Raw genomic sequence first — 1,153,433 nt, forward strand, 5'->3', positions numbered from 1 at the left:
ACGTGGCTTTCTGGCTAAGAATCCATAACCTCAATCTGATTATGAGACAATCTCAGACAAACTGCAAATGAGGGATATTCTATTAAAAAAGTGGGGGAGGACTGTATTCTTCAAAAATGTCCACATCATAGGGGCTGGCCCCGTGGCCGAGTGGTTAAGTTCGCGCGCTCCGCTGCAGGCGGCCCAGTGTTTCGTTGGTTCGAATCCTGGGCGCGGACATGGCACTGCTCATCAAACCACGCTGAGGCAGCATCCCACATGCCACAACTAGAAGGACCCACAACAAAGAATATACAACTATGTACCGGGGGGCTTTGGGGAGAAAAAGGAAAAAAAAAATCTTAAAAAAAAAAAAAAGTCCACATCAGGAAAGATAAAGAAAAGCTGTGGAAACATTTCAGATTAAAGGAGACTAAAGAGACACGTATGCAATCTGACCCTCCACTGGAGGACAAACATGATAAAGGATATTGTTGGACACAAATGACAAAATGGGAATATGAACAGTATCATATCAGTGTTAAATTTACAGAAGTTGATAATTGTACTATGGTTAATGAGAGAATATACTTATTTTTAGGAAATACACACTGAAGGGGTAAGGGGCCATGATAACCAACTATTCAAAGATTCAGAAAAAATTGTGTATGTGTTAAAGAAAGTGCTCAAAAGATAAACCAATGGGTCAATCTGGGTAAAGAGTATATGGGTGTCCTTTGTATTCTTCTTGCAGCTTTTCTCTATGTTTAAAATTACTTCCAAATAAAGTTTTTAAAAACTGAAAAGCATTGCTCCTTATGACGGCCTCCAGCCTGGAGAAATGTGTGTGAAGGTGAAACTGGAGGGCCTGGCTGAGTTTAGCAAAGACGGAGCACTGGCAGAGGGCACTGGCCCGCCAGCCTACAGGAAGGGAGCCTGAAAACACGGTTTGGACCGGTGATGCCACTGATCCACCACCCCCCACCTCTGCTTCCTTGAGGACAGCCCTGGAGCTGGTGCCCACACCAACAAATAAGCCTGTGGCAGAGAAGTTCCATAAAAAGGGATTTATTGCCAAACTTCAACAAAGGCGCTTCATAAGCAGAAGACATGGAATGCCACCCTCCTCAAGGAGGCAGGCAAGGCAGCCCCTGCACTTTGCTGATCCTCCTCCCCCTTCCCTGGAAGCTGGCTTCCCCTGGGGGCCCAAGCTGCCAAGGCAGAGGAACCCCAGAAGAACCAATGGGATTAGGTGACTGAGCTCGCCCCAGAGCTACTTGCTCAGACTAGTCACTTATCAGAGGAGGAAACTGAGGCTCAGGTCCCTGGAAGCAGGTGACTTGGCTAAAGCCCCAGCCAGCCCAGGCTGCTGGTGGGGAAAAGCTATTCCCCAACAGAAGACAGCAGGGGGCCACGTGACTGTGGGCACCTGATGACATTCTTGCACTGCAGACAGATGGAGGGCCAGGCAGACTGTGGCATGGGAGCCTACTCTGTCCAAGGAGTGTGGTTGGGGATGCCAGCGGGGGTTCACGAGCCACGACATTGCTGCTCACCGCCACCTCTGCCCAGTACAGGCTGCAGAGTGCACATCAGCCCCTCCCGATCCCTGGCCGCTACCCTCAAGAACAAAGTGGTAGTACAGTAAGAAGGCATTGACCTACGCTGGCAGGCCTCAGTGGGCACGACTAGTGGCTGGGGGTGGGGCAGTGGGCAGAAAAACCAGAGCACGTAGCTGTGACACTCCCTCTCCTTCAGTAAACAAAAGTGCACATGCAGAACCGCCCGCCCCCCCAGCAGGGCTATCAGAAGCTGCTCCCACTCCCACAGGCCCCAGGGAGAGTGGCTGCGGCCCTCGGGGCCTCCGCACCTACAGGCTCTGCCTTCAGTCTGACAGCTGCAGCAGGATAGAGACTGGATGTGCTCCTGGAGCCAGGGACGATGGCAGTGGGGGTGCTAGGGAGAGGCTCAGGGTGCAGGCATGGACCAGGAAAGGGACAGGAGAAAATGCTCCTTCCACTAGGACGTTCAACAGCAGTCCATCGGGGGCCTGAGCTAGAGGGATGAGAGGAAGAGGGGAGATGGAAGTAGTTTCAGGTCCCAACATACCACCATTAGCACTTGAAGAAATGCTGGTGATATGGGACCTGTTTGAGTGAGAAGGAACCAGAGACCCAGATATAAATCCCATCTGGGGAGGCACAGAAGTTGGGACAGCTTCTCTTCTGAAGGTTGATTTGCAATGAATCACATACAGGATTTTCTGATGTCGACTTTGGAGCCATTCTGGGGTTCGCCTCTACAGGAATGTGCAAGGCTGGACACAAGCTGGTCCGGGGGCAGGGACTAGACTAGGAGACCCTTTGAGTTCCTCCTCCACCCTGGAGTCCTCCAACCACAGCTCCCCAGAGGGGAAGGCCTGTAAAATAGGAAACAGGCCCAGAGAGGGGCCACACAGCATATGGCTTTCTCACACAGATGCCACCCACCTGCCTTCAGAGGCCCTAGCTGGGTCCTAGGTCTCACTCAGCTGAGGGCTGGACCTATAGCGTGGACCCAAGGCCTCGGCAGCTGCTCGGAATAGGTGGGTGGGGAGGGTTGGTCATGGCTTGAAGGTGCCTCTGCCATGAGGCTCTCCGCCTGGGAATATCTGGACATGGAGGCTGCAGGGGGCTCAGCTGTGCTCTATTCAGGAGTCAGGAATGTAAACTACTGGGGTGAGAAGCAGAGATGATGCCACCTCCAGAAACCCCAAGTGCTGTGCCAAAACCCTGGGGCGGTTTGGAACAACCACACAAGCACAGAGGTCCCAAGTGTGTGCTCCCACCCCAAGCCCAGAGGCCAGGCCAGAGAGACAGACAGTGGCCCTGGGTGGCACCTAGCACCAGGGCAGGGCAGAAAGGATACCAGGAGTCTCTGCAGGTCCTGGCTAACCCCCGACATGCCCGATGGCCCTTCTACAGCCTGAGCAGAAGCACATTTCTTGGCAGGGCTGGGCTCTGATGGACTGGGCCGCCAGGAGGGACCATGCCCTGGCCCAGCAGGCCCTAGGGTGCACTTCTCCTGTAGAGGGTCACCAGCTCCTTCCGCTTCTCCTGTAGCCCAGGTGCCTCCTGGCTCAGCTCTCCCAGATCTCTGATTTCCTGCAGGACCTGGGTGGCCTGCCTCAGCTGCTCCACGGCCTGGCTGAGCAATGTCTCGGCGCTCACAGGGGCCGGCTCACTGCCCAGCACCTTGTTCAACAGTTTCTCCGTCTGTTCGGAGGCCACCTTCACCTCCAGCTGGGCCCGATACAGCCGTTCCACAGGCTTCCGTGGACGCCGGGGGCCTTCTCCAAGCAGGTCCCCCAGGGAGGAGCAGCGGGGATGGAACTGAGGTGGTGAGTCCCAGGGGGGCAGTGCTGTGGATGCTGCTGTGTCCTTTGGGGGAGTTCCTGGGATGCCTGAGGTCTGAGATGGCTTGACAGGCTCGGGACTGTCATCCACGCCATTCACCGAGACCTGTGCTGGGCCTGGAGCAGAGGTCTCAGAGGTCCCAGGACTCTGGGCTGGCCCAGAAGCCTCCACCCCACTCATGGAGGCTCTCAGTTTCTCCGATAAGATCTTGGGTGGGGGTGTAGGGGGCTTCCCACCCTCCTTGGGTGCAGCCTCAGAAGTCTCAGAACAGGGTACCTGGAGTGGTTCTGCACTCTCAGGGTCAGGCGGCTCCTCGGGGCTGGGGTTCTCCCAGCTCACCTTCAGTTTGTCAGGCAGGACCCTGTTGGGGGGCTGCTCAGAGCCACTGTCCTCCCCCACTTGAGTCTCTGAGTCCTCTTGGTTCTCAGGGTGGGCCTCAGAGCTTGCAGAGACGGGGGTGGGGGCTCTCTCCCCAGCAGGCACTTCCACTCTGTCACCAAGGCTGGTCGTTTCAGTTGCTGGGGACGGCTTGATAGGAGGCATGGGGGGCCGGGGTGTCTCCCGGGGCTGGGCTGCACTGACATCATTGTTGGGGGCAAGCACTGGCGGCCCGCTGTCAGGAACATCGAGGTCCAGGCGCGAAAGCCCGTCAGAAGCTGCGTTGGCTACCTGGTGGGGGCAGTACACGAGTGTCATCTTGGATGGCTGGTCTTTGGGTCAGATGTGCCCACCTACAGGGGTACTCGAGCCCTCCCATCCAGGCTGCCCAGGCCCCCAGATCCCCAGCCTCCACGCCCTCTGCCCTGGCTTCCAAGGCCACTTGATTAGAAGCTGAAGTGATTCTCTGATAAATCCTCTTCTCTCCCTCAATCCCACAGAATTCCCTGTTTTGGAATCAGAGGCCAGGAAGCCCGAGCCAGGGTGTCCTCTCAGCGCCCCCAGTCTGGCTTCTTCCAGCCAGTGAAAGAGACCACTCTTTTTAGCGGCAATTGTACTGGCCTGGGCGGCAGGGGACATGGTTCCAGCCCTGTTTCTGACCTTTTCCCGGCTATATGGCCTTGGGAGGGTCCTTTCTCTGTAACCACCTACTCAGGGTCCCCACAGCCCGTAGGTGACAGGGCCTACCTCAATGATAGGTCTCCTGAGTTGTCTTGACCTCACTTACTTCTGCTTCCACTCCCTTAAGACCTCTGTCTGTCTGCCAGCCCCACCCCCACCCCTGCGGCCCAGCTCTCCAGCCTCAGCCTGCCCAGCTGCTCAGCAGCCTGTGCCCACTCTCCTCACGCCGTCAGATGTGGCCCCAAACACGGGCAGCCCCAGACCACAGCTGACCGTCAGAGGAGAACAGCTGCACCAAGCAGGCAGCTGCCTCCCACCTGGCCCCAAGGACCCATAGGGACACCCAGCAGCCCCATAGTCATGAGGCTGCTCCCAGGGAGCCTCAGAGGCCCTGGAGCAGAGCTGGGCAGGAGGCCTCTCCCAAGGTCCCTCAGGTGGTGGGGGTCCTGGCTGGGACCTCCATTTGCCCAGTCTCTAGGCTTGGGGGCACCTCTGACAATCCGCCCTCTCTGTCCAGTCCATTTCCCCTAGCCCTGTATTCAGTCACACACTTGGGTGGCTCTTGCTTCCCAGTGTCCCTCCCACTGGCCCCCACCTTTTCATCCTCTCGGGAAGCCTGGAGACCCTGCCTCCCCCTCTATTTCCTGGCCCCCTGCCTTTCCCTCCCTCCACCCAATCTGCCTTATCCAGGGCCTAAAACTGACCTCTGGAACGCGCCCTCCCATCCATCCTGTCCCCAACTCCAGCATCCAAGGCCTCGACAATTTCCTCCCCATAACCTCGCCTTCCCAGACCGAACTCCCAGTCAAAGGGACTTGGCACCTTGAATTCTCCTGCCTCGTGCCTCAGTTCATGCCATTCCCTCCACCGGGAATCTCCCTCACACCAAGTCTGCCAATTGAAACCCTTTCTGACCTTCAAGTGTCAGTTCCAGTGCCAGTGGGTCCTCTGTGGTCCCCCCTGTCCTGGCCTCCCAGAGCCCTCCTCTATACAAAACAGACACAGCTCTGCTCGGAGCAGTCTTTTCTCCAGCTGGAAGCTGCAGTCTGAGAGGCAGGGGCTGGTCTCAGACACCAAGTCTGGCTAAGGCCAGTGTGTGCACTCAACAAGTGAGGAGGACATCTGCACACTGAGCACATACAACACACACGCCTCCACACACAAACGTCCGTCTACCACTCAGGAGTCCTCAGGAAGAAGGTGGCCTCAAGCCTGGCTGCCACCCTAAGGAGCTGGGGTCCTAGGCTCAACTGACCACCTACCTGTCCAAGCTGGGGGCAAAGACTTACCTCCTTCAGGTGGATTCTCGTGGGTGGCCGGCGCCGCTGGCCCCCACGCACCCGGTCCCGTGTCACGTGCTCCAGGGCACAGCTCTTGTCCACCTTTACCTGGGAAGGAGAAAGAACCAGGTCAGTCTTTACCAGGACTTGCGGAAAGGAGGAAATGTCCAGACATGAACCCGCCTCAGAGGCAGGGTCTGCAGCCACATCTTCGCTTGACAGGATAAGCGCCCCACTGCTGCCTCTCTCTCTGAGGCGTTCCCCACGTCAGACCTCTGCTCTTCTCCCTGTCTCTACATTGCCTCTCTCGGCTCTGCACCTGAGGCTCTCCCTGCCTCGGCAGCTGCCTCAGTGTTTGTCTTAGTCTTCCTGCCCGAATGTGCACCATCCGCCCTTGCCCCTCAGTCCACTGCAAAGATATAAGCTGCCCTGAGGCTGCTTTCGTGTTTAGCTGGGGGAGGGGAAGAGAGCCCACGATCCCCTGGATGATCCCCTGGTACCTGGCTTCCAGCATAGGCCTGCCCTGGCCCCAGTCACTCTCCCAGGACCCCTGGGGACAGCCCAGGAAAGAGCAGGGCCTCTGCCCCTTTGCGGTGAGGTATCTGGAGGGCTTATCTCCTCTCTGACAGTAAGGAAAAGGGGTCAAGAGTAGCTGGGAGACCACAGGGTAAGATTCACATGGGAAATCCAGACTCTGAACCCCAGAGCAGTCTGTCCCTGTGATGGGGAGTGGGGCTAAGACTCTCCAACTCCCAGGTCAGGCTTAGGCCCACGTGGAGGTCCAACCGTCTCTGTTCCTCAGTGGAGGAGCTGGCCCTGCTTCGCCAAGACTGTGGGCTGAGGCCCAGACCATGTTCCTGTGGCCTCTAACACCCACAGTATGGCCCATCAGCCCTGTCCCATGAAATGGGGACACTTTCCCTAGATGGTAAATGGTTGAGAGTGACACAGTCACATAAGATACAACATAGGAGCCATCGCTGCAAGTCAGGGACCCTGGGTTGTAAGAGGGGACTTGCTTGGGAAGATCACTTCCCTCAGGTCTCAGCTTCTGCAACCCAAGAGGTCACTCCAGGCAGCCCTCAGGTTCATTTTATCCCAAACAGCTATGAATCCATGATGTCGAGACAAATCCTCCCTAGGACTCTGGCCCCTTGGGACACCCGCCTGCCCTAAGCCTGATCATGGCCACTGTTGCCATTATCACCACTACAGCACAGGGGGTTGGGCAGCCACTGCAGATAGAAAAGTGAGCTTTCAGGGTCCTAGCTCACCCCGTACACCTCTCTGGCCTGGGCCCACCTGCTGTCTCCAGCTGAGGCTGGTTGGAAGGGATGCACGGCTGTAATCAGTTAAATTCTACCCCACCACTTACCCGTGTTTTTATTTAAAACGAGTTATTTTACTTCCTTACACCTCAGTTTCTTCATCTATAAAATGGGAACACTATCACCTACTTTGAGGGGTGTTATGAGGATTAAATGAAATAAGAACAGCAGATGCCCCAGTGTTTTTAGCAGTGACATAATCAAGGGGTTGTCTGGGTGAGGTGAGGCAGGGTCCTCTCTGAGATCACACACGGTGGGAAAGGGGACACTGAGCCACCCACAGGACTGCACGCACCTCATCGAAAGCCTTGTTTTTGCCTCGGTTGATCCCTTCATTGAGGGCTTTGATCCAGGATTCCTTCTCCTCCCCACTGGGTGCCTGGAATTTGATGTCGCTGACCTGCCGGGGGCATGGGTGGGATGGATGGCAGATGTTTAACAGGGCTCACATTTGGGGTCTTGAGAAATCTTCCCACCCCAGATCCCACAGTCTGCCGCGGCACCACTGGTCAGGAGCAAACCAAAATGACCTCACAACAGGTCAGATGCCAAGGCTTCAGGGCAAGGGGGGACAGATCCAGCAGGGAAGGGCTCTCTCCCTGCAGGCAGCTGCCAGAGATTTGGATTAGAGTCAGCCTTGCCCTGTGGAAAGAGCCCAGAGCTGGTCTCGCTCCATATGACTCCTCCGGGCCAGCTGGGCTTCAGTTTTCTCTGTAAAGTAGGAGTAGTCCGGTCGACATCACACCAGGCTGAGGACAATGACAGAGGTGACAGGCTTGAGGGGTGTCCATTGGTGAAGGCCCACTGGAACCAGGGCCACCTTCAGCTCCCCTCTGGGCCCCACAACCAGCCCTGGCCCCAAGTGGAAAAGCCCTAGGGTCTCCTTTCTGGCCTTGAATCATAGACTGTAAAAGAGAACGGGCATTGAGGGTCAATTCCAACCCTCAGCATGCAGATGAGGACACAGGGGCTCACCAGATAGGATGGGACTTGGCCAAGGTGGCCTGAAGCAATCCCATGACTCCTGACTTCACCCCCCATCTCACCCCACCAGTCCCTTCCCATCTCAGGCAGGAGCTCTGAGCTCCTATATTAGATTCAGAGGGTAGCTCAGAGAGCCCCCTCCCCGCCAGGCCCCAAGGTCAGACAGGAACTGGTGGAAGGAATGAGGCCATGCAAACTGAGGGGCCGCTTTGCATGATGGACACAGCAGTAGGGCCTCTGAGCTGCACAGACCCCCACTTATAGCTGGCTGACGGTGAGCCTATTTCCTCATCTGTAAAAGGAGACCACCACCATGACCTGCCTCAGGGAGCTGTGAAGATCACTATGTATCTAAAGTGTTGAACGGATCTAATGGATCTAAAGTGCTCAGTCTGTGCCCAGCTAGTAACCATCACCATTGCCTCCCTTCTGGAAAAAACAGTCTCAGTTTCCCCATCTGGAAACAGGGATAACACTGCCTATCACAAGGCCGAGGGAATTAAACTTGACTCAAGCCAGGGCCTGGCACATAGTAGGTGCTCAGTAAACAGCCACTGAATGAATGAACCAATAAATGAACGAACTGACCCAACGTTCCTTCCCTTGCCCCGTTTTTGGCCCACTGCCCACTCTCTGACCTCAAGATGTCCTGGTTCTTTGGCCAGCTGGTCGCCAGCCTGCCCATCCCCCACCTGGTGTTAGATAGCGCCTTCCCTCTCGCCACTCTCCCAGTTATGTAACACCACAGTCCGCCTGGCCCCCTCAGCATCCTCGTTATATAACTTCCTCCTGGCTGCCTCCTCTTTCTCCTCACACAAGGCCCTGGGTCCCACCCACCTCCCATGCCAGGCACAGCCAAACGCTCATTTGCATGACCGGGGTAAATTCGATCCTGGCAGCAGATCTGCGGTTAAGTCAGAAACCCCAGGGCACCTTGGCAACTGCCTCTTAGCCCAGCCATCAGGGCTGCTGGGGGCTCAGGGAGGGACAGCACTGCATCCAGGCTCTGCAATGGCCCACCCAACCCTGTGATGGGGGCTGTAAGAAAGGCGGCCCAGGGCCAGCCCCTCTGAGCCCAGCTGTTACTCCTGCTTGCAGGCCCTGAGTTGATGGGGTCCCTGCCTAATGCAGGACTTAGCATCCCAGAGAGCTTGAGAGGCATACACTTGAACTCAGCAACAGATGCAGCAAGAGTGGGGCGGGGAAAGAGCACTGGTCTGGGAGTCAAGCTCTAGTCCCACTACCCACAACGGCACCCTGCACAGGTCTCTTCACTACTCGGGGCCTCAATGGGATGAGAACAGAACCACTGGACCCAACCAAAATTGTGGCCCTTCCCCATTGGCCAGCCTACCTGAGGCAAGCTGAGGGGAGGGTGTCAGCCAAAGGGCTCCCCTAGGAGAGGGAATACGAGGTTAAATGGGACCCAGCCCCACCCTAAGGAACCCTATAATCCTGGCTGAATGAGCAGGTACCCCCCAAGGGAGATCAGAATAGGGACAAGGAGATCCCAAGAAGTTGCTCCTCTTGCCCCATCCCCATGTCCTGAAGAGCCACAGGCTGCACAGGTCCCTCCCCAAGCCCTTCAAGGAGTCCCAGGGGCACAGGCCCTACTAGGAGTTTAGGAGCCAACATGACTGGCCACAGGATAGGCCCACAGGGCCTGGGAAAGGTGGCGAGGACAAAATGGCAGAAAGGAAAAAAGTGGGAGGGGGAGACAGGAGGCAGGAAAGAGGAAAGGGCCAAGCTGGCTGAGACCAGCAGGGCAGCAAGGCCCAGCAGAGGCCACCCTGCTTCCTGGCAGCGACTGCCTGTGACCTCATGGCAGGGGTGTGGGGATGGGGAGGCAGGAGGGAGAGGGGCATGCAAGACACTGGAGTCTTTGTTTATTTGATTAGAGGGAAAAAAAAGGCGGCCTCAGGACCAGACAGCCAGGGTCATGTGACCTCTGGCCAGCCGCGGGGCCTCACTGAAGATGGGGAACACCCAGGGCGATAGGAAAGGAGAGTGAGAGGATGCTGGACATGGTGCTCTGGGCGGTCCTCCATCTGCCCTGCAGCCCCCACCAACTGTTCCACAGCCCCATCTCCCTGACTGATCGCCCTGTTCCTGGAGTCACCCAGAGCCAACCTGAACTCTGCAGGATTGGGGGATGGAAGGGAGGGTGTTGGCCGAAGCAGCTGAGATTGCAGCTGCACAAACAGGCCTCTCTGAAGGTGATGTCCCACCCTGAGCTGGGCCTGACCCACCCAGCCCCAGCTGATTCTCAGAGCTGGGGAAAGGAGGTGGCCCACAGAACAGCACTGGCAGGGGACAGAGAAGCAAGGCCCCTCCACCCCACATCCCCATGAGCTCCCTAAGAGATACACAAAGATCCAGACAGACCCCTGCCAGGCAAACACCTCTCTGCACCTAAAGAGATGCACACAGGCACGCCAGGCACAGGCAGCAGACCATCCCACACAACAGACTCTGCAGGTTTCTCAAACACACATACACAGATACAGCACCCACTCAGACAGAAAGCAGGTCTCCAGGACAGGGTAGGGGCTCCAGGGCCTGAAAGACCAAAACGTGGCTCTCCTCTTCTTCAACGAGCCCTAAGCAGCAGATATCAAGTGAAACCTGGGCCCAGCCCCATGAACCCTCACGACACTATAAACCTGTGCCTACCCTGGGGCACACCCCTATCCCCAGGATCAGAGCTCCACAGTTGCTTCTCTGCCCCTACCCACTGCAGGATAGGACAAAGGGTTAGTGAGTAAAGTATCATCGTCTCCTCCAGGGCCCAGAGCCCTGGGGACTACAGAGGACTGGACTGCAGGCCCTTAACGCTGGGGAAGAAACAGAATGGCCCCCGACAGGCCCAGACCAGACCTGCTCCCCAACCCGCAGCCTCTGTGACTCAGCCCTACTCTGCGAGGCTCCACATGACATGCAGAGGTTGGGGAGAGGCGTGGCACAGCTGCAGATGGGCGCAAGCTGGTGAGAGGTGCTGTACACACCAGCCCCAAATCTGAACTCCCTCCTGACATCTGTGAAACTACACCATGTGTCAACACCCACCCGATTCCCTGCCAGAGATGTGTGGTGCTAACAGCAAACTTCATCCGTACACACAGCACGTCCCAGGAAAAGAACCTCTCAGGCAAGAGACTTCCTCCAGCTTCAGCCAGAAAAGGAAAGTGTAAAGGGAGGAAAGCTGGGGGGCTGCAGGTCTCTGAGCACTGAGTCCAGGATAGAGGGCAGGAGGGGTAGCCCACCCAGGAAGGCCTGGGATGAAGGGGAGGCCACACCCTCCCCTCCATCCCAGACTATGTCAGGGTGTCAGAGGCCTGGTGGGGTCAGGCCTGGTCAGAGGCCTGATCCCCAGCTTTCCTGCCTCAGCCCTGGGCCTCCTGTGTCCAGGGTGTGGGAGAAGGCCAAGGGCCCCACCTCCCAAGGGCTACTTTCCAACTACAGCCTGGGAAGGAGGCCCTAGGGCCTGGAAGGGGAGAGAGGAGCCGAGCTCTCAGCAGAGTCCTAAATGCATTTCCTATCAACCAGAGGCGGGGGAGACTCCACGATAAAATGAGCAAAACGTCCAATCTGTGGCAACTCCTGGCTTTGAGACTTAGCCACAGTCAACAGAGAACCGGGCTGCATCCAGGGGACCAGAATGTCTTAGAAAGCCTTCCATGGGGGATCTTCCCAAGCACACCCAGGCCTGGGGGAGGTCAGGCAGCAGTGGGCATAACCCTACCTTGTTCCCTGGAGATCGCAGCAGGACAAAACGGTGTTTCCGCTTGAGGAGGGCACGAAGGTCCTGGCACTTTTCATAGCTGCCCAGCTCCACTGTTTCCACACACTTCTGCTCGTCCTGGGGAGGGAGACAGAGGGGACATGAACTGGTGAGAGCCAGATGCATCCAGACCCTCAAACACCCAGGCCCTGCCCCAGACCCTGATCCCACTCAGTGAGGGCATCACTCGGTCAGACGGGAACCTCGGGGTGCCAATCAGTCACCAAGATGTGGACCCTGGCAGTAGACAGTGCTCAGCCCGTGCTGGTTAGAGGGATGCCTCAAGGCTCACCATCCACATGAGAAATGAGGTGGGAAGCAAAACTGACTCAAATGTGCTTAAGTCCAAAGGAGGAAACAGGGAAAGCTGAAGAGGCTTAGAAAAGGGTGCCTGGGGGTCCATGCAGGCCCAGAGGCCAGGCAGAGATTGATGGAAGAGGTAGCCTGGAAGAGGGAGCAAGATGTCAAAAAAAGAGAAAAAAAAGAAAAGGCTTTCCAGGCAGAGCCCTAGAGGGAAGTGTGAACAGGCACGAACAAGCCCTGCCTTCACCACAGCGATCCTGAGTTGACTTCCCCACTTGGCACCTTCCTCCGCTGTCTCTTGGCTTGGGGTGAGAGGCCACTCTCCACAGCCTGCACAACGGAGAGGGCAAAGGTTCCTTCAAGAATACCCTCCCTGCAGCCTGCCATCTTGAGGCCTCATCGTTAGAAGGGCCAGTGGCCAGGACACTGGCAAGCCTCTTCTTGGCCACCCCTGGACACAGGCTGGGCTGCCTTCCTGCCAGCCAGCCCTGGCACTTGAGTATTTTCTCCACGTGGGCTCTACCCGCTGGGGGCCCCTCCAGCAAGCTGCCTGGGACAAGCTCCTCCCTCAATGGTGGTCAACTGCGTCCTCTTCCAAGAGAGACCCAGATGGAACAACTTCCTGGAGACGCCACAGAAGTAGAAGCAGGCCATGGGTGGGGGGCAGGGGACTGCCCTTGAGAGTAGCCAACAAGTTACGGAAACTTGCCATTGGACATCATGCAAACAGCCTCAAGAGCACCCATCCAGGGACCACCTCAGTGCTCTGCAGTTTTGGGTGGAATATCTGGGAGGCAGGGACTTGATTTATTTGCAGAGGAAATGCCCCAATTTCTCTCCATGATAATCTGCACATACTGAGAAACCTGACACTTAGTGAGCGCTTTTGCATCCCTGATTCTCCTGAACCTCTCAATCACCCTGAAAGCCTAGAGCCCCAGTGCGTTTGCCTCATATAACAGGAGGAAGAGAATCAGGCCTGGAGGCCAAGTGACTTGCCCTAGGGGCACAGACCCAAACACAAGGGGCAGGGTGAAACTCAAACCCACATCCTCTGACTCCCAGGCCAGAGCTCTTCCCAGCACACCACACTCCTCCCAGAGGCTCAGGCAGCACCTTAGCAACAGGCTGTTCTGCATTAATGGTCCTCCAAGTGTGGCAATGGGCCAGGGGCAGCTGATATCACCTGAGAACCTGTTAGAAATGCAAATTCTCAGGCCCCACCCCTACTGAATCATAATCTTAGGGGAATGAGCCTAGCAAGGAGTTTTAACAAGCCCTCCAGGTGATTCTGATGTTTGCGAAAGTTGGAACCTCTGCCCTACACCAGAGGTTCTCAACTTTGGTGGCACCCGGGAGCTTTAAAAACTCCAATGCCCAGGCCACATCCAATTACCTCAGGATCCCTGGAGGGCAGAGCCCAGACATCAGTATTTTTCAAAGCAGATGACTATGCAGCTAAGGTGGATAACCACTGATCTACTCTCTCTTCAGCCCCTCAGGGAAAGCAGAGCAGATAGCCAGGGTGGCCTGATCTTTCCCACCCAGATTCAATCAAGTGTCTTTTCCCATTTTTGCCTCCACACATCTCTTTCCAACCCCAGGTCTCCAATCCCTTCCAGGTTCCTCCATTCAACACAAGGGCTAATAAAATCCAACCGCTCCAGGAAGCTCCCCGCCCACCCCCAGGAGCCCGAGCCTGGGTGCTCCCCCATCCACAACGCACCTGCCAAGTACAGGCACCATACTAGGTGCTAGGGACGCCCTGAAGAACAGTCCTAACTCCCTACTGGGCCATCTCTTCTCTACCCTGTGCCGCCTGTGTCTGCTCTCCTTTCTGTTCCTCCTTCAATGCCCAACAAGGGGCAGCCCTACAAGAGGGACATACAGAGGACTAGTTTGCTGGACTGAATGCCTGACCCAGAGTGAGAGCTCAGGAAGTCCCCTCCTACCTGGGCATCCAGAGGAAGGAAGCTGCCTGGGGAAGGACCCCCCGAGAAAGGGCAGCTCACCTGCCCATGAGCACAGGCCTCCCCTAACTGGACAACTATTGGCCAAACATACTCTCCTCTGTCTTGAAACAAAAAGTCAGTCCATCTCCACCACCCAGCTCCCCAGGGCTGCCTGTCCTGGGTCTCTTCTCCACCCAAGACGCTGAATCACCCGGCCCTTCTGCAGCTCAGAAAAACGGATAAACCAGCAGGCACTGGGCGGGGGCAGCATTTTTGGAATGTCAGCCTCACTGACAGCTAAGAAAGAGCCAAAAGTCATTAGTACTCGCCTAGTTCCTTACATCAGAAAGAGGAATTGAACCAATAAGCATTTCTCAATTCCTACTCCTGGGCCAAGCTCCCCCCACCCCCGAGTGCTAAGTTCTTGAAACTGCATTGAGGTTTTTAATAGTGATTTTTTTTTTGAAGCTTGATTTAGATTTTTCATGTTTAGAGTATGTGAAATCCTTCCTGCTTCCCAGCCATGGCCAGATGTGGAGGGGCAGCCCAGGACAAGTCTGGCAGCATCTGATGGGCTGACAGCTGGGGGCCTGTCACTCAACTCTTATGGCAGCTGGGCCTGGAAGAGGCTGCGACAACCCTCTTTATTTATAAAAATATCCCCCTGCTGCCACCACAGCACATCCTAATTTGGTGACAGGGGCAGTATAGAACATCTGGGGGACTGCCTGCACAACTCATCCCCTTGCCCTCCTCCAGCAGCTTCTCTGACACCCCAACTCCAGGAGCCTGCAGACTCAGGCAGGGAAGGCAAGGTGCTCCTCAAAGGTAGCTCCTTTAAACACTGAGATCTGGTGGCCCAATCTTTCTTGGCCTGGGACAATTATGAATTTGCCAAGATACCCTGAGGCATGCTAAGAAAGGCTGATGGGGAATGAGCAGGATGCCCCTTCTGCTGCCCCTAGGCTGGTTCCTCCCCAGGTATCCCATGGGTCAAAGGCACACAGCGCTAGTCCCTTCTCAGTGGATGCGCCCTCTGATAGCCTCAAACCCCAGCACACAAAGAGGGCTATAAGTAAAAGCCCTCTTTCCTCCTCAGGTCTTCACCCAGAGCTTCATTGACTCTTACTCAACATACAATTTTAGCGTCTTTGGTTGTCCAAGTTTCAAGGCTGCTGAGACAAGAAGGGGCACAAGTCTGAAGCAGGAAGATGTGAGGACCGTGAGGGGCACAAGGACAGCAGAAATGGCAACTGGCAGCTTGATGTTAAAAAAGAAAGAAAAGCTGAAAAGTACAGTCTGGCAGTACGGAACAGTCTGATAACAAGTGACTCTGAGCCACCAAGGAAAGACAGTTTAGGCTGGCACCTTCTGTTCGAGAAGACACAGAATATTCAACAAATTTCATAGGATTTCCACCAAGAATAAGTTTTAGTGTTTATTTGCTGGTATCTCTGGGTGGAAAGAGCACTGGATTTGGTTCTAGACCAACTCCTTCAGTCACAGAGATGCTGAACAGTATTTAGCCACCCTGGGCCTCATATCCTCTTTTGTAGAAGGCGACATGATGACCAGTCTTGTGGGACTATTGCGTCCATTATATAAGAGGTAGGTAAGAGCGCCAGACAAGCATGAGCGATAAGTATTATTTCTACTATCATTGCTGAATGGAGCAAACTTCCGTTTTCTGGAACATTCACATAGGTAGAACCTAGCCCAGGGACAAGGAATTGCAGTGTCGGTGTACAGTTGAGGAGACACACACATCCCTGTGCACATATGCTTCAAAGAGCCCCTCATCCAGGAGCCCAAGACTTGCACCTAGAGGTATCATCCCCATTCCACAGACACCCAGAGAAGATCAGGCACTTGCCCAAGGTTGCACAGCATGTCAAAAGTGGAGCAGGTCTTCCGGTGCCAGTTCTGGGATCCTCTGCTGACCTGGGCTGCCGTCACTTTGCTCCCCGCCCAGCAACCCCAACCTCAGGGCCAGGCAAGTCCTTACCTCATTCTCATAGACCAGCAGCTGGGCCTGGCAGAGCAGCAGATAGCGGTCTTTCCAGAGCCCCAGTAAGCCTCCGCTGTTCTTCTTGATCCAGCCAGCCTTGTCCGCCACCCGTGCTCCCTGAGGCTTCTCTCCCTCCTCCTTCACACCCTGTAAGACAGCACCAGGACACGCCATGAGGGTTGCTGCCATGGATCACACAGTCCACACATGGAATGTGTTCCTTTGCTGGATACCTACTGATAGCCCATGTGAGCTTCCCCACAACCCCCAGGGCAGATATTCTTAATCTAATATCAGAAATAACAGTAATAACAGCAGCTACAATAATGATAATAGCAGCAGCCACCTTGTATTGAGCCGCTGTATTATATTTTACACACATCTTATTTAACCTGCACAACCAGCCCCCAAGGCAGTAGCATCGCTATCCACATGTCACAGTAGACTGAAGCTTGGAGAGGGGAGATGACTTGCCAGAGTCACACAGCTGGAGTGACAAAGCCAGAATTCAAACTGGGTCTCTGACCCCACATTCTTCCTGTTGCACGGTTCTGCCTCCCATGTGTTCATTCAACCAGTCAACAAACATTGTGCTGAGCACCTACAAGGTCATGGGTGCTGGAGTAGGCAGGGAAGAATAAAAATAACGCATCTCTGCCCTCATAGAGTTAGCAAGGCAGGGAGAAGGAGCTGAACAGATGAACACCAGACATGAACACATTGACAAGTGTGAAACGCTATGAAGGAAACAAGGAAGGGGGACTGAAGAGGAGGACAGGGATGGGGGACAGTGGGGGACCTGGTTCAGGCTGGGGTGACCCAGGAAAGCCTCCCAGAGGAGAGGGCATTTAAACAGGATCCGAGGATGGGAGGAGGCAGGCAGGCAGAGTGGTAATCTGCCTCTATCCCTGCCCTTCTAGAGAGCCATTCTGCAGCCCCTGCTTCCTGCCCCAAAGCAGAAGGCTCCTCTGCCCTCATCCCTACCTCGGGCCCAGACTTGGGGGCAACTATTCCCTCTGGTGGGGGCTCCAAGGACTCTGTCTTTGACCACAAGCTGGTACAGGAGGTGAACTCAAGCCCTTCTGTAGGACATGACAGCCACCCTGGAGCCTCTAGGCCAGCCACTGACATCTTGTGCCCCTCAATTACCTGCTTAGGTAGCTAGATGCCAGGTATATGCCCACCAGATGGGATCAGATTCGCCTCTGATCCCCAGCACCCAGCACTCTTCCTTTACACATAATGCATGCTCAAGAAATATCTGTGAAATGAAAATAAAAATACACCCAATTTGCTAACCACTTTGCTTCAGGGACTGGTACCCACAGTAATGAGTGTGAAGGGGAAGGTGGAGGAGAGGGGGTCAAGAGTGTGTCAGAACCTAGAGGATGCTAGAAGGAAATCAGCACTGCCTAATTTTGACCACTTTATAATTTACATAAAGCTCAAAATAGGGGCCCCACTTAAAAGGAGCACACCTCTCCCCAGGGATGCCCTGTGGCCACAGCTGCCTTTGGAAGGACAAGCCCAGGCAGATAGAAGTGTGGTGAGCTGTCACGGGCTGGGCAGGGCATGGCCTCCAGGCTCTCTGTCATGGAAGGGGAGCCCCAGCCTAGTTCTCACCAGGGTGGCCTCCTCCCCCTCTGAACTGCACACTCCAGTGGTAGAGAGTTGGAGCTTTGAAGCCCAAGTCACACAGACCAGAGGCAAGTCACTTGATCTCTCTAAGCCTCAGTGTCTTCATCTGTGAAATGGAGATATTAACAGGAGTTGCAAAAATTATAACTCCATGGGGGCAGGGATTTTTGTTTTGTTTACTGCTGTATGCCCAGTGCCTAGACAGTGTCTGGTACACAGTAGGTGCTCAATAAATGTTTGTTGCCGAATAAAGATACAGCATATAAAGCAGTGCCTAAACTCAGTAAATGGTAGCTGTCATTATTGTTACTGTTGTCACTACCATCCCCTCTGGCTCTCAGGGACCATCTATCTCTCTGGTCCTGGTCCAGAATTCAGAACAAGGCCTTTCTGGGCTTAGCCGCTGGGCCTCAATGCCCCAGGAGCTCCAGGAATGTGAAATGCCCTCTGAGGGTCTCTCCCTAACTTGTAGATGGCGAGAGAAATGGGGAAGTGGGGTGGTCCCAAATGGTCTTCCCGGATGGAGGAATGAGGAAGTGGGAGGCTTGCCTACAGGCCAGTTATGAGCCACCCTAACCAGGGGAAGAGGAAACTTCAGGGCCTTCGATGAGAAAGGGGAGGCTCTCGCATCCTCCCACACACCCACTCCGCGCCCCCTTCCCGGACACCACAAGAGACCCTGTGTTCAGCCCCATGGGCTGTGTCACCTGCAGGGGCCGCATCCTCTCAGTGATCCCTGTAGGCTGGCCCAGGCCCAGGGCTGGAAGGGAAGAAGTGGGAAATGGGAAACTCCGCCCCATATTTCACACATCACACCCCCCATCAGCAACTGCAGCACTGTTGACCACCTCCCAGGCCTGCAGTCTCTCTTAAACAAGGCAGGAGGGACTGTGGGATATAAAACTGCTACCCGGACCTCCCACCTCGGAGCTCCAAGCTCGCCTCCTGCTTTTCAGGGGCCCACTCACCACCTCATGGGCTCTCACACCCCTTTCTAAACTCTCTCCACTTGGGACCTCCCCTGCCCGCCTCACCCACTGCCTGACATGTGAAAACTTCCTGCTCACTAGAAGTTCCCAGGGGGTAAGGCTGGAACCTCGCGCCTTGACCACTGTCCTCTCTGGGTGTAGTAGAGCAGTGCCCAGTGACTGCCATGACTGGATTAGCTAGAGAAGTAAGTCCAGGGCCTTTGGGGATGGGTGGGACCAGGATGGGACTGAGGCAGAAGGCAATTTGGGATAGGGGAGTAACAACTGAAGGGCTGGAGGTGGCACAAACCAAAGCCCAGGGAAGAGTCTCCTTGTCAGAAATCAGCCACAGCAACCACCGCCCGAGGGAGGCCTGGCTGGAAGTCAGAGTCCTGCCTGCCTGCCACGCTTCACTCAGCCCCTCTCAGCCCCTCAGACACTCTCCCACCAGGGGCCTGGCTACGCCCCAGTAAGTTTTAATAAGCGGCCCTTCCCCTTGGCAGGGCTCACAGGGGAGGTTTTGTCCTGCTCAGCCCAGTTTCTCGGCCTCCTCGCCTCTTATTGACCAGCTGACCACTGTTCTTCCTGTTTCGCCCTCTCCTCTTCCATCCTTCCTCACTCAGGCCCTCCCCTGCCCACTGTGAGCAGCTCCTGAGGCACCCCTGGGCACCAGCCTGGCTCCCCTTTGCCTGAGGTGGGAGGGTCTCTGGGTCATTCATCAAAAAAAGAAGAAAAAAATGCCAGGTCACCCCTACCCTCTACACAGAGGGGAGCAGGTGGAAAGCCACAACACAGGCCATGACAGAGAGATAGAGACTAGCAGAAAAAACCTTGTTGGCACCTTAGAAGGGAGCTTATGACAATGACCTTTGCCCTTTGACTAAACCAAAGGATGCTCTGACCAAACTCTGCTAAGAATCCATGTCAGAGCCCTGCGATAGGGCAATCAGAGAAGAAGCACGGGCTCTGCCCTAGGGAACTTCCAGTGTGATGCGGGCAGCATAGACTCTGCACAAGGGAAGTCCCCGGTCTGGGGGTTGAGTGGGCTCCCCTGCTTGAGAGGGCCCCAGGCCATTGGGAGAGACATAGCACCTACCCGGGGGGGGGGGATACGGTCCCAGCTCTCTAGTAGGGTAAGCGCTTGGGGCGAGGTTGAGAAGCTCTTGTAGAAGGCAGGGTTTGGGTAAGACTGTGAGGAGGGAAAGAGACACACACCTTGGCCCAGAGGAGAAGGAAAGGCACAAAGGGTATCAAAGACCCTACACTCTCAACTCCTTCACTAAAGAAAGTGCGGCCCAGAAAGGGCCAGAGGTGAGCTCCAGGTCACAAAACCCGTGCTGGGACAAGACACTGCTTTGCCTCTCTCCAGAAGGGTAAGGGCAAATGGGAAGCCGGGAGCCACTGGAGGCCAAGCCAGGGAAAGCTATGACTGAGGGGACGGGGGCAGAACCCCACAGCTGAGACAGGAAGCCCTGGGTCCAGGGTTTTCAACCTTACTCTAGTGGCAAAAAGACCTCATGTTGATATTTGCAGTTTTCAAAGCTTTTGCACATATATCATCGCATTTCTGGATCACCTACCCTTCTCATTTTATAGATGGGAAAACTGGGGCCCTGAGAACATAAGTGGACAGATGCCCAGGGCCCAGACTCACACTTCATCACCAAGCCTCAGCCTGATGGGGACTACCAACCCATTGCACAGAGGAGGTCACTTGACTAACAGGGTTTGGCACCAGGGTGGTCGGGGCACGGGGAGAAAGCTCAAAGCTAGGGGGAGGGCTGAAAGCAGCCATGTGCAAGTGAGGTGACAAGGCCAGCCTGGGGTCATGGGGCAGAGCAGATGACTATGATCTAAGAGGTGTTTTAGACAAACAAATATGGGTACTGAGACCGAGAGAAACAAGGGGAAGTGATTGGGAAAAGAAACAGGAGGAAAAGAGTTAGGGATGCCAAGGGGGAGGTAGGGGAGAGGCAGCCCCTGGCCATGTGGGGAGGAGGTAGGTAGGACCTTAGATGGCCCAGATATGTGGGGAGCTTTTGGCACCTAGAAGTCAGTAAGTGGCAATGTTAGAGACCCAGGACAAGAAGGAGTTCAAGGCTACGCTGGGCTAGGCTGGCCCCGAGACAAAACCATCGGCTCAGGAGGCCCCAGGAGAACTTCCCTTAATTGGGGGCCAGAGCAGATCAGGAGATGGAGTAATCCTGTCCCACATCCTCTGGGAGAAGGGGAAGGGCCACAGCTAGACAGCACAGCCCTCACAACCGGGGCCTGGGGTGGGGGGAGGGCAGCCCCACCCCTGTCAGCAAGAAACCACAGCAAATCATAGTGGCCTGACTTTGCCCCTTACTTCCACCTACTCTGAGAGAAAAGGCCACAATCATACTGTCAGGACCCGGAGAGGAGGCCAGGACCTATATTTTATAGAAGAGGAAATGCAGGCTGAGAGGGGAAGTGACTTATCTACCATCCCACAGAAATGCAGGGCCTAGCCTGGAGGGAACGCAGACAGCCCAGCTGCCCCTGGGGAGTGGCCCCAGGAAATAGGGAGATGGGCAGTGACAGAGACACAAGCAGCCTGGTCCACTCAGGGCTCCTCAGCTGGCCAGGTTTGCCCCAGGAGTGAGGGCTTCATCTTTCCTCCCTGTCCATCCAGGCAAAGACACATCCCCTTCCCCTGGGCTGGGATGGGCAGAAGCTAAGACCCCCTCAGAGGACAAGAAGCAAAGTCCTCTAGACTCAGTAGACCACCCCTCTAACGTATTCATTCCACAGACACACATTAAGTGTTTGCTGTGTGCTTGGATGGCGGGGCTGCCGGGAGAACTGAATTTGCCAGTAAAGAGCAGGGGTCAGAGTGCCTGACCCCACCCCAGACCAAGAGGGTCCTGAGCAGTAAGAGGGAGGCTCCAGGGGCACTGCTGGTCCAGCTGTCCAGCTCTTCCAGGAAGTCAGCCCTCCCAGGGATGTAGGGAAGGTAGGGGCCAGCATCAGCCCCCACCTGGGCCTGACTCCAGGGCAGCAGAGACCGCAGGGGAAAGGGGACTCAAAGGGACTTACACAGGGGAGGAAAATGCACCTTCTTCAGTCCTCTGGCCATCAGGCACAGTCACAAGCTCAAGATTCCTTGAGACGGGGACTCTAAAATGCACCTCCCCAAATCCCACACACACAGTCGGCCCCTTCAGGATCCGACCTGGGCGGCATGGGAAGTCAGCGATAACCGGGTTCGAGCCCAGCAACCCAGGCCACTCTCAGCAAGTCATCAAACTGACCAGAGCCTCAGTCTCCCCGTCAGTCCAATGGGAACAATAACAACCACCATGCCCACAGCTGGTAAGAGAAACCAGAGAACATGAAGGAGGACGGGTCTCTGAAGTACCGGACGCAGATCGTAACCCGCCTCTGCCTCATCTGCCTAGGTTCTGCCTGGGGGAGGGGGAGGAAGGTGGTGTCCGGAGACTGGCGAGAGAGGGGCTGGCTGCTGGAACAAGGGCCTGAGCCCGGGACCCCAACCCCCGTGACGGGCTCGAAGACTCCAGCCCAGGCCCCCCGCCTGGCCCAGCCCTCACCTCCTCCTCCATGGCGAGTCGGTTGAAGTCTGGCCGGTCGGCCGCTCACCCCCGGCGCCGCGCGCGCTCCGCCACCTCCATCCACGCCCGGCGGGGCGGCGGCTCTCTACGTTCTGTCCCGCCGGCCGCCGGGGCCCAAGAAACTTCGGGGGGGGCGGGGCCGGGGGCGGGGAGAGGCTTCCGGGGGCAGGGGGGCGGGGCCTGGGGCGGGGAGTAGCGGCGCCTGGAGGCCGGGGGCCCGGGCGGGAAACGGAGGGGCGGGGCCGGAGCTGAGGGAGGAGCCTGGGCGGGGCAGGGCGTGGGTCTGGGGACTGGATGGAGGAGCCCAAGCCGGAGGAAGAGGGAGGGACAGGGCGGAGAGAGATTTCCCCGACCCGCAGAAGACGAGGGACTGGAGGGCATAAAGGGTGCTGGGGAATGGGCGGGGGGAGGGGGCTTCCGGCCGGAGGCGGAGGCGAGGGATGCGGGCGGGGCCGGAGTGCCGGGCCAGGGTGGGGCCCGAAGCGCTGGCTGCTTGTGCCTTTGAAGTCTCCTGACCCGGGTGGGCTCGGGTTGAGAGACTGAGCCAAGCCGCCCTGGACGGCCCAGAGATGGGGACACCAAGAGACTCCCGCGGCAGTGGCAACGACCTGGTCCTCTTCTCCCTGGAACCTCCTGGCCGGGCGGGGCCTCGAGCGCTACACCCTCCAGAGAGTAATACAACGGGAAGACCTGGGGCTGGGAGTCCGGACTCTGGGGTCTCTTTGGGGGAGGGAGTCTTCCCCTGGCTCTCAGGGGTCCCCAAATGCAGTGTTCTCCTGCCCTCGCTGGACAGTGCTCAGAGCTGTCTCCCTCTCTGGTCCCTGTATCTGAGGGCCACCTCCCATCCCCCATCCAGCGGTGATCTAGCAGCCTTGACAACCTTGCTGGGGAGTGAAGCGTAGGGACTAGCAGAAAATGGTGTTAGTTACACCTTGTGCCCTCCTTTTACACTTAGAGAAACAGAGGCCCAGAGAGAGAAAGTGACTGGCTACCTCGCAGCCCCAGCACCATCCCCCCTCCACCTCTTCCCCTTTAGCTCTCTGGGTCAACCCTGCCCCATACCTCAGCAGGAAGAATTAAGTGTGTGGGATCAATGGTGACCTCCTTTGACTCTGGCTGCCATAGCAGCAGCTGCATCAGTTGACCAAGCTCCCCTTTCACTGCCTTCTGCTGGCCCTCAGGCTCCCAAGCCACTTCAAGCCCTGCATAGAAAAGGGCAGCCTGGGATCCCAGGGCCAAGGGGGAGGAAGACCGGGGCACACTTTTTCCTCATGCCTGGGCCTGGATTCCTTTATCTAAAGGAAGGAAGAAGTTCAGCCTGGGGATCTGAGAAAGTCAGTGTATGTGGCAACCTCTTGCAGTCAACACGTGGTTTTAGTCCTTCAATCTGCAGAGCTGTGCAGCTGTTGCACCCTGTGCCTGAGGACTCAGAAGATTCTGTATCTGGAAACTCAGAATCCACCTGCAGGAGACCAGAGACCCTGGGGAATTCATGTTGTTGCACAGAAGCAGCTCTCGGTGGGGGTGTGGGTGAGGTTGTTTTGATATCTAGCCAGCTCTGTCACTTTGGGGAGTGAGCCATTGATAACCACCTTGGCTTCAGTTTCCCCATCCAGCCCACGCTGGCCCTCTGGTTGTTGTCTCCACACCACATGCATTCATTCAACACAAATATTTTATTTGCCTTGATTGTTTGTCAGGCCCTATACTGATGGCTGGAAGATAGTGGCAGGACCCCCTGTCCCTATCCTCTATCAGGGACCCTGTCCTCTATCAGGAGAGAAGGGCATGTAAACAGATGAGAAAACTATGTGTTAAATGTGAGGGTAAATGCACAGAGGAAGGGCACCAAAGCCAGGATAAAGGGGTAGGACAGGCATTCTTGGTAGAGGGGACAGTGTGAGCAGTGGGAGAGAGGCATGAAACAGTATAGTGTATGTGTATAGGGAGGCCAGGCTGGAGAAGCAGACAGAGCTCAGTGTAGAGAGGACCTTGAAGGCTGTGTTGAGGAGACTACATTTTAACCTCAGGGCAATGGGAAGTCATTGAAAGTTTTGGGCTGTGGAAGTGATGGACTCTGTTTTGCACGTGCACCTAACAGATGGAGTCTGATTGCATGAGGCATTCAATCTGCAAGGCTTATTGAGTGCCTCTTAAGTGGGGTGCTTTCCAATACTTCACCCTGGTATTTGTTCACTCAAAAGAATTTAGGGAGCCTCTGTTATCTGCTTACTGTCCTAAACTCTTCACATGTATCTCATGTGAAGTAGGTACCCACAAAAGTAGGTACCCACTTATGAAATAGATACACTTGTTATCCTCATTTTACAGATCAAGAATCTGATGCTTGGACCGGTTTAAGGTCACTTGACTGGTAAGTGGTGGCGCAAGGATTTAAACCTCGCCCAACTCCAGACTCCATGCTCTTTACTAAATGACCTGTTTTTGAACCATTGTGTGACCAGGCCAGACAGATCCAGGCCATGCTTGGAGAGCTGATGAACAGAGGGAGTACTGTTGTAAGTTCTCCAAGAGAAATAAACAGGGTAATAAAATTGTAACTGGGAAGCCCACTTTAGATCTGGTGTGTGTGGTGGGGAGAAACCTTTCTGCAGAGTGGATATTTCAGTGGAGACCTGAAAGATGAGAAAGAGACAGCCACAAAAAGAGGTAGGGTGGAAGGGGGAAAGTATTTCATGCAGAGGAAAGAGCAAGTGCAAAGACGTTGGCATAGGAAAGGGCTTTGGTGGTCAAGAAACACCAAGGAGGCCAGTGTGACAGAAACATAGTGAGTCAGGGAGAAAGTGGGAGACTTGAGGTCACAGTGGAAGGAAGGGAGGGAGTTGGCCTCAGGTTATGACAAGGACTGAGGATTTTATTCTAAGAGGAATAGCCTAGGGAGGCATTGAGGGCTTTTAACTGGAGCAGTAGCAAAGTCTGATTCATATCTTTGAAAAGACACCTGCTGCTGTTTGGAGGAAGGACCCTAGTGGGCCAGAGTGGAAGCCAGGAATCCAGTGAGATGAGGAGACCATGGCTGTAATCCAGGGGAGAGGTGATAGGCTGCTAGCTCTAAGGTGTGGAGTAGGGATGGAGGGAAGTAAATAGATTCAAAATATATTTTGGAAGCAGGAACAATAGGTTTCCATGGTGGATTGGATGTGGTAGGTGAAGAAGGAAACAAGGATATGGTGTAGGTTTTCTTTTTCTTTCTTTCTTTCTTTTTTTTTTTTTGAAGAAGATTGGCCCTGAGCTAATATCTGCCACCAATCCTCCTCTTTTTGCTGAGGAAGACTGGCCCTAAGCTCATATCCATGCCCATCTTCCTCTATATGTGGGACGCCTGCCACAGTATGGCTTGACAAGCGGTGTGTAGGTCCACACCCGGGATCCGAACCAGCAAATCCCAGCCTACCGAAGCAGAACGTGAGAACTTAACCACTGTGCCACCAGGCTGGCTCCTGGTGTAGGTTTTTAACTTGAGCCAAAAATGATGATGCCATTTACTGAGATGATGAAGACAGGAGAAAAACAGATTTATATGGTATTGGAGAAGGAGATTAAAAGTTCTGTTTTGGAGAAAGTGAGTTTGACATGCCTGTTAGGCATCTGTTTGGAGATATCAGGAGGAAAACTGGAGACACAGTCTGCAGCTTAGGGGAGAAGGACAGGCTGGAGATGTAATTTTGGGAATCAGCATGTAGCTGATAATTAAACCATGGGATCAGAAAAGAAAAAAAAATGATAAAGCCCTCAGATAAAGTCTGGTTGAGGAAAAAGGGTTGGCTCAGCAAAGGAGATCTAAGAGGAGCAGCCAACATGCAGGAAGAAAGGAGGGGAGTGTGTTGCGGAAGTTCAGAGAAGAGAGGATTTGAAGGAGAGAGGATCACCTGTCCCAGAGGTTCAATAAAATGAGCACAGCTGCCCAGTGGTGAAGCAATGCGAGGTGAAGTCGTGCTCTGGAAGCTAGAAGACCATGAAACACCCTTTCAGTTCCTCTACAAGATTGTCCTTGGAAGCTTAGGGTTGTAAAGGCAGCGGGCAAAAGCTTGGAGAGAGAGGACTCTACACGGGAGGGGCTCTTTTAAGTATCAAATGAGAGGATCCCGAAAATGCATTTTATAAACTGCCCAGCCTTGTGCTGTCGTTCTTGTTGTTACTATGAGCAGGGTACTGGACTGAGACCACCAGTGAGAGAGAGCAGATAAGACGTATGGAGGGGCCAGCCTGGTGGCATAGTGGTTAAGTTCCCTCGCTTTGGTGGCCAGGTTCCCAGGTTTGGCTCCCAAGCACCGACCTACACACACCGCTCATCAAGCCATGCTGTGGCAGCAACCCACATACAAAATAGAGGAAGACCGGCAAGAGATGTTGGCTCAGGGCCAACATTCCTCACCCAAAACAAAACAAAAACCAAAACGACGTATGGAAAGAGTTCTGGAGGAGGAAATTTCCTGGTGAAGAAAACTCGTTCCTCCAGGGAGCTTGCGTCAAAACCAGGCTTCGGTTTACGCGAGGAGATCGCAGAGCGGAGTTCCGCTTTATACCGAAGTGGCCCCGGCAGCAGCAGCAGCAGCGAGCAGAGCATCCGGCGGATGCGAAGACTTCCCAAAGCTGACTGCGAGGAAGTCCGGCCGGAGACGTGGGAAGTCCCTCTGGCTCCGCCTCTCTCTTCCACCATCCAATCAGGATCCAACTGGCGGCAGGCAGCGCTGGGGCGGGGAGGAGGGCGGAGCCTGAGGACCGTTAACTCACCCGAGCCCGTATCTAGTTATTCATCAGATTCGTTTCTCTGCAAGGACTCTGTGTCGTTCTTACAAAAACCTGGGTGGGCATACAACCACTTTAGAAAAAGCTCGGGCAGTTTCATATATAACTAAATATACACCTCCTCCAAGACCCAGCAATTTCTCACCTAGGTATTTATTCAAAAGAAGTTAAAGCATAAATCTACAGAAAGCCCAGATATCCATCAACAGGAAAATGGATAAACTGTAGTATATCCATACAAGGGACTACTACTCAGCAATAAAAAGGAACCAGCCTGACACACACAGCAACGTGGATGAATCTCAACATCATTATGCTGAGTGAAAGAAGCCAGTTCACACAAGAATATGGTATAATTCCATTTATAAGAAGTTCTAGAATAAGCTAAAATAATCCACGGTGAAAACAAAATCAGAAGAGGTGTTGCCTGAGGATTGAAGTTGGGGATTGACTGGAAAGGGGCATTAGAGAACTTTCTAGGTGATGTTAATGTTCCTAGAACTTTGTGCAATGAAGGAAATGTCCTATATCTGTGCTGTCCAATAGGGTAGCCACTAGCTACATGTGGCTATTGAACTCTTGAAGTGTAGCCAGTGCGACTGAAAAACTGAATTTTTATTTTCATTTAATTTTAATTACATTTAAATTAGCCACATGTGGCTAGTGACTACGCTATTGGACAGTATAGTTCTATATCCTCATAAGGGTTTGGGCTACATAGGCATATGCATTTGTCAAAACTCCTCTAATGATGTCTAAGATTTGTGCATTTCACTGCATGTAAAGTTTACGTTAAAAAGGTAAGCCTAAACTCTAGCTAATACTATGCATGTTGAAATGTTTAGAAGTGAAATGTACTGTTGTCTGCAACTTTGAAATGCATAACAAAAACATGGATTGATGAATAGAGGGATGGATAGATGGTTAGACATGATAAAACAAATACAGCAAAATATTAATTGTAGAATCTTGGTGGTAGGTATATGGGTGTTCATTGTAAAACTCTTTCAACCTTTCTGTATATGTTGGAATATTTTCAGAATAAAATGTTGAGGATACCAAGGACTCAGAGGAGAGAGGAATGGGGAGTTATTGTCTAATGGGGACAAAGTTTCTGTTTGGGGTGATGAAAATTTTCTGGAAATACATAGTGGTGATGGTTATACAACAGTTCAATGTACTTAAAAATCGTCAAAATGGTAAATTTTATGTTATGTATATTTCACAATTTTAAAAAGTTTGAAAGCCAAAAGAAAAAAAATGTTGAGGGAAAATCTATGTGGAAGTCTCTGTGCCTTCTCTAGAGGTGGTCTGGGGTACTGCACAGAGAGAAGGGGGCGGGTGGTGCAGGCTGTGTGAGTGTGCTGGGTCCACTTTGAGCAGAGGGTAGTGGGAAGAGAGAATACAGGCTTTGGAAACAGACAGACCTGGGTTCCTAATCCCAGCCTTTTCATTTTCTAATTGTATGACTGTATTTGTTTCTCATTGCTATTGCTGCTGTAACAAATTACTACAAATTTAGCGGCTTAAAACAATGCGAATTTATTATCTAGCAGCTCTGGAGGTCTGAAATGTCTCTTACCAGGTTAAAATCAAGAACTGCATTCCTTCTGGAGACTCTGGGGAGACAACACACTTCCTTGCCTTTTCCAGCTTCTAGAAGTCTCCTGTATTCTTTGGCTTCCATCTTCAAAGCCAGCAGCAACATCTTCAAATTTGCCTCTCTCTCTTACACACATGTGCACACACACACAGACACACCCCTCTCCGCCTCCTTCATCACATCTCCATCTCTGACTGCTGCCTCCCTCTTTCCCTTATAAGAACCCTCGTGATTCCATTGGGCCCACCGAGACAACCCAGGATAATCTTCCCATCTCAAGATCCTAATTTATCACTTTTGCAAAATTCTGGGGATTAGGTCGTAGACATCTTAGGGAGGTCATTTTTCTGCCTACCACAGTGACTTTGAAAGTTTTCCTTAATGTAATGACCTATGCCACTGGTACTCATATGTCCAGACAACAGAGAAGAGGAAAAATGTTTCTCATGATTTTTTCTAACAGTTTTATTGACATATAATTTACATACCATACAATTTACCCATTTAAACCAAACCATTCAATGGTTTTTAGTATACTCACAGAGGTGTGCTATCATCACATTTTTATCTATCATTTTTACATATGAGGAAACAAAGGCTTGAGATATTAAGGAAACTTGTTGAAGGTAACATCTGACTGACAGGCCTGGGGCATTGCAGTGGCCATCAGGAGCTGAGATTCCAGTCCGAGCTTGGACTCCCTTCATGAAGACCAGTCACCTGGGAACAATGTGGTGTAGGAGCGAAACACGCAGGCTCTTAGGCCGGGTTCGACTTGGGTTCAAGGCTTTGTTGTGCTATCTACAAGCTGTGTGACTTTTGGTAAAACCTCTTGGAGCCTTGGTTTCCTCATTGGCAAAAAGGGCAATTCAGTAAATGAAGGGGCTGGACTCACCTGTAGGATCCCTTTTAGCTAAGTAATTCCAAGCTTCAACGAGGGAAAAAAAGATAACTAAAAAATAAACTCCCCAAGCATCCAGTGCAAAACGAGAGAGAATTCCCTGAAGACAGGAGCTCCCACCCTTTGTTTGTACTCTCTAAGAACCTGGCACGGGTCTGAGTCCCTCACTGATGGGACTCAGCGCGGTCAGAAAGACAGAATCGTAAAATGACCCTTCCGAAGGCAGAGAAGGGTGGAAAGAGTTGGGGGGCGGGGGCCGCGGAAACCGCAGGCCTTAGGGTGGTCTGCTCAGCAGTGGGCGATGATCCTGAGTGGAAACAGGGGTGGGAGGGATTAGCGGCAGCTCTTCAAGGCCAAGTTGAGCAGCCCTGTGAAGGCGAGACGGGAGAGGGAGCGTGTTGGAGGAATGGCTATGAAAATAAATCTTCAGAGCTGCGTTAGGCGACCCGAATCCGCTCGCAGCCCAGCCTCGGCTCCCCCGGGTCCCCCGGCTCCCCGCAGCCCCCTGCACCACGCCCACTCCTCCTCGCGACTTGGTACGCTCGGCCTCTACGGGAAGCCTCCTTCCTCCGGCGTGCGATTGGTACAGCCCAAGCTCGGGGAGTTGGAACTCAACGAAAGACACGCCCATTGTCACGCCCCTATCTCTGATTGGCTGGAGAATTTAAAGATCCGGCCGGTGATAGGATGATTCTCTACTGCTAGGATTTGAAAGTTCCCAGTGCCCGAACCTCGCTAGCCAGGCGGCTCCATTCAGTTTGTTCGTCGGAGTGCCGGCGCAAGTGAGTTGCCGGAGAGCCTGCTTCTTCAAGGGGTCCCTGCCGGGAGGTTGCAGACGAGTAGGTCAGACGGAGGGAGCGCGGATTCCTGGGCCCCAGGGTCCCCCCGCGATTTCCCTAGCCAAATATTCTCTACCTTTTCCCCACCTTGGAGATGGGAAGCTCCAGGGCTTCGGAATCACACTAGCCCTGACTACTGCCAGCCGTTGTGGCCTCTCCCAGCCTGTTTCCACTTCTGTACATGGGGAATAATGAGACCTGCCTGGCTGCATATAAACCAGTGAACCTACCTGGAAGACAGAAGGCGCTTATTACATACGTCTCCCGCTCATCTCCCCACGTGAGATTCCTCTACTTCCTGGGGAGAGGACTCTGAGGATTCCCGTGCCCACACTGGATCTCTAGGAAGCAGGCTTCTTTTCCGTGCGGGGGCGCCCTTCTTCCGCAGCCCTTGCACTACAGCCGAGGGCCCCCAATCCGGGGTGCATTTAACGCTACTCTGGAAATTATCGTGTAGGACAGTAATTTCTAAGTGAATTTCCGGTTGGTCCCAGGGCCCTTTTACCGTCTCTTTGTGTTACCTCTTCGTGTTACCAATGACAGCCTCCGTGACCCTATAAGGCCTTGAGAGGGCTCCCCCTCACAGCCTCTATACCACCTATTATGTCCTCTGAGTCCCCGTGACCCCTGTGCTCCGGTCCTTTTGCAGACCTGCAGAGGCGGTGGCGATGCCGTTGGGGACGCAGGCAGAGGCAGCGGAGCGCGAGGACGCGGAGCTGCGGTGCCGCGTGGCTGTGGAGGAGCTGAGCCCAGGCGGGCAGCCGCGAAGGCGCCAGGCCCTACGCACCGCGGAGCTGAGCCTGGGTCGTAACGAGCGCCGCGAGCTGATGCTGCGGCTGCAGGCGCCAGGGCCCGCGGGGCGGCCGCGCTGCTTCCCCCTGCGCGCCGCGCGCCTCTTCACGCGCTTCGCAGCGGCCGGGCGCAGCACTCTGCGGCTCGCGGCCGAGGGTGCTCCCCGGGCGGGCGCGGTGCAGCTGCTGCTCTCCGACTGCCCCCCGGACCGCCTGCGCCGCTTCCTGCGCACGCTGCGCCTCAAGCTGGCAGCGGCCCCAGGTCCCCCTCCGGCCTCCGCACGCACGCAGCTGCTTGGCCCGCGGCCCCGCGACTTTGTCACTATCAGCCCGCTGCAGCCCGAGGAGCTTCGGCGCGCGGCGGCCACCCGGGTCTCGGACACAATGCCAGTGAAGCGGCCCGCGGAGCCCCGGCCGGAGGTTGAGCCCAGCACCGTGAGGACCGGAAAGGGGGGACGACTTGGGGAATGGATGTGCCACCTAGATGGAAGACTGAGGAAGGCCAAGTTTGGGGGGAAGATGGTGGCGGTATTTGAGGGGGCTGCTGGTTATCTCAGAGGAGAGGCCCGTCCAACTTCTGAGTACGACAGGGATGTGGGAATTGTGCATATGTTTTTCATAGTGCAATCCCTGAGGCTGGGTAAGCAAGAATAGGAAAAGGAGACCCAGGCCACATTAAAAGAGAAAGCAGAGGGGCCTGCCGGGTGGCTGAGCGGTTAAGATCGCACGCTCTGCTTCGGTGGTAGGGGTTCGCTGGTTTGGATCCGGGTCTGGACATATGCACCTCTTACCAAGCTGTGCTGTGGTAGGTGTCCCACATATAAAGTAGAGGAAGATGGGCACGGATGTTAGCTCAGGGCCAGTCTTGCTCAGCAAAAAGAGGATTGGTGGCAGATGTGAGCTCAGGGCTAATCTTCCTCAAAAAAAAAAGGAGAGAGAGAGAAAGCAGAGAAGGAGACTTCAGAAGGAAAAGCAGGAATGTACTCTCCCTGGAGGAGAGGAGCTTTTGGAGAGAAGGAAGTGGTCAGCAGTGTCGGGGCAGCCAACAGGTCCAATCAGATGGCGAGACAAAGTCAGGTGGGTTTGACAGTGTTTGGAACTGTGGCAGATGGATTGCAGACCACAGGGGTTTGAGACTAAGCTGGTGAGAAGATGGAGATGGAGCAAGAAGGGGCCCTGGCTAGGCGGGGTTTTGCTGGGTGTTTTGAGGTGAAAGAGACAGGTTTGTGAGAAGAAGAGGAGTGAGAAGGAAGGATGGGTGAGAAGAGAGTCAGGGAACCAGGGGAGAGAGCTGAGGGAGAATCCAGACCCACACACTGGGGTCTTCAGGGCACTAGAGGTCAGTGGAGCCCCAGATTTGGTCCCTCCCTCATGGAGAGTCCTGGACCCTGATAGTTATTGGCAAGATCTCCAAGTGAACCAAAGGTGACCAAGGGCTCCAAGGGGTGAAGCCCAGCAGAGACACACAGGGCTACCAGGCCTAGTGTTGCACCCAGGCCAAGAAGGGAGGGGCAATGCCTCGGGGGTGTGAGGAGGCCCTGAGACAGCCCTATCCCCCCAGGAAGTCCCAAGGTGGCCCCTGCCTGTGAAGAGGCTGAGTTTGCCCCCCGCCAAACCGCAGCTTTCTGAGGAACAGGCTGCTGTGTTGAGGGTTGTCCTGAAAGGACAGAGCATTTTCTTCACTGGGAGTGCAGGTAGTGGGGGACAGAGTGAGGGCAGGGAGAATGTGGTGGGGTGGGTGGAGGAGAGGTGACCCTAACTTTGCCTTCTGCCCAGGGACAGGGAAGTCTTATCTGCTGAAGCGTATCCTGGGCTCACTGCCTCCTATAGGCACTGTGGCCACTGCCAGCACTGGGGTTGCAGCCTGCCACATCGGGGGTACTACCCTCCATGCCTTTGCAGGTAAGTGAGAGCCCCTGGGGCTTGAGCTGGGAGCAAGCCAGGCCTGTGGGAAGGGGGAAGGGGAGGTCAATGTTGAGACAGGGCTGGGGCCTTAGCCCAAGGCTGAGTAGTGTCATTCACAGGCATTGGCTCTGGCCAGGCTCCCCTGGCCCAGTGTGTGGCCCTGGCCCAGCGGCCAGGTGTGCGGCAAGGTTGGCTGAACTGCCAGCGGCTGGTCATTGACGAGATCTCCATGGTGGAGGCAGATCTGTTTGACAAGCTTGAGGCCGTGGCCAGGTCAGTATGTGCAGGGTGGGCAGTGAGGGCTGGGTTCTGGTAGTCTTCCATGTGGACCCTGCCCATGCCAGCACCCCATACTCCTCTCCAGAGCTGTCCGACAGCAGAACAAGCCATTTGGAGGGATCCAGCTCATCATTTGTGGGGACTTCCTGCAGCTGCCACCTGTAACCAAGGGCTCCCAGCCCCCACAGTTCTGCTTCCAGGTACCACTCACTCTCTGGCCCCACCCCCCATAGGAGTCTGCTCTCCCCCCTGACACCCCCACCCCTCCCTCATCAGGCCAAGAGCTGGAGGAGGTGTGTCCCAGTGACCCTGGAGCTGACCGAGGTGTGGAGGCAGGCGGATCAGACCTTCGTCTCTCTGCTGCAGGCCGTGCGGCTGGGCAGGTAGGCCCTGGTGAACAGAGAAGGGCTCACAGGAGAGCATCCAAGCATGGGTTGGAGAGGAGCACAGGGACCCAGAGAAAGGGAAGAAATGCTTCAGGCCCCATAGGAGATGTTGACTCTGTGAGTGCTGGGACCGAGCCTCCCCCAGGGTTGTGTCCCTATCACCCAGCATAGGGCCTGGCACAGAGGAATTCTTAGGGAAGTATGGGCAGATGGACACACAAGAGGAATTCAGAGATGTTAACACTCCCATTTCACAGATGCAGAAACTGGGGTTCAAAGAGGTGAAGTCTCGGCGAGTAAGTGGCCAACCTGGGATTTGAACCCAGAGCTGAATCTAAAACCCAAGTTCCTTCCACGCTTAGAGCATGTAGGGCCACTTGGTAGGGGCAGGGAAGTTGCAGACATGATCCCACCCCAGCTAGGACAAAAGGTTGAAATGCTACAGCTACTCTAACTTAGGAGTGGACAGGAGGCCAGGAGGGCGGAAGATATGGCCCAGAGCTTGGCCTTGAAAACCGGTCAGACTGGGCTAGGACAGTGGAGGGGGTGGTGATGAGGGGCTTTGTATGCCTGGGGACAGGAGGCAGGGAAGAAGGTGCACAGCACTCAGCAGCATGCGTGGGTGACAAGAGGAAGCCTGAGTGGCAGAGCAGGGAGAGGTGGTTCAAGCTGTTCCCCCATCGCCCACTTGAGTTGCTGCTGCCCCCAGGCTTCCCCGTGTGGAGGAGGGCTTGAGATGGGGCAAAACAGAAACACAGGCTAGATTTTTTTCCCCCAAGGCAGTAGGCAAGGGGCTAGAAGATTGTACCTTGGAAGTTGATCTGATTATAGGCAACCAGTATTACAGGGTGTCAACATCAGTGCCTGTCTAGGTCCTTAAACCTCTGTGCTCACTCATTGCACCCAACTTCCTCAGGAGCAATGGTGGGGGGGAGCGGGGGGTACCTGGCTCCTGCCTGGGGGCAGACACAGGGAAGGGTGCTCCCCCATGATCATAGCCAAGCACCACCTGCAAGCTCATTCTCCATATCAGGGTCCAAGTGGAGAAGGGACAAGTTGACCAGCCTGGGGACCAGCAAACCTTGCCCCGGTGACCCCTTCCAGTCCCCAGGCCTGACTTATGGCCTGCTGCTTGGGCCATACTGCCCACGTGTCCTGCCTTCCCTGGTGTTCAGGTAGGCTCTGCCCTGACAGCCCAGCCTCCACAGGTGCTCAGATGAGGTGACCCGCCAGCTCCGGGCTACTGCCACCCACAGGGTGGGGCGAGATGGGATTGTGGCCATGAGGCTCTGCACCCACCAGGATGATGTGGCCCTTACCAATGAGAGGCGGCTGCAGGAGCTACCAGGTGAGCAGGGAGCTGGGACTGGCCAAGACCAGCTGGGAGGGGCCATCAGACAGGTGTGGCCCCCAAGGCAGCCTGGGCCCTTGGTGTCATTTGGATTTCTAGGCCGCCAACCTCTGTGGCCATGAAGGCCATTACATTTGCAGATGTAATTGTGACTTTGAGTGATGTGACCTTGAGTGGGTCAAGGTCACTCAGCCAGTAAATGCTGGAAGTGACACTTGAACCCAGGCCTCCGATTTCAAAGCCCCAACTAGGCCTGAGCTGTCCTCACTACCTCCCACCAGGCCCTGGTCTAATATGTGTTTTTGGAAACTGAGGGACAAGTCAGTGACGTGTAATCTGTTTATTCAACTCTTTTCCCAGGTGAAGTACACAGCTTTGAGGCCATGGACAGTGACCCTGAGCAAGCCCGGACCCTGGATGCCCAGTGTCCCGTTAGCCAGCTCCTTCAGCTAAAGCTGGGGGCCCAGGTGAGTGGGAAGCAGGGTCTAGACCCTGGGAGCTTGGGCCTCCCCCATCCTTGCCCCTCTGCCCAGGCTGCTCCACAGCCAGAGGGCCCAGCTGTGACCCAGCAACTCTCTCCCTCCTGTTCCACCACCTCCCTGTCTTCAGCTTTCCACTGCCCTCCACTTCCTGCAGCTGCAGCTCCAGGCAGCATTGCTCTGGACAAGTCCCTTCCCCTTGCTGAAGCTCCATTTCCTCATCTTGAAAACAGGGAGTGAAATACCTACCCGACGCGGTCGTCTTCTGTACTGTACCCCATACTGTCAGAGTCCTCCTTCCTGCCACAGTGTTGGGGGTGGGCCAAATGGGAGCCTTTCCTCAGGTCCCAAAGGGCATCCAAGGGGAAATTTAGACACAGTGTGGTTGGAAGAGGGGTGGCAGGATCTGGGTGCTCTCCCTCAAGATTGTGGCTCACGCATACCCCATAGCAGATGTGGTAAATTTCAAAACGCTGTGAGATCTGTTACCTTATTGCTCCTTACCCCATCCTTCTGAGGCAAACTGAGCAAATGTTATTCCCCTTTGACACAAGGGGAAACTGAGACCTCAGGAAATAAAGCAGCTTGCCAAAGGGGTCATAGTCAGCTGGAGGCCGAGCCAAGGATTAGGACTCAGTGCCCCTCCGTGACAGTCCCCAGGCCCTGGGAACCGCTGCATCAACCACTGGAGCTGAGGCCAGGCATTGGATGGAACCAGCTACTCTCTCTGCCTCCAGTTCTCTTTCTCTTACAGGTGATGCTGGTGAAGAACTTAGCAGTGTCCCGGGGCCTGGTGAATGGCGCCCGAGGGGTGGTAGTCGGGTTCGAAGCTGAGGGCAGAGGTAGGCGATGGGGAAGCAGTCCTGCTGCTTGGGTTTGCAGCAGGGCCCAGGGGTGAGTGTGAGGACGAGAAGGCTAGGATGCAAAGGGGAGGGATCCTCTCCTCTGAACCCTGAAGCAGGCTGAGGGGTCGGACTTCTCCATGCCTCCCTCAGGGCTGCCCCAGGTGCGGTTTCTGTGTGGAGTCACCGAGGTCATCCGGGCTGACCGCTGGACAGTGCAGGCCACAGGGGGCCGGCTTCTCAGCCGGCAGCAACTACCCCTCCAGCTGGCTTGGGCAATATCCATCCACAAGAGCCAGGTGAGCAGCCAGTGCAGGGGATGTGGGCAGGGCAGAGCAGAGCAAGGACAGGATAGGCCTGGGGCATGTTGAAGGGGGGTCTTAAAGGCTTTTTGGGGGTTCAGCTTGCCCCGGATGGAAAGTACCAGACCACTTGTAGAATAAACCTTTCTTTAGTGCATTTCCCATCCCACCTCCTCTCTCTTTCCTGGACATGTGTACTTCCCCCGTCATCTCCTGCCCTGCCATTTTCTGAGCCACTACTAGATATGTTAAATTTAATCCTTACTACAACTGTAAGAGGTATAGATGTAATAATCATTCTTGTTTTACAGAAGAGGATACCAAGGCTGAGAGGTTAAGTAACTTGTCCAAGGTCACACAGCTAGTGAGGGGCAGAGCCAGGATTCATTTCTATGCTTGTCTGACCCAGGCCTGAGCTCTTTCCTTTCACCTCTACCCCTCTATTCTTATCCTGGATGTGTCTCCTGGACCCCATCCTACTCAGACATCCATCTGCTGTCAGCCTGTCCTTCTGCCTCAAGAATCTCTGGACTAGGCGAGGAGATCCAGGGGCAGTAGCTGGGCTGGGGAAGGTGGGGTCAGGTTCTTGGGCACAAAGGATTTCAGGCTGAGCTGGCTCCAGCTCTGTTCCTCCACCCCCCAGGGCATGTCCCTGGACTGTGTGGAGATCTCTCTGGCCCATGTGTTTGCCAGTGGCCAGGCCTACGTAGCCCTTTCCCGGGCCCGCAGCCTGCAGGGCCTGCGTGTGCTGGACTTTGACCCCATGGCGGTTCGCTGTGATCCCCGTGTGCTGAGCTTCTATGCCAACCTGTGGCGAGGCAGGGGCCTCAGCCTGGTAAGAGGGAGTCACCCAATGGTGGGCCATGTGGCCATGGGCAGCCTGGGAGCTAGGATGGAGGGAAGGCCAAGGGACGCTTGAGTGGGGGTGACAGAGCCTTTTCCGGCTCTGTTGGGGGCAGGGGCAAGAGGAAGGAGATGCTGGCTCCCAGGCTGTAGCCCTGGAGGACAGCACAAGCCCACGATTGGGCTTCTCTGTCTCTGATCCAGGACTCCCCAAATGATGATGAGGCAGCCTCAGACCAGGAGAACGTGGACCCGAACCTTTGAGCTACAAAAAGAAGACAAAGGATGGTCTCACTATGCTCCTGCACCCTAAGGCCAGGGTCTCAGGGGATAACAGGGGGAGGGTGGTCAGTGTCCCTTCCTCCCTTCACTAGGGGCTCCAAGCCTCCTGGCAGGGTTCAAGGGAGAGTGCTTCCCACCCATTTGCCAGCTGTGTCTCAGTTTCTCCCCTTGCCCTGGCTGAGCTGCTTCTAGGGGCAGGAGTAACCCTTTCTGTGCCGGTTGGGAATGGTCCTGTAGGGATACCTGGTGTAAGAGGACAGAGCTCTCTGCGAGGGCTGGCCCCAGGGCCACATGGTCGCGAATGCTGCTCCTTTTGGGCTGCAGAGGGGAGGGGCAGCAAGGACAGGTGCTCCAGGAGCAGGAGCAGGCTGTAGGGGTCCTGGGGGGCCTCAGGCTGAGTACAGGCCCCAAACAGGGAAGGGAACCTGGGGGCATCTTCCCAGCCAGGCCCAGCCTAGCACCAGCCAGGACAAACTCCCTCCGGACCTACTGTGAGAACACATGCTGTGAACTGTGTGCCCGAACCTTAAGCTGCTTTTTGGGAGAAGAAATTATATTTGGGGGTATTGAAATGATATTCTCAGATCGTATTTATTTAAGACAAATAAACTTGAGATTTGCGTAAGGACTGTGAGTCTTCGGCTCTCTTTAAGAAGGCACCCCTGCCTGGGCCCAGGGAATCCATTCCAGGGAGGCTGTGCTTGCCTCCCCGCTGCACACAGAGGTGTTTACGTGTTGATGGCTGAGCCCCCAGCACCTTTATGTGAGACGTTGTTAGTATCATTGGTGATTTGGAAAGTTGAGGTTGGTGACTCATGATGAAATAACAAGGTGAACCACCGTCACCCAATAGTCAGACAAGGACACACGAGAGAATTCACGTGGTGGGGAACAGGCCTGTCACAACATCTGAAGAAGGCTAGGGTCTTCTGGAGGCCTCGGTTGAAACTGCCTCACTTTGGGCCTTGCTGGGGCTGCAGCTGATGGGAGGGGATCACCAACAAACTAGCTACAGTTGATCAGAAGTCCTGGTGGAAATTGCGCAGGGGTCCTCATAGGCTGGCGGAAACTGTTAGGGTTCCCTGCTTCTGAGTGAAAAGGCATCAATTCTGGCTGGTAAACTTGGGTTATGGTGGAAGCATGCATTGGGAGCTACAGAGAGTAATCTACTGAAGTGTGAAATCCCCGATGGTGGGAGCAGTCAAGAATAATAAAGCCATGCTGTTTGCCGGAGGACACAGAATTTGGGTGCTTGAAGGAGTTTATCCTTGTCTTCCCAAAGCCGACAGGGGCCCCAGTGTACAGATTGGGTGCTCAGCAGGTGTCTGGTTAAGTGGGGGAGACCACTGACACATGGGCGCAGCGCTGTGGTGGTTTGAGGGGCTACGAGGCCTCAGACCTTCCCTGTGGGCTTCATGGAGAAGGCAGGGCTACAGCCTGTGGAGAATTTGAGTGACGGTCAAAGTTCAGGAGATAGACCTGGTTTTCTGTCCTGATTTTGCCACTCGCCAGCTGTGTGACTTTAGGCATGTTACACCACCTCTCTGAGAGGATTTCCTCACCTATAAAGTGTAGGTGGTAACTTCCTTTCCCATGGGGTTATTGGGAGAAAGGCCAGCCACATGGCAGGAGCTCATTTATGACTACAATGATTATCACCGTGCTGTCTGTAGGGCAGTCCTGTCTGGTTCCTATGTTGGCTCCTTTGGCAGACAAGATGTAGAGGCTTAGAGGGGTGCCAGCCTGGCCCCTGGACACCGGAGGACCGCTGCCTGTTTGACACCACACTTCCTGACCTTGAGGAGTTGATTGTTTTCCTGTGGCATGAACTCTTTTCTCTGTCCCAAACAGAAGACTTTCTTAGGAGCAGAAACAGAGCCCACTAGGGTGACCCCCCCCCCCCCACCCAACAAGTGGGCAGCCATGGGGGCCTTTCAATGTGGAGCCATTCGAGGGTCTGGTTGTTCCCAATCTGCCATAGCACACAGCCCTCCTCCTGGGTCCAGCTGTGAGCACACAGGGGCCGGGCTCTCAGGGGAATTACAGTCTGGTTGCACCTTGCGTTCTTCACTCCTTCCACTTAACACAGTGTGGGGACCATCTAGTTCAGCGCAGATAGGCTTGTCTTGTGTTTTTTGGCAACTCTGCACCATCTGGGGGTTCTTGGGTGGAAACAGGAGAAACTGTCTCAGGATAACTAAACAGGAGAGGAAGGTAACAGAAGGCTAACTTGCAGAATTCATATGAAGCCCAGAAACCCAGGCTTGGAAGCGACTGGCACCAGGGAGCCTAGAGCTACTGGCAGGAGTGGAGCTGGGAGCAGCTGGCCAGGAGGACCTCTGTGGCCACCCCTGGACACCAAAGAGCACAGCCAGCAGGCCACTCTTCTGCCTCTTCACGTCACTCAGGCCAGATGTAAAGGCAGGTATGAGGCTGGATGGGCTTGGTCTCCCGCGCAGGCCCTGCAGCCACTGGCAAGAGGCTGGGTGTGCCATCAAGGTGCAAGAGGGACCAGGGCTTCTGCCAAGAGATGACTCTCCCATCATCTCCCAGAGCCAGGCTGTTAAGGACGTCTGAGAGTCCCTCCAGGGACTCTCCTCTCTGACACCACCCTCAACACACACTGCTGAGGCCTCCCACCACCCCAGACCTTTCCCCTCACCCAGGGACTGATTTCAACTCTCCATGGTCTCACAGGGACTTGCCCTGTGACATCTTTAAGATGTCTTCCTCACGAGACTGCCTGGACACTAGAACGTCCTGTCCGGTGTAATCCCTTCTCATTGAGAAGATGCTCTCCAGAAGGGCCCTGGCAGAAGGCAAACATGTTCGCTATGAGGGGGAGCTTCAGACATTCCTGCCTCTTAGGCCAGATCATGACAGTGGATTGTTTTGTGAGGGAGATGGGCAAGAAACCTCACAGTTCTTTATTTTCTCAACATCTAATTTAATCTAACTTAGAACTTGTACTCCTGAGGGTGTAGGGAAACCCCATCTCAGTCCGAATTGGGGGCACCCCTCCAGGGTGATAGAGGCAGGGAATGAGGCTTGCGGGAGCAGGCCTCTTATCTCCAGGGCCTCACAGCAGCTGCTGACACCCACAGGCCTTAACTCTGCCCAGGAGTGGAGGTGGGGGAGCAGCTTCCCCAGAACTGTAGCCTCTCCAGGGCCTCACACCACGCCCTCTGGAACCTGCCACCTCCCTGTGATGCTCCCAGGGGACCCTCTGATCACTTGTGCCTCCCCAGTCTTGGGGACCCTCTTCTCTCTGCCTCTCCTTCCCCCCAGCATAGTCCCTAGTCCCCTCAAGGAATTGGACTTCAGGAGCAAAAGCCAGAAGAGTGTGTCCTCAGGCAGCTTCTAGATTCAAGGCCAAGGGGCACAAAGGCCTGGCGACCCCATTTAGAACACGAGGGGTTGGGGCCAGCCCGGTGGCACAGCGGTTAAATGTGCACGTTCCGCTTTGGCAGCCTGGGGTTCTCAGGTTCAGATCTCCGGTGCGGACATGGCACTGCTTAGCAAGCCATGCTGTGGTAAGCACCCAACATATAAAGTAGAGGAAGATGGGCGTGGATGTTAGCTCAGGGCCAGTCTTCCTCAGCAAAAAGAGGAGGATTGGCAGCAGTTAGCTCAGGGCTAATCTTCCTTAAAAAAAAAAAAAAAAGCATGGGGTCAGGGGTGGATGGTTAATGGTTAAGCACCACAGGCAGAACAAAGGAGAAATTATCCCCAGTAAAGATCCTATCATACTGGGATACAGGAGACTTCCGGCCCATCCTGTGTGTTCATCCAGTTATTCATTCCACAAACATTTATCAAATGCCTCTGATAGGCCAGGCGCTGGGCTGCACACTGGAGACCCCACAGTAAAACAGAGCGATATGCCCCTGCCTCCTGCTCCAGACACTTATAGTGAAGGGAGGGAGACCGATTATAAACAAGCAAGCAACTAACAAGACCTCAAACTGTGACAAGAGCTAAATACTCAGTAAGAGAGTACCTGTGGGGGCGGGCTGGGGCCGAAGCTTGCTCAGAGGATGGTGGGAGAAAGGGGCTCTGAGGTGGATGCCTTGCCCCTCTCCTGACTTTGCTACATGTTTCTATCCTGAAATACCCAGACTCACCTCAGACATCATCTCCTGTTTCCTAGGATCTCGCCCTGCCCTGTTCTAGGCAGAACGGTCAGTTCCTGCCTCCAAGCGCATACATTGTACTGTCCTTGGCTGTGGGTCTCTCTCCTGCACAACAAAGCTTCTCAGAACAGGATTGAGTCTCCTGCCTCTTGCGGCCCCAGCGCCCAGCCCAGCACATGGAACAGGGCAGGCAGATAGCAAGGAAGGAATACAGGAATGAAAGAATGCAAAGCCTGCAGTTAGGGGACCATATGGGCCTGCCACCTGCCTAAGCTGCTGCTGGAGGGTGTGGGGGCCTTGACTTCTGCTTCCTCCCTAGTTGCCCAGTCGCAGGGATTTCCCCCTGTCCCCTCCACTCTCCAGAAGGAAGGCTGGAGATGAGTTTGTCAGGAGGACAGGCTGGAGAAGGCATTTAGGAAAAGGGAACTGTGTACCTAGAACAAAGGCACAGAGGTGAAAGATGGAGCTCGATGGTGCACTTTAAAGCAAGAGGAGATGGGAGTTGGGGGAGGCAGGCCTATCCTGGAGGGGGCTCAGCCTGGGGTGAGAGCCCCTCTGGGGGCAAGAGGCTCCTGTAAGTCCCACTTCCCACTGGCCCCCATTTGTCTCCCTCGCCTCAATGTTCCCTCCTCAGTGCTGGCTGTGATCTGCCTCAGAGGGTAATGAGCAATTTACAAACATGTCTCCCCAAGAAGGAGGTGGATCTCTTGGTATCAAGAGACCTGGCTTAGATGTCTTTGTGTCCCCATAGCACTCAGCATGATGACTTTAGAAAGGTGACACTTCATAAAATGTTTGAGAAATGAAAGAACACCAGGACTGTGCCCGGTCCCGAGAGTGGGATGTTTACTCGATGCTGCAGAGGAGCTAGCTGAGGCCTGGAGAGCTAGGTACTGGCTGAACTGGAACTAGAACCCCATGCCCTCCCCTTGGTCTCCCAGGAGCTGTTCAAAGGGAGTAAGATGTGGGCAGGGGACCTCAAGGAGCTGAGATGGCAGACGGGTGGAGTGCCCACCTTCACCCTGCTCTCGGTGGGGCGGCCAGGAGAGGGCATAGCTGGGCATCACCTCATCCTGCCTGAGGTTCTGGCATATTTTGCCCACCCACACAGGACCAATAGTCATGCTCAGACCCTCCAACCCTAGCCAGGCCCTCCTGCTTCCCAAGCACCACACACCATGGACCACTAGGTGGCGCCAAGTGGTCATTCAGTCCCTTCCCAGAGGTCTGGGAGGTCCTTTGTCTCCCAGTCTCTGTGCCTAGGTGAGGCACATGCACACCTCAGGAGCAGGGTGCCAAGTAAGCGTAGGGAGGGGGTTTCCTTTATTGAGAAGCTTGCACTGAGTGTCTGTTGAGTGCCTCATGGTTTGTGTTCATTAGCTCTCCTGTTTGTTTTTCACAATAACCCTGAGAGGACTGTGGGACATTATCCTCACCTATGGGGAAAGAATACTAATCTCTTGAGAGGTTAGGTGACTTGGTCAAGGCCACACTGCAAGCTGGGTCTGGAACCCAAGTCCCAGCTATAGTGTCCTGGGGTTTTTGCAAAGTAAGCAGAGGGCTGGTACTGGCTCCACCACTTCCCCTGTGACCTTGGACATGGCCTAAATCCTCAGGCCTAGTTTCATCATTAGCAAAAAGGGGCTAAGAGCCCATCAGCGGAGTTAGGTCAAGTGAAGAGCACGAGGTAAAGGTAAACCCTCTTTGCGAGGTCCTATAGGCCTTTATTACTCTTACCTGAAGGGGGCCCCCCTGCACCCCCACCCTTCCCTTTCCCCCTCCCCACCTCTTAAGTGGCCCAGGGAATAACAAAGAGGATTAACAAGAGCCAGAGTAAATGAATGCCCTTTCACAGTCCTCCTGCCTGGAGGACCCAGCTGTGCCCACCCACTAAGGGGAAGGGGAGAAGGAAGTCTTGTCCCCTCTCCTTCCCCCAGCGGACAGGAGTGCCCGTCCTGGTCACTGAGTGCGTTTGTCCTAGCTGCCCCTCTTCTTTCCTCCATCCACCTTCTTCTCAGTCTTCCACAACTCGATGAGGGGGATTTTTAGACCTAGTTTACAGAGGAGACCGGGGCTCACAGAAGGTGGGTGGCTCAAGGTTGCACTGTTGTAAAAGGCAGAGCCAGGATGGGCGCCCAGGCGTCTGAGGCCTCACCTCAGCGCTGAGGGCCTTCACAAAAAGGAGCAAGCATGGAGTGCCTCCTTGCCCCTAGCTTTGTCCCAGAAACCCCACACTCAAGTCTCTATTTCTTTATGATTCCAAGAGCTTCACCTGCTGAGACATAAATGGCTGGGAGGGGCCAAGATGGAAGGGGAGGTGCTTGGAAGGAGACCCTCAATAGGGAAGTGAACCCCAGGTGCCAGACAAGCCCTGCAGGGACGGGGTGACGGCTAGCCCACCTCCCGCCCCTCGCCCCTCGGACTCTTATCCCCTTGGCTCCAGCTCCCTCCTTCAGCTTCGCAGCTGCCTAGCAGATGCCGGCCCAAGGGGTGCCCCCTCACTTACCCCCCCCACCAGCCGGTGTTGGGTTCAGTAAGCAGAGCCCAGCTTACTTGGGAAGGTACAGAGTGAGGAGGGCATCCAGTTACAGGCTGGGGCTGGGAGGGCGGGCAGGGGCAACCCGGGGGCAGGAGCCAAAGGCCAGGGAACTGATGGTGGGGGCAGGTGTCGTGGGAGCCCCACCCCCACCGCAGGGGGCCCTATCTTCTGGGCTCCTTGCCTCCCTGAACTCCTCCACGCTCCTGGGGGATGTAGCAGAAAGACCATGGCATCCAGCCTCAGACGCCACGGGTAGCTAGCACGTGTCAGTTCCTGACCTGGGTCTCAGTTTCCTCATCCTCAGAATGGAGGTGGGGTGGGAATTTGCCCTATTTGACCCATCCACCAGCAGCCTGGGACTGTGCTTGGTAAACTGTGAAGGGCTGTGCATACCCCTGGGGAAGCTGTTCTCTCTTCCAGCTCCTCTCCTTTCTCTCCACCACCGGGGTGGCCTCCTCCCCCATCCCTCACCCTGGGCCCTGGCACAGCACTCCATGCCTATTTAAGGCAAATCTCCTGATCTCCTTTTAAATAACATTCGCTTCTTGTTGTGGAGAAGACAAGCAGGGCCTGAGCTTTGGGAAAGGGGAGGGGAGCCCCAAATAGCCCATCAGACAGTGGGGGAGGGGAGATGAGGGGGTGAAGCGGTATGGGAAGGTCCTTTTGCCCTCCCAGCCCCAGCCTCCCATTTGGTCCCCTCACTGCACAGGCTCTGGAGTTGCTCAAACCCCTTTAGAGGGCCCGGGGCACTCCCAGAATGCTTCATGCAACCCCTTGCAGGTGGCCGGGGTGGGAGAAGGAGGAATAATGCCAGTCCCCGGGCCTGGGAGTATACACCTGGGTGAAGAAGTGGCACAACCAGGTGACCAGAAAGGGGAGAGGGAGAGTCTGGGGTAAGATCGACATCTGATCTCACAGTCTGCCCACTGTGAAGCATGACACACAACTGCTATTTGGTTCTAAAATCTGAGGCTCAGAGAGGCCAAGAGACCTGCCCAGGGCCACACAGCTAGTGAGTGGAAGGGTCTGACATCTAAGGCTGGTCTGGCTCCAAATTTAATGTTTTCTCTCCCTCCATGCCAAGTCTCCTTGTGCCTGGGGCCGTATGTGACACCTGACAGTGACTCTTATCATGACCAGGCGTCATTCAAACCCCCCTGCACTCACCCTTCTTCTGCCTGCATAGCTCTCAGGCAGGGGGCCCTGACTCCTTCCCTTCTGCCTCCCTTCTCTTTTCTCCAGGCTCGCCACACCCCATCTTCCCCTTCTCCTGGGTTCTTGGCCCAGGCCCCTTCCCCTCTGGCCTGGCCCCCAGAACTACTCACCTTGACTCTGGGCTTATGCACTCAGAAACTTATAGCTGGCGGGAAGGTGGCATGCCCCACACCCCTCCAAAGGAGCCAGGCTGGGGCACCTTCCCACCGCAGGACCCCTGCGGGCCCTTCCCAGCAGCTCAGTTCTCTACCCTTGAGGCCAGAGGTCCTCCCTCTCCTGCTTCCCTCTCTCCCCTCTTCCCAGTCTTTCTCCCAGATGGCCGCCTCCCCAGCCTCCCATCTCAGCGTGGCTAATCCCACTGTGGTCCTCACATGACTGAGATGCCCTCTCTAGGGTTCACAAGGAGAGGGTCAGGGATCCTTTACAGATCATGTTGCCTCCTCGGGACCAGGCACTCACTCCTCAGGCATGTGAGACCCAGCAGGCCGGCCCCACCCCCGTGTCAGTGTCAGGCTGGACTGGGGGTTGGGGGGCCAGAGTAAGGAAGAGTAGCCTTGTCTTCCTCTGGGCACTTACAGCAGAAAGGGGCCATAGCGGTCAGTTTGTCCGATGGCCTCATGAGCAAACTGGGGCCCAGTGGATGGGAGGGGATGCCCCAGGGTCCCACAGTGAGAAAGAAGCGAAGCTGGATCTTACTGGGACCCCTGATAACCTCAGGTGGGGGCTTGATCCCTGGGGGAGGGGGATCTACAGTAGGAGGAAACTCTGCCCCATGTTTAGTGGGAATGTCCTTGAGCTCCTCAGCATCCTTCTAACTTGGCTCTACTATTAACCTTTCATGTGACCTTGGGCCAGCCCTTTTCCCTTTTTGGCCTCAGTTTCCTTATGTGAAACAGGTGAGTTGGGTGGATGATCTTTGAGATGCTTCTCGCTTAGACCTCCTGCGCCTCCCATCAGCCCAGCCGTGTCCCACCCAGGCCTCTGTCTCCAGGCTCTTTCCCTGGCCCAGGCCTGCCTCATAGCCCTTGGAGATGGCTCCAGCAGCCTCTGCACCATCTCTGGCCTCCACTCGCTTCCTTCTCCACCCCACACATTGCCCAGGTGACCTCTCGAGGCTTAGGAGCCCCCCACGGCCTCCCTTGGAATGATCCTCCTCATCATCAGCAGATCCCGCCTGCAGTCGTGGACCGTGGGCTCAGTTTCCTCACCTGCCAAGTGGCATTAATAACCCCTCACAGGGAGGGCTGTGGTGAGGACACACAGTGGGGCACAGGCGAGGAGACTGGGAAAGGCTGGACAGCCTGACTAGCACTCCCGGCTTCTCTGCGGAAGAGGCTGCCCATCCCACCCCGACTCTCCTTCATCCAAACGGGTGAGGTCCTCCAAGGCTGATTCAAGTCCCCTTCCCTCCTAGGGAGGCCAAGCCCCCTCCGCAGTCCCATCAGAGGTGACCTCGCCCACGTGGAGCTCCCACAGGGCCGACCCCACTCGCTGGCTTGCATCTGCAGCTCCCACCATCCTGTGGGGACCGTACAACCGGGCGTTCCTAGAGAACCAGCTGGCAGGACACTTGCTGAGGGAACAGCTGGGTCTGTGGGCTCCTGCCTACCCCCCTGCCTTCCCCCAGGGCTGTGTTTTTTTTTTTTTTTTTTAAGATTTTATTTTTTTCCTTTTTCTCCCCAAAGCCCCCCAGTACATAGTTGTATATTCTTCGTTGTGGGTCCTTCTAGTTGTGGCATGTGGGATGCCGCCTCAGCGTGGTTTGATGAGCAGTGCCATGTCCACGCCCAGGATTCGAACCAACGAAACACTGGGCCGCCTGCAGCGGAGCGCGCGAACTTAACCACTCGGCCACGGGGCCAGCCCCCCCAGGGCTGTGTTTTTGACACGGGATTATCTTTGACCCTCAGAGACATCCTCACTGCCAACTCCAGGAAAGCTCATAGTTGGGCCTCAGGGCAGACCCTCAGGTGGAGGTTTGGGACCCTGTCTTGCCCAGTTCCAATGACTGACCAAATGGACTCTCAGAAAGTCCCCGAAGGCCCAGGGAGGAGTAGCTGGCAGGCAATGCAAGTTATTAGAAGAAACAGTTAAGGGAAGAGAAGCCAGAGCCTAGACACTTGGAGATTTCCCACTCTGGCGTCTAAACACTCAGCCACTTTCTAGTTGTGGGACCTCGGGGAGGTTACCTAACGTCTCCATGCCGCAGTTTCCTCATCGGTAAAATGGGGACAATAATACCCATCTCATCCTATGACAAGACAATGAAATGATGCATGCAAAGTGCTTAGTGCATGGCCTGGCACCTCATAAGTGCTCAAAAAATGGTAGCTGTAGTCCTTATTGAAGACAGATGGATCAAGGCCCCCCGCTGATTGGGGGGAGGGCTGTCGGGAAGGAAGGAGGCACTGAGGTACAGGTTACTTAGCCAGAGGTAGGCAGGAGGTTAACAGCTAGAATAAAAACAAAAAGCCCAGTGGTGTAATGGTTAAGTTTGTGTGCTCTGCTTCGGTGGTCCAGGTTTGTGGGTGCAGATCCTGGCTGCAGACCTGCACACTGCTTGTCAAGCCATGCTCTGGTGGCATCCCACATATAAAATAGAGGAAGACTGGAACAGACGTTAGCTCAGGGACAATCTTCCTCAAGCTAAAAGAGGAAGATTGGCAACAAATGTTAGCTCAGGGCCAATCTTCCTCACCAAAGAAAAAACCAAAACAACAAAACCCCCACAAAGTCTCTAGCCTGGTGCTAAGTGGTCTACATACATTATTTCATTTAAACCTCAGTCTCTTTCTCTGTCAAAAGTAGAGGTGTGGAACAGAAGCTTCCTAAATTCTTTCCAGTGGAGTGATTACTTATTTTCAGTTTACAAAGTACCTTTTTTTTTTTTTGCTGAGGAAGATTCACCCTGAGCTAACATCTCTACCAATCTTCCTCTATTTTGTATGTGGGTCACTGCCACAGCATGGCTGATGAGTGGTATAGGTCCACGCCTGGGATCCGAACCCATGAACCCAGGCCACCAAAGCAGAGCATGCCAAACTTAACCACTATACCATGGGGCCATACCAAGTACTTTGCCCTTTATGGAGCCAAATTCTAATTCTTTGAGTGTTCTAATAGTTCCCAATGGTCACACAACTAGATCTGGGACTAGAACCAGGGAAGTTCTAGAACCTGGTGGCAGATGGCTCTGAGATGGGGGGGCGAGACCTGAAACCCCACCAAGGGCCTAGGGAGGAGCATGGCCCTTGAAGGAGATGACGTCATGGAAGCTCGGCTCTGGCCCCTAGCCAGCGTCCGGTTCTGTCGGGCTTGCCGCAGCCCGGAGGCTCTGGAACTCGTCAGCCCCACCTGTCAGCTCGCCCCTGGCCAGCATGCAGGGCCTTTGGTTATCACTGAGGAGAGTGCAGGCTCTGTCCAGGGGCCCAGTGTCCCTTCTTAGGGCAGGGAGCAGTGTTCCCATCAGCCCAGCAGCCCCAATTTGACTGAGTTCTGCTATACGACAAGCACCATGAAAGAGGCAAAGACCTCACTCATTTGATAAACAGTCATTGAGCAGCTACCACGTCCCTGGCCCTGGGCTGGTTCCTGAGAGCCCGACAAAAATTCCTGCCTACATTCTAGTAAAAGAAGCTGTAAAGGAAAGCAGAAATGTGATGGGAAATAAAAGAGAGCGATTTACTTTATACACGGCAATCAGGGAAGGGCTCTGAGCTGAGGGAGGGAAGTACGACTGGCAAGAGCACTCCAGACAAAGGAAAGGGGCACACAGTTTGGAGCGTTTGGAGAGCCGAAGACTAGCATGAGGTGAGCAAAGAGCGAGCTCTCCCCAGACAAATGCCAGCTGAACAAATTAGCAGATGATCGTAAGGATTTCTGCTTCCAGCTGGGATGGAGTAACAGGGACTGGATTTACAGCCCCATCTAAAACAACTGAAATTCTCACAAAAAAATGTATGAAGCAATAGTTCTCAAGACACTGGACACGAGATAATGAAAAATAGTGACTCCTGAGTCAGGAAAGAAATGAGGTGAGCCGTATGAATGCCCCATCTTACTGCCTGAGAAAGTTTCCAGACCAGAGCACAGTAAGAGGAAGGCAGGCAGCGTCTGGCCATCTCCATGCACAGAGAAGATGAAGCTGACAGTCTGGGGACACAGGCAGAGAACCGAAAAGGAGCTGCGCACAGAGAGAACTCTGCCGCTGGACAGAGGGTACCTCTTCAGTAATTCAGCTCGGTGCCTGTATGTGAGGAAGCTACCAGAAAGCAGGGTAAGAACCATGCAAAAGGATGAGATAAAGCAATCCTTGGAGCTCACACAGGCTGGGAATAGTGCTGGTTCCCACAAACCAGAGTGGAAACCTCACCATTAATGGGATGTGGAGTAGAACACTCAGAAGAGTTTTTGGCTCAGAAGTGGGTAAAAACTACACGCTGCTTTGGCTATATCTAACAAAAGCAAGATCTCAAAGGACCAAACTGTTACCAAGTACCTTTTGCACCTCAGAATAAAGCTCAAGAATACTTATGAGAATACAGAAACATCCAGCACCCAAGAAAATAAAGTTCACAATGTCTGACAGTAAAAGTTAGCATGTATACAAAGAAACAGGAAAATATAACCCACGATGAAAAGAAAAACCAATCAATTGAAACCTACCCAGAAATTACCCAGATGATAAAATTAGGAGACAAAGACAGTGAAAGTTATTTTAACTATATTCCATATGTGTAAGACAAAGGAAAGAGTGACCATGTTAAGTAGAGATATAGAAGATATTTTTTAAAAGACCTAGATGAAAATTAGAATGTCTGAGATAAAAAATACACTAGATTGGGCCAGCCCCATGGCCTAGGGGTTAAGTTCTCATGCTCCACTTTGGTAGCCTAGGTTTGGTTCCTGGGCACGGACCTACACCACTTGTTGGTGGCCATGCTGTGGCGGTGACCCACATACACAATAGAAGAAGACTGGCACAGATGTTAGCTCATGGAGAATCTTCCTGAAGCAAAAAGAGGAAGATTGCGGGGTTGGCCCAGTGGAGTAGTGGTTGGGTCTGTGTGCTCTGCTTCAGTGGCACATGGTTTGTGGTTTCAGATCCCAGGTGCAGATCTATACACCACTCATCAAACCATGCTGTGGCAGCATCCCATATACAAAATGGAGGAAGACTGGTATGAATGTTAGCTCCGGGACAATCTTCCTCAAGCAAAATGAGGAAGATTGGCAAGGGATGTTAGCTCAGGGCCAATCTTCTTCACCAAAAAAAATTAAAAAAAATAAAAGAGGAAGATTGGTAATAAATGTTAGCTCAGGGCGAATCTTCCTCAGGGAAAAAAAATACACTAGATGGATTAATGTAACATTAGACATGACAGAAGATTAGTGAATTTGAATACATAGTAATAGAAACTATCCAAAATAAAACAGAGAGAGTAAATTAAAAAAATTAATAACACCATGGCATCAGTGAACTGTGAGACAACTTCAGATGACCTAATATATATGTGTAATTGGAGTCCCCAAAGGAGCGACAAGGATAGAAAAAGATATTTGAAGGAAAAAAATAAGTGAAAAATTTCCGAATTTGATGAAAGATCTAAGATACTCAGTGAACCTGAAGCAAAATAAACGTAAAGAAACTATACAAGCTCTCTGCTCCTCTCCATTCGACAGACAGCTGCATCTTGTGCAGTGCCAGCTGCGTCCCTGAGACATGATGGTGAAGGCTGGAGTAAACAGTTTTGGCCATATTGGGTGCCTGGTCACCAGGGCTACTTTTAACTCTGGCAAAGTGGATATTGTTGTCATCAGTGACCTCTTCATTGAACTCAACTACATGGTCTACATGTTCCAGAATGGTTCCACCCATGGCCAGTTCAATGGTACTGTCAAGGCTGAGAATGTCACAGTCAAGGCAGTTTGTCATCAATGGAAGTCTCATCTCCATCTTCCAGGAGTGAGATCCCACAACATCAAATGGGGTGATGTTGGTGCTGAATATGTTCTAGAGTCCACTGGTCTTCACTACCTTGGAGAAGGCTGGGGCTGACTTGAAGGGTAGAGTCAAAGGATCATCATCATCTCTGTCTTTTCTGCAGATGCACCCACGTTTGTGATGGGCATGAACCATGAAAAGTATGACAACTCCCTCAAGATTGTCAGCAATGCCTCCTGCACTACCAACTGCTTGGCCCCCCTGGCCAAGGTCATCCATGACAACTTTGGCATTGTGGAGGGACTCATGACCAGAGTCCATGCCATCACTGCCACCCAGAAGATGGTGGATGGCCCCTCTGGGAAGCTGTGGCATGACCAGCTGTGGGGCTGCCCAGAACGTCATCCTTGGTTCTACTGCTGCCGCCTAGGCTGTGGGAAAGATAATCCCTGAGCCGAATGAGAAGCTCACTGGCATGGCCTTCCATGTCCTCACCCTCAATGTGTCAGTCATGAATCTGACTTGCTGTCTGGAGAAAACTGCCAAATATGATGACATTAAGAAGGTGGTAGAGCAGGCATCAAAGGATGCCTTAACAGGCATCTTGGGCTACACTGAGGACTAGTTTGTCTCTGTGATTTTAACAGTGATACCCACTCTTCCACCTTCAACACTGAGGCTTGCACTGCCCTCAAAGACAACTTTGTCAAGTTCATTTCCTGGTATGACAGTGAATTTCACTACAGCAACAGGGTGGTGGACATGATAGTCCACATGGCCTCTAAGGAGTAAGAGTCCCCTGGATCACCAGCCCCAGCAAGAGCATGAGAGAAAGAGAGAGGCCCTCAGCTGCTGGGGAGTCCTTCCCCCAACTCGATCTCTCAACATACTGAAATGTCTTGTCCTTGACTCAGTTTCCATCCCAGACTGCTTGGAGAAGGAGAGGGGCTTAAGGAAACCTGATTGATGTCATATACCATCAATGAAGTACACTGTATCAGCCAAAAAAAAAAAAAAAAAAGGAAACCACACCAAGGTTTATCATGAATTGCTTTTTAAAAGTGATAAAGAGAAAGATTAAAAATAACCAGAGAAAAAAAGAAACAATAAATACAAAAATAAGGATAGCAGATTTTTTTTGTCAGAAACAATGCAAGTCAGAAGACAGAGGAGCCATGTCTTTAAAATACAGAAAGAAAAAGTAAATAGTAACCTAAAATGTTTTACCCAGGCAAAACTTCTTTTGAAAACGAAAGTGAGACGATATGAGATGAAATTAGAAATCAATGACAGGGGCTGGCCCCATGGCTGAGTGGTTAAGTTCACACGCTCTGCCTCAGTGGCCCAGGGTTTTGCAGGTTTGGATCCTGGGCGTGGACCCAGCACCACTCATCAAACATGCTGAGGCATTGTCCCACGTAGCAGAGCCAGAAGGACCTACAACTAGAATACACAACTATGCACTCAGGGGCTTTGGGGAGAAGAAGAAGAAAAAAAGAAGATTAGCAACAGATGTTAGCTCAGGGCCAATCTTTAAAAGAAAAAATGGCAAAAGGAAAATTTGAAAATTCACAGATGTGTGGAAATTAAGCAATAACTCCAAAATGACCCATGGTCCGAAGAAAAGAAATCACAAGGGAAGTAGAAAATACTTTGAAATAAATATTGTAGCTGAAAGACTCAAATCGCTAGGATCAAAAATCAGAGAACATTACTACTGACCTTACAGAAATAAAAAAAGGAACAATATGAACAATTGTATGCTAGTAAATTAGATAACTTAGATGAAATGGACAAATTTCTAGAAAGAAACAAACTCTAGAAACTGACTCAAGAAGAAATAGATAATCTGTATAGATCTATAAGAAGTAAAGAGGTTGAAGTATTAATTAAAAAATTACTCACAGGCTCAGATGGCTTTACCGATTAATTTTTTCAAATATTTAAAGAAGAATTAATACCAGTTCTTCACAAACTCTTCAAGAAATTGAAGAGGAAGAAATACTTCTCAACTCATTCTATCAGGTCAGAATTACCCTGATACCTAAACCAGACAAAGACATTACAAGAAAACTGCAGACCAACACTCTTATGAATACAGACACAAAAATCCTCAACAAAATACTAGTCGACCAACTCCAGCAGCATGTAAAAAGAATTGCACATGACCAAGTGGGATTGATCCCAGGAATGCAAGGTTGGTTTAACATCCCAAAATTAATTAATGTAATATATCTTATCAATAGAATAAAAAACCAAAAAGCACATGATCATCTTCATAGATGCAAAAAACAAAAGCATTTGACAAAATCCAAAACTCATTCTTAATTTAAAAAAAAAAAACAAATTGGGAGTAGAAGGGAACTTTCTCAACCTGATAAACGGCATTTACAAAAAACCCACAGCTAACATCATACTTAATAATAAAAGACTTGACGCTTTTCTCCTAAGATCAGGAACGAGACAAAAATATCTGCTTTCATTACTTCTATTCAACATTGTATTAGAGGTTCTAGTCAGGGCAACTAGGCAAAAAATGGAACTGAAAGGCATCAAGATTGTAAAGGAAGAACTAAAACTCTATTTGTGAGTGACGTGATCTTGTATATAGAAAGTCCAGCGAGTCCATAAAAAAATACCTTTAGAACCAATAAACAAGTTCAGCAAGGTTGCAGGATAGAAGATCAATATACACGAATCAACAATCTGAAAATAAAATTAATAAAGCAATTCTAGGGGCCAGCCCAGTGGCAGAGCAGTTAAGTTCACACACTCTGCTTTGGTGGCTCAGGGTTCGACAGTTCACATCCTGGGTGCCGACCTACACACCGCTTATTAAGCCATGCTGTGGCAGGCCTCCCACATATAAAGTAGAGGAAGATGGGCATGGATGTTAGCTCAGGGCCAATCTTCCTCAGCAAAAAGAGGAGGATTGGTGGCAGATGTTAGCTCAGGACTATTCTTCCTCAAAAAAAAGAAAAAAAAACAATTCTATGTACAATAGCATCAAAAAGAATAAAATATTTAGGAATAGATTTAAGAAGAGAAGTGAAAAACATACTCGGAAAATGTTTTCGAATGAAATTAAAGAAGATCTAAATAAATGGAAAAATATCTCATTCATGGATCAGGAGACTTAAAATTGTTAGGCTAGCAATACTCCTCATTTAATCTACAGATTCATGCAATCCCTATCAGAATCTCAGCTAGCATCTTTGCAGAAAGTGACAAGCTGTTGCTAACATTTATATGAAATTTCAAGGGACTAGAGTAGCCAAAACAATCTTGAAAAGGAAGAAGTTGGGGGATCCACACTTCCTGACTTCAAAATTTACTCCAAAGCAACCAAGAGTAATTAAGACAGTGTGGCACTGGCATAAGGATAAACATATAGATTAGTGGAATAGAATTGAGAGTCCAGAAATAAACTCATGTGTCAACGGTCAATTGATTTTCAACAAGAGCACAAAGACCATTCAATTGTGAAAGAACAGTCTTTTCAACAAATAGTGTTGGGACAACTGGATGTTCACAAGAAAATAAAATGAAGTTGGAACCCTTACCTCACATCATATACAAAAAGTAACTCAAAATAGATCAAATACCGAATTATAAGAAGTAAAATTATAGAGCTCTCAGAAGAAAACATAGGAATACATCTTGGATTAGGAAATGGATTCTTAGATTTGACACCAAAAGCAAAATAAAAAATAGATAAAATGGACTTTATCAAAATTTAAAACTTTTGTACTTCAAAGGATACTCTCAAAAAAGGGAAAAGGCAGCCCACAGAATGAAAGAAAGAGTTTGCAAATTAAATATCTGAGAAGGGATTTGTATTAGAATATATAAAGAACTCTTACGATGCAATATTACAAAGGGGCCGGCCCTTTGGCCAAGTGGTTAAGTTTGCATGTTCTGCTTCAGTGGCCCACGGTTCGCCGGTTTGGATCTCAGGTGCAGACATATGCACCGTTCATCAAGCCACGCTGTGGCAGGTGTCCCACATATAAAGTAGAGGAAGATGGGCACGGATGTTAGCTCAGGGCCAGTCTTCCTCAGCAAAAAGAGGAGGATTGGCGGCAGATGTTAGCTCAAGGCTAATCTTCCTTAAAAAAAACCCAAAAAACAATGCAATAATAAAAAGACAAATAAAACAATTAAATATTAGACAAAGAATCTGAACAGACATTTCTTCAAAGAAGATGTACAAATGGCCAAGAAGCACATGAAAAGATGCTTGATGTCTTTCATAAAAACTTTATGTCAACAAATTTGACAACTTAGATGAAATAGACAAATTCCTTAATAAAAGACAGAAGTGTGAAAGCTAACTCAAGAAGAAACAAATAACCTCAACAGCCCTATATCTATTAAAGAAAGTGAATTCAGGGGCTGGCCCGATGGCGCAGTGGTTAAGTACGCGTGTTCCTCTTCTGTGGCCCGGGTTTGCTGGTCCCAGGTACGGACATGGCACTGCTTGGCAAGCCATGCTGTGGTAGGTGTCCCACATATAAAGTAGAGGAAATGGGCACGGATGTTAGCTCAGGGCCAGTCTTCCTCAGCAAAAAGAAGAGGATTGGTAGCAGATGTTAGCTCAGGGCTAATCTTGCTCAAAAAAAAAAAAAGTGAATTCATTGTAAGAAGGATAATCTTTTCAAGAAATGATGCGGGAATGACATATTCATGCATGTGCACAAAAGAAATTTGATTGATACCTCATATATATATCAAAATCAACTCAACACAGATGACAGACCTAAAGGTAAAACTTAAAACTATAGACATTTATTATGACAAATAAAAATGGCAAGTAATAGGATATATTGGAATATATGAGGAAGCCATTTGGTGTAAACCTAATTCGGCCTGATCTAGGCCATTGAGCATGCATTGTATATCTGCTTTAGAGATTCCCTATGGCAAGAGCAAAAGGCCCTTGAGATAAAGGTGCAACTTCCCTCCCCCTCCCAACGTTGGCGTCTCCTTAAGGATTAAGCATCTTTCCTTAGGCTAGAAGCTGATTGCTGCACGCACCTGTGACCACCCAGCTGGAGACAATAGACTTGCCTCCTGCTACGCCCACCAAGATAGCAGACCCACTACCTGCTGTGTCCATCAAGTGCTGTGCAGACAGGGCAATCTTGTGACTATTGTGGGAGGGACATTTCAATCATATGTGAAACACCCTCTTTGAGGGTATATAACCACCCTTATACCCCCACTTCTTTGGAGTGCTCTGTTCCTTTGTGGAAAGACTCTCCCGGGTTATAATCCTAAGATTTAAGCTCAGAATAAACTCACCCAAATTTTCATTTATAGATTGGTTATGGATTATTTTCGTCAACAATTAGAATTTCTAAAATTACTAAACCAAAGTTTGGTGAGGATATGAAGCAAGTAGAATTTTCACACACTGCTGATGGGAATGTAAGACAATATATCCACTTTGGAAGATAGTTTGGCAGTTTTTTAAAAAGTTAATCATAGTGTACACCTACATTATGACCCAGCCATTGCACTCCCAGGTATTTTCCCAAAAGAAATAACAGCATATATCCATATAAGACTCACCCCTGAATGTCCACAGTGGCTTTATTTGTAATAGCCAGGGCCTGGAAACAACCCAAATGTCCATCAGTGAGAAAATGGTAAACAAATTGTTTATATCCATGCAATTGGTTACTACTCAGCAACAAAAATGGATCTATGAAGATATACGACAATGCAGATGAATCTCAAAATAATTATGCTGACTGAAAGACAAGAAAGAGTACATATTATATGATTCCATTTATATAAAACTCTAGAAATGCAAACTAATCTATAGGGACTGAAAGCAATTGAGTGGTTGCCTGGGGTGAGTGAGGGATTAAGAAGGGGCAGGAAGAAACTTTTGTGGGTGATGGATATGTTGATTACCTTGAATGTGACGATGGTTTCACAAATGCATACCTACGTCAAAGCTTATCAAATTGCACACTTCACATATGTACAGTTTATTGTATGCCAATCACACCTCGATTAATCTGTTTAAAACATGATTATTTGGAGGTATATGTGATATATCTCTGCTGCTAACTTCCTGTGTGACTCCAGGCATGCTGGTAAGCATTTCTGAGACTTAGTTTGTTTTTCTGTAAAGGTCAGGAAGTAACAGAACCCACAAATGATAGTTTAAGCCAAAAAATGAATTTATTGGAAGGAAGCCTCCGAAAATGATGGAGCCCTGCAGGGTCCCAGGAAGCCTTCTCTGTCTATCCCTGTCTTTGCTTCTCTGATGACTGGCTTTCCCTATTTCCCTATCTACAAGGTAGAAGAGGAAAGTGACCAGCTTCCAGAGTTTTGCATTTTACAGGTTTAATTACTCAGAGAGATGCTCAATTGACTCCCTGTCAATCCCAGGCCCAAATGTGAATTCTCAGGGAAAAAGCTTATTGGCCACTTGGGTTAAGGACTCCACCGTGCATCAAGGTTCTGTGGTCAGGGAGCAGCCACAGAGGATAAGCGTGGCTGGTTCCTACAGAGAGAGGACAGGACAAATGCTAGGCAAGTGCTTGGTGGACAGACAACAGGGGTGTCAGGAGATACTGCCAAGATCCTGGCTGGAATTCAGGATACCCGTCCTGTTTTGTGCGCAGAATCATGTCTCTCAATGAGGACAGCAGGTGTGTATATAAGGTTCAGGTGAGCAGCAGTGGGAGATCAGTGGGGGAAGAAATCACTTCCAATTGTGCAATCTGGGAAGGCTTCAAGGAAGAGGGGTCATTGGTATCAGGCCTGTGAGAAAAGTTATGCCCTGAATTTGCGTAGCCTTTAAAGTTTCCTAAGTGCTTTCATAGCCTCTCTTTAGAGTCCAGACTCATCCTCTCAACCTCTCCTCCGGAGTGAGCATTATCATATACCCCTTGGCACAGATGGGGAAACTGCCAACTGGAGACATTGAGTGGCTTGCCCAAGTCCCCACAGCTTGGCAGGGCAAGATGTGACCTCCACTGTTTTGACTCCAGACCCCTGACTTGTTCCCCATGCAAGGGTGCCTCCAAATGGGGAGGGGCAGGTTGGTGGGTGAGTGTTGGGAAAGGATTGAAAAGGGAGAGAAGCTCAGGCAGCATCTTGCAGCTCCTCTGCAGTGTCTTCCAGAAGATGCACCACCCCCTGCCCTGGCTCTAGACATCCAGAGACCACGTTGGAGCCGTGCCGCAGACTCTCAGACCAGAGTTTCCACTCCAGAACTCTCGCCTGACCTCTGGTCCTGTACCTCCAGCAGCTTGTGGAATCTCAGACTCAAATACCAACTCATCACAGGGTGCAGAATGTCGAAGAAACTCAGGGCCCACCCCAACCACCTGAGGATGACACTCACAATCAAAACCACATACATGGCTTCTACCACACACGCGCGCAGCCCTTGAGCTGAGGGTGTTACACACAGTACTGCATTCCATCTTCACAGACACTGTGAGGTAGGTACTATTACCACCCCCATTTTACAATCTGGGGAAGCTGAGGCTCAGACAGTTTATTTATTGTCCCAGGTTACATAGCTGATACGTAGTGGATCCCAGTCTGTCTGATGACAAATGAACTACAATCATCCTGCAAAATAGTTTCCTCTTCTCAACCTGCCCGTTTCTACCAGAGGCACCACCAAGGCCCCGGGCCTGAGACCCTGCCATTTCTCCCGGCTTCTGTGTCTCAGGACAACGAGCAACTCCAAAAGAGCTGGCGGCTCGGGAAGGGTGGCAGGCAGGCAGTCGGCACTGAGGAGGTGGGAGGAAAAGGGGGACTTGACTGCTTCGTCTGCCAACCATGGATTTAATGCTGCTACTAACTTTTAATCCTGACTTAAATTTAAATTAATTTTAATTTAAGTTAAATTTAATTGCCAGGTCGCATGCCCTGGAGGTTAAGAGCAAGGAGTCCGAGGTCAGTGACGCTTGGGTTCCAGTCCAGCCCTGGCTTCCCTTCTTTCCTGCTCTGTGATCTTGGGACAGCTTCTAAATCTCTCTGAACCGCAGCTTCCTCATCTGTAAAAGAGATAACAACCCCAACCTCTTGCGTTAAAATACAAGGGGCAATGGGTTCCACTAGAGATGGACAAGGCTCAGGTTGCTTTATGCACTTACTCCATCCAGCCCTCTAACTGAAGCTGGTTTACTTCAAAACATTTAAAACATATACTCAGCTTTGTCAGATGGTTAAATCTCTTGGACGCCTGCTTAAGTTTATTTGTCTGGAATGTTCTTCCAGGAAGTCCACGTGTGAGCCTCCGTGAGCCCCCAGGCCCACAGCAGCCTGATGGCAGGCTGAACTGATCTAAACTGGTCTAGTCTCCCCCACCCCCTTCTTTCTGAGCCTTTCACATGCTGATGAGCATCCAGCGCCTCCCAGGGTGCTGTTGGGGGTGGAGGGGGAGCAATGGAGGCTCCCAAACTTGCTTCCTGCAGTTCCTACCAATATCTCCCCTCTGGGAAGGCGGCCACTGCCTGCCATTCACCTTGGGCAGTCTTCCCTAATCTCTCCCCAGCTCCAGGCTCCCATTTCCAACCACCTGACAGATTTCCTACCAAATCCTGCTTTCTTCTCTGTCCTGCCCCTGAAGCCCTTGCCCAGGCCCCAGGCATCACTGTCTCTCCCTACTCCCCTCCTACAAACCTTGCCCCTCTCTCCACCGCTAAGGCCCTGCAGTTGTCAGCTCCTGATGACCCTTGGCCTAGCTCCCATCAGGGCCTGTACCACCAATTCTCCCCTTGCCTTGCTCCTGAGAGCTCCTCTCCATTCACCTGACACTCCAGCCAAACCAGGCCCTGCACACCCTGAGTTTCCCCAAACCCGTATCTGTCCCTCTGCCTGGAATGCCCCCAACTACCCATCTTCAGGGTCTGGCTCCAGGGCTGTGGACTTCTAGGCCCATTCCCAGCTGTCCTGGCTGAAGGCTGCAAGTGGCCTCTCATTCCCCTTGCGCATAGTTCTTTGTGCCTGTCGCTGCTTCCTCACTGGCACAGTAGGTGCCCATGAACACCTGTAGTTGGAAAGAAGGATCCAACTCCTGCCTTTCACAGTGGAGGCACATAGTTGAAGAGATGTGCTTGACCTACCACTGCCATCAGGAGACAGGACTGAAGGGGGCTCCTGCAGGGTTCCCCCTCAAGCTAGGCTTTTTCTGCCATTCACTTTGGGAAGGAAGTCCTCCAGGGGCCAAGTAGGCCACGTGTCCCTGGAATGACAACTATCTAGAGCTCATTCTACAGACTCTGGCAGAGCGGTCAGATGGAGACCTCTTGTCAGCCCCTCAACCACTGTCCCAGACTGCACCATCCATTCGGAAATCCCTGGTTCCTACTCTATCTCTCTGAGCCTTCCCCCTGGCATTCCACGATTCGTAGAACCACCACCTGGTCACTGTCTGACATAGAAGGGGCCTTAGCAATTATCCATCCAGGGGGCCCACAAAGGCCTCAGAAGGTCCTTAACCCCTTCAGCTGTGTGCACAACTCTGTATATGTGTGTAAATTTCTGGAGTGAGCATCCAGAGACACCACCTGAGTCTCAATGGCGGTCCAAGACCCAAATGAGATACAGAACGATTTACCTGTCGAGCCCCTCATTATAAAGGTATTAATACATGTAAGGCTCTTAGAACTGGACCTGGAACTCTTTAAAGATTGGCACCTGAGCTAACATCTGTTGCCAATCTTTTTTTCCCCCTTCTTCTTTTCCCCAAAGCCCCCCAGTACATGGTTATATAAACTAGTTGTGGGTCCTTTTAGTTGTGCTGTGTGGGATGCCACCTCAGCGTGGCTTGATGAGCAGTGCCATGTCAGTGCCCAGGATCCCAACCAGCGAAATCCCGCGCCGCTGAAGCGGAGTGCGTGAACTTAACCACTCCGCCAGGGGAGGGCCCTTGGAACATTTTAAATGCTCTCTAACGCACAGTTGGCCCACAGCCTGGTTTTGTAAATAAAGTTTTATTGGAACACAGCCACGCAAATGTTCTTATATCATCTATGGCTGCTTTCCCGCTACAGCTACAAGGGCAGAGTTGAGTCGTTGCAACACAGATGTAAATGTATGGCTCACGAAGTCCTCTGAGGGTTGGCTGCCATTATGATGATTACACAGACGAACAACAGCGGGTCCCAGGCCATCCAGCCGGTAATGTGGGGCTTGAATCTGTGTCTCTGTTTAAGGATTCTGTAACACCTGTCTGCCTCTCTTCTTCACTCACCTTTAACACACAGTGATCCTTCATTCATTCATTCAGTAAGAGTTCAGGGAGCCCCTGCTGTGTCCTCTAGACTGAGCTATTGAGGGCAGAGGAGAAATTGACTTTATGGCTTTGCAGAATGACCTCACTCTGCCTCCAGGGCCCTAAGTGATCAGCCCTGTGCACTTCTGCCACTTCATTTGCTTCAGTCACATTGGCCTTCCTCTTGTCTGTCAAATACAAATTTCCTTCCTACCTCAGGACCTTTGCATTTGCTGGTTTAGCTGGCTCCTTCCTGTCATTCAGGTTCTAGCTCAGATATCACTGCCCAATTAAGACTCCTGGGCCCAAGTCACTCTTTATAAGGCTTGCATGGCACTGACCATCATGTGAAGTATTTTGTTTACTTGTTTTTGGTTGGTCTCACTGAACAAACTATAATGTTTCTGTTTCATTTACTGCTGGAGCCCAGAGCCTAGAACAGTGCCTGACACAGTGGGCATTCATAATACTCAATGACTGTTTATTGAATGAATGAAATGACTCCTGGACAGGGTGTCAGGTGATGTGGCTTCTCTTCCTGGCTCTGTAAACCTGTTCGCTGGGCCTCAGTTGCCTCCTATGTAAGGTGGGAGGTGAGGGTTTGATTAGAAGCCCCTAACCTTTTGGTGTGAACATTCTATGATTCGAAAGCATTTGCCAGGTGCCTGCCATTGGGAGGTTTGGTGCTAACAGGTTATATTTGATTGTGAGCCTCAGTCCCAGCCCAGGCCCTGGGCTCAGTTGAGAAAGTCTCTACTGAGGGATGAGGGAAGGAAGATGTGGGGGCTCGAGGAGGGAGGCAGGTGGGGGAGTGAGTAGGAGGAGGGGAGAATCAGAATCAGGCAGGCAGGGAAGGCTCTAAAAGCTGCCAGCAAGGGGCCAGGAAGGAAGTGCCCAGAAAAGGGAGGCAGAGGAAGAAAGAGGAGCAACCCCGCCTCGGAGGCTTGGGATTGGGGTTGGGGGGAAGGCTTCTTTCACTTTTTAGCTTCCGAGCTGTTTGAAATCTGGATAACAAGTATGCATTATTTTTGCAACTGGAAAAATTAAAATGCACGTGCCCTTTGACCCAGCAATTCCCCTTCTGGGAATTTCCCCACAGATAGAGGCATGTGTGAAATGACCCATGTACAAGGCTATTCACAGCAGCCTTGTTTGAAATAGCAAAAGCCTGGAAACAATCTAAATGTCCATCAAAAGGGGACAGGCTGGATAAACCAGGGCACATCCACAAAATGCAACAGTATAGAGAGGTTAGGAAGAACACAGCGAGGGTGTAAGTGCTGATGTGGTGTAATCTCCAAGATCTCTGCTAAGGAAAAGAAGCGAGCTACAGCACAACGTATACAGGATGCTACCGTTTATATGAAAAAGTATACACACGAATGTTTATAAATGCTCACAATCTCTCTGGAACTTGTACCAGTTGCTAGGGGATGGGGTTGGGGGAGAGACATGTTCAATATTCTTTTTATAAAACTGAGGTAAAATTCATAATGTGAACCATTTTAACCGTTGTAAAGTGTACAATTCAGTACATTCAGTGTTGTTCAACCATCACCTGGATCTACTTCCCCATTTTCCTTTTTTTTTGAGGAAGACTAGCCCTGAGCTAATTTCTGCCAGTCCTCCCCTTTTTGCTGAGGAAGCCTGGCCCTCAGCTAACATTGTGCCCATCTTCCTCTACTTTATATGTGGGACACCTACCACAGCATGGTGTGCCAAGCGGTGCCGTGTCCGCACCCACAATCCGAACTGGCGAACCCTGGGCCGCCGAGAAGTGGAACGTGTGGACTTAACCGCTATGCCACCAGGCCAGCCCTCCCATTTTCATCACACCGAAAGGAAACCCCTGCACCCATTAGCAGTCCCCCCCATCTCCCCACTCCAGCCCCTGGCAACCACTAATTGGCTTTCTATCTCTATGGATTTGCTGATTCTGGATATTTCATATAAATGGAATCATACAATATGTGACCTTTTGTACCTGGCTTTTTTCACTTAGAATGTTTTTGAGGTTCATCCATGTTGATGCTTTTCGTGGATTTAATGTCCCATTGTATGGATAGCCCACATTTTGTCCATCCATTCATCAGTTGACAGACATCCGTGTTGTCTCCACTTTTTGGCCATTGTGAATAGTGGTGCTCTGAACACTCATACACAGGTTTTTGTTTGAATACCTGTTTTCAATTCTTTTGAGTACACATCTAGGCGTGGAATTGTAATTCTATGTTTATATGGTAAAATTATGTTTTTAGATGGTAAAAACATGTGGTAATTCTATATTTAACTTTTTTAAGAACTGAAAACTGTTTTCAATATTCTTTTGTACCTTGTGCAATTTATACCATAAACACCATGAGCATATATTAGCTCTTCCAAAAAAAGAAAAAAATGAAAGTGTACATTCATGGGGAAAAAATACAGTGTTATAGTGTACTGTAAATGCAAGGGATTATGTTAGATAAGAAATTAGCAAATATTTATCAAGATGACTTCTGGAAGAAAACTGCATTTTGGACTTAGATCTCCATTCAAATTCAACTCCTTTGTTCCATTCTAGTTTCAGCAGTGGGGTGCATGGAGACCTGGGTTCAAATCCCAGTCTTGTCAGTTATAGCTGTGCATGATTGTACAGGTTACTTAACCTCTCTGCACCTCAAATGTAAAGTAAGGAAAAGTCATCTACCAGCCAGCTGTGAGAGTTCAATGAGCTGAGGGATGTGTTATGCCAGGCCCTGTGCCTGGCACACAGCAGGACGCCTAGGTTGGCGGGCTTACACTAGCAGAGTGCGGGAGCTACCCTCTTCTCTCCTGGGGTCACCGTTCTCTACAGCCTTTTTCACATAAGCCGCTCTGATTCCCCACAGGTCAAGAACTCCCGGATGCCTGTCCTGCTGAGCAGAGTCCCCTTCTCATAGAATCTCACCATCCTTAGTGTCCAAACAGTCCAGAAGAGGGGTCACCAGGGTGTGAGGGGTCAGGTGCTGGGAAAGGGGCCTGCCGGCTGCCAAGGACCACCCTGGACAGATAGGGAGTGTGGGTTTGCTCTATGGAGCTAGGAAGCCCACGGCCAAATAGAGAGCGGAGTTGGGTGGAGGCACAGGGAGACAGATTTGGGTTTAACTGGAGGAACAACTTAAATTTTTAACTGACAGGACATTATGCCAAGCACTGTTGTGTGATACCACACAAACTATCCCCATTTCACAGATGAGGAAATTGAGCCTCAGAGTCCTTAGTCACTTTGCCCAAGGTCACAAAAACAAATATAAAGTGCAGCAAGGCCTGTCTCAGTCTAGAATTGGAAGCTTCGCCTCTGAGCTAAGAGGTCAACAGCCAAGTGCTATTGACAAAAATTAATTATGGGGAATTGTTATCTGATAACAATGTTGCTGTAGGCAGAGTTGGAGGCATAGCAGCACAATGAGCAGTTCGGGGTAGGGGGTCTGAGTTGCTTCTCCCCAAGTTCAAAGAGGCTGCTGGAGATCAGGCGTCTGATGCAGATGGTTGGATTCAGGTCCTGGGGCTCTAGTTGCTAGGATATAAGCAGTTTCCCAAGGACGGCCCCCAGAGATTGAGATGGAGTTGTTTTTAGACAGGCCCCAGGAATCGGTCTTTTTCAGAGGGCAGTCCAGTGTGAGGCCCACTGGCTTGGACCTCTGGGCCCCTCTAACCCAGATTCCATGATCTGCAGGGACCTAACACCCACCACGAGGGAAGCACTGCCCTCTCTCCCTACTGCCTTCTTAAATCCCTAAGGCCTAAGAGAGAAGGAGTACACCTGCCCCCTGCTCCTTATGAACAACAGGTTTTTTGGAAGGCAAAAAGGACTGGAAAGATGGTGGGGACAGGAGTCTCACGGCCACCTTCAGTGGTGAGGGTGGGGCCAGCTCATCTTCCCTCCCCGCCCTGCCCCACCCCACTCCATGCAGAGCACCAGTCCCCAAAAGACTGTCACTTGCCCCACTGGACACTGGTCAAGTGCAACAATTCCTACTTTCAGCCCCTTGGTCTTTCTTAGAAACTCTGCCCAGTGGGGCCAGCTTCCCAGGCACGCCGGGCAGTTCTACAGAGCTTGTCCGGCCTGGGGGCCTCTCAGGCTCTGGGAGACCGGCGACTCAGGCAGGGAGGCGCTCTCAGTGACCTTTGGTTCCCTGGGAAGGACTCAAAACCAGTAAAAGTTTAGCAAGTGCCATTTAATTGTTGCCAGAACTTAAAACCCATTTTTTTGAACACACAGACTTTCTGGAGGATAAAAGGTCATTTGAGGGCTCCATACGAAAAGATCTTTGATTAATTTTGTTTTTTCTTAGAAAGAAAATTTCCAAGTCATCTGCCTTTGAAATTAAATAGAAAGTATGAAATGAACTCAGTACCTTGCTGTGTGACCTCAGGTGAGTTGATTTCAGCTGCTGAACTTCAGTTTCCCCAATTGCAAAAGCCACTGGCCCAGTGGTTGGATAGGAGCTGGTGGTGGGGCAGGGGCTCTGTCTGCTGAGCGGGAGGTGTCAGCTGGGAGCCCAGGGTCCAAGTCAGGAACCTTTGACCTGCCCAGACACCACTTTTAGGTTTCTGATTGTTGGGTTTTTTTAATCTTCTGATTCCTTTTCAGGTTCCTGATACCTCACCCACTCTCCCTATCTTGGGAGAGGGAAAAAGTAGTCACTGACATGTTAGTATAAAAATATTTCCCTCAGGGGCCAGCCCCGTGGCCGAGCGGTTAAGTTCGCACGCTCCGCTTCGGTGGCCCAGGGTTTCGCCGGTTCGGATCCTGGGCGCAGACATGGCACCGCTCGTCAGGCCATGCTGAAGCGGCGTCCCACATGCCACAACTAGAAGGACCCACAACTAAAAATATGCAACTATGTACTGGGGGGCTTTGGGGAGAAAAAGGAAAAATAAAATTTTTTAAAAAATATTTCTCTCAGGGATTTTTTCCCTGGTAGCTCAAGCCTTTCATTCATTCAGTATTCATTACCGAACCCCTCTACCAGCACCTGGGCTGGGCGTTGAGGATTCAAAGATGAAAAAAGTCACCATCCTTATCCTCAGGGTCCTCCCCTAATTTTCAGCCATGTGAGAACAGAAGAAATAGCATCTTTTTTTTGAGGGGGGCAGCGAGGGGGACACTGCTTCTTGGGAAGACTGGATGTGAAGTGAAGTTCTTGGTCCTAGTTCTTTGCTGATTTTATAATCACCCCTCCTGTTGCCCTAGAGCTTTGAGGCCATTAAAGAACTTTCAGAGCCAGTATCTCACTCAACACTCAAGAAGGCCTGGGGCCGGCCTGGTAGCGCAGTGGTTAAGTGCCCACGTTCTGCTTCGGCAGCCCAGTGGTAGCAGGCTCGGATCCCGGGTGTGCACATGGTACCGCTTGGCAAGCCATGCTGTGGCAGGCGTCCCACATATAAAGTAGAGGAAGATGGGCACAGATGTTAGCTCAGGGCCAATCTTCCTCAGCAAAAAGAAGAGGATTGGCAGCAGATGTTAGCTCAGGGCTGATCTTCCTCAAAAAAAGAGAAAGAAAGCCTGGATAACACTCACAAGAGCCTGAAAGGCATCTCTGGTTTGGCCATGAGAAAATAAAGCCTCAGAGAGATTAAATTACCTGCCCATGGTCACACAGATTGCCGTGGTCACTGTGGACTCAAACTCAGGTCTTCCCACACAGCCATTTTGAAAATACTGTTCGCCTTGGATTTGAACCTGGGATCTAGGTAACTGTGTGGCCCAGAGTAAAGGAGGCAAGAGGAAAAGGGGAGAGCCCAAGAACTTTGGGCTAAAATGACGCAGTCTCTAATCTTGACCTGCACCACTCTGACCTTGACCTTCAAACTAGCAGTAGGACCATGGCAATAATTACAACCACTGAGAGCTTACGATGAGCTCTTCCTTATCTTACATAACATCCTCCTGAAGGTGTGCACTCATATCCCCATTTTACAGATGAACTGATTGATACTGAGCTGGTAACTTGCCCAGGGTCACAGAATCAGAATCCCATCGCAGGGCTACTCCATGCTTTTCCCACCATCCATGCCATCCACTAGTAGCTAGGTGAGTTCCCCTAATACTTCTGAGCCTCAGTTTTCTAATCTACAACTAGGGAGAGCAGGAACAACGGGAGGATTATGGAGACGGCATATTAACTGTCGGGGGCAGGAAGGAGTAGGTACTTCATAAATGCCAGCATCCTGCCCCCTTCTCTTCCTGAGACCTCTTGTACCCAAGTGGAGCTTCAACCTGTCAGTGCCAAGAAAATACACCTCAGGTACATCCCAGCCTTTGGGCCTCAAAGTCACCCTCTCTACCTGCTTTCTTACTGCCCAGGCTTTTCTGATGGTGGGGAAGCTGGGGTTAGAATGGGGGGGGCCAGCCCTGAAGCAGCCAGGTGCACCATCAGGATTCTGGGTCCCAGAGCAACGGCTCTCAGAAGTGAGGCCAGCTGACTCTTCTCCCTACTCTAAGAATGAAACGTTGAAGGATAATGTATGTACAGTAAACCAAAGAGAAAGGGCCACAAGGCACCACATAACCCAGAGGCCCCAGGAATGGCCCATGTCATTTCAACAAAGGTCTATCGAACACCTGCTACTGCAAATGCCCACCACTCATCAAGCTCTCTGCTGCAGGCCAGGGGGCTGCAGAGATGGAGGGGGAGGCTCCATTCCCTTAGCAGGGTTTGTGGACACTTCTCAGAGTCAGAGATTTTCCCATCCGGTTGTTGAGACAGTAAGACAAGGTATTCCCAAGTTCAGGAAGACACAGAGAAAGCATTCTGAGAGCATCTGGGAAGGGGAGTGGGTGCCGGGAAGATCAGGACGTGGGGGTGGTTCCAGGCAAAGGGAACAGACATGTGATAGGCTCAGAGGTGACATGGAGCCTGGCACTAGGGGAGAAGGGGGCACGGAAGAAGTTGCTAGAGGCTGGGCTACTGGGTCACAGTTGGGAGAGACAGACATAAAAGTTCCCACCCTCCAGGTGGTCTGCCAGGGTGTATACCCTGAACTCCTCTCTCCAGCCCCACTTGCATCAATCCCTCAGTCAGCACCGGCATGGCATCGGGCTGAGTGGGAGCTCTGCATTTATATGATCTCCAAAGCTTTTGGACGCAGAGATCCTCCCATTTCAGGGGCTGTACAAAATACATGGAGGAACAAGACAGGTGCTGCCTCCCGAGTGCTTAAGGGCTGGTCACAGGGAAAGGACACTTTCTGAGTCATTAAGAACCCTCATATAAGGTGTTTCCTATGAAGGCAAAAAAGAATAAAACTGAAAATAATGCAAATGTCTAATAACAAGAGATAAATTATATAAATTATGGCACATCTAATGGGGACTAAGCCATCATTAAAAATTACGACTGAAGATTTAAAAAGAAATGTTCATGATAAATTTAGGGGAAAAAAGGAGTATTCAAACTGTACATTCAGCATAGATTGCAATTTTGTTTTTTAAAATATGCATGTACAAAAAGACTAGAAGGAAATATTAATAATCTTGCTCTCTAGACGGCAGATTGTTTTCTAAACTATTTTATAGCTTCCAACTATTCAACAATGAGCATGTATTGCTATTATCATCAGAAAAGTAGTAAATATTATTTAAGAAATAATCATCAGCTTCACAGCATGGAAAAACAGTGATGGGGGTCATTGTGAGCCCTGTGCATCATCTGTCACCTCTTTGGGCTTTAGCTTTCTCATCTATAAAACAGAGACCTGAACTACAAGCCGAGAATCCCTTCCTCTGAAAAATTCACACTAACTTCTAGATACCTGAGTTTAGAAAACTGGCCAAGCTTCTCCTGGAAAAAACGGGGCTGAAGCAGGACCTTGAGGGAAGGAAGGATTTGGATGGGGGGGGGGAGGTGGGTGGGGAGGGGACGGAGAATAAAGGGAGGGGGAGGAGAGGAGAAAAGAATATTGCTGGCCAAAGTTGATGGGAAGATCCATTCTAGACGAGGGGGTGATAATGCCAGATTGGACTGAGGCCTGTGAAGGATGGTCAGGATATCTGCCAGTTCACAAGGCTGGCTCCATCTGGAGGTGCCAGAGGCTGGAAGTTCCTAAAAACTCTGAGTAAAGGGAAGCCCGCATCATGGAATGGCAGTGCCTGATTCCCATAGCAGGCAGCATCCTCACACCAGAGCTTGAACCAAGTGTTGGCAACGGGGGTGGTGGGAAACCAGGGTGCTTCCGGCCTTGCCACCAGCACACAGTGGTTCCTAGGCTCACAGTAAGCGCTCAACAGTTATTTACTGAATGACTATATCATTGGGAAAGATGTCGCCTGGCTCTAGGCCTCAATTTACTCATCTGTGAAATGGCAGGTTAGGAAGGAGATTTCGTCACAGGAACATGTATACTTCCACACTCGATACTGCTGCACCGTAGTGCTGGCCCTATTTAGCACGTCGGCACGTTGAGGCTCGGAAGGGTTGCGTTACTCGTCCAAGGTCTGGGATCCTAACTGTTTTGTGACTCCCAACCCAGTTTTTCCCACTCCACCGACGCTGTGCGTCTCTTCCAACCTTAAAAGCCTGTGCGACGACCTGGTTTTGCGGGGAAAGTCAGAACAGAAGCTGGGTGCGGGGAGAAAGATCACACCCGGCGAGGTTTGATCCCGGCTGGGGCTGGGGTCCCGCAGGTCTCCCCTCACCTCTCGGCAGTGGTTTCCCGAGTCCCGACGAAGCCTCTGGCCGGGATCCCCCAGGGCGCAGCTCGAGTTCGGAGGCGGGGGCGCCGGGGAGGTGGCCGGTCTCCGCGCGGCTCCGCCGGGCTTGTGGCTGCTGCACTTTAAGCGCGACTCGAGGTGGGCGCGGGTTCTTCCGAGGTGGCGGCAGGGCCGGCCCCTAGCGGCGCGGGTTTTCAAACTCAGAGGAAAACCAACCCCGGAGCCGCGCCCTCAAGACCCGTGGAGGGGAGTCACGACGACCCCGCCCGAGCCGCGAGCCTGCTTTCCCCTCCCCGCGCCCTCGGGCTCTGAATAGGAGGCGGCGAAATGTGTGTGTGTGCATGCGTGTCTGTGTGTGCTGGGGAGGCATTTAAGCCGAGGGAGGAGAGGACCCAAAAGCTTGGTGGGAGAGGGGGAGGCGAATGGAAGCTTCTCGGTCACTCGAGGCACCCCTTCCTTGGGGCTAATAACCATTTGGGTCCCAAAGGCTCGTCTCCCAGCCTTGGTCCTATTCAGTGACTGGGAGCGGGAAGATTAGTTTGAGATGTAAGTCCCACCCTCTGGGCTGGAAGCCTGAGGCCAGAGAGGGGAAGTGATTTCCTCAAGGTCACGTAGCAAAACGGCGCCCAGCCAAGGCCAAAGCCCAGGTGTCTAGGCGCCCCCCCTCCAGCCATCATCTCCAGAACCCGGCTCCCAGCAGCCCTGAGCTCGGGGGAGGGAAGAGAGCGTGGACCGGGTCTGGGAGGCTGGATTTGAGGGTGAAATGAGTTTGCCGAACACCCTATAACCCGGATCAGAGTACAAGAGGAGCCTACTTCCCGAAGCCGACGACCCAGGACCCCCGCTTCGGGCGCCCCTAGCGTGGAGCCGCCGGGGCGGAGATGCCGGGGGACGAGGGGTCGCGGGGCGCCTGGCACCCAGCTCCACCTCCCGCGGGCTGGGACAGCGCGGGACGCGCGGCCCCTTTAAGAAAGTTCGCTGGGCGAGTTCATCAAAGTTTAAAAACTCGTCGTGGAGAAGGGAACGGGGAAAGCAGAGCGGGAGAGATGGCGAGGGAGAGAGGGGAAAAGCCCCGGCCCAAGGCTGGCGCGCCGCGGCCCGGGCCGGGGCGAGCCCGCAGTGGGCGGCGGGGATTGGCTGCGCGTTCCCCCGGAGACCTGGAGGAGGGCGGGGGAGGGGGACGGCCGGGCCCCAGCTGAGGCCGGTTCCGGCCCCCGCCCCCCGCCGCCGCCCGGCGCCCGCCCCCCGCCGCCGCCGCCGCCGCCGCCGCCGCCGCCGCGGGCGCACTCGCCGGTCGCAGTGAAAAGGCGGAGGCGGCGGCCGCTCCGGCTCGGCTCCGGGTCCCAGTGCCTCCCCCACCGCACCCCCTCCCCACCTCCCGCACCCGCCAAACTTGATGTGACCCCAGCCCGACGCGGCGGCTGCCCCTCTCACCGCCCCGCGCGCCCCCCACCGCCACCCCGCCCCGCACTCCCGGAGCGCACCGCTCACCGCGCCCCTTCCCACCTCCTCGCCGGGGCCGGGCGCCGCGCTCGCCCTCCGCGTTCCCTCGCCCTCGCCACCCCCACCCCACCCCCCGCACCATGAGCAACCTGAAGCCGGACGGCGAGCACAGCACCAGCACCGGCACGGGCACCGGCACCGGCTCGGGCTCCGGCGGCCCCCTGGAGGAGGAGGTGGGTCTGCGGCCGCGGGACTCGTCCGGTGAAGTGCACGCGGAGGTGGGCGGGGGAGGGCGCGCGGGGCCTCCCGCGCCGCGCGGGGCCGCTCTGGCAGTAGCTCCCGGCGCCTTCCCGCCGCTGCCCTTCGGCCGGGGAGGAGCAGCCCGTGTCCGGCGGGCGGGGGCGTGCGGCCTGGACTGCCCCGCCGGGCGGGCATTGTCTCCCCGCCCTCCGGGCTCGGGGCGGGCCGCGCGCCGGCTGCCGTCCGTGCGTCCCGCGGTGGGCGAGCGGCGCGCCCCGCGTCCTCCACCCCCGGCTCGCTGCTCCCTTCCCAGGCGCTCCTCCCGCGTGGCCGCGACTCCCTCCTCGGCTGAAGGAACGGAGCGGGCTTAGCACGGCGGCGGGCGGCACCCTCACTCCCTTGCACTTTCCACCCTGACCCCTCCCCGTGACCTTGGAGGCCCGGGCCGGCCGCGCGGCACCTTGGTTCCCTAGAGTCGTAGTCGTGGCGGTGGACGGGTTTTCCACAGCCGCAGAACCCTGGCTTTGGCAAAGAGGTCAGCCGGCGCTTAGTTAGAGTTGGATGTAGATGCCTAAAGACACTCAGGTCCCGGTTCTCCTCTCTCCGATTTTGCCCTGGCAGCCACGCCAGGACCCCAAAGCTGGCCTGGGTGAGATTCTGCAAGGACAGGCGACATTATCTTGTCCACCGGCCATGTGCTAAGAGGAGGGAGTATGAGACGGCTTCGTAAAATCATTAGCAGCTGGGTGGTTAGTGGGATGGCAAAATTGGGGAGGGTGTGTGTGTGGGGTGGGGTGGTGGATACAAGTCTTAAGGCTATCAGCGAACGGAGACCAGGAGCTGGGCCTGCAGAGACAAAAACTGGTGTGGAAAGGGGACAGCCTTCACCGCTCCCTCGAAGGGCCTCTGGCCTCTGCTGTATCACTCCAGGGCTAAAAGACCCTTCCTGCCGCACCCTGGTGTGCTCTTGCCCAGGAAACCAAGGGCCACTTATCCACTCTGAGCTCCCTTCCCCTTGGTTTGGGGGAGAAACCGCAGAGCCCCTGGTGGGGGCTGGTGTTGCTACCTCCCTCCAATCGAGTGGCAGTGCCGGCTGGCCGTGCTATAGGTTTGGTGCAGAATGGCGGCAAAGGCCCACTGCTGGGCTGGGTTCCGCACTGTGGGAGGGAAGGTGGGAGGGTCACACTGCCAGCTCTCATAGAGGCAGTGCTGCCAGCCTCAGTCCACCAATGGCATGACATCTTAAGAATCTAGGTCTAGATCCCGCTTTTTTGCGGGCAGGAAGGGGGGAATAGACAACACTTCACTCTGAAGAGTGGCCAGGGAGGGCCTGACATCTGTCCTCTAGTGTGGCGTGGGCTGCAGTGTGGTGGGGTGGTTTTGGTTCCTGAAGGCATTATCCTCCTTGGACCGTGATGCCGACAGGCCCTTGGCTTTGAGGACCTTAACCTACTCCTGCCTGGTTGTTCAGAATCTGCCCGGAGAGTTGGAGGAGGGTAACAGGGTCTCTGGTGTGTGGGGTCTCTGCTAGGCCCCCTGTGGGCTAAAATTGGGGGAGAGAAGCCATCTCCTGTGAAGCTGGGTAAGAACCCAGAATGCCACTTCTGCTAGAGGGTTGACTTCAGCAGGGACTTCACACCACCCAAGAGGCTGAGCTGACCCTCAGACCCACCCCTTTGAAGTGGAGAGGGTGAACCATGTGGTCAGGCTAAAATCTTTGAAAAAGCGTTTAAGGTATTGGTCACTTTTTTCTAAGTGCGTTTTCTGAGACAGAGGGTGGAATCTTCAAGAGCTGGAATCCCTGCTATCCCTCCTTGGGAGCAGAGGGGGCTACAGCACTCAGTAGTTCAGAGAGTTGATGCAGCTGGTGCTGGCAGAGGGGCCTGGGCTCCCACTTAACAGAGGGCTAAAATGAGGGGCTCTGGGGATCTCCTGGGGCTCGGTGTCCGCTCTGGTCAGGTAAGCACAAGGCCCTTGCCCCTCATTAGCCTTTTGAACAGTGGGCCAAGAGCTCCTCTGCTGGAGTTCCGTCTTGGATTGGTGGTTTGAGCTGGAACTGGACTCCTTCCTTTTAGCTTAGATGCTCCCCTAGGCAGTCAGTTCTGCACCCCCAAGAGCCACCATCCAGAGAATGTACATTACCAGTGGTGGTTTACCCTCATGGCTTACCCAGGCTGCCTCCTCCCAGTTGACTACTGGAGATTAGCTAAAGCAAGCCTAGAAAACCAAGGACCTCACTTGCCCACCATAAGACCTCAATTCCTAAAGGTGTTAGGTTACTGGAGAAGGGGGTGTATTTTCTTGGTTCCAGGACAGGGTATCAGTGGGGACATTTGTCTTAAACTACTTTGTACAGCCTTGACTCTCCCTGCTTGCCCACCCTACCCATGAGGCTTCATCCATATCATAAGCATTAGGTTCCTTTTCTGGACCAGGGGTCAGGGATACAGGTGAATGATCACAGACTGCGAGGTGGGAAGGACTTACCAGGAAGTGATGGTATGTTAAGTGCAATAGTAGATAAAATAAAGAGATATCTGCGTGTGATAAAATGGTGCTACTGGAAAGTTAGAGGTCAGCCCTCCCTGAGATGTGGCTGAGGAGGAGGTTGTTAGACCTGTGGGGGAGAAAAAAGCATTCCCAGAAGAGGGAAGACCGTGTGTAAGAGTCGGGGGTGGATGGACGGAGGAACCACTTGGCTTGTTTGGGTGACTCCCAGGGATTTGCTATTTTGCAGCAATATTGGAGCCACATTATGAAGAGCCTGAGATGGTGCAAACTTTGGGGAAAATTGGTATTTTTTTGCCACTTGAGAGGGAGATGTGTTAGAAGCTTTGATACCCTTTGAAAGCTAAGGAGGGTAGCAAGGAATTAAGGGGAGGGTCTGAAGGGGAGGAGCTAAGCGTCCCTTTCAATCTAGAGGCTGTAGCCTCCCCCATACGGGTCATGGCTGGTGCTGGAGCCCCAGGTGAGATAATACAGCACATGAGGCAGGGCAGGCTTGCCTCTGCTGCGGAACCCCAGACTGAAGCGTGTCCTGTCTCTGATTCTTAGGGATGGCTAGATAGTTACAGTGTTTCTGGGGAGGGGTATGTGTGGTTTGAAAGCATATTCTATTTTGAAAATGGAGACTTTACTTTCATAATACAAGGTAATACTAAGTTACAGTAATTATTCATTGGGGGGCCCCCTGAGGGGAGGGTGGTATTTGGAATCTTGGGTTGGGGGGGCTTCAAGTTTCTAAGAGTTAAAGAAGTTTTAGCCAGCCTAATGGTAAGCTATACAAAGTCAGGGATTAAAGGCAGCTAAGGTGGTGACAGCTTGACCTGAGGGCCGGCCCCACCCCACCACCTCGCATCCAGTGTAGCCGGGCTAAGGCAGCTCCTCGCAGGCCTGATACCCTAGGGTCCATCCCCTGTCCTCTGGAGGTCTCTGAGGGATGGGCCAGGTTAGCACTCTAGATGAGGATGCAGGAATTCTGGGGTCCAGCGTGTGACTTGGGCACCTCCCCTTCTCTTTGTTGTCAGAAGCATTTGACAGAATCTGGGATGTCTTGGTGCTCTGTCTGCAGGCTTTTTTTGGTATGGGGAAAGGGAAATGTCTATGCTTTAAGGCTTTTACCTGGAAACGGGGCGCAGGCCCGTGGATCGAGGCAGATTCTGGTAGGTGAGGCTCCCTTCCTCCCTGGGGGTTGTCGTGGATGTGTCCCCTCTGCTCACATAACCTAATGGAGAGGCCGTACCAATAATAGTAAACCCATGTATGGTATGTGTGCAGGCATAGTTCTAAGCACTTTACCATTTTAACTCATTTAACTTTCACAACGGCACTATGAAAGTGCGTACGTTATTATCACCGTTTTATAAATGGGGAAACTGAGACACAGAGGTTAAATAACTTTCATGTAGCTAGTAAGCGGGTAAGTTGGGATTTGAACCCACAGTTTGCTCTTAACCGCACACTATACCTGCTCTTCTGTTTTATATAGGGTTTTTGCTGAGACTTGGGGGCAGAGGGAGGAAGGTCCTGCAACTAAAGTTTTGGAGGCCCAAGCTTTGGATGATGCCAGGGTCCCCTGTAGAAACCCAGAGACTGGCTCCAGGCTAGTTCCCTTTGGGCTGATCGCATCCCGAGACTGGGTGATGGGAGCTGTGAGCCCCTGCAGGAGGAGCATTTTATCATAGATATTGTTTAGAATTGCCATCGCGTGCTGATCATAAAAAACAGACTAAGTCAGTGGTATTGTTTTTGAGTTCTGTGCAGACAGTACTGCCGCTTGTTGCCTGGACGAGGCTGACTGCCTTCACACCCCCATGGGTACCCTGCTGCTTTGGGCATCTTAACTAAAGAAATGCTACTTGCTCTAAAGTGACTGCCTGTCATTTTGGGGGGGCAGCCTCTTGGGTCTGCATGTCTCCTTCTTCCCTGCACACAGCCAGCTTGGCTAGTTTGCCCCTGTCAGAACCAGCTTCTAAATCTCATTCAACGTTTGGACGTCTGACTTCTTCTCATCCCCATCTCCACAGCAGGGCTGGCGAGTGCTGTACATAGAGGCAAGATGTGAACTGCGAGTGCTGAGCTTTGCTCTCATGCTCTCCACCCGTTTATCCCGTTGGGCCTTCAGACAGTCCTGAGAGGTAGAGGAGAGGAGTCCGTCCCACCTACCCTGAGGGCTGAGCTCCTGGTCCAAGGCCACCCACCTTTGGTGACACAGAGCTGAGCTAGAGTGCTGGGTGCTGGCCTGCCCGGTGGCCCGCAGCTGCTGCTCAGCCATTGGTTTTGGGCAGCAGCAACATCTGGTGCCTCGTCAGTTCCTCTGCCATCCTCTGACCATGGCTGCCTCAGAGGGGTCCTCACACCCCTGGCAAAGCTGTGAGGCAGTGGTGCAGAGCCCAACACTATTCTTCAGAAACCATGCTGCTGTGAGGTGGAAATTGCAGACAACCTACAAAGCTTCATATACCAGAACCCCATGTTAGATGGGGACCAGCACAGCCTCCTTGCATGCTGTTTCTTCCCCGATTCCATCCTTGGATGGAAGGAATAAGATTACCTCTGAGATGCACCAAGATTAGACTAGATCATTGGATCCTCCCTTCCTGAAGAGTCCACTTGTGGATCCATCAGTGCCAGGGGCCTCCAGAGTATAGCAGAGGCTGGGTGTAGTGGGGTGGTCTGCCTACGCCCATTTGTCATGGCCTTTAGTTGTTTATGGCTGACTAAGCAGAGGCTGTTGGCTGTCATAAGCCGTCAAGGCTGCCTGTATAGTTCTGAACTTGGGGGATTTGGGGCAGGGCCTGACCTGGACCAGGCCATGGGATAAGTGTCTGGAGTACCTAGCTCTTCTTCGAGGTTAGCTAACCTTCCACTCCCCAGATGAGTCTTAGGCTCTTACTGGGGAGGGGATCAGGAGAGGTTGCTGGAATAGAACCTGAGACCATTTTTGAGAACCTTTGGGGGCTATAAAGAACTCTGCCCAGGGCTGGCCTGGTGGCTCAGCGGTTAAGTTCGCACGTTCTGCTTCGGCAGCCCAGGGTTCACCGGTTCGGATCTTGGGTGCAGACATGGCACCGCTCATCAAGCCATTGCTGTGGAAGGCGTCCCACATATAAAGTAGAGGAAGATGGGCACGGATGTTAGCTCAGGACCAGTCTTCCTCAGCAAAAAGAGGAGGATTGGCAGCAGATGTTAGCTCAGGACTGATCTTCCTCAAAAAAAAAAAGAACTTCTGCCCAGACTGGTCCCTGTTCTTTGATGTGTAGTTGTGGCCATATCCAGGCATAGCTTGGGATGGAGGGATCCTGATGTGTTTGTGACAGGGGAGCTCCAAACCAGAATGTAGGTCCTGGAAGTGGCTTCCATCCCTGAACAGGGGCCCCTCCCAACAGAAGCCTTAGTTTGGAAAACATCTCTTGTCAGGCTTCGTCTGCCTCAGTCAAGTGGTGGGCAGGTGTGGTGGGCTCAGCGCTGTGTGTACACCATGCTGTGTGTTCACGCTGGAATAACGTCCCGTGGTTTAAGGGTTTGAGGTATTGATTTTGGAGTTAGGGGAGGGCTATAAGAGTCCCCTAGGCCAGTGCCCTGAATCTGTGGGGTGGTGTGTGTGACAACGACAACCCTTGCCAGGCACAGGGGACAGGCAATGGATCTGCATTGGCTGACCACACAAGCACCAGGAGGGACATGGGAGGAAGACGGTCCTGAAGGGAAGAGAGCCTCACTGGGGGCTCTGTGAGCCTGTCACTCTGAGCTGCCTCTGAAAGCCTTGGCCATTGGCTCTGTCTGGAACCAAATGGAAAGCAGGCCCTGCCTCCACCTCCAGCCAGCCCAGAGCATGGAGTCTGCACAGTGCAGTTTGTGCTGTTTGGTCTAGTTCCCTAAATGAAGTATAGAGCGGTGTTCACAACAGGTTTTGACCAAGTGTGTCCCCCGGATGTTAGCCTTCTGTTCCTGGGGCTAGAAGTAGCTTGGAGTATAAGGTCTGAAGCCTTCTTAAATGCTTGGGGCCAGCCTGGTGGCACAGCTGTTAAATTCGTACCTTCTGCTTCAGTGACTTGGAGTTCGCCGGTTTGGATCCCGGGTGCAGACCTATGCACCACTTGGCAGGCCATGCTGTGGTAGGCATCCCACATATAAAGTGGAAGAAGATGGGCATGGATGTTAGCTCAGGGCCAGTCTTCCTCAGCAAAAAAGAGGAGAATTGGCAGCAGATGTTAGCTCAGGGCTAATTTTCCTCAAAACAAAAAGTTTTATACATGCCCTGTCCCTCTTTTTGGAGAACTTATCACCCCAGCTTGGTTCCCCTCATCCCCATACACATAGTCGGAACTCTAGGACACATTGCAGGCTGTAGGGGAAGAGCCCCAACTTTCCAGGCAACTTGGACTTGACTCCCACCGCTGCCACTGGCTGGCCAGGCACTTCATCCCTGAGCTGCTTTTCTGATCTATAAAGTGGGCCAGTACCGCTCTGCCTGCTACATCAGAGGACTGTCAGGCCCACAGCCTGGTGATAGGTGTGGAAGAACTGGAAACTACAAAGTGCTGCCCAGAATGGGGCCTTAGAGTCAAGCCCTGAAAATGTGATTTGGGGCTGGAATGAGCAGGGGCAGACAAAATACTGTGCGACAGACCCTGAGGCTGGGACTTCTCCATACCATGTCAGTCTGTCATGATGCTGGAGGTGGGGGCTGGCTTGAGGGAAGCTGGGCTGTATCCTAGCCTGGGAGCTGAGCAGGCCAGAGCTCCTTGGAGGAAGCATGGAAGGCACCAAAGTTCTGGGAGTGTGTATGTCTCGCTTCACAGCCTCTGTCTGGCTCTATCTGCTTGCTCTTTTTGCCTGTGTCCTTGTTCAGCCCTTATAAGTCCTGGGTCTGCGGGCCATGTCGCCACATTCCATCCACCTCTCGTCAAGTGGCCCCACTCAGAGCGACTTCTTTCCCTTGGGAGGGGTAAGAGTGACCTGCTAGTGCCAAGCCTAAACATGGGACCTAGGCAGGACCCAACCCCCACCCCACCCCCTACAAACATACACAAAAGCAAACCCCTGGCCACTACGATCTCTGAGGGGGAGCGTGGGACTGCTCTGAGGTTTCTGTTTGCCAACCCCAATATTGCCCCATTAGAGACCCCTTGCAAAACCGCAGGCCCAGCCCCACCCCGGGCCTGGCTCTGGACTTCCTGCTTTCTCACCCTCTCATTCTCTGTCCCCTTCCTCACCACTTGCTTGGCTTTCCTGTGGGCAGACGGAGAGCATTTAAGCTCTGAGCAGATGGAGGACAGTGCCCAAGTCACCTTCTGCCACTTCCCTGGTATCTTAGAAGGCGGAGTGTGAGGGACCCTGAGACCAGGCCACCTCTCTTCTTTGTAGCTCAGGCAGCAGAGGAAGGCCACAAAGCTACCTGCCTGGCTGCTGGCCAGGCTGCAGCTTCAGCCCAGGCTCCCCGACAATTGATTTGAGACCCTTTTTCTTTTGTTTCCAAGTCTGGTCAGCAGGTGTTTGCTGAGCAGGAGGCTGAGCCTGAGTCCGGTGTTTTGGTTCTCAATGGGGTCTCTTCCCCTTGGAGAAGCCAGAGCAGAGCTGGGTGTGATGATGGCTGCTACAAGTTTAAAAAGGGCATTCAGTATGTTTATATCAGGAGAACTGTAAGTTCTCAATAATGTAGGCTGCAGCTCATAAACTCCCATGATCTGGCTGGTGGGGGGGTTAGTGAGACAGTGAGATGGGGTGGCTTGGGCTTCTGTTTGGACTCAGGGCTTCCTGGGGTTACAGGTGCCCAGCTGTCCTGTCCAAGGTGTGCAAGGGGCCCTGCTATAGCCGCCCCCCAGTCAGCAGGGGCACAGGGCTGCTCCCACTCAGCTGCTGGGAATTGGCAGTCTGGCTGTCAATCTTCCCTTTGACCTCCCTGTAACTAACTCTATATAGGACTAGTCACGGGATCATCCACTGGGACCCCTACCCCCCATTCGACCTTCCAAGAGGCTATTTTTGCCCTCTTGGATCAAAAGCTGAAGGCCACTTGTTCTGGGCGCCTAAGGCTGACCCCACCAGAGTCTGAGTGGGTTGGTGGTGTGAGATCAAGGTCTGCAGAAGAGCTGTTACTCCTGAGCTGGGCACGTGGGGACACTGGGACTCTTTCTGACGTGCTCTGTGACCGCAAGCCACTCACTGGACCCCTGGCCTTGGTTTCCTCATCTAAAAATAAGTTTTCTTCCAGTTCAAATAGTCTACGTTTGGGTTGCTGCAGAGGACTGGGAGCTGGGGAAGGATGTGGGAGGGGCTTATGAGAGGCTTGTTTTTCCCTTTTTGGATTTCCCTCCTCCCCCCACCCCCTTCCCTAAGTGATGTTTCCCATGCAGATGACACCAGGAGAGCTCCCATTAGGCAGCAAGTAGGTGGGGACATGAAGAAGGCGTATTACTTGAACATTCTGATGGAGTGGACCGTTGAAACAGTTTTTCCTTTCCAGATGCAATTCTAACTCGTAGAGTTGTTAAATGATTGCTGCAAAGAATCAGTTTTCAAATAGCATTTTTATGTCTTAGGTAGGATGTTTCTATCGCGCAGAGCCGTTTCCCAAGGATGTCTTTCCCCGAGCCCCGGGCTTGTGAGGCAGGCTTCACCTAGGAGGCAGGCATCTGTCTTCTTGGGGAGTCTTCTTGGTGGACTAGTGGGATTTATTTGTGGGGTGGGAGGAGGTGGGGAGTGGCCCTGATGTTTCCCTGCCTCAGCTTCCTTGGTGGAGGAAGGTCTGTCCTCCGGGTGGGTGGTCCCTGAAGTCCAGGGTGCTGTCCTGGAGATTACCAGGCTGGGATTTGAAGAAGGCTGTGGTTGTCCTTCACAGTAAAAGGACATGAGGGTTTAATGTCCATGGGCATCCCACTGTTTTTGAAAGCAGTGTTTACCCTTTCCTTCTCTAATGAAAGTTGCCTTATGGAGTCTGTCCTCTCAGCCACAATACACTACTGCCACCCTTAACCAAGAAGTTGAGTATTTAATCCTCAGTATGAAGGTCTTTTGTGTCAAAAAAGTTGGGGCGAGTTGGAGCTACAGAGCCCTCAGCATCGGGCCTTTCCTTCCCCTTGCAAAGGGGGGCACACACCTGGTGAGGGCAGAGGGGCCAGGGCCCAGCCTGAGTGTGGGGTCTTCTTCAGTGGGGAGGGAGGGCCCCCATGGCCGTGGCCCCTGCTGCCCCAGTCTGTCCCACATGGAGGCTTTGCCCCGCTGCTTTCCTCCTTGTGGAACACCCATCCCCTCTGCCTCCCCCAGCAGCCCTCTGCCCTTAGCTCCTCCTGGGCCGCGGTGTGAGCTGGGCCCCGTGTGTACCCTAGGGAGGAGGGAGAACCCTGAGCAGCTACTGTCGAGGGAGGTGGCCTGGCCTAGGTGCACCTGAATGGCAGGTCTTCCGGTGGAGAGAACGCAGGGCTGAGAGAGATGTCCCCCTGGGCCGACAGGAAGAGGGTGAGCCCTGCCTGGAAGCCTTTTCCACAGAATCCTGAACCTGTGCTGTCAGGCTGATGCCCTGGGTGTCACCATCACCTTGCTCCTCAAGGCTTTTGTTTGAGTTTATTTCTTCTGAAGATCTTTACACAAATGTCGGTTTGTCTGAGGGAAGAGCATCACTGATACCTAGATATGAGTGGGTCTGTCAGAGCCCCTTCCTTCTACTTCTTTTCTCTCTGAGAAGTGAGCTCTTACCTCTGGGCTGGGGAGGGCTGCGGAGGGAGGCGGAAGGCCTGGATGTTGGCCTGTGGTTGACACCTTTCCCGAAGGAAAGGGCTGGGCGACCTGGCGAGCCTGGGTCCTCTGCCGTGCTGGGATTAGGAAGTGTGGTTGAGAGGCTTCTTCTAAACCTTTCTTACGGGACGGAGCATTCCCACCCCAGAGGCCTCAAGAATAAGGCTGAGAGTGGGGGGCTGCTTCCTGTGCCTCTCAGGTGCTGCCCTTCCCTGTGGTCCCCCGGGGACCCCGTGCTGAGTTAGGACTTAGCACCGGGAGTGAGGTTCAGAGGCCTCCATGGAGGAGGTGAGGAGCAGTCAAATGGTCCTTGGGAGCCCCAGGCGCACTCGGTCCCACACTTGCTGGAGGGAAAGAGCCCAGGAACACACAGCAAAGACCTAGACAACCCCCAGGAAGTCTGCCGACCCCTGATAGCCTGTGGTGTGAACTTAGCAGAAGAGGCTGAACCAACCCCTCGCTTTCAGCAACTCCGGAGAGAGGGGCAGCAGGACTTGCCTAAGGGAAGAGCGGCCTCAGGAGCCCCAAAGCCTTGCTGGACCGGAACACGTATTTCCCAAAGGTCACTTGGTTCCCGTAGGCAGGCCTGGTGCTGGCCGAGGCCTCCAGCAAGGCTAGGTCTGCTCCTGACCATCATGAAAGCCACACAGCCATGTCTGCGATGTCCTGTATGGGGACACCTCTCTGGCCACGTTCTTTGTCCGTGTTGAATTTGGTGCTTCCAGTGGGTTCCACCAAAAGAGCTGTTCCTTGACATGTTTCTTCATTCACTGACTTCTAAGGATTCTCTGTCCATTCTCCGCTTCTCCCCAGTACCCTCTCTACCCCATTCCAGACTTACCTTCCCACTGTGCTAAGGACATGGCTGTGTTCTAGCACCGTCTGCTTGTACTTGCCATGAAGATGACCATTTTTAGAGAGGGCTGTGGTTGCTTTCCACGTTTCAGGACAGGAAGGAGACCACCCTTGGGTGGTCTGGATACTTCTGGAGGAAGAGGGAGCATATGGAAAGAGAAGGGCCAGGTAAATGGGTTTGGTGCCTCCTGGCAGCCTGGGGATTGTGTGAGCCACCGCTTTTGCTTTCTTCAAATACTGAAAACATTTTTGTGTTAAATTCTTGTAATAAACTTGTGGAATAGTCAGGACATGGGTTCTTTGGTTGATCTTTCCCTCTTGGTATCAACCAGCTCTTGGTGCCTGAATCCTTGTCTGCACCCAGCCTCTTTGCTGAACGTCATACCCTGTTGCTGTGAGGCTGGCACCAGTAAGTGGCTTGGGAGGAGGGGTCTTCAACACTGGCCTGGGACACAGGACTAGTTGGCCAGGCCTTGGAGAAGTAACTGCTTGTCCCTGCCATCCCTGAAGGATCCTGACTATGCCAGCAGCTTGTTTCATCACCTTCCTACTCTAAGCCTCAGTTTCTTCATCTGTAAAATGAGGATGTTGAACTAGCTGATCTCCATGGTACCTTCCACCTCGGACATTACCTCCCCGGAAAGAGAAAAACTAAAGAATCGAGTGGCTGCCTAAGGTCGTCTCACCTGTGTTGCCAGCTCTGTCTGACCTGGACTCGATCCAACCTAACTAGGCAACCTTATAAAGAAATGGCTTGTGGTGCCTGATAGGTGAGGTTTGTGTGCAGGTAAATGTTGTGATTACGGGAGCCCTGCGTGAACGAGCATTTTGTTGCACCTCTCCTGTGTGCCACGTGTAGAGTAAGGTGAGCTCTTCATCCTGGAGGTAGATGGTATCTGCATGTACAGATGGAGAGACTGAGATTTGGAGGGATGAAGCCGCTTCCCCAGGCCAAGCATAAAGCTGCGATGTGAAGTCCAGTCTAACTAACTAAAGCCTGTTCTCTTTCCCATTTATGGTGTCACTCTGCCGTGCTGGGCCACATTTCTCTCTGGCTGTGAGTTTCTTTGGAGGGACTGTAGTGTGTAGAGATGGGAAGAGGGCTGGTGCTGAAATTTGGAGGCCTGATTCTAGGTACCTCGGAGGATAGGAAAGTTTTGAGACTTGGCTCCTGTCTCTGGGGTTTTATAGAGCCCAGGTGAGGGGCTAAGCTCAGACTGGTGGGAACAATATAAGGCAGGGTGTCCTAAGGGCTCTGAAAGACTTCATGGGAAGGAAAGAGGGGTGGGGAAGTAGAGGGACCTGAAGGATGGGTGCCCTTCAGTTAAGGAATGAGGAAGCGGCGGCCTGGGGGCTGGGCAGGCTCTTGTCAGGAACATGGAGTCCATGGGGTGGGGGCAGGACCTGAGGGTTTGGAAGCAGGGGCTGGGTAGGTGGGCTCTGGATCCTCTTGTCCTCTCAACATGTAGCTGACCAGGCTGCTAAGCTCATGCTTCCCTCCATCTCTGGTTTGTCAGTTTCTTCTTGTTCTGCCTCGTCCCTCCAGCTTTGCTGTCATCCTATACAAGCGTCTAGGGAAGGGACTGGCTACTGAAAGGATGTGTGGCAACGCTTTACCCACCCATGGGGCTGACAAGGCCACCCAGGTGCCACTCCCTCTGTCCCCGCAGCCAGATGGATTGCTGATGGCACAGATGGCTGAGTCAGGCTACCTGGGTCTTACCCAGCTTTCCTCCTTGGTGAACCAAGCTGCATGAGCCCTTTCTGGGCCTCAGTTTCCCAGTCTGCACAAGAGGATAGGCAGAGGGCACATCATCTACCAGGGTGGCTAGGATCGAGTAAGAACCAAGGACGGCATTCAGGTCAGGCTTCCTGTGACCTGGCAGATGAGAACTTGCCACCTAATCCATAACTGCCTTGACCTCAGCTTGTTTCCTGAGAGGTGGCCAGGTGCAGGATGGACACCTTAGGACCTAAAAGATGGAAAGCAGAGGAAAAGGGTCATCTGCCCAGAGGGAAAGCTAGAAACAAGGATCTGAGCTGGGAATGAGAGAAAGATCCCCTATACTCACCCCAACTCCGGCCCCGAGCAGGAAACTTTCTGCTGAGAACTTGCTATTTAAGTGGGCCCCTGGGGAGTTCTGGCCAGAAAGGAGCCATTTGAGGAAGGGTTTAAAATTAGCCCGGGTGAAATGGGTGGCCCCTGGGGAGAACTGAGGCAGAGGTTTCTGTGGGGCGCCTCTGGCCCTACGTCTTTGACCTAGACCGCGTCCTACCAGCCAAGGAAGAGGGAACAGTGCTGATCCAGGTCCATCTTCTGGGGGTGGGCTGGGTGCCTAAGTCCCCACACCCGAGTCAAGCATCGTCCCTACCCACCTGGATGAGTAGTCGGGAGACCTGGGTTTTGGGTCCCAGGTCTGCTGCCTTTAAAGAACAAGGTATATGACCTGAGTGAGTCACTTCTGTTGGGGATTTACACGTAAATTAAAGGCCCTTCCATCAAAGGGCAGCTGGGTGTAGAGGCTGGTTGCCCTCTAGGGTCCAGGAGCTCAGTTTAGCCGACCCTGGAGCCTGAGCTGTCCATTTTCTCTCAAGTGCTTCTGGAAACAGAGCAGCACTTGAGAGCTGTGTATACAGGGACACAGAGCTGCCCAAGGCTGTGAAATGCGCAGAACCTTCACCCCGGGCCTGGGAACAGAGACACATCTGGCAAGGGACAGGCATGACCAAAGGGGGAAGATGTGCCTAAATGGCCAAGGATTCTGCTGGATATGCTTCTTGGAGAAAACTCACGTGAGGGAAGAAGCTCATCCTTTCCCAGTCTTTATGGGCCACGGACTGGGAGTCATTCTTGTGTGGGTGGGAGTGGTGACACTGGTTACCAGCAGCTATCAGGTCTGGTTTCCTTTGCCTCTTCTGGCTCTGTTGGTGAGATCTGTGTGTTCGTTGGTGTGTATGTGTGTCTGTCTGTCTATGTGTGTTGAGTGTAACTTTGCCTGGCTGCCCATGTTCCTGATTCAAGCCATTGTCTCTAAAAAGGCTGTTGCCTGGATTCAGCAGGTCATCACTAGAGCATGGAGGAAGTTGTCTGGTGTCTCTGGAGAAGGGGGTATGGCCCACTTAGGGCATCTAAATGTTTTCAAGAATGGCCACGTGATGGGGTGGGCTGAGGCACGTGAACTTTTTTTCCCGTAAATCGGCAGTGATGAGTTGGGAAGACCTGTGCTTGGGTTTAGATGGTATGAAATGCTACTTGATACAGGAGTCAAGTGTGTAGGGAAGCTATTCATTCGGATTCTTTTTTCTCTTTTATCACTCAGAAGCCACAGTTTCAAGATGTATTTTAATGGATCTACACTGTGGAAGACCCTCCCTTCCCCTTTATAATTATTGGCTGATCTGGACTTGCTAGTTTAGCACTGGGTGCCAGCAGTGGTGAATTAGGAAAGTGGTTCTGCCAGCCCTCTCGTGGGCCTCTTCCACAGTTCAGGAGGTCAGGTTTGGCTAGAGTCACAGCACGGACACCTGGTGTCTAGACCTGGCTTCACCACCAACTCACAACCATGTTGAGGGCAAGGCTCATAACTTACAGCTATCTTCTGAAAAATATCTGCATTTTTACTTGTGCATTTTTGGGGGTAAGGCACCATAGCTTTCTTCAGGTCTCAGAGGGGTCCTTGGTCTGAAAAAGGATCCTCGATCTGTGCGCTTTTTAAACAGGGCTCTCTCTTTGGCTGTTCGGCAGCAGAGAGTCTGCACAGAGATGCTCAGCAGGTGCTCGTGGCACCTGCAGGATGAACCTAGAGGAAGGAAAGGGTACGGAAAGGGCTTTGAAAAGTTAAATGCTGTGAAACTGAGTGTTCACGTGCCTCGGCCTCCAAAGGAGGCCCAGGAAACACTGAATCCCTCCTTACACTCTGGAAGGCTTCCAGTCCTTTCTGAGGAGGGCCGTCATTCCTGTCTGTGAGCCTGGCCCTGACCACCGTGCTTTCTGTCCCCAGGTCCGGACGCTGTTCGTCAGTGGCCTCCCTGTGGACATTAAGCCCAGAGAACTCTATCTGCTCTTCAGGCCATTCAAGGTGAGTGTGGACCCAGCCACCCACGGGCTGAGCCTAAAACAGAGGAGAAGCGTCAGGAAGGAATCTCTGACCTGGATTGGGCAGCAGGACCGCATAGGACAGCGTATCAGAACCTGGTCACAGACCTGGCTCTCTGTCCTGGTCCTGCTGATTCACATGTTGTTTTCCGTCAGTTGCTCGGCCCTTCCAAGCCTCTGTTTCCTCATCTGTAAAGTGGAGACAGTAGAGAATCTCAGTAGACTTTGCCAAATAAGGAATCTTTGAGAGTCAATGTAGCCTTTTCAGTTTGCAGATAAAAAAACCTAAAAAGGTAAGGTCTGTGCTTCAGGATTACAAACTAGTGGAGCAAAAGGGAATTTACGCATGAAATGATGACGGCTCCCGCATGATGCCCACCCATGTGCTAGACCATGTGATGCAGAGCCCAGGGGCGGAGGGCGCTCAACAGTGGTGGAGGTCAGAGTGGGTCGACTTGGGGGTGGGGAGAAGAGCGTGAGAATGGTTTGGCGAGCACTGGGGAAAGGGGTGCTGCTCTCGGGGCTGGCTGGGAGAGCGCAGCACGGGGTTTTGACCTTCCCCGTTAATGACCACCTCTCTCTGCAGGGGTATGAAGGGTCCCTGATCAAGCTTACGTCGAGACAGGTAATTTCTCTCCAAGATTTTTCATCCTCCCAGCCCAGACCAACTGCTGAGCTTGGAACTGAGCCTGCTCCTTCTCAATCTCGAGGCATTTGGCAGCTGAGACCTGCGCCCTGTCATCCGTTTCTGTCCTGGGCTGATGAAAGAGTGGCCTCCACAGGTCCTCTCTCCTTACCAGTCAGCTCCTGGTCCTCCCTCTCTGGCTCTTGAGAAGCCACAGCCTGGCCCCAAGGCTGAGGACCATAGAGGTGGTGGCCGTGCTCTGGCTCCTGATGCCAGGAGACTGGGGCCCAGAGCCTTTGGAAGCCTTTTGGGGTCTAGACTGAACCTTGGCAAAGTGAAGTTGGAGCAGTTTTCAGCCTGCTGCCCCTTCATTGAACTAAAACCTTCCCATGCCCTTGCTACATTGTGTCCTGTTTCTTGCTGAGGAAAACACTGGAACTTACTCTTAATTACCTGCATGCATTTAAAAAAAAGATTTACTGAAAGGGTGATATTTATTGCAGTGGGATAAAGTTCTATTGGCATCATTTCTCACATGTGGAGACATTTGGTATATAAGAACCTCTACTGTTCGAGCTGAACATAGGGAGGATGATGGGCAAGAGGTTTTGTTTGTTTGTTTTGGAGGGGGAGATGGAATGTTGGGAGAGATGCAAGGGTGTTCTCTCTCTTTCCTACTAGCCTGTTGGTTTTGTGATCTTTGACAGCCGGGCAGGAGCAGAAGCGGCCAAGAATGCATTGAACGTGAGTAGCTGGGGAACAGGTCTTTCTCTGACCCACAGACCTCCTGGCCATGGGTATCTCTGTTCCGTCTTCTGCAGACCTTCCCCCACTCCATGCCCAAGGAAAGTGCCCACAAATCTACTTTCCCAGCCGTCCTGGGGCAGAGTCCTTGGCTGCACTGTCTGTGCCAAATGCCACTACTCACAAGGCCCGAGCAGCATGTCCTCTGTCTTGACCCCTGTGTGGGTGAGTCTTTCAGGCAAGATCATTTCCAGGGCCCTTCTGTACCCGCTGCAGTGGTCAGTCTGGGTCCTACAGAGTAAAGTCTTTCCTTTCCTTTCCTTCCGGTGTAGGGTATTCGCTTTGATCCCGAGAACCCGCAGACCCTGAGGCTAGAATTTGCCAAAGCCAACACCAAGATGGCCAAGAACAAGCTAATGGCTACACCAAATCCCACCAACGCTCACCCCGCCCTAGGAGCACACTTCATCGCACGGGACCCCTGTGAGTGGCCCTCATAGCTGCCGACTGCTGCTCTCTGCTTGGCCCGAGCTGGGCACCCCCAGTGGAGTTGCGTACAGAGGGCAGACATTGAGATGCTCATTGAGGGGGTTGGTCCTGCTGTCCCCTCTTCCGAGAGGCTTCTTGCATCCACAGCCATCTATCTCTGTAGGTTCCACGCTTCCTTCCTCCCCTGCAGCCTTCGCTGGACCTCAGACATACTCAGCTCCTGAGCTGTTGCATTGCCCAACTTCCCTAAAGCCTTCTCTGATCTCTCTCGGTTGAGGTGGGTGGAGGCCCGTCTGAGAAGTGGAAAGGATGCTTACCATGCCAGGCCAAGTTAACATGACTCCTTTCCCTGGTCTTGGGGTCCTTGAGGGGAGTCTGGCCTGAGGAGAACTTATGCTTCAGTTTGGGGTGGGGTGGTGGAAGGGGACACCAGTGTTCTGATGATGGGGGCTGTTGTCTCCCTTTGTAGATGACTTGATGGGGGCTGCTCTGATCCCCGCGTCCCCAGAGGCCTGGACCCCCTACCCTCTGTACACCACGGAGCTGACCCCAGCCATCTCACATGCTGCATTCACCTACCCAGCTGCCACTGCTGCTGCTGCCGCCGCCCTACATGCTCAGGTAAGCTCTCCCTTGGGGGGAGAAGCCGGAAAGGGAAGAATGAAGGCTCTGAGCTGGCCAGCCATCGTACCTCCCTGGCCACTGGGCCACTCATGGTCCCCAGAGCTGCAACAGAGCTGTTGGCTTCCATGTCAGTACCCTTAGGGTTTGGGATCTGACAGAGGGGAGGGAGGACAAGCCATGAGGCCGGCCACATTGAGGATACTGGCAGGATGCGGAGAGAGCCCCAGCCTTGGTTCCACCACCCCCCAAACACCGCTGGCAGGCACTGCACTGCATTCTGCTTCTGGCGACAGAACCATGGTGCGAATCCCAGCCTGAGTGTGGTCTCCGGAGCCAGGCCACCTGCATCTGCCTCCTCCTGCCTTTACAAACTTCAGAAAGCTCTTAAAGATTTCTGTGCCTTGATTTTTTACTCACCGGGAAAATGAGAATGTGATTACCTGCCTCAGGGTTGTTTTGAGAGTTAAATGTGAAGACATGAAGTCCTGGAACTGTACCTGGAACCTCCTGAGTGCTCAGCGAGCGTCTGCTCTTGTTTTCATGATGCCTGGACACTCTCCATCGTGAACCTGGGCTGGGCTGGGAAATAGGGAATGAGCACTTCTTGGGGAGAGTTGGCGAGGGCGCAGCTGGGCCAGGAGTACTCTGGGCACCACAGGGCTCTGTGCTCACCGGGTGCTGTGCTAGGTGCCCGAGAGGCAGGTGGTCAGATACCTGCCCATGCCACTGAGAGGCAATGACAGGACTCTGCCAGGTGTATGGACAGGGCACCACCAGGCAGCCATGGTAGGGCCGAGGAGCAGTGGCGAGCCCACCGTTGCCTCTGATCAGTGAAGTGACTGAGAGCTGAGCCTCGGGAAGAGCGACCAGGCCAGGGCGTACTGTGCTGTCGAGAGCGAAAGGACAGAAGTCGCCTGGCTGGGGTGATGGAAGTGGCCAAGGAGGAAAAGGATATGAGAAGCCAGGAAGGGAGAGTTCACAGGAACTAGAAGCTGAGGTGGGAGGAGTTGGGAGCTCTGCCCAAGGGCTCAGTGCATGTCCATCTCAGGTCCTCTGAAGGGCTTAGTGACATCTGGGTTCATGCACTTCCAAGGTGGAAGGTTCAGATTCCCAGGCTACTACTCTAGAAGCTGGTCCTCCCGCAGGGAACGCTCCCAGGCCGTGGCAGCCTGCACTGAGGGCAGAGCATGGTTAAGCTTGGCACTGTTCCCCGGCCGTGCACCGCAGACAGCTGGGAAATTGATCAGGGGAGGAAGGCAGTAAAGAGCCTCCCCTAGAGGGAAATGTTTGGGTATTTACCGCAGACCAGGTTCTGTGATGGACACAGGTGGTCAGCAGGAAAGACGGTCGCCATCCTCCAACCTGGCTGAGTGTGGACGGTGGGCAGTTCGACAGTGCTCCCGGCCAAGCAGAGGCTTTAACTGCAGGCGCCCTGCAAGGCCTTGGCCTTCCTGGTGCTGGTTTCTTTGCCTCTGATCCCAGCTTTGCCACCGATTAGCTCCCTGATCTTTGGCAGGTGACTTCACCTCTGGGCCTCCGTGTCCACGTCTGTAAAATGAGAGGCTAGACCGGATCGTGTGGGGAGGTCCTATCCCACCTGCTCTGAGATGCTAGGCTGTGCCAATAGTAAGGCAGAGGGTGGGAGCCAGTGACAGTATGTCAAATTACTAAGGAGAGGTGTCTCTGCCCTTTTCCGGGTGGCCCCCCCAGCTAGCTGGGAGTTGCACACTGCTACCCGCCCCTGAGCTCCATACTGTAGGGGTGGTGTGCTCCTGTTGTCTTCCTTTCCAGCTTCCTTCCACCCTACCCACTGCCTGTGGCTGTCCACCTCCAATCTGGCTGCCTTGGTCCAAATCCTAGCGCTCTCTCTCCACCTGTGTGTCCTTGGGCAAATTACTTAAGCATTCTGTGTCTTGGTTTCTTTGTGGAATGGTGATAATCTTACCTACTTTGTAGGGTTGTTGTTAGCATATTAGCATAAAGGGAGTGCTGTAGAAGTGCTGATTATCGTGATTATTATTTAATATCAGTATTATCTAGTTCCCCCAGGTCCTCTCTGAGGCTGGAGACCTCATTGTGCCTGAGCTCCTGTCTTCTGACTTCCTTGGGAAAGGGATGAAGGCCACCTCCAAGGACAGTGGCATTTTTTGGGAGGCAGACTAAAGACAAGAGTGGGCCAGTGGTAACTGGGTCTGTCCCTGCTGCTCGAGCTCTCTAGGAAGCACTTCCTCCTCCACAGTGAAACGTTAGGACCAAATGCTGTACTAGGCATGGAAGTGCTTTCCAAGTAGCAGCATCGTCTCTTTTCCTTCCAAGAGCCCCTCCCTGCCCCCTGACAGCGCTGCCCCAGAGGTGGCTGAAAATGCCTTCAGTAAAGGAAGTGGACACCGTTGATCCTGAGGGGATTATTCTGAACCCAGAGGACCAACAGAAAAACTGAGTTTTTCTGTGCCTGAGAGCAAGGAGGTGATGTGGAGAGAAGGTGGAAGCTAATGGACAAAAGGAGATGAAAACCAGTCCTTCCTTCTCTACCCAAATATGTACACCCCACCTGCATGCCCTTTGCCAGTAGCTCAGCTGGAGCCAAGGCATCCACATGGCCACAGGGACCAGAGCTGCAGGAAAGGGCTTGGCGATGGTTCGGTCTTGCTCTGTCTTGGCATGAGGCCATCTTGCTCGACCTTCTGATCCTCTTGATAGAGTCTTCTCCTTTAAGAAGGGGAGGCATGCAAGAGGTGTGGATGGCAGGGGCACACTGAGGTCTGGCACATCCAGATGGCCTAAAAGCAGGGATTCTCTGTGTCCCCTTGCATCCTGGGTTCCTCCCAGACTGGACTTCCATTTCCCATTTCAACCTCAGGCTATGGAGGTCTTTCACGTTGGCTTTTTTTTTTTCTTTTTCTTGAGGAAGATTAGCCCTGAGCTAGCATCTGCCACCAATCCTCCTCTTTTTGCTAAGGAAGATTGGCCTTGAGCTAACATCTGTGACCATCTTCCTCTATTTTATATGTGGGATGCCTGCCACAGTGTGGCTTGATAAGCAGTGTATAGCTCCGCACCCAGGATCTGAACCAGTGAGCCCCGGGCTGCCAGAGAGGAGCACACGAGCCTAACCACTATACCATGGGGCCAGCCCCTCACTGTGGCTCTTTTCCTCCCTACACTGGCTCCACCACTTACCAATGACTTTAAAGTTACATGAACTCCTTTGCCTCTATTTTCTTATTTGTATAATGGGAAGGGTCATAGCATCAACTTCATGGAGTTTTTGTGCGGATTAAATGAACAGCATTTGGCACGTGGTAAGTGCTTCATAAGCGTTAGTTGTTAGAGGTTGGCATCTATGGGAAAAGACAGACAGGCGGGTTTTTCTCTCTTCCCTTTGGCTTATCTTCCTGCTCTCCAGATAATCACTCCTTTTAGTCCTCAAACTTGGTAAGTAGCTGGGGATGGGCGTATAAGTAAATCCAGAGATAAGAATCTTTTACAAAAATTACTGTACACATTTAATCTTTTTGAAACTTACATGTTAGGACATTTTTCCATGTCAGTAACTATAGATCTGCATTCTGGATACCTGGCTAGCCCACCATTGTATAAGTGTGTCTAGCTCCCTGTGGATGGGAAGTTAGGGTGTTTACACAATTTTTTGCTACTGATAGGCTGTGCCGCATGGACGTCCTTGTTCCCACCTCTCTGGACACCTGTTCTGCTTGTTTTCCTTATCCTAAATTCCTAGAACTATTACAAGGTCGAGTAGACTTGCCAGTCTGTTAAGTAAGACTTATTGTTTCAATTGATTTTCCTATGAGTGAGGTGCCCATGTTTATTGGCTTTTCCCATTTCTCCTCGTGTGGACTCATTCCTCTGCCCCTTCTTGGCACATCTTCTCCATTAGTCAGTCCCAGGATTGGAGAAGGGACTGAGTTGGTGCCCTCTTTGTTTTGATGCTGGAGGGCCTGTCCTTGTTGGGTGGCCTCTCAGGACCTTCAACCCCCTGTGAACAGCTGGAGACCCTGAGAGGGAACCGACCGCTGGCTCCCTGAAGCACTCGCCCTGACCCCTGGATCTGGGGGTCTCTTGTTCTGATCCGGGGCATGGGGGGACCGGGCTGCTTTAGAGGCCCCAGCCCGCCGGCCTACACCAGGCGTCTGAGGGAGTGGAAACGCAGCCCCTTGAGTATGTTCCGTCGGCTTCAGTGGCACGGCCGTCCTGAGCTCAGAAATGGGACCTTTCCTCTGCTTCCTCCCCGAGGAGTCAGTGGCTCGTCTCAGGCTGGAGGGAAGGCTGCCGCTTTGGAGGCCAAATCCTGGCACCTCGTGGAGAGAGTGTGGGACCGGATGAGGCAGGCTCGCCGAGGGAGCCCTTAAGCAGCCGCTGGAGGCCTCCGGAGTCCCTCCCACTCTCATCTGCTGTTCTCTCCTCCCCTTGTCCAGCCCTGCAGGGCACCCAGGCCCCCCCCCCCCCACACACACACACACTTCCTGTTACAGGGCTGCTCCAGCTGGAGGCTGGGTGGAGGGTGGTGTCGCGGCCCACTGGGGGGTTCCCCCGAGCTGGACTGGGCCGCAGGCTTGTGCTGGTTTCCTCGTTACCCCTCTCTGTGGAATGGGCTCTAGTGTCCAGTCGGGCTTCCAGCCGAGAGGGCATCCCACAGCTCAGCAAAGGGGATGCGAGGCTTCCTCCCACTCAGCTGTCAGCCAGGAGAGGAAGGAACAGCTTCCAGATGTTTAGGAGGCATGAGAGAAGATACAGCGGCCTCTGAGGCTGGACAGCTCAAAGGCAGAAAGAGGCTCTTGACCTTTATGTGTGCTTTGGGCTTAATCAAGGTGTTTCTAGCAGCCTGGGGCCAGCTGTGTCCTGGTGACAGCAGTGCCACATCCTTGGAGCCCAGGGAAGATCCTGGCATTGGTCAGGTGGCCTAGGACCTGGTCCTACTATATGCCAAGTGTCCTGGCCTCTTAGAGTAACCAACCCCTGACTTCAGCTGAGCATGTGGTCAGAGTCTTGTGCTATACAAAATGGCACCTAGAATTTGGAGGGGCACAGGAGCAAGTTCTCAGGAAGCTTCCATCAGCCCCCAGATGGCCTGGCGCTGCCCACTGTCTTTCCTGCTTACAGAGGCAGGGATTCCAGGCAGCCACGTAGGTAACTGGGCCCGACTGCTGCAGCTTCGAGGCAGTTGTCTGTATGCCCAGCCGTCCTCATTTTCTACGTCGGCTCTCGTATGCCTTCTCTTCCTTTCCTAAGGGGGCCCCGGGCTCCCCTCTCTGGGAAGCCCTGGGGGAATCTTCCCCTCTCTTACTTGGAGTCTTGTGATGCCCTGTCCCCACCCTGCTAGGCTGCCATGGGTCAGGTTGGGGCAGACCTGCTGTCTGTAACTGGGGCAGGCGGCCTCCCTACAGTCTTAGCTTGGCACCCAGCACAGCTCGCCGTCCAGACAACTGCCCATGGGGAAGGAGGTGCATGTCTTTTCCTGACCCATCTCTGGGAATCCTGCTTTGAGGCTGCTGCTTGCTCTGTGGGGCCTTCTGGCAAGTGCCAGGGTTTAGGTAGCTGCCAGGCCCCCACCAGAGGGCTCAGCTGGTAGGTTACACATCTCTAGACTTAGGAGGCTTGTAATGGAGGGAACAAGAGGGACGGAAGGGTTGAAACAGGAGGAGGCGACAGCTGGGTCTCGTCCGTGGCTTCCCTGGAGAATCATACAAGGACAGGAGCAGTGTCTGGGAGTCCTACCCCGTGGAGACCACACCGACTTTGGTTTCTAATGTCTTTTTACGTCCCATCTTAACTGATCCTCACGACCACCCTGTGACTTAATCATCTCTATCCTATAGCTGGATGAGGACACTGAGACTCAAAGAAGCCAAGCAAAAACTCATGAGGCTCATTCTCCTAATGTTAGGAATTCTGCACTCTCCCAGTAAAGGGGGAGGGGCAGGTTGTTGGCACCAGTGTCCCCTGCAGCCAAGACTCCACTGGCACAATTTGGCCCATTCGAATCGGGCTGAGGAGAATAAAACACCTTTGTAACCATTGTCTCCTTTGAACCTCGACCCTGCAGAGGAGGCAGGTCAGGTGGCGCTCTCCCATTTTCAGGATGAAGAAACTTGCCTAGAGGTGAGTAACTGGCCCGACATCCGCCAGTCAGTGACACAACCAGGATTCCAACAAGGACACTGCAGGCCGTGTTTACTGGGCTCCCTCCTCAGCGAAGGGACTGCACAGCCTCCTCCTGACGCTGGCTTCTCTTGCAGGTGCGCTGGTACCCTTCCTCTGATACCACCCAGCAAGGATGGAAATATCGTCAGTTCTGTTAGTTCTTCAGTAAGTGCTGGCCCAGAGGTCCAGGATGAGAAGTGTCTCAGACCCTGGCTTCCTGCAGGGCCGCGGCTCCTCCCTCTGCCTCAGTCCGCAGGCTCGCTGGTGCTAGGCCTCCACCTGAGCTTGTGCACTGGGCCGCTCTGGCTGTTTCTCCCCTTCTCCTCCCACCCTGTCACCCCTGCCATCCGTCTGCAGCCTCCTCAGAAGAGGAAGGCCTGGGTTCAGCTCCAGTGCCACACCTCTGCTCATGTCCCCGTCTCTCCCCTCCCTCCAGGTCTTGTCACCGCAGCTTGAAGCCCCTGCCCTGCCGGGGAGGAAGCCGCCCTGAGCTTCCACTGCCCCGAGACAGCCCGTGGAGAGCCACTGCTTCCCTCCAAAGACTGTGAATTTTAAGCCTGACTCAGTGGACTGCTTCCCGTTTTCCTTTCTCTCCCCTTCCTCATCCCTGTCCTGCCCCAAAGCCGCTCTCCAAGGCCTCACAGGAGGATTCCGGGGCCTTCTTGCTGGGACACCCAGACCTGGCTCGGAGGCCTCACTGGAACTGAGCAAGGCCTGACCTCTAGTCCAAACTTGGTTCTGTAGCTCCACCTCAGAGAAACGAGGCATTTCATTTTGCATGTTTTCTGGCATGAATTAAGACACTTAAACTGTGTATATGTGAGTGTACAGTTTGTTCTCACATCATGTCACCATAGCAACAGGTCCTGGCCACTAATGGTTCATCATTCCTGGTCCCTGTCTCCACGCCCCTCCCCTGCACCCGCCCTGCAGCCAGTCCATCCGGCACCCCCCACCACCCCCACCCACTTCCAGGCTGAATAGCAATGACCACGAACCAAGATAGAGTGTTTGCTTTTTCGTTTCCAATCAGGGTCCTCCGCTTCCTCCTCCTCAGATGGGCCAACAACTATTAAGAAAATCCTTTCCCATTCTGCTCACCTCTCCACAGCACACCCCACCCCTGCCATTGCTCCTCATTCTTTCCAAACTTCGAAACCAACCAAAAAGTGAAAGTATTTTTGTACCCTGTGTAACAAAATATTTATGCATCATAAAGGATTTTTCGTGTGTGTGCAATTAATTATTAAAGAGACCTTGTTCGCCCTGTCAGATAAGTTTAATGTTTAGTTTGAGGCATGAAGAAGAAAAGGATTTCCATTCTCCAGCAGTGAGCCTTTGTGTCAGGCGTTAGTATAAGAAAAATGAAGGAAAAATTGTGCAATTTTTTGTTTCGTGAGCACGTCAGTGCATTGCCTTCCGCCACAGCTGCGGCTCTCCTGCCGCGTTCAGACTTGGGAGACGAGGTGGCTGTTGTAATTGCTGATCCTGTGAGAATGTGAAACTGGATAATATATGAAATGCAAAATAAAAAATGATCCAAAGTCACTGCTCTCTGACCTCTGCTTCCACCGGATGTAGACTGCCGTCGGGAGGGCACGACCAAGGACAGATGTGGGGAGTTAGGAGGGGAAGGAAGTGAGGTGGGCCCGGGCCTGAGAGCTCAGGCAGCCTCTCCCCCTTCCCTCTTTTGTGTCACTAAAGTCTGGAGGGGAAGTGACTTGCCAAGGGCCATCCAGTAGAGGCTGTATCTGTCAGCCTACCCTGCTTAATTCATTCACCTCTTCATTTTCCAAGTTCTGAGAATAGGGACGGAGAGCCCCTACGCCCAGAGTAAGCACGCTAATGGGACCTTCATTTTCTCCGGGTGCTGTTAAGTAGTTGGCCTGACCCTTAAGGCCTGTGGCCTTTCAGGCCCTCTGGTAGAGAAGGACTGTGGCGTGGGAGGTTGGGCTCCTCTGTGTGGTGTCCTTGGTGTATGTCTTGTGAGGCTGTGCTGGAGGGAGGGAGAGGACCCAGGAGTCTGAGGGTTAAGCTCACCCACCCTGGAGGTTCCAGCTGCAGCTCAGATTCCTGAGAGGTGGTTTGGCTGGGAGCCGGAGCAAAGGGGTACAGAGGTCGGGAGCAGTGTGGTGCCAGACCCTGGCCTCCCTAGACCCAGTCGGGACGCAGCAGTCGGCCTTAATTCTTCCCTTTTGTGATTTGGGGCCTCAGTTTCCTCGTCTGTGAAGTGGTGGTTTGAAATCCTTTGCAGCTCCTGGAGAGTGGGAGCACTGACCCAATGGCATTGCTGTTTGTCCTTCCATCTGTGCCCCACCCCCACCTCACCGTGCCCTTCACAGCTTGACTGCTGTGCCCAGAAAGGGAGGGCAGGAGAGGCCCCAGAGACTCCCTCCCACTGGGGCTGGCCCTGGTCACTTCCTCACCTGCACTTTGGTGACCCTGGTGTTCTCCGCTCCCTGCCTCACCCCTTCTGAATCCCAGTCCTACACTGGGCCACTTAGGTCTATGGTGTTGTGCTGATGAATGTGTAGCTGTTAAAGGCTCAGGGATGACAGGTGCAGCCCCAGCTGGTACCTTCCTGTGAAGTGAGGACACAGCACCTCCAGGTGCTGTGAGGGAGGAGGAGTCTGGCCAGGTACAGGCCCTGTAGGTAACTCTGGGTGGCAGGCGGGTGGGTTACCTGAACCCCAGAAGGAGGCTCTAGGAGGAGGGGAGTTGATGGCTGTGGCCAGCAAGAGGAGGGGGGTTGATGCTTCCCTGCCTCGTACCCCTCACCTCACTGAAGTATTTCGACCGGCGAGGCACTTGCCAAGCAAACAAGGCCTTCCCAGCCTGTAGGCCCTCCTAGTGCGGGTGGGAAGCTGCTCTGAGCCCCCCAGCCCCCACCCAGGGCCAAGCCGATGCCTGACCTACTTCAGCTGTGTCAGGAACCACTGGGTCTTCCTGAGGTGGTGAATTATTTAGTTGGGGCGCCTGGGCCTGTCTGAGAGGGGCTAAGAAAGCTGCTCCATAATTTAAAGGCCCCTGCTCCTCTGGGTTCCCTGGGGGGCCTCCTTCACGCTTTACCGAGCAGGGCCCAGGCCTGGGTCTGAGAGGAGGAGAGGAGACCGGAAGGGGAAGGAGGCCCTGAGGCCATCCCAGAGGGGGTGTTCCAGCGGGACTGGGGCCTTTTCTCAGGGCAAGGCCTCCACAGAAAGGCCTTAGTGGACAGTTGTGTTTGGACTGAACTTGTGGAATTGACAAGCCTCAAATAGTTAAAGGGCTTCCTGGCTAGAACGCAGGAAGGCTGGGGTCAGAAGCAACCAGGTCCTGACTCCTCATCCTGTGCTCTTTCCAGCAAGGTCTTTAATCCTGATCTGATTACAGGTGAAAGGCTTCTTTCCTTTCTGAAGGGAGTTTAGGCATCTGGGAATAACCAGGGTTCTTTTGTTCAGGGGTCCCTTCCCAGCAGCACTGAAATCTCCCCATGGCAGAGGAGGCCATCTTCACAAGTGCTCACACCCCACCCGCCTTCACACACAGATGAGGCTGGTGCTACGTGGATGCTTGTGGAGGCATCAGGCAGCCCGGGCTGCCCCCTGTGCCCTGGCCTGAAGCCGGCTCTGTGTTTCCTGCGACAAAGATGATGCTCGTCCCCCCGACTGGGCCAATCTTGGCACTGCTGCCCGGCCAGGATTTTTAGGGATGTGACTTTTTATCTTGGAGCCTTCACAGGAGAGCAGGTTCCACACCTTTGGAACTTCCAGGCTGTGTGGCCTGATGAGCTTCCTGGGAACCAGTGAGGGTAAAGGCTCAGGCTCCATGGGGACCCGGAGGTCTCCAGAGGGACCAGGCTCACTTGTCCCTTGCCCCTTCCACCTGAACTGGCCTGGCCTGTCATGCATGTGCCCCGGCAGAGCTCCATTTCCCGGGGTCTTGAGTAAAGCCTTTTGATCTTGAGGCGCTTTCTGTCAGAATGCAAATATCCCTGAGAAACAGAGCAAAGCCCCTCACAGTAGGATTAGAGAAAGTACCAGAAGGGGACCCTGGAAGGGAAAGGTGAAAGTGGGGGAAGAAAGACTTTCCTGCAGAGTTTCAGGAGAGGGAGCAAAAGCCCCTCCATGTTGCTCAGCCTACCCGGCCTCCGTCCGTCCATGCAAGGCCTCCACCCGGGTGGGCCAGCTCAGGAGAGCAGGCCCTGTCCCTGACGGCTTCCCTCAGGAACAGAGGAGGGGCTTTGGGAGCTGAGGGCCCAGCCCTGTGAGGGGGAGAGGCTCGGCGGATCACTGCCCTGGCGGTATTCCAGGACGCTGGGAAAGGGGCACAACTCCTGAGGCCTGGGCCTCCTTGACCACCACACAGCCCACGCACACCCTCTGGTCACTGTGGATGACATCCACGGGCTCCCTTGCTCTCTGGCTTCTGGTTGGGTTGGGTGAGTGGGAGCGCCTGGAGAACTTTGGAGGGAGGTCAGTGGGTGAGGTCCTGGCCATTATCTTCATGACCTTTGAGCAAAGTCCTTCACCTGGTTTTCTGAAGGGCCCTTGACCATCAGAATCACACTGTGAGCATCGAGAGGATTTAGTCCAGTCCCCTCTCCCATTTTACAGATGAGGAAGTTTAAGCCCAAAAGTGAAGTGGTTTGCTCTAAGGTCATGAAGACTGGCCAAGGTATGCTCCACGCGTGTCTCCTGACTCCCAGTCCAGTGCTCCTTCCACCACCCGTGTGCCATTCTAGAACCACACGCACTAGCACACGGGTGGAGAGGCAGCAGATGCAGGATGGACCTCAGGCTTGGAAGCTTCTCCCTGCAGTTCCAGAAGCCAAGTTGCCTGTCACACCATACTCCAGCCTGATCCCTTCCTGGGCTACAGGGTGCTGCTCCCTGATGAAGGGACCTATCGAGCTTCAGCCCAGCCCTGTGCAGTCTCTCTGGCCTGTTAACCTAGGGGGTAGAGTCGTTGGACCTGCAGGACCCATCCGGCCTTCAGCTAATGCAAGAACCAAGGCAGTGCATCTCCGTTTCTGCCTGTGGTAGAGAAAATGCAACGCAATTTAGTAGGAGGTGCTAAGAGATAAGCAGTGGCTACATTGTTCCATGAAAGCCCATCTCTTCCCCTCTAAATATGTATGTATTTCTTTACGAATCTGTGCCCTTCTCTCACAGGGTCATCATAAGGGTTAATGATAACACAGCAACATGCGTAACACCAGGAGGTACTCAGTGAACGTTTGCTGTAGTTACCTTAGAACACGTCTTCATGCTTCTCTCATCCTTAACAAGAAATGAAACTGGCTGATTCTAATTTATGTACTTCTTAGTTATTTTCACAATAGGACCTATAGTCCCCTCATTCTACCTGGGGGAGAGGTGGAGGAAGGAGAGGGCAGGGCCCAGGAATCACAGAGAACGGAGGACATCCGGAACCAGCCTTTGGCAACTTGGCACCTTGGATCTAACTCTAGCCTGTAGATCAAACCATTTAGGATTTCGGAATTCTGACAATAGTAGCAGTAATAATAGAAATACATATACTGCTTTACAGTTTGCAAGACACGTTCTCATACGCCCTTGCTGGTGAGCCTCATAAAGCCCTAAGAGAGAAGCAAGAAAGGCATTATTGTCCACTTTGTACAGCTATGGGAACTAAAGTTTAAAAAGTCCCACAGAAAGCAGAAGGCTCAAGACCCTGGTTTTCTGGTATCCTGTCCACAGACGGTTCTCTGGAACTCTGGGCCTCAAGGTCCCACAAAGGCCGGGGCTCCTGGGAGACTGGCAGAGCCTCACGGGGACTGGAGAAGCCCCCTGCAGGCAGGAAGAAGAGCCAGCGGCTACCCAAACCTCTCTAGTAACCTGCTTAAGAAATAGACTGAAGAAAAAACAAAGGCTACACGGGAGGGAAAACGTTACCTGGACAAGGGTGAGCAGAGCTCAGGAAACTCTTTTGTTTCCTCATTTGGCCAGAGCAGGATTACACATGTGCCAGTGTCAATTGCCCCATCTCAGTTTGGTTATCTTTTGTTAAGAGTTTGTGAGCAACTGCAGCTTCACAATGCCGTGCTGCCTGAATGAGTAATTTTATGAACCCAGATGAATTACTTGAGTTTGCTGTTTTCAATAACGTAACGTCATGGGGCCAAGAGAGAAGGAGAGAGTTAAGTCCACAGGCTGTAGCCACGAAGAGCCCCTGTCTCTGATCTTCACAGTTGCCCTGGGAATGGCCACCTCCATTTCGTGGACAGGAAGTTCAAGTTTGGAGAGGTGCCAGAGTCCTGTTTGGCCGTGAGGAGCCGAGGCACTGAGTCTGGACTCTTGTCACCCTGGGGGAAGGACCATACCCGCCTGCCCATTCATTCTCTCTTCAGTCATTCTTCCTTTCAGCAAACGTTTGTTGAGTATCTGCTCCCTACTGGAGCCTGTGTTTGGTGCCGAGGTGGAGGATAAGGCAGAGTTGCTATTCTCGGGGCACAGCCTGCGTGTCTGGGGGTTTGGGCTGTGAGCTACTTAAGCGGGTAATAACCAGGAAGAGGACGATTTGGAGCTGGTGGTTCCAAGTGGCTCAGTTTCCCCATTTCCCCTGGGTGCCGTCCAGCTGCCCTCCTCCCGAGTCCAGATCTTCCCCGGGGCCGTGTTATTGTGGTTCTGTGCTCTGCTCCTCAGAACAGCTACACGGGTGGCTTAGAGGTGGGCACGGAGCGAGACGCCCCATTTCCCACCCCAAGGCAACTCTTTGGCTTTCAGAACAGAATGACCAGATTCTGGCCCCTGGCGAAGGTGGTCTGTCATTAACAGGTGGTCCCTGCATCCTCCGTTGACCCGTTGTCCTATGTCCACAGCTTCTCAGCTGTGCCTGTTTCTCCAGACCCAGTTCTCACTCCTGGAACCAACAGACTGTGGGAACCAGCTCAGGGCTCAGGGAAGAGCTGGAGGGAGAAGCCCCATAAAAGGGGAACGAGGAGGGAGCAACAGCCCCCGGAGCAATGATCTCCACTAGGATTTTCCCCAAAGATCATACTCCCAAATATTTATTTGGATATACTTTGCATGGACATGTATATTTAAACCTCTCCTGTCTACAGTTGCCAGATACATCATACCAAATACCACTTTCACAGTTTCCAAGAACTTTCTTTCATGGTTCTTTAGAGCCTATGGGCTGATGGCCAGAGTCAGGCATTCAGGACCTACCCGTTTCCTTCTGGCTCCTTCTTCCCTGTGCGTTCAAGTCAAGACATTTGCTGACCACTGTACAGGCTCTGAGATACTCACAGAGATACTCACTGAGAAGAGGTTTTTCTCTATGAAATTGAGCATTGCCTTCATTCTCAAGGTCACAGGGGGACCTTGGCGTGGCCTCAGCCCAGGTCTCATTTCTGGATGAGTCTCTAGGCGTGCTCTGTGACTCCAGCAAGTCCCTTTCTCTCTCTTTGCCCCCTTCCCTGTCCTGCCTCCCTTGCATCCTCCATTGCCCCCTTGTCCTATGTCCACCTGTGTTTACATCTCAGGTGTCTTGTCTTGGCCGGGTGATGTCCAAGGTAAGGTTTCTGCTCACCTAAGACAGCGCTATGCACATGGGCTCTGATGGGACCTCCCTCTCCCCACCCCCCCCCACCCCCGCCCGGGCCGGGTATGTGGAGTGAGGCTGGGGCGCCCTCTCATGGTCAAAAATGCTCACAAGCCTCGCACATTTTTCCTTTTTGATCTTCCAAGAGGAACTCTGCCTGGGGCTACTCCAGGATCCGTTTGTTCCGGACGGTCTGGCACCTCTGGTCTGGCTAATGCTCTCAGAGGCAGTCGGCAGTCTACCACAAACATGATGTATTTATAGCTGGCACTGGGAATATGAAAGTGAATATTAGGCCCCGAGAAATTCGATTCAACCATCTCAGTTCACAGATGGAGAAGCCTTGGCCCTAAGAGGCAAAGAAATGTGCCTGAGTTCATTTGGTTATACAGAATTGACATAAAATTCAGGTATCCTGACTCGTAGTTCATAGAAGATGGAATCAGTTACCTGTATGCCCTTCCATCTCATTGATTAAACGTCTATATGTCCATAGTAATGTGCCAGGAATGGCGCAGAGTTTAATAACCACAGTTGATATTTTCAGAGCTTACATGTCTAATTCCTCACATCTGGGAGACTTTCTACCCACTGGAGTGGCAGGGGTAGACCTCCCCGGGAGCTCAAACTTGGACAGCCCCCTTTCAGTGCACTATTCCCAGATGTCACTGTATCAGCACTGCCAGGCGTTGATCTCATCTCTGCAAACCTTTCGGTCCCGGCCAAGACTGGAAGTTTCTTTAGGGCATAGGTCATCATCACCCACCAGCAGAGTCTAGGGCACCTGGTGGTACCTAACACACACCTGGTAACTGGCTACTTCACTTTTGAGACACACTGTAGGCAAATCTCTCCTCCTCTCTGGACATGCATCCTCATGGGAATGCAATCCCGACAGAGCTTCCCACCCTGTGAAAGCGGTCAGCGCCATCCGAAGGAGCAATGGGCTGCCTTCATGGGCAATGACTTTCTTGTCCCTGAAGGTCTTTAGGCGTATTCTGGGCAATGCTTAGTGGGAATGTTCTGGAGGCAGTCAAGCACTGGATGACTGGTTGGCCCTGTCCTGATATTTTTTGACCTTGCTCTCCATCACGAAATGCCCGTCTTAGCAGTTGCCAACTCCCAGCAGGAGGTGATGGGACTGAGGAGGCAGCCTGGGTGATTGGGCGGCAAGAGAGCTCACCCCACTTCTCCTCAGCCCCAGCCAGCTGCTGCTCAGCAGGATGGGGGCCCCACGTGGCTCGATGTTTTGATTTTTCAAGAGAAACTGGACATTAAGATTTTAATGTGAAAATTCATGATTTGGGATATTGACAAATAACCAATAAAATTTTAAACCGTTGCATGGACTGAACCATGGCCATGTGCTGTCAGTTTGCAACTTAAAAGGCTCCTTCTAGGGGCTGGCCCCGTGGCCGAGTGGTTAAGTTCGCGCGCTCCGCTGCAGGCGGCCCAGTGTTTTGTTGGTTCGAATCCTGGGCGCGGACACGGCACTGCTCACCAAACCACACTGAGGCAGCATCCCACATACCACAACTAGAAGGACCCACAACGAAGAATATACAACTATGTACCAGGGGGCTTTGGGGAGAAAAAGGAAAAAAATAAAATCTTTAAAATAAATAAATAAATAAATAAATAAATAAATAAATAAAAAAGGCTCCTTCTAGTTTTCACTTTGCGCGGTGAGTCTGGGGACAAAAAATGCCCCCTGTGCTCTGTTACCAAAACCATGTGTATGGCCCCCTCCTCTTCCTCCTTTGTTCCCCTCTTTTTCTACAGAAGCAACTTTGGCTGTCTTCCCCTCAACCACATCATTCTGGAATCTCCCCAAGAGGAACCAGAATTTGGCTTCGTTGTGACACTGTATTAGCAATGCCTCCAGAGGCCACCAGGGGGCAGGGTCGGGGCGCAGAAAAAGATTGGTTTTGGCCTGCGGAGGAGTGCGAATTGCGATCACCCTCTGCCAAGGTTGGGTATCCGTCTTGAATACGGGTTGAGGGGTTCGGGAAGGCATCTGAGGTCGTTCCCAAGCGTGCAGTGTGGCTCACCATTCCCTGCCTCGCCTCCCACAGCGGGTGTTATCGCCTCACGTCTGGATCACAGGAGCAACTTTCTGCCTGGACTTCCTGCCCTTAGCTTCCCCCCAACCCCCAGCCGCCACACACACGCTGTGTCCCATGCCCACCAGCCCCCCAGCAGTCACTGAGGCGGGATTGCTCTACCTAAAACTCACAGACCTTTTCAAGAGCCTTCAATGGCTTATGATTATCCAGTTTTTGAAGAGTGCAGTGTCAGGACGCTCGTCCCCTGTGAAGTGTAGGAGAGTGGGATGGGTGGAACTTTTCTATCATCTCAACTGTAATCATAAGGCCAGGCTTCTTATTCCAACTGCAGAGATGAGGAGAATGAAGCGCACAGAGAGAAGTGACCAATTCAGCCATCAAGCAGAACTCTTAAATTGTCTGACTGTTTTTGCTAGATAGTAAGGGAGATATACAAACTCAAAGATATGGTGCCCATCCTCAAAGAGACTACAGCTTGTTAGGAAAACGTGATGCATTGGGCAAGCTGGTGGCGCAGTGGTTAAGGGCGCACATTCCACTCGGACAGCCCGGGGTTTGCTAGTTTGGATCATGGGTGTGGACATGGCACGCTTGGCAAGCCATGCTGTGGCAGGCATCCCACATATAAAGTAGAGGAGGATGGGCACAGATGTTAGCTCAGGGCCAGTCTTCCTCAGCAAAAAGAGGAGGATTGGCAGCAGATGTTAGCTCAGGGCTAATCTTCCCCCCCCCCAAAAAAAAAAGAGAAAAGAAAACATGATGCACATATCTAAAAAAGTAACTAACTCCCCATAGCTTCCAAGTGGATAGTGCCGTCAGTAATGACAGCAGGAACTCAGGGAGAGGTTCCTGGATCTCAAGGGTCAGGGAAGGCTTCACAAAGGCAGCACTGGTCTTCACAGGGTCTGTGTACCCCTAGAGATACAAAAAGGCTTTTCTGAGGGTAGGTGGCAGGGTCATGTTGAAGGGAATCCATTTCCAGAACATCATCTTCCATAAGGACTATTCTATGCCTGATAATGCCTCTTCTCCCCTCATTTTGACAATTTCTTGTCTCTCACTTCACAAAAGACAGGTGTGGGAACCATTGGTGCCACTCACTCATGTTCCCTGTTCTCCTTCCGGGTACTTTCCCACGTTTTAGAAATTAGGTGTGGCCATGTGACTTACTTTGGCCAATGAAATATAAGCAAAAACATGTCTCTTCTGGGTGGTAGCATTTAAGAGCCAGTGTATGAGTCTCCTTCTTACCTTCTCTCTGCAATGGTGACCGATGACATTTCAGATGGGGGAGTCTGGATCCCTGAGTGATGATGGCATGCATGGATCAGAACCCCCAACTGAACTTCGATGGGCCTGTGTTGTGAGTTAGGGGGGCTGGAGGAGAAAAGAACTTTAGTTGGTTTAAGCAACTGAGATTTTGAGGTTGCTTGTTATGAAAGCGTAACTTAGCCTGTACTGCACGAAGGAGCTCGCTGTTGCCCATCCTAAATCTTACTTTGGCATGTTGCCTTGGCGTGCCAAAATCTCTGGGGGTCCAAACAAAGAAACAATTTAACAGAGTGATTTCAATATTAAGAAAGCGAATGACTCAAAGTGAGTGGACAATAAATCCTTTTGTAAAGCAAAGATTGCACAATATTTCGCTTTCAACAATTGAAGGAGGTGAAACAAATTCAGTTGTCACCTGCTCGATGATTTGGTGATACGGAGAGAGTCTGCCAGAACGTCTTCCATTCCCGTGTACTTATTTATATGAACAAGATTTCTCAGCATTAACGTCTGTAAAAAGGAAATGTAGAAATAGAATTGATGCTAACTACTGTCTCATTCTAGCACGTATTCATCCACCTCAATATGAGTTGTATTTCCTATAAAATTTTACTTATGTTTAATAATTATCTATCAACATTTGCAATATATGTATGTTATTTGGACAAACAGTGAACTAACAATAATTGTAATATGTCAATCCAGAAGAAAACTAAACTCTAGAGCCTGGTGGTCACAAAAAATAAGAAAAAAATACAATTTTAATTTATATATATATTTTTTCCTTTTTTTCTCATTAATTTTTATTGTGGTCATAATAGCTTATAACATGTGAGATTTCAGTTGTACACTATTGTTTGTCATACACCATATAAGTGTGCCCCTTCACCCCTTGTGCCCACCCTCCGCCCCTCCTCCCCCAGTAACCGCTAATTTATTCTCTTTGTCTGTAAGTTTGTCTATATTCCACATATAAGTGAAATCATACAGTGTTTGTTTTTCTGTCTGGCTTATTTCACTTAACATGATGCCCTGAAGTTTCATCCATGTTGTTGCGAATGGGACAATTTTGTCTTTTTTATGACTGAATAGTATTCCATTCTATATATATACCACTCTTCTGTATCCAATCATGAGTCGATGTGCACTTGGGTTGCTTCCACGTCTTGGCTGTTGTGAACAGTGCTGCAGTGAACCTAGGGGTGCATAAGTCTCTTTGAATTGTTGATTTCCAGTTCTTTGTGTAAATTCCCAGTAGTGAAATAGCTGGGTCATATCCTATTTCTATTTTTGATTTTTGAGAAATCTCCATACTGTTTTCCATAGTGGCTGCACCAGTTTGCATTCCCACCAGCAGTGGATGAGGGTTCTCTTTTCTCCACATCCTCTCCAACATTTGTTACTTTTTGTCTTGGTAATTATAGCCATTCTAATGGGTGTAAGGTGATATCTTAATGTAGTTTTGATTTGCATTTCCCTGATGATTAATGATGTTGAGCATCTTTTCATGTGCCTATTGGCCATCTGTACATCTTCTTTGGAAAAATGTCTGTTCATATCTTCTGCCCACTTTTTGATTGAGTTGTTTGTTTTTTTGTAGTTCATTTTAAATATTATGGAGATTAACCCCTTATCAGATATATGATTTGCAAATATTTTCTCCCACATATATATATATATTTTAATGGCAGAGAAGTACGGTTTGTTGATCAATAAAAGATTTTCAAGCACAAACTATATACTACATTAGGATAGCATTATTTGGGGGAAGCGGAATGAAAATACGAGTTCAAGGAGAAGAAACAATGATATCAATTGTCCTCTGTTAAAAAAGAGCTTGCTTACGTATTTTGCAAATGGTTGACAATGGGTGTCAAATTGCTGTGATTCCACTGGATACATTTAATATGTTTTATTTTAAAATGTCAATATTTCCAGTATACCAGATATGGCGTCCTATACAACTATTTAATCCTGGTTGGAAAAAATTTTTTTAATTTAAAAATTTCAAGAGAATACATAGTTTTTTAAAAACCAGTTTGGTTGAGGAATACATAATTTAAAATTTTGTTTAGAGTGTGCATGAGCTACTTTACTGAAAGACCACTGCTTTAGGGATGGACTGGATGTGGCTTGGTAGAGAAGGAGGAGAAAGGCATTCTGGGTAGGAAGAAGAGAGAAAAGGTATGGAAGCAGAAACAGGGCACATTCATGGAACTGAGTGGACCAGTTCATGGAGGAGAGTAATCAGAGATGAACTGGAAAGGTCCACTGGGGTCAGACTTACAGTTACTAGGCTAAAGCATTTTTGCTTCTTGTTCATTTTAATTATGCAAGTTATGCATGATCATAATCTCCTTGTTAGAAATTAAAACTTGATGAATAAGCTTGGGACCATCTCCTCCATTTGTGGTCCCTCCCCCGCCTCGCAGAGGTGATCTTGGTTTTCAGTTTGGTGTTAGCGCTGTCTGGGTTTCCATGTAGTTGCGTGCCCCTGCTGCAGGTCTCCTCAGGAGAGGACACCAAGGCTCAGGAGTTTCGGCTTTCTCACGGGGTCATTAACAACTGCTATCTTGGGAGAATATGGTATCAATGTTAGCCATATCTTCTGATTTTTCAGAAGACTAGAAATTGAGATTTTTTTTTAAGATTGGCACCTGGGCTAATAGCTGTTGCCAATCTTTTTTTTTTTTCCCTGCTTTATTTCCCAACCCCCCTGGTACATAGTTGTATATCTTAGTTTCAGGTCCTTCTAGTTGTGGGATGTGGGACGCTGCCTCAACGTGGCATGACAAGTGGTGCCATGTCCGCGCCCAGGATCCGAACCCTGGGCCGCCGCAGTGGAGCACACGAACTTAACCACTCGGCCACGGAGCCGGCCCCGAAACTGAGATTTTTAAGCCTCTCAATATTGGCTCAAAAATTTCCTAAGCACCTGCTAATCAAACAAGGCATGGGTAGGCAGGATGCAATTGGCCTGTGGGCTGCCAGTTTGTGATCTCTGTTCTAAGGCTGCTTGCCTTAAGGCAGAGCACTGGACTGTCATATAATCTCTTGGCATGCTACCTGGCGCTAAGATCTATGTGGTTAGGAAGGCTTCTGGGCTTCTTAGGGAGACGCTTTGGGAATGGTTGTCTTCCTTCCCCATGTCCAGTTCCCACCCACTTTCCAACATCCAGCTAGTAACAGAGCTCTGACAGGAAGCTGGGAGCTGAGCAGAAGGTTCCAGAAGCATCCTCATAAATCCAGGAAGTCAGCCAATCTAGATTCACTAGAAGCCAAGACTCCTCCAGGGAGTTGGACCTAATGCCTCCAGAGTCTTTCTCTCAGGCATTGGGGCGGGTTCTTGTGCCTTTCCCAGGACACAGCCCAGTGGGAACACAGACTGGTGACTGTTTTTCAAAGGTCTTTATCCTGTGACTAAAGCCAAGCAAGGCAGTCAGACACAAATGAAAACACACACACACACACACACACTGTCCCTAGCACTTCCAAGACCTTTTCCCACGCAGTCCTAGGGTGGCCGGAAGGGCAGCTGGTCATGGGAATGGACCTGAGGCCCCCTCCCCCAATGGAAGCTCCACCCTGCTCCCTTTACCCCTGGCCATGCAACCTGGCCCCCTCCACCCCGCTTACTACTTCCAGGGGAGGAAATAGCTGAACAATGCGGCAGATCAGAGAGTGGGCACTGAGCCCAGGGCCCCGGACTGGCCCTTGACAGGCCGTGGGCTCCAACCCCTGACTGCCCTCCCACCACCGCACACCCCTCCCTCTCTGTTGGTTTCCCCAAGGGTTGGCCTTCCTCAGACCCTTTTCCCTAACTTCTTACCATCCCTATGAAACTTCAGATGGCTGACAACTCTTTTGACGTTTGTCCCTTCCCCACTGTGTGGCAGCCAGCAGGGTCCACACGTCCCCTTGAGTAAAATTCCCAGTACAAGGGGCTGAAGCCAAGCTTTGACAGAGATTTTGGCCAGTGGGGGTGAGTGGGAAGAAAGGATCATTTTTTTCTAGTTTTTCTCCAGAGGTGAAAGCAAGTCCTGAGAATGGAGACAGTGTTGGAACAACAGCACCAGAGCCCTGAAGTCTCATTCTCCCTCCTAGACAGAGTTGTCTCGGCCTGGGCAGGAGGGGATGCAAGTGCTCTCAGGCCTGTGGGGACATTCCCAGAGGAACAGAAAGGAATTGCTGGTCATTTCCAATTTCTTGGGATTGAGAAGTTGGTAGGAATCACTACTTTCATTTTTCCTGTTGGTCTAAAATAATGTTCTGCCTGGGCCTGGGACCCCACGCCCCAGGCGGTACTGCCCCTTGCTTGCTCTCCGTTCTAGTGCTTTCAACCGCCTCGCCTTGTGCCAGGCATTTCCTGCCCTGGGAGCCAAGGGGCAGAGTTCCTCATAAATCTTTGCCACCTCTGAAAGCCAGTCTCCTCTCTCCTCCCTGGATCCTGACTCAGGGAGTAGGTGGTGGAATGGAAGTTAGGCCTTGAGAACAAGCTCACTGGATAGGTGACAACAGGCCGCTCCTCATACCCTTCTGCCACACTCAACGTGTTTCCAGGACGTGGGTGAGATGAGTCCTGAATCCCAATCTCTTTCCCCTGATGTTTAGTTTCACCCCTTAAGTGATTTCTGCCCCTGTGTAGCTCGACCATGGTCACCTGGAAACCTAAAAAGTCTTGAGAGTGGGAAAGAGCCCTCAAGAGCCCATTCCCAACCTCAAATTTTACAGGAGAAACTGAGGCACAAAGAGCATACATGCCTTGCCCAAGATCAACAATCAGTAAAAGGGAGAGAATTGGGCCTCTCAGGTTTTCTTTTTTTTTTCCCCAAAGCCCCCCAGTACATAGTTGTATATTCTAGTTGTGGCATGTGGGACTCCACCTCAGCATGGCCTGATGAGCAGTGCTAGGTCCACGCCCAGGATCCAAGCCGGCGAAACCCTGGGCCACCGAAGTGGAGCGCACGAACTCAACCACTCAGCCATGGGACCGGCCCCCCTCAGGTTGTCTGACTCTTATGCTCTCTTTCTTTCTGTAACTTAGAATTTTCAAAGGCACCTTTGGCATAATAGTAGGAGGGAACAGAAGAAAAAATGCCAGTCTCTCGGTATCCTGATCTTCTTGCTTGGGCCTTTCAGAACCTTTATTTTTATCTCCTTTCAGTGCCTTGGGCTCTATTTCTACCTTGAAAAAGTGGTATTTGAATTGTCTTTGTTTTTAGCAAAGAAGCTGATGCTAATTCTTCTCCTCTCCTGCACTCACAGGTTGAGCACCCCACTTTGGCACTAATGATGGCATCTGCCTTCGCTTTCCAGTTGTTTCATACATGGAAGTCATGTCTCTCCAACTATACTGGAAGCTGTTGTGCCTCACAAGATGTTCACTGAATTTTACCACCCTAAAAACATATTCATTGAGCACCTCCTATGGTCCAGGCTCTTTGCTTCTCACCCTCATGGAGCTTTCAGACTAAAGGGCACAAAACACCATGAACAAGGAAACAACTGAATAAATGGTTACAGATATGCTTGTTGCTGTGAAGGAAATGCCAAGGGTATAGTGATGCTCCCAAGGGCCGAGGAGGTGGTGTTGCAGGTGAGAGCTAAGGATGCAGAGCCAGCCTCGTGAAGATCTCAGGGGAGCAGGGTCCTGGCCAAGGGAATAGTAGGAATCAATGCCCTGAGGCACAAAGCAGCTCATCTGTTTGAGACCCTGAAAAGGAGCCAGAGTTGCTCTAGGAGAAGGGCCCAGGATGCACTGGAGGGTAGAAGGGCTCAGCTCCTGCAGGGTCTCATGTGCAGGAGAGGCGAGGAATTTGGATTTTATTACAAGTGAGATAGGAAGCTGCTGGAGAGTTTAAAGTACAGTAATGGCATGATCTATATTTTCACTCATTCATTCATTTATATAAATCGATTTATGCTCGTTTATTTTTTCCCAGGCAGGAACAGGCTGCTTTCTGGCACATGGTACCCTGTGTTTGGGCTCAATGTGATTTTTTTTCTAGTTTTATTGAGATATAATTGACGTATAGCCCTGTATGGGTTTAGGTGCATGGTATAATGATTTGACTTACATATATCATGAAATGATTACCATAGTAAGTTTAGTTAACATCCATCATCTTGTATAGATACTAAAAAACCTGCACACAACAACAACAAAACAACAATATATATATTTTTTTTCCTTGTGATGAGAACTCTTAGGATTTACTCTCAACAACTTTCATATATATTAGATAGTAGTGTTATCATGTTGTACTTTACATCCCTAGTACTTATTTCTTATAACTTGAAATTTGTGCCTTTTGACCAGTTTCATTTAATTCGCCTTCCCTCATCCCCCTATATTTTAAAATACTTAAAATATTAATTACCCTGGCTGTTTTGACGGAAACGGATTGGAAGATGTCAAGAAAAGAGACAATTAGGGGTTGGCCCTGTGGCCTAGTGGTTAAGGTCTGTGTGCTCTGCTTCAGCAGCTCAGGATTGGTTCCCAGGCACAGGCCTACACCACCCATCAGCGGCCATGCTATTGCGGTGACCCACATACAAAATAGAGGAAGACTGTCACAGATGTTAGCTCAGGGTGGATCTTCCTCAAGCAAAAAGGGGAAGATTGGCAACAGATGTTAGCTCAGGGCCAATCTTCCTCACCAAAAAAAAAAAGAGAGAGAGAGAGAGATAATTAGGAGGATGATTTGAAAGCTGCAGTAATCTGAGCAAAAGATGGTGGTGGATTGGATCAGGGTGGAAGAGATGGAGAATAAATATACCCCTTTTGGAGACAGAAATGACAGGACTTGTTATAATGAATTGGATGTCGAGGGGGATGGAGAGAGGGAAAGAGGAATTGTAACAACCCCTGGGTGCCTGCATGAGCAACCAGATGGTGGTGGGGCCATTTGTGGAGATGGGGAAGATAGGGAAGCCATGGGAAGGCCCAGGTGTGAGGGGGCAGATGGAATCGAGGGCTTGGGCATGTGAGGTTAGAGCCATTTAATAGAGATGTCAGGCTGGCCTTGTCATAGGTTATGTCAAATGGCCTATATGTCTATATCTTAAAGGAGGAGTCTGGGCTGGAGACGTGGATTTGGAAACCATCAGACTACAATCCAGATGATATTTAAATTCATGGGAATGAATGAGATCATCTAGGGATATGGGGAAGAGGCTCCAGACTGGATCCTAGGGAAATTCGACATTTGGAGGGCAGGTAGAGTTAGTGAAACTGGAAAAGGACGTTGAGAAGAAGCAGCCAGAGAGCCACTCAGGAGAGGACAGTGTCATGGAAAAGAAGAAAAGAGAGTGTCCCAAGAGGGAAGGAATCGTCAACTCTTAAGCGTTCCTGAAGTCAAGTACTAGGACAGAAAGCTGACTCTGGATTTGGCCACTTAGAGACCAGTGGTGGCCTAGACAAGAGCGGCCCCGGTGGGGTGGTGGGGTGGACGTCAGATTGGTGTGGAGTGAGATTTGTTGTTGCTGCTATTATTATTATTCATTTTGTCTTTAAATTTTTCTTATGGGAAATGTCAAACATTCAAGTTAAAAGCATGATTCAACAGTCATCAGCTCACGGCTCCTGGTTTCCTCCATACCTGCTCCCCACTCTGATTCTTTTGAAGCTAATCTCAGGCATATCATTTCATCCATAAATATTTCGGTGTGTATCACTAAATGATAGGGATTCCTTTTTAAACAGTACCATTAGGATACCTAAAAAAACGAATAATTATTTATTTTTTTAAATTAGATATAACTGACATATGATATTGTGTTAGTTTTAGTATACAACATAATGATTTATGTATATACTGGGAAACGATTATCAGAATAAGTTTGGTGAACATCCATCACCACACATAGTTACAATTTTTTTCTTGTGATGAGAACTTTTAAAATCTACTGTCTTAGCAACTCTCAAATCTACAATACAGCATTGTTAACTATAGTCGCCATGTTGTGCATTACATCCCCAGGACTCATTTGTCTTATACCTGGAAGTTGGTATCTTTTGGCCTCCTTCACCCATTTTGCACCCCCCCATAGAAATTACTTCTTAATATCATCAAATAGGTGTTCAAATTTCCCTAATTTTCAAATTTCCTATCTCAAGAAAAAAAGCATTGTATATATTTGTTTTACATATATTTATATACTTTACAGTTGGTAAAGATATATATATATTACAGTTGATTTCTTTGAATCACTATCCAAAAAATGCTACTGGTTACATTTGGTGGATATGTCTCTTAAATCTATTTTAATCTACAGATTTCCCCTCCCTTCTTTTTTGGTGAAGAAACAAAGATTTTTGTCCTTTAGAAATTTTGCTACATTCGGGTTTTGCTGATTGCATTCTTGTGGTGCCATCTAACAAGTTCCTCTGTCTCCTTTTACTTTCTGTAAACTGTAGGTAGATATAAAGGCTGCTCTGACTCAGGTTCAAGTTTTTGTCAAGAATACTTCACAGGTGATGGTGTGTCCTTTCATCCGGGGGCGCACGACCTTCATGGGTCTCTCTCCTTTGTAACATTAACGGCTACTAGTGATCGTGATCTCCTTAAGGGTTTGCAAAATGGTGATGTTGAATGAAATCCTACAGACACTGAGTCCCTAAACAGGGTCCCCTGGCATCCCTCCAGCCTCCATCTCACCTCTTGTCCTATATTCTCCTCCTACTTAGCTGTTTTGGTTCCCTTGAATTTGTCGCTCTCCTACTTGCAAGAGGAGTTCCTAAGGACTAGAATACTCTTCTGCCCTGTAACCTAACCATAACTTTTTTGTTGTTGTTAAATACATTTTCATTATATTTACATATGTGGTTTTACCTAAGTGAAAACATCACATTATATATATTATTTTTAATTGAAAAATTTTTGAGATAATTGTAGAGTCAGTTGCAGTCATAAGAAATAATACAAGAGAGATCCCTTATAAGCTTTGTCCAGTTCCTCCTGAACGTTCTGCAAAACTAACTATAGTATAATATCACAACCAGGACATTGATATTGATGCCATCCACCTATCTTATTCAGGGTATCCCAGTTTTTCTTGTACTCATTGTGTGTGGGCCTGTGTTTAGTTCTATACAATTTTAGCACGTGTAGGTTCTTGTTTCCACCACCACTGTCAGGATGCTGAACAGTTCCATCATCACAGGGGTCCCCCAGTGTTGCCTTTTACAACCACACCCACCTCCTTCCCACCTTCCCACACCCCATCCCAAACCGCCAGCAACCACTACTCTGTCCTCTGTTTTTAAAATGTTGTTATTTCAAAAATGTTATATCAATAGAATCATATAGTATGTAAACTTTTTTTCACTCAGCATATTTCCCAGGAGATTCATCCAAGTTGTTGCATGTATCAATCAATAGTTTAGTCCTTTTTATTGCTGAGTTGTATTCCATGGTATGGATGTACTACAGTTTGTTTAACTATCCACCTGCCTAAGGACATCTGGGCTGATTCCTATTTCTGGCTATTATCAATAAAGCTGTTATGGATATACATGTACAAGGTTTGTTTTTAAGATTTTATTTTTCCTTTTTCTCCCCAAAGCCCCCTGGTACATAGTTGTGTATTTTTAGTTGTGGGTCCTTCTAGTTGTGGCGTGTGGGACGCTGCCTCAGCGTGGCTCAATGAACAGTGCCATGTCCGCGCCCAGGATCTGAACGGGCAAAACCCTGGGCCACCGAAGCAGAGTGTGCGAACCTAACCACTCGGCACGGGGCTGGCCCCATATGTGCAAGTTTTTATGTGAACATAAGTTTTCATTTCTCTGGGATAAATGCCCAAGAGTGCAATTCCTGGGTCATCTGCTAGTGGCGTGGTTAGTTTTCTAAGAAATTGCCCAGCTCTTTTCCAGAATGGCTGTGTTATTATTTTTTAAGGATTGGCGAGGAGGATTGTGTGCCGCAGGGAAAGATTAGATTGTGGGAGCCAGGTTCTGAAAAGGTGAGGGGATGGGCCCCATAGCTCCTGTGGAGGGGTTAGCTGGTCTTTCCTAAGGGAGGTGGGCACTTCTTGGAGCACCAGGAGTGGGGAGGTACAGGTGGGTGGAGAGGCAGATAGGTTTGCAGGTTGTGTTAGTTCCCCCTTGTTTCCATTTCCTCAGTAACATAAGAGGCCAGAGCAATATGTACATACATCAAATCATCATGTTGTACACCTAAAGCTAATACAATGTTATATGTCAATTATATTTCAATAAAACTGGAAAAAAAGAACTTCAGAGGCTAGGTCATCAGCTAAGTTGGGAGGAGTAGAGGTTTTGTAGAGAGAATAGGGATAGAAGTCATCTTAGAAAGTGGGAAAGCAATCTTATCAGAGACATGTAATAAGAATTCCCATGGGGGTGGCCCTGTGGCCGAGTGGTTAAGTTCGCGTGCTCTGCTTCGGCGGCTCAGGGTTTCGCCAGTTCGAATCCTGGGCATCGACATGGCACAGCTCATCAAGCCACGCTGAGGCAGCGTCCCACATGCCACAACTAGAAGGACCCACAACTAAAAATATACAACTATGTCCCGGGGTGTGTTGGGGAGAAAAAGGAAAAATAAAGTCTTAAAAAAAATAACAAACAAGAATTCCCAGGCAGTGTGGAGAGACTGCCTGAGGTGAGGTTCATGAACACAAGTGCGAATAACCTGCCTGGCAGTGTGAGTTTGCTCTAGCAAAAGCACTCAGACGGCATGTGGTGGATTTGTCCAGAGGAGGGGTTTTGCCAGGCAAGCACCAAGTGAGAAGATGGGCCAAGAGAGTGGTTATAGTGATGGATGATGGAAATGATGCTAAAAAAGAAGGAACATGGAAACTGGAGCTAATGCATAGTGAAAAATTAGTGAGGTCAAGGGATCGGAGCTCATGATGAAGGTCAAAGAATTGTTGAGGGAGGCTCAATGAAGGAAAGATTGTGGTCGGAGAGTCTACATATTGGAAGTGGTATGGTTTTTGGTGAAAACCAAGTTGAAGGTGTGACTACAGATCAGGCAGCTGCTGTGGAGTGTGGCAAGTATCACTGGAGATAAGGAGGTCAAGGAAGTGAAAGGAAGATGTTGGAGAGGCCATCACTTGGATGTTGAACACAACAAATATAACAAAATTTTGGGTGGGGAGAAAGGCAGTGAGCCAAGAGCTAAATGATGTGCAGCAACCAGGAGGGTGATTGATGACATCAACCAAGATGGTTTGTCTAGATGACGAAGCTTCAAAGGAACAAGGAGGGAGGGGAAGCACTGGTTTAGAAATGGAATTGAGGGTGGGAGAGAAATCTTGTTACTCGCTTCCTGACCCCGAGGTACACAAGAGTAAGAGGAAAATAGAATTCATCTAAGAGGGCTGCTAAAGAAGTAGTGTCCTTAGGGGATGGCCAGGTTTCAGGTAAGGCAAAGAGGTGAAGACAGCATCCTGAGAAGAGGCTGAGGAAACGCAGGAATTTGCTGGTCACAGGTTGCAGAAGGCACAGGAGTAGGGCACAGCTGAGGGGAGTGAGCTGGGAGCCATTTGGGCGTATTGCCAGTGTGAGGACAAGGATGGAGGTGATACTGGATGAGAGGGAGCACAAACCTGTGGTGATGACTGAGGTAAATAGGGATAGGGGAATGATGGGATGCAGCATTGTCCAGAACTTTGTGTTGATGGAAAATCTGTACTACGCAATTTTGTAACCACTAGTCACGTGTGGCTATTAAGCTCATGAAATGTGGCTAATGGGACTGAGGAACTGAATTTTTAACTTTATTTCATTCTAATTAATTTAAATCTAAAGCCACATTTGGCTGGTGGCTATTATATTGGACAGCACAGGCTAGAGGAAGGCAGCTCCCCATTTTTGTGACTTTTACACTTGCTGGCCAGGAGGCCATCAGGGTGGTCACTCCTTGAAATAGCAAGCAGTGGGAGAGCCCTTCTCACTCTTCCATCATGTGAATCCAGACAACTCTGGGTCCAAATTCCAACTCTACCACTGACTAGCTTTGAATTAGAGCAAATGAATTAACTTGCCTGGTGTATATAGGCCCTCAGTAAATATTAGTTGGCAAAAACCTCCCTGAGGTTTAATTCTTTTCATCTGTAAAATGCGAGAGGGGGGCTGTTGTAAAAATTAGTGCTTTAGCATGATGCTCATTAAATGGTCGCCATTATTGACATAGTGAGTTCTCAATATTTGTTGATTGATTGGTCAAAAACCGTCCTTCAGGCCAAAAGGTTACTTGTCCAGGGATGCACTGGCAGAAATGAGCCATCCCAGCTCCCTTTGAGAGCCAGGAGAATTGCCCAAGTCTCTGGACTATGAGATGGGGTGGATCAGGACTGGGTTTGATTGTTCAATTCTGCTATGTACTAATGTAAGAATATACCTGGTGTGAACTTGGAAGAGCAGGTACATATAGCCTAGGGGACTGGTGGGAAATTTAAGGTGAGCCAAAGTATAGGACCAGCCTTGCTTAAATATCTAGTGATAATCTGGGCAGTTCTGGTATCATTTACCACTTCAATTTTTGCTGAAAAAGCCTTAGTTTGGCCACTCCAAGCTTTTTTCCATCCCTGCATCCCCGTCATCTAAAAACCAAAAGCATGTTGTTTTTGAAATAGAGTAATGGTGTCCCAAGATGGTTCTATTGAGGGACATTTGTGATTTGGGGCTATTATGAATTGGGGGTTATAGGGACCTCTGATCTGTGAAGCTGTCCCGAATTCCCTAGTTACTTTCTCTGTGGTTTCCTTCAGATCGAGCACTTACCTACCTCATATTGTGATGGCCTCTCTGTGTCTCTCCCTCTGACCAGATTGTGACACCCAAGGCAGGAACTTTGCATAGTTGATTACTGAGTATTCCTGGACTCTAGCACATGCCTGGAGCACATGGTAAGAAGCTGCTCAATAATTGTTTGTTGAATAAATGAATGAATGAGATTTGAGGTGACAGCACTCCCCTGTGATCTGAGATAATGTGACCTCTCTGGTTTGCAGTCTGGATTGACTATGAACAGAGAGTTGGGAGCTTTGATGATTGTGTGGAAGTGCCTGTGATGGTGGCCTGCAATGACTGTGATCTGAGGGGTCTGTGCACCAGTGATTATGACTTGTTGTCATTGATCTGTGATAATGACCAGCAGGGTTAGTGAACAGAAGTGACTTCATGATTGTGATCTAAAGTGACTGTGAACAAGTTGGTGATGGTACTTTCCATCACTGCTGTCAGGTGACTGTGATCCTGACCCACAGAGATTTGGCTTCAGATGACTACCAGCCAGGGTCAGACGGTGACCATTGACCTGAGCTATGTTTTCAGGGAGCAGAGTGTTGATCTCAGCTGACAGCTGAGGTTATTGATCTGCATTATGAGCTGAGGCAGCTGAGCTCTGTAGGCGTGGGCTCAGTCTGGGAATGGAGCTAATATGTATGTAGTCAGTCCTCCTAGATTTCTGATTTTGTTTTGTTTAATAAAATATCCTCCCAGGGCCTACAAACGACACTTCCCTGCTCGGCCCCTCGCAAACGAGGAGTAGAGACGAGGACTAGGTTGGGTCAATGCTCAGAAAACACTAAAAAGCATCTTCCGGGCCTTGAAGCTACGACCACGACCACATTCACCCTTCACAACTCCACAACGGTACCCCCAACCTACTCTCCCGACCTTGGCTACCGGCCCCAAGTGCGCCTGCGCGGAGGCGGGGAGGCGGGGAGGTGCTTTGCCCTTTGTTGTGGGCCCCAGTTTCCCAGGACACCGCGCGGCGCTGGGGTGGGGCTATGCAGATGAGGCACTCGGGGGGCGGGGCGGTTGCGGCGGCGTCGGCGGCGGCCGGGGAGGGTCAGTTGGAGGCAGGCGCTCGCTGAGGCAGGAGGAGGGCTCTGGGCCCGCGGCCTGACAGGGACTTAGCCCGCAGAGATCGGCCCCGCGCGCGCGCGACCCCACACCCACCCACTCATCCACCTACCCACTCCCTGCGCCGCCTCCTCCCACCCTGAGCAGAGCCGCCGAGGATGATAAACACCCAGGACAGGTAACGGCCCGGCCCAGGCTCCCCGCCCCCACCCGCCCCTCATCTGCTCCAGAGGGCCTCCTCCCCCACAATCCAACGGGTCCCCGCCCCCCCAACGGGGCCCCATCTGCCCCCCCACTGGGTCCCTTCTCCACTTCTGCCACCTCAGTCGGATCCCCAGCCCCGCAATGAGGCCTCCTTCCGTCCTTTAGCCCCCTCCCTCTAGCCCGGCCCATCCCCCTCATCCGGGCCTCCTTCTCCGGTAAAGCCCGCACAAACCCGGACCCAACCTTACAATCAAGTCCCCATTTCCATTCGGCCCCGCCGAACGGTGCCCCATTCCCCAAACTGGGCTTTCTTCCTCATCCAGACTCTCCAGATTGTTTCCCATCTTCCCCAAATCTTTCTTCCTCTCCCTTTGAGTCACTTAACCCAATCTTTTGAATTCCTTCCCTAATTCAAACTGCACCCTCTGACCGGACCCCTCTCTTCTCACTGCTCCCGCCCCCCAGTCGGACTCCATCCTTCAGTTCTCAACTGAACCCTTTACCCCCACCCATTACCCTCTGCCGCTCTCCTCAGCCCTAATAGTCTTTACAGCGATGCCCAGCCGTCCCCGTGGTCTCTCACTCCAGCTTCATCTTTTCCCATCCCTCCTCCCTTGACACCGCTTTCCCAGTTCGGCCCCATTTTCCCTGTCTCCCACCCTCATTCCTTTTATTTCTCGAACACGTTGAACTTGACTTCCGTCCTCCATCCTATTCCCATAATGGGGTTACCCCCAATACTCTTCTAAACACTCCTACCCTTTAAACACTTTCTCTCAACTGGAACTCATCTTTACTCTTACTCCTCCCATCTTAACTGAACCCCATCTTTAGATCATTAGATCACAGAACTCAGCCCACCCTGCTTCTACCGAAGGCCTACCCTCTTTCCCTGAACCTCCGGTGCCTTCAAATCAGACCCCATACTCTAAACGCTGGGCCTTTGCAAGTTTCCTCCCTCAAAACCAGACCCCAGCCTTCCCCTGTTAATTGGAGAGAAAGGGTGCACATCTTTCTGAAACTGAGCACCAGTGGTTTTCTAAACTGGCATCACTATACTTCCCCCTGGCCAAACTAGGCAGAATTCAGCATTTCAGTTTTCCTCTCTTCACCTCTCCTTTTTTTTTTTCCAAGGCAGCCCTTGTCATCTGTCTCTCCCTCAAACATATCCCATATTTCTGCCCCAAAATCTTCTTTGAAACTGTTTCATAATTTCCTGATTCCCCGCAATTTTTCACCGCAGTTGTTTCTTATACATCAGAATGGCTTCCATTTGCAATTTGGGTCTAATTCTCTTCCTCATTTTTTCCGTAGACTTGTTGCTGCCCCCGCCAAAATGAGTCTGAAGCTCGTTAGTTCCCCACACCAGACACTTTGTCCCCAGATTTGGCCTTATGGTCTCTTCCCCTCACTGGGGCCTCATTGTTTTGCAAGTAGATTGATTCCCTGCAAATCCTCCTTAAATTGTGCCGTGGCCTATCCAAAACTAGACTTTAGTTCCTCTTACCAACATAGCCTTCCTTATTGCTTTTCTTCACATAGGACTCTACCATTTAAGGTTCCTCTCAAACTTGGGCTCCCTCCTCACCAAAATGGTCTCTAACTTGCCATTTCCCAGTCCTTTAGCAGCACCATCCTTAAATAATCCAGCTAGGTTTTCAGCTTTTCTTGTATCTCAGTGTTTCTCAACCCTGGCTGCACATTTGAAAAATCACTCCCTGTACCCTACCTTCAAAGATCTGCTGTAATTGGCCGAGGGTGAGGCCTGATTATTGGTATATGTTTTTAAAGTTCTCTGGGTAATTCTTTCTAATGTTCAGACAGGGTTGAGAAGCACTGCCTCCTCTTACACCCCAGCCCCCAGAAAGCCCCTCCCATCATATTCCTTTAGTGGGTGTCAGCCTTTTCTCTACTGAAAAAGGCTTTTTCTTAGGGATTTCTTAGTCTTTTTCTCCTAGGTACTATCCAGAAACATCCAAAATACCCACCACAGCCTCTTAAATTCTCCTACCTCGAGTCACACAGTTCTCAGCTATTAGCCATTTTCTTCCCTTAATTCTCAGATTCTTATGTCTCCCACACTCCCATTTCTTCCCTACATGCAGAGAGAAAATTCACTTCTCATTTCCTGTTGTGTTATGGTTCTGTTTGATCCATTGTCCCCACCTCCCAAGCCCTCTTTACCTACAGTCCCATTCTGTTGTTACAGTTTCCTTTTCCGAGACTCTCCATATCCATTTCCCTTTGCAGTCCCCTCTTTTATTCCATCTTCTCTAACCCACCCCCTCTGGAGCTGAGAAGGTGGAGGTGGATGTATACTTAGATGGTGCTGGATGCAAAAGGTGTTACTTGTGAAGAAGGCTGTGTGCTGAGGGTAGACAACAGGTATGAGAGAGGGCAGGATGAAGTACAGGGGTGGAGGGAAGCAGAGGAACCTACTGAACAACCCATGAAAGGGGTATGTGAGATGGATTTTCTTTCCTCTTCTTATATTTTTGTCTCCTCAGTGGGGTTTGGAAGGTGATGTGGTCTCAGCAGGCATTTTCTGAAGTCCTCCAGACTGAACTGGTCTGGGTGCCAATTCCTTTGCCTGCTGAGCCCTGAGAGTTGAGCACTTGGGACGAACACATAAGGGTCTTCGCTGACTGAGGTTGAGAGACCTGAGTTCTAGTTCTGGCTAGCCAATGTGCTTACATGTAAAAAGAGGAGGTTGGGTTCGCCTAACTTGAAGATTCCTTCCAGCTTCCTAAGTGGCAAAACAGGCTTGCTTGTCTCCAGGGCCCTTGCTTAGGGTGTTGGTAATTTGAGGGGTTTGGCTGTATGAAAGGCAGGTGGAGGGAGGAGCCAGCTGGCTTGCCAGGGCCTGGGCAGGAGCAAGGACTTGGATCAGGCTCCTCCACTTTGGCCTGGGGGTGGGGTGGTGTGTGCAAGGTGTCTGGTTTCTTTGAGTTATGGCAATCCTTTTTCCATAGCATGTTTCCCAGCCTCCTCTGGCCTGCCCCTAACTTTCTAAAAGGAATCCTGGTAAAGCCTTAACTAGGGATCTGGATAACAGCCGGATATTCTTCCCAGTCAGTGTTCTCGGTGTTTTGTATCCGCCGAGGGGGTAAGCTGGCTGGGAGTTTAGCTCCCATTGGGTGGGGGATGGGCTTTCCAGCTTCCCTGGCTCCAGTGAAATACTCAAGAGGTGGAGGCTTGGTTTCCTGGAAGAAATAGCTGCAGAGGAGCCGGCAGTATGTTTTGAAAACTAGGCTCTTCCTTGCCAATTTTGTTCTGATTAGTACCTCCAAAATGTCAAAATTCCTGATGGTAGGTGAGGGAAGGAGACACAAGTTCAAGCACTTTTATTATGGGTTTTGAACATGAGGTTTAAATCCCAGGAAATGAAGCTTCACAATCTTTCTCTCCCTGGATTTGTTGGGGGAGGAAGACAGTCTCTGTCTAGGGCTTCCTCCGTACCTTGTGACAGTACAGCATATGGAGAAGAGCTCACCCTGGCTTGATAGCCACATGATAATCAGTTTGTGTCTTATGGGCTTTGAGGAGAAGCATTTGGTTCTACAGGTGGTTTTTCTGGGGCGTGGGCAGGACACAAGAGCACATAAGAGCTACCCTGAGCATCTTCACTGACTCGTTCCCTGAATAATGGAATTTCTGTCTCCCAAAGAATTTGGTTTTGGTTATTCCTTATTTAATGGCACTATGGCTTGTTGGGGGTGGGGTGGTAGGGAGAGCAAGTTTTCCTGTCATGTGCCTTCAAGGCCATCCCACAGAGAGAAAGAGACTCCTACTGTAGTCAGGAATCCCCCCAAACTGGAGGTATGCTTCAGAAGAAAGCAGTGTGGACTAATAATAGTAATTCTTCACTCTGCTAAGAAATCTAAATTTAGCCTCAGAACTGCTCAGAAATATAAAAAAGGGGACTGAGGAGTGGGGTAGAGGGATGTTACATATGTGCATTTCTAGAAAAAAAAAGTAATTTATCCCTTGTTGAAACAGTACGTGGTGTTGATTCAAGTTGGTGCCATGATTTGGAAGGCTATGAAGCCTCATTGAAAGCTGTAGACCAGAAATGGCCAAGTAGGTGAGAAAGAATTTTGTTACTTGGAGTGAACAAAACAGGTAGTTTCCTATTAGCAACAGAAGAATTAAAACGCTTTGTACAAGATAAAACCTTATGAAAATTTCCTAGGCCTTTGATACTGTATAAACAATGAGGTAATTCTACCCTGGGAAGAGAGGCTGGACCTGGGTGATGAGCTTACTAACTAGCTTGCGGTACTTAAAATGTATCTAACGTGTAAAATTAAGGTCTTATTGTAAAGCATGATTACCTAGCTATCCACCCACCTCTGGTAGCACCGGTGGTTTTGCCTACCTTTGGTGGAAGATGTACCAATATCAGCTGTGTAATAAGATGAGCAAACCTCAGAGGCACAGATATTCTAGCTGCCAAGCTAAGTGTGTTTCTTGTGGAGAATCAACCAAAACCCAGTTTTGCTTTCAGTCTGTGATTCAAAGTGGTGATGTCATTTTCTTTATAATGTTGCTTAGCAAGTAGACTCCCTTTGGCACACAGAACAGCCCTAGTGAAATGTCTTATGCCTGGTATCTGACCAGGGCCCCTTTCCTGGGGAAATTGGCAGCTGGAAATCAGCTATGGTCACAACTAGACTGGAGGTGGCCATCACCTCCCACCTTTCTTCCTGTTTCTTTTTAGTTAAGTGTGATGGCAGCCCTGGATTGGTCCCTCTTGGCATAGGGATTAGTCATCAGAGACCATCCTAGTCTCAGTAAAAGCAGTTTATGTGAGGGAAGTTTATGAGAGAGTTGTTTGAGGCAGGGCCTGAGACAGGAATGGGTCAGAAGTTGAAAAAGGGGAGTGAGATAGAATGTTTGGGAATGTGGTTTTTATCTTTTCACTTGATACCACGAGGTAGGTTATACTAAGGGCCTCTGACCAGGTAATGGAAATCAGAAAGGGTGCAGACTTGAACAAGCTCAGGCCGCTGATTCAAATGAAACATGATCAAAAGTATATCAAGGGGAATATGAATTCAGGTATTTGTTAGATGTAGCTGAATGCAAGTTAGTCACACAGTTACTTTTTTAAAATTTAAAAAAATTTTTCCTTTCTCCCCAAGGCCCCCAGTGCATAGTTGTATATTTTTAGTTGTAAGTCCTTCTAGTTGTGACATGTGGGATGCCGCCTCAGCCCGGCCTGATGAGCGATGCCATGTCCGCGCCCAGCCTCCCCACGAGCGAAACCCTGGGCCACTGGAGCAGAGCGTGCGAACTTAACCACTTGGCCACGGGGCCGGCCCCCACAGAATTACTTTTATATTAAATCTCTACCCTGTGTAGTAGGCTATACCCTGCTTTGAGCAAACTAAATATAAAAATCAGAACTGACAAAGTCAACTGGAAGTGATTGTTTAACAGGAGATCCTTTATCAAGAGATTTGATATTACTTCCTTTAAATAGTAAGGTCCCTAGAGATTTAAAAATAAGATTTGAATTATAAAAATTTGATTGACCAGGAACATTCCCCAGCAATATATCTGCTGCATACACTGCCTCTCTGTAGCCAGTGTATGAAATTATAACCTGCTAAGGGCATTTCAGACAAGTTTTTCAGAATGCTTTAAGTTAGAGGCCGCAGGATGTGATATGTCAGTGGCACTCATACGTATCCTTAGGAGTGCTTCCAAGGGAATGTCTGATAACAACTGAGAAAATAAAAGGCACTAACAGATCAGCTCTAATCTCCCATCTCTCTTCCGAATTAACTTGGATACCCGACACCCTCATTTCCAGCATGCTGTATTTTTTTCTTCTCCTCTAACAGCAGGACCAGCCTAGCTGGATGTTTGGGTTTAGTCTGATAGATTTGATTCTCCTTAATCAGCCTGATCTTTTCAGCTTCTAGACTCAGCTTCTTAAATCATCCTTTTGGTGGTAGAGATTAAACCATGCCTGCCCCCCAGTGGAGAGTGAGCAGGAAAGGAAAAAGCTGGGCATTGGAGCCAGTAGAAACACGACTGAACTGAATATGAAACCTAACCTGGTTTGGATCTTGTGATAGGAAGACTTGTGTTTAGAAGCCACTTTCTCTGTGTTTAAGTTTCCTCTAGTATTCACTGTTGATGTTGGTGGCATATTTTGACATAATACCATTTTGTACACTAAAGCCAACACAAGAAGAGAAAGCCATTGCTGGACATTTTCATGTCCCTTGATTTCTTTAACCACCACATGGATGTACCCATCTGCCTTCCCTTCTCACTTCAGAAATAACAATTAGCAATTTCTTTTTTTGAAAGAGAAGCAATTTTCCATTCAGAGCATGTAACTAAAAACAGATCCATTTTATGATAGACGATGAAGATAATTATGGATTGTGATCTACTATCTACTAAGCTTATGCCAAACCCCAGCTGTTTCTCTTAGAGAGCTGGAACTGGATCCCATGGTGGGGGCCTGAAACACTCTTCCACCCCCACTCACACACACACTTGCTTTTTCGTGCAGACTTTGGTGGACGGGGAGGAAGAAAGTAGTCTCCAAGATCCCTGTATGCGAGAGTGGGGAAGTGAATGATTTGTTACCGTGAAATAGCCTTCTTGCATTTATTTGAAGAGGAACGAGATCAGGACACGAGCAATATCAGGAGCTCATAGATTAGTGCTGGACACAGGGCAGGCTCTAGGGATTATTTCTGGGAAGACAAAGGGGATTCTGAATCTAAAAAAAGGAAACCTACCTCATTCTGATCTTTTCGATGGGTTGGCCCCATTGTTTCTGCCATTTCCAAGTAAAAATTAGCTCGGAATCAAGATAATGGTTGAAATGCAGGTCAGGGGTTGAATGTAGTTCTCCCATCTAAAGACTGTTGAGGAATCATTTCTCTGTAAGTAGGAGTCTGAAGTTTAAGTGAGTTAGCACCATAATTCTAGAACTGCAAGGGCCTTGGTGATTTGGTTGTTTTGTGAACCCATGCACTTCTCCTGGTATACAAAGCTACATCTCATCTCTTTAGCCTAGAGGAGGTTTGCTCAGTTTTCTCCAGTGCCGCAGCCTTCCTGGTGCTCCAGCAGGAACCTCAACAGAGACCTGAAGTGGTCTCTAGGAAACAGGAAGGGAATCAGGTCATGTGGGGCATATGTGTGCCTTTGCTTGGGGAAGCCTCCACCCTTGTCATTTTTTTCTGGCCTGGACACTCTTTTCTATTCCTTAACACATTGGAAGGGATCATTCCCCGCCGCCCCGGGAAATCAGTCTCATCCTTGAAAACAGTAGCGTAGTCCTCTGTCATGCCCCTTCTGCTAGTAGCTGTTGGTAAGGCCAAAAGTAGGCAGGCTGAGGATGCCCTGAGGCTTTCCAGAGGAGGCAGGAGGCAGGAGGCAGGAGGCAGGAGGCAGGAGGCGGCCTATGTGGTTATCACTCTCAGGCGCTGATGCTGCTCCAGGCCCACTGACACTGCCCTGGGAACTCCCATCTCCCAGTGAAATTTCCGTGTGTAATTTCAGGCCCCTAGTTGAAATCCTTGAGAGAAAGAGGAGCCGAGCTAGAACAGTGATGGGTTTGGACTTCCTGTCTCAGCTGGAATGCTCATACAGGTTTCAGTACTCAGAGTTTTAGTGGGCTGCCCATTTGGTTATTGTACCATTGCCATGTTAGGTGTGAGTTCTGTTCTGTCACTCTGAACCTAAGTGAAGAACTCAAATCTGGCATGCCATGTCATATAAAGCAAAGGACAGTGTGAAGAATGGTGCCTCACGTTATTTTACAACTAGTTTTCAAGAAAAAAAGCCTTGATTTCTAGCATTTACTGATTTCTGTGGTGTAAATACTACCCCCTGGCTGATTCAAGCTACCAACATGACATCACTAAACACACAGTGGGGAAGAATGCACAGTCGTAGGAGCTGGCTCCAGCACATCAGTCCAACAGCCTCCCAAGTTATCCATTGCATTCCAGCTGCCCTGAGGCTGGCGTGTTGGGGCTGCAGGACAGGCCTATTGCTGAGTCATTGTGTACATGCACAGACAATTTACCTCTTTCCTCGTTTCACTTGCCCTCAGCCGGTGGAGTGAACTACATCTCAGCCTAGGGAGCCACTAAATTGGATTCAGAGAAGGCAGTGGAACAGGTTTGTTGGGTCCACCTAAAAATCATGGTGGCACTAAGGGCACACACCTGGAGGTGACAGGGAGCTGCTTTAGGAGCCTTTCATCCTCTGTAATCCATCTGATTATTGGCTTCCTTACTCAGGTCCCAGCATGTATAGCTCCTTCCAGCAAAGCCCCAACCTCCCTCCACCCCCCGCCAGTGCACATGCACCTGAGTGTCCATTCTGACCACAGCAGTATTACCTAAACTCCCATGCCTAGATCATATTCTAGCAAAGGGCAAGGAGGCCCAGCATTTGGTGGCACACCATGGACAAACTCTGACACCATAATACTCTACTATAGTGCACCTCCTTTCTGGCAGCTAAATCCCTGGATTTAATTCAGTTCTTGACTCTAGAGGGATCTGGGTGATTTCTTGTCCAGTTCCTTTGTTGATCAGGGAGAAGGCCATCATTGGAAAAGTTGTCTTGGGAGTTTCTTAGGGACTCAGTATCCAGCCCACATGACTTCCTGAGGCCCATATGCCTGTCCAGCATGAAATGATTGTGTAGGCTTTGCAATTCTGCCACATTGGTATTGAGGCACTGTTGGGGTAAAGGTGTTGGTGGGGGTACAGGGCTCCAGGCCGAGCAGGCAGGCCAGGATCTGGTTCCTCCCATGGTCTGCCAGCACTACAGAGATATGTTTGATGTTTGACAGGTGCTCCTTTGGTCAGACATGTCCACCTGGAATCCCTTGGCCCTTCTGGGACTCCCTATGCGTCTGTAGGATGGTGGGTTCCTGCCCTTTAAGAGAACAGTAGTTCTGAAAGCTGAAGCTGAAAGGACTGGGGCAGTGTTGTATCCTTAGAGCATTTGTTAGGGAGAGCCAGGGCAGGGGTTGGGGTGGATGTGGAGTTCAGTCTTCAAGTCTTGGTGTTTACTGTCTCACCTTCTCTGTTTCTTGCAGTAGTATTTTGCCTTTGAGTAACTGTCCCCAGCTCCAGTGCTGCAGGCACATTGTTCCAGGGCCTCTGTGGTGCTCCTGATGCCCCTCACCCACTGTCGAAGATCCCCGGTGGGCGAGGGGGCGGCAGGGATCCTTCTCTCTCAGCTCTAATATATAAGGTAAGGAGGACTCTGGGGTGGAAGGCTTGGAGCAGTGTGTTCTCACACTGCACTGAACTGCTGTTGAAGGGCAGTAATCACTTTCTTTAGTTTTCTCTTAGGCCAGGCCAGTAGGGGGATTGGGAAGGACTCTTTCAACTCGGGCTGCTCTGTGGCTTTTGGAGAGAACTAGAAGGAAGTTATCAGCACCAAGCAAACACTCTGCCATCTTTGCACTTTAGGGTCCTGAGTGGGAGGGAGAATGGTGAATGGGAGGGGTGCGACAGCTCTTTCTGGTGCTGCTCCTCAGTTTCTCTTGAGAAATACCAAGGGCCAGGAGGAGCAGTTTTCCCATTGTCCTTGACCCTTGGGCATTCTGATTTTTCTCCCTTACCAGCTTGATGGAGGTGGGGCAGGGTCATGTGGAGGTGAGTGGTAAGGAGACAGGGGCCTTGCATCTCAGTCACCTGTCACACTGGCAGCATAAGGCACAATCCAGGAACTGTAGAGAACCCTGGGAATCTACGCGGAGAGTGATCTGGGCCAGGGTGGGCAACCAGCCCTTTGCTGCCTTTTAATCTCTGTGATTGAGGCCCAAAAGATGGTTTAGCTTCTCCCTAAGACTGGCCTTGATGGGTAGCAGGGTGGCTGAGTTCTGGTCTCTTGAGATTGTGCCCAAGGGAGACAACATGGACCCTGCAGTCTCCCTGGAAGCCAGCTTTGGTTGATCTGGGCACACACATCCTCATTTGTTTCTCAAGTTTCCTTTTCAGAGAGGGAAGGGAAGGAGTGTGGTGTTGGGGGGAAAAGGATGGGCTTGTGAGTCAGGGAGATCTTGTTTGAATCTCAACTCTGCTGTTTACTAGCTGTGGAACCTTGGGTCAGTTGCTTAATTGTTCTGGGCCCCTAGTATGTCAGATTTAAAATTGGAGATATTAATGCCTACCGCAAGTGCTTGTTTTGATGATTGAAAAATGGGAAAGCATCTTGCACAGTATGTGGCACTTAGTGGACACTTGGTAAATATTTCCCTTCCCATCATGCTGGATTTTAGCCGACATCAACTGGTCTTAGTGCCCGAGGAGTGATGGCTCCATTTAGCCTGCATGCAGTTCTACATTTTTAGCATGCCCTCTATCCTGTGCTACCCTGAGATTGGCCCAAGGGGACTCCCAGCACCACCTAGGTTAGGGAGCCTATGACATGGCCAGAAGCAGAAGTGACCTGGTCCTCTGATGTGATCTCCTCCCAGGACGAGAAGCTCACTGTGACCCAGGACCTCCCTGTGAACGATGGAAAACCTCACATCGTCCACTTCCAGTATGAGGTCACCGAGGTGAAGGTCTCTTCCTGGGATGCAGTCCTGTCCAGCCAGAGCCTGTTTATAGAAATCCCAGATGGATTATTAGCTGATGGGAGCAAAGAAGGGTAAGGAGCAAGTGCTGGGGAAGGGGAAGGAGCAAACGGGGAAGGAGGTCCCATTCCACAGAAGGGCATACGCTTACTGGGGCTAACACATGAGTACGGCGTCTGCCTTTTCCCCTAGCTCTAGACTTCCCAAGTAGATACCATTTTGTAACCTGTTATTTTTAGCCAGTAAAACAGGCCTGCTCCAGGTTATAATTAAAGCAGATCATTATCACATTAACCAAATCCCTGTCATTTAATGGCCCCATGGTTCACTCTTCTCAGCAGACGTTAAATCCCGCTTGAGCCGCCATACAGTGGTGCTGTTCAGAAGGCCAGGAAGCTCAGAGATACAGTGGGATTTCACTGGATTGGGCAAGGCCCTCCAAGCAGCCAGGTGTGGAGGAAACAGTCCTGAGGACGGAGTTCTCTTGAGTGGCCCCAGCCTCGTGAGGAAATCCTTTTAGGCAGAGTTAGGGCCCAGAGTCCCTCTCAGTGGCAGGTTGTCATTATCAAACTTGACAACTTTGGAAGATCCCTGAAAAACTAGTTCTCTTCCTAGGCCCCATACTGTCGTGTGAACTGCATTAAGTTGGTTAGTGTTAACTTCAGATGAAGAACCCCTATTCCAGGAAGAGATAATTCAATAACATTTTTCTTTGGAATTGTGGCTTTTTTCCTCCTAAACTCAGGGCTCCTGGTGTCTTGAAGAACTGTCTCCCTGGAGCTTCCCTATTTATAATGCTGGCTGTAAGCCTCAGAAAAGCCCTTTTTTGGGGTGGGTGGGAAGTCTAGAGAAATGGTGGTGGGCCTGAGTGCTTTTCTTTGTTTCTTGCAGATTGTTAGCACTGCTAGAGTTTGCTGAAGAGAAGATGAAAGTGAACTATGTCTTCATCTGCTTCAGGAAGGGGCGGGAAGACAGAGGTGAGGAGTCAAAGCAGCCTGAAGCCTACTGCCCAGACGATGGGAGACTGGGGAGGGGAGAAGGGGGCTCCTAGGCAATGGGGGTGGGGCTCTTGAGCTTGCCATACAAACCCTGGGAATTCATGGGGGTGGGAGTGCCCAAAGGTCCTTTAGTAAAGGCCTAGTGCTTAGTTATTCCATCTTTGTTTCGGGTTTTCCCTCCATTTGAGCCTACCCTTGTGTTTCTTATCAGAATCCTTTTTATACTCTTATCTTCCGCAGCTCCACTCCTGAAGACCTTCAGCTTCTTGGGCTTTGAGATTGTGCGTCCAGGCCATCCCTGTGTCCCCTCTCGGCCAGATGTGATGTTCATGGTTTACTCCCTGGACCAGAACTTGTCCGATGAGGACTAACGGTCATAAAGGATGCTTTGCCCAAGAGCCACAGTGGGGGAAGAGGGGAAGTTAGGCAGCCCTGGGACAGAGGAGGGGGCTCCTTGCTGTCTAGAAAAGGACGCTGAGGGGCTCGGGGTGAAGGTTGCCTATTGTGTTCTTGGAGTTGACTCGTTGAAATTGTTTTCCATAAAGAACAGTATAAACATATTATTCACATGTAATCACCAATAGTAAATGAAGATGTTTATGAACTGGCATTAGAAGCTTTTTAAACTGCGCTGTGTGATGTGCTCTATCTAGCCTAGGGGAGGACATTGCCTAGATGGGGAGGGACTGTCTGGGTCCAGGGGCGAGGCCTGGAGGGCTGTTGGGCAGCACTGTCAGGCTCAGGTTCCCCTGCTGTTGGGCTTTTTTTTTCGGTTTTTAAGACTTGTGTATTTTCTTTCCTTGCTTCCTGTCACCCCCAAGGGTTTCTGAGTATAGGCTTTTCAGCCCCTGGGCAGTGTCCTTGAGTTGTTTTTTTGACACTCCACGGGGGCTTCACGGGGGCTTCTCTGTGTGCATTTGTGTCTGGCCTGGTGAAAGCAGGTCTGACCCCTCCTTCTTTAGAGCTTAATGTTATTCTGGCATTTGGTTAAGCTGGCTTAATCTGTTTAATGTTATCAGTGCATTATAAATAGGGGCACTAAAGTTCACTCCCACCACCAGGGCTTCTTTTGGGGTGCCTGGGCCTTAAAAATAAGTAGCCAACTCCAATTCTCAAATCAAAGCCAGAAGTTCTTGCTCCTGGTTGCAGGCCCAGGCCACAAGGTGTCTCCTTCCTAGGGTCGCAAAGAACAGAGCAAGAAAAATAGCAACTCAGGGCCTGGGAGTTGTGGGGGAATCTGTTGCCTGGCTGAGTATAGTGCTAACTGCCCCCCTCCCTCTCTAACAGGTTCTGAGTAGGGCCTGAGACCCTGTTCCACAGGGCTTAGGGGTGGGACCGGGGGTGTAGAAGTGGCCTGCCCTTTTCTGTTTTCACTGAACAGCTTGTTCTAAGGGGGGGAGGAAGAGGGAGAGATCTAGATTGGGTGAGGGGGGTGGGAGTGTCAGGGAGGCAAATGTGTTGTGTTATTGTGTCAATAAACTGATTTAAAGTTGTGGTGGTTCTGCTCTTTATTCCTGTACCAGGATCAGCTTCCTACCACCACAAGTCTATAGCTTAACCTAGTAGGGGTGTGATACATGGTTCTTAGGAAAAAAGCTACAGTGCATCAGGACAGATCAACTGGCTGAGGTCTCTGGGGCCACATTACATTGCAACATGTGGGGTTGCTAGCTGTCTGGGAGACACTGCCAGAGCCCCATAAAGAGACAGGTCTGTACACATCAGCTTCATCCAGAATAAAGGCTATATTCAGGATTCAAGCCGTTCTTAGTTCTTCCTTTCATATAGAAGGCTGGGTCCTGAAACCGGGTTTTGGCTTTCACATGGAGCTGCCTGACATTCCCGTTCCTGGAGGCGTCTGAAGGAAGTAGCACACACCTTCCCTAGGAAGACAGTCTTCTCCTTTTGGAGCCCAGTGCCCTCAGGTATGGCTGCTGTTCCCCTGTGCCACCAGTCTGATGAATAAGCTCTCAGTGGCACTAGAGGGGGCTAGAATCTTCTTATGTTCTTTTTTAATTTCTCACACGCTTACTAGCATTTTTTTCCCTTTTGCTTCTGTTTTCCCAAGTAAAGTGCTGGGCATGTTCTTCCACCTCCCACAGCCTTGGAACTATCTACTGTTAAGCTGTGGCAGTCCTTTGTTTCTCTGGGTCTTTGGCGCATTTTTACATTGTCCTGTATGGAGCTTAGTTGTGTTTTCATGCTGAGCCAACTTGTTACCCTTGGACTTTACCTGGTATTCATTAGAAGATGTAAACTCCGCTCTTCCACCCCTCACAGTACTAGGAGAAGGTCTGAGCCTAGAGATACTCAATTGAAATAACCGCTTGAAGATGTCCTCCACTGAGCAGATAACCCATAGAGGCAGCATAAAGGCAGTGACTGAAAAATGGTCACTATAGTGAGATATTTGCCACCGAGATCCATGTGGATGCTGACAATGGCCAAGTTAATGTAGGCAGTTTAGGATTCAGATGTTAAACTCAAACCCAAAGAATATACAAGACAAGGGTAAAGAACCAAGATAAAACTCAGTCCTTTAATTGTCCTCAAAGCTGGCGGAGTGGACAGGAAACACACCTGAGATTCTGCTGCCATCTGCTGGTGGGTCCTCTTTAATACAGTCGGAGTTAGAAGGACTAAATTGGAAACCCAGGTACAGTTAAGATTTCCCTTGCAAAAAGAAAAACTTTTGCTAGATAAGACCACTGACAGAAAAGAAACATGGTACCCAAAAGTTGCATTCCAATTAAAAAAGCAACTTAGAAGGTGGACTATTTTGAGGGGTGGTGGATGGGACAGGGGAGATATGTGAAAGGCAAACTAAGTCTAAATTTAAGAACAGGGACGTTAAAAACTTTATTCAATAAATACAACAAATAATTTAAAAATATACTTCAATTCCAAAGCCAATTAAGAAAAAGAAGTAGCAAGGAAGGTGGGGGGAAAAGGGAGAGGAGGAAATCAGAGGAAAAGGAGAACGTTCAAGAGGCCAAACAATGGTTTGGTTGGGCTGTGTTTCAGAATGTACCACCCTTTGAAATTCTGATCAAATGCTCTTGACCCATAAACCCTTAGCCCTTGTTCTGAGGGGGCAAGCCATAGGAGTCCACTAGCCAGGAATGATTCTCTGGGCTCTGGAATATGGGGGGGAGTGTTAGGGGGTAGTTTCCCAGTCATTGCTAAAAATCATCTGTTCTAACTCCCTAGGCAGGTTTAAGTAGTGCAAATTCTTAGGCAGAGAGCTCCCATCTGCATAGTTTCATAGGTGTGTCCAAAGCCAGGGCCTCCAGGAGACAGGCCCCAGAGTACCCAGGGGTCCAAAGCCACTTTGGTGAACAGGATCTAAGGGGGAAGATAGGAGAGGCCAGGGCACAGGATAAAGCTCCTGGATAAGCCGCTTAGTGGCCAAGCTGGAAAACACTGCTGGGCAGGAAAGGGCTGCAGGGCAGTTAGTCTGGACATTGGATTCAACAGCTTGCCATCAGCCAGGGAAAGTGGAGCTGAGGATGCATATGGAGCAGGCCCAGGAAGATCAGGAAGCTGAGGGAGAACGGAAAAGTGGAGAGGAAGGAGGAGGCAGCTCAGCAGCAAACTCCAGGAGAAATAACCAGCAGCCCTCACAGATTTGTGATTGTCTCTTAAAAAGATTTATTTTCTCTTCTTGCCTGAATGTACAAAGGCAAAAAGAGTACAGTTTGTATATATATATATTTATATATATATATAAAAAAACAAGGAACTTGGTAATGTACATTTTACAGAAGGGAAGAATTAGGAAGACTGAAATTAAATCCAAATCCAACAGAGCAACGCCAATGGAACAAAAGCTATGAACAGCAACACTGCCCCTCCAGCCCGGGCCTCCAGCTCGCCCCAACCTGCTCCCAATGGGGGGCTGAGCACCAAGGCAAGCGGGTGGGCTGGGGCAGGAGGGGCTGGGGATGGGGCCTGGGAGGGGCTCAATCCCAGGAGGGGCCCATGGCAGAGGATCAGCAGAAAGCTTCCTGGGATGCCCTAGTAATAAAACAAATGACAAAGGCCCAGAATCATGGGGCCAACTAGCTGCCCAGTTGAATCTTGGGGGCATCAGAGTAGACACTGAGATGGTGATAGGGTATAAGGGATAATAAGTGATATGGGTGACCTCAAAGCCTGTATAACAATAACTCTCTAGCCCTTCTGCAGTCTCACCCTCCCACCTCATCTTGGAGCCGGGAGAGAAGAGATTCAAGAATCACCATTTCATTTCATGGAGTGCCCTCTTAACCCTTCTGCATGTGGTCCTTTGACCTTGAGATGTGTGGAGAGGGTGAGGTAAGAGAAAGAAATTTCATACACGTACACATACATGTACAGGCAGGGAAAGGGGATGAAGGGAACTGGCACACCTTAAATAAGGAAGAAGCAGATGTAAATCCTAAAGATCAGCTCTCCAAGGCTTGGCTATCCTACCTGGGGATGAGGCTCCTTCCCTCTAGCTTGTCTCTGGGGAGCCCCAATGAGCAATGTCTATGTAGAGGCTTGGGGTGGCTCAGAGAGAGTCTTGGTCTGGTGGTCTGAGCCCCTAGCAGCAGACTTTTCCAGCCTTTGCTTCGGGGTGGGGCGGGGCTGTGGGAATCCTTGCTGAATGTCTCATCCTTTGGACCAGGTCATGCGTGCCACAGGTACCCCCAACTGTGTTTCCTCCCCACATAGAGAGGCTGGAAGTGGACAGCAAATCTTTCGCTCAGCACTCATCAAGGATTTCTATTTCTTCAGTTGCTGCTGCCGCTGCTTCGTGTTATTTCAGGGAGGGAAGATTGGACCCAGCAAGGATCGGGGACCAGGAGGATCAGGGATCAGGAAAAGGCAGGCCATCCTGCCACTGTTGCTTTCACCTGCTCCTTTGGGCAGCTCAGCTCCTACTCTTCAAGGGAGACTGGATATAAGGATCAAAGAGCCAAATGCTTTTTAAGGAAAAGAAACAAAGAAAGAGCTGTTCCCATCTGCAGAACCCAAGGCTGCCCTGCTAATGCAGAAATTCCTCTTCTCTGTGTTACAGAACAAAGCAGAAAGGGCAGGAATGCCAGGCCATGCCTACCCAATGGGAAAGAAAATTACTCCAAACAGTTTCTTTACAATATGTACAGAGCACGCTGTAAGCCAGTGCCACAGATACAAAACACACAACAATATTTAAAAACAAACAGGAACAGAGATGGGCCCTTGGCTCTACCTGACAGGAGCCTGGGAGGGCATAATCAGACTGAAATTCAGAGTCATCCTCTTGGTGGGGTGATTCAGGTTAGGTGGGGTGAAGGTGTCCACACCATCTACTTCCATAGATGAAAGGGAAGTCACTGCTCAGAACACTGCCCACTAGGGCAGGAGGGGGCAGAGGGCATGATGGGGGAAAGGGATGCTCCTTGGGTGCCTGCTAAGAGGTCTAAAACAGTGGGGGTGTTTTTGGGAGGCCTCAGAACCCAACTTGAACCAAAACAAGGACATGAAAACCTAGAGGAAAGGTCTATAGGTCAGAGGGCCTGCTCTTGGGCAAATGATCCTAAGCCTATCTGGAGGAAGGCTCCAGGGATCTTGGGAAGCAGTCTAGCTGGGCATTGTGCTTACTGTCCTCCACCTCCAGGCCCCAAACTGAGTCAGAGCCAAGCCCATGCTCTCTACTGGTCACTTTTGGCACTCTGGTCACAAATACCCCTCTCTAGCCTAGGGTGGTGTCTGTCAGTCTTTATCTCTCTCTCAATCCAGAAGGTCAAGGAAAGATAGGAGAGGAGGAGAACAAAGAGATGACACCTCAAAATCAAAGTAAGAGCTAAAGCTCCCCACACCTTGGGGAAGAAGTGACTCCAATGAAGTTACCAAATCATCATTACTCTCCCAGTACAAAGAGCATAAAGCCCGGACTGGGAGACAGCATTTCTAATGAGAGCAGAGAAATGTCTGCTGTCTCAAAGCACAGCTCCACTGAGTACACTCTGTGGCTCTGAGGACTAATGGCTTGGATGTGTTATCCCAGGGTCTAAGGAACACAACCTCCCATGGTCAATGGCCCCTAAAACAAAAACGTGTATTACAAACAAACACGCTTATATTGGCACACACGGGGTTATAGATTGAGCTATATAAAATCATGTACTCGTATACAGAGGAATTGGGCTGTGTATATTTGTGGCCCTATATGAGGAGGATATTCAGATGGCTGAATGGATAGGACATCTCTAAGAACTGCTGGGTGCTCCCAGGGTCTGCCTTCTGGGCCTTGCCCTAAGGTGACCTGGCAGACTCCAAAACTCCCCATGCTAGGGGGAATACTGTTTTACCTGCCTGAGTCTTAAGAGCCAAGCAGTGGAAAAGATGAAGAGAGATCAGCATGGGGATCCCCCTGGGAAAGGCACCAAGGGGTTAGGATGGAAGAGAGAAAAGGTCAAGGGGTTGGGGGCTAAGAAGCAGCAGGACTGAGTGGGGAAGCAGGTTCTCTTTCACAGACTCCATTCATGCTCCAGCTCCAGCTTACTCCCAGTATCCCTGGGGAGCCCTGTGCTGGTGTTGGGACCCCTGGCCCTCTGCCTGACAGGTAGCCCAAGGCCATGTTAGGGCAAATGCCTTGGTCTTCCTTTCCAGGATAGGCTCTGAGCATTTATATGTGCTCACGTGAGAGGGGAGAAGTCTTCATATTTGAAGACCTTGTTTTCACAATTACAGAGAAAACAGCCCCCACTTTCTTTCCTGAGATTCCGATTCCTCCACTTGCTGCCAGTTCCCAGGGCCCAAACCGCTGGGGAGATGCAGAATCTGGTGATGGCGGTTATGATGGTGAGAGGGGTATGGCTGCTGTGCTATCTTCAGACCTTACCCGGTGCTTGGGGAGGTCCCTCCCCGGGAGGGGCGGGGGTGTGTGGTACTGCTCCAGCAGCTGACCAGGGGCTTGGAGAACAGGGCAGGGACTTCTCTGGGCTGAGGCCATGTTCTCCTGGTTGCTCCCCGTGCCTTCATCTCCACAGAGGCCACAATAGTCACTGTGGCCGAGAGAATAAATATTTTTGCTAAGTACCAGCTCTCCAGCTCCTGAGGAAGAGGGAAGGTTGGGGAGTCCGGGGATCTGGTGGAGGTGAGACAGCCAAGCGTCTGCCTTCAGTCGTGATGGGAACGGCAAACAGGATGATCAACACCATTTAACTGATGTCTAAATGGCGCCTCCAGCACCTCCTTGGGTGAGCCAGTCCGGGCCCATGAAGCTGACTTTATCCGGGCACTTGGTGTTCTGCAAGGGAAACATGGACAAATGACCAGGCACTCAGCTGGATGGCAAAACAACCACAAGGTGGCGCTCCCAGAAAACAAACTGCAGGGCTGGTTGGTACTGTTCCCTAGGGGACATATGTGTTCCACAGCTCCTCTCAGACGCACATGGCTTCATGGGAGACTTGCATAAGAGGCTTGGCCAGGGTTCCACTGTTTCCAGACTGCTGACCCCACCTAGGCTCCACAGAGATTCTGTGATCCAGGTATCAACTATCCCTGCTCTAAGTGTTACCCCAAATTACAAAGTTACTTACCAATCTCACCTCCGGGGGGGTGGGTAGAGTGAGGGAGTTGAGCCTTGCTGGCTGGCAACAATGGCTGTGGAAGAAAGCCCTGAGTGAGAAAGAGGACATGTTAGCAGAGCACTCCCAGAACCGTCCAATAAGCACTTTCTCTTTACCAGCTAGGTGGGTGCTGGGAGGAGTTTCTCCTTAAATTCCTAGCTCCACTGAATTTTGGGGTGCTGACAGAAAAAAATCTGATAGGTGGCCAGATATAGTGGCTGGGGTTAGATAGTAAGCCTCTTTATTTATTTATTTATTTATTTATTTTTATTGAGTTATTGATAGGTTACAATCTTGTGAAATTTCAATTGTACATTAATGTTTGTCAGTCATGTTGTAGGTGTACCACCTCACCCTTTGTGCCCACCCCCCACCCCACCTTTCCCCTGGTATCCACTAAACTGTTCTTGGTCCATAGTTTTAAAATTCCTCATATGAGTGGAGTCATACACAGATTGTCTTTCTCTCGCTGAGTAAGCCTCTTTTTTTCCCAAGTAAAGCTCTCTTTTTTCAGCTGCTTGTTTCTCTTTAGCTGTGGGAGCTCCTGTTCCTTATTCTTCTGAGTATCAAAGCCAATTTTCTGGAGGAGTTTGAGAGTCCTCAAGCTCCAAGGAGAAATAAATGTCATTTGCTTTAATGACTGTCAGTAGGAGGCTAGATTCTGGACGGATTAGAATCTCCACCCACCCAAAAAAAGGATTCTTGCCAGGGGCCCCTTTCTGTGGGCAGGGTACTGGGATGGAGTCAAAAAGACAGGAGGTGAGGAAAAGAGGCTTACCTGCTGCATAGGGTAAGTTGTACTGTGCTGGGAGCAACGAGTACCCCAAGTGGTGGTGGTGGTGGTGTGTGGACATCAGGCGCTGGGAAGGGGAGGTGCGGGGCCGGTCTACACTCCTTTCACCCCCGCCTGCTCCCCCGACGCTGCTACAGCTGCCACCACCCCCAACTACCCCACAGCCTCCCCGATCTCTCTCCTGAGAAGTTTTATCACTTATCTGGAAAGGAAAACAGAGACAAAAGCACTGTTGTGAGACACACATGAGAACCAGATGCCTGGAGTCCACATTATGACTCCTTAGAGGGGAACCTAAGAATCAAGGAGGTGCCTGGTGGAGCCGTGTCAAGTCAGCCAAGCTGCACTGTGGTTAGGACCTGAACTTGCCCATCTTCTCCCAGACCCTAGATCTGGCCTCATTGGTCTTTATGACAGCCAGTGTCACTGCACTTCCTTACCGTGGGAGACTTGCTCTTGTAGTGACTGGCATGCTGCTGCAAGATGTCCAGGGCTTTGGACTCTGAGCTGGATTTACAACTGACACTGGGGCTGGCTCGTGCCTTGTCGGCATCTTCACCCCCTGAGACCTTGCTGCCATATGGGGAGAAAGAGTAGCTGGAAGGCAGGTAGGAACCTGGGGAAGGAGAAATAAAGCAGTCAGAGAGATGGGAGATGTAGAAGAACTGCTTTTGTGAGCTTGGTTAGGTAGCACCAGTTTTCCTAGGCACAGGCTGAGATATTTTCTACCACAGTATCTTCGGGCTGAGACTATTAGTTTGCCCTTTCTTTACTAGAGGCAGAACTAGCTAAGGGATATTAGGGACATGGCCCTCAGTTGCTGAGAAGTCAACTTCCTTAGAGCCCCAGTCTCAGAGATCCACCTTGGAGAAGTGACATGGTAAAGTGCAAAGATCATAGGGTTTGGAGTCAGAGGGCCTTGGGCTCAAATCCTACCTCCGAGACTTACCAGCTGGGTAGCCTTGAGCAAATTAACAACTTTTGAGATTCAGTTTCCTCATCAAACTGAAGATAACAATACTTATTTCATAGGGTTACAAGGAGGAGTAAATAAGATAATGTACATAAATCACCTAGCACAGTGCCTGGCCCAGAGCAGACATTCATCAAATGGAACTACAGTCATGTGTCGCTTAATGATGGGGATGTGTTCTGAGAAATGCATGGTTATGCAATTTCATCGTTGTGTGAACATCACAGAGTAGACTTACACAAACCGAGATGGTATAGCCTACTACACACCTAAGGCTAAACGGTACTAATCTGATGGGACCACCGGTATATATGTGGTCCATCATTGACTGAAACGTCATTATGCGGTGCATGACTGTTATTATTTTTATATGGATGGATGGGGGTAAAAGGAAGAGAGGAACACCAAAGGGTAAGAATCTCCTATCTGTTTGAAAAGATTACTTGTCCTATTTAGAGTTTGCCTTATAATGTTACACCAGAATATTGAGACTATCTAGACTGCTCTCCTATAGAGAGCTGGGAGCTCTAAAGAGTGAAAGAAATGCTCACCCACCCCAGAAGCATCCCACGTGGCCCTTCAGGCAACAGAAATCAGTGAGTGGAGTTGAATAAGAGCATTTCCTTCTAACAACTTAAAAAACACGTGTAAACCCCTACTTTGTGCCTCACTCCCCAAGAAGTCACGGATGGCAGTGTAAAGAGCTTATCTTCCCAAGCTGAACCCTTCTAGCTGGACTTCCCCCCAAGCTGACTTCAAACTGCTCTTCCCTTCTCTGCTGTCTGACCTTTACAGCAGAACATGATCTTGCAAATGAATACATGCATTGTCTTGGTTTGAATTTTATTTGTTTCATGTGTCTCTCCTGCTACAATTAATTCATAAGCTCCTTGAGGGGTGGGAACTAGTCTTCTTTCTTTTGTGTTCCCCACAATGCCTTGCACATTGCAAAATGTAGAACATGTGTTTAAAAAAATCCCAGCTGAGGGAAGATGGCAGTGGTAGGGAGTTGTACCTTTAATTATTCATGAAAAGTGACTGTAGAGGCAACTCTCTAGCTGGAGCAAGGGAGGGAGAGGTGGTCCTGCAGACTGTAATTAGGAGCCATTCAAGGAGCTTGGGGTTAAAGTGTCTACTTCACAGAATGTCACATTCAAAAAGGGGCTGTCATCTACCTGAGCCTCAATAAGCATTGGGACCTAGCAAGAAAACTCTGGATTTGAAATCTGTGCTTCATTTCCCTTCCCGGTTAATGGAACACCAGCTGGAACGAGGGTGCTGTACCTGGGTAGTTCTGCATCATCACAGCAGGCATGCCCCGGTAGCTGGGGTGGTTGGGGTCATAGGACTGGCTGTAGGAGTAGCCGTGCATGTAGGGGATGTAGGACTGGTGCTGGGTGAGGGGGGAGGACACAGGCACATGGACACTTGGTCGGGGCTCCTTGCTCCCAAGGCGGGATTCCTCAGACGTGGGCAGCTTGCAGTCACTACTTGTGCTTTCCTTCCCATCCTCCTTGGGGACAGAGTCCTTACTCCGATTCCTTTCCTCCTTCAATTTGCGGTCTCGCTCCTCTTTCCACCGCTCATCCTCTGACTTAATGTCTGAGTACTTGGCAGGATAAACATATGTCCACATCCGGGGCTCTGCTTCCTACGACAACCACAGAATGAGCACTGAGTGTTGAACAGATAAGGGAGAGATTTCAAGGCCAAGTCCCAGTAGAAACACCAGAGCAGATAATACTAGACACCTGGGGCAGAGTATGATCTTAGCCTCTATTGATCTTCATTTACAATCAATTCTAGTTGCTCTTGCTTAAAGAGCCTGCCCCCTCCCTGCCCCAAAGGAAACAAAATGTGGGGAAAGAAAAGAAAGATCCCGAACAGCATTTTGGGGAAATGACTCCAAGAATAGAAGAGGCTACTCCCTAAGAAGGATTTTTAGGTTGTTTCACTTCTTCAGGGCAAGCTCAGGGCAAGAAAGCTGTAAGTGGTGCCCAGCTCAGAGGAGGGAGCTTTAATTGGGGCACCAAGAGAGAAAGGAAGACTTTCTAAGTCTCATGAGCAGAGCAAGATGCGAGACCAAGTTCTTAGCTCTAACTCTACCTATAGTCTTTTTGAAAGTGACTCAGTCTGAGTAATGGGACTTTCAGCCTACTCTAAAAAATGGAGAGATCACCATTAACTCATTCCATAGGAACCAAACAGTGGGAGCAACAGTGGACTAGGAATCAAGATACCTGGGTTCTAGTTCTGGCTCTGTTAGTGAAACTTCAAGTAATCTTAGACAAATCAAACTAACTTACCTGGGCTTTCGTCTCAAGTAGGAAAAACACCTTTTACTAATGTAAAAGCATTTTTTAAAAAAACACTAAAATGATTTACAAAGGTAAAGTAGCCCTAAAATCATAGATTTCTCCTGCTAACCTGCATTCCGTTGACCCCCTACATAAGGACAGCCCTGATTAATGAGGAAGAGGGAAAGACTATCAAACAGTATTTCTATTTCCTCCCGGAACAGTTACCTGTCGGTACCAGAGTATTGGATCCACCTCTGCCTGTCGGCCACACTCAGCACCTGTCTTAGCCTCAGAAGCCTCCTTGCCTAGGTGGCTGGCCTCATTCAGCTTCACTTTAAGTCCTTCTGGGGCCTGGCTGGGGAGTTTGGACGAGTCATCTAACTTGGGAATAATGACTGATTTGGCAGCGTCAGCCCCTGGCTCTTTGGCTTTGCCAGGTCCTGACTTCACCAGGTCTGTCAGGCTGGGGGCCTTGGTGAGAGTTGGTGGAATTGACGGCTTTTGCTTCCATTCTTCCTTGAGTGCTGCCTCCCGTTCTTTCAGGCCCATCTCTGTCTTCTTTTCCAGTCCCCGCTGTTGCTGCTCCAAGCTCTGCCGTTTCTGCTGTTCTTCATACTGCTGCCGGTATGCTGTGTTAGTGCTCAGGAGGTGGGTGTGGTAACTCTGGTCACTGTAGCCATAGGGGGGCACATAGGCATATTGGTTATAGTATAGCGACTGCATATACATGTTGGGACGTTGCTGGATGACGGAGGGTTGCTGACTGGAACTGCTCAGCTCTGGTTTCTTTTCCTCACAGACATCATTCTTCACTTTTCCCTCTATGCTCTCAGACTCTTCATCCTTTTTTGTCTTCAGGGCCTGGTTCTCTACTCCTGACTGGCTGCTGGGGTTCAGAGCCCCAGGGCTGGACTGTGTGTAACTTGGAGAGTAGTAACTCTCAAAGCCTTGGTAATATGGTGACTCTTTGCTCTGTGGCTGAGGAGGGAAAAGAGTTTTCTTAGCTCCTTCCTTAACCAACTGTTCAGGGTCCTTTGACTTGACACTGTCCACTTTGCCCTCCCCATCCTCCCCAGCATCAGAGATGTCAGAGTAAGCAGGACTGTTGGTTTTGACTGAACTGGCTTCAGCTCCATTCTGGGTCACTACATGTAAGGGAGTCATGGGCTGGGTAGGGGTGGTGCTATCTAGGCGGCTACTGCCTCCAATTGAAGGACTGGGGGCATTGTCTGTGAAGCTGTAGATCTTGTCAGCTTCAGCCTTGATGCTAGCTAGTCGGCTTTGGTGGGGGTCTGATGAGCCGTTTAGGAGCCCTTCCATTTTCATCCCCTCTCCTGATGATTCCCTGAATGGGCTTTTGCCTTCTTCTGCTCGACACACCTTCCCAGGGGTCAGAGGACTTTCAAGTTCCTTTGAAGACTCCTTCTTTTTTTTGTCTTTCTTTTTCTTGTCCTTGGCTGGAGTCAAGGCAGGGTTGACTGTGAAAGGTTCTCCCATCACAGTGGGCTTGGGCTGAATGGGTTTGAGTTGGGGGCTGTTGGGCATGGCTTGGACCACTGTGGTGGTCAAGCCTGAGGAGGAGCCTGGGCTTGTTGCTGTGAAGGTGGCTGTCTGGAAAGTGTAGATTTGCTGCGGGGGGATGGCAGGGGCAATGGGCCTGGCTGACTTTAAGCTCTTGGAAGGAATCTTTTCAGGCTTCAAACTAGAGGGTTTTTTACATTTTTCTTTTTCCATACACTTCCTTTCCAAAGAATCAAAGGCATCATTGCTTGTTTCATCCATTACTGAGGGTCCATCATCAGAGCCATCATTGGATAAGGCCCCTAGGTCTGTGTCCCCTTCCCCACTCAACTTTTTCTTACAGAGTCCTTTTGTGCTGAATTTGCTTGAAGGAGAAGGGCTATGGGGCTCTACGAGCCGAACTTTGGGGGTAGCTGAGCGGGCAGGGGACAAGGAACCTTTTTGTGAGACAGATGCACCATTGCAGCTCCCAAGGTCTGCATGTAGGGTGGGCTCCTCTCCATACTCACTGTCTCCATCTGCTTCTGGCTTGCTGTCATCATCTGTATGAGCATGAGCTTGGTGGTACTTAAGTCCGTTGATGTGCTTGTACTTTTTGTTGCAGTTTGGGTGGGGACAGTCAATCAGGACTGGGGAGGGACAATTTCTGTCTAAAACAGTGGGTTCCCCCTTGGTCCCAGGAAGGGGGCCAGTGGCTGAGCCCATGGAATTCGTACGGACACGTTTGCTCCCTTTGGAGTCCTCTGAGCTAGAATTCAGCTCCATGTCTGAAAGCGGTTTGTTCTTCCGCTTATTAGCTGAGGAAGGGCTGGCTTTGACATCCTCAGAGGTGCTACTGGCAGGTGGGCGATGCTCTGAAGAATTTTGGCTGCCCCGACGGCCTTTGCTATTGGCTCCTGCTCGAGTTTTGCTGCTGCTGCTGGTCCCTTTGCTGTCAGACGCTGTGGCTGTCTCATTGACAGGTGTGTTACTGTTGGGACGCATACGTTTGCCTCTACCCCGACCATTGCGCATCTCCAAGTCACTGGTAGGGGAGTCACAAAACCTGGGCAAAGGACAAGCACAACAGGATATTATTAAGAAGAGAAAACATCTTAAAATCACTTTAGCTGCAGGCTCCAGAAGAACTGTCCAGATGGTAACTATCATTTTCAATGAATATGATTTGTTAAAGAAACTTTTGAAAGCGTGGGAAATGCATTAAGTGGTGAGCTCTTAGGATGTTATCTGCATGCATGCATGTAATGTTGTAAATTATTCCCCAACATTTGGGTTCCCCAAACCCTGGCAGACTGGAAACTAATATTAGGAACAAGCTGTAGGGTGCCATTCACTGAAATGTCAACCTTAAGGTCAAATTGCAACTTGATAAGGTCCTTGTGAAACCTACATTGTCTAGTGGAGTTTATAAAACTGAAAATGTTCTTGAGTTTAAACTTCTAAGAGATAGTACCATTGAAAAACATCATCAGTGAATGTTTATTTACCCATAGTCAGACTCTATGGCCTTGGTCTCAACAAGACTACAGGTAGAAGCCAGAATTCAATAATTCCAGACAATGGCTTAAATACGATCTCCCAATTCCTACCCAACCCATCAACAGCTAATTCATTTCTTCTTCTTCTTTTTTTTTTTTTAAGATTTTATTTTATTCTTTTTTCTCCCCAAAGCCCCCCAGTACATAGTTGTACATTCTTCATTGTGGGTCCTTCTAGTTCTGGCATGTGGGATGCTGCCTCAGCGTGCTTTGATGAGCAGTGCCACGTCCGCGCCCAGGATTTGAACCAATGAAACACTGGGCCACTTGCAGCAGAGTGCGCAAACTTAAACACTAGGCCACGGGGCCAGCCCCTCATTTATTCTTCTCCAATGCCAGATGAATATAGTGCCTTCCCTTGTCTCTACATCATAATGTCCTTTAAAAGCTAGGTGTCTTTTTTTTTTTTTAAGATTTTATTTTTCCTTTTTCTCCTCAAAGCCCCCTGGTACATAGTTGTGTATTTTTTTTTTTAGTTGTGCGTCCTTCTAGTTGTGGCATGCAGGATGCCGCCTCAGCATGGCCTGATGAGTGGTGCCATGTCCACGGCCAGGATCCGAATGGGTGAAATGCTGGCCCACCGAAGCAGAGGGCGTAAACTCAACCACTCGGCCACAGGGCCGGTCCCCAAAAGCTGGGTGTCTTTTAAAAGCTATCCAACTCTAGCAGGATAAAGGTAAAAGGTCACTCACTGATCAGGGTGGTTCAGACTAATACAAACTAAAAAGCTGTAGGGTGCTTACCTGGGGGGTGCCCAATCATGCCGTGTACAGTCAAGAAGTGTACCTACATATGTCTTGTTCCTCCATGTTACATTCACCACCAACATTCCTGGAAGACAAGATGACTCAGATATAGACAAGAGAAACCCTGTTGGCCACCAATAAGAGTATCTTCCATTTGAGTAGCATTTTGACTCCTGTAGGAGGGTTTAGGGGGTGATCTGGGTCCCAATGGGACAAACAGTTCTATAGGAACTGCCTGTAACACTACTGCAGTCCCTTAAGATGGGCAATAATTGCAAAGATTTCATGGTTCAGGTAAGGCACATTTTCTTAACTGAAAAAAATTATGCAGGGGCTGGCCCAGTGGCACAGTGGTTAAGTTCGCACATTCTGCTTTGGTGGCCCATGGTTTGCCAGTTTGGATCCCTGGTGCGGACATGGCACTACTCAGTAAGCCATGCTGTGGCAGGCATCCCACATATAAAAGTAGAGGAAGATGGGCATGGATGTTAGCTCAGGGCCAGTCTTTCGCAGCAAAAAGAGGAGGATTGGCAGCAGATGTTAGCTCATGGCTAATCTTCCTCCCCGCCCCCACCAAAAAAAGCAGTATTTCAAACATACTAAAAAAAATAAAGGAGAACCTAAGAAAAACTCATGTACCTATCACCTAGTTGAATGGATTTATAAGATTTTGTGCCATACTTGCATCAGATTTCTGTTGGGTTTTTTTGCTGAGGAAAATTAGCCCTGAGCTAACATCTGTGCCATTCTTCCTCCACTTCAAATGTGGGTTGCCACCACAGCATGCCCAACAGGTGGTGTAGGTCTATGTCCGGGATCCAAACCCACAACCCCAAGCCATTGAAGTGAAGTGTGCCAAACAATCACTATGCCACGGGGCGGGCCCCCAGATTTTTTTTTTAAAGAAGAAAACATTATAGTTGGAAAGCATTATTTACTACATTTTCAAACTTCCCATTGATGGGATCATGCTGGGGGTGTAACTTACCTTTTTCACTTAACATTACAAATTTGAGATTTATCTATGTTGACATGAAAAGCTTAATACATTTATTTTAACTGTGCTCAAATATATCATTGTAGATTTGACTACAATTTATACATTCTGTTGATGGACATTTAGGTTTTTGGCACACTTTTCACTCTTAAATGACATCATAATAAACATTCCTGACATGTTCATTTTACTTAAAAATGCTTTTGAATAGATGCCATATTCCAAAATTCAAAGGATAAAAAAAATGCAAAGAAGATATAATATACATAATATATAATATATATAAAATATATGTTATAATATATAACATATAATACATATAATATATATTATATACAATATAAATATTATATATAAGATATAATGTACATAATATAAAATGAAATGTCCCTCCTATCACTATTCTTCAGCCTTCCAGTTTCCCTATTCAGAAACAGCCATGGATATTCATGTATTCCTTCAGACATATTTTATACATTTATAAGCAAATAAGTTTATATATTCTTCCTCAAATGGTAGCAGTATACACAGAATGTTCTGTACATTTTTCGTGTAACCATATATTTTGGAGCATTTCATGTAAGTACACATAGAACTACTTGATTCTTTTCAATGGATGTATTTGAATGATTTCAAATCATACCATAATTTATTTAATCAGTCCCCTGTTGATGGACATTTCGGTTGCCTCACTCCTCTGCTGTTACAAATAATGCTGAATGAATAACCTTGCACAAATGTTTTATCTTACTTACACAAATATGTCTGTCAGATAAATTTCTGTAAGTAATATTGCTAATCACAGAGCACTTGTATTTGGATTTTTGATAAATACCGCCAAACTGCCCTCAAAGAGGATGTACTCATTTATACACCTATCAGTAGAATGTGAGAACAACTATTGTTCTTTCTCTTTGGCAACAGAGTACCCTCAACTTTTTGATCTCTGCCAATCTGACAGGAGAAAAATCATGTTTTATGCAGTTTTAATCTAATGTTTCTTATTGAGTTTATACATCATTTCATTACAAGCTATCATTATGAGATATCTGTATTTCCTTTCTAGTGAACTGTCTGTTCTTATCCTTTGCTCATCTTTCTACTGAATTATTTGTGACTCTTAATATACTACAGTAAGCCCTTTGACTGTAATATGAATCAGATATTTCTCCCTGGTTTGTCATTTGCTAATGGTGCTTAATGCTTCAGAAATTATTTACTTTCATGTTGTTACATTTATCAGTCTTTTATGGATTCAGAGTTTTTTGTCATATTTCAAAAGGTTTTCACCATTCCATCACTTTATTAACAGTATTTTCTTACGGTTTCTTTTAGTACTTTTATGGTTTAATTTTTTATATTTAAATCTTTGATCCATCTGGAATTCAACCTGGTATAGAAATGTCTGACATAGACTTACCCTTTTCATTTTGTTTTTGTGGCTTATCTTCTAAAATATTTTTGGTTAGTTTTACATTTTAAGAAAGTCAAATATATTAAGCTCTTCCCTTATGGTTTGTGCTCTTTATGTCTTATCACAAGGTCATAAATATGAGATATTTTAAAGGTATCTTTACCAAGCTAAGAATGGTTTTTACATTTTTAATGGTAGAAAAAAATGTAAAGGACAATAATACTTTATGTGATGCGAAATTATATGAAATTCAAATATCATTGCCCATGAGTAAAGTTTTATCAGAACATAGACACTTAATTATTTATGCATTGTCTACGTCTGATTTCACACCACAAGGCAATCTTAAGTATGCAGCAGAGGCTGAATGGCCTGCAAAGCCCTTTACAGAAAAAGTTCACCAAGCCCCACTGTAGATCTGTTTTCTTTTCTAATATAAACATTTAAAACCATAAATTTCCCTCATAGCCTACTTCATTCCACAAGTTTTGATGTTCTCCTTATCATTTAGGTCAAAACATTTTCTAGTTTCCTTGGTGATTTGTTTTTTTTGAGGAAGATTAGCCCTGAGCTAACATCTGCTGCCAATCCTCCTCTTTTTGCTGAGGAAGACTGGCCCTGAGCTAACATCCATGCCCATCTTATATGTCTTATATCACATATGACCATTTTATATGTGGGACGCCTACCACAGCATGGCTTGCCAAGCAGTGCCATGTCCGCACCTGGGATCTAGGCTGGTGAACCCCGGGCCGCCAAAGTGGAACATACGAACTTAACCGCTGTGCCACCAGGCCGGCCCCTGAGTTTTTTTTTTTGATCCTGGGGTTACTTAGAACTGTGTGCTGTCAAATTTTCAAATACTTGGGAACTTTCCAGACATCTCTTTGTTATTGATTTCTTTTTTTTTTTTAAAGATCTTATTTTTTTCCTTTTTTTTCCCCAAAGCCCCCCAGTACATAGTTGTATATTCTTCTTGTGGGTCCTTTTAGTTGTGGCATGTGGGATGCTGCCTCAGCATGGTTTGATGAGCAGTGCCATGTCCACGCCCAGGATTTGAACCAACGAAACACTGGGCCGCCTACAGTGGAGCACATGAACTTAACCACTCGGCCATGGGGCCAGCCCCTGTTATTGATTTCTAATATAATTCTACTGTGCTTAAAGAACATACTCTATATGATTTCAATTCATTTACATTTATTGAGAAGTGATTTATGGTCTAAAATGTGTTCTATCCTGAAAACATTCCATGTGCACCTGAAAAGATATTTTAAAATATGTATTTTGCAGTTGTTGGGTGTTCTATAAATGAAAGGTCAAATTAATTGACAGTGTTACTCAAATCTTCCTAATCTCTACTAATTTTGTCTTCTTTTTATTAATTACTTGCCCCATTCTTGCTTACTGGAACTCCTATTTATATAGAAGTTGGACGTTCTAGACTAATCTTTCTTATCATTCCATCCCTGTTTTCCACTTCTTGGTCTTTTAGTTCTATACTCTAAGGGATCTCCTTCATCTTCTAAGTTATATACTGAATTTTTCATTTTTACTATTGTATTTTTAACTTAAAAAAAAGCATCCTGTTCTTATTTCATGGCTGCAATACAGATGTTTAGTTATAATATCTTTTGAAATCTGTTTCTGCTTTCTCAATAGTTGTTTTCCTCTGAGCTCTTTTTTTCTGTTTGTTTTGGTCTATATACTCTTGTTTTTCAAGTTTTCCTCAAAAGCTTGGTGATCTTTGGATCCGTTCATATTTAAGTGAAAGGTATAAAAATTGGACTAGAAGTACTATGTGTGGGTCATTCCATTAAGTCATCATTATAAATATTGGTAGGGGTTTTTTCCTTCCTTCCAGGGCTTGTCAAATCCCCCGGAGAGGACCTCTTCAATCCTTAGCTCGCTGCCCGCTTTTCTATGTGTTATATGAACCTTCAGTTAGTCCTCAGTACAGCATCCTGCCTTCCTCTATGTCCAGTGTCCCTGAGTCCAGAGCTGCTCTGGTTGAAACTCTCCAGAGTGTAAACATCAGTTTTCCGCTGTAGTGGCAGAGGGGCAGGTGCACGGCTGTGTAGGACGAGGATAAAAATGTAGAGCTTTTGCTTCTTGTACAGACTTTCAGCCAATCTTCCTGTTTCCCAAATTCCCTGTGTTCAGAGGTACTCTATTTCCAATTCCTTAATTTTTCTAGAAATCTGTGGTGCAAACTCCTTATTTCTTGGCTCTCCATCCTCCCAACTTCAGGTGAAAAGCAAACAAACAACTAAAAAACTGAGTTTTCGTTTTTTCAGGTTTCTTATATCAGCACTAGTTTCCAAAGTTCTACTGATTATGCCTGTCTGCAGTAGACAGTCTGTTTTTTTTTAACTTGTGAGTTTATACCTTAAAAACAAAATACTTTTACTAACATTTGACTGGATTATAAAGGGGGAAAGTGGGAGGTAAACATGTACGTTCAATCTACCATGTTTAAGCAGAAGACTGGATTTACTTTTATTTACCTGTTTGGTATACTTGGAGTGGACAACCTACCTAAATAGTTGTTTCTTTTTTTATTTTTATTTTATTTTTTTTATTGAGTTAATGATAGGTCACAAACTTGTAAAATTTCAGTTGTACATTATTGATTGTCAGTTGTGTTGCAGGTGCACCACTCTACCCCCTGTGCCCACCCCCCACCCCTCTTCTCCCCTGGTAGCCACCAATCTGTTCTCTCTGTCCATATTTTTAAATTCCTCATATGAGTGGAGTGATACAGAGATTGTCCTTCTCTCGCTGGCTTATTTCACTTAACATAATTCCCTCAAGGTCCATCCATGTTGTTGCAAATGGAATGCTTTTGTTCTGTTTTGCAGCTGAGTAGTATTCCATTGTATATATATACCACATCTTCATTATCCATTCATCTGTTGATGGGCACTTAGGTTGCTTCCATGTCTTGGCTATTGTAAATAATGCTGCAATGAACATTGGGGTGCATAGAACTTTAGGAATTGCTGACTTCAAGCTCTTTGGATAGATACCCAGTAGTGGAATGGCTGGGTCATATGGTAGTTCTATTTTTAATTTTTTGAGGAATCTCCATACTGTTTTCCATAGTGGCTGCACCAGTTTACATTCCCACCAGCAGTGTATAAGAGTTCCTTTTTCTCCACAACCTCTCCAACATTTGTTACTACTAGTTTTAGATATTTTTGTCATTCTAATGGGTGTAAGGTGATATCTTAGTGTAGTTTTGATTTGCATTTCCCTGATGATCAGCAATGATGAGCATCTTTTCACGTGCCTATTGGCCATCCGTATATCTTCTTTGGAGAAATGTCTGTTTATGTCTCCAGCCCATTTTTTGATTGGGTTGTTTGATTTTTTGTTGTTGAGTTGTGAGAGTTCTTTATATATTATGGATATTAAGCCTTTGTCAGATATATGACTTGCAAATATTTTTTCCCAGTTAGTGGGTTGTTTTTTTGTTTCAATCGTGTTTTCATTTGCCTTGAAGAAGCTCTTTAGTCTGATGAAGTCCCATTTGTTTATTCTTTCTATTGTTTCCCTTCTCTGAGAAGGCATGGTGTCCGAAAAGATCCTTTTAATACTGATGTCAAAGAGTGTATTGCCTACAGTTTCTTCTAGAAGGCTTATGGTTTCAGGTCTCACCCTTAGGTCTTTGATCCATTTTGAGTTTATTTTGGTGAATGGTGAGAAAGAATGGTCAATTTTCATTACTTTACATGTGGCTTTCCAGTTTTCCCAGCACCATTTGTTGAAAAGACTTTCTTTTCTCCATTGTATGCCCTCAGCTCCTTTGTCAAAGATAAGCTGTCCATAGATGTGTGGTTTTATTTCTGGGCTTTCAATTCTGTTCCATTCATCTGTGCACCTGCTTTTGTACCAGTACCATGCTGTTTTGATTACTGTAGCTTTCTAGTATGTTTTGAAGTCAGGGATTGTGATGCCTCACGTTTTGTTCTTTTTACTCAGAATTGCTTTAGCAATTCGGGGTCTTTTGTTGCCCCATATGAATTTTAGGATTCTTTGTTCTAATTCTGTAAAGAATGTCATTGGGATTCTGATTGGGATGGCGTTGAATCTGTAGATTGCTTTAGGTAGAATGGGCATTTTAACTATGTTTATTCTTCCAATCCATGTACATGGAATGTTTTTCCATCTCCTTATGTCGTCATCCAATTCTCTCTGAAAGGCCTTGTAATTTTCATTGTATAGGTCCTTCACTTCCTTAGTTAAATTTATCCCAAGGTATTTTATTCCTTTTATTGTGATTGTGAATGGTATTGTGTTCTTGAGTTCTTTTTCTGTTAGCTCGTTATTAGAATATAGAAATGCTACTGATTTATGCAAATTGATTTTATACCCTGCAACTTTGCTGTAGTTGTTGATTACTTCTAACAGTTTTCCAATGGATTCTTTGGGGTTTTCTATATATAAGATCATATCGTATGCAAACAGCAAGAGTTTCACTTCTTCCCTCCCTATTTGGATTCCTTTTATTCCTTTTTCTTGCCTGATTGCTCTGGCCAGGACCTCCAGTACTATGTTAAATAAGAGTGGTGATAGAGGGCATCCTTGTCTCGTTCCTGTTTTCAGGGGGATGGCACTCAGTTTTTGCCCATTGAGTATGATGTTGGCTGTGGGTTTGTCATACGTGGCCTTTATTATGTTGAGGTAGTTCCCTTCTATGCCCGTTTTCTTCAGAGTTTTTATCATAAATGGCTGTTGGATCTTGTCAAATGCTTTCTCTGCATCTATTGAGATGATCATGTGGTTTTTATTCCTCAGTTTGTTGATGTGGTGTATCATGTTGATTGATTTGCAGATGTCGAACCATCCCTGTGTCCCCTGTATGAATCCCACTTGATCATGATGTATGAACCTTTTGATGAGTTGCTGAATTCTGGTTGCCAGAATTTTGTTTAGAATTTTTGCATCTATGTTCATCAGCGATATTGGCCTGTAGTTCTTTTTATCGTGGTGTCCTTGTCAGGCTTTGGTATCAGCATGATGTTGGCCTCGTAAAATGGAAGTGTTCCATCCTTCCTAATTTTTTGGAATAGCTTGAAAAGGATGGGTATTAAATCCTCTCTCAAAGTTTGGTAGAATTCCCCAGGAAAGCCATCTGGTCCTGGGGTGTTATTCTTTGGGATGTTTTTGATTGCTGTTTCAATCTCTTTCCTTGTGATTGGTCTGTTCAAATTGTCTGCTTCTTCTTGAGTGAGCTTTGGGAAATTGTAGGAGTCCAAGAATTTATCCAGTTCCTCTAGGTTATCCATTTTGTTGGCATGTAATTTTTCAGAGTATTCTCTTATAATCCGTTGTATTTCTGCAGAGTCTGTTGTTATTTCTCCTCTTTCATTTCTGATTTTGTTTATTTGAGCTTTCTCCCTTTTTTTCCTTGTAAGTCTGGCTAGTGGGTATGACAGTCTTCTTGGGTTTGTCAATTAACCAGCTCTTTGTTTCATTGATCCTTTCTACCGCCTTTTTCCTTTCAATAGCATTTATTTCTGCTCTGATTTTTATTATTTCTCTCCTTCTGCTGACTTTGGACTTTGTTGGTTCTTCTTTCTGTAATTCAGTTAGGTGTAGTTTAAGATTGCTTATTTGGGATTTTTCTTGTTTGTTAAGATATGTCTGTATTGTGATGAATTTTCCTCTTAATACAGCTTTTGCTGTATCCCATATGAGTTGGTACTGCATGTTATCAGTTTCATTTGTCTCCAGGTATTTTTTGATTTCTTCTTTAATTTCTTCAATGATCCATTGCTTGCTCAGTAGCGTATTGTTTAGTCTCCACATCCTTGTGCCTTTCTCAGCTTTTTTCTTGTAATTAATTTCTAGCCTTATAACATTATGATTGGAGAAGACGCTTGTTATTATTTCAATTTTTTTAAATTTGTAGAGGTTTGCCTTGTTTCCCAACATACGGTCTATCGATGAGAATGTTCCATGTGCACTTGAGAAGAATGTGTATTCTGCTGTTTTAGGATGAAGCATTCTATAAATGTCTATTAAGTCCAATTGTTTTAGTTTTTCATTTAGCTCCACTATTTCCTTGTTGATTTTCTGTCTGGATGATCTGTCCATTGATGTAAGCGGGGTGTTGAGGTCCCCTACTATTATTGTGTTGTTTTTAACATCTTCCTTTAGGTCTGTTAATAGTTGCTTTATGAACTTTGGTGCTCCTGTGTTGGGTGCATAGATATTTATAAGCATTATTTCTTCTTGATGAAGTGTCCCTTTGATCATTATATATTGTCCTTCTGTGTCTCTCTTTACCTGCCTTATTTTGAAATCCGTTTTGTCTGATATAAGTATTGCAACACCTGCTTTCTTTTGCTTGCTATTAGCTTGAAGTATTGTCTTCCACCCCTTCACTCTGAGCCTGTTTGTCCTTGGGGCTGAGATGTGTTTCCTGGAGGCCACAAATTGTTGGATCTTGTTATTTAATCCATTTTGCTACTCTGTGTCTTTTTATTGGAGAGTTCAATCCATTTACATTGAGGGTGATTATTGATCCATGTGGACTTAATGCTGTCAGTCTGTCGCTCGTTATTTGGTTTTCCTGCATTACCTTTGTTTCTTGTCCTGTGTGTTTTAGCCTACCCATTGACTACTGCAATTTCTTATGCTGGGTTTCTTAGATTTTTCCTTATTTATGTTTTGTGGCTCTGTTCTGTTTTTTAGTTTAGTGGCTACCCTGAAGTTTGTATTTAGAATCTAGTGTATAATATAGTCTATTCTCTGGTGGTCTCTTACTTACTTGGCCTAGACTAATTTAGTCCCTTTCCTCTTCCCCTCCTAAATTATTATTTTCATTTCTTATTCCAACTCATGTTAGGAATTTGTAATTAGGGTGATAAGATCGTCTTTGCTTTGCTGGTTTCCTCACCTTTACCCTAATGCTATAGTTGAATATTTGCTATCCTATTCTGGTTCTATCTATCTGTCTCCCTACTCTGCGGTTTGTGACCCCTTTCTCCCTTTTTTTCTTTTTTCAGGTATGACAGTCTTCTTGAGGATTTCTTGTAGTGGAGGACTTTTGGTTACAAATTCCCTTAACTTTTGTTTGTCTGGAAAAGATTTAATTTCTCCCTCATATCTGAAGGATATTTTTGCTGGATAGAGTATTCTTGGCTGAAGATTTTTATCTTTTAAAGTTTTGAATATGTCACTCCATTCTCTCCTAGCTTGTAAGGTTTCTGTAGAGAAATCTGCTGAAAGTCTGATAGGAGTTCCTTTGTAGGTTATTTTCTTCTGTCTTGCTGCCATGAGTATTCTTTCTTTGTCTTTCATTTTTGCCAGTTTTACTACTATATGCCTTGCAGTAGGTCTTTTTACATTGACAAATCTAGGAAATCTGAAAGCTTTCTCCACACACATTTCTCCCTCAATCCCTAGATTTGGGAAGTTCTCTTCTATTATTTCATTAAGCACAGTTTCTGTTCCACTGTACTTTTCCACGTTCTCAGGAATTCCGATGATCCTTAAAGTCCTTCTCCTCATTGAATTTGCTATTTCTCTGATATTTTCCTCATTTTTTTAAATCCTTAGTTCTCTTTTTTCCTCTGTCTGGAGACATTCAGCCTGTCTATCTTCGATTATGCTAATTTTCTCCTCTATGGTGTCTACCTGGGCATTCAGGGAATCTGTATTCTGTTTTATCTAGTCCACAGTATTTTTCATCTCTAGTAGTTCTGTTTGATTCTTCTTTACAGTTTCAATCTCTTTTGTGAAGTAACTCCGGAACTCGTTGACTTGTTTCTCTATCTTTCCCTCTACCTCATTGAGTTTTTTGATGATAGCTACTCTGAATTCATTTTCACTTAGTTTACCTATTTCCAAGTCCTCAGGACTTAATTCTGTGTTTTTATTGTTTTCCTTCTGTTCTGGAGCTTTTATAAATTGCTGGATGGTGAAGGAGTGGTTTTTGTGCATGATGGTAGTATGTGGTTGCAGTTGCAGCCCATTGCCACTAGATGGGGGTCAAGAGCTGCACGTTCTGAGCTCTCTGCCTTCAGGCAAGATGGCGGAGCCCAGCGAGGGTTGAGGGAGGAGGGGCGGTTTCTCTTGTGCGCGGATCTGGATTCCTATCAGCTCTCGGTCTCTGGTCTCCCGGGGCCCTGGCTTGATGGGGTCCCCGCACACGGAAGCTTTCCCCTGTCAATGGGTTTCCACTACACCGGCGGCGGGAGTCCTGGGCAATCCCCCAGTCGCACGGCCCTTCCCCTGCTCCTTCCCTCACCCGTGGCAGCAATCCCAGTCTCTACGGGAGGGAGCGAAGTTGTCTCCTACCCTGTTTCAGCTCCTCCGAGGCCGGCAGCAGCCTCTCTGTCTTCTGTCGTCTTGGTGCTGTAGGTCTCTGACAGTCTGGCATTAGGTTTATTGGCTGAAATTCAGTTTTTCCAATCCTTTGTTGTAGTTTGGAGGCGAGAGAGTCCCAGGTCAGCTCACCCTGCCATTTTGCTCCACCCCTTCTCCTCTAAATAGCTGAGTTTCTAATTAGAAGTTCTCTAATTCAGGAAAACTATCACCTATTATATACTCATTTATTGTCTCTCTGCCATTCTTTCATTCTTTGTGTTTTCTAGGACTCATATTCAATGTGTCAGAGCCTCTCAAGCTATTATCTGTATCTTTAAGTTGATCTCTCATATATCTTTTTCTCTTTGTGCTTGATTCTTCCAATCTATAATTTTTTCTTTGACTATATGCAGTTTAGTCTTTATCTAAGGTATTGAGTTTTTTAAAAAAATTCCAATGACTATAATGTATAGTTATATTTCAATGACTATTTCTCATTTCCAAGATTTTAAACTGTTTTTTTGTTGTTGTTTTCAAGTTTTGTTTTTGTGAGGAAGATTCACCCTGAGCTAACATCCATTGCCAATTGTCCTTTTATTTTGCTTGAGGAAGATTAGATTAGCCCTGAACTAACATCTGTGCCAATCTTCCTCTATTTTGTATGTGGGATGCTTCCACAGCATGGCTGATGAGTGGAGTAGGTCCACACGCAGGGTCCAAACCCAAGAACCTCAGTCTGCCTAAAGTGGAGTGTGCGGCACTTTAATCACTCAGCCATGGGGCTGGCCCCTAAACTGGTTAATTTTTCCTATCTACATGACATTATTTAATTTCTGGCTGTTTGGGTCATAGTTTTATTTTATTTATTCATTTTTTTTGCCTAGGATGATCTGCCCTGAGCTAACATCTACTGCCAATCTTCCTCTTTTTTTTGTTTGAGGTAGAGTTGCCCTGAGCTAACATCCATGCCAATCTTTCTCTATTTTGTACATGACTTGCTGCCACAGAATGGCAGCTGACAAGTGGTGTAGGTCCACACCTGGGATCTGAAACCATGAACCCCGGGCCGCCAAAGTGGAACACACCAAACTTAACCACTAGGCCACAGGGCTGGCCCCCATAGTCTTATTTTTAATACATTATTATTATTCTGTTTCTCTTTAAGAATTCTAAATGTACTTATTACAGTTTGACTGCACCATACATGTGCATTCAATTCCTGATGGTTACATTTTTTTTTCTTTAAAGATTTTATTTTTCCTTTTTCTCCCCAAAGCCCCCCAGTACATAGTTGTATATATTTTAGTTGTGGGTCCTTCTAGTTGTGGTACATGGGATGCCACCTCAGCATGGCCTGATAAGCGGTGCCATGTCTGTGCTCAGGATTTGAACTGGCAAAACCCTGGGCTGCTGAAGCAGAGCATGCAAACTTAACCACTTGGCCACAGGGCCAGCCCCCGGATGGTTACATTTTTGAAATTAATTTTCAAATTTTGAGGGGCTGGCCCAGTGGCGGAGTGGTTAAGTTTGCGTGCTCTGCTTTGGTGGTCTGGGATTCGTGGGTTCAGATCCTGGGCGTGGACATACACACTGCTCATCAAACCACGTTGTAGTGGCATCCCACATAGAAAACAGAGGGAGACTGGTAGAGCCACTATGGAAAACAGTATGGTGATTTCTCAAAAACTAAAAATAGAAATACCATATGACCCAGCTATCCCACTACTGGGTATCTATCCAAACAACTTGAAATCAACAATCCAAAGTGACCTATGTACCCCTATGTTCACTGTAGCACTATTCACAATAGCCAAGACATGGAAACAATCCAAGTGCTCTTCGACCAATGACTGGACAAAGAAGATGTGGTATATATATACACAACGGAATACTACTCAGCCAATAAAAAAGAGACAAAATCATCCCATTTGCAATGACATGGATGGACCTGCAAGGTATTATGTTAAGCGAAATAAGCCAGACTGAGAAAGACAAATGCTGTATGATTTCACTCACATGTGGAAGATAAACTAACACATGGACAAAGAGAACAGTTCAGTGGTTACCAGGGGAAGGGGGTTGGAGGGTGGGCACAGGGGGTGAATGGGAGCACTTACATGGTGATGGACAAGAAATAATGTACAACTGAAATTTCACAATGATGTAAACTATTAGGAACTCAATAAAAAAAATAATAAAAATAGAGGAAGATTGGCACAGATGTTAGCTCAGGGCCAATCTAACTCACAAAAGAAAAAAAAAACACGTTTTTTGAGATAACTGTGGATTCACGCAGAGTTGTAAGAAATAAGAGAGAGATCTTATCTACCTGTTAGTCAGTTTCTCCCAATAGTAACATGTTGCAAAACTATAGTATAAAATCCCAACAAGGAATCTGACATTGATACAATGAAGACACAAAATATTTCCATCAACACAAGTATACCTCATGTTGCCCTTTTATAGCTATACTCACTTCCCTCCCACTCCCACCCCTCCTTAACTCCTGGCAACCTCTAATCTGTTCTACATTGCTATAATTTTATCACTTCAAGAATCTTACATAAATGGAATCATATAGTATATAAGCTTTTAGGGCTGTTTTGTTTCCTACTAGTATATAATTCTCTGGAGATTGATCCAGGTTGTTGCATGTATCAAGAGTTTAGTCCTTTTTATTGGTAAGTGGTATTCCATGGTACGGATGCACCAGTTTGTTTTACCATTCACCTGCTGAAAGACATCTGGGTTATTTTCAGTTTTGGGCTATTATGAATAAAGCTGCTACAAATGTTTGTGTAGAGGTTTTTGTGTGAACATAAGTTTTCTTCTCTCACTGATAATTACCCAGGAGTGCAATTACTGGGTCATATTGTAGTTGCATATTTAGTTTTATAAGAAACTGCCAAACTGTCTTTCAGAGTGGCTGCACCCTTTTATATTCTTACTGGCAACGCATGAGAAAGCCAGTTTCACTGCATTCTTGCCAGTAGTTGGTGTTAACTCTATTTTTTAAATCTTAGCCATTCTAATAGTTGTGTAGTAATGCCTCATATTGTAGCTTTAATTTGCATTTCCCTAAGTGGCTAATGATGTTAAATATCTTTTCACGTGCTTATTTGCCATCCATATTCCTCTTAGGTGAAATGTCTTTAGACGATTTTCTGATTGGATTGTTTTCTACTGTTAAGATTTGAGAGTTCTTTATATATTCTAGACACTAGTCCTTTGTTGCATATTTTCTCCTACTCTGTAGCTTGTCTTTGCATTGTCTTAACCGAGTCTTTCACAGAACACACATTTTTAATTTTGATGAAATACAATTTATCAATTTTCCCTTTTATAGATCATGTTTTTGGTGTCAAGTCTAAAAACTCTGCCTAGCCCTACTCTTGGCCTACTGAAGATTTTCTGCTAGGTATTTTTCTAAAAGTTTTATGTTCAAGTCCTTGATCCATTTTGAGTCAACTTTTGTATGAGATTCCTTTTTTTCTTTTTGGCGTATGGTGTCCACTTGTTCCAATATCACTTGTTGAAAAGGCTATTTTTCATCCTAAGAATTGCCTTTGCATCTTTGTCAAAATCAGTTGGGTGTATTTGTGTGTCTATTTCTGGATTCTCTGTTCTGCTCCATTGGTCTAAGTGTCCATGCTTCTGCCAGTATCACACAGTCTTGATTACTGCTGACTATATAATGAGTCTCAAAATCAGGTAGTCTGATTCTTCCCACTTTATTCCTCTTTTTCAAAACTGTTTTACTTCTTTGGCCTTTCCATATAAACTTTAGAATAATCTTGTCTATATCTACAAAATATCTTGCTGGAATTTTGATATGAATTGTATTAAGCTTGCATATCAATTTGGGAAAAACTGACATGTTTACTATGTACTTCCCATTTATTTAGATCTTCTTTGATTTACTTCATCAGCATTGTGTAGTTTCAGCATACAAATCTTGCAGACGTTACACCTAAGTGTTTCATTTTTTTGAGCTATTACAAATGGTATTATATTCTTAATTTCAGTGTCCATGTGTTCATAGCTGGTATATAGTAGATATACAATTAATTTCTATATGTTTATCTTATATTCTATGACTCAGCTAAACTCACTTATTAGTCCTGGGAGTTTTTTGTATATTCATTGGGGTTTACTATTGTAGACAATCACATAATGTGCAAATAAGTACAGCTGTATTTCTTCTTTTCTGATCTGAATGTCTTTCATTTCCTCTTCTTCTCTTACTAGCTACAACTCACAGCACCATGCTGAGTAAAGACTGGTGACAGCAGAGCAGAAATCCTTGCCTTGCTCTTGATCTTAGGAGGGAAGCATTAGTCTTTTGTCATTAAGCATAGTTCAGCTCCATTCCTAGGATATATGAGGCAGAAAGAAAACCCAGTAAACTCACCACCATGTTGTTCCTCAAGTCTTGAGGTCCCTGGCCAGTCTCTCTTTTTGTCTCCAGTTTTCACAGTCTTCTTCTATTTGTCTTATATATAATGTACAGAGTTTTTAGTTGTATTTAGTGGGAGAAATAGGGAAAAGTATGTCTACTACATCTTCCCTAAGGTGGAAGTCCTCATTAATTTTTATTGGTTAACTTTCTTAGCATTAGATTTCTATTACATAAAATTTTGGTTTGCAAGCTCTTTTTGAGTGGGATGTTTTTGCTACTAATTTTCCTCCTTCTTGGTTTAATAGTTTTGCAATTTCTTCCATCTAGTCCCCTAAGAACCTAGGCTGAACAGGTCCTTTACTGGCTCATACCATTAGAAGAAACTTAGGATATCACAGTCCTAATCACTGAACCAGCAGGCAGCTTGACATACTTCTTCACCACTCCTTAGGCCTCCCTCCTCCCCACTCAATTAACTTTTTAAAGCCTCCTTTCACGAGGCTACTTGGGGGTTGGCATCTCACTCCCCTGGCTTCCAGTTCTATCTCTTTATGGGGCATTTTCAGTATCTAGTTACCACTCAGGAACTCATCTCTCAGGCACCATTCTCTGTCCCCAGATCTGGAGATCAGCAGGCCCACAGCTTCAGCCTCACTCAGTGACTTACATTGCTTCTATTTTTGGTCAATGAAGATGGTTATTTTGTTTCTGAGCCCAAATATATTCTTTGACTTTCACTTTATATATTTTACTCCTTGCTACATGTTTGGAACAGAGAGGATATGTCAAAAGTTTGAACACAGTAAGTCATCTTACTGATTCGAAGTCCCAAGGTACATTTTCTATGTAATGTATCCAGAAAATCAGTCTGAGGACTCTAGAATGAGCCTTTTGTTTGTCTTTTGTCATACACTAATAAAATACTATTTTATTCAGCACTCCCAGGGCCTGTCTGTAGCAACTCACCTATATTGATTTTCTTCTTTGATGTAGACTGCTGTCTAAAGATCATTGGACTTGGAGTCAGAAAACCTTAGTCCAAATCCTCGGTCTGTTACAGTGTAACCTTGGACAAGTCACTTAACCTCTATCAATCTCAGATTTTTAATCAATACTACAGGATTAAAACAAATAAATAAGATTATTAAATTAGATAACTAGCCCATAGTATGTTTTCAATAAATCAATACAAAGAGAGGGCTTAGACAAAACCATGGAGCATCAGGACCTGAGCCCTGAAACTCTTGGGCGTGGCTTTAAATAAGACCTTATTTAGCTCCTGTTCTGTTTGGAATTAGATTTAGGATGCTCTATCATAAAACCAGATCAGACAAGGGAGCTAAAAAAAAAAATTATCCTACCAGAAAGACTCAACTTAATAAAATTAGGGCAGGAAAGAACTTTGGTTTAGACAATTAGAGTCTAATTAAACATTTATTGAACATCTAGTATTTGCTAGGTGTTTTCATACTCATTATCTTATCGAATATTCACAGTCTTAAATCACTTTTTGAACAAGGCAGGCCATAAAGAGAAAACAAAATCCTATCAACAATCCTGTCATGTAGGGATTGTTAAAAGTACTTTGCAAATAAGGAAATGAAAGCCCAGATAGGTTAAGTAATTTATCAAAGGTCTCATTATTTATTAGTGGTCAGATCTTTAAGGCATTACACAGCTAGCTATCTCTAATGGATTCTGATTCTCTTTACACAATTTCCTTAAAATGTCCCTTTATCTTCACCTTAGATAAAAGACATAGACAAGGTTGCAAGAGGGCATCCAGAGGGGAAAAGGGCAGGATTCCTATCTCTTTCTAGTGCCCTGGCATCTTAAGGGAAATGGCAAACCTAAGAAAGTAATAAGGCTAAATTCTCTCTGGCTCTTAGAAAGGGAATTGAAATGGATGTCTCCTCCCAGTGATGGGCTGCTCTGATTACTGCACAGCCAATTTGAACAGGAACAGAATCCATTTATTTCTACACAAGGTAAGACTCAGAGGTAGGCACCTCATTAATAAGAGCAGATGAGCACAGCTGTATGTAGAGAGCAGGCATACAATCAGAAGACGAATGTTATTCCTACTCCTGAAACAGCTAGGCAGGAACACACGTTTATATATCTGTCTTCTTCCTGTAGTATAATCTGCAAACCTTAGCAATAATGAATGAGCCGAAAAAAAGACAGGTCAGATAGAGTGCTGGAAATAGGGAAGGAGAAGACAAAAAATTCTAACACAGAAAAACAAAATGAAGGCTTGTTTAAATGTCAAAGCAAACACATTTTTTTGAAGTGTAACTCTCTTCCTACAAGGTTCTGAGTTGAGACAGCTGAGAGAGTAAGAGGACAGGAAGGAGAAAGCTGAAAATAACACGTAACAACAGACCTAGTTTCTCTATTAGGGACTAGCTCTAGGGCAGTAAGTAGGCTGAAGAGAAAGAGAAAATTTGGTTTTCATTTTAGAAAGCTTCCTATTTTGAATAAGTGTTCACAAAATAAGGAAAGGCTTGACATGTTTGAAAATGATAATATTGCTAAAAATAGTAGTAATAAATAGTGCTCTGTGTTTCTCTAGGAGGTTATTTTAACATTTACCAAGGGTCTTAGAGACATAATCTCATTAAATTTTATTGAGTTTTAGAGTGCTGAGTATTCTCCCTTCTTGATGACAATCAACATCGGAGCAGAGTAAAGGGGGAATGATTTAGGTATGAAGCAGCAGTCAGCTTCCCACAGGTCTCAAGAGCGGTGCGCAACGCTGACACAAAAACAACCCCAAAGCAGCACTGCTTTACTTTAGAGGACAATTCAGAACCTCAAAACAGTTGTGTAGTCAAGACTGATCTAAAGCACAAGAGTGGAAAGAGTAAATTTTACCTCCAGGGTCCTCAATTTTACTATTTCCACTAGTAAATACCTTCATGCTCAGGTGACCACTCTCCTTGAAACACTTCCTTCACTTGGTTTCCAGGACAAGGACACCAAACTCTCCTGGTTTTCCTCTTAATCTTTCTGGTCACTCCTCAGTGTCTTCTGCTGTTTCTTCTTTTGTTTTTTTTGAGGAAGATCAGCCCTGAGCTAACATCTGCTGTCAATCCTCCTCTTTTTGCTGAGGAAGACTGGCCCTGAGCTAATGTCCATGCCCATCTTCCTCTAGTTTATATGTGGGATGCCTGCCACAGCATGGCTTGATAAGCGGTGCCATGTCTGCACACCTGGGATCCAAACCGGCGGACCCCGGGCTGCTGACGCTGAACGTGCGAACTTGACCGCTGCGCCACTGGGCTGGCCCCTGCTGTTTCTTCTTCATGTCTAACTGATGACTCTAAACTTCTATCTCCTGTTCCAACCTTTCCCCTGAACTCCAGATTCATATATCTAATTGCAAATTTGACATTTCCATCTGATGTCTAAATAGAGATCTCAGACTTAACATGACCCAAACTGAGCTCCTAACAACTACTCTCCCCCTGATACTCTCCCACCTTCCCAAGCAAAAACTTGCTCTGAGTTTTCCCTATTCAAGCTAACAGCATCTCCATCCTTTCAGGTGCTCAGGTCAAAAACCTTGGGAGTTTTAGTTGACTCTTCTCTTACTCTCATGTCCCACATATGACAGTCAGCAAATCTTGTAGGCTCAATATTCAAGATATATTCAGATTTTTACCATACCTTATTACTTCCACTTCTCCAACTCCAAGCACTCCTTGAATTATTACAACAGCCTTCTAACTTACTTCCATCCTTATCCCTCTCTGACCTATTCTCAACACAGGTGCCAAAGTGATCCTGTTAAAACCCAAGCCATACCCTATCATTCCTCTGCTCAAAACCTTCCAAAGGCTTCTTTCCACCTCACCCAGATTGAAGGCCTAAATTCTTACTGTGACCTTAAAGGCCTCAGATGATCTTGGCCTGCATTACCTCTCTGATCGACGTCATCTTCTACTACTCTGCCCCTCACTCTGATCGAGCACAGTGACCTACTAGTTCCTTGAATACAAAAGGCATGTTCCCGTCTCAGGGCCGTTGAACTTGCCATTCCATCTACCTGTAACATCCCCCTGCCACTCCCCATATTCTCAAAGCTTACTCTCCTTTCATGTCCTTCAAATATTTTCTCAAAAGTCATCTCAGTGAGGCCATCCCTAATTCCAACCCCCTGACTTACATACTCCCTAGTTCCCTTTCCTACCTTTTTTCCCTCTTCCAAGGTATATATCAGCACATAACACAGAAAAATTTTATTTATTGATCTTGTTTATTGTCTGTTCAGTCCTAGTAGAATGTAAGCTCTATGAAGGCAAAGATTTTTGTCAGTTTTTTTCACTGGTATATCCATAACTACTAGAAACATATTTGGCATATAGCAGGTGCTCAATAAATACATGTTGAATGAATGAATGCTCCTATTTCTCTCCAGAAACTTTCTGGTCAAGGAAATAAACACTTGCAAGTAGTTCCATCCTTATACATAATGGGGCTCAGGAGTCTTACTAGTGTTTTAATAGAATAATGGTTTATTTTGTGGGTTGAGTAAGTACCTACTTAACCCAACTGAGTCAGTAACTAGCTGTATAACTATGGACAAGCTACTTTATCCTCCTGGGTTTCAATTTCCTCAACTGTAAGGACTAGATAACCTCCAACTCTAAAGTTCTGTGTTTCTATGAAAGGCTGTGAAACTCAAGCACTTAAAAGTATAAATGATAAAATGCAATTCCCATAGAGTTTTAATAATGATCAAAGACTTAAGCCAAAGAAAATACAAGGCATGAAGTATAAGGCATGTCATTTCAGACATTATTTCCCAGGCAGAAAAAATTTTACCTGAGTGGGAGTATAAATTGGTAAAAGCACTCTGGAAAACTATTTCATTTCTACCAAAGCTTATGTATTTTTCTAAGCAGATCTGCTAAAGCTAAACATACATCTACCCTATGAGGCAGCAATTCTTAGAAATAGGAGCTAACATCCAACAAAAGACATGTAAAAGAATGTTTACAGCAGCTTCACTTATAATAGCCCCAAAATGGAAACAACTCAAATGTCCCTAAAAAGTTAATGGATAAATAAATTGTGGTATATTCATAATGTAATACTATACAGTATTGAAGAACGAACTACTATTAGACACCACAGCATGGATGAATCTCACAGACATAATGTTAAATGAAAGAAGTCAGAGAAAAGAGGACACACCATGTGATCACATTTCAAGATAGGAAAACTCATCTACGATGATAAAAATCAGAATGGTTTTTTTGGGTGGTATTGACTGGAGAGGGCATGAGAGAACCTTGTAGGGCTACTGGTAATGTTCTAATTCTGGATCTAGACCAGGGGTTGACAGACTTTTAACATAAGGGACACAAACAGGCAGCGGACTGGATTTGGCATCTGGGCTGCAATTAGCAGACATCTGATATAGACCATCTCACTCCTTCCAGGGCAAATGATGGAGGCCAGTGGGGAATGGTATATTTGCCCCAGGCTTCAGCCTCTGAATGCATTCTCTCACTGAAACAAAGCTATAAATGAGAGCTTAATGAAATACTTCTACTGATATTAGGCACTCAAAAGTTGTTTGTTGAACAGGTAAAATGAAACAGCAGCTTATCTGGGACCCAAATTAACAATTATTTAACTGTTTCTACAGAAAAATGTTTTGAAAATTAACTTTGGAACACAAGCCATTCATAAGTTGAGGACTCTCCATATACAGAGGATATTTTAATCTTTTTCTTGATGACTCAAGGACATTACTCTAGAGGTAAGTATCTCACGATGTGGTAAAGGGATGTCCCCTTAAAGGTTACTGAGGTGTTATGAGTTAATGACCCTCTATTTATTGTGACCAAACTACTCTGTTGAGTTTTTGTGTCTTGCTTTTCCATCTCTTCTCTGGTTATCAACAGTAGCTTTTTCTTGTCATTAATATGTCTACCTGGGCCGGCTGAGTGACGCAGCGGTTAAGTGCCCACATTCCGCTTAGGTGGCCCGGGCTTCACTGGTTCAGATCCCAGATGTGGATATGGCACTGCTTGGCAAGCCATGCTGTGCAGGTGTCCCACATATAAAGAGGAAGATGGGCATGGATGTTAGGTCAGGGCTAATCTTCCTCCAAAAAAAAAAAGTCTACCTTTTGCAGCAGTAGCCCTTCCTTTATTGCCAACCTTTGTATCACACCCAACTTCCTTCTTGTAACCTACTCCAGATGAGGGAGTCAGGGAGTCAACCCTAATGTAGCTCTATTATCAGGCCATATAGGTCCTCTTATTTGATTTCATGACTATATACATTCCACATCCATTAATTCCATAATTTTTTTAAGAGTCTATTATATTTGGAACTCAAAGTCCATGGGGAAAAATTCTACAGCTAGTAGCCAAAGGAATCAGTTAGTCAGACAAAACCGTTTTTGGTAACTCCCTGCAACTAATTTGTTAGTGAGCTTTGAATACAGTGTGTGGGTATGTGTGATCAATGCCCAATAAATTTTTTAAAATGGAATACTTGTTTTTAGCTCTCTTTTTAAGTATATTATTTTTACCAGTGAGGGTCACAGTACAGGTATAAAGAATGCCTAGATATGGCTACAAAATGAAATAGACATCTTTAAGGCTTTCCCAGACAGAGAAACTAAAAAGTACTGCTCCAGCAATGGTTTTCAAAGTGTGGTTTGGGGACCCTTGGAAGTCCCAAAGCCAGTTTCAAGGGGTCTGCAAAGTCAAAACTATTTTCATAATACTAAGACAAATTTTCCTTTCTATTTTCATTCCCTCATGAGTGTACTAAGAGTTTTCCAGAGGATGCATGACATGATATTTCACCATATTGAATAGACAAGTATATATTGGAATCCAGCTTGTCCTCTATTAAGCCAGACATTAAAAAGATTTTTAAAAATGTAAAACAATGCTATTCTTCTCATTAAATATTTTTAGAAACTATATTTTTTATAAATATATGTTGTTAATATGTAATAGGTTTATTATTATTTTAAAATAGATTTATAAACATATTTTAATAGTTTCTCTGTTTTAATAACTATTATGGCAAATATCAATAAATATAAACAAAAGCTCTTAGAGGTCTTTAATAACTTTTAAGCGTGAAAAAGAGTTCTGAGTCCAAAACATCTTACAACTGCTGACTTGAGGCATTGTTCTACTTCTGCCTTTTAATCGGGATGCTAAGCAAGCTGATGCTACCTTTACGCTGGGGACAGGAAGTTGAGGACCAGCCAGTTCTACCTCTGCTGTCAGTTTTGCCTTCTGGGGATCCGCTCGCTCAGCTGGAATTCTCCTAAGTTAGAGAATTCTGGACCCTGAAGAGAGGCAACTGATGATCTGTAAAGGAAGCAGGGAACTTTGGAGGAATCATGGGCTGAAAAAGAAGAAATCAGAGCTGGCTTTCTGTGGCATCTGGATAAGAGCCAGTCACCATGGCCTTTCCATTCTGCCTTTGAACTCTCTCTGAATAATGTCTTCCTCTCCATCCCCACTACAACCACCGGAGTCCAAGACCTCATTAACTCACCTCTAAGACTATTCTAACAGCCTTTGAATTGAGCTCTCTAACTCCAGTTTGTTGTGGTTTTTTTTTTGTGTGTGTGTGGGGGGAGAAGTCAGTTTACTGATGTGTTGCAACCCACCACCCAGACATACTTAAGCACAGAGGATTTAACTCTGAATCCTTTCCAGAAATGAAGCAGGAATAAAAACCACTATGACAATACAAAACCATTGTAAATTTTAGGTATTTTCCCTTCAGTATTTCAATAAACATGATTCCTTCTGGCATGTATTTCATTTTAAGTGAACATGATTTACTAATAACACCAGTTTTTAATTCTGTCAATCTGGCTGGTAAACCACTGTCAGATTAACCTATGTCAAACACTGCTTTCATGCAATTAGCTAGCAAATATACATTACTTATTCTACCCCATCATTGTGCTGAGTGCTATTGGAGATTTAAAACTTTAACTGAACTGAAAGTTTTACTCTACTTGGGGAAAGGTAAATGAATATACATAAAATCATTAGTAGGAAAAAAAAAAGAAAAACATATGCTGTGTCCTATGGTATAACCACAGAGTGTGATAGATCAGAGAAGGAAGACTAGGTGGGATTTTGTAAATCTTAAGGGGATCTGGGATGAGCAAGGCACACATAAGGAAGAGTTAAACTATGTGATGACGAACTGTGGCTACATGTCAGACAGCAGGAAGAAGACCTGGAAGAAGCTAGTCTGATACTCGATGCTAAATAAATACTTGTTAATTGTTTCTGATTGGTGCACTAATACATTAAAAGAACTTAGAGATAGAAAACAAGATAAAAACTTCTGATTGGTGTGCTGGGTTGCTTGAGTCACCCTCCTCTAACAGTTGTTGCTCATCTACAGTTTTCTAAATATGGTAAAATGAAGGTTATGGTTTTTAGCTTCTTTTTATTATTTAATTACTTAATTCATTTTACACCATTCCCATGCCCCCTCTCCCTTTAGCCATTCTGTTTAAAGTACACATTTTTGTTTGCATATATTCATATAAAATGTATATTGTTTTGATTTCATGTATTTTAGTTTACATATAGTATTATGTCATAGATCTCATTGGTTTTTTCCCCAACTTGGCACTACGTTGTTAAGAATCATCCATATTGCTCTATTATATTTAACCTGTGAGGTTATTTGTAATGTCTATACCTATCATTTACTAATCAATATTTAATGAGTTCCTATCAGTAGTTAGGGGCTATGGAGATACACAGAATTACAAGCCATGGTGCCTATCTTTGTCTCATTTATCTTACAAGCCAGCTGGAACAGACAGACATGCAAAAGATAACATGCTATCAGGGACAGCTGATAAAGACAGAGTAAAGCTTGGTTGAATAGCTGAGTGAACTACACCTTGCCATATCATGACATATTTAGTAAAAAAGGAGAGATAGGAAAGATGTGGCATCTAGATTTAAATGAACTGATACGGTGATGTTGTAAAATAACATTTTAAACATTTCTAGACTTTCCTCTAGATGGTGCTAGAGTAACTATATTGTCATAATTCAAGTTTCCTTCAACATTATAAAGAGTAAGAGGTAATTTCTTCATTAGCAACTTGATGGCCCTCTACCAATTTTATTGCCCTTTCGCTCTCAGTCTTGGACAATGGGAAATCCTGGACACTGCTAAGAAATTAAAATCACAGACAACTCAAATCCCAATGGTTTCTCATTCAATCGACAAAGAGCTATTCATTCAAAGCAATGTGCTATTTGTGTGTGTGTGCGGGTGGAAGAGTGGAGTTGAATAATTTTCAGTCTCTGCTTCCAGGAAGCTTATAATCTAGAATGAAACAAAGGGAACAAAACCCAATATAAAGCACAAGACATTATCACCAGCAATGCTTGCCACTACAAATCTAAAAGATCACAGGGATGCATAAGGTAGGTAATGAATACTCTAACCTGCCTAAGGAAATAAGGGGTACTTTAAAGACTAGTGATAAGTTTTTAAAGACTGGCTTAAAATAAAATTATTGTTGGACATACCTATAGTAGCTACCCAAGACTCTGTTATATCAGGCATCTGGACCAGATGGAAGTCCTGTCTAGGAACATAGTGTACATTCTGCACAGACTTTCAGTATCTTAGGTAATACGGTATAATGATAGAGAGATGTGAACTGAGCTCTAAGATTTCATGTTATAAGGTTTTTTGTTTGTTTTTTAAAGAAATTTTGAATAACCGAACTCCTAGTACACAGAGAGCTGGGGATGCTGGTGACAGCAGTGGTTAATGAGAGAGTAAGGTGAGAGAACTAACACCTAACATGTGAATACAAACAAAACAGCTTCTACTTCCTCCCCAAGAGGGGAGTATCTGAGGAAAACTACATCACTGGCGTCTGGAAAACACTTATGAGAAAGTTCTAACGAGGCCTTCTCCATCAGCTATCATTTCCAGAGCAGCTTACAAACTTCTAGGTCATCTTATGTCCTTGCTATGTCAAAGATGCTTTCTCCTTGTAAAATCTTCTTGACGGCTCCTGTCACAATCTTTCTCCTCCAATGCTAGTGATGAACTGGCTGGGGAACCCCAACATTGAACAGAAGCTGAGTGATGGCTCACTGCTCCTAACTAACCCCTCATAACAGCAGGTACCTGTTAAAAGTTACATGGTCTCCTAGTTAAAAGTAACTAGGCTGAAAAAGAGCTTCTGTGGTCTGCTCAGCTGCCTTACCCAGAGTTGCTCTTTCAGGAAAAGCTGAAAATGAACCAAGCTCTATAACTGAGGCAAAAGTGATCACTTTTAGTTCTCAATTACATGGCATCTGCTGATTTTATCATTAACAGGGCTCTTACACACTATTTGGTGGTGTAGTTATTTGCATATACTATCTGAAGATACTTCAGTTATAAGATTTCCTGAAAATGAGCTCTCATATACAAAGCAAATGTGAAAAAAAAACCTCCACAAATCTTAGGAAACAAAGGTGCCTATTAGGCATTACATGGCAAAAATGTGACAGAAAATAAATTTCTTTCATTCCAGCCCATTTGCGAGTAAACATGACTACCCTTAGGCAAAGTTAAGGTGTTCTTTGATTTAGCAAAGGTTTACATTTCTAATATAACCGAATCTATCAATCTTTTTCTTTGTGATTTTTTCTATTATTTTTATGCTTATTAGCCTTTTAATCTAGAAATTTGAATATTTACTTATATAGTATTTTAATTGAGTGGCTTCACAAAAATCAAACAAACATGTACCTCTTTAATAAATCTTGAATTTAAACAGTGTAAACATTTCCACTGTTCAACAAGAGTGCTTAAAATACTGTTTAAAACAGTGTTTTATATATATAATATATATTATATATATTTATATATACACATAGATACACATAAAGTTATTTTTTCTATTTTGTAAATTTTTTCTTTAAAAATTTTTTATTAAAGTATAATTGACACGAAAAATTGTAATTAAAGCGTACAACATGATGATTTGAGATATGTACACATTTATATAAACTTACATTAGATAGATGGATAGCTTGAGATAGGTCTCTAAATCAACTTTTTTTCCTTCCTAGAGGGTTTCCCCAATACCTACTACTAGAAAATCCTTCCATTTCCATTGGTTTGCTTATAAATTAGGGCCTGTTTCTGGATTGCCAAATTGGTTCTACTGGGCCATTACCAAACAGTATTTTTATACTTTTTTTTAAATTAGTTTTAAATAAATGGTAAAGGATTTCCTCCTTACCTCCAACACATACATTGTACACTAAACGAATATTCTATTTCACAATCATGTTAACTATTCTCAGTCTTAGGTGAAGATGTACACTTTGCAAGATTTTTCCTCAAAATTCTACATCTCCTTTTCCAATATGCTTTGTAATGGTCTCTCCCTCTACCTATGCCCAGCTTCCTACTTTTAGGAGGTTGATATGCTAAAGACATGTTACTGAAATTGAGCAGAGGACCTCGATCCCTTTAACACATTACCTTTTTTTTCCTGAGGAAGACCAGCCCTGAGCTAACATCTGCTGCCAATACTCCTCTTTTTGCTGAGGAAAATTGGCCCTGAGCTAACATCTGTGCCCATCTTCCTCTTCTTTATATGTGGGATGCCTGCCATAGCATGGCCTGGTAAGTGGTGCACAGGTCAGCGCTGGGACCTGAACCAGCAAGCCCCAGGCTGCTGAAGTGGCATACACAAACCTAACCGCTACACCACCAGGCGGGCCCCATAACATATTTCTGATTCACCGGTTGTCCTGCCCTAGTACAGGTATCTTTTGCCTACAGATTTTCTATACCTCCTCTAAACTTTATCTGTCTTCAATCCTTTACGCCCCAAGACTTCCAGATACAAATTTTATGTTGTCTATTGTGACTGAACTTACTCAATTTAGAAATTAATGATATACTTTACCTAATTCCTTATCTGATATCCCAAAATGTATCCCTATGCCTGCTACATATATATATATATATATATATTTTTTTTTTTTTAATTGTCACCTGAGCTAACATCTGTTGCCCATCTTTTTCTTTTCTTCTTCTTCTCCCCAAAGCCTCCCAGTACATAGTTGTATATTCTGGTTGCGAGCGCCTGTGGCTGTGCTATGTAGGTCAGTGCCTCAGCATGGCTTGATGAGCAGTGCCATGTCAGTGCCCAGGATCCAAACTGGTGAAACCCTGGGCTGCCGAAGCATAGTATGAACTTAACCACTCAGCCACAGGGTCAGCCCCTATGCCTGGTATATTATTTCTCTTTCTAGATAAATGTTCTGATTTAAAAAATAATATTAATAATATACTTTGAAATTGTAACTTGTTGCCTCAAGGTAGGTGGGCTAGTGGACAAGGGAAGAAGAATTATTTTCTACTGTCTACCCTTCTTGTCCCTTTTGCACGTTGCACGACTTCACGTATGCATGCAAAAAATAAGTAACCCCTGCGGCTACCCCCCAAAAAATCCCAATGAAGCTGTATTAGAAGAGATAACACCTACATTTTTTTCTTTTCCCTACATATTTACTTACCTGGTACTCAGTGACTACTGAACAGAATAAATAACTCTAACGCTGGTTTAACCCATGGGGCAGGGTTTGGATAGGCACCAGATCTCATCTCTGGCTGATGAGCTGACAGTAGACTAGGAACTCAACTACTTACTCTTCCTTCTTTCAAAGATAAGAATCTCAGTTACTTTCTGATTCTCAATCCAGTGTGGTTCATCAAATTTCCAGCAGCACGGAGGTGTGTGTGTATGTGTGTGTGTTGGCTTCAGGGAAGGAGTGTTAGCCCAAATGACAATATCCTATACAGCAATAATGAGTTTATGATATTAAAATGTAGTGTAAAGATTTAGAATATTTTTAAAAACCACAAATACAATTAAACTGAGTCCTATATGTCTGATGCTTCATTTAAAGTTACAACAATTCTACTGAAGGTAGACAATTATCTTTTGCTATACACAAAAATTAACTCAAAATCGATCAAAGACTTGAAGGTAAGACCTGAAACCACAAAACTCCTAGAAGAAAATACAGGCAATTCATTCTTTGACATGAGTCTTAGAAGGATCTTTTCAAATGCCATGTCTACTCAGACAAGGGAAACAAAAGAAAAAATAAACAAGTGGGACTTCATCAGACTAAAGAGCTTCTGCAAGGCAAAGGAAACCAGGAACAAAACGAAAAGACAACCCACCAACTGGGAGAAAATATTCGCAAATCATATATCTTACAAGTGGTTAATCTCCATAATATATAAAGAACTCATACAACTCAACAACAAAAAAGCAAACAACCCGATCAACAAATGGGCAGAGGATATGAACAGACAGTTTTCCAAAGAAGATATACAGATTGCCAATAGGCACATGAAAAGATGTTCAACATCACTAATCATCAGGGAAATGCAAATCAAAACCACACTAAGATATCACCTTACACCCATCAGAATGGCTACAATCACCAAGACAAAAAGTAACAAATGTTGGAGAAGATGTGGAGAAAAGGGAACCCTCATACACTGCTGGTGGGAATGCAAACTGGTGCAGTAACTATGGAAAACAGTATGGAGATTTCTCAAAAAATTAAAAACAGAACTACCATATGACCCAGCCATCCCACTACTGGGTATTTATTCAAAAAACTTGAAATCAACAAGTCAAAGAGACTTACGCACCCCTATGTTCGCTGCATTATTCACTATAGCCAAAAAGTGGAAGCAACCCAAGTGCCCGTTGACTGATGATTAGATAAAGATGTAGGATATATATACAATGGAATACTACTGAGCCATAAAAAAAGACAAAATCATTCTGTTCACAACAACATGGATGGACCTTGAGAGTATTATGTTAAGCGAAATAAGCCAGACAAAGACAAACACTATATGATTTCACTCATATGTGGAAGATAAACTAACACACAGATAAAAAGAACAGTTTAGTGGTTACTAGAGGGGAAAGGGCACATTTATATCGTGACTGACAAATAATAATGTACAACTGAAATTTCACAATGTTATAAACTATTATGACCTCAATCAAAAAAAATAAAGTTACAACAATTCTAATTTTTCAAAATTCACCTAAGGGTTAATTAACATTGATCTGTAAAAACCAAACCCATCATACATATTTTACTTCATTGGGCTCACATTTAAAAGTAAATGTCTGAATTTGTCCAAACAAAGCTAGAGTCAGTTCAAATTCTTGCTTTTTATTTATGTTTTGCTGCCAGATGAAATTTGTGGTAGATTTTGCAGTAAGCATCCATCTTTCTCTGCCACTTATGAGATGAACCATCAGTAGCATCCTAGGCCTTAGTTGTTATCACACACTGAATCTGCCCACTAAATTAAGATTTAGACTTGAATATAATCCCATTAAAATTGTGGAAGAGGTTTCCCAAGTCCTAATGATACAAAAAGTAAAGATGCTTAGTCCCAGACACAATGGGTTAAATCCTTTCTTGCTTCCTCTGATTTTTTTGGGGGGGAGTGGGGGGAGGTATACAGTATTTCTGTTAAGTCTTGATGGCTTTCAAATAATAGTTACCATTTATTGTGTTTAAGAGTCTTCCATATTTTACCTCATATTTAATCCTCTCAACAACCCCCACAGTATTATCATTCCCATTTTACAGATAAACAAACGGAAGTTTAGAGCAGTCTGTCCCAATGCTACCAAAGCTAAATAAGATGCAAAGCCAGGATCCAAATCAGTTTGACTCCAAACTAAAGCCTGTATTTTTGACTATGCTGTCTCACAAGATGAGGATACACTTTTTTTGGCTCTCAGCAGCTCACATTTGCAGGTGTAAAACACTAAATGGTCCATGTACTGCGCTTGAGAATAAAATTGCGGACTAGAGTGAAAGACATCAACATTTGTAGGTTTATTTTTGGCTGAGAAGCAGGTTATTGATTTTCTATTTGACCTCTCTCTTCCAGAAAAGAAATAGAAGCAGCAGTAAAGCTGTATTTATACATACACAGAACAGACGAAAGATACATAGAGCAGAAGAGGCAAGAAGCAAAAAGAGAATGTCAAAGTAAGTAAAAGGCAGCAAGAGGAGAGAAACAGGAGGAGTAGAGGACAGAAATTCAAAAGTCCAAAGCTGCAAGATTATTATGAAACACATAGTCTGTGATTATTTTATTGATAATAGGAGAAACAAAGCTTAGTTCTTGAAGAGCTGGAATATTTCAGAAGTATCTTTTTTTAAGTCACACAAAAAGCAGGATATAACTTAACTAAATCAATCATCATACATTCTTAACATGTAAAAACGTGTGGTTAAATAAAATGTTATAGGAAACCATTTAATGTTATAGGAGAATGTTCATGATATATTCCTTGACAGACAAAGAAGATTACAAATATACAGAGAAGGGTCCCAATTTGTTTAAAACAAAACCACCAAAACGTATGTATAATACAAAACAATCGTAACAGTATTTATCTCTGGGTGATTTAGGATTTTCTCTTTTGTGATTTATGATTTCTTTTTGCTTCTCAAATTTTCAACAATAAAAAGCTGTTACTTACTTCTTTTTTGGAACCATGACAACTATTTATTTGCAAAACTTTCTCATCACCTGAAACAGAAACTCTGTAACCATTAAGCAATAATTCACTACTCCCTCTGCCCTCTAGCTCCTAGTAACTCTATTCTACTTTCTGTCTATAAATTTTGCCTATCCTAGATATTGCATATAAGTGGAATCATACAATATTTGTTCTTTTGTGTCTGGCTTATTCCACTTAGCATAATGTTTTCAAGGTTTATCCACATCGTAGCATGGATCAAAATTTCATTCTTTTTATTGCTGAATAATATTCCATTGTAAGTATAAACTACATTTTGTTTATCCATTCATTGTTTCCATCTTTTGGCTATTGTGAATAATGTTGCTATGAATATTCGTGCACAAGTTTTGTTTGAACACCTGTTTTCAATTCTTTGGGATATATACCTAGGAGTGGAATTGCTAGATCGTACGTTAATCTTATGTTTAACTTTTTGAGTAACCGACAAACTGTTTTCCACAATGGCTGCAATATTTTACATTCTCATCTGTGATCTACAAGGCTTTTAATTTCCCTACATCCTCTCCAATATTTGTTATTTTCCATTTTCTTTATTATAGCTATCCTAGTAGGTGTGAAGTGGTATCTCATTGTGGTTTTGGTTTGACTTTTCCCTTATGATTAATGATACTGAGCATCTTTTCATGCGCTTATTGGTCATTTGTACATCTTCTTTGCAAAATGTCTACCGAAGTCCTTTGCTCAGTTTTGAATTGGGTTGTTTGGTTTCTTTGTTGTTGACTTGTAGGAGTTCTTTCCATATTTTACATATTAATCCCTAATCAGATATATGATGTGCAAATATTTTCTCCCATTCTGTGAGTTGTCTTTTTCATTCTCTTGATAGCATCTTTTGATGAACAAAGGTTTTAAATTTTGATGAAGTCCAATTTATCTATTTTTTCTTTTGTTTCCTGTGCTTTTGGTGTCGTATCCAAGAAACCAGGTATTACTTTTTATTTTTATTTTTTTAAAAGATTTTATTTTTTCCTTTTTCTCCCCAAAGCCCCCTGGTACATAGTTGTATATTCTTCGTTGTGGGTCCTTCTAGTTGTGGCATGTGGGACGCTGCCTCAGCGTGGTTTGATGAGCAGTGCCATGTCCGCACCCAGGATTCAAACCAACGAAACACTGGGCTGCCTGCAGTGGAGCGCGCGAACTTAACCACTCGGCCACGGGGCCAGCCCCCCCAGGTATTACTTTTTAAATCAATAAAAAAAGGTGATGTTTAAAAACCTTCAGAGAAAAAAATAGTTGCTGGTAGTAGGGTAGAAAGTGGAGGAGGTGATATAGTTTATTGTCTCTTATTCTGAATTCAAAACACAGTATAACACAGCTTAAAACAAAGACTGTTTTAAGCACCCACATTCCTCCTTTTACTAGAACAGGACCTAGTAAAGAATCTCCTGGTCCAAAGACACACATGAAAGCTTCTCTACTTCCAACTTTCAATTTATCAACTCTTATAACGAAAACAAAGCTACCCACTGGATCAAGAGCTTACCAATTTTGCCCACCAACTACAGATGGCATATCAGATCATTTGCAGAGTGTCCACTTTGGACTTGAAAATTAGTAGACTTAGCAACAGCCCTTTGGTATCAAACCATTTTATACATTCTATGCAATTTACAACTGACCCCTAAGACTCCTGTCTCAAGGCAGAAGCTCTGGTAAAGGGATTTATTCCTGGCTATGTAAATACCAGGTCTATCATCTGTTATTTTTAAAAGACCCCTGTTTCTTTTTCTTTGTTCTTCTTTTTTAAAAAGCTTGTCATCTTAAAAAAAGATTCCCTTGGAAGCTGTATTTCCCTAGCTTGGTTAGAGAAATAAAAAGTGCTAAGCCTAGTGTCCAGTGCTAAGGGGAGTGGTTATTAATAAACACTAATAGTTGTCACTGACACTATTTACCCTGGTGCCAAATTGTTGTTCAATTTAGTCCTGTTCTTTAGAAGTTGAATACGCCTTCAGCTGTGCTCTTTGCTTTCCTGGTAAAGTCCTCTTTACTTTTCCTAAACCTCTTATATGAGCCAAAGGTCCTTTTAGCCACCACTAAATGATCAAGAGCATGTTAAAGGGCTTTGTGTAGTTCCAATTTCTTTCTAAAGGAGAATGACAGACATGTCTGTCTACTGATGTTAGGAGCAAGGGCAAGAAGGAAGAGTGTGCATCTGTAACAAATATCTCAACTCCTGGTCAATACTAAGTTTCAGGTGTTCTAGTCCTCTTTAGAGAAAAGGGTGGAGGAAGAGATCATACAAAAGTAAGTAAGTCACAGTTTCCGGAAACCTGTAAGCATAGCTATATCTTGGCCTGGAGCAGTATAGTGCAGGAAATTGGCTAGAACTGAGAGAGGAGGAAGGCTGGTTTGGAACTCTGGGTACCACTATCTCTTTGGAGGCCCCAGCTGGGCGAATGTAGGAATTGTTTACTTCCCAAAGCTGATCTCTGGTATATTATTGTCTAATATTTAATCTTGCCATGCAATTAGAGATTATGCAAATTTCTGAGCACTGTTTCTTCCAGGACAAAAGTTCAAACCAGAGATATAGGGAAAAGGTGAATATAATCAGAAATTCACAAGGGTGAGTAGCCCTCAGAAATGAAAAGACCAGGGAAAATTAGGACCATCTGTGGTTCACCTACTAGCTAAGGTTTTTTTCCTAAATCAGTTGTTATCTGAAAACCATTATTTTTTTATAGGTTTGCCATGTAGTAATATCAGGAACTTTGGTAAAGAGTGCCATATTTCAGGGAGAACTCTAGTTGCAAATCTGTCTACTGCAGTGAAAATTATTAGAGAGAATGCTTTGCTATGCCGTAAATTCTTATGTCCTACCAAACTTCATGCAGGCAGAACCTCAAATCAGCTTAACAGCAACATCTTCTGGTTTTTTATCTCACTTACCCTGGCAATCCATTCATCCACAAGTTATGAATTTGACTGTAAAGAAGGATCGAGTCATGTCTTCCAAAACCAGAAACCCAAAGGCAGAAATGTGGTTATTATTCCCTTTAGAGAGGATACTTTCAAAGAGAATCTATACTTCCCAGGAGCCCTTTATTAACATTCTAAGTATAAATCTCTGAGATTATCCAATAAAGCAATTTAGGATAAAGTCTTCTGCAGAAATGTTTGATGCATATGGAGCAGTGATTCCCAAAGTTTGCTGCACTTTGGATGCATGAGGAGATCGTTAAAAATACTGACACCTGGCTCCCACCTACAGATATTCTGATTTAATTTAACTGCATGAGACCTGGGCATCAGGATTTTTTATATCCCTGCCTCCACATTCTAATATGCAGCAAAATCTGGGAACCATTGCTATAGAAAGTGGTGTCATAAAATTTTCCTGCCTTCTGTTCTGGGATTGACAGGAAACAAAAATCCTAAGCCCCTATTTCTGGGATCTTTTGGGGCTGAATGAGCCAAAGAAAGCACAAAGATAACACCTATCATCTTGGAACCATTTTCACATGACCATGGTATTTTCTCTCCACAGAATTTCAGGCAAATGTATAATAGAGAGCCGGCTGAAACCAATATCAAGCAAGGACCAGTTTGGGGAGTGGTTTAGGTAGATCTCTTAATGCTAAAACTATAAGCAGGAAAAGACCTGGTATAGGGTAGAGATGTAAGGCTAAACTGGAATAGCAAATGTAAACCACTCTACCTCCAGACTGTGGGGACCAGGAAGCTGGGGAGGGACGCCAAACATCTGATACAGTTCCTTTTCCCACCTACAGGTTCCTGCACCAAGGCAACTTTGCTTAAGTGCAACAAAGTCTGGTTCACCCCACTCTTAAATTGCACATCCTCCCTTTCCTCTTGCTGAGGTAACCACACACTGTACCCATAGTGGGTGTTGGCTCAGTAGAGGTCATCATGCCTTTGGCTGTCCAGCTGGAGTCTCTGTCTGAAAACCACTGGAAATAAGAAGGATGTATCATCTCAACGGGACAGCTTTGAGGAAATAATTTCCTGGGGTTGAGAAGGAATCACGCTTGTCCAGTTTTACAGCTTTATGACCTGGCAGGAAAAACCAGGATAAGAACATGGCTAACGACTGGGCTGTATGAAGCACCTTTCCTTGCAGCCGTTTTCAGCTGGAGGCTGAGAGAGACAGCTAACTGCTAAAGCCTCTTTTTCTTTCTGGTAACCTCCACTTGGCATTTCCAGGGTTTGTTAACAGAGCAGAACTGCACCACAGTTGCTCTCAGTGCCAAGGAAAGGGGAACTGTAATGTAGAAAGAGGAACAGTTGGGATCAGATAGTGGATGCTCTTTTGCCCAGACTGGCTTTGGGAAGGAATGCTTCTCATTATTGTGTACAGTTCTAGATTTCCCTCCTCTAACTTGTGACAATAATTATTCTGAAGTTTTCGATGGCCTCTGTTACAGGTTGAATTGTGTCTCTTTGAAAAGATATACTGAAGTCCTAAGCCCCAGTACCTCAGAATGCGATCTTATTTGGAAACAGGGTCTCATAGAGGCAATCAAGTTAAAACGAGGTCATTTAAGTGGGCTCTAATCCAATATGACTGGTGTCCTAATAGAAAGGGGAAATTGGACACCGTCACAGACACACAGAGGGAAGAAGATGTGAAGGCACACAGGGAAAAGACAGCCAAGTGACTGGAGTGGTCTGCAAAGCAAGGGATGCCAAGGTTTGCTGGCAAACATCAGAAGCCAGAAGAGGCAAAGAATTCTCTCCTCAAACCATCAGAGAAAGCACAGTCTTGCCAAACCCTTGATTTCTGACTTCTAGCCTCCAGAACTGTGACACAATATTTCATGTTTTAAGCCACCCAGTTTTTGGTACTTTGTTACATCAGCTTTAGGAAACTAACACAGACCCAAAAGCAGACTGGCATTGATTAAATCAGTCAGATTTTACCTTAACAAACCTCAGCGAATTACTGCTGCTAGCCAAGGAGATCACAGTCTAGGTCAGTGGTTCTCAAGTAGGCATTTTTCACAATAGTCCTAAACTGCAAACAACCCAAATGCCCATCAATAACTGAATATGTAGCATTATATTCACATAATGAAATACTTTAAAATAATGAGAATAAACAAAGTATAGCTACTTGCAACATGAATGAATTTCACTGGCACAAAGTTGAACAGCTAGACATAAAAAAGTACATACTGAAATGATTTTATTTATATAACGTTCAAAATGGTTAACACTAATCTATGATGTTAGCAGTCAGAATTGATTTTCTGTAGGCGGGGTTAGTTATTGGAAGAGAGGTATGAAGGGGCTTCTGGTTTTCTAGTAATACTGTATTCTTTCATCTAGTTGCTGTTACCACAAAATGTGTTCATTTCGAAAATTCAATTACCTGCATGCTTATGATTTCTGCACATATTCATATTATTGTTCAATAAGACCTATTAATATAAAAATAAAAACAAAACCTTTGGGTTTATGACTTCTATAGATCTGTACCAAGATCAGCTGAGATGCAGGCTAGTTCTATACTTGAGGCAGTCTGCCCAACCTAAACCCTGCAGCAGACCAGTCTAGTATCTAACGCAAACAGCACACAGGGTGGGGGTTGGGGGAGTGGTTCCACTTTCTTCATCCGTTCTTTCTCCATACTGATACTTGATTGCAGGAGATTTTTTTATAGTATAATAATTCTAAGGAGCAAGCTAAAGGCTGAAAAGCAGAGGAGAGCTGGTAAATGGAAAGAGGCACAGTATTTCAAGTGCCGGAAAATTTTCAAAAGATGGGGATAATCAGAGTCAAAGAAGAAGAAGGCAGGTTATTCACTGAATTAGTTCAGAGTTAAAAGTTTCATTTGATTATGAGTTCAATGAGGGTAGAAAAGTAATTGATAGCAGTCTTTTAGTCTTTTTTTTAGACATCCTAAAGAGAAAATAGAGTACTACTCATGGGAGGGGGAACTACTCAATGTCTCACTGTAGTCTTTTTGTCATAGAGCTTGTTGCTATGGAGAAGGCCATGAAGGCAGCAACTAAGAGAAATAAAGGATCTGGCAGAAGTAAGCACAGGGATAGTGGATTAAACAAAAATTCCTTGAGCAATTACCAAGTAGCAGGGCCTATAAATGATATGCTTTCCATTTTTTCCTAACCCCTACCTCTCTAAAAGTACATGGGCCTGGTCTGTCACTATAATTTAACTAAAATACAGAGAAGCCTGAATGGGCCTAACAAAGCCCAAGCCTGGCAGAGAAAACACAAGGCCATTTAGCAACGCTTCTTCATGCCAGGGGGAATCAGCTACCTACCCACTCTATCCTGGGGAAATTGTCTCCAGCTGCCTAAATTACAAAGTTGATGCCCTATGATTTCTTTGTTCTGTAAAGCCTGAGGGATATGGGATAATGAAGTATCAGAAGAGGTGGAGAACAGCTCCTTGTTTCATAGAGTAGTCAGAGACAGAGAGACAGAGAAGAGAGAGAGAGAGAGAGAGAGTTAGTTCTCACTGGTATCATTAAGAGGCAACAGCAGCGACCTGGGAGCAAAGCTCTGCCTGAACTGGTTGAAACTACTGCTGTGGGAGAAAAGGCTAGTTGCCAAGTCTGTTAATAGCTTCTGCCCATCGTTGTTAAAGCAGCTTTATCAACCAGTGCAGGGCCAGGACCTGCTTTTAGCAGTGTAAGCACTGAGACCAGAGGGTTCAACAACATCTTCCAGCAGATCTTGCCACAACCAATGATTAACAATTCCCTTTTCTGTTCCACACAGGTGATCACAGAATTGTGTCAGAGCTGGAAGGACCACAGAGATACGCAGTCCAATGTCCTCATTTTACAAATGAGGAAACTAAGGCCCAGACCAGTTAAATGCCCTTATCAATAAGGCAAGAAAACACCAAGGCTCTCAAAGGGGGCTTCCCTCCTTGGAATCATATGCCAAAGCTGGGGCTAGTGATTAGCCTCAGTTTATACAGAACTAGATTTATTGCCTAGGTATCACTTACCTGGGTTCATACATAAGTACCAGGAAATAAATTATTTGTTAAAAGATGGCATCAGTAACAAAATAGGTCTGTCTCTGAGCCTATCTGAGAGTGTTCTGTTACTGAAATATCAAAAGAACCTCATTTGAAACAAGCTTACTGTATACTGGGAAGCCTGCAGCCTGGCCAACTGTACTGCCTGACTGTGCTCTCCCGGTGGGGAGGAACAAGCTGGGTGAGAGGGCACAAAAGGACATCTCTCTCCCCTGGAGATTAGTTTATTTTGCAATTTGCAAAATGAAACTCAAAAACGTCTGTAACTGAAATTTTTCCTTAGGGCTTCAGGATTTAAATATATGACAGTAGACAGATAACATAATCCACAAGGGGATATAAACATGTAACTGCCCTAAGCATCCCCTGGGAGTAAGCTGCTAGGTGGGAAAAATGGGTTGGCTGTTGTTTTGGGTGGGGGAGGGATGGGAGAAAGTAAGTACATATTGATTTCCCTAATGTTTCCTTTGTGTGGCTGCTGTTGCCATGTGGTGGTCTGTTGCTATGAAGATTTGTGGTGCCAGATAACGGCTGCTAGGCTCTTTATGACTGTGCTATTGGTAGAGCTGTTTCTGCAGGAGTCAGGCTAGTAAGCAACTGGCTAGGCAGTGGAGAAAGCTTGGTCACTGTGAACCATCTCTTTCCAGGTAAGTGCTGCCTGAGGCAAGCCTGAAGGTGAAGGAGTGTTAATAATGGCCAAGAAAAGAGACAAACCAGTAGCTGAGAACCATCTTAACTTTCCAGTCTAAATATCTAAAATGAGATATTTCATGGTTCACACACATACTTGCCTACATCAGAAATCACAAAGAATAAACCAAAGGTAACTATCAAGGTCACTATTTCCAAGAAAGAAGATTAACGGACAGCCCTTTCCTTTTAGTGAGAAGGATAAAGACTCACAGCCAGGATCTGCAATCAGATGAGGAGGAAGAACCACTGAGGCAGGTTCTCAGCGGAGCTACCACAGGCAAACTAACTTCCTGCTAAGCAAAACCACTGCCTATTACTCTGATAATGAGAAAACTGCAACCCACAGACCAAAGCACAGGGCTCAACCACAGAGTTTGAAGCACAGCCAAATGTTCTCCCAGGTAACAGGAGCCAGAGTACACAGAAGTCAGCTTGGATCTGTAGATGTCAGCTATTTATTCACCCTCTTCATCCTCCCACACAATTACTCTTCTTTCCATTTCAGATTGTATGCACACTTTTATTAGAGTATACATAATTTAAAGATAACATAGCCCCAATGCTGTCCATTATGGTAAACTACTAGCTACCTGTGACAATTTCAACTTAAATAAAATTTAAAATTTAGTTCCTCAATGCCATATGCCACATTTCAGGTCCTCAACATGACATGTGACTAGATAATCATTTTGGACAGCATATTTCCATCATAAAAAGTTCCACTGGACAGTGCAGATCTAGCCCAAGTCCCAGGAATTAGAAGTTGAAGGCCAGGAGAAGTTAAGAGACCCAAGATCATATAGCTAGCTAAAGGTACAATCTGTTCTAGAATCCAACTCTCCTGACTCTAGTTCAGATATTTGTTCTGTACTACGATGCCTTTAAGTCACTCATATTCCTTGAAACAGTTCTTCTCAAACAGCTGCAGACACTCCTAGTTGTTGGAATAAAAATATATACCCTGATGTGGAGATGGGCATGATAGCTTTTCTATGTTTGCTTGTCCGTGTATATGACAAAACTTTTAACAAAAACAAAAACCGAAAACTTCCTCCTCCCCACCAAATCAAAAAGCTAGAATTTAGCTTCAGAAGATAGGCCAAGCTTATCATATAGCTTTTCATATCCTCTGGCATACAAGGGAGGTGCACTCACTTCAGCTTCAAAAACATGGTCTTATTATAGTACTACAACTTCTGTCTTTCTGATATTCTCGTAAGAGAAGACCAGACTAATTTCAGAGATGTTATAAGAGGGATTTTCACATGGAGTGGGAGGGTGAACCTAGATAAATGACTATCACAACTTTTTTTAGCTGCAGAATCCTCTTCAAATATAGTTTTACAAAGGAGCCTAACATATAAATCACCCAAAAGTAGAACTGCTCTGAGATGCATCTGGTGGGGTAGCAGAGGCAGGGGCTGGGGCCTGCCCACTCAACACCTTTCACTCTTATGACTGCTTCTGAGGTTCCTCCAAAGCTAAAATTCCTCAGAGTATAACTTCAAATCATTTCCTTTGAAAATATCTGAACGTTCTATCTCTGACTTTTATTATTTCAAAAGACTGGTGGTGGAAGCCACTGTTAAAAAAGAAAGCAAAGGGGCTGGCCCTGTGACCGAGTGGTTAAGTTCGCGCACTCTGCTTCAGCGGCCCAGGGTTTTGCTGGTTTGGATCCTGGGTGTGGACATGGCACCGCTCATCAAGCCATGCTGAGGTGGCCTCCCACTGGCCACAACTAGAAGGACCCACAACCATATACATATACATATATGTATATACATACTTATACATATACAACTATGTACCGGGGGGACTTGGGGAAAAACAGAAGAAAAAAAGAAGAAGGAAAAAAAAGGAGATTGGCAACAGTTGTTAGCTTCAGGTGCCAATCTTTAAAAAAAAAAAAGTAAGTACATTACAAAACCCCTCATTATTTTTAGTCAATACATAGCAAATGAACCCAAGACAGATTACTAAAAATTACAATTTTTACCTACCTGCCTGAAACACATGGGTACAAGGCACAGTCAATTTTATTAGTCAAACATTTACTGACTATTTTACTTTTTGTGTAAAGACTAAACTAGTCCTTGGGGAAATAAAATGATATATGAAATGCAATTCCTGGCCTTAGCCATCTTATAGTCTAACAAAGGAGAAAAGACACATAGGAATTCTAAGTGAAAACAAATAAGAACGAGCTTATATTTATGTCATTGTAGTCCTAGAAGGAGAGGAGAAAAGATGATGGCACAGAAAAAATGTTTAAAAAGTCATTGCCAAAGACTCCCAAAATTTGAAAAAAAGACAAATTTATAGATTCAAAAAGCTAAGTGCACCCCCAAAGAGGAGAAACCAAAAAAAAATCCATGTCAGACACATCATACATTGTAATCAAAAACTTTGAAGGCAAGCAGAGGAAAATGACATATAACTTATAGAGGAATAAGAATTTAAGTGGCTGTGTATTTTTCAGAAACCATAGAGACTAAAAGGAAATGGAATATTTTTAAAGTTCTGAAAGAAAAGAAATGTAAACCTAGATTTCTGCATTCAGAAAAAAGATCTTTTAGGAATAAAGGTAAAATAAATACATTCTCAGAGAATTAATAGTCAAATGAACCTGCTCTAAAAGAATTACTAAAGGAGATTCTTCAGACAAAAGGGAAACAGAGGGCCTCCAGGAATATCAAGAATGAAGGAAGAACAATAGAAATGTAAAGTATCTGGGCAAATATAATAAACTATTCTCTTGAGTTCTTGAAAGTATATATGATGACTGAAAGGGAAAATTTTTTAAAAGTTGTCTGATGGGATTTTCAATGTATTAGATCTAATGCATGAGACCAGGGGTTTGTAAACTTTTTCAGTAAAAGACCAGATAGAATATTTTTCACTTTGCAGGCCATATGGTCTCTGCTGCAATACTCTGCCACTTTAGCACAAAAGTGGCTGAAAATATGTGAAATGAGTATGGCTATGTTCCAATAAAACTTTACATATGGACAATGAAATTTGGATTTCATATAATTTTCACATCTCACAATATTCTAGTTTTGATCATTTTTTTCAACGATTAGAAAACATGACCTGTTTTTGTATGGCCCATAGGCTCATATTAAAAAGCTATACAAAGGGATGAAGAATGAAGAGTAAGAGATACCTAGGGAGGTTGGAGCCTAGAAAACTGGTAGGATGGTAAAGTACGTGACGAAGGTAGGTCTAATGAAGAGAAATAGAGAAGAAGAAAAGAGAAGCAAAATTTTAGGAGAAACAAGTTTATTATTTTTCAGATGTTTTGAACTTAAGAAATCAGTTTCTGGTAATGTTCAAGTCAGCAGTATGAAACGGAATTAGGCAAAAGGTCAAGTCTAGAGATAAAAGTTTTGGGATTGTCCATACAAGAGAAACAGCTGAATCCATGAATATGTAAGACTGTATTTACTAAAGAAGGCTGCTGAAGTAATTTTTGGGAGTTATGATGTAGGAGGGCTATGCAGGGAAGAGGGGCAGAGTCTTCTAATTGCTTCCCTTTCTTTCTTAGCAGGAGCCTCTATTTTGTGTGGGGAAGCAATGTATCCAGCTAAAAAGCTACATTTCCTTGCCTTTCTGGCAAAAGGGGTAGCCAAGGAGATGTAGGCATAAGTCTTAGGGTATGGCTTCTGGGAAAGCTTGTCAAAGGGAAATGGACTGGGTGGGAGGCACCTTCCTTTTCAAGCCTGGAAAGCAAATATGATGGCTAGAGTTACATTAGCAATTTTGCAATAAAGAAGTAACTTTAAGGAGCCTGGAACATTGGTTACTTTGTGAAGCCATCACACCAGCTCTAGGCTGCCTACCTTCATAATACTCAGAATAAATCATTATTACTTCATCTTAGGTTGCTTGCAGCCAAATCTCATTCTTAACTCAATGTTTCCTCAATTTTACCCATTATGGCACATATAGTAAATGAAAAATTTACTGTGGATAAGGCTGCTTGTCTGGGAGAAAGGGAGTGGGGCACCAACTGCCACAGCTCCCAGCTAGAAGACAACAGGACAGAACTGACCAGTATTTCAGCATCCTAAAACCCATCAGGAATTTCTGACCTAATGAATACAAGGAGGAAGAGGGAGTGACACAAAATAAAGTAAATAACCAGTGAGAAAGAGAAATGAGGAGATTTAGGGAAGTGCAGTATGACAAAGACAGGAGAGGACAGTTTCAAGAATAAAGAAATAGTAGAACTTCTCAACGTGTGATATGAGAAGTGTTTCAGTCAAATTGTGGCAGAAGAAATCTGATGGCAAGATGTTATATGATACTGGGAAGGTAAAAAGAGCAATAGGAAACAGCAATAGCAAGTAGTGAAGAAAAGGGGAGAGGTCAGTTCAAAGGGGTAGCAAGGATGAGGAAACTTTCTTACTTTCACTGTAAGAAAGTGTTGCAGAGAGAAAGACTTTAAATAGAAGAGGAAAAAATGAAGATAAAGAAAAAAGATAAAATTCATGGTATAAAGTCTCAAAGAATCTTCAGAATAAGGAAGGAAAAAAGAAATAGGATAATAAAAATATGTTTTAAGAAAGAGAGGAGGGAAGCTTGGGGGATTTAGGTGGGTAGCTTTGATCTTAGCTTAGTTTAAGAGCATGAAGAAAGAATGAATTGGGTTAATGAATCTTGAGAATGAAGTAAGCATTGGGGACTGTGAATGTAACAAGGAGATCAAGGGATCGCTTAGTAGTATTGCAAGCTCAGTTTACGTCAGCTAGCATATACTTGCATCAAAAACAGCTGGGTTTTGTGAATTCTTCCACTTGTCGGTCTAGGATCAGGAGTTGAAAAATGGGAGGTGGAGATTTGCTGAATTTGAGACCAGCAAGGTAAGTAAGTTTCATTTTTCTAATGAAACAAATCTATATATAACAAGTGTATAATGAAATTTCATCATTGGTGTTAATATTTTTCAGTTTTCATTTCCATGATTGGTATATGAAACCATTCCTTTTCAAGATGCCATATTCAGCTAATTCCAATGTTTAAGTCATAGATTCTTTTTTTTTTTTTTTTTGAGGAAGATTAGCCCTGAGCTAACATCCGTGCCCATCTTCCTCTACTTTCTATGTGGGATGCCTACCACAGCATGGCTTGCCAAGTGGTGCCATGTCCTCACCCAGGATCCGAACCGGCAAACCCTGGGCCGCTGAAGCAGAACATGTGCACTTAACCACTGTGGCACTGGGCTGGCCCCAGTCATAGATTCTTATAACTTAAAAGCTAGTCCTTACTGGTCACTTAGTTCAACTCTACTTAAGAGATGAGGTAACTAAAGCCCAAAGAAGTTAAGGAACTTGCTCAGGGTCACAATGATAAGTGGCAGACATACAAAGGAAAGTCTCCTGATTTCCACCCCAGTGTTCTTTCCACTATACCACAAATTCTTCCAGAAAGCATATCTGCCAAAGTAAAATACATCACTGCTGATGGCCTTCCACTTAGTGCTGTGGTCTAAAAAGAAAAACTGATAGCACCTCCTGGAATTCTTATCTAAAGTCAGCCTTGCCTTTCTGTAAAACACCATAGAAGCCTGTAAGCAATTTTGCCTCAGCCAAAGAATATGGTCTACCTTAAGACTTCTTATTCATTGTTTCCAGGACCCTGGGTTAAGATAAATCTTGTGAACCAGGAATAGACTTGGGACCTGTTATTTGATTTGAAGTGAAGAAGCACAAAGTGGTATCAGGTAGAATCAGACCTCTGCATAAGTGCTAAGAAAAAGTCTCAAAAAAGCCAAGGAAAACATTCCAGGTTACAATTGGGTCCTCTTAATAGTTCTAAGGTTGAGCTTAGTCGAGGAGGATTTTTGCAGTGCTGGCTGAATTATGAACAGCCTAAAAAGAGATGGGATCTGCAGGGACTTAAAAATGCCTCCAAGGCAAGGTGTACAGTGAGAGATAGGGAAGAAAGGAGCAACACTGCAGGACAGGTAAGCAAAGAAATCAGGAAGAATTGAGGTCATGACCCCTACACTTGTTCTCGGCAAGGTGGCTCAGTTCTAAATGGACCTCAGGGTCCCTCATTCCCCTCAGAGGCCAAGCATTCACAGCTTCTCTCTAAACTGTAAGGGTTTTTCTGTTTGAAGATAGTAGTTTGCTGGGCAAAGAGACAGACAGAAGTACAGAGAGTCAGGTAGGAGACAAAAAGCTTAGAAGGATTTTTTTAAAGTATCTGTATATAGTTCTTATTATTAACTTGAGGAAGGACTCAGTACACTAGATCTTATAGATCTGCAGAGAATGATCTTTGTAGGAAATCTCTGCTACCTGAAGATGAAAAGAAATGTGAACCAACTCTTATCCCAATTCAGACCTTTGCCAACCAACAGCTCAGGTGAATGCCCTCTGGGATGGCCAGAGACCAAAGAAAAGTAGAGAATATAATTGCAGAACAGTTCCCTTTCCCTTGGGTTGAAAGAAAGAGAAAGGAGTTACTAAGCCCTGAAACACAATACTGTAAGTGGGAGGAAATATGGCATTAAAAGTAGGAGAACTGAAAATCTTACAGATTTAAATAAATGAGAGTGATCTCAAACCTGGTGAAAGTAGTATTTATTTTGAGTTTCAGAGAAGGTATAGAATTTTGGAAAGTATTTGACACGATTTCTAAGTTCAAACAATATTATGGTATCTATTAGATATATATTAACTTAGATCCAGAAATGACAATGACATAGATGCATTCATTCATTCAAATAAATATATATTTTTTCATTCTCCCTAAAGCCCCAGTACCATAGTCCTATATCCTAGCTGTAAGTCATTCTAGTTCTTCTATGTGGGATGCCACCACAGCACAGCTTGATGAGTCACGTGTAGGTCTGCACCCAGGATCCAAACTGGCAAACCCCAGGCCACCATAGTGGAGCCCATGAACTTAACTGTTCAGCCACGGGGCTGGCCCCTCAAATAACTATTTCTGAGGGCCCATCATAGGTGCCAGGTATTAAGAGATGGGGATACAAGGATGAGCAAAACGGAGTCCCTGAGCACAGAGAACTTCTAAAACAGTGGAAGAGAGACATTAATAGAAAATACAATTATATACAAAATTGCAAATTGTAATGAGTGCTATGAAATAAAGTACAGGGTGCAATAAAAGTGTATAACAGGGGAACTTGGTAATAGGCTGCTAGTGATAACCAGAGAGCCTTTCAGAGCAAATAATTTACAAAAAAATTTTGCTAGCATCCCCTTGGCAGGGAGGGAGAATAGGGATCCTCAGATAAAAAGGTATCCATTGTTCTCAGGAGAGTGCAAGGGTTAGCCTCTCTCTCTTAGAAAGTTTTCATCAGGTTCACATGCACGAAATGCATCTTGCCTTTGGAGAAAAGTCACCGTCATAAAGATAGGTAGAAAAAATAAGCAGGAAATTGATGTCTTCTATCTTCAATATATTGAGGCAGTAGGGCCTGAAGGTTGCCTGGTGGCAGAGAGCTGTGGTCTGGATATGTCTGTCATTCCAAGAGACTCTGGCTGTTCAAATGTTTGGCTATAGGCAGATGACATTTTAAAAATCAGAGATAGCCACTTGTGATTTCAAGATTGTATACTGTATACACATATCCAGAGTCAAACTCCAGGGCCAACCTCTCTTTCCACTGTCTCTGCTTCAGTTTCTAGCACAATACGATTCTTTTTTTCATTATTGTCTCAGGCACACAATAAAACCTCACAACAACGTTATTCTGAAAGCTGAAGCTTTACTACATTGCTATTGACAACAAAGCCAAGAACACAAAATTCTTAACCTGTGTCACATCATTGCTTAGTGCATGGCAGACTTTAAATAAATACTGAATCACAACAAAATATTCAGAGGAACAGACTTTTATGAGAATGACAAGAATGAAATGCCTGAATTTCCAGAGGCAGATTGACAAGACAGCTTATGATAATCAGAGATAATGAGCTGTGCTCCTTTGGGCCTCTTAACTCCTCAGGGTGGGGATGCTTTTAAAGTCTGGTTGTTGATGCAGAGACCTGACGGGCGCAGCCTCTCTAACCACCCATACTTTGACAAGGACTTGGATTCTTGATAAAAAGAATGTATGTGCTGAAATCATATTGCCACAGACGATATGAAGGAATTTGAAATATCTGGTTAAATCCCGTTGCATGACTATTCTATTTTTTCAGGTTTATGAACTTCTAAAACAGAAGAGATTCTGTTCTCAGGGGCAAATGGAATATACAAGAAGTCTGGATGGTAGCCTTGGGCAGTAGCACCCTATAGTGGAGCCAACTGCTTAGTGGGTGCCTGAAAACAACACCATGTAAACATTTCCCTGTTGTGTAGGCCTATAAAATCTGTACTAAGTGACAGATATATGAAGTGGTGTGTGTGGCTGGGCAATGCGGCAACCAGTGGGAAGGCACTGGCTTCACCTCCAGGTGTTAAAAAAGGCAAGAGCTGCATATGCAACGAGCCAACACTAAATCAATTTAAGAGTGACTGTTTTCCATTTCCTTGACTCCCATAGTTGCCTTTCTATTACTTTTTCTCTTCAAGACTGACACCGAAGTTCATTTATATTCAAATTCTCTATAACTGAGAGAGGGTTACAGAGAGTATAGACACAGTCTGAATTACCTGGTCAGCACCTATCAATTGACTGCTTAAGTACCAGGACCAACACTGTTGAATATCTATGAAGGGGAGTTAATTAATTTAAAAAATTGACAATCTCTAGAAGCTGGATGATTTTATTAGTAAGTTTGCTGTAATCCTCTGGGTAGGTAACACCATCAGACTATGGTCATTTGAGACTCCTAATAAATATCTGGTATTATTTACAACAATAAGCCCGTGTTGGCAAAAGCAGTTTGAGAAGGGATGGGAAAGCAAACATAGCACTTACCATCTTCTGTTTCCTGCCACACGATGCCCTCGAGGTTGACACTTGTCCCAGGTTCACAGGGCCCCAGGCACTCGGGCTCTGTGGCAAGAGCCACATCACATGTGTTGACCCCAACTGATCGGGTACGAACCATGATCTGCTCACAGGGGGACGAGATGTCATTACTGACCACTGGCACCAAAAGGTGCAGTGGCAGCACTGCTGGCGTGGAGACAGGGGACTCCATCTGTGGGGGAAGAGAAAGTAGTGGCTGAGTTGCAGGGAGAACACTTAGAGGAAATATCTTCCCTGTATTTAATCTAGTCCTACACCCTTTCCTGCCAGAGTGTGGAGGGCTCCAAATATAAGACTTTGGTCCTTCCTTTCAAGTTATAGCTCATGATACCACTACAAATCTAGTGGTGTAGATGAGTGCACCCTGTGCTAGGAGGAGTTCTATTTCTTATTAACGATCTTCCTCATAAACAGTGCTTGGCTAAAAGTGTATAAAACAATCTTGTGTCATTTAAAAATCTCTATTGAAAGAGAATCAGGGCCAGACTTCAACAGCAACAAAACACATAGATTGATGAGAAAGAAAAGGCCTAGCTTCTGAGACATGTTCTACTGCTGCCACTATACCTCCCACCAATCTATCATTCAATAAATAATACATTAATCAGGTATAAAACCCAAGAATACAGGTGAGGATAAAGAGACGGAAAAATATCCAGATCCTAGGAATGCCACTTCAAGAAAACTGGAGCTTTAATTCATCTTCAGTTAGAAGGAAATCTACTTAAAAGTTATAAGAGGGCTGAGAGCAACCTGATGGGGGTTTCCAATGCTCAGGGATAATAAAAGCAATTGGATAATAAGAATGGCATTTTGGAGTACGAATCTAACATCAAATTTATCTATGAGACAGGAGGTGCTGTTACTATCCAGAAGCGAATCCAAGCAGTCTGCAGATGAAGCTGATTACCCACACACAGATAAAAACAGTCGAACACAAGGATCAGCAATCTACCACCAAAACTAGAATTTCTCACAAGAATGCAATTACCTAGATTCCAAGAAGAATGCAATACATTTAGAGTTAGAAGAAAAGTTGTAATAAAGAGAGTAATAATCCCTTAACTCTTTAAATCCTAGTGTTTTTATCAGGTCGATAATGTACCAACTCTGAGTCTACAATGCCCTAATCCTAATTGAACGTAGTGTTTTGCATAAGCAAAGGCACTCAATAAACACACTGGCTGATCTTCCCTGAAGATTAAATATGATACCAATCAGCAGACCTAGAAAATGAGAGTCAAGGATTGGGACCCTCTTCACCGTGTAAAAGACCAGGTTGAACGTACTCCTTTAATAGACCTACATTCAGAGAGAGCCACACACTGTACCCATAATCCAAGCTGCTGGACAGCTCTGCAACAGAACTCTAGTTCTGGATAGTTTACTACATGACCACTGCTCTACCTATAATCCGCCTCCCTCCTCTTAACACATACATGTACACACACACACACACACACACACACACACATACCTTTCTGGCCTCAATTACTGCTCTAGAAGCTGAGACGTGGGTATTGCATCCATTCTCTGCTGTTTGGCTTAGAAGTCACTGCTATTTGCGGCTCATCACTGCCAGAGTCTACAGATGCTAAAACACTGATTCTGATTAATTCCAGTCCTTGAAAAGCTGCCAAAACATTATCCTTATCTGCTTTTTGTCATACCCACTCACTCTGTACCTTCCCTAACTCCACCTTTTTCATACAATGAAATTAAAGTGGAAGCCTATAAAATGAATCTTCTGCATTATGGTAAATGCCAAAAGGCATTTTTGCTCTCTTGAAAATCAGGCATTTATATGTAATTTGGCAACTTCTTAGGATGCAGTACATCCTTGGAAGACCCTTTAAAATTTCCATGGACAGATCTGAAGGTAAAAACAACACAGAAAAAGTAAACTGGATCTCCTATACTCCTGTGCAGTGCTGGAATCTGGCTCTAACCATTAAGCCCTTTCAGGAATGCTGTAAGAAGGTGGCTCTTAACTCTTTGGAAAGAAAGTTTCCTGGAGATTTTACCCTTGAGAGTTACTAGAAAGGGGAAATTAGAGACAGAGTATATGGATCATCTTTACTCTTGGCCTTACTTCTATTCCTCTGTTCTTTCTCTTGGGGGAAGAACTGAGAAGCAATTTTGCAGTAGATGCATTTCCTTTGCTTAGAGTCTATTCCCTTTTCTATACCTCTCTTCTACTAGCAAGAGAAATTCCTGTAAGGTCCTCTTGCCTGGAATGGCAGAGATTGGCCTAAACCTTCTAGGTCACTCCTGTGAACTTTCTGATTGCCTTGCTTGAGCATGTCCTGTTGCGAACCTGTTCCATCGCTGAGGCAGCAATCTCAAGCATAGAGGAAAGTAAGTCCCCAGAGAGTCACCTAGATACTCTCTCTCAGCCGTCGACAGCTCTTTGCTGGAAGTGGTTTCATTTCCCACTAGGTTATTCAGTGCTGCTGGGAGGCCAGGGAGACAATAAGCTACTAACATACTCGATAAAGGCAAGCCTCCAATTCTGTACTGACAGATCCAGAAAACAACATCTAAGATATAAGTAGGAAAGCATCACTGTTGCATTCAAGCAGTCTGCCAAATTAAACTCTGCTACAGAACATCTGAAGAGAAGAAATTTAGCTGAACTTATTACCAAGAGTATCAGAACTAATATATAAGAGGAGCTGATTAACGTGTATATACATCGAACTACCCTTACTGATCAGAGTTATTAAGAGTTTAGGATCTCTGTGTGAGGATGATTTTATTTAATTATTTAGTTAATTAAGAGATTTTTGGGAGTAGTGATAAGTGAAGAAATCCACCTAAGGGTTTGGAACTATTCAATTTCCTTCTACTTTGCAACAGAAATCTAAGGAGAAATCACAAAGCAGCACAATAGTGTTTAATTATAGTTCCAGCTCTGCTAATTACCGTTTGGTCACACCTATAATCTACATTAAGCCATAGTGTGTAATAAGCAGCTCTGTGATATTAACCTAGGTGGCTTTACGGGATTTCATATTCTACTATTCACCGGGACAAACATAGCATCATTTATCACTTTCCAGGAGAGGATAAAAATCACGGGGGCCGGCCTGGTGGCGCAGCAGTTAAGTGTGCACGTTCCACTTCGGTGGCCTGGCGTTCGCCAGTTTGGATCCTGGGTGCAGACCTATACACCACTTGTCAAGCCATGCTGTGGTAGGCATCCCATATAAAAAGTAGAGGAAGATGGGTACGGATGCTAGCTCAGGGCCAGTCTTCCTCAGCAGAAAAGAGGAGGATTGGCAGTGGATGTTAGCTCAGGGCTAATCTTCCTCAAAAAAAAAAAAAAAAAAAAATCAAAAAAGGACTCATTTTGCCATCTTTCGCATATACCTAGGATATAACAGCAGTGATTGTCAGGAGACTGGGTGCCAGGAGGGAAAATAAGGAACAGGAATATAAAAAGATCTACCTCAGCACCTATGACAACAATAAAAGCTGGGCCAATTCTCAGTCTCTGAATGGGTAAAAAGTGCCACCATGGTTCCTGGGGCTCACCAAATGGGGAGGTAAACAACAAAACAAAACAAAAACCTGAAAAGAGACTTACAAAGAATTTAAAGATGGAAATCTCTGAAGTTTTCCAACAGTTCATGTCCTTTATCTTTTAATGATACTTCTTCTCAATTCACCTTTAGATGTTAGTCTTAATAGCACCTATTAGGGATCTGAGTGCTGATAGGCAGGTGACACAGAAATGAGGACTGGAGAGAATAAAGAAAGGCCAGATCCATTAATCTCCCAGCAAGAAGTAATTATACACTGACTTCAGCTGCCTCCCACACATGAAAGGCACTGATCGAGGAACAATTTCAAGGCTGCAACATAATTATTGGGGTAGAAAATGCAGTGAAGAAATATTTGGGACAGACCCTCCCCTCTCCTCTTCACAAATGTTAAGTCTGATACCTTCACCTTCACAGTCAAAAGGCAGAAAGGAAACTAGTCTCTTCTAGCTGACAACTGCAGTAGCTCTAAAAACTCTTTTATCCAAAAATGAAAGATAATTGAAGATAATGGTTAGATGAGGGTTCAGCTTTATTCAAAATTATTGGATACAATTATGTAGAAAGTAGAATGTCACACAAATAAATTAAATACTATAATAACAAGATGTTCTCTTTCTTCTATAATTCCAAAGGTCCTTCAAGATTTTACAGTGACTCAGCATCAGCAATACTAACAGTAATATAAGTTTCTGATTCATGGACAAACACAGAAGTACACCCCCTGCCAATGTATTATATAAAACTTGATTTGCTCACAAAGTTTTATTGTGGGTTATTAAAAAGAAGAGTAGGTTTTTTTTTTTTTTTTTGAGGAAGATTAGCCCTAAGCTAACATCTGCTGCCAATCCTCCTCTTTTTGCTGAGGAAGACTGACCCTGAGCTAACATCTGTGCTCATCTTCCTCTGCTTGATATGTGGGATGCCTAGCTCAGCATGGCTTGCCAAGCGGTGCCATGTCCGCACCCTGGATCTGAACCCCCGAACCCTGGGCCACCGAAGTGAATGAGCGTACTTAACCACTGCGCCACCTGGCCGTCCCAAGAGCGGGTATTTTTTTTAAATCCCATTTATCAATTTATTATGTTATTTATTTGACTCAAATTAAAATACAAAGGGAAAAAAATTCTCAGTTACTTGAACTGCCTCGTGTTGACTGGGATTTTGAGACGAAATAAGTCTACTTTAATTTTTTAATAATTAAGGATTATTTTTGCTTATTCTGAAATATAGTGATTCCTTGTTGCAAGAGGCTGGCAGGTAAAAATCATGGAATAACAGAGGATGGAGAGAGAAATCTGAATTCCTGCTTTCCACAAAGCTCTTATCAGAATGCAATAGAATTTTACGAGTAAATCTCAAAACAACACATTTAATTACTAGTGAAGGAGGAAATCGGCCCCTTTTCAAACACTAAGTACTCTTTGACTCTACCTCAACACTAAGTACTCTTTGACTCTACCTCTCCCTTTAAAAAAAAAAGAAGAAAGAGGCTGCTGGTCTGCTGAACTTCCAGATTTCATTTAGGCTGCTTTGAAAAAGAATTTGATTGTAACTCTGATTAATTTCCAACACATCTTGTAGCAGAAGGCAAGAAGGAAAAAGAAAGACACAGTAGCTGGCACCATAACCAGACATCAACCAGTTAGTTCTTGGAAGGTACATAGTCTATTATTCACAGGTGACTTACTTTAGCACTCAATTTTAACCAATCAGCAGTTACGGCTGTTCCAGCGTGTAGCAGGAAATACAAGTGCAGCGAACATATAATTTGAAGACTACATACTAGCCATAGGGAGTTCTGCTGCAATGATCCTTATACAGTCTCAGGCTCAGACACCAAAGAGCTCTTTTAGTTAAGAAGCGATAACAGATCAAACAATCCTAATATTCAAGCCTGTCTAAATTCTCAGTGTGTGAGAACGGATAAATTATGCTGAAAACTTAATAAAGGAGAAAAATCTCATAAATGAAAGTAAAAGGCACAACACAAACCACATGCAAGTGGCAAAGGTTTTGCTGAATGAAGTATCTATCCTGCTCTTCTAGGTCTTCTCATTCTACAGTCTCTTGCCTGCTTGAAATTCACCACATTTTCCCTCAGCAAAGCTGTTAGCTTTGCAGCTGATGAGTGATGATAGGCGACCTTATGTACTACCTCTGAAAATTGACTATTTTTTGTCCACAGAAGGTTTATGATCCCTCCCCTTCCTGTATTGTTTCAAGGAAAGCACTAGAATTAGCTTCTCAAGAATAAAGAATTTGAGAAAAATTCATTCTTTGGCTGTAACTACTTCCTTTTCCAGACACACTTCTTATCTCCTTTCACATACTCATTTCCTAAAAAGTCAGGGCTGGAGCTTGTCATCTCTATTCCGTTGCCTTACCCCTTAGGATACAAAAACGAACAAACAATAACCCACAAACCAAATAAGGTGAACACAACAGAAGGCTAAAGCCTTCTTTTGAATCATTCAGAATCACAGATGTCAGAAGAAAAGTCTCTAAGTTATAATATGGATGGATCAAACTGTACTAAAGAATCTAATCACGACTGATGGTCCTGTGAGAAAATATGAGAATTTTAAATCGAGACATCACAAACCACAACCTGCTATTCAGTAGCTTGGGAAAGAGAAATGGGAATGGTTCTCCTCGCTTTTCTCAAACTTTCTGGTCTCAGGGAAACTTTACAGTCTTAAGAATTGAGAACCTTACAGAGCTTTTATTTACGTAGGCTATAGCTGTTGCTATTTACCGTATTTGAAAATACAACAGAAAGATTTTAACATGTACTTAAATTAACTTATTTAAAACAACTCACAATTTTGAAATGACAAAATTAGAGACACAGAGAACAGATTAGTAGTGGCCAGGGGTAAGGGTTGGTGAGAGGTGGAAGGGTGTGGTTAGGAAAGGGCAATACAAGGGGTCCTTGTAGTGATGGAACTGTGCTGTATTGTGACTGTGTGGTAAATACCCAAAACTATACATGATAAAACTGCCTAAAACTAAATACACACACAAATGAATACAAGTAAAATGGGTGAAATCTGAACAAGATAGGTGGATTGCGTCAATGTCAATATTCCTATTGTGATATTGTACCATAGCTTTGAAAGGTGGACCACTGGGGGAAACTAGGTAAAGGGTACATGAGATCTCTCTGAATTATTTATTACAACTATAGTTATCTCAAAATACAAGATTAACAAAACATTGAGAATCCCAAAGAGTTTTTATGTGGAATATATCTAGTGATATTCACCATACTACAATTTAAAGAGAAAAAATTCAGTATGTATTAACTTGTCTAAAATAACATTTAAAAACATACGTCATTTTAAGTAAAAATAGCTATAATTATTCAAAAGAAAGGAAAAAAGAGAAGAGTGGCATTGATTTACATTTTGCAAATCTCTTCAATGTCTGGTTTAATGGAAGACAGCTAGATTCTCATGTCTGCTTTTGCATTCAGTCTATTGGTGAAATGTTTTGGGTGAAGTATTTAAGAAAACTGGCCTCACACAGATTATATATAGCCTTTTCAGATAATTGTGGACATTCTTCTTTGATATTAAGGAAATGTGTCAGTATTTGAAAAAGCTGTATAATTCAGTGAACCAGTATTTTCCAAATGACTAATGTATGATGTTAAGAAATCATGGATGGGTAAAAGAAACACTCTAAGTGCAGGATAGACCAATGGACTGTAATGAAGTAGAAAACTTGATATCAATCAAGTTTCATGATCTGGGATTGGGGAAATGATCAGCTTTCCCAGAAGCACATGCCCATCTGAATACTAAACAAAACTGGGATTCTGGTAGCAAGGAAGTGGAGGAAGATTGCAGGGCAGTCTGGAAGGAAGGATGAAGGAAGAGACATGAAGGTAGGGAAAATTATTAGCAAGGGTGGAGGAGTAGGAGAGAATGCCTAAGATCCACAGACTAAGGATTTTATAAGTAAGGGATGTTTACAAGTTAGGTATTAATAAATTTTAGCAATTAAGTAATAAGTGGGTATTTTAAAAATATGGGAGAATGAAGGGCTTAGTTAATTGTTTAGAAAATGGACAAATAAATGATTATCAGTAACTACTGACAAAATTGACCCTTATCCTTGCGAGGGGAGGGGGAATCAGTCTCTCTAGTGCCTATTTGTTTTCAAATTGCCAAGGATAAGACTTCTCTGAAATTATAACTTAGTGGATCAAAAATTAAACATGCCGAAAGAAATTTTAAAATGGGTCTTTAATTAACCAGGAGCCATTATTTCGTACAGAAGTCTTCCTTGTCTTTGCTATTAAGCTAAAGGTATAGAGTTAAAACTTCAAAGTCGGGGGCCGCCCCCTGGCAAAGCGCTTAAGTTCATGTGCTCCGATTCGGCAACCCAGGTTTCGCTGGTTCAGATCCTGGGCGTGAGATGGCACTGCTCATCAAGCCATGCTGAGGTGGCATCCCACATACCGCAACTAGAAGAACCCACACTAAAAATATGCAACTATGTACCCAGGGGCTTTGGGGAGAAAGGGGAAAAAAAATAAAACCTTAAAAAAACAAAAAACTTGAAAGTGGTATGAAGGGTGTTGTACAGTATGGATTAACTCCTGATTTATGGACACCTTAGCACTGTTGAACCAAGCAGGAAATCACCATCTGTTCAGATAGGCTTCATTGCCCAAGTGTCTCCTAGGTGATTTTGTGTTCTAGAAGGTCACAGAATGCCCACTGATTTTGTATACCTTCCTCATAAGACTCACGGATTTGACAGGAAACAATGGATAATTCTGACTAGAGGTACTTCTACCTAAAGAAAGCATCTTAAGTAGCAAAGCTGATTTGGGTTCTTAAAGAGGATGTTTATACTACAGCATCACATTTTACATCATGTATATGTTCCTAAAAGAATACACACAGAGAAAATCATAGCATGATAGTGTAAAAGAAACTTAAAGATCATCTAACTCCTCAAGGGTAAAATCTTTTCTCTAACAGGTAGTCATAAACCCCGCATTTGAACTCCACTCCATCCCCAACTACCTATGTGGGTAGAGAAAATAACCCTTACTTTACTAGGGTGGTTTAAAAGATTAAATTCTTTAACATATGTCAAGTGCCTAGCAGTGTGCCTACAGTATTCTGGCAACCTCAAATGATAGCCAGTATTAGCTATTCTAAGAGCCAACTCACTCTTGAAAGCTCATACTGAATTTCACATCCATTAAAACTCCCTAGATCTTTTCTACTCAAACTTTGAAAAGACTCTCTTCTACCCTTGATCCCCAGTTTCCTTTCCCAGAAGCAATCAACGTAATGCATACATACGTATTTGCTTGTTTATATGGACCTTCCCTTTATTCTTTTTACACAATTGATAGTGTATACACTGTTCTGCACCTTATTTATTCATGTAACAAAAATGTAGGTAATTGTTTTAAACTTTAAACACTCATCTTCCTAAAGACAGACTGGCTGAAATCTCAGCTCTTACTTAATAGCTGGGTGACCCACAGACATATTATGCAATCTTTCTGAGTCTCAGTTTCCTCTTTTGTGAAATAAAAACATCGAGGGTATCTATATTTCATACAGTCACTGTAGCAGTTAACTGAATGTAAAGTGCTTAGCATACAGTGCCCAAGACATAAATATTAGCCAATAATAATGATGATGATGATGATGATAGTAAAAACAGTATCTTATTAATTTAATTCCATCTTTCAGTCTCTTATGACGTTGTCAATCTCTATTTAGACATTCAGTGCTTGAGTTATCAATCTGTAGTGGTCCATGATAGTCAGTTTTGACTTTTCATCATGCTTTCCCTTCCTTCTTCTGGTAGAGGAATTTGTCTTTCCTGTGGGAAATCCATTCCCCTAACTTCATTCCACTACAGAAGTGGGCTCAGCTCTACCCAAACTACATGGAATATATTCTCCACAGGCTATAGAGATTCTTTCTTCCTCTGGTCCCTTAAGCTGGAAAGACTAATTAAATCTGGAGATGCCAGTGGTCACTTCTTCTAACACATGAAGAAGGCTTGTCTAAGAATAAAGCCAATTCAGGGGAAAGTAGAATGGAGAGGAGCAAAGACAGAATCCAGATGACACTGAATCCCAGCCTAAAACTAGTACACTCCATTTGTGGAAACCTACAAATTCCTTGTTTGCTTAAACGAGCTTGAATCAGGTTTCCATCACAACTGAAAAAGTCCTGACTACTATATATCACACACAAATTTATATACATACTTTCTATTTAGTTACAGAAGTTATAATAAAAATGTTGAACAAGAATGGGCCAAAGGCAGAGTCTTATGGTACACCACCTCTATCCTAGCTGACAAATATCTAGTAATCAATACTCTTTACATATAGCTCTTTAGCCAGCTATAACTGTATCATCATCCAGTTCATATTTCATCAACATGTCATCAAGAATATCATAAAAGGCTTTTTCAAATACCTTGAAGAAATCAAGGCTCTCTAATCTACCCACTCAACAACTTATTGGGGAGAGAGAGAGAGAGAAAGTTTAGAGTGCCTTGCTCTAGAACTTAATTTGGTTTCTAATAAGCATTCTTTTTTCTGGATTCCTCTCTTCATTCAGAAACATTAAACACTTACTGTGGTCTAAGCACTGTACTATGGCAAGTGATGAATCTTAATATGATCCCTGTCCCTAGGTCTGGTGGGGTAAACACATGTGAACAAGTAATTAAAGCAATTTCATAAAGGATGCAAAAGAGCTAAGTACGAAGGATGCAAAATCACTTGTGTCCACCTGGGAGAGAGGGAGGTGACATTTCAGCCAAGTCTTAAGGAATAAGTTCAACAGAAAGATAAGGAAAATTAAGTTATTTTAGTCAGACGCAATACCAAATATATGGCCTGAGAGGGAATCACAATAGTTTGGCATGGAGGGGTTGGGAGGAGTGGTGGGAGATTACATGTCATGGTAAAGAAAGTCACTGTGTTGTTTTAAGCACGAAAGTGATACGATCCAACATGCTTTTAAAATTTTTACTTTGGCTTTGAGGGAGATTGATCAGAAGAGGCAAGGGATACCAGTTGGAAGCCCACCACAATAGTCCAAGGAAGATATGGCTTGAACCAGGGTGGTAGTAGTTGTAATGGAAAGAAAGGAATGGGTTAGAGGTAGAATCAATAGGACTTTGTGACTGACTCAAAATCAAAGAGGTAAGAAAAATCTGGGCTGACTGCAAGGTTTCTGGCGCCATTATCTCAGACAGGAGATACAAGAAAACAGCAACAATAACAAATTGTTGGTGAGACAAAATCAGAAAACAAGTTAAACTTTGGACATGAGTTAGTAGGCAGCTGGATATACAAGACCGGAACTCAGGAGAAAGGTCAGAGCAGTAGGTAACAGAAGCCATGAACTTGCTTGGGTGAGATAGCCCAAGGATAGAGAGAAAAAAAGAAGAGAGCTGGGAGAGAAAATAAGGAATATTAACATTTAAAGGATTAAATCCAGGAAGAAAAGACTACAAGGAAGCTGAAAATGATGATAATTATAATGATACCAGCAAATTTTAATTTATTGCTTACTGTGTGTGTGCCTAGAACTTTTTGAAGCATTTTATATGTATTCCTCAAAACAACCCTCTGAAGTAATTAACATAGTATCTCCTTTTAAAGATGAATATACTAAGGCTAAATGGGTTAGGTAACTTGGCCAAGGTCACACCGCCACTAAGTGATAAAACTGGGATTCAAACTCGGGCAATTTGGCTCCAGAACCCAGGCAGTAATAAAAAAGTGATAACCAAAACCTAATGGAGTCACAAGAAGTCAAGGGAAAACAGAGTTTCAAGAAGAAAATTGGGGGCTGGCCCTGTGGCCGAGTGGTTAAGTTCGCACACTCTGCTTTGGCAGCCCAGGGGTTTCGTCGGTTCGGATCCTGGGCATGGCACCGTTCATCAAACCATGCTGAGGTGACATCCCACATGCCACAACTAGAAGGACCCACAACTAAAATATACAACTATGTACTGCGGGATTTGGGGAGAAAAAGCAGAAAGAAAAATATAAAAAAGAAGATTGACAACAGCTATTAGCTCAGGCGTCAATCTTTAAGGAAAAAAAAGAGTTTGTACCTATTTTTAGATTTGCAAGTTAGTTTTGGTAAATCCTTAGTTTTATATATTGATTTTTGCTTAAAGTGCATTGTAACATGATTCTGATTTTTTAGTACAAATATCTTCTCAAGTGGAACTGAAAACACCTGTCATAATGCAGTGAAGCCTTGCAAAACTATATTTTACTTTTCAACAACTACTCCCTAGCTCAGCTCTTATAAAATAGACCAACAAACCCCAAAATACCAAATAACAACACCTTATGAAATTTAGAATTTTATAGAACATACTTAACATACAGGGCTCAGAAAATTCTATAGAAATTGAGAGTGGCAATTTGTCTTTCAAGGGGACAGAAAAGTTAAGTTTCTTAAACACTGTAACTTAGAAAGACACTAGAGTATTCCGATATTGGAAAGAACTCTGTTCTTAAAAATCTCTAACCAAGGTAGAACATTAGGCAAACCCAACAATGTGAGTAAGAGTCATTATATTCTAGTTAATAGATTTTTACTGCCTTCATTGCTAAACATAGTCCTTATTCTAATACTCACAAATCCATTCAACAGAGCAATAAAATGGAGAACCACACATCTCTGAAAGGCTCAGAAAAAGATATCCTGTATTTGTAGAGTTAACACAAAGTTTATATCCTTGCTTGCAAAACTTCATTTTAGGTTAGGAAACAAAGTGTCTACACAAATAATTACGTAGAGAGGAGCAAAGTGCTGCAAGTACACTACCCATGGACTGACTGCCAGAGGCAACACAGAAGACTTCATACGGGAGTAGACCTAAAGGATAAGTAAGTGGGAGTTTCCCAAGAAAAGAAGAAAGTGTCCTCCAAGTAGAATGAACAGCCTGTTGAAAGGTGCACAGGCATGAACAAACACAGTATATTCATAGAACTGCAAGTTAGTTGGTTTGAAGAGTACAGGGAGAGTAAAATTTGGACTTAACTTTGCAGATATTAAGAAACTACCGAGTAATTAAAGCAAGGGAGTGATGCTATCAGATTTGTATATTTAAAGATAAAATTAATGGAAGGAAGGGAGTAGACTAAAAAGTATTTAAAAGGAAGGCTCCTATCCAGACGCCTGTTGCAATAAAACCAGTAAGTCTGACGTAGGGGGACAATAGGAAGGACTCAAGCCACATTCAAGATGTATAATAATTTGACTTTATGAGGTATCAGACATGTAGGTAATCAGTAAAGGAGTCAGATATGATTAGAATTTCTGATTCAGACAGTTGGGAGATGATTAATTCCACAGATATTTACTAGGCCCCTAATACATGCCAGGCACTATTCTACGTGCTGAGGATATGCTATGAACAAAACACACCAAAATCCCAGTTTCTGGAGTTTAAAATTCAAGTGGATGATATTCCAATACTGAAAGAATGAGAAAAAAGAGGAGGAACAGGTTTTAGTTTTGATTTGGAGAGAGGCTGGAGAAAGATGACTGAAATTAGTTTTTGTGTTGTTTTTTTTTAAAGATTTTATTTTTCCTTTTTCTCCCCAAAGCCCCCCGGTACATAGTTGTATATTTTTAGTTGTGGGTCCTTCTAGGTGTCGCATGTGGGATGCTGCCTCAGCATGGCCTGATGAGCAGTGCCATGTCCTTGCCCGGGATCTGAATGGGCGAAACCCCGGGCCGCCGAAGCGGAGCGGGCGAACCTAACCACTCGGCCACGGGGCTGGCCCCAGTTTTGGGGTTTTTTTTACTTTGCTTAGTTGTCAGTACTCTAGGAAAAGAAGATAGGAAGTATATTAGAAGAAGTAGGTAGGTCTTCAGTGCACAATCTGAAGGGATCTTCTGAGTATTTTTAAGGACTTGAGAATAACATATAAATACAAATGAAAACACAATGTAACTTTCCACCTATCTGACTGGCAAAAATAAAAGAGTTGAACAATATCCAAGTTGGCAAGAGTATAGGAAAAAACAGGCACTCTTATGCAGTATTAGTTGTTAGGAATATGAATTGGTAGAAACTCTGGAGAGGGCACTGTGGCAATATGTATCGAAATGTAAAATGTACATACTCTTTTGTCCCAAAATTCCATTTCTAGAATTTATATCAAGAAGATAATAGGACAGGTGCACAAAGATGTATGATGTGACAGTTTGCTTCAGCGTTGTTTTTAACAGCCAAACAAAAAAATCCAGAAACAATCTAAATGTCCATCATAGCATAGATTTCCGTCTACCATCAAAGACAAATATCCACAGCATATCTTTGAATGGTTAAAACGTTACGATATAGCATATATTAGATTAGCCCATTAATTTTAAATTGATTTCTATATAAGCATATATGATTCTTATACAATATGTAGATCAGAAGTTAGAAATATAAATTGAGATTTGAAAGGATGTTCTTGCAGTCATCTTTGGGTAGTGAGAATCTGGATGATTTTTAGTTTCTCTTTTATATTTTTCAGTATTTAACTTTTCATTATATTGAGAATTTATTATTCTAGTTTTCAAAAAAGCTATTTTTTATTTTAAAGGAAAAGGGAGAGATGTTTACATATGTTAAGCTTTAGGTTTATTCTAACAAAAGGGACCTAGGTTGATGAGGAAATGGGGAGGTAGGTGAAGAGTGTAAGAACAGTGGGGCATATAAATAGAAGCAGGAGGCAGAGGGATAAGGACATTAAATCAATACATACATTGCACAGAGCAATTGGACAGACCCAAAACAGGTGGGCAGTTCCTAAGAGCTAGGGATAGGGGCAGTACCACATGAACATTTCTTTTTTTTTTTTTTAAGATTTTATTTTTCCTTTTTCTCCCAATCACCCCTCCACCCCCCCAGTACTTAGTTATGTATTTTTGGTTGTGGGTCTTTCTAGTTGTGGCATGTGGGATGCCGCTTTAGCATAGCTTGATGAGTGGTGCCACCTCCGTGCCAAGGATCCAAACCGGCGAAACCCCTGGCCCCAGGGCAGAGCGCACGAACTTAACCACTCGGCCCCAGAACTGGCCCCACACACGAACATTTCTATGACCTTCGTAAGGCAGATATTCATAACCTAGGGACTACCTGTATACACTTGATTCTAGTTGTTGAGAACCAAATGGCATCTTCCACGCATGTGCAAATACACAAAATCTTTGAGAAAAAAACAACAATCCCACACCCCTCTCTGTGGCAACCAGAGTCCTACTTGGAGCAGGGCCAGAAAAAGTCATGTCTCTAGCACCTCTGAGAAAATTGTGGCTACTGCTTATCAAATTAAAATGCAAAGCAGCACACTCCAGTGTCACTGGGAACTGTCAGAAAGGGATTATGGTTTCCACCCCAAAGATGCAGGTCAGCTAAACAATACCCATCTTCTTGTGCTGAGAAGGAGGAGAAAGATTAGGCCTGTTTCCAAATAGCAGTGCCGCCTGCTTGTTACCGTGGTAACCTCCCTTCCCAGAGCTGCTCTCATTTGTCTGTCTCTTCCTGACCTTCATGTTGCTCTGACAGTAACAGAGGAGGAGAAGGTGCCTGCCTGCCAGCTAGGCACTCAAGTTGAGGGCACTGAGCAAGAAAAAGAGGCACTCAAAGTCCCTCTCATTCTAGACTCTAAGCAGCGACCTTAGAGCGATTAGAGTCCTGAAAGAGATTTCTGGTGGCCCTTGTTATCCCATCCTTCCTCTCCTGCTCTCAGGGCCACCTCGTGTCTCTGATACACCCTTTTAGTGTGAGGAATCTGAGTCAGAGTCAAGTGGGTAGGTGAGAAGTTGCAAAGAAGACAAAAAACAAGGCATGACAAGCTGAAGAATAGAGGCAATAAAATATTAACTCAAAAATGCCTGAGACAATTCTCAGTATAGTGGTTAAGTACAGCTTTTAGTTTCCTCTCTCTTTAGGATTCGTGCCATATGTTCAGTCAGTGGAAGTGTGAGGGCAATTAAGGTACTTGGGACAGGGCTGAGGGAAGAGCCCAAATACTTAGTGCTTTTTATTGTTTTTCTTTAAGCCCTGGATACATAAAATTCAATCATTTAACAAGTAGTTATTGAGTACTTCCCTATGTATAGGCCCTGTGCTAGCCACTGGGTATGGAGTGATAAAATAAAAAGACTGGTAAATAAATATAAAATAGAAATCTATTAAGGAAGAAAACAGGGTAAGTGATAAGAGAACAATGTGAGCTTCACAGAGTAGTCAGGGATGGTATCTCTGAAGAGGTTGCTGTAAGCTGAGACTTGAAAGATGAGAAGGCATGAAGAACCTAGGGATAAGCGATGCAGGCAGAGGGAACAACATATGCAAACCTTTAAGGCAGCAAAGAGCTTGGCATATATTTGAGGTCTACATTTCACTTCATATTACTAGATACACCTACAGAAAAATGTTTGAGCCTGCTGATTCTAGAAGCTTAGGAGGCCCAGGGAATGGGCAATATTAGAATAGCTAGCCAAATATTATCCACCTGAGTTCACAGATGACTGAGTTATTAAGATATCAATCATGAAATGCTACGGTCTAGGGAGAGAACTCTTATCCAATAGTTTAGAAAAATAAGAACTACAATACTGGGGTCAGTTCTCTGACAGTGGTAGTCACTCTCATTCCAAAAGACAGACTGTATAAGAGTAGGGCTGATTTCCATTAGATTATCTTAAATGGCAGCCTCAAACCTGTCACAGACCTACTTAAACTGATTTATGTTGGAGCAATGAGCATATAAAGGAGGTAGCAGGGCCAGGTTTTAGTCCCAGTTTTCCACTATTTAGCTGTGCAACCTTAGGCAAGTCACTTCACTTCTCCAAACTTAAACCTTATGAAATGTAGTAGTTGGACTTTATGCTCTCTAAGATTGTATTAGGACTCTTTCAGTTACAAGTGACAGAAAACCACAGCCAAACTGGCTGGAACAAAGAGGGAATTTAGTGTCTCTCATATAACTAAAAAAGTCCAAATCAGGCATGGCCTGATGTGGGGCTCAAATGATGGCATGGAGACCTAGTTTCCATCCCTTCCCTCTCTTGGTACTATTTTCTCTGGTCCAGCTTCATTTTCAGACAGGCTCTCCTCCTGGGTGGCAAGGTAGCTACAGCACTTCAAGTTTTATGAGCTCTTAACTCCAAACCCAGTTGAAAGACAGGTTGTTTTCTAACCACTCTAACAAAAATCCTGAAATTCATTCTGATTGGACCAGTTTCTGGAGTTTAAGAGCCAATGTCCCTTAAAATATTTATAATCTTTATATTTTGTAAATATTTGAGCATATTCCCTCCAAATCTTTGCCTTTTCAGATTTCAATTTTAAAAACCGTAGTGTATGTAGTTTTTGTCTCCCTAGCATCTCTCTTTCCTATAGGAAGACTGCCCCTCTCCCAGTCCTTATGTTCCTAGTAAGATAAGCAGTCACAGTGCAGTTGCCTGGCTCTGGAGTGGGTTCAGCATCCATCTATTTATTTCTTTTAAAACAAGTTGTTGATGGAGGGGGCCAGCCCCATGGCCTAGTGGTTAAGTTTTGCATGCTCTGCTTCGGTGGCCTGGGTTCAGTTTCTAGGCTTGGACCTACACCACTTGTTGGTGGCCATGCCGTGGTGGGGACTCACATACAAAACAGCGTAAGACTGGCGCAGGGCGAATCTTTCTCAAGTGAAAAGAGGAAGACTGGCAAGAGATGTTAGCTCAGGGCAAATCTTCCTCAGCAACACAAAAACAAAAACAAGCCGTTGATGGAATATTTATTTTGCTTTTTTAGTGGGTGGAGCCATGCTTCATCCTTAATATGCCTGATCTTGATATAAAACCCTTTGAACCTCCTCTCCTGCTCTTATAAGTATGACATTTTTGCATCTTCCTCAGACAAAGTATTTGAATAATAGCTAAGGAGTTCCACCACAAAAGTATTAAGATGGCCAGACAGCAAACAACAATCCTTCTAATCCACTCAATTCTACTACAGGAATGAGTTATGGTTGGATCATCAGAACACTCTGGATTATTCTTGAATAGAAGAACTTTCTTGGAGACCAACTGGAATTTTCAGATTGCAAAAAGTCAGATTATCAGAATTTCACTGTATCACAAACATTTTTGTTGTCAATTAGTTATTAATTTAAAACAAAATTTTAAACACTCGAATAGAATTCTTTAGAACAAATAAACCATAATTTATTTGACCAATCCCCTAGAGGTGGATATTTAGGTTGTCCCAATTTTCACTCGTATAAACAAGGCTGAGAGGAACAGCTTAACAGCTAAATCTCTTGCACCTGTTTTACTATTTTCACAAGCTCAAGTCCTACCTACGGGATTAGTGAGTAAAAGGTATGCATATTTTAAGACTTTTTGATACACACGACTCCACCAACTTTCAGGCTTTCTAGTTAAAAAAAAAAAGTCTATAGTACTGCCTACATTTCCAGGGTAATTTATCTACCCTTTCTCGGGACCTTTTTTAGGTATTACCAAGAAGGTTCAAAGTATTCTACTTTTGAACTTTATTCCCAAAGGATGATAACATTTTCTGTTTGTTTTTAATGTCTTCCTGACTATAACCCTGTAAACTGATATTTATAGCCTCTGTTCTTGTCTTTACTCATAGAGGTCTACATTAATTTCTGAATTCCTTTTCTGGGTTACAAATGACTACTCAAAACCCAGATATATATAGATATATATATATATATCTATATATATGTATATATATAATGTTTAACATACAACATACAATTTGCACTATATATATCTAGTTCAGTTTATCTCATGACTCCCCCCCTCCTCCCCGCCCGTGCATGACCTTGTATTTATCCACAGGTATTATTCAAACAGTTCAGGCCCAAGAGCATGAATACTGGGCAGAGTCTGAGTTCCTCTTAAGCCAGGACAATAAAAGACTAGATTTCTTAGAGTACAGCTTGGGAGTTGAAATTTCTAATCAGCAGGTATTTGGCAGATAGGAAAGATTTAAGTTAATAAATTAAATGGGGGCCATGCATAGTATGTGTTTTTCCTCCTCTCTTCAATTTCTCTTGGCAGCTCTTTGACTTTCTAGTAAACTAGAATAATGTTTTAGCTTTTACCATAACCGTAGGATCAATCACACCATCTAATTCTTTACCAGAATCTATCAGTCTCAGTTTTCAGCCATGTATCTGTGAATACCATCAAGAGCTTTTTAAAAGGATTGAGTTTTTCCCACCGAATCTCTATAATGAACGCACCTCTCAAGTTTCTGGGTCTGTTTCCAATATGTAAAATTTCTTAACCATTTTTATTTATAACTTTAACCTTGTAGAAAAGAAATCTCACATAAAAGAATATCCATATTCCATAGATTTGGATTATTCCAAAGAAAATTCCATAGATGTGGACTATTTTAGGAAGTAGTAGAGGAGGGTTTTGGTTTAAGAATGCATGAGATAAGGGAAGAAAGACTTCTTTAAATAGAAGTAAAGGGTCAAGATAAGTAGGAGGAGATAAGGATTAAGAAATGGATGTTAAAGATAGCCAACTTGGGTTCAAATAGACCCGACCCTCCAGGGGCTGCCTGGTGGCGAGTGGTTGAGTTTGCAGGCTCTGCTTTGGCCGCCCAGGGTTTCCTCGGGTCGAATCCTGGGCGCGGACATGGCACCGCTTGTCAGGCCATGCTGAGGCGGTGTCCCACATGCCACAACTAGAAGGACCTGCAACTAAAAATACACAACTATGTACCCGGGGGCTTTGAGAGGAAAAAAAAGGAAAACATTAAAAAAAATCTTAAACAAACAAACAAAATAGACCTTCCAGTATTGGCTGTGCAACTTTAGGCAAGTCACTGAATTTCTTTAAGCCACACTTTTCCCATTAGTAAAATGGAAATCAGCCTAGTACATATCTCACAGAACTACTGTGAGGACTAAATGAAACATTTAAAAAGCATTTAGCATTGTTGCCTGGCAGCTACCCTGATAAATGTTAAATGTTGCTGATGCAGTTTCTGTTACTATTAAACGTGCCCTACCGATCCTCCAAAGGGGGCTTCATCCATGGACCTTTAGCTCAGAACAAAGATCAGAGGTTCATAAACCAGGCATCAGCAGCTGTCTTCAGGCTAAGAGCAGGTGAGGGGCTGGCTATTTTGTCATCAATTTAATAAATGAGTTTTTCTCCTTTTTAGCTTTTCAAGCCCATCCTTATTTTAGGTTGGATCATGTGCACATGATGAGAATGCATCTTCCATAATTCCTTTTTTTTTTTTTTTTTGTAGAGGAAGATTGGCCTTGAGCTAACATCTGTTGCCAAACTTCCTTTTTTTGCTTGAGGAAGACTGTCACTGAGCTAACATCTGTGCCAATCTTCCTCTATTTTGTATGTGGGATACTGCCTCAGCATGGTTTGATGAACGATGTGTAGGTCTGCACCCAGGATCTGAACCCGTGAATCCCAGGCTGCTGAAGCAAGTGTGCAAACTTAACCACTACATCACTGGTCCGGCCCCCCATAATTCTTGTACTACTCTACACTGGGCTCCATCAGGAGAGTTAAAATGGAACTTACGAGTGTTCATCTGAGCAAGCCAGGAACAAACCCAGGAGAGAAGTCTCAAAATGACATTCTGACATGTAGTTAAACCACTTGCCCCTATATCAGTAGCTGAAACATTGATTGTTCTTGTTGCACTACTAAGAGTGAGAAAGAGGTTGCCATAATCTCCAGTAGTCTGTACATCCTTCCCCTTCTTGTAGAACAAACTGGGTAACCCACCAGCACACAGTCTTCCTAAGCAGTTAAAACTGGTCAGCAGGTGACAAGTTGGTAATAATCCTATAATTCTCTAAGGAGTTAGAGAAAGCACTTAATCTCCACTTTAATGAGGCATCTGGCTAATCACTGCCTGAGAAGGAACCTTTGGAAAAGCAAATGGGTGGGGCAAGCTTCTAATAAGGGAAAATGCCTACAGCACAAACACTTTATGTCTTGAAAAAGATCAGGGAGGTTTCCCTCAATCTGCTCCTCCCCTGCCCTCTGTCAACAAGCAGACCTTAACTCTGCAAAGGAAGCTTTCTTGGCACCTAATACTATTTTCTAGCACCCTCAAGACTTTAGCTTTGGCCACTTAAGCTCTCCTGGCCTCAGTTTCTTTATGAGATTAATAAAATGCTAGGATTTTAGTTTCTCTTGTCAATTCTAATCCTGTCTAAATCCTAACTAGTATGACTGCGAGTGCGGCAGCTATCCTTATCAGCACTGCTATTAACTTGAGCTTTATTAAAGGGTATCTATTAAAATGAAAACCTCCACATTCAGACAAGCATTTTCAGTACAAAAAAAACACTAGTGCCAATGAGGAATGTCTTTACGGTACAACTGAGAAAAACGCAGCACCTAAACCACAGTGGCTTTGGACTGACATCAGGCTTAGGGTCCAAGTATGACAGGTATTAGAAGAACCACAATTTTTGAGCTCCACAGAGATATGTGTATTTCAAACATAATAAGTGGTGAAATAGTTCAGACGCATTTCTCCTTTGGGCAATGAGACATCTTCTTTCAATCTATGAAATATTAAAATGACCTATTTTGGGATGGTTTTCACATCTGCAGTGTTCCAGAGCCTATTTCTAAAGACAGTCTTTTTTTTTCTTTATAGATTTTGCTCAGGTTGTTACAAGAGATTCTGTGGATTTCCAGCCTCAAAGCTGGATTGATCTGATTGAGTAAAAGATTAGAGTGAGAGAGAGGTACACACATGGAAGAACTAGCAAGAAACTGAATAAACTAAGTCACGACTGCCAGAAGGGAGGAAGAGACCAGTACAGAAGAGAAATATTACTTTCGTATTTCTAAAAAATACCTGTGGCAGAAATATATGCTTTACAACTTCATTGTTTACCTCATGTCCTCAATCAACATCCAATTAGTTCTACTAGTCTAAAGAGAAACTCCTAGTAAAATTTTATTGTGTGCACCATTCTATGTCATATTATGATGACACCAACAGACTCAAAGCCGATCTTTCTGTTCTCCCTCAAACTAAGGTTTTGCCTAACAGTAAATTAGAATTTCTTTTCTAATCTACTGCAGAAAGAGAAAAAAACTGAAGTCACATTCCAAGAAGTTCTCTTTTTGTATACAGTATTTCAAGCCATGTGGCAAAGTACCAAATTATTTCATTACCATCCTAATAAGGCTAGACTTTCCATTCAGAAAGAAAGTCTACATTCACATATATTTAGAAGGATGTTATCTTAGTACATTGTCCTTGTTTCACAGCGCTCAGATACTTTATACCTTATAAACTGTGGGGTAAACCCTGAGACTTTTTAAACTCCCATCCCTGTATTCTTTTTTGGGCTTATTTCTTTTAAAAAATGAGAGTAAGAGAAAGAAAAGACAGATTTTGGTACACAATATACTGATAAGACATTCACATTGTCCTTAATCATTTCCTGGCCACATTTAAGACAGTAATAGGCACCTACCATACTGGCAAAATTTTTAAAGTTGACAATGCCAAGTACTAATTAAGCAAAGCCAGTAGAAGCATAAACTATTGGTACAACCACTTTCTTAAACTGGCCTTACCTAGTAGATAGAACATATACACACCCTACCACCCAGCAACTCTGCTCCTAGGTTTGTACCCTAGAGACCCTTGTACAATATAACAATATTCATAGCAGCAATGTTTGTAATGGCAAAAATGCTGGAAAGAACCCAATTGTTCATCAACAGACTGACGATACATATTTTCATATATTCATACAGAACACTAAAAATATTGAAAATAAATTTACACTGCACATACCAACACGGACAAGGAAAAAAAGCAAATCACAAAAAAAGGCACAACACTGTGATTCCATTTAAATCAAGAAAAAAGTCAGGCAAAACCAAGAAAGACTGCTTACTGATACAGACAAATGGAAAAAATATAAAGATAAGTAGGTGAATGATTAATATAACATGCCAGACAGTGGGAGGTAAAGAGGAAGGAGAGGGTACAATGAGGAAAGGGTCACACAGGAGGCTCTTAAACCTAAAGTGTTGTTAATGTTTTATTTCTTAAGGTGGGTGATGGGTTCAGGTGTTGTTCTTATTGTTATTCTTTAAACTGTACAGGATGTATTTCACAGTTTAAACTTAAGAGACACAAATTATACCCAGAGGCAAAATATTCTTTATTGCTAGTGCCTACACATTGCTACAATGAGGAAACACATCAAGCTTTCCTGATGACCTCTTTAGGTAATAGAGATTCTACTAATCACATTAATTTTCAGAAAAATTAAGCTGGAGAGTCCACTTCCATAGTATCTCAGAGGTATCCTCTGTAGCGCTTATCTTATGAAAAAAGACTTTTTGTAATGTCTCCCTCCCACGATAAACTGGAAACTTCATGAAGGAGAATATTCAATACTGGGAAGTATTCAATAAATATTTTTTGAATGAATGAATAAATGAATGACTTTGAGAATCTAATTAAGTTGGGATAACTTTTACTAGTCTTCCCACAAATGCAAGAAAAGACACTATTTCTCAGAAACTCAATGTTTCATCCCTGTCATTAGGCTTTCTGAACCACTGTTCTAGAACTTAGTAGTTATTTCAGCATTTATGCAACAAAGTTTACTAAGGTCTTAATACAAGTAGGCACTGTGCTAGGCACTGAAAATACGGCACTGACATGATTGACATAGTCTCATTTTTCTATATAATAGCCACTCCACGTATCAAGGAAAATGGTAAGAGAGGATTTCCCCCTTATCTCTTAGGACACTGAAATGTGTACAAAGACAACGCTGAGATTTTAACAACTGGTGGGTAGCAAGATCCACTTTGGAGAACAATGGGTTGCTATTTCCTTCACCTGCTCTAAACGATGAACTAATTCCTTTTAGTCTTTGCCATCCTTGTGAATAAAAATATGATTCTTTGTTCTGCAGAGTAGCCTCTCCTAAAATACTGAATAAATAGCAAAGCACTGTCCTTCTGGAACCTCTTCTAGAAAGCAAGCGTCAATCACTCACAGGACGAAAAGCTATAAAGGAAATAAATTATTATCTTGAAAACAAACATCTCTATTCTGGAGATAGAAGAGTCATGCTTGCCACATTATAGCTGCTTCTCTGCCTATAGTTCATGGGAAAGGTTAAAATTAGAGACAACAAATGAAAAAGCATTAAATGGTGGTTCTAACAAATTTGAGAACTATTTTGTTTCACTAAACTGAAGACTTTTGCTGCCTTTTGTTCTCTTTCAATACAGTCATCATTCTACCCAGCATTCTTTTACAGGCCACAGTAGAAAATGCTGCTGACAACCTATTGTCAGCTCAAGTTATTCCTGACTCCCTTGTCACTCCTCCTTCCTTAAGCAAATGAGAAAGTTAAGAAATCAAAGATGTGAGTAGTAGTGTAATTAGGTAGGACGTGAAGGGGACAGCCAGCTCCCCTCAAAATGAACTTTGTTTCTATTGTCTTCTTATGGAATTAACCTCTTCCTAAAAATTTGAGATCATCAGTAATCTGACTTCACAGACATATTTCCTTTTGTACATTATCTCAATTAAAAAATGCATTTCAAAATTTCTTAGATTCAGTCTCCTTCTTGGTGAGTCACTGTTTATGGGACAAGAATTTAGCACTCAGAACTCTGAATTCAGTCATGCCTGAATCTGCTGAGTATGGTTGGCACAGGAGTCAATGGGGCCAAAGGCAAATGACCATTAACTACGGAAACTGAATACCCAATTAGGTGCTTAGTAGTTATACTGGAAACTAGAGAAGAAGATTTAGAAATAAAACTTATTTACTACTATATTCAAAGGTAATTTCTTTTACAAAAAAACTGGGGAGCTTAACCCAGTAAAAAGCATTCACAATTTGCTATAGAATTGAAAAAATAAAGCAGAACTATACATCAGATACAAGTTATTACCTAAAGACAACAGCAACAAATATGTACCTACGGCTACCACCAGCATAAGGCCTTTGTGAATTAGAGAGAAGCTGCCTTCCTCTGGGCTAAGGAGACTCAAGGTAGGGTGAGCCAAGTTCAGGCTGGATTTCAACCCTTCATTAAAGTCCCCTTAGGAGAAGACTCTACAACTGAAGGTGACTGCCCTACATATGTGATTCTCTCTTCTCAAACTTCATTAAAATGAAAAAAAAAAAACAAAAAAAACAGAAAAATAGGCATAAATCCTTGAGGACAAAGAGAGCAAGAGAAAAGAGAATAGCAGATATGAGATGTCAAAAACATTTGGAAACTAGAAAGCAGATAGGCAAATGTTAACCTAGCAGACCAAAGGAAGCTGACACTTAAGCCTACAAGGTGGAAGTGAATGAACAATGCTAGCAAACATTCAAAACCCAGGAAGAACATAGTGGCATCAAGTACTTCTGAAAGGAGGGAAGGGCTCAAAACAGAAAGATCAGCTCAAAGTCTTTAAAAGATACAACCAGACCTCTAGACCATCTCTATCATCCAATGAAGCCTCCCCACCTCCCCACTCTCTACCCCTCGTGATTCTAGCAGAAGTCTGAATGAGTACTCTCTGGATATGTTGAACAGACAGGCTTTGTACTGATCCACACCAAGCACAACTGAGAACAGGGGTAAAGTACAACACTGAGAGCAACAGTGAAATACAAAACTCTTTTCCCTCCACTGGGCTCTGTGCAAGCAGGCAAAAGATTGGTTTATTCCTCTAAGGGAAAAATGACTTGCCTAAGACAGAAGACCTACAGATGCTGGCAGTTAGGTGATCCCCACCTAAATGGTCAATCACCCCTATAGTAAAGCCCACCCCACCAACTGACAAGCCCCACCAATGAAAACAGAGCTTCTAAAAAAGGACTATAATGTCTCACTTTTAAATACAAGTGGATAATCAAGAATGATAAGACATTTATAAAAATCTCTAATATGAGTCTAAAGTAAACAAGGAATGAACTGTAGCAAATAGAGACAATGCAGGGAGCAGGAAAAAAATTAAACTATCATATCAGACATAAAATATTGCATCCATGGAACAAGAACAAGAGATTATTTAAAAGCATTTGGAGTATAAGAAGGAGACTATAGAGATAAAAAAATATATACATAACAGAAAGTTGGAGAATAAAACTGAAGAAATCTCCTAGAAAAAAGACAAAGAGATGCAAAATGGGAGAAAAATAAGAAATTGAGAAGAGCAGTACAGTAGGGCTGAAATGCAATTAACAGAGTTGTAGAAAGAAAAACTAAAGAAAAAGGAAAAGGAAGTTTATTTAAGAAAATAAACAAAAAAATGTCGATATAAATTTCTAGATTGAAAGAGCTATCTAGAACTTAGCTTCTAGAAGTACAGATGAAATGAAACCCACACCAAAGCACATCACAATAAAATTTTACCATAACTAGAACAAAAAGAAGATAATATAATACCTTCAAAATTTTGAGATAAAACTATTAGGTCAAACACATGAAACTACCACTTTCATAGGCCAAAAATTGTTAACTAACAGCACTTTCTTATAGGTCAATCTAATATTTCCAGTCTTGAATTTACTATCTAGATAAACTTTCTGGACTTGTAAGGTCTCAAAAAATTTACCTCCCATACTCCCTTCCTCAGAAAGCTACTACTGGAGAATATGCTCCAGCATTACAAGAAAATAAACTGTGAAAGACGAAGACATGGCATCCAGAAAGGAGAGGATCCAACAGAAGAAAATTCCAAGGATAAATCCTAGGACAAAAGCTATGTAGCTGGTCTATAAAGTCACCACTCCACATTTAGGGAAAGAGTGCTCAAGGAGTAATGTCTCTAAGAGGAAAAAAACAGAAAAAAACAAATCAAATATGTTTGTAACACATCAAGAAGAGATTTTCAGTTCTGTTGAAGAGTTTAGAGATGAATTACTGACGGTACATAAAACTCTAAGCAAACAAACAAAAAAACAAATCCAGGGAAAACAAAAGTCTGTGCAAGGAAGGCAGCATAAGGGAGGTAGAGTGTATGTGATGGGGCAGGAAGGGGTAAGAGAACTAAATCTCATCTTTCATTATAGTAAGTTAATAGATAATTTAATAAATTGAATATTAAAACAAACAGCAGAATAAAAATTTGAACTATGGAAGTAAATACAAAAGAAACAACTAAAAGTTTTGAAAGTGTTGCCTCGGCCCCATGGCTGAGTGGTTGAGTTCGGATGCTCTGCTTCAGTGGCCCAGGGTTTTGATGGTTCGGATCCTTGGCGTGGACATGGCACTGCTCATCAAGCCACGCTGAGGCGGCGTCTCACATGCCACAACTAGAAGGACCCACAACTAAAAAAATACACAACTACGTACCAGGGGGCTTTGGGGAGAAAAAGGAAAAAATAAAATCTTAAAAAAAAAAAAAAAAAAAAGAAAGTGTTCCTCTAAGGAGCAAGAATCTAGAGTGTGAAGGAACAGGTCATGGGACTGTTCTGTTATAAGCCAAGTTGTACTTTTAACTTTTTAAAACTATATACAGATACTACTTCAATAAACAGATAGCTCAAGGCAGTATGCCAAATTAAATATAATCTCATTAAATAACCAACACATAAAGCCCTTAGTTACAATAAACTAACCCTTTTGGAAAGCTGTCTAAATTAATCACTTCAAAATTACACATCAAGACATCCCATATAAAACACCAATCAAATTAATTTGAGTGACCTACATAAATAAGAGTCTGGATATTTAAAACTTGACTAATGGGATTTTTCCTTAGATAAATTTGATATGACTAGCTGATGAGTCCATGATAAAATGCTCACTGCTGAGCTGATTTCTGAAACTATGCTATTTTATTCCCAACTCTGTTTTTTTGGGGGGGGAAGAAGGGGAAGAGAAGACAAAAACTAAATATCATTAGAGAATACAAACTAAATACCTTAGCTGCATCTTTTCTTGGAAAATATTTCCATCTAAGAATCAACTATAAAATTGATCAACATTCAAATTAGAAAGAATTTTAAATTCTAAAAACAAGTCAGTGTTTTTATAGGTATGCAAGGTCTTTGTTAGATACTCTTCCCAAAAATTAACTACTCCTTCTGGCACAGGGCAGTTTCATGAATCTGTAGATTTTCTTTCTGACCAAGGATCAAAAAGATCTCCCTTCCCACAATGAGCCTTATAGGTTCTTTCAAACCATATTAGTAAATATTTATTTTTAAAATTTTATTTAAGGTTACATTTGCACAATAAATACTGTTTGTGGCAAAAAAAAAGATTTTAAAATACAGGAAATTATAAAGAAAGTAAAAAGCACCAGTGAGCTCATTCCCAAAGAAAATCATTGTAAATATTTTTGTATTTATCTTTTTTTTTTGCTAGGAAAGATTTGCCCTAAGCTGATGTCTGTTACCAATCTTCCTCTCTCTCTCTTTCTCTCTTTTTTTTCCATCCCCAAAGCCTGAGTATATAGTTGTATCTTCTAGCTCTAAGTCCTTCTAGTTCTTCTATGTGAGCTGCTGCTACAGCATGGCTGCTGATAGGCGAGTGCTGTGGTTCTGCACCTGGACACTGAACCTGGGGCAGCCAGAGCAGAGCATACCCAACTTGACTGACTAAGTCATCAGGGTTGGCTCTATATTTATCTTTAAAAGAAAAAGAGGGGCCAGCCCTGTGGCATAGCAGTTAAGCTTGCATGTTCCACTTTGGTGGTCTGGGGTTTGCTGGTTCAGATCCTGGGTATGGACATGGCACTGCTTGGCAAGCCATGCTGTGGTAGGTGTCCCACATATAAAATAGAGGAAGATGGGCATGGATGTTAGCTCAGGGGCAGTCTTCCTCAGCAAAAAGAGGAGGTTGGCGGCAGATGTTAGCTCAGGGCTAATCTTCCTCAAAAAAAAGAAAAAGAAGAAGAGCTGGACATACCAAATATACTTCTTTTCAATCAGCTCTTTCACCTTTACATGAACATTTTCCTCTGCCATTGAGAATACAGTTGTTTTTTTTATTTCGAGGAAGATTAGCCCTGAGCTAACATCTGCCACCAATCCTCCCCACCTTGCTGAGGAAGACTGGCCCTGAGCCAACATCCAAGCCCATCTTCCTCTACTTTATATGTGGGACACCTACCACAGCATGGCTTGCCAAGCGGTGCCATGTCCACACCCAGGATCTCAACTGGCGAACCCCAGGCCACTGAAGCGGTACGTGCACACTCAACCACTGCACCACTGGCCAGCCCCACGAGAATATAGTTTTTGATGGCTGCATAATATTCCTTATACAGATATACATACTGGAATTTACCTAACTTGCTTCCTATAGTTAGCATTTTGGGTTGCTTGCATTTTTTTTAGCATCCTTGTCCATAAGTTATTGCAAAATGTTTCTAATTACTTCCTTGTAATAAACTCCTATAAGTGGAATTGTAGAGTGTAAACATTTTCAATATATATTCTTAAACTGTATTTCCACAGGAAGAAAATAAAAAACACCAGTAAAGCTAAGTCCATAGTTGTATTAGTTTCCTATTCTTGCTGCAACATATTACCACAAATTTAGAGGCTTAAAACATCACATATTTATTATAGTTCTGGAGGTCAGAAATCTGAAATAGTTCTCACTGGGCTAAAGTTAAGATGTTGGCAAGGCTGCATTTCTTTGTAAAGGTTCTAGAGGAAAACCCATTTTCTTGCTTTTTCCAGCTTTTAGAGGCTGACTGTATTCCTTGGCTCATGATCTCTTCCTCCATCTTCAAAGTCAGCTGTATAGCATCTTTAAATCTCTCTTGACTCTTACTTTCCTGCCTACTTTCCCTAATAAAGACCCTTGTGATTACTGTGGGCTCACTTGGATTGTTCAGGCTAATCTCTCCATTTCAAAATTCTTAATCACCTCTATAAAATCCCTTTTCCCACATAAGGTAACATATTCGCAGGCTCCAGGGATTAAGACATGGATTTGTTTAGGGGGTTATTAATTGGCCTACCACAGTAGGTAAATACAAAACACAGTATAGCAGCTGGCCCGGTGGCAGAGTGGTTAAGTTTGCACACTCCACTTCAACGGCCCAGGGTTTTGCTGGTTCAGATCCAGGTTGCAGACTCGGCACTGCTCGTCAGGCCATGCTGAGGCGGCTTCCCACATAGCACAACCAGAGGCACTCACAACTGGAATATACAACTATGCACTGGGGGGCTTTGGGGAGAAGAAGAAGAAGAAGAAAATAAGAAGATTGGCAACAGATGTTAGCTCAGGTGCCAATCTTTAAAAGACAAAAACATGGGGCCAGCCCCGTGGCCGAGTGGTTAAGTTCACATGCTCCGCTTCTGCGGCCCAGGGTTTCACCAGTTTGGATCCTGGGCGCAGACATGGCACCACTTATCAAGCCATGCTGAAGCGGCATCCCACATGCCACAACTAGCAGGACCCACAACTAAAAATATACAACTATGTACCAGGAGGCTTTGGGGAGAAAAAGGAAAAATAAAATCTTTAATAAACAAAATAAAGAAGCAGTGGTATGCAAGGCAGTTGACTTCATATTGATAGACCGAAATTGGCCAGGGTAAGATTATTTACACGATGGAAATTTGTAAACTCTATAAATAAGCCCTGCTCTCTCTTCCAAGTTGGTCAAACATTAACTAGAACACCACTGGACAAAAGTATATTTATTCTAGTAGGACAGCACTTGACTAGCTGATGAGTAAACAGTAGTTCAAGTCTTCTTTCTTCTTCAAGAAGCTTCCTGGTCTAGTCTAAACTTCATGTATTTTTCCCTAATTTAGATCTCCTAAAGCACTTATATCTATGTCAAAAAGTTTTTACTTACATTTACACAATTACTCAATAAATATTTACTGAGTATTTGTGGCATTGTCCATATTGATGATCAATTGTTTTATCCATTCATTTTCTTTTTGCCTTTAGCTAAAAAGTAAAGCTTCCTGAAAGAGGAGTGGGTTCTCAGTAAGATAATGATTGAAGTAGCAGACATTGCAGTTGATGCCCAACATCCATTTCACCTGACAGTAAGTCTAAGATAATCATGGAAATCCCATTTCCCTTTGCCAGTGACAAGCCTAAAAGAGGACTTATAACCCAGTTATGGTCAAAGAGATGTGAGAATAAAAGTCTGCTTGGAGCTTCTGGGAAATGCTTCCTTGATCCTAAGAAATAGCAGCAGATTTCCCTTCCTAACCTCATGTTGTGGTGTGTGGATGTAATCCTTACAAAACTGCAGACATCATATTCTCCAAATCAAACAACCAACCAAAAAACCCCCAAACATGACTAACCTCTGAAATTCTGTTATGAATGATAATAAATTTCCTCATTAGGCCACGTAAAAAACAGGGTTGCTGTTACTTGCAGCCCAAAGCATATTAACTGATAGATCAGAAATGTAGACAAAGATCTATGAACTGAACCAGGATTCTCAACACAGTAAAATTTGTTGTTTGGAGAGTAACTGGCACTAAGTTTGTTTTTCTTTAACATTTTCCTCCTAGGCACAGACTATTTTTTAAAGATCAAAGTTAAACATGCACATAAAGAGTCAGAGTTCTACAAAGTTTCTTTAGAAAAAACAGTAGTCCTTGCCTCTGTTGCTGCCCCATTTCTCCCTAGAGGCAAACCACTTGCACATCTTCTAAGTAATTATTTTGTAATCGAATTCCATGTTTCTAAATGACATGCTTGTGTTGCTACCTCTTGATTTTTTCAGTTTTTAGAATTATCTATTCACTTCCCACTTTGAAAGATGCCTTAGATCTCTTTTCTCCTTCTGCTCCTATCACACACATGCATCCTTTCTATTTCCTCAACTACCCTTTATAGTGATACTATAATTTTGATTAGTTCAATGTTCAGTGTACATTATAATGACTGTGTAAGCCTATTCACATCTGAGCCATACAATAAACCATGATTCCTTTTCCTTTCCTGCACAACTTTTTGCTCTTCCTGTAAATATCTTTTTTATTCATTTACTTAGATTTCTATGTATTTATCAATATTTCACCCCAGAAAATCTTTGTCAGTGGTCTAAATTTCCTCTCAAGACATTGAGACCCATCAAGCATTCTATTTCATCTTCCTAAAGAAGTCTCTTCTGGATACTTCAAACCTTCTCCAATGTGGACTGGCTGGCCCTCTCAGTGTTGGTAAACTGTTGTTTACCTGAAATCTCCACTCACTATTCTGAGGAATCCCCTAGCCTTTGTTGTTACTGAATTTCCTATTTTCTCTACCACATCTTCCTCTTTCCTCGTTTATATCCTTATTTTGTGGAGAATGTCTTCCAGCAGCTTCCTAGAATGGTGTATGGGAAGTAAATTTTTTGAGACATTGCATGTTTATTCTAGCTTTCAGACAAGATTGATAGTTTGGTAGAATAAAACAAAAAGATTCCAGGTACCATTCTTGAATACAGTTTCTGACAATGATGTGTACTGACTTTCTTTTTAATTTTTAGAGTAAAAATTGATGAATTCTGAATTGACATAGGATCTGAGAAGTACGTGACTATAGAAGTCTACATCAGAATTTATAATACATTTAAAATGCTAACCTAGAGACAGTGTTAATGTTTAGAGAAAGCCTCATGAAATTGGTGGCAAGTAGGCACTGAATAAACGGTAATTATTATTAATAACAAAAACCATATTTACGTCTGAAAGTTCTGATACAAATGAAGTAGATAAATTCAACCTAATAGAAGCCAAAGGGGTTTTGGTTTCTCAAGGTGCCTAATCCTTATTAGTCTCCAATTTTATTAATTTCTCAAATATATCAAGTAATTCTATTTGTTTGTATGTTTTCTCAGTTGGGTAAAATCAGCTTGATTGGTTAGAATATAGATTAAACTCCAAATACTGGCAAAGTTCAAGTAGCTATATCATTAAGTTCACCTTGCTAAAATTTCAAAACCTCTTTTTTGTAAACACACAGTCCTACACACAGCTATACTGCCCAGGATTTCAGTAATTTATGTAATTAATAGCATACCAGAACCCTGAATAAGGAAAGGGAATTCAATATCAAGAGATAACAAAGATGTCAACCTCTCTGAAAACAAAAGCGCTTCCTCCACGGTTGCTATTCCCATTCTGTCTCCAAAAGATTCACATGGGCAGAAATTTCATAAGCGCAGAATGCTATATATTGAGTCAAATCTTTTCTTTGATTATAGGCAATTTCTGCTTCTCCTATCTTCATCCTTCCCCTCCCCACACCCAACCTCTAGATGTCAATGTTCAAAACACTGGTGTTTAAAGAAAAATCTCTTCTTTTCTCCCTTAATGAAAACTGTGTAAGTAGGGGACATTCTAGTCTTTCCTTGGTTCCCTGATGTTTTGTTGCTCATCCAGCCTTCTCAAACACAATAGTCAAGGTTTAGTACTAGGAAAATCTCTCAGACTAAAGGAGAGATTTAAACTAAGGGCCCAGAGAAATTTGATTAACTTCATACAACTACATAAGGGCAACTAAAATATTAATAAGGATTTGAAGGATCAATATAGATTATGTACAATGTAGTCTAAACCTCTGTAAGAACTATACTTATTTAAGTTTAATAGCAACAGCATATTCATTTATTTACTAACACTATTCAAAATATAAGATAATGGAAATAATGTGTTTGTTTTAAAAAATGATGGCTCCACTCCAGTCGCAAGGAGCATTCCTAGTGCCTAGGTCGATAAAAAGAATCAGGGCTCCTTGGAGAAATGGCTGATTCTAGGACTTAGGCAGGAAAATAAACAAGATGAGCCTACAGCATCTTATAGTGCCAGAGAGCTAGGAAGTGCTCAAACAATGATGTACACAAGCACATATGCACAGTGGCAGGCACGTGCATGTACACACACACATAGAGTAATGACAAAGGAATGCAGAAACCAACTGAAAGGGCTTCCAATGGCCAAAGCTGCGACAATTTTAGCAACAAAATAAAGTAGTATTGGATTATAACAAAATATAAAATATAATCAATAAATACAAATATGTAAAAACATAAAATATTTCTATAAACATATAAATATTCAAAGTATTTAAATAAATATTTAAAATAGAAAATAAAAAATATATAAAACAAATATCCAAGAGTCCATACTGATATAAATAACTGGTTGGATAAATGAATAAATGGGGGAGAAGAGACAAACCTGTCACGCAGAAGAATTTCAAATAATTTATATATTCTGCCCTCAAGGTGGGGGAGCATAACACCCCACTCCCTGGTCTGTGGACTGCACATAGTCACTTCCCTCCAGAGAGTACAATATGAAAAGGGGAGGAAAAAAAGAGAGTACTTTTACAGTAACGAACCTGACAAACACTACCTCAGCCAGGTGATCAAGGCCAACATTAGCAGTCATAAATCAGGTTGATGGTATGTATGTTTGAAATGATGTGATGAAAATGGCACTTTACCTCTGTAGTTATCTTCCTAATAACCCATAACCCCAGTCTTATTATGAGAAAAATGTAAGACAAATTCCCAAAGTGGGGCATCCTACAAAATACCTGACCAGTACTCCTCAAAACTGTCAAGGTCATCCAAAACAAGGAAAATCTGAGAAACTGCCACAGCCAAGAGAAGCTTAAAGAGACATGACAACTAAATGTAATGTGGTATCCTAGATGGGATTCTGGAACAGAAAAAGAAAAGTTAACCTAAATAAGATATAGACTCTAGTTTAATAATAATAATAATAATACGCCAATGCTGGTTCATTAATTGTAACAAGTGTATCATACTAATAATATGTGATATTAATAATAGGGAAAACTGGGTGCAGGGTATATGGGAATTCTCTATACTATCTTTTCAACTTTTCTGTAAATTTAAAACTGTTTTAAAAAATGAAGTCTATTAAAAAAAGAAACAATAATTATCCCCCACTGCCAGGTCAGAATGTGATCTGACCAAATCAGGGTGGGTGAAGGAATAAATTAAGAGTTCACAAAGAAACAAACATTGCACACTTCCCCTACCTTAGGAAAAAATTTAGAACCCGTTATCTAGGCACATAGTATCAGATCAGTTGTCTAATCATAAGACATTTAAGTTTCAAATAACTATATCTTTGCATATCAGAATCTAGCACTCTAACAGATACACAGCTAGCAACAAACAAGGGTTGATCTGACGAGATCTATGGGAGAGGGTGGCTGAAAGTCAAAAATTCAGATAATTATTTCAATAGATTAGCGTTACTTGAAAGTAAAAGTGAATAAAAATCTTGGAATCTATCATATCCTAAGAGAGAATTAACTACTGGAACAATCAAATCAAATCTACTAATGTCGAGTCTTAGCTACAAGTACGGCATTAGCCAGAGGCCAGTACTACTCTAAGTGTGGTTTCTAGATTGAGAGCCTCAGCACTTCCTGGGAACTTGTTAAAAATGCAAATGGGCCTCACCAGACATTTACTGAATCAGAATCTCTGGGAGTTCAACCTAGAAATTATGTGTTTTAACATGCTCTCTAGGTGCTTCTCATGCATGCTAAAGTTTGAGTATCATTGTGATAAGCAGTGTGATAGCAGTGTGATCCCTCTGTGAATGTGGCAAACGCATACAGTGCACAGGTAAGCAGATGGAGAATTCAATTCCCACAGCAACTCACCTGCCATGTGATTACCAAGCAGCACAGGTAAAGCAAGCAGTCAACCCTCCTCTACCAGAAACTGAGGAGAACATAATGGTTAGATCCTCTGAACTCTTTGTGGTGATTTCAAAGACAAGCAAAAGGAAACAGAAGTCAGAGGCAGGCTGAAAATGCCGGCCAGGAGAGAGACATACATAATAGCAGGTGTAGTGTATATTCTATTCAGTGACCTGAAACAGACTAAGTTTTGCAGTCCAGTTCTCTTAACATCTCCAGGTTCTTGTTTTCCATGGAAACCTGTGGATTTCGTTTTGACTCTTCTGCACTTTCAGACTGCCATTTCTGTCTTCTTCTCGCCTACTTAAAAATAAAAAGCACTTTCTATATCACCAACAAAAGCAATTCAGCAGGATTCATTTCTATATACTGTGCTGTCAAATATAAGCCCCATTAATGAACAGCACAAGGGACTAAGGCTTGGCTTGGTAAAATGATTAGAGTGTCAGCAGAAATATAGCTCTGCAAGCTGTTTCTTTTAGAAAAATGCATTTAACTGCAGCCACAGGTCCCTCCCTCCTCTTGCTTCAAAATCAGATGTTCACCCATCCCTAGCAGCAAGATGAAGACCTTAGAGAGAGGGCCCTGACGGCAAACCACAGAGGCTGCAGACACATCTCATTTTAATTGCATCAGCAACTGCTAATAATTAATGAAAGAGAGAAAGAGGGAGGGAGCATCAGAGCAAAGAGAAAAAGAGACTTGAGCAACCATGTGGAAATACTTCATCTTCACCCCAATGAGAGCAGGTTATTTACGGCAGCTGCACAGAGCATCAAATCCTTGCATCTGAACTCCTAGGCCACCTCCCAGGCAGCAATAAAGCTACATAGTCTAGATTTCCTCTTACTTACAGTTTTATATCTCCCATATTCCTCCTTGTAGCCACCAACAAAGATGAGGGAGGGAGAAATCCAGCAGATCAAGTGGGTGATTTAGCTGTTATGTCACTTGGGCAGATCCTATGCTTTGCACAATACTGGGATATGAGGATCAGTAAACACTAAATACTAACAGCAGTGATTCACCAGAAGCATGTACACTCTTAGGCCTAAGGCCTGGTGGGACAGGAACTCCATCAACAAACCTCTGCAGTTTCCTTCTTTTTCAAGGTGTATCCTTATCCTATCATAGAAGAGAAAGGCAGTAAGATAAAAACTGCCAACAAAAACGTCTCAGAGAGAAAGTGAATTCTCAAACATGGCCTTGGGTGCCAAAAATATATCAGCATGAAAGAAAAGAAAAGCTCGAACAGTTATTTAATGCCAAGATTCCGGCTGTCTCTCCTCAGTAAACAGGGAACCCCTTAATCACATCAGTGAAGGTTGGTGTTTTTTGGGGGGTGAGGGTGGAAGCTGATGAAAAATTAGATGGTCTTGACTAATTCATACAGGAAGTTCCTAAAAAGAATAATGTTTGGGTGCCCTCATTTCCCTCCTCACTCACTATTCAACCACAAGGACCAAAGGTCCTGGGTTTTCTGCAACAGCCCTGACTGAAAAATTCTATCCTACTGTGTCAGAATTCGAGGTTGCAAGAAAAAAATATATAGCTTATCCCAAAGCCCCTGACACAGATCTTGATAGAACATGGTAAAACAACATACACAGGCAAAATGTAATGCCAAGAAGACAAGGGTAAAACAGGCAGGAAACAGATCCCTGAGGCTAAAGTCCAAAACTATTGAAAATTAGACTTCAACTAACTTAGCCTATGCCTTTCTCTACTACAGAATTACTTGCACTGCTTATTAAAAATACAGAAGCTTATGGGCCGGCCCCGTGGCTGAGTGGTTAAGTTCACGCGCTCCGCTTTGGTGGCCCAGGGTTTCGCCAATTCAGATCCTGGGTGTGGACATGGAACTGCTCATCAGGCCATGCTGAGGCGGCATCCCACATGCCACAACTGGAAGGACCCACAACTAAAAATACACAACTATGTAACTGGGGGGCTTGGGGGAGAAAAAGGAAAAACAAAATCTTTAAAAAAAAATACAGATGATTATCAATTGCAACTAAAAGAATAAAATACCTAGCAATAAATTTAACCAAGGAGGTGAAGGACTTAGACAATGAAAACTATAGGACATTCCTGAAAGAAATTGGTAATGACATAAAGAGATAGAAAGAGATTCCATGCACATGGATTGGAAGAATAAACATAGTTAAAATGTCTAAACTACCCAAAGCAATCTACAGATTCAATGCAATCCCCAATCAGAATCCCAATGACATTCTTCATGGAAATAGAACAAGGAATACTAAAATTCATATGGGGCAACCAAAGACCCCAAATTGCTAAAGCAATCCTGAGAAAAAAAGAACAAAGCTGGAGGCATCACAATCCCTGACTTCAAAATGTACTACAAAGCCATGTGATCAAAACGGCATGGTACTAGTACAAAAACAGGCACACAGATCAATGGAACAGAACTGAAAGCCCAGAAATAAAACCACACGTCTTCGACAAAAGTGCCAAGAACATACAATGGAGAAAAGATAGTCTCTTCAATAAATGGTGCTGGGAAAATTGGACAGCCACACGCGAAAGACTGAATGTAGACCATTATCTCAAGCCATACACAAAAATAAACTCAAAATGGATCAAAGACTTGAAGATAAATCCTGAAACCATAAAACTCCTGGAAGATAATATAGGTAATACACACTTTGACATCGAACTTAAAAACATCTTTTTGAATACCCTGTCTTCTCAGACAAGGGAAACAAAAGAAAACATAAACAAGTGGGAGTTCATCAGACTAAAGAGCTTCTGCAAGGCAAAAGAAACTAGGATTAAAACAAAGAGACAACCCACCAATTGGGAGAAAAAATTTGCAAATCATATATCTGACAAGGGGTTAATCTCCATAATATATAAGGAACTCACACAACTGAACAATAAAAAACCAAACACCCCGATCAAAAAATGGGCAGATATGAACAATTTTCCAAAGAAAATATATGGATGGCCAATAAACACATGAAAAGATGTTCAACATCACTAATCATCTGGGAAATGCAAATCAAAACTACACTAAGAGACCACCTTATACCTGTTAAAATGGCTATAATCACTAAGACTAAAAACAACAAATGTTGGCGAGGGTGTGGAGAAAAGAGAACCCTCATACACTGCTGGTAGAAATGCAAACTGGTGCAGACACTATGGAAAACAGTATGGCGATTCCTTAAAAAACTAAAGCAGAGGCTGGCCCTGTGGCCGAGTGGTTAAGTTTGCGTACTCTGTTTCGGTAGCCCAGGGTTTCACTGGTTCCAATCCTGGGTGCGGACCTAACATGGCTCACCAAGCCATGCTGAGGCAGTGTCCCACATGCCACAATTAGAAGGACTCACAACTAAAAATACAACTATGTACTGGGGGGCTTTGGGGAGAAGAAGGATAAATAAGTAAATAAATAAAACCTTAAAAAAAAAAACTTTAAAAGCCTTGTGAATTAAAAAAAAAAAAAACACCACTAAAAGCAGAACTACCATACGACCCAGCTATCCCAGTACTGGGTATCTACCCAAACAACTTGAAATCAACAATCCAAAGTAACATATGCACCCCTATATTCATTGCAACACTATTCACAACAGCCAAGACATGCAAACAATCCAAGTGTTCATTGACTGATGATTGGATAAAGAAGATGTGGTATATATACACAATGGAATACCACTCAGGCATAAAAAAAAAAAGACAAAATCATCCCATTTGCAACAACATGGAAGGACCTGGAGGGAATTATGCTAAGCGAAATAAGCCAGACTGAGAAAGACAAACACCAGGTGATTTCACTCATATGTGGAATATGAACAAACACATGGACAAGGAAAACAGTTCAGTGGTTATCAGGGGAAGGGCACCCCTGGGGGTGGGCACAGGGGGTGAAAGGGAGCACTTATGTGGTGATAGTCAAGAAACAATGTACAACTGAAATCTCACATTGATGTAAACTATTATGAACTCAATAAAAAAAAAATACAGAAGATTATGAGTCAGCGAAAAGTATTCCAAGGAACTTCCCAGTTGACCACTATTAGGGGAAAAAAAATCAGTCCTTATAAGTCCTATCAGCTCTGATTTCTACCTACCTTCTTGTCTCATAACCACTCTTTCCCTTCATTCTAAACTCTTTCATCATTCTACAAATATTTACTCAGTGCCTGCTACGTGCTAGCTCTGTTGTAGGTACTATGGATCACACAAGACTGTCATGTAATGATTGTTCAATTACATCTTGTAGAAGAGCTTTTGGCTAAGGAGGCAGAAGAAAGCTGAAATCCAGATCATGCTTTCCTAGCTAAGCTGCATATTCTGGTGTGGGGCTGCAAGCTCCTCAAAAAAAGATTTTCCCTAATTTGCTGAAAGAAGACCCATGGCCTATGAGAGGCCCTAGGTACCGTGACAAACACATCAGACAAGAACTTTGTCCTCATGAACCTTATATCCCATTGTTGGGGAGACAGTTGAAGCCAAAATAAATTATACAGTATGTGAGACACTGGAAGTGTTAAGGAGAAAATAAAACAGGGAAGAGGGGATAGAAAATTTCTGTAGGCATGTAATTTTAGAGTAATCAGGGAAGGACTCACTGAGAAGGTGACATTTCTATGTTTAGAACTTTATCAAACCCATTCTCCCCTTCAGGCCTTTGCACTTGCCTTACTCTCTGCCTAAACTCCTGGGACACTCCTCCCCCCTTATCCTCTCCCCCCTCCCCGCCCCATTTTTGTATGGCTAGCTTTTTATCTTTCAATTTCAGCCTGTCACCTCCTCAAAGGGGCCTTCCTTGGCTACTCTAAGTAAAATAGCTACCCAATATCCCTAGGCATTCCTAACTAAATGAAGACTCAACTACATAGACTAGAGATTTGAATTCTCTTCTATTTCCTGGCTTAAGCTCTGGCATTTAGCTTCCTCATCTGCAAACCAGATAAAAACAGTACCTACGTTATAAGGTTGCTATGAAGATTAATTACAACAATCACCACAATAATATAACAATAAAAATGATAATAGCAGCTATTACTTAAATAAGCTCTTACCATGCACGTACCAGTACCAGGCCTTATTCTACGTGTTCTATATTTATTAACCCATTTAATCCATTCAACTAATATATTTAAAGTGCTTAGCACTGTATTTAACATACAGTCAATAAATGTTTGCTGTCATTCTCATTATCACCATCATCAGCGGCAGCATTACAAGCCATTCTACTGAAGTATCTAAGCACTCTGTCTGACTTTCTGCTCCACTGAAGGATCTATGCCCAAAAGTTTCTTATTTTGTCTTCTAGGAATTTTATAGAAGGAATTTATGTATCAACCTCAGCACTCCACTCTGTGCAAAGTTATCTCATTCCTGGCAATAGCATGGACTTCAAAAGAGAAAAAGACATGACTGTCCTTATGGATCATATGCTTTCAAAGTCTTCAGACAGCAAGTAGTAAGGTAGTGTGGAACTGGAAGTCAAAATCCCTGGATTTGCTGATTCACATAAATCTCTCATTTTACACATGAATAAAATGAGGTTCAGAAAAAGGAAGTTATTTGCCGACTTGCCTAGTTCCTTATGGTTAATTTATTATAGACCTGGAACCAGAATCTAAATCTCATCTCCCAGTCCAGCACTTTTCCTGTTATTCCATAGAACTACCAGTTCAAAGTGGCCACCTGCAAAATAAGGGAACTAAACTTGTTCATCATAGAGGTCTCTCCCTAATCTGTTCTAATTCTGTAATTCTAATAGGGATGAAACCAAGAAAGAGATAAATACATTCCAAACCATACTTTCAATTTTGGAAAATCTCAGGCTTTTAACACTAGGATAAGTATTTGACTATATGGGTGTGATATTCAAAAGCTGTACTGAAATAATCTCTCCATTTTGGAGGAAACATCCATCAGTGCAAAATTCCAAGAGTTAAATATAAATTTGAAGGCCGTGTTAAAGTAAACTTGATTCTGCCCATAGTGGAAAGAAGGCTAAATTGGGATAGAATTCTAGTTCTGCCATTATTTTTATGACTTCAGGCAAAGCACTTTTCCTCATTAGAACTCAGTTCCTGTACATGGAAAATGGGAGGGTTAGGCTAATTATTTCTAAGGTGCTTTTCAGGCTAATTATTTTTAAGGTGCTTTTCAACAGTAACAATCTAGGATTGGAGGCCAAATACAGAATAGAATAATACATCATTTTAGGATTAGCAACATGATTTTCCTTCTAAACAAGCTCTAGCTAAATCAACTTGCAATCAGTTTGAAAAATGAAGGAAAAATGAGAGAAAGGAATAGCTTGAATTACTAATTACTAAGGCTTAATTACGATTTACAACTAACTTATGAGTGGATGTCTTTTTCAGGAGCTATTTAGTCATGAAAATGATAACCTGGCACAGTGCGTGGCACATAGCAAATTCTCAAAAATTTGTTGAATGACTATGTAAATAAACAAATGAATCAACCAATTAGATATAAGTTTATTTTTTCAGACAGGTCAATCTGATCAAAGAGAACTTTTGTCAGTAAAAATTCAACCTGTTAGAGTTTGGCTATATAAAGAATAAATACGTCAGATATACTGTACACAAAAGTGCTAAATAATCTACAAGGTGATTGTAGTAGTTTCCTGTGGCTGCTGTAACAAATTACTACAAACTCGGTGGCTTAAAACAACATAAATTTATTCTCACAGTTATGGAGGCCAGAGTCCAAAATCAGTTTCACTGGGCTGAAATCAAGTGTCAGCAGGGCCAAGCTCCCTCTGAAAGCTCTAAGAGAGACTCTGTTCCTTGACTCTTCCAGCTTCTGGTGGGAGCCAGCATTCTTTGGCTTGTGGCTGCATCACTCCAGTCTTCAAGGTCAGCAACTTCAAATCTCCCTCTGCTCCATCTTCACCTCACCTTCTCTTCTGTGTATTCAAATCTCCCTTTGCGTCTCTTGTAAGGACACATGTGATTGCATTTAGAGTCCACCTAGATAATCAAGAATAATCTCCCTGTCTCCAGATCCTTAATCACATCTGCAAAGGCATTTTTTCCACTAAGGTAACATTCACAGGTTCCAGGATTAAGATGCAGATACGTCCTGGGGGAACCATTTTTCAGCCTACTGTGGTAGAATATGAAGAATGGAAACAGAGTGGTAACTAGAGTCTAAAGAGAGAAGTCTTTTTGTTTTTGTTTAGAGGAAGATTAGCCCTGAGCTAGTATCTGCTGCCAATCCTCCCCTTTTTGCTGAGGAAGACAGGCCCTGAGCTAACATCCATGCCCATCTTCCTCTATTTTATATGTGGGACGCCTACCATAGCACAGCTTGCCAAGCGGTGCCATGTCTGCACCAGGGATCCAAAGTGGCAAACCCCGGGCCGCCGAAGCAGAATGTGGGCACTTAACCGCTGCGCCACCTGGCCGGCCCAAGAGAGAAGTCTTAAAGTGGAGTTTAGGAGGGAAGAAATATGGTTTGGAAGAAAAGAAGGGGAAAGGTGATTCAGGAAGAAAGGTGAATGTGAGGTTAGAAAGAATGGCATATACCAGAGGTAGAAATGGGTGAGTTGTACATAAAGAAAGGAAAGATTTATTTACCTTGGGGGACCAGAGTAGAAAGTTTCAGCAGGGGAGTAGTACAAAATAAAATTAGTTATATAGGGGCTATTTTCTTGCATAGGGCTGTGGTTAGCGGTTGTGCGTGAGGTGCCCTAGGGCAGGCACAATCAACTCAGAAAGGCACTGCTGAATATTTTAAATTTTTGAGGGAAACACAGTAATGCTCAACATCTGTAGGATACCACACAAATACACCAAACTCACCACACAAACTACAATGTAGTTCTTAGTTTCAACATTAGATCACTCTTTATTCCTTTTGATGACTCATATCTTTGCAAAACTGGGCTTTCAACAGTTGTGATAAAAAGCAAGTACATGAAAACCAATGTGGGATGGGAAACGAGGGCGGTGGTGTCCAATCTGATTCCAAAGGCTGAGAAGTTGTGCAGTTCCCAAAAGGTGCACGCATCTCACTAGTAAGAAACTGCGATTATTTAAGAATAAAATAAAATGATTTTTCTTTTAATTTATGGGTATTATTTTTACAAATGACTACAATATTGTTAGAATGTAAATACTTATTACATTGTTTACACCTAATACTTAATAAATAGAACCATTAGATATGTCTTTTGATCTCGGTGTGCCATGAAAAAATTACTGAGACACTAAGAACGTTGACAACCAAAAAGTTTAGGAACCTCTGACATATGACCCTATGATTAAATTTGAGCTTCTGAAATAGAGTGAGACACACAGTACCTAGGACAGCGATAGATGCTAATAAATGTTTGTGGAAATGAAGTTACAAATGACCTTAACATCCAGGATCAGGAAATTTAATTTGATATTGAAGGGGAACTAGCTGTTGTTAGCACAAAGATCATTTCTTCTTAAATTTCACTTTCTCCAATAAGTAGGCATCTGTTAGTTGTACTGTCCTACTCAAAACCATAAATATCTATCACATTAAAAAAAATGAACTGAATATCAATGCCGACAACACCAAAGTTGAAGGATGATATATGGAAAGAAACTATCTCCAGAGTGTGTCACACAAGACTGCTTTCCTCATGTTAAACTTAACAACAAAATGTGATGATTTTATACAAAGATGGGGTGATTTTACTTGTCCTACAAAATGTAACATGAAAATAACAGGAGTTACCTCATTTTAGTAACATTAGTATCTCAAAAGATTTTAGAATTAAACACAAATGCTCCTTTTTGGGTCCCTCACTAAAGATAGCCTAGAATCCATGCATTTAACATCATAGATTAAAAAAAAACAACAACAGAAGGCTTAAAGAAAAGTGGAAATCCAGAACTTTGGTTCCACTTTCCAGACTCATTCACTAACACACATTAACAACTGCTGATGCTTTAAGAATCTTGATTGAATAGAACATGACTTCTGAGCAAGGCCACTGGGAACTGTTTTCCTCATAACCTTTGCTTTGAGACATCAATTTACCCTGAACCATCTCAAATGCCTTTTGTAGAAATAGTTAAATGATAAAGACGAGGAGAGAAAAGGATATAATGGGAGGTAGTGTGGTTAAAACTGTGGAATATAAAGTAAGATTGCCTGCATTTTAATCCTAACTTCCTAAGACTTACTACGCTCATATATAAAATGGGAATAAGAAATAGTTCCACCTCATAGAGATGTTCTGAGATGTGTTCTAATTATTCAGTCCCAGGCACACAGTACAAGATCAACAAATTAAAGATTAAAAAAATACACCAGAAAGAAAAAGAAAAGTCAAGAACATTCTGTGTCCATTTACTGCATTTGTTTTTTAGCTTGGAAAGGAAAACATAGAAAGTTAACTAGCTGACTGATGCTGCCTCCTTCTTGACTCTCAGTGATATACAAAGAAAGAATGGCTTATCAATACATTCTATTTCTCTAGCATTACCCAAAGGTTAAACAACAAACAAAACAAGAAAATATCAAGAAGGGATAACTGCGAAAATGAAAATCAAACACAATGATATGATATGGACTGTCTGGGAGTTTACTCTAGATTAGGTGGTCAGGGGAAGCCTCACTGAGGAGATGACATTTACACTGAAACCCAAACAACTAGCAAGGGCCAATCTGTGTTCCAGCTGGGGTGCAGGGTATGGGTGGGGGAAGAAAGCTGGTAAAAAGGTCCTACAGTAGGAATGAGCTTCATGTTTGAGAAACAGAAAGAAGCCAGTGTGGCCAGAGCACAGAGAGGTGTTAAGAGTGGTAGAGATAACATTTGAAAGAAAAGCTAGGTTTTTTCAGAGAGGTTAGGACTTAGCTGAAGTCACACAACTTGCTCCTGGCAAAGCTAGAATTTAACTCCATAGAAGTGTGCCTCCCCAAGTCCATGATCTTTCCAGGATACCACGGTTAACATCTTCATCATTATGAATGGAACCTAGCTCAGCACTCTAAACACTGTAGATGTTTAGTAAATGTTGATTGAAAGAAAAGGAAATAGCCTAAACACCTTTGCATACCACTCTTCATCTCTGTTCTGGTCAGAAAAATATCAATTGTCTATCCAAACACTTCTGAACAGTCTCTCTGAAGATTACTAGGATCTAGAGCTGTGATTCTTAATCTTGGCCATACAATGGAATCACCTGGGAAACTGAAAAATATTGATGCCTGAGTCTCCTATCCCCCCAAATTATGATTTATGTGATCTTGGATGAAGGGGGATTAGGATTTTTTAAAAGCACCCCAAATTATTCTAATGTGAAGCCCAAATTGAGAACCAAGGCTCTAAAGGTTACCAAATTTAAAGCCACATGTACATTCAAACAATGTCATCAAGTGCTGCTTGGCATCAGGCTTATGGCAAAGTGATAAGGAAAAATAAGGCCTCGGGGGAGTAGGGTTACTGGAGCAAGGAGAAACAAACTTAAATAAGTGGTTAAATAAAATATCTTGCTACACATGGATAATATGATACTGAGGAATTATTGTGTAGTATAATAATGGCATTTTGGTTATATAACCAAATGTCTTCATTTTTTGGAGATGTATGTCAAAGTATTTAGGAGAGAAACATCATAACTTCTCAAACTTCCAATGTGTTCAGCAAAACAAATAAAATACACATATATAGAGAAAGCAAATACAGCAAAACTTTAACAACTGTTGAATCTAGGTGGGGAGTGATCATTTTACTTCTCTTAACTTTTCTATATATTTAAAATTGTTCATAAAAAAAGGTTGGGGTAGGGAAAATATCTTGCCACAATATAGTTAGCCCATTATTATTATCATTATTTTTTTGAGGGAGATTAGCCCTGAGCTAACATCTATTGCCAATCCTCCTCTTTTTGCTGAGGAAGCCTGGCCCTGAGCTAACATCCGTGCCCACCTTCCTCCACTTTATATGTGGGACGCCTACCACAGCATGGCCTGCCAAGCGGTGCCATGTCCGCACCCCGGATCTGAACCAGCGAACCCTGGGCCACCAAAGTGAACGTGCGCACTTAACCGCTGTGCCACTAGGCTGGCCCAGTCCATTATGTTTGAAAAGCTGTCTTGATAATTTTTTTAGATGGAAAGCCAGGCTCTTTAAAGTAGGTGTCAGTTCATGCTACCACAATTGAAAGTATAAAAGCCTGCTATTAAAATATTTTTAAAAAATTTAAAGTCTGCTTATAAATATTTTCTCTTAATTCTACTTAGCCAGATCCTTTTTAGCCCTTTATTTCCTTATAACATAATAGGTGAAACTAACACGTTCTACAGAATCTATGATGTTTCACTCTTTCAGGGAATCAGATTTCCCAAAGCTTTCTACTAAAGGCCTCTGTGCTATCAGCAGCTTCAGGCTGCCTGCCATGAAACAGTCTTCATCTCTGAATGACACTAGGTGAGACCACCCATGACCTGGAAGAGGATGGTGGCCTCCAGCAGAACTGAGTTACATACTGCTAGGCTGTAAAACAATCTCTCTCCACTAGCTCTCAAAAGCAGCTCAGAATTAATGAACTGCAATTAGGGTCACCCAAGGAAAAATCGGAGTAGGCAACACTGTCTCTACCAGTCCCTCCACTGGCAGTTTAGGGGACCCTCCAATTCTAAACCTTTTCCTATCAGTTACTTTTCACACATTTAATCTTAAACTGTGAGTAAACTAAATAAATTAATCCTAATTAAATATATTTAGCTAACTGGACTTTTAAGAAATGGCTAGAATTTCTGGCTCTTAGCAGTCTCTTCAAATCACATCATGGCCACCTATTCTGATATACATTATATACATACATATTCGGAAGTACCCACCTATATAGAGTCTCATTTGAAGTTCCTATAAAACCAAGTTCACTTTTCAGATAGTTCAAATATCAGCAATGGTCAAGCTTACTTCTTTCTCCATGACAACTCTGGAGACTCATTTAAAATATGTCAATAGAAAAATGCCTGAATAAATGTATACATCAGTGTCAAGTGGGTACTTACTGCCCTCTTTACTTTAACCAAAACTCATGGTGAATTTTAAGGGACACAAAAAAGAAACTCAACTCAATACTAAGGATACTTAGTGTAGTATCCTTCCTATCTTGATTCTCCTAAGAGATGATCAGAATCACCACAGCAATGACTTCAAATAACTTTGCCAAACCTAACTTTGCCAGTTTTCTATTCTGCATTCAGTGCTTCTAAAATTAAAGACATTAAATTCACTTACTAAATTGCTTGTGTAACTTAGTGGCCTTTGTTAGTAGCCTAAGCAGACATTAAGGGTAAATATGGAGGAGTTTTCTAAATTATCAATAAGGAACTTACTCTATTCTAGTAGATAGACAAGCACTTGCAAAATTAAGGAACTATTAGTGAGTAAAAGGATATGTTTAGTGAGCAATATGCACAGCAATAGATCAGTGACAATACTATAATTCACTTTAATTTACGTGGATTGAAAGGAAGTGGTAGAGTTTGACATGCTCTTATTTAAACTCAGATTGAAGCCACACTGAAATGGGTATAGTTCTTTTCACTTGCTCTACAACAAAACATACAGATCCTGGTTTTCCTTGTGAATATGACAAAATACCACGGAGAATCAACTCTAACTAAGGAGTGGATATCGTTATGCCAGAAAACAAAACAAAATGCCTTTTATTTCAAGTTTTGTAAAAAGTAAAAATAAAGTCAAAATAATCCTTCACTGTTTGCTGTCAACCTCTAAATGCTAACCTCTCTCTTACACCACCCTCCAGCTTAAGACCAGAGAAGCAGTGTTACAACACTTGGTATACTTACAGCTCCTCTTATGTGTGATTATCTTGTGCTATAGTGGATTTCATAATAAGCAGCTTCCCTGACCACAATAGCTTTCCGTTCTCTCAGCCATGGGGACAATTATTGTGACTATCACTCATCTGGCTCCTATATTGTTTGGTATAGTTATCTTCTTAATGCTTTTTATTAGTATAGTACCCCCCACCCCTACCCCAATTAGACAATCAGACTTCAGAAGTGACCTCACCTCTTACTTTGCATAGTAACTCCTCTCTCTCTCCCCTTCTAGGAGGCAAATACACACACACACATGCAAATAAAGTTGCTACTAAGATTAAGATTAAATTTTTGCTGGCTTCTGCTTCTCAACTATAAACTCAGGTTATTGGTTAATTATGACAATCATGAGATTATTGCAAATAAACAAAGACTGTAAAACCCCCTTCCTATTTTTCTAGAATCATTAGTTAAATTTGATAAATGCAATAGAGTTATGTAGAGTTATCTCAGCCAGGAACTCTGAGAATGTGTGTGGCTGTGATATAGACGGATTATTAGTAACATGAGCCCAGTGTGAGTGTCATATTAGTGCCTCCATCAAATTAAATGATATAGGCAGCTAAGCATTGTGGTAAGATGACCAGCTTTGAAGTCACACACAGATCTAGGTGATAAATCAACTTCTGGTCCTTTCTAGTTGTGTGATCTTGCGGAAGGAAACATTTCTAAGCCAAAGTTTCTTCAAATGTAAAATAATAGTTACCACCTACTTGTCAAGGTTGTTGTGAGATTATCAAGATAAATTGTTGCCTAGCACAGTTTCTTTGAAGACACTCAAAATAAATGATAGCTATTATTACTAATTACAATGACTTTCAGTGAACAGAATTTTTATATTTATCTGGCAACCAACAATCATCAATATTCTTGGTACTATGCCAAACTGAGAAACAGGCTTGTACTTAAGAGAATGAAAAGTGGACCTTGGAGAATGAAAAGACTGAACTGAAATTACTAGTTTTTTTTTTTTAAAGATTGGCATCTGAGCTAACATCTGTTGTCAATCTTTTTTCTTTTCTTCTTCTTCTCCTCAAAGCCCCCCCAAGTACAGAGTTATATATTCTAGTTGTCGGTCCTCCTAGTTCTGCTATGTGGGGCTCTACCTCAACGTGGCCTGATGAGTGGTGCTAGGTCTGTGCCCAGGATTCGAACCGGTGAAACCCTGGGCTGCCAAAGCGGTGCAAGCAAACTTAACCACTTGGCCACGGGGTCGGCCTCAAAATTATTAGGTTTTATACTAGCATCTGGGACTTATTTTCAGGAGTTTGCAAGAAGTTTGAGGATTTGTAAAACTTAAAAGGATAATTAAGATGTCAGATGGTACATTTTTTAACCTAATACCAAAATTCTCATAGACAGCAGGAGGTACACCCTTATCTTACTGAAACCTGAACACAAACTCTAGTTCTTAAGGTAGTTTAACAAAACGGCATGCACTAAGCCTGTCTCTGAAAAATAACTGAATGACTTTTATCCTCACAATACCAAAACACAACAATGTTTAGTTCCTGATCCTCAGGAGGGGAAACATAATGTTAACACTCGATCTGTTGCCTAGGATAGGCTTTTGGCCATAAGGCCTTGGTAGGTGCAAGCTTCTCTCACAGAGAATGGTTCTGAAAGAGTCAGGAATGAAAACTATTATCAGATAATCCATTTTGCATTATAAAGAGCAAGTTAGAATACAAAAACCTTAGGTCTTAAGCAACCAAATCTTAGAAAGTACCATTATTATTTTTTTGAAGCTAAGATATATCCTACCTTGATTTGCTATGTTAAGACTGACAGAATAGGAATGCTGGGCAATGGGACTCTAGCAATCAGTGAAGAACAGACAAGAATCAACCCTCATAAAAATTTCTCTAGAAGAGAAAGACTGACAAACAAGAAAATAAATAATACAGTTTTAGAAAGTGGTAATTGCTATTACAAAAATAAAACAATGTAATGGGTTAGATTACGACTAACTGGGTGAAGCTATCATAAGATAAGTGGGTCTGGAAGAACTGATAGTTGAATGATGAGTAAGCCAGGTAGTAGGGAGGAACAACCATGATGAGAACCATCAAGTGCACAAACTCTGAGGCAAGATCAGATATAAGGTTTGCGTGGCCGGTATATGAATGGGGAACAGTGGTAAAATCAGTTAAATACGTAGTTTTGGTCCTATATGTAGGACTTTTTGTCCTTGGTAAAAGAAATTGGATTTTATCCTAATTTGGTGAGTCATTCGAGGACTTCTAACAGAGAAATTAGTGACGTTGAGACTATGATCAAAATCAAAAGATGCTACTTTCCCATTAAAGCTCACAGGTTCATATAAAGCCTTTCAAAGTTCATGAAAAATGTATGGAGGAAGGTTAGCACCTAAATTAAAGCAAACATTCTATAGATTTCAGTCATCTTTGACATGTTTGTATTCCTTGCTCCCCTAATCCAGTCAGTTAAGATGCCCTGCCCATTTCTCCTTTATAATTGTTATTTATTTATCCCTTTTGCCAAACATCCCACTTTAAAATCTTTTCCATTTCTTGTTCTTTTCCTTCCCTTCTCCCAAATATGTGCTCATGTGTATGAATGCATAGAGACGGGCAGAAAATTTAAGAGATAACCCTGTCAGAACGAGAGGTCTCTGAGTTTTCCATGTTAGAATCTAAATAACGAGTATGAAATTCACTTCCAGGAATAGAAATAAGGGATTCCCTGAGTAAGAGAGGAATATGAACAAGGAATAAATAAACTATCTAGAAAGAATAGCATCTGATGGGCTGTGAAAGCCAAATGATCCTTTGTTGAAAAAAACCCCAAAAAACTAGGGAGACAAGAAGAAGAGTAAATGAAAGTATGTGGTTACTCTAGATCCAGTACAGAGGCATAACAACTCATCTGGTATAAGACATAGCTACATAAGCTCCTATTTTCCTCTACTGTTTATCAAAACCTTATTCACCTTAAAAGGCCTGGTTAAAGGACCATGTCCTTAGAGAGGCTTTCTGTGACCCTACCAAGCCAGGATTAATTTTTTTCTCCCCTTACAGTCTCATATTTGAACTTTTATTTAACTTAATTTATTCTGTTTTGTTATACTATTATTCTTATGGATACTATTATCTGTCTTGCTAACATCACAAAGGGGGTGAACAAGAGAAAGATAGACTGCCAGATGAGATATCCCTGAAGTACTTAGTAAACTGGGAAAGGTTAAACAAATTCATTTATTTGGTTAATATTTATTGAGCATCTACTATGTGCCAGACACAAAACAGACATGGTTTTATGTTCTCTTGGTGGTATCTGTGGAGGTAGTGGAGAATGTTAGAAGTTATTAATATAATTATTCATTACATGTCCATCTTTCCTACCAGATATGGGAATTCTCTAGGAGGTCACGTCATTTTTTTATTCACCCTAACAATGACCACTGCACCTGGCACACAACAGATGAAAAATAAACATCAATATTGGGAATATTTCACACAAAGGCTTTTCTAATATTCAGCCACAAGACCCCTTCTAAAGGTCCTGACTTGGCCACCAGTGATCTCTTTCTTGCTACAGACCTCAGGGCCTCAGCCAATCGTCCTTTACCTTTGGTTGTTGCCACTCAGCCACTTCTAATCTTTGAGATTTCCTCTACCCCATCCCCGGCTGGAGTAACAAAGATCAGCTTTTGGCTCTCCACTTTTTATCTCCAGGACTTGAGTCTCACTATCACCTTTTGGTTCTATCTTTAAGCCAAGGCCAATTTTCTTTCCAAACAGATGTTGCAACTAAGGCAGAATAACAAGCATCTCCTTGGTCTAAAATGAAAAATTTGGGGCTAGTCCTGTGGCCGAGTGGTTAAGTTTGTGCACTCTGCCCAGGGTTTCACAGGTTCAGATCCTGGGCGTGGACATGGCACCCCTTGCCAGGCCACGTTGAGGCGTCGTCCCCCATGTCACAACTAGAGGGCCCTGCAACTAAGATAGACAACTATGTATCGGGGGGATTTGGGCAGACAAACCAGGAAAAAAAATTTAAAAGATTGGCAACAGTTGTTAGCTCAGGTGCCAATCTTTAAAAACATATATATAAATAAAAATAAATAAATAAAACGAAAAATTTACATCTTTGAGGCTCCACATTAAAACAGTTCACAAGGTTAGGGCCTAGCCTGGGAATTACCCTCTCTGGGCATTTCTTCTTATTTCAGCCAAAGTTAAAGAGGTGAATTTAACTGCAAATGCATGAATTCCCTCAGACACTAAAAAGATCACCTAGTACAATAGCTTGATTTCAGACTGGGGGATGGAAATAGGATGAAATTGAAAAACCTTAACTTCTTGGGTCAAGGTTCAGACGAAAGACTTGCTGACTAAAATGGAATGGCAACAGCAAAACAAACAGAAATGCTTTATAGTTTCAAAGCTATACAAAGAAATCTGTAAAATAGAACTCTTTGAAATAAACCTCAAAAGTTTAGTACAACTACGAAAACTTCCCCACTTGTAGTCAATTTTAGTTTCCTATTTGAACTCTGTGTGTGTGCTAGACAACAAATATTTATTGAGCAGTTACTATGTGCCAGTCAAGAAGGATATGATGATATGATGGTAGTAGAAAAAGAAATTGTGGCAGTCAAACATCTAGGCAATGATAATACAACATGGTGAGGGAAGTAAAGGAATCTATGGGAACACAAAGAAGGAGTATTTAACCTGGCTTGGGGTCAGGAAAGACTTCCCAGAAGTAAAATCTAAGTTGAGATCAGAAAAATGAATATGAGCCAGACAACAACAATAATAAAATATTTAAGTAGTGCTTAAGAGCCAAGCACTGTTTTAAGAGTGTTCGGTATATTTACTTACTAATTCTCCCAATCAGCTTATGAAGTAGAAACTATCATTATTATCCACCTTGTACAGATGAAGAAATTGAGGCTTTGAGATATTAAGCAAATTGCCAAGGTCACACAGCTAAGGGCCAGAACCAGAATTAGAACCCAGGCACTCTAGAGGCTCCATCTCTACCTCTATCTCCATATCAAGATAGGAGGTGAGGGGAAGGGGTGGAAAGAAATGGTATGGGAAGGCAAAATGAAAGGGTGACAGGCAGAGGAATGTATGCATTAAAACTTGGAGAAGAGAAAAGATACAGCAAGAACTGAAGAAAGTTCAGTATAGTGGGCTCTTGGGAGAGGTTAAGAATGGAAATTTAAGGGAAACCAGATTAAGCTGGGGCTCTTTGCACCTTAGATTAAGGTTGTCAGCATCCAAGAATTAATGGTGCGTGTATTAAAGCGGTGGGCTGTTAAGCAATTTCTTTGTGCTCTTCCTATGAGACAATCTCTCCATATACCACTACCAGGATTCAACTTCCTATAACACTATTTTCATGATATCACTACCCTGCTCAAAAAAGGTCTTCAGTAGTACTCCACTGACTTCAGGATTCATTCCAAATTGCTGAGTTTCATAAAGTGGTCTCCATCTCTCTTCTCAACCTTCTTTTCCACCAGTCCCATCCACAAATTTCAGCCCCAGATAAAATTATTTTCTGTGCTTGGAGCAAACACTCATTGCTGAATAAAAATTTCACTTTCACACTTTGTATCATACTTCAACCTATACACAACACATTTATCACATTTGCATAGTTTCACAATTTTAAGTGGGTACACAGAGGAAAGAGAAGAGTGAATCTGTACAAACAGAACAATTACCTTAATACTTCTCAATGCTCCTTAAAACTGCTTCATGTATAAAAAGATTTTGACCACCAACTAATGGAAAGTACGTAAAGAACTGCATTTCAGGTTTGCTCAGTGATAGATATTTTAGCATTCAGAATAATATCTGACCTACCAAATGCCATAATTTCAAATGAATGAATCTGGGCTATCCTCAATAGCCAGAATTTCATTCTAACCAAAAATGTCAGGAAGAAGAACTAAATTTAATACTAAATTGTGGTTACTAAATGAGCCTAGACTTTAGGTATAATTATCCTCTTTCCTCTTTAAGGTTTTTAATCTTTAATGTTTAAAAGTCCTATTGTATGTCTCATTTATTCTATGTTGCATTAAATCCTTTTTCAAAGCAGATCGGATATAAATAATAATTTAAAAATTCTCTCAAGTGGTGAATAATTTTAAATACATACTAAAGCTAGTCACTATGAAAAAATCTCAATAGACCTAGGTAATGCTGCAACTGTTAAACACACTGCGTATAACAACTGAGTACTTGTCAACATGATCTCATGAGGTTATAAACAGATTAAATATACAGGTATTATGCCAAAGACTAGTACTGTTAAGTATTAGTAGCTCAAAGGGAAGGACAAGGATTTCTACATTAAAGTTTTAGTTAGGTTTGGGAAACTGATCACTTATTTAGCCTTTCTGTAAGAAACAATATCTGATTGTCATGAAGGTTAAACAAGTTAATGTACAGGAAGCATTTAGAATAATACCTGGCCATTTAATAAGTGCTATTGTTATTATTGACAGATTAGTAGTCATAATAAAGGGCTCATACAAATAATTAAAACAGAGATCCACAAAGTTTCAAAGATAAAATGAAAAAAGAGTAAAACAACAAAAAATCAAAACAGAAAAAATATAAATAGGTACGAAACATTTGAAAAATTATTCAATGCTGCTATTCTACTTCTAAGAATCTACCCAAGAAAGAAAATAAATGCAAGAAGATGTCCACTGTAACATTACTAATGTCTAAGAATCTATTCACAAAAAAAGTGTAGATTAAATTGTCTGTTAAAAAAATCTGAAGAAAATTATTTATAAATAAAAAGCTGAAAATAGCCCTAAAAGTTTAACATTAGAGAACTGAGGAAATGGTTGGGTAATTTATGATACATACTGACTCTGGAATATTTAGCAATAACTAGAAATGTTTACAGAGAGTTTTTAATGAAATAAAGAAAAAATAAGTTAAAAAGGCAGTAGGAACTCAATGATATAAAGCAAAATGCATATAAGGGAAAGGTATCCAGTGTTAAAAGTGATTATTGCTACATGTTGGATTATGGATGGTTTTTGTTTTCTATACTTCTCTATATCTTGCAAGTCATCTACATGAGCACAAGTCAGTTTAACAATAAAAATTTAAACATTTTTAAGAGGAAAAACAGAATCTTAGGGTTCCATTATTCAGAGAATTAGAGACATAATTAGAATTCCTACTAAATAATTCCTGTAGTAATTCCTACTAAAGCTATTATTACAAAGTTGCATGTATCACAGCTTTAAATTAAAAAAAAAAAGTTGTCCTTACAGCAAAGTCAATTAGAAGCTACAACCGCTGGCAGTAAGCTGAAGTGACAGTTTTTACTTGTTTTCCAAACTACATGCTTTTTAAAGAAGAACAAGCAGAGAGCAAGAATGAGATGACAGTGGAGAGAAAACAAATACTTCATCCTGAGTTTAGATTTGCATTGAAAATCAGCGGGAGGGAAAGAGAGCTTTTTTTGTTTTTCCTGTTTCAGACAGGTACTAAACATACTTGGTTTAGTCCAGCAGGCCATAGCCCTGGCCAAATAAAGAAAAAATGACCACGGTATAAAATGAATTTCACACAATGCCTTTTATCTCCATAAACACTGATACACTATGGATTTCATCATCATTCTGATCTGCCCAGCCTCCAGGATATTAAATGACAAAATCCCTCTGACCATAACCCCCATCCCTTCTCTCTAGGCCCTTGGTCCTATGATCCTTGCTTTGAGCAGTTGGAGAATTCTAGTACTTAGATCTCTTGGTCATATTCCAGATTCACCCTGATCCTCATCACTTGCCACTCAAGATTTCCTTGCCTTACTTCAAGATCAACCATTTAAATTAGAATCTCACTATGGTGGATTTCATCGACCACAACTAATTCTGGGGGAAAAAAATAGGAGACTAATAAATGATTGACAACTTTTTAGTCAAAAAAGAATAGCAAAAAAAAAAAAAAATCAGATACCATCATCTGTCATCATAATTTCATAAAAGGGTATTTAAATGCCAAAAGTAGAAAAGCCAATCTCAAAATAAAGGACAGTGCCTTCCAGGAAGAAAGGGAAAAAGAATAAAAATAGACAAAAAATTAAATTTTTTCAAATGCAAAATATTTTTAATTTTCAAATGTAAAAAGTTTCCTTTATAATATTTTCTTCTGTGTTGTTATTTTCTTTACAAAAAGAAGTCAGATTGGAAAGGTATAGTAGTGTCACCAGTGAAAAGAAGACGGTTATGGGACATTACTCTCTGCCCTTCAGGAGTTCTAGGACTTTTTCCTGAAGGGCTGGGAGGGTAGACTAGGTCTGGAAAAGGCTGCAGGGCCACCTTCCATTACTCAACATAAAGATGACAAAACACATCATAAAGAGAATCTGAAGACCACTAAAAAATAGACGTGGATACCTTGTTTTAGAATACATCTTTGGGAACCTCTTCTTAGAAGATATTTTCTCCACTTTAGTACTGGTTCTTCTTTTCCCTTCTCCTTTAAGAAATCTGCCCCTATTCACACCAATCTCTTCCAGGGCCACCTACAATCACTGACTGGACTATGTGGAAGTAGGAGGATGGGAAGTATTGAAGACCCAATCCAGAGTAGGACCACTAAGTGATCTGAGTCAAACAGATTTTTGAAAATTTGAGAAGAGATGGAGAGTGAGTTAGATGCATGGCTTTCAACTTCTTTGACTGTAACATATAGTGAAAATTACATCTTATTTCATCATCTCTCACTTGGATTATTATATTCATCTCCCAAATAGTCTCCTTGCTTCCACCCTTGATAACCTTCAGTTTATTCTCTAACAGCAGCTAGGGAGATCCTATTAAAAACTAAATGGCGGGACTTTCACTTCCACCCAAGACTGAGTAGCAGAGATCAGATTTATGCTCCTACCTCAAAAAAGGGAATAACAATAAAAATATATGTAATGCTTTTCAAGACACTGGACATCAGGAAATGAAAAAGTGATCCCTTAGAGATGAGAAACAAATGAAGTAAGCTCTGTAATTGCCTAATTGCCCCAGCCTACTGCCTGAGAGAATTTCTAGGTAGCTGTGTGGGGAGGGGAAACCCAAACAGAACGTAGCAATCTCCTAGAGTTGAGAAGATAGAGCTGGAAGTTTGGAGAGGCCAAAACACCTAGACTTTGCAGGGCAGAGTACAAGAAGGAAAATGCTGTACAAATTCTGGAGATCTGCAGAGGGTCCCCTTCAAGTTATCAGCTGAGTACTAGTCAGAACATGTGTGTGAGGAAACTACCCAGCTTGGAAGAGAACCACCCAAAAGAATTAAGAGGGAAAAATACCTGTTGCTCACACAGAGCAGGGAACAGTGCCTGTTCCCACCACTACTGCCTGTCCTCTATGATCCACAGAGTATCAGACAGGGTACACATGAAAGTTTGGCTTTAGTAGTGGAGAAAATCAGTCCTACTATAATGCTGCTTTGGTCCTACCTTAAGGAAGCTAAAAGGGATAAGCTATTTCTGAGAAATCTAACCAGAACTCAGAACAAAGCTCAAGAATATTTAAAGTAATAAAAAAAAATCCAGCACAATGTCTAGCATCCAAAAAAAAATTCCCAGGCATGCAAAGAAGCAGGAAAATATCACCTATAATGAAGAGAAAAATTAATCTATTGAAATCAACCCAGAAATCACACTGATAGAATAAACAAGAACATTAAAATAATCATTATAATATTCCATATATTAAAGAGGCTTGAGGAAAGATTAAACATGTTAAGTAGAGCTTTGGAAATATAAAAGAATATCTAAATAAAACTTCTAGACATGAAAATTATAATGTCTGAGGTAAAACAGAGACTGTTAGAGATTAATGGCAGATTAGACAGTGCAGAAGAAAAGTTGGTGAACTTGAAAACACAGCAACAGAAACGATCCAAAATGAAAGAGAGAGAAAGAAGGTTGGAAAAAAAAAAAAAGACAACTTCAGGTGGAATAATAAGTATGTAATTCAGGTCTGCAAAGACAACAAGAAAAAAATTTGAATAATAGTTTAAAAATCTCCAAAACTGATGAAAACCATAAATTCACAGAAACAAGAATCATAACAAACCCCAAGCATAAGAAGAATGAAGAAAATTATGTCAAAACACATCACAACCAACCTGATTAAAACAAAAATTTTAAAGCAGCCAAGCTTAAACATTTTAAATCACTAAATTTACTTAAATTTTAATTAAAATTTAAAAGCAGACTCATATACAGAGGAACAAATATAAGGGCGACCACAGATTTGTTAGAAACAATGCAAGTCTTGAAAGACACAAACTGCCAAAGCTCACTCAAGAAGAAAGAGATAACCTGAATAGTCCTCTATCTATCAAAGAAATTCAATTTTTAGTTAAAACCATTCCTACTCCAATTTCCCCAACCCTCCACCCTCTAAAAAGTTCTAGCCCAGATGGCTTCTCTGGCAAATTCTACTAAATATTCAAGGAAGAAATAATACCAATTCTGCACAAACTCTTCCTGACACATTCTGTGAGGCCAGAATTACTCTAAATTACTCAAAGACATTATATGAAAATTTTAGATCAATATCCTTTATGATTATAGATGCAAAAATTCTTTAAAAATTAGCAAATCAAATCCAAGAATATATAAAAGATTACTACACTATGATCAAGTGAGTTTTATCCTAGGAATGCAAGGTTGTCTGAACATCTGAAATTCAATCAATGTAATTCACTACTAACAGACTAAAACAGTAACAAACTAAAAAAAAAAACTTTTAAAGTATATAATCATCTCAGTAAATGCAGAAAGAGTACTTGGCAAAATCTAACATCCATTCCTGATAAAATGCTCAGCAAACAAGGAATTGAAGGGAACCTTTGAAAAAGGGCATCTATGAAAAACCTACAGATAACATCATCTTTAATAGCGAAAACTGAAGGCTTTCCTAAGGTCAGGAACAAGGTAAGGATGTCTACTCTCATCACTTCTATTGAGCATTGTACTAAAGGTTATAGTTAGTGCAGTAAAGGCAAGACCAAGAAATAAACGACATCCAAAATGAAAAGGAAGAAGTAAAATTCTCTTAATTTGAGGAGGACATGTTTGTCTAGCTAGAAAATTCTATAGAATCTACAAAAAAGCTACTAAGAACCAATATATGAGTTTATAGCAAGGTTGAAGGATATAAGATCAATTTCCAAAAATAAGTTTCATTCTATTATATATCAATGAACACTCAGAGACTGAATTTCAAAAATATAATTTACAATAGCATCAAAATGAAATAACAAAAATATGAAATATTTAAGAATGAAACTGACAAAACACATGCAAAATCTATTCACTGAAAACAAGACTGCTAAGAGAAATTAAAGAAGAGCTAAAACAAATTAGAGACATACTGTTTTCATGGATTAGAAGACAATATTAAGATGTCAATTCCCCCAAATCTATTAACAAATTCAATGCAATCCCAATTAAAATCCTAGAAGGCTTTTTTTTTTAAAGAAATGGACCAGTTGATTCTAAATTTATAGGAAAGTCAAGGGAACCAGAACAGCTTCAAAAAAGAAGAGCAAAGTTGTAGGATTTATACCATCTGACTTCAAGATTTATTATAGTCACACAAATTAAGAGACAATGGAATGTTGGCATCAAGATATACAAGTTGAATTAAAAGAGAATCAAGAGAGCGCTAGCCCAGTGGTGTAGTGGTTAAGTATGTGTGCTCCATTTTGGCAGCCGGGGTTCCCGGGTTTGGATCCCAGGCATGGATCTACACACCGCTCAGCAAGCCATGTTGTGGAGGCGCCCCACATAGAAGATAGAAGAAGACGGCACAGATGTTAACTCAGGGACAATCTTCCTCAAGCAAAAAAGGGAAGATTGGCAACAGATGTTAGCTCATGGCCAATCTTCCTCATGAAAAAAAAAGAAAGAAAAAAAGGGGCCAGCCCTGTGGCCAAGTGGTTAAGTTCACTTGCTCCACTTCGGCAACCTAGGATTTTGCTGGTTCGGATCCTGGGCGCGGACATAGCACCACTCGTCAGGCCATGTCGAGGTGGCATCCCACATGCCACAACTAGAAGGACCCACAACTAAAAATACACAACTATGTACTGGGAGGCTTTGGGGAGAAAAAGGAAAAATAAAATCTTAAAAAAAAAAAAGAATCTAGAACTAGAAACACACATGATAAATAGTCAATTAATTTTTGACAAAGTGAAAATACAGTTCAGTGGAGAAAAAGAATACACTTTTTAACAAATGGTGCTGGAGCACTGGATACTCATAAACAAATACAAAGCATATTTCAATCCATACCTCACACCATACACAAAAGTTAACTTACGAAAAATAGAAGAATATTTTTGTAGCCTTGGTTTAGACAAAGATTTTAGATAGGACACCAAAAGCATGACACATTAAAGAAAGCATTGAATTGAACTTCATCAAAATTAAGAACTTCTGCTCTCTTATCACTGATAAGGGAATGAACAGATAAACCAGACTGGGAGAAAATATTTGTAAATCACACATCTAATAAAGGACTTGTACCCAGAATGTATCAATAACTCTCAATACTCAGTAATAATAAATAACCCAATTTAAAAATAAGTGAAAGATTTTGAGACATTTCATCAAAGAAGATATACAGATAATAAATAAATTCATGAAAAGAGACCATCACTAGTTAAAAGGGAAAAACAAATTAAAACCACAAGAAATACAACTATACATCATTAGAATGTCTTAAAAAAAAAAACCCAAACAGACCATACCAAGTGTTTGGCAAAGATAAGGAGCAACTGGAACTCTCATATACTGCTGGTAGGAATGCAATATGGTAACACTTTGCAAACCAATTTGGTAGTTACTTAGAAAGTTAAACGTGTAGGTACCACATAAACCAGCCATTCCAAAGCTAGAAATTGACCCAAGAGAAATGGAAGCATATGTCCATACAAAGACTTGTACATGAATATTCAGGATCGCTTTATTTGCAATAGCCAAAGCTGCAAACTATTCAAATGTCCATTAACAAATTGGATAAACAAACTGGAATATACAATTTTTACAACGAAATACTATTCAGGAATAAAAAGGAATAAACTATAGATACATGCAATCTCAAATTATGCTGATAGAAGCTAGCAAAAAAAGAATACATTCTATTTATGTAAAATTCTAGAAAATGCAAACTAATGTACAGTAACAGCAGATCTGTGGTTGTCTGGAAATTGAGATAAAGAGCAGAGAGACATAGGGGAAAAAAATACAAAAGGGCGAAGGGAAGTTTTTTTGGGTGACAGATATTTTCATAATCTTGATTGTGGTGAGTTTCACCGGTGTGTGTGTACATATATATATATATATATATATATATATATATATATGTGTCAAAACACATCACTGTACACATTAAACACATTCAACTTATTGTATGTTAATTAGATTGCAATAAAGCCACTAAAATAGTTGTTTAAAAATTTTTTAAATTTAATAAAAGTGGCTTCCAATCTCAGAGCAAAAGCCTACATCCTTATAACGTACTCTACCCCAATCATTTAATTCCTGGACTTTATCTCCTACTGCTCCCTCCTCAACTCTCTTAGCACTAAGTCACACTGAATCCTTTGTTGTTCCCTGAATATGCAGGCAACCTCTCACCTCAGTACCTTTGCACTTGCTGTTTTTAATCCCCCTAGGAAACTTTCCCTCCAGATATCCTCTTAGCTTGCTTCTTTATCTCCTTTAGGTCACTTATCAAATGTCATCTTCTCTGCTACACATCCTAACAAATCCCCCACACCTCCTTCTCTGCTTTATTTTTCTCCAAAGCACTCATCACCATCTCTAACACACTATGTATTTATTTTGCTTATTGTCTGTCTCTGTTCACCAAATTATAAATTCCGTAAGGGCAGAGATTTTTTCCTCTAGATTCTTTAATCAGTTACTTAAAATCCTCATTTCATAGTTTCAATATCTGGACAATCTCTAGGTCTGGTTGTGTTTGCATTGTTTTTTCTTGTTCATTTTGTGTGTGTGTGTATATCTCTTATTTTTTATTGAACTAGATACTGTGTCTAAAAAAACAGTGGGGCTAATATTGTGCCTGGAAATGAGCACATTTCTTTTCTGCCAGGCCATTAGGGTGTGGGTTTGAATCAGTCTAGTGAGTAGGTGAGCTGGGTTTGGGTCCTACTGTTGCTTCAGTGTATCACAGGCTTCAAATTCTTCTAGTAAACTAACAATACTTTGTCTTTTAGTCTGAGGAGTGGAGTGCTGGAGAATTTTTCTTAGAATTCTTGCTCCATCCTCAATTTTCAGCAGGTCTTGTACACCTGTGCCATAAAGCAGGTATCTCTCCATGGTCTTCCCCCTTCCCCAGTGGTAGACTGCTGCTGCTTATTACTTGGTGCATGGCTAGCGGTGGGAACCAGATTCTCTTGCTCCAGTTTCAGACTTAGGCAGGATCTGTGCACCTGAATCTCAGGGGTAGAGCTTACCCCAGTGGCAGACAACCTCTGTTTCTGACTCAGTGCAAGATCTACATAACTCAGGCAGGTTTCCTGCAACTCTTCTATCCCGACCCCTCACACTGGCCTTCCTCCCTGTGGGGCAACTAAACTCTGCCAACTCTGCCTTATATTCTAAGAGGTTCTTGGGTAGGAGGGAGCAAAGGGCAGGAATTTTGGTTTGTTTCCTAACATATCTCTGTGTGACACATAGTAGGCACTCAATAAATGTGACAAATTAATTTTATGTTGCAATAAGTATGCATTCAAAAACACATAACTTAAAATAATCTTACTAAATGTACTGAATTCCTTTTTTAGAAAGTGCTGGTTGCAACCAATTTAATTGATTTCATAACCCACTAATAAGTCAAATCTGCAGTTCATGAGGAGGGTGGGGACATATGCAAAGTAAGTGCCATGTCAGTCATGTACAGCCATGTGCACAGTAACCCAGTCAAGAAAGAGAAGGAGAGAAGAGACACAAAGATGAAATGCACTCAAGAGGTGTCTAGCTGTACTTTTGTCTTTGGTTGTCTTTATGATTGCTTCCTGAAGCCTTACAATAACTCCCCCACTGACTTTGGTTAGAGTGGATTTCTCTTCTTTGTAACCCAGTTATTCCTTACACAACCTTAATCTAACCCCTATCATTCAATTTTTTGGTTTTGTTTTGTTTTTATTCTTTTATTTTTTTTCCTGGGCTACAGAGCAGTGCTAGTACATCCACATAACTGTTCTATCTTGCACAACAACAAATTCCTGATAACCACCCTTCAGGAGTCCTGTAATGCTGTTCAGCAATCAACTTATTTGTTTCCACATGACTCCCTATCCTGAATCTGTCAAACTTTTCCAATCAACCTGGAACTCCCGAAACTGTTTCCAGTACTCCCACTCAGCCTCAGCAAATGACTATGCCACTAAAATGAGTCTAAGATCTATCTGTCCTGGGCTCCCTTAAATTTCTATTCTTTTCAATTCAAAATTCCTTTCAAAAAAAAATTTCACCTATTTTCTCTACCTCCTCCTATCTTAGAGGAAAATCTAATTCTCCTCCACCCCGATGTGGCTAAACTTTCTAAGCTTTATTCTTTTATGTTGTTTGCTTTAAATTTTAATTTATTTTTATTATAAAATATTTCAAACAGATAAGAATAAAGAATATAATACTCTTGTGCCCATCAATCAGCTTTGTTGAATCTTCACATTATGTCATATTATTTCAGACATCTCTTTTCTTAAAAAATTAAAAAAAAGGATCATACATCATGATCAAGTGGGATTCATACCAGGGACACAGGGATGGTTGAACATCTGCAAATCAATCAACATGATACACCACATCAACAAACTGAGGAATAAAAACCACATGATCATCTCAATAGATGCAGAGAAAGCATTTGATAAGATCCAACAGCCATTTATGATAAAAACTCTGAACAAAATGGGCGTAGAAGGGAACTACCTCAAGATAATAAAGGCCATGTATGACAAACCCACAGCCAACATCATACTCAATGGGCAAAAACTGAGTGCCATCCCCCTGAAAACAGGAACGAGACAAGGATGCCCTCTATCACCACTCTTATTTAACATAGTACTGGAGGTCCTGGCCAGAGCAATCAGGCAAGAAAAAGGAATAAAAGGAATCTAAATAGGGAAGGAAGAAGTGAAACTCTCACTGTTTGCATACAACATGATCTTATGTATAGAAAACCCCAAAGAATCCATTGGAAAACTGTTAGAAGTAATCAACAACTACAGCAAAGTTGCAGGGTATAAAATCAATTTGCATAAATCAGTAGCATTTCTAGCTCCAGTAATGAACCAACAGAAAAAGAACTCAAGAATACAATACCATTCACAATCGCAACAAAAAGAATAAAATACCTTGGGGTAAATTTAACTAAGGAAGTGAAGGACCTATATAATGAAAATTACAAGGCCTTTCTGAGAGAAGTGGATGACGACATAAGGAGATGGAAAAACATTCCATGTACATGGATTGGAAGAATAAACATAGTTAAAATGCCCATTCTACCTAAAGCAATCTACAGATTCAACGCCATCCCAATCAGAATCCCAATGACATTCTTTACAGAATTAGAACAAAGAATCCTAAAATTCATATGGGGCAACAAAAGACCCCGAATTTCTAAAGCAATCCTGAGAAAAAAGAACAAAACGGGAGGCATCACAATCCCTGACTTCAAAACATACTACAAAGCTACAGTAATCAAAACAGCATGGTACTGGTACAAAAGCAGGTGCACAGATGAATGGAACAGAATTGAAAGCCCAGAAATAAAACCACACATCTATGGACAGCTTATCTTTGACAAAGGAGCTGAGGGCATACAATGGAGAAAAGAAAGTCTTTTCAACACATGGTGCTGGGAAAACTGGAAAGCCACATGTAAAAGAATGAAAATTGACCATTCTTTTTCACCATTCACCAAAATAAACTCAAAATGGATTAAAGACCTAAAGGTGAGACCTGAAACCATAAGCCTTCTAGAAGAAACTGTAGGCAGTACACTCTGACATCAGTATTAAAAGGATCTTTTCGGACACCATGCCTTCTCAGAGAAGGGAAACAATAGAAAGAATAAACAAATGGGACTTCATCAGATTAAAGAGCTTCTTCAAGGCAAACGAAAACAGGATTGAAACAAAAAAACAACCCACTAACTGGGAAAAAATATTTGCAAGTCATATATCTGACAAAGGCTTAATATCCTTAATATATAAAGAACTCTCGCAACTCAACCACAAAACATCAAACAACCCAATCAAAAAATGGGCTGGAGACATGAACAGACATTTCTCCAAAGAAGATATACTGATGGCCAATAGGCACATGAAAAGATACTCATCATCGCTGATCATCAGGGAAATGCAAATCAAAACTACACTAAGATATCACCTTACATCCGTTAGAATGACAAAAATATCTAAAACTAATAGCAACAAATGTTGGAGAGGTTGCGGAGAAAAAGGAACCCTCATACACTGCTGGTGGGAATGCAAACTCGTGCAGCCACTATGGAAAACAGTATGGAGATTCCTCAAAAAATTAAAAACAGAACTACCATACGATCCAGCCATCCCACTACTGGGTATTTATCCAAAGAGCCTGAAGTCAGCAATCCCAAAAGTCCTGTGCACCCCAATGTTTATTGCAGCACTGTTTACAATAGCCAAGACGTGGAAACAACCTAAGTGCCCATCAACAGACGAATGGATAAAGAAGATGTGGTACATATATACAATGGAATACTACTCAGCTGCAAAACAGAACAAAATCATTCCATTTGCAATAACATGGATGGACCTTTACAGAATTATGTTAAGTGAAATAAGCCAGCGAGAGAAAGATAATCTGTGTATGACTCCACTCATATGAGGAATTTAAAACTATGGACCAAGAACAGTTTAGTGGACACCAGGGGAAAAGGTGGGGTGGGGGGTGGGCACAAAGGGTGAAGTGGTGCACCTACAACATGACTGACAGACATTAATGTACAATTGAAATTTCACAAGATTGTAACCTATCAATAACTCAATAAAAAAAATTAAAAAAAAAAAGAAAAGGATAATCTCTGTATGACTCCACTCACATGAGGAATTTAAAAATGTGGACAAAGAGAACAGATTAGTGGCTACTAGGGGAAAGGTGGGGTGGGGGGTGGGCACAATGGGTGAAATGGTGAACCTACAACACGAATGACAAAGATTAATGTACAACTGAAATCACACAAGATTGTAACCTATCATTAACTCAATAAAAAAAAAATTAAAACATTATAGATTGAGGCCTCCTTTGTACCCTTCCCTCATCCTGTTCCCCTCCTTCTGCCCTCACCCCAAGGGAAACCACAACCATGAATTCAGGGTTTATTCTTGCCAAGCATAGATTTTTAAGCATTTACTATACATTTATGTATCCATAAATATTATATATTACTGTTTTCCAAGTTACCTTCTTTCTTAATACTTTCTTGACCTCTCCAAATTTTCTTCAATGAACACGTTATTTTGAAAAATATTCCCTACTTAAAAAATAGCAATCTTTTTCTTTTCCTCCCCCTTCCAACTACTGAGATTTCTAATGAGTAATCTATACTTGCTACTGCAACTGTCTTACCACCCACTTTTCCTAAATCCTTTATGCCACCTCTTTAAATTGAGGGTTAAGTAACCTCGGAGGTAAAAACAGTGGGCCAGAAATTACATCATAGGATAGAAGTTGGATCTTTACCATACACCATACACAAAAATTAACTCAAAATGGATCAAAAACCTAAACATAAAAGCTGAAACTATAAAACTTTTTGAAGAAAACAAAGGGGACAGTAGATTTGGCAATGATTTCTTGGCTATAACACTAAAAGCACAGGCAACAAAAGATAAAATGGATAAAGTGGACTTCATCAAAATTAAAAACTTTTATGTATCAAGAGGTGAAAAGACAACCTATAGAATGGGACAAAATATTTGCAGATCATAGATCTAATAAGACACTAATATCCAGAATACATAAAGAACTCCTACAACTCAACAACAAAAAACCCAACCCAATTCAAAAACGGGCAAAAGATTTGAATAGATATTTTTCCATAGAAAAGATGCGCAACATCACTAGCCATTAGGGAAATGCAAGTCCAAACCATAATGACATATCATTTCACACCCATTAGGATAGCTATTATAAGAAAACATAATAAAAGCCTCAAAACAGACAATAAGAAATATTGATGAGGATGTGGAAAAATTGGAACCCTTGTGCACTGCTTGTAGGAATATAAAAAATGGTACAGCCACGACAGAAAACAGTATGGCAATTCCTCAAAAAATTAAACATAGAATTACAGTAATTCCACTTGTAGGTCTATACCCCAAAGAATTTAAAGCAGGGACTCCAGCAAATATTTGCACACATATGTTCATAGCAGCATTATTCACAGCAGCCAAAAGGTGGAAGGAACCTAGGTGTCCATGAAAAGAGAAATGGATAAACAAAACGTGGTATATACACACAATGAAATATTATTCAGCCTTAAAAAAGGAAGTAAATTCTGACACATGCTACAACACGGATGAACCTTAAAGACATTATGGTAAGTAAAATAAGCCAGTTACAACATAATAAATATTGTATGATTCCACTTACATGAGGTACCTAGAGTAGTCAAATTCAGATACAGAAAGTAGAATGGTGGTTGCCAGGGGCAGGAGAAGAGGGGTCTGGGGAGTTGTTTAATGGTACAATTTCAGTTTTTCAAGATGAAAAGAGTTCTGGAGACTGACTGCACAACAATTTGAACATACTTAACACTACTGATCTGTACACTTAAAAATGATAAGATGGGGCCAGCCCAGTGGCACAGCCGTTAAGTTCGCACATTCTACTTCGATGGCCTGGGGCTTGCCAGTTTGGATCCTGGGTGCAGACATGGCACCGCTTGGCAAGCCATGCTGTGCCAGGTGTCCCACATATAAAGTAGAGGAAGATGGGCACGGATGTTAGCTCAGGGCCAGTCTTCTTCAGGGGAAAAAAAAAAGAGAGGAGGATTGGCAGCAGATGTTAGCTCAGGACTAATCTTCCTCATAAAACAAACAAAAAAATCACCAGTAATGGGAGAAAATGTCATCATGTGTTGCTCGATATGACACAGTGAGAAGGAAACATCGCTTTAACTGTATTCCTACCAAAAATTCATAACCTGAATCTGATCATGAGGAAACATCAGATAAGCCCAAAATGATGACGCTCTACAAATAAGTAGCTCATATTCTTCAAAGAGAGAGATAGAAGAGAGAAAGAGGAAACACCAAGATCAAGAATGACAAAGAAAGACTGAAGAACTGTTTCAGATTTGAGGAGACCAAACAGACCATCATATGCAACATGTAATGCAGAACCAAATGCTGGATGAGGACTTGGTTTTCTTCCTGCCATAAACCACTCTAAGAGGAGCACTGGTGATACTTGAGTAAGGTCTGTAGATTGTATAGTAGTATTGAATCAATGTTATTTTCCTGATCTTGATAACTATACTGTGGTTACGTGAAAAAAGAAAGTAAAAAGAGAGTGGTACCAAATTAAAAAAAAAACGGTTAAGGGGCTGGCCCCGTTGCCGAGTGGTTAAGTTCGCGCGCTCCGCTGCAGGCGGCCCAGTGTTTCGTTAGTTCGAATCCTGGGCGCGGACATGGCACTGCTCATCAGACCACGCTGAGGCAGCGTCCCACATGCCACAACTAGAAGAACCCACAACGAAGAATATACAACTATGTACCGGGGGGCTTTGGGGAGAAAAAGGAAAAAATAAAATCTTAAAAAAGAAAAAAAACAAAAAAAACCGTTAAAATGATAACAACTTTTATGTTATGTATGTTTTACCACAATTTTTTTTAAAGTAACAACAACAACAAAAAGACTATAGACTCTGGAATCAGATTACCTGGCTTTGAATCCTGGCTCTGCCACTTGCTAACTATGTGACCTTGGGCAAACTGCCTAACTGCTTTGTGCCTCATTTCCTCAGCTATACATGGGATGACATTAATAGTACCTACATTATTAATTTGTTGTGATGATTAAATTAGTAAATATATATAAACTATTCACAACAGTCCGAGCACACAGTGAGTACTATTTTTAAGTGTTTGTATCATTACCAGATTCATCATTTTGAAAACATTATTTAATGTGGAATTCAGGCCTACAGGCAAAATTGTTTCTCCTACGCAAAACTGAATAAAACAATTCATGTGTTTGTATTCAAGGTTTCCAGGTGAACTCTTGATATAAAGCAGCACTACCACTTACACAAACTGACAAAAGATTTCCATAATATTTTATTTTTTCAAAGATTTCGTTTATAATTTTAAATATTTAATCTCAAGTAGTTTGTTTCAATAGATGTGCAGATCAAATAATGTTCTAAAAATTTCTCTTCAGAGATTCTAACCAGTACTATCAACTGGGCACATTTACTAATGTCTATTGACTCATGAATCTGTAATGAAAAGCAGCCATTTAATAGCCATCTGGTGTAGCATTGTTTCTATGGCATCTGATGCTTTACAATTTCCACAAGTAGAATTATTCAAAAGTAGCACCTTTTCTTCACTGATCTCAAACACAATATTGACCATTCCTAAGCAAGATGGTAAAATGAACAATTCTGCAATTGTTTAAGGCTACAACCTTTGTTTCCTATTTTGTGTTTGTAGATGCCAAAAATACTCAAATCTTTTTCTGTGAAAATGGGATGTTTTGTGGTGAGGGATCAGTGTAGTTTGCTTGAAACCATTTTTTCTGAATCCTCTTCCTTGCAAATAAGACAATTAGGTTGGGGAAGAAAATCATTAGGGAATACATATCTAAATTTGAGATAATCCTCATCAGAGGATCACCACTGACTGAATAATTAATTACAAATTAACCTTTTTTCCTGCTACTTGGTTTGTGGGGTGAATCTGATGACTTTTCAGCTTTAATCAGGTAGTCTATAAGGGCCTTAAAAACAGCATACTTCCTATATGTCTCTTCCCCCTTCTCTACCTCATTTTTCTCCAAAGCTCGCTCACTCTTAATAGATAGATAGGAAGACAAACAGATAGATAGATTTTCATGCTTAATATTTACTGTGTACCTCTCCCACTAGAACGTAATCAAAACAGAAATTTGGGGGCCGGCCCGGTAGCACAGCAGTTAAGTTTGCACATTCTGCTTCTCGGCGGCCCAGGGTTCACTGGTTCAGATCCTGGTGCAGACATAGCACCGCTTGACACACCATGCTGTGGTAGGCGTCCCACAAATAAAGTAGAGGAAGATGGGCACGGATGTTAGCTCAGGGCCAGTCTTCCTCAGCAAAAAGAGGAGGACTGGCAGTAGTTAGCTCAGGGCTAATCTTCCTCAAAAAAAAAAAAAGAAAAAGAAAAACAAAAAAAGAAAAACAGAAATTTCGACAGTTCTGTTCACTGGTATATCCCAAATACCAAAACAGTGCCTGGCACCTGGTGGGTAGTCACTCACTAAATATTTGTCCAATGAATGAATTGGTAAATGGCTTCATAAATGGCCAGGGATAATGCTATTATTCTCTGATGTAACTGGTTTTAGAAAGTGCTTCTTTTGGGCCAAAGCCAAATTTTATTATTCTTTAGAGCACCAGGCCTTCTTTCTAAATTTTCAAAAGCCCAGAGCGCAAAACAGCCTTATTTACCATCTGCCATGCCAATTGTACATATAATTATTACTGAAACTGTATTCACCCACTTCATATTCATGGTTCACACTTTAATGATGTCATTCTAACATGCATGCAGAGGTATATAAAGATAAGGCTTTCAAACATCCAGAAAACTAAACAAGCCAAAAATCCAGATTATGTGGATCTTAATCTTACTGCCTAAAGTTGAATAAGGTAAGTGCAGTATCAACACCATGATTGTCTATGTAGAAAATCCTAGGAAATCCAAAACAAAACAAAAACACACAAAACAAAAAACTGCTAGAAATAAGAACTAAATGACTTTGATATAAGGTAATATTCAAAAATCAATTCCACTTCTATATACTAGCAACAAAAAGAAATGGAAAATGAAAATTTTTAAAAATACCATTTATAGCAGCATCAAAAACCATGAAAGATTAAAATCACTATGAGATACTACTTCACACCCACTAGGATGCTACAATGAAAAAGACAAACAATATGAAGTTTTGGTAAGGATCTGCAGCAACTACAACTCTCATACATTGTTGCTGAGAGTGTAAAATGGTGCAACCACTTAGGGAAATAGTTCGCCAGTTTCTTATAAAGTTAAGTATAAATTTAACATATGACTCAGTAATTCTCCTCTTAGGTATTTATCCAAGAAAAATGAAATCTTATGTCCATAAAAAGCAATGTATACACAGATATTCACAGCTTTCTTTATAAAAGCCCAACACTAGAAATAACCCAAATTTCTTCCAATTGGTGAAATAAATAAATTGTGGTATATCCAAACAACAAACTAGTACTCAATAATAAAAAGAAACTGCTAACACATGCAACAACACGAACAATTTTCAAAGACGTTATTATACTGAGAGAAAGAAGGTAGACACAAAAAAGTATATCCTGTTTGATTCCTTTTACACAAAATCCTAGAACAGGCAAAACTAAGCTATAGTGCTAATATTAGCGGTTGGTTGCAATGGGGTTGGTGGAGGAGGCTGATTCCAAAGGGACACAAATTAAAATGTTCTACATCTTGGTTTGAGTAGTGGTTAGACAGGTGCATTCATTTGTCAAAAATCATCAATCTGTACACTTAAGAAATGTGTTATTTTTATTGTATGGATATTATGCTACAATAAACTGATTCTAAAAAATCCTGATCATCTGGATCCTCTTCTCACCATACCAACTCCCTATCCCCACTCCCTTTTATCAAGTAGATCTGGTTGCAAAAGAAAGGGCTAAAAATACCTCCAGGAGAGACACAAACGCTTCAAGAAAGAAGTGGGTTTCTAGTCTTATTTAATCCTGAAAAGTAGCCAATCTTAATCTCTTTTACCTGCTCATCAGAATGGCAGAAACCACAGGTACATAGTTCTCTCATAATAGGGAAAATACAGCTTTCTGAAATTGTTCAACATTTGGGGGGGGTCACCTTGAAGTATGCAACACAACACCTACAACTTGATGGGCCAACAGCGGAGAAGAAAGCACTGACTGGCAATCTGGAGACTGAAAACCAAATGCCCTTTAACAACCAATGTGCCTGCCCTGTACTCCAAGCTCACGGCTTTCATGCTAGACTAGTAAGAAGGGGTTAGTTTGCTGACAGCTTAGAGGATTTACCAGAAGGGATTAATCCTGGCACTGCTGTTGAGAAAACCCTGGGCAAAGTCTGACCCACGGCCTTGGAAAGGGGTTTCAGATGAGGCTGTAGAAGGAACCAAGTCTTCATCATATCCAAAAAAGAATGCTGCCTACTGCTTCAACACAAAAGAAGGAAAATTGGTCTGGAAAGAGAACTTCCAACCTCAGCATCATTTGTCTGTTGACAAAAGTTACCTTAACCACATTTTGCATGAATCTGGATACCAAAAACCAGTGATCGTATAAAGCACATCAAATTATATTCCAAAAGGTCCCAAAGTCCTTTCAAATTCTTTGATTCTGTTGGAATTTGAGTTTAATGAGTATTACTTGAAATAAATAGGTCCAGAGCTCAAGTTGAAAACCTTTTTGCCTCAGCACAATTTTTTTCTTTTTAACATGAAAGAGTCATTCAGTCAATGAGCATTTATGGAGCAAGTGCTGTGTTAAGTAATACAGAGCCTAAGATAAAGATGACACACTTGTCCTCAGTAAGATCTTACAGTCTAGGTGGAAAAGAGAGAATTAGATCATACAGTTTGGTGTGATGAATGCTATGACACAAATATGTATGAGGTCTTGGAAAACAAGGACTTCCCAGAGTAAAACTTCTACTTGAAGTAGATTCTTTAAGTAGAACTAGAAGTTATTTGATCAAAAATGTCAGAGAAAGGTGTTTTAGGCAGAGAAAAAAGTATATACAAAGGCACAATGATATGAAACAATAGGAGGTATAAAACCCCATGCCATGTCTTAGGGAAGTGCAAGTACGTTGGTATGGCTGAAATAAAGGAGGTGTAGTATAAGACGAAGCTAGGACAAAGCAGCCTGGGATGGGATTTTGAAGGTCTGTGTGTCTTGAAATTAAGGAACCAAAATTTAATCCAGAATGTTATGGAAATAATTAAAAGATTTTAAGTAGGAGTCTAATAACATGCTGTCATTTTAGAAAGATAACCTGGCAGCAAAGTAGAGAAGGGTCTGGAGAGATGCTAAACCAGAAGTAGGAAGATCAACTGGGAAGTAACTGGGATGATGATGGGATAATAGTGATAAGATCCGACAAAGGCAGAGAAGTGGGGATGGAGAGGAGGAGAGAGGATATTTTTAAGAGGAATCAGGGGCCGGCCCGGTGGTGCAGCGGTTAAGTGTGCACGTTCCGCTTCTCGGCGGCCCGGGGTTCGCTGGATCGGATCCCGGGTGTGGACATGGCACCGCTTGGCCAGCTATGCTGTGGTGGGCATCCCATGTATAAAGCAGAGGAAGATGGGCATGGATGTTAGCTCAGGGCCAGTCTTCCTCAGCAAAAAGAGGAGGACTGGCAGTAGTTAGCTCAGGGCTAATCTTCTTCTTCTTCAAAAAAAGAGTTATCATTCACAGGTCTTGTAACTTCTGGATAAGTGAAAAGGATAGAGTCTAGGACAATTCTCTGTTTCAGCTTCAGCAGTTGAGCGGATGGTGCATTAAACATCACCACAATATGGAATATCAATAGACAATCAGGTTTAGGTAGAAAGATAAGAACTATTTTAGACATGCTGATTAAAATATAATGAGTATTGGACTGTGGTACACAGAACCTTGAAAGGTGACAACATTTAAATCCTATTTCAGTATTACAGGGCTGAAGCTCCACTTGATGATGAGAGAAAATAACATAGAGAAATTTTAAGTCAGGAAGGAAATTCCAGAAAAAAATGTATGAAATCTCATAGTTGAGGGACCGGCCCTGTGGCTGAGTGGGTAAGTTTGTGCGCTCGGCTTCAGCAACATGGGGTTTCGCTGGTTCGGATCCTGGGCGCGGACTCGGCACTGCTTTTCAGGCTATGTTGAGGCAGTGTCCCACATAGCACAACCAGAGGCACTCACAGCTAGAATATACAACTATGTACCAGGCGGCTTTGGGGAGAGGAAGAAAAAAAAGAATTGGCAACAGATGTTAGCTCAGGTGCCAATCTAAAAAATAAAAATCTCATAGTTGAACCTGGAAGAGGTTATCATTTCTGCCTCCCTCTCTCATAGTAACTACCTGCAAAAGAACTCTAATAAATTTAGGCAAAATTCTATTTTTAATTTTGCCCAAGGGTTCTACAGATACTGTAAGGCAAGTTCAAAGTTTGAGAAAGATTGGTTTTATACCATTTTCTAAGCTTCCCTACTCTCATACAGCATAGAAAATACACACTGAGGAGTAACTTCTGTGTTCACCTTTCGCAGGAGAACCCACTTAAACTGAAGAGAAGAAAAGTCTCAGTTCAGTAAACAGTAGGACTCAAAAAGAAAGGGCAAAGAGAAGAGATTCACCTGGATAACAATGCTCTTTCCATAAAATCAGTTATTGACCTAGTGCAATTCATTTGCGATGTTTTACTCTGCCCATTATTCTCCTTCCAGGGAAACGCAACTCTTTTCCATTTTTCCACTTATTCTATTTGGTGGAGAAAAGGAACGTGACTAAAATGGATTTTATTTTGCTGCTAGACTCAAGTTTTTTTTAATCTACATTTAAAAACCCTACCTGTTTTCATAAAGATTAATGGCCTATTTTGGATTACTAAACACAAAGCATCAACAACTGACTAAAGGAAAAGTGGTAGTTAATATTAGTGTTCCATTATTTTCCAAAAAGAGCCTTCTTTTTTTGACCAGCCCTTCCTCGCTCCAGCCTTCAAATCCTCACAAAGTCCTGTCTATTCCTACGTCTCCAAGAACACATGGTCTAGGGAAGAAAAGAGAGGACTAGGGGAGACGAAAGAAAAGAATCTTTTTTCAGGGGCCGGCCCCGTGGCCAAGAGGTTAAGTTCACGCACTCTGCTCCAGTGACCCAGGGTTTCACCAGTTCAGATCCTGGGCAAAGACATGGCACCGCTCAGCAGGCCATGCTGAGGCAGCGTACCACATAGAACAACCAGAGGCACTCACAACCAGAATGTACAACTATGTACTGGGGCACTTTGGGGAGAAGAAGAAGAAGGGAAGACAAAAAAATCTTTTTTCTAATGTATTATTAAGGCATAGGAGAGACGCAGAACTAGCATCATAAACCAGCTGGTAATAAAAACCCTCACTTTACAGACAAAATTTTAGAAAATTAACCTCTCTAAGCATCTGTCTATAGCCAAATCTACTAATAATCTCTAAGATAAACCAGTCTATGAACTAAAGTAGAAGCCTCAAATATCTTGGTGAAGAAGAGTACCAAAATTTCCCCAAATTTTAAAATGCCAAGATGGTGATATCTTGTGTCATATGCTGACAGTCAAAACTCTTAGCTTAGAAATCCAACAGCAGATCCCAACATACTGTTTGAACACCTCAACACCAGAAATATTTCTGAGGGAAATCTAACCCATCTGAAAATGTTTTTCACCTCCTAATGTACCAAGAAAAGGAGATTAACCTAACCAGAACACTACTCTATACGCATTCTCAATGAGGGCGATCACACACCTGAGGATGCAAAAAAAAAAAAAAGATAAGATATTGTGATGGTTTGTATTTCACCAAAGGACAACAGCACATAAACAGATATACAGTGCACCTCTAGTATTAAAATTTCATAGAGGGAAGGCACCTAGGGAAAAAATGTCTAAAAAGCCTCCTTAGGAACCAATAATGAAGAAAAAGGTTGAGAAACACTGTTCAAGATCAGGGGTCAACAAACCTTTTCTGCAAAGGGCAAATAGTAAATATGTTAGACTCTGAAGGCTATACAGGCTGTCACTATTCAACTTTGCCATTGTAACATGAAAACAGCCACAGATGATACATAAAGGAACGAGCATGGTTGTGTTTCAATAAAACTTTATTTACGGACAATACAATTTGAATTTCACATAATTTTTGCATCATAAAATACTGTTCTTCCTTTGATGTTTTTTAATCATTTAAAAATGTAAAAATAACCCAAGTGTCTATCAAATGAGAAATGGACAAATAAAATATGGTATATCTATACAATGGAATATTACCTGGCAATAAAAAGGAATGCAGTACTGAATCATGCTATACATGAATGACTCTTGAAAATATTACGCTAAGTGGAAGAAGCTAATGACAAAGACCACATATTTATCGTAGAACTCCATTTACATGAAATCTCCAGAATATGTAAATTTACAGAGAGAGAAAGTAGATTAGTGGTTACCTTGGATAGGGTGGGGGAGAGGGAATGGTTTGGAAGAAGGGTGGGCTGATTGATAAAGGGTACAAATTTTCTTTTTGGGGTGATAAAAATGTTCTAAAATTAGATAATGGTGAACTATCCAACTCTGTGAATATACTAAAAATACCACTGAACTGCATGCTTTAAATAGGTGAAATTTATAGTACATGAATTATACCTCAATAAAACTATTTCAAAAAAAAGTTAAAATCATTCTTAGCTCACAGACTGTACAAAAACAGGAGGTGGTCCTGATATGGCCTGCAGTCTGTGGTTTGCCAACTGCTGTTCTAGATATATCGGCTGAGCAAATACGATCTTAAGGGAAGAGAATATGAACTAACATCTTAGGAGTCAGACACTTTGATTAAAAGATGAAAGATTTTTCACAGTCCTGTAGGAAAAGCAAATGCTACTCATAGACAACAAGCCGTAAGTACTGCTACCCAGGTTACCAAGTACACTCAATAAACCAAACCAGACACTCAAACCTTAGAGTGTATCAGAATCATCATGGTGGGGAGTTGTTAAGACAGATGGATTGCTAGGCCTCACCCCTAGACTTTCTGAGAGGGTAGGTCTGGGATGGAGATGAAAACCTGCATTTCTAACAGGTTTCCTTATGATGCTGATGCTGCTGATGTGTAGAACACACTGAGAACCACTGATCTAAACTAACAGACTGTAACTAGTGAAATACTTACTATAGTCCTATATCAGATATCAATATTTAATGAAAAGTGAAGATAGACCTTCTCTTATTCACTCCAGTGGGTCTTGGTCTTCGGCTCCTAAAGCAGTTTTCTATCAATGTGCAGGGTGGCTGTATGCAGTCATAAAACCTCGTCCTCCTTCCTTAAAACTGAAGCCAACTATGCAGAAACCATAAGAGCCCTACATACATTTTTTTGGACACAGGTACATAGACAAAGCTGTCAGTGTTTCCCAGAGGCTCACTAATATTTTCAAAGAAAGTCTAGGCAGTGAAAAGAGGTGAAACAAAAACCATCTAGACCAATGAACCACAAACAGATAGCATTTACTTAGAGCACCTTAGAGACTTTATTTACGGAAACAGGAAACTGGGGACAAGACCCTTGGAGCTGGGAAGTTCTGTCGTATTTTCCACCTTCTTCCACCCCCATAAATTGGGTGATAAAAGCATAACAGGGGCCTGCCCCATGGCTGAGTGGTTAAGTTCGTGTGCTATGCTTTAGCAGCCCAGAGTTTTACTGATTCAGATCCTGGGCATGGGCCTAGCACTGCTCATCAAGCCATGCTGAGGCGGTGTCCCACATAGCAGAACTAGAAGGACATACAACTAGGATACACAACTACTGGAGAGGTTTGGGGAGAAGAAGAAGAAGAAAAAAAAGGACTGGCAACGGATGTTAGCTCAGGGCCAATCTTTAAAAACAAATAAATTAAAAAAAAAAAAAAGAAAAAGCATAACAGGATCACCCATGCAGAAAAATTCCAAATAATTTATGTAGATAGTGTGCCTTCAAGGAGGGAGAACACTTGACTCCCCACTCCTTAAGTGTGGGTTACGCATGGTGACTTCTCTCCAAAATATACATTATAGACAGCGGAGAAAAGACTAATTTTACAATGGAAAAACCTGACAAACACCATACAGCCAGGTGAACTAAGTCAACATCAACAGTGATAAATCATGTAAACAGTATGTACTTTTGACGTAATGGGATGAAAATGTTACCTTTCCTCTGTGGTCCTTTTTCCAAAACCCTAACACTCCAGTCTAATTATGAGGAAAACATCAGATAAATACCAACTGAGGGGCATTCTACAAAATAACTGACCACTACCCTTCAAAACTGTCAAGGTCATCAAAAACAGGGAAAATCTGAGACCCTGTCAAGGCCAAGAGGAGTCTGAGGAAACATGATAACTAAATGTAATGTGGTCTCCTGGATGTGATCTTGGAACAGAAAAAGGACATTTGGCAAAAACTAACTTAATCTGAATCAACTATGAAAGTCAGTTAACAATAACATCTTAATGTCGGTTCAGTGACAGGTTGAGTAATAGTAACAAATGTAGCACACTAATTAGCAAGATGTCTAATAGGGGAAAATCTAGGTGTGGGATATGTGGGAATTCTGTACTATTATCTCAATTTTTCTGTAAATCTAATCTGTTCTAAAAGATAAACTCTATAGAAAAAAAAGTATAACAGCACAATTCCAGACTAGAGCTAGTGAACTGTTAGAAATCACTAGATCCCAGGGGCCAGCCCCGTGGCCAAGTGGTTAAGTTTGCGGGCTCCACTTTGGTGGCCCAGGGTTCATGGGTGTGGATCCTGGGTGTGGACCTACACGCTGCTTGTCAGGGCACACTGTGGCCACATCCCACATAGAAGAACTAGAATGACTTACAACTAAGACATACATCTATGTACTGGGGCTTTGGGGAGGGGAAAAAAAAAAGAGTAAGAGTGCCAACAGAGCCAATCTTCCTCACCAAAAAAAAAAAAAGAAAGAAAGAAAGGCAAGAAATCACTAGATCCCAAAACAAATCACATCTGACCAAGGTATCTTAAATTATTTTCAAACAAACAAACATTCCAGGCCAGCTACACAATACTTAATGTCCATGATAACTGTGAGCTAAAGAAAATCTTAATTCTTCCCTCAACTCCTTCCAAAGAAAACTTAAAGGATATAATTTATTAAATCTTTTAAAAAAATGTATAGAGCCCAATCACATGCCAGACACTGGAGATGGAGAGGTGAATAAGAGTCCCTGTCCTTATCAAACAGCTCATAGATAGGGATGGGTAAGGTGGGAGAGGGTAGGGAATCAGACGTAAAAACAAAACTACAAAAGAATAAGACAAATCAGTGCTACAATAAAGTCTGCAAAATAATCATGGGAGCAAAGAAAAAGAATTCTCATTTGCAATATATTTGCTGGAGAAGAACAGTCCTTAATTATGCTTTATTTTATCTGGAGAAAGTCAATCATGAAAAAATATTTACAAAATGAAGTAAGAGAAAGCTCCAATAGGCTCTGTGAAGCTTAGGATACCTGATAGACAAATGGATAACTGATTATTGAGAAATTTTAAGGAGTATGAGTTTCAAAAGTATAATCACAAATCAGTTTTGTTTTGTTTTTAAGATTGGCCCTTAGCTAACATCTGTTGCCAATCTTTTTTTTTTCTTCTTCTTCTCCCCAAAGCCCCCCAGTACATATTTGTATATTCTAGTCATAGGTCCTTCTAGTTGTGCTATGTGGGACACCACCTCTGCATGGCCTGATGAGTGATGCTAGGTCCGTGCCCAGGATCCAAACCTGCAAAACCCTGGGCCCCCGAAGCGGAGTGCACCAACTTAACTGCTCTGCCATGGAGCTGGCCCCTTAAATAGTTTTTTTTAAGTTACAAAAAAAAAAGAGAGAGAGAACAGCTAAATCTCCCTGACCCTTAAAAAAAATTATTGACAGCCTTCAGGGAATTTGAAAACAAGAAATTCTGCAAAAATAAATCTCTACATATTCTTCACAGGCAGACTTGTAACATTTCCAGTTACACACAGTCATGAGAATTACTAATGATGAAAGCACACATTTACTGACCTACTTAAATATATAATCCTAACATCTCACCTTTCCTTTTCCTAACATCCCCTCTTCCTTTTTCCCTTCCTGTTTTGAAGCAGGGGTATCTAAATATTATCAAAAGTTCTCAGTGACAATAATTAATAATTACATTTTCATGACTGACTTGTATCTTTCTCAACATTTCTTCTTTCTATCCAAATTCCACCCTTTACTTGAGTCCCACTATCCCTATACATGTTTCCAAATACTCTTCCACTGATTTTTCCTGTCTTTATATCACTTATAATCTGTGCTATATAAGCTATCACATTTCTGTGTAATATAGGTCTAGTATTTCATGATTTTTGTCTCTGAATAAGATGTGCACCTCTTTAATATGTACTGTGGTTTCTACTGTCAAAATTCAACTACTTACTATATCACTCATGGTTCATGGTTGCTTACAGAAACTAACTCTGACTGATTCAAGCAAAAGATGAAAGGTTAGTGGGTGACTCACAGAACTCCCAAGAAGTCTGGAGAATTAGGCTCAGAAAACAAGCAGATACAGGAAGAGGCTATACAACCAGAACGACTTATGAAATCATGCCACGTAATCAGTCTGGTAAGGACACTGCTGCCTCCACCACTGAACCATTGATGTCACTGGAGATTGGATGGTGCTCTCACCACCACCACCATAAACAATTATCCACTGTCCCTCGGCATGAGGGACTGATTGAAACTATCAGGGATGATACATCTGGTTGGTAATGCTTGGTTCAAGATCTCAAATCCTCATTGCTAACACAGCTGGTAAAGCAAGCATCTGGTATTTTGTGATGTTATAGTACACATTAGACTTACAAGGTGAGGAATTCCTCCAAAGGGGAGGGGCTGAGATAATTGGCAGCAAAACCAAAGATAAATGTTTATTATACATATTGAATTATTCCATCTTCTTCCAAAGTATTAAAGGCATATCTATGTAAAATACTATATTCTAAATAAAACACAGTATTTTATAAGTAAACAAAAATTACATTTAATCAAAATAACATGAGTAGTACAAAAAGAATAGCAATTATTTTTATATAGAGATGGTGATATTTGACCTTTCTCAGTAATTAAAGTCTAAATATTGTCATCTAGTCAAAGGAGCAGCAGTTACTACATCCAAATAGAAGCAGAGGGATAAACAATTCTGTACTAAAGTGGAGAAAATACGATTTGGTAAAGAAAAAACTCTAGTAGCTGTCTCACAATTTCATCCATTATTTAAAAAGATTTACATGTTAGGGCTGGCCCTGTGGGTGAGCGGTAAGTTCGCAGGCTCTGCTTTGGCAGCCCAGGGTTCATTGGTTCATATCCCAGGCCTAGACCCATGCACCACTCATCAAGCCATGCTGTGGCAGCATCCCATACTAGAACTAGAATGACCTACAACTAGGTAGGATATACAACTATGTACTGGGGCTCTGGGGAGGGGAAAAAAAAAAAAAAAAAAAAAAGAGGAAGATTGGCAACAGATGTTAGCTCAGGACCAAAAAGCATTAAAAAAAAAAAAAAGAAAAAGGATCTACATGTCAGACAGTACGGATACACACAGAAGTTTAGAGTCTAATAACAGAAAACAGACATGAAAACAACTGAATGTAATAAAACATTATGGATGCTAAATACAGCCATGAGGGGTTCAAAGGAAAGAAGCCAGGGTAGGGGTGGGGTGGAATAACAGAAAGTCAGAAGAGGCTTTGTTGAAGAGGTGTTCTTAAGCATCTTTACTGATAAGAACAGCACAGAAAAAAAGGGAGAGGGAGGAAGAACAAATAAAATTAAAATACCCCTAATACAAGATTGTCCTATTCCATTTATGACTCCAAACAGTCTTAGAACAGGGATGAAAATACAAGTTTATACGAATATATATCAAAAACAAAAAAGGAGATGTCAGTCAAGATGGATCACTGGGATTTATTTTCCTAAAAACAAATGCAAAATATGGTTATGGTAGATTGCAAAAAAAAGTCACACATTCTTCCCCTCCCTGGACCCACCCACTTGCAATTCTCTCACCAAGAGATGGAAGTCTAGTTCTTTACACTTGAATCTGCGCTGCCTGGCCTCCTGACTCGCTTTGACCAATAGAAAGTGGAGGAAGCAAAGTAGTACCAGTTCTCCGCTTGAGCTTCAAGAGGCCTGGGACACAACCCATACTTCCTCTTGGGGAGAGAGACCACTGTGTGAATAATCCTTAAATAGCCTGGTAGAGAATGAAAAACTACATAGAGAAGGTGGCTCAGTTGTGCCAACCAAGGTAAGCCACGTCTGGCCCAGATCACCAGAACCATGTGGTAGAGCCCGGCCTAAACTGCTAACCCTCAGAACAAAAAAAAGCTAAGTAAATAGTGGTTGTTATAAGGGTTAGTTGGAGTGCCTATTTATAGCAAAAGCTAACTGAACTAATGGGTAACCGAGGTAATGGGTTTAGAAAATATGCAGACAGATAAGTTGCTAAATTAAAAGGTGTATATTCACTATTATGGAATTTCTAAAATAGAGAACTGATGAATAAGAATTTTCAGATTTCCTCACCAGTCTATTTCAGAAAATCTCCACAGCCCCTGCAATATTAAAAAAAATCGGTGAGAGGTGCTCTGAAAAGTACAAATGCTCAAATATTCATCAATAGTAGAATGGTTAAATAAATTGTGGTATATTCTCACAATGGACTACTACAGAGCAATGAGAGTGAACAAACTACAACAATATGCAATTATGTGTATGACTCAGAGGGTCAAAAGTGTATGACTCCCCATTTATATACAACTTAAAAACAGGCAAAACTAATGGATGTTGCTAGAAGTCAGCATAGTGGTTAGCCTTAGGGGGCTTGTGACTAGAAGGTAGCACAAGGGAAGTTTCCAAGGGCTACTGATGGTCTGTTTCTTGATCTGGGTGCTGGTTACATGGGTATGTTCAAATTGTGAAAATTCATCAAGTTGTAAGCTTATAACAAAGAGGACTTTTTGAATGTAAAATAAAATGTTTTTTAAAAGTACATATTATCCTATGTAATTGATAACTATTACCTTATTTATTTACTGCTTAATTGTTGTACTCCCAAAATGTTATTAAAAATTTCAAACTTACAGAAAAATAGAAAGAATAGTATATGTTGCTGTATTTTGATTGACATCTCTACTGATCTTCCAGCTCAACACTTCTGAGTTAAAATATACAGCTATTTTGTTCTTTACGTAAAATCCACCCCTTCCTAAGTGTAAACATAACCACCTATCAAACGTAAACAATTCTGGGAGTAAAATCAGGAAAAAAGAAACAAGCATCATTTAAGTGCTTGGGTACATAACATCTCCTGTAGCCTGCACTGGAATTAGAGTCTTTCGCCCTACGTCTTGAAGCAGTCAACTGATATATGCAGACGGGGGATTGGGTTTCAGGCAGCTCGTTTACACACAATCAAAAGTAGTTTCTCCTTTAAAAATGAACAATCCAAAATACAAAGAATCTAGCGATAAAGAAAGACTGAGGAGAGGAAGGAGGATAGTGTTTGAAAAAAACTGAGTATATAGGCATTCTGTCTTAGAGCAGGGATCTGGGGGGCTCTCCCTTAGGATAATCCCAATGGCCAAATTCAAAAGCATCAATTGTATTTGCATATTTAATTTAGATATACTTGCTCAATATTCATGTATATATTCACATATATTCTGAGTTTTGTTATTACTGCTCCTTAACTTTTTCTTCTCCATTCACTCAAACACTCATGTACTTTAGGGTGAAGAAATGTGAGACAGCACTAAGAAGACCTGCTTAAACCACCAACATAGGTGCAGACACTTATACAGCACCTAATAACGTAATCTATGGCATCATGTTTTTCTATTGCTATTATTCTAGGGAAAAAGTGAGCCAATAATGTCACACTTGTGAAGTTTACATAGGTCCCAATATTTCTCTTTTTGTACTTTGGACTGGATTAGAACAGAAAACAATCTCTCCACATATTAATCCTAGAACTGACACAAGATCCTAGACTTTAGTAAATGAAGAGATACATCATGTTCTTAGGTGGTAAGCCAATATTGTATAATGAAAATGCAACAGTTTATTACAGTATTATAAAGAACATTTTCCCCTCAAATTAAATCTATAAAGTCAATGCAATTCCAATCAATAGCTGAACTGGATCTGGGGAAGAATATAACAAAACATCGTTAAAATTAGTCTAGAAAGAAGGATATGAGGACAACTTGGCCTTTGTTAAAATAGTCTAACTCTTACATGGCACTTACTATGTTACATAGCATTAAAAGAGCTTTACATATATTAATGCATTTAATCCTCACAATAACCCTATAATGTATGTAATATTATAATCCTCATTTTACAGATACTGAAGTCTAGAGAATTTGAATAACTCCCATTAAGTCATTTAGCCGGTAAATGGTGGAGTTAGCATTCAACTAAGCAGTCTAACTCCTATTAACTATCATGCTGTGCCTCCTCCAAGACATTACAATGTCTCATGGGCCCACAACAGATCATTAAAAGTGTGATATGATGATGTAATAAATAAGAGGACTGACGAGAAAGCCTAGAAAGAGACCCAAATATATATAGCAATATAGATTATGGTAAAAAATGGCATCTCAAATCAATGAAAAACAATAAATAATATTCAGTAAATGACGAGAGGACAAAAGACTCTCCAATTCAGTTAAAAAAAAGAGACTATTACAGTCCTATAGCATACCACAATAAATATGAGATGTTTTAAAAAACTAAATTTAAAGCCAAAATATTTAAAGAGAAAAATACAAGTTAATATTTTTATAATCCCGGGGTGAGGAAGTTCTTTTTAAATTAGACATGAAATTCAAGAGTCATAAACAAGAAGAACAATAGATTTCATTAAATACAAACTTCTATAGAACCACAAATACCTAAGTAAACTTAAAAGAAAGATGTCATCAAACAACCCAATCAAAAAATGGGCTGGAGACATGAACAGACACTTCTCCAAAGAAGATATACTGATGGCCAATAGGCACATGAAAAGATGCTCATCATCGCTGATCATTAGGGAAATGCAAATCAAAACTACACTAAGATATCACCTTACACCCATTAGAATGACAAAAATATCTAAAACTAATAGCAACAAATGTTGGAGAGGTTGTGGAGAAAAAGGAACCCTCATACACTGCTGGTGGGAATGCAAACTGGTGCAGCCACTATGGAAAACAGTATGGAGATTCCTCAAAAAATTAAAAACAGAACTACCATACGATCCAGCCATCCCACTACTGGGTATTTATCCAAAGAGCTTAAAGTCAGCAATTCCAAAAGTCCTATGCACCCCAATGTTTATTGCAGCATTAGTTACAATAGCCAAGACATGGAAGCAACCTAAGTGCCCAGCAACAGACGAATGGATAAAGAAGATGTGGTACATATATACAATGGAATACTACTCAGCTGTAAAACAGAACAAAATCATTCCATTTGCAACAACACGGATGGACCTTGAGGGAATTATGTTAAGTGAAATAAGCCAGCGAGAGAAGGATAATCTGTGTATGACTCCACTCATATGAGGAATTTAAAATTATGGACTAAGAACAGTTTAGTGGATACCAGGGGAAAGGTGGGGTGGGGGGTGGGCACAAAGGGTGAAGTGGTGCACCTACAACATGACTGACAAACATTATTGTACAACTGAAATTTCACAAGATTGTAACCTATCATTAACTCAATAAAAAAAAAAAAAAAAGAAAGAAAGATGTCAACTCCCCCCATAGTACAATTCTTATCAAAATCCTAGTAAGGTTTTTTGTAGATATACATAAGCTAATTCTAAAATTTATATGGAAAGGCATTGGCCTAACAATAACTAAAACAATCTTGACAAAGAAAAATAAAGTGGGAGGAAGAACTCTACTCTATTTTAAGGCTTACTAAATAGCTATAGTAATCAAGACAATGTGGTTCCAGCAGAGGGACAGACATATAGATCAATGAAACAGAGCAGAGAATCCAGAAATAGACATATACAAGTATGCTCAAATGATTTTTGACAAAGGTACAAGGGCCATTCAGTGGAGGAAGGATAGCTTTTTCAACAAATGGTGCTGGAGCAACTGGCCATCCAAAGGCACACATGCACAAAATGAAGCTCAGCTTAAACCTCACACCTTCTATTTATTTATTTATTTAATTTTTAAAAAAGATTTTATTTTTCCTTTTTTAACCGCAAAGCCCCCGGTACATAGTTGTGTATTTTTAGTCGGGGGTCCTTCTAGATGTGTACCTCACACCTTTTATAAAAATTAGCACAAAATGGATCATGGACTTAAGTGTAAAACACAAAACTGTAAAACTTTGAGAAGAAACACAGGAGAAATCTTCAGGATCCAGAGCCAGGCAAAGAGTTCTTAGGACATGACACCAAAAACATGATCTATAAAAGTAAAAATTAATAATTGAACCTCATCAAAACTAAAAACATTTGCTCTGTGAAAGCATGTAAAGAGGATGAAAAGGTAAGCTACAGATTGGGAGAAACATTTGCCACCATGTATCTCACAAAGGATTGGATCGAGACTACGCAAAGAACTTCAAAACCAACAGTAAACAAACAATTAGAAAATGGACAAAAGACATTCAGAGACAATTCACTGAAGAGGATGTACGATGGCAAACAAGTACATGAAAAGATCTTCAACACTGTTACTCATTAGGTAAATGCAAATTAAAGCCACAATGAGGTATCACTACTATCAGAAGGACTAAAATAAAAAGTAGTAATAAACACTAAACACTGGTAAGGATGCAAAGAAAATGGGTCTCTCATACATTGCTGGTAGGAATGTAGAATGGTACAAATAACTTGGCAGTTTTTTTTGTTTTTTAGTTTCCTGGTTGTTCTTTTACTTATTTGTTTTATCGAGGTCATATTGGTGTATAACATGTAACTTTCAGGTGTACATTATTATATATCAGTTTCTGTATAGACTACATTGTGCTTAACACCAACAGTCTAGTTTTTATCCATCACCATTCTCCTTTATCCTTTCCGCCCAACCTCCCTTCCCCTCTGGTAACCATTAATCTGTTCTCTTTATCCATTTATTTGTTTATCTTACACATATAATTGAAATCATATGGTGTTTGTTGTTCTCCATCTGGCTTATTTGGCTCAACGTGATACGCTCAGGTCCATCCATGTTGTTGCAAGTGGGACGATTTTCTCTTTTTTTACGGCAGAGTAGAATTCCATTGTATGTACATACCACTTTTTTTTTTTTCTGCGAGGAAGACTGGCCCTGAGCTAACATCTGTGCCAATCTTCCTCTATTTTATGTAAGATGCTGCAACAGTGTGGCCTGACCAGCAGTGCTAAGTACGCACTCAGGATCCAAACCTGCAAACCCCGGGCTGCCAAAGTAGAGCATGTGAATTTAACCACTACAGCACTGGGCCAGCTGCACTACTTCTTCTTTATCCATTCATCAGTTGATGGGCACTTGGGTTGCTTCCATGTCTTGGCTATTGTGAACAATGCTGCAATGAACATACGAGTGCATAAATCTCTTTGTATTGTTGATTTCATGTTCGCTGGATAAATATCCAGTAGTGGGATAGCGGGATCGTAGGGTATTTCGATGTTTAAGTTTTTGAGAAATTTCCATACTGTTTTCCAAAGTGGCTGCACCAGCTTGCATTCCCACTAGCAGTGTATGAGGGTTCCCTTTTCTCTACATTCTCTGCAACATTTGTTATTTTTTGTCTTGTTAATTATAGTCATTCTGACAGTGTAAGATGATATGTCATTGTAGTTCTGATTTGCATTTCCCTACTAATTAGTGACACTGAACAACTTTTCATGTGCCTGTTGGCCATCTGTATATCTTCTTTGGAAAAATATCTGTTCAGATCCTCTGCCCACTTTTTGATAGGGTTGTTTGTCTTTTTGTTGCTGAGTTGTATGAATTCTTTATATATTTTGGAAATTAATCCCTTGTCAGATAAATAATTTGCAAACATTTTCTCCCAGTTGGTGCATTCTCTTTTAATTTTCTTCATGGTTTCCTTTGCCTTCCAGAAGCCTTTTAGTCTGATGTAGTCCCATTTGATTATTTTTTCTTTTGTTTCTCTTGCCTGCGTAGACACGGTATTTGAAAAGATGCTGCTAAGACCAATGTTAAAGAGTGTACTGCGTATATTTTGTTCTAGCAGTTTTATGGTTTCATGTCTTACATTCAAGTCTTTAATCCACTTTGAGTTAATTTTTGTGTATGGTGTAAGATAATGGTCTACTTTCATTCTTTTTGCATGTGACTCTCCAGTTTTCCCAATACCACTTATTGAAGAGAGATTCTTTTCTCCATTGTATGTTCTTGGCCCCTTTATTGAAGGTAAGCTGTCCATAGATGAGTGATTTTATTTATGAGATCTCAGTTCTGTTCCATTGATCTGTATGTCTGTTTTTATGCCAGTACCATGCTGTTTTGATTACGATAGCTGTAGTAGTATATTTAGAAGTCAGGGATTGTGATGCCTCCATCTTTGTTCTTTTTTCTCAGGAGTCCTTTGGCTATTTGGGGCCTTTTGTTGTTCCATATAAATTTTGGGATTCTTTGTTCTATTTTTGTGAAGAATGTCCTTAGGATCCTGATTGGGATTGTACTGAATCAGTAGATTGCTTTACATAATGTGGACATTTTAACTATGTTTACTCTTCCAATCCATGAGGATGAAATATCTTTCCATTTTTTTATGTCTTCTTGGATTTCTTTCAATAATGTCTTATAGTTTTCAGTGTATAGGTCTTTCACCTCCTTGGTTAAATTTGTTCCCAGATATTTGATTCTTTTTGTTGTGATTGTAAATGGGATTGTATTCTTGAGTTCTCATTCTGCTAGTTCATTATTAGTGTATAGAAATGTAACTGATTTTTGTAAGGTGATTTTGTATGCTGCAACTTTGCTGTAGTTTTTTATTATTTCTAATGTTTTCTAGTGTATTCTTTAGGGTTTTATATGTATAGAATCATGTGGTCTGCAAAAAGTGAGAGTTTTACTTCTTCCTTTCCAATTTGCACACCTTTCATTTATTTTTCTTGCCTAATTGCTCTGGCCAAAATCTCCAGTACAATGTTGAATAGGAGTGGTAAGAGTGGGCACCCTTGTCTTGTTCCTGTTCTCAGCAGGATGGCTTTCAGTTTTTCATGATTATGTATGATGTTGGCTGTGGGTCTGTCATATATAGCCTTTATTCTGTTGAGGTACTTTCCATCTATACCAATTTTATTGAGAGTTTTTATCATAAATGGATATTGGATCTTCTCAAATCCTTTCTCCTCACCTATTGAGATAATTTTTATTCATCTTTTTGTTAATGTGGTGTATCACATTGATTGATTCACAGATTCATCTGTGTGTCCCTTGTAGAAATCCCACTTCATCATGGCGTACAATCCTTTTAACGTATTGCTGTATTCAATTTGCCAATATTTTGTTGAGGGTTTTTGTATCTATGTTCATTAATGATACTAGCCTGCAATTTTCATTCTTTGTGTTTTCCTTCTCTGGTTTTGGTATCAGGGTGATGTTGGCCTTATAGAATGAGTGTGGAAGCATTCTACCACCCTTAATTCTTTGGAATAGTCTGAGAAGGACAGGTATTAAATCTTCTTTGAATGTTTGATAGAATTCTCCAGAGAAGCCATCTGGTCCTGGACTTTTGTTTTTGGGGAGGTTTTTTCATTACTGTTTCAATCTCTTTACTTGTGATTAGTCTACGCAGATTCTCTATTTCTTATTGATTCAGTTTTGGCAGGTTGTATGAATCTAAGAATTTATCCATTTCTTCTAGGTTGTCCAGTTTGTTGGCATAGTATTCTCAAGACCTTTGTATTCCTGTGGTATCCATTGTAATTTCTCCTCTTTCATCTCTACTTTTATTTATTTAAGCCTTCTCTCTTTTTTCTTAGTGAGTCTGGCTAAGGGCTTGTTGATTTTGTTAATCTCCTCAAAGAATCAGCTCTTAGTTTCACTGACCTTTCTATTGTTTTTTTTAGTCTCTATTTCATTTATTTCTGCTGTTATTTTTATTATTTCCCTCCTTTTGCTGACTTTGGGCTTTGTTTATTCTTCTTTTTCTGTTTCTGTTAGGTGTAGTTTAAGATTACTTGAGATTTTTCTTCTTTGTTGAGGTAGTCCTGTATTGCCAGAAATTTCCCTCTTCATACCACTTTGGGTACATCCCATGAGAGTTGGTATGTTTGTTTCATTTTCATTTGTCTCCAGGTATTTTTTGATTTCCCCTTTGATTTATTCATCGATCCAATGGTTGTTCAGTAGCATATTACTTAGTCTCCACATACTTGTGACTTTCCCAGCTTTTTTCTTGTAGTTGATTTCTAGTTTCATAGCATTGTGGTTGGAAAAGCTGCTTGATATTATTTCAATCTTCTTAAATTTATTGAGGCTTGCCTTATTTCCCAACATATGGTCTATCTTTGAGAATGTTCCATGTGCACTTGAGAAGAATGTGTATTCTGCTCTTTGTGGATGGAATGTTCTTTATATATCTATGAAGGCCATCTGATCTAGTATTTCATTTAAGGCCATGGTTTCCCTGTGGACTTTCTGTCTGGATGATCTATATATTGATGTAAGTGGGTGTTGAGGTCCCCTACTATTATTGTGCTGCTGTCAATTCCTCTCTTTAGGTCTGTTAATAGTTGCTTTATATACTTTGGTGATCCTGTGTTAGGTGCATATATATTCATCAGTGTTATGTCTCCTTGGTGTAATGTCCCTTTTGTCATTATATAGTGCCCCTCTTTGTCTCTTACTGTCTTTTTTATCTTGAAGTCTGCTTTGTCTGATATACATATGGCAACAGCTGCTTTCTTTTGCTTGCCATTTGCTTGGAGTATCATCTTCCATCCCTTCACTCTGAGCCTACGTTTGTCTTCAGAGCTGAGATGTATTTTCTGGAGGCAGTGTATTGTTGAGTCTTGTTTTTTAATCTAACCAACAGCTCAGTGTTTTTTGATTGGAGAATTCAATCCATTTACATCTAGAGTGATTACTTATGTATGAGCACTTAATACTGCCATATTCTCTCTTGTTTTCCAGTTGTTCTATATTTCCATTGTTTCTTTTCCCTTGTATATCTGACTGCTATTTCAGTTTAGTGTTTTCTGTGACGGTTTTCTAAGTTTTCGCTTTATGATTTGTGGCTGACATTTTGTTTAGTGGTTACCACGAGGTTTGTATAAAAGATCTCATAGATGAGATTGTCCATTTTCTGACAGCCTCTTATCTCCAGTAGCCTAAGCAGGTTCCCTTTCCTCTCCCCCTTGTGAGTTAGTGTTGTCACAAACTGTTCTTTTCTGTGTTGTGAGTTTGTGACTAAACTGAAGTGTTTATAATTATTTTTGATGCTTTTCTTCCCTTTGTCTTTTATGTTATAATTGTTTACTGACCTATTCTGATATAGACCTGCAAGTTTCTGATTCTTTGTCTATTTATCTCCTTGCTCATGGCTTTGTAAACCTTTGCCTTTTAGTTATAGGTAGGAAGCCTTCTTTCTTCATTTCTTGTAAGGCAGGTCTAGTGGTGATGAACTTCCTCAGCTTTCTGTTTATCTGGGAAAGCTTTTATTTCTCTACCGTATCTGAAGGATAGTTTTGCTGGAAAGAGTATTCTTGGCTAAAGTCTTTGTCTTTCAGTATTTGAATATATCATTCCATTTTCTCCTAGCCTGTAAGGTTTCTGCTGAAAGTCTGGTTATTTTCGTCTGCCTTGCTGCCCTTAATATTTTTTCTTTGTCATTGACTTTTGCCAGTTTTAATAGTAATATGCCTTGGAGGTCTTTTTGGATTGATATAATTAGGAGTTTTATTGGCTTCATGTACTTGTAAGACCAGTCCCTTCCCCAGGTTTTGGAAGTTCTCAGCTATATTTCTTTGAACAAGCTCTCTGCTCCTTTCACCTTCTCTTCTCTCTCTGGAATACCTATAATCCTTATGTTGCTTTTCCTAATTGAGTCACATATTTCTTGAAGAATTTTCATTTTTAAAAAATCTTAATTCTCTCTCCTCCTCCACCTGAAGCTTTTCTGTATCTCTTTCGTCTAAATCACTAATTCTGTCCTCCAGAACATTAGCTCTATTTTTTATGGATTTTATTTTTTTTATCTCATCAATTGTGTTCTTCATATGCAGAATTTTTTTTTTTTTTTTTTGGTCTTTTTTTAGAGTTTCAATCTCTTTGGTGAAGTATTCCTTCTCATTAATTTTATTCTTGAGGTTATTGAACTGTCTTTCTGAGATTTCTTGTAACTCACTGTGTTTCTTTATGACAACTATTTTGAATTCTCTGTCATTTAGATTGTAAATTTCTATGAGTTCAGGATTGGTTTCTGGAGATTTGTCATTTTCCTCCTGCTCTGAAGTGTTAATGTACTTCTTCATGGTGTTTGATGTAGTGATCCTCTGCTGACTCATCTGTGGTAGCATCAGGTTGCAGATTCCACCTGCCACTGCTGGGAGGGGATTGGAGCTGTGTTTTCTGATATGACCCTGTCTTGGAAGTTGTGATGGTTGGGCTTCTCTGTGTTTGCATGCTGACCACAGCTGCTTGGCAGGTCACACACACAGGTGTAGGTGGGTCCTCTGTGCTCTGCCAATGGGCCGTTTTGGTGTGGGACCACTGTGCTCAGCTGGGGACCAGCCAACTTGGTGCATTAGGCAGGAGGGGAGGGGCACTTTCTTTTGTGCATGCTGGCTCTGTGCTCATGGGTAGTTCAGCTGAGCTGCTGCACTTGGTGGGGGCACCTTCATGGGAGCTGAGTTGTGCCACTTAGTGGGGAGCTTTTCCATGGGCAGGGCCACTGTGTGCTCCTGTGGGCTGGGGTATAACTCCGAAAGTGTTCGTGTGGGCCAGGCTGTCCCCACCTCCTCTTACAGTCACACCGGCCACTGTGTTAGTACCTGTGACCTAGATCACTGCTGTTGGTGAGCAGGAGGGGTGAGCTCACCTAGTTCCACTGCTTCCTGGGGATCCACCCACCTTTAGATGCATGGCTGGTGGATCTCTCACATGTGCTGCTGTGCTGTGCAGGGAATCCTCTTCTGGTTAATGAATGTCCATTTAGTTGTAACTTACAGGGGAAAGATAGAGGGAACAACTCACTCGACCATGATGCTGACGTCACTCTGGTAGCTTCTTAAAACACTAAACACACAATTACTATAGGACCTAGCAATTGAACTCTTGGGCATTTATCCCAGAGAAATGAAAACTTATGTTTGCACAAAAACCTGTAAATGAATGTTCATAGCAGTTTTTTCCACAATAGCCAAAAACTGGAAACAGCCCAAATGTCCTTCAACAGGCAATTGATTAAACAAACTCTGGCATATACACACTCACACCACAGAAACTCAGCAATAAAAAGAAATGAACTGCAGCTGGCCCTGTGGCCGAGCAGTTAAGTTCACGTGCTCTGTGTCTGTGGCCCAGGGTTTCGCCAGTTCAGATCCTGGGCATGGACATGGCACTGCTCATCAGGCCATGCTGAGGTGGCATCCCACATGCCACAACTAGAAGGACCCAGAACTAAAAATATACAACTATGTACTGGGGGGCTTTGGGGAGAAAGAGGAAAAGTAAAATCTTAAAAAAAAAAAAAAAAAGCAATGAACTATTGATACATACAACAATTTGGATCAATCTCCAGAGAATTATGCTGACTGAAAAAAGCCAACTCCAAAAAGTTATGTACTGTATGATTACATTTATGTAACATTTTTGATATGACAATTTTAGAAATGGAGAACAGATCAGTGGGTGCCTGGTATTCACCAGGTGTGTGTGTGGGGAGGGCTGTTGCATAGAGAGAGGTGGCTATGGTATAAAAGGATAACACCAGGGATCCCTGTGGTGATGGAACTCTTCAGAATCTTGACAGTGGTGGTGGATAGACAAACTTACACATGTGATAAGTTTGTACAGAGCTACATATACACACACAAACACACATGAAAACAAAACTGGGCAAATCTAAATAAGATTGGTGAACTGTATCAATGTCAATATCCTGGTTGTGATATTATACTATAGTTTTGCAAAATGTTACTCTTGGGGGAAACCAGCAAAGTATACAAGGGATCTTTGTATTATTTCTTACAACTGCATGTGACTACAATTATCTCAATAAAAATGTCAATTAAAAATAAAGACAAATGACAGAGAAGAAAATAGCTGCAATAAATATGGTAGACAAAACCATAGTAGAACTAAAATAAAGGATTTTCTAAAAGACTTAAACCCACAAGGAAAGGAAGAAGAGGAGACAACAGTAACATTTTGGAATCTAGAAAACAAATGAAAGAATGGTAACTGACTAAGAAGACATAAAAATGCTGAACACTAAATTAGCAATAGGGAAAACTTCCAACTATACCAATCAACAACACAGGATCTTCCCCCCACAAGCTCAGGAACTGGTAGCGCCAAAAAACTCAAGCTGGGTGAATGGGTGAGGTTTGGGGGGGCTGGTGACTTAGTATGAATAAGACTAATTGAAAACTGTTTAAGAAGCAGTTATATCCTTAGTCATTTTGTTACTCAGATATGCTCCCCAACTCAGGAGACTAGAGGTTTACTCTCTGGAGAGGGTCAAATAGAGGATCTCTGGACTAGGGTAGCCTAGGCACAGTGGACGACATGAGGGCCATACCCAAAATAAGGGGATTAAATGTGGACGTAAGCATACTGAATTCCAAAGGCCGAGGCTCCAATCCTCTTTTTTTCACTTGGTGAAAAGAAAGCTGGTAGTCAGTCCTTACCATCTAGGAGGATTAGAAGAGGCATTTTTAAGGAATCTAGTAAACTTATGAGGAAAGACCTAAAGATACTGACACCTAGGGTTTGCTAACTTAACAGCCATCTCATTGTGAAGTTCACCATAAATATGCTCTGCTGATGCACTCAGAGCTTCCAACCAATCTTTCACTGCCCCATCTTAAAGATGTTTAAAACATAAGCAGACAATCAAGGAGTACCATATATATGACGAAAGCCTCTAACATAAAAGAGAGAGATCAAAACCAGCATTTCATAAATGAGTCAACTGAGGCTCATATAAGCTAAAAATGCGATTAGTATTCACCACACTGCATAGCCCATCCACATGTTTAACAAATATTTAATGGGCCAGGTACTATGAAAGGTGCTTGGGGGCTGGCCCCATGGCTGAGTGGATAAGTACGTGTGCTTCACTTTGGTGGCCCGGGGTTTTGTCAGTTTGGATCCTGGGCAGAGACATGGCACCGCTCATCAAGCCATGCTGAGGTGGCATCCCACATGCCACAACTAGAAGGACCCACAACTAAAAATATACAACTGTGTACCAGGGGGCTTTGGGGAGAAAAAGGAAAAATAAAATCTTTAAAAAAAAAAAAGATGCTTGGGAAATAAGGGTGAACAAACCAAACAAAAAATTTTCTTTCCTAATAGAGTTTACATACTAGCAAATAAAGTCAGGCAAACAATAAATATAATAATTAAGTACACACAGTAAATTAGAAGGAGATCAGTGCTTTGAGAAAAAATAATGGGGCAGGGTAAAGGAGTTGGGGGGGGCAGTGAAGAGGCAGTTACAAATTCAAAACAGGGTGACATCTGAGTAAAAACTTGAAGATGAGGAAGTTGAGATTGCTGTTGTCTGTGAAAAGAGACTAGTAGAAGCTAGAATTTTCAGTGTAAGAGCTCTTAGGCCAGAGGAGCATGCTTGAGGTGATGAAGGAACAGTGGAGTCCAGTATGGCCAGAGAGGAGTGAGAAAGAGAGAAAACAGGAAATGAAGCCACAGAGGTATGGAAGGGAGAAGCACACAACATGCAGGGACTTGTAGGAATGAAATGAAGAGCCAATGGAGGGTTCTGAGGAAAGGAGTGATACTGATTGGATAAGCTTTAAAAGAATAACTATGGCTGGTGTGTTGAGACTACATGGAAGCAAGGGAAACGAGTTAGGAGAGACAGAATGGAGTCTCTCAGAACTTTAGAACTCACAGGGGCCTTGGAAATAACTTTTTTCAAGTCTTTCATTTTAGAGATAAGGAAACTGAGGCCCAGGAAGTTAAGTGAGTTCTCCAAAGTCAAGTATTAAGTCTGGAATTATCTACTTTGCATTTGTACAGCCTTTTCAGTGCTTTCAGGTTTATCATTCCATTTGGTGCTCAACAAGGCTCTGGACAGTTCACAGGGTAGCTGATAGCGGACATTCATTTACAAAACTGCTGGCCAAAATTAGGAACCAGGTTTAGAATATTCTTTCAATACTCAATATAAAATCATTAACTGCCTACACAGGGAGTGAGTCCGCAATCGTGCCCATAATATCACTAAGTGCTAAATAACCTCATTAATTCACACCTCCAAGTAACAGAAATGACTCACTTTTACATGATCTAATCCTATGGTTCTATAACAAAGCCAAGGCTACCAAATGTCAGCCATGTGTATTAGGTGGCATGACATCCACTACAAATTAGGGAAAAGAATCGATAATTCTGAGGTAAATGAGAAACAGTGATTTTGTTCCCCATGATACTATGTTCTCAGGACTCTTCCTCTCCCCTTTCTTTCCCACCCAGTCTCATCCTGCTAGGTCTTTCTCAGATTAGAAACTAGGTGATAAACAACTAATTCCCATAGGATAGTTGTTGATAATAGCACAAGCTATTATCACTCTCCAGCAGTATGTGTACTTTAAAAGGAAACGAAAAACCTTCAAATCTCAAAGGAACTGCAGTCAAGTTAGCAGGGAATATTATTTTGAAGAAGACATCCTAGCATTCTGTCAAATCACAATAAATAAACTGAAACTCAACAACTGTTTACTGATGATCTACCATACTGTCATTCACAAAGATAAGACATGGTTATTGCCCTTAAGATGCTCAGCCTAGTGGAAGAAGACAACACAGAAAATACTAGCTTTTGTTTACTGAATGTCTGCTATACAATTAGGCACTGAGCTAACTGCTTTTCATGAGCAATACATATCAAGCACCATATTTACTTCAGTGCCTAGCAAAACATAAGTGTTCAATATATTGTGGCCATAATCATTATAATTATTACTTTCATAATTGTGTTTAATCTTTACCTCTGCTCTATGAAATAGTTATTAGCTTTACTTTAAGACAAAGACACTGAGGCTCAGAGAGGCTGAATAATATGCTCAAGGTCATATAGCTATTAAATGCCAGGATGCAAACTCAAATCTGTATGATTCTATAACTTATGCTATTAATAACTATACAATATTCTAAATTTCCATAACATTAATAGAAAGATGTTTGATTTCACCTGGAAGTCTGATGAGTCGGCTAACAAGAATATGCTATAAAGAGGAAGTGACATTTAAGCTGGATCCTGAATGACCATTAATTTACCAAGTGGGAAAGAAACGAGGTGAGAGTTGAGTTTGGTCCAGGTAAAAGATGATAAGGGGCTGACCAAAGAAGTGGCAAAAAATATAGAGAAGAAGAAAGGTAACAGGCTGTATGTAGGAGACAGTCTCTCAAAAATCTGTGAGCAGTAAGGAAAAGGTATCAAGGATGACTCAAAACTTTCTAGTTTGGGTGAATGGAAAAAAATATTTCTACTGCTGAAATTGAGAAAGCACAGAGAGAGGTGGGCTTTAGGGACAAATCACGATTTTGTTGTCGACACAGTGAGTTTGAAGTATATTTGGGACAACCAAGCAAGGAAATCTGTTAGGTGGCTGGAAACCATGGTCAAATTTAGGAAAGAGGTCAAGGGAGAAGACAAAGATTTGGGAGTCACTAATGTGACTATAGTAGTTTGAAAAAATGAGAGTATAAGAGACTGACACAGAGGAGCACTAGTGCTATCTACATAAAGGCCAGTCTTGACACTGAGACCATACTGAACTCTGAAAATTAACAGGGCCTTATTATATTATGCCCCCAAATCACAATATGTCCAACACCGATGAACAGAAAGCATGCATGAAGGAGGCACAGAGAATGCACACAGTTATACAGTTTAAGTGGTGGAATGGACACGAGAAACCAGGTGCTCTCAATCTTGTATTATTTACATTCCACAGGTTTCTCTAAACTCCTCTCCCCAACACACACACACACACACCCCAAGGACTATCTTGTTGTGAAAAAAATAAAAAACACTCAAATCTCAAACAAGCATATAAATGTTCCCTTTAAAACTCCCTATTAATAAAGGGTATTTCTGAAAAAACCCACAGTTAACATCATACTTAACAGTATAAGACTGAACAAGGCAAGGATGTCAGCTCTTGCCACTTCTAGTCAACATTGTACTTGAGGCTATAGTCAGGGCAATTAGACAAGAAAAAAGAAAAAAAGACATCCATATTGGAAAGGAAGTAAAAATATCTCTATCTGCAGATGACATGATCTTGTATATAGAAAAACACTAAAGAATTCACAAAAAAACTATTAGAGCTAATAAGTTCAACAAGGATGCAAGATACAAGATCAATAAATACATATTAATTGTATTTCTATACAAAGCAATAAATAACCCAAACATAAAATTGAGAAAATAATTCCACTTATAACAGAATCTAAAAGAACAAAATACTTAGAGGGCCAGCCCTGGCGGCCTAGTGGTTAAGTTCAGCTTGCTCTGCTTTGGCAGCCTGGGTTCAGTTTCTGGGCATGGACCTACACCACTCGTCAGTGGCCATACTGTGGCAGTAGCCCACATGCAAAATAGAGGAAGTCTAGCAACATATGCTAGCTCAGGGTGAATCTTCCTCAGCAAAAAGAGGAAGGTTGGTAACAGATGTTAGCTCAGGACAAATCTTCCTCAGCAAAAATAAATAAATAAATAGACAGATAGATAAAAAAAATTACTTATGAATAAATTTAATGAAAGAAGTTCAAGACTTGTACTCTGAAGACCACAAAACATGTCTGAGAAATTAAAGACCTAAATAAATGGAAAGAGATACCACGTTCATGGATTGGAAAATTTAAAACTGTCAAGGTTGCAATATGGTCATGTAGTGCATAATACATTTCAGTCAATGACCAACCACATATACAGCAGCGGTCCCATAAGATTAGTACCATACAGCCTAGGTGTGTAGTAGCCTATACAATCTAGGTTTGTGTAAGTACACTCTAAGATGTTTACACAACAATAAAATCACCTAGCGACACATTTTTCAGAATGTCTCCCCATCATTAAGTGACACATAACTATACTCTCCAAATTGTGTGAGAGATTCAACACAATTTCTATCAAAATCTCAGTTCACTTTGTTGCAGAAACTGACAAGCTGATCCTAAAATTCATATGGAAATGCAAGCAACTGAGAATAGCCAAAACAATCTTGTAAAGAAGAACAAAGTTAGAACACTCACAATTCCTGATTTCAAAACTTACCACAAAACTATAATAATCAAGAAGGTAATACTGACATAAGGATAGACATGTAGATCAGTGGAACAGAACTGAGAACCCAGATAAACACTGATACATTTATGGCCAGTTGATTTTCTACAGGGTGTCAAGACAATCCAACGGAGAAAGAAGAGTCTTCAACAAGTGATGCTAGGGAAATTGGATATCCACATGTAAAAGAATAAAGTTGAACCCTTACCTCATACTATGTACAAAACTTAACTCAAAATGGATCAAAGATCTAAACGTAGGAGCTAAAATGATAAAGCTTGTAGAAAAAAGCAGAGGGGGCTGGCCCTGTGGTGGAATGGTTAAGTTTGCGCACTCTGCTTCCGGCCCAGGGTTTCGTCGGTTCGAATCCTGGGTGCCGACATGGCACTGCTCATCAGGCCACACTGTGGCAGCACCCCACATGCCACAACTGGAAGGATCCACAACTAAAAATACACAACTATGTACTGGGGGGTTTTGGGGAGGAAAAGGAAAAATAAAATCTGTAAAAACAAAAAACAGGGGCTGGCCCAGTGGCGCAGTGGTTAAGTTTGCATGTTCCGCTTGGGCAGCCTGGGGTTCACCGGTTTGGATCCTGGGTGCGGACATGGCACCGCTTGGCAAGCCATGCTGTGGCAGGCGTCCCATGTATAAAGTAGAGGAAGATGGGCATGGATGTTAGCTCAGGGCCAGTCTTCCTCAGATAAAAGAGGAGGATTGGCAGCAGTTAGCTCAGGGCTAATCTTCCTCCAAAAAAAAAAAAGCAGAGATGTAAATCTTCATGACCTTGGATTAGACAATGGTTTTTCAGATATGAGCAGAAGCACAAGCAACTAAAGGAAAAATAGGTAAATTAGACTTCATCAAAATTTACAGCTTTTGTGCCTCAAAGGACATTATCAAGAAAGTGAAAAGACAACCTATAGAAATTTACATAGAATATAAAATGGTGCAGCCACTCTTGGAAAAAGTTTTGCAGTTCCTCTAAAAGTTAAACAGAGCTATCATATGACCCAGCAATTCCATTCATAGGTATATTCCCAAGAGAACTGAATATATGTCCACACAAAAACTTGTACATGAATGTTCATAGCAACACAATTCGTAATAGCCAAAAAGTGGAAACAACCCAAAATTGTCTATGTTCATAGCAACATTAGTCATAACAGCCAAAGTGGAAACAACCCCCATGTACATCAATGGTGAATGGATAAACAAATGTGGTATATCCACACAATGGACTATTATTCAGCTATAAAAAGGAATGGAGCACTGATACATGCTACAACATGGACAAACCTTGAAAACAGGCTAAGTGAAAGAAGTCAGACACAATAAGGTCACATGCTGTATGATTTCATTTATATGAAATGTCCAGAACAGGCAAATCCATAAAGACAGAAAGTAGATTAGCAGTTGACAGGGGCTGGGGGAAAGGGAGAATGGTGGTATGTGTGTGCGACTGCTAATGGTTCCAAAGACTTTTTCCTGGGGTCATGAAATATTCTTGAATTAAACAATGGTGAGGGTTGCACAACTTTATAAATATACTATAAAACCACTGAATTGTACACTTAAAAAAAAGAAAATGTGAGTATCTTAATTTTCAAAAACTTGTACAAGGAAAAAGAAATCCCCACATATAACCTGTTAGCTCACCTCTTCTCCCCAAATTCTCCAACTATCTAACAGTTATTAATGGGTTCTGGAAACAGATTATTTTCTACTTTTTTGACAATAAATAAGGAAAGGCAGGAACATGAAAGCCATCTGACAAACATGCAAAAAGCTGAAATTCTGCCCACACTTTAGGCCACCAGACAGCATTTCTCAACCTTCCATTCACATGAAATTTAAGTTAATCACATGGAAGATTTTCAAAGATTTCCTTAAATTCTTAAGTCAGGCTCCTGGTCAAAGCCTACTATTAGGTGGTCAATCCTGATTTGACTTCTTCAATCAAAGTGCTGACAATAGTTTCAAAGACTAGTCTCAGAGCCACTACAGTAATTATTTTGACTGGAAGCTCCCTCTCCCCAATTACACGGAGAGATTCCATGTTAAATGAAAAGGAAATCTACAATAATGACCTATCAGTACAGAATGCATACTTCCAGAGAATCTAAAATAAAGTATACCCAGCTAGAATCCCAATTCTGTTCTGTCAAAAGATCATAAATATATTAATGAAAGTCTCTTTTGGGAAAGGCTACATTTGATATTGCAAATGTCAGAGAGTACTTTTAGCCACCAGTCTCTTGTAGTCCTTGCTTCATTTTAACATTAAAGAGGAACAACAAATAAGTCCAAAGTACATTTCCCTAGTAGGCCACGATTTTAATTTTCTTTACCACAAACATCGAAGAGTTAAATGAAAATCTAAACATCTATGTAAACATCTAATAAGCAGAAGTCCAGACTAGTCAATATAAATTAAGATAGAAAATTATACAGAAAAAGAAGGAGATTGATTTCTGTGCAGTTGCCTTAACTAAAATGTTACTCTAAGGGAAAAGAAAAAGTCCCTGTGGCTCAGTTTGTCTCAAGATTCTATGAAAGACAACACTTTTCTTTTTATACAACAAGAAATCTCAGACGACTTTCTTGACCAAGCTTATCAATGAAAGCAAATCATTACATTACAGATACCTCTGTCCAAAAAGGGGAAACAGATTAACACTTAGCCTTCAAAACTAACAAAACTGGCACCAGCCCCGTAGTGTAGTGGTTAAGTTCGGTGTGCTCCACTTCAGTGGCCTGGGGTTCGTGGATTCAGATCCTGGGCATGGATCCACACACCACTTGTGAGCCACACTGTGGTGGCAACCCACATACAAAATAGAGGAAGACTGGCACAGATGGTAGCTCAGGGTGAACCTTCCTCATCAAAAAAAAAAAAATTAAAATAAATAAATAAAATAAATAACAAAACCATTCCCCACTACACACTCATTCATCACTACTAATTTAAAAAACAAAGTAAACACCCAGACTTCTAAAAAGAATCACAGATGAAGATAAAAACCTGGCTTGAGACAAGTTATAAAAACTTAAATATAGAAGACAGAGTTTCATACTCCAGGGTGAAATTTCATCAAATGTAATAAAATCTAGCCAAGCAGGGCCAGACCAGGTCAGTTCTCAAATGGGAAAATTAAAGATGCTTAAGGGAACGGGGTTGAGATTCATGAGATGTAGATGATGGCCATGCCAGTCCTGAACCAATAATCTCAACTAGTTCCACAACATTAAAAAAAATTCTTCTGTTAAAACGAATATAGAATTAAATATGATTTTTCTGTTCTTCCTTTTACCTTTCTGCATTTTCCAAATTCTTTATAATAAAGCATTTATCACTTTTATGATATTTACAACTTTTTTAAAAAAGGCACTAATAGTAGGTTTCAATGCCTGAATGCTGAAACTTCACCAGAAGAAAATTATCTCAAAGAAACATCAGACCAAGTAGACAGGTTGCTATAATTCACAAGGTCAGGACATTCTCACTTGCCAAGTAGACAGTTTGCCCTGAGGGCATCAGAGATAACCATGCTTGTACTTTACCCCAATCTTCTCTCTGACAAAATAGGCTTTTGTCTAGAGTCACCAGATGCCTCAGCAAATGCCTTAGCCAAGTGCCAGAGGCTCAGAGCCTAGATAACACAGCTGAAGCTTGGTACTCCTATACAGGAATTAAGAAACAATCCCCAGCCCACAACTCCATTGAGCAAGCTTTGGCAGCTGCCAGGGCCAGTAAAGAATAATGAGGGGACAAGAGTCCTGAGGCATAGTTACACCTTTTTCCCATACCAATGCTCTCCTTTTGTCCTCAGATGGCTCACTCTGCTGTCAATTTCAGGTCTTACTGGTCTCCTTGGTTTAGCCACCATGGCTGTCTATTCTCTTTAAAAAACCACGCTGGCAATGATGGGATTTTAGCAAAACTTAAAACACTTCCAAATAAACTGACAGTACCTTGCTTAGGGCACCTTCATAAAAGTTATGAGCCTTGATTCTACCTAGTTAAATCCCTTCTGGCTTTCGCCTTGGCAGATCAGAATATTAATAGGCTGTTCTAGGAGAATTGTAAAACACTCCATATCCAACCATTTCCTGTGCCTTTAAATGTTAACACTAGGCGGGGGGGGGGGGGGGGGAAGGAAAAAATTAAAACAAAACAAGAAAAGGAAAGGAAAAAACCCTTCCCTCAGGGCAATGCCCAGACCCCAGAGACCAAACTCCCTCCCTGCTCTATTTCCAGCCACACTACAGCCAAAGCCAAGAACAATTCTTCCACTTACAGAGCCTTCCACACATTTCTCTCCTCAGCCAACTGTGGAGCCAAGATGAGAGACTCTGCTGGCACATGCCAGTTCTTGTTTATGAGCTGGTTACCACCTCAAAGGCTGCTTGGCCCAAGGCCTGCCCTCTCTTTACAGGATCTTTCTAACTTCAAAATGGGGTATTTTCTTGGACTCCTTTCAAGAAACTGAGGTGGGTTACTTAACCTATTGCTTCCAGCTTGGGTCCTATCCAAAGACTTTTCTGGGGACTATATTCTCAGGGAGCAGTCAACATCATCCAATATGGAAGGTCATTCTATCCACCTATACAAAGTAGAGAAAAACGGAAAGATTTTATACTAAAGGTAAGAGCAAACACTTTCAGAAGTGCCTTTAGTTGCCATCAAGAAAGGGGTCCTAAGAGTTGAAATGACCAAGATCAGGTGATCCTCTCCTTTGCTATCACAGTACAGAAAGTGTGGAAAGAAAGATCCCTGTTTTGCTGATAATTCAACTCTGTCCTGTACCCAGAACTTATTTCTGAAATTTTGTAAAAGAAACTTTCCTAGGTTGAATTCCATACACTATTGGCTAGGAGTTGATAAGAGACACTTGGAAGCCAGATTTTCAGACTATTTTATGCTACCTTTCCATTCTTCCATGGCCCACTTTCTCCCTTTAATTCCCCCTCACCTTTTAGGGATTGAGGAAGAAGAGTGAAAACCGAGACATACTTAGATGAAGTTACAGGTTAGAGTCTGGTTCTCTACTGTCTTTGGTGAAAAAAGGATTTAAAAAAAACTTTTCGTGGAAACATAATATTCACAACAGAAAACTGCATATATCATATATGTACAGCTCACTGCATTTTCATAAACATACACAGTTGTGTAACACACATCAAGAAATAGTAGCAAACAGTTCTAAAATGGAGATCTTGCCCTCTAGGATACATGTGGCAATGTCCGGAAACATTTTTGGTCACCTCAACTTGGGCAGAATGCTACTGGCATCTTATGGGTAAAGGCAAGGATGGTGTTAAACATCCTACAATACACAGGATCGCCCCTACAATAAAGAATTACCTAGCCCCAAATGCTAACCGTGGTGGTGCTGAAAGACCCCGGATTACAACAATCCAGAAACCCTCCTTCTACTTCCTCTCTAGAAGGGACTTCTACCACTAAAATACAAAACACCTTTGCTCTAGCAGAAAAGCTGCTGTTGCATGATGCCATGAAGAGGTGGGGTAGAGCCTCAATGATCACAGATGAAAAAACTCACCTGCCTGGAAAAACAGGAGAGGCTGCAAGGAAGAGAAAATAGACCAGACATTTGTAGTTGCTGGTCTACCACTACTAGATCAACCCATACTATGCACTTACAGGGCACTTTTAATCCACACAAAATTTAAGGAAAATGAGATTCAGAGAGGTTAATCTGCAAGATCCCACATCTACAATTTGGCAGTATTGGAATTCAAACACAGATCTAATTACAAACTCTATGATTTTATTTTAATTCCATAATGGAAGTTGAGAATGATTTGGAAGATGCAATGAAAAGCAGGAAAAATACAGAAAATGGTTGTAGTAAAAAGCAAGGATTACTCTTTCACTGTTCACAAGTAGCATGGGAAAGGGACTTTTCCTTAAAGTATAATTCAATCCAGTAAATCAAATCTAACTACAGAACCAAGCAAGTTCTATAATCCCTTTCAGAGAATTTCTTAATGTTTTTGTAGGCATGTATTCCTGGCTGTAGTTTTGTATGCTCTCCATTACACAAGGAAGCACTTCCTAATATACCATCCAAGTTAGCCACCTTTTTGGAGTTCCTCAGGGATCTATCCTGTGCCCCCTTCTTTTCGTCCCATTCAACAGACACACTCTACTCAGGTAAATTCAACCACTTGTATGGTGTCAATTACCATTTATTTGTTCACTTTAGTAACTCCTACATCTTTGGATTTCCAGTTCTCTCCCATGACCTCCAGACCTTAACGGACACTTCCACTTGGTTTTATTCATTCATTTAACTCTCTCCTCCAAATTAACTACTATTCATCCTTCAGATATTTACTCAGACCTCTTCATGAATATTTTCTCTGACCTCCACCCTGATACACACGTGATTTGATTCCATTCTGTCTCTCCTACTAGACTGTATGCCCACTGGACTTATTATTCAGTAGCCTGCAAGACAAAGTTTGGAAATGGTTCTCAAAGATATAGAAACATACAAGCAGGACAAATGCAGTGAGTGATAAGGAACCATCCATCTCTAAGATAAGATCAATACGAGAAAATTTAAGAAAAGATAATTTTTACTAAGTGAGCACCACACCAAAATCTAAGTTTCCTTTAAAAGTCCTATTCATTTGTTTGTTGAGAGATATTATCTAGACCAAAAGACATCATCTCTTGCTATCAACTCCTACAATTTCTAGCCATAACCACCCCCAAAGGGTGATAAACCAACAACCAGTAAATAGGTGGTAGGGAAAGTACTAAGATTTGTTTCTTGTTGTTAAAATTAAAAACAAACTATCAAAGTTTATATTCAAGCACTCATTCACCACCATGACAAAGCCCAACCCTATTACCTCTTCACTGCCACTGCCTTACAAACAGACCTCTCAAGCTGCTCCCAGCTCATTTCAACAAGCTTTCACCAGTATCAAAGCTTTATGGAGGCAAGGGAATGGGAACGATTAAAGTAGGATTTGCCTGGCCCTTTTCTGCTGTTTTTGGTTATCAGACATGAAACGGAGGATACAATGTGACTAGCGAATAAAAACAAATGAAAATCTGAAAATTTTCGTCAGATATGAAAACATCATTGAGGTATTATTTTCCAACTATCTTCCCCAACTTTGCTCTGAATGCCACTTCAGGTCACTAGTCCAGCAGAAGCTAGGGACAGCCCCACCTAACTTAGCTTCTACACAATAGTCAGTCTTTTCCTCTGTGTGTGATATTTGAGAAGACCTACCTGCTTAGTTCTAAGGGGGTGATTAGAGGGTCAGGAAGTGAAATTATTTTAAGCCTTTTCCCATCCCCTTTGAAAAGAAGTTCTATTTTACAAAGGCTGAGGGGCAAAAACCCAGAGCTTCCCAAATCAGTAAGCTCAGAATTTCCGTTTCTAAGAGCTATGCCCTGAGCAAACTGCTTCCCAAGGAGAAGCAAACTGTACTTTTCCACCTCCTCTGTGATGATGTATTTATCTACACCCAGAATCATTTTTACTTAGCTCTTCAACGTGAAAACTTCTGTCTCTCCATCCTACAGGGCAATTGTAATGTTCTGTCCAAGAGCTGCCACTAGCACACAGCTAAAAGCATAGCACTGGCACCAAGCCTTCAAATAAGGTATACTTATTCACGGCAGTGTCACCTTTAAGCAGTAGCTAACAGCAATTTCAAACTATGGGTAAAACCTCATCATCAACAGTACAATGGTTTTCTTGATACAACCAATGCTGTGCCCCGACTATAATGAATGCCCATGGTAGAACATAAAAAAACGACTACTTTTTCCTGGGTAATTATTTTCAATTGGGGAAGAGGAGAAAAGCCCTCTCTAAATCTGCATAACTAAATATATCCCATCTGGTTAAGAAGGACCAATAACAAATGTAAAGGTGAGTCTCAGAAATAACAAAAAATAATTAAAGTAACAACAGGATTTTTTAAAAGCATGGTTTAGATTCTGGCTGAAAGCCAGAAAAGGACAGAAAGTGAAGAGTAGCTCAAAGAAGTTACTAAAGGCAATGGGCCTAAGAAAGAGAGACTAGACTAGACTAGACTAGACTAAATATCAGAGATATTTATGTTAGTGAGAAGAGAATAGCTGTTGTTCAGTTCGCTTATAGGATGGTTCCTGTCTAACTCAAGGGTTAAGACTTGAGTTTACCATATAGAAACAGCCTCATTTATTCAGTGACCAAGGGGATCCAAAGAGAAGGAATCTGTGGGTATGGTAAGGAACATGAAAGTTGGAATTGAAAAGTAAATGCTACAAAAGAATAATGATTATATTTAGATGGGTTCAATCCTTGGGCCTGTAAATTTCTACTATAGAGAGAATCTGGACCCAAAGGTTTCCTCTACTGTCATAAAATATCTTTGTACACTAAACAAATAACTGAACAAACATAATCAAATCAACTATATGTGGCTGGCAAAAAAAAAACAAAAAACAAAGAAAAAAGAACAATTTGAATGGTTTGGGCCTCACAGTTATTCTACTCATTGAGTATATACTCTGGAGGGAGCCAGAAATGGAAGACTTGAACTGGCTGTTCACTTATCTGGTTTCTACTATCATGTGCCTCTCATAGTGTAAGCATTTCACCAGGGTTAGGGTAATTACAAATACATATTTTTCATTAATACAGTCCTTAAACAGAAGCCAGCTTTTACATGAGACTGCAACTGAAGAAATAATGGTTTGTTTCAATGCTGGAGAAAAAACTGTTTGTGTTGAATTTATGAAGCCAGCATGTCAATGTCCAACATGGCGTCATCTTAAGTAATTTTTAAGGGTACTTTCTGATTCAGTGCTTCACACCCTGACTTTAGAACCTGATCCTTGTAAGAGATGGGAAAGGACAGGAGAGATACGAGAGGCAAACAAAAATGAAAGAACTTCTCTGTCTCTTTCTGAAATTGTAAGAAGCAATCAACTTGTTTGATTTCAAATCCCCACATTCTCAATCCAAGCACATATGTAAAAGCAAAATGAAAAATGCTTTATGGCATATTTTATCTAAAAGACACTACAACAAGTTTAGGAATCTGTATACTGATAGAATTAAGATCTAGTCTAATATGGTGTATATAAATCTCTGGTTACTTTGTATGATGACTTCTTCCCCACTTTTGCCAATTTTTTCTCCTATGTAATGGTATATGCATCTGAGATACTCCAAAACCTAAAAAGACCCATCTAAAGTACAGATTAATGTAAATTCTGCGAGCACAGGTAATAAATGTACAGTACTAAAAACCATATGCTAAATTTTATTATATGAGAATTTAAGGTTATATAATTATAATTTTGTCCAAAATAATGACATTCCATAATATTTTTAACTATGAGTATGCAGCATATTAAATATGTGTTCATCTCAAATAACAATTAGCATTCTAATTACTATTCTTCCTTAGGTATGAGAATTAAAATCCGAGCAGGGAATTACTTTATACTCAAAAACATTTACTTCTTCTCTTGACTTCAAAGAAATAGTATATGTTTATTTAAAAAAACACAAAGAACTTAGAGATGGAACTTCTACTATTTCTGTGAGGTGACACTCTCTCTTCTGAAAATAGCAAGTTTAATTTGAATGTGTCCAGAAGCAGGCTCAGGAATAAAGTCTTTATTGGATAGCTGCATTATTTTATTTCGGGGTGCCATGGATTTTGAGAAAATTAAGTACACCATTGTCCAATAATAAACACAGAAATACATTCACAAATCAATGAGAAAAGAAACTTCTTTTGGATTAGCAATAAATTTAGATTATGTAAGCCTGTTTTCTGTTCCCTTCTAATTTACATGGAAAAAATATCACAAATTGCCTATATATGGCAAACGTATCTAGTCATAAGAATTTTGCTCAAATTTGTCTAAAACATTCTGGAATGATAATTTAAAACTGAATCAGTAACACTGAAATGGATGCTCTGCCTTAAAGGCTATAACTATCAGAAATTCAACAATTAATTCTAATTAAGGGGATAATGAGAAGTCAGAGTCATTATAGCTGTATTCCTAGATGACTGACCCCAACACAATGACTGAGCTATGAAAAAGGAGAGTTGCAGGAGAATCTTGAGCATGCTGTAAAACACTCGAGGTTCACACGATATCTAAAGTGCAGTGCATACTCCACCTGGAAATGGAAAAAAGCAAGGACAACTTTAAGAGTTCCACGGCTAAGGGAGTAACATGGATTCCCAGAGGCTGTGTAGTGAAGCTACAGTCCTTTCCACAACAGTAGTGGTTTTTAACCAGGAGGTATATTAAAAGTACCTGTTGAAGTTTTAAAAGAACCTGTACATGCTTGGGATCCCCAACCCTAAAGATTTTACTTCACTAGGGCACTTTTACTTTGTAAAAGCTCCAGAAGTGATTCTGATATGCACCTCCAGTTGAGAAGCCTCAGCACCAAGAGACTCTTCAGTCTGAATGTTAATTTCTCTAACCTCATGCTACTTTGATTGGTGTGATATGATGAATATGTTTACCTCCTTCCTACAATACTGTCTATTACCTTTCACTAAGGTTTGATTCAGTGCAGAACGAAGTACTTGACTTCTGAAGTAATATATCACCTAGGAAATATCAACTCTAAGCTGAGTGGGCTGGGTACCAGATTATAAAAAACTCTTCACAGGGGCCAGCCCAGTGGTATAGCGGTTAAGTTCACGTGCTCTGCTTTGGCAGCCCAGGGTTCATGGGTTCGGATCCTGGGCTCACATACCATTCATCAAGCTATGCTGTGGCAGCATCCTACAAACCAAATAGAAAAGACTGGCATAGATGTTAGCTCAGGGCTAATCTTCTTCAAGCAAAAACAGAGGAAGACTGGCAACAGGTGTTAGCTCAGGGCCAATCTTCCTCACCGAAAAAAACAATAACAACAAAAACTTTTTACATGAGTGATAATAAATGAAGAGAATCCATTACCAAACAAAAACAGAGGCCAAGGGAAGACATACAGATGGCCAACAGGCACACGAAAAGATGTTCTACATCACTGATCATCAGGGAAATGCAAATCAAAACCACAACGAGATATCACCTTACACCTGTTAGAATGGATATTATCAAAAAGACAAGAGATAACAAGTCTTGGCAGGGATGTAGAGAAAAGGAAACCCTTGTGCACTGTTGGTGAGAATGTAAATTGGTGCAATCACTATGGAAAATAGTTCGAAGGATCCTCAAAAAATTAAAAACAGAACTACCATATGATCCAGCAATTCCATTTCTGGGTATTTATCCAAAGAAAATGAAAAAACTAATTCAAAAAAAATCTGCACCCCCATGTTCACTGCAGCATTATTTACAATAACCAAGACATGAAGACGATCTAAACGTCCATGGTTGGAGGAATGAATAAAGAAAATGTGGTGTGTATATATATATATATGAATACACACACACACACACAATGGAATATTATTCAGCTGTAAAAAAAAAAAGAAAGAATGGAATTTTGTCATTTGCAAAACATGGATGGACCTTGAGGGCATTATGCTAAGCGAAATAAGTCAGACAGAAAAAGATAAATACCATATAATCTCACTTATATGTGGAATCTAAAAACAAAACAAACAAAAAAAACAAGCTCATGGATATAGAGAACAGATTGGTGGTTGCCTGAGGTGAGGGGTAGGCAAAAGCGGGGAAGAGGATCAAAAGTTACAAATTTCCACTTATAAAATGAGTATGTCATGGGGATATAAGTATAGCATGGTGACTATAGTTAATAATACTGTATTACATATTTGAAACCTAGGAGAGTGAATCCTGAAAGTTTTCACGACAAGAAAAAATTTGTAATTATGTATGGTGATGGATGTTAATTGAACTTATTGAAGTGATCATCTTGCAATATCTACAAATATCAAATCATTATGTTGTACACTTGAAACTAACATAACATGCCAATTATATCTCCAAAACAACAACAACAACAAAAAGCCAAGAAAGGGTTTAACGGCCAGGTCTGGCTCATCTAAACACAATCTAGTATTTGCCACTAAGGCCAGAGCTCAGTGGGTCTCAAATTTAAAAAGCCATTAGAGTATTTTTCAGGTGCACAGTCAAATTGTGCTCTCCCAACAGATAACATTTCAAGTTGAAAACAGACCACTTCCAAAAATCTAAGAACTACCTTTTTATTTCCTACAGTTAGCGACAAAATTCACAAAAAGCATCTCAATCCTCATTCTTCTCCTGGCTGTTCAGACTACCTGTAGGAAGGAGTTCTAATCCCTTCAAAAGGCTAAAGTCTGCACTCTTTGACGATTAACAGAGGGGAAAAAAAAACGTTCTAAACTAAAACGATCATGTTATATTCATTTTAATACTTAGAAAAATACTTCAGAAAGCTGTGTATATACCAAACAAACCAACTTTAATGGGAAATAGCTAAGCAAGAGCCATGGTTCTTCAGCCTGAGATCAGCCCTGCACCAAACGGAGTCCAATAAACCCTTCCAAACTAACCAACCAATCAAACAATAAAGCCCCAAACCTCAATGGCTCCAAATGCTCTGAATCAGTCTCTTGTCAAGCCTTCCTGGAAATCAGCAGGAATCAGAATATTAGCTATCACAAACTCATTATTTTCCAAAATCTCCTGGGGCTTAACTCTTCAAAGTCTCTCAGGATATCCTTTCACTTTAATTTCACTATGACCTTGCACTTCATAGCTAATAACATTATATCAGCAATAGCTAACATTTATTGAGTACTTAGGATATGCTAGGCTCTGGGCTGAGTGCTTAACCCTCTTTATCTCATCTAATCCTCACAATAACCCTATGAGGTCAGTACTATTATTCACTTCTACATAAGTGATGAGAAAAGTGAGGCTTAGAAAAGTTAAATAATTTGAATCTCTCTTCTGTTCTCAAAGTCCCAAATCTTTCCAATTTTAGATTCTTGTCAGTTTGGACAAGAACTCAGGGAAAAAAAATCATACCTACTGTCCCGAGTTACTTTTTATCCCTTAAAGTTTTTGGTGAATGTGATCTCACTATTAAAAGGGAAGGGTGTTCTACAACAGAGGATCTCAAACTTTAGTGTATATCACGATCAATGGGAGAGCTCACGTTAAAACACAAATTGCTGGGCCTCAACCCTAGAGTTTCTGATCTGGGGACCTGGGATGGAGCCTGATATTCAAATTTTTAACAAGTTCCCAGATGCTGCTGCTGGTACAGGGACACTGCTTTATAAGAAGGTAAAAGGAAGTAATCCTCGCTCACCTTAGCTATCACCTTCTCATGTGAAAACACTTCTCTAGAGTACTTCCAACAAGACAGACACTTAGGATTTAAAAACACCAGCAGGGGCTGAAAGCTAAAAGACTACTTCCTCACTTAACAAAGGTGACCAATGACATTAAGGAAGTGGAAATCCAAAAAAAGGAAAATTAAGGACAGAATGATTGTAAACTCTGCTCAAGAACCTCTTACCATCCACACTTTACTTCTTCAGCCTGAAAAGTGTTACCTTTAGATCTCCCAGGGCAAGAGAAATGCCAAAAGAAAAAGGAAGTAGATTATTTTGTAATACTGAAAAAAGGACAGACTCTGAAAATACAATAGAATTCTGCCCTACAGCCAGAAAATTTCAAAATGCTATAAATTCTTCCTGTCTCTCCTTTGTCACACTATCCTCCATCTCAAAAGCTATTCCTCTTACCTAAAACTGACCCAAAGTCTATACTTTCTTAGGTAGCTTAAACATTGATTATGCCAATGTTATCTAGGATGAATGACTTCAGGGAATAGGATTTGTTAAAAATGTCTCTTCAGCCAGCCAGGGAAGCTTCATACTTGGGTGGGTGCTCCCAACCATGACTAAACTGTATCAGGAGAAACATATTTTAAAATATTAATATGGCCTGGCACCTTCCTGATGCTAATCCTGCCAGGCCCATTCCAATGGCACAATTGGGAAATTAACTGAAGAGAAAAGCAATCTTCCCTCTGTTCTCTACTTTCAGATACTCCTCCTCTACAGCTTTGCCATGCTCAGACTCATTCTATACACATACACAGAGATAGAACATGCGTGCACACACAAATAACTCTCAGCAGGAACCAAAAATCAAAGCCTAACCCCACGGTTTTTAAGTGAGCAAGTCCAATTTCCTTCTTTGTAGCCCTTGACACATGCTGGCTGGGAGCCGTCTGGATTTTTTTCTGCCTTGTTCCTGCACCAGAAGGCTCTGCACTGCAGGTCAGGGGATGATAAGGAAATGAACAGCGTAATTTCCAAGGCCTCTGAACACGGCCCTGTCAGCAGCTCTGGAGGCGGGTTACTCAAGCATGGCTTGAAGAGTGAAAACCACAGAGAGGAGGGCTCAGACAGCCAGCAGTGGCAGGATCTTAGCTGTGTATATTACTGCCACCTCCAGCCTGAAAGCCCAAGCCCTGCTGCCTCCCTGGATGAGCTCTGCTGGTAAAAGCTCTTATACCCAAATGGCAAAAATACAAGTTCACTCTGGGGGAGGAAGATTAAGGACTAGGACTTAGATTTTCCATGCACGCTTGTGTAGAAACAAAAACATTTAGTGCCCTTCCAGCATACATGAGATTGCACATGCTGGGAAACCCACAGTAACATCTATCCTACATACCCAACACCCCACACCAGAGATATGGCCAGAAAGGAAACTCAATTCATATGAAATCTGAAATTCAACAGGCTACTTCAGTATCCTTTGGAGCCAATTTTTGGTCTCCCAACTCCCAAACTCCATTACAAATACCAGGGGCTTTAGAACACATCACCAGCATGCAAAATTCCCAAGCCAGGTTTGGAACTACTTCTGAGCACAGTGCTGAAAATCTTAGCCAACATGTTTATCTATTTATACTGGGCTTCCTGTATAGGTAGAATGTTGTTACATTTCGGTCCATTATTGTCTAGGGCAGACTGACACATTTTACATCAAAACATGTTTTTCTTTTTTCCTAATATTTACTGAATGCTTCCCATGTGCCAAGCACTGTTCTAAGTGTTTTATATGAAGTAACTAATTTAATCTCACAACAACCCTATGTAGGGACTATTGTTTCCCTCATTTTGCTGATAAGAAAACTAAGGTAGAACAGTTAAGTAACTTGCTCAAGATCACTCAGTTAATAAGTGTCAAAGCTGGGATACAAACCCAGGTAGTCTGGCTACAGAGTTTATACTCTTTACCACTAAGTTATACATATGAGTTTATGTGAAATTTAAGTGTAGAAGGCTTGTGTTTTAAGTCAGAAGTGGCTCCTAACGCCTACCTTATAAAGAAAATTCACAATGGTTCTCAAACGTTGAATTATATAGAAATTATCCAGAGAGTCTTCTGTAAGTACAGATTTCTGGGCTTCTATGTCTAAAACTTATATAGCAGTTCTGAGGTAGGGTTCAAGAATCTGCATTTTTGGCACTCAGGTGATACGATACACATGGTTTTATGGACCACAATTTCAGGAATTCTGCTCTAGATGGCAAATTTTAAGCTCCTCAAAAAGCAGGAACCATCTCTGTTTCATTCACCAGTGTATACTCAGCACCAAGCACAATACCTGGATTCTAAAATGCACTCAATGTTCTGAACGAATGAAGGGCGATAGTGGTATCTTATTGTATGTCATCTCTTTACAAAACAATATCCACAATACATTTAAGGTCTGCCTATTAGTGATAGGTCCAAGAAGCACCAAGGCAGGGTTTTTTTTACCTACCTGCAATTGCCAAATAAAGAGTGAACTGGCAACTACCTGCAACTGGCAATGCTTCAATGATTACAATGAAAATTTGACAGGATGCAATATTCCAGAACACAGGCCCCCTCAAGAAGTCAAGCTCAAAAGAGCAGTTTAAGGGCCTGCCCCATGGCGGAGTGGTTAAGTTCATGTGCTCTGTTTTGGCCGCCCAGGGTTTCGCTGGTTTGAATCCTGGGCGTGGACATGGCACTGCTCATCAGGCCATGCTGAGGCGGCATCCCACGTGCCACAACTAGAAGGACCCACAACTAAAAATACACAAATATGTACCGGGGGGGCTTTGGGGAGAAAAAGGAAAAAAAAAATAAAATCTTTAAAAAAACCCAAAAAGTAGCAGTTTAAACTTTCCCTGGGGCTGGCCCGGTGGTGTAGTGGTTAAGTTCCACACGCGCTCCGCTTCCGGCGGCATCCCGCATAGCAGAACTAGAAGGACCTACAACTAGAATATACAACTAGGTAGTGGGGGGCTTTGAGGAGAAAAAGGGGGAAAAAAAAGAAGCCTGGCAACAGATGTTAGCTCAGGGCCAATATTTTAAAAAAAACGTAATTTTCGCTCTTTATATACAGTAGGATAGGTTTAGCACCAGCTGTAAATGATTGTTCTTTGCAAACATCATCGCCTTACCAAAAAACCCTAAACTCAAAGATCCTTTCTTCATTGTCTACAATGTTAAAATCAGTATGAAAAACAAACGAAAGCATCTTAAGAGTATCTGGACATTTATATCCAATGTTTCTGAGTTAGTCTTTAAAGTGGAAAAATAGAGAATTCCTCATAACAGTTAAAGATTTGTTAAAAATCCGGGAGTAACAATATACCACTAGAACTTGGTAACCAAAAACCTGGTTTCTATGCGTGGCTTTGCCATTGACTACCTGTGAGAGCCTAGGCAAGTCACATAACCTCTCTGGTCTTAGGTTCCTCTTTTACAAAATGAGGAGACTGGACAAGATAATTTTTCTCTGGGCCCTCCTTGAATTACAACACTCAGATGGAAAAGGGCTGCTGAAGAATAAATAAATTAAGCTCAGGCTCTGTTGCAGTTAGAGAACACATCTCTTTCCCACATAAATATCAACTTCTATTTAAATTTTTTCCATGAGGGGGCAGGCCCAGTGGCACAGCAGTTAAGTTCGCCCGTTCCGCTTCGGCGGCCTGGGGTTCGTCAGTTCGGATCCTGGGTGTGGACACAGCACCGCTTGGCAAGCCATGCTGTGGTAGGTGTCCCACATAGCAAGTAGAGGAAGGTGGGCACGGATATTAGTTCAGGGCCAGTCTTCCTCAGCAAAAAGAGGAGGACTGGCAGCAGATGTTAGCTCAGGGCTAATCTTCCTCAAAAAATAAATAAATAAATAAATTTTTTCCATGAAGGAAAATGCTTGAGGGCATTTGGCTTCAGGAAGCAAGCCTGACTGGTATGCTATCAACAGCTGAGAAAGAACAGCTAGTGAAGGAGGAAAGTGTTAAGAGAGAAAGCCTTGGATCCGAAGGAATAAGAGACCTGACCTTGGTTGGGCAATGAGGGATTGCAACACAAGAGAACTGAGCTGGAAGGCATAAACTAGGGCAGGAAAACAAAACCAAGGGCAAAGGAAGATGCTCTCAGAGCACAGGATATGATAGCAAGCATGATCAGAAGGCGAAAGAGCAAAGAGCACACTTTATCATTTTCTTTGTATCCTTAACTAATGGGGGAAGTGGTAAATATACGCAGCATTCTGAGAGCAGAAGCTGAGACACAAACATGGGGAAAGCAGAGTGCAGTGTTCTTACCTCGTAAGATCAAAAACAGTAGCTAAAGAGGCAAGGGGAGCTTCTGGTTGCAAACTTCTAAATCCTTTAGCCACTAGAGCCTACTGGTTACATTATATGATTTGAATAAAAAGGAGTCTCACCTTAAACTCCGACTTTCAAGCCCTGACTCTGACAGAGTCGGCATAGATAGATCTTTGCCTTCCATGGTTTGTAAATTCTTTTTTTCTTGCTTGTCAGTGTGGCAACACCATCACTAAGCTCGGGACATTCAGACAGACACACTCGCTCCTCCCTACCTCCCCTTCCATCTCTAACTTAACAACCTATTAATCAAACCAAAGGCAAGGGAACAGGCAGGAGTGGGAAGGCTCTGTCTTGTTTATTCCTCAACTCTCCCTCCCCCATCTCTTCAGCTGGCAGGAAGTATGAGACAGGAGTGTTCAAGTATGAGACAGGAGTGTTCAATAACAATTCAGGGCAGCAGCAGTTGCTAAGAGCCATCACTGGTCTCTCCTAGAACTCTGTGAAACAACACAATGAGCCCTGCCAGAGAGAGAGGTATGGTGGAGCAAAAGTGGGATTCCATGACAGGAAATCCACATCTTTGGCTCACAGAAAATTCCCTCTGCCATAGTCTGAGATACCTACCTTGATGAGAGAGAAGGTCATGAGGTAGATAATTTGAATATTCAAATCTCCCTCATAAGCTGGTAGCAGACATGTGACAATTCTATCCTACGCCACAAACTCCATTTGTCTTCTCTCCTTTTTCCAAGGGGGGTGGGGGTGGGGAAGACTCCAGTCAAGATACTTTCCAAATTTTATGAGTGTTTCCTCTTCATGATAGTTCCCAGCTCAGAGTATGTAATTCTTAGATTATATCAAAACATCTGTTTTGGTTCTGTTGGTTGTCCCCACATGGAAGGAACATTCCAAACCAGTTAAGCCACAGGCTAGTCCATATCTCAGAAAAATCTTAAAGAAGTGTTCAAAGACTTAGCTTATAACTATAGTACTAATCATCAAACACTGACTGAGCATCTATTATGCCCCAAAACCCTGGGGTCCTTGTTTCTCTAAAGCAGCTCCTCTGCAACATTTCTAGCCTTTTTTCCTTTAACTTGTGTCTTCCCCTCCTCCCATTCCAGAAATGCTCTCTCCCTGCACAGAGTGTTTTCATATCCTAGCAACTTCCAAACATCTATTTAAATAATTATTTATTTCAATGGTCAAAGGCTTTATGGAAAGGCACCCCTAGAACTAGACTGTTCAAAAGGCTTGAGGGAACAGGGAAAGGAATTAAGAAAGCAGGTTCTTGCTTACAGTAACACCAAACTGCACAGCAAATTTTCTGCTTCTAAAAGTACTTCCCAGCAATTTTATCTTTCTTCCAAAAACTGAAGCACAGTCTCTCTCCCTTTTCTCTCTCATTCCACTGCCCTACTCTCAGTCTCCTTCGGAGACAAAGCTTATAGCATAGCTACATTATTAATGGGCAAACCGCCCTGGCACAAAGATGTATTCTTATCTTGAATGTACCGCATCTTTCAGCCCAATTATAATCTGAAGGGCAGCCACCCAAGCAGTCCCAGCACCTATAAGAGAAAACAGGTTCCATTTGCTTCTCTGTTGGAGACTATCGTGGACATTTAGACTTAAATCCAACATGAAGCTAAGCACCATTAATCCTTTCATACACAGACTACTACTAGGTTTACACGATTGCAACATGAGTCCAGAGGTCTGAACAGAAAGGGAAATGAAGGCCACTCTCAGAAGTCACCACTTTTCAGCACAGGAAGAACAATGATTATGAACGTGAATATATGGCAAGAATTTACTGAAGCCAGATGTAGGGAACAGTCTAATGGGCCTGGAACAGAAGCAAGAACTCCTGGTACTCCTAGGCCTCTTTAAAACAGTATTATCCATCTGTACCCCAGAGAAAATGGTGAATCACAGCCAAGCACAGGATGAACCATGCCAGCAACCAGCTGGAACTTGACTCTGCTGAGGTGGACTACAGCATCTGCCACCTAAACACAGGCAGCCTCTCTGGCAGCTGCCACTGGTAAAAGGGAATGAACCTTTGTGGTGTTAGCGGAAGAAAATCCACAGCCCTGTTACCAGTGAAGCCCAGATGTTGCTAAGAGCTATAGATGTGCCAAAGGCAAGACCAAAATACCTACAGCAAAGAAAGTGCAAGCTACTACTGGAATCTAGGCACTGAGAGGGCACCACCATCCAAACACACACATCTAGCCTCTATTTCTTAACACTTGGATATGGAAATAGGTATTCCCTATTGCAGCCAATGTAATTACAAAGAAATCAATTTATGTTGCATCTGTTGGGATCAGCTGAAAGGACAGAGTGAACAGAACACGGAGTGCAAAATCAAGAGCCAATGAACAGCTCATCACCAGGCCAGATGCTTTGCAGGAAATTGTAAGCTGCTGAAGTTTAAGGCAGCCTGAGCTGACCCTAGACTCACATCTACTCTGCTCCAACCCCGCAAGCTCCATTTCCTGGGACATGAACCAAGATCATCTTCCCAGAGGAGGAGAGTCCCTCCTAGGGCTGCAGGCACCTGTCCTTCCAAGTCAAGCAGAAGGCAAGGTATCATTACACTGTTAGGCAGCCATTAAACACCAGGAGACTTTGATTCCCAATAGTTGAGGGAGATACCTGGCCAAGAACTATAGCTTTAGTGGCCAAAGAATCTCTTTCAAGGCCAAACTTTCATGGCCACAACACTATCTCATAAGGCCTGATTAAGTACCTCTTAATACAGTCAGTACCTCCTGCCCCTTTGTTTACCTGTCCCAAACTATGCCCCTTTGCTCTTTGGTAGCCATCAATAGAACACTTAGTAGATATCATGCCATGAAAATTATTCAACCCTTTTCTCTTCCAGAGACCCAGCAGAATCATTTATCCCATTAAGAACAGCACTCAGGGGGCCGGCCATGTGGCCGAGTGGTTAAGTTCACGTGCTCCACTCCGGCGGCCCAAGGTTTCACTGGTTTGGATCCTGGGTGCGGACATGGCACTGCTCGTCAGGTCATGCTGAGGTGGGGTCCCACATGCCACAACTAGAAGGACCCAGAACTAAGATATACAACTATGTACCAGGGAGGATTTGGGGAGATAAAGCAGGGGGAAAAAAAAAAAAAAGATTGGCAACAGTTGTTAGCTCAGGTGCCAATCTTAAAAAAAAAAAAGAAAAAAAGAACAGCACTCAGCCAAAAGCATGTTCAGTTTATCAAGTTATTATTAATTTTATCAGTAACTCTGAGGATGAAAAGCCAGACAAGCTGGGGACCACATAAAGACTGATGCCAGCCTCTAGCAACAAGTGTCTTAGGTGGGACAAGGTGGGAGGTTTTCAACTTGATTTATAGAAAAATCAGTCTACCAAGTAGCTGCCCCCAACAAGAGATATTCTTTTCCAAAATGTCCAGGCCTGCTGTTCATGCATCTGTAGGGAATCCCCTAATTTGGAACAAAACCACATTATCATTACCAGCTGCTCTGACCTTATAATTGGTCATTACCCACAACCTAATAGCCTCCCACAGAGTGAACATAGCATTTGGTGGTTAGTCCAGGGCAGTTCTGACTGGCAGTGGGCAGCCAGATCTGGCCACCTCTTACCTTTTCAGACTTGACTTTCTTTAGCGGGCGACACTCATTCTCCCCTTCCTCTGGCTCCGGTTTAGCTCCCAAAGGATTGAGCGCTGCCCCAGGCTCAATAGCTATACTCCCAAGTGGCTCCACAGCGCCTGTATCCACCCCTGCACTTCCATCGTACTGACCACCCCGTCCTCCCAAGGGAACTGGCTGGAGGACCCCAGGATCCTTTTCTGAACAAGTCCCCACTCCTTCGCTTCTCTCCTTCTTGCTCTTAGATGAGCTGTTCTCCTTTTCCTTTTTGGAGCCGGCTACACTGCGGGATGCCTTAGCCGCCTTCTCTGAGCCCTTGGGAGCAATAGCAGCAACCAGGCTTCCTGCATTGGTACCATCTCCTGAGCGTCCCTGTACCTCTTTCTTGCTAGCTGCCCCCTCACTTGGAGTGAACAGGGAAGTCCCTGGAGTGGGTTTGCTAGTGTCTTTGCCACTCTTATTCCTTTTGGATTTTGATTTGCCTTCCTTCCCTTGAGGACCTGGCACTGGGGTCACAAACTTGATGTTGTCTGGTAGTGTGGCCACAGCATTGGGAGCCGGTATCCCCACCTCCTTTGAGCCTGACATTTCCAGTTTCTGCTGGTCCTTTTCCAGATCGGCGTCCAGGTCAATGATGAGATTCCCTACTCCAATGTCCCATTCATCCCCACTGTCGTATGTCTCAACCGGGTTTGCATCCACTCCTTTCCCTCCGGAGGCTCCACTGCTCAAGGACATCTTAGAGTCAACGTCCCACCTCAAGATTCAAGGCTCTTCCTTGCCCCCAGCTTTCCTATTTTCAGCTTCAGCTATGTTCTCAGACCTGTCACATTGGTCAGTACATGCCCAGTGGACAACATCATTGCTGGAAAAAGAAAATTTAAAGAGCTGTTAAAGGAAACAATACAGGCAAGAAGACAGCCTGAAATAAACTCCCACATAAAACAGACCCTTCCTAGGTGGCTATCACATCACAATGGACAAGACAAACAGGTTCAGTTGTATTTCTAACCAAGTCACATTGGACCAAGGGAAAAGTTAATTGCCACTCCATCTCCCCAGGGAAGAGTACAATATTTCCAATTGCCCAGAGATTCTGTGGTAAGTCTTAACTAGAAATCCTCTAGAGTTTGTTTCCCATGCCCAAGAGACTTACTTCTACTACCACAGTCTCAATCAATACAGGCCCTGGCACATCAGATTCAAGCCCTAGCACAACTTTACTCATACCCTCTTTCTCCTTGCTTCTTCTTAAATTATCAGAGACTCAGAACATGGTCCAGCAAATGTTTTAAAAGCCCTCTACTAACAGGGCCTGTCTGTACTAATAATATAGATTGTTTGCTATTCTACTCTTGGGGGGAAAAAGTCTAATTACGGTTAAGTAAGAATAAAAGAGAAAAGCAAGCAGAACTGGGAAAAATACAAATCAGGATAGAGGACAAAAACCAAAACTAGAGGAAACAAAACTCAGAGAGGACTCAACCAACCAGCTTAAGTTCAGTTAAATCAGCTGTCTTAAACTCCAGGTTTCAAATTACGTCTAAATAACAAAATTCAATGTGGCCTTTCCCACTTACCATGAAAATGCCTATGAAGACAACAAAAAAAAGAGACAGAAAATTTTGCCCTATCGATAACTGAACATACTAAAGAAACCTAACACAAGAATGTGGAATAACTCTCCAAATTCTTATATAAGATTGATGGCACTGTACTGATAAATACCAGGACCTCACCACATGAAATAGAGATTGGCTAAAAAAAGGGAGGTGGTAAAGAAGGCAATTTATGTCTTTCCAGTCTCCTGACTAAAGAGACCTGGGGAGTATACCATCTAGAAAACCTTGCAGCCAACATATACCATCCTGGTATTACTTTACGACAAAGCCAAAGAGTTCCGTTCCTGCTCACTCCCCTGACCACCATCTTTCTACAACCAGTTAGAAAATAACTCTCATAAGATAACAGAGCAGAAAGAGCCAGGAAGGGCACAATGAATGCTACAAAGTGGATTTCTAACAGGTAAATGCTATAGATAGGACAGAGACAAGACAAACTGTAGTTATTCACCTACATTCTTCAAGACAGGGTCAAAGAACCAGGGTGCAGTTCCAAGAGAAGATGGCATCCTAGGAGAGCAAAGCTGTACCAAGTAAATGCCTGCTAGCAACTGGAATTTGAGAAAGGTGTGTACATTGATCTGCCATTTTAGCTGGTGATCTAAGAAGAAAATATACCCTTTACCCAAGTAAAGAGTTTAGCGCCAACAGCAACCAACCACTGCTGGCATCAAGTCTACACAGATCTTACTTCATAAAAGGATGAGCAAAAAGTGTGTATACGGGGAAACATGAAGAAGGAAGTATGAAAAAATGCCACCCATGAGGTAAAGGAAAAACAATCCCTGTCTGAAGAGTATGAGAAATGACTACCCCTGAATATGATCCAGTTTTCTGAAGAAATTTTTAGCAAAATGTTTGGAATTCTCAACACTATGCTATGAGACTTGGCCTCCATGAAATAGTAGTGTAGTACATATCTGCTCATTCATTCAAAAAAATTTGTATTAATTACCTATGTGCCAGGCACTAAACTAGGTGCTGGGAATACAGCAGCAAATAAGAAGTGAATAAGGCAGTGGAACACGGTATTGAAAACAATTCTATTATGAGGGGCAGAGAGGATTTCTAGAAAAGGGAATGCTAACTCAATCTGCACTATGGAGAATTATTAAAGCATTGTTCTTCCCAACATAATTTATCACCTCTGCAAACTTTGCAATTGTGGCTAGGCTTAGAGCATAATCCACATTCATCTAAAGCTTACCTACTTTCCTCCAGAGCTGCACTATCATCAGTATGTAATTTAACCATTAAAACAACCCCATGTTTGTTTTTCCTTGGAAAAGTAATAAAACTTTCAAAAGACCTTCCTCTAAAAACAAAAACAAAAACCTTCCAGAGGAAGGTTGAATAAAACTGAATGGAAAACTGAAGAAGAGATTAGAATAAATGGGAGGAAAGCAACCCATCAAGACATAATAAATGAATAACATCTTGAACTATAAAGATCTTCCATGCAGACTGAAAAGGTTCACTACTTTTTCAGCAAAATCAATTTAAAAAGCCAAACTTGCACACATTCTAGCAAAATTTTTAAATTACAAAGAACAAAAGTTGGGCCAACCTCAGACTGCTCTGCAATATTAAATGTTAAAAGAGAATGAAAAATCTACAGAATTTTGAAGAGAAAAGGTTGTTGGTCGAGAGTCTTACACTGAGTCAAATTGTTTGTCACATGTAAAAGCGATAGATTTTCAGTTACGTAAGAAGACATAATATATCTGTCTTATTAAAAACTGAAGCATTCGGGCCGGCTCGGTGGTGCAGCGGTTAAGTTTGCACAGTCTGCTTCTCAGCAGCCCAAGGTTCGCCAGTTTGGATCCTGGGTGCAGACATGGCACCACTTGGCAAAAGCCATGCTGTGGTAGGTGCCCCACATATAAAGTAGAGGAAGATGGGCATGGATGTTAGCTCAGGGCCAGTCTTCCTCAGCAAAAAGAGAAGGATTGGCAGTAGTTAGCTGAGGGCTAATCTTCCTCAAAACAAACAAACAAACAAACAAACACTGAGGCACTAAAATCAGTTCAGTGTAGCATAAATTTGAATAATTCTTGTAAACACAAATACCAACTGAATTTTGTAATCTGAAGAGTAAACTCAACGCAGATATTAAAAATTATTCCTGAAAAAGATGAGGCAAAATCAATGCTTATAATAGAACCTCAAAAAGTTCAGCCTTAAACACCAGTAGGGAAAGACACTTCCTCAAATTCCTCTTGTCCCAATTCCACATGTCACAGCAAATTGCTTTTTTTCTAGTAAGCAAGAAATACTACCATTATATTTTTTAAAAATTGTGCTGCTTCTCAAAAGGGAGCTGGAAATGAAAAGAACATCTGATGGTCTGTGCTCTTTTCCAGGTTCCATATCTTAAGTGAGATATTCATTAAATAAGGGATGTCCAGAAGAGTACAGTAAAACAACAAGAAGCCATTTCATTAGAGGAAAGGTCTTTGAAACCGGTATTCTTTAGTCTGGAAAGGAGAATACTAAAGGGAGATAGGCTAGTTAGCTTCAAATATACAATAGTCGCAATGCGGAAGACAGAAACTTATGCTGAGGGTAGAAACAGGACCAGTGAGTAGAAGTTATAGAAAGACAGATGTTTAACTCAGGAAAAAATTTACTATCTTGAGATTTCCAACAATGGTCCACAATGCTTAATGAAGCCATATCTTTATCACCGAAAGTACTGTACACAAAAAGCATAATCACCTGTCAAGCAAATTACATAATGAATTCCTCTATATGTGGTAAGGGGTAGTCTGGATATGCCTTAGGCCTTTTTCAAATCTATAATTCTACTAATGTACCTACAAAAAAGTGCCTTCCCTACTAGAAAACTATCTAGAATTTCTGAATGAGCAGGATACAAAGAAAACATATCCTGAGGATTGATCTTTAGTCGTCCTGATGTTTTTTAGAGCGCCACTGTCCTCCTATTTTTGAGAGTTTCATAAGTACAACTTTTCAACCAGGTGACTTTTCAAGAAATCCAGGCTTCCAAACCCAGCAGGCTTCACGGTAACTTTGGTGGTACATTTCCAAAGATACACTGTAAAACTGCCAAGGATTCTTTAATCAGCTTGGCTGCAGCTGCCAAACCACTTCCCATCTGCTCCCTACAGCATCGCTGGCTTTATACAGTTAATAATCAACTCTGTGACAGGTCACTGCAGAGATGTTTAACCCCAGGAGGTATGGTAACTAACACGCTAGCTGGCAATGAAAAGCACTGACCTCTTGCTTGCATGGCAGAGAAAGTGAAGAATCAGGAGAACCAATACCTTACAAAGACCACAGACATTTTCAACTTGCAAAAGTTTCTCTAAAGATTTTCCTCTCTCCTCTCCTTCTGCCTAAGTGTACTCCACTTCTTTATTTAGGACCACGATTTACGAGACTCTGGAATTACTTGTCAGTACCATTTGTGCTTTGTTCCTGCACCTAATCACCAAAGAACTCCTCTCTGTATGGATATAGCTAAGGGACCAAGATAGGTCATGACAATCATTTCCCATACCCTGTACCTATAACAACACAAGTTCAAATCCCAGTTTCCTCTCTGGAACCCAACTCCATCTCCCAGCCCACAGACTAGTTTCTAGTCACACATTTCAGGTCATTAACTGCTTTTTTCTTGGAGCACATGTCGTAGATCACACCACTCCCCTACCTCAGGAATGAACAAGCCCTCTTTTCAAGAAGGCTAAGAATGAGAAAAAGAGTCTTCATGTGAGGTCTCTGCCCCTGCCCAGAGGACATAAGCAGTAACTGACTCTACTTATGTCCAAACATAGTAACAGTACTCCTCTTTCCACCCAGATAGAGCTCTGGATCCATCCTAGAGGGCTTCAAAGAGAGAGAATCTTTTTAATTGCCAGCTACTCACAGATAATCTGCTCTAAGTAGCAAATTGTCCAATGCTGTTTCACTGTAAATCTATCTGTTTTCCCCTCTTCTTATGGGTTTTGGATCAATCTTCTCATAGGCTTCGGCCTGAGCAAGTGACAGTTGTGTATGAGTGTACATAATCTGCTTGGGACCACACAGGTCACACACATTTGGATGTGACGGTGATCTCTCTGGCTAGGTAGTTCCCTCCAAAAGCTGTATGGACAAAGGAAAAAAAACGCTATACTCAATTCTAGGAGGGTAGCATGCTGTAGGAAAAAGAGCACTGAACTTAGAATCAAGTGATGTGATTTCTGGACTCGGATTTCCACTGACCTTAGCCAGGTTGCTAGCCAAGTTGCTTCATTAAATATTAATTCTCTCATTATAAAATGGAGGAAGATCCATCATGGTTCTAAGCATATTATGAGAACACAAATCTGAAAAATAGAAGACAACTCAAAAATATAAAATGACTTAAATATTCTCATAATGTCCTGGTGTCTGAACTTAAAGAGGACTGTTTTACAGTTATACTTTATATAGAGTATCTAAAGTATTAAGGAAAAAAAAGGAAAAATGTTTTAAAAAAATTTTTACAAATTAAATTACAAGTAGTACTGATATCCATTTGAGTTCTATGAAAGAAAATGGCAACTCTTTCTTCTTCCATGAACTCCGTGGTCCGAGTTTTCCCTTTAGGCTACTCCTACCTGAGATGTGGCTCATAAAACCCTATACTGTAGTTACTGACAGGAAGTCTCCATCTTGCTTCAAAAATCCCTCAGGACCAAGGTACCAATCTCAAGGCTGATAGTTTTAACATTTGGACTATTTTACCAACTGTTCCAATCCACTAGATGGTTGACATCACCCTAACAGGACAGGCCTTGAAATCTAAATTGTCTGAGATTGACAGGGTTTGATGCCCTAAGGAACTGTCAATAAACCAGTGCGCTACAACAAAGTTGCTAGAAGAAAATCATATTATACCATTCCAGATGCTACCCTGAAATCACATTGTACTTAGCTAGCATCAGGTGAGGCGAGCACAACATGTAAACCATCCTCTTCCCCAGGTGGAAGAACAGGCATCTCCCTCTCCACCTGCCACACTTCTTAGAAGCTCACTAATCAACTGAATTTCCAACTATGGCTCAAACGAGAAACAATCAACTTTCCTTTGGGCCTCTCCTTTAATTTATCACATTAATTACTGTAACAAAGGAACTGTGTCATCTCCTTAAGTACCATAGCTCTCGGCTCATATCCCCAATGGGGATCAGATAAAACCAGGCTAACAGTGCCAATTTGAGAAGATGGATCCAATTCAACAGGGTTCATCTGACCATGTGTCACCTAAGGACAGAACAGTAAAAGTGTAGCATCTCTCAGTCCCTGAGTGTTTATATGCTGCACCTCATGAATAGTTTTATGGTCCTCACAGGCTGCTATTCTCAAAGATTACGAGGCTTGACCTGTTTCATTTCACATAGCAACTGACACTTCCACCAGGACCAGAGGTATTCAATAGGGCTTGGGTTTAGAGCCTTGGTGTTTGTTAATACTGCTCTGTGCCAGTATACATCTCACAATAGGCAAAATAGCATACTGAATATGTAAATAATTCAGTCCCAACCCTATAGGGATTCATTTGGTGGAAGTGGTCCACAGAGAAAATTCTTACGAAGGCCTATGTGTCAGTAGGCCAAGAAGCAGAAGGCAAAATTCATCTAAACAAAGTTCCACCATCCCCCATCTCCTAATAATTGGTGAGCTATGTAGCCCTTTATAATTTAGCTCCTATCCCCAGTGCTAAACTTTCAGTGCTAAAGAGAAAGAAGTGATGTCAAATTCTCAAGAGAAAGTGAATAGTGGAGACAGCTTAGGAATTAGGAGATTTAAGATATTGGCCCTCCACACAGCACTCTTCTGTCAAAGGTTTTCTGTATCTCAATCTCCTCTCTAAAAGAGGGAATAATATGGGTCAAGGTCACAGGCATGAGGCAAAGGAAAAAAACCTAAGCATTTTCAGGAAATACGAGGAATTACCTTCACTTTTTATATTGGAGACCTCACCTCCCTTCCTAAAATAAGAACTACTATCTTACAGTATCTCTCAAGAGTAGAGACAAAGAAAACTTCTCTATCAAAAGGTAATATCTATACTACTAGACTAACCGTAAAAAATGGTGGAATCCACCTGCACATCCTTAAGGATATCTAAGCCATGTCTGTTTCTCCAGGCTTGTCTCATGGCCACACTGTCCTCTGCATTCCACTCCCACCTTACTGCCTCATGGCATTTACTTGAAAGACATTCCCTGCACACATCCTACCTCCCAATGTGTGTGATGACTTAACATTTGTTTCCTCCACTAGACTGCAAGCACCCTGGGGCAGGGGCTGTGTCTCTTTTGCTCACCACTGTATCCTATGAACAGTGTTTGGTTTGTAGTCCTCCCTCAATAAATATTTTAGTCAATAAATGAGTGAATGAACACTGCTTTCCTTAATGGGCATTATCATAACAGTGCCCAGGCTGCCAATTTTCCTCCCCATTCATACTTCATGTTGATTTGTCACTAGTTATAAACTGTCTCAATTACCTGGCAGTCTTCAAATTTACTAGAACAGAGTGTGGATTCCTCTCTCTAGGATAAAGGATGCAGATTCATTAAGAGTCTAGGGGGAAGGTTAGAAATCAAAGCAGTGCCCACATTTCTTAAATGCCTAACTGCTCCAGTGAATTCTCAGCCTTCAAACAGTTTCATCCAAGCACAGCTGCTACCCAAAATAGAGCTAGTCCACAAATCAGGTGTTGTGGACATAATCAGGTCGTAGGAGCCCTCATGTATATACTTAAATGTATGGTAAGTTTTATCAGACTTAAACAACCCAGTTATCACATTTTAAACACTGTCAAAGGTGACAGAAGTCAGAAAAGTGGTCATGTCTGGGAGGGGGTTATTGAATAGAAAGAAGCATGAGGGAACCTTGTGGGGTGCTGGAAATGTTTTATATCTTGAACTGGATGGAGCTTATATGGCTGTACATATATGTAAAAATTAAGTTGTACACTTTAGTGTACCTAACATACTTTATTATATGCACATTATTCTTCAAAAAAAAAAAGCATAAGAGCAAATACCTATGAACAAGAGAACTGCACTAGTGGATCAGGGTCCTTGTCCTAAAGTAGAATTTTATGTGATCGTGGTAAAAGGGAATCATGCCATCAATCTTCACAGGTTAAGGATATTTAGGGGGATGGAAGAAAAGGAAGGAAGGAAAGAAAAGAATAAGAAAGAAATGGCAGGAACGGGGTGGGGGGGAGGGGAGAGAGAGAAGGAAGGAGAGAAGGAAAGGAAGGAGGAAGGGAAAGGAAGGCAGGCAGACAGAAAGAAATTACTTAAGGATTACCCTGTGTTTGACTATATTGTGAGGAGATTTACAGATCTGTTGGAGAGTCTGAAAGAATTAATCAGTCATAGGGACACAACAACAAAACCAAAAAAATGAGATAAGTAATGATATTAAATCCTAGAAAAAAGCAAAAGTCATCCAAGAAAACGTAATAGTAGTATACTAGTAATGACTCCATAATAGACAATATTTACTTATCACAATAAATAAAGCATATTGATCTAACCAAAATTTGTGACATAACTACATTAGGAGGATTTGATAAGGTGAGAGCAAGAGGGGAACATATTATTTATTATTTAGAAATACAGGAGTAAATACAAGACTAAAAACTTTAAAGCAGTTGCCTATTGGGAGTGAGAGTTGGTGATCGGAAAGGGTAAATAGTGGATTACTGATTTTCATTAAAAGCTGTAGTACTATTTGACTTTTAATATAAAGTTCATGGGAAGACAAAAACAAAAAAGTATATGTATTAATTTGATAAAATACATTTTAAAATATTTTCACAAAAAGTTAAGGATATACTTCCCAAAATATTCCTGGATTCCCTTAACAGGTATTATAAAATGTTATCAACCCAATAATTTATTGAAAATCTTATAGGAGATGGGAGGAGGGGCAGCAGAAGTGAGGTAGTGTGACTTTAATTATAAGGGCAACTTGAGGGATCTTCGTGGTGATGGAACTATTCTGTATCTTAACTGTGGTGGTAATAAAATTACATACACACTAAATACACACAGTCATAAATGGGTACGAGTAAAACTGGGGAACTCTGAACAAGATGGGTGGATTGTATCAATGTCAATAATTGATTGTGATATTGTACTATAGTTTTGCAAGATGTTACACTGGTGGAAACTGGGTAGAGGGTACAAGCGATCCCTCTGTATTATTCTTACAACTCCATGAGACTCTACAACTAAAATTAAAAGTTTAATTAAAAAAATCAAAAACTTTCTTGACCTTATTTTTATACTCTACCTCTAGGGTAAACACATTTTATTATTTACTATTGAAAGGAGTAACCCAATAATTAAGCTCAATTCATTTCTAACTTGAAAGGGTGCTCTCTATTCAATACAGGATCTTAAGAACTCGTGAACAAATCTCTACGTTCTTCTCATCACTTGTAGGGTTTGATAATATTTCCTCTGTCTTTAAAACCTGAAGATTTTTTTTTACACGTCTTTATTAAAGTCTTTACCTCCTCCGGTCACCAGCTCTGATAAGTATTTCTTGGGGATCAAGAGAATACACAGTATCACAAACATAGACAAACCTTGGTTTTGCATAGAGGGAAGTTTATTTTTATCTTTATTTAGTTCTGATTCTCTTCCTAATGATGCCCAGCATTTCCCTGGCAGCACACTGAGCAAATTTTTCTAGAAACAGCCTACCAAGATTCCCAGTTTCCTTTGGGGGCTACAATTGTTAGCTAGAAGTTACTCATGCTAAGAAAGTGGTTTGGACTTGATGCCTCTTTTTAAATGTAATACTTGTCTACACCGAACCTCATCTTCTATTTTTCATCCCATATACACAGCCAAGATATTCTTGAAGTATAATCTTAAATAATTTGGGAACCTAAAAACCTGAAAGAGCGTAATGTCATGGGAAAACCTGAATATGTCACTTATATATAATATTTATTAAAATGTGAAATGAGATGAGTGTCATTGCTTAACTCTTCCACCTAAAAGAAACTTATCGTCAAGATGGTTTCTGGAGGTAATGTCATGAGGAACCAGCGCAGTGCAAAAAAAAAAAAAAAAAAAGGAAACAAAACATAGTTAGCTCACCTGTAAAAAGCTGAGATAATATACCATACACATTGTAATATTCTCATCAGAAACTGGAGTAGCACCCTGACATCAAACTTATTAATATTCCTACAGCAAAATGAAAATATTACTTGAAATAGAACCCCAAAAAAGGCTATAAGTAGCCTTTTATTAGCTGAAGTCAGGTTTGTGCCTGCCTTACAAAAAGACTTTCAGTTGTCAGAGTCTTGGGGTTTTAGAACTGCAGAGAAGGAACTGTCAACCTCTAGAAGTGTTTACTGTCAGAAAGCCATTTTACTAATGTACAAGAAAACATTTTCTCCCCCTCCACAAGTAAAGTTTTTAAACAGCCTTTAGCCTGACTTTAGTAAGTCTTTTCAAACTAAACAACATCCACTAGTAACAACTCTGTCCACACACAATTGTTAATGATTTCTCATATGTGAATTCTTATGTCAACTAACGCATTGCCTTGGCCCCAATAAGTTACATGAATGGTACCAAGTCATCTCAATCTTTAATTTACATTTTATCAGTTTTCCAATACAGTTTTTAGTTTCTCTACCTCTAAATGCTTCTTATGGACAGAACCACATTTGAAATCAACATTGGCCCCTTAGTGTAACGACCACTGCATTACAAGTTGAAGAGTTATCCTTTCACTAAGAGTTCCACAGTTTATTACTGAATTCTTTCTAAATTCTTGGTTAGATAAATTTGATCTCATCAAGCTTATCAATTTGATCAAGAAAAGCCTAGGCAGCTAGAAAAAACAGGTATTGGAAATATTAAATATATGTTAACATTTCTGGGATAATTCCTGAGACTTCTTTACATTTTTCTGTACTTTCTGTGTTTTAAAAAAGATTAATTCATGTTCTAGTCAGAAAAAACAAATAGTTAAGCATCTATCACCATTTGACCTAGAAGCTTTAATCTGCTTGGGAAGAGGGAAAAACGGAAGTGGAAATTCTCTAATGTTTTCATCCCTGAATGGATCTTTCACACCACGATCAAGTAGTCTTACCAATTTTCTAGCTGCCTTTCCATTTTTAACGTCTTCTTAAAAAGACAAAAACAAATATAAAACTCTTACCATCAGTTGTACAAAGAGGCTTATCGAATTCATCTTTTTTTCTTTCACCTAATTTACAGGTGGCACTCAACTATCATCACTTTGTGGGCTTCTCTGGCCTTGACCTTCTGAAAACGTTACTAATTTTTTTTAAAGATGCTTTTCTTCTCTCCACAGCCTCTAAGACTATGCCAAATAACCATCTGTTTTGTATGGTCCTTTTGATCCCTTGCTTTTAACGTGGACTTTTAATAAAATAATTTTTAAGTCTTTAAACTTCCAGTGGGTTATTTGCTTTTTAAAATCTTTCTTTCCACTTTTCCTAATGTACATACTTGATCACAGCTCAATTTCTTACAAATGAATTTACACATGACAGATTTTATTCTTCCTCTCCCTGAAGAATGCTGAGCTTAATCAAGATATGGTTACTACTAAATACAGTTGTCCTACAGAAACCTTTGTCAATTCTTGTTTGTTCCTCAAAGTAAAATCCAGGTTATGTCTTTGCTTTGTGGATTCTAAAACTGCCAACAGTTAAGAAGTAGTTTGTCTGTCTTAATCAAAACCAGATCTCCACATTTGCTCTCAAAGAAGTATTTAACCAATCTATGTATAAATAAATAAACCCCACATTTCTATTATCTGGCCTAATTTTGAAGCTTCTCCAATCTCCTTTAACATTTTCAACTCAATCACATTATTTTGATTAAGATTGTGACACTTTTATTTAAGCAAGGATTTCAATCCTTAGAAAAATGTAATCCCTGGGGCCGGCCCAGTGGCACAGCAGTTAAGTTCGCACGTTTTGCTTCAGCAGCCCAGGGTTGGCCAGTTCAGATCCCGGGTGCAGACATGGCACTGCTTGGCAAGCCACGCTGTGGCGCGTGTCCCACATATAAAGTAGAGGAAGATGGGCACGGATGTTAGCTCAGGGCTAACCTTCCTCAAAAAAAAAAGTAATCCCTTGCTGCCTCTATCATTCCTATTAAGTGTATACAGTAGAAGCACCACATTTCAATGATTAAGTCTCCTTCCATCAAGTATCTAAGATGTGAGGGGCTGGCCCTGTGGCCAAGTGGTTAAGTTCACGCGCTCTGCTGCGGGTGGCCCAGTGTTTAGTTGGTTCGAATCCTGGGCATGGACATGGCACTGCTCATCGAGCCACGTTGAGGCAGCGTCCCACATGCCACAACTAGAAGGACCCACAACTAAGAATATACAACTATGTACCAGGGGGCTTTGGGGAGAAAGAGGAAAAAAATAAAATCTTTAAAAAAAAAGTATCTAAGATGTGAATTAAGTCATTACACCATTATTTTGCCTACCAGTAAAAAGGAAACAAAAATTATATAAGGATGACAGAAATGGCACTAATCATGTTTATGTAACATTTTAAAATAAATCTAATACTTTAGATCACATATTCAGGTAAAATACATTATAGATTTGTTGTTGGAAAAAAATGCCACTTCACTGTTATGTCACCTACCCCAAGGTGACTTGCTAAAACTGAATTCCTTGGGGCTGGCCCTGTGGCCAAGTGGTTAAGTTTGCGCGCTCCGCTGCAGGCGGCCCAGTGTTTCGTTGGTTCGAATCCTGGGAGCGGACATGGCACGGCTCATCAAATCATGCTGAGGCAGCGTCCCACCTGCCACAACTAGAAGGACCCACAACGAAGAATATACAACAATGTACTGGGAGGCTTTGGAGAGAAAAAGGAAAAAAATAAAATCTTTAAAAAAAAAAAAACAAAACTGAATTCCTTTCTTATAGAAAGGCTCCATAAGAAAAAGAATATTGCCAGACACTGCTCTGTATTTCCCTCTCTGTGCGACAGTGTTTTGGACTCATCTGAAATCCACATTGCCAGAATTTCTAGCTCTGCTAGGACTGGAAGGACCTACTAATACAAACCAGAGAAACATAAATACTGAAAAAACAGTTTCCATTAGCAAACTAAGCTATGTTAAAGGACTTTTACTAATAAAGCAATACAATTTGGTCAGTTAAACTGAGATCCTTTCAATCAATAAAGAAGAAAACAACATACACCTGAATTCAACAGCTGCTGGCTTTAAAGTTCACAGTGTCAGTAACATGTTATTGTACACTCAAGCATATGTAGTGAGAATGTATGACTTCAAGTTTGATAGAGAGCAAATCCCTACAGAGAAAAGCAACGTGAAATGTGCCTAGAAGTTCACCTAACATTAGAACTACATTTGCCCAAAAGTAACAGATTTTTCTCAGCATGGACTCAAGTTCATTAAGAACTTTTATTCTAAAATTACGTATCAAAAAGAGCATATTTTTGCAGAATGGCAAATACGTCTCCTATTCCTACTGCACAAGCTGACACTATAACTAACTAAAAATAGTGTGTACAGGTTCTGTACCTCGGCTATCTCAAATAGCAGACAGTGTAACAGGCTGCAAGCTTGATGTCCACAAGTTTCATTCTACATAATCCAAGGACAGAAATAAGACAGTCCATCTCTTATATATTAGGTAGGAAATTTCAGTCAATAACCAAAACAGTCTGGCCTAAGGGATTTCTGTTTCCTTTGAGCCTCATGTAAAGAAAAAAAGGAAGAGGTAACAGGAAAAATAATGAAGGTGTAGAAGGGTTAGGAAAGAGCAAGCAAGGAAATTATAAGAAAATTTATAACATACAACTCAAACGAGAGAGCATCTAGACATCATAAGACATGTTCATCCTTCGGCTAATCAATTTGGTACTGAGACTTCCAGAACATAGCTAGCTATGTGTTGAGAGAAAGTCAAAATACCACAAACCTGAAAATTCAATTTTTAAGCTGGAAACAGAGTACACACTCCTTGAAAGCTTATTTTTAAAAAGCCATCCCAAACAAAGTTGCTGAGGCCTCACTAGAAAGAGGGAAGGTCATGATATTGGGCTTTATCTCTTTGAGGAAGGTGATAACTCAGAGGCCTAACTTACCTATCACTCTAGGCACCCAGGGCCTAGTCAGCAGAAGGGTAAATCCCACCCTCTACAAGGCCTCCAGTTCTACCCCTGGTGTCCTCCAGACATGACTGACTGCAATTTTCACCACGATTAACTTCCAGGAATGGCAGCCAGAGGAGCAGCCAGGAGAAAAGAACATAACGAGTAGCTATTTCCCCTTCAATGTCAGCTAGATTCTTTGGAACAACTGCAGACACTGCCTCTCTCTCTTGCTGGGGAGAGGAGCATTCAGCAACCTCAGGGAAGTGCCTAACAGCCCAGTAACACACTGGCACCACATTTCTCAAAGATGCCTGACTATCTTATTTAAAGCTGCAACTCTCCCACCTCCCCCACTTATCCCTCCTCCACACTTCTAATCTCCCTTACTCTGCTCTGTTTCCCCCCCACATCATTCATCACTCTCTTAATATTATTATTTAGTATGCTTATTTCTATTTCCTTCTGTTAAAAGATAAGATAGAGGAGGTTGGGATTTTTGGTTTATTTTGTTCACTGATAGATCTTAAGCAGCTAGAGCAGAACCTCACATATGGTAGGAATCCAATAAATATTTATGAGATAAAAGAAGAAAATCAGAAAAACTAAAAAGACCTCCAAGAGGTCAACAACACCCAGAGGGCCCAACAATGCCTATATCCCTCTAAGAGAACCAGTGGTTCCCGTGACTGCCCTACACTGCCCCCACCCACAATGTACTACCTGTTCCCCCTCCCCCAAGTCTTCCATCAGCTAGGAACCACAGTACTGCTGCAGGCAGTAAAGGCAACAAACGCTTGTCCTTGAGTCTGAGGGATTTCTGAAGGCTTTCATAATCTGCGCCTTGTTCCTAGGTTATTCACTTGGGGATAAAATGTGTTGAATGAAAGTTACCTTAGCATAAAAAGAGGCCTGAAAAAAAAAATCACAAGAAGTTTTTGTTTTCAAAAATCGAATTCCAACTCAATTCAGCAAGCATTAATTAAGCATAAAGTTATATTCAAAGCATTGGGCTAGAAGCCATGGGGAAGAGAAGACACAGGTCTCTTAACAGAGGTTAGAATGAGGGAGGAAAAAAATATATTCACAAATAATTATAATTAAAGACAATGTGTGATAAAGTGTTATAATAGAGATCCTAGCAAGGAGTTAAAGAGATACAGAGGAAGATGAAATCAATTCTGGAACTAGGTGGGTGGGGAAAAATAGGGTTAAAAAAGGCTTCAGGAAGGAGATGAAATTTTTTGCTAGGTTGAAGGAAGGGTCAGATTTGGAGTTGAATGCCTTGGAGCAGGGAAGGGAATTCCAACCAAAAAGAAAAAAAGGAAAAAAAAAAACTAAGGTGCTAAGACTGAAAAATGCAGAGTAAGCTGAAGGAATGGCTATAAAGAGCGTGAGAAATAAATGAAATAAGGTTGAGGAAGGCCAGGGTTGGCCAAGTTATGGACGATTTTGAGTGCTGGCCTATGCAGGCAATAAGGAGCCACTGAAGGTTTTTCAGCAACAAGTGAAATGATGAGAACTCTATTTTTAAAAGTCTACACTAGGGATCCTTGTTACACACTCTTCTAAAACCAAATTCTCCATTTTCAAAGCACTTTAGTTCATAATTGTACATTCATTAGTTGATTGTAGGTCTCTCCCACTAGACTTGTAAGTCCTGAAAGGACAGGGGCCCTGTCTGGCCTGACATGGAAGTGCTCAATAAACATTAGATAAATGCATAAATAAAAATTACAATAACATTGCAGTAGTACGCAGTATGGAACAGAAAGAGGCTTTAACCATGAGGTTATTGCAATAATAGACAGAGGAAGACCTGAACTAGGTCAGGTGAAAAAGTGAAGAGAAATGCCAAGATATCTAGAATAATCCAAATTTAGTGAATGATTAGAAGAGGTGGTGAATAAGAAAAAAGAACCAAATATGAGTCTAAAGTTTTGTGCCACGGCAACTGGAAGAATTGTAATGCTTAGGGAAGAAAAGGTTAGGCAGTTTTCAGAAATGATGGACTGAAGGTACATTTGAAAGCAGATGCCAAGTAGGAAAAAATTTCCCCCTTCCCTCTATATCTTTCAGATTTATATACCTCATAAATGTCACAATTCCAATTTCTCTTCCTAAATTTCCATTTCTGATACCATTCTTTAAGAATCTGCTCTAGAAGCATCTGTTCCAGAACAAAGATAAATGCTCAGCTTTATACCAAACCTCAGAATTCGTAACTGAAGTTTACAAGGTACATTCTTGAACACCCACTTCTGCTCACATGAATGAAAGTTCATCCAAACCAAACCCAAAGTGAACCACCTAGGAATGGTACTAGGAACATTGCTGGTAACATACCAAAAGCCCACTGGCTGTACTTTGTACACAGAATAGAGCAGACACTGCTGCTTTCCTCTACAAATACTGAACTATAGCCTAAGAAACCACAGGTACCAGTACGCAATGTGGTACCAGCAGGCAACGTGGTCTAACTGCAAGGATCTGGATTTCACTCAGGGTGTGGTTCATTTTAAGATTTTATTTTTCCTTTTTCTCCCCAAGCCCCCCAGTACATAGTTGCATATTTTTAATTACGGGTCCTTCTAGCTGTGGCATGTGGGATGCCGCACGGCTTGATGAGTGGTATCATGTCCACGCCCAGGATCTCAACCAGTGAAACCCTGGGCTGCCCAAGCGGAGCGCGCAAACCCAACCACTCCACCACTGGGCCGGCCCCCTGTGGTTAGATTTTAAAGGGTTACATGGCACTTACTCTGGCCACTTTTCAATTCAACACCCTATGCTTCACCTGACACTTTTTTAAAAACCTATCTACAAAATTTACTTATATTTCTTTTTTTTTTTTTGAGGAAGATTAGCCCTGAGCTAACATCTGCTGCCAATCCTCCTCTTTTTGCTGAGGAAGACCGGCCCTGAGCTAACATCATGCCCATCTTCCTCTACTTTATATGTAGGATGCCTACCACAGCACGGCCTGCCAAGCTGTGCCATGTCCGCACCGGGGATCTGAACTGGCCAGCAAAGAGGAACGTGTGAACTTAACCGCTGCGCCACCAGGCCGGCCCCCTACTTATATTTCTAATAAAAATCTTTCTAGGGGACCAGCCTGTGGCCAAGTGGTTAGGTTTGCGCGCTCCACTTCGGCGGCCCAGGGTTTCACTGGTTCGGATCCTGGGCGTGGACATGGCATCGCTTACTGGGTCATGCTGAGGTGGTGTCCCACATGCCACAACTAGAAGGAGCCACAACTAAGAATATACAACTATGTACTGGGGGGACTTGGGGAGGCAAAAAAGCAGAACAACAACAACAAAAGATTGGCAGCAGTTGTTAGCTCAGGTGCCAATCTAAAAAAAAAAATCTTTCTACAATCTCACATTCAGGTGGATCTCTTCCCAAAATAACTTTAGATTACCTGAAAATTAGTAATGTGCTACAGATGGCTGGGAACAAAGCAAAGCACTCCCATGACTTTTTGTGAGTCCAAAATAAACAATAGCTCTGCCCACCAAATTTTTCTCTTACAGACTAATGGATGTCTTAAGCACAAATTTAAAAACAGTGAATGCTTCTTCCAATGTTCAAAGGTAGATTGAACATATTAACCAAGGAAAAAAAAAGATTAAAAGACCATCATCCTCTTAACATTCAATAAATAGCTGCTATTGGAAGTCCCAAATCCAAGAATTACCTGGAAAATGCTGAGAAAAATCCTAACTTGGAGAATTAGCAACTAGGTTATGCAATTTTATTCCTTTAAACTGCTTGAAAGCAAAGATTTCCTAACATTACTGTCAATTTCACAGTTTCTACAGTCAGCCACCAGCCTTCAATCCCTCAGTCCCTTTTAGGGGGTATTTTAGAGATCCTCCTTGTTAGTCATACTTTACCAAATGTTACCAATTTAGCATTTTCAGCATTAAAAGCAATTCTATTTTCCAAACAAAACACAGTGGGCAACTCATATTCAATCACAAGAAGTTAATACAAGGAGGTTTTCCACTGACTGGTCAAAAATACAAAGACGTCCAACCTAGCTCCACAATCAGTCCCACTGGCTCAAAGATTTCCGATATAAGAGATTTCTGATATAAGAGATCTCTGACTGATGTATAAAATTACTTTTTATTGATACCAGGCATCTCCTTCCAGGTATGATTTCCTTCTCACAAGCTGAGGTTCCTTTTCTGCTGCTTTCTGATTAACATTCCTATTGCTTGAACAGACTAGAAAAAGATATATTTGACAAGCTGGTGAACCTGCAATATGAGGGTACAACCCCCCACCCCCCAAAGAAGATGGTCTAGTAAAAAAAAAGCACAGCATAAGCTTTACAAACATGTCAAAGAGGAATGAGACTCAAGCCCTAGAGAACTAAGGCTATACTCATTAGCCCTTCTGAATACTGACTGTATTTTTTTTAATACTCACTACATATATATATAAATATATATAGTTTTTATTTTTATTTTTTTGGTGTGGAAGATTGGCCCTGAGCTAACATCTTGCCAATCCTCCTCTATTTTGAATGTGGGATGTTACCACGGCATGGCCTGATGAGCAGTGCATAGGTCCACAACCTGAACCCATGAACCCTGGGCCACAGAACTAGAGTGCATGAACTTGACCACTATGCCACTGGGCCAGCCCCCTGACTATATTTTTGACACTGTAATAAAAAACTGCTCACTTATGTCAACCATTTTTGTCCTGTTCTTCCATCACAATCTTGACATCATAAAAGTCTACCGCTAAATGGAACCTTAGAGATGATTTTGTCTGATGTGCTCATTTCACAGATAAGGAAAGTGAAAACAGAGCAGTGACTAGCACAAGGTCACACAACTAGTTAGAGGCATAATAACAATCAGAACCTGGGTTTTATCACTCCCAATTCTATGCTTTGAAAAGCTATATTAGCAAACATATAACTATTAAATCAGATAACAACCATAACTCTAACTAAGCTACACAAAAATAAAATTCATCCACATATAGAGAACAAAGGATTAGAACAGGAAGTACCCCAAATCCAACAGAAAGAAGGAGCATTTGTTTATACAGTACAGGAGTTTCTTAAGGGCACAACCTCACACATATTTTCTAAGCCATTTTATTAATTACCACCTGCTGGGATGTATCCTGTACTTCCATCAAATGCACATCCTTAAGAGGATGCCACAATGACCCCTGTGGCAAAGCTACGACAAGTGATAACTTCTGGCATAGAAAACGGATAGTACAAAAGGAACTCACAAATGTGGTGCCAACAATCAAGAAGGACTTAAGTTGAAGGGGTGGAGATATTGCTGGGAGCAAGTAATCCTGAAAATGGGATAAGAATAAAAATCCAAGAGAGCAAAGTTGGCCAGACACTAATGACCAGAGAGCAAAATAAAAAGAAGGCAGTTTCAGAGCTTGCCTGGCATCAGACAGCTTTCACCTGCAACAGAAAGAAGGAAAAAATTCTCACAGAGACAAGAGAAAGATCGTAGGTTTGCTCCTGAGTGATGGACTAGGTATGACCTAATAGGTATTTGCCATCTCTTATTTCTGGGACTCTGATCCAAGAACAAACAGCAAGAGAACCATGAAAAATCAGCCCTGTTGGATCTGGAGTTCTGCCTTGACAAGATATAAAGCTCATTCATAGATCTGACTGTGCTCATGAGACTGCAGTTCAACTCCTGCTGCTAGAGCAAGGGGAGGGGGAAGGAAGATAGAAAGGGGTGAGTGGGAAGGAGGTGGAAGATCTGGGTTGTGACTATAATAGCTACAGTAATTAGAGTGTTTCCAAGCTGCTAGAGAAGTCTTCAGAGCAGAGAACTAGGATGGGAGGTGGGGGAGGAGGAAAAGCACGAGGAAGCAAACTTCTGAGAATACTAGGAAAGTATATGGTGGTTTGTGAACAATTTAAAACAAACAAACAACTGTGATGGCTTCATATGGGGAAATAAAGAAGTTTATATTCTTTCCCAGAAGTGAATACTATACAAATAACTGCTAGGCTCCCACTTAAAGCTAGGTTACAAACTATGTTTAAGCAGATTCTTGTAAATGTCCCTGTCTTTGCAGTGGTCCACCAGCCCTGGCCTCAGAGTCACACCATTTGCCTCCCTTTCCCATGTATCTATAACTATATCTCTATCTATATCTCTCTCTGACAAACAGGTCAGAGCCTTCACTCCATTTCAAAAAGGGATTTCTGAATTCTAAAATGGTTAATATCACTTATCTCCCTTCAATCAACTGTTAATTAGTACTCCATGAATTCAATTAGATTGTGTGCATGTGTGCACACACACATATGTGTTTCAATAGAAGGAGCACACGGCCTGTTGGCCTAATACAGACAATGACTGAAGGGCACTAAAAAAGTCAGAAAATAAACACCAGGTTACTTGCTTATACATTTTAGGCTCTACGACACTGCCTACTATAGTGGCATGAACATGTGAAAGAAAAATAAAATCGCATTAAAATAAGATAATGATGATGATGATAACCTATAAGAAAAATCTGGGAATTTACAGAAAACCTCAAAATAGAAAGTCTTCCTCCAAGCTATAGAAAATGCTATACTTGTTTTTAAGATAAATATTTAGTTGAGATATTTCCTTAACATGATTTGGCCCTCGGGTGATGATTTGATTCTAACAAGTGATATTAATCTCAATGCCAAGAAAAAAGTTACAGAGGTGCTGGGAGAAACTAAAAATGGAATAAAACAAACAACTGAAGACATGCAAACTTTATGTGGAGAATTAGATCCATAAAATAAAAACACATGCAAATTTCTTGAGTAAGGCATGTCAGGTAGACCTAATACAAAAAGTCAATTACATCCTTTGCATAGAAACTACTGGGTATCCTCCCAGTGGCCTAAACCTTTTTCACTAGACTGAAAGCAAAGAATTTTCTGCTTCCCATTTCCCCCTAATAAACAAGTACTAGAAACAGTGAATTACCACTATTTCCTTCCCATTCATAGGGCATAAAGCCAGAACTCACAGAAATACAATAGGGCCATCTAGGACCATGTCTAAGGCAAGCTACTCAGTAATCTAAAAGAAACACAGAGAAAGAAGAATCTCTTTTCTCTATTCCATTATCATCTCAGTAAGAAATCAGTATCAAGCATTAAGAAATATGAAACAAAGAGCAATTTCACACATATGAACTGAACCTAAGCCACGGAAGACCAAGAATTTTCTTGTCACTGTGGCATGTGATTCTTTAACCACCTGCTCAATAATCCCTCTTCAGCTGCACAGCTGCTGCCAATTCCACATGCCCAGCTAGGCAGGTGCTTTGATGAATTACCTGTTCCCTAGTGAAAAGAGTCCTTCACTGACACTTAGTGGGCCCAGAACCTGCCAATCAGCATCACCTATCTTCATTTTGTCTGTCACAGCCAACTTTTATGAGTGGTATCATGAAGGCATATTTAGTATACTATGCGATTTTTTTGTATTTTGTGGGTTTTTTGTTGTTGTTCTTTGTTTTTAAAGGAAACTGGTTTTTAAAAATCAAGTAGAAGTGTGAATTCAGCTGCTGAAAAGAAAACTTGCCACACAACATAAGGCTGCCTTATCTCAGAGTGGCCCCATCTGTCTGGCAGTATTCCCATTCAGTTTTCCACAAGGGAAATAACAATTGCTTAGCTACCTTTGGAGCAGGAGAAAGTGGCAGTAGAAGGTGCTACAGTACTTGGCAGTAATGAGAGCTAGCAGAGTGAGAACTTCTGGAGACCACACATCATTCCTGTACTTCTTAAGTCTCCACGCCTGAGTCCAGGCAGTAGTATTCAGTCAAATAAATAAGGAGTGGCACTTCCACTTGACAGAGCAATCAGTAAACCCCTCAACAAATTATCCTGTTCCAGTCATTTAGTTGCTATATGCTAATTGCAACATAATTACTACCAGGAGCCAAAAGTATGCTTCCATATCCTCACACAAAATAAAGAACTAATCTGTCTAGCTATCTAGACCTCTCCCAAGGAAATATTTTCTACCAAGGAGCTGGGGTGGGGGGGAAACCCAAAGTATTCTCTGAAAGATGGTCACAATCAGAAGACTCATAAGACTCTGTGGCAAGGGCCCAACTCTGAAACCACTAAATCTAATCAGGGCAAATTTAATCTGAGGCTTCTGCCTTGACTGTCACCTGACAGGATTCAGAAATGAATGCCAATAGCCCAAGAGCAGAAAGCTTTGTACTCAGTTTAGCTGAGGCTTTACTCAGAGACCTAGGACATATAGTTGGAAATAGTCTAAAGACAGTCAACATCTCTGTAAGGCCTTAAGACAGTTCTCTCATCAAGAAACATAAAGGTCAGAACAACCTGTTCCCCCCTAACAAAGCCCAACATCTAAGTGGCAAGCTATCATTTTAAGAAACTCATTGAAATAAAGGGATGAGGCAGGCAACATGCTCAGACTCAGCGCCTCAGAAAGACCTTTACCAAAACCAAAAGCTAACGTTCCTATTCAACAATAACCCATAGGAAATGGTTGGCTATGGTGTACACAGTGTATCGTGTACAACTGCCCTTTCACAATGAATTTGATTTCTAATCACTTTCTAAAGAAAAATTTTCTTTAATGTCCTAACTAGAATCCTAATTTCTAGCTCTAAATAATTCTTTACCCAACTAATAGTACCTAAGTATTATTTGGGCACTTCTATGAAACACATATAAGGATAGGGTTCCTTCTAGCTTGTTCTCATCCTTCTCTCATTAATAACCCCTAAGACCTCAAACGATTTTTTTAATGTTCCTCTCTTTAGCAAATTTCTTCCTAATACAGACGCAGATACACTTTCCACACAATAAGCAAGTCATCTCCTTTCATCAGAATTAAAATAAAGACTAAAAGGAGAGTTGTTTTGTTTCCAGAGCCCTTGCCCAAATAGGCAAATACTGTGGCTTTTTATTGTGCAATTATTACTGACCAGGAAGTCACCATTCAAAAGGTACTTGGTCCTTGACTCCCTATCTTAATCCTGCACCGGTTTTTAATGGTATTCCTAAAAAAATAAACAAAAATCACTGTATGATGTCCCATCTCTATAAAAAGAATTAAACGTGATGGTTCAAACAAGAGTAGAAACCTCCCCCTGGAATCTTCTTCCCTAAAGGTCTGACACAAACATCAGGGTTAAGTCTCCCAGACACTATTCCTCTACAACTTAGTACAGGCTAGCCAAAGAGGCAGGCACAACATGGCTGGCATCCCCTATTCTTCTGAAAAATGTGTGCCAATGAGCTCTGCATTGTTCCTCACTCAAAAAGAAGAGCCTTTCTGTCTGGCCTCCTCCAATGGCAAGCCCCAGTCTGGAAAAGGAAGAAAATGGCACTGAGGAGCCTGGGAGATGGAGCATATCCAAAGCTCTCAGACAAGACTTGAACCTATGACCTTCACTGTGTACACAATAGGCGGGTGAGAGGGACCGGTTTATCTCTGCAGCAGCAGTTCTCAGCCCTAGGGTAGCACTCCCGATAAAATGACATGACTATTGTGTGTGGCAGCAGAACAGTCATCTCCTCACAACAGCCTAAACCAGCACTCCCTCCCCCCAAGACAAAGCAGCAGGGGTGAAATTAACTCAAGGCTGCAGAGCAAAGCCTAATACAGAAAAGAGAGGCCTGTGGGGGATTGGGGACTCTCCTCAACCCCTGGGGCTCTGGACACATGGCTGGAAACAGACAGGCTTTCTCTCCCATCTTTCCCACTCTCATTTAGGTAGGAAGCTGTTTTTTACAGAATTTAATCATCTGTGATTTGTTCAGAAATATTCCCCCTGAAGGGCTCTGATCTCTCCACCCTGTGTGAGCCTAATTCCTAGAAGCTGAAATGACTGTTTGCTGCTGCCTGTTTCACAAACACACATTAATTGGTCAGATGTGTCTCCTCCTCCTCAACCCCAGAGGGAGGAAGGAGAATCTGAGCAAAGCAGAGAGATGATCCAACCGTAATTACACATAAAGGGAAAAGAGGGCAGCATGGGTTTTCCAAACAGGACAGGGTCACAAACCCTCCTGGGGGCACAAGGATAGCAGTTAAGGGCCAGGCCCAGGGATCCCTCCATCTTGAAGAAAAGGGTAGGAGTAAATGTGACCTGAAGACTGGAAGGAGCACACACCCACAACCTACTTACTGTACACTCCCAGCCACCTTGCTCCCCCCTCCTGGGCCGTGCACACGTCCTGCTCCCAAACCTTCGCTGTGAACCCCCCTAACTCCCTGGCTGGCCCCAGTCGCCCTGGGCCCCCTCAAGATACCAGACTCGCCTCTGAAACTCTCTGGCCTGTCCCCACAACCTGGCCAGACCCTAAATCTCCTCCCGAGCACCCCTACCCTCAGCCTGAACCAGCCCCGGCCACACTTTGAACTTCACCCCGCGCCCCTCGACGCCCCTTCCCCCACCCACGCAACGACCCCCCCCAACACACACCTTCCCCTCGCTCCGCCCCGGCCCCCCAACCCCCACTTCCTCCGTCAGGCGCCGCTGCCCCCGGCCCCCCTCAGCCCCGGCCCCCCTCAGCGCCGCCGCCTCTCTTCTCCCCGAGCCCCGGCTCCACACAAAGCTCCGGACTCACCGCGCGGCCGGTCCCGGGAGCCGCCACCTCCGCCCGCCCGGGGCCCCGGGCCGTAGAGCCGCCGCTGCTACGGGGCCCAGGCCGCCATCCGTTCCTGCGGCCCCTCCCCCCCACCCCACCCCGCCTCGGCTCCGGCTCTCCGCCCCCTCCCCGCGCCGCTCCGCCCCGCCCGGCCGGTGCCGCTGTGTCCGGGGCCGCGGGTCCCTCAGCCGCCGCCACCGCCGCCGCCGCCGCCGCCGCCGCCGCGATCCGGGACAACCAGGGCCTCCCAGAAGACCCGGACACTGGACTACCAGGCCCTCGGATCTGGATTCCGGGCTGGCGTGCAGTCTGGAGCGGGAGAGCGCAGAGGAAACGCGGAACCTGGATGCAGCAGCCAAATCCTGGGTCTCGGAATGCGCGGTCACACGGAGCCCGGATTAGAGAGTCGTAGCTCTGGGAATGCTGGAAAACCCGGCGAGCCGGTTAAAACAGAGATAAACTCGAAGAAACCTGGATTAGAGAGCTCGAACCTAACGCTCTCTCCTCGTGGAAAGAACTCTCGCTAGACCAGGTTTCCTCGCAGAGACGTCTTTGGGGAAGTATCGTACCTTAAATATTGAAGACACCAATTCTGTTAGGTGTCCTTCAGCTGTGGGGAGAGGAAAAGGCCATGTCTGAACGTGTGAACATCCACAAAGAACAGAAGAGCAAGCACAGCTCATGGTGGTTTCATCCGTTTTATCCCTTGGTTAAGCAAAGTTCAACCCCCTGATTTTTTATCCTTTATTCTCCGTTTCTTTTTTTAGGATTACCACTTGTTTTCCTTTTCAAAGTAACCATTTTTAATCCTTCTATATCCCTTTTCACCTCACATCCTTATATCACCAAATCTTCTTGCTTTTTATTATCTAAAAGTCCTATTCTGTCCTCCAACCCACCATTCTATTTCTAACAATTGTAACTTTTATCTTTCCTTATCTGCCATTCATCTCTGACTGCCCAGCACATTATCCAGCACATAGTAGGCATTCAGTAAGTGAACCCTCTACCCACCTCTCACTTGTGAAACATATACTCTTAATGACCTCCTCCCTAAAACTTCCACCTCTTTTCCATTGCAAACAGAAATTTATCTTAATTCTCAAGGCTCCCCATGTCTCAGCCCCTATTATGTCCTTCCTGTATCCTTGACCATCTTAGCTCTGCAGTTATCTTTCCTTTCTTCCCTTATCCTGAGGCATCCTTCAACAGTGCCACTCAAGATAGTATGACTTGGGGATAGAGCGACTTCATAAAATCCCTTTACTCTCCATCTCCATACACACACACAAAAGGTGGTGGCGTGGTGGGGGTTTGATGCCTAAGCGTGAACACTAAACCCGTCTAGCCTAGGAAGAATAATCTCCCTTGGTCCACCAATATTCAACTTGTTCTAGGGCAGTACAAGGACAGAACTGATCCCAGGTGACAGCAAACTTCCAGTCTGTACTGGGCAATGATACAAGTGAGGATTTAGCTACTTAACAGGTAGAGAAAGAGTAGGATTTAGTGTTTTAGACTTAGGTGTGCCTTAATTAAGGGTTAACACGACTATCTCTTATTGAAGAGCTCTCTCTTATTGAAGAGCATGACTCTACCATTGGAGAGGACTGGGCTGTAAAAAGGGGGAACAAAGGAAAGTAAACATTCCTACAGTGAACCCAAATTTTGTCAAAGTTCTCAAGTCTGGAAGAAACACTAAAAGTTTTCAAGTTACTGATGTCCTGTACTGTAAAAGAATTTTAAGTTTTGACTCCCTGTTTCTCTAGACCAAGGGTTGGCAAATTATAGCCCACAGGTCAAATCAGGCTCACCGCCTGTTTTGGTATGTCCCATGAGCTAAGAATGATTTTTACATTTTTAGATGGCTGAAAAGTAATCAAAATAGAATATTTTGTGATGTGAAAATTATATGAAATTTGAATTTGTGTCCATAAAGTTTTATTGACTCATAGCCATACTCATTCATTTATGCATTATCTATGGATTCATTTGCACTATAACAGCAGAACTGAATAGTTGTAATAGAGACTGTATGACCTGTATGCCTAAATATTTGTTACCTGGCCCTTTATAGAAAAAGTGTGCTGACCCCTGCTCTGAAAAAGCACTGTCCAATAGAACTTTTTGCAATGATGGAAATGTTCTATATTTTCACTATCTAATTCGGAAGTCACTAGTCACATGTGGCTATCTGAGCACTTGAAATATGGTTAATGTGACTGAAGAACTGAATTCTTAATTTCATTTAATTTAAATAGCCACATGTGGCTAGTGGCTACCATTTTAGACAGTACAGATCTAGACTCTTCTCAAATCTTCCGTACTGACATTCTTTGCCCCTCATCCCAACATCTTACACTCTCTTCGTGTGACACACTCCTTCGTGGATTCTCGATCCCACCCCTCGCCCCTCCCCAGCCCTATTTACCTGACTCCAAGCTAGGGTATAGCATTATTAGGTTTTCTTTCTGGACTCTCCATTGTCACAACTGAAATCTGAAATCTAGTCCATTTATCAAGTTTCACACCATGAATGAATCCACATTATGTGGAAACCCATAAATGGACAGACATTTACACAAGTTGCTTTGTGTCAGAGGATGGCATTGTGGCTATGTTCTTTCTTGTCTGCATGAGAGAAGTAGAAAAGCCCTCCACATGCTGGATCCCTTGTTACTGCTGGGGCCTGTGATATGGATCACCTCCTTCCAAACACATTCACAGAAGCTGAGAACAGCAGATGTGTACTTGCTATTTGAATCTTAAGGAAAAAAAATCCTTCATCACAGGATTTTCATTCCTCCCCTCAGGCCTAATAAACTGAAGTTAGCTGATTTCTTTAGCTTAATAGATGCTTGCTTTTTTACTGGCCTTTTCTAGCTGGGCAAAAGAACAACCCCCATACTGTCTTGATCTTGGCTAAGAGCTCTAGCAAAGGCATTAAAAAAATTTTTACCAAACTAAATGAAATCCACATAAATAGGCTTTAGTAGAGACAGTAGTTAAAATGGAAAGAGATTAAGGGTTATAACTCATACAAGCCATAACTTTGTAATTATTTGTAAAAGTAATCTTTAAAGTCTAAATTTCTCACACCTACTCCCTAAGAAAAAAATGAGTGTCTATAAACTTCCAGCTTAAAAAGAAAGGAAGGGACACCTAGTTCTCTTTCTCCAGATTAGCTATACAGCAAACCAAAAAACCCCTTACTCCAATCCAAACATCTGACTACAAGGCCAAAGCCTCTTAAATCCTGACAGAGAAAGTCTCTGGTTTCATATATATCCTACTCGGAGCTTATATAATTCAGTCTAGGTGCTGCTTAGAAAAACAAAAACAAAAACGCTGAATCCTTTAGCTACTATACATATTGAGAGCCACTGAATCCAACCATCCAAAAGGGGGCGCAGATATTTATGCTGCAAAAGAAAACCAGCTCAGTAATGTGAAACTTCCCTCAGGCCAAGCTGTCCCAGAGTTACAGGGTCAGTGCAAAGTGTTGTAAAGTACTGAAAGGCTATTCCTCAGCGAGTTTGTACTCAGGCTGCTAAGATTTTCCACTAGGCCTTAAATTACGCTATTCATCACGAGCAACTGAGGGCCATCTACCCCCAGGTCTCTCCCACACTTCCTCCCCGGTGTCTCTGCAAATAAAAGAGAGACCTTATACCACTACCACGTGAACTAAAGTCAGGCTTTCACAGTCTAACCATGAAAAGGAGAAGTTTCCAAGTTACTCTGCCATTTACTCATGTGGCTCCAGCTGCATATTTTGGATGCTGAAGTGGGTTCTTGTGAACTTGCAAAGTTCTTGTAAACTTTCTTATCACAGCACACAAAATGGTTGCATAACCTGAACTCTTGCAGCTCCTGATGTTTTTCTCTGGGCATGCACACACAACCTGTCCAGGTGGAAAAATCAATCCAGACTCCTCTGTGCTCAGGCACAGGAAAAGGCAGATAAACTTTTTTGTGCTCCCTAGATTCTTCACCTCCTACCTTTCAGTTTTATTTTGGTATTAAGAAAACCAAACAATTCTAGCACAGAATTCAAGGTGCTACTGCTTGGTAAACTATTAACTGCACAGTGAACCCAGTGTGGCTTCATTAATCGTGGTAAGGTCTGCAGGAGGCCAGAGAGAGACGTTTTTTTTCCCCTAAAGAAGTGCCATTAGCTGTTCTTTCCACTTTCTCTACAGAAGTTGAACAGGAAAAGAAAGAGAATACTGCATGTTTGCATCACCAGAACAAGAATCGGGTGGATTTTCCTGGGGAATCCAGAGTGATCAGGCCGCACAAAACCAGTGCCTAGAGCTATGCAACAAGCAGGGTTCACAGTTGAGTGAACATCAATGCATAATGAGTGGAGGCATTTCGATGCAAATAAATGCTGAATATGAAGGATTAAAGAAAGGGGAAATTAATCTTTTTCATAACACAGGGCACTTTTTTCCTCTCACTCGAGCTCTCTTTTTTAAGTCATGCACACAACTGCTGGAGGGAATCCAACTTCCCCAGTGTGGTGGTGGTGCTTTATAAAAAGCAGAACATACACATTTAAGACCATGAATTTCCTGAGGATGCCAGCCACTGAGATTCTGACAGCTCTTCTGAGCAGCCCCAGAAAAAATGTGATTCACTAAGTTGGGCCAAACTGACTAGTAAAAATCTCATTTCAAACTAACCTCCTACTTTTTCCAAAGCTCATCGCTTCCTAGGGTATGGATGGCTTAAAGGGTTTGGTTTCAGCATTTGGGGGTATTTGGATGCATTTACTGAAGGGATTTTATTTTTCAGTTTGTTTCTAATTGCCCCATCCAAGTGATGCTTTTGCAATACCAACAAAATAAATAGGGCAGTTTCATGCTGCTTTAGCAGGTGGCTCCATCTCCTCCTAGTCTGATCCTCTTATGTCCTAATGTCTTAAACCAGAGAACAAAGTGGCAGCATCTCTTTAGGTTATCCCTTCCAAAAAAAAATCTGCCAATGGAGGTTATTCAGCTTTTGAACACTGTTCACTTCAAGAGATATTGGACTGGAGCAGAAAACTTGTTAAAAACCTTTGTGTGCCATCACAGGTTTGTATTAAACACAGGATTCCTCAAACATCCTGATATGAAGCTTTAAAATTCAAGTGGTCCCTCAAAAAATCGTTAACCAAGGTTAAGAATTTTCCTAACCACAAATCCAAGCCTCAGAGAGGCAAGTAATTTCCAACTTGTTCCTTTCTCTTCTGAAACCATTCTGAGAAAAATGTCAAAGACCTAGAATTTTTAAAATAGGTTTTTATAAATAATGTATTCAAAGATTTTGACCCACCACAAGAAAAATATACAGATTTTGGAAAGAGTTTAAATTCTGAGAGGTTCAAGCCTGATCCAAGTCTTTAGATTTCTACTGCTTCAATTCCAAAGGACCAGTGGATAGCAATTTTAGTACACAAAACTCCACTATGCTGTGTAGTTCCTTTTCTCCTGGGTCAGACAGCTTTATTCTGCTTCATTAACCCCTTCTTTGCTCCTTGATGGATCTTGGAATCCAGTTTCCCTGTAAGGGAGAAAAAGAAGCTTCATTATTTATTTTTTATATTTGCAATGCAAATCTTTCGTGGCCTCCCCGGTCTTCTGGTTACTGTGTTCCTGTCACATTCAATTATCTTGCTTCAGGACTCAGACACTTTCAAACTTCAGAGTTTCATTCTGTAAGAATGAGGAAGCAGTGGGAACACTGTATAGGGACACACAAATGCGCGCACACAAACACAATGAGTATTTGCCTAAAGAATCTAAGAAGTTAATATTTCTGATTTTGTAGCTACTAGAAAAGAAATACCATGTTTTCCAGGGTGTCTGATGCTAAGGCAAGTTTTTTAAAGAATACAGACAAATAATAAAGGAAGGCATTTCACACAGTGGGAAACCCATTCCTCTGACCTGTTAGTGGCTTGAGCATAATGCATGAACCTCCCTCACAGTGAGAAAAGCAGTTCAACTCACTCCTCTGCTGCCTCAGACTTAACAGGGGGAGTGACCTGAAACAGTGGAGTAGAATTCACATGAATACTTTCCTGACAAAGGGCCCCTATCACCAGCTAAGAAGGGCAAAGGTCATAGGCTATATGACTCTTCTAAGTGTTAAAGTTAGAAAACAAGCAACCTTCCTGTCTCAGGTGACCCTAATGAGAGGTACTTCACCCTAATGATGTGGTCTGTGACCTCTGACTCCTCAGATCTACCAGGGTATAGTTTGCTTCAGTGGTACCAGCCTTAGGAGCCATCCATATCATGAGGAGAATCTTAGAGTTCCTGTCTGTCCGGCCTGAGAATGAGCTTGCAGGTTGCTTTCTTCCACAAAAAGTCTCATTTAAGCCAATAGCCATACTGATGCTAGAAACAGTTCAGTTCAGCCTCACCACTAAAAAAAAGAAAAATAAATAAAACAAAACAAGGAACCTCCCTTCAAGGGCAGCCAGGTGTACTACAGGCCCACAACTACTGCAGCTCATATCTTGTCATTTTCATTTGTTGCAGCAATCAGGTGTAAGAGAAAGAGCACTGGACCAGAAGTCAGGAAACCCAGGTTCTAGTCCACCCTTGTCTGGTATTAACTGGCTGTACAACCAGGGGCAAGTCATTCAGTCTCTCTGCACTTCAATATCCTCATTTGTCCAATTAAGACAAGAATACATGTCCTAACTACTGCACAAGGAGATTGTGAAAAAAATAACCTCAACCTGGGGCTGGCCTGGGGGTGCAGCGGTTAAGTGCACACGTTCTGCTTCAGCGGCCTGGGGTTCACTGGTTTGGATCCCAGGTGCAGACATGGCACAGCCTGGCAAGCCATGCTGTGGTAGGCGTCCCACATATAAAATAGAGGAAGATGGGCACAGATGTTAGCTCAGGGCCAGTCTTCCTCAGCAAAAAGAGGAGAATTGTCAGCAGATGTTACCTCAGGGCTGATCTTCCTCAAAAAAAACAAAAACAAAAACCTCAACCTAACAAGTTTCCCTGTTTTCTTAAATTTTTCTCTTCCTAATCTCTCTAGGGCTACACGTACCTCTGGAATAATATTACTTCCTTTTCTCAGGTTCCTCAGAAACCATCACTAAGTGATACCCTGAATGCTGTCCACAATAGTCACAATGGTGTTGATTTTAATTTTGGCTTTAGACCACAGAATATTCCCAGGGATTTACAAGTTCTTTCATCCTCCAGGCAGCCTGGCTGGAAACCCAAACATGTGCCAGCAATCTGGCAGAGTCCTATTCCAAGGCAAGTTTGCCTTTGTATCCCTAACGCTACCATAGTGACTGCCAAATGGTAGGTGCTCAATAAATGTTTTCATCAAATCACTACAAATTTCAAAACCTTTACAATATAGGGACTACTAAGTAATCAAAAAGACCAGATATAAACTTAAGAGTACCCACTGTAAAGGTGCTGGTACCCAGAGGTACCAGCATCTTATTCAGCTTTTTAGGATGAGCTAGGACAGAATTTAGAATTCCATTTAGGGCTCCATACTTCTAGTTCTCTAGATTGAATAAGTTAGAAGACGCAGGTCCCAGTTTTAGTCCTGACACTACCTAGTTGTATAACTCAAGGAAGTCACCTAATCACTCTTGCCCTCAACTTTTTTAAAGTTAAGAGAAAATTGGACTACATAGTACTGAAGGCCCCTTTCAGCTCTACGATACTGTACCCTAAAAATGAAATGTAAATTAGAATAATTTGTTTCTGAGGCAACCTGATAAAGTGAAAAGAGCAGGAAACTTAGAGGCAGAAAGAATTGAGCAAAATATAACTTCTGTAAACTGGTTCACTCAACTATAAAATGAAAGGAGGAAAAAAATTAACAAAGTTGTTGAGAGGATTTAGCTAACATTAAGTGCTTCCTATACACAAAGCACTGTACTAAGTATTGTATATTCATTAAGTCATTTTAATCAAATAACCAATTAAAATAATACACATATATTAAATAAACTCAAAAAATATACATACATGCTTCATAAACTCAGGGTTCTCTGAAAAAGTCAGAATAGTCGTATTATTTATGCTGAGGCTTGGGAGTTGTCTCTCTTAGTTATGGTCTCAGTTTTATGTTTAACTTACCATATAACTCTAGGCAAGTCTTTTAACTATATTTATTTCAGATTCATCATATTAACTTTAAAAAGACACACCTTCATCACACTCTTCCAAGAATAATTTTCAGAAAACTCCAGTCTGATTATGAAAGCCCTCAAGTGAGAGCAGCTCAGGTAAGATCAACCCATCTGAGCGAGGCACTCAATGGTAGGCAACCTCATCGCCGGTTTCAGTGATGATGTCATAAAATGGAAAACTAATAAGAGGAAGGAGATAAAGAGGAAGAAGGATTTCCAAGGCATTCCCAGGTATTGGAAATTCTTTCATCCCCTGGGCTGCCTAAGAAAACCATATATGTGTACCAGCAATCTGTGAGCTCCTTACAAGTAAGGGCTTCTTTGCCTCCCTAACATCTACTACAGTGACTGCCAATAATGGCAATTCTTGGGCCAGCCGTGGGCAAGCAATGAAGGCAACGGACTGAGCTTCTTGCATGAAGAAGCAGTCATCATAGCTGTCCTCAGATTGCAGGAACTCTGAACTCTGAGTTCAAATTCAGCCTGGTCTTTCAAGACTTGAGATCTGGAGAGTTAACTATGGTAACATACAGTGCACTCTCTTAAAAGCAGTGATAACGCTTAGTTTCTGTATTTCCCCAATATTTTTACATTTAGTACCTACAGCATTTTAGTGTTAAACCACATCCTCAATCATGGTGCCTAAAAGAAAATCTAATGCCTGTGCAGCAGACGGGTGAGAAGTTAAAAGGGGAAAAAGTATTTGTCATCAATTGATATAACTCTTGTAGGGATTTTCACATGCTTTGCATAAGATATAACGTAGTATTTGCATGAGTTTATAGAGGATGTAGCTCACTTAGAGTAAAAAGATTTCCTTTATCTCTCTGAACATTCAACCTACATATTCTACTATACTTAACGCTTTTGTATTTCCTAATTTGAGCAGACACACAGCCAAGTGATATATAGCACATTGCTCTTTTCTAAATTATTTCAATTTCAAGAAACACAATTATTCCCAGATCAAGAAAGCTCAAGTTTATGTGTCCAGAAACATAAATCAAAAATACATACCCTCAATTTAAGGCATATATATATACACATATACATGTGATACAACATGTAAATGGGTTGTATTCTAAAACTTTATTTGCAAGTCACAAGTTTGGCACTTGGACTATATCTCTTATAGAACTAATCTATAAAAGGTGGCTAGGTTCCTAGGCCATCTGATGAAAAAAAATTATTTAAGCCATAAGGCTGTAATTGGAGTACTAATATTATTAATACTATGCAACTTAACCACTTCATGTAACAATGTCTAGAAGAAAATGTGAAGCATTCCAAATTAAGAGCAAAGTGTAAACTATTGAAGGTGGCCCCTACGGCCTAAGGAAAGGAAGATCTGGCAGAGGGTAAGGTGTTTCAAGATGGTAAGGAGGAGTGAAGGATAAAGGAATGAGCAGTTATAGGTAATAGAAACTACATAACTTCCTACCAGACTGAGTCCTCAGGTAGGTTGGCTCCCTATCAACAGAAATTTTTTTCTAAGACACAGGGATTGGTGAACCTATTCATTCCTTTTTTTTTTTTTAATTTTCACTACCTCCTGTTTCTGACCAATGTTTTACTTGTCTAGTCTACCATGGAAGAAGTTGCAGTCTCACAATTTCTTTCTAGTCCTGGTGTCCCTGACATGAGCATACAGACCATTTTGTCTTTTCAAAACTTTTTCTTTTTTTTTTTTTCTGCTTTTTCTCCCCAAATCCCTCCAGTACATAGCTGTCTATTTTTTAGTTGTGGGTCCTTCTAGTTGTGGAACTTTTTAAAGCTTTTAACCAACAGAAACAATGGGGAAAAGGCAGGTTATTAAAGCTTTCTCCTAAGAGTATCACTTCCCCCACCCCTATTAAACCTTATGGAGATAAGGTGGGTCTCTGGGTAGAGAAAGTACTGAAGTAAAACACATCAGAGAAATATCTAAACTCTGTTTACACAGAACATTTTCTCACAGGAGCTTAAGCAGCTGATGAAAACCAAGACAGAGGAGGAAACTAAGAAAAGGCAACTGAGACTGAAAATCAAGTAGCAATGGGTCTCGGAGAGAAAATTTACGTTTTCCTCCTATGACCAGTGTTGCTATCAGTGCCTAAAGTAAGGGAAGAATAGAACAGAGTAGGAAGGAGTAGATTCCACAACCAAAAAACAGGGAAAGGAAAAGGGAGGTTTAAATCCTCAACAGTGGAGAAGAAGGAAAAGAATTTCTAGGGACACTTGGCTACTAGCTGGGGTACAGTCTGAAGTAAATGATTTGTAAGTCAAGGGCAACTTATGTTCAGATTTTCTGATTTGTCGGAATCTCAGGAATATGTGTCTCATAAATCACAAAGGTTGCCTGAAGTTTGTAGTGAATATACGTTATCTAAATTCATACTCCAAGCATTTCATTTTGTGATCAAAAGCAGTTACTCAAAGTATAGTCAGCTGACCAACAGCATCAGTATCACTTGGGAGAGGGCCCAGGAACCTGTGTTTTAACAGCACTCTAGTGATTTTTATCTACATTAGTTTGAGAAGTACTTCTCTATGAACAGATTTTAAAAAGGCTAGTTGGTCCCCAAGGTACAGGGTGAGGTAGAGTTGTACACAGCTGAAGACAATGCATGCCCCAGAATCATCCATTCACATAGTAGGAAAGCAGTGTCACAGAGGCACACAACAGTAACTGACATGAACAAATGGGAGAACTGTTAATGCTGTGTTTAAAAGGAAGTTAGGCAGCGAGAACACCACTATATGTTTCTTGAGATTGCTTTGAAAGAGAAGAGGCTGCTGTAGGACTAGACAGAGGAAGAGAAGTTGGGAGTTGAAGGAGAGTTGAAAGTTGAAAGACTAAAGTCAACAAGCACCTCCTCAGAAGTGAATATGCAGAGGGTACTATAAGCACAAATACATAACAGCAAAAGTCACAGAAAAAGAAATCATCAAGAAGTTTCAAAAAGAGGATGGAAAGCAAGAGGGCTAGGGTAGAGCTCTGGGAACCAGGGGAATGAAGGGAATAGTGGGAAGTGGTGCCTCTAAAATAGACACTCAAAAATAGACACTTAAAAAGTTAAGACTTATTCTTGGATTGAATACTGAGGAACAATGGATAAATGACAAAGTTGCCACTGGCACTGGCTTACTACCTCCTTTAAAGAGCAGTACAGCAGAGCAAAGCATACTCTCTTGGCTGACAAATAGGATTTTGAATGTAATGGGGTCCCAAATGAAGTTTAGAGCAAGTCACTAACATGCCAATAATTGTGGATCAAGGTACATTTTGGAAAGGCTATGCTGTAGTTAACCCAACATTAAAGTTATCAATAAATATATTACTCCTCCAACACTTGAGATGCCATAGAACAGAGTAAATAGAGAAGATTTTTAAAAAGTTAAACAAATGAGACGCAAGGAAAAAGGAAAAAAGAAAATTAGGCCATCAAAGCCTGCGACTTACAGATTTTTGGATTTCCTTTAATAGGAAACTTCACAATCATTTCCTGTGGATTTGTGCAGATGAAAACAAATGGAGAATCAGATTCTTGACTCATGTCTGGATACTGTGAAATGTAAAAATAAAAAGTTCAGGCTAGTTGGGACAAATTTTGAATTTCAAGGAGATCAAAGGCTGTCCCAGATTTCACCTTAACATTCTGTTGATAGTACTCTCATTTCACAATCAGGTAAAGAGGATTATGCTCAACAAGCAAGAACAAACATTCACCTTCCCCCAGGCCTTAGCACAGTATTCTTATACAGTCTATTGCCTGCCATTTCTGACTTCCTATAATGGGAACAACTTCTTAAAAAACGGATAACTGACATCTTCCCAGAAGAATCAGAACTGACTGTTCTTTCAACACAAGTGACTGTGAGTTGGGAGATTCGGAAGTCTCCATTAGGAGCATCGGGCATCCCCTAAGTTCAACTCAAGGAAACACTGGAAGACTTAAGAAAAATAGAACACTTGTGGAAATTCTGCCAGAAACAGTCAACAGAGCCCTTCTATCACTAAAGGGAAGGAAGATGATTCATTCTGAAAGGTATGAACATGCAAAAGCTGTTTTGCTGGATGTAGTCCAGACCTACTGAGGGTGAAAAGGTAACTGGTAGAGCAATTCTGAAAATTATTTAGAAGCCTTCTTTGGATCTCTTATCACAAACAAATCTGTGTGAATACTTAGGACTTTTATTCCTTCTGCAAAGACAGACACAGAACCTAGAGTAAGACTATGCTGGCCACACAATTACAACTTCAGGAATAACTGGGGGTTGGCAGAAAGTGCTCTCTAGCAATGTCCAACTGATTTAGCGTTTCCTTGTTTCCTGTCTTGGGTTGTCTTGTGTTTAGCATCTTTGACAAATATGACTCACAGGCTGACTATGACTACAGGTTAGACTTCATTACCAGAGGAACCTTTCTCCTAGTAATTAGGATCAAAAGTGTGAAATTATTTTCCACTCTTATTCATCTGCTAAGATGTGTCCTCTAAAGCTCTAAGGCTCTAAAGTAAAAACAGAGGTTTCAGTAAAATAAATAAGAAAATGCAAATTTATAACTAGTATAAGTATAAACAATTAAACTTCTTTACTGACCACTCTGTGCTACGTGGCAAGTAATGCTGTGAAGAAAACAGAAGAAATTTTTAGCAGCTTTTGGTCCTGCCCACATACCATGGCTTTCAGTGTGGGACAGGTGTGGCGTGTACTTTGATAAAACATAGCTTAATATCAAGTATCAGCCACAATTATATTCACAGGCAGGGTCAAAATATTCATGGTAGAAAAGAAAAACTAAAGATGATCCTTATCCCCTGGATCTTTAGAACAAAGAGAAGCAGGGTCCAGCTGTTACCGTGAGGCGCTTTGGCACAAATAAAACCAGAGGCTGCTATCAAAATCTTTAAACCTAATTCTACAGAGGCAAAAACAGCAGCAATCACAATCAAGATCTTAAATTTTTCTGCTCTCTCTTCTCTGTGTCAGAGTGTCAAGGCAGAGGACAATGCTGCCAGGACTTCATAGCTCTGCTTTTCCAAAACTACGAGCCATTTCAACCACTCTCTTCTTCCTTCCACATCAATAAACGTTTTCTCTCTACTGGATCAATCCCACTAACAAATGTACTTTCTGTAATGTCTTCTAGAAAACAAAAACTCTCCAGATCCCACATTCTCCTCCAGTTACTGTCCCATTTCTCGCAAAATTCATTAAAAGATTATCTGTACTCTCTGCCTCAAATTCTTCTCCTTCTATTTTTTCTTAAATTCACTATAAACAGGCTTTCGGTCCAATCACTCCACCAAAACAATTCTTGTAAAGGTCATCGTTCACTTCCATGTTACTAAATCAAATGGTTGATTCTCAGTTCTCATCTTAATTTATCTATTTGTGGAACTTGACAGAATTTTTCTCTCCCTCCTTCTTGAACACATTCCTCACTTGACTTCCAGGATACCATTCTCTTCGTAATTTTGCTCCTTTACTGACTACTCCTCATTTCCCCATCCTTTAAATGTTGGAGTGTTTTAGGGCTCAGGTCTCAGATCTCTTCTCTCTACACCCACAGTCTGGGTGATCTCCTTCAGTCTCAGAGTTAAAAAATAAGGTCCTGGATTTGAAACTATATGAGATGATGGATGTTACCCAAACTTATTGCGGTAATCATTACGTATCAAATCATTATGTGGTATACCTTAAACTAATACAGTGTTATATGTCAATTATATCTCAACAAACCTAGAAAAAAATAAGGTCCTGGAAATGCACATTAAAACCACAATAAGATACCACTTCACGCTCACTAGGATAGCAATTATAAAACAAAAACAAAAAACACGGAAAATAAGAAGTGTTGGTAAGGATGTGAAGAAATTGGAACCCTCATGCATTGCTGGTGTGAATGTAAAATGCAGCTGCTGTGGAAAACAGTTTGCTGGTTCTTCAAAAAGTTAAACATAGAATTACCATATGATCCAGCAATTCCACTTTTAGGCACATACCCAAAATAATTGAAAGCAAAGATTCAAACAGATACTTGTACACCCAGGTTCACAGCAGCCAATAGTTCCCACAATCCAAACGTCCATCAATAAATGATGGATAAACAAAATGTGGTATACACATACAAGGGAATATGATTCAGCCCTGAAAAGGAGTGAAATTTGGATACATGCTACAACATGATGAATCTTGAAAAATTATGCTAAGTGAACTAAACCAGACACAGAAAGACAAATATTGTATGATTCTAGTTATATGAGGTACTTAGAATAGGCAAATTCAGACAGAAAGTAGAACAGAGGTAATGAAGGGCTGGGGGGAGAAGAAAGAAGGAGTTATTATTTAATGGGTACAGAGTTTCTGTTTGGAATGATGAAAAAGTTCTGGAGCTGAATAGTGGTGATGGATGCAGAACATTGTGAATTTACTTAATGCCACTGAATTGTACACTTAAAAATGGCTAAAATGCTAAGTTTTATGTTATGTATATTTTACCACAATAAAAATAAAACAAAATAAAAATCAAGGTCCTGAATTTTCTTTCCAAAGCTGCTCCTCTCTTATTAATACCATTTAAAAATAAATAGCTATTCCATCCTTCTAGTTCAGGCCAAAAACCCTACAATCAACCCATTGGGAAATCCTGTCAACTCTACCTTCAAAAGATATCCAACATCTCACCACTTCTTAGGACCTCCACAGCTACTTCCCTGGTCCAAGGCATCATGTTTCCCTGGATTAGCACAATAACCTCTTAATTGGTCTCTCTGTTTCTGCCCTTAACCCCCTTCTTGTCTATTCTCAACACAGCAGCCAGAGCTATTTTTAAAAAAAAATATCAGATCATGTCACTCTTCTGTTTAAAACTCTCCATTGGCTCTTCATCACAGTCAGAATAAAAGCCTAACTCCTCACCATGATCTACAGGCCCTGGAAAATTTGGCCCCCCATTTCTTTTCTGATGCCTTTTCCTACTAGTCCCCCCCACCCTCTTTTCACTCCACTGCAGCCACACTGGCTTCCTCGTGGTTCTGCCTCTGGGTCTTTGCACTTACCTATTCCTTCTTCCTGGAATGCTTTCTCCCCCAGATACCCACATGCTTCCCCTCTCTCTTTCTTCAGGACTTTAAATGTCAACTTCATAGTGAGTCTTCCCTGATCATTCTATTTAACATCAGAGCACCAATCTCCTCACAAACCTGGCCCTCTTAATCCCCCCTCCTACTTAATTTTTTTTCTACAGCACTTACTACCATCTGATACTATATAATTTACCTAATTCAGTTTTTTAATTTGGCCTCCTTTTACTAGGATGAAAACCCCAAGAAGGCAGGGATTTTTGTCTGTTTTTGTTCTCGGCACCTGGAATCATGCCTAGCACATAGTAGGCAGCCAATAAATATTTGTTGAATGAAAGAACAATGAATTTACCAATTTGTGCAAAGACGCTATCGGGCTTTTTTCTTTTTTTCCTCTTCTTCTTCTTCTCCCCAAAGTCCCCCAGTCATAGTTGTATATTCTAGTTGTGAGTGCCTGTGGTTGTGCTAGGTGCAACGCCACCTCAGCACGGCCTGATGAGCGGTGCCATGTCCGCGCCTGGGATCCAAACCAGCGAAACCCTGGACTGCCAAAGCAGAGCATGTGAACTTAACCACTCGGCCATGAGGCCAGCTCCTGTGAGGTTATCTTAACCATGCTGAATATGCACATACTGGGAACTGGACACTTTCAGCTCTATAATGCTGGGTATAAGCAGGTGCTACTCTGTAATCTGTTATCCCTCAAGCTAAATTAGAATTTTTGTGTCGTGGCAAGCGGCCAATAGGCCCTATGTTTAATAAAAACTACCCTGACGTATATTAACAGAGTAAGCAAATGTTAAATAATGGCAAAAGTGATGGATAAATGAAATTATAGAACAAGAGCTTCCTTAAACCCATTCATGCTTCACAATAAAGATAAACACAATATTAACTTTCCCAACTGAATCTAAATCCAAGTTTCATGTGAATATCCATTTTCCCAAGCTCTATCACTGAACTTCAGGAGGCTTACAAGAAACAGAGCTAAAGAGCAAAGCAGCCTACAAGGAATAAAGAAAAGTAAGGCCTAGGCATTGGGGTAAGAGATTACTTTTCATGGTAAAATGCATTAAAGCAAAGTCAGCTTGGCAGAGCCTCAATACTTCCAAAACAGCATAACCTCTGCAACCGGGGCCTTGACACTATGGACCACAGTAAACACTAACAAGTGAGAGACTCACAAGAAAGGGACTTTTGGCCTGAGAGTCAAAAAACTAGAATGCAGTTGACCCTGAGAAAGTAAATTAAGAGAAGGGAGGCTTGTATTTATGAAGAATGTGGATAAACTCTAGATGTCATATCCACTTTAGACAATAGACAGGTTAGGGAATGTGGGTTATAAGATCAAGCAATTCAAAGCAACCATTCACATTCAGTAACAGACTCCTCAGGAAGTTGCTGCGGTTCTCGCCTTACCACAACATGACTCCTATCACCTGGTTTCCAGCCTGACGAGCAGGGGAAGTGGGCCTACTCTTCTTTCATGCCTCATAAGTTTCATAGCTGTCTAACATAACAGGTAATTAACTACTAAACAGCCATTTTCTTCTCCTCTCCAGAGGGAAATTGTTCATCAGTCATCTAGAAAACATTTCTTTCGCCATTTTCATAAGAGAAAAAAAGGTTTAGTAGTTTTTGGCCACCACTACTGATTCAGAGCCAAGTGGGCATTTTCACCAACTCTGCAAGCTTCTATTTAGTCCTTGTACTGAAATGATCAGTAATTCCTAAACGATGATACTCTTCACAACAAATTCCCAGATGACCTATAAATCTCTTACCTGTCTCCAGAGGACTAACAGCTAAAGCAAACAGCTAAGAAGGAACTCATTGACAAAGAACATATATTTGCTGCAGGTGTTCTTGGTTTGAACTTTGGGGAACTAGATGGGACATGAAATCAGGCTCTGAAATCTAGTTAGCTGAAAACCAACTCCAAGAAGATTGAGGTGATAACACTCAGAAACAGAGAAGGAAATGAGTCTGCTAAAAAGGGCACAGGCACAACAGATCCAAAGAAGCATATCCTGAAAGCAAGTGTGATCTCTGAATAATAGTTCTCGTTTACATTTTCCTTCAAAGCAATTCAAGGTGTTCACAGGAAAACTAGCACCTCAGGCCCCAGTATACTGAAGGATAAAAGTTTTCTCACATCAGAGTAACATATTGATCACGATACTTTGACCAGATGACTATCGCATATTTGACAGGAGTTGGAGGAATATCATGCCAGCTGGACTAAAGTGGGATAGTTGAACTCCCATGTACCAGTACCCAATTCAAATCATGTGCCCAGTATCAAGGACAGCGGATTACAGCTCAATGCTATAGACGCCATTCAAATTTGCTCCAGGTGAGAATAATAAGGGGATGGGTGATATGCAGTCTATGGGTCTTACAGCCATTTGTGGAAGATGATTTGGTTGAAGCCACATAGCACTGGTTTCCTGGTTCCATCCGACTAACATTAAAATTTCCACTGTGGCTTTCTGTGCCCTTTGGAATCCTATGCTGGAACCTCTACACACAAAAGAACCCAAGCAAGTATATCTTCTCTAAGATTAACCTCATAGCTTTCTGCCCTGACTCTTCAAGACCTAAATGTGAATCACCCATTCATGACAATTATTTTTGGTCTTAATTTTCATATAGCAGACTTTTATTCCAACTTAAATTAGTGAGAACCAAAAGAAAATTGCTCTTAAAGATACCACATTGTAAGATCCTTAACCATTGACGTCTACTCTGGGACTAATACCAAAGAATGCCAGGACTCCTCTTACATTAAGGACTCTGTCAATTTTAGATTTTATCTCCCAATGGCTGACTCAACTGAAAATAAATATTCTGAAGCAGAGCTCAGAGAATCCTTTGACATCAGTTGACATATCAAGGTAAGATCATTATCAAGCAATATGGAGTTAGTAATATCAACAATACCCCTTTATCAAATAACATTTGTCTTTTAGAACAAAATAGGTTAAAATATTTTAAGCGGTCCAAATGAAAAATCATAGAAAAACTGACTTTTGTATGGTGATGACACACTACAGAACATCTCTCCTCTACTGCTACAATATAGGTTTCCTTTGCCACAGCTCATTTATTTTAAAAAGTCATTTACCTTAAAAGAAAATTCTTTTCTTTTGTATACCCCATCTGGATTAATGGGACTACCATTCACCCCCTCACCACAACCAGAAACCCAAGTTTACCCTAGATTTCTCTCACCCTTCAAATCCAATCAAATCACCAAGACCTAGAGACTTTACCTCCTAAATATTTTGATCAGCTGTTCCTTTCTGTCCAACTCAACTGCCGGAGCATTGTTGCAGTCCTTCATCTTGCCTCACCTGGGCAATCATGGTAATTTCCTAAATCATCTCTTTGTTTTTAGGCCTGCCCCATCCATCCTTCCTACTGTTGCCAGGACAATCTTTCTAAAATGCACATCTCATTATATCACTTACATGGTTGCCTTCAGAATACAATTCAAATTCCTTCACATGGCATTTAAAGCTTTTCATATCCATTGCTTGCCTCTCCATTTATTGTCACCATCATTTATTGAGTACGTACTATGGAGCATATAAGCAGGCTATATGCTAGAACACTGGAGATAAAAAGGTGAATAACACATAGATGATGACCTAAAGGAACTACATGTGAACATATAATTACAAAAAAAAAAAAAAGTAAAAAAATGCAATAATAGGGGCCAGCTCAGTGGCACAGTGGTTAAATTCGCACGTTCCACTTCAGTGGCCCAGGGTTTGCTGGTTCGGATCCCGAGTGCGAACATGGCACTGCTTGGCAAGCCATGCTGTGGCAGGCATCCCACATATAAAGTGGAGGGAGATGGGCACAGATGTTAAGTCAGGGCCAGTCTTCCTCAGCAAAAAAAAAAAAAAAAAAAGAGGAGGCTTGGCAGCAGATGTTAGCTCAGGGCTAATCTTCCTCAAAGAAAAGAAAGGAAAAAAAAAAATGTAGGGGCAGGCCGGCGGTGCAGCAGTTACGTGCGCATGTTCTGCTTCAGCAGCCCAGGGTTTGCAGGTTTGGATCCTGGGTGTGGACATGGCACTAGTTGGCAAGCCATGCTGTGGTAGGTATCCCACATAGAAAGTAGAGGAAGATGGGCATGGATGTTAGCTCAGGGCCAGTTTTCCTCAGCAAAAAGAGGAGAATTGGCAGCAGTTAGCTCAGGGCTAATCTTCCTCAAAAAACAAACAAACAAACAAAATGCAATGATATAAATATAAACACAGAACCCCAGAGAAGGAAGTGATTAATCCCGTCAGGGAGGAAACGGGCTGAGGTCAGGGAAGACTTCACAGAAAGAGTGACATCTGAGCTGTTTTAAAGGATGAACTCTCCTGGTAGCCAAGAGCATGGAGACATCATATAGGTTTGTCTATTGAGGAAGATATAAATTCTGCTTTCTGTAGGACTCACCTTTTTTAGAAGCTTCCTTAACCCTCCCCACCCTGCCTCCAGCCAAGCTGAGTTAGGAGTTAGGTCCCCTCCTTTGCGCATTCCTTTGTTCATATGATAATTACCATGGTTGGGTTTTCTTGTCTCAGTCTCTTCTAGCAGACTTAAAGATCTAGAGGGAATGGAGTATCTTATTAAAACTCTGGATTCTTAGTCTTTAGCACAGTGCCTGGCACATGACAGATGGTCAATAAGTACTTGCTGAATGTATGATTATATAATATTCTGAGCAGTAAAATCTTAAATTAGAAGATAATTTACCACCTGGTTCACACAGTAGACTGGATGACAAACCAAGAAGCCTTGAACAGATTGCAAGAAGATAGCAAGGCTACAACAGATTCCTCCTACACCAGGCAGATACTTTCTCTCTCTCAGCCTGCGTTATTTACAGGTAAAATAAAGATGTCATGTTAAGTGATTGATTCCACCTACATAAAACCTCTTGCATCTGTCCCCCTCTTGTCTAATTCCACTGGCATTATCATAGAACAGGTTTTTAAAAACATCTCAGGGCCAGCCCAGTGGTGCAGCGGTTAAGTTTGCACGTTCCGTGTCAGTGGCCCGGGGTCCACCAGTTCAGATCCCGAGTATGGACATGGCACCACTTGGCAAGCCATGCTGTGGTAGGCGTACCGTATATAAAACAGAGGAAGATGAGCATGGATGTTAGTTCAGGGCCAGTCTTCCTCAGCAAAAAGAGGAGGATTGGCAGCAGTTAGCTCAGGGCTAACCTTCCTCAAAAATAAATAAATAAATAAAAACATCTCTACCCTGGATGACAACTGCCTTCTCACTAGTCTTCCCGCCTTCAGTCTCTTCATTGCAATCCATCTGCCACATAGCTGCCAGATTGGTTTTCCTCAAGCAATACACTGATCACCTCCAAAACAACCCTCCCCCATCCCATAACTGACTACAGAAAAAGCCTTACCTCTGTAGCCTATCATTCAAAGCTATCTACTGTCTGACCACAACATGCCTTTCCATTTTGTCTGCTGCTTGTTCCTCTTTACCCATACTCTTCTCTCAACAAACTGGTTTGCTATTTCTCTCCATATAGGCCCATAACTTCCCACCTCACATTACTCCCTGTCTTTGGAATATGCTTTTCTACCACCTAAGTAGAAAGACTTGAATAGCAATCCCAATTCTACCGTTTACTAACTGACAGCATGCAAGTTATTTTAACTCTCTGAGTCTTAAGTTCTCTCACCTTTAAAAAAGGGGTAATGATTCCTTGCTTGGAGTTGTTGTAAGGATTAGAAAAAAACATACATAATAGGCCTGGCACAAATAAATAAGCAAAAAGTGATAGATTTTATTATTACTATCCTTCAAGGCTAATTCAAAAGCCATCTTGTTAATAAAGTCTTTTGGAATCCTTCCCGGCTGGAAGCAACACTTTCCTCCTTTAAATTCCTCAGAGGCCATCTTTACTTCTCTTAAGACAGCTTGGCTTTTTATTAGTGGTCTTTCAAATATTCTGAGGACAGAACCCATGGTTGATTCCTCTTTTTGTTTCTTTTAGTGTCTAAAACAGTGTCTGATTTATAGTAGGCATTTATTGATGAATAAACATTTAGGAAAACCCTAAGAATTATATGTCCATTTTCAGATGAAAAGCTAAACATTAACGAATTTCCATAAATGCATAGAAATGTGTTAATAATCCCCTCCACTACTTCAGAAGTACAACAGAAAGCATAATGCTTCCTTTATTATTAAAAAATGTACAAGGATTCTACAGATAGAAAACTCTGAAGAATCCACCAGAAAATATTAGAAATAATCAACAACTACAGCAAAGTTGCAGGATACAAAATGAACTTACAAAAATCAGTTGCATTTCTATACACTAGTAACGAACTAGCAGAAAGAGAACTCAAGAACACAATCCCATCTACAATCACAACAAAAAGAATAAAATATCTACGAATAAATTTAACCAAGGAAGTGTAAGACCTATACAGTGAAAACTTTAAGACAGTGAAATGAATTGATGATGACATAAAGAAATGGAAAGATATTCCATGCTCATGGATTGGAAGAATAAACATAGTTAAAATGTCCATACTATCTAAAGCAATCTACAGATTCAATGCAATCCCAATCCGAATCCCAATAACATTCTTCACAGAAATAGAAAGAACAAAGGATCCCAAAATTTATATGGAACAACAAAAGACCCCAAATAGCCAAAGCAATCCGGAGAAAAAAGAACAAAGCTGGAGGCATCACAATCCCTGACTTCGAAATATACTACAAAGCTAGAGTAATCTAAACAGCATGGTACTGGCACAAAAACAGATATACAGATCAATGGAACAGATACACAGATCAATGGAACAGAAATAAAACCACACATCCATGGACAGCTAATCTTCCACAAAGGAGCCAAGAACATATAACAGAGAAAGGAAAGTCTATTCAATAAACGCTGTTGGGGAAACTGGACAGTCACATGCAAAAGAATGAAAGTAGGCCATCATCTTACATCATACACAAAAATTAACTCAAAATGGACTAAAGACTTGAATGTAAGACCTGAAAACATAAAACTCCTAGAAGAAATATAGACAATATACTCTTTGACATCAGTCTTAGCAGTTTCTTTTTGCATACTATATTTACTCAGGCAAGGGAAACAAAAGAAAAAAAAAAACAAATGTGACTACATCAGACTAAAGAGCTTCTGCAAGGCAAAGGAAACCAGGAACAAAATGAAAAGACAACCCACCAACTGGGAGAAAATATTTGCAAATCATGTATCAAATGAGGGGTTATTTTCCAAAAAATATAAAGAACTCAACAACAAAAAAACAAACAACCTGATCAAAAAATGAGCAGAGGATATGAACAGACATTCAGACATTTTCCCAAAGATACAGATGGCCAACAGGTATATGAAAAGATGTTCAATGTCACTAATTATTAGGGAAGTGCAAATCAGAACTACAATGTGATATCACCTTATACCCATTAGAATGGCTATAATTAACAAGACAAAAAAATAACAAATGGACAGGATGTGGAGAAAAGGGAACCCTCATACACTGCTGGCAAGAATGCAAACTGGTGCATCCACTTTGCAAAACAGTATGGAGATTTCTCAAAAAATTAAAAATAGAAATACCGTATGATCCAGCTATCCCAATACAGGGTATTTATCCAACAAAGATGAAATCAACAATACAAAGAGATTTATGCACCTGTATGTTCATTGCAGCACTATTCACAACAGCCAAGACGTGGAAGCAACCCAAATGCCCATCAACTGATGAACAGATAAAGATGATGTGGCATATATATACAATGGAATACTATTCAGCCATAAAAAAGACAAAACCATCCATTTGCAACAACATGGACAGACATTAAGCGAAATAATCCAGACAGAGGAAGACAAACACCATATGACTTGACTAATAAGCGGAAGGTAAACTAACACAGGGATAAGGAGAACAGATTAGTGGTTACCAGAGGGGAACGGGGTGTGGGAGGGAGGGCGAAAGGTTTGTAAAGGGGCACATATGCATGGTGATGGATAAAAACTAGACTGCAAGATGCAGTCTATACAGAAACTGATATATATTGGGGCCGGCCTGGTGGCACAGCAATTAAGTTCGCACGTTCCGCTTTTCAGCAGCCCGGGGTTCGCCAGTTTGAATCCCGGGTGTGGACATGGCACCACTTGGCACGCCATGCTGTGGTAGGCGTTCCACATATAAAGTAGAGGAAGATGGGCAGGGATGTTAGCTCAGGGCCAGGCTTCCTCAGCAAAAAAAGAGGAGGACTGGCAGTAGTTAAGCTCAGGGCTAACCTTCCTCAAAAAAAAAAAAAGAAAGAAACTGATATATAATAATGTACACTTGAAATTACACAATGTTATAAACCAATAAGACCTCAATAAAATAATTTTTAAAAATGTACATAGCTATCCTCCATTTATCAAGTGGGCACTTGATACCCAGGTTGCAAACAACTCTAAACATAGTCTGTTCCAACCTAGACACTCCAGTAAATGTTCTGGTTTTCATGAGAACTCTGAAAATACATTCCCTGTCTCCCCCAAGTGAGCTGTGATTTTAAGGAACTACCTGGGCTTAGGCTAGTTGTTGCAGATATCCAGTTCCCCTTTTTGATGGGTCTCAGATACCCATATACAACAAACATTTTAGGTTTATGAATTAGCAGGTTTTCTCAGTACGACAGGCTGTTTTTCACATATTTTAAAAGAGAATTTGGAGTCTCTGCATTTTTCAAGGCCAATGCCTACTTTGAAACTTAACTATTATCTCCTTTACTCTCTAATTTTTTACCTCTGACTTACAGACAGACAATCCATTGGTGATAGAAGTTGATGATTTCCACACAGGAAGTGATATACACAGTCTTCCTGAAGATCTATATCACTTAGATATTCTTATGGAAGAAGGAACAAGTAATATTCTCTTCTCCATTGGAAGACGGCAATTCTATTGCTGATGTCAATTATACAGGCACCCAGCAGTAGAAGTGCTTCAGCATAATTCCTTGAAGATAGGGTCTTGGCTATTACAAAAGGCATAAGGTCAAATGAACTAAAGGGTCAGTAAAGCTGGCAGGAGAGGAGTGGATTCAGTACAGAAGATACAGAATAATCAATGATCTCGGAGATTTCAGACAAATCAGATTTTCTATTGAAGGCAGAGATATAAATAGTACAAACACAACACAGACGTAGAAACAAAAGCCACCAACTCAACTTCTTGTTTGAAAACTTGTTAGGTCTAGAGAACTGTTCAAACCACAGCTGCTAATGGTTATGGATTTGGCAATCAAAATGTCTTTGTTAAAAAAAAGTTTTAACTGCCTTACTATTGAGGTTACAAACCACAGCCTTGATGCATCGTTGCAGTCAACATTCCCCCCGCTGTTTTGGAGAGCTTACATCTGCTGCTGGCAGATAAAATGCTGGCAAACGGCATGGGCTTCTTCCAGAGGAATACAGGGGAAGTTTTAACTAGATGGCTCTCATCTTCTTTTCTCTCCTGAGTTACGCCCACAGCCTTTTCTGTACCACTCCTATCTTGTCCAGGTTGATCCCTTGCCATCACTCAGGAGGGTTGAGGGTCTAGTGGGATTTTTTCTGGCAAAATTAGCCATGCCACCCATACTACTCTTAGAAGATAAAAGGAAGATGAGTTCTTAGCTCAGGGGAAAGCATTTTAAGGACATATTTTTAAAGCCACTTACAGTGTAGTGCACTTGATTTTAAACAACCACTAATAAAACCTTTCCAGTTATTTTTTTAAAGGAACTAAATGATCACACTATGCCAAAAATAATGAGGACTTAGTATATTTTAACTCATCAAAGAAAGGCCAAGAATGTGAGGTCAGGAAATAAATTACTGAGTTTCTTCAGGGAAGGAAAAAGTTAGGGACAAGATGGAGAAGTAAAATGTGGTCCAAGTCACATGGGAGATTAGTTTCAGTTGAAATAAAAATTGCTAGATTCACACTGGTTTTCAAAGAATATGCAGTTCAGCTGAGTGATGAGAAATGAGTATGGAAATGCATAAAGAAGACGTATGTCAGGAAACTGAACCCTGGATGGTTCTCCCTCAGTGATCTGGCCTATGAGGATAAAAGAAAACCAAGCATACCAAGATTAGCACTCCCTAAACTGTATATACCACAAAATACCAGTTCTATAGTATATAAGTAGGAAGTGGAAGGGGGGGTGCATTTTATAGTCAAAAAGTTTTGTGAACACTGCATGTTGTACCCACCAGATATATGAGGGAGTTATATCAGAGAGTCATAATCCACACTAACATATTAGAGGTCCTGAGAAGATCTGTAGTAAACAAACAAGTTTGTTTAATCCAAATACAGTTTCCAAATGTATGTGTCCATAGAACTCCCCCCGCCCTTTTTTTCCCCAGAGAACTCCTATGCTATGGAACAGTTTGGGAAATGCTAGTCCTAAATTCCTAAATTTTCAACTCATTCTTGCAGAAACAAAAATAAGGTTGGTAAAACAGTCTAGGCAATCACATTTCTTACATCACAGAATCCTAGTTCAAACAGAGACAGGTAGATTACCAAGGATGCTTGAGACATTTTCTAAAAGGCAGCCAAATAACAAAGCTACATCTTTTAAAAGTGACAAGATCCTTACCCAATAAATAATCCCCAAATAGGGCTAATGTCAATTCTAATACATTCACGTGCTACCCTCAAACACAGAAAAGACAATGGAGAAAAGCTGACAATAGGGAAAATGGGGATGGGATGGCTGAGTTTGGTGAAGCCTAGTGGCTTCTGGCATTTGGAGATATTCTAATGTCATACATCAGGGAAATTCATAAGGAGAGTTGCCAGGACTTCCAGCTGGGAGCATATGGGAGGACTCCTACACTTTTGTGCGGTGCCCTCAGCTCCTTAGGATAAAAGACAGAATATAAGCTCAAGGAGGAGTATCATGCTGACCCCAAAGAGAGGTATCCCTGAGAAACCAGAAAGATTTGTTTTGTTAGTTAGATTTCTAATTCCCTTAACTCTTGTGGTATTCCACAGACTAGGATTACAGTTTTCTACACTTCTCTATACAAATTTGTGGCAGAAAAAGATTGGCTAACTGTCTAGGGACTGAAATTATTTGACCTTGTATCAGGTGGTGGTTTGCTTGATTTACCAATGAGAAAGTAAAGAAGGCCCCTTGCCAAAAACCACCACCCACACTGCCAGATGCTCCTGGGTTCTCTTTCCGAATGCAAATATCCTAAGAAGAAAATATAACACATTAAATTATACTAACGTGTTAATGACTGTGAGAGTCTCTAAAACTGTAAAGTCCGCACCAGTGCAAGGAATTTTTTTTTTTTCAAAGACTGGCACCTGAACTAACGACTGTTGCGAATCTTTTTTTTTTTTTTTCTGCTTTTTCTCCCTCAATCCCCCCAGTACATAGTTGTATATTTTAGTTGTGGGTCCTTCTAGTTGTGGCATATGGGGATGCCGCCTCAACATGGCCTGATGAGCGGAGCCATGTCTGCGCCCAGGATCCGAACCAGCGAAACCCTGGGCCGCCGAAGCAGAGCATGTGAACTTTAACCACTGGGCCACGGGGCCAGGCCCTGTAAGGAATATTTATAATTATTACTTCTAGACTTAAAGAAATGGAGAAGAGGAGAGGAAAGACACTGGAAAAATAAGCAAAAAGCCCATACAAGGATTAAACAAGGGGTGGAAAACAAAGGGCCTCCACGTATCTATGGTTTTGCCTATGTATGGATCAGGTACTAAGGGCAGAACAAAAGGCTAGGAGTCAAAATTCATGCCAAAATGCATGCAGTGTAAGCATATACATAAAGTAATCAGAGAAGGCAATCCACAAGGTAATGAAAGATAGAAAACTAGAGGGATAATAACTATTGGCTAAAATCTGTGAGAAAAGGAGAAGGTGAGATAGATACGATTAGTTTTTTTAAAAAGCAGACTAACAACAGTAATGAAAGGCAAATAAGTCTGGAAAACAAAAAATTTACTGAGAAAAATAAGCTGAAGAACATTTTCTTAAGCACAGCAGTAAAAGCCCTATTACCTAAAGTAACTGTTCAAAGAAGAGGAAAATCATACTGTCAGGTAAGATTCTTCATGCTTCAAAGATGGACTTTCCCATTTTGGATTTCTGCTAGTGTGAGTCTAAACACAGGGCTCTAAATTTCAAGGGTTTTCCAATCACGCTAAAATGCTTTGGCTCCCTCTGCTGTTCAAAAATGTACTTTAGTTATGTCAGTTGAATCTTTAGTGATGAAAATAAATAAAAACACATACATATGTACATACAAACATTCACACACCCCTCCCAAACCTGGCATAGTCCAGGCAATCAGAGTTCAAACACATTTGCCTGTCATAAATTCCCCAGCCTGGACCAAATGTTCCCAAATAAGTGATAACAAACCCTACCAGCCCCACGACCTCATTGAAATAATTCAAGGAATCGTGGAGGGTTTCTTCACCAAAAGCAGCAAAGTTGGTTGGTTTTTTGTTGTTGTTGTCGTTGTTGTTGTTGTTTTGGTGAGGAAGATTGGCCCTGAGCTAATATCTGTTGCCAATTTTCCTTTTTTTTTCCCTCCCCAAAGCCCCAGTACATAGTTGTACATCCTAGCTGTATGCCTTTCTAGTTCTTCTAGGTGGGATGCTACCTCAGCATGGCTTGACAAGCAGTGCTAGGTCCGCACCCAGGATCTGCACCAGTGAACCCAGGGCCACTGAAGCAGAGTGTGCGAACTTGACCACTATGCCACGGGGCCAGCCCTGCAAAGTTTTATTAAGGGATGAGGACCCTACACTTGTTAGCTGGATTGTGGCAATAGCTTTTTATGTAGAAATGTGTATGTACCAGTCCTCCATATACCAGAAACCAAAGCATCACTAAGTTTTTACTGCTTCTGCCCTGGTCTTTTCTCTCCCCAGTATTTCCTTATCAAAAGACTCTTCTCACATGTCTAAATTCAGTTGCTAACACCTTACTATCTCCAGGATGTTCTGTATTGAAGGATCTACAGGTCAGGGATGGTGGCAAATCGAGCATCTGTCCAAGATAAGTGTTCTTTACTCACCTGATCCTTAAATTGCTTCTGGGACAAGCAATCAGTTAGGTCCACACAGCCCAGAAGACAACCTGACGGATAGTCGTTGGGAAATTCCACATCTGAATCAAAAATAACAGAAGGATTAGATAAATTTCCTTCTCTGTGACCCTGGAACTCATGAATTCGTTTTCAATTCTCAACAAATCACTTTATCTTCTATTTGTAGATATAAGGAATACAATGAGGTTTTTATTTGGCACAACTGTTTGTATTTTGGCAAAAAAGTTAGTGAGTGACTGGCTTAGTCCACTATCCACCCCCTAAGCGATAGGAAAACTACCCTCTCACTATTGAAGTTCAAGGACCCCACAACTTCACGCCAAACAAATGTATTCCACTATACTCAACTGGATCAGACTGGAGTTTGGTGGTGACGGCTTCTAGAAACAAGCTACAGGTGTAAAGAGAAAAACCATAAAAATGTAGCAAAAGCCATAAGAATGTCAGAACACAAATTTAAAACAAGCCAGTCATATCAGTCAAAACAGAAATGCGTTTTTAAGGAAACATGCACTTTTGATTCCTAAAATTTGGCTTCTTAAAGACTTTTAAAGGGGCTGGCCTGGTGGCATAGCGGTTAAGTTTGCACATTCCGCTTTGGCAGCTCGGGGTCCACCGGTTCAGATCCCAGGTGTGGACTTAGACACGACTTGTGAAGCCATGCTGTGGCAGGCGTCCCACATAAAATAGAGGAAGATGGGCACGGATGTCAGCTCAGGGCCAGTCTTCCCCAGCAAAAAGAGGAGGATTGGTGGCAGATGTAAGCTCAGGGCTAATCTTCCTCAAAAAAAAAAATATATTAAAAAAAATAGAAAAAAAACCCTTTAAAAGGTGGCTCTGTAATTGTCCTCTCATTCTACCTTCAAAACAACTGTATGAGCTGGATAAAAGGAAAGGAAAACAAGACACCCAAGTGTCAGAAGTGGTTTTTAGTATACAAATTTATTGTGTTTTGGGTTATTCCCAACATACACTGCTTCAGTGAATCACCCCTGATCTGTCCAAATCCAACAGCAGATGTCTATTTGGGTCACTCCTGATAAAAAAGTTTTATTTGTAATTGTTCTTCCCAATCTAAAGATCTCAGACTTTATAGCAGTCATTTTATTCTCATAGTAAAAAAAAAAAAAACTGGAGAAAATTTTCTGAGATAAAATTAAGACTAGTTGGTTGATTTCTGGTGTTGGGAACTGGTATTTTTAATTGCACTGTTTGGTGAATTAATGTTTTGAACAGCTGTCTATGATTTGCCACTAAACAAACAAACAAAAAGTTTAAAGTCCATTTCAGCCAAAAATAGCCATAAGAAGGAGGAAGTGAAAGACGCTCAAGGTCAACGACTTCTCTCCACAAAATAAGACTAAAAGGAGAATACATGTTTGTTACCTTTCCCACGAAGAAGACGATATGTAGTCTGGAGTTCTGAGACTTCTTGAGGGGAAGGTCTTTTGGCTGTGGCTGCTATCCAAAGTCGTCCTCTGTGAGGGGTGTACCAGCTTCTCCCCTCCACCCTTAAGTGAACACAAATTTAGGATCTAAATTCTAGTGTCCTGGAGGATCTCCTAACACAGCAAACTATCCAGCTGAAACAAGAGATCTATAGATAATACCTCACCAAGAGGGGTATTTTTTGTGAAAAACATCTCTTTCACAATACCCTTGAATATGGATCCTGTTCTCTAGTTTTTATCATCATCAGAACAAAGACAATTCATCTCCCTCAGCTCCCATATTTCACCTGATCTCTATAACTCAGTCTTGGAGTTTTCACTATCCTTAGGACTTCTACAATCCAAATCTTATATTTTCAAGGCCTCCAAGTTGTCCTACAAAAATGGAAATCCTTGCTTTTCTTTGAATCAAAGGTTAACCTTTTCCTCAAAGATTTGTTAGTTAATTGTTCTCGAACCTGACAGAAAAATCCTCACCCACACATAACTTCCCAAGAATAGCAATTTTTAAATTTTTATTTAATATAATTTAAGTAAATAAAAATGCTTATCATCTTTACTGTTTAAATTGCAACCACGTTCATTTATAATTTCTAAGTAGTTTATAAAGGGTTATGTTCTTTGCAGATAAGTAAACAACTTATTGGCTAGTTTAAAAGAATCCTTAAGAGGAACAACAAAATGCATCTAAGAGAATTTAATTACTCGCTACTCTCTAAGGATTACAAAAAGATGTTTCTCTTTTAGTTCCCACCAAATGAAATAAAGTACCTTGATAATACACCCCTATTATACTATTCTTATAATGGGAAATAGGGAATTTCTCACATCCTCAGTCCCAATATAGATGAATCGGAAGGATGCCAGGCAGATAGTAGGTGCTCGATAAATGAGGAACGCATCAATATATTTCTTCCCTCTACACCAAATAACCTGAAGGGCTACTGGGAAAATGGTCTCACAAATGTCGCAGAACCACCCACTTTATTTCTGTGGGATTAATGATTGTGGGCTTGATGCTGCTCATCCTGTTCTTTTCAGTGAGAAAATCTGAATAGCACAGATCCAAAATAGGATGAAAGAAATGTAAACATTCTGATTCCCTCAGCAAAAGCAAGCTGTTCAGTTTTCTACTTTGGAAAAGGAAAACAGCTAAATTGCAGAGAGTTGAATGAGAAGAATAAACATCTCAGAGGCTACTTGTCCTGGAGCAGCAGCAAATTCACATGCACTTGTTCTAATGGCACTACGCACACAGACTATGAAACAATGAGGAGCCAAAGCAAAAAACCTGACCTTCAAAAGGGGAGAAAAACAGTAATGCACGTTTAATGAAGAAGGGAAATCACAGCCAATCACAAAAACACCAAAGTAGAAATAATTTTTCCTGGGGCTGGTCCATTGGTGTAGTGGTTAAGTTTACACACTTCACTTCAGAGGCCCGGGGTTTGTGCGTTCAGATCCAGGGCACGGACCCACACATCACTTATCAGGCCATGCTGTGGTGGCAACTCACATACAAAATAGAGGAAGACTGGCACAGATGTTAGCTCAGGGACCATCTTCCTCAAGCAAAAAGGGGAAGACTGGCAACAGATGTTAGCTCAGGGACAATCTTCCTCACAAAAAGAAAAAAGAAAAAAGAAAAAAAGAAATGATTGTTCCTAAATGCTGATAATAAATTTTCCTTCAGGAAACCAGAGACCAGTGAAGTTTATACTTTATACAGTAAAAGTGGAAAGAGTCAGATAGAGAAAGACAAATTCTGTATGATCTCACTTATATGTGGAATCTGAAAAAACCAAACTCACAGATAGAGAGAACAAAATGGGGGTGCCAGAGGGAAATAGGTAAAGGCAGTTAAAAGGTACAAACTTCTGGTTATAAGATAAATAAGTCCTGGTGATGTAATGTACAGCATGGTGACTACAGTTAACAATACTGCATTGTTTATTTGAAAGTTGCTAAGAGAGATCTTAAAAGTTCTCAGCACAAGAAACAAAAAATTCGTTACTAGGTGGGGTGATGGATGTTAACTAATTTTATTGTGGAAACCATTTTGCAATATAGACATATAAATAAAATCATTATGTTGTACAACTTAAACTAATGCAACATTATGTCAATTAAATCTCAAAAAGATGGAAAAAAGGAAAAATGAATGTTATAATGATAAGTTGAAGAAAAACACAAACATAAACATATACTATGATCTCACTATATAAGAATTTGCACAAGAAAAAGAATATAAATAAACACTCCAAAATGCCAACAGTAGCTATTTCTAGGTGGTGGGATTTTTCTAGCTACTTTTCCATATTTTCCAATTTTATATTTACATTTATGTAAGCAAAGAAAAGATATTTTTAAAAATTGAATTGAGAAGAAACATAAGAAACCATGGAATAGTAACCTATTACCATCACTAATAGGTACAAGGACTCAACTCTACGATACTTCTACTTATCTCTTACTACTTCCCCCGACTTCCTGTAGAAAAGGAATTTATGGTAAAATAGTTTCTCAATATGGTTACTCAGATTAACAGACAGACATATAGATAGAAAAACAAAACCAAAGTTAGGCTTGTGTCTTAAAAAATTAATAAATAGGCATAAAAATTTGAATTCCAAATAGGATCAAACTATTAAGGTTGCTTTGTGCTACATGATAAAGGCAAAGGCAAGAGAAGTTTTGTCAATAGACTTCCTTCCAAAGATGAAAAAATTGGTATTCTATTCTTTGTTATGACAAGGATCCGTAGCCTTTCTTTTTTTTTTTTATGATTTTATTTTTTTCCTTTTTCTCCCCAAAGTCCCCAGGTACACAGTTGTGTATTTTTAGTTGTAGGCCCTTCCAGTTGTGGCATGTGCGACGCCACCTCAGCATGGCCTGATGAGCGGGCCCATGTCCGCACCAAGGATTCAAACCGGCAAAATCCCAGGCCACCAAAGCAGAGTGTGCAAACTTAACCGCTTGGCCACAGGGCTGGCCCAGGATACTTACTCTTTCTAACGTCAGATTTTTTTTAAGCTATGCAGTAAAAACTCAATTACCAAGTCAGTAACATGAATATATTACTTAAAGTTCTATGTACTGAAGTATTATAAATCATCACTAGATTGGGAAAAACGAATTCCAATCCATAATTCTAAATCACGTTTATGTTACTGTAAAATCTTCCATTGCCAGGATTCATTTCTACCCTTACCTTTTAATCCCTCTGACAAGCAGAGAAGCCCAGGGCTGATGCATAGAGAGGCACCAGCCACCATCAAAGCCTTCCTGAAATTCTTGGTCCTGGATTCGCAACTGGTGGCGATATGAGTTGAATGCTAGCTCCGATCCTGCTGAATGGAAAGCCTTCTTCTGTGAGGCTGCACCTGTCTGGTCTATCCACTATATGGGAAAGAAATCAAACATACAGTTCTATCTGACAAGGTAAGAAGCTGGGGTAGATACACAAAATGAGATGAATGCTAATAATGAATAAATCATACTGGGAACATTTTCTTAGAAATATTTAATCCCATCTTTGTCTGAAACAAGGCCAAAAGAGGTGGAGAAGGTGTAAATTCAGTAGGAGTCTCAGGTATGATAACAAGATCCCATCTTAAAGGGTAATTAGAGTGTTGAAATCTCTATACACAGCTTCCCAATTCCAGCAACAGCACAACTACCAGACCAAATAATTGGTCTGTAATTATTTCCACTTTATACTTCTTAATGATTCATACTGGATTCTGGACAATTTCCCAACATAATCCTACTAGCCAAATGAGGGTTCAACATTTTGGTCCACACATTCTTCATGTGCTTAGGGTAAGAGTCACATGCTGGTACCCATGACAAAGTGAAACAGATGCTGTCAGGGACAGGAGTTCTGACTATTGGATGCATAAAGCGTTCTCTTACCCTGAAATGAACAACTTGTCTCCTAAAAGAGAGGATGGAGCACCACTGAAAGAAGACTCCCATCATATAAAGAGAATAGAAAATTACAAGGTACAGGTAATTACAGAAGACTGTAGAGTCCTGGCAGTAGTTCAGTCAGAGGATGACAAGGTTAATGTTCCTTCCAGAGCAAGAAGACTCAGTGCTCCAAAATTAAATTTTAAAAAAAGAGTCTTTATTAGAATGGTGAGGTTTGGGGTTAGTTGTCTTAATTTCTTGACTTTTTATTTAATAATTTATAGAGAAAAAAACCTACTAGAGTGGTAGTCTGGAGACTTTAAGCTATCATTTAACCCCTAAAGGTTTCAGTTTTCTCAACTGTAAAATGATGAGAGTGGCCTAAATGAATCTCTAAGAATCTTTCTATAACAAAATTTTATGATTCTGATCAATTATGTCATATCTTAAAAAAAAAACACAGAGCCAGCCCTGATGGCCTAGTGGTTAAAGTTTGGCCTATTCCAATTCAGTGGCCCAGGTTCGGTTCCTGGACAAAGAACCACACCACTTGTCTGTCAGTAGCCATGCTATGGCTCACAAAGAAGAACTAGAAGGACTTAGAACAAGAATATTCAACTATGTACTGGGGCTTTGGGGAGGGGGAAAAAAAAGAGAGAGGAAGATTGGCAAGAGATGTTAGCTGAGGGCAAATCTTTCCCAGCAAAAAGAAAAAACAAAAGAAATACCCACAAACATTTATTGAGTATTAACCATGTGAAAAGCAGGGAGACTTACATAAAACATAAAAAAGATATTGTTCTTACTTTCAAGGTACTTACAATCCTAGTACAAGACAGACACATAAGTAACTATCCAAAACATAAGGTAGAATTGAGGAAATACTACCCAGGGATATAAGTCCTTATGTGGGAACACAGAGAGAGAACTGATCCATTAGAGGGGGAAATAGGTGATTTCATTAAAATGTTGGTATTTGAGGGGCCGGCCTGGTGGTGCAGCAGTTAAGTGCACATGTTCTGCTTCAGCGGCCTGGGGTTCGCTGGTTTGACTCCTGGGTGAGGACATGGCACCACTTGGGAAGCCATGCTGTGGTAGGCGTCCCACATATAAAATAGAGAAAGATGGGCATGGATGTTGGCTGAGAGCCAGTCTTCCTCAGCAATAAAAAGAGAAGGATTGGCAGATGTTAGCTCAGGGCTAGTCTTTTTCAAAAAAAAAAGGTTGGTATTTGAACAATCCTGAGGCCCAAAGTCTCTGTTCTTTCTTTACTACAGTTCTTGTTTATCTTACCTATTTCTCTATTCCCACATCTACTTTCCTAAATTAATCTCTTATTATCTTTCAATAATACTATTATAGAGTGTGCTAACTGGTTTCCTCATCTACATTTTTAGCCTTTAAATAACTCCTTACTGCCCTACTAAAGCTACAATACTATTTTGGCCCCTCATCATCTCCCCATTGTGCTACTGCAATAAGCTTCTTAGCAATTTCCCTGCTTCTAGTCTTACCCCTCCCTCCAATCCATTGTCTACATAGGCATGGAAGTTATGCCAATCTTCTGCTAAAATTCTTCAAGGACTCTTCTTTATCTACTTTAGGATAAAACCAAACTCCTTGGCATGAGACATACGGGCTTTCATGATAAGATACTGCCTCCTGTACTGGGTTGAGTAATATCCCCCCCAAATTTATGTCCACTCAGAGCCTGTTAAAGTGACCTTATTTGGAAACAAGTTTTTGCAGATGTAATCAAGTTAAGTTGATACTGGATTAGGGTGGACCCCAAATCCAATGACTAATGTCCTTATAAAAGGAGAGAACACATAGAGACAAAGACACACAGAGAAGGCGGCCATGTGAAGATGGAGGCAGAGATTAGAGTGAGGAAGCTACAAACCAAGGGATACCTGGGGCCACCAGAAGCTGAAAGAGGAAAGGAAGCATTCTCCCGTAGAGTCTTCGGAGGGAGTATGGCCCTGATAACACCTTGATTTCTGTGTTAAGAACTGTGAGAGAGTAAATTTCTGTTGTCTTAAGTCACCCAGTTGTGCTACTTTGTTATGGCTGCCCTAGGAAACAAATACGCCTACTACTCCATTTTAATAATACTTAATTTTAATAATACTTAACTACTTGTAGTTCTCCCAAACCTACAAAGCTCTCAAGCTCCTGAGCCTTCGTACATGTTGTATCTTCCACCTGGAACTCCCTTCCCAGATCTGACTGCTTGGAAATTCCTCACCATCCCTTAATTCTCCTCCCAAACACTATTTCTTTTGTGACTCCTCTAGTGAGTTTATGAACACTCTCCTCAAGTCCTACCGTACTCATGACACGTGTCTATCATAGAAATTATCTCAGGGAATTGAAATTATTTGTATTCAAACACATCTTCCCACTAAATTCAAAGTCCTTAAGGACAGGACCTGGGCTTTACTTTTTAATTTCCCAGCATCTAGCAAAGAACCTGGAATGTATACAGGGCTGAATGAATATCTCCAGTTAAGCTGTCTAAAGCACTGCTCTGATTGCATCTCTGCTTAAGAACCTTCTATAGCTCACATTTATTTACAAAATAAAAATGTGAAAACTTCCTAGCTAAACATTTAAGCTCTTTAGTGATCTAGTTCTATCCAGCTAACCCTGATCTATTTCTCATGATAAACCCTTTTATGAGCACTATCTGGGTAGCCTAAATTTCACTATTTCATAAATATACATATGTATTTCATGAAATACATACATATATATATCCCATGCTTTCGTGTACTCATGCCTTATTCCTACAGTTCATTCTGCCTGGAATGTTTTTCCCCCACCATCTCCAAGCATCCATTTTCTTGGATATTTACTTTTAATGAATACCAGCTTCCCTATAAAAGCTTCTTTTATTCCCCTCAACTGGAAGTAGTCTCTCTCTCCTCTAGGTTTCCACCATACTTTATTCATATCTCTATTAGTATTAGAGCTGCTAATGTAATTTTTTCCCCTAGTAGTCTGAGTTCTTTGAGAAGCACTGTCTGGTGTCTGGCTTTCTACTGTGCTTGTACATAGTAGATGCTCAATGTACTTGATGGAAAAACGAATGATAATAATGAATAAGTGAATTACTGTATTAACTTAAAACACCCCCCGCCGTAGGACTACCCACATTGTATAAAAGATAAATAGGGAACATTAACAAAGGACCATGAGATTATAGTCTAAATCTCTACAGTACTTAACAAAATCCTCTCTTGGGAAATATTCAGAAGACAATACAGGTCAACTTGTCAGAAGTGCTGCGAAAAAACTGGGCCAGAGAATAAGGCTGGTGGATGTGCTGAGAGAGCAGATTGGTATCTAAAGCCTATGAAACAGGCACATCTGAAAGGAGAAATATCTGGGCCCAAACTTCTCTCATGATCAGTTACTGCAAAGGTCCACTAACCTGGGGAGGGGACTGGTAGAGGTTAGGATTCACCAGGACTCCCAAAGGCTCTTCAGAAGATCTATCCAGTTTGGTCAGTGGTTGGTTCAAGGTTCCGTTGGCAATGGCCTGTATTGTTTCATCTAGTCTGTGATAACAAACCAAAGGACGCAATAATTGGTAATGTTCTATGCTCAGAATATCCTTACTTACCAACAACATAAAGCCCTTCAACAGTAATAAAATGTGAAATTCAAAGAGGAATTCATGGATGACCTTCCCTGATCCCCCTACCAACTTCCTTTTCTTCACTCCAAGAACCCTGAGGAATATGAGAAAAAGTTCCAGAACACTAAGAAAATAGGTAGGGCACACTACAATCATTCATCTGTTCAACAAGATTATTAAAAATACCAAGATTAGAAAAGTTGCCTAGAAATAGTGTGACCCACAGAAGACTATTCTATTTACTTACCACATTCAACTATCCCTCTGCCCACTCAGGAGTCCCTTTCCACTCCTCCATGCTGATCTGAATTCTATCCTTGCTTCAAGGCCCAGAAGTTCTAAGGAGACCCTCTACTGGCCCACCACAAGAGTGCTTACTCCTTTCTCTGAAGTCCTGTAGAATCTACTATTTAAACAGTCATCAAATACATCCCATATTATCCTGTGCCTATGGTGTCTACTTTGAATACTTGTCTCTAAACTTATAAAAGAATGTGATGATTTTCAGTTAAAGTTTATGGAACTAGGGGCTGGCCCAGTGGCGCAGTGGTTAAGTTCGCACATTCTGCTTCTTGGCAGCCTGGGGTTCGCCGGTTCGGATCCCGGGTGCGGACATGGCACCGCTGGGCAAAAGCCATGTTTATTTTGGAAAAATAAAAGATTGGTAATATTTTGGAAAAACTGAAAAATACAAATTAATAGACAGAAAATAGAAAATTTCTAAAGCCATCACCCAGAAATAACTTTATTTTTTCCTTCATATCTGTGTATCATATATATAATAGGTGAGAACAAACAGCTATTTTCAAGCTAGTGGTAGCATTTCTTTTAGGGAGAGAATAAGCTTTGTTTAGGAAAATTCTATGATGGATTTGCCAGGTATGAAAGAGAATGGCCAAGGACCGGGCCTTGTGGAAAGCATTAGCGTTCACCAACATCCAGTTCTGTGTGTGTGTGTGAGAGAGACTGAGGTGTGTCATCTCCAAAGCAGAAAACAGGGAGTGAGATCTCCATGTGGTTTCTTTTCAGTGGTGTGCTAAAGCCAATATGCATATTTCTTCTTAAGTCTATGTTCAGTGACTTCATGTTGGTAGCTTGAAATCGGCCATGATTGGAACTCTTTTTCAATAGACTTTATTTTTTAGAGCAGGTTTAGGTTCATAGCAAAATTGAATAGAAGGTACAGAGATTTCCCATAAACCTCCTGCCCCGACACATGCATAACCTCCCACATTATCAACCAATCCTCACTAGAGTGATCCATTTGTTAGAATTAATCAAACTACATTGACAAATCATTATCCCCCCAAATCCATACATTAGGGTTCACTCTCTGTGTTGAGGCTGTACCATTTTAATACTCCCATCCACAGTAAGAGAGTATATTCATTTTCCTACACTCACAGATTATGCAATATTTTATATGTATATTTTTAATTTCAGCCAATTTAATGATACATTGTCTTAAAATTTGCATTCTCTGATAACTACTTGAACATAATCTCAAATGTTTATTGGCTTTTTACGTTTCCTCACTTGTAAATTGTCTGTTCTTAACCTTCGCCCATTTTTCTCCTGGATTTTTTTGTCTTTTTCTTTTATTTACAGGAGGTCTTTATTTAGTGTGGATATTGCTCTTTTGATTGTTAAAAACGTTTAAAATATTTTCTCTCAGTCTGGTACTATCTTTTTTACTTTAAAATACCTTATCTTTTTTGTAAGATTGGCACCCGAGTTAACATCTGTTACCAATCTTTTTTTTCTTCTTCTTTTTCTTCTTCTTTTTTCTTCTTCTTCTCCCCAAAGCCCCCCAGTACATAGCTGTATATTCTAGCTGTAGATCCTTCTGGTTATGCTATGTGGGATGCCACCTGAGCATGCCCTGATGAGCGGTGCCATGTCTGCGCCCAAGATCTGAACCAGCAAACCCTGGGCTGCCGAAGCAGAGTGTGCAAACTTAACCACTCAGCCACAGGGCTGGCCCCTCTTATGTCTTTTTAACTTCTGGGTTTTGTTTCCTGCTTAGAAAGAGCTTTATCACACCAAGACTATAACTATATTCTCCTATATTTCTATATTTCTTTCTGATCCTTTTCTTTCTTTCACATTTAATTCTTTAGTCAAACATTATTACAGTATGGTTTGAAGTAGAGATCTAATGCAGATTTTTTCCAAGCTGGTGGCTAATCATCCCATCATATATTTAATCCTTTCCTCACCGTATAGAAATGTTGCCTTTATCAATTACTAAATTCCCACACATATAAACACAAACCCATGCACACATACTCACACGATACAGACGTCTACACAGGTCTCTTTTTGGATTCTATTACATTTCCTTGATCTATTCCTGTGCCCAAACTGTTCTTCATTGTTTTAAAAAGTTTTTTTATAAAAGTAAAGTAATTATCTAGCAGCACAAGTTCCTCTCAAAATTTTCTTAGCTACTCTTACATGTTTCTATTCCAAATGAATATATTATTTTTAAAATCAACAAAAATAACAGCTCTATCAAAGGTGGCAAATCCTTTACAGTCAAACTGCCCCCTTCTTTCAGACCCTTTCCGGTGCTGCCCACTTACTTGCTGTGATACTCGGCTAGTGGATTTTCATCTTCCATGATCTTCCTGCCCGCAAAATCAATGATGATCTTCTTAGAGAGCCGAGAGGCATGTCGAAATTCCCTTAGCTCCTCCTCTCGCTTCTGCAGGGTCTCTCGCTCAATTTTGGACAACCACTGGTTAGAATCACTGGCAAAGTAGTCTGATTCATCATCAATGACTTGAGTCCTTCGAATGCTAAGAAAAAAAGAACATGTGGCAATTAGGTCACCTGTTGACAAACAGGGACTTGATTACTGGGAAACCGTTTCAAGGTAGCTCACTATTCTGCTGTCCTGAAGGCTATTATCTTAAACATGGATGTCCAAAAATGTTCCAAAATCAAGTCAAGCTCTGCCTGGTTCCCAGCTTCTGCATATATCTTATCCCCACTGCAGGCTCAGCTCAGCTCCTAGAACCAATCTCACCCTCAGGCAGGAAAAGGTACAGGACCATAACCCCAACTCCTTTTACCTTTCTTACTACACCAGCCCTCAGCTTCTGATAACTGGTAGCTTCTGATAACCAGCTTCTACCTGGTTTTGCTGCATCTGAGTTCATGTCTTGGCACATTATTCAATATCCTAGTCCCTCTACAATTGGGATCTAGTCTATTCTTGCTAGGCCCAATTTCTGCCCTTTCCCTCAGAAACTGGAGTTCCATTCTGGACTCTCAGACCTGTGGCTTACTCTTAGGACATCCTATTACTCTACTACTACATGTGAGTTTCACCCCCACCCCCAACCCCATCTCCAGCCCCTCACTAATACACTAGGACCAAGTTCCAAGATATGACAATGAGGCCTATTTCTAAGATCATGCCAACAAAGAAACTGAGAACTAGAATGAATCTTGACCCAACTCTCATTCTACAGATAATGAACCTGGGGCTCACAGAAGTTAAGTGACTACTCCAAAGTCACAAACCCAGTTGAGACACGATTTGTGCATAATTACAAATTAGTGATATACATAGGCATAGGCAAATACTGAAATCAGATTCATATATTGATTTCAATTTTTCAGGACTTAGCTAGAATTATAAAAGTTTTTAAAGTAGACTGAGAGTGAGAAGTTCAAGAGGGCTGAGGAGAAAATTGGTCCTAGACATGAACCTAAATAATGAAACTGGTGCCCTTGAACATACCAGCAAAGGGGCAACATCAATAGGGATAAACCCTTTTCCAGTTTCTATTTATCAAAAAACGTACTCTAGGGGCCAGGCTGGTGGCGTAGTGGTTAAGTTTGCACGCTCTGCCTCAGCAGCCCAGGGTTTGCGGGTCCAGATCCTGGGCGCAGACCTATGGACCACTCATCAAGCCATGCTGAGAAGGCATCCTACATACAAAATAGAGGAAGACTGGCAACTGATGCTAGCTCAGGGCCAGTCTTCCTTACCAAAAAGAAAGAAAGAAAGAAAGAAATGTACTCTATTTCTAATGATAAGTTTTTCTGAGTAGGGCTAAAAGTGATAAAGGATTAACCTTGAATCTGAGTTACAAACCTTGTAATAGGCTTACTTAAGGAAAAGCTTTCAAAGTTATATCTCATGTATTCATAGCAAATGGTCTGAAGCAGTAGGGCTGTCTAATCAAAGGATTATACTACCAGGAATAGATTCCCAGGTCAGTTACAATAAGTAAGAGATTCAGGGTCTCTTGAAGGATCCTTACAGATTCTCACATGGCTATTTGAGAATGAGCATAGAAGTCCTATTTAAACATTTTTTACCACTAACTGGTTGTCAATACAGATTTTATCCAAAAGAAGGAAAAATAAAAGAGAAAGAAATAAAAGATAGAGCTAACAAATCCATTAATCTGTCTCCTAAAGAGAAGTCAGCGGGCTAAATGACAAAAGTGTAGGAATATAAAAGCCAATTTAGGGACATTTTAATATACTGATTATTGAATCAGAAAACTAATTTAGTGTCAAAGGGAAGGGAAAGAGTAACTCATGTCTTCCCATGATATGGGGTTACCTACACTCTCCCAGAGGCAATTTCTTATAGATTCTCCAGAGCTCAGCACAGCAGTTTGCACATGGTAGGCACTCTAATATATGTTGACTAAATGAATGAATGGCTGCAAGTGAAACAAGTGGGAAATTCTATCAACCAAGTCAACTTTCTGGGAGGTATACTAGCATTTGCCAAGAATCAAAAGATGTTGCAGGGTAGAATCCTCTTGGTGGGAGCCTATCATATTCAAACATGGATTCAAAAACAAGATGTAAGCCTCCTATGTAGAGCACCCATCTCCTCTTTTGCTGTAAATTCTTTCATCCTCCATCCTGAGAAGGTATCAAGTGTGAAAATAATGTTTTAAAGGCCAGAATCCGTGGACTAGTCTATTTCCTAGCAATACTTAGTCTAACCACATCATACCTAGTTCTGTCAAACTCTAACAGTTTGTCTTTATGCTTGACGGCCTTCTCCAGACCAGACTTCATTCTCAATTCTTGATGAGGAAGAAGGTCCTTGGGAGAGATGTCCACCTTTCCAGAATTCTCCGTTCCTGAAATCCAATAAGGAAATCACATGGTGTCAGCTTATGATACAAATTAGTTGTATCACACTATGCAGCAAAGAACAAAGTATCACAAGATCTGGCTCTGTCGCTGATGGCTGACAGCCTTCATCTCAATGGAAAACAAACAAGCACACAGGCAGGGCTTTACTTGTCAAGCATCAAACAGTGCTTGACACATAACAGGTTCTCAATAAATGTTAGGATCCATTTCTTCCCGTATGGAAATCTGGATCACTAAGGGTGTCAAATTGTTTAACAACACAATATAAAAATGCCTTATAAATGAAAAACTTTACTGAGTAGGGCTGAATATCATCTTTAAACATACTTTTATATTCCAAAACTGAAAACTAAATAGTGAAAGAAAAAGAGAAGAAATTGCAGGAAAGGGATAGAAATGAATAATGAGAACTTATTAGATGCTAAGGTACTTTAAACACATATTATATTATTTAATTCTCACAATAACCCTGTAAGACAGTTTATATTATCTTCATTTCACAGATAAAGAAACTGAAGTTCAGAAATTTAAACTTAGGTCTAACTCTAAAGCCCACATTCATTCCTTGGCCCACGTATTACCTCCTTTGTTACAGCATACCATAAATCTCTATGTCCCAGAAAAGAGAGCCATAAATTGTGATAAAACCAAGAACTAAAATGTGTTAGGGGGCCGGCCCCGTGGCTGAGTGGTTAAGCTCATGCCCTCTGCTTCGGCGACCCGGGGTTTTGCCAGTCTAGTCCTGGGTGTGGACATGGCACCACTCATCAGGCCATGCTGAGGCGGCATCCCACATGCCACAACTAGAAGGACCCTCAACTAAAAATACACAGCTATGTACCGGGGGGCTTTGGGAGAAAAAGGAAAAATAAAATCTTAAAAAATAATAATAAAATGTGTTAGAAAAAGAACTAGGTTACAATGAAGGCTGACCTTTATCTTTACCTAAAACTCCAGGCCTGTTTAAAGTCCTGTCACATCTTTCTTTCAAAATTTAAAAAAAGGGAGAGAAAGAGAGATTCTTGTGTTCTCAATATAAGAAAAGAACTTAGAACTGTTTTCTCATAATGACTTTAAAGAAATCCTAATTGAAAAAATATAGAGAGATGTTCAAACTCATTAATGATAAAAAAATTACAACTATAAAAATAAAATTTGAAATGTCAAAACTCAATAGCGACAGGTTTTTAGGGTACAATATTAATATTGTAGATTGGTACAATATTTTGCTAAAGTAAAATGCCAAATACATCTTGAGTATTTGACATCTTAAGTGTCAAAAATGATCATATTCTTTGACTCAGTAAATCCATTCTTAGGAATTTATCCCAAGGAAATAAATCAAAAGATATATTAACAAAGGTGACCACTTGCAGTATTGTGAAGAGTCAAAATATCCAGTAACTGGGAAATAGGTAATCAAATTATAATAAAGTTAATAAACTATTTTTAGCCACTAAAAATAAACATGAAAAATATACAGTAACATAGAAACTAATTACAAAATATTAAAAAAGGAAAAACAAAATTCTATACATGTAAACTTCTATACACATTCTATAAAACATAAAACTCTAACTATGATCATTACTTTATAATACCAACCAATCTAGCTATATAAATACAAAACTATGAACTAAAGTAGAAATAAAATATTTGCCGGCCGGCCCTGTAGCTGAGTGGTTGAGTTCGCATGCTCTGCTTTGGGGACCCAGGGTTTCGCCCAGCGTTGGGATCCTAGGCGCATACATGGCACCGCTCATCAGGCCATGCTCAGGTAGCGTCCCACATAGCATAACCAGAAGGACCTACAACTAGAATATACAACTAAGTACTGGGGGGCTTTGGGGAGAAGAAGAAAAAAAAAAAGATTGGCAACAGACGTTAGCTCAGATGCCAATCTTTAAAAAAAGAAAAATTGCATAAGTGGAAAGTAATGAGTACACTGTTTATCCTTTTAGTTTGTTTGTTTCGAAACCTTACATCCCACAACCAGTGTATTATAAAGGTGAACGCTGATCCTCCTGATGGGCTTATGGGTAGGCTTTCTGATAGTGGGCACTGGCACCAGGACCTGTAAACTCTTTGCATTTGCAGTTACGGGGATCAGCTACCAACAGGGCCGGATCATACTGGATGAGGATGTCTTTGATGTCCTTCTTGGAAGCCTCATCCACGTATTTCTGGTAACGGGGACTAGGGCTCTGGAGATGGACTGGAGGACTGCATAAATCTGGGCCATGTGACAAACATCTTTCACACGGACTACGATGTCCACACTGCTAAATCACTCCTTGCCCAGAACAGGTTCCAGGAGCTTGTACTGCAGGGTGCGTAGCTCCATCATCTCCAGGGGCCACCCATTCACCTTGATGAGGCTGTTGCCCTGTTTGCAATGCACTAGGGCTGTGGCCGTCTTCTGTTCAAAGACATGCATGGACTGCAGAGGGCCCTTGGACAGCACGGATGCTGGCGTAGACAAGAGCTCCTTACTGTGTGGCACTGCAACCAGAAAAGGAAGCTGTTCTTCCTTTTAATAATGTCCTGAACTATTTTTATCATGTGTTTTTCAACTATAAAAGACTTATAAAAGAGTTTCAAAAAAAGTAGAGTTCCTGTATAACTTTAATTTCACTTCCCTTAATGTTAATATCTTATCTTACATATCCATAGTACAATTATCATAAGTAAGAAATTAACATTAGTACAATACTATTAACTAAATTACAGACTTTCTTTAGATTTCAACATTTTTTCCATTAATGTTGTTTCTATGTTCTGGGATCCAATTCAGGATCCTACATCACAGTTTGTCATGTCTCCTTAGTCTCCTTCAATCTGTGACAATTCTTCACTATTTCTTCGTCTTTCATGACCTTGCAAATCTATTCTTAAACTTTCACCCAACAATTTAGCATCCATTGGTGGATCTTGCCTGTAGCAGTTACTACTACTATGATGTTCTAATGGTGATTTTCTATTACCCTCATTCCTTCACTTTATTAATTGGAATTCTTCTATAAGAAGCTTCTATAAAGAGCTGTCCATTCTCCCCTATTTATTAACTTATTCAGTTAATTCAGGATATTAATTTTATTCTTCCTTGGGTTATAATCCAATATGATTATAACTAGTTTTTTTGTTCAATATTATGTGGTTTTAATAACTTAAAAAAAAAATACATGTGGGCCAGCCCCAGTGGCCTAGTGGTTAAGCTCTACGTGCTCCGCTTTGGTGGCCTGGGTTCAGTTCCCAGGTGGATATATATATCACTTTGTCAGTGGTTGCTGTGTCGGCAGCTCACATACAAAAACAGGAAGATTGGCAACAGATGTGAGCTCAGGCCGAATTTTCCTCAGCAAAAAAAATATATAAAAAAAATAAAAAATAAATGCTTACAGAATAAATGAGTGAATAAACTGCACCTTGCATACTGGGACACAAGAAAGAGAAACAATCACAGATACAACACAGTGTATCCACCACTACAATGATCTTAATCAGAAGATTGCTGCCTACCTGACATCAGCTTCTTCAGCAGCTTCTGGCTCTTGTTTGAGTCACGCTGTAAAATATCCCGTTCTTCATGAGTACATACCTATAAAGTAATAAGAGTAAGACACATGATCCAATAGTTAAGTTACATTGTTGGCTTGATATACCTAAAAAGTGACCTCAAATAACACGTTAGATATGGCAAAAAAAATAATGAGACTGTAGGTGCCTTTTTATCCAAACACTTGCACTAGTTTCTTTCCATTTCTCCCCTCTTTTTATGAACCATACAGAAAACTGATCTCACTGCAAGTGTCCCTGAATGACTTGATACTTTAAAAAGTCTAACCTGCTTTGAAAGGACAAAGATCCACCATCATTGAGAATACTGGAAAAAATATACAAGACTTTTTTAAAAAAGCCTTCCAGTTCTAACGATGAAATCTAAGTTTTACAAGAGAAATTATAAGCAGATGTCTTATTAGAAGGAGAGAGAAAAAGAAGCAAACTACAGTGCCACCAGTGAAAACCAGTCTAGCTTTTATTCTATACATATTTTCTTTGCCTTTGAACATTATCTACTTATAAAATAATAAATATATTAAGCAAAGTTCTGTTTATTATAAAAGCACTGCAATTGTAAGAAGGAAGTCTAAGGGCTTACCCAAAAACAATTTCATACTGAGCTTATAACACTGCAAGACTTCAAGGTCAATTCACTTTACATTACTCTGTGTCTTGAACTGAAGGATCCAAGGGACCTAAGAGAAAACACTGTACTTCCTAGCAGTTGCCTCAGTGGCACACAAAGCACCTGCCAGCAGCTGTAGGGTGCTTCTCTAGAGAAAGTCTCACATGGGAAGACATTTACTGCTGTTTTATAAACATTTTTCATGGTAGATACCACATTTTTCAGGTCATGTATTGTCTATCAGCTTATTCTCTGAGTACACTGAAAAATTAAAGCTCCCATCAGAGAAGGGAAAACAAAGCAATATAAAATAGATGCCTTCACCAACATCAAATGCCATTGCTTCTGCCAGCCAGCTCAACTGGCAGAGTAAGCTTCCTAGACAACTCATAAGGGTGTTTGTAAGAGAGTCATTACTGCTACACTCTTCAGGCCATTCTCTCACATAATGCAGAGCTATAAAAGGAGGTGTCCCAGAAACAGAAGCCATAATGACCTGAGGATTATGTCACAATGGTTCTGTTTCCCTAGAGATATAAGCCACATGTGAAGACTCTGACAAAAAGTTTTTGACATTTCAGGCGCTAAAGTCTCTTGAATTGAAGCTAATCTGATACAAGACTTGGATCCCTCAACAATGTATGTTCTCAAAACTCTTCTCACTAACAAACCTCAGTACCAGGATATAACAGTGTTTGACTAATCGAATTCCTGCTACTAGAATTTACGGGACACTTTAGGGAAGAAATTTACTAAGAAAAAGAGAAATTATTAGGAATGTGAATGTACCTGTGTATTAAACCAAAACATAGTAGAATAAAATAGAAAAGAAACAATTTACCAGAGTACCACAGAATAAGCAGGGGCCTGAACCCTCTTGCTCACAGACAATACGCCCACAGATCAGACAGTTATTGATCAGCTTGTGCTTCTGGCCCAGGCAATCACAAGGGTGGCGACCGGGGATCAGAACTGCAAGCCTGTCCTGTCCCTCTTTTGTGTATAAACTGACAAATTTCGTCTTCTTCTTTAAGGAGTTGCTGTTCTCTTGTGCCTAATAGTACAAAGATATCAGAAATAACATCAAATAATTAATGGCAACAAAAATAATCAAGGAGGGAAAGCCTCAGTTCTGTTCAATAACAACTTATATACTACCCAGGGACCATGAAAGAAGGGAGTGGGAGAGATACAAATTAGTTGTAATCAAGGGTCTGAGGAAAGGTTATGCTCTAGAAAAACCAGCTAATATACCTTCCCTCTTCTGCTAGTCACTTTCAACCCTCTACTACAGCTGGTGAAAGGTAAATGTAGCAGTAAAAGATGTTTATGTGACATATTTAAATATATCTAAATTGGAGACCATAAGAAACAAAAATGCCTCTAAAAGTAGATGATATTCACAGATTTGGAAATATAAACAATGAATAAAATAAGAAAAATCAATAAAAAATTGACTGAATGTGAAAAAGATAGATACAATAGAAAATGGGCAAAAGACCTAAACAATTTCATAAAAGAAGATATCCAAATGGCCACCAAACATGAAAAGGTGCTTAACTTCACTAATGAAGATAATGCAAAATAAAACCACAATGCAGTATCATGCCACACCAAATAGAATGGCTAAATTGAAAAAGAAAATATGAAGCATTGGCAAGAATACAGAGCAGAGGGCTGGCCCCGTGGCTGAGTGAGTACATTCACACACTCCGCTTCGGCGGCCCAGGGTTTTGCCAGTTTGGATCCTAGGCATTGACCTAGCACCACTCATCAAGCCATGCTGAGGTGGCGTCCCACATAACACAACCAGAAGGACCTACAACTAGAATATACAACTATGTACTGGGGGGAGTGCTTTGGGGAGAAGGACAAAAAAAGAAAGACTGACAACACATGTTAGCTCAGGTGCCAGTCTTTAAAAAAAACAAAACAAAACAGGGGCCTGCCCAGTGGCACAACGGAGGCCTGGGGTTCTCCGGTTCGGATCCCGGGTGCGGACATGGCACTGCTTGGCAAGCCATGCTGTGGTAGGCGTCTCACATATAAAGTAAAGGAAGATGCGCATGGATGTGAGCTCAGGGCCAGTCTTCCTCAGCAAAAAGAGGAGGATTAGCAGCAGATGTTAGCTCAGGGCTAATCTTCCTCAAAAGAAAGAAAGAAAGAATACAGAGCAGTTAGAGGTCTTGTACACTATTGGTGGGAGTGTAAACTGGTATCTACTAAAGCTGAACATATGCACATCCTGTGACCCAGCAATTCAACTCCTGGATATATACTCAACAGAAATGCGTAAATACGTTCACCAGACGACATGTACAAGAATGTTCATTGCAGCATTGGAATTGGAAACTACCCATATGTTCAACAGTAGATTGATGTTTCATTAAATAGAATCCTATGTAGTAATGAGAATGAAAAGGTATAGCTATACAAAACAATATGGATAAATCTCACAAAAGTTAACTGAAAGAAGCCAGACACAAAAGAGTACATATTATTTAGCTCCATTTTTACAAAGTTTCTAAGCAGACAAAACTAATCTATGGTGTTGAAAGTCAAGAAGGTGTTTTCCCTTGGGAGAGTTGCCATTTTGGGGCACATTGGGGGTCTTCTAGATGAATGGTGATGCAGTGTTTCTGACTATATAGGTATGGTCAGTTTGTGAAATTTCATCAGTTCACGTCCATATGTATGGTATAAAATAAAAAGTTTAAAAAAAGAACTATATTTATCAGTCTCTGTCTTAGTCCACTCAGGCTGCTATAACAAAACACCACAGACTGGGTAGCTTATAAACAACAGAAATTTATTTCTCACAGTTCTGGAGACTGGAAGTCCAAGATCAGGATGCCAGCATGGTTGAGTGAGGGCCCTTTTCTAGGTCACAGACATGACTTCTAGGTCACTGTATCCTTACATGGTCAAAAGGACTGGGGAGCTCTGTGGAGTCTCTTTTATAAGAACACTAATCCCATCATTAGGGCTCCACCTTCATGATGTAAGAAACTCCCAAAGGTCCCACTTTCTAATATAATCACATTGGCCAAGCATTAGCATTTCAACACATGAATTTTGAGGGGGACACAAACATTTAGACCACAGCAGCCTCTGACACTTAAAAGTGTATAGATGCCTCTCCCACACTGAGTTCTTACTCTCCCGTTAAATTGAGAGTTTCTCAATCATTTCCAGAGACTGAAGTTTCAGAGAAGAAAAATCTCAAGAGTTCTAGTGGATGGGAAAGTTACTACAAGGAAGACAAAAAGTCTTTGGTAAGTATAAAGAGAGGTGACATGCCCTAATGTCCAAAGCCAAAAGTTGAGATATAGAGACAATATCAATATTTTATCCAGCAGGTCACCATTTTTCAAACTATTCAATTATATCTTGGGCTCTCAGGGATGGTAGAGAGGCGAAGATTAAACTCTAAGCAAAAATTTGTATTTGACTCCCATTTACTGCCCCTTTTATTTCTTTCAAGGCAGTTTTCACAATCTACAATTACTTTAAAAAAAACTTCTTTGTCTTTCTACCTTTCCTCTGGACCACTAAAATGTAAACTCTAGACGAGCAAGAAAACCTAATGTGTTTTGCTTATTGCTCTTTCATGATCATTCATAGACATGCACAGAGTGGCAAAAACTTTGAGTCACCAAATGCACATATTTCCAGCTAAGGTTGAGCAAGGCAATGATCTGCCTTCTTGTTTCAGCTTTCATACTATGAACAAATGTCTTTCTTTAGTCTATTTAGTGCCAGTTTTTTGCATTTTTGCGCTTTTTGTTGATGATCTCGCCATTTAAAATGGCCTTCATACATACTGCTGAAGTGCTGTCTAGTGTTCCTAAGCACAAGAAGGCTGCATCTTACATAGAAAATAGATGTATTTGATAAGCTTTCTTCAGACATGAGTTATAGTGCTGTTGGCCGTGAGTTCCATGTTAATGAATCAACAACATATATATATATACATACACACATACACACACACACATATATATTGTTTTTTGGTGTGGGAGATTAGCCCTGAGCTAACATCTGTGCCAATCTTTCTCTATTTTGTATGTGGTACACCATCACAGCATGGCTTGATGAGCAGTGTAGGTCCATGCCCAGAATCCAAACCTGCAAACCCTGGGCCACTGAAGCAGAACACACGAAATTAACCACTACACCACTGGGCCAGCCCAACAACACATATATTAAATAAAGTGTCTTTAAACAGAAATACACATAAAATAAGGTTATGTACTGATTGGTTGATAGAAATGTTGTGACCAGAGGCTTGCAGAAACCTAAACCTGTATTTCCACTAGGAGCAACACTTTGGTATTCACTAATTCAGTATACACTGCGGCTTTAACAAGAAATTACCACATAGGGGATAAACCATTTTTTCAAACTTATTTTCCAAGTTTGCTTAATGAATACAAAACACTTAAAGACAAAATATAGACTCAGAAACAGGTTGCTGAGGGATAAATTGCTCTTAAAGCATTCACAGATACAAAATAAAAGTTAAATCATTATTAATTTGAAGATCTTTCCCTACTCATGCCTGAACCATAGCTTTTTTTACCCTATGAAACTTACTTAATAGCAAGCACCAAAACACCTTTCTTCATTAACAGCCATTAATATAAATAGTGAAATACTTTGTCAAGATAAGACTGGCATCTATTGTACTAAGAAGTTAGGTTAGCAGTAGGAATTTCACATAGCCAACGCAGGCTTCTTTAATGTGGACTGGTAAATGAGCAAGTTGACCAAACCGATTAGAGCAAAACAGGATTGAATGAATTAAAAGACTGAAGAATTACAAAAAAGAACTACTTAAATGGATGGCATATATAGACTAAAAAATATTTATCAATAACTTCAAAACATTTAAAAACAGAACTAGAATTTTCAAAATAGCATCTTGAGGAAATCAACTCAAAGGAGAAAACATAGATAATAGTTCCCATGTTGTTTTCAACTTTCTCTAACAACTTTAACATCCACAGATATTAAAAATTAATTTATTAAAAGTTTACTCTTATATTCTATGCTATTTCATAATTATTTTAAAAATTATGAAATAAGGCTTTAAAAATTTCATCTATTATTTCATCATTCTGATCAGAATATTGTCATATGCTTCCATTCTACTTTCACCTTATTAAGTTTCTATATACTTTCAATCACCACTTATAAAACGTGCATTCACACACATACGTAAAGTACATCTTCTACTTAAAAACAAGTATCTTTACTGATTAAGAGTAATAGAAAAAATGACTCAAAATAACGTTCAGATGGATTACAAATCTAAATGTGAAAATCAAAACTTTTAAACTATTAAGAAAATTTAAGAGAGTATCTTTTTCACTTTGGGGTGGGAAAAATGCATTAAAGCTTAAGCTATAAAACACATAAAACAAAGAAAAAGATCAATATATTTTACTACATCACAATTTAAAATTCCTGTGAATCAAAAGATACCACAAAGGACAAAACAGGGGCCAGTAGATATCTACAACATATTTAACAAAGGTGTAATATACAGAATACTTAAAGAACTCCTATAAATCAATCTGAAAAAAAAATCAATTCAGTAGAAAAACAAGTCAAGGATATGAATAAGTAGTTCAGAATAACCCAAAAGGCAAAAAAAATCTCAAAACCAAAAACAAACCAACAAATTCTCCAAAATGATACTCAGTGTCTTTTACAGTATTCCTGGGTATGAAAAGTCAAATGCGATACCATCACTTATACTTAAGATGAGCAAAACTTTAAAAGACTGACAGTACTATGTACTGGCAAAGAAGGAAAAAACAGAGATCTTTTCTCCAGGAGAATAAAATTGGTACAACCACCTTAAGAAATTAATTTGGGGGGCCAGCCCCATGGCCAAGTGGTTAAGATCGCGTGCTCCACTTCAGTGGCCCAGGGTTTCCCTGTTTTGGATCCTGGACTCGGACATGGCACCGCTCACTGGGCCATGCTGAAGTGGCATCCACCTACCAGAACTGTAAAATATACAACTATGTACTGGCGGGATTTGGGGAGAAAAAACAGGAGGAAAAAAAAAAGGGAAGATTGGCAACAGTTGTTAGCTTAGGTGCCAATCTTTAGGGGAAAAAAAAATCAATTTGGTAGTTTCAATAAAAGAAAAACTAACAAAGCCTATAACCCTGCAATTCTAATAACAGGTATATATACCCTAGAGAAACTCTCAAGTTACATAAAGGAAATATGTATAAGAATGTTCACTGCAGTACTATTCATAATAGCAAACTATTACAAACAACATAAATGTGCATTTATGGATTAATAAATGGAGAAATTAAATCAGGGGAATAGGGGCCAGTCTGGTGGTGTAGTGGTCAAGTTCGAGCGCTCTGCTTTGGCAGCCCAGGGTTCACAGGCTCGGATCCCGGGTACAGACCTAGCAGCGCTTGTCAAGCAACACTGTGGCAGTGTCCCACATAAAATAGAGGAAGATTGGCACAGATGTTAGCTCAGCGACAATCTTCCTCACCAAAAATAAATAAATAAATAAATAAAATGGCTAAACCTTAATTAAAAAGAAATCAGTGATTATATAGGGATTAAGAGAAACAAACCAAATTAGTATAGACAGCTCTCAAAAATAGTTCTAAAAAAAGGTTTGCAAAGTGACAGTTATACTATTTATTTGCATTTTTAAAAATTACACAAAACTATACATTATTAATAGACTCCTATACATACGTGAAAAAATAGGCTATTAAGGTTCACACCACAATCACGATAATAATCATCTGTAGGGTCAGAGGAAATGGGACAGTGTATTGCAACTTCTCAACTATTGACTGATTGTTGTGAAAGTTGACCTACAGCCAGTAAAATGTTTAGCAGCATCCTTGGTCTCTACCTACTAGATGCCAGTAGCATCCCTTGCCCCCATGTTGTGACAGCCAAAAACGTCACCAGACATATTCCCTGGGGGGGGCAAAATTGAGAACCACTGGTATGGGAGGAAGGAGGAATCAACTTTCTATGTGAGGTTTCATCTATTTTATTTAAAAAAAAAAAAAGACTTGAAGCAAATATAAAAAATCCTATCAACTGTCAATTCTGGGTGGTGAGCACAAAGGTCTTTGTTACATTATTTATTATTCTGTTGGTTTTTTCCATCTAAAAAAACCTATTTGTGAATTACCATGTGATCCAGCAATCTCACTTCTGGGTATACACCCAAAAGAATTGACAATAGGATCTTGAAGAGATATTTTCATATGAGATATGAATAAGAATATGAATATTTTCATAAGAGATATGTTCATGGCAGTACTGTTCACAATAGCTAACAGGGGGAAGCAACCAAAATGTGCATTGCGGGATGAATGGATGAACAAAAAGTAGTATACATAAAATGGAACACTATTTAGCCTTAAAAAGGAAGGAAATTCTGATACATGGTACAACATAAACGAAGCTTGAAGACATTATGTTAAGTAAAATAAGCTAGTTACAAAAAGACAAATATTGTATAATTCCACTTATATGAGGTATTTAAAGCAATCAAATTCATAGAAAGTAGAATGGTGGTTGATAGGGGCTGCAGGGAGGGGAAAATGCAGAGCTGTTTAACGGTTATAGAGTTTCAGTGTTGCAAAATGAAAAAGTTCTGGAGATCGTTGCACAATAATATGAATACACTTTTAACACTCCTGAACTACACATTTAAAAATGGTTAAGATGGTAAAAAAAACCCATCAAATTGTATATCTTAATTATGTGCAGTTTATTGTATGTCGATTATACTCCAATAAAGCTATTTTTTAAAAAGGCTATTCATGTTCATTGTCAAAATAAAAATAGAAAATACAAGACTATAAAGAAGAAAAATTAAAACACTTATTGTCATATCATCTGAAGAAATACCATTTTTAACATTTCCCTTCTAGCCTTCCTACGTATGTGTATGAAAGTATGTGTATAGAATATATAAATATTTTTAAACACACAAAATCAGACATATATATCTTTGATTCATGCTTTTTTCAGTCAATATTCTATGATAAACATTTTCCCAAATTAGATTTTTTGGAAAACAATTTTATTAGCTGCATGGTATTCCATCAAATAAGAAAACTATAATTTATTTAATCTTTCCCTTACTTCTAAACAATCAGGTCATTCAAATTTTCAGTATTATAAATAACATTGTACAGAACATAAGTGTTTTGTGTGGATTTCTGATTACTTTCTTAATTAGATTTTTAAGTCATATTACTAAGTCAAAAGTCTATGAACAGTCCCATGGTTCTTGATGTATGCTGCCAAACTGTCCCCTAGAAAGCTTAAACCCATTTATGTTGCCACCAGTAGTATACAGAAGGTTCCTGGTTTAATACAACTTCATCATCACCAAGTATTCTCTTTTTAAAATCTTTGACAATTTGATGGGCAATATCTCAGAGATTTAATATGTATATATTTGATTACTAGTAGAGTAACCAATCATCTAGTTTTGCCCAGGACTTAGGGGAATCCCAGTATATGGGCCTTTCAGTACTAAAACCAGGAAAGTCCTGGGCAATTAGGGTGACAAATTGGTTACCTTAATTACTAATAAGGTCAAACATCTTTTTATGTTTATTGGTCATTCGTGTTTTTTCTTTTGCTTGTGATGGTCTTTGCTCATTTTATTCCACTTGATAAAAGATTTTAGTCTCTATTTTGTTTCTTTAACTTAACATTATTTTGCAAACACTTTTCCATGTTTTTTTGCATGGTTATCACATTCAGAATCTTTTGATCACTACTCTTCCATCTTAGCATAATTAACTACTCCCTTCTGATGGGAAATTTAGCTTGTCAAATTGCCCTGATTATAAACACTGCTGCTTACCCCACAGGGCTATTTTGAGAGCCAATAGAGAATATGAAAAGGCTCTAAAAGCTAAATGATGATGATGATGGTGGTAGTGGTGGTGGTGGTGGATGGCCCAAAATAGGAACACTGTCAATAACAACTAGAATTCTGAATTCTTGTAGTATAAACCCAAAAACACGTTGAAATTGAAGCCCTGGAGCACTTCAGTAAACATTCTCTACCTTGTATATATACACACACACATATATACATATGTACGTATGTAGATCTCAATCTCATTTATAAGCAAAAATGTCTTTATAATACTTGTTTAAGCAGGCTGCCAAAAAAACAGTTTACCATATAGGAAGTAATATGTTATCATTACCACTTTCTCTTCATAAAATTCATACATTTGTTGAAAAATAGCCATTCTAGACCAATTTGTACACTTGGCTCTCTGAAATGTATCAATCATCTCCTCTTCTCCATATAGCCAGAAGAAGCTCATCCTATAAGCACTCACCTTCGCCAGATCAAAAGGTGTTTTGACCTCTACTGTTGTATCAGGTTCAGCAAACGCAGGAACTTCCTGTCTGTTTCTCCCTTTGCGCCTACTCCTCTTCAGCTGGTCCCCTGATCTCTGCCCATCTAAAATTTCTTTAAAGAAGAAAAAATACATATATATATATGGACATAGATAGACCGATAATAGCAGGATTCATTGGTAAACTAACAGCTAATAAGAAGAAGGTGATGTTTAACATTTAAAGTCAAGATATGAAGGCAGGTTTTTAAATTATCTTTTCCTCTCAAACCAGAATTAAATTTAAACCATCACTTTCTAGATTGGTTCAATGATAGACTACTGGCTAGGATTAAGAAGTTAAATTAAAATCTGATATTTTAGATGGTATAATAATAGTGACTTAGATTATTTAGTTTGGTGCTCATCTTTTGTAATGTTTAATTAAATAGTTACTTCTAAATGCTATTCATACTAAAATTGGTCAACCTTTACTTTCATCCAGGTATACACATAACTGAAAAGTGTTTCTTTAATCCATGAACAAATTTTTGAAATTATTCTGAAGCCACATTTCTATCTGCAAACAGGTATTTTTGTGCTATCTTCCAAGTTGAAAAAGTCTGAACTAGAACAAACTTCATTACAGATTGAGCAGAATGCAATGAAAAATATGTATACATGACTCTGCTTAAGTCAGTTGTGAGGAAACACAGGGTGACAGAAAATACCAGGTCCTATAAACCAGTCCATTTACCAATATTTCAACCTTTACTTAATTACATTAACTTAACTTACCATCTTTTTTGAGGGACTGCTGCAGAACATCAGAAACCAACTCCTGGTCATTCTTCTGCCATTTGGTTATAAGCTCTTCTATAAATTGACCTTTTTTGCCCTCATTTCCCTGAAGGAGGTCAGTAACATATTCTCGTATCTCTTCAGCACTCTCAATTGACAAAACATACCTCAGGAAGCAAAGATGTAAGTAAGTTGTTGAAACAAGGCTAGCTTACACTATGTTTTTCAATAATCATAACAGAGATCAAGGTAGTAAAAACCATTCCATTAGAGGGTTTACTCTGAGCCAAATTCTATGCTAGATGCTAGGGATATAAATTTGATTAGGATAAAGAGCTTGACCTCAAGTAGTTCATAATCTAAATTTCATATAACCTTATTATATTTCTAGAATCAAATCAGTGTTTGAAGACAGGTTTATAGGGCTGTCCATTTTTCTATTTTTTTGAGGAAGATCAGCCCTGAGCTAACTGCTGCCAATCTTCCTCTACTTTATATGTGGGACACCTACCACAGCATGGCGTGCCAAGCAGTGCCATGTCTGCACCTGGGATCCGAGCTGGCAAAGCCTACGCCGCCGAGAAGCAGAACGTGCACACTTAACCGCTGCACCACCCAGCCGGGCCCTAGGGCTGTCCTTAATGTAGGAATACTTCCTATAACTACACATCTGCAGTCATTATGTTTTCCTAGGAACAATACAAATTATTTAAATCTCTATACTGCAAAACCTAAAATTTCTCTACTTTTTGCTAAAAATATGAATATATACTAAAATCTAACCAGTTATTAACATTCTTAAAAATTATAAATCAAGATTAGCATCACATCAGAGTAAGCAGATCTATTTTAAGGAAATGGTTCCTAAAAGTGAAAGGGGTGAGAGTACAAGTCAGTACAATTTTTCTAGGAATCAATCAGACAACACATTCGAAGTGCTGTAAAAATAATCCAATAATTTCATTGGTTTATATTAATCCAGTAATTCCATTGAACTCTACATGAAATGAGACAAAGAAAAATTTACGCAAAAAAGTTAACTGCATCATTATTTGAATTAGTGAGAAACTGGAAGCTATTTAAAACATCCATTGATGGAGAAGGGGTAATTGAACTCAAGTTTTTGGACTCTACAAAATGTAATATGCCACCACGAAAAGTGAAATTTTTGAATAATTATTATTGACCTGAGAAAATGCACTCACATAACGGTAAGCGAAATAGTAAGACAGACTATATAGCATATGATCCCAACTGCTATAAAAGGAATATGTATATCCATACACTTATGTGTAGAAAAAAGGCTAGAAGGTTATACACCAAAATGATTACCACCGAGTGGTAGGATTAGAGAGAGCTTTTGGGTTATTTTTATTTTCTCTTTTCCCCTACAATAAATATGTTTTGAAAATGTATCACAATATGCATGGGGAAAAAACACTAAGAGAGAAATGATGGTTATCTCTGGGTTGTAGTATTATGGTAATTTTGGTTTCCTCCTTTATCCTTTTGATATTTTTAGTTTTCTACAGTGAATATGTCACATCATTAGAGAAAAAGAAGCGAGAAACATTACTTATAAATGAAGATATCAGAGCATGAAAGTATTATAAAATCTGAAGAAATTGTAATTCAGACACACCAATATGGGATACAAGAAAAATTATTATAATAACGCTATATCCTTTAAATTAAAAAAATCATGTGATTGTTTCATTGTTTGCAGCATATGTACTGGGTTCTTTTCCTAATGTGGTTGTGGATTTACAGAGTTATGATCTATAGGTGAACAAAATCTGAGCTTTTGGGCATCATTAACAACATCTTCTAATCCATGATAGATTAAAAAACAGACACAATCATTCTTCAGGACTTTTACAGTTTAATCAGTTTAATCCTCAAGTTTACCAACCCCCATTGAAAGATTAATTGCTATCAAGGACTCAGTGGGATGCAAGGAACCTCAAGGGATTATTTAATTCGGAAGTATTCAAACCACTAGGGAAGTATTTAAAGAGTCACAGAAACATTTAAATAAATGTCATTTTAACGATTTAGCAAAGTATAGTAAAGAACAACATAATCCAAATATGTTATATACGAAATCTTACTGAAATAGAATCAACCAAAACATGAACTAAGGCAGACTGTGGAACAAAGTTTATTTTGCTAACTCTGTGTATAGATCTTAATGTTTCATAAACATGTCATTGATTAGGAAGGTGACAGCTCTCTGCTGTCTTTCTAAAAAGTTCGGGCCACTCATGCCAAATTGTTCAAGTTGGCACACTACTATAGTACACCTGAGTAATTCTCAAATGTTAGGCAAGGCACAGCAAATTTACACAGCAAATGCTTTCACCATGACATCATAGCCTGTTGTGCAATAACTAGTGAAAACCTAATAAGTGGTTCAAATAGCAATATATTATAGGTGGCTTTAGTGTTTATTTCAAGTTTTGAACAAGTCTTGTCTAACTTATGATTTAAAAAATGCAAGCCGGGGCCAGACTGGTGGTGTAGTGGTTAAGTTCAAACGCTCTGCTTTGGTGGTCCAGGGTTCACAGGTTTGGATCCTGGGCACAGACCTACACACAGCTCATCAAGCCATGCTGTGGTGGCGTTCCACATACAAAATAGAAGAGGACTGGCACAGATGTTAGATGAGGGCTGCTCTTCCTCAAGCAAAAAGAGGAAGACTGGGGCTGGCCCCGTGGCCAAGTGGTTAAGTTCACATGCTCTGCTTCGGTGGCCCAGGGTTTTGCCAGCTCAAAACCTGGGCACAGACATGGTACTGTTCATCAGGCCACACTGAGGTGGCACCCAACATGCCACAACTAGAAAGACCCACAACTAAAAATACACAACTATGTACCAGGGTGCTTTGGGGAGAAAAAAGGAAAAATAAAATCTTTAAAAAAAAAAAAGAGGAAGATTGGCTACAGATGTTAGCTCAGGGACAATCTTCCTCAGCAAAAAAAAAAAAAAAAAAAGCAAGCAAGCAGGTGTTCAGCCATACTTAGCTCTTTGACATTAAAAGAAATTTCTAATCACTGTTCTTTCAAAGGTGTAGATAAGTTTAACAGAATAAAATCTAAGGCTGCAAAATGAGCTGTTAAACCACAATCTATGAGAATTAGAATTTTCCTGATAGTGTGTAAGCAGATAAAATTGGATTCTGAGATTGAAAACAGTGCATTTATCCATACTCCACTGTTGATTCATCAAAAAAAGCCACAATCTTTTTTTTAAAGATTGGCACCTGAGCTAAAAACTGTTGCCAATCTTCCTTTTTTTTCTTCCCAAAGCCCCCCAGTACACAGTTGCATATTCCAGTTGTGAGCGCCTCTGGTCGTGCTATGTGGGACGCCGCTTCAGCATGGCTTGGTGAGCGGTCCCATGTCCGCCCCCAGGATCCCAACCGGCGAAAGCCTGGGCCGGTGATGCCAAGCATGCGAACTTAACTACTCGGCCACCGGCCGGCCCGTTTTTTGTTTTTTTTAACTGAACGACTTTTTTCGGTTTGGTATATTGCAAAGTCTCATTATTTTATTTGACAGCATTCCACAGCTTTATAAGATGTTTGAACACTAATTAAAACCTGATCTTGCCTTCAAACAAGGGTAAAGCCAAGTCATAAGATTTGGCTGGGTTTTTTGATAGTCTATCCCAGGGTTCAAAAAAAAAAAATCATTCAAAATACGCTCTCTTAACTGTCTCCTTCCTAACAAGTCTATTTTCTCCCAAACTCACATTGCTTCCTACAAAAGCCCTAGAACTGCCATTTAGGTTTCAGCATCAATGAACAAAGAATCAAATCAAGAAACACTTTCAGGTTCCTTGATCAAGTCCAGTTTTTGCAGACGTTTTTCCCTTCGGCCGAACACTGCACCCCCACCTTATCCATCCTTTAGTTCTCAGGTAAAAGTCATCCCTTGCAGTAAACCTTCTGAGTTTCTCAAATCTCAATGAGTCTTTTACTTCGTGCTCCCAAAACACCTGGCACTCAGCAATCAAGCAGAACCCAATTGTCTCAATGGTCTTTGTTGCCCGAGCACCTTGCATGCAGTAGCGCAACAAACGTTTGTTAAATAAATAATTGAAAACAGATATTAAATCATGTCACTATCTCCATTTTGTAAAAATCATAAGGATTAAAGATAAACTCTGCTAATTATTCATTCTATAAATGAGGAAAGTAAGGCACAGAGAGGGAAATTAAGTTGCCCAAGCTTCCAAAATTAGTAAATGACAACAAAAATAGAACCTGGGACTCCTGAGTCAGGAGTTATTTGCACTGTACCACGCCGCCCCCATTTACATTCCAGGTCCTATTTGACACAACCCACATCGGGCAAACTAAAATGTTCAGTGTAAAGAATTTATGGAAAGACAATTTGGCTTGCCCCTTCTCTCCAGGATCTATGAGGAAACTGGCTCCCGGACAGTCTTACAGGTCCAATTATCACGGATTTGGCGTTTTCCTAGGAAAAAGGGCCCCATCGGCCGACTGTGGAGCATGACACCTTATTCCAGAAGCTAAATTATAAAGCCGCAGGTCAAAACCCCGCGCCTGGATACCAACAATAGCCCTTTTATCACATTACTTCACTCATCAACTTTTTAGTCCTCCCCGCTTCCCCGTTCACTCAGCCAGAGCACATCCCAGAGCTCCTTCCCGCCTCGGACCCAAACTGGTCTTACTGCAGGATCTCCTCGCTGACATCCAGGCCGAAAGTTTTCTGCAACTGCTGGGTGCACCAGCCCACCAGCTGCTCCCGGGACGCCGCCCCAGCCACCGCCATCTTCCCCGGCCGGAACCAGCTGGGCTGCAAAAGCCCCGCGTCCCGCGCCGGACTAGTCCCCTTCGCAACACTGACTTCGCTCGCGCGGGTTCCGCCAGCCTGCACCGCCCCGCGCGGTCGCACCGCCCTCAACACAGATCCCTCCCACCTCCGTCTTCCCACTTCCGGAATTCTTTTCGATTGCCCACAGCTCAATCTGCGTGTGATTCTTCCGCGTCGTACGATTTAGGATTCGAGATCTGGGAATTCTGCTAAGACGCTACAAATGCCTATAGAAACTACAGTTTAGGAACAAAACAAAACAATAGCCCGTAACCTGAGGGGCCAGCTTTTAAAATGTTCTGGTTTAATGTAAAACATTTAAAAGAGCGCCTGGAAGCTAGAGTAAGCGCTGTAAGCATTTGCTCTGGTAGTAGTGGTTTTATTAATGTTCCCTGTGTTCTAATACTAGATTCATTCTACTAAAACCTGTTTCCTTTTAATTTTTTGAGCCAGGTCTGTTCCAGGAGGGCCAAGACAACTCAGTAAGCTCGAGGAGGGGAAAAAACCTTAATAAAACATGTGCTGGGATTTGGCTTTGAAGACCTTCCACATGAATTCTCTGTAGTGATTTTTAAGTTAAAGGTCTTTCAACCCAAGATGACCAGATTTAAGGGACTTTTGCTACTTCCTACTCCACTGGTACAACGGACTAGGGAAAATTTAGCAAGACTTTTCTGGAGAGCATAATGTTTTTGACATTTTTCATCAATAAATTTAATTAGCTGGCTTTGTGTTTACATTTACAGGTTCTTTATTCCCATTAGGCTATTTAGACTACGTAATTATGCTAATGGAATGCTGTTTCACCTTTTTATGTTGATATTTTCATTGACATAAATAATCAAAATCATCTAAGTGTATTGAGTTTAGATTGTCTTTGTTATTAGTTTGGAAAATATGATTTTCTAGCTTTAAAAAAATACTCTGGATGTTCATTGGTTGGGTACATTCATTTATTGAGTACACATTTTGTTTCTTCATAAAAATCCACTACCTTTAATACTAATTTTAAGTATCTAAATCGTTTACCTGTTTCTGTATCTGTTCAGTTCTCATAACTAAAATGTTAATTTTTTTTACTTATTATTTATTTTTTGAGGAAGATTAGCCCTGAGCTAAATGCTGCCAGTCCTCCTCTTTTTGCTGAGGAAGACTGGCCTTGAGCTAACATTCGTGCCCATCTTCCTCTACTTTATATGTGGGACGCCTGCCACAGCATGGCTTGCCAAGCAGTGCCGTGTCCGCACCTGGGATCCCAACCAAGAACACCAGGCCACCAAAGCGGAATGTGCACACTTAACTGCTGTGCCACCAGGCCAGCCCCTAAAATGTTAATTTCTTGAAGACAGACTACGACATTTTTTGTGCAATAGGACTCAGTATATCATACATATTATGATGAAATTACTAGAGCCTCCAGAATAAAAATATTCTTTTTCATAAAGCATACGTTAATGATTGCAATCTCCAGTTTGTAATGTAATATAATGACATTTGCAATCATTATCATTTATTAAATGCATTTCTGCCTAAGCAAAGCAAGCATACCTATTTAACATGACTTAAAGATATTCTTTTCTATAAATTTAGGCAGAAACTTCATTCATACATACTACAACTTTTCTTAATTCCCTAGCCCTTTGAAATTTTCAAGTTCACACCACACAACTCTATTTTATTTAACTGTAAGGGGAGGCACTTTTGCAAAGCAAACGTTTAAATTAAGACTTTTTACTAGGCATTACTGCCTTTTTCCTAATTTTTTACTCTAACATGCATCCTTTTCTATCATAATTGGTATTAAAAAGACAAACATACAAACACAGTTATAGTAATATGTAGACTGCCTCTGTGTGCAAAGGTATACATTCTTGCAATTCTTTCTAGCAATTTACTTGGCACGTGGACTAGGAGGAAGGACTGGCGGATCCTCCACTTAGGTGTAATCTCTGCAGTCATCTGGCATATGAGTTCTAATTCTTAATTCAGGCTTTATAGAAGCCACTTTAACTGAAAAGGAAATAATGTGCATTGAAGGAACGATTGAGAGGGACATGATGACAAAGAACAAAGGAACACCCTGAGGCTTATTGATTTTTCTAGTAGGAATTTGGCTGTAATCTTAGACTCCAAGGTTTAGACAAAGCTACAGATAATTTCCAATACACTTCCTGCTATTATAATGTTAATTTAACCTATCGTTTAGATTCTTTAATTCTAAAACGCAGAGTAGTTGTTGATTCTGTTGAAGAACTGAGTAGCCTATTTTCCCGAAAGTTCAAGCATAATTTATTGGAGAGAATCAATGCTGTGCTTACGCTTTCACGGTTGTCTTTAAGGTGAGCATTTAACAAAATACATCGCAAGTCAAGCTCATCTGATCATGTTTTATGCACGGTATTCAGAGAGTGAAAATCACTCCCCAGTGGTATTGTTAATAATTAGAAGGTAGGCATAGGGATAGAAAATAGTTAAGAGCTCCTATTCTAGAGTTATGCTCACTGTGTGCCAGGCATGTACCCTTAGCACATTTAGCATAATTTTTTTAAGAAACTCTGAGACCATAGCGGTCTCAGGAAGACGTTTTATTAATTTGTTTCTTTTTATGTGTGTATCTATATACCATTCACTCAGTTTTTTCTTTAGTTTCACATCCTAAAAACGCAGAAAAGTCCTGTAAATAAATTGTGTTTGCTTCCTTTTCTCCCATTTCATAGAATTGTTATGAACACTGCAGAGAGAGTTCATGCCTGTAGTATTAAAATTCACTTTATTTTGATTTGCAACAGAAAGTCCGCTTCATTTCAGGTTTCACTTCCAGGATTCAATCATTATGGATTTAACCTTGTGGTAGGTAACTTTTGAAGAAATGTTGGCATTCGCTGTCTCTCCTGGGTTTTCCTTTCTAAGCAGGCCGATTTCCCTAGTTCAGAATCTTGGCACCCACACATGGGGCCCCAGGAAAGCGCCCTGGCACCGCCCACCTGGGGCGGGTGCGAATCACAAGCTTCTGTAAGTTGATGGACGGGTCAGCGCTTCACCAAGCCTCCCCGCTGTCATCACTGGACACTGGCGATTGGTTGCGGGGGAACGGCGCGGAACCAATGGGAGCGGCGGTCCGGGAGAGTCCCTGGAGCGCGCGGGAAAGAGACCAATTTAAACTGTGGCGGGAGATTGGTTTTCGGCTCCTTGTCCCGCTAAACACCCGCGGCTGAAGAGTCAATTGGTTGCTCTCATCTCCTCGCGTTTGAACATGGTGCGGACTAAAGCAGACAGTGTCCCAGGCACCTACAGAAAAGGTGAGGCAGTCGTGCACGGTAGTGGAGGATACGGGGTTCTCTGGGTAGCCCGGCTGAGGGCGGGAGAGGCCGGGTCTCTCTACCGCCTTGTTTGCCTCACTGCTTCAGCTGGCCAGCAAGCAGCGGGGACGGGGGAAGGTTACCCTGCTGTTCTGGATTGCGGGGCTCTCCTCTCCAAGCAGCTGGCATAGGGACTGTGGTGAGAACGTAGCTACTGGGACTCGGTGTCGGAACCTTACTGCCCTCTTCTAAACGCCCTCCTTTGCCTCTCTCCTCAGTGGTGGCTTCTCGAGCCCCCAGGAAGGTGCTTGGTTCCTCCACCTCTGCCACTAATTCCACGTCGCCTTCGTCGAGGAAAGGTAAAAAGCGCCTCTGCAAGCTCCTGGAGGAACCCTCTCAAAAGGGGATGAGGCTTGGCACTACAGTTCTCCCGATCTGCGAACCCCCTGACCCACCGTGGAATTTGTTTTCCTAAGATCCTCACGCTCCAATTTCTTCCTTGCCCTTAATATAATGAGGGGGCCTTGGCCTCTTGGCGAGCTCGGGTAGAAGTGTGGGTCACATGGAAAGGAATCTCGAGCCTAGAGGTTAGGGACGGATACAGTTTATCTTCAAAACTATTTTTCTTTTCTGGTTTAGCGTTTTCATTTTTCTTACTATTGACAGATGGCTTTTTCTTGTAAGAGGCCATTTAAGCGCCCCTTTACTAGATTAAGAACTAGGACGGTAGTTAACAGTGCTAATCACGTTATCTTTTTAGTGTAAACGTTTTTGTTTTCACTTCTGTATGTTTTTCTTTCCTTCATTACTTTTCTTCCTTCTTTCTTTTTCTTTTTTTCCTTCCTTTTTTTTTTTTAGAGTGTGCTGTCTGTGTGTTTTCCAACTTTGCAGCTCCTGATTCTGCCTTTAGGACATTAGGAGGGGAAAATCAGGTCAGGGAAATAGCTTCACACAGCTCCTTCTGTGCAAGGAGAGGTTGAGAAAATACCGTGCCATCTGGTGCCTCATTCCTTTCAGTAGGAAATTGAGCAGTTGGGAAGATTAATTCCACTAGGTCTAATTAAGAACATACAGTGGAGCACCGTTAAGGACTTCATGGGTTTTTAAGTTAACGCAAACTTCCCCCTATTTAAAACATTTCATTAGAAATATTTACTATTTCAATCTCTTTAGATGAAAAGGAATAGTAGTTTAAAATGTTGAAAGTAGATGAATTTATTGGGAATATCATACCCTGTACTGCTAGACTAAATTCCAAGTAGGGCCACATCCCATTGTCTGGTCTACTATTGAATCACCAGAGTCAACTGAATAGATCCTTAATGAACACATAATGAAATGTGTTGGACAAATGCATCCATTAAGGCATTTTACAGATCTCTATTTTTAATCAATAACCAACTGTATGAAATTGGAAATGTCCTCATTTTAAAGATGAAAAACTTTACGCTTGTAACTTGGTAAAGGTCACGCAACTAAATCAGCAGAGCTGGGTTTGAATCCTGTGCTGAAGTCTGTTGCTGCTATATACTTTGTAGTGGAGAAATCATTCTCATAAGGTTCCTTCGGGAAAATTATGAATCAAAGGATCATTATTTTTTAAAGGCTATTTGTACTTTTTAAAAATTACAAGCAATATAATTTCAGACAGTATATATGGAAGCAACTTTTATGTTTTCTTTAACTGCTAGAGTTTGTGACAAATGTGTTTAAAGTAAAAGATACATGTAGTAACAATAATTTGCTCCTCTTGGTATTCCAATCATTACTTTATAAAGGGGCAGGAATTTTCCCTCAATTTTTCCTTTATATTACTATTTTAAAATAATCAGGAATTGGATTTACCTTGTGAACTGAAACGGAGCCAAGTACTTTGAAAAGTGGAACCTATTTTTGCGGAAACTTGCACATTACTGTATGTATACTTGTTTTGCCTTCTATATGTCCTTTAAATGACCTTATTAAGTAAAAATTTGGCAGTTTATACTACATGATGCTACTTTATATTAGGAAAAAGTGTGTCAAATTTTAGTATGATAGTACATAAGACTATGTGGCGATGTGAATAGCTCTGCTTGTGGACAAAATATGAAAAATATTTTCCAGTTGTAAAAACTTTGTTAAAACTGTTTCTCTAGGCTAAAGGATAACTATAATAAAGTATTATTATACATTATGTATAATAATGTATAATGTACTATTGACTGAATACAGCTTTATCATGTCACATTTTCTAATTCTTTAAGATGGATGTAATACCATTTAATATCCTTTAGATTTGATGTTAAAGAATTATGTTTCCCTTTAAGGAATGGTGACTATATTCTTAGTTCTTATTTAGTTCCATCTTTTTATATTTTATAGCTGAAAATAAGTATGCAGGAGGAAATCCAGTTTGTGTGCGCCCAACTCCCAAGTGGCAAAAAGGAATCGGAGAATTCTTCAGGCTGTCCCCTAAAGATTCTGAAAAAGAGAATCGGATTCCTGAAGAGGCAGGAAGCAGTGGCTTAGGAAAAGCAAAGAGAAAGTAAGTTTTTATATTCTGGAATATAAAGAAAATACTTATATTCTTGAAAATACAAGACAGTAGAATATTGAGTAATTTTAAGGTTTCTCCTTGAGAAGATAAGAAAATACAAACCAGAGGTTTTTTGAACTTGTGCTAATCTTATTATAAGTCACTCTCAAATTTCAAACATCAATGAAAGGTATTATTTTTACTCATTCAAGTCACTCAGAGAGGATCAGTTCCCATTTAGATAAGTGCTACATTATTAACCGTGAACTTCTTGTCTTTATTCTTTAATTTTTATTGTCTATTTTCTATACCCTTTTTATTTTCCCAAAAGCAATTTCCATGTTGGTTTATCTAGCTTGAATTCCATTAAGCCTGTGCCCCCAAAAAACTACTAGTTCAACCCCCATAAGAAATATATAACCAATGTAGAGGCCCGCCCGGTGGTGCAGCAGTTAAGTTCACACATTCTGCTTCTCAGCGGCCAGGGGTTTGCCAGTTCGGATCCCAGGTGCCGACATGGCACTGCTTGGCAAAAGACATGCTGTGGTAGGCGTCCCACATATAAAGTAGAGGAAGATGGGCATGGATGTTAGCTCAGGGCTAATCTTCCTAAAAAAAAAAAAAAGAAATATATAGCTAAGGTAGAAAAGTTGTAAAGTACAGAAATCTCCACCACTTAAAAACAATCAAAACTAACACCATGGTGTATTTTCTTTACAACTTCTCTATAAATATGTAAGAATACTTCAAAACAAAACAAGGTGAGGATAAAACTGCACACATACTGAGTTCAGGTGCAAGCTTTTTACGATAAATCAAGCTTTAAGCTTTTAATGTCAGTAAAATGCTTACGGTAAATTTTTTTTTTTCCTGAGGAAGATTAGCCCTGAGCTAACTACTGCCAATCCTCTTCTTTTTGCTGAGGAAGACTGGCCCTGAGCTAACATCCATGCCCATCCTCCTCTGCTTTATAAGTGGGACACCTACCACAGCATGGCTTTTTGCCAAGTGGTACCATGTCCACACCCGGGATCTGAACCAGCAAACCCTGGGCTGCCAAGAAGCCAAACGTGGGAACTTAACTGCTGCACCACCGGGCCAGCCCCATGCTTACGGTAAATGTTAAGCAGAAATTTTGGATATGAAAGTACAATCTTTATTGTATAAAAGATATGGATATAAATATACCAAATGTCTGTATAAAATATACCAAATATCAATAGTGATTATCTCTGGGAAGAAATCTCTCAGGGCCGGCCTGGTGGCATAGTGGTTAAGTTTCTGCACTCCTCTTTGGTGGCCCGGGGTTCATGGGTTTGGATCCCGGGTGCTGACCTACACACAACTCATCAAGCCATGCTGTGGTGGCATCCCACATACAAAATAGAGGAAGACTGGCACACATATTCTCTCAGTGACAATCTTCCTCAAGCAAAAAGAGGGCCAAGTTAGCTCAGGCCCAATCTACTTCACAAAAAAACACAACAAAACAAAACAAAACTCTCCTCATACTCAGTGTTACCAACTTTCAACAACAAACATACTTGTTTTTTGAAGAATGAGGAAAAAAATAATGCCACTTATAATAATGCCAAAGGCAATGGAAACTTGCTTGTTTTTTCCTCCCCTTTTTTAATACGTTTATAAGTAATATGGTCCAGGGTCTCTAAACAACTTTGAAATATTTTGTTTTAAAAGCAAATTATTTGACTAGGGGCCAGGAGTGGTGAGCACAGGTGGGTGGGTAATGCCACGTCACTGCCATTATGATGCCCCCTATTTAAGACCCTGCCAGCTACCTTCCCCACATCAGCTAGAAGCCTGTGATCATCCAGCGCACCAAGTGGCAGGCCTGACCCAAGGTACAGTGACCAACATTGCCAAGGAGATGGTGGCCAGCCTCAGTATGCGGCTGCTACTTCTGGTGCTACTTCTACCCACACAGATTTATACATTCGTTCCTCTAGTCAGCACGCCAGAGCCACCATGGGAAACCACAACAAGAACAACAGCAGCCAGCTGTGCTGTGCAATTAACAGCCAGTCTCCTTGTGATCTTGCTTGCCCTTCTACATCTCTACTGTTAAGAGACTTAGGCCAAGAAACATCTACAGTTCACCAACCCATATTCTAAAGCCCACTCCGTATGGCATCTAGGAGGAAAGTGTGGCAAGGGAAAAACAGGTCTTCATAAAATCTACTAATTACTGATCTGTTAACACAGAAAATGTTTAGAGTCTCAAATTGGACTGGTTTAAAGAGCATCTGAAGGATTTGAATGCCGATATTAAATCTGGAGTTTCATGCACAAGATTGAAGAGACAACATCAAAAATTAATGACATGATTAAATGTAGCTTAAGAAATATAGACATTTAAAACTCTGCCTTGAAAACAAGAATAATTTCACCTTGATCTAGAGAAAAAGGATGAGCTGTGGAATGGAGACTCGGTTTTCACTTTGGTTCATTAAATCTAGAAGGCTGTAAAATGATTAGGTAATATATAAAGTTTCTGTGATTCTATTTATGTGTACATTGAAAGGAACCACTAGGTGTTACTGTCAATCCTCTATGTATTATTTCAGCAGTCCTAATTCAGTGCTGATATACTCTATTATGTAAAGTTTTACATTGTTTTCACTGTTCTCTTGGGAACTTAATTCTTTCCTCTGGGGCTTTGGATATGACATTGCATTTGACTTTATGTAGTAAGTGACAGGTGCCAGGGCAATGATGGATTGGAATCTACTACAAATCCAAGTATGAGCAATTCTTGTATTTACACTTAAAAGTCAAATGACAGGTACTTCCTATCACACTTTCCCATCCAACGAGTGTAAGATTCATTTAGCTAACTTGGATCACTTGATTCAGAGATTAGACGTGTATTGATTTCAACCAATCTTTAAATACTGCTTTTTATTTCTGCATATGGTGAATAATTTTTAAAACTTAAAAATTGATCTGTTTTGAAGGCATATTTGACAAATCTTAAAATTAAGAGGCAAATATATGAAGAAGGCATATATAATGTATAGTAACTATTTGGGAAGTGAAGACTGGAAACTTGCCTGCATTACATTCACAATACTTTTGTGCTCATTCTGTGAATATTAAAAAAAACCTTTATGAATCAGAATAGCTACATTTGGAACACTTTCTATGTCAGTCAATATTTTTAGATAGTTAGAACCTGTCCTAAACCTAAGTGGACTTGATTTTAGGAAGTAAAACTTCTTCAACTGCCTTGAAGTATAGAAACCTTTTCAGAAATAGATAATCCATGAAATCTTTGCTTTACAAATCTTCATGTTCACACACTGATGCTTAGATGTTACAGTATCCAATATGGCCACAGTACTCTTAATCCAACATTTACCACCTTTAGAAACCCACACAGGAACAACCAGATCCAATAGATCTCAAGCTATATGAGATCCATGTATGTAAATGAACACTCCTTTTTGCTTCATATCTGAACACTGGACATCTGTTTTGGATTGTGCATTGTGTTTGGAATTGATTTGCATTGAACACAAGCTAAATAAAAATAAATGGTTGAAAGAGCAATTAATACAAAACGTTTGACATGTAAAGTGATGTTTATGCGTATAAAATTTTAAGAATTATTCAATACTGTTCATAAAGTCATTTAGTAAATGGTTATTGAGTGCCTACTATCCATCTTAGGAGATATTTAAGAGGAATGGCAAACTCTGGGGCAATAAGTAAATTTTAGACTTTGTTGCTATATCACTATTATGATTTCTGGTTTCAATAAAAAACAACCAAGGGGATGCATTTTGGATAGAGCCTTTTAATAGACTTGTCTTCATGATCTTATGTCTCTTTTAGTTCCCTCTCATTGTCTGGCATCAATCTTCCTTGTTCTTTCTCTTTCTACTATGAATAAGCTAGTAGTCAATATTAGCTCTAGAATATATTACAGTCCTCTTGAATTATTTGTGACTTCCATTAAGGAAACAAAATATTTGGCAATATAGCCAAATATAGCTATACCATTGATCATCATAGCAATAAAACGTATATTACAGGCTTTCCACCATATGGAGAAAGATTACGCATATATTCTCATAAAGAACTTTGATCCATGGTATAATAAAATCTGTGACATAAAACTAGCTAATAGAGGGGCCGGCCCCGTGGCTGAGTGGTTGGGTTCGCGTGCTCCGCTTCAGCGGCCTGGGGTTTCGCTGATTCGGATTCTGGGCATGCACATGGCAGCACTCGTCAGCCCACACTGGGGCGGCGTCCCACATGCCACAACTAGAAGGACCCACAACTGAAATATACAACTATATACTGGGGGGATTTGGGGAGAAAAAGCAGAAAAAAAAAAGAAGATTGGCAAGAGTTGTTAGCTCAGGTGCCAATCTTTAAAAAACAAAACAAAACTAGGTAATAGAGGTTTATATTATTCCTTTAGGTCCCTTTCTTAGATTTGCCTTTGTTTAAGAGAGGCGTAATTACTCCTTTATAGATAGTAAATCAATAGATTTTAGATATTGATAGTAAATAGTAAACTCTCAGTTTATAAGAAGGACTTCTGCTAAAATTCTATAACTCATAATCTGAAATATGGCTACTCCTATGGCTTTATTTTTCTCACAAAGGCAAACTCCCATCAGTTGCATGGGGGAGAGTCAGAATCAAGAAAGACTATCTACTTAAAACCTTGAAAAGAACTATGGTACCTAAAGTAAACCAGGTCCTCGCAAAAAGGAAGTTTGGGTCGTGATAGTTTAGTGTTCATTTGTTAACTTGATTTAATGTCCAGGAAAATACAATGAAGACCTCTTGGTAATCTAATACTAGGTGAGTCAATGATACTCTGATATCAAGTCAGAATACCTTCGTTTTAGCTTCCTTATTTCACTACCTAGTTCTATGACCATCCTGGGTTATGGATGTAATTTGAAAACTGATTATTTTAGAACAGATCTCACAAATCCTCATTAGCTCTAAAAAAAAATTCTGATATATGAGTAAGTTTTTAATTGACTATAAAAAAAGGTAATAAGTACAAAATCGCTTTGGGATAATATAAATTATTTTTCAAAATTTATGACTACCATATGCCAACTTAAACAATTTTGGGGTTTTCCTAATCAGGTAATACATTCATATGGTTCAAAAGGGTATACAGACAAATATGACAACCTGCAATGTTTTTTTCTGCTCAGGTGGGTTGGTTAATTTTTTTGCTTTTTATTATCACAAAGTTCTTGCTGAAGGATTATACTCTGTTTATCCATCCACTTATGTGGAAAGAAAATGCTATAGAAATACAGGTTCCCTTTTTAATGAAAATGGCAACATATTTTAAAGGAGAAACACTTTATTCAGCAAATTAACAGGTAAAATAAAATGTTAAAAATTTTGTTGGGGCTGGTCCTGTGGCCTAGTGGTTCAGTTCTCGCGCTCCGCTTCGGTGGCCCAGGGTTTCGCTGGTTTGGATCCTGGGCGCGGACATGGCACCGCTCATCAAGCCATGCTGAGGCAGCATCCCACATGCCACAGCTAGAAGGACCCACAACTAAAAATATACAACTATGTACTGGGGGGCTTTGGGGAGAAAAAGGAAAAAAATAAAATCTTTAAAAAAAAATATTTTGTTGTTCTAGTACTTGTAATTTGTAGGTGTTTGACAATTAATGGGGTTTAATTTTTTCTTATTTCTAGGCACTTGACCAGACCACTGCACTGTTAGTTAATGTTCCTGATTTATACAAGTTTGTAACTATTTTTGTTTTGTTTTTTTAAACAGTTGATACTAGGGTGACTACTGAAGTTCTCTATTCTTTCCACAGAGCACGTCCTTTGCCACCTGATGACACAGATGACGAAAAAGAATAGAACTTTTTTATTCATCCTTGACTCACGTCTCCTGTTTACTCTGGTATTCTGGGATGTAAATTTGCATAAATGTATTTGTTCCAATTAGCTTTGTTCAATAGGCATTTAATTTAAAAAATGAGGCTTACATTTAGTTATTCAAAAGCAAGTAGTTACGATATTGGTGAGTTTGTAAGATTAATTATGGTTACTTAGCTTAGTACTGAATATAATGCAGTATTTGGTTTCTTTTACCTGTTACTAAGCTCCTTGTACTTGCTAAAAACAAATCATTGCATGGTGTTCTAATTATGAATCTGCTGTATTTGAGATTTGTTTAGATCTTTGTACTGCTGCCATGTTTATTGGCATTTGATTATTGGAATGGTGCCATATTTTTGTTCCTTTTCTTTGCTTTAAAAAGCAGAGTTAGATTTTTTGCACATTAAAAAAATTCAGTATTAATTAAACTGAACCTACACCTTTTTTAAGAAAGGGGACCAATGATGCAATGTTGAAAAAATTTGGATGACTATCTTCTCCTTAGAAAAATTAAGGGCAGTTTGCTCCTGACGGTTTAAACGGTTGATAGAGCTTCTCACAACAACAACAAGATAAAATACTAGCATAGAATCAGGCAGGAAGGTTCCATAAACTACATTAAAAAAGAGGAATTTTCCTAGAATATGCATTTGATTCAGTATCATAAAATATTACCCTTTGGGCCTATACTTTTAAAGTTGGAAATCAATAAAACATGAAAAGCAAATCATGGCATAAACCCAGAGCTATGTCCAAAGTCCTTAGAACTACCATTATATTTTTCAAGATAACCAAGGGTATAATTGAAGAGGTGGGTATAATGTTGCTTAATAATTGATATTCTTGCTTCCTCATCACACTTTTTGCTCACTGACGTTCTGTTGTTAAAATTAACCATGTTTTAACAGGTATGTTTTTCTGAAGTTTCTTTGTAATAAATGAATACTCACTTATTTTCAAAATAGATTATTCATTTGTGTGCTTCCTAAGATTATGGCCCACTAGATATTTCTATTTTATTTCTTATCAATACAAATCAGTGCATTGTCCTGATTTTATCATCTTCCAAACTGAGTCCTAATGATTGTAGATTATATTTTTTGCTTTGTCTTTTAAAGGTGGATATCAAACAGAATGTTACTGAATTTCAAGCAGTTTTTATCCTAAGTACTTCCTTGATAATTAGGCTTCTTATTAAAGAGTAGCTCAGGGGCTGGCCCTGTGGCTGAGTGGTTAAGTTTGCACCCTCCACTGCAGCGGCCCAGGGTTTTGCTGGTTTGGATCCTGGGCGCGGACATGGCACTGCTTGTCAGGCCACGTTGAGGTAGTGTCCCACATGCCACAGCTAGAAGGACCCACAACTAAAATATACAACTATGTACCAGGGGGCTTTGGGGAGAAAAAGGAAAAATAAAATCTTTAGAAAAAAGAGTAGCTCAAACCAACTCTATTAACGTCAAGTTCTGATGAGTCTGAAAGCTATTTTGCTATTTTTCATTGACAGAGAGAGAAATTTTGGTGGTGTGTCCAATGAAGTCTAATTTTGATATGTAATTGTTTCTAAAAAATTTGACCTAAAGAACCTACACTCTTTTCAAATATACAACATTTGATGCTGTCTCACTTTTATTAGGCAAAGGTCTCATGTAATCTGCTTCCTTGTCAAAGCCTTTTTAAAATGTAGATTGGCAATTTAGCCTCTTCTAAAGATGAGGGAAGCATAGGCTCCCTGTTTCCATTAAAACTGAATCAAAAAATAAAATTTGTACATTGAAAAGATAATTAAACTAAGTCTGTAATTTTATACCCTTCTTCACAAAGTTAATCTAGTTTTCCTCTTTGAATAGATTATTCAAATTATTAATGCTAGTGTCAAATTACTGACCAAACAACGATTGAAACTACTTTTCTGGAATTTTTGAATGCTAAAACTCTGTGAGGATCATACATATTTTGTGTTTAAATAGTTTCACGAAGGAAGAGCAATACTATAGCGAAAATTGTAAAGTATGCTCAAAGAGTTATTTATTTATTTTGTGAGGAAGATTGGCCCTGTGCTAACATCTGTTGCCAATCTTCCTCTTTTTGCTTAAGGAGGGTTGTCGTTGAGCTAACATCTGTGCCAATCTTCCTCTATTTAATGTGGGATGTTGTCACAGCGTGGCTTGATAAGTGGCTCTAGGTCCGTGCCCAGGATCCAAAACCTGTGAATCCTGGGCCACCCAAATGGTATGTACAACTTAACCACTACGCCACTGGGCCAGCCCCCAAAGAGTTATTTATAAGATGCCAAATGCTTATCATTTTTTTAAAAAGCATAAAACTGCTTTTCTGAATCCTTCCCATACATAAACACCACTTACAAATCTCACTGTACTTAGAATCCTTCAGGCTAACTCACTTTTGGAAAAATTGAAGGTTCACTTGGGCTTTGGTCCAATTATCATTGTTATAATGGTTGAGGATATAATCTTTTGAGGATAGCAAATGGAGGTAGGAGAGATCCTCACTGAATCAAAATTAGGAGGCATGTTAGAAGTCATCTTGTTCAACTCAAGCCGGTTACAGCTGTTCACTAGGTGAACTGTTTTATTAGTTGGCTACTCTAAGTGTGAAAAATGTTGAGTTAAATATTGGAATTTTTCTAACTTTCCTCCTTCCATTCTTGGTTCTGTCTTGAAATAACACAGAAGAAAGTATTCCTTCCACATGACAATCTTCAAATATTTAAAGATAGCTGTTATGTCTTTAGCCTTCTGTTCCTAAGGCTAAACACTGTACTTTTTATGTCACGTGTCTTAAGGGAGTTTCTTTAAGCCCCTTGTATAAGGGGTTATGTCTTTTGTGTTGTATATCGCTTAGGCACATAAATGGTGAATGTGGCTACATTTATTCTAACTGATCTCAAGTATTTATTAATTGTTAGACTCTAGTTTTGGTATCTTTAATATTTGGAGACACCAATGGAACTTTAAGAGTGTTTGAATATTAATTACTCAGGAATACTTAAATATTAACCAATGAGTAACAGAGTGTTGGGTTTCCTCAAAGTAAACATTAGACACCCCAGAAACATTAGATGCCATTCTTTCTTAAATGATTACAAGAGGCAATAAAAAATCGAAAACAGCTTTCAAGAGACTGGGAAAAAAGGCTGGAGGTTCTATATTGATCTATAGGATGAAGATACTGTACTTACTTTGCAGGCTATTTGAGATCTAGCCTAGATCTGAGAGCACTGTTCTAGTTATGGTTCATATTAAGAATATGGATTCCTCTAGTATGGCTCACAAAATCCTAAAAGTGTAGTTAAACCTGCATAGCTAGTTTTAGGCATGGATTGTGCTGTACATATTTAGAGGTCTCCAAGCAATGAATATGTTGAAAATGAAAGAATTATAGAGGTCATGTGATCATCTAGGAGTCAAACCATTTACACACCTACACAAAAGTGACTGAATAATAATTTTTTAAAACCTGTGGGAAGGGAAGAGAGGATCTAAATGAATGCTGTTATAGGTCATATTTCTTTAGGTGACGAGAAAAATAAATCATGCGTAAGATTTGCATTTCTATGTTGGCTTAGACTATCACATTTAATCTTAACTATTAATCTTACCCAATAAACATGTACAGAATACATTTAGCATAATCATGTTTTAAATTTTTTAGAGACTCTAAGTCTATGATAGTTTTAGATAAGTTGTTGCTAATTGGGCTCATAGTTTTATTTACTTTTCTAACTTAAAATTTTTTATATTTAAGCCTGTTGGCAATTGAAATACCAAGCTCGATTTTGTCACGGTAACAGGTTTATCACTTGTCACTTATAGCCAGGTTTTTTAAAGAAGAATTGATTACTGGATGTGCTCAGATTACATTTGACTTGTCTGTATGTATATATTTGCACATGTATGCACGTGGATGGCATGGGTCAAAATGTTTCAGACTTCTTAACCTATACTGACACGTGAATCTGAAGTGATTTCCTAAAGGTTTTGCTGAATTTCCTGTCCAGGGTGAATCATTTTAATGCTGTCTCATGGGTACAGGGAACCAACAGACCTACTGTTTCTTTTAAGTTACCAAAACTCATTTCCTCTGCCTCAGATAAGGTGGACCACAGTTCAATACTGGTGACTAAGGGTTATCATGACCAATAAAATTGGAGCCAGCAGTTGCAAGTACATTTGCTGCCATGGAATAAAGAACAAATTCAGGAGCTACTCTTAAGCTTTACTGCTTTTAAGCAGACCTATGCACGGTAGGAAAAGTAAAGGCAAGATTTTTACTCATTTTTCTCTGAATGCCCAACTACATTTCTCGGAATATTTAACTGCCATAATAATATGGGTCATTTTTCTACAGAGAGGATTAATTATGTTGCTGGGTTTTACCCTAACAAGTAGTTTTCCCAATATTTTCAAAGCCCAGATCACCCGACATTAGAATAAGTGAGGTCTCTTATTAACACTTTTCTTGTCCACGGTGTAGGTATGAAAGTTTATTCTGAGTGGAGGATTAAATGTGTTCCTCCTTCTTAAGCTTGATTACGGGCTTCCTTTGGCCTTTTCTCATTGCTTTTTCTTTTAAAGATTAAAATCACTCCACTCGATTTACAGCGAATCTTTGTTTTGCCCTTCCATTTAGCTAGGTTACTTCCAGATCATACACAAACTTGTGCAATCCTTACAAAAGAGAAGATAGGTGAAGACAAAACTTTCCTCACCGTTTGGTTTCAGGGGTTGTCACAGGAGAACGGAGTACGTGAAAAAGCTTTCATAACATTGGAAGAAACTTTTAAAACGCAGTTGAAACATAACTGAAAATCCGCAAGAGGGAGATGCTTGCTAAATCGCCAGAAAATAATTCCCACGAGAGACCGGAGAGATCCTAGGAGGAGCCACTGGGTCGGCCCGCGACTCAGGGAGGGAGGGAGCAGGTGTATGTAGTGGCTGGGGGCTGGTGGGGGAAGTACAGTTGAAGGGAAAAATCGGATGCGCTTCGTGACTGTGGCAGCGAAGCGTGTGCTCCGTCTAAGACCAAAAGTAGAAGGTAAGAGGGTGTCACCAAAGGGGAGCACACACTCCCACCTACCTCCCGGTAGTCCCCAAAGAAATGGGGGTGGTTCTCTTTGAGGGCACTTCCGCTTAGCAACCCCACGCGGTTGCTAAGGAGGGGCAGTAGCGGGGATGACCCGGAAGTGGTGGTGTCCATCCCTCGCTGCCTGCTTTAAGTTTGCCCTATCGGGAGTGCCGGAGTGCTCTGCGCCGGGCCGAGGGTGGGGCCAGTGCTTGTGGTTCCGGTTTGATTCCTGCCGCTCCTCGGCTCCTCGTCCTCCCCCTCCCCTCCCGCACTTCTCCTCCCTCCCATTCCAGGGAAAGAGAAGCCACCACTGCGGGTGGGTAGAGAAGCGCTTGGCGTCTCCGGGAGGGAACTGACCCCGCCCCGTTTGAGCCCCGGATCACGGCCGGACGAGGTACTCGCTGCGGCTTCAACGGGGTCCGAGAGGCTAGAGCCTGAGGGTGTGTGTGTGTGTCTGTGGGGGGTAGTGGGGGGGCCCTTCTCCGGGTCTGGGAGGGGGACGCCGAGGTCCTGGGTGGGGCTCAGGCCGGCGTATGTGTCTGTGGAGGGTTGCGGGGGTGGAATGGAGGGGCTGGGGGACACGGCTGGTGGAGAGTTTCGAGTGGCCGGATTGAGGTTGCAGCGGAGGCGCCCCCTTGGATGCAGAAGACTTCGGCCCGTTTGGACGGGGAGTTTGCCACCTGGAGGGCTTGCTCTGAAAGGGGGAGCATCCCTCCGGGACCAGAAGGAGAGCATGGACTTCGGCGGGGTGGCTGGGGAATCCCATGCTTCCGTTGTCTGCTTCCCCTGCCCACTCCGCTGGGACAGAGCTGGGCTTCGAGGGTTGTGGGGGTTGTGAGTCGGCTGGGCACCGCGGGGAGCCGCCCTTGGCAGAGCTAGGACAGAAGAGTGGGTAAGGAGACCTCCCTCCACCCAACTTCCCTGCGCTTCCTCCACTTCTTCCTTTCTTGCTCTTTTGCCCCAGCGTCATACAGGAGCGGTACCCGCTAAGTGGGCAGGCATCACAGCGTAAAAGAAAGAGGATGGAACCGGGTTTGTTGCTCCTAAATGATACTTCACGTTTGGAAAGTACCAGAGTGGCATATTCAACCAAGTCTCCCAGCTCCATATTAAATCTGGTATAAATTATCTTAGAAAAGTGCAATTCTGAAGAGCAATAAACTGTAAGCTAGTCCAGCATAGCTTTGTGTGTTAGATATGCGGGTTTATGAAAAGTAGACTGGGGGAACCGTATAGGTATAGAGGTTTGGTCGAGACATGTTGAGGCAAGCCTTTTTGAGCCTCTTTGTTACCTGTCAGTAAGCCTGACCTAGTTTAAATGAAGCAGAAAGATCCTCTTCATTTATATTTCAATCAGTCACTGAATTGTAGGTATTGTGTGGTGCTAGATGTCTCAGAATAGATATGTGAACGTTCAGAGACAAGATTCTCTTCTTTTGAGCCTATCTTTTAATCCTTTAAGGAGATAATTGTGGTCAAGTGGAAGTATTGGCTTTGAGGTAGGTAAATCTGGGATTGAACCCAGACTGCTACTGGCTAGTTGTTGACCTTGGGCAAGTCGTGGAACTTACCAGAGATTCAGATTCTTCATAAATAAAATGAGTTAAAATTCTTACCAATATTGTAAGGGGGAGTCATGTATTTAAATAACAGCCCACTTTAAATGGAAGCATCTTTTGATTGAAAGATGAATTATTATCATTAATCTTACACAGTAAAGGTAGCCCACTTTTGTGGAATGAAGTTTGAGATAGGAAGGGAACTGGATAATATTTCAAGACATATGTATACAACAGAACTTTCAGTGGCTTCTGGAAATTGATCTTAAGTAGGATGAAATTCAGTTATCAGTAGTTTTTAAAACTCTTAAAAATAAAGCAGAATACGTGCATTTATTGAAATGACCAATAGTGTTTCAAAGGTTTTTCTCAGAGTATAGTATGAATTGATAAGAAGAACATTTAAAAAGTAGTGTATGTTAATCTTAATTAATATCACATGACTCTGTAAAGGAGTAAAGTTTGGGCATAAAATAGAAAGTAGTTGTACTTTTAAGATTAAAATCAGTGTCAGTATTGTGCTCATGTTTAGATTTAAACGATAGCAAAACTTATAGAATTCTTATATGTATAATCTGTAAAATAAATGAAAATGGAATGGATTTCTGCCTTTAAATCATTCATGATGAGAATACAGAAATATCAGAAACACGAAGTTTTTATATTCATTTTGTAGATTTAAAATGATAGTTATAGGTAGCCTATTATATGTCAGATTTTCAGCTAATATAGTTTGCTTTTTGATGTAACTTGTAGTGAGTAATTTTTAATTTTTAAATGTACTTTATACTCAAAGTAAAAAAATCAGATAACTTGCTTTTATGATAGTTTTTGTATATGTACAAAGTTTGTAGTTCAATATCACTTTTTAGAGAGGCTTATAGATTTTGCATACTTTTGAGAGAAATTTTCAAATATATTTCTTGGCCATGTCTCTGTCTTTTAAACAGAGTTCAACTTTTTTTTTGTTGATAAAACTCTTCAAACTATATTTGCATGCTCTTTGAGGTAGAGATACTATTTTAAATTTTATTTGCCACTCTAGCTACATAATAGGCACCAAATAAATATTGGTCAAATTGATAAATGGATGGATAGATTTAAAATTATTAATAAAGTCTCTATACTAATTTTTTTTCTTTTGAGGACGATTAGCCCTGAGCTAACTGCTGTCAATCCTCCTCTTTTCGCTGAGGAAGACTGGCCCTGAGGTAACATCCATGCCCATCTCCCTCTACTTTATATGTGGGACGCCTACCACAGCATGGTGTGCCAAGTGGTGCCATGTCCACACCCGGGATCCGAACCAGCGAACCCTGGGCCGCCAAAGTGGAACGTGCGAACTTAACTGCTGTGCCACCAGGCTGGCCCCAATATACTATTTTTTTTAATAATTTATTTTTCCTTTTTCTCCCCAAAGCCCCCCGGTACATAGTTGTATATTTTTAGTTGTGAGTCCTTCTCCTTGTGGCATGTGGGACCCTGCCTCAGCATGGCTTGATGTCTGGTGCCATTTTGGCGCCCAGGATCTGAACCGGCGAAACCCTGGGCTGCCGAAGCAGAGTGCACGAACTTGGCCATGGGGCCAGCCTCTATACTATTTTTTAAAAAGAGTTTAAATTATGTTTTTGCTACAGTTGTAGATTTTTTGTAAGGTTATTCAACTTTCTAAATGGCCTTTATGGGAATGTAAAGTCTTTAGTGTGTTTATATATAAGCTTTTAGCTGTGCTTTCCTGGATCATTATTTCCATCCTCTTTTGAATCTCAAAGTTGAGGCCATATTATCTTTGGTAAAACCTTCAGAAGCTCCCATTTTTTTCCCTCTATCTTCTCATAAAACTTTAATAAACCTTTATTTTGGCCTAAGAGGGAGGATACTAGCTGTTAGAGTAAAAAGGTCTATCTAAATTGTAGGCAGCAGTGGAGACTGTTAGAGAAGATACTTTTCTCAATGACCTTTTCCACTCAAGCAAAGTATGTGGCCATTCCAAGGATCTTTGCAGTTGTCACTTGTGGAATTTGCTTGTCAGGAACTCTAAAAATGACTAAACCTTCCTTTAATATCCATCTCTTGGAGGATCTCAGAAAGTTTTAGGAAAGATTGGGAAGGTTTTTATACCATAGACTAGAATCCTATGATAAACAAAGTACGGTTAATTTTATTGGTGTTGCCAAATCAGGAGTGAAAGTTACTGTGGAAATGTTTAAAAAATGCCAGACATACTCAAACCAAATGAGTATTCTTCCAGAGTTTATTTTAAAGCATATTTCTTTTTGGAGATATGATTTGGTGTCTAATAAGGATAAGTAATCATTGTATTCAGAAAAAAAGGCTAATATCATAGACAGATTTTAGTATCATCAGTCTTGATAGAAACTGCTTCAATGGCTTCAGATAAGTGGAAGTAGATTTTCATGAAAGAACGTTAGAATTTGTGGAATGGTAGTTTTTCTCCTTTAACAGCTAACTTGTCGCTACTCATTTCTGCCTAATATAGAAACTTTGAGAATCTGGGAGGAAAAAAAAAGAGTGAATTTACTTTAAAACTACCATTTTAAGTTTTGTAGATTACTTATTTGGAGAGCTAAATTGGATTTTGACATTATATTGGGATTGTGTTCAAGATGGACTCAGGAAAAAAAATTAGATGCCATCTGTTTCAGATTCCTTATTCCCTCACCCCTTCATGAATTCATCAGATTACTTTTCAAAAATAAAAATCCTCAGTAGATTTAGGTTATATAATTTCAGCTATATCAGTGAACACATAACTAAGAGAACTTGCAGTTTTATATTGAGTTACACAGGAAGATCACAGGCATTGGTTAAAAGTAATTGTTATTTCAAACTATCTGAACATTAGGTAGCTTCATGCATCTTTGTCATCATTTACTTATTAAACCATTCTTGTGAGTAGTGCTTACCATAGTCTATTTGTTGGTGGAAGTTGCTAAAAAAATGGATTATGAAGATACAAGGTAAATCTTTTTTTCCTTTGATGTCACAATCAGAAGAGAAGCTTTTGCTGAGGATTTTTAATTTAGTGGTAAGTCCACTTAAACTTACTCTTTCAGTAGTGAGTTTTGCCTCTCCTTATGCCAGTTGCTATAGTTTTCATCTGAATGGTACTACACAGTTCATAGGGCACATAATTGTCACTTTTCATTTTGGATCTTAATAAATCCTGAGGACAGGCTTTTGGGTTTACTGAGCTGGAAAAGACCAGAACTTGTTCAGGTTACAGTAGTTGGCACCTGCTATGGATCAGGAAGACCCAAGCATTTTTGAGAAACTATAAAGTAGAACTAGTGTGGTAACCCAGGAATGGCCTGAAGAGAGAGCCATCTGGATAGAAGAGAGCCATGCTTTGTCGCAGCAGGAATCTTCTGGTGATGTATAAAGACAGATGGAGTACCTCTATACTGCTGTAGTCTCTTCCTTACCCAGAAGCTCCAAGTGGGCAGTGTAGCTATGGCAGGGGCTGGGGTGTCATGGATGGGAATTGTTCTTCAATAATCACTCACCCATCACAATGGAGGCATAGACATACTGAGGAAAGGGATAGTTTCTTGGATTCTGCCTGGGCCAGAGAAGCTGAGTGAACAGGTAGCCATTGCCCTTGCCATCAAAGAGGACTTGGTACAACACCTCTGGATGCTGGGTAAGCCTTTCAGAATGCTACAGTTTGATGTCTGCATCAAAATGCCACAGAAATTTCCCAAGGAACAGTGGCATTGGACCCACATTGATTTCTGTAGCTTACATATTCTAACTTTTTAACCTAGAAAAAGGGGTGTTGAGGACTTTTGGGCCTCTGAATGAAAGTACCATACTGTTATGTCCGTCTTTATAAATTTATAAATATACTTTAATTTGTCTGGTGGCATTAATGAATAATGTGAAAAAGTTTTGTGTTTTTTTTTTTGAGGAAGATTAGCCCTGAGCTAACTGCTGCCAATCCTCCTCTTTTTGCTGAGAAAGACTGGCCCTGAGCTAACATCCGTGCCCATCTTCCTCTATTTTATATGTGGGACGCCTGCCACAGCATGGCTTTTGCCAAGCGGCACCATGTCCGTACCTGGGCCCACGAACCCTGGGCCGCCGAAGCGGAACGTGGGCTCTTAACTGCTGCGGCACCGGGCTGGCCCCCTGAAGAAGTTTTAAGTTGTTTTTTGTGTGTGTTCTTGAGTGTCCATGATAATCACCAAATCTCATTTTAGTTCCTCAGGCTAAATTGCTAACCATAGCTGAGGTTAGGTAACTTCCCAGCTGAATTTCTTATTTCCTAGAGATCCCTCTCTGATGTAGATGCTAGTGAGCATGGATATGTCCAATGCCAGGAAAAAGGCAAGGGGATTAAAGTGAATGTTTTTAATTTAAATTTATTTAAAGTGAATTTTTTTTCTTTACTAGAATTTCTGTAGTCTAAAGTACCAGTATCTACTCTTTGAGATTGTGGGTACCCAGTTTTTTAAAAAATTGACTTTATTTTTTTGAACAGTTTTAGATTTATAGAATAATTGAGCAGATAGAGATTTCCATGTCTCTCCATTACTACATAATTCCTCTTCCCATTTCCCCTATAATTAACATCTTGAGTTAGTGTGGTACATTAGTTACAATTAATGAACCAATATTGGTACATTAACTATAGTCCATAGTTTTCATTAAGGTTCATTCTTTGGGTGTTGCAGTTCTGTGGGTTTTAACAAATACATATTAACATGTATCTACCATTATAGTTTCATACAGAATAGTTTTACCACCCTAAAAGTTCCCTGTGTTTTACCTATTCATCCCACCACTCCTTCCCCCAGAGTCCCTGGCAACCACTGACCTTTTTACTCTCTGGTTTTGCCTTTTCCAAAACTTTGTATTGGAATCATATAGTATGTAGCCTTTTTAGACTAAGGTTTATTTCACTCAGTAATATGCATTTAAGTTTCCTCCATGTCTTTTTGTGGCCTGATAGCTCATTTCCTTTTATTGCTGAGTAATTTTTCACTACGTGGATATATTACAGTTTGTTTATCCCTTCACCTATTGAAGGGCGTCTTGGTTGCATCCATTTTTTTGGTGATTATGAATAAAGCTGCTGTACACTTGCATGTGTAGTTTTGTGTGGACATAAGCTTTCAACTCCTTTGGGTAAATATCTAGGAGTGTGATTGCTGGATCGCATGGTCGGACTGTGTTTAATTATGTAAGAAACTGCCAAACTGGTTTCCACAGTGGTTGTACCGTTTTGCATTCCCATCAGCAATGAATGAGTGTTCCTGTTGCTCCACATCCTTGCTAGAATTTGGTGTTGTCAGTTTTTTGTAGTGTAGCCATTGTAATAGGTGTTTTAATTTGCAGTTCCCTAATGACATACAATGTTGAGCACCTTTTTATGTGTTTATTTGCCATCTATAGTCATGTGTTGCTTAATGTTAGGAATTCGTTCTGAGAAATGTGTCATTAGGCAATTTTGTCATTTTGTGAACACCGTAAAGTGTACTGAAGCAGAATCAAATTTGCCACCCCAAAATGTATCTGTTTAACATGAGGATTATTTTAGGCTGCTTATTTTTAATAAACAATAGACTCAGAAAGTTTTTCTTGTTACCTCCCCTTTAACTGCCTAAAAGAATTCAGATAAAAAAACCTGTTTCAGGAAACGCGCTATCACCTTAGCATAACATGAATTAGGTGGTAGACAGGGAGGAACCTAGGAAACCCTGTTTGTTGGGCTCCCCTCTGTGTTCTTCTGTTTCTGTGTAGCCAAACAAATGCTTGTTTTCCAAATGTTTGTTCCTTTTCACCTGCTTGTGAATTGCTTTCCTTCCTTAGAAGTCCCTGACTCTCTCCACCTCCAACATCTTTTTTTTTTTTTTGAGGAAGATTAGCCCTGAGCTAACTACTGCCCATCCTCCTCTTTTTGCTGAGGAAGACTGGCCCTGAGCTAACATCCATGCCCATCTTGCTCTATTTTATACATGGGACGCCTACCACAACATGGCTTTTTGCCAAACAGTGCCATGTCTGCACCCGGTATCCAAACCAGCGAACCCCGAGCCACCGAGAAGCGGAATGTGTGCACTTACCTGCTGCGCCACTGGGCCGGCCCCTCCAACGTCTTTTTTTTTGTCTTTAGCTGAGGATGGTATTTAAGGTGAGGGCTTCAGCCATTTTGGCTAGTTATTTGGTTTTCCTGGGTTTCTTCCGTGTATACATGTTATTAAACTTTTGTTTTTCTTCTGTTAGCCTGTCTCATGTCAAGTTAATTCTTAGACCGGCCAGAAGAACCTAGAAGGATAGAGGAAAATTTCTTCCTCCCCTACAGTACTTACACAAACCTAGATGGTATATCTTACTACAAACCTAGGCAGTGTGGTACTAATCTTATGAGACCACCGTCGTATATGTGGTTTGTCAATGACTGAAACGTTATGCAGCACCTGTCTGTATATATCTTCTTTGGTGAGGTTTCTCCTTAGATCTTTTGCCCATTATTAAATTGGGTTCTTTGTTTTCTTATTGTGGAGTTTTAAGTGTTCTTTGTGTATTTCAGATAGGAATCTTTTATCAGGTATGTTTTTTGCCAATATTTTCTTGCAATCTGTGGCTTATCTCTTTATTCTCGTAACAGTGTCTTTCATAGAACAAAAGTTTTTAATTTTAATAAAGCCCAACTTATCAAGTTTTTCTTTCGTAAGGCATACTTTTGGTGTTTTATCTAAAAACTCATTGTCAGACTCAGGGTCACATAGATTTTCTCCTATGTTATCTTCAAGAATTTTTATAGTTTTGCATTTTACATTCACATTATATTCACATGAGTCCTAAGATCCATTTTGAGTTAATTTTTGTGAAAGTTTTGAGGACTGTGTCTGTATTCATATTTTTGCACAAGGATGTCCAATTGTTCTAAAAAATGTTTCCTATTCTAGAAATGTTAATGTACTTTTTAAAAAGACTTTACTACTTTAGAGCAGTTTTAGGTTCACAGCAAAATTAAGAGGAAGGTAAGGGGCCGGCCCTGTGGTGCAGCAGTTAACTTCGCACATTCCGCTTCTTGGCGGCCTGGGGTTCGCCAGTTCGGATCCTGGGTGCGGACTTGGCACTGCTTGGCACGCCATGCTGTGGTAGGCATCCCATGTATAAAGTGGAGGAAGATGGGCACAGATGTTAGCTCAAGGCCAGGATTCCTCAGCAAAAAAGAGGAGGACTGGCAGTAGTTAGCTCAGGGCTAATCTTCCTCAAAAAAAAAAAAAAAAGAGGAAGGTAAGAGATTTCCCATATACCCTCTGCCCTCACACATGAATAACCTTCCCTATTATCAACATGCTCAATCATAGTGGTACATTTATTACAATTCATGGACCTACATTGACACATCATAATCACGAAAGTCCATAGTTTAAGTTAGGATTCATTCTTTCTGTTGTATATTCTGTGGGTTTGGAAAATGTATAATAACATCTATCCATCATTATAATATCATACAGAGTATTTTCACTGCCCAAAATCCTCTGCTCTACCAGTTCATCCCTCCCCCCAACCCCAAGCCCAGGGCATTATGTTTTTTTTAGAAACTAAAATGATAAAATAATTTATGGGGGTGGTTTTGAAAAGAGATTTTCCTAGCATTCTCAGATGTGATTAGAAGTATTGTTGAGAGTCTGAGTTTCCCTTTCAAAAAGATTGATATTAGGTCATTAGGTGTTAATTGACAGGTACTTAATTCTTTGTTTGAGATATGTAATTAGGCATTAGGAAGTGTGAGCTAAATGTGATACTGGCCATGTCACAGTTGCAGGTAGTAAAGGGGCTTGATAGGAGACCTAAATTCAGAGTTTTTGAACTATCACAAACTTAAGGTCCTTTGCCACTTGTCGCTTGTGTTTTGTTGTTGTGCAGATTTCTTGGCCACCTTCTCCAGTGTTTGCTTCTTCCTATTACATTTGTTGAAGACTATCCAGAAGCTTGAGCTGGCAAAGACTGAGTAGGAAGAGATGTCATGCGTACTGCTGTTGTTGCCTGATTATTTCCAATTGTGACTCAGGGGGGGAATATCTATTCTAAAAGTAATAAAATGCTGTCCTGAGACACTATTTCTCACATAGCTTAAGTAGTAATTGTTAGCTAGAATCCTCTTTTCAGTTGCTTTTATGACTGTCCTGGACTTCTAGGACACCTTCTACTTTCCAAAATTATTTTCTTAATTAGTATTGTGACACTCAGATATTTTGGTCATCTAATGTGTGATGTAAAAATTGTTTAATAGTTTCACTTTTGGATTTTGTTTGCTTTTTTACCTAGTTAAATAACAACAGACAAAGAATAATCTGTTTCTATGGAAGCACTCAGGTTTTCTAGAGATAGATGCTCTCCAAATCAATCAATACATAAGCTTACTTTATCTTTAATAGGATCCATCTGGCTAATGCCTGCGTTTCATGAGTTTCAGAGATTATGGAATCATAAAGCTAGAAAAACATGGAGATGGTTTAGACTCTCTCATTTTACAGCTGAGACTACTTAAGTGCAGAGATGCTAAGTGACTTGCTCAAGATTGTATAGCTAATGAGTCAGACTGGAACCTAGGTCTCCTGACTCCCAGTCCAGTCCTATTTCTGATATAATGCACTAATTAATTCATTTCAGTTAATGAAGAAATTATGATTTTATAAGAAGTAAATTTTTCAGGAAGTTTAAGTGGACTATTAAACTACTACAGTATTAGAATTCAAATAGTTGGTTGGATTCCCAGTTAATTTGTGAAGTCTTGAGTGAGTGTGTATTTCTTGAAGTACCAGGTATCATTGGATCTTTAGAGTAAATTTGTTATTTTTCACATTCTATATAGAAATTGGCTAATTCAAAAATAATGAAGATATTATAGTCTATATTAAGCAAGCACACATTTGGCTGCATTAAAATGGATTTTTTTGCACAATGGAAATAATCTGTTAATATTTAATGTCATAAAGCAGCAGTGGAATTCTGCTTAATGTGGTAGTGTATTTATAAAACTAGAGTGTTATGTAAAATCTAAAAGTGTGGATTAATATGCATCTGGTGAATTCAGGGCTTGAAGGATACACATCTGTTGAGAAAACAAATCATAGAACTATTCAGAGCTTCAGCATCTTTAAATATGTGTGCTTTAATTCTCTTTAACTGTTTTGAAACAGTGTTTAATGGGTTTGGAAAAGGCCATTTGCTCTAAGGAAGCAACTCTGAAGCTATTTATGATGCTATTAATCATTTTATTATTCTCCATAGCATTTTGATACATTAGTATTTTTCTTTCCAATTTATTTATTGGAAAAGGAAGGAGTTAAATGATTCACCATAACAAAATGAGTTTGTTGTAGAATTGTATTAAAAAAAAGAGAGTATAGTTTCTTTTGTTGTGGCAGTGATTTTTGAGTTCATAATAGTTTACATCATTGTGCAATTTCAGTTGTACATTATTTCTTGTCTGTCACCACATAAGTGCTCCCCTTCACCTCCTGTGCCCACCCCCGTCTCCCCTTCCCCTGGTAATCACTGAACTGTTTTCTTTGTTCATGTGTTTATTTTCCACATATGAGTGAAATCATCTGGTGTTTGTCTTTCTCAGTCTGACTTATTTCACTTAGCCTAATTCCCTCCAGGTCCATCCATATTGTTGCAAATGGGGTGATTTCTTTATGGCTGAGTAGTAGTCCATTGTATATACATATACTACAACTTCTTTATCCAGTCATCAGTCGATTGGCACTTGGATTGTTTCCATGTCTTGGCTATTGTGAATAGTGCTGCAGTGAACGTAGGGGTGCATGTATTGCTTGGATTGTTGATTTCAAGTTGTTTGGGTAGATCCAGTAGTGCAATAGCTGGGTCGTATGGTAGTTCTGTTAGTTTTTTGAGGAATCTCTGTACTGTTTTCCATAGTGGCTGCATCACTTTGCCTTCCCACTAGCAGTGTATGAGGGTTCCCTTTTCTCTACATTCTCTCCAACATTTGTTATTTTTTGTCTTGGTGATTATAGCCATTCTAAAGGGTATAAGACGATATCTGAGTGTAGTTTTGATTTGCATTTCCCTGATGATTAGTGATGTTGAACATCTTTTCATGTGTTTATTAGCCATCTGTGTATCTTCTTTGGAAAAATGTCTGTTCATATCCTCTGCCCATTTTTTTGATCAGGCTGTTTGTTTTTTTGTTGTTTAGTTGTGTGAGTTCCTTACATATTATGGAGATTAACCCCTTATTGGATATATGATTTGCAAATGTTTTCTCCCAATTGATGGATTGTCTCTTTGTTTTGATCCTAGTTTCTTTTGCCTTGCAGAAGCTCTTTAGTCTAATGAACTCCCACTTATTTATTTTTTCTTTTGTTTCCATTGTCTGAGAAGACATGGTATTCAAAAAGATCCTTTTAAGTTCGATGTCAAAGTTACCTATATTGTCTTCCAGGAGTTTTATGGTTTAAGGACTTACCTCCAAGTCTTTGAACCATTTTAAGTTTATTTTTGTGTATGACGTGAGATAGTGGTCTACTTTCATTCTTTTGCATGTGGCTGTCCAGTTTTCCCAACATCATTTATTGAAAGATTGTCTTTTCTCCATTGTATGTTCTTGGCACCTATGTCGAAGATGTGTGGTTATATTTCTGGGCTTTCCATTCTGTTCCATTGATCTGTGTGCCTGTTTTTGTACCAGTAGCATGCCATTTTGATCACTATGGCTTTGTAGTATATTTTGAAGTCAGGGATTGTGATGTCTCCTGCTTTGTTCTTTTTTCTCAGTATTGCTTTAGCAATTCAGGGTCTTTGGTTGCCCTGTTTGAATATTAGGATTTTTTTGTTCTCTTTCCGTGAAGAATGTTATTGGGATTCTGATTGGGATTGCACTGAATCTGTAGATTGCTTTGGGTAATATGGACATTTTAACTATGTTTATGCTTCCAATCCATGTGCATGGAATCTCTTTCCATCTTTTTATGTCATTATCTATTTCTTTCAATAATGTCTTATAGTTTTCATTGTATAAGTCCTTCACTTCCTTAAATTTATTCCTAAGTACTTTATTCTTTTTGTTGCAATTGTAAATGGGAATTGTATTCTTGAGTTCTCTTTCTGTAAGTTGTAGTACAGGAATGCAACTGTTTTTTGTAAGTTGATATTGTACTCTGCAACTTTACTGTAGTTGTTAATTATTTCTATTAGTTTTCTGATGGATTCTTTAGGGTTTTCTATATTTAAGATCATGTCGTCTGCAAACAGCGAGAGTTTCACTTCTTCACTCCCTATTTGGATTCCTTTTATTCCTTTCTCTTGCCTAACTCCTCTGGCCAAATCCTCCAGTGCTATGTTGAGTAAGAGTGGTGACAGTGGGCATCCTTGCCTCATTCCTGTTCTCAGAGGGATGGTGTACAGTTTTTCCTCATTGAGTATGATGTTGCCTGTGGGTTTGTCATATATGGCCTTTATTATGTTGAGGTCATTTCCTTCTATCTCCATTTTGCTAAGAGTTTTTATCATAAATTGCTGTTGGATCTTGTCAAATGCTTTCTTTGCGTCTATCGAGATGATAATGTGGTTTTTATTCCTCATTTTGTTAATGTGGTGTATCACATTTGTTGATTTGTGGGTGTTGCACCATCCCTGTGTCCCTGGAATAAATCCCACTTGATCGTGATGTATGATCTTTTTGATGTATTGCTGTATTTGGGTTGCCAGTATTTTGTTGAGGATTTTTGCATCTATGTTCATCAGCGATATTGGCCTGTAGTTTTCCTTTTTTGTGTTGTCCTTGTCAGGCTTTGGTATCACAGTCCTGTTGGCCTCATAGAATGTGTTAGGAAGCATTCCATCTTCCCTAATTTTTTGGAATAGCTTGAGAAGGATAGGTATTAAATCCTCTCTGAAAGTTTAGTAGAATTCCCCAGGGAAGCTGTCTGGTCCTGGACTTTTATTTTTGGGATGCTTTTGATTACTGTTTCAATCACTTTACTTGTGATTGGTCTGTTCAGATTCTCTATTTCTTCTTGATTCAGCTTTGGGAGGTTGTAAGAGTCTAAGAATTTATCCATTTCCTCTAGATTGTCCATTTGGTTGGCATAGTTTTTTGTAATATTCTCTTATAATCCCTTGTATTTCTGTTGTATCCATTGTTATTTCTCCTTTTCATTTGTAATTTTATTTATCTGCGCTTCCTCTCTTTTTTCTTTGTAAGTCTGGCTAGAGATTTTTCAATTTTATTTATCTCCTCAAAGAACCATCTCTTTGTTTCATTGATCCTTTCTACTGCCTTTTTTGTTTCAATAGCATTTATTTCTGCTCTGATTTTTATTATTTCTCTCCTGCTGACTTTGGCCTTTGTTTGGTTATTCTTTTTCCAATTCAATTAGGTGTAGTTTGAGATTGCTTATTTGGGACTTTTGTTGTTTATTAAGGTGAGCCTGTATTGTGATGAATTCCCCTTTTAATACAGCTTTTGCTGCATCTCACATGAATTGGTATGGTATGTTTTCATTTTCATTAGTTTCCAGATTTCTTTTTTTTTGAGGAAGAGTAGCCCTGAGCTAACATCTGCCACCAGTCCTCCTCTTTTTGCTGAGGAAGACTGGCCCTGAGCTAACATCCATGCTCATCTTCCTCTACTTTATATATGGGATGCCTACCACAGCATGGCTTGACAAGTGGTGCAGAGGTGCGCACCCAGGATCCAAACCAGCAAACCCCGGGCCTCCAAAGTGAAATGTGTGCATTTGTCTCCTGAGCCATCAGGCCAGCCCCTGTCTCTAGAGAATTTTTTGATTTCTTGTTTAATTTCTTCAATGATCCATTGCTTGTTCCATATCATATTGTTTAGTCTCCACATCTTTGTCCCTTTCTCGGCTTTTTTCTTATAATTAATTTCTAGCTTTATAGCATTGTGATTGGAAAAGATGCTTGTTATTATTTCAGTCTTCTTAAATTTATTGAGGCTTGCCTTGTTTCCCAACATATGGTCTATCCTTGAGAATGTTCTTTGTGCACTTGAGAAGAATGTGTATTCTGCTCTTTTTGGATGGAGTGTTATATATATGTCTGTTAAGTCTAAGTGATCTAGCTTTTCATTTAATTCCACTATTTCCTTGTTGATTTTCTGTCTGGATGATCGATCCATTGATGTGAGTGGAGTGTTGGGGTCCCCTATTATTATTGTGTTATTTTTAATATCTCCTTTTAGGTTTGTTAATAGTTGCTTTATGTACTTTTGTGCTGCTCTGTTGGGTGCATAGATATATATATTTTTAAAGATTTTATTTTTCCTTTTTCTCCCCAAAGCCCCCTGGTACATAGTTGTATATATTTTTTCAGTTGTGGGTCCCTCTAGCTGTGGCATGTGGGATGCTGCCTCAGCATGGCCTGATGAGCAGAGCCATGTCCGCACCCAGGATCTGAACTGGTGAAACCCTGGGCCGCTGAAGCAGAGCATGTGAATTTAACCACTCAGCCATGGGGCTGGCCCCTCTCCCTTCTTTTTTTTTTTTTTAAGGTTAGGGTCTCCTTGAGGATTTCTTGTAGGGGGGCATCTCATGGCTACAAACTCCGTTAGCTTATGTTTGGCTGGGAAAGTTTTTATTTCTCCATCATATGTGAAGGATATTTTCACTGGGTAGAATATTCTTGGCTGAAAGTTTTTGTCCTTTAACGATTTGAATGTGTCATTCCAGTTTCTCCTAGCCTGTAAGTTTTCTGCAGAGAAATCCACTGAAAGCCTGATAAGGTTTCTTTTGTAGGTTATTTTCTCCTGCCTTGCTGCCCTTAGTAGTCTTTCTTTGTCATTCACTTTTGCCAGTTTCGCTACTATATGCCTTGCGGTAGGTCTTTTTATATTGGCATATTTAGGAGGTCTGGTAGCTTCTTCCATGTGGATTTCCATCTCCTGCCCTAGGTTTGGGATGTTCTCTGCTATTATTTCTTTGAACAAACTTTCTCCTCCATTCTCTTTTTCTTTTTCTGGAATATCTATAATTCTTATGTTGCATTTCCTAATTGAGCCAGATGTAGCTCAGAGACTTTCTTCATTTCTTTTTAGTTTTAATTTTCTTTCCTCCTCTATCTCGAGCATTTCAACATGTCTATCTTCGATTATGTTGAGAGACTCATCTATGATGTCCACTCGTCAGAGAATCCATATTTTGTTTTATTTCTTCCATTGTGTCTTTCCTCTCTATATTTCTGATTGGTTCTTCTTTATAGTTTCGATCTCTTTTGTGAAGTAGCTCCTGAACACGTTGAATTGTTTTTCTACATTTTCTTTTAACTCATTGAGTTTTTTGATGATAGCTATTTTGAATTCTTTGTCGTTTAGATTACGTATTTCTGTGTCCTCAGGATGGATTTCAGAGTACTTCTCATTTTCTCTCTGGTCTGGATATCTAATATAATGTTTGATATTGCTAGAGGGAGTGGCTCTGTGTTTTCACAGCCTGGTGTTATTTGATCACAGTTACTTCCTGTCGCCACTGGATGAGTCTCAAGAGGTGCATATTCTGAGCCCTCTACCTTCAGCCGAAATCCCAGGTGCTGGAGCTGGGCTGCGCGTTTTGGGGGACGGGTGCTTTCTCCTGCTTGCTCTTGGGGGTTTTCTTTTTCTGCTCTTGCTATCTGCTCTCCTGAGGTGTTGGCTTGATAAGGTCACCCCCTGTGAAAGTTTTCCTCCCAGTAGAGGGCTTCCCTCTAGGCTGCAAGAGCCCACCAGGCATCCTTGATGTTCCTGTGAATGAACGTCCCCTCCCCCATTCCTTCCCTCTTGTGGGCCTTCCATGGTCCCGGATCACGGTCTTTACGGGAGGGAGTGAAGTTTTCTCTTACCCTGTTCTGTCTCCTCTGAGGAGGGCTCCAGCCTCTCTGCCCTCCATCGTATGGCTGTGTGGGTCTCTCCGACGTTTTGTGTGTTGTGTTTGGATGTCTTCTTTTAGAGTGTGAATGTCCTTTTTGTTGTATGTTGGAGGGGAGAGATTATTGGGGAAGCTCATTATGCCATGATGCTGACACCATTCCTATAGTTTCTTGAATTGGACAGATTAGGAATATTTTAAAGCTCTGAGTTCTAATTTGAATTCACAGTCAAGGAAGAATTAACCACAGAGTTCCTACTGTGTATTTATCCATACCAGTACTGTAGGAATATAGAAATTGAAGATATGATCATCAACCAGTTGGAGAAACAAGACTTAAAATGAAAGATAGAGAGTAATACAACCTGATGTGTAACTAAGTGCAAACTTGATGATATAATCTGGGAATACTATAGGAATTTAGAGGGGAGAAAATTCAGTGAATGTTCATATTTCTGATGGGAAGGCAATTGAAGGTAAAGTAGTGGATCTTAACTCTGGCTCCTCTTTACAATCACCTGGGCAAACTTTTCCCAGGACCAGTTGAATCAAAATCTTAGGGGTGATGCATCCATAGTTTTTTGAGGCTTCCCGAGGTGATTGTAATGGGTAGGCAGTCTTGAGAACCACAGGTTTAAAGGCTGGGTATGATTTGGGTAGACAAAAAAGTGTTTTGTGGCAGCAAAGTTAAACAGGGAGGGAGAATGGGGCATTGTGAAAAGACTAATCCAATCCAAGCAATATGTACTGGGTAGGGAGTAGAGAGAAATAAGTTTAAGGAGGCAGAATGGGCTCATATTTTAGAGCAGTACTTCTCAAAGTGTGGTTCCTCAATCAGCACCATTACCATCACCTGGAAATTTATTTCAAATGCAAATTCTGATGCTCTGCTCCAGACTTATTGAATTGGAAACCCTAGGGATGAGGTCCAGCAATGTGTTTTAACATGCACTCCATATGATTCTGACGTACAATAAAGTTTGAGAACAGCTTTTTTTTTTTTTGACAAAGATTAGCCCTGAGCTAACTGCTACTGCCAATCCTCCTCTTTTTGCTGAGGAAGACTGGCCCTGAGCTAATATCCATGCCCATCTCCCTATACTTTGTATGTTGGATGCCTAGCACAACATGGCTTGCCAAGCGGTGCCATGTCCGCACCTGGGATCCGAACCAGTGAACCCCAGGCTGCCGAGAAGTGGAACATGCGAACTTAACTGCCAAACCACCAGGCCAGCCCTGAGAACAGCTTTTATTAGAGGATAGTGAAAGTCAGGCAAAGGCAGTTAAATTTGATATCATAATAAGTAGGGACCCATTGAAGATTTTTTAAGCTGGGGAGTAACAGGATGTATTTTCGTGTAGCAAGGTGAATCTGATGGTGATGTGCAGAATCCTTTGGACTACCAAAAGACAGGAATGAAGGAAGCCAGTTGAGGAGATATACACATTATCTAGCAGCAGTGAGGGCCTGTTTTATTGAAGTATTACTGGACATACAGAATAGTAGTAACAATGATGGCAGTTTATTGAGTTTATGTATAGGCCCTATGCTAAATGCTTTGGACACATTATCTGGTTTCATTCTCACAGCAAGCCACTGAAATGTGGCTATTTCTGTTTTACAGATCAGGCAATGAGGCAAAGAAAGGAAGATTACCTCCAAAGTTCACACTGCTGGTGACAGTGCCTGATGGCATGTCAGGCTCACGTATCTCTACCTCTGAAAGCCTCTTTTGGAGAAATAGCTAATAATATCTGGAGACCAAAAGATAAAGGAGAAGACCAACTCAGAAAAGTTTAATCCTAGGTGACAGATTACAAGGAGAAGTCACTGTCAGAATGGAAATAGTGCTTACAGTGGGTAACAGGGCAAGTCGTTTAGCCCGTTTGAAACTATTTTGTGAAAGTGGTTGTGAGAAATAATCAGTGGAAATTTTTGTAGTGTGCTTTTAAGGTATACAGTTTGAAGTAACTTGTGATAGCTGAGTTTCCGGGTTTTGTTTGGCCTTTTTGCTCATGGTGACTAAATTAGAAGAGCCACCTCATCCAGCTTTTAAAAATTGTCTTTTAGACTTTTAGAGTAATTAAGTCTGTGAGTAAATTATGCCTGAGAAGCTTTCTATAATACCACTCTTCCCTCTCTAGAAAAATACTGTGGTTTAGAAAAAGCTCAGAAGCATCTTAATCTTACAGCCGTTTTTAAGAAATAGTTCAGTGTTATTTTGTTGTAGTTTAGAGAAGCAGTAAGTAGTGAAATAAGTTGACATGTTTGGAGGTAATTGTTTTCGTAAGATAGTATCAGATCTGTTCTTGCACCCTCTTATTTATTAGGCTAAAATTCACATAACAAAATTAACCCTTTTAAAGTGCACAATTTGGTGGCATTTGGTGCATTCACAGTATTGTGCAACTGTAGTGTTTATCTAGTTCCAGAAGATTTTCATCATCTCAAAAGAAAAAACCCCAAACCTATTAAGCAGTTATCCTGTTCCTCCCTCTCCACAGCCCCTGGAAAACACTAGTCTGCTTTCTGTCTGTATGGATTTACTTTTTCTGGATATTTTGTATAAACAGAATCATATAATATGTGACCTTTTGTGTCTGCATCTTTGACTTAGCATAATGTTTTTTAGGTCCATCCATGTTGTAGCATGTATCAATACTTCATTTCTTTTTATGGCTGAATAATATTTCATTGTATGGATATACCACATTTGTTTATCCTTTCATCAGTTGATGGACATTTTTGGTTGTTTCTACCTCTTGGTTATTGTGAATAGTGCTCCTAAGAACTTTGATGACAAGTTTTTGTTTGATACCTGTTTTCAGTTCTTTTTTTTTAAAGATTTTATTTTTCCTTTTTCTCCCCAAAGCCCCCTGGTACATAGTTGTGTACTATTTTTACTTGTGAGTCCTTCCAGTTGTGGCAGGTGTGACCCTGCCTCAGCATGGTTTGATGAGCGATGCCATGTCTGCGCCCAGGATTTGAACCGGTGAAACCCTGAGCCGCCGAAGCGGAGCTGAGAACTTAAGCACTCAGCCACAGGGCCGGTCCCCCAGTTTTCAGTTCTTTTGGTTATGTACCTAGGAGTGGAATAGCTGGGTTGTACAGTAATTCTTTTTGGGGAGCTGCCAACCGTTTTCTACAGTGGCTGCACGATTTTACATGCTCACTGGCAGTCTTCAAGGGTTCTAATTTTCACTGACATTTGTTATTTTGTGCCGTTTTTAAAAAAAATTACAGCTATCCTAGTTGGTATAAGTGGTATCTCATTGTGGTTTTGATTTAACATTTCCTCAATGACTAATGATGTTGAGCATCTTTTCTTGTGCTTATTGGCCATTTGTATATCTTTTTTGATGAAATATCTATTCAAGTCCTTTGCCCTTTTTTTTTGTAGAGCGTTTTTACTTTAATTGGTCAGATTTCACATTTTAAGTATTCATTAAATGTAGCTGTCTATCTTAAGCTGCCATATATCCTAAGTGCTTACTGCACACATTCACACAGTGGTTCCTTCTCTTCCCATGCTTTTTTAAAAAGATTGCGGTAAAATATATGTAACATAAAATTTACCACGTTAACCATTTTTAAGTGTACACTTCTGTGGCGTTAGGTACATTCACATTGCTGTGCAGCCATCACCACTCCCTCCAGATGTCTTCATCTTCCCCAGCTGAAAAGCTGTTGAACATGGATGCACAAATCCTTGTTCCAGTCCCTGCTTTCACTTTTTTTGCTTGTATACCCAGAAGCGGGATTGCTGGGTCATGTGGTAATTCTGTGTTTAACTCTTTTGAAGAATCAACCAAACTGTTTTCTATGGCTGCCATATCATTTTACATTCCCATCAGCAATGCACAAGGATTATAATTTTCTCCACATCCTCACCTATGCTTATTTTCTATTTTTTGATTATAGCCATGCTAATAGGTGTGGAGTGGTATTTTGTGGTTTTGATTTGTGTTTTTCTAGTGACTAGTGATGTTGAGCATCTTTTTGTGTGCTTATTGGCCATTTGTATATCTTCTAAGAATTTTATAGTTTTACCTTTTATATTTAAATCTTTGATCCATTTTGAGTTATACAGTGTGAGGTTAGTGTTCAACTTTATTCTTCTGCATATGGGTATCCAGTTGTCCCAGTACCATTTGTTGAAGAGACTATTCTTTCCCCGCTGAATGGTCTTGGCATTCTTCTTGAAAATCACTTGGTCATAGATGTATGAATTTTCTGGTCTCTCAGTTCTATTCCATTGATCTGTTTGTCTTTATGCCGGTACCACACTGTTTTGATTACTGTAGCTTTCTGTTAATTTTGAATCAGGATGTGTGGCCTGCCAATTCTGTTTTTCAAGATTTTCTGAGATTGTATTTTTGGCTACTTTCTTGTCCCTTGCAATTGCATATGAATTTTTAAGTTTTTTTAGTGGTTACCCTATGGTTTGCGTTATACATTTATAACTAATCTAAGTCCACTTCCAAATAACATTATACTGCTTCATGGTTTGTGCTGATACCTTATAACAGGATTTCCAATTCCTCCTCTTGTCCCTTATGACATTTCTGTGATTCATTTCACTTATACATAAGCTGTAATCACCTAATTGTTGCTATTCCTATTTTGGACCCATAGTTATCAGATCAATTAAGAAAAAGAAGAAAAGATTTCATTTAACCTTCATTTATTCCCTCTCTAATATTCTTTATGTGGATCCAAGTTTTTCATGTATATCATCTGTCTTCTCTCTGAAGAACTTTTGACATTTCATTCAAGGTAGATCTACTGGCAAGAAATTCCCTCTGTTTGTCTGAGAAAGTCTTTATTTCTCTTTTTGCTATTGAAGGATAATTTCATTGACTATGGAATTCTGTGTTGGTGTTTTTTTTTTTCTGTCATCAATTTAAATATTTCATCCTACTCTCTCCGTGTTTGTAGGGTTTATGAAAAGAAATAATATCTCCAGCAATGGGCTTATGCTCTTGGGCTTTTGCTTCCAGTAAGCCATGATTCTCCCTATCTTTCTCTCTCCAGTTTTCAGGGCTGTGATTTACCCTGTGACCTCAATTCTCTGAGGGATGAAAGAAGAGTTCTTGTTTTTTAGTTTTCTTGTTGTGAGGACATGACCCGACTTCCATGATTTATACACCTCAGAGCAGAGATTGATAATATCTGTGTGAATTTTAGGAGCAGCTTTTCCATTTCTGCAAAAAAGGCCATTGAGATTTTGCCAGGGAGTTCATTTCATCTGTAGGTCGCTTTGAATTGTATTGCCATTTTAACAATATTAAGTCTTCTAATGGAATGTCTTTCCATTTATTTTGGTCTTCTTTCATTTGTTTCAGCAATGTTTTCTAGTTTTCAGTGTACAATTTTACACCTCTTTATATAAATTTATTGCTAAGTATATTATACTTTTTGATGCTATTATAAATGGAATTGTTTTCTTAATTTTGCTTTCAGATTGATCATTGACAGTGTACAGAAATACAACTGATTTTTTGTGCTGATTTATTAATAATAACTTTTACTAATAATGTTTGAGTGTGTAGTCGTTAGATTTTCCATATGTGAGATCATATTATCTGTGAATAGAGAGAATTTGATTCTGTTTTCCAGTGTACATGGCTTTTTTTTTTTTTTTTTGCCTAATTGCTCTGGCTAGAATTTCCAGTGTGGTGTTGGATAGAAGAGGCAAACCAGAGCATCCTGGTCTTATTCCTGATTTCAGAGGGAAAGCTTTCAGTCTTTCACCATAGAGTATGCTGCGAACTTTTCATAAAATCCCTTTATCATGTTGAAGAAGTTCTTTTATGTTTATAGTTTGTTTTTGTTTGTTTGTTTGTTTTTTTGAGGAAGATTAGCCTTGAGCTAACTACTGCCAGTCCTCCTCTTTTTGCTGAGGAAGCCTGGTGCTGAGCTAACATCCGTACCCATCTTCCTCTACTTTATACGTGGGACGCCTACCACAGCATGGCGTGCCAAGCGGTGCTATGTCCGCACCCACTATCCGAACCAGCGAAACCCGGGCCACTGAGAAGCAGAATGTGCGAACTTAACCGCTGCGCCACTGGGCCAGCCCCCTATAATTTGAGTGTTTTTATCATGATAGAGTGTTGGGTTTTGTCAAATTTTTTTTTTTGAATTGGTAAAGATGATCGTATGGTTTTTCTTCATTCTGCTAATGTGCCATATTATGTTTTTATTTTCCTAGTTTACCTACCTAGTGTAAATCTCAATTTGTCATAATGTGTGATCCTCTTAATATGCTTTTGGATTGGGTTTGCTGGTATTTTGTTGAGGACTTTTATATCTGTATTTGTAAAGGATATTAATCCATAATTTTCTTTTCTTGTGATATTTTACCTGGTTTTGGCATCAAGGTAATCCTGGCTTCATAGAATGAATGTTCTATCCTTTTCTGGATTTGGGGAGAGTTTGAAAAGGATTAATTATTCTTTAAATGTTTGGTAGAATCTACCAGTGAAGCCAAGCAGTCCTGGGCTTTTCTTTTTTTTTTTTTTTTTTTTTTTTTAAAGATTTTATTTTTCCTTTTTCTCCCCAAAGCCCCCCAGTACATAGTTGTATATTCTTCGTTGTGGGTCCTAGTTGTAGCATGTGGGACGCTGCCTCAGCGCGGTTTGATGAGCAGTGCCATGTCCGCGCCCAGGATTCGAACCAACGAAACACTGGGCCGCCTGCAGCGGAGCGCGCGAACTTAACCACTCGGCCACGGGGCCAGCCCCCCTGGGCTTTTCTTTTGGGGGAACTTTTGAATATTGAGTCAGTCTCTTGTTGAAGGTCTGTTGAGATTTTCTATTTCTTCTGCAATCGTTTTGGTAACTGTATGTGTTTATAGGACCATGTACATTTCATCTGGGTTCTCTGATTTGTTGGTATACAATTGTTCATAGTAGTCTCTTTTTATTTTTAAGGTCTGTAGAATTGTCCCCACTTTCATCTCTGAATTTAGTAATTTGAGTCGTCTGTCTTTTTTTTCTTGGTCAGTCTAGCTAAAAGTTTGTTAATTTTCATTGATCTTTTCGAAGAACCATCTTTTGTTTTTTTTCCTTCTTCTTCTCCCCGAAGCCCCCCAGTACATAGTCGTATATTCTAGTTGTAGGTCCTTCTGGTTGTGCTGTGTGGGACGCTGCCTCAGCATGGCTTGATGAGCGGTGCTAGGTCTGTGCCCAGGGTCAGAACCAGGGAAACTCTGGGCCTCCTAAGCGGAGTGCGTGAACTTAACTACTGGGTCACAGGGCCAGTCCCGTGATTTCTTCTTTGAACGGCTGGTTGTCTAAGAGTATGTTTTTCAGTTTTTACCTATTTGTGAGTTTTCCAGTTTTTCTTCTGTTAATTGATATCTAGTTTCATTCCATTATAAAAGATACTTTGTGTGATTTCAGTCTTTTAAAATTATTGAGATTTGTTTTGTGGCCTAACATATTATCTCTGCTGGAGAATGTTCCATGTACACTTGAGAAAAATATGTATTCTGTTTGTTGTGTGGAGTGTTCTATATATGTCTGTTAGGTCTAGTTGGTTTATAGTGTTGTGCAAGTACTCTATTTCCTTATTGATCTTCTGTCTGCTTTGTTTTCTTATTGAAAGTGGAGTGTTGAAGCCTCCAACTATTAATGTAGAACTGTCAATTTCTCTTTTCAATTCGCTGTATTTCCAGAAATTGAAGTATAACCCACCCACTGCACACACCCCCTACCCCGCAAGCTCTTTTCATATAGTAATTCCAAAATCTTGCTGTTAAACACTTTCATCATTTTTCTTATCATTAACTTCAGTGTCATAAGTTTTAAAAACTGGAAACATAATTTCATCTTAGTTTTAACTTAACAAATGAAGAATGTCAGCAGTATTGCTTTTTCAGATAAGAAAAGATAAAAATGCTAAAATCTAAAAAACAAGCACATAACCAAGATGATTGTTGAATGAAGTAAGGAAGGACTAGGACTAACATGGTTAAAGTAGGAGTTATGTATTTACTATACAAATATTTGAGAATGATTAAATGTAAATTGTTTCATGTAGTACGTCCACATTTTTTACTGTATTTCTGTATTTAATATACCTAAATGTATTTTGAGTTAATATATTTTAATCAATAAATGATTAATAGTAAATAACATATTCTATTTTTATTGTATATATGGTTAACCGTTATCCTTGTTTTTGAACTGCACACTTTTAATCATTTCATGGGCAAGGCTGTATTGTATGTACCCTTCTTGTTAGGACAGTACTAACAGCATAACTCTCTTTTTGTACTCAGCTATGATTAAACTAAGGTTTACATCTTTGATATTAAAATAACCTCCTCTGGTTACTAAACATACTTTAAATCTTTCTGAGTTGCCCCACTTAACGGTACTAATTTCAAGGCCATTGGGATTTGGGATTTGTCTTTATGTACACCCTGGTTTCGACAATGAATTCTTTTTCTTTGGTTAAAAAATTTGTTTTAATTCTTTTTTTCAAAGCTTTAATGACTTATTTTTTAATAAGTCTAACTTTATGGCTGAGAAATTTGAAATAATAACTGTTACCTTGGGTGACTGGCTTATTTATGATCAGAATCCACAATTTCTAGCCCTTACTTCAGTTCTTACACTCAGTTCCTCCATTTGAGGCATTCGTCCCTGTACACAAGAGCGTGTGCCTTTGGTTTTCTTTTGGTACTAAAATGTATTAAGGTGTGTTGAGTTGGTTATTCAGAATCATCAAGTGTTCTTTATTTGGGGGGAGCTAAACATTGAGTCCACTTAATCTTTAATAATGAAATGGAATTGATTCTCCACATTGTTATGCAGGATGACCAATTATAGGATTGGGAGAATTTATTTTCTTTCTTTAAAAATTTTGTTGAGGTCATATTGATTTATAACGTGTAATTTCTGCTGTAAGTTATTATATATCAGCTTCTGTAGACTGTATTGTGCTCATGACCAATCCTCTAGTTTCTCTGAATCACTATACAAATGTTGGAATTCACATACCATGTGAAGTCATATGGTGTTTGTCTTTCTCTGTCTGACTTTATTCATTTAAAATAATACCCTCCAGGTCCATCCATGTTGTTGCGAATGAGATGATTTTGTCTTTTTTTATGGCTGTGTAGTAGTCCATTGTGTACATATATATTACATATATATATATATACACACATACACTATATCTTTATCCATTCATCAGTTGACAGACGCTTGGGTTGATTCCACATCTTGGCTATTGTGAATAATGCTGCAGTGAGGATAAGGGTGTATGGATCTCTTTGTATTTTTGATTTCATGTCCTTTGAATAAATACCCAGTAGTGAGATAGCTGGATCATATGGTATTTGTATTTTTAATTTTTTGAAAAATCTCCATACTGTTTTCCATAGTGGCTGCAACGTTTGCATTCCCACCAGCCAGTGTATGAGGGTTCCCTTTTCTCCACGTTCTCTCCAACACTTGTTATTTTTTGTCTTGTTAATTATAGCCGTTCTGACAGTGTAAGGTGATATCTTATTGTAGTTTTGATTTGCATTTCCCTAATAATTAGTGATGTTGAACATGTTTCATGTGTCTGTTGGCCATTGTATATATTCTTTGGAAAAAATGTCTCTTTATATCCTCTGCCCACTTTTTGATAAGGTTGCTTTTGTTGTGGAGTTGTATGAGTTCTTTATATATTTTGTAAATGAACCCCTTGTTGGATATATGATTTACAAATATTTTCCCCCAGTTGGTGGGTTGTCTTTCTATCTTTTCATAGTTTCCTCTGCCTTGCAGATGCTTTTTTTGTCTGATGTAATAGCTTTTGTCTTTCTTTTTTTCCCTTGCCTGAGAAAACATGGTATTCGAAAAGTTGCTACTAAGACTGGTGTCAGAGTTTATGGCCTATGTTTTCTTTTAGCAGTTTTATGGTTTCAGGTCTCCATTCAAGTCTTTAGTCCATTTCGAGTTAATTTTTGTATATGGTGTAAGACGAGGGTCTACTTTCATTCTTTTGCATGTGGCTGTCCAGTTTTCCCAGCACCATTTACAGAAGAGACTTTCTTTTCTCCATTTTATGCTCTTGGTGCCTTTCTTGAAGATTAGCTGTCCATACACATGTGGTTTTATTTCTGGACTCTCACTTCTGTTCCATTGATCCGTGTGTCTGTTTTGGTGCGAGTACCATGCTGTTTTGATTGCTATAGCTTTGTAGTATATTTTGAAGTCAGAGATTGTGATGCCTCCAGCTTTGTTCCTTTTTCTCAGGATTGCTTTGACTATTCAGGGTCTTTTGCTGTTCCATATAAATTTTAGAATTCTTTGTTTTATTTCTTTGAAGAATGTCATTGGGATTCTGATTGGGATTGCATTGAATCTGCAGATTGCTTTAGGTAATGTAGAAATTTTAAATATGTTAATTCTTCCAATCCATGAGCAAGGCATAGTTTCCCATTTCTTTATGTCATCATTGACTGCTTTCAGTAATGTCTTATAGTTTTCTTTGATTAGGTCTTTCACCTCCTTGGTTAAACTTATTTCTAGATATTTTGTTCTTTTTATTGCGATTGTAAATGGACTTGTATTCTCTTTCTGCTAGTTCATTCTTAGTGTATAGAAATGTAACTGGTTTTTGTAAGTTGATTTTGTTCCCTGCAATTTTGCTATACTTGATTATTTTTAATAGCATTCTGGTGGATTCTTTAGGGTTTTCTATATATAGAATCGTGTCTGTGAACAGTGAGAATTTTACCTCTTCCTTTCCAACTTGGATACCTTCTGTTTCTTTTTTCCTGCCTAATTGCTCTGACCAAATCCACCACTACTATGTTGAATAGGAGTGGTGAGAGTTTGCACCCTTGCCTTGTTGCTGTTCTCAGAGTGATGGCTTTCAGTTTTTCACCATTGAGTCTGATGTTGGCTGTGGGTTTGTCACATATGGCCTTTCTTATGTTGAGGTACTTTCCTTCTATGCCCATTTTATTGAGAGTTGTTATTATAAATGCATGCTGAATCTTGTCAAATTCTTTCTCTGCATCTATTGCAATGATCATGTGATTTCTATTCCTCATTTTGTTAATGTGGTGTATCATACTGATTGATTTGTGGGTGTTGAACCATCCCTGTGTGCCTGCTATAAATCCCACTTGATCAAGATGTATGATCCTTTTAATGTTTTCCTGAATTCAGTTTGCCAGTATTTTGCTGAGTACTTTTGCATCTGTGTTCATCAGCAATAGTGACCTGTAATTTTTCTTCTTTATGTTGTCCTTGTCTCATTTTGCTACCAGCATGACGTTTGCCTCATATAATGAGTTAGGAAGTGTTCCGTCATCTTCAGTTTTTTGGAATACTTTGAGAAGGATAGTTATTAAACCTTCTTTGAATGTTTGATAGAATTCTCCAGAGAAGCCATGTGATCCTGGACTTTTGTTTTGGGTGAGGTTTTTGATTACTGTTTCACTCTCTTTACTTGTGATTGGTGTATTCAGATTCTCTATTTCTTCCTGATTCAGTTTTGGGAAGCTGTATGAGTCTAAGAATTTATCCGTTTCTTCTGGGTTGTCCAATTGGTTGGCAAATGGTGTTTCATAGTATTCTCTTATAATTCTTTGCATTTCTGTGGTATCCATTTTAGTTTCTCCTCTTTTGTTTTTAATTTTGTTTATTTGACCCTTCTTTTCTTCTTACTGAGTCTGGCTAAGGGTTTTTCAATTTTGTTTATGTTCTCAAAGAACCAGCTCATAGTTTCATCGGTCTTTTCTATTGTTTTTTTAGTCTCTATTTCATGTATTTCTTCTGTAATTTTTATTATTTACCTCCTTCTGCTGACTTTGGGCTTTCTTCTTTTTCTAGTTCTGTTAGGTGTAGTTTAAGGTTACTTATTTGAGATTTTTCTTCCTGTTGAGGTAAGCCTGTATTGCTATACATTTTCCTCTTCCCATTGCTTTTGCTGCATCCCATAAGAGTTGGTATGTTCTGTTTTCATTTTCATTTGTCTTCAGGTGTTTTTTAATTTTTCCTTTGATTTCTTCATTGATCCAGTCGTTCAGTAGCATGTTACTTAGTGTTCACATACTTGTGACTTTCCCAGCTTTTTTCTTGTAGTTGATTTCTAGTTTCATAGCATTGTGTTCAGAAAAGCTGCTTGATGTGATTTCAGTCTTCTTAAATTTATTGAGGCCTGCCTTGTTTCCCATCATATGGCCTATCTTTGAGAATGTTCCATGTGCACTTGAGAAGAATGTGTATTGTGCTGTTTCTGGATGGAATGTTCTATATACATATATCTATGAAGTCCATCTGGTCTAGTATTTCATTTAAGGATGTTGTTTCCTTGTGGACTTTCTGTCTGGATGATCTATACGTTGATGTAAGTGGGGTGTTGAGGTCTCCTACTGTTATTGTATTGCTGTCGATTTCTCTCTTTAGATCTGTTAATAGTTGTTGATATACTTTGGTGATCCTGTGTTAGGTGCACATATATTCATTAATGTGATGTGCACTCACCTAGTTCTATTGCCTCCTAGGGATCCAGTCCACCTACCTTCAGGTGCATGGCTCTCTGGGTCTCTCAGACGTTTTGTGCTGTGCGAGCAATCCTCTTCTGGTTAATGAATGTCCATTTAGTTGTAACTTACAGGGGCGAGACAAAGGGAACAACTCACTCTGCCATGATTCTGAGTTCACTCTTCCTCTTTTGGAGGATGCCTCACATCCTCAGCACCAACTCCCAGTGTTCAGAGAATTTAATTTTGTCTTTGACTAGAGTGACCAGAGACCTCAGACCTTGGTTTGAGTTGAAAATAGTCGGTGATGTGCCCAGAAAGAAGTAATATGTGCTGTTCACATGTGTTTTGGTGTGTAAATAATGAAATATCTTTGTTGAAAGCAGGTCATTATAGAACTTAAAGTACTTTTTCAAGGACTATAGTATATGTAACTTTAGCATACATATGATTGCTAGTTCTAAAACATTGTGAATCTAATGTAATTTAATTGCAATATCATAAGGTGTAATAAATAAAGTCTTAACTTTGACATGATGTGTACTTCTAACCAGTAACTACTTGTTTTTATGGTGGCAGTTTCATTAAACTCTTACGTTAATGTTTCCTTGCAAATGTCATTTTTTATTTCAATGGCATTTGTAAGACTCTTTATTAAGGTCAGCTGTTTAGAAAGGTAAAACAGTCATTATAGAAATTTCCAATATTTTGCAAATTTTTAACAAGGTATAAGTGCTTGTAATTTTATCTCCATTGAAAAATTTAGCAGTTTGGTGTGCATTTCTTTAAATTCTATTTCTTTATATACGTTTTTTCAATTCTCTTGTCATAAAATATAATGTGTACTATTTATTATTTTCCTATTTAAAAATACTTTTTTTCTTAGTATCTCAGTTTTTATCACTATTTTAGAGATGGGAACAAGATCTTTGGTTTGATTTTTGTTTTTTCCCAAATAATTTATGATGATGTATTTGTTTATTTGTTTGATGAGGAAGATTTACCCTGAGCTAACATCTGTGCCGATCTTCCCCTATTTTGTACGTGGATGCCTCCACAGCATGGCTTGATGAGCGATGTGTAGGTCCATGCCGGCAATCCAAACCTGTGAACCCCAGGCCGCCAAAGCAGAGTACTTGAATTTAACCACTATGACACCAGGCTGGCCCTATGTGATTATTTTATGTGTGAGTATTGTAAAAGAAATTTGAACAATATGCGACAGTTATAAAGAACAAAATAAAAACATGTACTACCTCCTAGAGAGTAATCATTATTAGCAATTAAACTTTCTTTCTTTTTTTTCTTTTTGAGGAAGATTAGCCCTGAGCTAACTACTGCCAGTCCTCCTCATTTTGCTGAGGAAGCCTGGCCCTGAGCTAACATCTGTGCCCATCTTCCTCTACTTTCTATGTGGGACGCCTGCCACAGCATGGCATGCCAAGTGGTGCCATGTCCGCACCCAGGATCCGAAATGGCGAACCCCGGGCCGCTGAGAAGCGGAACGTGTGAACTTAACCGCTGTGCCACTGGGCCAGCCCCCCAATTAAACTTTCTTTTCCATTTTTTCTATGATTATTTGTGATATATAAAAAGTATATTTTTTAAATAAAATTTGAATTATATGATTTAGTATCCTCTTTTCAGTTAACATTGAGAAAATTATTTCATGTTATCAGATAGTTACTTAACAGCTATATAACACACAAATTATTTAACTACATCTCTGTTGTTGGTTTTTAGGTTATTTCAGATATTTTCTGCTATAACTTCTTAAATATTTTGATTATTTCCTTAGGAAACTTCTTTCCTTACGGTTTAATATATGTACATTATTATTTCTTCCTTTGGTCTTGATAAATGAACATTTTCTGTAGAGGTGGTACAGCCCCCTCAGCAAGTCATGGAAGTGTTTCTCTGGAGTTGGCCAATGTTGGGCGTCATGATTTTCTTTCATCTTTGACAATTTTATAGATGAAAAGTGTTATTTTTGTATGACATCTTTAATGTGTATAATACAACATAGTCCTGTGCAGCCTTTGGATATCATTTTTGTTTGGTAACTAAATGTAAAGTAACAAGTAGAATTAAATGGAATTTATGTAAAAATTAATTAGTACAGTTTGAGACACATCACTGTTGTATTAATTTCTGAAATGTTAGATGGTGATGAAAATTGCAAAGGACCTGCTTTTTCTTTTTCTTTTTTTCTTTTTTGAGGAAGATTAGCCCTGAGCTAACATCTGCCACTAATCCTCCTCTTGTTGCTGAGGAAGACGGGCCCTGAGCTAACATCCATGCCCATCTTCCTCTACTTTATATGTGGGACACCTGCCCCAGCACGGCTTGATAAGTGGTGCATAGGTCCACACCCGGGATCTGAACTGCCGAATCCCAGGCCATTGAAGTGGAACTTGCGAACTTAAGTGCTGTGCCAGCGGGCTGGCCCTAGGACCTGGTTTTTCTAGTTTACATTGTCATGTGTATAAGACTTGGTAGAGTGCTGACAAGTCTACTTTGACTTTTGATGTGGTGCAAGTATTATGTGGCCCTGAAGGTTTGTTGGGTTATAGCTACTAAAAATCATCTCCACCCGTGCCTGAAAAACATCTATAGAAAAGATAGTTTGCTAAGAAAATTATTGGTGGAATCGGAATCATGGAGGCACTGACTACCCTAACAATGAGCAAGTTGCTTTAAAGGCCTTTCTATTTCACTTTTTTTCTTTTTTTTTTTTTTTTTTTGAGGAAGATTAGCCCTCAGCTAAATGCTTCCAATCCTCCTCTTTTCGCTGAGGAAGATGCCCTGAGCTGACATCCATGCCCATTTTCCTCTACTTTATATGTCAGATGCCTACCACAGCATGGCATGCCAAGCAGTGCCATGTCCACACCCGAGATCCAAAGCTGTTGAACCCTGGGCCGCTAAAGTGGAATGTATGCACTTAACCGCTGCACCACCGGGCCAGTCCCTACATTTCACATTTTAATTGTAGACTCTTCCTATTTATTTGTATTAGGAATGTACCCAAAGGACTCTTAATTAGAAATTAGTCTTTTATTGACGTGGTTTATTGTTTCTATTTTAACACATAGCCTTTCTTTTTCCTTTTTTAAATGTTTTTAAAGATTTTATTTTTTTTTTCCTTTTTCTCCCCAAAGCCCCCTGGTACATAGTTGTATATTCTTAGTTGTGGGTCCTTCTGGTTGTGGCATGTGGGATGCCGCCTCAGCATGGCTTGATGAGTGGTGCCATGTTTGCACCCAGGATTCGAACTGGTGAAACCTTGGGCCTCTGAAGTGGAGCGTGTGAACTTAACCACTCGGCCATGGTGCTGGTCCCATTAAATGTTTTTAAATTATTACAGTTCATACGGTAAGAAAGACATTATTTGGGCTGATCTTCCAACTAGTCTGCCCTTTCTAAAACATAAGGCTACGTCTTATTAATTAAGGAGCAGTGATCATTTTCAGTACACAAATCATGTCTACCTACTGCTCCTAGATCTGCTGTATTTGACATAATTATGAAATGAAGTCGCCCTTTTTTTTAAGATTTTATTTTTCCTTTTTTCTCCCCTAATCCCCCTGGTACATAGTTGTGTATATTTTTAGTTGTGGGTCCTTCCAGCCATGGCGTGCGGGACACCTCCTCAGCATGGCCCGATGAGCAGTGCAGTGTCTGCACCCAGGATCCAAACCAGCGAAACCCTGGGCCGCTAAGTGGAGTGCGTGAACTTAACCACTGGGCCACAGGGCCAGCCCCAAAGTGGCTCTTTTTATCCAACCATAGTTTTACACCCATGTGAACTCTTGTAGTTTATGTCCCTTTGAGACTTCATATGTACACAACTGAGAATTGAGTGTAGGCTTGGAAGTGTGTATTCTAAAAGTCTGAGTCCTAAAACTCATGTACTTTTCTTAAGAGTATACTCCTGAAGCTTCCAGGAGCATAATCTGACTTCACTAAGACACCTAACTTTCCTAACAGATTTGCTTGTAGCTCATAGCAAGTTAAAGGAGGCCCATTATAAACCAGGAAAGGAAAGTACTGCTGGAGCTGAACACACCAACTGTCAGGAAGTGACTTTTGATACAATATAAAGAAAAAATTATAGTCTTAAAGTTTAGTAGCCTCGGGCTGTTTAGTATAGTAGCATTTGGTCTTACATTCTTCATTATGGCTTGATAATGTAATTTTTCTTAGAAAAACATAGTGGTGGTTTTCAGTCATCAAAGAGGAGCATTATGTATTTGCATAGTATCATGTGTTTGGCTGCCTAGCATCCATGTGTAAGAATATGCTGTAAAACATTCTCTCTTCCCTGTTTCTCTTCCTTTCCAGCATTTATGTCTCATTTCTTTTTCTCATTGAATTAAGAACAATTGGTTAATTTATTTTATATTTATTTTTATAGTGGATTCTATTTAGTTATAAAGTATGTATGTCTTACACTTAGTTTTAGGGTTTAAAAGGATAAACTTTAATTTTCTAGCAAATTCATCAATTTAAGACATATCCTAATGATTAGACTAATATGGGATTATTATACTTCAAGATATTTAAATCTGTGCACAGATACAGTTTGGTGCATATACCTGCAGTATATTCTTTAGAAGTATTTGGTTAGAATTGTAATTGGTAGAAGCATGTATAGATTCGAAGGTGGAACAGGGTAAAGGCTAATTAAGAAAAGGGTTAGAAACGTTAGCTAGGTATGAGTGATAATTTGGGAAGAGAAAACGATTAATCTGAAGATCTTACGCTGATAATTTTATTCTTAGAATATTCATTAAAAGAAAATTTTTTACTTCCTATTTTAATGTCACGTTTCCCGTAGGCATTTTGTAATTATCAGATATTGTCCTTTAGTCTTTAAGAGTGAAGATTTTATGTAATTATTGAAGTGATTTATGGTTATTAACAAGAAGTATAAAAGGAAAAGGGGGAAGTGAAACCCAGTTATCTTTTGAGTAACCGCATTTTTCCTGTTCTAGAATTATAAAGCATTGTTTTAGGCTCAGACTTTTTATGCAGCCAATGTGCAAAATTTTGTGTTTCACCACACTGCCTTGGTAATTGAATTTGGTCCAGGCTCGTGGGAATCCTGTGGGCAGGTGTATGTTTGACTTCTGAGCAAGCTACTAGAGGAGGGTTGGTTTTAATTAATGCTTCACAAAGCAGTGCTAAAATATGGAATTTGGGGTGTTGTTTTGTTTGTTTCTTTTTTAGTGGGCCTACCAGATGTTTCTTTTCCTGTTGTGCTTTTTCTTGGTTTTAAAGAAGAAACACCCTTTTTAGTCATTGCTTTTAATATTTCAAAGTGAAACTGATATGCATGTCTCTTATTTTAGTGTGATGGTATTGAACACAGTTAGCAGCACTTTTTCTCCTTTGAGGCGAGAGGAGGCTGTTTCCTCCTCTACTTCTCTGAAACATTATCTTTTTAGTGTTTTCAGTTGAGAGGCTGTTTCCCAGTCAGAGACTACTACTGCAGATTGACCCAGAAGACTCAATGGATTTTTGTTAATTCAGTATGAAGTCATAGGAGGGAAAGACGTTTCTGGGTCTGTCTGCAAGTGTAATAAATATAAACAAGCCAGAATAAATTCAAGTGCTTTTCAGAATTCTTTTTGGTATGGAGGTGCAAAAACAGGAGAAACTCCTTGGCCCTCTGTGTGGACCTGAGGAGAGTTCCGTCTACAGGTAATGGTTGTCTTTTTTCGACTCATTTTCCCTACATACTTCCCTTCTCCTGATTTGAAGCTGTTTACAGGAAGAACAGGGATGGAGAGTAAGAGCACTCTGTGGGTTGCCCCACATCTCTGATTAGTTTTCTTGTGTTTCTGTGGTAGTCATTCTTATTTTACCTGTAAAGAAATTGAGACATAATTAGAGGTCACTATTTCCCTAGATTTTCTGTTCATTGCTTTAGCATTGAACCCTGTTGTGAGTTGATGTGTTTTCTTCACCTTTGAGCTGTGAAACCATGCTAACTTCCTTCTTTACAGAGGCATTGAAATAGTAGTCATTCATCGGTTGATGATTTCAGCTTGAGTCCCTTCATTGGCAGATTGCAGTATTGGGACTGCATTGGTTTTGATCATAAAAAATACTTCTGGCTCATTTCTGAAAGTCGCAAAGATTGGGATGTCTTTCTGTAGCTTTGAAATAAAAACTGCAGCATGACAGACTTTATAGTAACTGTTTCTTAAGTTTGGCTGCCCGTGGAAATTTACCAACATCCTGAAACAGTTACGTCAGAGAATGGCTGGTAAGATTAAGTAGCACATTTATAGGAATAGCTTTTCAACCAAGGGTGGAAAAAGGAAGCTAGCCAGTTTAAAATGGTGTTCATTTTATTGCGTAAGTAATATAATGAAAATAATTAAAAATGAAAAGAAAATCAGAATGTCACCATCCTAACACATAAATCATTTTTATTTTCCATTCTTACCTGCACTTGAGTTTATAAGTATACTTAATTTTTTTTTAATTGTGATTTTTTTTAAGATTTTATTTTTTTCCTTTTTCTCCCCAAAGCCCCCCGGTACATAGTTGTATATTCTTCGTTGTGGGTCCTTCTAGTTGTGGCATGTGGGACACTGCCCCAGCGTGGTCTGATGAGCAGTACCATGTCCGTGCCCAGGACCCGAACCGATGAAACACTGGGCCGCCTGCAGCAGAGCGCGCAAACTTAACCACTTGGCCACGGGGCCAGCCCCAGTATACTTAATTTTTATTATTTGGTAATAATATCATAAATACATGTTTACAGTCTATAAAGTCATATCTTAAAAATTGGGGATACTGGGAAAGTTTTAGGGGTCTTGGAAATGGGTGGCAAAGACTAGGAAGTAATAATTCCTTATATGTAGTTATTTGTTAAAGGACAGACCTTAGAAAGGAACTTTGAAGGGTGGAAGGAGGAGAAGGGGGAGGAAATGAAATGTATAAGGAAGGTTTAATTTCAGGTCCACCAGTGTAACATCATCTTATGTTTATTATCAGTTAAGAATAGGTGTGTGGGGGCTGGCCTCGTGGCGAGGTAGTTAAGTTCATGTGCTCTGCTTTGGCAGCCCGGGATTCACAGGTTCAGATCCTGGCCGTGGACCTAGCACCATTCATCAAGCCGTGGTATGGTAGCATCCCACATAAAATAGAGGAAGATTGGCACAGATGTTAGCTCAGAGACAGTCTTTCTCAAGCAAAGAGAGGAAGATTGGCAACAGATGTTTGCTCAGGGCCAGTCTTCCTCATAAAAAAAAAAAAAGGTGTGTACATTTACTTATTTCCAGTAATATGAGAAATTGTCCTTAAAACAAACGTCTTCCCATTATTAAACACCTAAAAATGATGGATTCATAAAAACAAAGCAAAATAAAACTTGGACGAATCATGGCTGAGCTGGCAAAAAAAGTAAGATAAAGAGAGAGCCCAAATTCAGAGAGGTTTTCCAGCATCTAATGACTACTGCCCTAAGGGCATCTACTGGTTCTAGATGACTTGTATTTTCAGTTTTTAAAAGGTACACATGGGACTCAGGAGACAAAGACTAGAAGCCATGCATTATATGGAGTCAGGCCAGAGATCCACCTTCCTAAAGTCAGAACCTACAAAAGACTGTATACCCACTGGGAAAAGAGGAAGCAGAAAGCATCACCCTAGCAAGGAGACAGAAAATTTATTCTTCTCAACCTGGCTATGAATAGAAGGAGAAAGAAGTTTTCCTTGAATATTTATAATTAGAAACATGCCCTCATAGAGGTTTGGCACCCCACTATCTGTGTAATGTCAAAAAAAATCTCTAAGCTGAGACTCATTTTAAGTGATTATAGCTTGATATTATGCCCAAAGACACAAGTGAATCCAAAGTTTTTGGGGAGGAATATCCTCTCAAAGCCCTCAAAGAATTACCAAAGATAGTATTCCAGAGAGCATGAGCTCCCAGTAAAAAGCCACAAAGCACCTGAGGAAATAGGTCACCATGAGCAAAAAAAAAAAAAACCAAAATCAGACCCACAAAGACATCAGGTATGTTATTACTGGATATTGAATATAAAAATAAATGTGCTTACTATATCTAAAGATACAAATGGGAGAATTGAGAGTATGACTCAGGAACAGGAGATTGTCCAAAATAATTAGACAGGATCTAGAAGCAAAAAAATAGAATAATTAGGGCCGGCCCCATGGCTGTGTGGTTGAGTTCACGTGCTCAGCTTCGGCAGCCCAGGGTTTTGCCGATTCGGATCCTGGGCGTGGATGTGGCACTGCTCGTCAGGCCATGCTGAGGCAGCATCCCACATGCCACAACTGGAAGGACCCTCAAGTAAAAATATACAACTATGTACCAGGAGGCTTTGGGGAGAAAAAGGAAAAATAAAAATCTTTAAAAAGAAATGGAATAATTAAAATAATTCAAGGGCAGATTTAACAACATATTAGATTGAAAAGAGAATTAGTAAAGTGGAAGATAGATCTCAAGAAATAATTAGGAATGCTGTACAGGCAAGCAAAAGAGAGAAAATATCAATATAAGGTTAAGACATGGAAGAAAGTCTGAAAAGTTCTGCTGTACATCTGTGGTAAACAGATTAATGGCTCTCCAGGGATGTCCACATCCTAATCCCCAGAACCCATGAATACATTCCTTAAATGGCAAAAGGGACTTCATATATGTGATTAAATTAAGGATCTTGAGATGGGGAGATTATCCTAGATTATCAGGAAGTCCAATGTAATCACAAGGATCCTTATCAGTAGGCGGGAAAACAGTAGGCAGGAGAGCCAGAGAGAGATTTGAAGCTGGTTACATTCTTGGCTTTGAAAATGGAAAGAGGAACCAGGAGCTGAGGAATACAGGTGGTTTCTAGAGGCTGAAAAGGACTGTGAATTCTCCGTTAGTGTCCACAAGGAATGCAGCCCTTTCAACACCTCAGGTTTAGCCCAGTGAAACCGAATTTGGACATCTGACCTCCAGAACTGTAAGATAACAGATTCGTGTGGTTTTTAGGCCACCAAGTTTGTCGTAATTTATTGCAGCAGCAATAGAAAACTAGTACAACATCTAATCAAAAAATCACATGTAGACAGATGAGAGAAGGGTAAGACATAGTTAACTTTAAACGTGCATTTAAAAATTTCTAGAGTAGCTCTTGAAAGAATAAAAGTTGAACTAGAAGGTCATGGAATGGGACTGGGGAACCTCAAATAATGTGGAATAAAAGGAGAAAGAAACAAGTGTAGGACAAAGATATGGTAGAAATAAGGTCAAATAAATCAGTAGTCATAATGAATTTAAATTAAATGCTCTAGTTAAAAGACAAAGATTGTCAGACTGTATGTAAAAACAGAAGACAACTATGTGATTTTTAAGAGATTAAAATATTAGAAGCAAGTCAAAGGTAAAAGGGTAGAAAGTGTTATATGTGGGAAAATATTAACCAAAAGAAATTGATGTAATTAAAATAATAAAATAGATTTCAGGGGCCAGCCCGTTGGCACAGTGGTTAAGTTTGCACGTCCTGCATCAGTGGCCTGGGGTTTGCTGGGTCAGATCTCAGGTGCGGACCTACGCACCACTTGTGAAGCCATGCTGTGGCAGGCATCCCACATATAAACTAGAGGAACATGGGCATGGATGTTAGCTCAGGGCCAGTCTTCCTCAGCAGAAAGAGAGGACGGACGATTGGTGGCAGATGTTGGCTCAGGGCCGATCTTCCTCAAAAAAAAAAAAAAATAATAGGTAAAATAAAATAGACTTCAGGGCAAGGAGCACTACTAGAAATACTATCAATGTTTCAGATGAGAATTGCTTTTCTGCTGCTAGGTAGAGATGGAAATAACAGTGGTTTACAGAAGACAGACATTTGTTTTTCTCCCACATAGAGATTAGCATTCTAAGGCTCATTGTGGAGGTTTCATTTTATGATCAGGGTCTCAGGATGCTTTTCTGAGTGGTTTCTGTACCACCGTCTTTTAGCTTGTTGCCCACCTTATGGTCCAAGATGGTGGCTGCTTAGAGCACCAACTCGCACAGATTGCATGTAGGAGGGAGGGATAGGGGATGGGTCTGGAATTCATGCAAGCTATTAGGCCATCTCTCAAAGTGATTCGTGGAAGTTCCACCTAGCAGCTTCATTGGTCTTTCACTGCTGGCTGTGATGAAATTTGTTTTAGGGGAGCACGTTGCTGCCCAGAATAAAATTGGATTTTTCTTACTGAGGAAAGAGGAAAAACTCAACATTGGGGGAGGCCACCAGTAGTCTCTGCTACATCATATAATAATAAAAGGTTCTTCTTAGCAGGAAGATACTGGAATTGTAATGTTATTTGTACCAAGTAACACAAGTTCAACATGCATAGACCAAAAATAACAACTACAAGGAGAAATACAAATTCACCATATTAACAGTTGTAACACAAAAACAAAAAATTTAGTAAGGAGACAGAAGACTTAACACAATGAACAAGCTTGAGTAACTGGATAAATAAAGAACTTTGTATTCAAATTTTAAAGAATCAGTACCATAGAGTTGCTACTTTATGCATATATTAGTACTTTGTGGAATCCACAATTTCTGGTAATGAAACAAATAATTACTCAACCTTAAAAAGTGCCCCTGAATTAACAACAAAAAAACAAACAACCCGATCAAAAAATGGGCAGAGGACATGAACAGACATTTCTCAAAAGAAGATATAAATATGGCCAATAGACACATGAAAAGATGTTCATCATGGCTAATCATCAGGGAAATGCAAATCAAAACTACACTAAGATATCACCTTACACCCGTTAGATTGGCAAAAACATCCAAAACCAAGAGCGACAAATGTTGGAGAGGTTGTGGAGAAAAAGGAACCCTCATACACTGTTGGTGGGAATGCAAACTGGAACAGCCACTATGGAAAACAGTATGGAGATTCCTCAAAAAGTTAAAAATAGAAATACCCTATGACCCACCCATCCCATTACTGGGTATCTATCCTAAGAACCTGAAATCAGAAATCCCAAGAGTCCGTTGCACCCCTATGTTCATGGCAGCATTATTTACAATAGCCAAGACGTGGAACCAACCTACATGCCCAGAAACTGATGATTGGATAAAGAAGATATGTTATATATACACAATGGAATACTACTCAGCCATAAAAAAAGACAAAATTGGCCCATTCGCAGCAACGTGGATGGACCTCGAGGGTATTATGTTAAGCGAAATAAGCCAGTCAGAGAAAGACGAACTCTATATGACTCCAGTCATAGGTGGAAGTTAACATATTGACAAGGAGATCTGATCGGTGGTTACCAGGGAAAAGGGGGGATGGGGGGAGGGCACAAAGGAGGAAGAGGTGTACCCACAACATGACTAACAATAATGTACAACTGAAATCTCACAAGGTTGTAATCTATCATAACATTAATAAAAAAAAAAGTGCCCCTGAAAATCTCCGTATATTTCAAGAACGTGTGTCATACAGACTACCTTCTCTGATAACACTGCAAGCTGAAGTGGGACTCTGTTTTTAAAAAGGTAACTTAAAATGTTTGAAAATTTAAAAAAAACACTTCTAAATAACTCTGAGGTTGCAGAAGAAATTATGGTGGAGGTTTAATAATAACTTAAAGCTCTCGGGCTGGCCCCGTGGCTAAGTCTTTAAGTTCGCACACTCCACTTTGGTGGCCCAGGTTTCACCGGTTTGGCTCCTGGGTGCAGACATGGCATTGCTCATCAGGCCATGCTGAGGCGGTGTACCACATGGCACAGCCAGAAGGATCTACAACTAGAATCCACAACTATGTACTTGAGGGCTTTGGGGAGAAGAAGGAAAAATAAAAAAATAAAATAAAAATAAAGATTATAAAAAGAAATAAATAATTTTAAAACCCCAATAGCTTAAAGCTCAGTGATAATGAAAATATAACATCAAAATTTGTGGATGAAGCTTGGTGGTTCTTGGGCATAGCACATAGTCAAGTTTCATAAATATTCTGTGAGACCTTGAAAAGAATGTGTATTTTCTAGTTGTTGAGGGCCGTGATAATTGAGAGGAAAAGAGCCTCAGAAGTTGGGAACTGTCAGTGTCTTTCAGGACCTAATGTTAGCATACAAAACCTTGTGTAGTTTGACCTCTGACAGTTGTCAGTAGGCACTACTGCCTCCTCATGCTTCCTTTACTTTAACCTTAATAACATAATTACAGTTCCTTAATCAGAATAGATCAGTAGTTCTAAAACTTTAGCATGTGTCAGATTCATCTGGAGGGTTTGTTAAAACACAGACTGCTGGGCCCTACCTCCAGAGTTTCTGATTCAGTGGATCTGGGGCAGGGCCCCCAAATTTCCATTTTAGCAAATTCCCACCTGGTGATGCTGCTGCTGACCTGGGGACCATACTTTGAGAACCACTGTATCAGAGAGTACATTGCCTTGACTCTATCCCTTTGCACCTGCTATATAGTCTTTTCCCTGCAACTCCTTTTCTCTCCGTTATGCTTTTTTCAGAACTCCCAAGTTTAAATCTCCCTCTTCTTGGAAGTATTTTTAACCACCAAATTGTTAGATGTCTCTTGTCTTTGCTTCTGTATACTCCCAAATGCCTCTTGCACATCTATAAGAGCCTTAATCATATTCTTTTAAACCATTAAAAACTATGTTTTGTTTTTGTATCCCTAGAGTCTATTTTAATACTTGGTGCATAGCAGTCAATAAATACTTGTTAATGAATAAATGGGCTCTTGCCATCTGTATTTCTTTGATTGGGTTGTGTAGGAAGAAACGATTATGGAAATCTATCCAAAGACTTTGTGTAGCACAGTGTTGGGGGAAAAAAAATCTACATTGTAGGGGCCGGCCCAGCAGCCTAATGGTTAAGTTTGGTGCACTCTGCTTCATCAACCTGGATTCTGTTCCCAGTCAGGGACCTGCACCACTCGTCAGCACCCATGTTGTGGCTCGACCCACATACAAAATAGAGGAACACTGGCAATGGATGTTAGCTCAGGGCCAGTCTTCCTCAAAGAAAAAAAAAAAGGAAGATTGGCAACAGATGTTAGCTCAGGGAAAATCTTCCACAGCAAAAAATAGAAAATTCTACATTATATATTCAGAAATATATGGTTAAAATACATTTTGGGAAGGTTACCTGAGTTTGGAAAGGTTCTTTTTGTCTTCCTGCCGTTTTGTGTCAGTGGCTGGAACATAGGAGTACAAGAATCAAGGTGAAATGAGAAGTGGACTACTGCAATGGATTTAATAACAATAAAATAAGAGTTAGGCCAGTGGTTTTTCCTTAGTTCATTGTATGAAGAGTTGAATCTGAAAGCAGTATCACTAGGATATATGTATGTATTAGTGAGGTATTTGACTATGCATTTGTGGGAGCTGGTTAAGCAGTCTGTAAGTCTGAGTCTGTTGCTAGAGCTTGAAGTTCACAGGAAGGTAGTTGGTAAAAAAACATGGGAAATTGGAAGCCATGAGCACAAGCTAGAACTGACAAAGACAGACTAAAATGCTTATCAGTTGCCATTCCCTTTAAGCTTGTTGGTGTAGGTATCCTGCAGGAGAAGCTGGGCATTCTTACTCAAGGAGCTAAACATGCACTTGGCCCAAGAGAAGGAGACGCTAAAGCTGGGTACAAGGGAAGATGGAATCATTACAGGCCTGGGCTACTTCCACACACCAACAAAGTGAGCTAGCAGATGAGTGACAGCGTGTGAGCTATAAAAGCACCTGTCCTGACCTTCTGACCATGAAAACCAAAATGTCTGCTGCTTCACTTCCACCTTCCAGGTGTTGCATGAAAATGTCTTTTGTGTCCCACCCTAACCAGAAACAAACAGGGAAAGGAATTCTGGGAAATCTTGTTTATCCTAGCTAAGTTGACGCATTACAAAAACTTTTACATACATTTATGGGTAAAATTTTCAGTACTTTCCTATAGCAGTGATTTTTCAGCTCCAGTGCAAAAGAACCATTTGGAGAGCTTGTTAAACTGCGGATGTTTGGGTCTTGCACCAAGATTCCAATTAAGTGGGTCAGGAGTTGGAGGCCAGAAATACTTGTTTTTATAAAGAATAGCAAATGCATGGAGGTTTTTTTTGCCACATTTAGAGAAATATTGATAACAAATATTGTATTAGAGTAATGGTTCTCAATCCTAGCTGCATATTTAAAAAATAACAGTGTCCTGCTCATCCTCATCTTATTAAGTCAGGATATTAAGGGAGGTATAGATCCTGGTTTTGTGTAGTTTATGTTTTACTAATGATTCTGCTGAACAGCAGGAGTTCAAAGAAAATACTCAAAAAGTATAGGGACCTAGTAACTAGCTTTGAGATTGGTCCATATTTATTTCGCATAGTGATGTTTGATGAATTAGTGAAGATTGAATTTGATCAAAGTATCCTCTCAAAACAGGTGAGTAGAGCCAAAAGTCTCACTGAGTGAAATTTTGTCCTATTCTATCCTGTTCTTCAAAACTAGGAAACTGTCAGAATTTTTCTGACACAAATTGATCATCTGCTATTGATATTTCAGTCTTTTAGCTTTTATTCAACTGCAAGTTATAGACATGGGAGGCTTCATCTTAATTAACAGGTCTGATTTTAATAGCATTGCAAGTGTGAAGTGAAGATGAAGGTTACTTAGCCTGTTAAGCAATTTACAGATTCACACTTCAAATTTAATTCCAGGTTCTGGTTTTCAGTAAACTATGGAATTGTATTCCATGTTATAGGGAATTTCTTAGAAATATCTGTATATACTGTATAACTGTTTAAAAAAATGAACCATACTGACAGGAACAAGTCCAAGATGTAGTAAGTTACAGAAAAAAAGCAAACACCAGAACTTTAAATTTGTGTAGTATTATCCCATTTCTTTTTTCCACTTTAAAAGCTGTACATTGTAAACAATGTTATGTGGTTAGTTCATTTTCAACAAAGGTGCTGAGACCATTCAGTGGAGGAAAGGACCATCTTTTCAACAAATGATGGTGGGAAAACTGGATATCCACATACAAAAGAATGATGTTGGACTCTTAGTTTACACCATATACAAAAGTTAACTCAAAATGGATCAAAGACCTAAGCTTGACAGCTAAAACTATAAAACTCTTAGAAGAAAACATTAGGAAAAATATTCATGCATTGGATTTGGCAATATATATAGCAAATATATATATATATATATATATATATATATTTGGCAATATGTATAGTTTTATAGCTATGACACTAATACCACAGGCAACCAAAGAGAAAATAGATAAATTGGGCTTCATCAAAATTAAGAACTTTGTACATCAATGGACACTATCAAGAAAGTGAAAAGACAATCTACAAATGGGGTAAAATTTTGCGAGTCATATCTAAGGGATTAATATGTAGAATATATATATAACTCAACAACAAAAAAAAAATTCAAAAATGGGCAAAGAACTTGAAAGACATTTCTCCAAAGAAGATATACAAATAAACGCATGAAAAGATGCTCAATGTTATTAGCCATTAGGGAAACACAAATCAAAACCACAATAAAATACCACTTCATACCCATTAGTGTGGTTATTATGAAAAAAACAAGTGTTGGTAAAGATGTGGAGAAATTGGAAACCTTCTTCTGCACTGCTGGTGAAAATATAAAATAGTATAGCCACTGTGGAAAACAGTTTGATGGTTTCTCAAAAGGTTAAATATGGAACTACCATATAACCCAGCAATTCCATTCCTAGGTATATATCCAAAAGAATTGAAATCACAGTCTTGAAGAGATATTTGTACATTAATGTTCATAGCAGCATTGTTCATAGTACAGCCAAAAGGTGGAAGCAAGCCAAGCATCTGTTGACAGATGAATGGATAAACAGAATGTATATACATGTAGCATATATATTTTCTAGTTTGTTATCTCTATAACAATTATACCCAGTGGTTAAGTTCGCACATTCCGCTTCAGCGGCCTGGGGTTTGCTGGTTCGGATCCCAGGTGTGGACTTGGCACCACTTGGCAAGCCATGCTGTGGTGGGCATCCCACATATAAAGTAGAGGAAGATGGGCACAAATGTTAGCTCAGGGCCAGTCTTCCTCAGCAAACAGGAGGATTGGCAGCAGATGTTAGCTCAGGGCTAATCTTCCTCAAAAAGAAAAACAAAGCCACAATCAATTAGTATAGTGATGGATGGATGGTATAAACTAGGTTAATGTTATTCATTCAGGCGTCATCAATTTCTTGAGCAACTACTATGTGTTAGGCCCAATGTTGGCACTGGGAGTACAGTGATAAACAAGATTTGCTTCTACATTGAACTTACAGGCAGGTTTTAAGTAGGTTTTCTTTTGTCCATATCCTTAAATTTTTTGAAATGAAGTAAATAAGACAGGAAATACCAAGAGTAAGTTGACTCTCTATACTCGAGGAACTGAAATCAGAATGTAGTTTGTGTGACAATCTAATATGCCCTTGATCAACAGAAAAGGTTGAAATTCTAATTTTGCCCGTCAATATTGGAGAGACTTTTTACTATTAAGCTTGTGATAAGGCGTTATTTTTAAAGTAATAATTAGGTGAAAAGTTACTTTAAAGCTTAAAAATTCAAATCTTCAATCACGAAGTAAATCTCTTGGGAGGAAACCTGCTAGTTCTTTGAAAGGTGGCTAGCAATGAGGCAGTCAATGGAGAGAGCTCAACCGGATAATGATTTGGGACTGTCAGTCACCAAGGCGGCCTGTGGGTGTTCTGTAGCCTGTTATGCTGACTATTCCTGTATTACCAACCTGCAGTTATCAAAGCTTCTATTTATAAATTTTAAAAAATAATAATTCTAGGAAAAATGAGGATTCAGGATCCTTGTGACTTTATGCCAATGAGAGGTGTTTGTGGCTCTTCAATACTGGCTTCATTGTGACAGTTTTATTATTTATTTTCCTTGAGGGGAGGAGAAAAGCCATCTGGTCAGTGAAAGCTATTATGTTTTTGATTTTTAGCATAAGTTGGCTTGAAGAATGTTTTAGTGCAGTAGAAAAAGCAAACCCTTTTACCAGGTACTGAAACATGTTTTTCCTATTAGCCTGTGTTTGTTTACCCTTCTCACACAGGATGTATTCTGAAATAATAGGTAGAAGTATTTGAAACAAATGTTGCTTTCTTTTGTAGATTGTCTTAACAGAGCAATTCTTGTAAAATAGCCGGTATTCTCAATCCTTGTATTAACTCTTTTGGAAATATCATTAGGGAAACCAAAGATAGAAATAATATTGTGATCTCTAGGGTTACCTTAAGTTAGAGAGAAAACCAGATAATTCTATGAGTGAGCTTTTTGGTGAAGATAAGTGTAATACTGTCATCTATTAAAGTAGATAAAAGATTTAAGTAGTTCAAGCTTTTTTGGTACATTGCCTTAGTTTTAAATTAAAGGCTCCTCTTTCCAGTCCTTGAATGAGTTGCTCTTTAGAAAATGGTACTCTTCTGTTTTACTCCTGAGATGTATGTACTAGGATTTCTTTATTCCCTTCTTCCCAAGTAATTTTAGCTAATGTTTAAAGCTAAGTATATAATCTGAAAATAAAGATGAATTTCCTAGTCCTATAATAGTTCTAATACTAAAATTTAGAAGTTTGGTAAATTAGTATAAGTTGTGTTTATCAGAAGAACTGGCTTTAATATGTATACGTCAGTATATTTATAAGTTGATAATGTTTACGTAACTTTTAAAAATGAAAGAATCTTTCTTTGACAGTAAAAATATTTTCTTTTTCAATCTATACCTTAAAACACAGTAAAACTAACTGAAAACCCAGTTGCAGATGTTTTCATTCATGTTGAATGAGGTGAGGTCTGATGTGATATGATGAGACAGGACATGACGTGGCTAAGAGCTTTGGAATCAGGCATATCTGAGTTTGAGTTTTCTGTCTGCCTCTTCTTAGCTGTGGTAGTGTTAGGCAAATTACTTAACATCTCTAAGCTTTATTTCTCTCCTAGGTAAAGTGAGAATAATACCTATCTCATAGGATAGTTGTTAAATAAGATATCCCAGGTGAAGCATCTTATATAGTACCTGTGTGTGGTAGGCACTCACAAGATGCTCTTGGGGCTGGCCCCGTGGCCGAGTAGTTAAGTTTTCATGCTCCACTTCGGCGGTCCAGGGTTTCACGGGTTGGGATCCTAGGCATGGACATGGCACCGCTCATCAGGCCATGCTGAGGAGGTGTCCCAAATAGCACAACTGGAAGGACCTACAACTGGAATATACAACTGTGTACTGGGATGCAGCTGTATACTGGGGGGCTTTGGGGAGTAGAAGAAGAAAAAAGATTGGCAACAGATGTTAGCTCAGGTGCCAATCTTTAAAAAAAAAAAAAAAAGAAGATGCTCTTACTACTGTAAAAACCCAATTCAGGGGCTGGCCCCGTGGCCGAGTGGTTAAGTTCGCGCGCTCCGCTGTAGGCAGCCCAGTGTTTCGTTGGTTCAAATCCTGGGCGCGGACATGGCACTGCTCATCAAACCACGCTGAGGCAGCGTCCCACATGCCACAACTAGAAGGACCCACAACGAAGAATATACAACTATGTACCGGGGGGCTTTGGGGAGAAAAAGGAAATAATAAAATCTTTAAAAAAAAAAAACAAAACCCAATTTAGAGCTGTGAATTAAGCCCTAAAGTTCTGGTAGTTAAAAAGTTATACTTAGGGAGCTTTAAATATTACCAGAATGATGAAGTACTAACAGCTTTCAGGATATATGAATTGTCTTTTAGGCTTGAACTCCCCACTTTGACCTCCTCCAGTTGATGGAATTCAGTTATCTTTACTGAAAATAATGAAGGATGAAGCTTAAAGCTGATCGTATACACTTGTAGAATTCAAATAAAAGCCTGCTGTGCTGCTTCTGAGTGTATAGTTATAGCCGTATCCTAGTAAATGTAAAATACCGTCGAAGACCTTTTGAATTCGTGTTGCTCCATTCTCCTTAAAATAAATAACTTTTGTTTTGTTTTATTACAACTTAGCTGTGGAGAATGATTACAGGAAAAACAGTGCCCACTGAGATATCACAAAAATTGAAAGGAGCAAAAGAGTTCTGTATTAAATTTTGTATTAATCAAGTTCTCATGGTTCAGATACTTCTTTGTGTTCAAAAGTTACCCTGCCTGACACATTAGAGAGTGTTGGACTGCATAATAATAAATTTTACCTCACATGGTAATTCAGCAGTATCTTCTTGACAAAACTTGAATGTATATATATACATGAAAATATATTCCTACTTCCTAAAAGGATAAATTCTCTTGTGATAATCTTTGTATTTGTTGCACAGTCAGCGATGAGTCTTAAGAAGCTTTGAGGCAACTGGATAGGGTTCATTTGTAATCTCAGGTTACAAGAGTATGCTGTCGGGGCCGGCCCAGTGGCACAGCAGTTAGATGCACACATTCTGCTTCTCGGCGGCCCGGGGTTCGCTGGTTCAGATCCTGGGTGCAGACATGGCACCGCCTGGCCAGCCATGCTGTGGCAGGCGTCCCACATATAAAGTAGAGGAAGATGGGCACGGATGTTAGCTCAGGGCCAGTCTTCCTCAGCAAAAAGAGGAGAATTGGCAGCAGATGTTAGCTCAGGGCTAATTTTCCTCAAAAAAAAACCAAAAAGACGAGTATGCTGTCTTAGGGCAACAATATACTTCTCTTCCTTTATAATCATTGTAATGTTTATAAAAGCACAGCGGTGTAAGTCACAGGCTCCTGAGTCAGGCTGCCAAGTATCCTGGCTCCACTTCTTCCTAGTTTTGTGATCTTAGGCACCTTCCCTGGTCTCATCTGTGAAATGAGGATAATAGTAAAAATATTACTATCTTGGGCCGGCCCCGTGGCCAAGTGGTTAAGTTCACACGCTCTGCTTCAGTGGCCCAGAGTTTCGCCAGTTCGAGTCCTGGGCACAGACATGGGACTGTTCATCGAGCCATGCTGAGGCAGCATCCCACATGCCACAACTGGAAGGACCCACAACTAAAAATACACAACTATGTACCAGGGGGCTTTGGGAGAAAAAGGAAAAATAAAATCTTAAAAAAAAAATTACCATCTCATAAGGTTTTGGAAGGATTTAATGAATTAATGTATTTAAAGCACTTAAAAAGTGCCTGGCACATAAGGGCTCAGTAAATTTTAGATGTTATAGCTGTTGCTATTCTACAGTGTGACAGATGTGAACTATTTCCAGTTTTTCATTATGTCCTATGAAGTGAATGCAGAGAATAGTAAAATCTATTGGGAAAGAGTGACTTTGTATTAGGAATACTAGAAGGAATCTATTCCTTTTGCACTACTATGTAAGCTATAAAATGAGACAATAAGCAGATAATAACCCTTTGAAAGAAAGAAGAGACTAAATATAACTTTAAACATTCTAATCAGAAGGGTGGAATTGTTTATATGTTTAGCCAATGATTAACAAATAATTCTTTGAGATTGGGCAAAAGTTAATAAAAAGGGTGGTACTTTATTTAATGTTGTAGCAGATTTTCAACAGCAGCTCTTCAAGTTACTAATAAATATAGTGGAACAGTAAAGACTCATTCATGACAAAAGCAAGAGGAAGGTAAGAGTGTAATGCATTTTATATTGCTACAATTAAAGCAGAGCAGTATCTTAAACTTTAGAGTAACTGAGTTTAAACTTAGTTTGCATATACCAAGTGAGAGAGTAGTATGTGCCTGAGATGAAAAAGGCTTAACTGTTGGCACCTTGGGGAAAAAGAACCAGCTGTCTTTTTGGCTAGTTCATGCATAAAAGTAAGAAAGAGAAACCTGTGTGTGGGAATATTCATGTTGTAAGCTTTTTTTTAAAAGATTTTATTTTTCCTTTTTCTCCCCAAAGCCCCCTGCTACATAGCTGTGTATTTTTAGTTGTGACAGCTTCTAGTTGTGGCATGTGGGACACCACCTCAGCATGGCCTGATGAGTGGCACTATGTCCACACCCAGGATCCGAACTGGTGAAACCCTGGGCCGCCGAAGCGGAGCGCCCAGACCCAACCACTCGGCCACGGGGCCAGCCCCCATGTTATAAGCTTTTGTGCTCCACGAGAGGAGAAAATTATGTTATAGAATGGGGATTTAAGAAGGTGAAAGATATTTACTACTTAGGTAATTGAGTTGAGAAAAAGGAATAAAAATACAATGAAATATTACAGTGCTTAGCAGGCACTCTCATGAGATTTGTTAGTGCCTTGTGTGGCTTAACAATAAGTTAGTGGGAAATACAGGAATAGAATTCAGGCTTTATGTACAGAATCATTATAACCCCAACTGCCCTTCCTCTTTCCCCACTGTATTGGCTGGCTTGCTTGCTCAAGGAAAGTTTAATGATATGATCATTTCATAATGGGAAAGCTTTACCAGTATTAATGTTAAGTCTTTGACTAGATGCTTTTAATTGAAATTTGCAGTGTCTGTGGTGGCCTTAACCTAGCGCAATATCAAAAGCAGCTGCATTCATCATCAGGCCATGGACTTGTAATTGTCTTTGGTATATCATAGCCTTTTTCCTTTATAAACGCATCTGTTCATCATATAAATGCTTGCATTATCTAATGTGGAATAACCTTTTGTTTTGAATGCTTAGAATAATACATTAATTTGTTCTCATTTGGATTTGAAATTGAAAAATGGGAATTTTCAATTGCGTAAGAAACAGAAATGAATTAAATTTATCTAGTTAACATTTCTAACCATGATATTCTGAACTTCTCTGTAGAAAGCATTATCATTACTTCAGACTCTCACCTTTCATATTGACTTGTTTTTAATGCTGGAGTGAACCAAGATGCTTTTTAGTTTAAACAGGGTACTTTTCTCGTGTTTCATGGGTTCCCATCCTTGTTTTTGGCAACATAGATTATTTATGCTAAAAAATTTAAAAGCTTTATTTTGAGCTTAACGACTTTAGACCAGAGGTTGCAAACTGGTGTCTTGGACATTGTTTAAAATTCTAAAAAATTAATTGCCAGCATATAGAAAATGGCAAAATTTATTGAAATTTCAGTACTTAGCAACTCTTAAAAAATCAGAGCTGGCAACATTGGGCCTGTATTCTTATATGGCAGAACTCAACAGGAGCTGAGAGCTGGGACGTCCACTATTCACTTTATCACTATGCACTTTTGAAGTAGTCGTCACTCATTACATTCGATATCTGGTCCTTCTCAGCATTGCAACTTATGCATCAATGAGTTTGTTTCTTGATGTGTGCCTGTTTCAGTAGAGTTATTTGGAGAATCATAAAAAGCCCTGGTCTGCTTGGGTCATCACTTAGTTTTGTTTTGTTTGTTTAAGCCTTTAGACAAGTAGTATTTTCCTTCTATGATTTTAATTTATTCAAGAGAAAGGTATTACATTTTATGTCTGTAACTTAAATACAAGGAGATAAGCATGATAAATTAAGCTAACTTTGAAACAAACTTACAATAATTTAAAATCCAAATAAGTATGCTTTCTTAAAGTAATCATGTCAAGAGGCCAGTTATTCTAAAAGTGCTACTCAAAACATTTTTGAAAAAACAATGATGGCATATTTCTTTTGAGTATTCCCAGGAATGTCAGATTTTTATCCTTTCAGAGTAGATACGTTTTAGTAATACTTGAAAGGTATGTATAATTTGTCAAGAAAATAAAATGTGACAAATTTTATGAAGTAGCAAGAAGTCAGATTTTATCCAGCTTCACAGTAAATTTGAACATTTGTTCAAAGTAAATAATTCTCCAGGAAAGAAGATATTATAAATACAGGTTTATACTCATTAGCCTTCAACCTTTACCCCCTCCCCCCCAAAAGTAAGGAAGAAAACTTCATCAGGTGATGAAAATTGATAACAACCCTAATTTAATGCCACAAATTTCAAGGAATATCTTCCAGGAACAGTATACTTTGAACCAGATTGAAAGAAATTCGTTTGCAATTATCCTTCCCAAGAGGACCACACAGTATTGTCAGAACCACATAAAGTTTGAAAACTCTTGCTAAAATGTCACAAAAAGAAGAACGTTAGGTACATGACTCAGTTGTGTCTTGAGGCCACAACAGCAGAGTCATAAAGGAAGTATATAGGATTTATTCATATTATTTGTAGAAGTATCTGTATAAATACATATTTTCCCTCCTTTCTGATAAAAGCTTTTAATATCACAATCGGGTTACTTCTACATTAAGAAGTCTCCACCTTGGGGGCCAGCCCCGTGGCCTAGTAGTTATGTTTGCAGGCTCAGCTTCTGGGACCCAGGGTTTCCCTGGTTCGGATCCTGGGCGCGGACATGACACTGCTCATCAGGCCACGCTGGGGCAGCGTCCCACATGCCACAACTAGAGCAACTCACAACTAAAATATACAACTATGTACTGTGGGGCTGGGGAGTAGGTGAGAAAAAGCAGAAAGAAAAGAAAAAAGATTGGCAACAGTTGTTAGCTCAGGTGGCAATCTTTAAAAATGAAGTCTCCACCAAATTTACATAAACAAGATTTAGAGGTGAGGGCCAAAGCCAGGAGAAACAGTCTCATATGAGTTTTTCTCAGCTAGATAGCAGTTGCTTTAGGCCCTAGCTCCCTGCCCATCCCTGTCAGGCAGTAAAATGAATGAAACAACTAGAGAAACTGAAAGTGTTTACCAGGTAAATAAACTCAGGAAAAACCGATTGTACTAATTGTGGGCTAAAGATAGACCCAGTTTGCTACCTCCGAGTTCAAAAATTATTTTTAAAACAGAGATATGCTTTAAATTGATTAATCATATGATTTGGGAATTATATCTTAATAAAGCTGCTTTGAAAAAACACAAATGAGATCCCATGGAAAAATTTTGCCATAAAAAGGGGCATAAATCTATTATTCAAGTAATGATGAACATTAGTGTGGGAAACAGAAGAAATTTTAAGTCACTCGAGGGAGAGAGAATTAGGCTGGCTCCTAGCAAAAATTTGTGGACTTATTTAAGAATCACCACACACTTTTGTTTTTTATTGTTTCAGGAGGAAGTTGTGAGGCCAGTGCACTTTTGACTCAATGGGGTTGAATGGGTGAGTAAGTGAGTGTAGAGTCCTTTGGTAAGTGTGGCAGATTGGGAGAGAGCTCAGGCTTTGGATTCCTGACTGAGTTTGCCTGTGTGATTTAGTCAGTGAGTATAAGCTCTCTGAGCTTCAATTTTCTTGTCTATGACAAGGAATAATTTTCTTTTATCAAGGCAGGTAAGTCCAGGTTAACTTCACTGAATAGGTCACACAGCCCCCCAAGTCACTTATTTTTAAAATGTAAACTCTGTTTTATAAACCTAAATCTCTTAAGTGTAAATGTTACTCCCCTGCTTTAAATACTTAAATGGCTTCTCATTGCCTATCAGCAACCTATAAAATCCTCAGTGATGGACTCCTGCTGTCTCTTTACCTTGCACACTGTAATCTCCAGCCTTGCTGATCTTTTACCAAGAGCCTTTCTTTACAGGCTGTTCTTCTCTCTGGAGGCTCTATTCCTAGTTCTTGATAAGGTCAGCTCCTACTCATCCTTGAGGGCACTGTTTAAATGTGGCTTTTCTTTTTTTGCTGAGGAAGATTAGCCCTGAGCTAACATCTGTTGCGAATCCTTTTTTTTTTTTTTTTGGCTTGAGGAAGATTAGCCCTGAGCTAACATCTGTGCCAGTCTTCCTCTACTTTATATGTGAGCTGCCTCCACAGCATGGTTGATGAGTGGTGTAGGTCCGCACCTTGGATCCGAACCTGCAAACCTGGGCTGCCAAAGCAGAGCAAACTTAACCACTATGCCACAGGGTGGGCCCCTAAATGTGGCTTTTAATAAAGGCCTTAATCACTCTCTAAGGCTCTCCCTTTTGATTTCCCCATAATCTTTATTTTAGTAGACCTTTGTTTTCTTTGTAGCATGGTCCAGATTTGTAGTTCTTTTATTCATGTGATTGTTCGTGGTGCCCTTTTCTAGCCTATTAACGCTGTGAGCGAGCACAGGAACGATATATACATTGAGTTTACTGTTATATCCCTGATGACTATTCTAGTTTTAGACACGTAGGAGGCACTCACTAAGAGTTGATTGAATTGAGAACTCCTCTTTGGATAAATACAGGTGCTTATATTTTTCCTTTTTGATACCTGGACATTAAGTAAACTCCTCCAGTAATTGTTATACATCTTTAAGGTTCTTTTATATAGAGATAATATTTAAAAATGTGTGCGTTTTGTTTTTAAGACTTTAGTGTTTAGAGCAGTTTTAGGTTCACATGAAAATTAAGAGGAAAGTACAGAGATTTCCCATATTCCTCCTGCCTCCACATTCCTCCTGCCTCCACACATGCATAGCCTCCCCCATTATCAACATCCTTCACCAGAGTGGTACATTTGTTAGAACTGATGAACCTACATTGACACATCATAATCACCCAAAGCCTATAGTTGACATTAGGGTTCACTCTCTATGGGTTTGAATGTATGTATAATGACATGTCCACCATTATAGTATCATAACATAGCAGTTTCTCTGCCCTAAAAATCCTCTGTGATCCATCTGTTTATCCCTCCACCACCTCCCCCTGGCAACCACTAATCTTTTACTGTCTCTGTCGTTTTGCCTTTTCCAGAATGTCATATAGTTGGAATCATACAGTATGTAGCATTTTCAGATTGGCTTCTTTCACTTAGTAAATGCATCTAAGTTTCCTCTGTGTCTTTTTGTGGCTTGATAGCTCATTTCTTTTTAGTGTTGAATAATATTTCATTGTTTGGGTGTACCACAGCTTATTTATCCATTCACCTACTTAAGGATATTAGAGCCCTTAGCATATTAATAATACATATTTTAAATTCCTGATCTGATAATTTTATCATTCTTTCCATGTCTGGTTCTGATATTTGCTCTGTCTCTTCAAATTGTGTTTTTTGCCTTTTATTATGCCTTCTAATTTTTTCTTGATAGCCAGACATGATGTACCCGGTAAAAGGAACTGCTATAAATAGGCCTTTAGTAATAACATGGTGAGGTATGAGGGGAGGGGAAGCATTCCGTAGTCCTATGATCAGATGTAAGTCTTTTAGTGAGCATATTTCTCTGGACTGTGAGCTTCACAAGTGTTTCTCAGGGTTTTTTTCTCTCCCCTTATGTGGAACTGGGTGGCTGGAGTAGTTTGGAGTTGGGTGTTTCCCTTCTACCATGTAGAAGGCTAGAGGGGGCTAGAGTTGAGTAGTTTCCTTCTCCCAGGTCAGTTAGGCTCTGCTAAATACCCCAGCAACTTAAGCTCTCGGTAACTAGTTTCTCCAGAGGACATGCCTTCTTGAGAACAGAGTCCTCTGGCATATTTCAAAATGATTCATTTTCTCCTTCCCCTGCTGGAAGCACAAAAGGATTTTTTTCTTCGGTGTTTACTGTCAGAACCTGGTCGAGGTACTGGAGGTAAATCTCACAAAATTGTGGGGCCCTTCCTATGATTGGGTCCCCCTGGAAGCTTTAACTCTTACAGTTGTCCACACTGAGTCTCCAGATATTCATCAATTACAGTTCAGGTTTTCCTGCCCCAGCACTGGTTCCACTGAGTATTCCGATTTTCTGCTCCAGTAAGTTGTGACTCCTGTATTCACTTGTCTCTCTCCAATATTGGGGGTAGTGGTTTGCTCCATGTTCTCCCCTCTCTGATGGAGGCAAGAAGAGTTGTTGACTTTTCAGTCTCTTAAGCTTTTTACTTGTTAGAGTGGTGACTTCCAAGCTCCTTATATGTAGAACTGGAAACCAAAAGTCCCTGGTATATCTTTTTCTTTTTATTTATTTATTTACTTTTTGGTAAGGAAGATTCTCCCTGAGCTAGCATTTGTTGCCAGTCTTCCTCTTTTTTTTTTGCTTGAGCAAGATTCACCCTGAGTGAAATCTGTGCCAGTCTTCCTCTATTCTGTATGTGGGATGCCTCCACAGCATGGCTGATGGATGGCGTAGGTCCACGCCCAGGATCTGAACCCATGAACCCAGGCCGCCTAAGCGGAGCATGGAACTTCAACCACTCAGCCACGGGGCTGGTCCTTTTTTTTCCCCAATCATTCTTTAAATCTTTTTTCCCTCTGGTAAAAGATAGTAAGTTTCAGATATGTCCCTTTTCTTGTAGGAGAAGGTAAATCAAATGGAGGGAAGTAAATTTCTGTCAAGGCTGAGAATAAAAATGTGGATTTCTACCCTTAGTCTTCTGCCTCACCAACTGTGTGCCTATGTTAAATAGGCTGTTTCTGCATGGCCTGGAGAAAAACATAAGAGCTAAATATTGATTATGGCAGAGAAACTCCCAGATAAAAAAACTTAGAATTGGATTTTAAACAAAACCAGTGTCTTGGTTGTTAGTCTTTATCTTCTGATGCTCTATTATGCCATCTAGGATGGGTAAAAATTTGGGTCATAATTTTCTAATGACCAGTGCCTTTTCTACAATAATAACATGTTCAGTGTAATTAAGGCAAGGTATAATTGTCATGGTACTTGGGATTATTATGTTTTTCTTTCTCTTCAGAATGATGGCAGGGATTATGATCTCTTGGATTTGCTCTTTTCAACTTTGTTAAATGTCTCCTTTGTTTGAAAACCAAGATTGAGAACTCATGCATTCATTTATGTATTTCTTTGTTCATTAAATATTTGAGAAACTCCTATGCCAGGCCCTATGAAAAAAATGGTAAATGAGACAGTTTCTACTTTTACAGATGTAATACACAAGTGAATAAGCAATTACAGTGTACCGTAATTAGTGCTATGGTGGGGTGCTAAAAGTACAGAAGAGGGGCATGTAACACAGAGTTGAGGAGTCAGGAAAAGTTTTCCAGAGAAAGAGACATTTTAAGGTAAAAGCTAAAAAGGAGCATAAATCAACCTAAAGAACAGAGATACAAGAGGGATCCAGGCTAAGGGCCCGTTGGAGGAAATGAAGTTTGGTGTTCATTAACCTAAACTGTAACATAAGGGGAGGATTTAATTGAAATGAAGCTGGAGAGGTAAAGCAAGTGCCAGATCAGGAAGGACTTTGAGCTTCTTAAAGGATTTTACCTTTCTTCTAAGAGCACTGGAAAACCACTGAAGGCCTTTGAGTTGGAAGATGACGTGATCAGACTTGCATTTTGGAAAGTTCCCTATGGGTATGATGTTGCACAAATTGGAATGGAAAGGTAAGAGAGTTGAGAGGAGAAACCTGGAAGCAAGGAGATCAGTTAAGAGATTCTGTTCCATCTTGGTGGGAGAATGGTTTCTTTGCCAAGGTGCCAAGAATGAAGATGGAGAGAAGCTTATAGATTTGAGAGTTAAAAGAGCTAAAATTGACAGTTCCTTTGTGTCCTGTTTAGGTTACTGGGTAGGTGGTTAATGGTATTGGTTATTGAGATAAGAACCCAAGAGAGGAAAGTAGGTTTGAGGTTTTCTTGGGGAGAAGAGGGGTGTGGTGGGAGTAGTAGGAACCAAGAGAAGATGAGTTTAATTGAGACTGTTGAATTTGAGGTGTCTGAATTTTCCATATTTAAGTAGAAAAATTGAGTATGCCCCTGAATATATAGATCTCAACCTCTGAAGAAAGATGATAGCTGGAAATGTAAATTAGAATTTATCAGCATATAAATGAATATATGATATGAATGCTTAGAACAATGCAGCAGTGTCTGGGAACAGTGTGCTTTACGTAACGTATGCTTAATAAATATTTGTTGAATGAATGCATGACCAGAAGGGATGGGAGTTGTTTTGAGTGAGAAGAGAGGCAGGCTTGGGCCAGTACACGGAGGAAATGAAACAATTCAAGGACCGGCTGAGTAAGAAAGAGCAGCCAGAGAGAGAGGAGAAAAATCAGGAGAGAGTGACAGCGTGAACTCAGAGGAGAAAGAGTATTCTAAGAAAGAACAAAAGGTCACCAGTGTCAGGAGATCAGGAAGATATGGACTGAAAAGTGTTCCTTGGATTTAGCCTCCAGGATGTAAAGGTTTACTTGAGGAGGAGAATGATAGTAATGGTTTGGGAGGATGGGATTACAAAGCCTATTGTGGAGCGTTCAGGTATGAGGAAATGGAAATAGTGAGTGAGGACAACTCTTCAGCTTGGTTGTGAAGGGCCTGTGGGAGAGAGAGGATGATAGCTGGACAGGAAATAATGATCAAGAGATGAGTGTTGTATCTTGTGTTTTTGTGGGGTTTTTTTGAGTTCATAATAGTTTACATCATTGTGAATTTCAGTTGTATGTCTTGGATTTTTAATGGGAAGACTTTGAGCATGTTTAAGTGTTCATTGTAGGAAGTTGGCAGAGAGGAAGAGGATAAAAATATAGGTGAGAGAAATAATACAGTGAAGTTTAAAAGTGATTTGCCTTGGGCGGGAGGGCCACCTCTCTTATATGACACAGGAAGAAGCTGAAGTAAAGATAGGTAGCTTTGCAGGCAGGTTTTGCTAGTTTGGTGTTAGAAAATTGAGGGAATTTGCATCTTTCATCAACAGATTTTTTGTTTCCTTTAGCTGACAAAATAAAAATTTTAATAACTAAAGTATTACATGCTTATTTAAAATTATTTATAATGCGCAAGTGTAAAATGAAATTTAAAGTTTCATTCTTTGCTCTTTAATCCTGCTCTTCAGAGATTAGTGTTCAGTTTCTCATCTGTCCTTTTGAATTTCTTTTTAAGTACATGCAAACTATATTCACACAAGGGAGGTTGAAAAAGGATTTTAAATATTAATTATTTTGTTTTTTTTAATTGGCCTCATAATATACATATTATTGTACAACAGGCATTTTTTTACTTAATACATTTGGCTCTCTTTCCAGAGCTAGCATATTATGGATTTACCTTTTTTCTTTTCAGTACCTATACACTGTTCCATACTATGGATATACCGTAATTTAACCATTTTGCTAGCCCTGGACATTTCAGTTGACTGTAGTTTCTTGCTATTGAAAATAATACTCAGTGGATGTCCTTATTACTTTTGTAGAGTCAAATCATAGTCAGGGTTTGGTTCTAAAGTTATCACATGAGATTAATATCATGTGTAGTTCAGATATACCGCCTTCAAATAAATCCCGTGTGGTCAATTTTTCCTCCAACATTGGATCAAATTGTTATTTCTTCAGCTGAGCACCAGATAAAGTTTTAGTGCATTCTGGGGATATATTGTACAAAAATATGTGTCTCTTCAAACAATAAAACTACATTCCTTGTTGTGAGATTCACATACAGTCAGAGCCGATATGAATGTAGTATAAGGGAACAAGATTCCTTTCTCTGGTTTATTGCACTATGAACCAATCCTTTATTGAATGTAATGGTAGGTGAGATTGGGCTTCACTATTTTCCTTTTTTTTTTTTTTTTGCCAAGGGCATAAAGTTTGTGTATATATGATATAACTCCCTTATTTTTAGCACACTTGTCATGAATTTCTGTACTTATGTATGGATTGTTCAAAATGAGATTTAAAAGTCAAAGGGATTGCAGCTAAGTTTTTAAATTGTGTAATTATTCTCCAATAATGTTATGCCAGCCTATACTTCTTCCAGTAGTAGATGTGGCTTCTATTTCCTGTGTAAAGTAGATCATCTGCTAAGGATAAGGAGGCAGGTAGCAGAAGGACTGTTTAGCATGATTCAGGGTTCCAATGAATTAAGAATCCACATATTTATAGTGATATTAGTTGTGACGTTTTTCTCTACCAGTGCTTAGCAGAGCCCGGGTGTGGATACAGAGAAGGTGAGTAGTTAGATTCACACAGGATAGGGGCTTTGGCATAATACTGCTCGAAGTGATAATTGCAGAATCTTATCAGATTGGAGAAGAAAGTTAGGTCTAGAAGGGGCTGGTAGAGAGTTGAGGACCCTCAGAGGTTGATGAAATCACAGAATAAGTATAATGGAAGTAATTGAGTGAGAAACCTGGAAGGCAAATAAAATCAAAGTGACACTGTGTTTTACATCAACCTGTTATTTTTACTTGAAGAATGGGCAGCCCTTCTAAAAATGTATAGCAACAAACTGTTTTGCTACAGTCTGCAAACATATTAAAAATGTATGGAACAAACTAATTTATGAGAATGACGTTAGTTCTTTTCACTGAAAGTGGAAGATGTAAACCCAAAGATAATTCATTTCATTTTAATTTACTTTTTTAGTTGTAGGATGCAGTAATTGCTACAGATATACAATAAACAGCATTTAAAAAACCCAAGTATTACAGATTAAGTAGACATTGTTTTCTGTGCCTTTTTGGGAAGAATAGTACAAAGAACATTTTTTTCCTCAATCATTTGAGAGTAAATTGCTGACAAGATTTCCCATAAGCTCCAGTGTTTTAGTGTGTATTTCATATGTTTGAGTATATCTAATCTTCAGACTCAAATCGTTTAAGTTTTCCAGTTGTTTTAATAACATCCTTTATAGTAAAACATGCTAAGTATTTTAAGACTAAGTAAATATCCTATTCCTAATCAGACTTTTTTTTGTAAGTTAATTTTTATTGAGTTTATGATAGTTTACTATCTTGTGAAATTTCAGTTGTACATTATTGTCAGTTGTATTGTAGGTGCACCCCTTCACCCTTCGTGCCCACCCTTGACCCCCGCTTTCCGCTGGTAGCCACTAATCTGTTCTCTTTGTCTACACGTTTAACTCCCTCATATGAGTGGAGTCATACAGAGATTGTCTTTCTCTATCTGACTTATTTCACTTAACATAATTCCCTCAAGGTCCATCCATGTTGTTGTGAATGGGACAATTTTATTCTTTTTTATGGCTGAATAGTATTCCATTATATATATATATATACCATATCTTCTTTATCCAGTCATCAGTTGATGGGCACTTAAGTTGCTTCCATGTCTTGGCTATTGTAAATAATGCTGCAATGAACATAGGGGTCCATGGGACTTTTGGAGTTGCTCACTTCAAGTTCTTTGGATAGATACCCAGTAGTGGGATGGCTGGGTCATATGGTATTTCTATTTTTAATTTTTTGAGAAATCTCCATACTGTTTTCCATAGTAGCTGCACCAGTTTACATTCCCACCAGTAGTGTCTGAGGGTTCCTTTTTCTCCACAACCTCTCCAACATTTGTTACTTTTTGTTTTGGTTATTTTTGCCATTCTAATGGGTGTAAGGTGATATCTTAGTGTAATTTTGATTTGCATTTCCCTGATGATCAGCGATGATGAGCATCTTTTCATGTGCCTATTGGCCATCCGTATATCTTCTTTGGAGAAATGTCTGTTCATGTCTCCAGCCCATTTTTTGATCAGGTTGTTTGATTTTTTGTTGTTGAGTTGTGAGAGTTCTTTATATATTATGGAGATTAAGCCTTTGTCAGATATATGACTTGCAAATATTTTTTCCCAATTTGTGGGTTATTTTTTTGTTTCAATCCTGTTTTCCCTTGCCTTGAAGAAGTTCTTTAGTCTGATGAAGTCCAATTTGTTTATTCTTTCTATTGTTTCCCTTGTCTGAGAAGACATGGTGTCCGAAAAGATCCTTTTAATACTGATGTCAAAGAGTGTACTGCCTATATATTCTTCTAGAAGCCTTATGGTTTCAGGTCTTACCCTTAGGTCTTTGACCCATTTTGAGTTTATTTTTGTGAATGGTGAAAAAGACTGGTCAATTTTCATTCTTTTACATGCGGCTTTCCAGTTTTCCCAGCACCATTTGTTGAAAAGACTTTCTTTTCTCCATTGTAGGCCCTAAGCTCCTTTGTCAAAGATTAGCTGTCCATAGATGTGTGGTTATATTTCTGGGCTTTCAATTCTGTTCCATTGATGTGTGCACCTGTTTTTGTACCAGTACCATGCTGTTTTTGTTTTGTTTTGTTTTGTTTTCCCATTTTTTTTTATTGAGTTATTGATAGGTTACAATCTTGTGAAATTTCAGTTGTACATTAATGTTTGTCAGTCATGTTGTAGGTGCACCACTTCACCCTTTGTGCCCACCCCCCCACCCCACCTTTCCCCTGGTATCCACTAAACTGTTCTTGGTCCGTAGTTTTAAATTCCTCATATGAGTGGAGTCATACACAGATTATCTTTCTCTTGCTGGCTTATTTCACTTAACATAATTCTCTCAAGGTCCATCCATGTTATTGCAAATGGAATGATTTTGTTCTGTTTTGCAGCTGAGTAGTATTCCATTGTATATATGTACCACATCTTCTTTATCCATTCGTCTGTTGATGGGCACTTAGGTTGCTTCCACGTCTTGGCTATTGTAAACAGTGCTGCAATAAACATTGGGGTGCACAGGACTTTTGGGATTGCTGACTTCAGGCTCTTTGGATAAATACCCAGTAGTGGGATGGCTGGATCGTATGGTAGTTCTATTTTTAGTTTTTTGAGGAATCTCCATACTGTTTTCCATAGTGGCTGCACGAGTTTGCATTCCCACCAGCAGTGTATGAGGGTTCCTTTTTCTCCACAACCTCTCCAACATTTGTTGCTATTAGTTTTAGATATTTTTGTCATTCTAATGGGTGTAAGGTGATATCTTAGTGTAGTTTGGATTTGCATTTCCCTAATGATCAGCGATGATGAGCATCTTTTCATGTGCCTATTGGCCATCCGTATATCTTCTTTGGAGAAATGTCTGTTCATGTCTCCAGCCCATTTTTTGATTGGGTTGTTTGATGTTTTGTGATTGAGTTGTGAGAGTTCTTTATATATTAAGGATATTAAGCCTTTGTCAGATATATGACTTGCAAATATTTTTTCCCAGTTAGTGGGTTGTTTTTTTGTTTCAATCCTGTTTTCATTTGCCTTGAAGAAGCTCTTTAATCTGATGAAGTCCCATTTGTTTATTCTTTCTATTGCTTCCCTTCTCTGAGAAGGCATGGTGTCCGAAAAGATCCTTTTAATACTGATGTCAAAGAGTCTACTGCCTATGTTTTCTTCCAGAAGCCTTATGGTTTCAGGTCTCACCTTTAGGTCTTTGATCCATTTTGAGTTTATTTTTGTGAATGGTGAAAAAGAATGGTCAATTTTCATTCTTTTACATGCGGCTTTCCAGTTTTCCCAGCACCATTTGTTGAAAAGACTTTCTTTTCTCCATTGTATGCCCTCAGCTCCTTTGTCAAAGATAAGCTGTCCATAGATGTGTGGTTTTATTTCTGGGCTTTCAATTTTGTTCCATTGATCTGTGCAACTGTTTTTGTACCAGTACCATGCTGTTTTGATTACTGTAGCCTTGTAGTATGTTTTGAAGTCAGGGATTGTGACGCCTCCAGCTTTGTTCTTTTTTCTTAGGATTGCTAGACTTTTTTTTTTTTTTTTAACTTTATTTTTTTCCTTTTTCTCTCCAAAGCCCCCTGGCACATAGTTTTGTATTTTTAATTGTGGGTCCTTCCAGTTGTGGCATGTGGGATGCCGCATCCGCGTGGCCTGATGAGGGGTGCCATGTCCGCACCCAGGATTCGAACTGGCGAAACCCTGGGCCGCTGAAGCGGAGCGTGCGAACTTAACCACTCGGCCACGGGGCTGGCCCCACCTAATCATATTTTTCAAACGAAAGAACAAGATAAGACTCCAGAAACAGACCTTAATGAAATAGAGATAAGTGGTTTACCTGATAAAGAATTCAAAATAATGGTCATGAAGATGTTCACTGAGGTCAGGAGTCCTTTAGAATTGAAGGAGAGAGAAACAGTTTTCCATACAAGCAAAAACTGAAGGAGTTCTTCACCACTAGACCAGCCTTACAAGTATTAAAGGGTCTCTTCAAGCTGAAACTAAAGGATGCTAATTAGTAGTAGGAAAATATATGAAAGTATGAATCTCACTGGTAATGGTAAATACATAGTTAAATTCAGAATACTCTTAATGTTATAATGGTGTTGGGTAAATCACTTATATATCTAGTATGAAGGTTAAAAAAGAAACAGTAAAAATAACTATAACTACAATAATTTGTTAGTGGATACACAAAGTAAAAAGATGTAAATCGTGGCATCAAAAACATAAAATGTGGAGCGGCAAGAGTAAAATTATAGAGCTTTAGTTTACACGTTTTTTTCTTTCCTTCTTCTCCCCAAAGCCTCCCAGTACATAGTTGTATATTTTAGTTGTGTGTCCTCCTAGTTGTGGCATGTGGGACGCCACCTCAACATGGCTTGATGAGCGGTGCTAGGTCTCTGCCCAGGATCTAAACCAGTGAAACCCTGGGTTGCGGAAGCAGAGTACACAAAGTTAACCACTCAGCCGTGGGGACGGCCCCTTTAGTTTGCATTTTAACTTAAGTTGTTATCAGCTTAAAATAGACTTATAAATATAAGATGTTTTTACATAAGCTTCCTTTCAACCACAAAGCTAAAACCTATAATAGATACACAAAAGATAAAGGAATCTAAGCATACACTAAAGAAAATCATGAAATCATAAAAGAAGAGACAAAGAGAACAAGAAAGGAACAAAGGAATTACAGAACACCCAGAAAACAAAAAAACAGTAATAGTCCATACCTATCAATAATTAGTTTAAATATAAATGAACTAAATTCTCCAATCAAAAGACAGAGTGCCTTAATACATAAAAAGACAAGACACAATTATATGCTTCCTACAAAAGACGCTTCTGCCTACAAGAGACACACACACAGTGAAAGAGAAGAGATAGAAAACGATATTCTATGCAAATGGAAACCAAAAGAAAGCACTGGTAGCTATATTTATATCAGACAAAGCAGACTTAAGACAAAGATTATAATAAGAGGCAACATTGTTATATAATGTGAATCTAACAAGAGGATATAGCTTTTGTAAACACAAAACAACATAGGAGCACCTAAATAGATAAAGTAAATATTAGCAGACCTGAAAGGAGAAATAAATAGCAGCACAATAAGAGTAGGGGACTTCAGTACCTCACTTTGAATACTGGATAGATCACCCAAACAGAATATCATTAAGGAAGCATTGGACTTAAACTACACATTACACCAGATGGACTTAACGGACATTTAAACAACATTCCACACAACAGCAGCAGAATACACATTCTTTTAACTGCACGTGGAACATTCTTCAGGATAGATCATATGTTAGGCCTCAAAACAAGTCTTGATAAATTTAAGAAGATTGAGATTGTATCAAGCATTTTTTCCAACCACAATGATATGAAACTAGAAGTCAATTACAAGAAGAAAACTGGAAAATTCATAAATATGTGGAGATTAAACAAACATGCTACTAAACAACCAAGGGGTCAAAGAAGACACCAAAAGAGAAATCAACGTAGTATTGGAAGTCCTAGCCAGAGCAGTTAGGCAAGAAAAAGAAATAAAAAGCATCCAAATTGGAAAGGAAGAAGTAAAAGTGTCACTATTTGCAGATGATATGATATTATATTTGGAAAACCATAAAGACTCCCCAAAAACTGTTAGAACTAATCAACAAATTCGGTAAAGTTTTAGGATCCAAAATCAATATACAAATGTGTTGCATTTCTTTACACTCATAACAAACCATCAGAAAGAGAAATTTTTAGAAATTCCCATTTACAATTGCATCAAAAGGAATAAAATAGCTAGAAATAAATTTTATCAAGGAGATGAAAGATCTGTATGCTGGAAACTATAAGACATTTATGAGAGAAATTGAGTAAGACACAAATAAATGGAAAGATATCCTGTGCTCATGGATTAGAATATTGTTAAAATGTCCGTACCACCCAAAGTGATCTATAGATTCAGTGTCATCCCTATCAAAATTTCAATGGCATTTTTTCACAGAAATGGGAAAAACAATCCTAAACTTTATATGAAACCACAAAAGACCCCGAATAGCCAAAGCAATCTTGAGAAAGAACAAAGCCCAAGACTTCACACTTCCTGGCTTCAAACTATAATACAAAGTTATGGTAATCAAAACAGTATGGTATTGGCATAAGAACGGGCACATAGATGAATGGACTAGAATAGAGATCCCAGAAATGAACCCATGCATTTATGGCCAATTAATTTACAACAGAGGAGTCAAGAATATACTGTTGAAAAACAAAATTCAGCTGAGTAAATTTGAAAATCTAATTGGCTTTATTAAACAATTCATGAATTGGGGAGCATCTCATCTGGCAAGTACAGAGATACTCTGAGATGTTACACAACATGGAAGATTTTTATAGTAAGGAGGATGGGACAAGGAAAGGAAGTCTGAGGGGAAAAATGAAAGTTCATTGGAGGAAAGTAAAAGTTCAGGTAACAATGGCTTCTGATTGGCTGAGCTGTGGCATCTTCCATTGGCTGGGCTTGTTGCTGGACAAGAAGGAAGTCTTCGTTTCTCCTGCTGTAGTAGTAAAGTAGTTGTAGTTCCTGTTTGGGAGTGCAAGGTAGTTCTCTTCCTGTTGGGGCTTGTAACTGACGGCTTCCCATTTGGGAATCCCAATTTTGTAATTGATGAAGAGTGGTAGGGTGTGATAGCTCCCCTACAGGCCCTCCTGACTCCAATTTTAGTTGAAGTTTCCTTGATTAATTTTAATAATACAATGGAGAAAGGATAGTGTCTTCAATAAATGGTGATGGGAAATCTAGACTCCTGTCTCACACCATACACAAAAACCAACTCAAAATGGCTGCAGACTTCAATGTAAGTACCTGAAACCATAAAACTCCCAGAAGAAAACATATAAGGTAAGCACCTTGACATTGGTCTTAGCAATGACTTTTTGAATGTGACATCCAAAGCAAAGGCAACGAAAGCAAAAATAAACAAGTGAACTACGTCAAACTAAAAAGCTTCTGCATAGCAAATAAGAACTATCAATAAATGAGAAGGCAGCCTACAGAATGAGAGAAAATACTTGCATATTATATATCTCATCAGGAGTTAATGTCTCAAATATATAAATAAGTCATACGATTCAATAGGAAAAAAACAATCCGATTAAAAAATGGACAGAGGAACTGAATAGACGTTTACAAAGAAGACGTACAAATGGCCACAAGTACATGAAAAGATGTTCAACTTCACTAATCATCAGGAAAATGTAAGTCAAAACCACAATGTGGTATTACTTCACACCTGTTAGAATGGCTGTCATCAAAAGGACAAGAGATAAGAGTTGGTAAGGATGTGGAGAAAAGGGAACTCTTATGCACTGTTGGTGGGAATGTAAATTGGTGCAGCCACTATGGAAAACAGTATGGAGGTGCCTCAAAAAATTAAAAATAGAACTGTGATATGATCCAACAATCCCACTTCTGAGTATATATCAAAAGGAAAGGAAATCACTGTCTCAAAGAGATATCTGCACCCCCATGTTCTTTGCAGCATTATTTACGAAGCCAAGACATGGAAACAACCTAGGTGCCCATCAAGGGATAAATGAATAAACAAGGTGTGTTCTGTATGTGTATATGTACACACAATCATACACGTTCGAATATTATGCATCCATAAAAATGAAGAAAATCCTGCCATTTGTGACAATATGGATGGAACTTGAGGGCCTTATGCTAAGTGAAATAAGTTGGACTGAGACAGACAAATAGTGTATGAGCAATCTCACCTATATGTGGAATCTAAAAAATGAACTCACAGAAACAGAGCACAGATTGGTGTTGCCCAAGGCAGGAGTGGGGAAGGGGAGTGAGAAATGGGTGAAGGTGGTTAAAAGGTACAAACGTGTAGTTAGAAGATAAACAAGTCCTGGGGATATAATGTACAGTATGGTGACTATAGTTAACAATACTGTATCATATATTTGAAAGTTGCTAACAGAGTAGACCTTAAAAATTCTTATTACAAGAAAAAAATTGTAACTATGTATGGTGATGGATGTTAACTAAATTTATTCTGGTAATCTTTCCGCAGTATATACCAATGTCTAATCATTATATGGTACACCTTAATACAATATTATGTCAATTATATATCAATAAAACTGGAAAAAATAATTGTCAGATGGGAATAGACTGAGCAGTGAGGAATGGAGTAGTAAGAATGGAGACATTAATAATTGGAATTTTTGGAAAAGAAACAGTAATAGTACCAGAATCTGTAAACATTGTTTTTCCTTTTAATAATACTCCCATAATGTATTTTGGCTAAAATAAATCAATTTTGATCATTTGTTAGGTTAATTAAAGTGAGGTTCTTATTTTGTCCCCCTTTTTTTTAAAGCTAAAATGAATTTATGGGCCTTTTATTTGTACTTAAATTGTCCCATAATTTTTTTATTGTCCTATAATTTTTGTTAGTTTTTTAGCACACACAAACACAAGCATGTGCAGATATTTTTACTGAATGTTTACTGAATACCGTCTTTGGCTGTGATGCTGCTTTTGAAATTTATCCTATCTTCTAAACATTGAGTTAGGCTTTTTTTTTTCCCCCTAAGATTGGCACCTGGGCTAACAACTGTTGCCAATCTTTTTTTTTTTTTTTTTTTCCTGCTTTATTTCCCCAACCCCGACCCCTGTACACAGTTGTATATCTTAGCTGCAGGTCCTTCTAGTTGTGGGATATGGGACGCCGCCTCAACGTGGCGTGATGAGTGGTACCATGTCCGCACCCAGGATCCGAACCCTGGGCCACCGCAGCCAAGCGCGCGAACTTAACCACTCGGCCACGGAGCCGGCCCCGAGTTAGGCTTTGATCTCATTCTTCAGGGAGCCTACAGTGGGAATTTCAGATATTGTTGCAGTCACTGTTGGGAACTCAATGTAAGGGGAATTGTGCTGTAAGCTCTGGGAGGAATTTTCATCCTCACCAAAAAAGATGAATGACGAGAAATTCTTTTGCTATTGCCCTCTTATTTCTATTCTGGACGCTGCTGTGGGAAGTGATACCCAAAGCTGAAACTTGTGACCAAGAGACTGGAAGCATTAGGATCAAAGCCAACATGTGGCAGATGAAGGAATAGTAGAAGAAAGAGTCTGGTGACTTTGGAGATTCTTTAAAGTTATATACTTACCACGTGATCCAGCAGTCCTACACCTACAAACAGTTTCATCATAAGTTATATCAGAAGAGAGAGATTTGGAAGCCTGACAGTCTCTTGTCTTGACTATCAACAAAGGCTGAACATGTTTTGATTTTAAAATTTAATTATTTATATGCCTCATTTTTGACAGTTCAAATATCTGAGAATCTGAACTAACAAACCATAAATCAGTGATTTATTTTCACTTGACAGATTCACAGCTGTAATTCTATAAGTGTTTGTTTTGATGGTTTCATAATATGACAATTTTTTTTAGACTTTATGCAGCTTCTCAAAGTACTGTTACATAAAGCAGTAAATTCACTTTAGTCATTTCATTCATGATAAAAGACCCTAACTGTCTTTCCCACAAAGCATTCGTTGCTGCCTTACAGAGAGTGACTTTGGGCCAGGGAAGCTCTTAATTTTGACCTATTTCTTTTATATGTTGGCTCAGGGTGGTAGTTACTAGAAACATAAATTTCTCCCATTTCAGTGTGATGAAATGCTGTAAGATGTCTTCTAGAGTGGTCTATGAAGGAAAACTTGCTACTGACCACTGCAGAAGATAGCCACAGTCTTCAACTCTGACGTAAACCAGGCAGATTTGGCATCAGTTTTCCACCCACAGTTGGATGAGTTGGATTTGTTGATTTTACCATTTGCAGTAATTCTTTAATATGCTAGAGAGCTCTTATAATTTCACAGTCAAGAAATCTGTGTATATAAATCTCTTTTGATTCAGTAACTTAGGTGGGGCTTTGTTGATAAAAGTGATGCCTTCTGGGCAAGGTAAAACTGGTTCCTGCAATAAATTATAACTTTTGATTACCAAGGATATGTGGAATACCATACTTTTAAAATTATCTTATCTCTCCTCTAATTCAGGTATGCTTAAATTGATAGAAACTACTAGAATTAGGCTTTTTGAGGAACTTGCTAATATGACTCTAAAAATCCAAATGCTTATGCATCATCATATTAACATGCTTAATAACTAAGTTGCAAGCACCTGCCAAATAGTTTACTCGCCAGAAAAATAAACATCTACTTACTGCATTTATATAATGTCTCTCCTTTTTTTTTTTTTTTTTTGGTGAGGAAGATTGGCCCTGAGCTAATATCTGTGCCAGTCTTCCTCTATTTTATATGTGGGACACTGCCTCAGCATGGCGTGATGAGCAGTGTGTAAGTCTGCACCTGGGATCTGAACCTTGGAATCCTGGGCTGCCAAAGCAGAGCATGTGAACTTAACCTCTACGCCACTAGGCAGGCCCCCTTTCTCCTTTTTTTTTTTTTAACTGTTAAAAGAAGAGGGTAAATAATATAAGCATATAGTTTGTCTTTTACTGCTGTCCTTGGAGCCACTTTTTAAAAATAAGGTTGAAGTATAGCTTAATTGTTACCTTGGATATTCTCTTTGACCTGGTTCTTGAGCTAAATTTTTCATATGTTATCTGCTAGGAACTGTAAATAAACCATTTAATATCCTTGTGAAATGGTAATCCTAACTAGCTTATGTCTTAACACTAATGAATTTAAGTGAAATTTAATCAGTACATGGTAGATGGCACATGGATGGTATAGACAGTGGTGCTCCAAGTGTTAATGATGAATTGGTTATAAAAAGTTTCCCAAAGGACATGGGATATGAGGCAGACCTTAAATAAGACAGAAGGGTTAAGAGGCCATTCTAGGTATAAGGGCTAAGAATGGATGCTCCTTGTGTTTATGTAGTAGCTTTTTAATATGTGAGTTTAAATAGGGAGTTGACATTGCAGGGACTCAGATGACAAGCTAAATAGTTTGTAATTGGGAAGTAGAAAATAGTTGTGAGCAGTGTGTGGTGATAAAGAAATAGGATTTTAAAAAATTTAATTGTTCAGTTGGTTTGATTTCTTAAATGAGAGGTGCTGCATAAGGTAGTATTGAATATTATTCATCTTTCATAATTATAGATTCGGCCTTGCTAATATCCCGTGGATAGATTAGAAAATTGATATTTTAAATGTGAGTTTTTGCCATGTTTGTGGGAGGTGAAGTGATTGTTTTGATCTACAGGCAGGTGTTAAAATCATTTCCCAGCTGAATATGAATTTTGGCTTTCTGCAGGTTTCTAACCTGGCAAGTACTATGTGTTTTTCTGATATGTACATGCAAGTATACATGGATGATGAGGGCTGTGTGTGATTACTCCAACTAATGTTACGTGGGTCTAAGTGCAGTGGAGAAAGTTAATGACAAACATTATAAAATAACCTCCATCTGTTAGAAAACAGAGTGAACACAAATGAAAAATATGAAGAGGACTAGACAAGGTAGTACAGTTTTCCACATCTTTTAAATGAGACTGTTAGACTAGTGATAATTTATGAAAATTTGGGAGTTAGTTGAAGGCTCAAAATTGTCCAGATAAGCTAAGATACATTCTTTTCCTGTCCTCAAAAAAATTTATAATATAGGGAAGAAAGTAGAGTCTGACAGTTTCTCATATATAAACACACACACACCAGTTAATGGGGGACTTTCTAAATAAAAAATCTTAAATTTTATTTCCATTTTCTTACTAATATTCTTTGAAGGACTTTGGGTAAACAACAAAGATAGATGGAGGCTATTAGGTTGGAAATAAGAGAAAGAATAAGAAGAAATACAAATTCATAATGTTGTTCATGTAGGAAATACAGTAATTGCTGACCTCTTCTCATCACTCTGATTTTTTTCCTTAACAGAATATACGTTATGAATGTAGGTGTATTGTTTGCTGAATTCAGAGAAATGTGTCTTGTTGATGATTAGCTTTGTGGAAGCCTAAAGTCATTGGACAGTTTTAATAATGCAGTGAAAACAGAAAAGATGAAAATAAATATTTCATGTTAACTACTGTAATGAAGTAAACAGATTATATTCTTGGGTCATGTGCCTATTTGTGGAGTTAGCGCACATGTTTGTGCCTGTCGCTGTACCAGAGAATTAAAGGTATCCATGAGAAGCTTACAGTCTAGACATTTTTCCTTTATTACATACATGCAATAAGCAGTTATAAGTAATAGCTAAGCAGTTCTAATTCTCTTCTTCCTTAAAATTTTAAGGAGAATACTTAATGAAAGTGAAACGTAAGTATATATTTAGTATGTGATTCATGATAACAGAATTTTTTTTGTTAAGCATACACACCTGGGTTTTTAAAAATAGGATCAAAATTATCTCATTGTAAACTTTTGTCTTTGGCTTAGTCCTTAATTGGGACCTGGAGAATTCCACTGGCGATGAGTTTAAGATTTTTTGTTTCTCAGCTTGGTTTTTACTTTGGGATTGTGCAGAGGATCTGCTTTGAGCACTCTGTTCTTGTATACTCAGTCCACAGTGAAAACCAGACCAAAGGTTGAGCTTTCCAAAGCTTTAGTCTAGGACTACTTAGTACCATTAGGATTTTGGAAAGTCCTTCATAGAAGTAGTCTGTGTCGGTCAGTAACTTCTCTTGGATTCTGTGATTGCTGTCAGTGCTTGGTAAATGGTGGGGATGGAAGAGGGGGGACAGTGAGTAGCCTCATTTCTGATAGGTTCTGTCCAAATTGAGAGGAAGAGCTTTTAATTAGCCTCAGTTTATTTAACTTGGCTTAACCCCACTGTATCTTTCTGTTAGCCAGTGATGAAAAAGCCAACAAATGGCCTTCTTTTGGGTCATATGTCCGGTAGGAGAAGAAAGCATTTTATATTAAAGGCTTGTGTTCCCTTAGCTGCCATGATATGCCGCCTCCTGAACTTATGTTACCAGATGAATAACTAGTCCAGATGGCTAAACTGATGGAGGGTATAAAACCAAAACCCATTTAAGGAAGATATCCACTTTGCTCGTTTTTGGATGGGATCCATTCTAATTAGTGGTAACTTTTTCAGTTTGTTTTAAAATTCAATTTTTAACTGTATGTTTTCTTGATTTTTACCTAGGTTACAAAATATCCTCCTATGCTTGAGACCTACAGACTACATGTCCTACAAGAACTAATCAATGGTTTTTCATCTTCTGGAGATACATTAGAAACATAAATATGGTGCCAAACGAACACCTTACCCTTCTCTGACTACGGTTTATTTGAACATACTTTTGTATTGAAGAGAGGTATACAGACTGAGGCTACTCGTGCAGAGACTGTCGTGTAGGATCATGGACCATCCTAGTAGGGAGAAGGATGAAAGACAACGAACAACTAAACCCATGGCACAAAGGAGTGCACATTGTTCCCGACCATCTGGCTCCTCAACAGCCTCTGGGGTTCTTATGGTGGGACCCAACTTCAGGGTTGGCAAGAAGATAGGGTGTGGGAACTTCGGAGAGCTCAGATTAGGTAAGAACTTGGTTGCATCAGTGGCTTCCACTAACAACAACAACAGCTACAATAAGCTTTGGTGTATTTCAAGACAGTAGTTTATCGTTTTATGAGATTCTCTTAAGGGGGCCTGTTAGAAGAACTAAAGAATTTGTGAAGGGGACTATAGTCATTGTCTGTTTTAATTGTTATCCAAGGTTCATCTCTTTATGTGTGATAGGCATTTAAATTTTCCACCAATTCTGAGATTTTATGATGAAGGGAGATCTGCATCCAGATAATCAATAAATTGAAGATCTGATTTGATTGGTCTAAGAGGGAGAACCCTAAATTCTCTCTTTTTAACAAACTCCCGGGTGATCTAGATGCTGTTACAGGTCCTTGAATCACACTTTGAGAAGAGAGTAAGGCCTTTTTTAGTTCAGACTCTACCCCTGTTAAGGGAAGAGTAAATCCTTACTCAGTAATACCCATACCTAGTCTGCAAGGATGTATATCCTGTTTGGAGAGGATTTCCAACTGATAACTAATGTTTGCGTTTCTTTCTGGAAGTCCCAAAATCAAGATTGAGCTAGAACTACAGGGAGAAATTATGCAATTTTATTTCTCAACCAAGGGAATGGATTTTTTATTTCAAATATGAATTTGAGTGAGGTAATGAATAATGACAAAATCAACCAGATTGAAGATGTGAAATTGGGAGGAAGATACATTGGGTATTTTTCAACTTTTTTATGGCCCTCCCTAGGAGAATGGGGAAGAGAAAATGAAAGATTTTAATAAATGTATGAAGTTGAACATCAGCTTGGACAATGTGAAGAGGTCCCGTTTTAGGCTAAAGTGTTTTCTTTTCCTTAATACCGGTTGAGGCTATGGATTATTATGAAGATCCATTGTAAGAGACTGGCCATTGGGAGATTAGGAGTGTGGGAGTATAAGATGATTATTCTTTGTTACCTCTGCTGCTTCTGATGATTCTGCAAAAGAAGATGGAAAAAATCCTCTCCCTAATCCCCCATAGAGAGATTAAGGGAAACATCACTACACTAGCCAGAGATCACTGGGTGCAGAATTGAATTTAGGGATGCTGAGAATGTATTTTTACCAGTAGAAGGCTGGCAGCCTGGAATTTTAAGAACTGACTGGGATAATGAAAGGCTCTTTATGTTTAGTGATATGTTCATGTTCAGGTTATCAAAGCCAGCAAATACTACTGAGAATAGGAGTAAGATGTGTAATTTCACACTGCTTGAGTTCCTGGCAACTGCTGAGTTGCTTTAGCAACTAGTTTCGTGAACATTCAGTTATGTAATGGATTGACTCTACTGTAACATCAGTACCTGACTTAAATAGATTGTGACATAAACATCAATAAAATTACTGCTGAGAGGCAGTTTATAATGCATATAAACTCAGGCATTCCCAAAACATCATAAAATTATTTAATTTCTATAAAAGTAAAGAAAAATATTGGTCAGTGAAAACTGGAAATCTATTTTATTTAATTACTTAAGTCTAGATTATATGATCTTTAAGTTTGCATGAGAATGGAAAAATCCATTCAGTTAAAAGGATAAATTTGTAGCCCACGTATATTTTCAGAGTAGTAGAGTGTTGTACTTTATTTCCTCTGTGAATCTAGGATAATTTTGATACTTCTCCTTTTGACTTGTCTTGTAGTCAGTAGAAAGAACTTGTCTTTCTTTTCAAGTGGTTTTGTTCTTGTGTGTTTATCAGGTTTTCATTAGCCCTGGGGCCATATTTTTATGGCATCGTATTCAGGAATAGTTTTATGGACGAAAACCAGAAAAGGTACTTTCAGAATCATTTGACATCTTCCTAACAATAGAATGTGCTGTAAACCCCATTCCTTTGTTCTTTTGCTCTGATATTATTAAGTAGAAGATTGTGGAGACAACAGAAAATATAAATTAGGAAATTCCAAACTCAAGGCAGGTGCAGATTGGCCTCCACCAAGGCTACAAGGCCATAGTTTCTTCTCCAAACTCGTTTCTTTCTCTAGCCACACCATCTCTTGTGTCTCTCATACAGCCAAGTGCATTTCTGCTTCAGAGCTTTTACACTTATAGTTCCTTTTGCCTGCAGAATTTTTACCCCAAATTTTCCTTAGCTGGAGCTTCTCATCCTTCACATCTCAGTTTATATGTTACCATCTCAGGGAAACCTGTGACTTCTCCTCCACCTCCATTTAAAATAGCACATTTTGGGCCAACCCGGTGGCACAGCAGTTAAATTCGCACGTTCTGCTTTGGCGGCCCAGGGGTTCATCGGTTTGGATCCTGGGTGCAGACATGGCACCGCTTGTCAAGCCATGCTGTGGCAGGCATCCCACATATGAAGCAGAGGAAGACGGGCACGGATGTTAACTCAGGGCCAGTCTTCCTCAGCAAAAAGAGGAGGATTGGCGGCAGATGTTAGCTCAGGGGTAGTCTTCCTCAAAAAAAAAAACCAACACATTTCTTCCCAGCCACATTCTATCCCATGAAACTGCTGTATTTTGTTCATTGTGTTGATTTCTATGTGAAATTATTTTGTATATTTGTTTACCTGTTAATCGTCTCTCCTTACTTGAATATAAGCCCCTTGGAAGGCAGGGTTTCTCTCTGTATTATTTACTGTTGTTACTTGTGGGATGGATGGATGGATGGATAGCCAAATGAATAGGAAGGGTGGGGGGAAACTGGGCTCCTTCGGGCTCCTGGTATGTGGCAGGGGTGGTAGGTAGTGGCCTTAGTGTGTAGATAGACCCCTGGATTCCAGACAGAGAACCAAAGAAATAACGTAATGATTAGTACATTTTGGTTCTCTGAAGATCTGTTTGTACCCCATCATGCATTTAACAAACATTTCTTGAATATTTACTCTCTTGCTAGACTTTGGGAAAGATACAAAGAATAATAAGATGTAGTTTCTGTCCTTTGTATTATTTGATTAAGAGTAGGACAGAACTTCCACTGGTGGGCCCGAGAAAAAGGGCTCTCCAGCAGCAGGGTGCACAATCACTGGATCTTGTGAAAGTGCCTAGCATATTATCAGAGCAGCAACTAGTTTTATATGACTGAGTTATGGAAGTGTTTTCATGGTATCAAAGCATTTTGACTTTATCTTGTAGGCAATGGAGTAGAATCATCAAGGGTTTTGCAACAGAAGACTGACATGATCTGGTTTGTATTCTAGAAAGATAATTTAGGTAGTTGTAAGATTAGATCAGACGGGAAAGAGATTGACATTTTGTGGATTTTGCTCTAATTGTTGTACTTGTCACTTTGTATCATCTTATTCCATCTCTCTGCCTCAAGATATGCTTGATCATAGTACTTTGCTTTATTAACCTTCATATTCTCAACTTCTTTTACTGTGTATGGCATATAATGAGTACTTAAGAAATGTTTGGCTTTATAGTCCAGGTCAGAAATGGCTGGGCCTTCCTTGGCTCTTAATTCTGAAAATGACAATGAGATGGAGAGGAAAGAATGAATTAGGGAGAAATTTAGAAAGTAGACTATAGGCCAGATTTGGTTACCAATTATTTGAGGGGAGGATCAAAGATAATGAGTTTTACAGCTCAGGAAGACCAAGTGAATGAGGAAGCCTTTAATGGAGACAGGAAAGGTAGAACTAGAGTAGGCAATGGGGAAGGCAGGCAGATAGAGTTTGTGAATATATTGACTTTGAGAAGTGTGCAGCACATATGCAGAAATGTGAATCTGAGATTTAAGTTTAGGCTTAAGATAGGGATTAAGAAATCATCACCATATAGGTGATGACATCATGCCTGTGGAGCTTGTTATGAGTGGGAAGAAGAGGGTGCATTTAAGGGATGCTCAAAGAGCAGAGCAGAGGTTGAAAGCCAAAAGAGAGGAGTTTCTAGAGGGATGGGGTGTTAAGCAAGCATTGCACCCTAAAGTTAAGCAGAAGAGAGCTAATTAATTATTGCCTTTGATCTTTCACTGTTGTTTATGTATTTTCGAGAAGTTTCCTTTTTTCCCTTTTCATTTTTAAATGAGTACATGTATTTTGTAATCAGAAAAGAAAAGCAAAAAATATCCTTTAAAGGAAAATTCTAAAAAGGAAAATAACATGCTTATTCCCAAAAATTTATTTAAAATTCTACTTTAGAAGTGTCTCCAAAAATAACCATTAATTTTTTTTTTTTTTTATTAATGTTATGATGGATTACAAGCTTGTGAAATTTCAGTTGTACATTTTTGTTAGTCATGTTGTGGGTACACCACTTCCCCCTCCGTACCCTCCCCCCACCCCCCCTTTTCCCTGGTAACCACCGATCAGATCTCCTTCTCAATATACTAATTTCCACCTATGAGTGGAGTCATATAGAGTTCGTCTTTCTCTGACTGACTTATTTCGCTTAACATAATGCCCTCGAGGTCCATCCACATTGTTGTGAATGGGCCAATTTCGTCTTTTTTTTATGGCTGAGTAGTATTCCATTGTGTATATATACCACATCTTCTTTATCCAATCATCAGTTTCTGGGCATGTAGGCTGGTTCCGCGTCTTGGCTATTGTAAATAATGCTGCGATGAACATAGGGGTGCAACGGACTCTTGAGATATCTGATATCAGGTTCTTAGGATAGATACCCAGTAATGGGATGGCTGGGTCATAGGGTATTTCTATTTTTAACTTTTTGAGAAATCTCCATACTGTTTTCCATAGTGGCTGTACCAGTTTGCATTCCCACCAACAGTGTATGAGGGTTCCTCTTTCTCCACAACCTCTCCAACATTTGTCGTTCTTGGTTTTGGATATTTTTGCCAATCTAACGGGGGTAAGGTGATATCTTAGTGTAGTTTTGATTTGCATTTCCCTGATGATTAGCGATGATGAACATCTTTTCATGTGTCTATTGGCCATATTCATATCTTCTTTTGAGAAATGTCTGTTCATGTCCTCTGCCCATTTTTTGATCAGGTTGTTTGTTTTTTTGTTGTTAAGCAGTGTGAGTTCTTTGTATATTATGGAGATTAACCCTTTGTCGGATAAGTGGCTTGTAAATATTTTTTCCCAATTAGTGAGCTGTTTTTTTGTTTCAATTCTTTTTTCCCTTGCCTTGAAGAAGCTCTTTAGTCTGATGAAGTCCCATTTTTTTTATTCTTTCTATTGTTTCCCTCAACTGAGGAGTTACAGTGTCCGAAAAGATTCTTTTGAAACTGATGTCAAAGAGTGTACTGCCTATATTCTCTTCCAAAAGACTTATTGTCTCAGGCTTAATCTTTAGGTCTTTGATCCATTTTGAGTTTATTTTGGTGTGTGGTGAAAAAGAATGGTCGATTTTCAATCTTTTGCATGTGGCTGTCCAGTTTTCCCAGCACCATTTGTTGAAGAGACTTTCTTTTCTCCATTGTAGGCCCTCTGCTCCTTTGTCGAAGATTAGCTGTCCATAGATGTGTGGTTTTATCTCTGGGCTTTCAATTCTGTTCCATTGATCTGTGGACCTGTTTTTGTACCAGTACCATGCTGTTTTGATCACTGTAGCTTTGTAGTATGTTTTGAAATCGGGGATTGTGATTCCGCCGGCTTTGTTTTTCTTGCTCAGGATTGCTTTAGCAATTCACGGTCTTTTGTTCCCCCATATGAATTTTAGGATTGTTTGTTCAATTTCTGTGAAGAATGTTCTTGGGATTCTGATTGGGATAGCATTGAATCTGTATATTGCTTTAGGCAGTATGGACATTTTAACTATGTTTATTCTTCCAATCCATGTGCAAGGAATGTTTTTCCATCTCTTTATGTCATCGCCTGTTTCTTTCAAGAAAGTCTTGTAGTTTTCATTGTATAGATCCTTCACTTCCTTGGTTAAGTTTATCCCAAGGTATTTTATTCTTTTCGTTGCGATTGTGAATGGGATAGAGTTCTTGAGTTCTTTTTCTGTTAGTTTATTGTTAGTGTATAGAAATGCTACTGATTTATGCACGTTAATTTTATACCCTGCTACTTTGCTGTAGTTGTTGATTATTTCTAATAGTTTTTCTGTGGATTCTTTGGGGTTTTCTATGTATAAGATCATGTCGTCTGCAAACAACGCGAGTTTTACTTCTTCGTTACCTATTTGGATTCCTTTTATTTTTTTTTCCTGCCGAATTGCTCTGGCCAGCACCTCCAGTACTATGTTGAATAGGAGTGGTGAAAGTGGGCACCCTTGTCTTGTTCCTGTCCTCAGAGGGATGGCTTTCAGCTTTTGTCCATTGAGTATGATGTTGGCTGTGGGTCTATCATATATGGCCTTTATTATGTTGAGGTACTTTCCTTCTATACCCATTTTACTGAGGGTTTTTATCATAAATGGGTGTTGGATCTTGTCGAATGCTTTCTCTGCGTCTATTGAGATGATCATGTGGTTTTTGTTTTTCATTTTGTTGATGTAGTGTATCACGTTGATTGACTTGCGGATGTTGAACCATCCCTGTGTCCCTGGTATAAATCCCACTTGATCATGGTGTATAATCTTTTTGGTGTATTGCTGTAATCGGTTTGCCAAAATTTTGTTGAGGATTTTTGCATCTATGTTCATCAGTGATATCGGCCTGTAGTTCTCCTTCTTTGTGTTGTCCTTGTCAGGTTTGGGGATCAGAGTGATGTTGGCTTCATAGAATGTGTTAGGGAGTTCTCCATCTTTCTCAATTTTCTGGAACAGTTTGAGGAGAATAGGTATTAAGTCTTCTTTGAATGTTTGGTAGAATTCTCCAGAGAAGCCGTCTGGTCCTGGACTCTTGTTTTTGGGGAGGTTTTTGATTACCGTTTCTATTTCCTTACTTGTGATTGGTCTATTCAGATTCTCCATTTCTTCCTGATTCAGTTTGGGGAGATTGTAGGAGTCTAGGAATTTGTCCATTTTTTCCAAGTTGTTCAATTTGTTGGCATATAGTTTTTCATAGTATTCTCTTATGATCTCTTGTATTTCATTGGTATCTGTTGTGATTTCTCCTCTGTCATTCCTGATTTTATTAATTTGCGCTTTCTCTCTTCTTTTCTTGGTGAGTCTGGCTAGGGGTTTGTCAATTTTGTTAATTCTTTCGAAGAACCAACTCTTTGTTTCATTGATCCTTTCTATTGTCTTTTTTGTTTCAATATCGTTTATTTCTGCTCTTATTTTTATTATTTCCCTCCTTCTACTGACTCTGGGCTTTGTTTGTTCTTCTTTTTCTAGTTCCGTTAGGTGTCGTTTGAGGTTGCTTACGTGAGCTTTTTCTTGTTTAGTGAGGTGAGCCTGTATTGCGATGAATTTCCCTCTTAGGACTGCTTTTGCTGCATCCCAAATGATTTGGTATGTCGTGTTCTCATTTTCATTTGTCTCCAGATAATATTTGATTTCTTCTTTAATTTCTTCAATGATCCATTGTTTGTTGAGAAGCGTGTTGTTTAGTCTCCACATTTTTGCACCTTTCTCTGCTTTTTTCTTGTAGTTGATTTCTAGTTTAATAGCGTTATGATCAGAAAAGATGCTTGATATTATTTCAACTCTCTTGTATTTATTGATGTTTGCTTTGGTTCCCAAAATATGGTCAATCCTTGAGAATGTTCCATGAAATAACCATTAATTTTAATTAACTTAATTTTCCAGAATTTTAAAATATGTATCAGGACATATTTTAGAAATGCAATCAAATTGTGCTATAAACCATATACAGCATGAACTTTTCGTTATTTCAACTTAAATATAGATGATTCATTTTTAATATCTGTAGTTATTCAGTAATTCATTTAGCCGGTCTTAATATACATATAAACTCTTTCTGTTTTTTAATATTATAAATAATACTATACTGAACATCCTTGTAGCCCAAACTTAGCTGATTATTTCCTTAGGATAAATCCTGGAAGTGTACTTTCTGAGTCAAAGGCTATACATGTAGTCCTGCATCACTCAACAACAGGGATATGTCCTGTGAAATGAATTGTTAGGCAGTTTCATCTTTATGCGATCATAGAGGGTACTTACACAAGTATAGATAGTGTAGCCTACTACACACCTAACCTATATGATACTAATCTTATAGGATCACTGTCATATATGTGGTCTGTTGTTGACTGAAATGTCATTCTGCTGTGCATGGCTGTATTTGTGATTTTGTTACACATTGTCGATTTGTCCTCCAGAAATATAGTTTCCATTTACTTTGTGTGGGGGTGAGGGGAGGAGTAGTTCCCTGCCCCTTCAAAAACCTTGAACATTATCAAGAATGTTTTCATCTATGCTAGTCTGATAGGGTAAGATGGTGTCTTGTTAAATGTGTATGTGTTCATGATTGAAGTTAAACATCTTTACACATTTATCTTTTTTCTTTTAAGAGTTGCTTCTTTGTGGCCTTTGCCTATTTTGCAATGGAAAGGCTATTTCTATGGAGTCTTACCTGTGTATATTGCCTCAATAGAAAGGGGAATTTTGAAGATTTGGGAAAGATTGATTGATGAATGGTGATCATGGATAAAAGGGAGGAGGACATGATGGAGTGGAAACAGATCTGCAAGGGTTTTTTTTATTAATTGAAAATCATGGGGAATATTTTAAGGCCTTTTTTTTTTTTTTTTTTTTAAGTTTTGAGTCTTCTGCTGAATCAGACCTGGAGAAAATCATGTAAACATTAAGATACAAATGATTCTATTCCTTCAGAATTAAGAAAATATATATTTCTAGTCTACAAATAATAGCTTGTTTTCCTTCTTAGTTGCAAAAGTAAGTAGATGGATATTTCCTTCACATCCTAATAGGTATGTACCTATGTTTATGGGAGACCCTTTAGACTAGAGTGTCTTGCATATAATTTTAATAATCTTCTTATTATCCTTGTGAAATGAGATATTGTTAGGGAATGTTTTTACTTGCAAAAAAGAAAATGGAAACATGAAGAATTGGCCTTTTTGCTCTTTGCCGTCTTTGGTATCTGATGACATGCAAAAGTACATTAGCACAGAAGGATGTTTCTGACAAAGGTAAATTGGCTTGTCCTGTGACATACTCCTTCCTGGCTTCTAAAATAAGACACTTATTTCTGTGACTAAAGTAGGGTATACATGACAACTTCTCTGCACATTGTTCTTTCCTTGTATGAATTACTTAAGTATTGCTAATGAACTTAAATTGGAATTTGTAACTTCAACTCCTACCAGCCAGTTCTGTTTTTGGTGTTTGACAGCATTAACAGTTTATAGATGTTTATGATCTAAAGTAATTGGTTTCATTTTGTGTCCCACAAAGTCTTGGAGTCCGTGTTTCCCACTACTAAGGAATGGCAAAGGAAAAACGAGCAGGCAGGACTCTCTCTGTTACCTATATATTGAGTTTTCAATAATATTTTGTTTAAAAGATAAGGTTCTGATGCTTTAAAAAATTTTGAAAATCATTCATCTGAAAGAATGTGGGCTTAAGATAAAACGTAAGATTCGAAAGTGTTTCTTCTTTAGGTGAAAGTGAAAGCATTGTAAAATCAGATGTTAGTTTTTTTTTTTTTTTTTTCGGTTGTTTAGGCTGCCCAGTTTGTGGTATTTTGTTACAGCAGTCACAGTACATGAGAAGTGTGTGTGCCTTTTTTTTTTTCTTAAGATTTTATTTTTCCTTTTTTTCCCTAAAGGCCCCCGGTACATAATTGTGTATTTTTAGTTGTGGATCCTTCCAGTTGTGGCATGTGGGACGCCACCTCAGCATGGCTTGACAAGCAGTGCCGTGTCCGTGCCCAGGATTCCAACCAGCGAAACCCTGGGCCGCCAAAGCAGAGTGTGCGAACTTGACCACTCGGCCACCCGGCCGGACCCCAAATGTTACTTTTTTATTCATAGTTTCTTAGGAAATCTTAACATTTTAAATAAATGGAAGTAAGTCTGTATCAGCCAAAAACCAAGCCAGTCAATGAAATAGAAAAACTGATATATTGTGTTTTTTGTTTTTTTTGTTTCTTTTTTTTTAAGATTTTATTTTTTTTCCTTTTTCTCCCCAAAACCCCCCGGTACATACTTGTATATTCTTCGTTGTGGGTCTTTCTAGTTGTGGCATGTGGGACGCTGCCTTAGCGTGGTCTGATGAGCAGTGCCATGTCCGCGCCCAGGATTCGAACCAACGAAACACTGGGCCACCTGCAGCGGAGCGCGCGAACTTAACCACTCGGCCACGGGGCCAGCCCCTGATATATTGTGTTTTTATAACATTGTTAAGGTTTTCCTGTAAGTTTGCAGATTTTTAGGGTCCGTGGATGGAACAAACTAAAACAAGGTTTAGAAGTCATGTCATTACTTTCTTCCCCAGGTGGTTAAAAGTAAGAGTTGTGCAGTCAGATTGCCTTTCCAAGTTTCATTTTTTTCCTCTGTAATATAAGGGTAATAATAATATCTACTTTATAGGTTTGTTGTGGAAATATAATTCAGATAATGTATATAATCACCTAAGACAGTGATTGATACATAGTGAGCACTTGGTTTGTATACATAATACAAAACATTGTTTGAAATTTTGTTTTAATTTTTCTTAACTGTGTGAAGAAAATTTTCAAAATTTTACAAGAAAGTAAAAAGAATAGGATGGTGAATATCCATAATATATTATCACCAAGATTTACCAGTTATTAATATTTATCCCGTGTGCTTTATCTCTTTGGAGGTATGCCTACATATGTGTGTATTTGTGTGTATGTGTTTTTGAGCTATTTAAAAGTAAGTTGTAGACCTGACAAAATATTTTTTTTCCCCTCAGTAAGAGATGTTTTTGTTCCCACTTCACAAGTATGTAACAGATTATATTATTTGTTTTCGTTCCCCTGTTTGTTGTGGAATGATTCAATTTAAAATTATAACCCCAGAAATAATACGTTTTAACTTTCTTGGAAAAAACCATAAAGGTATATGAAATTCTTGTTTCTAGTAGTATCATAGTTTAAATTTCTTTTGGAATTGCACCCTATTTGTTCTAACTCAAGCATAATTTGTTACAATTAAGCAGCTTTAACAGATCTTGAGGAAGAATTCTTTCTGTCAATAGCATCTTCCATCAAAAAATAGTAGGAGTAAACAGTTTTAACCACATTCAGTGAATCACCGTCTGCGTCACATTAGTATGGTAATTATAGAAGTGTCACAGATATACTACTTGCAGGATTATGCATTGACATCTTGCCTACTAAATCAGGAGAATTTAGTGGTAAAATTTCCAGGATTGCTAAACCAATTTGGAGTTGTTGAGCAGGACTACAAAACTAGGATGATTATGGATGTGATTATGAGGAGAGTTCAGAATCAGTATTTACATGATGTCATCATGCATTCTACAGAGAAAACTGTCTGAACTTATGGCCTATTTTTCCAGAAAAAGGCAAAGCTCTTATCAAAGGAAGTGGATCTCCCTGCCAGCTTTAGTGGGCTTTCAAAGAACTGATCATGCGAGATTAATCCAGTGTTTTCCTGAGTTTGGAGTTGGGGTTACTAGGACAAGAGAATGCTATAGATATATATTTTTTGTAGTTTAATTTTAATGAGAATAATCATGTGACATAGACTTTAAAGTCCTGTTCCCTACAGGCAAGCATTTCAACTCTTGTAACCATGTCCTCTAGATACCTCCTTTTTTCTAAATATTATTATTTCTTAATTTTTTAACCTGAGATATTATTTAGTGATTTTTCTCATACCCAGCATCCCCAATCACATGCTGTACTCCCCACATTTTCCCAATATATTTATGTCATACTTTTTGGTTAAGCCATTTTTCTACATTTTCAGTGTTATGGTTGTAGAAATATTGTTCACAGCTGAGCTATGAGAACACTATTACTCTATTTCCTTCCTAATACATCCCCTTCCTACCTTCTCTCAGAATTAAAAATTACTGATAACCTGATTTTTAAAAAAATTTTTCTTAGTTATCTACATACTTGTCATCAATTCTTCCTCTCAAGTATCCAACAAAATTGTAAAATTTCTGCCAATATCACTAGGTAATCTTCGCGTTTTGATTCCTCTTCTGTGGTATAGGTCAGCGTTCTCAGGTCTGCTAAGTCGGGTACCGTTTGACTCTTCACTTCTCATTTTCCAAAAAGTTTACATCTCTAGTCTGCTGTTTCTTTACTATTTTATTTGTCCTTTTTTGTTTCTGTTGTCATTTCAGTGTGGTTTTGGAAAGGAATAGAGCTAAATGCCGACATTTTATCTGTCATGTTAAACCAGATGTCTCTATATATTGTACATTTTTATTCAGCCAGGTTTTATTTGACAGACTTTTGTGATATTGTGGTAACACATATAGAAATCTGAGCTGGCTGGTAAGATAATTAAGTAGATTTGTAGTTGTTTTAACCACCCATTGTCATCACTGATGTTAAACAATAGAGCTCACTATTTTGGTTCCATCTGGTTCACCTGTGAATTGAAATCCTCACATAACACAGTGCTTGATGTGGGGCAGCTAATACACTGACTGGTTAATATAATCAGGATTCAACAGTATCTTAAATAAGCAATGAGTTGAACAGAAGATCTGACCATGATTCAGGAACCCTACTATCCAATTTCAGATCTGACAACTAGATTAGTAACAGTTAGAGGAAAAAGATGGCTGTGAGTTTAGTATGAACAAGAGTGGGACCTTGCTCCCAAAAAGCTCTTGGTAACTTAGACTGATTTAATCGACATATGAAGTCCACATCAACAAAAACAATAGTTACTTAAGTTTTAGACCTGTAAGGAACTTTGGCGTTATCTAGTCAAAACTTCATCATTTTTAAGATGAGAGAAATTAGAAATTAAATTAATTGGTCAAGGTAAAATAAACTAGTTTGCCACAGAGTTTGAAATAGAGCTCAGATCTGGCACATCTAAACAGATATTTCCATTATATACCATATAATCTCACCATTTATTGGTTAAGTGTGCAGTTGAAATACCACATGCCAGAAAAAAAGGTTAAAAAGGACATTGGAATAAATATCTAATTCCAAAGGTGATTGTTATTGACATTTAATATAATTACCAGGAAAAGAAATATAAATAAAGTATAGAATGATGGCTAATGATCTTTTCTTTAAGTAACACGATGTAGTTTCTATGGTAGACCATGTCCAACTTTAACCTTCAGAGATTTTTAGGAGATGAAGAGGGAAAGCATTGGCTAATTAATAATCAAATTTTGATTTATCTTTAATTTGCAAAATGTCTATTTTGAAATTGAATAAAATCGAAGTGGAAGATAAACATTGTACCTTATTCTACCCTTAGGTTTTTGTTTGAATAGGATAGAGTGGGAAGAGAGGCTAGAGATGTGAGCAGAGCCTGTTCTTGAATAGCCGTGGGCCATGATATAGAGTTTGGACTTTATTCTGTAGGCAATAAAAAAAAAAACCTTGGAAAGGGGGCTGGCCTAGTGCCATAGTGGTTAAGTTCACATGCCCCACTTCAGTGGTCCGATGGATTAATCTAAATAATAGATTGTTTGGATTTGAACATCCAGACTAGAGAGGTTAAGGATAATTCCAGTTCATGAAGTTTGATTTGTTTTGTTTTTGTTTGGTTTTGGTAGGCAGAATTGCAACATCACAGAAAATTAAAGTTTTTATTCAATTGTGTGTATATGTATATATATATACACATATACATAGATATATACTTTCATATAAAGTTGGACATGCTTTGGGATTTTTCTTTTGTATTTACTAGATTGCTATGTGATCTTCATGGTTATAAGTTATTTAATGGCTACGTTCTATTTCTTCAAGTTCATTACTGCAACTCTTACCATATAATTGGACTTCCAGTTACTTCTAGTTTTTATTGTTATTGTAGGTAAATAACACAATAAACATTTTCATTAATTTAGATTGTTATTAGAAATACAACATATCTTCCTCTATAGCTTACTGGATACGTTAGTTTTATTTTATGTATATTGAGCAAGAAATGTACACATCAGTGATACAAGTGTAATTACTTTTCCGCAGTTTTATTCTACTCTAATATATTCATATTTCAGAATAATCAAGGCTAAATGTAGTATTTTTCACAAAAATTTATATAGAATATGTTAACATTAATATAAATTAGAATTATAAATTACATTTGCTGAAATTTTTAGCCACGTTATGGTAAAACTGCATATAGTGTCTTTTAACAAGCTCCAGCTCTCTGCAACAAAGCTGAGGGCTAGCAAGCAAACCAGAACAACAATAAAAATAAAAAATTTTGTAGGAGCCAAAATAGATACCCAAAAGTTCCTGTACTTTAGACCTTCAATCTTTGCCTTTAAAGTCTCTGTGTTCTTATTTTATACGCATTTCTAACAAGCTTATTTAGTTTTCTTAGTCTTCCGTAGAGTAGAAACATAGGAGAAGGTAGTACATATATCAAGAAGTGATCACTGACAGAGTGATAGCAATGGATAGGACAAATTACACAAAGCAGAGCAGTCTGGACAGAATAGCCTTATATATTTGATTAACCAGTAAGGGTGTTGCTCAAGTGGAGTAATTATTATTCATCTTGACCAGATTCATCAGGGAAAAAAATCAAGTATTCTTTCTTTTAAAAAAAATTTTTAAATTGAGGTATAATTGACATATAAGATTATATTCGATTCAGGGGCCGGCCCCGTGGCCCAGTGGTTAAGTTCGTGCACTCCACTTCGGCGGCCCAGGGTTTCGCCAGTTCGGATCCTGGGCACGACATGGCACCACTCATTAGGCCACAGTGAGGCGGCATCCCACATGCCACAACTAGATGGACCCACAACTAAAAATGCACAACTATATACTGGGGGGAATCTGGGGAGTAGAAAAGCAGGAAAAAAAAAGGATTAAAAAAAAGATGATATTAGATTCAGATGTACAATGTAATGATTTGATATTTGTATTTATTGCAAAATGATTGCCACAATAAGTCTAGTTAACATCCCTCACCATAAATAGTTAGAAAATTTTTTTCTTGTGATGAGGACTTTTAAGATTTACTCTCTTAGCCAATTTCAAATATGCAATACAGCCTTACTAACTGTAGTCATCTTGCTGTACATTACATCCCCATGACTTATTTATTTTATAACTGGAAGTTTATAAAAACATGGACTGCTTCACAAATTTGTCTGTTATTCTTGCACAAGGGCCATGCTATTCTTCTCTGTATTGTTCCAGTTTTAGTATATATGCTGGCCAAAGCAAGCACCAGATAGTCTCTTTATGAAACCTGAAACTTGAGGAACATTTCCATTGTAAATGATTTTTCTTTTTAAATTTTATTGGATTGTCACTTATCTGGAAAATTCATATGTGTAAAAGAGTTCCCTAGTTGAGGTTTAAAAGATAATAATACATGGATGGACCTTGAGGGTATTAAGTCAGAGGGAGAAAGTCAAATACCGTATGAGCTCACTCATAAGTAGAAGATAGAAACAATGACAAACACATAGCATTGGAGATTGGATTGGTGATTACCATAGGGAAAGGGGGGAGGGCAAAAGGGGTGATTAGGCTCACATGTGAGGGGATGGACTATAATTAGTTTTTGGATGGTGAACATGATGTAATCTACACAAAATTCAAAATATATTATAATGTACATCCAAAAGCTATATAATGTTACAATCCGATGTTACTGCAATTAAAAAAATAAATAAAATAAAATAAAGATAATAATACTTTTCTATTTAAAAGACATGATATGCTTCTGGGAATGGATCATGCTAGAAGAAATCCAAATGATTATTATACAAAAGTATCTAGGTTTAATCCAAAAGTAAAATCAAGAAAACAATTCTATTTATGATAGTATCCAAAGAGAAAAAATTTAACAAAATGAGTGTAAAATTTATATTTTGAAAACTACAAAACATTGATCAAAGAAATTAAAGAAGACATAATACATGGAAGACGTTAACATTCATGGATCACACTTAATATCATTAAGATGGTAGTACTCCTCAAATTGATCTACAGATTGAACACAACCCCGTCAGAATCCCAGGCTTCTTTGTAGAAATTGACAAGCTGATCCCAGAATTCGTATAGTTGCAAGGGACCCAGAAGAGCCAAAACAATATTGTAAAAGAAGGACAGAGTTGGCTGATGCACACTTTTTGATTTCTAAACTTACTACAAAGCAAAAGTGATAAAGACAATGTGGTATTGAAATTAGAAGACATATAGATCAATGGAATAGAATTGAGAATCCAGGTATAAGTCTGTGGTCCATTGCTTTTTGACTAGTGTGCCAACATCATTCAATGGGGAAAGAGTAATTTTTTCAGCAAATGGTGCTGGACAACTAGATAGTCACATAATAAAAGACTGAAGTTGAACCATTGCTTCATACCATATACAAAAATTAACCCAAAATGGATCAAAGAGCTAAATGTAAAAGCCCAAACTATAAAACTCTTAGAAGAAAACATAAGGGTAAGTCTTTATGCCCTCAGATCTGGCAGTGGATTCTTAGATATGACACCAAAAGCACAAACAGCAAAAGAAAAAATAGATAAATTGGACTTCATCAAAATACAAATTTTTGTGCTGCCAAGGACACCATAAAGAAAGTAAAAAAAAAGGAAACCTACATAATAAGGGAAAATATTTGCAAATTATATATAATGAAGAACTAGTATTCAGGGTATATAAAGAACTCATACAACTCAACAATAAAAAGACAAGTAATCCGGGGCTGACCCAGTGCTGTAGTGGTTAAGTATGTGTGCTCTGCTTCAGAGGCCTGAAGTCCATGGGTTCAGATCTGGGCATGGACCTACACACCACTCATCAAGCTATGCTGTGGCAGCATCCCACATAAAAAACAGAGGAAGATTGGCAACAGATGTTAGCTCAGGACCAATCTTCCTCACAAAAAAAAGAAAGACAAGTAATCCAATTTAAAAATGGGCAAAAGATTTGCATAGACATTTCTCCAGAGATGGAATAGGGATGGCCATTAAGCACATGAAATGATACTCAACATCATTGGTCCTTGGGGAAATGCAAATCAAAACCACAGTGAGATACTACATCATACCTACTAGAGTGGCTAGGATCAAACAGATAATAACAAGTGTTGGTTGGTGAGGATATGAAGAAATCAGAGACCTCATGTACTGTCGTTGGGAATGTAGAATGATACAGCTACTTTGGACAACAGTCTAACAGTTCATCAGAAAGTTAAGTACAAGAGTTACCATTTGTTATAGCAATTCTCCTAGCTGTATACTCAAGATATATGTTTGGTTTGTAAACATACTAAAACCCAGTGAATTGTACACTTTAAATGGGTAAGTTGTATGGTATGTGAGTTATATCTCAAAAGCTGTTACCAGAAAAGTATATAGGCTTGGTAAAAATGGACGTGCAAACTTCCTAATATAATTATGTGACTTCATAGAATATTATGGTGGACTTGTTTAAGAGGTAGTTTAATCACTTGGTATAGGTTAAAATAATGTCTCCTTCCTGTGAAACTACATTTAGAATTAGACTTGGGAAAATTTCAAGTGTGGTTGCATTTGAGAAATTTTTTATTTTTCAATAAATTATTGATTAGAGATAAAAGTATTTCATTTATGTTCAGTCCTAAGTTACACATTGTGAATCATGATTTTGTATTCTTATATCTATCAGTTGCACTGTTTTCATAATCACTTTAATAACCAAGAGAGAGATTATCTTACAATTTGTGTTTTCCTGTTAGATTTTTAAGGTAATCTCCTAAAGAAAGGCAATTCTCAATCAAGTTGGTGCTGCTTTGATGTTTATGCTTATTCCCCACAAGGAAAGATTTTTGACTTTGAATGGGAATCTGATGATCATAGGTTAAGCATTTGTCAGTTCTAGCCACTAAAGCAGCAAAAGTTTTACTAAAAAATACTGCATCGCCTAAAATTCTACAAATCAGAGTTTAGGAAGTCCAATGATTTGTTAAGTTTTCGTTTATTTATATTTTATTTGGAATTAAGTTGGTTTCTTCCTTTTTTTTTTTTTTTGAAGTACAATATCTTGATGTGGTCCCTCCAAAGACCGTGTTCTTCCATTACAAATTTGGAAGTGACCATGCTCAAAATGACAGTAGTTTCTGTTACACTAACAGGTCTGAGAATTCCTTATTTTCCTAAAATGGCATTTGTGCATTTAAAACAGATTGCCCAAATTCACTTTTTTTGACATTGTGGTAAAAATACAACATAAAATTTACCATCTTAGCCAGTTTTAAGTGTACAGTTGAGTAGGATTAATTAAATGCTTATTGTTGTGAAGCAGATCTCTAGAACTTTTTCGTCTTCCCCAACTGAAACTACCCTTTACACAACATTCCCTTTTCCCTGTCCCCCAGTCCCTGGTAACCATCATTCTACTTTCTGTTCTGTAAATTTGACTACTTTAGATACCTCATAAAAGTGGAATTATTTACCTTTTTGTGACTGGCTTATTTCACTTAACATAATGTCCCTAAGGTGCAGCCACGTTGTAGCATGTAACAGGATTTCCTTCCTTTTTAAGGCTGGGTAATAGTCCATCATATGGATATACCTCATTTTGTTTATTAGTTTGTCCTCCATTCATCCATCGATGGGCATTTTGGTTGCTTCCACCTCTTGGTTATTGTGAATGGAATTAAATTGGTAGCTTCTTAATGCTAAGTTGAAGGTACCAAGAGGTTAGTTTTTTGATGTGGAGGAAGCAGCAGCAATTCTGAAGTAGGATGAAATATGAAGAAAGGTAGACCTGAATAGAGTGACTGCCTTTTTGCCCTGGTTGTCGTTGCTGGCCAATGAGAATAATAGCTCACCTCATGCTTCCCAAAGACTTTTTTCTGAGAAGGACTGTCTTTTATGCCTTAACATGCTACTAGATGGAATGCAAAGTGGATTTGATAAGTGTATTGACTTTACTCAAAAAGATAAGACTTGAACACACTGAAACCTGTATTTTAATTATTATTATTAACAGTATGGGCCTCTGATGTAGGAGGACTTATACTTTCTTATTTGTGGATCACTTCAGTGGAGACTGTTCACTTCCTCATCCGTTATATGGATATATCACATTTTGTTTATCCATTCATCAGGTGATGAGCATTCTGGTTGTTTCTATATCTGAATACTCTATGACCCAGAAATTCCACTCTCGGTATGTGCCCAAGAAAATGCATATAAATGTGCACCAAAGAATGTGTTCAAGAATTTTTGTAGCAGAACATCTAAGTCATTATGCAGACTAATAAACATGAACTAGAGAGAACTGGGAACTACCCCCCCCCCCGATTAAAAGAAAAAAAAGGCATGAACTACTAATATATGCAACAAAATGGATGAATCTCAGACATAACAAAAGAAGCCAGACATGAAAGAGTGGTTATTGTATAATTCCATCCATTTATGTTCAAAATAGGCAAAACTAATTTCTTGCAATTGGAGTCAAAACAGATTACTTTGGATGGTGGTAGATGAGGATTGTTGATTGGGAAGAGGCACAAAAAGCCTACCGGAGTGCTGAAAGTGTTCTCTCCCAGATGATTCCATGGGAATATGTATGGATATGTAAAAATTCACTGAGCTGTACATTTAACATTTGTGCACTTCCCTTCATGTGTTATACCTCAATAAAAAAGAAAAATAAATGTAAAAAGAATTTGTAAGGCATATCATCTGTACAAGAGAATTAAAATTTGCTTTTAGATGTTATCAGTCAATGACCTTCACACAGCTTTCCACTGTTCCTCAGGAACAGCAGCTTCACCATAATTGGCTCTAAACAAACCTGAAAATTTATGTGCCACACTCTTTAGGAAATTGTGCAATTAATAAACAATAAAGCAAGACTAAAAAAAAGAAGAAACTAAGTTAACATTGCTCCTGTTAACATTACTACTTTCATTAAGACGAGAAATACAGGGATACAGGTCGTAGGTGTATCACTGGGATCTGTGAAGTTTCCAGATACTGTGGCTTCTCCAATTTGTACATTAGTTGAGTGCCTAATTTTACATATAAATATTCATCTACTTCTGCTACAACTTCATTAATAACATCTGTATTTCCTCTTAAAACTTGCATTATTATCTAGAATGGAGGTCTACATTCTTCTTGGTAGGAAAATATTAGACTGTTTATGCCTGATCAAGTTTATGTCATTGACAATCCATGGTTTTAATTTTTCTAGAATCAGTTACTTTACCTTGATCTCTGTTCATTATTATGTTTTTTCACTTTCAACCCTTTTACCAAAAGCCTATTTGGACTTTTCTTCCTGAATGGCTGGAATGTCTCATTGGTACTATAACCTTCTCCATGTCCGTGGGTCTCCATTTGGTCTTTTAATTTTCCACATTTATATTGCAGAGGTCTTCAAATAGCAAGTAATCCATCTGTTCTGAGAGAATACTTCAAATCTAGTAAGAGATCCATAATGAAATATTTACTGAGGAAATAATATAACATCTCGGGTTTGCTTCAAAATTTTCGTTATTGAAATTGGGTGAGGTTACATGGAGAAATCAGTATATAACTTTGAAATTGTGCATAATATTGAAAAAAATAAAAATACTTCAGTATTTTTCTTCTGCAGAGTATCATGCTTTTGGGAGTGATTCATTCTAGTTTTTTTTCTCACCACTATAATGTAGAAAGTTTTACACATTTGCTTAACAAAGCATAGGCCTCTGTAAGAACTTCAGAGTCTCACCCTCTTGAAATGGGGTATAGATCTGTTTTTGACTCTATTTATAAATGACGTTCCCTACCCCCTTTTACCTCACTCTACTCATCCTCACTCCAGACTTTCAGCTGCTAAAAAAGTTCTCATTTTTCTTGCCAACAGATTGATCAGAATATCATGTTTAATAGTTTGGGAAAGTCGTAGAAACTAGTCCAATCACTGACCTAAGCTTTTCATCTCAAAGTGAAATAATTGAAACTGTTGTTCCAGAAGGTTTTTATTGATGGCTTTTATTTTTTTTCTACTATAACTCAAACTAAAAAGTAAATATTATATTGTGATCCAGTACATACACAATTTAACATGTGTGTGTCTGAAGCAAAAGTTCCGTGAAATAATAATCCTTACTAAATGTGATGTACTCTCTTTTTTATTTTATACTGTTTTTCTTTGAATAATGTGTTGGTCAGGGCCCACTGAATTTATTTAATTTCACACTCCACGAATGGATCATGTCCTGTAGTTTAGAAAACAGTTTAGCATTGTCTAAAGCAGACATGTTTTAGCATGTTAATAGTATACATACTCTATACCATTTCCAGTGGTGTTAAACAAGGCTTAAAAAGATCTTTTTATAATAAACTACTTTCTGATTTTTTTTTTTTAAGATTTTATTTTTCCTTTTTCTTCCCAAAGCCCCCTGGTACATAGTTGTATATTTTTAGTTGTGGGTCCTTCTAGTTGTGGCATGTGGAATGCCACCTCAGCATGGCCTGACAAGCGGTGCCATGTCCGCCCCCAGGATCCGAACCGCGAAACCCTGAGCCGCTGCAGCAGGGCGCACAAACTTAACCACTCAGCCATGGGACCGGCCCCTACTTTCTGATTTTGATAAGTAATCCCTTCAGAAAACTTGGCACGAGAAGAAATCATCCTTGCTATTAACTGCTAACTGTTTTGGAAATGTTTCTGCATAGTATACTAATATACTAGTAGAATTAAGTTAGTGAAAATGAAAAAGACCTCTGGCTTTTTTCTTTAAAGTTGTAGTGCCATTTATTATCTTTACCCCTAATCATACTGCCCACTTAAAGAGATGCTCTCTGGATGGTGGAGGCAATAGGCCAACCTGTCCTCTTTGCCCTAAATAAACATGGTAAGCAATCTGAGTTACATAAAAGTGGTTTCTTGTTTTAACTATTAATTGCCTTAAGTTCATTTGGCTGGATTTTTTGGTTTTTTACAAATTCTAGGTAGTAATTGATAAATGTACTACTTTCACTTTAGGGCAAGAAGATGTGATAACTGGAGATCTATCTAAACTGGGAACCCGAGGCTGTATCTTCCTTAATCAGTGTGACTCTGAGAACCGAGACCTGCTGGTTCTTTGAAATAGTGCTGTGTCTGGTGAAGCTTACAGTAAATGATGTCTGTAGGTGACTTACTGAAACAGGAAGTCTTATGCAGTAGGTTTTATGGGCAGCATCACATCCAGGACTGCTGCTTTAAAAGGGCTGAGTTTAGATGTAAAGCTCCGAAAATGACTATGTAATGCAGTTTCTTTTCCATTAACAATAAAAGAACCCATCGACGGGAAGTGAGCTTGGGATGCATTGTGGATTTTGTGCAACAGATACTAATAAAAGCTTTGAGTGCTTGGGATTGTGCCATCTCATCGATGGTATTTTTTTGTCTGTTAAACTGCCTGCCTTTCTCACAGTTATTGATCTTTTTTTTTGAAGCTGAAGCAGTTAATTCATTTTAAATGGGCAGGATTTTAACCCTCTATCTTTGTAGTTAAATTCTTCCAGAGCAAAATTTTTGAGTACTGTATATCACTGAGGATAGTGGTTGAGTGATTATCTAGCCTTCCACATGGCTGCGTTTTGTGTTGGCCTCTTCAGTCTTAATGATGCCCCCTGGCAAAGGAACTCATTTGAGTGATGCTTAGCTCAAGAGAATTATCCCGTCATCTCCAGTGCCTCTTAGGAATAAGGATAATTGCTCTGTAAGAGAGTGACATGTGTTCAGTTCTTTGGTGCCCCCAGAGAAAGTAAGCAAACGTAAGCAAACATAAGCAAGCTAGCATTTTGTGATGAATCAACCATCATGTTTGGTGTTACATAGGCTGTCTGATTTATTATACTTCTGCAGTTATATTCTTTTATACAGATATGAAAATTGAAGGCGGGAGGCATTTCATAGTTTGTTACTTTTAGGTTTAGTGAGAAGTTGGAGGAAGGCATCATAGTAAAGTGGAATGATCATTGCCTACTCTCCTGATTTTCTTTATGTTCTCCACTAATTAAGAGCATCATTTTTATCCTTCTCTTTTCCTTATCCCTCCTGTTCACATGTAATCTAAAGGTTGTTAATTTTTTCCTTGAAATGCCTTAATTATAAATTCTATTTTTTAAGTCGTTTTCTTCCAGGAATTGTTGCCTCATACCTGCAGTAATAATAGAAATAATAAAAATTAATTTGTTTAGCACCTTGCAGTTTAACCAAGTACTTTCACATATTCATACTCATGTAATCCTCATAACCACACTGTATGTGGTAGATGTTATTCTTTAAATATTATGCTATAGAAACTTCCTATTCGTCTTCTTTCTAGGTATTCTCTCTTTTATTTTATACATTGGGGCCAGGTTAATATTTTTAAAATACAGCTTTCATCATTATGCACAAGACCTTTGGTTGTTTCACAGCAATATGAATAATGAAGTCAAAACTCCTGTATTTGCATTTAGGATTCTACCCTTCTTTTTTAATTGCCCTAGAACTTTTTCAGAAGAACTTTATATATCTAGTCAGTTTGGTTCACTTCAGCAAGTACTGGTATCTGTTCTATATTGAATACTATGTTTGTTGCTAGAGATAAAAAGATGAGGTAAACATTCTTCTTGTTCTCAGCAAATTCACTGTCCACTGGAGGTAAATAAGATTTAGGCATAGCTAATTATAACGTATGTGGAAGATCATGGAACTGGATGCTTCCTCAGTTTTATAAAGTCTATTTAGAAAAGGAGATTTTTTTAAATACATAAAACCACAAATAAGCCCAAAAAATGGGAGATAAGATGAAAACAGATGAGGAATACTAACACAATTTTGGATTCTGGAAGGCAGACACTTAAGTGGTAACTGACTTAAGAGTCCAGAGAAAGCTGAGTGACTGAAAGGATAGGCCAGTTTGTTACAAAAAAGGCACTAGATAGGCTTGAGAATTGGAGACATGAGGACCTTCAGAAAGTTGGGATGCAGAAGGAAGTAAACACAGGAAGCTTAGTCACAAGTCTATATAGGAAGCAGTTAAGTTGGTAAGTCCTCTCCCTCCCTAGCGTCACCTGGCACCTGCACTTTCCCAGCATCACAGGAGATGGAAGCTTCACACTTGTGAAAGTGAACTGCACTGTGAAAACTGGGCTACCTGGCTGAGCACAGGGAAAATGAGAAAAAGGTTACCCATTGATTGGTGAGATCCCCCAGAGTCTAGAAGCAGCACATCCCTAAGTGCCTGGGATTTCTTTAGCTCTTAATTTTTTCTTCAAAAGAAATCTGTGCACAATTTCTATAATATAGCAAGTTTGTTTTACTATAAAGAAGATTTTCCCCCAAATCTTGAAAGGAAAGTGAGGATCAAGGAAAGGTGTGTCTTATTTGTCCTGTAGCTTATGCCCTAGTACACCTCAGTGTACCCTTAGTTGTGCATATCTCAGAGTAAGAGGCTGGCATTCAGCGTTGTTCACACCCTGTCCCTGTTGGATCTTTCTGGCTTGGCTACTCACCATTTCTTCCCATGTACTTTGTGTTCTGTTCATATTGGTCCACTCACAGTATATCAAGTTCTGGACATTTTCTATCATGTCTCCACCTCACTATTCAACTTAGTATTTTTAATAAGAAATGCCCTTTATTCTGTCCTCTCTTTGTCCTTCAAGGCTCATCTCAAGTGCCACTTGTGCCCAAATGCTTTACCCTCCCTCATCCAAACTCCTCTACTGAATTGTTCATATTACTTTGTTAACACTCATCACACGTGACTTATTTAACACACTTCTGAGCTACCATGTGCAGGGCCCTGTGCGAGGAGCTAGCATACAGTCTCTGAAGGATGAGACCTGAATGTTACTCATCTTAGATATCTGATATCTGAGTATGATGGATATTGAATATTAAAATGCTTCCCCCACCTCTGGTCTCTTATTTTTCTAGTTAATCTTTTATACTTCCTCACAAATGATTATTCAGAATCACAGATCTGATCATGTCAGTACCCTACGCAAAAACCTTTCATTTTAAACTTTAAGATGCCCTTGAGGACTCTCCTAATGTGGACTGAGCCTTACTCTTCTAGTTTCTTTTGCTGCCCTCACTACTCCTTGCACATCCCTACCCCTTCCTTCCTGATCCTCATGATGCGTGGTCCACCTACTCCCAGACTATCCACCATCTCAGCCTATACTATCTACTTTCTTATTTTCTGTTTGTTTGCTCATACAGTTTCTTCTCTCTGAAATGACTTCCCCTCCTCTTCAGCTATTAAAATCCTACTCGTTTTTTAAGGCTCTGGGGGGAAAAGCAGAATGGAAGAAAGAAAGACAAGAATTTCCTTCTTGAAACTACTGTAATTGCCTTCTCTCTTTTCTTGCTCACAGATCAGAATTCAGGTTTATTACTCTGCTTATACGTACACCAGCATCTCACTTCACTTTAAATGTTACATCTATTAAATTGAAGATCTGTTACTTTAAGCATATACTTCAAATATTAAGTCTTGTAACAGTGAAGGCATGCTGTACTGTGAATGAATAAGGGGTGAATTTTGGTCTCTACCCCCCTGTAATTCTTATTGATAAAATGGAGTACAGAGCGGGGAAGAATGTCCAGTTCAGGAAGACCCCCTAAACACACTTAAAGTTTTAGCAGAGGGGGTCAGCCCTCTGCTAAAATTGGTTTTAGGTCACAGTATCAGTACTTATACAGTGCCAGGAAGGGCTCCCCTGAAAAATCTTCATGCAACATCATTTCTGGTGTGGAAGTCTGTGGCCAAATTGGAATTTTAATCTGCCTGGGAATTGGTTGTTACCACCTATCTATTTCTCTCCCAGTTATTAATATCCTTTTCACAATTTCATCAAATATACTTAAAAAAATTTTTTTTGGTGGGAACATTAATCAGAAACACAAACTAACTTTTAGAAGCAGAATGCAATTTATCTATGTAGAAAAATGCCTATTTTCTGCCTTTTTTTCTTTTAAAAAAAGTTCATCTTATACTGGTTTCTTACGTGTTTATCTGGTAACCTGTGAGTCCTCTTTATTATGTAATTTGCAGACAAAAGTTATGCCTAAATTAGTATAGTGATTAACACATAGAGGTTCTTGTTAACCTGATAGTAGTAGTAAAAGTGTAATGGTGTAGTTCCCAAAAGGCCATCTGTTGTCTACAGCTTGGTAAAATAAAAGCTTATATTGCAGGCAACTTTTTATTTCCACAATGAAGGGGTTTTTAAAATTATTATTATAAAAACAATGTATATTATATAAAAATCAGAAAATACTAAGAAACAATCATTTTAATACCTTAATATACATCTTCCTATATCCTTTTCCATGCGTATATATTCAGCTATGTACATATGTGTGTGTATATATTTATGTATATAAATAAATATAACATTTACCTCTATCTAGTATTTAAAAAGGAGTCACACTGTATATACCAGTACCTTTTAATCAGTCAAGGTTTTAGGTGTCCAAGATGTGTGGAACATGGTCTTAAGCACCATAGAGCATTGAGAGAACTATTAAATAAAATCTCTACCCTCAAGATATTTATAGTCAAGCTGATTAAGATAGGACAAATATGTAAGAAGCAATGTGAAGTCCAGTGCAGTGGCTAAACTATATGATATGTACTAAACACTCAGGAGGAATTAAAATGAGCCTTTAAGACTCAATGGGGGAGGGGTGGTGAAGGTAGCTAAGTACCTGGCATATAGTAGGAGCTCACTAAGTGATAGTTGTTGCTCTCACCCTCAAACTCCAAGCTTTTACTCTGATGTCTAGGAGAATATTGATTCCATTTGTACAAGTGGAGAAGTTGAGAGGAAAAACTATCACTATTTCAGGAAGAACTTTGAGATGTTTAAGTGTTGTCCAGGTGGAAAGCTGTTCCTGCATAGTGAAAGATACAGAGCTAGAGTTCTGGTGAAGAATGAAAACAGCTTTGAGTCATATTTACAGACAGTAGATGAGTTTTCCAAGAGGAGAGTAGAGCAGTAATTGGTTTTATCTCACACTGTCCTCTATGCCAGCTAAAGTTGAAACTGAATACCGTGACAAAAAATATAAAATCCCCATTTGTTAGTGAATTCGAAAAATGAGGGTTTGTGTTTATTGTGCCAAGAGTTAAAATCTCTGTATCTTTGAAATTCTGGCATTTCTTCTTGGTTTGCCTCATGGCTTAAGAGTTTGAAATATTAAATAACAAAACCGTGTGTGTGAGAGAAAGAGATTTTTCTTTTTTTAACAAAAATGCTCACATCTAATTTAAATTTCCAAATTCTCAAGCTGTTTTTGTTCTTGTCTTGCTGGGTCTCATTATCTGTGTTCAGCTTCTCACTTATAAATCATGTTTCATATATGTGAACAGCATTGGGAATGTGACCTTTCTCATGACCCTGTAAGCTAAGATTTTGTTTTGCATTTCCCAGAATAAATGTCACTAAAACATATACATTCTGCTTTTCCCCTAGGTAAAAATCTCTACACCAATGAATATGTAGCTATCAAACTGGTGAGTAGAATCTGTATTTGTGGTAATTATGTTTTGGTGCTCTCAACCCTCACATATCTTTTTATAGGACATAGTTGTAAGCATTCACAAAAATACTTATGTTGTTCTTTTCCCTTGCATATGATCCCACATAGTCATTTTCCTTCAACTATAGTATTACAGTGGTGAATCACTGTAATACTATATAATACAATATAGTCAGACGATGCTAACTATAGTATTAACAAGGATGAATCAAAGAATAATTTAAAAATAGCTAGACAAAAAAAAATCACTGTAAGACTAGTAATTTGTGTGAAACTTGTACCTTTCACAGTGCTGTACTAAAAGATAAAATCATTTGAAAGTTTTATTATTTTTTTCTTGAACGTGACTGATCCATTTTTAAAATGTAAGGTATTTATTAATATACTTAGGAGTAGAGAACCAAATCTGATCATCTAATCATTGCCTTAAAAAGCTGTCAAACATGAAAAACACACCATGTGGTCAAATTTGAAGCAGAGTTCAATTGGTTATGTCAGTACTAGTCTTATGAATAACTAAACTAGTCATTGAAAATAGCATCCTGGGGCCGGCCCCCTGTCTCAGTGGTTAAATTCTCACGTTCTGCTTTGGCAGCCCTGGGTTTCGCCGGTTCGGATCCTGGGTGTGGGCATGGCGCCACTAATCAGGCCATGTTGAGGCAGTGTCCCACGTGCCACAACTAGAAGGACCCACAACTAAAAAAAAAAAAATATATATATATATATGTACAACTGTGTACTAGGGGGCTTTGGGGAGAAGAAGGAAAAATAAAATCTTAGAAAAAGAATTTTTTTAAAAATATTTTTTAAAATATTTATATATTTTTTAAATATTTTTGAGGATTAATAATTTTAGAAGAAACGGTTCTTTATCTTATATTTAAAAGTGATACAAAACTATTTCTGGTCATATGAAATGTTTCATAAGGCTAGTTTTTATGAAACTGTAAATGTTTGTCCTCCTAGTAAATCCTAGTAAGTTTCCCAGAATTTCCAGGTAGTTTGGGGGCCTTATAATTGGAAGGCAGAGGAGTTAATGTTTGAAGGAAGGATCTTGTTATAATTGAATGCTGTTCTTTTGTAATAAATTGTACTTACCACATCCACACCTGCTCTGTGGTTGGTCGCTTCCTCTCATTCAGCTTGTCAGTTTATAAAGGGGTTAGGGTTGTCTGGTGAAGAACTGACAGTTATCAGATTCGTTTTTCTACAAAGAAGTTGACAGGGAGCAAGACTTACAGAAGGTAGTTGCTAGGGAACAAGTATTTTCTTCTGTCTGTTGACTTGGAACTCTTGATGGAGAAATGGGAGCAGGAAGAGAGGTAATGCATGTTAACAATGCAGGCCAAATGTTTTCTCTGAATATCAAAGGATTAACCTTATCTTTTTACTTAGAGGAATTTATTCTGTAAAAGTGTTCTTTAGTTCATCTCCTTTTTAACTTTTTCTCTTTTACTACTTTGGTGAGTTGAAATCATTTTGATTCTTCAGGACTAGTAACAGTAAGAAGAAGCCCCTAAAATACTTTATTTGTTATTGTCGCTGTATTAATCAAGACTTCTTTTGAGGGTTTCTGTTAGGGGCAATTCTGTCTGTCTAGATTTCTGCTTCCAAGTTTATACTAGTCAACGTATTTACATAACCTTGCATAACATATTGTTGTATTGAATGACCATTGCATTTCACTTACATTTTATTAAACTTTTATTCTACTTTATATAGCTGAGTTAAAGCTAAAAATAGACTTCATATCATCTAGTATGGTGTGTCTCAGTACCTCATTTCTCTTTCAAATAAATCTTAGATAAAGGCTTTTTGTAGGGTGACAGTCTTATCTGTGAGCCTCCTCTCTTGCTGTTGGGCTGTATTCTTTGTGGCAGTAACTGAGCTCTTTTCATTATAACGGTAAAATTTGCCTTTAGCATTACAGTCCTACAAGTTAGCAGTAATGCTGTCTGTTCAGGATTTCAGGCAGGCCTATGTATTCCAGAATAACTGTGACTCTGGCAAATAACCAGCTCTCTATGGAAATGTAATCAGCATCTGTCACAGAAATATAGGGAAGCCCTGCTCGTACTGTTTCAGTTTTACTTTGTTTGGATCTTCATTGTGGGCTCTTGTTTTTTGGATTTCTAGGAACCTTTTTTAAAAATCATAGATAATGTGAACAGAATGTCATGAGCCCTTCCTTTACCTCTATCACCAAGATTTCTAGAGTTCTTTTTAGCAGAGGTTTTCTAACAATTGTAAAAAAAATAAAATAAATTCTGTGCATGCTGCTAATCTTGCTGCCTTCCACAAGCTGTAGACTGAGTGTTTGCAATGTCCTTTATCCTCAGTGCTTCCAGAAGAGCACCTTGAAGTTCCACTTGGCTGAACAGGCTACAACAATGTGCTGAAGGGGGTTGGCTGAGGGGTGTAAGTCCTTCCGTCTGCAGTGAAAAGCCCCTCCTATCTGAATATGTGTGATGTGTACATGCACTTTCAGCCCTGTAACTCTACAGAGTTTTGCTCTTTTTATTTGCTTAGTTACCTAAGATCAGATTGAATATTTCCTATTAAGATTTCTGGTATGAAGTTTGAGAGTATTATGTTTGAAGAAAGGTCTGTGGTTTTTTAATTCATTGCCCCTTGTGGTTTGTCAGAATCCAAAGGCTGTTACTCCAGAAAGAACACTCCTCTTTCTAGTGTTTAGATCAACCTCTGGTTCCATGTTGATTTGTCAACAATGTTTATGTTTGGTTCCTTGTGAATTATTAGTGATTTTGCTAAAGGACAAAGCCTATAATTGACTGCTTTGACGGTGATATAATAGTACATCTAAAACCAAATGAAGAGTCTCAAGAGCCCTCTCTATCTGAAGAGATTAATGAATAAGGAAGTGACTCTACAGTATAATTAGTATGTACTTTTATTTTGGACTGCAAAAATCTTGAGAAACTTGAAGTTCAGCTCTGATGATTACTGATTTTATAGTCAAAGAAGGACATGAGTTCTTTCATAGAACTCCTTACAGATATGAAATATTCCAGTCTGCCTGAGTTGATTTAGATATAACCTTCCTAGAAGCAGAGGGATAGACTAGATAACTTCAAGGAAACTTCTCAATTCTGTGACTTATGTATTCTATATCTTAAGAAAAACACAGAAAACTTCAACTGGGTTCAGGAAGAGCCTTCAAAGATGATCAAACAGTTAAAAAACAGGACCAATGAGGAAAGGGTAAAGGAATTGAAATTACTTCTGAATAAAGAATGTTTAAGAAATGATTGAATAGTTTTGTTTTTTGAAGATAGCTTTTATGGTATTCACAAGTTATTGGGGAGCAATTTTATCTTGTTATTGAGGATATAAGAGAAATAGGCTCAAGTTTCAGTAGTGGAGATTTAAATTACATATAAAGACCTTCAAAACCATGAAATTTGTTAAACACCAGCATGAATTATCAAAAAGCTGTAGAATCTCCTTCCTTTGAGCCTATCTTAAAAATAGAACAAGTGGACTGGCCTGGTGGCGCAGTAGTTAAGTGCGCACGTTCTGCTTCTCGGCAGCTCAGGGTTCGCCGGTTTGGATCCCGGGTGTGGATACGGCACTGCTTGGCATGCCATGTTGTGGTAGGCATCCCACATATAGAGTAGAGGAAGATGGGCACGGATGTTAGCTCAGGGCCAGTCTTCCTCAACAAAAAGAGGAGAACTGGCTGAGCTCAGGGCTAATCTTCCTCCAAAAGAAAAAAAAAAAGAACAAGTAACCATTCAGTGGGGGAAGGACTATCTTTTCAACAAATGGTGTTGGGAAAACTGGATATCCACCTGCGATGAAGTTGGACCTTACCTTACATCATATACAAAAATTAACTCAAAATGGGTCAAAGACCTAAACATAAGAGCTAAAACTATAAATCTCTTAGAAGAAAATTTAGGGGAAAAGCTTCATGACATTGAATTTGGCAGTGATTTTTTGGATATGACATGAAAAGCACAGGAAAGAAAACAAAGATAGGTAAGTTGAATTTTATCAACATTAAAAACTTTTGTGCACCACAGGACTCTGAACAGAATGAAAAGGCAACCCATGGAATGGGAGAAAATATTTGAAAATTATATATCTGATAAGGAATTGATACTTAGAATTTACCATTTTAACAGTTAAGTGTATAGTTCAGTGGCATTAAGTACATTGACGTTGTTGTGCAACCATGTCTACCTGCCATCTCCAGAACTTTTTCATATTCCTCAACTGAAATTCTGTACCCATTTCCTCCTCCCCCTAGCCCTTGGCAGCCACCGTTCAACTTTCTGTCTCTGAATTTGACTACCCTAGGTACCTCATATAAGTGGAGTCATGCAGTATTTGTCCTTTTGTGTCTGGCTTATTTTGCTTAGCATAGTGGTCTCAACATTCATCTATGTTGCAGCATGTGTCAGAATGTCTTTCCTCTTTACAACTGAATAATACTCCATGTATGTGAGAAACAAAATGTAACTACATTTTTTTCTTTTTTAAGATTGGCACCTGAGCTAACAACTCTTGCCAATCTTCTTTTTTATTGTTTCCTGCTTTTTCTCCCCAAATCCCCCCAGTACATAGTTGTATATTTTAGTTGTGGGTCCTTCTGGTTATGCCATGTGAGATGCCGCCTCAGCATGGCCCGATGAGCAGTGCCATGTCCACGCCCAGGATCCAAATTGGTCAAACATGGGGCAGCTAAAGTGGAGCGTGCGAACTTAACCACTTGGCCATGGGGCCGGCCCCTGTAACTCTACATTTTGTTTATCCATTCGTTTGTTGATAGATACTTAGGTTGCTTCCAGCTTTTGACCATTGTGAATAATGATACTATGAACATGGGATACAAATATCGATTTGAGTCACTGCTTTCAGTTCTTCTGGGTACATATACAGAAGTGGAATTGCTTTATCATATGGTAATTCTATGTTTAATTTTTTTAGAAATTGCCATACTGTTTTCCACAGTAGCTGCACCATTTTACACTCCCACAAGTAATGCACAGGGGTTCCAGTTTCTCCACATCCTCATCAACACTTATTGTCTGTGCTTTTGATAATAGCCATCCTGCTGAGCATGCAGATGTACCTTTTAGGGTAATGTTTGATTTTCTTGTTAACTAGTTGCTTAGTATAGCTGTTAGTTCAGAATAAATAACCAGCTAATACTTGATGTTTGATGTTTGGTGTAGAGCAAAGTGTGGTCGTTTGGCTGCTGTATCTCTGGGGTCTTTAGAAAACTCTATTTTTGAAAAATTGAACACCATATTGATTAAAGTTACATATTTTAATTGCACTTACAATCTTTAATTCTTTTAAGTATAAAAATGAATATGCATAAGAATGTTCCTACAGCATTACTCATAATATTGAAAACTGAAAACAGTCCAAATGTCCAAAAATTGTGGTGTGTATGTGTACAGACATACAGGGGAATGCTACAGCCATTAAAAACAATATACAGCTATACTCATTGCCATGGAAAGGTGTTATCATCACGCTGTTGAATTTAAAGGCAAATTACAAAACAGCAAAGTATGATCTATTTATTTAAAATATATTTTTGAGTCTATATTATATAGAAATATATGTATAAATAAATATTTGGAAGGACATTCACCAAAATATTAATATTGATTCTCTTTTAAATGATAGAATCTCAGATTATTTTTACTTTCTTCCTAGTTTTTATACATTTTAAATTTTATTTCTGAGCATGTATTATCTTTCTAAAAATAATAAAACTGTTTACCACCCAAAATTCCGAATAAAACAAGCAGGAAATACATGCTGGTATATAATTAAAAGGTTTGGCATCTGATTGCCTAGTAGGAGAATACATTTCAGGAGAATACTTCATGGTGAGGACACTATTCTTGAATGATAGCTCATACAGAGTATTTTTATTTAAATATCCATGGAAGGGATTGTATGTAATTCAGCTTCATCCTCCCCAGGCTGTGCTTTCAAAGAGAAATTGTGGCAAGAAAATGTTATCATATATGGATATCATCTCTAAAATATTAAGTGGTCTTAGCCCTGGTTTACTCTGAAAACCTAGGAATGGAAGAATCCTATTTATCTACATCTGATCATAATTTCTCTTCTTGGGTTTCAGGAAGCAATAAAATCACGTGCTCCACAGCTTCATTTAGAGTACCGGTTTTATAAACAGCTTGGCAGTACAGGTAAGTCAATCTCTTCTCTCCATTTACTTAGAATATAGCTTAGCTGAAAGCCCAAAAATATGCAAATTGTCTTGTCTACTTTACCATTTTTACCACACCATGTATTTCCCCTGCTTGCTGGATAGGTAAGTAAACATAGCCAACCAAAAAGCTCCTTGCTCTCTGGCTCCTGGAGGGACAGTTGAGTTGATTAGGGATCTGTGAGGCCATGACTGTGCCCACTGACCAACCTTTGAATGCTTTCACCCCCCTGAAATACACATGGTATGGAGTTTTGTTTTTTGGTAGTTTATTCATTCTCTTTCAATTTCTTTGTGTATACTAAAAGAAAAGAGATGGGGTTGGTAATTTGCAAGCTTTATTTTAACCACATTGAGACTGTATATCTGTTTTAAAGACATACTAAAATATACATGCTGAAATATGTAACACTGTCATTTTATCTGTTGTTCTCTTTAATTTGGAAGCTCTGTCTGTGTAATTGTAATAACCTTGACCTTTGAGAGTTTTTAAAAGTTGTTTATAATTTTTAAAAACTTGCCTATTTTTTACTTTTCTAAAAGCTCTCATTTCTGAAATATCTTACTGGCTTCCAGAAAAATATCTTGATTAAGCAAATGTTACCAGCCCTAAGGAGGTTGCACCTATTACCTCTTGCAGAAGATGGAATCCTTCAATGCTAGTTTCATCATTTAACATTAGTAGACATTGTTCTGCTTTATGCCTTCTTCACTGTGACAGTTTTATGTGACTGACTGAAACATGGTTTCTATTTCAAGTACCACTATTGAAGGCACTATTGAAGGAATTTGACTTTCGTGTCCTAGCATATATAGAATTATGTAAGAGCCACTGGGTGTTACTCAAGTTGTTTTATACCCTGACTATGGCAATAATCAGCCATAGTCATAACCTAGGGAGGTCACGATGGGCATTTGTCCTTCACTGAATCTAGCATGACTTCTTGCTTGGAGTAGCCTCTTAGTGTATGTCTGTTCATTGATTGTGTCCTTAAATGTGGAGTGTTCCTGGTGTAGGATTTAAGATTGGCAACAGAGTTCACAGGATGTATTTATAACTTGAGGCTTGTCTTCCGGTAACTAAACTTTAAAGTTGGCTGTTATGTTGTTCCTGGTTTCACAAATTTCGGGGTAATAATTATCACAGATCACTTATGATAAACAGGTTTGTGCATGTCTCACAACTCTAAGGTACACATAAAAACATGCTAGATCCAGCCAAACTTAGATGTTTGAATGGGCCTGAGGAAAGTGACCAGGCCATTTTGCAGGATTTCCTCTGTAAGCCCTTCCAAATGCAGTCATGTGCTGCATAATGAGGTTTCTGTATAATAACGGGACACATATACGACAGTGGTCCCATAAGACCTTCGCATAGCACAAGATGTGCAGGTAGAAGGCAGTGATATTGATGATTCTGACCCTGCGTAGGCCTAGGCCAATGTGTGTTTGTGTCTTAGTTTTTAACAAAAAAAGTTTAAAAAGTAAAAAAAATTTAAAGTTTAAAAAATAGAAGAAAGCTTTATAGAATAAGGATATAAAGAAAGAAAATATTTTCATACAGTTGTACAATACATTTGTGTTTTAAGTTGTGTTATTACAAGAGTCAAAGTTTAAAAAATTTTAAAGTTTATAAAGCGAAAAAGTCATGGTAAGCTAGGGTTAATTTGTTACTGAAGGAAGAAAAATATTTTTTTAATAAATTGAGTATAGCCTAAGTGTACAGTGTTTATGAGATCTGTGCCCTGGATCAGAACCTGTGAACCCCAAACCGCCAAAGCAGAGTGCACAAACTTAACCACTACGCCACCAGGCCAGCCTCAAATATTGACTGTTTTTTAGCTGTAATTGCATATCTCCTCCCACTCCCCACAGTCTTATTGTGATAAGACTATAAGCTCCTGCACCTTGAGAGCAAGGCTTCTGCCACCTTCACCTTTGTGTCTCAGTTGTGTTCTCAATGCCCAACATAGTTTTTTCACATAGTAGGCACTTGGGAAGAAATTTGGTGATAGAAGTTAGGAAGAATTTATAACATGATTTTTTTAGATTTTTGCCAAGCTATTAATAGAAATATTTCCTAGGGATGGCCAAAAAAGCAAATTTATTTTGAAAGTAGGTCAGTTGACAAAAAAGTAGGCAAGATTTCACTACGTCTCATTATAAAGGTGAGCGTGAACACTAGAGCTTGTTTCTAACTACAACATGAGCATTCTCTCCCTATTTTTCTAGAGTTCCCAGCTGCAAAAGTGACTTATCGCTAGTTAATATTTGAGCAGCCAGAGCACATATGCCACTCTCTGCAGAACCAAGGTGATGTGCCATTGTAAATAAATAACCTTTCATGCCAAGGCACACAATGACCAAAATAATGCAATCATTGTTTTTGCTCACTAGTGCTGTATCTGTCATTATTCAGCACAGGCCAGTTATTTGCAAAATATTTGGTTATCATGACAAGGAATACTTACAAAAATAAAAGCCCATTGTTACTTAGGTTTGTTCAAGGAATTAGTGCTTATAAAGTATAAATGGATGAAATTTTGATGGAGAAATGAGTGATTGTGAATTTAAAGAATAGTGCTATTGCTATTGTGACCAAAGCTTGAGACTTTAAATTCCTAAAAAAGGGACTTTTGTGGTAGCTCGGAACTATGACCATTTCTTCCATAAGTACCCAGGTCTTAATCATTACCTTGGGTTTTTGATGCCCATATTGCCCTGACCATATGATCTGGAAATTCATTCCATTTCTCTACTCATGTGGAGATAGAACAAAAATGGTAGCGCTGGATCATTGTGAACATGGTTTAAGTTGTAGCTCTTCCTGATTGTGCCTTCTTTTCCTTGTTTAATCTCTAACTCCTTCCCTTCCATCCCACTCTGTTCTCTGGTGGGCAGTCACACTTCAAGCTTTGTTTGCTGATTATAGCTTTGCCATCAAGAATTTCAAAACCTGATTACTTACTATGAGAGTTGAAATCTCCAGATAATCAAGGGGGACTTGAAGGCCTTAAAACTTGAGAATGAGGATCTTGATCTTCCTAATAACTATGATTTTTTTTTCGTTTATTGTAGAAACCAAATTATAAAATATGAAAGGATTTTCTTTTTCCTGAGGAAGATTCACCCTGAGCTAACGTCTGCTGCCAATCTTCTTGCTTTTTTTTTTGTCCTTCAAGTAATTTTATTGGGCTTATAATAATGATTTATAACATTGTGTAATTTCGAGTGTACATTATTGTTTATCAATTCCTGAATACACTTTATCGTGTTTATCCCAGTAATCTAATTTTTATCCATCACTGTACATATGTGCCCTTTTGTCCCTTTTGCCCACCCCTCAACCCCTTTCCCCTCTGGTAACCACTAATGTGTTCTCTTTATCCATGTATTTTTTATCTTCCACATATGAGTAAAATCATGTAGTATTTATATTTCTCTCTTTGGCTTATTTCACTTAATGTCATACCCTCAAGATCCATCCATGTTGTTGCAAATCGGACAATTTTGTCTTTTTTTATGGCTGAGTAGTATTCCATTGTGTATATATATATACCACATCTTCTTTCTCCATTCATCAGTTGATGGGCACTTGGGTTGCTTCAACTTCTTGGCTATTGTGAATAATGCTGCAGTGAACATAGGGGTGCATAAATCTCTGGATCATTGATTTCAAGTTCTTTGGATAAATACCCAGTAGTGGAATAGCTGGATAATATGGTATTTCTATTTTTAATTTTTTGAGAAATCTCCATACTGTTTTCCATAGTAGTTGCACCAGTTTGCATTCCCACCAGAAGTGTATGAGCATTTCCCTTTTCTCTACATCCTCTCCATTTGTTGTTTTTTGTCTTGGTAATTATAGCCATTCTGACTGGTGTAAGGTGATATCACATTGTAGTTTTGAATTGCATTTCCCTAATAGTGATGTTGAACATCATTTCATGTGTCTGTTGGCCATCTGTATATCTTCCTTGGAAAAATGTCTGTTCATATCCTCTGCCCATTATTTGATCAGGTTTTGTTGTTGTTGTTGAGTTGCATGAGTTCTTTATATATTTTGGAGATCAACCCCTTGTCTGATAAATGATCTGCAAATATTTTTTCCCAACTGGTGGGTTGTCTTTCCATTTTGTTCCTGGTTTCCTTTGCTTACAGAAGGTTTTTAGTCTGATGTAGTCCCATTTGTTAACTTCTTCATCTGTTTCCCTTGCCCAAGTAGACATGGTATTTGGAAAGATGTTGCTAAGACCAATGTCAAAGCGTGTACTGCCTATGTTTTCTTCTAGGAGTTTTATGCTTTCAGGTCTTACCTTCAAGTCTTTAATCCATTTAGAGTTAATTTTTGTGTATGGTGCAAGATAATGGTCTACGTTCATTCTTTTGCATGTGGCTGTCCAGTTTTCCCAATGCCGTTTATTGAAGACTTTCCTTTCCTCATTGTATGTTCTTGGCTCCTTTGTCAAAGATTAGCTGTCCATAGATGGGTGTTTTTATTTCTGGCCTTTCAGTTCTCATCCATTGATCTGTTTGTCTGTTTTTGTGCCAGGACCATGCTGTTTTGATTACTGTAGCTTTGTAGTATGTTTTGAGTCAGGGATTTTGATGCCTCCAGCTTTGTTCTTTTTTTTCAGGATTGCTTTGGCTATCTGGAGTCTTTTGTTGTTCCATATAAATTTTAGGATTCTTTGTTCTATTTCTGTGAATGTCATTGGGATTCTGCTTGGGATTGCATTGAATCTGTAGATTGCTTTAGGTAGTGTGGACATTTTAACTATGTTTATTCTTCCAACCCATAATGTGGAATATCTTTCCATTTCTTTATGTCTTCTTCAATTTTTTTCAGTAATGTCTTATAGTATTCAGTGTATAGATCTTTCACCTGTTTGGTTAAGTTTATTCCTAGGTATTTTATTTTTGTTGTGGTTATAAATGAGATTATATTCTTGATTTCTCTTTCTGCTAGTTCATTGTTAGTGTACAGGAATGCAACTGATTTTTTAAAATTGGTTTTGTACCCTGAAACTTTGCTGTAGTTGTTGATTATTTCCAATAGTTTTCTGGTGGATTCTTCAGGGTTTTCTATATATAGTATCATGTCATATGCAAATAGCGAAAGTTTCACTTCTTCCTTTCCAATTTGGATTCCTTTTATTTCTTTTTCTTGCCTGATTGCTCTGGCCAACACCTTCGGTATTATGTTGAATAGGAGTGGCGAGAGTGGGCACCCTTGTCTTGTTCCTGTTCTCAGAGGGATGGCTTTCAGTTTTTCACCATTAACTATGATGTTGGCTGTGGGTTTGTCATATATGGCCTTTATTATGTTGAGGTACTTTCCTTCTATACCCATTTTATTGAGAGTCTTTATCATAAATGAGTGTTGGATCTTGTCAAATACTTTCTCTGTATCTATTGAGATGGTCATGGGATTCTTACTCCTCATTTTGTTAATGTGATGTATCAAATTGATTGATTTGCACATGTTGAATCATCCCTGCATCCCTGGAATAAGTCCCTCTTGATCGTGGTGTGCGATCCTTTTAATGTACTGCTGTATTTGGTTTTCCTACATTTTGTGGAGGATTTTTGCATCTAAGTTCATCAGTGATACTGGGCTGTAGTTTTCCTTCGTTGTGTTATTCTTGTCTGGTTTTGGTATCAGGGTAATGTTGACATCATGGAATGTGTTAGGAAGCATTCCATCATCTTCAATTTTTTGAAATAGTTTGAGAAGGATAGGTACTAAATCTTCTTTGAATGTTTGGTAGAATTCTCCAGACAAGCCATCTAGTCCTGGACTTTTGTCTTTTGGGAGGTTTTCAATTGCTGTTTCAATCTCTGTACTTGTGATTGGTCTGTTCAGATTGTCTGTTTATTCTTGATTTAGTTTTGGGAGGTTGTGTGAGTCTAGGAATTCATCCATTTCTTCTAGGTTATTGAATTTGTGGGCATATAGTTTTTTGTAGTATTCTCTTACAGTCCTTTGTGTTTCTGCAGTATCTGTTGTAATTTCTCCTCTTTCATTTCTGACTTTATTTCTTTGAGTTTTCTCTCTTTTTTTCTTGGTGAGTCTGGCTCAGGGCTTGTCAGTTTTGGTTGTCTTCCCAAAGAACCATCTCTTAGTTTCATTAATCCTTTCTTCTGTTTTTTTAGTCTCTATTTCATTTATTTCTGCTCAGATTTTTATTATTTCCTTCCTTCTGCTCACTTTGGGTTCTGTTCTTCTTTTTCTAGCTCTGTTAGGTGCATTTTAAGATTACTTATTTGATATTTTTCTTGCTTATGGAGGTGGGCCTTTATTGCTATGAATTTCCCTCTTATGACCACTTTTGCTGCATCACATAAGAATTGGTATGTTTTCATTTTCACTTGTCTCCGGGTATTTTTTAATTTCTACATTTTTATCCTCTAGAAGACTCATTCTTTCCTCCATAAGATCCATTCTATTTCCTAATGATTGTAGATTATTTTTTATTTCATTAATTGTATTTTTCATATCCAGAATTTCTGCTTGATTTTCTTTTTATAGTTTCAGGCTCTTTGGTGAAGAGATTAATTTTATTGCTGAGCTCCTTGAATTATCTTTCTGTGTTTTCTTGTAAGTCGTTGAGCTTCCTTATGACAGCTATTTTGAATTCTCTATCACTTAGGTTGTAAATTTCTTTGTCTTCAGGGTTGGTTTCTGGAGAATTGTCACTTTCCTTCTGGTCTGAATTGTTGCTGTCGTTTCTTATGGTATTTGACGAACTAATCTTTTGTCGGGGCATTTGTGGTAGTCTTAGGATGCAGATTCCACATGTTACTGCTAGGTGGAAGCAGGGGTGTAGTTTCTGGCCCCACCCCATCTGCTGGAGGCTGTGGGAGTACTATAGCGGCTTGTCCCAGCCTGGGGTGCCTTCAGGCACTTGTGTGAACTATGCTTGGCAGTGGGGCTTCCTCTCTGGGACCCAGGCTAGGGCCACTCCTTGGAGGCACAGGGGTATTGTGGGCTCTCCCTCCTCGCCAGTAGAGTGATCACGAGCACAAGCTAAGGGTTACCACTGCCTCCTCCGATGGTCACCTTGGTGTGTGTTCCCACTTTCGAGGTGCTTGCACCAGGCTGGAAAGCATTCATGTGCATTCACAGTGCTACTGGGGGAGACCAGGGCATGCTCACCTATCTCTGCCACTTCCCAGGGGACCAGTCCATCCACCCTCAAGTGTATAGCTGCGTGTGTCTCTCAAGCATCCTGTTGTGCTGTGAGCTTCCTCCATTGGTCAGTGAATGTCCATTCAGTTGTAGTTCAAAAGGAGGAGAGACAAAGGGAATAGCTCATTTTGCCACGTTGCTGACGTCACCTCAGTCTTCCTCATTGTTTGCTTGAGGAAGATAGCCCTTAGCTAACATCTGTGCCAGTCTTCCTCTATTTTGTATGTGGTTTGCCATCACAGCATGGCTGATGAGTGGTGTGGGTCTCCACTCGTGATCCAAACACAGGCCACTGAAGTGGAGCATACTAAACTTAACCACGACACCATGAGGCCAGCCCCATTACAGGATATTTTGAAAGGAAATGATGATCCATGCTCTTACCACCCTAACTCACCTACATTTCATTTGAATATTTTTCTCCTTTTTATATGCAGACATATTTAATAGTTAATCTCAGTTCACATGCAACTGCATGTCTTCTTTCACTTAACATTTAACATTTGTCATGAGGCTGCAGAGTCTTCATGTTTCTAATCATTGTATAGTATCCTATCAGCTTCACAGACTATAATTTAGGCACACATTTTGTGTTGTTAGACATATAGATTTTTTTTATTTGAAGAAATCATTTCCCCTATTGATATTCTGGTACCTAGGTATTATAACCCAAAACTTTTCTTTCATATGTTCTCCCATTTACTCCCCATATGAATGATTGTGATTTTCATATGTTTAAAGAGCTAGTAAGTGGTAGATTAGGTTCATTCCAAATGATTCTAGAACAAAAATTATTGAAAGAAATTACAGGAAGATAAATTTTGGCTTTGTATAATAATTAGAACAGTATGAAAGTAATCTAAATGTCATCAGTATGGATCTAGCTAAATAAATGATGATAGATTTATACTATGGCATTAACTATCAAAAAGAAGGTGGAGGGGGCAACCCAGTGGCATATAGTGGTTAAGTTTGTGTGCTCTTCTTTGGTGGCCCAGAGTTCGGGAGATCAGATCCCAGGCTCAGACCTACACAATGCTCATTAAGCCATGCTGTGGTGGCGTCCCACAGACAAAAAAATGGAGGAGGAGCCAGCCTGGTGGTGTAGCGGTTAAGTTCACGTGTTCCACTTCAGCAGCCCAGGGTTCACCTGTTCAGATCCTGGATGTGGACCTATGCACCACTTATCAAGCCATGCTGTGGCAGATGTCCCACATATAAAGTAGAGGAAGATGGGTAGGATGTTAGCTCAGGGCCAGTCTTCCTCAGCAAGGAGAGGAGGATTGGTGGTGTATGGCAGCTCAAGGCTAATATTCCTCAACAAAAAAAACGAAAGAAAGAAGTGGAGGAAGATTGTCACAGAATGTTAGGTCAGGGCCAATCTTTCTCATACCCAAAAAAGAAAGTAGAGCCCTATGCACTAATATGGAAAGATGCCCCAATGTATTTTTAAGTGAAAAAGTTTGTAAAACAGTATAGCATGATTGTATTTGTGTAGTACAAAAAGTACTTAAATAAAGATATGTCCTCATAAGCATAAAAAAAATCTGCGTGGATATACAAAATATTTAATAATGCTTATCTTTGAAGCATAAGATTAGAAATGGGAAGCAGTGACACTCTAAAAGTTTTCACTTTATTTCTTTAATACTGTTTGCATTTTTTGCCCTGACCATGTATTATTATTACTATAACTAATTTTTTAAAAGACTGCAGCAGTGGACGTATGGTCTCTCTCCTACCTCTTCCATTACCAAGGCAACCTGTTTCTGTCCCCATATATCCTCAGCCATGCTTTAACAGTTTCAGGCATAAGTTCAACAAATGATGATAAACCTTATTTCATTTCTATCCCAACACCTTCTTGTAGGAAGAAACAAAGGAAATCGTTGACTAGAATAAGCTGTCTTATGCAATAGGATTTCCTGTCTCTTAAGGGGAGGGCAGTTTTCAGGCAGAAGTTGTACAGTTTTGCATTCTGGATGTTGTGAGGGAGATGTGTGCGCTGGGTAGAAAGTTAGAATATGTGACCTTTTAAGACCTACTTGAATCTAAGATTATATAAAAAACTCTTAAAGACCACATGTTACTGTACAAGAAACATCCTGGTGCAGATATTTATACTTGGTATCTTCTACAGTTTCAGAAGACGTAAACTTATTTTTTAGAAGTTGGGTTATAAATATAACCCTGGTTAAGATGGACATCCAATGGTCAGTAAAGCAAAATGGAAACATTATCTAGTGTTCTCACATAATTGAATGGCGGGCATAGGGGAGATTTTTATTTGCAAATTATGGTTCAAATTATTGAGCCTGAAATTGCTGGAGAATTTCCCAACTTATTCCAAAGAAAAGCAATATTTTTTAGATGTGAAACTTTGCAACTTATGTAATGACTCTAAAAAATTATTGTTATTCTTTCCTCACTGTTGGAAAGTCAAAGTTTTAGATTTTCTCCTGTGACTAAACCAAATACATTCCAGTTTTGTCTTATTTTTGCTTCATTCCTTCTTATATCACTGTGTTTTGATTTCTCACAGCACAAAGGGCTTTGCCATTGAACACAATTATGCTTTTCTTTTCAGATGTAGTTTCTATAGATTGTTCTGAGTACACAAGATTAGGAGTCAGGGACTTAAAGATTGACTCTGGATTCCTTGGAACTTGCTTGCCCTCCTGGTAGCTTTAGTATTGTTTGGTACAGTGGGCCAGCTTCATAAGATAGAACAGCGGTATTTAATTATGGTAAGTAAGGCTGTAAGCCTTGCAATCAGCAGATGAAAGCACCCTGTGAGTTGTAACCATCTTTCTTATCATTTTCATGAGTCATCTCTGTTGTGTTAATTGTCTTATAGTCACCATGGGTTAAGTTCCAATCTTATTTTCCTTATATGGGAATGTTTTCAGATTTTCCTATGCTCTCAGGGTCCTTTTACTTAGGAGAGTATATACATTGTCAATTGAAAATTTTTCCAGCCCACAAATCTTTTTTCTAGTACACGTCTCACTTTTGCTTGTATTGTAATATACAGGAACAGGACTTGGTGGATGACAGGTTTGGGGCGGAGATAAGCAAAACTAGTTGCCTAAACATATAGGAGGCCTAAACATAGGAGAGGGATAGTATGAGCATGAAGGTTTGTAGCTAGATTTGGGGCTGGCCACATGATAAGGGTTTGGTATATGTCTGGTAATTAAATAAAAGATGAGTAAACCAAAACCAAGCACGCAGCTGAAGTGGCAAGAGAGAGGGAGGGATGGAGAGGGAATGAATCAGCAAGGGCAGGAACAAATGAAAGAGGCTGGTGGGGCAGGGAGGAATAGGCACATGGCAAGGAAAAAGGACCCTAGATAGAGAAATGAGAATGCAAACAGGTAAAATATGGTGGAGGCCTCTGACTTAGCCAGAAGGAGCTGTAAAGTTGCCTTCTATTACTGTTCTGAGTTAACTGTTTCTTAGGAACAGTGGTTTTGAACAAGAGCTTTGCCTTTTTTGAAGTGAGGTAATAATAGTTTATAACATTTTGAAATTTCAGTTGTACATTATTATTTGTCACTCACCATATAAATGTGCTCCTTCACCCCTTGTGCCCAGCCCCAACCCCCTTCCTCTCTGATAACCACTGAACTGTTCTCTTCATCCATGTGTTACTTTATCTTCCACGAGTGAAATCACACGGTGTTTGTCTTTCTTTCTCTAGCTTTTCTCACTTAACATAATACTCTCGAGGTCCATCCATGTTGTTGTGAATGGCATGATTTTGTCTTTTTTTATGGCTGCGTTGGTCGATTCTATATATGTATATATATATATGCCATATCTTCTGTATCCAGTCATCAGTCAGTGGGCACTTGGGTTGCTTCCACATCTTGGCTATTGTGAATAATGCTGCAGTAAACATAGGGATGCCTAAGTCTCTTTGAATTGTTGATTTCATGTTCTTTTGATAAATACCCAGTAGTGGGATAGCTGCATCATATGTATTTGTGTTTTTAGTTTTTTGAGAAGTCTCCATACTGTTTTCCATAGTGGCTGCACCAGTTTGCATTCCCACCAGCAGTGTAAGGTTCCCTTTTCTCCACATCCTCTCCAATATTTGTTATTTTTTGTCTTGGTGATTATAGCCATTCTAATGGGTATAAGGTCATACCTTAGTGTAGTTTAGATTTGCATTTCCCTGTTGATAATGATGTTAAACATCTTTTCCTATGCCTGTTGGCCATCTGTATATCTTCTTTAGAAAAATGTCTGTTCACATCCTCTGCCCATTTTTTGATTGGGTTTTTTTGTTGTCATTGAGTTGTGTGAGTTCTTTATATATTTTGGAGATTAACCCTTTGTCAGATGTATGATTTGCAAATATTTTCGCCCAGCTGGTGGGTTGTCTTTTCATTTTGTTCCTGGTTTCGTTTGCCTTGCAGAAACTCTTTAGTCTGATTCCACTTCTTTATGTTTTCTTTCGTTTCCCTTGTCCAAGTAGACATGGGATTCAAAAAGATCCTTCTAAGATCGATGTCAAAGAGTATTGCCTGTATTTTCTTCTGGGAGTCTTATGGTTTCAGGTCTCACCTTCAACTCTTTGATCCATTTAGACTTTATTTTTGTGGATGGTGTGAGATAATGGTCTACTTTCATTCTTTTGCATGTGGCTGTCCTGTTTTTCCAACACCGTTTATTGAAGAGACTTTCCTTTCTCCATTGTATGTTCTTAGCTCATTTGTCGAAGATTAGCTGTCCATCGATGTGTTTTTTTATTTCTGGATTTTCCATTCTGTTCCATTGATCTGTGTATGTTTTTTTGTGCTCATACCATGCTGTTTTGAGTAATATACCTTTGTACTATATTTCGCAGCTAGGGATTGTGATGCCTCCAGCTTTGTTCTTTTTTTCAGGGTTGCTTCAGCTATTTGGGGTCTTTTGTTGCCCCATATGAATTTTAGGATTCTTTGTTCTACTTTCATGAGGAATGTCATTGGGATTCTGATCGGAATTGCATTGAATCTGTAGATTACTTTAAGTAGTAGGGATATTTTAACTATGTTTATTCTTCCAATCCGTGAGCATGGAATATCTTTCCCTTTCTTTATGTCATCATTGATTTCTTTCAGTAATGTCTTATAGTTTTGTTTGTTTAGGTCTTTCACCTCCTTGGTTAAATTTATTCCTAGATATTGTATTATTTTTGTTGCGATTGTAAATGGGATTCTAGAGTTCTCTTTCTGTTATTTTGTTATTAGAATATAGAAATGCAACTGATTTTTTTAAGTTGATTTTGTACCCTGCAACTTTGCCATATTTGTTAATTATTTCTAATAGTTTTCCAAGGGATTCTTTAGGATTTTCTATATATAAAATCATGTCATCTGCAAACAGCAAGAGTTTCACTTGTTCTTTGCCTATTTGGACTCCTTTTATTTCTTTTTCTTGCCTAATTGCTCTGGCCAAAACCTCCAGTACTGTGTAGAATAAGAGTGGCAAGAATGGACACACTTGTCTTGTTCCTGTTCTCTGAGGGATGGCTTTCAGTGTTTCACTGTTGACTGTGAAGCTGGCTGTGGGTTTGTCATATATGGCCTTTATTATGTTGAGGTACTTTCCTTCTATATCCATTGTACTGAGAGTTTTTATCATAAATGGATGTTGGATGTTGTCAAATGCTTTCTCTGAGTCTATTGAGATGACCATGTGGTTTTTATTCCTCATTTGTTAAGGTGTATCACGTTGATTGATTTCTGGATATTGAACCATCTCTGTGTCCCTCATATAAATCCCACGTGATCACGGTGTATGATCTCTTTAATGTATTGCTGTATTCGGGTTGCCAATATTTTGTTGGGGATTTTTGCATCCATGCCTATCAGTGATATCAGCCTGTAATTTTCCTTCTTTGGGTTGCCCTTGTCTATCTTTGGGATCAGGGTGATGTTGGCCTTGTAGAATGTTTTAGGAAGTGTGTTCCATCTTCCTCAACTTTTTGGAATAGTTTGAGGATAGATATTAAATCTTCTTTGAATATTTGGTAGAATTCTCCTGAGAAGTCATCTGGCCCTGGACTTCTGTTTTTTGGGAGGTTTTGGATTACTGTTTCAATCTCTTTACTTGTGATTGGTCTATTCAGATTCTCTGTTTCTTCTTCAGTTTTGGGAGGTTGTATGAGTATAAAAAGAAATGTATCCATTTCTTTTCAATTGTCCAATTTGTTGGCATATACTTTTTCATAGTATTCTCTTATATCTTTTGTATCTCTGTGGCATCCGTTGTTCTCCTGTTTCATTTCTAATTTTATTTATTTGAGCCTTCTGTCTTTTTTTCTTAGTGGGTCTGACTAAGGGTTTGTCAGTTTTCTTTGTCTTCTCAAAGAACCCTCTGTTTGTTTCATTGATACTTTCTACTGTTTTTGTTTGTTTCAATTTCATTTATTTCTGCCCTAATTTTTATGATTTCCCTTCTTCTTCTGACTTTGGGCTTTTTTTGTTCTTCTTTTTCTAATTGTATTAGATGCAGTTTAAGATTGCTTATTTGAGGGCCAGCCCTGTAATGCAGCAGTTAGGTTTGCACTTTCCGCTTCAGTGGCCCGAGGTTCACCAGTTTTGATCCAAGGTGCAGACATGGCACCGCTTGGCAAGCCATGCTGTGATAGGTGTCCCACATATAAAAAGTAGAGGAAGAGGGCATGGATGTTAGCTGAGGGCCAGTCTTCCTTAGCAAAAAGAGGAGGATTGGCAGCAGGTGTTAGCTCAGGGCTAATCTTCCTCAAAAAAATAAAAATAAAATAGAAATAAAGATTGCTTATTTGATATTTTTCTTGTTTGTTAAGATGGGCATGTAGGGCTATGAATTTCCTTCTTATGACCACTTTTGCTGCATCCCATATGAGTTGATATTGTGTATTTTCATTCTCATTTGTCTCCAATTTTTTTTATTTCTCCTTTAATTTCTTCAGTGATCCATTAGTTGTTCAGTAGCATGTTGTTTAGATTCCACGTTTGTCGCTTTCCCAGCTTTTTTCTTGTAGTTGATTTCTAGTTTCATATCATAATGGCCAGAAAAGTTACTTGATATGATTTCAGTCTTCTTACATTTATTGAGGTATGCCTTGTTCCCCAACATATGATCTATCTTTGAGAATGTTCGTTGTGCACTTGAGAAGAATGTGTGTCTGTGGATTTTGGACGGAGCATTCTCTATATATCTATTTAGTGCATTTGGTCTAGCTTTTCATTTAAATCCACTATTTCCTTGTTGATTCTCTGTCTGGATGATCTATCCATTGATGTAAGTGGGATAAGTTCCCCTACTATTATTGTGGTGTTGTTAATATCTCCTTTTAGGTTTGTTAGTAGTTGCTGTATGTACTTTGGTGCTCCTGTGTTAGGTACATATATATTCACACTTGTTAGGTCTTCTTCGTGGAGTGTCCCTTTTATCGTCATACTGCCCCTTTTTGTCTCTCATTACCTGTTTTGTCTTGAACTCTACTTTTTCTGATATAAGTATGGAAACACCTGCTTTCTCTTGTTTGTCATTAGCTTGGAGTATGTCTTCGATCCCTTCACACTGAGCCTGTGTTTGTCTTTAGAACTGAGATGTGTTTCCTGGTGGGAGCATATTGTTAGGTCTTGTTTGTTAATCCATCCTGCCACTCTGTGTCTTTTGATTGGAGAATTCAATCCATTTACATTTAGAGTGATTATTTACATATGAGGGATTATTTCTGCCATTTTATTGCTTGTTTTCCAGTTCTTCTACTTGCCCTTGTTTCTCGCCCTGTGTATTTCAGGCTACCAGTTCAGTTTGGTAGTTCTCTTGTGATGGTTTTCTTAGTTTTCTCTGTGTTTATCATTTGTGTCTCTGTTCTGATTCTTTGCTTAGGGGTTACCATGAGGTTTGTATAAAAAGTCTGGTAGATGAGGGGCTGGCCCCGTGGCCAAGTGGTTAAGTTCGCGCGCTCCGCTGCAGGCGGCCCAGTGTTTCGTTGGTTCGAATCCTGGACGCGGACATGGCACTGCTCATCAGACCACGCTGAGGCAGCGTCCCACATGCCACAACTAGAAGGACCCACAACGAAGAATGCACAACTATGTACCGGGGGGGCTTTGGGGAGAAAAAGGAAAAAATAAAATCTTAGAAAAAAAGAAAAAGTCTCGTAGATGAGATAGTCCATTTTCTGATTGCTTCTTATTTCCGTGGACTATGCTGTTTCAATCCCTTTCCTCTTCCCCTTTTAAGTTATTATTGTCACAACTTATTCCACCTTGTATTGTGAGTTTGTGGTTAAAGTGACAAGATTATATTTATTTTTTGTGTTTTCCTTCATTTATCTTTAATGTTATAATTGTCTGCTAACCTGTTCTGATAGACAGCTGCAATTTTCTGATTTTGTCTATATATTTATCTCCTTGCTCAAGGCTTTTTTTTTTTTATTGAGTTATTGATAGGGTACAATCTTGTGAACTTTCAATTGTACATTAACGTTTGTCAGTCATGTTGTAGGTGCACCACCTCACCCTTTGTGCCCACCCCCCACCCCACCTTTCCCCTGGTATCCACTAAACTGTTGTTAGTCCATAATTTTAAATTCCTCATATGAGTGGAGTCATACCAGATTATCTTTCTCTTGCTGGCTTATTTCACTTAACATAATTCTCTCAAGGTCCATCCGTGTTGTTGCAAATGGAATGATTTTGTTCTGTTTTGCAGCTGAGTAGTATTCCATTGTATATATGTACCACATCTTCTTTATCCATTCGTCTGTTGCTGGACACTTAGGTTGCTTCCACGTCTTGGCTATTGTAAACAGTGCTGCAATAAACATAGGGGTGCATAGGACTTTTGGGATTGCTGACTTCAAGCTCTTTGGATAAATACCCAGTAGTGGGATGACTGGATCATATGGTAGTTGTATTTTTAATTTTTTGAGGAATCTCGATACTGTTTTCCATAGTGGCTGCACGAGTTTGCATTCCCACCAGCAGTGTATGAGGGTTCCTTTTTCTCCACAACCTCTCCAACATTTGTTGCTATTAGTTTTAGATATTTTTGTCATTCTAACGGGTGTAAGGTGATATCTTAGTGTAGTTTTGATTTGCATTTCCCTGATGATCAGCGATGATGAGCATCTTTTCATGTGCCTATTGGCCATCTGTATATCTTCTTTGGAGAAATGTCTGTTCATGTCTCCAGCCCATTTTTTGATTGGGTTGTTTGATGTTTTGTTGTTGAGTTGCGAGAGTTCTTTATATATTAAGGATATTAAGCCTTTGTCAGATATATGACTTGCAAATATTTTTTCCCAGTTAGTGGGTTGTTTTTTTGTTTCAATCTTGTTTTCATTTGCCTTGAAGAAGCTCTTTAATCTGATGAAGTCCCATTTGTTTATTCTTTCTATTGTTTCCCTTCTCTGAGAAGGCATGGTGTCCGAAAAGATCCTTTTAATACTGATGTCAAAGAGTGTACTGCCTAGGTTTTCTTCCAGAAGCCTTATGGTTTCAGGTCTCACCTTTAGGTCTTTAATCCATTTTGAGTTTATTTTGGTGAATGGTGAAAAAGAATGGTCAATTTTCATTCTTTTACATGTGGCTTTCCAGCTTCCCAGCACCATGTGTTGAAAAGACTTTCTTTTCTCCATTGTATGCCCTCAGCTCCTTTGTCAAAGATAAGCTGTCCATAGATGTGTGGTTTTATTTCTGGGCTTTCAATTCTGTTCCATTGATCTATGCACGTGTTTTTGTACCAGTACCATGCTGTTTTGATTACTGTAGCTTTGTAGTATGTTTTGAAGTCAGGGATTGTGATGCCTCCCGTTTTGTTCTCTTTTCTCAGGTTTGCTTTAGAAATTCGGGGTCTTTTGTTGTGCCATATGAATTTTAGGATTCTTTGTTCTAGTTCTGTAAAGAATGTCATTGGGATTCTGATGGGGATGGCGTTGAATCTGTAGATTGCTTTAGGTAGAACGAACATTTTAACTATGTTTATTCTTCCAATCCATGTACATGGAATGTCTTTCCATCTCCTTATGTCGTCATCCACTTCTCTCAGAAAGGCCTTGTAATTTTCATTATATAGGTCGTTCACTTCCTTAGTTAAATTTACCCCAAGGTATTTTATTCTTTTTGTTGCGATTGTGAATGGTATTGTATTCTTGAGTTCTTTTTCTGTTGGTTCATTACTGGAGTATAGAAATGCTACTGATTTATGCAAATTGATTTTATACCCTGCAACTTTGCTGTAGTTGTTGATTACTTCTGAGAGTTTTCCAATGGATTCTTTGGGGTTTTCTATATATAAGATCATGTCGTCTGCAAACAGCAAGAGTTTCACTTCTTCCCTCCCTATTTGGATTCCTTTTATTCCTTTTTCTTGCCTGATTGCTCTGGCCAGGACCTCCAGTACTATGTTAAATAAGAGTGGTGATAGAGGGCATCCTTGTCTCGTTCCTGTTTTCAGGGGGATGGCGTTCAGTTTTTGCCCATTGAGTATGATGTTGGCTATGGGTTCGTCATACATGGCCTTTATTATGTTGAGGTAGTTTCCTTCTATGCCCATTTTGTTCAGAGTTTTTATCATAAATGGCTGTTGGATCTTGTCAAATGCCTTCTCTGCATCTATTGAGATGATCATGTGGTTTTTATTCCTCAGTTTGTTGATGTGGTGTTTCACGTTGATTGATTTGCGGATGTTCAACCATCCCTGTGTCCCTGGTATGAATCCCACCTGATCCTAATGTATGATTCTTTTGATGAATTGCTGAATTCTGGTTGCCAGAATTTTGTTTAGAATTTTTGCATCTATGTTCATCAGTGATATTGGCCTGTAGTTCTCTTTTTTCATGGTATCCTTGTCAGGTTTTGGTATCAGCGTGATGTTGGCCTCATAGAATGTGTTAGGAAGTGTTCCATCTTCCCTAATCTTTTGGAATAGCTTGAAAAGTATAGGTATTAAATCCTCTTTGAAGGTTGGTAGAATTCCCCAGGAAAGCCATCTAGTCCTGGGGTTTTATTCTTTGGGATGTTTTTGACTGCTGTTTCAATCTCTTTCCTTGTGATTGGTCTGTTCAAATTGTCTGCCTCTTCTTGAGTGAGCTTTGGCAGATTGTAGGAGTCCAAGAATTTATCCATGTCCTCTAGGTTATCCATTCTGTTGGCATATAGTTTTTTGTAGTATTCTCTTAAAATCTGTTGTATTTCTGCAGTCTGTTGTTATTTCTCCTCGTTCATTTCTGATTTTGTTTATTTGAGCTTTCTCCCTTTTTTTCTTTGTAAGTCTGGCTAGTGGTTTGTCAATTTTATTTATCTTCTCAAAAAACCAGCTCTTTGTCTCATTGATCCTTTCTACTGCCTTTTTCGTTTCAATAGTATTTATTTCTGCTCTGATTTTTATTATTTCTCTCCTTCTGCTGACTTTGGGCTTCATTTGTTCTTTTTTCTCTAGTTCAGTTAGGTGTGCTTTAAGGTTGCTTATTTGGGATTTTTCTTGTTTGTTAAGATGTGCCTGTATTGCGATGAATTTTCCTCTTAATACAGCTTTTGCTGTATCCCATATGAGTTTGTATGGCATGCTATCATTTTCATTTGTTTCCAGGTATTTTTTGATTTCTTCTTTAATTTCTTCAGTGATCCATTGCTTGTTCAGTAGTGTGTTGTTTAGTCTCCACATCTTTGTGCCTTTCTCAGCTTTTTTCTTGTAATTAATTTCTAGCCTTATAGCACTATGATCGGAGAAGATGCTTGTTATTATTTCAATTTTTTTAAATTTTTAGAGGCTTGCCTTGTTTCCCAACATATGGTCTATCCTTGAGAATGTTCCATGTGCACTTGAGAAGAATGTGTATTCTGCTGTTTTAGGATGAAGCATTCTATAAATGTCTATTAAGTCCAATTGTTTTAGTTTTTCATTTAGCTCCACTATTTCCTTGTTGATTTTCTGTCTGGATGATCTGTCCATTGATGTGAGCGGGGTGTTGAGGTCCCCTACTATTATTGTGTTGTTTTTAACATCTTCCTTTAGATCTGTTAATAGTTGCTTTATGAATCTTGGTGCTCCTGTGTTGGGTTCATAGATATTTATAAGCGTTATTTCTTCTTGATGAAGTGTCCCTTTGATCATTATATATTGTCCCTCTGTGTCTCTCTTTACCTGCCTTATTTTGAAGTCCACTTGGTCTGATATGAGAATTGCAACACCCGCCTTTTTTTCCATGCTATTTGCTTGAAGTATTGTCCTCCACCCCTTCACCCTGAGTCTGTGTTTGTCCTTGGGGCTGAGGTGTGTTTCCTGGAGGCAACAAATTGTTGGATCGTGTTCTTTAATCCATTTTGCCACTCTGTGTCTTTTTATTGGAGAGTTCAATCCATTTACCTTGAGAGTGATTATTGATGCATGTGGACTTAATGCTGTCCATCTTTCGCTCGTTATCTTGTTTTCCTGCGTTTCTTTTCCTGTGTGCTTTAGACTACCCATTTAATACTGCAATTTCTTGTGCTGGGTTTCTTAGATTTTTCCTTATTTATGATTTGTGGCTCTGTTCTGTAATTTATTTTAGTGTCTACCTTGAAGTTTGTGTTTAGAATCTCGTGTATAATATAGTCTATTCTCTGGTGGTCTCTTACCTACTTGACCAATACTGATTTAGACCCTTTGCTCTTCCCCTCCTAAATAATTATTTTCATTTTTTATCTCAACTTGTCTTATTCATTTGTAGTTAGAGTGCTAAGATTGTCCTTGTTTTGGTAGTTTCCTTACCTTTACCCTAATGCTATAATTGAATATTTGCTATCCTGTTCTGGATCTATCCATCAGTCTCCCTAGTCTGTGGATTGTGTCCCCTTTCTCCCTTTTTTCCTTTTTCAAGTATGAGAGCCTTCTTGAGGATTTCTTGTAATGGAGGGCTTTTAGTTACAAATTCCCTTAAGTTTTGTTTGTCTGGAAAAGATTTAATTTCTCCCTCATATCTGAAGGAAATTGTTGCCGGATAGAGTATTCTTGGCTGAAGGCTTTTATCCTTTAAAGCTTTGAATATATCACTCCATTCTCTCCTAGCTTGTAGGGTTTCTGTAGAGAAATCCGCTGACAGTCTGATAGGGGCTCCTTTATAGGTTATTCTCTTTTTTTTCCTTACTTCCTTGAGTATTCTCTCCTTATCATTCCTATTTGCCAACTTTACTACTATGTGCCTTGGGTAGCTCTGTTTACATTGACAAATATAGGAGATCTTAAACCCTCCTCTACACACATTTCTCCGTTGATCCCTAGATTTGGGAAGTTCTCTTCAATAATTTTGTTAAGCACACTTTCTACTCCATTTTCCTTTTCCATATTCTCGGAAATTCCTATGATCCTTATGTTCTTACTCCTCATTGAATCCATTATCTCTCGGAGATTTTCCTCATTTTTTTTAATTCTTAGTTCTCTTCCTCTGTCTGGCGCCATTCAGCCTGTCTGTCCTCGATTATGCTAATTTTCTCCTCTATGTTGTCTACACGGGCATTCAGGGAATCTGTATTCTGTTTTATCTGGTCCATTGTGTTTTTCATCTCAAGTAATTCTGTTTGATTCTTCTTTATGATTTCAATCTCTTTTGTGAAGTAACTCCAGAACTTGGCTGGTTTCTCTATCTTTCTCTCTACCTCAGTCAGTTTTTTGATTATAGCGGCTCTGAATTCATTATCACTTGGTTTACCTAATTCCAAGTCCTCAGGACTTAATTCTGTGTTTTTATTGTTTTCCTTCTGGTCTGGAGTTTTTATAAATTGCTGGATGGTAGAGGAGCGGTTTTTTCTCATGGTGGTAGAATTTAGTTGCAGTTATAGCTTGTTGCCACTAGATGGGGGTTGAGAGCGGCGTGTTATGAGCTCTCCGCCTTGGGGCAAGATGGCTGCGCCCACTGGCTTTGCTTTGGGGGAGGGGCTGTTACTCACACGTGCTGGTCTGGGTTCACATCAGTTCTGTTCTCTGGTCTCCCAAGGCCCTTGATTTATGGGGTCCTCACAGACGGAAGCCCCCCCCCGCCCCCCCACGTCAGCGGGTCTCCATTGAATCAGCGGCAGGAGTCCTGGATGATCCCCGGTGGCGCGGCCCCTCCCCCGCTCCTTCCCGACCCACGCCGCAGGGTTCGCAGACTCTAGGGGAGCGAGCGATGTTCTCTCCTACCATTCCAGCCCTCCGAAGGTGTAAGCAAAGTTTATGATCTCCGCCTTCTTGGTATTGTAGGTGTCTAACGAGCTGGCATTATTTTTGTTCTCTGAAATTCAGCTCTTCCAATCTTTTGTTGTATTTTGGAGGGGAGAGAATCCCAGGTCAGCTCACCCCCGCCATTTTGCTCCTGCTCAAGGCTTTTTAAACTTTCTTCCCCCCCCCCACCCCCCAATGAGGGCCTTCTTGAGTATTTCTTGTGGGGAGGCGTGTCTTGTGGCAATGAACTCCCTCAGCATTGTGTTTATTTGGCAAAGTTTTTATTTCTCCATCATGTCTGAGGGATATTTTCTCTGAATAGTGTATTCTTGGCTTGAAGTTTTTGTCTTTCAAAATTTTAAATATATCATCCCACTCTCGTAGCCTCTAAGGTTTCTGCTGAGAAATCCACTGAAAGCCTGATAAGGGTTCCTTGTAAGTTGTTTTCTTCTGCCTTGCTATCCTTACTCTTTTTCCTTTATCATTGACTTTTGCCAGCTTTACTAGTGTATGCCTTGGAGAAGGTCTTTTTATATTTATATAATTAGGAGCTCTATTAGCTCCTTTCACTTTTACTTTCAGCTCCTTCTCCATGTTTGGGAAGTTCTCAGCTGTTATTTCTTTGAGTAAGCTTTTTGCTCTCTTCTTCGTCTGGAATACCTGTAATCCTTATGTTGCATTTCCTAATTGAGTGAGATATTTCTCTGAGAATTTCTTCATTTCTTTTTAGTCTTAGTTTTCTCCTCTTCTCCATGTGAAGCATTTCTATATTTCTGTCCTCTAGACTGCTGATTCTGTCCTCCATAATATCAGCTCTGGTGGTCAGGGATTCCAGGTGTTTCTTTATCTCACCCATTGTGTTCTTCATCTCCAACATTTATGATTGGTTTTTCTTTATAGTTTCAATTTGTTTGTGAAGAAGTTCATGATTTCATTGAACTATCTGTATTTTCTTGTAACTTGAGTTTTTTATGATAGCCAATTTGAATTTTCTGTGATCTAGATTATAAACTTCTGTGCCTTCAGGATTGATTTCTGTGTGCTTATAATTTTCCCTCTGGTGTGGAGTATTAATATATTTTTTCATACTGTTGGCATCGATTTGTGCTTCCTTATAGTGATAGTGTTTGGTCACAGCTTCCACCTGCTGCCCCTGCTTTGGGGGTCAAGGACTGTGTATTCTCAGCGTGCCATGACCCCAGCTCCCTTGCTTACATCTGCTGCTTTTCTCTCATATGCGTGGGCGCTGTGGCCAACCGGCAGACCTGGAGTGTCCGGCAGGGAGAGGACTGCTTTCTTTCGCCTCTGTGATCCAGGGGACATTCTCACTCTGCCCGCACTTTCTGCTTTCCTAGGATGCCGGTTTGATGAAGACACACCTGCAATAGCTTGGCCATACCCTTGTGGGACTTTCCCTTGGGCTGTGAGGGAACTTGAAGAGCAAAGGTGTTCCCTCAGAGGGCCACCCCTCCCCCATCTCCTCTCAGAGCTGCACACATTCCCACTCCCTGGGTTGCAGCCACTGGAGGAGGAAGAGGAGATCCCCTTACCTCCTTCTATTTCCTCCAGGGGCATCAGGCACCCCTACCTTCAGATGTATGGCTGCATCAGTCTCTCAGACGTCTTTTGTGTTGTGTGAATATCCTCTCTTGGTATATGAATGTTGTTTTCATTGTATCTTACGGAGAAGAGTCTAAGGGAAAAGCTCACTCCACCATGATGCTGACTTCACTCCTTAGCCTTGACATTGTTAGTATAAGTACTAGCTCAGTTTATGGTAAATTCCCATCACTTCACTTGGCATTTGGAAAGGCCTAACTGTAACACAAACGGACACTACAATGATCTCTTTTTTTCTGGAGTCTTCTTAATTGTATTGAGAAATCCTAAAGGTAGTAGAGGAACTCATCTGTCTGAGGTTAAACATAATTCTACTTTTACCCAGCAACCTGCCTGGGAAAAATTCTTGAAGGCCCTAGGAATAATTTATCCTAGCTGATCTAAGCCTAAATTGCCATGTCCTGGCTTTCTAGTAGCTGTTCTAATCTGCTAATGACCATTCTGCTTTGGCTGTCTTGCAAAGGAGATACTAATCCTCAAATATAAAAAGACAGCAAGATACTTAGTGAAATTTCACAAAAAGCCCAGGCAGCAGCTCGCTGGGTGGAGACAGCAAGTGAATTTAGGCACACAGTAGGCACTTTACATGGTTATTTCATTTTCCCATTTTTGAGTCCAGGAATGTTTAGTAACTTACCCAGGGTCGCACAGTAGGGAAACCTGGGCTAGAAATGTGTTTGTCTCATATTTTTGTACAGATTTTTGTCTTGTGTGTATATATACACATATACCCAGTGTATGCCTGGGGCCTTCTACCCATTATCCTTTACCTAATTATAATAGAGTGGTGGAGGACAGTCGTAAAAGTGTTTAATTGAAGCAAAGACCCTGAACTTCCCCCCAATGAAAGAGTAGGATTTCATATTTCACATGGTGCCCCCAAATTTCATGCCTTGGAAGGCTACCTTTATTACCTCCAAACCCTTTCATGGCCTTGGGTGATCTAGGTTTTTAAACATTTCTTTCCAAAGTAAATTACTCATTTATGCTGAATGTGTGTGCCGTGTAGACAGCTGAGAAGTTCAGAGCTACCTATGCAAGCCGTTTTCACCCACTGAAACCTTTATGCTGTGAATAAAGAATCAGTTTGTAGAACTGATTTGGCTTTGCAATTTTGAATTTTATGGGAGGCAGTGGTTTTATATGTCATCAAAAAAGATAGGACGTGCTGGTTGGTACATCTTTGCAGCTGTTAAATTATCAGAAACACGTATTTCTGCTTCAGCACAGGAGTAAGGCATGGATCTGAAAAAAATTATAAAAAAGTGTGAGATTGACAAAACTCTCCTATAATGTTGTGAACCTTCTTAGGAGTACATTATAAACAAGCTGGGTAACACAGGAAGCAGTACACAGGAAAATTAAAAATAAAAACATCCGAAGAGATACTGGAAAGATAGGAATCCTACTTAAAATGGAAGTGACTCATATAACATGAGTAGTGCAAACAAGTAACATGCTTTGACTTAGATGTCTAATAGTTAGGAGTGCTGAGGGAATTTGGAAGAAACTTTTTGGTCTTCAGTTGGTAGAAAGTTTTCATAACAAGAGAAGAGATGATGAAGTAGTGAACTTGGTAAAAAGAAAGTGAAATCTGAATCTTTGCTTGCCATGAAAAAGTTTTTTAGAAGTCTCTCCGCCAGAGGTATTATAGAGGGAGGATACACATACCACTAAATTCAAGGAAAACTGATCCTGTTTACTACTATAAATCGACAGTGGTGAAATTACATTTTGAGGACTGTGGAGATTGACACTTGGCATCTCTAATTATAGGCAGTGTGAATAAGTGGAGGCAGCCAGGAATTGGAGCGAGGAGAAAAGTTTAGCCCAAATTTTCCAACTCTTTCTCTAGGACTCAGCGTTAACCCTGTGCTCCTGCTGTGCCTCAGTTTCCTTATTTGTACAACAGGAAAACTGTGTTTTTTACTGAGTTTGAAGATCTGTTAGGGTTGAATGAGGTAATGTTTATAAAGGCCTCAAATTTTTAAGGGAAAGGTGCTATATAAACACAAGGCAGGATTGTTTTACATGAAACTGAAGATCTGACTTTCCTGTAGAAAGGGAAATCTCCTGTTTACGTTTCTCATACACTTAGAAAATAGAATGAAGAGATAGCGGTTTCGTTTTTGAAGAATCTTTTGATGTATCCTCAAGCAATTGTGACTTAATATTTCCCAGTCTTTCCTCTGACTCAGTAGCGCACAATTCCAGCTGGGGTGAACCCATCACATCTAAGACCCTGAGGGTGGTGTTCTCTTTCTTTCAGGGACAGCAGAATGTGGTCAGATTGAAATACAGTTAAGCTCACTTGAGCCTCGTGGGTGAGAGTGAACGCTTCTACTTCCACAATTTCATAGACTTTCATGCCAGTTTGGAGGGGATACTTGGCCGCAGCCGTCTTGTAACACCTGCAAAAAGAACCCCAGAAAAAAAGGTCAAATTGCCATACCCATTTTTGTTTTGTAAAATACAGTTGAAACCATTATGCAAGGACCAGGCCAACTGGTTCAGTTAATGTTTGGTTCTTACCATAGCTGGATTCATGTATGAATTCTCAAAGGAAGTGGCATCGCTGGTGCTGAACCACTGAAACATCGCAAGTGAGGTTTATTACAAGGGTCTGTGGGAGTGTTAGTGACTGTCAATGTCCCCAACAAAGGAAGGATGTATGTAATTGGGCTGCCTCCTGCCTCTAGCGTGGAAGATGAGATTTCTTATGAAGCCAGATAGTGTAAAGAAACAGATAATAAATATTTTAGTCTTTGTGGGCTTTTGGTCTCTAGCAATTATTCAACTCTGTCCGTGTAGCACAAAAACAACCATAAACAATATGTAAACGAGCTGTATTCTGAGAAAGCTTTATTCATGGACACTGAAATTTGAATTTTATGTAATTTTCACATATTATGAAGTAGTCTCCTTAAAATTTTTTCCAAATATTTGGAAACATAGAAACCGTTCTTAGTTCTCTAATTATACATAAGTAGGCAGGCCAGGTTTGACTTATGGCTATACTTTGCTGTCCCCTGCTCTAGCATGCCCTAATGCTCTCACTCTGTGGACTTTTCACAGTGTAATATGCTGCTGGATTGTGAGCTTTTTAAGATTAAGAAGTATCTTTTATTCATTATAATATTATTTGCAAATCACTTTATCCGAAGAACAGACTCAACAAATGTCTGTTAAATTGATGAAATCTGGGGTCGGCCCCATCACCAAGTGGTTAAGTTCGTGCGTTCCGCTTCAGCAGTTCAGGGTTTCATCGGTTCGAGTCCTGGACATGGACATGGCACCGCCCATCAAGCCACGCTGAGGTGGCATCCCACGTGCCACAACAAGAAGGACCCACAACTAAAAATACACAACTATGTACCAGGGGCTTTGGGGAGAAAAAGGAAAAATAAAACCTTTAATAAATAAATAAATTGATGAAATCTCAGTATATAAATTCTTCAAGCAGTATTTCACTGGCAGTAAGATCACCAGCTTAAGTTGCTGCTTCTTTATTTGCTTGTGCAGCAGTTCTTAACTGTGTTAAGGAAACAGAATAGAGATATGAATGAATAATTCAAGAGATTAGAATAAAGCCCCCAAATTATTTCTACAAGGATTTAGTATACAGTCAGAGACATGTATATTCACTATTACCTACAGACTCGGAGCATCCAAGAATTCCATGGTGAAAGTTCTGGAATTTAAGCCCTTTGAAGGTGTGAATTATGTTTGGTTCTCATCAGTATAGTGACTGTAGCATTGCAGATCTTCAGACATAAATGGCCCATCAGCAGCTAAAGAATTATTTGGACACGATCACATTGAGCCAGTAGTCCTATCTTGTCAACTTTTTGTTTGACTCCACTCTCAACAGTTAGAGTTCAGAAAAGATAGCACCTTAGATCACTTACTCTGCTACTAAAGAGAGTAACTTTAGAGGAGGAATTTGCAATTGCCTATGTACAGCTTGCCCAAAGGAAACAAGCTTTTTCACTTAAATTATTTTCTAAGTTCTGGAAAAAAACACTATCACTGAAGGTTTAGAAAAACACATAAAAGAAAGATTTACTCTCTCCACATACAGCTACTATGACCATGTGTATTTCCTTAGTCTTTTTTATGTATATATTTTTCATTAAAATTTTTCTGATTTAAAGATAAGATGAGAATCTGTTTATCAAATGGGAAAGTGTAAATTTCAAACAGTGCTAAGGTTCTTTTACCTTCATTATCCAATACGGATTTGAGAGATGAGATACTAAAGGGGTAACATGAGTTAAATGTCCAGTTGAATATTATGATTGAAAAACCATTAAAATACTGAATATAGTTTTAGGAAGATAAAAACCAGTAGAGAATAAGCTGCTGGGGCCCATCTGTGTGCTAGTTTGTCATATTTACTGTATTGAGGCACTGTCACTTTGGGGACTTGGTAGACTAATTTGAATCTAGAGGCTTTGTTCAAAATCCTGAGATACCTCTGAGAACACTATATTTCAGTACATTTGGCTACTGGGATAACCTAATAATTAGTCAAATAACTAGACCACCACCAGCTGTCACAGATCACACGTATCTACTAGTTTATAGGTATCTTATTTAAAATGCTAGAATTTCAAGGGTGACAGTTTTTCTAAGGAAACCAACTGTAAAATACAGTGGAGTCGCATGTGAGGTTAGGAGCTAAAGTTAGCACACAGGTGAAAAATCACACATCATCAAAGTTACCCTTGAAAAAACCCTTATATTATCCATAGAGTACAAAGTATAGTCTAACTGGATTTGTGTATATGATCATTTTTGGTAAATATATGCTGCTTAGTGTGAGTGTATAGCATATACAGTGGTCATAGCTTAGGTAATAAGGTATACATCTGCAGAACATCTTGTGGTAGTTTTTATTTTCTTAAAACCTTTTTTGGCCAAGGATATATTGTTAGATGTGAGTAAGTAAATTTAATTCTCATTGCCATTCTCGTGTCATTCCACATCACATTCTTATGCCATTCCACATCACTTTCTTCCTTCATTTTACTAATTTTTACGAAAGGCTTGACCTAGTACTCTGTTAGCTGTTTACCTCTGTTTTCTGCCTGTAAGCTCCCTAAGGGCAGAGTCTATGACTTACCTGTTTTTTCTTCTCTCCTTAAAGCATCTAGTGTAGTATCTTGCACATAGTGAGTATTTAGGAAATGACGGTTAAAGAGGAGGAAGATGAGCAGTTATATATGTGTCTTGGTCAACACTGTTTTGCTTATAAATAACAGAATCTATTCCAATTAGCTTAGACCCAAGAGGAAGATTTACTGGAAGATCACAGGGACATATCATGGAATCAAGGAAGGAAATATACAGATCTCACTAGGGATTAGAACAGAGCACTTGGAAAGCCTCTGGGAACCAAGATTAGTACTCTTTGTCCCTGGCTTTCTGTCCAGCTCTTCTGGACGCTGACATTTTATTTGACTCTCCTGCTTAGGGTCCCCTGCCTCAGCTTCTGTTAGCCTTCTTTGGTTTCTCTACATCACCAGACTTCTCTGCTTCTCCTTGCATTTGGTGGAAAGAGGCCTTTCATGCTGCCCTTTTCCCCAATTTAAGCACCAGCAGAGATTGACTAGAGCCCTGTGTCCCACTTGCGAGTTCCTGGGAAAGGTACTGCTTGGCTAAACCTGGAGCAGCTTTCCAGTCCCGGTCCAGGTACCGTACTCAGTGGGTACAGAATCCTGTGGACTCTGCCGTTCAGCAGAGAGCAGGTTCCCTCAGAATGTGGCTTAAGAACTGAAAGAAAGCAGTTGCTAGTGTGACAAGAGAATGGAGCTTACAGACCATATTTTTCTTTCTCTTCATATAATACTTGCTAAAAATCAAAACATTTTGCCTTAAGACATTTCAACATCTTGAGATTCTGAAAGTGGGGAGTAGAACTTGAAGACAAGAGCTGTGTGGTGTCCTAGCATAGGGCAATGAGTACTCCCAGAAGAAGGACTGCCTTCTTCATAACTAATTGTGCCTGTGTTTACTGTACTTACCATATTCTTGTTGGAAAAGAATAATCTTAGGAGAAAAACCTGCTTTGAGCCTGTATTAAGAGAGGCAGACTTCATACTTTGAGGGGATCTGGAATGATGAATTGAGATTTAAAGCCACTTTTGCCAAACTTTCACCCTCTGAAGGGTCTGCTCCTTTCAGCATGAGTGGACTATTTGAAATAGTAAACATTAGGACAACAGTAGAAGCCTCATATTAAAAACAAACCAAAAAGTTAAACTTCTGTCCTCTGGGTAAATGTTGAGGAGGATGTTTGAAAATATCTGAGCCTTTGAATATACTTTGCAGAAGGAGCGGCACCAGTGTCTCTGTTGTTCCTCTTAGGGAGCAGAACGTAAATATAAAAGTGTGCTTGAGTTGGCAAGTCAGTAGCAAGAACCTGAAGTTGGTATATGTAAGGCTTCTCTGTCTTACAGTATATAAAATGAACTTCAGACAAGGAAAAGTGTGGTGTGGTCATCATCTTTTCCTTTTAAAGAGTGTGTATGCATGTGTGTATGTTTCCAAGTCTGCCTACAGTGTCTAGAAAACATTTTAAAAGGACATATAAATGCTTCCATTGATGTTACAGTGTAAGTTCAGTCTGCTTAATTTTATGAAGAAAAATAGAAAAGATTGTGTCATTTACTGGGCTTGGAAAGATGTAACTCACATACTCAGTACTAACAATTGCTAGTCTTTAATGGAGCTAATTTAGTGGTGCTAGCACTGTGAATTTCTGTCCATCCTTCCAAGAATGAACCATCATGACCTTAACCTTTACTAACTAGCTACACTAGTTAGCCCAAAAAAGGAACTGATATTTCTGAAGCCCAACACTCAGTATGCTTCTAGACTAGCATAAATTCTGTGGTTGTCTGTCCTCTGTTTGTATTTTCCATAGTTTGGAGCATTGGGACATTTCTTATAGTTAGCAGTGCACTCTACAGTATAGTGAAATATAAGCAAAAAAAGTTCATATGTAATGCTGTAAGAGACTTGCTTATCTGTTAGAGCCAAACCCCATGTGGCCCTTCTCTGCCCCTTAAAACTCTCAAATAGCTGTAAGTCACATGAGGCATATATAGTAATTACCTTTAATTACATACATAAAATTTGTTCCTTTCCCTCCTGCAAAACAAAAACAAAAACGAAAAACCACTTCTATTTTAAACAATTTGCTGGTGAAGACTTGTTAGGCCAATAATTTGTTTAATTACAAATAGAGTGTTGTGAGTTTATTATAGAAATTATTTGGCCTGCATATACCTCACAGTAACACAAAGCACCAACACCTTTCAGTGCATTGTTTTGCAAAGTGCAGAACTGCCAGAGATATTTGCTCAGTGTGAAGGCAGAATTTGTTACTTGGATTTTGTCTTTGTTTAAAGAACTTCGTGAAAAATAGAAGACAAGGTTCTAAAAATAGACCCAGATAACTTATACGTAAGTGGACTGGGCTAGAGAGATATGATTAGTTCCAGAAAACTCGTATAGTGCTTATACAGGCAAAGGTTTGGAAAACGTCGATCCCCGAAGCTTGTCAGTGGGGGCTGGCTTATTAAAATTGACACAGACTAAAGTTTCTGATGCCATTTTCTCCCATTAATTCTAGGTCATACTTTACGTTTGTATCTTTACTCACGCCTCTCTTACTGTGTACATGCTGTTTCTCTTCCTTCCTTATCTTTGTAGCCATTCTTCAGACATTAAGAATAGCTTAGTGACTGCCCTTAAAGAATGCTTGTTTAGGAGGGCAAAGGCAGGAGAAGTTTTAGCACAAACTTAGGGCTCAAGTAAGCTCCGTGACCATCATAGGACTGACCACAGCCCTCAGTCACTCCCCCACCTAACTCGTAGTTTGTCAAGGTTAATCATTAAGAAGAAAGGTAACATTTAGCACCCACAAAGCTATGTAGCACTATGGAATCAAAGTCATTGAAGTGAATTATGCCTATGGGTGTGAGAAGTACATGTATGTACTGTCTTGTATTAAAGCTTAATGAATTCATTTCCAGTGTCCGTCAGTGTTGTTGGTGAGAGAGAATATTTTTCTTAAGTTCCAGTAACAGACTATGTAAGATAGGTAACTCTTCATACCTACTATCTAAATAGTAATCCAGTTGCTGGCTGAGTCCTTCCATATTTATAGAATATAACTTATCTATAAGTATTCTTAAGACTGAGACAAAAACCAACAAAAAGATTAGTTTTTAACGTTTGTGACCAATTATATTGTCATCTTCTTTCAGCAACTCCTAAGCAAGTAATTCATATTCCGCCCACTTGAAAGAAGTTTGTCAGTTCTGTACACTTCTACACTCTTTTGTGCTTTCAACAGTGTGACACACTTTTAACTTTTCCCTACATTTCCCTCTCTCTTTATACTTCATATTGCTTTAATTCATCATTCTTTACTAGCCTGTAGCAGTCCCTCACTAATAATTACTTTAGTCATAACGCAAGCAGATGAAGTTTTCACTAACAAAACATACTGAGCATCAGCTGTGTCCATAGCACTATGCTGAGTAATTTGAGGACCACAGAGTTAGAAGTAATACAATCTCTGCCCTTCTGGAGACTAGAGCCTCACTGGAAGGAAAATTTAATGTTTCCTGAGCTTCCAGTATGTTTTTTGTAAGGCATTGTTGTACTACTCTCTAGAAGCTCACTAATGTGTATAAGTAACTATAATGCAAACTAAAACAGTAGAATGGTTTTTTTTAAAGGCACATATAAAATCATATGGAAGTTCTGAAGGGAAAAATGGTTTCTAATTATGGGATACAGGGAGGACTTTATAGAGAGGGTGGTAGCTATGGTGCTGAACTTTCAAAAAGGAGTGTGATTTACTTAGACACGTTCAAACAGAAGAGTAAGGAAAGCTTTCCAAGTGGAAAATAAGCTAAGGCCCATAGGCAGGTATGTGTCTGTTTATGCATTTGTTAAAGAAGTATTCATTGAGCATCCCACTTGGGTTATATACTGTTCTAAGCTTAGCCCTGGGATACAGTGGTGAACAAGAGTAGGTACTGGCCCTTATATTCTAAAAGGAAGACAACCTGTGATTGGCTCTAGATGAGCAGAATGAGCAGTTCTGGAGAGTTTAGAGGAAGTTAGAGTTGTGGCTGGAGAAAGCTTCTTGGTCAAGGTCATGCAGATTGCCTCTTCCCTGCCCCATTTTTGTACATAAGCCAGGCTCACTTATATCTTTCATAACTCCTTATAGAGCTGAGCCACTAGCCATGCGTGCCTATTGAGCACCTGAAATGTGGCTAATCTCAATGTGCTATAAGTATAAAATATACACTGAATTTCAAAGATCTAGTATGCCCAAAAAGGATGTAAAATATCTCAGTAATTTTTAAATTGATTACATGTTGAGGTGATGATATTTTGGATATGAGTTAATTAAAATATGTTGTTAAATTTAATTTCACCTGTTTCTTTTTTTTTTTTTTTAAGATTTTATTTTTTCCTTTTTCTCCCCAAATCCTCCCCGTACATAGTTGTATATTCTTCATTGTGGGTCCTTCTAGTTGTGGCATGTGGGACGCTGCCTCAGCGTGGTTTGATGAGCAGTGCCATGTCCACACCCAGGATTCGAAACAACAAAACACTGGGCTGCCTGCAGCGGAGCACGCAAACTTAACCACTCAGCCACGGGGCCAGCCCCTTCACCTGTTTCCTTTTACTTTTAAAATGTAGCTTCTAGAAAATTTAAAATTCATGATTCTCACTTGTGGCTCACATTTTATTTCTGTTAGGCAGTCCTTCTATAATGCAATAGTGTATTCCTAGTGTATACTTAGAAGAAAATACTTCCTGTGAAAATATTATTAAAGATGTACTAAGGCAGATATCAAATAAAATCCTTATTTTTCCTCTTCTTTATTCTTTTGATCTTCTTTTTACTTACTCAGATGTCTCTGCCCTTTTTAACTTTATTAATCACCCCTGCCATAATTTTTAGAGACACTGGCTTAACCAGTCGGTGGTTCAGAATTAGAAGAAACTCCAGCTGAGAGCAAAACAGTCTTAGTTATTCTCATTTCAGAGAGCTGTTACCCTGCCTTTGCCTCTGTACTTTTAGCTACCTATATGCTTGCTGCTCCCTCAGCCTACAACTTCCGCTCTCCCCACTCCAGCCTAATCAGCTCTTAACCATTCTTCAAGGCTCAGCCTGTGAACCCTGCTCTGTGAAGCCTTCCCCAGCTCCTTCAGTCAAAGTTAGATGCCCCTCTTGACTGTTCCCATAGCACTCTATTCTCACTTGTGATGTTTGATGAATGGACAAACTGAACCCCAGACACTTTGAACGTAATTGAATTTGAAACTGGAAGCAGGGACATTGCAGCAGTTATTCCTCAGAGTAACTGAAAATCAGCAAGATAACTGAGTTCACTTTGCTTCTTTGCAAGTCTTCATGCCTCCTTAGTGATCAGAATTATAAGGTCATCTTCAGTGTTCCATAAGGTCACATCTGTTCTGACTGGAGACATATTTGGGTGAAGGCTCAAATGAGAAAAGAATGGTAGGATGTGACATCTGTTCATTGACCAGTTCTGTGGCAAGCGGCTTAACTTCTACTTTCCCATTCAGAAAATGAGGGTGACACTTGGAACTTTACTCTCCCGTGGGTTATTTTGGTGCGTAAGAAAGGGTATTATAATTTTAAGAGAGTTAAGTACTAGGGGACACTCTGCTTCTGTGCTGTGATTAGACTGTGTGCCTTAGTGAGTTTTGTTTTGTTTTTTCAGTCAGGAGACTTCTGGAAACAATTTGTTAAATGGGCCAAAAGTTAATGAAAACATATGCTTATCTGCTTTTTATACTTTGTTTATTAATCTAAGCATATGCCAAGTTACCTTCTGAATTCCTAAATGATGCGTTTGATTTATTAGGCTTTATTTAAGATTGACTCCTTGGTCATATTAGAAAAATATCACTACTGCACTCCTGATGTAATCTTACCTGTGCTTTTGTAAGGGAAATTTTACTCTTTCTTTACTACTTGAGTTCGTAATCTATCAATATCATTAGTATTTTTGATTGTCTTTTAGGTTCCTATACAGACCATGTTTTGCATGAATCTGTACAGAATCGGTTAATCTCCTATCAAAGTAATGTGACCCAGTAGTACTTGCTGCCACTCTCAATGTTTGTGAACTTAGGGCACAGATATAGGTACACGTAAAAGAGCCTGCCTGGAGGCACAAGTTGGAGTTTTAGGTCTTGGCTGTACCACTCATTGTATAACCTGAGCAAGTCACTTCAGCTCAGTTACCTTACCTGTAAAATGAGAATAGTAATACCTATACATATTTGTTAGGATTAAATGTGAGAATCTATATAAAGACGCTTCATAAACTATAAAGCAGTTTATGGCCAAAGACTTTTATGATAGGAGTATGCTTTGAGTGAAATTTTCTAATTGTAGCATTGAACAAATAATGAGGGGGGAAGGATTCTCCTGGCCTTGAAATGTCAGTGATAATTTTGATAAAAAGCCAGGAGACTCCTCCAAACATGCTGTGGCCAAGTATAAGAGAAGATAACTTAGTGCTGGGGCTTTGGGAATAATGGGTCAAGGCACGTTCTGAAAGCATTTTTAAATACTCTGTGGGCCTGGATACCTAAGTGATAAGACTATAGTAGTAAGTGTTGAAAGTAGGCCCGGGACTAGAGACAAACCAGGGACCAAAGAGGCTTGAGAACTGGCAATTTGGCAGTGTATACTAAAATGTTAAATGTACATGCCCCTTGACTCAGCATTTCCTCTTAAGAAATTTACCCTCAAGATATATTTGCATTTATGCCCAAATCATAGGCACAAGGATTTTTTTGCAGTATTGTGTACATATTTGTCTAGACACTTTTCTTTTCTTTCTTTCTTTTTTTTTTTTTTTGAGGAAGATTAGCCTTGAGTTAACATCTGCTGTCAATCCTCCTCATTTTGATGAGGAAGACTGGCCCTGAGCTAACATCCGTGCCCATCTTCCTCCACTTTATATGTGGGACGCCTACCACAGCATGGCGTGCCAAGCGGTGCCGTGTCTGTACCCGGGATCCGAACTGGCGAAACCCAGGCCGCTGAAGCAGAACGTGCGAATTTAACTGCTGTGCCACCAGGCCGGCCCCCATAGACACTTTTATTTTCAGTGATAGAGTTCAAGCTCACTTAGAGAGAGAGGCTTAAGGGGCAGGTTTCTTGGCTCATAGGACTGAGAATTCCAGCAATATTCTCACCTCATGCTAGACAGATCTAGACCAACACTGTCCCTGGTCCTCAGGTTATATGGTATGTTTATCTGTCTCTTTCTCTCAGCTCAGCTTTCTCTGTGTCAGCTTCATTCTCAGATAGGTCATCTACCTCTTCTCATGTGGTAGTCTCTGGCAGCTCTAGGCTAAGTTCCTTCCAGTTTAGCAATTGAAGGGCAAAAATTGTTCCTCTTTCTCTATAGTTCCACAAAAGTCCTAGAGTTGACTCTCATTATACTGACGTGAGTCAAGCACCTATCCTTGACCCAGTTCCCCAGGGCGGAGAGATAGAATACTGTGATCAACCTGTCTTGAGTCATATCCTTGGGATGGCAGTGGGAAATGGGTTGACCCTGCTTTAAATACGTGAAGTAACATTGAGGAAATGGTACTTTCCCACTGGAGGAGTAAGGTGTTGTTATCAGAAGAAAGACGAAAAGGATGCAGGCCAGGCAAAAGCAATAGCTGTTCACTATAATATCTATTTCTAATAACAAATATATGGGTACAGCCTAAACGTCCATCAGTACAAGAAAACTTAAATAAATATGATTCATCATAGGATGGGATGCTGTGTAGCTATTAAAATGAATGAGGTATATCCATGTGTTGACAAGAAAAAATGTCCACTATATAATATTAAAAATGAAGTTGCAGAAACTGGTACAGCCACTATGGAAAACAGTATGGAGATTTCTCAAAAAGTTAAAAATAGAAATACCCTATGACCCAGCCATCCCATTACTGGGTATCTATCCTAAGAACCTGATATCAGATATCTCAAGAGTCCGTTGCACCCCTATGTTCATCGCAGCATTATTTACAATAGCCAAGACGTGGAACCAGCCTACATGCCCAGAAACTGATGATTGGATAAAGAAGATGTGGTATATATACACAATGGAATACTACTCAGCCATAAAAAAAGACAAAATTGGCCCATTCACAACAACGTGGATGGACCTCGAGGGTATTATGTTAAGCAAAATAAGCCAGTCAGAGAAAGACGAACTCTATATGACTCCACTCATAGGTGGAAGTTAGTATATTGAGAAGGAGATCTGATCGGTGGTTACCAGGGAAAAGGGGGAGTGGGGGGAGGGCACAGAGGGGGAGGTGGTGTACCCACAACATGACTAACAAAAATGTACAACTGAAATCTCACAAGGTTGTAATCTATCATAACATTAATAAAAAAAAAAATGAAGTTGCAGAGAAGTATTGTTAATTATGTGTATGTGTATTATCTGTCGTGGATTTGACTAATTTTTCTTCATATATTTCTGTATTGCTTTTGGTTTGCTGTTATGTTTGATTGTTTAAAATGGGTGTATATCACTTTTATAATTTAAAAAAGTAATGCCCCAGATGGCCCCTATTCCAGACCAGAGAGTGGAATGGACAAAGCTCAAGAACTGTAGAGAGACGGATATATGATAGGAAAGCTGAAAAGATAGTGTTCATGGAGCTGATATAAAAATAATGGGAACCAAGGGAGTGGGTAAAACAGATTAAGCAGCCTGTGCAGCAGGGCAGGGGATTTATATCCTAGAAGAGTGACAGAGAATTGCTGGAAAAAATATAAATGTTGACCGAAAGGCACGTAGTTTGGGAAAGGTGGGATAGGGAGCACACAGAGTAACTTTGGCAACCACACGCCTGAAAGGGAAGAACAGAGACAGAGAATGGAGGCAGCTCAGTGTAAGGAAGAGAGCAGTGAATCTGGAGTTGAGAGATCTGGTTGTGTTATTTGGGCACCCCGTTACCTAGGAAAGGTCACATAACACCTCTCAGGGTTTCTATCTCACAGGTAAAATGGAATTATTAGTATTTCACCTTTTTTCTTCACAGGATGACTGTGAGATTCAAGTGAGATGGAAAAGGGCTACTTATGTAAAGAAAAGGCTGTGTAATTCCAAGTTAGCCAGGACCAAAATATAGAATTTGTCTGTAAATGTAGTGGGAGAAGAAAAGGGTAGGAAGATATCATCAGACTTAACATGACTAAAATTTTATTGGTCATTTAACCTATTTGGATGGGCAGGTGCTTTTTTGAGAGAAGTGAAGACATTTACATTTGTTTGTGTGTAGCTTTCAGTACTGTTAACTAAAATGGATATTCTGCATAGTTCACCTGCGTGTAGTAACAGCAAAATAAAACTGCAGATACCATGTATGCAACCGTCATGGAAGAAAATACACAGAAGAAAAATGTAGAAATAATACAACTTTGAGTTACTTGGAATACTCACACTGGTGGCTTGCCCAGCAAAACATTTTTTTTTAAATATCGTTCCTATGAAATTTAAATGAGAACTACTCAGAAATATCAATTGTGTTAGCATTTCCTGCACATTTAAAATCTGGTTAGTTTGGTTTGCTCCATATATGTTTGCATTTTAGCATGTTGAGGTAAGCATTGTGCCTTCTAAATAGAAAGCTTGAGGGGCATTTCATTGAGTTGTATTTATTTATTTATTTACTTAGTACTTATTCTACCCTTATCTATACCATATGCTTGGACTAGGGCTAGGCGCTGATGTACAAACATAATTAACATATAGTAGTCACTGCCTTCAAACAGCCTCCCCTTAGGAGGGAAGACAGACACATGGACAAAGAAATTGTAATAGGAGCAGGGTAGGATTGTCAGTAATGGGTTCACTGTACTTTGAGTAATCTCATTTTTTTTTCTTATTCCTTCTAAATACTTGCTAGAACTTTCTTGACTTTTTAGTGGTTGTTCAGGTGTGTGTTAAGAACAATTTAGTGTCTCTTCTTAGCTTTGAAACTCAATAGATATTCTGTCTTTATAACTTAATCACAGGAATTGTAATACTAAGGAAAGCAGAAATTTTTCAGAGACTGGGTTTTTTATCCCATAAATTTACCAGTTCTGAGCTGAGTTTGAGTCTTTTTGAAAAAAGAAAGGATCCCCCATCCCCACCTCACCCCAATACACAACACTTTTTTTTCTGCTTTTTCTCCCCAAATCCCCCCCAGTACGTAGTTGTATATTTTAGTTATGAGTCCCTCTAGTTGTGGCATGTGGGACGCCGCCTCAACGTGGCCTGATGAGCGGTGCCATGTCCGTGCCCAGGATCCGAACTGGCAACACCCTGGGCCGCCAAAGCAGAGTGCGTGAACTTAACCACTCGGCCACTGGGCCGGCTCCCAGAACACATTTTTTAAACAGTTTTTTATCTTAGATGGTATCTACTGCAGAAGAAATCTGTCCTCCCATCTTGGGCTTTCTTTCCTGACTCCTTTGGATAAATAAAACCTTGAACCTGCTTTGAGGCTCAAGGCCTTGGTAATTGTATGCACGTTAATAGAGAAACTACAAAAGCTCAGTCTCTGTGCCTCAGAAATGTGAGGTTATTCCTCTGCTGTTGCCTTTCCTCACCTTCTCTTCCCCCACCATACAAAATTTGAGCCTGTGTTAGCAGCATATGTCTAGCAGTATTCCAGTTCCCAAGAGGCCTGTGAACAAGATGATTGTAAAGCATTTTTCATTATAGGACAAAGTAATCCTGATTCCTAATTCTGGGTCTAGCTGTTTTTGTTATCAAACCAGCATTTTGAGTAGATTCATATGTTGAACTGGTTCATATTTTAGAGAGGCATTTTTCGGTCAGAGAAATGAGAGGGATTTCGTTCTTTTTTTAAAGAGAAACATATTTTCTCATATCTTGGTAATAATGCATTGTTTTTAATTTTTTTTCCTGAATTTTAGAGGCTATGCTTTTCATTTTCCTCTTTCACTTCTTCCTATGTAATATCATCATGTTTATCTGCTTATTCTTTCTGCTTTCTTGTTAAGTGGACTTGTTTAATGCTATTATTACTCCTGATAATAATTCCCCATGTATTGGTAATTCCCTAATCTCTCATAAACACTAAAGAACATTCGGTAGTTGTGCTAGAAGCCACTACCATTGATGGACAAGGACAGTTTAATTTTGGAGAAAAACTATCCTATTTTCTTTAAAAATTAAAAAACCAGGGCCGGCCCGTTGGCATAGTGGTTAAGTTCACATGCTCCACTTTGGCGGCACAGGTTTCACAGGTTCGGATCCTGGGCACAGACCTATACACCACTCATCAAACCATGCTGTGGCAGTTTCCCACGGACGAAATAGAGGAAGATTGGAAACAGATGTTAGCTCAGGACCTATCTACCACACCCAAAAACAAAAATTAAACTGTGTAAACAAAACAAAAGAAGGGAATTGCCAAGGTCGTTTTGGCCTTACAGATTTTCTTCAGCCCTGACTTTAAAAGATAGTCATCACCAACATGTGCTTAGTTTCTCATGGAAATAATAATATAGATGTTATTTTTTACATTTAGATATTAATGCAGGAATGGGACTTACTGGAATTTGCTTCACAGCCAGGTAATTTAGTTTTTCAAAAAGGATGAAAGGCTAATTATTAGGCAATAATGTGATCACATTACCGAAAGCTTCAAGGTGGTTCTATTTCAGTTCTCAGCCTGATGTGCATTTAAAAATATCTCTACTTAGAGTACTTACTGTGCATAAAGCATTATGGAATCTTTTTAGGTAACAGCTTGGATAATAAAGAAGCCATTATCCTTGATTTGGTGTATTTAACCCAAGTTACATTTATGACAGACTGAAAATTAGCTGTAATGTTGTACACCTCGCTTCCTGTTTTGTGCAGCATGATGTATGTGTGAGCCACATGTTCAGCAGGATTTATAGGACTATGTTACTGATGGATGGAAAAGCTATTTTCATAGTACCCTGTGAAAATATACAAGACAACATGTGTAGTATATATATAACCTTGTGGCTAAAGGAAATATGATGAAATCTATTGGAAATCCTTCAGAAGAGGAAAATTCAGGATTCACGTCTTTAATTTCCAGGCTTTTATACAATTGACCAATTTAGGGTGGAGACCATTTTAGTGCTTTAATTCCAGAGCAGATGTGAGATTATAGAACTACCTCAGTTGCTGAAATACCATCAGTCAAAGAATTTGGTGCATATCTACCTTGCCCACCTCTCGCACTTCATTCCCATTACCTCATAATTTCTTGCAGGAAGTACCTTGTTTACCACATTTATAGCTTATGTTGTATTTAAATTTCTTAAGCGATGGATTAGAGGTGGCTCTGCAAAAGAAGAGTGAAATATAATATACAGGATTTCTCATTTAAATGCAGCCCAGGTGATAAATCATTACTGTGCAGTAATCGTTGACCAAAGAGAGAGACTTTCTTAGTGGGCCTGTGTCTCTGTCTTTCACCACCAGCACTGGCCACTTTATGGGCACTCATGTGAGAAACTAGGCACAGCATAGAGCCTGTGTGGGCATTTTTCTATACAGATAGTTCTAATAAATTACGACTACTACAGCTACGTCTTCCAAAAAGACTTTTATACTCAGCAGCACATTTTCAGTAAAACTAAGAAAGTCGAAACAGAGAAGTGTTTTAAATAGCCTGAAAATGATTCCCTTCAAAAAGTATTAAGTCCAAATATTTTGATGTGAAAAAGCTTCTGAAAGGGACTGGTCTGTCAGTGTTTTCTGAGTCCTCATAGTAATTAGTCATTAAACAAAGCAATGCCCTTTATTTCTACCCTCTATATCCAGTTTTCCAGCTGAGGTTGCACTTCAGAATCACCTATGGAGCTATGCTTACATCCACTCCTCGAAATTCTGGTTTAGTAGGTTTGAAATGAAGTCACTGCATCTGTTTTTTAAAGTCTTAGAGGTGTTTCTAATAGACACACTTCCAGTTGAGTAGCGCTACCAGCTTACATTTGAGTTTGTACCACACATATTCTATATAACTTGGAGGCAAGTTTCATTCATACTGCTTCTATGGCTTTCCAAAGAGAAACCTAGAGGGTAACTAGAAGGAAATCCCAGCTATAGTAAGAATTTTAGATTTAAAAGGGAACCATTCTAAATTTGTTCTCTTTACAGATGACAAAGCAGAGACGTGAAGGAATGTTCAGAGTCGGTAGCAGAACCAAATAATAGATCTAAGAGTCTGCTGACTTAAGCTTTTCCTGCACTAGCATTTTGGACCTAGACCATCTTTGAGGAGAGCATCAAAGCCACTCAGTAATCTAGAAGTTGTCTTGAGCATCCCAAATCCTGCCAGGATATTGTGAGGTCTCAGGGTATTTCATAAAAGGAGCAATAATGCAGCCAGCAGGAACTCCTCACATCTTTCAAGTTACTGGGCAGAAGTTAGAAGTGATATAACTCATAGTTAGAAATACATCACCCAGAATGGTTTTGTAACTTCTTTGTAAACATGGGAATTTCAGATGAGAGATGCCTAGATTTGGTACTGAAGATTGTTAAGAACAAGATGATCATTTGTCTCATTTAAACTGATCCTTAAGTATTGGCAGCAAGTCTAGAATATTATGCCAATATTATATTTCTAAGCAGACCTGACATCTAGTTTGTATTTCAGAAGGACGATATTGTGCCCAGATTTTCACTTTAACTAACTAAAGGAATAATATGTTTATTAATTAGGATTAGTTTGGCTGTGAAAAAAATCGAAATAAAAGTAGTTCCATCAAGGTAGAGATTGATTTTTCTTTTGGATTAAAGAAGTACAGAGGGGAGGGAAGTCCAACATTGGTGTGGTTACTTCACAGCCATTGGGGACTCAGGTCCTTCTCTTTTTTGTTCCATCCACTCTTGGTACTATCTTACATCCTCAAGGTGTCTGGTCGTTCTAGATGGCTCTGGAGCTTCAGCCAGTCATCAAAGGGGCATACGTCCAACTTGAGTCAGCTCTCTTCTAGAACCACCCCATCCAGTAATTTCTGCTTCCATCTCACTGGTCTTTCCTATTATCAAGGGAGGCTGGAAAGTTATAACTGGGCAGGTTGCTATTCGCAATAATTAGAAGTTCTGTTATTAAGAAAGGAGGAGAGAATGAATACTGGGCAGGTAATCAACAGATCTACTACAATCTATCTTGAAGAATATATTTACATTAGGGAAATCAAATTTTAGTGACTTCAAAAGCTGTTATATAGGATATAAATTTAAAAGATCCCCAAACTACAATCTACCATGTGTCTGATTAATAAAAGCAATAAATCTGTACAATGATAGTATTCTGCTTTGGATTTCTCAGCAGGACTCATTGGGAACAGCTGTTAGGTTTTGTGTATTTTAAATAAACTGAAGAATGAGTTCTTCAAAACAACAAACGGAAAAAGACACTTCAAATTAAATCCTATTTCCTTTTGTAGATAGGGAGACTCAAAGCAACCACAAGGACAATTTGATGGATATTTATGAAGCTAGCAGGAGAAGAATATACTATATTAGATGATGCGAGCTGGGGATGAACATATTAAAACAGTCAACTTGTTCAGGATTTAGATGGAACAAGATGGACTGATGCAGCATGTGAAATAGTTAAACACATAGCAATGAATTGTACCAACTCAAGATATAAAAGACCTGTCCTGGAGGGAAGGATGGGCACATTGGATTAAAGTTTTAAGTGTTAGATATGGTTTTAGTCCATTTGTGCTGCTATAACAAAACACCACAGACTGGATGGCTTATAAACACAGAAATTTATTTCTCACAGTTCCAGAGGCTGAAAGTCCAAGATGAGGGTACCAGCATGGTCAGATCCTGGTGAGAGTCCACTTCCAGGTTGCAGACTGCTGACTTCCTGCTGTGTCCTCACATGATGGAAGGGGCTAGGGAGCTCTATGGGGTCTCTAAGCACCTCCCAAAGACCCCACCTCTTAAAACCATCACGTTGGACATTGGGTTTTCAGCATATGAATTTTGCAGGCACACAAACATTCAGATCATAACAGATATAATCATGGCTACCTGTATCCTACCTTGTACAAATAAAAAGAGAATGGGAAGATTGAGAGAATTTTGTTTTCTAAAAAACTTTTAGGCAGGGCCGGGCCAGTGGCATAGTGGTTGTTTGCATGCTTTGTGTCAGTGGCCCGGGGTTCACTGGTTTGGATCCCGGGCGCAGACCTACACACCACTCATCAAGCTATGCTGTGGCAGCGTCCCACATACCAAATAGAAGAAGATTAGCACAGATGTTAGCTCAGGGCCAATCTTCCTCACAAAAAAAAAAAAAAAAAAAGCTGATAGGCAGAAGGAAGCAGTTATCTGCAGCATATACAGCTGTAGACCATGGTATACATAAATGTGTGTAAGATAGAAATGTTTCTACTCTAAGAGACCAGATTTTTTTGATGTTCTGTAGTCTCATTCGTATCCACTGTTCACATGGTGCCATTTAACACATATGTACTGAGTACCTCATGTTTACAATACACTTTAAGGAGGAAATTCATTCACAAGTTGCCACTTAGGTAAGAAAGTCTAGACTTTGGCTTCTTAGAGATATGAATTTCAAATCTGGGGAAAACCCAGCCTTGCTTTTTGTTTTTTTCCTTTTCCTTTCATAATTACTTATCAGTAACCAAGCCCTGTCTGTTGACTTTGCTCTAGCTGATAGAAAACAGGAAACTATAGAGCCTCTCTGTGAGAAGAGGGCCAGGCTGCACCCTCTGTGACCTCGCCCCTTCAGTCTGAGTTCTCCTTGGGGCAACAGTTGCAAACAGCTCCACGCAGCTCTGGCAGTAAGCATAGGGAGTGCAAATGAAACCAGCTAATGCAGGAAGGTCTGTTAGCCTGGCCTTTGAGCTGAGTGAGCCATCTTTTGAACCTTTTATGATAGTGTACTTTTGGGCATCCTTGGGGGAGAATAGTTTGCACTCTGGTTCAGTAATGGATTGGGGACCATTCTCTGTTTTATACAGTGGTGGAAATGCCTTTGGCACTCTCGTATTAAATAACAGCTTATTTGGACAATATTGTGCAATGACTTAGCCATTTCCACCCATTATTAGTTCCCTTTGAAGCTATTGTGCTCAGTTTAAGCTCTCTTGTGGGGACTATGAAGGAAAATAGAAATCTCACAAATTCTGCTTGCTTTATGTCTACTCAATGCTGATGCGGCTATCTCATATTTTGGTCTTATGTCCCTCACTCTGCACCCGATTTCCCCTCTGCTTTCAGGTGAAGGTCTCCCGCAGGTGTATTACTTTGGACCATGTGGGAAATACAATGCCATGGTGCTGGAGCTCCTCGGCCCTAGCTTGGAGGACTTGTTTGACCTCTGTGACCGAACTTTTACTTTGAAGACTGTGTTAATGATAGCCATCCAGTTGGTAAGTTGGCATTCCTATTCTGCAAGAGGATAGGTGAGTCCCCCAGCCACATCCTCGTGTCCCTTTAGGTGATTTACCAGCTCTAGTGACACCTACTGAATGTATACTCACAGGCTTGATGGCATTCTAAGAAGCTGGCTGGGGCAGAAAGGGTTAACCCAGAGAAGTCACTGCATCTGCTGTTTGCTCTATTTTAAGAATTTGCACCTTGGAGCAATACCCTTGCCCTTAACTGAAGTGGAAGTATATAACTTAGATTAGGGAGAAAGAGGGTGATTAGGTGAAGTTGTACAAATGCAGGTAATTTCTTCAACGTTTTATTCATAAGTTTTAAACACATGACTGTAAGGTTTTGTCATGTTCTCCCCCTCGCCTCACAGTCACATCCAAGAAAAGATTGGAGATGTAACTCACTGCCCTAACAATCAATTCTAAAGTTGTGTGACCAAGAACCTGCCTTAGTTCTCTGGCCTCCAGTTGTCACAGAGACTGACACAGCTGAAGAGGCAGCTCTTTCAACTCCTACCAAATTATACACTAGTGCCAGTTTAAGGAGCAGTCAAGACAGTTCCTTTGAGTAGTTTGTCAGCCCCTCAGGAGAAGAATGCAAATGCATTTTTATTGGTCTGGAATGACGGTCTTACCCACTTACAGTAAAAACTTGGGAATGTTAGAAAATTGACCTTGACTTTTGAGTCCAAAATTCAAATGTCTGAGCTTCCCTTTCTATACTAAGTAGAAAAGCTTTGTAGATGGAAATGAACGTAATGAAATTTGAACTAATTTTATGGTTGTGTGGGGCTGTATTCATTTTGACGTAAAAGCTGCACTCCTACCCCTGCTGCTAATTAGCTCTGTGATTTCAGTCCAGTGTTAACTCCTCTGAGCCTAACTTCCCTTATTTCTACAGCAAAGAATGCTGGGTTAGGGACTTCTGTCTGACTGAGGAGAGGAAGATGTGGGCAGGAGGTGAATGTGGCAGAGCCAACTGTCTTCAAAAGCCACCGACGTATTCTGATATCCTGTCTGGGAATACTTCTTGCCTCTCAAATCCTTACTTTCTGACGTAACATAAAAACACCTAATTCTGGGGCTGGTCCCGTGGCCGAATGGTTAAGTTTGCGTGCTCCGCTTCGGCAGCCCAAGGTTTCACCGTTTGGATCCTGGGTGCAGACATGGCATCGCTCATCAAGCCATGCTGAGGTGGCATCCCACATGCCACAACTAGAAGGACCCACAACTAAAAATATACAACTGTGTACCAGGGGACTTTGGAGAGAAAAATGAAAAATAAAATCTTTAAAACAAAACAAAAAAACCCCCACCTAATTCTATTCATCACTTGCAAATTATAACATTATGTGTATATTATCATTTTGGCTGAATTATACTTATCCCACTTTTTTTTTTTTAAGAATTTTTTTATTTTTCTTTTTTCTCCCAAAGCCCCCCAGTAGATAGTTGTGTATTTTTAGTTGTGGGTCCTTCTAACTGTGGCATATGGAACAACGCCTCAGCATGGCTTGATGAGTGGTGCCACGTCCGTACTCAGGATTCGAACTGGTGAAACCCTGGGCCGTCGAAGCAAAGCGCACGAACTTAACCACTCGGCCACAGGGCTGGCCCCCTCACTTTCTTTTACCTTGGTATTTGTTATGTATATATTTATATCAGAAAATATTTTCTGGCTTATAAAACTAAAGTGACTTTTATAAGAGTAAAGTGACTCTGGGTGGTGAAGAAGAAATGAGTTTTATTTTCATTTCAGTAATTAAAACCTTGGGCTGATTAAAGAAAATGTTTTGACGTATTTTTCCAATAAACTTCTTTAAAGAGTATTTCCATCGTTGGTTTTTCTCTTTTAGCTTTCTCGAATGGAATATGTGCACTCAAAGAATCTCATTTACCGAGATGTCAAGCCAGAGAACTTCCTGATTGGCCGACAAGGCAATAAGAAAGAACATGTTATACACATTATAGACTTTGGACTGGCCAAGGAATACATTGACCCTGAAACCAAAAAACATATACCTTATAGGGAGCATAAAAGTTTAACTGGAACTGCAAGATATATGTCTATCAACACGCATCTTGGCAAAGGTTTGTTTATTTTCTGCTCCATGAAAGGGGCTGGTCATTAAAACAACTCTTTATTCCAATAACATTTTTGTCCCCATTGTGCATTACAACTTGTGATTCTTATTACTTCACAAGGTGAGTGATTTTTGCACTTGAGAAATTAAGATGATAAGTTAGTGACTTTCCCAAGAATCCTATTGACAACTTAAGGGTTTTTAATTCTTGTACTGTGTTTCTAAATGGTTAGTTTCTCAGCAGTGTGGGTACTTGAATTATTGTATTAAAGTGATAGCATTTTAGTAAGTTTAGTTATGAATTTGGTATTTACATACATTACATTATGAATGATCCCATATATGACAGTCCTAAAAAGGACATCAGGCTGTTATCTTGGGGAAGAGTGCTTCACTAAAACATGGACTAGGCTTCCGTTCACTGTGCTTAATTCCATGACTATTTCAAGGAACAGCCTATGTCTTATTCAGTGAAAATGTATTTGCTTTTCCATGAGCCTTGCATTTTATTCAGGATAAACATTTTGCACAAATTTTGCTAAAAGTTCTAATCAAGGCAAAAGGCCTTCCTTGTTAGAGGAGCTATTCCAGGGGAGAGTATTTTCGAGAAACACCTAAGCAATAGTGGAAAGGCCAAGTAGTCAGGGCCCTGGGCCCCTTGCCAGCTTCTCCAGAAAAGCTTCCCTTTTTATCTGTTTTATATATTGGGCTTTCATGGAAGATTCTATTTGAAGAAAAGGTTTCAAGATGATTGAAAAAATATATTTGAAAATCACCACCCTAGAGAGTAGACTCTAAACAGAATATTATCAGGTTTCATATTCCTGAACATAGCTAGTTATATGAGGTGTTTAAATATTAATGAACTGTTGTACACTAATAAGTATTTTAGAGACTAATCTAAATAGCTACAAAGTTGAGGAAACTGCACAGTTATTCAGGTGAGGATTCTAGTATTAGTGAAGAGTAAAAATGACATTACAAAGTAGTGTGATACAACTTGAGCTGAAATCATCAATGGTATCAGAATTTTTTCAGTAGCCACGTGGAAATCAGCACTTACCTAAATGTAATACTTTAAAATTAGACTAGAAGGTAGTCTGCCGTTTATTATTGGTGTCACTTTGGACAAGTTAATCTCCTGGAAACTTATCTGTATTATGAGAGTAATATTTCGCACGGATGTTTTGAGGGTTGAAAGGGTAATATATGTAACGTAGGTCTCTTACATAGTACTCACTATTCCCTTCTTCCTTCCTTTTTACAAAGAGACAGACTGTATCGTTAATAGTAAAGTCATGATTATTTGGTTTAACTGACCGGCTCTAGAAGCACTAGCAGGCTCTAATGCCTCCTTCCTGGGCTCAGCAGTTCGTGTTCTGATTTTATTATTCTTGTCAGGAAAGGCAAGAATAGACCAGATTGGTATCCGTGTTATGTTTGCATAAAGTATAGTGTAATGGTTAAGAAAAAGGCATGCTAATCCTAGTTCTTTCGCTTCAAGCTATGTGATTTTGATTCAATGACCATCCTCCCTAGCCTCAGTTATCTCATCTATGACATGCGTGTGATAATAGTACCTTATGTCATAGGGTTCTGTGAGAAAATGCATGAAAGGTATTTAGCATAGTGCCTGGTAATAGTATAGACTCTGTAATGGTAGTTACCATTCATTTATTCTACAAAATACATTTTAAGCATCTGCTGTCACAAGACTGGGTTCTCTCGTCTCCTGGTTTAGCCTTTCCTGCTGGAACTTTGAGTTTATCTCCAAAGTTGGACTTCCTGGGTTCCTAAGTTTTTTAAGTCAGATCCAACCGTATTTTGTCCTCTCCACATTACAGAGAATAAATATAGATGGGTGTCACATGCCCTTTAAACTCCAGCCAGGGTCTCAAAACAGAGGTTTTTATAGAAATTCTAATCCCATTGGTTTTTGAATGTATATAGCATCCTTTATGTTGTAATGAAGAAAAAGGGAAGTGTATCTTCAAATGACTGGGAGAGAATTACCTATTAATTTAGTGAGGACGAGAACAAGGGAAGAAGCTTCCTAAACCTGACAGTACCACATCAGATTGGCCACCTTCCCCCTGATGAAGCCCTGATTAATACAGCCCATTTTATATTCTTTACTGGTTGAGTTAGGGTGAATATACTAGGCACCTGGCCCCTTTCCTTCAACAAAATATATTTGACCTAAAATCAGGGATTGGACGCATATAAATCAGGCACATCTTTCCGATTGGTTGAAAGCAAGCTTTTATGGTGTGGAAGAATTTTGTGTCCTTCTGGTCTCACTGGTATCAAAACCTTTCTTCTTTGGAAATGGAAATATGCTGCATGAAAAAAAGGGCGTGTAGAAATACTGAATTGAGCAAATGTGGAGTGTTCAAAGAAATATGGAAATAAAACATGGCTCTGGTTTGCACTCTGATTTTTTTCTTGAAAGGCCCTAATGGCTTAAATTACCATGGATTGTTTAAGAATTTTAGAGCTGGAAAATGACTTTTCAGATTATTTAAATCAACCACTTTATTTTCAGATGAGGAAACTGAGGCCTAAAGTATAGGTGATTTGTTTACGCTTAATTTCATGGATTAAATTAATGGAAAAGATGGCCCAAGAAACTATTGTTTTTCCTATTATCCCATGTACCACAGCTATTTTTTATGGTTTTCAGTATTTGGAAAGTTACTTTATTACTTATTCCAGTTGGTTTAAATGTGTGATTTGTTTATTGTTTTTTGATTTTTTAAAAAATCTCATTTTATAATGGCCTTTGCTATAAAGCGAAGTTGGGCTTTTCACTGTAGTTCTGATCAATATTGAAAATGTGGAGAGTTTGCCCTCTAGTGCTCAACTAACTAAAGTGCAACTGTTTGTCCAGTGAATTTTTTATTACCAAGGGGCCTCTTGTTACAGGAAGTGGATTTAAAAATGGAAAGATGATGAGTAGGTGTGATAGTAGTGTGAGAAATGCAAGGTGTGCTTTCTTTATCTGCCCTGCTTTATAGGAAGCCTCAAATCACCCTGTGTGTTTTTTCTTTTTTCATTTGTGTATCTTTAGTTTGTTAACAAACTCTGTTTTTATCAAATGGCTTTTGTTTTCAATAATATATAAAATTTATTGTAAACTTCGGGCAAGCCATATAGACAAAAGCTTCTGATGGTCTTGCTGTTTATTTCATTCTTTTTAAGATTATTCAGTTGTTGTGCATCAACTCAATTTTATGTTATTTACCTCTCTTGTCAGAGTGCCTCCCCTTTCTGTTAGTGACCACCTGTCCAGAAACCTCCTTCAAACTGCAAATTTAGAAAGCTGCCTTTTGTGTCTTCATTTACTCTGCAGAGTACTATTCACTCTTCTTCATGCAAATTTCCCATAATTGGATGCAGCAGTTAAACATGTTGTGCTTTTCTATTTTGAATTAGCTGAGTAGCTTTCCCTGCCTCCCTGACTCTCTTAGCTTTTATTTTCTGCACAAGGAAAATACAATCAAGTTTAAGGTGACCCCTTGGTATTGCTTCCATAATTTCTTTTGATAAAGCCCCAGACTTGATTCTGAAAAATAAACACTTAAAATGTCTGAGATGAACCATAATTGGCAAATTAGAAATGGAGGAGTGTACTACTTACTGTTAGCCTGACAACCGAAGAATGTAGAGGCTGTTTTCTGAGATGAGGTTATGCTTTTTTTATTAAGTATTCTTCAGTTCTTTAGCATCTTAATCTTCCCAATTAAAAGGAAACAAAGGGAAACCCAGCAACTTGTTTTACATGGTAAGCTCCCAGAATGCAAGGATACTGTTTTATGTGCCAGTAAGGGCACCTTAGTAATAAATTTTAAATTTTTCTTGAGGTGGCTATGGGACGTGGACAAGTGGAATTGAGCTGAGAGATTATGCATTGATATTCACTTATATCAAACTAGACTTTGTGCTAATTTTTATGATGAATAAAAAGCAATAGGCATTCTGCAGCTTGCATCTTCTCAGGCCTAGCCAGAATGGACTGTTTTAACAGCTTCAGCTGGGTAATCTGCTGCTCACTTTCTGTGATGGTAACCAAAGGGTAATTGTAGCCCATATACTGGACATAACATTTCACTTAAATTATCTTACTTTCAAGAAGCTAACGGCGTTGAGTGAGAGGTGGTTATTCACTTTTTAGTAATTTGGACTTGCTTTTAGTTTAGGATTGTCTCTTTTCACTTGGTATTTCCTTGCTAATGACCCATCTAGTCAAAAGAGTACACATTGGTTTTTGGTTTTATCTAAAATACTCTCCTGGTTTAGATATACAGAGAATTTGTAAGCAGAGCCTTTCCAGAGCAGAAGAGTTTCTGAAGGGATTACTTGGTTTGAAGCCCTTTCTGCTTTAATAACTGCAAACATAATGTGTGATCTGTCTTCCCTTTTAGAGCAAAGCCGACGGGATGATTTGGAAGCCCTAGGCCATATGTTCATGTATTTCCTTCGAGGCAGCCTACCCTGGCAAGGACTCAAGGTATCCTTGAAAGTGCTCAGCGGAGGGCTTTGTTTCAATACTCAGTTGTTAATGAAGAGGTTGCTGACTTGATGTCTGTAAGAAGCACAAAGGGGAATATTGGCTACAGAGATGAGAAACAGGAACTCTTTACGTCAGCCTATATTGTAAATGCTCACCTGGGCTTTGGAAGCTCTGCTTTTGCTCTTCTCCCCCTTCTGAATCCTTCCTTGTTTTGGGGTTTTCCATAATCTCTTCCCTCATTCCCTCCCAGCCTTGGCAGTGCTGCTCTTCTCTCTATGTCAATGTTCTTCCTCCACTACCATCAGGTAGCAGGCAGAGTGTTCCCAGTGTGTTGGGGAATTTCTGGAACAAACTGATGACAGCAGCTGCTACACATTTTACCAGAAGACCAGCAGGGCTAGGTGTGCCCCTAAGGGGAACTGAAAAATATTTGTTCATCCTATATAGGCCAAGGGCCCACCAGAACTAAAATGAAAATTCAGGTTTAACATCCCTGTTTAAGTGTTTTATTGAATAAATGCCTGTGCAGACAACAGCCATTCACCGTGAAACTTATAAATAGCCTTCCTTAGGTAGGTGCATTTGTGTCAAAGTTAACTATTAATTATAATTATAACCATTGTAATTACTCTCTTCCTTTGGCTATTAGACTAGAAAATGGTGAGCTTCTAATCCATTCTAAGTCCTATCAGATAGTTAAGTTGAGACATATTTTTGAGGTGTAATTTATTTCAACGTGTTAGTATGAAAAGAAAATCAGTAGCTTTGGGTACTCCTATACCCCCTCCCTCCCTCCAGAAGGGCATAAGGATTCATTTTGCTGTACTTTCTAGGACATTGTCCTGAAAATTAAGAGATCTTCCCCTTCCCTTTGGGTAGATTTTATTTCTTTCCCCTTAAATCCTTCTCCTAACATCTACTCCATGGTCTTCTCCTAGTCATGTGTATCTTCTCGTTGATATTGACAGCTGTCGAAGAGTTTCACACCCTATTTGCTCACCATATAGCCAAAGAATGCATTTATTTATTATTTAATTGCTTGAAACTTGCTCGCTGTCCATGAATCTTTTTAGTGGTAGCTGTAGATCTAAAATTTCTCCAACTTACTTTAGAACATTTGGGCTTAAATTTGAGTGTAGCAGGCTAGGTAGAGCCTTACAAGAATCGCTTGAGACGACATTGTTGGTTCAGGCTCCAGGGAGCCCTCTGTCTACAGTCCTCAGCAAACCAGACTTGGCTGCTTTGAGGCACTGTCATATATCAAACCTGTCTGTTTGCCATCCCTGTATCACAGATAACGTTTTTCCCTTTGGAAACATGTTGTGGAAAGACCTTTTTTTCTGCCTTTGGTTCTTTTTTCTATTCAACTTCACAATAAATATGCTATGGAGTCATCTATCTATCTGCCCCCACTTTGATTAGCAATATTATTCTTTTTTTTAAAGATTGGCACCTGAGCTAACAACTGTTGCCAATCTTCTTATTTTTTTTTCTGTTTTTTCTCCCCAAATCCCCCCAGTACATAATTGCATATTTTAGTTGTGGGTCCTTCTAGTTGTGGCATGTGGGATGCCACCTCAGCATGGCCTGATGAGCGGTGCCATGTCTGCACCCAGGATCTGAACCGGTCAAACCCTGGGCCGCCGAAGTGGAGCACGCACATTTAACCGCTTGGCCACGGGGCCAGCCCCCGCAGTGTTTTTAATCTTATCATAAAGCTGATCTAAGAAGAAGGCTGAATCACTTTTGAACCCCTGTGGCCATGGGTGATTAATAATCTGCAATTTTGAAAATATTGCCACATGATATTTTTATTTTCTTATCCTTACCACTCATTTCATTACATTTGATGGTGTTTATCTGATTACAAAATATATTTGCAAGTAAACTTTCTAGAACAGATGTTTTGTACATATCTAAATACATCATCTCTACTACATTTCTTATTTATTAGTGTTAGAGAGAAAAAAATTAAGACTGTATAATAAATCCTGCCAGTTTGAAACAACCATTGTGTCCCAAATGTATTGGACCTCCCATACTTAACACCTCTTTCCAAAGAACTTTCTCTCTTTACTCTCTACAGGCTGATACATTAAAAGAGAGATATCAAAAAATTGGTGACACCAAAAGGAATACTCCTGTTGAAGCTCTCTGTGAAAACTTTCCAGGTAGGATGGTAAAAGGACGCTGCAACCAATGTAACTGAGCTTTGAAGTAGTTAGAGACTATGACTTGGTATCTCTAGATAAGGGTGTTCTCCAGAAAATTTACATTTCCTTTTATTGTTGTTTAGACCAAGATCGATTTTATCACTTTCATTTGGTCCATAAAGAAAACACCAGTGTCAAATAGTCTGTATGAATATTCCTTGCTTGGCCCAGACCTTCTCCCCATGGGAAGCATTCAGCTAATGAGCATGACCTTTCATCTCTTTCCTAACAGAGGAGATGGCAACCTACCTGCGTTATGTCAGGCGATTAGACTTCTTTGAAAAACCTGACTATGAGTATTTACGGGCCCTCTTCACAGACCTCTTTGAAAGGAAAGGCTACACCTTTGACTATGCCTATGATTGGGTTGGGAGGCCTATTGTAAGTATCCTCTTTTTACTTCCTCACTTCAGACCAGCACTGCCTCACCCCTTTAACTTGCCAGACTTTCTGCTTAAATCTGTGGAAAAAAACACTCCTTTGACTGTAGACTTTACATTTACAGCCTTTTTGGGGTGATGCCATAGGTTGTTCTTACTAGAGTTAGGAAGCAGGAGTAACTTCTTCGTATGTTTTTAAGATTATGACCAATATGTCCTAAGATAATCGGAATTTAAGTCAGTTTTTAAGAAGAATTTTCATTTGAATGATCTATAAGCTGGGGCTGCTGCATAAGCTGCTATGGTGCCAAATAGACTTCTGTAGGAGTGGAACCCAGCACCACAGGAAACTTTTGAATTTGCTCTTCTGGCCGGGGGTCCACAGGGCCTGAGAGCGTGCTAACAGACATGACTGCAGGAATTTTTCTAATTTTCAAAGGTAAGCTACTCTTCAGTGAACTATTGCCTCCCTTTTGCAGATCAGCAAACTGAGAAAACAAGAAGACTTGAAACTGCCCTTGGTGGCTGAAAATAATAATTACTATTATTCTGTTAGAATTAGAATTAGAATGATGCTGTCCTTTGCAGAGGCATTAAGTTGGACCTGTTTTCCCCATGTGACTTTTTGTTACATTTTTCCAGCCTACTCCAGTAGGGTCAGTTCATGTAGATTCTGGTGCATCTGCAATAACTCGAGAAAGCCACACACACAGGGATCGGCCATCACAGCAACAGCCTCTACGAAACCAGGTATGTGTTGGACCTTCATTGTGTCAGACATTCTCCTTCTTTGTGGCTAATATTAAAACCTAAATTCTTCAGCTTCTCTGCTTAAGTGTATATATAAAAATTAAAGACAAAGGGCTTGCCATTTCTCACTGGTATGGTGTGGCATTCTAGCATCCTTCAGGGCTTGTGTAATGGCACTGAGATGTGGCCAGGTGCCTTCCATGAAGCAGCCACTTTAGAGAATCTGGGTCTGTCAGAGTCTGTTGGCTGAAAGGGGCAGTCTACCACAGGCCCAGAGGACCTGCGGGACAATAGGATGTGCAGCGTAGCCCACTTTGGGTCTCATCTGCAGTCCAGTTTGGAGCTCTCACCAAACTGGTTTTTCCTTGCTGATTAAGAGGGTTGGTTAATTTGGACTTCCAGCTGATGTGGGTGTGAACTGGCACCTACACCCTACCTCTGTCCCCGTACCCAGGTTAATTCTAGGGCACAAGATCTAAGATGGACCTTGTGAAGACTGACCTTTGCTTTAGGCCACTTCAGAGAAGGCCATGTCATTCATCCTTCATTGTTCATGGTTTGGGAAACTAGTGGTCTGGATGAGAGGCTTCTCTCAGCCTTAAGACAGAGGAGGCAAACATAAAAAAAAAAAATCAAAACATTTGACAACATTTAAAGAAAGGGGTAACTGGAAAGTAAATATGCCGATTTTTATCTTTATATCATATATTGTTAAGAGTAAATTGAGGACCCCAGTAGATAAATAAGCAAAGAATGATACATAGATAGACACACACACAATCATTATCATCTGTCAAACTAGTTTGCTTCCCCTCATCCCTGACCTCACTTTTCTATATTCACAGACATTTTTACAATAAAATGCAAAAACACTTATCATCTCACAGATGCACATGTGACAATACATAGGTTAAAAATAGTATTTTAAAAGTATATTACACAAATATAGATAGAATCACCAATAAGTACATACTCTTGGCAAAATATGTGGCTTGATGGGTAAGGAAAAAATGTTTAAAGGAAGGAAATCTATGCAATAGAGAATAGATAAAAGAGAGAGTAGGTAGGCAAAAAGATGGGGTTTAGCAAACGGTGTAAGTTAATTGGGTCCATAGTTACATACTTTAATCAAAGAAGTTGGCTAAGAATTATAGTTTGACTGACTTTTGACTTGACAACAGAATATTGTTGACTTCTGCAATTGTGCTCTCCTACCCCCTTTTTAAAAAGTATAGTTGAGTGCGCAGTTAAATTGACACTCTCATACATTGCTCTTGACTTTGAAAATTATTACAAATTCTCTAGAAGGTAATTTGGTAAAGTTACTGTCCTCTCTGATAGAATAATCTTACTTCTTATTCTTACTGATTAGTCATAATGAAACAACCCAAGAATAGATTCAGTCATATGCGTGGAACTGTTACAGTGTCATTTGTAGCAAAGTTTTAGAAATGATCCACCTATCCAGTTATAAGGGAATGGTTATGGATCCAACCCAAATTCTTTATTGAATAAACTGGGTTATAAAAAGGTGAATTGTAATGTATTTATTCGGGGGAATATTATATAGCCACTTAAAATAATATTTAGGAAAAGTTGTTGCAACCTGAAAATGTTTATGGTTTGTGTGAAGAAATCAGAATACAAAGTTAGAAATACCTCCTTATTTCCTCTCACGGGAAGGGAAAATGAGAAAATCAATGGGAGGAAATAATGCCAAAGTATGAACAGTAGTAGTGTTGAAAGTGGTAGTATTGTGGGTAATATTTTTCCAAACAATTATATAATGAAGTTAGGTTACCTTATAATGAAAAGTGTATATAAATAGAAAAGGTATGGAAAGAAAAAATTATTTAAGTAGTTAGTCAAGTCATAATCAACATATCTGCCTGCTTTATGTTTTTAGAATATTTTAAAGCTAAAATATGTTTCCTTTAGTTTCCCTTGCCTTTTCTGTGTCAGTGAATTCATAATCAGTCCTGCTATTTATTTAATGAATTTTAAAAGTGTGGAAAAAGAGAAGATTGAAAACCTAGATTGCCAGGGTGAAAACTGAGGTCATATTTAGTATCTAAGTAAAAGTACAGTGAATTTCAGTGTACTTTTAAGTGAAAGGTCATTACACCAGCATATGTAATTAGGAAACCTCATCTGCAAGGTAGTAAGCTTCTTTTTGAAGAGTTGAATCTTGAACGTCTCTGATTTTTCTTTCCTTTTAGGGCTTTTAGTATCCCATGGCCGCTAAGGAATTGAAATTCCCCCACATTAATGCAAGTTTTAGTCCTCCTTCCCAGCAGGATTCTGAATCCTTGCTGGGTAGAATTCTTTCTCCATTGTGCACTGTAGGTAAATGGGTTTCTAGTGTCTGTTCAGCCTTTATACTGTATCTTAATTTGTGGTCTCATTGCTTTTGTTCCATCTTTTGCATTATTTTCTTACGCTTTTATTTATTTAAAAAAAATTGCAGCCAAATACATCCCTTTTATGACTAGGTATTGCAAGCAGTATGACTTTTTAGACTAATTCTTGTCAAGTCTTGAGTCAGCAAAGGAAGAAAGTAAAATCTCTGCTTGAGAGAGATTGAAAGGTATTTACTTTAGGGATGGCTAACCTTTTTTCAGCAACTTTGACTCAGTAAATCTAACTAAGGACCTGCTGCATGAAAGTGTGTCCTGGAGATGCCAAGAAAAGTATGTAAGGAGTTCTGATCCTCAAAGAACTGACAAGCAGATAAGCCAAGTAGCCAGATAACTATAACACAAGGCAGAACAGATAAGCATCCCAAGTCGCAAATTGTTATCGTCAGGGATTGGAAAAAGGAAGCATTTCATCTAGTCCAAGCATGACGAAGAGTTTCATGAAAGGAGATGCATTTGAAATCCTCTTGGAAGACTTAAGTGGAAATGAAAGAGACATTCCGGGCAAAAAGAAAATATGAGCAACAACAAATTACAGTCATGCGTCACTTAGCAACAGAGATACGTTCTGAGAAATGCGTCGTTAGGTGATTTCGTCATTGTGCGAACACCATTGAGTCTGCTTACACAAATTTAGGTGGTATAGCCTGCTACACACCTAGGCTATATGGTACTAATCTTAAGGGACCACCATCATATATGTGGTTTGTCATTGACTGAAATGTTATGTGTCACATGACTGTATCTCGTTTCACTTTGCTAGAATATATGGTGTGAATAAAGGAGACAAGGCTAGGAAAATAGGTTGGAACCATTTCATGAAACTCCTGGAATGCTAGGCTGGAGAGTTGGTACTTAATTTCAGTTAGGAATAGGTACTAAAGGGTTTTGAACAGAGGGGTGATATGATCAAAACTTTCCTTTAGAAATCTTTTGGCACAGAAGGTGGTAACAGCCTGGTAGCCAGCATAGAGACCAATAAGAGGACAGTGAGTTCCCTTAAGAGGTCAAGAGGGGCTAGATGGGTTATAGTAGTAAAATGAAATGGAATTGAAAAGTGTTACAGAGATATAATGTACCAGAATTGGCAGCCCCCATAATATGCCAGGGTTGAGGGAGAAGGATAAGTTAAAGCTGTTGCTGAGATTTTAAGCCTGGATAATTTGGAAGCAGGTGTTAACTATTACTACAGATGAGAAAGTTGAGGTAGAAACTTATTTGGAATTTGAATTTAAGCATCTTGAGTTTTAAATACTGGCAGTACATTCCAGCTGAAGGTAGCTAGCACACAGAAGATAGCTCTCAAAAGAAAACGAGAGAGATATTTGAAAGTCAAGGCATGGAGATGATGTTGATGATAGTGCCTAAAGAGTCTCCTTATTCTGGGTAAATCTACCTATCAGTTGTGTGAGACTGATGATTAATAAGCTGTGTTCAGTGCCATACATAGAGCAGGAAGACAAAGAAGAAGGGCTCAGAACTTGGTTTTAGCTTATCTTGAGACTTTGGCCATAGGACATTTAACCTTTTGGGGGGCCTCAGCTTTCTCAAATGTAAGCCTTGTAAGGGCTGAAATTTTTATTTTCTTCATTGCTGTACCCTTAGCACCTAAACAATATGTGGAATAGGAGGCACTGGATAAATGAATGAATGAATGAATGAATGAATGAATCTGTCAAATGAGGAGCTGAGATGAAATCAGATGTCTGTTTAAAAATATAGATTTTTGTTTATCTTTCCATGAAAAATAATTTTTAAGCTTTTCTTCCCATTTGTTTTCTCTTTCCACAAAGAACCATTCTGCCTTGTTTGGCAGCCAGAGTAGGGGCTGCATTGTCTGCTGAAGGGGAAGGGTGCAAAGAAACACAGCAGGCTTCTTGCTGCAAAGTCAGTCCAGGCAGTTGTATTAGTTCTTCTCCATCACAATGAGAATTTTCAGGGGAAATTTGCTTTGCGGTCTAGATTGGCAGTGTATTGAATTGAGTACTGTTTGGTTCCTAGATGTAATAGATCCCAAATATGGTTCCCAAAGAACTGCATTTAAACTCACTATATTGGATCTGTCTTTTAAAACTGTTTTAGTATCAGATGCTCAAGAACAACTTTTTGAATGTTAATTTTACCCAGCTAGAAAATGATAATTAAATCATGGGTTTGGATAGAATAAATATCCCTAAAAGCTAGGTCCATTCAGGAAGATCCCAATGGATTAGTCTTTTCTACCATTTTACCCTTGGTTTTTGTCTTTTCCCAGTTCCAAAGATAGTAAATCTTGCCATGGCTCTGGTTCCCCTCTAAAGAACTCTGCATTACTATTCATCAGGAAGGGGATGAAAAATTTAATAGTTCTGTTTATTTCTACCTGGCAAAGCTTCCCTTGCAGTCTCCGATCAAATTCGATCAGGACGTGGGTCCTGCCAATATCCAGAGATCTAATATTGGAGGACAGTAGGTTGTACTGTCAAAGGTTTTATTCTGTGTTTGTTCAACACACTAAATATAGAATATTGCGTTGACTAGGATGTGCATGCAGCAACATGCTTCCTGCTCTTTCAGAACTTTAAGCTTGTGACCGTCCTAACTCAAGTAAATGCTACACAGACATTTACTACATGGTTCGGCAATTTTGATAGTTTCCTTTTTCTCCCATTGACCCCTTTTATTTGGTAGGTTTTCTGTGGGCATATGAAGAAGGGATTTTTGGCCTAGAAAGTTAAGGAGAACAGATCTGTTTTGAGGTTGAAAAGAGTCAGATTGGCCATCAAGAACTATTAAACTCTACTGGACGTGGTATCCTACCCCTGATAATATTGACTCCCAAAATGTTACTTTTTTTTTTTTTGAGGAAGATTAGCCCTGAGCTAACATCTGCTGCCAATCCTCCTCTTTTTGCTGAGAAGACTGGCCCTGAGCTCCCATCCTTGCCCATCTTCCTCTACTTTATATGTGGGATGCCCACCACAGCATGGCTTGCCAAGTGGTGCCATGTCCGTACCCGGGATCCGAACCAGCTGGGCTGCCGAAGCAGAACGTTCGAACTTAACCTCTGCGTCACCGGGCCGGCCCCACTTACTCATTTTTATATGCACAGTATATGTTTAAGGGAAAGAGTTTTTTCTTTGTAATTTTTTTACTAGATGAAGTGTTTGCTTGCATATTCTCCAGTTTGACTAGGCAGGAAAATATGAATCAGAGATCAGTAAAACTGATCCCTCATCCTTCCAGAAGAACGATATTTAAATTCAGTACTTTATAAACACACGAGAAATAAACAACAAATCTTAAAAGGGTCAAATCATATTTAGTTCTGAAGAAGATGTGCCCCGCATAAGAGAGTAGTTCAGATTTGTTTGTTTGTTTGTATCCAGGCTCCAACTCCAAGGGATTAGATTTAAAGAATATGTAGCCTTAGAAAAATATGTTGTGGCTTAGAGCTGTGGTGCTTACGAATGAAGCTTGTTATAAGCTTAGCTTTTCCAAAGGAGAAATTAGGCCAGATTGCTAAGTAGCCAAGATGGTCAGAGATCTTCATAAAATAAAATCTTTATTATTTTTTTTAGAAGTCCAGTAGCCTTAAAAAAAAAAAAAAGGGCTGATTAATTCTCTGTTCCCTTCCTTTCAGAGAGTACTGCTTTATTTTCAGCAAGGTTCAGACTTTGCTGGTTGAAGGGGCAGAGGAGTTGCTTGGAGATAATTTGCCTCCTTCTGATCTGTGTGTAATTTCCTAACTTGCTGCCTGCTGTCTAGCTGGAGCTCAGGTGTGAAGATTGCACACTGGCCCTGCCACTCTCCCGCATAGAGCTTAATGCAGAATGGGGCTTTCCCTCCTTATTTCTAGGACCTTAACTCCAAGGGGGACATTGAAACAAACAAGTGCAAAACTGAAATACAGTCCTTTTCTTAGCGTCTCCCATCTTGTCACCTAATTGCTGCTCTCACCTCTGCTTTTAATTCCAAATTAAAAGTTTTCTTCTGTCTGTGTGCATTCTTCAATATTTTTTATTTCATCAGATACCCTGTGTCATGAAGCACCTCCTCGTAGGAAGGTGATTCTAGAGTAACCCTATCTTAGATAAGTCATCCTTCCCTAGGGGAGGTGTCTTATACCATTTTGAATAAGAATAGGGCAGGGTTTGAGGAGAGAGTTCCAAACCTCTTGGATAGGTCCTGTGATTTTTCTCAGAGCTTCACAGAATTGATACTCCTGGCTCTCTGGGCCTACATAATATTGAACTTGGGAATAATCTTTTCCAAGTTGTTACCAGCGATTTTCAAACATCCCTGATATTTGATCAAGTTTGTGGAATACAGGAAGTCACTGTTTGCACATGTGACAAGGTTGCAAGAATAATCCCTGTGTGGCATAGGAAAATAGGTTCTATTTCATGAGTTTAATGGAAGTTTTTAATTTTGTTAAAGTATACATTTCAATAACTCTGCCAGCTTTTTTTCATTTCACATCTAAGGTCTAATATACTCCCTCAATTTTTTTAACATGCTCCCTTTATCGTTCTTCCTGCCCCATTCTTTCTTCCTCCATCTTAGCCCTACTACATTAAAAAAAAATTCTTTTTGTCTTGGTAATCTAGTGTATCCATTGCTAACCTTTTGGTACTATTCAGTCTCTAGTCTTGTTAATTATAGTTGAAGACAATAATTATATAATGAGGCCTAGAAGACTAACATGGGAGGCCGAAAAGATCTGTATAGATGGCAACTTTTAAAGTCTTTGGGGAGCTGTAAAGTGAAATGGATAAAGTTCTTTGTAAATGTCATCAAAATTAATTTTTCAAAATACCTTAAAGAATAGGATTGGTGACTTGTTTGCTACAGCAAGAGAAAGATGTTTTCCTGCCTTTTGCTTCGGAACAGTAGCTTTATCTCCTATAAGAATTTGAAGTAATTTTTAAGCCAATAGATGGGTGGCATCTGAGGTGTTTTCAGACTGTTTTCCTGCCCTCTTGTCGTTCTCCTTACTGTCTGTCCATTCATCCCTGCCAAATGACTGATGGGAGAGATTTGTTTCCCCTGCCATAGGCACAGGTGGTAGTTTTGACTTTGTACACCACGCTTCTGTGTTTTCCCTTAAGTATTTTTTGTTAGTTTTGCCTTTGATTTATGCTGTGCTGGATTGCTGCTTTCTTGTTTCCACATTCTCCTACTGGATAGTAAACCAAGCATTTCCACGCAGGTAGTGCAATCACAACTGAAGATTTTAAAGCGATCCCCCAAGGAATTTCCACTACTTGAGATTCCTGCTCCTGCCTTTGGGGATTTACACACTCCATGTGGACCTTTGCCTTTCAAGTAATGCATAGAGATTGATTTTGCTGAATGACTCTTCTGCCCATGGACGTTCCTGATTGCCTTTTAGATAGATATGTGTGCATGAGTGATCTTTAAAGAGTGAAGGGCTTACCTGCCTCTCTCTTTTACTGGTTTGCTCAGTGTAACTAGCTCCTGTGCTGATTATGCCTAATCATAACCCCTGTGTACACAGTATTGTCTAGAATACTTTTCAGGGGAAGGTACACTAGCAGAATACTGTAGTTGTTGACATTCCTTGGTTTCATCTAGCTCCTAGGCACTCAGTCGCTTTCTGAAACTGGCAAATGACCTTTTCTACTACAGCAACTTCTAGATACCAGTCCAAGCCCTTAAATTCCAGAAAAGAATAGCCATAGAGTTTAACATTACAGTGAAAAGTATTTCCCAACGTAATAAACCAACAACCCCAGGTTCACGTCTGTCACTTGGTTTTGTTGGTTTCGGTGAATATAGAAGGCATTAGAGGGCAATAGTATGGCGCAGTGTGTTCTTCATTTGTCACAGTAGAAGCATTTATGAACTAATCTGGAATGTTAACATTATTTTTCTCTCTTTAAAAGGTAAAAAGTACATTGATTTTAGGATGGAGATGGAGTGTAACTTTTAGGCCTTTGAAAAATGGCTTGCTATTTTCATTTAGACAAAAATTTTAATTCTTTCAACAAATTACTTATTTGGCTAGAATGGATATAAACAAGTACACAGCCCTGTGAATCAGATAGTAGCATCAAACCAGACTTCCGATATGTATTTTAGTAAAAATGGAAATAATCATTGATCAGCTCTCCAGGATTTTGTTAAGCTTAAAACCATATAAGTGGAGCCAGCCCCATGGCCAAGTGGTTAAGTTCACTTACTCTGCTTCGGCGGCCTAGTGTTTCACTGGTTTGGCACCTGGGCGCGGACGTGGCACCGCTCATCAGGCCACATTGAGGCGGCAGGCATCCCACATGCCACAACTAGAAGGACCCACAACTGAAAAAATATACAACTGTGTACTAGGGGGAGAAAAAACAGGAAAAAAAAAAAGCGTATGTTATATGTACATTTCTTGCCATTTTCAAATTTATCTGCCTTAAAAACAAATGCAAAACAGAGAGCATGCATAAGAGAAGTAATTGCATTGCACATATATCATAGAACTCAAAACACCACCAAATGGCTTATAAATGTCTGGATATTTTTTAAGCATTTAAATTTTTTGAGAACTGACAGTTTTGTATAGTAGTTTAGGAGCTTAAATATTCTACTTAAATGTTATAAAAAATCAAAAAGTCCTAGAGAGAACTGAAGAAGCTATCACTAGTAGATATTAGTTACAGATATTACTTATAATATTAGAACAGATTTATTCTCAATTCTCTAGTAGCGAGAGTAAATGAGATTAAGTGCTCTGAGGATATGATAATGTCAATAAGTTTATAAAATAGTTATGATTATGTTATAAACCACAGTCTTATTTTGGAAAATGAAACATCTGAGCTTCTGTTGACAGATATAATTGGAGGGGAGGATATTTTGGGTAGCTTTGATTCTCTCAAATGTGACTAGCAATAAAAAACCAAAGCCCTCTTTTGTAAGAGTATGTAGCAAGCAAGTTAATACAGCTGCCTTGTTACAGAATATGCTCATTCCCTGAGGACTGTCAGAAAACATGATCCTTCATAGTGCTGTTATCCATGTGACTTCATATTCCATTAATAAAGAAGATGAGTAAGTTGTAGCTCCTGTATGAGGCCTTTTTGTTCTTTAATGGGGAAAGTCTTTTTGGTGACTTATAGATGAGCTTTAAACAACTCTTGTCAGTGAGATACAGAATGGGGAGAGTGAGTATGGAGCCTCAAACCACTACTTGTTCACTCTCTTTCTTTTTTCTAGAATACAACGTTTGTAGCGATGAACATTTCTAAGATTTATAGCATCTTTACTGGTTTTCATGTAGAGCAGCAGTATCACATCCCGACCCCTGCTGCTGTTTATATCAGCAGCAATTAAAATTTGATTTACTAATCCCTCGTTGCTGCCTCTCCAACTCCTCATTTTTCATTTTTGTAGAGCCTTAGGACTGTTACAGCTGAGCATCATGATGTTAACACCTCCTCAGCCATCTGGCACAGGGGAAGAGGCATCTAAACAGATTCTTCAGAACAAAAATCACATATGAGCAAGATCAGAATAGTGTGAGATCTAAAAAACAGGTAAAGAAGGAATGAAGAGAGCCTGAATGATAGCAAAGATGAAAGCGGAACTCAAAAAGATTTTGAATTGAAAGCCTTCCTTTTGCTGGGAAAAGATCTGCCTTTTGCTTTCCAGAAGAAAATAATTCATAGTAGTCATATCTAAATTTTTTCTGATTCAAGTCTAGAGGCTGTTAGCTAGAAGAATCAGGGAAACATTGTAGCCTTATTTTTCCCCCTATCTTTTCATAATCTTGACTGGTGAACCTGCCTTTGAAGAGATACTTTGTTTATTCTTTTAGATAAGAAAGCATATTCCAGCCACTGCTGCTGCTCATTTTGTCTTAGTTGAAAGTCTCCTGTAGGTTTATGTTGAGAGTAGTGGGCTCCCTATTAAAGGAAAAGGCATATTATCTTGATTCCTAATGCTAGGAGTTTTCTGTATTGACTGCTGTTTATTTAGATGGATCTTTAATCAGTAAAATGATTTGTAAGTATGATTGTTCCTTTGTCCAACAATCTTAACATTCTGCTTAGTGGCTACTGAAATTTTACTAATATGGAAGCTAAAAGGTGATTTCCAGCTTTTGATTTTTTTTTTTCCTCTTTAATGATTATTGTTTGTGTCTGGGTGAGGATGGTATGCTATAGATTGTCGTGTATTGGCTCATCAGGCTGAAATGAATATAGCCAAGCTAACTTTTTCCTTAGTGCTTTGCAGCAGTTGTTAGTTTAAAATCCAAAACAAAAACAAAACCTTCAGGGACACTAATGTACTTGATTTTGTTATTGCTTGCTGTTGCTTCACCTTTCCTTCCATATCTTGCTCTCATGCTTCCTAATGCCTGAGCAGACTGCATCGTCAGAGCGCCGAGGAGAATGGGAAATCCAGCCCAGCCGGCAGACCAATACCTCGTACCTGACGTCTCACTTGGCTGCAGACCGCCATGGGGGATCAGTGCAGGTACTTACTGCCTTTATTGCCTTTTCCTGGCCTTCCCATCTTGGCTAGTAGAATGTTGGCTTGCTTCTGAAACTCAAGTTCCTTTAGAATGGAAACTTTTAGCAAGGTTGAGCTGCTTCTATAGTTAACTGAATATCTATGTGCTGATTTTCTGCCTACATGGACTTGTAAGAGTCACTTGTTGAGATGATTGCTGGTTGTTGTCATTGCTTAAGAAATGTCTGTATGATTTCTGATAATGATTTCTGGTTAAACTACTACTACAACCTTGATCCACTCATGATAAACCATAAAAATAATGTCAAGGTAGAAGTCTGTTAGTATCAAGTCTGAATTTGTAACGACCTGAAACGTCTAGAATAAGTATTTTTTGGATCGAGGACTGCATATGTAGCTCATTCCATTATGATATATGCCTTAGCGCATAAGATGAGAATGTTAATTGGTCCAAGTCAGCTGTTTCTGAGTGGGTACTCAAGAAGCTGGGCTGTTTCTTTTGTCTCCCTGGAATAAGTGTGGTCTTGGAGAATTATTTCTGATTTCATTTGGACTATTTTGAATCTCTGTTCTCTCTAGTACATAAGAACATCTTGTGTAACTTTTCTTATATTACTGTTTTACTAATCTTAACCTAAATATTCTTCTCATACTGGTTAGTTACACCATCAGTTTGGGCCCTCAAGTGAAACCCAGAGCTACCAAATAGAAATTCTTGTGATGGAGTAGGCAAGCCTTTTTGCACGTAGAAATACATCTTAATAGGCTTGGTTGTCTAGGATATGCTTTTACATGGAATGATTCACTGAAGATGGTGTTATTCACTGAAAGTTAGAAGACAGCTTTGGCCCTGTAAAAACCTCTTAAGAACATCTAGGTAAAAATGATGGCTTGAACATACAGATGAATTCTCACCCTATCTTGAAACACCTGTAAAGGAATGATAAAGGGGTTTTTTTTAAAGGTGTAAATCCATATAAGGATGGAGAAAACAGAAGAGGTAACAACAACAAAATGTTAGAAGCTGCAAAGCAGATGGGCAATTATTAAGTGACTTAGGAGTCCTAAGAAAACTGAATCCTGAGCCAAGAGAGGGGAAAGCTGAGAGCCTATTTACACTGGGGAATTCCCAAAAGGCTCAGAAATTGGCCCTTGGGTGCTTGTGAGTGTGGAAGGGCATGTGCTAAAATAAAGAAGATTCGTTGAAAGTCTGTTTAAGAAGCCAGAGATCCCTAAAAGTGCTTTCGCTCTCCCCAGCAAAGACCAAAGATTTATTCTTTGGAGAGGGCAATATAGAGGGTCTCTGGGTTAGGGGATATGAGGCATGTTTGGGGACAGAGTGCTATACTGAAAAAAGGGAGATTAAATGAAAGTGAACATACTGAGTGCCTGCTTTCCGCATTTAGTGCTTCAGAATGCTGATAGCCAGGTATGTCCCTTCCAGGCAGGAGATTGAGTCGGCTCTGGGGAATCTGACCAGCCCAAAGACAACATCTGAGCATACTGACAACAGGGTGTTTCTAATGAATTGGCCCAGCCACATCATTCTGCAGTAGATCCACACGTAAAAGTCCCACTCCTGTACTCACAGTGCCAGTTAACTTTGCAGTCTCCCATTCTTAAATCTGAGCAATCAAGGGTTATCAGACTTCTGAGGAAAGCCTTTAGTAAGATAGAGACCAACAAGGCAAACAATAACAGCAACCAAAAAACCCTTATTATTAATATCCTCAGAGGCAGAAGATAGTGCAACTGTGAAACAAGGACAGGATGCTATTTTTAAAAGGAACATTATAAGAGCAAATCAAAAAAGAGCTCTTGGAAATTAAAAACATAATATTGTAGACAAAAATTTTAAACTCAGTAGTTTGGAAGATGAATTTGTGAGGAAGTCTCTCAGAAAATAGAGCAAAGAGAGGGAGCGATGAAAATAGGGGCTGGCCTGGTGGTGCAGTTGTTAAGTTCGCACGTTCCACTTCGGCAGCCCGGGGTTCACCAGTTCGGATCCCAGATGCTTGGCAAGCCATGCTGTGGTAGGTGTCCCACATACAAAGTGGTGGAAGATGGGCATGGATATTAGCTCAGGGCCAGACTTCCTCAGCAAAAAGAGGAGGATTGGCAGCAGATGTTAGCTCAGGGCTAATCTTCCTCAAAAAAAAAAAAAAAAAGAAAATAGTAGCAAACAATTAGAAGATTTAAGGAGAGTCCAAGAGGTCCAATTTCTAAATAATGGGACTTCCAGAGAGAGGACAGAGAAACTAGAGGAGAGGAAATCATTGACAAAATTTTCCAGAACTCATGAAGACTTGTTTCCTGATCAGAAGGGCTCACTGAGTACCCAGCATAATGGATGACAGAACCACACAAGGGTACATCATTATGAAATTTCAGAACACTGAGGACAAAGAGAAGATCTTTCAAGCTCTCAGAAGGAAAAAACAGTCATATGCAAAGAAAAAGTCAGGCATTAGTATATGTAGCTTCTATTTTTGAATGGCAATACTGGAATCAGAAGGTAATGTACAATGCCTTTAAAATTCTAAGGGAAAATTTTTTCCAACCTGGAATTCTATACTCAGCCAAACTGTCAGTCTGGTTGGAATATAGAATAAAGATATTTTCAAAAATCAATAGTCTCAAAAATTTTACTTCTCATGCACCCTTTCTTATGAAGCTGCAGGAGGATATCCACTATGAAAATGAGTAAACCAAGAAAGAGGAAGATATGGAATCAAGGAAATAAGAGATTCAACACAGGAGAGAAGCAAAGGGACTCTCCAAAATAATGGTAAAGTTAGGAGATCCTAGGACGCCAGTAGAAGAGGATAGCCTGTCCCAAACAGAGCTGGTCCAGAGGCTTAGAGAGCAATTTTAGTAAAATGATGAAATGACCAGGATACTGATATGTCAATATCTTGAAAGTAGCTGTTTAGAAAAATGAGAGAGTTTGGTTAGAATTAGTGATCAGCAACTAATGTATAAAAAGCTAAGTAAAGATACATTTTAAAAGATAATTAATTTCAAGGAAAACAAGAAATTCTACAGGGAAGGAAAGATAACCATGGTATACTTCGTGGCACAGCTGTAAGTAGCTTTTAATTGTCATACTATAAATACTAAGAATTGTTTTAGTCAAAATTACAGTGTAAACTATAATGGAAGAACAGAAGAATGGAAAAGGTGAATATAATCCCCAAAAATGATGACTCAAGATGCATGTTATTCGAGATGGGGAGGTAGAAAACAAAGGAATCAGCTATAAAGGAAGGGGAAAGGGTGGAGCAAAGGAGAGAGACTGCTGTTTTCCTTAACAATCCATGTAAAAATATTTTGATTCTTTACACAGTGTGCTTATATAACTCTGATAAAAATAAAACCTAAATATGTACACGTCAGTTTTTGTCTATCACATTTGCTAAACTTTGTAAGTTTAGTAATAGCCTATCCATCTACTATTGTTGACATGTGAATTACAGCTATTTTGGAGGGTAATTTGGGAATATCTGTTAAAATCCTAAATATCTATACGTTTTGATCCAGTGAATCCAGTTTCAGATAATGCACAGATACTAAAGATATATGTTCTAGAACAATGCTGTTAAAAGATATATGTCACATTTGCAATTTTAAATTTTCTAGTAATCACGTTAAAGAAGTAAAAAAACAGGTAAAACTAACTTTGATAATATATTTAACTCAGTATATCTAAAATAGTTCAACACAAAATCAATATTAAAAATATTGAGTATTTTACCTTATTTATTTATTTATTTTTTACTAAGTCTGAAATCTAGTGTGTGTGTCACACTTACAGAACATTTCAATTTGGACTAGCCACATTGTAAGGCTCAGTAGCCACATGTGGCTAGCAGCTACTGTATTAGACACTGCAGTTCTAGAATGTTTATTGCTGGCTGGTTTCTAATCCCCAAAAATGAGAGGCAACTAAATGTTCATCTGTTCAGCATTAACTAAACAAATACAATACTTCCATATGGTGGGGAAAGAGAAATCTCTGGGCAGTATGGAAAATGTCCAAGATGTATTGTGGAAAAAGTGAGTGGTAAAACAATGAGTAAAATTGGCCCTGATTTATTTATTTTCACATATGTATGAAAAAATATATATAAAGGAGAATACACACACACACGTTAGTGTATGCAGGGGAAAAAAAGAAACAGTGTAGAGTAGGGTTGGGCAAATACAACCAATGGGCCAAATCCCACTTTCTGCCTGTTTTTGTAAATAAAGTTTTATTGAAATACAACCACACTCATTTGTTTACATATTACATGAATAGTTTCAGCACAGACTCTCTAGCTCACAAAACCTAAAATAGTTACTATTTGTCCTTTTACGTAAATACTTTGCGTATACTTATTGTCAAGGAATATACACCAAATTTCCCACTAGCTACTTACTTCCCTGTGATGATGTCACTGGAAGCTTGCACTTTTTATGTTATCTTTTTTAATGTTCTAATTTTATTTCTTACAATAAACATGCTTACTTTGTAATTAGAGAAAAAAACAAAGACAGTTTTAAAAAGGAAACACCACATAGTCAAGTGTTTCTGAACAGTTTAGGTTACTAGATTTGTGTTCCTGGAACATGGGTGCTCATTTGGACAGTGTTTCCTATTGTCCACTGTGAGAGGTTGTCTTTAGATTAGAATTGGAGTCACTTAGAGTTTCTGGCAGCACTTTTGAAAAATGCAGCCTCCCAGGGGCCAGCTCTGTGGCCGAGTGGTTAAGTTTGAGCACTCTGCTTGTGCGGCCCAGGGTTTCACCGGTTCAGATCCTGGGCGCAGACCCAGCACAACTCATCAAGCCATGCTGAGGTGGCATCCCACATAGTTAAACTAGAAGGACCAACAACTAGAGTATACAACTATGTACTTGGGGGCTTTGGGGAGAAGAACAAAAAAAGAGGAAGATTGGTGGAAGATGTTAGCTCAGGGCCAATATTTAAAAAAGAAAGAAAAATGCAGCCTCCCTTTATTCTCTCTAAACTAAGTTCTGCCAGCTTCCTTGACACTTGGATAGAGAACAGGCAATTGTGCCGTTTCCCTAATACCATATTAAGCTCTGCTGCTTCTCACTACATCTTCCTCGTTGATTTTAGCACCAATTTTTGTAAACTCATAAAGGCTATGCTTTTTGCAAACCAAATTAGCAGTTCCTTTGTAGCACAACAGATGCCCACATATTCCTGAGTTGTCTCACTTCCCAAAGAGAATGCGGTCAAAGTATGCTTGGCCTAGCCTGGAAGAGTGGCGTGCAGAATGCTGAAATGACCTGATAGAGTTTGCTCTGATAAGCCGCATGGACACTCCCATTCCAGCCTTTTTAATGGGCAAGACCCCCTTTGGTTCCCATCCTTCCAGTATTTCCACAGATCTTCCATACGTGAAAGGCCTAAATTCAAGAAGACAGTATGTTTTTCTCTTTCAAAAAGATGACTCTAAAGTTGTTCAAATTAAAACGTATAGGAAATATCTAGAAATCTCCAGGCAAGAGCATAAGACTTAAGAACGACTTTTAACTTTTAGCTAATATTTGCTTTCGTCAAATCTTTATAATTTTTAATTATTTACAACTCTTGTTGAGGTCAGTATTATACCCCTTTTATAGATAGGGAAGCTAAAGTAGAGAATTACCAAATATATTAGTTGTGAAAAGTAGGATTGAAATGTTGATTATCAGCTCAAGTACTGCTTCCTTTGGTACACAGCTCTGATTTTTCTTCACAGTAACATTTTGAAAATAGGACTAATGAACTCAAATTTTTGAGATTCCTAAAAGGGATGTTACCAGTATTAAGGAGTAAGTTCAGAATAATGCTTCACCTTAGTCTCTTTCATGGCTATTCATATAAAATATTAATTACTGGGGCTGGCCCGGTAGTGCACTGGTTAAGTGTGCACGTTCTGCTTCTCGGTGGCCCAGGGTTCGCTGGTTTGGATCCCTGGTGCGGACATGGCACCGCTTGGCAAGCCATGCTGTGGCAGGTGTCCCACATATAAAGTAGAGGAAGATGGGCATGGATGTTAGCTCAGGGCCAGGCTTCCTCAGCAAAAAGAGGAGGACTGGCAGTAGTTAGCTCAGGGCTTAATCTTCCTCAAAAAAATAAATAAATAAGTAAATAAAATAAAATATTAATTACTTTGGTTCTGTGTAATATAGTCAGAGGAATGTAGGATTAGTTTTAATAGTGATTACAGCAAAATAAATGTCAGTATTTCAGGTACACAAATAGCTTATTTGTTAGTGATGTTTTACTTAAAAATTTCATAGAAAAAGTACAAAAATGATATTGTTTAAAATACTAATAATTCATTACATTCATAGAGTTTCTTTACAGTTTTTCACATTTCTTTCCTAGACATCATCGTATGTAACTATGAGGTAGATAGCACCAAGGTCATTGGTCTAGTCTTGTGTAGCCTAGTCTTACAGAGTTAGAAATGGGAGCTCACAGAGGATGTTGATGGTAGAGGCAGATCTGGAATCCAGCTCGTCAGTCCCCTACACTAGTGTTTGTTCCACTGCACATCGAAGCTGCAGTTCAGTGGTTTGACAAACTGTGCCTCCAACCTGAAATAATTAAGTGGATGCTCTGAAGGGCCAGGTTAGTAGCCATTGATTCCCAAATATATTACATGCAGTTGAGTTTAAGGTTTCCATTTGTGCCTGATTCGTTTGAAACTAGATACTCATTGATACAGACGAGATGTCTGGTCTGTAAAATGGGGATAACCTCTTCTTCCTTAGATTGTCTATGGGCATTGCTTGCAGGCCATGCGGCAATTCATAGCAGGGAGAAATTAGAGTGTGACCCGAAGTCACCAGGTAACTCGCAGCAGCGATGCTTACTCCTGCTTTGTTTGTGTCAGTAGAGGCCAAGGCATTTTGTTTACCATCTTGTCTAGTTCCTACATTGTTCATGTTAAGAAACTTACTATGATTTTTCTTTTAACCCTTGAGCCCACAGAATGAACTTACTGGCATTATCACTAGTGTGAAGCCAGAATACGCCCACAAGAAGCAAATGTAGGCTGAGGAAAGCAACAAGACAGCATTAGTGTGAGGAGCTGTGGTTCTCCAATCTGTAAACCTTCTCTCCTCCACTTTTTACTTTTGCTGTTTTTTTCTCAACTTTTTTTTTTTTTAAAAGCTTGGCACCTGAGCTAACGACTGTTGCCAATCTTTTTTCTTTTTTCCTTCTTTTTCTCCCCAAATCCCCCAGTACATAGTTATATATTTTAGTTGTAGGTCCTTCTAGTTGTGGCATGTGGGACGCCACCTCAGCGTGGCCTGATGAGCGGTGCTGTGTTCATGCCCAGGATCTGAACTGGCAAAACCCTGGGCCACCGAAGTGGAGCATGCGAACTTAACCACTCGGTCACGGGGCCAGCCCTTCTCCTCTACTTTTTATTTTTGCTGGTTTTTTCCTCAACTTTTTATTTTGAAATTTTCGAATCTACAGAAAAGTCGGGGAGGGAGGTTTGCAATGAACCTGTATATATCCTTAACCTAGATTAAGGAATTATTAAGATTTTGTTGTATTTGCTTTAACTCTGTGTTTGAGTTTGGTTGGGGGGGAGGAGGGTTGCTAAACTATTTGAAAGTAAGTTGCAGTCATCATTACACTTTATCCCAAAATATTTCAGCCTGCATCTCCTAAGAACAAAGACATTCTCTCATGTAACGAACAACACTATTGTCATATCTAAGAAAATTAATAATAATTCTTTAATATCTAATGTACTGTCCATATCACATTTCCCCCATTGTCCCCAAAATTAATTTTATAGTGTTCAGGATCTAATCAAGGTTCACACATTGCATTTAATTGTTATGCCTCTTCAGTCTCTTTCAATCTCTTAAACTTTTAATCTATAACAGTCACCCCTGTTTTAAAAGAAAAAAAAATTTTTTTAAATATGCCTTTTTTGAAGAGTCCAGGCTTATTGTCCTATAGAATGTCCCAGAATTTGGATTTGTCTATTTTTTTCTGTAATTACTTAGATTCAGATAAAACTTTTTTGGGGGATGGGGGCAAGAATACTACATAGATAATGTTATATAGTAGTTATTATATTATGTCTGGAGATAAATAAGGTCAGGTGGTTCCATTAATCAAGAGACGCTAAATTTGATCACTAGCAGAAATTTGGGTCTCTCTTGGGTAAGTCCAAATTTAACGTAGTTTTCTTTGACTAACTGTACATCATTGTTTAAATTTTTGTTGAAGAATGTATTATTAATAAGAACAATAAATATTTCTGGTTTAGAAATAATGGTTGGCATACACTACTAGTAAGCAGTATTCACCTTGTCTGCCCTTTTCTCTTTGAATAAATATCCCCAAAGACTCCTTATATTAATATTTCCTCCCACCTTCCTCTTTATGACTATGCAGGATATTTTTGTGAATTAACTGCTGATGAGGACCCCAGATCTAGAGGGAGATAAGAATAAAGATTTTTGGTGAGAGAATAACAGTAATCTGAACATTTATTCAGCCATTGCCACGTACCATAGCATTAGGCTAAAGTACTTTTTGTGGATTTTCTGCACAGTAACCCACTTAGGTAAGCAGCATTGTTTCCCCATTTTACAGGTTAGGAAGTTCAGGCATAGAAAGGTTGAGGTCTTGCCCAAGGACCCACAGCAAGTAAGTGATGGAGCTAGGGTTCAAACATGGGTGACTAAGCCTAGATCCCACTTCTTATTTACTGTTCTCTGCTGCCTCCATTATTATGTTCCGTGTATTATACTAGACACTGTCTCATACATTTTTTTGTGTAATTCTCACATCATCCTGTAAGAAACAGTCTCAAATAAATGAAGTTACTTACCCAAGAGCATATGATATCTGAACCATTTATCCTATTTTGTGGTTCTCTCCCGTGTTTCAGCCAAGGTCTTTAACAGCAGAGTGGTTTGTCCAGCGGGGTCCCTTTTCCCACTCCCCAGCACCCACATAAACAGGAATCGTGTGCTGGAAATGAAACCAGGTGGCAGAAGCAGCTGCACAAGCAAGAGAAGCCTGATCGGGTCCACATTAACCAGATGACAGGAGTGAGAGCCTTCAGTTACAGTTCGGGGACCATCAGTGAGAAATGGGATGACACTGAACCTGAAATAAAGATTGTTGAAATAAGACTGGTCTTCCAAGGGAAAGTGTTTCCTTACCGTCTGCACTCTTACCAGAGAGGATGTGGCAGTCTTGTTATTTGAGTAACTTCAAATCAATGGTCAAAGCCATGAAGAAATTTCTGAAGGAAAGTGATTGCTTATAGTTTCTGATACCCAGTATTTATTTCCTTTTTAGGATTTTTTTAACATCATCACTGAGTCTATATATAATTATGGCATAACAAACTGAGAGGAGTAGAATTATAGAGAGTAATATGTCCTATTTCATAAGATTTTTGTGAGGATTAAATTTACACACACACACACACAACGTAGCAGAGTGCCTGACACAGAGCAGGCGTTCAGTGTGGAAGTTTTTATCATCAGTCTATGATTACATCACTGAATTTTGTGTTTTCCCATGATATGAGTCTGGGAACCTTCCCTAAATTAGGACAATTGGCCCTTCAACCCAGGAAAACAAACATTCTAGACACTGCCTATCTAGAACCTAAGCTAGAGACCGGATCTCCCTTAGAGACCCTGTCTGGCGCTGGCAGGAGGCTCCTACTGCCATGGTGTCTGTCACACTCTGTCTTTCTGTTTCAGGTGGTTAGCTCAACCAATGGAGAGCTGAATGTCGATGACCCCACAGGAGCGCACTCCAATGCACCAATCACAGCTCATGCCGAGGTGGAGGTAGTGGAGGAAGCTAAGTACGTTCATCTTTCAAGGGGGCTCTTGAGTCATAGGTTGAAAAATATTTTCTCTGTCTCTTCTCTCTGTGTGCTGGATCATCTCAGACTGGATTCCTCATGCTTGTGTCCACAGCTTTCTTACTTTGACCATTTTCTTTTTTGCATGGTGCCTTAAGGCTGCTGCTGCCTTTCTTTAGCTGTGATTTCTGAGAGGACAATCACATTTTTCTAGTCCACATGGAGCAAAAGGTATAGTGAACTAAAAGAGTTGTGATATAAGAGCTGCAGCACATGGTAATCAGGAGCTTCTTGGGGCCCTGGAGCTTCTTGCTCCCTATGGGACACAGAGAAAAATCTACTTATCTAGATAAACCGTAGGCCATGCCAAATAGCGTTAGATTTCTAGTTCTTGGCCAGCCACTCTGCGTGTATATTCCTGGAGCAAGGATTTTAGGGCCATTTTTTGTTCACTTGAATGATTCTGGATTCAGAGAAATTTAGATGAGTCAGGCAAGAAAAATAGTCTCTGTACCTGTGAGTGAAAGAGTCTTGGGTAGGAAAGGAATTCACACGAATCCCAAGAGAGTGAGGAGGTTCCTTACTCCCTTTCTGCTTCTCTTGCATGTGAATGTCTTGCCCTGCCCATACCACCAGTCCCTTGGTGCTCTCTGCATGGTCTGTGTTTAAACTCTTAGAATATGGGGTGGAAGGTGAAATTACTGTCAAGTCTGCTGCAAAAGCAGCATTTCTGTTACTTCTTTCCCTTTTTGCCCCATCCCAAATTCAGATCCAGATTTAAACTCCAAGAAGACATGAGGTAGGGAGAGAGAAGTCCTTTGCAAGTCACTAACTGCTGCCAAGCCTAACATGGATGACCCTTCTTATAAACCCTTTGAGAACATGCAGGCTATGGCAGTATCTTATTCTCACAATCAGGCAACATATTTCTAGGGATATTGTGCCCTAAGAGGTCTCTTGAGTCCCCAAATAGCCTAAATACAAGCCAGAACATGCTTACACCTCTGGGTATAAGGTGGTGAGAGGCCAATCTAGACCTGCATTCTCCTTCCTTCCAAATACACTTTGTATGATTGTCCCCCATGCTCACTCTCCTGCTCTGCTGCCCATCTATGTGATGAGCTCACTTTGCTTTTAAAAGGTCCTTTCCTTGGAAAGCCCAGACTTAAGGATTCATACTCAGTAGATAAAAAACAAAAGATAGAAGGGATGACTTGGACTCTCTCCTGTCGAGTCTGCTAACTCTGCTAAGCAGCTTCAGATGCTCCTCTCATGGTTTATATAAGGCCCTGGTACATAACGAGGGCAGAGGGAGTTTTTAATGCCAGGAAGAGACCATTTTTAGTAAGGAAGCGTGCTCCCTATTCTCAGGGACTTTGGAGATTTTAATGGTACTCACAGTTTTTCAGTTTCCCTGACAAAACTGCATTCTCTCAAATAAACAATGTAGTACTCCTACCCTCTGGGTTCTCAACCTTGGCTGCACTCTGGAGTCACTCGGGGCATGTTAGAAAATACAAATGCCTGAATCCTGGCCTTAGAGATACTGGTTTAATTCATCTGGGATATGGCTTGAGCATCAAGAATTTTTGAAGCTCAGGTGATTCGAATGTGTAGCCAAGGTTGGGAACCACTGCACTTGCTGTGGTCTGATCCAAATCTTGTCTGGGCTTGAAAGATGGCTATACCCATTCCCACCCCTGCTGCATTCCCAAGTCACTGTTGTAGCTATTACTTTGAAGGCTAGAAGTTTAGTTCTGGATTTCATAGTGTATTTTGAATACCAAGATTAAATGGGCTTTAGTTTTACAATATGCCCTATACAGATTTATCTTTTGAACCCATTCGTTTCATTTCATTTGGTAAATGTGTATGTGGTAAATGCTAATCATGTTTGTGATTGTGGTGTTTGTGTCCTGTGTATGAGAAAGGGGGCCATTCACGCGAAGAGATTTCAATCTGGTATATTCTGTCCTGGTATAATCTAAACTCTAGGATGTAAAGAGAGTTTAAAGTCTCCCCATTTAGCAAAAAGGATCACTGTGCCTCTTTGCCACCAGTTCCAGGTTGGGGCCTTCTGAACTATGTAGAAACCAGAAGGGAACAATTATATTTGACCAAATTTCATCCAAAAGCTTATAGTTTAGGGCATTTTGTGTTCTGATTTCCCTAGTGATTTAATGAGCTACCAGTCCACCTTGCCCAGGGAACTGTCAGGGCGCAGCCATGTGTTTTTCTTCTTGGCTTTCTATGTGTATGGGGGGGAGGGGGGAGAAGCCATGTGTCCACCTGCTTGATCATTTTCATGGGAAGAAGTCACAGCTAGAGAAGCACAAGGCATCCCAAACAACCCCTCGTTGCACGCAGCTGTGATGCTATTTGTCCATGCAGCCTGCTTGTGGGAAAAAGGGGCTGTTGCCTATGTTAAGATTCACCTCAGGACTGGGGAGACTGTATGACACCTTCACTTACAAGCTTTTGATTTGGGGTTCCCACTCAGCTTGTTTTGTGTAAAAGAGGAGAGAAATAACAAGGTCTTGGTTTTCATTCTAGATACAAAATGAACATTTAACTTCCCTTTTTCTCTAGCTACAGGACACAGTCCTTATTTAAGTATGATTGGAAGGGTAGTGTGGCAAGGCAGCTTTTTAGTTGATTTTTGTTATGGTAAGAACACAGGAATTTTTGGTTATCCACTGACTTTAGCTATAACTTAGCAAATGTGGACCTCATTTCCCCTGAAAACTAACAAGAATATGGGATTCAGGCCCTTCTCTGGCAATTATACCTTAATCCAGAGCAGTGACCCTCTTTCTCTGAGTCATCTCCTAATAAGGTACAGTGTCTCTTAAGCCTTTTTTTCCCCCTCTAGAGGAAGAGCTAACTGCTGGCTGCTTTAGTCAGGCACGTTGGACTTACAGACACGCTAGGGACTTCTCTTTCCCTCAGGATAGCTGGGAGCTTAGCTTAACAAATTGCACAGTAAGATTTCATGTGGGAACCAAAATGGCTTGGCCTTGATGCTTAAGAGAATTCTTATAGGCAGGATCATTGCTCTTTCTCCTGCTTCCTTCCTGGAAGTTGCCCAGGAAAGCCCACCCTGGGGCTCCCACCAACTCTTTCTGTTTTACCTTACCCCTCACTGAGATCCAGCTCCCACCTTGATGTCTATCAGGCACCTGCCCCCAACCTTCACTTTAGTGTGGGGACCAAGTGGCCTGGGCCTACTCACCCTACCTTGACAGAGGAAGAAACTAAACACAGACACATTCTGCATGTTTGCATGGCTCACAGGGAGTCGCTTCCATCTCACCTCTGTGAACTAATCTCTCTCTCTTTCTCTCTTCCTTTCTGTGTTTTCTCTTTACACACTCTGTAGCTGCCTGAAAATGCTCAACCTGTGGTGAGTCCCTCTCTCCAGTCCACGTGCTAGGGGAGCGGACCAGACTAGGCCGGGATTGGCAAAACCAAACAAAATGCCTTAGAAACACTGAATGGCTTCCATATGCCACCTTGTGACATAACCACCCAGACTGGGGAACTAGATCCACAAGGTGGGGATGGGGCAGACGTGTACCCAAGAATTAATCTGTTCCTTCTTTCCTTTCAAACCCACCTCATCGCTGACTCCTCCTGTCAAAACAATATCCCACAGCATCCAAAATTATCCCTTTATTTTTGGCTGAGTGAATTTTTTCCCAAATTAATACGATCAGATATTATCAGACAGAGAGGGACAGAGATAGGAGGACAAGGTTACTATATCAGTTGTTTAGATTACTCCACAACCCCAAGAACACTTGTTGCCAGATAATCTCACATTCTGCAGCTTGTTCTCTAACCTGCTTTGGAAAAATCTGTGACTTTTCTTTTTGATTCAGCTGGTTCTTCATCTGTAGGATATGAGTCTCTCAAAAAAAGAGAGCTCCTCCTTGAGGGAGAGATGGACATTTTGTTGGTGTCATTTGGGGGTTTTTTTTGTGTGTGTTTTTTTATTGTCTCCTCCCCCCCCCCCCATAAGAGAATATAGTGGGGAAGGGCTGACTTGACCAATGAGATGTTGGAGCCTCTCTTTTCCACTCCTGGAAAGGTTCCTTAAATGCATTCTTGGGAACAACATGAGGTATATAGAAGGGGAAACCATTAAGAATCCATGTTTGACGAGGCACATTCTTGCTGTAAGACAGAGCCCCCTCCCCAGCTGTCTTCCCAGACATTGCCTCTGACCTTCCAGGTGCTCCTAAGCTAGTTGGTCTATCGCAGTATGGAATTTTAACTCTCCCACATTGTCTGCATGTATGGGGTCACATGGTGATAACAGCCTGCTAGATTCTGTGACTACCTTGTTTCTATTTGTCTTCAGTGACTGACTTGGGCATCTGTTTCTGAACCCTGTCTGAGCCAAGTTGCCTGCAGGGCTTCCCCAGGGATAGGAATGTATTGAATATAACAATTGGGTTTTATGGAAATAGAATTTGTAGTCTTACAATATCAAGGAGTACATTTGGCTTATTTATTTAGCAAACATGTGTCTGTGTAGTCTGACATTGTTGTGGTCTGATTTTTCCTGTGAGACATCGGTCACATGATCCTGACTGCAAATACAGGGCCTACTGTGTGTTCATCCAGCTCTGTGCTTGAAACTTTAGAGGGTCCCAGGGCCTGCCCCAAAGAGCTTAGATACCATCTAGTTGGAGAGAAAAGACATACATACTTGAATGAACAAGTAGTACTCCAGGACACTTATGTTATTGTCCCTCGAGAGGTCACTGTGGACAGGGGTGGTCACGGAAGACTTCATGGATATTGTGGGTCCTGAGCCAGGTTTAGCACCAGGGAAGAATGTACAAGTACAGCAAAGAAGAGAAGCATAGCAAAGGAATATCTGAAGGGAGAGAGCCAGGACATAGTAAGAACACAGTCTGAAAGAGGTAATGGCTCAGAGGCCTGAGGGAAGAGCACTTGGCTTGTGAGTAGGGCGACTGGATCAATTCTGACTCCAGCATGTTAAAAACTTTTGGTCATCAATTAAAGAATCAACTGGAAGGAAACCCATGATACAAGAAGGGTTCATCACTTGTCTTTATTCTCTTCTGAGAATAATTTATATGGAGTCACTTAGTGGGTTTGGTCTGGGGTCTGACCAAGTTTAGCAGGTCCTCTTGCTGGTAGTCACCAAGAAACCAAAGAGTTGAAGAGCAGATTATGGGGCCTATTTTCTTGTGGGTAGAATTATTTAAAATTTCTGCTACTGCTGAAGTTTAAGCTACAGTAATTAGCAAAACTTAATCAAGAGCTCTGAACCACAGCTCGCACAATGTCCAGTTAGGTGAATTCAGCATTGCACATCAGGTTATGACATGCTTGTAAGCAGACATTAACTCTTAGGACTTGCCTTGGAGGAGGTAAAAGAGAAGTTGTATCATTTGAAATGGACCAAAACGGTGTTTCAAACTTTTTTATGATTGCCCCTACTTAAAAATAAAAATCATCATCTTAGCATCCTCCGGAAAGAATAAGAATAGAAATTGGCTTAAATGTTAGTGATCCCTCTGAAAATCATGGTTAACAGGGATCCGGTAACTCTATTGAAATATCGTTGCTCCCGCGAAATTTAGTTTGCCTTGTTTAATATTAATTTCAGGATATTCAACTTGGAAAATGCCTGTTTTCTAAAGCATCTGTACAGAAAAAGATCTTTTTTTTCCTTGACTCCTTCCCCAGTGATTCCATTGAGAACTGTTTTAAACAATAAAAGCTTTGGTCATTTTTATTTAAAAGAATTCATTCAGTCTCTCCAGATGCACATGACACTTTGTTTAGTGACTGTATTCCTACCCATTAATAGGATTTCACAAATGTCTATGATACTCTTAGGAAATCTTTTTTAAGACCCTCTTAAGAAGCTTTTGTTTCCAAAATCCCCATGTTTGATTCATTCACATATGATTAACGCCCATCATTGTCTGTGTAAATGTCTATTTCTGTATTCTAAGAAATTTTCTCCTAATTTTTAATAATTAGTCCATTGGGTGTAGGAATACCAAGGGGTCTGACTTTTAGGAGGGAATTCTAGCTACAGTGGAGAACTTAGGGGTATGAGAAGTATGCAGCAGTCCTTTATTTCCATATGAATATTCCTGGCATTAAACCCAGAAGGATTAGGCAAGAGAACCAAAGATAGTTTTCTCAGATAAGCTTTTCTTTCAAGGGCCCAGCAAGTCTGAGTATAATTCCAACTTTACTCCCCTCCATCATCTGGCATCTTGGACTCATCCACCACCTTCTGCCCCTTTCCTTCTCATTTCCTATGTGTCAGCTTCTGGAGAGGAGATACCTTTTGCACCAGCCATGCCACAGCCCTCATCACCCCTGCTGGACTAGTCACTACCTGAGCAAGAGGTGTTTCCTATTCCAAAGACAGGAGTAATGAGGGGATACTCAGACCTAAGCATGTGCCAAAACTGTGGCTGTTGCCCAGGAGGCAGCCGTTGGAGAGCTTATGAAGGAAGCAGGCCCCAACCACCACCCAAAACAGAGTCAGTCCTTTAACCCAGTCTGGCACAGCAGCACCAGTCTCAGGAAGCTGAGTTGAGGAAGACCCTGCAACCAGATGCTTCCTGGTGATCAGCTCCTTGGCTGGGGCAGTGATTCTCTCTGAATGAAGAGTGGGCCGTGCTGATTTGAGTCAGGGATCTGGGCTCACAGTTCTTATTACAGTCAGGGCTTCTCCTGCCTATTCCAGGGGGCTGGGTGGAGGCAGAGATGGGGGATAGAATCCTTAATCCTTCATTAGTAGCATCTTGAGATCCTCCTAGAGTTCCAAATATACTTTTCATGGGGTTTGTTTTCCTTACTGTAGCCTCCCTACCCACTGATGACTGAAGTTGCATTAAATAATTTTACCCTCTGTATCAAGGGGCAGACAATTCAGGTTATTCTTATGCAGCCCTGAGGACCCCTAGCCTTGTTTCTAGATAAAGGTGAAGCATTTGGGTTGGCTGTTAGATTAGGAAGTACACCTTCTTCATAGTCCTTCCAAAAATGCATATTTTTGCCCTGCCTAGCCTGCAACATTTTGATAATTAGGTTTGATAGCTGTGGATTGAAATGAAGTAGCTGTTTCCTTTGGCTTCATAGCGGACACAGCCACTACCTCCAGTATGTGCACTGTAGATGGTGGGTGGCCCTGTGGGAGGGTGCCAGGGGGAAAATTCTACCCCCTGGAGTAAGCAGAAGCAGGCAGAAGTCTGTTGGAAGCTACAGGCCTCCCGCACTGACTTGCAATGTTCCTTGTGCTCCAGGTGCTGCTGTTTCTTTAAGAGGAAAAGGAAGAAGACTGCTCAGCGCCACAAGTGACCAGTGCCTCCCAGCAGTCCTCATGCCCTGGGGACTCTGACTTGATTGCACCTGCAGCTCCTGCCATTTCTCGTTGGAAGGGACTCCTCTGTGGGGGAGGGTGGAGATCCAAACCAAAAAGAAAACAGATGCCCCCAGAAGGAGCCAGTGCGGGGTAGCCAAGGCCCAGTGGGTCAGTGGCTGTCCCCACCTGCCTAAGGCTCTGAGCAGGTCCCAGAGCTGCTGCTCCCGCACTGCTTGCCCTCGGGGCTGCCTGGTTGACTCTCCTTCCTATTGTTTACAGTGAAGGTGTCATTCACAAAAACTCAAGGACTCCTATTCTCTTCCCTCCCCTTAGTTTACTCCTGCTTCTTGCCCTGCCCTCAACCCCTTCCAGCATAAAAGCTAGTGAGTTGAAGGCTTTGTCTGCTGAAGGAGCTCAAGAGGCTGGGGGTGGGTCAAGAAGGTAGGAGGAAGATGGTGGACCTGGACTGGAGAAGAACCTTCTCCACCTGCCGGGTGTGTGCAGTGTGCTTCCTTCGTCCTCTGTGCCTGTGCAGCCTCCATCCCCCACTGGCCACAGGGTGCAGGTTCTCCCTCCCTTCCTCCCTCCCTCCCTCCCTCCCGTGAAGTTACACTGTAGGACACAAGCTGTGAGAAATCTGCAGTCTACTGTCCCCATGTGTTGGCATTCTTAGCTTTCTTGACAAGCGAACTCTGTTCTCCAGATGGTAGTAGGACAATGTAAATTGTTCTGAGCAAAGGAAAAAAAACTGACTTTATTGCACTTTTAGTTTTTTTTTTTTTTTAAACAAAAAACATGGCAGATGCATATTGTGTCTGGTTATATTGGGAGTTTTCCCTTTTTTCTGTTTCGAGGGAGATGGGGCCAGCCAAGCCATTCAGTGAGAATATGGGTCCAGAGGACATTCTCAGTTGGAAAGAATTGGGTCTGCAGCACCCAGAAGAGAAGAAGCCAAACTCTGTGTCATTCTGAGTGAACACTCAGGTTGGCAACAAAACATACTTGAATTTTCATTCATCTTCTCAGCTGCTGAAGAATGTCCCTACCAGAGCCTCTTGACCTCATCAGCTTGCAGTTTGGACAACCTAGCTCTCCAGCACATGGGATGAGCCAGCCAAGCCAGACTGTGAACAGGAGAGAGTTCATCCAGAGAAGGAGATACTTAAAAAGAAAAATCTGAAATCCTTGTTTCCTCCACTGCCAGGGACTTCCAAATAGGTAGTCATGTGACTTCCTTAGTGACTTGGGGACAAAATTAGTGATGAAATAGCCACCACCATATTGCCACTAGTGGACAAAAAGAGGAGGAAAGTGAACCTGCCTTCCAACTGCCAGAGGAACCTCAGGATTTGGCATTACAGGGCCAGGAAATGTGGTGTACCATCTGCCCCAGTTGCTGAGTTAAAGCATTTGGGCTGGCCTGCCTTATCAGAAACCAAGCACCTGCAGATCTTCTCCCAGCAGGTCCATAGCAGCAGACTTGGGAGTCTCAGTACATGGGGCTGTAGTGACTCAGGAGGGTAAGATTGGTTGGTGCTGGAAAATTCCAGGAGAAAGGAGACTGAAATGAAAGTCTAAAATTATGTTCTCAATTGGATATTGACTTCTTCCAGACTCGATGGCCATGCATCTAGAGCATGTTCTTCCCAGTACGCTCTCCGCCTCCCCCCATGGTGTAGTCACATGACATACTACTGTGAAGGGTCTTGGTTCCTCATTCACGCTTGAAAAGTCATAAGTGTATGGAGTTAATCTTCTCATGTTCAATATTCATGTGAGTTCAGCGGCTTATCCAGTCACCTCTCATTCCAGATATGATAGAGGAGAAAGGTCTTGTATCTGGGAGTAGAGAGAGCTAACTATGGAGGTCAATGGCTGGTGGCTTAGTCTGGTGGGTTTTGGAACACAAAAATCATTTCCTCTTGCTTGAGATGTAGGGCTGTCTTTTGGACTGGAGGATGTGGGGATACTTTCTGGTAGTTGGCATTTCCTAATAAGTCCCTTCATGTATCTTACATGGAGCAGAAATAACATCAGTAGCATGGATCAGAGTTACTGGGCTTCACCTGTTCCATTGGGCCTTGGGTAGGAAATACTACTTCCCTGGTTTCAAACCTGCTTAGCTGATGTGAAGATTGTAGTTTTTCATTTCTTTAAAGGAAACTTTCCTGTATACAAAACAGAATGGCTGGGAGATGGTGTCACACCCCTTGCCCACAAGGATTTTGAATATTGGGATTTGCTTCCTTGACATTACCTAGTGGTTAAGGCATCATCACTGAACCTTACATAGTTTCTCAGTTGGCATTTGGGCAACTCTACTTTCCCATATAGAAAATTTAACTTCCTAATCCCTATATAGAAAAAGCCTTGCCTCTCAAGAGGAGGGCAAAGGGAAATGCTGGCAAAGGCTGGAGCATCCTGGCACTCCATACCCCACTAAGTGCCTCCCCACTCCTGCTTCCACAAAAAAGGAAAGGCAGTGACCAGTTTGGCCACAGGGCAAGCCCACTTTGCAGCTGGGTTTGTGACTTTTTTTTTTCAGGTCTTAAATTTTTTTGCTTTTTGTTGGTTTTTCTGTTTTTGGTTTTTTGGTCAGGAAGATTGGCCCTGAGCTAACATCTGTTGCCAGTCTCCTTCTATTTTGTATGTGGGACGCTGCCACAGCATGGTTGATGAGTGGTCTGTAGATCCATGCCCAGGATCCCCAGGCCCACGAACCCTGGGCTGCTGAAGTAGAGTGCACAAACTTAACCACTAATGCACTGGGCCAGCCCCTCAGTCTTAAATTGTTTTTAAAGGCTAGCTCTTGAGGGGTTGAACCTGAGCAGTTATGGGGGATCCTTCCTAATGCACTGTTATCCTTCTCTGCCCCCCACAAATCTCTTATGAGAGATAGGATTTTCATAACAAAGGTTATGAGCCCCAGGTCCCTCTGGCATGCAGGGTAATGGTGATCTTTGCAGGGCCATTGGCACTCCAAGGTGGTCCAGACCCCTGCGAGATTCTTTTGTAATCATCCTTAAAATTAAAAAAGAAGAAAGAAAAGGAGTACCTCAGGAGTAGTTTGGCCATCAGTTCCCTCCCCACCAGCACATCAGGGCTTCCTCCTCAGCCCTGTTGCTGGAGTCGCTTAGTTCTGTGCCTCAGCCAGTTGCTTGGGGTTGGGCGCTCCATTCACCACCACCCACCCACAACCACTTACTCTGTAGTTTTTGAGCTTTCTCCATTTTACAACCATGATGCCTAGGGATCTTTTTCTTTGGGATTGATGCAATTGTTTCTGAGTTACCATTAAATGCTAACAGCATCTGTTCATTAAAAAAACCTTAAGGGGCCGGCTCGGTGGTGCAGCAGTTAAGTGTGCACGTGCTGCTTCGGCAGCCCGGGGTTTGCCGGTTCGGATCCCAGGTGCAGACGTGGCACCGCTTGGCAAGCCATGCTGTGGTAGGCATTCCACATATAAAGTAGAGGAAGATGGGCACAGATGTTAGCTCAGGGCCAGTCTTCCTCAGCAAAAAGAGGAGGATTGGCCGCAGATGTTAGCTCAGGGCTAATCTTCCTCAAAAAAAAAAAAACCTTAATGTTATACCATTAGGAGTTCTCCAAAGCTCTGCAGTCCTTCAGGCATTGTATCCTGAGCAATTGCATCCTGTGGCAGGCAGGCCAGGTATGCACCAAAGCTTAAAGGTCCTTCCCTTGTGACCAGAACATGACTTGTGTCTGTGCAGTCTAAGCATGTAAGGGTTGATCACTTGCTGTGCATACCTTGGCCTTTCCCAGTGATCTCACTCCAGACTGCTCTACAAGGGAGGGCGGAGCATGCCAGTGCCAGTGTGCTTTCATGACTGCCTTAATTAACGTTCCCCTGCTATTTTGGGTCTGTCTAGGAATGTACACATCAGGTGACTAGGTTGGCCTCTAGTTAAAGCTCCATTTTACTTTGGAATGCAGGAACAATAGGAGACAGCAGGATCCTGAGGTTTCCAGTAGAAGTGCTGATGGCCTGTTTATTCTCAGTGAACTCCCAAGTACCTAGCAGCCCCTGCCATTAGCCAGAAGAAGTGTCCATCACCTCTAAAGTAACTTCCAACTTAGTTCACTGAAAATGTACGTGGGTAGTACATATTCAGTGTTGATTCTCAGTAGTAGTAACCACTTTCAATTTCAGAAGTATGCAGTGATGGTAGTGTTATGTCATAGTGGTTACTAGAGATCAGAGCCTTAACTTTTTTTATGCAAAGGATATAACCTGTTCCCCTTCCTAGTGAGCAAGCATGGCCTGCATTTTTCAAAAATAAGTACTTCCATGGCAGCCAAGAAAGCATCTCCTCAAAGGAATTTGATCTTTCTTCTAACGCATCTCTCCCAAGTCCACAGGCCTTCTGTGTCCCAGTCACTTCCATTTTCATATTTTAACCAGCTTTCCATTCGCAATGAGTTGCCCTGACAACATCATCTCCAGTGTCAGAGCCACATTATGGCTAGAGTTTCTCAGATTGGGAGCTTGCAGCGCCATACAGCCAACATTGCCTTTGCCAGTCCACTGCCACCATCCCCACCATTGCCCCAAGGTGAGCAGATGAATTCCAAAAACTCGTAGGGAGCCAGGATAACTAGGCACCCCATCTGGATTGGCCATGTGAGCAACAGGCACTTGTCTCTGGGGTTCTTCCTTTTACCGACTCCAGGGATCCGGGAAAGTCCCATGGCCAGTGACTCCTAGTCTTCCCCGTGATGGGTTGGTAGGAAATAAAATGGGATTCCTGTGGTTTTGTTTTCTTGGTTTTTGGGGTGGGGGGTTGATTTTGTTTCTGAGTAAGAAAAAGAAGAAACTATGGCCATTCTGAGCTTTTGCAGAGTTTTGAGCAGTGTTTTAGTCACAAATAAGGAATCTTGGAAGAATTTTAACAGCTAAGCCATCTTAAAAACATTTTTCGTAACTCTTTTTGCAAGTGACTGAGTGCAAAAGGATAGGTTTCTTCATTGTATTCAAAATAGTAAGTAGGTTCCCTGGATATAGACAGTAGTAGTTGACATATTTGCTCAGGCAGCCAGAAAGTCCACCCCAGTATGTGTGTGTAGATCAGCTTACAAAGAAGCAAGTGAATGCGCACTGCATAGATTTCCAGTTTGATTACCAAACTTGATGTTATAAAGAAACCTCAGTTCTGTGGACAGAATTTCTTTTGTTTTTCTTTTACTCACAATCATTTTTCCAGTGCCATCAACACCTTCCAAGTCTCAGAGCGGAGGATTATCCATGATAAATGGGGGTGCAGTGCAGCCATCCCAATAGCAAACACAAGAGGACAGCTGTCCTGACTGCCCCTTCCCCACAAATCCCGTTCAGGGCAGGTGAGACGCTTTCAGTGTTCCTCTTCCTGAGCTCCAGACCAAATCCCAGGCCAGCCCTCGCACCAAAAGCTTTCTTAAGAGGCTTGTCAATCTGTTAGGAATGTCTCAGGAAAGATGAGCCATTTCTTTAGGGGGAAATATATTTACAGATGGGTGTGTGTGGTTGCATTTATATGCTTCTGTGTGTGTGTGTGTGTGTGCGCTCATCTGTGTGCATTTCACTTCCATAAAGACTCAAGGCCCAGGCTGCTGGGACCATGTGTTCCTGAATATTCTTGGAAGTAAACACGTAACAAGTGAGCTTCTTTAATTAGTGTCACAGGAAGCTGGCTCTGGGAATGAGCCTCATTCATCAAGCAGAAGAGTAAACAGAAAAGATAGAGATAAAACCAAAAATATTATAGCTCCCCGAATGGAAAATAATGTTGATTCATCAATTCCCATTGGATGTATTACATGCTCTAATTTATTATATTATTATTTTGTCTGTTTCTTTAATCTTTGCCCATTGTACTTTTTAAAAGATGTTGGGATGTTGATTGCAATTTTTAAAGACTAGATAATGTATAAATCAGCTGTGGAATTATTTTTAATGTGTGGATGTGTCTGATTATTGTTAAATGCCTTTTTTCTTTTCCTTTTTTTTACCTTTTGTTTTAGATATATAATGTTTCATAAACCCTGGCACTGGTCATAAAGCTCAGCTGTGAAAATGAAACTTGTAGTATTTTTAAACATGAATGTCAATTTCAAGTGTATTTGAAATGATTCCTCCAGGAGACAGATTTGTACACCATTAAGAAAAACTCTTCTGCAGAGGAAGTAGCCTTCTTTGGAGAAAACGGGAAATGGGTCTTGATATGTTATCTCAGAGTAGCCCGTTTCCTAGGGCACCATGGAAAACACAAATGTGACTTTAAGTATACCTCTTCCCCAGTTTGGGGAGGAAAGGACTCAGTTTGCACCCTTTTTGTATGTAAAATAAAATGTCTTACCTTTCTTGGCTAATTTTGGTTGTTTGTCTGGTTTTAATCTCTCCTGGCTCATTTTTAGCTAAGAATTCAGCTAAAACTCACTTTGTTAGGATTCAAGGCTCCAGTGGTTGAAAACAATACCTGATACTTTGGCATTCTTGCTGCTTTCCTTTGGATGGAACATTGCCCTCTTCTGTGGCTTGCTGTAAAGATTTTATTTTTCCTTTTTCTCCCTAAAGCCCCCTGGTACATAGTTGCATACTTTTAGTTATGGGTCCTTCTGGTTGTGGCATGTAGGATGCCGTCTCAGCATGGCTTGATGAGCAGTGCTGTGTCCGCGCCCAGGATCCGAACCGGCAAAACCCTGGGCCGCCGAACTGTAACCACTCGGCCACGGGGCTGACCCCTGTGGATCACTTTAAAAATAAATATTCCTGGGGCCGGCCCGGTGGCCCAGCGGTTAAGTTCACACATTCCGCTTTGGCGGTCTGGGATTCGCCGGTTCGGATCCTGGGTGCGGACGTGGCACTGCTTGGCAAGCCATGCCGTGGCAGGCATCCCACATATAAAGTAGAGGAAGATGGGCGTGGATGTTAGCTCAGGGCCAGTCTTCCTCAGCAAAAAGAGGAGGATTGGCAGCAGTTAGCTCAGGACTAATCTTCCTCAAAATAATAATAATAATAATAATAATGAAGGAGGAAGTGTTTGGAAGATCGTCTTTGTCAGTGCAGCAGTTTTACCTAGAAGAACCTCCACCTGACTGAGGTGGTCCAGATTGAGATGTGAGGATTAGAAAGGGCAAATGTAGAGCAATGTCCTTTGTGTTGATATGTCGAAGCTCTGCAGCTTGCCTTCAGTGGCCTCAACGTAAGGAAGGACAAGTTAATGCCAGTGGCCATGCATAACCTCAGACTCAGGTCAGCACCTCACGTAGAGATCAAATTGCAGAGTTTGGCTATGCAGAGGGAGCCATGCTTACCTACAATCTAGTTTGTGAAGACCAGGAATTTCAATCACGTTAACCTTTGAAAATAAGTTTTAAAGACCTTTAATAACATCATAGGTCCAAGTTTGAGTAAGAAAACGTGTGAGTGTAATTTTAATTTTTCTGGTTATGTAAGACTCCCAGTATTGAAATACATATTTTGTAAACTGTTTGGAATAACACCAAATGTGTGTGAAAACCTGAAATTGTGCTGTGAGGGCATCCCTGGCCAACCCGAAGGTTTCTGGAAAAGGGAGACTAAACCTCAGGCAGTGGTATATATTATTTCCCACTTCAGTGCTAACGTGACGTTATCCAACCAGCTTTTGTTGAGCACTTAGCTCTGCAGCAGTGTTGGGGAGCTGTATACAAATAAGAGCAACACAGTCGTTGCTCACAAAAAATGTATTACTGGGAAAATAAGTAAAGAAAGGAAGTTAACCAGGATGTACAACAAAGAGTGCATTGACTCACAGCAGTAAGCACAGTAAGATTAGAGAAGGGAGAGGAAAATGGGTAGTAAAGTGACTGAGACTAAGTCCAAAAGGAAGTGGGTTTTGAAGCAAGTTTTGCACGACAAGTAGAAGCTGTATAAGGTCATACTCGGGGTAGGCATAAATGTGCCCTGAGTTTTTGGAAGCTACCACATTTAAGTCCAATTTGGTGGTGAGTAATGGTTGACTGGCCCAGTGCAGACAACGACAAGCATCTTCTGCCCATATCCACAGACTTCCGCACATAAAGTATCAGCCACCACCTGCCAAGACTCCCACTCCCACAAAGGCAGGGTGGCCACGCTCAGCACGCTGAGGTCTGCAGCCCCTGCCGAAGCACAACCCCCTTCCTCTGTGAGGGGCGCCGCCTTCCGCGGATCCCCTTCCTGTGGGTGGGCCTCGGCGAGCTGGGGAGCCAATCGCGCCGCAGTAACGTGGCAGCCATCCACGAGCCCGCGTCTCCGCCCGCCCAGTCGGCGAGCCGGGCCCCGCCCCCGCGGGGGACCTACTATTCGGCGCCGACGCAGAGGGGGGAAATGGAGCCCGCCTCCTGCCAGGAGGCCGGCAGGCGCCCCGGTCCCCCCCGGCCGCACTCGGTGGCGGCGCCGGTGCCCACGCCGCTGCGCCCCCACCCTCTTCCGGGCCTGGGCTGCCGGGCCGCGCTCTCTTCTCCCGGTGGATGCTGCGTTTCTCAGAGCGGAACATGAAGGTGCTCTTCGCCGCCGCCCTCATCGTGGGCTCTGTCTTCTTCCTGCTGTTGCCAGGACCCTCCACGGCCGATGAGAAGAAGAAGGGGCCTAAAGTCACTGTCAAGGTCTGGCCTCCCCTCTCCAGACCTGCCTGGCGAGGCCCGCCCTGGGGTCCGGCCTCGGTGCCGCTGGTCACTGGTGTCCGAGGCTTTACGGTCCTAGGCTGGCTTGGGCTCAGCCCCTCCCTAGTCTCCCTGCTGTGGCTTCGTGGCGCCTGGGCAGCCTTTCCCCATTCTGACCAGAGAATGACCCGGACACCTCAGCCCTGACCCAGGCGCTGGAGTCCGGGATGCTCAGCTGGGGCTGGCGCTGTCAGCCTCAGTGCTGTCTGTTGCAAATACCCTGCAGTGCTGGGGAAATGGGAGAGATCATGTCTGCCGACTTGCGAATGCTATCTCTACTTAGGTCAAATTTTAGCCACTTCCAACTGCGAGGCACAGCAATAAGTTTAAACTTGCGTGGTGAGCTTAGGCTTTCCTCCTTATGGTTTTTTGATGTTAATTTCTAGAATCTGGGCCCATTATTTGTTTAGGGCAAAGGTTGTTACCCCGTAGTCTGAAGGAGAGTGGCAAACAAACATATGGGAAAGGGGTCTGGAGCTTTCATTAGATTCTCATCGTTAGGATTTTTGTCGCCACCAAAATCAGATTCAGAAACATTGCTTTTAAAATATGGCTCTTTTCTCTCCCATCCTCAGGGTAGCTTCTTGGGCCCTGCTTTGCCTAGCAAGGCCCCTTTAAAGAGGCTAAGTTTGAAATGGCCTTTTTCCTCAGGTGTACTTTGACCTGCGAATTGGAGATGAAGATATAGGCCGGGTGGTCATCGGTCTCTTTGGAAAGACTGTTCCAAAAACAGTGGATAATTTTGTGGCCTTAGCTACAGGAGAGGTAAGTGGCTGCAGTAGAGGTAGGCAAACTCAGATGAAGCGAAGAACCAGTCGGGCTGGCAGCAAACCGAAGAGCAGAGCGCAGTCCATCTATAGCAGTAGCCCTCACTGGGTACCAGCTAACTGTTGCCCTGTGGCACTGGGAACCAAGTATTATCTTATCTTCTAAGTTTTTTAAACTGAATCCAGAAATCTGGATTTTTTTTTTTTTTGAGAAAACTTTTCATCTTTTAAGACATTGTGATAACCAAGGAAAATATATCTGTGGAAATTAGTTTTTGGCTTCTGTGCCAAAGCTTTCTCTTAAGAGTAAGGGCCCAGAGCTTCCCAGGTTTTAAGAAAACAAGGGTGCCCCATTTTAAAAAGTTTGTATTCCAACTTTTTATTAGGTCAGCAGGTAACTATTTTTTGGTCAGTTTTCTTGAATCTTTTCTTATGATTATGAAAAAAGAAGGTGGAGGCATTCTGTGAAGTAAAATCGTACAAAGTCTGGCACTTGTGTAAAGGCAGAGGAACGTGCAGTCTTAGCCCGTCTTGGGGCTGTGCACTCCATGCCTGGCCTACAGCGGCGGCTTGCCCGGAGCACGTTGAACGATAATTCTGGCCAGCAGCAGTGTCTCTTCTGTGAGCACGACTGGTTGTGGGCTGGGTTCCTGCAGGGCCTGTTTAATGTCTGCCTGGTGCTTCATGCCACCTCCTCACCTTCTCATCCCTTTTCTAGAAAGGATTTGGCTACAAAGACAGCAAATTCCATCGTGTGATCAAGGACTTCATGATCCAGGGTGGAGACTTCACCCGGGGAGATGGCACTGGAGGTAACCTCAGGTCCTCTGGGCAGAGGGGTCTGTCAGTGCAGCCTCCAAGGTGGGAGGGCCTGGCTGTGTTGGGTAGATGAGGCCTCTTCCTTCCTCAGCTCCAGGGGCAGGCCTGTTATCTTCATTGAGACCAGCTGCACCCTTCTTTGTATGGGGAACCCAGGACAAAGGAGAGGGAGTAATGGGGGGTCAGGTGGACATAAGAGGATCTCGCTTAGCTGGCAGAGCTGCTGATCCAGGCCTATAGCCTTGGTGACTTTTCTTGCAATAATACCTCCTGGAGGGAGGGGAGCAAGTGAAACACAGGGGTGGGTCAGGCATGCAAAGCCTGTGTGGGGCGACCTTTGAAGCCCCAGCAAAGGTGGGAGAAGTTGCTTTCCTTGGCAGTTTCCCACCAGCGACCACTTAGCGAGAGCTGACTGTCTTGCCTCTGCATTACTTGTACACATAGGACAGACAGACAGATACCCTGGACTAACTAACCCACAGGTCTCGCCATACTTTGGTGCACAGCCTACTGTCCCCTCAGACCACAGATTCAGTTCACCCCATCAATGAATATTCATTGGCCAGACTCTGGTGGGTGCTGAGGACACAAAAATCAGTGGAACAGCAACTCCCTTTCACTTCCAATACCTGAAAACTCACACATGGGCGGTAATACAGCTTTTAGGACTCAGGCTCTGTCCTCAAGTTGTTTATCATTTAGGTGGGAAAAACTAGGAGAAAACACTCTGAAAATTACATAACAATACAAGATTTAAGTGGTAGCTAGTGGCAACAGTGGATGGGGAAGGATGCATGTATTCATGGAGTCAGATACAGTTGGGTGTAACCTAGTGTCTGCCACCTTCTTGCTTTGTGACCTCAGGACCTCTGAGCTTTGGTTTCCTCTTCTGTAAAGTGAGAGTGGCAAGAGTTGTGGGTGCTGTGAGGGGTAGGTGAGATCCTGAGTGTTAAGAGCCCACATATGGTGAGGGAAGTCAGCCGTTGTTGAAGTGCCGACAAGCAGAGGATCTGTTTCAGGCCACGGTGGTCAGGAAACGGCCTTGTGAACGTGACGGAAGATGTGCGTCGGGTCCTGGCTGGAAGAATTTGGGCAAAGAGGAGGCAAGGTTAAGGTGTGAGCCCAGCTCTGTTCTGTGGCAGGAGCTTGGCCAAAGGTGGGGCTGAAGGAATGGAAGTGGAGCACACCCCAGGAGCCAGGAGTGGTGGGCTGCAGCCTGACCTGGGGACCAGGGCTTTGTCCTACATGGAGTGAGGATCCACTGAAGACTTGAGTGGAGGAAGACCCAATCACACAGGAGTTTGAGGGAAAATAATGTGGCAACAGGATTCAGGATGTGGAGGCAGGAGCAAGTGGATGGGTGAGGTACCAGTGTGGCTGTCCCTGTTAGGACCACGTGGGCCTGAGCCCCAGGAGACGATAGCCTAGTGGGTAAAGGCAGAGACTTGAGAGGCAGACCACCTTGGTTTGAATTCCAGCTCTGCTCCTTCCTAGCTGGGGGACCGTGAAGCTCTCTGTACCTCAGTTTCTTCGTCTTTGAAATAGGGTCATTAGCTCCTGCCTCCCAGGGTGGGTTCTTCTGTGTGTAAAATGCTTGCAGCAGTTCTCTGGCACCCGCCGTTACCACTCTAAGCATCAGCCCTTGTTGCAGTGGGGTAGCAGGAATGGAAAGAAAGGATGGGGCTGCGGACGACAACAATGTGCAGAGGAAAAGCTGTCAGAAGAATAACTGAAGTCTGGAGGGAAAGATGACTTACTCCGCTGAGTTTAAAATGAACTGTCTGTTCAAGTTTGGAACTCCTTTGTCTTGGGAAAGTGATTGGAGCTAAGGATGTAGATTTGGGGATTTTTCTGGTTAGCGGCAATAACTGAAACCCTCCAGTTGGTTGAGATTCACAACGAGGATTCTCACACAGGGGAGGCGTTTAGCCAGCACCCCAGCCAGGAGTCACTGCACGATGCTGGGAGAGTCCAGTTTTTCCCTGGGGTAGGAGTGAGACGGGGAGCACAGGCTGACACACCCCAGCCCCCACCAGCCGGAGTCCAGTAATTCTTGGTTTTCCGTCTCCGCACTTGCTACACAACCAGAAATTTCTCCCTGATTTGCATCAGTCTAGGACAGTATCCCAACCTGGTTCCATTCTGTGGAACCACAGGATGAAAACAGTTCTATCAAGGAGGAAAAAAGGGTTTCATGTGCAAGTAAGTTTGAAAGGTGCTGGGTAAAACAAAATGAAAATTACTTCTTTCTTGCTGGGTTTCTCGGGGCCCCTAGTTCACTAGCACACAGTGTGAATCTCCGAGGGGGCAGGGAAAAAGAAGGGTGTGCTGTTTCTCCTGGAACAGCGCTGGGAACTTAGGTTAGGCTCTCTGAAGTGGCGTCGAGGTCTGCTTTCGGCCCCCTTTGTCACGCGCCCCAGCGCTCAGGGACAGACACATCACAGACGGTCACAGCCACCTTTTATTTTCTGTTCATTTGTTCATAAGAGGCTCCTGACTTGCCAGAACCCAAATGGCAGCCCCTCTCTTGCTTCTCCCTGCCCCGCCCACTCATCTCTCGGCTTTCTGTGTTGCAGACACCTCAGCGTCTTTTGTGCTCGTAAGAAAAGCTGGTCAGCCACAGCAGTTCTCCTTTTCTGGAGCGTTCTTAGCGCCCCTGCCCCCTGCATCCTGCACAGCACCTCTCCACCAGAGTTCCCCCATGGCAGGCCTCTCAGGCCATAATAGCCAAGGGTAGCTGTTAATATGTGCCTTATTTAAAAGCCGTAAAACTATATTCTGAAAGAAATCCATTGTGAGCTTCTCATTAGATCAGCTTGGCCTCATGCTGCCACACTTGGTCAGCATGGTTTGGCTCCAAGGCCAGAGGGTCAGAAGGGGACAGCTTTTATGTTCTTGTACTCCACTTGAGCCTGGCCTGGCACAGAGGACGGACAGGTTGAGCCCCTGGAATCCTCACCCCAAAGATCTGCTCGGTTTGTGCCAGCCCAGCTCCCCTGACCCACTCTTTCTTCCCAGGTAAGAGCATCTACGGTGAACGCTTCCCGGACGAGAACTTCAAGCTGAAACACTATGGGCCCGGCTGGGTGAGCATGGCCAACGCAGGCAAAGACACCAACGGCTCCCAGTTCTTTATCACGACCGTGAAGACAGCCTGGCTAGATGGCAAGCACGTAGTGTTCGGCAAAGTTCTAGAGGGCATGGTGAGTTCGGAGGAAGGGGCTAAACCTGGGTGCCCCTCACCAAGGATCTGACACAGACCCTGGGGCAGGAGCTCCATATATTTTATCCCCTTCCAAAAGGAAAAGCCACAGATTCAGACCATTGTTCATCTTTACAGACCTGGGGGAATGGAGAATAAATAGCCTACCTCTCTATGCCCACAAGTTCTAAATCCTTTCAGGCCCAGGCAGAAGCTGGCCAGGGCTTATTGTGGCTCCGTCCATCACTGACTCAGTGACATGCGGCACCACCCTAAGTTGTACAGGGCACAGCTGAACACGATGTCCCTGAGAAGCCATTTGGTACCCCTTCCCCAGCCACCCCCTTCCTCCCTCTCACCCATAGCCCAACCTGGGTCATACTTCAAAGGGTCAAGACTGCTCCATCCTCTTGTCAGAGCTGGGTTCTTCCTTCCCTGGGCTGGCCCCTGGCCATGATTCCGTTAGGATTTTGGTGCCTCAAGGCTTGTATGCTGCTTGTCACATGGGGGTCTCAGCCCTCCCCAGCCATACACTGGGGCCTGCCTCTCTTGAGTGGCTGCCTCCTGACCCACTCTGCCTTCCTGCTTCTGCCTTTCCTTCCCAGGAGGTAGTGCGGAAGGTGGAGACCACCAAGACAGATGGGCGCGACAAGCCCCTGAAGGATGTGACAATTGCAGACTGTGGCAAGATCGAGGTGGAGAAGCCCTTTGCCATCGCCAAGGAGTAGGGCCTGGGGACTTCCTCCCTTTGAGCAACCATCTGTGCAGCCGTGTTGCCCCCCAGGGGGTGAAGACAGCCTGCCACAGGGCTCTGCGCTCCCACTGGCCCCAGTGGTGGCATCTGACGGAGTGGACTCCTCCCCTCACATTCCACAGGGCCCAGTTTTGTAACAAACTCCTACCAACACTGACCAATAAAAAGAAAAGGTGGGTTTTTTATAACCTGTGTGTGGGCTCGGTTCTTGGGCCTGCAGCACCTCCCCCTCAGTCTGTGTCCCGGTGTGCCTGGGACCTGTGGCAGCGGGTGCTGTCCCCTCTGTGGACTCTGGCCTGAACCCATTCCCCAGATGCTACATACAAAACATCAAGCAGGGGCTTTTGCTCCTAAACTCTGCCAGCTACTGTGCCTCCACCCTTGCTCTCCCCCCACCCCCTCCTTCTGGTGTAGGTGGAGAAATACACCTATACCTTTTCATAGCCTACTGCCAAAGTGACTTCTCCCTTTATTCCTTACCCTCTGTTGTCCCTGCCCTGGCCGGGGGCTCTAAGTGCACCAGTGCAGCCGAGTTCTGAGCCTGGGGTGAGTAAGTCTTGGGTCCAGGCCAAGGGGGCCCTGGCCCATGTCCCTTATATGGGGCACATAGGACTGAGGCACGTGACTGTCCTGGCAGTGGCCCAAAGGCCTCTGGGCTGGTCAGGGCATTGGCGGAGGAGCAGGGTGACACGGAACCTCTGGCTGGGCTCTAGCTGGGCTAGTGCTAAAGCCGTAGAGGCCCTGGAGCACACCATTCACCACCACATCGGGCAGGGGCTCTGTGGACAGAAGGAAAACAGGAGGAAGGGGTGCAGGCTGCAGGGCTTGAAGAGGAGGCGTGGAATGGCCCTGGCCTGCAGCATCCTGAGCTCCTGCCCATAGGTTCAGCACCCGTCCTGAGAGTAGGAGCCCCTTCCAAGGCAGCAGTAACAGCTGGCCACCCCAAGTGAGGCCTTGGCACTCCCAGCTCACATTCTGTTCACCTTAGCTTGGAAAGCCTGGCTGGTAAGGAATGGAGACCAGGGGAGCCAAGCTTCTTTCACCAGTGTCTGCTCCCTGGAGGAGAATGCCAGCAGGCTACAGGGGCACAGGAGCAGCGGGGCAGGTGTGGCCCCAAATGAGGGCAGTAGGAGGGAGATACCACCTGGGGACCCTGGGAGCTGAGAAATGGCAACGTGACCCCCCCACTCCTACCCTGATACCCAGGCCCTAAATATGGATTATAGGTCAGAGGCACCCCCTCACCTGGGGATGGGATGGAAATGTAGGGATCCACGCAGAAGCTGATGACAGGCCGGTGGTGCAGCTGTGAGCTAGGAGGGAAAAGGGTCATGAAGAATGGAGGGGGAGGTGGGGGATTGAGATCACCCAGGACCCACAGAGGAAAAGGAGTGGGAAGTGGGCTCAGGAGGACAGCCGGGAGGCAGCAGGCCCGCCTCCTGGCCTACGGCCACAAGGGGGCAGCAGGAGCCAGGTGCAGGCAGAGCCTTTGACTTGCCTGCTGTCCCCAGGCGGCAACTCCCCCAGGGTGCTGAAAAGAGGCTGTGAGCAGCCTGGGGATGCCTGAGGGCAGCGTGAGGAAGAGGTGGAGACAGAGAACCCAGAACCTCACCTCCCAGGGGACCACTGCTGCTATTTGTAACAAGCTCAGTTCCGGTGGCGGCTGGGGTAACCAAGGCTGTCCAGAAAACAGCCCCTCCACCGAGGTCAAGAAAGCCCGCCAGGGAGGTCATGTCTCAAAGAGGAAGAATGGGCTAGGGCCTGAGAGGTGTGAGAAGGAAAAGAGAGCCCCTGTCCCCGACCCCTAGGGCCCCTCCCAACATGCCAAGCCCTGGTCCCTAGAGGTGCTCACCTCCAGCTGCTGGCCTTGGGGTCTGTGGGGAAGTGCCGAAGACTCAGGAATTCCAGTAGCTCCTTGGGCACATCCTGGTTCAGGTACAGAACGCCCTGGAGAGGAGGACAGAGGAAACCTGTAGTCAGACCCAGCCATGTAATATGCACAGCCCCGCGCAAAATGGAAATGCCGGGGCCCTTCCAAAATGATTAAGAATTTCAAGACAGCCAGAGCAGAGCATGAAACCAAGCTCTGAGCCCTCCTGAGCACTGGGACCTGGGTGACTACACAGGTTGTATGCCCATGTGACTCAGCAAAACCGTGTTCGCAGCAGGGGAAGGGGTCTCCACCCTGATCCTCATCATGAGGGCAGCACAGGATCCCACCCTGGAGAAGGGAACTAGCTTTCACTGACCTGGGACCACCTGCCTGCTGGTTGCCTTAGTCAATCCTATCAATCCAGAGAGGGATGTTTGGACACTTACTGTTTGGACATTTACTGTTCAGAAAATTGAGACTTGGGGTAATAACATGCCCAAGATGTGGGTCCCCATCACCCCGTGCCCCCACACCTCTCTGGGTCACACCTCTGGTCCTAGCAGGCTGGGGGGCAACAGAGTGAGACCCATGCACACCTGGATATAGGCCTCCAAGGCCTGCCGCCGCTGCTCCAATCCTCTGGTCCTCCAGTTGGGCAGGCGTTTTGAGGGGAAGTCCGGCACTTTGTACAGTTTCTTGATCTGCCAGGAGGTTACCGCGTGCGATCACAGCATCCCGACCGAGCCCTCAAGCTCACTTCACCCTGGCCAAGAGCCTTCTCCAGCCCCCCCCCCACCCCCCCGTCTCCCCGGCCCTGGTGAGCGGTGGTTGGGACAGGGACGAGAGAGGCCCCAACCCCCAGACACCCGAGGGCGGCCCGGCCGGGCAGGGCCGTGGACAGTACAGGCTGGGACCTGCCCCTCTGCGCCCTCCCCACTGCCCCAGGACCTGAGCCCTCCAGGGACGGGGCGGTAACGAGGGTGGCAGAGGCTGGGGCCGCAGCTCGTCTGCCCGCCTCCCAGGGGCTGGGCAGGAGCGGCCGGGGCCGGGGGATGGTCGGCACCGCCTCACCCGCTTGTGCAGCGCGTGGAACTCGCTGTAGCGCCTCAGCACGGTGTGCCTGCGCCCCCGGCACAGCACCTCCACCCGGAACGCCTGGCGGGCGGGCGGGGCATGCATGAGGCCCGCGGGCGGGCGCAGAGGGACCCGCGCCGGCGCCGCGCCCACCCTTCCGCGCTCCGAGGCACAAAGCGGCCTTGGAGCGGCGCGGCTCCCTGAGGACCCTCCCACGCTCCCGGCACACTCGGGAGAAGGGCGGGCGGACCAGCCCCTCGGCTCCGTGCGGTCCCTCAGGAGCCCGGACCGCCGGCCGAGACGCTGGCAAACCCAAGTGGCCCCGAGAGCCTCGGCAGGCTGTCCCCCGACGGCCTGGCCCGCCGCGCTCGGACGCCCCAGCCCGGGACGCGCGGTCCCCACTGCGTTCGGCGTGGGGAAATCCGGCGGGTCCCTGCGCCCCTTGCCCCCCGCTCACCATGTGGCTTTTCTCTGGGCTCTGCCTGGGCCCCTCGGCCTCGGGCCCCACCGACGGGATGTGAACTTCCAGCATCTGCGCCCCGGCCCCCTCCCCTCCGTGCGCTGCGCTCGGAGCCTGAGCTCTCCCTGCGGCGACCGGAGACCCCGGCCGCCCGGCCCCGCCCCCTCGGGCCGCAGGCCCCGCCCCAAGTTGGCCCCGCCTGGGGCGTTCCCTCCGCCGCCGGGTCGTGCGAGGGGCAGATTAGGCAGAGCACCGGGTGGCGGGAGCCGCGCGCCGGCCCTGAGCCCGGTGGGGCCGCGGGGTGGGTGGGGAGCCTTCGGTGGAGAGTCACCCGTTTGTTAACATTTACTGAGCGCCTACTGACTGCCAGGGAGGCGGGCGAGCCAAAATGTCACCTACTCTTTGTTGAGCGCCTACGAAGGACTAGGGCCTGTGGGCGCTAGGATGGATGGAGGGGAGCCCAGGTCTCGGCGCCCACCTTGGGGGCCAAACAGGGGCGTTCCTTGCGTTCCTCACACACTTCCGCCGACCAGGCTGCTCTCCATACTCTTCTCTGCACCTTCAACCTGGACCCTGGGAGCGCGGCTACGCCTCAATGAGGCTCGGACCCAATCCGGCTTTGACGTCCTCCTCCCCCAGCATCCACAGGCCCCCTCATTCATTCCTTTTTTTCATCCATTCATTCACCTTTCATCCCCAACCTGCTTCAAGCCCAGTTTGCTGGAAAGAGACGGTTTAGGGACTTCGGCTCTGCTTTGAGGGTCAGACGGCTTGGATATCCTGAACTCTGTAGCCCTGTGCTGATCTGCAAAATTGGGATAATATGACTCCCTCAGGAGAGCGTATGGAATTGAGTGAGGTGATCCCTGTTAGGCCCTCAGCAGAGGAGGTGTTGGGAAAATGGCAGCTGTGGGCTTGTCCTGGAGGCATGGGTGGGTTGTTTTCTTGACCAGGCAGTGGATGGGAAGAGGGACTGTGGGGGGTGGCACTAGGCTGATCTGGCCACCCCTCTGTCGAGGGTCTTCTTGGGTATGTGGCAGGATTTAATCCAGAACTCTCACCCGCTGTGCTAGAAAGGACCTCTGCTCCCACCTCTCAGCCCCCCCCCCCCCCCCCCCCCCCACCCCTCAGCGGTAGGGAGCTGTCCCATTCAGCAGAGTCCTCCACTCCACTGACTTACCCCCAGAAAGGCCTGGGTGGGGGTGGAGGGACGAGAGGCCCTGCCTCCAAGAGCTCACACTTAGGCGGAGGCCTTCATCCTTGAGGAGGCAGTAGGGTACCTGTCTTAGGGTTGGGCTTGGGGGACCTCTGACCCCCTCCCTCCCCTGCTAGTGCCTGGTCCTGCTGAGCTGGAGGAGAATTCTCCTTTCCCAGCTCTGCCCCTAGAGAGAGGCTGAGAGGAAAACCCCAAAAGGGAGCAAGTGGGTCTCACCAATACTATGACCTACACTTTCTTCCCCCAAATTCCATCTCACAGGGGCCTCAGAATCAGAAAGCTGAAACTTCCTGGAAAGGAAACGACCCACCATGAGGAGAAGTGCTGGGGTTTCTTTTCCTCCCTTGCACTTTAGGGCCCCATCATTCAGGGACCCTGCTCTCGTTGTCTTGCTGTCTACAGAGTCCTCTTCTGGGACCCTCAGACCTCTAAACTCCTGGGTCACCCATCCTAATGACTGTCTGCCCCTCTGTCTCTTTTTCTACCACCGAGAAAACTGCTACATCTCCTGATGGATCTCCTTGTTTTTCCCTGCCCCCCTCCCTCATACAAGGTCCATTCTCTACCTGACAGCACAAACTGTCATCAAGGCATCTGCTTAAAGACGTCCCACTGCGCTTAGAACAAAACCCACTCTCCCTACTACAATCTACAGATTCTGAATGACCCAGCCCAGCCACCATCTCTTATCTCATTTCCTCTCCGCCCCCCTTCGTGCACCAGATTCCAGCCATAGTGACCTTCTTCCAGTTTTCCAAACCTAAGGAGCTCTTTCCTGCCTTAGGGCCTTTGTACTTGCCACTTCCTCTCCCTGGAACACTACTCTGTGACTCTTCACCTGGTGGGCTTAGCTTAAAACTTCCAATTCTTAGCTTAAAATTCACCTCCTCAAAGAGGACTTCCCTCCTGGCCACCCCATCATATCACCTATCTATGCACTTATTCCAATATGTAGTTGCCATTTGTTTACTGTGTGTCTCCCTGGATTCTCCAACTCTGCCCCAGGCTCTGAGTGCCATCAAGCCAAAGACCTGGTCTATGTTGCAGCTAAGGTTGCAAGCATGTAGAAGACACTCAAAAAACATTTGTTGACTGAAAGACTGGAGGAGGCCGGTATTTAGAAAAGCCTGGGGGTAGGAGGAGGGCCTGGGAGAGAGGCAGGAAGGGAGCGGGGGTGCCAGATCCCCTTGCACCTTCAGATAGACATCCCTCTCTCTCTCTGCAGACTACTGTCCACCTTATTCATTTGCTTGATTTTCAGGTGCTCCCGAGAAGCTCAAATCAATGGGTTTTCAGCTCTAGTTACAGAGGGAGATTTGATGCAACCAACTCATAAAACATCTGGTAGTAAACCTGCAGCTCCTAATTCCACAGCATTCCATGGTACGCGAGTGAAGATCCAAATGAGGGAAAACCAGATCCTGGACCTGGAGGCATTTAAGATGTCTTTGGGGAGATAAAACAAGTTATGAAGAATATTTTCCTGTAAAGAGGAACACATGACACGGTGAAAACGCCAAAGCAGTTATTGCAGTCAAAGGGAAAGCTCATCTTCTGATGCTTAAAGTATCAGCCAGCTCAGCACGTGAACACCAAGCCAAGTTCCAGACTCTGTATGATGATGGGTGTGCAGGCCTTCGATGTGACTTCTCTTTTTAGAGTAAGTTGATTTACTGAGAAAATCTTTGTCCCTTCTCCATCACTGTCTAACATATGAATTTAATTTCCAAGTTTCTGGGTGAAAGTTGCTTAAAAGTACTGGTTGGTCACATTTTCTTGGCCAGAGTATTTCCAGATCAGATTATAGAGCAGTGGTTCTCCAACTTCAGCAGACACCATCACCTACAACGCCTGTTAAATCTCAGATTATAGGGCCCTGATCCCAGTTTTCTGAATGCGTAGACCTGGCGTGGAGTGTGATAATGGGTGTTTTTCATAAGCTCCCTGGTGATGCTGGTGTTCCTGGTTGGGGACCACATTGTAGACACCTGTCTCGACTGCCACACCGGCCCTGCCAAGGAGCGGGGCCCCTGTGCAGACGTGGAGCCTGGAGATGAGGATCAAGGCCCGAGCAGCAGGCAGGAAGGGCTGGGGGTGGAGGTGTTCCTCCGACACACCTCTACTCTGGCAGGCAGCCTGGCTGCCAGCGGGAGCACAGGTGGGCTGGACCTCGCTCCCGCCCAGGCTCAGGCCTCTGCCCTCCTCCATCATACAAAGCCCCTTTCACTGCAGGCTTTTGCTGGGCCACCAGTGCAGCTCAGGTTTGGTTAACCTCGTTAAGAAAACAAACAGCTCCTGGGCTGCCGGCCTGTGGGCGCTCCTGGGCACAGAGGCTGGATGTTTCTTGCCCAGCAGGCGGCCGGCAGCCACGGGCAGAGGTGGACTGGCCTGGAGGGGACCCAGCAGCCCTGGGCGGCCTGAGCAAGGCTGGGTCTGGACCGCTCCACCTGCTGGCTCTGGTCCCCTGGGTGACCTTGGACAACTCCCTGTGCCTCAGGGTGCTTATCTGTACCAGGGGTGTTGTGTGGATGAAATGACGTCATGCTTCCAAAGTGTTTAGCATGGGGCCTGGCACACAGTCAATACATGTTAGCTATTATTATTCGACTGAACAATACAAATTGCTGTGTTTTTTTTTTTAAAAATCCATCTTTTTTTTTTTAAAGATTTTTTTCCTTTTTCTCCCCAAAGCCTCCTGGTACATAGTTGCATATTTTAGCTGTAGGTCCTTCTAGTTGTGGCGTGTGGGACACTGCCTCAGCATGGCCTGATGAGCGGTGCCATGTTCATGCCCAGGATCCAAACAGGCAAAACCCTGGGCTGCCGAACCAGAGTGTGCGAACTTAACCACTTGGCCATGGGGCCGGCCCTGGAATTGCTGTTTTTGTAGGCCAAAACTGTGGGATATTGGCAATTACATAAGGGTCATCCTATATATTGTTAATGATTCCTCTTTGAAACAACAAACTCTATGTTTCCTCTTCCAATATCCTGAGATTGCAAGGTTAGCTTAAAAAAAAACAAAACTATTAACTATCTCAACTACTAACTCTGTGATCAGGATTTTTCTGATTTTCTTGATATTGTGCAACCAAAACAAGGTGAAAGAATTGGAAGCAGAGGTTGGTGTAAATCAGCAACTATCCTATTCATCCTAACAGCCTCAGAGTACTTATCGCCTAGTAAGTACATCTTATAAACTTGTAATATAATAATAAAAACCAGTATTTTATGTTCTGAATATTGGACTTTGGCATAGATGTCTAAAAAAAATAGTTCTGCTGCTAAAACATCTTAACTTATTGAACTAGTTGAAACTCTTCGATTTACAGATGAGGAAATGAGGTGTGCGAAAGGAGAAGTGGCCCTGGAAAGGGCTGTTAGGAACACCCCACAGACAAGCATGTCCTGCTGGAGCCCTCAGAACAAAGTTTGGTGACTTGCCTCTCAGGGGACAGGGAGGCTCCAGCGCAGGGTTCCAGCCAGCAGTGTCACTCCTAGGAGCCCCCTGCCCCCTGCCCAGACAACACAGGCAGGTCAGCTGCTTCAGCCAACATGACCCAGGGCTGGAGCAGGGCGAGCTGGCAGCGGCCACCCCAGCCACCTTGCATCCAAGGCAGCACAGCTTCCCAAGGAGATTTTTCTGGTGCTACAACAATTCCCAAACCCCTAGAGGGCTCTGTCAGAGGACCAACCAATTGGCCCCTCTGATGTGCCCAGCACTGGGGTTCAAGGAACAAAGACACACTCAGGCACCCTCAAGTCACAGAGGTTTACCATGTAGAAAGCTGTTGGACCAGGAACTAAGGACAACAGGAGAGTCAGGCCAAAGACCAGGAGGGACCCTGGTCCCATGCCTCAAGGTCTGGAATGGAGGTGCCCCACCCCCCACCCTGGGTGCTGTGGTTTCTCAGCAAGTGGAATTTTTGTCTCTCTGTTAATGGTCCCCAGCTACTCACTCGAGCTGCTTCTGTCTTCCAGCTTCGGCTCCTGCTACCCAACTGGGCTTCACACCGTGCGTGCCTGGGGACAGATTATCTCACAGGGTCAGAGCAGCTCACGTTCCTAAAAGGTCGGAGCATAACTTGTCCTTATGTGGCCTACTGTGTGGATTTATTCAGGTCTTTAAGAAAACAGCTTAGTGGGTTAATGTCTAGGTTCCCCTCGTCCATCCCTGTCTGGATTGTGTGGGATATGGTGTGGCAAACAGAGTCAAGCAGATTGGAGTCAAGTCTTAGCTCTGGGGTGTACCCTTGGGCAAGCTGCTTAAGGTGTCTAAGCCTCATTTTTTAGTGTAATGATGCCCACCTGGCAGGGCTGTGGTGATGGATTAGAGACGTTTCAAAGCCCTGAGCACAGGGGAGGTGTTTAACACACAGCAGCTCTTATTAGGGCCCAGGGTGGGACTATCAGGGGCAGCGGACTCTGCGCTGCACATGTTCCCGGCTCCAGGTGCTTCATCATTTTTTCTGGTAAGGCTGCTGTTCCTGAGAGGAGATCTGCTGTTGGGCCCCTGTGGTCATCACTGCCGTCACTCATAATGGAAGAGGAAGCTGAGAGCTCTGAAGCTAGGAGGGGCAGTCATTTGGAAACAATCGTCATATCCTTTTAGGGAAAGTCTTATTTTAGATTGGACAGGGTTTTTCTTTGGGGTTTTTCTAGACCCAGACAAAGTGCATCCTATGGAGGCTGAGCAGCCTTGGTAGGGGGTGGGGGCCTTCTGCCCCAGAGGTCTGGTCACCCACCGCCAGAGAGGCATTTCCACAAGAGACAAAGGCAAGGGGGAGGAGGCCTGCCTGGGACAAACCTGTGGGGCAAGTGGCTATGGCCCCCAGCCTGTAGACCCCACATGGGGCATGAGCACCGATCCTGCCAATCACAGCAAGGCCTATTGAACCCCAAATCAGGCCTGATTTCTGCATCTCTTGAAAAACCCAAGATGTGTGCCATAGGCTCATAAAACAACAGTCACCAGAGCTGAAGGGCAGCCACTGCCCCCTTAGGCTGCCTTTGTGGGTGGAACAACGCAGTCCATCATCTCAAGGAGTTCAGAGCCAGGGGGCTAATGAGATCACCTTGGAGATAACACTACACTTGAGGGTGAGAGAGACCAGAGGCTTAAGAGGGTGACAGAGCGCCACGCCAAGAACTGTGAAGGAGGCAGCTCCGTTCCTGTCTGGCGGTGGGATGGACAGTAGACAAAAGAAAGCTTCCCGGAGAATGTACATAGAAAGCAGGCCTCAAAGATGCACTGGATTGTTTTCTCATAAGGAAAATAGCTTTATTTAATTTTTATGATTATAAAAATAATACATAGAAATTCCAAGCAACATAAAATGGTATAAAAATTTTAAATAATGCAAAATTCCATCCCTAGAGGCAAGCAGTTAACAATTCCATTGACATCCTTCCCATATATATAATTTTATATAAATGTGGACTATACCATACATATAATTCTATAACCTACTTTTTTCACTCAAAAATGTTTTCCTTGTCAATGAATATGGCTATACATCATCTCCAATGACTGTATAATATCCAATTATATTATGTACCATAATTCATTTAATCCCTTCCTGCTGTACATTTACATTGATTTCAATTTTTACACCTGTAAACAATGCTATGATGGGCATCTTTGCATAATCACCTTCATAGACTTGGTTTCTAGAAGTGTCTGTGGGAATCCCAGTGAATGTTCTGACACAATGGCCAATGCCCTCCATCTCTATCTACTTACACTGCCATCCACAATGCTGAAGAGTGCCTGTTTCAGACAGAACTCTCAGTGTCAGGACTCTCAGAAGAGGTTGAAGAGAGGGGTGGGAGCTGAGAAGGGTGCTTCAGGTACAAAGCCCACCATTTACAAAGGCTCCTTAGGCCACACAGAAGAAAGAAGGAAAGGAGTGTATTTGGAGTCAGTTTCCATGAGGTGTCAGCATTGTTATGAGGGACTAGGAGATAAATCGGGAAGGTGAGCAAGGTCCTCTCACAGGCCATGACTGCCAGGTGGCAGAGTCCACAATTGGAGATCTTTCAACAGTTACTTATTTGGCACCTATTTTGAGCCCAAATCTGCAGGGGGGCCAGGGAATTATAAAGATGCACCACTTCAGAGAGTTTATTGCTTGGTGGAGAGAGCCAACATAAAACCACACAACCGGACCACAGGACATTGGCAGAAGAGGTACTCACCATCCCTGGGGCCAGAAGACAGGGATGACTTGTTCTTATCCATTTCTAACTCTCGGCTCAGGCCTGACTCTACCCACATGTGGAGCAGAGCATCTTAGCCAGTGTCTCCGAAGACAAACTGTTGGGTACAGGCATCTACCAATTACAGCAAAGGTGTGTCGTTTGCTCTGGGAGGGATCACCATTACCTTCCCCTTCCCTCTCGTTCCCCTAGGCTGCTGAGAACCAGCGGGGAAAATCCCTCCACCTTGGGGACTGATGTCCCTCAAAACCCATGGTCTTCAATCCCATCTGGGCCCTAAGCATGCTCAGCCACACTCTCTCCTCCACCAGCACCTGGCCCCAACCCTAGCAGATTTCCATCATCTCTCCCTTTTTGAAATGTGAGTTTCTGTAAAGGCATTCTTTATTTTCCTTAGGGTTCTCAGCTACAGATGCATTCAGAGCGAAAATCTTCTGGAAAAAATTCAAAGTTATAAATATCTACGTGTAAGTGACACTTCCTATCATTTCTACATCTCTCATTTATTCTGTCACTGAATACTGGGGTCCCTCCAGCTCTAGGTCCTCAGCTTCAGGACTCTGGAGCCCAGAGGTTTTTGGAGAAATAGCCCAGGGGGAAGCAGAGGAAGTGGAGACTTATCTCCATACCTGTTCTCTAAACCACTCGACTCAGAATAGGTAAACAAGCTATCCCTGCCTGAGACCTTTACTCTCTGCCCCCGCGCCCCCGTCTTCTTTCTCTCTGGTACCTCAGCAGTGAGGCTCCCTGCTCAGCGCACCTGCTCTCAGACAGGGCTCCAATGGCCATTCCCTTTCTCTCTTCAGAGTTTTATTAACGTGCTATGTCCAAGCCACCTCTACACAAATAAAGCCTCTTTTCACTCTGTGTCTCCTCGACGTCTCAGCAGGGCTTCCCCACCCATCCAGAGGAGCCTCTTATAAGACGCCGTCAGCACTTGCTGTCCCGACTGGTTCCCTTCCCACCTGCCCTAAACCTATTTGGCCTCCTGTGTTACCTGTGTCATGAAGGCTTCACTGTCTACCCTGAAATCCAAGCTGGAAACCTGCAGGTCATGGTAGCTACCGCCCTCTCCCTCAGGCCTCTCATCAAATCCATGACCAGATCCCCGTGGTTCCAGCGCCACCTCTGAACCTCACCCTCAGCTAACTCCATTACTACTGCCCTTCTCAGGGCTCCAACTGGCTGGACGAGCCTGAGTGCTCTCCTTACCTCCAGTCTCACACCTTCTGACATATCTAAAGCACAGACATGACCATGTTATTTCCTGCTTAAGTCCCTTCAGTAGCTCCCCACACTTCCAGGATAATGTTCAAAGTGCCTCACAAATCCTATCAGGCACTGTGTGATCCAGTTCCTGCTCATCACTTTCCATGGGCCACCCACTGACTCGACTCTGGCCACACTGAGCCATGTGCGTTACCTTAGATGTGCCCACTTCCCCTGCCAGGAGACAGAGAGGCAGAATAGTCCCAGCAGAAGGAGCAAACACCTCTTCACCGTTACAACACGGTTCAAGCATTCCCTTCTCCACAGATTTCTCCCTCCTAAGTCCCCAGGTAGAATGACTCCTTCTTTTGTGCCACTATTCCCTGGACAGGCCTCTGGCTCAGTACTCCTAACCTGCTTTGGCCTTCTTGATTTCCATGTCTGCAAGCTCTGTGCAGGCATGCACAGGCCCTGTCAGCCTCGGGATGCAGAAGGCTGAGGAGGAAGTTCAGAAACCAGAGGAGAGTTCATCCCAAGGAAATAATAAAGACAGACTTATGTCAAGATGATCACAGGATGAAACATAACAAAGCAAGGAGAAAGTTTTAAAATTAAGTCTCTTTGGAGAAGAGAGTTCCAAATACGGAAAAGGGAGAAGACTAGAATAAACCCTATGGGGCCAGACTGGAAGTACCAGGATGAATTCATGATTTTAATGTGTAATTCTTTATTTACGTCCTCTCTCTAGAAATTTCTCTCTCTAGTTATGTCTAGTTCCTTGCTCTCTCTGCCAAGAGCCTAGGAGCAATGGTACTCCAGTAGCAGTGAGCACACTTAGCACTCAGATCCTGGTTTCTAAATTCTGACTCTCCATTAATGGGAATCAAGACTCCCTGGAGAAATGGCTGATTCCAGGTCCGGGGCAAGGAAGATACAAGATAAGCCTGGAACATCTTGTTATGCCAGAAGGTATTTAGAAAATGAAGGCAACATGTTAAAAAGACACAGGAGCCTGTTAGAAATCTGCAACAGTTTGAGAATCAAAATAAATCAAAGCAATGGTTTGCAACTTTGAGTAAAATAAGAATCCATTCATCTATATTGATAAACAAGTAGATTAATAAATAAGGAGAAAAGCAGCTTTTCTTTAGAAGTAGAATGCCAACCAATAAATGTAGAAATTATGCTTTGTTTTGGGTCTAACTGCTGTGGTCCAGCAACAAGTGTAGGACAGCCACTTTGCCTCAGGAACAAACACACGAACATGAACACACACACACACACAGAAGCCCACGCTTGTTCACAACTGCCAAGTCACTGGCACTGGCGTCTGTCTCCCTACTCAATAGCCCTGGACAAGGCCAACCACACCGCTAAAGCCAGCACTGCACACCCATGAGAAGCAGGGTCTTCCATCTCACCTCAAACCGTATCACCTCTTTTCGAACCACAGAAAATCACATTGGGTGAGAACAAAATATTGACATGATCTCAAAGTATCTCTTCACAATTTACTTGTTAATTACAAAGGGGAAAACTGTAAATTTAAAATGGAGAAACCTTGAAGACATCAACTTAACCAAGTGATCAGAGTTAACTTCAGCTTCAGTGGGACCAACTGACATCACATGCCAACTTCCGATGCACTGAGGACACATCACTTCTGGGATGTTCCTGTTCCATATGCAAAAACCCTAATCCAGTCATGTGAAACCATGAGACCAATCCAAATTGAGGAACATTCTACAAAATACCTGGCCTATATTCTTCAAAAATGCCAAGCTAATGAAAAGCAAAGAAAGGCTGAGGAACTTAAAAAAGACACATGTGATCATGTTACCTTCAGCTGTTAACAGGAAAAAGACAATCACTACAAAGAACATTACTGGGACAACTGACAAAACTTATATATGGACTATGGGTTAGATAACAGTGTTATATCAGGGTTAAACTTCCTGATTTTGATAACTGTACTCATGGTTATAAGTTATGAGAGAATATCCTTGTTCTTAAAAAAAACGCACACTGAAGTTTTGGGGATAAACGGGTACAATGTCTGCAACTTACTCTCAAATGATTCAGAAAAAACAACATTATAAATATAGATAAAGCAAATGCTAAGTCATAAAGCAAAGGGGGTAAAATAGCAACACTTGGTAAAGGATATATGGGAGTTCTTTGTGATATTCCTGTAACTTTTCCCTAAGTTTGAAATTACATTAAAATTTAAAAAGTTACCAAACAAACCAAGAATCCAACAACAAGGGATGAGTCAGAATTATGGTACAGTCACTCTATGGAAGGCTTAAAATCACACAGCCTTACAAATAATGTTTGTGAAGATATATAACGATAGAGAAAAAATACTTATAACATATACGTCTTGAATGATAAAAGCAGGATACAAAATATTTTATGTGCATATTATTACAACCATGCAAAAGCAAGCATATCATAAAGACTGGAAGGATAAAATCAAAGGAGGTAATAAGGATATTGAGGAGTAGGGAGAGATTGAGTGACTTTTTCCAAAAAAATCAACCCGCTGAAAAAGATACTTGTGAGCACTGGTACTCCCACCGCCAGCAGCTTGGTGAACTGGAAATCAGTGCTGTTTACTGTGTTCTCTTGCCTCAGGCTGTCCCTCCCCAAAGGTGGGGAGGTGGCCCTTAACTACCCACAAGACAACTGACAGAGCAGGTCCCGAGGCCCTCAGGCAGGGGCGTCTTTGGGGGTGGTGGGCTGGGAGTGTGAGGTTCCCATGGTAGCCATCTGCCAGCCATGCCCCAAAGAGAAGCTTCTCAGTGCGCTCTGACCAGCAAGGTTAAGCTGCTGTGGACATAGTGAGGGGAAGCCCAGCAACGGCGCATCTCAGACTCTCTCCCTGGCCAGGTCAGCGCAGAGACACCTTTGAACGCCCTCAGCTTGACAACACTCGGGGGCCTCTTGCTGGCATAGTCCCACCTGGACCTAGACAGTAAAGCTTCTTGGAACCTCAAAAGGTTTAGGAACTCCTGGATGACCTTATCTAGAGGCGGAGTGTCTGGCTCTGCTGTCTATGGGGATAAAGTGTTAAGTCCTTATCAGTCCTTTACACTTTTAACATGAATCATGGGTTTTGATGGGTGGCAAAATGAAGTTCCCAACATAAGACTCTGCCACCAGAAGGCAGGCTCTGAGAGGGCTGAGCAGCTGAGGAAACAGGGTAGGAATAAAGAGAAAGTCCGCCTCCTTGGCAGGAGAATCGGTTTTGCCCCTCTTATTGTAAGAGACATCTTTACAATTCCTTCCCTAACGAAGTAGGAATAAGAATTAAACAGATTAAGAGACCCTCAGAGCAGGCAGCTGAGGTAGCTAGAGAAAAAAACTCCAGTTCCACAGGGAAGCAGCAGCAAAAGCTTGCAAGCTCCGGTGGAGAGAAACTTATTATACCTGGGCAACTTCCTGGTTAGGAGCATCCCAGACCTGCTTCCCAACTATTCCCCGGCCTAAAGCAAAAAGCACCACCATTCCGAGTCACATGACCTGATTTTAAAATATTTTATTACATAGTCTTTTCATGGCACGATCAGGAGTAACAGAAAACGTTATTCCCAGTTCCTAACCACATCCTGAAAAATATACATTTGTATTTATATATTTATACCAATACTCCACCCCATCCCATAATTCCACCACCTATTGTAGGTCTTTTGCTTAAAGCAAGAAACTATTCTCTCAGGTAAGAAAATATATATGGAAGCTAAATGAAGTAATGGTTAAAGTGATGGGGACAGCTTGGTTGTGGGGGCAGGGAGGGAGGGGTGAAGTCCAGGCTAGGCAGGGTGCATCACTGGGGTCCAGCAGAAGTGGAGGAGGACAGTGTATAAAAAGGCAGCGTCAGGCAGGTGGGCTCTGGTGTCCTTGGTCCATTAGGAGATGGCCTTTGCCTCAGGAAGGAAGGCTTCCCAGTACTTTGCCAGCTGCAAAGAAGTGGGGACAGTAAGCAAGTGCCCCCATCTAGTGGCAGAGCCTGAGCCTCAGGAGGAGCAAGCACAGTGCCAAGGACTCCCCTAAATGTCCTAGCCACCCAAAGGGAGGCCAAGCTGAGAATATGGCTAGGCTGAGAGCAGATCTTGGGATAGACTGGCCAGCCAGCCACACTGCCCTTAGCTCTCTAGACTTGGGGGGGGGGGGGGGCATCAAGTACAAGGGCAGTCTCTGAAGATAGTCCTGGTTCTGCCCCGGAGGAAATACCCCTGTGGGGGCCATAGCTTTGTCCAGCTCAGTTAGCTCCTCACAATGGAGGCCACTGTTTCACATACTGACTGAGGCATCAGCATCAAGAGGGTTAGGTGGTATCATGGGGTTACAGGAGAGGAGAGTTGGGGTTTGTCCTTAAAAACTAACTCACTGTAGGACTAAGGCAATCCCGCTATTAGCAAAAGACCCTACTGGACGCTCCATGTTGAAGCAATAGGACCTACTTTCAATTACTGATTATAGCAGGGCCCAGCAAGTCCTAAGCAGGGCCAGCCCTTCCTGTCACCAAAGCTCCAAGTGAGCAGCTGGCCTCTGGAGCAGAAGTAGAGGACGGAAGTCATGCATAACTTACATACCTGCTGCTGTGAATACAGGAGTGTCTCAAGGTACTTGATCACGTGGTTTTTGAAGTCCTTGGATTTCTCTCTCTGTAGGAGACAGGATTCTACATTGACCATCTGGACACTTGCTCCTTCTCCTCTTGATAGGATGGTAGTGTTTATTGCTGACCAAGGCGGAACACAGCCCCAGAAAGCAGAGCCAGCAGCTGGAATAGCTATAATTTCCAGCCAGCCAAACAGCCTCTGCCAAGGCCTTGCAGGACTTTCTTGTGTGGTGGGTGGTGTTCAGGAAGGGGAGGAGAAAGGACGGGGGACCAGAGGGTATATGACAACAGCAAGCTTTGTTTTGGGTCTAACTGCTGTGGTCCAGCAACAAGTGTAGGACAGCCACTTTGCCTCAGGAACAAACACACGAACATGAACACACACACACACAGAAGCCCACGCTTGTTCACAACTGCCAAGTCACTGACACTGGCGTCTGTCTCCCTACTCAATAGCCCTGGACAAGGCCAACCACACCGCTAAAGCCAGCACTGCACACCCATGAGAAGCAGGGTCTTTCATCTCACCTCAAACCGTATCACCTCTTTTCGAACCACAGTTGAAATCCTCTCAAAGTCCCTTTCATACTGAGTCACCCGAGACTCCCACTGGGAAAAAAGGAAAGAGAGGATCACTTAATATTATAGTACCATTATTAAATTTTTACCTTTGGACAGCAATTCTACATATGAGACCTCAATTGGTCCTTATGTCTGTCTGTCCCTCTGGGTAAGATGAAATACCATACGAAGATTCAGCATGTAAGTCAGAGTCCAGCAGAAGACCACCTTCGGGGCAGCTAGAAAAGAGAAGCTGTGTGCCCCAGGCCAAGCCCGGTCTCTGAGAAAGCTCTGGTACTCCAGAGCCTCCAGTAGGTAGTCACCAGCAGCACTGGGAGCCCCAGGGAACTGAATTGAGTTCTCACCAGGGGGGTATATCTGAATCACCATGGCGCTTTTCAAAGACCCAGCCAGAACCCTTCTGCAGAGATTCTGATGTGGCAAGTCGGGGTGAAATGGGAAGAGAGGAGGAGGGCGAGGCCTCAAGGCAAGCCTGTACTCATTCTCAGAGGCTTCCCCGACAGCTAGTGTCCTTTAGGTTCAATCAGCTCTCTTGCATGCTGTGGGGTTCCAAGCATCTGGGCAGGACAGGACCCAGGCTCAATCAGGAGCCAGCGGAAAGCCCCTTGCTGGGCTGCCTCGGGGGCCTCACCTCTGCTATCTCATCCTTGGCCTGCTGCAGCTTGTCAGGTTTGTTGGCCCACAGCAGCCGAGCCTCAGCCTCCCGCTTCTTCTGCAGTGTGGCTTGAGCATCCTGCCAGCGCTGCCACATCTTCATGCGCTGGTCAAAGGCAGCCTGCGGGGGATGGGAAGAGCACACCAGCCCTTCAGGAGCTGTGCTGGCTCTGCCTCAGGGGGGTCTCCCAGCAGCTGTGCTGGGGAAGGAGCGAGCAAGGGCAGGTTCTGCAGCCATGTGTTAGTGCCCAGCTGGAAGTTTAACACTGAAAGCACAGGCTCGGTAAGACTCCTCTCCAAGCCTCCAGTGGGCCAGCGCCATGCTGCTTCATGCTACTCTCAAGGCTGGATGGCTGGGAGCACAGCAGGCGGCCTGACGCCAGCGCCCAGTACTACGGCTTCCTAATCGCCTCCCTCAGATCAGTCAGTCCATGAATCCACACACTTCCTGAGTGCCTGCCATGTGCCAGGAACTAATACAGTGGGAATGAAACACATGGTCCTGCTTTCATGGATCTTATAATCTAACAGAAAAAGCCGACATTATATTAATAATTATGATTAAATAATTACACTATGTAGAATTCAGAGAAAACAAGCAGGGTAGTATAAAAAAACTGGGAACCTAGCTTAGCCTGGGAAATACATCAAGGAAGGTCAACCTAGGGAAGCAACCTTTAAACTAACACCCAAATAGTAGACAGGGTTAACTCAACAGATCTGTAAATAAACACCTAAAGCCACCACAGGGCCATACTGCTTTCATCTCATCCATACACTCAACTGCTCTAGGCTACCAAGGCCCCCAAGAAGCTCCCCAAAGTCCACTTACTGGTCTTCCCTGTTTCCAGTCCCTTGACCACAATCAACATTTCCAGAAGACAGCTGTTGGCCCAACCAAACCATCTCCTACCCCCTCAACGGCTTTGTAGGCCTCAAGAGGCGGCCTGGATGAAAGATCTGTGCCTGGGGCCAACTTCCCAGCCATGATCCATTTGCTCTCCTTGCCCGCAAAAGTTCCCTGGATGTTTTCTGGGCCTCCTTAGTGCGGGCCTTTGCCAAAACTTGAACATTAGGGAATGAAATGCCACCAAATTCACCTTGCCCAGCAGTGTCACTGCTGCTCACCTGTAATTTCTTAACAGCTCAAAGTCAAAGGATTAGGTAAAGGGTGACCTCACATCCAAGGAAGACTCAAGCCTAACCCTCTGGGCTAACAGTGGTGCAGCTCAAGGGTCAGGGAAGGGCAGAGAAGAGACATGAGCTCATCTCTCCGATCCTATCCCCAGCTCAGGACCATGAGGAGGGCAGGTGAAAGAGCTCTGAGAAAAGAGCAGTTCTCACCCCTGTGCTGTAGGGCACGCTGCCCAGCCCTGGCAAATGGAGCTTTAGGCAAGGCTTCCCTTACCCGGGTCCACAGGGCCCACTCCACCTGGGAGTCCTATTCAAGAGCTGTGTCCTCCAGAGTCCCCAAACAATGCTCCTCTCTGAAAGCTTCCCCAGAGAGCCCCTCCCTGGGATGGCACTCTAGGCTAAGCTGTCTGACCAGTTTGAAGAATTCCAAAGCAGGTTATTTTTCCAGCCTCTTATCACTCTGGAGTTAGCAGCAAACTAAATAGCAAAGGGAGAGGACAATGAGCAATCTCTCAGGCTATATTAAGCAACTTTATCACGGAGGAAATGAGAGCCCTGGGAGTAGTCAGCCCTTGACAACACAGGAGCTCACTGGTTGGGGAGCTTCAGGGGATAGGGAGTCGGGGTGGCTCTGTTCCAACCCAGAGGCTCACACATCCAGGTCTCAAGTTGGATCAGGGGCAGACTCAGGCTCCCTCTTGGCTCTTTCCTCCATCTCAGGGAGGCCATGCGAGAGCTGATACCACTGCCCAGTGAAGCTTCCTTGCCCATTCTGAAAGGTCAAGGGAAACCAGTCGACCCTGGTCACCAGGAGAAAAGGTGAGGTGCTCGACCTGAGGGGCAGGCTGCAGTATTGTTACCAGTGTGGTCAGCACAGCATACCAAGGGCTCTGGTGACAAGCTCTCTCAGGTCCCTAGCCACACTCCTCCATGCAAGGCCAAGCCGGTTTCGTGTAGTTACCTGACTGCCCACATTGCAGGGATAAGTGGAAGCCAGCAAGAGCTCTTACCAGGGCGAAGCCGCAGCTTACTGTTAAGGAGGCAAAGACCAAAGGACTGAGGAAGTCACTGCTCCAGGGGGCCAAGACAGCAGGTCTGTGATAAGCCTTGCTTGAAGAAAGGAGCACAGAGGATGCTGTCCAACTTCAACAATAAGGAGGGGCCTACTTGGAAATTCAAGGGTGGTTTTTTCTCCAAATGCACTTAAAAAACTGGCTTTGGGCCTCAAAATGACTCAGTGCTGACTAACTAACAGTTAAACGGATTTTATGGTTCCCTTCTGTCTTGAGAGTAGAAAAAGTTACACCTATTTGAGCTATAACAGATGAAACTTTCTTGGGAAGAGGAAGAGTAAATTAAAGCAAAAGGAGGAGAAAGAGGAAAGGAAATAGAAGCTTACGCGGACTATGGCCAGGAGGCGAATGTAGTCACTCAGGAGCTCGGCAAGGAGGAAGAAGTCATTGTTGGCCTGTTCCTGGTGGAGCTGCTCAATTTTTTCTTCCACCTCAGCCAGCTGGGAGAGTGCCCGTGACAATGCTGTGTTGTCCTCGGAGCTCCCAAGCATGGCTAGACTCTTTGCAAACTGGGCTGTGTTCAGCGCTAGCTCTGGAGGGAGGAAGATAGCAGAGGGCTGATCTCACAAGGAAAAGGGACAAGTCAGGGGCTGGCCTGGTGGCACAGTGGTTAAGTTTGTGCACTCCGCTTCGGCAGCCCAGGGTTTGCCGGTTCACATCCCAGGCGCGGACCTATGCACCGCTCATCAAGCCATGCTGTGGTGGCGTCCCACATATAGAGCAGAGGAAGATTGGCACAGATGTTAGCTCAGAGCCAATCTTCCTCACCAAAAAAATAGAAAGAAAGAAAAAAGAAAAGGGACAAGTCAGCTGGCATTGCATGATATGTCTCAGCAACGCTGCCCCCTACGTATCTAGCAACTGTGGGCTCTGCAACCCAGTCACTTACACCACAGCCAACTGTATTCAGAACATGAAGGGAATGCAGCCTGGTCACACGAGCAGGGAGAGGCACCAGCTGTCATAGTTTCACCAGGTTAGGCCTACCTGGAAGCAGCAGCTCAAATATTCCTGGAGAACCAGGGGCCAGTTCATACAAACAAGTCAAAGGAATGATCCTGATTTTTATGTTAAAGCTCACAATAAGTAGCCTGTCTGCATGAGAAAGAGTGAATGTATGTGTACACTGCATAGTCCTGCACGTTCTAGAGCAGGACCAACTTCTTTTGTGAAGGGCCAGATAGTTTAGGTCTCGCAGGCCACATATGGTTACACTCTCTCTCTCTTTTTTTCACTCATCCCTTTAAAAAATGTAAAAACCATTCCCAGCTCACAGCAATAGGCTCAGGGCCAGATTTGGTCCATGGCTGGGCCATATTTTGCGATACTTTGGCTTCATTCTACTGGTTTTCTGAATGTTTACATTTCTGATTATCAACATGTTTAAGGCAGAGAAGGAAAGCATTCAAAGTTGGCAAATTTCACTAGCTCTTAAGAAAATCTCACCAACGAAAGGTGAAGAACAGTTAGGAAACATAAATGGTTTCCCTGCATTTACACGTTGCTCGTGTGACCAGGGAGCTGAAGTGTGTGACATCATTTTGGATATAAGCCAGTAACTCAAATCATACCAACAAAAGCCCAAGGTCCAGGTCAAGCTGCACCTGGGATGGCTTCCCTGCCCCTCCCAGGTAGAAAGGACATTGCCCACAGTGTCTGAGTCATGTTTCCTGCCAGGAGATGCAGGGCCTATCTTTTTGATCAGAACACCAAGGACCAGGTGGGCTAAGAACTTCAGCTTGAATGGCTGAGAGGCTTGAGAACAGCATGCCCCCCCATCTCCAGCTCACTGGGGACATCAATTTCCCACCTCCAAGTGCATTTCAGAGGTTGTTACCTTTCCTATGGTTGACTAGAGTTTCTACAACAGCATGCAGTTTCCGTAAGCGCTGCTCCTCACACTCTACCTCCTGGAGCTTCTCCTCAAACCACTGAAACACACAAGCCCAGAGCTTTAATGGAGGTCACTCTCACAGGTGTAGAACACAGTCTTTCCTTAGCAGTGTTTTCAAAAAGGAACTGAACTATCTTAATAATAAAGTCTCAAATCTCAGAAATTTCAGGACCCCTCAGGGTTTCTGACCCATAAGCGTGACCGGACAGGGTAAGTTGAGAGGCACAGGGCTACTCACAATGTCTGATTCATTCATCTTGATGGTCATCTTGCTGACTGCATCTGTGGCTTTGTTGAACATCTTGAGGAGACCAGCGCCACTCAATGTCTGGGTACCCACAGCACGTGGCAGCTAGAAGACCAAGAAGGCGGGGATGGCAAGTTATCTGCTGCCCCTATTTTAGGTTCAGAAGAATTAGTATTCATCAGATGGCATGCCCAAAACTTGCTAAACAAATTATTTGAACTATAATTGTTGTTTTCAAAGGGAGTTAGACAAATCCATAACTAGCACATAAAGAAAAATCAAAGGCCCACTTAAACAGAATCAGCAAAATTTTCAGCTTTTGATATTGTGTGCAGAAAGGAAGTAGAGTGTGAGTATCATGTGGCCAGGTGACCTCACACTGAGATCGTCTGCCCACCCAGGCATGAACTGCTTAAATACCAAGCATGCTTTTATGAAAAGTCAAAAGTTCCTCTGGATTAGCTTACTCTGCACACAGCTGGACTTAAGGTCTTGAAAGACTTTGAAGTTGTGCTGTGATTCCATTTGGATTTTCTTCAGTGAACAAAGGTCCAAAGACAGGAGCATTATTTATTCAGACTGACGCTATTTTTAGGGATGATCTAGTTAAGCCAAGCATGTCAAATATTTAGAAATAATTTGATTGGCTCAGTCTTACCACTACTTAGTCATGGAAGGGATGCTGAAGAATCTACAGTATATATAGTACACTAGGCTGAAAAATTCGATTTTAGTGCTCAGGACTCAGGGCAGTAGTAACCTGGGGCCATTTTGCCCTCTAGGGGCCATTTGGCCATGTCTGGAGATAATTTTGGCTGTTAAAACTGGGTGGGAGGGGCTACTGGCGGCATGTCGTGGATAGAGGCCTAGGATGCTGCTAAACCTACAATGCACAGGACAGTCCCCCACACCAAAGAATGATTCAGCACAAAGTGTCAATAGTGTCGCCTCAAACGCTATTCTAGGGACATGAAGTGAGGATCAGGGGGTGAAAAGGAAGAATGTATTTAGGAATCCCAGAGGGGGAATGAAAAGATTTTTTAACTAAAAAATTTCATTTTGGAGGGAAAAAACCCATATACCTAGTGTCATTTTTTTCATTAGAGTAGTACATAATATACACAAATTAAAATTTAAAAATTAAATTAAAAAATAAATACAAAATAATAATCCCACCCTGTCACTTATTTCCTTCTAGTTTTCTTTCCTACGAGATACATTGTTTTATTTGTTTTTGTTTTTTGAGGAAGATTAGCCCTGAGCTAACTACTGCCAGTGCTCCTCTTTTTTGCTGAGGAAGACTAGCCCTGAGCTAACATCTGTGCCCATCTTCCTCTACTTTATACGTGGGACGCCTACCACAGCATAGCGTGCCAAGCGGTGCCATGTCCCCACCTGGGATCCAAACCGGTGAACTCCAGGCCGCCGAGAAGCAGAACGTGCGAACTTAACCACTGCACCACTGGGCCGGTCCCACAACATTGTTTTATTCTGTTGTTTCTTTCGATCCTTAATGACTAGCAGCTGTTTCAAGTTTCACTTTTCATAATTCTTTTAATATACGCTTCCAACAAATATATATGAACATTTCTGTATACTTTGTTTATGATGAGAATAAAGTATTTGTTATAGTGATATATTTTACTTAATTAATTCTTCAATTGTTAGCAAGTGGGCTGTCTCCAATTTTTCACAATCATGAATAGCCTACACATAGCCTGTAAAAAAAAGACTGTCCACTTGAATCAACACTTTTGCTACATGGCAGTTCTGTGGTCTATGGTAACTGGTTTTGAACGAGTGCCCCTCAGCTCCTGGAACAAAATAAGCATTCAATTTGAGCCAAGTAGTAAACTAGGAAAGACACGCCAAGGACTTGCCAAATAGATCATTGCGTTGATCCAGTAAGACAACACTAGGCTGCAGTTTGACCTCTACAACCAGTTGCTTTTGACTACAGGCAGAACTTCTTTAATTTCAAAGGCTGAAAAATACTTGACACTCTTGGGGGCTTACAAACTAGGATATAGTCTGGTAAAAGGCTCTCTGCATGTTAAGTGCTCAAACAGTTGTTGAATGAACTAGTTTCAATTTACTGGGGGTAGAAATCAATCATGAAGTTCAGTTCGCACAACACTAACCTCTTCTTTTTCCAAGAACTCCCTGACATCGGGGTCCTGTAACATGGTGGGATGATTCACAATCCTCTGAAGGTACCTACAGGGTAAGCAGTTATCTGGTTAGTCGACCTGGCCTGACAGGTTTTGGGTGTCACACAGTGCCGGCAGTCTTTCCTTACTTTAAAATGTCCTCAGATAAGGCACTTAAGTATGACCGCTTATAACCACCTTCAAGTTCATGTCTTCATATTTCCAAAAAGGGAAGAAAAACAACTATTCAGAAAGAGACCTAAGAGTCATTCATATTTGATTGTCCAAGGAGAATGTGATTGTCTGCTAACTCAGGATGGGGAAAGAAAAGAAGATGGTTTATTCCTAAGGAGGGAAGGCAAGAGACTTAAGGAAGGTTAGAGATAATACAGTGTGTGAATATATAATTCACTCAAGTTTCATCTCTATTAACTCCAGTGAATGTCTCATAATGAAGTCTCAGTTTCAGCTTTTCACTTATTCTCATGTTATTCAGGAAAATGGTTGCACGGCACCTACCTTTCTAGAGCAGCCCTCCGTTTTTCAAGAAATTCTGCAGAAGAAGAATCTTCCTTCCCAACTTTTACTTTTGTCATTCCTGAAATGGAATTTAAAAAGCAAAAATAACCACAAAATCATGAAAAGATAAACCTGTAAAAAAAAAAAAAAAAAAAAACAACCCTAGGAGGAAAGGCAATGAAGACAGCACTACAAAACACTACAAAAGCCAAAGGTTGCTTCTGTGTCACCAACAGGTATGAACAAAAGTTCTTTACATGAGAGTCATTTTTTAAACTAGTCTTGAAATGCTGAAAGTTTGAAACTCTGGGACTTGCAGAGCATGTTTTCTAAAAGGAGGCCATGGGACTCTAAGCGTAGATTAACAAACATCAATTGATGGTAACGTGTAGGTTCCTTGCGGCCCCCTCACCCTTATCCAATCGAGTACATTTCAATCTGGAGGGAACAGCAGTCATTTAAGACTCTTTGATACCAACACCAACACAAACACACACAACTGTGGAAGCTAAAACCAGAGCCTCCTACTGCATCCAAGGAAAGAGGACATATCAAAACATGCTATTTCCCTAGACCCCATGTGATTTATAGGAAAATGCTGGAAATATTTCTTTTCTAACCACAAGATTCTACACTCATTAACAGAAAGTATATTGCAGAAAGAATGCAAGGGAAAAAATCCAAGCTGAATAAAAGACACAGGCTCTTACCTATTAGGCTCTTCTCGGGTGGAGGAGGGACAATGAAGCCATTCTGAGAGTGTTTCTCTGAAAGCTTCTCATAAAGACCCAGAAAGTCACTAAATCTTCTTTTCACTGCAAACTGTTTACTTCTGAACATTGGTAAGCTTGTCTTAAGGATAGAAAAAACACAAGGCAATTTCATTCCAAATAGGGGATGAATGAGTATCTTCAAAGTCATCCGGAGCCACCTGGTAAATAACTATCAAAGGAATCTATTTCCCAGATCCTTTAGCCACCTGGTAAATAACTTTCTCCAAGGCTGAGATTCCTAAACTTTTTTGATCTACAGTTCCCCTCTGGCTGTCTGGGAGTCTATGAAGCCCTTCCCAGAATAATGATTTTAAATGCATACAATAAAATATATAAAATTACAAAGGCAACTAATTAAATTCAAATACAGTTTCATTCCCAGGTTAAGGACTCTTGCTCTAAGGAAAAAGATGTTGAAGTCTAGTTTAAAGCTAGAATTCTATGGTCACCTGTAACCCATTCATCCTGCACTGACTTATTAAGGATATTAGCTGCTGGAATTAAAGCAGCCAAACTAAACAGAAGACAGACTAAACAGTGCTCCTAAGGGGGAGGATCACATGAAATGTCTACACTGTAGATATTTTAACCTCTGAAGTGTCACAGAATCTAGAACTCACAGGAGGCAGGCCAACAGGTAGTGGAGAGACAATACACGGGAGACTTCAAGTAAAAAAGGCCTAGTAAAAAAGACTAGGCCTACATCATAACAAGAAATCATTTAATACTCACCAGCTGGCAAAATTTAAGGAAGTTGGCTTTGCCAATTGTTGGCAAGGAAGTGTATCAATGGGAACTTTTTTTTTTTTGAGGAATATTAGCCCTGAGCTAACTACTGCCAATCCTCCTCTTTTTTCTGAGGAAGACTGGCCCTGAGCCAACATCCATGCCCATCTTCCTCCACATTATACGTGGGACACCCACCACAGCATGGCATTAGCCAAGCGGTGCCATGTCCGCACCCAGGATCCGAACCGGCGAAGCCCGGACCGCCGAGAAGCAGAACGCGCGAACTTAACCGCTGCACCACCAGGCCGGCCCCTCAATGGGAACTTTTACACACTGCCAATGGGAGTATAAACTGGTACAGACTTTAAAAAATAGTTTGTATTCCTTTTCTTCAACATTTGCACTACCTATGACCCAGGGTGATTACTCCTGATTACATATCCTAGAGAAATTCTTCTATGTGTACATTAGGAGACATGTGTAAAAATGCTCATAATTACAAAAACTGGAAACATGCCAAATATTCACAACAGGAAAATGGATAAATATGTTATGTTATAATCACACATGGACTAATTACAGCTACACACAACATGGATGGTCTGAGAAACAATGCTAGTAAAGAAAGCACTATTTTCAGCATGATACCATTTTTATGAAATTCAAGAACAAAGCAAAACAGTCTATTTTTTAGAGATACATATGTGAAAACTGTTTATAAAGGAAATGAGAGACAACTCAGGAGAGTGGGTGCCTCTAAGGTGTGAGGCAGGGGATATGACAGGGAAAAACACGCAGGTGAATTCAATGGTACTCATCTTAAGACTGGTGGTAGGTTCGGGGCTTCACTTTTTATGCTTCACAACCTGCATACAACATTGTGTAAGTTTGTATGCATTAATATTATATAAAAAAGGAAGACCAGACCTGAGGGGCAAAGGTTAGGGAAAGTATTAAAAGAAGCTCCATATAGGAAACCTCAGAAGAACTGATGATTTTTAAACAGGTGATATAGTTTGGGGCAATCTGCCAAACTAGCTCTAAGCAACATAGTTCCTGAGAGGAATGGGACTATATCAGATACACTGCATGTCTTAATAAAACTTACAAAGTTTCACACTGAAGTGTTAGCTCTCTGGAAGAAAGTGGAAAGGCTCAGATGATATTACCAAGGGGATGCAGGCTTGCTCCATCTTGAGTAAACTTGAAGGAAGATGTTGGCAAAGAAACTAAAGAAATACCCAGAAATAATCTGAATGATGACCTTCTTGGTATAAACACCCAGGTCTATTAAGGTGGCCATCAGCAGGGTCCCCTGGACTCACCTGTGTTGTAACTTTGTAGGCTACATAGGCGTTCATACCATCCCCTGTGGGAGAACAAGAAAGCAGGAGAGGATTATTTTGTAAACCCAAGCAGTGCTAATCTTGCTAACATTTAACCAGAGTCATAAGCCACAGGAGCCCTGTATAAGAAGGATACTTGTTTCATCTCCAAGCTTTATATACTATCCTGCAATCCAGCTCCTACTTTTCCTCAGAGCCTCTGTGGCACATATCAGGCCCCCATGGATGCTGGCTAGGCCCCAATTTGAGTCAGACAAGAGAGTCAGCCTCCTGTTCCAAAGCCAGGCTCCATTTATACCCTCCACAAAGAAGCAGTGGATACTGACAATCCATCAGTTGTTACCATGCCAATATTTGGGCTGGTTATACACATCTGTCTAAAACCAAACAATTCTCTTGCTGTATAAAGTAGAAGGAGGAGAAGGAAGCAACTGATGTAAAAGGAAACAAGTAGTTCTACCCTAAGCTAGCTCTGGGCTGTTTGCTCTTTCAGAAATACTGTCACGGCCTCCTCCATTGGTGCTGGGGGACACTGACCTCTCTCATCTAGTATGTTCACCCAGAGCAAAGGGCCTGGCAGGAAGATACTTTGGCTGCCTAATATCACACAAATCTCTCTTTCCTGCAGGAATTTTTTTCTGAAAAAGCCTTTGACTGTTAAATAATTTGGGATTCAAGCAATTGTTTTTCTCTGTGGCAGTGTCCTGACCTAGACCGCTTGGGAACATAAAGGCACCATTGACTCCCTGAGCACTGAAAAGACATACATTGGAATCTAGTCAGACAAAGCTCCAGTGCCGGACTCTGGCATTTTGAGTTGGTTTGTTCCCTTCCTCTCCACCCCTCAATTCTTCCCCACACCAAACAGGAAAACCTAGGTCAACAATTACTAGCTGCTTAAGCTTCTGAACTGGTCCTGGAGTGAGGGCCGGGGGAAACAAGGTGCAGTACTGGATTAGCAGGATCACCTATTGCAACTTGGTTTCCATAAGATGGCGGGGAATGTCTACTTTTATAAAGTACACAGAGAAGTTGGAGATTATACAAGAGTAGAGGACTTGCTTTCTCTACCTCTCCAGCCCCTATCAAAAGAGTGTGTATAAAACAGAAATGATAAGCAAATAAGCATTAGAACTTACTTTATACTGATTACCACCATTAGTTCTCCTCTAAAACACTTATACTACACTGCCTAGTACTGTTAAGGATGCTTACCACTGATAAAAGGAAATAAAAATCTAAATTTACTTTAAGGATAAAGTATTCAAAATTTTATTCACAGTTGAATAGTCATGGTCAAACATCCAGAAGGTCCATCCCATAATTTAGTACCTGCAATTAAAGAAAGTCTACATGCAAATACACACAAAATACAGTAGCAAAGCAGGATCTTCAGACACTTTGCATGTCAGCTGCTTTTACTGAGGCAATGTGTGAGAAAAGAGACATACTTGCATGTACATACAGAGTTCATAAGACTTAGAAATGGGTCAGTAATATAGCAGTTTTACATTTACCTTCATTTCCTAAATAATTTCAGAAAGTTCAAGATGGCACATGCAAATTACTAAAGCTCTAAAAAGCTTATCCTGGTAGAAGTAGGATTCTGATTTATTTAGATGTGTGCATGAATAAGAAGCACATGTTGAATAAACAGCCCACACAAACAGAAGGTGTTGTTATGAAGATCAGGCCCTGAATATGAAAATGCTTCTAAGTAGCTAGCTTGTTGGCATCAACATGTCTAAGAATCTAGACTATGGTACAAGTGGATGAAGGCTTCTCATCAAAGGTGATTAGTGTTTAAATCAATCTGACCCACGGGATGTTTAAATTACTGCTATGGGTTGAATTTTTGTCCCCCGCAAAATAAAAAAGCCAGCCCTAGTTGTCTAATGGTTAAGATGAGGTGCTTTCACCACCAGGGCTCAGGTTCATTTCCTGGTCATGGAACCACACTACCGTCCCGTTGGTGTCATACTGTGGTGGCTGCACATTGCTGTGATGCTGAAAGCTATGCCACTGGTATTTCAAATACCAGCAGGGTCACCCACAGTGGAGAGGCTTCAGTGGAGCTTCCAGAATAAGACAGACTAGGGAGAAGGAAGAGGTCATCCACTCCTGAAAAAATGGGCCATGAAAACCCTGTGCATAGCAGTGGAGCATTGTCTGATATAGCGCTGGAAGGTGAAAGGATGGCGCAAAAAGACCAAGCAGCGTTCAGCTCTGCTGTACACAGGATCGCTAGGAGTCAGAATTGACTCCACAGCACTAACAACGACAACAACAAAAGATACGTTGAAAGCCCTAACCCCGAGTATCTCAGAATGTGACCTTATTTGGAAATAGGGTCTTTATAGAAGTACTCAAGTGAAAATGAGGTCAGCAGGGTGGGCCCTAATTCAGTATGACCGGTGTCCTTAAAAAACGGGAAATTTGAACAGAGACAGACACGCACAGAGGGAAGATGAGGTGAAGACACTCAGGCAGAATGCCATGTGACAATGAAGGCAGAGACTGAAATGATGCATCTACAAGCCAAGGAATGCCTGAGGCTACCAGGATCTAGGGGAGAGGCATGGAAGAGCCCTTCCCTCGTGCCTCCAGGGGAGCATGGCCTCACTGACACCATGATTTCAGACTTCCGGCCTCCAGAACTCTGAGCGAATTTATTTCTGTTTTAAGCCACCCCATTTGTGGTACTTTGTTACAGAAGCCCTAGGAAACTAATATACTCCCTCTCTCTCCTGGTTCAAACGTCATGACTTTTAAATATTAAAACAATTAGTATTATTTACTTACAGTTTATCTTATTCTACCAAGAATTTAAAGCAGCTAATAACTAGCTTAAAATCAATGTGCCTATAGAATATTCACAGATATTACAGAGGCAAGAGAGAATCCTAAACATGTTATCCAAAGTTCTGGTCCAGGCTCTACCACGGACCACCAGACAGGAAAACTACTTATTACCTATTGGTTCTCAGTTTCCTCTATTATTGGATGAGGGAATTGTCTAAGACGCTCATAAACATCCTACCAGTGCAACAGTCCAGGAAAAGTAAAACTCAACAGTTTAACGACAAACCATTTTGGCATAAAGTCTTTATAAATTCTTGTTCTTCAGAATAGACAAAGGGTGTTGGAAATTACATTTTTCCTCTTAATCATATAAACACCACCCCTGTTTAGGAGGATAAGGCTCTGTATAGCCTCTTCTGTCAGGGGAACCTGGAACAAGGAAAGTCAAGGCCTGTTGCTCTCTGCTCACTAATAGCTTTCACAAGCTTGGGACACAGAAAGGCTACTTCCAAAATCCAAGTTTTGGCCAAAGTTAAGTGCTCTTTTTGAAAATCTAATTTCAATTTGACCAAAATTCAACCTGGGTCCTTTACTCTTTACCTTTAAAAGAGAGATGCAGACTTCCTCATTTCTTTAGGATATCAAAAGTACACGATAAACGACATGTAACAAGAATTCCAAACTTCTTGAGGGAAAAACAAATTCAGTAGTCCCAAATTTTAGAACATGTGTTTTTAGGGTGTTTAAACAGAATTTATGATCTTTTTTCTTTTTTTGAGGAAGATCAGCCCTGAGCTAACATGTGCCACCAATCCTCCTCTTTTTGCTGAGGAAGATTGGCCCTGAGCTAACATTCGTGTCCATCTTCCTCTACTTTATATGTGGGACGCCTACCACAGCACGGCTTTATAAGCAGTGTGTAGGTCCACACCCGGGATCTGAACTGGCAAACCCTGGGCTGCCGAAGCAAAATATGCAAATTTAACCACTACGCCACCAGACTGGCCCTGGAATTTATGATCTTAAAAGGGAGTAAAATGGTTTCATCAATTCTGTGGGAGAAGGCAATGGCTGGGTTTTTAGAAAAGGATTCTAATAGTATTTGACGCCTCTGATTTTTTTTCCTAAAGCCAAGAAAAGCCTAAATAAAGTGCTGGGTGACTGCTGTTTCAGGCCTTAGAAGCATAGCAAGGGGTGTAATTTCACAGGAAAGATAATAATGCAGTACTTCACACTGGCTAGTTCGGCTCTGGAGGTAACCATCTAGAAATTAGCTAACTATGCTTTCCACAGCCACATCTTAACATCACAAGGAGTCCCAAGTACCTATCTTACTATCTTACTTACCTATCTTCTCAGGATCAGTTATACCAACTGTCAAATCAAAATGGTCTTCCTGTTCTTCTTCTTCTAGCTTTTAAAGAGAAGACAAATCATGAGCGTTGATACAAAAAAAGGCTATTAATTTCACCCTGTATTAATCTTACATCAATAAAATAACATCAAGATAAATCCTTCAATGAATCAGTGTTCAGTTCCGTCCATTCCCAACAATCCCAATGAACCAACTCCCACAGTTTTAAGCTGGAGCCTGCTCAAAGGTCTTTGTTACATCTATTCTCTTAAAACCTTATTTTGATCATAATGAATAATTCCTCGGTTTTGGAAGATTTACCTCTCTCAGGCTAAGGAGGGAATGAGGAGAGACTATACTCTTTAATACGGGAGCTTCACACACTAAAAATCATTAGTGACCATTGAAAGCCTTTGTGCTGTCCTCTGGGCAAGGCAATAGACACTTTGCCCAAGAAAGAGTCCTGTATTGGATTCTGGCTGTCCATTAACCATAAAGGTCTTCTTCAAGAGTCATAAATATTTTCTCAAGGTTCATGCTCAACTGAATTTCAGACTGGCAGCACAGTCCTAAAAATCCAAAAGAAACAAGACCAACAGCATAGATTCTCACCTCCTCAGAGCTTGGTTGTGGCTTAGAAGAATTTATGGCTTCCTGTGGAGGAAGAGAAATGAGCGTTTTGGCTGGTACCTTCTTCTGATTATTTTGTGTGCTGTCCAGGGATAGCTCCACTGTGGCATCTAAAAATAGTTGATATTTTATAATGAAGGTCAATAATGGGTCTTTGATGGCTAAACTGCAGTTCTATAGGTTAAGAGACAAGAACAACGGCAACTACTCTCAATACTTAGAGGTTCTCAGATTAAGAGTGAAGAAATTTTTACATGGCTAAAATGGGAGGATAGTAAAAGAGGTGTTTGTCTAGCATAAGTTTAGGAGAGCAACCTCTTTCATTCCCAAATACAACCACTTGGCTACCCTCTACCTAAAATTTAGGCAAGAACCAGGTATCACGCAAAAAGACTACACAGTCAAAGTAAGTGTGCCAATTTACTTTATTCTCAGGAGTATTCCTTTGAAACGTTATATAAACCCTATTTATTCTTTTTATAACTATGTGTAAAAGAATAAGTGCGTCTATCTGCTTTACAAGCCACTATGATAGAAAAGGCAGGTACACCGACAGCAAAAATGACATCAAAGGAAGAGTCAGGAAAACTGTAAGCTAGAAAAAATGGACCCAAGATACAAACACAGTAATGCTTGGGAAAAGGCACTGTTTGCCACACATGAGGATGGCACTGCTGTTTTAGCAGTTTAAGAATTATTCACAATTTTAATTTTAGATCATCTTGCAAGGATTAAGATATGTTTAATATATGCTGTCCAAGAGGGATAAAAAGACATGTAATATCTGAAAAATCTTTCTAATGCAAATAGTTTTTAAAAAGTAGCGCTTAAGAGTCACCTTTGTATATCTGGGAAAATCCAGTTGAGAATAACTCATTCCCTAGGTGTTCTAGAGAGGGGACTTTTAAAAGAGCGCTTTGCACCATTTTTAGGCATTAAAATTTATTTTTTATTTTATTTTTTATTTTTTAAAGATTGGCACCTAACAACTGTCGCCAATCTTTTTTTTTTTTTCTGCTTTTTCGCCCCAAATCCCCCTAGTACATAGCTGCACGTTTGAGTTGTGGGTCCTTCTAGTTGTGGCATGTGGGACACCACCTCAGCATGGCCTGACAAGCGGTGCCACGTCCACGCCCAGGATCCGAACCAGCGAAACCCTGGGCAGCCGAAATGGAGTGTGCAAACCCAATCACTCGGCCATGGGGCTGGCCCCCATCCTGCAGGAATCTTGATGGCAGGGACTGCATTTTACAGGTTTGGGACTCCTCCACAATCATATCTTACATAGAGTTACATTTCAAATATGTAAATATACTATTTTACTTTTTTTTTTTTGAGGAAGATCAGCCCTGAGCTAACATCTGCTGCCAATCCTCCTCTTTTTGCTGAGGAAGACTGACCCTGAGCTGACACCTGTGCCCATCTTACTCTACTTTATATGTAGGACACCTGCCACAGCATGGCTGGATAAGAAGTGCGTAGGTCCACACCCAGGATCCGAACTGGTGAGCCCTGGGCCGCTGAAACGGAATGTGCGAATTTAACTGCTGCACCACCAGGCGGGACCCCTTTTTTGGTTTTTCACTTTAACTCAGCAATGTGAAGATTCCTATTATAAGTTGAGTCCATACTCACCTGCAAAGAGATCCTGTGGCTCTTGGTCTTGTTCCTCATGGATCCCATTTTCTCTGGAGCCATTGTTGATGGGAAGAGAAGCAATTCTCTTTGGGGACTGGGGCTTACTCTAAAAACAAAGAGATATTCTGAATAAAACAGTGCCATTAAGAACAAACCTAGAGGGGCCGGCCCCCTGGCCAAGTGGTTAAGTTCGTGCACTCTGCTTCGGTGGCCCAGGGTTTTGCCAGTTCGAATCCTGGGCGCGGACATGGCACCGCTCATCGAGCCATGCTGAGGTGGCATCCCACATGTCACAACTAGAAGGACCTACAACTAAAAATACACAACTATGTACGGGGGGGCTTTGGGAAAAAAAGGAAAAATAAAATCTTAAAAAAAAAAGAACGAACCTAGAAAGTGACTTTTAATTCATCCCTCAGTGGCTCCCACAGGTGTTTAGGGGAAGACAGGATCACTAGTCAGCCAGTTTAATAAGCAGCCAATCATTATCAGTGCTGTAAGTGCTGCCCAGGTGATCACAGAGCTAAAATAAACTCATACATTTTAAAGTTAATTTTCAACACCATAGCCTTACTGAAATGCCCTATCCCAAAGCACGTGATACCGATAAGGGTATGTATACACACAGACAATTTTCAAAAGAAATGTGTCCAACTGCATTTCCCCTTCTCAGTTGGTGACTTTCATTCTTTCAAATGCTGATGGGGCACATTCTAGTGACCAGGACACGACATTGGAGTCCAGAATTCAAGCTCTGGATCCTGGTTTACTTTGTGGTCTTGGCTAAACTGCTCACTGAAGTCCAGATGTGTGGATATTACTGAACCCTTGACAGGCAAAGGAAGGTATAACACTTTACATCTAAAGCTGTTTCTAAACATAACTTTTCTTTTCATCCTTCACTTACACAGACACAATTTTCCACCACACCCGTGTCAGGCTAGCAGAACAAAAACCAGTCATGCTTAGCCTAGTGGGCACATGGTGAAAATACAGTCAGGCCAGGGCCTTTATCAAAAGCTCAGTGATCAGCCGCAAACAAGGGTGGGGTGGGACCCAAACCAGTACCAGAAAGAACAAAGCTGGATTGTGCAGAACATGAACAGAAAGCTGGGAATCCAGCTTCAAAAGCCATGGTGTGGTACTACAGGGTTTTGAAGTCAGACCCCAAGGCCAAATCAGTTAAAAGACCTGATTTAAGGAATCTTTTATGAAACATTTCCTTAACAAATCTGAGGGAGTTTGTTTCCTGCAAACAGGCTTTTTCTGACCCAACGGAACAAAAGGAAATGACAGATCCGACGGGTCCTCTGAATTTGCCATGCAAACAGCGCCATCCCAACAGTGGGGCCACCCTCAGAGAAAGAAACTGTATTAGATTTGTATTAGCAAACAATGCTTCTACTGGAACTTTTCTATGCTAACAAAGTTTACTGAGCACTTAGTGGTATATGCTTAAATGTTATACAAATTCTATTAGACAGTGATTCTGTCTTCCAGCTTCTATAATCTTAAAAAACAACAACAAAAATCACTGCAGAGACACAGACAACAAACAGGGCACAAACAAAACTCACATGACAAAACTTTTGTCTCATACATTGCCAACCACCTTCCTACATATACAACTACATATTCCTTCCTATACATACTCTTGTGCTCTTGTACAGTATAGGGATCTCATAAAAAGCCATCTGATTTCTTTTAATTCAGTTCCCACTGATACTAGTCATCTTTAGATGGAGACTAGGAAAGACTAAAACTCAGGATATGTTAAGGATAAATGTATACAAATGTAATTTACTAGTAGCTCACCAGGGAGACCAAAGCACCAGAAAAGGCACAGGTTAGAATTTAGCCATTTCTAAAGACGGCTAGAAGAATTCATTCCTGTGACACGAAGATGAATAAAGCCAGCTTTCCATTTCTGATTTACCAGCTAAATAGAAAGTTTAAAGACAAAGAACATTTTCCGGAACAATGATAGAACAGCAGCCTGTCTTTCCCTGCACTAATGAGAAGAGAGAGACCCAGGTGGACAGGACACTGCAGTGACAACTAGAGCACGACTACCTGTCTCTCTTCCTCCACCAGACCCAAACGGTAAGCTGCTTGACTAGAACCATGATGAAACTGACTTGTGCTCCCTTAGTAAGCCAGGTAACAACTACCTGTGAGCACAGAAAAAACTGCTCCTCAGATATCCTCTGGGACTCCATCCCCAAAACCACTCATGGCTGAGTTCTAAGAAAGCTGAAGATAGTTAAGATGGATTATGATATTCCCTACCCTGATCTTTCCTCTGTAGTTGTTCTTTTACAAAATTATTCTTCTATGTACGTAAAACTTTTTACTCTGTCCCTCCACCCTCCACCATCTGAGCTTTTTCTTTTTTTTGAGGAAGATTAGCCCTGAGCTAACTGCTGCCAATCCTCCTCTTTTCACTGAGGAAGACTGGCCCTGAGCTAACATCCATGCCCATCTTCTTCTACTTTATACATGGGACGCCTACCACAGCATGTGTGCCAAGCAGTGCCATGTCTGCACCCGGGATCCGAACCGGTGAACCCCGGGCCGCTGAAGCAGAATGTGCGCACTTAACCGCTGCGCCACCGGGCCGGCCCCATCTAGGCATTCTTAACGTCATTAAGAGTTGTACAAAAATCCCAATTTCAGGGACTTAACATTCTATCGTATGGGTATACCACAACACAGTCATTTCCCTAAGGATGGCTATTTAGACAGTTTTCAGGTTTTTATCCCCACAAATAATGCTGTGATGTCTATCCATATATATAAGCCCACATCTGATTATTTCCCTGGGATAGATTCTTAAGTAGAATTATTGGACATAAAATTTTCAAAGGTTCTGCTAAGCTGCCTTCCAGAAAGATCACCAGCTTGCATCCCACCTCCCACCCCTCAGCAATGTGTGAGTCCTGCACCCACAGCAGCAGTAAGCATTCTCTCTCTTTTAAAAAATCTTTGCCAGGTTGAGTGGTGGAAAGTTGTCTTTACTGGCCATTGGAATCCCTGTGACTTTTCTCAATGTCCTCTGCCCATTTTTCTACACTAAGTTAGTATTACTTAGTTAGATGTACACTTTTCTTACATAAGTATGTCACCCCTCTCTCTGCCATATTGTACAGTACCCCTCCCCAACTTTACTTCTTTTCACATTTGCTTTATTTTTGGCCTTACCAAATTCACTTTCAGTTGATTGATCTGGATCAGCATTGGACAAACTAAGCTTATTTCTTTAAGCTGAAGAGTACCCAGCACACAGTAGGCCTTCGAGGCATATTAAGTTTTACTTAAAATCAGATCCAAAAAAAGCTGAGCATAACTATTTTTAAGGAAAAGAAGAAATGAATCCCTGTTTGTGGTAGCCTACATTCTTACAAGACTGTTAGAGAAAACAAGTCTTCTAAGAGACTAGAGTCACTAATAATAGCTTGTTATAAAAATATACCACCTAGGCATTATAACACATTTTATATGCTATGCCTTAGGTTAAAAGGCTAAATTTATCAAGATATAATTTATATTAAAAAGCTAATTCTGAATCAACAGTTAAAATTTTAGGAAGGACTCATGATGGGGGAAGGAAGGAGGCACACTGATTATACTGAGTGGCAAAATCATTACTAAAAATAAGCCTTGCTTTATAATCCATATTTTGAAAACCTCTCAAGAGTCAATAAGTCAGAAAACTATCCATCTGTTTGGAAGGAACTAAATTTCTAGGCAACAGACAAAACTACATATATTCCGTAATAAAAATAGTACCTTTGTGATGTAGTTAATAAAGCCAAAGAGCAGCCCTGCATACTTCCCCCTGCCCTTTTTAAAAAAAAAATAAAGGAAGCATTCTTTCTGTCAGTGATAGAATCCTAGGCTAGGATATACAACACCTGCTAACTCCCTTTGGCTGTTAATTCTAGCAGGTTCAAGTGCCTGTTTATAAAAGCTCACAAACGGCCTAATCCTAACCCTCAGGCACTAGAAAGATCTGCCAGCAAGAGAGCACTTGTGTTAAGAGTAAACAGATATTCCTCTCCAATTACCAGCCTCAAACCATGAGGCCCAGGCTACTAAAGCAGTTCTCTTAGCTCAGAGAAGGACAGATGTGGGCTTGCTGTCCCCCAGAGCTGACACAGCCATTCAGTACTGGAAAGCACTACTGCGATTCTGGGGAACTTCCCTTCAGGTTAAGCAGTTGTGATTCTTCCTTCTGTTGCTCAACTGCTTTTTTTGCTCCATGCAGAACACTTGCATTACGTTCAAGAGACCTCAAAAGGGTGGTAACCACTAAAGCTCTCAACTACATTTAGAGGTCGAATCCAAATTAAATGCTAAGGTAACACTGCTTCTGCAGAACAAGAGCAGTGATTTTCTGATGGAAAATTATTATAATTTAGTAAGGCAAGATGGAGCTACGGCAATGTGTGATCATACTAATGTACCAAGGCAAGGACAATTAGGAACAAGTCAACCCAGAAGCTATACTCAGATCATAACAGAGCAGTCATGAAGTCTTTAAAAATTACCCTGGAAGACTTTGGCATAAATACTCCTCCTTTTGCCACCTTTACTTCTAGGGAGAAATGAGCAAGGTGGGGCAGTGCATTAGTTTTCTATCACTGCTGCAACAAATTATCACAAATTTAACAGCTTACACAATGCAAATTTACTATAATTCTCTAGAAGTCAATACAGGTCTCGCTGGGCTGAAATCAAGGTGTCACCAGAGCTGTGTTCCTTTCTGGAGGTTCTAGGGGAAAATTTGTTTCCTTGCTCTTTCTAGCTTCTAAAAGCCAGCCACATTCCTTGGCTCATGGGTCACTTCCTCCACCTTCAAAGCTAACGATGTTGCATCTCTCTGTGCCTTTCTTCTAAAGGTAATCTACCTTCCCTAGTCACTCTCTCTCTCTTCCACTTTTAAAGAATCCTTGTGATTACACTGGGCTAAGATATTCCAGGATAACTTGCCTATCTTAAGGTCAGCTGACTAGCAACCTTAAATCCGTTTTCAACCTTAATGCCCCTTTGCTTTGTAACCTAACATATTCACAGGTTCCAGGCCATGGACATCTTCGGAGGCCGCAACTATTCTACCTACCTCAGGCAGTGACTCTTCTCCCATACCATGTTTCAAAAATGGCACAGAGGGGCTGGCCCCGTGGCTAAGTGGTTAAGTTCACACGCTCTGCTCTGGCGGCCCAGGGTTTCACCGGTTTGTATCCTGGGTGCAGACATGGCACCGCTCGTCAGGCCATGCTGAGGTGGCGTCCTGCATACCAGAACTAGAAGGATCCACAACTATGTACTGGGGGGGCTTTGGGGAGAAAAAGGAAAAATAAAATCTTAAAAAAAAAAATGGCACAGATGTGCTAAAAGCTTCTGTGCTTGGGAGAATGGACATTCAGTGACAACTGGATTTGGGAACAGGGTGCATCTAACTTCACAAACTGGGTGAATATCTGATTAACTCTAATGATTTCACGATGTTACTCCCTCTCATAGCTTAAGGAGTTAAAGTAGGGGTTCTTGGGGTATACTAGGGTCCATGAGCCACAGAATGCAGGGGGAGAGGTCTATGAATTTAGATGGGAATAAAATTACAATTTCATTTTCACCCTCTAACTACAATTCTGCATTTTCTTCAATTATAAAGATATGCAACAAACCATAATAGTCATAGCAGTACCTGAGACTCTAAAAGAAATTAGATATTTTTTATTTGATATTATAGTTGTTACAGATCTCAAAATATCATTTATGCTCATCTTTATTTAAAAATTATAGTAGTGTTTAGATCTATCCCTAGGTATTATTTAAAGCATTAAAAAGCACGTTACTAATATAAATATATATAAAATTGTTTTAATTTTTATTTGACTAGCCAATTGCTATCCAAAATAAAATAAATTTTATTTATTAAATTAAATAAATTTAATATTTATTTTAATTGATAACTGCATTTCAGTATAACTGGTTTCCTTTGTAATCCATTTTATACATTTAAAAACATTATTCCGAGAATAGGTCCATAGGCTTCACTGGATTGCTAAGGGGTCTACAACACAAAAAAAGTAAACAAGCTCTGAGCTAGAAGGTAGAGGAAGTAATGAAAATGGAAAAGGGGGAGCTGGAAGGCTGGGGAAAATGAGCCTGAAGTTGATCATAGAGCTGGTTAAGGAAAATGGTAAGCAAGCCCATTAGAGACCTCAAATGAAAGGGCATGCCATGATTTAGGACATTCTACTGAATTCACTTTTATAATTTCCCTACTAAACATTTTGGGTCTCAAATTAATAGAAGGGCTCAGAAAACTGCAGAAGGATCAGAGCACTAATGGGTATGTTAACTTCTAAGCAGAAAAAGCAAACCCTGTTCAAATCTGCTCTGAAAGCAGAATGAAGCCCCAGCTGTCCATTTGACGAAGCAAAAGAATAAGCCAGAAAAAGTTGAGCAACAGGCTTTTCCTGGAGATGAAATACTTATGGCTACTTGCTCTAGTAACTATCCACTACTCATGATTTATTTGTGCCAACAGTTACTCAACAGTGCTGAGAAGTTCTGAGGACCAACGGAGAGAAATTAGAGTCTTCTTTTTCCTCTCTCCCCTCCCAACCAAGCAAATCACAAATGGCCAAGTCATCGGAGCTCCCTTAACACCTGCGTAAGCAAAGGGGGCAGCAACTCTATAGAAACCAGAGTACAACTGCAACCTTTGCTGCTTCTCTCACAAGCCCCAAACTCTAATTTTAAATAATTTTTAAGTTGGGTTCTTACTAGTCATCTTTAAAAGTCATCTTTTCTCATTCCCCTTCCCTTAAAACTGCTTTGTAATTACTTTTGTTAGTCTTTCCTTCATAACCTTGAAAGGTAGGTTAACTGCTAGTACAATTCTATAATCAAGAAATTAGGGGCCAGCCCCATGGCTGAGTGGTTAAGTTCGCGGGCTCCACTTCAGTGGTTTCGCCGGTTCCGATCCTGGGCGCGGACACGGCATCGCTCGTAAGGCCATGTTGAGGCGGCGTCCCACATTCCACAACTAGAGGGAGCCACAACTAAAATATACAACTATGTACTGGAGGTATTTGGGGAGAAAAAGCAAAAAAGAAGAAAAAGAAGAAGATTGCCAACAGTTGTTAGCTCAGGTGCCAATCTTTAAAAAAAAAAATCAATGAATCTATGTACTTCAGGAAAATCTAAACTCATTAAAAGTAAAACTTGTTTACAATTTGAGCTGAGCATTAAAATGAAATCTTTGGACATAACACCAGTTGCTAACGTTTTCAAGAACATTTGTATCAGACCTTTGTGAAAAACGTGGAATTTCAACTTCTGAACTTTTGACCAGATCTGACCACCTGATGTCATGTTAGTTCCAAAAACATGTGTCTGAGAAAATATGCCTACAGAAAATACTACACACTAGAGGACACTTACCCATGACTATTTACTAATATTAGTTGTAAATGAATATACCGTTAACTAAAGAAACTAAGCAATAAAGCTTTGTTTAAAAACACTTATGTAGATTAACTTTCAGCTGGTTAAGAACACAGAAGGGATAGTATGAAGAAACTAACTGAGGACGCGTTACACCTTTGGGAACAGCCATCAGGCATTTTGCAGAAGAGAGACTTAAAATATTAGCCAACTAAATGATCAATCTCCTTAGGGCTTTTAATAAAATTACAAAATTCTGTCCAGATCTAAAGAGGTTATCCTATAAGCACTCAAAAGGAAATAAACTGGTCTTAAAAAAGAGCTGAGATAGGACTGTAAAATCGTGCAACTGCTATGGAAAACAGTATGGAGGTTCCTCAAAAAATTAAAAATAGAACTACCATGTGACCCAGCTATCCCACTTCTGGATATATGGTCAAAAGAATTGAAAGCAGGGTCTGGAAGACACATCTGCACACTCATGTTCATAGCAGCACTATTCACAAGAGCCAATAGGGAGAAGCAACCCAAGTGTCCATCGAGGGATGAACGGATAAACAAAATGTGGTATATCATTCAGCCTTAAAAGGAAGGACATTCTAACAGATGCTACAACATGGATGAACCTTGAGGACATTATGCTAAGTGAAAAAAGCCAGTCACAAAAAGACAAATACTGGCATGATTCCTCTTATAGGAGGTTATCTAAAGAAGTCAAATTCACAGAAACAGAAAGTAGAATGGTGGTTACCAAGGGCTGGGGGGAGGAGGTAAAAGGGGAATTTGTTTAATGGGTATAGAGTTTCAGAAATGCAAGATGAAAAAGTTCTGGAGATCCCTTTCACAAAAACATGAATATACTTAACACTCTTGAACTGTACAATTAAAAATGGTTACAGCGGTAAAGTTTGTTGTGTGTTTTTTACAATAAAAAAAGCTGATTTGTTCCCCCTCAGGATACACGTTATATTGAGCACAGATGTAGGCCTGGATTCTAAAAATACCATGTCCTTTCCTGTCTAAATGTTAAATACATACCTTAGATTTCTATAATTCTCTGCAGTCTATAAAACACTGTCAATCAGAAGCCAATTGTTATCCAAGACTTCTGAATACCAATACAATTAAGTTATATTGTTCTTTAGCCTTACATATAAAGAATTAATTATTCAATACATGACTTTTCAAGCCCCCTGCTACTCCTTCTTTATCCTATTTCTTTTTTCTGGCCATTTCTCTAAATACTAAGGCTTCAATTCAAGAATAAGAGAAGTGGAAAAAAAATTCTAATTGGTCTGATATATCATCAAAAGAAGTTGTTACCAGATTTGGCCAAAATCTGAACTGAGGATTATCATTTATCTATGTTTTTCTCCTTTCTCTCAGCATGAGACAGACTTCAACAGTTCTTCCCTTTTATTTAGAGGGCAAATCTAATTGTGGTGCTGGCATACTGCTAAAAAGAGATGGGCATATAAGAACTCATGGGAAGGCAAATAAAGAACTTGCTTCAATTGTATCATTCTGGTTTAAAAGTAGGCAAGTAAGACCAGAGAGGTCAAACGAGCTGTAAAAATACGTATGCCATTTATAGTCTTTTTAACATAATAATTTTATGAATCTGGAGAGCCAAAAGAATGGCTACAATCTAGTCTCTAGTTTTATTAAGGGAAAAATTAATACTGTTCCAGAACTAAGAAAGTTTTAACTAAAAAGATACATAGATGGATTCAGGTCCACATCAAAGATTCAGGTAATATATTTAGAATTTTAGACCTTTTTATTTATAGGCCCACAAAGTAGGAGGCAGAAAGAAGGTAAGGTCTTATGTATTCTTAAGAATCAGACCTTCCACAAGCTGGTTTTCACTTTTAAAGCCATGATTTCAGATTTATTTCAATAATTTTTTTAACTCCAGTCTCTCCTTGTAGATTCTGAGATGCATCATCACGGGCTGCTCTTTCACTTATAAATCAAGTAACACTTTTATTACTGTATTAACAAAGCCTCTTGGACTATAAAAGAGAGCAGATGGGATGATTAACAGCAGCAGCTGCTACATCAATATCCAGGAAATTACATGCATACCATAAATGAGTTTTACATTTTAGATGCCTTAGCTTCCCAATTTTTTTTTTAAAGACTGGCACCTGAGTTAACAACTGTTGCCAATCTTTTTTTTTTACCTCCTGCTTTTTCTCCCCAAATCCCCACAGTACATAGTTGCATATTATTAGTTGTGGGTCCTTCTAGTTGTGGCAAGTGGGACGTCGCCTTAGCGTGGCCTGACGAGCTGCGCCTTGTCCGTGCCCAGGATCGGAACCAGCGAAACCCTGGGCCGCCAAAGCCCAGCGCGCGAACATACCCACTTGGCCACGGGGCGGGGCCCTTCCCAATTCTTTAATGCTCCTCCCTTTGCCTCCAACATGCAACATGACGATGTGAAGATAAAAAAAAAATATGAAGATAAACTTAAATCAAGATGCTAGTGAAGTCATTAAGTGCCTACTTTGATGGCTTCTAGCTAATCAAAACAATCTTACTAGTTTAGTTTTGATAAACTATATTAACCATTTTTAGAATTAATTTACGCTTTTATTAGACATTGTGGGTTTTTGTGATTCTCAGAGTAGTTTCAGTTTACAAAATGCTCAACTGTTCTAAGTGTTCTACAGGTATTCTAATTTAATCCTCACAATAATGGTGGAGGTAAATATTAGTATTCACATTTTACAGGTGAGGAAACTATACAGAATAATTAAGTACCTTGCCCAAGGTTAAGCTAACAAGTAATAGAGCCTGGATTTAAACCAGCCTTCAAAGTTCACGCTCCTTATTACTTTATACTTCAACGTTGTTTCTTAACATACAGAAGCACTGCAATCTCCTATCTTCTCACACTGGCTCACAACTAAAGCATTTATTAGAATACAACTTGTATTTAACTGCTCTTTAACAAGAAATTCACAGCTTAACTAGCGAAGAATCTTGGGGTCTTGGCTTTCTGAAGATTAACATCAGGGCAGGCAGTTCAAAAATTGGCTTACAGGTGGCATTTTAGTTTCCTCAGCAACTCAATTTTCCTGGATCAAAATCCAAATTAAAATAACTATGCTTTCCATGGTAGAACAAGGTCATTCTGACCCCCTCCTCATCCTCTTAGCTGGAAATTAGGCAAAGTATTTTTACAATTTTACAAGAGAGAAGTATTGACGTCTGTAAAGAAATCTGGTGAGATCAATTCATTGAACTTGAACTTCTTTAGAGAACTCTAAAAAATAACTCCTCACCTTTCTAGGGTCCTTTTGGGAAAATAAATCATTATTTGCCTATGTAACCAATAACTTTCAGTGCAAGAATTTCTATTTTCAGATATTTAGTCTGAATATCTACCATCCTAGCAGTTATCAACAGTAGCTGTTCTCCATGGCTTACGGGGGAATTACTAAAAGAACAGACTAAAGATTTGTTTTAAATGGGATAAAGACTTAAATTAGCAGCAAGAGTTATTATTTCTCACAATAACAGAGACTTCATTAGACCGTTTGAGCTGTTATATTAGCATCAGCAAATATTTTTTGAGCTGGGATTATAGACCCAATTCCTAGCACAGTACAGAGAAAATTCTAATTATCACAGAAGATATTTCCAAGGAACTTCATCTTTTTCTGACATAAATGAGATAAGCCTCAGACTTCTTCAGGCATGCTATATAAAGAATTTAAAGCTGTTTTATTTAGTCACTCACATACTGAGTAGCTACTATGAAGAGAAGCATCATCCAAGATAGATAAATTCACAGGCCTAGCACTGAATAAGTTTTCAACCTGGAACAAACTGTACCAACTGGTGGGAAGCAATATTCTTATAAAACAGCCCAAAACATCCCCACGGGTCCAGAATTGCTTACTGATTTCCACATTCCACATATGAGGATTAGTTTTTCCAAATATCTAGCTCTTAGTAGACTGAATTCCACCTGCCATACCTAAAGATTAGTTTTTCTCAACACCTTTTTTTCCTGCTCTTTTCTCCCCAAATCCCCCAAGTACATAGTTGTATATTTTAGTTGTGGGTCCTTCTAGTTGTGGCTTGTGGGACGCTGCCTCAACATGGCCTAATGAGTGGTGCCATGTACGCGCCCAGGATCGAACCCTGGGCCGCCTAAGTGGAGCACGCGAACTTAACCACTCGCTGCGGGGCTGGCCCCCAACACCTAACTCTTATTAGAAACCTGGATATTACTCTGGGAAACACCATTTCCTCCTCACATTTACAGATTCGCTCCCACTGAGGTAACTGCGCACTTTAACACACCCCTTTAAAAGGGACAAAGCTTTTGGTCTACGTAGTGATTTATCTAGCAGGGCCTTTTTTTCAACCGACCTCTGGCAGGATTCTCCTAGACAGCAGAGGAGTCAACCTAACTCTTATAAACTAAGATCCAGAAAGGGCCTTTGGTAATCGCCGGTAAGCGCGGAGCTAATGAAAGGATTTGTGGGCGGGTCACTATCCTGGGCCACTCCAGATAACGTTATTCATCCTAGGGGCAGTTAGGCGAGGAAAAGGAAAGTCTGCACCCCATCCTCTTATCTGGACCCATTAAATCAGCCCGGCAGGAAACAACCAGCAAAACAGCCCCCTGGGACGGTGGGGTCAAATGCCGACCTCGGCGGAGAAGCCACCACACCCCTCACTCCTCACCGTCCGCCTAGCGGCCGGGAAGCCAGGCCCTACGTCTCGGCGCTCATCCAGAGCCCCCAAGCCACGACTACTGTCACCAACCCAAGGTCTCGCCGGACCCACTCTGCCCAGCCTCCCGACCCTCGCTTTGCCTCTCTTCCCTTCTGGGTGGCACGGCCGCCCCGAGGGGTGGCGAACTTACGGCCGCCGCGGCGCCGGTGAAAATATCCTCCCCCTCGGTGTCGCTGTCCCCAGCTTCGGGTTCTGACCCCCCGGCCGCCCCCTCGGACTCCGGTTCCAGGCCGGGGAAGGGCGGAGGGAATCTTTCTGAAGCGCTACAGCCGCCACCGCCCGACGCCATCTTCCTCCACCCGCGGCGGAAGCCGCAACAACAACTTTATAGAGAGAGAACGCCGCGAGCAAAGCGTTCCAGCTGAGCGAGGAGGGGGATGGCCGCCGCCAACCCCGCGGGACGCGCTGGGCGGGGCCTCGGGGGCGGGGCCTGGGCGCTGGGGGCGGAGCCTTCCCGGGGGTCCTGCCCCGCAAAGCCGAACCCAGATCGCGACGCTGAGATCTTAACCCAGGGGGCAAGGGGGCAGAAAAGCTGGAGCTGGGGGCTGCTCAGCTTCCTCCGGCCCTTTGTGCTCTGGATAGCTCTAACAGGCTTCTAAGGAGTCTGAAAACCTCTACATGCCACCTACCCATGCCAAGAACAGTGCCCCCGTAGAGATTCAATACATACATATGTATATATATATATATATATATATATATATATTTTTTTTTTTTTTGCTGAGGAAGATTATCCCTGAGCTAACATCTGTGCCAATCCTCCTCCACTTCATATGTGGGTCGCCTGTGACAGCATAGCTGATGAGTGGTGTAGATCCATGCCAGGGATTCGAACCTGGCCACCAAAGTGGAGCAACCCGAACTACTATGCCATGGAACCGGCCCCATCAATATATATTTCTGATTGAGGTCTCTGAACAGACTGCAGTAAAGTTAGCCATTTAGTCTTTGAACAACACTTAGTTAATTCACTCAAGAAATATATGTTGAGCATCTACTGTGTACCTGTCACCCTACATGTTTGAGATATAGAAATAAAGAAGCTCCTGGCCTCCTAGGCACTTGAGGGAGACGAGCATGTAAGCTAACAATTCAACATGTTCAGTGTTTTAGTGTGCTGTGAGGCACATTGAAAGAGATCATCACTTCTGATTGGAGAAGTTGGGAGGCCTCACAGAGGAGGTGAGACTTCAGTGTCCTAAACTTGGTTGTAAGGAAGTTAGGATTAACCTCTCAATTGCTGTGGAGTAAATGGAGTGGAACAGATGGCAGGGAAATTATTAAACTCTGAACAAAATTTTCCTGGGACCTAAACTATTCGCTGGTTGTCTGGTGAGCCTAAAGTCTAAATCAGCTAGACAAGACTTTATCCTTAAACAACAGTTTAAAGATAAATGGGATACCGGCCACCAGTGGCACAGTGGTTAAGTGGTGTGTACGTTCTGCTTCCACCGCCAGGGGTCTGCTGGCCAGGATCCTTGGTGCAGACATGGCACCGCATGGCAAGCCATGCTATGGTAGGCGTCCCACATATAAAGTAGAGGAAGATGGGTACGGATGTTAGCTCAGGGACAATCTTCCTCAGCAAAAAGAGGAGGATTGGCGGTGGATGTTAGCTCAGGGCTAATCTTCCTCAAAAAAAAAAAAGATAAATGGGATATATTACCATGTGATTATTCTGCAAGATAATCCTGACTTCTCAATAGAGATGAAATGAAACTTGGCATGAACTTTGACAAAAGGTTTAGTTTGTTTCTAACTGCAAATTCCTCAACATCAGGGGTTGGCTCCCTCCCAGGTCTGTGAGCTGCTTGAGGGCAGAGGCCTGTTCTATCTTTGTATCCTTGGCACCTAAGACCAAACCTGAGATTTGACTGAAGGGATGGATGGATAAAACTAACATTATCAACCTTGTTACTGGCCTCCATCTCAGCCACGAACACCAGAGGGCTTAAGACATTCTTTTTAGGATGGCGATCTCTGATAGGTCACTATTGGACACACTGGACACAGGGAAAGCTCTCTAGTTCTAAGTTGTCTTTGAAGGAGACTGGCAGAAATATTCAGCCAGTAGTGGGGAGTTGTACAGGCTTGAGTCCCTATGAGAGGAGAAAACGAAAAAGCCCCTCCTCCGCCCCCGCCAAATCTAACCATCCTTACTGGGCTCCCAAGACATCCGGTTTCCCAGCAACGGAAACTCGCTTCCGGCCCGACTAGGAAGTAAGAAAACTTTGGCTGGTAGCGGTTCCCTCGGTGTACACGCTCCTGCAGCACTAGAAATCAAGAGCTCCTTTCCCCTACCTCTTCAGAATTCATCTTTAGCTTATCCAGGGCTCTGACTGAGACAGTCAGTGGCGGGTAACAGACCGTTACATGCCAGCCCTCCACCGAACCCCCCCCCCGGCGGAGACTACACGTCCCAGAATACAGCTCTTCGTCTTCCAAAGAAAACGACCCATGCGTCCCATCACGCAATGCGCCTCACGTGCCGCGAGAAATTTTTTTCTCTTGTCCCACCGAAAACGAGCATAGCATGCTGGGGCTTGTAGTCCTTGCGGTTCCCTTCCCTAGGTCCTCCGCGCTGCTCCGTCCAGTCCCGCCTATTCTCTGCTCCCCGGGACCTTTGGGCTTGTCTTGGGCGGTTTGAAGATCAGGAAGTTGACAAATTGCGAGGCCGGCTGCTGAGAGACGGTGGCTCGGGTGGGACAGTCGCCAGGGATGGCGGAGCGTGAGGATGGAGCAGGTGTCCGGGCTGCTCTCCTGGACGTTGAGCAGAGTCCTGTGGCTCTCGGGCCTCTCTGAGCGGGGAGCTGCCCGGCAGCCCCGGACCATGGAAGAGAAAGCGCTAGAGGTTTATGGTAATTAATTTTACCCAAGGCAGCATTTGGCGTTACATGTGGAGGCGGGGGTAACGAAGGCCTCACGTGAGGGCTTGGGAGTAGAGACTCGGGGTTTTGCCGGATCTCGTCCGGAGCGTGGGAAGCGTTTTCCTGGGGGCCTAAGTCACGCGGGAATGTGGGTCTTCTTACGACCCAGGCTTTTCCTAAACCTGGACAAGCCGAACCTGGAGGACTTAAACGCTCCATTTCCCTTGTCTGCTCCAGGTCCTAGGGCCACCTCAAGACTTATGGGCCGAGCAGGCGTCTAGGGTGCTTGGTTAGGAAGTAAAAGCTGGCCTGATGGCACTACTTGACCCTCCTTCCTTCCTATTCCTAGACCCTGGACACGCAGTCCTCGTGCTGCCACTGCCGAGGGCACTGCTGGGTGACTGCCGAATTGGGGACTAGCCCAAGGTCACAGTCACTCTTTTCTGCTGCGAAGGCAATAGGCAGAGGTCCCCGAGAGAAGAGGACGAGATAGGCTTCTCATAGCCGGCCCTCGAACTTATGGTTCTTTAACGCAGCCAAGCTTGGAGTGCAAAAAACAAACACACACACAAACACACACGTAGTCTTCTCTCTCTATATATTAAATAGTCTCTATTTATCCTTTGGGACCATCTTCATCGTACAGATGAGGAAACAGGTTTAGAATGATTAAACAACTACCTGGAGGTCTCACTATCAGTGAGGAAACAGCAAAAAACAAAGCCAGTGTCTGATTCCAAACTTAGTGCACTTCCTAACACTTCACAATGGCCTTAAGACTCTCCTTTTTTGGACTTATGTAGTATTGTTTTTGGAACCTGGAAAAACTGGATCCATCTAACATTCTGAGATTCCTTCTGACCGAGGGTGAAACATCTAACCATAAGAATACAAATATAATGCACGTGAGAATTGGAGGCCAGTAGAAGGAAGCAGGGATGGAAAAGACCTTTGGAACTAATCTGGTTTACCTCTCTCTTGCTAGAGGCAGAACTTAGTCAACCTCAGCTGGATGATAATTATGAGTGGAATGATCTCCACAAAGCAGATGGGCACATTCCTGTCCTGTTAGACCCCTGTCTCCAGCCTCTAGGGACAGCAGGGCACTGGGGATACAACTTCGGAAGGGAGATGATTCTTGTCCTCGAACTTCTATTAAGGGGGACCTTTATATGCAAGAATAGGATTTTTTTTTAATTATATGCAGTAGAAGGCCTTAGACCTGAGTGAGAGAGACAGAAAGTCAGAGGAAGGAGGGATCCCAATCTCTGGTTGTGGGATCTGGAAACACTTGAGATGAAGAATTTGTAGGATCTAGACATATAGAGACTAGAGGGCATACTAAGCAGAGGAAACTACAGCAAAAGTGTGGAGGTGAGAAAATAATATGTTTTAGGGAATGGCAGATAGGTGGGGGTACAGGATAGGGCTTGTGGTTAAAGGTGGAGTTGGTCAAAAATTGTTTTAGATAGCAGATTGGAATTGGATACTGAAGTTTGAAATATAAATGAAGAATTTAATGTTAGTGCACAGCCATAGAAGAATTTTAGGAGAGTAGTGTGAGGAGAACAACATTGCTTTCTCTCTAAAGAAATCCAAATCTCTCAAATCACTAGGAAACTAGAGAAGTTTAGTAAGTGGTGAGATTTAGTTTCAGGGTTAAGTAGCATATGAGGAATATAATGCAACTTGTAGAAATGAGCCTTACAGAGAAAAGGCCTAAGCTGAGGGGCAGCAAATTCCTTTTCAAAAACCTCTGTTTCCCTGAGCCCCATGGTAACACAGCCTTCTGAAGGGGAAGAAGCTTTGTCCTCTTGCCTGCCTCCGTTTTCATTCTTTCTCTAATCAAGCGATAAGCCCAGGAGTTGCTGGGGAGAAGGTAGAATTTGATTGATTGTTTTTCCCAGCTGCACTTCTGATTACAGGGCTGCTATAAATAACAGAACAGAACCTCCTGCTTGGGAACATCAAACCCATCCTACGTGAACTCCCTCTGCTTCTCTCCTTTCTACTCACCATTTCTCTTTATCATTCTCCTTTTCCATCTTTTTCTACAACCTCAAAGAAGGAAATCTTGTCCTCTCCAAGGCCAGCTCAAGCTGCCACATCCTTGGTCTCATTCCCTTCTGTTAATTTACCAGTCTGCTTCCTCCCCTTCTTAAATTGTCACACTCTCTTCCACTATTTGATCTTTCCCCTTGGGCTGTGAAACATCTTCAAGTTTCCCCTATCCTTGTCATTGTTCTAGCTTTTTCTAAACTCATTGTCCTTTCTCTGCCCTTCCCCGCCAAAGCCCTAGGACTACATTTTCAGTTCCCACTCACTTCCCCTTTTGCAAGCTGGCTTCTGCCTTCACCTCTCTACTGACACTGCTTTCTTACAGGTGACCTCCTGGGTGACAAATCAAAGACCTGTTTTAGCTCTCGTCAACCTGAATTTTTCTGCAGCATTTGATGTTGTTCACCACCCCCTCCTCCCTTCTCTGCTGCGTCTTGCTTTTCTTTTTCCTGATCCCTAAGTTAGGTGCTTCCCACACGTCTGTCCTTGAGTCTCTTTTCCTCTACGTTAATGATTCTCAAACGGGGCTGCACGTAAGAAGAACCTGAGGAATTTTTAAAGTGTCAATGCCCAGGCCATACTACAAATCAATTAAATCAGAATCTCTGAGGGTAGGGCTCAGACATCAGTTTTTCTTTTTGTTTTTAAGCATTCTAGGTGATTTATTTCTTCAACCAAGGTTGAAAACTACCATTCTACTCATTCTTCTTTGTGAATCCCCTGGTTTCAAAAACCACTCTAGCCTTGATGCTCTCTTAAACTTTATGCCATAGTTCAGTGTTTGCTGGAATGTTCCATTGGTTTTCCCCTTAAGCACCTCAAAATCATGACATTTAAAATCAAACCCATTTGTCCAGGCGCCCACCCAAATTTCTTCTTGTTCTGTTCCACGTTTTTTTTCATTCTGTCAGTGTTCTCCCAGACACTTAGACTTAAAATCTGGGTCATCTTCCTCTTCTCCCTCTCCTTGTCTTCTACATCCAGTTGTCCAATTCTTTTCATTCTGCCTCTGAAATTACTTCTTTGTCTGTATCCACTGTGTTACTGTTATCATGTGCCTAGTATTAGGTCTGGCTCTTTTCAGCTGGTATCACTGGCTCTGCTCTTTATTCTGGGTCTACCAGCTGGTGGGTGATTTACCAGCTGACAGTGTAATGCTGTCCATGTCACTCCCTTGTTCAAAACCTCTTGAGGACGTCCTGTTGCCTGTAGCTGACTATAAAAGACCCTTGGTGGTCTGGTCCAAACTCTTATGTCCTCTTCACTTATGGCAGGTTCCAGGCAAACTAGCTCTGTTCTTTACTTCATCTTCAATGTCAAATATTGAAATGTTAGGCATTTTTAAAGGCTTGATTCTGATTCCACTTCCATAAATCCTGATACCACATTCTCCCAAGCTAAAAGTTATTTCTTCCTCATGAGCTTCTATGACACTTTCCCCATTCTTTTATTCTCTCTGCGATGTTGGATCCAAGAAACTGGATACGATCTAGTAATAATCCAAGAAAAGGGTTTACTCAAAAGGGAACCACTAGTGGAAATTTCTTGCAGAAATCTGAGGAGCTGTTGTAGTATTTGCTTAGATAAAAAGAAGTCAGTCTTTGGATCAGGACTGGCAAAATCATCCATGTTTAGAATATTCATGTTTTAACATAATACCTTGTCTCTCATGATCCTTTAGATTTGATTCGAACTATCCGGGACCCAGAGAAGCCCAATACTTTAGAAGAACTGGAAGTGGTGACGGAAAGCTGTGTGGAGGTTCAGGAGATAAATGAAGATGACTATTTGGTTATTATCAGGTTCACGCCAACAGTACCTCATTGCTCTTTGGCGACTCTTATTGGTAAAGTTTTATATTTATGTATTTTTTTAAATTCTAAATTATTCCAGCTGATATTGACCCCAAATAACAATTAGCATCATATATCACACTTTATGGTTTACAGAGCATTTTTATGTATTCATCTTCTGTAGTCCTCACAATTAGCCTATGAGAGAGTTAATATTAATATATTCTTTTTACAGATGAGGAACCTCAGGCTCAGAGAGTTTAAGTGACTTGCTCAGAATCGTATAGCCAGGAAGTGGTGAAGCTGAGGCTCAAACCCAGGTCTCCTGACTCCAGACATGTTTCTCCTTTAGTTACACCATGCTGCTGCCCGTAGGTGTACATGCCTGCAATTAATGGAGAGTGGATGTAGGCCAGCTCCTCTCTTCCGTCCTGGAGGTTGGAGTGGGTGCTGTCAGACTACCTTTTAGCTGCTCTATTGGCCTCTATGTAGTATGGGCAGAAGTCCTGATGGAGGGTATTTTTTTGAGGTAGTTTTCTATTTGAGAGGCTGCATTCCCAATATTTTAGATTAGTTAAGAGTAAGATACAATAGGTGTCTTTGAATATATACCTTGTTGAAAGAAGATAAAGGAAGTTTATTTCAAATCCAATGTTCATCATTAGGGGATTGATTAAATAATCAGTGATGATGTCTATTAACAATGGAGTACTATGCAGCTATAAAGAAGAATGAAGAAGGTCTCCATGTACTGATATGGAAAGATCTCTATGACATACTGTTAGGAAATAAAATCAAGTATAATATTGCTACCTTTGTGTAAAAAGAAGGGGAAAAATTTACATTTGTATTTGATTGCATATGCATAAGGAATACATAAGAAATGAATACCTGTGATGGGGGGTGGGTAGTAGTGGTGGTGGGAACTGCTCAGATGGGGGACAGAGTGGGAGGGAGACTTTACTGTATACTTTTTTATATTTTTAAGTTTTCAAACCATGGGAACATGTTACCTGTTTTAAAATAGACAAGTTTATTAAAAGGATTGAAAAGGTAAATATTTTATTATTGCTCCTACTATTATGATTTATGTCTTTCTCTTCTTGTTGACTGGGATCCCTCTATCAGTAGTTTCTAGCATATGGGCCACATCTTGAGGGTCTAGAGAGTCTGTGAATCCATAGATACTGAATGAATACTTATTTTTTATCATTGGACAATTTGTGAATCAACAGATATCGAAAGTATTGCTACTATCCTGGTGTGAAGGGAGTGTCTTAAAATAGTTTAATATATGAGTCCTTAAATAGAGGGTCTATTACCCTACCCTAGGAGCCTATAGTAGATTGATTTTTCAAAAAGCAACATTTATTTTTTTGTTTTTAAAAATTGTATAAGTAACATGTTTGTTGGCAGTAATTTTGAAACTCCACAAAAGCATAAAGAAGAAAATAAAAATCAGTTGTCATAAAAGAATATGTACTCTAGGCTAAAATTCCAGTTGTGTCAGCTCTGCCAGTTTGTGGCCTTGGGCAAATTACTTAACCTTTCTGAGCCTCAGTTTCCTTATCTGTAAATTAGGGATAATAAAGATACTACGGAATTGTAAGGGTTAAGTAGTAGAAAGCATGCAATAGATCAGGATGTTTTTTATTCCTCACTAAATATTATTTAATTATATAGTTGCATAGGTTACATGCTAATCACATTGATGTATTATAATTTTCATAATCATTTAGACTACTTCTAGCCTTTCACAATTATAACTAATACTGTGATGAACAATTTTATACGTAAATATCTTTATTTATCTCTCGTTATTGTCTCAGGATAAATTCCTGTAAGTGGAATTATTGGGTCATGTGGCATAAATATTTTTAAGCCTCTGGGTATATATTAGCAAGTGTTTGTTAAAAAGTTTATACTACATGACCCAGAAATTAAGGAAATCATCTCACAGAAGAAAATAATAGCATGTATAAAACATTTATGGTTAAATTGATAATAATGAAACTTGGAAGACTCTATAGTATCTGTTAATAAGGAAATGGCACCAATATAATAGGATTTCATATTCTGTTGAAAATGATCACAACACCTTGATGGTATTATGCTAAGCGAAATAAGTCAGAGGGAGAAAGTCAAACACTGTATGATCTCACTCATAAATAGAAAATAACAACAACAACAAACAAACACATAGAGAAAGAGATTGCATTGGTGGTTACCAGAGGGGAAGGTGGAAGGTAGGGGGGTGAGAGGGGTGATTGGGCACATGTGTGTGGTGATGGATGGTAATTAGTCTTTGAGTGGTGAACATGATGTAATCTACACAAAAATCGAAATAGAATGATGTACACCTGAAATTTACATGTTATAAACCAAAGTTACCTCAATAAAAAAAAAGAAAATGATGAATATACTCAAAGTATCTGTGTGAGAAATGTATGAAAAAGCTTGAATGATAAGTTGAATTTGCATTATGATTGCAGCTATTGAAAAACTGTGTTTATGTGGACACATACACCGAGCACATGAAATAAAAATAACTATGTAAAGGTGTCAAGATTAGATTATGGTTGATATTTCAGATCTGTACACTTCTTGAACAAATTTTTGTCACTTTTTTTTTGAGGAAGATTAGCTCTGAGCTAACATCCACTGCCAATTCTCCTCTTTTTTGCTTGGCCCTTTTCAGATTGGCCCTGAGCTGACATCTGTGCCCATCTTCCTGTACTTTATATATGGGATGCCTGCCACAGCATGGCTTGCCAAGCGGTGCGTAGGTCCGTGCCCAGGATCCAAACTGGTGAACCCTGGGCCACTGAAGCAGAGCACACGAACTTAACTGGGGCAGCCCCAAGTTTTGTCACTTTTTTGGGCCTTTTTGATATGGGTTTCAGTTAAGACCCTTGGCTCTTTAGGGGGTAGTATGTAGTGTGTCATAGTAGTTGTGTTTAATCAACATGATTGGAAAACTTGATGAAGAGAGCTGTCTTTCTGGCTGATGTTTTGGGAGGTGTTTCCTACAAGCAAGTAGTACCAAGCAAGGAAAGGCACCTGAGTAAGAGTTTCAACCTGATTGCTTAGGTTGTCACCTACTCAGAGTTACCCTGGTGAGTATTCCAAAGATAAGGAAGACTCAAAGGGGTGGATTGGGTAAGACAGCCAAAGTCTTAAGTGAGACTTAAGTTGAAAGTGGCTAAGATAGTTGATTAGCATTTGTGTTGACTTAGTCCAGACAAGAGTGGCTGAAGGTAGTCCACTGTGAAGGGCATAGGATTTGGAGAAAGAGGTCTAGATGCAGCTTCCAGCTCTGCTGCTTGTTAGCCATGTGATGTTGAACAAATCACTCATCTTGGTTCCCGGCTGTAAAATGAAAATGGTAAAATAGTAATAGCTGACGTTTGTTGGATACTTATTATGTGTCAAGTACTGTTTAAAGCATATGGCATAACAATTTACTCCTCATAGCAACCTTATATAAGGTGGTACTATTATAATACTTGTTTTGCAGATAAGGAAACTGAAGCTCACAGAGGTTAAGTAACTTGCCCGGGGTCACACAGCTACTATGTAGTGGAGCTAGTTTTGAATCTAAAGCATCTCTCTCAGTTAGGCTATCCTGCCTTTCTTGAGGATAATGATGCTCAAGAAAGTGCTTTGTGAATGGTAAAACAGTTATTATTTACTTTATGGGTAAAATACCTACCAACAGTAACTAGAGCACATGAGGATGTTCAGATGGTAAACAAGTAACAAATTAAGGGACAATGTGGGGGCAGAGGGAAGAGAAGAATTCTCCAGATAGGGTTTAAGGCAGATCCTTTGAAGGAAATTATATATTTTCTTTAGAGTTCCCTAATATTTACCATGGAATTACTGCATTATAGACTCTATGCTAGGCCCAGTCTCATGGGAGCTCATCTACAATGAGCTTTTTCCTATCCTGGGATTTTTCAAATGATTCTGTTAGAAAACCTAATGGTACTTAGAAGACCAAAAGCAAATTATTTCATACCTCCTGAAAAGATAGGTAGTTTAACAATTATTTTTTGTTGTGTTGGGATGGTTTGGGATTTTGTTATTGTTGTTTACTTTTAATCAAACCAAACTACTAAGGAAATGTTCCTTATAGCATAACGAGCTCTTATGTATTAGTTGGGAGAGGAAATAAATTGCTCCAAATAAAAGCCTACAAAGCCAGGGGACTAGAGTTCATTCTGATTCTATTTTTCCCTAACTTATTACTGAAACCCTTTCTCTTCATAAGAGCAGTAGATTTAGCTTCCACGTCTAGAGGTGTAGATTTAGTTAAAAATTCAGTCCTTATTTTGAGGTGAGGCAGAAGTGGAACATTGGCACTGAGAGTCTCTTCCAAGCCCAGTTTTAATTTCTCTTAAAAGTCTCAACTGGAAAAAAAAAAAGTTGAACTTTGACTTAGCATTAGGGTGATAAACTGATAAACTGAACTTCAGAGGAGCTTGTGTTAGGAAAACAACTCTATTTGTACCTTGCAGGCAGAGAGGATTCCAAATTTGAGAGTCCTCTTTGTGGTCGTTTTTAAGTGGCTCTTGATTTCAAATTTTTGCAAGGCCTTGCCTGTTGTGGGCATTAGGTAAAGTTTAACGAGTGAATTGACCTTTGCTTGAAGGCAAATTGATGTATTAGAAAGGCCCTGGGCTTTGCAGTGGTCTTAAGTTCCAATCCAAGCTCTGCTACCTCCACTTTACTAGCTCAGTGACCGTGGGCAAGTTACATTGTGACCTTGGTTTCGTAATTTGTAGAATGGGATTGGTAAAACCTAGCTCACTGGCTTGTCATGAGGAATATGTAAGATTCTATCTGTATATTCAAGTTGCTAGCGTGGTACTAGGCTCAAAGGAGACCTACGCTGGATTGAGCCAAAGCTATTTTCAGCTGTTTGTATGGAGACATCTAAACACAGCTGTATGCTTTTTCAAGAACCATTAAGAAGGGATAAAAGGGCCCTTTGTTTTTTCCTCCTCAGGGCTGTGCTTAAGAGTAAAACTTCAACGGTGTTTACCGTTTAAACATAAGGTAAGGAAGATGTTTTTTGTTGTTTTATAGCAGCTTTATTGAGATTTAATTCACATATCACACAATTCACCTATTTAAAGTGTGCAATTTAATGGTTTTTGGAATATTCACAGAATTGTGCAACCATCACTACTATCAGTTTGGAACATCTCACCAATAAGAAACGCCATACGAATTAGCAGTCACTCCCCATATCTCCCCATCCCTAGGCAAACACTAATCTACTTTTTGTCTCTATAAATTTGTCTATTCTGGACATTTCATTTAAATGAATTAGTGGTCTTTTAAGACTGATGTCTTTCACTTAGAATAATATTTTCAGAATTCATCCATGTTGTAACATGTACCAGTATTTCATTCCTTTTTTGTTGCCTTACCTTGTTCCATTGTGTGGATATACCACATTTTATGTATGCATTTATCAGTTGATGGACATTTGGGTCATTTCCACTTTTTGTCTATTGTGAATAATAGACTGCTATGAACATTTGTGTACAAGTTTTTGTGTGGGCGTATGTTTTCATTTCTCTTCGACCTAGGAGTGGAGTTGCTGGATCCTATGGTAACTCTATATTTAACCTTTTGAGGAACTGCCGCACTGTTTTCCCTAGCCGCTCCACCATTTTACCTTCCCACCAGCAGTGTATGAGGGTTCTCATTTCTCCACATCCTCACCAACACTTACTATTATTTTGTCTGTCTTTTTCATTATAGCCATCGTAGTGGGTTTGAGGTGATAACTCATTGTGGTTTTGATTTGCGTTTCCCCTGATGGCTAATAATGTTGAGCATTTAACCACTTGGCCTATATGGCATTTTGTCTTTTAAAAAATACTGGAGTATTTTTAAATACTAAAAATATTTTAAATACTTTTAAATTTTAAATATTAAAAATACTAAGTATTTTTCTAAGGTCTCTTTTTGTCATAATAGGCTATGGTTTTTTTTCAGAGATAGGATTATTTTCAGATAAAAATGTTTATCTCATTTCAAATAAGTATATAAGAAATAGTTCATATGTTCCAATGTTCTCTGGAGAGTAGACATGTCTTTATTACATAGCATGATTTACTTACTGCAGGATTTGCAATACTTTTGTGCGTTTGTCTCAAAAGCTCTGGTTCTTGGAGGTTAGCTAATTTGAGGGAGTGAGTGCAGCAGGGCCAGGAGGGATGGCTTAACCAATACTGAACTTGAGAATGAATTCATCAGGATCATGGTGGAGGAGAAAAGGAGGATACTGAAAACTGTATAATGCGATCTGTTTTTGTAAAATAAGCAATAAGAAGAAACTTCCAGCCTTGAGGGGTCTGTATGTGTTGATGAAATCTGTTAGAGTATGTGGGCATAGAGAAAAATATGGAAGAAACTACACTAGATTATTAATGTGGCTTTCTTGGAAGGGGCAGGAAGGAAGTTTAGATACGGATTTGGAAGGAAGAGGTAGAGTGCAGAGGAAAGATATCCGTGAATAAAACATGTATGAGATCTCATTTGTGTACTATTATATTTGTTTGTAGCCACACAAAAAAATAAAATGGGAATACCTCCTGCAGGCCTTCCCCAGGTGACCAAAATCCTGCAGTAAGTAAATCATGCTATGTAAGAAAGACATGTCTACTCTCCAGAGAACATTGGAGCATATGAACTAATTCTTATATACTTATTTGAAATAAGTATATTTCTTATGAAAAAATCCTGCTAATTTCAGCCCTTGTTTCAGGAAAAAGATGTGAGGGATTTGTCCCTAAGTCTTTGATGTTGGAAACAGGATCTGGGCTTTCATTCCCAGACTCCTGAGTCTATTGTACCTTCTACCTCACTCATCATCTGAGAAGACTCTAAATGTTTTACCTTTAATATTTTTTCTTCCTAGTTGGAAATCTACATTTCTGAAGGAACCCACTCAACAGAGGAAGACAGTAAGTGAATCTTGAACTGTTATTAGAAAACAATTTCAGATAGTACTTTATCTTGGATACCAGGTTCTTCTGCCAACCACGTAACTGCTTGCAAAAAAGTGCAAAATCAGTTATTATCTCTTCCTTGAGGTGGGGAAACCTAGGCATTTCAAGGAAGTAATTTTTTTAGTGGGGCTCTGGGTGAACTAGAGTTAGGCCCTGTGGATATTGACTGGTTTAGGTCAGTGTCTACACATCTATACAGAATAGCCAGCTCTAGGAACGTCAACTTATAAGTTCTAAAGAGGACTTGATTCTTTTCTTTGGTGGCAGGATTGAGAGCTATGTACTTGAAATTGAAACTGAAGGTCTAGCAAGTAAAGCTTTAGGGAAACTTGGGGTAGGTGTTATCTTTCTACGTTACTGTATTAAGTGGGAGTGGGGAACTTTTGTATATAGAGGACCTCTGGCCTACAGACAGAAATGAATCAGTAGCCACTTAAAAATAGCAGAGGTGGGGTTTGGGAAAAGCAAAGGACAAAATGTTCTGCATAATCTATGTTACATTAAAAACAGAGAACAAAATTTTATCTACAAATGATAGAATGCAACTAATGAGAAATGCATTTGAAATGCATCTTATGTTTAGCTTTCATCGCTAGGTAAATTGAGAAGTTGGAAAAAGACAGCAAAGGAGGCGAAGAAAGGGACAGTAATATAGTAAGAGCAACAATAAGATAGACATACAGAGGAAGACAGTGACTCAGGAAAGCACACACAGGAAGAAATGCACAAAAACACAAACTCAGAAGAGAAGAGAAGAGAGGGAAGCCCACTGCTTTCAGAGGAACAGCCCATCCAGGAAACTTTTTTAGGTACTGTCATGAAAACTACTAAAACCATGTCCTATTTTCACAATTCCAGACATGTAGATTATTCTTTTCTCCTCAAGGGTTAAATTTATTCAGATTCCATAAGCTGAGGGCTTCTACCTCTTAATTTAAAGAATAAAAGAGTTTAGGTACCCTAAATCCACTGAGGTTATGCTTTTGAAACTCCTGTTAATCAGAGGATTTTATAACAGCAATAGTCTTAAACCTTAAGATTTGAGGTTTTCCCTTTGGTAAGTATTTCTTGAGTGTCTTCTATGTATAGGCACAATTCAACCTTTGAAATACATCCTTGCCTTTGTGGAGCCTACATTGTAGTAGGAAGAAACAGAATGAGTTGAAATTGTTTATGGAATATATATATGTTTTCTGCATGAGACATTTTAGCAGAATCCCAGAAAAGTTAGCCCACATTAAGAATAAGGACAACTCTTGGGGCTGGCTCAGTGGTATAGTGGTTAAGTTTGGCATGCTCCACTTTGGTGGCCTGGGTTCATGGGTTTGGATCCCAGGCACAGACCTACACCACTTGTCAGCCATGCTGTGGTGGCGACCCACATGTAAAGTGGAGGAAGATTGGCACAGATGTTAGCTCAGAGCTAATCTTCCTCAAGCAAAGAAAGAGGAGGATTTGCAACAGATGTTGGCTCAGGGCTGATCTTCCTCAGTGGAAAAAAAAAAAGAAAAAAGAATATGAACATCTCTTTTAAACTCTTCCATCAAGAGTACTTGTAGCAGGGCCAGCCCCGTGGCCGAGTGGTTAAGTTCGTGCACTCTGCTTCAGCGGTCCAGGGCATTGCTGGTTTGGTTCCTGGGTGCGGACATGGCACCACTCATCAAGCCATGCTGAGGCGGCATCCCACGTACCACAACTAGAAGGACCCACAACTAAAAATACACAACTATGTACCAGGGGGCTTTGGGGAGAAAAAGGGAAAATAAAATCTTTCTTAAAAAAAGAATCTTTGTAAAAAGAAGGCTATATGTTTAAAGGTGCTCATTGTAGCATAGTCTTCATAATTAATTTAGAGCACATAATTTTTGCTGTTAACCCTAATTTAAAAAATAGGCTTAAGAGGAAAAATAGCAATTTTCAAAATTATATTTACTCTGAATTTAACTCTGTGGAAATATGTGTATGGATAAAGACTGGAAAGAAGGAAATGAAAATAGCTGTGGTAGAGTAGTGGGATTATAGGGGATATTTTTCTCTTTAAGTCTCCTTTCCAGAAATTATGAATTATTAACCAAAGCCAGCTTTAAGTTCTCAGGCAGTTAAATTCTATGTTTCTACAGGCTAATAAAAATACTGTCTGTTACTATATATTGACACAGTTCTGCTAACTTTTGTCTGTGTGTTTTGCAGTCAACAAGCAAATAAATGACAAAGAGCGAGTGGCAGCTGCAATGGAGAACCCCAACTTACGGGAAATTGTGGAACAGTGTGTCCTTGAACCTGACTAATAGTTTTTTTAAGAGCCACTGAACTGTAATTATTTGATATATTTGTTTAAACTCTTTGTAAAACGTAAAAGACTCATGTTTAATACATAGGTGATTTGTATCTCGAAGCATTTTTTAAAAATTTCCAAGAAATAATTATAAAGTAGTATCTAGTTTGTTCAATGTGTAATATTCTCAGGATTTGTAACACTTAAATGATCAGACAGAATAATATTTTATGTTATTATATGTAAGATGAGTTGCTATTTTTCTGACCTCCATTCTGATACAACTACTTTTCATGTCAAATATTTACTGTGTCCAAATGTATTCAATTTAAATCATTATTATGTAAAATAAATAAAACAGAGATGATTCTTGTAATGAGGCACCTTAGAATGTTTTTATTGAGTTGTAAATTTCAGTGTAAATGTCGACTCTAAGAGATATTTCCAAAGCTTTATTTTCTGATTAGAATCAGAGATCTGAAAACCAAAAAGAACCCTTAACATCAGGCCTAGGCCCTGCCTTCGTTCAGGAGAGTCCTGGACCCATTTATAGATGAGGAACAAATGTGGAGAGGGCCAGATGAGGTATATAATTTTGAAGATCAAGAAGTGCCTGAAGAAGTCTTGATTAAACCAATCTAAATTTATGATCTCTTCTTAGCTTGTACTTTTTTCAGTTTTTTTTTAGGGGATGATGATTTTTTGAAGTGTACAGGGTGTGGTGGGCAACCTCCAAGATGATCCTCAGTGATGGCCCCCAGCGATCCTTGATTCCTGGTATTCATGCCCTTGTATAGTTTGCTTCCATATTGGATCAGAGCTAGTTGGTGTGACTAATCAAACGTGACAGTGTGTGACTTCTGAGGCTAGATTATAAAACGTGTTGCTGCTTTCACCTTGGTCTCTTGGATTGCTCCTTCTGCGGGAATCCAGCTGCCACGTCTTGAGAACATTCAAGCAGCCCTGTTGAGAATTCCACGTGGAGAGGAATTGAGGCCTTCCACCAACAACCAGCACCAACTTGCAAACCATGTGAGTGAACCATGTTGGAAGTGATCCTCCAGCCTCAGTCAGGCTGATAGCTTGATTGGAACATCATGCGACCCTGAGCCAGAGCTGCCTAGCTAAGCCACTTCTGAATTCCTGACCCAGAAAAGATGTGGGCAATAATAAATATTTATTGTTTATGCCACTAAGTTTTGGAGTAATTTGTTATGCAGCAATAAGTAAGTAATATACAAGTTATTAGAATGGAACTCTTCTGCCTCAAATTTAATTGAGGATACTAAGGAGAAAACTGTTCCGTGGCTCTTGAACCCCTTTATCCATTTCAAGAATACAAGTTTTCAGAGAACAGAGGTTTGGTAAGGAGCTTGATGAAGAGATTTCTTTGGATAAAGCCATTGCTGTGCTGAGTTCAAACCCCGATTTTGGTGGAAAGGTAGGGAAGTAACACCTTCTACCACGATCTGCTAAGGGGAATTTCAAGGAGACAGCTGGAGAGTTTGGAAATGTGTTCTTTGCAGTTAGGAGACCCAGAAAACTGGTGCCTGACTCAAACCTGAGAAAGCAAGCAGAAGTGGGCTGAAGGCTGGTGTCTGACTCCTGCCTAGAAAATCTAGAGGGCAAGAGAAAGGCAAGGCTGACTACTTTGATAGAGTCCTTGTGGCAAGGGATACATGAACGTTTCTCATGGACCATGCTGTGGGGTCATATTTGGCATTGTCCAACAAGCCATCAGCAGAGCCGGAGAGGCCTCAGCAGAAAGGTCTGGACTGTACTGCCTGGTGTCAAGGGACTGAGGAGAGAGGACAGCAAGTGAGCAGCCAGGGTGGAGATGCATCTGCCAGAGTCAAGGGGCGCAGCAGGAACCTCTGGTAAGCTCATGAAAGTGCCAACCCAAGAGAGCCTGCTCTAATCACCAGGCAGGCCCAGCGAGCACAAAGCCAACCAGGTGAGTAAGAACCGTCTGATCTCATACTTCAAGCTAATAGCAAGGAAAAAAAGGCAGGTGTTGCAATTCTTATATCAGACCAAGTGGATTTCAAAATAAGACAGGTGAAGAGAGACACAGAGGGACAATATATAATGATCAAAGGGACACTTCATCAAGAAGAAATAACACTTATAAATATCTATGCACCCAAAACAGGAGCACCAAGATTCATAAAGCAACTATTAACAGACCTAAAGGAAGATGTTAAAAACAACACAATAATAGTAGGGGACCTCAACACCCCACTCACATCAATGGACAGATCATCCAGACAGAAAATCAACAAGGAAATAGTGGAGCTAAATGAAAAACTAAAACAATTGGACTTAATAGACATATATAGATCACTCCACCCTGAAAGAGCTGAATACACATTCTTCTCAAGTGCACATGGAACATTCTCAAGGATAGACCATATGTTGGGAAACAAGGCAAGCCTCTACAAATTTAAAAAAATTGAAATAATAACAAGCATCTTCTCCAATCATAGTGCTATAAGGCTAGAAATTAATTACAAGAAAAAAGCTGAGAAAGGCACAAAGATGTGGAGACTAAACAACACACTACTGAACAAGCAATGGATCACTGAAGAAATTAAAGAAGAAATCAAAAAATACCTGGAAACAAATGAAAATGATAGCATGCCATACAAACTCATATGGGATACAGCAAAAGCTGTAGTAAGAGGAAAATTCATCGCAATACAGGCACATCTTAACAAACAAGAAAAATCCCAAATAAGCAACCTTAAAGTACACCTAACTGAACTAGAGAAAAAAGAACAAATAAAGCCCAAAGTCAGCAGAAGGAGAGAAATAATAAAAATCAGAGCAGAAATAAATACTATTGAAACAAAAAAGGCAGTAGAAAGGATCAATGAAACAAAGAGCTGGTTTTTTGAGAAGATAAATAAAATTGACAAACCACTAGCCAGACTTACAAAGAAAAAAAGGGAGAAAGCTCAAATAAACAAAATCAGAAATGAGCGAGGAGAAATAACAACAGACTCCGCAGAAATACAACAGATTATAAGAGAATACTACAAAAAACTATATGCCAACAGAATGGATAACCTAGAGGAAATGGATAAATTCTTGGACTCCTACAATCTCCCAAAGCTCACTCAAGAAGAGGCAGACAATTTGAACAGACCAATCACAAGGAAAGAGATTGAAACAGCCATCAAAAACATCCCAAAGAATAAAACCCCAGGACCAGATGGCTTTCCTGGGGAATTCTACCAAACTTTCAGACAGGATTTAATACCTATCCTTTTCAAGCTATTCCAAAAAATTAGGGAAGACGAAACACTTCCTAACACATTCTATGAGGCCAACATCACGCTGATACCAAAACCAGACAAGGACACCACGAAAAAAGAGAACTACAGGCCAATATCACTGATGAACATAGATGCAAAAATTCTAAACAAAATTTTGGCAACCAGAATTCAGCAATTCATCAAAAGGATCATACATCATGATCAGGTGGGATTCATACCAGGGACACAGGGATGGTTCAACATCCACAAATCAATCAACGTGATACACCACATCAACAAACTGAGGAATAAAAACCACATGATCATCTCAATAGATGCAGAGAAGGCATTCGACAAGATCCAACAGCCATTTATGATAAAAACTCTGAACAAAATGGGCATAGAAGGAAACTACTTCAACATAATAAAGACCATATATGACAAACCCATAGCCAACATCATACTCAATGGGCAAAAACTGAATGCCATCCCCCTGAAAACAGGAACAAGACAAGGATGCCATCTATCACCACTCTTATTTAACATAGTACTGGAGGTCCTGGCCAGAGCAATCAGGCAAGAAAAAGGAATAAAAGGAATCCAAATAGGGAGGGAAGAAGTGAAACTCTCGCTGTTTGCAGATGACATGATCTTATATATAGAAAACCCCAAAGAATCCATTGGAAAACTCTTAGAAGTAATCAACAACTACAGCAAAGTTGCAGGGTATAAAATCAATTTGCATAAATCAGTAGCATTTCTATACTCCAATAATGAACTAACAGAAAAAGAACTCAAGAACACAATACCATTCACAATCGCAACAAAAAGAATAAAATACCTTGGGGTAAATTTAGCTAAGGAAGTGAAGGACCTATGTAATGAAAATTACAAGGCCTTTCTGAGAGAATTGGATGACGACATAAGGAGATGGAAAGACATTCCATGTACATGGATTGGAAGAATAAACATAGTTAAAATGTCCATTCTACCTAAAGCAATCTACAGATTCAACGCCATCCCAATCAGAATCCCAATGACATTCTTTACAGAATTAGAACAAAGAATCCTAAAATTCATATGGGGCAACAAAAGACCCCGAATTTCTAAAGCAATCCTGAGAAAAAAGAACAAAACAGGAGGCATCACAATCCCTGACTTCAAAACATACTACAAAGCTACAGTAATCAAAACAGCATGGTACTGGTACAAAAACAGTTGCACAGATCAATGGAACAGAATTGAAAGCCCAGAAATAAAACCACACATCTATGGACAGCTTATCTTTGACAAAGGAGCTGAGGGCATACAATGGAGAAAAGAAAGTCTTTTCAACAAATGGTGCTGCGAAAACTGGAAAGCCACATGTAAAAGAATGAAAATTGACCATTCTTTTTCACCATTCACCAAAATAAACTCAAAATGGATCAAAGGCCTAAAGGTGAGACCTGAAACCATAAGGCTTCTGGAAGAAAACGTAGGCAGTACACTCTTTGACATCAGTATTAAAAGGATCTTTTCGGACACCATGCCTTCTCAGAGAAGGGAAACAATAGAAAGAATAAACAAATGGGACTTCATCAGACTAAAGAGCTTCTTCAAGGCAAATGAAAACAGGATTGAAACAAAAAAACAACCCACTAACTGGGAAAAAATATTTGCAAGTCATATATCTGACAAAGGCTTAATATCCATAATATATAAAGAACTCTCACAACTCAACAACAAAAAATCAAACAACCCAATCAAAAAAGGGGCTCAAGACATGAACAGACATTTCTCCAAAGAAGATATACAGATGGCCAATAGGCACATGAAAAGATGCTCATCATTGCTGATCATCAGGGAAATGCAAATCAAAACTACACTAAGATATCACCTTACACCCGTTAGAATGACAAAAGTATCTAAAACTAATAGTAACAAATGTTGGAGTGGTTGTGGAGAAAAAGGAACCCTCATACACTGCTGGTGGGAATGCAAACTCGTGCAGCCACTATGGAAAACAGTATCGAGATTCCTCAAAAAATTAAAAATAGAACTACCATACGATCCAGCCATCCCACTACTGGGTATTTATCCAAAGAGCTTGAAGTCAGCAATCCCAAAAGTCCTATGCACCCCAATGTTCATTGCAGCGTTATTTACAATAGCCAAGACATGGAAGCAACCTAAGTGCCCATCAACAGACGAATGGATAAAGAAGATGTGGTACATATATACAATGGAATACTACTCAGCTGTAAAACAGAACAAAATAATTCCATTTGCAATAACATGGATGGACCTTGAGGGAATTGTGTTAAGTGAAATAAGCCAGCGAGAGAAGGATAATCTGTGTATGACTCCACTCATATGAGGAATTTAAAATTGTGGACTAAGAACAGTTTAGTGGATACCAGGGGAAAGGTGGGGTGGGGGGGTGGGCACAAAGGGTGAAGTGGTGAACCTACAACACGGCTGACAAACATTAATGTACAACTGAAATTTCACAAGATTGTAACCTATCATTAACAATAAAAAATAAATAAAAAAAAAAGAACCGTCTGATCGCTAGCGCTCTTCTCTCCCTCAGCTGCTGAGACAGTGGTAGAATAACGAGCAAGTGGGAGAGATGAAGAGGAGGAAAGAGAGAGCCAAGGACTCCATCTCATTGCTCTGCCATAGGCTTCAAGCCTGAAGCAAGGTCAAATTAGCCAGAGTTAATGCCAAGTTTATAGTTCTGACTATCAAATGTGAGTAGATACCTGCATGCAGTGAGATTGTACGATTAAAGCAGCAGGAAGACTTAATCTGACAGGAATCCTGTCTACCCAAACCTTCGCCCATGGGCACAGGAAGATCAAGCCTTCTCAGCAGAGTATCAAAGGATGGTAGAGGACAAAAGTAAAACTAATCTCAGACAACATACTGGTTAGAGAAGTCCTGTTAAACCATCTTGGCCTCTGCTGAGGCTCTGCACTGTGGGACTGTCTCAGCAGACATTTATCAGCAGATAAAATGTCTTTATCCCCATGTTCTCCCTCTCTCTTGAGATTATTAAAAATGCTAGTGTCAGAGACGCCACAGACATTGTGGCATTGGAGCACTAGCTTTGTGGAAATGTCACTATCAATTCCTGATCTTTTGCTATGAAAGTTCTCATTGGCCCCTCTCTTTCTTCTAGATCTTTAAATATCTGTCACCTGGCATATATAAATAGATCCAGAAGTAATATAATGTTGCTGATTTTTAGTCATCACTGTAATCCTTTCTAAATTACAAATCCACCAGAAAAGGTCGTTAGCACAACACTAAGTTTCTTGCTTGATGGCAGTCTGCGATCCAGGGCCAAGACAAGAGCTAAGTGTACCTGGGGTAGGCCTTGTTCCAGACTCTCTCACCCAGTGCACACATACATGCTTTTTGTCCAGCTGTCTGCTTCTAGAGAGATGACAGGCATCACCTGAGGGGGTTCTGGGTCACAGCCCAGGGTCGAATTCACACTCATCCCCAAGTTCTGACCGTTTTTCATCACTGGAGCCTTGATGGTGTGGGAAACCCAGGAAGTCATATATAAGGCTTTTAGAACGGGGCTGACTTTACAGCCCTGTCTCATAAGACCTTGATACACGAAATTCATTGTCAGTTTCAGGTGGCTGGAGTCTATCAAAGTCAGAGATCCCTAGTGTATGCTCTCCCCAACTCCTGCACTTGCTCACTGGTGCCCTCATCAACAGACATTTAGTGAGCACTTTTTAAGTATCAGGCACTACCTTAGGTGCTGAAGATACAAACATGGATCAGCCACTGTTTGTCCTTCACCCCTCTCTGCTGCAGGCAGTGGATGGTGCAGACTCAGTTTCAACTAGTGCCTGAGCTTGTCCCAGGTAGATACGGAGGCTAGACAGCCAGGACAAAGACAAGGTCATACCTTAGGGACTGTCTGGTGAAGAGACCACTGATGTGCAACCAGAAATGAGTCATTGCTGCAGGTGCCCCATCCTGCAGGCCCTGCTGCTCTTGGAAGTTAGATGTAACTGCTGTCATCTCTCCTGCCAGAATGATCTCTCCTCTATCCCTGCTGCTTTGTGTGACTCGCTCCAGCTTCGGAGTCCTAGATGGGATCTCAAATGGAGTCCCATCTCCAGGCCCTGGCTACGAGGGAGGTGGGAGAAGAGAATCTCACCTTCTCTATGGGGAGGCTGACTCTTTCTCCCAGCAAGACTCACGTGGAGGAAGCCAAATAAAAGCGTTCCAATGACTGAATTTGTGTCTTATCAATTATAACAGCATCTACATATAAGTGAAAAATAGAGGTACAAACACAAGACGTATTATCTAGTCCGATCTCTGGCAGGGTCAGCAAACTTTTTCCAAAAAGGGCAAAATAGTAGCTATTTTAAGCTTTGCATCTCTGTTGCAACTATTGAACTCTGCTCCTGTGCAAAAGCAGCCAGGACAATATGTAAATGAATGAGTGTGGCTATGTTTCAATAAAATTCTGGGGCCGGCCCTGTGACGCAGTGGTTAAGTTCTCACATTCCACTTAGGCGGCCCCGGGGTTCGCCAGTTCAGATCCCAGGTGCGGACATGGCACCAGTTGGCACACCGTGCTGTGGTGGGCGTCCCACATATAAAGTAGAGGAAGATGGGCATGGATGTTAGCTCAGGGCCAGTCTTCCTCAGCGAAAAGAGGATTGGCAGCAGTTAGCTCAGGGCTAATCTTCCTAAAAAAAAGCAAAACTCTATTTATGGACACAAATTTGAATTTCATATCTCATGAAATATTCTTCTTTTTTTCCCCCAACCATTTAAAAATAAAAAAAACCATTCTTAGCTTGTGGGTTGTACAAAAGCCAGCATTGGGCTGGATTCGGCTTATGGGCCATTTGCCAACCCCTGATCTATAAGAGTGATTGTTAACCTTTTTGGAAGGTCTCAGACCTCTAAGAATCTGATAAAAGATATAGAATGGAGCCTCTCCCTAGAGGAAAAACACGCTCACATAAAACCGCACGTGACTCTAAGACTTTCATGGACTTGCTAAGGAGTCAGTAGACCCCAGGTTAATGACTCCGGTCTATAAATACTGGTAGCTGGGCACTGGGGCTTCCCATTCCTTCAATAACTCCTCAGAGCCAGGGGCTGAGTGCAGACTCACAGCTTTCATTGGGAGCCACTACCTTCTTAGAACATAACAAATAATGGAGAAGCTTTCTCAGCTCCGCTCTAAAGCAACTGCTTTGTTACCCAAACTGCAGATGTCTCTAGCAGGATACAATTGACTGTCATTAGGAGAGGACTGTTTATTAGGAAGGGGAAGGATTGCTATAAAAGTCGCATTACACTCATAGCCCAGTTGGTGTCCCTCGTGTGTTAATACAATGGCAGAAAACAAGCCCCGGAACTGGGAGGGTTGAAACACGTTATTGGTATACCACTACTGGAAACATTCTATTTTTCAAGCTGCTGGTGGGTACTGAGTTTTTGTTATGTTATTCCTTATATCTTTTTGTATATGTGAAATATTTTACAAATAAAAGTTTTTTAAAAGCCCGCTTCGTCTACCCTGGGCCAGTGGTTGTTCCTGACTCAGGTTAGACGGCCTATAGGGCAGAGATGAACTCAGTCCCTGAGTGAACTTATTTGGAGCAGATGTGCTAGGAGAAGGCAGGACAGCAGGTGCTGTGCAGGCTGTGAGGTTCTCTCCGAGTGCTATTCGTACTACACAGACCGCTGGCCAGCACAAAGGAGGCGGTTCAGAGCATAGACCCTGGTGCCAATCTCCTACCTTGTTCTAATCCTGGACTTAGCCACTTAGTAGCTATGTGACCTTGGGCAAGTTACCTAACCTCTCTTTACCTTAATTCTCTCATCTGTAAAATGCAGATGATAAAAATGTCTATTTCGTAGGCCTGGTATGAGGATTAAGAAGGAATGCTTGTAATTGCTGACATAATGCCTAGAACATCGTAAATGCTTTATTAATAAGTATTTGTTAAATGAAAATAGAGAGGGCCACGTGGTGCTAAGTTACTCAGCGGAGGTGACAGTTTTCCTCCCGGGCTGTATGTAATTACCCGGGGAGCACTAGATGGCAGCAAAGTATAATTCCTTCGTGCCAGCTTCCTGGTTTCCAGTGAGTCCTCCCCGAACAGGACAGAGCACTGACTGCTTAGCGTCAGCTGCTCTGGGTTTTCCCAGCACCTGCCGAGAGACCCTCAGGACACACTCATTGCTACTCCAACCAGGCTGCGCTAAATGGTGCCAGACCACACCGTGCGCATGGCAGTTTGCGCTTTTGTTCTGACTGGGGTGATTATCATGCAAGACCTAGAGGTGGACTGACTTTGCCAAAAGTTACGAGTAATTTTGAGGCTGTTCATAGACGTTGCTGAATTGCCCTCTGAAGAAATCGTACCGATTGATATCCCACCAAGAATGGCGGTTTGTGTCCTTGCCCCACACTAATATCGAGTATTATTATTTTAAAAAATCCTTGCCCAAGGTGGAGATTAAAAAAACGTTATCTTTTCTTATTTGCATTTGTTTGCTAAGATTAAACATTGAAAAACATTTCTATTGGGATTTTTTAAACATCATCTGTTTATATCCTTTGCTCATTTTTCTACCGAGATGTTCACTTTTTAAAAAGCTACTAATACAATGTGGATATTAGCATTTTCTGTCACATATACTGCAAGTATGTCTCCCAGTTTTTTGGTTGCATAGACATGTTTAACAATTATTCAGTTTTAGAATGAGTAATACCTTCAAGTGGTTCAAATATCACAAAGCATAGAAAGGTATACAGTGTCAGGATTGCTTCCTAACCTCATCTCCCCGGTTCTCAGCCTTCCCCAGCAGGCTTCATGGTTAATCATTTCTTACTTATTGCTCCAGAGAGTTTTATTCCTGTAAAAACCAATACAAATATACATACCCCTTTTGCACAAGTTTTAGCATATATTGTGCCAATCCTGCTGTGTTATGTCTTGATTCATTTTTTTAACTTAACAACGTATTTGTGAGATATTCCCACATCAGTCTACAAAGCGCTTCCGTGTTATTTTTTACAGTGTTAAGAGTGTTCCAGGGGCTGGCCCAGTGGTGCAGTGGTTAAGTGCGCACGTTTGCTTTGGTGGCCCCGTGTTCGCCAGTTCGGATCTAGGGTGCAGACATGGCACCGCTCATGAAGCCATGCTGTGGTAGGCGTCCCACATATAAAGTAGAGGAAAATGGGCATGGATGTTAGCTCGGGGCCAGTCTTCCTCAGCGAAAAGAGGATTGGCAGCAGTTAGCTCAGGGCTAATCTTCCTCAAAAAAAAAAAGCCCCCTTCTTGGGGCGGGCCCCGTGGCCGAGTGGTTAAGTTCGCATGCTCCACTGCAGGTGGCCCGGTGTTTCATTGGTTTGGATCCTGGACGCGGACATGGCACTGCTCATCAAACCACGCTGAGGCGGCGTCCCACATGCCACAACTAGAAGGACCCACAATGAAGAATATACAGCTATGTACTGGGGGGCTTTGGGGAGAAAAAGGAAAAAAATAAAATCTTAAAAAAAAAAGGGTGTTCCATTGTACGTATCATATTTTATTTACTGAGCCTCTCATTCATGGGCATTTAACCTTTTCTATTATTTTTCTATTACAAACTATGCTACAATGAGCGACCTTATATACACCTCATATTACACAGGTACGACTGGATCTCTAGGACAAATTCCTGAAAATGGGATTGTTGGGTAAAGAATAAATGCATTTGTACTTAGATAGATACCCACCAATTGCCCTCCATAGAGATTTACATTCCTACCATCCACGTGTAAAAGTGCCCATTGCACCACAGCCAAGTAGGGCATTATCAAACTTAGATTTTTGTCAATCCAGTGGGTGAAAAATTATACCTCAGCGAAGTTTTAGTTAGTATTTCTCTCATCATGAATGAAGTCGAGCATCTTTTTTGAGTTAGAAACACTTGTATTTCCCTTTCTGTGAACTATCTGATCATACTATTTGTCCATTTCTCTTGTAAGTTTTTTTCTTAATGATTTGTAGGAGGTCTTTACATATTAGAGGGAGAATAGCCTTTTGTGATGTGTGTTACAAGTTTTTTTTTCAGTTTGTCACTTGTTTTTGATTTTTCTTTCTCTCTTTTTTTTTTGTGAGGAAGATTGGCCTTGAGCTAACATCTATTGCGAATCTTTCTCTTTCTGCTTGAGGAAGACTGGCCCTGAGCTAACATCTGTGCCAATCTTCCTCTGTTTTATTTGGGATGCTGCCACAGCATGGTTTGATGAGCAGCACTAGGTCCACGCCTGGGATCCAAACCTGCAAACCCCAGGCCACCGAAGCAGAGCATGAGAACTTAACCACTACACCACTTGGCCGGCCTCTTTTCTCTCTTTCTTATTCAAGATTTTCTTTATTTTATGTGATTTTATGTGATTGAATTTATCAATCCTTAGTTTTATGTATCCTGGATGTTCTTTTGTTTGGTGGTTTTTTTTTAATTGAGGTGATAATAGTTTATAACATTGTGGAATTTCAGTTGTACATTATTGTTTGTCAGTCTCCATATAAATGTGCCCCTTCACCCTTTGTGCCCATTCCCCAACTCCCTTCCCCTCTGGTAACCATTAAACTGTTCTCTTTGTCCGTGTGTTTGTTTATCTTCCACATATGAGTGAAATCATATGGTGTTTGTCTTTCTCTGTCTGGCTTATTTCACTTAACATAATGCCCTCAAGGTCCATCCATTTTGTTGTGAATGGGATAATTTTGTCTTTTTTTATGGCTGAGTAGTAGTCCATTGTGTACATATACCACATCTTCTTTATCAATCATCAGTCTTTGGGTACTTGGGTTGCTTCCACTTCTTGGCTGTTGTGAATAATGCTGCAATGAACAAAGGGGTGCATAAGTCTCTTTGAATTGTTGATTTCAAGCTCTTTGGATAAATCCCCAGTAGTGGGATAGCTGAGTCATATGGTAGTTCTATTTTTAATTTTTTTTTTTAAGATTTTATTTTTTTCCTTTTTCTCCCCAAAGCCCCCTGGTACATAGTTGTATATTCTTTGTTGTGGGTCCCCCTAGTTGTGGCATGTGGGACGCCGCCCCAGCGTGGCTCGATGAGCAGTGCCATGTCTACACGCAGGACTCAAACCAATGAAACACTGGGCCACCTGCAGCAGAGCGAGCGAAACTAACTGCTCGGCCACGGGGCCAGCCCCTCTATTTTTAATTTTTTGAGAAATCTCCGTACTGTTTTCCATAGTGGCCGCACCAGTTTGCATTCCCCCAGCAGTGTATAAGGGTTCCCTTTTCTGTACCTCCTCTCCAATATTTGTTATTGTTTATCTTGGTGATTATGGCCGTTCTAATGGATATAAGGTGATATCTTAGTGTAGTTTTGATTTACATTTCCCTGATGATTAGTGATGTTGAATATCTTTTCATGTGCCTATTGGCCATCTGTATATCTTCTTTGGAAAAATGTCTGTTCATATCCTCTGCCCATTTTTTAATCTGGTTGTTTGGTTTTTTGTTGTTGAGTTGTGTGAGTTCTTTATGTATTTTGGAGATTAACCCTTTGTTGGATATATGATTTGTAAATATTGTCTCTCAGTTGATGGGTTGTCTTTTCATTTTGTTCTTGGTTTATTTTGTCTTGTGGAAGCTATTTAGTCTAATGAAGTCCCACTTGTTTAGTTTTTCTTTTGTTTCCCTTGTCCAAGTAGACATGGGATTCAAAAAGATCCTTCTAAGAATGATGTCAAAGAGTGTGTTGCCTATATTTTCTTCTAGGAGATTTATGGTTTCAGGTCTTACCTTCAAGTCTTTGATCCATTTTGAGTTAATTTTTGTGTATGGTGCAAGATAATGGTCTACTTTCATTCTTTTGCATGTGGCTGTCCAGTTTTCCCAACACTATTTATTGAAGAGACTTTCCTTTCTCCATTGTATGTTCTTAGCTCCTTTGTCGAAGACTAACTGTCCATAAATGTGTGGTCTTATTTCTGGGCTTTCAGTTCTGTTCCATTGATCTGTGTGTCTGTTTTTGTACCCGTACCAGTGCTACTTTGATTACTATAGCTTTGTAGTATATTTTGAGGTCAGAGATTGTGATGCTTCCAGCTTTGTTCTTTTTTCTCAGGATTGCCTTAGCTATTCGGGGTCTCTCATTGCCCCATATGAATTTTAGGGTTCTTTGTTCTATTTCTGTGAAGAATGTTATTGGGATTCTGATTGGGATTGCATTGAATCTATAGATTGCTTTAGGCAGTATGGACAGTTTAACTATATTTATTCTTCCAATCCATGTGCATGGAATATCTTTCCATTTATTTATGTCACAATCGATTTTTTTCTATAGTGTCTTATAGTTTTCATTGTATAGGTCTTATACACCCTCAGTGAAATTTACTCCTAGGTATTTTATTGTTTTTGATGCACTTGTAAATGGGATTGTATTCTTGACTTTTCTTTCTGTTAGTTCATTATTAGAGTATAGAAATGCAACTGATTTTTGTAAGTTGAGTTTGTACCCTGAAACTTTGCTGTAGTTGTTGTTTCTAATAGTTTTCTGATGGATTCTTCAGGGTTTTCTCTATATAAAATCACGTCACCTGCAAACAGTGAGAATTTCACTTTTTCCTTGCCAATTTGGATACCTTTTACTTTTTTTCTTGCCTAATTGCTCTGGCCAAAACCTCCAGTACTATGTTGAGTAAGAGTGGTAAGAGTGGGCACACTTGTCTTGTTCCTGTTCTCTGAGGAATGGCTTTCAGTTTTTCACTGTTGAGTATGATGTTGGCTGTGGGTTTGTCATATATGGCCTTTATTATGTTGAAGTATTTTCTTTCTATACCCATCTTATTGAGAATTTTAATCATAAATGGATGTTGGATCCTGTCAAATGCTTTCTCTGCATCTACTGAGATGATCGTGTGGTTTTTATTCCTCATTTTGTTAATGTGGTGTATCACATTGATTGATTTTTGGATGTTGAACCATCTCTGTGTTCCTGGTATAAATCCCACTTGATCATGGTGCATGATCATTTTAACGTATTGCTGTATTCAGGTTGCCAATATTTTGTTGAGGATTGTTGCATCCATGTTCATCAGCAATATTGGCCTGTAATTTTCCTCTTTGTGTTGTCTTTGTTTGGCTTTGGGATCAGGGTAATGTTGGCCTTGTAGAATGTGTTAGGAAGGTTCTGCCTTCCTCAATTTTGTGAAATAGTTTGAGAAGGATGGGTATTAAATCTTCTTTGAATGTTTGGTAGAATTCCCCTGAGAAGTCATCTGGTCCTGGACCTTTATTTTTTGGGAGGTTTTGGATTACTGTTTCAATCTCTTTACTTGTGATTGGTCTATTCAGATTCTCTATTTTCTTCTTGGTTCAGTTTTGGGAGGTTGTAGGAGTCTAAAAAGAAATTTATCCATTTCTTCTAGATTGTCCAATTTGTTGGCATACAGTTTTTCATATTTTTCTCTTAAAATCCTTTGTATCTCTGTGGTATCCACTGTTATTTCTCCTGTTTCAGTTCTAATTTTATTTATTCGAGACTTCTGTTTTTTTTTCTTAGTGAGCCTGACCGAGGGTTTGTCAATTTTGTTTATCTTCTCAAAGAACCAGCTGTTTGTTTCATTGATCCTTTCTACTATTTTCTCTCTCTCTCTCTTTTTTATTTTTGTTTCAATTTCATTTATTTCTGCTCTAATTTTTATTATTTCCTTCCTTCTGCTGACTTTGGGCTTTGTTTGTTCTTCTTTTTCGAATTCTGTTAGATGTAGTTTAAGATTGCTTATTTGAGATTTTTCTTGTTTGTTAAGGTGGGCCTGTAGGGCTATGAATTTCCCTCTTATGACCACTTTTGCTGCATCCCATATAAGCTGGTATAGTGTATTTTCAGTCTCATTTGTCTCCAGATATTTTTTGATTTCTCCTTTAATCTCTTCAATGATCCATTAGTTGTTCAGTAGCATGTTGTTTAGTCTCCACATGTTTGTCACTTTCCCAGCTTTTTTCTTGTAGTTGATTTCTAGTTTCATATCATTATGGCCAGAAAAGATACTTGACATGATTTCAGTCTTCTTAAATTTATTGAGGTGTGCCTTGTTTCCCAACATATGGTCTATCTTTGAGAATGTTCCTTGTGCACTTGAGAAGAATATGTGTCTGTGCATTTTGGACGGAGCATTCTCTATATATCTATTTAGTGCATTTGGTCTAGCTTTTCATTTAAATCCACTATTTCCTTGTTGATTCTCTGTCTGGATGATCTATCCATTGATGTAAGTGGGATAAGTTCCCCTACTATTATTGTGTTGTTGTTAATATCTCCTTTTAGGTTTGTTAGTAGTTGCTGTATGTACTTTGGTGCTCCTGTGTTAGGTACATATATATTCACAAGTGTTATGTCTTCTTAGTAGAGTGTCCCTTTTATTGTTATACTGCCCCTTTTTGTCTCTCATTACCTGTTTTGTCTTGAAGCCTACTTTTTCTGATATAAGTATGGCAACATCTGCTTTCTTTTGTTTGTCATTACCTTGGAGTATCATCTTCCATCCCTTCACTGTGGGCCTGTGTTTGTCTTTAGAACTGAGATGTGTTTCCTGGAGGTAACACATTGTTAGGTCTTGTTTTTTAATCCATCCTGCCACTCTGTGTCTTTTGATTGGAGAATTCAATCCATTTACATTTAGAATAATTATTGATACATGAGGGATTAATGCTGCCTTTTTATCGCTCACTTTCCACTTCTGCATTTCCCTTGTTTCTCACCCCATGTATTTCAGACTACTAATTCAGTTTGGTAGTTCTCTGTGATAGTTTTCTTAGTTTTCTCTGTGTTTATCATTTTTCTGTTCTGATATCTTTTTTAGTGGTTACCATGAGGTTTGTATTAAAAAAAACTCATGGATGAGATAGTCTATTTTATGATAGCTTCTTATTTCCTTAGCCTAAGCCAATTCCATCCCTTCCCTCTTCCCATTCTAAGTTATTATTGTTACAGCTTTTTCCATCTTGTATCATGGGTTTGTGATTAAAATGTTGAGATAGTATTTATTTTTGATGCTTTCCTTCCCCTTATCTTTATTTTTTAATCTTTTTTGGTGAGGAAGATTGGCCCTGAGCTAACATCTGTGCCAATAGTCCTCTATTTTGTATGTGGGACGCTACCACAGCATGGCTTGGTGAGCAGTATGTAGGTCCACACCCAGGATCTGAACCTGTGAACCTTGGGCTGCTGAAGTGGAGCACACAAACTTAAACACTTTGCCACTGGGCTGGCCCCTCCCTTTATCTTTAATGTTATTATTAAGTGTTTGCTAACCAGTTCTTACAGAGAGCTGTAATTTTCTGATTTTATCTAGCTGTTTATCTCCTTGCTCAAGGCTTCATAAACTCTTCCTCTTTCTTTTTCAGGTATGAGGCCTTCTTAAGCATTTCTTGTAGGGTGGTCTGATGGCAATGAACTCCCTTAGCTTTTGTTTATCTGGGAAAGTTTTTATTTCTCCATCATATCTGAAGAATATTTTCACTGGATAGAGTATTCTTGGCTGAAAGTTCTTGTTTCTCAGAATTTTGAATATATCATTCCACTCTTTCCTATCCTGTGAGGTTTCTGCTGAGAAATTCACTGAAAGCCTGATGAGGGTTCCTTTGTAAGTTATTTCCTTCTGCCTTGCTGCCCTTAATATTTTTCCTTTGTCATTCACTTTTGCCAGCTTTACAGTAGTATACATGTAGTATATGCCTTGGAGAAGGTCTTTTTGCATTGATGTAACTAGGAAATCTACTAGCTTATTTTACTTGCATTTCCAGCTCCTTCCCCAGTTTTTGGAAGTTCTCAGCTATTGTTTCTTTGAACAAGCTTTCTGCTCCATTCTCCTTCTCTTTTCCCTCTGGAATACTTATAATCCTTATGTTGCATTTCCTAGTTGAGTCAGATATTTCTTGGAGAATTTCTTCATTTCTTTTTAGTCTTAGTTCTCTCTCCTCTTCCATCTGAAGCATTTCTATATGTCTGTCCTCTAGACTGCTGATTCTCTCCTTCATAATCTGCTCTGTTGTTCAGGGAGTCCAGATTTTTCTTTATCTCACAGATTGTGTTTTTCACCTCCAACTTTTCTGATTGGTTTTTCTTTACAGTTTCAATCTCTTTTGCAAAGAAGTTCCTGATTTCATGGAACTCTGTATCTGTATTTTCTTGTAGCTTGCTGAGGTTTTCCATGATAGTTATTTTGAATTCTCTGTCATTTAGATTATAAGTTTCTGTGCCTTCAGGATTGATTTCTGGGTGCTTGTCATTTTCCTTCTTGTCTGGAGTATTAAAATATTTTTTCATATTGTTTAATGTCATGGATTTGTATCTCCACAGTGATAGAATTTGGTCACAGATAGAATTTGGTCACAACTTCCACCTGCTGCCACTAGGTGAAGGTCAAGAGCTGTGTATTCTGAGCCCACCATGATCTGTGGCTCGCTTGCTCACAGCTGCTGCTTTTCTATCATATGTGTGGGAGCTCTGGCCTACCACTGAGCTGGAGCACCAGGTAGGAGGAACAGCACTTTCTTTTGCCTGTGCAATCTTGGGGGCATTCTCACTCTGTCCTCACTATCTGCTCTCCTGGGGTGCTTGTTTGATGAAGACACCCCAGCAATAGCTTAGCCACCTCTGTACGGGGCTTTCCCATGGGATGTGAGGAAACTTGGAGAACAAAGGTCTTCCTGCAGAGGGCCACCCCCTCCCTTCTCAGAGCCACACATCATCCCATGCCCTGGGTCACTGCCATTAGGGGAGGAAGAAGATATCCCTTACCCCCTTCCACTACCTCCAGGGTGTCTGGCACCTCCACCTTCAGACATATGGGTGCATGGATCTCTCAGAAGTCTTTTGTGTCATGTGAATGTCCTTTGTTGGTATATGAATGTCCTTTTCATTGCATCTTGGAGGGGAGAGTCTGAGGGAAGAGCTCACTCTACCATGATGCTGATGTCACTCCACCAGGTTTGGTGTTTTTTAAATTATTGGCCTCCCCAGTAAATTGTAAGTTCCATAAGGGCTCAGATATTTTTCTATTTTGTTCAATGCTGTATCTGTGAAGTTGGTCAAAGGAAAATTTCACTTTCAAGTCAACAAAGTTCAACCCTGGATTTGATTGCTTGCAATAAGTCCTGCTCAGCAACAATTAAACACCTTGCAAGCCAAACACATACACTATCTGGATCTTGTATCCTGGATTTTTCATCATCATTAGAAAGTTCTTTTCTCCAAGGTTATAAAACATTTTTCCCATGTTTCCCTTTAATATCTTTTTTTAAAAAAAAAGATTTTACTTTTCATTTTTCTCCTCAAAGCCCCTGGTACATAGTTGTATATTTTTAGTTGTGGGTCCTTCTAGTTGTGGCATGTGGGATGCCGCCTCAGCATGGCTTGACGAGTGGAGCCATGTCCACACCCAAGATTCGAACCAGCAAAACCCTGGGCCACCTGCAGCAGAGCACACGAACTTAAGCACTCAGCCACAGGGCTGGCCCCCCTTTAATATCTTATAATTTAATTTTTTAACACTCAATCTTTGTCACTTGGAGTTTATACTGGCATTCAATAAGGAATGGAGCCAACTCAGTTGTGGGGTTTTTTGGTTTGGGTTTTTTTTTTGCTGAGTAAGATTCATCCTGAGCTGACAGCTATTGCCAATCTTCCTCTTTTTTTTTTTTTTTTAATGTGAACCACCACCACAGTATGGCCACTAACAGACGAGTGGTGGGGTGTGCACCCAGGAACCAAACCCAGGCTGCTGAAGCAGAGTTTGCCAAACTTTCACCACTAGGCCATTGGGGCTGGCCCCATTCAGTTTTTATCTAGATGGCTAATTATTGTCTTGACACTACTTGTTGAATAGTCTATCTTATCCATGACCATTATTTTCAAATCCTACTTTGTGAACCATATGATCACAGCATTATCTTTCATAACGAAAAATGTACAACTTAATGTCTAACAATTGGTAAAGTGTTTAAAAAATTATACTACATTCATTTAATGGAATCTTTTTTTTTTAAAGATTTTATTTTTCCTTTTTCTCCCCAAAGCTTCCCAGTACATAGTTGTGTATTTTCAGTTGTGGGTCCTTCTAATTGTGGCATATGGGACGCCGTCTCAGTATGGCTCAATGAGCGGTGCCATGTCTGCACCCAGGATCTGAAACGGCGAAACCCTGGGCTGCTGAAGTGGAGCAAGGGAACGTAACCATTCAGCCACAGGGCTGGCCCCATTTAATGGAATCTCGATGTTTACAAAGACTCTAATTACATGGGAGAATTCTCAAGATAAAATTAATAGAGAAAAGCAAAATACAAAACAACATATGCCCAGTGATCCCAATTAAAAATAAAAGTGCAGGGGCTGGCCCTATGGTGTAGTGCTTAATTTGGAGTGTTCTGCTTTGGGAGCCCAGGTTCATGGGCTCAGATCCTGGGACCTACACCATTTGTCAGCCATGCAGCGGTGACCACCCACATACAAAACAGAGGAAGATAGGCACAGAGGTTAGCTCAGAGCTAATCTTCCTCAAGCAAAAAAAGAGGAAGATTGGTAAAAGATGTTAGCTCAGAGCAAATCGTCCTTAGCAAAAAAAAAAAATAATAATAAAAAATAAAAGTGCATTTATGTATAAAATGAATAGAAGAAAATGTATAAAAATTTAAGAACAGTTGTCTCTGCCTTTAAAAAGAGTTTATTTGCAACAAACATGTTTCCTTTTAATAACTTGATAACCCCTATTAAGTGTTATGTAAAACACCAAAAAGAATCTTATGGTACATATATCTTTTGTAAAACCATTTTTTAAAATATATGTTTAAGATGAGAGATAAAATAAAATGTCTTTTCCTCCTTGGGGAAGTTTCCTTTGATTTTACTGAAACTCCTGTGGCCTAGTACTTTAGCACACTATACATATTCTTACTTATCTTGGATGTATTTTCTATCTGCTGTCTTCTTAGATGCCTCCTATGTCTTCCATGGCTGATGGTACAGTGTTTTCTTGTTGAATCATTTCAGGTTCACCTTGGTCATAATGAAGAGTTTGGCTTTACCCAGGGCTTCAGCCTTTGGCATTTCACCTGAGACATGTCCACTGGGGTCAGGAGGCCTGAACTTTAACCCTGGCTCTGCCCCAGACAACTGTGAACTTGGATAAGTCACTTCCTTTCTTTGGACCTCCTTCCTTCTATAAAACGAAGATGTTAGATAATCTCTAAAGTTCCTCCCAGTTTTAAATTTCTTCCTACTAGAAAGCACAGTGGATTCTGGCTTTCTGGGGCTTCCAAGGATTTATTAGCATCATTAATAACCACAGGAGTGATTAATATTGAACTTGGTCCACAGTTGCCAATCTGTTGATTTACGCAAAATTAAAAATGATTATGATCCTTTAGCAAAGCTTATTAGTTATTTTTTTTTTAAGGAATGTTATGGGTCTTAGGTTTCTGTTGTTGTTGTTCTGATTAAGCTAATTAAGCTAAACTGGGTCACATCAGCTGAGTTTCCTTGTTGCTGGATTCCTGAGGCTGCCATATCAGTACAGTAAGGTGAGGTCTATTCAGATGAGTCAGAATATAAAAGGAATATGTGTGCAAAGTTCAAGGTTGCCTTCCAGGGTGAATCTTACCAAGTTGCAGAGCCTTGCTGGACCTTCATTTCTCCAAGTGAAACACATGACTACCATAGGGACTATGAGAGCTGATTTTGTGTTAACCTAATCCCACTACCTCATTTATAGGTAAGAAAACAGAGGCCAGGAGATGTTGAGTGACCCGTCCACACTCACACAGCATGGAAGAATCAGGACCAAGACTACAGGGTTAGATATATGGAAAGAGGCCTGGTTTCCAACTGACCATTTGCCAATAATAAGTAGCACTATTTGGGCAAGGCATTTTTCCCCACTGATCAAAGTGAATTAAAAGAGAATAAAATGTGAAACTTTCTAGGTTCCTTAATTATTTTGTAGACTAAAATAGGGGCTAGCTAGATTGACAGAGATCTTCCAGGTGAAAAAAATAGGACACAATAGAACATAAAACTCAAGATATGATTCTGCTCATTTTGTCATTTTCGTCAATTTCTGAAGGATGTTTACATCTTCGTATGTCTTCACAATAGTGATGTTTAGTGTTCTTAGCAATGTTTTATTTTAGCAAGATATAGCAAAAGAGTGCAATGCCCTTTAGTAAGTGCTGTTATTGAAAAGAAACAAGGCTGAGGAAGCCAGACTGAGCTCTAGGAACCTCAGCGCTCATGAATAGGTCTAAATGCTTAATGAGCATTAATGGGCACTACACATGACATTTATTAATTCTTTTCTGGAATGAAGAGGCCTCCATGGATACAAGCTTACTATCTTCAGAGCAACCTCTGTTGTACATCTTTTTTATTAATTAACCTAGCTTTCTTTAATCATAGAAGTAATATAGAAACACAGCAAAACCAGAAAAAGTTAAAAAAATATAAAATAAAAACTAGAAGTCTCCCTTTCTGTCCACTCCAGTGTTACTCCCCAAAGACGACCACTTTCAACAATTTTTATTTTTAGTTTTTCTGTGCAGTACCATAATAAATATTATGTTTTACTTTTCCCAACTTTTGATTTAGAAAAATTTCAAACTTGCAGAGAAGTAGCAAGAGGAATTCATCTAGATTTATCAACTGTTAACAGCTTGCTATATTTAGCTTTCTCTCACCCTACATATATACATATTCTCCTTTTTGATGAACTATTTGAGGAACAGTTGTAGACATAATGCCATTTCTCCCAAATACACCTCAACATGCATGCCTCAAGAATAAGGACATTCAGGGCCTGGCCCCGTGGCCGAGTGGTTAAGTTCGCACGCTCTGCTGCAGGTGGCCCAGTATTTCATTGGTTTGAATCCTGGGCATGGACATGGCACTGCTCATCAAGCCATGATGAGGCAGCGTCCCACATGCCACAACTAGAAGGACCCACAACGAAGAATATACAACTATGTACTGGGGGGCTTTGGGGAGAAAAAGGAAAAAAATAAAATCTTTAAAAAAAAAAGAATAAGGACATTCTCCTCCATAACCACAATATAATTCTCCCACTGAGAAAATGTAGCATTGATATGATTATGTAATAAAACATTCATATTCAAATTTCTGCAATTGTCCAACAATGTCCCTTTTAACTTGTTTTTCATTCCAGGATCTCATCACTCATCACACATGGCACCGAGTTGTTTTATCTCTTCAGTCTCCCTTAATTTAAAACAGTCATGTTTTTCTTTCAAGACATTGACATTTTTAAAGAGTACAGGTCAGTTGTATTGCAGAATGTCTCTCAATCTGGATTTGTCTGGTTGTTTTCTCATGGTTAAAGGGTGTTTCCTCATGCTTCGGCCTCTACATTTTGGGCAGGAATCCTGTATAGATAATGTTATGTCTCAGTGCAACATATCAGCAGGCACATGACATCAGTTTGTCCCATTTATTATTGATGCTAAATTTGGACAATTTATTAAGGTGGTATCTGCCAGATTCCTCCATTGTAAAAGTACCCTTTTCTCTTTGTCATTAATGAGCAGTCTGTGGAGTGATACTTAGAGACCACGTGAGTATCCTGTTCTCCAACAATCTTTCACTCAATGGTTTTAATATTCAATGACGAGTCTTGCCTGGATCACTCATTACTATGTGGTGGCAAAGTGGTGATTTTTCTAATTCCGTCATTTCCTCTATACTTATGAGTTGGCATTTTTCATTTAAAAATTGCTATCCTTTCTTTTCCTCTCCTTGTTTTAATGTTTATTTTTAAATATCAGATTAGAATGCATGGATTTTTAAAAAATTATTCAATATGTTATAATCTATTCCTGTCATTATTTATTTCAGTACTCAAATTTTTCCAAATCCAGCCAGTGGGAGCTCCTTCAGCCTGGCTCCCTGTCCTCAACACGTTAGTTGCTGTCACTTTTGAGCACTTCCATACCTTCTGGAACAAGATCTTCTAGGTTCACCTTGTGCTCTCCCTGCTCCCATCCTGGTATCAGCCATTTTCCTTAGGAGCCTTCCATTATAATTTAAAATCATATAAACTAGGACAAATTCCCTTCTTTCCACCTCCTCTCCCCTTTCCACTTCCCGAATTCAAGAGCTATGTATTTTTTGTGTTCTCAAGATTTATAACATTACATTTTGATCTGTACTTACAGTTAAACTAGTTCATTCTTTGCTTATAGGTTGTTTCTAAAAATTAGAAACCAATAAATGAGATATATTTTATGATTATATATAATTCCCTTTGGAAACAAATATGCATCAGGTCTCACATTTTAGCGTAGATATGAATCTCCTAAGGGGCTTGTTAAAGATGCACATTCCTTAGCCCCACCCCTAGAAGTTCTGAATCAATAAATTTAAGGGATCTGGTGATTCTAAAACATTCTGAAGTAGTGTCAGATGCATAAAGAAGGAAATAAAATCCCATGCCATTAAAATATGGCAGCTTGACTGAGAATCCTTCAAGTGTCAGTCCCTTAAAAATTCTTTTATTTTCTTTCCAGCTGTATTCCATTTTTCTGTGCCATATCAGCCCAAGCTATTTCTTACATCCCATATTGTCCTCTTTCCTGGATTCTTTAAACATTTTTATACCGTCTAGAGTAATTTTTTTTCATATCAGATGTGTGTGGTAAAATTTCTAAGCCATTTTGCAAAAATGGCCTCATTCTGCTCTCATACTTGGTGTACGGTTTGGTCTGATAAGTGAGAAGTCTGTTGTTGGTCTGATTTGTATTCTTCTTGAGGCAAGATGCTTTTCCCCTCTCTGAATTCTTTTAGGATTTTTTCTTTATCGTTAGGTTCTGAAATTGCACTATGATGTGCCTTGGTACATCATAACCCTGCTTGGCACTTGGTGGGTTCCTTTAATCTGAAGATTTTTGTCTTTTTTTTTAGACAAAGATAATTTTCTTTTAGTATATCTTTTACTATTTGTTCCTTTTAATTTGCTCTCTTCTCTCCCAATACTCATGTTAGACAAATATTAGACTTCCTAGATCTCTTCTCCGTGCCTCTGAACATTTCTCCATATTTCCCATCTTTTTGTTTTTTTGTTCTGTTTTGAGAGACATCTTTATTTTCTAGTTACAAACTGTCTAAGTGGGTTGGGTGTGGTGTTAGTCTAGCTTTCCTATTGGGGACTGGATGGGAACAAACTGTCAGAAAATAGTTTCACTCCCAGCATGGCGCACCACGATGTATTTCACTTCTAGTTGGAGCTGTCTTTCCTCTTCTGCCCACTGTCCCTCATGGAGGGCCAGAGTTACTTCTGCTCTGCTTCTTGGGAAGGCCCCCACCGTCCTCACTAGGAGACTTCCCTAAGCAGATTGTTCTCTTCTTCACAGAGGTATTCTCACTTGGGCTTTATCCCAAATCCAAAGCTGTATCCTCTGGCAAGTGTTTGGTGAAGAGAAAGGGGAGGAGCCTACAGGCCCTGCTGTGCCTGATGCAGCTCTTGTTGAATTAGTATCCTAGTCACACCGCACTCCCCACCTCTCCCACTTCTGCTCTTCCTAACAGTCAATGCAGACCTTGGAGCTTTAGGGGCTGGCATAATTGGGGCTCTGGAGTCAGACTGCCTGGGTTTAAATCTTGCCTCTGCCGCTTGTTAATTATGTGAGTCTCACTAAGTCTCATCTGAAAAATGAGGATTATAGTAATAGTGTACAGTAAGTACTCAGTTATCCTTAGAGACTATGGAGATTATGAATTCTGATATGTTGAGCTGTGATTTTGTTTGCCTTTTTTCTATCAATCTGATCCAACTTATTGTCTTTTATTTTAATTTTTATCAAAATAACATATGTATATTATTTTAAAGAGCAAATATTTTATAAGTCTTATAACTAGAAATCATCATCCCCTGCCCAATCCTGCCCCATGCTTGAGCTCCACTCCTTAGAAACCGCCACTTGCAATCCTTGAATTTCTCTCTTCAGCTTTCCTGGTGGGAGATGGTGCATCACTTTCACTTATACCCTAATACTGCTACCACAGTTGTTTCTTCTCAAATGGGAAGGAGGCAGTGGAAATTGGATAGTCAAAACAAATGTAAATGTTCACTACACTTTTTGAGTCTCAGTTTCCCCATCTATATAAGAAAAAATAATACTGGTCTATAAAAGATATCCCACTTGGGGATTAAATGAGGTAGTAGGAAAACACTTAGTACAGTACCTGGCTCATGATAAATTCTCTATAAATGTTGATCTGGTTAGAAGGATGGAAATATTCTATGTGGATAGAGTGATGGAAGCCAAAACTGAGAAGCCAGAAAATCTCCTGAGAGGAAAGAACAGAGGGAGCCTGAGGCCCCTTAGCCTGGAGAGCAGGTCTGGAGAGGAACAGGGCCTAGTCCTGTTTGGGGCAGAGGCTGTTGTAGATGGCTGGACTTGGCCTCCTGTGCCTTTGTTTTCCTGAATGCGGTTGCTCAGAACTGGGTCAGGACCTGCACTTAGCTGAGAAGGAGTCAGCATGCAGACCAGGGAGGGTAGAGCAGGGCCCTGAGTGGGAAGGCCAGCTACACAGAGGTCAGCATCAGCCAGGGTCTGGAAGGAGCCTCCTACAGAGTAACCAGATCCAGCCCTGAAGTTTCTCTTCAGAGGAAGATGGGGAGGAAATGCTGTACTACCCATCTTTCCCCCATGAAGCCACCAAAGGCCTCTCAGGGGTCCAACCACATTACCAGCGAAGTGTGGAGAAGGAAGACGGGAGTCACTCAAAGGGCCCATTAACAAACATGGGAAAGTGAAATCATAGCTTCAGCTCAGCAGGTGTGATTGTGACATCTAAGAAGAGTTCTCTCCTCAGAGGGGCCTCCCTGCCCTGCCCCCAGGCACTCAGGGACCGTCCTTCTCACCTCTGGGCTCCCTTGGGGGCTCTGCCCAGCCTCTGGCCTGGCCCCAGAACATGGGATTCTGGGCAATTGTTACCAGGATATCACTTCTGCTTGGCTTTGGGCTCCTGACGGGCAGGAGCCTCATTTCGCTCAGGGCCTGGCCCAGGATGAACATCAGGAAGTGTTTGAAGAATGAGTGAGGCTGGAATTGAGCCGAGACTGGGATAAATGAAGGGGAAGGGACGAAAGTATTTCAGAGACAGTGGCAGGAACAACTTGGCTGGAGAGACACGGCACAAGTAACAAGACTGTCTTGAGAGACGGAAACATCTGTTTTGTGAAGAAAGCTGATTTTTGTGTCGATGCCTTCTCACATATTTTGTCTGGTCCTCACGTCAGCCCTGAGAGAAAGGTGTAATTATTCCCATTTTACAGATGAAGCAACTGAGGCTCAGAGAGGGGAAGCCACTTGCCCAGAAAGTAGCTTAACAGGAATATAAATAGGCCTGTCTGATTCCTGAGCCTAGAGAAGTAGGTGGGTGGAATTTGTAGCCCTAAAGGTAGGGACAGCTGGGGGCTCTGGCCAAGCACCCAGTGCCTGTGTCACCAACCTCTGCCCCAAACAGGAGGTGAAGGCATATGCCTGGGTCATGATCCCAGTGTGACCCCTGTGCTGGCTCAGGAGGGAGTCGAGGCAGCAAATGACAGGTAGTTTCATACCCCCAGCCCTTTGTACACACAGATACTCCCACCTTATGAGCCCTGCCTCCCTCACCCACCTCCTGCTCTCCTGGTCCTCTACTTTGAAGTTTGAACCTTCTCCTCAAGCCCCTCATGATGCCTGCTGGAGCAGACCTGACACTTCTGGGTGTTGAGCCTGTACTTCCAACTACCAGCACTCAGCCCCAGGAGGTGTCCTGGAATGTTTGCAGAGTGAATGAGTGTGCACATGTGCCCAGGAAATCCCCATCCTTCAGGGCTTCCAGGGAAAGGCAAGGCCTCCTATGTCCCAGCCCTTTTCCGTCTTCTCTACTGCCCTTCCCCGCCCCATCCCTGTCGGGGGGTCAAGGCCTTGCTGAGTTCAGCAAGACTAGAGGTTGAAGCAGCCACCTCCGGCTGCAGGAGCCAGGTGGCCTTCTGAGGGAGGAAGCAGGAAGGGCTGCCAGGCATGCCCCACACCCCTGACCCTGCCTGGCTGGGCGTGGGAGAGCAGAGGGCACAGGGCAGGGTGGGCAGGGCTGGGAATGGCTGAGAAGCCAGGCCACCAGGCCACCTTTGGGAGGAGGAGGCTTCCTGCCTGCCTTCCACCCAGGGGGCGAGCCCACTAGGCAGGAACCACCTGCACTCTCCCCTGGCCTGCCCTGATAGCCTAAGAAAGGATTCCGCACTGGACCCATGGTCAAGAAGCCTGCCTTCTAGACTTCATTTGACACTTCGGAGGAATCTGCTCTGGGCCAGACTAGGGGTGGTGGGGTGCAAAGATGAGCAAGATCCATTTCCTCCTCTAGGGGAGATCACACCAGACATTTAAGGAACAATAAACATGGCTAATATTCACTGAGCACTTTGTCATGTGCCAGACACTGATCTAAGTCCTTCACACATATCGGTAAGTAATTGAATGTTCACAACAACCCACGAGATAAATGTTATTCTTAGCTCCATTTGACTGACGGGGATAATGAGGCACAGAGAGATCAAAAGCTTGCCCTAGATCACACAGTAAGTTGTGTGCTGGGATCCACACTCAGGCATCTGGCATCAGAGTCCCTGCATTTAGCCCTGACACTATGCATCGTGTATGCCAACTGCAGTGCCAGCTGCCCCGGCCGTCACATGCAACGTCTTAGTCCCTGCCCTGCCTCCTTGTCAGCAGGTTGTTAGGCTCTGTAAGCTTGCCAGTCACCAAAATGTGCTTTAGGATAGCATCACTTTCATTGCCCTCTGCCTCCAGCCAGTAATGTCTTTCCCCATGGGCTTGTCTTCTCATCCTGTGGAAGCTTCAAGCTCCTGTAACTCACCCATCTCACAGTCCCTTGGAGCATCTTGCACAAAGCAAGTGCTCAGTGTTTGCAGTTTGGTGGGTTGGTGAAGGATGCTTTTATTGCCCCAGATCTCGGCGACATGAACAAGGTGGTTCTCAACCTGTACACCTGGGGAGTTTTAACCACTACTGATGCCCAGACCCCACTCCCGGGGGTTTGGATGTAAGTGGTGAGGGTGCAGTCTGAGAATGGCAATTCTCAGGGCGATTCTGATGTGCACTCTGTGTTAACACCATTTTAGAATCCTTGGAAGTTTTTCAATTGAGGCCAGGCAGTGGGAGGGGGAAGTAAGAGTGTGGGCTTTGGAGATGGGTAGGCAAGATTCACGTCACAGCTTACCCACTTACAGGTTGAGTGAGCCTGCGCAAGTCAAGTTCCCCAAGCCTCAGTTACCTCATCTGTAAAAGGCGATGATAACATCCACAGTGAGGTAAAGCCTCTGGCCCTGGGATGGCATATGCTGGAAGAAATGTAATACATGGCAGCTATTAAAATTAATTATACATGTCTCCATCCAACAAGTGATTACTAAGTGCCAGGCACTTGGGCACCCTTGGGGGACAATAGAAAACAAGACAGTTAGGGCTCCTTATCTTGTGGCGTTTATATTCTAGTAATTCAATTTACCCGGCTTTATTTGGTTTGGGCTATCAGGCACTGTATGGGTACAAAGATGGACAAGACATTGTCCTTGTCCTTGAGGAACACAGAAGTGGACACTAGTCATAACTAAAATAGAGGAAGAGGAATGTCAGTTAGGTACAAACCAAGAGTGGTAGGGTTCAGGGGAGAAAGCCATCTACAGGGCAGATCAGGGAAATTGCCATGGAAGATAAGATAGCTCAGAAGGACCTTGAAGGATAGATAGGATTTTGAAGGATGATGCGGGGGCTGGTGGTGGAATAGCTTAAACAAAAGCGTGGAGGCAGGAACAGCCAACAATCCAGTCTGGCGAAAGAGCGGGACGTGTGTGCAGAAGAGGGAAGAGGACGTGCGTGCATAGCCGGGAGATGCAGATTGGAGCCTTAACTGCCAGGGTGAGACATTTGGACTCTATTTTGTCAGGCGTGGGAACCACGCAGGAACTGGAGCTGAGCTGCATAATTCTTAGCTCTTAATACCTGGACCTCCTCCTGGCTTCATTCTGGAGGAGGCGTCCTTGTTGCCTCCAGCCTCAGGGTCTCCCCTTCTGTGCCCACTGCCACCTTGGTCTCGTTCAGTGCTCAGAATCCTGTCGCTGCTCTCAGGTGAGGGTCTGATGAACTCACTCTACCTCAAGCATAAAATGCGTTTCCAGATGGTACCTCCCTAGGCAATTGCATTTGGCATGTACAGTGGAAAGAGCACCAAACTGAACATCCGGAAGAGGCCTGGTACTAATCCTAGATCTGCCTCTCACCAGCTGTGTGACCTTGGGTAAGTCACTTCTCTTCTCTGAGCCTCAGTTTTCTCATCTGAAAAATGACCAGCCTGGATGGGATGATTGACACAGACTCTTCCAGCTGCAATGTTGTCTGACTAATGTGCCATGTGTCAAATCCAAGAATGTCTGTTTTGCCTTGTGCAAGGGGACGCTGCTGCTGTAAATTAAGTATTAAGCAGGAGGCTCAGGGGCGAAGGGATGGAAAGGCTACATGTAGGTGCTCTGGCGGTCTTGGCTGAGCCCAGTCTTGGATTCATCATAGCTCAGGCACGAGCCATGTGAACGAAGAAGCTTCTAGATGATTCCAGCCCCCAGCTCTTCGGATCACTCCCAATCACTCAAGTCTTCCCAGTTGAAGCCCCAGACATTGTGGAGCAGAGATAAGCCATACATGCTGTGCACTGTCTGAATTCGACACTCAGAATGTGTGGGCCTAACAAAGTGGTTGTTTCATGCCACCAACGCTGGGCTGGTTTGTTACACAGCAATAAATAACTGGAAATGGGGGAGGAGGTGTTCTGAGGGTGGTCTGAGGATGAGGGGCCTTCCTATGCTGGTGAAACCTCACTAGTGGGTTTCCTTCTCTGCCTGCTGACTTGGAAAGCCACCTCTGGTCTTGGATATTATTCTCGGTAGCGTGGCGCTCTTGGGAGACGCGGCTGAGAGCCTGCCCTGTCCTGGGATGTTGTAAAGTTTATAAACAAGGAAGCTCTGGGATCTTTGTGGAGGCTGTCACAGACCCTGAGGTACCGGTGGCAGAGAGGAAGTGGAGAGGGTAGTGAGGTGAGGTGGAGGTGGCATTCATCTTACCTGTCAGAACCTCAGTGTCCAAAAAGGCTAAAGGCAGGAGGAGGGGTTTCTTACACTGGTAGAGGTCGTCTGGGTGCATCTTACACACTCTAGCTCATTTCAGCCCCACAATAGCTCCATTAGACGCTACAGGGGGGAGTGTTTGCTTCGCTTTCCCGACGGAGAACAAGCCGGGGTGCCACGCCCCAGACCCCACACCGGGAATACAGAGCAGAGCTGTGAACCAAACGCAGAACTCCGAATCTGACGCTCTTTCCCAGGAGCCCCGTGGGTGACTTTCAGATGGAAGCTCTGCAAAGAGGCTTTCATTTCCTTTCTCTAAACAGCCCCTTGTCTTGAAATAAGACCATTGCGCTTGGCTTAAATTCTGTTTCCACTTTCTTCCTCCCATCAACCCCTCCATTTTTGTTCCTTTTTTCCTCCCGGGGTTTTTGGCAGAAGGAAGAGAGGAATCCACTCCCAAGGGATTGGATGGTGATGTGAGGCTTGATGGTGATGTGAGGCTTCACTCGCCAACCGTGCCACAGGGCTGGGGGCACAGAGGGCAAACGAGGCCAGGCGGCTCCCAGGCCGGGGTGGGAATCACAGCCCCTACCCCGCTGTGAAAACTGTGTGGTGAGGCTCCCAGAAGTATCTGTGCCTTGTCAGGGAGCATGCTGGCTGGGAGGGAGGAAGCGGTCTATTCCCTAGTGGGACTTCCTCTCTCACGGTGTGTGTGTGTGTGTTGGGGGGGACGACACACAAGGAAATACCATTTTCTAAGCGATTGTGCCAGGCGCTATCACACGTATCAGCTCATTTAAATCAATTTCCACTTAAGGCTTGGAGAGGTTAGCTGACTAAGGCCATACAGCAAGTGAGCAGCAGAGCCAGGAAGGACGCCCGAAGCGTCTTGCCCTTGGCGCTCGCCCCCTGTCCCGGAACCTCGGAGCCCTGGAGGTGCCTGTCCCCACCTGGCGGGGAGACTCCCGGCCCTCGCCCGGGGGCTCTCCAGAGGGGGGTCCCAGCAGGGGGCGCCCCGACTCCTGACCCAAGCGGCCGGGAGCGCCTCCAGCCGGCGCCTGGGACGGGCCTGGCCGCTCCGCCCCTCGGCTCCTCCGCGGCCTCGCGGGCGGGCGGACGGGCGCCAGGGCGCCGGGAGGAGAGCGGAGCCGAGCGCCGCGCAGCCCGCCGTGCCCGCCGTGCCCATAGCGCCCGCCGCGCCCGCCGCGCCCGCCGCAGCGCAGCCTCCCGCCGTGAGTAGCGCCCGGGTGCGGGCTCGACGGGCGGGACGGGGCGTGCTGCCGGAGTGTAGCGGCGCCCCGGGGTCGGGGCTGGCGGCGGCACACTGCTCCCAGGGGCTCCCTCGTGTTACCCGAGACCACCGCCCTGGTCCCTAACGCCGCCCCCGGGTGTGGCCGGCCAAGGCCTTGGGCGAAGTGGCCGGCCCTGGCACGCGGAGACCTGCCCGCTGTGCCCGCAGGGCGCGCTCCGAAGCCTGGCTCATTTGACCGAGGGACGGGGTGGGGGGCGTCAGGCAGAGGGCTGGCACCCAGGGAGGAGATGGGAGACAGACTTCCAACAAGTTAGGGCCGCTTGACGGGGGAGAGCACCCCAGATTTCCAGGAGGAGGGGGGCCAGGTCTTATCAGCATCGGGCGCATCTCACACCTCCTGCCGATACCTCCTCTTCGCCTCCCCGCCACGTGGTCGTGGGAGCGGCCAGTAGGTCTGCAGCAGGCTGGAGTAGAGGGGCATAGAAGGGTGTTGTCGACAGTTGACTGACTCTGGGCCAGGCGTTGTGGATGTCTCGTGGCATGTGTGGGTCTAGCTCGTCCTCACCGGTGCAACTCTGCAAGGGAAATTAGTATTCTCACTTTACAAAGGAGAAAATGGGGCCCAGAGAGGTGAGCTTTGAGGCCAGGCAGGTAGTGGTAGGTTAGGAGGGCACACTGGAGGAGAGGATGCCGGCAACTGGTTGCCTCAGAGGCAGGTGGGAAGGTCCCTGGCAACAAGTGGAGGGAGCACAGTCCTTGATTCCTCAGTACTTGTAGAATCCAGTGGAGAGCAGCTAGGGGGCTGCTGCTGTGGTTTCTGATGCTGCTTCTCAACCGTCCTGTGTAATGTCTTCCTAGGAGAGTCCTCGTGACTGAGGGCTGCAGGCACTTGGGCGTCTTCACAGATTCCTTCAGAGTCTTGTTCTTCCCCAAACCACCCATCTCTCAAGATGTGTTTTTTAGCACCTAGAGTGGCCCTACTAATAATTCAGCAGCTGCAGGAGAGGCTTGGGCAGGGGAACAGGGGTGTGTGGAGGTGGGTGCGTGTGTGCTGGTCTGGGGTGAGTTTCTGGCTGGCAGGAAGGAGACCTGAACTGTCCCTGACCACCTCCCTACGGCTCCCCTTGTTGTTAGATGTGGGAGTGAACAAGCAGGCTGCCCAGCGGAACTGGACCTTCACCACAAAGATGGAGTTTTCTCCTGTCAACTCAGGCAGGTGGCTGATCTCGGAGCCCCAGCTTCCCCAGCAGAGATTGGGGTGGGTCAGAGCCCCCAGTGTGTGGAGGGGCTCTGTAATGTTGGAGCTCCTCCCTTCTGTTGGCAGCCTCCTCAGAGCCTGAGTGTGACAATCCCTACTGTGGGGGGAGGTGTAAGGGGACTATCGTGCCTGCCCCCTTGCACCGTCCCGTTTCGCTGACTTACACTGGGTGAGGTGGGGTGAGGGTCTCTGAGAGTTCAGCAGAGGGAGCTGGGGCCAGTGGGGGAGAGGGCTTAGGAGGGTTGAGAGTTCCCTGTGGGGGCTTCCTCTAGCCCTAGAGGCCTCCTCCTGGGTTGTCCTTCAGGAGTCCACTGACTTCTCCCACTCTTGTGCCACCATTGGAGGCTTGAAGATGCTGTCAACAGAAGCCCTGGGAAGAGCAGCTGGAGTGGGCTAGCTGGGTGACTTTCAGCAAGTCCCTTCCCCTGTCTGGACCTCAATTTCCTCCTTTTGTAAAACAAGTGGGTTAGAGCAGACAACAGTGGTTTTCGACACCCTTCCACACACCCCGTGAATTTTTACACAGAACCCCAAAATATAGTATGGGTAAAGAAGAGGTGCTCTGACTCGCCTTCCTCATGCTTCTAAAGCAGAGTTTAAAAATCCCCTAGATGATCCTAGAGGTCTCTTTCTGTGAGATTCTGGGAAATCTGTGTTAACCCCGGAAGTATTGCTTAGTATTAGGGTTGGGGGCAGGAATGTGAATTCCAGAGATTCCGTTAGAGAAATGTTGGCGTTAAGATGGGTTTCATCCTTGGAATGTCTGGAGCTAATGGCCTGTGGAGTTGTAGCTGTATCCCTCCCCTCCGCCATGTGCTTTCATCTTTTCGCGGCTAGAAAGGTGCCTGTGCCTTTGGGTCCTTGTCTGGGTCCTAACTGATGACTATAATTCCACCCAGAGTTTCTTCCCTTTAGTTTCATGTTTTTAAACTGGTAAAATGCAAATTCATCTTGGGGACAGATTAAGAAAGGGCTTTAAGTTGTTATCGGTTGTTTTTATCCAATGAGATATCTGAGCAGCAGCTTTGAGAAGGGAGGCTGGGGCCCTAAATTTAAATCAACCAACATTTATGGAGCGTTTGCTATTTCTAGGTGAGAATGTCATAACTCCTGCCCTCATGGGCCTCCAAGACAATAGGCAGGAGGGAAGGGACTCACATTTGTTGGGACCAGCCAAGGACTATTTCAAACATTTTACATCTGTTACCTCTTTTGTCCCATTGCTATGACTCATTTTTTTATTATGTAAAATTTTGATTGCATACAAAGTAAGTGTACATACCATGTATCCATGTAACCACCACCCAGATTAAGAAACAGCATTGCCAGCACCCAGAAACCCCCTTGTATCTCCTTCCAGGCACAATTCCCACCCAGGGGTAACTACTATCTGACTTCTAGAACCACAGATTAATTTTTCTTAAGTGGAATCACATGCTATGTCATCACAAAAGTGTCTGGCTTCTTTTATTCAACATTATGTTTGTGAGTTTCATCCACGTTGTTGCAGGTAGTAGTAGCTTATTTATTCTCATTGTTGTATAATCATTTCATTGTATGAGTAGACCTCAATTTATTTATCCATTCTGTTGATGGCCATTTGGATGTTTCCCAATTTTTAGTTCTTACTAGTGGTGCTGCTGTGAGCCCTCTAACATGGAGCATTCTGGAAAACACCTGCATGCATTTCTCTTAGGTATGTCCATGGAAACTGGCCAACAGTTTTCCAAAGTGGTTGTCCCAGTGTATACTCCCCCTGGCAGTGTTTGAGAATTCTGGTTGCTCCACGTGCTCACCAACACTAGGCATCGTCTAGACTCATTTTCCATGTAAGTAATTTGAAGCTCAAAAACGTTGTCCTGTGCTCAGCGTGTGCTAGTAAGTGGCAGAGCTGGGATTTGAACCCAGGCCTGTGTGACTGTGGAATCTGTGCTCTCTCCCTCTGGGTTAGACGTAGACATAGATTATGACGAACCAGAAAGTGATAAGCTCTAATCCTAAAAATGTAGGAAGAACCTTCTCTGGGAGTTTAATGAGGGAGAGAATTTTGATCTGTTTTGGCAAGAAAAAGGGTCATGGAGGGGCTGGCCCCGTGGCCGAGTGGTTAAGTTCGCACGCTCCGCTGCAGGCGGCCCAGTGTTTCGTCGGTTCGAATCCTGGGCGCGGACATGGCACTGCTCGTCAGACCACGCTGAGGCAGCGTCCCACATGCCACAACTAGAGGTACCCACAACGAAGAATACACAACTATGTACCGGGGGGCTTTGGGGAGAAAAAGGAAAAAAATAAAATCTTTAAAAAAAAAAAAAAAAAAGGGTCATGGAGCCTCACGGAGATAAGCTGGGCCTTGCAGGAAGGGAGTAGTTTTGCTAGGAGGGCTCTCCAGGTGGGCCTCCCATTGAAAGGGCCCAGCTGGAGCTGAGCATGGCCGGGGTGAAAGTTCTGGGCAAGTGGAAAATGTCTGCTTTGGCTGTCATATAGGATATGTGAGGGGAGGGGGCTAAGGCCAGAAAGGTGAGTTGGGGCCAAACTAGTGGGTCTAGTTTTTCCTTAGGGGGCTCCCCTGCTCCCACCCCAGCCACTCAAGATGTGGAACCCAAGGATGGGGCTCATCATTTTGCCGGGGAGCTGGGGCTGCTTCGAATCTGGCGCAGCTCCTGATGGCGAGTGGGGCTGGCCTCTTGCCTCTGGAGGATCTTAGCTGTTCCTGGGACCGCTCCCAGGGTATCTGTCAACAAAATATTTTGGAGTTTTCTGCTTCCATCTAGCTGTGTGAAATTAATAACCCCACCCCCCAGGATCTGACCCAAATGGTTTATTTGGAAGAATTGTTTTCAGCAAAGCGAAGATGGTGGTTAGCAGTCCTGCCACCCTCTGGGGTAGTCTCAGGAGATTTGCTAGGATGGGGCTGGGGGTGAGGGTGGGTTGTGCTTCTGATTCTTGTCAAGCCAGACTTGTCAGGAGGATCCCACAACCTTTTCCTCAGAAAGGAACTGAATTGGTTGTCTCAATGGCTGTAGGAAGCAGAAACACAAACAATGGCCTAGGATGAGTCAGGTAATAATAATAATGATCATCCTTCTTATTTGCTCAGAGGTTTATGCCTTTATCACAATGGACCCTCACACGGATATGTGAAGTTGGTGCTATAGATGTTATCACCCCTGTTTACAGGTGAGGGGACTGAGGCCCAGAGAGGGTGCCAACCTGTTATGGGTCACACAGCTAATATACACCCAGACTAGCCTGGAACGGGGGCTCCTGGAGCCTGCTCTTTTCAGTATTCCGTGCTTGCCAGGCCCTGGCTGAGCACAGAGTGAAGACCTAGCAGGGAGGAGGATGTGTGATGGACCATGAGAGCCAAGAGGCAGGAGGTTGGCAGGCGACCCTGAGAGTAAGGCCTGGGAGCCAGGCCGGGTCTGCCTGGGGGGCTTCAGATATGGGTGTACCTTGGGGGAAGGGAGGGAGGCAGGTGGCATCTTGGCAATAGGGCTTTGGTTTGCAGGGGGTGAAAGGGGAGGAAAAACATATATGTCACCTGAGAGTTGGATCATTTTGTACCACTTGGCATTGATGAGATGCGCCCTTATTGTAATGGTGCCTCCACCCAGCCTGGTGAAAACAGTCTTTTGGGGTTCATGGGGCCTGGGTATGGTTGGTGTCTGATTGGCAGGCAGAGGAAAAGCTGCCAACACTAGCCGAAATGAACTCTGAGAGGGCTTTGCTAATGACTCTTGAAAGATACATCCACAGGCAGCTGGGTTTATCTTTGTGATTTGCAGACTGTGTCCTGAGCCCTGGCCTCAGGGTGCTGTCCAGGGTGACATATGGCTGTCCCAGGAGTGAGTGAGCTCCTTGGGGCAGAGGGATCCGGGGGAAGGATGCAAACAGTCTCTTCTGGCAGATTAGTGAGTGCTCCCCATGGCTCAGAGCTGTCATCTGGCTCTCACTGAGGTGCCCCGGGCAGGCAGAGTTAGCTTCATTTTACAGATGAGGAAACTGGGTCTCCTCCGACGAGAGATGAGGTCACAGAGCTAGCTGTGGGCAAAACTGGGACTAGAACCTCAGGCTCCTGACTCCTGGTGTGTGTTGTACTTTGTCCCACCACTCCCGCCTGTCTTTCCTTTGGGGTGAGGAGTGAGAAGTTTTCAAATCAGTTCAGACTCGTGGTTGGGTGGCACAGCCCCTGGGGGAGCTGAGGTCATGATAATCCCTTACCTTTCTACAACATTTTGTGGTTTATAGGATAATTTCATGATTTGCAGTTGGTTTTTACAGCATTAACCCCTTTTACGGATGGGGAAGCTAAGTCTTTGGCAGTTTAAATGAGACTTGAACCTAGGACTTCTAACTCAAAAATGAGTGCTCTTTTTCCTGCCTCACAGCTGCCTCTTTTCTCAGTAGACCTGAATTTCATGAGCACAAATTGCCAAAGTTGGCCGTTTCTCTGTTCCTCTGAGCTTGTTCAGAGCAGATCTGAAGAAGTGAGGAGGGCTCTTTTTTTCTGTCTCCTGAACAAATTTGAATGAATATAAATCGAATAAGAGCCATACATTGTTGGTCACAGGTGAGGACAGGCTTGAGCAGGGCGGATCTTGAGGAACCAGGGCTGTGGATTATCCTTGAATTATTAGGTCCCTTGCAGCCAATTGCTTTTGGGCCCAGACTCTTAGGCTTGTGCCCATTTGCACGTCTGTCCCAACCTCAGGTTTCTTCCCGTTTCAGGGCTGTACGTTCCAGGCCTCAATGAGGAGCCCAAACATGGAGACATTCAAGCAGCAGAAGGTGGAGGACTTCTACGACATCGGAGAGGAGCTGGGGAGGTAAGCGGCTGTGAGCGGTGGAGGGGCTGCGATATGGCGTCCAGGTCAGGCTTCTGTTGGTGCGCTTGTCAGTCACTTGATCTTGTAGGGCGCGGGCTTGTCCCAGGACTAGGGAGATGCTTTAAAAACAATCCTGCGGTTTATTCACCTTCGTGGGCGGCTCTGCAAATAGTTGTCTCTCTGGAAATAAAGGCTTGCCAGCAGAAGGGACTAGAATGGTTGAGTTCTATGTTTTCAGTATAACTTGCCTGACAGTTCTGGTGAATCTCAGTGAGTCTTTGTATTATCTGTTTCTTTTCTCACCAAGTCCTCCCCAGGCTCTGGAGTGAGACCTGACCTGTTGCTTTTCTCCTGGGTCCTGCTTGGGATCCTCCATGGCTCCTAGGATTTTGTTTCAGAAGCTCAGAGCCTGAATGGGAGGTGAAGTAATCCTTCTGAAAATGGATTTGCATTGAGTAACAAGCCACATGAGCCTGGTCATGAGGGTTTCTAGGATCTGAGTTATCGGGTGCATTTTCAGGTTTGCTAAAACCCAGAACACAGCCAGGGCTAAGCTCTGAGATCTGAAGTAGTTACTATTTGGAGGGAAATGAAGATTTTCTGAAGCTCTCTTCTTGCCTTCCATTTCTAACAACTGCTAGTATTTAGATGGTGTTTTAGTGATCACAGAATACCGGTCCTGACGTTTGATTCTCACAACAATGCGGGAAATGGGAATCATTTTTACTCCCATTTTTTAGATGAGGAGACTGTGGTCCAAAGACTTTAAACAAGTTGCCCAAAGTTGCTCAGCCAACAAGTGATGTAGCCAAGGTCTGGCCAGTCCAGTTTAGAACCGCACACCTGTTGTGCTCCCTCCATGAGCACGGCGCTTGCACCCTTGCACCCTCACATGTGCTCACCAGTATACCCAGCCTCACCCCTTCACACACCCAGCAGAGGAAAAACCTGCGAGTTTAGGGCCTCCACTCTATCCAAGGGGCAAATCAGGAGGCCTTTCTCCTTTATAGAGGTCTTGGCTCAGGATGAATTCTCTTGCTTTCTTTTACTTTTAAGGACAAAACAGAAAGAACTTCAAAGCTAAGCCTTACTCTGCGGAGAATGGGAGCGAAGTTGCCTCAGGTTCAGGGAGTGCATGTCCTGGGTGACTGGCTGGCTGGCTGGGTGGGAGAGCAATGACTGCAGAGACCCCAGAGGGGGATGACTCCTCGGCCTTCTGCCGGAGCCCACTGCCCCTGGCAATCTGGGGCCTGGTGAAGGGAGGAGGCCAGAGGGCCAGAGGCTGGGGGTGGTCAGGTGGAGTCTGCCTCTGAATGGGAAGCCAGGCCTTTGGTGCTTCTCCTGACCTTGGTGACACCAGGGGAAAAGTGACATCCTCAGCAGCAGATGCTAACAATGGCATTTGATTCGGTGGCCTCACCTCGGCCATGTTTTCTGTGTAGGGGTCTGTGCTAAGTGCTGTAGGTACAAAGATGAGGAGGACATGGACAGTCTCTGCCTTTCTGGAGCTCCAGCTGGCAGTGGGGGCAGCCACGCACGTAACAAGGGCAGAGTTGGAAGGGACTAGTGTCAGGGTGGGCTGAGAACTGAGGAGTTGGGGTGGGGGACTCTGAAGAAGGATGTAAAAGCAGTTTCCTGGGGGATTCATCTGTTATTCCTTCTTAGTCCTGTCTCTCCCCACTCTGTACATCAGAGCTGTCAGAACTGGAAGATACCATGTTTTCTGGTTCTCCACCTGCTACCGGGTGTGAAGACCCCATGTGCCTCACAGCCTGGGGAGCCTTGGAGGACTCTGCCTACTTTTCTGAAGTGCTAACTGGACATGGGGTGGGTAAGAGGCAGCAGCGGGCTGAGGCCTTTGGAATGGCTTGACATCCTAGGATTTTTGGTCTAAGGATCAGATGAACCGGGAGGCCATTAGAAGTCCTTCCTTCTAGGCCTCTCATCTAACAGTTGAGGACAGTGAGGCTCAGAGAGGGGAAGGTCTTGCCTGTGGCCATAAACAGGCTAGAACTAGAGCTGCCTCCAGATGACTGCTCAGCTTCTGAAGAGATGGTCCTGTCTTTTCTCCTCCCCTCCTTTCCTTCACCTAACATATTCTTGAGGACCTAGTGTGTGCCAGGCACTGTCCAGGCAGTGGTAAACAAGCAGACACATTCCTGTCCTCTTGCAGCCCGTGATCCATTGGTGGAAAAAGGCACTGAACAAGGGAACACAGAAGGAGAAGTCGTTTTAACATGTGTCAAGGGCTGTGAAAGGAGAGAGCAGGATGCTCTGAGAGAGACTAGGGGACGTGGTTTGGACTGGGTGGTCAGAGAAGGCTGCTCTGAGGCAGTGACTGATAATTTGAGAGCTGAGGGTACATGTTCAGGCAAAGACAACAGCAGGGACACAGACCCTGAGGTGGGGAAGAGCCTAGGGCCTGAGCTGCTAGCAGGAGGCCAGTGTGACCTCGGAAAGTGAGCTGGGGACATGCCGTGCTAGATGAGGTTGGAGACAGAGATAGGGACCAGATCCAGATGGCAAGCTCCCTGCCAACACAGAGTGGTGGAGATGTTTGGCCTTAGGGGTCACGCAGATTGGGGTTTGGGTCCCCTTCTTAGATGTGCAACCTTAGGACAACTTACTCAACCTCTCTGGGCCTGAGTTTTCTTACCTGTAAGATAGGAATAGTAACAGTACCTACTTCATGGTTGTGGGGAGTAAATGAGATGCTGATTCTATAGTGTCTCTCACAGAGCTGGGCAGAGGGTAGTATTCCGTGAACGAGAGCTTCTGGCCTTTGAAGTAAGTTTGGGGCCTCAAGGCCTCCCTCCCACCTCTGGTGTGTTATACTTTAGCTAAAACTGTGTATTAACAAGCAAGGAACCTTTAGCTCCACTCCCTGCCCTGGTCTGGTCCCTGAAGCACATGGTTCAGATCCCTTTGGAGGTCTTATCTGTTCTTATCCTACCAGTAAGAGACCATCTGTGAGGAAAGCTGCAGGATCCAGCTTTGGCTCGGGAGGGCGTGCCCTGGCTGGGGAGTCCTGCGCTTGGCTGGGGCCCCGCCTGGCCCTGCTCATCTCACTTGATTTCTGGCTCCCAGCACTGAGTGCAGACACTTGTCTGTGTTCACATTTTGGCGCCAGCCTGCTGGAGAGGCTGGAGGTTGTCTGCTGGTTTCCTGGAGCATTTGGAGAAATGCTGGCTTGCAGATTTGTGCTTTTCCCAACCTTGGTAGCCACAGTAGGACAGAGAAGGGGAATATTAGAGCAGGGCTCATAAGGAGAAACCCATCCAACTCCTCATTTTATAGACGAGGCTGAGACCAGAGAGAGGAAGTAACTTGTCCAAGGTCACACAGTGAAGCAGTGCTAGACCAGGGTGGGGACTTGTGGTCTGACTCCTAGTATAGGGCTCTGGCCACCATACCTTAGGCACCCACAAAACACAAAGTCATTTCTTCCTTTACTTTGAATGCTTCTGGGGAGTGGGGAGAATATATAGTAGGATAGTCTCTTCTGTTTTGACCTTGAGGGTAGGGTAGCCGGGTCAGAGTCAGGGAGTGAGCATTTGGGAAAGAGTGATGTTGCCCAAGGGAGGGCCCTGGTAGGTAGGCCCAGTGATGAATATGGTATGTCCAAGGAGACAAGGTATTAATGTAAGCAACATGTAATGATCGGTGGTTTCTTCTCTCCTGTATTTACATTCCTTTCCTTTATTTGTTAGATTATTATATTAACATAACATTGTAAAATGTTACTGTTGAACTGGATCTCGATAAGAATTTAGCCCAAATCTCCATTTTATAGACAAGGAAAGTGAGGCCCAGAGAGGGGAGGTGATTTGTCCAAGGTCACAGAGCAAGTAATATAGGAGGTGGGACTTAAAGAATCTTTTCAATTACACTGTGCTGGTTTAAACACACAAACAAAAACTTATCTATATCTACGCTCAACTTTTATCCACAGCCCCCTCCTCTCTCAAGGAGCCTACCTTACCATGACCCCTTACACGTCCCATCATCGCCTTCCCCTCTCCCCTGGTGAACGCAGCGGCCTTAAGCCCTGCTACTTACAGGAGGCTCCTGTGTCCAGGGCCCCCTCCTAGGGCGGTCTCCTAACCTGCAGAGAATCCTTCTATGGGGACAGAAGCCTCGGGCCAGGGAAGGAGCCACTGCTCTCAAGGCTCACCCTTCCTGAACAGAGCTGAGGAATTCCCTGGGACAACCATACTGATAGGGTCACCTGCCACACGTCACTACCACACAGGCTCCTCTGTGGTTAAGATGGCCCACCACACTCAGCTTAGCCAGGGCAACCTCTTTCTGGAGAGAAACAAAAACCTACAGGAAATGTGTGGCCACACAGCCCTACGGAAAACAACAATAATAGACATTGGGATTTACCTGTCTCAGTCCTTGGGAAAGGGGTTTCCAAGATGAGCTCTGCAGCAAAGGGGCTTTTATGATTTCTTTATAAATTAAAAAAAATTTATTATGGAAGTAATGCATGGTAAATGTCATAAAGTTATGAAGAGTTAAAATAAAAAGTAGGACTCCCTCTGCCCTCCCTCTAAGTCTCACACCCACAGGGAGACTCTGAGGAACCTTTTCTTCTGGTGCCTCTGAGAACTTTTCTAAGAAAAGCCGGTGTGTGTGGACCCAGATGGGATCACATGGCCGTAACAGTCTACAACTTGCTTTTTCCACTGAATGAAATACGTTGAATATCTTTCTACAGCAGTGTACATAGATCTGTGAGTCATATTGGATGAAAGCTTTTTTAAATAAAATATTTAAGAAGACAATCTAAGCCAATAAAAGACTAGCAGGCTTAACCCAGCCACTATTTTTATTTCTGAGTCTTATCTTCTAATCTTTGCACAGCTATTTCTCACACCCACACGTCCCCTCCTCTTTTGTGTCTGCTTGAGGCCACATGTGCTCGGGGTTAGCATTGCCCCAAGTGCTAAGCTCCTGGGGCAGGTTGGGGAGGCCCAGGGGAGCAGGCAGCGCTCACAGCCCCGGGGGAGCCCGGTGATGAGATGAGGCCTATCTCACACTTGTTTGTCCTGGGCTGTCAACTCTTTGAAGGCACGTCCATATCTGTTCTCCTATTTTGAGCATCACGACAGTACTGGGACAGAGGCCAGAGGTCTCCAAACTTCTGTGACTTCTCTTTGCTTTTGCTCTTCCCTCACTCTCAGAAAAATTACACTTTTCCTCAAGGTCCGGGTCAGATGCTGTCTCCATGACAAAGCCTGTCATGACCCACCCTGTCCTACCCCACCCCCTTCTGTGGGATTTACTTACCTCTTATTCTGGACCCCCATCTCTATTAAGTTCTAATGTCATCATACCTCATGAGACACAAAAGGATTGACCTGGTCATCTTCCCCGCTGGACTGAAGTTTCCTCCAGGCCTGGCTTCTGTGGATTTGTCTTTTATCGGCCCACCCCCTGGCCCCAACCATGGCGTCTGGTCCACGCCTTCTACACCTGATAAGTGTTCCACCCATCAGTTAACAGCAGAGCTGTCTGGAACCTGCCTTGAGTTAAATCTGAGGCAGAAAACCTCAGCCAAGCCCCCAGCTCCCACAGGCCTTGGAATCTACAAACGTCCAGGATTCCCCAAACACAAAATGGGAAACAAAACACAAAAATGACCTCCATTTACTGGACACACGTTGTATTTAATCCTTATAACGTCCTGTGAAGTAGTTATTATTCCCATTTTGTGGATGAAGAAACTCAGTCTCCAAAATGTGAGGGACCTGGCTCAACAAATACAGACCTACCTTATCAAGGAGAAGCCAACTGGGAAATTCCACTCCGTGCGACACAGCACATCTCAGAGAAAGTCAGAAGTAAAAGTCAGAAACTTCTCTGGGCAGAGCCCTGTCTGCCGCCCTGGCCTGGGATTTTTGTGCTTCACTGATCATGCACATGCTTACATTTTCTGCTGCTGGGAAAGTGAAAGTGACTGACAGATGTTAAGAATCTTCTGCTGTCATGTCAGTCTGTGCCGAGTGCTCCCCGTCCTTCCAGAACAAGACGAACTAGATCACATCCCCACTTCACAGATGAGGAAACCGAGGCTCAGAGAAGTTTAATAACATATTCGCAGTCACACGGTCTGAGAGGGGCGGTCAGGATTCCATCCTAGGTCTGTCAGACTGTGTAGCTCATGCTCTGTCTACCATACTATGCTAATTCCATAATTTAATCAAAGTTGATCTGGGAGATTCTAATAGAAGTGCAGGGCCCAGGGTGAGTGAGGGTGGTGATGGGTAAGAAACTTGCTGTGGGTCAAAAGATTTTGAGTTAAGGGGCCAGGCAAGGGAGGAAAGGGGACAGGGTGGATCTATCCATCCTCTGCAGAGGGCAGCAGTGAGGACCACACAGGCTACCAAATTCCTTTGGTGAGATTCCATCCTGCAGCTTTGATGGGCTTCTACCTGTGAGCCTTACAGCCACAGGACTATGGCCCTACTCAGGGCAGGAGAGTGGCCAGAAACAGATGAGGTGGTGAGGGGAGCCACTGGCAGCCCCCTCAACAGCAAAGTGCAAGGATATGGCATTTTCATCAACAGCCGCCCCATCAACAGCACAGCAGGCTACAGAGTGGGGCCATCGGCTGGCCCCAGAACCCTTCTGAGCCTCTGACCTGTGGAACAAATCAAAGAGGGGGCCTCCTAAAGGGTCTAAGGAACTGTGATCCAGCTGCAAAAAAAAAAGATGCGGTTTTGTACTGCAAAACTGCAGTACAGTGTGGAGGCCTCTTGCCACCCAGCCATAGGCTTAAGAGCTTCTGGGGCTGGACACAGACAAGCTTGGTCTCAGTGTCAAGAAGCCTTCTGGGCCGCAGCTGTGGCCTAGACAAGCCAGTGGTTTCCAAAAGGTGAGTGAGTGTATGTGAATGTGTGAGTACGTGCATGTCAGTACTCTAGGTCATGTCACAGTCCAGTGACTCTTCCCGGGCACCTGCTGTATGACGGATATGGATATAGGAGGCTTAGGGCTCAGGCTTTGCCCCAAAAGAGCCTCAGGCTCAGCTGGGGCACAGGGGTACTCTCCTCGAAAGCTAATGAAATGAGAAGATGGAACAGACCACAAGCTAAAGGAGGGACCCCCCAAAACATGTGCCAGTTGTTCAGAGGAGGAAGCCTCACAGTCTAATCTGGGAGATGGCGGGTAACCAGCTCAACAAAGGGCTCTGCCAAGAACTGAGGAGCAGCAGGCCTGGGCTTGGGCAAGAGGACGCGTGGAGAGGGTCGAAGGGCTGGGGCTGCAGGAGGGCAGGCAACTGCAGAGGGCCCCTGATGACAGAAGCCATGGATGAGAGGGGGAGGCGCTTTATCACCCATTGTTAGGAAAACAAAGCACAAAGCCACTCAGACAAAGTGGCTGCATTGCACACGCTTCAGTCAGAAGCTGGCATACAGAGCGGGTCGCTCGCTCTGAGGGGCAGGTCTCCTTGAGCTCCGTTTGCATAAGGAAAACCGTGAGAGCTGGAGGGAGACACTTATGTGGGGTAACTGAAAGCATTATATACCTCTGTCTGTGGTGTACACTTTCTTTTCTATTGATTTATCCCCAGGATGTACATTTTTTTTGTTTTTTGACTCAACATTGTTTTATTTCTACCTCTCCATGTATCCAGAGTCCATATAACTTAAAAATTTTTTTGTTTCAAAATAATTTCCAATTTAATAGAAAAGGTTTCAAAATAACAGAACTCCCATATACCCTTTATTCAGATACACCAATTTTTAATATTTTGTCACCTCTTCCCTCTCTCTTTCTCCCTCCCACCCATCTCATCTCCTCCCCCTTCTCTCCCCTCTTTCTTCTTCCCTCCCTGCCTCCTTTCCTTCTTTCTTTCTGTCCGTCTCTCTGACTACCTATCTCTCTATTATTGTTTCTGAGCCATTTGAGAGTGGGTTGCAGACATTACGCCTCTTTATCCCTTCATACTGCATCATGCGTCTCCTAAGGACATGAACATTCTCTTTCATAACCACACTACAGTTTTCAAATTCAGGACATTTAACTCTGATACAGTATTTTTATCTAAGCGGTCATCCTTGTTACAGTTTTGTCAGTTTTCCCATTGGTGTTCTTGGGTGGTTTACTGGTTCTTCCTGTGGAAGAAGATCCAGTGCAGATCATATATTGCATTTCATTGGCATATCTTTTTATTCTCCTTTAATCTGAAACAGCTCCTCAGCCTTTCTTTGACGTTCATGACCCTGATGTTTTTGAAGAATACGAGCCTTCTTTTTTTTTTTTTTAATTAATGTTATGATAGATTACAACCTTGTGAGATTTCAGTTGTACATTTTTGTTAGTCATGTTGGTGGGTGCACCACTTCCCCCTCTGTGCCCTCCCCCCACCCCCCCTTTTCCCTGGTAACCACCGATCAGATCTCCTTCTCAATATACTAACTTCCACCTATGAGTGGAGTCATATAGAGTTCGTCTTTCTCTGACTGGCTTATTTCGCTTAACATAATACCCTCGAGGTCCATCCACATTGTTGTGAATGGGCCAATTTTGTCTTTTTTTATGGCTGAGTAGTATTCCATTGTGTATATATACCACATCTTCTTTATCCAATCATCAGTTTCTGGGCATGTAGGCTGGTTCCGCGTCTTGGCTATTGTAAATAATGCTGCGATGAACATAGGGGTGCAACGGACTCTTGAGATTTATGATATCAGGTTCTTAGGATAGATACCCAGTAATGGGATGGCTGGGTCATAGGGTATTTCTATTTTTAACTTTTTGAGAAATCTCCATACTGTTTTCCATAGTGGCTGTACCAGTTTGCATTCCCACCAACAGTGTATGAGGGTTCCTTTTTCTCCACAACCTCTCCAACATTTGTCACTCTTGGTTTTGGATGTTTTTGCCAATCTAACGGGTGTAAGGTGATATCTTAGTGTAGTTTTGATTTGCATTTCCCTGATGATTAGCGATGATGAACATCTTTTCATGTGTCTATTCGCCATATTCATATCTTCTTTTGAGAAATGTCTGTTCATGTCCTCTGCCCATTTTTTGATCGGGTTGTTTGTTTTTTTGTTGTTAAGCAGTGTGAGTTCTTTGTATATTATGGAGATTAACCCTTTGTCGGATAAGTGGCTTGTGAATATTTTTTCCCAATTAGTGAGCTGTTTTTTTGTTTCAATCCTGTTTTCCCTTGCCTTGAAGAAGCTCTTTAGTCTGATGAAGTCCCATTTTTTTATTCTTTCTATTGTTTCCCTCAACTGAGGAGTTACAGTGTCCGGAAAGATTCTTTTGAAACTGATGTCAAAGAGTGTACTGCCTATATTCTCTTCCAAAAGACTTATTGTCTCAGGCCTAATCTTTAGGTCTTTGATCCATTTTGAGTTTATTTTGGTGTGTGGTGAAAAAGACTGGTCAATTTTCAATCTTTTGCATGTGGCTGTCCAGTTTTCCCAGCACCATTTGTTGAAGAGACTTTCTTTTCTCCATTGTAGGCCCTCTGCTCCTTTGTCGAAGATTAGCCGTCCATAGATGTGTGGTTTTATCTCTGGGCTTTCAATTCTGTTCCATTGATCTGTGGACCTGTTTTTGTACCAGTACCATGCTGTTTTGATCACTGTAGCTTTGTAGTATGTTTTGAAATCGGGGATTGTGATTCCGCCGGCTTTGTTTTTCTTGCTCAGGATTGCTTTAGCAATTCGCGGTCTTTTGTTCCCCCATATGAATTTTAGGATTGTTTGTTCAATATCTGTGAAGAATGTTCTTGGGATTCTGATTGGGATAGCATTGAATCTGTATATTGCTTTAGGTAGTATGGACATTTTAACTATGTTTATTCTTCCAATCCATGTGCAAGGAATGTCTTTCCATCTCTTTATGTCATCGTCAATTTCTTTCAAGAAAGTCTTGTAGTTTTCATTGTATAGATCCTTCACTTCCTTGGTTAAGTTTATCCCAAGGTATTTTATTCTTTTCGTTGTGATTGTGAATGGGATTGAGTTCTTGAGTTCTTTTTCTGTTAGTTCATTGTTAGTGTATAGAAATGCTTCTGATTTATGCACGTTAATTTTATACCCTGCTACTTTGCTGTAGTTGTTGATTATTTCGAATAGTTTTTCTGTGGATTCTTTGGGGTTTTCTATATATAAGATCATGTTGTCTGCAAACAATGAGAGTTTTACTTCTTCGTTACCTATTTGGATTCCTTTTATGTCGACGAGCCTTCTTTTTTTAATAGATACAGTCCATATACTTCAGTTAACTTCATAATACTCTGCTATATAGACATTCCCAATTTACTTAACTTCCCCCTGTTGTTTCTCACTACTAAAAATGAGTGTTTCTGTGAACATATTTGATTTCCTCTCTGCGTGATTTGTGCTGAGTGTATTCCCAGAGGAATGCCAGGTCAGAGGTTATGACTGATTTATGTAGTGGTTCAAACTAGAAATAGTGAACTGGTTTACCGGGTCACCAGCAAGTGCTTATTTCCTTATGACTTTGCCAATACGCTTTCATTGTTTATGTGTATTTTTGGTAGTTAAAGAGTTTTGTAAAGATGCATTCATGTTTCACTGTGGGGAAAAGTGGTTGAAGAATTCTGTGCTTTTCTCTTAATTCCAAACCTTATTCTCTCTGCTACTTTACCTTTTCTCATGATGTTTACATTTCATTTAATTACATTTTCGGGGATAATTTGAAGTTCTGATAGCAACACAAGGCAGGTAAAGCTAATATAATAATTCCTATTTTATAAGCGATGCAAATGAGGCCCAGAGAGTTTACCTGACCCAGGCCCATCAGGACCAGAGGCAGAGCTCTGCCCTATAGGCTGATGGTGTTGCCTCCTTCCCACCAGAGGGGGTTCAAGGTCTTCGGGGGACCCCAGAACTCCAGCAAGAGAGTCGAATTCTTTGTCTCTACTTTTAGAAGCTGGCTGGAAGGGTTCTGTAAGAAAACTTTCTGAGAGAGTGCTACTGGGAGAGGGGCTCCTTGAGGACGGGTCATGCTTTTGAGGGCAAAGGAGAGTGCTGTTGCCGTATTCTCCTGCTTGCTGGGGAAACCAAAGTGAAGGGTAAGAGCTGAGGCCAGTGGTAGGAGTTAGGGCCTGGGAACCCGTCACCTCAGCTGTAGTAAAGCACCCCAGGGCTCTAGCAGTGCAGATGGGAGGTCATGTGAGACCCTGCAGCTTCCAGGGCCTCCCAAGGGGCGATGGCTGCAGCCTTCAGAGTCTCTCTTCTGGAGATTGCCCCAGACCCCAGAGCAGCCTTCAACAGGCTTTAGAGCCTGAGAACCTTAACCTGCAAGGGCTCCTACATTGTCTAGTCCAGGGAATGGAAAACTGTAGCCCTATGGCCGAATCTGGTCTGCCACCTGTTTGTGAATGGCCCTGGAACTAAGAATGGGTTTTACAGATGAATAGTTCCAATAGGTTTGATGATGAGGAACACTAGCTTTGGACTCCAATTAAGCAAATGTTATCCCCCCCCTACAAAAAAATTCCATTCTTCTCATTGGAAGACCTGTGATACGAAAAACAAACAAAACAAAACAAAATTCAATTCTTATTATATTTTAAATTTCATCAGTTAAAAATTTGTTTTTCTCCTTTTTTATGTAAGTACCTATGTAATATGTATCCTTGATTTTATTTCTTGGCCTGCGGTGCCTAAAATATTTACCATCTGGGCCTTTGTGGAAAAAGGGTGCGTGCTCCTGATCTACTTCAGTGGAGTTTACTATTTAAGCAAAGCTTTAAAAAAGTGGATTATGATGGGGTGAAGGACAGGGTAGAAACAGATCAAAGTGAAGGTGCAATTGTGGAAAAAGAGGAGGAAGGCGTGAGCAGAGGTCCACCTGGCCCCCTTTCCTGCCTGCCTCTCACAGCCCGTGAGGAACCTCCGAGAAGCCCCATTTCAGAACCGCTGTCCACCTAGGTCAATCCTGTCCTTTTCGGGAGTGCTGGGGTGGGAAGAAGGGATGGGAGTTCTGGGTCTTAGGGATTGAGTATCTTCTCTAAACCTGCTCCTACTAGGCACGGAGGACATTACCTGGTTTTATCCTCTTACAGCCCTATGGGGTGGTAGGTATTTCTCCCATTTGCAGATGAGGAAGCTGAAGCTTAGAGAACGTACCTAACTCGCCCAGGGAAGTGTCAGAGGTGGGATTTAAACCCGTGACTTCTGCCTCCTTGTCCAGTGCTCTCTTTGAGGTACCAAGATGCCTAGGATTTTCTTTCTGCCTGTGACCCTCGGGTCCCCTCCAGAGAATGGGGAACGAGGTTTATACTATTGTTTAGTGCTTTTGGTGGTTTACTGGACCATCTGCTGAGAGCCCAGTTGTCCTGTGTCTGATCGACTTCCAGGCTGGCACTGCCTCCCTGCCCACCCCACCCCCTTGCTGCCAGCATCTAACCCTGAGGCCCCCCTCAGGACCCTAACCTTGAATCCTGAGCTGCTGGCCTCTGATAGCTTGGCCATAGGCCTAAAGGGTAGATGGAATGTCCTTGCCTCCTTGGGTGAGGTTTATTTGGCAACCCCAGGGCAGGGCCCACCACCTAGAGAATTAGAGGACCCCCCGCTGGCTGAGAGAGGAGATAAAGCAGAGGGGAGAAGGGCATCTGGGGGACCCTGACAGGAGGAGGGACACAGGGCAGAAGGCTGACAAGCCCTAGCCTGGCGGTGACTACTTGGGGCCCTGGAGCCACCAGGCCCAGGTTTATTTGTGGGTTTTTTTGAGGAAGATTAGCCCTGAGCTAACATCTGCTGCCAATCCTCTTTTTGCTGAGGAAGACCGCCCCTGAGCTAACATCCATGCCCATCTTCCTCTATTTTATATGTGGGACGCCTACCACAGCATGGCTTGCCAAGTGGTTCCATGTCCACACCCGGGATCCAAACCGGTGAACTGCTGGCCACCGAAGCAGAAGGTGCACACTTAACTGCTGCGCCACTAGGCTGGCTCCCAGGCCCGGGTTTGATCCTGGCCCCGTAACTGGGAGCTGTTGGACTGTAGGCAGCTTCGCTCTTGTCAGCTCCATTTCTTTGTCGTAAGATGGTCCCTGTCTCGCAGGGATGTTGAAATACCATTTGTGGAATCTGAATCTCTTCGTGTTTTCCAGCCTTCTGGGGTCCCATCCTTTAATGTCCAAATAAGAATGATGAGCATTCCATTCCAGGGCAACAGGAAGTCCTTTTCCCAACCCAGCCTTTCTGAATAATCTCCCCAGGGAGTGCTCACATCCTCTTCAACGCCTCAGGTCCTTGGACTCAAGGACCCCTTCCTCCTTCAACACAAGGCTGCACTTCGCCTGTGACCTGTCTCAGGCATGGACTCAGGCCTATTTCCAAGTGCCTTCCTCGCCACTGAGACTGGTTGCAGGGTAAACTGAGTTTCGTCTAAGGCATGAGGGCAATGAGAGGAATTTCTGCACAGAGAAGGCTTAAAGGGGAGTAACGGACACCTCTGCTCCTCTGACTCCTGACCTCTGCCGTGATGCTGGGGCCTTCCAAGACCCGCACCAGGACCCAAATCTGCTACCATCCTTTATACTTACCGGCCAAGGGAGACCCCCTTTTCTTCACAGATAGGCAGTTTAGCTTCTTGTTATTACAACCTCCCCCTGAGTGGACCCTGGGCCTCTTTTTCCAGAACCAAAGGCCCTTTAAAGTGTTTTCCGAACAAAAAGCCATCTCTGGGGCCAGCGCTGTGGCTGAATGGTTAAGTTCGTGCTCTCTGCTTCGGTGGCCCAGGGTTTCACTGGTTCGAATCCTGGGTGTGGTCCTGGGCGCGGACATGGCACCGCTCATCAGGCCACACTGAGGTGGCATCCCACATGCCACAACTAGAAGGACCCACAACTAAGAATATACAACTATGTACAGGGGGGCTTTGGGGAGAAAAAGGAAATAAATAAAATCTTAAAAAAGAAAAGAAGCCATCTCTGACAGCGTCCCTCCCCGCCCGCACGATGGAGTCTTCTGCCTCCCTTATTAAGTGGTAATAGCTCTAAGCAGCTTTCAAAGTAACACTTCTCCTGTTCCCGCTGTAGATGGAAGGGGCGTAGCCTGGCGTGCAGGAAATGCCCAGGGAATGGTCACAGGCAGGGCCATCACTATGCTAAAAGCCCAGCGGGCAGTGGTTTGGAAGAGCTCCTAGGGAGAAGCTGGGCTGGGCAGCTTCTCCTCTGTTACCTCATTTGACTGTGAGACTCCCCACCGGGGTAGGCAGCTGGGAGGCCACTGTCCCCATTTGACAGGTAAGAAAACAGAGGCACAAAGATCCAGTCCCTACCAGGGAGAGCAGGGAGGCCAGATGGAGTGGAGATAAGGCCATGAGTCCACAGGGGTTTGTAAACACAGGTCCAAGTGGCAATCTTGAAAAGATTTCTCCGAGAAAGAGATTTTATAAAGCACCTTCAGAACCAGCTAAATCTGCCATGTTTCCAGAGTTTGAGGTCATGAAATTCTTTCTGCTGGCTCATCTGAATCCTGATATAGGATCCTTCCTGGGGTCCACACATATGTCTGAGAAGACATCAGCTCCCTCCTCGTCAGGAAGCACTGCCAAGTCACGGCTGAGCCAACCTGGTTCTCCCCACCCCAGCCAAGCCCCCATTTCCCAGTGCTCCTACCCTCCAGGAAGGTCTGCGGCTGGGCCATCTCTAATGGGGCAGCTGAACCACCCTTCCCCATACACAGCCAAGAATTTGTCCCTCAGACTTGGGGGTCAAACCTGTAACAATCCCAACTCTACTTCTGACTGCCTGTGTGACCTTGGGCAAATTCCTTCACCTCTCTGAGTCTTGGTTTTCTCATCTGTGAAATGGGGGACATACCACCTACCTTATCAGATTAGAATTTGAACGTAGGTCTCTCCTGACTCTGGAGGACTGAATGAGATTATGACTGAAACATGCAGCACAGTGGTTGTCATCCCAGGCAGTACTTCTGAATCACAGAGGAGGTTTAAAACATACAAACAAACATGCATGCATTCATGCCAGGGCATTCAGATTTAGAAGGTCTGGGGTGGGGCTCTGGCATCTGTGTTTTTTAAAGTGCCCCAGTTTGTGTGGAATGTACAACTGGATCCAAGATCACTTCTTTAAGATGGGACTTGAGACACAGAGGAGGCTCTCAGAGATGTTGGTTTATTCCTTCCTTCCCTTGATTGAGCAAGTCTCTTTATTATCCTCTGTCCCAGCAATGTTAATTTTACCTCTTTGCCTTTGCCCACACTAGACCCCTGCTGGGATGCCACCCCGCCCCCCTCCCTACTTGTGCATTGTGTCTGCCACACTCAACATTCCTTTCTTGATAAATTCACCCTCTCCCCCCACGCCCCCTGGGCCTCTCACAGCCCTCTGCCCCATAGAGTGGAGCTGGGCTGTCCTTGTGCGGTGTGGCCCCTGATTGAAGCAGGGATGGCCACTTGACCGAAGCGTGACCGATTCATTGGCTATTTGGTATGAGATGGTCAGGCTGAAAAAGCTCTGTCCCTAGGAGCAGTGATAATTAGCTAAAAGCCAATTACATGCCCTCTCTCTGAGACTTGCTGCCGAGTGTGAGGAGGGAATGGAGTAGCCATTGAAGATGCAGTAATTCCACAAACTAATTCCTTTATGGCCTCTAGGTTCACTTCCCATCCCCGTGTATCCTTCCAATGACCAGCTTTCCCTCGAAGAGCTGGGGCAGCACACTTTCCCTGTGTTATCTAGTCTCACCCAAGCATGGAGCCCTGCTCAAGGACACCTGTGCTCAAGTTCTGCTTCCTCCCGGAAGCCTGCCCTAACTACCGCAGGCATCTTCACTGCAGGCGCGGTTGGGGATATCTGTTCTATGTTCCCATAGCACCTGTGGATACCCTTGTCATTATTTGCCTGCAACTCTGCTCCCACCATCTTTGGCACCGCCCCTTGAAAAAAAGCCGCCCTAGAGCAGCCTGCAGTCCCGTGAGTTTTCTGATCACGGAATCTGGAGATCATCCCGTTTTATTTCCCAGTGCCAGGCACATAGTAGGTGCTCAATAGATGTTCGAATGAGTTCTGGTTTCACTTGGCCCCCAGGGTCCCTATTCTGGCTTTGCACTGTGACCTTAGTCAAATTTCTCCTCCTCTCTGGTCCTCATCCCTTTTTCCCCCTCAGCTCTAAAATGTCATGATTCTATGAAATATCCACCAAATACATATTGGGTAGGAGATGCTTTAATGGGTGCTAGGGAGGGGTGGGCAGGGAAGTGAATGAAAAGATATAGTTTGTACCTTCTAGGAGCTCACCGAGAGGTTGCACAGGCAACCAACCAAACAAAACAACTCATAAGAGTATCAGGCTCAGCAGCAAATCAAGAGCTGTCAGACCATCGTGCGACCAAAAGCACATCTAGACGGTATGTGTGATAGCGGTTCAGAACATGGCTACCTCCACAGCCTGGCACAGCCACAGAAGGTTTTGGGAGGTAGGAGTAAGTGGGACACTGAAGGATGGGTGGGATTTGGATGGACTGAGCAGGGAAGGTGGGCATCCAGGTAGAGATGGACTTGAGCCTCCCAAACGGACAGGAAAATGCAAGGCCTGTTTGGTGAGGGGGTGGCCCCCTGGAAACCGGATGAGAGGTTCTGGCAGGGAAGCAGTGGGCAAGCCCAGTGCAGCAAGCAGAGGAGTGACAAGAGTCTAAGCTAGTCATTAGAGTTTTAATAGTGTTGGTCACTGGGGTCGGGGGGAGTGCAAGGAGTAGGACAATGGATGATTTGTTTTTTACTTGTACTTTTCCATATCTTCTAAATTTAAAACGCTTAACATGTATTTCTGACATCATACAGAACAAATTGCTTTTTAAATATTTCATGCTCAGGAGTTTGGACTTCATACTGGTTTTGAGTGGGAGTGTCAGGAAGAAAGGTTAATGAAGCTGGGTGGAGAAACGGCCACGGGAGGCGGGCCCAGGAGGAGTGGCTCGTAGAGAATGTGAGGTGATGAGGACCTGGAAGCTCCTCGGGAGAGATGGAGGCTTCCTTGTCTTGTATGCTTCACACGTAAGGACAAGACTCAGGAACCCCTTGATGGAGGATTTGTAAGTTAGAATGGCAGCAGCTAGAAGGGAAGGTGGAGAGATGGTGAGGATGCCACACTGGTACCTACAGTGAGTCTCCCAACTCTTTTGCCAGAAAAATTCTGGCCTAAATCCCTCAAGGGGTTTGGAAAGACATTGTTGTCACAACATCTTAGCATTTAGACTGGAAGGCTCCATGATACTGTCTGTCTAGCCCCTTCAATGCACTGTGAGCTCTTTAGAATAACTTTTAAATTTTAAGTAGTCTACTCTTCACAAAAGTATTCACCATGCACAAAGACCTTCTTTCTTGGGCATTAAAAAAAGTGACTTGATTTCGATAGGGGACTGTTGGGTGAAGTGAAGTATACTGTATATATTATGGCTCAAGCCCTAATTCCAGCTAATGCTGGCTTTAGGAAGCTCTTTCTAAATAAGAACTTCCAAAAGTTCGTCTGGAGAAACTTTGCCTAATGCTTTGAAGAAAATGACCATTAACTGAGAACAGAGCTTAAACTATTTAAATGTTAATAATTGCAGGTGCTCATTTAGTAATACCAGGGTTGTACGTTTTCTTTTCTCTGTGTGAGAGTGCCCAGTGGCCAGGAGCTGTAGCATTGGCGAGATTAGCTGACGCTTCCTGATATTAACCGGCGTGTGCGTGGTTACTCTTGTAAAAGTGTACTCTTGTACAGGTATATGTCGCTAATGTGTTTATCTTCCCTTTTTGTTGCCAGGTTAGTTTTCTCTTTTCAGGTAAGTGCTTCTAGGCCAACGTCTAAGCCATGTCTTCCCTATATTCTGTCTGATACAGAGTCAGGGATAAGTGGCTGGCAGATTAAACTACTGAAGGATGGGGCTAACTTAGTTCCATTTTGCCCACTCTATCTGTCCAAACTTACCTCTCAATACTTCCTAACCTCTCTCCACTCTAGCTGCTCTGCCAAGCCTTTTACTGAGATGCTCTTTTCCTCCTTCTAAGCACCTTCTGTCATCTCCCTTCCTCTCTTCCACTAGTTCTACTCAGCCCTCACGTCCAGTGAAAATGCCTCCTATCCCTCTGAAGCCTTCCCATGGGTACTTCCCCCAATCTCATCCATTTCTCCAGCTTCAAGCATCCAGAACCCTTAGAGTTTGTGCCTCATACATAATTGTTCTGAAGTAGAAGGTTTTCTAGAGGTTTCTTCTGTATTCCAAGCCAGATGGTGAGCACTCTTGAGGACAGGGGCCAAGGTTTATCTTTCTTAGTGTTCCCACCACCTCTAGCATAGGGCAGGATCCATAGTAGGCACTCAACAAACACAGGGGCCGGTGCAGCCATAGATTGTGCTCAGCCAGCGCTGAGCCCCCAAGGACGTGAATTTGTGTCAAAACCCAGGAGAAGGTAGAAACGCAGCAGCATCGTTTTCATCCCAGCCCTGCTCACATGACCTTCTTTGTTTTCTTGCCTAGAGAGGGCGGAGCAGGGGGACAGGCCACGTGTGCAGAGCTGTTTGACATCCCAGCAGCTGTACAGAAGGGTCACTTGTTCTCCATCTCATGTGCCAGAAGTTGCCCCACATCACAGCTTCTGCCTACCCTGAGGTAGCCTAGTGGGCTCTGCCTTGTTCCTGCTTCTCCAGGGAGTGACTGAGCCTGGTTCTCTGAACCCTAGAAGAATATCTAATACCAGGGAGAGAAGGTGCCAGGCTTTCCCTTGTGGGCAGGGCCTGATCTCAATAGGCCAGAGAATTCCTGTTGCCATGGAGGTTCCATATCAGGGTCGTGGCTTTCTTGGCATTCTCTGAGGATAAGAGGAGTAGAAAGGCTCATCTGTGACATCTGAGCCATCGGCCAGGGACTCGGAGTGAAGAACTTGAGTCAAGTCCTAGTCTGGCCACCAATATGTTGTCTGGCCTTGGGCACAGCACTTCCCCTCTCTGGGCCATGCGGCATTTTGGTGGTGGAAGTGGGGCCTGAATGCGGGTCTCCTCACTGCAGGCCCTTTGTACTTTCTATTGCTCCACAGAAACACTGTGGCATTTGGTATCACACCAGGTCACCATCCTTTCCCTTTGACTTGTCCCGTTTTAGTACTGAAGTGCTCTTAGGAATAGGAACTTTCTTCCAGAGGCCTGCTGTCAGAGATCTACCCTTAAACCGTAATTATCCTACATTTCTTTCCTATAGATATTTTCCTTTAAGCCTATCCATCGTAGGCTACCCATCAGATCTGAGTCTTTTGACAGCTGCGAAGAGATCCTAGAAGAGCTGGGCAAAGTGGCACTGCTTTGGTGAAGCACGTAAAGCCTTCCCATAGCTGGGCTCAATAAAAAGTCATCATATGAATAGATGAATGAATGAATGAATGAATTCCAGCAAGAGGCAAGAGAATCGATGATGCCATGGTATCCTCTTAATCATTACTGTAAGAGACCAGGCTACTCTTAGGAATAAGTCTCCATGAAACTGACCATCTCAGGGCAGCACTTGCCCAATTTCCAGGCCTGATGAAATGGGTTCTGTCCCCAGCTGCTGTCTTAGCTGTTTCTCCACGGTGATGCATTCAGCAAGACAATGCAATGAGAGAGCGCTGGTGCGGGAGCGAAGGGGTCCAGGCTTTGGTTCTGGAGCTGCACATGCTTAGGAAAGCCCTTCCCCACACAGGACCTCAGTTTCTCCATCTCTAACATTAAGTGCCTTCCAGCACCAGCCTCCAGGACTTTATGATTACTTGAAACACCCTTGCTGGGTCAGAGGCCACCTGTTCTGTTAGGGCAGGAGTCACTCACCTGGTGCTGTGGCCCGTGGCACAGTAAAACGTCTGGTGCCACTGAGACTGCTGCTGTTGAGATTTGACAGGGATGCTTGGCACCGAGTCTGTGCCCAGTGCCTGTTTTAGCAACACGGCTAGTAAATATTGACACTGGCACGAAAATGGAAAGCAGAGATGACTACGTTAACTCCCTCAAAGGGTAGAAGTTCACCAAGCCCTGATAAGACAGGATGTCATGATATAATGTGTAGGTGTGTCACTGACACATAAGTTGTTTAGGGGTAGGGAGAATGGAAAACAGGACAAGGGTGATCCATGGCTGCTCTCCTGTCAGCACTGGCTGGCCTGTTTATTCTTCTGTTTTAAATGAGTGGATACTTGCATCCTTGAGGCGTAAAGAAAAAAGACTGCAAGAAATTTCAGCAAAACATTTACTTTGACATTCTCTAGAGATGGTGAAATTGCCACTGATTTGGTTTTTTCATATACTTTTTTGATTTTCTGCACTGTCTACCATGATCACGTGTTACTTTTATAATCAGAAAAAGACAATGTATTAGGAATAAAATATTTTTCTTTGACGAGACTGCAGCAACTTTCCAAATCTTCCACATGCCTCAGACCTTTGTGTTTTGCCTACTGGATGTTGTGTAGTAACATAGCTATCAAAAGAGGAGAAAAGTCCACATGAGAGAAGTTACTCTTCTGAGTAAACCCTGATCTAAGCCTGTTTACTTATTGATTTGTACCCATGAAAGTAGAGTGTGGTGGGAGAAAATTCCAATCACTTAAGAGTCTAGGATTTTTTTCTAAGTAAACAAACACTTACTGCTTTGAGTGCTCTCTGTTGCCCAGCCCTGGGCCCCACAGTGGCCAGGCCCCTTTGGCCTAGAACTGGGCAGGTCTGAGGACAGGGCACTCTGAGAAGTGGTTACATGTGAGCAGAAGGTAGGAAGAACCAGGTATGCAAGAGGGACTAGGTCTTAGAATTTGGAGCGTGGGGGTGAGAGTGCCATTATAATAATTACCACTGATTAAGCACCAACCATATGCCAGGAGCCTTCCCTATCTTATTACTAATCCTTAAAAAACTTTGTGTGATGGGCATTAGCTGTTTTTCAGGGATGAGGAAACCAGGACCAGGACAGTCACCTCTCCAAAGCTCCAGAGCCAGTCAGCAGCAGGCCCTGGATTCAAACCCACATCTGCCTGACTGCAAAGCATTCGCTCTTCCTACCATGCCAGGCTGCCTCTCAAGTGGTTTAGGGTTTTGCACTATAGAAAAGCCCTCCAAAGGGAGCCTGTGCTAACAAAAAGGTGCATGTAGCCTCCACCCAGGACTGAGGGTCTTTGGAGGAAGAGGCAGCACCAAGTGTGAAACATGGGTGAGTAGCTGCAGGCAGGATCTTGGTGTGTCAGCCCTGAACCCAAGACTGGGTGTGTCTGCTCTCCTCAGCCCTGGGGCTTCCAGCGAGGCCAGTGGGACCATAAGAACCATAGGACAGATGGGCCTCTTTTGAGGTTCCTTCTGACCAGCCTGGAAGGCCCTTTGTCTTTGGACTGCTTGTGCGAGGGGGGAGGCCATTTGTCAGGGATGAGGGAGTTAGAACCCAGAGTTGCAGCATCAAGGCCTGTGGGTGAGGAGGAATTGGTCTATGGGTCTTCTTTCTACCTGGTTAATTAAAACAACCAGTAGTCGTAAAGATTTTTAGCTGGATTATAGAGCTAATTTCTGAGTGGAAGGCAGCTGTTTCCTCTTTGGGCTCACAGGTCCAGTCCTCAGTCCCTTGGAATTGACCGGGAGCCTCACTTCCTCGCTCACCTCCATTGGCAATCTCTCTCCCAGCAAACTGTAACTGGAGGACGCTTTGTCTCCCATTGCTGGGGAAGGCCTGCCTTGCGAGAATGATTGCCTCAGCATTGGATTTCATCACTTAAAGTTGGGTTCCACTTATTCTATTTTCTTAGGAGAAAGGATGTGTGTTTTAAGGGAGGGACTGAATTGTGGTGTGTGGTGTTTTTAAAAAACTATATTTTTGGCCCAAGCCGCTGAGTTGATTGAAGCCCAGCAGCACCCATTATGGAAATGGCTTATTTTGTGGTTCTCGAGAGTTGTGGCTAGAATATTTTTGGTTTCCTGGCAAAGCCATATAGGATTTTGAGATCTGATGGAGAAGCTTTCCAAGTTACCAAAATTGAAAGGAGCAGTGGCGTTCGTACTCTCCTCCTTCTGGTCCAGGAGTCTGTGTTCCTCTGAGGCTCACACCAATGTGTCTGTTTTTAATGGTAATAATCACTTATGTTTGTGTAGAACTTTACAGTTTACAAGCACATTCACATATGTCATCTCATTCTCTTCTCATGGCTGCATTATTAGATAGGCAGGGGCTATTAACCCTCTTTTACAGAAGAGAAAAATGAGGCTCAGAGAGGTTAAGTGACCTGGTCACACAGCTAGGAAGAGGCAGTGTCAGAAGATGAGCCAAGGTTTTCTGACTCCAGACCTGGAAAGGCAAGGAGGTTTGCACCCAGTTTAAGATGTGGACTTGCCCGTGTCCTGGAATGCAGGCTCCCTCGGCCGGTGGAGATATGAATCGCGAGACCTCACTGTGACTGTCCTGGGCTTAGCAGAGCCAACCTCTGTGAGGGACAGGACACCTTCGAGATGCAGTTTAGGGCTCTATGTGGGGCTTTGCCTCATGGCCTTCTGTGGCTGCTGTTTCTCTTGGTCTTTACAATTGCCCCGTGAGGCAGCAGGATAGGTAGATGCTATTAGCCCCATTTTACAGATGAGAGATCTGACGTTTCAAGTGGTTGGGTGATTCACTCAACATCATTTGTTCCTTATTCACAAAACAAATATGTATTGGGTGCCTCTTGGAGGTACGTAGGGGACTGAGGTCACAGCTAGTGACTGGGAAGGAGAGACTGGAAGGTGAGTAAGAAGAGGGAAGACAGTGGGTGCTCAACAACTCTGCTGAGTGAGAGCCCCTGAGGGCAACCCCCGGACTGTGGATGTTTGTAGCCACCACAGTAACCGAACGGGGTCGGCTCAGGCCAATGTTCTGGAAAGACTTTGTTACTCATGTAAATACTGGTGATGGTAATTGCTACCATTTACTGTGCTCCGGTTGTATACAGACCGTAGGCTGGGCATTGTACATGTGCTGTTTCTAATTGTCATAGTAACCCTATGAAGCAGCAATTATTTACCCCACTTTACAGATGAGAAAACTGAGGTTCAAAGAGGTCAAATCACTCATATCCCAAGTCACCCTGGGATTAAAATCCAGGTCTGTTTCACTCCAAAGCCAGAACACTCTTCACTGAACTACACTGCCCTCTATGATAAGGGGCTCTGAGCAACTTGCTGGAGAAGGATCGTCCAGTCAGTTTTGGGAGAGCTCATGGATAAAGAGGGTCAGGTGTGGAGGGGCCTGAGGTGGGTGGACACGACTGCAGCTCTGGACAGAGAATCTTTGAGGCTGTGAGCCCTGCTTGTGGCAGCCATGCCTGACAAGAGAGCAGGGCAGGGCAGGGTGGGGTGGGATGGGGTGGGATGGGGCCAGGAGGGCTCCCATTCATGGCCCCTGCATCCAGCTGGCCTGAAGTCCTCTGGAGCCAGAGGCTGCTTTGTCCTCGTGGACTCCCTTCTTGGAGTGTCCCCCTACCACAGGCCTCATGACCTCTGTTACAGAAAGATGAGTGACATCTTCTCCCAGAACTCCGGAAACCCCAATCCTGCTTCCCCATCCCCCTTCCCTGCTGTGTTAGTTTCCTGGGGCTGCCATAACAAATTACCACAAACTAGGTGGTTTGAAACAGCAGACATTTATTCTCTCACATTTTGGAGACCAGAAGTCTGAAATCAAGGGGTTGGGAGGGTTGGGTCCTTCTGGAGGCTCTGGGGGAGCTTCTTTCCTAGCTTCTGGTGGCTGCTGGTAATCCGTGGCATCCTTGGCTTGTAGAAGCATCACTCCAATCTCTGCTGTTGTCTTCACATCACCTTCTCCCCTGTGTGCCGTCCTCTCTGTCTGATCTCCCTCTGCCTCACTCTTATGACACCTGTTGTTGGATTTAGGGCCCACCCAGGTAATCCAAGATGAGCTCATCTCAAGATCCTTAAATTAGTTACATCCCCCAAAACCCCTTTTCCAAATGAGGTCACATTCACGCATTCTAGGGGTTAGGACATGGGCATATCTCTTTGGGCACCACTATTCAATCCACTGTATCTGCCACCGCTTTTTCCTCCTGGAGTTGCCTGAGACCTTTGGGGTCAGTGCCCTCACTGCAGCCTGGGCCCTGTGTGGACGCAGCTGCCTCTCCTCCCCAAGCAGCCCCCTGAGCCTTACGATAAAGTGGGTCTTGGCCCCCTGTAGACTGGCAATGGGAGGACCTTGTATAAAGAGCTCATAGAGCCCTGGGGTTAGCTGCTTTTGAACTTCAGAGTGGTATTTCCTGCCTGGAACATGCTGTCCTTATCGTGCATGGCATAGGCAGGAGAGAGGGTGCCCTTGGTGTGGCAGGGCCTTGTGGGTCAGCCAGGCTGTTTGTCTCCTGCCAGACTGCAGCTGGCACAGGTCCCTGACCACGCAGTACCCTCTCCTGCCGCCTTCCCCTGACGTACACCCTGCAAAGATCTGCTCTCCTCCTCTGGCCAGATCTCCTCGTCCTTCCCTGAAAGGATGACCCAGGAAGTGGGTGACTTGTTCCTAAATTATCAGGTGGCTTTGAACAAGCTACCCACTTCCTGGGTTCTCATTTCTTCCTCTGGAAAACCAGTGTTGGACATTAGATACCCTCAGAGCTCGCTGTCAGGTTGAACATGGTGAGACTGTCCCAACAGCCCTTGGGTCTCTGAAGGATCATGTCTGATAACGGCAGGGCCTGGACCGACATGCAGGTTTTCCCTATGCCTGAGGTGGGTCAGAGAGACCCACTCCTCCACTCTGCCTCAGCACGGCTGCCTCCTCTGCCTTTAGGAAGTTTTCCTGAAAAATCAAACTGCAGGATGCATCACACTTTTCTCTGTAAGCAGTCTTCGAGATAACCCCACCTCCCAGGGGTCAGGTCCCCCTAATTGATGGGGGAGGCCATCTTGGAGCCTGGTTAGAGGAAAAGGAAGTAAATAAACACTTGACCTGTGTCTCTACAACCTCAGCCAGGACTCAGGCAGACCCTACCTGGAAGATGTTTCTTTCTGGCGAAGCTGCCATCCACACCCAAATAAGGTCGGGATTTCCTAAGTGAAATGACTAGTCCTGAAGTGGGAGATTTCTGTCTCCTCACCGTGGCATCAGGATTTATTCACATAAGGCTGGAACACTTACAGGGACTGGGCCCTTGTTTCCTGTGGCGTCCGTGTGATGTGCCGCCAACCGTATTTTTCCAGAACGGATAGTTTCTCAAATCTAGCTTGCTTTCCCAGTCACCCCAGGAAAACTGTAACTCTGGTCAATTAATAGCACTGCCTTCCCGGGTCTGCAGCCATTTCAGAAGGAATGCATTCTTGTCTGGGCCTCAGTTCCTTCTCTGGCAGTGTGGGGTTGGGCTAGATGGTATCTCAGGGCCTTCCAGCCCTTATGTTCTTTACTTTAAATTCTTGCTCCTTCCCCCAGCGAATCCTTCTGTTTTCTTAGGGTATTTGCTTCTGTAGGGCTGCTGCAGGGTAATCAGAGACATCTCAGCTGCTTGCAAGCCTTGCGCCTGGTTTCACTTTTCTGCCCTATTGCTAAGTCTTAAAGGCACCCAGTGTAGTTTAGCTACTAGTTTCTGGCCTTTTAAGATCATACAGATTCACTTAACGTCTTCCAACTTGCGGCTCCTTGCCTAAAATCTCAATAAGGAAGAACAAGGTCTCAGCTGTTAGGTAGAGTTAAGGCAGGCCTTCTCCGACTCCGTCCTCCCCCAGAATGAGGGAGCTGGACCCGTCTCACTTTACAGGACATCTGCAGCCTTCCTCTGACTGCTTCCTGCACTCTGGCTGTGGAAGAAGTCAGCTCCTTAATCATTTGGTTGCCACCTTGTGGCTCACCTCAGGGCTGGGGGGTTGCAGGGGCCTCAGGCCTCACAGGGACTAGACTGCTAAGAGTTGTGTCATTGTTTGCTTCTGTGTGTTCTTTTTGATCTCTTTGACATCATGATAACACCGAAGGTACAATTTGTATCCCGTTTTCCCCAATTACATTGCACTGTAAACATTTATCTCTGTCATTCCTTCGGTAAATATATTTATTGGCCATGTGACATTCTAGATAGAATCTCTAACATGATTGTGTTTAACTTTTATAGATGAAAAAGAAAACTAGTTAATAAAAAAAATCAAGTAGTAAATTGAAAAGTTCCCTTCCCCATCCTCCTGAACTTCTCCAGCCCCAATCCTGAGAAGCGACCGTTGTTAAGTTTCTGTGTATCCTTCCAGAAATTGTCTGTGCATCTACAATCATACATATGCATATTCTGTTTTTTTAAAAATGTAGATGGGATCAGAATGCTGTTCTGCAATTTGATTTTTTGATCTTGTGTATTTTCCCAGATCAGTGTGTGTGTGTGTGTGTGTGTGTGTGTGTGTGTGTGTGATGTTCTTTTTAACAGCTGCATAGACCACCTATTATGGATGGACCATAAGGAATTTAACCAGTGCCCTTGTTGATAGACATTTAGGTTCTTACCACAATGAGCAACCTTGTACATGCATCTGCATACCTCATTTACTCACCTTCTATCTGCCAAATATGATTGTAGGTAGTGAGGATTCTGCAGTAAACAAGACAAACTCTTATGCCACACTTGTACCAGTATAATTGTTAAGTAAATTCTGGAAAGTGGAATTGTCGGCAGATTGATTGATCACACTTATTAAATGAATGTAAGCCACATAGACTATTTTGTTGAATTTTGATAAATCAGTGGCTGCCTGAAGCTTTCTCCTCTCCTCTTGCTCCTGACTACTCTATCGTCATCCTCTCCCCAGCCTCCCAGTGGTTAAAGGGCCATTTACTGAGGCTTCAGGAAGGTCACAGCAGCAGAATTGGGTGGTGACTGGTGATGGTAATATGTGTTTGCTCGCACTGTTAAGGTTCCTTAGGGTGCAGCTTTGCCGTGTGTCCTCACAACTGTGTGGAAGTCAGAGTGGCTGGTTGCACTTTGTAGAGGAGCTGGGGCACAGAGAGGTAAGACTGAGTGATGGTTGGTGAAGGACTCCTACCTCCCCATGAAGCTGCATGTGGCAGGGTTGGGATGAGGACCCAGGAAGAGGGGTTCTGCTTCCTGGGACTTCTTCGAGGGATGCTCAGAGTTTCTGCCATTTAAATTAAAGTATTTTAAAACCAGAGGATTAAGTTAATTTTTTTCTTTTTGGTTGTTATATAGAGACAAGGTTCTAAAGGACTTGCAATTCATGAATTCACTTAAAGGTATGTTGTGCAGTGCAGTAGCCATCAGCCGTGAGTGGCGATTTAAATTTAAATGTAAAGTAATTAAAATTAAGTAAAATTACAAATGAGTTCCTCAGTCATAGTAGCCACATTTCAAGTGCTCAGGAGCCACATGTGGCTAGCGGCTGCTGTATTGGAAAGCACACTTATAGAACATTTCCATCATCCCCAGTGCTGGCTTGGAGTGTCCGAAGGCTGTAGCATTATTTTTCTCCTAAATACTTGAATGTTTGTGGGAGGAATTTTTGAGACCATCTTTATTTTCTAACTTTACAAGTAGGGAAAAGAAGGCTCACAGGTGGGAGGTGACTAGCTGCCCACAGTCACACAGCTGGGGGTACAAAGTTACAGTTAGAGCCAGCCCTCCTCCTGTTTCTCCTCCACTCCAACAGGCCTCATATGCCCTGAGGACCCCTTTGCATATGGCTTTGTCTGTTCCCTTGTCCTGACCACTTGCTGATCCGAAGGGCCCAGATCAGGTGCCCTCTGCCAAGTAGCCACGGGTCTGAGTTCTTACTGTGTCCCCCAACCTGAGAGACCACAGAGTGGGTCAGCCACTTCTGCATGGTAATGCTGTGCTCTGCAGAGTCTCCCCCAGGACTGCAGGGCTCTCCTGAATTCTCTTCTGATGGGATCAGGACATGTATCCACAGTTTATAAACAAGGTTATAGGAATCTAGCCTGATGCTCTGCATGCAAACCTACCCCACCCAGTGATCTGCAGACTGGGACAGATGCTGAAGAATGAGGGGATGTGAACCTTGTCCTCATGGATGGGATAAAACTGGAGATGCCAGCAGACTGACCCAGTGTTTTCAGAGGTGGGGGCAGGTACTCAAATTAGAGACCAAACCTCCTGTAGGAGCTCAGAACTATTAAAGTACGAACTGAAGATCAAGAGGATTGAGAAGGCAGGTCTAGAGCCTTTGGCTGAAGTTGTCCTCTGGGCTTAGGGAGTGATGAGAAATCACTGGTTTAAGACAGAGACAAATGGGGAACATCATCATATTGAAAGGGTCTAGGATGCCCATACCCATGCCTCATAGATTTATCCTCCACTCAACCTCTTGCTCCTGAAAACTGTGGTTAGGGAAATTGGCAGACAGTACTAAGCAACTGATAACTACTTAGTTATCAACTAAGTAGTAGTAGGTAACTACTGCTACTACTACTTCTAATACCCATAGTAACAGCACTACTATTACTACTACGACTACTTACTACTAGTACTAACAACAGTAATCATCTGCTTGTACTGTCTGCCAGTTTTCCTAACTACAATTTCAATTTTACTAGTAGTAGTAATGGTAAACAAGAAGGCATGAGTTAAAAATTATATCCTAGGCAATCTTTAGAGGTGGAAGGAACTGCTCTTTCTGATATACCAGGATATTCCTCTTGCGTGTTTGTGCCAGTGCTTCTCAAATGTTAGCGGATGTTGGAATCACCTGGAGGGCTTGTTGAACCACAGATGCTGGGCCCACCCTGGAGTTTCTGATTCAGGAGGTCTGGGATGGAGCCTGAGAATCTTCATTTCTAGCAAGTTCCTGGGTGATGCTGATGCTGCTGGTCTGGGGGGCACACTTTGAGAAGCACTGGTTTTTACCATCAGGCACTAGAGAGAACTCAGCTTACGTTTCAATGGCATAGATTTGAATTTTTAAGCCCCTGTTACAAACCTTCTTGCGCATGCCCCAACTGTGTTGGCTGCCTAGAACCCGCCTCTGTACCACCTGGAAAATGCTTTGTTATTTCTAACCATGGTCGTGTTTCAGATTTTCAGAGCTAACCACCAGTAAGTCTTGAGCTTCTACAACGTGTCTTTCTTACAGTGGGCGCGGTGGGTCACAGTGATGAAGTGTGAGACATTGCCCTGCCCTTAAGAAGATTAATCTAGTTTATGGGTGGGAGAAAGACAAATGCAGGGAAGAAAAGGGCACAGAAAGATAATTCAGTGGACTCAACATTGGAAGCTGACACATTCAGAGGCGAGGATCCCTGGAGGTTGACATGGTCAGGGAAGACTTCCGGGAGGAGGTGGAACTTGGACTGCAGCAGAGGTAGCATGCAAGTAGGCAGAAGGTATCTCAGGATAGGCAAACAGGGCTCACAGGAGCCCGGAGGTGGGAATGAGTGTGTTGGGCTGTGCCTGCTTAGAAGCCAGAAGTAGAAGAGGGCCAGGTGATGAAAGGACCCTAGGGCCTGGCCAAGGTACTCAGGCTTGATGGGAAGGGGAAAACAGGTCTTGAGAGAGGAGAATGTGATGACATCAGTGTTTCAGGAAGATGGACTTGGGGATGTGAGGCGAGGAACGGGAGTGTGGGTGGAGGCCCGTGGGCAGGAATGCCGATCAGGAGGTCGTGCTAAGTGTATTTGTCTGTAAAAGTCTAGCTCAAGAGGGTGGCAGGTATGAAGAGGGTCTAGCCAATTCCATTCAGAAAACATGTACTGGGGGTACAAGGATGGGTGATTACGGACCCTGCCCAAGGACTCCCAATCTAGTGAGGAAGAGGAATACATAAAGAGAGAATTTCAGTAAAATGTGCTGAGTGTCATGATGGAGGTGTGCAGCCGAGGTGAAAACAGAGGAGGGCCTCATGTGCAGGACACAAAGAACATTTTGAAGGAAAGATCGGTAGCGACTGAATAATTCTGGCCAACTTTCCTGTGCCCCTTTTGACAAAGAGGAGGTCTTATGTTGGCAGACTGAAAAAGGGGCCCTGCCCTTTCATCTCTGTTGACTGTAAGGCCCTTGGTGACCCTGCAGCCCAGTGGTCTGTGTTGCAGAGACTGCCGACCCCCCTGAGTTCACCCCTGATTGGATAATTACAGTGCTCTGCTGTGCTGACTGGGGTGTCCAGTGAAGTGTTTATTTTTTCTCTCTCTCTCTCTCTTTTTTTACTGTAAAAACAACACACGAAATTTTAACAGGAATGGTTTCACTCAACTATTCATCATCGCAGCACATTTTTGCATCTGTGTTCTCTACTATATTTTGGTCACACGAATGTATTTAAAACAAAACCAAACAGAACATACCATGTGTGTATGTTCACTTAACATTATTTTATAACACATGATACTCCTATTTATCATTTTAATGTTTGTTCAATCTTCCATTGCATCCAGAACAGCTCATTGCCACTGCAGTTCCTTAATGGAGGGTGTTTAGCGTGGTTCCAGCTTTTCGTTGTCTATGGAGCTGTGCTCTTTCTTTGGAAGTCTCTCCATGGGCTACTTTCCCAAAGAACACCACAATCAGACTCAGATCATCTGATTTCAAGTTCCAGATCAGTGGCTAGTTAGCTATGTGACCTTAACTCTCTGAGCCTCAACTTCCTGGTCTGTAAAATGGTGATAATATTGACTGTGCAGGGTGCTGAGGTAAGACTCAGGGCAAATATACGTAGAAGTGTTTCATGAAGGACCTGCTCATGTAGGCAGTTGACATCACCAAGTAAAATCATACGAGTGAGTATTTTTATGGTTCTTCTTGTTTTATTTCTTTAAGTGGAGATATAATTCACATACCGTACAATTCACCCATTTACTGTGTATAATTCGATGGCTTTTAGTATATTTACAGAGTTGTGCATCATCACCACAATCAATTTTAGAACATTTTAACGCCCCCTAAAAAAAGCTCCATACCCGTTAAGGGTCACTTCTCATTTCCCCAAATCCCTCAAGCACTAGGCAGCCACTAACCTACATTTGTCTCTCTGGATTTGCTTATTTTGGTCATTTTGTATAAATGGAATTGTACAATACGTGGTGTTTTATGACTGGCTTCTTTCACTTAGTGTGGTGTTTTTGAAGCTCATCCACATTGTAGTAGTATCAGCACTTCATTCGCTTCAATTGCCTAATAATCTGTTGAATGGTTGTAGCACATTTTATTTGTGCGTGCACGAGCTGATGGGCATTTGGGTTGTATGGTTCTTGATATGTAGCACTAAATGGCATCTGTCAAACACTGTGGCATGCTCCAAGCTGTTTGATGTGCCAAAAGGTAGGACTCTTGGTCCCTTTTTCGGTGTAACAGTCAAACTGCAGAAGTTAGGTAACCATTAGGAGACCCATCAGAGAGCCGTCCCAGTGAGTTAGGAGGAATCCCCGTGTTGAGTAAGTCTGCTCCAGGAGGGGACCTCTGCCTTCCTTCCCGGCACTGACTTTCTCTGAGGCTGGGAGGTGAGGAGGCAGGGAAGGCTTCCTAGAGGAGGAGGACTTCCAACTGGCCCTACGAGAATGGAGAGCTCTGGCTGGTGCTAGGAGGAGGTGGATATCTTGGGCAGTGTGAGCTGGGGACAGTTTGCCATGATAGGAGAATGGAGGGAAGATTTGGGAGCACTGAAACTGAGGGGGCCAGATTACAGGCTGAGGGGATCTTATACCTTGCCATTATTTTGGGGGTACTTAAGAAAGGATTGTGTGGTGATGAAGTAAGGATGAGCCCACTGCTGTCTTTAGCTTTCCCCCTTCCCTGTAGCTAACAGGTTTTTCTGGGTGAGGTGTGAGCCTCCTGCATTTTCAGTGGCTTCCTGGAGCTGGGCTACCTGTGGGTGGGAGAGAATAGTCTCCACTTCCTTCTTGGCTACCTGCGAGATTGATATAATCTGCGCTTGGCTTTCTCCTCTCCCAGCTGCCTGGCCTTGCCCATGTAGGCGCCACGTCTGAGCTGTCTGAAATATGAGGCGGGTGGAGAGGAGAGAAGACTGGGCTGCCTGTCAGGAGACCTCTCTGCTCCTGGATCTGCCACTGCCTGGGAGAGGAGGGGACTTGGGCAAGTCCATTCCCTTTGCTGGGCCTCAGTTTCCCTATCTGTAAAGTGAGGGTGTTGGTGAGAAGTTCCCTTTATTTCTAGGTTCCATGAGGTTTGCCAAGGTTTTTTGTGCACTGGGGGATCTCGGACAACTTGCCTTTGTTGGTTCTGCCCTGCTTGGGGGACTTTGTGGCTTCTCCTGAGGGTCCTGATATAGGTGCTGGGACTGTACATCCTTAGCTGGGGGCGGCAGGGGCTAAAATATATTGTATAGACCAGGATGTAATGTGAGGAGAGAAGTTGTTTTGGTGTCCTCTGCTCCCTGACCAGTCAGCCTGGAGGCCTGTGGCCTCTAATGGCAAGGGCTAATATCTGACTCTGGCCTGTTTTTGATAAACTGGCCAGAATCAGGTGGGTACAGACCTCAGTGGCAGGTGCTGCTGTGGTAGCAGAGGGGTCAGGGCTGGCCTAGAAAAACTAGGTGGAGCAGTGTGTTGGGCTAGGACCACTCAGTGTGGGTTGGTCCTGAAGCCTTTTTGGGAGTAATGGGGGGCCAGGAGATGTCAGGGACAGAGTGATGCTGGGCGGGCTGGTTTTGCCCATGTTGCAGAGATTTATGTGGGTTGGTCTGGTTCTACTCCTGGATCCAGTCCTTGTGTTCACTTCCCCTCCTTTGTGGGCAAGATTGTTTTTCTTCCCCTCCCGCCCCCACTTTGGCCATCTGTCTCCCAGTGTTTGCTGTTGGCCCCAAGCATGAGGAACTCTGGGCAGATTGGTTCAAGCCCATTTCCGTCTTGGCAGGGCTCATGACTGTTGTCCCACCTTCTGGATTGTTTCAAGCATCCCTTTCTACATCTTCTCCAGCACTTGGACATCTTTCCTGAACTGCATGTGGTATTCCTGGACCAGCAACTGGGATTTAGGTCAAGGGAGGATGTTTCTGCTCTTGTTTCCAATACCTATGGTGACTGTATTTACTAAACCCCTGATCAAAACACATGGCCTCACACACAGAGCCTGAGAGTGGAACAAAGTGTTTGAAACTGCTGCTATTTGGGAAAATCTAGGCAGGATGATTTGCTGTGAGCTGATAGGCCACCCCTCCTGCTGAGAGCCTGGGCTTCCCCAACACCACAAGTAGGAAGATCCCCCAGGGGTGGATATTGGACTTACTCAGAAGACATGTCTTTGTCTGTTAAAGGCAAAATCTTGCAAACATAATGCAGACCTCAGGCTAGAGCAGAAGAGCAGGCAGTCCAGTCATGCTCTTTGGGCTCATTTTCTCTGCCTGAGGAGTGGGATCTCTGCTAGTCAGTCACCTTCCTTACTCACTTAAGTGCCGGAGGATTAGGTAAGAGAGTGTTTTGAAAGCTCATGAAAACTCTCATCTAAAAGAAGCTATGGGAGTAGGAGGAATTACTGTTTCAAAGGAAAGAAAGAGAAGTCACTGATTTTGGCCCTGAAGCCAAGAATGTGAGGTCAAAGAACAACCTGTGGCTGCTGAAAGGGAGGGTGTGGCTCTCCGAGGATCCTGGGCTGTGTCCGTGGCTGACTCAGGAGGCAGTTCTGCACATGCTCCGTGCACTTGTGTGTGTGACCTGGAGCCTGTGAGAAAGCCCACTGCAAACCTTCCAGCCCACCACGTGATCGTTGTGATGAAAGCTGACGGGGAGATCCCACCAAACCAGCCAGCAGATTCTATTAAGGCCTAGCAGAGACCCCCACTCCACCCCATACAAGTGGGATAGTGACAGCTTTGAAAGTCTGTATTGCACTAAGCAGTTCAAAATCCTCAACACGCTGCTGGTCTAAACAAAGCTGTCCCATCCAGGCAGAGGTATCAGCATGAGGCAAGTAATGGATGATGATGATGATGATTTTTTAAAAAAATGAACCCCCCTATTGAATTAGTGGATCTAGGCATTGATCATCAATAGCTGCTAATATCACGAGAGAGACAGCCAGACTGTGTGTACCTCCTCATGGAAGCACACCACCACACTTATGGAGTTTTGCCAGAAACTCAAACCTGAATCTGATCAAACCTCTACATGCAACTACCCATCTACAGGAAATACAGGGGACAAACAAACATGTCAAATGACACTATAGGGGCTCAATCAGCAAAATCCAGACTGTGGGAAACTACAGATGAAAAGATCTAGTGTTTTCAGCACATGAACTGTAAGAAAAAGAGAGAAAGGGAAAGGGTGTGTTAGGGGGGCAGGTAGGGAGAACAGATAGAGATAGAGATAGAGGTAGAGATAGGGAGGGAGGTAGAGAGAGAGGCCTATAGATTAGAGGAGACTTAAGAGATGTTATAAATCCATTGCAGTGTATGGACCTTATTTGGATTTTGATTTGGTTAAACAAACTGTAAAAACCCTTTCTGATGCAATAGGGGAAATATTAGTACCAACTGAATACTGATAATATTAAAGAATTATTGTTATTTTTCAAAGCATGATAGGTACAGTATCTACAGTTTTTTAAAAAGAGTCCTTATCTTTTACACATACACACTGAAATATTTACAGATGGAATACTATGATATCTGGGATTTTCTTCAAAATAAGCCAGTGGAGGGGTGAGTAGTTAGGAGTATAGATGAAATAAGACAGCTATGAATTGATAATTGTTGAATGAAGTTAAAAAAAATTGTTTTTAATGAGATTTGACAGGAATTTTTATGGGACTGCTTGATACCAAGTTCATTCAGAAACTTTATTGTGTGGAGATAGTTTCAGGGTCACAGACATTACTGAAATATTTGTAAACCAAATGAAGTCCAATACAATAAAGCATAGAGTAGAACTCTTTTCTGGGTGGGCACAAAGTAGGAGTAATAATGATAGTGATTAATATCTATAGAGAATATTTGTGCATTGGATGCTTTTCTAAGTTCATTTAATCCTCACAACAACTCTGTAGATACTATTATCAACCTCAGTTTCATAATGCACTCTTATTTTGGAATAATTTTAGATTTACAGAAAAGCCACAAAGATGGTACAGAGAGTTCCTACATACTGCTCCCTCAGTTTTCCCAAATGTTAATAACAGCTTACATACTGATGGTACATTTTTCAAAACTAAGAAACCAAGATTAGTACGTTACTATTAACTAAACTCTGGACTCTATGTGGATTTCACCAGTTTTCCATTAACGTCCTTTTTTCCATTTCAGGATCCCATCTAGGATACCACACTGCATTTAGTTGTCCCGTCTCCTTAGTCTCCTCTGGTCTGTGACTGTTTCCCAGTCTTTGTTGTTCATGATCTTGAGGAGTACTGGTTGAATATTTTATAGACTGTCCCTTAATTTGGGTTTGTCCAATGTTTTTCTCATGACATTATGGATTTAGGGGAAGAATACCACAGAGGTGAAGTGCCCTTCTCATCCCCTCATGATAAGGGGTGGCTGATAACAATGTGACTTATCCTTAGTGATGTTAACCTTGATCACTTGGTTAGGTGGTGCCAGCTAGGTTTCTCTACCTGAAAGTCACTGTTTTTCTCTTTCCATACTCCATTTGTTAGAAGTAGGTCACTAAGTCTAGCCCATACTCAGTGGGAGGGGAATTAAGCTCTACCTCTTGGATGGGTTAGTATCTGCATACGTTATTTCGGGTTCTTCTGTAAGGAAGATTTCATAACCTCATTTAATTAATTAATTAATTAATTAATTAATTTTTAAGATTTTTTCCTTGCTTTAATTTTTTTTATTGAGGTAGCATTGGTTTATAACATTATATAAATTTCAGATTTACATCATTATGGTTCAATTTCTGTATAGACTACATCATATTCACCACCCAAAGACTACCATCCATCACCATACACGTGTGCTTAGTCATCCCTTTCACTCTCCTTCCTCCCTCCTTCCCCTCTGGTAACCACCAATCTAATCTGTGTATGTTTGTTGTTGTTGTTTTTATCTTCTTTTTTTTTAAGATTGGCACCTGAACTAACAACTGTTGCCAATCTTTTTTTTTTTTTTTGGTTTTTCTCCCCAAATCCCCTCAGTACGTAGCTGTATATTCTAGTTGTGGGTCCTTCTAGTTGTGGTATGTGGGACGCCGCCTCAGTGTGGCCTGATGAGCGGTGCCATGTCCGTGCCTAGGACCCGAACCAGCGAAACCCTAAAAAGGCCACCGAAGCAGAGCATGCGAACCCAACCACTTGGCCACGGGACCAGCCCCGTTGTTTTTATCTTCTATTTATGAATGAGATCGTACGGTATTTGAGTTTCTCAGACTAACTTATTTTATTTACAATAATACCCTCAAGGTCCATCCATGTTATCATAAATGGCAAGATTTCATCTTTTTTTATAGCTGAGTAGTATTCCATTTTGTATGTATACCACATCTTCTTTATCCTTGATGGGCACTTAGGTAGTTTCCAAGTCTTGGCTGCTGTGAATAATGCCACAGTGAGCATAGGGGGTACATATATTTTCACACATTCGTGTTTTCATGTTCTTTGGATAAATACTCAGCAGTGGAATAGCTGGATCACATGGTAGCATAACTTCATTTTAAAGATGAAGAAACTGAGGCATAATAGCCAACTAACTTACCCAAGGGATGAATTCTCCGTGGGCAACTACAAGCTGTGTCTGCTTTACTTTGTGAATATCCCACTCTAAACTCAGCCCGTTTCCTGTGTAGTCTGGTCCCCTGACTTGGCTGTAAGAATCTCTTTGGTCCCCATTCACCCTGACATTCTTCACCAGCTCCCAGCATGAATCATGGAATCCCACAGGCTAGAGACAGGAGGGAACATGGAATGTGCCTGGCCCAGTGATTTATGAGCTGTGTTCCTTAGAACCCAGGGTCCCCAGGGCCACCACAAGGGGAAAGGGGAGGGGGAAAGGGGAATTGAGCATGTAGCTTCCCTAGCCCTAGCATTTCTGTTTCCATCTGTTTTACATGTTGAGCTTTCCTAGTTAAGAAGTTTGAAGACTATGGATCCACTCCAGTCATCTCATTTAAAATGAAGAAACTAAGGCCTGGAGGGAATGACTGATTTGCTGATGATCATTCTTCATTAACTAGACGATTCTCTGTTAAAAGGCCCCAGAACTCTAAGAAATGATGCTTTAGAGATAAGATGATAGGCAGTAGCTGTATTGTGGGGCAAAGGCCCTCTGAACTCTTGCCAAATAGCTGCCTCCTGTGTCTATGTGTGAGAGTGGTGCAGCTCATATGTATCGTTCCAAGCGTTTGTGTGGCCTTTTGCTATTTACAAAGTATGTTCATTTCCCTTGTCCCGTTTGGGCCTCACAGCAGCCTCACTTAGGCAGGGATTACCCTCATTTTGCAGAAGAGGAAATGGAGGCTGAGGGAGTTTATGACTTATCCTAGGCATGACAGCTGTTTCGAGGGAGGTGATACCAGATCCCCAGGTCATCTGACTCCTGGGATCACACATCCTAGGGGTAGATGAGTGACTCTGGGGCCCAGGATGGGGGCTCTGCCTGTGCAGGTCTAACCTAAAAGTCTATAATCACCTGTGACTGAGGTAGAAAGGAGCCTCAGGGATCAGCTGGTGACCTTCCTTTGGATGGAACAAATAATAAGTAGACACTCAGGTTGATTTCTTTCTCATGGCCAGGTTCCCAACAAACTCTAGTGATGTTCAGGACGGGGCAGACTTGACCTTGCTTGGCTTTCAAGGTGAATAAGATCCAGACCTCCTATCTCAGCATCTCTCCATACTGCTGACTGTTTCCCACCACTCTTGATGAGGCAGTTGAGGTGAAGAGTACAGGCTTGGGCTAGTCCTGTGTGTTCTAAATCCAGCCTTGCCCCTTCCTAAGTGTGAGACTGGAAAATTACTTCCCCTCTCTGTGCTCTAGTAGCCTCATCTATAAACAGGGGACAATAATGATACTTCCCTTATAGGGTTGTTAAGAGGACTGAGTGAGTTAATACATTTAGAATGGTGCCTAGACTATAGAAAAAAAGAAGTATTAGCTGTTTTGTTGGGTTTTTTTGGTGAGAAAGATTGGCCCTGAACTAACATCTGTTGCCAATATTCCTCTTTTTGCTTCAGGAAGATTGTTGCTGAGCTAACATCTATGCCAGTCTTCCTCTATTTTGTATGTGGGATGCCACCACAGCATGGCTTGATGAGCAATGTGTAGGTCCACACCCAGGATCCGAACCTGTGAACCCCAGGCCACCAAAGCAGAGTACGCAAACTTAACCACTACCCGAATGGGCCAGCCCTAGCTGTTATTTTTAAAAATAGTAAAAAAGTGTTTGTAAATAGAGAAGATATGGCTGCAAAATAATAAAAGTAATTGGTGGTTGTTGTTTTTAAGTAAACTGGGGAATCTTCCAAGGATGCTGTCAAAGCTGAAAATAGTTCTGAAAACTCCTTCCTGAGAATTGCCTTCTGTGCCAGATTGAAAACATATGAGACAATCAGATACATTGTGGCCTCACTCTGTGAAACGTCAGTTAACTATAATCCTCTGTTAAATGGAATTGTGTGTGTGTATGCATGGCCTTTTAAATTGAGGAAAAATAGGCAGATTAAAAGAAAACAAGATGATATCAGGAATCTAGTTTATATTTTAGGGGTAAGACCCCATTTTTCATACCTATAGCTCAGTTTACAGGCCTCTCCAATGAGAGATGAAAAGACATATTCCAGTAAATTTGCCAGTTGGTCATCTGTCTGTCAATTAATTAATTCACAAATATTTATTAACAATTATATGCAAATTACTGTGATAGTTGCTGTGGAAGACACAGCGATAAATAGGACAAACTTTAAGACCTTTCAAGATCTGTTATCTTCAAGAAAATATTTGATCAAAGCATATATGCAGAGTATTGTTCATTTTTAGGGCAGATAAAGCCAATTCATTTTCCCAACAAGAAGGCCCAAATAAAAAAAGAATTTCTGATGAACCCTATTATTAAACATTTAAAAAATCAGATAATTCTTTCCTCCAAACACTGTGGTTGATCCGTGTTGAGCCACGACATTTCCACCAGATGTGGATCAGAAAGTGCCACGTTGGAGGCTGGTTGTGCCACTCTAAGGCCCCTGGACTTGGCTCCTTGTCTGTAATAGGAGTCAGCAATGCCTGACCCCAGGGCCTTCCAGGGATTCAGTGAGTATGAAATAAGAGAACTCACAAGAAACTGCTTTGTAAATCATAAAGCTACTCTTCGAGAGTTACTTGTTATTATTCACAGAAAGAATCATTCAACAGATATTTTTAATTTTTGTTTGCTCATTATACTGCCTCTGCCAAGGTGTGAAAACAATCTCATAGGTCCAGATTTCCAACAAGAAGGTCCAGAACCAAAGGGAATTCGGAGTGAATTTTTGGGTACCCAGGATTCCATGAAGAAATCGATTGAGGGCTTGCTATACTCTTTTCTAAAACAGTGCTTCTCAAGCTTTAATATGTACATGGATCACCTGGGAGTTGTGTCAACACACGGATTCTGATTTGGTAGCGCTGGGGGGTGGTCTGAGACTCTGCTTTTCTAACAAGCTCCCAGGGTGAAGTCAATTCTCCTGGTCCAAGGACCATACTTTGAGGAGCACTGTTCTTGGGGTTGCAATGTCCAATGGTGAGAGGAGAAGAAAGGAATTGCAGCCCAGGGCCCTAGGAGGGAGGGAGATTTCCAGGAAGGTTGTGCTGAGATCTGTGATTGAAATTCAATGCCCCCACTTCCTTCCCATCCCTGTCTGGTGGCAAGAGGCTGTTGTCTTCCTGGGCTGTGTATTTGCTCTGAGTTTTGGAGAGAGAAAACGTACATCGTGAGTGCTTGGAGGAAGGAGGAGGAAGGAAGGAGATTGCACTGTCAGGTATGATAACCGTCCTTTCTGCGTGGCAAGCTGCATTTCCCCATGGCTGCATGGTGATGCATAGAGATAGAGGAATGAGCCAGTTCCTGCTTTCAGCATCCCATGGGGCAGCACAGCAGAGGCCAGTGCAGACCAGAACTTTTTTTTTTTCGCGGGTAGTGAAGGTGGTTGAAGAGTATTCACTTAAATATTTCGAAGAAAGGAAAGACTGAGGAGTAAGCAATCAGAGAGTGCTCCCACGCCCTTCTTGTTGCATTCTTGACACCTTTTGTCCTCCCTATTCCCAGTTTGCGAACTCAGGGTGCCCTCATGCAATCTAATTCAACTAATTCATATTAAGGTGTTCATGACTGCTAATCCAACTAGCTACTCACTATTTGCATTTTTATGGGCTGTGACACGTTGATTCCGCCCTACTTCTCTCCCTCCAGTCAGAGCCTAAGCCTTAGGGAAACTTGAGGCTTTGTAGAGGTCTCTTTTGCTGCAGATGGTGATACCTAAGGAGTCTGGGTAAGGGAGGAGCTGTGGGGACAAAATCCAGGTATACCTGATGCAGGCGTGTCTGTTCAGGGAGAAGGGTTCCCTCTGCCTCCACAGCAGGCCGCCAGTAAAAGCAGGAGGCTGTGTTGTAAGGGGAAGATTCCTTTGGTGGTGTGGTTTTCACATTGAGTCTGATGGTACAGACTTAGGGGCTGTCCTGCGTGTGTGTGTGTGTGTGTGTGTGTGTGTGTGTGTCTGGTAACCAAGCAAGTACTTTGTGTTGTTCCCCTTCCAACCAAAGCATCTTTGCTTTGATTTTTTTCTTTTTTTTTGAGGAAGATTAGCCCTGAGCTAACATCTGCTGCCAATCCTCCTCTTTTTTCTGAGGAAGACTGGCCCTGAGCTAACATCCATGCCCATCTTCCTCTACTTTATATGTGGGACGCCTGCCACAGCGTGGCTTGCCAAGAGGCGCCGTGTCCACACCCGGGATCCAAATAGGCGAACTCCGGGGGGCTGCCGAAGTGGAACGTGCATACTTAACCGCTGCACCACCGGGCCAGCCCAGCTTTGATATATTTTGTACACTGAACTTCTATGTGAAATTTATTTGAAACAAGCCTTCTTAAATATGAGAAGGGTTAAAAGTGGTTGCCTCTGGCAAGCGGAGCAGAGGCAGGAGAGGAACAGGGCAGGGCCCTATTGATTCCACTCTAAGGTCTTCTGTGCAATTTAGTTTTGATTTAGCTGTGTTTGTGTGTATTACCTTGCTGAAAATTTAAGCAATAAATAATGGAAAGGGAAAGAGCTCTGCTACTGGAACAACCTTGGAAACCCTTGCCGTAGTGGAAAGACACAGAATAGTTGTTGAGAGACCTGGGCTCTCAGGCTGCTGTGCTGTAAACTGCTCTGTGGCGACTTCCTTCAACTGTGAAAAGGGTCCTTTCCCTCCCCTGCGATTCCTGTGAGAAGCAGCTGTTGGCAGCTGTGGGGGCAGGACCGCCTCTCCCACTTTCTGCTGTGCTCTGGAAAGGCTTGGATCTGACACCTAGCTTGTGGACCATCCTGAGCCCCAGCCCCAGTGTGGTCAGATAATCCCTGGGCTGGTGGGGAAGGGGATTTTGACCAAATCACTTTGCACCTTACTCGCTTCTGGGATCCATGGGAAAATTCCTCTCAGAACAGAGAGTGCCTGGGCAGGTCACCAGCAGAGTGTACGGGCCGTGCTCTTGAGTTGAGTTTTGTCTGTGTCAAAGTGCCTACTGTGACCTTGTGTGAACTTAGGTGTCCTGGGGGTGAAGAGAATTTCCACAGAACAGCTCTGCCCTCAAAGAGCGTGGGAGAGAAGATACACAGAATGTATAATTAAGAACAGAGATTTGCAAGGGTAGGGACAGGGTAGCTACCTTCCTCAAATACTTGGTGGTTCTCATGTGAATGAGAACTGCGTCTTGTTCATCTCTGTGTTCCCAGTGCCTGCACTCAAGACTCATTTATTCAACTCGTACTTATTGAACACTTATGGATGCCAAAAGCACAACAGTGAGCAAGACAGGGCTGACCCTGCCTTTCAGGAATTTACAGCCCAGGGTGGGGGATTCAGGCAAGTAGGCAGAACAGTGCAGAGCCGTAAGGACTGTGATGGATGTTGAGTTGTGCGCACAGAGGGCATCTGTTGTTATGGTCATGGCAATCACAGCCGCTCCTGGCTAGGCTTCCTGGCAATTCCCCTGGGTCTGCTCTGGGGGTGGGCCCACTCAACAGAGACCCAGGGACCCAAGCAAATGTTTCTGCTTATCTGGGGAAGATTCTCTGTGTATATATGAGCTTTACCAGCCAGATCCAACCTCTGTCAGGAAACCCTGCAGAGTCCCTGACCTGGAGGAAATGATGTGGTGGCAGGAGGCCCGAGGGAGACAGTCTGTCTCCTGGCCGTCCTGGGCCCTGATGTGTTGAGGCACAGCCTGGCTTCTCAGTCTGCTCTGGAAGGAAAGCTGGGACCTGCCAGCTCTCAAGATAAGGCAGGAATGTGCCTGCCTGGCCTGTGCAGGGCCCCCTTTGGGGGCCCGTGACTGTTCTGTGGGCCTGCCTCTCGGAGGGGTGGAGGTGATTTTTTGGGATATTGAGGGGCAGGAAAGGGCAGCCTGCAACCACGGGTAAAAACGTCTGCTCTGAACCATGATATTTATTGTCTGATTTATTCATCCTTCATCATTCAGAAACCGCTTACTGAGCCCCAAGGATATGCCAGGCTGTGTGCTAAGCGTTCTCACATTTCTCTAACTAAAATTTCTCAGCGGTCCTGTAAAATAAGTGTATTATTTTCAATTCACAGGTGAGGAAACTGAAGCCCAGAGAACTAAAACTAAAATCATATTTACCGGTGTTCATCAAGTTCCAGATGCTGTTCTGGGCACTCACATGTGTCAGTGCATTGAATCCTCCTCATAACCTGTGAGGTCGTTTTCATCCCCATCTTACTGATGAAGAAACAGAGGCACAGAAGAGTTAAGAAACTCACCCAAGTTCCCAGAGCCAGCTAGTAACAGAACTTGGCTGGCGTTATCCTGGGGTCCTGCCCAGATCTGAGCCCCCTGTGTCCTCAGAGCTCTGCTGGTTAATCTCTGCCCCTTTGTGACTCCAATGTGGGCCACATGGGCAGACAAGGCCACTCTGAGGCAGCTAGCGAGGAAGGCCTGGCAGGAAGATGGAAGAGGCCATGTTGGAGGCTGGGGTCCATTCTAGGTTACGTTTGGGTAGACACAGGGAAAATAACTCTTGTTGGATATGATACATACTTTCTCTGTGTCCTGACAATTAGGCTGGAAGTAAACATGTCAGGCAGTGCTAAATCCTGTAATAACTTAGAGCTGAGTTAGAAGAACCAGGAAGGAGTGGCAGCCCCGAGGGCACCTGGTAGCTGCTAATTGGAGGTGGTGATGACAGAGGAGGTGGCACAGCGGCAACTCTGAGCTGCTCGCCCAACAGAGGCTCTGGCTTCTGTTGGGGAGAGGAGGTTGCTGGGAGGAGAGATTGGAGGGAAATCTGCTTTGAAGAGGATTTGGACCTGGTCGCTCCACCCCCACCCCACCCTCCATGCTTGTGGGCATAGGGAGGCTGGATGTGGATCTAAAGTCAAATCCCTTTGAGGGTGGGGATGAGGGAATGGGCTACCTGTGAGCTTGGGGGCAGGAGGGGGCTGGGGACGTGGCACTATTTTATTATGATGGGAAATGCCTTCTGCTCTGCAATCAATCAACTTGGGCTTTAGGATTGACCAAACAATAAATGATCGTTTGGGTGGTCCTGCCTTGGACAACACCTTTAACAGTTTGGGGCCTCCTTTAGCCATCTGTGAAATGGATGGAGTTCTGTCTTTGCAGACGTGCTCTGCAGCTCACTATCTTTCTCCGTGTTGCACTGATGGCAACACAGAACCACTTATAGTTAGTTCCTCTTGCTCATGTATGTTAAGGATTTGAGGCAACATACAATAAGAGGCACATAGAATTTGAAAATAAAAGTGGAATATACAAAGCCACATGCCCTCCAAAAGATTATGATTTGTCAAAGCTGTGGTAAGGCCTGGACATCTGCATTTTTAATAAGCTCCCCGGGTGATTCTGTTACACCTCCAAGTTTTGGAACCACTGGTGCGAAGGAAGGAGGAAGGAAATGAACCCACGGTCTAGGCCATTGCTGTTGTCACTGACCACCAAGACTACAAAAGGGAAATAAGGTAGTCATTTTCATTATCTAAAATGAGGAAGGGTATCAGTTTTTCAGGGTAGACGGACATCTTCATGGTACTAATTTCTGAAAGAAAGGCATTATGTGCGTCCTGTTACAAAGGACACGAAATAGCCTAACGGATAATTTGGAGGCAGGGGAGATACCTTGCATCTCTGAAGGAGTCTGTTGTGCTGGTCACCCCCACAGCTGCGGCCCACCCTGGGGGTACCAGGCCCATTCTGCAGATGGACCCGCTCACCCACATGCCATCCCTTCCTGCAGTCAGCCAGCAGGAGGGACATTGCCAGGAGGAAGGGCGAGGTGGCTTTGAGGAAAGGATCAGGGATGTGGGGTGTGAGGGGACGAGGGATGGTGGTGGTTCCCCTGGCCTGTGCAGTAGGTTTGAAGGTATAACCTGGATGGAGTGCCTAGGAGACCAACCATGTCAAGAGTTTCAGAAAGGCACGAGGCACCTGCCTTCAGAGTGCTCCTGAGGCACAGCAGTTGGGTGATTAAAGTGACAGGCAGGAGGAGAGATACAGGGAAAAAACTGGTTAACATCATCTGCTGCTGAGAAGACCTACAACCCCTTTGTGGACAATACAATCAGGGAAAAGATTTACAACTGTCGACGAAAATAATCCATAACCAATCTATAAATGAAAATTTGGGTGAGTTTATTCTGAGCAGAAATCTGAGGACCATGGCCTGGGGCCTTTCTTCCCAAAGGAAGAAAGGGCACCAAAGAAGTGATGTGTACAGAGTGGTTATATACCCCCAAGCAGGATGTTTCACATATGATTGAAATGTCCCTCCCACAATAGTCACAAGATTGCCCTGTCAGCACAGCGCTTGATGGACACAGCAGGTAGTGGGTCTGCTCTCTCGGAGGGGCGTAGCAGGAGGCAAGTCTATTGTCTTGAGCCGGGTGGTCACAGGTGAGCACAGCAATCAGTTCCTAGCCTAAGGAAAGATGCTTAATCCTTAAAGAAATGCTAACGTTGGGAGGGGGAGGGAAGTTGCACCTTTATCTCAAGGGCCTTTGTTCTTGCCATAGGGAATATCTAAAGCAGATATACAGTGCATGCTCAACAGCCACGGTCAGGCCCTTTTGGAAAGACAAGGTCAGGCCGAATTAGGTTTATACCAAATGGCTTCCTCATATTCTCCAATATATCCTATTGCTTGCCATTTTATTTGTCACAACATACATGACAAAGGGTTAATATCACAAGTATGTAAAGCGCTTTTATACACAATGAGAGAAAGGCAAACACTCCAATAGAAAAATTAGCAAAGTGTATATGAGTAGGCAGTTCAAATTACCAGTAAACAAACGAAAAGATGTTCATTCTTACTAATAATCAACTACAAGCTAGTTAACTTAATTCAAGTTAAAACAGCAATGAGATATCATCTTCCAAGTATCAAAATGGTAAAGCTGAAAAAAATAATGAGCCAGTATTTGGTGAAAATGTATGGGGTAGGGAGTAGGGATGCTAATGATATTTACAGCTGTTAGGAGTATTAATGGGAGAGTCTTTCTGGAGGATAGTTGGTCAAGTATCAAAAACCCTAACATAACCTTTGACCTAGGATGCTACTTACTAGAATTTATCTTAAGGAAAGATAATCAGGGATATGTGCAAAGATTTATACATAAGGGTATTTATAACACTGTTATTAATTATATTAAAAATTAGAAGTAATATAAATATCCAAAAGTAAGAATTTGCTTTAGAAATCATGCTTTATCTGTATGGGAGGATATTATTTAAAATCAGGTAGTAATACAATTTTTAATTATGTGGGAAAATGTTCGTCATAAATTAAGTATAGAATTAAAAAAAAAACAGTTTCCAAAAAAAAAAGTTTCCAAAATAGTACATATAGTGTCATCCCAATTAGATTTAATAAATGAACAAACAAATAAAAAAGACTGTTGTATGCACTGAAAAAAATCCAAGAGAGCAGACACCAAAGTGGTAACAACGGTTATCCCAGGAAGCTTCCTCTTTGTGCCTTTTTATGTTTTCTTTCTTTTAATAAGGAACATACTCCTTTTGTAATAAAAAATTTCAAGAACGTGTTCTTTTTTGAGTGAGTCTGCCAGTGAAGTGCTCCTGCTGCTGCCTGTGGTGATGCCCTTCACCACACTCCTGCCTCAGTTTAGATTCTCATTTCTCCAAACGCTGGCTGACTGCCTGCGTCGTGCTCGGTGCTGAGCCTGCCCTGTGGGGTTTCTAAGGGTGACTGGGGCAGTCCTTACTCGCCAGCCTCTTACAGGCTGCTCAGTGGTTAAGGGCTAAGGTCAATGCCCAGGTCATTTGTTGTAGAAATACCTTTGGCATTGGATGTGTTCAGCATTTTGCTGGAAGTAAAGATGGTGCAGGGGCATCTTACTGAGAGTGCCTGAGGTGTGCTTTCCTTGCCCATGGCCCTGATCCCACTCTCTCTTTGGAAATTTAGTTGGTCAACATGTGACTGATAAATCTCAGTAGCCTGAACCCATGGCTGGGCCCTATGCAGTGGGAAACCCAGAAATCACCCTGTGTGTCTCATACTGATACGTACGTGTGACATACTGACCTGCGTCAGAGAATCCTAAGAGGGTGCGCTGGGATGGGGGTTGGGACGTCTGGTCCAACCCTTAATTTTTTGCATGAGGAAACTGAGGCCCTGAGAGAGAAGGTTCTTGGAAGTTGGTGACGGAGCCTGGACTCCTAGCCCTGTGCTCTGCCCACAGTGTGTGATCTTCCCTGTTCACAGCCCTGAGTGTTTGGGAGAGGTGATCTGGGGCATTTTCAAGTACTAGTGAAAAAGCAAACTTGGGATAAAAAATTCACAGAAATTCTGAGAAACAGAGCATCCACCCTAGACAGCTAAGAATTGAGTGTATATGTCAATGAAGAAGTTGCAACAAGCATCCCACACACGTTAAGATCTGTGTGCAGAAGAGGATCAACAAGAAATATTGGTTGTGATTTGTACACACACCCACATTTGCATACACAGACACATGTGCTCAGTCCTCTGCAGAGCCACGTATATGGTGTGAATTTTAGGAAAGTGGAAAGACCTTTTTATCTCCAGTAGTTTCTCTACTTGCCCAGTGTGTGCCTAAACTTGCCACCATTAAAGCCGCTCTTGGTCAAGGATGCTGTGAAAAATGTGAATGTGTTACTTTGGAATGAGGTCATTCCCTGTACCCTCTGGAATCCTTTGTCACTTTACATGAATTATGGAAAGGATCCCAGGGGGATGTGGGCCAAGGGGAAGTGCAAAGATCACAGGAGACAGGCTGGGTACAGAACTCTTTGCACTAGAGGGGAGGGGTCTGCCAAATCAGGAGAGAGGTATCGTAGAAGATAAACTGTTCATGTCACCATTTTATGATGGATCACCCTGTATCCCCACAGTACTTGCAGAACCTCAACCATCCTGGATTTTTCTGTCTTCCGTTTCTTGCTCTGCAGCATGAGCTCATGTTTAAGGGCTCCTCCATTATGGTCCAGCCTCCTGGGCCTTGCCCAGGCTGTGAAGGCCAATTGGCTGATGTTTCTAGGATCCAGCCAGCTGCCCTGTTCTGTTGAAGTTCTTTCATTACTGAAACTTACATCTAATTGTCAGAAACTCAGATGGTGAGAAGGGGGCCCAACCCAACGGAACATCATTAGCTGCTGACCACTTGCTCTCCCCTTCCCTCCACCCCCACAAAGAGGAGAGGAAAGGGCAAGTTCAGTTTCCTGATGCATTTCCTCGAGAAAGTGGCCACTTGATGGGGAGAAAGTGAGGTAGAGAAGTGGTAACTTGGGGCCTCCATAGAATAGAGCATTTGTGTATCCCTCCCTGCTCCTCCAGCTGTGGCGAGCTGTTTCCCCTTTGTCTGAGTTCGGCTTTTTCTGCCAGGTCTGGTTCAAATCCCACCTGCTCCATAAAGCTTCCTCTGACTCCCCTCGGTAGGTATCTCTCCTTCCCTCTGCTGCACTGCTGCTGCACTGTTTGCCCACTCATTTGACCTTGAGGCAGATATTTGTACACATCCATGCCAGGTTTATTTTTCCATTAATGTTCATCTGATCTCCCCAGTCGACTGTAAGCCCTTCAAGTTGTGGAGTGTGTCCTGTTTATAGCATTTAGGACACTGATCGATAGATGGGAGAGGGAGGAATAAATTAGTGAATGGATGGGTTGATGAAGGGGCAGTTAGGTGGATGGGTGGGTGGGTGGGTGGAGGAGATGGGTAGGTGAGTGGACGGTGACTGGGTGGATGGTACCTTTCAAACCCAACATTGCCACAGTAACCTACATTGTGTCAGTGTCTAGAAACTAGACTCTAGATGAAGGGAAATCCCGGAGGTCGCTGAGCTATATTTTCAGGGAATATCTTTCTCTATATAGCTAAGCCCAACTTAAAACAAGCCTAATTTATTTCAGGCCTTGGACCTGTGGGCTCGTGTTCATTTGACAATAGCGTCAAAATGTGCTTATACTAAAAATAGATTCCAAAAAGTAATCATACCTCGGCCCAAATTGGCTCTGCTCAATGATTCCTTCCTTTTTATGCTTTAAGAGTTTTTTACGACCAAAAGGAAAAAAAATGGTCAGAGGGAGGAAGTGAGTCTGCAGGGCCAGGGAATTAAATGAGCTGAGCTGTGAAAGCAGCTGCCACAGGCCAGCACAAGCAGATACCTGTGACTCTGTGGACAGGGGCCATTTATAGGTCAGGGTTCAGCTCACTGGAAGCTTCTGATTCCTGATGCTTATTCTACATGTGTTCCTTACTGTTGACCCTGACCTTGGGCTTAGTCAGAGTGACTTCTTGAAAGACTAGATAGTAATTTTGAGAAGCATCAGTGTTTTCTGTTTCTCCTTTTTTTTCATTTACAGTTTGAAACTGCTTTGGGATCATCAAAGAGCATGCTTCCACACTATAGAGCGTACTTCTCAAACTGTGTTCCCTGGGGCTTTGGGGGTTCCGTGAGGCCCCTTTAGGCATTGTGGGGGTGGAGGTGGTGAGTAGGTGGGCTCTGAGCACCTCTCTTCAAAAAGACACATTGCTTTTTTTTTTTTTTAAAGATTTTATTTTTTCCTTTTTCTCCCCAAAGCCCCCCGGTACATAGTTGTGTATTCTTCCTTGTGGGTTCTTCTAGTTGTGGCATGTGGGACGCTGCCTCAGCGTGGTCCGATGAGCAGTGCCATGTCCGCGCCCAGGATTCGAACTAACGAAACACTGGGCCGCCTGCAGCGGAGCGCGCGAACTTAACCACTCGGCCACGGGGCCAGCCCCAAGACACATTGCTTTTTATCTGTTTTCTGTCTTGGGCTTCTGTGAAAGATTTATTTGAGAGAGGGCTGCACACCTCACATAAGTTTAAAACCCATTGTCAAAAGACTAGACATTGACAACACAGTCAGAGAGGAGAAATAGGTTCATTAGCAGGCTTGGCTCACTAGCTGTGAGAAAAGGCCATTTGAATGGCTCTGGGCACTCTTACATTTGCAGGTCTTGCCCTTTTTCTGTTTGCTCCAAAATCTCCACCTGCTATGTGCTGGCTTGGCTGCTGCTCCCACGTGCCTCTCACTCCTTGCTTATGTACCTAGTTCCCAACGTGCTACCCACCTGGCTTTTGGTAAATTTTTGTTCCTTACCTTCATCTCTCTGGCCTGGAATCCTGACCTGCTTCATGCTCTAACTTCTGGGAACTTTATATTTTTTCACCATATTTTGCCCTCCAAAGGATGTCTGGTCCCTTGTTTACCCTGACCTCGGGTAACTGTGCCCTAAAGTGTTTTCTGCCTTCTTAGATCCTGGCACTACCTGGGGACCTTACTTTTCAGAGGCCACAGTCCTCCCCAGAACTATTTATTTTTAAACTAGGATCTGAGGCTTGGGTCCATTGGGGCTGAATCAGGTTCAAGAATACGCTGGGATTAGAAAACAGAGACCAGGACCGAAATGTGGTAGAAAGAAAGAATAATGCACATTCATGGAAAAATTATGGTTTACATAGTGCTTTCACATACTTTTCTCATTAAAATCTGGGAGATTGGGATATTCTTATTCTGCATAACATACAAGGAAACTGAGTCTCAGAGTTATGTGATTTGCCAAAGGTGGCAGAGCTAGAAATAGAACATGGGTCTTTTGGCTCCAAATCCTGGACTTGGGCATAGGAGATCAGAATAGGTTGATTGGTACGGCAATGAGGGGAAGGATCTTGTTGATGGGAATTAGGAGTCACCTGGCTAGAGGTTGGATGTGTTGGGAAGCAGAGGGTGATAAAGGGCAGGGTCAGCCACAGAGCCCCCACAGTCAAGCCTGGCCAGGCAGAGGAGTAAGGAGGGCCTTGGTGACACCATCCCCAAACAGGCTTTTGCCGTGGGATAGAGTTGTGGATCCTCTGAGATCAGGTTGATCTGGTTCCTGAAGACTATAGGTTTGAGCCACTCCTGCTCGTGCCTTTGAGACATGTTAGCTGAAGGTCCCATTCCCCCATCTGCTGACCTACACTTGGGGTGGCTTTGACTGGAAGCTTCTAAGCATTATCCCTGACCTGTGGCCCTGAAAACTTGCAGGGTAATTCCAGAGGAATCACGGCTCATTGTTCTCCAGTGCGGGAAGAGGAACTGTGACCGCTTGGGGGAAGCGGGAGGAGGAACCTGGTCTCCACTTCCCTCTGACCTGGAACACTTCCCATTTGATACCTCTCCTCTCACAGGCCTGTCATCCCTGAGTTCGCATTCTGTGCAGCTCTGCCTCATCTCCACCTTGATAAACTAATGACTTTGGGGCAAGTTACCAAATTCATGGACTCTCTGCAGTTGACTGAAAACGAGAATGAATTAGACCCACTCTCTTCATAGACTTACAAAACACATTTGGCAGCCAGCCCCTGGGGGTTGCCAGGACAAGTCTGGTTAGCCATTGCTTACCATGAAGGTGGGGTCGGGTGGGCAACAAGAGTGGTCTGCCTCAATGCAGGTCATGAAGGGGGAATTGTCTTTTGAGAGAATTCAAAACCAATGATAAAATCAAATAAAAATGTCTGCTTTTTATTATTACTGTGCACTGGCAAATCTAAACAATATTGGTGATAAAATGCTCCTCCCTTCTGGGCCCGCTCCTCACTGCTTGGTACACCACTGCTGGCTGGTTACCTCGAGAGTCTCACTGAACCTAGAGTCGGTAGACATGGCTTCTGTCCTAGCCCTGCTATCGGGGTCTGCTACCTGGCCCAACTACCAAGTCATTTAACCTCCCTAAGCCTCAGATTTCTGATCTGTAAAATGGAACTAAGAGTGATACCTGCAGATACTAAAAGAGAGAATAAATATGAAATTAGGGGGTGAAGAGAAAAGCTGGATGTAAATGTTGTAACGTCCATGTTGCTATATAAAATCTATCCCGTGGTATGAGATTTGGGTCATGCCTGAGTTATTCTTCTTCGGCAGTGAAGAATTTGGGGTGGCTGAGCCAGGCTCGTCCACGAAGCTTAGGAGCTGGTGCTGGAGACACCAACACCATTTCTGAGCTCTAGAAGCTGTTCTAGGTTTACTCCTTATCATCTGATTTGTGGGCAGACAACAGGAGACCCTCATGGGCTGCCACTTTGGGCCCGGCCGAGTTCTGGAACGAGGCCCATCTGTGACACTGATCTCTACGCTGCCTGCTCCATCCTCCCAGGGTGCTGAGTGAGTGAGGAGCTGAGTCCTCTGCCTGAGAAGAGAGGTGTGTTTCCTACAGAATTGCAGGAAAGCATGCTGGCAGAAGCAGGGAAGGTAGTTTCTGTGTCTTGTGGATTTACTGTCCCTCACTAAACCCTCCTGCGTGACTTCTGCAAGGCAGCCTCAGGCACAGAGTTCACGCCCACACCTCATGGTTTCTACAGCGCTGGAGGTGAAGTCCTTTCTCATGCTTTATCTCATGATTTCCCCAACAACAGTGTGAGGCAGGCAGACCAAGTTCTCTCATCCCCAATTGACGTAGGAGGAAGCTGGGGCCCAGGGAGTTGAACAGGCTGCCCAGGGTCATGGCCGGTTAGTGGTAGGGCTCTGACTAGAACCCAAGTCTCCAGAGTCTCCAGACATCAGCCCAGAGGTAGGAATTTGGAGAGTGAAGAGAGAGCCTTCGTTTCTGTTTAGAGCCTTCACAGGCTCTTTGGAGCTTCCTGACAGGAAGCTTTCTGAAGTGAGACCTGAGGTGGTGGGTGGAGAAACACTAACTGAGAAGATGGTTCCTTGTCCAAGCCCACGAAGCTTTGATGGCAGGTCAGGACCAGGAATCAGGCCTTCTGACTACCAGCCCTTTGCTGCATTAGACCCTAGGTTAGGTATAGACTGCTGCTGTGGGGGAGGGTATTGGAATATGCATGCTTTGCATGCATGCATCAATGTTTCAGCATTCTCATATTTTTGAATTAGGGTTGGCAATGACCTCCATTACAGGTTGGATGGCTCCCCTGTGCTCCCTCCCTGGATGATACCCTGGGTAGCTCCATCCTAACCTAGAGGGGCTCTCACTGTTCATCCCTTGCCCCCATAACCTAGCTGGGTGACTTCTGCACCGTGGGGACCAAATTTCTGGCTTCAGAGCCTTCCTGATGGGCAGACAAGGGCCTGTCACCATCACTGCTTTCACCTGCCCATGTGTCTGCTGGTGCCTTCTGATGGGCATAATAGAGCCACCTCAGGTCTGGCTTTTGTGCATCTGCTGTGGGTACAGTGAACAGGGGATGTCCAGCTGTAGACTTCACTCCTCTTATTCCCCAAAGTCCAGGGTAATCTTGTATCCTGATTCAGAAATGAATATTGGAGCAGTTAGGTTGCAGACCCCTCAAGCAAAAACTGTCCTGATGGGAGAGACAGCACTCCCCCTACTCCCTATCTCCCCTCCTTCTCTCTCTCAAATAGCCAGGTCAAACAACTAAGGAGGAGGGTAATGTATTAATACTAGAAATGACAAGGAAGAGCGTGAGTAACAGCAGTGTAATTTCTTCATCTGTAAAATGGAGATAGCCAGAGGACTGCTGCAAGCTGACGTTTCTCAGCCCTGGCTGCACATCAGAGTCACCCAGGAAGCTGTTAAGTATCTCAGTTCCCAGGCTGCAACCCAGCCCCAGAAGATCAGAATCTCTAGAGATGGGTCCCAGGCACCAGTAGTTTTTAAATTTCCTGGGTGATTCCACTGTGCAGCCAGAGTTGAGAACCGCTACTCTAAGGATTAAGAGTAGGTTAATTGCTTAGAACAAAGTTATTCCCATATCTGGCTGTGCACTGAAATCATCAGGGGGTTTTTAAAAATTATACTAATTCCCTAGCCACACATTGTAGGCCATTTAAATCAGTGACTTCTGTGTCTGGTGCCTCTTGCTTGGCCTTCACATGAGCAATAAACTAATAGCAGTCGTGATGGCTACCATTTATTAGTGCTGACTGTGGGCCAACATTACAGATATTTCCAGTCTTCACAATTCCCTCGTAGAGAATCATGACTCCCATTTTACAGGTGAGGAAACTGATGCTCACAGTAGGTAGCCACTTGCCCCAGTGACAGCGGAAATTTCCCAAGGCCAGGCGTGTCCAACCTTGAAGGCTGCTTTTGATACCCAAAGCTTCGTGGCCTGGGGACCAGTCCTAGTGGAGCACATTCTCCACTCTTCTCAGTAACAGCCTAAGGAGAAAGCAAAACCAGCAAGTGGCCTTGACTCTCCTTGAGGATCCCAGGGCAGGATGAGCAGAGGACCCCTCTCCCATGAAGTGAGGGAAGATGGGTGGTGTTGCCTGGTTTTTGGCTCCATGTTAATCACCCACTCTCAAAATATGTCCTTTTGGTGGGAGGAAGATGCCTGCACGTTAGGCCTGTCCCCCAGTCACCTCTCATTGCCACAGCTGCTCTCACAAAGAGAAAACTCAACCCAGAAAAGCAAACACTCATTTGCTTTTTGAGAGTTTGAGGAATTTTTCAGGTATGTGATATAGAAAAATGCCTCGGGTCTATCACAAGAAAAGGGGAAGCTATATCAAGGAGAACTGAAATATTTAGCTTTGCTTTATAAAAACCCTGTGCCTCCACCTCTGTGGTCTGGAAGTTTAAACAAATCACTTAAAATCCTTAAGCTGTGGTTCCAGCATTGTCAGCTAGAAAGAGGGAACTCTGTCTGTCCTCAGGGCTGCCGATGCAGCCTCTTGCCATTTGAGGTGATAGAGAAAGAGGAGGGGAGCATGGTCATCCTGACGCTGATTCTCATAGCCGCCTGGGACGGGAAGCTTTGTCAAGTGTTTGCTGGCACCCACTAAGGGACCCAATGTCCCTGAGACCCAGAGTGGCTCCAAGTGACCAGCTGTGTTAGAGAGCTTGCTGAATGTGTTCACTCTGGCTTTGGGAGGCCTGGCTTCACTCCACGTGCGTCAGCCTCTGGTGTGTGGACTGCCCAGGGCCAATATTTGGGGCATAAATAGCTGCAACTTTAGAGTTAATGGACTATATAACATAAATTTGTCTTCACAAAGCCTTCCAGTCCAGCCCAACCCCAGGGCCCTCTCCCACCTGAGAGCTCCATGTGCACCTGTTATCTCTGCCTTTGGTCCTGCCCTACTGCCCAGCACAGAGCCTGGCACAGAGTAGGCATTCAGACAGCGCTGAATGAATGGAGGATGAGGGGTGGAGAGAGACTTGCATGTATGTTTGGTGACATCTCTAAGGTGGTTGCCATAGAATGCTATTTAAGTTTTGGCATATCCATTCCTTGCTTTTTCTACTTAATGTTTTTTTGGTCACTCAAGTTTATTTTGAAGGCTGTCTCACTGAGGATTATTCTAGTAATGGAGTGGTTCAGATGTGATGCTGTTTTCTGAGGTTGAGGCAAATATCCAAAGCATTTCATTGCGTATGACTCTTAGCTCAGAGTCACTGAGAGTACATCCTGGGTGTGGAGACTGGGACCCCCTTATTAAGCCATTAAGCTGAACCTTAACACTTTCAAGTTCTGTCTCAAGCAGTGGGTATTGTGGGTGGCAAGAGAATATGGGGCAATGGTGGAAGAGGGTATGGGGACCCCCAGGAGGGGTGGCCACTGGGCTGTCTCCTGGGACTTAGAGCTGAGATGGTGAAGTAGAAGGCTGCCGCCCTTCCCTATGGGGTCGGCTGCCCCTGCAGCACTCAGGGAAGCTGGCTCAGGCCACCTGCTGCCCTGGCATGGACATCATCTCGTGGTTGCTGTGTAGGTCCCTGGAGTGAAGGAATTCCAGGCCCAGCCCTGAAGGGCACTAAGCATAGTGTTGACTCTTTTAAGCAACTTTGTGGACAGTGGGCTGGGCACCTGGCTCTGGGGCCTGGCTTTGCCGTTAACTCTGTGATGACCTCAGGTGACTCACTTGTCACTGTGTGTCAGTTTCCTAACGTTTGACAACTCTGTAGTCCTATCAGCCTTCTCACTGTGACAGACTCCCACTGTGGTTTTAACAGTGTGAAGCTGCCTCCACCCCACCCCCACCCCCACCAGGATCCCCACCGACCCAGCCTCTGGCCTTATCTTTGCATGAAGCGCATCGTCCTCATATTTGCGCTGACCCCCTGTTGTCTAGCTGCTGGGTCGCGTCGGGTATTTGAGATTGTATTTGTTGGGAGGGAGTGGGAGCAAAGGTGCAAACATGAGAATATGGTGGTGCTTTGTCCCCTCACAATTCCAAACAGAAGAATTTGTACTTGCCTCCAGATAAGGGAGGCCAAACGGGGAATTGTTACTGTTAGTATTTTAACCAAGCTGATCTTTTTTGTTTTTCCTTTTTAGTCTTTTCATTAAATAGTATAAGCCTCTGGACCACGTGGTGTCATCTGGTGGATACTAGACTAGGGTTCTAGCGGAGGCTTTGGGACGATGAGGCTGTGTCATCCTGATCAAATCAATCACCTCTGAGAGCCTCAGTGTTCACATCTGTACACTGGGAATGACAACACTAACCTTCCTTCCTAGCAAAATGTAAAGGAATCATATGAACAGAAGGGAAGCCCAGTACCTGCCCCATCTCAGTCACTGATTGACGGCCAGGTGGGGATGCTGGCTGGAGGCGTGATTTGTCCTGCCCTGGCAGAATGACTCAGAATTAATGTGGCCTGGGGGCTGACAGCCAGGTCACTTCCCCAGTGGCCCTAATTGTGTGGGTCTGTGTCCCCACAGTGGCCAGTTTGCCATCGTGAAGAAGTGCCGGGAGAAGAGCACCGGGCTGGAGTACGCAGCCAAGTTCATCAAGAAGCGGCAGAGCCAGGCCAGCCGGCGCGGTGTGTGCCGGGAGGAGATCCAGCGGGAGGTGAGCATCCTGCGGCAGGTGCTGCACCCCAACGTCATCACGCTGCACGATGTCTTCGAGAACCGCACCGACGTGGTGCTCATCCTTGAGCTGTGAGTGGGGTGCCCAGGACCCATAGTGGGCAGCAGGGGCAGGCAGGGTGGCGAAGCTCCAGCCACAGGCCCCACAGGGCAGCAGCAACCAGACCTAAGCTTGACCCAGAGGAGATGAAGTCAGTGGAGGGCGGTTTCCCTCATGTACCCCCATCCTCCTTCTGAACCTGGGCCAAAGGTGGGCTTGCCGAGGAGTAGGGACTGAGGGAGAAGGTCTAGGTTTGGCTTTCATTGGACCCTGGGGATCAAAGAAAAGAAATGGCTAGTGCTGGGGTCACTTCCTGGCTGGGAGCATGTGGGAGAGTGAGGAGGGCAGAGGGTGGGATGCGATGCAGAGGAGGCTGTCAGGGAGGTTCTGTTCAACGAGGGAGGGAAGAGCAAACATCCTCTGGGCTCCACGAAGCCCTTCTCAGCCCTTTCCTGGGAACAATCCCCTGTATTTGTGCTGTGTTGGATGCCGTTATTATTATGGTAAGAACTGTTACTTAGAGAGCTCTACTATAAGCCAAGCATTTGCCAGGTGCTTCACGTTTGTCATCTTGTTCAGTCCTCAGAGAAACTGTGTTGAGGGAAGTGTGTAACGTGAAGAGGTTACTTTGTATTCACTGTCCTGAGCACTTCTGTTACCTTATTTAATCCTCATAACAATCCTATCACACAGAGACTCCTACTGTTCTCGTTTTACAGACAAGAATGCTGACAGACCAGGTCACTTACAAGCTTCTATAGCCAGGAGATGGCAGGGCCAGGACTTGAGTCCACACTGTTTGTGTAGACAGCTATGAGCATGAAGTGGGATGGCCTTACACTGGCCTGGCTGGGGAAGACTTCGTAGTCTGATGGAATTTGAATAGGAGACACCAAGACCCAGGGGTTAGTTGGCCACCTGGCATCCTTCCTGGAGGTGTCACCATGGAATGGGGAGGTGGGGCTCGGGCAGAAAACAGAGTTTGAGTTGGGCTCTGGCACAAGTCACAGTGGCTGTGTCGAGTCAAGCACCTGTGTTGGGAATGTCCTGAGCCTCATAGGCATGTATGCGTCTTCTACTTAGCAGAGGAGTGGTGGCATTTGTCTCAGGAATCCCTGACTTTGTGACCTTGGGCAAGTCACCTCACCCCTCTGAGCTTCAGATCTCATCTATAAACCAGGCAGCCACCCTTAACCTGCCTACAGGTTGGATGGACCACCTGACATTTAAGATCATTCTAATTTGAGAACTATGCTCTGGTATTGCCATGATATAGATTTATATAGCAGATAGGCATTTGCATACTCTCAGATTTGATTCTTAAATTATTCATCTCAGTGTTTACATGCATAGAAAAAAACCAAATGTCTCTCCCCTTCTCTAACTCCTGGTGTCCTCCGTGTTTCTCCCATGGACTCCCAGACAGTTGGACCTGTTGGTGTATGCACCTGCCTGGCTCAGACAAGCCTGGTGGGTTTCCACAGGTGTAGCCGGCCATGTGGACAGCCTGACGTGTGACATGTCCCAAGGCTAAGGGTCAGCAGTTGGCACACTGGTTCCCAGCAGAAAGTGACAAGCCCACTTTTGCTGGGAAGGCCAGACCAGTTCTTTAAAAGTCTATTATCAAAAAAAAAACTTTACAGCAACTGAAAAGAATTAATTCTTAATCCTACCACCGAAACAGAGTTATTCATGTTTTCCTGTGGTTCCTCTCAGCCTTTATGTATTTGCATACAACCGTTGTGCTTGTACAATTTCCTGCTCTACTTTTCCCCCTAGTTAACATAATTCCATAAGTAGCTTTTTTCCTTTTAACTGACCGTGTCATGTTGCATTGAATTACATACCCATATCTCCCTGTTCTTGGACATTTGGTTTTTATTTTCCAGCTTTTAACCATTACAAATTTCACCGCCATAAAATAACTTTCTTCCCATAATTTCCCCCTTTTCTTTTGAATTAACTTTTTAGATAAATCCTCAGGAATGGGATGACCAGGTTGACATTTTTAGGGCTCTGATAGCCTCACTAAAGAGGACGGTGTTGGTTTCCCAGCACCACCTGCAACACAGGAGCATTCCTATTTGCCTGCAGCCTTGCCAGCCAGGGGTCATTTGTTTGAAAACAGAGTTCATTATTTATTGACATTTATAGTTATAAAATTATACTTTGTTGTCATTTAATTGGCATTTCTGTAATTGTTGGGGGAATTTATCTGTTTCTCTCTGTTTGTTGAACCCCAGAACTTGGCATCTGGGATGCTCTTGGAATGTCCCTGTTTCTCCCAGCAGGGCTCACAGTCAATCAACAGTTATATGCCATATTCTTGTGAGCTGTCACCACCCATAACATCAGCATTCACACTGGTGCTCCCATGACTCGCTTGAGCTGCCATGTTTGTTGAGTTCTGTCTGTTCATAGTTTCTCTGTCTCCTCCCTTACTTTCAAGCTGTTTCATTGTCTCAGGGCGCGTGTCTATGGAGTGTTGCGGATTGTTGCAAAGACTGTGCCTAGACCACATGTGACCAGGATCTGAGACGGAGGACCTTTCGAGAGAGAAGGGCTTTTCATGGGCTTTTGTGTTTGGACTTGGTGACCCCTGTTGGGCTGATCAGGAGCTTTTGGCCTCTTGGTCCTCACTGTGTCCTAATAGGTTAGTGGGTTTGCCCAATGCTTAACCATGGCTCTTAGCGTCCACCTGCTTCGTTGAAATGTGCAGGTTTTGTGGATGGGTCTACCCCACTGCCCCTCTCAGCAACTATTGTCTGGTGCAGGGTTTCCTCCTGCTTTCTGCTAAAGTGGCCAGGACTCAGAGGACACGCCCAGCTCTGATTTAAGTCCATTTCGGCTATTATCAACCCATCCACGACCTCCTTCACAGCAGCTGCCTCTAGTCAGGGCTGTTGAGGCAGCGTTGGGAAGGACTCAGTTGTCCATATAAGTTGACTTCAGCATGGCTAAAGAATATTTTCAAAATCTCAGTAGATTAACTCATGTCACAGGTGGAACTTGCTCTGAAAAATGTAAGTGTGCCCTGACCACTCTGGGGCCTCCTTGACTCTAAGCTAGTGGAAAGTGATACCCCAGCGGTTGCATACCAGAGAATGGCCTGGCAGAGCCCTCCACGGTGGTGGCAGTGCTTCCCAGTTCCCCAAATTGAGTCCATTGTCCTGGGCCCTGGCAGCTATGGCAGCATCCTTCCCAAATCACTGCCTATGCAGGTCGTTTGAGCATGCATTCCTGAAAGACTTCCGAAAAGCGTTTCCAGCAGGCAGACAAACCTGCAGGGAGCAAAGAGGCAAAGGTGAGACTAGCAGGAAGAGGGCTGATGCTAGGGACACTGGGAGGAGAGCAGAGGAGGCCAGGCTGTTAGGTTTTGCTTTTCCTATTTAAGCTAAAGAGGTTTGGGATGTGAGATGAGAGAAGCTTGGGAGGAGGCAGGGACTGGCTCCAGGGCAGAGGTCTTGGGGCTGAGAGGCCCTTGAGAGAAACTACATTAGGGGGGAAAATGAACAAAATCCTAGCTCCCTGATGGCCTTGAGAAGAGGTGCCTGAGAATTGGTGTGAGTGTCCCCAGCCTGGGTGTCCAGGCCTTGGACAGTTACCCTGGCGAGCTCATCAGCCTCCAACCTTTCCAAGTCTCTGGGGAAGATTCTAAAGACCACCATGGCTGTTCCTCTCTCCATCCAGAGTTCATGTCTCATCTGGTCTGCTCAGATCACAGTTCAAACACAGTGACTGATTACTGTCCCCCAAAGTCCTCACCCAGCCTGGGCCTGCCATCAGTGGCTTTGGGTGATGGGGCACATCCACATTATCATAATATTCCTTACATTTATGTGGCATTCTGTTTAAGGTAGGAATGGTAGGACGTACCCAAGGTCACAGCCTCACACGACCCAGCAGGGGCTGGGAATATGAAAAACAAGGGCTGGGCTGGGCCCTGTGTGTTTCAGACGGGGCACCATGGATTTGAAAATTTGCAAAGGGCTCCGGATAGGTCTTTTGCAAATACCAAGGCAAAATACTCTATATCTATATCTATATGATATAGAATATTCTGTGCCATTTTGATATTTTTAATATTTTATTTGTTTCCTTTGTTCTTTCGTTCACCCACCTTCTATTAGATGTCTTTCTTGCACAAGGCACTGTGGAAGCAAAGGTAGTCTAGCTGGGGAGAGAGACAAATAACACGACAGCCCAGTGTGATGCAGGCGTGGATGCAGCTGAAGAGAATGTCAGACTGCCCAGTGCCTGGGGTGGCTTTGAGCTTTCCTTTTTGCATCAGTGACTCGGGCTTTGTTATGTGGAGAGAGTGGCATGGTGAGAGGAACACGTGTGGACTGGGGTTGAGGAGATTTGCATCTAAATCCTGGTTCTGCCACTTACTAGCTGTATGACCTTGAGCAAGTCACTTGCTCTCTTGGGTCCTCAGTTTCCTCATTTGAAAAATCAGGATGGAAGTTCCTTCTACCCCTCAGGGTGGATGTGAGTCTCGAGTGAGAGAATGCTTGGGGAAGCACATTGCATAGGTGGCAAGCTCTAAATCAAGCCCTCTGCCACCACCGTCACCCCTGACAATGACGTGGTGCATGGTGTTTACTTCAAGGACTTTATCGAGGATCTCATAGCTGTTGTCCAACTTTACATCAAGGTTCCTCCCACTCCCACCCCACCCCCACCCCTGAAGGGGGAGATAAGACTGTTTTGGTTTTTTTTCATTCCTGTTTTACAAGAAAAAAGCTGGGCCCTGGAACTCTCACATGCCCCGCCCCAAGGCTAAGGTTGCATCTACGTTGGGGAAGGATTGGGACCACCATCCTGGCCCTTTGACCCGGGCCTGCAGAGCAGAGTCAGGGCTCTTCCTTCAGCAGCTGCAAGGGTGCTCTAGGTTCCAGCACCTGCCCCAGGTGACCTTGCCCATGAGACCCATGGGAAAATAGTGCACCTGCCTGGTCCCCAACACCAAGGCAGCCACTTGGGGCTACACCCAGCTCACTCTGAGTGGAGAGCACTGCAGCTCTAGCAACCAGGATGCTCGCGTGTGCCATCTGCTCACTCACTCTACACCCTTTCACCTTCCCCCTCTCTCCTTTCTGCCCCCTCTCTCTCTCTAAACATTTACTCAGCATCTGTTATGTGCTGAACACTAGATGTAAAGATGAGCACCTAAGTCAGGGTTCCTGCCCTCGAGAAGCTCACGTCCCAGTAGGAACACATACTTCTGACATTCTTCCATCTACTTAAGGAGGTATTTTTAACCCCATGGAACAGATGAGAAAAGACTGAGGTGGAGAGTGACTTGCTGGTAAGTGGCAGAACCAGCATTCCAGCCAGCCGTCACCTCACCTCCAAGGCTGGCCTGTGCACAGGGACTTAATGCCACATACATGCCCCATGCTTGTCCCCATCTCTGTGCCTTTGTGCTGTTTCCCTGCCTGTCTCACCTGTCCTCATTCCCTGCTTCCTCCATGCAGGCCCTGCTCAAGTCTCACTGCATTCCCAGCCCCTTACCCAACCTGAGCCCATGCTAGCCACATGTAACAAACAAATAGAAAGACCGTGGCAGAGCCCCCACTGATGGAGCTGTCACGTGCCAGTCCCTGAGCTGAGCGCCCTGCTCGGTGCACCGACTCATTTGCTCTTCAGATCAAGCCTAGCACGTAGACATTCTGTTACCCCCAGTGTCTGAGAGGCAGTGCTGAGAGAGTTAGGGCAGCTTGTCCCCAGTGACACGTTAGGATGTGGAGACAGTGTGGACTGCGGGCTGGGACTTGGACGTGGTCTTGACTACACACTGCCTTACTGGGAGACCTTGCATGGCCGCTTCCCCTCCTGTCAGCCTCGGTTTCCTCATCTGTTATGGAAGAACTTCCATCTGATGATGGTCATTACGTGGGAGGGTGGCTGAGGGAGAATGAGGAGCCTCCTCCTCTGGACGTTTGCTATTAACTTCTTATTTTGGAGGATTTCAAACATACAGAGTAGAGAGGATAATGTAAGGAGCCCTCACGTGCCCATCACCCAGCTTCAAGCGATCAACATTTTGCCCATCTTGTTTTGTATAAAACTCCTACTCCCCTCGACTCCAACTGTTTGTTTGTTTGCTGGAGTGTTTTGAAGAAAATCTCAGATCATGTCATTTTACATGTAAATACTTTAGTATGCATCTCAAACTGATGACAGTTTTTAAAAATGTGGCCATCAAGTATTTATTATACCTAACAGAATTATCCAGCCAGGCCTCTGCTGTCCACTCTCCAGTCCATGGTGATATTCCCAATGGACCCAAAGATAGCTTTTTACAGTTGCTTTATTTGAATTGGCGTCTAAATGAGGTCCACATACTGCATTGGGTTCTTTTATTCTGTAGTAATTCTCCTTCCTACTCTTTTTTGATGTCACTGATCTTTGGAAAAACTAGGGCATTTGTCCTGTTGATTGTCCCACTGTCTGGATTTGGTTTATTCCTTCCTCATGGTGTTATTTAACTCATCTCCTATCTCCTGTAATTCCTGTAAACTAGTAGTTAGATACTACTAGTATTGATACCCTTCCTATTGGCACTGTTCAATAGAAAGATAATATGAACCACATACGTACTTTTAGATTTGCTAGTAGCCACATTGAGTAAGAAGTAAAAAGAAATAGGTGAATTGATTTTAATATTTTTTATTTAACCTAATGTATACAAAATATTATCATTTTAACATGTAATCAATGTAAAAATCACTAATGAGATATTTTACAATCTTTCTTTCATACTAAGTCTTCAAAACCCAGCGTGTAGTTTACACTTACAGCACAGCTCAACTCATTTGCCATGCAGTGTTTTAAAGTGAAATGCAATCCTACCAAAACAATAAAGTTATGTTTAGTGGAGAATATTTCACACCACTTCAGTTTTTTAATTAAAATAAAATGAAATTTAAAATTCAGTTCCTCACTTGCACTAGCCATATTTCGAATGTGCAGTAGCCACACCTGACTTGTGGCTGCTGTATTGGACATCATATGTAGAGAACATTTCCATCACTGAAGAAAGTTCTGTCGGATAGCGCTGAATAAGAGGCTTGAGCAGATTTGGGTTCAACTTTTTAGGTCCCAATACTTCATCGGTTGTTGCTGTGTGCTTCTTGTTCCACATCTTGTCCAGTTGTTCTATTTTTCATGATGCTAAGATTGATTAGCGGGTCCAGGTATGCTTCTGGACACTTTTAAAGAGAAGAGAGAAGAAGATTTTGATGTTCTTTATTTATGATGGACTAGATAGCAGGGAATGATTCCCAAAACTGAGACAGAAGCCATTCTGGCCATAGAAAAATCATCTGATGGCACTCAGTATGATTGAATGGTTCAGAGTCATTCTGCCTGGGCTTGAATCCTGCCTCTACCACTTACTAGCTGTGTGACCTTGACAAGTCATTTTACCTCTCTGAACCTTTGTTTCTTCACCTGCGAAACAAGAAAATAATAGTACTTAGTTTATAGAGTATTGTGATGATCAAATGAAATAATGTCCATACAGTACACAATTATGTGCAGAGTAAGTGTTCAGTGTATGTAATTACTATTATTATGTTGCTGTTATTGTAAAAATACAGGTTCCAAGGCCTTGCCACTGCAGAATCTACTTTGGCAGAGTCTGTGGTGGGATCTGGGAATCTGAATTTTAAGCAAGTTCTCTGGGTGATCCTGAGTTCCTGGACCCCCTGGCCCACATTCCTTCCTAAGATCTTTTCCTGGGGTGATTCTTGGCTCTGTCCCAGCCCAGAGAAGCACATGCTGGCTAGAGACCCCAGCATCTGTCAGAGGACAAACATGCCCAGTGCGATTGCCAGATTTAGCTAATAAACATCTCCTATTTTATCTGGCAACCTGAAATCCATAATTCAGATAAAACTGTAAATCAATATTTATAGGGGAGATTTTTTTTTTCTCTGTGGGTCTCCATTCCTGTCAGATCAACCACAGAGTACAAGAGTGCAGAGTGTCAGGACAAAAATAGTATTTTAAGAGTTTTTAGAGATGAATGTAATTAATGGATCTTCATGTTTAAATTAGGGATCCTGCCTAATTTTCTTGAACCTTCAAAGAGGGCATCTTTGATAAAATCAAAGAAAGGGGCGTTAGGAGCCATCTTGCTCAATGTGCACATTTTGCAGGTGAGGAAACAGGCCTGCCAGGAAGAGGGGAAGTGAGTTGTCCCAGGTCAGAGGCAGGGCTGGACTGGAACCTAGGTGTCCGGTTTCTGGCCCAGCAGATGTTCCTCTTGTCATCCCACAGCACTTGTTTCTGTCCCCTGACACCTCAGTCATATGAGGAGGTGGGAGCAGGTAACACCAGAGTAACAAGGGACCTGGGCCTAGGATGTAAGGCGGCCCTTCTGGTGACACCCTAAGGGTAAGTCCTGCCCTTGCGACCCAAAGGGAAGAACACAGCAAATAGAAGCGGAGACGATCCCTGGGGCTGGCTGGACAAAGCCCCAGAAATGGCCGAGGAGACTCTGCCACACAGGGTGCCTGGGGGTCAGGTTCAGGAGCTGTACCCGTTGGCCTGCCGTCATGATTCATAGGGCCGACTGGGCCTGAACCCTTTCCACTGGTGTCTTGCAGAGTGTCCGGAGGAGAGCTCTTTGATTTCCTGGCACAGAAGGAGTCACTGAGTGAGGAAGAGGCCACCAGCTTCATTAAGCAGATCCTGGATGGGGTGAACTACCTTCACGCCAAGAAAATTGCTCACTTCGATCTCAAGGTCAGTGAGAGGGATGAGGGAAAAGAATCAGTTTAGGAAGAATGGGCCCAGTCCCTCCGGATGTCACTGCCAGGAGGGGTCAGGGGCCAGCGCCCACTTGGCCCTGCTCCCTTGTCTTACAGTTGAAAACTCTGAGCTCCTGGGAAAGGAGTGATGCCGTGGAAAGAATCCACCTCCTCAGTTTCATTTCACATATCAGGTTTGCTTCACACAGGGGGCTGGCTGCAAGAAGCTTCTTAATCAGACCACAAGCATCTTATCTTTCAGGGAGCAAGTGGGGTGTAATTTTTAAATAAGTAGACCAATGATGGGAAACTTGAAACCACACCCATTTCACAAGACTGAACTTTTCAGTAACCTAGAGCAAACTCCTGAGCAGGCGGAACTAGAAGTGTTCAGTGGAGGACTGCTGAGGTTGGCTGGCTCTCCGGACCCAGCGCAGCACAGCATCTGCCATCCCTTGACCAGGGCCCGCTGGCTGCCCTCCCCCACCCTGCCCCATCTGTGGCCGTAAAACTGCTCCCAGGGACCACTGATCATTTGTGGTAACTGGTATTCAGGGTCAAGGAAGTTCACTGTAACCACATAGGACTGCATATAGCAAGAATGTGGTCAAAGTAGGATCAGTTCCTGTAGTAACTGGGCTCCGTTGCATAGACTGATGAGCCTTTACAGACACCCAAAGCATAAAGATGCTCTAACCCATGATCAGAGCGCCCTTTTGCTGGGGAGGAGACCCACTCATTGGTGTTTTGTTGTTTTGGTTTTTTTTGAGGAAGATTAGCCCTGAGCTAACTGCCACCAATCTTCTTTTTGCTAAGGAAGACTGGCCCTGAGCTAACATCCATGCCCATCTTCCTCTACTTTATATGTGGGATGCCTACCACAGCATGGCTTGCCACGCGGTGCCATGTCCACACCCAGGATCCGAACTGGTGAACCCCGGGCCACTGAAGCAGAACGTGTGCACTTAACTGCTGTGCCACTGGGCCGGCCCTTCCTGTTGTGTTTTAAGCACTCTGCTGGGTTCCTGGGTATTCTACAGATACAAAATAACTGAGGCCCTGTCTGGGCTTAGTTCCTCTTTTTCAGGGAACTTAGTGCAAGAGACAGAAAAGAAAGGTAACAACTCTAAGTGCTGTGATAGAGGGAAGTACAAGGGGCTGGGAAGCATAAAAGAGAGAGTGTCTAAGTCAGACTGGGGAATCTGAGAGGACTTCTTGGAAGAGGTGGCATTTGAGTTGAGTTCTGAAGGACAGGCAGGCGTATCAGAGGGGAACGACCTTCTAAGGAAGAGAGGCTAGCTGTGTACATGGTCCTGAAATACCACAATGCATTCGAGGAAGTACAGGCAAAGGATGAATGTGCTGAATGGCTGGAGATGAAGCCAGGAGGAGAGCAGAAAGCAGCTGCAAGGGCAAGGGAGGTTGAACGTTACCCTGAGGGATACAGGGGGCTAGGTGAGCAGGGAGGTGAGGTGAGCAGATGTGTGTTTCAGAAGGCTCCCTCTGGCTGGGAGGATGCATAGAGTGGGGACAGCCTGGAGGCTGGGGGCCCACCTAGGAGACTACTGCAGTAATGGGGGTGAGACATGGCGAGTGCCAAACCAATTTGAGGAGGGGATGGATTCAAGACCTATTACAAAGGTTGATCTAGGGATTGATTAGGTGCCTGATAAGATGTGGGAGATGACTATGGGCCGGCCTGGTAGCTCAGCGGTTAAGTGCGCACGTTCTGCTTTGGCAGCCTGGGGCTCACCGGTTCGGATCCCGGGTGCGGACATGGCACTGCTTGGCAAGCCATGCTGTGGTAGGTGTCCCACATATAAAGTAGAGGAAGATGGGCACAGATGTTAGCTCAGGGCCAGTCCTCCTCAGCAAAAAGAGGAGGATTGGCAGCAGTTAGCTCAGGGCTAATCTTCCTCAAAAAAAAAACCACAACAAGATGTGAGAGATGACTGGGAAGGCAGAGTCCAGGATAACACCCAAGTTCTGGCTTGGGAGACTGGCCCAGAGCGGGCATGGCACGCCCATGGTCTTGCAGCGGCTGTGGCAGGGCGTGGGCTCAGTTCCCGCACGTGGATCCCAGCTCTTAACTTACTGCGCCCTGTGGAGTGACCTACACTGAGTTCCCTCAGCAGTATTTTGAATTCCTGCAGCAGAAGATGTCCCGCAGAGTTTCACTCACGGGTCCTTGGTAAAAGTTGAGGTCATCAAGGAGGGTGTGGCCTGGGCAGGCCTTTGGACCTCAGTGAGGTAATCTACCAAGCAGGAAATGGTCTTATGGATTACCCCTGTGTCTCCATCCTGGTAATCCTGTGGACAATTAAGTTGTTGTTTTCTGTGTCTTTGTTGGCTCCAGGAGATGGGCCTCAAAATGGGCTCCTTTGTCTTTTCTCTAATGGGTCTGGTAGAGGGAGGAGGGTGGAGTCCCTCAGGCCCCAAGGTCTATGGCACGTTTGTGGTGTTTAGCTTGCTTCGATGGCAGCTCGCCTGGTGGGAGGAGTGCTGGCTTGGGGTGGGGTTAGACAGCTCAGGGTTTGATCACTCTCCCATGTACCAGGATACAACTGAACCTCAGTTCTTCAGCTTCAATTTCAGCAAATAATAATACCTGCCTGGCAGAGTCGTTCTAAGAGTCAAAGAGAAGCAGCATGAAGTGCTGAATACCGAATAGGGGCTCTGTCATAGCAGCTGCTATTGCTATTTTCCTTCCCACAATAGAGGAAAAGAAAAGACTCTAGTTACAGTGTTTTGGGCCCCCCTAGACTAGGAAAACAAACCTGGCTAGTACTATTGCCCAGCAGAGAGCTGAGATTGGTTACTAGGCAGGGCTGCTGGTGGGGGATCTTGTCTGGCTCCTGGGCTCAGTCTGGACATTTTCCACAATCTGGAGACAGTCTGGGTTTCCCCCCGGATGCATGGAGGGTGAGGATGCTGCTACCCGCAGCCTTGCCTTGTATCCTTAGAATTGTGTGAACTCTGAGCCTGCTGACTCCTTGGCCCAGGCCCAGCTGGGCAACTTCAGGAAGCAATGAGCAGCTGGAATGCAACAGGATTACCTCATGATTGCGTAGACACTTCCTGGAGTCAGAACATGGGTACACGTGCCCCTTGGCTGGAACTTTCCGCCAGCTGGAGGGGATCATACAGAAGATCCAGCTGATAGTGTAGAGGGGGCTTCTTGGTTCCATGTTGCTTCCCACCATGTACAATTCATTTTATGTAAATACATTTTTCCTCCTGATTTTCGTTCTCCATGAGGGGTCTCTACTTTCCTCAACTCTTGTATCTGTTACTCCTCACCAGGTGAGTCAGGCTAGGCTTGCTGCTCCATGAACACAGCCACCATGTCGTCTCCATGCCACTACCCATGACCTGTTCTCCACACTCACCTTCCAGCTTTAAGGAGCAGGTGATGGGGGAGCTCTCTGGCCTGCCTTTGGAATATGAACAACCTCTCCTCCTGTGTTCAGCCATTGGGCTAGGACCGATGAGGCTCTGTGCCTGCTTATAACATGCTCCCAGCCTTGTGGCAGAGAGCAGATGGATGGACAATTAATGTACGATAAGCAGTCTTGGTAAAATAGGTCACGGCATGCTGTTGCCTAGAAATCTGTGATGGATCCTTGTCACCCATAGGATAAATGAACCCATTCTCAGCGTGGCACTCAGGCCTTTCTCACACTGCCATACCCCTGATCCTGGCCTCGTGCACCTTTCCCCACTCCAAAACACTAGCTCCAGGCAACAAGAGGACAGAGACGTGTTCCGGCCTGCTCCTCTGTTCACGCTGTTCCCATCCAGGAAGCTGCTGCTCTTTTTTTCTCTCTGCCCGTGAACTTCCTGCTCATCCTTTGAGGCCTGGCAGAAATGCCATTTCTCCTGGGAAGCCTTTCCCATCCCTGTCACCTCACAAAGCATAACTGAAAGCTAACCCTGCTTCTCTGCTTCTGTTGCCCTTTGCACAGACTTCTGCTGAGAGCGTTTATCACCATGAATCACTTTCTGCTGCTTGTTTCCAGCACAGCGCCTGACGCATGAGTTACTCAATGTTGAGTGAATGAGTAAATGAATGAATGAATGCCTTAGTAAGACAGATGCATGCCGGATGGCAAAGGCCCTTTTGTGTCACCTGGAAAAGGCAAAAGAGATCTCAGGCAGATTTCAATTCAATCATGTGAACATTTATTGAGGGATTATTGTATGCCAGGGGATAGAGTGACAAACATCAATGTGCTATGGTACCTGCCTTCCAAGGGCCTGCCATCTACTGGGAGATGGCTACAGTGAGACTCGTGTATTTTACAAAGATGGAAGTGACACCCATAGGGTAAATGAACCCGTTCTCAGCGTGGCACTCAGGCCTTTCTTACACTGCTGTAGCCCTGGTCCTAGCCTCATCCACCTTTCTCCACTCCAAAACACTAGCTCCAGGCAACAAGGCGACAGAGACGTGTTCTGGCCTCCTCCTCTGTTCACGCTGTTCACATCCAGGAAGATGCTGCTTTTTTTTTTTCCTCTGCCCATGGACTTCCTGCTCATCCTTTGAGGCCCAGCAGAAATGCCATTTCTCCTGGGAAGGCTTTCCCATCCCTGTACCTCAAAGGGGTAAGCTCTCTGCCTCAGCAGAGTGAATACCATCCCAGTGCACGTTGTCAATTCACCACAGAAAGGCCTGCTGAAGTGGGTAGGTAGGGGAGGTGAGGGTGCATGACGTTGCCCTGTATTTACATAGATGGAAGTCACACTGGGGCTGACTGCCCCTCGGTACCGGGTGGCACCCAATGTGCCTGTGGACATGCCTTCTGCAGGGTGGATTACCAGGAAATAGGGCTCCGTACCACCCAGGACCTCACCCTGGTATGTGATCCCAACACAAATAAAGGCCTTGTAGACAGCGCTTTGGTGTGGTTTTGTGTTTATTTTGGATTTGGGAGTTTCCCATCTGAGTATGGGTGTGTCCCCCACCCCCAAATCCAACTTGAGAATTCAGAAATGGAAGGTAGTCATCATGTCTGACTGGCGTTTTAAGCAAGAAGAACAAACTGTGAGAATGGACTGAAATTGTATGCAAGCCAGGAACCCAAAACTCTGAATGGGGCTTTTCGATTTATCTAAGCAGTGTTGAGGAGAGTGAATTCCTGAGCAAGATACTCCAAAAAGGCAAATTCCTTTATGCCCTGATCATCCTTTGACCTGTTCCTATGTTCATGATGTGATGGGGTCTGCTCATCAAGCTTTCATAAGAATGATATAGTAATACTTTAAATGTATATGGTACTTTCTAGAATACAGCATGCTTGCATACCTATTCTCTCATTTGATCCTCACAGCCACCCACTGACATACAAAGTATTGTCACTTTTTTACACACAAGGCAATTGAGATTCAGAGAGGTTAAGCAACTTGTCCAAGATCACACAGGTATTAAATAACAAGGCTGGGACTTGAACTTACCCAGTGAGGAAACAATGAGCAAAGCTGGGTGTCACCAGCTTTTATTTCACCAGGTTCTAACAGTGCAGATTTTTCACTCCCCTCAGTCATGCCTTTTACACACGGTTAGTCCAAAGGTCTGTACTATGCCATAAATTTATCCTTTCCACAGTTATTTTCTCATTTGGTCACATTGCTTTGCTTTCTAAAAGTTATTCTTCATACTTAAAAAAATTAATTTGTATTTTATTAATGGTTATAAAATGTGCATGCATTTGAAAGTAGAACTTAGAAAAATGAGACGATTTCCACACTAAAACCTGGGACCATGGCGTGGAGGTGAGACTTGGTGGAGATTTGACTGTCAAGATGGGGTGAAATTAGGGTCAGACTGTAGAGCTTTGGGGCAGACCAAGGCATTTGTACAGGTGGTCGCGACCTTGGGAGGCCGTGGAAAGCTTCTCCAATGCCTTTCATTATGAAAACATTTCAAAACATTTGAAGAAATTGAAAGAAGAATACAATAGACACCATTACACCCTCCCCTGAGATTCAACATTGGCCACATTTGCTTCACCTCTTTCTCTTTAAAAAAAAAGAAAAAAAAATTTATATTTATATAGAAAACATTATATGTATATAATGCTTTTTATATTTTATAAATATATAAACTTATAAAAATATTATATATATATTATTTATATTATATATACACACTGACACATACACATATGTATGTATATATATGATTTTTTAAATTTTTGGTATAATTTGAAAGAAAATTGTAGCCATCCTGACACTTCACTTTTAACACTGCAGTGTGCATCTCCCAAGATTAAGGTCTGTCTCCTAGTGACCCACAATACCATTATCACACTTAAGAAAATTAACAATCATTTATTGAAGACTTTTAATTGGTGGAGAAATATGATTCTATTTCTGTTTTAGAAAGAATGTTCTCCTGTCAGGGGAGAAAGGATGGAGGGGAAGACAAGGCCAGTTGGAGGTTATGATAGGAATATGGGAAAGAGATGAACCAAAGGTACGCCATAAACATTTTTTAAAGGAAATGGATGGTCTTTTTTGCTATCATAAAAAGTAGTAACTCATAGAAAATACAGAAACATACGAAGAAGTTATCCACAGACTCTCCCCTCCAAAGCAACCATGATTAACATTTGGTGTATTTTCTCCAGCTTTTTGTGAACAGGTTTGTGTGCATGTGTGTTAAGATACTTATAAGTATTGCTTTTACAATTTTCTTCTTTCACTTTCCATTCTAACCCAAGCACCCCACATGTGCTTGGAAGTGTTTTACTTTGCTGTATAATCTTTTATACAAGTCTTTCCTGATTTCCTTCCCCTCCCGATGTGTTCTGAGGGGTGGCCTCTTGTTTCCTGCTCCTCACATCCAAAGCTCAGCTTGTACCCCAGCCCCAGAGTGTACCCCATGAGCCCTTCATCTCAGTCCCAGGCATCAGATTGAGCCTGGAGCCCTATTTTGTGTGCTGGCTGCTTTAGCAACTACTACAAGGCCACTCTAGGGTAACCCGAGGAGAAGCGAACTGAGGACACTGAACTCCTAAATGTGGCAAAAATTAAACTATGGAGAGCCATTATTAAAAGAGTTCTATAGATGTAATATAGATGCTTTGAAGTGGGGAGCATTAAACCAACCAGCTTATTCGTACAAGGTACAGCAGGAGGCCACATGGCAAAGTGGAAAGACAAGAGGAATAGGGGTTGAGCCTGCATTTGAGTCTCACCTCTGCTGTGTCATGTTGGGGAAGTCGCATCTCTGACCTTTCCTGACCTTGAAAGTGGAGATAATATTACCTTTCCTTCCTGTCCCATAGGAGCGAGTAAGGGACCAGGGAGATGTCAGTGTTTATGAAAGGGCCCTGCAACCTAAACTCTGTACAAGTGCTGGTTATGAATTTTAACTAGCCTTCCCATTAGGCCACATTTCTCCCTCTTCCTCTCTTTCCTCCAAAGGGATTCAGAGAAGGAAGTGGGCATGGAACCACCCAAAGAGGGAATAAGGTGGTGCTTTCCAGCTAGCACATTCCCAGGGTGGCAGGACACTGTGTGGGACTGATAGGGATTGGAGTGGATGTCATGATTCCCGTTTTACAGATGAGGAAACTGAGACAAAAATGCAGTGTCCTCCTCCTGTTTTGTCCTTATTGCCTGTGCCATCACTGTTGGGTGTTCAGAGGCCTCTTGCTGCTTCCAGATGCCCACAGCCCTCCACTCTGGACCCCTGCCCAGGCCTGAAGTACCTCTCAAGTTCCGTTCACAGCTCCATGGTCAGCCCTCCCACTGTAGCTAATCTCAGTAGGAGAGAAAGATTCTGATTCTGGGAACAGTGAAGGGTGGTAGAAAGAGCAGGTATCTTGGCACTAAGAAGACCTGGGCTCAAACCTGGCTCCACCATTTATTAGTTGTGTGGCGTAGCCTTGAGTAAGTTACTTAACTTCTTTGTTCCTCAGTTTCTCATCTGGAAAACGCAGACAGTAACCTACTTTACTGAGGTTCTGTGCGGTGGTATTCTGGTAACAGCCAGATCTCTGGGAAACAAACGTATGTATACGCATACACACACACATGAAATTTATTATAAATTTTACCAATATAAAGGTTTGTAACATACAATTTACAAATAATAAAATATATAATACTTTCTTTTTATAATAAATTCCATAGAGTCGATTGATTCTTGTAGAACACTTTCCTTGATTTTTGCTAAACTCTTATATCAATAGCCAGCCTATGGATGCAGTTGACAAGTGAGTGTAGTTCCAACAAGAATGGTGGTTGATATTTTTGTCTATGTTAACACGTAAGGTGAAAATGAAACAATGAAGACGTGTGTTGGAACTTTACTTGTTTTTAATGACATGAGCGACTTCTTTGCTGAATTGGATAATAGTTTCTGAATATTGAAAAAATATCTCCTCATTTTTCTGTGCTATTCACAAAATAACAGCTACAGATATGTCCCCCTTTTAAGTTTAATCTGTGTCATTAAGTGATCTTCTCCAGCACTCCTGAAGTCTAGAATCAAGAAGACAGGAAATCAAGTCCTGATTTGTAGTGTCTGCTAGTTTCCGTGGAGTCAGTACACCCACTGTGGCCAGTTTCAAGGTACCAACAAGATATCAGTGACTTGAGCTGGGAAGAGGGGTGGCACACCATTATGTAGTATTTCCCCGATACAGAGATAAAAGGCAGAAATAACCTCAAGAGCATAGAAAATACTAAGTTTATATAATTTAATTTTAATATTAAAGTAATATTGCTAGATAGTTCTGTTTAACAACTGGCTCACAAAATTCCTGCAAATTTAACCATCGGCTCTCATGAGCCGGTAGGCACCAGCTCTAGCACCCCCTGGTTCTCTGAGACCCTGTAGGGGAGAGCATTTTGTGAACAGGCTGGTGCTCCACGCAGGCTGATTGTTGTGGTGGCAGCAGTGGTGTAAGGATAATAGTGGCAGCCAGCGTTTACTGAGCACCAGCGAACGTGCAGGCTCTTCTCCGAGTGCTCTGCATGTATTTACTTATTTTAGCCACACAACCACCCTGTGAGGGAGGTTCCCTGGTCATGCCGGTTTCATAGAAAAGGGAGGTTGCTCGAGGGCTCCTGGGGCTTCATCGTGCCTCCTCAGAACCCCTTACCTGATTAATATCCCCATTTTGCAGAGGAGGGGCCAAGGCTCAGAGAGGTGAGTGACTTGCCAAGGTCACACAGCTAGCACAGGGCAGAAGTGAGATTCCAATTGGGGTCTGTCTGTTGACAGGGCCCTCTTTAGCACTGGTTTCCCAAACACTGGGCACTGTCTTGACTTTGACTTCCTTGGGGGGCTTGCTTTACAAAACTGATTCTGTAACTTCACTCCTGGTGGGCTGACTTAGTTGGTTTGGTATTTTTAACACAGTCCCCAGGGGACTCCAATGGGCAGTGAGGTCAGATGAGGGCCCCTAAAGCACAGCTTGGGGCTCAGAATGCCCAGATCCAGGCCCACGTTCCTCACTGGTTAGATGGGGATACTGGCTATTCATAGCTTGATGGCTGTGAGGATCTGATAAGGTGATGTTCCAGGAAAGCCCACGGCAAATGCTAGTTGTTGTGTGGCAAAGGCCATAACACCAGCATTGCTGATTGGCCCAAGTCCAAAAGCCAGTGGTCCTGGAATGGCCTTGAAAGTGAATTTTTATTTCCCTCCCTCTACCCTACAAGAGCTTAGAGACAGTAGGTAGTGGTTTTCTCTCCTGCTTTATCAGGCAGAGCAGTGGGGGCTCAGAGCCATGCAGCAGCATCTCCCAGAGGAGGAGTCATGAGTGAGTGGCTAGAGGCTGTGGTTTAACAAATCCAGTGCAACTGAGTTGGGGTGCTTCCCTAAGCCACAGGTGTGAGTCTTCTGGGAAAAAGATGGAGCTGGGGTTGATGAGGCACCAGAGCTGAGAGGGAAATGCCCACTTTGCCAGCCAGCAGGGGTGATCCCAGCGGGCACCCTTGCATCAACTAGAGGAAGGGAGGCAGCATGGGAGAGGGGAGAGCACACAGGATTTGGAGTCAGCCTAAGCTTGAATCTCAGCTCCACTAGTTATCAGCTGGGGCACTTTGGGCAGGCACTTAACCTCTCTGAGCCTTGGTGTCTTCATCTGTAAAATGGGATGATGAGAGTACCTGCCTCAGAGAGTGAGACTCAAATAAGATGGGTGCAAATGCTTTGTAAACTAAGTGCTCTAGGTTTTGCTATATGTGAAACCCTGGGCTGTACACTGTGAGGAACACAGGAAGGGTGTGGGAAGCAGACCCCGCTCTGAGCAAGTGTGCAGTCTAGTGGGGGAGGCAAGGCTAATGCACAGAGCTCTTGGCAGTGGCTGGTACTATAGGTCGAAATTGCTGCATGAGTGTGGATCCAGGAGAGGGAAGGAGCACTGACGGGTCTGGGTGTTCGGATGAAGCTTCTAGGAGGAGGTAGAATTTTGGCTGGGCCTGGAAGGACGAGCTGGAGCTCAATGGGCAGATGCTAAAGACTCTCATTCTGGGAAAGAGAGATACGATCAAGGAAATAATCACAGAGATGATGATTATGGCTACAGTCCCCTTTATCTGCCTTGTTTGAGACTCTTAGTATTGCTTCTTGAAGTGGATTTTGACCTGAGGCTGACAGAGGCTAAGTAACTTGCCCAGTGTCAGACTGCTGGTAAATGGCAAAATTGGGATTCAAACTCAGGTTGTCAGGCTCTTAGCCATTATCTATCTTGATTCCCTAAAAGCAGAATGTGCGGGAGATGCATCTGTGATTGCATTGGCTCATTCATTCATTTATCCAGTACACAGTTCCTGAATACCTAATGCAAGGCCAGCCACTCTTGGGTGCTAGGGATGGAAATGGCAGGCAAGGCCCCTGTCCTCTCTCAGAGGGCTTCCTCCCTTTTGGGGCTTGTCCTCTCTCGTGGGGGTTCAGTATAGTGGGAAGAGGACACGTAAGAAAGTAATTTTAGTAATTATAGGCAGTTGGTTCTTTGCCAGAGGAGTGTCAGGGTACCATGCAGGCCCTTGGGTGGAAACAACTAGCTGCGTGTGTTGGAGGGGAGGGGGTCACAGAAGACGTTCCAGTGTGGAAGTGTTTGAGCTGGGTGGTGAGGCGGGAGAAGCAACTTGTCAGGAAGGCAGTCCAGCAGAGTGAACTGCAGGTTGGGCTGGGGATGAGGAGGGGGTCAGCTGGGATGTAGCAGAATGTGAGCTGGCCGGAGGTGGAAGGGTCTTGAATGCCAGATGGAGATGGGCATGGGGCATGGGCCACACTGGGGGCTGGTGGAGAGGGACTGCCTGTGTTCTCTCCACAATGTGCCAGGGGGAGAGTTTGCTGCAGCACTGTGGAAACCTACCCACAGAGGCCTGGCAGCAAGTGGCCTTGCTTTCTCAGGTTGCCAGGCACTTCCTGAATAATCTGGGGCTGAGCTTGACATTTCCAGTGAAGGTTTGTAAGCAGCTTCCTTGTCCCCATAGCGCAGACCTGTCGGGCCCCCTGCTTTGCTGAGCTGAGCAGCCTCACCTGGTGACAGGCAGGCCATGTGAGCACCTGGAGAGGGCACTGGACTGGGCGTCAGCAGACTTGGGCTCTGCTCCTTGTTCAGTGACCTTGGCAGTTCCTTGACCTCTCTGGGCTGCTCTGCAACATGAAGGGACTATATATCTCTGAGGTCCCTTGCAGCCCCAACATTGTGAGTCTGGAGGTGAAATGGGGCTGGAGGAGGGAAGCAGAACATGCGTGGAGGAGGAGGAGGGCCTGTGAAGGGCACACTCTTCATTTGTGCGCAGGTGATTCAGCAGAGATTCGGTGAAGTTCCCAGGGATGACTGTTGTCAGTGCTGCATCCCACAAAGGAGAGAACAAACGTAGCCACTGTGTTCTGAAATCTCACTGGGCACTGCTCCTTACGCGGACCATTTCTCTGAATCCTCGGAAAAACTCTATGCCCTGGTAGGTGTTGTCCCATTTTACAGATGGGAAACCAAGGCTCCAAGAGGTCCAATGACTTTGCCCAGGTTTCGCTGTGAGTGGTGGAGGTGGGATTTGAACCCACACCTGCCTGACTCTAAGCTCTGGTCTTTTGCACCTTACCTCGTAGCACCCTGAGGCTGCCTTCATCCTTCAGGGGCTCCTAGACATTCTGTACTGGGCGAGTGGAGATCACCTGACATGGGTCCCGCCTGGAGGACCAGCTTCCAGTTGGCACCATAGCAGGCACCTCTGGCCGGATCCACTGGGGTGCTAAGGGGCACGTTGGCCACTCCCACAGCTACCTGCCTGGTGGGCTGAGCTGGGTGGGTTTGTTTTGACAGGTGGGGCAGTTCCACCTCCTGTTGGGCTGGGCAGTGACGGCACCTATAGGAATGTGATCCTCCCTCCAGCTGGCTTTGGAGGTGATGTCAGGTGTGTGGTTGAAGTAAATAAAGCTGGAGGAGGAGGACAGGAGCGAGGGAGTATGGATAGGATCATACTAACCCAGAGGCCAGTCTGGCTTGGACCCAGCGGCCTGTGGTCGCAGCAGCCTGTTCTTCCTTCCTGACCTGTGGGGCCGGGAGACCTGAGTCTTGGCATGTCCTGCCTTGAGGCTGAGAGCAGTGGGAATTTGCCCAGCCAGCTTGGGAGGTTGTGCCATCTTGCAGTTGCAGAGCCTAGAGCCCAAAGGGGCTTTGGGTATCTTCCAGTGTCTATTTTAGAGTTGGGGGGCTGAGGCCCAGAGACAGGAGGTGGCCTGCTTAAACTCACACAGCCTTGGGTGGTGGAGCTGAAACTGGAGTTTCCCAATACTCATGCCTGGGCTTTTTTCCACCACCCTACCCTGTTTGGGGAGGGGGAAAGCAGAGAAGCTTAGACCAAGCCCTTGAGGAACTGCTGCTTTGCTGGCCTTCAGGCTACCCTTGGGGACCCTCCCGCAGTCCCTTTTCCCTCTTGGCTGAGCCCTGTGATAGCCCTGTGGGGAGGAGTGCACTCGGGCGCCCCTAGTGGTGGTGGAAGGGCCGCTGGCCCCCAGTTCTTTCAATTCATGTCAGCAAAGTTTAATGAAACATGCAGGATGCAAGACACCACAGGGGATGCCAGGAACCTTAAAACCCATCTGAATTTTCCCAGGGGCGCCACCACCCAGGAAGGCAGCATCACAGACTGAGAGACAGCGTTTATCCAGGACCACGGACTCTTAAGCATTGTCAGCGCTGAGGGGGTTAAGCACAAGGTCAGGGCCTGCTTCATTGAAAAGTAAGAGAGTAAAAGGAGGCAGGGATGGGGGATCGGCTCTGAAAGTGTGAAGACGAGTAAGAAGGGCATTGTAGGCAAGGGGAAGAGCTGGAGCAAAGGATGGAATTGAGTCATCATTCTGGGTATGGTGATACCCACCTGAGGGGATATGGGGTAGGTGCAGGCAGGTGCTGGGTGATGAAGCTGGAAAGGTAGCACAGGGCTGCCTGATATATCAGGCAGGGCATTTGGGCTTTCTCTAATGGTCAGTAGGACCACTGAAGATCTTTAATCAAACCAGGTGATGTGGAGGAGAGAGCAGGAGCTGGATTGCCCAGGAAGCTCATCTTGACTCTGCCATTACGAGCTATTGGACCTTGGGCAAATGCTTTATGTCTCTGAGCCCCTGTTCCCCTGCCTGTGAAATGGGAATGATAACAGCACCTACCACTCAGGGTAGCTGCAAGGACGACATAGAGCACTCGTGCGCTGCTTGCCTTGGTAGATGTTTGGTAAATGTCAGTCCCTGCCCTGCCTCCTGGGTACATCAGGCTTTTAGTGGAGGCTGGTATAGCAAGAGGGAAGCCTTTCTGAAAGCAAGAGGAGCTGCAGATATGGGGTCCGAATCTCCTGACCAGCCTGGAATCACCTTAGTGGCCTGGGAAGGAAGCAGGAAACATTAGTGGCAAGGAGCCCATGACATCTGTTCACTCTCTTTCAGGGCAGGTCTGAGCCTGAAGGAGCATCTGGTAGAAATGGCTCAAGGCGTGAGTTGTGAGGTGCGGACAAGAACCCAGGTCCTGACCACCCAGCAGACCATTCCTGCTGCCGCATGGCCACTTCCCAGCCTGAAACCCCCAGGCCATATCACTTTATCCACACCCACCTTGGGACTGTCTTTGCCAGGACCTCTGTCTTCTCACTGAAATGAAGAGAGTCTATCCCAGGAGGTCCTGAGACTCCTTTCTGAGCCTCTGAACACAGCATCAGGGCCAGGCCAGGGGCGGGGCTTGGGGCCGCTCACCTGGATGAAAGCATCACTGGCAGAAAAGGCAGCCAGAGATGGGCAGCAGGTGCCAGAGCAGGAAAATAGCAAGGGTGCTCCAGGTTGCCAGACCCACATGGCATTCCCGCTTCTCCCTGTGATAGATTCCCAGAACCCCTGAGAAGTAGGGAAGGGGTATCATTTAGTCTAGTGTTCAGGGGCACAAGCTTTGGAGTCTGACAGATAGAGGTTAAAATCCCAGTGTCCATGAGCCAGTATTTCAGTCTTAGCTTCCCTTTCTGAAAAAGAGGAATGATAACCCCCACCACATCAGGTAGTTGAGAGGGCTCAGTGAGGTAGAAAGTATGTCATGTGCTTGGTGAGCACATTGCAGGGGCTTACCAAATGGCTCCTGTCCTTGCTCAGGGAATATTTATTGAGCACCTGGTGGATGCCTGGCTCTATACCGAGCTTGGGGAGATGAGAGAAACAGAACCCTCAAGAAGTTCATAGCCCATTGCAGGAGACGGATAAACAAGCCACCACCCTAAGACAGTGGAAGAAGCACAGAGTGTTATGGGAACTGGGGAGGTGGTGTGTGTGTGTGTGTGTGTGAAGACTTTCTGGAGGAGGTAGTATTTTACTGAAATGTGGATGGAATTAGCCAGATTTAGGGTAGGGACTGTGCAGGGACAGTGTTCCAAGCAGGGGAAAGGTCACCTGCTGTGTGTTAGGTTCTTGAGGTGGGGTCTGGGGACAGGTGGGACTCAGGGGAGAAAACATGGCTTTGCCCTGAGCTGCTCACAAGCCAGTGGAGAGGCTATTTCCCCTGGACTGTGGGCCACAGAGGTGAGAGGATGTGAGGCTAGGACCCGTCTCACCTCTCAGGGTGGTGCTACCTGGGAGAATTCAGCCTCCAATTGTTCTTCCTTCCTCCCTGTCATTCCCCACCCCCATCTCCACTGCCCCATAGTCCTGGGGATCATCAGGTCCAGTGTGTCTGCCTCTGTCCACTGCAGCTCCCATCCCCATTCAGCATGTATCATGTTGTGGTGCCTGTACCTCAAACACACTGTGATAGTCAGAAAGACCCGGGCCTGGCCCCTCAGCCCCAGAGACAAGCCTCAGGGCCATTCCCTGGAGGAGAGGACAGTTCCCAGTAAGGTGACTGAAGAATGTGGTGGGATGGAGGGAGGAGAAGATGGTGGGCAGTGGGGAGATGCCTGGGAGATGGTGGGCAGTGGGGAGGGTACAGCTCTCTACATGGGGTGCCAGGACACTTGGGGTCCATGAGCAGCCACTGGAGGGCTGGCTTCGGGGCACTGGAGTGGGGCCCCTACCTGAGTCCTGTCTCTTGACCTCTCCCTGCCCTCCACTCTCCTTGCAGCAGAGCCAAGAATCTGGTCTGCTTTGGGAAAAGACTTTGACACATTTTTCAAAATAAAGCTGAGAGAATTCTCCAGAGGGGAAAAAGAATAAACAAGCTGAAAAACATGCAAAAGGAAATGTATTATTTATTTTTTTAAAAAAGGAGAGGGCCCTCAGCCAGCTCACTTGAGTGTAAGTTTCCAGCCACTGTGACATGAGGTCCCAGAGACTTCAGGGAGCTGGGAAGTTTGGAGTCGGGGCGCCTAGAGTGTCTTCAGTCCAGATCCAGAATCAGTTCCGCTAACAGTTACGGCCGCCCTCAGCCTGGCAGCCTCTGCGCTCTGTGCCTCAGGGGGTGAAGATGCAGACCTGAATCCTCTCTCCAGCTGAGGATCCGCTAGGGGTGCTGGGACAAAGACAGCAAGGACTGTTGGACAAGGGAGAGCATGACAAATGTCATAACGAAAAGGTTCAAATAAGGAGGAAAGGGACTGGGGGAGGGAGAATTCACTTATGGTGGTGGGGGGCTCAGTGCTGGGGAGGGAGAGTTTCAAGGAGTAGATGGGTTGAATTAGACTTTGAAGCCCGGCTAGAATTTTGATGGGCAGAGATTGAGCAGAAGGCTTTCCAGGTAGAGCAAATGATGAGAGCAAAGGTGCAAGGTGGGAAATTCTTCAGCACTTTGAGAAACAGGGATATTCAATTTTCTTAAACATTTGTTTATTTATTCATTCATTCATTTAAAACCACTTTATTGAGATATAAGTCATATACGATACAATTCACCCATTTAAGGTATACAGTTTACAAGGTTGAACAACTAACACCACAATCAATTTTAGAAAATTTTCATCACCCCAAAAAGAAACCCCATGCCCATTATCAGTCACTCCCCATTCCCTCAGTCCTAGGCAGCTACTAATCTACTTTCTGTTTCTATGGATTTGCTTATTCAAGATATTTTTGTGTCAATGGAATCATAAAATACGTGGTCTTTTGTGACTGATGCTTTCACTTAGCATAATGTTTTCAAGGCTCATCCATGCTGTAGTGTGGATCAGTACTTCATTCCTTTTTATTTTTTAATTTGCCTTCATTCATTTTTATGGCTAGATAGTATTCCATTATATGGATGTACCACATTTTGTTTATCTACTCATCAGCTGATGGCTGTTTGTGTTGTTTCCACATTAAGACTATTATGAATATGCTGCTGTGAACATTGGTGTACAAGTGTCTGTGTGGCTGTATGTTTTCAGGACATTCCACTTTGAGTGGAGTGCAGGACAGTCACGGTGGGGAGTGGGAGGAAGGAGGGCGAAGCAGAGGGACCTGCTCACCCACAGTGTACTCTGAGCGGTTGAGCGAGAGTGAGAAAGATGGGCTCAGGATCCTGTTCTAGCCTCACTGGGGCCCTAGGGTGTGTGAGGCCAGGGCAAGTCTGTCCCCCTACCAACACACACCCACATTGTGGTGTCAGTTCTGGGAGCTGCTTGCTGAGCTGGAAATAGCCTGGGCAGCTGGTATTTTCCCTGGAAATCAGGTGCATTTTTTCCTGTGTCCTGCTGGGGGCCAAAATTAGTTAAACACATAGAGAAATGTGAGCTGCATTGTTGGTCTAGAGGAGGGGAGTGTTGTCAACAGGAAGCTGGCTGGCCAGGGGAAAGAGGTGGTCAGGAAGACAAAGGTCAATAAGCCAAGCGTAAGCCGAGACTAAGCTACAACACCCCTGCCCCCATCACACTCACACAGAGGCGGTGGTTTCGTCTACAGAAAATGCTGCAGGTTCTCCCTGGCCCCATTTGACAGATGGGGAAACAGAGGCACTGCAGTAAGGGATCTGCCCGTCAGAGACAGAAAGGGGATTAAAGCCTCCAGTCCTGCTGTAAGCAGCAGGTTTGGTAAAACCCAGGCCTTCCCCTCAGCACTATGCCTGTTTTGAGTTCACAGGAGAAGACCGAGGACACAAAAACAGGACAGAGTTTATACTGTTTTAGTCTCCTAAAAAGGAATGCCAAACCCACCCCAAACCCGAAGCAAAAACACAAAACAAGGCTTTAATTACCATCTTTTCTTTTCTTCCTTTGCTTCTTTTCTTTTGTTCTCCAGCCAGAAAACATTATGTTGTTAGACAAGAATATTCCCATTCCACACATCAAGCTGATTGACTTTGGCCTGGCTCATGAAATAGAAGATGGAGTTGAATTTAAGAACATTTTTGGGACGCCAGAATTTGTTGGTGAGTTTTAGGCCTATTTCTCTCTCAGCTGGGAATCCAGGATCAAAATGTAGAGAAATCCCAGAAGAAATCCTGTGTCTGGGGCTGTGGCCTCTGGGATGAGATGACACCTTGGGGACCTCTAGAAACCTGATGAGTGGGGAAGAAAATGTCTTGCTGGGCCTCTGGGTGTGGGTCCAGTTGCTGGCTTTGAGCGCCCAGTGGGGCAGGGGGAGCACAGGTGGGGCTCAAGGCCTTTGCAGAGTTAAATGCCCCAGAGCTGGCTCCACCTCCTGCTCTTAGATAAGTTTATTGTGAAGATTTAAAATTACCTCGCCCTCTTGCATTCCCATAGACTCAACTTTCTCTGGAGTCCTTTTGATTTCCTGAAAAGGAAAAGGAAAATCATCTGCCAGGTGCCAGATCCACCCACTCACCTCTCCTGTGTGCCTGGCCTTTACTCATGCCCTGAGGCCCAGCTCCAGCAGGGCTCTGGCTACCTCTCTTCTATCTGTTTCTCTCACCCTTGGCCCAGGCCCCAGAAACCCCCTCCCGGGGCTTGGGCTGCAGGTTGGAGGTCACAAAGAAACAGCCTGGCGGAGGGTAAGGAATGAGAGTTGAGAACCCCCTCTCTCTGCTTTGGGAGTTGGGGTGGCCTTGGAAATGGAGGGAAGGCATGGTCTCTTCAAAACCTGGGCGCTGAAACTTCTGACCACAGTCTAATCGAAAAGGAAGACAGAATGTGTCAGATCATCCACCCTGACAGATTTTCAGGCCATACATACCAGCTCTGCAGCCACTATCGAATGGTGCTGAGAGACCCCACAGACCCAGGGCAAAGGAAGCTCTCTGTGTGCCAGGCACTATGCCTGGTGCTCTACAGACATTATCTCAGTTAATCCTCAAATGACCTCATGAAGCAGATATAGTTATTTTCTCTATCAAGTTCTTTGTTCAAGAAAACAACCAGTAGGTGGTGGAGTTGAGATTTGTAAACAGATACATCCAGCAACAAAGCCTGTGCTCTTTCCATTACATGGGGTTTTCTTCCTAAGAAAACCCTGCCCCCCAAGGGGCTTACAGTTTAGTTGTGGAAACAACACATCAAACCACAAAATAAGAGTGCTGGAAGGATCATCTGGTCTAGTTTAACAAATGTGGAATTGGAGGGCTGGGGGATTTTAGTTAAGGTCAACCAGTGGTTATTCTTCACCTACCATATGACAGATATGAGAAGTGTGAGCCGTGTGGTTGGTCTAGAGGAGGGGAGTGTTGTCAACAGGAAGCTGGCTGGTCAGGGGAAAGAGGTGGTCAGGAAGATGACAGTAAGGAGTCACACTCAGAATGACACACCCAAGATCACACAATGAGTTGATGGCAGAGCCACTTGAACCTGGGGTACAAGACAGCTATTCTCACACTTTGTCCCTAGGCAGCACTTGCAGCCCACCATTCACATATGTGGTAAAAATGACTATGTTTGTTTAGTTAAGTTCATACCAAGTGTTAAATAACGATAAATGGTTCAACTAGAAATTCAGAGCAATAATGAAGAGGTGTCACAAGACAGGATGTGATTAATTGTAAAACAGGTGATATAGACAGCTCTGAAAGACTGTTCAAACAAGATACCCACTCTGGCAAAGTCAGTGGGATCAGTCAAGGCCTTGAGTAAGTAAGGGACAAGGGGCTGGTGTTGTGGGTGGGAGAAGTGTCTGAAGAGGGCTGGGAAGGAGCTAGGATAGAGGAGGAGCACATCCAGGTTCAGTCATTGATAGCAGAGGGGTAGGGCCAGAATTAGTGCATCTATCGGGGACAAACCACTGTCCACTCTGGATGGACCAGAGAGTTTCTACCAGACTGGCTGTACGAGTCAGATATTGTTGGGTGGGGCCAGACTGTGGAGGATTTTGCCCAGTGGTATGGTGGTAAATGTCTAACAACCAGGTCTCAAGACAAAATAAAACCCTAATTTATAGTATTCGCCAATTTTAAGCTACCAATATGTTGTCACTGAATTTGGAGTTGGGAAGAGATGCACACAGTTGACTCTCATGAGCCAGTATCACTCACTCCAGTCCAGAATTGCTTTTATTTGCACCTTATATACATAGGGTGACTTCTCTAAGCCTCTGCCCAAATTGTGATGACTTTCTTTACCCAAGACTCCTGAGAAACAGGTTGTAACCACCCTCGCTACTCCCACCATTCCTTTGAAATTTCCTCTTGAGACTCAGGGTTAAAAAGTTAGTGTCAGGTTTCAGGAGCGTGGTGGACCCAGTTTCCAAAAGCCTCTCACTACAAAACTGGATTCCTTTTTGTTTTTAAAAGATTGGCACCTGAGCTAACATCTGTTGCCAATCTTCTTTTTTTTCCTTCTTCTTTTCCCCAAAGCCCCCCAGTACATAGTTGTATGTTCTACTTGTAGGTCCTTCTGGCTGTACTATATGGGACGCCGCCTCAGCATGGCCTGATGAGCAGTGCCATGTCTGTACCCAGGATCCAAACTGGTGAAACCCCGGGCCTCCAAAATGGAGCACGTGAACTTAACCACTTGACCACAGGGCTGACCCCCAAAACTGGATTCTTGAGAAAAATATTCTCGTTAATGCAATTCTGGGCTCGTAGGAAATAAGAGACATCTTTAAAGGTAGTAATTCCTTTAGCATCACCTGTCCCATCCCCAAAAGCCAGTGAAATTAACTTAGAGTTGGAGCTGTGAGGAGCGAAAAAATTCAATAGGAGGACCTCTCCTACAGGCAAGTGCGCATATTGGCATTTCAGTTAGAGACTAGCAAGATTCAGATATTCAAAGACTTAAGATACTGAAATTACCTACCGTTGACTATAAAATAAATGAAATGTATATATATATAAAAAAAGGTAGAATCACAAGAATGAGCAAGCAACAAGAGACTGTCAAAAATGACCAGGCAAATTCTGAAAAGAATCGGATAGAACTTTAAGGAACTCAATAGGGCCAGCCTGGTGGCCTAATGGTTAAGTTCACACACTCCACTTCAGTGGCCCAGGTTTCGCCGGTTCGGATCCCAGGCACAGACCTACACACCACTCAAACCATGCTGTGGTGGCATCCCACATACAAAGTAGAGGAAGATTGGCACAAGTGTTAGCTCAGTGACAATCTTCCTCACCAAAAAAAAAGAGAAAGAAATTCAATATATACTTGTGGAAATTTAAAACTCAATAAATGGGTTAAATAGCAGATTACACACAGCTGAGGAGAGAATTGAATTGGAAGACTAAGCTGAAAAAAATTGTCTAGAGTACCACAGAGTGACAAAGACATAGATACATAAAGAGAGGATAAGCAAAAGAGGGTAAAAAAAGAAAGCCTAAGGTAGGTCTGTTTGGCATCCCAGCAGAGGGAATAGAGATGATAGAGGAGCAATATTTGGCGAGAGTGACTGAGTATTTTCAGAACTTAGGTAAAAACATGCATCCCCAGATGCAGAAAGGATAATGTATATTAAACAGAAAAAAAAATGAATCCACACCTAGACACAATATAGTTAAACTCTAGGGTACAAAGACAAAGAGAAGACCTTAAAAGTAGTCAGAGAGAAAAGATGGAGCAGTTATTATTTAAAAACCCAATAATTAGACTGACATCATACTGCTCAAAACAATAATGGAAGCCAGTGTCCAATAGAATATTATCTTCAAAGAGCTGAGGAGAAATAGTGTGGATTCCTTCTCTGCCCTCTTTTCTTCTTCATCACCCTTCAGCGCTGACCTGACTAGTTTGCGCCAGAGTTTTAAAGCAGGCCTTGTCGCTAGGCCCCATTTCTCCTTCCTGCGTCTCCCTCTCCGTACCCTCCTCTTCCTTTCTCAGCTCTTCCCATGTACTTTCCTTCTTCCTCACTGTCAAGGCCTCTTTGTGAAAGGTTTCTACCGGGATAACAGGGAACTTGCTCAAAATTCTTAGACTTGGATTATCTCCGTCCACTCCTATGATTTTCCTTAGTGGAGACTTAGGATGGAGACATTTGGCTCCAAACTCCGTAAAATTCCCTATAGCCATCTCTTCTCGTCTTCATCCTCCTGCTGACTCTTCGATATGGCTTCTTTCAGCTCCAGAAATTGTGAACTATGAGCCCCTGGGACTGGAGGCTGACATGTGGTAAGTTGTACAGGTCACCCAGGTGGCCTAGGGATCCTTCCAAGGGCAGAAAGCCTCAGACCCTAGCTCTGGCTGACATCCCCCTTGCCCATGAATCCCCTTTCTCCACACTCACCTTTCAGAGCCTGTGGCTGCTCCAGGTTTGCAGGACTTGTGGCCTGGGCAGCGGGGGGCAGCTGGGCCTGGAGTTGAGGCTGGTTAGAACATGGCTGAGGCAGAGGACAAGGGGAGAGGTGAGGCTGGAGGTTCAGGCTCACCCCTGAGGCCTGCCACAGCCATAATAGAGATAATAGTCACACTAGGTCATTCAGTCAGTCTACCAGGGGACCACTGAGAGCCTGTCGTGTTCCAGGCGCCGGGTTGGGTCAGGGGATACCACAGTGGTTGATTCTCTGCGCGGGTAGGACTCATTTCGTTTGGACAGTGCTTTACAGTTGGCCGAGCACTTTGATTACTTGGTTTTCTAAAATCCTCCCAGCAGTTGTCTGAGGTAGTTATCATTCTCCTCATTTTATGAGGAGAAAGAGGCTCAGAGGGATGAAGGACTTGCCCCAATCACAGCCTGCAAGTGCAGGAGTCTGAGCTTGAACTTGGGTCCTCAGACTCAATGTCCAGAGCCCAATGACCCCAAACACGTCCCAGGCTGCTGCTGAAGAGTGGACGGAGAGAGGCATGGGGCTTAAAATCGCATCCAGAGGTCACCGTAGAGGGGCAAGTGACCACTTCCCCTGAGAACCACGCGAGGAGGCCGTTGCCAGTCTGTGATTAGAGCCAGGAACCCTGACTTGACTGTTCTTTGTTTTGCAGGAGCATAGGCGTCATCACCTACATCCTGTGAGTATCCCTGATCCCGGGGCCCAGACCCACTTAGATCTAGGGAAACCGGGAGGAATGAGAGAGAGGCAGGCAGACAGACAGACAGACTGACATTTACTGATTTTACTGATTTGCTCATTTACTATGAGCCAAATGCATTCAATCCACACAGCAAACCTGAAGTTAAGCGCTCCTAGCACCATTTCATACTTGTGACCCTGGGGTTGAGGTTGAGCAGGAACCCAGGGGAGAAGCCTGTGGCCCTCCATCTGTGCGGCCTGTGTCTGCATCCCCGCCCTGGCCAGGGACCCACCCCTCAGCCTCACCCAGGCTGAGGCTTCCTATGAGAATGTCCATTTTCACTCGGAAGGCTTGAGACAGCTCTCCAGCTGCCGTGCCTTCCCTGATCCTGCTTCTTCCTTCTCTCTCTTTCTCCCTCCCTTTCCCCAGCTCTTTCATTCTCTCCTCCTTTTTGCCTGGAGTCTCTCTTTCCTGTCCCTGAAGTATTAAGTTGCTTAAGCAGAGATTTCCTGTGTAGCCCCGTGTGTAGTAGATCTGTCACTTTCCATCTCTTTGGTCTTGGGCAGATACTTAACCTCTCAGCCTGTTTTTCTCATCAGAAAATTAGGAATTGCAAACTTCCCGCTACAGGTGCATTGTGAGGGTTAAATAAGCCGACATGTGTAAGTTTCCCAGCGCTGCTCTGGCACATAAGACATGGCTGATTAATAGGTGTTTATTCCATCATTGCTTCCCAACCATTGTCCCTTCACAGCACATCTGGAAAATCCTGTGGGTTTTTTTTTAAATTGAGGTCATATTGGCTTATAACGTTGTGTAACTTCAGGTGTACTTTATTATATATCAGTTTCTGTATAGACTGCATTGTGCTCACCACCGTTTTTATCCATCACCATACGTATGTGCCCCTTTACCCTTTTTGCTCTCCCCCTACCCCCTTCCCCTCTGGTAACTGCTAATCTGGGCTCCTTATCCTTGTGTGTTTATCTTCCACGTGAGTGAAATCTTATGGTGTTTGTCTCTCCCTGTCCGGCTTATTTCCGTAGCATAATACCCTCAAAGTCCATCCATGTAGTCACGAATGGCACAATTTTGTCTTTTTTTATGGCTGAGTAGTAGTATTCTGTTGTATATATATATACCACATCTTCTTTATCCAATCATCCGTCGATGGGCACTTGCGTTGCTTCTACGTCTTGGCTGTTGTGAATAACGCTGCAGTGAACATAAGGGTGCATAAATCTCTTTGAATTGTTGATTTTGTGTTTTTTGGATAAATATCAGTAGTGGGATAGTTGGATCATATGGTATTTCTATTTTTAACTTTTTGAGAAATGTCCATACTGTTTTCCATGGTGGCTGCGCCAGTTTGCATTCCCACCAGCTGTGTATGAGGGTTCCCTTTTTTCCACATCCTCTCCAACATTTGTTATTTCTTGGCTTGTTAATTATAGCTGTTCTGACAGGTGTAAGGTGATATCTCATTGTAGTTTTGATTTGCATTTCCCTCATGATTAGTGATGTTGAACATCTTTTTATGTGCCTGTTGACCATCTGTATATCTTCTTCGGAAAAATGTCTATTCATATCTTCTGTCCATTTTTTGATCGGCTTGTTTGTCTTTTTGTTGTTGAGTTGTATGAGTTCTTTATATATTTTGGAAATTAACCCCTTGTTGGATGTATGATTTATAAATATTTTCTCCCAGTTCATGGGTTGTCTTTTTGTTTTGTTCATGGTTTCCTTTGCCTTGAAGAAGCATTTTAGTCTGTTGTAGTTCCATTTGTTTATTTTTTCTTTTGTTTCCCTTGTCTGAGTAGGCATGGTATTCAAAAAGATACTGCTGGGGCCAGCCCAGTGGCGCAGCAGTTAAGTTTGCACATTCCGCTTCTCAGTGGCCCCGGGGTTCACTGGTTCAGATCTCGGGTGTGGATATGGCACTGCTTGGCTAAAGCCATGCTGTGGTAGGGATCCCATATATAAAGTAGATGGAAGATGGGCATGGATGTTAGCTCAGGGCCAGTCTTCCTGAGCAAAAAGAAGAGGATTGGCAGCAGTTAGCTCAGGGCTAATCTTCCTCAAAAAAATAACAAAATAAAGTAAAATAAAAAAGGTACTGCTAAGACCAATGCCAAGGAGTGTACTGCCTATATTTTCTTCTAGGAGTTTTATGGTTTCAGGTCTTACATTCAAGCCTTTAATCCACTTTGAGTTAATTTTTGTGTATGGTGTAAGACAATGGTCTGCTTTCATTCTTTTGCATGTCCAGTTTTCCCAGCACCATTTATTGAAGAGATTTTCCTTTTTCCATGGTATGTTCTTGGCTCCTTTGTCAAAGATTGGCTATCTGTAGACGTGTGGTTTTATTTCTGGGCTTTCAACTCCATTCCATTGATCTATGTGTCTGTTTTTGTGCCAGTACCATCCTGTTTTGATTACTATAGCTTTATAGTATATTTTGAAGTCAGGGAGTGTGATACATCCTGTTTTGTTCTTCTTTCTCAGGATTGCTTTGGCTATTCGGGGTCTTTTGTTGTTCTACATAAATTTTAGGATTCTTTGTTCTATTTCTGTGAAGACTGTCATTGGGATTTGGGTTGGGATTGCATTGAATCTGTAGATTGCTTTAGGTAATATGGACATTTTAACTATATTTATGCTTCCAATCCATGAGCATGGAATATCTTTCCATTTCTTTATGTCATCATTGATTTCTTTTGTAATGTCTTATACTTTTCATTGTATAGGTTCTTTACCCCCTTGGTTAAATTTATTCCTAGATATTTTATTCTTTTTGTTGTGATTGTAAGTGGGATTGTACTCTTGACTTCTCTGGAACATGCTGTTTTTATGGCAAACTGGGTAAGAGTCAGCCCATAGTCAGAGGGGACAGGGGACACCAGAGCTCAACAGCTAAGGGGATCATTCTCTCAACACCACATAAACCAGTTCTCTGCGTCTTCCAGCAGCACTTGGACTGGGAGCTCTGTATGATGTGGTGGACCCCCTGCACTGCAGCAGAGGGTCTCAACCCTGGCTGCTCATTAGACCTTTTAATACCCATCATGCCCCAGGCCCCACCCCAGATCTATTAAGTCAGATCTTTGAAACCTTGATTTCTTCAGAACTCTGGTTTCCATACTGAAATACTAAGGAATTCCAGTGTTTACAGGACATGTAGCCTTCTTGTAGCTCATTGAATTCCACACAGTTTATTGACTGCCTGCTTCATGGTGGGCACTGTGCCATGCACTTGGAATACTGACATGAGGATACAGTCTGCCCTGCTTGCCTGTGTCGGAGGGAGACAGGTAACTGTCACCTGGTGGGACCAAGGTTATGCTAGAGGTTATGCTGGAACAGATGGGAGAGCCACTGGTTTGCTGGGGCTGCAGAAGTTTAAGAAGAGAGAGATTTGAACTGGGGTATACAGAATGACGTTAATACTCCAGGTGGAAAAGGAGGGAAGAGCTGTCCTGCTGAGGAAAGGAAAAGTGAGTGTGTTTAGTATGGTGAAATGTACTGAGCATGTGGTAGGGACCAACTTCTGATGCCTTGCTTGGGAGTTTAGATGTGATCCTATAGAAAATTAGGAGTGGTAGAAGGTTCTTCTATAATAATGACAATGACAATAATAATGGCCATCAATTCCAGAGCTCTTAGTATGGAGCAGGGTTGCATGGAACATTTTTTATATATTTATTCTTCATAACAATCATATGAGGTGGAGACTTTTATTTTCTTAATTTTACAGATGAGGAAACTGAAGCTCCGCTTGGGTAACTTACCCAGGTTCACACATGAGTGGCAGAGCTGGGATTCAAACCCAGGATTGAAATATCAAATTTCTCCCAGTGCACCTTGCTGCTACCATGCTAAGACAGCATCAGTGGAGATAGGGATGACCTTTAAGAGATATTTCGTAAATGAAACCAATAAGAATTTTTGGCCAGTTAGATGTGAGGGAATGGAAGGAAGAGTCAGAGGTGGTGGCTGTGTTTCTAGCTTGGGTACATTTGTGAAGTGACATTAATCAAGGCAGGGAGTACATGGAGGGAAGTTTGGGCCCAATGACTTCTGGGACAGTGGCTCATCTGGGAAGAGGTATCACATAAGCAACTGGAATTTGAGTCAGGAGACAGTGGATTCGGGAGTCACTATTTGATGACACATCCTTGACAAACCCTGCAGGGGAACCTCAGACGCTCGTCCGGTCCCTAGTTGCCATCCACTTCCACAGTTCTCAGGCTTTGCTCACGCTGCTCCACTAGCCTAGAAGACCTTCCATCTTCTTCTCTGACTGGTGACAAACCTCTTCATTCTTCAAGACACAACTGATGTAAATGTCAACTCTCCCAGGAAGCCTGCACAGGACCTCCCCTCTATCCTGTTCTGCCCCAGCCCTCTTTCTGGCCTTCTGTTATATTCTGCCCTGCTTTGCTGGGGATTATGAATAGCCATGCCCCTGTGTCTCTCTCCCCTCTTTTTTGAGTCCCCTGAAGATACAGTTTCTCTCTGTCCTACTCCTACTAAGTACTGGGAGCTCCATAAAGTGTATTGAATTGGACCCAGTAGAAAAGGCTGCTGACTGGCTGCCCAGAGGGGCCAGGCACTGTTGCTAGGAGCCTCCCATCCCCATGCAACAGTACGAGTTAGGGGTCCCTGAGTGCATCTCCCCATTCCATCTACCTTCCTACCTTCACATGTTCCCTCTTTGTACTCAGCCTGAGTGGAGCGTCCCCTTTCCTGGGAGACACGAAGCAGGAAACACTGGCAAATATCACAGCAGTGAGTTACAACTTTGATGACGAATTCTTCAGCCAGACCAGCGAGCTGGCCAAGGACTTCATTCGGAAGCTTCTAGTTAAAGAGACCCGGTAAGAGGACAGAGAAAGGCACTGGCTTCTCAGGTACTGACCTCCTCCTATTGCCTCTCCCAAAGACTTGTCAGTCTGTCCCCACTTTGCGCGGGCTGTCATCCACTCTATTGTGGTCTAATCTGGGCAGGTGCTGAGAAGTGTGGACCAGCTAAGACTTGGCATTTGTCTTGTTTGCTCAAGTCTTTCTGCTTTCTTTTCCTACTGAAATGCAAATAACTCTGTGTGTGTACGTGTGTGTGTGTGTGTGTGTGTGTTTAGAAGTCAGCTTGGGTTTCTCTAGGGCTCATTATCTTTTGCAGTGTCTCCCAAAGGCACCTAGAACTAGAATTTTTAAAAGGCAGCATTTTCAAGCCAATTCAGCTGGGAGAAAGGGGAGGCAGGCTCAGAGGGGTCATTAAGAGAGAGGATAGGAGACATACTAATCCTACCCCTTCTTTAGGGCCAATCGGGAGCCCTGCAGCTATGGGCTCAAAGCAGGAGATAGGCTAGGGGTTGTAGGGTGCTGGGTGCCCAGAGAATGGCCTAGATGGGGCAGGGGGAAGGTCCACACACTCTAGAAGGCCGTGTCCTCTTAGTCCCGCAGACTTCAGAGAAGTCTAGAGTGGGGTCTTCTAAAGTGCAGGGGCCGGAATTCCCTGTCTAAGGGCGGTGCTAGGTGGGATCATCCTACTGGGAACAGAGCAGGGAAGGGCAGAGAAGGGATCTAGGAGACAAATAGAAAAACAGAGACCAAAGGTTTGGCAATGCAGAGCTGGAAGCTCGAATGAGCACTTAGGACTCTCCTATGGCGTTAAACCCTTCAACTTTGGGACCAAGGACGAGGGTTTATGTAATGTCAATCTATTGAGGTCTGCCTGGACCACTTTCTCTGGAGTGTAGGGAATTCAGCCAGTTCCTCATCCATCTTGGTATCCCCCATTATTCTGGTGATGGCAGTAGTCAAAAAATGCCAAAATGCAGTTCTAAAAAGAATAAGAGTAGAGACTGTCGCTCTCAGCTTCTGTCCTCATGGATCACTGTTTTCTCATCTTCATTGCAGGAAACGGCTCACAATTGAAGAGGCTCTCAGACACCCCTGGATCACGGTAAGGACAGTGATGAGTTCTAGTGAGCAGGCAGGTCCCTGCTGTGTTGCCAGGGCTGGCTAGAGTGGCCGGATGCAGAGGGCCCATGGAAAGGCGTTTGCTTGAAACACTGATCCTCGGGCACAGCTGAAAGCTGGTCGGGGGCTCCGCAGGGTCTGGGCTTGTTCAAATAGGTTTATAGGTTTAAGTTTATGTTTTACAGGTTGAGGTGACTTATGAAATGAAACCCTCACAAACCTCAGTCGAAACCCTTTTTCTTTGAGGCCATCTTGCAAAGTGTTCTTTGTCAGAGGACATGTCACCATCATTCTCAAGCAGAAATCAGGACTCCCCAGTTGTAGAGAGAGATCGATGACAATTAAAAACCACAACTTGTAACCAGGGCTCCTTCTTTCTGATTTTGGAGCTCTGAGTAAAAGATGACAGTCAAACCAGTCACCCAGCTTCCTCAGGCACCTGGAGACCTCAGGGACTAGGGCTCTGCGATGGAGCCTGGTGGGGAAGAGAGGCAGCTGCTCTCAGGGCAGTTTCAATCCCTCTGGGGAGGGTGGAGGCGCGAAGGTGAATCCCTGCCTAACCCACTTTGTAATCGGGCTTCCAGCTGCTGGTTTTTCAGAGGGCCTTGCAGTCTAATCACGTACAGTAAAGTGCTAGTGAAAAGCAGGGGGGGATCAGGACACTGGGATTCTGGCCCTAGTTTTGCTGACTGATGAGATGTGCACACCCAGGGACGTCACCAGACTTCCCATTCACCTGGATTATTAAATGAGGTGGCTGGCGAGGGTGATCTGAGGGTGCAGATGAGAAGGGAGATGGAGAGCAGGGAGGGCTGCAGCCCTCGGAGAAGGTCAGGTTCATCTGCTCATTGAAGGATGGGGAAGGCCAAGGCCCTCTACATTTGAGGTGGGCCCAGAGCACTGAGGTGGGGAGTCTCTTGGGCTGCTTCCCTGCTCAGTGTGCTGAGTGTTGCTGAGGCCCAAGGAACCTAGTGATGCTGAAGGAGAGAGGCCCCTCAGCCTCCCTCTGTCAGCCATGCCTGGTGTGCTCCAGCCCTTGAGTGGATGCCTGCAGAGTCCTGGCTATAACCTGCTTGTTGTGCAAGCACCCCTAAATGCTATGCGTGTGGAGACCCTCTCTAATGGCCGTGGACCAGCATGTCCTGAAGTGAGCATGCAGGTGGCACCCACGTACTGCTCCACCTTTCTTACGGTATGTAGGGGTGCTCATCCCACCCTGGGCCTCCACATGTCCTGACGCACGCAGTGAATGCCAAAGAGGCTGCTCGTGTGCCTTCTGCCTGCACCTCGTACTGCCCTTTGGAGCACGTGTCAAATTAACTCTGACTCTTCTGTCTAAACACCCACCAGTACAAAGGAGAAGTCAGAGCCCCAGAACAACGGAAGACAGAGCCTGTCCAGCTGAAGACCAAGCGCCTGAGAGAGTACACTCTCAAATGCCACTCAAGCATGCCCCCCAACAACACCTATGTCAACTTTGAGCGTTTTGCTCGCGTGGTAGAGGACGTGGCTCTGGTGGACCAGGGATGCCGTGCCCTGGCAGAGGCCCATGATACCATCCAGGATGATGTGGAGGCTCTGGTCTCCATCTACAATGAGAAGGAGGCTTGGTACCGAGAGGAAAGCGAGAGTGCCCGGCAGGACCTGTCCCAGCTCAGGTATGAGTTCCGCAAAGTGGAGTCCTTGAAGAAGCTCCTTCGAGAAGACATCCAGGCCACAGGGTCCAGCCTCGGAAGCATGGCCAGGAAATTGGACCATCTGCAGGTGCAGTTTGAGGCTCTGAGGCAAGAGCTCTCAGCAGACCTACAGTGGGTCCAGGAACTGATGGGCAGCTTCCAGCTGGAGAGCAGGAGCATAGATGGCCTGGGCTCTGTGTTCCACCAGGACACCAGTGAGTCCCTAGTGGAGCTGTTCAACAGATTGTGCAGCAAGGAAGTCTTGGCCAACTTGAAGCTCTGAGCACCAGAATCCAGACAATAATGCATCCTGGATGGTTTGCAGAAGCTGGTTCCCAACTGCCATGCCGGAGCATCAGCTAGAATCATCGTGCAGGGGTGTGTGTCTGTAGCATAGCTTTCCACCCTCTTCACAGAATCCAGAATCACAGGGTGCTAGCTAATTATTCATCCTGCACCTCCTCTCACCAACCTGATTTCCTGGGAGAGTGTTGGCAGGGCAGCCAAGCTGTTAAAACCATCGAGAATGAATGCCCCTCACTGTACCCTTCTCCAGAGGGAAGATGGCTGGCCCTGGGGAGATGCTTGATAATTGATTTGTGATGATGGATTTGTTCATGTCTCCCACCCCCATGCCTTGCAGCTTGCAGATCTTGGGTAATATTCGAGTTAACTAGGGATAACAGTAAGTCAGCTTGGTGCTTTCCAGCCATAGAAGCAGGTATTTAAAATGCACAGAGAAAATGTTACCTTTCGTTTGCATTGACTTTTCACTTAGCAAGTACTTATGTCTTTGACCTCATGTGATCCTTAAATGAGCTCTGTGAGAGAGGAAGGTGGGTAGTATTATTGTTGTTGTGACTATTATTTCCATGTAACTGATGAGGAAATTGACTCAGAGAGGGAAAATGACTTACGCAGGGTCATTCACAGCTAGTTGATACAGATGAAACAGAAACCCAAGATACTGAACTCTAAGATAAGGCATATGGGATGAAATAGTGAGACTTTGCTGTAAATATACCCCTGAATATTAAAGGTCAGATCCCAGAGGAAAAGTAGGCAACTTCATGTATTCTGCCAGCTCTGGGTGAAATGCCTCATACCTTCAGACAATTATCTCAAGAGGTGTGTATGGGGGCTGGCCTAGTGGCGTAGTAGTTAGATTCACACACTCTGCTTCGGCCTCCTGGGTTTTGCAGTTTCAGATCCTGGGCGTGGACCTACACACTACTGATCAAGCCATGCTGTGGTGGCATCCCACATACAAAATAGAGGACAATTGACACAGATGTTAACTCAGGGACAATCTTCCTCAAGCAAAAACAGGAAAGATTGGCAACAGATGTCAGCTCAGGGCCAATCTTCCTCACAAAAAATTTAAAAAAGAAGTGTGTCCCAGAAGGTATAGTTCATTATCCCTATCCAGCCCTGTCCCTATCTGAAGATCAGCCTGCGGAGCAGGAGGGGAGGTGCAGCATCTCACTCTTCTCCTTCTTTCCCCTGGCTAAGGGCCCCAACTTTGTGTTGAGAATGAAGACCAAAGGGACTCAACAAGAAGGTTCCTTTTCTTGTGAACCCAGGGCACTGGGCCCTGAGAGATCTGAGAAACTCCATGAGAGTTTTTGAAGAGTGTTGACATTAAGATTGGGAAGCACAAGGCTCCGTGGTCCCTTCTTGACCCGAAGCTTTGAGCACAGCTACCTGAGGACTGTATGATCTCATCTCCCTTTTCCTGGAGGAGGGCCAGTCAACCAACTCACACGGACAGAGCATGGAGTGTGGGCCCAGTGCTGTGCTAGAAGCTTGGGGTAGGGGAACAGATTGTATGGTTGTAAAGTGCCTTCACAGCCTCATAAAATACCCTTATCAGATAGGCAGGGTCAATGTTATTCCCAATTTGGAGTTGAGAAAACAGAAAAGAAGTGATTTGCTCAAGGTCAAAATAGTGGCAAAAACAGAAGGCTTCTGATAATGACTCAGTTGCTCTTTCTGCTTCCCCTAACTGTCCCAGGGTCCAGGAATTTACTGGCTGCTAAGAGGGCAGGTTATACGCAGATTCATCCATCTATCCATTCACAAATAATTTTTGAGCATCTACCAACTGCCAGGCACTTATCTTGGCACTGGGGGTACAATGTTGAGTGAAAACAGGCATGTTTCCTGTCTTCACGGAGTTCGCAGTCCAGTGAAAGATTCCAACATTAATCAAGAACGTTCTACCAATGGAGAACTGCCACTGGGAGATATGCTATGAAAGAGAAGCACTGCAAGAGCCTGCAGTGGGCATCTGATCTTGTTAGGGAAGGCGTCCCTGAGGCGGTGACACTGGAGCTGAGATTAGCTAAGCAAACCAGGGAGAGAGAAGTGTTCCAACAGACCCATCATGCCAGGGCTCTGTGGTGGGAGGGGCCATGGAAGGCTGAAGTTTGGGACAGAGGAAAGCTGGAGAGGAGAGAATAAGAGTGTGGTGTAGACATGACTGGAGAGGAGGCAGGACCAGCATGTCTTTGCTCTATTAAAGGGCTCTACCTTTATCCCAAGAGTCATGGGGCGCCATGATGGATACTGGGCTAGTCAACACCCCGAGACGCTGGGGGGAAGATGCCTAGTTAGCAGCACAGACGGGAAGTGGTTTAGGATGAGACATGAGATTTCGAGCCTATGAAACCATTTCTTCAAAGTGCTCTCTCCTTTTCTATCAGTGTGCTGGATCATTTCAAATATCATATATATTTGTAACAGAAACTTTTTTTGTCAAATATAAGAAATCTTGATTATAAGATACATCATTTTATGTACCAAAAGTAAGAAAGAAAAAAAGCCCAAGGTGGGAAGTCCAATAGAAGACCCCACACAAAGCTGGGATGCACTCACTGAGAGGGTAAATGAGAAATAAAGCCACATGCGGAGAGGGACAGCAAGGAAACGTGTGCCTCAGCCCTGACACTTGTGGAGGGATGAAAAAGTCTCCCCTGAGAGTAGGAGCCCCAGGCCGGTGGGACTCATGCAGCTTTGCTTTCTGAATTTGCACAATTAGTGTGGTCCAAAAGAACCTCAAGCAGAGACTCTGATGTCTGAGAATCTAACAGTCTGAGGCTGCGTGGCCCCCGTGGCTGGCAGAAGCAGTGTGGTCATCTCCCAAAGCACCTCCTTCACTTCAGACCAACGGCAATGATAGGACACCATTGACTGGGACAAGCATCCTGATTTCAGAGATCCAAAAATGTGCATCTTGGAATCAGTGGGAGATGGCAAAGCCCTGTATCCCATACGCTGCCTGGGAGAATTGGTACAAATGACACCTACAATCCCTTCAAGGACTTACCTGCCCTGACATGGGATGTGATGTACTCATTTGTCATCAGACTCTGCAAATATGAAAGGTCCCTTTGGCCACGTCAGTAGACCTTGACCTCCATAAAGCCAGGTTTCCTAAGGAAAGGAAGCCCCTGATTGAGCGACTCAGGGCAAACTTTCCTGTGAAGGTCAAAATAAAATGCAGTAAAAGAGTAAGATGCTGATGATGATTTGAATTAGGGAGACTGGGAAAAGGGAGTGAGAAGCAGTCATTGTAGAATGGTGGCATGTGCCACACCCCATCCACTGGACACCCTCACTTTATGAGACAGGATTGTCTAAAGTCACCTACCAGGCCTGGGTCAGAACCAAAAGTCGTTTTCCTCACAGTAGTGGAATCATCTCCTCTGTGTTCATGTCATTGCTGGTAACTACTTGTCATTTAGATGTTTTATAAACAGACCCTTTTCTGTACTAACACATTCCAGAGAAAAGTTGAAGTGAACTGGGAAATGTCCCCAAGTCTTTCAAGGAAATCAGAGAAGACTGTGACCTTCCTCTGTCACCCGGCTGGTCCAACTCCAGACCCTGCTGCCGAGGGGAGCCCCAGGAGGCCTGTGGAGTGCTCAGCCAGAGGACCCGTTTAGCTCTTCTCCACGTGCCTACAGCTGGCATTTTAACAGTGGAGTCAAGAGCAGAGCAGGGCTGATGACAGTGGGGTAGGGTGTTGGGAGTGGAATGTTTCACTGGTACCTAGAAAGAAGAAGGCCTGGGGGATGCTGCTCTGTGGGCAGGCCCCTCTGCCGTCATGGAGGATTTTTCACTCACCAGGCTGTGAATGAAAGGTCGGCCCCTGTGCTCTGTGCAAATGCCATCCTGGGCCATTGGGGAGGGGAGGGTAAGTGGGTGACGTCTTCCTGAATCAGGATTCCCAAGGACGCTGGAGAGCCGATGCTTGGAGAAGGCAGCAGCCTGTCCCTGCTCTGAGGCAGATGCACGTGTCTCATGACTACCTGGCTTCGCACTGGGAAGGGTGGGGATGGTGTGGTAACCGATAATTCTGTGGATGCAGGAGGCTGGCAGTAAAGGGATGGGGCAGAGTAATAATGACGAGAGAAGCCAGAGTCTCCTCCCTGAGTCCCCTTCTCCCACAGCCCCCGCTTCCCCACAGGCGATTATGAAGATGGTGGCTCCCCGCCTCCCCCTATCACACAGCGCTATTGGCTCGTGTGGGACGTGGCTGTGTGTCCAGCTACCACCCCCACTGTTGGCCTCTGTAAATGTCTGTGGAACTGAAGGGCCTTTTCTCCTCTGTCTGTGAAACTCTTGGCCTGTGGAGAAGATTCTTTGCGCTGGAGAGGTAACCCAGTGGTGGGCATATTTGAGGAGCAGAAGGAGCCAGTTTAGTTGAACAAACACTGATTGTGCTCTGTCTCTATAGGGAGGTGACAGATAAGGACAAGAAAAATCCCTGAATAAAAGACTCAGTGTTAGGACAGATGGGGCCCAATCAAACGGGAGACAGGAAATGCTGTGGGGAGTGATAAAATAGAGGTACCTAATAGTCCAGAAAACAGGGGAGAGACAAACTCTGAGGGAGAAAGGGTGAGAGGGGCGGCAGGGAGCGAACCTTCTCAAGGAAGGTCTCCCCACTACTGACACCCCCAAGCTGTAACCTTGTGGAGAAGGTGCCCAGTAGAATTTGGAGGGGTGAGGATGAGCCCAGATTGGAGTCAGGGACCTGGAACTGTTAAATGGAGATTAAAGAGGAGATTACAAAGATTAAAAAGATGGAGAGTTTTTGTTTTTAACTTTTTGTTATGGGAAATTTTCTTCAAAACTTGCACAGAAGTATCAAGAATGGTATAGTGACTTCCGTGTACCTCTTACCCTGCTTCAAGAGTAAGCAAGGTGTGGCCAGTCCTCTCTCCTCCATCCTCCACCACTACATTTTCTGGAGTATTTTAAAGCAAACTTCAGACTTCCTTAACGCATAACTTCTTCAGCATGAATTTCTGATAAGGACTTTCTTTTTAATATGATCACTGTGCCATTATCACACCTGCAAAATCAATAATAATTCCTTAATATCTGGATACACATTTGATACTTACATGTCCCCACTTTTCTCAAGGGTGATCTGTGACAGCTGGTTTGTTCAAATCAGGATCCAAACACAATCCACACATGGCATTGGGTTGTTGTCACTCAAGTCCCTTGTCTTCTGTAACAGGACAGGAGGGAGAGCTTTTGAAGCTTTTCCTGGGGATGATAAATTGCTCTGAAAACCAAAGTTCTCAGAGAAGAGAATTAAAAGACAGTGTATCTGTAATGAGACCTAACTTGCAAAGTGAGACCAGCTCAGGCAAGGGAAGGGGCATTCCTGCTTCTTTCCATTGGCTTGTTCGACATAGGGGACAGCCGGCAGGGACACAGCCCTGCTGCAGCCATACAGATGCAGGCACCTGTAAGCCTCACGCACTCCTTTCTGGGAGAACAGGGGCTTAAGGCAAGCAGGGCCCAGGCTCCAGCCAGCTAAAGGGAGAGGTGGATATGCCACTTATAAGATTAAGAGAGATAGGTGGGGGGCAGAGTGACAGATGACACAGATGGTGGCTTGAAAAGTTGCAAACTGTTTGCAGTTTCTAGAGGAGGCCTGGTATTTAGAAAAAAAGTCTTCTGGGGCACTTCTCCTATAAAGCTGGGGTTCCTTTTTCGTGCCTGATAGGATGGCTGCTGCTTCCTCTCCCTGCCCTGAGGATGTCGGTGCTGACCTAGCACACCAGCTGGACTTCTCCAAAGGCATTTGCATCTGCATAAACAAAACTTGATTTCAACCGCAGTGTTCTGTCTCCTTGCCTCCCTTCCCGACATTTTTCCCAGACACAAAACAGGCTCCTAGGAGCCTGGTCAGAATTGCCCCAGCTCTCTGGTATTGCCGAAGGACCACAAGGCCAGAAGGTGGGCACTGCTGTTTGTGGGGAGGGGAAGGTCACAAGAAGGCGGAGCATAGCTCCATTCCCCCTCACACCCCCAGCTTAATCAAAAGTGTTAATGCCACGTTCCTTCTGGGAACAGATTTCGCTGCGGAATTTACGTCTGTCTGACTTGCAAGCCTTAGATAACAGCATCAGCATTTGGTGAGCCTCTCAGCAACCGAGGAGGCCCATGGATTAGGAAAGGCCAGCCTGACAGATTTGTAGTCCGGTGGCCTCCTCCTCAGGGTTCATTCTGTTGTGTGCAGCATATAGACAGGGCCCTGGAAATAACAGCGTCACCTCCCACTAATGGCCTCTGTGAAGGGTCCCACCTGATATTTTAGTTGGGCCTCTCTGCTCAGTGGCTGGCATTGCTGGGCCAGATGGAAGATGGGATTTTCACTAATGGGATTTCCCTGGCCTGCATGTTGACCTTCCAGCTGTGGGGTTCAGGCATGTCTCTCCTGGCAAGGGTGCCAGTCGGTAAGTGGATGAAAGGAAGTCCCTTCCTGCCCAGAGTCTACTTATTCCACCTCCTCCAACCTTGCAAGTGAAGCACATGCATCCCCTGCAAGGGTTAGGCTCAAAGGTGAATTGTAGACATCAGTGAGGTTAGAGGTAGAAATGTCTGTGGGTTGGGGAGGCAGGAAATCACCCTGGAAAGGAGATACCAGTTTCTGGGAGGTGCAGGGCAGGGCGACTAACAAAAATCAAATAAATACAGAATAAAATGTCAGGTAGTGACACGTGCGGTGGAGAAGTAGGACACAGGCAGTGCGGGGCACTTGGGGTGCTATTTTATATAGGGTGGTCAAGGAAAGCCTCCCTGAGGAGGTGACCTTTGACAAAGACCTGAACAAAGTGACAAAGTGAATATATGAAGGAGCAAGGGCAAAGACCCTGAGACCTTGGGTTCCTGGCCCAGCAAGCAGACCTACGTGATGGGAGCCACAGAGGCAGGAAGGAGAGAGGGAGAAAATTGGGTTGGAAGAGGACCCAGATGGTACAGGCCTTGGGGGTCTTGGTGAGCTTGTTGGGTCCCATCAGGAGTGCCAGGAAGCTGCTGGAAGGCTTTACTACCAGCAAAAGGCAGACTTTGCCCTCTTCAGCATCTCCCTTCCAGGTGAGATGTAAACCCAGAACTGGGCTTGCAGGTGTGGCAGAGGAGGTGAGAGGCAGTTAAGGACAGAGCTGGGAGAGTGTGGCCTGATGGTCCCCTCAGCGCCCTCCTCCTTTTCTCTTCTTTTCCCTCTCCGTCTTCCTTCTTCCCTGCCTCTCTTTCCTCCTGTACTCTTTGGCCCAAACCACTGTGTTCCAGTTTGGGAGGGTGACTAGCCTCTGGCTTTCTCTTCTCCCCTCCATGTCAAGGTTGTGCGGGCCACTCCTCCCTACTTCTGTACCCCCTCCAAGGACTCTGCTTACTCCCAGGCAGAGCCGTGGGGAGGCATGGTGTCATGACACCCATGCATGGTGTCATGGCTGCTGAGCCAGGTGGCTGGGCCTCTCATTGGCGAAAGTGAGCAGGTCCCAGGTCCTAGGATTTCATTCCAGTTTATCTCTTCAGCAGCTCAGGGAAACGATTTAACCATACACCTTAAGCACCCACCTTTTATGCTCTGAGTAGGGAGGAGATGGGGCAGGGGATGTTGACAAAAACATGAAGAAAATTCTTCCTGTGTCCTCAAGTTGTTTTCCACTAGTGAGATGACTCCGCTGCAGAGCTGACCGAGATAGATGATGTACTGTATATAGTGAGGGAGCTCACGTGTGTTTTGGTCATGTCGGGGAGAGAGACATTGTTTCTTGGAAGTTGTCTTGGAGGAGGTCATGTTTGAATGGGGCTTTGAAATACGTAGAGGCCTTCCAGGAGGATGAGGGTTGGGCGAATATGGAAAGGGCTTCCTGCTAGAAGATTTTAAGTCCAGAGCAGTATGGGCCAGCAGTCTGCGCTGGTGCTTAGCGCCATGATGAAAAGTAAACAAGCATGGAGGTGTGCCCCAGCTGTAATTAGGAGACGAGACCAGCTCTCAGGAGCCTATGAGCTACCTCACTCAGCATTCACAGTGGTGCTCAGTGAGGCCTTGCTGTGAGGAGGCTGTGAGCCCAGAGGGGAAAAGAGAGCTGGATGGACCTTGAGGATCATCCTGGGCAGTTCATTTTCTTGAGTCATGGAGTCCCTTGAGAAAAGCTATCGACTTTCCTCAGAGGAAATGCATACCTGTAAATACACACTAATTTTTTTTTATAGAGATATAATTCATATACCATAAAATTCACCATTTAAAAGTGTACAATTCAGTGGCTTTTAGTATATTCACAAGGTTGTGTAACAATCATCGCTATCTAATTTAGGACATTTCATCATCCCAGAAAGAAACGTCATACCCTTTAGTAGTCCTTACCATTGTCCCCTCTCTCCAGTCCCTGCCAGCAGCATTAGTGACCCCTTCTCTGTGGTTTTGCTTTCCGCCGTTTCAGTTACCCATGGTCTGAAAATATTAAGTTGAAAACTCCAGAAGTAAACAGTTCATAAGTTTTAAATTGCGTGCTGTTCTGAGTAGCGTGATGCAATCTTGCTCTGTCCCACCCAGGATGTGAGTCATCCCTTTGTCCAGGGTGTCTACCCTGTGTACGCTACCTGCCTGTTAGTCACTTAGTAGCCACCTTGGTTGTCAGATCGACTTTATGGCAGTGCTTGTGTTCAGGTAACCCTTATTTTACTTAATAATGGCCCCAAAGCACAAGAGGAGTGATGCTGGCAATTCGGATATGCCAAAGAGAAGCCGTAAAATGCTTCCTTTAAGTGAAAACGTTGAAAGTTCTCAACTTACTAAGGAAAGAAAAAATCATATGCTGAGGTTGCTAAGATCTATGGTAACTTTTATTACAGCATATTGTTGTAATTGTCCTATTTTATTATTGTTGTTTTTAATCTCTTACTGTGCCTAATTTATAAATTAAACTTTATCATAGACGTGTATGTATGTATAGGAATAATCATATAAACGGTTCAGTACAGCCCGTGGTCTCAGGCATCCACTGGGGGTCTTGGCGCATATTCCCTGCAGATAAGGGGGACTGTACTAATCTGCTTTCTGTCTCCATGGATTTGCCTATTCTGAACATTTTATGTAAATAGAATCCCACAACATGTGGCCTTTTGTGTCTGGCTTCTTTCATTTAACGTAATGTTTTCTAGGTCCATCCATGTTGTCACGTGTATCAGTACTTCATTCCTTTTTATAAATAATATTCCTGCATGATATTCCATTGAATGGATATCCCATATTTTGCTTATCCAATCGTCTGTCAAATGTTGATGCACATTTCAGTTGTTTCCACTTTTTGGCTATTATGAATGATGCTGCTCTGACCTTTCAGATACAAGTGTACACACTAAAATTTGCAAACCATTTCAGAAGGTTCATAGAACCCCTGAAACCCATTTCTTGATCTCTTGATCTAGGAAAATCTTGTTTTATAAAAGGGAAGGAATTCAAGAGGGAATGGACTCATCAAATTGTATACATTAAATATGTCCAGTTTTTTTGTGTATCAATTATACTTCAAAATTCAAAAGAGGGAATGGGGGCCGGCCCTGTGGCATAGTGGTTAAGTTCTGCACACTCGCTTCAGCAGCCCAGGTTTGCAGGTTTGGATCCTGGGCATGGACCTACACCACTCATCAGACATGTGGCAGCGACCCACATACTAAATAGAGGACGATTGTTGCAGATGTTCGCTCAGGGCTAATCTTCCTCAAGCAGAAAAAGAGGAAGATTGGCAACCAATGTTAGCTCAGGGCAAATCTTCCTCAAGCAGAAAAAGAAGAAGATTGGCAACAGATGTTAGCTCTTGGCAAAATCTTCCTCAGCAAAAAAAAAAAAAAGAGGGAATGGAGAAGCCAAGAAGGCTATCAGTGATTTATTACTATTTATTGAGCATCTGTAGGTTAAGCACTCTACATACCCATTTCATTTAATCCTTGACAACCCCATGACATAATGTCATGTATTATCCCCACATTACAGATGAGAAAAGTGAGGCTCAGAGAAGCCATGCCAGGCTTCTTGGAGAAGTTGGGATTTAAGCAGAGCCTTGACTGCCGGACTGTGAAGGGCAACTACACATCTCGGCTCCTCTCCACCCCCATCGAAGCCCCTATTTCCTTCAATTCATCTTTGAATGGAATACTATTCTCTGTCTGCCAACAAGGCGTCCATTCTGCTAAGTCCAGGACCAGCCAGTGCACACTGGGCATCCTAGGCTGCTGTATTACTGTGACCCTTCCCCAAAGAGACCCACGATCGTAGGCCCTCCCTCACTCTTCCCCTTCAGGGGGCTGAGCTTCCAGCCCCGCTGGCCTGTGTGTCTGGCTGTGGTAATAATAGCTTGGGGGCACCAAGGGCATCTCCTGAACAGCTGAGACATCTGTAACCATGGCCCTCAGTGCTACCGACGTCCCTCTGCATGCCCTGCCTGGTGGGGAGGTGTCAGGGTCAGGCTAGGGATGGCCTGTGGTCGGGGGTGGCTGCGGTCCGAAGCGGGGCATCAGCCACCATGCCCTGTTTTGTCTCCCAGCCTGTCGACAACCAGCAAGCCCTGGTGCGTAGGGAGTCCCTGGTCAACCTGGAGAACTTCAAGAAGCAGTATGTCCGCAGGCGGTGGAAGGTGTGTCAGGGTTTAGGGGTGGGGGCAGGGGCCCAGGCGGCTTCCTGGTTCCCTCAGGGTCTCTGTGCACATTCTCACCTGGCACTTCCTTGTCTCTCCCTCCCTCAGCTCTCCTTCAGCATCGTCTCCTTGTGTAACCACCTCACCCGCTCCCTGCTGAAGAAGGTGCACCTGAGGCCGGATGAGGACCTGGTGAGTAAACACAGGGCCCTCTTTTTGAGCGGAATTCTGGGGTGGCCTGGAGCTCAAGGACAGGGAGAGCAGGTGGGTCTTAACTGTTTCCAGCCGGTTCTGCTGGTCCTGTCCTCTGTACTGTGTGATCAGTGGAGGCCACGTGTTCAGGGGGACCACTGGGGTGGGGCTGGGAGGGGAGCACTCCAACGGGCAGCGTGAGCTTCTGGAGGGTCTCCATCCTTTCTTAGTGGGCCTTCAAAGGGACTTCTGCTGCTGCTCCACCGCCCCAGCCTTTCCCTGAGGACTTGTGGCCTGCTGGGGACCTTGAGGACTCTGGATAATTAGATTACAACAGACAAACCAAATTTTATTCCTGACGACCCAAAGATGTGCAGTAGAAGGGGAACTTTATATTCAGTTTTCAATTCTCCATTTCTGTTTTGCTTTAGATTACCATTAATAAGAATAAGAAGACTATCTAGGGGCCAGCCTGGTGGTGCAGCGGTCAAGTGCGCATGTTCCACTTTTGCGGCCCGGGGTTCGCTGGTTCGGAGCCTGGGTGTGGACATAGCACAGCTTGGCATTCCATGCTGTGGTAGGTGTCCCACATATAAAGTAGAGGAAGATGGGCATGGATGTTAGCTCAGGGCCAGTCTTCCTCAGCAAAAAGAGGAGGATTGGCAGCAGATGTTAGCTCAGGGCTGATCTTCCTCAAAAAAAAAAAGAAGAAGAATATTTAGACGATATCTTATATTTGATTAGCTTATTATTGTTTTATGTACATTTAAAATGAGGGACTTATAATATACTATACTGATCAAGAGTGTGGCCTTGGAGCTAGACTGCCAGGATTCGCATCTGCCCCTTACTAGCTGTGTGACCTTGAAGAAATTACTTAATCTCTCTGTGCCAAAATGTTATCATTTGTAAATTGGGGTTAACAATAGTTCCTACCTCATAGGATAGTCATGAGGATTAAATGATGACATGTTCTTAGAGGCTGGCATTATAAGTGCCCAATACGTTAGCAGTCGTTATTGTTTAAAATCCTCCCGTAGACTTTAAAATGCAGTGCCACTGCTTCTGAATACAGTGTTAGTATTTCAGCTGGTAGAGGTTCCCTGGACAGATGCTCCCCACTGCTCCCTGACTGTGGTGAGGGCCCCAAGAGTGTCTGGGACAGCACAGATCAGGACAGAAGGTGACTCTTGCTCAGGAAGAGGCTGGAAGGCAACTGCCTGAGACAAATGGGTGGTCAGTCCGGAGCAGCCTCAGGACACACAGCACTGGGGCTCCAGCCCAGGACCCGGCACCGACCCTACGCTCCTCCCTCCCCCCACACATCCCTGGGTCCTCTTTCTTCAGCCTGAGCTCTTCTTGATTCTTCGCCTTGCCCAGGACTTGAGGATTTATGGCTCCAGAGGCCCAAAACAACTGTGTGGCTTTAGCCAAGCCATGTCCCTTTGCTAGCCACTTTCCTCATCTGCTGTAAAAGGGGCCTGGACTCTGTCCCTCTGAAAATCCCTCTTGATGACAGGCAGACTTCCCCCAGCTTACTTTGTTATGGTTTGGCTCCGACTCCTGCTAAAAAGTTGCTGTTCAGCAGAGCTTCAGTTATTTTTATTGTCATAGCCAGACTTGGTCCAGGATGTATTTGGCTAAAGTTGATCTTGACCTTGGGTTTCCAGCTGGCTCAGGCAGGGGAAGGAGAGAAGGCCCTGGGAAGGCGCATGGCCGACAGAGGACGTGCCTTTCAGGCTGCGTTGCACTGAAACAATGCAAACCTCCTGGGTGGAGGCCCAGAGAGTAATTGAAAAGAACGTGAATTTCTTTCCTAATTTTTGTCCTTGTGCAAACATTTGAAAATAGTCCTCTTTTTACTCGAGCACTCAGCACCATCAGCTCAATGGCCCACCCTACAAGTGGAAAAGGATTGGGTCCCAGACATCTGCTATACAGCTTTCCCAAAGGGACTTTCCTTTAAAAGAATAATAATAGACCCTTTTGTTTAGGAAGCATTAAAGTGGAACATCTGACAACAAATTTTTTTTTTTTAAGATTTTATTTTCCTTTTTCTCCCCAAAGCCCCCCAGTACATGGTTACATAATTTTAGTTGTGGGTCCTTCTAGTTGTGGCATGTGGGACGCCGCCTCAGCATGGCCTGATGAGCGGTGCTGTGTGTGCGCCCAGGATCTGAACCAGTGAAACCCTGGGCTACTGAAGCGAAGCGCACGAACTTAACCACTCGGCCACGGGGCCGGCCCCTGACAACAGATGTTTTATGACCTGCTTGAGTCTTTCTGAATTAGTACTTCTTTTAGTAATTTTAATAATTTGATTACATTGTTGTGGCCTGAATGAAAAGGGCACTATTACCTCCACAGTGGCTGCCTCAGCTCTGGTTTAGCTTAGAATGCACTTTACTCTTTTCCTGTTTCATGAAAATGGAGCACAGAAGCCATTCCCCTGGAGAAAGTGCATGGCCAGTCTTGCTACAGGTGCAGCCTAAGCCGGTCCAAGAAGTGGGGGTGTAGAGTGGTGGCCATCAGATCAGAGCTTGGGGAGATCCCTGTGGCTTGCCCCTCCCCCCATTCTTTCTAGGCTGAGTTCATGAGACCCACCAGCCCACAGACAACCTATCCAAGTGGTCCACAAAAGATACCAGATATAATCTTCATTATTTATAGAATTTGGCTTTTCCTGGTGCCTGGTTACCCCTAGACACTCTGCTCATTTCCCCTAGTTGCTTCCTCCTGTGAAGGAGGCCTCAAGGCTGTTGGTCTGGCCCCATTTCAGGTCCCTCTCCAGCTCCTCCCACCCACCCCCAGTCTCTAGACAGAGCAACAGGCTTCCTCTCAATATCTCCCTCCCTGGCTTGCAGGCCCCAGGCCCAGGTGTATCAGCCCACGTCGCCCAACGCAACCCCATTCCTGGCATCTTATGACCCTCTTGCCCTGGGCCTCTTTTTTTTTCCAGAGGAATTGTGAGAGTGACACAGAGGAGGACATTGCCAGAAGGAAGGCCCTCCACCCCCGGAGGAGAAGCAGTACTTCCTAACTGGGCCGGCTCTCCATGGTCACCAGGGAGGCCCAGGACCAGTGGAGCCCCTGTCTGTACAGACTCTTGGTTTCCGCTCATCACCAGCACCCAGGCATTCTGCATTCCTGAACACTTTGCAAGAGAGGTGGGCCTGCAGGATTCAGAAGAATTTTCAGGGGAGCCAGGAGACCCTGGGAGCTGTGGCTGTCTCCTACAGAGGCAGCTCCGGCATTCCCAAAGCTCTTATTCTCCATAAAACGGCTTTCACCTGACTGCCAACCTCAGAGCCTGGGGTGGGAGTGTGGACTTAAGAAAATGATGCATATGAACATCATCTTCGTGGGTGAAGGTCAGACTCAGGCAGCTATCCACAAGGGATGAGGGAGTGCAGAGCCAGCCTGGTCAAAAGTACACCAGGAAGACAGAGGCCTCCCCGACGGGAACAAGACAAGTGAGGGAAGTGAATCCTGGGGTGTGAGGGACCAATCCTGTGACCTCCCAGAACCCACATGGGGTCAGCATGTCAGGCTGACCAACATATCAGGCCTCCTAAAGCAGCCCATTGCCAGCCCACTGTATTGTGATTTCCTTCATTTTTATTAAACTTCTGGTTTACCTGATGCTTGGCTTCTTTTAGGGCTATCTGCATCTGATTTTCTTCAGCTCAGGTGCCTGTGACTCTGAGGGAGCACCCAGGGTGGGAGTGCTGAGTAGACAGTACCTCGAAAGGTCATACTGAACCACCCCCTCTGGGCTACAGGGCACTTATCTTCTACACCCTTCCCTAAGGTTTTCAGCCCAAGAAGATCAGCCCATGGGAATGGCCCAGTGGCGTAGTGGTTAAGTTCACATGCTCTGCTTCGGTGGCCCAGGGTTGGCAGGTTCAGATCCTGGACGCGGACCCAGCTCTGCTCATCAAGCCATGCTGTGGCGGTGTCCCACATAAAATAGAGGAAGATTGGCACAAATGTTAGCTCAGTGACACTCTTCCTCAAGCACAAATAGGAAGATTGGCAACAGATGTTAGCTCAGGGCCAGTCTTCCTCACAAAAAAACGAAAAAATCAGCCAAGATACAGCATATAATGCCTGTGTTCCCACTACCCCTATTACCATTACCCTGCTGGTGTGGGCTGAGTTGTGTCTCCAAACCCCTAGTACCACAGAATATGCGTAAATTTGGAGAGAGGGTCTTTAAAGAGGTAATTAAGTTAAAATGAGGTTACTGGGGTGGGCCCTAATCTAATATGGCTGGTGTCCTTATAAGAAGAGGAGATTTAAGACATGAAAGGAAAACCACGTGAAGACATAGGGAGAAGATGGCCAATGCTAAGCTAAGGAGAGAGGCCTCAGAAGAAACCAACCCTGCTGATACCTCAGTCTCAGACTTCTAGCCTCCAGACTGTGAGAAAATAAATGTCTGTTGTTTAAGCCCCCAGTCTGTGCTGCTTTGTTAAGGCAGCCCTAAAAAACTAATACACCTGCCAACTATGGCCAAGATAGGGGCAGGGGACTTTTTAAGGATGTGGATGGAGAAGGACCCACAGGGAGAAGGGAGAAGAAAAAGAGATGGATTACCTGGACCCTTGAGTGAAGATGGTAAGGGAACTGTAACAACATAGAAATCTGGGCCCTGCTTTCCAGGCCAAAAGAATGGTGTTGCTGACCAGAAAGCCATGAGAAGGGCCTTGGAAGCCAGAATAAAAAGGATCAGGGAGAGGCACTGAGACTGAGGAAGCACATGGGAAGAGGTGGAAGGAAAGGGAAAGTTTTGGAAGGTGAGTGGGGGAAAAGTGAGCCAGGAGGGAGAGAGGAGAAAACAGTAAGATGAGCAGAAAGGAGAGGGCCCGGGGGAAGGGAGCTTCCCCCAAAGCTGTGCTCAGTTAAAAGGCAAATCTTTAAAGAAGTCTGAGGGTGCCCTGCCCCAAAGTACTTGCCCATGTGTTTGTAGGATGCTGCATTAATATTTCACAAATGCACGTATAAATATTTTAGTGTGCTGCACTTTAAGGTCGATCTCACCGGCTTTCTTGACTCCAGATCTTAGATTGCATTTGCCTTTTCCACTCGCATATTTATTTGCTGAAAACCTTATTTTGGAAGCAAATGAAGGCCATATCATAAGAAGTGAGCCATAAAATCTCTATGAAAGAAAAGTCAAGTCCTGTGCTCTACAGGCAATCAAGTAGGTACATGTGAAAAGAGCTAAATTGAGGTCAGGGATATGGCAAGGAATTTCATCTGGCACAGGCTTGTAGAGCTTTCTTTCCGTTTAGTTCCCAGCTTGATGTCATCCTCACATTGTTCTGTCCACTGTTGCTGTACCCCAAAGAATAATGTCTTCCTTGGTGGTCTGCTGAGAGAATCCCATTCTAAGCAAACCTTAATACACTTAGGGATTGGAGCAGTGGAAGAGCTGTGAACAATGATTAACTGATATTTCAAAAAGCAGAAACACAGTTGGTGACCTCCCATTAATAGTTTCTCTCTTCCTGTTTTTTCCTTTCTCCTACTATTTCTCTTTTTCTCTCCTCCTCCACCAATTAGCATGGCACAATATATATTTGAAGTACATATTTTAGTAATGTCTGTACTTATTGAATAAAATTCATGTTCCCATTCTTAATCTGAAAAACAGTTGATTATATTATCTAGGGAGAAATAATTTTGTAAGTATTTTTTCCCCTGTGGATCAGGATCCTCCACCCCTGAGCTAGAAGACAAATGAAAGAAAAAAAAAAAAGAAACTCACAATTTTTAAAAACCTTTTCTGGAATAGGAACATTTCCTGTGCAGCATTTCATTTAATCCTCTTTATAACCTTGTAAGGGAAATGAGAGCCCCATTTATATAGAAGAGGAAGCTGAGACTCAGCAGAGCTGAGAAATTTGCATGAAATCACACAGCTGGAGTAGCTGCAATCTGGATTCCAGCCCAGTTTTGCCTCCCCACAAATCTACATTCTTCTCTACTTCTCCTGGAGAAACAGTGTTGAGTGAAAAAAAGCATCCCAAAGAACCATATACAGTAGAATACTATTTTTATAAAGCTCAAAAACTATATCATACGTTGTTTAGGGATACATGCAAACATGATAAAACTATATTTTAAAAGCAAGGCAATGACTACACTCAAAATTCAAGGTGAAGGCCAGCCCCATGGCGTAGTGGTAATGTTCAATGCACGCCCCTTCAGCAGCCCAGTTTCACAGGTTCGGATCCCGGGTGCAGACCTACACCACTCCTTGGCTATGCTATGGCAGCAGCCCACCTATAAAGTGGAAGGAGGTTGGGACAGATGTTAGCTCAGGGCTATTCTTCCTCAGAAAAAAAAAAATCAAGGTGAAGCTTACCTCTGAGCAACTGAGATGGGGAGGAGGATAAGGGAGGGTGCTAGGCTATTGGCGGTGTTCTAGCCAACGCTAAGTTCACAGTGGGCTCACAAGAGTTTGTTTTATTTTTGTGCATGCTTACACATGAGTTAGGTATTCTTTTGTGCATATCAAATATTACATCAAATAATAAAAGGAGGAAGTGAGGTAAAAAAAATCAACCCAAATGGCCACCAGATGCCAGAGTGGACAGGACATGGAGGCTGCATGGGGATTGTCCCTGAGTGTGCTTCTTCCCTCACGACTGGATGGCAGGCTTTTCTCTGTGTTCTTTGACTGGCACTTTGATCAGAGGCCATCCTGCCACCCTATGAGAATACCTGGGCTAGATTATTAGTCCCATTTTAAAGAGAAGGGGTAGAAAACCCCCGCCCCTCCCTGCTTTGCCTCCCCAGTCACCTCCTCCCCTTGGAATTGCCCAAGGACTCTGGTCTGAGGACATCTTCTGAGCCCAACGAGGCCAAATTTGCCAACTCATGCTCTGGGTGCCTTATGTCTCTCTGGGTTTACACCCAGAGGCTGCCTGGGGTTTGAAAAGCCATCTGGGCTACCCACAGCTCCTACGCAGCCCTGCACTTGGGTTTCTTCATCTCAGTTTGAATTGAAAGAAGGTGAGCCTATGTCTTTGCTCAATTCCCTTTTCTAGTTCTTCACAGTTCTTATTATATTTCACCACTCAGAGCCAAAAGGCCCAGGCTCAGTCCTGCCACTTGTCAACTGTTGCATCTTGGCCTTGTCGTTCAACCTTTCTGATCTTTGAATTTTTCATCTGTGAAATGGCGATAATAACATCAATGTTACTTGTCATGAGTGCCTCATTGAGACCAACTGTGTAATTTAATCGCACTCAGACTACAGGCAACTCTGAGAAATGTAAAAGGAGAATAGTGGCCAATAGTGGCACTCAACCCTGGTGGCCTGAACTCTGAGTGGAGGTCTCCTGGGCCCCGGATGCGCTCTCCCTCACTTCTTCCATTCCAGCACACCTGTGTGGTGCCTGATTCTGCACAGACACTCGACGGAGGTTTATTACACACAGGATACAGTGTGCTGGAGGCTCTCAGCTGGCTGTGCAATTCCCACCCCTCCGGAGGGGCCTGCTGGGGGGCCAGAGGCTGCACCTGGCCGCTGGAGTCAGGGCGCTGGAGGGCGGTTTCCTGCTGCTTTGTCTTTTCTCTCAGGGCTGTAGCTCACCTCAAGGGGCATCACAACTCTTTGAAGAAGTAAATGCAGGCCACCAACTCTTTGCCCCACCCTGTTTTGTTCTTTTTGACATCGTATTAGTCAGCTCAGGCTGCCATAACAAAACCCCACAGACTAGGCAGCTTAAACGACAGAAATTTATTTTCTCACAGCTCTGGAGGCTGGAAGTCCAAGATCGAGATATCAGCAGGGTTGGTTTTCTGTCTCATTGTCCTGTAGACGGCCGGCAGTCTTCTCCCGCTATTCCTGTCTGTGTGCTAATCTCTTCTTATAGGGACACCAGCCATGCTGGATTAGGGCCCACCCTAGGGGATTCATGTTAACTTAATCACCTCTTCAAAGGCCTTATCTCCAAATACGGTCACAGTCTGAGGTGCTGGGGGTTCGGGCTTCAACATATGAAACTGAGGGGACATAATTTAGCCTGTAACAGGTGTGAGCATATTTAATTCTTCATTTAAAGAGAGCAAGTGTTTTGCCTTCTTGTTTTGTATCCAGCTCTGAATGCCCCTGGGAGCTGGAGCTGTGGGCCTGAACTGGCACAGCCTACCCCGGGTGTGTGAGCTCCAGCATGGCGTGTGCCTGGCAGAGCAGGGACTAACGTCTTTGTAGACATTATATTCCAGATGCCCTTTGAAGCATCAGAAGCCCTGGCTCTTACTCAGACGTCAGTGCTGATGCCCAATAGACAACATTTGGGATGCTGTAACTCTGCTGTGGTTGGTGTATATACACCTTTCCAACTCTAGTTTGAGAAATGAAGTATCGGTTTTATAATGTACCCAAAAAAGTGACTTCAGGGGAATAGTGAGTTAAGGTGAGGTGAGCTAAGGTGAGGAAGGAGTGAGGAAGAATTATGTTGTCGTTGAAGTTTCCAGATATACTTCAAATCACCAAACTAAGCGCTTCATTGACGTGGCCGCTTAACTTGTCTATGCACGTTGCCCTGTGAACAGGCATGGAATGGAGTGGAGTCTGCATCTAGAGCTGGCCAGCAAGAGGGAGGGCAGATGGGGTGCTCACGAGGTTTGTCCAGAGGAGCCAGGCAGCCTGAACAAAGGGACGTGCAAGTTTTCCATCTATGAATGAGAGAAAATTCTGGATCGAGAGCTCTTTGAGAAGGACTGTGTCTGATAGCATTTATGAAGGGCCCATAATGTGACTGCCTGGCACATAGTATGACTACTGAAGATCTGAGGAGGGAAGGCAGGGTGGAAGGGATGAAGGGAAGAAGGAAGGAGAGAAGCAGTGGCAGCAGTGGCAGCTGTGGAGGTGTCCCCCTCAGATCTCCCTTCTAAGGAGAACCCGCAGTGAGGAGCTCTGTTGGCTGCCAGCCCCCAGCTGCCAGCACCTTAGGCATTCACCAGACCATTCACACTGAAGCCACATTCTCCCCAGGTTGCTTTCAGCCAACTATTGAGCATGAGGGGGTGGGGGTAGCAGGTATTAGAACCAGGGCGTTCCTGTCAGTGTGGGACCCCCTAGTCCTCGCTCTGGGGCTCTCCACCCACCTAGCTGAGACTCTCAGAGCTGCACTGCAACCAGAGGCCCTTCCTGTCCAATCCTCCTTCCTTCCCTCTCTCCTTTCTTAGGGGTCAGACCTCCATCTGATCTGAAAGCTCTCCCTTGCCTACTCCTGCTTCCTCACCCTTTATCTTTCATAGATGCTCTCCTCACCCAGACCTCTTACACTTCTGACTCCATCTTGGCATCTGCTTCCCAGAGAACCTGAGCTGACCCAAGGAGAGAGGGAGAAGGGAGGGCAGTTTGAACTCTTGCCTTCTTTTTGTCTCCACTGATCTGTTTTGGCAGGCATGGACAGACAGAGCCATCCCACTCACCTTATAGCTGGGTACAGAGAAGTTAGTGCTCAATTTGTGTCTTTTTAAAAAGTGATGGCGGTTTGTGTCTTTGGCTAAAAAGCATTTCTCAAAGTAAAAGCTAACCCACTGATTCAGCCATTTCTCCTGTCTCTCATCTTGAATCCCAAAATCCTGAACATGGCCAAAGATGCGCCTTCTCAACTGGCCCCTGCCTGTTACTCCAGCCTTGGGGCCCTTTGCTCACGTGCTCCAGCCTCCGGACCAGGAGCACCGTGTGTTCCTCACAGGTGCAGGCTCCTTCCTGCCTGCTTCAGGACCTGGGCATGGTCTTCTGTCCACAGTGTCCCCTCTTCCACCCCAAACCCTACCCACTCTCTACCTTTTTAGAAGTAACTCCTAATTCTTTAGGTCTCAAGTTAAATGACATTTCCTGTGACCCTCCCCCCTTTCTGGAAGAGATTAGGTCCCCCTCCTACAACCTCTCACTGCACCTTTGTGACACTCATTAATTTTAATTAAATATTGTATTAGTTGACTAGGGCTGCCATAGTAAAGTACATAGTCTGGGTGCCTTAACCACTGAACTTTATTTTCTCACAATTTTGGAGGCTAAAAGTCCAAGATCAAGGTGTCAGCAGGGTTGGTTCCTTCTGAGGTCTCTCTCACTGGCTTGTAGATGGCCGTCTTCTCCCTGTGCCTTCATACGGTCTTCCCTCCCTGCGTGTCCTAATCTCTTCTTATAAGGACACCAGTCATATTGAATTAGGGCCCACCCTATGACCTCGTTTTACCTTAATCACCTCTTTAAAGAGAATTTACCTCCAAATACGGTCGTATTCTGAGGTACTGGGGGTGAGGACTTCAACATAGGAATTTTAGGGTGGGGATGGGCAGGACACCATTCAGCCCATAACAAATACTTACTTTAAGAATTACTTGGGGGTGCCGGCCCAGTGGCGTAGTGGCTAAGTTTGCACACTCTGCTTTGGCGGCCTGGGGTTCACAGGTTTGGATCCTGGGTGTGGACCGGCACACCGCTCGTCATGCCATGCTGAGGCAGCGTCCCACATACAAAAAAATAGGGGAAGCTTGGCACAGATGTTAGCTCAGTGACAATCTTCCTCAAGTGAGAAAAAGACTTACTTGGGTTTTTGATGTTTCTCTCCTCTGGTGGGCCATAAGCTGTATGAGAGCAGGACTGGGTCTCTATTTGCTGTTTTCTGTGCAGTGCCTATGGGTGCTCAGTAAGTATTTACAAAATGAATTAATGAATGAGTTATCATTCCTTGGTTGGTCCAAAATTGCAAGGATAGCTGCAGGACATTAGAGTGGCAAGAAGCCAAAATAGAGTCCTTGGAACCAGGTGCTGGGCAGCCACCCTCTCCCAGCTCACCTGTCCCTCAAGGCCGTACTAAGTTCAATAGCATTGATGTTGAAGGCCTACTATGCATTAACTTTTGTCTGGCCTTAAAGCATGGGTAACCTTCTGATAGGAGAAGGAGAGAGAAGGTATGGGTTAGTGTTCTAATTGCTAGTCCTTATGCCTTCCCATGGCTGGACTTGGGAAAGTTACCAAATAAATGAAAGAATGACACTTCTTTTCTGGGTGTTGAATTAGTGTGACGAATTAGTAGTTCTACCATTTTCCCTTCCTCTAGCCATCATGACCCTGGTTCCAGGTCAGAGACCCAGAGAGCCAGTGGCCACCTGTTGAGTTTGGAAGAGGTGTTCAGGGTCAGGCGTAGAGGACAGATCTGACTCGGGCTGAGTCCTTTGGAGGAGTATGTGTATGTGTGTGTGCATCAGTGATGTGTCTGAGTTTTTGGTGTGTGTCTGTCTTTGTTTCTGTATGTGTGCATCTGACTATGTGTGTGTGGGTGTCTGGGTGTCTGAGTGTGTGCATCTGTCTCTGGGAGTGTATCTGGGTGTCTGGGTATTGTCCAAAAGGACTCATGGGGAAAGTGCCTCTGGGCCCAGGCTTTGCAGTCTCTGTTCTAATGCTGTCAGACCTCTGAGGCTGGTCTATTTGACATTCTAGGGGATGGGATTGAGGACAGCCACATCTGCTGAGTCATAAGGATGTGGGCTCTATTTACAGTTGGACATATCTCCTTTCACATTTAGGGAGGGGAAATTTCAGATGGGCTGGCTGACCCTGCGCTCTTTCAGAAGGTCATGACCTCAGCCAGCCCCAGGAAGGAGCGGAAACGAGAGTGCTCATGAGACCTAGAGTTTGGCAGAAGGTGAGCTGAGACCCGAGTGTTCCCTAGCTGGTCCCCTGGGTCATGGCTTTCTCAGGACGTTCCAATAACCAAGCTGCTGGCTTTAAAACTGACTGACGGGCACTCCCTGGTGTGGAAGGAAACCAGGGCGGGTTGCCCTGAATGGTATCAACTGCAGATCTCGCCAAACTCTTACAATTAGTGCTGACCCTGGGAGGCCCCACCAAGCCATGAGTCCAGACTCTGGAAAATCCTTCTCTTCCCTCTCCAAACCAACCAACCAACAAATAAACAAAAACACCACAATGGTAAGCTTAGCCACAATGCAATCAAGTGAGTCTTTCAAGCTTGTCTGATTTAACAGTAAAATTTCCCCCAGGGATGGCAGGGGCAGGAAGCCTCAGCCACAGGCTTCTTGATTGGAATGGGTTTCACAGGTTCTTTCCTAAGAGCGGATGGGGAAGGGCAGGAGGGCATCATGTGTACCTGGTAGGGCACCATGAATGAGGAAAGGGTTTGAACAGGGCCTGGGAAGTAAACACACACCTTCTGAGCGTTTACAGGTGCCTGGCGTGGGCTAGGCACTGTTCCCAAGGAACCCAGGCTGGCAGCAAACCTGTACATATTCAGCTTACCCATAGATGAGCTGCTTCCTTCAGCCCATGAGACTGGAGGCACAGGTGTGGATGAGGTGAGGGAAGGGGTTGTGGGTGCATCAAGGAGGGGTTGGTCTTTCTGACGAGGTAGGCTGGCCTGGAGCAGGGGAGCCCCACCACTGGTCACTTCTCCTATTCAGACAATGAAGACCACTGACACAAACTCATGTTCACCTACCATCACTTGCCTCTGGAAGATCCAGCCAGCCTGTGGGGCCTTGTGGGTCTGGAATGCAGGGCAGTGGGTTTGATGGGGGTCAGGATCTCCTGGGGAGAGAGGGGCCTGAGAAGGAGGTTGGGGTGGTCAGTCCCTGCCTAACTAGGGACCTCAGGGACTTTGTGGGTGCTCATCCAACCCCACTGAAGATGCCCAGAGTTGACAGGGAGCTCTTGATCTCCTGGCAGGACCCTCAAGAGCTGGTGTCAAACTGTTCACATTGTTACAAGTTCTTTCTCAGATTGAGTTCAAATCTGCCTCCCCGAAGATCCATCCATTGTCCTGGTTCTGTCTTCTGGGGTCACATCTATTTAACAAATACGTAGACAAAGATGGAAATGACAGTCCGTGCCTTCAAGGGGTCCACAGGCCAGTGAGAAGGACAGCTATTACACAGGGCAGGATGAAACAGGGGCTAAGCTGCAAGCTGAGGGAGGAGTCCTTCATCCTGACTGATGGGGGCCCAGGCAGGCAACCAGAGGAGGTGGCATTTGAGATGGGCTTGAAGGATAAGGGGATTTGTGTGTGTGGAGGGGACTTGGAGTCCAGGCCAGGAACCGCTGGAGCAAAGACACAGGCGGGAGAGAGCAGGGTGTCTCCTGAGGATGTGGAGTGGCCTGGCAGGATGGGGGCCTGGAGAGGAGGGGAGCTGTAGGGGTGAATCACAGAGGGCCTTGAACCCAGGCCTGGGCCTTTATTCAGTGAGCATGGGGAAGTCCAGAGGTTTTGTGAGATGTTATCAGAGCTGTGGTTTACATCCATGATTCTCAAAGTGTGGCCAGCACTTTTCTAAATTGTTAGAAATGCATATTCTCAAGCCCCACTCCAGCCCTCCTGAATTAGAAACTCTGGGGGTGGGACCAAATGGTCTGCTTTAACAAGCCCTCCGGGGGATTCCATGCCCTAGTTTAGAAAAATAGCCCTGAGCACGGAGGGAAAGCTGGATGAGGTGGGGGGTAGGAGGAGGGGGAGCAGTTAGGGGCTATGAGAATCATCTGAATGGGGCAGGAAGCAGGCCTCACGTGGGGAGGGGGCAGGAAGAGTTAGACAGATTTGGGTTCCAGCCGCTTACCTTCCAGCTCCGTGACCCTGGGCAAGGGACTTGCCTTTCCTGGGCCTCAGTTTCTGCATCTTCAAATGGGAGTCACAACTGGAGGATGGTAGGAGATTGCCAACAACCCTTCCTGCTTGCACAGGACCGAGGAGTTTCATGGGACATGGGATTTTCAGTGCTAAAACCAGGAGCGTCCAGGGCAAACCCAGATGGTTGGTTCCCTATGCCCTATACGATGTCCAGAGACAAACACTGTTCAGGATATTTACAGTGGAATGGGCAGAGGATGGAGTTGCTGAGGGGCCCAAAACCCATTCTTGGGGACTTTGGTGGCAGCTAAAGTTGCCCTCTTGCCTCCTGCTTCTTGTGCCTGTTGGGCCTGGCAGGGGCCCTTCCCACAATGCCTCTGCCCTGGTCTGGCTCTGGAGACCAGCAGAAAAGGAGATGGGGCCCAGGTCAGTGGCAAGGGCACAAGGTTGGCTCCCCGTGGCTGCATTGCTGGCCCAGTGCCTGGGTCACATGAAATACAATATGGCTGAGGCCTCCTAGACCCTGCTGATGATGCTGGAGCCTCAAAATACCCAGTGCCTTGGCCTGGGCGCCTGGCTGACTCCTCTGGGCTAGGAGTCAGGAGAGCGGCTATGGTGTCTGTTAGCCCATTACTCTGGTCTCAACTGGGTTCTCACCACTTTAGCCAGGGGCCTCTGCAGCGGGGTGCAGGACTCTGTGGCCTCTCATCTTTCCTACAGGTCGCGTTTTTTAAAATAGGGCCCTGAGGTGTAAAACCACATAGAAAGGTGAACCATGGAAGCTTTCTCGGAAAAGTGGGAGGCTTCTTTCTGAAGACCCCAAGGAACCTCTCCATGTGTCTTGCTGGTCCATGTGCTCACCCATGGACCACTAACAGAGATGGGGATGGATAAAGGTGATTTGTTTAGGCCTGAGACCCAGGGCCTTCGAGCCTCAGGCAGAATCAGCTTCCTTCTAAACTGGTAGGGGGTACTGAGGGCATTGCCAAGAGCAGGGGAGCAGACGTTGGAAAGGACCTAATGTCCCCCTCTTTGTCTTCCCCTTTCCTGCTGGGCGGTGCTCTTTACCTTGTTCTGCTGCTGGGCTGCCCTCCACTCATTCAGAGTTGCCTCATGAATAAACTCTCTGGAATTCACATGAGGCTCCCCACTCCCCCATGCACCCATACTTGCCCAGGAGCCAGGCCTGCTACAGCCTCCAAAACCTGCAGGCCCTGCCCACATCTACCCCTCTTCCCTGGAAAGAAGCTTCAATCCCAGGCAGGAGGTGCTAGTCTCAGGTGTGGAAACACTGGATTTGAAGTTGGGCCAGGCATCTGGATCTAAATCTCAGTTCTGGCACCTTCTTGGCTGAGTGACTTTCAGCAAGGAACTGAGCCTCAGTTTCCCCTCTTGTAGAATGGGCATGACAACATGTTCCTTGCAGGGCTGCGGTGAGGATTCAGGGGAATGAACTAATGCATGTGAGCTAATATAATCAGTGCCCAGTACCTTGCACTCAGAAAGTGATTGTTGCTGCAACAACCACACTTCGTATTGACATCGTACAGGAAAAGAATAAGAATAAATACATCCGTGAGGAAACTGGAGCAAAGGGAGAGGAGGATAGAGACTCCTTGCAGTATTTCTGCCCCTGGTGACCACTCTGGTGACCGCAAAGCAAGCGGTTGGCAAGTGCCCTAAGGTGAGTAAGGGGCCATGCCTCCGCAGCCTCTCCACACCGAGGCTGGGTGTGTGGCCCCCATAGGCTGCACGCTCTGCAAGCTGGGGTTAGTTAGAGAGCCTCACCGCCAGGCCATGAAGCACATTCTGCTCTCCACACATCTGGCTCTGCCATCCAGGACCCCACGCCGCTGCCCTGACCACCACGAAGTGCAGCTGCAGCAGCTGCCCTCTTCCTTCCTGTCTGTGCCAGGGCCAGTTTGGGTAGGAAAAGCAATGATAACAGTGGCCCCACTTGTCCTGTGCCTGCCTCGTGTCAGGTGATGGGCATATATTATCTTTAGTCTTCTCAACAATCCTGAGAGAGAGCTATTGTCTCCATTTCACAGATGAGGAAAACCGAGGCTCAGAGCGGTGAATGATTTTTTTCTAAGACCACAAAGCTAGCAAACTAACTGGAGAGTTCAGGTTCAAATCCAGTTCTATCTGGCTCCAAAGCCCAAGAACAATGGGGAGAAGAAGACTCAAGGTCCAGCTCAGGGTCATCCGTCAGCTCACGTGGGACTATGGCGAGTACCCCCGCTGGTCCTCAGTTTCCTCACCTGTGAGTCAGGTGATGCCTAAGGTCATGATTCTGTTCTCCTGGCATCTAACTTCTTGGAGGTTCTCTGCTGCCATGGGTACATAGTACAGCCAGCGCAGAATTGTGACACTGGTGACCTTGCTATTTCCTCTTGTGAGGCTCTTCCTCTGGCCAGGCTGGTGTCTTCCCACCCCAGACAGCTCTGAACCCTGTAGTCACTTCTCCCAGGCTGCTTTGCCCTGTTCTCCGAACATTCCTGCCCACAGCATCAAACAAAAACTTTTCGGTCTAGTGTCCCATCTGCCTTGGGTTCTGCCATCTTTGAGAGGACCTAGGAGGGAAGCTAAGATGCTAACCTGAATGAAGAGTGAGGGGCTAATGGGCTCTGCATTTTAACAGGAGCTGCTAGAAGCAGTGTCATAATCCAAAAGATCAAGTGACCAACTTAGTAACTTCACCAGTGTCTCTCTGAGTCCCCTAACCCCTTGCTCGTTCATTGTGATCTTTGTGCTATCTTGCTCTCTGGCTAGAGAAAGAGCTTGATGGAGCCCCAGGCCTACTGGAGGAATGAGTGGATCTGGATCTGGATCTGACCCCACCCGTGGGAACTGCAGCCTCTTCCTGAACTCCCTCCTCACCTCAGCCAGGCCTGGATTTATTCCTTGGTAGCTAAAGAAGAAATAAGAAGGTGGAAGGAGGGAGGGAGAACGTTTAGGATTACCAGGATTTCTTTTTCCTCAGTCTTTCCAGTGCTGAGCCCTCCTAGCACTGCGGCCACAGAAAGCTCCCAGGAGCCAGGCTACTCTTTTGTAGGGCAGGGGAGTAAAGTTATCAGTAGTAACAAAAGAGAAGAGAATTAACATTTATGAAGTTCTTGCTATGCACAGGCATTGTTTCAGACTGGTGTGCAGACTTTCCCTGACTTATATCAGTGCCCATTTGGCAGATGAGAAAACTGAGGACCTGAGACATCAAGCCATATGAGATAATAAGGCTAGTAGATGGCGGAGTCAGAGTTTGAAGCCAGGTCTAATTAAAGTCCACGTGCTGTGTGCTCCTGCAGGCTGCTTCTGGGTGGCTCCTTGGGACACAGAGGCTATGGAACTCTAGGAGCTATGCCTCATTCCAATCGAGACCCAGACAAGCAGCCCTGGATGCTGACTGTGTGCCCACTGAAGCCACCCCCACTCAGCCTGTGAACACACTGCCACGTTGCCCTCAGTCCTTGTCTGTATCTGCCAGGCATTCCCACGAATTTTTCATAGGGATGCTTGGAATCTTGTCTGGCTAAGGCCACCAGGTGGCGCAGCACAGGCCGTGAGACCTTGACTCCTGGATCTAAGGCTCAGCCAGTTCTTAGGGATGTTCTATGACAGGCCAGGATTCCCCACAGAGGTTCCTGGGCAACTCTGAAAAACAGGGCCCTGAAAGTCTGGTTTGATATTCTGAATTGGGTTCCAGGAATCAGCCATTATTTTAAAACTGTGTTTTTTAATCTTCTGAATGAGCGAAGTATCATACACATGGTTCAAAAATTTAAAAGTATGAAAACATGTAGAGACAAATCTCCCTCCACTCTCCAGCAGGTATTCACTATTATTAGTTACTTGTGAATCCTTCTAGAGATTATACATATGTATATAATATACATATATATAAGAGCACATATATAATAATATATATGGATATATATTCTTTCCCCTTTTTTACACAAATGGCTGCGTATCTTTTTACTAACTGATTTTTATTTCGTCATATGCAATTTCAGAATTTTATGCCTAATCATAAATTTTATAAGAAGGAAAAGACGTATTGCAGTCTTCTACTAGATTAGACTAGTTGCCATTTAAAGCAATAAAGTGACTGATCTGAATCATTTTATTTGATCACATATAGCTAAGATATGAAACGTGTGCATTCAACAAAAGAAGCAAAATGAAGAATTTTGATTAAAGTAACAAGATAAGTAAGATATTATTTTGTTGTCTAGCAAAACATAGGTTATCACAAGTAAAAATATTAATATTCAATAGCTACTGATTTGGTAGAAATACGAATATCTCAGCCATGATCCTTACTATAAAAGTGCACTTGGTTTTTGATTGGCCAGTCTCAAATTGTGGTTTGAGGACTGTTTCATAGTCTGAGTCACCAGCTTTGTGAGCCTTGCTTATTTTGTCTGTCTTCAGTGTTAAACCCTTGTGTGGCAGCCTTGATTCTTGCTTGCACAAGGCTGTCCAAAAACTTCTGGTCATCGTGCTGTTCCCATTCAACTTTCAAGCAATCCACTCATTTGACTTAATGGAAGCCGAAATAACAGGACGCTTGTAATGGCTGTGTTGGGTTCTTTCCAGATGTCGTTCAGCCTCTTTGCGTTTGGGAAGGTCGGCTGCCACGATAACCACTTGGGAGTTGGCCCTTAACCTCCCACTGTATGATGATGCGAAACCACTGGTTGTACATTTTCAAGTACCCTCGGGATGGGGTGGCACTTGCCCGGTTCCCCAACCATTGTGACCTGTGGGACCTGCTTCCAAGGTGTGGGTGTCTGGTTGCCTCTTGGGGTGAGAGTATTGCGTATTATAAATACTGCTCTGTGCCTTGCTTTTTTCACGTAACAGTATAGAGATTTTCTTCCATATCAGTTCATAAAAGCTTCCTTATTCTTTGTTATGGTTGTATATATGGTTGTATATGTATGGTTGTATAGCAGCCCACCGTATGGATGAAACACATTTTTACCAGTTTCCTAATGATGGATATTTAGGTTATTTCCTTTGCTGTCACAAGCAAGGCTATAATGAATAACCTTGTACATATGTCATTTCATTCATGCATAATATCTGAGGGTAAATTCCTAGAGGTAGAATTGCTAGATTAAATGGTATGTACAGTTTTAATATTTACAAATATAGCAAAATTGCCCTTCATAAGGGTCATACCAATTTATGGGAAATTTAAGGGAAAATATGACAGTACTTGCTCCTCATCAGCTTCACCAGTACAGTGTTTTATCAAACTCTAAGATCTTTGCTAATCCAATAATTTGAAAAATTGGTATCTCAGCATTTCTTTCATTACAAGAGAATTTGTGGGAATTTTTTCTTATTTTTAAGATCTATTTATATTTCCTTTTCTGCGATTTGTCTGGGGAATCTCGTTTACAAAATGTTTCTCATTTATAACCTTAGACAAGACACAAAAACATAATATCTTAAAGGAAAAGACGGATATAGGTAACTCCATTCAAATCACAAACTTCTATATAATAAAAAATACCGTAAAAAAGTTGAGACATAAGAGGAAAGAAAAATATTTACAAAAATATTTCCAATATGTCTTGAAAGATGAACTTTCAAAGAAAGGGAAAAGGCCAGAGTTCTGACTGTCCACCATCCCTCACCATGTTTACAGCTTGCAAGGAGGGTGCTCATGCCACATGACTCCTCAAAAAAGCCCACTGAAGTAGGTGTTATCGTTTCACAGATGAAGACTTGGGGTTCAGAGAGGTTAAGTGATGTGCCCAAGGTTACACAGCTGGGGAGAGGAGATAAGGTGTCGTGTCTCCGCTGCACACAGCTACAGCTATGTGGAGACCTAAGCACCTGCTCTGACTTGGCTGCTATCCCTGGGGAACGTTGAGCAGGTCTCTCCTCTCTCCACCCTCTTCTTTTTGTCTACAAAATGGCAGGATTTTTAAGACCTTGCTAGCTCTAGACTTCTGTGTGTGGTGGGGATGGTGGAGAAAGGTAGGAGTGAAGCGTAGGGCGGGGTTTGTGGGGATGTGCTGTGGAGGTGTGTCCACGATATATAGGCACGTGTGTGGTATATGTACAGTGAGGGCATTTCTGCAGGCTAAGAGCCCCTTCCAGGGAGTTCATGGGCTCTTGCAACAAGGCACTTCCATCCAGCCTGCCTCTGATTCGTGTCAGCAAGGCAGGCTCCTGAGCAGTGGCGGGCATTGAGCCACCACCCGCTTTTGTCTGCAGGGCCCTCTTACTGTGCTTCTTCCCCCTTTTCCAGAGTTAATTGTACTCGAGCTCATCCTCAGGCTCTTCCTTCCTGATTTTGAAGGAAAGGGAATGCAATAAGCTCACCCCTTTGAGACAGGTGCATTCTAAGGAGGCCCTGTAAGGAGAGGACAATGCTTCACCCTGAAGGAAGGCAGCCATTATAGCTGCGGATGAGGCTGATGTTCTCATAGATGCTCGAGTAGGGGCTCATATCCCATAGATACTGACGTGGAGGCCTGGAGTCACCTTCCCACCCAGTCAGCCCTGTGACGATCTGGACAATTGACCTTACCACAGACTGGAGGTCAGTGAACTATGATGGGACCCATGAGATCCAGCCACATAGCCTGCTGGGCAGATGTCTCCAAGGCCAGGCTGGGGCAGGGGTGAGACCAGGGAAAATGCCAGCCCTGCCCCTACTATCCTCACACAGCACTACAAAAGGGGCCTCGTTCACCCAGCATGGGCACATAACTTGACTAATGGCCAATCAACATTCTCTTTGAGAAAGAGAGAGAGAGACAGAAAGAAAGCGAGGGAGGGAGGGAGAAAAGCACTGGATAAACAAACTTTGAAAGTTAAAATCTAAAACAAAACACAAGAACAAAATAAAGATGATATCTATAAATACAATATATTATTCCAGAGTTTGAAGCATGCTTAGGAGGTCTCTGTTGTTGGCGTTGCTAGTCCTGGGTTCTGTGCATGTAAGTGTGTGTATGGGGGCTCCCTGGAGGGTCCTCATCTCCTGGAGCATCATGTGGACAGAAGAAGGGTCGGAGGAAGGCCTGCAGGGTCCTGCCCCAGGCCCTGTGGCTTTCTGGATGACAAGAGCTGAACCCCAGACCAGGACCTGACCCTGCATCTGCCCAGAGGCCTTTTCCCCCACCTCCGTGCTCAAACCAACCTCAAAGAAGAATGGCCCAGGCCTGGTCTCAGTCTCATGGAGGAGCCACTGGAGGCAGCTTGCCCAGGCCTCCAGCACAGGGCCTGGCCCTCAGCGAAGGTGCTGACAGAGGGTCAGTGAGACCTGAGGCCTGAGGCCTGAGGCCTGGCCAGAGGAGGAGGAAGTCCTCCAAAGGAAGGAAGTGGATCAGAGGTCAAAAAAACAGAGGAAAAGGGAAATGCATCCTTTGGGAAACCACTGTCGCCTGGGCTGGCTTCACCACTGAATAAATACTTGTTTTTCTCAGCATGGGGTTGGGGCCCAGAAAAATTCACCAACAATCTTGGGCTGCTTGCCTTTTCCATCCATTTGAATCCTGTGAGAGGCACTGAGGGTAATTAGGGAACTAAGTCTTTGCTCCTCCCGTCTGGGAGCCCACAGGACCGACTGTGTCAGAGGTTTAGACACAGTGCTATGGGAGCGTGGAGATGGGAGAGGCTCCTTAAAAGTGAGGGTAAGATAGTGTAAGATCCCATTTATATAAAGTACAGAGCAGGCACCCTCCTCTGTGGTGTCAGGACAGTGATCACCCTTGGTCAAAGGTTGGGAACATAGTGGTGGTGACTGGAAAGAACACAAGGGAGCTTTGGGGGCCTGATCTGGGGCTGGTTATGCAGGTGTGTTCTGGTTTTGAAAGTTAACCGAACTTTATACTTAGGATTGGTGTACTTTTATCCATGTATATTTCAATAAAAAGGTTTTTTTAATGAGGGCAGTGTAGATATTTCCTCTGATAAAAAAATGAAAAGCATTAGGATATATTGGAGTATATGAGGAAGCCATTTGGTTTAAAACTAATTCAACCTGACCTTGTTTTTTCAAAAGGGCCTGATATGGCCTGTTGAGCATGCATTGTACATCTGCTTTAAACATTTACGATGCCCCCAAACCAAGAATGATACCCTTAAAGATAAGGATGTATCTTCCCCCATATTGGCATTCCCTTAAGGATAAGACTCTCTTCTTAAAAACTGAGGATTGGTTACTGACCTGCTGTGCTCACCTTGTGACCACTCACCTGCTGTGCCAGCAAAGCAATCTTGTGACTATTGTAAGAGGGAGATTCCTATCATATGTCATATACGCTCTTTGTCCCAAGATGGTATATAACCACTCTGTGCACCCCGCTTCTTTGGACTGTGCTTCCTTTCTTGGGGAAAGAAGGCCACAGGCTATAGTCCTCAACCCTGGCTCTTAATAAACTCACCCCAATTTTGATTTATAGATTGATTATGGATTATTTACATCAACACCTCAGAGGAGCTCAAATTTGACAAGGGAAGGATTGAAACCACTGAATACCTATGAGTTCAAGCACTTCACATATATCAGCTCCGATACTTAGGACAACCTACGTGAGGCAGCTCCTGGTAGCTTCACTTTACAGATGAGGAAGCTGAGATCCAGAGAAGTTTAAAAACTTGTCTGAGGTTATAGCTACTAAATGACCGAGTCAGGAATCAATCCCAGGCCCTTACAGTTTCCGCTTGACCAAGCTTCCTCCCCATCTGGTAGGTCTTCAGTGAACCACAGTATGAGGCTTGAGGGAGAGAGAGGAAATGGCATTCCAGGCAGAGGAACAGCCTGAGCAAAGACCTGAGCCTCCTTGTTCAAGAAGCTGGCGGAAGCCCCTGTGACTGAAAGGTAGAGGTATACCCGAGACAAAGCTAGGAGCTGGCTGAGGCCCCCCTCCCTGCTGAAAGCTTTAAAGCCAGGCCAGGAATTTGAGCTCAATCCTGTGGTCAACAATGAGCCATTAAAGGTTGTGGGGCAGAACTTGACCAATGTCTTGGACACTGAAGACCCTATTCCTGACAAATCCAGTGTCAATTTGAACTGTCCCTCAGCCCACTCACTGTCATGGCCCATAAAGGACAATGAAAGAGAGTCCCTGGGAGCCATTCTCCCCAAAGTCCCAGAGGGAGAACCAATGGGTATATGAATGCTTAGCACTCTCCTGGGGACTGGGGCTTGGAGCAGGGGTGGGGAAGGGGAGCGTGGGGGTGGGGAGTGGTGGTGGTGTAGAAAAGCAATAGAAAAGGTGGCCCTGACCTCAAGACATTTGTAGCCCAACCAGAGAAAGAAGACACATTCACATGCGTAAAAGAGATTCCCACAACATGAGAGAACCTTGAAAACATTATGCTAAGTGAAAACGCCAGGCACAAAAGACCACATGAGTCCATTTATAGGAAACGTCCCAAATAGACAAATCTGTAGGGCAAAAAAGTGATTGCTTAGGGCTTGAGGAGGTTGGGGGATGGGGGAGTGATAACTAAAGTGTACAGTGTTTCCCTTTGTGGTGACAAAAGTCTTGTAAAATTGACTGGTAATGGTTACAGGTATCTTTGAATATACTAAAACCCATTGAATCACACACTTTTAATGGTAAATTGAATGGTGTGTAAATCGTATTTCAATAAAGCTGTTAGATTCCGGTGGAGAGTAAGGTCATCAGGAGCAGTTGGAGCAGGCCTTACTGGGGAGAGGTGGCAGAGGTAGAGAAAGCATAGTGGGGGCAAGGAAGGCTGGGGGCAAGAAGGGGGACTTGAAGTGAGTCTAGAGGATGGGCAGGATTTCCAATACCTTCCCAAGAGGAAATAGAAGCCTCTTTCTTTCCCCGCCTCCTCAAACCATAGGCATCCTGCCAGAAGAGCCATAAGTCCAGATCTCAGAGAAAAACCCGGGAGCCCATCTCAGGGACTCGTGGGGGTCCCAGGACCTGACTCTGGCAGGAATGGAGAGGCAGCACTTCCTATGGCCACAAGGAGGGAATTTGGATGTGACTGGCAGCCCTCCAGCTGGTGGCCTTATACGTAGTGAGGTCCTTGTGAGACCAAGTGGTTGACAACAGACTTTCATCAAATGTTCACAAAACATCCACCATCCTCTGCCTGTCAAACCCAAGATACGGAAAGACACGGGCCATGGCCACAAGGAACTTCAAAGTCGAGCCAACCGCAAGGTCTGAAATTTACCACAAACTACTTCCTTTGGAGGGGTAAAGGCTGCTGATAGAATCATAAAATCTTAGATCCTGAATACAGCCTCTATTGTGTAGGAGAATTTAGTTCAAGTTCTACCAGCTGTGTGACCTTGAGCTAGTCATGTGAGCTGCCTGAACCTCAATAAATTTGATAAGGAAATCTACTCTGCCTTCATCAAATTATCTCAGGTAAATAAATATGCTTTGTGACAAATAAAAATGGGAAGCAATAGGATATATTGGAGAATATGAGGAAGCCATTTGGTATAAACCTAATTCAGCCTGACCTTGTCTTTCCAAAAGGGCCTGACCGAGGCTGTTGAGCATGCATTGTCTGTCTGCTTTAGAGATTCCCTATGGCAAGAACAAAGGCCCTTGAGATAAAGGTGCAACTTCCCTCCCCCTCCCAACGTTGGCATCTCCTTAAGGATTAAGCATCTTTCCTTAGGCTAGAAACTGATTGCTGGGCTCACCTGTGACAGCCCAGCTCCAGACAATAGACTTGCCTCCTGCTATGCCCACCAAGATAGCAGACCCACTACCTGCTGTGTCCATCAAGTGCTGTGCCGACAGGGCAATCTTGTGACTATTGTGGGAGGGACATCTCAATCATATGTGAAACACCCTGTTTGGGGGTATATAACCACTCTGTGCACCCACTTGTTCGGTGCCCTTTCTTCCTTTGGGAAGAAAGGCCCCCGGCCATGGTCCTCAGATTTCAGCTCAGAATAAACTCACCCAAATTTTCATTTATAGATTGGTTATGGATTATTTTTGTCGACACTTTGTAAATTGGAAAGTGCTATGCACATGTTGGCTATAAAATTAATGAACTACACAGCATTATTTACAATAGCTAAAAAGTGGAAACAACCTATAGGGCAGGAAGACATTTCCTCTACCTGCTCTGGGTCCTTCTTGCCAGAGAACGAATTAAATTCACATGAGACAGAATAACAGGAGAAAATTAAACAAAGCTTTATAACATGTATACATGGGAGAGGCTCAGGCAAGCTGAGCAACTCGCCAAAATGGCTGAAGCCACCACCTTAAATATCATCTTCAAGACAAAGGAGGATGTTGGGGGTGGGGGAGTCAGTTATGGGAGATTATCACGCAAGTACAGTAAACAAGAGTCAGGTTATTATGCTGACTTGAGTCCTTGCCTTCTGCATTGATTAAGAGTTTCTAGAGGTAAGATCATCCCCCCTTCTTCCTGGTGCAGAGAGGGAGACACCTTTACAGATGGAGATTTCCTTTACAATGTAAATGTCTCTTAACAAAGGGTAAGTAAATTCTACTTTTCAGAGTCTCTTTCCTGTCTGCAGTTTTTAAAAGTAACCAGCCCAAAATAATCCTCATGCCAAGAGACATATCTTGGGGTGGGCAATTCCAGTCCCCCACAAACCCAAATGTCCATCAATGAATGAATGGATTAACAGAATGTATTATATCCATACAATGGCATATTATTCAGCCTAAAAAAGGAATGAAAGTCTGCAACATGGAAGAACCTCGAAAATATTATGCTAAGTGAAATAAGCCAGACACACAAAAATAAATGTATGATTCCACTTATATGAGGTACCTAGAATAGTCAAATTCATAGAGACTGGAAGTAGAAGAGTAGCATATGGCTACAGAGTTTCTCACAGGGGACTTTAGCCCTGCTGCCCATTCCACCCACTGCCTATCACACCAAGAGCAAAATAGCAGCCGAGCAGTACTTCATCCCCATTGTCCATTTCAATTGGGAAGATGAAAGTTCTGGAGATGGAGAGTGGTGATGGTTGCCCAGCAATGTGAAAGTACTTAGTACCACTAAACTGTACGCTCAAAAATGGTGAAAATGGTAACTTTTATATTATGTATATTTTTACTACAACAAAAAAAGATTAGGTAGTGATATATCCCAGCTTGTGGCCTAGCTAGGATCAGAAGAATAATAGCAAATGTTTATTAATCCATACTGTGTGCTAAACATTTTGCATTACATTATTTCATTTAATCCCCCAACAAGCCTACGAGGTAGTCTTCATTATTCTTCCTACTTTACAAATGATTAAACTGAGGTTCAGCAAGTTTAGGAGTCTGTATCCTTTAGGCAGCAAGCAAGAGAAGAGTTAACTCAAAAGATCTGAAACAATAAGACTTGTTATCTGTCTTAACAAGAAGTTAAGTTAAAATGGGACAATTTAGGGTGGGTTAATTCTGCATCTCTCAACGAGGATCCAGGTTCTTCCTTTTTATAAATTAAATTTATTTTTCATTATTAAATATGCTAAACACTCACATAAAAAAGGGAAATAGAATGAACACTTGTATATTCACCTCCCAACTTAATCACCTCTTAACATTATCACATTTGCTCTGCATTCTTTCCTCCTCCATCTTAAAAAAATACAGATACGGTTAAGGCCTCCTGTGGGCCCTACCATAACCCACTCCTCACCCTCCCGTCTTCCCCATGGGAACCACTCTCATGAATACAGTGTATATCATCCCCATACATAGCTTTATGCTTTTGCTAACATATTTATAGCCAGCCCTGGTGGTCTAGTGGTTAAGATTCCATGCTCTCACCGCCACAGCTTGGGTTCGTTTCTCCATCAGGGAACTACACTACTTGTCTGGCAGGTGGCAGCTGTGTGTTGCTGTGATTCTGAAAGCTATGCCACCGGTATTTCAGATACCAACAGAGTCACCCATGGTGGACAGGTTTCAGCGGAGTTTCCAGACCAAGATAGATTAGGAAGAAGGACCTGGCCACCCACTTCCAAAAAACATGGCCATGAAAACCCTGTGAATAACAGCGGCGTGTTGTCTGATAAAGCGCCGGAAGATGAGAGGACAGCACAAAAAGACAGGGCAGGGTTCCTCTCTGCTGTACACAAGGTCGCTAAGAATCGGAATCGACTCGACAGCACTAACAATGAAACATGTTTATGTATCCATAAAGATTATATAGTATTGTTTTGCAGATTTCTAAACTTTTTTGTGCATTCTTATATTGTATATTTCTTTCTACAATTTGTTTTTTTAAACTCAACCTTGTATTTTTGGGTTGATTCATATTGATACATATAGCTCTAGTTCATTGATTTTAATTGCTATATAGTACTCCATTATCGGAACTTAACCACAATTTAGCCCTTCTCCTATTAACTGACATTTTACTATTAGGTTCATTGCCACCCTGTTTGTTCTGATTCACATCTCCCTATGCCCAGGTATGAAAGTTTTCCTAGTGTGTATCCTTACAAGTGGAATTTGTAGGTCCAAGGGCGTGACCATCTTCAATTTACTGGACATTGCTAAATTGCTCTCCCAACCAGTTCTATCAATTTAAGCCCACACTAAGCAGTGTTGAACGCGTCATTAACACCCTAGCATAAACCAGTGCACTCAATCACTTTCCTTTGGCCTACCAGCTGGGAGCTGAGCAATTTTATTTGACCTAAAATACTTTTCTCCCATAGCATTTCATGGGACCAAAGTTCTGAGCAACACATGAGGCCCCTTGACACTGCAGCCCATTCCACCCCCTCCCTGTCACACCAAGAGCAAAAAGCAGCCTGGTAGCCCTTCGCTCCCATTTTCTATTTTAACTCAACAAACATTTATCGGGCATCTGCTGTGAGCAAACACTGGGAAAACTCAATGCCAAATAAGACTCATTTCTGTCCTTCGAGGGGATTACCGTCTAGTAGGTGAGAGAGATGCAAATATATGCAAACTGTTATCCAAATCACATGAAATCACCCTTGAGCTACAAACATTTTCTTTTAAATGAAGATTTTTGTTTTGATTCTAAAAGTAAAAAGTCTTGAAAAGAGAGAAAATTGGCAATCCTAACACCCAGAGACAACAGATATATTTTCTGTCAGAGCTGGGGTGACTTGTTCGAGCTGGGGAATGCAGTCAGGAGGTGGTGCATGAACTGTGCGGAAGCAGAGGGAGCAGCGGGAGCAATGTGGGACCCTTGTTACCTAGAATCTGACACGAGGTAACAGCTCCTCCCTTCCTGGAATGGAAATTACAATGTATGGTGCGTGGAGATACCTGTGTTTAAGCCCTGGTTCAGCAAGTCAAGCCAGTCCTGTCACCTCTGTAGGCCTCAGTTTCTCCATCTTTAGAATGATAACCTCAAGGTTTTACCCTTGGACAGTCTGGCCCATGGATTTATTTGTTCAAAAGTCAGATTATTCTGTGTTATTTTCTTTAATAACAAACGAAGGGAAACAAAGCCAAACCCCTATCCCTCTCAGACAACAGCTCCCATTCTCCCCTCTTCCTGTCCCCACCTGCTCTGGGGCAGCCCTGAGCAGTGGGAAGTTCCACCTCAGCGTTGTCTCCCACAATTCCGGTCCTGATGACTCTGAAACTGGAGGTCTATCTCCCTCTGGGGATCCACAGAAAATGCCAGGAAAGTGCTGAGTGAGCCTGGCATGCAACCCGTGCTCAGTAGAGGGTAGCGATTCTTATGACTGCCCTACCAACCCTCCTGGCCATGGTAGGAAATTCCCCGCATACGAGGCTGCCTTCTGAAGGCCTATGGGCTCTGGCCACTACTGTGCTTTCCTCACTCCCAGGGACCCCCAAAAGGGGTATGTAGTAGCCCCAGAGGGGGCAACTTATCCAAGGAGGGCAAAGCTGGAGCAAAACCCCCAGGATTTCAGATCCCTGGCTGTCCCTGGATGGTGTGGGAGGCCTGTCCCTCTGCCCTCTCCCCACCTTGGCAGAGCACAGGCCTCTCCTCACAGGGTCAGGTCTCACTCCTCATGAGTCCCTGTGTCAGTCAGGGCCCCGTGCCTTGAGCCCTCAGAACTGACCTCTGTGAGGAGGTCCATGCAGTGTGATTTCTGGGGTATGCCCATCCTCTAAACAGCCCCTGGGCCCACTTATTGACACCCACAATCCCAGAGTTTGAAATCCTTCTCTTCGACACTTTCCTTTGCAGAAAAACATTTGCTCTTACCAGTGACAGGGAGTAAGATAGGAATGAATTCGGGAAGGCCCTTTCCCGAGAGCAAGCTTCTGCAGGGGAAGGGAAGAAGGCCGCATTCCCGCCAAGTGCCCAGAGCCCGTTGGAAGGGAGCTGGGAGGGAAAGAAAGGCACAGAAGCGCTTCCCAGGACCCTTCAGCCTCACAGTTGTGCCCAGGGCCAGATCTGAGGGTGCTCCCCAGATTTTGAGAGAAAGATAGAATATACTTTAACGCTTCTTCTTTGTCAACTAAAAAATAAGCGGTGCGCCACAGGAGGGTGCCTCAGAAGGTGGTGAGAGCATGGACTTTGCCATGAGACAAACTTGGGTCCGACTCTGGTTTTGTCACCAACTCAATATGTGATGCTAGGCAAGTGACTTCACTCCTCTAAACCTCAGTTTCTCCTCCATTAGAAGGGGCCTAATAACACCCACCTCACAAGGCCATTATCACAATAAAAGGAAAGAACGTACGGAAGGTACCTAGCCCAGTGGCTGCACATACTAGGCCTGCCCTACAAGCAGGCTTTCTTTCTTCCTTCCCTCTTCCCTGTGCTCCCATCTGTTTGGATGGTGAACCAGATGGTTCTTTGCTTGAAAGCAATGGAAGCTGCCTGGGACTAACTTAAAGAGGAAAAAAGCATTGGGAGTTTACCAGGTAATTAACTAAGGCAAAAGAAAACAGCCTCGAGAAGGATAGGAACCAGGAGACCATGGGATGGGTCAGGGGCTCAGTCATTTGGAATGCTGGCATTGGAGTGGTCACCAGCCTCCCACGAGTGGGTCCCTCTGCACAAAATTCCCAGGATGGAGTATCTGATTGGTCAAACTTGGGTCAGAGGCCCATCCTCGGTGCCCATCAGAGGTATCCACTGAAATGGATAGTTTTCAAGGATACATGGAATGGAGAAGAAGCAGTTCCCCAAAGGAAGCAGAGAGGAGAAGTGCCGGCTGGGAAAAACAGCAGGTATTAGACGCCACAGATGGAATTTCCTACACAGATGAAGACCAGCTGAAGAATATTCTTTGAATTTAAAGCAGAGGCAGGACTCCAACATTGGAAAGGCCAAGAGAAAGCCAGAGCTTAAATTTGCTATAGGCTCACATCCCAAGGCATGCATGGAGTGGGAAGAGAGGAACAAAGCAACCGGAAGCTCACTGGATGTGGAGTCATGAAGTTTAGGTTCAAATCCCAGCTCTGCTACTTACCAAATGAGAATCAGGCAGGTCGCTTTACCTCTTTGGACCTCACTTTCTTCATCTGTAAAATGGGGCTGATCCTCACAGGGATGAGGCTCAAATGAAAACGTGTAAAATGTGCTTTTGACACTGTAACCTGTGCTACAGATGTAGCATCAGGGCTTATTATTTGTACAAACTCTGACTCTGACACCTGGAACCTGACCTGCATTTGCAGCATCTTGAATGACACCATTGTTGGTGACTCTACTTGCTGTTGAGAATGCAGTCACCTGGGAGTTAGGGATACTCTCCTCGGTCTTGGCTATTTGGGAAAGTATTTTATAGGGATTCCAGGTGAGTCACTGGCTAATCACAGTGTTTTATTGGAACTGTTAGAAGCCCAGCCTACCCTTGTGAGCTGGTGGGAGGAGAGGGAGCAGGAAGAATCACTAAAATACAGAGGACTGTAAAGGAAATCAATTATACTGACATAGGGTTAGAAAAATATTTTTTAAAAAATGAATGTGTAGTATAATCAATGGATTTCCTTATTGACACTTTCAATAACAAAATCTAGCAGTGGGCATAGTAACTGCCAGAATTTTGAAGTGATGGTGAGTATAAATCATATTTTGAGATACCTGCAAGAAATTGTGATAAGAAAGTATGATTTCTATCAGTAACAAAGTCACAGATACTGCTAGTACTGCTGAAATTTATTGCCTGCATTCATAGTCAAAGGAAATGCTAGATTTCAGATAGAGGTTAGTGATAATAAAGATATAATTTTTTTTATCCCATCCAAATATGTGGACCCTGATTTGCACCCAAAGATCCAGTTAAAGAATGCCTGGGCTTATAGAGACTTTCAGATGCTGATGAGTTGGAGACCAGCCCCTCACCTGCCAGCAGGTTGTGGCCATAGGCCTGGTTCCCATTCAGAGTGTAGAGTGAGGCCAGTGCCTGCTCTTCCTGAAGGCTGGTCTTCTCGAGCTCTCCAAGGTCTTGCCACATCCCCAAGAACCTGGACTCTGAAGATCCCCAGGGATGAAGAGAGCCTTAAGCAGTCTTTGGCTAACCACAAATAAGACCCAAACCCTAGTTTCCTGTCCAGGACTCTCTGGCCACTGTTGAGTAATGCATGCTAATTCAACCCGAAGGGTATGGGCGTGGAAGGCTGAGGAGAAGCCTTTTTCTTAAAATTATTCTTTTAATTATTTTTTTATTTAGAGGATTTTTTTCTTATTACAAAGTCAGAATACTCAATAAAGTATGTTTGAAAAACAGAAAAACAAACATAAAAAATCCTCCCAAGTCCCCATAATAGCTCTACTCAGATCTAACTACGAGTAATATTTTAGGATATATTCTTTATTTTTTCAATGCAGATACACATGCACATTTTCTACAAAAATGAGCTCATACTCTCATAAGGTTTTATTATCTTTTTTAATTCAATAATATACAAGTTTTCCCATGTTAACAAATACTTTTCACTGACGTAATATTTAATGCCTACAAAACACTTCATTGTTTGCAAGCACAATTAATGTTATTTATCATACTGTTGATGCAAATAATCCATAATCGATCTGAAAATCAAAACTGGGGTAAGTTCCTCCAAGGAAGAAAGGGCACCAAAAAGTGGGAGGTACAGAGTGGTTATATACGGTCTTAGAACAAAGAGCATGCATCACATATGACAGGAATATCTCTTTTGCTATGAGTCACGCATGCTTAGCTGGCACAGCAGGTCGGTGGTCAGCAGGTCAGTGGTCACAAGGTGAGCACAGCAGGCTGGTAATTAATCCTTGGCTCCCAGGAAGAGATGCTTGTCCTTAAAGAAATGCCAATAAGGGGGGGAGGTTATATCCCTATCTTTAAGGCCATCATTCTTGTCTTTGGGACAGAGTAAATGTTTAAAGCAGATGTACAATGCACGCTCAGCAGGCCACGTCAGGCCCTTTTGGAAAAACAAGGTCAGGCCGAATTAATTTTAAACCAAATGGCTTCCTCACGTACTCCAATATATCCTATTGCTTTTCATTTACTTATTAATACTCTGTTCAACATTTAGTGTACTTCCATTTTTCACTATTATAAGTGGCACTATTGTGAATATTCTTATACATTTTGGATTTCTTTTTCCACTGCTTCCTAGGATAAATTCCTCAATAGAATTTCTGAGCCAAAGCAAAGGAAGAAGTTTGCAAAAAACTGCCCAATTGCTCTCATAAAGTTTATTCCAATTTATACTCCCATCCAGGAGTGTTTGTGTGTCATTTCTGCACTTCCATGGCCACCCTGGGCATTTAGAAACTTTTTCACCTTCGCCAGTTTGAGAGTTTAAAAAATAGTATCTCATCTTAATTTTAATAGTTTTGATTACTAGTGAGGTAGAGTGTTTATTCATATGTTTATTAGTAATCTGTAACTTCTTTTGTGAGTTGCCTATTCAAACTTTGCCCATTATCTACTTGGATATTCATCTTCTAACTGGTTTGAAAAAACTTTCTCAGTAAAAAGGATATTATCTTCTTATCTGTTATGTGTACTGAAAATATCTTTCCCTGATTTCTCACTTGCCTTTTGGTTTGGTTTGTGGTACACTTTTTTCCAGTATGACTCATTTGAGGTTTTGTGTAGTCAGACTGATTGATCTGTAAGGTGGGGGCAGTCCTGCCCACTTTGCCTTGGGGCCTGACAAGTTTACATTTGTGTAATATGAACCTCTCATATTTTCTCCCATTACAGGTTGAGATCTCTCTGCTTCCCAAGTGGGGATGTTCCTTGATTATACTAGTCTGTCCATCCGTGGGGCATAGCCAGGTGAAGAACCCTCTCCCAACCCTGCCTCAGGTCACCAGCCTCAAGTTCAAACCCCACTTGGCGAAGATGATTCTGCCGATGACATCAATGTTCATGTCAGCCCCAGGTGTTCAGAGCATGTCCATCCACAGGCCACTCTGCAGCCACTACAGTCAAGGCCAGTCCCAGATAACCTACTTGGAGCCCTCGTCCAGGCTCCAGCTTCAATATTGGCCAGGTCACTGCCTGAGGCTCTCAGTGCTGGGGTGGGGGTGCTGCTCTCTGGCTTTGCCCTGGAACAGCTATGATATGGACAGCCTTCCTCTCCTGAGGCCCTGTGAGGAAGGAGGGCAGGCAGGCAAACACAATGACTGAGAGCCTAATGCATCTTCACGCACGTATCTCTATCCATGGTCTCAACAACCTTGGACTTACACTTCCTTACTTTTGGGATGAGGAAACTGAGACTCAGAGAAACAGGTTATTAGCCCCAATTCACTCAGCTGGCAAGTAGAAAAACCTGGGTCTGAACCTATATTCTGAGTCTCCCAGATTGGTACCTACTCACCATAAGGCCTTAGGGCTTGAGCTCTCTTCTTAATTTCTGGGAAAATTAGGGGAACTCATTTACACTAGAGTGCAAATGACTGATGTAAGTTAACAATATCCTGTTTCCCAGGGAGCTCCAAGATATGGGACCGAGTCTGACCTGTCTCTGTCTCACAACCAGTCATGACCTGGGATGGCCCTGGGTCACAGAAAGTTGGTTTAATTGAATTATTTCTTTTGGGAATTTCCCCTAAAACTGAGGTATTTTCCTCTAGATGTCACTGGAAAGTTCCCAAAGGGCCTACTTCCCTATCCTCTCTGCCTGGTTGGCCCCAGGACAGATAAGAAATCAAGACAAGAATGTGGCAGCTGTGGGGCTGGGTCTGCCCCTCCCATCCCCAGCTTGTCTGTGGCCTCTGTGCAGGTTCCTGATCCTTCAGGATAGGGGAAGGGGAGATGGCCGGTGTCGGGTAGGGGATGGGGAGACTCCTTGCCAGGCTCACTGTGAGGAGCATGACTCAAAGGTGTCTGATTCTCCAGGACCAGGCCTGGTGTCAACTGAGTAATATGGGAATAGGAGCAAGTGGGTCCTGCAAAAGCACCAAGGAGCTCCCAGGGCCGCTACAGTGGAAACTGGCCCTCTCGACGGCTCCAGGCTTGAGGAGAGAGGGAGAACCTGGCCTTTGGATTCTGGCAGACTGGATTTGAATCCTGGCTCTGCCAATTACCATTGAGGGCTTTGGGGGTAGTGACTTAATCATTCTGAGCCTTGACTTCCTCACTGAAAAATGGGAATGCTCTGGCGAGGACTGAAACAGGCAATAAATGAAAGTCTAGCAACTCAGGTGGCAACTTCAGTAACTGGCAGTGTCCGCCCGGAGCGCTGTGTTGAGAGAGTCAGGTAGAAAGAGTGCTGGATCAACCAGCTTGTCTGCCCTGGGTAAGACAGGGGAGTAGAGACACCGGTGTGACCCACTAGCCATCTCTGGCCTGGCGAAGAGTGGGTGTTAAATAACTGGGAACTCCCTTTCACCCTTTCTGCGAGGTCACCTTCCTCACTTGTTGCTCCCTCCCCTGCAAGTGCCTGGATGTCCCCTGTCCTTCTCTGCCCCAAGCCACAAACCCATTGAGCCTCTAAGGGTCTGAGGTTAGTGTCTCAAAGGAGTCTGGATTCCTAATTGCAGAAATCTCCTTCCTGCTGTTTTTGCCTCAGGAGGCACACCACTAAGGGCCTCAGATGGCAGACAGAGATCCCACGTCAGATTGGGGAATATGTCCCAATGTACAATTTTGAAAAAAAATCTATACTTAGCAAATGACTGCAAGTTTACATGCTGAAACATTAACAGTAGCATTTTATGTATGTTATGCCTCAAAAAAGTACACATACATGCATGCACATATACGTACTATATATATATGCGGAACTGCATTTCCTTTTTATACATTGACGTACTTTCCAATGAACATATATTTATGATCATGTCGAACAATACATTTTCCCTTGTGTAACTGTACCAATGTTGCTTTTTCTTTGAAGTACTGAAATCAGGTGGATCAAGGTATAGATTGGACAGCTCAAAGGTCACGCAGCCTCTCCCTGCTCATCTTGGTCCTGTGAATTCTTAGGTACCTTTGAGAACCCCCAAAGAATCCAACTCAATTTTTTTCCCCTCGACTCAACACCCATTTCCTGAACACCGTGCATCCCAGCTCTGTGCCAGGAGCTGGGGGATTATGCTGAAGATGGATCACCTCCATCCTCAAGTGATCAGGCAAATGAAGGAAGGAAATAAATGCCTTTCAGTAGCGGGCATTCAGAGATGAAAAGATTATATAAAAGATGGAAAAAGGTGGAGGGAGGCTTCCCAGCTGGGCAGTGTGTTCTCACACCTGTAGTCTGGGTCCCCCAGTGTCCTCTCAAGCTTTGCTGAGGCTTAGGATCCCCAAGTGTGCTGTGGCAGCCCTCTGAGGACAACTTCTCTCCTGACTCTGAGGGCAGAACTATTGAGATCTGGTCCCTGGGGTGGGTGTTCTGGGGAGCAGTCACTAGGCCAGGCTTCTGTTCGCTATTCCCCACAGCTTTCCTGGGGCTTGGTGGGAGCGCTGGTCCCAGGGAGCCCATCCCTGCCTGTGAAGAGCCACTCCCAGCTCAGGGGAAGAGTGAATCTGCTGGCCTCAGACCTCAAGAGAGCAGCAGCCTTGACGACCTGAATCCTGAAAGAGGGAGGGAGGGAGGGAGGGAGGAAGGGAGGGAGTGCCTGGCAGTTCCCCTGTGCACCCAAGCTGCAGCTGCCCTGACTGCCAGGGGTTAGGGCACCAGCTGCTCCTGCTACCAACGAGAAGATCAGAGAAACTGGGCCAGGGCATGGCGTTCAGAGACATGAGCTCTAGTCCTGGCTCTGCCACTAATTCTGCAGGCAAACTTAGAAACACTTGTTAGCTAGGATGTGCCAGACACTATGTGAAATACTTTACACATGTTTTTAAATGTATTTTCTCCTTTCACAGGTGAGGAAACTGAGGCCTGGAGAGGCTTCAAAAATTACAAAGTCACTGGAATTTCAATCCAGTTCTCTCTGGCTCCAGATCTGTGCTCTCTTTCTCCTGCATTGCCTCTGTCTCTGGACCCCTCCCCACCCCCTACCTCTTCTTCATTCTAATAAGAAGCTGGATTTGGTGAAAGAAGGAGCCAGGAAGGAAACCCTTCAGACAAACAAGCCTATCAGTGTCCCTCACCCACCCAGGGGCTCACTGTCGTTGCCATCAGCCACTGGGCCTGGGATTTCCCCACTCTGGGCTCTTCATGGTTGGGTTTGCACCAAGGCCTCTGGTCCCCTGAAGATTGGGTCCAGAGTGGCCCCATCTGGTGGTCTCAGATCTTCCCTCCCACCCACCTGCACTGGCCCTAGTCCACCCAGTGTGGGCTTTTTATTCTTTCTTCCTCTCGTCTCGTCTCGTCCCGTCTCCTCTCCTCTCCTCTTCTCCACTTCCCTTCCCTTCCCTCCTCTTTCCTTCCTTCCTTCCTCCCTCCCTCCCTTTCTTCCTTCCTTTCTTCCTTCCTTCCCTCTTTCTTTCTCTTTCAATAACTGGGGCCAGAAAATCAACTCAAGGAGGAAAATACAAATAAAGTGCTTTCTCCAGAGAAAACCCTGATCACAGGAGCTTCTCCACCTGAAGCCAGACTCTTTCTCCCCCTGCCACCCTTCGAAGAGTGAAGACCAGCATGTCTTATTTCCTCCACTTGGCCAGAAGATGGCACGCCCAAGGATTCTGAGGGTGAACTCCCCCCAGAAGTTCCACAGGGCTTTCTCATTCATTCCTTCATCATCCTCACAACAGCCCTGCGTTGTTGTGGTGGGAGAGAGGGGTCAATGGGCACATAGTTCCATGACCATTTGACAGACAAGAAAACTGAGGCCATACAACTAGTATGAGATAGGCCTTCCATCTCCAAGTCCCGGCCCTTAGGTAAGTGACTGTGGCTTCTGATCTGGTCATTCTGTGCTCCTTTCCCCACTTTCCGTGGAGTTTTCTTGCTGAAGCCGTCCAGAGTCTGTAATGCAGCCAGTCTCCTTGGGTTTCCCAGGTGTGTGCCAGCAGCTTCTAGGCTGGCTCTCTATAGGAATTAGAGCTACCCTCTGCTCCATTCCTGCTGACAAGAACACCCAAGAGCTTTGTTTCTCCCCAAGACAAAATTGGAAACCTGTTGGCCTGCCAAGGGCTCTATCAGAAAATACTTCCCCACCACCTGCCCTTGTCTCCCTCCACCCCAAGGTGGAAACAACAGTCTCCCAGGCTTAATGTGGTGGGACCTTGGCAGCAGGGCTTTGTCACAACTTGAGATCATGTGAATCAGGGGAACCAAAGACTCATGTGCTCCCTCCAGATAAGATAAAGCTTTCGCTTTGTTCTTGTTGAAGAAGGTGCCAAAAATGCTAATGAGGCTCCAAGAGAGAACCTGCCTAGTGGAAAGAGCACTGACCTCGGAGTCACATGGGGCTCTGCTGATTCCCAGGAGCGTGACTTTGGGCAAATCAAGTTGCATCTCTGAGCCTGCCTTGGAGGGTTGTTGGGAGGATGATGAGGCAATGCTGCAATGCTTATGGCCTTAGAAAGAGGCTCATGATATATTGGTATGAAAAAGCAGGTTACAAAAAGGTGTGGAAGATAGGCCCCCATTACTGCGAAATATGGAAAACTAGCTGAGAGCTGTATACTACATGCTAATAGTGCTTATTCTGAATGATGGGACCATGGATGTCTTATACTTTTCCCTTTTTTACTTATCTATATATTCTAATTTTTTTTCTACAGTGAACATGTATTATATGTTTATCAGCTATTGCCACAATAATGGGGCATAACAGACCAGCCAAAAACTCAGTGGCTTATAATGCAAGGATTTATTCTCATACTCACAGGCCTGCAGGTTAACCGTAACTTGACTGATCTAGGTTGGGATGGCAGGGCTGCTCTGTCTCAGGCTGCAGGCCAATGGGGCCTGGCTCACTGAAGGTTGGGCTCAGGTCTTCATTTTGGGACTCTGGCTGAAGGGACAGCAGCTAGGACTTGCTTCTCCTTCCAGATTGCCAGAGCCCAAGACACAAGCCAACCTGTACAAGCACATAGAAAGGCTCTGCTTATATCATTTCAGTAACATGTCATTGGCTGAAGCAAGTCACATGTTGGCCAAGCCCAATATCAACAGGACAGGGAAGTACACGCCACCACAGTAGGAATGGGAGGGGAGTGAATATATGCTGAGTAATGAGCTGAATCTATTCCTTATTACTTGCATAATAAAACAAGCATGATGTGCTTTGTGAGATGCATTCATACTGTCCCCTAGAGAGAATCCTGTGATGTTCTCCAAGAATAAGACAGGGGAGCCATTTTATAATCTTGTTAGAAGATAGAACAAATGTTAAAAGGGTAGGCTGACCCTCTCTTTCTTCATCCTTTCTGTCCTTTTGAGATAACCAGACACTACCATTTGTGGCACCTACAGTCCCACAAAGGAAGGTGGAAAACACCAACACGGGCTTATGGGCAATTACAGCCAAAGGCAGACCTTTGCTACTTCCCATCAGATCCATCTGAATCTACTCCCTGTTGACTTCCTTTCTTTTGGCTTCTCTCAGTTCATTCAGCCATTTATTTAAGATATATTTATTGAGCACTTACTGTGTGCTGGCACTTGTCTAGCCATGGGGTTGTGTGTCGGTGAACAAGGCAAGTGTCTATGAACAAGGAAATCTTCTCTCTAGGGTTTACATTCTAGTAGGGAGGTGGGGTGAATGCAAGGTGTCAGGGGGGAGGGGTGGGGAACGCTAGTGATGTTGATAATGCCAAGCAGTGTGAATGCTAAGAAGTAAATAAAACAGGGTAGTGCACCAGAGATTGATAGGGCAGGGGCTGGTTGCTTTCGATGGTGAGGTCAGAGAAGGCTTCCCTGAGGAAGCGGTGTTGAAAGTTATTGGAAGGTGCCTCTTGGGATCTGAAATTTATATCTGGGCTCTCCAGACCTTGGCTCTGAGTCCCACTCAAGAACTTGGCTTGGATTTTTCCCACCAGCTCACTCCCCACTTTGGCCTGACTTGGGGAATTCTCCTGGACTAGCTGTCTTTCAGAACCCAGCTCAGGTTCATATTGGCTGGCTGGTGACCCAATCAGATTAGCTAGTCCTCGACAAAGAGGAGACCAAGAAAATCCTATTGGATGAAGCCAACCACTTATTGAACTCCTATTGTATGCCAAACTAGCAGGCATTTATTGATCACCTTCTGTAAACCAAACCAATAGGCATTTACTGAGCATCTATCAGACACCAAATCAACAGTCATTTATTGAGTGCCTCCTGTGTATACAAGCCAACACGTACCTACTTACTGTGTGCCTGGAATTGAGGAGAGCACAGAAATTCTACCTACTTCTCTCTAAGAACTTGCAATTGACTTGTGGAGGCAAATGTTGTATGAATGTAGCTATGAAAGGCAGGATTTAATAAGTGCTGTATTGTACAGAATGGCTCTAAGCCCTTTGAGAATCTAGAGATAGGCTTAGAGATCAGCGTGGAATGGGGTAGCCCCAGAAGGCTTCATGGAGGAGGTGAAAGATGAGTGGTCTTTGAAGGATAGATAGAGGGCCGGCCCCATGGCCTAGTGGTTAAGTTTGGCATGCTCCCCTTCAGCATCCCGAGTTTGGTTCCCAGACCTACACCCCTTGTCAGTGGCCATGCCGTGGCAGCAACCCACATACAAAATAAAAGAATATTGGCACAGATGTTAGCTCAGCAACAATCTTCCTTAAGCAAAAAGAGGAAGCTTGGCAACAGATGTTAGCTCAGGGCAAATCTTCCTCAGAAAAAAATAAAACAAAAAAGATAGATAGGACTTAGATAGAAAAGAAAGACAGGGATTGAGGTAGCATGACTGGGCCTGGGGTATAAGTGTTTTGGAGCCCTGGGATTTAATTCTGAGCGTTCATTATTTGGGCCTGGTGTCCTCTCCTTTCTGGTTAGCCTGCAGTCTTGTAACAACCACCTTCTCCGTGACCCCTGTTTCTTCTAGGCCACAGCTGCATTCCTTGGCAGTCTGTAGTAATTTGCCTGGGTGATCAAGCACTGACGTCATCTGGCTAATGTCGGAATGGGCAGCCCTACAAAAAGGTGTTTGTGATACTTTCAGTAGATCAGGGCATAAAACCCTTAAAGGCTGGCCTCAGGATATCCAAGGACGTTTCTAGTCCAGGTGTCCCCCCCACCTCCTAACACAGAAGTCTTTAAAACGATCACGTTCATTTCCTCTGCCTGAAGCCTCGAGAAGGCAGCTAGAGCTATTTAGAATTTATTAGATTTGAGGAATGGACTCAAAGGTCTCTTACCATATGTCTGGAAGCAGCAAGAATGACATACTATTCTTTTATTACTCTGATGGCTAATAATATAGTCTACTTTCCAGAAACCAGTTATGAGAAAATCTAAATTTATAAAATGACTCCATTAAGGATAATCACCTTTTTCACACTAAAAATATTCACCCAGTACTTACTCTGTATAGTCTGGGACTATGGAAAAAGGGAAAATAAGCCATAAAGGAATAAAAGAATTCAGGATTTCTTTAGATAAGGAGTCCCTCCACTCCTTGAATATGAAACTTGATTCAGTTTGTGGAAAGAGTAGGTTTATACAGCTTTTCAGGAAACTTGTTCTTTCTCCTATGTAGGGGCATCTCCACTATTTGTGGAATTACTTTTTATTTCATTTATTTTCAGGTTACAAGGACTGTGCAAAGCTCAAGAGCCATTGTACCTTGTTATTGTAGAGGGAATTGTCTAGAACTTGGGCAAAATAAAAAATGAAACTGAGAGGCTTGAAGATTCATTCTGAGGGGGAAATGAACCCACACAGGCTTTCTTCCCCACTTGAGTCCCAGGAAAAGTGGAAGCAGCAGGCAGGCACACAGAGTTCTCTGTATTCACATAGCCCCCTGGGAGGAAGTGAGTCAGTTGCCAAGAGAGGAGGACCAGGAGCTCTGTCACGTACATGTTTAAAGAAAACCAGGCAGCCAGCTCCAGGTTCATCCCAGACACTTGTAAGTGTGTCATAGCAGGTGGCACATGATGCAGAGGAGTGAGCATGGGTTGGTCTAAGTCCAGCCAGCCAGGCACCAGCTGGGCGGCTATGCTAGCCTAGGTCTTCTGAGAAGCAGATGCCAAGCGAGGGTTAGATGTGCAGGGGTTTATTAGGCAAATGTCTGTGTGCAAAAATGGAGAGGGAGCTGGGGAGCCATCAGAGCTCAAAGCAGGTCTGACCTGTGTGAGAGAGAGAAGGAAGGAAGGAAGGCTGGGTGGGAGAGTTTGGACTGCAGCACAGGTCTAAGTAAGGTCATCAAAGCTAATGGGGTCTTCAAGCCAAAGCTTTTCTTCAGAGGAGTACCCCAACTTACAGATCTGCCTTTGTATCCCCACAGGGAGCTGCTGTGGGACGTATGGCCTCAGAGCAAACATGTTGGGCAATTTATGTCACCTTTCTGAGCCTCGGTTTCCTCACCTGCAAAATGAAGGTTGTTTAGAGAACTAGATAAAACAGCATATTTAAAGTGTTTGGAATGGAGTCAAGTGCCAGTAAATGTTCAGCGAACATACGTTCCCTTCATTCCCTTGTCATACCCCATCCAGAGGCAAGTTCATCACAGCAACATGACCTCTTCCCCCAGCCCTTCCATCAGCCATCCTTCCTCCCGCTCCATACACTCAAGAAGGCAGGTGTGTGTGGCCCAAGGCTGGGGCCTGAGGGCTTGTGTTTTAGCAGCCAGACCCTTGAGCCTTTATGACATACGACAGGGGACTGGAGCCCATGACTAGGCCCTGGGGTGGGGAGGAAGGAGACCCCAGAAGGATAGATGTCCTTCTTACTAAGGGGAACTTACAGCATCGTCAGAGCCATGAGCCAAACACCCCCAGGAATGCCCTCAGGGAAGACTCTCAGGCAAGCTCTCCTACCAAGTACTCTGGGCTGAGGTGCAGACCACCTGCTGCCCCAGGACTAATGGATATCTTCCTTCAGAGGGAGACTTTGGGAACAGCTGTGTAAGGCAGTCCCCAGACCTACCTTGCCCACAACTTGACCTCACCCTCATGCTCCTGCCATGCTGTTCTCTGTCTCTCCCCTCTCCCCTCCCCCCAATAAGTCCAGGTGTTTGTGCCTGCTGGGCTCTCTACCTACAGTGTCCTTCCCCTCCCCTCACCCTCCTAGTGAATGCCTTCTTCCCAGTCCAGCTCAGATGTCTCCTCCTCTGGGCAGCCTTCCCTGACCAACCCCTCTTACTACTGGCTCCAGTCCCCTCAGCATGTCTCTGTGCCTCAGTTTCCATATCTGAAAAATGGAGGTGATGATGACAGTACCGTCGTAGCTAGTCACAGTGAGGTGGTAAAAATTAAATGAGATACTGATAAAAGCACCTTTTAAAGGGTTGTATAAGTGAGCATCATTGTCAACAGTAGGCGTGTGTCCAATAGACGCTGCTCTATGGTCACACAGTATGGAAGGGATGGGGGAGGTGAGAGCCCCATAGTGTGGCAATGTGGAAGGAGCACTGGGTTCAGAGGTGGAAGATCTGCTTCTGTTTTTCCTGCTGGGCTATGTGTCCCTGAGCCAACTCTTGTCTTCTCTGGGCCTCAATCTCCTGTTTTGTACATAGGCGTGGCCTCCAAGGGCCCTCCTGGCTATGCAAGCTTAGCTCATAGGCTCTGGGTCCTAGGCTCTGCAGGTGTCGCCTGAGCTCCAAGACCTTGCCTGGCTCCTTGGCTGGACAGCTCCCATAGTATTCCGGGAGGCAGCAGAGACTCCAACTCTCAGCATCTGGACAGCACCTCAGGCTGGGAGGATGGAGGCCCCAGCTGCCATCAGTCCCAGGTTTCCAGGTTGGGTGTGGGAGAGTGGGGATCTCCCTCCCTGAGGAGGAGAGTAGGCACCAGCAGCCATGAGAAGCTCCAAGACCTGAGAGAGCAGGCAGGAGGGGACTGGGCAGACTTTAGCCCCTTAGTGGAGGAACTAAGAGACTGTAGCTTTTGGAATTTGCCTACAATCTTTAGTGCCGAGATCACCAAAATCATTTAGACCCTGATGTCTTGATTGGCCCTAATCCAGATATAAGATATTTTCACTTGATGCGATGGAAAAGAAAAAACTTCCACAGTGATTGTTCAGAATGTTGTTAGCAATCAAGGGCTCTATCCCACAAGCAGAAACTTTGTCATATCCTAGACGATGGGAAATCTTTTTAAAGTCCTTTGGTGTGTCTTTGACGCTGGATCCAGTAATTGGCTGTTAGGTTTTAAAGGCTTGGCATTTCTACTGTGAGTCATAATTGTTCAATGACATGCCTCAATTATTGCTTAATGCCATTTATAGCCCCAAAAGATAACATGCATTGCTTGCAAATTTTAAAAACTGCACTTCTTTAAACAGATTCTATGTTGTATGCTTTTTTCTAGGTATTTCATTCATTTCCTTGTCCATCTAGTGTCACTTGTGTGCTAGAAACTGTGCTCTCATTTTCACACATTTCATTTAATCCTCGCAACCACCCCATGAGGCAGGGATTGTTATTCTCTTTTCACACATGAGGAAAATGTAACTCAGAGAGGTTCAGTGACTTGCCCAAGGCCACATAGTAAGTGACTGAGCAAGGATTTCAACTTAGGACCTTGAACTTCTAATTGTATCATATTGGCCTCCTCTTGCCTCCTTAGCTCCCTCCCCCACATAGTCCCCTGCCCTGCCCCCAACAACTGGCTAAACAGGGACACTTGATTTCAGCCCAGAGACCTAAATGTCATGGTCACCTATTACATGCCAGGACCTATGGGGGCTCAATAGCACCCCACTTCTACCTTAAATAAGAAGGAATAAAAAGGGGGCGCAGCCAGCAGGTGGCTGGTCCTGTAGAAGAGGGTCAAAGGGAACAAGAATGAGAAATTTCTACCAATTAGAAATCAAGTCTGAACTTGAGACGGGAAAAGAGAAAAGAATCATCAATTCAAAAAACCCTCTGTTCCCACTAATCTCATGAACTTTAGCTTAAGATATTTTACATAGTGGGAAGATACGGTATAAAACTATATCCTTGGGAAGGAGGTGTTAGGAGGTGGGAAAATAGAGCACCAACCTTGGGACCAAATCCTGGGCATTGTCCGAGGCAAGTAGCTCCATCTCTTCCGGTCTTTGTTTCTTTATCTGGAAAAGGGAGAGGCTTCCCATCTCTCGGGATATTATGAGCAGATTAAATGAGATAACGTGTGCAAAGCCCTCAGTGCCGTTCCTGGCATGGGGCAGCTGTTGAAAATTGTGATTTCAGTTCCAGGAGTTCTGTTGGAGCAGTTGGTCCAGAGTAAAGGAGGCTCAAAATTTGGGTGAAAAGAGGTTTCCCAGGGACTTAAAAGAGTTAACACAGCATAGACATGAATCTTTGAAAAGATACTCTTTTTTCCAGTGCGCTGATGAGACTCCCACATCCTATCAAGGAGTTGGTCTAAATGGAAAGGAGGTGAGCTCTAATTTGAGAACTGTAATAGACCATCCATGTGCCAACGGTAAATGCCAATGATGATTGCAGACAAAGAGTGGTGGGCTGCATAAACGAAGAGTCTTCTACGTGCTCTGGAGGAAACGAAACATTTATCTGAGACCCCTGGTTGGGTGCTTTATGCTGAAGAAGGCCAATATAATATGGGAGAGAGCATGGTGGTGAGAAGCCTGGACTTATAGCAAGAGGACCCAGGTTCAAATCCCAGCTCTACCCTCCAACAAGATTTGAGACTGTGGGCAGGTCACCAAATGTCTGTCTTGTTTATAAGAACAGTTGTCTTAGTACTTGCCTTATCTGTGTCATAGAACTATTGTCAGAACAAAGAGGTAGCTTCCTCAAAAAGCTAAACATAGACTTACCATATGGTCCAGCAATTCCACTTCTAGGAATATACCCCAAAGAACTGGAAGCAGGGACTTGAACATATGTTTGTATACCCATGTTCATAGCGTCGTTATTCGCGATAGCCAAAAGGTGGAAACAACCCAAATGTCCATCAACTCATGAATCAATAAACAAAATGTTGCATATACATACAATAAAATATTATTCAGCCTAAAAAATGAGTGAAATTCTGGTACATGCTATAACGTTGATGAACCTTGAAAACATTATGCTAAGTGAAATACGCCAGACACAAAAGGACAAATATTGTATGATTCCACTTATACAAGGTACCTAGAATAGTCAAATTCATAGAGGAAAAAAGTAGGATAGTGGTTACCAGGGGTAGAGGGATAGGATGGGGAGTTAGTGTTTAATGGGTACAGAGTTTCAGCAGGGGATGGTGAAAAAGTTTTGAAGATGGATGGTTGCACAACAACATGAACGTACTTAATGCCACTGAACTGTACACTAAAAAATGGTTAAAATTAGATATTTCAGGGGCCGGCCCCATGACCAAGTGGTTAAGTTCACACGCTCCGCTTCAGCAGCTCAGTTTTTGGATTCTGGGTGTGGACATGGCACCGCTCATTAGGCCATGTTGAGGCGGCATCCCACATGCCACAACTAAAAAAATATGCAACTATATACTGGGGAAATTGGGGAGAAAAAAAGCAGGAAAAAAAAAAAGAGATATTTTATGTCATGTATATTTTACCACAATAAAAAAGTAAGTTTTTCTTTAAAAAAAAAAAAAGAAAGAAAGAAGCAATATAATGTAGAGGAAAGTACTTTGCAATCTGTAGAGCAATATGAACCAATTAGCTGTGGTAAAGTGGTTAGGATGCAGTATTTACATTTCTGTAAGAGTAACCATCAAAACTGGGACTCTCACCAGGGGCTTTGACAGCTATTTTCTAATCTGTAAAACATCAGGAAGAGGTAGAGACAAATAAAAATGACGTCCACTGAGAGAGTTGGAAGTGGTTCCTCTGAGAAGTGAAAAACATGAGTGGCAGGGACTGATATTTTTCCTAACATGCTTTGTAGAACAATTGGACTCTTTAAACTATGTGCATATACACATTTCAAAAAATAAACTTGGCCTTGGCCTTATTAGAGGCCAAATTAGAGAAAAGAAAAAATATCACGTCCCTAATTCATTATTTTTTAATGCTCCTCATTTACTATCGATTCTGAGCCATGGACGTTCATTCCATAATAAAATGAACCAGGGCACTGAAAACCTCGGTGATGGTTGTCACCATCAGGAAGAGATAGCTGAGGAACAGCGAGCACCCTGTGTTCTTCCTCTCTGCTTGCCAGGCACCCAGTGAGGGGAGGCCTCGGCCCCAGGACTCTCGGTGTGTCCCCCTTGGTAAATGAATCAATCGCCCTTCTTGTTTATTAATCACTCTCTCAAGAGTCTGGAGCCAGGGCCTGGATCCTCCAGAGCTTGGTTCCCACTAGTGAGCTTTGCAGGAGTTTGACAACCTCTAAAACCAGGACCAGATCCAGGATGCAAGGAGGGAGCTGGGTCTCTCTCCCTGCTGCTTGCCCCGACAAAGGCCTCTGCCCCAGGTTTCTGTTCCAGCAGGTGTTCTAGGATCCAAGGGACTTGACAAAGAGCTCTTTGAAGCTCTTCTTGAAGCAACCCGGAGGTCTTGGCCCTTTTAATTACAATGCTTAGGATGAAAATTAAATGATGAACTGTGTGCATAGAAGTTTGTATACACCAACAAATAAAAATTAACTTTGGAGGTAACTTGGCACAATTTCTAAACGACACTTCACAGGCAATAATTCAATGTGCCCATTCATGCTTTTTAACAGCTTTGTTGAGATGTAATTTACATACCATACAATGCATCCATTTAAAGTGTACAATTCAATGGTTTTTGGTATACTACATTATTAATCTTTTAAAATTGTAGTAAAATATACGTAGCATGATATTTGCCATTTTAACCATTTTTAAGTGTACAGTTCAGTGGCATTAATTGCATTCACAGTGTTGTTTCATTTAATCCCTGCAAAGACATCATTTTATAGATGAGAAAACTGAGGCCATTTGAAATTATCAAATTTTTTTTAAGAGATTGGCCCTGAGCTAACATCTGTTGCCAATCTTTTTTCTTCCTCTTCTTCTCCCCAAAGCCCCCAGTACATAGTTGTATATTCTAGTTGTAGGTCCTTCTAGTTGAGCTCTGTGAGACACACCCTCAGCATGGCCTGAGGAGAAGTGCGAGGTCCGAGCCCTGGATCCGAACTAGTGGAGCCGTAGGGCCACCGAAGCAGAGTGCGTGAACTTAACCACTCGGCCACAGGGCCAGCCCCTTGAGGTTAACAAATTTATCCATAGTTACTCAATGAGGAAATGGCCAGGTAGAGTTTCAGACCCAAATCTGCCAACTCTAAAAGCTGAGCGTTGCCTTCTACTGAGGCAGAGAGGTTCCTCAGAGGTAAGCAGTCCAGAGTAGCTGGAAGGTGGGCTTGTGGGTGCCTAAAGGGACCAGGGGAAACAGCAGAGTACACTTTGACCCCTTGTGGCTCCTTGCTTGCCCTCCCTATTCAACTTGAACCACAGTTACTTGTGCTCTCCTTTGTACCTTGTCACTTTCTCTCCTTTGAGGACACAAATAGGCCACTTCTTGGTGAAAATTTGTGAAAGAAGGATCTACAACTCTCTCTGCTTCCTAATTTCTTGTTACCCCTCAACTCATCTCACCTCTGATACTACTACCTTCGTTGGTGTCATTCCGTGGCCTCAGTTTCAATGGATGCCTCTCTTGGTGGCTGTGCTGGCTTTTCCTGTGGCTCCCAGGGCATCCCACTCTCATGGTTCTCCCAACTCTGACCACTCCCCTACCTCCCTCACTCTGCCCTTCCCTTAAATGCTGGGTTTCCTAAGAGTTCAGTTCCAAGCCCTCTTTCCACTGTTCTTGCTTGTCTGGGACAGCTTCATGTGTGACCACTGCCAAACCTACATCTCCTGCCAGGCCAGACCTCTCATCTGAGCCCCAGCTTCCACTCCTGCCTGGCCACCCTCCCTGGTCATCCCACAGGTGCCTCAGATGAACCATGTCCAACATGGAACTCAGTATCCCCACCAACTCCAAACCAGCTCCTCTCCCTGTGTCCCCATCTCAGTAACAGCCCCGTCATCCACCCGGGCACCAGAAGCAGAAACCTGGGAGTCATTGCCTGAAATGTGTGTGAACTCTACCAGGACAGAGACTTTTTTCCTTCCTTTTTTTCTTTGTTCTATATTTAAAGTACCTGGAACTATGTCTGCGTATAGCAGGGTGCCCAGTAAGTATTTGTTGAATGAATGCTTGCCTTCTCCCAAAATACACGAACCATTCCCACAGGATGGAAGACCAGTCTGTTCTGCTCCTAAAACATCCTCTCATATACTTCTGCTTCCTCCGATGGCTCTGCTGCTCTCCTAGCTTAATCTCACCTCATCTCTTGCCTGGACAAGTGCAACCACCTCCTCACTGATCTTCCCATTTCTAAACCATTCCCCAGGTCACCAGCCAGTAGGTTGTCTCAAAAACCCAAATATGATGTTACCATCACCTGCTTAAAATTCTTTAAGGAGTCCCTGTTGTCATCAGGATAAATTTCCTGGCATTAACGGGTCAAGAATGGTTTTTGAATAAGTGTTTCTCTGCTCTCTGTAGCAGACTGAGGGCCAGAGCTCTAGGCCCACCCAGCTCAAAACCTTCTTCCTAGTGGAGTGGTATTGAAGAGCTCTCTAACATCAGAGACCTCCACTGGCTCCCTGCAAAGATGCTGCCCTGAGTTAGGGCCATCTTGGCCGCCTGCTCCACATCCCTATCCCCTGTTCCTCCCACTCACTGTGGAGTCCATTCAGGCAGCATGACTTGGGAGCTGCTCCCAACAGTTCTACAGAGCTTGGGGGAAGAAAAGAGTGGGAGAGAGGCAGAGCTGCCAGGGAGACTCATTCCCCTCCCTAATTGGGATCCTTCTTTCCCGCCATCCTGAGTCTGCACCTGGTGCTTGGCAGGTGGGGATGCTAGGCTGCCAGCAAGAGGCAGAGGCGTTTGTCAGGGTAAGCAGCGGGAAGAGAAACCCAGCTTGCTCCCTCCACTGAAGGAAAAGACTCCTGGCTTCAGCTGCCTTAATGGGCTTGGGTCTTGGTAACGTGGAGCCTGGGGGGTGAGCCTGGAATAATGGGGATTGGAGGTACAGTGGCCTCTGAGACCAGGCCAGGGAGTGGAGGATTTCTGGGAGTAGGATATAGAGGGATTTAGGCTGTAAGGGGCTTATTCTGGAATGCTTTGAAATCAGGCTGCAGGAATTCTTGAAAAATGCTTAGAACCCAGGCTCTGAGGACATCCTAGTGAAGTGACTGAACTGAGGCTGTGTGACCTCCTTGGGGAATGTGCTAAATTCAGGCTGCAAAGGTTCACTGGGGACTCATGAATTCGGGCAAGGGGCTTCTTGGGAGATGTACTGACTCTGACTGCGAGGATGTCCAGGGGAGGCTACTGGACTCAGGTCCAACAGGACGTTCTTGGGGACCGCATTGAACTCAAGTTATGGAAGCTTCTTGGAGGGATAAATGAACTCAGCTTATGGATATTTCTTGGTGAGATAGCTGAGCTCACACTGCAAGCCTGGAATTTTGCCCGCACACTCAAAGTCCATGGGGCTTCCCTCTGCCACACAAACCCAGTTACAGGACCTATAGACAGGCATGGACAGAGACTGCAGTCACCCATGGGGTTATTCACAGTCTCTCTCTCTCTCTCTCTCTCTCACACACACACACACACACACACACACTGCCTTCTCAGCCCCCTGTCTTGGTTCTTCCACAATTTCCTGACTTCCACACACAGGAGTGCTCAGGGTTCAGTCCTTAGACCTCTCCTCCTCTTGTTTATACTCACTCCCAAGGTAACCAACCAGTCTGATGATGTTAAATACCATCTGTTCTCTGAGAACTCTCAACTCTACATCTCCAGCCCAGACTTCTCCCTTCAATTCCAGACTCACTGGTATCCAACTGCCTGCTTGACATGTCCACCTGGTTGGCTGACAGGCATCTCAAACTCAACATGTCCCAAACCAGACTTCTGACCTTCCCTCCCAAACTCCTTCCTCCCACAGTCTTCCCCATCTTAATAAGTGGCAACTGCATTCTCCCAGTTTTCCATGTCTCGAAACAGAATCATTTGTGATCTCTCCTTTCGTACTCTATATCAGCAAATCCTGTTGACTCTAACTGTAAAATATAGTCAGCATCCAACCTCATATGACCATCTCCAGCACTTCCATCCTGGTCCATGCTATCATCACCTCTCCCTGGGTTATTGCTCTAGCCTCCTGGTTATCAATATAGGTCTCCTTGATTCAATTCTTGCTCTGCCCCATGCCAGTCTATTTGCAATGCTACAGAAAGATGGTATTTCAAAAATGTAAGCCAGATCAAATCACTCATTTGTTCAAAACCCGCCAGTGGTCCCCATCTCAGAGTAAAAGCCAAAGTCCTTACCTTGAGCTCCAATGCCTCACATGATTCTTCCTCCCCACTCCTCTCTTTCCTTATTTCCTATCACTCTCTGCCGTGTTCACACCAACCATCCTTGTCTCCTTGCTGTTTGGACGTGTCAAGGCCACTCCATCTCCGGATCTACTTTCGCGCTTGCTCTTCCTCTGATACTCCTCTTTCAGACATCCACAAGGCTCACTCTCTCAATGCGTTCAAGTCTCTGCTCAAACGTCATATCACCGGAGGAACCTTCCTGTTCACCTACTTAAAAGGGCAATGTCCTCCTAGGCATTCCCCACTCCTTTACCCAGCTTTGTATTTTCTCTGTAGTTCTTATCACCATCTGATATAATATAGATTTATTTGCTTATTTGTTCATTGTCTCCCCCCACTAGAATATTGATTCCACGAAGGCAAAGACTGTCTTGTTCATTGCTGTATCTCCAGGTCCTACAACAGTGCCTGGAAAATAGTGAGTGCTCAATAAATATTTGTTGAATGAATGAATGAACCAAGCAAATATTTGTTGAATAGAATGGAACTGGATCCTACCCTTGACCTTTGTGGGTCTCATGGACTTATATCTTCCTTTGTAGAGATTTTAGGAAACAAAAAAGAATTTTCTAAATCGGTTACCAAGGCTATTAGATGGGAAAATCAATACTCAGTCTAAGAGAGGGAGTTTAGGACTTCTAGAACAGAACAGGGTGCTTGAAGCATGACAGCTAAAAGGGTAACAGAATCAATATTGGTAATGTCTAGTCTGGAAGCAAATACCACTTTGAGTATCTAAAACAGAGAGATGTTAACACAGAGACCTGGCTACACGAGTGATGGAAGGACCAAGAAACCACTGGGGAACATGATTCAACTCAGAGATTAGCAACAGCAGGAAGTCACTTCTTCTCCTAGGTCAGAAGGTCAGTGGGAGAGGTTGTCAGGGCATAGGAACCAGGGCCACCAATAGAAACTGGACCATAAAGGAAAAGCAGGGATGCGACCAGAGTGTGTGTGCAATGGGGAGAAATAGCCTGGCTTTTCCCCCATCTCCCTCCATTGTCTCCCATTGGCTGAATATGCTGGAAGCCAGCTGATCCAGGGACCTGGGAAACACAGCCTGCAGGGGTCACTGCCTGTGATATACACCACAGCAGGGGAAAAGGAGGAATGGCATGGAGGGCAAATGGCACATGCCCAGGACAGGCACAGAAGCGCTTAGTGGCTTCAACAGACAAAAGAGGAGAGGGAGAGAAATGGGAGAGAGGCAGAGGCAGCCACTGAGCCTATGAGTTTGAGCAGGAGGGAAAAATCAGATCCGAATTGTACTTTCAGTTTGGACTAAAGCTGTAGGAGGTACCCCGCCCCATATATAATTTTTATCGCTTGCTTCCAGTCCCTCAAGTCTGGGCTCCTGGCCAGGCTTCCAAAACTGTGTCCGCCCTTCTCTTTCAAGGTTGAACCAGCTCTGCTGTTTTTTTTAAGACACTTTATTTATTTATTTATTCATTTATTTTTGAAGAGTGGCACCTGAGCTAACATATGTTGCCAATCTCCTTTTTATTTTCCTTCTCCCCAAGGCGCCCCCCACTCTACACCTCTCCCCTCCCACCGCCTGTCCTGGTACAGTTGTATATTCTAGTTGCAAGTGCCTCTGGTTGTGCTATGTGGGATGCCACCTCAGCATGGCTTGATGAGCAGTGCCATGTCTGTGCCCAGGATCCGAACCAGTGAAATCCCGGGCTGCCAAAGCGGAGCGCAGAACCCAACCACTCCGCCTCTGGCCAGCCCCCCAGCTCCACTGTTTGACACCAGTCCAAGGTACTGCCTTTAAGAGCCCTTTATTAAGTGGCAGGCACTAGATTGGTGTTGTCCATGGCACATGGCACTCCAATGGCACCCAGAGTATCGACTGTTATTGTGACAGTGGAGGATGGCAGAACATACCTGAGGTGCAACTGGTGCCTTCGATTTAGCAGAAGCACCCTTCAAAGTCTTCATTGCACTTGAAGGCCTCACCTCCAGAAGAGGGAGAGGGCTTGTTCAACCTCAGTTGAGCTGGCACCAACGAGTACACTTCTGAGGAAGAAGGTTTAAGTTAGGGAAGAAGTTTTAACAACTAGGGCTGCCAGCAACGGAACTGGCTATCTTGTAAAGGGGTGAGGTTTCTGTTCCAAGAGCTATTCTAACAAGGGTCTGTCAAAAATGTTGTGGAGGGGAAGCCTGCAATGGTAAACTTGACTGAATGCCTTCTCCATCACCTCTAAATCTGCCCAACTCTGAATTTCATGGGTGACCAGCCAGCTCCTTTCATTCTGACCCTCTCTTCTCAATATGTCCTTCTGCAGACCAAGAGCATGCCCAAGTTCCATGACCCTGGTAAGAGAGCCTCTGAGGGGAAGGGAGGTGTGCACCACTCACTCAATAGGCCTTTCCTTCCTGCCTGGCTTTGGGTTGAGGAAACTGGCCCTTGGTGGGTGTGACAGACAGAATAATGGTGCCCAAAAGATGTTCATGTGCTAATCGCTGAACCTGTGAATTTGTTTCCTCACATGGCAGAAGAGACCTTGTAGACGTGATTAAATTAGGGATCTTGACATGGGAAAATTATCCTGGATTATCCAGGTAGGCCCAAAGTAGTTAAGGGTCAGAGAAAAAGGAGACATGATGATGAAAGCAGAAGTTGGAGTGATGTGCTCTGAAGATGGAGGAAGGGGCCATGAACCAAAGAAAGCAGGAGGCCTCTGGAAGCTGGAAATGCAAAGACATGGATTTTCTCCAGAGCCCCTGGAAAGAATGCAGCCCTGCTGACACCCTTGATTTTAGCTCCATAAGACCCATTTCGGGCTTCTGCCCTCCAGAACTGAAAGACAATAAATTGTTATTTCAAGCCACTAAATTTGTGGTAATTTGTTATCAAAGTAGGAACAAATAAGAGAACTTATGGCCAAGTCCCAAGACAATTAGTACCCAGCCTGGTAGTCAGTAGAAAACTCATTTCCCATCAGAAGGGAGTGAACATAGCAGTTAAGAGCATGGTCCTTGGAGGCACAGAGACCTGGATTCAAATCCCAGCTCTGCCACATTACACAATATCTCAGATCTCATTTCCTCATCCATAAAATGGGAGTATTAATGCCCCCGTGCCCAGGGTGGTTGCGAAGATAAAATAATGCAGGCAAAGTACTTGGCATAGTGCCTATAACATAGGAAGGGCTCAACAAATAGTGGTAGTAGTTGTTCCTACCACTATCTCCACCATCACTACTGCTACTACTACTACTACTACTACTGTTACTGCTACTGCTGCCGCTACTACTACTACTAACAACAACGGGAGCAGTATCTATGGCTGAACAGCAGAGCGGGTGCTGCAAGAAAGACTAATAGAGACAGCAGCAGCAATGAGGGAGGAGGGGAGTAGAAAGGGTCAGAGAGTAGATGTGGCAACTTCAAACTGTTGTCAAGATTGACTTTGGAATCGGAAGTCTGGCCTGAGGGCCCTTGAGGCTCAGGAGGGCTGCATCTGCCCACCCCAGATCTGTACTGGAGTGTCTGTTTCAGGGGGTAAGCCGTCTGGCTCAGACACCTTGACTCAGAATCACCAGCCAAGGCCTTCCATCTGTGCTTCTGTCTGGCCCAGTGCCCTCGGTCCAGGCCTGAAGCTAGAGGAATGCTGGAGGAATGCAGAGACATGACAGAGTCCAGGATTCAAGGCACTGGTCCTCTGCTCTGGGATACAAACCAGGACCCTGAACCCAATTACACGTTCATTTCCTCGTGCTATTTTCCAGTTGAGAAAACAAGTCAGACAGCAAAAGAATGTGTGGGAAAGTTACTAACGCTTCCTCGTTATTTCTGTGATTCTATCCTAAGGCCCTGCTACTGTTTAGGGGCCCTCCCTGCTTCTTTTAAGCTACAGAAAGGTACCAGGTGGCTTTTCCCTAAGACACTGGGTTTTGATGGGCAACACACTAAGACAATATGTTGTAGATATTTTTAGCATGCAATACCACCTAATATGATGGTTAAGAAGCTTCCTATGGAGTCAGAAAAAATATGGCCTCACATCCTGGCTTTGCCATTTTTAGCTCTGTGGCCATGGACAAGTTCCTTAACTTCTCTGAGCCTCAATTTCCTTAACTTTAAAATCAGTGTAATAGCAGATACCTTCTAAAGTCTTGTAAGGAGAAAGGAGATCATTCATATATGGGACTCAGTACATTGCCTTGATTTTAGCAATTACTGAGGAGATATTTATTACTGTTGTTGTTAGTATCATTGTCACGTTATTGCCATTTTTTGAAAAAGCTTTAACTCAGGGCCAGAGGCAGCCGCAAGTCTAGCTATCCACTTGGCTTTACATCTCTCTGTTGTCACAGCAGCCTGAGATTGCCAGTGCTTGGCAAGGACTGGGAGGTCAGGCCCTTCTCTTCTGCAGAGGTCAGGAGGATGGGCAGCCGGATGATCTCCTGGGTGGGTTCAGCTAGGCACAGCTACAAGAGACAAGGAAGAGATGTTGACATGGTCCAGATGTGTTCCACAGCTGTTGTAGTAGGGCTTGGTGCTGTCTCTCCTACCAAACTGTAAAAAAAAAAGAAAATCATTTCTGGGAAGCTGGTTTCTAACTTCACGTGTCTTTGGACAAAAGGGTTGAATTAGTGACAAGCTAATCCAGTTATGACTGATGAAAACACGACACTTGAGAAATCACGACACTTCAGGTTTATCTCAAACTTGGTGACTAGGAGCAAATTCCCCCAGAGCACAAACGGGAAATAGCGAATGAGTCAAATGATATTTGTCAATGGCTTTGAATTCACACCCCTGGAGTTACAACAATTGATGGGATGCAGTGAAACAAGCATTCTCCTTCATGCTGGTGACAGTAAAATCACTGTAAGCTTTGGGAATGTCATTTGGCTGTTGGTGTCAAAGCATTTATTTCCTTAGGCTTGGTAATTCCATCTCTGAGAATCTATCTTAAAGAAACAATCCACAAATTTAGAAAGAGCTGTATGCATATGTTTGTTCATGGCCTCATCGTGTATGAGAGTGAACAGATGGAAACATCCTAAATGTCAAACTAAAGGTCTAACAACAGGGAGTTGGTTAAATAATGACAGCATATCTATTCAGAGGAATATTATGCAGCCATTACTAATGAGTATCATAAAGGCCATGCAGCAGCACAGGAAAAGGCTTGTGGTGTATATGAAGTGAAAAAGTCAGACACAAAATGGTGTAACTATATGTGAAAGACCAAAGAGAAAAATAGATTGGAAAGAGTTATGGAATGATATTATTGGTGATTGTGTTAGGATGATGGAGGAATTGTGGGTAACTTGTTTTGCACATGCTCCAAGTTTTTAATCTTGTAGTTATATAACTTGGTTAGTAGGCAGAATAACGACCCCTCAAAGACCTCCACGTCTTAATCCCTGGGACCTGTGCACATGTCACCTCACACAGCAAAAGGGAATTTGTAAGCGTAAAGGTAAATTAAGGCTTTTGAAACGAGATTACCCTGAATTACTGAGGTGGGCCCAATGCAATCACAAAGTTCCTTATAAAAGGGAAGCAGGAGAATCAGGGGCAGAGAGAGATTAGAAAATGCCACATTGCTGGCTTTGAAGATGGAGGAAGAGGGCCATGAGCCAAAAAATCCGAGTAACCTGTAGAAACTGGAAAAGGCAAGGAAACAGATTCTCCCCCAGAACCTCCAGAGGGAACACAACACTGCCCACACCTTGATTTTAGCCAGGTGAGACCTATTTCAGACTTCTCATCTCCAGAATTATGAGATAATAAGTGTATTGTTTTAAGCCACTAAATTTGTGGTAATTTGTTACAGTAGCAATAGGAAATGAATATAATAAAGTTGAAATGAATCATTTATATAATAAAAATTAATTTTCTAAAGTGCCAGCCCTTACAACAGTGTGTTACCAAATACAGTGGAATGATTGTATATTTTCTTTACACTTATGCACATGACATTTTTCCTTTGAATGAGGAAAGGATTGATTTGTAGGACTGGCTTTGGAGGAGGCAGACCTGAGTTTGCATCTCAGCCCCTCAGTTGTGTGACCTTGGGCAAGTTCCTAAAAAACTTCTCTGATCTCCTAATCTACATACATGTGGACCCTGAAATACGATCTTTCTCAGCTGCAGTGGGCCCCAAGAGGGTCGGTTGTTTTTACTTCTTAAATGATTTCTTTGAAATTATAAAAATAATATAACATTACAAACAAAATAAAAAATATAGAGAAAAACTCCCATAATTCCTTCACTCTAACACAATAATTCTTTTTAAAAAAGTTTTTTTTGAGGAAGATTAGCTCTGAGCTAATATCTGCCACCAGTCTTCCTCTTTTTGCTGAGGAAGACTGGCCCTTAGCTAACATCCGTGCCCATCTCCTTCTACTTTATATGTGGGACACCTACCACAGCATGGCTTGACAAGTGGTGTCAAGTCCACAACCGGGATCCAAACTGGTGAGCCCCAGGCCGCCAAAGCAGAATGTGCGAACTTAACCGCTGCGCCACCAGGCCGGCCCCAAACACAGTAATTCTTTTGTGCATTTCCTGCCAATCTTTTCTCATATACACATGGTGTTTGTCAAGACTCTGGGTTGCAAGTAGCCAAAACCTAACTCAAAGTAGCTTACTTAAGCTACTTTTTTACTTAAAAAAGGGAAATTTGTTGGTTCAGTAAGTAGGAGATACGCTGGCTTAGATTCATGTACTCAAATGATGTTGTCAGCGTCCGTATCTCTCCATGCTGTGGCTCTGCTTTCTTCTGTGTGGCTTCATTCAATATCCAGGGGCCTCTCTTTATGTGGCGTCACGAATGGGGGCCAGCCCAGTGGTGCAGCGGTTGGGTTCGCACGTTCCACTTAGTGGCCCGGGGTTTGCCGGTTTGGATCCCGGGTGTGGACATGGTGCCGCTTGGCAAAAGCCATGCTGTGGTGGGCGTCCCACATATGGGGTGGAGGAGGATGGGCATGGATGTTGCCTTGGGGTCAGTCTTCCTCGAAGAAAGGAGGAGGATTGGCAATAGTTGGCTTGGGGCTAATCTTCCTCAAAAAAAAAAAAAAAAAATGGCCAACACAAGATGAGGCTTCTGTGATCCTTATAGCTCTTGATCCCAGAGGAAGACAAAGTATCCACACACCAAATAGCATGCTGAGATTCTGATTGGCCTTCCATAAGTCACATGTCACACCTTGGGCAAACCAATATGGGCAGGGGTCAGGGGTATCATGATTGTCTGGGCCTGCATCACATGCCCACTCCTGCAGCCGGGGATTGGGAGGAACAGTGTGATTGCCATACAACCAGGGGGAGGGGCTGTTCCTTTAATGAACAAGAGGTGTTGGGCATGAGAAAACAGGAGACATCCTCTAGCCATATTTTATATCATGAGCAATTTGTATATCATTTCGTAGTCTTCATAATTATCATTTTAATGGATTTAGGATTGCAGCATACCATAGCTTGCTTAACCCTTGTTAAATATTGTTGGCTACTTGGACTGTTATAAAAATTCAATTATAAATAATGTTGTAATGAACATTTTTGTGCATATAGTTGTTTCTATAGTTTAGTTTCTTTCTGTAAGACAGATTCCTGGAAGAGGGGTTGCTGGGTTAAAGGTGAGAACAATTCATTTTGGCATATTGTTTTTCGGGAGGGCTGCACAAATGTACAGGGAGCGGCGCAGCTGCTAAGACTGAGAGGTAGAGTTGTGCTCACTCTCAGGCCTTGCAAACTGAGGTGGGTTGAAAGGATACCACAAGCTGCTCTGCCCTGAGGGTATGACCAAAGCAACAGAAAGGAAATATACTCACTCTGCTTAAAACTGAGATAAAATGCAAACTCACTTGCAGTTAGGGAAATGCATATTAGAACAGTGAAATACCATCTTTCATCCATCAGACTGGTAAAGCTTGAAACACTGAGAACAGGCAATATTTGTGAGACTGGGGAAGAGTCACCCTCATAATCAGCAGATAGAACTGGGAATTATTACAACCTTTTGGGAAAGTAATCAGGCCCTATGGATTAAAATTGATCGGAGAACACCTCTATTGCATCACATAATTACCATCTCTTTTGTGCCGAGAATATTTAAGATCTGCTCTCTTAGTAGCTTTCAAGTACATAACACAGTATTGTTAGCTATAATCACAAAGCTGTACATTAGATCCCTAGAACTTATTCCTCTTCTATTGGAAGTTTGTACTCTTTGACCAACATGTCTCCATTTCCCCCACCCCCCACTGCCTGGTAACCATTATTTTACTCCTTGTTTCTGTGAGTTAGGCCTTCTTAGATTCCACATATAAGTGATATCATACAGTATGTGTCTTTCTCTCTCTGACTTATTTCACTTAGCATAATACCCTCAACGTCCATCCATGTTGTTGTGAATCACAGGATTTCCTTCTCTGTCATGGCTGAAAAATATTGTAATGTACAAGTGGATCAAATCAATCACGTTGTACACCTTAAATTTACACAGTGTTATATGTCAATTATATCTCAATAAAGCTAGAAAAAATTTGATCTGGTAATCCCATTTTTGTAAGCATATCCTATAAAAAAGAAGGTACCAGGTTTGTTTCTTGTTGGTGTCAGTTTCTCTTTCTTTACAGGTTATAGTTCCCTGCATGAGCTAGATCCATCATGTCTCTCTGGCCTTATCTCTAGGAGGTGCCATACCCATCTTTGCCTTAAATAATTAAGCATTTGATGTGGACTGTGACAGAGGCAGCTAACTATCTCCAGTAGCTATTTTCCCTTTCTTTCTCTTAGTAATAGATCCTACAGAGCCTATGACTACCTAGGTAGAGATCATATAACCTAGCCCCCCTAACAGCTATGTGTGGCCATATGAATAAGTTCTGGCCAATAGGAGATGAATGGAAGGGATGTCTGCAAACTTCACAGGTAGAATTTGTTCATCTGGAAACTTTGACCTTTGGGAGATACCAATGAATATCTGCTGGTCTCTTGAACTGAGAAGAGAAAGAACTGGGAGCCACAGGATGACTATTCTCTGCCTTGGGAACAGAGAAACGAGAGGTGGTTTGCCAAGAAAGGAGAATGGAGCAGAGGCAAAACAAGAGGCAGGGTAGGGATACTCTGAGGTCTGAGCAGCTGTTCCAGTCCTGGCGCTCATTCCTCCTGAGTAAGGTCACACTACTCCTGTGCTTGGGTCCTTTCAATAGATTCCTCATTTTCCTTCAGCTAATTTGAATGATTTTTCTGTTTGCAAGAGAAGGGGACTTCATAAAGAGAGAGCCCTCCAGAATAACTCTTTCTTTTGTACATGATAGCCAATAAGGTGTGGGAGGAATATTTGTTGAGATATTGTATTTTGCTTTTGCTGTTGTGAAGAAAGAGAGAGAGAGGGAGAAGGAGAGGGAGAGAAAGATCTAGCCCAGTCGCATTCAGCTGACATTCCACAATCACATTTTTCAATATCCTACTTTCTATTTATTTTGTAGTATTTCTTTTCCTGGCCTATTTTAGCCCCAATTAAGTCAGACCCTAACTAACCCCCTCTATGTCAAAGACAAAGAGTCATGGAGTTCTTCCCTTCCATTTGTTTTTGTCTTCTCAAAGTATCAGCTTCTGGTGCCAGAGGCAATCAGGAAATGAGGGAAGTTTCCTTTTCTGGGCAACAGATAATTAAAAATAATGATGTATTGAGTGCTGGCTGTGCACCAGGAAAACGGGCTCTGCATCTTACATGGTTTCTTTAATCTTTACAATAACCCTGTGAGTGGGGATTATTATTGCATATTTATAGAGCCCTATAGGGTTGTTTTGAGGATTAAATGAAATCATGTTTGAAAAGTGCTTCGACCATCTGGATTCAACAGATGTTAGCTCTCATTATTACTATTAGTTTTCGGTGAGGAAATTGAGGCTCAGTTTGGTTAAGATACTCACCTAAAGTCATCCAGCTATAAGATTGAAGAAGGATCCCAGGTCTTGCTGTCCTTAAAATGAAAGTGAGGAATCCACTATGTTTCACAACATCTTTTTTTTTTAATATACACATTTTCTTTTTTTTGTTTGTTTTTTTCTTCTTCTCCCCAAAGCCCCCCAGTACATAGCTGTGCATTCTGGCTGTGGGTCCTTCTTGTTGTGGCATGTGGGACGCTGCCTCAGCATGGCCTGATGAGTGGTGCCATGTCCGCGCCCAGAATCCGAACAGGTGAAACCCTGGGCCGCCTAAGCAGAACTTAACTACTTGGCCATGGGGTGGGCCCCCTAACAATATCTTAATTGAAATGACAAAACATTAATCAATTTGAACAATGACAAAATTTTCAACTCTATTTTAACCTGATAGTCCAGCAAATGTTCACCATAATTTTGGACTATTTCCCCCGCTTGCTGATATGCTCCTTGTACAGATGCCAACTTCAGTCCCCATCAACTCCCAGAGCACAGCCTCATAAGACTTGACTGCTTTTCCAGACCCATCTCCCACTTTTTCTCATACCATTAGCGAGTACTATGGTGTGCCCTGCCCTTACCCTTGGCCTCCTGGCATTGTTCTGGGGATGGGCACAGATCCAAGCCTGGCCAACCAGCACTTTTTTCCCCCATGATTTTTCAAACTTAAATTGAGCGTTAGTCCCTTTCTAGTGATGAAAATAGTAAGATGTAAAACTTGAGGGTGCCGTATTTCCGGATATATGAAGAAAGCTACTAGCTTTGTCTTGAGAGAAACTGAAGCCAGTGCAGCAAGGGAAGCAAAGAGGCAAGAGAGTTCTGGTGGTGCTGAAGTTCCTGTTCCAGAAGTTCCTGAAGCCTTGGTTCATTTTCCCTCTTCCACCTTAGTTTGACTGTTCAACTCTTTTTTGGATTCCTTCAGCTAATTCTTCTCCTTCACTGTTGCTCAAGCAAGTTCAGGTTGGGTTTCTGTCACTTGCAACCAAGATTCCAGGACAACGTAAGTACCACATAGCCACAACTAAACTAGACTGCCTGCTGATCCTGAGCACACTTTTGCTTATTCTAGTCTTTGTGCCTAGAATGTTCCCTGTTCCCACATGTCCAGAACTAACCACTCAATCTTCAAGGCCCCGTTTCTCAAGAACTATCCCTGATACAACTTGCTGGAATTCAACTATCCCTCTTCTAAGCTCCCCAATCCTTTAAAAGGGGGAAAAGTTCTCCTATTGTACTCAGAACTTTCTAACTTGTGTTATAATTATTTATATATACACTCTCTCTATTATTTTCTTTCCAGAACAAAGATTTGCTTTGTTCATCTTGTTCCCACTGTGTGACCATCATGTTGGGCATGGATAGCACTATATAAATGTTAGTTCCCTTCTCTTCATTGTAGGCACACTTTTTTCCTGTAGCTTCATTTTCTTTTCCCAGCATCAATGTTCCATTCCCTGCTGCTGAGTGAGAAAATGTTCATCTGTGTCTGCTCCAGTCAATTGTGTGATGAAACAACACTAACAAATTGTTGTAAAAATAATTTATCTAAAAACGGTTATTGCATTGCAGGCTTGAGGAATTAGTGAGGGAAGTTGTTAATGCTGTTTAGTTGGTGGGTTGTCCTGGTTCATGTGATATTTCATGTAGAATATGGATTTCAAGTGGGAAGCCTATAAGGTTTGCATTCAGCAAGAAGGGACTCCATTTCCAAAAGAACTACCTGCCAATCTTGTGGTCCTATTTTTAGTATCTCCACTTCCCTTCAAACCTCTTGGGCAGACCAATTATTCATTAGTGAGAAAAAAGGTACTGAATGTGTTCTTATATGTAGATACACCCAACAAAAATTCTAGGTCGCTTTTGTGGCTTGAAGGTTGGTGTTTTGAGAATACATTACTATCAGGATGAGTAAGTTTTTATATTTAGCTGTCAGCTCCCCTCTCAAACTCTACCACTTGGATGAAATGCTCTCTGTCCAACAATGTTGTCTCTTTTCTGAGTTCTGGGAATATTTATATTTCTGCACCTTCTTTTAGCTTGTATCATACTGCTTTTTATTGATGGCTGTTTTTTTGTGCAAGTCTTTGTCTTCCAGGATAATTTTAATCGGTCCTTGGGTTTGGTCAATTTCAAATTTTACCTGTACCCAGAGAAAATTGTAATGGTTACACTCTGTTTAAAGGATGATGTATTCCAGAGCACCTACTAAAATACCTATCATATGTCTATAAATATCAAGTTACAATAAACACCTTGCCCTTCCTTTGTATCCTGCTTCTCTGGAGGAACAGTAGGGGAGAATAAACAAGTTTCAGTAGTTGGGCACCTAACTTTACAATTTTGCTCATTCAACCGACAAAAAATATAGAGGGATAGAATCCACATTGTTGGTTATTTACCTCTCTTTTCATGGATATTTATCTTCATCTTTAGTTTTCAGGACCCTACAAGGCACGGACCTACTTTGTACAGCCTGTAATTCTAGCACAATGTCTTACACATAAAGGCACCAATAAATGTGAGAAATGCTTGAATGATAAATACACTCTCTTGGAGTTTCTTTGTGGGGAACATGATTAAGAATAAAGTGCTAATAGCTCTCTCAAAGTCTTTTGTAAAGAAGTGGAGTATAAACAAACACAAATAAAAATAAGGTATGGTTATCACATTCTGGAAATGCTTCTGGGCTTCTGATGTGCAATAATGCTTGGATCAGAAAGACTGACTGAAGGGAACTATTGGGGACCAAGTAGGTGAGGTGTAATGCATTCTGTTTTTTGGGTGTTTAAACACAAGCTGTAAGAACAAAATGTTTCTAATTAAGATATCACCAATTTTTCCCTCTATTAATTCCATCTTTCTTCAAAGCTAACGGGTCTATATAATGACTCCACATCAAAGACACTTTTCTAATGGTTTAGGAGATATATGAGTTTGATTAGAACAAAGCAGAATTCACAACCCACAACAGAGCAATTTGTTGAAGTTATTTTGGAGTTGATTTGTGAATCACTGTTCATGAAATGAGCTGGATCCTCATTATGTGTGCCATCCTCCTAAACCTCCTTCTCCAAGAAGCATTTCCGCTCTTTGTCCTTCCTTTCACTGGATCCTTCCTCTCATACCCTTGTCACTTGCACTCTCTTCACATGGTGTTATAATTATCTATTTTCTTTTCTGCATCCTCCAGTTAGACAATAAGCTCCTTGAGAGCAGATAGTAAAGCTTGCTCAACTTAGTATAATCAGTTCCTGGTTTATGGTAGGCATTCAACAAAGACCTGTTAAAAGAATGAATAAAAATAATGTCTCACATTTATATAGTGGTTTAGGTTACAAAATACTTTCCTCTGTTATTTGACTCCCATGATACTGTGAGGCAAGCAGGAAATCCATTACCACCCCTATTTACAGATGTGAGAAGAGGTTCAGAAAGGCTTTGTAACCTGAGGGCAAAGAGGCTGCAACTTCCGGAGACACCGGAACTCCTGACTGTAGATTCCTGCTCTAGAGCCCTTTTCTGAACAATGGAGCTGTTTATTTCCTGAGCCAAGTGCCAAAGGGAAAGCGAACATTCCCCTAATCCTTTAAACCTTCTCCCTGTTCTGCATCCACACTTCACTCCTCTCTTGGATCCTTTCACTTCTGACTTAAACGTAGTTTTTATTTAGGAGCCATATATTTCCTACGTGCAGATGAAAGATGAAAAATATATACTCTTCTGTTGATTCTCCAGTTCCTCTGCCTGGGACCTCCTGGGTGAGGTATAGGATTGTGGAGTATGTGGCATGAGATAGGGGTGATGTGTGTGTGTGTGTGTGGGGAAAGACATAGCTGAATGGTGAAGCCAGAGTATGCTGCTCAGAGGACTATCAGGGCAAAGGCCTGCGATGCTGAGGCCTTGGCCTTGAGTTCCCTCTGTTCCCCACCCTGCCATCTCCAACATTTTTCTCTAGAGAAAATCTGGATAAATTGAACTAGTAGAGTTGGGAGAAAGATGATGACAACAAGACTCCAGAAGATGTTGATTTAAGTATTAAAGAGTGTTTAGGGAAGGGGTGGAGTGATCAAGGTGAGGGTGGAAATTAGTTAGGACTTACTTGCTGACTTTAACTGTGTTTGATAATTGTATGCAATTGGACTCAATTGTATTCAATTCTCCTTTCCACACAGCCCTGAGAGTGGAAGCTGAGGATAGGACAAAGGGGGGAATCTCTCAACTGGCCTTTATTTACTTTATTTATTTTTTTGAGGAAGATTAGCCCTGAGCTAACACCTGCCGCCAATCCTCCTCTTTTTGCTGAGGAAGACTGGCCCTGAGTTAACATCCATGCTCATCTTCCTATACCTTTTTATATGTGGGACACCTGCCACAGCATGGCTTGACAAGCGATGCGTACGTAGGTCCACACCCGAGATCCGAACCAGTGAACCCCAGGCCGCCAAAGCAGAATGTGCAAACTTAACTGTTGCCTTTAAAATAAGCAGTCTTGGGGCAGCCCAGTGGTGCAGCAGTTAAGTGCACATGTTCTGCTTCGGTGAGAAGGGGTTCACTGGTTAGGATCCCAGGTGTGGACATGGCACGGCTTGGTACACCATGCTGTGGTAGGCATCCCACGTATAAAGTAGAGGAAGATGGGCACAGATGTTAGCTCAGGGCCAGGCTTCCTCAGCAAAAAGAGGAGGATCGGCAGCAGATGTTAGCTCAGGGCTAATCTCCCGCCCCCAAAATAAAATAAGCAGTCTTTTTCTTGTTTTTCTTGAAAGAGAATGGGCAAAAGCAGTACAGTTTTACAAATCCAAGAGAAATGGAACGTCATGGAATGCTTGTGAGTGGCACAAATGCCTGCATCAGCAGCAAGTTAAAATGAGAATGACAAGGGAGATTGTTAGCCTTGTCTCAGCTTCACACCCAATACCAGATCATAAAGCACTAGTAACAATGATGTCACTCCATACCTACCTGCTCCTTCACATCCAGTTTACCAGAAATAGATACACATTTTATATGTATAAACTTACGTTACACACATAATAGGACTACCATTTAATGAGTAATTAATATGTGTCAGGAGCTTTATATATATTTTACTCTTCACAGGAACCCTGTGATAATAAGAACATTATAAGTGAACAGATAAGGAACTGAGGTCCAGAGAGGTCAAATAACTTGCCCATGGTCATACACCTGGTAAGTGGGATTCTGGAATTCTCACCTATGTCTGACACTGAAAACAAGCGAGTCAAATAACTCTTGGGCTAAACTGCCTCACAAATATCCAATTTGACCACGGGCAAGCACTCCCTTTTCTGCCTATACCATAATTTTTTACATTAATGACACAGACATCGCTTCTCTGTTGAGTATCCCTCTTATGTCCCCAATTAGATAGTGAACTTCTGGAGGGCAGAGACCGGCTCCATATCCTCAGTTAGTGACACATAATTGGTGCTCAGGAGAATATTTTCAACTAAGGACACCAGGAAGGTGGCTAGAAATACAGGAGTCCAGGAGCAAGAACAGATGCAGAAAGAAGACGGAAAGGACTATTCATTCAACAATTCAATGAGCACCTGCACCGGTATTAGGTGCTGGGGATACAGTGATGACCAAGCCAGTCAGGGTCCCTCCCCTCATGGGACTTCATTGCAGGGGTCGGGGTCATGATCAAGGATGTGTCACCCAAAGGACAATTTACCTCCGCGTTCCTCGGCGGAAAAGAAAGCCGAGGAGTGGCAGCCCCCAGCATCTGCAGGGTTCTGGCAGTCCTGCAGCGCAAAGACATGAATAATAAGATGGAAGTAGGTCAAGTGAAACGCTTTCATGAGACTGAAGTCAACCGGCCAGAGGTCTTGGCCGGGCGGGACGGGAGATAAAAAGCGCAGAGCGCGGGGCGCGCGGCCGAGATAAAGGGGTGGGGCCGCCCCGCCCCTGCCGTCAGCTTCCACGCGTCGCCGCGTCCTGCAGCACTAGGACGCCGGGCGGTCTTCCCCGCTCACCACGAGGATACCGGGGGGCGCTGGCAGGCCCCCTACTCCTCACCGCCCTTTGTGAAACGCCCCCAATTGTGTCTCATAGGCAGAGGCCGGTCTCCGCGGGCGGACAGGGCTGTCCGGACTCTGCGAGGGCTGAAAGGTGAGGGCTGCGCGGGGACGGGGTGTCCCCAGAACCTAGGCTCCCGTCTCCCATTGAATCCCTTTCCCTCTTTCCCTCTGCCCACAACCTCGCCCCGGCGCTCCACCCTCAGCCCCTCTCGCCTCCCGCGCGGGGCTTGGGGGGCGGGGTGAGGGTTCCAGACTGCGCGAGAGTTCCGCCCAAATCCCGCGATACTCGCCTGCCGCCGCTGCCACCGCCTCTTACGTCGTTCCCTTTGACAAGTCGCCGCTGCTGCAGCAAAAATAAAGGACGCGGCCGCCGCAGCCGCTGCCGAGCCGGCTTCGGGTCGCTGGAGCCGCGTCCTAACCCTGCTAGCTCCGGAGCAGCGTACGGTAACCCCTCATCTTCTGCCCTCCTGGCCGCCTGTGCCGCGCCGGCGGGCAGGGCCGGCTGGGACCGTTCCCGGGCCGCTGTCGAGCGGGGCCGCCGGGGTCCCGGGTGGGCGGCGGGCGAGGCCTGTGGGAGCCCTCGGCGCGGTGCGGCCCTCCAGCCCCGGAGGCCTCCCGCTGCCCGAGCGCCTTCAGAGCCGCGTTCGAAGCCGAGCCGCTCGCCCCAGAGGGCGGAAGGACCCGCCCCTCCCGCCGCTCGCCGCACATGTCTCTCGGCCCTCCGGGTCGGATCTCGGACCTTCTCCCCCACCCCTTTTTCGCTAACGAGCGCCGCTGTCCTGGCCGGGGTCGGGCTGGGGGTGCGGCTGCCCGACTCTTTCGGGATCCGAGAGAGCCGTGACCCCGGTGCCCCCTGTTGCCGTCTGCCTTCTGAGGGGTGGAGGTTGGGACGAGGTGTCTTTCTCCTTTCCTCTGCCTTGGGCAGCTTATCATCTTAGTGAACCTTTCTCCAAATCTCCCACTTCGATAAAATAATTTATAAAGCCTCTGCTACCTGGAGGGGAGACGAGATGCATTGTTTAGCCTGTGGGATGAGATGAGGATGATGATGACAGGGAGCTGTCCCAGGGAAAATGATGAAACCTTTTCTGTGATGGGTGGCAGGTTCACGGGAGACACGGGGAGGACCGGAGCTGGTACCACCTCTCTCTGGAGGTTATATAAAAGACATGCTCTCCATCCTAAATTGCTGTGAAACACGGGGACAGAATTTGCCTTAATTTTAAAATATTGTCTATAATACAGTAGAAAATATGGATAATCAGAATAATAGGAATACCAAATCTGAACAAACTAACTCATCCTTGTAATTCAATTTCTAGAGATAGCATGTCATGGTTAACATTTTAGTGTATTTCCTAACGCTTAATTTTTTCAAGTAGTATTTGGCTCATTGTTGATTGGGACTTCCCCATTCTATATATGTTCCAAAAATGATTTGTTTTATTTGAGTCACTTCTTTGGCCTGCTTGATTAAAACTGGTTACTTGTTCGTTATCACTGGCTGTACTCTGTCATTGCTATCTATTTCATTGGGCCCTCTTCCAAAATGATTGTTAGCTAAATGGTTTTAACAATCAAACATTAACAAATTACTTTCTGCTTGGATCCAGTACATATGTGTTTTTAGAATTCTGCCTGTGGTGGGTACTGAAAAGAAGCAGTACTTGTGGAAAACAGATAAGCTTTGTTTATTCATAGAAGAAACCTGGTTACCTTAAAGGTTTTATAAAATTAATTTCCATTGGTTATTTTTAGGTCAAAATCGTTATTTGATGTTGTTAGTGCTTTTTTGATTGGGATAGGGTGGATATGTGCCTTTGCTTGTCTGGGTTTCTATAGTGTGTGTTTATACAAGCAAAACTGAGTGTCTTAGGTGCCTGTGTGCATATATGTGCATATATATATACATGCATGTGTATTATGCACCTGTACACGTTTGCGTATCTTGGAAGTGAGTTAAAATGTATTGTTCTATTATTTGAGAAAATAGATCATTAGGTAGGGCAAAGGATAGTCTTGTAATATTTCCCCCAAATCACATGACAGAATTATATGGCAGAATGAGACATCTAGGGAGGTTGGAAATCTGGAGGCTTTTAAAAATAGGATAGATTGTCATCTGTCTGGAGTTGTCATCAGAATGGATTAAATGGTCTATTAAGGCCTCTTGTAATTCTAAACTTTTATGAATTTTGCTTTCCCTAAGGTTCTTATCGCTTTGCTTCTTAAATTTCTAGTCATGCTGTTTGCGTGTGACACTTACCCATTCATTTGCTGGTCATGTATTCCACTCTCAATGCACGCATCCTGGTGGTGCATAAAGGAGAAAGCAAATGTAAACTTGGCACTTAGTCTGCTTATTAATATAAACATCTCCTGAAAATCCTGTTTGATTAAAGGAATTTTGAAGACTGTATTGTTGATTGGGGCTAGGTTGGTTATTAGAGGATGCAAATAATAAATAGCAATACAGTTCTGATGTCCTAAGTGTTCCCTGCCCTCCCCAAATACTAAATTACTCCATCTTGATGTTTGAAATAAAAAAAAGGACTGGATACATTGAACAGCTGATCTTTTAAAATTTAGACTTTCAGAACTTAAAATAATAATAATGAGAACTTTATGGTTTGGAGTGTGGAGAGAAATTTGTGTTAGGATAAAAGCGAATTGACTTGTGAAAGAGAACTTGAATTTTATTTTATTATTATTATTTTTTTTGAGGAAGATTAGCCCTGAGCTAACATCTGCTGCCAATCCTCCTCTTTTTGCTGAGGAAGACTGGCCCTGAGCTAACATCCGTGCCCATCTTCCTCCACTTTATATGTGGGGCGCCTGCAGCAGCATGGCTTGCCAAGCAGTGCCGTGTCTGCACCCGGGATCTGAACCGATGAACCCCGGGCCGCCAAGGTGGAACATGTGAACTTAACTGCTGCGCCACCAGGCTGGCCCCAGAACTGGAATTTTGTAGTTGGACAACTTTGCAGTAATACATAACAAACTTCCTATAATCTATTGAGGATAAAATTTTAATGTAAATAAACTTTGGCTTACCAGACAAATGAAATGCCTTGTATGGGCACATACTGCAGATTATCATGATGTTGAAAACATAAAACATTGATCACTTATTTAGAAAGAAGTTTGCAAAGTCAGTAAAGTCACAATACCTAGCAAATGTTTTTAACTAAAAAAAATATAAGGGAACATAGTGTAGATAATTTACTTTTTAGATGCCAGATCTGATTTTTATGATTTTAGTTTGTTCTGCTGTTACTTATTGGGCCCTCTAAATTAATGAGAATATTAAATTCCAGATGAGATCCCTGAGCAAGGAAATACGACAATTGCATAAGATGATTGATTAATGGATTTTATTTATTTATTTTGAAATAATGTTAAATTTACGGAAATGTTGCAAAGATAGTACAGAGAATTCCTGTATACTCTTCACACAGCATCCCCTAATGTTCGTGATTTATATAATCATAGCACAGTGATCAAAACTGGGAAATTGGTGTAATGCTATTAACTAAACTACAGACTTTATTTGAATTTCATCAAATTTTCCCCTAGTGCCTTTTTTTTCTGTTCCAGGATCCCACATTGCATTTAGTTGTTGTATCTTCTTAGTCGCCTCCAATCTGTGACAGTTCCTCAGTTTTTCCTTGTTTTTCGTGACCTTGACACTTTTGATGAGTACTGGTCAGTTACTTTGTAAAATTTTTCTCATTTTGGGTTTGTCTAATGTTTTTCTCATGATTAGATTGAGGTTAAGTGTATTTGCAAGAAAACCACAAAAAGTGACGTGTCCTTCTCAGTGTATCATATTAGAGGGTACATGGCGTTGTTATATCTTATTGCTAGTAATATTTTAATCTTGATTGCTTTGTTAAGGTAGTCTCTGCTGTATTGTCCCCTGTCAAGTTACTATTCTTCCTTTTGTAATTGATACATATCTTGGGGGAATGCTTTAAGACTATGCAGATATACTGTTTCTCCTCAAACTTTCTCTCACTGATCCATTGGTGGATCTTTTCTGCAACAGTTATTACTGTGGTATTTACCTCATGGTGATTTTGTATTCCCCTCATTCCTTTTACATTTATTATTGGAATTCTTCTGTAAGGAAAAGATGTCCCTTCCTCATTTATTTATTCAATCAATCATTATTTATATAAATATGATCTCATGGGTGTTTATTTTGTTCTATGGGTTATAATCCAATAGTATCGTTATTTTGTTGCTTAAATTGTTTCAACTTTGGCCATTAGGAGCTCTTTCAGATTGGCCTCCACCCTTTTTTGGGCACTTCCTTATATTCTGGCACCACAGGCTGTTCCATGCTCATCTTGTATCTTTCCTTGTGCCAGTCCTGGAATCAACTGCTTCTCTGAGCTCTGGTTCCTTTTATTGGAGAAAAGAATTTAAATCAAGATCTGGGTGCTAGGTGTGCTCATTGGGATGTCATTGCTCCTAGGCCCTCAGAGAACAGCGCTAGGAAATATATGTGTATATGCTAACCCACGCATGCAAGCAGGCATGCGTGCACACACTCACACACATCTATTTCTATGTATGTTAAAAACCGTGAGCTCATATTGATATCTTCTATTCCAGTCCAACACTACAAGGTTCATGCCAACCTTTCCCCTTTTTTTATTTGTACCTTTTTTTCTGACAGAGGGAAACCTAGCTCTCATTATCTGTAGTATACTAATTTATTCACTTTTAGAAGGCATATCAGGTAGAACCTGATTGCTAATCATACCCTTATGAGAAACGTATTTGCTCATTAGAGTGCAGTATTTGTGTCCCTTTTTTTTTGTCTTTAACCTTACAGTATCTAGTCAAAATACTGTTTTCCAAAGTTACTTAGGTTAGTTCTTTTCTTCCTCACTCCCTTTAGTGTGGTTATGTTATTCATTTGTAATGTAGTTAGGTTCTTTTCTTACTCTTTGTATTCCATTTTGGGTTCCTCCAATCTTGGTTGATTTTAATTATTTGTTTACTTATTTACTTTGGTATGTGAAACATTACTATTACTAAACATTACTACATAAAAAGATATACTCAGAGAAGTGTCACTCCTTATTCCTATTACCCCACTCGCATCCCCCCCAGTTTCCTCCACCTGTTTTCCATGCCTGTTGGTAACCAGTCTCTTCCGTTTCTGGTTTATCCTTCCATTATTACACAAATGAACAGATTGTGTATATTCCTTTCTTTTTTTTTTCCTGGTTGTTTTTAATTGAGATACAGTTCACGTACCACAAAACTCACGCTTTTGAAGTGTACAGTTGAGTAGTTTTTAGTATATTCACAAGGTTGTACAACCATCACTGCTATCTAATTCAGGAACATTTTTCATCACCCCAAAAAGAAACCCTGTATGCATTGGCAATGACTCCTCATTCCTCCTTCCCCAGTCTCTGGTAACCAGTAATCTACTTTCTATTTGTATGAAATTTCCTTTTCTGGACTTTTCATGTAAATAGAAGCATATAATATGTGGACTTTTGTGCCTGGCTTCTTTCACTTAGCATAATTTTTTCAAGGTTCATCCATGTAGTGGCATGTATCAGTACTTCATTCCTTTTTATGGCTGAATGGTATTCCATTATATGATTATAGTGTCATATGTCATATAACGATGGGCATATGTTCTGAAAAATGCATCATTAGGTGATTTCATCCTTACAAGAACATCATGGAGTATACTTACACAAACCTAGATGGTATAGCCTACTATACACATAGGCCATATGGTACGAATCTTCACCATTGTATATGTGGTCCGTGGTTGACCGAAATGTTATGTGGTGCATGTCTGTCCCGTGTTTTGTTCATTCATACGACAATTGATGGACATTTGATTTTCCATTTTTTGGCTGTTAGGAATAATACTGCTGTGAACATTCCCGTACAAGTTGTTGTGTGGACAAATGTTTTCAGTTCCCTTGGGTATATACCTAGGAGTAGAATTGCTGGGTCATATGGTAACTCTGTGTTTACCTTCTTGAGGAGCTGCCAAACCGTTTTCTTGTTCCCTTCTTTCTTATATGAAGAGTGGCTTATTATAGATACTCTTTTGCACTTTACTTTTTTCGCTTAACAGTATATCCTGGAAGTCACTTCAAATCAGTTCATTCTTTTGATATTCTGCATTCTTTTTTTTACAGCTGTATAGTTCTCCACTCTGTGGATGTATCCTAATATTTTCAACCATTCTTCTATATATGGGCATTTAGGTTAGTTTCATATATTTTGCAGTATAAACAGTGTTGCAATATAAATGATCTGTGCATATGTATTTTTGTATTATTAGACGTATATCTTCAAGATATATTCCTGTAAGTGGGATTGCTGGGTCAAAAGTTAAGTGCGGGCTGGCCTGGTGGTGCAGTGGTTAAGTTCTCATGTTCCGCTTCGGCAGCCTGGGGTTCGCCGGTTCAGATCCCGGGTGCGGACATAGTATGGCTTGGCAAGCCATGCTGTGGTAGGCGTCCCACATTTAAAGTAGAGGAAGATGGGCATAGATGTTAGCTCAGGGCCAGTCTTCCTCAGCAAAAAGGAGGATTGGCAGCAGATGTTAGCTCAGGCCTAATCTTTCTTAAAAAAAAAAAAAGTTAAGTGCATGTGTAGTTGTGTTAGGTATTACCAAGTTTCCCCCAAGAAGTGTTGTACTAATTTGCATTTCCACCAGTAATGTATGAGAGCACCTGTTTTCCCTACAGCCTCACCAACAGAATGTGGTGGTGTGCTTTTTAATTTTTTTTTTTTTTGCCAGAGATGACTGATTTTAAAAAAGGCTCTGTAGTCATTTAGGTGACCAAACCTGTTGTGGAAGGGCACTTAATGCCTATGGTTGGCAGGTTCTTATAGCTTGAAAATGAAATAGATTGTCTACTAATATTGCACTGATACATGTAGGTTATTATGTGCAGGTGAAATCAATTGGAATGCAATTTCTGGTCTAGCCAGAGTTGCTCATTTGAAACCTTTTGCATTTAATGGAGTTGCTGCATTGATTCATAATACTTGTGCTCTGAAATACTTGTGTTTAACAGAGGGTAACTGAAATTGTAAGGAGAATATTTTTTCCTGTAGAGTATGTATAATATAGTGTTATTGGTTCACATTGTATGCTGGATATTCTGAACGGTACACACAATACATATTGAAACCATAGTATGGTAGTTATTTGACCAGTAATGGCCGTATCTGGAACCTGTTATGTTTCTATAAGAAAGAAGGCCAATCTTAAGGAAGATGAAATCAAGAGTAAGTTCTGGATTAGGATAATCCTATCAGATTTTAGTGGTGCCAAGCTAACTAAGACAACATTGAAAAAGTCTCCATTTTACTAGGTAACGGTCTGCCCAGTGAGGCTGGAAATTTCGGTTCTTTCCCAGAAAGGGCACTGTTCCAGGTGCTTGGAACACATTAATGAAAAAACGAAGATTCTTGTACCGGAGAAGCTTACTTTCTAGTGGTTTTCTGATGAACTAATGTCTCAGGAAAACAGATGCTGAGTGCTGATTGTGAATGGAAGCAGTAGAGGTCTGGTGTGGTCTTAAGATAAAATCACCTTTGGTGCTATAAAGCCCCCAAATAACACTTGATTTTACTGGTTACAAAGAGAATGCCATGAAAAGTCACAGGGTGGTTACTTAAGTTGTTCACCAATCTCTGTCTCATTTTAAATGATTCCTAGTAGTAGTAGTAGTGGTGGTGGTGGAATAGTAATAACAGAATAATAGTTTTTTTCTCAACTGGGGTTCCAAGAGAAAACTAAACCCCAATGCTCTAGGACATTTGGACATTCATTGTATGTAAAGAAGTAACTTGTGTCCAGTGCATCTAGAATGACGTTAGTTATCTATCATTCTTGGGAGAATTGAGAAAAATATTCACTCCAATTTTCACTTCAAGATTTGTCGTTCAGATGAACCTCAGTTGAGAAAGGTCATGGTCATTGTAGTCAGTTAGATCTTTGTGTTTTTCCCCTAACTCTCCCACTTATTAGCAGCATGATGTTGCACAAGTCTTAATCTCTTAGCCTCAGTTTCCTGATCTATAAAGTGGGAATAATAATAGTTGCTTCCTCGTAGGTCTGATGTGAAGATTAAACAAAAAAGTCTTTCCCATCTACATTTATCCATTTCTGTGGCTTTAAAAACTATCTATTTGCTGATTGACATCCACATTTATATCTTCAGGCCAGACCTCTTCCCTGAGGTCCAGAGTCATGGTTCATCTGCTTATTCCACATCTCAAATGGCTGTGTAATAGGCATCTCAAACTAAATTTGCACAGCACGGAAGGTGTGATTCCTTCCTCATCGTTTCCTCTGAATCTGCTCTTAGTAAATGGCAGGATCATTTAACTAGTCACTCAGGCCGAAAGCCTAGGTGTCATCTGTAATTCTTCTCTTTTCTTTATACCCTATAACCAGGCCGTCACCAAATCCTCTTGGCTCCATCTTTTGAATATATTTCTAATCTGATCACATATCGTCATCTCTGCCTTATTACTCTGGTCTAAACCACCATCATCTCCTGCTTAAATAATTACAATACTTTCTTAACTGATTTCCCTGCTTTCTCACTTGACCTCCTACAGTCTATTCTTCACTTCATAGCTAGAATGATCTTATTAACGGTTAATCAGGCCACTCCTCTATTTAATACTTTAAAATTACTTCCTTTTTTCTATTTAATACTTTAAAATTACTTCCTTTTACAATTAAAATAATAGCCAAATTCGCAGCCATTGCCTACAAGGTCCTCTGTGATGCAGTTAGTCCTTGCTTACCTCTTTCTGTTCATTCCAATTCTGCTATACTGAACATCCCTATATTCTTTGGTCGTGCCATGTGCATTCCAGGGCTCAATGTTTGTTCTTGCTCTGCTGGGAGTGCTCTTCCTTCAGATCTCTGCACTGCTTGCTCCCTCACACCGTTGAGGTGCCTGCTTAAAGAGGGGTTCTCAGAGTCTCTCTCTTTAGAAAGATCTTCAGTGATCACACTATAGAAAATAGCGATCACCTCCCCCTCTTCTTTTTGTCTCTTTTGCTTTATTTTTTATAACACTTATGCTTCCTGAAATTTAATGAGTTATTTGTCTATTTGTTTATTTTTCTTCCTTACTGAAAGTAAACTTCATGAGAGCAGGAATCTTATATGTCTTGTTCATTCCAGTGCCTAGAAAAGTCCCTGGCACATAGTAAGTCAGGGATGCAGCTCTAGGAAGTTGTCTTTGGAGTAAAATTGTCTTTAAATTAGATTAAATGATTTTACTTTTTTTAAGGTTTTAAGCCAAAGGAGAACTATTAAGCCAAAGGAGAACTATTTAGAAAGTATAAATAGTTTCTTAACTTTTAAGAAACAACGCTGTGAATTTTTTGCATTGGGTGCTCACATATGAAGTGTTAAGATTTAGGATTTATGACGTTATCAAGAGCATATAGTTGTGCATAGGATGTGCTAAGTAATATGTAAAAGATAAGCTTGGAGTTTAGCTCTTGTGCTTGTTGCAGTGTTTAACATACTCTATGGTTATCCTCTATTTATAATGGTAGTGATGTTAATAGTCATAATTTCTCTTGCTCTGGGAAGGTATTTTTTTTTTCACTCTAAACTTGATTTAAAGTCTCTATTGATTTTGATTTTGGGGGGAATACACTGTTGTCCAAGCTGTTTTAAAATTTAATATAGTAGCATTTATAGATGCCCTTTTAATTTTTGCCTGTTTTAAGACCGTTCCTGTTAGTCACTGTACCATAAAATTGTCTGGAGAATTTTACGTGATAGAATTCAAGTAAGTAGCTTTGCTAACTGATAGTATTAGAAATATAGGATAAACTAATCTAGAACTGGGAAGATTATATTATCTATGTGTTAATATAATTTAAAAGTGTGTGGGGGCCAGTATCTTTATTATGTCATCATTGATCTTTCTTATAAAACCACGTATTCAGTCACGTATAATGAAATTTTGTCAATAATGTCACAGTTTCTGCTGTCTCAAAATTGCTCATTCTTTTGAAAGGAAGGAATGATGGGAAGATTTATGTGATTTAGTGAAGGTGGTGTGATGGAGTAGACAGCTGCACATAGAAAGGATAACGTTTATTAAGCATTTACCTTGCACCAGGCACTATTCTAAGCACTTTGATTTGTTATTTAAACCACATTCAATCTGGTGGTTCTGTTAATTATTTAAACCACGTTTAACCCATTTATTTTGTAGATAAGGCAAGTGAAGCACAGAGAGGTTAAATAATTTACCCAAGATCACAGTAAGTGGTGGAGCCTGGATTAGAATTCAGAAACAAAGGAGGGTGTTGGTGGAAACTGGGGGGGGGTTGGGGGGCGTGGGCAGAGCATGGAAATGGCAAGCCCCAGTGTGATGCTTTTGGCTGATCCAATCCAAGTATTGTCATGTGGGCAGGACCATTCTTCATAGGTGTTCAGGAACTCATGGTGACAATAAGACAAATTTTAGGTGCCCCATGTTGCTTTGACTTCTTAAAGAATATTTCTAATTCTGTTCTGTCACAGAGGGGGAATAAATGTCAGAAGAGAACAGTAATTCGTATAAGGATTGGACTTTGTCATAGCAAGGTGAATATTAGTGGATCTTTATGCCCTGAAATATGAAATTTTTCTTGGTAGACCTTGAAATCCACTGATACTATGGAGCAAGTTTGGTCTGCAAACTGTCTAGAGGGCAAACAAGTAGTGAAATAATAATGATTTACATTTGTATATAGCTTTTTAGTTTACAAAGTTCTTTGGTAAACATTTTCTCAGTTGATCTTCATAACACCTATGTGAGGTAGGAAGGGTAGATATTCTGCCGTTTAACAAGCTCCCACAGAGGAGAGAGGTAGCTGCCCGAGGAATGAGCCCTTGAGTAACCGTGGTTGCTAGATCCTCTTTCATGAAGATTCTGTTCATAAAGGAAGTGGCTATTCTTTTGCAAAACTGCCAGAGATTGAGTGGTGGACTTCTGCAGTGGACTTCTGCATTGTGTGGTGTTAATGGATTTGATCTCTTAAATGAGTGAGTGGAAAGTTGCTTAATCTGAAAGCAGAAGATATTTGGCATGGTGAATAGGCAGAGATGCCCTGTTCTTAATGTTTGTTATACTGAAAGCCTAGATATTTTTAAGAAATATAATTTAGATTAAAACTGTAATTCTAATAGCAACATTGTTGTAATCTTTTTTAAACCAATATTTTAATTCTAAAACCTTTTACCAGTTAGGCTGCAATAATATTGATGCTGTTTTGATTATATTGTAGATTGGCATGGGGGGTGCTTTACTTTTTTGAAGTCAAAAAAGAAAGTTTGGTAGCTTCTGAAAAGGCTGATGTAACATATAGTAGTAGTGAAATACTGACAAAAATTTAGTATGTTCCCTGTTTCCATTATTCACTTTGAGAATAGTTTGAATTGTTTGGGTTAATTTAAATTGGTCTGAGATATTAAGAGGGACTTTTCATAACTCTTAAAGGTATGCTGTATAAGGGAATAAAGTCATGCAAATTCACAGAATCATGTCGCTTTAATTGACGATTGACAAAATGTGACTTTGTTTTTCAAAAATCTAAGAAATTGCTGAATATTTTGTGTTCTTAAATTCTTGTATCTTTCAGTTCTCAGTGTTATTTTCTTTTTCCATGGTGCTCTCTTGTAACTTCCTCTTTGTCACCACCCCCTCCCGCTTGGTCTGCCATCTGTTGGTTTGGCTCTTTATTTCAGAGTAGGAAGGCAGGAAAGGGTTTTTGTACACAGATAAAACGAGTCCTGTTTGGAGCTCAGTGAGCTGGAGTGCTTATGCAGTAAGTCTGCTGATGATAAATTCCAGAAGTACCATAGGCCCATAGGACTAGAAAGATAGCGGTGACTCTGCAATATTGTCTGCAAGTTTTTTTTCTGTGACTGTTGCTTTATTTAATAAATAAAAATTAAGAAATAAATCTTACTTAAATTTTTACTTACTATATTTTTTCATGGAAAGCCATAAATTGGTTAAATATTGTTAACAGTCTTGTAAAAAGAGTAATTATATAGAAGAGTTTATCATATTGTTAGTGAAATTCATGTCAAATGATTTCTTGTAGTACTTTATAAATATAATTTGATCATCATAAATTTACATTCATTTATGCCTGACTGTGTATTAATCTATTATGGGAATCTGCAAAGACTATTTGCAGTTCCTAGGCAGGTAAGTCAATTCCTGGACAGTGATTTTTTGTTTTTATCTTTATATTGCAAAATATTTGGAACATATACTAATATAAAAGTAGGGAGGATAGTATAAAGAGCTCCTATGTACTCATCATTGAGCTTCAAGAATTGTAGGCAGTCTTGTTTCCTCTATATTTCCATCTACCACCACCCCACCTCCAGTCCCTGGACTTTTTTGAGCCAAATTCCAGACATGTTTAATTTGTAATTTCAGATATTTCATTCTCTAAAAGATAGAGTCTCTCTTTTTATAAAATAAGCATAATACCATTATCGTACCAAAAACAATTTATAGCAAGTACTTAATATCATCAAATATGTAATCATGTTTCATCTTTTTCTGATTGCTCCATATGTAAACTATGTAGTACACATAGTTTGCTTAAAGTGGGATCCAAATAAGGCCCATACTTTACAACTATTTGACATGTTTATTAAATCACTTTTTTTAAAGATTTTATTTTTATTTTTTTTTCCTTTTTCTCCCCAGAGCCCCCCAGTACATAGTTGTATGTTCTTAGTTGTGGGTCCTTCTAGTTGTGGCATGTGGGATGCCACCTCAGCGTGGTTCGATGAGCAGTGCCATGTCGGCGCCCAGGATTTGAACTGACGAAACACTGGGCTGCCTGCAGCGGAGCTTGCGAAGTTAACCACTTGGCCGCGGGGCCAGCCCCTATTAAATCACTTTTAATGTTTAGACTCTCTCTCCATCTTTTTTTTTTTCTTTCTTAAAATTTTTTGTTAAAAGAAGGCAGGTTGGGCCGTCCCTGTGGCGTAGTGGTTAATTTCCCGCATTCTGCTTTGGCGGCCCGGGTTTGCTGGTTCGGATCCTGGGTGCGGATGTGGCACCACTTGGCAAGCCGTGCTGTGGTAGGCATCCCACATATAAAGTAGAGGAAGATGGGCATGGATGTGAGCTCAGGGCCAGTCTTCCTCAGCAAAAAGAGGAGGATTGGCAGCGGATGTTAGCTGAGGGCTAATCTTCCTCAAAAAAAAAAAAAAAAAAAGGCAAGTTGTTTGCCCTGAGAAGTTTCCCATAGTCTCATTTTGCAGATTGCCTCTCCGTAATGTCTTGTAACATGTTCTTCTGTCTTGTGAATTTCCTGTAAATTGATAGATTTGTCGGATTTTTTTTTTTTTGGTGAGAGTAGTTCATAGGAGTGGTTTGTGTTTCTATCAGGAGGTACCTAAGGTTTTGTTCTCTCTCTCTGTGGTGATCATTGCTTGGATTTATTAATTCATCAGGGATTGCAAAATAGTGAAATTCTGTTGTTCCTTCTTCATGTGTTAGGTGGTATTCTTTTGGATAGTTCTTCAACAGTGTAAATTGTGTTTCTAGGGCATTGCATTTATGCCAGAACTGGTTCTGAGATGGTTTAGCAAGGTTCTGTGGTAGAATTCCTTTAAGGGAAGAGTGAAAGTCCTTATTATTGAAAGTTCAGAGAAAGCTTGGGAATATGGAATCACAAAACTTTGTTTAAAGGATGTTTGGCCAATAAATAGGTTGACATCCCATCATGAGATAACAGCTTGTGACCTGACGTGTGTAGTTGGTCATTGGTGTTTGTTTTTTTAGAGGTCAGTGTTTGTATTCAGAAATTTTAAAAGTTTTTTGCGCAGGGCAGCAGTTATTAGTTATTTGAGCTAGATTTCTCAGCATAAATTTTAGATCAGACCTTGTGTGTGAATCATATTTAAAAAATATTGAGTTTACATAACATAGCATATTTGTATTAAAGGTTGTCAAAAAATTGGAGCAGCAGTATTTCCCAGTGTGGCTCCTTGACAAAAGGGTTTTGGGATCAAATAAACTTGGTAAACAATGTGTACTTTATTCTCTCTTGGAGTGTAATAGTACATATTAATGTGTAAAAGACCTACAGTAAAGAAACTTGTTTAATATTAACTCAGCATTTTCCAAATTTATTTGATCCCTGAACCTTTTTTCCCCTCCACATCATCTTGAAGAACTAGTGGAACATTTTCTAGAGGAAAAAAATTTGGAATATGGTGGATTAGAGGGTTTGAACACAGAATAAAGAAGAATATCTGATGATGAAGAGTGTGTATGACTTCATTATAGTGATGTGGAGAAACTTTTGGTAGGTAAATAAGACATTTTTCAATGAGAAGAAACAAAAGGCACATAATGGTGGTTATTTTAGCCTGCAAGCATTATATTTTTAGAAAAACAGTGTCAGAAAAGGATTTCAATCATATTTAACATTTACTACACACCAGGCACTGTTTTCAGTCCTTTATATATAATTTATAATTCATTTAATCTTCACGACAACGTTATGCAGTAGACACACTGTCATTATATCAGTTTTCCAGATGAGGAAATTGAGGCAGAGACATTAAGTAAATTGTTCAAGTTTGCATTACAGAATTGGTGACATAGCAGAGGCAGGATCTGAACCTAGGCAGCCTGGCTCCAGAGTCCGTGTGCATAGCCACTGCTCTACACTGCAGGATATAGCAGATGGAGATCATGAAATATAAATTAGATTAAAAGGGGATTTAAAATCTGTTTGGAGAGAACAGACATATTTTCTTTAATTTTCAGGCAATCAGGGCCATAAGAGAAGAATGTGGAGAGCAGGCTGTGTCCTAGTGAAGATAGAAAACCTGGAGTTGCGGGAACCATTATCCGTAAAAAAGGTATACCTCCCAAAGAGATAGATTAGTTGCAGGTAGAAGGCTGAGTTAAGAGGACGGTGTTATTACCAGAATATCAGACTTAGAAGAGAATTAAAGCTCACTTAATAAGACCCCCTCATTTTATGTATGAGATCTGCGGTTACATAGGTGTGTTCAAGTGCTTGTAGTAATAATTGTAGCTCACATTAGTATACTCTTGTGTTAAAGCACTTACACATGGATTCTCATTTGGTTCCCTAAACAATCCTGAAAGGTGTAATTAGATAGGCTCCATATTTTCCACAGCAAAGCTGGTTCTTGAATTTAGATTTTCAGTATCTTAGAAGCTAAAGTTCTCTGCACTGTATCACATTGCCTCAGTTCTTAATGAATAACATATATTAAAGAAGAGTAGTGCTTGCTTTTGAAATGCGATGAGGATTTGAGTCAGAAAGAAAAAAACCCTGCATTTTAACAAGTGGAAATAACTCCCTCTTAAGTGTGAAAAGTAATATATGCTAGGCTAGTAAAATAATTTTTTAGACAATATAGGGAAATATAAAGAAAAAAGTGAAAACTGTCCCACCACAAAGAGTAACCACTGTTAAATTCTAATCTGGGTCTATTTTATATAGAGAGAATTTTTTCAAAATTCTATACGTATTGTTTTATAACCTGAAATACTATATTCTTAAAAGAGACTATACCTCTTTTGCCTCTACCATAGTAAAAAAGTACCTGCAAGGGCAACAGGCATAAAATGGTAATGTCCTGGACAAACTGGGATGTATAGTCCCCTCCCCACCTCCTCTCCCCAACCCACACACACTCTAATAGCTGACCTGTTAGTAAAGTCTAGGTGAATAGATAAAAACTTATTTGAGGTTAAGTTAATTTAGGGAGTCAGTGAGTAGTATAAAGCTTTGTTGTATCATTTTCCTGTAGAATTTGGGATTATTGATTGTTTTGTAGTTTGATAGAAAAAAACTTTTTCACACTGTACTGGATTAAAAGATAAGTAACTCAGATTTCTTTAAGTAAACATTAAGAAGAATAAAGTATGGTTCTTTTGGAGCACTCTGTATATGGGCTCTTTTAGTGTATTTGTGTGTGTATGTAACTGTCTCTGATTATCATTATTATTGGAGTGGTGGGAGGGGAATGGAGCCTCTTGTGTTGGGCTGTGGAATGGATTTTTGTACTTGAAGTCAGTGCTTCAGCAAATCTTGCTTTCTGTTTTATTGACTGCATCTAGTAATTTACTTTGTTAATCGCTGTCTTTGCCCAAGCAGATTTGCAACAGTCTTATTTTAAAAGTGTTTTTGTTTTTTGAGAATTGGGTTACATTTTATTTACATCTCTCAATATTTTCTTCTAAATTGATAGTAAGGCTTATGATTTTACTTATGTTAGTTCCTTTGCCTTTCCATATAAATTTAAAAATAAGTTTGTCTGTATCTACAAAAATTCTTGCTGGGATTTTGATAGGTATTGCATTAAATCTATAGATCAGTTTGGGGGAGAAAGGACATTTTTATATTTAGTCTTCCAACCTAGGAACATGGCATCTCTCTCCATTTATTTTGATCTCCTTTGATTTCTTTCATCTGTCTTATAATTTTCAGCATATAGGTCCTGTACGTGTTTTGTTAGACTTGCATCTAGGTATTTCATTAAAAAATGTTTTAAAAGCTTTTTATCAAAGTATAATATACATTTGTAGAAGTGTACATATAGTAAATGGATAGCTTGATTAATTAGTTCCACATGGATGGACTTATTTTCAATTTCTGCTATTTTCTGTCAACCTGAGAGATTTTAAGGAGGGAGGTAGAATTCAAGATGAAGGAACAAGAAAAGCTTCCCATTTCCTCCTGAGTCAGGTCTTCATAGTGTGATTTCATTGTTTTGTTTAAAAGTGAATTCTCAAGACAGTAGACATATTCAAGATAGTTAAGCTTATTTCCAAAACAATTTGCCGTTTAGATTTTTCCTGCTGTAATTTACCTCCAGTCATGTTACAATAGAGGTTTACCTAGGTTTTTTCTGATATAGGAATGAATACTGTTTTAAAACAATGAAGATGTGGGTTGAAGATTTAAGAGATGGAAAGTTCTGCCTTCTCATTTTTGTCGAACCTAGCTGTTCCCTCACCGTTAGCTTACTTCTGTGCAGTTTGTGCTAAACACAAGCTTAAGTAAACTTGTTGTCTTATTATCTGTCTTTTATCTTCCTTCTAGGAAGGGTGGGAAACTTACTGTCTGTGTTTATGGGAGCAATATTTTTCTGCCTGCTCCTTCTAAGTAAGCCTTCTAAATCTAACTCTTGAGTTTATAGAGCTGGTATCACTGTAATTACTTAAAGGAAAATCATTACGTTGTAAGGAAATGAAACGTGATATTTGCTTGATACAGGTACTCCTGGGAATAAATGAGTTTATTACATATACTCCGTCAGGAAGGACATGGTTAAAAATGGAAAAACCATACTTATTTAACTCCTCTGTATACTTTTTTGTAAAAGATGATCATTTTTTTTTCTTTCCTCTTTACAGCACTGGGGCTCAGCTGTGTCTGATTCAGCTATTTCTGCCCTTCTCACCAAATTTTTATTTTGAAAATTTGTCAGATCTGTAGAAAAGTTGAAGAATAGTACAAAAAACACCCATATACTTTTCACCTAGTTTCACAAATTGTAACACATTACTGCAGTTTCTTTTTTTCTTTTCTTTAAATGCACACACATTTTGCTTTAAGTGAAAGTAGGTTTTAGTCACTAAGGTTGTAGTCACCCTCCCCACGTAGGTTGTAGTCATGCTGCCCACCAAGTTCTTCAGGTGTGCATCTCCTGAAAATAAGGATACTTTTATTACACCTAAGGAAAATAACTAGTTCATTATCGTCTAATATGCAGGGTCTGTATTTAAATTTTTCTAGTTGGCTCTCACATATCTTTTATAACTTTTGTGTTTTTTTTTTTTCTGATCCAGGATCCAGTTACATTCACATGATTTTTATGTCTCTTTAGTCTCTTTTAATCTAGAACAATCCCCTGCCCTTTTTTTTTAAATAACATTAACTTTATTGAAGAATCTAGGCCATTTGTCTTATATAATGTCAATGGTTTTAGTATCCATGCGAAGATTATCCTTGTTGGGATAATTTTCTTTTTTTTAATGAAAAATATTCTTAGGGAATATATGTACATGGTGAGAAACCCACATGGTACAAAGGAGGTTACAGCAAAATGTGTATCTCCCTCTTGTTCCCTATCTCCTCTTTCCTAGTTTTTCCCAAAGTTAACTGTTACCAGTTTCTTGTGAGTCCTTTCAGAGATTCTAAACCCCTCTAGTCATGCATGCGTATATATTCTCTGTTTTTCTCTTTACACAAATGGTGGAATGCTGCAGACTGTTCTACATCTGATGTTTTTTATTGTGGTAAAATATAGATAGTGTATTTATCATTTAAACCATTTGTGATGTGTACAGTTCACTGGCATTAAATGCATTCACAATGTTATATAACCATTACTACTATATACATCCAAAACTTTTTCATCATCCACAACAAAAACTCTCTTCAACGATAAAAACCATTAAACAGCAAAAATCCATTAAATAATAATTCCCTCTTCACTTTACCCCCAGCCCCTGGTAACCTCTATTTTACTTTCTCTGTGAATTTGCCTGTTCTTACTTAGTACCTCACATAGGGGGACTTATACAATATTTGTCCTTCTGTGTCAGGCTTATTTTACTAAGCATAATACTTTCAAGGTCCATCCATGTTCTAGCATGTATCAAAATTTCATTTCTTTTTATAGGTGAGTCATATTCCATTGTATATACTATATTTTGTTTATCCATTTGTCTATTGATGGACACTCGGGTTGTTTCTGCCTTTGGGCTATTGTGAATAGTGCTGCTATGAACAGTGGTGTACAAATATCTTTCCTTGCTTTCAATTCCTTTGGATATATACCTAGGAGTGGAATTGCTTGGTCTATGTCTTAATGTATTTTTAACTTAATATATCACGGTTATCATTCCAATTCAATATATTCCAGATAATTATAAATCTTTCTCATTCATTTTAGTGATTGCCGTGAATCCTGGTGTATGTGTATAATTTATTCAATTAGTTTCTTATTGGTAGACTTTAGATTATTTCCCTTTTTTCCTTTTTCTTTAATTGCTATTCTAAATAATGCTGCAATGAATAGGCTATTTCTTACTTTAAGCAATACTTTGTTTCTTGATTAAAACTGCAGTGTGGAAATGTTGATTAAGCCTAAGCTCATTAAGCATGCTTTCAGATATCCTTAAAATTCGTCTTCTCATAAGCTCAATATATTCTTGCTCTTTTATTTTAGGCCCTCATCTCTCAACTTCTGGGGTGTCTCTTGTGTCCTGGCCTTTGATTTTTTTTTAAAATGAAGAGATAAAAGAGTTACTTTGAAGTCAGTATTTGGTATTATTATGTCTCCCCACCCCCTCTGTTTTTTGTTTTTTTTAAAGATTTTATTTTATTTTTTTTTCCTTTTTTCTCCCCAAAGCCCCCCAGTACATAGTTGTATGTTCTTAGTTGTGGGTCCTTCTAGTTGTGGCATGTGGGACGCTGCCTCAGCGTGGCCTGATGAGCAATGCCGTGTCTGCACCCAGGATTTGAACCAACGAAACACTGGGCCGCCTGCAGCGGAGCGTGCGAACTTAACCACTCGGCCACGGGCCAACCTGTTTTTTTTTGATACCATTAAATCTTTCAGGTAGTCTTTTAAGTTTTATTTTTTTCTCCTCAGAATCGTATTCACGGGGCTGGCCCCGTGGCCGAGTGGTTAAGTTCGCACGCTCCGCTGCAGGCAGCCCAGTGTTTCGTTGGTTCGAATCCTGGGCGTGGACATGGAACTGCTCATCAAACCATGCTGAGGCAACGTCCCACATGCCACACTAGAAGGACCCACAACGAAGAGTATACACCTATGTACTGGGGGGCTTTGGGGAGAAAAAGGAAAAAAATAAGATCTTTAAAAAAAAATAAAAAAAAATCGTATTCACATATTGATATTCTGAGATTGTGTGAGGAGCTAGCCATAGTATTTACTTACTACATTTTTACTATTTCTCCATTCTTTATTTTAGGGAGGCTCATGAGAATGAGTTCTTTAAGTGTAAATTGGGTAATTGTTGGGAGTTCAGTGAAGATAAATTTACCAAAGATGTTATGATTGCCATGACTTAGGCATTAGATGCTAGCAAATTGATGGTTCTAAAGAAAGGAGAGGAGATTTTCTCTACAAACAGTATGTGATGAGGACCATTGGCCTCTTGTGCCTCTGGAATTTTTACTTTTGTTGAAGTCTGTTGTCTGGTTCATGGCCACTGGACAGCTCCAAATTAAGGTATCCTGCATGTGCTGACGTTTCTATTTGCATTTCAGACTGATTGTGTCTGTTTGCATAACAGGTTGTTGAACTTGACAGATTGATAACTTGCTTTACTCTTTTGTTCCCAAGGATTCTGTCATTAAAAAGTGCATCGATGTTCCAAAAACCCCAAGGTTGATAGCAGCCATTGTTTGGAATTACTGCGCTGAAAACAGAATCATTAAAAACATAGTAAATTTCCTTATGGCTAGTTATCAGAAACTTTTTGTACTAGAATATTGTAGTGATGTGATTTTGTTTATTTTTCTCAACAAGAGTTACTCTATTTCTAATGTTACACTAACTTTCATGATGGAATATAAAAGAAGAAATTTAAAATATTTCAGATTTCTTCTCTTTGGGGGATATATGGTGAACAGTTAGAGACCATACAGTACAATACCTAGCATTTATTTTTACAGTTTTCAGAGTACTTCTATGAAAGAGACATGGAAATTCCAAGATGAGAAAGATCCTTGTGGGGTAAGGTTATTAGGACAGATTTAATTGGGGGGGAAAATGGTAGCATCTGAATTAATACCTGAAGGAAGGATTTGTTAGGTAGAGTGGAAGGGATGGGCATTCTGGAGGCAGCAGCATAGGTAAAGGTGCAGGGGTAGGAGTGAACATATCCCAGCTGAGTGATGGTAAGGATTAGTAGAGATGCCTGACTAGAGCAGAGAGCTGCTGAGGAGCTTGGGCTGATTAAGATTTAGTAGTTTGGAGGGAACAGTTGATTATGAGCCTTGGGAAGCAGAGTGGGGAATTTTAAGCGTAGGGAGCTGTATCTTAGGATCCTAGCAGGAAATAAAGGGACTAGTTATAGAGGTTTGGGTAGGATTAAGGGAAGCAACAAGGGATTGTGAAGCTTCCAAGGCCTAGCAATATCAGGAAGCCATTGATACTTTTAAGCCAGAGGGAGCAAGAAGAGGATCACTGAAGCCTGAGGAGAGCTGGAGCAGTGGAAGCCAAACCAGTGGATAGGACCTGTGGTTATAGAAGAAAGTTCTGTGGTGGAGAGGGAGTCAGGGCAATGAGGACCCCAATTTCTTTTTCTTCTCATCCTTTAATTGCCTGCTAATGCCTCTCATTGGCCTAATCCAGCTGGAAAGCAGGGAAGCTTGGGCAGTGTAGTCCTAGAGGTCAGCCTCAAAGGTTACAAAGCAGAGCATAGAAAGTAGAGATTAAGTTTGTTTGGGGCTACTGGGGTCAAATAGAGAATGCCTAGCCCAGGACTTATTTTAAAGTATTTTAAGTTTGTGAGCAGAGAAATATTATACTAAAAATGCTCTTGTAGGAAGATTTGGTTTAGTGGATTTTGAGGGTCTTCTTAAAAAAAAATCTCTTCAGGGGCTGGCCCTCTGGTGTAGTAGTTTAGTTTGGCGTGCTCCACTTTGACAGCCTGGGTTCATGGGGTTCAGATCGTGGGCATGGACCTACACCACCATACAAAATAGAGGAAGATTGGCAACAGATGTTAGCTTAGGGTGGGTCTTCCTCAGCAAAAACAAAACAAATCTCTTCAGGCAAAGTTTCAACTTATAACAAAAAAGGCAGGATGCAATCTAGTATCTGATTTATCCTTATATCCCCTGTGGGCTGTATAATCTCTTTATTTCTCTGTAGACTCCTTAGATCAGAATTAATTCATCTACCATAGAGAGTTCCTGATCTCCTGCAGCAAGAAAGGTAGAGTGCCAGTGGCTTAAAGGGGCACAAGAGGGATCAGTCAGAGTACTAGCATTGAAAAGCTTAAGTTTGGTTGTAGAGTGGATGGGGCAGTGGTGATGAAGACAAATACATAAACAATAAGAAATCAGGTAGAGTATGACAAATGTTACAATATGTGTAAGCAAAAGTATTATAAGAGTTTAGAGGAGGAAGTGATCTAATCTGTATTGGTGAGTGTAGAGTGATTAAACCATAAAAGGCTTTATGGAGGAAGTGACCTTTGACATAGGCCTTTGAAGTACGGATTTTGGCAGATAAAGATTAGATAGGTGAGGACTTGTCAGTTACAGGGAATAGCATGAACAGAGGCACAGAAGTGGGAGTGTTTGGTTTGTTAAAAATTAGGATGTATTTAGGCTAGTTGTGGAAGATGAAATTAGAAGGCAAACTTGGCTCGCACAGGATGGACTTAAACCTACAACAATGGCTTGTATCCAATTTTTATGGGAAATGGAGAGCCTTTGAATTCTTTATAGATGGGCAATGATATAATTGGTTAGAACTGAGCTTTAAGAAGATTAATCTAGCAGAAGTAGATAGAATGCATTGGAATGGGGACACTTTTTGGGAGCCCATTGCAGTTTCCGAGGGGAGGTTATGAGGGCTGAAGCAGGGTGGGGTCAGTGGGAATGTTAAAAGAGGCTGGGGCATAAAGGAAAAGCCTGAGTCAAAGACTACTCTACAGTTTTGACTCTGGGAACTTGAGTGATGTATCAGAAGGAGCTGGTTTTGTAAGGGTGCAGAATGGAGGGTAGGGGAGCATTAAGAGGTAGGGAAGCTGCAAGAGATGGTGAAAGTAATTTTGGACATTGTTAATTGGGGGTAGGAAGCATTGACATGGTGATGTCCACCAGGCATTTGGAAACATAAGACTGGTGTTCTGCAGAGGTGCTGGTCAGAGGTATGGATTTGGGAGATATCTGTGTAGTGATGATGGGTTAAGCTTTAGCAATGAACAGAAATGGTTGATATAAAGGAAAAAATATTGAGAAGAAAAAGACAGAGGTCTGCAAATTATTTTGTTGTTTTGTTTGTTTTTGGTCAGTTTTGAGGTATAATTAACATGCAATAAAACTCACCATTTTAAGTGAACAATTTGACAGATTTTGACAAATGTATATAGTCATGTAGCTACTGCAACAATCATGGTATAGTCCATTTTCATCATCCCCAGAAAGTTCCCCTGTACTTCTTTGCAGTTAATCGGCTCCCCCTATTCCCTAGCTACTGGCAACCACTAATCTACTTTCTATCATGATAGTTTTGCTGCTTCTAGAATTTTATATGTAGACGCGTGATCATGTAGTCTTTGTGTCTGGCTTCTTTCATTTAGCATAATGCTTTTGAGATTCATCCATGTTGTTGCTTGTATCAGTTCTTTTTTATTACTGGGTAGTATGCCATTGTCATGTACTACAACTTGTCTATCCATTCATGGATTGATGGACATTTGAGTTTCCAATTTTCAGCTATTATAAATAAAGCTACTGTGACATTCGTGTGCAAGTTTTTATGTGGTCATGTGTTTTCATTTTTATGGGCAAACACCTAAGGAATGGAATTGCTGCATGTGTAGTAAGTGCAGTATATGTTTCGTTTTAGAGTAAGCTACCCAACAGTTTTCCATTTATGAGAGCTTGAATTGCTTCACATGCTCATCAATACTCGGTATTGCCTGTTCTTGAAATTTAGCCATTTTAGTGGGTTTGTAATAGTATCTCATAGTTTTAATTTGCATTCCTCTAATGACTAATGTTGTTGAGCATCTTCTAATATGCTTATTTGACCATTTATATATTTTTGGTGAAATGTCTGTTCAAATATTTTGCCCATTTAAAAAAATTGTGTTTTCTTATTACTGAGTTGTAAAGGTTCTTTTTATTTATTCTTGATACAAGTCCTTTGTTAGATATATGTTTTACAAATAGTTTCTTTAAGTCTGGGGCATGCCTTTTCATTTTCCTAACAGTATTTTTTGAAGAGCAAAAGTATTTAATTTTGTTAAAGTTTAATGTATCAAGTGTTTGAGTTCTACTTAAGAAGTCTTTACTTAATCCAGGGTTGTAAAGATTTTTTCCTGTGTTTTCTTCTAGAGATTGTTATAGTCTTCGTTCTATCATTTAGGTCTAAGAACCAGTTTGAGTTGATTTTTGTATGTGGTGTGAAATTAGGATCGAAGTTCATTTTTTTCATATGTATATCCATTTGTTCCAGCACACTTTGTTGAAGATTATCCTTTCCCCATTAAACTGCCTTGGCACCTTAGTTACAAATCAGTTGGCCATAGGGGCCAGCCTGGTGGTACAGTGGTTAAGTTCGCACATTCTGCTTCTGTGGCCCGGGGTTCGCTGGTTCTGATCCCAGGTGTGGACATGGCACTGCTTGTCAATCCATGCTGTGGCAGTCATCCCACATATAAAGTAGAGGAGGATGGGCACGGTGTTAGCTCAGGGCCAGTCTTCCTCAGCAAAAAGAGGACGATTGGCGGCAGATGTTAGCTCAGGGCTAATCTTCCTCAAAAAAAAAAAAAAAATTAGTTGGCCATATGTATGTGTGGGTCTGTTTCTGGACTTCCCGTTTCTGTTCTGTCGGTCTGTCTTTATGCCAATACATGTCTTGATTACTGTAGCTTTTTAATAAGTCTTAAAGTCAGATAATGGAAATTCTTCAGCTTTGTTCTCTGTCAAAATTATTTTGCTATTCTTAGTCCTTTGCATTTCTGTCTTGCAAATTTGTGATAAGGACTATGAAAAGTGTTTTGTTTTTGTTATTTGATTGGGATCATTTAATGATCTTGAGAGAGTGGCTAGGAGGAGTGGATTTTATCATAGCAACAGAACTTTAAGAAGGAACTGAATTGGCAGTTGAGCCATTGAAACCTTCTGAGGTTTTTAGTGTTTAAAAATTGAGTGATATAGAACATGTGAAACCACCATGATAGAGATAAGAAGCAGTACGATTTAGTTGTTAAGAGGATGGATGTCAGTCTGCTCTGGTTTGAATCCTTACTCTATCACTTACTGGCGCTGTGACCTTGGGTAAACTATTTAGCCTCTCTTTGCCTCCATTTCCATTCCTGGCAAATGGGAATAATAAGAGTACCTATTTCATAGTGTTATTCTGAGATTAAATAAGATAATACATGTAATGGGTTTAGCACAGTGCCTTCCATATATAAAGTGCTCAGTGAATGTTAGCTGCTTTTGTTGTTCTGTTCACCTAGAGAATGTTAGAAAGCTTCAAAATTTGTTATATTGACTTGTATCAACTATTAAGTCTACCCTTGTGTTCAAATCCTTCAGCTTCCGTCATTTATTTCAGTTTTGGAAAGAGAGTGGTAGTGCTGTTTGTTTTATTTTCCAGTCCTTTGGTAGTTTTTCCAGCCTCGCTTTTCACTGATGAATTTGGTAATGGACACATATACTTAAATTTGGATTTGTGTATTGGACCGTGAGTGGCAAAAAGAACAATTGGCCTTTAGTGGTATAAATCATTACTATAAATTAAAACAAAACAAAACAACTGCAGTGTTTTTTTTTCTTTGCCAGTATTTAGCTGATTCATCAGAATTGTGAATTGGTGCTTCTTGAATACAAGTGAAAACCCATTAGTTTGATTCGATTTTGTCTATAGTTCTTTACTTGCTGAATAAGCATGTCTGCTTCCTGGTTTATTTGACTAGTTCTTGTTATTGATGTGGCAACACAATTTGCCAGCAAACTCAGCAAGTCTTTTCCTTTTCTAAATGTACTCACTTTCTAAATAGGGATGATAAAAAAAGCTTTTTCCTTTTTATCAGCTGTTTAATTTTGTGCAGCTAAACATTGATAATTTGTATGGTTTAATGAGTAAGAGTACCAAAATCAGTCAGTCAGCCTAACGAAGCCCCCGGAAGGGAAGTATTTGGGACAGGGGTGGGGAGAGCTGGATCATAGTTGGCACTTAATTTTCAGTTGCAGAACTCTGCAAATGGGCTGTCCCTCCTGCACTTCCAGAAATGCTCCAATAAGTATCCTTATTCACGTCTTTCTTTTATGAATCTCTAAATTCATAAATCCAGAGCTTTATAAATTTATTTGTGGATGTGAGCATATGAGAGGGATGGGGTGAATGATAAGTTCAGTTTTAAACACGTTGAATTTAAGATTCCTTTGAGACATCTAAGTTGGTTTATCTTGTTAGCAGTGAATACTCACTGGAGTTCAGGAGAGAGAAATTTGGACTGGACTCATTACCTTATGAGAGTTGGGTGAAAGCCTTGGGAGTAGCTGAAAATACTCCAGAAATGTATGGACAGTGAGAGAAGGAGACAGAAATGAATGAAGACAGAATCCAGGAGGTCTGTCCACTGTGGTACCATCACACTTGGAATCATTTCTTTTAAAGTGCTTCTACTATGTCACTTCAGACTAAAATAATACATATCTGGGTTTAAATTAGATTATATGTAAATAATGAACTATATAGACCCAGATTACTCAGCTCAATTCAGCAAATATTTATTGAGGTCCCTGTATGTGCTTTACTTTTGCAAAGCACTGGGTATATAAGCAAAATTGACACTTGTCTTTGCCCTCATGGCCTTTATAGAGTAGTATGAGAGGACACTAAACAAATAATCACACAAATAGTACATAACTGCAAACTATGCAAAATGCTGTGAAGGTAAAGTACTGGGTGCTGTGTGAGCATTTTAATAGAGGGACCTGACCTCATGGGTGCAGTCGGGGATAACTTCCCTGAGGAAGTGACATTTAATTCAACTAGTAATCTTTGAGTACCTAATATGTCCCTGGTACTGGGCTGTTTAAACTGAGCTCTTGTGACTAGTTATTAGCCGAGTGAAAGAGGATAAGTTGGAAAAGGCAGGCTCCAAGTAGAGGGAACTGCATGTGCAAAGGTCCTGCAATAGAAAGGAGCATGGTGCCTTCCAGGAATTAAACATCTCAGGTGTAGTTATAGAAGGGAAAACAAGGAGAGAGGTCAGTTCTTGGCCTTCCTGGCCATAGGAAAGATTTTGTTCTTTAGAGTAAAATTATTGAAAAGATTCTCAAAGTTTTTTTTAACTTTTGTTCCCTTTTAAATAGAGTTTATTAACTTTTTATTATAGAAAAATGTTAAACATATACACAAATGGGGAGAATATTTTCCAACATCCAGTGTGTCAACAATTATCAACTCATGGTCACTTTTATTTCATTTATACTTTGTGCATTGTTTTCACTCACAACGCATCTGTCGCCAAATGTGTGGGGTTTTTTCTCACACCGACCAATTCTCCAACTCTCCAGACACTAACAAGGTGTTCTCCAATTTAACTCAGTTCTGACACTTAACTACCCGGAATTAGCACAGACCCTGCAGGTTAAGGGCTCAGTCCCACAGAACTGCCCCCACTTCAGATGCCAGTTGCAATTCCCAGGTTGCCGCCTGTACTTTAGACCAACCAGCTTTAAGTTGTTTGTTCTCAATATCCTCTCATCAGGTTTGATAATTTGCTAGAAAGGCTCACAAAACTCAAGGAAACACTTTACTTGCATTTGCCAATTTATTATAAAGGATACGACTCAGGAACAGCCAAGTGGAAGAGATGCATAGGGCATGGTGTTTGAAGGGGTTGGAGATGGGGTGGCAGGAGGTTGGTGCACAGAGCTTCATGCCCTCCTGGGGCACATTGGAAGCTCTCCAAACCCTGTCGTTTAGAGGTTTTCATGGAGGTTTCATTACTTTAGCATGATTGATTAAAGCATTGGCCATTGGTGATTTAACTCAAGCTCCATCCTTTCTCCCCTCCTGAGAGGTAGGGGTTGGGAGGCTGAAAGTTCCAACTCTCTCATCATGCCTTGGTGTTTCTGGAGACCTGCTCCCATCCTGAAGCTCTCTAGGGGCCCCAGCCACCAGTCATCTTGTTAGCATACAGAAGATACTCTTACCACTTCGGTGATTCCAAGGGTTTTAGGAGCTGTGTGTCTGAACCAGACGAAGACCAAATATCTATTTCTCATCCTACTACATGTTCCCATCCACTTTCCTTGCCTTTTGTATCTCAGATGCAGGCAGTCATTTAGGAGATTATTTTGGTGGTCCAGATGAGAGATGTTTTGATTATAGCTTGGACGAGGGTTATGACAGTGAAAATGGAGATATATGGATAGATTTGAGAGCTGTTTAGGGGGTGATAGACCTGTGCGAAAGTATGCATACTGTGATATGTGAAAATTCCAAGATGAAAAAGGGTAAATCTTGCATACAGTAGGAGAAACAGACCAACCATGAAGTAGCATGGATTAGCTGGTGTTATGGGAAAAGGTGGGGCATTCTTAAGGTTTCAACCCAACAAACTTTGTTGACTACAGTACTACATTGCTAATTCTCTTTGATAAATTCTTTCCTAAGCTGGGGATGACCACCTCCTCCTGAAACCTCCTACTTCTTTGTATTACTTGCATAATTTGCTTCTTGCCTCTTAAGGCCTACTCCCAGGCTAAGGGTGAGCAGTTTCTTTGTCCTTTTAATTACTGTGAAGTTGACTTTTTACCTTTCTGGGCCATAGGTCTGTACCTTGGTTTCACAGCATCTTCCTCCCCCACGCAGTGGGCCTTTTATTTAAAAAAAAATTGTGTGTGTGGTTAAATCCATTATAACATGAAATTTATCATCTTAAACATTTTGGTTTTTTTACCATTTACCTTAGCCATTTACCTTCTTAGCATTTTTAAGCGTACAGTTTAGTGATAGTAAATAGGTTCATAATGTTGTACAACCTTCACCATCATTCGTCTCCATAACTCTATTTTTCTTGTAAAACTGAAACTATTACCAATAAGCAATAACTCTCCATCTCTCCCTCCACGAAGCCCCTGGCAGCCACCATTCTACTTTCTGTCTCTATAATTTTGACTATTCCAGGTACCTCATATGAGTGGAATCATGCTGTTACTGAGAGAAGGCTCACTGCCCAATGCGTATAGAAGCCAATACTGTAGCGCTGGCTTTTTTTTTTTTTAAAGATTGGCAACTGAGCTAGCATCTGTTGCCAGTCTTCTTCTTCTCCTTCTTCTCCTGCTCCTTCTCCTCCTCCTCGCCCCCCAATACATAGTTGTATATTCTAGTTGTAGGTGCTTCTGGTTGTGCTATGTGGGATGCTGCCTCAGTGTGGCTTGATGAGCAGTGCTATGTCCGTGCCCAGGATCCGAACTGGCAAAACATTGGGCTGCTGAAGTGAGCGCACAAACTTAACTACTCAGCCACGGGGCTGCCCCGAGCACCAGCTTTTGAGAAAAGAAAGAGCTTTATTGCATGGCTGATCAGCAAGGGGACAAGAAGCAAGGCTCAAATCTGTCTCCCTGACCTGAAGGAGGGGACAGACTTTGAAGGATTTGGGAGTGGAAGTGTTTATACAAAATGCTAACTTACGGGAATGTGATTGGAGGGTGGGAGTGTAACAGTCTTAAAAGCCCAATATGTTACAAATCAAGAGACCCCTAGCTTGTATTAGGTTCCCTGTTCCACTTTCTCTTTACATTGAGTTCTCTAGTTGGGGAACTTTTGGTTCCTAGACAGCTCGAGGCCATCTAATGACAAAGTTTCCATCCTTTGGGCATGCTCCAGCTACATGACTTGAAGTTTTTGCTTGTTACCCCTGCAAAAAAACTTGATACAACATTGTTATTGATATAATAGGATATAAGAGGGCAGAATCAATTGGCCTGTGATGGTTACAATGCAGTATTTGTCTTTTTGTGATTGGTTTATTGGTTTATTTCACTTAGTATAATGTCCTCAGGGTTCATCCATGTTGTAGTATGTGTCAGAATTTCTTCCCTTTTTGAGGCTGAAAAGTATTCCATTGTGTGTATATACCACATTTTCTTATCCATTCGTCCATTGGTGGACATTTGGGTTGCTTCTACCTTTTAGCTATGGTGAATCATGCTGCTTTGAACATGTGTGTACAAATATCTCTTCAAGAACTTTCTTTCAGTTCTTCTGGGTATATACTGAGAAATGGAATTCCTGGATTATATAGTAATTCTATTTTTAATTTTTTGAGGAACCACCATACTATTTTCCACAGCCACTGTACCATTTTACATTCCTACCAACAGTGCACAAGGGAGCCAGTTTCTCCACATTTTGGCTAAGACTTTTTTCTTGATAGTAACCATCTTAATGGGTGTGAGGTGGTATCTCATCGTAGTTTTGTTGTGTTTCTCTAATGATTAGTGATATTGACCATCTTTTCTTGTCCTTATTGGCCATTTGTATTTGTTCTTTGGAGGAATGTCTATTCAAGTCCTTTGCCCATTTTGAATTGGGTTCTTTTTGAGTTTTAGGAGTTCTCTTTAGATTTTGGTATTAATCCCTTATCAAAAATATAGTTTGCAAGTATTTTCTCCCATTCTGTGGGTTGCCTCTTTATTCTGTTGATATTGTCTTTTTTGTTTTTTAAGATTTTATTTTTTCCTTTTTCTCCCCAAAGCCCCCCAGTACATAGTTGTATATTCTTCGTTGTGGGTCCTTCTAGTTGTGGCACGTGGGACACTGCCTCAGCGTGGTTTGATGAGTAGTGCCATGTCCACGCCCAGGATTCGAACCAACGAAACACTGGGCCACCTGCAGCGGAGCTCGCAAACTTAACCACTCGGCCACGGGGCCAGCCCCTTGATATTGTCTTTTGATGCACAAAATTTAAAAACTTTCATGAAGTGTAATTTTTCTATTTTTTCTTTTGTTGCCTCTGCCTTTGGTGTCATATCCAAGAAATCATTACTAAATCGAGTGTCCTGAAGCTTTTGCTGTATGTTTTCTTCTAAGAATTTTATAGTTTTAGGTCTTACATTAGGTCTTTGATATATTTTGAGTTAATTGTAGTTTTTTTTTTATGAGGAAGATTTGCTCTGAGCTAACATCTGTTGCCAGTCTTCCTCTATTTTTTTTCTTTTTTGCTTGAGCAAGATTAGCCCTGAGCTAACGTCTCTGCCAGCCTTCCTCTATTTTGTATGTGGGTTGCCACCACAGTGTGGCTTGACCAGTGATGTAGGTCCACACCCGGAATTTGAACCTGTGAATCCGAGCTGCCAAAGCAGAGCATGTTGGACTTAACCACTGTACCATGGGGCTGGCCCCTTAAGTTAATTTTTATATATAGTATTAGGTAAGGGTCCAACTTCATTCTTTTGCATGTGGATATCCAGTTTTCCCAGCACAATTTGTTGAAAAGACTGTCTTTTCCCCATTGAATGTCTTGGCACTCTTGTCAAAAATCATTTGACCATATATGTGAGAGTTTATTTCTGGACTCTGTGTTCTGTCCCATTGGTCTATATGTCTGTCTTTATGCCAGTACCACACTGTTTTGATTACTTTAGCTTTGTTGGAGAGAAGCAGTGAAAGTGGGCATTCTTTCCTTGTTCCTGATCTTAGAGGGAAAGCTTTCAGTTTTTTGCCATTGAGTATGACGTTGGCTGTGGGTTTTCATTTGCAGCTTTTATTATGTTGAGGTAATTTCCTTCCAGTCCTAGTTTGTCGAGTGTTTTTCCTATGAAAAAGGTGTTGAGGGGCCGGCCTGGTGGTGCACCGGTTAAGTTTGCACGCTCTGCTTCTCAGTGGCCTGGGGTTTGCTGGGTCAGATCCCGGGTGTGAACATGGCACCGCTTGGCACGCCATGCTGTGGTGGGCATCCCACATAAAGTAGAGGAAGATTGGCATGATGTAAGCTCAGGACCAGGCTTCCTCAGCAAAAAAGAGGAGGACTGGCAGTAGTTAGCTCAGGGCTAATCTTCCTCAAAAAAAAAAAGGAAAAAGGTGTTGAATCTTGTCAAATGTTTTTCCTGAATTGATTCAGATGATCATGTGGTTTATGTTCCCTTCATTTTGTTTCACTGCATCTTGAGCCTGACTTAGGAGTGGCTCCTGAAACCTACTCACAGAAATTCTCTAACCTCTTCTCTGCACTTTTTAGTCTTGCTTGCAGTTATCCATGTTAATTTAATTACTTACCATGATTTTGTAGTATTTTCTTGTTCCATTACCTTCCATCTCCTGACTTCCCTCAAATTCTATATTCTCCTTTGCTTTCAAAGCTCTTAGTTTCTCTATAACTGACCTCCACCACTACCCATGGAGATCCTAACTTTCTTCCAGGGGTTTTCTAGATCATTGCCTCCTTTGGATATTTGGGGCAAAGAACTTATGATTCAGACACACCAGTTCTTCTATATTTTTAGAAGTTCTTCTACACTTCTAGACTTTAGTTCTTTTACACTTGAGGTTGGGGGCTGGGTGTGGATATTAGATGAATGATAACTATATCTATGGTTGGGGATAATAATGATGATGATGATGATGATAGACACCATTTATTAAAGACTTATTATGTGTCAGAACAGAACTGAGGAAAGAGGTAGGTAGAAGAGGTCGTCTCTGTTAAATTACAGAGTTTATTATTTAGTTGTACAATTCCTAAATTGACTTTTAGTGAGTCTTTGAGTGACTGATATGAAGTTAACTTGTCTGAAAGTTGCTGTTTTGGTAGCCAGAATTATTTAAATGTAGACATCAGTTGTAATCAGTTAATTTAACAAACACTATAATGTTCTAGGCTGCATGCAAGGGAATTAAAATTGAATAAGATGGAGTCCCTATCCAGGAGGAGTGTATTATCAATTAGGGGAGAAAAGAAATCCTAAATAATTACAGTTCAAAGTGAGAGAGATCCTGTTAGAGAATTAGAAAGCCTAGGTTTAAGTTCTGAAAGGCCTTGCATGTGAGGGGTACATGGGAGAGGGTAGAAGAAGATAAACTGAGAAAGTACTTCAATACCTGATTGTGAGGAGTTGGTTGCTAGTGTAAAGCAATTGGTTTTTACTTAGTAAGTACCAAGTTGCCATTTGAGGCTTTAAGCAAGAGAGTAACATCAGGTTTGTAGAAAGATGGAGGATGAATTGGAGTGGGGGAGAACCTGGTATCAGGGAGTTGAGTAAGGAAGCTACTCTAATGAATCAGCATGTAGAGAATTTGCAATTAGATGTACAGTTATGATTCCAACTCCAATTTTGAATGTGGGTTTTTTCCACATCACTAAGCAGTTCTCAGATACCAGCTGGTTGTCCTACAATTCAACTCAATTTGACAGTGTCTACCTGGAGATAGTGTCAGATCCTACGGGTTAAGGGTTCAATCCTGTACGACTTTCCCCCATATACATACTTCAGATGCCAATTGCAAGTCCAGATTGTCACCTGTGCTTCTGACCAACTGGCTATAGACTTCCTCCTTGGGTTTGGCTCACAGAACTCAGCAAAGCATTTTACTTACCAGATTACTGGTTTATTATGAAAAGATGTAACTCAGGAACAGCCAAATGGAAGAGATACACGGGGCATGGAAGTTCTATGCCCTCTAGGAGTGTGCCACTCTCCCTGAATCTCCATGTGTTCACCAACCTGGAAGCTCTCTGAACCCTGTCCTTTTGGGTTTTTATGGAGGTTTCATTACATAGGCATGGTTGATTGTATCGTTGGCCTTTGGCCATTGAACTCAATCTCCAGCCCCTGTCCGCTTCCCAGAGCTCAGAGGGTGGGACTGAAACTTCCAACACTCTGATCAGGAGCTTGGTTCCACTGGCAATCAACCCCTATCTTTAGGTGCTTTCCAGAAGTCACTCCATTAACATAAACAAAAGATAGCTTTGTTCCTCTTATCCAGGAAATTTCAAAGGTTTTAGGAGCTTTGTGCCAGGAATGGGAACAAATACATCTGTATAATCTATATATGTTTCTTATTATAAATTGGAGTATCACAGATGTCATCCTTAGGCTGATTCAAAGGGTGAGGGGGAGTAGGTGGCAGTGTCACACCTCTCCAAAAGAAGTGGTGGGAGTGGGGAGTTGGGCATGTGTATTTTGACAGGCTCTCACACTCGATTCTTATATCCACACTCCATTTAGAAATAATTTTTCCAGAGAGTGGTGTTACGGGACAGTGGAAATAGCACTGGACTTCAGAGTCTAGAGACTTGTGTTCATATCTTGACTCTGACATTCACCTTATGTGTGATCTTGTCAAATTATTTAAGTCCCCTCCCCCCCCAGTTTTATCGTGATATATTGACATATAAGAACATTGTATTAGTTTGTGGTTATTATTATTATTTAATTTTAAAAATTTGTTTCATGTTACTGTCTCATGGATTTTTATGATAATTAAATATCAACCTACAAAAAACAGAAACCAATTTAAGAGGCAAAGCATTCTTTTGGGATGAAAGAATTGCAATTTGGGGACCACAGATTCAGATAGAAACCCATATAGTGTCCTGATTACAGGATAGGGGCTCAAGATTTTATAGGGAAAAGGGAGGAAGATAAGGTAAGTTGTATTAAAGAAGAGTTTGTTGGTGCTAGATGAGGTGAGGCTCTTTTGTACTTCATAGATTGGGTTGAGATTCAGTCATCAGGCAAAAGGCTAGACTTGTACTTCATTGATTGGTTAGCAATTCCATCATCAGCAAAGTCCAATTTCATCAATTCCTTACAAACAGGATATTCTTGTCCCTACTGACTTCTTGGAATGTTGCCTGTTTGATCCAGTTTGGAAGATAAAGAAAACAAGACATGCAAGGCAATTCCTCTCAAATGGCTACTCTGGCTCTATTTTAATATGGCTCCACTCATGTCATCTTTAACATAAGTTAAAGTGTCTGAAATCTAGTATGTGCTCAGTAAAGTTTTGTGAATTTTAAATGTTAATCTAATTTTTAAAATTAAAGAAAATTTATGTTAGAAACTACTGAATTTAGTCATATTTCAGTACCCTCATCTACATATTAAATGAAACAGATTTGTTAAAAATTGTAGAAGATGTGACTGTTGGAAAATCTATAGTTGATGAATGGACTTAAGTGATGATACCCTTTGGTAGTGGACTAAATATAGTTTTTTTGTTTATTTGTTTGTTTTTTTTGTGAGGAAGATTGGCTCTGAGCTAACATCTGTTGCCAGTCTTTCTCCTTTTGCTTGAGGAAGATTGTCGCTGAGCTAACATCTGTGCCAATCTTTCTCTATTTTGTGTGGGATGCTACCACAGCAGGGCTTGACGAGCAGTGCTAGATCTGTTCTGGGATCCTAACTTGTGAACCCAGGGCTGCCAAAGCAGAGCGCATGAATTCAACCACTATGCCACTGGGCTGCTGCTTTTAATTGTGTAGTTTATTTTAAAATTGTGTTTACTCTTGATTGATGAAACTAAGAGCCAGTTCTTTGAGAAGATAAACAAAATCGACAAACCCGTAGCCAGACTCATGAAAAAAAAAAAGAGAGAAGACTCCAATAAATAAAATTAGAAATGAAAGAGGAGAAATTACAAAGGATACCACAGTAATATAAAAGATTATAAGAGAATACTATGAAAAACTATATGCCCATCTAGAAGAAATGGATAAATTCTTAGACTCATACAATCTCCCAAAACTGAATCAATAAGAAATAAAGAATCTGAATAGACCAATCATAAGTAAAGAGATTGAAACAGTATTCAAAAACCTCCCCAAAAATAGAAGTCCAGGACCAGATGGCTTCTCTGGAGAATTCTACCAAACATTCAAAGATTTAATACCTGTCCTTCTCAAACTATTCCAAAACGTTGAGGAAGGCGGAACACTTCCTAAGACATTCTACAAGGCCAACATCACCCTGATCCCAAAGCCAGACAAGGATAACACAAAGAAGGAATATTATAGGGCAATATCACTGATGAACAGAGATGCAAAATCCTCAACAAAATATTGGCAAACCGAGTAGAACAATATATTAAAAAGATTGTAAACCAGGATCAAGTGGGGTTTATACCAGGGACACAGGGATAGTTCAACATCTGCAAGTCAATCAGTGTGATACACCACATTAACAAAATGAGGACTAAAAACCATGTGATCATCTCAATAGATGCAGAGAAAGCATTTGACAAGATCCAACATCCATTTATGATAAAAACTCTCAATGAAATGGGTATAGAAGGAAAGTACCTCAACATAATAAAGGCCATATATGACAAACCCACAGCCAACATCATACTCAATGGGGAAAAACTGACAGCCATCCCTCAGAGAACGGGAACAAGACAGGGGTGCCCATTCAACATAGTCCTGGAGGTTTTGGCCAGAGCAGTTAGGCAAGAAAAAAAGTAAAAGGAATCCAAATAGGCAAGGAAGAAGTGAAATTCTCACTGTTTGCAGACGACATGATTCTATATATAGAAAACCCTAAATTATACATTGGAAAACTATTAGAAGTAATCAACAACTACAGCAAAGTTTCAGGGTACAAAATCAGCTCACAAAAATCAGTTGCATTTCTATATTCTAATAATGAACTAACTGAAAGAGAACTCAAGAATCCCATTTACAATTGCATTTACAATTACAATCCCATTTACAACTGCAACAAAAAGAATAAAATATCTAGGAATAAATTTAACCAAAGAGGTGAAAGACCTATACAATGAAAACTATAAGACATTATTAAAAGAAATCGATGATGACATAAAGAAATGGAAAGATAATCCATGCACATGGATTGGAAGAATAAACATAGTTAAAATGCCCACACTCCCTAAAGCAATCTACAGATTCAATGCAATCCCATTCAGAATCCCAATAACATTCTTCTTGGAAATAGAACAAAGTATCCTGAAATTCATATGGGGCAACGAAAGACTCCAAATAGCTGAAGTAATCCTGAGAAAAAAGAACAAACAAAGCTAGAGGCATCACAATCCCTGACTTCAAAATATACTACAAAGCTATAGTAATCAAAACAGCATGGTACTGGTACAGAAAGAGACACACAGATCAAGGGACAGAATTGAAAGCCCCAGAAGTAAAACCACACATCTACAAACAGCTTATCTTTGACAGAGGAGCTAAGAACACAATGGTGATAGGAAACTCTCTTCAATAAATGGTGTTGGGAAAACTGGACAGCAACATGCAAAAAGAATGAAAGTAGACCATTACCTTTTGCCATACACAAAAATTAACTCACAATGGATTAAAGACTTGAAGGTAAGATGTGAAACAATAAAACTCCTAGAAAGAAAATATAGGCAGTACGTTCTTTGACATCAGTCTCAGAAGCATCTTTTCGAATACCATGTCTACTCAGGTAAGGGAAACAAAAGAAAAAGTAAACAAATGCGACTTTGCCAGACTAAAGAGCTTCTGCAAGGCAAAGGAAACCAGGAACAAAACAAAAAGACAGTTCCCCAACAGGGAGAAAATATTTGCCAGTCATATATCCAACAAGGGGTTAATCTCCAAAATAAAGAAAGAACTCATGCAACTCAACAACAGCAAAGCAAACCTGATCAAAAAATGGGCAGAGAATATGAACAGATGGTTTTCCAAAGAAGATATAGGCCAACAGGCACATGAAAAGATGTTCAACATCAGTAATCATTAGGGAAATGCAAATCAAAACTACACTAAGATATCACCTTACACCTGTTAGACCGGCTATAATTACCAAGACAAAAAACAATAAATGTTGGAGAGGATGTGGAGAAAAGGGAACCCTCATACACTGCTGGTGGGAATGCAAACTGGTGCAGCCACTATGGAAAACAGTATGGAGATTTCTCAAAAAATTAAAAATAGAAATCCAATATGACTCAGCTATCCCACTACTGGATATTTATCCAAAGAACTTGAAATCAACAATTCAAAGAGACTTATGCATCCCTATGTTCACTGCAGCACTGTTCACAATAGCCAAGATGTGGAAGCAACCCAAGTGCCCATCAACTGATGAATGGGTAAAGAAGATGTGGTATATACCTACAGTGGAATATTACTCAGCCATAAAAAGACAAAATTGTCCCATTTGCAACAACATGGATGGTATTCAAGGATATTATGTTATGTGAGATAAGCCAGACAGAGAAAGACAAACACCATATGATTTCACTCATATGTGGAAGATAAACAAATACATGGAGAAAGAGAACAGATTAGTGGTTACCAGGGGGGAGGGGATTTGAGGGGTGGGCATAAGGGGTAAAGGGGCACATGTATATGGTGACTGACAAGTACTGATGTACAACTGAAATTGCACAATGTTATAAACTATTATGACCTCAATAAAATAAAAAATAAATTGTCCTTACTGTTTATCTGCTTATTTCCCAAATTTTAGAAGTAAACACAAAGTTTTAACAAAACCACTGTAAAATGCAATCTTCAGTGTCTAAGAAAATTGACCTAGTCTTTAAAACCTTCTCTAGAGTTTAAGATCTGTAAAGCAGAAACTTGTGCTTTAGAATTCTGTTGCTACATTTTAAAGTGTTGTAATTTGTGAGTGTATCATTTAAATTTTCAAGGTAGGAAAAAGGATGATTATTCCTGTACCTTTTTCCCTCCAACTACTGAAGTGGGGCTAGGAGAGTGGAAAATTGGGAGGGAGAAGTCCTAGCTATTACAGGATAAATGTGTGGAGTCTTCTGTTAGTCTCAGTTTAGGTAGGTAATTTGAGACATTATTTTACTTTTTTTTTTCTTCTGAGGAAGATTTGCCTTGACGTAACATCTGTTGCCTCTTTTTTTTTTTTTTTTTTTAAAGATTTTATTTTTTCCTTTTTTTCCCCAACGCCCCCCGGTACATAGTTGTGTATTCTTCGTTGTGGGTTCTTCTAGTTGTGGCATGTGGGACGCTGCCTCAGCGTGGTCTGATGAGCAGTGCCATGTCCGCGCCCAGGATTCGAACCAACGAAACACTGGGCCGCCTGCAGCGGAGCGCGCGAACTTAACCACTCGGCCACGGGGCCAGCCCCTGTTGCCTCTTTTTTTGTTTGAGGAAGATTAGCCTTCAGCCAACATCTGTGCCAGTCTTCCTCTATTTTCTGTGTGGGGCACTGCCACAGCATGACTGACAAGTGGTATAAGTCTGTACCAGGGATCTGAACTTGTGAACCCAGGCTGCCTAAGTGGAGTGTGCCAAACTTAACCACCAGGCCACGGGGCTGCCCTCAAGAGACATTATTTTATATTAAAAACACACCATCCAAATTGTAGGAATTTAAAGTAATTTCTTGATTAAAATGGACTACTTAGTTTGGGATACCCCAAAGTCCTGGAAGCACACGTTCGATCTACTCTGCCAGCAGGGCTGTATCTGGAAAGAGGTTTGAGAAGTCAGCAATATCTTCTGCACTTGCTGAATTTATTTGTCCTTTTTGTATTCTTTCCAGAAGTGAGTAGAGTGTGGTGTCAGGGAGGGGGAAATCCTCTTTCTCTCCTTCTTGTGTTCTTATAGCTGGCCTAATAATAAAATTGACACAAGTCAAGATTAACAGGAGAAAAACTCAATTTAATTACGTGCACAGGGAAGAATTGTGAAAATGGTGCTTGGAAAGTGAACAAAGCAGGCAGAATCTAAATCTTTTACACAAAGAAACAATAAATTTGTGAGGAATGACAGGACAAAGAACCTTAGATTTGAAGTACATAATTAGGGAGGAATTTAAGCAGAATTTAGCTTGAGGGAGTAAATAAGCAAGGTTTGTTTATATAGACTTCTCTGCTGGAAATCTCTGGTTCTGGGGATAATGATGGCAGGGAGAGCACCTTTCACATGGGAGATTCATTTCCTGCTTTCAGGGGGAACAGAGACAGGAGGGGCAGAATGCCCGTCTTGCTTCTCAAGTAACTTTAATTAAAAATAATCAGTATGCTATTGTGGTATAGTTTGGAGTGGCCTGCCCTGGGCCCCAACAGTAGTAAGGTCTAATTTTGTATGTCATTGAACGTGTGGGTTTTATTTTAAGTATAAAGGCTCATAGTATTCTAAAACTGGAAGGGACTTTGGAGATTATCTTATTTGAATCCCTTATTTTTTAGATGAGCCCTGGGGAGGGTAAGTGATTTTGCCCAAGGTTATTTCTTAAGTATCAGTGTCTTAATTTCCTGATTCCGTTCTAGAATTTATTGAATCATGCTTGTCTTTTTGTAGCTAAGGTAGGAGCTTGATTAAACTGGCTTAAGGCATTAAGGTTTGAAAATGTTGGTCAATTGGATATAAAGATATATACTTTGTGAACCTACTGTATGCTTTCTTGGAGTTTCATGGAAAATGAAAAAAATTGTCAGTTATCAATTATTGCACCTTGCCCCAACTTGACAGTTGCTAATAACAAGAACTACACTGAAAAGTAGTTGATTAAATCAGTGATTTTACTTTATTTTTGAACAATTGTGGGCCAGTAACACTGGAGATCCTACAGCTGGTAGATAATTTAGTTTTGAAATGGTTGGTCTAAAAACTAGGTTTTATATAATATTTGAAGAAATACTAACTTTATTCTCTATCTTAGTGAGGGAGAAAATTATTTATTCTAATGTTTGACATTTAGAGAGAGTCTGCTGATTGTACCTGATGTGAGTGAGGCTTACAGCTTGAAAACTTTAGACGTTCAAGTTGATTTTAGTTTATTGTAAGTGTTTTAGCATTGAAGGAACCACGGTTTATAATTTGAACAGCTCATGAGTTGGTTTTTATTCTATTTGCCTACAACATAATATGTTAAAGAAGGGACTAAACAGATCTTATCCGGTAACTTAAAAGTTTTATTGAAAATGTTAGTTTGATGCAGTATTTTGTTCTTTGAACCTCTCTCTGCTGATCATATTATTCTGAAAAGCATCATCCCCTAATTTTTGGCAAATCTGGCTGCATTGGCGATTCGTCTTTCTCTTTTACAGAATGCATCATCAGAATACACCCAGAGGTTATATTTGTGATATTTATATATAATACATATGCAGAACGACATATTTTAAGTACAGTTATCTCAGAGTATCGAAAGTAGCAGGCTGATGGATGTATCATCTCTAGGGTATTTGTCCCATAACTTTGCAGATTTCTGTATACCAGAGGAAAGAACAAACACCATTAAACCTACGTTATTCAATTTTTGTTTTACAAAAGCTTCTGTGTTAGTTAGAAACAGGATAGATAAAATCAATCTTTTTAAAAAAATTTTTAGGATTGTTCAAATGCTATTTACAGAATCAAGCCCATTATAAAGATGTCTTTGCATTTTTAAATATCCTAAATTAAAAGAATAATGGGATAGTGATGATAACTTTTGATTATATTATAATTGAAAATGATATGATTACAAACTTTTTTGTTTTTCCTTTTCTTGAGAAAAATTTAAGACTGAAGAAAAATACAGAGAATTATAAAAAAGACCCTCCTATGTTTCTTCTATCATCATTTAACTAGTGTTAACATTTTGTCATGTTTCTGCAACCATTTTTAAAATAAAGGAATGGAAGCCTAACACGTGAAGTTGATGTCCTCCTGGACACCTGCCACCCCCCCTAGGTGATCATATCATGACTTTGGGGGTCTATCCTTCTAATCTTTAAAAAAAAAAACTTTTATGTACATCTACACGTATATCTACAACCAATATTTAGTAGACATGGCAATAATGAACAAAATAATAATGATCACAATAGCAGTTTACATTTATTGTGTATGTACTATGTTCCAGACGGTGATTCTCAGAACTTTATGTGTGTTGTCTCATTTAACCCTCATGATAGCCATTAGAGGTTCTCTTATTCTCCAGTTCGCAGGTAAGCAGATTGAGCCATGAAGAAATTAAAGAGCTTGCCTTGGTTAATAGCCAGTAAGTTGTATAGCCTAGATTCAAACCTAGCCAGTCTTGCCGACTTTGGGGCTTTTACTTTTAATTTATGTAGTGCCGCCCCTCTAGTATTGTTTTTTATATTCCTTAAATACTAAATGTTGTTTTGAATGTTAAAAAATCATATTTTTGTTGATTTGCATGTGTTAACTTTATAGTATAAAGTTTAAACTTTGGCATCTGAATATTCCACATTTTAGTTGTCTCTTCCCTATTGATGAATAGTTAGGTTTTTCCCTATTGTAAAGAGAGTGCACTGAACATCCTTAAACATGTTTCCTTGTACACACTGGGATAGAGAGTATATACATTCATTTGGAATAACGTTTTTATCATATGCTAACATTCATGATATACTAGCTTAATATATGTCCTTGGATCTTGTTCTGGACTCTCAATTTTTTTATATTGATATTTTGTAGTATAATCTGTCTATTGTGTCAGAACCACATTGGTTTAGTTATGCCAACATTGTAATTTTTAATATCTGGTAAGCCAGGACCCTGTGCAGTTTGTAATTTTTTTCAGATATTTTTTTCTCTTTTTGCAATAGCTGTGTATTTCATTTAACAGATAATCTTAATAAATATTTTATCAAGTTTCAGAAAGGCCCAGGGTGATTTTGGTTAATATTGAATTGATTTTATGCATTAACTGAAGGAGAATTAACTTCCTAAAATGAGAGCATTGCTTAGCTCTCCACTTATTAAGAGAATCTCTTTTATTCTCTGGTAGAATTTTAATTATTTTTTAATAAAATTTTTGCACATTTCTTATTCAGTTTGTTTCTAGGTGTTTTATGTTCTTTGTTAACAACTCTACGTGGAATTTTTTTCTCCTTATATATAATTCTTGGTTATTGTAGTTATTTAAAGATACTTTTGAGGGTTTTTTTTCTTATAATTGTTTTTAATAGCATTTAGTCAGATCATTTATAGTGGCAAGTGTTTATAAAAGATCTTTAGGACTGGTTGGCAGTTTAGTCTTATCTTGGGTTTTCTTTTAAAATTAGAAGAGGGGAACTAGTTATGAGTTAACAGAATATTTTAGGGTATTACGTTGACTGTAAAACCAAAAGATACGCTGACATCGATTCTATAAACAGTAAATATGAATGCAGCTTTTTTAAACCTATTGATTTACGTTTTTAAAAAACACCCTTGTTTCTTTAAATGTTTCTTGAAAATCCTGTTCTGGATGTGATATGAGTCCAACTTCTTGGGAGCTAGGGGATGAGTTTATGTGACCGTCAAATTCAGAGTCTGATTTAGAGTTAAAGTTAAATTGCATTGCAAGAAAGTTATAGTCACTGGTGGCATAATCAGTTCCTTAGATAATACAGCTTCTAAAGCGTTCATCATCCTAGTTACCCTCCTTTTTGTTTTCACGTACACATACCTTTCTTTTAAAGAAGTAAAAAATATGAAAATTCATCAAAATTCTGAAAGTCATAGAGTTAGTAGCTTTGGCCTTTGATATTAGAAAGTGACTTTCATTGCGAATATGTTCTTCATTCTGGGTCAAAGTGAGGTAAAATGGGAAAAATAAGATTCTTATGCAGTCTTGAATTGTGAAGTATCCAGATGAATGTGCATTTGCATGCTGCGAAGCTGCCTTGTGTTGGGCTGCAGTCTGCTGCTCAGCATGATCCTGGAAGTCCTTATTAAGTGAGGGTCTCCAGAGCATAATGCTAGCTCCAGGATGATTTGTTGAAGATTGCTTCTGCTTTAGTAATTTTCCTTTCTCTTTGTCCAGTTCTGCCAAGATTGCAACTCTGTTTTTGTTTTGAAAGCCTTGTCCTGAAGGGTTTGCTGCCATCTTCCTATTTTCTTTTTCAACTGTGTTTAGTGGCAGTTGGTCAGCAGGGTCACAAGAGCATGGGACCACCTTGAAGTTGGATCTTGACTCTCAAAAGGGAGCCTGACCACTTAGAACAAGATACTTTTGAGTTTTGATTTTTATTTATTCTGTAATTAACTACCTCACTGTGATCTTGTTTCTAATATTTAGTCAGATTCTTCTGATGGATTTTCCAGGTATTCAGTAATATCACTTGTAAATAACAATTTCTAGAACATATACTACTTTTTTTTTGTTCAGTTGCATTATTGATAATAGTGGTGAAAGTGAGCAGTCTTGACCTTCACTCTAAAAGCCAATACTGCTAGTGTTTTTCTTTGCATTTGTGATATGTAATTTTAATCATTTTAAAGAGAAAACCTTTGTTTTTGCTGTATTAGTAGATTTTTATTAGGAATGGATATTGGGTTTTATCAGATACTTTTTTAACTTCTCACAATATAAACTGGATTTTGTTAAAGTTAATAGATTTGCCTAAATTGTGCCGTCTTTATATTCCTGGAATAATCACCACTCACATTGTGTGTTAACCTTTTAATGTACTGTTGCACTTTTCTTGCTAATATTTTAGTTGTGGATTTTTACGACCACCTTGATGGGGCAGTATTATAAATGTATTTTTTGTGCTTTGTGTGTTTTATTGTTACTTTATTGGCAGCTAAAGAAGAGCTGAGACTCTTTCTTCAATGCCCTGAAATGTTTAAAGTAGCTTAGGAATTGTCTGTTTCTTGAAGGCATGAAAGATTTCTTCCTTAAACTTGATTTTTGTTGTTGTTAGTTTCTTTGAACCTCAGTACTAACTTATTTCAGTGGTATCCTAAACTCGGCTATTCCAGTTCTCCAGTTCAGTGTATATTACTATCAAATTGGTTTTCTTGAAATGTATCTTTCATTGAGGATGTATAAGGTACCAGGTACTGTGCTAGGTGCAGATACCATTTTTGCCCCCCAAATTATTGGTTTTGACTCGTCATAGATTGCAGAACAAAAGCAAACTCGTTGGCTCATTAAATATTTTTTTTCACGTTCTGAACTCAGCGTTCATTTTCTTACAATTTTATATGAACACCTGTATGTTTTCTAGCTCCTCTGATCTGCTTTACATTCTTCAAATGCTCTTGACTTTCTTTCCTTTGAATTCACAATTTGGTGAACCTGGGATGGCATTCTGTAATTTTTTTTAACCATAAAAGTCATTCTTGCTGTATATTTGTTTGTATATTTGATGTATATTTGATTGCCCACTGCTGATTCTGTTTTCTTTTGGTAACATATCGTAAGTTCATTTTAGGGAAGCCCTTCCTGCCATACTCTTTTCTTTTTTAAAAAATAATTTATTGAGTCGAAATTCACATAACACAACCATTGTAGAGTGAATAATTCACTCATACTTAGTACATTTTCAATATTGTGCAACCACCATCTCTGTCTAGTTCCAAAACATTTTCATTACTCTAAAGTAGAACCCGTTAAGCAGTTTTCCCCATTCTCCCCTCCCTAGCAGCTGCCAACTTTCTTTTTGTCTCTATGTATTTGCCATTTCTGGACATTTCATATAAATAGAATCATACAATATGTGGCCTTTTATGTCTGGCTTCTTTCACTTAGCATGGTATTTACAAAGCTCAGTCATATTGTAGCATGTATTAGTAACTCATTCCTTTGTATGGCTGAGTAATATTCCATTGTGTAGATAATAATACATTTTGTTTATTCATTAATCTGTTGATGGTATTTGGGTTGTTTCCACTTTTCAGCTGTTATGAGTAATATTGTTATGAATGTTCCTATACAAGTTTTCCTATGAACGTATATTTTCAATTCTCTTAGGTATTGACCTAGGAGTGGTGTTGCTGGGTCATATAGTAACTCTGTTTAACTTTTTGAGGAAATGCCAAACTGTTTCCCACAACTGTCTTTCCATTCTTACTTGTAAAATTGAATATCTTATCCTTTTTTCCTTGATTAAGTTAGCTGATTGTTTTGTTCATTTTTCTCACTAAAGAGTCATTTCTGAAATTTAGATATTAATCCTGGTGGTTTTTTATCTTTCTTATTCATCAATTTTTATTATTTTTATTCTCTTAGAGTCTCTTGTTTTTCTGATTCTGAACTGAATTACTAATTATTTAATTCTTATTTAGAAATGAAGTATTTAAATCTCTGTATATTTCTTTGAGTCAACTTTGGTTACATTTTGTTGATTTTAACATATAATGTTTTTATATACTTTTCTAGATAACGTGAAATCCCTTTTTTCTTCCCCTTTTTGCTTAAAAACCTATTTAGAAGAGAGTTTCCAAAAATTTGGCTTTTTGGTTTCCTTTCCTTATTTAAAAATGGACTATTTTTTGGGTCTGGCCCAGTGGTGTAGTGGTTAAGTTTGGGCGCTCCACTTCGTCAGCCCAGGGTTCACAGGTTCAGATCCTAGGCATGGACCTGGACATCACTCATCAAGCCATGTTGCAGTGGTGTTCCACATACAAAATAGAGGAGGATTGGCACAGCTGTTAGCTCAGGGCCACTCTTTCTCACCAAAAAATGCACATATATGAGATTCGAAAGGTTATGCAGTGAAGAGTAAATATCTTTCCTACTCATATTTCCCAGTAACCCAGGTCCTCTCCCCACAGAGGGAACCTAGTGTTGCTAATTTTTTGGTATATCCTCCCAAAGTTTATGCATTTGTGAACATACATGCATGTTTAATTTTTTAGAATATAAATATGTGACTGTATATGAACTATTATACTATACCTGAATACGTATTTTTCTTTTTTCACTTAAAAGTATATCTTGGAGATAGTTCCATATTAGTTGTTTCTGTAAATGCTTCTTGGTTTCACTGCTTGTGGTTAGAAATGTGGTCTAAATTCTACCTAGATTTTGGAATTATTGTTAAAATACAGTTAGTTTTCAAAGATTTTCCGCTAACACTAAGAAGATATTTTAGAATATCCATAACATTTTATCAGTTTGGAGTACATGGATAACTTCAGGACATCAGTGAAACCTTTGTAGTTTTGCTCATATTTTTAGGAGTATGTACATAGGAGTTTTAGTCTTAGGGGAGTCAGGATCCACAGCGTTCATCAGATTCTCATAGGGATCCATGGACTGACAGGTTCAGAACTAGCGGTGTACATACTTTGTATCTGTTTGCTTGATTTGTGAAGGAAGTAAGTCTCTATTACTGTGGTTTCCACTCTGTCTCTGCATTTTCTTTGGTTTCTGCTTTATATATTTCATTACTATGCTTGTACATAAAGGTTCATGATGGTTATACCTTAGTAGCAGTTATACTGTTTATTACCAAATAACCCTTTTTGTCCCTTTTTTTTTTTAACCTATTATTATTAGGTAATAAACCTTTCTAGATCACTTTGTTTTAGATCTCTCTCTTATGCATATATTTTTAAAATAAGATTTACTTATTAGATCTTATTATTATGTATACTTAATTTGTAACAGATTATAAGTAACTGGGCCGTATCTACTTGCACCTATGTTTTGTTCAGATAGCATATAATGTTTTTTTGATATCAGCGTTTTTTGGTATCAGTATTTGTCTTTGGTTTTAATGGGTGAGTTTTACAGATGTTGATGTAGTAGATGTGCTTAGTCTTAGACCTTTTTTCTCTGTTTTATCTTTTTAATACTTCTTTGCTTTCTTCCTTTGTTTTCTGTCCTTTGTTATATTGTGTCTGTTTCTTTGATTCATCCCTTGTCCTTGTGTAATTTGGAAAAGTATATGAATATACCCAGATGGCTAGATAGCAGTAAATTATCTAGAAAAGGAAATGGTGAACTTCCATTCATAATAGCTAGAAAATAAAAAATATTTAAGAATCAGTTTAACAAGAGAGGCGCAGGACTTATATGAAGGAAATCTAATAGTATTGGATCAAATAGAAAGGCATGCTATGTTCTTGGGTAGACAGATTATCATAAAAATGTCTACTTTCTGAAAATATGTAAATTTAATGCAACTCAAATTAGAATATCAATAACATGTTGGGGAAGGTAGCGTATAATTAAATAAAATAATCTTAAAGGTTAGGGACTTCCTTACCAGCCATCAGAACGTTTATAAAGCCACTGCATGTTGAGAAATAGGAAACTCCTTTTAGTTAGTCTGGAATTTCTTACCACTGGAGCTCTTTCTTTTTATTTTTTTAAAGATTTTATTTTTTCCTTTTTCTCCCCAAAGCCCCCCGGTACATAGTTGTGTATTCTTCGTTGTGGGTTCTTCTAGTTGTGGCATGTGGGATGCTTCCTCAGCGTGGTCTGATGAGCAGTGCCATGTCCGCGCCCAGGATTCGAACTAACGAAACACTGGGCCGCCTGCAGCGGAGCGTGCGAACTTAACCACTCGGCCACGGGGCCAGCCCCTGGAGCTCTTTCTTGAAGATCTACTATATCATAAAAATAAAATGTCCTTCAGCATGTGAGGATCTTTCTCTACGACTAACTGTTGCTGACTAGTGTTCTGGGGACTTGCTGGAAAGTCAGGACTTAGTCCCCACCTCTCCCGTAATATGTCATGTTGAAAATTTTCAAACATACAGCAAAGTTGAAAGCTTTAAAAATGAACAGACGTATACTCATCACCAAGATTCTACCATCAATATTTTACTATACTTGTTTTATTTTATATCTATCCATATGTATGTATCTTTGCACATACATTAATGCATTTTACTTTTTGATACATTTCAAAATAAATTACAGACATCAGTATACTTCCCCCTAAAAATACTTCAATATGCATATCACCTGGAGTGCAATATTTATTGAGGTAAAATTTACATGCAATGAAGTGTAAAAATCTTAAGTGTATAGTCAGTGTGTTTTGACAAATGCATGCACCTGTGTAATCAAACATTACCATCACTTCAGGAAGTTCCCTCATGCCCCTTTTCAGTCTATTCTTGCCCTCACCTTCTAGGGGCAACCACTGGTTTGATTTGTCTTTTTACAGACATAGGTTTTCTTTTGGGTAAATCCCTAGGAGAAGAATTGTTAGGTCATTGAGTAGGTATATGTTTAGTTTTATAAGAAACTACCAGACATCTTTCTAAAGTGATTGTTCCATTTTACACTCCCACAAACAATTTGTGAGAGTTATGGTTGTTCTGCATCCTTGCTAACATTTGATATTGTCAGTCTTACTAATTTTCGTCATCCTTGTGGATGTGTAATAGTATCTCTTTGTGTTTTGAATTTGCATTTTTCTATTTTTCTGATGAATAATGACCTTTAACACTTTTCTTGTGCTCATTGGCCATTCATGTGCCTTATATGAAGTTTCATTCACATCTTTTGCCCATTTAAAAAATTAGGTTGTCTTTTTATTAATGAGTTGTAGGAGTTCTTTATGTATGTAGGATGCCAGTCCTTTGTGGGATATATATTTTATGAATAGTTTATCCCAGAGGAGTTAGCTTTTAAGTACTTTTTTCAACAAATACTTACTATGTACTGCAATACAGCTGTAAGCAAAATAAATATAGAAAAACATTCCTGCTCTTTTGGAGTCACTGTAGTTCCTCAGTACAGCCAGGGAGACCAGTAAGAAGGCTTCATCAGTGATTCTAGAGCCGATAGCTTGGGCCAGGGTTTTAGCAATGGAGAGGGTGAAAGCTGTTTGGATTCTGCATAAATATTTTAAAAATAGAGCTGACTCACTGAATTTGGAGTGTAAGAGAAGGAGGAATCAGTGAGGACTCCCAAGGTTTTTGGCCAAAGGAACTAAAAGGTTAGAGTTGCCATTTATTGAGATGAGGAAGTCCATAGGAGGAATAGGTTTGTGGGGTGGTGGTAGTGGATTAGGAATTCAGTTTTGAATATGTTAAGTTTGAGATGCCTACTGAATATCTATATGGAGAGGTCAAGTGGGCAGTTGTATACATGAGTTTAGAGTTCAGGAAAGAGGTCTGGATTGGAGATAAATTTGGGAGTCATCAGCATATAGAATCCACTGTTATGCTGACAGTGAGACCAGAGCCTGAAGAGAAAAGGTACATAAATCACTAATTTTTAAAATAACTCTTTTCTTTTTGGGGTAGTTTTAGATTTATATGAAAGCTACAAAGATAGTACAGAGTTCCCATATCCCTTCACCCATTTTCACCTAATATTAATATCCTGTAACTACAGTACATTTATCAAAGCTGAAATACTAACATTGGTACATTACTGTTAACTAAAGTCCAGACTTGGTGTTTCACTAGTTTGAAATCACTAATTGTAATATAAGATGAAAGTTTAGAAACATTTTATGAATCACCTGTATAAGTTTTTGACTACTGTTTCTTCTCGCTTTACAGAACTAATGGCTGAAGAGTAAATCAACATGGCAACTATGGTTCCACCAGTGAAACTGAAATGGCTTGAACACCTCAACAGCTCTTGGATTACAGAGGACAGCGAATCTATTGCTACAAGAGAAGGGGTTGCTGTTCTATATTCTAAACTGGTCAGCAATAAGGAAGTAGTACCTTTGCCCCAACAAGTTTTGTGCCTCAAAGGACCACAGTTGCCAGACTTTGAACGTGAGTCCCTTTCAAGTGATGAGCAGGACCACTATTTGGATGCCCTTCTTAGCAGCCAGCTAGCACTAGCGAAGATGGTATGTTCAGATTCCCCATTTGCTGGGGCACTTCGTAAACGACTGCTTGTACTCCAACGTGTCTTTTATGCACTTTCTAATAAATACCACGACAAAGGCAAGGTGAAACAACAGCAGCATTCTCCTGAAAGCAGCTCTGGTTCAGCAGATGTCCATTCTGTTAGTGAACGACCCCGGTCAAGCACTGATGCACTTATAGAAATGGGTGTTCGAACTGGTCTAAGTTTATTATTTGCACTTCTGAGACAAAGTTGGATGATGCCTGTGTCGGGACCTGGTCTCAGTCTTTGCAATGATGTGATCCATACTGCAATTGAAGTTGTGAGCTCTTTGCCACCATTATCTTTAGCAAATGAAAGCAAAATTCCTCCTATGGGCTTGGACTGCTTATCACAAGTAACAACATTTCTTAAAGGAGTAACTATTCCCAATTCTGGGGCAGACACTTTAGGTCGTAGATTAGCTTCTGAGTTGCTGCTTGGCTTAGCAGCTCAGCGAGGCTCTTTGCGGTATCTTCTTGAATGGATAGAAATGGCTTTGGGGGCTTCAGCAGTTGTAAATTCCATGGAGAAAAGCAAACTCCTATCAAGCCAGGAAGGAATGATCAGCTTTGACTGCTTTATGACTATATTAATGCAGATGAGGCGTTCTTTGGTACGTACTATATAAATCTCAACTTTAAAATTCTTATCTAACAATTTTGGGGAAAGTCAACCCAACTTTTAATGAATTGTTGATAATACTGAATGATTTGAGAGTTCTGTTGGTGATTGTTATGTTAAATATTTCATATACTTTGAGTGAAGAGACTTTTATGCATGTTGATGTGGATATGTAATTCAAGCACAGGCTAGTTGGTAATAGTGTTAAGACTACTGGATCAGGAGTCAGGATTGTAGTTTTTGTTTTATGGCTTCTTATGTGAATTTGGGAAATTCACCTAACTTCTCTGTGTTTTAGTAAACTTATATGTAAAATGAGGGGCCTTGGCTAGTGAGTGTGGACGTCTTTTGAAAAAAAATCTGTAATTTCATTCTTCTCAATTTTTATTAAGCATTTACTATGTGCTACGTATTATTTTAGGCCCTAGGGATACAGCAGAGAAAAATACAGTTTCTACACCATGGAGCTAACACTCTAGAAGGGGAATCAGACAATAAATATATAATTTCAGGTACAGTCATGTGCTGTATAACAATGTTTCGGTCAACAACAGCCCACATTTACGATTGTTGTTCCATAAGATTAGTACCATATGACCTAGATATGTAGTAGGCTATACCATCTAGGTTTGTGTAAGTACACTCTATGATCATCACACAACCACAAAATCACCTAACAATGCATTTCTCATAACATATCCCCATCATTAAGTGGCACATGAGTATAGTGAGAAGTTCTAAGAATTAAAATAAGGGAAGGAAAAGGAATTCTATAAAATGATTAGCTCAGGGCAGACATTGGGGAGGGGAAACGTGTGTTATTTTAGTTAATGTGGTCAGGGAAGGACTCTGAATTGTGACTTTTGAACAGAGACCTGAGTGAAGGGGAGCAGTGAGCTAAGCAAAGATTGATGGAAAAAGTGTGTTTCTTCCTGGAGGAAGTTAATTGGTTGACTGTCATAAAGAAACTAACCTTGGATACCATATTGAAGAATACACAATAAAATATAGTACAGTATGGTCAATTTCAAGAATTTCTAAGACTGAAATGTAATACCTTTGTGAAAACGAAGAGTAAAAATTCCAGTTAAGAATACAAATTTAGAATATAAAGGTTGAAATACTTATAAACTGACAATTTCGTTTGGTTACATTGATCTGTCTTTTTGATATCCTTTATTACCAAATATCATTTAGTAAATTGATTTAGTTAAAATAACTAAAAATGCCACTTATAACTTATGTATGTGTATTTTAAGACTTTTTCCCCTCCCAAAACAAGTGGAAAACTCTTCAGTTGACAGGAGTGTTTCATAAAAAACAATTATGTCGAGTTTATTTTCAAACTAGGGCATTTAAATTTTCACCTGGTTTACATTTTGCCTTTGTGAACTGAATGGTAAATACTTGGTCATTTTTTATAAATAATTTTATTGTAAATAAGTACTTGGAGATTTTAGATCATAAGATCTATGAAAATTTGGATTTCTTAATGTTAAATAAAATTAAGACAAGAAAAGCATACAGTGCTTTGTTCGGGATATGAAACATTGACAAGAGCCCTGTGATCTTCACCTGATGTGGAAACCTAGAGCCAGAGATTGAGTGATCTAAGTGAGAAAGGTTTGAGGGAACAGCTCTGAGAGGCAATTAGGCCCCTTTGTGTTTTCTTATTCAGTATTTAAACCCACTCATTTCTGCATCTGTTTTTCTAATTTTATTTCCTGATTCTTAATACTTTCTGGTAACATTCTCTATGTTTACATTGTTTTTAAATATGTAATGCCATTTAATGACCTAAAATATTGTTTCTATTCATGGTCATGTGTTAATATTTCTGTGAGAAGTCACTTAATTTTTCATTTTACAGTCTGTCTATTTTGCATTGCCTTCGTTAGAAAGAAAAGATTATTTCACAATCTAGTTACATGATTATATGCTTGCCCATGGTATATTTCCTTCTTAAAATGCTAAATACCCTGAGTTAGAGGCCTCTTCCTCCCCTTACCCTCTAAGGCCTTATCCTACAGTATTGCTCCTTAGCGGGAAGGGGGGCTCCCGGGAAACGAGATTGCTTTCCTCAGTATGTTTAGTCTCATTGTCTTTTAGCATGCTGGAAATAGGTTTGTATTTGGCTGTAAGTTTAAATTGGCTCTGTAAGCTTAAGATATCTTTACAGTGAATGTATTTATCTGCCTATATAAGGTGTATTAATCTTCATTTAATTAGCCTATAATAAACCATCTCATTCCTTTTTTGGCTTTTTTTGTTTACTGTTCCCCAATACCTGGAGTAAGGGAGGAGGAAGAGGGCTAACCTCTTTGAGTGCCTACTACCTACCAGGTGCTTTATATGCACTGTCTCATTCACTTGTCATGTTAATCTGTAAGGTAGCTATTATTCATCCTTAATTTAGGGATGAAGAAACTGTGGCAATTATCCTAAATTTACATATCTATTTGGCAAAGGAACTGGAAGTATAATGGGTACTCCTGATTAAGCACTTAAGGGCTAGGCACTGTGTTAACTAATTCTTAGAACCCTAAGTCTGCCTGCACAGCCCATGTTCTTTTCTGACTACTGTATGCAGTTTTTACCCTGTTTATGTTAAAATGATTTATTTTTTTCCCCCATAAAGGCCTACCTTAAGGTAGATGTAAAATATAATACATTTATTTTATTGCTGGATTTCCACTTTTCTCTCCACTTGGCCTCTTTCATTCCTGGACAAAATGTAAAATAGATCTAGTCAGAAGGGGCCTTCCTCCATAGCCTCCAAGGCTATACCCTATAATATAGCTCTTTGTTCGGATGAGGCTACCCCAGAAAACTAGATTGCTTTCCTCAGACTTCTAGATCTATTCTGGGGAAGAATCTTGTATGTTTGTTTGATTTAGTTTGGCTCTCCCAAGAGTCACCACAGGCCTACATTAGATTGAATTGAGTACCTGGCATAAGGCCTAACAAAAATAAATTCAATCCGTAAATTGCGTTTATTTGTGTGATTGTTAACTTCTGCTACCCACACACGTGTAATAATTGTATTTTTGTGGAAGTGCACAAGATACTCATTAACTTACATTTAAATAAAAAGGAAATAGTGTCAGTGTACATCTCTGAATTCTAAGAAAATAAACAATAACAACACCTTGGCCTTTGATGCCTCTAAGTGTTTAATCAGCAGTGTGTTCCACAGACTGTTAGTCACTGGGTTAAAACGATGAATAAACTTTGTAGCATCCATGCCCTCAGCCAGCTGACAGTTTAAGGAAGGAGAGATGCACAGGCATTTCAAATTAATAATAATAGCCTGTAGTAGAGGTCTGCACTGGGAAGAGGTGATGGGACACAGGAGGAGGGCTGGAGAGGAAGGGGCAGAAAATGCCTTATGGAGGAAGGACCCCTGAGCTTAGTTGACAAGTAGGAAGAGGTTGCCTGCAAACGTGAGGTGCATGAGTACGGGGAGCTGGAGAAGTTTTCAGATGAGAGGACCAGAATTCACGAAGTGATCGAAGTGTGGGAGAGCAAGCCCTTGACTGTATGGGGTGGAATGGGACGGGATAAGGCTGCCAAGCTAGGCAGGGCCTCGTATCCCTTGCTATAGGGTTTTGAAACTTGATCCCATAATCAAGTGGGATGGAAATGTACTCCATCCAGTCTTATGTCCTTGTCTGAATATCTTAATAGACAAATGTGAAAAAAAATAAAGGATATTACATTATTTTTGATGGTAGGTTTTTAAGAGGAAGGTAATTAAATGAAGACCTACGAAACCACAAATTTATGTTCTTTTAATTTTCACTTTATCTTTGAACCGTTGAATTTCCTATATGTTAACAACGTATGAAGTTTTACATTTAATGTGTTTTATTTTCCAAAATTTAGTTTCTTTAAAATGCCTAGATATAGCCCTATTTTTTTTTAATTATGCAATATGTTTACAAAACACATTAAGAATTCTGTATAGGGGCCGGCCCGGTGGTGCAGCGGTTAAGTTCGTACTTTCTGCTTCTCGGTGGCCCAGGTTTCACCAGTTCGGATCCCGGGTGTGGACATGGCACCACTTGGCAAAAGCCATGCTGTGGTAGGCGTCCAATGTATAAAGTAGAAGAAGATGGGCATGGATATTAGCTCAGGGCCAGTCTTCCTCAGCAAAAAGAGGAGGATTGGCAATAGTTAACTCAGGGCTAATCTTCCTCAAAAAGAAAAAAAAAAAGAATTCTGTATAGAATGGGTTTTAGAGATGTCTTTAATCCGAATTGACTGGGGCTGGAGTAGTCTCACCCTTCACTGTTGTTTTTTTTGGAGGAAGAGAAATTAATGACAGTCATTGCAGACAATGTTTGAAGGATGTTTTATTGGTTTGGTATTTTTAAATTTAGCAAGAATTTGTTAAAGACTTCCTATATTTTCTCTTCTTTCTCAGTGTACATGATGCAAAATAATAACAATTACTGCTACCAGTTTTTTTTTTTAAAGATTGGCACCTGAGCTAACATTTGTTGCCAATCTTCTTTTTTTCTTCCTTTTCCTCCTTCTTCTCCCCAAAGCCTCCCAGTGCATAGTTGTATATTCTAGTTGTAGGTCCTTCTACTTGTGCTATGCGGGACGCCGCCTCAGCATGGCCTGATGAGTGGTGCCATGTCTGCGCCCAGGATCTGAATCGGTGAAACCCTGGGCCACCAAAGTAGAGCACACAAACTTAACCACTTGGCCACGGGGCTGGCCCCACTGCTACCAGTTTTGAGTTCTTATTATGTATTAGGAACTGTGCTACGTGTTTTTCATACATGATTTCGCTTAATCTTCCCAATAACTCTAAATAATATAGGCATTATTGCTGTCTATGGATAAGAAAACGTATCCTTCAGTCACACAGCCAGTAAATGATGGGGCCAGGATTTAAACCTAGTTCTGTGTGTCATCGAAAACTTTGTGCTCTTTTCAGCATCTTCCTCCATACTGTAGAAAGGCATATAAAAGGGATTGTGATGGCCCTGGTGCCCTTAGGAAGGTACAGCAGACTGTTGTTCCTCATCTGCTTTTGGTTTGATGATCACTAGAGGTGGCCTTTAAATAATGAAGCCACAGATTACAGTTGTGTTTTTCCCAGAAGTGCTACTTGCTAATTATGGAATTTGAGAGGCTGTGTCCCAAAGTGTTTGCTGGTATAGCAATACCTTGTATGTCTAGGGATGTTAATTTTGAACACTCAGTTTCTGATATGACTCTAGACCTACAGGTGGCTCTTTAAAGCCTTACCACTAAAAATGTGAGCCTCAGACAGCAGCATTGGCATCACATGGGGAGCTTGTTAGAAATGCACATCTCAGGCCCCATCAATATTTATGGAGCCATCAATATTTATGTTGTATTTTAACAAAATCTTGAAATAAATCATGTCCACATTAAAATCTGAGAAGCACCACCTTAAACAACTAAAAAGAAAAAATTGATTTGGTAGCAGCAGGTTAGCACCTGATGACCCAGCAATAAATTAAATAGCCAACATATTCATTTCTTTCATTACTTAGGAATCATGTAAATTAAAATAGTTTGAATTGGTAAAATCATATAAACAGAGTTAGATAGGCTCTTACAGGGCATCTAGGCCAACCTGCCCTCTACAGTAGAGGATATATTTTTCTATGTATATCTGTCAGATGATCATCTAGAATATAAATATTTTTACCATACAGTATCCTTTGAAATAAAGCTTCCAGTGAAAATTTCACAATTATAGGATTGATAAATAAGAGAAAGAACTTGACATTTGTGATCTAAAGATTTAAGGATGTGGGAATTCGAGGGAGTGATAGAGATCAAGTTCACTTTCTGGTTTATCATTTTTTAATGAGAGAATGATTTCTGGTTGCAGGCTTAGATTGGGCCCTACTGTGGAGAGTAGGCATTTAGCCCCAGAGAGGGGCTATGATTCCTCAGCTATATTAGAATAAAGATGCTTTGTTGCTAGTGTAAAGCAGCTACATGAGCTGACTTGTGGGCCCTTAGTTGTGCTGGAACCAAGAAGAGAGGGACAGACTTTCTGCTACTCTAGTCAAGGTCATCACTCAAGCTGGCTATATTCTACTTACCTGTATCCTTGGGGGCAGGTGGGCAAGGCAGCCCCAGGGAAGTAGAATATTTCCTGGATATTGGCCACCCAAAGAGTGTGTAATTGGCAAAATTCTGCCTCCTTGACTGTTTCTGAGTCAAGCCCTGTGACCCTTAGAACAAATCACTGTTTAATAAGTTAATCAATGAGAGATTGGCACTTAATTTACTGTTTCACTCTATAGCTATGTCTTTTGTAACACTTATGTGTAAAAGTTGGTTTAGGATTTCATCCTAATGCACATAATCATAAAAACAGTTCCTCAGATGTTTTTGTGGACTGTTTAAGTGATTTTAATACATATGTCTCTCTTCTTCTCAAACTATATCCCACAATGTTTTAATTACAGGGTTCATCTGCTGATCGGAGTCAGTGGAGGGAACCAACCAGAACATCTGATGGTTTATGCTCACTCTATGAGGCAGCCTTATGCCTCTTTGAAGAGGTATGTAATAATCATGGCTTTTACATTAAAAATTACTTTGTGTTAAAATGCTCTAGCATGTATTTGTCCCTTAAAAAGAATCTGCTGCCAATTCCTCCTCTTTCTGCTGAGGAAGACTGGCCTTGAGCTAACATCCGAGCCCATCTTCCTCTTTTTTTTTGTATGCGGGATGCCTACCCCAGCATGGCTTGCCAAGCTGTGCCATGTCCGCACCCGGGATCCAAACTGGTGAACCCTGGGCTGCCGAAGTGGAACGTGCGCACTTAACCGCTGCGCCACCGGGCCCGCCCCTATCCTGACTTTTAAAGTAATCACTTCCCTGCATTTTTTTATAGTTGTGTCACCCAATTGTGTAGCCCTAGACGCTATTGTTTTCTTGCCCACTAAAAAAAAAGATAAGTCTTTGAAATTTCTTAATCTATAGGTTCCCCCTCCACTTTTTTCTTTTAATGTATTTGTTCAGGCACCTGGGCTTTTTAGGCTGCAGAGTTTCTCAAACCTGGATTTTGCTGATTGTTTACTCATAATGCAGTTCAGTATGTCCTATGTATTACCCACAAATTGGCAGGTGGATCTAGAGGCTTGATCAGTCTTCAGGTTTTATCCCTTTGGCAAGACTATTCATCATGTGGTGATCTTCCATCAGCTTCCCTCTGGTCGTCACTCTTTTTGCTGTATTAGCAGCCCTTGATGCTTAATGACTAGATCTATTAATTCATTGATGGTTGTTTGCAAAATGGTGATATTCTAATTATATCATTCCTCTTTCATTGATTAATTGGAATGTTTTTATAAAGAGATAATTCCCTTATTGACTCTTTGGTTACTCTGCTACATTCATATAGGAAAGGCAGAATAAATGCTTGATTTGCCTTAGCCAGTTTTTTTGTGTGTGTGTATGTGTGAGGAAGATTGGCCCTGAGCTAACATCTCTACCAGTCTTCCTCTAATTTTTCTATGTGGGATGCTGCCTCAGCATGGCTTGATGATCGATGTGTAAGTCTGTGCCCAGGATCTGAACCTGTGAACCCTGGGCCTCCAAAGTGGAGCATGTGAACTTAACTGTTAGGCCACCAGGCCGGCCCCACCCGATGTTTTCTTTTTTTTTAGATTTTATTTTTCCTTTTTCTCCCCAAGGCCCCCCGTACATAGTTGTATATTCTTAGTTGTGGGTCCCTCTAGTTGTGGCATGTGGGATGCCACCTCAGCGTGGCTTGATGAGCGGTGCCATGTCCGCGCCCAGGATTCAAACTGACGAAACACTGGACTGCCTGCAGCGGAGCACGCGAACTTAACCACTCGGCCAAAGGGCCGGCCCCCACCACCCGATGTTTTTTTTTTAACACCAATTTTTATTTACTAGTTTTCAGTTTAATGAATTGGTCTCCTGTCATCCTTAAAAGTTGACCAACTGATTTCATTAGGAAAATATCATGAGCTCCTAGAATTAAAACCTATTCCAGTTTCAATCCATTGAATTATTATTTATTTATTTATTTTTTAAGATTGGCACCTGGGCTAACAACTGTTGCCAATCTTTTTGTTTTTTTTTTTCTGCTTTATCTCCCCAAACTCCCCCTGTACATAGTTGTATATCTTAGTTGCAGGTCCTTCTAGTTGTGGGATGTGGGCCACCGCCTCAACGTGGCCTGACAAGCGGTACCATGTCCGTGCCCAGGATCCGAACCCTGGGCCACTGCAGCGGAGCTCGCAAACTTAACCACTCGGCACCGGAGCCAGCCCCTAATCCACTGAATTATTATCTGTAGTGAAGCTCACATTGTTTCGTGTTTGGCCATAGTCTTTCAGGGTAGTACTCTCTTCAAGGTGGTTCGTAAGTTCTTTTGACATAGGCCTAATAATCTTTGATAGTTTCCTTGTTCTCTGAGACAGCAAATTGTTCCAGACTCATGTTGTATGTTTGTTGCCCTGTATCTGGAATTAGCTAGCTATTTTTCCAAAAAGCTGTAGTTTCTTTTAGTGGGAAATAGTGTTTCAGACCACAGTCAGGATGCTAAATAGGTTCATTGCTACTGAGTTGTTTTATTGCTTCTAGGCTTTTATAGTAGCCAAAGCTAGGAGGTGTGTGTGTGTGTGTGTGTGTGTGTGTTTTTAGAGCTAAAATACCTCATGAGTTGATACTGATACTTTCAAATTCAGAGCTATAAAATTTTTGCTTAACCTTTTCTATATTACATTTATATCTCATCTCTTCCAAACTAAGAATGTTGATTCTTAGGGATATGTAGGGATGCAGGGATGATAGAAGGAGAATATCCCATAATTACTTAGTTGTTTTAATCACATATTACACACACACACAAGCAGCCATCCTAAAAATAAGAGAATTACTGACCACTCTATGATTACTGAAAAATATTAATTTTTTACATATGCTTTCCTGGTTTTTATAATTGTATTATATCTACGTAGTCAGAGCATACATACTCTCTACCTTTTAACCCTCACTTAGTATTAATTCTGTGAGTAACTGCATATTTAATACTCACTGCCAGTCTCTGTCAGTGTCGATTCTTTTTGGTTGTCTGAAGCTCATACTCTCGTAGATACCTCAATAAAGGCTCATAGGAAAGGATTTTCTCAGTTCTTATGTATTAATAATTGCTGTGCTCTTTATACTTGGCAGTCAGTTTTGAGATTATAAAATCTTTGGCTCACGTTTTCTTTTCTTCTGCATCTTAAATATATTCATCTATTTTCTTCTGGCATAAACCTTTGCTGTCAAAGTTTGAAGGTAATCTGATTTTCTTTCCCATATGAGTCATGTACTTGTTTTGCTGAGAAACCCATAGGATTTTTTTTTTAAGATCAGTAATTCTACTAGAATATGTCTTGATGTTATTCATTCTGGGTTGATATTCTCAAGAGATGTGAGAATTTCAATATGCAGTTTCAAACCTTTTTATTTCAGGAAAGTTTCCCTAAATTATAGTTTTTAGTATTATTTTTAGTCTTTTTATTTGGTTGTCTTCTTTAAAGACCCCTATTATCTGTTTATTGGATCTTTCCCTAGCTTTAGTATTTGTCACTTTTTCTTGAATACTTTTTATATCTTTTTTATTTCTAAAAATTTCTTTTTATCTTTTGTTGCTCTTAAGGTATTGTGTACTGTATTTATTTATTCTTGGATTCCTTCTAGTCTTCATTTCTCAAATGATTTTTTTCTTTTACTTCTAGTTCTTTCTTGAGTTCTGTCACCTCATTTTTGAGTGTTTCTATTTCAGATTTGTGTTGTTCTTTCATGTCTTGTTTCATTTTCTTAATCCCTTTAGCTTGCTTTGAAATAGGTTATAATTTGATCTGTTTTGTGGGCAATTCCCTTCTGCCATGCTTTTATTGTAGGGATGTTATTCTGCCTCTTTTCCCTTTTTTTCTAATAATAACTTAATATGGAATTTGACCTCGATACTTTTCTGTTGCTTTTCTACGTAAAATTTGTTTTCCTGAACTTTTAGAATGGGATGAGATTCAAGATAGCTTTTCTAACTCCATAGACTACCTCCCTTTATTGTTTTTGTGTAATATTAAAAAAAATATGGTGGTTTCCCAGCATATTCCCCTCCCCAACTTTTATCTTGATCTTCTGTCTTTCTTCGCTGTTATCCCTGTCTGGCTTAGTTTTTGTTGCCCTCTCAGTAGTTTCTCCTCAGTGTAGGAGTTCTCTCCTGGAAGGGTCTTGGCTTTTCAATTTCAAGAGTTCACAAGGGCTGGGTTGCTCTAGCTTCTTTCAAACTTCCCATCATGTACCCCGTGTACTTACCTGCTATCAGAGAGGGCAGTTTCTTCCCAGTTGCAAATGCTATTCTTAAATTGGCTCATTGTTCTTTCCAGTGAGTACCTGATTAGTTGTTTTGGTTTTTTTTTGTTCTGAGGTCTGGCAGACACTCTATTGCTTCCTCCTGCACAGATGTCACTGCAGTGCAGATCTTAAGTTTGGTGGTGATTTGTTCATGCCAGCTTATATTTTGGAGTTATCAGCGCTACCTTTGTCACCTAGTTTTGTTGTGAATGGTAAATGTGGGTTTGGAGTTTTGCTTTCTCATTGCTCTCTGTAGTGATTCAGAGTGTTTAGAAAACTGTTTTTACTGCTGCTATCTTCCCAGAATCTCCCCTACCAGTTGTTTTTAAAAAACACGTTTCTAAGCCCTGTGAGTAGATTGTATTTTTTTCCTGCCTTGCTCCTCTTTTTTTTTTTTTTTTTTTTTTTTTTTCCGGTGGGGCAGGGGTGGGAAGAGGACTATGATTTTTCCTTTAAGCTTTATTATAGTAATAGATCTTTAGAGAAAAAAATTCTAACCCTCTTGGCCCCACCATCCTCCTTGCAAAATTTCAGATCTTTTATTAGGGGCTGGCAGCCTTCACTTATGCATATTTTGTGTGTCCTCATGTTCACTGGAAAATAATTTATCTAACACACATATTTTTCTATTGTTTTGGATACTATTTAAAGATTCTGACTAAAATTACTCTGTCTCCTCCCACTTAATGGGCTGGTATTCCAGTGTATTGACTTTTGAAAATTCTCTTATCGTTTTGCTTGGTTCAGCAAAAAAACTAAAAGGTGGACACCAAGCTGACAACAGGATAGTCCAAATTAATACCTTTATTGTATGGAGTTCATACAAGTCAATAAAAAATCCATTAAGCCCTAATAAATGGGCAGAGGTTAGTGGTAAACAAATAGATGGGAAGACTTTAGTTCTTCTGGTAATGAGGAAATGTAAAGTTAAAATACTACATCCTCTTTTTCTCCCACTTAAGTTTACAAAGAAATTAAAAGCATAATACTTACTGATTGTATGGATGCAGTGAGACTAGTACTCTCATAATTGGATGGCCACCCTGGGTCCTGTGCTTTTGGCAGGGCTGGGGAGGGGGAAAGCTGGATTTTTAACAAGCGGTATGAATGGCAACAGACTTTACCATTATATTCTACACAAATGGTAAATAAGCCATGATTTTTATTTTATATATGTAATGTATGTATGAGTGAGTGTTGAATTGCTCTGGACCTTTACTGTTTTTAGGACAGCCCTCCTTTTGTACGTTGCTGGTGATATAATAATATTGTAGCACCATTTTGGAAAGCAATTTGGTATAGTATGTTTTAAGAATCATAAGATTATTGTCATTTTTTTGGATATAGTAGTCCTATTTCTGTAGTTCTCTACTAGATTAGTAATAAAAAAGGTAACTACTATGTTCTTAAAAATGGCTTATATAACAAACAAGTAGGAAGAATCTAAATGTCCTATTAAAGGGAAGTTGTTAAGTTTCATTAGGTGGAATATTATTGGTTCAATCATGAAGATTAGGTAGACATGTGAAAAATTTTGCATGACTCTTCTGTGTCATTACTTTTATATATCCATTGTGATAACTATGTTAAATAACATGTATATGCAAAATTCTGGAAGGATATATATAAAAAAGATAACATTTATTAAGGTGATGGGATTATCAATGGTTTTTTTTCTACTTTGTATCTTAAGCTTTGTTTTCTATAATGCTGTTGTATGCAAAAATAAAATTTTTAGTTAAAAAAGGCTTGTGTGTTTCCTCCTCGCCATTTTTGCCACCTTTATTAGTATCTTTTAGTGGTTTATTCTGCAGGAGTAAATGATCTGGCCATCTGTGTTTAAGATTGGTTGTGTTCTTAGGTTATTTGAGCAGTTGAGAGTTTTAGAAGAAGGAAAGTCAGTAATTTCAGAGCATTTTTATAAAAATATCTACACTAAAAATGTCTTGACTATTTATTGCATGTTTTAAATTTTTAATAGGTTTGCAGAATGGCTTCTGATTACTCAAGAACATGTGCTAGCCCAGATAGCATTCAGACTGGTGATGCTCCCATTGTCTCCGAAACCTGTGAGGTTTATGTTTGGGGGAGCAACAGCAGCCATCAGTTGGTGGAAGGCACACAGGAGAAAATATTACAGCCCAAACTGGCTCCTAGTTTCTCTGATGCTCAGACGGTGAGTTCCCTGCATACCTTCCAAATTGGTAGATGGCAGGGTTTGCTTTAAGTAATATTAAGAGTATTTTTTAAATGAGTGAAGAATCTTGCTTGTTTCTTATCTATGTTGTTTCCATACCGTACTATGTCAGGTTTTTTTCCTTTTAATAGAAAAAAGTTTTTAATCCCGCATTTCCTTAACAGTGTTTCCAAGTTTCAAAAATTAAATTGGGTTCTGGATTTGTAAAAAGAGATATGAATGGCAACAAGTTTACCATTATATTCAACACAAATGGTAAATAAGATTAAATAAAAACTGGAATTTTCCCTTTGCCAGATTGGCATTTCATTTTCTTATTATGATCACTTTTTTACATTTGTACCTACCTTTTAGCCCAGGTGGAAGTTTCTATTTTATTATTTTCATTAAATGTTTTTTTAAATAAGTTTTAAATAAGTTTAAATAAGTTTGTGTGTGTGTGTGTATGTGTGTGAGGAAGATTAGCCCTGAGCTAAGTACTGCCAATCCTCCTCTTTTTGCTGAGGAAGACTGGCCCTGAGCTAACATCCATGCCCATCTTCCTCTACTTTATACGTGGGACGCCTACCACAGCATGGCTTTTGCCAAGTGGTGCCATGTCCGCACCCGGGATCCGAATTGTCGAACCCTGGGCTGCCGAGAAGTGGAACGTGCAAACTTAACCGCTGTGCCACTGGGCTGGCTCCTTTTTTTTTTTTTAAAGATTGGCACCTGAACTAACATCTGTTGCCAATCTTCTCTCTTTTATTTCTTTTTCTTCTTCTTCTGCCCCAAGCCCCCCAGTACATAATTGTATATTCTAGTTGTAGGTCCTTCTAGTTGTGGTATGTGGGATACCACCCAGCATGACCCAACGTGTGGTGCCATATCTGCGCCCAGGATCTGAACCAGCGAAACCCTGGGCCGCTGAAGTGGAGCGCGTGAACTTAACCACTTGGCCGTGGGCTGGCCCCTAGAATATATTTTATATGGTTCTTGCCATAATGGACTTAAAGGAATTTATAGGAAAATTTTATTTTTGCCCTTCACCAGTTACAAGAGGCGGCTAACACATTTTGCTTTGTTGTTTCTTTGAACCACGACTGGGTAGATAACCTCAAAAGGTACAGTAGACATTAATTTGAGCTCAACAGTAAAGTCAACATGAAAAGGCCATTTATAGTTTTCTTAATTTTCTGTTTACTCCTTAATCTCTTTGGAGGGTCATGCCATATTCTGCTTTAAAAGACTTCCTTTGAGCCTCTTTGATAAAACCAGCCTTAAATATTATACTTTGATTCTCACAGAACCATTTTATATTTATGATTCTGTTTGTTTGCTTGTAGATTGAAGCTGGACAATACTGTACTTTTGTCATTTCTACGGATGGCTCTGTCAGAGCTTGTGGTAAAGGCAGCTATGGGAGACTGGGCCTTGGAGATTCTAATAACCAGTCTACTTTGAAGAAGTTAACATTTGAGCCTCATAGATCCATTAAAAAGGTTTCGTCTTCTAAAGGATCTGATGGTCATACTTTAGCTTTTACGACGGAAGGAGAAGTCTTCAGTTGGGGAGATGGTGATTATGGGAAACTGGGACATGGAAATAGTTCAACACAGAAATATCCCAAACTTATTCAGGGCCCTCTGCAGGGGAAGGTATGTGCTTTTTTTTGGGTTTAAAAATAATTAGATGCGCTGGTGCTATAACTGACAATATCTTTCAGATTTTGATGTATTCTTTCTGAGTTGCCCCCATCCAACCCTTTGGGTTATCTTTTGTATATTTGCTTTATGGTTTACAAAACACTTTCTCATACATTATTTAATTTTAATTCTTAAAACAACCTTGTTAAGGTAGTTATTATTCTCATTTCACAGATAAGGAAAATGAGAATCAGCAATTCAACAAGTATTTATTTAGCAACTTCCAACTGCCAGGCATTGTTTTAGGCATTAGACATATAGCAGTGAACAAAACTGACAAGATCCTTGCTCTCATAGAGCTTTAATCTGTGGGATAGAGATAATAAATAAGTAAACAGACATGTAAAATAATTTTGAATAATAGTAAAGAAAAAATTGAGTAATGTAATAGGTACTAACTTGGGTGGGATGTGCTATTAGATAATGAAGTCAGAGGGTTCTCTCAGAGGAGGTGGCATGTTATCAGAAATCTAAGTGAGGCATTTAGAGTGGTTAAATAACTTGCCCAAGGTCACACACAAATAATTGACACCATTAGAAACTGAACCTAGATTCCCTCTTCTTATTTTTATTTTACCTTTCTTTAAAGAAGTGAAGATATTTTCCTAAACTTAAAATTATGTGCAATTATATGGGTTCCTCTATTATAAGATTGCATTCTTTCCATGAAAATTTTCTCATATAAAAATCTTTTAAAGTTTAAATTTTAATTTTATACGAGAATTACAAGTGGGACACTTTTCCTTAATAGTAATTTGTCTGAGAAGGTTGTCTATCAAATGAATTTTACTTTATTATAACTTTCAGTATTTTAACTTCGATATCAACCCCAAAACAGTGAGCCTTAGAACATTCCACTTCACAACATCAGGGGACACTTGATAAGATGTTGAATATGGGGCTTTAAGGAACTGCATATGATTACTATTTGAAATTGTATTTTCCTAGTCTTTCTGGCACCTTCTTTCTTCCTTAATTCCAATTCTTTTGAATTTCCTTTACTTATATTCCTTTTAATATTCCATTTTATAATGGAAACATTGCCAATTAAAAATAACTTAGTATGAATGTCATGAAGGAAAAATGTCCCATAAAGTAAATTAATAATTTACACATAAAAATTTCAGAAGTTCTTAGCATATTATCTAGAATGTATTAAGTACTCAGTATTTTTAATTGAATCTAAATTTTGAATTTTCTAAAGTGAGTTCTAAATTTTGTAGATTAAAAAGACATGGAGTTGTTAGTGTAGATATTTTTTCTATGTTTTTTCAGTAGTCAGTGGTTTTGATCAGTGTTAAAAGGTATGAGTGATGTTGCTATGTATACCCTTATTCCTCTGATTCTGCTCATCAACTGTACAGCTACTTGAGAGTAAAGCGATACTATCAGGAGTTTAATTAATGTAAGTTTATATAAACTGCTTAGATATATCTGCATTGATAATAGTGTGTTTTTGAGAGTTATCCCTGTTATTTAATGAGTTTTTCTTGATTAGCCAGGATGGGAGGTTTTATGTTAACATTATATTTAAAAATTTTTCATTGCTCCGTGAGTGTTCAGCCCCCTCCAACTCTTTGAGCAAAGACTTGGTTGGTGATATAATATTCTTGCAAGTGACTAGATTGATGTTTTGGGGGCCCCTGCTAGCCTTTACAGTGCCTTTGTATGAATTAAGAAAAGTTATCCTCTCCTTTGAGTGGAAGCCAGCATTCATTGCTTGGCAAACAGAGCATAGGCTATATTTCAGCACCCTTAAGCCGGGCACCCTTGTCCTGGACACAACCTCCACAACTGTACGTGGCAATTCCTGGATGAGTTATGAATATTAGTATCTCTAAGTCTCTGTGTATAGGGTCAAATGTGAACTATGTGTTTTAGCATCTTCGTGGTCATGAAATTTACTTTGTGTGCTTTGTGTGCAATGCAGGTAGTTGTTTGTGTGTCAGCTGGATACAGACATAGTGCTGCTGTCACAGAGGATGGGGAATTATACACATGGGGCGAAGGAGACTTTGGAAGATTAGGTAAGATTTTTAAAAAATTGAAGTTATTTCACAGAAAAATGGAAATGATGACGGTTACTGAGAAGCAGTGAGACTGGATTAATAGGCCAAAGACTATCATTTGTTAGTTTTAAGTTCAGAGAAAGATAATTTTGTATAGAGAATACCTAGATTCTGGTCCTGAAATTTAAGATGTAATTACATCTAGCAAGTATTTCCTGAGCGCCTATTATGAGCAGGCACTGTGGGATTTCAGGGATAAGAAAGATACCATCGTGATCCTGAAGTATATAATTTAACGGGTAGTAAAAACAAGTTGCCATGAGCATGATACTAGACAGCATTAGATAAGTACTGTGAGAGGAGCATAAATAGAATGTTCTAATGATTCATTGAAGAAACTGGATGCCTCAGTTTGGAAGCAGCCTAGAAGATTGAATGAGAACATAGTGGAAATGATTCTGTTTTTCATATTTAATTGCACTTAAAAAAAACTCAATTCTATTATTAACTTGTAATGTTTATTCCACCTGTGAAGTAATGACCTAAAGAAGAAGAATTAACATTATTTCTTTGTTGTTGTTTGTGTTTTATCCAAGGTCACGGTGACAGTAATAGCCGTAACATTCCAACTTTAGTAAAAGACATTAGCAATGTGGGAGAGGTTTCTTGTGGCAGTTCACATACTATTGCTTTATCTAAAGACGGGAGAACTGTATGGTCTTTTGGAGGAGGAGACAATGGTATGTAAAAATTACTTATTGGTAGCCTTGGCCTTTTTTTCTTGAGTTTTTAAAAAAATTTATTTTTTATTTCTATAGGACATTGCCTGTTGTAGAAAAGCTCAAATACAGATGAGCAGAAATTTAAAAGATTAAAATGATCTATTCCTACAAATGTTGCTATAACCATTGTTAAAACTTTGGTAGATAGACATGTAAATATATATGCATTTATACAAGTGTATACATATATTTCTATGTAGATTTCTTTTAAAAAACAAAGCAGACATATATCATAGATATTATTTTATAACCTGCTGGTTTTTATCTAATAGTATTTTGTAAATATCTTTCTCTACAGTTTTTTGTAGAGAAAATTTACAAACATGACTCTACAATTTTCTTTTAAATGGCTCAAAGTATTCTTTCTTGTGATTATAACACAACTTATAAAACCATTTTATTATTGTTGAGTACCTAGACGGTTTCTAATTTTTTTCAGTATTAAAAATGACACAATGAATGACTAAATCTTTGTCCACTCTACTTAGTCCTTCCTATCAGCAATGTGAGAATGCTCACTTCTCCATATCCCTCAACAACACTGGGTATTAAAATTAAGATAATTTTTAAAATAATTTCAACAATGAAAATGGTATCATTTAATTTGTGTTTCCTTGATTCTTAGTGAGACTGAATTTATATGTTATTGGTCATTTGTTTTTCTTCTTTAGTGGTTTGCCAAGTTTTGTATTTCATGAACTATTGAATTTTTTCAAAAATTAAAAACAAAGCTTACTCTTATATAGGACCTGTTTATTATATCAGCAAATTTAAAGTTAGAAATATGAACATAAAAGGGGAGAAAGACAGGAAGATAATTTTCCATGTCTCTCTTAAAGTGATTCTAATTGCTTGAAATTATGATTCAGAACGCTATTGGTTGTGGGTTGTTTCTATCTTGTAGCAAAAATACTCATTTGTTAATGTCCTCTGCTGTCAGAAACTGTCCTATTAGAGATGGAAAGATGAGTGATATTTTTCTACTTAAATACTTAGAAAAAAAATAAGAGGTTCTTTAAAACAAGTAAATTGTTTAACTTAAATGTGTTTGTTTTTATAGGCAAACTTGGCCATGGTGATACTAACAGAGTGTATAAACCTAAAGTTATTGAAGCTTTACAAGGAATGTTCATTCGCAAAGTTTGTGCTGGGAGCCAATCTTCTCTTGCTTTGACATCAACAGGACAGGTAGGACTAAGGGTTGAACATAAAAAGCTTAGAGTATTTCAGAGGATTAGATGGCTAAGGAATAGTAATCATATTTAAATTTTAAAGTTAAAAAATATATTTTAAAGGCAGTCTACTGAAATGAAATATTTTCTCCTATTTGAAGAAGTAGAATGTCTGAGAAGGAACTAGATTTTCTGACCTGGCCTTTATGACCCAGGAAAACCTGCCCCCAGCTTCCTGTGCTTTGTATTAAGATGGTTTTATAAAACCTTTTAGCATTTAGCACTCCTTAAACTTTTTCTTAAAAACTGTGGATGGTGGGGGAAAGTGAGAATAGATTTTGCTGGAACCAGTGATAGGAACTAAGAAGACTAGAAGGTGATTAAAAGAGATGGTAAGGAGAACATTTCCATATGGAAAATAATCTGAGAGGATTAGGTGTTTCTGAGAAAGGGTAGTCAGGTTTAGGATAGTCAGAACTTTATACTCGCTTTATAAACTTTGGAACTTCTACATGCGTATTTTAACTTCCCTCTGTTTGTTGGTGATGGAAAGGGTCCAGGTATGGTGATAGACTGACAATAATTTCCCCCTTATAACCATCAGTGATGACAGTGAAAAAGTGAGCTGACCACTCATTGTCTCACATATAGGAATCTGTTATGTGCCAGGCAGTGGTATAAAATGTTTTTTGACTAATTCACAAGATGAGCAGCAAAGCTGAAATTAGCATATAATTTAACTACTTTTTGAGAGACTGGAATGCCTTGTGTCCTAAAATCAAATATATATACTTAGAAAAAAATAAAGTGAGAGAGAGGGAAATACTTTGAAATGGTAAGGGTGGTTCTGGTCACCATTATTCTTGCTGAGCATACAATGAAGGTAAACATCTGCTTTCCTTCAGTCCATTTCAGTCTCCGCAGGCCCCTTCAGTGCTAACTTCCCACCACGTTAAGTGTGATTCTTATGTTTAAAAATATAGTGTGTATTTTTTTTGTCTTGCCACTGGGTAAGGACCAGGCATCAATCCTTCGGGACTGCATCCTCCTGACCTACAAGGACGCCAACAAGTTCTTTGCTGTTTTCAGTACAAAAAACCGAGATACTTAATTTTTAAGTCACTGTCTTATATCATCAGTGTTAAAAATGGTAGTTACATTATAGCCCACCAATTAAATGCATTGTGGTCAAAATAGTAGACATTTGCAAATGTATCCACATGAAATGACCAATAATTAAACAAAATAAGAAAAAAAAATGTATGTATTTTTTTATACAACAAGGTCCCTAAATGCAAGCCACGTATTTCTTCATCTGGTATTCAACCAAAGGAACACTGCAAGTGCAGACTCTAGCTATGTGGGTCTTATTTAGTGATAGTGCTATATTGTACTTGATAAGTGATATAGGAGATTTTCAGTTTCTTTGACAGTATATTTTTTCATTTTGTCTTTAGTTCTTAACATATGCCTTTACTATACTGTAATTTTGCTCCATTCTATGCTTGTCTTAAGTAAGTTCTCTAGCAACTGATAGAAGTATTTGCTCTTTATTTTTTGTTGAAGAGGTTTAACCTCTCAATTGTCTTTCCTGAAATAATTGCAAGACAAAAAACATTCCCAAACTTGGTGGCATACAGATAAGAGTCTCTACATTACCAAAACCCATTAAAGGGAAAAAAGTCGTTCAGTTTGCTGATTGTTTTGATTTTGGGTTGCCAAATTGGCATTATTTATCCTTTTGTCTTCCTCTTTTCTTCACCTCACCTTTCCCCCAAGCATCTTAAATCAGTCAGTGATTGTTTTAGTATTAGTCAAAAGTGAAGATGTTCAAAGAGAATTGTCTTGATTACTGCTTCACATGGCCCTCTTTGTAAATGATAAAGTTGTTATAACAATGAAGAGAGGTAGTTTTTAATTAAATCATAAACATCAGTTTTGTGATTTATATAATTTATTTTATGTGATCACACCTTGGTGTAATCAGCCAAGAAATATTTGTTGAGACTTTCAGAGTGAAAAACAGGTAAAGGAGAAGTTTTAAGATAGCAACAGTATTTCCAAGCTGCTAAGATTGGGCAGATATAACTTATTGCAGGCCGATTAGTAGCTTTGGCAGAATCTCTCAGAAGATCCTTCCATTTTTTTCTGTGACCAATTATTTTTCTTTTCAGCTAGCTGCTTGTCTGCCTGTGCAATGAATGTTTAAAAACAACAAAATAAATCACTATGAAAGTCTTTAATCAAACCAGTAAATATTTTAAACAACAGAGTGTTATTATTTAGTGTTAAGCCACACTGTTGTTTAACAGATGATGTTTATTTCTAAACAACTTAATTCATCAACCCATATCTCAGGATATTATGTGTAGTGTATTTCTGTTTATTTCAGGTCTATGCTTGGGGCTGTGGAGCTTGTCTGGGTTGTGGTTCTTCCGAAGCTACTGCTTTGAGACCCAAGCTTATTGAAGAACTGGCTGCCACAAGAATAGTTGATATTTCTATTGGAGACAGTCATTGTTTGGCTCTTTCTCATGGTAAGGTGATTTGTTTTTAAAGAAATAGTATTAATTATCATCATGTGCCAGTTAACAACAGGGATACGTTCTGAGAAATGTGTCATTAGGTGATTTCATCGTTGTGTGAACATCACAGAGTGTACTTACACAAACCTAGATGGTATAGCCTACTACACACCTGGGCTATGTGGTACTATCTTAGGGGACTACCATTGCCTATGTAGTTGGTCATTGACTGAAACGTTGTTATGCGCCACATGACATCACCTTCCATATGTATCACCTTCCATAAATATGTTACATTTAAATTTGGCTTTTCTTTTGTTTTTTATGTTTTGTTTTTAGACAATGAAGTTTATGCCTGGGGCAATAACTCAATGGGGCAGTGTGGCCAAGGAAATTCCACAGGTCCTATTACTAAACCAAAGAAAGTGAGTGGCTTAGATGGCATAGCTATTCAGCAGATCTCTGCTGGAACATCACATAGTCTAGCATGGACTGCTCTTCCTAGGGACAGGTAAGAGTGCCCATGTTTAAAAATTGTGTTTTGGGGTCGGCCCAGTGGCCCAGCGGTTAAGTTCGCACTTTCTACTTCTCAGCGGCCTGGGGTTCCCCGGTTTGGATCTCAGGTGCAGACATGGCACCACTTGGCAAAAGCCATGCTGTGGTAGGCATCCCACGTATAAAGTAGAGGAAGATGGGCACAGATGTTAGCTCAGGGCCAGTCTTCCTCAGCAAAAAGAGGAGGATTGATAGTAGTTAGCTCAGGGCTAATCTTCCTCCAAAAAAAAAATCTTGTGTTTTAATAACAGCAGAAACACAAATAACTACTTTGTTCATAAAATGCCCTTCTGAATATTTATAGTATTGATTTTTTACTTTCATAGAAATGACATCTAGATTTCTTTCCATTTGACTGTTGAAGTTAGGAATGTTTCATAAGCAAGAAGATAGACCTTGTATTAAGATATTTCCAAACATTTTGAATTTCTTCTCTGTCTCCAGATACTGATTTTAAAAATTAAGTTTCTGCATATCCAGAAAAGTTAAATTATTCAAAATCAGAACTAGCTTTATTGATTTGAACAGTTGACTAAACTCAATGCCCTTTATCTGGTTAGTTTTTTGAAAAAAGGCAGTGGCCATACTTTTAAATAAAGGAATTTACTTTTTGCAGCAATTTAGCTTTTTCCTAAAGTAATAACCTTATTGCCTTAGATAATCAGGTAGGTGATTTTTAGCCAATATTAGGAGACTGAATTTTAAGGAATTTTGGGGTGGTTTCAGATATTTTCAGATACATGTGGGCTAATTTACAACTTAGAATGTATTGTATTTTCTTTCTAGACCGTTGATTCAGATGGGATTTATTATGACTTTCTAACCAATTAAAAACATTTATAGATAATTACCCTTCAAAACAAAAGCCAAAAATATAATAAGTTGTATATAAATAGTTTGCTATGTGTTAAATCTGCAATTTGTCACTTTATATGTAGATAGTTGGTTCCCAAGATCTTGAAAATCTTCAAAAGAGTTTTCTTTGAATAGATTTCAGTATATCACTCTATTTAGTCAGGCTATTTTTCTTAATTTGAAATATACAGTTTATAGACCCTTAGAACCAGAAAGAGCTGCAGCAGATTTTGTGGCTCAGCCCTCTGCCCTCAGGTGAGTGAATATCCAAACCTTCCAAAACAGGTGGTGGTTGTATATTTTCTTCTTGAACAATTCTAGGGATGGCAAATTCTTGGTTTTCCTCAGTTGCTAAAATGAAGAGTTTTATCACCTTCATAATCAAGAAGGTCTTCTATGTATCTTGGAATCTTTCACCTTTAGTAGTGGCTTAATTTTTGTTTTTGATCATGTAAAAATTTCATGTTAAGGCTGTTTCATGATCGTTGTGTGCTTTTTTCTAGACAAGTTGTTGCATGGCACCGACCTTATTGTGTAGATCTTGAAGAGAGTACCTTCTCACACCTGCGTTCTTTTCTTGAGCGATACTGTGATAAAATAAACAGTGAAATTCCACCACTCCCTTTCCCTTCATCAAGGTATGTTATATGTATGTCTGTTTGTGTGTGTGCATATGTCTATTAATTACTCGTTTTGAATTTTGCCTTATGATCTTTCCTGTATGATTTCCCCATCAATTATATGAAGCTTCTTGATAATCTAAAGAAGAACTAAACTTAGGTACTTATTGAAAATAACCTTTAGGAAAAGTTATCCATAATTTCATGAATCATGTTTTAAAAATTATTGTTGGTCATAATGTGACAAAATTTTTAAAGAGAAAAAATGTGATCCAAACTGGATAGTACATACTGTTTTGTGTTCCAGAATTTCACAGCAGTTTATTTGGTTTCAGGGAACACCACAATTTCCTTAAGCTGTGCCTGAAGCTGCTTTCAAATCACCTTGCTCTTGCACTTGCGGGAGGGGTAGCTACCAGCATTCTTGGGAGACAGGCAGGTCCACTTAGAAATTTGCTCTTCAGACTGATGGACTCGACGGTCCCAGATGAAATCCAAGAGGTAAGAGTATAGGACTCATGAATCTATATCTCAAACCATGTCTCTCCCCCACTTCCTGGTGGGAGTAAATGTTTTTGCTTAGCTCATCCTTTAAGACGAAGATCAGATGTCATCTCTGAGAAACCTTTCATTCCCTGCTCTCCTACTAGGTAAGGTTTCTCTTGTATATGTTCTCATTGCATCACATTGTATTATAGTTGTCTATTTACAAACACATCTGTCTTTTCTACCAGAAGATGAATTTTTGAGGACAAGGACCCAGTTTTATTTTTTATTATGGTAAAATACATATAAGACTTACCATCTTAACAATTTTTGAGTGTATGGTTCAGTGATATTAAATACAGTCATGATGTACAACCATCACCAGCATCTGTCTCTGTAGCTCTTTTCATCTTACAAAATTGAAAATCTATACCCATTAAACAGTAACTCCTCATTCTCCCCTCCCTCCAGCCCCTGGCAACCACCATTCTACTTTCTGTCTTTATGATTTTGACAGTCTGTCATTTAAGTGGAATCATACACTGTCTTTTTGTGACTGACTTATTTCACTTAGCATAATGTGTTCAAGGTTCATCCATGTTGTAGCGTATCAGAATTTCCTTCCTTTTTAAGACTGGATAATCTTCTCTTGTGTGTTTATACCATATTTTTCTCATCCCCTCATCCATCATCTTTATGACCTTGGATCAGGTAATGGTTTCTTAAATATGACGCCCAAAGCACAAACAGCCAAAGAAAAAAGAGATAAATTTGACTTCATCAAAATTAAAAACATTTATGCTTCAAGGGACATTAAGAAAATGAAAATCCATCTCACAGGATGGGAGAAATAAATGTAAACTATATATATGATAAGATTCTAGTTTCCAGAATATGGAAAGGATCCTTAGAACGCAACAATAAAAAAGACAACCCAATTTAAAAAATGAGCAAAGAATCTTAGTAGACGCATCTCCAAAGAAGATACACATATGGCCAATAAGCATATGAAAAAATGCTTCAACCTCAGTAGTCATTAGGCAAATGCAAAACAAAACCACAATGGGATACTGCTTCATGCCCACTAAAGAGCTATAATCAAAAAGACTGAGAACAGGAAGTGTTGATGAGGATGTAAAGAAATTGGAACCCTCATACATTGGTGGCAATGTAAAATGATGCAGCTGCTTTGGAAAACAGATAATTCCTTAAATAGTTAAACATGAGTTACTGTATAATGCAGCAATTCCACACCTAGTTCTATATCCAAGAGAATCAAAAACATATGTCCCTACAAAAACTTGTACATGAATGTTCATAGCAGTATTATTCATAATAGCCAAAAAGTGGAAACACACAATGTCTGTCAAGTGATGAATGGATGAACAAAAGTGTGGTGTGCCCATCAGTGTAATATTACTCAGTCATAAAAAGGAATGAAGTACTAATACATGCTACAACCTGACCGAACCTTGTAAACAGGCTAAGTGAAAGAAGCCAGACACAAAAGCCCACATAGTGTATGATTCCGTATATATGAAATGTGCAGAGTAGGCAATCCATAGAGCCAGAAAGCAGATTAGTTGGTTGTCAGGGCTTTGGGGGATGGAGAGATGGGGAGTGACTGCTTAATGGGCACAGAATTTCTTTTTGGAGTGATGAAGATATTCTAAAATTAGTGGTGATGTTTGCACAACTCTATGAATATACTAAAAGCCACTGAATTTTATACTTTCAAAAGGTGAATTTTATGCTGTGAATTACATGTAAATAAAAAAAAGCAAAAAAGATACAGTGATTTTTCAACTAAAGGGACATATCCTTGGAATGTCGGTAGAAGGAATATTAACCAGGTGGTGAATGGGAACTTTGACGATTTAATATTCATGAGGAATGAGGTGGTATAATATTTTATTTTATTTTGGATTTATTTCTTTTTCTTGAGGTACAGTTGATGTACAATATTATATTAGTTGTAGGTGTACTAGTGTAATATTTTAAAAAAGGTTGAAAAGCACAGGAATAAGATAAGGAGAGTAAACTTTTAAAAAGTTATCTTTAGAATTGTTTATTCTCCTTGGTAGCTGCTCCATCTTAGGAGAGTCCTTAGGAGATGGATTCTCCCAGGATGTGTATAGGGCTGTTTCTGTTGAGGGCTATTTCTGATCCTCTTTCCTTATCCCTGAAACTTCTAGTAATTTATTTGTTTGCAGCAATCACTGTTGCTGTTGTTTCTTGTGTTTCTTTTTTAATGCTTTATTTTGAATCAATTGTAAACTTAAGGAAAGGTTGCATAAATAATAGAATTTTCATGTATTTCTCACCAGCTTCCCCTAATGTTAATGTCTTACATAACCACAGTACAATTATCAAAGTCAAAAATTAACATTGGTTTAATACTGTTAAACTAAACACTTTTTAAGAAATTTTATCAGTTTTCCACTAATGTCCTTTTTCTTTTCCAGGGTTCTATTTGGGATCCCGTATTGCTTTAATTGTTTTTTCTCCTTAGTCTCCTGCACTCGGGAACAATTCCTCATTCTTTCCTTATCTTTCATGACTTGGACACTTCATGAGTACTGGTCACTTATCTTATTGAATATCTCTATTGTTTTCTCATGATTGTGCTGAGGTTATGCATTTTTGACAAGAATACCGCAGAAATGGTGATATGTTTTCAGTACATCATATTGTGCAGTTCATGATATTCATGTATCTTATTACTGGAGACTTTGACCTTGAACACTTGGTTAAGATGGTGTCTTCTGGATTTTTACATCCATCAGTAGCTTCTGATAGAGAGTAGATAGAACATACATTCTTTGAGAATATACTCACACGTAAATAGTTTGCGAATTGAGTATCTTCGTGAAAAGTTGAAGCATAGAATTCTAATGGGAAATCATTTTCCCATATGAATTATAAAGTTGTCATCTTCTAGCTTTCAATGTTGTTACTCAGAAAATCAATGCTGTTCAAATTTTTGATTCTTCGTATGGAAATCTGTTTCTCTGTTTAGATTCTGTAGCAAGTTCTACTTGTCCTTTGTGTTCTCGCTCTTCAAAATGATATGAACTAATGTGGTTCTGATTTTATCTACTGTGGTGTATACTTGGTTGGACCCTTTTAATTTGGAAACTCTTAGACTTCAGTTTTAAGATATTATCTTGAAATATATTGTTGATTTCCTCTTCATTGTTTTCTGTCTCTCTGGAACTCCTTATTTTAGGGATACTAGATGTCCTGGATAAGTCCTCTTAATTTTCTTCTGTTTTCTTTCCTGTTTTCCATCTTTTTTCCCTCTACTTTATGAGAAATTTAATTTTAAATTCTAACCCTTCTATTGAGATTTTTTGTTTCTTCTATCATATTTTTAATTTATAAGGGCTCTTGTCCTTAATCTTTGTTTCTTTTTTCTAGTCCACTACCCTCATTTTGCTAATAAAGAAGCTATGATCCAGAGAAGTTATGTGGCCTAGGATAATACAGCTATTCTTTATGCTGTTTTTGCTACCTGGATCTTTGTCTGGCTAAGTCCTGCTCATTTTTTAATTCTTAACTGAAATGCCTAATCCTCAGGGAGATGTTCCATGAGCTAATAGGCCATGTAAATTGCCTTTGTATGTGTGTGCTCACTGAAGTTTGCACTTCCTTTTACTTTCCCTTTGTGACTCCTTTCACATTTACAATTACTTGCTGAAGATTTCTCTTTCCTACTAGAGTATATGCTTATGAAAGTAGGGCTTGTGTCTGTCTTGTTTATTTCTGCATCCACAGCACTTTGCAAAGAACCTTACCGGACCCAGTATTGTAGACTCAACGCTAAATTTTTGTTGGGTGGTGATTAGCTATTTAATGGCAAATCCAAAATATGTATTCTAGTTTTCTTAAAGACATCTAAAGAAGGACTTGCATGCTTTCTTTTTTTGACATACCACCTCTTTTAGACTTTTATGATCCGCCTTCTTTAGACTTCCATGATCCTAATAGTGAATTTATTTTTCATATATTTCTATTAAAAAAATAAGAACCAGGCCAATAAATCTACTTTTCTTTTTTGATATCAGGTGGTAATTGAAACTCTGTCAGTGGGAGCAACCATGCTGTTACCTCCATTAAGAGAACGTATGGAATTACTTCATTCTCTTTTACCCCAAGGACCTGATAGGTGGGAAAGTTTATCTAAAGGACAGGTGAGCCTTTGCGTAGTATCTAAGTAAATCAGTAATATCATACAAAAAAATAGACTGAGTGGGAAATAAAACTTATCAATTGCTATGTGTTTATGGAATAATACTTAATTTGATGGGTCTGGTAAATCCTAGTATTTAATGTTTTCTGCTGGACGAGTTCCCAGATTTCTAATGAAGGTGAAGCAAGTGATAATTTATTAAATGATTTGGGGCCGATTATTAAAATTATGACTAATTTTTCCAGTGTTGCTTACACTGTCAAACTACAGACCTTTTAGTTTATTTGTAGTATGCTGAGTTGAAATAAAGGGCATGTGCTACTGCTGGTTCCATGCCCAGAACTTTCTTTGAAATTGCTTATATAAAAAGTAAAAGAAGATTACTTTTATGAAAAAGTATTTGATGATATGCATATGCTTATTCTTTCCATTTTTAATGTCTGGTATACATTAATTATATTTTTCTTAACCAAGTAAGAATAATCAATTGTAGAGTTATCGATTTGAGGGAAAAAGTGGTGCTTACCGGCAATATAATATCCACAGATGCTTTCCAATAAATATTTTGCATTGTTTGGATTTCAAGTGATTTATCTTAAACATTAGAATAAATAGTGTCATTGATAATTTTTAGAAGAATGTATGCATAGCATAATTTGTCTGTTGACATTTCCTATTCCTCTTTACTTGCAGTGCTAAAGTCATTATGCAGAGTATGTCATTTTAGCTTAGAGTTTTAGGTATTATAGTAAAGGATGGAATAAAATGCTATAAGTTGCATTTTTCCAAATAATAATAATAATAGGATAGTTCTTGTTTTGATTACACATTTCCTAAAAGATTATTGTTTATGAGGATATTGAGTGGATTGGTTAGTATTATTAGTACAGTTTTTTTTTCTAGGATCCTTTTTTTCTTTTCTAGTGCACTTTAAGCTAATTATTTATTTGTTCCTGTTTCATTGCTGGAAACATTTTTCTTTAGAGAATGCAACTGGATATCATTCTAACAAGTTTGCAAGATCATACCCATGTAGCTTCCTTACTTGGCTATAGCTCACCCTCTGATGCTGCTGACCTCTCCTCTGTGTGTACTGGCTACGGAAACCTGTCTGATCAACCTTATGGCACTCAGAGCTGCCATCCAGACACCCATCTGGCTGAAATTTTGATGAAGACTCTCTTAAGAAATTTAGGATTTTATACAGTAAGTTCCTCTTTTTCTTTGTAGTGAAAAAAAGAATAAAGCTAGGGGTTTATTTTGAAGAGGGCAGGGACTGCTTCAGGTCAAGATATTTTGACATTTAAACACTAATGTAATAAATAAAACTCTAGACTCCACTCCCCCAAAGAGGGGAAAACATGTTAGATCTTCTGAAATATTGTGGGTGCCAAGTGACTTGTAACTGACACTTCCAGAGGTTTATTTTAGAATTTTACCAAAGTTTTCTGGTGTTAATGTACAAGAATAAACAGATAAAAATAGTCAACAACATTTTGCAAGAGAAGAATAATGAGGAAGGGATCAACCTTACAGATACAGTCTTATAATTAAAGAATGTGGTTGGTACTGACTAAGAATAAGCTGGTCAGTAGGAGAGAAGACAATGGGCACAATAGCTTTCCCCGTAATAGGATGCCATTATTTCTTATTCTTTGCTGTTTCTTAGATTCATCTCTTTTTTTCTTTTCATTTCTGGGGTTCTAGCTCAGGCCATCATGACCCAATGCTAATAGCAATGTTGTAGCTGTTGTCACTGTTGCTAGTCTCTTAGCATCTTACTGCTGGAATAACCTTGTTGTATTAAATAACCTCATTGTATTAAATTAGAACCCCCTCAGACCCTTCGTCATTCGGCTTACATACCACTCTCATTTGAGCTCATGCGCATGGCACACCTATCTCCTGCTTGCTCTGTCTGTCTACCAATCTGTGACTTCTTTAAGACTTGACTATTCTGGGAAGTTTTGCCCCAATAACCCCATCTAACTATGTAATTATAACTGCACACCTTTCAGCAATGTTTAGAGTCAAAGTGTACTGTGAGACTTAACTTTGAATTGTTTATCATTTCATATTATTTCCTACACCTCTTCAGCGTTGGATCTGTATATTCTTTTTCTTCCATACAAGTCTTAGTGTTCTTTTCTGCCTACATTAAAAGGTTCTGGCTAAGTTAGAGTGACAGTTGTTTCTATAGAATTATGTTCTTTCAGATTTAAGGATGTAGATTTGATCTGACATTTGGCTGCAAATGGAATGGGAACAGTGTTATGGTATATCCATTTATTATTGACTGAAAATTTTTTCCAAACTTGTAAGGGACATTTATGCTGCATTAAAGTAGTGCCTTTCTTGTGTTATTAGGGCTGAGGTAGATGTGTATATTTATGGAAATGGAAATAAAATACTAACTGCTTTGGGGCCAAAATCATAAATATTGTTTGTTTCTGATGTGGTTTAAACCAAATTTGTCACGTTCTAAGATTTTAAAACAATGGTGCTTGTCTTAGTTTGTTTGGGCTATTATAACAAAATACTATAGACTGGGTGGCTTATGAACAACACAAATTTACTTCTCACAGTTATGGGGACAGGAAGTCCGAGATCAAGGTGCTGGCAGATTCAGTGGTGCCCACTTCCTGGTTCTGAGGTGGCTGCCTTCTTGCTGTGTCCTCACACAAGGGAGCTCTCTGGGCTCTCTTTTATAAGGGCGCTGATTCCATTCATGAGGGCAGAGCCCTCATGACCTAATCACCTCCCAAAGGTCCCACCTCCACATACCACCACATTAGGATTAGGTTTCAACATAGGATGTTGAGGGGACAGAAACATTCCATCTCTAGCAGTGCTTGTTTGGCATCTTATAATGGAACTCATATAGCAAGGGCCTTAGAATGTTCTGAGACTCTCTCTTGCATATTGTAAACATAGACCATATTTTATGCATAAATATATTCATCGTATCATTTATAAGAAAAATTGGAAATAGCTGCAATATCTAAAAATAGGGGAATGGTTAGATAAATTACAGTGTATATGCTTAATGGAATATTATATGACTTAAATTTTATGTACACATGGTTTATGAAAACATAGAAGATATTTGTGAATCTGTTGGAAAAGGGAAGACTGAAAATAGAATATGCGGTATTATGAAAAAAAGTCAGGAAAGGAAATACACCAAAAAATATTATTAGTTTTCTTTAGGTAGTTGGCTAAATGGTGATTTTACCTTTTTTTTTTTAAAGATTTTATTTTTCCTTTTTCTCCCCAAAGCCCCCGGGTACATAGTTGTATATTTTTAGTTGTGGGTCCTTCTAGTTGTGGCATGTGGGATGCCGCTGCAGCATGGCTTGATGAGCAGTGCCATGTCTGCGCCCATGATCTGAACTGGCAAAACCCTGGGCTGATGAAGCAGAGCGTGGGAACTTAACCACTTGGCCACGGGGCTGGCCCCTTAACTTTTTTTTAATGTAGTTTTGGTATTTTCTAATTTTTTTTTTTTTGGCATTTTGGTATTTGTTCCCCCTTTTGTTTAATCAGATTTTCTAAATTTTTTATACTGAGCATTTCGTTTTTTAAAAAAAATATTTGTAACTTGAAATAATTGAAAACTTACACAGGAGTTACAAGAATCATTCAAAGAACTGCCCTGTACTCTTCAGTCAAATTTGCTTTCTCTCTCTCTCTTTTATTCTAAATAATTTTGAGAATAAGTTGCAGATGTCATGCTGGCTATTCCTAAGCACTGAGCCTGTCTTTCTTAAGAAGAAGAATATTCTCCTACATAACAACAGAACAATTATCAAATTCAGAAAATTTAACATTGATACAGAACTGTTATCTAATATACAGTCCATATTCAGATTTCTACAGTTGTCCCAATAATGTCCTTCGTGGTGACCCTCACCCCCCTGCCCAAATCCAGGATCACACATTGTATTTAGTTGTTACGTCTCTTTAGTCCACTCACTTCTCTTGTAATCAGAAACAAATTTAATTTCTAAGAATTGTGTTTTTAGAAATTCACAAGCATGTGAAAATAAAGCCTTTACACAGGAGGTCTAGAAAGCAATAGCATTAAAATGTTGAAATATGTTGTCTTTGAGTATTGTACTATTTTTCATATTTTCAAAGTTTCTGTGGTGAAACTTGTATTACTTTTTTTTAATGGAAAGACAAATTGAAATTGCTTGATAAATCTTACCATCTAGTCTAAGTAGCTAACAACAACATAGCAAAGATTTAAAGATTGATAAGGAGAGAAAGAAGACATTGGCTTCTTAAATCAAATTCATTATGGTAGAACATTACTTTCATTTTCAAACACTTCAAATGTAATCTTCATTTATGTATCATTTTAGGATCAAGCATTTGGAGAGCTAGAAAAGAATAGTGATAAATTTCTACTTGGAACATCGTCTTCAGAGAACAGTCAGCCTGCTCATCTTCATGAACTGCTGTGTTCACTGCAGAAACAGCTGCTGGCATTTTGCCATATCAATAACATTAGTGAGGTATGTGATTCTTTGCCTTTCTTGGTAATCTCTCACGGACCTCAAAACTCAGATAATGTAGGTAAGCCATGATATTTTTTGGTACCTTGAATCTTTTGAAGAGTAATTTAGGAACTTTTTTCCCTCAGAACTCAAGCAGTGTGGCATTGCTTCATAAACATCTTCAGCTCTTGTTGCCTCATGCCACAGATATTTATTCACGTTCTGCAAATTTGCTCAAAGAAAGTCCTTGGAATGGCAGCGTTGGAGAAAAATTAAGAGGTGTGTTTGGTACTGGATTTCAAATTTAATCAGTGGTTGTAAAGCAAGAGTCCTTAGCCTTTCCAAAGCCTTAAGAGAGCCTGAAACCTCTGAGTGGAAGAGAAATGATCTTGAATCTGCTTCCTATTGAAGATCTCTTTGATCTTGGTTTGGGGGTGATGGTAAGAGCGATTGATCCCATTAATCTTAAAAGATGCTAATTGGTGTGACAGAGGCCTAATTTAAAGGCATTGGATGATAACTACTCAAAAAGATTAATTTTAAATGGCACGAAGTGAGATTTTTGTCTGCTGTTTCTTTACCTTTCCTCAGTATTTGCCAGTGTTCTTTCCTTCTTGAAATGCTTTCTTTTTTCTTGCTTCAGTAGTCACAGTCCTATTTTTACTCCTATCTCTGTGATTACTCTTTTTCAGTCGATTCCTGTAAGCTCCTCTTCCTTGTACATGCCCTTTAATGTTTAGGATACTCTGAATTTTGCCCTCAGCCCCCTTTTCTCCCTGAATGATCTTATCTGGTCCCATTGTCTTTAACCACCGTGTGCACGTTGACTCCCATATTTGCATCTAGCTGAGAACTCCTGTTTTGCACTAGAACCTTTCTCTAGTTACCTGCTCGGTGTCTTTTCTTGGTGGTCCCAAAGGCAACTAAAATTCAATATATCTATCCAAAACCAACTCATCTCTGAAGTTCCCCCACTGAAAAAAGAAAGAAGCTGAGAAACTAAAACCATTGCTTACTAGATTACCTTCATTTTGTTGTTCCACAGGCATTTAAAATTTAATCTGTTCAAACTGAACTCATCTCTGAATGGGCCTCCCTGCCCCAAAATACAATGAAATATTAAAAATAACTTGATGTAAGACCACTATTATTTTATTATCTATAAAAAGACAGATGCTTTGAGGTAATTGTAATTTTTCAAAATGTAAATTTGGTTTAAAAGACTTAAAAGGCTTCCCTCACTAGAATGTAAGCACCATGAGGGCAGGAATTTTTAGCTCCTTGTTCATGACTATATCCCTTTCACATAGAACAGTGCCTGATATATTGTAGATACTCAATATTTCTTGAGTCAGTCTAAAAAGATAAAGTTGTGAATGAGAAATTCATAATATGTTTTAAAGGAAGCATCTGTAATCTTTTGAATTTGTTGGCATGAGGGTATGTGTACTTTCCCACAGTGTCTGTTGGTGGCACTTTCTGAAAGTGAGTAAATACTAATACCACATCAGCTACTAGGTAGGTGTTCAAAAAGAGTTATTGAATTAGTGTAGGCTAATATAGTATTTCTTAGTTTTTTTTTTTTCAGTTTGTTTGAAACGATTGATCCATGTTGAGTTTCTTACCCTTCCTAGATGTGATATACGTCTCAGCTGCAGGCAGTATGCTCTGCCAGATTGTTAACTCCCTACTGTTACTCCCTGTGTCAGTGGCTCGGCCTTTATTGAGTTACCTCCTCGACTTGTTGCCACCTCTTGATTGCCTTAATAGGCTCCTGCCAGCTGCTGCTCTTTTAGAAGACCAGGAGTTACAGTGGCCTCTTCATGGTAAGTAAAGGTAAAAGAGTGGTTATGCTTTGGAGAAAAGTTGTTCCTCTTGCATGCATCAGGTAAATCATATCTGACACTTGGGTGTTCTATGTAATCAAAAAGATGAGGTTGTTATCTTCTGAGAACTTACAGTCTAAAGTGGGCAACTGAGATGGGAAAACTCCAAGTTGCTCGTACATAACTGTCATGAATAGGGTCTTCATATGGTCATCAGGTGTGATTAATGTAATTCATTAATTCTGAGACTTTTTTTCAAATTTTGACATGGTTGAAATTGGGACATGTTACAATGGATGATAGGAAAGCATTGTTTCATAATTCCGACAGCAGCATAATGACACGTTTTACAATCAGTGGATTGATTTGATTAAAAAGTTTTCTTAAATGCAAAGACTTTTGTTTATTTATTTTTTTGAGGAAGATTGGCCCTGAGCTAACTACTGCCAATTGTCCTCTTTTTGCTGAGGAAGACTGGCCCTGAGCTAACATCTGTGCCCATCTTCCTCTACTTTATACGTGGGATGCCTACCACAGCATGGCTTTTGCAAAGCGGTGCCATGTGTGCACCCTGGATCCAAACCGGCGAACCCCGGGCCGCCAAGAAGCAGAATGTGCACACTTAACTGCTGAGCCACTGGGCCGGCCCCAACTTTTAGTGTTGTTTTTTGAGGAAGATTAGCCCTGAGCTAACTGCTGCCAATCCTCCTCTTTTTGCTGAGGAAGACTGCCCCTGAGCTAACATCCGTGCCCATCTTCCTCTACTTTATATGTGGGACTCCTACCACAGCATGGCTTGCCAAGTGGTACCATGTCCACACCCGGGATCTGAACCTATGAACCCTGGGCCACTGAAGTGGAATGTACGCACTTAACTGCTGAGCCACTGGGCCGGCCCCCCAACTTTTAGTTTTAAATCTCTATTTGGTAGTAAAATATTTTGTATTGGTTGGATATATAGATAACTGATTGAATGTCAAAGATGGAAGTTGGGAACCTATCTTCCTGTGTTTTTCTTTTTTAGCTACTTTATAGTAAAATAGTATTCTGATTTTAGGCATTACAGTTGAATTTACTCTTTTTTTATTGAAGTATAATTGACTTATATTAGTTTCGGGTGTACAATATAATGATTCGATATTTGTATACACTGCAAAATGATCACCACAATAAGTCTACTTTCTCCCTGTCACCATACAAAGTTACAAAATATGAAATACAATATTATCTTAAATTTACTTTCAGTTGAATATAGCTTAAAATACCATGTCTAAAAAACATAAACGTGTCTTTCCATTGACGTCTTGTCTACACTAAGGCTATCAAAGGAGTTTCAATACTGAAATCTTAAAAACCTTTCAAGTTTAAGTGAGGCCACTGTTTTATTGGAAAGAATCCTGGACTAAGGCATAAAAGGATCTAGATTTTATTAGTCTTGGCTCTGCTAGTAATTTGGCTGTGTGATCTTGAGCAAGTCCCTTATAACTTCTGAAAGCCTTGGTTTCTTCTCCTGAAAAGATTGGAGTTGGACAAGATGACCTGAGGGCCTGTCCTACTTTAACATTGTATGGTTCTGTGACAGTTGGATTCAGATGAAGTCGAGCATCAAGGTTACAGTTGTAGCAGGATGTTGATTAGGCTTTTTTGGAGCCATTCTAGGATTATTCTTGTTTTTCTAAAGCATCTCAGAACTTGCTAAGATTCACTCTGTTTGTATTACGTTAAGTGTCATTTTATTTTGGATTTCTGCATCTGTGTTCATAAGTGATATTTTTCTATAATTTTCCCTTTTCATGCTGTCCGTGTATCATTTTTACTACCACAGTTATACTGACATAGCATCGGTTTGGAACTTCCCTTTTATTCTTTTTCTCTGAAATAATTTATGTAAGATAGGAGGTCTCTCTTCTTGAAGCTTTAGAAAACTTTATCTATAAAACTATCTGGCCCTGGTGTTTTTTTGTAGATAGACTTTGGCTGTTAAGTTTCTTTCTTTAGTCATTATTATTCTCTTCGAGCTTTTTGTTTGTTCTCAAATCCATTTTGGAAATTGATGTTTTTCCATTTTGTTATTTTTCTAATTTATTGACATAAAATTGTTCATAATATTCACTCATGTTTTTTTAAATCTCTAGTGTATCTGTGGTTACATTCTCTTTTTTTATTCCTAGTTTTTGAATTTATGGCATCTTTTTTTTTGGATTAATTTTATTAGTGGTTTGTCTGTTGGTTTTCACATAACCAGTTTTTGGATTTGTTGATCTTCTCTGTTTTTCTTTAGCAGTTTCATTGATATCTGTTCTTAACTTTATGGCTAAGTGTAGGTGTTTTTTTGTTTTTTTTTTAAGGTGAAGAACTTTTAAAAACAAATGTACAATAAGAAAGCATGGGTCTAGATCTTAGTAAAAGACAATTCTGAATTCAGGCCTTAAAAGTATTAAACAATACTGGGGCTGGCCCCGTGGCCGAGTGGTTGAGTTCGTGCGCTCCGCTGCAGGCGGCCCAGTGTTTCGTTGGTTCGAGTCCTGGGCGTGGACATGGCACTGCTCATCGAGCCACGCTGGGGCGGCGTCCCACATGCCACAGCTAGGGGGACCCACAGCGAAGAGTATACAACTGTGTACTGGGGGGCTTTGGGGAGAAAAAGGAAAAAAATAAAATCTTTAAAAAAAAAGTATTAAACAATACTAAGTGTCGTTTTACTAGATCAGCTCTTGTATTGATTTTGGGGTGATGAGCTGTCTCAAGTACTCATTCTTATGGTGAAATCTGATCTGGATAATGAAGAGTAGGAATAGAATCCTTTGGGATAATTCTGCCAAATTCTGTTTTAATTTTTATCTTAAAATTAGTAACTTTACAAAGGAAATTTTTATTTGATAGCATAAGTTGTCTGAATATATTTTAAATGAGCCTAGTAAAGAGAATATGTACAGAATAATTTGTTCGCATTGTAAAGTTGTTTTGTGTCAATATCTTATTGCATTGCAATAGAAATGAAGAATCTTGAATACCAGGTACGACACGGTTACTAATGATTTTGTCTTCAGGAGGGCCAGAACTGATCGATCCTGCTGGTGTGCCATTACCTCAGCCAGCCCAGTCCTGGGTGTGGCTTGTAGATCTGGAAAGAACAATTGCTCTCCTTATTGGACGGTGTCTTGGTGGCATGCTTCAGGGCTCCCCTGTGTCTCCAGAGGAACAAGACACTGCATATTGGATGAAAACACCACTTTTTAGTGACGGTGTAGAAATGGACATCCCTCAGTTAGGTAATGTGCTTCTCTGCAACATTTAAAATACATGCTTGTGTTTGTACTTCTGTTGGAGATAGTACTTCTACTTCTCTTATTCTGGGTTTGCTAAATAGAGAACTGATAGAAAACAAATGCAACATTAGCAGGGTAAGGGATCTGAGACTAACTTGAAGCCCTCAGAAAAACAGTTAAATCCTGCAGTATTGTGTAGTGTAAAGAACCCCTGAACTAGGAGAGTATATAAGTCTGGTCCCACTCTGTCATTATTTATCACTTATTTTGGGCAACTCGTGTAACTCATAAAAATGGGAAAATACTTGATTCCTTGTGTTCTCGGGCTTGGAGGTTATGAAACTTCTTCATAGAATGTAAAGCTTTGTAAGGTTACTTACCACGACTTACTAGTGCTCAGTTTTCAGACACCTCTCAGATGTGAGTGGCAGTCCCTTCTCCTCCCAGCTTGTCCTGCTTTCATGCTGATGTTACCTTGTGTGATTTCTCATTTTTTTCTCCTCACTTATGGTGCCTTTGGGGTTTCTCTTTCCTGCCTCATCTCTCATTTGTCTACTTTGCTGGTGGGGCCAGCTTTCCGACGCACTGAACACGAGGATTTCTCCAGTTCCTGAACAGATGATCTAGTTGTTTTATCTAGGATTAGTCTTTTAATCTCTAGGCTTCTAATTTTGATTCATAAAGTGATGAGTTAGATTAGATAATCTATATGGTTTTATTAAATCTGAAATTCATTACTTCTCTGATAGTAAAAAGAGACTCAGAGAGTGTCCAGGAAGGAAAATCTAAGAGATCTCAGTTTAAGAGAATCTCAACTGAGAGGGAATACACAAGATAGAAACCAAAATAGAAATCACAGGAAGGTTTTACTTTAGGGTTGGAGAATAGAAGTGAGGAGAGCTGTTGAAGATTTTTCTCCTTTTCCACATAGGAGTGTATATTCATCACTTCATTTATGAACCAGAAAGTGATTCTGGCCATGGTTGATGAATGCTAGACTGGTACCTATAATATGTTTGTATCAAAAAAGTAAAATTATGGTTTTTCAAGGGATATTTAATATCATAGAGATGGTTCCATGCTATCAGTGTTTTAACTCTGTGATAGTCTTAAATGTTCTCCTGAGGACAAAAGTGTCTATATCTCTACCTTCCTCATATTTCTGTTATATTTACTTTACTCAGTTAACTGGCCTTCAGTATAAATAAAATCAATTTGTTTTAATATTTTTCAGTTTTTAAATTATAAAATCATAAAACTATTAAAATGTTACATTTTATGTTTAAATACTTGCATATATTAGGAAAAGGGTATTGTCCTTTGCAAAATTGTAAATATGTGATAATTCAGTTATATCATGGGTTGACTTGACTTTTGGTATTAGCCCCAGAAGTTGACTATCATTTAGAGAATGTTGTTAGGTTTTTTAAATGGAAAATGATTCTGAATGCCAAATGTCCCATTGAAAAGTTAGGAACCACCTAAATAAGTGTAAGTATCAATTGGGAAATTGTTCATGGCATCTTTGATCTCTCTTGAAACATACTTCACTGATTATTTTCCCTTAAGTCTAGAAAAAAGGAAAACTTCCTGTCTGGTCTCTTTCCCAACGGTCCCATGTTTCTCAACAGGATATCATTCCATTTTTTGCACAAGAGAGTCTTTGTTACACAAGACTGTGCTGCTTGTCTAGGACATTTGGCTTCCCTGGTCCCTGCCTACCAAAATGCCAGAACTCCTCCCTGGAGTGTTATGTTTGGTCGCACATCCTTCTAGAGGGGGTGGAAAGGGTGATAATACCTCCAATTGAGAAACATTAGAGGACTTTTACCTTTGTAGCATCTACATAAAAGTTTTAAATGTATCATTTCATATGCATTAAATAAATGTAATATTTTATTTGTAGCACCAAAATTTATGAGGTTTAGAATTGATAACTTGAATGATTTTTTTTAGATAAATGTATGAGTTGCCTATTAGAAGTAGCTCTTTCGGGAAATGAAGAACAGAAGCCTTTTGATTACAAATTGCGGCCTGAAATTGCTGTCTATGTAGACTTGGCATTGGGTTGTTCAAAAGAGCCTGCACGAAGCCTTTGGATCAGCATGCAGGATTATGCTGTTAGTAAAGGTAAGATGAAGAAGATAAAGGAGGTAAATATGTAGATAGCTCATAATACTGACTAATATATATGTAATATGTATAAATAGAAAATCACAAGGATCACCCTATTTTTTAATAGAAAAAGATTATTTTACAAATAACATTAAAAAAAAATTCGATTTTCCTCTTTGTGGAAAATACCCTAGGTATTTTTTTTTTGTATACATGTATCCCACTTGAAGCAAACCCACTGTGGGAAAATTGAGATTTATACAAAAGATAGATCCAGAGGCGATCATTTTACTGAAGGATTCCATGCAATGTGAATGCATCTGGTATAACAGTCTGTTTAATGAATCTGTTCCTTTGCACAAGCCCTAGTATAAGAACTGAAAGGAGGTGTGTGTAGGAGTCTAAGCTCTAGGCCTGGTCCTTTTCCTTCTCTGTAAAACATTTTCCTGCTCCAGAGGGCTATGAAAATATCAGTTTGAAATAAGGTGTGCTATTAATAAGAACACTAGTGAAGTGCTATGCAAGTATATAGCAATATTTCTTTTCTAATATTATTTGATGAATAAAATTAATTTTATGTACAAATTTTCAAAGGATAAACCTGATTTCTTTTTAGCTCCCCTGTTTTGCCTTTTAACAGTGATCTTGGTTGTTCAGAGTCACCTATCTCTAGTTGTCTTTCTCTGTTATTTCTTCTTGTCCTATCTTTAGTTTCCCCCCATTTCTTTGGATTTTCCTCCTTCTGTGATAAAAATGGTAAAAGTCAATACATTTTCACCTTTTATTTTCTTTTATTTTGTATGATAAAAATGAAATGAGATACATATTATTCAGATCTTTACAATACCAGTGAGATGGTACTTTTGAAAGTTTGATCTCCTCCAGTTTATCATTCATTTGTTTATTTGTTCTACTGTGTTGATTCCCACCAGAGGTAGAAAAGTATGGTAATGGAGGAGGAAAAAAGTTTACTTTCTAAATTGTATTTTCTGGTATTCTCGTATTTTGCATCATTTGCTTGAAATGTGCAGTTAGGTTTTCTTTTATATCATATCACTTCTTACATTGCAGAGTGAGAACTTGTGAAAACTAGATAAAAACATAAGATGAATAAAAACTCATTATATGGCTTCATTTGCTGAATTGCTTATACACTGTAGCCTGGACTTTATAACTGAGTAGTGGAAACACTCTGTAGTGCTTGGCATAAAATGACTGTAACTTTAGTGAAGGTGTTTTAAAAGAACCCATTGCTTTAAAAATTGCATAGGAGGATAATCCCTGCTAAATTTGAAACCTAGCAAAGAGTGTTACTTTAGTTTGCTTTTTGAATTGAATATTAGCATCCTTGAAATGGAATCCTGTTTGATTTTGAGTCAGAGCAGTTCTTAGAATAGCAAGCAGTTCTTTGGAACAGATGATCTCTCGAGAACCTAATGTGGAAAAATTTTGTATGTAATACAAACTGTCGTTTTATGATTCTCTGTGGGCTGTAAGATTTTCTTAAAATCAGGCATGTTTATATTGTCAGTTTTTTCACTCGTAAAATAGGTAAGTCTGAGCTTAATGTTTTACCTAGGCATACAGAAATGACTAGCAAACCAAGATATAAAATTTTATCTCTTGAAATAGGAATTTTAAGAAGGGATTAAGAACAAATGAAGTTAACTTAGGGCTTAATATTTTCCAAGGGTGTTTTTGTTTGTTTGGTTTTGTTTTTAAGTAGCACAGTAAATCTGTGAAATTAACAGAGTCTGGCAGACATTCTGGGAGTGGAGTAGGTAATAAACCTCCCACCCCTATTTGGAATCTACTGAATGTACTGCATTTTTAAAGTACAGTATGTACTGGTTTGCTAACATGGAATTAAAGAAAGCACCTTACTAGTTCTCATCATCTAATGCTGTTATTTGGGTTTTCACTTGCATGTACTCAATCAAAATGTTTCATTTCTTACCCATTTAAGCATATGTGTATTCACCATATCTACTTTCATGGCTTCAAATACCAGATATATACACACTTGACTAGTTTACCTAATACCTGTCTCCACTAGGATGTATAATAGATGGTATTAAAAACCAGACTCCTGATTCCAGCTCCCTGTCCCCCAAGTGTTCTTACTGTGGTCTTCCTCTCTCAGTAAATGCCAACCACATTCTAAATACATTTGTTTTTAGAAGTATCAAACTTGACTTCTCTCATATTCTCACATCTGACCCATCAACAAATCCTATTAACTCTGCTTTCAAAATCCACGTGGAATCTGACACTTCACACTACCTCCACGGCTACTACTCTGGTCTGAGCCACCATCATTTTTCACCTGAATTAACTGCAATAATTACTTCTGCTGTTTCTGTCTCTGTAGTAAATTCTCCACTCATCAGTCAGAGTAAGCCTTTTAAAACACAAGTCAAATCACGTCGTATCTCTGTTCAAAGCCTTCTAATGGTACTTCCCATTTCCCACAGAGTAAAACCTAGAGGACTTCAGATGGCCTGCAAGGCCCTCTGTGAGCTGGTCCCCAGGCAGCTTTCTAATGTCTCCTACCACTCTCGTGCACACCCACTTCGCTGCAGCCACACTAGCCTCTTTCGACCTACCTCAGGGCCTCTACACTAGTTTTTTCTGAGGGGATACTGTTTCTATGTGGCTTCTTCCTCTACTTCATCTAGATCTCTGCTCAACTGTAGCCTTATCGGAGACCTTCCTAAACCAGCCTGTATAGAATAGTAATCCCATATGGTACAGTACTTCTTGTTCTCCTTACTCTGCTTAATTTTTCTCCATAGCACTTATCTGTCACATTGTTTTTGTTTATTGTCTCCCTCACCTCCCGACTATAATTTAAGCTCTGTGAGATCAGAGACTTAGTTTTGCTCACTGCTGTATCCCTAGCACACGGAACAGTATGTGGGATCTAGTAGATGCGTTTGTTGAACAGCTGTTTAGGAAAATGATAAAATTCAGGTGTTAGACGACTAAAGCTGTTAAAATTACCTCTGAACTATTTTCTCAGCCCTTTTAAATGTCAATGCATCATTTTTATTTTCAGATTGGGACAGTGCAACTATAAGTAATGAGTCACTCTTGGACACTGTGTCTAGATTTGTTCTTGCAGCTCTTCTGAAACACACAAATTTACTTAGTCAAGCATGTGGAGAAAGCCGGCAAGTAACTTAAAACTATCCTCAGACATGTATTTGCTCTTATGATGTTAGAAATTAGGTAACTTTTCTACTTTGGTTCTTTATTTAGATATCAGCCTGGTAAAAGCTTATCAGAAGTGTACCGTTGTGTGTACAAAGTTCGAAGTCGTTTACTTGCTTGCAAGAACCTTGAACTTATTCAGACCAGGTCGTCATCACGAGACAGATGGGTAAAGTTGGAAATCACTTAATTTCTATGTTTTTCTGCAAGCTCTGAGAGAGATCTCCGTATTGGTTTATGTGAGGGAAAAAAATGGACCTTTATTATTATAGATATTCAATAAATGTTTAATAGTTCTTTTTCTAGTGAAAAAATTGGATGAGTGAAAGATTTGGGGTTTATTTAACCCCACATTTATCAAGTGTGATATGGCTGCTAAGAAAGTTTATATATTTTTAGGCTGTGTAAATAATAAACAAGAAATTGAATTGTCCAAATCATATGAAATATTATTCCTTTGTTTTATGCTAATTAGACCACATTTGAATTATCTTATTTGGGGGTGCCGTAATTTATGAGGGACGTTAACAAACTATCTTGGATTGGTGAAGGGTCCAAAAACCATTTTATACAAGAACTGGAAAGTGTCAAATGGGAGTCGCGTAATAGCTGCTTAAAAATAAAGAGCTTCCGTCTAGGGGAGGAAATAAACATGTTCCTTATTGTTCCAGAGGGCACGAGTAGGACCAAAGGGTAACAGTTGAATGGAGAATCATTGTTAACTGAATATAGGGAAAAAAGCCTTCGGATGATTAGAGTTCTCCACCACTGGAGGCAAAGATTGAAACCTTTTATTAAGGATATTTCAGAAGTATTTCTTGGAACAAAAATGAGATGATTTCTAAAGTACTTGTAATCCTGATAACATGATCCTATAATTATAAGTCTAAGCCTGGATAATACATCACCTTCAGAAGTGCTTACTTTGAAAATTCATACATTAGATGCTCTGTATTCCATTGTTTGGATCTTAGATTTTAAAACCAAACTCTATCTCTACATTTGTATTATAGCACTCTTTTGGTATATGCTGATTTAGTATTCATGGATCTCGCTATTTGTTAGTGGCCTTAAAAGTCCATAAAATGTATTAATTTGCCTTTTTGTTGAAGCTCAGATTTGAAACTCATATATCAGGGGATAAATGACTTACGTATTATGTGAATCTGACTGACTGCTCAGTATTCCTGTCTCTGTGAAATACTCAAGTTATTTATTGGCCATGAATCACAAAATCACATTTATTGTGCATCTGAGGATATCATTAAAATATTTTTTTTGTGCTTTATACTGAAATTTGTGGGGGGAAATGATATACTTTTATAGTATTTGTGACTTTCTTAGCACCTGTTGTAAGGACTCTTTCCTCTAGGTAACTACTAGGAGCATAACCACTGTGGGAAATAAAATTAACATTGTACTTACCAGATTTCTAATTTTTGGTTTCTTCAGGGGCAAACAAAGTAAAGAAAGAAATTTGAAACAATACTGTTTGTATAATTGAAATTTGCTAAGAGAGTAGAATGTAAATGTTCTCACCAAAAAAAAATACTGTTTTAAATAAGAATTATTAAACATTTATACAGAGTAATAATGACATATGCAACTTGAGGGAGACTGAATGGAATCTAAATTCATGGTCTTTAATTACCTTTTGTGCTTGGTGTCATATTCAGCTCATTTTAAGTTGCAGCTCTGGAGGAGTTTACGGCTGTATATCAATATAAATATGAATCCATTTATAGCATGACCTTTTTTTTTTTAAAGATTTTATTTTTCCTTTTTCTCCCAAAGCTCCCCTGGTACATAGTTGTGTATTTTAGTTGTGGGTCCTTCTAGTTGTGGCATGTGGGATGCCGCCTCAGCATGGCCTGATGAGAGGCACCAAGTCCGCACCCAGGATCCGAACTGGGGAAACCCTGGGCCGCTGAAGTGGAGCGCAAAGCGTGTGGACTTAACCACTCGGCCATGGGGCCAGCCCTATATAGCATGACCTCTTGATCAAAATACTAAGGTAGAGAGAGCATATAGGTGTCTCTGTGTATAGTGTATATACATTCTTTCTAATCTTTTCAGATGTATTCCGTATATCCAGATTTATCCAGTAGTAAAACTCATGTGTTTTTATTGATATTAGAAATATTTTCCATGATAAAAAAAAAAGTCAATGTTTTAATGAAGTTTTTCAAAGTTTCGAAAAATATATTGAGTATGGCTCTGATCATTTCTTTAAGATATCAGAAAACCAAGACTCTGCAGATGTTGATCCTCAGGAACATTCATTTACCCGGACCATTGATGAAGAAGCTGAAATGGAAGAACAGGCTGAGCGAGACCGGGAAGAGGGGCATCCAGAGCCAGAGGATGAGGAGGAAGAACGGGAACATGAAGTCATGACAGCTGGCAGTGAGTACAACCTTCTTACTTTACAGAACACACTGTGGCATTCTTTTTGGTAGTGCAACTGACTGGAGGAGAAGAAGGCAAAAGTTTCTTCACAGTTTTTCTAAAAGGATCTGATATTCTGCTGGTGATCTGAATTTACATTAGCTGACATTTCAGCTCTTATAACTGTGCTAGTTCCATTCTGCAGCTATTGGACTGCATGTTTTGGGCTGAAAAGCTCTGGAAGGAGGTTTTTGGAACCACTACCTGTTCCACTGAGTCTCATGCGTGAAATGACACTCATTAGTCACGGGTTAAGGTCATTCGAAGTGTGTCCTCTGCGGGGGTACCATGTTGTCCACTGACCTGGTCAATCTCTGCGTGTTGAGGAAGAGAACCCCTTTCTGTGCCTACGAGGAGAGGCCTATTATTTTCTATACATAGAACTTTTAAAAGTATAAATTTTACCCACTGACTACCCTGCTGTTTTCAGTAGGGAGCAAGAATATATATGAGAATACTGCTGGCTGAGTGAACAACACTTTTCGTATCAAGGCTACAGATAGTTTTTGTTGTTGTTGTTGTTTTTGAGGAAGATTAGCCCTGGGCTAACATCCACCACTAAACCTCCTCTTTTTGCTGAGGAAGGTTGACCCTGAGCTAACAAGGGCTACAGATAGTTTTTAAAGGTAATCATTTGGATGTTTAAAAAGACCTGTCAAAGCTTTTTAAACATTTATTAGTATCCTTTGAGTGATTTGGCTATTTCAAGTTAAAGTGTGTATTCACTTTGTAGCCTAAAACATTATGGCGAGCTATGCATTTGGTATCATGATTGTATATGTCAATCAATTTGACGCTTACTTTATTATCAATTTACTTGTATTCTGCGTACTTCTAAAAATGTTTTTGAGGTGGCTCAAAACAAAACCAAAAACCATTAAACAAGAGGAAAAAGATAAGGTCCAAATGGAGAAAAGGGGATTGGAGATAGGAAGGGAGAATAATTATATTTTAAAAACTTAGGCTGAGGGAACTTTTGCAGTTGAACTTAAAACTTAGTTTAGAAATTTCTGAAAGCAAAGGACAAATGGGAAAATGGTAACACAGTATAACCCTCAAGTATAGTAAAAGAAAGCATAATAGTCATCTGAGGAGTAATAATATTTAAGCTAGCTATGGTTTTTGAGCACCTATTATATGCTGGTCACTGGGTCAAATGCTTTACATAGATTAACTCATAATCCTTGTAAGAGTCTTATGAGATGTGCTCTAGTATTACCCTACTCTAAAAATGGGCAACCTGAGGTTTAAGGAGGCAAAATTGTGTGCCTGGGACCACAGTTAGTTGCAGCTTGAATCAGAACCAGGTCTGCCCAAAATTTCAGTGACCATTCTCTTAATTACTTTAACTGATTTCCAGCTCTGGACTCTGAGTTTGTTGCTTTGATTTTTATAGAAATAAGGAAGTTTTAACAGTATAATGAAAATATTATCATCATAATTCTATAAAATACACAGATCCATTTTTGAAGTTTGTACTTCCATGTTAACAGATGAATCTAGTATTTTACCAACTTTTCTATCTAGGTTCCCCTTTAAGAATACCATCTTCACCCCAAATTTGAGCAAAAGAATTCTTTTCTTATTGTGAACTATCTACTACTGCATCAGAACCTTGTCAAACCCGCTGACTTTTTACACTTGTGAATTGGGAAGGGCTGGCATCAGATGGACATTTCTGGTGATGCAATTTGACTGTGGAAGCAGTCTTTCCATATATTATAACCACATTTTGTTTCAGCAAAGACTTTTAGTGGTTGTGCTTTTTTAATGTGTTGAAGATACAGCACATTGTAGGTGTTAGGAATTATATGGACTTTGGAAAGGGAAGGGAGCTGTTCATTATAACTAATGCAGCTTAAATTTTGCTTGTTGTGTTTGTAACCTGACATTTTTCATACCAGTGTCATGAACATTCCAGAAATAGGCAGTTATTTTTATCTAACCCAGTGCTTGTCAACCTTCGGTGGACTTCAATATCAGCTGGAGGGTTTGTTAAAACATAGATGCTGGCCCTATGCCTAGAGCTTCTGATTCAGAGGTCTGGGATGGGCTGATAATTTGCACTTCTAACAAGGATCCAGATGATGTTGATCCTGCTGGGCTGGGACCCCACTTTGAAAACCACTGACCTATCTCATTAATAAGAGTAGAAATAGAATCAACCAAATCTAAATTCTATAAAGGCGTGAGTATTTCCTATTGTAATTTTTATGAAAAGTTTAATAGTTTGATATAATTTTAACTTAGTTACTATGCTATATTTAATGTCTAAAAAATAATTTTTCCCTCTTTCAGTAAGTTTTTGGTCCAAACTTTTTGACTATTTTTATTGTTATTTTCTTTGCTCTTCTCTCCCCATGTGTTAAGACCTTGTTTTTGTGTTGCATGTTACAGAAATCTTTCAGTGTTTCCTCTCAGCCCGTGAAGTAGCTCGTAGCCGAGATCGAGATAGAATGAACAGTGGGGCAGGGTCTGGGGCTCGAGCTGATGATCCACCTCCTCAGTCTCAGCAAGAGCGAAGGGTCAGCACAGACCTTCCCGAGGGTCAGGATGTGTACACTGCTGCCTGCAACTCTGTGATCCATCGGTGTGCCCTGTTAATATTAGGAGTAAGTCCTGTGATTGATGAGCTTCAGAAGCGAAAGGAAGAAGGACAGTTGCAGCAACCTTCAACAAGTGCCTCTGAAGGGGGTGGACTTATGACCAGGTGGGACTGACCAGAAACTTAAAACTACCTCTCCTCCCTTTGTTACTTTATGCATTGAAATGGTTTATTCTCAAAGTTACAGTGTTTTTCTGAAATTAACACAGACAGGGAGGAGGAAATACAAATTGACTAGGATGAATTTAAAGTAATATAAAGAGTAATACTGATTCAGCCTGAAGTATAAATTTCTGATTAAATGAGGAGGCACAATTTTTTCTACATATAAACAACAGTAGTTGAGAAACATATGAAGTTATTTGTGTCTCTCTGTAATTTAGTGGCATGCAAATTATTTTGATGCAATTGAGAAGGGCTTTGTGCTTAGACAAGAGTCAGGATTTCCCATCAACAGACATAATTGCTCCTCACTGTGTGTGTATTATCTCTGTGCTGCCAGTTCTGTTCAATTTTATGTTCACTAACAGTCCCAAATCGAAAAACTTTTCTTTGTGCATGTGAGACAGGAGTGAAAGTCTTACTGCAGAGAGCCGGCTAGTCCACACAAGTCCAAATTATAGACTGATCAAATCGAGGAGTGAATCTGATTTGTCTCAGCCTGAATCAGATGAAGAGGGTTACGCACTGGTAAGTATACCTAGATTCAGTAAAGAAGGATTTTTGTTTTCGAGGTATATATACATAAGGCTTTGGTTAGAGTTAGTGATATACATTTGTTTTAGACATATAAAGACTTTTTTAAAAGAACTTTTAAGAGAAATGAGATAACTGTATTGCATAGATGTTTACCACCTATATGTTCATGGCTCTCAGATTTCTGTCTTTAGCTCTGACTTCTTCTTAAACTCCAGATTCATATATCTGGCTTCTTGATGGACATTCCACCTGAGCTTGTCAGGTTACCCAATCTTAACCTATCCAAAAATAAACTCACCTTTCTCTCAAACCTTCTTTTCTCACATTCCCTATAGTAGGTGGTACTATTAACTACCTGGGCTGGAAACCTACATTCACCTTTGACTCTACTTTTTCTTATTTCCTGGTCTCTGTAACCCCCTCACTCTCCACAATCCAATTAGTCAAGTCTTGAAAATTTTACCCTTAATATGTTTCTAATTTGTCCTCTCCGTCCCTCCTGCCACTACTCTCTTCCAAACTTTCCTTCTCTTTAGCCTGGACACGTACAGATGCCTCCAAACGAGTTGCCCCACCTCTTGTCTTGTGCCCATCTTCCACATTTCACTAGAATAATATATTTAAAATACAAGTCTGTTTATATGTTCTCTACTTAAAATCTTTTAGGAGCTCTCATTATCTGTCAGAAAAGCCTCAGGACCTAGGATGCAGGCATTTAAGGTAAAAATCAAACAAGTGAGATGCTGATTTATATAAGAAGTGGGAAATAAGGTGTGCTATAGTGTGACAGGTAAAATAATTTATAGAGTGAAAACTATCTAAAAGATTGCTTCTATTTGAGTAGCTGTGGACTTGGAGTTGATAGCTGGCTTTTCATTTTAGCTATTCCTCTGCCTTATTTGTGAATCTGTATGTCCTGCTTGACTCTTCTGGGCCTTAGTGTCCCATTGTGTGACATGAGGATAGTAGTCCCTGTTCTGTGTATAGCAATGTATTAGACTTGGCTTCTGGCCCTAATTCTGCTGCTGAAGAGCTATGAGACCTTGGTCATGTCACGTGACAGTTCAAATAGAAACTCCGAGTATTTTGGATTGAGTTATCTACAAGCTTCCTTTTTAGCTTGGAAATTCCTCTGTTGTGTGACTTGAGATAATGAATATGGAAATGTTTTTGAAAACTATCAAGTGCTACATAAACTTAAAAAGCTATTGTTTAAAAGAAACTTCTAAGCTTAAAAGATTTTTCCTCTAAGGACAGTTGAATATTGTCTTTAAGCAATTTCATTGTATCGTGATGTTTTTGTTTGTTCTTCCTCCTTTTAGTCTTCATTCCCATTAGTATCTCCGTGCGCCCAGTTCCTGTTCTCAGTCTTGCAGTCTCCGGAGATCCCTCTCTGTCCATTTATTTTTCTAATCTTATCAGTCTCGTTATCTAGTCTTGCAACCCAGTGGTAATTTTATAACATAGATCATATCATTTCTCTGCTCAAATGACTCCACTTTTTCTCAGAGTAGAAGAAGCCTTGTCCTTCCGGGGGCCTACAGGACTCTACATATCCTGGCCCCACTACCTCTTTTATCTTCTGTTCTGCTTCTCTTCTTCTCGATGACTCTTCTGCCACACTGCCCTCTTGACTTTCCCATAAACATACCACACGACTTCCCCCTGGGGCCTTTACATGACGCTTTCTTCTCACTGGAATGCTGCTGTCTGCATGGCTAATTCCCTCACTTCAAGTCTTTATTCTGATGTTACTTTTTCAGTGAGGCCTACCCTGACCACTCTATTTAAAATTGCAATTTGCCTTCCCTTTCACATATTCACTCCCTGACTACCTAGCCTTGCTCTGTTTTTTCTTTTTTTCTGACAGCACCTAACATAATTTACTTATTTATTATATTTATTTATCAGTTTCTGTTAGCCTACTCTAGAATATAAGCTCCTTAAGGACAAGAGTTCTTGCTGGTTTTTTTTTTTTTTAAAGATTTTATTTTTTTCCTTTTTCTCCCCAAAGCCCCCCGGTGCATAGTTGTATATTCTTCGTTGTGGGTCCTAGTTGTGGCATGTGGGACGCTGCCTCAGCGTGGTCTGATGAGCAGGGCCATATCCGCGCCCAGGATTTGAACCAACGAAACACTGGGCTGCCTGCAGCAGAGCGCGTGAACTTAACCACTCTGGCCATGGGGCCAGCCCCAAGAGTTCTTGCTGTTTTATTTGCTGCAAGATCCCTAGCACCTTTAGTGCCTGCCTCATAGTAGGCAGTCACTAAATATTTTTTGAATGACTGAATGATTGTCTAATCTACTTTGGTGAAATTTCTGTGCCCATTCCATCCTTTCCACTCTTTAATTCAGGCCCTTGTTACCTTTGCCTGGACTAGTAGTTTTCAAACTGATCTTCCTACTTTTTCCAGTCCCTCTCCTTAGACCCTGCTCCCAAAATTAGAGCCCTTGAAAACACAATAACAAGAACAATAATAAAACACCTGCTAGTCATGCTACCTTCCTATTCAAAAACTCTCTGAGCCTGGATTACTTACCCAGAGATCAAAGATTCTGGAAAATCTTGCCTGCCTTCTTTTGGAGCCAGTTTTCCCCTACAGTAATCTGCATTTTTGCCATAGTAGTCATCTGCCAGACCCCAGACATACCTCTTGAGCCTCTGCTTAAGCATTGTTTGCCTTAAATGTCCTTCTCCTGGGTTTTGTCGGTGAAGTCGTCTCTCTCAAGGACTGGCTAAAATATCAGCTCTTCCAGAAAGCTTTCCCAAGATTACTTTAAACACAGTGACTCTCTCTGTTATTTCCATGGCAGTTTGTTGGTACCGCTAATAAATCACTAAGAGTTTGTTTCATGTCAGGCTTATTTATGTATTATTAGCATTTCTTTCCAGTAGACCTCTTCAGAAGGTCAGGGTTTTTTTTTAATGCCCCTGATAACTCCTACAATATGCTTTGCATCTTGTAAATAATTGATAATTCATTTCAACTGAAATGAAAAGATAAAAGAGGAGGGTAAATGTAGTTAAAGTGGCATACTTTTTGGAAACAAACAGTGATATCTGACTTAGTCACAGTAGGCTTAAGACTCACTTAATTTTGACCTGGGGCAGGATAGTTAACCTTCTGAGCTCTAGTTTCTATTTTTTTTGAGGAAGATTAGCCCTGAGCTAACTACTGCCAGTCCTCCTCTTTTTGGTGAGGAAGCCTGGCCCTGAGCTAACATCCATGCCCATCCTCCTCTACTTTATATGTGGGACGCCTACCACAGCATGGCGTGCCAAGCGGTGCCACGTCCACACCCAGGATCTGAACCGGCGAACCCTGGGCCGCTGAGAAGGAGAATGTGTGCACTTAACCGCTGCGCCACTGGGCTGGCCCTGAGCCCTAGTGTCTTTATCTTTGAAATGGGAAGTAATACTGTCTGTTACACTTGCCTCAACTGAGTTGTTGTGAAGAACAGGTTTGGTAATGCAATTTAAAATATTTTGAAAATTTATGATTTCAAAACATAATGAAAAGACAGATCAGTGGAGTTGGGTTGAAACTAGATTTAATTGCCAAGATAGTTCATTTAGTTTCTACAGAATTTTTAAAGATTAATAAACCCATTTTTGAAAAAGATTAACTCTTGATCATCTTTCCTTATGGAATATTTAGGAAAACAGTGTCATAAAAGGTAGAAAAGTCAAGAACTAGAGAGAACAGGTTCTGTTGCAGAGGAAAGGAGACCTGGGCTGAGCCTTCAGCTTCAGAGAGCCTGGTGTAGATGTAGAGGAGCAAGCAGTGGGGCAGTTTTTTCAGTTGGATTTTTCCAGCTGAAATATTACCCTTCTGTCTGAGGTTATTTAGGATTACCATTTGTACCCTTGATCTCTTGTAAGTACTTCATTTATCCTGAATTGTTTGTGAGTGAAATGCTTTCTTACAATAACTGAAGTTAACCAGTTTAATGCTAAATCTTTGTTTTAACCTTCTTTCATAAAGAGTATTCTGTGATCCATTATTAACTTCTCTCCTAGTAAACAGAGAAATCTAAGTAAGCAGTTAAACAGGTTTTAAGTTTAATTGTTTGATTGACAGTTGTCATACTTTTAACGTTTCTTACTATTCTTACTGCATTCTCCTAATCTTTTCCCCACCCTCCCTTATTTCACAAAGGATTTGATTTAGCATGCAAAAATAAATACTTTATGAAAGGATAAATTAAGTGAATGAATTAGGACTAAAAGAAGCTGAGAGAGGAAAAGTAAAGGCCTGGATAAGATTTGCACACCTCAGCACATATTGTTGTTCTGCTGGAGGTGGGCCACCAAACAGGAAAAGCATAATGACTTACATCATTCACAGTATCTGAAGGATAAAAACAAGCCAGTTGTCCAAGGGCCACACAGATATTTACAGTTCTGAGGCCTGAGATAAATTTCTTCTACTGTGAGCCCTCATGGCAAAGGTACTGTGTGATAAAAACATTTCATTGAATGACACAGGAATGTCTTCAAGAGCTGTTTGGTGTTTTGTCCAGCACCAAAGGCCTGAAAATAGGCTTGTTTCTGGTGTGTGTACGTAAGACAAAAATGTCTTTATCTACAATGTGGGTACATGTGTGACCAGGTAGAGATTTTGTACAATGACATTTCCTAATTTTGTCACTTCTGCAGCCTTTCTTCTTTGCCACCAATTTTTTTATTGTGTGATAGAGTACAATTGAAATTGCTAAGACCATATTGTTAAGTCTGCACATAAATTTGTCTTCTGTCTTTTGAATCTAGTTGGCTGTACATATAAGCAGAGTAAACAGTTGTCTTTACCCACCCCCTGACCATATATACACAGAAATACACCAAAATACACTTCTGTTCTTCCTGAAGGCCTTCACTGTTTTATTAAGCTGTCTGCAATTTCGCCAATTTGAGATTTCCTTATTTTAATAGGTTTTTGAAAACATTTTAAAACACTACCAGAAGGCTTAGAACTGTTATTTTTCTGTTAGTGTGGATTTGTCGGATTTTCTTCCTCTAAACACTTAGCCAAGGCTAGTGGGAGTTTTGAAAAGAATGGAAAGTGAGGATAGAGCAAGTAGTAATTTTGGAAAATGGGACTTTAGGCATCTAGAGGGTATTAATAAGATCATACTGTGTTGCGAAAATAAAAGACAAAGAATCCACAGAAGAAAAAGTGACAACACAGAGGAAGACTTTTGCTATTTTACAGTGTTAATTAATGTGCACCCTGACTTTGTGTTTGTGTATCTCAGAGTTACGTGCCTGTGTTTTCTTGTAGTTGTTTTCAGTGGGTTTTTAGAGACTTTGTTGTTAGTCTGGCTTGATTGGTGAATAAGTAGCATATTGCTATAATTATATAGGTTATTTTTTATTCTAATACTCTAATAAATCTTAATCTTAAAATACTTTTCACAACTAAATTTTATTGCTTATTTATTTTTAACTTAATAGAGTGGAAGACGAAATGTTGATTTGGATTTGGCATCATCTCATAGAAAGAGAGGTAAGTATTAAGAAATATTAAATATCTAGTTAAATTAAGTAACTGTTTTTATATCTAATATATTTAGATCTGATTGTCATTGAAACATTATTGCAAAAAAAATTTATAAACGTTTTATCAGAAGAGTTAAAAGGAGATAATTTTCTATAAAATATATACCCTTTTAAAATCTGGGAATGTCTGGGAGGTAATAATCAGTTCTGTTTCTCATTTGTCATGTAGTGTTTTGACTTTCTAAAAATCCTATGGAACTCCGGAAGCAGTGCTTTACAGTAAGGGGGTTTTGTACATAATTTGCCATGTATTAGCTCACTGATACAGTTACTATAGTTTAAATGATGTCATAGGGAGAACTCTTTATCCCATCACCTCCTAAACACACATACACGCTTTCAAACTGAAAGTTTCCAGCTTATTTTTCCTCTTTGCCTCTTAAGATAAAGCATGTAAGAGATGAGCTGATGATTTCTTAAAAAGAAAATTTTCCCATGAGGAAGAATTATAGAGTGTCATCAAGCGTTAAGTTCATTTGTTAGAAACTGTGTCTTAATGATTAATATAGTTAACTCTTGGTTATATGTAAAATGCATTTTAGAAAGAACAGCAGTTTTGGATAATATAAATCCAAGGATTACTAAAAATGCTCTAAGTATTATTTTCTATTAATTGACATGTTTATTAAACCCATTTATACTATGGTTGTGAAAAGTGAAATGGTAGTTACCACTAATGTCAGTTAGTCTAAAAGCCTGCGGGAAAAATTTTTTTCCATCGTATTAAATCTTTCATATTTCAAAATGAAACCCTTCTCTTGATAGCTTCCTTGGCAGAATGTTAGATTCCCCCCATAGGAAAAAAAATGAGAAATGAGGGAAAATGAGGAATGAGGGGAAGAAATGCACACACAGTTTTTTCATTTTTATGTTTATAACTTAGAATAAGAAATGTTGGTACTTCTGTAGAATAAAATATGGCAATATTTTATCCTTTAATTATAATTAGAATACAGAGAATGATTTTTCTGAAATATTAGGAATGAATAATAATGGCTAGGGCTAGTACTTTATTGAAAAGTCCTTTGAGACTATAATATATCAAAGCTGTTGGGTTTCTAAAAAAATTATAAGGTATGTGTAATATCAAAGAAATTAATGATGTTTAGTATAATGTGCAATATTTATTTGATTTTCTAATTCTTTGAAAACTGGCAATTCATGTGCCGTAATTAGCCAGAGTATCCTTTTCCTTAACCAGTTGACTTAGGAATAAGATTAAAATTTTGGAACAGATTTACCTTCCTAATTTTGGTGAGCTCAGGTGAATATTGTTGTTAAAATTTCTATGTTTTATTAATGAATGGATATTATTTGGTCCTGGAGAGAAAATGGCTCCAAATTTATTGAGTAGCATAAGGGATCCAAGCTGTAGTTTAAGAGCTTCCTACTATACTAATTATATTTATAATTGGTAGTCCATTGGCTAAAATTATTCTTTTCTCTCAAATCTTTATCATGCTTATGGAAATGTAAATTTGAGATTCAGCCTACGTTAGCATGTCAATATGTGGCAAAGTAATCTTTGGAATAAAACAGAAAGTGATCTTTATCTTTGAATTAAGAATAACCTAGAATTTGAGTATAAGTTACTTAGGAGCAATTAATGTAACACTTTAAAACTACTGTTCTAGAGTTACTACTTGTTCAAATTTTTAAACAATTATCCTATAAGTAGATGTGGATTTCCTGTAGTTTTAGGTCTAAGTAGATAGAAATGAATTAAGCCATTAATCCAAATCTTCTTTATGGATAAACCACCTTCTTCAAGGTAGTACCAAAACCTATTAACTTGATGGAATTTAACTTTATTTTGTTGAAAATAGAAAAGCAAATACAGGACCTCATGGGAAAAGTGTTTCTTTTTTATTACCCAATTAGGAAGTTATAATAGGGAAGCAAACTAGTTATGTAAATTTTCATCATATCACTTAAGGTGGTAGCAATTTATTCTAGTAATCATTACATTTTAATGTTCCCAAGGAAAATATTTGCTGGTGGCTTTATTCCTAGGAAAAAGTGACTAGAAAGTAGAAGAATCATCATTTTAGGGAGGGCGGCAAAAATAGTTTTCAATCTCATGAGTCCTAGAGCTTGTGGATTAAACAATGAAAATGTACACTTAGTGGTTTTATTTATTTTATTATAATGGATTTCCTTCTTCAAAAGAAATTAACACTGAAAATACGTTTAGGAGATTATACTTTGAAAGAAGTTTTTAAAATCATGTATATTTAGTAACTACCCTCTGACGGCAGTGAGTTTTTTGTCTTGTTTTGCTTTTAAATGATGGTAAAATAAACCACCCTATTTTTTCCTTATTTATTGTCAATACGGACCAGATGCCATAAGCCATCATATGCCTGTCTTCAACTGGGCAGATGAACCTACCAAGTCTGAAAACTATTTGGGGCCATTCAGGTGTTCTGATTCTGACTTGAGCTGTGAAGGACAAGCAGATGTCCGGCCAAGTGAGAATTCTTCTATGTCCTTGTTTACCCCTTTCGAATATTTTGAAGAGGAAGTGCAAACTTTTTTCCCCTCATATAGCTTTTGCATTTATTAGTCTCAGTGGTCCTGAGTTATTAAAAACCTAATAAGAGAAATTATATATAGAGAGAGAACAATGCTTAGTTGTGTCCTGTTTACTGAAACTAAATGGGTGTGTCAATCAATGACAATGGTTGTATACACATTTCAACTGCTTTTATTATGCCTCCAAAGACTCCTCCCTTAGAGGACCTGGTGCCTATAAGTTCAGTATTTGGCATTGAGAATACTAGGATTCATGCTGTTGAACCATGATGGTTTCCTCTCTCCTCACTTCAGTTAATGTTTCACAGTTGGTCCAAGCTCTTGGTCCAAGTGAGCAAATATGGTAGGAAGAATTAGAGCAAAGTGAGCAAATAAATTTAGCTCAGCCACTTTGGTCGGCTCTTTAGAGGCATCAAAGCTAAAGTCTAAAACCAAAAGTGTCATAAATTACTTTAAAGAGAGATAGCTGAAACATATTTCTGCTTAGCGCCTCAGGTAATATGAAATTTGTGTTCATTAAACACTTATAAACTGCTTCCTATATGCAAGGCATTGTTCTAATCATGTCAGGCATATTTACTCATTTAATTCTTGTAAAAGCCTGTCAAAATTCTTGACAGAACCTGTTAAATATGTTGATATTTTGGTACTTTGATAAATAATTAAAAGATTTGCTATAGTTATACAGAACTGAGCTTGTCCTTTACTGAAAGACGATACCTTTTGCAAACACTTAACTTTAGCTTTCATATTTAGGCTGAAGATGATACAAGTGAAAAATGGTGGGGATACTAAAAGCAACAATTTAAGAAACAACATCAGGAATTTTATTAGTTAAAATACTGTATGGTTTGATTTTTCTTTTCCTAGGTCTTTAAATATAGTGTTTGAGTTTCATTACTAAAATAATTCTGGGAACATTTATCAACATGTGTGTTTTGTGGTGTAGCATGTATGGGTGAAATGCTGTTTTATGTATGCATTTCAAATTAGATTATATAAAGAAGAGCAAATGTAAATGTTGTCTCCTGTATCAAATTTCTCCTTTTGTCTTCTGATTCTTGTGTGGTAGTGTATTTACTCCTTTTTGGCCAGTTGAGCCCCAGAAAAAAGAAGAGCTTCAAGCAAGTACATGATGGCATGTTTAATTTTTTTCCCCTTTTAGCTTGCCTACATATTTTATGGTTTATAAAGTATGTATTGCAGCTCTGCCATGTTCATTTTGATAATTCCATTTAAGAGCCAAAGTAGTAAGGACAAGTAAACAATCTCAAAAATTTCTTGTTGGACTTTATATTTTCTTTTTATAGTAAGTAACTCTGAATTAATATTAAGTAAGAATTGAACTTACTCACAATTACTCTATAGATATGCTTTTCAGACACAGAATTTCCCATATTTAGATAAAACAGTATAGAACAAACTAAAGTTATCAGATTGTTACAGTTTTTTCCCCAAGAATTAGAGTTCTTTCATCTCTCATTTCCATACTGTAAGTTTTTGTGTTTCAAAGTATTGTTGATGTCAACCTAAATATTTTAGTTATTTTATTTATTTATCCTAATACTTTCAAATAGTGTCTTTCCTGTTCTTATATTTTATTCATACAAATTTTTGTTTGGGATACACCTAATAAGTTGCATCCTTTAAATTAGGGGTCGGTAAACCATGGCTAGTGGGCCAAATCAGACCTGCCACCTTTTTTTTGTAAAGAAGGTTTTCTTGGAACACAGCCACACTTATTTGTTTATGTATTGTCTATGGCTGCTTTCACACTACAACAACAGAGTAGTTCCAACAAAGACCTTTATAATCCACAAAACCTAAAGTATTTACTATCTGGCTCTTTACAGGAAAACTTTTCTGACCCCTGCTTTAAATTGCAGAAAGGAAGGACTTAATTTTAGGATTGGCCACCCATTTCATAGAATATTTTGGAGTATATTAAGGCAATTCACTGTAGATTTTTCACAATTGAACCTTTGTATAGGCAGGCAATTGAAATTTCCATGGATCAGTGATGTGTGAGTTGATTAATAACAGAAATATGTAAGATCACCTCCCATAATATTAAGGATTAATTTAGCAGATCAATTTCTTTGAGCCTCTATTTCCTCTATTGAGGAAACTGGACTAGATAATCTTTAAGATCTCTTTTACTTCTGTGGTTCTAACTCTAGTTCATTGCACATTTTGTAAGGTAATTTATAGGTATTGGAAAACAGAAGAACTTTTTATTAAGATTTTATTATTGAACAAACAAGCTCAATACAAAGAGCCAAAAACTATCATTTGTAAATTAAGGCTAAATCCAGATTCTGGCTTGGGAGTGCTTAAAGAAATGGAAAATGATTATTTCTTTTCTTTTTTTTGATTTACATTAGCCCCAGCTTTCTTCTTTTAAACATCACTTTTAATTTACGACATTATGCATCCGTGACATTATTCTTTGGATTTTTACTCTTTTCTATTTTACGTAAAAAGATACTCAGGTATACAATTAGGGGCAATTTTCGGGTTGTTTATTTTTCATATTCAGTAAAACTGAAAATTCTGCATTTTTTAATCTTAAGAATTCTTGGTAAAACGTGGAAAGCAAATAAACCATGTATTCTTTGGCATTCTAAATTATTTTAGTAGAATGCATATAAATTATTTCCTAGTTACTTTAAAAAGTTAGCTGCCTGTTACGAGTTTCTGTGTCTGACTTTGAAGTCCTGGGGTTTTACTGACACCAATGTAATAATTAAAAAATAAGTTATGCAATCAATATTGTGTTAGTTTGTTTTCTTTGTGGGCATTAGTGTTTAAGTAGTTCTCTTCCCAAATCTTTTCCATCTAATTATGTAACATACAATTTTGCATATTTTATTGGGTACCTTAAGATACATTCCTAATAGAGAAATTTGGTATATTCACATGATAGGATATCATATAGCACTCAAACAAATGAACCATGGCTACATGCAATAATGTGAATGAATATTAGCAATATTATATTGAATAAAAAATGATACTTATTTATAATCAAAAACAACTAAAACTAACCATTATTTGTCTTGGGAGTACATATAAGATAAAATGATATCTAACAACAGTAAAAGCAAAAGAACGATAAACCAAGGCTTCGGGATAATGAAAGCCTTAGGTAGGAAGAGACAGGGAGAAGTGGATTGGAGGAAGAACAGACAGGTAGATAAAAGTTACTGTCAGTTTTCTAGTTCTTGTGTTCACATTTATTACAAATAAGTATAAATACAAAAGCAGCCTATGCATGGACCAGTGATGAGAGTATATCATGAGCCAAGGCTTATCATTAATTCATGAGATCAATTAAATTAAAAAATAAAAGCTTGTAAGAATTGGACATTTCTATATTTATTTAAAGCTAATATTGGCATATGGCTTGGACAGTTGTGTTCAAGCATATTAGCATTTTTACTGTCTAATGTAAACATTTTAGCCTAGAGAATGCCTACTGGCAAAACTAATGTTATTATATTTAATGACTGTTATGATACCACTTGGTAATTTTATATAGATATCATTTTACACTAAATCTTACATATTCTTGTCTGTGAAACTTTGCTTCCTCTATATAGGAGTTTCACAACCTGCAATAAATATACACATGACACAGGGAAAGTGTTCTTTGTACTAATGAAACCCAAAGGGTGATGTTTATGTCTCCTTTTTGTCTACGTTTACTTGCCCTTCTATATTCTTTTTAAGGTAATGTTTCATTGCAGATATGTAGACTTCACGCAATCTTAACTTACTCTTCACAATGATAATCTTAAATCAGATGAAGTCCTATTACTAGTAGGTCTTACCCGCCGTGTCCTAAGTGCCTAGTTCCTTTTTGTTCATAAATGATAGTCTCGTTTAATACTGCAGAGCATTTTAAGCTAAGCATTTTGAGAGTGGCTTCTGCCTTTCTTTTTCTTGTGGCAGCGTGTTGCTAAAGCGCTTACAGAGACACTGGTACATCAAACAGGGCTTTCCCTTTATTTTCTTACATTGCTCTAGTTTTTGTTTGTTTGTTGTTTTTTTACCAAAGCATTTTGCTCAGATTCACTTAATGCATGCATGTATTCAAACACGAGTATCCATTTTTCACCAGTTGGTATGGGAGCAGTACTCAGCCCTCATCTAGTTTCGGAATGTATGCTTTACCTGGTTGCCATTGATGCGTGTTTGTTCTGTTTGTATGTAGGTCCTATGCACAGTCAGTTGGAATCCCTGAGTGACTCTTGGGCTCGCCTGAAACATAGCAGAGACTGGTTATGCAACTCCTCTTACTCTTTTGAGTCTGATTTTGATCTCACCAAGTCTTTGGGAGTTCATACTTTGATTGAAAATGTTGTGAGTTTTGTGAGTGGAGATGTGGGGAATGCCCCAGGTTTTAAAGAGCCAGAGGAAAGTATGTCTACAAGTCCCCAGGCCTCCATCATTGCAATGGAACAGCAGCAGTTAAGGGCAGAAGTAAGTCTTCGATATTTACTCTTCCTGAGGGTATATGGAAACTTAAACCAAACCACTGAATGTATAATTGTAGGAAAAACTTTTCCTTTTTTTCCTACTCCTTGCCTCCTCATTTTCTCCACCTGAGCTTTTTGATGTCCCTATCTTAACTAAAACAGCATGATATTTTGTTTGAAGTGGACAAAAGTGCAAAATTTTGTCAGGATACTCTAATCATAAGTCTTTCCTTGTTTCCTAGAAACTAGAGTGAGACTGGCTGGTGACCATATGAATCTGCTTCTCACAGCCTCCATTTTTGACAAACTTGGCCCATTTAACAAGGGCTAGATTAGAAAGAACATCATGGTAATAATGACCAACACTAAAATTAGTGAGCAAAATTTTAAGGAAACACAGGATATCTGCAGAGCCTCTAAGTATCTCCCTCAAAATATTTATTAATTATTGTGGTTTTAACATGCCCACAAATTCTTTGATACTCTTCCCTCCAGGAAGTGGAACCTAATTCTCCTCCTCTTGAGAGTAAACTGGACTTAGTGACTCAAGGCTAATAAATAGAGTATGAAAAAAGAAAAAAGTAGTAATTTACTTTGTAAAAACCTGGCAGACATCACATTAACCGAGTAATCAAGATTAGCATCACCAGCAATAAGTTATGGTGATATCATGTACTCCTGAAAATAGTGTGATGAGAAGGAGACTTTATTTTTCTCCAAAATCCATAACTCTAGTCCAATCATGAGAAAGCATCAGGCAATCCCAAACTGAGGGGCATTCTACAAAATACATGAACAGCTATTCCAAGGTGTCATGGTCATGGAAAACAAGGAAAGACAGATACTATTACAGACTTAAGGAGACATGACAAATGAATGCAATGTATTATGTTGGATTGGGTCCTGGAACTGAAAAGGGACATTATGGAAAAAATGGTGAAACCCAAATAAAGCCTGCAATTTAATCAGTAGTCTTGTCCCAATGTTAATTTCTTAGTTTTGATAAATGTAGCAGTTATGTAAGATGTTAACATTGGGAGGCTGGGGGAAGGTATCCAGGACCTCTCTGCACCACCTTTACAACTCTGCTGTAAATGTAAAATTATTTCAAAATAAAAAGTTTATTAAAAAAAAAAGGAGGAATAGGACAATTGACTGCAGTAGTGGGTATTATCCTCCTGTGAAAGATAGAGCCAGAAGTTCAAGAGAACCACAGAGAAATCTTTCAGAAATCCTTTTTCTGATTCTTGAACTAAAGAGTACTCATTCTGTGTTCTATATTCTTTATTATAAGTAAGGGAAGCAATAACCATACTACCTTACAATTTTGAAACCTTCACATGTTTCTCCTCAAGAGCATCACAATAGCTCTGTGAATAGGTTAGGTAAAATACTATTAGCCTCATTGAGACTCATTGAGACTGTGTTTTACATCAGTGAGTTTCTCAAGGCCACAGAGTAAGTGGAAGGGTCTGGCTTGAAACCAGGTCTCCTGCTTCCAAATCTGCTACTTTTCCCATTGTACTGTGTAGCCTCTTTTATACTGAAGTATACTTAGAGAGTTTTTAGAGAGATTTTCATTTTAAAAAGTCATAATAATAAAGCAAATGTTTATGTTAACAGAATAGATTCCTAAGAAATGTCAGAATTTTCCATGTGCTAGGTAATATATTATCTGTGACATGAAGAGGTTCTTTGTGTCTCAGTTCAGTGAAGAACTCTAAAATATGTTTATTTTACTTTTCTCAAGCTTCGTTTAGAGGCACTTCACCAGATCCTCGTTCTGTTGTCTGGGATGGAGGAAAAAGGTAGCATCTCTCTGGCAGGAAGCAGATTGAACTCAGGCTTCCAGTCATCCACACTACTCACGTCTGTGAGGCTGCAGTTTCTAGCAGGTTGTTTTGGTTTGGGCACTGTTGGACACACAGGAGCTAAAGGAGAGAGTGGCCGATTGCATCACTATCAGGTAGGTAATGGACCTGTCACGTGAGGATGACACCTTGCAGTATATTTAGTTTTAACCATTGTTTTTTACAAAACTAGTTCAATAATGCTAAACTTTTTGGTATTTAAGACTGAGGTTTAAAAATATAAAAACTTTGAAATGACTCAAAGATATCTTATTGGTTTAGTTTCCTGAGTAATAATAATACTATTGGGATTGGGTGAGCCACGGTACTGTTGTACTTTTAGATTCTTTGCTGGCTCAGTTTTGTTAACCCTTAGCTGAATTGAATAGAGAGAGATCTAAGCTGGGATAGGGATTGGTGTTTGGAAGGATGGATTTCAAGAATTTATATTTTAGACTAGATCATTTTACCTAGCTTCTCTGATTGCTTGAATTTTTTTTTTTTTTAAGTATTGCCTTTATGTCTTCTATATTTAGAGAGGAAATATTGTTTTGTGAGAAAGGAGAAAGGTTATATAGAATCAATAATTATCAAGTATTTAAAAATAAATTTATTATAAAACTTTTATACTGAAATACACTAAATAATTAAAAACCACCACAGGGCTCTACATAGTCTAGGAATAAAATACTATTACTTTTATTTGGGTAGGAGGTATTATTATTGCTAATAGAAAAGGTAAATCTTTGTGTGTAATTTAGGATGGGATCAGAGCAGCTAAGAGAAGTATTCAGATTGAAATCCAAGTGGCTGTGCATAAGATTTATCAACAATTGTCTGCTACCCTGGAGAGAGCCCTGCAAGCAAACAAGCATCACATCGGTGAGTAACTGCCCCGGTAGGTAGAAGATGCAAGGTACATTTTGGGCTGAGGTGATGCTAGATAGATGCTAGATGTTCTATACCTTGTGTTTTACATCAGTAAATCAACTTACAGGTAAAGAATAAATGTTTCTAAATGTAATAGTGTTCCATGTAACTGTTTATATTTTGGAATATTACTTGTTTTAGTAAATACTTTGTTTACTTCAGAGAAGATTCTCAACTGTCTTTGTTTCTTTTTTTTTTCCAGAGGCCCAGCAGCGTCTTCTTTTGGTTACAGTTTTCGCCCTGAGTGTTCACTATCAACCAGTGGATGTTTCTTTAGCAATTTCCACTGGTCTGCTAAATGTATTGTCGCAGTTATGTGGCACGGACACTATGCTAGGACAGCCCCTGCAGCTGTTGCCAAAGACTGGTGTTTCCCAGCTTAGCACAGCTTTAAAAGTGGCAAGTACAAGATTGCTCCAGATTCTAGCCATCACTACAGGGTGAGCATTGTAGATGTCTTGGTAGAATTGTGTGGGGTCTGGTCTTTTCATTTTAGTAATTTCCATTTCCCCCTCATCTCCTTTATCTGTTTAAGCACAACGTTTGCCCTTTTGTGTTGTTACTATTTGTTTCTTTCCTGTTCTTTTATGTAGGACCTATGCTGATAAACTGAGCCCTAAGGTAGTTCAGTCCTTGTTGGATCTACTCTGTAGTCAGTTGAAGAATTTGTTGTCCCAAGCTGGTGTACTACTTATGGCCTCTTTTGGAGAAGGGGAAGGAGAAGAGGGTGAAGAAGAAGAAAAAAAAGTTGACTCCAGTGGAGAAACTGAGAAGAGAGATTTCAGAGGTATCATGAACCTTTTTCTCTGTCATGATGTACAGGCATGCACTGAGTCCCCATTGTGTGCATATCATTAGAATGTAGACTTCTTTCTGTTGTGAGGCATGAAAGGATTTTTGTTTGTTCATTTAACCCCTTTTCTCTCCAAATATATATGATTTAGATGAGCTTCTGACTGAACCTCCTCTCCTTAGAGCCTGTTAACCCTGATGCAGTGACCATACTGCTTATTCTCTATGTTCAGACTCGCCTTGGCTGTTCTGACTCTAGAACCTAGAGGTTCCAAGTGACTGACTCCCCCAGATTATGCTTTCTTAGGATTTGATCCTGACAACCCATCTCTAATCAGTCTTTGCTTAAGTGTTCCCGTAGGACCAAGGGTTTTACTATTTGGGAACTGGGAGCTGAACTTTTTGCTAGGCTGTTCTCTTCCCTAGTCACTAAAAAATTTCTTCATTATACTTAGCCGTCATAATTTTTGGTTGCTGCAATATGATCATCTGCTCATAGCTTTAGCAACTATAGTGAGCATTGTATTTCAGTAGAACTTACTAAACCCTGAACAGCAAAACTACTACATATGTCTGTTACAAATTAAGGGAATAAAGGTCTAAAATTGGTCATTTATTCAAAACATTTTGTGAAACTACCATGTCTTATCATAATAAACTCTGGGAGCCCTTAAATCCTTTCTGGATTAGAGAGAGACAGAAAGAGAGAGAATTAGATCGATCGATAGATGGAGAGAACAAGTTACTTAATCATTCTGTGCCCTAATTCCCTCATTTAATAAAATGTGCATACTAGAACCAACCTCAAGATTGTTATGAGGATTAAATAATTTAATACATGTAAAGCAGTATCTGGCACAAAGTGAGAGCTTGGTGAATATTAATATTGGAATAAATATTAAAATTAAGTAGCAGTATTTAAATAATATTAACATTGTGTAGATAGGTGAGTAGATAGAGGAAATACCCTGGGGATACAAAAATGATAAAACGTTGTCTCTGCCCTCAACGACCTTCTAGGGTAATGAGGGAGGCAGACATGTAAACAGATGATTACAGTGTAATAAAAGAAGCTCAGAAGAAATAGCTAAATCTCTTAAGTCAGAATCTAGGAGGATGTATGGGTCTGATTAAGGACTAGCTTTTAGTTTGAGACGCTGAACCTGTGGTTCCTTCTCCCTGTTTACGTAAAGAGTATGGTGCTTATACAATATGGGCAGACTCACGAGGTGTGACAAAATTAAAAACAAGCTTTTACTGCCACCATCTGTTTTCCTGAGATCTGGTTGGGGGATACAGGGTTGTTAAGGTAATAGTTTTTCACCGCTCTGTGCTGAGTACTGCACATGCAGAAAGCAGGAAAGAGACAGATAAGTTACAGCCTATAGGTTCCTGAGAAAACTGGATCCTTCCATATCCAGTGAAGAAAGAAATAGTTCTTCTGTGTGTGAATCTCAGCAGGTGTAACAGTAGGTTGAATCCACATCTGTTACCCTCAGGTCGTCCTAGGGAGAAGGCCATTGCACTCTCTCTGTTTATGAGGATGGCTGGGAGTGAGACTGATTCTAGTCAGCAGTGGCCAGGCATTCAGAGGCAGGCTGCACGGGTATTAATAAGCCCACAAACCCTCTAAAATGATTAATTGAAAGTAAGGTGTACCCTTCATTTCAAATGTAGTATTGATACTGAAATACAAACTCTATCATCAAGTTGTATCAGCCAGCTTTGTATTTAAGGGCTCCAGGCTTTAATTAATTTAATTAATTTAGTGTCTTGTTACAGAAATACTTGCTGGGAATGAGGATGGAGGTTAGAATGGAAGCCTCATAAAAGGGATTTTCCCAGGGATCTCTCCCAAGAGAGAAGGCTTCATAGAAGAGGTAGCTTTTGAACTGGATTTTGAAGGAATTTGTAGGAACAAGGTTGGAGTGAGATATGTGGGTACTCAGGGCAGGCTAATAATTTTATATTCTTCAAACTAATATTATGAAATATATTTGCTTAGTAGCCTTCAGGCAAAGGAGAGGTAGAGTACTGTGTGGAGGAAATGTAGAGGAGTTCTTAGCTTTTTCTCTAGTTGTCCTTAGCAATTTAGTTCTCTCCTAGACTTGCATCTCAGCAAAAGAAAAGTCCTCCAGTTAACTAGACGTCTATGAAGATAGATTACAGGCCATTAAGCATGCACCTTGGCAAAGGAGTCTCCCTTCTATCACAAGTGACTTGTCTGTCTATTCCTTAATTAGACATGCGAGGATCTCCCTGAATCCTGAAAGGAGTGCTATATACCTGTCTTCAGATTATGATTTTCCATATTTTAGTGCCCCTTAGGGATTGACATTCTGGGCAGCTGTCCCGCTAGCACACTTTTTCCCCCCGGCTCTGAGTGGGACTTTAAATGGCTAAAGAGGTGTGAAAGGTGTTGGATGATAAGAGAACCTGGCATGTTACAGAAAGAGCAGGTGGTTCTCTGGTTTCAAATCCACAGGATGGAGGGAAACTATGAGAGGCGTGACAAGAGAGAGGCTAGTGGCTGATACATTGGTGGAAAAACTGGGAAGATTGGTTAGGGCAAGTTTATGTGAAAGATCTTGTACAAAGAGTTTGAGCTCAGACAAACCAGACTCAGGCCAGAAATTTGCTTCTTTGTAGAATCTGAAAACACGAAGTCCTTTTTTAGAGATGTGATTCTTAGTTTGATTGGCATGGAGGGGATCATGGACTTTTTGAAAATGTGATCGAAGTTTTGAACTCTCTTACTAGTCAAATATGCACATATACATAATTTTTCATACTATTTTAGGGAGTTTACAGGCCATCTCCTTCAAATTCTATCCAGTAGAACTCTAGACTTGAGTAGAGAACTGTTGTTTTTTAGAATAGCGGTAAAAAAATGCATAAAACCAAGTACATATACTTTATTCTAGCAAGCTCAGTATTATTGTACACAGATGTAGAGGTTGTTTTAAGTTTGGCTTTATTTTCTGACCTTTCCCCGTTCTGTTCTTTAAGTTTTAAAAATTCAGCAGCAGGGGCTAGCTCCGTGGCCGAGTGGTTAAGTTCGCGCGCTCCGCTCCGGTGGCCCAGGGTTCGGATCCTTGGCGTGGACATGGCACTGCTTGTCAGGCCACGTTGAGGCGGCGTCCCACATGCCACAGCTAGAAGGACCTGCAACTAAGATATACAACTATGTACGGGGGGGTGTGGGAAGATAAAGCAGAAAAGAAAAAAAAAAAAGATTGGCAACAGTTGTTAGCTCAGGTGGCAATCTTTAAAAAAAAAATTCAGCAGCAAACTGACAACCTATATTTTAAATTAGATTTGTGCTTACTGTAATCTAAATAGGAGTTGTTTGATATAAGACTGTTTCCTGTTGGCTTTTGGTTGTAATGTACACTTTCTCTTTGCTCCTCAGCTGCTCTTAGGAAACAACACGCAGCCGAACTGCACCTGGGGGATTTTTTGGTTTTTCTTCGCAGAGTTGTATCTTCAAAAGCAATTCAATCAAAAATGGCTTCCCCAAAGTGGACAGAGGTGCTTCTAAATATAGCATCTCAGAAGTGTTCTTCAGGTATTTGATCTTTGCCTCGTTTTAGAGTATTTTTATACATCACATGTGTTTTATTCAGATAATGCCAGACTTTAGCAATATTGGATACTCGACTTTGATTTCAAATCTTTTCTTGTTTTCTGAGTACTTATTTGATTAAAGGAAAACTCTAATTTCAGGAGTAAAAATTGGTAGGAATGAATAGAAAGTAGCACTGAAGACGATCCTGGATTTAATCTAGAGAACTTGCCCCTGTTTGTTTAGATTACAATAATAATAAAAGTAAGCAGAGAACATCCTGTTTAATACGATAGTTTGGCACAGATTTTGACATCACTTCTTAGATTATGAAAATGCGGATCTGAATTTGTCCACTCTCTCTTATCATGATATGATTTCTATTGTCTTGATTGTAACTTCTGATTGTGTACTGTCTATGAGAGTTGTATATAACAAGCCTTATTCCTGGTTCTAAGCCTAGAAGTCTAGTCTGCTTGTATAGATTACTGTCAGTCCTTTCCTGGTCTGTTTTTTTTTTTAATTGAGGTAAAATACACATAAAATAAAATTTACCATTTTAACCATTTAAATGTACAATTAAGTGACTTTACATTCTCAGTGTTGTTCAGCTATCACTGCTCCCCGTTTCTATAACTTTTTCATCATCCCTAATCTTTTAAAAATATCCTAACATGTAGCATAGTCTTCCATGGTACGTTATTTTATGTATATACATTCCCATTATACTTCACTAGTTTTTCTTAACTAGTATAACTTAAAACAGCCTTTTTTCTCTTTTAATAAGATGAGGCTTATATAACATTAAGTTCTTAGAGCATAAAGAAAAATCAGATATTCATTTATTTTAACTGGTTTTATTGTAGTAATGGATAGAGAAAAGAGGATGAATATGCTGTCTCTACCTTTGCTTACTTTAGAAAAGTACAAACTGCTTACTCCCCGTTAACCCTAACAATCTCTGTGAGGTAGTCAGGGCATGGACGGAGAAGAGGCAATGAAAGGGTATGATAAGCCTGAGCTTTAGAAATTAACAGACCTGTTTAAATTCTGCTAGACTCTGCCATTGCTGAGCTGTGTGGCTTTGGTCAGGTAACTTAACTTCTCTGAGCCTCAGTTTTCTCACCAGTAAAATGGGGCTGTAATGTATGGTTTGTGAGGATCAATGGAGTTAATGTGTATGAAATGCATAGCACAGTACCTGGCACAGGTAGTTATTATAGTGCTATTCTGTTTATATATACATAAAAACTGAGACATAAACATGAATATTCATATACATTCATGGGTTTGGGATGAATCTAGAATTCTTATGATAATAGGGTAAAGTGAAGTCCATTCCACCCATAAATGCTTAGCAGCCTCAGGGAATTTATTTTTTAATTGAGGTTATGATAGTTTCCAACATTGTGAAATTTCAGTTTACATTATTATTTGTCAGTCATCTTATAGGTGCGCCCCTTCACCCTTTGTGCCTACCCCACCACCTCCCTTCCCACTGGTAACTCCTAATCTTTTCTCTTTGTTCATGTGTTTGTTTATCTTTCAGGGACTTATTTTTAAGAAATTCATTTAAGCTTTGAATGTAAGTCACACCGATAATAAGAAAATGTCTTTCTCCCCCCCAGGTATTCCTCTAGTTGGCAACTTAAGAACGAGGCTGCTTGCACTTCATGTCCTTGAGGCTGTGCTACCAGCTTGTGAATCTGGTGTAGAAGATGATCAAATGGCCCAGGTTTCTATTTTTAAAGTTATTAGAAGATGTTTTTCACAGCCGCAAGATGATTCACCCAAAATTTAAACTTAGAGTTTCTACGGTTGTAAATGTGTCATTTATTCAGAGGCAAAACTTCCACTTCTGAGATTGCTTTCTTTATTATTTCATCTCCAAGCAAGACGAAAGGGAAATTGTTATGCAGTGTGAGGAAGGAGTATGGGGATAGTGAATACTTGCAAGATCAGAAGGAAAGGAAAAGCTCTGAAATTTCTTACTAGGTTTGGGCCTCTAGAGAAAGAAGGGTGTGAGGTTGCATGGCCTAATTTGAGGTCCATATAGTGAGGCAACATAAGGGCGATGGAACCCACTTTCCAGTCGTTAATGGTCTTTCTAAAAAGAAGATATTTAACTTACAACCACCGGAAGTAGCTGTAGGACATTGGTATATAATAAAATTTCACATGTGACTTGATATTACAGTTACATGATTTATCTTTTCTAAAAATATTTAAAATCACCCATTACAAATTTCCTCATTCTTTTTTCCCTCAATAAATAGGTTGTTGATCGCCTGTTTTCCCTTCTCTCGGATTGTATGTGGGAGACACCCATTGCTCAGGCCAAACATGCTATTCAGATAAAGGAAAAAGAACAAGAAATAAAATTACAGGTAATTGATTTTTCCAAAAACGTATTTTTAGACAGCACCAGTGAGTATCCTTTCACCTGTCTCTGGATCCCTTCTCCTCCGAAAGACCTTGTCCTATCAGTTTTCCCATCTCCTCTCTGTATTCTTTCTCCCTCTGCACTGGTTCCTTCCCCTCAGCTTATAAATGTCTCTCATTCCCACCTTCCTGAATCCCTTTTTTATCCGTGAAGCCTTCCCTACCTTCTCACTCGTTCTTCATCGCTAAGCTTCTTGGAAGAGTAAATCTTATACATGTTTCAGCTACTTCCTTACTACTTCTTATCTCTTCAGCGCAATCATTTATCTTCCATAAAAGCCCTGAAATTAAATGACACAGGTAAGTGTTAATTGCTAAATATAGTGTACACTTTTTGTCCACATCTTACTTGACCTCTGGAAACTTTAGACTTCTATTGTTTTCAAAACACTACCTTCTCCTAGGTCTCCATATATACTCTGCCAATTCTTGATTTCCTCTGGAGGTATCTCTTCTTTGCTGCCACTCTCTTCTTGCCTTTATCCCAAACTCTCGTGTTCCTCAGAGTTCTGTCCTTAGATTTTCCAGCAGTCTCAGTCACACTCATGACTGTTTTCACCTACATGCAGTGCCTTCCAAACTTAAATGCTAGCCTGGGTGTCTCCCCCTCAAACCTTGCCTCTTTTCTTGCTGTCCCATTGTTTACAGATGGCAGCACCACTCACCTAGCTTTCCAAACCTGAATTCCTGGGAATTCTAGGCTCTCCTGATATCCCCATCCATTTAGTCACTAGGCCTCATTGATTTTACCTCCTACATGGCTCTTGAATCCATCCATTTAGCTACCTTAATCTTTCTCTTGGTTTTTGTGATTCTGTACTTCCCTGGTTTTCCTTCTGTCTCAGTATAATGACCTTTTCTTCTCATTTCCTTTTATTGTTCTTCTTTGTCTGTTTAAGTGTTGGAGCATCTCAAGGCTTGGTCCCAAACAGACCCCTTCTTTTCCTCAACCATCACCCCTATTCCCTTTCCTGTACTCAGCAAAACCTTATTGAGACCCATATGCCATTGATCCCCAAATTTTAATTCCAATTCTGACATTTTCCTGAATTCCAGACTTATATACTTGTCTTTGGCTTGCCTGATCATTTGAATGATAGTCTAATAGGCATCTCATACTTAGTAGAAGTTCTAAATTCTGTCACATCCTGTTCCTTTCCCAGGCTGTCCCATCTTCCTAGTTAGTGACTCAACCAAAAAACCTGGGAGTCATCCTTGATTCCCCTTCCTATCACAACCCATCCCCCATTTTCTCCATCCATACAATCTCCAAGTTGGATTGACTCCTCTGTAAAACATAAGTTGAGTTTGCCCACCTTATCATTTCCCTGCCATCACCCTTTTCCAAGCCACTATCATCTCTGGCCTGGACTCTGCATTAGCTTCCTAACTAGTCTTTCTGCTTCCACTGTTAACTTCCTATAGTCCATTCTCTACACAAGATCCAGAGCGATCTTTTAAAATTAGAAATCAGAGCTAAATATGTTGATAAACCCTCCAGTGGTTTCTTATCATTCTTGGGATAAAATCTGGAACTCTTGTTCTCTCCCCTTTGCTCAGTACACTCTAAACAGCTTGCCTTCTTCCTTTTTGGAGAATATACTAATCTTGTTCCTTCCTTCGAGCTTTTCACTGGCTATTCTCTCTACTTAGAATACTTCCCTCAGACGTATTTCTCAGAAGTCAACTTATTTTTATTCAGGTCTCAACTGAATTATCGCTTCTTCAGAGAGTCCTTTCTTGATCCTCAATGTAGAGTTAGTAGCCATACACTTTTTGTTACGTCCCCTTTTTTAATTTCAACATAGCATTTATTATCTGATATTTTCTTGTTTATTTATTTTATGTCTCTATCTTCCAAAATATAAGTTCTATGAGAGCAGAGACCTTATCATCTAACATATTGGTGAATATATGGGACTTGGTATGGGGCCTGCCACATAGCAGATGCTTAATAAATATTCATTGAATGAATGAGTGAATTCAAGTACTCAGTATTTCTCACCTGAACTCTTGCAGTAATCTCCTGAGTGGTCTCTTTGCCTTCATCCTATATACTCTTGGTAACACAATGTTTGTAAAACACAGATCTGATCAGAGATCCTCTATATAAATCATTCTGTGTAGGCACTCCCTATTGTGTATAGGGTAAAATTCAATCATAAAATGGGACTCAAGGCCATCTGTGAGTTTCTTCCTTCTTTTCTGTCTAGGCTCCTTTCTGCCACTCTCGTCCTCCAGACATTCCCCACTACTTGCAATTACTTTAAAATCACTGAACTCTCTTGCACCTTCATGCCTTGGCACATACTGCCCTAAATGCCTTTCTCTTCTTTGACCACCTGCTTAATGCCTTCTCGTTGTTCAGGACTGAGCTCAGGAGTCATCCTTTTCTGATTGCTTACCTTATCTTTCCCACACATGGTTAGACACTCACACTTTTATGTTTCTGCTTTACCTGTCGTATAATTTCTGTTATTCTCTCACTATGATATTGGTGTTATTTATTTGTCTCTCTGTCCCCTAATTTGACTATAAGCTCTTTATGGGCAGGGAGGACACTGTGTTTATCATTGTGTTCCCATTGCCTGCACAGTAACTGGTACATAGTAGATACTTAGTAAATATTTGGGGGATCAAACTAAGGAATCTTAGAATATATATTAACTGAGATCTCGGTTACTCCAAAATGCTGACCCAGCTTCCTTTCTGTTAGAAGCAAGGAGAGTTGGAGGAAGAAGATGAGAATCTTCCGATACAAGAAGTATCCTTTGACCCAGAGAAAGCTCAGTGTTGCCTCGTGGAAAATGGACAGATTTTAACGCATGGCAGTGGAGGAAAAGGATATGGATTGGCATCAACTGGAGTAACTTCTGGGTGCTATCAGTGGAAGGTGCGTAGAATTCCAAGTAGTTTTTAGCATGTGTCTTTTAGTCCTTTTTCCCCAAGTTCTTATAAAAAAATGTATAGACTTTTAAAAAAAATCATTGTATGTAAATTTCTATCGATATGTTAACATAAAGGGAAACTAAATGAAAGATAATGCAGGAACTCCATATTATTTTTGTTAATTCTTCTGTAATTCTAAAATTATGTCAAAAATTTTTTAAATGAGCATTAAAAAATCAAGATCATCCTTCCCATGAGGTGTCACACAGTGCTCCCAGCAATGAAAATGCAGTAATGTGTGTGATGTTTCTGCCTAGGAATGCCCATTAGAGACTCAGTGCCCAAGATTTTTATTGGGTGGTGGTCACATAGGTACTCTCTGCCTGGCATACAGTAAAATTTTAGATTTCCAGAAGCAAAGCAGGTGATTAGCATAAACCATATTATTGTACAGTCTAGGCACAGTGAGCCACTCTTATCAGTTAGGGAAAGTTTTTATCAGTGTAAGGAACTGTTTACCTGTCTAGTTCCCAGATGCCAGCCAAGGACCAACATTGCAAGCAGGCCTTCCTAAGGGTAGCAGTCTCTGCTATTTTAACTCCTTTTTTGCGCAGCCCATCCCCTTTGCTCTTCGCCACAGAGTCTTTACAGTAAAATTATTATCAGTAGGACCTCGTACAGCAGGGTGAGACCAATCTGTAGCATTGACTTCAGTTATGCCTTTAAGGCGTCCTATACTTAGCCAGTTAAAACAAATCTCATTAACCATAAAGGTCCATCTGAAAAAGCCGTGTGGCTTTGTCTTTAAGTTTTTGTATTAACTTTTTAAAACTGGCTTAGGCACCGGTGAAGCACAGCACAACTCTGGCCAGTCCAGGACTCAGGTAGTGTCATGTGAGGGTACACACACAAGAAATACAATCCCAGAGGGCATATGTGGTATTCTTGGGAAGAAAATGTTTATAATTGTTAGGACACTGCTAATCAGGATGTACAGTAGTCAGATAGAACAAGTTAACAGGGCCCCAATGTGGCCTCCCACCAGGGAGCCTCCCACCCTGAGTTCCCTGTACAGTCTGAATAATTTAGTTGAGTCCTTGGTTGCAGAGGGACTGCCTAAAAGTGAAATGGTTTTGCTTGTCTGTGACATCAGTTTATCTGCCTCGAGTGTGGATGCCAACTGGAGGTGTTCTGTGGAAAGTGCCGGACCTGGGGCCACCTACTTCTTATTGTCTATCAGGTGTGATAGGAGGCTCAGCAGTCAGTTTGAATTTAATAAGTGCTCATAATAGCCTTCAAGACAACATGGATTTTTTTTTTCTCCTAGAAGGAGGAACAGTTCTGAAAAACAAAGATTGTTAATGCCTCCCCACTCCTCCCCACTTCCCCATGGCCGGGGTTTTTGTTTTTTCTCCCTTGTTCTAAAATGAGTGTGTCTCATTTAGTAATTATAACTTCAGATTTTTCCAGTCTTTTTTAATTTTTATCTAGACCTTTTGTCCAGAAAGGTTAGGTGCAAGAGGGACAAAAGGATTTTCACACAAAAACATTTTTGTACAGCTTAACCAGAAAAGTTAGGCATTGGTCAGGACAAAATCTCAATTAAATTTTTTTTTCAAAATAGGTTAACAAAACCTTCTTTCTCTTTTATCGTAATCATCTATCCAGTGAGCAGCCTAGAAAAGATCAGTCTCTGTGGAGAGCTTCATTTAATAAACTGCCTTACTCTAAGTGATGAGACGTGTAGAGGCAAGCTTGTCAGTCTGTTGTTGCAAGCTGCAATCCAGAAAGCCGAACAAAATCAGTCAACAGCAGTGGGACATTCCCAAGAGGAGGCTGAGCGTCCAGTCTGTTAAGAGTGGACAGAGGAGTTATACTCCCTGTGGTGTGCCCTCCTCCAGCTTTTGGTAGGAATTACAAGTTAGGAATGTAATCAGTTTCTGTGTCAGAAATAGAGAGCCAGTCAGCAACTCAAATTTAGATGGTTCTATCTAAGAACAAGCCCTTTCCCAGTGGCATCTGCAAGAGACCTAGACAGTCCAACCCAAATCCATGATGTTTTTGTAGTCCATGGCCACATAGACGGAGTCCTAAATCTGCAAAGTCCCAGAGTTTGTGTTTTTTTCATTGGGCCTGTGCCTCGTTTTAGTCGAGCACAGCTCTTGCTGGGTTGAAACAGCCCATGGTAGATAGTTTCAGGATTTAGCTTAGACTCAGGTCCAGGCAATTAGAATCTCTAAGTTCAGGATTCTAAAAAACTAGCAACTTTTTTGGCAGCAGTAAAGCCTAGATGCTATATGACCAGACAGCTGTGTTTTAAGTCCAAGTGACAAGTAAGGCTTTCCTAAGCTCTTTTGCCTTGTCAATCTTAGAGTCCAAATTTACCCACTTGAAAATATGTGGTTCGGGTGGGGAAATCATCAGCCTCTAAGGGTCAGACATCTGGTTTTACAGGAACTCATTAGCAAGTAAAAACCGCTTTTTAAAACTCTAGAAGTATATCTGTGTATCTCTATTTAGAGATTGCCACTCTTTTTATTTTGTCTCCATTTTTCCAGAACTCTAGTAGGCAAAAATCATAGCAAAAAATTGTCAGTTATGGAGGCTTGTTTTATTTCCAATGCTCGGTTTAAATTCCAGTCTACCTATGGGTGGCAAAAAAGCAAGGAAGCTGTCTCCCACTGATGTGTTTCCTTTGTAGCTTTTACTGATCAGGATGATCTCTTAGCATTTATGAAGTTATAAGCATATAACATTTTACATCAATTTTTGTACATCCAGATGCAATGGCCACAAAACAAAGCTGTTTTTTATAACTTACTTTTCCCCCTCAGATCTCAAGTTTACGCAAACCCCTAGCAGTAAATTTAGCATTTACAGGGTTAATTGGTTGAGGCGGGGCACTGCAGCAGCAGAGGCAGCATCTAGGCTAAAGAAAATAGCTGGAGTGGTATTTTCTTTCATTCTCTCTCCTCTCCTTCTCCTCTAGTCTGTTTAGAGCTTTGTTCCAGCCCTGGGAACTGATTAACCATTTTTCCTCTCACTTGGAGGACAGAGCAACACACTTCTAATATTTTTGGTCTACCCAAAACCCTCTTTCAGGAATTTTTGAATTCTTTCCCTTCCCACCTGGAGGAGAGAGCAACTGCAAGCTAATTTATATTCTTTGGCCCATCCACAACCCATTTGTGGGAATGTCTTGCCCTTTCCTTCTTGTGAAGAGAAGACAGTTTTTACCCTGGCTACTCTTTTTTCCTCACTTTAGCTACCAAGGCCAGAAGCAGCCAGGGGATCCAGCGAGCCAGCTCTCCTGTGGTTGGAGCTTTATTTTTGAATTCCATGGGTAACTTTTACCTCTCAGAACAGATAGCAACTCACCTGCTGTTTCATAACACCTATAACTCCATAGCCACCAGGCACCAGAGTTTTGTCTTTCCCCACTTCTCTCTTTCCCCAAATAACACTGCAACTATATTTTAATGAGTCGGAGTTGTTCTGTTGAACCTCATTATTGTCACCACTATGTTGGGGGTCCCTAAAATCACTCCTATATTCAAAGGTTTGTTTGAAGGACTCATAGGACTCATCATATAGTTGTATTCATGACTAAGATTTATTATAACAATGCAGTAAGGATATGCAGCCAGATAGTAAGAGAAAAAGACACAGGCAGAGTCTGAAGGAATCCATGTGCAGGCTTCCTTATGTCTTCTCCCTCCCACTAGGGGTCACATGGAGCACACTCTTTTCTCAGCAACAAAATGCAGCAACATGTGTGTGATGTTTTAGGGAAGCCCATTAGAGACTTAGTGCCCAAGATTTTTATGGGGGGCTGGTCATGAAGGTACGCATTGCCTGGTATGTATCAAAATTCTAGGCTCCCCAGAAGGAAAGCAGATGTTCAGCGTAAACCACCTTGTTTGTTCAAACATTCTAGCTTTGGTGAACCACCTTTGTCACTTAGGGAAAGTTTTGTATCAGTGTAAGAAACTGTTCACCAGTCAAATTCCCAGATACTACTCAAGGGCCAGCATTACAAGCATGACTTTTTAAAGATAGCAGTCTCAGGCCTGCTATATTAACTCTTCTGCACAAAAGTATACACAAGAGAATAGTTAGAAAATTTGTATGTAAAGAATGGAAGCTTTCTATTAATAGTTTCCTGGACTAGACTCACTTCTTCAGCTTCTTAATTAAGATGTAAGCTAAAATGATTTTTTTAAGTAAGTACTCAGAGGTTATTCTAAATGTTCTACAAGGTAAAGATTAAATTTGTTGTAAAATCTTTACAAAATAATGAAATTATTTCATTTGTATGTCATTTTCACTAGGCTGCAAATAAACTTATCATGTTCCCACAAATGCATACATATTATTTATAAACATATTCTCAGGTATTGGTTTATGCAGTTAATAGTATAGAAACAGGTCTTTTGACTATTAGTGAACATTACCACTTTCATTTTAGTTTTACATTGTGAAGGAAAACAGAGGTAATGAAGGCACGTGTGTTGGAGTTTCTCGCTGGCCAGTACATGACTTTAACCACCGTACTACCTCGGATATGTGGCTCTATCGGGCCTACAGTGGTAACCTTTATCACAATGGAGAACAGACTCTGACGTTGTCCAGCTTTACTCAAGGAGACTTCATTACCTGCGTGTTAGACATGGAAGCCAGGACCATTTCCTTTGGGAAAAATGGAGAGGTACTGAAACTCATTCACAAGCACTGCATGTTTTTTTGTTTTTATTTACACTCAACTCGGTTATTCAAGTGCTAGTCATTCAGTTTATAAATTATCCACTCTTCTCTGCTTTTTCTCTAATACGTTTGGTTCTTACAGTATTTATCAGTGCCAAACAAGCAACAGAAAGATAGTAAGATTGTTGAAACAGATGAACAAATTTGCATCGTTTATTCTTTGTGGAATTTCCTTGGTTAGCAAGGTTAATTGAGATTTGGCTCTAGTAACTTTTGTTCTGTATCATGAGTTTTGAATTTTAATGTGATTGGATATTATCAGTTCTTAAAAATATGTTCATTTCCTTTTATTTTCATCACCTCTGCCATACTATAGGAACCTAAATTAGCTTTTGAAGATGTGGATGCAGCAGAGTTGTACCCGTGTGTAATGTTCTATAGTAGCAACCCGGGGGAGAAGGTAATAAAACCTCAAGCTTTTATACTTAAGTATAAAGGATATTTGTCATTTTTTATTAATATTTGTGAGCATCATACAAAGTTTATAAATGTAATAAGCTATTTCTGTCACTAAAAGTACCTGCTCAGGTAATTGACTCTTTTAGAAGGAGGTTAGATTACTTTTAGAAATTGTCTTGACTCTTTATGAAGGTGCTATTTGATATTCTGTCAATTTGAATATAGTCACTTTTCAAACATATGTATAATTATGAGAATTCTAGGAAATAGGGATAATCTGATTCGTTGGCCATTATGCATATGAGAGAAAAAACTAGAAATAACTTTAAATGTAATCAGATACCATTAGCTGAATAATAGAAGTTCCAGGTGTGATAAGGAAGCTGTCTTTCATTCATTCAGCTGAAGGGGTTCTTAGACCTTGTAGACGGTGTAAATTTGAACCTTAAACCTTCAGGAGGACAGGATTAAAGAGATACCTTCGCACTAAATTTTTTTTTTCTCCTCATCTAAAACCCAGGCAGAGACAGACTTCTTCGTGGTCTCCCTGTACAGATGGGTGGATTTGTTTTCTACCCCATCCTTTCACTTGAGGATGTAGTGCAGCCTAGGTCTGGTCTCCAGAATTGCTAGTTATTTTTTAGTAGAAAGTTTTCATGTTATCTCATATATAATATTTCTATAATGGAATTGCTGGACTTGGTAAATCCTAACCATGAAAGTTACCTTTTATTCTGTGTTTTTAAGTATATTTTAAAATTTTTCAAGGAAGTATATTTCAGGCTAGCTATTCACGAGAGAGGGGAACTGCTTCTTGAACAGGTGGTCAACGAAACTGAACTGGAGCTGAAGTAAAGAGGCAGCAGCTGCTGTCATCCCTTTCCCTGATGACACTCTTGCAGCCCAAAATAGGTTCTGCTTTGTTCTGGTTAGAATGATGGCCTATTGCTCCCCAAGATCTGTGGACCTTGAAGGAGTTCATTCAATCTTAGACTATGTGTTAATCAATTTATTCTGCCCAGAAGCCTCTTCTGATAAGTTTCAGGATCTCTGATAAAAACAATACTAATAATAGTTAACAGTTTTTGAACATTTACTGTGTGTCTGGTGCTGTGCTAATAAGCACTTTATATGCATTGTCTCATTTAATCTTTAAAATGACCGTAAGAAACAGATACTATTATATTAGTGCCATTTTTTCAGATGAATGAACTGAGGTTTAGTGAGATTAAATAGTTTCCCAAGATTATGCAAAGTTAAGATTTGAACCCAAGTCTTGCTCTTCTTTTAATCTCTGTGTCTTTTTTGAAATGTGTGTCCAGATTGGGAGTATCTCAATTATCTAGATTTATGATTTTATGCTTGTGTCCCTTGAGCAGTATAAGATGGTCCCAGGGCTCATTATTATTCTGGAGTCCTGAGGATGAGAGTGAATAGATTCTCAAGGCTTCTTTTTGGACTAAATTGAGTCAGTCACATATACTTTCGTCTATATCCATCTGTCAAGTGGCCACAGCAGGTCTGATACTCACAGGCCACAAGAAGTTTAAATGACAGGGCAGCTTATTTCAGAGGACCTACTGCTACTAACTTCAGTAGATCTGTAGTATTTGCTCGCTCCTTACTGGGGACCGGTGGTATAATACACATGTATTAGGACACCAGACACTAATTCAACATGAGATTACATGTGCTAGAATATAGTGACTAATAGTTTGAGAACTATTAAAAATAGTTTGTCACCCTCTTTTGTTTTATAGGTGAAAATTTGTGATATGCAGATGCGTGGCACACCACGAGACTTACTTCCAGGAGACCCCATTTGTAGTCCAGTAGCAGCAGTGCTGGCAGAGGCCACTATTCAGCTTATCCGTATCCTTCACCGAACAGACCGTTGGACTTACTGCATTAACAAAAAAATGATGGAAAGGCTGCACAAAATTAAGATATGTATTAAAGAGTCAGGTCAGAAGCTAAAGAAAAGCCGCTCGGTTCAAAGCCGAGAGGAAAATGAAATGAGAGAGGAGAAGGAGAGCAAAGAGGAAGAGAAAGGTAAACATAATAGACATGGCCTTGCTGACCTCTCAGAGCCGCAGCTGAGGACCCTTTGCATAGAGGTGTGGCCTGTGCTGGCAGTGATAGGAGGAGTTGATGCTGGTCTTAGAGTTGGAGGTCGGTGTGTTCACAAGCAAACTGGGCGCCATGCCACGCTGCTGGGAGTGGTCAAAGAGGGCAGCACGTCTGCCAAAGTCCAATGGGATGAAGCAGAAATTACCATCAGGTATGATCTGTTGAGTTACACTTTTAGCAAACGAGTATGTATTGGTGAAATGGGCCATTGCCTATGGACAGTGAGTAATTATGTATTTCACGTGAGCTGCCAGTTAACTTTTTAAAATAATGTTTTTCATACAGCTGGGTATGAGTACTGTGATTTCATAAAGGAATATTTCTCAAACCTGTGTTCCTTGGAATTCTAGTGGTTTGTAAAACATGAAGTTTTTTGGTTTGTTTTGTGAAGAAATGGTAAGCTCACTAGTTTAGGTTTAACTGGGTTCCTTCTTTGTATTTTTCATTTGGCTCCCTGCTTTTTGATCATTTCCATAACACACTGGAATAGAAAAACGCCAACCAGCAGATGTCAGTTACTTTCTTGTAGGAGGGCTTTGAATGTAGGACAGAAACATTTGAGTGACAAAAATTAGGTTTTGGATTATCTATGATTTTCAGTATTCTTGCTTTTTTTTTTTAAGGACATATTTCTGTCCCCTCAGTGTGCAACATTTTGGATAGACGTGAAGTTTACATTTATTTGACACAAGCTGTACTTAAAAGCATTTAGTTGTGTTTATAATTAGATAGGATTTGTGTGAAATAGAAACTTCATATTTTTAAAAGGAAATATGTCAAGTATCTCCCTCAATAAGAGGATTCACTTATCTAATGATTCCTCATAATTGTATCATTTGAAAATATGGATTTATTGATGATATTATTTAACTTTATTATATTGCCTAAAGTGATTACTTTATAGTGTTAATATGACATGGGGCAATATCTAAAACAGTGGTTCTTAAGTATTTTTTGGAGGCAGTTCTGTTTTAGAATCTAACTGTAGCTGTGGATCCTCTCAGCTGAAAAACACACCTACATAAGATTACCCACAATTTCAGGAGTTAATGGACTCTACCTCCCCCTACTCCACCAAATGAAGAAACCAGTGCAAATTTTACAGTGTTACATGAAATACCTATGTTTTCTTTTATTCTTTGCCTTGTTTCAGGAGGGATTTATGATGCCTTATTGAGATGCATACAATATGGCAAAATAAATATATTATAAATTAAAGCAAATAAGAAAAATGAGGCAAAGGGAAAAATAAGGTTAGGAAGGTTAAGCTAGAACCAAGATTTAGGTTAGTAAAACAAATGTATGCCACCAAACTTTGTATACTTGGTAAAGCTTTCTGTTGCATTTTGTATAATTATAACATTTTTAATAAGGAAGTTCTTGCCAAATATCAGGAAACATATGATCATAGTTTTAATTAAACTATGAATTAGAAGCATTAATTAGAGACTACTAGTTTTTCTAATGAAACCAGTTCTTCCCTGGAATGGATTATAAATGACCATTATTCACATAATAAACTAGATTTATTGTACGAACTTTGCAAATAGCTCACATCAGGGATTGGCAAACTACATTTTGTCCACCTCCTCTTATTGTAGTAGACAAAGTCATACAGCCACACCCATTCATTTATCAATGGCTGCTTTCACACTGGTGGCAGGGCTGAAAGGTTGCAACAGAGACCGTGTGGCCTGCAAGGTATAAAACATTTGGTATTCGGCTCTTTACAGAATTTTTGCTAATTCTTAGCTTACATTATATAATAATGAATATTCTTATTTGAAAGCGTATGCACATCTCATTGCTTTTGCATTTAACATCACATCTCACCATTTTCTCATAATAGACTCATTTTTCTGTTTGCAATGACTTCTCTAGTTTGTGTAAATTATTCTCTGTACTCTGTACATGATGCATCTTATTTTGTCTACATTATCTTCTGTACTTTCCTCCTGTCTATCCCTCACTTGGTTCTTCCTGTGTCATTCTGATCTTTATTAAAGCTTCCCAACTTTTTGGTCGCCTAGTGATACTCCGTTGTATAATCTGGAACCCTGTGAACCACTGCCTTTTGATGTGGCGCGATTCCGAGGCCTGACGGCTTCTGTGTTGCTGGACCTCACGTATCTGACTGGCATTCACGAGGACATGGGTAAACAGAGCACCAAGCGACATGAAAAGAAACACCGACATGAGTCTGAGGAGAAAGGGGATGTTGAGCAGAAAACCGAGAGTGAATCTGCTTTAGATATGCGAACAGGCTTAACATCTGATGATGTCAAAAGTCAGGGTACCACAAGCTCCAAGTCAGAAAACGAAATAGCTTCGTTTTCTGTAGATCCAACACTGCCAGGTGTGGAATCGCTACATCAAATAACAGAAGGAAAAAGAAAAAATCATGAACACTTGTCTAAAAACCATGACATAGCCCAGTCAGAAATGAGAGCAGTCCAACTGTCCTATCTCTACCTCGGTGCTATGAAATCACTTAGTGCTCTTCTTGGCTGTAGTAAATATGCTGAGCTCTTGCTGATACCAAAAGTTCTGGCTGAAAATGGCCACAACTCAGACTGTGCAAGCTCTCCAGTTGTTCATGAAGATGTGGAGATGCGTGCAGCCCTACAGTTCTTGATGCGACACATGGTGAAGCGAGCAGTCATGCGGTCACCCATAAAGAGAGCATTGGGATTAGCCGATCTGGAACGAGCTCAAGCCATGATTTATAAATTAGTGGTCCACGGGCTTTTGGAAGACCAGTTTGGGAGCAAAATTAAGCAAGGTATGTTCTCAGATTTTTTGACTTTTGTGCTGAAATTATTTATATAATTATTATTTATAATAATTTTAAAATTATTTATAATTTGAAATTATTTGTAATTGTCAGAAATTCTATATAGTCATGTGCTGCATAACAGTGTTTCAGTCAATGGCGGACTGCGTGTATGACGGTGGTCCCATAAGATTGGTACCACATAGCTTAGGTGTGTAATAGGCTATACCATCTGGCTTTGCGTAAATACACTCTCATGTTCACACAGTGAGAGAATCGCCTGACAACACATTTCTCAGAACATGTCTCCATCATTAAGAGACACGTGACTGTATTCTGTAAATGATTTATAAAAATGTCTTTTGGTCAAAGCAAGTTTCAGATTGTTTTTCCTTTGCAAGGCAAACAGTTTTTTATATATATATATTAATAATCATCTGTCTACCTGTAATTTTCTATTTTAAACCTATACAAGCATTAGAACTTAATAATTATTACTACATTTTGTAAACCAGAAATTTAACTCATGCTATGAAAGGTACTCAAGTATTTTTTTCTGTTCATTGTCTTGTTTTATTGCTCAAATATTGATTGATCTGATTGAAAATACATATTATTCTGATAACTTTTCAGAGACATTGTAAAGTACTACTTTCATAGACTCTATATTCTTTGTAAAAAACTTTGTTTTCTCTTTTATCCTCACCTTTGGGGATAATATGAGTTCTCAGATAAAAATGAGATTCATTAAGTAAATGTTTACTGAGTGCCTGCTACGTGCCAGGTACTCTTCTAGGTTCTGGGGAGTCAGCAGTGAACAAAGCAAAGTCCCTTGCCTTCATGGAGCCTCCGTTCTTTTTTTCTTCCTTCCCTTCCGCTTCCTCCTTCCTTTCCTTTTCCCTTACTCAACTCCGTCCTTTCTTAGTTTTGACGGTAAATAGGCAGAGAGAGGTACATGGTGCATATAAATAGGAGTGTTAAGATCATGATGATTATGAAGGCCATTTAGCAAACCTAATAGAGTTGGCTATCTTTGTAGCTACTGCTATCTTGATTATGTTTACTCATAGGCTCTCTTACAGATAAGAAAAAATTATGAATACTTTGTAAGCTCTTCAACATTGTAACTAACTTTTTTTTCTTTTAAATCTTAGGAGTTGTTTATTTTGTGAGACACTGTCCTTTTTAGAGCATGTAGTTTCTATGTTTTTGTTATTCTTGTATTTGCATGTCTTCATCTTTATGTTTAAAGATTAAAGATAAGCATTAAAATCAAAGTGCCAAGGAAACACAGTTTTAATGCTCAGGTATCTTTAGAGAACCTCTTGTCAAATCTTAAAAACAAATGTGAGACTTTTTTGTTTTCAAGAAAACTTTCTTCTCTAAAAAAATGAGGACTTGTTACATTATTGTCTGTAGCGTCTATAGTAACGAGTACAGTAGTGAATATAAGGATGTGTATGTCTAAGAACATTTTTTTCTGTAAATCTCTCATAGAAATTGATACTTATGAAATATATTTAGAAGCTTTCCAAGTTAAAAGTTGAAAGTTTTCCAGTCCACTGTCACTTTGTCACTTTTGAAAAAACAAATCCTTACTGCTTGCTTTTTTTTTTTTTTTTTTATTAATGTTATGATAGATTACAACCTTGTGAGATTTCAGTTGTACATTTTTGTTAGTCATGTTGTGGGTACACCACTTCCCCCATTGTGCCCTCCCTCCACCCCCACCTTGTCCCTGGTAACCACCGATCAGATCTCCTTGTCAATATACTAACTTCCACCTATGAGTGGAGTCATATAGAGTTCGTCTTTCTCTGACTGGCTTATTTCGCTTAACATAATACCCTCGAGGTCCATCCACGTTGCTGTGAATGGGCCAATTTTGTCTTTTTTATTGGCTGAGTAGTATTCCATTGTGTATATATACCACATCTTCTTTATCCAATCATCAGTTTCTGGGCATGTAGGTTGGTTCCACGTCTTGGCTATTGTAAATAATGCTGCGATGAACATAGGGGTGCAACGGACTCTTGAGATTTCTGATTTCAGGTTCTTAGGATAGATACCCAGTAATGGGATGGCTGGGTCATAGGGTATTTCTATTTTTAACTTTTTGAGAAATCTCCATACTGTTTTCCATAGTGGCTGTACCAGTTTGCGTTCCCACCAACAGTGTATGAGGGTTCCTTTTTCTCCACAACCTCTCCAACATTTGTCGCTCTTGGTTTTGGATGTTTTTGCCAATCCAACGGGTGTAAGGTGATATCTTAGTGTAGTTTTGATTTGCATTTCCCTGATGATTAGCGATGATGAACATCTTTTCATGTGTCTATTGGCCATATTCATATCTTCTTTTGAGAAATGTCTGTTCATGTCCTCTGCCCATTTTTTGATGGGGTTGTTTGTTTTTTTGTTGTTAAGCAGTGTGAGTTCTTTGTATATTATGGAGATTAACCCTTTGTCGGATAAGTGGCTTGTGAATATTTTTTCCCAATTAGTGAGCTGTTTTTTTGTTTCAATCCTGTTTTCCCTTGCCTTGAAGAAGCTCTTTAGTCTGATGAAGTCCCATTTTTTTATTCTTTCTATTGTTTCCCTCAACTGAGGAGTTACAGTGTCCGGAAAGATTCTTTTGAAACTGATGTCAAAGAGTGTACTGCCTATATTCTCTTCCAAAAGACTTATTGTCTCAGGCCTAATCTTTAGGTCTTTGATCCATTTTGAGTTTATTTTGGTGTGTGGTGAAAAAGAATGGTCAATTTTCAGTCTTTTGCATGTGGCTGTCCAGTTTTCCCAGCACCATTTGTTGAAGAGACTTTCTTTTCTCCATTGTAGGCCCTCTGCTCCTTTGTCGAAGATTAGCTGTCCATAGATGTGTGGTTTTATCTCTGGGCTTTCAATTCTGTTCCATTAATCTGTGGACCTGTTTTTGTACCAGTACCATGCTGTTTTGATCACTGTAGCTTTGTAGTATGTTTTGAAATCGGGGATTGTGATTCCGCCGGCTTTGTTTTTCTTGCTCAGGATTGCTTTAGCAATTCGCGGTCTTTTGTTGCCCCATATGAATTTTAGGATTGTTTGTTCAATTTCTGTGAAGAATGTTCTTGGGATTCTGATTGGGATAGCATTGAATCTGTAGATTGCTTTAGGTAGTATGGACATTTTAACTATATTTATTCTTCCAATCCATGTGCATGGAATGTCTTTCCATCTCTTTATGTCATCGTCAATTTCTTTCAAGAAAGTCTTGTAGTTTTCATTGTATAGATCCTTCACTTCCTTGGTTAAGTTTATCCCAAGGTATTTTATTCTTTTCATTGCGATTGTGAATGGGATTGAGTTCTTGAGTTCTTTTTCTGTTAGTTCATTGTTAGTGTATAGAAATGCTGCTGATTTATGCACGTTAATTTTATACCCTGCTACTTTGCTGTAGTTGTTGATTATTTCTAATAGTTTTTCTGTGGATTCTTTGGGGTTTTCTATATATAAGATCATGTCGTCTGCAAACAGCGAGAGTTTTACTTCTTCGTTACCTATTTGGATTCCTTTTATTTCTTTTTCCTGCCGAATTGCTCTGGCCAGCACCTCCAGTACTATGTTGAATAGGAGTGGTGAAAGTGGGCACCCTTGTCTTGTTCCTGTCCTCAGAGGGATGGCTTTCAGTTTTTGTCCACTGAGTATGATGTTGGCTGTGGGTCTGTCATATATGGCCTTTATTATGTTGAGGTACTTTCCTCCTATACCCATTTTATTGAGGGTTTTTATCATAAATGGGTGTTGGATCTTGTCGAATGCTTTCTCTGCATCTATTGAGATGATCATGTGGTTTTTGTTTTTCATTTTGTTGATATAGTGTATCACGTTGATTGACTTGCGGACGTTGAACCATCCCTGTGTCCCTGGTATAAATCCCACTTGATCATGGTGTATAATCTTTCTGATGTATTGCTGTATTCGGTTTGCCAAAATTTTGTTGAGGATTTTTGCATCTATGTTCATCAGTGATATTGGCCTGTAGTTCTCCTTCTTTGTGTTGTCCTTGTCAGGTTTGGGGATCAGAGTGATGTTGGCTTCATAGAATGTGTTAGGGAGTACTCCATCTTTCTCAATTTTCTGGAACAGTTTGAGAAGAATAGGTATTAAGTCTTCTTTGAATGTTTGGTAGAATTCTCCAGAGAAGCCGTCCGGTCCTGGACTCTTATTTTTGGGGAGGTTTTTGATTACCGTTTCTATTTCCTTACTTGTGATTGGCCTATTCAGATTCTCCATTTCTTCCTGATTCAGTTTGGGGAGATTGTAGGAGTCTAGGAATTTGTCCATTTCTTCCAGGTTCTTCAATTTGTTGGCATATAGTTTTTCATAGTATTCTCTTATGATCTGTTATATTTCATTGGTATCTGTTGTGATTTCTCCTCTCTCATTCCTAATTTTATTTATTTGCAATTTCTCTCTTCTTTTCTTGGTGAGTCTGGCTAAAGGTTTGTCAATTTTGTTAATTCTTTCGAAGAACCAACTCTTTGTTTCATTGATCCTTTCTATTGTCTTTTTTGTTTCAATATCGTTTATTTCTGCTCTTATTTTTATTATTTCCCTCCTTCTACTGACTCTGGGCTTTGTTTGCTCTTCTTTTTCTAGTTCTGTTAGGTGTCATTTGAGGTTGCTTATGTGAGCTTTTTCTTGTTTAGTGAGGTGATCCTGTATTGCGATGAATTTCCCTCTTAGGACTGCTTTTGCTGCATCCCAAATGATTTGGTATGTTGTGTTCTCATTTTCATTTGTCTCCAGATAATATTTGATTTCTTCTTTAATTTCCTCAATGATCCATTGTTTGTTCAGAAGCGTGTTGTTTAGTCTCCACATTTTTGCACCTTTCTCTGCTTTTTTCTTGTAGTTGATTTCTAGTTTAATAGCATTATGATCAGAAAAGATGCTTGATATTATTTCAACTCTCTTGTATTTATTGATGTTTGCTTTGGTTCCCAAAATATGGTCAATCCTTGAGAATGTTCCATGTGCACTTGAGAAGAATGTGTAACCTGCTGTTTTTGGATGAAGTGTTCTATATATATCTATTAAGTCCATCTGGTCTAATTTTTCATTTAATTCTATTATTTCCTTGTTGATTTTCTATCTGGATGTTCTGTCCATTGGTGTTAATGGTGTGTTGAGGTCCCCTACTATTATTGTATTGTTGTTGATGTCTTCTTTTAGTTCTATTAAGAGTTTCTTTACAAATTTTGGTGCTCCTGTGTTGGGTGCGTATATATTTATAAGTGTTACGTCTTCTTGGTGGAGAGTCCCTTTTATCATTATATACTGTCCCTCTTTATCTTTCTTTATCTGTTTTGCTTTGAAATCTACCTTGTCTGATATTAGTATAGCGACACCTGCTTTCTTTTGTTCATTATTAGCTTGGAGTATTGTTCTCCATCCCTTCACTCTGAGTCTGTGTTTGTCTTTGGGGCTGAGGTGTGTTTCCTGGAGGCAGCATATTGTTGGGTCTTGTTCTTTGATCCGTCCTGCCACTCTGTGTCTTTTGATTGGGGAGTTCAATCCATTTACATTTAGAGTGATTATTGAGATGTGGGGGCCTACCACTACTATTTTGTGTCTTGTTTTCCGGTTTTCTTCAGTTTCCTTTGTTTCTCGTCCCATGGTTTAATCTGTTCTGATGAAGAGCTGCTACTCTCTGTTGTTGTCCTTCTACTTATCTCCTCTGCTCTTGGTGTTGTAGCCCTTTTCCTTTTTTGGATTTTTCAGGAATGAGGGTTTTCCTGAGGATTTCCTGAAGAGGAGGTTTTGTGGCAATGAACTCCCTTAATTTTTGTTTATCTGGGAAAGTTTTTACTTCTCCATCATATTTGAAGGATATTTTCACTGGGTAGAGAATTCTCGGCTGTAGATTTTTGTCCTTCAGATTTTTGAATATATCATTCCACTCTCTTCTAGCCTGTAAAGTTTCTGCTGAGAAATCTGCTGATAGCCTGATGGGGGTTCCTTTGTAGGTTAGTTTCTTTTGCCTGGCTGTCCTTAGTATTTTCTCCTTGTCCTTGACTTTTGCTAGCTTCACTACTATATGCCGTGGAGTTGGTCTTCTTGCATTGATAAAGTTTGGAGATCTATTGGCTTCTGTCACCTGAAGATCCATCTCTCTCACCAGATTTGGGAAGTTCTCAGCCATTATTTCTTTGAATAGGCTTTCTGCCCCTTTCTCCTTCTCGTCTCCCTCTGGTATACCTATAATCCTTACGTTGCGTCTCCTAATTGTGTCTGATAATTCTCGGAGAGTTTCTTCATTTCTTTTTAGTCTTACTTCTCTCTCCTCCTCTGCCTGCAGCAATTCTATATTGCCATCTTCCAAATTGCTAATTCTTTCCTCCATATTATCGGCCCTACTGTTCAGTGCATCTAGATTTTTCTTAATCTCCTCTGTTGTGTTCTTCATTTCCAGTATTTCTGTTTGGTTCTTCTTTATCGTATCAAACTCTTTTGTGACATAGCTCCTGACCTCGTTGAGTTGTCGGTCAGAATTCTCTCTTAACTCAGTGAGTATTTTAATGATGGCTGTTTTGAAGTCATCATCATTTAGGTTATATATCTCATTTTCTTTGGGATTGTTTTCTGTGTATTTGTTATCTTCCTTCTGTTCTGGAGATTTAATGTATTTTTTCATATTGCTTGATGTTGTTGATTTGTGCCTCTGCATAGAGATAGAGTTTAGTTGCTCCTTTCACTTGTTTCTGCTGCTGCGGTGGGGGAGCAGCTGTTTATACTGCACCAACCAGGAACCCTATCCACAGTTGCTAACTGGGCCTGGGCCCCTCCTCGTAGTCACAGTGGTCCTTTGGACTCCCTCCTCTGCCGTGGGGGCCGTCACAGGGGGGCTTCAGGCTGCTGGTGCCTACTGTTGCAGCCCACCTAGACGTGCTCCCTCCTTGGGGTCTGCAACGGTGTTATGGGCTTTTCCAGCGGCCAGGGGTAGGATCACTTATATTTGTCGCTCCGTCACTGTTGGCACCCACAAAATCTCACTTGTCCACTATGGGTCGCAGGAGAGCTATTGGCATCTTCTACAGTCTGTGGTTAGTTCACCTAGCTATGCTACTTTTGTCCCGGGGTCTTCCAGCCTTGTGGCTGCCGGATGGGTGCTTTCTACTAGTGCTGTGCAAAGGCTTTCCCTGAGGCTGCTGTGAGCCTGTAGGGTTTCCCCCTAGCCTACGGAGCTGGGTCACTGGAACTCCACCCTGCCCCAGTCCTGTTCCCCAGGATCTCGGGGAGCCCTTTGCCCTGTCTTGGGGGATAGCCGGAGATCCTGATTTCAGTGGTAGCTGGTCATCTGCTGCCCTGCCTGATATTCTCCTCTCCGGGACCCTCCTGGTGTTGTGGATGCTGGGCGTGGCCCCTCAGCTAATAGCAGACAGAGAGTTTTGTCTGCTGCCCGGGCAGAACTCTGGAGCTTCCCCTCCAGGCCGCGGAGCTGGCCTCTGGAGCTTCACCCAGCCCCAGTCCTCTCCGAGATCTCCGAGATCTCCAGCAATCCCTAGCCCCACGGGGCAGGCAATGGCAGCTGGGGGTCACCCCGCCCTCTGGGATTCTCTCCGGGACTTTCCCGGAGTTGTGGATGCTGGGTGTGGCCTGCTCCGGGGCGCGGAGCGGGCCTCTGGAGCTTCACCCAGCCCCAGTCCTCTCCAAGACCTCCGGCAATCCCTAGCCCGACGGGGCGGGCAATGGCAGCTGGGGATCGCCCCGCCCTCTGGGGTTCTCTCCGGGACGTTCCTGGAGTTGTGAATGCTGGGAGTGGCCCCTCCGCTAATGGCAGACAGAGAGTTTTGTCTGCAGCCCAGGCAGAACTCTGGAGCTTCACCCAGACCCAGTCCTCTCCGAGATCTCCGGCAATCCCTAGCCCCACAGGGCAGGCAACGGCAGCTGGGGGTCGCCCCGCCCTCTGGGATTCTCTCCGGGACTTTCCCAGAGTTGTGAATGCTGGGCGTGGCCCCTCCACTAATGGCAGACAGAGAGTTTTGTCTGCTGCCCGGGCAGAACTCTGGAGCTTCACCCAGCCCCAGTCCTCTCCGAGATCTCCGAGATCTCCGGCAATCCCTAGCCCCACGGGGTGGGCAATGGCAGCTGGGGGTCACCCCGCCCTCTGGGATTCTCTCCGGGACTTTCCCGGAGTTGTGGATGCTGGGTGTGGTCCCTCCGCTAATGGCAGACAGAGAGTTTTGTCTGCTGCCCGGGCGGAACTCTGGAGCTTCCCCTCCGGGGCGCGGAGTCGGCCTCTGGAGCTTTACCCAGCCCCAGTCTGCTCCAAGATCTCCGGCAATCCCTAGCCCCACCGTGCAGGCAGTGGCAGCCGGGGGACCTCCGTACCCTCAGCGATTCTCTCTGGGACCCTCCGGGCGCCGTGAACACTAGGTGGGATCTCCCTCTGCGTTTAGGAGTAATTGCGGGGGTTCTAGGTAGGGTTCTGGTCACCTGTTTCCACCGTCGCTCCTCTGTTGTGTGCTCACTCCTGCCGTAGATGTGTGTTGATCTTCTGGGGGCGTCCGTTGGAAGAAAGCCGCTTGCGGGTACTAGGCTGTTCGGTCGGGGTCGGAGAGTTTTCACCTATTTCCACATCCTCCCGGAGGAAAGTCCGTCCACCTTCTGATGTATAGTCGCGTGGGTCTCTCAGACGTCCTGAGATGCTGTCTGGATATCCTTTGTTAAGCGATAAGTGTCCAAATAATTGTAGACTTGAAGGGGGAGAGACAAAGAGGACTACTCACGGTGCCATCTTGGATCTCAATCTCCTTACTGCTTTCTTAACCTTTACCTTGGTTTACAGAGATCGATCAACAAGCTGAAGAAAGTGACCAAGCCCAGCAGGCACAGACGCCGGTTACCACTAGCCCATCAGCCTCGAGCACAACTTCCTTCATGAGCAGCTCCCTGGAGGACACCACAACTGCCACTACTCCAGTCACTGACACGGAGACGGTGCCTGCATCCGAGTCCCCAGGAGTGATGCCGCTTAGTCTTCTCAGGTAGGGAAGTGGATCTTTAACGTCTGCTATATTGATGCCTGTGGTTCTCAACACACGATTGTTCTCTTATGAAGAACGTGCCCAACTAAATCAAGACATTCTAGAGCTAGAAGGAACCTAAGAGATCATATAGTCAAACCTATTTTACTGAAGTTGGAAATGTCCCTTATAGGTTTAATAACTTGCCCAAAGTCTCACAGCCAGTTAGTGGTGGTCCCAGATCTAATCAGCTGTGCCACTGCACTGACTCAGGTACTCCAGCACTTTTCTCTCCTTATAATGATTGCTTTGAGGGGGAGAAAGGGGCTATACTTTTGAATGTTTTTTTCCTCACAAAGTAAGTATATATGTATTTTGAATATTAGAGCCTCAAGAAGGAGCTTATCTCCATGAAAATAATTTTCTCCTTCAGATTATTTCCCTTTTAAGCATAATCCCTTAATTATACTTTTATTCTTGTTATAAGATCAAACTAGTCTACTTTTCAAATGAAAGAGCTTGTTTTATGATGCTTCTTCAACCAAGTCTTATTTTAGTAGGTTTGTAAATTCCAAATAATGTTTTAGGTTTTGGAGCCGGCCTGGTGGCGTAGCGATTAAGTTTGCACCTTCTGCTTTGGTGGCCCAGGGTTCGCCGGTTCAGATCCTGGGTTTGGACCTATGCACTGCTTATCAAGCCATGCTGTGGCAGGCATCCCACATATAAAGTAGAGGAAGATGGGCACAGATATTAGCTCAGGGCCAGTCTTCCTCAGCAAAAAGAGGAGGATTGATGGTGGATGTTAGCTCAGGGCTAATCTTCCTTAAAAAAAATTTAAAAAAAAAAAAAACCCAAAAAACATCCCCTGCCTCTTACCTCTCTCGTTTAAGTAACACAGTTCCAGGAGGTGCTTCTGTTCAAGAAAGGAGGAAGAGAGGAATAATAGGATATTCTAATACGGTTTTTAATTTCTCTGAGAATTACAGAATTCAAAGCATCCACAGAGGATCAATAACTCTGTGACTCCTTGTTGCCTTTCAAGGTTTGTAGCATAGGTGTGGGATTCAGTGGTAAAATAATGCTCTTTTACTCCCAGAGGCATTCACCAGAACTTGCAACTTCTCCTTTCTTCTCAGTCTTTGTTTCCTTGCTATTGGCTGGGACTATATTAGAGCTGCAATTGTCTCTGCCTGGCTGAAGATCACTTAACATGAGAAAATCAGGGAACAACTGCCCCCTGTGTGATTACCATCATATCATAGTTATTTGACTGAATAGACAGTGCTTTTTTGATGCTTAAAAAGTTGTTGTTAATTCTCTTCGACAAATCTAAAGAGTGGTCAGTGAGGATCTTCCTGGACTTTATTCTTTAGTCAATGTCTGCCTTCTCAGCCTGAGAGGGACTACCTCTCCTGTACCTTTCCCGCTCTAAACAGCTGGCATACCATTTATATTCTATTTTTTAGTTGTACTGGCAGTTATCTTTTCTTTCCATAACTTACCTATAGACCTTACTCTGAATCCATGTGAATAATTTCATGGCTACCTAGTGAATTTATATTTGAAGTAATCGTAAATTACCTATCTGTAAAAGTCTTCTTTATTGTCTTAATTACTATATGCCTACCAAAATACTCCTGCCATCTTGGTATGATAGTAGAAGGAAAGCTTCATGAAGGCAGGGATTTTAAAAATATTTTTGTTAATTGGTGTATTTCATCCACCTGCTATGTTGCTGGTATTTTGCTGAACAAATGATAAGGTATTATTACTTTTACAGTAAAAGCATCCTATGAGATAACGATTTTTAATACTTGTGGAGTCTTTCTCCCCTTCCCCCAAGTAAACTATAGCTAACTTATATAGTTTTCCAGATTGCATATTCTTCTATAAGAAAATTGTGATGTATATATTATTTTCTAATTGGGTTTTTATGCTAACCACTGTTATTTTCTTAAAGGCAAATGTTCTCTAGTTACCCAACTACTACTGTACTTCCCACACGTCGTGCACAGACTCCTCCAATATCATCGTTACCAACCTCTCCCTCTGATGAAGTAGGGAGGAGGCAAAGCTTAACTTCTCCTGATTCCCAATCAGCAAGGCCAGCTAACCGTACAGGTGCGTGTGCTATCATGCGCTACACCCAAACCTCTTGGCATTCCAGATGTGTGGGACTTTATTATGTGGGCATTATGTTTTGTCTTCATTGCAGGTAAAACCATGATTTTAATTAAGGGGGATCTGCCCCATCAAACTGAGCTGTCTTCTCTATTTTGAAGCTGTGGATTGAATTATGACTATTTGGGAGAGAAATAATGTACTGTACATCAGTCATATTAGACTTTTCTAATAGAGGCATTTTTAGTGCTATGAATTTTCCCTGTAAACATTGCTTTTGCTACAACCAACACATTTTGAAATGCTGTGTTTTCATTTTCATTCATTTTAAAGCACTTTCTAATTTAGCATTGATACCTTCTTTGACATGGGTTGTTTAGAAGTATGTTATTTTGTTTCCAAATATTTGGAGATTTTCCAGATGTCTTTCGATTATTGATTTCTAATTAATTTTATTGTCACCGGAGAACATATCTTGTATAATTTGAATTCATTTAAATTTATTGAGACTTGTCTTATGGCCCATAATATGGTCTATTTTGATAAGTATTCCATGTGCACTTGGAAAAAATATGTATTGTGCTATTGTTGAGTGGAGTGTTCTATAAATTGTTGGTTAGATCAAGTTGGTTGATAATGTTGTCCAAGTCTTCTTTGTCTGATTTTCTTTTACTGATTTTTGGTCTATTTATTCTATCAATTATTGAGAGAGTGGTATTGAAATCTGTATTTCCCCTTTCATTTATCAGTTTTTGTTTCATATATTTTAAAGCTCTCTCCTTAGGTCCATAAACATTTAAGATTCTTATATCTTCTTAATGAATTGACTTCTTTATCATTATGAAATGACTTTCTTTTATCCCTGGTAATATTCTTTGCCCTTAAATCTGCTTTATCTGGTGTAACTGTAGCCACTTCTGATTTTTTTAAAAATTAGTGTTAGGATGGTATATCTTCTCCCAACATTTTATCTTTAATTTATTTGTGTCTTTATATTTGAAGTGGGTTTCTTAAAGGCAGCCTATAGTTGGGTCCTGCTTTCTTAACTCAACCTGATATTCTCTGCCTTTTAATTGGGGTGTGGAGACCATTTACATTTAATGTGGTTATTGGTATCTTGATTTAAATCTACCATCTTTCTTTCATCTCATCTCTCCTTTGTTCCCTTTTTTCTACCTTTTTTGGATTAAATGAGTATTTTTTATGTTTCTATTTTATCTCCTTTGTTGCTTAGTAGCTATACTTTGTATTGTATTTTTAGAGATTACTTTCAGGTTTATAGTATACATCTTTAATTATCATGGTCTACCTTCAAGTAATGTTATAACGCTTCATGTATAGTAAAAGAATCTAACAACAGTATGCTTTCATTTCCCCTTTCTCAGCCTTTGTACTTTTATTGTTTAACTTCTACTAACTGTTTAACTATACTTCTAACATTTAACTTCTACATATGTTATAAAGCCCCATACTACACTGTTATTATTTTTGCCGTAAACAGCCAGTTGTCTTTTAAAGAGATTTAAAAACTAAAGTGTGTATTTTATATTTACCCATATATTTACCAGTTTTGAGATTCTTTGTTCCTTTATGTAGTTCCAGATTTCCATCTTGTGTTATTTCCTTCTGCTTGAAAGACTTCCTGTAATATTTCTTGCAGTGGTCTGCTGGTGATGAATTCTTTTGGTGCTTGTGTGTCTGAAAGAGTCTGTTTTACTTTAACTTTTGAAAAATATTTTCACTGAGTGTAGAATTCTAGATTACAGTTTTTTCTTTCAGTACTTTAAGATGTTGCTCTACTGTCTTCTGGCTTGTGTTGTTTCTAATGATATGTCTTCTGTCATTCTAATCTTGATGTAGTATGCCTTTTTCTATGACTGCTTTTAAGATTGTCCTGTTTATCACTGGGCTTAAACACTTTGATTATGATCTGCCCTAGTGTAATTTTCTCATGTTTTTTGTGCTTGGGGTTTTTTGTGCTTCTTGGATCTCTGGGCTTATAGCTGTCATTAAATTCAGATATTTTTCGTCTGTTATTTTTTCAGATGTTTTTCTGTGCCAGTCCTCCATTTCAGTGTCTCTAGTTACATGCATATTAGGCCACTTGAGGTTGTCCCACAGATCACTGATGCTCTCTCTCTCTTTTTTTTTTTTTTTGAGTCTTTTTTCTATTTGTGTTTCATTTTGGATAGTTTTTATTTGTTGTGTCTTCTGGTCATTAATCTTTTCTCCTGCAGTTTTTAATGTGCTCTTAATCCCATCCAGTGTATTTTTTCATTCAGATATTGTAGTTTTCACCTCCAGAAGTTCAATGTAGTTCTTTTAAAAAAAATCTTTCACGTCTTTTAACATGTTCAGTCTTTCCTCTACCTTATCAAATAGATAGAATAACAGTCAGTTCTCACTATTAGAATAGTTATGTTCTGTAAAGTCACTGTGAACACTGAATTAGCGAAAACTGAACCATTGTTCCTAGGGAAAATACAGGGCTACGTTTCTGTGAGCTCTTTTGGTCACCTTTTGTCCACTGATCAATATGTAATCTTGTTTTGTCTGTCTTTCTATTTAAAGACACCATATTTAATGTATATTGTTGACTCATTAGCATTGAACTCATGGCCAGGAGCACCATAACTCATGCCTGAATGAAGCTTATCTGACATGTATATTTTCTCCGTAAGACATTACAACCTTCTTGTATTTAGAAACACTAGACAGCATTTTAGCACTACACTTAGGGGCCATTTTAAACAGTGAAATCACCAACAAAAAAGCACAAAAATCCAGAAAAACATGTCACTAAATAGACTGTGAAAAGAACACTTGTTTACAGTCTGAGACCTGAAACAACGTGGGGCATCACCCTGTTTAGCCTCAGCTGGGAACAAATGGATGAGGACACTGAAATTTTTTGTCACTGTGCATGTGAGTGACTGTGAAAACACCATGGTATTGATTTTGGAGTTACAAATTAATTTTACTGAGTAGATGAATTTGTAAATATGGAATTCACAAATAAGGAGGATCAGCTCTGTTTATAATACCTATTTTGATATCCTCCTCTACTTAATTTATCATCTATCTCATTTCTGGGTCTGTTTCTATTGACTAATTTTTCTCTTCATGTTGAATTGTATTTTCTTGTTTCTTTGCATGTTTGGTAATTTTTTATTGGATACTAGACATTGTGAATTTTACCTTGTTGAGTGCTGGGTATTTTATATTTCTTTAAATATATTTTACCTTTGTTCTAGGATACAGTAAGTTACTTGGAAAGAGTTTGATTCTTTCAAGGCTTCTTTTTAGGCTTTGCTAGGTGAGACCAGGACAGCTTTAGTTTGGGGCTAATTTTTCATCACCACTGAACCAGTACCTTTCTTAGTATTCTGTTCAATGCCTTATGTATTACGAAGTTTTTTCATTCTGGCTTGTGGTAACGCAAACTCTTCTTAACCCTGTGTGAGCTCCAAGAATTGTTCTGCCTGCCCCTTCTTGGTGATTCTTTCCCTAGCTTTGGATAGTTGCTTTATTAGCATCAGCTGAAGACTTGAGGTGACAAGAAGGACATTTTTGTTTTTTTTCTGTGCAACTTCCTTCTTTTTATATAGCTCTCTCCTTTTTGGTATTCTACCTTTTAATTCTAGCCACCTTGAATTCTCTACCCTGTCTCCTCAGTTCAGAGAGACCACAGAGTTTAGCTTGAATTTACCTCCCTTAACTGCAGCTTGGAAATTCTCTCCAGGCAATACACGAGGCAGTTGTACACCTCGCCTCATTTAATTCTCTTCTCTCAGGGATCATTCTCCTACACTGCCTTTTGTCCAGTGTCTGCAGACTATTGTTTGATATATTTTGTCTGTTTTTCAGTTGTTTAAGGTGAGGGTAAATTCAGTCTCAGTTACTCCATCATGGCTAGAAGCGGAAGTCCAGCAGACATAACAAGACTATTACCACCATAGCAGTCGTGGCCTCTTTTAAGCAAAAATGAGAGTTATAGTCCTCCCTCCCTCCCTTCTTCTTTCCCTCTTTCCCCACTACCTAATTCAATCAAAAGTCATTAAGTGGAGTCAAGCTAGAGTGGCATTCCTGCCAGCAGGGTTTGGGAGGTGGGTGGCATGGTGGCCCAGAGTGGGCTATCAGAGCCAGATTGGGGTGAGGAATGCTCCTTATATGTGTGAGAGTGGACTGGCATAGAGTATTGGAGTCCAAGTGGGGTGAGTAAATGTCCACATGGCCCAGCACAAGGTGTCAGAGTCATGCAGGGTGAGGAAGGCCCCTTCTAGCACTATCTATTGAGAGGGTCTGGGAGCAGTGATGCTTCAGTAGCAATAAACACACCTAGTGCCAAGATCCTGTTTTCTAAATAGCATTCTCTACTAAAAAGAACTCCAGTTTCCTGGTAAATGGCTAATTTTAGGGTGAAGTATGAGAAAAGCCTGGAACAGCTTGTGCCAGAAAGTGGTAAAGTGCTCAGAGAATGATGGGCACATGCCTCAAAGATATAGAAACCAGATTGAAGGGGCTTCCACTGGCCAAATCTGGGAGGTTTGAGGCATCAAAATAAACGATCATAATTATGCTAACAGATAATAACCCATGAATACAATAAGAATCTATAACCCATACTAATGGAGAAAGGAGAAGCTTTGCTTTAGAGTGGAGTACCAGCTGGTGAATCTGAAAGTGGTGATGGACTTAGAAAACCATCATTTGTCAACCATCATAATAATAATTAATTCAATAAACATAAATGGATGCTAGTGAGTAAAACTATGATGAGGAATGGGGTATTTACATATTCTCATAGTTCCTCCCCACAAATACTTAGTAATTACACAGGTAAAAAAAGAGTATCTTTACAGTGGAGAAACCTTGCAGATACCAGCTTAACGCAAATAATCAAAGTTAATATCACTAGTAATGAGACAAATTGAAATCGTGTACCATCTAATAGAATGCAGCAAGAAGAAGGCAGCATCAGTTTTGTGGTACTCGTGCCAAAAAGCACAACCTGAATCTAATCATGAGGAAACAATCAGACAAACTCAAATTGAGGGACATTCTACCATCTAACTGGCCTGTAATCTTCAAAGTATCCAAGTGATTGAAGGATGCTGAAGAGACATGAAAACTAAATGCAAAGATGATCCTGGATTGGATCCTTTGCTGTAAAAAATATTATGAAGACTTTTGGTGAAACTAAAATGGGATCTGGATTAGATGGTGACATTATTCATTTCCTGACTTTGATGGTTGTGTTGTGGTTAAGCAGGAGAATGCCCTTATTTGTAGGAGTTAACGTTAGTGTCTTCAGGGGAGATGGAGCATCGTGTCTGCTACTTACTCTCCAGTGATTTGTGGGTAGAATTCTTTGTACTATTCTTGCAAATTTCTTTTCAGTTTGAAATTTTTTATAAGTAGGAAACTATTTCAAAATGAGAAAACGTTTTAAAATTTTTCAGCAGGCTTATTTTGTGTTAGCAGTTTTATGAAAAACCTTTAAAAGTTGTAACAAATTTAATCACATTTAGTTATACATTTAGTGAATTCTTAGCAGGGTAAAATTTCATTAAATTTTGACAGTATTAGGAAATTGAGGACTTCGGGTCACTATAAGAACATTTTTTGCTCATGGTTTCTAGTGATATATAGGTCTTTATTTCTCTTTCTTTTGTCTCAGCCTTGTCAGACCCAAGCAGTAGACTTTCAACTTCTCCTCCTCCTCCAGCAATTGCAGTACCCTTGCTGGAAATGGGGTTCTCTCTCCGACAGATTGCCAAAGCCATGGAAGCCACAGGTAGGATAAGTTTTTATATATCAATATATGCAGATATGAGAGGCCCAGTCTTGTTAAGGACAATATATTTTTTAAGAGGTCATAAAATGCTTGGTAAGATTTTTAACACCAGAGTTAGTTACAGTGACATCATAGAGACACTCTTTAAAACTGAAAGCATGAATAACTAATTATTTTGCCTGAAGTCAGTATCAGACTTTTTTGTTTTCCCTCGTCAGGTGCTCGAGGAGAGGCTGATGCCCAGAACATCACTGTCCTTGCCATGTGGATGATAGAGCACCCTGGGCATGAGGATGAGGAGGAGCCCCAGTCAGGCAGCACAGCAGACTCAAGGCATGGAGCAGCTGTAGGCAGTGGTGGGAAGTCAAATGATCCCTGTTATTTGCAATCACCAGGAGACATACCATCAGCTGATGCTGCTGAAATGGAGGAAGGCTTTAGTGAAAGGTGACCTCCAATTTCCATATTTTTGTTCCGTATGTTTTAAATGGTATCCCCCAAGAGCCCCATTTATTTGCCTGCGTAGATGCTTCTAATGGTGTGTCAAGTTGATAACTAAACATATGTGAAAAGGTGGACATTTCAGTTACAAGTTTATGTTTCCATGAAGGGTAAAAATGACATGACAAGTTTTGACTTGAATGGATGTTTTCACGGAAAGAAGGAAATAATTCTTAGATAAAATTGAGCTGAAAAGAGGAAACAAAATTAAAACAAGTTTGTTCTAAAATAAACATGCTGATAAAATAATTTTATCTCATTTAGTGATATAAATAGAATTCTCATTTTAATATTAGAAATTGGTTTAATTAATACATTTGATAGGGGCCGGCCTGGTGGCGCAGCGATTAAGTGCGCACATTCCACTTTGGCAGCCTGGGGTTTGCTGGTTCGGATCCCGGGTGAGGACATGGTACCACTTGGCAAGCCATGCTGTGGCAGGCATCCCACATATAAAGTAGAGGAAGATGGGCATGGATGTTAGCTCAGGGCCAGTCTTCCTCAGTAAAAAGAGGAGGATTGGCAGCAGATGTTAGCTCAGGGCTAATCATCATCTTCAAAAAAAATACATTTGATAGAAATGGGTTTTTAAATCTTTTGTCTCAATGTAGATTTGTATTTTCATCTCTTCCGTGGTTTTCACTATCTAGTACAATTTGCCTCTTTTTTAAGTTGTAAAAAGAATTCTATGATAGTACCTAGCCTAAAATGAGATGAAATAAAATATTCTACAATTCTTGCTAAAATCTTCCCCCTTCAGCACTTCTTATGAGTTTAACCTTCATTTTTTCATTTTAGCCCATGAAGTCACATGGTTACCAAGGCTTGTATCTTATGTAATATACAGACTTTTTCTGACAAGCTCAGTGACTATTTTTATAATTTATTTTGAAATATGTTTACCCTAGGCAAGAATTCACAATCATTTCAAATTTTAAGTATTTAAGTATTTAGGATTTAGTTAAGTCCATTGATCTCATTTGAATTTGGACATGCATTAAGCATCATTTCATTGGTGGCATAATTCAAAATGAGATAAAATTATTGCTCAGGGCAATATGAAATATTTATCACTTAGGAGCTTTACCAGGAACAAAAGATATGTTTCAAAGTTTTATTGTAAACATATTTTATTCTTGTAATATTTGGAGGAAAAAACCACCACAAGCAAGCTGGCACCTATGCTTTCTATTCGTGATGGTTTTTAAAAATTTGTATTGCTTTCAAACTTGCATTTGTAGCCCTGATAATCTGGATCATACAGACAATGCAGCTTCTGGAAGTGGACCACCAGCTAGGGGTCGCTCAGCAGTAACAAGAAGGCACAAGTTTGATTTAGCTGCTCGCACGTTGCTCGCAAGAGCAGGTAATTATATGTTTCACATCCTTCTCTTGGTGAAAGTATCATGTAGTTAATTTTTTTTTATATTTCAGAGTCAATGTAAAAGCAACATTAAAGAAGATGTAAACTAATGATACTAAGTACTCAGTTCCTCCACATTAACAGAGCAACTATTTACGTATTACTTTCTGCACATTTACATAATTGAAATCACAGCATACATTCACAGATTTATTTTTAAGTTCCCTCTGGGTGCAGAAGGTTATACTAGTCACTTGTAGATATTGTTAAGTTTTGTAAATGCTCTCTCTGCCCTCAAGCAACTTTTAATTTAAGAAGTAAGGGTGCATATTTAAAACTTAACGTCAGTGGTGAGAAGGAGCTGAAAAGAGCGCTGTGCCAAAGACATAGGCTTTTCTGATGTACCCTGTGGACCTTAGGGCTTCACTGCTAGGTAAGGCTCTAGGTAAGCAAAAATAAATTCCCTTGTTACATTAGTAAATACTTCTAGGATTATATTCTGGGCATGTGAAGTATAAGTTATAGGGAACATATTTTCCATACTAAAAACCAGAATATGTGATTTTTCAAAACAGAGTTTGATCCTTAAAATATTAAAACATAAATAATGATTCAATAATTTATGGGAACAGAGAGAAATTGAGACTGTCCTAGAAAATATAGAATGTATACTTAATATACAATGAAAGGAATTGATTTTTTAAAAAATAAGCCTAAAAGAATAGTAACAGCCCTAGTTTTTTGAGTATATAACAAACATTATGAAGTATTTTACATGATTATGTCATTTAAACCTATCAACAGCCCCTCAAGGTATAAGTGCTATTATCCTCATTTTATAGAAGAGGAAACATGTGGTAGGTAAAATTTTATGTTTATGATCTGGAATCCAGTAAGTCAGCTGAGATACTCACCTGCATGTATGGCAGTTAAGAACTGGTGAAATAATCAAAATTATTTTATACATACAAATGAAATGCCTTTTTTGTTTTGTTCTGAGCGGGGTTATACCGCTCTGTGCAGGCCCACAGGAATCAAAGTCGGAGAGAAGGAATATCTTTGCAGCAAGACCCAGGGCCGTTGTATGACTTTAATTTAGATGAGGAATTGGAAATTGATCTTGATGATGAAGCGATGGAAGCTATGTTTGGACAAGACCTGACCAGTGACAATGATATTCTGGGAATGTGGATCCCAGAGGTACTGGATTGGCCTACCTGGGTGTGTGTGACTGCAGCGGGGGCTGCTCTGACTTATTTTCCTGCCCTCCTGTTCATACAGCTTACTAACAGCAGCCTTGCCTAGAGTTGTAACACTCTTAAAGTCTTACATCTCATCCTAAAGTTTGGGGCTCTAACGCGTGAGGTTACTTTGTTACCTACAAACTAAGACAACTAAGTCTCTCTTGTTGCTTGCTCTGTGCGATTTTATTGCTTCTCTCCCCAGACTAGATGAATAGAGCCATATTGTGGTAATATTTGATTCTAACATCAAAGATAGATTACAAAACAGGCATCAGGTCCCAGTCAACTCTGCTGGGTATATAACGTGGCTGCGCTGCTCACCTTGCTATCTGAATGCATGCTCTTCTCCTTCATAGGTTCCATTTAATCACTGTACTGCCTCATTCTAGGAAACAGTGACGCCCAAATCTTGTAAATACCTCCATCCAGGGGCAGGGTACATGGTGGGTTTGTATGTTTATGTTGTTTAGCATTATGCTTTTGTGGCAGGGAGACTGAAAAGTTCAGAGGTATAAGTCCTACAGGAAAGAGCATTTACTATATTAAGTTAATAAGAGAAATGAATCTTAATGACTTCTTAGAAATTCAGAAAATAAATACGCATGTTATGACCAGGGAAAAAGTAGTTTTTATTAGAGGGATTTAAAAAAAATCATTTGAGATGGGGCAGATTGTCATTTTTATTAACTCTTCTCAGTAAGATAGTCAGTTACTTTTATTGTAACTTGTTAGAATGAGGAAGGGCAAAGAACACCTTCAGATTGTGTGACCTGAATTCTGATTTGAAAGAATTTTGTTTTGTAGCATTAATGAACATCTTTCAAATATTCCAGCATATGTAAACAAAGTAGTTAATATCGTAATCTATTTACCTCTTCTTAAGTTCATGTTAAATTGACTAATAATTGATATGAAATCATTTTGTACAGCATGTTTGTGAGTCTGAAGACAGGGAAGAAGTGGTGGTGTGTGAACTGTGTGAATGCAGTGTCGTTAGCTTCAATCAGCACATGAAGAGAAATCACCCAGGCTGCGGGCGCAGTGCAAACCGCCAGGGCTATCGCAGCAACGGCTCCTATGTGGATGGCTGGTTTGGTGGTGAATGTGGGAGTGGAAATCCATACTACCTGCTCTGTGGCAGCTGCAGGGAAAAGTACTTAGCCCTGAAGACCAAATCTAAGACAACAAGTTCTGAAAGGTACCTTAAAATTGTGTCAATATCCAGACCCTCTGAATGAAGAGTATAAGGTATCTCTTATTAAGACATGGGAATTGTAGGTTTTTTCCTGTGAGGAGTTACTTTTAACCTTTCCTAAAGTCCTTTGATTGCTGAACTAGGGGGCAGGAAGGATGGAAGTTGTTGAGGAATTCATGTTCCTGCCAGAGCTGGGAGCCTGTAGTCCAGGAACAGTGGCATGGCAGCAGGTCCTTCACTGGAGTTTGACTGTGTTAACCTTTGACTTGTTGGCAAGTTGCGGGCGAGTTAAACTTCAGGAGGCTTATGGTCAAATTTTTGTGTTGGTGTTTTTCACCATATTTTTGACATCTTAATTAAGATCTTTTTCTTGATGAAAAATTAGACTGTTTAGATTAAATGAACTTCCATGAACGAATTACCTCTTAATATTCTTGAATAGCAATTAATCTCTAGTGAGTAGAGTTTTTGCCTTATTATCAACCGCTAAAATCTTTAAGGCATTCTGGAATAGGTTTGGATTAAAAGAGTTATTGTAGGTCACCCAGAAACATCCCCAGTAATTTGTAGTCATTGATTTTGTAAACATATAAGTTTTTGTTACATTAGCCCATAACATGAAACACACTTTTTTATTTTGTGTTGCTTTATTAATGACCTGTTAAAATGTCTAGTGACTTAATTTGTATTTTGGGGTACTAACTCTTTTGTATAAAAACACAGTGTTCTTCATGTTTGGTGCAGGTACAAGGGACAAGCTCCAGATCTAATTGGCAAGCAAGACAGTGTGTATGAAGGTAGTTGTTTTGAGAGTTTCTTTATTTTACGTGTATTTTTATATACACCTTCTGCTTAACAACTGTTACTAAAATTTACCTTCATGTGTGTGTGTTTGTATTTATGCACATGTTAACTTAAACTTTCGCTGAAAAGCTCAAAATAGTTTGATAGCAACAGCCCTAGTTTTAAAAGTCAAAGGAAAAGGTCCTGGGTTCAAGTACTAGCTTTACCACAGAATGTTAATTTCTGCATGGCATATATTTTTTTCAAAGTAAGGAAAATATGTAGTATATTTTGAATTTCCATTCTATTTGAGGAAAGTGAAAAATAAAAAATTGAAGTCAGCATCATTGTATCTGGAGCATTCATTAACTTTAAATAACTCATTCCCTAATGATTATGGGCAGGGTGAAGAACTCTTTGTTGGCCCCATAACAGTATTTTTTATTAGTTGAAACCTCCATTAGCAGCTGTAATATTTGCTGTTGCTTCAAATGCGTTTAACTGCTCTGACCCCCTTGTGCTTAGTCTCACTGTGCCTTAGGAGTGCAGTTTGGTCGGGTTACCAGGAGATGGTGCTATAGTTCATTTTGTGGGCTCTGGGCTTTCACTCCTCCTGCATGTTAGATAAATTTCACAATAACCATTGCCAGCAGAGTTATGTCATGTTTATAGTCATATATCATACATTTAATTATTTAAATTCTAGAAGACTGGGACATGTTGGATGTTGATGAAGATGAAAAGCTAACGGGTGAAGAAGAATTTGAATTACTTGCTGGACCACTTGGTTTAAATGACCGACGCATTGTACCAGAACCAGTTCAGTTCCCTGACAGTGATCCATTAGGAGCATCAGTAGCAATGGTAACAGCCACCAACAGTATGGAAGAGACTCTGATGCAAATAGGTAAACTGAAATGCTGATTGGCATAGATTTTATAGAGTCTGTATTAATTTGTTTCTTATATAAGTAAATAATAATAAGGTAAAGGTAAATAATAATAACATTCAACATTATCCCACCACATCAAGTATCTTTAGCCAGGTGTTTTAACATGTTTAAGGTATAATGTAGTATTAAGTTTTGATTTTTCTGTTTTTAAGAAGTATTGAAGTGATAAAAAGAAAATTTATAAAATATGAGTAGAATTTTTTTAACTTTGTGAGAAGGGAATCCTGGAACTGACTAAAAACTATTTTGCAGTCTTTTTATTTGGGAGAGGATATAAGGAATATAAAATAAATAATTGTGACAGTATTGGTGACTCAGCCTTTTATGTGTACTCAAAGCATATTTTTAAAACTATATCTTTCCTATATTTGTTAATAACAGTAGAAGTGATACGTGACCAAAGTAAATAAAACCAAAAAAGTTTGAGGCATCTTTCTCCTATAATTGTTGACTAAGCAATATCTATTTCTCCTAAGGAATTTTTTGTATAACAGAGTTGCAGATGAGCAAAACACATTGGTTTGCTGTATTTCCTTGCAATCTGGAACCTAGGTAAAATGGGAAAATTTTTCAGTAGTCCTGATATTTTTTTCTTATCTTATTGAGAACTTAATGAAATCTTATTTTTTCAGGTTGCCATGGCTCTGTAGAAAAAAGTTCCTCTGGGAGAATAACTTTAGGTGAGCAGGCAGCTGCCTTAGCAAACCCTCATGACCGGGTGGTGGCTTTAAGGAGAGTGACTGCTGCTGCTCAGGTTCTTTTGGCCAGAACCATGGTCATGAGAGCTCTATCTCTTCTCTCAGTCAGGTAAGTGGTATTTCATGTCGAATGATGCTCAGTTAGCTTCTACTATATATTAGAGTCTGGTATTGTTTGGGAGGATGAGATAGAACTTTTAGAAACTTGAATATCTACTGTTGAATGAAAGAAGTTAGACATAGTCATCATTGTTATGCATTCATTCAGTCATACCTTCCATTAATACTTGACTCTTTTTAGTAGAAAATAATGTGATTATAGTAACTGAGTAAACAGCGAACATTTTATCATCTGAAATGGGAAACCAAAGCTGTTGATCCATTTGGTGCAGGCTTTAAATAAAAGGTCAAGAGGCTGGCCCCATGGTGTAACAGTTAAGTTTGGTGCACTCTCTTCAGCAGCCTGGGTTCATGGGTTCAGATCCCAGGCACGGACCTACACCACTCATCAGCCATGCTGTGGTGGCAACCCACATGAAAAATAGAGGAAGTTTGGCACAGATGTTAGCTCAGGGCTAATCTTCCTCAGCAAATAAATAGATAAGTAAGTAAATAAATAAGTAAAAGGTCAAATGAGGTTTTCTGCAGAATTGACTAACTGTATAGCTAAGTCAACTACAAATTCTATCATGGAGACTTTTGCCATGTTCATACTGTGGAGTATAATGTTAAAAGAGGGAAGAGAGCCAAGAATACCTAAAAGACATACATTTAAGAAATGGTTAGGGGCTGGCCCTGTGGCGCAGCAGTTTTCGCACATTCCGCTTCTTGGTGGTCCGGGGTTTGCTGGTTCAGATCCTGGCTGCGGACATGGCACCACTTGGCAAAAGCCATGCTGTGGTAGGCATCTCACGTATAAAGTAGAGGAAGATGGGCATGGCTGTTAGCTCAGGGCCAGTCTTCCTCAACAAAAAGAGAAGGATTGGCAGTAGTTAGCTCAGGGCTAATTTTCCTCAAAAAAAGAAAAAAGAAATGGTTAAGTGGGGCTGTTTAACAGTAAATCAGTGAAGACAGAAGGACCCTGAGAGAAAAACTCAAAATAAATTTAGATGAGACTGTAGTATTGGCTCAGGAATAGACAATTTGGACAGTGGAGAACAGAGTTCAGAAACTGACTAACACATATAGATAAACATTTGATTTATGACACTTTACACTACACAGCAGTGAGGAAAGGATGATCTTTTCAATAATTTGGCCTAGGTCAGATGGTTTATTCACGTAGGAAAAAAAAGGAGTCTTGCCCCTTTCCTCCCACTGTATGAAAACAAATATTTCCAAGTCACTCTTAGATCTAAATGTGAAAGGTATATCAATGTAAGTTTCTATATGGTAACACAGGAAGAATTTATTCTTGATCTTGGGACAGGCAGAGATTTCTTAAGCAAGTCACAAAAGGCATTCACCATAAAGAAAAAGATTGATAAATTGGACTATGTTCACAAAGAACTTTTGTCAGCAAAAGTCACTAAGAAAATAAAAAGTCAGGAAGTAAAAAAACAAGCCACTGAATGTGAGAAGATCTTAGCAATGCATATAACCAACAGAATATGTAAAGAATTCCTATAAATCAATGAGGAAAAAGACAACCCAAAAGAAAAATGGGCAAAATACAAAATAATACAAAATACAAAAAAGGATCTCCAAAGGGCCAATAAACATGAAAAATGAAGCCTTTAACCTCATTGATCTTCAGAGAAATGAAAATGAAAACCCAATGAGATACTACTATACACCCATTAGAATGGCTAAAATTTAAAAGACTGGGGGAGAAGGTAAGTGTGAGGATATGGAACACCTAGAAGCCTCCTACACTGCTGGTGAGGAAATAACTTGGAAAACTGTGCAATAATACCAAGTAAAGGTGAATATTAACATATTCTATGACCCAAAACTCCACCTCTGGGTGTATATCCAACAGGAATGCTTACATATGTGTACCCAAAGAATAAGCAAGAACATTCATAGAAGTACTATTCATAATAGCCCCATGACCTGATTGTCTTCTGTCTGGATAAATGAATTGTGATAGATTTCATTTATATGTCAATGAAAATTAATAGCTACTGCTATAATGCAACAACATGGATGAGTCTTACAAGCATAACGTTGAGCCAAAGAAGCTAGACACAAACATTTACGTACTTAATTTTTTTGTTTATGTAAAGTTCAGAAATAGGCAAAACTGATTTATGGCTTTAGAAGTCAGAATAGTGATTCCTTTTGAGGGCCTAGTGACTGAGAAGGGCACAGGCAGGCTTCTGAGGTGTTGGTAATGTTCTGTTTCTTGATCTGGGAGGTGGTTACAGGTGTTTGTTCAGTTTGTAAAAAGTCATGATTTGTGAACATTCCTCTATGTTATACCTTGGTAATTCAGATATACTTCAAGTATATGTCAGTATTTACTAAGATTTTTAAAAGTTTCAATAACAATTTCCAGTTAATGTAATATTTTTGGATGTCTCTTAGGACATGGATAATTAGTGATAGTGCAGCTTGCCTTTTGTTTTGGCTCTTGGTGCTATGGATGATATGTGGGGCTCCAAATGGTTCCTTAAGAAATCTATTTTCTTTCTCCATCTGAACTGTTTTCCTTTCCTGGCAGTGGTTCCAGTTGTAGCTTGGCTGCTGGTCTTGAATCTCTGGGCCTTACAGATATCCGAACGCTGGTTCGATTAATGTGCTTGGCTGCAGCAGGGAGAGCTGGCCTCTCCACCAGCCCTTCTGCCATGGCAAGCACCGCAGAACGCCCACGAGGTGGGCACAGCAAGGCGAACAAGCCCATCTCTTGCCTGGCTTATCTGAGCACGGCAGTAGGATGTCTGGCGTCAAATACTCCTAGTGCTGCAAAACTCCTAGTGCAGCTGTGTACACAGGTAAGCTAGTTTTCAGTGCTTTTCTTGTTGCATTGCTTATTTCTGACCGATTCTTAAAGAGCCTTTTGAGGTGAAATCTTTGTGTTCAAAATTATGTGTAAAAATTAAACCTGTTTGTTCCAATTGCCTCTTCAGAACTTGATTTCTGCTGCAACAGGTGTAAATCTAACCACGGTCGATGATCCAATTCAGCGAAAGTTTCTACCCAGCTTTCTCCGAGGAATTGCTGAAGAGAATAAGCTTGTAACCTCCCCAAACTTTGTTGTAACTCAGGCCCTTGTGGCGTTACTAGCAGACAAAGGGGCCAAGCTGAGACCTAACTATGATAAGTCAGAAGTTGAAAAGAAAGGTAAGTTTCATACCATTTAAATATAGTCTTCTAATCAGTTTGATTTATGTTTTAAAAAATGTTTTTGCATTGTTGTATGTGATGAATTACACAACTTCAAGTATACTTCTTAAGTTTAAATTATAAAAGAAGTGCATGAATACTTTTTCATTGTGCATGGAAACAAATATTAGAAAATGTCCCAAATTAGTCTTGATTTGATTATATTATTTTATTAGATTATGCTTTGAGTCACCATAGATAATAATCCTATTAGAGTTCCTTAATAAAATTTAGATAGAGGTAATGCTATTTTTCTCTTCATCTAAAGATGATGATACTTTGAAGGGACTACTTAATTACTACTGTCTACCCTTCTCTTCATCAGGGCCATTTGGCCAAGAGAGATGGGCATTTGGATCTATCAGCCCAGACCCTTGACTGGCTGTTAAGATCACTTTTGAGCAGCAAAAGCCAAACTCTTATTCTTTAGGGCATGCTGCTTCTGCCCTGGCCTTAAAATTATTCCTGCTGCATTCTCAGTCTGTGTCCTTAGAGGAAAGACTATTGATTGATAAATATAAATGTACATTTGCAATGAATCAAGTTTATTATAGTATTTGATGTGAGATAAATGCTTTATACCTTGTATGCATATCTTAGTGAATTGATTGCTTGTAAAAGTGCTAATTCTTAAGACATATGGGTTAACCCATTTTTGTTTGTTCATCACTACCGGCTCTTACCTGGGCATCATTTCATTGTTTTGTTTAAGCAGGTTTAACTGCCCAATTGTATGCCCATCCTTCCTATGATCCTTCTGCTGTAGGCCCTCTGGAGCTGGCTAATGCCCTGGCAGCCTGCTGCCTCTCCTCCAGGCTGTCCTCACAGCATAGGCAATGGGCTGCTCAACAGCTTGTGCGCACTCTTGCTGCACATGACCGCGACAACCAAACTACTCCACAAACACTCGCTGATATGGGAGGAGATCTCAGAAAATGCTCCTTTATCAAGTTGGAGGCTCATCAGAACAGAGTATGTATTTTGAGCCCCAAGTGTGTTAATCACTGTATGTAAGACAAAATAGTTTCTGCCTTTCTCAAAGAGCTCAAAATTTAGGTCTCTCTCTCTCGCACTCTCTCGCTCTCTCTCACACACACACACAAAATGATCAATATCCAACTGGTAGTTATTAACTCTTCTTTCTCTGTATGTTATGTTGACATTTATTGTTAGTGCCATGGAGTTGATTCTGACTCCTAGGGACCCTGTGTACAGCAGAGCAGAACCCTGCCTGATCTTTTTGCGCCATCCTCTCATCTTCCGGCACTGTATCAGACAATGCTCTGCTGCTATTCACAAGGTTTTCATGGCCAGTTTTTTCAGAAGTGGGTGGCCAGGTCCTTCTTCCTAGTCTCTCTTAGTCTGAAAGCTCCCTTGAAACCTGTCCACCATGGGTGACCCTGTTGATTATTTGAAATACCGGTGGCATAGCTTTCAGCATCACAGTAGCACACACCCACTACAGTATGACACTCAACAGACGAGTGGTGTGGTTCCCCCACCAGAAAACGAACCTGGGTAAAGGGGATGAGGGCACTGAATCTTAACTACTAGACCACCAGGGCTGGCTTGGTTTGACATAGTAGTATAGAGATGGGAAAATCAGATTGGGGATGAGAAGAAAACCAAAGGAATAGCCTTACAAAAGGTGAAGGCTTATACATGCAAGAGGAGAAGAAACTGGTCTCGCTATTTTAATATAACCCACTGGGCCTCTGAGCAGTGACAAGGGCAGTTTAGGAAATGAAGACTTTCCTCTATTATTTAACCAATTTTAAAATCACTTCTCAATCTATGTTACTTATTTTATAGAAGATATAAACATGTTGAAGTATTTTACTTTATTGAATTAAATAAACATGTTTAGTAAAGATACTATGAAGTCTCAGATAAACTAGTTTGGGCATAGTACTTTAAAACTACACTTCAAATAGGTGTGTATTTACAAGCCAATTAGAAAAGAATGAGACCCTGCATATTGTGGTATAACATTTATGCTTTTGTGTTTTACAATTTCATGGTAGATTTTTTTTGTTAATTTGATAGAATTTTTTCAAGTGATAGAATCATTTAAATCAAAACTTGCTGGATTTTGTCAACTTTTTTAGGTAATGACTTGTGTTTGGTGTAATAAAAAAGGACTCTTGGCTACAAGTGGCAATGATGGCACCATCCGAGTATGGAATGTTACCAAGAAGCAATACTCACTGCAACAAACCTGCGTGTTCAACAGATTGTGAGTATTAACGTTATCTCTCTTGTCTAACATTTAATGTGAGAATCCTAAACACGCCTCGTCATGGTTGTGTTAGTGTAATCAAATTGTCACTGAAATTTTTTACAATTTTTCTTTTAGAATAGTCTTACTATATCTCCAATGTGTATTTTTTAATTTCTATGATACTGATTCAGAACATAAAAACTTTTAACTACTAATATTGGACTTACTCAGAATTAAATCAAGGTCTACTATACTAGAAAATAAATGTTCAATTCTGTAAAACAGTCGGCTAATTTTCCATCATTCTTCATGGATTATTTAGGAATTAGAGTTCTGATATTTCTTCTGTAGCAGAATAGTAGCATCTTTTATAGCTTTATGACTAGCTGTAGGTAATTCTTTTCTGAGAACTTCTGTAGAGATTAGGCAAACAAGAACCAATGTGTTCTGAATAATGACCATGTGTACAACCCGTACAGAATCAGAATGTCTTGGTTGACTAATTATGTACTACATTAAATGATGAATAGTCTAAGCATCACTCTTTTATAATTCCACATTTTTCACATTATGACAAATACTAGCAAATATATGGTTGTCCAATATTCCTAGCCAGGCTTTTGAAACGTAAGAATCTGCTATTACGTGCTCTAGTCTACATGAAACCCTTATTTTAAGGTTTGGGGTTTAGTTTACTTTTGGATGATGAGGATTAGAATTCCATACATATCTGTTATATTCCAGGGAAGGGGATGCTGAGGAAAGCCTGGGGTCACCCAGTGATCCAAGTTTCTCACCTGTTTCCTGGAGTATCAGTGGCAAATATCTAGCTGGGGCTTTGGAAAAGATGGTGAATATCTGGCAAGTTAATGGTAAGAGTCATGTAAATACTAGTAAACTACTGAAGGTCCTTTTTAAGCCTTTCTCTTAGCCTTCTGAGTCCAAACAGTGGCTTCCCTTCACCTTGAAACTCACAATCTATTCATCAGCTCTGAAAATCTATGCATAGTATGGTTTAAATTAAAGAGGAAGTGCTTATTTCCTGACTTTCCTTTTGAGGCATTTTAACTAACCTGATAGTTGTAAAATGAAAATTCTTGTTATGTATCACTAAGTGTTAAGAGTAGAATTTGAGGAGAAGTAATGGCCTCTGAATTTTCAGCCATGAGTTCTTTTGAATCACTTGAAATATTTTTACAGTCAGGCATCACTTAATGACAGGGGTGCATTCTGAGAAATGCGTCATTAGGCGGTTTCATCATTCTGCGAACATCATAGAGTATACTTACACAAACTTACATGATATAGCCTACTACATACCTAGGCTATACAGTACTAATCTTATGGGACCAGCTTTATATATGTGGTCTGTCGTTGACCAAAACATTATGTGGTACATGACTGTATTAATTTTGTCTGTTTCACAGGTATAAACTCTTATCAATTATTTTTAGTTTGACATTAAATTTTTTCTATTAAGATCATAATAGTTTATAACATTGTGAAATTTCAGTTGTACGTTATTATTTGTCAGTCACCATGTATATGTGTCCCTTTACCCCACATCCCCACTCGCCAACCCCCTTCCCTTCTGGTAACCACTCATCTGTTCTCTTTGTCCATGCATTTGTTTGTCTTCCACATATGAGTGAAGTCATGTAATGTTTGTCTTTCTCTGTCTGGCTTGTTTTGCTTAACGTAATACCCTCAAGTCCATCCATTTTGTTGCAATTGGGACAATTTTGTCTTTTTTATGGCTGAGTAGTATTCCCTTCTATATATATGCCACATCTTCTTTATCCAGTCATCAGTCGATGGGCACTCGGGTTGCTTCCACGTCTTGACTATTGTGAATAATGCTGCAATGAGCATAGGGTTGCATAAATCTCTGAATCGTTGATTTCAAGATCTTTGGATAAATCTCCAGTAGTGGGATAGCTGGGTCATATCGTATTTCTATTTTTAATTTTTTGAGAAATCTCCATACTGTTTTCCATAGTGGCTGTACCAGTTTACATTCCCACCAGCATTGTATGAGGGTTACCTTTCCTCCACATCCTCTCCAACATTTGTTATTTGTTGTCTTGGTAATTATAGCCATTGTGACAGGTGTAAAGTGATATCTTAGTGTAGTTTTGATTTGCATTTCCCTAATGATTAGTGATGTTGAACATCTTTTCATGTGCCTATTGGCCATCTGTGTATCTTCTTTGGAAAAAATGTCTGTTCATATCCTCTGCCCATTTTTTGATCGGCTTGTTTGTTTTTTTGTTGTTGAGTTGTGTGAGTTCTTTATATATTTTGGAGATTAACCCCTTGTGAGATATAATATTTGCAAATATTTTCTCCCAGTTGGTGGGTTGTCTTTTTGTTTTGTTCATGGTTTCCCTTGCCTTGAAGAAGCTTTTTAGTCTGATGAAGTTCCATTTGTTTATTTTTTCTTTTGTTTTCCTTGCCTGAGTAGGCATGGTATTTGAAAAGATGCTTCTAAGACTGATGTCAAAGAGTGTACTGGCTATATTTTCTTCTAGGAGTTTTATGGTTTCACGTCTTACCTTCAAGTCTTTAATCCATATTGAGTTAATTTTTTTGTATGATGAAAGATAGTCTACTTTCATTCTTTTGCATGTGGCTGTCCAGTTTTCCCAACACCATTTATTGAAGAGATTTTCCTTTCTCCATTATATGTGCTTAGTTCCTTTATTGAAGATTAGCTGTCTGTAGATGTATGGTTTTATTTCTGGACTTTCAATTCTGTTAATTGATCTTTGTGTCTGTTTTTGTGCCAGTATATGCTGTTTTGATTACTATAGCTTTGTAGTATATTTTGAAGTCAGGGATTGTGATGCCTCCAGCTTTGTTCTTTTTTTCTCAGGATTGCTTTTGCTATTCGGGGTCTTTTGTTGCCCCATATGAATTTTAGTATTCTTTGTTCTATTTCCATGAAGAATGTCATTGGGATTCTGATTGGGATTGCATTGAATCTGTAGATTGCTTTAGGTAATATGGACATTTTAACTATGTTTATTCTTTCTATCCATGTGCATTCCATTCCTTTACGTCATCATCGATTTCTTTAAATAATGTCATGTAGTTTTCATTGTATAGGTCTTTCACCTCCTTGGTTAAATTTGTTCCTAGATATTTTAGTCTTTTTGTTGTGATTGTAAATGGGATTGTATTCTGGAGTTCTCTCTTAGTTATCAGAGCATAGAAATGCAACTGATTTTTGTAAGTTGATTTTGTATCTTGCAACTTTGCTGTAGTTGTTGACTATTTCTAATAATTTCCTATGGATTCTTTTGAGTTTTCTATATATACAATCAGGTCGTCTGCAAACAGTGAAAGTTTCACTTCTTCCCTGTCAATTTGGATTCCTTTTATTTCTTTTTCTTGCTTAATTGCTCTGCCCAGAACCTCCAGTACTGTGTAGAATAGGAGTGGTGAGAGTGGGCACCCTTGTCTTGTTCCTGTTCTCAGAGGGATGGCTTTCAGTTTTTCCTGTTGAGTATGATGTTGGCTGTGGGTTTGTCATATATGGTGTTTATTATGTTGAGGTACTGTCCTTCTATACCCATTTTATTGAGAGTTTTTATCATAAATGGATGTTGGATCTTGTCAAATGCTTTCTCTGCATCTATTGAGATGATCATGTGGTTTTTATTCCTCATTTTTTTAATGTGGTGTATCATATTGATTGATTTGTAAATGTTGAACTGTCCCTGGTATAAATCCCACTTGATCGTGGTGTATGATCCTTTTAATGTATTGCTGTATTTGGGTTGCCAATATTTAGTTGAGGATTGTTGCATGTATGTTCATCAGCGATATTGGCCTATAATTTTCCTTCTTTGTATTGTCCTTGTCTTTGGCTTTGGGATCAAGGTGATGTTGGCCTCATAGAATGAGGTAGGAAATGTTCTGTATTCTTCAATTTTTTGGAATAGTTTGAGAAGGATAGGTATTAAATCTTCTTTGAATGTTTGGTAGAATTCTCCTCAGAAGGCATGTGGTCCTTGGCTTTTATTTTTTGAGAGGTTTTTGATTACTGTTTCAATTGCTTTACTTGTGGTTGGTCTATTCAGATTGTCTCTTTCTTCTTGATTCAGTTTTGGGAGGTTGTATGAGTCTAAGAATTTATCCATTTCTTCTAGATTGTCCAATTTGTTGGCATATAGTGTTTCCTAACATTCTGCTATAATCCTTTGCATGTCTCTGGTATCCATTGTAATTTCTCCTCTTTCGCTTCTAATTTTATTTATTGGAGTCTTCTCTCTTTTTTCTTAGTGAGTCTGGCTAAGAGTTTGTCAATTTTGTTTATCTTCTCAAAGAACCAGCTCTTAGTTTCATTGATCCTTTCTACTGTTTTTTTGTTGTTGTTGTTTCAATTTCCTTTATTTCTGCTGTAATTTTTATTATTTTCCTCCTGCTGGCCTAGTTTTTCATTTAATTCCACTATATCCTTGTTGACTTTCTGTCCGGATGATCTATCCATTGATGTAAGTGGGATGTTGAGGTCCCCTGCTCCTATTGTGTTGCTGTTAATTTCTCCTTTTAGGTCTGTTAACTGTTGCTTTATGTACTTTGGTGCTCCTGTGTTAGGTCCATATATCTTATGAGTGTTATGTCCTCTTGATGGAGTGTCCCTTTTATCATTTTTATATCACCCCTCTTTGTCTCTCATTGCCTTTATCTTGGAGTCTACTTTGTCTGATATAAGTATGGCAACACTTGCTTTCTTTTGTTTGCCATTAGCCTATGGTATCATCTTCCATCCCTTCACTCTGAGCCTGTGTTTGTCTTTAGAGCTGAGATATACTTCCTGGAGGCAGCGTATTCTTGAGTCTTGTTTTTTAATCCATCCTGCCACTCTGTGTCTTTTGATTGGAGAATTCAATCCATTTACATTTAGAATGATTATTGATATATGAGGGCTTAGTACTGCCATTTTAGATTTGTTTTCCAGTTGTTCTGTATTTCTTTTTTTTTCTCATCCTGTATGTTTCTGACTGCCAGTTCAATTTGGTGTTTCTCTATGATGGTTTCTGTTTTCTCTTTATCATTTGCGTCTCTGTTCTGATTTTTTCTTTAGTGGTTGCTGTGAAGTTTGTATAAAAGATCTCATAGGTAAGATAGTCCATTTTCTGATAGCGTGTTTTCTTAATCTATGCAGGTTCCATCCCTTTCCTCTTCCCCGTCTAAGTTATTGTTGTCACTACTTGTTCCATTTTGTGTTGTGAGTTTGTGATTAAAATGGAGTGATTATAGTTATTTTTGATGCTTTCCTTCCCTTTATCTTTAATAATTGTTTGCTAACCTGTTCTGATAGAGAGCTACAATTTTCTGATTTTGTCTGTCTCCTTGCTCATGGCTTTGTAAACCCTTTCTTTTTTTTGTTTTTTTCAGGTTTAAGGGCCTTCTTGATCATTTCTTGTAGGGAGATCTTGTGGCAATGAACTCCCTCGGCTTTTGTTTATCTGGGAAGGTTTTTATTTCTCCATTGCATCTGAAGGATAGTTTCACTGGATAGAGTATTCTTGGCTGAAAGTTTTTGTCTTTCAGAATTTTGAACATGTCATTCTACTTTCTCCTAGCATGTAAGGTTTCTGCTGAAAGCATGACAGGGGTTCCTTTGTAGGTTATTTTCTTCTGCCTTGATGCTCTTAGTATTTTTTGTTTTAAAAATATTAACTTTTTCCAGTTTTACTAATATATGCCTCGGAGAAGGTCTTTTTACATTGATATAATTAGAAGTTCTGTTAGCTTCATTTACATGTAATTCCAGCTTCTTCCTCAGGTTTGGGAAGTTCTCAGCTATTATTTCTTTGAACAAGCTCTCTGCTATTATTTCTTTGAACAAGCTCTCTGGTATTATTTCTTTGAACAAGCTCTCTGCTCCTTTCTCCCCCTCTTCTCCCTCTGGAATACCTGTAATCCTTATATTGCATTGGCTAATTGAGTCAGCTGTTTCTCAGAGAATGTCTTCATTTCTTTTTAGTCCAAGTTGTCTCTCCTCCATCTGCAGCATTTCTATATTTCTGTCCCCTAAGTTACTAATTCTGTCCTCCATATTATCAGCTCTGTTTTTTTAAGGATTCCAGATTTTTCTTTATCTCATTCATTGTGTTTTTCATCTCCAACATTTCCAATTGGGGTTTTTTTAATAGTTTCAATCTGTTTTGTGAAGAATTCCCTCTGTTCATTAATTTTATTCCTGAGATCATTGAACTGTCTTTCTGAGTTTTCTTGTAACTCACTGAGTTTCTTTATGATAACTTTTGAATGCTCTGTCATTTAGATTGTGAATTTCTGTGACTTTAGGATTGGTTTCTGGGTACTTGTGATTTTCCTTCTGGTCTGGAATGTTAATATGCTTCTTCAATGCTATTTGATGGGCTGGACTTTTGCTGTCACATAGTGGTAGTATCTGGTTGCAGATTCCACCTGCCACCACTGGGGGGTGGTGGAGCTGTGTTTTCTGAGCCCTCTGCAACCCCTGGCAGATGTGCCCGTCCATTGGAAGCTGTGCCAACAGGGCTTGTCTGTGTTTTCCCACTGGCCGCTATTGTTTTAAACATGTATGTGCAGGTTTTCTGGCAGGGATCCCCTGCTCTGGCCACCTGGCTGAGCTGGTGCGCCGGGTGGAAGGGGTGCTTTTTTCCCATGCGCTATCTTGCACGCTCCTGCCCTTCACTCACTGCCTGCCTGAGCTGGTCAGCTTGGTATGGATACCTCCGCTGTTGCTTATCTGCCTCATTGTGGAGCGTTCCCACAGGCTAGGAGGCAACTCTGAGAGCACAAGCATTCCCGTGGAGGGCTGCCTTCTTCCCCTTCTCTCAGAGTTGCATGCTGGCTGCTGCGCGAGAGGTCCTTTGCCCTAGATTGCTGCTGCTTAAGAGGAAGGGGAGATCCACTTACCTCCTTCCACTGCCTCCTGGGGGGGGCGTCCATCACCCCTGTCTTCAGACTTATGGCTGTGTGGATGTCAGAGGTCTGTTGTGTTGTGTGAATGTCCTCTGTTGGTTTGTGAATGTCCTTTTTGTTGTATCTTAGTGGGGAGAGACTAAGGGAAGTACTCACTCGGCCATGATGCTGACGTTACTCCATCTTGTCAATTTTTAATAATACCTCTCTGGGAAGTAAAAATCATTATTATAATCTCAGATTTATCAGTATTTTTGTTTGTTTTTGCATATTTGAGGAATGGCTGTTCTGTTTCACATATTTGAAGGAATTACTAGGCTTAACTATAGGTAAATTTCTTATGTTCATTTGCTTTTCAGTAATTACTATGAAAGAACTTAAGTATTTGACATTTGTACTGAGTATCTTCCTTTACTTTTTCTTCCATGAAGCTGTCATTTTTGTCCCTTTAATAAACAAAAAAGCTTATTACAGAAAAGCATATTAATTTGGTAATCCTATGTAGTATGTAAATGAAGGATCCTGCCTTGCAGTCATTCATTAGTACGCTATTATGAAATTGAGGACTGCTTTAAGTGTATATTAGAATTAAGTAGTATTTCTTTTTGTTCTTGTTTTTATTTTTAAGAATTAAGTAACAACTAGATAATATTTTCTTCCTCTTTAGGAGGAAAAGGACTGGTAGATATTCAGCCCCATTGGGTATCTGCCCTGGCTTGGCCAGAGGAGGGTCCAGCTACAGCCTGGTCAGGAGAGTCTCCAGAATTATTGTTGGTGGGACGGATGGATGGATCTCTAGGACTTATTGAAGTTGTTGATGTGTCCACTATGCACCGTCGAGAATTGGAACATTGCTATCGAAAGGATGGTAAATGTCTGGTTATGTGTCTACCTGAGAAAATGTTCCCCACACTCAAATAGACTTAGTTTTTTGGGACTTGCTTTTAAAAATGCTGAGTAAATATTACTTTTGGCTTTGTTTTCCAAATTGTCTAGTTGGTATTGCATTTTAATTAGTTACTAAATTGAAAGATATTTCTCTCCCAATCCCTACCACACCTCTCTGCCAAAATGAGATCTAATAGTATTATAATGTATTAGCCATTCATCCTTCATGGAAGTATCTGAACACTTATAACAGGCTCCAAGTCTCCCTTGAAAGTTAAGAATGTCCAAAAGAAAAAAATAATAATCATTGGTAGAGATGAAATTGTTAACAGATTAGTGAAATTGTGGAAATGGAGGAAGGAGGAAGAGGGAAGTTCCTGGTCTTATGAGATAGCAGGAAGTCTGCTTTCATTTATTGTCTCATTGTATTCCCTTTGGATGCGTAGGCATCTTACTTGATAGTTTTTGTTAGTTGTTTTAGGGGAGTGGGGTATTTCAAAGGTCGCAGTTCCCACTTACATGGTACTCTATTGACAGAATAGAACAAGTTTGTTTTTTTAGGTTTTTTTAAAATAGGTAATACCTTTATAGGATGCAAAAATTTTAAAGTTTAAAAAGGTATACAGTGAAAAATCTTTCTCCTGTCAACTCAGTTCCCATGTCCCCATTCTACTCCCACAGATAAACACTGTTTTTTACTTTTTTTATAGCCTTCCAGTGTTATATATACTTAAAGAAGCAAATATGAATATAAGTTATTAGAATAGAACATGTTTGATAGAATATGGAAATAACCTGAGTAGGGAATATTCAACAAGCAAAAGAAGGGACAGGTAATTTTCTTTCTATGACTTAAGGTTTTTTCACTTCTCAGTTTCATGGTAGATTCGACCCAAAAGGAAAGAACTTGGCACAATCACTTAAAATCAGCAAGGAAATTCCATTTTTTGTCCTTCTTTTTTAATAACCACCTGAAAAGAATGAAAGATTAAAAATGAGGTAGTCCTTGTCACTTATAAATGAAACTTTTAAAGTGGGTTAAATGGAATCCCTTCGGTAAGCCTACATTTTATCTAAATGCATTAAAGAGATGTTTGGAAACTTACTTGCTGTGGTTGCAGTAGCAAATATTTGTTGCAAAGTCTCATTTTTAAGTTAGACAATGACAAATAAGTCTCTCTTTTTTTTAATTTTAATTTTGTTTTTATCATGTTAGTGTCTGTAACTTGCATTGCTTGGTTCAGTGAAGACAAACCGTTTGCAGTGGGATATTTTGATGGCAAATTGTTACTGGGGACAAAGGAACCACTTGAGAAAGGAGGCATTGTTCTCATTGATGCACATAAGGTAAAGCATCTTTACCAGATGTTTTTTTCTTGTTTTTTACTGTAGTATTGCATGGTACTAGTTTCTTTAAAAATTTCATCAATCACTTATGACTTAATATTCTGTTCTTACATAAAGTCTTTGGACCATGAGTATACATGGAAAGGTCTTTGTAAGAAAGCCATCAAACAGGGAAAGAGGTAAAACCAAAACAGGGAAATAGGAACACCCTTGGAGTAACCCCTGTCAAAGTACCTCCCACTAATGCCAGAAATTCCATCTGTGAGGACTGATTCCGTTGCCTTAAACAGAGGTTGCCAGTTCATATGCTTACAGGGCCACCTAGGCAAGTAACAAATGCCTGAAGCCAGGAGTTAGAAGGTGTGAAGGAGGGTAAAAAAGAAAGTCAGAAGAGCACAGTGATGACAACCATATAAACACAAAACATGTCCCAGATTCTCATAAGTATTTGGAATTTTGGTGTAAGGGGTGCTTTTTTTTTTAAGTTTCTTCTTATTTTATTTTTTAATGATTACCAATCAGTAAAAATAACTCTTAAAAATGCCAATGAAAGGTAACATCCCTTTTGAATCAGAATTTCATAATTAATTCATTCAACTAATACTTATTGTGCTTTGACTACAGTAAATATGTATAATGCACACTAATTAAAGGATGAGTTGGTCTGGTGATTGGGAATGCTGTGACAGTATTTGTGATTTGCATAAAATTTTGATGTCAAAATAATTGAGTAGTAGAAGTATAGGTCATAAATTATTGAGTTTAAAGTATTTGTGAAGGAAGCATTACTATGATTTTTTTTCTCCCCCTACCATTTTTAGGATACTCTTGTTAGTATGAAGTGGGACCCAACAGGTCATATTCTGATGACATGTGCCAAAGAAGAAAATGTGAAACTCTGGGGGCCTATTTCAGGATGCTGGCGCTGTCTGCACTCACTCTGCCATCCGTCTATTGTAAATGGCATTGCTTGGTGCAGCCTCCCCGGGAAAGGATCCAAGTTGCATTTACTGCTGGCTACGTATGTTGTAAATTTATGTGTGTGTCTTAATTTTTATATTAGAATAGACTGTTATTTGCATTAAATGTGACTTCTCGGTAGTCTTAAATAGTTTATTGCCAGTTACTATTCTTATAATGTGTAATACCATAAGATCACTTTGGAGAAATAAAGAGCAATTTTCCAATGTGAAATTTGGTATGTAAACTCCTTATTTGGGTGTGATGTTGTTAGAATATTGATCCTAGTTGTATTTTTTGTAAAAGATCATAGTGTACCTACTACAAATAAATTTTTCAAATAAATTATAGTAGTTCTGTTAGGTCTTAATTGATTGCTGTGTGAAAATATTTTTACTTCTGCATATTGATATGTTTTTGTTTTATGTGATCAATTTTTTTAAAGTGGCTGTCAGAGTGGCTTAGTATGTGTTTGGCGTATTCCACAAGACACCACACAGACCAGTGTGACTAGTTCAGAAGGATGGTGGGACCAGGAATCAAAGTGCCAGGTAAATATTCTGGTGTTTTTGAAGCCCTTGTTTGAAACCATAGATAGTATATGTTACCAAAGTAATCCTTCCTTGATTGCTAACATACTTACTACTGTGTGCCAAAAGACAAAATCCATTAGGGAAGTGTACTCTCTGAATGAGCTTAATCTTTTATAAGTTAGAGATACTGTAATTGTTTGTTAAGGTGAGATGTTCAATAAATATTGAGTGGTGATCATTTGTGGTAATGGATATAATTGGCACTACAGGTGGACAAGTCCTAAGTTAAGTTTTTGGTACCGTGAAATAGAAACACCATGGGAGTACACCTATTTAAAGTTAATTCCTAACTAATACCACAATTCCACCTATGAAGAACAATTCCTTTACCTTAAACAGAAGTTACAAATTCAGATAGATGCGTGCAGGGCCCTCTAGGCAAGTAACATAATTGGAGTTGGAAGGTGTGGAGAGGGTAAAAAAACCCCAGAAGTGCACATGCTTCATATAAAGGGCACAGTTGCCACAGAGCTAACTGTTACCCTCCACAAATGAGAACCTATTGTTACCAGATTGTCTAATTTTTTAGTAGAAGCCCAAAATCCAGTGTTTTATGCAAAATCTCTCAGTATTAAACATTGGCATCTGACTTAAAATTCTATAAAACACTGAGTGGCCAATCACATCCCTGAGCTACCAGTTTGCAACTTGTGTTGCTCTGTCTTTTGTTCATGACGCAAATATCTCTGGAAGACGTAGTGCTTTGTGTCATCTTTGGGTAAATGAGTACCTCTGGTATTACACTCTGTCATAACTGGAAGGGTGAGGGAGCTTAAGAGCAGGGAGAAAGGGGTGAGGAAGTGGGGTAGATAGCTCTCTAATGTTGGGAGGAAAATATCACAGAGGTGGAGGTGGAAGCCCTAAGGTAAGTCTTTTTTTTTTGCTTTTTGTGCTAGAGAGTAGCCCTTTGGACAGGCCATTCTTATCTCACTTCTCAAACTTGCAGAGCAAACATGAAATTAGACATTATGTGACGGAACCATCAGCAACAAAAAGACGAACCTGTTCTATAGAGCTAGCACGTGCAATTCACAGATGTTAGGGGCTAAAAATAAAAATTGCATAAAGCTAAATTTAAAAATTAAAACACTCATTAAAGAGTAGAAGTTAGAATTTTCCTATCTCTGAGGGATAATTGGAACTTAGAAATGTAGTCATTTCTGCCAGTTTGAAAAGTAGGAAATTAGCTTAGAAGTATATCAAAAAATATGAAACTCAGCTTCTGCAAAGGAGAGCCAGGTTGATATTTTATTATTTTCTCAGGTAACTCTTATTCGAGAGTTGTCCTTCCCTCTTCCCTAATTTTATGCTGAAATATAAAATTTCTAAGAATAATTGTAAATTGTGAATCTATAAATTGTTTTCATTTTAATATATACTAAAATTAAAAATGAATTGCAGGATGGATATAGGAAATCAGCCGGTGTCAAATGTGTTTATCAGCTGCGGGGACACATCACCCCTGTCCGCACCGTTGCCTTCAGTTCTGATGGGTTGGCCTTGGTGTCTGGTGGACTAGGTGGGCTCATGAACATTTGGTCTTTAAGGGTAAGAGTATAAATGTTATTTTTATCTTAAATGTTTTTACATTAACTTATGTGGTAAAAATTAACCCAACCAATCCTAAAAATATTTTGTGTAGTAATATTTTGAATACTGAAGAAACTCCTTTCAGAATCCTCCACCCCTTAGTTTTTCTTATTGAAGATAAATATTTTTAAAGTCATCTAGGCCCTAGAAAATTGAGTAGTAGGTATGCAATTGGACATTGCCAAATTTAGCTATAGTGTAGATTTTATAATATGTTTTTGTGAATGTGAAGTGTAAGTTTAAAATGTGAGTAGTGACTAAGGTCAACTAATGTGTATTGATAAATACATCTCATTTTAGGATGGCTCTGTCTTGCAAACTGTTGTAATAGGCTCTGGAGCTATCCAGACCACAGTATGGATTCCAGATGTTGGGGTAGCTGCTTGCTCAAATAGATCAAAGGTAATATTGCTATTATGTCTAATCATAGAGTATAAGCCTGTAAGGTACCTTAGAAATCATAGTGCAAGCATCCCACTTTAAAGAGGAAAAAACTGATAGACAGAGGGATTATTACTTGCCCAAGATAATTTATAATGCAACTATTTAGTGGCAGAAGGAAAACTAAAACCCAGGTCTCCTGATTTGTAATCTAGTACTCTTTCTGCTACACCTTAGACTTTGGTGAAAGTGCTTAATTACCCAATAACTTCATTTCCATTGGAAGTCACAAAGTGAGTTTTTACTTTCTGCCATGATTTTTGAGATAGCACTAAACTGTCTTAAAAGAACTTTCCCTGAAAAGAAAGACTATCCCAAAGATGTTTAATTCAAGTATGCACAATATATTTTGGCTTTCAAATTTAATATTTTAGTAAAAAATACTTGCCCCTTGCTGTGAAGTAATTCTATGATACAACGTTGTATCCTTCAGAATTGCCTTTCATACCCTTGAGGAATAGAGCCAATGTGCTGCTTTGGTTTACTTTTTATGTGGTTAAATGACACTAAAATAGAGCTGTAAACTTGCTTGACTAGTCCTCCTGGAAGTATCATGTAGAATCAGACCTTAGGCAGCGGATGGTCTGTGTAGAATAAAATGTGGAGCCACAGGTAGAGCAGTGCCGCAGCTTTTGCAGATGTGTCCCTCAGCAGACAGAGTACCACCTCCTCTAGCATCCCTGAGGTCTTGTCGGACCTTTAAAATATACTAGATACCTTGTCCTGCAAGTCCTATGTAATAACAAATAATTGATGTTGTCTCTTTAAGGAGAATCAGCTAATCCAAGGTAGTTCACAAATTTTGTGGTTATTTCTTATTCACTTGTTTTCACGTAGACAAAATGTAGGATGTTTTGAAGTTCATGGGCATTAAAAGTACAGCATATAATGTCCAGAAAGTAAGTGTTTAATGCAATTCATGGAAGGAATTTCTCAGATATGAATGGGGATATAATTATCTCTCTTTTGTCTTTTATTTAAACAAATATATGGTGTGGCATGATTTTTTTTTCCATCAGGATGTTTTGGTTGTGAATTGTACAGCAGAATGGGCTTCTGCCAATCATGTTTTAGCAACCTGTAGGACAGCACTGAAACAACAGGGTGTTCTGGGATTAAACATGGCTCCCTGCATGAGAGCATTTCTGGAGCGGCTACCCATGATGCTTCAGGAGCAGTATGCCTATGAAAAGGTAACGGATTGTACTCACTCCTACAGATCTACAGATGCCTGGTGCTTTGGAATTTGAATTACAGCTTTGAATTGATCCCTTAATCTCATGAGGTCTGCGGAAAATATGTGGGGCTATTTGGGCAGAATAAAATGAAGATAAATCATGTCTAAAACTGTTGTTCAGTAATCCTAAACCTACTATTACTTTAGTGAGATTAAAATTTTAAAATAACTCTTAAATTTGTGTAATGTTTATATCATTCTTTTTCAGATTATTTATTCACTCCAAAACTTCTTAAAATACCTGTGCCTCAGAGTATCATCTTACCTTTTCTGACCCATATATATTTTTGTGTGGTTTTGCCATCCCAAAGGTGGGAGGTAGGAGTAGATATGGGTATCAGAGTGAATATCCTGTTCACTTATCAGGTGAATCCTTGTGGAAAGTTTACTGGAAGAGCTAAGGTTGAATTGAGTAGGGTCATTAAATACTAGAATGAGGAATTAGGAAATTTGGAGCCGTTGCCCAGGATCTGATCCTGTGTAACCTGCCTTCCAGACCTCAGTAGTCACAGTATGCTGCCTCTAGGCAGAGCTCTGAGGTTTTTTCTCCTTCTTTTTTTTAGCCAAGCTACATGAATCTAATCAGCTGTTCCCACATCCAGTTAATTTCACTGATGCATTTGCCCAGGTTTTCTTTTCTGAATCAGCCTCTCCCAGAGTTGCTCTACTATAACTAGGGAGCACCACGAAAGAAGGATTTTCGTTTTGTGGTTACCAGAGTTCTCTTGGTAAAGGAGGAACTGTGAGAGGGAGCAGATCTCCATGGATTAGCTGTTATCTGTCTCTCTCTTTTTTTTACTTCAAGAAAAAATGTAATGTGATATCCTGGATTGGATCCTGGAGCAGAAAAGGAACATTAGTGGGAAAACCAAATAAAGTTGTGTTGTTTAGTTAGTATTGTAACAATGTTAATATCTTAGTTTTAATAAATGCACCATGGTTATGTAAGATGTTAACATTAGAGGAAGTTGGGTGAAGAGTTTACAGGGATTCTCTGTATTATCTCTGCAACTCTCTGTATATCTAAAATTATTTCAAAGTAAAAGGCTTAAAAACAGTAAACTTAAAAAATACAGTTACAGGCTTTCAAAATGTAGTAGGTTAATTTAGAATATTTGGCATAGGCTCTTCAACATATCGTCCTTGGATTTTCTCTTAGCCTCATGTGGTTTGTGGCGACCAGCTTGTTCACAGCCCCTATATGCAATGTCTGGCTTCCCTTGCTGTGGGACTTCATCTGGATCAGCTGTTGTGTAACCCTCCAGTGCCACCACACCACCAGAACTGCCTCCCTGACCCTGCATCCTGGAATCCCAATGAGTGGGCCTGGTTAGAATGTTTCTCAACCACCATAAAAGCTGCTGAAGCCCTGACCAATGGAGCACAGTTTCCAGAATCTTTTACTGTTCCCGATCTAGAGCCTGTTCCAGAGGATGAACTTATATTCCTAATGGTAAGTGTAATATGAGCTGCTGTTATTTGCAGCTGAGATTGTACTATGAGTATTTAGCATGCAGCAGACCCTCAGTAAGTATTTGCTAGCTTGAATAGCTAGAGGCATACCCTTAGATAAACTTAAAATATTTTGCTTTCAGATAGCCATTTTCAATCTGTTGGCAGGCTTTGGTGGTGACAGGGATTGATTATGTGGGAACTGTGGAGCTCTTGTAAACTTGCTGGCTCTCAATGACATAGTCCCATATTTTCCAGGGTTTTTTGGTCCGTAGGTACCCTATTAGTACCTTATTTGTATATGTTTAGCGTCTTTTCCTGGGCATCTTGTGAGATTTATCCCACACCTAGATTCTAAATTATTTGGCACTTCAGTCGTGTTTTACTCATCATAAAATGAGAATATGGAAGAGGTTTCCAGTTGTCATTTCTTCTGATTGTATTTGAGTGTATCTAGCTATAGACTCTGTGATGTAGATAAAATGCCTCTGTAGATGTGCAAGCCAGCACTTGATCTAACAACCCCTTTACTTAGTTAAGATTTATTTATACAAACATTTGCATATATAACTATAGATACAATGTGAAATGGACATATGAATTGAGGAAAATTATCTAAACATAGGATATTTCAGTTACGAAGCTTCCTTCTGATCACATTTTCCCCAAATCTGTCATTTTGTAGATGAGCAAACTGAAACCCAGAAAGATAGAGTGGCCTGCCCAAAGCTCTACAGAAAGTTCATGGGAGTAGGGGTTCTTGTGCATGACCTTGTGCCTGTGGGTGCTTAGAAAACATAAATGGTTAACTTTGGATCACCAGTGCTATAATGATAGTTGATAGTGAAAGTGTTTATAATAAAGAGAAATAATAACAATGTGTAAAATCAAGTTTGGCATGATTATAAAACTCTTAATTTCTCAGAATATTACCAAGTTCTTTTTTGGAAAGAAGACTTAGTTGTCAGAGGAAGACTTAGTTTAGTTAAGAACAGATAAATCTTCAGTAAGCACGATTGACCCTGATGTTTGTCCTGTCTTTCAGGATAACAGTAAATGGATTAATGGCATGGATGAACAGATTATGTCTTGGGCAACTTCCAGACCTGAGGTCAGTAAAGATGAAGATGACTATATGGTGGTTCTCAGTAAATCTTCTGATTCTAAATGCTTGTGTGTTTGTGCCCTGGTGTCTCTCATAGAGGCTGGCACACACCTGGTACCCAGTACATGCTTGTTTGAATGAATAGGTGAATCTAATCTTGAGATGATTGTGGTTTTCTAGGACTGGCACCTGGGAGGTAAATGTGACGTCTACTTATGGGGTGCTGGCAGGCATGGACAGCTGGCAGAAGCTGGAAGAAATGTAATGGTACCTGCAGCAGCTCCCTCATTCTCGCAGGCCCAGCAGGTAACTAACAGGGTAAAGAAATGGAGAAGAAACTTGGGAACTGACGATTCTGATTTCCTTGCTGGCAGTAACTTACTGTGGGAAAAACTTTGTCCATTTCATAGTCTATTATAAGGAATCACTAAAGAAAGTCATGATGTATAGCTTCCAAATAAAAGCTTTTTAAGGTTTTTATCAGACTTTGTTAATAAGTTTTTAAGTTTTTCTTGCTTTCAAGCATAATGAATTAATGTCATGATGCATTAGGCCTGTCCGGTGCATATTTATAGAAGTTAAGATGTTCCTAATTATTGATTCTCTCTTTTGGGCCATAAACTTACTGGGATCTTTAGTCAGATTTCATTGACACCTCTCCCCTCTTCTAATAATTGTACTGTATTTCCAAACCCTTCTTGAGGCCACTGCTTTCTCTGTTGTTCTATACCTCAGTGAATACAGGATGAACTATTCTTTCTTGTGTATACCCTTCCAGTTTCTGCTTCTTGCTGACCTCCAGCCCAAGTCTCTAATATTTCCCCATCACCCTTTCCTCTTTCTTCTTTTATCTATTTTGTTGTTGTTATTTTTGTAATCTCTGTACAATTGGCTGAAATCCCTATAGATAACATGGTTCTAAACTATCTTAGGTGAACCCCTCACATCTCTTGGTTAAGTAAGTAGTTTCAAAGGCTTGTAGGAACCCAGTTACATCAACCCTTCCCGTATAGTGAAAGGATAAAAGAATTAATAAAGGTGTCATAGGTATATGTGGAATCATTTTAAAGGTTTGTATGATAAAGCTATGTAATAATATTAGATAATACATTTGTGTGTTTTTATACTAGGTCATATGTGGTCAGAATTGCACATTTGTCATCCAGGCCAATGGCACAGTGTTGGCTTGTGGGGAAGGAAGTTATGGCAGATTAGGACAAGGAAATTCAGATGACCTTCATGTGCTGACAGTTATTTCAGCCTTACAAGGTAAAATTATCCTCAGTTAAAAGCTGGTCAGAAACTATGGCCTAACTGTAGGAATGTTTGCTTATGTTGGAACTCATCTATGACTTTGTAGATAAAGTCATATAGGGTTTTTACTTATACTTAGATTCTTGTTTAGATATGTAAAGCCTTAATTTCCATATTTTAAGCTAATGTTATTTTGCAAGTTATTTGTCATAGGAGTGCTAGAATTCAGTGATATAAATATTTTAAGACCCACTGGGGATTGTAAACAAAAACTTTAAAATTTAAAAAATTTAAAATTTAAACTTTTAAAACTGTAATTAGGCAACTATTAATAGCAATAGTGGTCATGCATGTGTTTCATTAAAATTAAAAATCAGTTCATATGGAAATGTACTAGGACTTCAAAGGGCATCTGTGTCAGAGTTCTCTATGACTTGAAGAAAGAATACCTCTGAAGAAAGCCACTGCCAGGAGCCCGTGGTTTGTTCCTTAAGTTAACTTTTACTGACTCTGAAGCCTACAAAAAGAGGAAAGAGGGTGTTTTTGAGTAAAAGCATACTAGTAGCAATGAGTTCAGAATCAATTCCTGAGCAGCTCCGAGTTCTCTTCCTTGAGATCTAAGTGTGAAGAGCACAGCAATGGGGATGGGAGAGCTAGGTTCCTATCCGGTTCACTACATCCTGCCTCTGGGACCTTGCACAAGCTACTAGACCTCTTTGTGACTCAGTTTCACCAGTTGCAAAAGTGGTGATTATAATATCTGTCTCATAGATTCTATATAAAATTGAAAATGAGGTAATCCATGTAAAGCACTTATAGGAGTGGCTAGAACATAGTCCTTAATGACTGTAACTGCTCCTATCACCCTCCTCTTGTTCATCATCATTTCACGTGACTGCTCCCAATTTACTAGGTTATGGCTGAAAATTTGATTTGAAATTAAGAAGTTTTTATTGCCGAAATACCATTCTGGTATTTTTTGATTCTGGGAGTATTCTGTAGCGGCTGCAAGTATAGAGGGGAGTCTTAACATCCAGTTACTCTTACTGGGTTTCTGCTCTGTTTCAGGCTTTGTGGTGACCCAGCTGGTGACTTCCTGTGGTTCTGATGGGCACTCAATGGCCCTGACTGAAAGTGGTGAGGTCTTTAGCTGGGGAGATGGTGATTATGGCAAACTTGGCCATGGGAACAGCGACAGGCAGCGGCGGCCCAGGCAGATTGAGGCCTTACAAGGCGAAGAGGTGGTACAGGTCAGGCAGGACATGAATAATTTTGCCTTTGAATTCAAACATGCTAGTTGTTGAGTCAAATTTAGGTAATGGGAAATAATGGTAAAAATATATTACACAGTCATTATAAGAGAGCTAATGTTTTTGGTTGTTCATATTTATTCTTGAGCTTGTCAGAAGTTTCGATAGGCTTTGTGTTAGAATGGACTCTTTTTTCCTGAGCCAGCTGCTTGGCCCAGGCTAGCATGCTGGGGATCCTTGGAAGAAACAATATGGGATTTAGCTCCTGATACACGAATAAGTGGAAAGCTTTGCTTTCAACCTATCATTATTGTTGCAAAGGCTGAGTTCATGTACATTTTCTGGAAAATCAATTAGTCATCTAAAATAATATTATAAAATTGCATAGCACCTTATAGTTTACAAAGAATTTCCCCATTCACTATCTCATGTGGTCTAGGTTATTGCTACACAGCTGAAGAGTAGCAACAGTTCTTCCCAGGTGTGCTGTTGAGCTTGGTCTTCCTGAGGATGATGAGGTAGATCAGGCTGGGGGCAACAGGAGGGCCACTTGTGCAGATAGGACACACCGGTCTTGAAGATCCTGAGTTGTCAGTGAAGTTTATTTAAAGTTTTTTACTATATAATAGCCAAAAAGGACTGATTTATTTCTTTCTTAGTATGCCCTCTTAGAGAATTTTTTCTCCTTGGTTCTGTCTGTAGATGTCTTGTGGCTTCAAGCACTCAGCAGTGGTGACTTCAGATGGCAAACTGTTTACCTTTGGGAATGGAGACTACGGTCGTCTGGGTCTTGGAAACACCTCGAACAAAAAACTTCCAGAGAGAGTGACTGCACTGGAGGGATATCAGATTGGACAGGCATGGAACAAGTCAATAATGCGTTCTATCTGATCAGTTTCTTGTTTCCTCTGTGTGCACTTAGACGCAATCCTGTCAGGAAGAAAGGAATCACCAGTTGTACTTAACCTTATGTACATTTTGTTTGGCCTACTTGATCATTTTTCATGATTTTTTCCCTATGTGAAAATTCACATTTTAAGTCAATTTGTTTGTTTGTCAGACTTGACAAACAAATGAAAGCCTTAATTCAGGATCTGAATATTTTAAAACCCCCCCATAAGTACTGATACAACTTGATATAGACCCTTTAAACAGTACAGACTTTTGTGACTCCTGTCTGGTAGCGTGTAAGTAGACGGCTGAACTGCATCATTGATAGCTGCTGCTCTTAAGCAGTAACTGTCCTTGTCCTATAGACCTTGCGACTGTCTCTTAACAAGGAGATGAAATAAATTATTTTTATGTTTTTCTGTATCATTCCTTAGACTCCTTGATATGAATGAGTAGTTTTGAGTCATATGTACTTTTTCTCTGTCTTTTATGCTCTCTGATTCTGAGTTAGCCACAGATATTTGAAGGATTTCACTTGGGGAAAAAAGTCATTTTTGTGTGTGTGGACATTAGGAGTTATTTCTTGTTGACACATTTTAGTTAACATATGTAGAAGGCCCTGAAATTAATAAAAATCTTTGAAAACATAGGCAAGTTTTTCACTGAAGTAGAGAAAAAGGATTCAGAAACAGGAATATGTGTTTTAGGTATTATGATTTGCCTTATTGAACACCCTGTTATTTCTCCAGGTTGCTTGTGGCTTAAACCACACTTTGGCAGTGTCAACAGATGGCTCCATGGTGTGGGCTTTTGGAGATGGGGACTATGGAAAATTAGGCTTAGGAAATTCCACTGCAAAATCTTCACCTCAGGTCAGTATTGTCTTTAATCCAGGATTTCAGACAACGTAGTTTTTATCTATGTTAGTACCTTTCTTTAGTTGGAAATAATTTACCTTTAACATTTTTGGTAATTCCTAATGAAGTTGAGAAGCTTCTGTTGCTTATTCTTAAATGTTCAGCATACTAAATCTTGATTTTTAAATAAGCCATTAATAGCTAAATTGGATGTAAAAGCTCTGCGAGGATAAGCCTCTGTCTCTGTACACAGGCTGGCCACTGTAGGACTACCTCCTGTGTAGAGGAGAAAAATTTATAAACATCTCCAGGATGTCTTATGGAGGGAACCATGGACAATCTTTTGTAACCTTTTGCTTGCAGCTGCCATTTCAGCTAATAAGCTGATAATAATACCACTGAATTATACAATATGCACCTCCTTTTGAAAAGTAATAGGAAATTAGAGTGCATAAACAAATCAATTAGAAGCTATTATTCAAATTATAGAAGGTTTCTTGGCTCTGCAGAAGACCACTTATGCAATTCTTTTATGTGAGTTTTCCTAACACATTTAACAAGCAGCATGATTGACAAATATTCAGTTTATTTTCAACTCTAGATTCATCATCATATATAGTCTGTGACCTCTTGACAGCTAGACTGGTGAATATTCAGCTAGGGGTACACAAAGCCAGGAAATCCTCTCTGAGGAACATATAAATCAAATTTTTTTTTTTTTTTTTTAAAGATTTTTTTTTTATTTTTTCCTTTTTCTCCCCAAAGCCCCCCGGTACATAGTTGTGTATTCTTCGTTGTGGGTTCTTCTAGTTGTGGCATGTGGGACGCTGCCTCAGCGTGGTCTGATGAGCAGTGCCATGTCCGCGCCCAGGATTCGAACTAACGAAACACTGGGCCGCCTGCAGCGGAGCGCGCGAACTTAACCACTCGGCCACGGGGCCAGCCCCCATAAATCAATTATTTTTACCTCTGAAAGCAGAAAAAGTAACTCGGAGCAGCCCATGGCTTTACAGGGTCTTGCAGTGTTCTTTAAAAGGCCACAGGCTTCTTCTGGTTTCTGTTGCCCAGAGGAAATGTTTCCACTTCACATGGGGTCCTGGGGATTTTATTCAAATACCCCTGCTTACTTCCTCCCCCGAATTCAGCTAGTTTGCAGAGCAGTATGAGAAAACGTTTAGAAGTGTGGATTTGGGTGGAAACAGGTAGGTGACTATTAGTATTTTTATTAGAAGATGATCTTTAAGTTTATACATGCCAGTAGGCAAATTCAAGAGTTCTTTTTTTCCATTTTAAACTATGTGCCTGACGTTTTTATTTTGCAGAAAGTAGATGTCCTTTGTGGAATTGGAATTAAAAAAGTTGCTTGTGGAACTCAGTTTTCTGTTGCGTTGACCAAAGATGGTCATGTGTATACCTTTGGTCAAGGTAAGGCATTTTCCTGGCATTATATTGTTTGTTTTGGTTACACATGTGTTATAGAAACGTTTGCCTTCCAGTTTTTTAAAAAGTGCTCCAAATTGAGTCATTTTTTGTTCTGGGTGATGAATGTCCAGTATAACCTTCATTCATTAGCTCCTTTTCTGCTCCTCTTTATGCTCTTTGTCATAAGGACAACACTTCACCCCATTGATGGCTCCTCATGCCAAAGCCTTCACTCTTGCTAAAAGAGTCCCTGACAAAGCCCTTCCCCTCCTCCTTTCCGCTGCCTCCACCATGCCGTCACGAACACTCCCTTGACCACCAGAGCGCCTCCGGATTCTACCTCGCTTTCCAGCCCTTCCAGGGACTAGAGGTTCAGGTCTTAGGAATTCATAGGCGTTGAGGGTTCAAATCTTGAGTAGGTTCATGATCCAAGCATCCACAGTGGGATTCCCTGGCAATTATTCACCTTCTTAAGTGGAATCTCTTGGCAAGTCATAGTGACAGGGGTCTGTGAGGCAGGTGAGAGGAAGAAGCAGGAAATCATGAGTGAAGTTTCTAGTCTTGGAAGAACATTGATGCCACTGACTGAGGATAGGCAGCTGATTTGGGGGAAAGAGGTAAGGAGCTTAGTTTTAGTCATAATGAATTGGGGCCGTATACTCTAGTATGGAGATGTCCATCAAGTTATTGGGGATTTGGATATGAAACTCCAGAGAGATTGGTTATGGGGATGTAGGTTTGCATAACTCATAATGATAGTAGTTAAAGCCATGTTAATCCCTCTACGACACCCAGGGAAAGAGTGTAGACATAAAAAACATGAGGACAGAACTCTAGGGAATGTGAGTAAAGGGCACATGAGCACAGGAAGAGGACTTGGGAAAGGTCGCTTTGAAAGGAGTGGAGAGAGAGGTAGCCAGTGAACCAGGATAGTGCAGAGTCTCTGAGGAGCAGGAGGAGCTGAGGCCATATTATCAGAAAGTTTTGTGGAGTTCTGTAGGATGGGGCCTAAGAGGCTGTTGCAGTAAACAGGAGCTTCTCAAAGCTTTTGAGAATACAGTTTCAGTGCAGTGGTGAGAGTGGATGTTAGGCAATAGAAGGTGGCCAAGTCAAACAAGCCTAGAAGACATGGAGAAACAGAGTGGCCCGTACTTTCTAGAAGTTTGGCAGCAAAGGGAAGGGGAGGTTGGCTGGAAGTTTGAGCACAAGACAGATTGAATGATGTCTTTTCTTAGAATACAAGAACTTTAGGGCCTTTGTTAACTACATGCCAGTCTTCAAATATGAGGATACTGGAGGTGCCTCTTGGTTTGAAATAAGCTACTAATTTTATATTTATTTTTATGAATAAGGAGACTGACATTTTGCAAAGAAACAGCTTCAAACATATTATTCACTCAGAATCCAGTATACCTTACCAGAATAGAAGCCTTTGTCCTAATGAGTTATATATGTCATTGCCATTCCACCATAAAATTTAAATGACTCATTAGAAAATTTAAAAGGACTGTGGCATGCCATCCATAAATTTCCTCTTGCTATTCTTTCAGATCGCTTGATAGGCTTGCCAGAGGGGCGTGCTCGCAATCATAATCGACCACAGCAAATTCCTGTCCTGGCTGGAGTGGTCATTGAGGACGTGGCAGTTGGAGCTGAGCACACACTTGCTTTGGCGTCAAATGGAGATGTATATGCCTGGGGGAGCAATTCAGAAGGACAGGTAAATATATATATCTCTCTCTTGCTGCTCTCATATTCTAGAAATCTGACAACGTTCCTCATTTGGGACAGGGATAAGCTAGGAAACTCATGATATTTACCACAATGCCTCAAGCACCTCACTTTGCCATAGAACTGATTATGTTATGAGTCCAGTTGTGCATCTCTTTCTCTTGATTATGGCCAAGTAAATATTATATCATGGTTTAAAAAAAAATCTAACAGTACAGTAAAGTGATTAAGGGGATTAACTGAGTATATGTGTGTGTCTGGCACATAGTAAGCAGTACTTTATTAAGTATTTGCTACTATCATTTTTACTACAGTAATACATGAGATTAGATCCTCAGGGTATCAGGTGATCTGGAAAATGGAAAGAATGAAACAATGCTTTTATTTTCTGTAATATCACAGTGTACAAAGTATATTTGTGTTCATGTAGGAAGTCTTGTCACCCCCATTATACAGAGGAGTAAACTGTATAATAATAATATGATATATAAGCCTTTAAGAATTGAGAAAAGACTCAAGTGGTGATGTGTTCAGCCTACTCTGTATATGGAGGAGGGAGAGACTTTGGTGGGAGATGTCTGAGATGCCTGCTACTACAGTGGCTTTCAGCCCCACATGCAGAGCCACATTCCCTTCCTCCATAAGTCCTCTATGGGTCTGGCTGCCCCTAGAGCGAGAGGCCCTCAAGTTAAGGTCCAATATTATTCGTTGTAGCCTCATTTTGCCTCTTTGGTCTCCTGATCACTGTATTAATAGGTGAAGAAGCTGCTCTTCATCGTGGTTGAATATTGTCTTAATGAGAGGGAAGTTAATATTGAAGATACCTTTCGGAGGTCCCTGACAGGACCTTGACATGATCTTCCCTAGTGATGTTGAGGTGCTTAGCTGCTAAAACACGGAGTGTCCCTGTCAGACCCTAAGAACAGAGATCTGGAGATGAGAATCTGCTTCTGTGTATGTTTTTATAACTATGTATTGTTATACAGGCAATCCATGTTAAAAATCAACAAATCAATGTGTTTTAAGTAAAAGCTCTATAGAACATTGTTATTTTTTTAACTTTCCAAGAATTTATTTCATCTCCAGAAGTGGAAGGATGTGTTCATCAAAGATGTGTTCATTAAGACTCATCTGCATTAACAAAATGAAGAATAAAAATCACATGATTGTCTCAATAGATGCAGAGAAAGCATTTGACAAGATACAGCATCCATTTATAATAAAAACTCTGAATCAAATGGGTATAGAAGGAAAGTACCTTAACATATAAAGGCCATATAAAAAGCTAATATCATTGTCAATGGAGAAAAACTGAAAGCTATCCCTCTAAGAAAAGGAACCAGACAAGGATGCCCACTGTCACTACTTTTATTCAACATAGTATTGGAAGTCCTAGACAGAGCCATCAGGCAAGAAAAAGAAATAAAAGGGATACAAATTGGAAAGGAAGAAGTGAAACTGTCACTATTTGTAGATGACATGATTATATATATATAAAACCCTAAAGAATCCACCAAAAATCTTTTAGAAATAATAAATGAATATGGTTAAAGTTGCAGGATACAAAATCAACATACAAAAATCAGTTCTGTTTCTATATACTAACAATGAAGTAGCAGAAAGAGAAATTAAGAATACAATCCCATTTATAGTTGCAATAAAAAGAATAAAATACCTAGGAATAAACTTAACCAAAGAGGTGAAAGACCTGTACACTGAAAACTATAAAACATTGTTGAAAGAAGTAGAAGACACAAAGAATGGAAAGATATTCCACGCTCGTGGATTTGAAGAATTAACATAGTTAAAATGTCCATACTTCCTAAAGCAATCTGCAGATTCAGTGTAATTCCTATCAAAGTTCCAACAACATTTTTCACTGAAATAGAACAAAGAATCCTAAAATTTATATGGAACCCCAGAAGACCCAAACAGCCAAAGGAATCCTGAGAAAAAGGATCAAAGCTAGAGGTACCACACTCCCTGATTTCAAAATATACTACAAAGCTACAGTAATCAAAACAGCATGGTACTGGCACAAAAACAGACACACACATCAATGGAACAGAATTAAGGACCCAGAAATAAAACCACACATCTATGGACAGTTAATCTTTGACAGAGGAGCTAAGAGCATACAATGGAGAAAGGAAAGTCTCTTCAGTAAATGATGTTGGGAAAACTGGACAGCCACAGACAAAAGAATGAAAGTAGACCATTATCTTACAGCATACACAAAAATTAACTCAAAATAAAGACTTGAATGTAAGACTTGAAACCATGAAACTTCTAGAAGACATTGGTCTTAGCGGCATATTTTCAGGTACCATGTCTGACCAGGCAAAGGAAACAATAGAATAAATAAACAAATGGAACTACATCAAAGTAAAAAGCTTCTGCGCAGCAAAGGAAACCATGAACAAAATGAAAAAACACCCTAACAATTGGGAGAAGATATTTGCAAACCATATATCTGATAAGGGGTAAATATCCAAAGTATACAAAGAACTGATACATCTCAACAGCAAAAACACTAGCAACCCAACTAAAAAAATGGGCAAAAGATCTGAACAGACATTTCTCCAAAGAAGATATACAGATGACCAACAGGCACATGAAAAGATATTCAACATCACTAATTTTCAGGGAAATGCAAATCAAAACTACCATGAGATATCACCTTACACCTGTCAGAATGGCTATAATTAACAAGACAGAAAATAACAGTGTTGGAGAGTATGTGGAGAAAAGGCAACTCTCATACACTGCTGGTGGGAGTGCAAACTCATGCAGCCACTATGGAAAACAGTATGGAGATTCCTCAAAAATTTAAGACTAGAACTGCCATACAACCTGGCTATCTCACTGTTGGGTATTTATCCAAAGAACATGAAAACACAATGCATAAAGATATATGCACCCTTATGTTCATTGCAGCATTATTCACACTAGCCAAGACTTGGAAGCAACCTAGGTGCCCATCAAGGGACAAGTGGATAAAGAGGATGTGGCATATATACACAATGGAATACTACTCAGCCATAAAAAAGGATTAAATCTGGCCATTCCTGACAACATGGATGGACCTTGAGGGTATTATACTAAGCGAAATAAGTCAGAGGGAGAAAGTCAAATACTGTGTGATCTCACTCATACATAGAAGATAAAAATAACAACAAACACACACATAGAGACAGAGATTGGATTGGTGGTTATCAGAGGGGAATGGGGGAGGGAATAGGGTGAAAGGGGTGATTAGGCACATGTGTATGGTGATGAATTGTAATTAGTCTTTGGGTGGTGAACATGATGTAATCTATACAGAAATCAAAATATTGATGTATACCTGAAATTTATATAACCTTATAAATCAATGTTACTGCAATAAAAAAATGAATAAATAAAAATAAATAAATAAATAAAAGTGAATGGAAAAGAATGCCCCCCCCCACACACACACACAAAAAACCTCATCTGCTAGGTTTGGAATGGGCTTGTTATACCTTAGTGTTTAGGTGACAGTCGTGGTGTGAGGACCATGCTGATAGAGAAAATCAATTAATTTCATTATTTTGGTGCTCTTGCTTGGTACGGATATTAATTTATTTATATTTGCTACCATCTAAGAAAGATTTCATCATCTAGGCTTCCTCTTTTCCTCTTTCTAATTGAATCTCTGTGTATTTGTAATTTATCCCCAGCTTGGCCTAGGCCACACCAACCATGTTCGAGAACCGACCCTGGTAACAGTTCTGCAAGGGAAAAACATTCGGCAGATCTCAGCTGGCCGTTGCCACAGTGCTGCATGGACAGCACCACCCGTCCCTCCAAGAGCACCAGGTGAGGGAGGAAATATCCCTGCTCCCGCAGCTTCTCTTTCAGCAGGACCCAGCTGCACTGTCTGCTTGCCAGTTTCAAACTGTATCCAGGCATCATTCTGAGACCATCAGACCTTCCCCTACACAACCAAAGCACTCTTTGTGCTGCCGGCACAGTAAATACTTTCACCACAGGCGACTCTCCTGAAGATTTCATTACGAAGCAGTCCTTCTCTGTACCCCCAAAAAAGAAAACGTACCACTTAGGCAAGCAAAAATTTATAATTTTATGGCAGCCATTAAATATGTTTTTACATATGAAAGAAGTGATGAATTGTAGCTTTCTAAGGCTTGCTGTTAGGAATAAAGATTAAAAGCCCTGAGACCATTTGTCAAATTCTTTACCCAGTTAACCATTTGAAACATGATGTTATCTATGCAGTGGCACAGCAAAAAAAAATTGTTGCTGTTTTACTCCAGTGCACACAGCAGAACTGCTGGGCTCTTTCTACTTTGTTGTTGTTTGTTTTGCTTTTAATTTATTATGAGATTCTTACAGATCTAAAAAAAAGATATAAGGGAAAATAAAATCATATTTGTGTACATAACACCCAACTGCGTACTCCCCTGGTTAGATCCATCTTCCATTCTCCACAAATGTAACCCTTGCCTTAAGTGTGGCATTCTTCATTCTTAGGCATTTCTTCATATTTGGGCTGTTTCTTTCCCAGGCCTTCGAGCCCTTTCTTTCTCCCATCGTCTGTTGGCAAAAGCACTAGAATTTCCCTGAAGAGACCTTGTGCCTGAGAGCTCAGCATTCTCTTTTCTGGCCTTTCTATTTCTTAGCCACAGGTCCTTGGGAAAGACTCCCCACAGAGATTTTTCTCTTAGATATGCTAAGAGAGAAGGGCAAGACTGCCAAGTAGATTCTAAATAAGCAGAAGGTGGTTTCTAGTTAAGAAAAAGCAGTGCCGCTCATGCACTGACCATTCCAGGTGCTGAGGGGCCTCTTCAGCTTCCAGAGGGATTTCACTTCCACTTCAGCACAGAAGGTATACAGTGTGGTGGTTCAAGGTTCAGACTCTGGAACCACATTGCCTGAGTTGAATCCTGGCTTCTCCATTTAGGAACTGAGTGACCTTGGGACTCAGTTTCCTTGTCTATAAAATGAAGATAATAACAGCACTTATTGTACAGAGCTATGGGAGTAAATGAACCAATTCGTGCGAAGCTCTTAGAATAGTGCCACACACCTGAAAGTACTCAATAAATGTTAGCTTTTATTATTAGTAGTAAAATACCTCTGGGAATTGAGCTGTACAAATCTTTATTTAAAGGAAACTCAGAAAGTTGAATATCTTGTTTTTACTCCTTTGTGCATTTTTACAAGAGGATAACCATGGATATAGTCCTTGTAGTCTTTGCTTCTACAGGGCTCTTCTTGTAGTAAAAAACCTTCATGAGTCCTGCACTTATATCTTTTATTCCATTGTGGTCACTTTCTGTCAGATCCCTAGTGAGTGTGAGAGGGGGCTTTGCTAAGTGGCCCATTTCCACTTTTCCAGAACTGCTTGCCTGGTCCTGGCTCACACCTTGTTTTATTATGAAGATGACAATTATTTACTACGAAAGGAAGAATTTGGAGTTTTTTGTTTTTGTTTTTTTTTTGTGAAGGAACTCTTTAAGTCCCATAATTAAATAGGAAACTAAATTAAAGGAGAAAAAACTAAGTTTCCATATGATAAATAAAAAATATGGTTTAAAAACCAACATAAGTGCATCAAAAATTAAGGTGGATTGATGGACAGAGGAATTGATAAATATGTGATAAAGCAATATAGCAAAATATTAATTACAGAATTTAGGTGTTGGGAATGGGTGTTCATTGTACACTTAGCTTCTCTGTTTGACATTTATCAAAATACTGAAAATGAAAGCAATGCGTTTTCCTTTACTAGTGTCCATTTGCTTTCTGGGCAGGTGTATCAGTGCCTCTACAGTTGGGCCTGCCTGATGCAGTGCCCCCCCAGTATGGGGCACTGAGGGAGGTGAGCATTCACACTGCGAGGGCCAGGCTGCGGCTGCTTTACCACTTCTCGGACCTCATGTACTCCTCCTGGAGGCTGCTGAACCTCAGCCCCAACAACCAGGTAACGTGCTGGCTTGGGAGGCAGTGCCTGTGACATGCTCACCAGGGCCCAGGGCCTTTCTCTTCACCTTCGGAAAATTCTCCTATGGCTAATACTTTTTACTCTCCACACCCAAGAGATGTAGAAAAGGCAAGAATTCTATTCGCATTTTTATTGCTGGTTTAGGGACAGTTGATATTGGTAATCGTGCTGCTAGACTCAGTCTTCCTGTATTTTGGTTTGTCCGAATCTGAGGAAGTATGAATGGCTAAGCATATATTTTCTACAAAGTCCAATATATGATTTTAAAACTTAAGCACACACAGCTGTTAGTACCACAGTCAGGGTTGTTATATAAATGAGTCCGAGACATTTAGGAAACTTGCTCTTCTTACAAAAGAGCGTTCCATGTTGTATAGAGGGGTAGGTGTGGGAGAAAAGTAAATGTGGCTAATATGACTGTCTTTATGGAACAGTCCAGTAATTTAGGAAGAAAGCAAGCTGGCAATGTATACTTGTAATATGTAGGCATGCCTGCCAGAATGTGTATTGGTTTGTAAAACTTTGGTCAAAAATCCTTTGGGTCACCTGTCAAGGGGCATGTGAGAGATTTGACAAATCATTGTTAGAAATAGTTAACCAGCCAGGCAACAGAGTGCTATGTGGCACTAAACAGAGTTAGCAAAATTTGTAATTAGTGGGAGAAATGTTTATGATACAAAGTTAAGTGAGAAAAGCAGCAGAAAATTATATAAACAGTATGATCTCAGCAATGTGAAAAATGTATGTCTACACACATGGAAGGAAACTGGAAGGAAATAGATCAAAGTGTTGATGGGACCATCTCCATATGGTAGGATTGAGTGATTTCATTTGTGTGCATGTGTGTGCCCTTTTCTATATTTTCCAAGTTTTTAAAAAATAATAATTATGTGTTTTGTCAGAAAAAATATTTTTAAAAAGCTATTAATAGTTACTGATACCCAGGTTTATGCTTTTAAAGTGCATTTCAAAAAGAATCATATTCTAAAAGTGGGAAGTGTCATTTCTTTTAAGCCTTGAATTGTGCCATTTCTGATAAGCTTACTTTCTGTTACAGAACAGTACATCTCATTATAATGCTGGAACATGGGGCATTGTACAGGGACAGCTTCGGCCTTTGTTGGCCCCAAGAGTCTACACCCTCCCGATGGTGCGCTCCATAGGAAAAACCATGGTTCAAGGCAAAAACTATGGACCTCAAATTACAGTAAAGAGGATATCAACCAGGTTGGCATATGTGTGTATGTTTTACTAACTAGCTAGCATTGTTTTAGGTGAACGTTATTACTAACGAATCTCCGTGAGCCTTAGCTTCTTCGGTTGTAAAGTAGGGTAGTAATAGTACTTCCGTTACTACCCGGTGTGGTTACAGTGGGCCTAGCACAGTGTTTAGTTGTTGTTAAACTGGTCTGTTCATTCATGATGGGAAGATACCTTCAAGTGACCTTTGTGGCGATTTGGGGAAGTTGGTGAGAGTTGTATTTCATTCTGTTTTTCCTTTCTTTTAAAGAGGACGAAAGTGTAAGCCCATCTTTGTCCAAATAGCGAGACAAGTAGTTAAACTGAATGCTTCAGACCTCCGTCTGCCCTCCCGAGCATGGAAGGTTAAGCTGGTCGGAGAAGGGGCTGATGACGCTGGAGGAGTGTTTGATGACACCATCACAGAGATGTGCCAGGTATATACATGCAGTGTCCCCTGCTGAGTCATCCTCTCAGGTGGTGGCCATTTTACCGTTGCCAGTGATTACTCTGTCAGGCATGTTTTCATAAATGTAGCAAGGATGCATTGGTGAGCCTTATATAAAATCATGCTGTTAATGATGTATGGGTGAATTATAGCAAGGGTTTGTGAAATGCTTTGTGAAGATACCTTTACTGAATAAAATGTCAATGCTTAGCTGTCTACCAGTGACTCACCATCTGTTGTGCTATAATACTAGCAGAGGAAACAACAATGATACATATTTACATTTATGTAACAGACAAATCCAGGACCACTCATGTGCTCTGATTATTCTGGTGCTTTTAGAAAACACGGAACTGCCAGACTCCAGGGGAATTAGGAAAACAAGTCTTAAGAGTTTGGACCAGTTCTTATTTTAAGATCTACAGTGGCAGCTTTGCTTCCAGGTCAGCTCTGACCCTTCAGCTTTGCCTAGGATCAGGATTTTCTGATAAATCCTGTGACTAAAATAACACTTGGCTATTTAATTGAGTCTATTTGAATATCACCATACCCTTCTCACAGGTACCCCAGCTCCTGCCCTGGATTGACTTTTTCATCTTAGTTCTGCGTACTGCAGAATATTTTCTACATGGGGGAGTTCCTAATTTCGTTTTAAATTAAAACCACAAAAGTAATTTTAGAGATGGCTGGTGGTTGTCACGTAGTATTATAAATTTCACAAAATATTTTTTTTCAGTGTGATCTTTAATGTAATTGGTTCGTTCTCTTGATGCATTTGATTGTCATTTCTCAAAAATTGTTGTTCTTTCTTCTACAGGAACTTGAAACTGGTATTGTTGACCTTCTTATACCCTCTCCTAATGCTACTGCAGAAGTGGGCTACAATAGGGACAGGTAAGGCAGTCAGCAAGTATTTAGTGATTGTCTGCAATCATCATCATCATCATAATGGGAGCTTACATTTATTGAGTAAACACTATGTGCCAGGCACTGTTCTAAGTGCTTTACCTGTATCATCCACTGAATTCTCACAGTGACCCACGGGCTAGGAACTACTGTTATTCCCTCTTCACAGATAAGGAAACGGAGGCATTTCCATCATGACTTGGTATTCATTATGGGGCTTACTATTATTATTATTATCATCAAAGATAATATAGAGAGGTAGAGGTAACTCAAACTTGATAAGGAAACCTGACTTCTTTTGTGTTTCTGAAGGCCCACATGGCCTCCCTTCAAGGAATTTTCTGCATCAAAATTCATTAAAAAGCTTTGATATGCTATCAAGTTACAGCACTTAGTATTTGCAATTATATAACATCCCTACATTTGCCAAACTGAATTTTGGATCTTGCTTCATGGACTTGTAAATAATAAATGATTTTAGGAAATAGGGCATCCTGGAGCAGGTAACTTAAGGATTAATAGACCATTCACTTGCCCTTTTATGGTTCTTCTAAAAATAATTCAAAATATGGTCCCTGTACTGTTCAGAACAGTAGCCACAGGCCTCATGTGGCTGTTGAGCACTCAAAATGTGGCTAGAGTAGCTGAAGAACTGAATTTTACATTTTATTTAATTAATTTAAATAACCACATGTGGCTAATGACTACTATATTGGACAGCACAGGTCTAGACTAATGCTGTAGCTATTGGATAACTTATTTCTAATAGAAATGAGGACAATTTTGTTTGAAATATTTCCTTTAATTCTGCAGGTTCCTTTTTAACCCCTCTGCCTGCCTCGATGAACATTTAATGCAGTTTAAGTTCTTGGGAATTTTAATGGGGGTTGCCATTCGCACAAAGAAGCCTTTGGACCTCCACTTGGCCCCTCTGGTGTGGAAGCAGCTGTGCTGTGTCCCGCTCACCCTGGAAGACCTGGAGGAGGTGGATCTGCTCTACGTGCAGACCCTCAACAGCATTCTTCACATTGAAGACAGTGGGATTACCGAGGAGAGTTTCCATGAGGTAAATCCTGGCCAGTCCACGTTTCTGCTGGTGTCAACTAGAATTTTTCTCTGTAAAACTCAGATGGGGTCTTCCACTTGCTGTCTGGCTGACTCACGCCGTGTCCCATTGCTGCCCTTAGCAGCTCAACCCCAGCAGTTTAAATAGCTGCTAAAGGAGAGAGCTGGCTCCCACATCCAGCTTCGTTTCTTCCCCTGTAATCCATTCTCTGCTTGTTAGAATGGAGGACTGAAGGAATCAAAGATGGAGAGTGAGGCCGGGGGTGGGGACCAGAGTTCATCACATCTGGTTTTGGTGTAGAGAGATTCAGCCTTATTTTTAACTATAGTCAAATGAGTCAGCACATTCCCTGCTGATCAAGTAGCCTGATCAGCTCTCTTAATTCCCTTGTTTTTATTTTTAAAAATCTTTATGTTGTTACTGTTTTGCCATATTTGTGTGTAACATACTTTTTTTGTTGTCGTTGCTACCATATATTGAAAATTCTTTTTTCTTCTATTCTTAGATGATTCCTCTTGATTCTTTTGTTGGCCAGAGTGCTGATGGCAAAATGGTTCCCATAATCCCTGGTGGAAATAGCATCCCACTCACATTTTCCAATAGGAAGGAGTATGTGGAGAGGGCCATTGAGTATCGACTTCATGAAATGGACCGACAGGTGAGGTGAAACATTTTGAGAGGTTCATGGGATTGTTTGCATTCGTCTCCAAACAAGAGGGGACTAGTTACTACCGAATTTTGGTGTATGAATTTACTGTGCTGATTAATTTGTATCTGTATTTCAGAGACTTTTCAGGTCCTGTTTCTGGGTTTCCTATCTGCTTACTCAAGGCATTAGGTCAGCTCTGAATTGGTCACTGGCTGGATTGAGGCCAAGCTCTCACCCAGGCTGTCAGACCTGCCTTCTCCCTCCTCCTCAGTCCCGTTTGTCTTTATCTCTTACTGCTCCCCAACCTAGTGTCCCCACTCCAGATGGGTCAGTCAGAGCCCATGTGAATGAACCCCTAAACACTGGTCTTACAGTCCCACATGAGTGCTTGATTCCCCCTCCTCCTGCAGTCCTGCAAGCTCCAGCTGAGAGCACATCTCTTCCACAGACCAGCTTTCCTCCAAGTCCATAAACTGCAGAGACCTTTTTTGTTACTTAGAAATTCCTCAGGATATCACATACTTCTATGCTGCCATCTAAGAATCAGGCCACAGAGTTTGGGTCTTCTTTCTTCTTTTAGCTTGTAAGACATCAAATGAAGAATGCATTTCATGTGTGTGTGTGTATGTGTATGTTGCTCTTTGCTGACATGTAGTAAGCATTTAAAAATGAAGGGAGTATGATGAGTGACCATAGAAATGCATATTGTGTCCAAAAATGATTTTTTGGGGGTATGCAATCTTACACAGCCACTTCAATAATGCTTTATTTGCAGAATATGTTGGGGTCTTCTCAAGAGCGGGACACAGACTCTGAGGCTGGGTAGTAATTTGGAATGCATATATTCTACACCCTTCACTCCTGGTTCTTTCTTTGACTCTGGCTTTGGGCCAAGTCACTAGATCACAGTCACAGAAAACTAGATCCCTTAACTTAGTGAGAGCGGGTACTGTCAGCGATGCTGTTTACACAGCCAGCGCTTAGGATTTGTCTCCAGTTCTTGAATATTTTTAATTCTCAGAGAGTGAATAACTGACTAAAAATTTATTGATCACCTCCTACATGCCAGGTGTGCTGCCAGGCACTCTCTTGTGCAGTTTTCCTATAGTTACTCTGTGAGGTAAGGATTACTATCACCATTTCACAGATGAAAGCACTGAGTCCAGAGAAATGAAGCGATATACCTGAGGCAGAGCCAGGATCCCAAGCCAGGTTTAACTGTGGGATCTAGGCTCTTTTGCTGGCCTTTCCTCAGACGGTCAGATTGACCCTCCACTCTCCATCAGCTGTGCTCTGCTCTGCCCTGGCTTTGTTTCTTTCTCAGTAATGAGACTTTCCTCTTTCACTTCCTCCTCACCTCTTAGAATCCAGTGATGTTCCCATAGCTGTCCCCTGTTGTCCCCCACCCAAGCAGCCAGCCCCATACCATAGCCTCTTTTTTTTTCCGGACAGCTTTTGGTTTGCATTCTACCAGGCATGACGTCTTGTTTCGTGGCATCCTTTGGCAGGGGTGTTCCCTTTAATAGTGGTGGAGACTGCCCTCACTGCAGTCCTGTTCCTTAGCCTTGGATGTGACAGCCTTGTACCAATCATAACCCCCCAGAGCCTTGCTGAAGGTGTGGCTCCTGTTCAGGGTCTCAGGTTTTGTTTGTTTTTTATCATAGATGGTTTGAGTTGGCCAAGAGTGAAGAGATATCTAGGAAACACCCCTTGAACAGTGATGAGTCTGTATGTAGGGTGTGCACCACTGTGCACCGTGGAGGAGTCTTTGTAAAAAGCCTGTGGGCAGCCCCTGGCAGTTACCCCTTGGCATTCCCCACAGTGCTGGGTGAAGAGAACAGAAGCAGGATAACTACCCCATCACAGACTGTCATGTTCTTACTCACTTAACCTCATCACAGTCACCTGAGCAGGAATTATTTACCGCATTTTTCAGATGAGAAAATTAAAGTAAAAGAAGTGGTAGAGCTGGGATTCAGAACCCAAGTCCTATGATTAAATTCTCTGTCCTTTCTACTACCTTCCTACAAAAGGACTTCCCAGTTTTACTTCTCTACATTTCTAACTTTTCTTTACAATGAGCACAAGTAATTTTTACAAAAAGGACATAACTATTTGCAAAAGAAAAATATAAATTACAAAACAATAGAAGCTAGACATGTCCTCCAGGAGCTCCTTACCTTGATGAGGAGATGGAGCATCCCCGGTAGCCCCGTTCCCCAGCGTGGCCACGTGCAATTAGGAATTTGAGAGAGTGGGGTTGGTGTTGGGCAGGGCCCCTGCCAGCAGGCTGGGATTTTGTAGGGGAGGGAAGATGAGCTCCTAAATCAACTTGAACTGGGACCAGGAGTGTACAAGTCCCACAAGCAGGGAGAAGCTCTAACAAAGGGTCAGAGGCAAGGAAGGTGGGCTGTGTGCACGGGCACTTATGGCTGAGTTCTGAGGGACAAGTAGAGGGTCTGGGGAACAGACAGGCAGGCAGGAGGTGCCCAGCCCAAGTGGGTCCACAGTGGGTGCCCAGTCTATGCACACACGTTGAATGAACAACCTCTCCTGAGAGCAGGTGGCTGCAGTCCGAGAAGGGATGTCCTGGATTGTCCCTGTGCCGCTGCTGTCCCTTCTCACAGCCAAGCAACTGGAGCAGATGGTGTGTGGGATGCCTGAGATCTCTGTAGAAGTCTTGAAGAAAGTGGTGCGGTACCGCGAGGTGGATGAGCAGCATCAGCTCGTGCAGTGGTTCTGGCGCACGCTGGAGGAGTTCTCCAATGAGGAGCGCGTGCTTTTCATGAGGTTTGTGTCGGGAAGATCTCGACTACCAGCCAACACTGCTGACATTTCTCAGAGATTTCAAATCATGAAGGTTGATAGGGTAAGTAAGCTATTTGTTCTTCCTTAGTAATGTCTGCCCTTATTGCTTCCGTGTTGCTTGCATGTTGGGAAAACCAAACTGCGACCCTCAAGTAGGCCTGCCAGTTCGGGCTTAATGCTTGAAATTTCCAGATTTAAAAAAAAATCAAGCAGAAAAACTTGTTCAGAAACATCACATAACTTCAGTGAAAAAACTCCTACATGGGTGTAAAAGCATGCTACGACCCCTAACCTTCGCTAACTCTCCCCGCATCTTCCTGAGTGAAAGCTAAGCTCGGCAGAGGAGTCGTCATGTGGCCTCTGCCTCCAGTTTCCTGCGCCTTGTCACTGTGTGACTCCTGCACTGGGATGTGGTCTTGTTTGTTTGTTTTCACGAAGATACCACCCATTAACTGGTGCATGTGCTCCAGAAGGAACTTCGAGACGTGGGGAACAGCAGTGACAGGCTCTGCAGCTAGTTGTGTGGTGTGTTTGTTTCAAGGAGCAGGCGATGGAGCTTCTCTGCAGCCTGATGAAAGGCCCCAGCTGCAGAGCCCCAGCCCAGCTGCCATTTTGACAGATGGCTTAGGAATAAAAGGGCTTAGAGGCTTAAACGCACTCTGCTGCCAGTCATCATTCTCAAGCACCCACCTGACCATGTCAGTCTCCTTTCAGACTGTTCATGGGCCCCATGTTGACTCCAGAATAAATGCCAACCCCCTTTGTGGCCGTAAACACCTCCACAGTGTGGCCTCTGCCCCGCTTTCTGATATCACCTCTTGACACTTATTATGTTCTGGTCATAATGGGCTGCTTGCCTTTCTCCCCAACAGACCATGCTGTTTTTAAACTTCCCTGCCTTTGTGTAAGCTCTTCCGTCTGCTTTAGTAAGCTCTCCTTCACACTCCTTTCCATCTATGCCTGGCAAGCACCTTTTCATCCTTTAAGCCCAATACCAATATCTTCTCCACTAGGAAGCCCTGTGGATGTTTTCGTGTGTTTTAACCATTCCTGAAGGCAGACTTAGACTTCCTTCTGTCCACCTCCTGGTCACTAGATACACCCCTTGAACCCAGCATTAAGTTAGAAGTGTCTGTGTTCCCCCGATGTACCCTCTCCCCCCGACATACAATGAGCTCGGCAGTCCTCCGAGAAGGGCCCATGGTGTTTATTCCAGAAACAGTAAGTAAAGTAGGGTTTCTCCACATAAAGGCCCTTCCTGCCAGTTTCAGCAGGTTTCAGTGTCTGCTTTTCTGGTGTTTTTCCAGTAACTCCTGGAGGTTGCTGTAGCCAAAGCCATCCCTCCCCCGCTGCCTCCCGAGGCTGCTCACCTGGGCTCTGCTCCTGGGCTCGGCTTGCTGGAGAGGCCACGCACAGGAAGGGCTATGAAAAGAGCCTTTCCATAAATTTTCTACATGACTTGCCAGAAACTATAAGTTGTAAATCTGTTTTGTTCCTTCAGAGAGAGGTGGGGAGGACGAAATGGTTTACTTCTATTCAGTTCTGGAAAAAACCCTTGCCTTATATCTGTCCTGGGCTACCCCTGCCATTCCAGGAATTAATCTACCACTAATCCACTGCCTGGGGGGTTTAGCCTCAGAAAACTGACCACTGTGTGTCTCTTCTTTGTGACTTTTAGACCATTTCTCCAGTTTCCAAATTAGAACCACCTGTTGACATTCCCCTTAGGATCTTTGCTGGTTTGGTTTTTTGCATTTGAGCTGTCTGCGTCATCACTGGCTCTGGCACAGTTAGGCTTCTAGGCCCTCCACCTCCCAGCGCTTTGAAATGCATTCACCTGGTGTGGGGCTCCGAGGAGGAGGGCCAGCTTCAAGAGGGAACTGAGCAAGAAAGAGAGCACGTTCTTTTTTAAAAGCTAATTTTAAAAACATTTATAGAAACATTGTAATATTATTATCATTACAGATAGTTTGGAAAATAGTTGTGTTTGCAGGGAGTGACAAAGAACGTATGTAATCTATCTCTGTGGTAGTAGCCATTTTCACCTTCACCTTTGTGTAATTCCTCCCAGTCTTTGCCTTAAGCATACACATTTTTGCGTGATGTATTTAGAATTGTATAGTCTGCTTTTTCCACTTAACAGTCTCTCCCGAGCACTTTTCTCTTTCGCGGCTAGTCCTCATAATCGTCATTTCAAGTGACTGCATCACCATCAGTTTAATGGATGGGCTGGGATTTAATTGACTGCTCCTTCCTCATCTGAGCTGTGCGCTGGCGGCCATGGCGGGTGAAGGATGCAGAATGCACTGTAAGAGGACAGTGACGGGAGGAGGAGTGCGATGGCTTCCTCACAGGTCTTCCTTCCATTTCCCCAGCTCTGTTGCGGGATCCCTGCAGCAGCTTCAAGTTTGCACTCTCTTGGTGAAAGGGAACGAACTCTCTTGCACGCTTACTCTGGTGCAGGCACCGTGCAAAGCGTGTTCTCTCAAGTAATCCTGCCAGTCAGGGCTTGTACCCACTTTACACTTGAGAGCTTTTGGAGGAGTGAGGAGAAGAAGGAAGCATCTTCACAAAAAGCCTTGATGGCCGTGGGACACCAGAGCCTGTGCTCTTTCTTCCATGGCCCAGTCTCTGCTTCCTCTCGAATCGGTCATGCTGTCATGTCCGTGGAGTCCATCTTGAATGCAGGGAGAAGTGCTTTCCTGACTTAGGGGTGGTGGGAATGGCTGGCCCCAGTCCCCACATGACACCCTGCTGCTGCAGTCACAGCTCTGTGCCCTTCTCTCCACAGCCTTATGACAGTCTGCCTACCTCACAGACCTGCTTCTTCCAGCTGAGGCTGCCCCCCTACTCAAGCCAGATGGTCATGGCCGAGCGCCTGCGCTACGCCATCAACAACTGCCGTTCGATCGACATGGACAATTACATGCTCTCACGAAACGTGGACAACGCTGAGGGCTCCGACACCGACTACTGACTGCTGTGGGTGCCACACCCCCTCTTTTTTCTCAATAATGCTCACTTCCAATTTAATGTTGATAATACTTTTATGGTAACTACATAGATGTTTTAGGAACATAAACCAACATTATAAACAGTGGCCACATTTAGTTACTCTAAATGTAACAAAGAAATTAGATGTTTTTATTTTTCTGTGATTGTACAAAAAAAAGACAAAGTGCTCTCAGTCAGGTTTTCCCTCCATATTTTTGGTCACTTTTGATAAGTTTGCATGGAACTATTTTGGTGCATTTTTAGTTGGGAATGGTACATTTTTGTAAACCCACCCAGTGAACATGAAATTGTACATTGTGTATAATTGTTCATTAGAAAGGACAGTTTTACATGAATATTCATATATTTATTTTGTTTTAATTTGAATTGCCTGTTCAGGGTTCCTTATGCAGAGAAATAAAGCCGATTCAGGAACCAGAGCATGGGCTGCTTTTGTGACCTCCAGTGGAGCTTCTGCCAGAAAAAACGAGCTTTCAGGCTAGTCTCACTCTGACAGCCTTTTGACCCATCAGAAATATTCCTTGACGCTGAGAGTAGGCTTTGCTTGGAAATGACACAGCAGAGGGCTGTGTGGGTATAGCAGCCCCTGGGGGCACGAAGCCCCTATTTTCATTTGTTCTGTCATCCTGGGTCTCTCGCTTTATTCTCTCTCTCCAGGGCCCTTGCATGAGCCACTCTCAGAAGTCAGCCATCTTCTCAGAACCACCCTTCCTCCTTTTCCATAGCTGGCTTACAGTGTAACATGTTAATAAGAGCCTTTCTTCAAAAGCCCCAGGATACTAGTATGGGGTGCAGCTCTACTAGGCACGGAGGAAGCTAACCAAAGTCATACGGTTCTGACCCAGCCTTGAAGATCAAGTAATGGAATTAAAGAGCAGGGCAGTTTACAGTAACATGTTGTCTCTGCAGGGAGAGCAGCCAAGTGGCAGGTGTTCAGAAGGGACAGCAATTGCTCGCAGGCACTTAGCATGTGTGAATGAGTGACCCTATGAATAAGTGAGTGGATTTGCGAATTAATGTGAGAACTAATGGGTTACTTTATATCCTTGAATGATGGATGGTGGGGACTTGTGCAGGGCGCTGAGGAAGGGGTTACACTCTTGGTGCTTAAACCCAGCCGTTGAGGGCCCTGGGCGACACACTGGTTTGTTCAGGCATGTCAGAATGAGCATGTGGTTCTGAGAGAAAAGGCCATCTTGAGAGCAACTGTGAAGGCTCTAGCTGCCGGGAGTGGGAACAGGAAGAGGGCAAGGCCCTTGGGAGGCTTGTCTCCTTCATCTTCAGCAAGTTCCTGCCACAGGCTGCTTCCAGTGTACTTCAGGCGAGATCATGACTGACAGCCTGCTCAATGAAGTGTCAGACAGAGTGCCTTGCAGGCAAGTTGTTTTCTACAAGGAAGGTGGCAGGTGTGTTTTCAAAGAGAAATTGGAAGAAAAATAGAGTTTTGTTGGCTAAGTTAATGCCATGGATCTTTCCCAGTGATGAATGCCTAATAATATTTAGAATGACATCTTAGTTTTATTGGAAAGAGGTTTCAGTTGGCATTGAGTCTCAGAGGGAGACCGCAGCTTCTGAGGAACTCCAGGGGATACCAGGCAAAGAGGAGCCTTTAATACTTGATCTGAGAGCTCAGTCAGTAGCAGTGGTAGGGGGCTCTGGGCTTGAAGCAGTCGCTGTGGCGGTGGGAAGGCACTGCCTGGGCCTCTGGGCCAGGAGGGAACTTCTCTTAGGCTGCTGTGTGCTGCTGAGATCCTGAACCATGCCGAGAGAGGGGTCTCATGGGGCCTTTTGGGTTGGTTCCTCTTGACACGTGGCTCTTCCCTCTTGCTGGGCTCGGCTGAGGGTGTGCTGAGCTGAAGGATATCTGCAGTCTCAGACATTATTTTAAATCAAAATAATGGCTCGACCTTTGTGAGGCTCTGGCCTCTGCTGCACAGTTGGCTCTGGACTGAGGGGCAGAGGCACCCCCCGCAGGCTGACGCTCATGGTTCCAGGTCCCACCCTCAGGCCTAAAGGATAGCTTCTCAGGAGGTTCGACTTTGCAAGGAAAATCTGCAGAGATGCCTCTGTTTTATAACAAATGCTGTTTCTTTGCTGGAAATCTCTCATTTTCCTTCATGCTCTTGACTTGTGGAAGCTCTGGGAGAGAGGGGGAGGCGTGAGTACCTGATCTGAGGAGCTGAAATGGGCCCAGGACAGGTGTATTTTCCTTTACTTCCCTTTCAAGCCCCTATAGAGGTTGGGCAGTATTTTTGTTTGCTGGACCCATTCAGCTAACAAATACCACAGTTTTTATGACCCTTAAACAGTCTCGAGAGAACTTTGACCCCCAACCTTTAAAATTTAAGATTTCCCCAGAGGCCCTTCAGGGTGCATCTTTGTTCTGGGCCTCCCAGCTTTGTGGCCTTTGCCCAGCACTGTCAGCTAGATGAAACCTACATCTGGTGAACTCAACTTTTAGCGAAAAGCAAGTTTTTGGGATTAAATCCTAGAACTGGAGGAGTCCTCGAGCTAAGGGCTCAGATGGTCTCTCCCTTTACACAGCAAGAATCTGAGATCAGGAGAGAGAAAGCTCGGATAGCAGTTGCATATAGGCTAGAGCTGGAAGCCCTGGCTTCCTGTCAGCATGCTGATGGTGGAGCCCAGGGGGCTGTCAATCCCCTCCAGACATTCAGCCTGTGCAGAAACGGGCGGTGTATCCCTGTAAGACAAGCCTCAGAGCACCGCCTCCCCCCAGCAGGCTCCGCCTCCCAGGGAGCAGCCTGGAGCCCCTGACCTAAGAGCCATGTGGCCTCAGTCTCTGCTGGCACTGAGGTTCCTGTGCAGAGTGGCCAGCAGGATGTGGTGACGGGTCAGCCTCACACCAGGGCGCACTGTCCTGCCCCAGTACTGAGGTTCTGCACCCTCCCCCTAGCTGTCCCTCTATGTGGCCATTGGCTGCTTTAGCCAAAACTGAGAGCAGAATGAGTTAGCATTCAGAAGCTGGGGGAAGTCTGTGGTCTCTTCTAATACAGGCTGTGAGGGCACAGATAACCCCCAAGCCGTTTCCAGGTGGCTCTGGAACAAGGTCTGGCTCCCATCGTCCTTGGCTTGTCCTTCTCTGGACATGCCTTGGGCTTCCTGACCCTGCCTTTGCTGAGCTGTGCCTGCTGTTGGAACACCCTCCCACAGCTGGAACCTGGGGGAGCTGGAGGCAGTCTTCTAGGCTCGTTCTAGGCTCGGCCCTCAATCAGGTGTTCCTGGATCACCCCGCTATAGACCCAGCTTGCTTCCTCCCAGGACCCGGGCCTCGTGGGTTCTGCCAGGCACTGCACGTCTAGACAGTCTCATCGCAGTGTCACAGAAAGGGCACTGGTCCTATTTTACAGATGAAGAAACTGAGGCTCAGAGAGATCTTAACTTGTCAGAAGTTATGGACAGCAGAGCTGGGAGAGCACCCAGGAACTCCTCTCAACCCCAGCTGCGTGTCTTCTGACTCGAGTGAGTCTCTGGAAGTAGGGCCTGGCCCAGCCCCTGGCCAATACCCTGTAAACATTTGCAAGATGAATGGGCCAGTGGATTAATTAAGCATGCGGTACCCCTTGTTCTATGCAAATCTGAGAGAAGACCTTGAAAGCTGTTTTTAGATTAAGCAGGCTGCTGTGTTCTGCCACACGCTTTGCTTAGTGCCTGGTGATGGTGAACAATGACTGTCAGAAGGCAGAGTGGAGAGCCATGGGTCTCTGTCAGTGCCTATCTTTTGGGAGCACCTCAGATGGCCCTTGGCTCAGGGACCCAGAGCTCCTCTGGAGGGGGCAGGACTGCGTTAGAGCCCTAGAAACAATGTCGGAGAGCTGTCAGCACAGCGTTAGTTCTCTGGTCACTCCAGTTGTGACACTAGGCGTGGAAGGGCTAGTCAGGGAACTTAAAGCTCATTTATAAAAGAGCTTGCCTGGGAAAAGGGGCCTCGGGATGCAGGTTACTCCATTCGAGCTGAGCCTGCAGTGACCTCTGCTTTACAAACACAATCTCATAATCCTTACAAGAACCCTGTGCGCGAGATTCTCTAGCTATCCCAAGACACGGGTAAGAAAGCTGAGGTTTGGAGAGGGCTGACCTGCCCTCGGTCAGAGGAGGCCAGAAACCACCATCCTGTTGTTCCCCAGAGTAAACCACCAGCTCACGGCAAACAGGACCTGCTGGCAGTTGGGGCTTGTGGGAGATGACGAAAGCAGAGCCCTGGGGTTGAAGTGGCTCTGTGTTAAACAAACGTTTAACCCCCTGGAAGCCTGAGCTTGCTTTCAACATTGTTTGCAGTAGTTAAGAAAATAAAACCCCTGCAAGGCCTCTGTCCAGAGTCCAGGGCAGTGGTGGGTAAACTGGAAAATCGCTCAGAGGAGGCGTGGGTCTCACAGGCTAGTGGTGGCCCCCGTTCCACTGCGGCTGGTGGCCTGAGGGGGCTGGCTCTCCCCACACAGGGAGGAGGAGGAATCATGCCGGCCGGAGCTCACTGCCGTTACCCCTTTTCTGCACTAAGCGCTGGCCCAGTCGGGCCCAGGGGCAGCCGCTAAGGCCTTCAGCTGACCGGGAAGCGTTGGGTGGTGCGCTGCTGCTTGCCCGCCCACGGGTTCTGCCTGGAGAAATTGCAGCGCCTCTGGGCCTTCCCCTGCAGATCGGCTCTGCTTGGGGCCCTGGCTCCTGCTACGGGTAGGCTGGGTGAGGGGATCTCCAGCTCTCATTTCATGTCACACTTACTGGGAGGCCTCAACGCCCGCCCCCATCCCTTATTTCTCTCCTCTCCTCACCTTTCCTCCCCGCTCACTCTGCTCCAGCCATACTGACCTCCTTGCTATTCCCGGAACACACCAGCCATGCACCTAGTCTGGGGCCTTTGCATTGGCTGTTCCCTCCGCCGGGAATATTTTCCTCCCAGGTGCTGCTCGGCTCCCTCCCTCACTTCATGTCTCAAATGCCACCTTCTCCATGAGGCTACATTGGTCAACCCCTTTTAAGTTGCTCCCCTCCCCCAACCCTGGCCAGCAATTCCCAGATAGCCCCTTGCCCTGTGCTTTTTCCCTCTAGTACTTACGTTCTTAGAAACCACTACTTACTGTCTCTTCCCCCACAAGAAGGAAAGCTCCAGGAGCATAGAAGGTCCCTTTTTCCTTGCTGTTGCCCAAATATTTGGGCAACGAATTAAGGAACCTGAGGGGAGTAGGGATCAAGATCCGCCTTCACAAAGAAGAAACACCTGGCCCCAGGTGGGAAAAGGGCCTTGGTCACAGCTGGTGGTGGGCGGAGCCGGAGCGGGAGCATCGCCCACCACTTCACGGGCTCCCTGCCTCCCCTCTTACCGGAGTTTGCCCAACGTTCCCGGAACCAGGAGGCCGCTGGGTGGCCGAGAGCCTTTACTTTGGCGGCTAAAGGGGGACATCAGTGACTAAAGCCCTGAAATTGACGTCCAGGCGTGTGCCCACGTTCAGCAGCAGGTAAAATCGAACTTTGCATCAGCTTAGCTGGTTTCCTCGTCAAAGGGTTTAGTCAGGGATGCTGCTTTCACGTTGAAATCTTTACTTTGGGTTTTTCAAATGATTTCTTTTTCCTACGAGAACGGTAGAAATTAAGGATAACCATGCAGTTTATGTAAGAACCACATCAACGAGCGGGGTTTCTAGAGTTGCGCGTGCGGCCCCTCCTAGGAACGCACCCGCCCGGGAAGGGCGCGCCCCCGGCGGGGCCCCGAGAACGCCGGCGGGGGCCTCTCGGCCCGAGGCCGCTCTCTGGGGAAGCTCGTGCCCGCGCCTCCCGGCAGGTCCTGACAGCCCTGGGCGGCCGCGGAGGACCCGGAGGGCGGCGAGGCGGCCCGGGAGAGGTGCGGGGGGTTAGCGACGCCCCCCGCCCGAGTGCTCGCCGAGCTTCCGGTCGTTTAATCTCGCGCTCAGCATGTGTATAAAATCGTCATGTGAGGTAGACATCGTATCCCCGCTTTGCAGACGGGGAAACTGAGGCTCAGATGTGGCGACAGTGCGGGAGGTGGAGGAGCTAGTTCGAAGCCAGGTCGCTCCTTCCGCCTGAGGGCCCCCGGCCGGCCTAGCGCGGCAGCAGCTTGCGGAGGGCCGAGCCCGGCGCAGGGACACCGCGCGGGGGCTGGTCGGGGATCATGGCCGCGCTGTGCTCGGCGCGCAGGGCCAGGCGCGGGCACGCGGCGCGCAGGCGGCGCAGGCCGGCCGCGCTCACGTTGCGGCAGAAGTCCACGTGCAGCGTCTGCAGCGCGCGCCCGTGCGCCGCCGCGGCCACCAGCGTGCGGTTGGTGACGCGAGCGCAGTTCTCCAGGCGCAGCTCGCGCAGGCGCGGACAGCAGCGCAGCAGGCGCGCCAGGCAGTCGTCGGTGACGTGGCCGCAGCCGGACAGCGTGACGGACGCCAGGTTGGGGCACCTGCGGAGAGAAGGCGGTGACCGCCCGCCCGCCCCTGGCCCGCCGGTCCGGCCCACAGCCCTGGGAGGGGGGCAGAGGGGGAAAGGGCCCGGAGAGTGTGCGGAGCCTGCCTGCGGTGACGCGCCGGGATCGGACCCTGGGCTCCTGTCCCGTCTCCCTGCTCCTGCTGCCGCTGCCCCCGCCACCGTGCCCTGCGTGGGCCCTTCCCGGTGGAGAAGCCAAGCCCTGTCGGCCAGAGACCCAGGGCCTGCTGTGAAGGGAGGGGATGCTGGTTCCCGGAGGGACAACTGTCGTTGCTTTGGTTCTTTCCAGACTTGTTGCTTTGGGTAGGGGTGGGGGGGGGGTGGTCAGAGTTGGCCACCTCAAAATGTGTCTCTTTGGCTTGATTATCTTTAAGAACGAAAGACTTTGAAAGAAACTTTGACCTTCCCCCTCACTGCCTAAAAGAATTTAGGATAGAAGGGCCTGTTCCAGGAAGGAGCTAATACCTCAAGATAATCTTGTCTGTAGCCGGCCCAGCAAACACTTGTTTAACAAATATTTGCATTTTCATCTCCATGTAAATTACCTTCCTCCCTTTTGAGGCCCCAAACCAGTACTCCCAGCATGGGCCTTTGTCTTTAGCTGAAGATGGTATTTAAGATGACAACCTCTGCCCTTCTGGTGAGTTGCCCAGTTTTCCTAAGTCCCTCCCACGTATACATGTTATAAAGCTTTGTTTGATTTTCTCCTGTTATTCTGTCTCATGTCAGTTTAACTTATAGCCCAGCCAGAAGGACCCAGAGGGTAGAGGAATTGTCTTCGTACCCTACGGGGCAAGGGAAGCGGTGCATGGTGACCACTCCAGTCTAGCTTCAAGCTGAGGCCCTGATGCTCCTGGCAGGACTGGGGAGGAAGCGGGGGCGGGTTTCCTGTGGGGTGGCTTAGTGATGGGCCCAGTGCAGCTCTTGAGGCCTGGAGGCAGGCCTCCGAGGATTGGTTCTGGGTTCTAGGGCCCTGGTTTCAGCTCCCCTGACTGGGGCAGTTGTAGCATCCCCACTGGGACGCCAGCCTGGAAAAGGTCAGGAACCAGAGGTAGCTAGAACCAGGCCCAAGGGTGGTACAGTCAGGGACACAGAGGTCACTTGTCTGGAAAGCCTGGAGGCCTCTCTGCTCCAGCCTTACTGGCGCAGGCTGGAGAAAAAGATCTTGAGCAAAGTTTGACTTGGCTTATTTGCCATGTGACCTTGGCTGAGTCACTCACTGGACCTTAGTTTCGCTGGGTCGGGGTGGGGGAAGTGGCGGGTGGGAGGCTGGGGCCAGGGGGGAATGCCTAGCAGTGGGGTCGTTATGAGGGTTGAGATGTGCCGTGTAAAGAGCCTGCACAGGGCCTTCTATAGGCAACTGTAACCCCCTTTTCTGGGAGCAGACAGGACCAGACTGCTTCAGGTCAAGAAGGACCTGTCTCATGCACGAGGGCCTTGGCTCCCTGTCTCCAGAAGGTTTCTCTTTTCCCATCAGCCTCCCCTTCGGCCCTTGACTGCACCTGCCTGGGCCAGATCGGTTCCCTTGTGCCTGGGGAAGGGGCTAAGGAACTCAAGTAGACTGGGCACAGACAGCCTCATTTCACACACTGCATCCATTCCCTCTTCCCAGGTTCGTATGTCTGCCGTAGTCTTCACAGCAGCCCTCTGCACCCCGTTTTGGGAACAAGGAAGTTGGCTCAGAGAGCTCAAGTGACTGCCCTGTGACCTATTTTTTGTTGGGCCACCTCATCTGTCAAATGGGAGAGTTTGTTACCTTGAAGGTGGTTATGAGGATTAGGTGTTTAAGCCCCAAGGGTGTTGAGTGATCCCTTCCTCTAAGAACCTTTAGAATAATCTTGATGCCGGAAGAAACCAGAGAAGAAAGAGCTGACTCGTGCCCTGCCCAGCCATCCTCAGCTCTTCTTCCCTTCCCACCCAGCTGATTGCCGGGAGAACCAGATTCGGTGGATACTTAGCAATCCCTACTATGTGCTGGTGCTACCTGTCATTTAATTCTTTGAGCCTGTGAGATAAGGCTATTTATCCCATTTTCCCGATGAAGAAATGAGGTTGAAAGAGTGTAAAATTTGGGCTCGGGTCACGTGGTAGGTCAGTAGCAGAACTGAGGGACTCAGCACAGAACCCTGACCATCAAGCCTTTGCTCTTTTTGTGACGCTGGGGCCTCTTGCTGCACCCAGACAGTAGCCTGGGAAGTCGCTCCACACTTTGCTGGTTTAGGAGTTTAAACCTGGTTCTTTCAGCAAGAATGGAACAACTTTAGGGCAAGCTTCCCCCAATACGTATCTCCCTCCAGCCTGATTTCTGGGTCTTGCTAAACCCCTCAAAATGGCCTGGTCCCATTGGGGCCTAGCCCCAAGTCCATCTTCTCTTTTCTTCTTACTGCCTTAAAAAAGAAAGCAAAGTCGGGGTCACTACACTATTTCCTTCCATTCCTGTCCTGCTGCCAGCAAACCGCAGCTATTAAACCTGGGTGGCAACAAACTGGCTGAGGCTACTTAGTAACCAGGGGGACCTTTCCTCAAAGGCAGGACAGGGCTGGTAAAGGCCCGGGGGGAGCCTGGCCCAGGAAGTCTGTGTTCTTGCATGAGCTGCTCTAGGCAGGAGGCTGTGACCATGGAGGAAGCCTGGCTTGTGGTTCATCCTTTGTGCCCACAGCAGGGTTGACAGATCAAATACAGGATATGTTTGGGACATACTTATACCAAAAAATTATTTCATTTATCTGAAATTCAAATTTAACTAGGTGTCTTGAATTCTTATTTGCTAAAATCTGGCAATCCTAGACTCTGGGCAAATCACATGACCTCTCAGAGCTTTGGTTTGCTCGCTTGAAAAATTAGGTGAAAACGCCCTCCCCTTAGGGACCTGTGAAGATTAGTAAGTTTCCAATGAGGAAGCCACTGCTGTTTATCACCACTCCTAGCCCGGCATCTGGCTTGGTCCTGCTAACCCGGAGCACCCTAGCTCTCCTTCCGCAGCACATCTCACAAGCCTTGCAGTTTGCTTGCTGGGAAAGAACAGATGGTTGAGCTGATTACTGAACCTAGGAACCCTTTCCCAGGGCCTGACTGACCATCCAGGCCCAGCTGGACCCTTTCAGCACTTAGTGGCTGCCAGGGAGGACAGCCGCCCAAAGGACAGTGACAGCTGCAGCCCTGTTCTTCCTCTGCAGCAGCAGCAGCTCCAGGACCTATGAGGCTAAGAGGAGGATTGGCAATTGTTTCCCCATGATTTTATCCATCTTCTGGGGACTGTGCTGTGGCCAGGCCTGGAGGGTCCGCCTTGGGCCTAGTCTGCGGCTCCCGGAGGCGGAGCCATCTTGGTCTTGTAATTTGCTCTTCCCTGCCCCCCAGAAGCCTCACAGAGCCAGCAAAGCCAGCCCTGCTGAGGCGGTGGCCTACCTGTCGCACACCTGGAGGAGGAAGTCATTGACCAGGCTCTCGTGCCGGCTGCAGATACTCCTCTGGAAGGCGCTCTTGAGCCAGTCCTCAATGCTGCACACCTGCACGCGGCTGGAGTGCCAGCAGATGGAGAGGCTCCTGAGCGCCGGGCTCAGGAGGAAATTGTCCTTCTTGAGTTCTGTGAGGGAGCGAAAGTGCAACAGGGGCCAGAGTGCTGGGTCCTCGAACACGTCCTGGAGCTGGGGGCATGTCCTGGCCAGGTTCCTCCTGCTGTCCTTGTCCAGGAAGGAGAAGAGGTGCAGCAGGCACTCCCGGTTGAGCTGGGTGATGTGCATGGTGAGGGCGGCCACACTGAGCGGCCTGCAGCCCAGGACCTGACCTACCTCCCGCTCCTCCTCCCCGGCGCGGGGCTGGTGGACATATATGGTTGAGGAATGGTGTTTATTTTTGGCCAACAACTGGTGCTGAAGCTCCGCGGGGGGAGCCATGACCCAGACATACGTGCAGCAGGCTGTGGTTCTCCTTATGTTCAGAGGAACTGGAAATCCTGGCAGAAAAGCAGCTATTGAAGTTAAATATCCTTAAAAGGGATTTCTTTTCCTTTTAGCTGACAATAGTGTTTAGCAGAGAGCTCTTTAGGCTTTTCCCGAGGCATTTTCCTTCAAGGTGGCTGGCCAGACCAGACGACCTCTGTCTGGGCGTGCAGTCTACTCCCTAGGAGGGACTCTGATCGTAAATGGTAACTGTTTTCATTTTCTAGTACATCCATCTGAGTCTTCTGCCTCCCCTCTAAGTAGGAAGAAGCCTGTTGTCTCTAAAGGGCTCAAGGTATGGTTTTGTTTTCAGAGCTGCAAGCAGACAGCACACGTGAGGCCTCTCTGTTCTCTCTGCTCAGTAGTGATGGTTTCCAGGCCAGGCTGAAGCACCTGCAAATCCCCTGCCCTCCACCAGGCAACGGGATCTCCTTGGCCTCCCAACGGGCTCTATTTTTACTCTGAGTTGTTTCATAAAAGATCCTAAGTAGCTTTTCTTTCCAAGCTGCTTCTGTGTGTATGTGTGTGTTGGGTTTTAAACTTAAGTTTACTTGGCTTTAAAATTTTTTCCAGTTATGTCTCCTGCTTTATCTAGCCTGTATTTCCCCAGAACGTCAGGATGGAAGAGGTGGCTTTTAATATAAAACCGCTTGAAACAACTCTAAGTTATTTAAGTATTTTAGTATCAGCTTGCCCTTTAAGCCCTCCTGTTTGTGGGTACCTTCAGTTCCACTGCCACCCCTGCCCCCCACCCTGCAGGTACAATCCGTTGTTCTCCCTTCCCAAAGAAATGGAGATTGCTCGGCAGGCCAGGCGCAGTGGATCTATTTTGCAATACTTCCCTGCCGGTCCTACCACAGCCCTACTGTGAATTCCGAGCTCTGTAACTGGTTGGTTTGTTCGCGGGCCGCTGACAGTCTGCCGCGCAGCAGTGAGGGAGGAGCAGCTTTCCTCCGCCAGCCCGGGAGCAGCACCTCAGTGCTCACCTTGGCTCGTTCACCCATTTCAGTGGAACTGGAAGGAACGGGAATACTCTGTCTTCCAGTTGTGTGGAGTAACACAAATAAGCGCCTCTGCTGGGCCCTCTTCTGGAACGAAGGCTTGGTCAGGCTGGCACGCTTTGCCTTTACAAGCAGAATGCAGCCAAGGAGACAGTCGCTGTTCTCGCCAGCCCCATTCCTCTGAGAAGCCGTCTCAGCCATCCTCTGTGCCTCGATTACTCCACCACCGCCAAGGTGAAGTGCAAGGGGTGACTTCTCTTAAAAAAAAACATAAACCAAGAAACCGCTAAAAGGAAGGATTTCTCAAGGAAAGGGTAACTAGCTACTGCTAATATTTTAAACGAATCATGTTAATTGTTCAGAATTACAGCCGACAGGAAGCCCCTCTCTGGGCTGGTTGTACTTCTCCACTCAAAGGAGCACACAGCACCATAGACGGGTTTAATAGAAAGCCCGTTATCTCCACTTTCCCTCCAAGATCCTTTCCAAACCGATACTTTTCAGAGGGCTGAGCCCTGGCTCGCTGGCCGCTGGGAAGAGTCATTTTGGTTCCTTGTGGCCTCCAAGCTGCACTCATACAGCCCTGCTGGGACAGCAAAGGCCTGGCAGGGTGAACAGTGAGCCACGGGCCGCCCTGCTGCTCCGGGTGGGCTGGAGGAGGCCTCCCAGAACGCAGGGTGGCCCATGTGGCCTGCAGGGCGCGGTGCTGCTGATGGCAGCTCCTCCCTTTTGTCTCTGGAGCGCAGCTCCTTGGCTGCAGCAGCAGCAGCTGCACAGCCTCTGACCAGCACAGCTGCCAAAGGGAACATGCAACTCAGGACCTGGAGGCAAAACCATTTGGGGTACAGGCGCCTCTGTCTTCAACTTTAGAAGACTGATAGGAACAGGAAAACCATGAGTGTGGACACAGGTGGTTCTTGTTTTATTCTGTTTGCAGGGGATGTGGGGGCAGAATAGTGTACAGGAGCTTACTGTAAAGCAGAATATTTATTTATTTTAACAACAGCACTTATTTGCCTGTTTTACTTTAAAAGATGTCGAGTATCCTTTGCTCAGAGCCCAAAATCTGGTTGCTCAGGGTAGAGTCTAGCCTGAAGGAGGACGCGGACCTCATCTTTATAGGATCTGCAGTCACAGGTGGACGGGCTGATTTCACTCAGGCTCCTGACTGCAGGCCCTAGAGCATCTGCCCCGCCACCCTCCGCCCCGTGGGTCAGTTCAGCCCGCCCCTACGCCAGCAGCCCCAGGTGGTGAGCACTCTAAGAACTTACTGCCTCCTGACGGAGAAGGTCCAGGGCTTGAGCCAGTACGTCATCATTTACTTGGCTCCACTGAAAGGTGTTCAGAAATAATAGTCAAAAGGAAAGAGACCAGACCTTTAATGATACTTTCCATAAAACAGTTCAGGTTGGTGAAGCAGAAAGGGGATGTGATTACAACTTAAGTGAGATCAGTCGCTTGCACAGTTAATCCTCTCAGCAGCAAACAAACTAGGTTTTAATGGCAAATGATCACATCACAGCACAACCAACACTCGGGGAGGGCCACCTGGGGCCCAGCACAGCAGACGTGAGGGCGGAGGTGCCGCACCCAGTGAGGTGAGGCAGAGACCTCGGCCTACGCATGACACCGCCACACGCCCACCTCTTCCTGTGCTGTGGACGCGTTCCTGTAGCTACACTCCAGTCACCTGGGACCGGTGCCCTGGCTGCAGGAACAGACTCTGCTCATGAGCTTTTCCAGGGCCCAAGTGAAGAGGCCACTTCAGCAAGAGAGGGTATGTGAGAGAGCTCAGGGAACGGTGGAGGTGGAAGTGGGATAAGCATATCTAAGTAGACTTATTACACACACTAAACCAACGAAGGAGAGGTTTGGTTTTAACAATAAACGTGTCCCCAACCCCGGAAACCAAGCTGCTGAGTAGGTTCCACAGGTGAGATACACATTTAACACTTGACCAGGGCCAGCACACTCTCCTGGTTTAATTCTGTTACAGCTGTCATCGCTCAACACTGAGTAGAATACAGTGGATAAGCAAAGGTTTCTCCACCATGGAGAGAGATTTGTGTTGCCACAAACTGTTTCTGTCACCCACCTGTGTGGGAGGACTTCTGAGAAAGTTTCCTTGTTCCAAGGAGCTATGTGACTTGGCATGAGGCCCCGCCTCAGCATAAGCTCTCTGAGTGAGAAGCCACACAGATGCTAGAGACAACATGGCACGAGGGAAGAGCCCTGAAGAGCACAAAAAGATCAGCTTTTAAAGTAGGTGTGGGAAGGCTACACAGTTAAATTTTTAAAATACAAATAGGCACATTTACGTCTCCGGTGTTCAAGTGCACAATTCAAAGGGATCCAGTCACTTTTCCAAAGAGCCTTCGTGATTTCATTCAAAGGTTTCTGTTAAGTAAAATCAAGCAATAAAAACACTACAAAAATTCAAACAGGAGATGTGTTCATCTCTTAAGCCAACCGTGTTGCCTCTCTGAGCATCACTTTCCCCAACAAAGTGGTCTGTCTGTTGCTAGTTCCATTTGGTATATAAAGACAGCTTTTCTCCAGCATCAACACTGCCCAAGGCTCGACTGTTGCAGTCATAACAGCTGCCCATTCAGAGACTAACGATCCAAATGCAGATGTCAGAAGTTACAGCTGTGTACCTTCTAAGCAAAAGAGCCTGGGTTCAGAGATAGATCAAAGGAGATGCACATTTCAAGTTCAATTACATGTGGTGTTAATGTATTGATATGTTAGATCAAATTATGTGAAACTGTCAGTTTCGTAGATCAAAAACAGTCAAATATCACAATTTCACGAGTCAACCTAATGTAATTTAGCATTGTAAACTATTTTAAATACCATGTTTCCCTCTTAATTATCTTCTAGACCCTGTTTCTTAGCTGTAAGACCTAACTAAACATGACGGCAAAGCTTTTTTCTCTGGAGTGAAAATTTAGACCAGTGCTGTCCAGGAGAACTCTACACATTGATGGAACTGCCCCAGACCTGCGCAGTCCTATGCCACGTGTGGCTGCCAAGCACTTGAAATGTGGCTAGTGTGACTGAAGAACTGAGTTTTTAATTTAATTTTAATTAAAATTTAAATAACCCCATGTGGCTAGTGACCGCCATATTGGATATTACAAGTTTAGACATAATTGCAATTTACTCCTAGTCATGTTGAAGGGTTTAGCAGTTGTTTTTCTGCTCTGAGAAAGTGTGGGATTTATCCAGCTACTATTAAAGTGGCAATAGAACCACATCTGCTCTTGCAACTTCAAATATCCGACCTAGGAGGACAGCCACTAGGCTTTGTTTTACATTCACACTCTTAAAAAAACTTGACCATTTTTCCTTTTAATATAAAAGATAAGATTACCAAAAAGCCTGGTTGGCTGGCTTAACATGAAATACATTCTGCCCCTTGAATTGAGAAGGAAGGAAAATAATGATTGGAACATGAGAACAGTGCATGGTCCCAGGCCTACAGGCCTATTTTGGAGTTCCTTCTCTCAATAATTTTCAAGTAATGCCACCACCCCCCCAAATCAACAGACTGGCTTGGAACACTTGCAGAAATCACAATTACCTTGTTTAGCTGGGATTCTGGTTCCAAATTTCAATTTGAGTTCAATCTAAATAGCACTTGTACCTATTTTTCTTGAAAACAATTTTAAAACAAAGACTACTAAACTCACGAATAGAAACTCTACTTATCCAAGTGAGAATATTTTCACCTTGCTCTACTATCAGGATGGGCCAGTGAGAGTTGTTAAAACCCAGAGTAGCAAAGACTTGAATTTCCTTCTGAGAAGCAGACCCCACAGTGTTACTTCAAGTGTAGGTGATGGTCAGAGTCAGCTCTGGAGCTTACAGCTCAGCCTCAGATGGCCAGGCGGATAAGAAGACTAACGTGAGCATGCAGCTCTTCCTGGGGCCACAGCTAGAGGGGGAGTCAGATGCTGATTGGAAATGGCAAACACAAGTTATGGTTTCATCTCACTGGATAACACCTATACCAGGTAGCTGAGTCACAGACTTTCTTAAACATTAAATGTATTTGTTCTTATTTGGACTTTTCTGTACTCCTATCTCCTCCAGGAAAACACAAACAAACAAAAAATACCCCAAAACCAAAAAAAAAACAACAAATAGAGTAATTTTTGGATTTGCAGTACAGGCACAACTGACCCAACAAATTTATTGACTTAGTGCTGATAAACAGCAACCTTGAGAGACACCAAGAGCAGCAATTACCTGGTCTACTTACAGACGCCCTCTCAGTTACCTTTTACAAGCAAAGAGAATGATTACTGAGCAGTCGCTGAAATCGCGTGTACACATGATCCTTGATTTGGAGCCGCCTCATCTCCATGAAGCCGTGGAAGGCGCGGACAGCACGGCGCTCGCCACACTCGGGAGCGCAGCCTGCTTCCAGCACGTGAGAGTAACGAAGCAGTGATGCAAATGTGCCTCGAAGTGAGAACTGAAGACTAATATAAAAAGTCAAATAGAACTAAGTTCTTCAAACTACATAAAAAACTGAATTATTACAACTAAAGCAGCAAATCAAAATATCTGCTGAGGTTTCCTGGTAGAACTAAAAAAAAATTAGTTGGTGCCCATCTTCAATAAGTCACTACCATTGACAAAATAAAACTAAACCCAAAATAGGAAATTGAAAAGTGCATAATGAAATTAAATCTTGGATCAAGTATTTATGGAAAATTGGAAATGTTTGTCCGGCATAGTTGACAAATAATGATTTAGAGGAGGTATTAAAGTTTATCCGATCCAGCTTTGGCCTGACGTTCCACATAAAACAGGATGTAGGCCTTTGCCTTCACAACGGTGTCTTCATCAGTCAGTGTTACAGTACTGTCGTTGAAATGGAACCAGCGACCTTCGTGAGTTGCATATGCTGTGTAATGTCCAGAACCGACCCTGTAAGAAAAAGTCAAAAGATCAAGGAAAAAGACTACAGAAATCACAAAAGGATCTATGCAACCATATAATTTGTTGGATATACAATAAGTTTTAATAATTATTGTAATTAATAAATCCTTGAGACTTGTGGTTTAAGATGGCTGATTGAGCTCACGTGCGTTTTCTCCTCAAAACCCACTGAAATGACAAGAAATTTACTGACACTGGAAAACAGGGACGAGTGCCATCGACTGACCAGAAACTGAGGATTTTCTAGAACTCATAAAGTAGTGTTCACATGGCACCGGATTAATGGAGAAACCAAACACCTAAGGAACCCTCAACCTAACAAGGATAGGTCAAGGCCTATGGCAACAGGGAAAATCGAGGACCAAACTTCCCATCTGAGGTAAGAAAAACCTGAGCCTAAGAAAGTGCTCTGCTTCTGGGGAAGTGCCTTCCCCACTACTTTTGCCATGGAGGACTTTTCTCTGTCAGCGTGCCCCACCCCCTCACACATGGAGCCCTAAAGTCAGGCCTCCCAGGCAGGAGAAAAACCTGCAGGTAGAACAGAGACCTTTATAACTGCTAGATGGACCTTACCATTTACCAATAATGATTGATCTCATCTTTCATTTATCATGATTCTGAATAAACAACCAAAAATCAACCAACTCTTGAAGGGAGAAAAATAGCATGAAAGAGAAGTGCCAGGAAGAAGAAATAATTAACCACTGAGCAACTTAATGCAGAAAACCAGAGAGAACTTTAAAAATTCTAATTAGTATCAATGGTTTCTAGAAGATACTGCAACCATCAAACAAGAATAGGCTGTTATGAAAAACAGTTATCAGAAATATGTAATGGCCACAATATAAAAATTTTATGGAGGAGCTAATCTTCAATTTGGATACAGATGAAACCCAAATTGGTGATTTGGAAAAATAGGCCATAGCAGTCTTCAGAAACAAAGAGATGGAAATTAACTATTAAAGAATAGTTAAAATGTGTGAAAGATAGATCCAGGAAATTCACTATACTTCTAATAGGGGTTCCAGAAGAGCCAATAGAGAATGGGGTGGAACAAATAAACATTTCCATGAGCTGAAGACACCAGACTAAAAGTGTCCCTATCAACATGCAAGCAGGAAGACATCTGATGTAATTTCTTAAGTCCAAAGACAGAGGATCCTGCAACCTTCCACAGGGAAACAAACAGGTTGCCTATAAAGGAGTGATAGTCAGACTGGTAGTGGCCTTGTCATCGATAACTCTATGCGTGGTGAAGCCAATGGGGTAACGTCTACAAAGTTCTGAGGGAAAAGGATTTTCGACATGGACAGTGGTTTCTTCAAGTATAGTAGTCCACGTTTGAAGGTAAAATTAGCCATTCTCAGGCCAGAAATCAGAAGGTATATACCCTTAGCACAAACTTTCAGGAAAAAAGTAATCAAGAATGTTATTCAACCAAATAAAAAATGAATCTTTAAAGTAGATGACATGAAGTAAATTATTCCAAATAAATTCCCATTCTTCCTCGATTTAAATATCAATTGGCAAAGGAAATAAACAACTTTCGAGTAAAGACTGCTCAGGATTTTGTGGACAAGTAAATTGGGTTCTGCGTGCTGGGCTCAAATGAACCATTCTCCATCTTGCTTTCGTGTCGTCTCTTCACGCTTCACAACATCCTCTCAGGAATCTTCTTTGGCACCAAGGTTGAAGGAAAGTTCTACTTCACCCACTTTAATGCATCTGACCTCATTTGTTATGGAGAATTATCAAGAATGGTACAAAACTGCAGGTCTTCACTGTGCTGTGCCCACCCACGAGAAGCCTGCTGACTTACTCACCCGGAACCATGGTGCACCACCACGGCAGCGAGGTCGTACAGGCAGTTCTCCGGGCCGCTGTTCTCAGGCTACAGAACAAGGGAGGAGAAAGCATCCCAAGGCTGAGTTAGGACCAGCGATCAATGACATTAGTACCTCCTACCTCAAGGACCTCTACCCTCTCCCTGTGAGCTTAATTTTACAAGAGCCATCTTTGCACCATTCTAATAAAGGTAATAATCTTACCTCTAGTAAGTAGCATTTCATGTCTAGGCCTCTCAGTGGAAATTCTACATATGTATCAACTTTGTTTCTTAAATAGGCTGTCCAGTGAAACCTTTTCAAATGTAAGCATAGCACCTGGATGAGAGAGAAGGACAAAGATTGTAAACAAACACCTAATTTGTCTTTCAGTCAAAATTAACTACTTGGTACTAACGTCTCTCAAATATTTTAGGTGGCCTATCAGTTTTTCTTTTTGATCCTTGATACTGCTTTCTTCCACAAATACCTTATTGTGATATTGTGATTTATAATACGAAATATATATTTGGCCTTTGTCCCCATTTCTGCCACTGAGCTCCTAAACCCTCAGAATTTCCTAAGTGAGGAGAGCAATAAAAGTGTCTTTTGTTATGTTAATGAGCTGACTTTTGGACCACATCTAAGGAATGGGGCTGGCTGCCAGGAGAACCAACCAAGTGATTAGAGCGTTGGAACTGAGTCCCACCTCTCCCCTACATCTCCGGGGAGGGGAGAGGGGCTGAAAATTGATAATCAATGGCCAGTGATTTTAGTAGTCGTGCCTAGGTAATGAAGTCTCCATAATACCTAAAAGGACAGGGTTTGGAGAGCTTCCAGGCTGGGGAGCCAGAACACTTCCACTGCCAGACAAAGCCCTTTTGTTTGGGACCTCGCCCTACCTATCTCTTCATCTGGTGGCTGATTTGTATCCTTTAATATTCTTTGTAATAAATTGGTAATCTAATGAGTAAACTGGTTTTCTGTTTACTCACTAGAGTAAACTAGAGTTCTGAGAGCCACTCTAGCGAATTAATCCAGTGGGAACTCCTGATTTACAGCCAGTCTGTCAGAATTACAGACACCAACCTGGACTTGCGACTGGCATCTGAAGTCCAAGGAGGGGGTCCTGGGAACCTCCAATCTATAGTTTGTCAGTCAGGAGCATAAAGTAACAAGCTGGGTTTGCAACCGGCCTCTGAAGTGGAGGGCGGTTTTGTGAGACTGGGCCTTCAACCTGTGGAATCTGATGCTGTCTCCAGGGAGACAGTGTCAGAATGGAGCTGAAGTGAAGGACACTCGGCTGGCGTTGGAGCACTGCTTGTTGGTGGTGTGGTAGGAAACCTGCCCCCTCCACACATCAGAAATTATGATCAGGACACATTTAATCATGCGTTCTCAAAAGGGTTTATTCACATAGTCTGAAGTTACAAAAACAATCTGTCTTCTCATCAATCATAAGCAATTTTTCCCTCGAAATTGCATTATAATTGGAAACTCAACACTTACCTTGGGTAGTTTTTGAATCCAAAACTTTTTAGTGGACTTTTGTTTCTTTTTGCATTTGTGGCACATATATAACTCTGTCTCATCAAGTTCTTCTAAGTCGGTAAAACTTCGAAGACAATCTAAAACCAAATTGATTTTGGCAGCATTACAAAAGGATGCCTTTTATAGAGGCACTGTACTGTAGAGAAAAGACGACTTTGAAGCTGAACAACTCAGGCTCAAATCTCTGCTTTATTACCTATATAACCTTGGAAAAGTCAGCCTTTCTCAGTTGCAAAATAGAGACCAAAAAATAGCAATACCTACTTTAAAGATCTGTTGTGAGGAAGATAAAATAATGTGTGTAAAGTGCCTGACATCACTTCTGACACCTGGTAATAATCATTTAATGGCAGACGGTATTATTGGTGTTGAGTTTGCTATTATTAGTGAAAGAATTAGTCTGGATAACTCTGATAAAAATGGTTCCCTAATGAAATCAAAGTTCGAACAGCAATATTCTCTCAATATCTGACATTACAGAGGATGAAGCCCCAAGTTCATAAAAAGGCAAATTTAGATCAAACATTTTCAGAGTCCTAACTTATTAAAAAATAGATTATGGGGGGCTGGTCCCGTGGCCGCGTTGGTTAAGTTCACACACTCCAGTTTGGTGGCCTGGGTTTCGCCACTTCAGATCCAGGGCACAGACCTACGTACCGCTCATCAAGCCATGCTGTGGCGGCACCCCACGCAGAACTACAGTGACTTATAGCTAGGATACAACTGTGTACTGGGGCTTTGGGGAAAAGAAAAAAGAAAAGATTGGCGACAGATGTTAGCTCAGGGCCAATATGAAAAAAAAGATCACAGGAGGCTCCATCACCGGCCTCCCTGCTATACCCCCAAGGAATCCTTTGTTCCAGACTTTACTCTCAATCCCCCGGACAAACCACAGGGACATTTTTTTCTTTTAAAGATTTAATTGTGTAATCTGGGGTTTGGTAAACTGCAGCCCGAAGCCAAATACAGCACCCGGTTTTGTAAATAAAGTTTTGTTGGAACACAGACACACCCATTCATTTATATACTGTCTGTGGCTGCATTTACACAACAGCAGAGTTGACTAGTGGGGACACAGACTATGTGCTATAAAACCTAAAATATTTACAGCCCCTGAAAGTCCTGCTGGGATCAGGACTACAGGCATACCTTGTTTGATTGCGCTTGGCTTTACTGCGCTTCACCGATATTGCGTGGTTTTTTACAAGACCTCCACCGGCAAGAAGATTACGGCTCACTGAAGCTTCAGATGATGATGGGTATTTTTTAGCAGTGATGTATTTTTTAGTTAAGGTGTATGTACATTGTTTTTTTAGACATAATGCTATTGCACACTTAATAGACTACAGTATAGTGTAAACATAACTTATATACGTACTGGGAAACCAAAAAATTTGTGTGACTTGCTTTATTGCAATATTTGCTTTATTGCAGTGGTCTGGAACCGAACCCGTGATATCTCCAAGGTATGCCTGTATATGCAGAAGGCTATCTAAAATGTATGCATTGTTCCGTAAAGAATTAATAATACATTCTTTTTAAAGAAGAATCTGAATGCCTCTGTACCCACTACTCAGGTAAAGAGATGGCTTCTCCCCAGTACTTGAGGAGCCAGAGTTTACGTGACGGCATCGGCTCGAGTTGTCCGGTGGGCAGCAGGTGCGGGAGCCCTGTGAGGAGCTTCCATACGCCTCCTTCCAGTCACCAATCAGCCCCCTCGAAGCAGCCATGATCCTGACGTGTGTAAAGCATTTCTTTGCTTGTCTATAGAGACTGACCCTATACATGCACCTCTAGACAATATAATGTTTAGTTTGAAAAGTTGGGTGGCAAGCACAAACCTAGCTGTATAAGGAAAAGCAATACTGTCTCTGTACGCAGTGTTCAGGTCACAGTCAGCCTTGGCCTCCAGGAGAGAATAACAGGCACACCTCGTTTTAGCGTACTTTGCAGATATTGGGTTGTTTACACGCCCTCCACCAGCAAAAAAGAATATGACGCACTGAAGGCTCAGGTGATGGTTAGCATTTTTCAGCAATAAAGTATTTTTTCAGACATGTACATTCGTTTTTTTAGACATAATGCTATTGCACACTTAGCAGACTACAGTGTAGTGTGAACATAACTTTTATATGCACTGGGAAACCAAAAAATTCATGGGACTCGCTTTATTGTGGTGGTCTGGAGCCAAAGCCGCAGTGTTTGAGGTAGGCCTGCCTCTTGCAGGGCAGTGAGTGGGCAGCTCTAGGAGGGTTTCTGGGTGGGCTGGGTACTGCACAGGCCAGTATGGGGCACGTGGGCCCATAGGTTCTTCTTGTTTTAACTAAGGTATAACTGACATACATCATTATATTAGTTTCAGGTGCACAACATAATGATTCAATGTTTGTGTATATCACTTAGCGTCTGTCACTACGCTTGGTTACAAAAACTTTTTTCTTGTGATGAGACTTTTAAGATTTACTCTTAGCAACTTTCAAAAAATACAATACAGGGGCCGGCCTGGTGGCGCAGCGGTTAAGTTCACATGTTCCACTTCGGTGGCCCGGGGTTCGCCGCTTCGAATCCCAAGTGCGGACATGGAACCACATGGCAAGCCATGCTAGAGTAGGCACCCCACATATAAAGTGGAGGAATATGGGCACGGACATTAGCTCAGGGCCAGTCTTCCTCAGCAAAAAGAGGAGGATTGTCAGCAGTTAGCTCAGGGCTAATCTTCCTCAAAAAAAAAAAAATACAATACAGTATTATTAACTATAGTCGCTATGCTATATATTACATCCCCATGACTTATTTATTTTATAAGTGCAAGTTTGTACCTTTTGACCCCCTTCACCCATTTCTTCCACCCCAACCCCTGCCTCTGGCAACCATCAATCTGTTTTCTCTATGAGCTTGGGTTTTGGGGGGTGGTTTTAGATTCCACGTGTAAGTGAGATCATGCAGCATCTGTCTTTCTCTGTCTGACTTCACTTAGCATGATGCCTTCAAGGTCCATCCATGTTGTCACAAATGGTGGATTTCATTCTTTTCTTTTTCTCTTTTTTTAGGAAGATTAGCCCTGAGCTAACATCTGCTGCCAATCCTCCTCTTTTTGCTGAGGAAGACTGGCCCTGAGCTAACATCCATGCCCATCTTCCTCTACTTTATATGTAGGATGCCTGCCACAGCATGGCTTGATAAGTGGTGTGTAGGTCCACACCTGGGATCCAAACCGGCGAACCCCGGGCCGCCAAAGTGGAACGTGCAAACTTAAGTGCTGCACCACCAGGCCAGCCCTCATTCCTTTTTACGGCTGAATAATATTCCATATATTTCATATATATACACACACCACATTTTCTTCATCCATTCACCCACTGATGGACACTTACGTTATTTCTATGTCTTGACTATTGTAAATAATGCTGCAGTGAACATGGGGGTGCAGATATCTTTTCAAGTTAGTATTTTTATTTTCTTCAGATGAATACCTAGAAGTGCAATTGCTGGATCACATGGTAGCTCTATTTTTATTTTTTGAGGAACCTCCATACTATTTTCTGTAGTGACTGCACCAATTTACATTCCCACCACCAGTGCACAAGGTTTCCCTTTTCTCCACATCCTTGCCAACACTTGTTATCTCTTATCTTTTTGTGATAACAGCCCTTCTAACAAGTGTGAGATGATACCTCATTGTGGTTTTGATTTGCGTTTCCCTGATGATTAGTGATGTTGAGCATCTTTTCATGTACCTGTTGGCCATCTGTATGTCTTCTTTGGAAAAATGTCCATTCAGATCCTCTGCCCATTTTTTAATCAGCTTGTTTGGTTTTTTGCTATTTGGGTTGTATGAGTTCTTTATACATTTTGGATATTAACCTTATCAAATATACGATTTGCAAATATTTTCTCTCATTTGGTAGGTTGCTTTTTCATTTTGTTGATAGTTTCCTTTGCTGTGAAGAAGCTTTTTCTTATTTTTCTCTTTCTCTCCAAAGCCCCCCAGCACGTAGTTGTATATTCTAGTTGCAGGTCTTCTAGCTGCTGTGTGGGACGCCGCCTGAGCGTGGCTTCACGAGCCGTGCTAGGTCTGCACCCAGGATCCGAACTAGTGAAACCCTGGGCCGTCGAAGCAGACTGTGTTCACTTAACCACTCGGGCACAGGGCAGCCCTGAAGAAGCGTTTAAGTTTGATGTACTCCCATTTGTTTATTTTTGCTTTTGGTGTCAAATCAAAAAATCATAGCTAAGACCAATGTCAAGGAGCTTACTGCGTATGTTTTCTTCTAGGACTTTGATGGTTTCAGGTCTTATGTTCAAGTCTTCAATCCATTTTGAGTTAACTTTTGAATATAGTGTAAGAAAGCAGTCCACTTTCATTTTTTGCAAGAGGCTGTCCAGTTTTCCCAACGCTATTTATTGAAGAGACTGTCCTTTCCCCATTGTATATTCTTGGCTCCTTTGTTGTAAATTAATTAACCATATTTGTGTAGGTTTATTTCTGGGCTCTCTATTCCATTCCATTGATCTATGCATCTGTTTTTATGCCAATACCATACGGCTTTGATTAATACAGCTCTGTAATATAGTTTGAAATCAGGGAGCAGGAAGCCTCCAGCTTTTTTGTTCTTTCTTAAGATTGCTTAGGATATTTGGAGTATTTGGGGTTCTGCACAAATTTTAAAATTCTTTGTTCTATTTCTTTGAAAAATGCCATTGGAATTTTGATAGGGATTGCACTGAAGATGTAGATTGCTTTGGGTAGTATGGACACTTTAGCAATATTCTTCCAATCCATGAGCAAGAACATCTTTCCATTTATTTGTGTCGTCTTCAATTTCTTTTATCAATGTCTTACAGTTTTCAGTGTTCACGTCTTTCACGTCAGTTAAATTTATTCCTAGGTATTTTATTCTTTTTGATGCAATTGTAAAAGTGATTGTTTTAATTTCTCTTTCTGATAGTTCATTATTATAGAGATGCAACTGATTTTTGTATATTGATTTTCTATCCTGCAACTCTACTGGATTCATTTATTAGTTCAAACAGTTTGTTGGTGGAGTCTTTAGGGTTTTTTATATGTAAAGTCAGGTCATCTGCAAATAGTGACAGTTTTTCTTCTTCCTTTCCAATTTGGATGCCTTTTCTTTCTTTTTCTTGCCTAATTGCTCTGGCTAGGACATCCGATACTATGTTGAATAAAAGTGGTGAGAATGGGCATCCTTGTCTTGTTCCTGATCTTAGAGGAAAAGCTTTCAGCTTTTCACCAGTGGGAATGACATCAGCTGTCTTTATTATGTTGAGGACCTTTCTCTAAACCCACTTTGTTGAGAGTATTTAATCATAAATGGATGTTGAATTTTATCAAATGCTTTCTCTGCATCTGTTGAGATGATAATATGATTTTTATCCTTCATTTTGTTAATGTGGTGTATCACGTTGACTGATCTGTGAATGTTGAACCATTCTTGCATCCCTAGGATAAATCCCCCTCGATCACGTGTGTGATCCTTTTAATGTATTGTTGAATTCAGTTTGCTAATATTTTGTTAAGGATTTTTGCATCTATATTCACTAGGGATATTGGCTTGTAATTTGCTTTCCTTGTGTTGTCCTTGTCTGGTTTGGGGTCATTCCGGCCTCATAAAATGAGATGGGAAGCATTCCGTCCTATTCTATGTTTTCAAAGAGTTTGAGGAGGATTGGTATTAATTCTTCTTTGAATGTCTGGTAGAATTCACCAGTGAAGCCATCTGGTTCTGGAATTTTGTTTGTTGGGAGATTTTTTTTTAAAAGATTTTATTTTTTCCCCAAAGCCCCCTGGTACATAGTTGTATATTTTTAGTTGTGTATCATTCTAGTTGTGGCATGTGGGACACTGCCTCAGCATGGCTTGATGAGCGGTGCCATGTCTGCGCCCAGGATCTGAACCGGCAAAACCCTGGGCCGCCGAAGCAGAGCGTGTGAACTTAACCACTCGGCCACGGGGCCAGCCCCTAAAGTTCCCTACTATTATTGTATTGCTATTTCTCCCTTTAATATTTGCTTTATATATTTAGATGCTCCTATGTTGGGTGCATAAATATTTACAAATGTTATGCCTCTTGTTGGATTGACCCCTTTATCATTATGTAATGCACTTGTCTATTATTCCAGTCTTTGTTTTAAAGTCTGTTTTTTCTGATATAAGCATAGCTACCCCAGCTTTCTTTTGGTTTCCATTTGCATGGAGTATGTTTTTCCATCCCTTCACTTTCAGACTGTGTGTGTCCTTACATCTGATGGGAGTCTCTTGGAGGCAGCATATAGGTCTTGTTTTCTACCATTCAGCCACTCTATGTCTTTGGGTTGGAGAATTTAGTCTATTTACACTTAAAGTAATTATTGACAGTTATGTACTTATTACCATTTTGTTAACTGTTTGCTGGCTGTTTTTTAGTTCCTCTCTGTTTCTTTCTTCTTCTCTTGTTCTTTTCCTTTGTGCTTTGATGACTTTCTTTAGTAGTGTGCTTAGATTCCTTTCTCATTATCTTTTCTCTATCACTATAGGTTTTTGCTTTGTAGTTGCCATGAGGCTTACATATAACAACTTATACTAGTCTATTTTAAGTTGATAACTTAAGTGTGAACACAATCTAAAGCTCTACATTTTTATCCTCCTCATTTTATGTTTTATGTCACAGTTTACATCTTTTAACTTGTGTATCCTGTAACTAACTGTAGTAAGTTATTTTTACTACTTTTGTCTTTTATCCTTCATACTAGCTTTATAAGTGATTAATCTACTACTTTTACTATATATTTACCTTTACCAGTGAAATTTATACTTTCATATGTTTTCTTGTTATTAATTAGCACCTTTTCAGCTTGAAGTCTTTTTAACATTTCTTGTAAGGCCAGTTTAGTTGTGATGAACTCCTTTAGCTTTTGCTTGTCTGGAAAATTCTTTACCTGGCAAAGTTATCATCCAGAATTGAAGTTTAGTTGGAAGTTTTTTTCTTTCAGCACTTTGAATATATCATGCCACTCCCTCCTGGCCTGCAAAGTTTCTGCTGAAGGTTCCTTTGTACGTAACAAGTTTTTTTCTCTTGCTGCTTTTAAGATTCTCTCCTTGTCTTTAACTTTGGACATTTTAATTATAAGGTGTCTTTGTGTAGGTCTCTTTGGGTTCCTCATATTTGGAACTATCTGGGATTCCTGGATCTGGATGTCTGTTTCTTTCCCCAGGTTAAGGAAGTTTTCAGCTACCTTTTCTTCAAATACGTTTTCTGCCTCTTTCTCCCTCTCTTCTCATTCTGGGATCATGTGAATGTTAGTCCACTTGACATTGGCTCATAAGTCCCTTAAGCTACCTTCACTTTTTTCATTATTTTTTCTTCTTGCTGCTCTGATTGGGTGAGTTCCACTGCCCTGTCGTTGAGTGCCCTGTCGTTGAGTTCACTGATCCTTTCTTCTGCTTCATCTAAGTGCTGTTGAACCCCTCTAATGTATTTTTTCAGTTCGGTTATTGTATTCTTCAGCTCTGTGAAAGAAAATCTTTGAAAGTCTCACTGTGTTCATCCATTCTTCTCCTGAGATTGGCATCTTTATGATCATTACTTTGAACTCCTTATCAGGTAAATTACTTATCTTCATTTCATTAAGGTTTTATCTTTTTCTTTTCTTTGGACTATATTCCTTTGTTTCTTCATTTTGCCTGATTCTCTGTTGGTTTCTATGCATTAGATGAAACAGCCACTTCTCCCAGTCTTGAAGAAGTGGACTTGTATAGGAGACGAACCTTTTCATTCAACTCTGCCCTAGCTCTTGGTTGGCTCTCAAACCTTTTGGTTGTTCAAGCAGCCTATTTTTAATAGCTCCCAGTAGTCAAGGATGTGTCCCAAAGGGGAAAATCTCAGTCAGTACCTAGATTCAGGCTGATTGGAAGCCAGACCCTCAGGCAGCAGCTTTTAAAGTATGCAAGTAAATACAGTCCTGAGGGACTGCAAGTGTAAGCCCCACTGGCCATCAGAGCTAGGTGATCTGGACATGTCCCCTGGGTGGCAGTCGAAAACATTGGGGCTCCAGGTAAGTGCATAAGCTCCTTTCTGGGAGATACCGCTAAGCTGTAGTGGGGCAGAAGGAGAGTTCAAAGATGGTGTCCCCCAGCCTACATTCCCTGAGAGCATCTCCCCAGGCCCCTAGGATGTGTGACAAACCTGAAGCCTGCCCCTCAGGCCGAAGCTCTAGGACAAGCCTGGAGCAAATAGACCTCTTGCACAGAAAGACTTGGGATGTGTTTCACTCTGCAGTCTGTGTGTGCCCTGGGGTGGTAGTCTGCCAAGAACTCTCTCTCCAAGAGTTAGTCCCAAGGGACCTAGGGATGCAAGCCCCACTGGTCACCAGAGTCAGGTGACCAGGGGCAGCACCTGTGCAGCAGCCGTAAAAACCAGGGTACCAGATGTGTTTTGGAGTTCCCATCTGAGAGATACTGGCACTTTGAGGTGTGGCAGAGGGAGAGCAGGAAGACAGTGTGCACACGCCCTCTCTGTGGTCTCTAGAGGGCATGCAGTCAGCCCTTAGATGCGTGATTAGTTAGAAGCCGGCCCCTCAGGCTGCAGCTGTGACATAAGCTAATAGTCACTTTCACAAAAAGACTGGGCTCCTGGGTCTCTTGCCTTTTGCTGTGCCCTGAGGGTGGTAGCTGTTTAAGAACTCTTTCTCTGTTGGTTACGGTTCTGTAGGACCCGTGAGCGTAAGCCCCACTGGCCACCAGAGCCAGGTGATGTAAAAGTGCCCCCTGGCAGCCACAAAAACTGGGGTGCCAGACAAGGGTATAAGCTCCTTTCTGGGAGGTACTGGCATTCTCTGCAGCAAGGCAGAGAGAGACGGCAAAGGCTGCATCCACCTGCCTCTGTCCCCTGAGGCCAACTCCACAAGCCCCTAGAAGTGTGCCAGACGAGAAGCCTGCTCCTCAGGCCGAACCACCTGGACAAGCAGAGAGGCCTCTTTCTCAAGAAGATGGGAGAGTTTCAGTCTGCTATCTGTGCAGTGCCCTGGGGTGGTAGCCTGCCAAGAACTGTCTCTCCAATGGTCACTGTTCCATGGGACCCAGGAACACGAGACCCTGGCCTCCAGACACGTGTGAAAGCTCCTGCTGGGAGACACCTGCACTCCGGAGCGTGGCAGAGGGAGAATACAAAGACGTCGCCCCCTAGCCTCCGTCTGGGGGTATCCCAGCAGGTCCCTGCCCCTCATGCCGGCGCTTTCAGGTTAGCAGATGAGCCTCTTTCACAGAAAGTCTGGGTTCTTTTCCATCGCTGCTGCTGCGCTGGGCCCTAGGGGCAAGTGAGTCCCCGTGAGAGCCCTGTAAGAGCCGGTTCTCAGTTTGCTGCAGCCTCGTGGGGCTCGTGGACGCAAGCCCCACTGGTTTCCAAAGCCAGAAGCTTACTCGGGTGCCCAAAGTGGAGTGTGAACCCTTCACCCCTCAGGGAGAAGCTCCAGGTTTTGAATTCCCTCCTGATTGTGCCAGGAGTGGATTTATGGCAAGACTGCGTCTCAGCCTCTCCTCTCTGCTTCAGCATGGTTTCCTTCTTGCTCACCCAATGTGCAGGAGTCACTCAGCTAGTTTCAGGTTTCCTTCAGAGAAACTGTTCCATATGTAGCTACAGATTCGGTGTGTCTGTGGGAGGAAGTGAGCTCGGGATCTCCCTATGTCGCCATCTTGAACAAGAACCCCCCCATGCACTCTTGAATATGCCTTTGTTCCCTGATCCCAATACCTGGAATGTACATCCCACCCTTGTTACCCACAACTCAATTCTCAGTTGTTTTTTTTGTCTTTCCCAACCTCCAGTGAACGTGACCCATCTCTCTTCAGCTTTGTCCTGGATCTCCTGAATACAACATTGCCAACTTATATTTCTTGAAGGAAATCTCAAACACTAAACCCAAACCTGCAAGTTACAGTGACGTCCTCAGGGGCCTCCCAAATTCCACATCTCTAGCTATAAAAGCACTGACTACACCACTGACTGGCTGGTACTATGAATCCCTTTAGACTGATCACTATGGTGCCTGTAAGCTCTGAAATTGAAATCATGGGAGCTTTCATCAGCAAGTATTTGTTGCATCATATAAAAAGGTGTAGCCTTGAGGGTGGGAGATTAGATTTAGAAAAGAAAAACATACTATTCCACTTTTAAAAATCAGCATGTTAAACACAAACTAGGAAAAGGCGGCAATTTCTTCAACATGATAAAAAAGCCCACAGCAAACATCATACTCAATGGTGAAAGGTTGAAAGCTTTTTCCCTGAGATCAGAAACAAGACAAGGATCCTGCTTTCACCACTTCTACTCAACACAGCATTGGAAGTGTTAGCCAGAGCAATTAGGCAAGAAAAAGAGAAAAGGCATCTAAATTGAAAAGGAAAAAGTAAAATTCTCTCTGTTCGCAGATGACATGATCTTATAGGCAGAAAACCCAAAAGATTAAAAAAATGCTAGAACTAATAAACAAATTTGACAAAGTTGCAATATACAAAATCAACATACAAAACTCAGCTGTGTTTCTGTACCCTAACAATGAACAATCCAAAACGGAAATAGGACAATTCCATTTATGATAACATCAAAAAGAATAAAAGAATAAAATACTTACTAATACATTTAACCAAGGAGACAAAAGACTTGTACACTGAAAACTATAAAACATTGCTGAAAGAAAACTTAAGTAAATGGAAAGACCCATGTACATGGATTAGGAGACTTAATATTGTTAACATGACAATACTACCCAGAGCGATCCACAGATTCATTGCAATCCCTATCAAAATCCAAATGGCATTTTGGGCAGAAATAGAAAAGTTCACTCTAAAATTCATACGGAATCTCAAAGAATCCTGCATAGCCAAAACAATCCAGAAAAAGAACAAAGTTGCAGGACTCACACTTTTCTGATTTCAAAACTTACTACAAAGCTACAGTAATCAAAACAGTGTGGTACTAGCATAAACACAGACATACAGGTCAGTGGAATAGAATAGAGAGCCCAGAAATAAACCCTTGAATATATGGTCAACTGATTTTTTTTTTTTTAAAGATTGGTAGCCAAGCTAACATCTGTTGCCAATCTTTTTTTTTTCCCTTCTTCTTTTCCCCAAACTCCCCAGTACATAGTTGTATATTCTAGCTGTAGGTCCTTCTGGTTGTGCTGTGTGGAACTCGTTGGCCTGATGAACGGTACCATGTCCATGCCCAGGATCCAAACTGGTAAAACCCTGGGCTGCTGAAGCAGAGCACACGAACTTAAGCATTCAGCCACGGGGCCAGCCCCTGGTCAACTGGTTTTTGACAAGAGCAACAGGACCATTCAATGGAGAAAGGACAGTCTTTTCAACAAATGGTGCTGGGAAAACTGGATATCTGCATGCAAAAGAATGAAGCTGGATCCTTACCTAATACCATATACAAAAATTAACTCAAAATGGATCAAAGACCTAAAGATAAGACTCTTAGAAGAAAACACAGGGGAAAAGCTTCATGACGTATTTGGCAATGATTTCTTTGATTTGACACCAAAAACACAGGCAACAAAAGGAAAATTAGATAAATTGGACTTGTCAAAATTAAAAACTTTGTGTATCACCAGGGGAAAGGTGGGGTGGGGGGTGGGCACAAAGGGTGCAGGAGTGTACCTACAACACGACTGACAAACAATAATGTACAACTGAAATTTCACAAGATTGTAACCTATCATTAACTCAATAAAAATTTTAAAAAAAACAAAAAACTTTGTATTTTCACTCTCTTGTGAGTGTCCTTTGATACACAAACCACAGAATGAGAGAAAAATATCTGCAAATCATGTCTCTGATAAGGGATTAATAGGATATTTAAAGAATTCCCACAACTCAACAAGAACAAAAGTAAACCAGCTGCTTCAAAAATGGGCAAAGGACTTGAGTAGACATTTTTCCAGAGAAGATACACAAATGGCCAATAAGCACATGAAAAGATGCTCAACAGCATTAATAATTAGGAAAATGCAAATCAAACCACAATGAGATACCACTTCACATTCGTTATGATGGTTATTATTTAAAAAAGAAAAACAAGGAAAACAAGAAGTGTTAGCTTGAATGTGGAGAGATCAGACCCCTCTTGCACTGCTGGTGAGAATGTAAAATGGTGTAGCTGCTGTGGAAAACAGTTTGGCAGTTCCTCAAAAAGAATTCCTTTATGATCTAGCAACCACTCCCAGGTATGCGCCCAAAAGAAGTGAAAGCAGATACTCAAACAGATATTTGTACACTTCCGTTCATAGCAGCATTATGCACAACAGGCAAAAGGCGGAAGCAACCCAAGTGTCCATCAACAGATTAATGGGTAACCAGATGTGGTATATATTTATAATAGAATATTAGTCAGCCTTAAAAAGGAAAGCAGTTCTGACACATGCCACAAGATGGATGAACCTTGAAAACATTATGCTGTGTGAAATAAGCTAGTTACAAAAGAGTATGTATTTCACGTATATGAAATACCAAGAATAAGCAAATTCACGGACAGAAAGTAGAACAGAGGTTACCAGGGAGGGAGAGGAGGAATGGGAGTTATTGTTTAATTGGTATAGAGTTTCTGTTTGGGTGATAAAAAAAGTTCTGGAAATAGAATTGTACACTTAAATTAACATGGTAAATTCGTTTATATTTTACTAGCATAAAAAATTTTTTTAATACAGTTATGCGTTGCTTAATAATGGGGATACATTCTGAGAAATGCATCATTAGGCAATTTCATCATTGTGCGAACATCACAGAGCACACTTACACAAACCTAGATGGTACAGCCTGCTACACACCTAGGCTATATAGTACTAATCTTATGGGACCACCATCGTATATGCAGTCTGTCATTGACTGAAATGTCGTTATGCAGCACGTGACTATAAGTAAAAATCATTATCTGCTTGAAAAAAGGCCAGGTAAAAATGATGACTGAGAAGCTCTGTCACTCAGCCTCTCCATCCCTTTAACCAGGTGGTTGTAAGATTCACCAGCAGGACACTGCTGCTCGTGTTTCCCCAGCCACACAACACGGAGACGCAGAAAGGATTCGACAGCGGGAAAGCCCTTTTTTCCTGTTTAACCTGCAGTGGACCCCGTTCTGAAAGGGCCTCCCCTCTGAGTATGGAAACACGCAGTCATTCAGAGGGCTTAACTAACGAGTTAGTAGGTGGTATTGTAAGTTCCTTTTGGTAATTATTTAGAATCTAATTTCAGGAATTTGATACCTTTAAAAGTGTTGAGATTATCAAAGAAAGAATATATCAGATAACATTTCAGAGCAACTCGTTGCAGTTTTGAGACCAAAATGTAAATGCACAGAAACACTGGATGGCTCCCCAGTTTCTTCTCCTTGCCACGACACTGGTGGGCGCCTCTGCAGCCACGCTGGCAGCCCTCTCTCTAGGAGGAGGCCCCCACCCGCTTTCCACAGCACCTGCTGCATCACCCTGCTCTTTTTCTGAAAACAAAGCCCCTCTCCAACAGCCTTCCAGTCCTCATCTTCTTCCCAACACAAATGATGTTCTTTTCACCTACCCCTAGCATCTCATTGCTTTCCAACATTTTCTGCCTCCCTGCATTTTTGAGAGGCTTAAACTTACACAGTGACCACCAACTGGTCCCACAGCCAATTTATGCACAAGATAGTGCAGAGCTCCCTCCTTCTCCTGTGAGGCCAAGTGATAAACCAAAATGGAACAGAAGACATGAAAGCCCCACAAGATGAGTCATAAACAAGCAATACAAGCTTAGCCTGGTTTTTCAAACACCCAGTTAAAAAAATGGTGGCCCCAACTCCCTCTAGGGGCCCCTTTGTGCTCCCACAGCTCTCTCTGCTGCTGCAGCAGGCCCAGGAGCCCCACCCCCGCTGCCGTCCCGCAGACAATGAGGCAGCCTCTCTGTCACAGCTGCAGCAGGTCAGAAGGCCGGTGCCCGGGCAGCCTCCAGGGTGTCTGGAGAAAGCAGCAGCAGTATGAACCCTGGCTGGATTAGTGGAGGAATACCCTCACTACCAGTCACCTCCATATGGGTTTTAAAAAGCTGCTTTAGCTCTCCTGAAAACCTAGTGCCTATTTGTAATGGTTTCTCTGGGTTAAAATAAAAAATAACCCACGATAATTCTAAAGTTCCAACTGCTGCCCTTTTAGAATAACAACTTTTAAGTCAGTTTTTAAATAAAAATACCCTTAACCACAGTATTTCTGGACAGTAGGCTCATAAGGCATGCGTACTTTCCTCTTTACGCTCTTTTGAATTTTCCCTAAATTCTACAATGAACATACAAAGAATTTTCCTTCATGGTAATAAGGAAAACCATTATGAAACATATAACACAAACATATTTCTTTAAGAGGAAGACTGCCTACATCCAGCATATCCTTAACATTCACAGACTTGACACTGCCATTTTAATCATGTGAAGAGTCTGAATGACCCTGAAACGTTCTGCAGTTTAACATTTTGCAGCAGCGTGAGGAGGAATCTCACCTCAGCGCTCATACGTGGAGGTGAGTCACGCGGCCAGTGAACAGTCGACAAGCTACGAGCAGTCACTTCCCAGCACAGCTCTGTTGTTCTCTACCTACCTTCACAGCTCTCGTTAAGGATCTGCGGAAGCTGCTTAAATTTTTCATTTGTACTTTATTGCATTTCATGAGAAAAAAAAATATCCCATGGTGGTTTTTTGAAACTCCTAAGATTTTCAAAGTTTTCAGGGCATATATTTCACAAGTGTCAGTCTTCCACATTTATATAAACTGTTAAATAGCATCCCTCTTGAGAGCAGGGAATACAACTGGTTTGTTATTAAATCACCTTTATGCACTTTATAAATTTAATTTAACAAAGCAGTAATTGGGAAGTATGCAAATTAATGCACATTTTGTTTTATTCCCCCTAAATATATACTTATAAAGGTTGACACAATAGGTTTAAAAAATTCAAACAATATAAAAGAGCATGAAAAAATAAGTTGCAGTTCCATTTCTCCCTGAATCCCACTCCCCTAAGACAGTCACTGTGAACAGATGGAGTATGTTGCTCAAGAATTTTAATGCACACATGAATGTTTTTTCTCTTACACAAATGGACATTCTATATACACACTTCCATGGATAGTGTTTTACTCTACAATATTTTGTAGCTATCTTTCTGTGGCCTGGCAATTGATCAACTTTTTCTTTACTGCTACATAGTATGATTTATTAAACCAACGCCCCATTTGTGGACATACAGTTTTTATTTTTTGCAATAACAAAGAATGCTTCAGTGAACATCTTTTACATGTGTTATTGCCCACATTTGCAAGTGGAATTACTATGTCTACGGAAATGCCCATTAAAAATGGTGATCACTACCCTCCAAAAGCTGTGGCAATTTATACTCCTAACAACACGTGAGAGTACCCACTTTCCAAAACTTTCACTAACAATGGATATTATTTATCTTTATCATTTTGACCAATTTTGCTTTACTTATACTTTCTTGAATATAAGTGAGACTTAATATTTTTTCAGATGTTATATACTTAGAAAGATCTCCCCTATAACGAGATCAAAAAGATGCTTTTATATAGTGTCCTGTGGTTTTATTTTTCACATTAAATCTTGAAAGCTCAAATTAATTTGGGAAAAGATATGAGTTAGGAATGAAACTAATATTTTCCCAAATTTTCATTTACAATAACATTTATTGACTAATTTCTAATTTTCTCCACTGACTTGAAATTTTTTCTTTGCCATATAATAAATTCCCACGTACACATTTTTGTATCAGCACCTGCTAAATTAGTACTTCTAGAACATTTCCTACCTCATCACTCCCTTATCTTCATTTTAAAAACTTTTTCTACTCCTCTTAAGAATTTCTGCTTTTGAATAAATCTAGGGAGTAATTTGGGGGAAAACGGACATCTCTACCATATTGAGTTTTCCCATCAAAGAATATGATGTGGCTCTGTTTATTCAGGCTTTTATCTGTCCTTTTATAAAGTTTTATAATTTTATTCATCTAGGTCTTACATATTTCCCATTAAATTTATTCTTGAGATCTTATTGCTACTATGAATAGGATTTTTTGCTATGTACAGGAAAGCAATCTTTTTTTGCTATTTATTTTCTATTTGGCCACCTTACTAAAGTTTTTAGCTCCACGTTTAGAACCTATTTATCAAAGTAATTTATCAAAGTAATACCTTTATTTCTTTTTTTTTAATTGAGGGCTTTTAGAAAAGCAGGTGTCCTGCTCAGTCCTGTTCTCCAGGGATGGCTATCGTTAAACATTCTCTCATAATTTCCAACCGATTCTCTTGACATGTTCTAGACATGTAAACTCAGTTCATCTGCACATGTTGATAATTTGGTCTCTTCTCTGCATTATTTACTCTTCTTTCTCTTCCCTGTGTATTGCCTTGTCCCTCAGTGGCAGCTCTCCTGGCTGATTCCCATCTCGTGGTAAATCGTTAGTGTTTTACTGTTAATTGTGATGGTCACTAATAGCTCTTGATGGATAATCCTCATCAAGTTGGGAACATTTCTAATCCTAGCTTAGGAAGAATTAATAAGATGTCTTTTTCTTCTTCTTTTAATCAGTCAGTAATTGATTTAGAATTTTATCAAAACCTATTTGTGCATTTTGATTTGTTTTCTCCCAATGAATTATATTTTCTAATATTGAATCAGTCTTGCATTACTGGAATAAATCCCACTTGATCACTGTGCATTACTGTTTTAGTACAGTACTGGATTCTATTTGCTAATATTTTATTTAGGAGTCTTTGATCTGTAATATTGGTAAGATTAAGCTACATTTTCTTTCCTTATCGAGAGTGTCTTTGTCAGGTTTTAGAACTGGGCTTGCTTTAGCCTCTCATACACAGACTTTTAGTTAAATAATTTCAAATTCCAGGGGTCTTTATTACCATCACCTTTCTTTTTTAAATGAAAACTAAGCTTAACAATTACAGATCCCAAAAGCATACAAATAATTCTTGCCAAGTAGACTTATAAAGCATGTAAAAGCAAGACATCAGGTAATCACACATCTTCATCGCCATTTAATAAAAAAATGTGTGTCAATCAACTAAAATTCACCACATGCTGGATGTCCAAGAAAGGTAGTGCCCTTCATTGATACATGGTAAACAAAAAGAGAACGAGGACCTTATCATCTACTTTTTCAAGCCAACAGTAAGTTCTTGAACAAAACAAAAATCATGTCTGAGAATTCAAAGAAAAGCCAGCTGAGAATACAGGAAACATGTTTCCGGCCAAACCCTAAACACTTCAGGATGGTCTGGAACCCCTGACGCTAATACCAAGCACATCAGATTTCAATGAGTCTGTGCCAAGAAAAATACTACTTGGGATGAGATGCAAATGCCTTCAACCACCTAAGCTGTGCCATACACTCTCCTCTCGGATGGTCTCAAGAAAGGAAAGTGACTATTAAAGCATCTGGGATAGGTAATAAGTGAAATGCTACAGAAGGCAAATAAGAACCATGTACATGACCAATTGGGGATAGGGGGACACTGCACAGAAGGGAAGAAACCTGAACAAACCAGTGTCTCTGGGTCTTCCAACCAAAGATCATCTTGACTTACTGGGTTTTGTTTACATTAGGAAATATTGTTCAAATATACAGCCACTTACAGCTATCAAGAAACAGTATTTTTTTTACTAATATATCAATATTATTATAGTTCTTATTAAAGAAATTATAAAATGAAGTCATAATCCAATTTAGATCTTATAGTCTGAGGCTTTCTAATTCCTTTAATAATTTAATTCTTACTGATTTCCTCTCTAAATGACCAAATAATGTTTGTTTCATAAGTTAATTTGATATCAAATATATTGTGACATTTTCTTAATCTCAAATAGGCTAAAAAAAGTTTTGGAGAAACATTGCAGCCATATATTTTAGGGGGAATTGGAGTGGATGGGGTTTCCCTAAATTCCTTCTGAATTCCCGTTCAGAAGAGACGATCAACACTGTTCCGTAGGCGGGGAACAAACGGACAGCATCTGCCGAATGTTTTCATAGACACAGTTGCTCTGCTCCCAGTGTCTTTGACAGTCATCCCGAGAGATTTTGAGAAACTACCTGAGTACCAGAGCCACAGGCAAAACTGCTGCTCCTCCTCTTTTAATAAGCCAGATGCTGCACAACGCACCTGTGACACGGAGAAGCCTGTCCTTCCTCCAACAGAAAGGTACATTTTTATCAGGATAATTTGACTCTGGGGCACTGCTGTCCAATACAACTTTCTGCAATAATGGAAACCTTCTGCATCTGTACTGTCCAATACAGCACCCACTCGTCACATGTGGTTGTTAAACACAAAATATGGTTGAGCAACTGATTTTAATTAAATTTTACCAGCCACGTGTGACTCATGACTGCCTTACTGGACAGTGCAGTTTTAGACCAATAGAGTCTTTTGTTTTGTAGGAAAAGATTGTATGTGTATATATATTAATCATTGTGACAGTGCTCCTCAAACAGCTGAAGAAGAGAAAAGAATTACTTTTAGTAAGTATACAATTCAGGGTCGAAATTATGTTACTTGCCTTCAGTGCAGAGTTACTGAATGATAGAACACACACTAGGTCCTTCTCCATTTTTCTATCCTAGTTTCTTTTTATGACTAACAAGAACAATTAGTCATTTTAGTGGTTGGTCAAAGACAGGTCTTTTGCCTTGAGCAAAGTAGTGAATACTCATCAAGGAAAAAAGGTGTTCAAAATCTCCCAAAGTAAATGTGAATCTTAATAGTCTTGAAAAGCAGGGCCTCAGGCTTAACCAATAGTTGTACCATCAATAGATTTCTCAAACTATTAGTTACAGCTTCTCAATTTTAAAACCACTATTAATAAAGAAGAGAAAGGTGAAAAATATTTTATGCTTGACCTAATGTCTTTGGCAGGCATTCAGGTTTGACTTTTAAGTTATAACACAAATTCATTAAAGCAATTAACAACATAGCACATACAGATGGAACTTATAAATCTATTCAGCTATTTCCGGGGAAAAAAGAATTCTAGAACATTAAAGTATCTTTACCTCGTAATGAACAAACTGGTCCATTTTCTTGATTCTTAGAGCGCTTATTTCTGAACTGACTTGGAATATCTAATGAAAGGTCTTAAAAGGAAATACAAAAACAGAAAGCTGTTAAAGGCATACAACCACACTCAAAAACTAATTTCAAAAATTGATGTATTTTTAGAGATGTATCTCTTTACTGTCTTCATTTTCAAAGGAAACATTAAAATTATTATTTTAATAGAATATTATATCTCCACATGCCAAATACATCTTACCTAGGAATGGATCAAACTTTCTAGATTCTGTCCCACATATGAGGCAATTAACCTCATTTTGGAGAATGCCTCCGAATATAGCCGTGACAACCGTAGATGCTCCATTTCTAAAGAAAATCACCGCAAAGGAAAATATCTCAGTAAAAAACTAAAATAAATGTGTGAAAGCTCCTATAGGCGACTCCCTTTGAGGAATATGTACATCATTTATATTTACTTAAATTATGAAATACGAAAACTTCAAAGCTATATAGATACATACTAACTAAAAGGTTTAAGCCACTGACTAGCCTCCCAGCCCCTCTTCCAATCCCATTCAAAAGTAACTAACACTGGACGTTTGCCATTACTAACAAACGCTTCACGTACGTGCCTCCTCAGGGCAGGAAGACCCCTTCCCCCACAAATAGATCCCTCAGAAAAGAGGGAACTGCCATATATTTGAGTCTTTGCAAGACCTCATAGTCCAGGGAGTTCTCTCAATTACTTTACTTTGAACGACAACCTCAACTGGAGACAGTTTGAGATTTTTTAGGTGGTCATCTGTCAGATTTGGGGAAAATGAGGTAAAGAAATTTAATACACCTTCAGTAATTACTGATGGAGATATGACTTAACAATTCAAGTGCTGAATGTTACTATCAACCAGCCTTTTAAACGCTCACTTAAAACAATACTGTAAACAATTTCCCTGTGGAGATCAAGAATACACCACTTTCAGAACAATGAAAAACCAATTATCTTAATGTTACTTAACCTCTCTGTGTTTCAGCTTCATCAAATGTACAGCAGGAATAACACATCTACCTCAGAGGCCTGGTGTGAAGAATATGACAGTGCTTTTAGACAAGCACTTACCAAAAAGAAAGCCCTTCAAGTGTTTTAAGGCTATTTTATTAGCATAATAATTAGGATCATCCCTCCTTTTTCTCTTTTTATTCCCTAAGTATACATCTTGAACACGCACTTCACTCTTTTTGACAGCTGCATGGTGTGCCGCAGAATGGATGCAAGAACCACCAAGAAAGCGCACCAGTGAAAGCGCGATTAGCAAGCACTTACTAGAGGCCAGACTCCAGTCTAAGTACTTCCATTTATTAATCAATTAATCCTCACAACTCTGTGAAGCAGACATAGTTATGCCCATTTCACAGACCAGGAAACTGAGGTCCAAAGGTAAGGAACTTGGCCCAAGGTCACACAGCTGGTCTGGCCTGAGCTCTTAACACTACACTCCTCTCTTAATTAACCAATATAACATTAATGTATGTTGAGGTCGTTTCAGTTGTTTGCTGTCATTAATAGCACTACAGCAAACACTTATATATTGATTATATATTGACCTTTGTGCACTTATGCAGTTACTTGAGCCAGTAAATGCTCTTTTTTGCTAATAGCAATTTGAGGTGATTTCTGTCACTTGCAGTCAATGATACCCCTAATGTACTGGACCATTCTTTCTGAGCTGCTCCAAATTAAATCTCTTGCAGTGATGAGATAGACAAAACCTACCTGGGCAAGTCTATTATTTTAAAAGTTTACCTCCTTTTCTAGGAAAGGCTTTCCTTCCTTTACTGGCAAAAGAAATATACTGCGGCTTTTTTTTTAAGTTTCTCATAAGATACACAGTTTAATAAATTAAACAAAAAGGGAAAATACATTGGGAACTGTAGGACATAATGGCCATTTCAGGTTTTAGGTTTAATATCTGTGTCATAAACAAAGGACATACCCCAAAAAATCTACTGAAAATAAAGGGACCAGGACTGATCCTCCCACACTGACGTTCGCATACAATGCTGCCTTAATTAAAGTGGAAACTGCTTCATTAAAAAGCAGTACATTTAAACTTGATGTAGCTCTTCCTTTACAATTTCTTCCTCTGAGAAAAGAATCCTGCTCACATCTTTTCTATCTGATGTGCAATGGCATTAAGTTGAAGTATACAATGACTTAAAACAAGACTCGTACATAATTTCAAAATTGCTGTTCCATTTATCATGACTGCACACCAAGACTGTTTACATATTGGCTACTTGGAGAGGCTCTCATGCTGCGAGGGTCCTTTATATTGGCACTAATGATTTTCCATGCACTAAAGAGAACACATCTGCCATTGATTCCTACCATCCCCACCCCCACCTTCAGCAGGGTTGGATGTGTTTGTACAAGTAAACATAAATAGTGCACAGGAGACTTTTTCTGTAATTTTAGCAAATATGATCCTTAGATCCTAAAATGCCTCCTCCAATGAATGTAAAAGAAATATAAGAAATATAAACCTGAATTCTGGATATTTGATAATAAATTTTTTCTTTTCTGTTCCTAACTCACTAATGGAACTTGCAATTACTATTCTTTAAAATATCATGAAAGGATGCAGATTAATACTAAAAACTCATTAGTTACTGAAAGAACATCCTATTACTATTACAGAATGTGACTCCACGAGGGTGCCCTGGGCATCAAATAAAATAATAAAGACATATACCCCCTCACTTCACACAGACTACCCTTGATAGAGCCCAGTTCAACATCCTTGTGTGTATATGCCATCATAAAATACAAAACAGAATTTTTCATGTAATACTATTTTTAATTTGGTGCTAGCAGCAAGAACAATTCTACCAGGCCCGGGTCCTTCCCTTTCTGCATTAGGTTCTAATTGGAATCATAGCTGCTAGGACCCGGAGGGCCAAACATTTTGAGAAGCATGACATTTCAGATGCTTGCCCTTCTCTGATGAGGCCAGATGAGCTGTGAGGCTGCTCCGGCATTAAAAAGACCTTACCTTACACTAACCAGATTTATGGACTGCCAGGCAATACTACAATGACTGCTATATATTACTTACTCTTTTCTTTCTTTCTTTGGAGAGTTTGTCTTGTAAATCCCTTTCCTGCATAGGTCAATACAAAACTTTTCAAGAAATTTGAACAGAGAGAGACTACAATTAACCAAAACCAGGCTGCAATAACAGTGAATCATGCCTGCCTCAAGCAGAATCAACATTCTAATCTCAATGTAGATTTTGGGGTATTAGTATCTGGGAACACAATCCAAAAGGTTTGCTGTGTTGATGTTGAGAGCCAAGAAAAAATTCTGAGAACTTACAAATGCCTCAATTTCATTAAAGAACAGATATACTTTAGGAAAATTCAAGTCCAAAATAAGGCTTTAGGAAAACTCACATTCAAAATATTTTAAGCCTTTGTTTTTAGTGAACAAATATAATTATTTGAGCATATGAAAATTAAGTCTCCCATCCATTATTCAAAACATTTAAAAGAAAATTTTTCAGTGCTACGTTGTACAAATATTTTCTATTTTTTTTTTTCAAGTTTTAAAATAATCTATACCAAAAACAATCAGAACTACACCAAGATATGAATACAAGATGCTTGTGGTCTGGAAGCAGGAGGCACATGCTTGTCCACTTGGTCACAAAATTCAAGTGCACAAAAGTTTCAGCAAAGGTCCAGGAAAACTCACTACCTTCCATTATAAAGCTAATAAACAATAATACCAAAAGAAATGTCTGAGGTCCTCTTAAAAAACAAAAGGAAACTAAATCTTACATGCAACATTTGTTACTTGGAGACAGAGTAGAATTCTCCTGCAGAATTGCTGAGCGGGAAACACCGTTGAAACCGCCCTGGAGCTCCAAGTGCAGGTGGTCCAAAAGGTAGCGCATGAATTCGTGGGCATCCTGCTGCTGATAACCCCTTGAAGCAAACAGAAACAGTGTGTCACAGGCGAGGCTCCGCCTGCCCAGCCAGTCTCGCAGGAGGGCAGAGCGCTGGGCAGAGCTGCAGCCCTGCACTCAGAGCACGGTGAGCCTCCCTGATCCTTGATTCCCACTTGCTCCATGTTTTACACAGAAAATTTCCCTTCAAGGAAAAATTCTACTACTTAAAAACAAGTTTGAAAACACAGAATGTTAGGGCTAATTGGACTTGTAGTGACCTCAACTGACCTCACTTTAGAAATGAGGAAAATGAGGGGCCAAAAATTGAGGAGGGATGGGTAGTGACTAGCCTAAAGTCCTGCAAGAGTCACAGAGATGGGGCTAGCAAGCCCTGTCTCCTGGATGGACTGCGTCTCCCCACTCGCCCACATGCCTCTCTAGAAGACGCTCAGATGGTAGAACTTCACATCTTACTCTCACCAGAAAACTAGAACTAAACCACCACTATCACTATAAGAAATAAGGAATTTAAAGCTAATTCTTTAGATTGAAAGATACTAATTTTTAAACATTGGCTGAAAGGAAGAAAAACTTTAAAAAGTTAAAGATGGCTAACAGACCATACTTGCCTCCTGATCTCTGCTTCAAAGGACAGTTTTAAAATATTTTTTAAATGCATTGATTTATATACAATTATGCTCTCGCCTAAAACTTGAATATATATAGCAACATACTCTTAGGTTACTTCTTACATTATATTCGGACAGGAAATTATAGGGAATTACTATACTAATACAGATCATTGACAGGTGAACAGTAATGAAGGCTGACAGAAAATGAACCTGGTACAGTTGGAAGCTCACAGAGATTTATGTAGATAAAATCCATCAAGCAATGATATATAAAGTACTTTCATAAAACTATGGATAGAGAAGACTTCTGCCTACGTTTCACTACCATGGAAGGCTCTCTTTAATGTACCCTCTAAATTGCAAGTTTTCCTGGCCTGGTCTTCCACCACTTATCCAAGCAATGGTTCCATAAACAAAATTTCTTTTGCCCAGAGTTTCCCTCAATATATATTTTCCCCCTTTTCCTGAAATTTCTCTTGAAAATTATAAATTATGAAAACCATCTGCCTAATCAATGGAACTTAAATCATAAATCACTTTAGCATTTCACTATAACTTTTTCTAAACGATTTAGCAGCCAAATAATATATGTTCAAGTATTTCTTCTAAGACTGAAATGAATAAAAATGTTAAAATTCACAGTCAAAAGTATTCAGAGTTGGTAGTTCCTTTATATATCTAAAGAGGTGCTTTAAACTTTTTCAATACGATATCTTTTTTTTTTTTCCCATAACTCAAAGGTAAGATTAGTATTTTAGGTCATAGCTGAAATTCTATCACATATAAAGAAAGTTCTATTCTCTCACCAAAATAATCTAATATCATCATTTTTCTAAAATGGATCATGAAAACCAGTACCTTGTAGTTATGTTGATTTGTATTTTTGTCAAACACATATCCATCCCTTTTTAATGGACATTAATTTAATGTACATCCCTGCCTGATGTACATTAATGAATATTTCCAACCACATCATGATTCTCTTGATTCTCTTTTCTTATATCAAAATACATCATTTTCTAATGTTTCCTTTACCTGCATTAGAAACACATTTTTTGATCTACATGAAATCGTGGAACACTCTGTTTTATAAAGGTAAATTATGGGTTTCTATTTCAATTTGTGATCTTTACCAGAAAACAGTCTGTGCTTAGTCTAAGACTAGGAAATCTTTCTGATTCTGACTAAAGCAAGCTTCTAGTGACTTATCTGAAAGTCTTAATAAATATTGTTTAGTATGTTAAATTTAACGAACTTCAGTTATCTTTTCAATTATTTCCCAATTATACAACCTGGGCTTCAGGATTCCTCTGTGGCCAACTTAGGTTTCTCTTGTTAGGTCATCATGTTAAAGGAAACACTCCTCACATTTGGATGCAGTGTCAAACAGGTGTTTGTGAATTAGTGACAAAATGGATTTGTGAAGAACCAACTAGTATCTCTGTGACAGGCCAGAATCAAGAGAGAAAAGAAGACAGAGTAGGGACTGGCTCCATGGCATAGTGGTTAAGTTTGGCATGCTGTGCTTTGGTGACCCAGGTTCATGGGTTTGGATTCCACGTAGGGCGTGGACCTACACCACTCATCAGCCATGCTGTGCCGGTGACCCACATACAAAATAGAGGAAGACTGGCACAGATTTTAGCTCAGGGCTAATCTTCCTCAGCAATAAACAACAGATACAACAGTGGTTTCACTTTTAACACTGTTCCTTATCTTTACTTGTTTGTGACCTTAGACAAAGATTACCTTCTTCTCCTTAATGTTTACAGAAAATCTGTTGTAAAGATGCTAGGAGAAATAGTCATTGGGAAGCATACGGTAAATATAAAAAGCCTAAAAGATCATGAATCATCCCTTCTGAATGAAGGGGCTGACAAAGAGGGATAGCGCTGAGGCACAGTGTATAGGAACCTGGGGGCTGCTGTATCTTCACAATAATTTTTGGCACAATGAGGCAAACTGTATTTACCCAAATAAAACAGGAGATGTTCTCATAAAGAATAATCAAAGAAAACGTTATTTTGCACCTGGCTTGAGTGTGAAAAGCAGACACTCCAAATAATGAAGAGTCATCGCAGAATACAGGCAAACACAAGTACTTGTGTGATGCCCCGACATGCATAACTGTGACATACGCTTGTGCATTCCTGGCTGTTCTCTGCGTTTTGGCAGTGCCAGGGCGTAACGTGTAAAATGGCAAAGACCAGGAAGGGACACGATATGCTTCTACAGAATCAAACTTCACCATTCTAGAACAAACTTCTAAAATAGCTAGACACACTAGAATATTATATCTGTTCTGTTCATATTTAAAAGATCTTTAATGTGCATAAAAGAATCCTAAGTTAGTGTTTTGTCCAAATTGTCTGCAAAACCGAAATCAGTTAAATTTAGCTATTCCTATCCCGGATGTGACACCAATCTTGACTGGATTTCTTCAAGACAAAAACACCAGAAAACTCAAATCATAAAAATGATTGTTTTTGTTTACAAACACACAAAAAACATATGATAGCAAAATTCCTAGTCAGAAGAACTAATGTTTAAATATAAAATATCAACAGCATAGTGTTTTTAGAAGTTCTCTATTTACAAATATCCAAAAAGATTGTTAAAATATCACACGCAAAGACCTATTTATTATCTACAAAGATCTTTTATATTTTCTACAAAGCCAAGTAGAATAGCTAGCAAATATAAGAGTAATGTTAGGGCCAGCCCTGTGGCTGAATGGTTAAGTCCGTGCTCTCTGCTTCAGCGGCCCAGGGTTTCACCGGTTAGGATCCTGGGCGCAGACCTAGCACTGCTCATCAAGCCATGCTGAGACAACATCCCACATGGCGCAACCAGAAAGACTCACAACTAAAAGTATACAACTATGTACCACATGGCTTCGGGTAGAAGAAGGAAAAATAAAATCTTAAAAAAAAGAGTAGTGTTTCAGTCATTTATTCACTCATCATTTTTAAACATTAATTACAATAAGAATTGCTTTAAAAAACTAAAGAAAACTCTGTCTTGGGAAGTCAAGGCAAATATATTAAATCAAGTTATACATGAAAGTAGAAATTGCACATAAGTCATATGAGAAATAAGGGAATAAATACTATGACCTCATTTGAATTATCAAGAGACTTTGCTGGAGAGTGTTAGCATTAAGCTGGATCCTAAGGAAAGAGATGGAGACCACAGGCAAATACTGCAGGCAGGAAGCAAACGACAGTAAAGACATGAAGGCAACAAGACAAAAACATGTTAAGGAAAGCAAAGAGTAACAAAGATTTGCAGACAAGACTAAAATTACAAAAGCAAATATCTCTTGACCCAGCAATTCCTCTTGTAGATACTAAGCATGCATATGTATGAGACTATTAACTGCAGCACTGCTTGTAACAGCAAAAGATAAGAAACTATTGGCAGGGCACTATTACAGAAATTATGATACAACCATACAATGGAACATTATGCAGCCATAAAATGGACTAAGAAGGCTACATATTAATATGTATCATCTCAAAGTAGGAAAAAAAGATATGTTACCATTTATGTTAAAATTTACACATATGCTTGTGTGTTACCATTTATGTTAAAATTTACACATATGCTTGTGTATATACACACAGAATATCACTGAAAGGATACGCAAAAATCTAGTATCTATGGTTGTTTCCAGAAAGCAAAATGAATGGCTGGAGAATAGAATAAAAGAAAAGACTTTCATCGCATATCCTTTTTTTACCTTTTGCTATTTTGAACCATTTGTATTTTGCCTATTTAAAAAAAAAAACAAAACTGTGGGCCAGCCCTGGTGGCCTAAAGGTTAAGTTCAGCACACTCTGCTTCACTGGCCTGGGTTTGGTTCCCAGTCGCAGACCTACACTGCTTGGTTAGCAGCTATGCTGTGATGGCGGCCCACATACTAAAAAATAGAGGAAGATTGGCATGGATGTTAGCGCAGGGTGAATCCTCCGCAGCAAAAAAAATTTTTTAAATAAACTTAAAGGTATTTTTATGAAAAAAAAAGGACAAGAAAAGCTGGACATACTAGGAAGCCATAAGAAGTGTAGTAAGTAGATATGTATGTTGGGAAGGTAACCTCTGACTTCAGGAAGAGTTTCCCTCAAGGGTAACTGGCTTTTGGTTTGAGTGGGAAAAGAGAGTAGCTTTGATGATTTCTATACCCAAAGGTGTTAATTACACGTAGAGTACATTTTTTTCTGCATTTTATAAATGAAAGTTGTTCCTACTTCTACATGCGTTTGTATTTGAGAGTCCTCATATTTCATTCCAAAGGATCAAATTCCCTAGACACTGTCATATGTTAATCCAGGAGAATGGGCTTTGTAAACTTTAAAAAAAGTTTGCTTTGGGATTATAAATACAATACAAGCATGACTCAAGACCCACTGCACTTCCACACAGGCAGGTTCTAAGAACTTCACCCTGCAGATCTAACAGGAATAACAGCTCCGAGAGGAAAGCCCCAGCTCCCTGCCTCAGACCTGGGCGCTGTGCAGTGACCCTGCACTAAAGCCTTTTCCATGATATAATCTCAAGATCTAGATCCGACCAAGAGGATATTATTCTTCGAATCATGAAAATGGGGAACAATCTCAATTATTACAGAGCTAAGAGAAGCCCTACTAAGAATACACAGGCATCCTATTCTCCACCAGTCACTGAGAAAATCTGAGGGTTCACATGTATTAGGAATCACTCTGGAGACTCCACGCCAAGTTCCTCAACCTGCTGACCTTTCCACAAGTTCTCTGCCTTCATGGGTAGGAATATGAGAATGTGTAAAATTAAGCAGCTAAAAACTAAATCATGCTCACAGTTGGGCTATAGAAACTAGAAAGGGCAGAGATGTGGGCAGATTTAGAGGAAAAGCAAAATTCTACTGAATAAAAGTTTTAGAAGGTTTCCAAACTCCCAATTAAGAATGAGGGACCTGAGTCACCACAGGGATCAAGCAGGACAGTATAAAGGTAGTTGGTGGGCCTCACTCAGTCATGTGGGCAAATTACTGTTAACAAATCTATCATTAACCAGCTCCCCAAAGCCCTGGGCTCTAATTCTGGTCCTAACACCTGCCAGATGTGTAAGTTTGAAGAAGTTGCTCCTCCTCTGTCTCAGTTTTTTCTTCTTTAAAATGGGGCTAACACTTCCTACCTTGATGGGAACTTTGTTGTATTTTTTAATGATGATAAGATAGAAAATACTGAGAGTGCTAGGTACATAGTATGCATTCAATAAATGGAAAATATTTTTATATAATAATAAAACACAAAGATTAAGTTTCTATCAAAAGTCTAACTAGGTGATTATGTTACAAATTTTATATTCGGTCCAAATCTGATTAGTGGTAACTCAACAGTCATTTCTACCTTGCCTACTTAGAGTCAAAAAATTCTAAAACCCTTAAAAAATTAGTCTCTCCTATGAGGAGATTAAAATGGCATGACAGATAAAAGAAGTCTTCTTCAAGACAGAGACCCGGGTAACATTTCAGTAAGGCAACAAATTATAGTTCTTTGAAGTGGCTACCTTTTAAACATTTCTCTACACTACCAGTATATCGAAACTACTATTAAGCAATAGAGCAAGATATATTGCTAAGTTTTATTACAGCAGGCTGATGTTTTCAAAAAGGGAAGGGTGTATATTAGGTGCCAAAATCACGACTGATAAGAACTGTGACTTGCTTCAGCAGGATGCAGTCAGCAGAAGGCGGCAAGGCTGAAGTCAAACACCTGCAGGGCCCCAAATCTGCTACCACCTGAGTCCCTACAGGGATGACTAACGAAGGAGAAAAGGTAGATTCCTCTGACAGAAGGACAGTTTCCCCACTCAAGTGAGGCTAGAGAGAGAGCCCAGGAAACACAGGGACTCTCCGGCCACATTAGGATGTGGCCCAGCTACCTTCTGGACAGTGAATCCCAATGGACGTGACTACAGTCCTCTAAGACTTTCAGAACAGAGACCAGACGAGTGAATATACCACCATGCATTTCTACTGATTACATTTGGATTTTTTTTTAGATGAAATAACAAGACAGTGTATCATGGTAATTATTCTTTTTAAGATTTTGAAAGAATCAAGGAAATTTTGTCCAGTATGTGTTTAGAGCACATAAGTTATTCATAAGGGCTTTGCTTTTATAACAACAAAATATCCCACCCTTTGTTAAAGACATTTATAACATGTATCTATTATTTAAACAAACACATTTAAGTCAGATATATCCAACTTCTCTTCTCCTTAGGAAAAAACAGAACAAAGCCAGTCTTTATTTTAGAATACCACCACTTCACTGTAAATTGTTTCAGAAAAAGTGTAAGTATTAATATTAATGTTTTAAATACTGTTCTTTAAATAATACTTACCTAAAATTCGGCATAATCTTCCAAACAACATAAAATAAGGACTCTGGGCTAAATGCAGTCTGGCTACCTTGCCATAAAGCACAGAGTGTTTTTCTAAACTCTTCCACCAAAGACCTGGAAAAGAGGAAGGGACAATAGTCTTAGCATTAGTGAGAGGCTACTATTTCAGTGCATAATGTCCAATTGTCTAAAATTCATAAAAAATGAAAACATAAAAATGATTTGGTCTCCTCTGAATTAAGTCTGACAGTTAAGGAAGAGCAACTCAAAAACCCATACAAATAGCAGTAATTACTGACAAAACTAGTTTTTTAACCATACGGTGAACTTTCAGTGTGCCAAAGTACTGCCATACTTGTACACAAAGCAATACATAAGTTACAAACCAAATTACTTAAGAATGTACATTTTCAAAAACTTAAAACAAGTGCCAGAACCTCTGTCTCCATCTCCTGCATCTTCCTTCTTGCCCCTCACTAGGAGCACTTCCCTGACCTCAGTGTGTGATCATCTGCTCTTCTCTGCCTCAGAGGGTTCATCCGGCCACAGAGCTTCAACACTCAACTCTATACCAATGACTCTCAAGCTAAAAGCCAGATTTTCTCATGACCACTTTTATTCAGGTTTCTCCAGTTTCCAACAGGAATTTTCTACTGGATGTCCTCTGTCACTTCAAACTCAATGTGTACTAAACTGGCTCTGTGTACTCTCCTCCCGTTCCCCAATATCCATTCTCCTCTTCTCTCACAGGAATAGAACGTTTTTGCTCAGCACATGAACTCCTAGAATAAAAACCTTTGAGTGTGTCCAACTTCTGAGAAATTTCCTTAAAGAGGAAGAGTAGTCCTTCATATTAATCTCTTCCTTCTTCTGTCTAGCTTGAATGAGGACAAAATGGTGGCTCTCCAGCACCATCTTGGACTATGAGGATGAGAGCCCCACCCTAGGGTTGGTGGAATAGAAAACTACAAGGAGCCTGATGATTGTGTGATACAGTCCTAGATAGAGAATCTTCAACCTTTACATGAAAAAATAGACCATGAGTATTTAAGTCGCCGTTAATTTTGTTTTTTTATGCATGTAGGTAAACTGATACACGTCCTCAACTTCGATGACTATATAATACAACTACCAAACTTATGGATACCTAATTGATAGCTCAGAGAATTTCAATATCTTCTTTCTCAACTCCTGTTATCTCATAGGTTCCTGGGATACAAATCATATTTTTTTTACTTCCTGGTACCTGAACCCTCTTCCTATGTTTGAGGAATTCCCTTGCTTAAGAGGCTTGGTGGGAGTCAGAGCCTGCCTTCCACTGTGGAAGCTGAAAAGGCCAGATACTTGCTTTCTCAGCCTCCTTTCTGCAGCCCAGACTCAGGTACCCAGCCTGGGTTCTGCCTATTTGAAGCAGGAGTTAGTGATGCAAATAAAGCTGGGACAGTGCTAAATACTTTCCGGCAGCAAAGAGCATCCATCATCCGGAGTGCAAAGGCAGCAGAAACAGCAGCATTCACCCAGCGCCCAACTCCAGCAGAGCTGGCAATGGGAACTCTGGTGTTGCACTGGGCAGTGGAAGCAGTGATGTCCTTATGGGACAGTTCCATGGGATGACTGAACCTGTGGTACTGGATGCCTAGACTCTAGACCTGATTTTCCACCTATCCAGTAATGGTTAGCTCACGAATCCAGCGGCAGTAAATTCTTTTTGGGCCAGGATGGCCAGGGGCAATTTCTGCAGTTTGTAACTAAACCCTCAATGACACTAATGCATTAAGTACTACTAATTCTTCCCTTAACTTTAGTGTATGTGTACTTTTTCCGCTTCATTTCACTGCTATGCCCTCCAACCCAATTATTATAAAGTGTGGAGCCTCCTTGAATGCAGGCATTTTCCAGCTCATCCTGCATGTTGCTACAAAAATAAACTCTTAAAACACCACTTCTAGTAATCTCATTCCATCCCTGTTCCAATGCCTGGCTTTAAACTTCCCCCATATTTTGGCTCTATCCATACTGTACACTATTCCAACATGTTCTGTCCTATTCTCCTTCAGCCACGTAGGTAGAACAGTGTCAGATTTTAAGATGGCTTTTCAGAATGGGGATGGAGTATGTGGGAGCAGGGATGGGCAGGCAGGGAAAATATTACATTAAAATATACATAGATTGTAAATCATAGTCCTACTTCAGTGATGTTAAGATATGAAAAAATGCACCCCTTACAATCATGATAATACGACAGATCTTCTGAACCCCAAAGAGAGCATGGCTACACTGAATCTGAATACATACTGGTTCTCTATAATCACTTGTCAGTTTTTTCCCCACTCCATTATCAACTAATAATTGACTGTATTGCCCCATAATTAATTTGATGGCTACAAATTAATTTTATTATCCAAGACATGTTTACATAATACTATCAGACAAATCAACTCACAAAGACTCATGATATCCATGCTGGGCTACACCCACAACTGTATTCCATATAGAGATGTCAACTTTAGAAGGTTCAAACCCACAAAGACTCAATAAGTAGAGTGCTAAATTTATTCTACCTATTAGGTAAATAGAAATAAAATAATTCCAACAGTTATTAAGATTTCCAGCTAGATACTTAAACACAATTTTTAGAATAAGAGTTTTTAAAAATGTATGTGCCTGTTAACTCATACAATGCAATCGAAATCATCAGTAAGAGTCACTGGTTTTGTAGCTCAAAGCCAGAAAGGACACATTCTTAGAACTCACACATTGTTATCCCCTTGGCTCCTGGTGTGGTATGTTCGCCTTCCTGCTGTTTTCCCATTCCTTAACTCCACAGCGGGCAGTTCTTTGAAATAA

The 1,153,433-nt window shown here is 41.9% G+C and overlaps 16 protein-coding genes, 3 long non-coding RNA genes, 1 other non-coding gene and 3 pseudogenes across 75 annotated transcripts in view; 12 read left to right on the top strand and 11 right to left on the bottom strand.

Annotated features, from left to right (window-relative positions):
- Nucleotides 1–427: 427 nt before the first annotated feature.
- PLEKHO2 (pleckstrin homology domain containing O2) lies at nt 428–22,390 on the bottom strand. 2 transcript variants are annotated; one of them, XM_044764720.2, is made up of 6 exons: nt 22,248–22,390; nt 16,067–16,216; nt 11,768–11,884; nt 7,337–7,441; nt 5,723–5,821; nt 428–4,043 (listed from the first exon to the last, which is right to left on the bottom strand). In XM_044764720.2, exons 1-6 carry the CDS (start codon nt 22,257–22,259, stop codon nt 3,027–3,029), a joined length of 1,500 nt encoding a protein of 499 aa, XP_044620655.1. In that variant the 5' UTR covers nt 22,260–22,390; the 3' UTR covers nt 428–3,026. The 2 variants fall into 2 exon arrangements, with proteins under 2 accessions (XP_044620655.1, XP_070356198.1); XM_070500097.1 differs by lacking the exon at nt 7,337–7,441.
- A 7,838-nt stretch (nt 22,391–30,228) lies between these two features.
- PIF1 (PIF1 5'-to-3' DNA helicase) lies at nt 30,229–43,698 on the top strand. Of its 5 annotated transcripts, none has more exons than XM_044764723.2 (13): nt 30,229–30,324; nt 31,031–31,607; nt 32,734–32,866; nt 32,949–33,074; nt 33,197–33,350; nt 33,442–33,556; nt 33,633–33,739; nt 34,951–35,090; nt 35,454–35,560; nt 36,327–36,414; nt 36,568–36,713; nt 37,360–37,551; nt 37,764–43,698. In XM_044764723.2, exons 2-13 carry the CDS (start codon nt 31,050–31,052, stop codon nt 37,821–37,823), a joined length of 1,926 nt encoding a protein of 641 aa, XP_044620658.1. In that variant the 5' UTR covers nt 30,229–30,324; nt 31,031–31,049; the 3' UTR covers nt 37,824–43,698. The 5 variants fall into 5 exon arrangements, with proteins under 5 accessions (XP_044620658.1, XP_070356214.1, XP_044620656.1 ...); XM_044764721.2 differs by having other exon boundaries at nt 30,238–30,661; XM_014829908.3 differs by having other exon boundaries at nt 30,255–30,381.
- Nucleotides 43,699–51,313: 7,615 nt separating this feature from the next.
- Nucleotides 51,314–52,604, top strand: LOC106823910 (glyceraldehyde-3-phosphate dehydrogenase-like; annotated as a pseudogene).
- A 19,229-nt stretch (nt 52,605–71,833) lies between these two features.
- On the top strand, nt 71,834–97,663 carry RBPMS2 (RNA binding protein, mRNA processing factor 2). 2 transcript variants are annotated; one of them, XM_044764725.2, is made up of 8 exons: nt 71,834–72,277; nt 87,377–87,454; nt 88,058–88,096; nt 88,778–88,840; nt 89,173–89,323; nt 89,799–89,950; nt 96,211–96,280; nt 96,552–97,663. In XM_044764725.2, the coding sequence occupies exons 1-7, from the start codon at nt 72,185–72,187 to the stop codon at nt 96,271–96,273; spliced, it is 639 nt and encodes a 212-aa protein (XP_044620660.1). In that variant the 5' UTR covers nt 71,834–72,184; the 3' UTR covers nt 96,274–96,280; nt 96,552–97,663. The 2 variants fall into 2 exon arrangements, with proteins under 2 accessions (XP_044620660.1, XP_044620661.1); XM_044764726.2 differs by lacking the exon at nt 96,211–96,280 and having other exon boundaries at nt 71,849–72,277.
- Nucleotides 97,664–120,858: 23,195 nt separating this feature from the next.
- OAZ2 (ornithine decarboxylase antizyme 2) lies at nt 120,859–134,105 on the top strand. The gene is given in 6 exon segments (XM_044764730.2): nt 120,859–121,013; nt 130,125–130,200; nt 130,202–130,282; nt 131,514–131,689; nt 132,507–132,592; nt 132,854–134,105. Coding segments are annotated over 6 exon segments (570 nt in total). The 5' UTR covers nt 120,859–120,993; the 3' UTR covers nt 132,985–134,105.
- Nucleotides 134,106–138,063: 3,958 nt separating this feature from the next.
- Nucleotides 138,064–342,312, bottom strand: ZNF609 (zinc finger protein 609). Of its 2 annotated transcripts, XM_044764727.2 has the most exons (10): nt 341,853–341,971; nt 316,451–317,324; nt 195,422–195,647; nt 148,068–148,155; nt 144,491–146,831; nt 143,250–143,616; nt 141,433–141,608; nt 140,978–141,194; nt 140,170–140,248; nt 138,064–139,874 (listed from the first exon to the last, which is right to left on the bottom strand). In XM_044764727.2, exons 2-9 carry the CDS (start codon nt 317,195–317,197, stop codon nt 140,175–140,177), a joined length of 4,236 nt encoding a protein of 1,411 aa, XP_044620662.1. In that variant the 5' UTR covers nt 317,198–317,324; nt 341,853–341,971; the 3' UTR covers nt 138,064–139,874; nt 140,170–140,174. The 2 variants fall into 2 exon arrangements, with proteins under 2 accessions (XP_044620662.1, XP_044620664.1); XM_044764729.2 differs by lacking the exon at nt 316,451–317,324 and having other exon boundaries at nt 341,853–342,312.
- Nucleotides 342,313–347,144: 4,832 nt separating this feature from the next.
- On the bottom strand, nt 347,145–403,718 carry TRIP4 (thyroid hormone receptor interactor 4). Of its 5 annotated transcripts, XM_014850459.3 has the most exons (13): nt 403,465–403,718; nt 398,758–398,927; nt 397,960–398,093; nt 389,424–389,636; nt 387,916–387,994; nt 384,251–384,380; nt 381,846–382,061; nt 379,054–379,180; nt 374,917–375,104; nt 371,641–371,765; nt 370,222–370,313; nt 353,486–353,588; nt 347,145–347,423 (listed from the first exon to the last, which is right to left on the bottom strand). In XM_014850459.3, exons 1-13 carry the CDS (start codon nt 403,563–403,565, stop codon nt 347,356–347,358), a joined length of 1,746 nt encoding a protein of 581 aa, XP_014705945.3. In that variant the 5' UTR covers nt 403,566–403,718; the 3' UTR covers nt 347,145–347,355. The 5 variants fall into 5 exon arrangements, 4 of the variants coding, with proteins under 4 accessions (XP_014705945.3, XP_070356338.1, XP_070356350.1 ...); XR_011498943.1 differs by lacking the exon at nt 371,641–371,765 and having other exon boundaries at nt 403,465–403,638; XM_070500237.1 differs by lacking the exon at nt 353,486–353,588 and having other exon boundaries at nt 403,465–403,638.
- LOC106837063 (small ribosomal subunit protein uS9-like) lies at nt 386,367–387,318 on the bottom strand (annotated as a pseudogene).
- Nucleotides 403,719–406,707: 2,989 nt separating the features above from the next.
- Nucleotides 406,708–416,275, top strand: PCLAF (PCNA clamp associated factor). Of its 2 annotated transcripts, XM_014850481.3 has the most exons (4): nt 406,708–406,906; nt 407,185–407,265; nt 409,271–409,433; nt 415,256–416,275. In XM_014850481.3, the coding sequence occupies exons 1-4, from the start codon at nt 406,861–406,863 to the stop codon at nt 415,299–415,301; spliced, it is 336 nt and encodes a 111-aa protein (XP_014705967.1). In that variant the 5' UTR covers nt 406,708–406,860; the 3' UTR covers nt 415,302–416,275. The 2 variants fall into 2 exon arrangements, with proteins under 2 accessions (XP_014705967.1, XP_070356316.1); XM_070500215.1 differs by lacking the exon at nt 409,271–409,433 and having other exon boundaries at nt 406,713–406,906.
- A 4,311-nt stretch (nt 416,276–420,586) lies between these two features.
- Nucleotides 420,587–616,218, top strand: CSNK1G1 (casein kinase 1 gamma 1). 15 transcript variants are annotated; one of them, XM_044764731.2, is made up of 14 exons: nt 420,590–420,801; nt 473,356–473,403; nt 493,231–493,628; nt 521,017–521,057; nt 527,211–527,280; nt 571,647–571,798; nt 573,664–573,898; nt 578,316–578,401; nt 580,491–580,575; nt 580,850–580,998; nt 581,640–581,747; nt 592,523–592,633; nt 602,383–602,489; nt 609,794–616,218. In XM_044764731.2, exons 3-14 carry the CDS (start codon nt 493,448–493,450, stop codon nt 609,846–609,848), a joined length of 1,380 nt encoding a protein of 459 aa, XP_044620666.1. In that variant the 5' UTR covers nt 420,590–420,801; nt 473,356–473,403; nt 493,231–493,447; the 3' UTR covers nt 609,849–616,218. The 15 variants fall into 15 exon arrangements, 14 of the variants coding, with proteins under 14 accessions (XP_070356267.1, XP_070356270.1, XP_070356280.1 ...); XM_044764734.2 differs by lacking the exon at nt 420,590–420,801 and adding an exon at nt 420,826–420,847; XM_070500158.1 differs by lacking the exon at nt 420,590–420,801 and adding an exon at nt 454,734–455,042.
- On the bottom strand, nt 508,677–508,784 carry LOC123283581 (U6 spliceosomal RNA). The gene has a single exon (XR_006524264.1). It is a non-coding gene; the product is annotated as a U6 spliceosomal RNA (small nuclear RNA).
- A 1,948-nt stretch (nt 616,219–618,166) lies between the features above and the next one.
- Nucleotides 618,167–624,264, top strand: PPIB (peptidylprolyl isomerase B). Its single transcript, XM_014850579.3, has 5 exons — nt 618,167–618,477; nt 619,186–619,299; nt 620,020–620,113; nt 623,139–623,323; nt 623,928–624,264. Exons 1-5 carry the CDS (start codon nt 618,343–618,345, stop codon nt 624,048–624,050), a joined length of 651 nt encoding a protein of 216 aa, XP_014706065.1. The 5' UTR covers nt 618,167–618,342; the 3' UTR covers nt 624,051–624,264.
- On the bottom strand, nt 619,306–627,658 carry SNX22 (sorting nexin 22). 5 transcript variants are annotated; one of them, XM_014850564.3, is made up of 6 exons: nt 627,481–627,652; nt 627,021–627,104; nt 626,546–626,650; nt 625,929–626,023; nt 625,322–625,389; nt 619,306–621,198 (listed from the first exon to the last, which is right to left on the bottom strand). In XM_014850564.3, the coding sequence occupies exons 1-6, from the start codon at nt 627,553–627,555 to the stop codon at nt 620,981–620,983; spliced, it is 645 nt and encodes a 214-aa protein (XP_014706050.1). In that variant the 5' UTR covers nt 627,556–627,652; the 3' UTR covers nt 619,306–620,980. The 5 variants fall into 5 exon arrangements, with proteins under 5 accessions (XP_014706050.1, XP_044620683.1, XP_044620684.1 ...); XM_044764748.2 differs by having other exon boundaries at nt 619,306–621,803; XM_014850573.3 differs by lacking the exon at nt 619,306–621,198 and adding an exon at nt 624,421–624,855 and having other exon boundaries at nt 627,481–627,656.
- Nucleotides 627,659–639,652: 11,994 nt separating this feature from the next.
- Nucleotides 639,653–670,901, bottom strand: SNX1 (sorting nexin 1). The gene is made up of 15 exons (XM_014850592.3): nt 670,626–670,901; nt 658,277–658,385; nt 656,624–656,751; nt 656,005–656,071; nt 651,835–651,878; nt 649,718–649,859; nt 649,008–649,086; nt 648,480–648,555; nt 646,330–646,443; nt 646,035–646,128; nt 644,524–644,729; nt 641,968–642,111; nt 641,283–641,363; nt 640,726–640,797; nt 639,653–640,089 (listed from the first exon to the last, which is right to left on the bottom strand). Exons 1-15 carry the CDS (start codon nt 670,782–670,784, stop codon nt 640,039–640,041), a joined length of 1,566 nt encoding a protein of 521 aa, XP_014706078.1. The 5' UTR covers nt 670,785–670,901; the 3' UTR covers nt 639,653–640,038.
- Nucleotides 670,902–673,005: 2,104 nt separating this feature from the next.
- CIAO2A (cytosolic iron-sulfur assembly component 2A) lies at nt 673,006–686,892 on the top strand. Of its 2 annotated transcripts, XM_014850605.3 has the most exons (5): nt 673,006–673,353; nt 677,102–677,266; nt 682,225–682,274; nt 684,151–684,196; nt 686,432–686,892. In XM_014850605.3, exons 1-5 carry the CDS (start codon nt 673,230–673,232, stop codon nt 686,527–686,529), a joined length of 483 nt encoding a protein of 160 aa, XP_014706091.1. In that variant the 5' UTR covers nt 673,006–673,229; the 3' UTR covers nt 686,530–686,892. The 2 variants fall into 2 exon arrangements, with proteins under 2 accessions (XP_014706091.1, XP_014706098.1); XM_014850612.3 differs by lacking the exon at nt 682,225–682,274.
- A 31,175-nt stretch (nt 686,893–718,067) lies between these two features.
- Nucleotides 718,068–834,673, top strand: DAPK2 (death associated protein kinase 2). Of its 7 annotated transcripts, XR_011498968.1 has the most exons (14): nt 718,084–718,207; nt 721,182–721,314; nt 724,211–724,308; nt 780,538–780,759; nt 789,346–789,484; nt 807,143–807,272; nt 811,347–811,395; nt 812,203–812,229; nt 816,957–817,109; nt 818,152–818,197; nt 819,565–820,268; nt 830,750–830,839; nt 830,948–831,031; nt 833,991–834,673. XR_011498968.1 is itself a non-coding variant. In XM_070500282.1 (13 exons), exons 2-12 carry the CDS (start codon nt 724,232–724,234, stop codon nt 830,997–830,999), a joined length of 1,293 nt encoding a protein of 430 aa, XP_070356383.1. In that variant the 5' UTR covers nt 718,074–718,207; nt 724,211–724,231; the 3' UTR covers nt 831,000–831,031; nt 833,991–834,673. The 7 variants fall into 7 exon arrangements, 5 of the variants coding, with proteins under 5 accessions (XP_044620691.1, XP_070356390.1, XP_070356383.1 ...); XR_011498959.1 differs by lacking the exon at nt 721,182–721,314 and having other exon boundaries at nt 718,074–718,207; XM_070500282.1 differs by lacking the exon at nt 721,182–721,314 and having other exon boundaries at nt 718,074–718,207; nt 819,565–819,872.
- Nucleotides 834,674–837,330: 2,657 nt separating this feature from the next.
- LOC139042335 (uncharacterized) lies at nt 837,331–853,200 on the bottom strand. The gene is made up of 3 exons (XR_011498971.1): nt 844,637–853,200; nt 841,613–843,871; nt 837,331–841,520 (listed from the first exon to the last, which is right to left on the bottom strand). It is a non-coding gene; the product is annotated as an uncharacterized lncRNA (long non-coding RNA).
- Nucleotides 853,201–856,965: 3,765 nt separating this feature from the next.
- Nucleotides 856,966–880,570, top strand: LOC139042336 (uncharacterized). The gene is made up of 3 exons (XR_011498972.1): nt 856,966–863,833; nt 866,873–867,832; nt 875,359–880,570. It is a non-coding gene; the product is annotated as an uncharacterized lncRNA (long non-coding RNA).
- A 16,759-nt stretch (nt 880,571–897,329) lies between these two features.
- On the top strand, nt 897,330–1,101,232 carry HERC1 (HECT and RLD domain containing E3 ubiquitin protein ligase family member 1). 16 transcript variants are annotated; one of them, XM_070500325.1, is made up of 79 exons: nt 897,330–897,469; nt 947,337–948,292; nt 954,765–954,860; nt 960,662–960,856; nt 962,203–962,514; nt 964,493–964,589; nt 965,168–965,311; nt 966,414–966,541; nt 968,918–969,062; nt 969,390–969,561; nt 970,964–971,098; nt 971,416–971,581; nt 975,634–975,759; nt 976,743–976,964; nt 980,126–980,278; nt 980,407–980,539; nt 981,895–982,086; nt 985,137–985,358; nt 987,312–987,485; nt 990,529–990,643; nt 990,732–990,852; nt 992,918–993,089; nt 995,529–995,841; nt 996,306–996,426; nt 1,001,890–1,001,941; nt 1,004,337–1,004,465; nt 1,008,746–1,009,014; nt 1,010,761–1,010,976; nt 1,011,622–1,011,742; nt 1,011,993–1,012,230; nt 1,012,384–1,012,577; nt 1,015,995–1,016,150; nt 1,017,776–1,017,882; nt 1,018,424–1,018,534; nt 1,021,306–1,021,482; nt 1,025,947–1,026,186; nt 1,026,559–1,026,642; nt 1,028,402–1,028,922; nt 1,030,778–1,031,553; nt 1,040,372–1,040,570; nt 1,042,510–1,042,670; nt 1,048,351–1,048,467; nt 1,048,686–1,048,914; nt 1,050,210–1,050,334; nt 1,051,332–1,051,552; nt 1,052,505–1,052,773; nt 1,053,515–1,053,567; nt 1,054,260–1,054,460; nt 1,055,138–1,055,312; nt 1,057,869–1,058,139; nt 1,058,275–1,058,488; nt 1,059,246–1,059,502; nt 1,060,639–1,060,766; nt 1,061,496–1,061,623; nt 1,068,343–1,068,543; nt 1,069,780–1,069,910; nt 1,070,732–1,070,931; nt 1,071,316–1,071,421; nt 1,072,865–1,073,011; nt 1,073,354–1,073,455; nt 1,074,514–1,074,687; nt 1,075,891–1,076,184; nt 1,077,229–1,077,294; nt 1,077,469–1,077,594; nt 1,078,419–1,078,557; nt 1,079,611–1,079,792; nt 1,080,495–1,080,650; nt 1,081,433–1,081,555; nt 1,082,863–1,082,965; nt 1,084,513–1,084,682; nt 1,088,395–1,088,533; nt 1,090,492–1,090,661; nt 1,091,740–1,091,909; nt 1,092,193–1,092,358; nt 1,093,187–1,093,263; nt 1,094,089–1,094,341; nt 1,094,847–1,094,999; nt 1,097,554–1,097,859; nt 1,100,590–1,101,232. In XM_070500325.1, exons 2-79 carry the CDS (start codon nt 947,363–947,365, stop codon nt 1,100,773–1,100,775), a joined length of 14,763 nt encoding a protein of 4,920 aa, XP_070356426.1. In that variant the 5' UTR covers nt 897,330–897,469; nt 947,337–947,362; the 3' UTR covers nt 1,100,776–1,101,232. The 16 variants fall into 16 exon arrangements, with proteins under 16 accessions (XP_070356426.1, XP_070356407.1, XP_070356456.1 ...); XM_070500306.1 differs by lacking the exon at nt 897,330–897,469 and adding an exon at nt 897,667–897,817; XM_070500355.1 differs by lacking the exon at nt 897,330–897,469 and adding an exon at nt 897,667–897,817 and having other exon boundaries at nt 1,059,297–1,059,502.
- Nucleotides 940,528–941,082, bottom strand: LOC123282906 (SOSS complex subunit C pseudogene; annotated as a pseudogene).
- Nucleotides 1,099,715–1,111,278, bottom strand: FBXL22 (F-box and leucine rich repeat protein 22). Of its 2 annotated transcripts, none has more exons than XM_044764766.2 (3): nt 1,110,657–1,111,278; nt 1,105,904–1,107,228; nt 1,099,715–1,102,952 (listed from the first exon to the last, which is right to left on the bottom strand). In XM_044764766.2, the coding sequence occupies exons 1-2, from the start codon at nt 1,111,142–1,111,144 to the stop codon at nt 1,106,883–1,106,885; spliced, it is 834 nt and encodes a 277-aa protein (XP_044620701.1). In that variant the 5' UTR covers nt 1,111,145–1,111,278; the 3' UTR covers nt 1,099,715–1,102,952; nt 1,105,904–1,106,882. The 2 variants fall into 2 exon arrangements, with proteins under 2 accessions (XP_044620701.1, XP_070356506.1); XM_070500405.1 differs by having other exon boundaries at nt 1,102,879–1,102,952; nt 1,105,882–1,107,228.
- Nucleotides 1,106,151–1,138,766, top strand: LOC139042348 (uncharacterized). Its single transcript, XR_011498997.1, has 2 exons — nt 1,106,151–1,106,281; nt 1,138,618–1,138,766. It is a non-coding gene; the product is annotated as an uncharacterized lncRNA (long non-coding RNA).
- Nucleotides 1,116,348–1,153,433, bottom strand: part of USP3 (ubiquitin specific peptidase 3) — an 88,804-nt gene continuing 51,718 nt past the window's right edge. For all 3 annotated transcript variants that reach the window (XM_044764764.2, XM_070500387.1, XM_044764765.2), the window contains 9 exons: nt 1,153,341–1,153,433; nt 1,150,587–1,150,700; nt 1,143,455–1,143,601; nt 1,139,877–1,139,983; nt 1,139,617–1,139,697; nt 1,120,476–1,120,594; nt 1,119,192–1,119,305; nt 1,118,967–1,119,034; nt 1,116,348–1,117,131 (listed from right to left, as the gene is read on the bottom strand). The exon at nt 1,153,341–1,153,433 is cut by the window's right edge and continues 21 nt beyond it. In XM_044764764.2, coding sequence (XP_044620699.1) covers nt 1,116,966–1,117,131; nt 1,118,967–1,119,034; nt 1,119,192–1,119,305; nt 1,120,476–1,120,594; nt 1,139,617–1,139,697; nt 1,139,877–1,139,983; nt 1,143,455–1,143,601; nt 1,150,587–1,150,700; nt 1,153,341–1,153,433 — 1,009 coding nt within the window. In that variant the 3' untranslated portion in view covers nt 1,116,348–1,116,965. The remainder of the gene's footprint in view (nt 1,117,132–1,118,966; nt 1,119,035–1,119,191; nt 1,119,306–1,120,475; nt 1,120,595–1,139,616; nt 1,139,698–1,139,876; nt 1,139,984–1,143,454; nt 1,143,602–1,150,586; nt 1,150,701–1,153,340) is intronic.

Source organism: Equus asinus, chromosome 2, assembly GCF_041296235.1.
Source record: "Equus asinus isolate D_3611 breed Donkey chromosome 2, EquAss-T2T_v2, whole genome shotgun sequence".
Taxonomy (NCBI): Eukaryota; Metazoa; Chordata; class Mammalia; order Perissodactyla; family Equidae; genus Equus; species Equus asinus.

What these genes read in the sequence shown, in the direction of transcription:
- PLEKHO2 (XM_044764720.2), bottom strand. An exon ending in TGCTGGTCTATGAGAATGAG is followed by an intron (nt 11,885 to 16,066) that starts GTAAGGACTTGC and finishes CTCCCTCCCCAG; the next exon opens with GACGAGCAGAAGTGTGTGGA. An exon ending in TGCGATCTCCAGGGAACAAG is followed by an intron (nt 7,442 to 11,767) that starts GTAGGGTTATGC and finishes TGCCCCCGGCAG; the next exon opens with GTCAGCGACATCAAATTCCA.
- PIF1 (XM_044764723.2), top strand. Translation starts at nt 31,050, where the DNA reads ATGCCGTTGGGGACGCAGGCAGAGGCAGCGGAGCGCGAGGACGCGGAG. An exon ending in CAGGCCGTGCGGCTGGGCAG is followed by an intron (nt 33,740 to 34,950) that starts GTAGGCCCTGGT and finishes CAGCCTCCACAG; the next exon opens with GTGCTCAGATGAGGTGACCC. An exon ending in GTTCGAAGCTGAGGGCAGAG is followed by an intron (nt 36,415 to 36,567) that starts GTAGGCGATGGG and finishes TGCCTCCCTCAG; the next exon opens with GGCTGCCCCAGGTGCGGTTT.
- RBPMS2 (XM_044764725.2), top strand. Translation starts at nt 72,185, where the DNA reads ATGAGCAACCTGAAGCCGGACGGCGAGCACAGCACCAGCACCGGCACG. An exon ending in GCGGCCCCCTGGAGGAGGAG is followed by an intron (nt 72,278 to 87,376) that starts GTGGGTCTGCGG and finishes TTCTGTCCCCAG; the next exon opens with GTCCGGACGCTGTTCGTCAG. An exon ending in TCAAGCTTACGTCGAGACAG is followed by an intron (nt 88,097 to 88,777) that starts GTAATTTCTCTC and finishes CTTTCCTACTAG; the next exon opens with CCTGTTGGTTTTGTGATCTT.
- ZNF609 (XM_044764727.2), bottom strand. Translation starts at nt 317,197, where the DNA reads ATGTCCTTGAGCAGTGGAGCCTCCGGAGGGAAAGGAGTGGATGCAAAC. An exon ending in GTGGCAGGAAACAGAAGATG is followed by an intron (nt 148,156 to 195,421) that starts GTAAGTGCTATG and finishes CTTGTCTTCCAG; the next exon opens with GAATGTTGGTGGTGAATGTA. An exon ending in CAACTTACCCTATGCAGCAG is followed by an intron (nt 140,249 to 140,977) that starts GTAAGCCTCTTT and finishes TTTCTCACTCAG; the next exon opens with GGCTTTCTTCCACAGCCATT.
- TRIP4 (XM_014850459.3), bottom strand. Translation starts at nt 403,565, where the DNA reads ATGGCGGTGGCTGGGGCGGCGTCCCGGGAGCAGCTGGTGGGCTGGTGC. An exon ending in GCAGTCCCTCAAAAAAGATG is followed by an intron (nt 398,094 to 398,757) that starts GTAAGTTAAGTT and finishes TCTTCTTTAAAG; the next exon opens with AAATTTTAGATGGGCAGAGA. An exon ending in GCTTATTCTGTGGTACTCTG is followed by an intron (nt 387,995 to 389,423) that starts GTAAATTGTTTC and finishes ATTACTTTATAG; the next exon opens with GTATGTACTCATGAAGAACG.
- PCLAF (XM_014850481.3), top strand. Translation starts at nt 406,861, where the DNA reads ATGGTGCGGACTAAAGCAGACAGTGTCCCAGGCACCTACAGAAAAG. An exon ending in CCCAGGCACCTACAGAAAAG is followed by an intron (nt 406,907 to 407,184) that starts GTGAGGCAGTCG and finishes CTCTCTCCTCAG; the next exon opens with TGGTGGCTTCTCGAGCCCCC. An exon ending in GTCGCCTTCGTCGAGGAAAG is followed by an intron (nt 407,266 to 409,270) that starts GTAAAAAGCGCC and finishes TATATTTTATAG; the next exon opens with CTGAAAATAAGTATGCAGGA.
- CSNK1G1 (XM_044764737.2), top strand. Translation starts at nt 493,448, where the DNA reads ATGGACCATCCTAGTAGGGAGAAGGATGAAAGACAACGAACAACTAAA. An exon ending in AACAGCCTCTACGAAACCAG is followed by an intron (nt 581,748 to 592,522) that starts GTATGTGTTGGA and finishes ATGCCTGAGCAG; the next exon opens with ACTGCATCGTCAGAGCGCCG. An exon ending in GAGGTAGTGGAGGAAGCTAA is followed by an intron (nt 602,490 to 609,793) that starts GTACGTTCATCT and finishes CTTGTGCTCCAG; the next exon opens with GTGCTGCTGTTTCTTTAAGA.
- PPIB (XM_014850579.3), top strand. Translation starts at nt 618,343, where the DNA reads ATGCTGCGTTTCTCAGAGCGGAACATGAAGGTGCTCTTCGCCGCCGCC. An exon ending in TGGCCTTAGCTACAGGAGAG is followed by an intron (nt 619,300 to 620,019) that starts GTAAGTGGCTGC and finishes TCCCTTTTCTAG; the next exon opens with AAAGGATTTGGCTACAAAGA. An exon ending in CCGGGGAGATGGCACTGGAG is followed by an intron (nt 620,114 to 623,138) that starts GTAACCTCAGGT and finishes CTTTCTTCCCAG; the next exon opens with GTAAGAGCATCTACGGTGAA.
- SNX22 (XM_044764748.2), bottom strand. Translation starts at nt 627,555, where the DNA reads ATGCTGGAAGTTCACATCCCGTCGGTGGGGCCCGAGGCCGAGGGGCCC. An exon ending in GCCCAGAGAAAAGCCACATG is followed by an intron (nt 627,105 to 627,480) that starts GTGAGCGGGGGG and finishes CCCGCCCGCCAG; the next exon opens with GCGTTCCGGGTGGAGGTGCT. An exon ending in CCCAAGGCCAGCAGCTGGAG is followed by an intron (nt 625,390 to 625,928) that starts GTGAGCACCTCT and finishes TTTCCCTCCTAG; the next exon opens with CTCACAGCTGCACCACCGGC.
- SNX1 (XM_014850592.3), bottom strand. Translation starts at nt 670,784, where the DNA reads ATGGCGTCGGGCGGTGGCGGCTGTAGCGCTTCAGAAAGATTCCCTCCG. An exon ending in AACTGATCCTGAGAAGATAG is followed by an intron (nt 651,879 to 656,004) that starts GTAAGTAAGATA and finishes GTTCTCCCACAG; the next exon opens with GGGATGGTATGAACGCCTAT. An exon ending in AAGAGGTGATACGGTTTGAG is followed by an intron (nt 640,798 to 641,282) that starts GTGAGATGAAAG and finishes TGTCTCCTACAG; the next exon opens with AGAGAGAAATCCAAGGACTT.
- CIAO2A (XM_014850605.3), top strand. Translation starts at nt 673,230, where the DNA reads ATGGAGCAGGTGTCCGGGCTGCTCTCCTGGACGTTGAGCAGAGTCCTG. An exon ending in CTCTTTGGCGACTCTTATTG is followed by an intron (nt 677,267 to 682,224) that starts GTAAAGTTTTAT and finishes TTTCCTCCTCAG; the next exon opens with GGCTGTGCTTAAGAGTAAAA. An exon ending in CCACTCAACAGAGGAAGACA is followed by an intron (nt 684,197 to 686,431) that starts GTAAGTGAATCT and finishes TGTGTTTTGCAG; the next exon opens with TCAACAAGCAAATAAATGAC.
- DAPK2 (XM_044764754.2), top strand. Translation starts at nt 724,232, where the DNA reads ATGAGGAGCCCAAACATGGAGACATTCAAGCAGCAGAAGGTGGAGGAC. An exon ending in GGACTGGAGGCTGACATGTG is followed by an intron (nt 811,396 to 812,202) that starts GTAAGTTGTACA and finishes TTTGTTTTGCAG; the next exon opens with GAGCATAGGCGTCATCACCT. An exon ending in TCAGACACCCCTGGATCACG is followed by an intron (nt 818,198 to 819,564) that starts GTAAGGACAGTG and finishes AACACCCACCAG; the next exon opens with TACAAAGGAGAAGTCAGAGC.
- HERC1 (XM_070500325.1), top strand. Translation starts at nt 947,363, where the DNA reads ATGGCAACTATGGTTCCACCAGTGAAACTGAAATGGCTTGAACACCTC. An exon ending in AGAGACTCTGATGCAAATAG is followed by an intron (nt 1,054,461 to 1,055,137) that starts GTAAACTGAAAT and finishes TTATTTTTTCAG; the next exon opens with GTTGCCATGGCTCTGTAGAA. An exon ending in ACCTGCGTGTTCAACAGATT is followed by an intron (nt 1,060,767 to 1,061,495) that starts GTGAGTATTAAC and finishes GTTATATTCCAG; the next exon opens with GGAAGGGGATGCTGAGGAAA.
- FBXL22 (XM_044764766.2), bottom strand. Translation starts at nt 1,111,144, where the DNA reads ATGGCTCCCCCCGCGGAGCTTCAGCACCAGTTGTTGGCCAAAAATAAA. An exon ending in CTCCTCCAGGTGTGCGACAG is followed by an intron (nt 1,107,229 to 1,110,656) that starts GTAGGCCACCGC and finishes TTCTCTCCGCAG; the next exon opens with GTGCCCCAACCTGGCGTCCG.